Source organism: Candoia aspera, chromosome 2 (genome assembly GCF_035149785.1).
Source record: "Candoia aspera isolate rCanAsp1 chromosome 2, rCanAsp1.hap2, whole genome shotgun sequence".
NCBI classification, from domain to species: Eukaryota; Metazoa; Chordata; class Lepidosauria; order Squamata; family Boidae; genus Candoia; species Candoia aspera.
The window spans coordinates 90,893,587-92,047,019 of record NC_086154.1 but is presented as its reverse complement, the minus strand read 5'-3'; the positions used below and the strand labels follow the sequence as shown (position 1 = coordinate 92,047,019).

At 38.2% G+C, this 1,153,433-nt stretch overlaps 5 protein-coding genes across 8 annotated transcripts in view; 3 read left to right on the top strand and 2 right to left on the bottom strand.

The window, feature by feature from the left end:
• The window catches only part of TENM2 (teneurin transmembrane protein 2), an 874,568-nt gene extending 613,731 nt beyond the window's left edge, over positions 1-260,837 (top strand). Inside the window, exons 6-29 of the mRNA XM_063292454.1 lie at positions 58,543-58,665; positions 79,985-80,190; positions 90,587-90,782; positions 93,227-93,328; positions 99,639-99,833; positions 119,161-119,361; positions 120,194-120,379; positions 169,324-169,470; positions 181,747-181,957; positions 187,125-187,244; positions 191,268-191,529; positions 193,346-193,613; positions 199,457-199,600; positions 204,643-204,892; positions 210,121-210,141; positions 215,684-215,916; positions 217,710-217,864; positions 218,319-219,193; positions 223,998-224,173; positions 230,170-230,405; positions 244,457-244,753; positions 246,266-247,880; positions 257,220-257,350; positions 258,909-260,837. Coding sequence (XP_063148524.1) covers positions 58,543-58,665; positions 79,985-80,190; positions 90,587-90,782; positions 93,227-93,328; positions 99,639-99,833; positions 119,161-119,361; positions 120,194-120,379; positions 169,324-169,470; positions 181,747-181,957; positions 187,125-187,244; positions 191,268-191,529; positions 193,346-193,613; positions 199,457-199,600; positions 204,643-204,892; positions 210,121-210,141; positions 215,684-215,916; positions 217,710-217,864; positions 218,319-219,193; positions 223,998-224,173; positions 230,170-230,405; positions 244,457-244,753; positions 246,266-247,880; positions 257,220-257,350; positions 258,909-259,670 — 7,112 coding nt within the window. The 3' untranslated portion in view covers positions 259,671-260,837. The remainder of the gene's footprint in view (positions 1-58,542; positions 58,666-79,984; positions 80,191-90,586; positions 90,783-93,226; positions 93,329-99,638; positions 99,834-119,160; positions 119,362-120,193; positions 120,380-169,323; positions 169,471-181,746; positions 181,958-187,124; positions 187,245-191,267; positions 191,530-193,345; positions 193,614-199,456; positions 199,601-204,642; positions 204,893-210,120; positions 210,142-215,683; positions 215,917-217,709; positions 217,865-218,318; positions 219,194-223,997; positions 224,174-230,169; positions 230,406-244,456; positions 244,754-246,265; positions 247,881-257,219; positions 257,351-258,908) is intronic.
• A 23,977-nt stretch (positions 260,838-284,814) lies between these two features.
• Positions 284,815-369,461, top strand: WWC1 (WW and C2 domain containing 1). Of its 3 annotated transcripts, XM_063292448.1 has the most exons (23): positions 284,815-285,479; positions 327,984-328,093; positions 332,251-332,454; positions 334,121-334,197; positions 337,364-337,443; positions 339,489-339,618; positions 340,022-340,168; positions 340,387-340,460; positions 343,780-344,022; positions 348,901-348,990; positions 349,633-350,168; positions 353,778-353,886; positions 355,395-355,475; positions 356,014-356,100; positions 357,642-357,834; positions 358,214-358,366; positions 358,525-358,619; positions 359,854-360,004; positions 361,655-361,819; positions 365,051-365,143; positions 365,876-366,106; positions 368,029-368,150; positions 369,205-369,461. In XM_063292448.1, exons 1-23 carry the CDS (start codon positions 285,361-285,363, stop codon positions 369,269-369,271), a joined length of 3,357 nt encoding a protein of 1,118 aa, XP_063148518.1. In that variant the 5' UTR covers positions 284,815-285,360; the 3' UTR covers positions 369,272-369,461. The 3 variants fall into 3 exon arrangements, with proteins under 3 accessions (XP_063148518.1, XP_063148519.1, XP_063148520.1); XM_063292449.1 differs by lacking the exon at positions 340,022-340,168; XM_063292450.1 differs by lacking the exons at positions 284,815-285,479; positions 327,984-328,093; positions 337,364-337,443 and having other exon boundaries at positions 332,327-332,454.
• A 6,566-nt stretch (positions 369,462-376,027) lies between these two features.
• On the top strand, positions 376,028-397,703 carry RARS1 (arginyl-tRNA synthetase 1). Of its 2 annotated transcripts, XM_063292453.1 has the most exons (16): positions 376,078-376,156; positions 378,272-378,509; positions 379,172-379,306; positions 380,296-380,490; positions 384,291-384,402; positions 384,766-384,866; positions 385,505-385,626; positions 385,971-386,091; positions 387,340-387,469; positions 389,480-389,584; positions 391,682-391,860; positions 392,293-392,402; positions 394,234-394,339; positions 395,611-395,783; positions 396,763-397,010; positions 397,501-397,703. In XM_063292453.1, the coding sequence occupies exons 4-16, from the start codon at positions 380,338-380,340 to the stop codon at positions 397,608-397,610; spliced, it is 1,770 nt and encodes a 589-aa protein (XP_063148523.1). In that variant the 5' UTR covers positions 376,078-376,156; positions 378,272-378,509; positions 379,172-379,306; positions 380,296-380,337; the 3' UTR covers positions 397,611-397,703. The 2 variants fall into 2 exon arrangements, with proteins under 2 accessions (XP_063148522.1, XP_063148523.1); XM_063292452.1 differs by lacking the exon at positions 378,272-378,509 and having other exon boundaries at positions 376,028-376,156.
• Positions 397,704-399,429: 1,726 nt separating this feature from the next.
• LOC134489650 (rho GTPase-activating protein 7-like) lies at positions 399,430-433,785 on the bottom strand. The gene is made up of 14 exons (XM_063292451.1): positions 433,618-433,785; positions 424,227-424,298; positions 422,609-422,690; positions 418,953-419,016; positions 415,742-417,111; positions 415,257-415,427; positions 413,705-413,864; positions 411,724-411,922; positions 410,595-410,811; positions 405,439-405,553; positions 403,460-403,675; positions 402,663-402,880; positions 401,398-401,574; positions 399,430-400,985 (listed from the first exon to the last, which is right to left on the bottom strand). The coding sequence occupies exons 1-14, from the start codon at positions 433,628-433,630 to the stop codon at positions 400,889-400,891; spliced, it is 3,171 nt and encodes a 1,056-aa protein (XP_063148521.1). The 5' UTR covers positions 433,631-433,785; the 3' UTR covers positions 399,430-400,888.
• A 90,849-nt stretch (positions 433,786-524,634) lies between these two features.
• On the bottom strand, positions 524,635-1,086,384 carry SLIT3 (slit guidance ligand 3). The gene is made up of 36 exons (XM_063292455.1): positions 1,085,723-1,086,384; positions 1,043,116-1,043,187; positions 1,040,770-1,040,841; positions 1,014,611-1,014,682; positions 804,583-804,654; positions 759,312-759,383; positions 740,640-740,711; positions 734,806-734,969; positions 731,847-731,988; positions 721,242-721,313; positions 717,975-718,046; positions 712,361-712,432; positions 704,893-705,036; positions 697,157-697,320; positions 682,914-683,064; positions 681,792-681,866; positions 663,410-663,553; positions 662,048-662,191; positions 656,850-657,013; positions 650,544-650,676; positions 629,363-629,431; positions 627,421-627,492; positions 627,212-627,283; positions 622,983-623,054; positions 616,029-616,192; positions 614,490-614,614; positions 611,125-611,222; positions 596,882-597,021; positions 583,619-583,712; positions 569,540-569,677; positions 552,144-552,384; positions 547,465-547,595; positions 532,606-532,760; positions 531,872-532,157; positions 531,539-531,747; positions 524,635-526,592 (listed from the first exon to the last, which is right to left on the bottom strand). Exons 1-36 carry the CDS (start codon positions 1,085,908-1,085,910, stop codon positions 526,354-526,356), a joined length of 4,566 nt encoding a protein of 1,521 aa, XP_063148525.1. The 5' UTR covers positions 1,085,911-1,086,384; the 3' UTR covers positions 524,635-526,353.
• Positions 1,086,385-1,153,433: the final 67,049 nt, after the last annotated feature.

Sequence of the window (1,153,433 nt, the reverse complement as noted above, 5' to 3'; positions counted from 1 at the left end):
TTTTCCCTTGTGCCTTCAAGTCAGTGTTGACTCCTGGCGACTGCCTGGACTAGTCCCTGCAGTTTTCTTGGCAAGATTTCAGAAGTGGCTTGCCATTGCCTCCTTCCTGGGGCTGAGAGAGAGGGACTGGCCCAAGGTCACCCATCTGGCTTTGTGCCTAAGGAGGAACTAGAACTCACGGCCTCCCAGCTCCTAGCCTGATGCCTTAACCACTACACCAAACTGGCTCTCATATGTTAAATACAATATACTAATATATAATTTAAACTGTCTTATCTATAAGACAAATTATGTTCCAAAAATTATCTGTGTGCATTATTAGTATTATTATTTTGATGCATATGGATTAAAGCTGCAATTAACATTACATTTCAGCAATCCGACAAAAGCCACAAATACCCTTAGCAAAAATAATCAGAAGAGCAAGTAGGTAAGTGAGAAAAACACTGAGAAGGCAAACAAAGTGTAAAAAGAAGGTATGAAATAAAGAGTGTGAAAATAATAATTAGAAAGGGTAATAAAATGGAGTGTAGGAATGTGCACTAGAATGTGGTAATGGAAGTGACAGGGTCTAGAGAATTCCAACAAATGTTAGGCACAATTTTCTATAATGAAATGAATAAATATCTCTTCAGTGAGTTTGCATACAATAAAAACATCACCAACATCATCATCTACCTACTCACTGGAATTTGTTTCAAGTCTTAATATCTGTCAGGCTTCTCTCAGTTGATGCTAGTCTGGGAACCTTACAGGCAGTGATTCAAGGACACAGTTCTTTTGTAAGAACTAGAAAAACTGTCAAAGAAGTTTGACCATTGCCAGTGTAAAATGCAAGCCCTATTAGTAATATAATCAAAGTCCACCTATGTGTCTGGCGGTGCCTCATTACAATAAGGACCATTTCTGTCTTGAGCTGTTTTCCTCTGACCTTGACAGATTTAGTTCTTAAAATACCTATGTGTTTTCCCCCTTTCAATTCCATTATAGCATTGTAGCTGAATATTTCCAGCTTTGTGGCCATAAATACATTGGAAGTGACATTACCCACAAATGTGATTACCTTTATTGTGATTGCCACATCTTAAAGTTCTTGGACATATGAGTTCATTCTCCAGTTTCATCCCACCAAGGTGGAAAGGCAATAGCAGTTGGTTCACCACCTCCCAGTAAATATGATTAGCTCGTAAGGCCAATGCTAAGAAAAGAATAGGCCATAAAATCTAATAAGCCCTAGTCCAGTCTTGTGTAAAATGAATCAGTCTTCCAATTTGGATGGAAAGATGCTGAGATGTGACGATCATCAGTGAGAGGCAAAGTCAGTCTTCCTGAAAATAAATAGAGGACAATAGCATCACCCCTCTGTAAAAGCATACTGTTCACATCAGTGTCGTATCTATTTTGGGTGATTGCAACTAGAGGGACCTTTGAGTTCAGATTCTACACATGAAGCTTGAACTTCTTTTGTCCATGGTCAGGTTCGTATGGAAGCTTTTGTGTGTACATAGGCAAAGGCTCCCAGTTTCTAAGGTTTGCACTGTATCATTGGGCTCTTCACTGACATTATGAGGTTTCAGCCCACTTCTGACTCTCAAAATGAGACTTATCCAGAGTCAGAAGGGGAAAACGAAACTCATCAGGGGAGCGTTGAAGAAACTGAACCAGGAAGTGGCTCAGCAGAGCTGGAGAATTGGCAAACATGGATTGGACAAACTCCGGTGGGGGATTTGAACTCTCCAATCAGCGTGCGAGACAGGAGAGCTGAGAAGCGTGCAAATCAGGAAGCAGCTTGATTGGCTGCTGGAGAGAAAAGGCATGGAAAGGATTGGCATAAAAGGCAGACGCGCGAAGAGCAAGCTGCTGGAGACAACCGATCCTTTGAACTCACAGCCATTGCGGAAGAGTCCTTACCTGTGTCGGAAGCCTTGCCTGTAACCAGAGTGGAACTAGCGCCAGCGTCTTCTACCTCTGCAGAATCGCCTTCTGCACAAGCTGCTCCAGTCGATATTCTCCTTGCCGTTCCTGCCGAGCACAACCTCACATCTAGCTCCAGACCTCATTGCCGCATTTCGAAGTAATCCAGGTGTGCATCCAGTCTTGCTCCCAGCTCTCAGCTTGCCTAAGACCTCCAGTCCAGTCCAGTCTTGCTTCAAGCCCACAGCCTTGCCTAGGATCTCCAGTCCAGTCCAGTCATGCTTCAAGCTTCCAGCCTTGTCTAGAATCTCCAGTCCAATCCAGTCTTACTTCAAGCTCTCAGCCTTGCCTGGGATCTCCAGTCCAGCCCAGCTTAGTCTCCAGAGCCAAGCCTTGCCCAGAGGTTCCAGTCCAGTCTCGCCTAGCCTCCACGTGCCAGCCCAGTCCTATCCGCATGCCAGCTCACAGTACCTTGCCTCCAGCTTCCTCCTTGCCACGCACCCTAGCTTCACCAAGCCTGACAGCTTCGATCAGGGAGATAGCTGAATTCTGCCTTTCTGTTCTGCCACAGTCTGATCCTGTAGCCTTGCCTGTTCATCCATCATTGCCAGGTGGTCTTGATGGGAATTCCTTGCCTTATTAATTCACCAGGACTTTACTGCTGTAAATAGTTGTTTTAAATAGAGTTTTGATAATAAATCTGTCTGGCTGCCTCATAGTCAGAACAGGACAGGCATCACAGGATGACTTTACAGAGAGAAGGAGATGCTTACTCCTGCTGGTGTTGTGAGGCTTATCCTTGCCGTAACACCTGAATGAGGTTTATTTCCAGAGCAAATGTTGCTCTGGAACTCCAGTGATAGTATCTCCTTTTCCAGAATATTTAGAAATCAAGCATTGTTAAAGTAACTTAATTCCCTCTGGCTTTGTGAGCAAGGAAAGTTGACGAGATTAAGTTCATGCATAATCTGTGGGGGGAGGGGTTGAATTAGATGGTTTAGAATAAGATAGGAACCCCACCATGTAACCCATAATTGTGGTTTACTAAGGAAACAATGATTAAATAATCTATGGTTTAATGCAGAATATGAACACAATCTGCTGTTTTAAGATTAACAGTGAAATCTATGGCCCTGTTTTCCTAAGGTCCAGCAGGTTATTTAGTAAAGCAGCATCATTCTATCTTGATTTTATCTTGCTTATGGATGAACTTTTAATTAGCATATTCATAGTTAACAAGAGGCAAGTGAAATAGATGCTTTAGATTCTGCAGCTAATTAACAACAAATAATGAGGTGACATTTTCCTCCTGCTAAGCTGTTCCTAAAATTTTAAATATTTTAAATATTTATTAGCATTTGTTTCATTCTCCATCTTCCTACTCCCAGGATAGTATTCTTTGAGCTGTGTCTAATATTTGTATATCAGGGCTATATTTGAAGTTATTTTCCTGAAGGGAATACTTGATAGAGTAGAAGATTTGTAAAGGTGCTTTCATATTTTTAGCATGGTTTGCTATTTAATATGTGACTGTTTCCCTCCTCCTCCTCCTCCAGAATATAGTTTGAGTTAGTTTCCCTCTGCAAAATATGAATAATATTTAATGACAGAGATATTTCCTTTATTTGCATTATCTAGAAGAGGAATGGGGATCTGGTTTCTTCCTCACTGAGGCAGTTTAACACAATATCCAGATACCCATAAGGTATCCCTGATCTAGGAAAAAAACTGAATGCTTATGTTCAGTCAGTCAAATGGGATTATTGTAGGTTTAAGAAGGGATTCTAATTTTTAAAAAGGTGAAAATAGGGTGCCTTTTTCCAGTCTAGTCTGACTTCAGAAGCTGTATACCTTCTCCTTATCTGAAGGCATGGCTATCCTCAAAAGTTCCTCTCTCTTCTCATAGAGAAGACTTAGCAGATGGTGGAGTAGGATGGCAGAATGCATTGAAGTTGTAGAAATTGGATGTCGTTTTCTTCCCTTGCCATGGCATGCTACTTACATGACAATACAGAACTGGAAATGTTCTAGGGCCACTTAGAAAAAAGAAAAGAAATCAATTTTTTTCATAGTTTACCTCTCTTCTGTTTCATTCATAATATTAGGCTTCTTCTGACAAGCAGGACTGGAAACAGATAACAAGCACTTAAGGATACAATGTCTTCTGATAAGTAGATTCATTATAGAAAAGCAAAGAATGCAATCCCTCTTTCCAGTGAAATCAAGTTTTAAATTCCTGTGCCTCATTTTCCTCGCTGCATGATGAACCAGTCCCTTGGTAGTGGACTGCTCTGGTATCAAGTTGTATGTTTGTGACTGTCTGAAATTGCTCTCACACATGATACTCAGGCCATGTGCTTTAGGAGGGAAGAGGTTTGATTGGTAATCTTGGGATTCTTTTTTGGTTAATATTTAATATGGGACACTGATTATTTTGGATACTTAAAAAAACTTTTTTTGTCTGTATGGTCAATTTAACAAGCCTCAAATCACTGATATCACTGATACTGGGGTCTGTATTTTTCAGTACTGCTTTGAGAGAGAGAGAGAGTTTCCATTTGCCTGCTGGGTACTCTTTGCTTGTTATTTATTTGCTTCACTGAAGTTGATTTGGATTAGAAGAGACTTTCTGAAAGGTCAATTGGCCTGTTGCTAATATAGGTCCTGCTGTATTTGAGCTTTAATGTGTTCTGCTTGAAAAGGGGAGTTAGATGCAAACAGGGACATAGGCTAAAACATTTTGCTTTAAGTAAAACTTGAAGTAGGAAGATATTGGTTGTAACCTTCAAGGAGGCTGAATGAAGCAGCTTTTAAATATTTGGTCTTTATGTTTACTTGGAAAAGGTAAGAAAAATGATACTTCTCACAAATGTTATATGTCAAAAAAGTATTAAAATTTGAGTACATGCAGCTCTATTTCTATGGAAACTAAAAGTCTTCTGTGTAGTTCAAGTAATGTGTTTTTTCTTTTATACTTATAGTTTGATTCACTAAATCAATACTGCTCTTCTGAGTGCCCTAATTCAAGGTTTATTATTTGACATTCATTTGTTCATTTATTTGATTTTAGTCAGTCTAGCCCACAAATCTTTGGGTGCATAGTACCATGGTAAACATTTTAAAAACAAAATTACTTCATTACATGTAAGCAAAATTAAGACACCCCCCCCCCCATTCAAAACCTCCACTGAACTGGCTGATGACTTTTAAAAGAGATGTTCAGGAGTTCTACAACTGAGAAGGGAATAGAAGTGGATGAAAATGTCCATTCCTGACAGATTCCAAGGGAAGTTTTGCATTTCAACCAGAATCTTTTTTTTAAAAAAATTGCTCATAGAATAAATAGTAAGAGGGATGCAGGCTAAGATAACTGAATTAATTAAATCAATGTATTAGTAGTAGTCCTTTTAATTCCAATGAAAAGTATATTCAACTAACTTTATCTTGATCCAGCTCTGTAATTCTTTTACAACTCCTAAATATAGTAGTCAATAATAGCTAAAGCAGAGGCATGCAATCTTTTGGCTGCCAGTGGCTTCATTTAATGTGTGTGTGGGGGGGGGGGGTGAGGCAGCAGTGAACGGGATGATGTGAAGTCACATATAAAAGTGCATCACATTTGTTTCCCTTTGCCCAGGTTTGATTAAACTTTCTTCTTTTGTACTGTGTTTTTATTTTTTGTATTTTTTTATCAGTATGTCTGTGTTAGGCTATTGACACTATGCTGTTTTACACCTCAAAAGTACTCAAACTTTCTTTGTGTTTGTTAATTCCATGGCAGTGCAAAGGAGAAGCAGGGTCTAAAATAAAAGATCAGGCACTATAGTTTAGGGTTATCATTTCATGTTATGATACTAAAGTAAATATCTTCTTGGTCTCTATTGCATCATAGCAATGTATTCTTCATCTATAGAGCCTCAATTATGTTATACAACTGAATTGATGTATGTAGTTAAAGTACTATTTGTTCCCCAATAATGAGAAGCCTTCTGAATCCACTCCGATATGTGACATGTTTGGAAGATACGTTTGCAGTAAATTTGCTCACATCCCTTCCATTATAGACTACATTAGAATTAGACCATATTGGTTATAACGCAGCCGCTTATCCATTGCGATCATTGAATTTCAGTAATACAGAGGTTACAAATAAATTACTGGGGGGATGTGATTAACTCCCTACTCCTACATTTATGCCCATTATGGCATATAACATTTGATATAAGTTGGTACCAGGTGGGGATGGTCTTGGAAAGTGAGGTGGTTATTATTACCAAGAATGGCTTTTCAGCCATGTCTTTTTTGGCAAAGGAAGATCTAGCTATAACAATTCATGCCTAAAATGTTATACTCTGAAATGAAGTTGTGTTAGCCTAATCTTCTTCACTGTATTTTCTAAGAGATGCCTAACAAACTGAACAGTTTGTTCAGTCACAAACTTTGATTGATAAATTCTCAGCTAACCATCTTTGAATGGTTTTCACCCCACACACCCAGGTCAGACATGCTAGACCCAGACATTACGTAGCCAGAGATCATCTCATTGCAAACACTGGGAGAGCCTTTAAGAATTGTTCCTTACTCTTCTCCTGAGAGCATTTACCAAACAAATAGACATAGGATTTTCACTTCTCTCTGGGCTTACCAATATATAGACTAGTGACAGCCTTACTTTTGAGAAACACTCATGTTAAGATCCCTAATTTAGCTGCTGGCTGTAAAGGTATTCCCATTGTAGTACATTCCCTTTCTCTGGCTTTTGGTGATTTGCAGAGTTAAACCACAAAAATCCAAAATAGATTTTAGTGTTTCATTCATTAAGCAAGCAAGTAAGCAATAGAGGAAACTGCAAAAATTCTTAAGCAAGTTTCTGGAACAAAATTGTGCTTATATTTCTAAATACAAAGACCTTTACCCAGTTGTTGTAGGTTCTAGTTAGATGTCCAGTCTATAAAGGCATTAAGATCACAAAAGCAGATTAGCTGGTGAGAGGAACAGAGACAAGGTTCAACAGCTGCAACAATTATAGAGATGGATAACCCACATATGGGCGTGCGCACGCACACACACACACACATATATGTATGTATTTCAGACAATAAGGTGGGTGAAGAGACACAGAGTTCCAGAGTCCATGAATCATGTCCCACTGCATGTTTTGGAGCGTGATTGGTGGCGGTTGTTCCCACTGGCAGGTGACACTGGGTGGGAGGATAACAGAAGTAAATGCACCACTTGCTAGCCTGAAATTGTCACACTTTAAATCTTTAAGGACATCATTGGTCCCCAGCCTTGGTGCCGAGGCCCAATAAAGCTTGGGAGAGTGGGCAACACAAGTTATGTTGATGAATGATTCAAGGATGGGAGAAATATACTTCAGTGCAGCCCAAAAGAAGGGTCCTTTGTGTAACAACACTTGGATGCTACTAAAAGTGCCCTGTCCAACAAATCAAAGTCTCGAGAAACAATGAAAAAATTACTTCCCTTCCAGTTTCTTCATGATACATTATAAATTAAGATTAATACTATGTGTTTTGTATTATGTCTTTTCAATTCATTTCAAGGTTCTAGATTCTAGGTATTCTTACCAGTCAGCAAGGCTTATCCACGCTTGACTGGTGTACATAGCCAGCAAAATTCAAGGGCAATGTTTTAAGTTGTAGGGTTTTTTTATAAGACAAGAGAAAAATAAATCCTGAATATTGAAGATACTTGGAAAAAAATGGAGGAAAATATTCTAGCCTTGGACATATTGTGAGCCTTTTTGACCATTTCAGAAAGTTCAAGGCAAGACAAAAATGCTTTGCTATCACACTCAATTTCTCTGGTATACTAGGGCAATTAACATTTGACTATAACCAGCAGCACAAAACCCTTTTCATCAGTATTCATAATATACATACATAGGAACAAATCACTCTATGAATCTGTCGATAGTAAATATGCAGACTCTGAGCATTACTCTTCCTTTAATGCAAGTACATTAATGAGTTCATTTTTTCAAATGAATCTTATCCAGTTAACTCTTGATTTAAAGATAATGTATGTCTGTGCTAAGCAAATCTTTATATAATACAGCTATTGATTTAAAAAGTGCCCTTTTGAAATCATGAGAATTCTTATGTTTAAATCAGAGATTTGTTTAAGAATATTCAAATATTTACATTCTTGATAGTTGTCAATCTTAGGAATTTATCAGCCAATCCTAAACTAAATAATTGGCAAAATGGCATTTAAAAAGCTAGCTCTTGTTACTAGCACATGGCCTAGATAAGGAATGAGCTTCAGTAAATGGAAACAGACTAAAGGCCTCCACTACAGAGGTGTGACGGCACAGAAATAACAATGGGATTTTTCCTCATGCAAGACATTATGCTCAGACAAGGAATGCTGAAAAGTTTCAGGACAACAGCTGTGCTCGTCAGTTGTTATTAATTCTCAAAAATACAGAAGTTATTATCTTCAATTGCCATATTTAATCTGTAAGATACAGTATATACAGTTCCTTCAATTTACAGAAAATTGGTTTGTAAATTAACGTCATTCACAGAACACTAGAATGGTTTCTTTCATTTATGCTATTTTTTTCCAGGCCTTTGACATTATTAATTTTTTTCTTCCAGAGGATGCTGATAAGATTGTCAGATCTGCCTTTAATTCTCTTTTTAAAATGATACCACCGTTATTCCACAGTTTCAAGATTGCTAACTTTCATAATCCCCTACGTATCCATTTCTATTTTCCTTTTAACACACTCCTACTGACTACAGAAACATGAGATGGTCATGAACACACACAGGCACACATATGCATATTCACCAAATATTCTTTATCAATTCTTTGTCTCTCTAGCTGGAATAAACTCCTTTCAAGTAAAAGGATTTACTTCTCAAGACGAAGACACTGTCACAATCCCCATCTTGGCTTTTTGACACTCCCCCTCCCAGGGATACCACTGTAAACAAGTATTTTTATCCTCTTTATCCTTTCCTGATATGGCACTGTATATGTTCTTTTTGTCTTCATGTATGAAAGTAGAACATTGCTATTTTCTGTATTCTGTGCAAGATGGAGTGATCTTCTACACTTAAGTTCCACAATCTCAAGTCTAAATGCTCTTTTTTCCTTGTTTTGAAGGCTCTCTGGGCTTTTATTTGGCTTTGTTTCTATATTGTCCTATTTTGAACCAGTTATAGCTTCCGGATACTCTTCAAGGATAGGCCCGTGTAGATTGTGTTGCAATAGTCTATACGGGAGATGACTAGGGCATGAGTGTGAGGAATGCCTAAGCTAAATAAAAGACCCAGACTATAAGCAGAGTTAAGTTCTGGCTTTTATTCAGAATAGAGTGCACACCAGTAGAAAGCTGAGAGTGAGGGAAGCGCGCCAAGAGTAGAGTTAAATAGCTTCGCGCCAATTGACGCTCCACCCCCACATTCCCCGGGTGTGCCCCATGAGTTCCATGGGGTGACCGGCCATCCAGGCTTTGCTAGGTGAGAGGTCTCCCATCCCCAATCACCTCGGGCATTGCTCCGTCTTTCTTTCTGTGGCGTAATGGCTCAGTACCGGGCAATTAGGCTTCGGAATTCCTCGAAAGCATCCGGACACACCCTTCCGATCTTCGCCCCAATCTTCTCTTTGCTAATGGTGTTTAATTGCCGATTACCAGGCGATGAGGGCTTGTAGATCTCCTAGACCCATTACTGTCTTTGTCCTGTTTTATCGCCCATCCCTCTCCAGTCATTAGTACGCCTCCGTGCTTCGTCATGCGAGCCATTGCGATGTCACCAACATTGCACCGGCGATCTTGACATACCGCCCCCCTGGAGAAAATCAAGCCGAGGGTTTGAAGGGATATGCCACATGGAAGTTGCGGATTAGTTCGGGTGCCTGAATGTCGTGGGCAGTGACCCATTCAGGATGGGGAAAGTGTTTCCAGCGAACTAAGTATTGGAGGGAGCTATGACGCTTGCGGAAGTCGAGAACCTCCTTGACTTCGAAGTGCTGCTGTCCATCGATCATGATGGGTGGGGGGGGGAGTGCGTGGATGCCACCGGGAGGGGTCACCGGCCGGCTTGAGTAGGCTGCAGTGGAACACCGGGTGCAGCCGCTTTAAATTATGAGGCAGATCCAAACGTACTGTGACCAGGTTCACAATTTGTGTAACCTGAAAGGGGCCAATAAATTTGGGGACCAGTTTCTTGGAGGGTTGGGGCGACTTAATAAATTTCGTGGAGAGGTAAACCATGTCCCCTACTCAAAAAGGCGGCTGTTGGCGTCTGTGCCTGTCAGCTTGAAGTTTGTACGTGGTCTGTGCCTCCTTGAGAGCGTCCTTAATGACGGGCCAGGAGTCTGCAAGTTTAGGACCCCAATCACAGGCTGCCACTACTGGGGACAGGGGTTGTGGAAGCTCGGGAATGGGGACGAAATCCCGACCCGACACCACCCGTGCTTTGTCCCGTGCTTTGATGCACCGCGTTGTTGTATGCCACCTCCGCAAAGGGGAGTAAATCCACCCAGTCGTCCTGGTGGTAGTTTATGTATGAGCGGAGGAATTGTTCCAGGGTGGCATTGAGGATCTCAGTAGATCCGTCCATCTGGGGATGCCAGGAGGTTGACAGTGCTTGCTTGGTACCAATTAATTTCAAAAAAGCCCGCCAAAACCGTGAGGTAAATTGTGTGCCCCTATTGGTCACCAAGCGAGAGGGGCAGCCATGAAGGCGGTACAAGTGTACCAAAAAGAGCTTCGCCAGCTGTTGCGCCAATGGGATAGAGGCACAGGGGACAAAGTGAGCTTGTTTGGAAAAGTAGTCTTTGACTACCCAAATGACTGTTTTCTTCTGACTAGGCAGTAAATCCACGATGAAATCCATAGAGATTTCATCCCAAGGGTGTGAAGGGTTAGCCACGGGCTGCAGCAGCCCCTGGGGTTTACCGGACGGTCGCTTAGACATAGCGCAAACAGGGCAGGATGCCACATACGTTTTGGCATCCTTCCTCAGGGAGGGCCACCAAAATTGGCATCGGGTCAGGTGGAGGGATTTGAGGAACCCAAAATGACCAGCCTGCTTGCTGTCGTGAGACCGGCTGAGGATAGTTGACTGTTGCGAGTCAGGGATGTATAGATGACCCTCCACCCAGGCGAGGTCTTGTTCCATGGAGACCTTGTCTGGGTTGGCAAGGAGCCAGGGAACAGATTTTAATGCGAGTGTAAACTCTGCCCACAACCCACCCGGCATCTGTGGTTGCTGGCGGCCCGGAGTGGGCTGCGTTGGGGTAGTTTACAAGGTGGGGGGAGGCTGTTCCCGAGCGCAGCTCCGGGTGACAGCAGCCAAACCCAATTGAGACTCCGAGAGCACAGTCCCCACGATGTCGGAGACGGGCTTCGCATCTTGGGGCAGTCGGGAGAGTGCATCTGCCAAGAAGTTCTTTCTCCCTGGGATAAACTTCAGCTGAAAGTTGAACCAGCTGAAAAAATTGAGCCCAGCGAATCTGCTTAGGGCTGAGGCACCTGGGCGTGCAGAGCGCCTCGAGGTTGCGGTGGTCTGTCCAGACCTCAAAAGGGCAAGTCGCTCCCTCTAACAGGTGACGCCACGCTTCCAGTGCTGCTTTTACTGCAAATGCCTCTTTTTCCCAGACATGCCAGCGTCTTTCCATCTCGGAAAATTTCCGGGAGAGATAGGCACAGGGTTTCAAGAGTCCGGCAGGGTCCTTTTGCAATAGGATAGCCCCAATTGAAAAATCCGAGGCATCAGCTTGCACTACAAAAGGCCGTCCGGGGTTGGGGTGGGCTAGAATTGGCTCCGCTGTAAAGAGCGCTTTCAGCTGGTCGAAAGCAGTCTGACAGGCGGGAGTCCGATTGAGCACGGTCCCTGGGTTTTTTACCTTGCGCGTTTCGCCGACTCCTTTGGTGCACAACAAATTGGTCAAGGGCAGGGCAATTTCTGCAAACCCTTTTGTGAAGGATCTGTAGAAATTTGCGAATCCCAGGAAACTTTGGAGTTGGCGCCGGGTGCATGGGCGCTCCCAGCTCAAGACAGCTTGGACCTTAGCAGGGTCCATTTCGATGCCCTTATCTGAAATCCTATAACCCAAGTAGTCCAGGCGCGACTTGTGAAATTCGCACTTGGAAAGCTTAGCATAAAGTTTAGCGTGCCGGAGCTTGGTGAGAACCTGTCTGACCAATCTTTTGTGTTCTTTCTCAGTTTTGGAATATACCAGGACATCGTCCAGATAAACCAGTACCCCTTTAAACAGATGGTCATGTAGGACCTCGTTAATTAGTTGCATGAACACCCCTGGGGCCCCTGCAAGACCAAACGGCAGTACTTTATACTGAAAGGAGCCCAAGGGACAGTTAAAAGCTGTTTTCCATTCATCCCCCTCCCTGATGCAGATGCGGTAATACGCCTCGCGGAGGTCAAGTTTGGAAAACACCTTTCCACTTGACAAGTGTGCCAACATGTCTTTCATGAGGGGGAGGGGGTACCTGTTTGACAAGGAAGCTGAATTTAACCCGCGATAGTCTGTGCACAGTCTTAGGGTACCGTCCTTCTTTTCGCGGAATAGAACGGGCGCTCCGACCGGCGAGTTTGCTGGTTCGATGAAGCCCCATGCAAGGTTTTTGTCGATGAAGTCCCGCAGTGCCGCCAACTCCTTTTGGGTCATCGGGTAAATCTTTGGCTTCGGCAATGGGACATGCGGGAGCAGTTCGATGGCACAATCCGTCTTGCAGTGGGGGGGTAACTGGTCCACCTCCTCCTCCCTGAAGACGTCCGCGAAGTCCGCGTATTGTTCTGGCAGCCCCTCCAGGGGGGAAGCTTGAGCTTGAGGGTCGACAATCTCCGCCCTCCCTACCGTCAAATTGGGGGATTTCCCCTTGGCCGGTGCTTGGTAGAACCCATCCTCGAACGTTATCGTACGGGTCCTCCAGTTAATGTAGGGATTGTGACGAGTTAGCCAGGGGATTCCCAGAACCACTATAGGCTTGCCCACCAGGGTAACCACGAATTCAATGGTTTCCCTGTGTGTGCCCGTTTTTAGAGTAACGTTCTCTGTACCCTGGGTACCCCCCCCCCTGCTGTGGAACCATCAAGCTGCTGGAAAAGCAGCGGCTTCGGGAGTGGGGAACAGGGTAACTTTAGCGCCTCGACTAGGTTGGGATGGATCAGGCATCTGGAACACCCGGAGTCCACCCAAGCCTCGACTTCAATGATCCTGGAGCAGTAGCTCAGTTCAATTGTTACAGTCAGGATGGGACAGTCCTCACTCACCCTGGTGGTATCGCGCCCATTCTCTGCCACCTGTCCAGCGGTGCTGTTTAGGACAGGTGGAAGGTGTTTTCCACTGGCTGCTCCAGGGCAGCCAACTCGTCCTCCGTGATGTAGACGTTCTCCTCTTCGTCCTGGGTCGCTAGTTCTGCTGTCAGTCTTTGGGGGGGGGCTGTTGGGCGGTTTCTGTGGAGCCTTCTGCGTCAGTCTAGATGGGCGATCCGCCGTCCTAGCCTTGTGGCATTCCGCCGCACAGTGACCAGCCTTACCGCACTTAATGCACTGCCCACGGGCAAAGCGACATTGTCTTTCAGCGTCCCATGTTGGGCCCGGCTGTGGCGCTGGCCCTTTCCCGCTGGGAGGGAACCTGTCCCTCTTAGTCGCCAGCATGAAGGTGCGCTGGGCGTGTTCAGCCTTCCCGGCAAGACAGATCCAGTCATGTAGTGAGTCTGGATCGTCTCTGTACAACGGCCACTGCAACACCTCCCAATTGAGGCCATCTTTAAACATGTCAATCAGGGTGGCCTCCGATCATTCAGGGATCTTCCCTGCTAAGACCTTAAATTCCAGGGCGTAACCTGCAACCGATTTTTGCCCCTGATTAAGTTCTTTCAGTGTGTCTTTAGCCCTCTCCTTCGTCAAGGGGCCTTTGAAGTACTGCTTCAAGGCGGTCAGGAAGGTGTGAAAGGTAGCTAGGGCTGGGGCTCCAGACTCTGACATTTGGACGTACCAGTCCGCAGCTCTGCCCTTTAGTTTAGTGGCAATAGCCGAGATTTTGGCCCCTTCTGATGCGAAACAATGTCCATATAGTTGGATGTAGTTTGTCGCGTTTGTTAGGAAGAAAGATAGGTTCGTGGAGTCACCGTCAAATTTTACTGGAAAGTCTTTTGCAATCCCACTGACTGGAGCGACCCCAACTTGCGTGTGAGTAGCGGTGATTCCCACTGGAATAAACCCACGGGGTCCTGGGAGTGAGTCCCACGTCTGGCCCCTTCCTCTCGGGGTTGGCGATAGGGTGGGTGGAATGCCGAGACCCCTCACTACACCCTGCACGGCAGCATTCTTTGTGAGTTCACTCACCACATTTGCCAGGGATTGCAGCTGGTACTCCAATGACTGCACCTTGGATTCCAGAGCCCTGATCCTGTCCTGTGTGATGGGATTGTCCATTCTCAGTGCTGCCAGTTGTGGTCCGATCGGCAGTCCTGCGACTTCCCTCTCGGGCGTCTGGGGGTATTGGAGTCTCCAGGTGGTGTGGGATGTTCCCGGCTGGGGGCCTGCGATGACGTCCCACCTGAAGTGTTGTTGACTCCCACTTTCGTCTTCCGTCGGGGCCCTCCACTCCATGCTGGGGCTCCAGGCTCCCAACTGGGGTGCGGTGCGGGTGGGGAGGGGGCTCGTGTCCCATCTCGGGAGTGCCGGTTCCAGAAGTGGTCTGGTCGCCTCCCTCCCTTGTGTTGAGTCTTTCACGCCTCCGCTCTGCAGTGCCGACTCCAAGATCGCCCCCGGTTCAGTCATCACCAGCTGCGTCTCTCGCAAGAAAAAAAATTTCCGGTAGAGGCTGGCGAGGTCCATTCTTGATGGCTCTCAGCTTTATGTGAGGAATGCCTAAGTTAAATAAAAGACCCAGACTATAAGCAGAGTTAAGTTCTGGCTTTTATTCAGAATAGAGTGCACACCAGTAGAAAGCTGAGAGTGAGGGAAGCGCACCAAGAGTAGAGTTAAATAGCTTCGCGCCAATTGATGCTCCACCCCCACATTCCCCGGGTGTGCCCCACAAGTTCCACGGGGTGACCGGCCATCCATGCTTTGCTGGGTGAGAGGTCTCCCATCCCCAATCGCCTCGGGCATTGCTCCGTCTTTCTTTCTGCAGCGTAATGGCTCGTTACCGGGCGATTAGGCTTCGGAATTCCTCGAAAGCATCCGGACGCGCCCTTCCAACCTTCGCCCCGATCTTCTCTTTGCTAATGGTGTTTAATTGCCGATTACCAGGTGATGAGGGCTTGTAGATCTCCTAGACCCATTACTGTCTTTGTCCTGTTTTATCACCCATCCCTCTCCAGTCATTAGTACGCCTCTGTGCTTTGTCATTCGAGCCGTTGCGATGTCGCCAACATCGCACCGGCAAACATGACAATGGGTGACTGACTGGAGGGCCTCCTGATCCAGGAAGAGGCATAACTGCTCATGAAGTTGAGCAAAGGCCCTCCTGGCCACGACTGCCACCTGCTTCTCAAGCAGGAGTCGTGAGTCTGGGAGGACCCCCAGATTCCGCACTGGGTCTGTGTGGGACAGTGCAACCTGATCCAGAACCAAAGATGGTAAACTCCCAGATATGGGGGAGCCCCCAACCTACTGCTACTCAGTCTTAGCAGGGTTCAGCTGAAGTCTCTTGTTCCCCATCCATGCCCCTACAGCCTCCAGGCACTGAGAAAGGGTGACCACAGCATCACTTAAAGCACCTGGGATGGAGATGTATACATGGGTATCATCTGCATATTGATGATACCTCATCCCATGGTGGTGGATAATCTCACAGAGTGGTTCCATGTAAATGTTAAAAAGGAGCAGGAGAGTACCGAACCATGTGGAACCCTGCAAAGAAGGCATCGTGAGCGGCATCTCTCGCTCTCTATCAATACCTATTGGGACCAGCCCTGGAGGAAGGAGGTGAACCAGCACAAAACTGTGCCACCCATCCCCAACTCCCCAAGACGACCTAAAAGGATACCATGATCAATGGTATTGAAAGCTGCTGAGAGGTCAAGAAGAACAAGGATGGATGCACTGCCCCCATCCTGCTCTCACCAGAGATTATCCAGAAGTGCAACCAATGCTGTTTCTGTCCCATATCCAGGCCTGAAAACCGTCTGAAAAGGGTCCAGATAATCTGTTTCATCCAGGACCCTCTGGAGCTGCAACACCACCACTTTCTCAACCACCTTCTCCAAAAAGGGGAGGTGGGAGACTGGACAAAAATTGTCCAGCACGGTGGGATTCAGTGATGGTTTCTTGAGGAGGGGGCACACCAGCACCTCCTTAAAGGCAGCTGGAAACACCCCCTCTCTCAAGGATGAATTCACCATTGCCTGGACCCACCCACCAGCCAGGAGAGGCATGGATCTAATTGACAAGTGGTGGCATTTACAGAACGGAGGTCCCTGTCTACTTCCTCAGGCCCAACAGGATCAAACTCTTCCCAGATAACAAGGTAATTATGTTACCCAGGGATCTCCACAGGCCATGCCACATACTTGGAATCCAACTGGGAACAGATCTGAGTGATTTTATCCTCTAGATGCTCAGAAAACCCCTCTGTGCGGCCCTGCAGGTAGGTCATTAGGCCCACCTATCCCAAAAGTAATGGGTGATCTTAAGCAGGGCCGCTGGGCAGCATTCTGTGGATGCAATAAGAACAGAGAAATATTGATGTTTCTCCGCTCTTACAGCCACAAGGTAGGCCTTAATAGCGGCTCTAGCTTATGTTCGGTCGGGTTCGGACCTTATCTTCTTCCAGCAGTGCTCTAGGTGCCTCTTAATCCTCTTCAGAACCATCAGCTCCTCCGTAGACCACAGTGAGTGTCGGGTTCGATGGAACAATAGCAGTCGCATGGGCATGATCTTATAGAGGATCCCACCTCCCTATTCCATTATGTCCCTAGAGATACTTAAAAGTAGTTTTCCCTTCTGAACCAATGAAGTAGTTGGGTGAACCTGTGAAGAAGTCCTTTTTGAGTAGAATTTAACAGAATTAGATCCGTATGGCTTTGGCAACTCCATTTATTTCTGGCCTTTTCATTTCATTGTCATTAGGCTGTTTTGCTGTTGCCCTCCTGGCTTGTTTTCTGAAGCCTTTTGCATATCTGAAAACATAAGGCTTCCACAAATCTACTAATCCCTCCTTGTTTTGTGGAGTTGCTGTCATTTTGGCCTTAAGAGCACAACCCCTCAAAGAAAGGAGTCAGAAATTAAGAGAAATGGTGTGCTAGAGTGAGTGGCATTTTAAATCAGCAAATTACTGAAATAATGCCTTCCACGTGCCTGTGTTCAAACTCATATACAGGAGACCCTGAGAACAATTACAGCATATGCTATGGTTTTCTATGGCAGCAGCACATTTGAGCCAGAACTGTGTTGCTTATCCAATTAAGTCCAGCAGATTTTTTTACATTTTGTAACATAGGTTTGGTCTCATTTTAAACAGATAAACTTATACACAAGTTAATCACACACATTTTATTAAGAGTTTAAGGAGATATTAACTATCTTTTTTTGCTGGCTATAAACTGCTTCTTGGGATTCTGTTTATAAACACACATACACTTCCATGCTGTTTGCAGTCTGGTGATGCTGAGTTATTGGAAAATTTTTATATTAGATAGCAGAGGACTCATAAATGCACATTTTCTACTTCCTAATAAACTCTAGGTTTGGTTTGGTTTCCTTTATGTGGAATGAAAGGTTGTATGTAAGACCTAGTGTGAGACAAGACTTGGACCAACAGTCTAAAAAGCTTAGAGAAAGAATTTGTTACCCTGGTGAGATCAACATCAGCCAGAGAAGAATGATCAGATCCTTTGAATGCTACATGATACCACAAGATGCTGTTTCCTAGAGGTCAGCAACCTACTCAGTTAAAAGAGTTGAGTTTTGTAGTAACCAGCTTTGGTTTGCCATAGCAGTCATGTTAGTCTGAAGGTTACTTGTAGGCTGAAAAATTGTTGCCTCCTGTATAATAAGCTTTCAGGGGTGTGTGTGTATGAACAAAAAAGAGTACTTAATTCATTCTAGCGTAAAGATAGGTAAAACAATATGGTGATATATTTGAAACATTTTTGCAGATTGCTATTGAGCTGAAAGCAGAAAATGAACCATGCAAGTTGTAATGCCAGTAAACAAGCTATTGGAGCTGCAGTTAATCGAGTGTGCAAGTTATGAACGATGCAATTAATTAATAGTGGAATGTATTTCCTTGCTGTTTTATTTCAGATATTTTTCTGCAGTGAAATTTAAATGGGCATTCGTTGTTTAATAATATTATTACATTAAAAATAACACCTTATTTAACTTGGATGAAGTCACAAGAAAGTGCTGTATGATTTATTTCTAATTTAAGAACTGGGATTTAAACTTGGCTGATAAAACATTCATGTTCATTCCTGGGTTTAATCTAAACTAAATAATGTCAGATGCTAATTTTTACTACATGATTTTATCCTTGTTTCATTGGTTTTAATATAATTGAATTTTTGCCTTTTTTTTACAAGGAAAATAGTTTAATGTTTAAGACCTCAGTACTGTACACATTTAACTTTTGGGCTTGCTTCCAGGGAGACATACACTGGATTACACTGCATATAACATTGCCCCCCAAATTCCTTAATATTTAATACTAAAAACATGCAGTTTGCCTTGCAAATTAATTGTGGGTGGGATCTAATTTATTTGAGATTCAATTTCTTGGACCCCAGAAATTGAAAGAAGTAAGCAAAGTAGTGATAAATTATCTTTTTCAGAGATTATTAAAACACTTGCAACTGAAAGGTCAACTTAGTGTTTGGAAGAATTTTAAAATACTGTCTTTAAACTAATAAGCAACAAAGGTACTCTGAACCATCAACATTGCTTCCTTTACTAAAAACTAAATTAGCTGGATGAATTTCCCTCCCATTTCTATTAGTTATGTATATTAGTTTCACTCTTGGATGAGTATGTGAGCTTGGAAGTGCCTATCTACCTGTAGCACACTTCCTGATGTTCTTCCTGTAATGTAATAATGTTTATTTGGTCAGTGACCAGCAACATGAAATTACTAAAAATAGCAAATAAAATTGAAACAAGTCAAATGAGTACAATTATACATAGCAGCTGTAAATTAAAACAATTACAATATAATCTAGAGATCCCTATTACAATAATGACATATTTATTTACCTAAACGTTAATAGGTCCAATAAATTAATACTATACTGCAATGCTATATTGTAAAATATATCCTCAGAAATGTATTAAAAGATAGCTAATCAAAATATTGATAAAATAGAAAAGTAAGCAAAAAACCCTACTTCTTTAACCAGTGTTCTTCCTTTTGTACCAATCCGGGGAGACAAGGGCTTTTGAACTTTGCATCAGAATTGGAAAAAGATCTGATCCATGACCCTTGGGACGTATATGCAAACTTTTCAATCACCTTTAACAACATTTTGGCTTATTTTTAAAGCATGCTTTTGTTTGCAAGCTTTTAGGTACAACAAAGGGCCTTAAAAAAATAGCCACTTTGGCCTGAAGAAAGGTGGCTACAAACTGATATCCTTGTATTTCTTTCAGTTTCCATATATTCAAGTCTCAGTATGTTGTTAAATTAAAATACCACCAGAGAAATCTCAATAATGTTCATTTAACATGGAACAAGGTCATTTGCCAAGGTCTGTTTTTCCACACCAGGGGTGTAATTATAAAAATAAGTAATTATTGTATCTTTTGTTTATACTGCAGAATAATTTTCTTAGACAAATTAATTTTGTATAAGTGCAACATGCTTAGTTACAGTTCAAAGTTCAAAAAAATAGGTGTGCAATTTGTAATAGTAAATCCAAAGGTGGTATGGTGCCTTTTCCCCATTGGTGTATAAACTATTTTGATAAATAATTAATTTTTCACTTGACAGGGATGAATAAATAATATATAATTTGTGGTAAATAAACATTCATTAAACTGACCAGGAAATATAGTGAAATACCAGGCATCTAGTTCTTAAATGTAAAAAGACTAAAGTGATCTAACTGAACATCATACTCAGCTTGAAAAGTGAACAGTGACAACACAGTTCCCATTAAAAGACATAATACAGCTACTCAGAGTAACAGCCCCTGGCCTTTTTAGAATTTGGAATTCTGACGGCCTGTAATGAGCCTTCTCAGAAAATTGTTGCCATAATGGATATATACAATCATAAACTACCCATTTACTAGGATGCAAATTGTTGAGGTTGTTCCCCACTACCTTCTCTAATCTCCCAGAAGGTAAACAGGTTTCCAAAACTGAAAACAGGAACATAAGCTGACATATTTATTAATGTTAATTCGTAACTCAATTTCCCAAGAATCCCAAACAAAATTTTACAAAAAATGGAAACTGGGAAGTTAATGTTTGGAAGGCCTTCTTTGTAATGATGCAACTTTTAGTGATTTGAAATACTTTCTATTTTCTATTGTTCACTTATGTTGTATGCAAAATCATTTCCAGGTCAAACCAAGTAAATGGATAATTACCTATCAATACCTATTGGTCAAGAAATGGAGAAGGGAGTGGATCTTCTCTTCCATCCCCGTCCCCCATTCCACCAAACGTGATGAATTAAAGAAACCCTAAGCTTCTGAAGAACCTATCAAGCTAAAGATATGTAGCTGTGGCTATTGCTTTCCATTCTGCTATTGCTTGCTCTTTCTCAGCTATGCAAGTTAGAACAACTATGTCTGAGCTGCAGAAATCTGTACAGCCACTAGATGACAAAAGAAATACTGAAAACTCAAACTCTTGGCTGCCATCTAGTAGTCGTCTGAACTGTTGCAGCATAGATATGGTAGCCCCACTGGAACACTTGTGCTGGTGCAAGTGAATGGCCAGTGGCCAAGTTTTTTCCCACAGTACATCATGCAAGCTTCCTGTAGCTGCACAGCTCCTGCTGACTGGCCAGGATGGACTCCTTAAAACTGGGGTGATTCCTGGTTGTGTGTGTGTGTGTAAGAATTGGAAAAACAATTTTTTTGTTTCAGATATCCGAACAATTTTCGTATCTTTAAAATGCAACACACATTTCTCAGTTTCATGAATAACTTGGCAATTTTTTTTCAGCTTAGTAAAATGTGTGCATGGATTTGATTTTATCGAAGCCTGCAGAATTATTCACTGACATCTTCCCTAATAGTTAAAGCTTTGCATAGTCAGAATGATAGTGAAAAACATGGCAATGTAGTGCTATGCCTGTAAGAGTTGACTTAATGGTTTGAAATGAGCTTTGTAATTTGTAGCATTCTTTCCTGCTCATTACCAACAACTTTGCAAGACGTAGGTTTAAAATGAGCAGAAACCCGAGACGGTCTAGAATGTGAGGGCTAATACTGCACAGGTTGTGTTCTTCAGATCACCTAATATAATTAGCAGTTAAAACTCCATCTGTTCAGAGCATTAATGTAACTTTTCTGTAATCTTGTATTCTGTGTGTGTATTACTTTTGATTAACTATGCTATGATGTTCTAATCTAGAGCCATTTTTGTGTAGTGGTGAAGGTGCTGGCCTAGAGCCCAGGGGACTGTGACTTGTAGACCTCCTTTAGGCATGAAAGCCGGCTGGGTGACTACGGACCAGTCACTCTCTCTTAGCCAAACCCACCTCGTAGGGTGGTTGTTGTGGGGAAACTAGGAGAGGAAAGGAGTATTTGTTTGCCACTTTAACATACATACATACATACATACATACATATATATAAATCCCCTTCTCACCCCCATGGGTGGTATGTGTCTTCCTCAGCCTTGGGTCCTCTACCAGAGGCCTGGGAGTTTGAGGGACCTGTGCATTATCTTAGCTGTTCCTAGCATTGCACTCTTCCCAACAGGGAGCTCTGATGTTATTGCTGGGATCTCTTGGAGCCACTCTCCCAGCTTGGGAGTCACAGCCCTGAGTGCTCCTACCACCACTGGGACCACTGTGGCCTTCACTAGGCAGGAAAAAAATATAATAGTAATCTGCTCTAATCTGAATTCAAGATTCTGGCTTTCTATTGTATATCTCAACTTGATGGCACCCAGTAACATAAATGTCCCTAACTTCATCTGTGAAATTAAAAGGCACAGTGTACAATGCACTTTCCATTAATTTACATACAGAACTTTCTTTAAGTTTCTGCAAAAGTTGTAGATGATGCTTTCCATCTTTATTTGTGGATCTATAGCGTTATCTGAATAGCAATTCACCAGGTTCTACTTTGGCTCCATCTGTGTTCCAAAAGATTCAGTGCTATCAAGCTACCACTGAACTTCCACATTTATTCAAAATTTATTATTTACTTGCCTTCCATGTTCTACTCCATCATACCAGGTTCCTCCAGGCATCAGGTTCTGCTCAGACATTGCATCCTTACTTACTGAGAAAGTAAGTTGTTTAAATAAAAAGTTTCTTGATATCACAGAGTTTTTAAAAGGGTGTGTGTGTGGCAGTTCCATTCTCTAACATTATTTAAGATCATAGTATTATCAAGAATCTCTGCCAGGTAAATTTGTATATTACGATTTTTTAAATTTTTTCTGACTTCCTTTCATTTACAAATCACATGAGTCTCCAGGCATTGCTACATTAATTAAAAATAACATGATGCAAAATTCACAAGTGATATGGTGTAAACTTTATAGTATAATTATTTTCCCTTTAAAAGGCTTCTGCCTTATTATGAGGAATACTGACTCCTAGGTTAAATGTTTTAATAACTTTTATGTTTTTTTTCCTGAGAGAAATAGATGCTGTGATTGAAATTAAAGTTGGAGCCATGCTGTTTGTGATTAATGCTAGCAAATAGAAAGCAAAAGGAAACCATCATTTTTATAATAGCAGTAGTTACTCTGAATAGTGTTCCTGCATTCAAAATGATACATTTAAGTAAATGGTTTTCCATTGAAATAGTACACTCCCATTTGCACCAGAAAGACAGATAGGCCAGGGGTTAAAGATGCAGTGACAATGAAAGCCACACTCTGCCTGTCTGGTCTGCAGTCTTACCTGATTTAATTCTGTGAAGCTGTTTTGTTCAGTTTAAGAATTGGGAAAATATAAGGACATCTATAAGACTCAGTTTGGTATCTAAAACTAGTATGGGGTGCTTTTGCCCTCCAGATGTTCCTGAATTATAATTCTCAGCAGTCCCAGCCATTATGGCCAATGACGAGTAGGAATTTATATTTAATCAACATTTAGAAAGCCATAGGTTTCCCATCCCTGAAAGTGTAACTGTAGAGACTGGAGACCCATAAGCACAGTGGCTAAATCCATACTACATATTTTTGTTCCTGTTGTTTCTGTAATGTTTTGCTAATTCAGTATGCACATAATGCGATTGCCAATCTGCTACATTCCCTGGATTTCCACCTTTGTTTTCCAATATTTTTATGGCATATCTTTTTTTTTTCAACTGCTGTATATTATTTTTATTTTTGTTGGGAGTGCTAGTTTGGCAATTACTCTTACATGCCTCTGTTATTGAAAGACGGTAATGTTCTATTGCAGTGTGTGTGTGGGGGGGGTACACACTGATCTGTTGTTTTTTTTTTCAATTGTACTCATACTGACATATATGGCTGGGCCAAATTCACAGAACTGCTATTCCCATATCATACGTTAAACATCTAGCACCAACAGTCGTGTGAACAGCACCAGACCAAACTACTGCACCAATGGGTACATAAATAGAGGTGGGAAAATGGTACAATTCTTATTTTACTTGGTTCTCTTGGGCTTTAGCTTATGTACTTACAGCAAAACACTTTTTTAGCATTCTATCTGGAAGTGTGACTTTGTTCCTCAAGATGGAATTTCCTTATAGTCACTAGGCTCACACATCATGGTGAAACATGGTTGATTTTAAACCAGGGTATAACATCAGTCGTCTTCTAAGTAAATACAAGTATCAGAAAAAGGCAATGGGGGCAGGAAGTGTTTCCTTAACCAATTCTTACCCATCACTTTTCTATTTTCTTTACCTCATTCTCCCTGCCCTGTGTCCTAAATTCACCGAAAGCTGTTTTTCCATAGAACAAAAGGCAGTGGATTCTATATCTATCTATCTATCTATCTATCTATCTATCTATCTATCTATCTATCTATCTATCTATCTATCTATTTTTAGAACTGCTTTTTGCACAAATTTGTAAAAGCAAAGTATTTGGTTTCAAAACCACTATAAATCACACTAAATATGGTGGAAGCAATTTCTCTACTGATTATTTACTATTTAAACTGCTACATTCCTTTTGTAACAAGGTGCTTAGATAATTTTGCACAGAAGTTTCAGGACATTTGATGTCCATTCTTAGTGAGTTGGTGGCAGAGACTTGCTGTTTGCAACTTAATAAAATGTTTTATTCATATTCTTTTTCCGTCTGTCTGAATATGCCACAGAAACCAACCATTCTCTTTTATAAGTTGATGGGGGGGGGGGGGCGGGTTGTTTCTCTGCTTTTTTTAGGATCAGAACCCCAAACTTGCTAGGTTTGTCTCTTTTTCTGGCAACTAAACTGCTGGAATACCAAACCAGATCCCAATCACTCTCTCAATTGGGGAAGATTATACATTCATTAAAGATGAGCCTTGTAGAAGTACAAAAGAAAGTTTGGGTCATGAACATGATAGATATTTTTTCACTATGAACATAGATGAATCTGCAACCATTTCCTTGACTTCAGCTAACTGCTCTCTGTTTCTAACATGAATAGAAAAAGCTAAGATCGATGGAAGAAATTCCTACATAAATTACCATTACATACCTTAAACACAGTCTCATCCCAGAGACACAAACATGTTACGTTTTCTACAAATGTATAATAGTTGCCCAAAATGGATTTCAAGAAGTGAAAATACAAGAAGTATATCCAAGATTTTGTCCTAAAGTAAATCAATTGTACTGTTTCTTTAGTTTCATCATACTCTGCATTAGAATCACTCAGATAATTATCAGTGCATATGAAAATGCTTTTTACCTTCCCCAACAAGTTTTATTTACTGTTCAAGGCAGACTGTATAAGGTCTCCCCTCATTTTATCCTCACAACAGTCCTGTGGGTTACACTGGGCTGAAAGATAGGGACTGGCCCAAAGTCATTCAGTGAATTCTATGATTGACTGGGGCTTGGCCCCATACCTTAAAACCATACTGGTTCTTCTCAAGCTCACTATTTTTTGATACTACTAAGCAGTAGGCCAAAGCTGTTTTTTTTTTTAATGAGTTGTTTATAGTAAGCCACCAATTTTCATGCAGGGAAATTAAATTTGATGTGATATAACAGTTCAATGTACATTAATTACAGCTAAGTCATTCTGGTCAGACAATTCTCTTAATATCACTCACTTTAACTACTAGGCATTTTTTTGTCCAAAATGCATTGTGAAAACTGCATCAATAGAATGCCAGTGGAAGGCAGAATGTAATTTCTAACAAATTAGGTGAGGCATAGTATTTAATGATCCCCAAGGGAATTATCTGTGAATCCATTGGTAGTTAGGTATATGGATAACCACTATTCTGGAAAAAGAATCTTCTATAGAACTCCAGAACGTTCTGTTTCTCCTACAGATCACAGTGATCTGGCTGTTCTGAGGGTGGTCTGGTAATTTTCTATAAATTAAAATGCTTCCATTCCAGAAGATTAATGCATGAAAACTGCCAAATCACTCCCAAAATGGCCAGATTAGCATGATCTGGAGGGGAAATGGAATTATCCAGAATGTTCCACTCCTGGAATAGTAGGTATTGCATATTTATGTAGATACTTATGGATGACACATTGGACTCCAACTATTAATCCCTTTCATAATTTCTGGCTGCTGCTTGGAATAGAGAGGCGGCTGGGGCCTTGGACAGGATCACACCTGTGCGACCTTTCTTACCCCATCGAACCCGAAACTCCCCATGGTTCACAGAGGAGCTGAGGGTTCTGAAGAGGATTAAGAGACATCTAGAGCGCCGCTAGAGGAAGTCAAAGACTGAATCTCACTGAACATTAGTTAGAGCCGCTATTAAGGCCTACCTGGTGGCGATAAGAGCGGCAAAGTGCCAATACTTCTCCACCCTTATTGCGTCCGCAGAATGCCACCCGACAGCCCTATTTAAAATCACTCGATCCCTTTTGAGGACAGTGGGCCTAGTGAGGAGTTTTCAGAGCATCTGCAGGATAAAATCACTCGGATCTGCTCTACGCTAGACTCCAAGCATGAGGCATGGTCCATGGAGATACCAAGGGAGCGGACTTACCTAGTTATCTGGGAACAGTTTGATCCTATTGGACCCAAGGAAGTGGACAGGATACTCCAGACAGTAAATGCCACTACATGCCAGCTAGACCCATGTCCCTCCTGGATGGTGAAAGCTGCTCGGGAGGTGACATGTGGATGGGTCCAGGCGATGGTTAATACATCCTTGAGGGAGGGGTTGTTTCCATCTGTCTTTAAGGAGGCATTGGTACAGCCCCTCCTCAAGAAACCATCACTGGACCCTACTGTATTGGACAATTTTCATCCAGTCTCACTCCTCCCCTTTTTGGGGAAAGTGGTTGAGAAAGTGGTGGCATTACAGCTCCAGAGGGTTCTGGAGGAAACAGATTATCTAGACCCCTTTCAGTCAGGATTCAGGCCCGGATATGGGATGGAAACGGCATTGGTCGCACTTATGGATGATCTCTGGCAGGAGCGGGATGGTGGCAGTGCATCCATCCTTGCTCTTCTTGATCTCTCAGTGGCTTTCGATACCATCGACCATAGTATCCTTTTGGGGAGGCTCAGGGAGTTGGGGGTGGGCGGCGTGGTTTTGCGCTGGTTCACCTCCTTCCTCCAGAGCCAGTCCCAGTTGGTGGTGATGGGGGGGTGAGATCCAACCCTCGACCCCTCCATTGTGGCATGCCACAGGGTTCAGTTCTCTCTCCTCTCCTATTCAACATCTACATGAAACCACTGGGCGAGATCATCCATCACCATGGGATGAGGTATCATCAGAATGCTGATGATAGTCAACTGTATATCTCCATCCCAGGTGAAATAAGTGATGCTGTGACTGCCCTCTTCAGGTGCCTGGAGGCTGTGGGGGCCAGGATGGGGAACAACAGGCTTCAGCTGAACCCTGGTAAGATGGAGTGGCTATGGGTTAAGGGCTCTTCCGTATCCGAGACTTTGTCATCTTTGGCTCTGGATGGGGTTGCACTGCCCCAGACAAACCCGGTGCGTAGCTTGGGTGTCCTCTTGGACTCATGACTCCTGCTCGAAGAGCAGGTGGCAGCCGTGGCCAGGAGGGCTTTTGCACAGCTTCGTGTTGTGTGCCAGTTACGCCCCTTCCTGGATCGGGAGGCCCTTTGAACAGTCACTCATGCCCTTGTTATCTCCCATATTGACAACTGCAATGCGATCTACTTGGGGCTACCCTTGAAGAGTATCCAGAAGCTTCAGCTGGTCCAAAATGCAGCCACGCGGGCTATTTGTGGCGCCTCTAGAAGGTGCAAATAACACCTCTGCTACACAAGCTGCACTGGGTCCCAGTTTGCTTCCGGGTCCAATTCAAGGTGTTGGTTATCACCTTTAAAGCCCTACATGGCATGGGGCCAGGTTACCTGAGGGACCTCCTCTTCCCTGTTATATCTACCCGCCCCACCTGATCTTGCAGAGAGGACATGCTGAGGACCCCGTCAGTAAGAGAATTCCATCTGGTGGGGTCCAGGAGGCGGGCCTTCTCTGCAGTAGCACCCACCCTTTGGAACATCTTTCCCCCAGAGGTGAGGCTAGCCCCATCGCTCCTGGCCTTTTGGAGAAATTCAAAGACCTGGCTCTGCCAGCTGGCCTGGAGCGGGGAGGAGAGGAGTTATGCCTGGGTTTGGCTAGTGCTTTGAAGTACCCCTTCCACATGAAGACTGAATGAGAGAGAGCCATCTGGACTTCATTTTTATTTATATTATCAATAATATGTAATTTTATAATGTATTTTATATATTTATTGTTTTACTGAGTACTTTGTTGTAAACTGCCCAGAGTCCCTCCAGTGGGAGGAGATGGGCGGTGACAAATCTGATAAAATAAATAAATAAATGTTTGCTTCTGCAAGGGGACCAGCAGGAGAAATTTTAGGGGAGAAATTCCAATTTTGCATTTCTATGCATATGAAATATCTCTGTAATAAGATGGTTTCTGTTTTAGAAATAATAGGAAAGGAAGACAAATCTGTTAATGCTGTTATATCTGCATTATATTACCTTATATGAAGAATGACAGTAAAAATAATTAGACAAATTATGTGTAACTCTATCTTATTTTTCACTGCACAACCTTGTTGTGTGGTATCTTCATTTTACAAAAATAGTATTTCAGTGTTGCCTGTTAATTTTTCAGGTATCTTCAATTACAGCATTTTACACTATTTGTGACAGTTATAGCAGATGTAAGGGTTTATTATAAAGGATATATTTAGATAATTTTATTACATGCCTGTTGTATTTTTATTTACAGTGTATTTAACAATCTACTTGTTCTGTCTTTTTTTTATATGGTGTGTTTATCTCTGGAATCCCCATTACCTCAATCACATTATTTGTGTTTTCAAATACTGTGTTTGTATTCTTTCATAATTAGACTGTTCAGGAAGAAACAATAGTTACCAGAAAACTATATTAGAATAATCTGGTAGAGTTGGAGATGTCTTCTTTTGACCTGAAAATCAGATGAAACACTATTATTTATTTTTTTAAGAACCACATTTGAATCAATTCTGTGAAATGATGTGCATGTTTATAAGAGCCACTGTGTTATAGTGGCTGTCACTGGACTATGATGATCAGGCTTCAAAACCATCCTCAGCCGTGGAAACTTATCTATATAGTCACTCTTTGTTATACCAAAGTAATTCACAGGGTTGTGGGAATAAAATGAAGGATGTAAATCACTTTGAACTCCAGGAGAAAGGTGGGAAAATCTAGTAATAGTTAGCAGTATCAATAACAATGAGCAGGCAGTAGCAATTCATTCCATTTTCAAAATTGTATTCATAATCTGGGAATCTTGGCCAAGTCTTCAACTCTAAATGGTATGTAGTTACTTCATTTCATTCAGTTATTTACCCTTTGATCCAGGAGCCTGTTGTTGTTCATTCATTCACTTGCTTCCAACTCTTCATGACTTCATGGACCAGCCTATGCCAGAGCTTCCTGTCGGTTGTCACCACCCTCAGCTCCCCCAAGGACGAGTCCATCACCTCTAGAATATCATCCATCCATCTTGCCCTTGGTCGGCCCCTCTTCCTTTTGCCTTCCACTCTCCCTAGCATCAGCATCTTCTCCAGGGTGTCCTGTCTTCTCATTATGTGGCCAAAGTATTTCAGTTTTGCCTTGAATATCATTCCCTCAAGTGAGCAGTCTGGCTTTATTTCCTGGAGGATGGACTGGTTGGATCTTCTTGCACTCCAAGGCACTCTCAGAATTTTCCTCCAACACCACAGTTCAAAAGCATCGATCTTCCTTCTCTCAGCCTTCCTTATGGTCCAGCTCTCGCAGCCATATGTTACTACAGGGAACACCATTGCTTTAACTATGCGGACCTTTGTTGTCAGTGTGATGTCTCTGCTCTTAACTATTTTATCGAGATTTGTCATTGCTCTTCTCCCAAGGATTAAGCGTCTTCTGATTTCCTGGCTGCAGTCAGCATTTGCAGTAATCTCCAGGAGCCTAGTATTGCTTATATATTGTTTTCCTTTGTTTCACTTGCTTGCACACAAATACATTTATGGTAATAATAATCCTATGAAGTAAGTGAAGGTCAAATGACTGACTAGCTCAAGGTTGCTTAGTGATTTTTAAAGCTAAGTGGATGTTTGAACCTCCCCCATTCTAGCCCTTCCAAGTTATATTCCAAAACTAACTGCTATAGCACAAATGTGTCTATAGTAAAGTACTTGGTGCGGAATGTACTGTGATTTTGCCTTGGTAGTATATATGCTTAGCATCATGATGTCTTGTATGAAGAAAAGGAGAAAAAGGATTGTGTAAAATAAGCAAATCAAACGTACACTCCCGTATACATTCATATAACATGTTTTGTATGGTCATTAATTCTTTATCTGCCCCAGTTGCAAGGTACCTTTGTTGCACAGTTGTACCAGTGAGGAGTCATCTAGACAGACAGCTGTCTTCTGATTTGTATAGTTGGCAACTTTCTAATATTGGGAACACAATTCTTAGTACTGAAGCCAAACCCTGCAGGCATGCTTTGGTGTTTTTGGACTCTATTTCTGGAAGAAGACTTGAAGTTTAATGGCCTACGTTTCTTAATATACTTAGAGTCTACTGTAGAGGAAATCTCTGGTGTAAACAAAAAGAATTGCATTAATTACTGCTCTGAAAATAAGCAAACAATTGGAAGACTGTTTCCTTTATGCAGAAAGGAATAACTAATATAATTAGTGTAACTTAGCCGCAATCCTATTTAAACCATCAGCAGAAGCAATAGCACAAAAACAGATGTAGTAGCGTTGGTCAAAATTCTGGGCAATGCTCTCTGTCTTTCCTACAAATTCCTGGACAACTCTGCCACTAATCACAATGTTAAACAAAAGGATATAGAAAGTTCTCATTCTGCACGCAAGCATTCAGGCCTAATATACATTCAGACAAAATGTGAAGAAAGGTCGTGACCAACTGTCTTTATGGAAAGTCTTGAGGCCATTGTTTTACAGTGGTTCCGGTCATTGCTATCAGAATGTGTCCAGAACATGATGCTGGGAAACTACTGTTTGACATCTAGTTTCTCTACCTATGACATCCAACAGGATTTCATCTTGTTCCACCTGCTATTCAACTTCTGTATGCCACTATTAGGGGGGGTCTGATGTACTGTAGATACGAATTTGCTGTCTTAGTTGCGGTCTCTTCTGCTGTCCTCAGCCCTGCTTTTTCCTTCTCTCTCCCTCTGAGATCTCCAGCCACTAGATTACTGAACAGCTGAAGGGCTGTTTCTGGAAGTCTTTGAATCTGTCTTTTTCCCGATGGAAGAGGGCTGCTCCCATCACTTTTTGGTATTTACAAAAATCTTAATGTTCTGTTTTTAATGTTTCATCATCTTTTCTCTCCCTCCCTCCCTCCTCCCCCCCTCACCTTGAGTACTTGCCAGATTAGAAAGATGGGATATAACTCAAATAAATAAATATGAGATTGTGAAAACCAACATGTCACTCTGCAATGTAGCCAATATGTACATTAATCTTGTAAAACTTGCATCTTCCTTTGGAAACGTCACTAATTTTGTAACTAGATATATGGTTTGTATTTCAAGCCATTGGTTTGTGAAAAGAACCAACATTTTTCCAGGGGAAAGTGGTGCGGTACAGGTGTGTGAAGAGAGGGCATGCTTACTGACCCACCAAAATTGCCAACCAATTTTATGGAAGAATTTTATGAAAGTTCCCATCAATATTTTTAACCTATAAATATAAATATATACACACAAACATACATATATGTACATGTAACAGAAGACATAGAAATAGATGTACACAATAGTCATATATAATTTCTTAAGTACAGTTATAGATACTTTTAACTATTGCTTTTTATTAAAGATTTTAATTACAGTAATAAAAATTAATACAAACTAAACTCAGAGAAAGGAAAGTAAAAAGAGAGAATAAGAAGTGCAAAGAAAGAAAAAGCAAAAAGGAAGAAAGAAAAGAAAAAGGAAAGAGCGAAATAAAGAAAAAGAAAATAAATATATAAAGAAGCGACTTCTAATCTTCATCACAAGTATAACGCATTTTGGTAGCTCTTCACTCCTTATAAGGTTACAAACAGATATCTCTTCTCATAACCCATCCCTTATCTATAAGCAAATCCACAAGACAACTTTTCAATCCTGGTGTCCGCAAAAAGTCCATAAAGGGTTGCCAGGATTTCATAAAAACATGACTTATTTTAACCTTGATCAAATAAACCAACTTTATATTCCTTCCTTTTACCTCTGAAAATCTTAATCTTTAGTTCATTCAAATAGTGTTGTAGGAGTTGATCTCTCTTCAATTCTTCTTTGCCCTGTTGCATAGGGTTTTTCAAGGATTTAACAAGCCTCTTTTGTAAATCCAATAAAAAGACATTATCCAGGTTATTCTCTTGATTTATCATTTGCATTTCCCCTTTAATTTTTAAAACTTCAGCCAGTTTCTTTTGCATATCCAGTAAAGAGTCCTTATCTGGGTCATTCTCTTGGCCTGCCACTTGTATTTCCACTTTATATACCTTCTCTATCTTGTACTCCACATTTTTTTTTTATCCACTATTTCTGATTCCACTATTTCTGCATCAAGCAAACTTTGTTTCACACCTGTCATTCCTTCATTAACATCCTTTAAACAGGCTATCCATGGAAGCAGGCATTGTTACTGATATTGTGGATATTGTGGCTACTAATTTTGGGGCCCATTCTTTGAAGATCTTTTTTAATATTTCAAATGTTATAGTGTTTTGTGTCATTTTGTAAATCCCAATGCTATCAAAGCCAAAGGCAGATTTTTTTTTCTTTTTGCCTGGAAACTTTACTTCCCTCTAGTGTTCAATGTAAATCATAAGGTCTCTAATTTTTGTTATGACTTACAAAAGACAAAATAATTCTGGTTCCCACAAAAAGCTGTTTATTTTATATAGTTAGTTCCAACTAACTTTTATTATAAGTTTATAATAAAAGTTTCAATGCTCCAAATTTGTCTGGACCCTTAATTTGTTTATAACCTTCTTGGTCCAAACTCTTATTTAGTTTTTTTGCCATTTATTTCAAATTCTTTAAGTTCTTAACCTTATAGTTAATTTTTCTTTTGTTAAAAATGTGGGCTTACCTGGTGACTTTTCAAAGTTGTCATTCCAAAGATCTCAGCCTTAGGATAGTTAAATAGGCAATTTCTGAAAGTGATTAGAAAGTGAGGTTAGCGAACTTAGTGTACTTTAAAAGCCTCCACCATAGTTGAGGGTTTGATGATTAATCCATTTGTCTCCCAGCACTCAAACCCATGGAAAAGCACAGTGCTTGCCCAGAGTGGTTCAGAAGAACCAATTCTACTCATTGGTTCTTCGGTCTTTGCTGCAGTTGTCATCTCCATTCTCCATGGAGAAGTGTTTAACTCACCATACAGTATCTCCACCAGAGGTCCGATACTTTTAACTGTTTTAGATAGAAATAACACTAAAAGATATTTCATTGATTCATTGATTCATTCATTTATTTATTTATTTGATTACTATAGCCACCCATCTCAGCAAGTGAGCGGCTTACAACAATTAAAACAATTTCAATTAAAACAATTAAAATACAAAATAAATATACACGGCCACCAAGTAAGCAATGCATGGAAGTTAATATAACCAAGAAACGGGACCATTCACACACTTGGGGGCCCAGACCCGGGCACATAACCAGGTCTTCATGGCCTTACAAAAGGCCAACAGGGTCAGGGACATCCTAATCTCTGAAGGTAGAATATTCCAGAGGGCAGGCACTATGGGTGAGAAGGGACTCCTTCTATTCCCCACCAACTGACATTCCTTGGCTGACGGGACCTGCAGCATACCCAACCTACTAGATCAAATTGGACGGGCAGAAACAACTGTGAGAAGATGGTCCCTTAGGTAATCCAGTCCCAAGCCATGAAGGACTTTAAAGGTGACAACCAGCCCCTTGAATTGCACCTGAAAGCACATCAGCAACCAATGCAGCTCATGTAGCAGTGGTGTTACATATGTTGAATAGCCGATTCCATTTACCATCCATGCAGCTGCATTCTGCACCAGCTGAAGCTTGCGAATGCTCTTCAAGGGCAGCCCCATGTAGAGTGCATTGCAGTAATCCAGATGGGAGGTCACAAGGGCATGAGTAACTGTGAGCAGAGCCTCTTGGTCCAGGAATGGGCGCAACTGGTGCACAACCTGAAGGTGTGCCAAAGCCCTCTTAGCCAAGGCTGCCATCTGCTCTTCCAGCAGGAGCCGTGAGTCCATGAGGACCCCCTGATTGTGCACTGGGTCCATCTGGGGCAATGCAACCCCATCCAAAACCAATGATGGAAAAACCTTGTCGCCAGGAGGCCCACAAACCCAAAGCCACCCAGTCTCACTTGGGTTGAGTCGAAGCCCATTGCACCCCATCCAGGCCCTTACAGCCTCCAGGCACTGGGACAGGACATCCACAGCATCACTCAGGTGGCCCAGAGTGGAGATGTAAAGCTGTGTATCAACAGTATATTGATGATATCTCACCCCAAACTATTGGATCACCTCTCCCGGTGGCCTCATGTAGATGTTAAATAGAAGAGGGGAGAGAACTAAGCCCTGGGGCACCCCACAAAGTAGGGGATGTGGGCAGGACCTCTCCCCCCATCAACACCGACTGGAACCAATCCTGGAGGAAGGAGGAGAACCAGCACAACACTGTGCCACTTATCCCCAGCTCCTGAAGCTGGTCCAGAAGGATACCATGATTGATGGTATTGAAGGCTGTTGAGAGGTCAAGAAGAACAAGGATGGTCACACTGCCCCCATCCCAGTCCCACTAGAGGTCATCTAAGAGTGAGCTCAATGCCATCTCAGTCCCATAACCTGGCCTGAACCCTGACTGGAAAGAGTCCAGACAATCCACTTCATCCAGGGTCCTCTGCAGCTGCCACATGACCACACTTTCCACAACCTTCCCTAGAAAGGGAAGGTTGGAGACTGTACGAAAACTATCCAGGCTGGTTGGGTCGAGCGATGGCCCCTTGAGGAGAGGACGCACCACTGCCTCTGTAAGAGCTGGCAGGACCACTGCCTCCCTCAAAGAGGAATTAACCACCACCCAGACCCAATCACGTGCCTCCTCCCAGGCAGCCTTGACCAATCAGGAGGGGCAAGGATCTAGTACAGAGGTGGCTGAACTAGCAGCTCCAAGGGCCCTGTCCATTTCCTCAGGTGCAACCAGATTGAACTCCCTCCAGATAACCATTTCATGAATTCATATCTGAACTACAATTAACATCCCTATCTGTCTATTTATATATTTATTTATTTATTTATTTATTCTCAGATTCCTTCCCAAGATACAGTTTCTTTCTTTCTGCTATCTCATGTCTCTTAAAATTTGAGTGACAGTCAAAACTATGGCAAAAGATAGATATTGCTTGGATATAGTTAACAGATTTCAGCTAGCAGAATACTCCTGAAGGTGATTTTTGCTAATTTCTCCTTCCCTTTATTATTCCATTCCTACTCCTAGGAATAACTCTGGAGGGGTTGAGGTACTATTCCAGGAAAGTACATTATTTAACACAGGGAAATGGCAAAATTCACAATCAGACCTGCAAGATTCTGTAGCCACTCAATAAACATAGTTTTAATCTTCCTATTGAGTTGATTTCCTGGTCTGGTCTACCTAGTAGGGCTGACATCAGTCTTGAAATTATGAATGTGCTGTACCTCCTCCTCATTCTTATAGTTCATCGAATTAGAGAAATGTCTTCCTGAGCTGCTTCCGAATGTCATCTCATTCTGGACTTAAAAAGTGTTTCAGCCCCTTTTGCCTAGGTGTGGTTCCTGCATATCTCTGTCAAGATCATCTTCCATACTATCTACAGGGGCAGACAATAGGCTAGGCTTTAATGTCTTATCTAATCTAGACATTAGAGCAATAGGCCATATGCCTGCTGCTTTTGGCTTAAACTGGATGGGGTAATGTGGGGAATGGACATGCTGCATCCAAACAGCAGTTAATAAGTACATGACTCAAGGATGTGGACTATGCTCTACAGCTTCTTGTGTGGAGACAGAAGAATAAGATTATATATAACTGCATGCCTCTTTGCTTACTTGCTAGATAAACTATTGCATTAAAGAAATTATTAGCCATGGGAAATTAGCTCTTGGAAAATCTGAGTTCATATGGGTGAATTGCATGAAGATTTCATAGTCTTTCTTCTGCAGACAGAACTAACCTGCTAGGGACATCTGCAGGGGGTAAAAAATCTGCAAGAAGATGGGTGTGATGTCTCATTTGAAGCCACATCCCTTTTGTATGTATATGAAAGGGGCTTTGATTACAGTGGTGTTCCTGGACAAACAGACCAAACTTTGAGCAAAACAATTAATGGACACAGGTTTGATGTATGCACTCAGGACAAGGACAAAGTAGTATCAGAGCATTTCAACTTCCCAGGAGACTTCATTATAGATCTCAGAGTGGTCATTTTGGAAAAAAAGAAACTACCAGCACAGATTAACAAGAGATTACTGAATTTACAGTATATCAACAGGTTTCAGGAGGTCTCAACTCACACTATAGGTTTTTGTCACGTTACAACTGTTAAGTGATAAAGTACTTGATATCTTCCTCACAAGTAACCTGCATCTGCATAACCAACCTGTCTTCTCCTCCCTTCTCCCCACCCCATCCCAGTTTAAATCCTGCATCAGTTTAGTCACTCCATACATCTGATGAAGTGAACTGTAGCTCATGAAAGTTTATGTCCGTTGGGGATTGTGATTCAATTACATCTGCCCATCCAAGAAATGTATATAAATCACCTTTGGACTTTGTGCTATGATTCTTTGGCATGCTGTGAAAAAACTCAGTTTTCATCATTTTATGTTGATTATTCAATGAATTGCATGAACAAAAGTGAGATGGTGTAATCACTCTATGAGTTCTGACTAATGCTGACAAAAATAAGAGTCCCGTGCTTTGTTTGTGGCTGAGAAAACCAGCTTAAGAATGCTTGAATCTCTAGTCTCCTGGACCCAGAGCCTTTTTACTGAGTATGAGTTTGGGAAAAATATTTCCACTGTTGATTTTCCTGCTCACTTAAGACAGTTTAGCATCCTCACAATGACTTGTATGTGCAACATCATGCAAGCAGCTGTGCTTTTGCTTGCACAGAACGACTGAATGAGAAAAGAATCACTCCAGCCTGTAGATCATATGTGCTCTGCACATACTGGGCTTTACCTGCTCTTCAGGAAGCATATATATTGTATTCCAACATGTAGATAATACATGTTGTGAAGCCTGGCCTTTGAGGCCCAGTATATCTGTAATCTCTTGATTTTTCCATTTAAATTGTAAATATTTTACTCAACTCAACAGGCAGCCCACAAGTCACCTATCATATACTCCTGGGTACCACCAAGACACTGTGCCAAAGAGCCCTTACACTTTCATTTATTCACCCAATTTACCAAAAGGCCACAGAGTAATTTCGATACTGCCTGAGATGGCTAAATTGCTTAACCGATGACTGTCAGGGAATGTCACTCCACCAGTTGTATCCATCGTCCTTTCCTTCCTCTGCTTGAGTTCTGCAGGCATCAAGCAATTTAAGCTTAATATCCTGGAAGACAAACCATTTAGTTGCTGCGTTCTCCTCTCAATACACTCAAAATAGCCATAGGCAAAACTGATATTTGACTATATCCAAATGGACATTTCACAATTCAGCACTGACCGCATAGCCTGCTTACAGAAAGTGTTTCCAGGAACATTTCTGGGACATTTAATTCATTGTTTTCCCTCAGACATATGGAAGCATGTCCACCTGTAGCTGAAAGAACTTGTATACCTGACCTGCATGTATCAGGTTATTGACACCGGGCAGTTTAGATGAGGAATTTGAGGTGTCAAGAGGCACTTATACTAACGTGTAAACATGGTATGTGAGTTTAAAATTACTATTGTTTTCTGAAAAGAGACAGCTACCTTGTTCTTCTCATTTTTCTTACATTCTGTCAGCTTATTGGACCCTTGGATGCAACCTAATTTTTCTGCCATAGAATCTCTGCCAGGTTGTTGGTTTTTTTAGATAGAAAATGAGATGGCAATTAAAGTGAAAATTGCCTCACAGGTTTTACAGAATCAGGCTTCAGCTGCATTCAGAGAGAGTGTAGGTGGCTAAATTTGAAGGTAGAAATTGAGCCTTTAATCTGAATTAGAGCAATTCAGGGTGAGGGAGTGGGCAGACTCAGTCTTTATGAAAAGAGAAGACAGTGTTATTTACCCTTCTTGTCAGGGACATTTGCACAGACATGGAGATAAGGCAGAAGCATTTTGAATTTTGCTTCTTGGTGCTCTGTCCAATTTTCATTGAATGGGTGGAACCCACCAGTATTGTGGCTTAGCTTTGCAATGGACTCATAACTGACATTTCTACTTCTTCTAACTGAGATTTTGCTGCAGCTTCAGTTTGATGATTAGAGCCAAGCAGCATTTTTTTTTGCATCTGTCAACCCATGCATGCTCTAAAAGGGTTTCAAGGATATGCAGTCTGCCAGACAGCATCCACATTAGATTATGGAGGGGGGAAACTGACAGGTTGCAGGTGTTCTCAGGCAATGCAGAATCATTAAAATGGGTTATTTCTAACTGGATATTGATATTGTTGAAAATTTGCATGAAGACATATTAGAATGTAAACCTTAAGGAATCATATATTCTTTAAATTATATGAAGATATTTATGTGCAAGTACAGATAAACCAAAGCAGCTCCCTAACAAAATAGATTAAAACCACAAAAGGTGTCCACCAGGGCTGTATATTGGCTCCCTTCCTCTTTAATTTTTACATAAACAACATTGTAGAAGAGCTTAATAATCCTTCCTTTTATGCCCCATCAGTTGGAAGTAGAAAGGTTCCTATATTACTCTATGCAGACGACATTTTACTTAATTCAACAACATTAATTAGAATGAGAAGAATCCTGACAGAATTTGGCAAATAGTCTAGGAAAGAATGCTTACAGATAAATTATTCCAAAACCAAGGTGGTAGTATTTACTAAAAGACGAAAGAGATATAGATGGACACTAGATGGCAAAGAGATAGAACAAGTGAGGACATTTAAGTATTTGGGTATCCAGTTCACTGAAATACTATCATGGAAAACACATACGGTTTCAACAACAGCAGCCATGAGATCAATAAGAGCCATTTGCTCCTTCTTCTACTCAAAAGGAGGACAGTTAATACAGCTTGTGCTTAAGATCTTCCAGGGGAAAACAATTTCTCAGTTGATATATGGAGCCCCAATTTGGAGTTTCTGTAAACTAGAAGAATTAGAAGTGGTCCAGAATTAATTTGTGAGATCAATCTTAGCCTTACACCCATGTATACCATCCACAATGTTGAGATTAGAAGTGGGTCTTCCATCAATCAATATAAAGGTAAAGATCTTATATTATAGGAGACTAGTTCTTATGCCCAATACTTGTTTGGCAAAACAATGTCTCCATGAACAATTTAACAGTAATATATGGATGAATTTGTGACTATAACAATTTTCACAATTATTGCTAGATCAGGAACTGTTGAATGACATAAATATCACATCCTATTGAGGGAATATTTATTTTTCAAAGATTTTAGACAAGATAGCAGGTTTGTAAGCTTAAGTTGGCCATGAGGTATTGATCTTTTAAAGATGGACAAGGAATGTCATATTATTTAAGTCTCTTACATCCCGCTCCCTGAGACTAGCTTTCACAGAACTTCATTTTCAAACAATGCCAACATTTGGATGGAAAGTATAAAGCATTACCAACTACATACCAATTATGCATTTGTAATAGCTCACAGGTGGAAGATTTGAACCATTACTTACTATTTGGCAAATTAAATCAGGAACCTAGAGCTAGATTCATCATGCCTTTGTTAATACGACTGAATCATTCTAGTTTAGAAGAAAAAAATCTATTTTCTGTTGTCTGATGTTGATGAACATGTAACAAGTTGCATTGTTTGCAGTGGCTGCAAGGAAGATACGAAAGCAGATGTTGATAAATAGTGCTGTTAATATTAGAGGGGATGTATTGAACTGATGTGGATTGTTGTAATTTTATATGAATGTTGCTAAAAGCTATGGTTGAAAATAAATGTATATACAGAGTTAATCCACTGATTCTAAGAAAGAAATGTGGCCATTATTTCAGTTCTCTTTCCACATAGGCTATAAATATTTGTTATTTCTGTGATATTGAAAATAATTACACAAAGGGTTAAGTAGGTATGAGCAGTATACTATTTTAAATATTTTTCTTGCCAAATGTGATATTCTCTTTAAATTTATTTTATCCAACCTTACATTTTTTTTTAAACTTGCTAGTAAATCATGCAATCTAAATACCAGCAGTTTTGCTAAGGAACAATGTTCTTGTCTCATCAACATTCAGAACAGATAATCAACTGCCACATTTAGTTTATTCTTGCAATTTCTAAACTCAGATGTGTGCAGCAGCCTATTTTATTCTAGTGGCAGGAGCTATGCAATCTATAGTGTATGCAGTAACTTTTTTTATTAAGTGAAAAAATTGGGCAAATTCATTTCACATTCAAAATTAAACATCATAAGGAGCCTGATGCCTCAGCTGCAGTACTCCTGTGTCCCCAGCTGAGTCAACTGAGTCTGTAAACTAGCAAAGCCTCCTGTTTCAGAAATACACAGATCAATGCCAAAGAAGTGATTCTGGCACATTTACTAGTGCTCGGCATTCTTTCCCAATTGATTTGTGGCATATAAATGGCTCTTGTTGAAAGTGGCTTCCTTTGCCAATCCGTCTATACAGGGATTTTTTTTTTTTTTTTGGCATGAAGTGAATAGGGACTAGCAGGAGTAGATTGTCTTAAGGAAAAATAGAAGGAAACACTAACATCTCAAAATTTTTATTGTTGGAAAATTACTGGGCATCCTGAAAATCTTGAGTCATATCCAAATCATCTCTCTTACAGGCAAATTTATTGAAATTGCATGCCAAAACCATAATTTGGCCTTAAGCAAACATCCTTGCTTTTGTAAAGTGTAGACAATCCCATAATCTCAAGTGATTATTATGAATATAATTTGTTCATCTGCTTGAGATTCATCACTGTCCTTTGTGTAAAATAGATGTTTAATATAAATACAATTTCTCCATTCAGTTGAGAGTGATCCATGTTCAGAAACAGGTTTCTGTTTGCATAGCATGGACCACAAGCATCTCTTGAGTGTGCGTCCACATGTAAAGTCCTTTATTACTTTTTTGGATGCCTGCTAGTATGCAAATTTCTATCTACATTTGGATATGTCATGTACTCTTACTGTATGCACCTACAGATCTATCTGTAACGAAGTGCATGGATTATTACAGATTTATATTAAAATTATGAAAGACAATATATTTCAACTGCTGGAGTCTAAGATGTGGATATATTTGCTATTACATTGCAAAAAAAAAAAAAACATCCTTTCTATAGTCTGGTTTTCCACCAACAAGAATATGTTTTCTTAATGCCTAAAGTAACATATGCATTCTGAGTTTTAGAACCTTGGAAAACCAGCACTGTGCCTAAAGGTGAAATAATCAGAGCATGCATATAGGGACATTATTTGCACACCATATCATTGGACTGCACAGAACATTTTATTTATTTATTTATTATTCACATTTCTATCACCGCCCATCTCCCCCTAAAACATCCTGGCTTACTCCAAAGGCAACCATGAAATTTAATTTGGAATTTTACAGTCACATTTTGAATTGGAAATCTCAGTAATATCTTTCCCTTTTGCTCAGCCTTTTAACTGTGAAATTCATTTGGGGAGTTTCGAAGCAGCAGGTAATCCTGCAGCACTCTGGAGGGATTTTACCAGTACTGTGCTAAAGTGCTTGCAAATGTCATTTCCATATTTAACTAATTTCAGTTTTTAATTAGCTCTGTGTGAAAAATGAGAGTTCAAGCTGAGCTAAGCTGTCAGCAGACACTCTTGTTTCCTTTCTAGCCTCACAGGATGATCCATTGCTGGGTGGGGAGGGAAGCTGCAACAACTACATCTTTCATGAACCCTGGCCCCGGGCAACAGCATTCAGCCTATTTAGGTCTGAGCAAGGCAAAGGGGGATTGTGAATGCATTTCAAAAAGGCAATTTTGGTTTATCCAAGCAATCTTTCAGGGGCAGCCTAAAGATAGGAAGGGGTCGAGAATGCCAAGTGGGTGCAGCTGTAAAAAGAGTTGGGCTGGGAAGAAGGAGGTTACGTCTGATATCAGTCCTTTTACACAGAAGTATGTCTGAAATAAGGAGCACCTGAGGATATCATAGTAGGAGGAGAGCTGTGCTGCTCTATGGTGTATAAAATCAGGAGGCATCTGGTAGCACCTTTTCTGACTAACGAATTTTATTAAAAGGCATGCATTTTCGTAAGCTGCAGCGCACTTCATTAGATGCAGAGTGACTGCTTCAACTTCTTTTCCTGCATGGCAGTTCTCACACATTTCAGATAATGTAATTGAACACACTGGATATATCAGGAGGGCCAGGACTAGAAAGCCAAAAGTTCAAGTCTTTGTTCCATCCTGGATCTTACCGGGTGACCTATTCCAGAGCTAACTGGAACTGTTTATGGATTGACTGATTGATTTAATTTGCTAAAGCTTAAATGCTGCTCCAATCAAAAATGAGTCTGAGCTGCTTTAACTCCTCATTACAGTAGTAATATTAATACAGTGAAATAAAATATCTAATGTTTACCAATAGCATAGCAATAAAATCACAACCCACCATATAGTCATACTCGTCATAATATTCAATAATTGCCTGGCACTGTTTTTTCAAAACAGCTCAGTTATCACTCATCCTGAAAAGCCTTCCTGAACAGCCAGGACTTCTTCACTTTTTAGAACAGTGGCAAGAATGAAATTCACCACAGATAAGGCTGTCACTTCATTAAATAAAATTAATTACATAAAATTATTTTCTCTTTAAAAAAATCAGTGGAAAATTGGGAATAAAAAAGAGATGTATATGATGTTTAGAAATGAGTAAGTTTTGATACTCACTTTAACTTCATTTGTTCTGAAAAAGTTCCAGTGCGGTAAATTTCACTTGTAAGTGACAAGATTAGTATGGACAATCACTTACAGTAGTTAGTAACCAATTGCCTCTGTTGGCTATAAAATCAAATACATTTTCCCACAAATTAAAGCAGATGGAAAAAACCTTCAGCATTAATAAATGTACCTGTCCTGACTCCCAGGAAACACTCTGAGACAGGGAACTGGTCTCTAATGTTTTATTGCTAATACATAACAGTAATCCTAACAAACTGAACAAGCGTGGGAAAAACCCAGCCATATAAACCCCGCAGGTTAAGGCGGTCCCAATCTGTGCCTCTTGGAATGGCTCACCAATTCCTCAGTGCTACGCATGCGCTTAACAGTCTGGAAGGGAGCCCCCTGCTCGCCATCCTTACTCATGACAGTACCTAGGAATTTAAGAAGTATTGTTAAACTTCAGAGAGTAACTGAATGTTCTGGAGATGTACTTTAAAATAGTTTTTTTTTTTTTTTAATTTTAGTACTTATGGGTGGTCAACTTTGTGTATTATTATTATTATTATTATTATTATTATTATTATTATTCAACAACAACAACAGTTAAGCACTGAATCTAGTTTTATATTTAGCTCTCCAACCATGGACATCTGTTTACTTAGGTTTCCTTTACGATAATAAGCTTGTGTGTGTATGTGCATAGTTAAATGTTTGTTGCTGTATTTGAGAAGAAGCTAATAAAGTAACCTATAAAAAGTTAACCACATTTGTATAAAGATTTCAGAGAGTCCTCACATGGATTTGCGTATTCATAATGTGGGGACTAAATGCTGGGCAGTAGAATATTGAATATGAATTATTCTAAGTATCCCGGTCTTGGCTATAAGAATGACAGCTTGCAGGATCTTAGAAAGGAGTGGAGTTTAAAAATATAAAAATATAATTGCCCTAACAATAGCTGGTTCAGCTGGTTGTTATCATTTATAATCTAGTCAAGTGATCCTGAAGGCTTCCTAGTCCCTTGAATGCCAGAATAAGCAAAATAATTCGCCAATATACCTCACATCTCAGTAATACTGGGCTTCAACTTTCCTTTTCCTTTCCTTTTCCAGGATGATTGGATGCAGTACCTCTGTCTCTGTCCATTCTGAATTTACATGCCGCAATTCTCCCCTATATTATAATGAATATTTTATACCCAGAATAACATCAAGCTCTTCTCTTCTTTCTCTCATGTTCCTGGGAAATCTTAAAATTCTTTGAAATTCTAGTGTCCTGCTCAAATGAAAATTCACCACTGAATATTGCTTATAACTAAGCTTGTGCTTAGTTCTCTCCCATTTTAGTGGGATAAAACTTGGGCCTACACTTAACCTTCTGCATCCTTCCCTTACTCTCCTTCCTCTTCCTTCTCTCATGTGTATGCCAAATCTGTCCCAGAAAGCCCCCTATCCTTCATTTCCCCTTTGACTGGCAGATGCTATTCTACCAGCAGAAGAATATTATTGTACATAACCTCTTCTCCAGGTTTGCACCTTAAATATTTAGCAAAGCTTTGGAAAACTGAAATAAAGCTTTAGAACTAAAAATACTTCTCGGTATACACAGATGAAACTTCACTCGTATGATACTCCTCTTGCCTTAATTTTTACTGTGGCTTTCAAGATCCATACTCCCAATAACTTTGTTATTTGTGAGTGTGTAGATCAATGCATTTTTAAAATGTACAATACAAAAGTATAATCAACCAGCAGTGACTATTCTACTGGTAGAAAGGTAACCTTCCATACAGCTCCATGGTTTCTTTATATTTGAAACAAGGGTTGGAATTGAATTTGAAAACCAAGGTAGAATGGCAATTGCTGATAAACCACTACTTCCTCTCTCAGTAACAAACTGGAGTGGAGCATTAAGGGAGAGAAGAAGGTGGAAAGAGAAAATGTCAATATGTGAAAATCCACTAGCATAGCAATGGATTTCACTTATGATAATCACTGAAATCAATATAATTAAGTTCATGATAATGCAAAAGAAGTACAGAAGAGAAAGTTTCAGTCTAGATCAGGAGGGAAAAATAATGTATTTCAAATGCTGGCCCTCTGGTACTCAGGTAACCATCATTATGTATATACCAAACAAATGTGTAGAAATACCATTGACCCTTATATTTCTAATTAATCGAACCTATGTAATTATTCTATTTCTCATATATTTTAATCTTCCTGTAAAAGGAAAGTTGGCTATGGCTCCCCTCTTGAAATAATAAAATAGCCACCATATTTCAAAGTATGGAAGCTTTAAAGGAAGTTGGCACCGAGCAGAGACATTCCATTCTCCACCCAGAAGTTCTCTCAGATAATTACACAGCAGCAGGAACACTGTTTTACCACATACTTAGGCTAATGTTTAATCCTGTCTTGAGCATGCTACAATAGTTCCAAATTTATCTTGGGCACAAATGCACTTCTAGTAAAGGCGTACTATCTTAGATATTTCTCTAATGTTTTCCTAAAATATCTCTTTTACAATTCTGCACTTTCTCTGCTGCCTAGCCAATTTCAGTCCTGCTGAGAAAAGTCCGAGAAACTGTCAAGTAAAAGTATAGCTGTTTCTTCTGCTCTTTAGGTGCATTTTAATCTCACCTTTACTGAAGCTACTGTTTTGTCTAGCAATGGGAGTGCAAGAGTCTGGGCTCTTATTTAATAGATGGCAAGTGGAAGGAAAGGCTGAATGTTAGAGGATTTCATGAACATGATGGGGGTTTAGGCTGTGCCACTGCTGTTGCTCTGAAAGCTGGCCATATGGTTATAGAGAGAGAATGGTAAATAGGGGACTAATTCTACCTTCAGGATGACTCTTCAAGTCAGAATTAAATTATGTTGATTTGTTTCATAATGATGGAAGAAATTTTGGATTGGTTACCAGCTCATTTTTTGTTTATTTTTTGCTTTACTCATTTTACCATCCCCACCACCCCTAAACTGTTACTTATTTAGAGTTCTATTGAAGCCATGAAATGTAAGTTAAAATATCAAGTCTGCAGCTATTAAAAATATTCTCTGACACTATATTGTCTCTTGAACATGGCACCTCCAGAACCGATGCACAGAAAATACTTTGGCAATGAGCAAATAGATTGTGTACTATATTTAACATATTTGTGTTGATCCACGTAAAATGCAAACTCTTCTGTTCAGATCTTGTAGCCCAAGATGACTCTTGGAAAAGAAAGTTGCTTCTTGAATCTTAAGGTTGCTGCAAAAGCAGACTCATTGTATATGATTTCAGGAACTGATGAATCTTGTTCCAATTTTCTTCTCTCTGTACAATCTAAGGACTGTCATGAGAATGGATGAATCATGCCACTGCATTATGCTTCTCTTGCACAGTTTTGTCATAAGATTTCAAATTCTGAATGCAGCATGCAGTGCTGTCATCATTCTTGTGTCAAAAATTGCATTCGAGAAGTGGCACAAAATGAAAACATTTCTGCAAGGAGGACTGAAGGGAGGAAATACAAGAAGAGAATAAAACAGGTCTCATTGCTGTCAAGCAATAGATCAAAAAGTAATGATAATTGGGCGGTTTCCGGTGAAGGAGTATGGTGGCAGGTCGAGCTCTGTAAGAGCTCGGAAAAATTAATATCTACAACGTAGAGGTTGAGAGTCCTGCGGAGTCGGAGAGAGACGGGCAGACCTCGTAGGCAGCGCTAGAAAAGGAGCGCTGCCGGCGAAAGGCTCCAGCGGCTTCGGAGCGGCAGGCGAAAGCTTTGCTTTCTATTTCAACACTTTCACTTTCGCCGCAACAATAAAGCAGCCGGGAAGCCTGGAGGCACATCTGTAGAACCCGCGTGAGTAGCCTAGCTAGCTAGGCAATTCTGCAGCCCCCTTCATCTCTATTAAAAGAAACTACAACTTTTGACCACAGAAGAGAAAAAGAAGAAACTTTCTAAGCGGGGGAAAACAAAAAAACTTTTCTATACTTTGAAGACAAAAAATCTTTACTGCCAGTCCTCACTTAAAAGGAACTGAATTAATTAATTAATTTCTAACGCCATATTGGACTATATTGTAGATGTTTATAAGATTATTTTGAATTGTATGCTCTGGATGTTTTGATATAAATATTATACATTGCTTTATATAGATAAATATAACATTAGGTGTAGTGATTAAGATAGGTAAATAAAGATTTCGATAAGAGCAAAATGAGCACAAGGAGACAGAATAGGAGAGGCTCAGAAGCTGGGGAAGGAGAATGGCTGAAAGCCATGTTTGAAGATTTTACGCAAAAAACAATCCAAAATATTACTCAAAATTTAACGCAATTATTAGAGAAGAAAATAGATGGATTTGAAAAAAGGTTAGATCGTAAGTTAGAGACAACGGACAAAAGAATAAAAGCAGACATTCAAGAGGTAAGAGAAAGAGTGGAGAAATTAGAAGTAGAGAATGATAGAGAATTAGACCGATTAACTGTGTTAGAGTTAAAAGAAAAAGAACATTGTGTTAGACTTAGAGGTGTACCTGAAAAAAAAGAGGCAGAAATAAGAGAAATAGTGGTTCAAACGCTTGCATAGAAAAAATGTTCAGAGTTAACTGGAAATATGAAAAAATTAACCGGAAACCAAGAGATACAATAATTGAATTTGCTAGGAAAAAGACAAAATAATTGATAACACAGGTCTCCTATGGGAAAAAAATTAATATCGAAGGAGAGGAGATTATGCTATTGAAAGACATACCACTGAGAATATTAAAAAAAAAGAAGGGACTATTTCTTTCTCACTGAAGTCCTTAAATGAAATAAAATCCCCTTTAGGTGGGAAGTATTGGAAGGAGTTAATGTCACATTCCAACAACAAAGATATAAACTGAATACTATTTTTAAGGCTCAGGAATTTCTCAGAAAATATAAGAAAGATTTAGAACCAGAAACAGATAGAAGGGAAAGGCCAGAAAGTAAAGAAAGTAAAGTAAAACGTTTAAATACAGAGGAACAAAGTGCAGAGGAACTAGCTTCAAGTTCTAAAGAATTTGCAATACTTTCCAGTGAGTGAACTAAAATGCCTTTCCTGGAATATAAATGGAGCCAATACCACAGCTAAAAGGAAAAAAGTTTTCCACTATTTATACAAATTAAAACAAGATATAATATGTCTTCAAGAAACTCATATTGTGAAAAAAGATAGTAAATATCTGGTAAATAACAAATTAGGAAATGAATTTATAGAAGCAAATGAAAATAAATAAATAAATAAATGGAATTGTAATATATGTAAAGTAAAGGTAAAGGTTTCCCTTGACGTAAAGTCCAGTCGTGTCCGACTCTAGGGGGCGGTGCTCATCTCCGTTTCAAAGCCTTGGAGCCGGCGTTGTCATAGACACTTCCGGGTCATGTGGCCAGCACGACTCACGGAACGCCGTTACCTTCCCGCCGAAGCGGTACCAATTAATCTACTCACATTTGCATGTTTTCGAACTGCTTGGTGTGCAGGAGCTGGGACGAGCAACGGGCGCTCACCCCGCCGCGCGGTTTCGAACCGCCGACCTTCCGATCGACAGCTCAGCGGTTTAACCCGCAGCGCCAAGCCCCATCTAAATTCTAAATTAATAAGTGATGATAAAAATGGGAGATATTTAATAATAGAATTACAACTACAAAATTCTAAAGCAATGTTGGTTGGAGTATATGCCTCTAATGATAATCAGAATAAATTCTATCAAAATTTATCAAATGAACTTTCTGAATTATCCTATAACAATTGGATTATGATGGAAGATTGGAACGGAGTTACCTTACCAATTATTGACAGAAAATCTGAACAACAAATAAAAAAAAAATCAAGGAAAATTGCCCCAATCTTTTTTTGATATGTCAGAAAATTTGGCTATTGTAGATGCTTGGAGTTATAAAAACGGTACAGCTAGAGATTATACATTTTATTCAGACAGATTCAAATTGTTCTCCAGGATCGATATGATATGGTTATCTAAAAATTTGGCAAATAAAATTTTAAATGTATCAATTCTCCCCGATCCTTCTCAGACCATAATCCAGTTCAATTGGTTATAAAACTCCACCCAAAAAGTTATAGGTGGAGATTAAATGAAACCTTGTTGAGAAACAAAGAACTTGTGGAAGATTGCCAAAAGAAATTAAAATAATTCTTTGAATGGAATTTAAATAATGAAGTGAGTATTGGGACAGTATGGGATACTAGCAAGGCATATATGAGAGGATATTTTATGTATTTAAATAGTTGCTTAAAGAGAAAAACACAAGAAAAAATTCAAACAGTTCTTGATCAAATTAAGATAAAAGAAAAAAATATTCAAATAAGACCATCAGATGAAGGTATAAATCATCAAATAAAAATTTTACAGCAGCAATTAAAAATACAACAGATGAAATTGAAAGAAAATTGAGATATATTAAACAAAGAAATTTTGAATATGCTAATAAAGCTGGAAAATGGTTAGCATACAAATTAAGAAAAGGAAAAAAATATTACTAAAATTTGAGAAAATGGGAAAGAATTAGTTGACAATGAAAAAATTAAAAAGGCATTTCGTAATTTCTTTACAAACCTATACAAGAAACAAGAAATTTCAATTGATAAAATTGAAAACTATTTATTAAAACAAAATTTAAAGAAATTAACTAAAGACCAAAAAGCATTAATTAACAATCCCATCACAACCCAGGAAATTATAGAGGCAATTAGAAAATTGAAAACAGGCAAAGTTCCAGGTCCAGATGGATTTTCAGCAGGTTATTATAAATATTTTCAAGATCAAATTTTGTTACCACTTAAAGATTTAATGAATGTGATTCTGTTAGAAAACCCAATACCAAAATCTTGGTCAGAGGCAAATATGATACTAATCCCAAAAGAAAATCAAGACCCATCACTATGTAAAAATTATAGACCTATTTGGTTATTAAACAATGACTATAAAATATTTACTTTAATTCTAACTGAAAGACTAAAAACAATACTTGAAGAAATAATTAATTATGACCAAAATGGTTTTTTACCCCAAAGATATATAAAAAACAATATAAGTACGGTTTTAAATATAATAGAGTATGCTCTATTCCATAATGAAAAACAGATTATGTTGTTATTTTTAGATGCTGAAAAAGCTTTTGACAACCTAAATTGGAATTTTATGCTTAAGACTTTAGAATTGATGGATTTTGGCAATATATTTATAAAAGCAATAAAATCAATTTATACATTTCAAAAAGCCAGAACTGTGATTAACGAAGAGATAACACAAGAATGTCAAATAGAAAAAGGAACAAGGCAAGGTTGTCCGCTATCTCCTTTATTATTTATATTTGTATTGGAGGTTCTAACAGAAGCTATCAGAAAGGATCATCGAATTGAAGGGATAAAGATTAAGCAAGAAACATATAAATTAAGAGCCTTTGCGGATGATTTAGATATCACTTTACAAAACCCGTTAATATCAATTGATCACTTATTACACTACAAGAATATGGAGAATTAGCTGGTTTTAAAATAAATAATCAAAAAACGAAGATGATAAATTTAAACATGCCACAAAATAATCAGAATGTATTAGAAATTAAATCAGGATTTAATAGTGTTAAAAAAGTTAGATATCTAGGGATAGAGATTTCAGCCAAAACTAGTGATTTATTTCAAAATAATTATGTTAAAATATGGAAGGAAATTAAACAAGATTTATTGAGGTGGGAAAAATTAAACTTATCACTTATGGGATGAATCTCTGCAATTAAGATGAATATTTTGCCAAAGATGCTATTTTTATTTCAAACCATTCCAATATTTATAACTGATAACATTTTTAAATTATGGCAAAAAGATCTTTCAAAATGTATTTGGCAAGGGAAAAGACCAAGAATTAAATTCAAATTACTACAAGAGGATAAGGAAAGAGGCGGCTTGGGTCTTCCCAATTTCAGGTTATATTATGAGGCATGTGGTCTATTATGGTTAAAAGAATGGATTACCCTACAAGATTATAAATTACTAAATTTAGAAGGACATGATTTAAAATTTGGATGGCACGTCTTCTTATGGTATAACAAATTGAAAGTAAATAAAACATTTAATAATCATTGTATTAGACGGTCCATTCTTAAAATTTGGGAAAAATATAAATCTATTTTAACATCGACAATACCACTATGGATTTCCTCACAAGAAGCTTTTGTAAGGCGAGAAACAATAGGAAACCATAAGTGGCTAAAATATTCGGATTTAATAAAATTTGAAGGGACCAAATTTACAGTGAAAACAAGAGAAGAACTGGAAAATGAAGGATATTCATGTCAATGGTTTACATATATTCAATTAAAAGAACAATTTAAAATAGATGCCAAAAGTTACACATTTACAAAAAAACTATCTTGGTGGGATGAACAAATCTATGCTAATAATGATGACATGATCTCTAAAACATATAAAATGCTATTACAAATGAGAATATTAAATGTACAAATTAAGCAATGTATGAACAAATGGGAGAAAAATTTTGGATACAATATTGAATACGATGTTTGGGAAAGAATGTGGACTAAGGGATTAAAATTTACATTAAATTATAATTTAAAATGATGTACATGTGGTATATTACTCCTGAAAAATTATCGAAAATGTTTCGAAATACGTCAAATGTCTGTTGGAAATGTAAAAAAGAAATTGGAACTTTATACCGTATGTGGTGGACCTGTAAAAAAGCGAAAAAAAATTGGTCATCTATACATAATATAATCTGTAAAATGTTGGCAGTAAACATTGATAAATCACCGGAATTCTACTTATTGGGGTTTATGAACAAAGATTTGGAAAAAAAACTATGGAAAACTTCTACTGTATTTGATTACTTCGGCCCGAATTACTTATGCCACAATGTGGAAAGAAGAATTAATCCCGTCTGTGGAAGAATGGATACTTAAATCCCTAAACTTGGCACAAATGGCAAAACTAACGGACCAACTAAACGATAAAAATATGGAAGACTTTCAAAAGGACTGGACACCTTTTTTTAAATATGTGGAATGGACTCAAAAAGTTAATATGAACATACAGTATGTAAATAGCAGGAAATAAAGCCAGACTGCTCACTTGAGGGAATGATATTAAAGGCAAAACTGAAATACTTTGGCCACATAATGAGAAGACAGGACACCCTGGAGAAGATGCTGATGCTGGGGAGAGTGGAGGGCAAAAGGAAGAGGGGCCGACCAAGGGCAAGGTGGATGGATGATATTCTAGAGGTGACGGACTCGTCCCTGGGGGAGCTGGGGGTGTTGACGACCGACAGGAAGCTCTGGCGTGGGCTGGTCCATGAAGTCACGAAGAGTCAGAAGCGACTAAACGAATAAACAACAACAATGAAGGCAACTTAGAGAATTAAGGAAAAAAAATAATACGCTAGGATATTAAGCTGTACTGTCTAGAAAGTTGGAAACCCAAATCTTTCTATTTATTTATTTATTTTTCATTTTATTCTTTTTTATTTATTTTTATTTATATATATATATATATATATATATATATATCATTTTCTCTCTTTTCTTTTTCTCCTCCTCCCTTTTTTTTTCTTTTTCTTCTCTCTTTTTCTCTTTTTTGTATTGTAAGATATTATTGTTTGTATGTAATTTTATGTTTCTTTAAATAAATTAATAAAGATTCATTTATTAAAAAAAAGAAAAATAATGATAATTCAGGGTTGTTACTATTGTTCCATCTCTTTTTAAGCATGCTAAATGTTGGTGCTTCAGGGAATTTGAAACCAGATTGTGTGATTTTTTTTTAACTGTTATATAATTCCAAGTATATGTAACCTTCACAAATATTTTGCAAGCAAAAAAGACTGAAATTGGACATGGAGGGGTAAATTTTCAAAGCACTGCGTGAGCAATAGACAAAATCCCATTACTACTAATGGGATTTGTGGGTGGATCAGTTGTGCATTGCTTTGAAAATTCATTCTATTCCATTCACATAATCAGGTCTGGAGGAGAAAAAATAAATAAATCACTTATTTCTGAAGTGAGTTTTACCATTTATTTTCTCCAAATCTGTTCTATATATTGCAAAATTATATTGCAAATTACCAGATGGCTTTTGTTCCCAGTTTCCAATTCTTTTTATGTGCTTAAGAAAAAAAGAATCCAAGAATATATTAAAAGTTACGTAGGATTGATTGGAATTTGGACTTTCCCTTTTTCACTGTTGTCCTTAGGTATTTCATTTATCTTTCAACAGTATCCATGATGACAGTCATTAGTTCTTCTGTTCTCCCTACCTGGTGTCAGAGGTAGTAGTGAACAGATGAGTCTCAAATGGAAAGGATGCCTTTTTCATTGCCTTTTATTTATCTCTACTTGATGCTTTGGAAATTGAGGCTGAACATCAAGCAGAAGTCTCGGTTGAAATTTATCAGCACAAGTGAACACTGACATGTTTTAATAAAACATCAGCTTAGTATGACATAGCATACCCAGTAAAATGATCTGCAATCCTTATTCAGAAATGATCTTCCACACTTAAATAGAATTTACTTGTAAGTGTGTATATATTTGCAGCTTTCATTGCATTCCTTTTATAGTTCAAATGGTCACAATTAGTTCCAATATTTTATTTTTAATTGTAGAGATGGACTAGGGCATCCTTTAGATTGCCTAGTTCAACCTCTCTGTGTACTGATATCAAGCTCCTTTTACTAGAGTTACATAAAACTATACTCTCATATAACTACCATTTAACTACTGTCATTTGTGCCACGTAAGTCTCATGTTTTATGCCTTGTGCATTCCCAGCATAACTAAAACTGGCCCTCAGCCATTTGCTTAATACATGCTGTGTTATCAGATGAGTGCAAAGGTTTAACTTTGGAACTGAGATACCTAGCAGGTTTCTCACAATTGGTTCTGAAGCCCACAGAATCAGCCTAAGGTACAGGCAGAAGGGTATTTATGACAAAAGCTTTGAGACATTTGATTCTGTAGACATTTTGGGTGGCTCAAAGCATCCAAACAGGTGCATGGTTGGGAATTAGATTAATAGGGCAAAGCTATGTATGTTGCACAGTGATATAAAAGCATCCCAAAGCTGTTTAGAATATACTAAAATAATCTGCTGATGGTTAAAGGTCCTTGGGTCTTCAGAGGCAGTCAGGAGAAGCAACTTCTGAACAGATGTCAGGATTTATAGGTCAGTCAGACAAGACAGTTTTTACTAGTTAGCTTCCAGACTCCAAAAGTGAGCTCTAATCAGTTTCATTGAACATTAAAAAAACCTCTTTGAAGAAGAGCAGCATTCATTCACTTCAGTCCTAATGTTTAACAAAATAAATTTGTAGCCATTTGGCAGCAATATATTGAGCAACATTTTCACCTTTAAAAACATTCCTTGAATTGTTTGCAATTACTTATAGTTCCAATTATATTTTTCCCTCTGGTGTCTCATTTGTACTTTTTAGAAAGATCCTTTAAACTCTTCATGTAAAAAAAAAAATGCTTTGTTGTACAACTTACTGAGAATCCTTTTTATCTTTATCTTTTTTACACCCTTTTGGTGGCCTTCAGAGCCACCCACCCCCCGGGCTTTTAACCCATGGTCTTAGTATTAATATTAAGAATTTTTATGAAGAGATCTTACTGTTTTGACATTATACTATTGTGTTAGCAGTCCTAGCCTTCAATTATGCCTCCTTGCCTGGGGTGGGAAGGGGGATAGTTCTTCCTCGGGGCCATAGAACCCTCCCCGCTGAATTAGATCTTACTGCAATTTGGATTGTATACCCATTTTTATCTTCTATTTATATTCGGCTGTTTTGTATCATATTTTTATATGTTTATGGTTTCAATTGTTAATTTTATTGTAAACCACCCAGGGTCCCCCTTTTGGGGGAGATGGGTGGTGATAAAAATTTGATAGATAAATAAATAAATAAATAAATAAATACAACTTATAGGTCTTATATGTTTCACTGTTATTATCGAAATGCGTGTAATTTCTCCTGATTGTATTTTATGTTTGTCTATGATCAAAATACAGATTTGATTGACTGCTTGATTTTGTTATCCATAAAAATCTAGTATGCTGAAGCTCTTGGACATTGACAGATTTATCACTTTTCCTTTGAGATGAGAAGTGTGTATTTTCTGCTCTTGTTATATGCTGACAGTGCTGATCCTTAAGGGGGGTGGGGGGGAAATCAGCTCTTGGTAACCCTCTCTCTAAACACACCATGTAGCTGGCTACTGTGTTTACACAAGCAGATGACTATGTCATGCCACATATTTCATCTAATACGTATTGATTGGCTCTTCATCCTTTACCAGGCACTTTTGTGTGAGAACAGTTTAGTGATGCCCCACAAAGCTCCAGTGACCTCTCTATGTGAAAAGATACGATCTCTTGCTTCCCGAGGATCTCCCTTTATTATTGCTCAGTACCTCTACAGTGGTGGGGTGTGGCTAGTCAGCAGCAGCAGCAGCAGCAGCAGCAGCAGCAGCTGAAATGAAATTCAGTTTGGCTATATTCATTGTGGTCTATTTGCTTTCCCCCACCTCTTCCCAGCACAGATGTGGCTCTTTTTATTGACAGATTTACCTACTCCAACATCTTTAGGAAATTCCACCAGGTAGTCTTTTTGCCACTGTGGTATTCATATATTTGAAAATGACTGATTGTCCTAGACAGAATGGAAGGTAAAGATGTCAGGCCTGGATCTGTTTTACTACCCCGATGTTCAGCTGGCCTTTTATCCTGACCCCCAAGACCCTGCTATTCCATTTGCAAGTCTCTCTTGAGGAGATCCTGTCAGTGGTGATGAATTGTGTTCCTTCTGAACTGTAGGCATAAGTACCATTGAAGGTGAGGCCTCCAAATTTATTTCACTTGTAAGCTCTGCCACATTTAAACTGAAGACCCTGGAGACTCTCCTCTGAAAAATTAACCTATTATGTGTCTGCTTTCCAGTCCACAACTGTTTGATCCCTTGCAAGACATAAATGTGAATTTTAACAAAACTATTTAGTGTGTAACACTGATTACAGCAAGATGTGGTGGTGGTGGTGATGATATGATTTTGAATGTTGATGGCTCTTGTGAAGTACTTCCAAGCTTAGTAAGTAGGCTCAGTAATTCAAAGCACATTTAATTACAATAGAGACAATAATCCTGAGTTTAATTGTGTATCTAAACAATGAGGAATGAATCCCAAGCTGTAGATTTTGGTGCATGTGAGGTCTGTTCTTAGTTCTGTGAATTTCCAAGCATAAAATATCAGACAGTTCTGAGGGATCCAGGCTGTATGTATGCACTTTAAAGTCCTAATGCAGAGAGACTGACTCAGCTTCTCAATCTCTCCTCTTTCCTATTTATGGTCCCTGATGCTTCCTTCTAGGCAGGTGACAGTATGGGATAAAGAACAAGAAGCAGATGTCACAAATATTTTGCCTCCTGCTCTCCTGGGGAAGTGTACCAGAGGACTCTTCCACCCAGTTACCAGTTAAACTTCTCATGCCCCCTGCAATATTTTTCTGCTACTGCACAAGTATCCTCACTGCTACCATTCCTCCATCCTTGCCCACTTTGCTGTCTGATGCCTCCTCTGGCTTGCCAATGAGTGGGTGTAAAAAATAACAGCAAGCTGATACCTCACTCACATCATCACTATTCCCTCCCTGGGTTTTGTAGTGAAAGGAAAGGAAAATAGCTACTTCTGTGGGAGCAGCCCAGCCAGTCCTCAGAGCACCTGAGCAACTAAAAAAGGTGTTGCAAAAGCATCCTTGGTTGTCTTGATTGTACCTTGGTTTCAGGGGGAGCAGTAATGCAGAAGAGCAGAAAAGGAGGAGTAGGAAACAACCCACTCTGTATCTCCAGGGAAAACACTGCAAAACCGTCTTCATGGTATTTTCTCTGAAGCAAAGGTTAACCAGCTTATCTTGGAAACATCTATGCAAGCCTCATAGCATCACAGGGATATGGGTGGAGCACAAATCTCAAATTGGGATAAGACTACATGTAAAAGAAGCCAGAGGGGGACCTCTTTGCAAGGAAATTCCACAGTATTTCTTGCAGCCCAGAACATGATGCCTTAGAATGGCCCTTGACACTCACTGATTGAGGTACAATCTTAGCCATCTGGATTCTACCATATTTTATATCTTTTATCTATATATAGTTATAGTTATTGTATTTATGGTGGTATTGTATTTTAAATTTTGTTTTTTGTAAACTGCCCAGAGTCCCTCCTTGTGGGGGGAGATGGACGGTGATAAAATTCAATAAATAAATAAATAAATAAAATTACCATCTTGGTAATACAGAATGTATCTATTGTTCGCTGCTCAGTTTTATAAGTGAAAGAAATTTTGTCATGAAACTTATCTTTATTTATGGAGATGTACATATGTACAATTTATAAGTAATCTAATTTGTGGTTTTCTATAAGCAGCTTTCTGGGATTTAAATAAATGCCTTGTAAATAAAGAAGCATAATGCAATACACACAAAGCACTTTAAACAGAAAAGAGAAGAAAATTGCAACAACTATTTAATTTGAAACCAAGGGCAGTTCTAAATATAAAGTGTCATCTGGCGATCTAAGGATTCTGACTATTGTTGATCAGTTTATGAATATTAATGAATTTTAATTGCATGTTATTAAACAACTTCATCTACTTTGCACTCCCTTGAAATTTTGCAACAGAATTTTTGGCTCAAATGTTGCAAATCGATATATATATATTTGAAAAAGAAGTACATGGAAATATGTAAGTTGTGGAAATGGCTTAAAAGCATTTTGAGGAGGTTGTGTACAAAGATATGCTATCATAGAAGAATCTGTGGCTATATCATATACATCTAGGCCCAATTCACACCATATCCGAAGACAGTCCTGTGTTAGCTAGAAAATACACACCATCACTGATGTGAAATGCAATGATATCCAGAGGATACATTACTCACTTATTTTAGAGAGATAAAAATAGCTCTTTCTCCATGTTTTTAAAAGGCTTAAAAGAAACCCTAAGATTAAAAAGCTCTGTGGGACAATCAATACAATTGAACAAAATAAATGAATGGCATCTCCCACTATAACTTTTATTTTCAACTCTTAAAAACAATTGAACTACTGGCACAGCTATTCTTCACATGCTGATTTCCTGATTATTTTTCCAGAAACATAACAACCCTGTCGTGAAATGACTTCTAGTTAAAAGATAAGAGTTTTTCAGAGTGCTATTTAAATATGTTAAAATTAACTCCGGGTATGTTAAAATACTGACATTGTTTACTTCACAAAGTATGTCTAGGCAGTTCTCAGCCTTCTAGCATATGCCTGGTCTTGTTTATTCAGCAGTAAATCCACTTAGGGAGACTGGTAGTGCAAGGCATATACTGTATAGTACTTCAATCTTTGTAGACCAAACGAAAAGGAAAAACTTGTTCAGAAAAAGTTCTTAGCAGGCTATAAGAAAGAAGTAATTAATGTTAATGTTATAATGAGAAACTTGCACACATGAATATGTGTATGCGTGTAGTCTAATGTTTTCCTTTGGACTGCTTGTGTAGTAATTCAAGAAACGTAAACTCTCTCTCTCTCTCTCTCTGTCTAGCTCTGTGTGTGTGTGTGTGTGTGTGTGTGTCTATCTCAGAGAGGAGATGCCCATTTAAAATGGATATCTTTTCCCTCTCGACTTTAATAATAAATGCATTGTATGCTTATTTTTCCTGGCTTTCTGTGTCTTGCAGCGATGCATATGCTTGGGCTAAATTGGCAGCTACAACCAGCAGATGGACACACCTTTAACAATGGAATAAGGACAGGCTTGCCAGGCTCTGATGATGTAGCAACCATGCCATCTGGAGGCAAAGGTGAGGACGCAGTTGTATCTTTTGTTCTTGAAAAATCTCGGAAACCTAAAATCAATCCTCCATGTGTTCCAACTTAGCCTTAAGTTTCAAATAATTGTTTTTCATTGCAGCACATTAAAAATAGAAGCATACAGTAGTTACCTGCAGGATTTGATTGCAACAGTTACTTCTTGTGAAATTTCTCAGGTTGGGTAGTTTATTTTAAGGGCAAGTTTGGCTACAATCCTGCTTAATTGTAATACTTTGGAAAAGAGCCTTATTTTGAATATTATCTTCCAACACAGAGATTCAGAGGATCTTTTAACATGAATCATGGCTATGCTTCCTTTTAGAAGAAAGAGATTATGTCTTCCATTCCTCCTCCACTGGGAAAACTAAGAAAAGCAAGGATTTTGCAAGAAAGTAGAATAATCATTTTTTAATCAATCAGTGCATTTCAAATGAAATTGCAGATTATTTTTTATTTTTAAAACTATATGAGGACTTTTAGATAAATGGAAATACTATTGACATTGTTAGTCTAAGGATCTGAAACTTTAAGTGAAAATTAAGGTTCTTTTTTTCTTTTTTTTCCTCCAGAGGATTTAGAGCTGCTCCTTTAATTCGGCCCTAATCTCTAGATATGAGCAAGTGGAAAGAAATGTTTCATTTGCTGATTTTTGCCAAACAAATTATTGTAAGGGCACAAAAACAGACCAGGAGAGATTTTGATTTCTGGTCAGTTGAGAATTCTAATCCTGAACAATCACTATGCTAACATATCATATGACATTAAAAAAGAATCATTCTAGTTTGTTTCTAATTTAAGCTTGCTGCATTGTTATTTTATTTCATTAGTAAGGCACTTGTGTCCTTCCAGTGGTATGATGGACAGAAGATTCATTCACAGTGACCATGACATGTCACCCGTTGAACTTCTGCCTATTGCTGATACTAAAGATACTTGAGCCTTTTAAGAGGGGGAGGAAAAAAAGGAAGCATGTCCAGGAGAACAAAGATATAGATTTCAGACTTTGTGCATATAAATAATTTGTTCATTTCAATAACCAGCAGTCTTAATGAAACCTTGGAAAAATATACGGGAATTCATATGCCTCAGCATTGCAATGGTAAAAAAAAAAACCTAGGTCCCAAAATAAAGGGCATGGTGGCAGAGGAAATATTGCTGGGCTTTTTTTTTCTTTTTTTCTTCTTACTTCTGTTCATTTAAGGCTAATATTACCAGGCCAGCAAGATGGCCTCTGTCAAGCTTTATGCCCATCAGCTGTTTCAGAGTTTGCTTTCTTGGCTGGGCAGAATGACCTGTCATAACTGACAGCACCCAGGATGATACTAGGAAGTAGTTTTTAAAAATAATAATAGAGAGGCACACGAATATATTTATCTTAGAAACATGTACACTGCAATAAATAAAGCTAGCAGTTAGGGTGCAATGGTGTGCACATTTAGCTAAGAACCATCACATTGAAAAACAGTAGTACATACACAGTATAATTCATTATAGAATCACAATTGCCATTTCTGCCTGAGTGGGCTATATATTACTACTTGGGATTGGTCAGAATCAGGAGTTACATCTGGCAGGACCCAGAAGATGGGCCATTTCTGCTGTAGCACCTGCCCTATGGAACATCATTCCCCCAGAGGTAAGAATGGCTCCATCCTTGGTAGCTTCTGGAAACACCTCAAAACATGGCTATGCCAAGAGGCTTGGGCATCACCAGCTGATGGACCTATGAGAGGCAGAGAAGAAAATACAAAGAACCAACAACATTGACCTTTATTTTAATTGATGGTTCACATTTTCCTGTGGTTTATAGTCTTGACAAGTCTGTATTACTATCACTGTGCAGATAACTCTAAGAAAATTAAGAGGTGGTTTCTAGATGTGGTTCCCAAGATTCAAAAGATTAAAACTACAGGTTTACAAATAACCAAAAGAGAAATATCACCGAAGAGGAGGAGTTTATATTTTCAACAATAGAGTTAAAGCTAATTTTTTAGGTTAATTATTTTAAAAGCATCTCTTTTTGTTGTTGTTGTAAATTCGTAAGTAGCTTCATAAATGCATCAGATGACAGCAGGCAACATACATTGGCAACATCCACAGGAAACCTTTCTAGTTCAACAGTTTTGATGCCAAGATCACTTAATTTCTAAAAAATGTCTAGCATTTCACACATATTATGTACTAAAAAGTGTTACATGTTATCTTCAATTTATGTTGAAAATAAACAGAAAAGTATTATAAAAATGTAAATGTAACTGTAAGTTGCAAGCATCTAGAGAATAAGCAAGGAAAGTACTGCATTAATTGGTTTTATATGTCACACCTAGCCATGGTTTATTTTATTTATAATTTGATAATCTGGATTCACACTGTGTACTAATCTAGAGTCAAATCAATGTTGTAGCTGGCTGCAGGATGAGAGCCCTCTCTTCCTGCTTTATGATACAAAAAAATAGAAACCCACAATATTTCAAATCCTATAAATCTACTTCACTTACCAACAGTATATTTAGTTATCCTTTTAGATTACTTTCAGTCAATATACACAATATTTTGTGGGATGTTTCATCTTATTAAATGATTTACTGAGTAAATTACATTTTTGGAGTACAAAAAGGTGCAGAGCAGCAGCAAGCAAAAAAGTGAATTGATGTGGGACTGGAAACTGTTCAGGATTCTGAATCTTTGAGCGCTATGCTTTCAAGATAGATATGACAAAATACAGTCATTAATCCATATTATTACATTATTATATTAGTTTTCGTTTGCAAAGACTATTTGTTTTCTTCATTCATGTTGCATTAACTTTATATTGCATGACATACTTTTTGATACTAATAATCTCAAGCAGGAAGAAAATATGTTAGGAAAATAGCATGAGATGGTATATGTTGGTTGTTTTTCAAACCGCACAGAAGTAGCACACTCTGTGCTTACTGCAGAAGTTTCTGAAATCTTCCTGACAAAAATAATCAGGCTGGAAGAGTCTGTTAATGTTTCTCATTGAAACTGAGAGCATATTGTACTAAGGCATATTTAATTTTCAAGCTCCACTTGATATACTAGCACAGCCTTGCTTAGCATGGATGCTCTACAGATGCATAGACTGCAACCTGCAGGATTCTCAGCAAATAACCTTAGGGTTATGGAATTCAGGAAATTGAGTTCTGTATATCTGGAGGACACTGCGGTTGAGAAGGCTGCCCTAGTTTAAGGCAGACTAAAAATGCTTTCAATAAATATTAATAATTTGGCCTTAATTTCCAGGAAGAAATTTGAAAGCCAGGTTTGTCTGGTACGGCTTTTTTCAATGTTACATTGCAACATCTGTTATGTCAGACAGTTTACTTATTTTGTTCATCAGAACTGTAACTTGCTGACTCTAATATAATCTTCTCTGTGCTATAATGGTTTTCTCCAAAACAAAGTAGAATTATTTATTTTTATGAAGAAAGTCAAGTCTTTATCTATGGCAGGAGGCAGAGCTAGTTACTGAATATAGTTTGTTGATTGTAATAAATTACCTAGGGAGAAAGGTTAGCAATGTGCCACTGTGTTCCTTAGGCAAGGAACAGAACTGATGTCAGAAGAGGCAGAGCTGAACTGCGGGCAAGTGAAAACTACAGAGAACCTGATGGTGGGCCGTAGGTGGCCTGAAGCTAGGGATCATCCCAGCATTGAAACTGCTATATAAACCAAGTTATAGGTTGAAATAGACTGACTTTCAATTCCATCCCATTTTAACCATGGTGATTAGTGATATGCAGGTGCAGGCCATCATCAAAAAATTCACAAGTTGTTCACTCCCACTTATATGACTCATCCAGAAAACCATGCTAATTTAATGCTAGGGAGAAAAAACTATACTGCAAAATTGTCACATTTAGGAAACGAACATCTATTTACATTAGTGGTGATTAAACTTATAAGTTTCCCCCCACAAATATTTCCTATTTACTTAGCAATGTTAAAGATTAATAATTTGCAACACCTGCTGTGCCTATTTTGAGATTCAAGGATATCATCTCCACAGACTTCAACCATTTTATTTCTTGCTGCAGTTCAGGGTCTTTGCATTCTATGAATAGAATGCAAACTTTTATAAACAAACAAACAAATAAATAAATAAATATCCACCATTTTATTTCTTCCTCTATCCCCACCACTGTATTCTGTAATGTAATGCTGAAAAAAAAAAACATATGATAAAGTAAATAAAGATTCTAACACTTTCTGGCAAACGTCGACAGAAATTCCAGGACTCTCAGCTTGTCATGGATTGGTTTATTTGCTTGGTTTGAACCTGGCTAGTGTCATGAGTAAGGATGGCAAGCAGGGGGCTCCCATCCAGACTGTTAAGCGCATGCGTAGCACTGAGGAATTAGGTAGCCATTCAAAGAGACACAGATCGGGACCGCCTTAACCTTTGGGGTTTATATGGCTGGGTTTTTCCCACGCTGCTTCAGTTTGTTAGGATTCCTGTTATGTACAAACAATAAAACATTAGAGACCAGTTCCTTGTCTCAGCATGGTTCCTGGCAGTTAGGACAGCTAGAGACTTTTAAAGACACAGTTCACTGTGAATAAATAAGAATCTTTATCATATACTGGAATGAAGCCATAAAAAAAAGGTCATTTGCCATCTGTCAGGTAAGAGTGGAAATTCTCTCTTATATCCCAGCAGTTCAAACGTGTTGCCTTCTCTTCCTGTCATGCTTCAGTGGACTCTTTGCTGTAGGCTTCAAAACATTGAAGCTGAGCAGTTATTGGCTCTCTATACAATTAACTTCTCTGTCCTGAGAACTGCTGCCTATTTACTTGATTCTCACAAAGACTCCCTCTAGACCAGCTTGACTCTGGTTAAGTCATAGACAAGTCAGTTAGATTTTTCTATTGCTTTCTTCCAGGATGTTTTGGACTTCCCAATCTAGATTACAGCCCTGGTTTTTCCTGGTAGTTTCTGTGGCAGAATTCTGGAAAGTGTTTGGCCCGAGAGATCAGAAAAATCACACACCAGGCATTTCTATAAAAATAAATTTATTTACAGAAAGCACAAAAACATATTTTACAAGCTGTGCATTCACACACGCTCTCAGAGAGGACCGAGCTGAGAGGCTGGGCAGAAAGAAGGAAACTGAAACTAAAACAGGTCCAGGCAAGGTTCCTCCCCCAGGCAGTGCAGCTTTCAACACCCAAATTGAGGACAATTAAGTTCGACCTCTTCGCCCTGCTGATACTTAAGGAAGTACTCAATTACCATGGTGACATTAATTTCTGTAGCAGAAAACAATATACCAACAGTTTCCTTTTTCCCCCCAATAATTTTATTTAAGATTATATTATACTACTGTCAGCTCAAAAAAAAAAAACAGCTATGCGGAAAACATGGGTAATCTTACGAACATTCCTTACTGTGGAGAGTTTTTGGCAGCCTGAATCTGCATTCAAGAGCCATTTTCAGCTTCAATATGTCCTTCTATTCTCCATGATGGCTTACTGGAAACTGCATTTCCTGGGAATTTCCCATCCAGGAACTGTTGGGATCCATTGGGTTAAAAAGACATCCATTGGGTTAAAAAAAGTCAAGTTGGTGGGGCAATGACATGATTGAAGCCCCACTTCTTTGTAATGAAGTAGAAAGAAGCGGGGCTTCAATTATGTGGTTGCATCCACCATGTTAACTGTTTCGACACCTCCTTCTCTCATGGATGTTGTTTAGGTTGTTGTTGTTGTTTTTAGCTAGCCAAAGTTTGTAAATTACTGTAGTATGCACAGTGAAATTGAGATTTGTAAAATGATGTCTCAGTTTGCTCAGTATCTTGGACAAACTGAAATATATTCTCTAATTAAAAAATGTCTAGTGATCCTGATAATTCCATTGTCATAACTGAGAGTATTTGTTGTTTCAGTTGGTTATTTATTTATTTGTTTGTCATACTTACATAGCTGCCCATCAGACGAACAAATGACTCTGGGTGGTGTACAACAATAAATATATACAAAAATCATGACTATTCTTTAAAAACTTTAAAATTATAAAAGGCATAAGCTAAAAAGAAAAATAAAAAATATTAGGCAAAGATCTGTTGTTAATTACACTGGAGCCATATCAATATTTCACTAGTCACTTGGGGTCCCCAGCCTGATAGCACAACCAGGTCTTGACGGACTTCTGAAAAGTGTGCCACTCCTCCCGTGGGTGAGAGGCTTGGGAGGAGGTTAGGATTGGTTTGATGTGGAAATCTACCCGCCCTTGAGTGAGAGTCAGGGGTGGTTAGGAGTGGCTGGTGTGTCCCACCTCTTCTAGTGAGAGAGGTTGAGGTGGGGCACTGTAAGGGTGTGGATGGCAGCAGTGACCCACCAGCGCCAAGAGCAGAAGCTGGTGTGCTGGGGGGGATTGCCACTGCCTAAGGTGGATGGTGTGGGAGAAGATGGATGTGTGGGAAGAGGGACCCCTGGTTAAGCCCAGGAGTTCTAGAGGTCTGGGAGTGGAGGCTACCGGGTTAGGAAACTCTGGGGGCTGTGGGGCGGGCTATTCCATCGAGCTGGTGACAGGCTGGGGACGTTATGATGGGACCCTGAGGGCAGGCCATCTTTGGGGAAGATGCCCCCGGTGTTTATTACTGGTGGCGTGTTCCGGCCCTCCAGGGTCATACACAGGCCCTGGATGACAGACCCTCGCAGGCCCTGGTCTTCGGCTGCTGCTCCTTAATGCCAGGTCAGTGAACAACAAGGCCCCCCTCATATGTGATTTAATCACAGAGGAGGGGGCAGACCTGGCGTGTATCACCGAGACCTGGCTGGGCTCGGAAGGGGCTATAGCCCTCTCCGAGATGTGCCTGGCTGGGTTTCAAGTGTGGCACCAGCTGAGACACCAGGGCAGGGGAGGCGGGGTGGCAGTTGTCATCAGAGAATCTCTAGTGGCCTTCAGGGTCCCTGCCCCACAAGCGGCCGGTTGTGAGACTCTGTTTTTCAAGCTGGGATCCCAAGAACAGTTAGGGGAGTTGCTGCTGTACCAGCCTCCCTGCTGCATAGCAACCTCCCTACCCGAGCTGCTGGAGGCAGTCTCGGGGTTGGCAGTGGAGTTCCCCAGGCTTATGGTTCTGGGGGACTTCAATCTGCCATCCCTGGGACGTGCCTCGGAGACGGCCTGGGAGTTCATGGCTACCATGGCAGCCATGGGCCTGTCCCAGATTATCCGGGACCCGACTTGAGACAGTGGTCATACCCTGGACTTAGTTTTCTTGTCGGAGCAGTGGCAATGTGATCTGAGGGGAGAGTTAGATCTGTCCCCATTGTTAGGGTCAGACCACACCCTGGTGACCCTGAGATTTTATTGTGCCATCCCACTCCGCAGGGAGGCTGGACGTATTCGATTGGTCTGCCCTCAGTGACTGATGGACCCAGTAGGGTTTCAGAGGGAGCTGGGGGTTATTCCCGAGGGCCTGCTGCACAGTCCAGCGGAGGTCCTGGCCACGGCCTGGAATAGGGCCGGGGCCTTGGACAGGATCGCGCCTGTGCATCCTCTCTTGCCTCGCTTGACCTGTCACTCCCCATGGTTTACGGAGGAGTTGAGGGTTTTGAAGAGGGTTAAGAGACGTCTGGAGCATTGCTGGAGGAAGACGAAGACTGAATCTGACCGAACACAAGCTAGAGCCGCTATTAAGGCCTACCTTGTGGTGGTAAGAGCAGTGAAATGTGAATATTTCTCCACTCTTATTGCATCCGCAGAATGCCGTCCGATGGCCTTGTTTAAGATCGCTCGATCTCTTCTGGGTCAGGTAGATCCAGGGACCCAACTACAAGGCCGTTCAGAAGAGTTTTCACAGCATCTGCAGGATAAAATCACTCAGATTCATTCTAAGTTGGACTCTAAGTGTGAAGCAGAGTCTGGGGAGATGCCAGGGGAATGTACTTACCCTGTTATCTGGGAACAGTTTGATCCTGTTGGGCCTGAGGAAGTGGACAGGATTCTCCGGACTGTGAATGCAACCACACGTCAGCTTGACCCATGCCCTTCCTGGCTGATAAAATCAGCCCGGGAAGTGACTTGTGGTTGGGTCCAGGCGATGGTTAATGCATCCTTGAGGGAGGGGGTGTTTCCGGCTGCCTTTAAGGAGGCGCTGGTATACCCCCTCCTCAAGAAGCCATCCTTGGACCCTACTATACTGGGCAATTTTTGCCCTGTCTCCCACCTTCCCTTTTTGGGAAAGGTGGTTGAGAAAGTGGTTGTGTTGCAGCTCCAGAGAATTTTGGAGGAAACGGATTATCTGGACCCCTTTCAGTCAGGTTTCAGGCCAGGATATGGGACAGAGACTGCATTGGTCACACTTATGGATGATCTCTGGCAGGAGCGGGATGGAGGGAGTGCATCCATCCTGGCTCTCTTGGATCTCTCAGCGGCTTTTGATACCATTGACCATGGTTTCCCTCTGGGGCAGCTCAGGGGGTTGTGGGTGGGCAGTGTAGTTTTGCGCTGGTTCACCTCCTTCCTCCAGGGCCATTCCCAATCTGTGGTGATAGGAGAGGAGAGATCTGGCTCTCAACCCCTCCACTGTGGTGTGCCACAGGGTTCGGTACTCTCTCCTCTCCTATTCAACATCTACATGAAACCGCTGGGTGAGATCATCCGTCACCATGGGATGAGGTATCATCAATATGTTGATGATACCCAGTTATATATCTCCATCCCAGGTGAAGTAAGTGATGCAGTCTCCACCCTTTCCAGGTGCCTGAGGGCTGTGTGGGCCTGGGTGGGGAACAACAGGCTTCAACTGAACCCTGGTCAGACAGAGTGGCTGTGGATTGATGGCTCCTTGGGTTCCAGGAAGTTGTCATCTTTGGTTCTGGATGGGGTGGCACTGCCCCATTCGGATCCAGTGCAGAACCTGGGGGTCCTCCTGGACTCTCGACTCCTGCTCGAAGAGCAAGTGGCAGTTGCGGCCAGGAGGGCCTTTGCACATCTTCGGGTGGTGCGCCAGCTACGCCCATTCCTGGACCAAGATGCCCTCTGAACAGTCACTCATGCCCTTGTCATCTCCGATATAGACTACTGCAATGCACTGTACATGGGGCTACCCTTGAAAAGTATTTGGAAGCTTCAGCTGGTCCAGAATGCAGCTGTGTGGACAGTTATTGGGGCTGTAAAATCAGCCCATGTGACACCACTGTTACGTGAGCTGCATTGGGTACCAGTTTGCTTCCGGGTTGAATTCAAGGTGTTGGTTATCACCTTTAAAGCCCTACATGGCATGGGGCCAGGGTACCTGAGGGACCGTCTCGTCCCCATAACATCGACCCGTCCCACCCAGTCAGGCAGGGAGGGCATGCTATGGACCCCATCAGCAAAGGAATTTCATCTAGCAGGGTCCAGGAGGCGAGCCTTGTCTGCAGTGGTGCCCGCCCTTGGAACATCTTGCCCCCGGAGTTGAGACAGATTTCCTCACTCTCGGACTTCCGGAAGAAACTTAAGACCTGGTTCTGCCGCCTTGCTTGGGAGCGGGAGAGAGATAGCTCCACCTGGGGATGGCTGGCGCCATAGTACCCCTTAGTGATCCATCTCCACTTGGATTTCATGTTTACTTTTATGTATATTTTAATGTAATTTTTATCTGGCTATGTTTTAATGCTATTTATTGTAAATGGCCCAGAGTGCCCCATTGGGGGAGATGGGCAGTGATATAAATTTAATTAATAAAGAAAAATAAATAATAAATAAAAGTTAGAAGAGATTAACTCTTTGGGGGGAAGAATGTTCTATAAAATAGGGGACACTGCAGAAAAGGCTCACCGCCTAGGACTCACAAAGTATAGCTCCCTAGTCAGTGGGATCCACAGTAATCTTAGGTTTAATGCAAAAGATTTATTTCCTGCAACTGCTGAGTTTCTTACTTTTCTCTTTCAGCATGCCAGTACTGATCGTCCTCATAGACAAGGCCCAGAAAAACATAAAGGGAGATATATGCAATATTTTGGGGTCCTTGGTGTTCTCTGAGCTTGGTTGTTTGCTTGCAGACATTTCATTACCAGGCTAGGCAACATCAGTACTAGTGAGTGTGGCTTTTGTCCCTGCTTATATACAGTACTTTGCCCTGTCAGTGTTGGTGGGGGTGTGGTTTTCTCCTTGGTAGTTCCTTGATTAGGGCATTGTTTTCTGCTTGCTTGTTTGTTTGTCTGGTTTTAATCCTGGCTTATCTGGATGTTAGCTGCTGGAGCTGGATGTGTTCTGATCTTTTTGTTTCCTTCTTAGCTTTTTTATTGTCTATTTTGAATAGTGTATAAATGTGGTTTATCTCTATGTGTCTATTAATGGCTGATTTGTCTGAATGCCATGCTTCTAGGAATTCCCTAGCATTTTTGGATTTAGTTTGGTCTAGGATGTTCTGCTTCAGCAAAGGATCGTTACCTTGTCATGGTGCTGGAGCTTGAGCACCTCAGTGACACCATGAGCTAAACCATGAAGGGCCACCCAAGACGGGAAGGTCATGACAGAGAAGTCAGACTAAATGCGATCCCTGGGGAAGGTGGCTTTAGAATCTCTCTTCCAACAACCCACTCTCTTCCAACAACCTAAGAGACGGCTTTATTCATGGACCTCACCAGATGGACAACACCGAAATCAGATTGACTACATCGTTTGCAGCCAAAGGTGGCAGACATCTATACAGTCGGTAAAAACAAGACCTGGAGCTGACTGTAGTTCAGATCACGAACTTCTTATTGCACAATTTAGGATCAGACTAAAGAGATTAGGGAAGACCCACAGATCAGCTAGATATGAGCTCACTGATATTCCTAAGGAATATGCAGTGGAGGTGAAGAATAGATTTAAGGGACTGGACTTAGTAGATAGGGTCCCGGAAGAACTCTTGACAGAAGTTCGCAACATTGTTCAGGAGGCGGCAACAAAATACATCCCAAAGAGAGAGAAAACCAAGAAGGCAAAATGGCTGTCTGCTGAGACACTAGAACTAGCCCAAGAAAGAAGGAAAGCAAAAGGCAACAGCAATAGGAGGAGATATGCCCAATTAAATGCAAAATTCCAGAGGTTAGCCAGAAGAGATAAGGAATTATTTTTAAACAAGCAATGCATGGAAGTGGAAGAAGACAATAGAATAGGAAGGACAAGAGACCTCTTCCAGAAAATTAGAAACATTGGAGGTAAATTCCAGGCAAAAATGGGTATGATCAAAAACAAAGATGGCAAGGACCTAACAGAAGAAGAAGAGATCAAGAAAAGGTGGCAAGAATATACGGAAGACCTGTATAGGAAGGATAACAATATCGGGGATAGCTTTGACAGTGTGGTCAGTGAGCTAGAGCCAGACATCCTGAAGAGAGAGGTTGAGTGGGCCTTAAGAAGCATTGCTAACAACAAGGCAGCAGGAGACGATGGTATCCCAGCTGAATTGTTCAAAATCTTGCGAGATGATGCTGTCAAGGTAATGCATGCTATATGCCAGCAAATTTGGAAAACACAGGAATGGCCATCAGACTGGAAAAAATCAACTTATATCCCCATACCAAAAAAGGGGAACACTAAAGTATGTTCAAACTATCGAACAGTGGCACTCATTTCACATGCCAGTAAGGTAATGCTCAAGATCCTGCAAGATAGACTTCAGCAATTCATGGAATGAGAATTGCCAGATGTACAAGCTGGGTTTAGAAAAGGCAGAGGAACTAGGGACCAAATTGCCAATATCTGCTGGATAATGAAAAAAGCCAGGGAGTTTCAGAAAAACATCTATTTCTGTTTTATTGACTATTCTAAAGCCTCTGACTGTGTGGACCATAACAAATTGTGGCAAGTTCTTAGTGGTATGGGGATACCAAGTCATCTTGTATGCCTCCTGAAGAATCTGTATAACGACCAAGTAGCAACAGTAAGAACAGACCATGGAACAACGGACTGGTTTAAGATTGGGAAAGGAGTACGGCAGGGCTGTATCCTCTCACCCTACCTATTCAACTTGTACGCAGAACACATCATGCGACATTCTGGGCTTGAGGAATCCAAGGCTGGAGTTAAAATCTCTGGAAGAAACATTAACAATCTCAGATATGCAGATGATACCACTTTGATGGCTGAAAGTGAAGAGGAACTGAGGAGCCTTATGATGAAGGTGAAAGAAGAAAGTGCAAAAGCTGGCTTGCAGCTCAACCTCAAACAAACCAAGATTATGGCAACCAGCTTGATTGATAACTGGCAAATAGAGGGAGAAAATGTAGAAGCAGTGAAAGACTTTGTATTTCTAGGTGCGAAGATTACTGCAGATGCTGACTGCAGTCAGGAAATCAGGAGATGCTTAATCCTTGGGAGAAGAGCAATGACAAATCTCAATAAAATAGTCAAGAGCAGAGACATCCCACTGACAACAAAGGTCTGCATAGTTAAAGCAATGGTGTTCCCCGTAGTAACATATGGCTGCGAGAGCTGGACCATAAGGAAGGCTGAGGGAAGGAAGATAGATGCTTTGGAACTGTGGTGCTGGAGGAAAATTTTGAGAGTTCCTTGGACGGCAAGATCAAACCAGTCCATCCTCCAGGAAATAAAGCCAGACTGCTCACTTGAGGGAATGATATTAAAGGCAAAACTGACATGCTTTGGCCACATAATGAGAAGACAGGACACCCTGGAGAAGATGCTGATGCTAGGGAGAGTGGAAGGCAAAAGGAAGAGGGACTGACCAAGGGCAAGATGGATAGATGATATTCTAGAGGTGACAGACTCATCCCTGGGTGAGCTGGGGGTCTTAACGACCGACAGGAAGCTCTGGCATGGGCTGGTCCATGAAGTCACGAAGAGTCGGAAGCGACCGAACGAATAAACAACAACAGGATGTTCTCAGTTTCCCAGCTGAAACTGTGGTTGAGTCTGTCCATGTGTTGTGAGATTAAGGAGTTTCATCATGTCTTCTGACTGCTAGCTGGTGTTCATAGATGTGCCCTGCTAGTCTTCTGCCTGTCTGTCCTATGTAGTGGCTGTTACAGTCCTTATACTATATGTTGTAGATGGCTCCTGTTTTCTTCTTCTTGGGCTATTGGGTCTTTTGGTTTACTTAAGATGTTTTGGAGGGCTTTAGTTGGTTTGTGTGCTATGGTGATGCCATGTCTGTTGGTGGTTTCTGAGATATTTTTGATGTATGGTAGTGTTACTGTTTTCATAGCTTGTGTTGGCTGTGCTGTAGTGGCTGTGTAGTGGCTGTGCTGTAGTGGTCAGGCACTTTTTGATAAAGTTGTGTGGGTATCCATTTTGTTGGAAGATGTTGTATAGGTGGTCTGTTTCCTTTTTCTGGTGTTCTGGGTTCCTGCAGTGCATTTGCCTGAATAATGTTTTTAACACAGCTCCTCATGTGGGAGGTTGTGCTGCTACTTTGGTAATGAAGCACGTGGTTAGTGTGGGTTGTTTTTCAATAGACGTGCATTTCTAATTTGCTGTCACTTCCTCTGCTGATGGGGATATTCAAGAAAGGTAGTATGTCGTTGTTTTCTTCTTGCCTTGTGAATTTTATTCCTTTGAAGATGTTGTTGATGGTTTCATGTGTCTTCTCTAGTTGTTCCTTTTGTATTATGACGAAAGTATCGTTTACATACCGGATCCATACTTTTGGTTGTATGTGTGGGAATGCTATCATTTCTAGATGCTGTGATACAGTCTCTGCTATGGGTCCTGAGAGTGGTGATCCCTTGGGTATTCCTTTGATTTGTTGGTCCATCAAACTGAAAGTAGGTAGTGAGGCAGAGGTTGATGAGGTCCATGATTCTGGGTATTTCAATCTTAGTGTATTTGGCTAGGTCGGGTATGTTGTGTAGTACTGCTGCCATGGATTCTTTTGGTAGTTCTGGATCTATAGGCATAAAGAGTGCTGTGACATCAAATGAAACCATAATTTCATCTTTTATTTATTTATTTGTATTTCAAATTCCATCACCACCCATCTCCCTCAAAAGATATGGGATATTTTCACAATGTTGTAGAAATTAATGACACTTTACATTAATCTCTTTAGTTTATATTTGTAGCCATGAAGCATCTTTAAAATGTAAAGGCATATAACATATTAAAAACAATCCCCATTCAATAGTAAAACAACACAAAAATTAAAATGAAACCAGGCAAGTTTCATCTGAATAGGTCATGCACTGCCTGTGGATGTTCCACAACCATTTGGTTCAACATGCAGAATTCCACAAGCCTTTAGAATGATCTAGCAAGGTTTGTATTATGTTTTTTCATGCATACTGTATGTATAAGTTGTACAGAGAAACCTCCTCCCAAAATGCCAGTCCAATCTACATGCATATTTAATACTTTTCAACATCTGAAATGTGTTACAGTATTTTGAATTAGAATCAAAAGAAAGTGGTTGAATAATGGAGCTTTGGAGAGATACTTACATGACTTTCATGTGTGACAGTAACTGTAATAGTTCTACTTTATAAGTTACAATAGAGAAAAATCAGCAGAACCGTATCAAGTGCTATTAGTAGAATTTATTGACAGCCCCAAATGGTATCATGTAGGGCTTGAACTGTGTTAGACAATATACAATAGTCTATTGACTATTGTCTAATAGAAAATAAAGTACAAGTCTGCAGAGATGTTCTAAAGGTTCAAATAATCCCTGGGTTAACTGTACTGGATCAGAATAAATGGGATCAAATAGAATGTCTTAGAAAATACTGAACACTCACTTCTAATTACTAGAGATAACAATAAGTCATGCATAATAATCACTAATGATGATGTATATGTTGAAGATATCTAACTTTTATTAAGTTTCATCATGTCTCTCGTAAGAGCTCAAATTCTATGTTATTTGGGGGGTGGTATTTCAGATTTTGAGTTTTGCTGTCATTTTCAGAATTGATTGCCATCAATGCCCCTTTGTATTCCTATGCATGCTTTATTCCTATACATGTTTTGTTTTTTTAAATGGCATTTGTTCCTTAGTTATGTTGTATGTCTAATTATATTTTATCTGTCTTTCTTAAAAACATATAATTTGAGTTCTAGTCCCACCTTAGGCATGAAAGCTGGCTGGGTGACATTGGCCAATCACTCTCTCTCAGCCCCACCCATCTCACAGGGTTGTTGTGGGGAAAATAGGAGGAGGAAGGACTATTAGGTATGTTCACCACCTTGAGTTATTTATAAAAATAATAAAGGCGGGATAGAAAATAAATAAATAAATTCATGTAATTAACCAGTTTAAGCTATTGTTTAAAAATACTTCCATGCAGGGTTGATAAATAACAAATCTACTACAGGTTTATAACAATATCTCCTACATAGCTTCCAACCTCATACAACTGAGGTTGGCAGCTATGTAGGAGATATTGTTATAACTGCATTTTAAAGATTCTTTTTCTTTTTTCTTTTTTCTAGAAGGAACACTTTTTATATCCCATGCTAAGTTCTTCAGAGACCATCCTATTAACTCCACTGCAGGGTAGTTCATGCTCATGAAATATGCAGATAAGGAAATTGAAAACAAACTTGATTAATTTTGCAAATCCTACTTACTGCATTGAAGACATATATTGTATTTGTTGGGTCTCTTAGGATATTTTCATTTATCTGTATTCTGAAGAGAAAGTCAGGATATAAATATAAACTGAAATAATCACCATCACCATCAAATTTATTAGTAGTATTCCACGTGAATGATTTAAGACTCACATACTTGTGTAGGATTGCAATTAGAACACTGTTTTAATCACTGTATTTTAAATACAGTTGCTTTTCCTGTCACATTTTTAATATGTTAGGCTACCTGTTTAAAGAGATATCTATTGATGAAGCATACAAACCAATTTGTTAATAAGGAAGGTATACAAAGAAAAGGAAAGGAAAGGAAAGGAAAGGAAAGGAAAGGAAAGGAAAGGAAAGGAATTTTATATTTGTGGTCAGCCTCCAGAGAACAAGCACAATTATAGGAAGGGCTACTAAGCATTTAGCAACAGACTTCAACAGGAGGAACAAAGAACACAGTGGAATGACCAGAGAACTACATTCTGAGGAATCTTCTGAATAATTGCTGATTGCAAGGGATAAGTCTTGAGAATTGCTGATTACCTTTTGTGGCTGATTAAGTGATTGCTTTCTGCTGAGCAAGCAGAGGCTGCTACAGAGACAATAGAAGGAATATAAAGCAGCCAGTTTCCTTGAAACAAGTTTTCTGGATGAGAAAAGATAGAAAGCTAACAGGAGTTTGGCAGATTAGTTTAAGAGAATCCCTATCATCTCTACCTGGATAGTGGGTACTGACAGAACCAAGAAGTAAAAAGACATCTACTATTGGTGCCTAAGAAGTAGAAAATGAATGGAATGATCAAAGTAATTACCTGAATGCTTGTGGCATGTTGGTGTTCCTTCCAGAAAACAATCTGGCATATACATACCAGCAGTAAGTACATGCTTGTCAAAAAAAGAAAAAAAAAAAGAGGATTGCAGCATTAAGTGCCATCCCCTTCAGCTCATAAGAGAGTTGAACATTTATTAGATCAAACAAGTTGATTTCAGAATTCAACTTCCTGTTTTACTATAAAACTGTCTGACAGAGGAAGCAGTTCTCCTTAAGTGAGAGAGTAAAATGTGCAAACGTAATGGTAAGAATGACAATCAGAAAGATGTAGTCAGCATTGCTGAAATTTGAAGTGCTCATAGAATGTACAGGCACTCAGTCTTCAGAGAAAGGGAGGCATAGCTCAACAGGAAACAGGAGGTTGAATTCTGAAATCATTCTGCCATACTTTCCTCCCCTCCTGGAGCTGAGTAGAAATCACATCAGCATAAATTGCCCTGCTATGACAGCGTACCCTTAATGTTCACCCAGAATGGGGCTATGCAGTGCTGGTGTCTGTATAACTCTACTATACAATATTGTTAGGCAACAATTGATGGCTTCCAGAATGAAATTTTATTTCCACCCAACATCATCAACTGTTGGAAAAGTTGCCACCAATGCACCATGCAGATCATATGTTGTGGCAGTCCCTGTACTCTCTGGATGCTCTGTCCAATCAATTTTCCCCCTTTCTTGGTGCCTTTTAATGGATTTATGCAGCCACAAGATAAGTGTTGTTGAAGAGCCAGCAAGACAGTGGCCTTGATGGGTGTGAAAGAAATTCTTGTTCTAAGACAAGACCACTTGATAGGTAGATAGGTCAGTATTCCCTTTGAAATGTGAAGTAAAGCAGCTCCCTCACAGCTAATTCATCATTGCATAACAGGCACAGAGACCAGCAACCAGACAAGAGGGAGCAGTCCCAGAGGAGACGTGCCAGGTTTGAAAAATCCCACTTTAGAAGTCCAGGCTTCTATGTAATGTTTGAATTAATGGTATGCAGATACAATTACACATGTATTACTCAGGCAATATCCTGAAATGGATACAGAGAAGGGAAGTAAATTTTAATATCTGAACATTTCATCCATGTGTGGATTTCATGAGGGTGACCAGCATAGGACAAAGAAGCCTAATTAACTGGGAAGAAATGCCCAATCCCTTTTCATATGCAGGGGAGACCTGCATTATTAATATTTCCTAGTAAATTAGTGAGTCCCTAGAAAAGAGCCTGTCCTTGTAGTTCATTTTTCAAGACACAAATCAAGATGGGCTAAGAAACAAAACCTCCACAGTACACCTTCAACTACCAGGAGGATTCTTCCAGGAGATATTGTGAGCAATAGACTTGGAGGATTTGGGCAATAGACTTGGAGGATTTTCAAGGGGGTATAGCAAGGGGAAAACTGAAGTGAACCCTTACCACATGAGAATTTATGTATCAATTTGACTTACTCTTCATCTGTAATTCATTAATTGAATAATTCAACCAATTAATTAGTTAAATATAGCATTTATAGCAAGTAAGGCATATTATGCCTTAATAATATGCCTTACGTTATCTTTACTGAGATAAGCTTGATAATGGACTGAGTGATCTGCTGATACTGAATACATTATATTATATTATATTATATTATATTATATTATATTATATTATATTATATTATATTATATTATATTATATTATATTAAATATTATTTAACATCTCTGTAATGTTGAAGGTGCCAGATTGTATTGCTTGGTTCCTTAATGTATATAGGGTAATGTGAATGCTTAGAAGAAAAGTAGTAAATAATTAGAAAGGTCCATTGTTTCATTCTGAATCTTCACTTGATACTTCTGGAATAGTGACATAGGCATATTGTTTGACATTACATTAATCCCATTTATTCCATTTGTAGCCAATGGGCTCTACTGTTTTTTCTCTTCCTTCTTTTGTGCTCTGATATTACTGAAGATCCATTAACCTAGAAAATTAAAAAGACACAGCTTATTAAAAAACTTATTCAAAGATTAACAATGTTCAGCCAAAGCATTCTCTTGCCATATAAAGACTTTGGCAGTAGAGTATGTATAAATGACTTTTCATTGCATGCAACTATAAGTCTCAAGAGCACAGGCAATTTGGAACTGAAAACTGAAAACTTGTTGCAGTGATAATTGCACTTAAAGAAAATGGATCAAGAGGATATGTTCTGGTGCTTGGATTATTCATACTTCCCTGCCCCATAATTATAAGACTGTTGCATATCAAAGATATTTTTGCTAAACATTATGAAAGACATGGGTAAATTGATTTACTTCCTAAGTAATGTCAGCATTAATTTAATGTGTATTCTTATGTGGATGAAAATACATGTAAACCATATCATGATCATGTTAGTATAAGACTTAATTCAAATTAAACATTTTCATTCATATAGACTTTTAGAAACATTCCCATCAGTATGCATCAGAAGGGTAAACAGTTTGTCCATTTTATAATTTTTAAGGCAATTAGACCATTTAAACTGAAGAAAAACTGATAGTAAAATATATAATTGATTCTAGTTAAAACTCAAAAAGTGGATGATGCTAGGAAAATGAACTGGGAACAACATCAAGGACAAGGCTGAAGATAGAATCTACAGGACCTGAAATGCTTGATTCAAAGCTATTATTTCAATAAATGTTAGTTTGCATTCAAGTAATTATGAATGCTAACTAACATCTGATATCAATGACCAACACCTCTATTTGCCTCTGAAGACCTCATGTACCCATCTTCACCCTTACATATTTTCCAAAGCCAAAACATGAGTTGAAAAGTTTGGCCCATACCCATTTTGGTATCAACAGACAGCTTACTATGGGCTCTAGATGGTTAGAAGGCTAAGCGGCAATTAATGACTCCATAGACATCGCCCCCTGATATGATAAAAGTCAGAAACCTAATTTGGTGACTTGTTTCTAACATTTGTAAGTTGTTTTGGCACCTATATATAATGACATTAAGTTCTTTAGGTAGTTCATGTACTGGTGAAGAAAAAATTTCAGCTGTCCTAAAATCTGATTGATTGATTGTACAGATACACCTATCTCCTATCATGTCTTCTGGGCAGCTTCCATAAATCTGGAATACACAATATAGAATAATAATAATAATAATAATAATAATAATAATAATAATAATAATAATGATGAAACTGAAGTATGTTTAATGTATGGGACACAAAATATTAAACCAATATTATATGGCATACATTATTCAAGAGCCTAATAGAAATAAGATCTTATTACATTTATCTTGGTCCCAAAGGACAGTCATATTAATATGCAAGATATTTGTACACCGCAGTAATGGATTGGCCTGCTGCTGCCTTAGGAAGTGGGATGACTGGGGTGAGAATGCAAGGTAAAAGAGTAAAGGAGAACAAAGGGGAAAGTGTCTGAATTGTATTTGTCCAAATGAGAAAAGACAGAGTGGGCTTGGGCCCTGATTGCTGCTCCCTATAGTCCTTGGTATGGCCACAATAAATGATCTTCCTTTCACATTTTTGAGGCATCTGGATATCTTCATCTGACTGTTAGTTAAGAGATTATCAATGGAAACTTAGAAAAGTAGATGCACATAGCACTCACAGATGTGGTAGGCACAGCTTCTTGTAACTCAAGGTTAGTTAGGTGCCTTGGAGTTGGGTGCCTGGTGACTGCATCTCCAGCAATAATTTGTAGCATGTCCAAAGACAGTCATGTAATTTTTTTTTATCCATCCATCCATCTACCTGATTTGTTTTTTTCTTTCTCTACTAGTTCTTTAACCCTCCAAGCCTTCTTGTTTTCTATCCACTTGCATCACATGCCCCAAATAAGTAAGTTTTTGCCTGCTGATTGCAGAGGAGCAGTCATTCTTTATTTGATCCAAGACTGATTGGTTGGTTCCTCCTCAGCTTAGTAGCAACCCACAGATCCATAATTCATTTTTTTTTCTTTCTCTCATTCATGCTTAATGTCCGGGTTTCATAGCTGCTTATTACTCTTCTCACAACACAGTCATTCAAGGTCACTCTGTTAAACAGCTTGGCAGAAAGTAAAAGTTACACACAAATACACAAAGTAGTATTTTATTATTGGTGTCCTATTTGGCCTTTACAAGAAGAAGATCTAGAAATTCAATAAAATACATATCAAATGTTCTGTTTTTGTTTTAATGTTTGTATACCACAGTTCATCAACAATTTCTCATCATTGTTTTACCATATACCATCCAAAGGCATTGTCCAGAGAACATTATCAGCCAAAAGATTTCAACTTAAAGAAACCCAATATGATAAACAAATATATTTGTTTATCATATTTTTTCAGTTTGTTTAGTTTCCTACCCTTATATTTGGTAGACAAAAAATTAACTGTCTTTAACTGTATTTGCTTTAATCTGTATTCATATTTTTTTTATATTTTGATTGCTTATACACTTGCTTGGTATTTGACACAGGATGAATACAAGTCTTCAGTCAGTGAATTTACATTGAAATTACTCCTTTACTTTCCCTTGTGGATTTATTTTCATATTCTATTTGCATTAGAATGTTGAAAGGGGGGCAAGGAGCTTTTAATGTGCTTAGCTGACTCTCTGCTCTTATTATGTTTGATCAGTAAAGAGCAGCAATGGAAATAAAAATGGGAGAGAAGCTGTATGCAAGATTTTAAATGCCCAAGGGAACAGGTTTATAGCTTTTTAAGAAGATGATTGTCATTCTTACATTGATAAAATTCTACTGGAAGCAGTTTGCTTTCATTTATTTTTTAAAGCATAGGTTGGTAAATTAAGTCTTAACAACTACTATGTGTTTTGCATTGACATATAGGTTTATCTTATAAACCTGCCACCCAGGTTTATCTTAAATAAGAGTTCTAAAAATAAATCTATTTGATTCTGGCTCTATTCTGGTTTTATTGGCTCTTGTCTTCCAGGACCATGGGCCACTAGAAACAACAGCATTGACAGTGGGGAGGCAGAGGTTGGACGGAGGGTTACTCAAGAAGTGCCACAAGGAGTATTCTGGCGAACACAAATCCACATCGCACAGCCACAATTCCTGAAATTCAACATCTCCTTAGGGAAGGATGCTCTTTTTGCCGTCTATATAAGAAGAGGACTTCCACCTTCCCATGTGCAGGTATTGTACTAAGAGGCTTAGTAGACCAAAAGAAGAAGAAGATGATGATGATGAAGAAGAAGAAGAATGGGGATTGCTTTATGATTACTGTTATCTTTTTATCTGAGAATTTGGGTTGCTTGTCCTATATTTAGCAAAGATTCTGTGAATTTCCATGCCTCCATTCCATTGAGGGTCACTTCTAGGACTCAGAAAATCCTCATGCAGCAATATTGCAATCACTTCTTTCTCTATTAGCTTTCTCCAACTTGGCATCCTTCAGATGTGCTGGAACATTGTGTTAGAACAATAACACTAGAATTCCCATGCTGTCTGGGAATTGTAGTCCCAAAACAACTGGTAGGTGCTGGGTTGGGGAAAGTTATAAGAGATCTAACTGGAAAGTGAGAAGGAGAAAAAAAATGGGGCTGCTCTCTATTGCAATTATGACATGCTGCCTCTCATAATATTTATTTCTGGTTTAAGTGGGCTTTTGTGAAATATGTGAGATATTATCTACATCCTGATTTACTTTGCCATATGTACATTTGTAATCATACTCTTATAGATGCAGGTTTCCATTTTTTGGGATGTTCTAAGTTTGGAGATAAAATTACCAGACAATCCTGTTAGCCTAGTTCAAATACTTAAAATACATAACACAGATTCTATCTGGAATTTGATTTTATTCCTGGCTGATTAGGTATTTAAATTCACACATCTTTGCTTAAGTTTACTCCTATGTACGGTTTTGCTCTGCAGGAATCCCCAATCCTGGCTTTCCCCAAACAAAATATTCAATATTTCTTTTATCCTGGCTTCAATTAACAATATTCACCTATTTCAATAACCAGAAATTATGCACTAGCTTTCTGAGCAGCTATAAAACTTGACAACAAGATAATGCTACTGGGCAACATCTATTGATTATGTAATGTGCTGCTAGGAAGAAACAGACTGTTCAATCCCAGAATAAAAGCAGCATTAAATCCTTTTCTATATGTCTTGTTAGATTTATATAAATAATCTGGAATTTACATTAGACAGTGTCCTAAAGTTGAAATTGAAAATGCCATGTTCCTGCAATTTAAAATTTTGATTTGCCAAAGGAGTGTAAAGCTTCACTTGACAGTTCATCACTGATTAATGCTGATAAGCCAAAGCAAGTTAAAATCCTTTGTGGGAACAAGTCAATAATCAGAAAATTAGGTACATGATTAACCTGAGAATATGAAGACACAGTTCCTATCTGTAAGCCCCAATGAGTTTGAAGCTTCTCTGTGTAACACTTTAGCAAATATTTCAAGTGCCTAGTCAGTCAAATTGATGGAGCTGGGGGCCTGTTTAGGAGCAGTTCTGTGGATAGGGAATGGTGTATCACAGGGACAGCAAACCTGCAGAAGTGCTGCCTTGAATGACATGTTAAAAGCAAAAAAAAAAAGTTTGATAGCTCTGTGAATCATAGTACTCCCTTATGGTAAGATACCCAACATGCTTCAGTAAATTACTCTTAAACTTGCTCTACTTTTTACCTGCTGAACTGAAAATTAGTTGGATTTTCAGATGCCTGAAGATTCTAGTTACATTATACATTTACATCCAAGCAAAGACAAATATGTCCAACAAAATAGTCTAAATGAAAAGAGTAGAAAATCTGATACAAGTTTATACAAAATATTATTAGTACTGCATAGTCAACTTAATATGCTTAATCCTCCCTATCTGTGATAGAATTCACTCCCTCCTTCCTTTGGCCTGAAATCCATCACATCACCCTCCCCCCCCCCCTTCAGGGACACATTCCATCACATCATCCTATGTAATGTCCTATTTTGGGAGATGGAACTACATCTTTGCCAAATTAAGCTGCTCTTTCAATTCTCCTAATTACAAGTAAAGGCTAACGTGAAAATGGGTGGAGCAAAAGTGCTCATTTGCTTTATAAACATATTGAGATTTTAGTAGATCGGTTTAGCTCTAAGTTATAGTGAAATTCATTGGCCTTATCAGTGCAATCTCTTATCATATTGGCAGAGTTTTAATTTCCATTATGCAAAACAAGTGTTAAAAGTAAACTTGTTTAGGTTGTCATGTTAAGTGTCAAATGACTGGTGGATGGGCAGTTCAGTATATAACCTTCAGATCAGATGTTTATGAATAAAATTATGAACTCATTTAAAAATATTTGGCAGAAATTCATATTGTTCACAAGCACAAGCTCCCTTAAGAGTGTACTATGTTCCCATTTTAAACTAATATGCAGGAAGTAAAGAGAACCTAGATATTTGATTGTTACTTTGACTTAATAGCCCCCTTCCATCTACCTTGTCGATCCAGAAATACTGGACTACTTGTTCCAGAATTCCTATTTCTCATGGAAGAAGTAGTCTAATGCAACTGGAAGATCCCAAATTGGACATGGGTGGATTAAAACTGTCCTGTATCACAGGACAGCAAATTTATAAAGTTAAAGCAATTCGTTTCTCATTAGACAAGAGAAAGAAGGACAATTTGAAGTTATTTTCCTATAAATCTTTGCATAATAGAAGGATGAAGAGCATTGTCAAAAGAGAAAATAGGATATGCTCAAAGGAGATATCTTTACAAAACCATAAATATTCTTTAGAGGCTAAAGAAGATCTTCAAAGAAAGCAACAACAACAAAAAAGATAAAATTAATGTTCTTTCTGTCCTCCCCTTTTAAAAATTTAAAAGTTTACATGGGAGTTGCAATACACAAAGGAAAAGTATCTTTTACTGCATCTGTAAAAGTTTGAGATGCCTGTTAGTAATACGAATTTTCTTAAAATGCTGCATTGTATTCCACACTTTTATAAATTACTGTTTGACACTTCGAAACTCCAGAGAAATTAAACAGCACTACAGCCCATTAAGTGCAGCATGGAAAAGACATAAATATAGGAAATGCAAACCTCAGTAATTTCTGGATGAACCACTCATCCCTTAATAGAAACAGAGAGTGTACGGCTTCAGCTCAGAGCCTGAGGAACTCTGTGTTGGATTGCACTTGCTTCCATGGTGTCAGCTGAGCAGAGCTAGACACATGGCAGTGCTTCAGAAGGTTATAGGAGTGTCAAAGGTAGGGGGAAAAAAGAGGGCAATGGAATCAATATGTTAATGGATTCAAATAGGAAGAAAAAGCAAGTGGAAAATTTAGCTAGATTTATTTATGTGCTCTGGAAAAGATGATAACCTACCTTATCTAACCCCCCTTCGTGAGCATTACAACAAGCGAGATGATAGGAAGTCTGATGACACAAAAACACTTAAGGTTTAACATAACTCAGTTCCACATTAAAGATGTTTATGTGGTGTTGAATTATATACTGAAAATTTAACTTTCATCCATTTATAAAGAACTTTGAACTTACTAAGCTTGGAGTAAGTCTGGAATTTTGCTTTGTTGGAAAGAAAATACCACTTAAAATCTTAGAGTGGACAAAAAGCCTTTGAACTGGCTCTTTATTATTTTTATTATTATTAGGCTCTAATAATCCCTTAAGAATGCTTTAACGTTTTGTTTCTAGCATGTGATTTCTGATTACAGATATACTTTTATGGAAGGGTTGTAAGAAATCAGAAAAATAGAAAATAAAGTCAACCCCCACAAAGTCAGATTTGAAAGAAATTTTCTTTTTGAATTTAAGATGTAAGAATTGATTTGCAATATATTCTAAGATCTGTTCTCCATGTTAACAGAGCATGCAATTTCTTTCTGATTTGTAGAGATGAAGTTATAGTCTATCGCTATGTGGCCCACATCTCACACTTTTATCCATCTGTGCATGGCTTTAGGGAAAAAGTGACATTATCAGCAAAAACATTTGTAAAAACAGTTCATTATAAAAGTGCATTTTATTAGAAGTTCAATAGAGCAGAAAAATGTAAAGTAATGAGCCAACCAGCCAGGTGGTGAAGCAGAATCAGACCTTGGATTTATGTCCATGGCTGGTTTACTTTAACAATAAAGACAAAGCATATTTTGATTGAATTCATTAGCTAAAGATTATGTATATCACTTCAAGTGATAAAATGTCAGCTCATCCCTACTTTTTGATATTGTTATTCTCCTTCCCTATAATAAATAAAGCAACTGAAAGTTCGAAATATTTCCAGTTAGTGCTGGATACATTGCAGGAATATTTTATTTGTATGTACGTATGTATGCATGTAAGCTTGTACGTTCAATAGAATAGTGTTTGAGGAAGAAATACAAAAAAAATGTAATTTGTTAACAGGTAGAAAGAGTTTAGAGCTTAGCTGCAGGGCACCTAGTTTGCATGCAGGGTTCAGTGCCTGGCATATCCAGGTACATCCATAAAATTTTGTTTTGTTTTGTTTTGTTTTGTTTTGTTTACTAGCAGTTATGCATTGTCAATGCCACTGAGCATTCTTGGTTAGCCACCAATGTTCTTTTTTATGCTTCTGTCTTTTTTTCATAGCATAAAATAGGCTACAGAAAGAAAGATAGAACCACTTTTGAACTGATGCAGCCCTATATTGTTCAAGGTGGATTCAGAAAGTGGTAGTAGGTTGAGATCCACTCAGAGAAAGAGAAAGCATCCAACATGTTATTAACTCCACTGTTATCAAGTATTAAGCATTATAAAAGCAAAGTATGACAAATTAAAGTAGGGCCCAGTACATTTATTTTCCATGGATGAGTGGAGAAACAGTTAAATCTCTAAATTCACATTTATTTTGGTATACATGTTCCTATCTATGACTGTCTGTCTGTCTATCTTTACATTATTTTAAGCTGAGAATTGCATTGCAAAATTCAGAAAAATACACAGTCTCAAGGGTTCTGATCCACAGAACAGTCTGAGAGGCCCAGCTGACGTAAAATTCCTCCCAGATGAAATTTCCCCAAAATTTTCCATTGAGGCACATAAAATAAAAAGGATGGCTTTTCGCTGACCAATGCAAATAAAGTCTGTTGAATCCCTGCACCTTATGCCAAACCTCTGATTTATGAGTTTCATCACCTGTAAAATGGGATGAGGTCACATCTGCAGGACCCACATACAATTCTGTGTCCAGTCTAAAATTGACTGTTTCTCATTGTGTATTTTCTACATTGTGGAGGAAAAGAAACAAGTTTTTCTCCATCTCATTCAGCATCAGGGATTTAATGGTTAGAGAACCATTGTGATATATCATCTTTTTTTAAGCTTAAGCTTTGTCATTCATTGTGATATTTCGGCATGTTGTTTTGATCATCACAATTGCATGAAAATGCCTGAGAACTGGATCGTATTAATAAGGGTAGTAGTGTAATCTAAAAAGAAACACTTATTTTCAAAGAGCTGCTACCTCTCTTTCAAGTTGTCATCATACTTAACGCAGAAAAAAGATGTATGAATTTACATTTCCAGTTCTTAACAGTGAGCAGGAGCAACAGCCTCCATTATCTCATTCTCATTTGCAAGGTTGTCTCCCTCCCCACCCCCTTCGATCTGGGATTGTTTGTGATTGGGAGACTGTTTATCTTCCATTTAAGTCAACCTCTTCACTCTCCATGTCTGCTATACATCCAGCGGCCTATTGCCTGTTGGGAATAATAGGAAATAAAAGCTGTGGATTAGATCTCACAGCAGGAAAGGTATAAAAATGCACCGGTCATTTTGTCAGCAGTTCTCTTGTTCCTGGGGTTCTATGCACACATGAATTAAGCAGTCTTTTTCAATAAGTCAGCTCTAATGAGTTGTCTTTTTGGCAGTGGTATAGTTGAAAGTGCAGCAAAAGCTTCCTGCATCTTCTTGGTTGTGGTTGCTGCTGTGGGTTAAGACCAGGTCCCTGCAGCTCCAGCCACTTCAAATCATTTTAGCATCTCTGCGTGCTTTTTCGTCGATCTGGCCAACTGCTGAGCCGGCCTGCTGTCTGAGAGAGAGAATCAGTATCATATGTGGAAGAGCAGGAGAGTCTGCCAACACAGTCTGAGCAGAGCAGCATGTTGCCAGTGAAAAATGTCAGGTTTTATTGCTACACTGTTCCATGTTGACCCTCAGTGCACAAACCTTCCAAAGAGCAATAAACTCGCAGGGGCTGGGGAGAGTTTCCTCCAAAGGTGTTATCCCAGTCAAGAGATTTTGCAAAAGGTGAACGTCTGGTCTTCAACCTCTTCCTCTTCCTCCTGACGGATACGTTTAAATAACATTTGTTGCTGGATTAAAGCCCTGAAATACTGAGAAAGGTTTGTGTGCTTTTTATGAATAGCATACACTTATGTATGTATTAAGTTGGATGTGAAGTAAGTAAACTCTATTACTCTATCGCAAAACCTAATTTACACAGAAGTAGTAGACAGGTGTGATGTGGGCATGTTCCATTTTCAGTGGGAGGGGGGAGGCCACGTGATGCTCTACTGCTCTATCTCTGCTTCCCATAAAAATGCCTTCATGCCTAGATTGGAATACATTTTTCTGCTAGCAGGTTTTTTCACTGAATAGGCTTTTGAACAGGAGAGCTTTGGGTGATGAAAACCCCACCTGCAATCTATCTGAACGAGGTTTACCAAGTTAGTGAAAAGTCATAATGGCAAAAAATGACAAGCCACCTGCACAGGCATCATTAGGCAAATGCTGCCTTTCTGTACTTGTGTCTCAATGTCTGTTCAACATCCATAAAAGTTAGGACTCAATTATCTTGTATATTTGAGGAGATCAGTCAGTGAGGTTACTACTGTATTGCCAGGGTTCCCAACTATTTTTTGAAAAATATTGCAGCTAATGATTTGACATAGAAAAATCCCTAATAACTAGGTTTACTGATGGCATTTTTACAGATTGATTTATTAATTTTATTTCCCATGTTGTAAAACAGTAAACACTTGAACTTGGGAATTAGTTAACAGAATTTACTTAGCAAGCCAACAGTTGTGGGACTGGGACATATGAAAGATTCCAGGCAACTGTCTTTTAAGAAGTGAATGACTTCAAGGCCCTTTGGTTTGCTCATGCTAACGTCATGATATGGGTACAGTTGGGTTAATTTTATTGAGTATGCTTTATCTTTTATACATATCCATCTATCTCTTTCTGCAGTTAGAAAAATAGGTTAGAAATGATGTTTTTCAGAGTGGATTTTTTAAGTATTACCATTACAAACCTTTCTTAATTTCACAATTCAAAAGTTTTTGTTTTTGTTTTAATTTCACTGACTTTTGGGTAGGGGGTGATAAAACTGTATTCTTAATGAGATGGTCCTAAAATGGTATTTCCATATTTTCAATTAAATATTGCATGAAAATTTCAGACTTGTGTTTATATATAGTAATTTTATTACAGATTATAATGACAATAGTAAAAACTGACTGAAAAAAGAATAGAAAGAAAAAGTAGGTGTAGAAAAGAAAGAGAAAAAAGGGAAAAGAAAGAAATAGAAAAGAAAGAAAAAATAAGAATATAGTAAAGAAAAGGAAAGAAATATATAAACAAGTAACTTCCCCCTTCATCACAAGTATAACATATTTTAGTAACTTATCACCTTCTCTTAAAATACAACAAATGATCTCTTCTTCCCACATCCCATCTTTATCTATAAACAAATCCATAAAGCCTTGTCATTTCAGTCTATTCGGAAGAAGTCCATTAAGGGGTTACCAGAGATAACAACATATCTACTTTGACCTTGATCAAATAAACCAGCTTTCTATTCCTTCCTTTTTCTTTTAACAATCTTTTTTTTTTTTAATGAGAACTTTATTCACTTTCAAAATATATAGTTAAAATGCAAGAGAGTATATCTATAGAACAAAGAAGAAACTATAAAAGTGAAGAAACAAAAGATAGTTTCTGGCTTGATCATTAGTCCCTTCAAATAATGTCATAGAACTTTTCATTTTTTCTTTGTCCTTTCTCACAAAATTCTTCAAAACTTTAACAAGCCTCTTTTGTAAATCCAGTATAGGAAAATTTCCCAGGTCACTCTCTTGGTTTGTTGTTTGTATATCCCTTTTAATTATTAAGACATCAGCCAGTTTCTTTTGTAGGTCAAGTGTAATATATTTTTCCAAGTCATTCTTGTAGCCTGTCATTTTTAAATCCACTTTCAAGTCAGTCTCGATCTTGTCAGGTAGAAATCGTTCCTCTTCCATAGCATCTTTTAAACCCAGTCTATCTATAGACACTCTTAAAATTAACTTCTGGGTCCACTGTTCAAAAATACCCTTTAGTAAGTCCAATGTTAAAAAAGTTTGCTTCATTCTGTAATTGTAAGTTGAGTTTGAGTGTTCTTCTCCTTTAATTGTAATCTTTAGTTCCCTCTAGTGTCCAATTTTTAAAGTCTTACATTTTTGTTAAAAAAGATTCAAAACAAAAGCATTTTCCCATGGAAAGGATTATTTATATTTAATTCCAAAGTCTTATTTCAAATTTATCTGGACATTTAGTCCATTTGTAACTTTCTAAAATCAAAGTTTTAATCACCCTTTTGCTGTTTATTCAGAAGAAAACCCTTTTTAAGTTCTTAAACTTGTAGTTGAAAGGATTGAAGGAAACTCCAAGAGTTCCTAATTACTGAATAGCACTTAACAAGCAAAATGTGATTAGAAATGTGATTAGAAAAGGAAGTATACCAACTTAGTATCCTTTCAATGATGTCGATTGCAGTTTGAGCAAGATGGTTATTCTGTCATTTCCCAGAGCTCTAAACCCGCCAGAAACTGCTATTTTGCAATCTCCTCATAAGGAGCAGCTGTCTGGAGCACTTGTGGATGACCTCCAGTTGCCTCCTTGTCCAGAGAGGGATTATCAAAGAGCTGGTCTACTTGACAGCTCTTCATTCCACCGCGGTTGTCAGCTCTGCTCTTCAGTCCACCATTTCTTCCCTGGAAGTCCTCTTCCCCAGAAGTCTGAAAATTTCAGACTGTTTGTATGATTGCTGGATTCTCTGTTGAGAACTTAACAGCTAGAATAGGAAAGAAATGCAGTGTGAGAGCAAGGTAAGTTCTTGACATGGTGATGTCACTCAGGCAGCATAAGCAGTAACTAATTAAAAATTGGTTGCATGTGTTTTTGGTGTTGTCAGCCAGATTTACCATCTTATTCTTTTTCTTCTTTCTTTTTCTTTCTTTCTTACAAAGGAATACAAATATTCAGAACTTTAAGTTATTTCTCATTACTTATTAGCATTCACTCGAAGTCACCCACATTTAAAATTGTTCTTAGTTTAATAGGATAGATAAATTGGGAAAATAATTACTAGCCAGATGGCAGAAAAACCTGTCATTTTTAAGTGTGAATGTGCATATGCAAATCTTTCAGTTGGACTGAATTGGCTGGAATGCTAGGAACTGTTTTTCTCCCATAAGAATCCTGCTTGATCTTCATACTTAACACAATTGACTATTTAATCACATTATACTAACCACATAAATCAGTATGGGGACCTTAGATTTAGGCCTAAAACTAAGCACTATATATTTAGTAATCAAATATGGTTAAGAAACTATATGAAATTAAGGGCTGTAAAAATAAGAGATCCTTGCTTTTCAGAAAACAGGCTATGCTTTGTTAATGCAATAATCCCCATTGTTCTTTTAGTAAGTCTCTTTTTACATTTATTAATCATTGACTGGGCATATAGTCTGAATTTCCACAACTAGTTGTTGCAGCAGATTTGGTTTGGGCAGATACTGTATGTCTACGTTGCTTGCCTCCATTGGTGGAGGGAGATCTTTGCTCTGCTCTGTTTTGCTGATAGTAGCTAATGGAAGACCTCTGGACAATAGAGGACAATAGGAGAAGGAGAGGGACCAACAGCTTTGAACTTACTGGATTTCAACCAGTAAATGAAGTTTTAGTCCTTCAGCAATGTCACCTGTTCTAACAAAAAAGAAAAGGCTCCTCCTCACTTATCCAGACCAGCTTTGGCATGCAGGAATTGTAATATACATTTTTGCGTTCACCACGCTGCACCTTCTGGACATCATTGCATCACTGTGTATATTTCACTGTATTTGCTGTTGGGAAACTATTGCACAAGGGTAATAACTATTATGGTTTAAATTGCACATTGCTTGGCCTTCTCAGCATTGTGAGACGTGCACACCTATACATTTGAATATAGGCATGGAAGTTAAATTTTGTAAACTTGGTATGGGGAATTTTTTTTTTTAGTGTACACAACCTTTAAATGTTGTCCCATTTCACCTGCCTAAATGCGTTTTCCCCTAATTTCCTTATTGCATCAGAAGGAGGGCAAACATGCAGAGTAAAAGTGAGGGGCTGGATTAGTAAGTTATGTTATGTAATAAGATTTGCTTTGTTTAAAATACAAATGTGATTTAAGCATCTTATTTTTCCACTGCAGAGAGCATTCTAATACATTTGTGTCATACTTTCTGCAATATGAATGCATGAAGTGTTTTCCCTCTTCTTCTTCTATCCCATAGTATGATTTTATGGAACGTTTAGATGGGAAAGAGAAATGGAGCGTTGTAGAATCTCCTCGTGAGCGTCGAAGTATCCAGACCCTGGTTCAGAATGAAGCTGTATTTGTTCAATACCTGGATGTGGGGCTGTGGCACCTTGCCTTTTACAACGATGGCAAGGATAAAGAAGTGGTTTCTTTCAGTACCGTTGTCTTGGGTAAGTATGCCTTGGCTATGCACTCTAATCACCTGGCTGTTTAAAAAAAATGATTAAATTATGTGGGCTATTATTCAAACATATCTTATTCAACCTTGGTTAGTCTTAACTTCTTTTCAAGCAGGAATAGCAACATTTACTACCCTGTAGCTGGACTTCAGCTCTGGTAATCGCTGGTCAATATTGTGTTGGATGGCAGATGTTCTTCCTTAGCATTTATGTTCTTTAATACTGGCAATATCTACAGGGAATCTTTTATAACATCAACCAGAGAATTTGTTGCTAGCAATTTGTAGAGTTTTGATTTTTTAAATCTTGTATTAGTGTAAGTCTACCTCGCGTTAGGATAATCAAGAGGTAGGTTAACATAAGAAATGCATGCCGGTGTAAAACTTACGTCTGAAATACATACAATCCAGCCCTTATCACAATAACCTCAGATATTCAGAGAATCTGCAGTCTGCTAGAAATGCAAAATCATAAGCTTGCAACATTTTCTTCCTTGTAGTTTTGTTGGAAAGTGTTGCTAGGAACAGAGTAACAGTTTATGAGAAAGTCCAACATAATAGGTATAATAGCTGGGTAGACTTCTTGATGCTGCAATGATAGTAATTGCCTGAAAAGGGAAGAAAAGTACAGTATTTTATTCAGTTCAGAAGTTTTTTGAAACATACCCATTACCTTCACCATCAAGCCATATTGAGAGAACTGAAATACTGAGCAATATTAAATAAAAAGAACAAATGTCAGAAGTTACTCTTGGGATAAATACACTTAAAATATAGAAGTACTGTTCTATGTACAGTATGTAAGAACTAGAAAATGTTTATAATTAGTTTTATAAATTAATTAACTTAAAAGTTTTTTTTTTCCAGCCACTATTGTAATCAGTAATGTTTTAAAAACCTGGTAATTATTGTGGGATACACTGAGCAATAAGATATTCTTTTCCTTCTACTTTACCTTTTACACCAATATTTAAATTGTGTGTATATACAGACATACAGATATGTATTCCTAAAGTATATAATTTCAGTATATGAAAATAATACTTTTTTTCTTTAAAAATAAAAAAATATTTCATTTCATTTTATTAAAAAATATTTTATTATTGCTTCCTCCCAAAAGAGCATGGTCTCAAGCCCATAACACCAAGTTGGCAGGAGAAAAAGGCACAGAAATTAAAATCCTAGTTTTACTATAAATAAAATTGCAGTGCAACAGTCACTGGAATTCTTACAGAATGGCTTCATTAGCTTTTCCGACTAAATGTATTTATAAGAACTTTTGTGTCCTTGGAAGTCTAATTGTCTGGTTTGTTGCCTATTTGTTTGACAGAAGCCTGACCATTCCTGGGGAGGGGGGCATAGAAACTCTTTTTTTCATAGTAGAGGGCCTGATCTGTGCAAAACAAACAGACAATGCAAAATATTCCTTTCTTTGTAGAGAAGGTAAGCTGTCTGGGAAATGCACTCTGTGGTAAAAGTAAATCACAAAAGTTATTTCTGAGTAGTGAGAGATCTCAGAGGTCCAGTATTCAACCGGGGCTCGGTTTTCTGGAAAAGAAATCACTGGACACTTCCATTATGTCTGAGGCATAAGGGTTGACACACCTGCTATGCATAAAAGGAGGCATGAGCACTCCAACAGATTTCTGCTCCTTTTCAGGTTTAAAGGGGATGTCAAACCTACATTACTGCTTACAGAGAGACATTTACTGTAGCTCTCTGGCTTTTCTCAGCATATTGATTTTCTTTGCTCCATGTACATCAGTGAGGATGCACATACAAAACAAGGCACAAGAATTAGTAACACAGCTTGATGCTGCAGTTTAGTTGTGGTCTCCAGCCATACTGGAGATATAACACGTTACATTATGGAAAACATGTTAAAAGACTGCTACATTAGCATGTTTTGTTCATGCAGAACTATTGTCTGGCTATAATAATTACTACACAGAAAAGCTACGTACAGTATAAAAAGAAATCACACCATATATAGGAGCCTCCCTTCTGAGTCGTAACACACAATTGCAGTCGATTACCAAAATACAATGGCTCATTCTAATCATTAGTACAAGAGACCCCTGGCTGTGAATGTGCAATTTGGACTCATTATATGACAGAGGGGACCTCTCTGCCTCTCCATGTCCTCATATGGAAAATAGGGCTGCTAAATGCCTTCAAGTGCAGTAAATTCTTCTTTTTTTTTTCCCCACAGAGAGGAAATAGCAACTCAGTCAAAGAAAAAGAAAACGGGCAAAATCTTCAGTAATATTTATAAAATGTACTGTTAAGGAGTGTTAACATTTTCTTCTTTGTTCGGGCAATTTCTAATTCTTGTGAAGTTCAGATGTTGAAATTTCATTAAATGCATGAACTTTGAAAACCATTGTAACAGTGGAAAGAGAAATGACTGGCCAATCAGCGATGTCTGTCTTTCAGATTCTGTACAGGACTGTCCACGCAATTGTCATGGGAATGGTGAATGTGTGTCTGGAATCTGTCATTGTTTTCCTGGCTACCATGGAGCAGATTGTGCAAAAGGTAGTGATTAACCTGGTTTTCAATTGCTACTTATTATGCATTTTATTCTAAATCGTAAGAATAATTTTTCATAGCCATTATTTATTTTTGTAGCCCTTCAACTACTGTAAATCTTCCAGGCCCTTCACATACATTGTCTCAGTAATCCTCCCAACAACTCTGAATGGGATGATGATGATTTGAACTAATTAATAGTTTTTAATTCTCTTCAAAAGAGGCAAGGTTTTCTTCCTTGTTTTGAAAGGAGTAAAAGCATTTAAATTAGAATTTCAGAAAGAGCAATCACCCCATGTACCTATCATGATCTTTCTCTTTAAAATGACTACTTAACCATAAGTTGCATGATCAGGTGATCCTCGTGAGGGAATTTAGGTGCAGTTTTCTATTGGTTGCATGTTCAGTTTGCCCCTTCTAACTCAAGGAAAAATGAAGCACAGTGAAAATTTTAATTTTAATTATTTCCCCTCTCCATCATCTTCATTTAAATTGAATACAGTATAATGAGATCCAAAGAAAGTTCTATGGTACCGCTTTACAGCCTTCTGTATGTCAAGGGAAATGACTGGGCATTTCATGTTAGTGATTTTGATACTATATTGATGAAAGCACATTAATATTTTTAACCAGTGCATCTCACTAATGACTCACCTCTAAATTGTGACTTACTAAAAACAATTGTATAGAAGCCCTATCCCCGATACATTCTGGAAGTTTACATTTCCCATTGCTTAATGTTTCATGATACTTTCCACACCATATGATTCATTTTGTTGGAGAAAAAGATTGCAGGTATCTTAAGGTTATAACTCAGTCATAACTGTTCTGCAACGGTTAATAAAAATAAATGCTTTCACTTTGCTACCTGAGCAGCCATCATCCATAAGTAAATGCCAGCTACTCTATTACATTTTGATATAAGCATACCAAACAGAAACTGATAAGCATTCAGGAATAGTAGACATTCATTGTACAAGTAATGATGTTCTACACAAGATCACCAGTCTTCTTGGTTGATGTCATTCTAGGTAACTGATTTGTCCAAATCTGTCTTCCATAGCACTTACTTATGTCCTGCCTACACTGGCAGATCTTATACTCAATGAGCCACTTTCTGTCATTTAAAAAAAAACCAGGGCAGTTTAAGTGCTTATTGATTGAGAATTTTTATAACTCTCAAAATGGAGGCATCCTCATATCTCTACAGGTATTTAAAATGAATTGAATTAATCATAGGCTTAAAAGTCTCTGGTGATCTTCGTTAACTTCTCTGGGTTTAATTAAAACATCTGTGCACTTTTAATTTATCGATTCATCCAACTCATATGTCATGTTTTTTAACACACCCCAGCATGCTCTGCATCATATTTAACCCAATTTCCACTTAACTAAAGCAATTAAATTCACTCTGGATTAATTAAACCATCCATACTTTAGTGCTTAAGTCAGCGTGTGCTGCTTTCCCCACATGGTTTTTGAATATTAGGGATTTGACACACCTGATGAGTTTTTTGTCCTATGATTCTCTGTCTTGCCTGCTAACATCTAGTTTTATAGTACAGGAAAGTAAACTTTTCAGAGATTATATTTGTATTCCAGCTCTCATTAGAATGATGAGACCTTTGAACCCTTAAAATAGTTTCCCTTGTTCCCAAAATCAGAGGTGTAAAATAATATACACCCTTTTTCAGAATATTGATGGATAGGAAAATGAAAGAAGTATTATTACAGGAGATAAGAGAACTCACCATTCAGTGTTAAATCTTTGTTTAGGATTTTATATAATGCCTCGGTAAATGCATAAGACTGAATGTTACAAAAACCTGCTGAATAGTTAGAGGAGTTCTACAGTGCAACCAATTACCTAAAGACATGATGGGTTCCCCTTCATTAGATGTATTCAAGTGGCAGCTAGATACCCATTCTCGGGATGCTTTACTTTGAACTCTTACATTGAGCAGGAGGATTGTATTCAATGACCTAAATGTCTCCTTCCAGTGTTTTGCTTTTCTGATTCCAGTGTTTATAGTCAACTTAATTCATCTTTGTCATATGAGGTCCAGCTACAGCCATTTCTGGATTGGGTGGGGAAGCTTGGTATTGGGAATCTATACTAATGTCCCAGTTGGATTGTCACGATGTGCTGTATGTATGTCTGTTCTTTAAGATGACCTGGAAGATTCAACTATGCCAAATGCACCTGTCATTTAAGCTGATCAAATCGTATTGCATTGATTTGGATGTCCTCCTTGCCCCCATATAAGCCTAAAAGATCTTGGTATCCAATTATTTGAAATGGGTCTCTCCTTATCTTACTTTAAGAACTTCAGTGGAAGTTTAGCTCCACATACCCTTCTTACAGAGAGCCAGTTTGGTGTAGTGGTTAAGGCAACAGGCTAGAATCTGGGAGAATGTGAGCTTTAGGCCTGCCTGAGGCACAGAGCCAGCTGGGTGACCTTGGGCCAATCACTCTCTCTCAGCCCTAGGAAGCAGACAATGGCAAACCACTTCTGAAATCTTGCCAGAAAACAGCAGGAACTTGTCCAGGCAGTCTCCAAGAGTCAAGACTGACTCAAAGGCACAAAAACAAAAATAACCTTCTTATGGAAAATGGTTTATGCAGTCATAAGGTAAAGGACCCTTTTAAAAAAAAAATCCCAGTGCTGGGTTATTGCCTTTTTCCAAGTACAACTGGCATTCGTTTTGCAATAATTTTGACACCAGGTAAAACTTTCTCTATTTTCCTAAATATTTTAATTAAAGTAAGCCTGTTAGCTATGTTGCTGTTTGATGGCAATTATGACAGTGTTGTTTATTGCCTTATTATTTGTCTTACTATTTGCCTTATTTGGCCGATTATTCATGTAGTGCACATATCCTGGTATCTTTAAGAATAAAGGGCATGTTAGAAAGTCAATCCTCTTCAGAAGAATTTGAAGGCTTGAGAGATCATCATCCTTCATGGAATTTAGCAAGGGGTAAACAAAGAAAGGATATACAGTACTTTAAGCTATCCTGTGCTGAATACTGTGATTAGATGTCCAAATCTTAAGAAAATGCAATATCAAAGTAGGAAAAATAGAGATTAGGAAACACTATCTGATATTCCTCTCCCTAGGGAAAACATATCCAATATCATAGCAGCAGCAGTTTAATTCCTATCAAAGGAATACTCTGGCCTGAATTATTGTAGATGCAGAATTAATTATCCTCTTGGGGAAAGATTCTCAGAGGGTCAGCTTGAAGAATACTGGCAATAGATTTATTGCATGTCTGTCTACACCGTCCTTCCTAGTGGTCTGTAGAATAATGGACTCTTCCGTCAGTTGGCAGAATATTCTTTTAGTTCCTGGATAGGAACATAAGAATTTGCATCCCACTAATAAGGAAACCCACTGGGCTACATTGTCTTCTCATTACAGACACATATTTAAGTTGCCTTTGTGCAGCTTCGTGTTGTGCACCAGTTACACCTTTTCCTGGATCAGGAGGCCCTTCAAACAGTCACTCATGCCCTTGTTATCTCCCATATAGACTATTGCAATGTGCTCTACATGGGGCTACCCTTGAAGAGTATCTGGAAGCTACAGCTGGTCCAGAATGCAGCTGAGCAGGCTATCTTTGGTGTCCCAAGGCACATGTAACACCCCTGGATGCATGTTACACCTTTGCTGCATGAGGTGCATCGGGTACCAGTTTGCTTCTGGGTCCAATTCACAGTGTTGGTTATCACATTTAAAGCCCTACATGGCATGGGGCCAGGCTACCTGAGGGACTGCCTCTTCCCCGTTAGATCAGCCAGTCCCACCTGATCATGAAGAGAGGGCATGTTGCAGACTCCATTGGTAAGAGAATTCCATCTGGCGGAGTCCAGGAGGTGGGCTTTCTCTGCAGTAGCTCCCGCCCTCTGGAACATCTTGCCTCCAAAGGTGAGGTTAGCCCCATCCCTCCTGGCCTTCCAGAAGAATTTGAAGACCTGGCTCTGCCATCTGGCTTGGAGCGGGGAGGGGAGTCATCATGTTTGGGGATGGCTGGTGCCCTAGAGTGCTCATTGCATACAAGGACTGAGTTATTATCTGCCATCTGGATTCTATTTATATCTATAATTATTGTTTACTTATAACTAATTTTAGATATTGTATTTTTATATATATTGCAATTTTATTGTATATTTATTGTTTTATTGATAATTGTTGTAAACCACCCAGAGTCCCTCTGGTGGGAGGAGATGGGCGGTGACAAATTTTATAAATAAATAAATAGAGTTCGTGTGCAAAAGTAGCAATTTATAGACATTTATTTACCCTACTTAATCTTTGCCACCACAGGAGTAGTTGGCTCTTCACTGCTGCAACAAAGTTGCTGATCTATAGTACATCTTGCAACCCTCATCATGACAGCAACTGCTAATCAAATAGGTCCCTAACAGAAAATGTAATAGTGGTGCTGCATTGTGATGCCATCATTTTTTGAATCAGAAGATTAAAAAAAAATAGTAGCATGATAATTTAATTGGTTGTCTATTTGAAAAAAAGAAAAGATGGGTCTGTGTCTTAATGGTAAGTGTCAGAAAAAAGACAATTTCTGAAGCTTGTATTATAAGTATAAACCAGAAACCAGTTAATGTTTCCATTCTCCCCAGTCATTCTTTTAATTCCATACATGTATTTAGACAATCATAGAAATAGGTCACATAGTATTACTTGGTATAATAATTATTATTAAATATTAAAATTATAAGCTTAAAGTATCTAGATCTGTGATTTTCTAGTGGTCTTCCATCTCAATACTTAGCTAGATCTAACTCTGCTTAGCTTTTTGGAGATCAACCAAGGATATATTTTACAATTAATATATTATAGAGAGCCAGTCTGATGTAGTGGTTAAGGCATCAAACTAAAAACCAGAAGACTGTGAATTCTAGTCTCACCTTAGGCACAAAATCAGCTGGGTGACTTTGGGCCAATCACTCTCTCTCAACCCTAGGAAGAAGGAAAGGGCAAACCACTTCTGAAATCTTGCCAAGAAAAATGCAGGGACTTGTCCAGATAGTCAATGCCAACTTGAAGGGGCATCATCATCATCATCATCAGGCTTAACCATATTTGAATGGAAATGGAAAATGTATGGTATAACAGTTGTATACAGAGTTGTATAACATTCCAGCTGTTTCCACTAAAAAAAAAAATCACTTCAAGAGCCATAACCCATAAAGACTTGAATAAGCTTGAGCAAAGTTGGATTGTTAAGAACTTGATTTGAGTTTGTTTTAAACCAAGGTTTCTCATTAAAAAAAAACAACAAGCTGGTTTTCATGGAAATTAAACTATATCAAAGTTTAGTAATATGTGAAGTTGTGACAAGAAAGTCTGTAAACAAAGTTTTGCTTGTTTTATTCTAATTTGTCAATATATGAATCAGTGTTCTATAGTATCTACTGTAATTACAGGTATTTGTCGTTAAATGGTGTGGTCATTAAGCAAGACTGAACCCAATTTTACATTTTTTGTGTCAGTTGTTAAGCACACCATGCCATCGTTAAGTGAACCATGTGATCATTAAGTGAATCATGAATTTCCCCATTGATTTTGCTTGTCGGAAGCTGGCTGGGAAGGTTGCAAATGGCAATCACATGACCCTGGGATGCTGCAACAGTTTTAAATACATGCTGGTTGCCAAATACCCAAATTTTAATCATGTGACTGCAGGGACACTGCAATGGTCGTAAGTGTGAGGACCAGTTATAAGTCACTTTTTCCAGTGCCATCATAACTTCAGACAGTTGCTAAACAAATGGTCATAACTCAAGGACTACCTGTATTTTGGCTTAGAATTCACTCCACCTTAAGGAACTATTCGTTGGTATTATTAATATTTAAAACAATATTTCTCCCTAATGTTGCTACACCAAAAATTACTTGGAAAATTTCATCTGCTAGGATAATGGTGTGATTTTCAATAGCCACAATCATATATTGTTTGATACAGAGATTTGTTAATGTAATTGATTTCAAATGATCAACTGTGGCAACTGTGAAAATGGTTGTATTTACTGAAATAATGCTGGCAAAATAAAAATTTGATTCAAACTACAGTGGGGATTCTCTTTACCAAGATGAAGATGCTTCAGCAAAAACCTTTTGCATCTCTAGAAACCTATAGCCCCTCTAAATGGTAAATTAGAATAGCATGACCTGCCTGTTTTTATTGAAACACCTCTAAAGTCTGTATCTTGCCAGTAAAGTCTGCAAACCCTTACACAAGTTGGATATTGACATGCTGTTTTATTTCCTTTTCCATTTCAATTATCCAGCTGCGTGTCCAGTTCTGTGCAGTGGCAATGGACAATACACCAAAGGAGCCTGTTTGTGCTACAGTGGCTGGAAAGGGCCAGAGTGTGACATACCCATCAGCCAGTGTATTGATCCGTCATGTGGAGGCCATGGTTCTTGCATTGAAGGGAACTGTGTTTGCTCTGTAGGATACAAAGGCGAAAACTGTGAGGAAGGTAAATGCTACGATACAAACTACATTTGTTCAGCTTGTATTGAGTAAAGGGTGAGAGGACAAAAGGAAAAATTCCATAATGCTGTGATATACAACTACTATAATAGTCCTGGACTAGAAGTTCAGGAATTCAGCATCTCCTGTGTTATTGGTTGGTGAAATTTTTATTTATACTTCTTTCTTGTCATGTACTTAAAGGTCTTAATAATTCTAGCCATTGCAAAATAAATACCACAGGTAAACCTGAATGATTCTTTTGTTGAAGAGTCCAGATCTATCTTATCTTTTCTTTAGGGGCATGGATTTTATTGACTGAACATTTTTGAAGTGCAAAATGCAGAACAAAACAAATAAAAAAGATGGTATACAAAATGGCATAATTGGAAACCTATAAAAGCAAACACTTCAGTCATAATTAATTCAGAAAAAGAGGAGCCAGATTTGAAAGACTACAGGTATCCATGTCACTTAGAGGCCCCATGTAGAGTAAATTATTCTTGTTACATGCAATCACATTGAATTAAAGGAAAGTAGATGGTACACAGAAAGGATGGCAATTTAATGAATTCTAAAAAAGCACTTTGTATTGAGCATTTAAGTAGCTAAGGTTTTCTGTGAAAGGAGTGGGGGTGCAAAGAATGGGAGAGTGAAAAGTTTTAACTAAATTGAAATGACCAAATATGGCCAGGAATGGGATATTTTGTGTGATTTTGTTTACAGTTAATTTTTGTTCCCTAGGATGCTAAAAATGGGGAGCTCTTTTTAATATGGTTGACTTCAGAGAAGTGTAATTTAACATTCAAGTAAAATGTCATACTCTTTAAAAAAGCAAGATGGCTATCTCTATTTAAAAGATACAAACCATTGGTATCCAGTATCCAATATATGCTTAATGCATATCTCAACAGGCATGTAAGAAAGGAAATTTTCTTGTTCACCTGTTCAGAGTAATCTCCCATAATTATTTTCAAGGTGGCTTCCAGCATTCATTCATTCATTCATTCATTCATTCATTCATTCATTCGATTGCATCATATCCTACCTTTTCTCCCAGAGCTCAAGGCAGTTACATGGGGCTTACCCTGTTAATGAAGGTTGGACTGAAATAGAATGTTAGATTGATAGCTACCCAGTGAAATTTCATTGCTGGGGGAAGACTTAAACCTGAATTTTCCCAAACTTCTTTGAGTATTTTAACCACTTGATTTTCTGGCTTTCTAACACTATCCCATCAGTTATAGTTTATATATCTGCTTTTTGTGTGAAACCATTAAAATAAAACATATTTATTCATTGTAGTTTACCTCCATGTGAAAGAAACATGAAAGTTCAAATTACCAAGTGCATGAATTATGTTTACAGACCTATCTTGTTAATAACAAAATGCTCAAAGTAGATTTTCAGGGACATCCTAAAAGTGTATTCAAAAATAAAGATTATTTCTGGGGAGTAGGGGTACAGAGTTGAAAGAACTTATCCTAAAGTGACTGATATACCCCAAAACTGAATAATCCTTTTTACCAGGATGTGCATTTTTACCATGTATAAGGAAGTCCAAATGTCTGATTATGATTGATGTTCTAGGCCTTGACCACCTTCCTTTTTATTCAGTGAGGTATATTTGTTGTTGTTGTTGTTTATTCGTTTAGTCACTTCCGACTCTTCGTGACTTCATGGACCAGCCCACACCAGAGCTTCCTGTCGGTCGTCAACACCCCCAGCTCCCCCAGGGACGATTCCGTCACCTTTAGAATATCATCCATCCATCTTGACCTTGGTTGGCCCCTCTTCCTTTTGCCTTCCACTCTCCCTAGCATCAGCATCTTCTCCAGGGTGTCCTGTCTTCTCATTATGTGGCCAAAGTATTTCAGTTTTCCCTTTAATATCATTCCCTCAAGTGAGCAGTCTGGCTTTATTTCCTGGAGGATGGACTGGTTTGATCTTCTTGCAGTCCAAGGCACTCTCAGAATTTTCCTCCACCACCACAGTTCCAAAGCATCGATCTTCCTTCTCTCAGCCTTCCTTATGGTCCAGCTCTCGCAGCCATATGTTACTACGGGGAACACCATTGCTTTAACTATGCGGGCCTTTGTTGTCAGTGTGATGCCTCTGCTCTTAACTATTTGATCGAGATTTGTCATTGCTCTTCTCCCAAGGGTGAGGTATATTAATATTTCTTATTGATTTGATTTGATAATATAAGTTAGCATAGTTTTACATTCTCATAGTGTTTTACAAATTTTAGTATTGCTTATGTTCTTTTATAGTTATTTGTCTTAGCTGTTTATAGTGTTTAGATTTTTCATGGTAGAATTAGTTGTAATTTTATAGGATCCTTTTGGGTTTTTTTAATATTTGCACTCTGTAATTTTGCCCTGGTAGTATCACCTTTACCTTGTTTTATGCTGTCAATATGACTTTTTATTAGTATTTCTATTTTAGCGTAATTGTTATGTTATTAGTAGTATGCTGCTCTATGACCGAAATAAAATTGATTGATTGATATTTCTTAACCATTTCAGAGTAATTGTAGGTATTCTTTCAGTTACTAGTTAAAGCAAAACAAAGCCTTTTCTTGAGGTGATATCTGATATTAATTGCTCCTTTTCAAGTATTTTAAATCTTTTTCCTTTAACTTGTCTATTATCCTATACACCTTCAAGTGTCTGGGGTATGGTAGAAAGAAAAGCTGAGTGCAGATCAGGTAGATTCTTTGTTGTTCTTTGGAAAGGAAAAAACACTTAATGTCAATTTATTAGCCTGGCCTGATGGAACTTAGAGATGGAAGGGGCCATTTAGGACATCAAGTCGAACCTCTGCTCAATGGATGAATCCAGATTAAAGCACCTAATGATGGCTATCCAGCCTATGCTTGAACACTTGATAACAAATGGGATTCCATCACTTCTCTGGAAATTAGTTCTATTGTTGAATTGCATTTAGGATCCCCCCCCCAAATTTCAATTAGAATGCATTTTTCTGTGACTTAAATCAGTTATTCCATATCCTGAACTTTGAAACAAGACAGAATAGGCCCTGGCCTTCCTCTGTGATAGACAAAGCTTCACAGTAAAACGTCAGGATCAAGTCTCTAAATTTATGAACTATTGAGAGCCAATGTGATACAGTGGTGGAAGTATTGGACTAGGAGCTGGAAGATGCAAGAGATAGTCCACCTTTGACCATAGAAAATAACAAGGTGACTTTGGTCAGTCACTCTCATCCTAAAGTACCTCATGGCATTAATATTGTGGGAAAAAATAGTAGGAGTGCCACCTTCAGATCTTGAAAGATCTTGATCTAGTAAATTGACAAGATTCATTGTGATCTCCCACTGTATACTTTAGATTTTTATACATGCATAGGTATTATTGATCCATACAGCTTATGAATAGAAGAATCTTAGTGTATTAAGCCTCTTATATCTGTCACTGAACTGTCAGATTGTCCACAGAAATAGCATGATATTATTTATGATATATTTTTGTAATCTATATTTACAGAAGTGTTCAAACACCCAGCTCATAGACCCAGTCTGATCCACCAAGCCATCTTATTTAGTTGTGGGAGATTGCTCAATTCTTTATATCCTGCTTTATATCCAGAGTGAAACCCAGGCATTGCAACTGCACCAAGAGCATGCTTGCATTAGCCAGCCTGTGCCTTTCTCCATGCTCTCCTTCTCTGGAGAAAAGTTTACAAATATACATTAATATAATCCTCTTCAGGTTGATGCTATTTTAGGAGGGTCTAAATTAGTGCATTCATTCATGAAAACCTAATCAAATATTTATACCTGAAACAGCCCATAATTCCAGTGCCTTATTCATTCTATTTAAGAAATAATTATAAAATTAGGACAAATCTTCCTTTGGAAAATTTCTAAGGTAGATTTTCAAAACAAATTCTAAAGAAGAAAATTGCTGCAAAGCTGTTTGGACTTTAGAAACTATAACCTAGGAAAACATTATTTAATGGGAGATTTCATGACCCTGGAGTTTCCTTCCTCCCATAGATATGTGCATCTGGCACACTTCCATGTGCATATTTGGTTCTGTGATATAAATACATAAATACATATCCCCCCTTTGAAGAAAGAGCAGGGTCTAGACACAAGGAGTTGTATATCAAAATTCATAATAACTAATTAAAACTAATTGCCTATAAAACCGGGTACTCCATTTTCAAAATGAATTCCTATCTGCACATACCATCCAATCTCTCTGTTACACACCCAAACCATTCCTATACTGTGAAACATATAAACATATATACGTTATATATATATAACATATATCTTCCTATTTCCAGCAGAATAGAAAAAGAAAAAAGAAAATTGAGGAAGGATGTAACATGCAAGGAAGGAGAAGCTGTCCAAGGAAGGAAAGACAAAGGGGAGGACAAAAGTGGGTGGAGATGAGGAAGGGAAGAGGTAATTAGAAAGGAAGGAGTGAAGCTCTGAGTAGGAATGACAAAAAGGGTTAAGTGCACCAGGCAAGCCCACTTTCCCAGAACCAGCTAATTTTCAAATGCACCCATCTCCTGCCTAGTCCCCTGTTTTCTTACTATTGTTTTCAATGAATGTAAGATGGATCTCTGCTCGATTCACAGAAATTATTTGGGGAAACGAACCTATCCTCATGGGGTAAATGCAGTATATAATCATCACACGTACGATTATCTTTTAGCTTTCCTTCACAAGTCTACTTCATCCTGTTTTTAACCTCAAACTAGTTTTCACCTCCAAGTTCTTTCCTCAAGAAAAGAAATACTGTAAGCTATAATAGGTTTATTATCTTTTGTAGGTACTGCAATTCCTTTACAGATTCCAGAAAAAAACTTGACATAAATGAAATACTATTCTTATTACAGGCTGTGACTGCTAAAGCCTGACCTCTACATATTTGTGTGTTCAGAAAGAGGGAACAAATGATTTAATCAAGAGCAAGAAAGGGATAAGGAATTTGAAAGATGGATGGATTTTAGAAAGCAATCTGTGTAAATGAAAAAGAAAGTGAAGAAAAATGACAAGAAAGGTTAAAATAGCCCTTTCCATGCATCATTTAATAAACCAGAATTCCATAATATTGGCCGTCTCTTCAGAATACTTTCATTTTGTTGATACTGTGCAGGGTTCTTTAGCAGATTTTAGATGAGGGAGCATATGGAATAAATTCTTGGGAATCATTTAATGGTTTAAAACATTTGTTCCATTCTATTTAAAGAAGTCAGAATAGCAAAACAAACAAACGCATCTGATTTTTTTTATGAAAGGGCAAAAATCTGCTTTATCGATTTGTGCTTCTGAAAAGAATGGACTGAGGTTGATTCATCTGCTACTTTCTAGCTATGAAATGGAATTGGATACCGTAGGTCAGCACTTTTCCTTCCTGTTAGCTTTTTATTTCAGATATTCATCATAGTCATATTGTTCAAACGACTTACCTGAAATGGCCACGGCACTGAAATCGATACGTGTGATATACAAATTTTTGCTGCATACACTGTTGCCCTATTAAAATTGCACACACAAAAATGAAATCTCTAACTTGTCAAGCTTCATTTAGTGCAATTTGGGGTAGAGAGTGAGTAAAATTAACAAATTAGGTTAGGTTAACAGTGTTCTTGTTGTCACTTTTATGATTGTGTCATTTTTCAAAGGTATTTAACTTTGTAAGTGTAATTCCTTGCCCTAGAGAATTTTGCGTAACACAGTGTTAGGAAAATGCTTTGACCGTTTTTGCCCTTGGTGACTGAATAATATGCATTCTCCCTTTTTGACAGCCCCCCCCCCATTGGGTTGGGAGAGTGGGGAAATCAAATCTATGGAAACTGTGTTGCTAAAATTGTTCTAGTTATCTAGATCTTAAAGAGGCTATGTATTCTGAATCTCATATAGTTAATTATCTATATATATTTAATCTTTTTAAGGTCATAGACTTAAAAAAGCAATACATTCTTATGCAAGTTGTTTTCTCATTATCTGAAACATCATTGTATGACTGGTCATTCATATGCCTATTGGTTCAAATAAATAATCTTTGCATGGATTGGCTTTTCTCATAATACCACAAGTATTTAAAAAGTACATTTTTTTTTTACAAGATATGTTAGGCTTAATCTCATATGGGTTACTTCTGTGTAGGTAATCCATTATATGTTATGTTAGCTACTGACCGGTAGTAAGCATTACATGATTGGTTTCATCCTTATTAGTACACTTTAGGCATAGGTATGCTTCATACTAGATGTTCTGTGTTGAATCCTTTAACAGGATTTGAACCCACAGGCCTTGCACTTGTTGTGATAATACACTGTATTTAGCTTTAGAGATACCTTGGCCTAGGTGTCTGTAGCTTACAGGAAGGGAGGTCTTATAGAAGCTATAATGCCTTCCTTCTTTCTATATGCTCTCATACTTTTCAATCAAGACAAAAACCAATCATGTAGTGCCTCCTGCTGGTCAGTAGCTAATATAACATCTAAAGCTATATAATCCCTGCTTAAGAGGAGGAGGTCTTGAGAACTCTAGATGAGACCCAGACCAATGAAAATCAGAAAACACTCTAGTATGAGATCAATAAATAAATGAAGGAAGGAAGGAAGGTGTACCTGCATAGCTTTAGTAGATAATAGGTAAAGGTAAAGGTTTCCCTTGACGTAAAGTCCAGTCGTGTCCGACTCTAGGGGGCGGTGCTCATCTCCATTTCTAAGCCTTAGAGCCGGCGTTGTCTGTAGACACTTCCGGGTCATGTGGCCAGCATGACGACACGGAATGCCGTTACCTTCCCGCCAAAGCGGTACCTATTGATCTACTCACATTTGCATGTTTTCGAACTGCTAGGTGAGCAGGAGCTGGGACGAGCAACGGGAGCTCACCCCGCCGCACGGTTTCAAACCGCCGACCTTCCGATCGACAGCTCAGCGGTTTAACCCACAGTGCCACCGCGTCCCTTAGTAGATAATACTTCATCACAAAATACTAAGGGCAGCAATACCTGAAATGTTTCAGTTTGTTCATATATTTCTTCTAATTTAAACTTAACCAAAATATTTTTTTAATTGCATTTCATTTCTTAATTACTTCATCTGTGCAAGAATGAATGTGTCACACCTGAATGGCTTACTGCTTGTAAAGTCTGCATTTCATTTCTTTCTGATCTTGTTATTTAGAATTACTTAAAATTACTCCCCATGCTCACCACTCTGGCACCAGGTTTTGGAACCTTGGATTGTGTTTGCTTCATAAGACTGGCATATAAAGATTTAAATAGCAATTGAAGGCAGGATAAACAAAAATAAAGGAATTAACTGTGCAACAGCTGCCAAAAAAGCCAATGCAATTCTGGGCTGTATTAACAGAAATCTAGATCATGGGAGGTGATAGTTCTACTCTGCACTGCACTGGTCAGATCGCACCTAGAATACTTGTTCAGTTTTTCTGGATGCTGAGGAACTGGAAAGAGTGCTAAGAACAACAAATATGGTGAGGGGCTAAATCCTATGAAGAATGGTTAAAATAACTGGGTATGTTAGCCTAAAGAAAAGAAATCTAAAGGGAGGCATGATAGGAGTCTTTCACTACTTGAAGGGCTGTGACAGGGAAGAGGATATGGATTTATTCTCTGTTGCGCCCAATGGTAAGACAAGAAACAATGACTGGAAGCTTTACAGAAGGAGATCCAAACTATAAATAAAGATTTCCAAACCGTGATTGCTATTAAGCAGTGGAACAGCTTGCATCCTAGAGTCATGGGGACTCTGACATTAGAGATTTTCAAGCAGAGGTTGGACAACCATTTGTCTGGGGTGTGAGGATTCCTGCCCTGGGCAGGGGGTTGAACTAGAAGATCTCCAGGACCCTTCCATCTCTGTAATTTTGTAATTCCAAGTTGTATTTTATGTACATCTCTTATGTACATAAATCTGTATCTTATTTTATCTCTCCAACTTATGCATACAAAGGCACACTTACACTGATACCCATTTTCTGATTTATAATCAATTAAGAAATGCCCAGTTACTATTGTTGTAATGTTGATGATTGCTTGGAATTTCCTTGTTTCTTTGACAACTTCCTGGATTGTAGATACCTTGTCTCTACTTCATTGCTCTTTAGTTATAGTTTAGTGAGGATGAAAAATTAATAAGGCTATTCACTAACAAAACTCACTCTCTACTAGCCAACCTGCAAATGTATTTTATTTTGGCCAATAAACTATGTACCACCATTCATATCTCCTATCTACCTGACATTGAGTCAATTGTAATATAAATCAGGTCCCTCTGACAATGCCCTTCGCTTAGCCCTGCCCCCGATGATCATTTTTGCACACACAGCAGCTGTCTCCAGTTTCTCCTACTTGTGTTGTCATTGCTTCCAGCAGCTAGCCAACAAGGGAAGGATGACAAACAAGAGAAGCCAACACTTATCCTGATTCTTTAGCAATGAGGAACAACAACAAAAAAAAAGCCACTGTCAGTGATGCTCCTCCATATAGTGGAGGAGGACAGGGGATGAAGGAAGGAGGGGGAACCCCAGAAGAGTAGGAATTGAACTAGTAGAACCTGGTCCATCACCTATCATTAAAGGAAGCACTTCCAAACTAGCCAACTAGTTTTGAAGTGCTTCCTTTAGCTTTGCTACTACAGCAAGAGCCAAGCCAATTAACATAATTAGTCACCCTCAATCCAGTTTGCCTTCCTTTTGGGTCTACATGATGATGTGGGTCACTGTACTGTCGCATAGAGTTGTAAAAGAAGGAATAATCAGATGACCAAGTTCAAGAGCATTGTATATCATAGTTACCAGGAGCTGAACTCCAGTTAATGAACCTTTACCTTTTAATAAAGGTCTTATTTGCCTCATGGATTTTTAAAACCTAATAGAAGAATATGACCACAATAGTTTTTTTAAAAAATATTCATGAGAATCCATTCTTAGAATAGTTTATAACCAGTTACACTGTTGGACCATGCCTAGGAAAAGCCAGATTTATTTATTTATTTATGAAGTCATTCTGTAACTGAATGACCTTGTTCTTGTGATATTTGTCCATCTCACCTTACAAGGTAGTGGGATAAATATGAATATGTCCTCTTGAGTTTTGGGGGAAAGAGGAGGTATAAAGCTAATGAAATAAACAAGTAAACAACTTTCCTAAGGTTATTTAGTTCACTGACGGCTAATAACTGTACCATCTGGAATTGTATCTAATGTGATTGCTTGGGAACAATCAATTATGAAATTGATTAATGGAAGAAAAAAATACGTTTCTGTGTGCTTTGAAAAGTATTGGGAAGTGCTATAGACCTTCCATAAGCATAGCCCCTCTCTACTATTAAATAAATCCAGCTGCTTCTGCCTGAGCTGGATGGAGTTGTGGTTGCCTTAAAAATTGCATTAACGGTAGTGAGAGAACTCCTTAAAGCAGCCACAACATTCTTTCAGGTTTGCATGGAAGTCTGAAAAAAGGCAGCAGAGGGGTTTTGTTTTCATGCCAGCACATTTTCCAGATCATTTACAAAGCATGCACAGCCCTAGTAAACAGCAGGCTATAACATACAGTTGATACAAAAAGTAGGCAGAAATTATGGTGATGACTTTTTCTAAATCACACAAGCAAAAGTGTGTCCTTTTGTTGTCTAATTAGAGTGGTCTTTTCTGCCAATACATTTTAATTATTTCCTTAATTTGCATATTATACTCCTATCATCTATTATTTACCATTTCTAATATTTAATGGTGTTTTTGTTGAAAGTCCAGCTAGGTAATGTTCAACAAATCCAAACCAATAAAGCAAGAATTCTTTTAAAAATTTAAAAAAAAAAACCTAAAGTATTTAGAACAACATTTTCGAGTAGTGGAAAGTAAAAAGAAACATTTCATATCCATTGCTCTCATTGGCTTGCTTTTCTCTGAAGGGTTTGGGGCATGTAGCAAAAATATGGATTACCAGGTGAAGGAAGGAGAGGTTTTTTGCATACTAATTATGGTAGCCCTGTTGAAACATATTGGGAAAAAGATGCTTGATTATGTTTCAGAATTTCATTCTTATTTCTTTACACCCAAAATGCACTCAAGACAGCTAACAAGATAATAGGGTGAAATAATCTAAAATGTTTAATATGTAACTCTTTTAAAAGTCATTGAATAAAATAAAATACATCCATGGGAAATAATATAATGACACTTGCCAGATTAAAATCAAACTCAGCAACCAATCAGCTCAAACAGCAAATGTGTTGCTGTTTGAATAAATATGCCTTGTTTGCCAGCAGAGAGGTAGGGCAGTTGAGGTTCACCTGAACTTTCTTGATGAAGAAGCCCAGAATATCATCATAGTCCTTGTGTTCTTGCCAAGAACACAATAGATTTTTCTGACAAAAAGAAATCTTAGATACAAACTTTGCTTGCCTGATAAATTAGTAGAATGGTCTGGTATTTTGCACATCTATTCCATCTAACTGCTTTGATATACCTGTTGCATTTTCAGGAGACTATTTAGAACTGGGTCTTCTAAGGAGCCTTTAGAGGGATGATTTGAGTCTGCTCCCATCAAGGACAGATTGTGTATTACATGCTCTTCTTACTGTGACATATTGTGTTGTTGTTTATTACATTGTGTTGTACTTTTCTTTTTAACCTTTTTACTGTATCTGAAATTTTAAACCACTCAGGGTGGGTTTTGAATGGAATGGCAGAGAAGCTTTAGTAAATAAGTAACAATGTAGATATATATACCATATTTTCCAGTCTCTAAGCCACACAGTGTCATTCCACATGTGTTAACATAAAAGTGCTAGCATTTTAACTATCTCTCCTGCAGATTTCAAGAGTTCAAAGAGTATTTGATCTGTGCCTGGGGCTTTCCTATTTGATAGCTGATCTATTGCCAGCTGAACCTTACTTTCTAGTGGAATTTGCTCCTAAGTATCTTTTTTCTCTGCAAATATTTCTGTCATTCTATGATCCTGTTTGGAAAGGGTTTCAGTATACTCTTTCCAACTTCTTTGAACCTCTCTGTGGCACACTCACACCTTGTCTGTATATTTTGCTGTGTCTTACAATATCTCTTATTTTCCTTTTCTTGTTACATCTCTAGTTGTGGACATTCATTCACAATCACCTGCTGATAGTACTAGGTCCTTTTTTGATGTTGCATTTAGTACCTCTTGCAATTTGTTATAGACTTTCCCATTGTCTTCCTCCTGTACATCTGCAGTAGGTACATAAACTAGTATAACATTGGCATTTATTGGATAGCCACTAATTGTAATAGGTAGAAAATTGTCATTTATTGGGATATAGCAGAACAAATACTCAGTGACTGTCTTTTGAGTTTCAGTGGCAGTCATTTCCTGCATATGACTCTTGCCTTGATCATCTGAGTTCAAAATAAGAAAGGCCAAGTCTATCTGTAAAATAAATAAAAACTTGAAAAAACAGATCTCTGACAGTCATCCATATTCTTTGACAACACTGGAGAGCCTCTTAATGTCTTTTTTGCAACCTTATCCAGGGTTCATAAGAGAACAAGAAGAATAAGAGGGCCAAGCTTTCTGTTTATGGCACTGATCTCATTTGGAAAGCTTTGGTGGTATTAAGATTAAAATTTTGTTTCAACTTGCCTAAGAGTAAATCTTCTGCTATCGAAAAAATATTTGTTCTATGGAGGAAAGTATCAGATCTTTAGAAGTATTATAGCAGAATGGCATGTTACTTAAATTGTAATAAAGGAATAGCACAAATACATGGCTGGAATTGTAATGGCAGTTATTATAATCAAATAGGAGGAAGACCAAAAAATTATAGATCAGCATCTCTTTCTAAGAGAAGCTCTTCCTCCCCCTCCCATCCTCTCTCCCTCTCCTTCTCCCTCTCTCTTCCAGTCACAAATCCACACATACATAGATTTTCCCAATTCCTGCACTTCTCGTCTGGAGAGGAATTAAATAGATAATATTTTAATAAATTTAAATCAACATAATCTGTTGAAGTATACTTCTGGGTTCCAAGGGGATTAACTGAAGAAATTGCAAAGCCATTAGCAATTATTTTTTATGGTTTCTGGAAGTCAGATGAAGGGAAGTAGGAGACAAAGGGAAGGTTCAAATTTACAAGAGCTATTTTTGTGATATTGGAGGAAAATGAGATAATTATTAGAAACCAAAAAGCAGGGATGATTAAATTTGTTGTGCTAAATATTTTTATCATAAAATACTTGAACTCACTGGGACAAAATCCACTTAACCTAATGTATTTCTTCCTTCAATCCAAGGGTGATGTCTAATGCCAATTAATGAATTATGGCCTCCACTTTTCTTCTTTTAACTAAATAGCAATACATAATTAAGTGGCATATAGTCATTATTTAGAGTCCTCTTCAGAAAGATTTGGATTAGAGTTTAACAGTATATTCTCTTAAACAATGTAGAATATAATATATAAATATTGTTACTGATATTGATTGGTTGTATATTACATAATGTAAGGTAGTTATTAGATTCATAGTCATTCTGAATGACACACACACACACACACACCTCAAGCTGTCCCTGGCAGAGCTTGGAGAGGCTTTAATTCACTCCTTATAATAATAAAATTGGGATCCCCTGATCATTTATTTGTTTATTTAATGTGTTTACCATGTGACTCCCAACAACTATGGGCAATTCACAACAGAGCAGAAGAACTATAAAACAATAAAACTGTGCAGCAATAAAAGAAGATAACCCAGAAAGCAAAGTTGGCAAAACCAAGCAACCACAAAACACCCACCCACCCCTCATTAGGGGATACACCCATCCTAGCCAAAGGCCTGGGAGAACAGCCACCTCTTCAAGGCCTTCAGAAATGCCAGAAGGGCAGGAGCTACCTGGTTCTTGGGGGAACATCATTCCAGAGACCAGGCATTGCAACAGAGAAGGCACACTTCAAGGTCCCAATAGATGGCACTAATAGAACGTTAATTGAACGTGCCAACCCTGTTGTATCAAAGTGGCTGGGTAGATACTAGGGAAAATAAGCTGTTCCTCAAGTAGCTGGCCCTATACCATATTGGGCTTTATAGATAACAACTAGTACCTTGAATCGCATCCAGAAGCAAACTGGCAACCAGAGCAGCTTGTAAAGCGGAAGTATTATGTGGGCATACTGAGGTGTGCCCATCACTGCCCATGCCACTGTGTTCTGGATCAGTTAAAGCTTCTGGGTGGCTTTCAAGGGCAGCCCCAAGAGTGTGTTGCAGTAGTCGAGACATGAGATTATCTGTGAAAATAATTAGATTATAAACTAATTATTTCAACTTGATTATCAAATTTATACTCCATCCTGTAAACAAGGGTATAAATGAATTTTGCCACAGAATTTGATGGGAGTTGATTGTAATTTTATTCTTGCTAATATTTGAGAAAAAAAGATAAACCCACTTACAAATGTGTGAAGATGGCTGGCTCATCTTTTTCTTTGATTGTACAGTAGAAAGGTCTCTTGCAATTACAGTAGTGTGGACACTTCTACTGATCATCTTTTGTAATACATCCTGAAATGGTCATTTGACTCTCCTCAGAGATAGCAATAGACTACTTTATCTGTGAGGAGTACCCTGGATACCAATTTTTTTTTCCAGTTTCTAATTTCTGATTACATAAGGAGGGTAGCAGTCAAAGGGGCAGTATTCAACAAAGAGGTACAGAGGAGAGAATCAGGCAAAAATAATTCTAACAAGCACACAGCAAGAATAATTTGTCAGCAAGGAGAATGTGAGCAAAGAAGTGATTCCTTCCTGTGAGTAAGGGAGGCAAGGCAGTCAAATAATGCTGATAGTTTGACAGTTATGTATTAAAAGCAACAACATGGAGCATTATTAGGATAGAAATTCTGTGATGCTCTACAAAATGAATAATTGAGTTACAATTATTTTGACCTTCCGGCGAAAGCCTCAAAGTAATTTCTCCTTGCTTTTTCCTCACATTTACTTGGTCTAGAGGAAAAAGGCATTAAGGAAGCAAGAGGACATTGCATTAAATCCCATTTTAAGAATAGAGTGGGGATGAGCAATCTGTGGTTCTCCAGATCATACTGAACTGGAACTCTCAGCAACCACAACCAGCATGGCCCGTGATGATGGATAGGTTAACAACATCTGGAAGACCCACACTTACATCTCTGGATTAGAATGTGCTAGTTTATTTTTAACCAGCAATCAGATTCATTAATTTATACATGCAAAAAACATAAACTGGCAATAAAAAATGAATCTGCATTGGTTCTAATTGAAATACTTGCTCTAGATGACATAATACAGATGTTATTGTAGTTTGGTTCTTTGTTTTGTTTTGTTTTGTTTTGATCAGTCAGACAAATGAACAGTTTTCCCACTGAAACGTCATCTATTTTTCATCCAATTATTTGGCACTAGAAATGAGTGTGCCAAACCCCCAAAGGCTACTTTTTAATTCTGAATACAGAGAATAGGCCAGTTAGTGAATACCCCATTTTTGAAGGGAATATTTAATCTGTTTTAAGTATTTATGAATTTAGCTCTAAAGAAAGAGAAAACTGTACTCCTTTGTCATTTAACATGCTAGGCATGCATTTTAAACCCTGTGTGTGTCTCCAGTTTTCTTCTCATTTGCTTCATGGAACCATTAAGCTGTTGTTTTATTCTGAGCGCTTTGAGATTTAGTGTGCATATATATCCAATTCAAAGCATTCAGAATAGGTCCTGTGAAAAAGGAATCATGGTTGCACTTCCCCAGCATCACTGCAGGGAAAACTTCAGACCATGATGTGTTTAGTATGAAGTTCTCAAGGGATTTTGTGCTTGTATTCAGTTTAATGCTGTAGAAGCCTTTCAGACATTCAAAGATAGGCATGGCCTCACAGCCTTCCTTGTTCATTTTGAATACCTGAAGATGCCTGTTATTTAATGTAAAACTGTGCTTGTGCAAAGGTAATACAATTTGCATAAGGAAGGAGACTGCCATGCTCAAAGGACTTAGTGTTAGGAAGAAGTAAATTTGAGTGAATCTTGAATGGAGGTACTGTATATCTAGCATTATAACCTCTTAGGCTGATGTTTAAATGAGTTTCTGTTTTTCCCATAACTAAATGTTAATCATAAAGATACCAACTGGCTGCATATTGATATTCAGTTTAATACTGAGTCTTCTACTTTGTGCATTTATGGAATTCATACATGGCACAATTCTTACTAAAAAGTATTTCAGAGCTTTAGATATGAACTCTCCTTTTTAGTTGTCTGATTTTCTTTCAGTTTACAGTGCATCTTGTGGATTTATTCATTACGCTAGGCTCTCTAGATGTGGTGAACTAATTCCTATAATTTCCAATTGGACATGCTGGCTGAGAATTATGGAAGCTGAAATCCAGCACAATAGGAAGTCACTGGATTGATGGGATTAATGAAGCTAAAATGGCTATATTAAAAATCTGTTCATCCAACATCACTAAATGGACCATTAAATATGTACCATTCAGTACCTGTGGAGTGGAAAGGTTACCCATTTACCCTCACCCACAACCTTCCTAGTATTAATCTTCAATTCTTATTCAAAAGCCTAACTCTTCTTTCACAGTGGTTTTCTGATGCCACCATTGTTCATCAACTGCAGGAAGGGTCTCCAAGTATAGAACTAAAAGAAGCTAAATGAAAGAGAGGTGTAGAGTGACTGCTTTGCACTGTTTTATGCCAGTTATGTTGAAGGAATGCTTCAAAGATGGAATTTATAGCAAAGGAAACTGTCCATTGGAAAACAGGAGAAGTAACGGGAAGAAGAAGAAAAGCAACTCCACTGTTTGTCAATTAGCTTCAGGGATAAAGAGCAGGCAGTAGTGATCCTGCCTAGAGAACTGTTCTTACCAGATGCTCTTTAGATGGTCTTGACTTGCTGAATTGTGTTAATATGCACTTTTTGTGCTCCTCCTTGGCCTTTGTAGGCCAAGCTTTATCTATCTCTCTATCTCTCTATCTCTCTATCTCCACCTACCTACCTACCTACCTACCAAATCTGTCACTACCCATCAGAGGGACTCTGGGTGGTTTACAACAAAATAATCACAAAAAACAATAAATATATAAAAATACACTATAGAAGGATTACACATCACTAATAAATATTAAAAAAAAATAATGATTCATGAACATAACACTCCAAGATTTTTTTAAGTAATACTCTGGTTGAATACGTGTTACAAGGAAGGTATTTACAAAGTTTATATAGTCAATATTCATAGTTCCAGAAATGTTAAAAATTCTCAGATATTGGATGTGTATTACTGAGACATGGCTGGGTCTGGAAGGATGGGTATGGCATCAGTTGAGATTCTGGGGCAGGGGTAGAGGTGTGGTGATTGTCATCCAGGAATCTTTATGACTTTCAAGGGCGCTGCACCAAAGGTCACCAGATGTGAAACCCTGTTCATTAAGTTGGGCTCTAGGGATCAGTTGGGATTGTTGCTTCTGTACCAGCCTCCCTGCTGCATAGCAACCTCCCTGCCTGAGCTCTTTGAATCCATTTTTGGATTGGCAGTGGAGTTCCCCAGACTTATGGTCCTGGGGCATTTGACTAGGAATGGGGTCCAAGGTGGCCCAGCAGTTCATGGCCACTATGATGGCCATGGGCCTATCCCAAATAATCCAGAGTCTGATATGGGACAGTGCTCACACTCCAGATCTGTCAGAGCAGTGGTTATGTAATCTGAAACTGGGGGAGCTCTTGGTGTCTCCCTTATCATGGTCAGATCATGCCCTGATTTCCATGGGATTCTGTAGCACCACTATCCACTGCAGGGAGTCTGGACCCATTAGATATGTCTGCCCCTGGTGACTGATGGACCTGGATGAGTTTCAGAGAGAGCTGGGGATTATTCCTGTTGGTCTGTTTCATGGTCCATCTGAAGCCTTGCTTGCCACTTGGAATAAAGGGGTGGCTGAGGCATTGTATCAGATCGAACACATGCAAATTCTCCCCTCTTGGGGATCCCACCATTCTCTGTGGTTTATGGAGAAATTGAGAAAGATGAAATGAGAGATGTCTAGAGCGCCACTGGCACTCAACCAAGAATGAACTCAGCTGGGGGTTAGAGCTGCTATTAACACCTACCTTGTTGCGGAAAGGCCAGCAAAGTGGCAGTACTTCTCTGTCCTTATTTCATCTGCAGATTGCCGCCCCACAGCTTTGTTTCAGGTGACATGAGCCCCCTTGGGTAAAGGGGGCCCACAGAATCTTTTGCAGGGGTGTGCAGAGTAATTTGCCCAGCATCTGTTCCACAAAATTGTTCGGATTTGCTTGCAGTTGGACACTGGCTTTGTTGCAGGTCCAGAGGAGATGCCTGGGGTAGCTTGCCCGGTTATCTGGGAGTAGTTTGAACCTGTTGGACCTGAGGAAGTGGACATGGTCCTCAGGGCTGTGAGCTCAGCCACCTGCTCTTTAGACCCACGTCCCTCCTGGCTTGTGAAGGTGGCCTGGGGGGTGTCATGTGAATGGGTTCTAGTGGTGGTTAATACTTCCTTTAGTGAGGGGGTTATACCTTTATCTCTTAAAGTGGCCTTGGTTTGCCCCTTTCTCAAGAAACCATTGCTGGACCGCACCATATTGGACAATTTTCATCCAGCATCTAAACTCCCCTGTTTGGGGAAGGTGGTTGAGCAGGTGGTTGTGCAACAGCTTCAGAGGGCTCGGATGAAGCAGATTATCTGGATCCTTTTCAGTCAGGATTCAGACCTAGGTATGGGATGGAAATGGAATTGGTTGTGCTTTTGGATGATCTCTGACATGGGCAGGATGGAGGTTGTGCATATATCCTTGCCCTACTTGACCTCTTGGTGGCTTTCAATACCATTGACCATGGTATCCTGGATCAGCTCAGATGACTGGGGGTGGGCAGCACAGTGTTATGCTGGTTTGCCTCCTTTTTTCAGGGTCAATTCCAGTCGGTGGTGATTGGGGAGGAGAGGTCCCACCCTCGGCCCCTACTATGTGGGGTGCCAGTCATGACTGGGAGGGCCTTTGCACAGCTGCCTGTTATGCGCCAGTTGTACCCTTTCCTGGATCAGGAGGCTCTGCTCACATTCACTCATGCCCTAGTCACCTCCAGATTGGACTATTGTAATGTGCTTTATATGGGGCTGCCCTTGAAGAGTATCCAGAAGCTTCAACTGGTGCAGAATGCAGTGGTGCAGGCAGTTATGTGTCCTCCCAGAAGAGCACATATTATACCTTTGCTCTGTGAGCTAAACTGGCTGCCAGTCTGCTTCTGGGTCCACTTCAAGGTGCTGGTTTTAACCTTTAAAGCCCTTCATGGCATGGGACCAGGTTATCTGAGGGACCACCTCTCCCCAGTCACATCAGCCCATCCCATTAGATCTGGCAGAGAAGGCATGTTGCAAGTACCATCTGCCAGGGACCTATATTTAGCGGGTCCCAGGAGGCAGGACTTTTCTGCTATGGCACCCACCCTATGGAAGATTCTTCCCCCCCAAAGTTGGGTTAGCTCCATCCCTGCTATCATTCCAGAAGTCTCTCAAGACCTGGTTATGTCACCAGGCCTGGGGGTCCCAGGGAACCCGAGACATTCTTAGGTGGCTCCATTGTGGTTGATCTTTATATTCTCTCTGTGTGGTTTGTATATTTTAATATTTATAGTATTTTTCATTTTTAATAATGACTTTTATATTTCTATAATGATTGTTTTTATATATTTATTGTTTATTGATTGTTGTATGCTGCCCAGAATTGTTTTTGCAACATGGGCAGCCATATAAATGTGATGATTAAACAAATAAACAAACTTAAGTTGACTAAGGAAAGACACTGAGGTCACAAAACTTCCTTGCCTCCTTTCATCAAAATAAAACCTTTGCTAACCAATATTCTGAAGCCTAAACACATAAAACACAAGGAATGGCATAGTAGCTAAATAATGTTGTTCTGTTTATGCTTGTGCCATTGTGAAATTTGCAGGATTATTGATTAATAAAAACTGTTTAAGGATTCCAGTGTTTGGAAACGTTTTGAAATATATATTGTCTTGTTTGGTCTCAAAACAGTCTTACTACTTTGTTTGAATAATCCCTTTTAAGGCTACTTCGTTCTCAAAATTTCTTCATAGCAAGCAGAATGACCTTTTTATGTTTTCAGACTCCCAGAAAATTCTAACAAACAACTGAGCAAGCTTGCTGCGGTTACTTCGGCAGCACGGAACCTGCTGAGCACAGATCCATCAACTGGTGTCAGTTCAGACTGTGTGTTCAGTGCACTGACCTTTTTCACTAAGTTTGTTTTGTTTTGTTTTGTTTCAGTTGATTGCTTGGATCCATCCTGTTCCAACCATGGTGTCTGTGTAAATGGAGAATGCCTCTGTAGCCCAGGTTGGGGAGGTTTAAATTGTGAACTTCCACGTGCCCAGTGTCCAGACCAGTGCAGTGGGCATGGCACATATCTCTCTGACACAGGCCTCTGTAACTGTGATCCCAACTGGATGGGTCCTGACTGCTCCGTTGGTAAGAAAAAACATTTAGTTAAATTGTTTATTCTAGGTATCCAATAGACTGGATGGTCTCTATTTACTCAATATAATTCAAATCAGCTAAATTCAACTCTTGTGCTAGGAGTTGGAATTTTAATGTAAATTCAGATACCCCAAAGCCTATATAAAGCTTACAATGTAGGAAAGATAAAAGTGTGCTCCTTTATTAGAATAATTTTGAGCATTTATTTAATGTAACAGTATAGTAAACTATCCTTTATTCTTCCCACCACTGCCTGAATTCTGAAGTGCTGTGTGATTGACAACTTAGGTAACATACATGCATGATTAATTGAATCAATATAAAAGAAAAATATCTTCCAGTATTTTGATTTTCACCCCTTGTATTTTTTGTAATCCTGTTTTATGGTGATGTTGAAGATCTTTGTTTCTGAAACTTTCAGTTCAGGATACATCCATCATAATGGTTATTCAAAATTGTACTTATCTTTGGAAATACTAAAGGTAATGGGACTATATGTACAGTATATCAGAATTTTTAATTTGTGGTAACTTTTTGTTGATTTCTCAACAAAATTAGGAGAGATAAGGAGAGATGACAATGGCTTAGATGGGAGGTAGTGACAGATTTAATATCTCAGTTCTAGAAACTTACTATCCAACATTGTTTGCTTATAGCAAGGAAAGCACATAACCACCCAGAGCTGTTGGGAGTCAGGCGGTATACAGATTAAATTCATAAAATAATAATCACTCATGTATTCAAAATGCTGTTGGTGCTCACGATAATACTGGGGCGTAAGCAACTCAATGTCCATCTCTCTCTTTCTCTTACTTTTTTCCAGAAGTATGTTCTGTAGACTGTGGCACTCATGGAGTATGCATTGGCGGAGCATGTCGCTGTGAAGAGGGCTGGACAGGGATAGCCTGTGACCAACGTGTTTGCCATCCCCGCTGCACAGAACATGGAACTTGTAAAGATGGAAAATGTGAATGCCGAGAGGGCTGGAATGGGGAGCACTGCACCATTGGTAGGCAAACGACAGCCACCGAAACAGGCACATATTGCTTTCTTTTCATAACTTGTAGAAACATAGTTACAATTGTGTATGGCAACAGGCTGTCCCTTTATGGACTCATCTGCTTCCAGTCATTAGTTCTGAATTTTAAAGCAGGGATTATGTTTTTAAAGCTGGTACCAGGTTAAAACTTGTAGTGATATAAATTATTCTTCTGAATATTCCATTTGGTGTAGAAGGGATATCCAATGGATGAGATTGTTCCAGTCAATTTAAGTAAGAGTTTATTTTAACCATTGCCCTCTCTTTCCCTTAGCTAGCCCGTTTTCTGATCTGATGCTACCTCCTCATTAAATATTTCATTGCGAGTGCATCACCACAATAGCCATCAAGAGCAGGGGTCAAGTTGAGAGGGAACTGCCCTCCTGTTGTTACAGAAATAGCTCCCTAGCATTTTCATGTGTTGTGCTGTGACAGTGGTGGTGGTGTTTGCCTATAGACTGACACAGCATGGGAGGGCCGAGGCAATGCTATAGCACAATGGTATACCCTTCTCTAACAGCAGGCTGCTCAGCACAGCTTTGGCATCATGCAGAGTGCCACAGCTAACACAACTGCATTGCTTTTGTTATATATCAGCCTAGAAAGTAATAACAAATATATATTGTTTCAGATGTGTTGGACTATTCTGAATTTTAAACACAAGTTATTAAATGTCTCGCTTCAATATGCAGATTGCTCATGGAGAACCCAGATAACAGCTGATAAAAGTTTAAGACTATTATGTATAGACTTAATACAAGACTACTTCTTCCTGAGTGGATTTTTATTCATTAACATGGAAGGAAAAAGCCCTTTGTGTGCAATTTGAGGTTAGCATAAATATCCCCCCCCCGTTTTTTTTTTGTTTCCCAGCCATTTCTTTGCTGTTATGTAGGCCTACCTGATCTAGATTGCAAGAATCTGGCTGACAAGTAGATGCTAGCAAAGAATTAAATTTCTCAGCATATATTTGCTACAGCTAGTGGTCATCTGGATTGGGGCAACACAGGTGGGCTAGCCTTATCAAATATATTTTTAAAAAAATGGTACAGCTTTAAAAAGTTAAAAGAAGAATTTAAATTATAATGGCAACTGGAGACTCTAAAAGGACCACCTGGTTACCAATTAATTGTTTTTATTTTGAGACAAAACGTGTTTGTCAGACTTGTGTTTTTATTATTATTTAGGTGTCTCGGTCTCTTTGGGTAACTGAACCTTTTGGGAAAGACGCTTAAATTGGAATACATGTCTGTCTTAAACATATTTCAAGGCAATGCTGAGTTTTATAGTATGCCGTTTACCTGCTATTGAAACCAGTTTTCTTAATTGATGCAGGCTGGTTTCTTTAGCTGTACCTCTGCACCAGCAAGGTCTCTTTTTAATCCATGGGGTTCAGATTCCAGGACTACTTTAGGTTTATTTGAGCTTTGCATCTAATCAGTCATTGTTCCTAAAAGGTTTATCTTGTTCTGCTAACTTTGTGATAATGTCTGTGTTTTTAGAAGTGTTTTTCTGTATTTGTCTGTGACTTAATGTATTTAGGCAACAATCCTGTACATGCTTACCTGGGAATAAGCCCCACTGAACTTAATGGGATTTCTTTCTTTGTAACCATGTATATGACTGCACTGTTAATTTGACATTACTGGGCACCCAAAAAATGGATATGTTTTGATCTGATTACTCAAATGACATTAGGTGACTTTTAGCCCAAATATGAAAATGTTTTACCTTACTTACTTTTGACAGGTGAGTAAAACATGAGGCACTTTTGAGGTATTAAGAATCTGCATTAGTGTCTCAGGGATCTCTGTTGAGTCCGATGTTTTTTAACTTGTTCATAAATTATCTTGACATATAGATAAACAGTGTACTGGCCAGGTTTATGGATGATATTAAACTGTTCAGGATGCTTAAAACAAAAATTGATTGTGAAGGGCTCCAGAAAGATCTCTTTAGCTGAGTGGATGGTCAACTAAATGACAAATGTCATTCCATTTAGTAAGTGTAAAGTGATACACATTGAGGCAAAAAGCCCTATTTTCATATATACAGTGATGAGCCTTTTTATAGCTAACTAGCAAAAAGATACTGAGTCATGGTGAATAGCTCAATTAAATTATCTACCCAATGTGCAACAGCTGATAAAAAAGCATATTCCATGCTCAGATCATTAGGAATCTATAGAATATGAAGCACTATGTTTAATCCTGGACACTCCCCAGTGGGAGAAACAGGAAGAGGCAGTTTACAGCTCTTTTCTTCTCCTAGTGGGCACGCCAAAAGCCTGAGAATACGGATCTTCCAGGAGAAGACAGATCTGCAGGGGAGAGGAGATCATTTAAAGTTGCCTTGTGCTGATGGAATTTTACAAACTGTGCTAGGGTTCAACTTAGCATCAGTGAAAGCCAATAGTAATAAATATGCAGTGTAGAAAGAACATCTAGGAAGAAATCAATACCTAAATTCAATGTTTTGAAACAGCGCCTAGTCAAAGATACAGAAAATTTGATTGATACTGTCATACTTGTTTCCAGCTAAAAGGACGTTAAAATTATGCTTTTATATCTTTGGCCATCTCCTCAGTAGTTGACCACGCTATGACTATTCACCATTAAACTTCTTGACTATTACGCAGAATGCCATAACCTGTTATAGTAGATAATGTTTTGAATAGATTATAATAAAACACATTACTTGTAGATATCCTAAAATTATGCTGGATTTCCTTTGCAGGGAGGGCATTTATACTTCATCAACACTATTGTTTGCATTTTTTTTCTATATTCTATATCTACGCCTGTGCCCAGTAGACCAGCGGGTTTGCTTGCAGCACTGCTGGATGGTTTTGTCCTATTAGATTGCTCTTTGTATCAAAGACTTTTTTTTTTCTAACTGCTTTCCTTAAAGTAATGGCAATAATAGCAATAAAAGCAGAAACAATTTCCAGAAGAGATGGAATAGTATTTGAAGATAAAAAAACGGAAAAGCTCTGTCTCTGACAAAGGCAGCAATTCGGCAAAAATGGCTGGGTGGGAATGAGAGAGCATCAGAAATCTTCAGTTCAGTATTCCTAAACTTTTCTATCCCATCTAGAAGAAAGTGAGAAAATCAACATGGTTAGGTAAAAATAGAAATGTGACTTCTACTAAAAACAATAGAAACCAAGGTGTTTTTTTTAAATGTATTTATTAGATTTATAGGGCTGCCTAATCATCATGCAAATATGCTTGATGTGGGTAATGCTGTAGCTTCCTTTGTGTTGGAAAACAGATCAGATGTGGAGTGTATCTGTGCTGAAACACAATTATTCTGAGTGGAAGGCTGGCCCTAATGTTAATCAGAGTGCGATGGCTACTCCAGACAACAGATGCTAAGAGACAGAGATAGCAAGGCAATGTCATGCACCATTGTTTGTGCCATGTGGTCTACTTTGTATTCTCCAGATGTAGTAGACAATACTGTCATAATGCAAGCTCTAAAGTAAGTCAACTGCTATAGCTTTGCTAGAGGAAACTGAATACGGAGGCACCATTTGCCTTTGTCTTAATCGATAAAGTGTCTTTGGCTGGTGTCTCTACACATAGGCCTAGGATGGAGAAAAGCCATTGCAGATTTGGGCCCACAGCCACCAAGGCTTTCATGTAACCTGAAAATGCATTTAATTTCATATATAGAGGCTAGAAAAGTTTGTTTCCTTTCCACTGTGATTGATTCATGGAAGTGCCAAATATCAATTTCTGTGAAATAATTATACTTCAGCTAGAACAAACCAGCTGTCCACAAAGCTTCATACAGCCTATTGGGATCAGGATCAGTTCCAGGATATAATGCTAGTGTTAGAATTAGGTTTCTAAGGCAACCCAAAATAGCCCATTAGGGTTTTCTGCATCTTCAGATGGAGAAGCATCAGTTGCCCATGTGCATGCTCAGAAGCAATATGGTATATTGACATCTCTGAGTCTTTGAATTGATTCTGTGAACTCAATTCTCTGTAGTATAAGACCTTTGCACGTGTCCACTATCTGAATCCTCACTGTCTCTGTGAAGGAGTGATACTGACTAATGCAGTGTAGTTAGATAGCCATGAAGATAAAGAGAACAGAGGTATTTTGTTTACCTTTAATTAGGTCTAGCAGTATCAACAGCTAACTGTCCTTGGGCAGGGACAGTCCAGCTGCCATTCTCATTGCTTTAATAAACTCCTAGTTGGAGAGTTTACTAAAGTTGAATTCCTGTACTTTGTGGTACGTGGACTGCGCAAGTTTGTATTATTCTGTCATATCTTGGTTTTATGATATTTGTTTAAGATGAAGGGCAGTTAAAAATGCTTTATGTAAATCAACATTTCTTCTGGGTTGGAGCTCAAAACACATACACACACAGAGTTGGAAGAGGACAAGTGGAATAGTAAAAGGTCAAGTCAGCAGGAATTTAAAATAAAAGATGCAGATAATTAAAATTACCAACAGATACAGACCATTTGCAAAATAATGGTTGTGGTATTCTTTCCCCAGCAAACTAATATATGTAGCATAATAAAAGGACTCAGCCTAATCTATGCTGAAAATTGAGCAACTGGTATGAAACCAGATATTGCAGGTGACGTGTTAGGTCTTGCACCAATGTTCCTTAGAGAATAAGTCAGACTTGGCAATTGGCTCTACCACAGTTCCTGTGTTGGTGTCTCTAGATTATTTTGTCATTATGTTAATATTATATTCAGCCTCAGCATTTTTTGAACAATCTTCAGTAGAACCTATTTCACATTCTAAATGCAAACCTATTTTCCATGTTTAATATTTTCTTAAAATATTTCCCATTATTGTGATCTAAAATTTTAGAAGAATGGGAATGATTGCTGCATCAATTAGTACTTAAGCCATCTTAAAGACATATATAAGAAATTTTATTTATTTATTTATTATTCACATTTCTATCACCGCCCATCTCCCCCCAAAAGGGGGACTCTGGGCGGTTTACAATAAAATTAACCTTCAAACCTCAACATCATAAAATCACCAAGTCAACACCTACAATACTAAAATAATAAATAAATATAAATATGGAATCCAAGTGGGAAATTTCCATTCGGTAGGGAGAACTCTACATCACCAGCCAGCCCGAGGAAGAGCTATTGCCCTTCCCATCCCAAGCGAGGAGGCAGAACCAGGTCTTCACACCCTTCCAGAAGGTCAGGAGTGAAGGGGCCTGCCTCACCTCAGGGGGCAGAATGTTCCGAAGGGTTGGCGCCACTGCAGAGAAGGCCCGCCTCCTGGACTCCGCCAGATGAAATTCTCTTACAGACGGGGTCCGCAACATGCCCTCTCTGCATGATTGGGTGGGGTGGGTTGATGTTATGGGGATGAGATGGTCCCTCAGGTAACCTGGCCCCATGCCATCTAAGGCTTTAAAGGTGATAACCAACACCTTGAATTGGACCCGGAAGCAAACTGGAACCCAATGCAGCTCACGCAGTAAAGGTGTTACATGTGCTGATCTTGGAGCACTCATCACTGTTTGTGCGGCTGCATTTTGGACCAACTGAAGCTTCCGGATACTCTTCAAGGGTAGCCCCATGTAGAGCGCATTGCAGTAGTCTATATGAGAGATGACCAGGGCATGAGTGACTGTCCGGAGGGCATCTTGATCCAGGAAAGTGTGTAACTGGCACACAACCCGAAGTTGCGCAAAGGCCCTCCTGGCCATGACTGCCACCTGCTCTTTGAGTCATGAGTCCAGGAAGACCCCCAAGTTACACACAGGTTCTGAATGGGGCAGTGCAACCCCATCCAAAACTAAAGATGACAAAGTCCCAGATACGGAAGAGCCCTTAACCCACAGCCACTCCGTCTTACCAGAGTTCAGCTGAAGCCTGTTGTTCCCCATCCAGACCCCCACAGACCCCAGGCACTGAGAGAGGGCAGTTGCTTCAGTGTGAATAGAAATTGCTTCAGTGTGAATAGTTTCATAATTGAATCTTTGCAAACCTGATTCTTTATAGAGTAACTTAAATCTTTAAACCTTGCTGATCTACAGAATGAAGCATCCTTCATTTTCTCCAACTTCTGCCTGCTCTGGGGGGAAAATCTTTTTATCGGCTTGTATGATAAACATAATTAATGATATGCAGGCTTTACAAAGAATCAAAAAGAACGCTGTTCAAGGAGCAGGTATAACACATTTGTAATGATTGCCTAAACCCAAATACTCAGTCTCACAAGCTCGGGCTTAAAGATAACTGATTTATTAAAGGAATAGTATGCAAATACAAAGAAAGCTGAGAATGAGCAAAAGCGCGCCAAATACAAACTTAAAAGCCTTGCTTGTAAGCAGGTCCCGCCCCGTCGCCCGTCAGGACGCTCCCCCTCCCAGGTGCTGGAAGCCGTCAGACGCGCCTGGGAAAGTAACCTTGAACAGGAGCGCAAACCCAAACATGCATTCCAAGCCCTCAAAACAATGGAGGGCGAAAGAATGGAAAAACCCCGGGTGAAGGAACACGGAACAGAGAATGACATGTGAAACGTTACAATGTTAACCAGACATTAGAATGAGAACATGACATATTGCCCCCCCAAAAGAAACTAGGGAGCCGGCTTGTCAGGATAGGCAGAGTGAAATTGGTCTACCAGACGAGGAGAATGCACGTCTGGAGCAGCAACCCATTCGGGATGAGGGAAATGTTTCCAGCGGACGAGGTATTGTAAAGCGGAGCGCTGGCGTCTGGAGTCGAGGATAGATGTCACTTCGAAGTGTTGCTGGTTGTCAATCATGAGGGGAGGTGGAGGAGTGGGTTGTGGATGCCAACGGTCCGACGACAGGCAGGGCTTGAGTAAGCTACAATGGAAAACAGGATGTAAACGCTTAAGGTTGTGAGGCAAATCAAGTTTAAACGTAACAGGGTTGAGCTGAGCAACAATTGGAAAAGGACCGACAAATTTAGGACCAAGTTTCTTAGAGGGTTGTGGGGACTTGATAAACTTAGTTGATAAGTAGACTTTATCCCCGACCGCAAAGGATGGTTCTGGGGAACGCTTTGCATCGGCATGGCGTTTATAGGTAGCCTGGGCATGGCGGAGAGCGAGTAGAATATTAGACCATGAGTCTTTGAGAGAGTCTGCCCAGTCAGTGAGGGTGGCTGGTAGCGGTTGAGGATGAGGAAGTTCAGGAATCGGAACAAAGTCACGTCCAAAAACTGTTTTAAAGGGAACTTGACCAGTGGTTTGATGAATGGCATTGTTGTAAGCGACCTCAGCAAATGGGAGTAGATCGACCCAGTTGTCTTGCTGGTAGTTAACAAAAGCTCTGAGGTATTGTTCCAATGTAGAATTAACCGCCTCTGTAGATCCGTCCGTTTCCGGATGCCAGGCGGTAGAAAGTGACTGTTTGGTACCCAAAAGTTTCAAAAATGCCCGCCAAAATTGTGACGTAAATTGTGTGCCTCTGTCACTCACCAAACGGGCGGGGATACCGTGGAGGCGGTACACGTGGATGAGGAAGAGGCGTGCCAGTTGTTGTGCGGTGGGGATAGAAGCGCATGGGATAAAGTGAGCTTGTTTGGAGAAAAAGTCTTTGACGACCCAAATGACTGTTTTGCGTTGACTAGGGGGTAGATCAACGATAAAGTCCATGGAGATATCCTGCCAAGGGACAGATGGAGTGGCAACGGGTTGAAGGAGACCTTGGGGCTTGCCTGGTTTGCGCTTTATTGCCGCACATACAGGGCACGCAGTGACATACTCTTTCAAGTCTTTGAGTAAAGTTGGCCACCAGAATTGGCGGCGAACGAGGTGCAACGTTTTTAAGTAGCCAAAATGTCCAGCTAGCTTGTCATCGTGGCAGCGCTGGAGTATGGTTTTTCGCATTGCTTCGGGTACATAGAGACGATCGTTGCGCCAGGCAAGATCATCGGTGAAAGTTAAAATGTGTCTATTGGTTTGTAACCAAGTATCTGTTTTAAGGTGGGAGAGCAACTGTTGTTGCAAATCGGAGGGAATTGACAAGGGCGGCGGGCGGCTGGAAGGCAGAGCGGCTGGAGGCGGAGTTGATTGCGCTCGGGTCTGGCTGCGAGTCACTGCTGCCAAACTTAATTGTTTGTCGGTCCAGACGGTGCCTTGGACCGTTGGCCCTGGGCCAGCATCTTGGGATCTGCGCGAGAGTGCATCAGCTAAAAAATTTTTCTTGCCTGGTATAAATTTAAGAGTGAAGTCAAAGCGGCTGAAAAACTCCGCCCAGCGCAGCTGTTTGGGACTGAGTTTCCGACTGGTGCTTAAAGCTTCCAGGTTTTTATGGTCAGTCCAGACTTCAAAAGGGTTTGAAGTGCCTTCCAATAGGTGTCGCCATGTCTCTAAAGCTATTTTTACAGCAAAAGCCTCTTTTTCCCAAACATGCCATCTTCTCTCTGTTTCCGTGAATTTGCGAGAGAGGTAGGCACAGGGTTTTAAAGCGCCAGATTGGTCAGATTGTAATAGAATTGCTCCTATGGAAAAATCAGAAGCATCGACTTGTACAACGAAGGGTTTAGAGGGGTTTGGATGCTGTAAAATTGGTTCTGTGGTAAAGATTTGTTTGAGCGCTTCGAACGCTTGCTGACAGGCTGGAGTCCATTTAAGGAGCGCCTGGGTTCTTTGAACGTCGCGTATCCCCCTGTCCTTTAGTTTTTAATAGTTCAGTAAGGGGGAGGGCGATTTCCGCAAAATTTTGGGCGAATGCCCGATAGAAATTAGAGAATCCAAGGAAACTCTGTAATTGTCTCCTGGTACGGGGAGGTTCCCATGCCACGATGGCTTCTACTTTTGCAGGGTCCATTTCAATGCCCTGAGCTGAAATCCGGTACCCTAGGTAATCAATTTGCGACTGATGAAAGGCACATTTTGACAGTTTTGCGTACAACTCTGCTTTTTTCAATTTAGCCAGTACCTGACGCACCAAGTGGATATGTTCTGACATGGTTTCAGTATAAATCAATACATCATCCAAGTATACCAGTACCCCCTTAAATAGGTGGTCATGCAAGACCTCATTGATCAGTTGCATAAAAACTCCAGGTGCCCCAGATAAACCGAATGGTAGGACTTTATATTGGAAAGCCCCAAGAGGACAGTTGAACGCTGTTTTCCACTCATCCCCTTCCCTTATGCGAATGCGAAAGTAGGCTTCTCTCAAATCCAGTTTTGAAAAAATTTTGCCTCTGGCCAGATGTGATAACATATCTTTGATCAGGGGCAAAGGATATTTATTTAATATTGAGACCGCATTGAGCCCGCGAAAATCGGTACAAAGCCTTAATGACCCATCCTTTTTTGGCCTGAATAGGACAGGAGCTCCTACCGGGGAATTTGCCGGCTCAATGAAACCCCTAGCCAGATTTTTGTCAATGAACTCCCTTAGCGTGGTAAGCTCTTTGGGAGACATGGGGTATATTTTTGGGTGAGGTAATTTTACATTTGGTAAAAACTCAATGGCACAGTCCGTTTTTCGGTGGGGTGGCAAGCGATCCGCTTCCTTTTCCCCAAATACTTCAGCAAAATCTTGGTACTGATTGGGTAGTCCCTCAAGAGGTTGAAGCGTTTGCACAGTGGTATACGCTACCCCTCCACCCTCCATGTCCTCCAGTAGGTCCTTTTCGGGTACTTTGTAAAATCCATCTGCAAACGTCACAGTTCTATGCAGCCAGTTGATAAAAGGGTTTTGTTGCACAAACCAAGGCATCCCCAAGATTACCAGAGGACCCCCCACTGGAGCTACCACAAATGGCAGCTTTTCCTGATGGGAGCCCATCTGCAAGGCGACCAGTCCCGTGGAAAGATTGACTGCTTTCCCTCCCGCCATAGTTCCATCCAATTGGGTGAAAATCATGGGTCTTGGCAACGGGAACGTGGGCAGTTCCAGAGCCGCTACGACATCAGGGTGCATCAGGGAACGGGAGCAACCCGAGTCTAGCATGGCCCACACTTCCACCGTTTTGGTTTTTGAGCTCAGTTTAACTTTAACAGTCAGTGTGGGGAAGTTTCCACTCACCGAATCATGGTTACGCCCGGTTTCTTCCACCTGCCCTAGGGCGCCCTTCAGGGCAGGTGGTAGGCTTTTCCCGCCGGCTGCTCGAATTGCAACTCTTCCTCCTCTTCTCCGAAGGGAAGGTCTGGGGGGTCCAGTTCCGCGAGGGCTGCCTTCAGTTTTCGCGGTGGAGCAGGAGCAGGTGTCTTTACCGTGGGTTTCGTCTGTCGTTCCTCTGGACGGCGTCTTGGGCACGACGTGGCTCGATGTCCTTCTTTCCCACATCTGAGGCACTGACCCTTGGAGAACCGTTGCTCCCTCTCTTCTTCCCAGGTTTTTGGTTTGGGGCGGCTGGCAAATCCAGATGTGCGCGCTCCTCTAGCGAGACGTGTTTGTCTAAGCTCTTTGGTATGGGCATAGGTTCGTAGGGCATTTTCTGCGCTGCCCGCCAACTGAATCCACCCATATAGCGTTTTAGGATCATCTCTGCCCAGAGCCCATCGAAGGATTTCGGGTTCAAGCCCCTGCTTGAACAATTCGATGATTGTTGGCTCAGACCAGTCTTCCACTTTTCCTGCCAAAGCTTTAAACTCCAACGCATATTTGGCAACTGAGAGGGACCCTTGGTAGAGTTTCCGCAGGTCATTTTTTGCCGTTTCTTGAGCTAGGGGGTCTTCGAAATGCTCTTTAAGTGCCCACAAAAATTCATCAAAGTCCTCTAACTCAGTTGCCTCAGCTTGGCATAGTTGCACATACCAATCCGCTGCCTTTCCTCTCAGCTTGTTGGCAATGAAATTGACCTTGCCATGTTCAGACCGAAAATTTCGACCCCAATCTTCTATATAGTGCTTGGCATTAGTAATAAAGAAGGAGAGCGTTGTGGGATCCCCATCGAACTTCACTCCAAAGGGTGGGAAGGTTCTTGCCGGCTCAGCTGGCTGTGGCGGTGCCGCGAATGTCAGCGTGCGCCGAGCCCCCATGGGTGGTCGATCCCTAGGAGGTCTTGCCTCTCGCTCCCCCCCTTGATGGGCTGATCGAGACTTGCTTCTCCCCCGGGTCGACATGGTACTATGCCTGGGGTACTGTGACGGCTCTTCCTCCCAATCCTCCAGGATGGGCTCTGCCTCTCTGGGTAGATCCTCTTTGGGTAGATCCTTAAGGATCGTCACTATTAACTCCATTTTATCCTCTAATGCCCTCATTCGGGCCGGAGTGACTGGCTCCTCCGAGGGTTGGTTGGTTACCACCACCCTCGGTGACAAGGGGACTTCGTGCTCCCAGGTCAATTGTGGAGACCCCCTCCCCTGTGTTCTTTCCATAACGGTTCTATGATCACTCCTGAGACTCTCCTGCATGGATATCAGCAGCTCGTCCAATTGGATATCTCGCAACTCCCGACGTGCTGCTCTTTGCGCTCTCGAAGTTAGCACTGGCCGGCTTTTGGCCGCCTCCCGCTCTTCTTCGCTTCCCTCACTTGCGCGAAGTTGAGGTTCTGTCATCGCTAGCGTTCCCTCTTATCCAATGATTGGATGGGGCTAGCGGAAAATGGATGAAATGATTCTCAGCTTTATGTAATGATTGCCTAAACCCAAATACTCAGTCTCACAAGCTCGGGCTTAAAGATAACTGATTTATTAAAGGAATAGTATGCAAATACAAAGAAAGCTGAGAATGAGCAAAAGCGTGCCAAATACAAACTTAAAAGCCTTGCTTGTAAGCAGGTCCCGCCCCGTCGCCCGTCAGGACGCTCCCCCTCCCAGGTGCTGGAAGCCGTCAGACGCGCCTGGGAAAGTAACCTTGAACAGGAGCGCAAACCCAAACATGCATTCCAAGCCCTCAAAACAATGGAGGGCGAAAGAATGGAAAAACCCCGGGTGAAGGAACACGGAACAGAGAATGACATGTGAAACGTTACAATGTTAACCAGACATTAGAATGAGAACATGACAACATTTCAGTATGAATATCAATTTTCTTTCACATTCCTTAGTCTGTGCTTCTAGTCATGATTAGAAAATGCTATAGAATATTGTAAGTTTTTTTTCCCCCTTTCTTTTCAGCCATCAGGGTGGAATATATATGACCTTATTTCTTTTCTAGTCCACTTTGAAAAGGCAATAAGTTTATTTTTCAGCCATACATCTTGCATTTCATCCAGGACTTCAAAGATGTGCATCCTGCAGATATCTGTAAATGACTTCCTGACCCAAATCAGAGTATTTCTTTCCTTTGGTGGAATTTCTACATGAACTATATTGATTCTGTTGCCAATTCCAGAATCTGTATCACCCTTGCCCCCCAAAAGAGGAGGGGGGTTAGCTTTGCTCAAGCTGCTTATCTAACTATTGAAAGGACAGCTCTAGTTTGGTGTTCTGAAGTGTATTCACTGCAACAGCCAACTATTAATGTTTCAACAGTGTCATTTTCTGTGTTATTTTATACCTGTGGTGTCAAGCACCTGTTTCAGTGAGTGAGTGAATTGCATGATACTGTCAGAGACAAAATGACAGAGGTATTTTAACGGTGGAAATGAAATCTGGTGTTATAGTGTCCGATGCTATTAAATCATATAAGAGGTTCAGAGCTTTAAAGTCTGTTCCTAATACACCTTTTAAATATTCAAGTATTTCCTATAAAAATGTTTTATTTAGAAATTTAATATCATACAGTTTAGATAAACACTTTAATGCCAATGAAGTAATAATAAATCCTCAATGAAAAACCTAGAATATACATAGCACTACAGTATACATAGCAGGAGTCACACTGAATGCTTCTTACTAAGATTTAAAACATGAGAAAATATACTAATCTGAGCTATAAAAAGGGCTCCACCCTTCTTTGTGCATATGTGTATTGTCTGGCACATTTTCTTCTAATATTAGTGCAGGTTATCTTCTCTGCCTCATGTTTATTTCAGTGGTTCTGCTACAGGCTGAAAATGTAGTCTATTTCATTTATCACTTAAGTCGAAGTCACAGAATGAGTGGTACAGTTGTCCATCAAATAGTGGCTCCTGTAATCAGCCTGGGCTGAATCAGTGAAAGAGACCCCCCCCCCAAACAAAAACCCGCCGTCTAGAACTTTCCCAGGTTGAGTATGTTAATCTAGTTTTATCACAAGATTTACTTTGAGTTCTCCCTGAAACAGTAGATAAAACTTTTGGGGATACAGTAAGGAAACTTTTAGGGATAGAATAAGGCAGATTTGCAGTGGCCTATTGTGATCTTATTAGTCTGTCCATGTTCCCCATGTTGCAATTCCTTAGATTAAATGAATATGAACAAAGATTTGGGATTGGATAGGAATTTTGCTGCCTACTGCCAACTCTTCTGCCCCCAAATCTCTGTTCTTGAGCTAGGGAGTATGCTCTCAGGGAGGGTGCTTAGAGTTCCACAGATTTTATATTGATAGATTTTTACCATATCTGCCATATGGGGTGGTTCATACTCCATGGCAATCATAGGTCTTTCTTAGCTGGTGTTTGGGCACTTCTGTTCATTCCAATAATTGCTTAATTTAACACAAAAATACTCAAATCGTAAGACCCAAGTTCTCATAGACTGTGGACTCAATGGACAAAATGTTACTTCAGACTTCATTCCTAAGGAACAGATAAAGTCCATTGTTTCCAAAGTGGTCTGAACATTGTAATGGATATAATTTGCATCATCACATAATTGCATTAATGACATAAATTGAAATAAATAACATAAATTACATGTGGTCCTTGTTTAGTGATCACACATTCAGCAACTGTTCCAACTTATGACAGCACTGAATGAGTGGCAGTTACAACCAATCTTCGGAATTCCAGCCATCACAGCCATCACTAAGCAGCACAGTCACATGACGTCATGCTTTACAACATGTTGCTTAGTGATGGCAATTCCAGTCCCAATTGCTGTCATTAACCAAGGACTACCTGTATCAATTATGCAAAGGAAGTATATTAAGTCAGTTTGGATTTCTGGCGAAGAGAATATGGCACTGAAATGTCTGCAGGAAAACTACAAGGCTCAGAGAGCATCAAGGACTCCCCCGCTTGGATTTAACAGAGATTTCAATGTAACAGACACAACCCTTTCTATCCAATTGGTATGTTAAATCAAGGTTTTACTTCACTGGTATTGTTAAAATGTAGCCAATTTTGAATTAGTTCAGAAACAGTAGATATCATAAAAGAGATGTACTGTTTTTGTTTGGGTACACACTTTTTGGGTACACAGAAAAAGAGTTTTTGTTTGGGTACACACTAAATGGCAACACTACTGTATTAGTAACTATTACATGTAAGCAATGACCTAATACGTTTCTGGAATGCACATGTTAATTTTCTCCACAGAATTCCACAAAAGCTTTGAGCCTGATATTTGCAGGAGCATGGAGTATAGTCCATTGCACATCCATTGTAGATGGGGAAAAACAAATACAATTAGTATATAACATTGGTCCTTTCCAGAGTATTATTAACCTAAATTATTTGGAGTATTATGCTATACATAGAAAATGACTTCATTAGAAAAACAGTATCTTTCTTTACTTCACAGAAAGACTGAATTTTTAAAAGGGAAGGCAGAATAGAAAATAGCCATGCTACTTGTTTAGAACTTAATTTTCTTTTATTTTGTTCTTTTAGTAGCTTGTGATTGATTGATTTGTAACATCAGAATACAGACTCAAATGAATTGCTTGAGCCTTTTCTAGAGGGAGTCCCACAAGGAAGGACTTTGGGGGGGGGGAGTATTTTTAGCTTTTGCAAATTCAGAATGTGCAAATGCAAAAAAGAGTAACTGTCATAGATGGTTGTAATTCCCATAAAACCAAAAAGACATTAGGCCAGATGAGAAAACATTCTTTTGTTTTCACCACTGGGAATTCCAGAAAGGGATATTTAGTTCTTTCAGCATGTTGCCATCAACTTTTCAGCACATTGTGAGTAAATGCCAAAGAGATGTCTTTTGCTTTTCCCTTTCAAGAAACAGGGTAGAATGTGTGTTTATACTCTTCTAATCCTATTCCCTCTGGGAGCCAATAAAGAAATTAGCATCATATAGTGCCGAGCCTTATGGCAGCAGACAAAATGCTTGCTTATCATTCAGTTTTAAAGCAGGGATCTATTATTATTTTTTAAAAAAATCTGCATCATGTAAAGTGCTTATGTTTAGTTTTGTTTAATTCTATTTTTTCCCGGCATGTATTACGTTAAACTTTATTCCATGGGAAAAAATGAATTAGAACACAAGACAACAGAAAAGTAGCTTCATTCTGATAAGCCATATTACCTACTGATCTGGTTTCAAAGACATTTAGTAATGGTAGCATTGTGCAGATAGTATAATAAGAGCAAGCTTTTTGTTTTCCTGTTCCCTGTAAATTCTGAAATGCAGCATTGATTTCAGACTACACTCTTGTTTGTATCTGTTTTTAAGACTTTCACAGACACGGGGAAAACAAATGAAATGTATTGCTGCTCTCTTTGTTCTGTTAGGTAAATGTGCAGGGAAGAAACAAAGGCATGGATGTTAGATTCATTGAATTGCTTAATGGACATCATAGGGGGAAATGCAATTGCTATTGCTTCTTGAGAATCACTACTAATTGATTCTTCATTGTAATACCAATCTACACATTTCTGATTTTCACTGTCAACCCAGTACTGACAAACTGTTAAGAGAAAAAAAGCAAGCTATGAAAGGCATCAATTATAATGGGAAAGTGCATAAGAAGTAGGACGCCCTCAAGCACATCTGTATTTTATATAAATTAAAATGGCAATACTATCCCCAAGAAATTTCTAGGCAAGAGCCATGGCAGAAGAGGAAGGCAGACAGATGAAAGAAAAAAGAAGAGAATATTATAAACCCTTTTAAAAATTATGTAGGGGGAAAAAAAAACTATTTTGGCCTGAGACATTTCCACACTATCTTTTGTGCAACAGATTTTGATTCTCTCCCACCCCCAGGATCTGCACAGATTAGTAGTAACAGCAGTGGTGCCATTTGTATAAAAAATATGGTAAGCTGAATCCTGATTTTTGTTTTCTATTATTCCATTACTGTGTTTTTCCAACCTTTAAACTTCTGTTCATACCTTTACAGTCTATTTTGTACAGTCTATTTTGTACAGCTTTGTAACAGCCTGTGATCTTGGAGGCCTGCAATCTATAGGAAGTAAAAGGGATGCTTCGTATTGTGCTTCTGTCTGGGGTCCTGACAGTATGGCTGGTTGATAGCCAGCAAAAGTACAATTCTTAAGCCAGCTTGGTGTTTACATAATGGGTATTGTTTCATACATTTTTTTAAGGGAGAACACTGGGAACTATATGCAGTGATGGAACTCCTTGGGACCATTTGATCATTTTGCATCCAAGAGCTGTTACATTATCATATTGCAGTTAGATGAAGAGTGAACTTTCCGATAAGCCTGATTCAAAGTCAGTCTATCTAGCAAACTGTCAAGGGAAAAAATCATTTAAAAGGTGGCAAGTTTTCAGGAAGATAGAAAAATAAGTAATCAGCTATTTACTTTCATTTGGAGTTTCATTTATCTTTGTTCTGTCTCCAAACAGCTCAAACATAACTTATTTCTGTATGTTTAAACTTTGCTTCTCTTGGCCCCTCATGGAACCCTTCTTACTTGAACAAATTAATAAATTGATTTTAAAAAATGATCAATCGTTCGTTTAAAAGGGCAAAACTAAATGTTGCTTGGTTGTAAAAATGGTTTATTAAATAAACAGAAAAGCAAAAAGATACAAATATTAATATTTTGATAGGATACACCAATTCATATAATTTTTTAAGTATTACAACCACCATTTTAAGGAAGTTTGTTAGAAAGACGTGGCTAAGTAAAACCTCTATTATGTATGGATTCAGACATTTTGTAGTATAAACTACATTTTGTAGTATAAACTACATAAATTGCTTTCCATTGTTCAGCAGATTTTATCCTTTCCATATTTTGTATTTGGCTCAAAATTCACGACCATAGCCAACACTCTGGAGATGCTTTCAAAAATAGCAAACAGAATAAAAGAAAATGTACATGCACTATGTACATGAAGCATACAGTCTGTATTTCTTTATGTAGAGCAGCAAAAGAAATAGTGGAAGTAATTCTGTGGAAAAGCATTTAAAATTATTCATCTTATGTGTTGAATTCTGCCTTCATTAATCCAAATCAACCAATCATAGTATATACATGATCAGAAAAAAAGAATCATGTAAGAAGACTTTGCCTTAGGAAAGTAACTGAAATTTGTTTCCAGGTCCTTTGTTTGGCCAGCATAGCTGGATTTGTTTATGACACTGACCCTTAATATAAAATGAGGGAACTAAGAGAGACATGTTCTCCTCTCACACACTCCCATCCTTCCCATGGTAATGAAAAGATTCTGATAAAGAAGTGTATCCAACCATGTTTTTGGTCCTCCAGTGAATTAGAAGCCCTAGTTCTACAAACATTAATCATCAGTATAGGAAGACTGAGACTAGACAGGCAGGAATGAAAACTATACCTCCATTTTTATCCACAATTATAGTGAAGAATCATCAAGGCTGAAGTTATCATGTTATGTCCAGTAGCATCCTTTTTCACAATGGATTGCTGAATAAGTCAGATTGGTCTGATTTACATATTGTAGCAAACCACAAATCATGATTTATAATCACAATATCAGGATTCCCATAACATAGTAAGCTTAAAGCAAACAAATCCTATTATGGTTAAGCATGATGTGTAATGCCATGCATAGCCAAAGCCTGGGAAGTCAGCAAACCTTTCACTCCCCAAATACTTTGCAATCCTTTGTTATGCCCTTCGTTACCCATCCTCCTCCTCATCTGAAATCTTGTGAGACAGCTAAATCTTACAAGGTTTGGGTTCACCCATGGGAGAATGCTGAAATGTCCTGATAGCTTGTGTATCCATTTTTTTAAAAAAATGCTAATTTGATTTGGTTGGGTTGTGTGCTTTTTATGGTGCAGGATCCTGTGACCACTTCTTGTTTCCCATTATTGCACAGTAATTTCCCTGACTATCAAGAGAATAGGCTTCTTTATTTAAACAAATAGTTTATACTTCAAATAACAATGATCATTTATTATGGATGTAAGACAACAAAATGTATTACTGTCTTAGCAGATTCTGCTCTCAGCAGTGGATTGGACTCGATCACTGCTGACATCTCTTCCAACTCTATGATCTACAAATTATTTTAAAGGTGCCTTTTAGGTATATCAGAGATTGTAGCATGATACCTTATCCCCATGACACAAGGGAAAAAAAGAAGACAATCTATTTTACAATTTGCTTTGTACATGAATTATAGCACAGAATTGCCTGGGATTAGCTACTTCTAATGAAGATCTGCTGGGCTTTAGGAGAATTTTTAGACAAGCTAGATGTTGTGTCCAAAAAGTCACAGTACAACTAATATGGCCCAGTTGTGCCCTGCACTAGAAAAGAAAGGAAGACCTGGAGCCTACTTGCCTGACATAGATTTAAAAGATTATAAGAACTTTACAGAAACTTCTCACATTGAATAATTTAACTCTCATTCATTATTACCTATAACTTTTTGGTATTAGAAACAGTGCTGAGAATTACAAAAATCCAGAATTAATGGGAAAGGTGATATTTCTACTTTGAATATAGGCCAGCATCTTTTACACTTTTGGCCCTTACTCTCCTGGTTCATATCTCTGATTTTTCCCATACAGAAATACTTTTACCCACTTTGAGAGATGGGTTCCTGGATCTCCCCAGTGTTGGACAAAGGGCTGAACCTCTTTATATTGTCTGTATGCTTGATTTCACTGTGCAGTTTTGAGCTGTCATGAGTTCTTCAAGAAGATGCCTGTGTTTGGGCAGCAACTTTAACAACAACATTGCTTGAATAGATCAATAGCTCCTTCGTAGAGTGTAAAGCTGTATCTTAGATGTTCAAGGCAGCAAAGTAGGACAACAACAATAAAATCACTGGGTCAGTAAATGTGAGTTCATCCCCAGCAGGTTACTGTGCAAGACAAATAGCAAAAGAGTCATAGGATAATGAAATAAAGTGCTAACTACCTCCCCGAGCTCAGTCCAAGTTGCACACTGCTTGATAAGGTTGTAACCTGGATGGTTGGCAGCCATATGCATATATTAATCCCCATGCTTTGTAGAAGGGCAGATCTGATTAGCTCAGGTAGCTAAAACACCCAGACATCAGAAACTTTAATGCATCAAGTATGACTGAGTTGTCTATTATAAACACATCCTTTTGCTTTTAGATGCCATTAATGTTTTGCACTTACAGCTTTTTCAGAATAAAATATATTAGTCGAGGTGCTAGCATGAAAGCAACAAAACACAACAAGACTGAGCTTTTCAATAATCCTGCACTCCATTATTGGGGGGGGGGGGGGAAACACAATAGCAGAGCACTGTGCCACAAATACTGGTTCTAAGTATGTTTGTTTCAAAGTTCTATGAATTCCTGGAATATGATTACTTTTTTTATGACCAATTCCTTCATTGTGAGAAACCATGCCAATAATACAAAAAGGTAAAATTGTTCAGATGTAAAACCAGTCCTCTAAACAGCCAAGACCATGCCTGCATTTCACAACCAGATTAAGGTGGCCTTTTTCTAAAAACATGTGGCCATCTTTGAATCAATGAATGCTCTTGATTAGGAGACCTTTGAGAACTGGAATGCAACACACTGCCAGATGAAATCAAGGGCAACGATACTGCAATATCTTTATAACATCAAAGCTGCATCCTAGTCTTTTTCTGTGTTGAAAAACCAGCAGTCATTAATCTGCACACACCTGTCTGTTTTCAGAACAAGACAGAATAATTGTTCCATGCCTTTCTTTTTGAAAGAAAAGGCCCACTACTGTACTTTCTCATCTCAGAGAGAGATGTAGACATACTGCTTCCTTTTTTTCTTAGAACAGAAAATGGGGTGCACTGAGATAAGGGATGTAGACGAGAGGGGCTCTATCTGAGGTAGATTTGTGGACTACATTTAGTCTGTTGAATGTGAATGTTGAAACTCATCATGCCTGCTTTACAGCTTTTAGTACATGTCTATTTATTAGCCATTCAGTTGCAAAGTGTTTATGATATTGCATGTAGCACTTTCAACTACCAATTCCTTGTTGCCCAGGAATGCAATTAGTTTCAGGCAAATTTGTTTCATAATTTATTTCCTCTCCAGTATAAAAATCTCCACTTTTTCAAAGTAGCCTATCATTTGTTTGGTTTGGGGACAATGAGCTTGAATTTTCTTTTTTGCTCATTGAACAGTGCATTTGCCACAGCATGGTAATAGCTCTCTCTTTAAGTACTCAACCAGCATTCAGATGATTGCACTGGAATTGTCAGGGATGATGTTCACCACCACCCGGAACTTTTTTCCTCAGCTTTGGGGGAGGGGGGAGGTTGATTTGTCGCATTGGATTAATGAACTGCCTCCTTCCCCGCAAGTATTCCCCTCTGCCTGAGAGAGAGAACTGTGCTGGGGTGCAAGTCCAGCCAGAAGGCTTCAATTTGTGAGGATATTGCAGATGGAACTGTTGGAGGAGGATCATCTGCTTCTTTCCATGAATCAGATATTTCTGTCCATTTAGATTGAAAGTCCCCACAAAATGGGTGGGGGCAGAAGTGAGAAAGGGGATCCAGGATAAGCAAGGAAGAGTGGGAAAAGGTGTATTTTCAATATGGGGCAGGGGAGATGTGAGCAAAAGGTAATGACATTGATCTGGCTAAAAGCCATACATGATCACCGACTATGGTAAGGGAGCCTTTCTGGAAATGGCATTCACTGGAGTCTCTGGCATGGCATAATCCAGTTGTTCTTTGAGGAGGTACTGAATACTGTATGTAGGTAACACAATTCCTTTTATCCTGAAGGCAGCTTCCACATCTTCTTTACTCACAGCTACTTTCCATTCATTATAGTGGAAGATTATCTTCTAATATTTTTTCTCTCTTTGTCATACTGCAGTAATTCTACTTTTACTCTACTTTTTTTTCTTCCATGTCCATTTTTACCCAAGATCCAAAATAGCCAAAATGAACAAAAATTGGCATTGTTCTGACTTTTAGCAGAGAATGCTACATGTGATGCAGATGCAACACAAGACTGGTAGCCTACTCTACACCTTCTCTGTCTTACTGAAAAGCATAATGTAAGAGTTATGATGGGCCCATCCAATGAGGATCGTGGAAGGTTATGACTTTAATGCAATATAAGCAAACAAAAAGAAAATGCTTTGAGAATGTTGATCAGTGGTAAAGCTGCAGATGTAAATGGTGTGATTGGGAAATGTTAGTGGTGTGGTTTGCTTATGAAGTAGCTGTGTGACTTCCTTACTGTGCATATGAACACTGTGCCTGTGCCTGACAATTGGAAAAATGTTGTTGTTGCTCCTTTATATAAAGGAAAACATATGCCAGAATTCTGATTAAAAAGGATATAAAAGGTAAAACTTTGGAAAGGCAGTGCTGCTTTATGCTAGGAAGGGCATGAGCAAACCAGAGTTGCTTTTGTGCACATTGCTGAGAAATGTATGAATGTGAGAAGTTTATTGTATGCTTTGTGAGTTAGAGAAAGCTTATAAAGTGAATAAATTTGAATTATGGAATGTTTTGTATTGATATGGAGTTGAAGGTTGATTGTTGAAAGTGATAAACGTGGCTTATGATGGAAGAAAAGAATATGTGAAAACAATTTGAATGCTTAGCAAATGGTTCAATACCGAGCCATTGAATACGGAGCAAGACAAGAATGTAGGATGTCTCCTTTATTGTTTAATGCTTAAGATAACATTAGAGTTGCATTGCTTGGGGTTATGGTTGTGCATATACTCTTGTATGGAATGTCAGCTGATAACCCAAATAATTCTCAGGTAGTGTAGAGTATGATGCATTGAGGAGCATATATCTGAAAAATAATCTCTCAGCGATCAAGCTAGGGAAGATGGACTGAACGACTGCAAATTATACAAAAACGATAAAAAAAACCACAAGAGCCAGTAGTTGAATTTATGTATCTTGGTAGAATACTTACTGAAGATGGGAAAATGGATGGACACATTTAAAGTGTTCAAATGCTGGAAGAAAAGTAGTAAGGAGTATATAGTGAGTTGTACCGAATGAATGTTTGTTGAAAAAAATGAAAATTGCTGTGTGTAAGAGCATGTTTCTGTCCACTTTGTTTCATGGAAGTGAGAATTGGGTGTGTTAAGAGAAACCTGAACATAAGTTGAATGCCATGGAAATCAGTTCTTAAAATGTGTGTGGTAAAACGATGAGATATAGTATTAAGAATGGATGGATGTTGAATGAATGTGGACTGAATACACAAGTGAGTGTCCAGCGCAAAAAAGTATATTGGGATGTTTGGTCATATAGTGAGAACGAATGAGAATTTAATTGCAAAACAAATGTAAGAAGGAAGAATGGAAGTGGAAGATGGAGAAAGTCATGGTTGGATGGAGCTGATGAGTTCCTTAGAAAGAAAGAGGTGAGAAGTTTAAAGAGCAGAAGTCAGCACACAGTATGAAGTGGTAAATAGATATGATGGAAGCAAGAATGGTTTGGACAGAGAGAAAAGCATGGAGTGGTAGAGTGAATAGTGTTGGCATAAAATAAGTTTAGATATATGCTGTTTTCTATCTTTTAATTCAGACCTTTAATTTATTTTGTCTACTATTTCTTACTTTTTTTCTGCATTTTGTATATTGCTTACCTCAAAAAGGAATACTTTGCTTTTCTGTGTATGTGTGCATGTAACCTCAAGCACTGCTTTTTAAGTTATTTTAAATGCTATGGGGGAGAAGGAATACAGCTACAAGAAGGAGATGGTCTTAGTTCATTAGAAATGAGCAGATACAATCCACAGGAGTTATTGATTATTCAATCATATTACAAAAAAAAAGCCATAGTTCTCTTTTTTCAAAAGAAACATTCTATGTTTTCTTAGATTTTTGTATGTCTTGCAGAGCAGTGAATAATGAGTCTGTCCAAGGGTTTATAAACTGGGCTAGAAAGAGCAAAGTGCCCGTCAAAGCATTAAAGCACCCACCTTTGGAAGGGTTGGCAAGCCGTTGTGCGTGTTTTCCCAGGTGGTTCCTACATGCACCTGTTTCTATGGCCACTTTGCTTTGCCCACACCCCAGTGGAAGAATTTTCTTTGCAGACATCCTATACAAGCCCAAGGAGCAGCCATGCTGAATCCTGCTAGGGAGGTGAATGCCGTAATATTGGGGAGGGGCATTTCACTTGCACCACCTGTTCTGCAAAACACCCCTTTGAATGCTTTGCAGATCCATAGCACGTAAGCAATATTCTGCTTATATAGCTAACTGATATAGCAGATATGGGCAACATATGGAATTTATTTTATTTTTATTTTAAATAAAATAAATAAAAAAACATATGGAACCCAATGGATTCCCAAATGACCTGGGAATTTTCCTGTGGGTATGGCTAGCGCTCCTGTTGAAGACCTAGTTTTGCTGTTCCTATGATGTTGCAGAACCAAGCAGCTATTTGTTTCTCTGCAGAACTGCAGGTAACGAAACAGAGCAGGCAGCGGCTAGGGTGTTGAAGGCAGAAGGCATATCTCACTTTTTATTTATTTATTTATTTGATTTTTAATGCCACCTGACCCCAACCAACTTGGTATTCACAAATTTGGATGTTGTACATAACTGTGAGTGTGGCATGACTGTCTAGAGAGCTTATTTTTCTGCAATGATTACTTGCTTATACATGCATGTGAATACAAATTCCTCCCCCTACTATTTTTCTTTTGTGTTAAATGGTAATGCTGGATAAACCATTTGAACAATGCTCTACCAACATGAGAAAGATTTGTGACCTGATATGTTCTTTTTTATCCATGATTGCACTGAATTATGTTGGTATATGACATTTATCCACTGATTTTGCTACCACCTTATTGTATTGCTCAATAATCAAAGAACAATTGCAAACCTTCCAACAAGTTGCTCTCTCTCGATTCAGAATTCTTATTTGTTAATATTTGACATCCAGTGAATTCACAAAGCACTCTTATGAATGAGGCAGGAAGATTCAAAGCTGGAAAAATGAAGCTGGAGCTAAGCCCAACTTCAGTCAGAAAAGAAGGGACAGCGGTTGTTTGTATGTGCCTATTTTCAAAACTTTTTTTTTTCCTGATTGACAATTTCCATCCCACTGGAACCAATGGGGAGGAAATAATGAGTCCAGCTCCAAGATATGTCTAACAGCTGGGAAGTCTTCGGCTCTTATGGATCTAAAACCTTTCTTCATCTGCCCATAACATGCCTACCAGTTGGCCCACATTTTGTCTTTATTGCTGTTGAAGCTCCAAAATTTCTGCAGGAGTTCCAAGTTTAATATAGTTCCCCAGGGACCATGGGATTAAGCATTTTAAGAAACATCGTAATGTTAAGACTTGAATACTGAGATGGTCAGCATCTTCACAAAAAGCACAGATGGCTTTTGTGTCTTGGAGTGACTTTTATTACCTTAGGCTAAAGTATCAACTGTAACCCCATATGGTAGGGATAGCCTTGCTTCAGTTATCCATGCTCCAGTTACATTCGGTTACAAAGAGGCCTTTGAAAATGGTATGAAAACCTTAGGCTAGTAAAAGGATAGCTAGATTGCCCAATAATATATTCCTGCCCCTTTTTTTCCCCCGGCAGCCAATTTGAACAGCTTAGGACTGCATTACATGAAGGAGCCCTTCCTCCTAAACTTTAACCCCATCTTTTAAGGCCCTTCTCTAGGTGGGCCTGTCCAGTGTGTGATGAGTCACTATTAAATGGAGCATAACGAATGGGCAGAAACCCCATCCTAAAAGATAGAGACATAAGAGTTAAAGGAAAATGTACAATCATACCTAAACTAGACAGTCATAAGTAGTGGTCAGAGACAAAGCAAAAGGAGGAAAATCCCTTACCCAATGGGCTTGTAAAAGAGGATGGCGCAACTACATGTTGCCTTTGCACTTTTGCCTTCTGTCCTAAGAGGAGAAGGCTTCTCTTCCAGTCTGGCTTCAGCAGATAAGAAAACTTCTCCAACCTGGAGAGGGATTGGGAAATTGGAAGAAAACGGTCAGAGGGAATAATAGAGTTGGAGGCAGATTAGGATCCTCTGGGTGAGTTATTTTATGGATTGAGGTGAGGTGGGCTGACATATTGGGAGTCTTATTTTGTTCTACCTGTGCTCTGTGTGTGTGTGGGCATGTGTAGTCCTGCCTGGAAGAATAGCCACAAAAGACAAATCCAACAGCCTTCTTGCCCCAATACAAGAACAGGCCACCAGCTGTTTCCAGAGGACATGTCCACTTGCTACTGCTTGTAACTCATCCTCCTCCTGCAGCTGAGGTAACCTGAGGATGACTTTAGATGTCCCACTCTGAAAGTGGTGTTTTTTCCTTTTATCTTGCCTCTAGATGCTGGGTGCTAGCAATGTAGGGCATGTTGAAGGTGGCCAGAAATGACATATACCATTGTAGCAAACTTGTGGCACCTACTGATTCTGTGTAATTCTTGAGGGACCTGTCCCTTCCATCTTGTCCCTGACCTATTCTCCCACCCCTCAATCCTCTTTTGATTGTGAGGAAGACTAGAATCCTGGCTTTTTCAGCCACTTCATTTTCTTTTTTAAATGGTTTCTTCAACATTTAACTGGTCAACTTAGTGTAAAGCCCTGAAACTGACTAATCTATTCTTGGTTTAATGCCTATAACTGAAAGGGTAGTTGAAAGGACTCCCATTTATATTTCTGTAGCCTGCTTGGCACAGAATTCCCTTCCCAGTGGGTACAGCTCCCTGGAGCCCTGGATCCTCCGTTCTCTTCACATAATGTTTTTAGGGTACTTTACAGTTCTAACACTAACCTCCACAGCTAAATGCTTTCCACAGAATTTATCCAGTGGCCACACAAATCCAGATGATCATTAGATGGCAGCAAGAGATACAAAAACTCTAATATTTGCTGGCCAACCCATAGAAAGGAAGTTTAACTGGTTGATGGTATGATTGGGGTGGGGGCAGGTGGAAGAGAGAGAGAAAATGCAGTGTGATAGACTGACCAGACAGTTTTGCATGCCAATTGGACAAGGCTTTTCATATATTAATGATGTTACTGGGGCTGGAATTTCAAGCAATGGGACAACTAATCATGGCCTGTAGAATGTTGCATGTTAAAGTTGAATGGACAGCAGAGAAGCAGACACCCATTCCATGTGTGTGGGAAGAGCATGCTGTGGGGGCAGCATGTTTTCCTGAAAGCTCCTGGATGGGAGGGGAGCATGGTAAAACAGCTGTGTGGATGTGGGCTGAGTAAAGCCTGCGTGATACAATATAATTTCCCTTTTTCATTTTTTCCCCATTGTCTTCAATTCTCAGTTTCTTCACATTTATCTGCATAACAAAAGACTTGCAACTTTTTCAGGGAAACAATACCTTCATTCTGACAGGGAATTTAGCCCTTCACACATCAGCCAGTTTGGTCTAGTGGTCAAGGCACCAGGCTAGAAACCAGGAGACTGTGAGTTCTAGTCCTGCCTTAGGCATGAAAGCTGGCTGAGTGACTGTGGGCCAGTCCCTCTCTCTCAGCCCAACTCACCTCACAGGTGTAGTGGGGAATATAGGAGGAGGAAGGGGTATTAGATATGTTCACCCTTGAGTTATTTGAAAAACAATAAAGGCAGAGAGAGAGAGAGAGAGAGGGAGGGAGGGAGGGAGGGAGAGATCCTAGCCACTCCACTAATCTACATGAAGGGCAAGAAAGCTGAGAGCAGAAGGCTTTCCATTCTCTTCAGTAAAAGTGCAGAGAGGATTTTTTTTTCTCATATGACTGGATGAAAACAGCATACCACACAGGGTCTCCCCAGCAGTATGGGAGGGCAAAATAATAGAGATTATGGGATAGAGTTTAGGGACCGTTATGTGAGGGAGCCAGAGGGGCCAATTCACTGCTTCCCTAGGAATGCAAAGGCAAGCACCATGCTCCATTCCACATTGACTTCTTTCAGTAGTGGTGCCTCAGTGGGATAGCAACATTTTAGTTAGAATTATGCTCAGAATCTGAGTGTTGCAATCTATCCAATCTGGAGGGCAGTAGGTTGGGAGGATTAAGTTGGGTTGTGTCAAAGCACTGGTGGAGAGATCCAAGAAAACTGCCCTCATTAGCTTATGCAGTTCCTATTTTCACAGTTCAGTTTATAAGCAAATGTGGCAGTTGAACAATGGCATGTGATGTACTAGAAGTAATAAGGCAGGTTCTGGGATTTGATCAAACAATGTACGTGCTGAAGACAATGTTTGATATGATCTATTGTTAACAGCGCTTAATTATATGAAGCAACAGCACTGAGATGTTACAAAAAGATGACTAAACATGGAGAAAGAAAGCGAAGTAATCTGACACCCCTTCCGTTGCTAGGATCCCTGAACAGCAACAGACAAATACCAGCTGGCCTTTTGCATAGCATGCATCTGTAGAATTCTGCCCAGAGTTCAAAGAAAGCATCCAGCTGTTTCACCCTTTCAACACATTCAAATTTTCTTAGGTCCCTGGATGCCGAGCTTACAAACGACCCTTATATTTGAGATGTGTTTATTTACAGCAGCTTACAGCAAATCACTAGGAATGTAGTTTACATCATGTGCAAGGAAAAGCAGAGATAGACTGCAAATCTTCTAGTAAAATTAAGCTCTTCTAATACCCCCAAAGCAAGCAGGTACACAAAATAAATATCAGCCAGAGGTCATTTATGCCAATACCACCACCTTGTCCCTCCTCAAGATGACAGTAATCTTCAGCCGTCTTCCTATTCCACTATAGCATGTTTTGCTATATTTGAAAGGGTGACAATTCGAGATGGTTTATAAGAGAATGGTGTTTTCTGGAATCAGTCTACACAGTTCTCGCAGCTCTGCAGTACAATATATGAAAACAATATTGATATCTAAGTATTTCCTCCAAGAATTGTACTAATTGGGAGACCAAAAACCTCCCCACCTTTTTGGCAGGGAGGAGCTCCATCAGAGGTCCACTATAAGGGAATAACTGCAGAATTCAGCTGTAGACTAGGAAAGCAGAAAAATAAAAATGAAGTTCAAAGCTAAACATACATACAGAGCAGTGGGTATAACTTTGCTTGAAAATAGAAAAAAAAGAAAAAAGTGGAGGGAAGATTACTGGTTGAAGAAGGAGAGCAGCAGAGAGAGGGGATAATGGTTCAGGGTAGCATGTATTCTTGCATTGCTGACTCGGAGTGGTAGAAGCTGGACTTTTCTTGGGAAAAGAAATAAAAATAAATCAAAAACAAATTATCACTTTAGGATTTGGGAAATCATCAATAAGCTGTCAGAAAGAATTAATGTTTTTTCTTCCCTTTCTGGTCTAAGAGAGGAGAGCAGGGAAGGAAATACTTTAGCACTGAGCCCGAGATAGAAAGTGTGTCTTTTCAATGATAACATCCATCCGACCAGATATTACTTGGTGACTACTTCTTGCTCTTAAGCAATGTCTGAAATTGAAATTGCAAGTGTTAATTGGAAGATGGGAAACATTGAGAGAGGTGGAGAATGCAGTCACTCATAGATCTCTGGAGAGTGTCTTACCTGACTTTTAATAACCAAAAAGCTTCTCTTTGCCAAACCGGAATGGAGCTTCACACTTCAGCTGTAGGCTATTGTTACCCAAATTGTGTGAGAGCTTGCTAACACTTTCCATGCTTTTGGGTATAGGCATTTGCAATAATAGTTAAAAAGCAATATAGCCCAAGGAACTATTTATGTTTAGCTGTCCCTTTGCAAATGTCTATGATCGGTGTTCAAACTGTCAGAGACAGGGCTGGCACAACGCATGACATCAAGCAATAGGTTAGGAAGTGTGACACTCCACTCTGTATGGAGGTGAAATTGGTTTTTGCTATGGATGTAACTAAAAAGCTGGTAGGATGCTTGAATTACTTAAGAGTGCCAGAAATTTGCATCAGTTAATTCAGTATTTAAGTTCAGTAACTTTAATAAATCCAGTAGCAAATTACGTAGTGTGTATGAGACAGACCTTCCTAGTATGTCATTGTTCTTATGACTAATCACAACTATTGACTGATAATGTCATGCTACTATTCTAGTGATGCATTAGCACATCTTTGATTACTATAGTTCCAACATAAAGGTTTGCAGCAGTATGCCTATCTCCGAAACAGTCTACATTCATGAAGTTTCCAGGTTCTTACAAAATCCTGGATCTAGTCTGCATAATGATCAAAATGCCTACTTCTATTTCATGCTATTCTCTGCCTGTAGATAGCATTCCAACTGTGTCTGGCCTTGCTGCAGCAAAACTCGGTGTGTGAGAATGAGCCCCTGTAGATCTGAGATTCTGCTTTGCATCACAATGTCAGTACTGTTTCAATCTGCAGGTTTTTATTTCACTTCTTCAAGAGGATTTCAGTCCTTAGGAACTGTTCATAGGCACTAGTATGTATACTGTATTCAGGAAGCTTTTTTAGAAATAGTGATTTGGATACAGATAGAAGCAGTACATACAAATAGTGGACCCATATTTAAATCTAGTTCTCTCTCAAGAAGGATTGTGTGGGTATATGGATTTTGTCTAAATGTACCCTTTGGAGAGAGAAAAACCTCACTGATAATTGACAAAGCTTGTCCTGTTACCTATCAAATATTTATGCAAATACAATATTTAGGAGATTTGTTTCATTTTCTTACATTTAAAAAAAGATCCAGAACTACTACCTAATTTGTATTTGGAGTCTTTTGTCAAGGCTGTATTTATCCTTTATTAATATAGCTTTGAAGGGAGAATTAAAAAAAAAAAGAATCTCTCACTTGCAAAATAGCTACTGTTGACATAAATAATTAGGCCACATTGTTTATCTATGTGCTTGCTTTTATGCTTTATGATATTTTTAATGAAAATCTGTGTATATGTGCACATGTATATATTCTCTGGATGGCCACAAATGGAATGAACTTGGCTTGTGGTGCAATGTTTCCTAGCAACTTCATGCCCGTTATCATTTTCCTTCCTTCATTCTTGCACTAAAAGCAAAGTCATGTCCATTAATTCCCAACTGCAATGAAAACTTCTCCGAGATTTTGCTGGCTTCCTACTGTTCATGTTTTCATCTTGCTCAGATGTTCTTGGAGGAGGGGAGACCTGTACCACTGTGATTTGTTGATCACTCTACAATTTCCCTTGAACAAGAAAACTCAGAGTGTATATTCACAATTAATACTTTTTGCATTTAAAAGAAATAGGTATGCTACAGTGTGATACTTCCCTTGATAGTATATCATTTTGGTTGTTCAGACATCAGACATGACACACCAAGAGGTGAAATAAAATGTCTTCAAGGCATATTTTAGGTGGTGCAAACTGCTTCTTTCTTTTAGTGCCTGTGTAGTGCGAATGCATCTTTTTTATTTCAAAAACATACTATGGCCACTTTATGAGCATCAGAAGAACATTACAGAGCTTGTTAGTACATGGCAGTTCTTGACAATTATAACTAACCTTCCACATGCTAGTGGCAAACAAATCCTTATAACTGAACATCACAAATTTGGCAATAACTACAGACAGACAAAGGCTAGTTGTGAGAGGAAACAGAACAGCTTATATCTCAAAGAGAAATGGCCTAGATTAAATATCACCATTCAGGAATGTGAGTTTACCTAAAATTGAAGAGTCAATTTTCTCCTGCCTAAAGCCATGCATGCCATTGTTCTTTCTAGTCTGCATTAGTCAGATCACACCTAGAATACTGCATCTGGGCACCACATTTTAGGAAAGACATTGACAAACTGGAGCATATCCAGAAGAGATAGAAGGGGCTTGGAATGAAAAAAAAAAAAAAAACTTACGTAGAATAGCTGGAACCAGTGTTTAGTCTGGAGAAGAGAAGACTGCAGGGAAACATGACACCTGTCTTCAAACATCTGAAGGTATGTAGGATAAATTTGTTCAGTGTTGCTCCGGAAGAGAGGACAAGAAGCAGATTTCAGTTGGACATGAAGAAGCATTTCCTAATGGTAGGAGCTGATTGAACAGTCTATTTCAGGAGATGGTGGACTCTTGGATGAAGTATTTAAACAAAGGGCTGGATAGCTGTCACCTAGAGATAATGTAGTGGATTCCTGAATTGGATTGGACTATATTATTTTCAAGGTTCCTTCCTACCATTGTACTGTATGATTCTATGAATGTTCTCTTAAAAAAAAATTATATGAAGAAATTAGATTTATGGCAGATAAATTTAAATTTATAAAACAAGAGTAAAGCTGAGTTAGGTAGGTAGTTTAGGCATTTATGTATGGTTCTTTATCAGCTTGAGTTTCAATGTAATATAGTATTAATTACATAATAAGACTGTAATCTACTGTGAATTTAACCAGGAGTAAAGTTCTTTCTTTAAATTCAGTCAGTCTTGCTCTGAATAGATTAATATAGTACAAGGCTGTACTATATGTACAATAAAAGAGATACTGAGAAGTGTATTTCAGAAATATTGAGAGAATCAATAGTTCTCCATCTCTTCTGTGTGTGTGTGTTTGTGCACGTGTGTGTGTGCACATGCCTTCGAGTCAGTGTTAACTCCTGGTGACTGCCTAAACTAGTCCCTGCAGTTTTCTTGGCAAGGTTTTTCGGAAGTGATTTGCCATTGCCTCCTTCCTAGGGCTGAGAGAGAGGAACTGGCCCAAGGTTGCCAGCTGGCTTTGTGCCTAAGGCAGGACTAGAACTCCCAGTCTCCCAGTTTCTAGCTTGGTAGCTTAACCACTACACCAAACTGGTTCTCCCATCTCTTATATACAAATTCAAATTTTGCTGAGATATTTTTAAGAAGATCATAAAGGCATAAGATATCTGGTGGATGAGGCCAAGGCCTATCTTAATCAAGCATGTTTTCAGTGGCCAATGTGATGCCTCTAGGTTACTTGCAAGCAAGAGATAGAGACATATCTATGTGTTGCACTATTGTTACTCCATAATTTGTATTTGGAAGAATGCTGCCCCCAATAAAGGTAACACTAAATAACAAGACCAATAGCCCTTTTAAGGGCATCATCATGTCCTCTGGTAATTAATTTCCCAGGTTAATTCTATATTACCTTCAAATAATTTTCATTGACTGACCCCCTGGTCCTAGCATTTTAAAAGAGGGAGAAAACCCCTATCCAAACCAGGCATTATTTGATACATATCAAACACCTTTTTTTTTCCAAGCTCAAGAGTTCCAAACTTTATAGCTACTTCTTTTAAGAAAGGTGGTCAAATCTACTGATCATTTTGGTTGCCCTCTTCCACGCTGTTTCCATACTGTTTTATCCATTTTCAAATATGATGATCAGAAATCTGTGCAATATTCCATAGGGGGACATACCCTATGTATGTAAGGGCATTACAGTTTGGCTATTTTACTTACAATTCCTTTCCTAATTAATTCTAGCATGGAATCAGCAAGTTTTCCAGTTGTTGCGCACTAAATCAACTTCTTCATTGAAATATCCACTATGACCCCCAGATCTTTTCTTGGATAGTTGCAGACTATTCAGAACTCATCAATGTATACATAAAGTTATAGCTTTTTGTCCAAACATGCATTACTTTTTATGATTTATCGCCCAGAGTCTCCTTTTCAGGAGAGATGGGCAGTGATAGAAATTTGAAATATAAATACATAAATACATTTAAACTGAATCGTATTTACCATTTTGTTAATCATTCATCCAGTTTAAAGAGATCCTTCTGAAGCTCTTTACAATCCCTTTTAGTTTTTACCACCATGAATAGTTTGATATCATCCACAAACCTAAAAAGCTTACAGCTAAACCCTATGTCAAGATATTTGATTAATATACTGTATGTTTTAAAAAACACCAGCCCCAACACTGTCCATGAGGCACTCCACTTCTTACTTATTTCTGCTAAGAAAACTATCCATGTATTCCTAGTTTTTGCTTTCTTTTTTAACCAGTTAGCAATCCATAAAAGGACAGGTCCTTTTTTCTATGACCACTAAGTTAACTCAAAGTCTTTGCTGAGGACATTTGTCAAAGTCTTTTTGAAAATCTAGGCAAACTATCTCTACAAAGTCACTTCCATTCATTGACGCTCTCCAAAAAATTATAGAAGATTGGTGGGGCAGAATTATTTTTTGCAGAATCCATGCTGATTTTCCTTCAGCAAAGGATTTTTCTTCTATGGGCTTATTTTTGCTTCAGTTACCATTTCTACACCTTTGCCCAGAACAGTTGTTAAGTTGAGACACCTATAATTATCCACATCTGCCCCGGGTACATTCTAAAAACTGGTGTCACGCTGGCTACCTTACTATCATTTGGTAACCAGCCTTACAGTATGTGAAGGACAAGTGACTGTTTTTTCCGGGGTAGAAGCTCAGATGTGAGCAATTTCATATTTAAGTTCCTTATGATCCCTCAGGTAGATGCCTTCAGGATCTGTGATAAGTTACCTGGTATTCTTCTCAGATGTCGTAGAATATTTTGCCATGTTACCTCAGTTTCTTTTTATTGCTCCCATTCTCTCTCTGAGAAAAGTAATACAGATTCAGGTTCTTGTCCTACAGCTTTTGTTGTAAAGACAGCTAGAAAGAATTCATTCTGTTTACCTACAGACTGTCAAATTTCTTTCAATGTCCCATTCATTTCTCCTTGAGCAGCCTTTTCATTCTTATTTAAACAGTGTATTTATTGGGGAGTGGGGTACATTTTGTGGTATGGATTTTATGAAAATTTATCAGCAGTGCAATTCAGGTTCTGCTCAAGTTAAATATGTTCTTTTTGACTTAGAATATATGCTGTCTTTAAATAGGAGTTCCTAAAGCAATATCAGCTGTAACTGACACATGGACATTTCTTGTTTTAACATTTTTATTGTTTAAACAGCAAAAGATGAAAGGAAATAAGACAAGATAAAACAAAAAAGACCCCTGAATATAGATTAAAAGCATAATGAAAAGTCTTTCTAGTAGCACATTCTCCCATTTCCTTCTCTCTGTGTTCCCAACTGCTGAGCACAATTTAGATATCTATACTTTACATTGAACATGAAAGGTTGCTGCTGATTTCTGTTTAAGTCCTATAAACCAAGTTCCAGATGTCTAACCACCTTGCTGTGTAATGTGTTACATATGAGGGGACCATTCCTGCTTGAATTTGGTTAAACTTCTATTATGGATATAGACGGTCAATTTTGCCATTGCAAGCATTCTCAAATTTTAGTCTTCCAGTCTGATACCATCAGCAAATTTCTCTTTTCCAGTATTGTGCCAGGTTTGTTCTTGCAGCTTTCAACATACATATTAGCATATTGTGATATTTTTCATTTATGTTTTCTGTAAATATACCTAATAAAAATATCTGTGGTTTCGTTTGAATATTTTGTTAAAGGTTTTTGAACATTTGGTGTATGTCTTTCCAGTACTTTTGAAGGTTTTTTTTTTTAACATAACTGCCACTTCCCTTCTTTTTTGTGGGATTTCCAACATGTGTTGTTATATGCCTTGTTTTAATCATGGCAAGTGTTGATAGAGTTATGTGCCATCTGTAAAACATTTTATACCTATTTTCCCTTGAATTATAGTTTAGAGTAAATGCTATTAATTTTTTTTCCATAATTCTTCCCTTTGGTCTATTATGATAGCTTCTTTGAAGTTTTGCATCCATATTATCACACATTTGATTTGTTCTGTTTCCAGTGATAATTTGTAAATACATCCTAATAAGTGATCTTCATTCTGTGTAAGCATTTCAAATTCTGTTATCTTTCTCAAGATTTCTCCTTTTTTAAAGACTGGTTTCTATTTTTCCAGTTATTTGCAGATACAATAACCATGGTAAGTTCCTTCCTTCGTTGGACAATTCTTGTTGTGTCTTTAGTCTGTTTCCTGAATCTGGATATATCATATTTCCATATGTAATTAAATCTTTTTTATTGTAAATTTACTTAGAATAAAAAAGGTTGGACGGTGATGCTAATGGTGAAATTGCCAGACTTATCCTTGCTTTTAAATGCATTCCAAATTTTTAATAAACTTTTTCTTATAATATGTCTCTTCAGATTTTTTTTCTTTGTTTCTTTATACTATAGATACCTATGAAGTCCATTGGCTAGACCTGTTCCTTCTGTAATTGATGTTCTGCTATTTGGAAATTTTATCCATTCTGTTACCCATAATAGGCAATTTGCTCTTTAATTAGAATAGGAAATGCTAATCCATCTCTCTCTTTTGTGTTCTGCAAGATTTTTAATCTTATTCTTGTTTTTTTTCCTGTTCCAAAGTATAAATTGTACTTTACCAGTCCTCAGATTTTTGTCTGAAATTTGAGTTGGTGCCATTTGGAATAGAAAGTTCATCTTGGGTAGTATATTCGTTTTTATTACTGCAATGAACCCTAGCCAAGAAAGTTTAAAACTTTTCCATCTTTCAAGGACTTTTAAGGTCTTTCCATAATTTGTTGTAATTACTTTGAAATATCTTTTTATTATATCCTGTCAAGTGGAGTCCTAGATATTTCACTGAATCTTTTGTTATCTCACAGCCAGTTTGTTTTTTTACAGTGTTGTCTTCTTCAGAGATTAAATGCCTTGTTACTATCTTAGTTTTCTTTTCATTAATTTTATATCCAGAAAGTCTTTGATTACTTGCATCAACTATCCCATTGAGCTTTCTGGTTCTGTAATTCTTAATGCTCTATTATCTGCACAGCATTTCATCTTGCATTCCTCTCCAATTTTGATCCCAGTAATTTGTTCATCTTTTTGGATCCTGTTTTCCAGGACTTCCAAAGCAATTACACATAAGAAAGGAGAGAGTGGACTCCCAGTCCTTGTGCCTTACATACTGAGAAGGTTGCAGAGATTGTTCCATTTGCTGAATTGTTTGCTATTTGCTGTTGTTATATGGTCTCTACCCAGGTTATAAATTCTTCTCAGGGATTCCTTCTGTCCAGAAACTTCACTCTGTCTAGAACCTTCAATAGAAATATCAATTCCAACACTTTTTCCACATCTAAAAATATTACTGCTACCTTCTTTTTCTTAATGTTGATATGTTCTAGTGTGTTTATAATGAATTTGCTGTTGTCCATCATCTTCCTCTTTGGAATACATACAGACATGTCTGGTCTGTATGTATTATTTCAGGTATGAACTATATTAGATCAGCTAATATAGGGGCAAATATCTTGTAATCAACATGCAGTAAAGTAATTGGTTTGTATGACTGAGGATTCTTCAGGTCTTTCTGTTCTTTGTGTATTAAAATTACACATAATTCTTCTCAGGTCTTTGATATTGTTTTTGTTATTTGAATTCCATTCATTGTGTCCAATAGTGATTCCACCAGTTCCGTCTTTAACATTTTGTAATAGTGGGCTACCAACCCATCTGTGCCTCGCACCTTTCAAATTTTGATTTTCTTTATTGTTTCTTTGAAATCTTGAATTCCTATAGATTTATTTAGGATTTGTCTGTGTTCGGTTAATACTTTAAGTTCTGAGTAGTAAGTGTATGTTTTCACATTTTCTCTGTCAATTTTATGTTTAGAATATTTTTTTTAAATATTCTGTGTTTTTCTTCTCTTTCTGATCTTGTATATAACAGTTTATTCTCTCTTTATCTTTTCTGATTTGATCTTCCAAGAGTTTTACTGGTTTATTTGCATTCTCAAAATGGTTTTCTTTGACATATTTTGGTTTCTTCTGGATTTCTTCCATTTCCAATAAGTCCAATTGCTGTCTGACTTTATTTAGCTCTCTTAGTGCTTGGTTGTCTTGAGCTGGTTTTGGGGATCAGTTCTAGTTCCTTTTTCTTTCCATTGTGATTTATACCTATTGTATTCTTTTTTTCCTGGTTCACTGTGAGTCTTATCAGAATTTATCTCATGTAAGCTTTATTTGTCTCCCATATAGTTGTTTCTGGCATCCCTGGAGTTCTATTTATATAATAATAATAATAATAATAATAATAATAATAATACAGGTAGTCCTCAATTTACGACCATTTGTTCAGCAACAGTTTGAAGTCACGACAGTGCTGAATGAAGGGACTTATGACCAGTACCCAAAGTTACGGCTGTTACAGCACCCTTGCAGTCACATGACCATGATCTGGGCGCTTGGCGACCTGTTTGCACTTATGACCTTGCCATTTACAAACCTTGCCAGAAAGTCAATGGGGAAGCCAGCAGGGAAGGTTGCAAGTAGCTGGGGTAAGTCTCCTCCACCCATGCACCCTCCCCAGCCCCTTTGTGCTCATGCTGTGCCAGCCACTCGTGCACCCTTCTCGACCTGCACCACACCCCTGCGCACCCTCCCAACCAGTGCCATGCTCCCACATGCTCTTCCCGACCCACACAGCACATCTCACAAACTCCTGCACAGCCCCATGCACCCTTCCCAACCCATGCCACAGCTCTCCATACCCTTCCCAACCTATGCCGCTCTGCTGCGCACCCTTCTCAACAACAACAACAACAATTCTTTACATTTCTATAATATGGGTTCTTGACATATTAAGGTGTCATTCATCTTTCATCTGAAAGGTTTTTCTCCTTGAAACCATGATATTAGGATTGAGTTGTGGGTTGCATATGCCATTGGACAGATCTGCACTTCCTTTATAAATGGTGTAAAAGCCTTGGAGACCTAACACGTGTAAATTCTTGAGTATATTTGATCTCTACATGAAAATAGAGTATAATCTCTTTCTTCTGGATTTTGTTAGTCTCTGTCAAAGCATCCATCAAAGCCAATCTGTCAATACATATACTGAAAACCTTTCTTGGGAGCTTTTCTCCTTTTTCCCCTTGAATTGATTTGTCTAAATTCAAATCTAGAATTCCATTCAGGTTTCCTATAATAATTATTTCCCACTTTGCAATTTCTATTAGCATGTGGAAGAATCTTTCAAGAATTGTTCCTTCTTTCTATTTGAGGCCAGTGTTAAAACACTGCCTTCTTTACTTAATTTCAGGATTAGAAGACCTCCTTTTTATTCCAGAAGTTTTTCCAATACTTCCCAGGAAGATGATTTCAGATAAATTGCTATTCCATTTTTCCTTGTTTTTCCTGAAGCTATGTATTCTTGACCTAACTTTTTTCTGTCTCAACAAATTGACATTGTCTTTTGTATTATATGTGTTTCTTGTAAACAAACAAAATCAGCTTTATACGTTTGGAGCTTTGTTGAAAATTATCTTTCTTTTATTAGGTAAATTAAGTCCATTTATATTTAATGAGATTAATGTTGTCTTATCCATTTTGATTCTAGTTTGATTTCAGTTTAATGCTGCATCTATACCTTGCTTTCCCCTCTTTTTCACCTCTGGTATCTTTCTCAGTGCCAGAAGATTATTTATTTATTCATTCATTCATTCATTTATTTATTTTTCAAATTTCTGTCACTGCCCATCTCTCCTCAGCAGTTACCCTTTCATATAAAAAGGAAGCTTCATGGTTGTCCTGATGGTTATTCTTTTTGTTTCCAGAAAGATGTCCAATGTAACAGGATTGTCCACCTGTAGCTAATTTTAGTTCCTAGTGCCCTTGTAAGAAATGCAGATTCTCTCCTTTTTCTCAACATTCTACGAGAGATATCTTGAAATATTTGAATTTGCTTCCCATATATAGTTAAAGGTATCATAATCTGCTATTTCAGAATGGTGTCACTTGTTCTCTTATCTAAAAATCTTACAAGGATATCCCAGTGTCCTTTTCTTCTTTGTGCAAATATGGAATTTATCCCGAAACTATACTCAATATCTGGAAAATCTCTGTTTATTTTAAGTATTCTTCCATCAGAGCTTTAAAGTGGCTTTCGGGATCTCCTTTTCCAAAATCTTCTGGGAGGTCCTTGAATCTTAAATTTAACTGACTTTGCTGAAATTTAAATGTATCCATTGCTCTTTCCATTTCTTGGTCCTTTCACTCTTGGGCCTTCAACACTTGTGTCAAATTTTCTCGTTTTGTTTTTTGTTTTTCCTTTTAATTCTGTAATATGTTGTGTATTGGCTTGAACACTCTTTGCAATGTGCATAATCTCTGTTTTTAAGGCTGCTCTCATACCTTCCATCTCTGTTTTTAGATCAACTTTCTTATCCTCCATTTTGTTCATGACTATTTTTTGTGATGGTTCTCAAATTGGAATATGTCAATTTAAAATACATCTTTTGGTGCCATCGAGTGGATCTTCTTATATCTTGCAGTTGGAGGGTGAGAAAAAGAACTGAAATGTGATGCTACCAACTTGTTACATAAATCCAAAATGCTCAAGGTTAGCTGCTTGCACCCAAACAATCTCTTGCTCCACTGTTGTAATTCTCTATGAATCACAGTGATTCACAGAAGCAGTTAAAGCCTGCTGTAGATTAAAATCTACCTGCTGCATGAGCTCAACAGAATCTGTTTTGCAAGTACTTTCCATTCCAGACCTCATCTTGACTAACATTTTATCTTTTTTAAGAGAAACATTTGTCTCAGCTCAATACTGTTGTTACTGCTGTAGATCCATTCTCCCTCTCTTCTCTCTCTCCACATGGGAACTATTGGGCAAAGCGGTTCAAATAATTGTAATTATAAAATTTACAGTACAGGAAACTAATTGTCATTGTAAGATCCAATACAGAGAAATGATAAGCCAATGCTTGGTTCTTTCAGAGATTTCTTAAATCCTTCTGCCAAAGAAATACAAAAAAAAGGGGGGGAGATTGAGAGTTAGCAGCATTGAGCACAGGCAGTCGGCTTTGAAAAACTGCACCTGTGTGTGTGCATGTTAGATGGCAAAAAAAATTTCCTAGGGGAAACCAAGAATCCCCTGGCTATGTTTTCTTAGTCTAACTCATGGCCTACATGCCTAGGAGTTAAGAAAAATACCACAAAATTCAGAGCAGGGCAGGAGGAAGGTTTTTTTCAGAAAGCCATGATTGCTCCCATCCCAGCCCTTTTATTCAAACATCCAAAGTCTGGCTAGTTTTCTGCTTCAAACACATACATTTAAAATGCTTTTTATTGTTTCCTTTATTATTATTATTATTATTATTATTATTATTATTATTATTAGCCATACATTCCCCAAATTCCCTTTCAGTTCTTCTACCACAATTTGTATTCCTTTTTGTTCTCTGTTTGCTTTCTATTTCCTGAATGAAGTCTTTTTAACCTTTACAGGATTCTGGACTCTATTATAAGGTCAAGCCAGCCACTTTCTGGACTTGGTTAACCCTTTCATACGTTCCTATTGAACCTCACTTTTGTGGTTTTTAATAATCTTTAAGCATTATGAAGAGATTTGTCCCTTTTTGCTTTTCCTTTATACCACTCTTCTACCAGTCCCGCAATCTTTGAGAAGTTTCCTTCCTATAGTCAAATGTGACTGTGTCTCCCACTTGCAAGCATACTAAACTTACCAGGATTGCAGTCACTATTTCCTGACAGTTCCACTACACTTACATTTTGCACCAAATCATGCTCATAACTTAGGATCAACTCTAGGATTTCTTCTCTGGATTGTTTCAAGTCCAGCTCTTCTAAGGAACAATCATGCAAGATAATTTGGTTTATTAGTTGTGAATGTACTCAGTTTATGTGGGAATAATTGTAGTCCCAATATTATAACAATCTTCCTCCTGATGCATCTCAGATTTTTTTTTCACTATCTCAAGATCACTTTCAGCATTTTACCAGTTGGGTGGTAGTGTATCCCTAGATCTAATCAGCATTATGGCCGGATTGTAACGCTTACCAACAAGAATTCTACAGTAGTTCACAGATACCTGATGTCCTAGAGTGGGCTGTAAGGAGAAGTTCTGGGTAGAATGGCTGAAAACTTCCAAACTGAATTTTGCAACAAGAGATTTAGCCTGGCTAAGGGGAACCCATTATAAGTATCTTTTATAGGGAAACTCTTGGGAAAAGGAGTTGCCACTACTTAAGCTTTCCTAAATGTTGGTACAGGTAGTCCTTGTTTAGTGACCAAAATTGGGACTGTCAACTCAGTTGTTAAGTGAAGCAGTCACTAAGTGAAACTGCAACTGTGCTTACAATCTTACTTCAGCTTTCCTTTGCTTGACAGACCTGCAAAGGCCATGAATGCAAAGATTGGTTGCAAAGTTACTTTTTCATCAACATCGTAACTGAACAGTTGCTAAATGATGCAGTTGCTAAACAAGGACTATCTGTAATATGTAATTTTCATAATATGAGGGATGACTGTATATATATATTTATTTATTTATTTGTCATATTTTTATCATTGTCCATCTCCCCCACATGGGGGACCCTGGGCGGTTCACAGTAAAAACAATTTAAAACTCAATAAATTTATAAATAATACTAATATTTCAATAAATATAAAATACAATATAAAATACAATAAAATCCAAATAAGGGCAGATTGATTCAGCCCATAAGGGATCAGGCTGGTCCCTGCAGGGCTAGGGAACTAACCAGCCCCAGGAATGGCTCTTCCTCTCCCTACTCCAAGCATGGTGACAAAACCAGGTTTTCAGCTGTTTTCTAAAGTCCAGAAGAGAGGGGGCTAACCGCATTTCTGGTGGAAGGATGTTCCAAAGGGCGGGAGCTGCTGCAGAGAAGGCAGATGGAGTTCTGGACCCCGCCAGATGGCATTCTCTTGCAGACGGGGTCCGTAGCATGCCCTCTCTGCATGACCAGGTGGGATGGCTTGATGTGACAGGGGTGAGATGGTCCCTTAGGTAACCTGGACCCATGCCATGTAGGGCTTTAAAGGTGATAACCAACACCTTGAATTGGACCCGGAAGCAAACTGGCACCCAATGCAGCTCGCGGAGCAGTGGAGTTATACGTGCTGATCTTGAAGCACCTAAAATCATCCATGCAGCCGCATTTTGGACCTTAGCTTCCGGATACTCTTCAAGGGTAGCCCCATGTAGAGCGCATTACAGTAGTCTATATGGGAGATGACCAGGGCATGAGTGACTGTGATATATACTTTCAGGTGTATATACCTCTTTCCCCAGGAGTTTTTCCCCCACAACCACAACAACCTTGTGAAATAAACTAAGCTGATTTGATTGACTGATTGATTGATTGATTGATTGATTTTACATAGCCACCCATCTCACTTGATAGACAGCAGTGGGCCCAAATCACTCTTTTGAGTTTCTATATCTGATAGTGGAGTTCAAGCTGTGCCTCTCCCATCTAGTATCCTAACCTCTTATACTATTTTTGTAACTTCCAAAATCATGGAGTCTTTTCTGCAGCAAATGATGAAACTTTCTTTTTTGATGTCAGATATTCTGTCTAAAACAGCAGCAATCTCATCATTTTAAACATAAAAAGAAGATATATTGCATGCATCTACATGTATTGACTACATTTAGATGTAATACTAAAAACTGGCTTCTGTTAACTGACTTAACTTGCTGTTGTCATAAATTGCTTGAAAATGATTAAACAAAGCAGTTTGCTTCCTCAGTTTCTGACTGATTTCTATATTGCTACTGCTGCTTGTTTAGTATACTAAACCTCTTGTGGGATGGCATAATTTTATCGTATCAACTAATTGCTTGCTGAGGAGCTACAACAGAAGAATGCAAAAAAAAATCAACTATACTTAGCATGCCTGTAAGGAAATCCACTTGGCAGTTGAGGGGTAGGGAATGAAAAGAAAATAAAGATGGTGGTCATGACCAAAGTGACACTCTTTTGTACATGCAGTGTTGTCACATACAAAAGGGGCAAGGCTTCTGTCACACAACCATCGCCACCATCTTGACGTTTTTGGCTCTCCTTGCAGTTGCCACTGATACTATAAGTCATTTCCTTTCTGCTTTGCAAGTGATAGCCTTGAATCCAGAAGTCTTTAATCCTTTCCCAACATGGAAAACAATGGATAGGAAAAAGAGCTTCTGACCTGAAGGCAGGTTTGTAGAAATCACTTTGGATTTTCTATGAAATCTACAGAGAAATCATATATCTGGTTTCTAAACTAAGAAGAAACGTAGGAATGTGTATATTGGCCCACCATGTTCCCCAAACTTCATGACCACTATTTAGAAACTTGAAGTAAAGTATGATACAATTCAGGGTCATCTGGGGAGGGGGGTCAAAAAAGCTGTGACTGCATGATTGAGGACCCTCTCTGTTTGCATTGCATCAATGACAGATTCATGTACAAAGAAAAATCAGAGCAGTACTAAAAGTCTAAGTGATCAGAGGGACAGTACTGATACAATACCAATAATAGCTCTACAATGTTTTTGCCTTACTTCAATGATACCAGGGATTAAATTTTGTCTATCCACCAGTATCTGCTATAGTTATCTATTTCTTAACCAGTCACTGGCAAATCCTTTCAATACAGAAGTGCCTTGGTAGGTGCTTCTGACACACACACACACACAGACACACACATAGACACACACACAACAGTTTTATGCTACTTATCAGCCATAAGCTGGCACCTACATCCAGTCATCCAGTAAATGTATCTGAAGATAATATGAAATCAAATTTTCCTGGTTCATAGGGAGAAAACAAGTGAAAGTAGTTGTGAAAAATCAGAGCAGTACTAAAAGGCTAAGTGAGCAATCACATGCAAGACCCAAACTATGGTGCAGACACATGATCAACTTAGGGTTGTCTTCAAAAAACAATTCATAGAAAGTTTATTGGGACATGGGTCATGGAGATGGTATGGGATTATGGTCCCAGTGAAGAACTGGGCAATAGCAGACCAGAGCACCTTAATGTTCCTGAACTCATCCAGAATTGGTGATTGATTGATTTAGAATTTAGAACTTATAGGCTATATTTGTATCTGTTATTTATGCCCACCTTCCAGAAGGAAAATATTATCATCAGCACCTGACCCTGCTTGTTATTTCACAGGAATACGTGGCTCGGCTCACAAATATTGTGAGGAATGCTTCCAACAAAGCATTTTGAAACAGTATCTTCCTTGATGTCTAAGATGTTATATAGAGACCCATAGCTCTCCTTTAATGCCTCTCTCAATTAGTCTCACTTTGCACTGAGGTGCAAATAAAGTTCCTTACAGAAGTCCCATTTCAGACTGGTAATACTGCTAATACAGTGCTAGCCAGGTTTTCATACAGAATCTGATCACCCAGCATCAGCAAATTTAGTGTGAATCTGGGATCCTACTGAATATGTTTCCAATCAAGAAGCGTATCTGCTGTCAAAGAGATCCATAACGGTATGGGTTTGTGGCTTTTGATGGACATTTATATACACATCCACAGAGTGGTCCTTGCTGAATAGAATGAACATTCCCATCGTGGGTTTCAGTGCCCCTAACTAGTAAATGGGCTTGTGGTTCATTGTCTTGTTAAGATGTAGCAGAAACCATTGGCAAACGGCATGTGGGAAAGCAGCCAAGCAGTGGTCCTATTATGTCTTTCTTAGAGTGACCAAAGGGAGACAGACCTCATAGCAGCACAAATTGTATTGTTTGTGAAGTGCTGCATTAGAAACAATATGTACACAACCAGAACAAGTAGCAAATGTCCCTATTGATCAATTACACTGAAATATTATCATTTTAAACATATAAATGTTCATAGAAGCAGGAATTATAAGGCCTAAGTAATTACATTTTTGTTCATTTTCACCAGGAGAGGGTTCATACTCTCTCTTGGAATAACCCTAGGAAGTTAGATGGCCCTTCGTATAGAGAACAAAAACAAAATATTTGAAAGAAAATCTGTTATCTACCAAAATGGAACAATTACTGAGCATTCCCACAAGCCCCACAAACTGACTGTCAGTTTCCAGCCCTCTCTTGTAGCATCTTCAGCAAACCAGCTTTGCCTCCTGTCAACAGAAAGTACTCCGCTTGTGGCACCTCATGTGCAATTGGAGGAAGGACATGGGCTGACTCATACACTATGGGCTGTGTCCAATATACTGCTAGTTAATTTCAAACTAGAGAAGGGATTATCACTGTTAAAGATGATAGAGAATGTGTATTTGTTGTTGCTGCAAATACCTTAACAAGTAGAAATGGGTGAGGAGAGTGAAGGGCAAGATAACCTTTTGGTTTAGCAGCATTGCATGAGTAACACCTGAAAAAATAATAACTTGCCTGTTTATGGTCTTGGTCCTTTCATGCATGCACCTTTCAAATTCATAGACCAGGGTTTCTCAACCAGGGTTCCGTGGTATCTTAGGATTCCATGAGAGGTCACTAGGGGTCCCTGGGAGATCATGATTTATCAAAAAAATTATTTCAAATTCAGGCAACTTCACATTAAAGAGGTAAGTTTCATTCTTTATTTTTAGTTTAAGAACACTGTTAATGCATATATACAAGCCTACCCATGAAAGGAGCATAACAATTTTGTAACTTCTGGCCTATATTTGAGCCTGAATGTGCAGGGGTTCCTCAAGGGTCAAGAGTTCCTCCAGGGTCAAAACATTGAGAAAGGCTGGCATAGACTATGTCACACTTGGGCTCTTATGGCAGTATACATGACCTAGCTAAAATAGTTGATGCTTCTTGTAACATGAATACAGCCCAGACCAAAAGAAAACTGTCCCAATGTAATTCTGAATGTAGCTTTATATGGAGACTCATATGTTTTCCCTTAATTCTGCTATGCATCTTTCACCAAGGTGTTAACCAGTTACACTCTTTTACCTTTTATTTTTCCACCTAATATTCAGCCTTGCTGCATCCTGCAGATCTATGGTCCCTTTGCTCGATTGCGGGGAAGTTTGCATATTCATCATACTTTTTAAACAAATGCAGAGAATCTCATTTTTACCAGTCATAACCCTTGTTCCTTTGAATAAAGACTCCATGTTTTAAATATCAGTTGAATTTTAAAGGAAAGAAATGAAGATCCTTTAACATCTCTCCTTCTGGAAGGGTTAAAATCATTTTCCCCCATCAAAATTTGAAAGTGAGTATTTTCCCATAACCTACAATTTTACAATAAATTTCCAACTTTAAGTCTGAAACTCTTCCATCACTGGCTTTAATTATTCCCCCCTATATTTTAGCCTATTTAAAATATTCATCCCATGGTTTAACCTCCAATATATACTTGACTCCCTTAGATAATATGGGAACTCACTCATGCCTTGCTGCAAATCTGATTGGTTTCTTTTATCCTGTTACATGGTTTTTCTCAGAAGGTTGTCAAGTCACCCAAGCAATTCCTGTTCCTCCTATTTTTTTCCTTTACCTACACTAGGATTAAATATCTGCCAGAGCTGAGCACTTACTCCATTGAGTAGATCTTTCTAGAAAAACTGCAACCACTAGTGTGGGAGTTGTCCTAGTATTACTTTATTACAGTGAAATAATTTAATTCATTTCAATAGTGTTGGAAAGACCAATCCCAGTCCTTGTCCTCAAGGTGATCTGCTCCTGCATAAAGGCCCTGGCTAATGGTTTTTGTGTGGAATTGTGCCTTTACAAAATCACTGTGAGACCACTTCTCCTGTGCAAGTTTCAGAAAATTAGTTGTTAGTCCACATGCCCATTTGCTGATGGTGCAGACTTTGGAGTAAGTGTGCTAGGAAGAGGTAGTCTTGGTACATAAGTGTGCCATCTGTTATTTGCAACTAGCTATCTCTTTAGGATGATTCTATACACTCAGTGGTCTTTTCCACTGGGTATCAGCTTTTAAATTCCATTCCTGAGGACTTATGATATGCGGGAAACCTCCTTGAATTTTTTTCAGGGTGTTAACAATCTTTGTACACAATGGTGGTGAGACACAAACACATTTTCTCAGACATCAGCGCTAAATGATAGCAGCTTCATTCCAAAGCATGTCCCAGGGACTTTTTGAATTTCCAGATTCATGCAGAAATCAGTGGAAAGTCCTGCCTCTTAATTATTACAGCAGTTGGCCAACATTCTCGATTTGTTGGGTGTCCTGGGAGCAGATACTTAGGAAGCAAAGCAAAGAAACAAGCAAGGATTTCTGTGGAGTTTCCCCAGCCATAGATTATTTGAGGGGAAGGGGGCTATAGAAGTTTCTCTATACATATGAGTAGAGAAAAGAAAGTGCCTTTGAAAAAGAATATCTCCAGTTAGCTTTCTAAGCTTCCACAAAGTTTGCTTTAACAGATCAGACTTAGTGGGCTATTTTTCACCTTTTTAAAGAAGAGTACAAGAATACAAATGAAAGGATGATGGGAAATGGGAGTTAAAGAACTTTACTACACTGTTTGTGTCATGGGATGCAAACAAATAATCCTGTGGGGAATAATAATTGGCTTCAGGAAGATAAGTGTGTGAGGAACATCAAGTGATGAAATGTTTGGTCAAGAAAACTAGTGCCCTTGCAATCATCAGTTAGTGTTTCCAAAAAGGATTTCCCAGAAATGTCAGTCTGAGGGAACAGATTTCCTTTCCTTTACTCCCACTGCAGTTGCAAGGTAGTTATTTGTAACTTTAGGTGTGGGTAAAGGTAAAAATTTTGCCACAGATTTATTTGTTGTTTTGAATGGGCAGTCTTTTAAAGATGCTATTAGATCTAATTAGATCCCTTTATCCGGCTTGGATCTAGCAACAGCTCTGAAATGAAGCACTCTGCCCTGAAAGAAAGGACTAAGTTGGGAAATAATACATGTTGCAAAGCAGAATGCAACGGGAGAGGTAGTTTAAAAAAAAAAAAAAACTCTGTAGGACTAAGATAGACTGGAACAGTTTAACTGTATAGCTGCTCCTGTTCCTTACTCCTCTCTTTCCCTATTTCTTTTAATGACTAAGAAGATTTGGTTCTATTATCTCATTTACCTTCATGCTGATTGCCACTGCTGTTTTTATCCATGGATATTCTGATTTAATATAGTCAGAATGGCATGAATAATTTTATTTTATTTCAGTTAAAAGTTAACCATGTTAAGCCAGTACCACTTGTTTTACAGGTCAGTGAGAGCAAAAATAGGCATTCTGGTGCTACAACTACCATATCTGGGCTGCATAAATCCAGATAACTATTACAGCAGGAACAGCTCTTACCCATATAGACTGCTTCCCAGAAAATTATGCAGTCAGCATACAGATTACTTGGGAAATGTTGCTTCAAATTTATGAATGAGACTTCAGCAAATGGAACCTTTATGTCCTTCCTTACTTTGATATAAACGTGATTATTTCTGAATAATCAGAAATAGTTGTTTTTTGCTGTTGGTAGTGCTTTATGAAGCATTGTCTGAAAATTAAGTATCTGTGAATTTAAATCCATTTAATTAGGGGCCTATGATGAATAACCATGACTCCAGCAATGACATTTACATTTAAGAAAGTGAAAGAACACGGCATGTTTCATGTTTTCTACCATATCTTTTAGAAAATACAAATTTATGCTCAGATCTGTTTATATTGCAGTTTGTTAGTTTGTTTTTTGTAAACATGTAGTTATCTTATCTGAAATAACAAGAATGACCATGGATTATAGTACCTTTTATTTAAATTACCCATTTCCTATTAATTTATACAATGACATAGCAGTTCAAACCACAAAGTAGCTTCATCCATGGGGGAAATCTTAGCAAGATGTTATGTTAAATAGTTATTTAAAGATAATAGAAACAAAGTATAACTATTAGAAGAAGCCTTAATCTCTAAAATAGATCCTAAAGACAGTTTGTTGGCAAGGAGGACTACATATAATTTTCATAGACTCTCTTCTGCCCTCTTCTTAGTCAACTTCAAAGCAAATGTGATATCCCTTACGTCAACAAGCCCACATGATACAGTCTTTAGCTTTCTTTTTGGGTGCACAGTAATGTTATCTAATGTGCCTACAGCATAGAATCTTCGTGCAAATCAGTATTACTTGAACTTATCTTCTTCGTTTCTTCAACCAGATGGCTGCCCTGATTTGTGCAATGGCAATGGGAGATGCACACTCGGTCAGAACAGCTGGCAGTGTGTCTGCCAGACCGGCTGGAGAGGGCCTGGATGCAATGTTGCTATGGAAACCTCCTGTGCTGATAACAAGGATAATGAGGGAGGTGAGCAAAAGTCTTCCAATTCCCAGCCTCAAAAGAACAGAGGGTTATGTGCAGTTTTGTCATGAGTCATTTTACGAGAGAAAGACCCCCTCTCCTACGATTGTCAAGTGTTGTTGTTACATTTCCACTGAAGCAAATGAGATGGATAAAGTAGTGCTCTTGTGAGCAAAATAATGTGACCTGAAAGACTTCTTTTCAATATAGGACTTGATTCATTTTTGGCAAAGCTCAGATTTGGAGGCTAGAATTTTCACTAGGCATTTGTGTGGTTTAGAATTTCAAGTCTCAGTGCTCCTTCAGATACACCCCCTTTGTGACTTACACTTGCAGAAATACCAGCATACATTGCAGATTATTCAAGCAAAGGCACAGATGATTAAGCAGGACACTTTCCAAGGTATTGTTAAATACCAACAATGGGCAAATACAAGAGAATTCTGGACAAAGGTAATACTTGTATTTTATCAAATTCAATTCACAGTGCAGACAATGCTAAATGGAACAGAATAGTGGAACTCATTTTACTGGCTATGATACAAGAATTTATTCTTGTTTCTTTTTCTTTTTTAAATAACATGTTCATTAGTAAAATACAGAGTTCTGTCTCAGAATTGATACATCTTGTCCTGAAGACCATATAAGCTGGAAGAAAGTAAGCCAGTGATAAATTGAAAACTGTTTTAGTATAAAGTACACCTCTGACTTCAAATGCTATCACTGTCTGTTTTAACACATTCACCAGTCACACATTTTTATGTATTATATTTTTTCAATCTATACATGTGTTTTTTTCCTCCCACATGCAGTTTTATCCATTATGCACAATCATTTCCCAAGGATTTAGCTCCAAGTATATTGAATGTTTGAAGAACTCATTTTTTATTAATAATTTAACGTTCAATCAACAAACTTTCTCAACATTTAAAGCTAATTGTCAAAACTTGTTTACTTGAGTGTTTCTTGCATTCTTTGGCCTGCTGAACATAGGGCACATTCATATGAGGATTCAGCATGAGTGTGATAGTAGAACCAGATTACAGTGTTTTCATGATGTTAACACTCTGGAGAACTGAAGTAATGTTTTTTCCCCCAAATTAGTTGAATATAGTTGAACCTTCTGCAAACTATTGGAGAGTGAAGGGGAGGTGGGTTGTTTTGTTTTTGAGATACATCAAGAAGTATACAAAGGTAAATAATATTTATTATACATTGATTTAGACAAAGCTATATAGTTTGAATTATAGAATTGTTTGCCAAATATGGAGTTGCTAAATGCAGTAAGAACAGTACATGATAGAAGTAAACAGAACATTTAAGAAATTATGCATAAAAATCAATAAAAATCTTGGCAAATAGTTCAACACTGAACAGGGAGTAAGAGAGAACTGGATGGTGTCTCATTGGCTGTATCATGTATTCGTGGATAAATGTGTAAAGAATGCTTTTCATGATGTAACAGGTGTGCTGGTTGAAGGCATGAATATAAGTGTACTTCTGTATGCAGATTGTGCTAGTATATTACATCTTCTATTGAGGATCTGCCTGACAAAGTGGCAGTAGCTAGGCAACCCTAGCTGATCACACACACCAAAAAAACTTAACTTAGGAACAGATTTTATTAGTCTTGCATGGGAAATTCCACAGCTGTACAGTAGACAGGAAAGCTTTAAAAATAGCCAATAGAATATGGATATGTCCATGAAGTTGCCAAGAGTTGTACTCAACTGAAATGAAACTTTGCCTTTTATTTAGGATCTAGTAGTGCCAAAATGAGTTTATTATGAGTATGCAAAGATGTATTATGGGTAAACTATCATGATGGGGGGATAGGGAGTATTCCTGGGAGGGGTAAGCAAAGAACACCAGGAGGGTAAGCCAAAAGTATATAATGTGGAGTCCTTGCTGCTCTCTGAGCTTGGTTGTTTTCTTGCAGACATTTCATTGCCTGACTAGGCAATATCTTCAGTGCTAGAAGGGAGTGGGGTTTGCTGTCTGTTTATATGCATCTGTATACATCTGTTTATATACATCTGCATATATACAGTACATCTGTACATCTGCAAGAAAACAACCAAGCTTAGAGAGCACAGTTCAACCCTCCACAGTTCAACCCTGAGGTACAGATACTCTCTTCAGTTGGTAGAAAAGTATATATCCCCAAGCATGAAGGTCACTGCAACTACCCAGCAACCAGGCACCTATATCAGACAGCAGCAATATAGAAAAATGCTGGAGGTGGACAATCACTTTAGTGACAATGGCAAAGTATTTCATACCATGCAGAGAAAGGAAATTATAAATGATTCCTATATTTTATCCAGGATATAACATGGATAGACAATATCAAGTAATGAAAGCATCCTGGATACAGTCCATGTGGTTGCTAAAAGTTGACACAGAGTTGATGCACATATCAATCAATCAGTCAATCGATGCAAAAAAAAAAAAAAAGGATGCAAACAAGTGAAACCTGCACTTGAATGAAAAATATTTAAAATACCGTACCATTATTTGTTGGCTTTTTATGGACACAGCGATGGTAGGAATTGTCCAAAACATCTGGAGGTCAAGGATAAGGGCAAGACTGATCTTGTTCACAAATAATGTGTTCATTTGAATACTAAGAATCTGTTCAGTCCCTTGATTATTTTTAAGTACTGTGGATGTATCCTAAGAATAGGTGCAATGCATCTAAGCAAATGACGAAGAAATTGGGTTTACAGAAAGTACTGAGAATGTTAATTTTTTTCCAATTTGTCATAAGCAGAATGAAATGGCATGCAGATTTCCACTTAAGGTTGATAGACATATACAGATAGGATAGCTTAAAAAAAACCTTCTCAAGGTTTTTCTGTGCCTTGGAAAGGTTATATGAGGAATCTAGCCATATGATTTCTGTCAATATCACCAGGCAAATACCAGCCATGACGAGGAACAGTTCTGGTATGGTAAAAAATTAAGAAATTGCAAGAAAACTCCATGTTGTGTTCAAAGTTGCTACTTTGCAATTATAGCATTTATTTTCCTGGAAGCTCATTTTTAGTTATACCCACAATTTAGTATAGCAGTGAGTGTGAAAGGAGTCAGTTATTGCATTCAGATACCTAAAATGTACAGGCTCTTTTTAGAATACATTGCTGAAAGTATTCTGAAAATAGGACTGAAGAATAATCCAGAGTCACACCAGAAACTTATAAATCAGCAAAGGGGAAGAAAAAAAAAAACAACTGTTCTTTTTCCTATGCAAAACATCATTTTTCACTTCTATTGAAGCAGTTCTTTCTAAATTCTATGAGAGTTCTTCAGAAGCAGGGTCATAGAAATCTTCCAACTTCCTGTAACAGAGTTTTTACCTCTCCATTAGTCCTGACTTGCTGTGACACCCCATTGATGTTGAATTAGACTTTTTGCAACCCAGCACTCATTCTTGAAACTTCTTGCTCCAGGCAACTGCTGTGTTAACACATTTACACGCCTTCCTCTGTTTTAAAACATGTTAAATGGTTGTACTGTAGGATATCCTTGACCAGGAATTCTCCATAATTCTATGGCTGTTTGCAATTATCTGTGGTGATGATGTTATACTTTTAAGATAAAGCATTTTAAGAATGTAAAGAATTGTTTACCAGATTTTTTTTTTCCTGCCCTGATGCAAAGGAGGGAGCAAGTTTTTGTGATGCATACTGATTTCTCTGTTTGTGGTCCATTATGTTTTTATGGCCAACTACTGCAGTCGTACAGGGTTAGGGTTAGGTCGAAGGAGGAAAAGGACCAAACAGGTCAAAAAATAAATAAAAGCAGACGCTACCACATTTTAAACACTAAATGCTAGGACTAAATCAATGTGGGAGTTGAATAATTTTTAAAACATTTCTCTGGACATTCTATCATAGAAAATATGTTCATAATTATGATATGTCATAGCAAATAAGCCAGACTCAAAAGAATCCCTGATCAATTCTAGAATGTGTCTATTTTGTGCTTAAAAATAAAATATCAATCAATAAAATTCCTGAATGACCAGGAAGAAAATTCATCGTTGTCAAATATGTAATGTTTATTTTTCTTATCTTATAAAGCATCCATTAGTTTGTTTCTAACTTACATACTGGTTTTTGTAAACATATATATGCATAGACATATGGGCAGAAAGATTTGCACACATGTATTTAAAGGGCATGGTTTTTCTAAAACATTTTTACCAAATAAGTTTCCTAATTAAAAAAGAGGCATTTCTAGAAGCTAACTCTTTGTTAAAGCTTTATTCAAAAGGTGTGTGTGTGTGTTCAATTATTGTTTTTAAATGTTTGAAATCCATTAATTTACTCTTTGCAGAATCCTTTAAAATTTAATCCCTTTTTGATCAAGTTCTCAGTAAATAATTGTTAAGCATATTTAATAGAGATTATGGATAGTTTATTTATTATTACATGACAAATTTTATACTCACAGGACTGCGATTAAAATCAATAAATTTCACAAGATGGCACATATAATTATTTAAAATATCATACTTAATTCAGTGAGTTAAATAATTGGAAACAAGATTCACAGGTGAACAAAAGGTTTAAAGTTATTTTTTAGTACAATTTTTTTCTCAATTTCTAGTATTAGAGGTAATGATTGAATTACCTGAAAGCCTTGGAGTTATCTACAAATATATGACCCTCAATCCATTACTTAGCCCTATTTTTATTTGTTATAGTTATGCACCTTCTCAGCATTAAAAAGTTGCAGTGAAATTTATCTTAACATTTGAAAGCCTTGGCAGACTTTGTCTTTGGTGCAGATTCAGTCCATGGTTGAACTTTCACAGATGGAAGAGGAATATCTATATGCTTTTGTGTGTTTTTTCTTTAAAATGCTTGCATTTTGTTATTCAGACTAATGGATTATATCAGACTCAAAATGTAAAACAGCATGGAGTGATTTGTAATCCTGACTGTCCAAATATCAAATAATATATTTGTCTTCCTATTTAATTTTTTTTTCTTCCTGTATCTATTCAAAAGACTAAGCTTCAAACACCACCAGTGACCAAGACACTGGAAAAAAAAAATTGGCCAAGCAGATTGTCCAGAATCATACTGCAGAACACCATTTTTTTCCATTTTGTTATTTATTATTTCAGTTTATAAATCATATTTCTGCCCATGTCTGAAGTAATACATAAGTAATTAAAAATAGGGTTTGGGTAAAAAAACTAAAATTATGATCTAATCACTCTTATTATACTCTGCAACTGAGATATTTTCTCTAGGAACTTAAGATGTACCATATTTCCACTTCTCCTTTCTCTACACAATCTAAAATATTAGTTATGTGCCTATAGTTTTACTGTATTGTTTTCTTCCCAAAGAAATCCCAAACTAACTTTAAAACCATAAAGAAGATAATGAATTGATTAATTAAATCATAAAGCCAAAACTCCAAAAACAAATACACAGGAATAAGTCAGGCACAGATAGCTTCTCTGTAGGATTTTTTAAAAAAGAGATGCTATCTTCCTTAGTCTTTCCAGTTGGAGAGAAGCTGGGGAAGATTCTTTAGTTTCAAATATGGTGAGGTGAAATATCACCACTAATCTGGTTCCTTAGTTATTGCAGTGGAGATTTCTGGGTATATAGATGTGTCACCTTAACCATATATCATGAGCATGACACCATCCCTCTATAGAATGTGTCAGTCTTTGGAACCTTTTATCATCACTGTTGTGTAACAAGTACAGTGTCCTTTACTTCACATCAGAGCAGTTGAAGAAGACAGAAATCAAACCATGTTGCTTTAATTTTGTCAGACTTTGGGCCATCTTACCCAGTACAGTCAACACTGATTGGGAACTGTTTTCCAGAGTTTTTCCAGCTGTCCTAGGAAATGTGAAGGGTTGAACCTCAGATTTTCTGTGTACAAAACAAGCATGTGGGTAATTGATTTGCCTGGAAAAGAAGGAATGGAACTTTCCCTCTCACCATCCTCTGACATGATTCAGAAGACGATATTCCACGTTTTCTTCAACATGTCATTACCTTTTTCTCAAGGCAGCAACAGCAGTCATTAGCTACAGATAGATGCTTTAGTCCCCAAAGTACTTAGGCTACAAGGATCTGAACAAGATAGAAAGCAGATGTCCTTTTCCACTGAGTGTATAATCCATTACTATATGTTTTCCCACGAGATGTGAAAGAATACCAAGCAGAAAATTTCTGCATTTCTTTCCCCTACCAGTTGTCATTCAATTTGAGGAAAGGGAAATTTGCATTCGAAAACATTTCAAAGAGTAGAATGTGGCAAGGGTGGTGTGTGTGCGAATATCCTGTATTTCACTGTACTCTCTCCAGCAGACTGCAACCTTTCTGGCTTTTATGCATTGTGCTTTCTTAGTAGCGATGCTATTGTTGCCATTAATGGAAACTTCTTTGCTTAAGATATTCTTGGAGAATTTCTGCTTCTGCTTAAAAAAAAATATGGAGCTTTTGTCCACCCAATTTTTCCCCTACACATTTTGAAAGGTCTTTTGTACCCAACTCATGTATGAACATTGTAAATTAAACGAATTAAAGTTAACATTGGTCCCAAAGTGTTTGCCATAGGTATGCTAGTTTGGTGCATCTCTAATTGTTTTTATAATTATTTTTGCAGTTTTCTTCAATTTTTGTAAGATTTACAATTAGATTAGGCTATGGTTTGGAGAATATGGTATTTCAATTAGATAGTTGGGCTTTTTTCCCCTCTTAATCCAAATGCTGGTTGCTTCTTATAGATGAACTCTCTAATGATCATGGTGATTTCCTTGTTCTCTTCTAAATTATTTCACAAATTAAGAATTCAGATTAATGTTCTTTCACTGTAAATACCTTTTTATACAAAATAATATCAGAGGAAATGTATGCATACATTTCAGCACATTACTGTAACCAGCAACCAGCACATTACTGAAGCCCATAAACTATATATAGTTAACTCTTTTTTCTAACTGATGTAGCAAAATACTGTAAGGCAAGGAAGGTTTCTGTGTTTCTACATAAAGGTTTCTTCTGTGGCAAGACAAGATTCTCTTGCAGAATAACATAATTTCTGAGTAGAATGTTTGACCTATTTGCTTAAGAATGAGTTTTTGAGTTTTTAAAAACAAAATCTTCTTTAAATTAAAAGAGAAAAATGTGTGGAGAAAAAAGAGAAAGAGAAATAATGGATCTTGCCCTCCTGCAATAATTATTTGGACCAGCTTTGCTTTTATAGAGTGGTGAGTCCTGTGATTTGATATTTCATCAGGCTTGTGGCATTTAAGATAATGCAAGTATTTTGGAGCACAAAAGCAAATCATGTAATTTAGCTTGCCTCATCAAGCTCTGCACAGCAGGGGTTTCTAATTCAGCTCACACAAAAGATTTATAAGGTTCTAAGTACAAATACCCACAATACCTCAGGAGGGGAAAAAAAGGCGCCCCTGAGCAAACACAATGGACCTGGTGCTTGAAGTCATTTTTGAAATTGCTACCATAATAAACAATCAAGATCTGTTATTGATAGTTTTAAATACATAAAAATATAGATAGCATATGGAGCAAACCTGGTTTGTACTGAGTCACTAAATCATGAACTTGTTTTCCTAACTTGAGGAAAATATTCTTTACACTTAGTAATAAAGGTTTTGCATTTTCAATCTTCACAAGTTTGTTATTGACATTAATTTTATTGATTCTGGCAATGACTCAGTTGAGTAAGAAACTACAACCAGAATTTATGGAAATTGGCCCCAGGAGATGCCCATAGCCCAAAAGGTAAGCATAGACACATATAATATTTTCATAGTCAAAGGTCCAATGTTGAGTTAAAGGTAGGTGCTTGTATTCACTTTTAAGCAGACCAAACATACATTCATTTCCTCTGCTAACATGTAGAGAATAGAAGGCTGCCCATTTTCAGTTCTGGTGCTTCTCCAAAGTTGGTGATATTAAACCACCAAAGTGGTTTATAAACAGTTTATATTCTATTTACATAATATACATACATAGATGCTGTAGTATACTTAATGATAAAGTCATTCATTGAAAATGTTCCTGCTTTTTTGTTTGTTGGTTTGTTTTATTCTGCTTTGTATGACCTCTAATTTCATTAGCATATTTTGTTTCAAATAGTTTTTAGAGAGCTGTAGTGAGTTATAGTTAGCAACTACTACATATTTCTCATAAGTATTTGGTGAGATATTCCCCAGTTACTTGCCACTTCAAGGTAAATCTCCTTATTTTGTTTCTAGAAAACAAATGCATTAAAATGTTTTTTTTTTCAATTACAGCCATCTTATGTAGATTTGTAATATCATCTTACAATTCCTGAAAAATAATATTTGTAGTTTTAGAATTAACCACATGAGATTATTGCTTTGAGTTGACTTCTATACCAAATAAGATAAAATATCCTTTGAATTAAACTCCTTGTCATTTCATGGACATATCCATGTCATTCTCTTGGCAACAATAAGGAAATGATTTACATATCCTTCTTCCAAGATCCAGATTCTTGGCACTTCTCATTATAAAAAGCTACTTTTTTTTTTTGATATTCAACTTGTAAATCCTTGATACATGATGGTTTTGAACATGGCTTGATCCATATATTTTGTTTATATGTATTGCCTCATACCTTAGCCTTGATGAAGTTCTCCTTAAACTGTATGTTGCTCTGTATGTATTTACATATGTTTGTACACATGAAACATAAGTGTATTATTTAAAAAGACATATTAACCTATTATATGGGTCATCCTAATTATTATACAGTATGTATGTGTGTATATGTGTATACACACACACAAACACAAACACAAATCTCAATAAAATAGTTAAGAGCAGAGACATCACACTGACAACAAAGGTCCGCATAGTTAAAGCAATGGTGTTCCCCGTAGTAACATATGGCTGCGAGAGCTGGACCATAAGGAAGGCTGAGAGAAGGAAGATAGATGCTTTTGAACTGTGGTGTTGGAGGAAAATTCTGAGAGTGCCTTGGACTGCAAGAAGATCAAACCAGTCCATCCTCCAGGAAATAAAGCCAGACTGCTCACTTGAGGGAACGATATTAAAGGGAAAACTGACATACTTTGGCCACATAATGAGAAGACAGGACACCCTGGAGAAGATGCTGATGCTAGAGAGAGTGGAGGGCAAAAGAAGAGGGGCCGACCAAGGGCAAGGTGGATGGATGATATTCTAGAGGTGATGGATTCGTCCCTGGGGGAGCTGGGGGTGTTGACGACCGACAGGAAGCTCTGGTGTGGGCTGGTTCATGAAGTCACAAAGAGTCGGAAGCAACTAAACGAATAAACAACAAACTGTATGTGTGTATATGTGTATACACACACACACACACAAACACAAACACACACACATACACAGTGTGTGTGGGTGTGTGTATATATACATATACATATATATACATATATGAATGATGCCATTTCACAGGTGCTAAAGTTCACTAATATTTATTAAGAGGCAATATAATTGAATTTTGTCCTAAAACTATATAAGAGTTTGATAACCACCATCAGTTGTAAGAGTCAACTTACAACATTTTTAGTAAATGGTAGATCAGTAAATTAAATGTGCCTTTTCTGTCTTAAACTCGTTATTCCTTATTATGCATTGAAGAACGTTCTATGAAATGTATGCTATAATTTCAGCAAGATTATTTAACTTTCATTGTTCAGAAACAATTCAACCATAATGTCAGCGTATCAAAAGTGTCAGATACAAATGTATGTGTGCATGTGTGTGTTAATGATGGATCTGTGAATAGCAATAGGCAATTCTGTTCCACCTTTGATTTGAACTGCCGTTTAAAGAGCCATCTCATGCACATCTGTTCTGTTGGAAGTTCCACTGCATTTAATAGGATGTATTCCACAATACAGCTTTCAAGGATTCAGTGCTTCTGAATATTTGGGGACTACCACTTCAAAAATTTCCAACTAGCATGATGGAATCCTGGGAATAATAGTACAATATATCTGGAGGATACCATATGAGGGAAGGCCATCATAGTAAATAACTTTAGGATTTCAGATACTTTGACATCTAAGATTTATTATTAATGCCAGAATTAAAGATATCTGTCTGGTAGAAATCTTGCTTTTCAAAAAAAAAAAAAAAAACCTGTGAAATAACCCTTCTTTGCTTTCAAATCATCTTTCTAGCTGCACTTGAATGTTCTTTAACACTCTTGTGATGTGTCTTTCCTTCTGTTGAAGAAGCTATCTAATTCTGTGCTTGAACTAAAAAACTCCTTTGCATGCTGAAAAATGTAGGCATTGTAAATTAATAAGCATTAATAAGCACTATAACAGGACAGAAAAGTAAGGGGATTACTGTTTCATGAAGATCCTTGTTGCAGACTTAACTACGGAATATAAAAGCATGTGTGTGTGTGTTGCCATTCATTCTCCAGGTAGTGATATATAGGTTTCTCACTGGTATTGAATGGAGGAATGTCTAGCCACCCGAAGTCCTTAACTGGCACTTCAGAACAGTTTGATTACCTCCTTGATTGTTTGCGAGATAACTCTAAGATTGGCAGTGACAGGGTAATTTACTGAAGATTGCAATGTCAGACTATATCCAAGGGGGCTTGCTGGCATGAAGATGTTATTCTCATGACTGACAGGCCACTGGGAGATTGGTATGCCAATTTAAAGTTCATGGTGTTGCCCAAAGTGTTCAGATGCTTCAGCCCATAATCATGCAGTTTGATGAGGTCATTATAGGCATAACATATTCTCACCCCATAACAGCCAAAACAACAAAGTATTCAACAGCTTCAATACTATTCTCTTCTTTCCCACCTGCATGAACTAAAGTCTGAACAAACAAATAGTAAACAATTTTCAGGCTGGAGTTACAAGCACAAGAAAGAACAGGGTATTGTGGAAAAAGTGTTGAAGTTTTAATAAGAAAACCATCTTCAGTTATTATTGCAGTCCAATTCATTCTCACATTGATTATATAAAATTGGTGGAACCTGGAAAATATTCTACCTCCATGATGAAAAAGGGCTTCCAGATTAGAGGGGATCACAAGTCACTGACCTTGAAAGTAAAAAAGAAATCTTCAGCCCAAATAGCAAAATAACTTATCTAATTTAACAAGAGGTATGTGAAATGAAAACGGAATGCCATCAATGCTGTTTCCTTTTAAAAATCCCAAAATGACCATGGGTGAGTCGTTGCTTATGAGAACATGGCAGAAATCTTCAGAATAGCTAATCAAATTCATAGCTGATCAGACCAAAACATCCATCATCTTTTTTTTTTTTTAGGAAAATCTTAATCCACCACAATGACATATGGTAGATAATAATTTGTTAAATATTCTGGATTAAGTATATTAAAAAGTTTTAGATAGATTCCAGTGGAAACAGGTTTGAACAACCTTTGCGTTGGAGTTTTCAGTCACACAGTTGTATCCATAAAAGCCAGCTAGTTTTAATCTTTCCCTGGCTGCCACAGATAACAAATCTGAAAAGATGCATCATTATAAGTTATATACAAACAGAAAGATGATATTTAAAAACAGTGTTTATACTGGGGAAATATGCATTGAAGTAACCTGCATTGAGAAAATATGTTATTAAAGAATGAAAGTAGGATCATTTTAATTAAAACATGGATTAATGGGCAATTTATGTTAACAGATACTGTATGTATTTTAGAGGAAGGTACATGCAAAAGCTGTGCCTCACAGGAGACATTTTTCCTCACATAAGAGATATTATATTCATAGGACATTATGACATTATGTTCTTAGGAGACATTATGAACATAAATTACAGTTGTTGTTGTTGTTATCCTATAAAATAACATACAGATTGGAATACTGTACTACCCTACTAATATGAGCAGTGAAATGGGCAGGATTTTAATTCATCTGCACATCCCGAACCTGGAGAGTCACCAGAAGCTGATTTGTATAAATTGGGCCTTTAACAAATCTGAAAAAGCCCATTCCAAACGTGAGAACCATTCTGCACATATCTCTTTGGACTTATTTTGGCATTTATCATAGTGATGCTAAAGGCAGTAATAGAGGTGGCTGGGTATACTAAGATAACCTGGGTTGACCACAGTGCATGAAGTAAGAATAGTATCAGTATATTTCTAAAGGTAAATGTGCTGAGATTAGCAATACTAATGTTCACAATGTAAGGAAGCAATTGTGGACTATAAACAGTGGCACCTACCAATCAAGTGACTGGGAAAAATAGCCTGTGTGTTCTTCCTTGCAGATGGCCTCATTGATTGTCTGGATCCAGATTGCTGCCTCCAGTCGACTTGTCAGAATAGCCTACTCTGTCGTGGCTCACGTGATCCCCTAGACATTATACAGCAAAGTCACACTGGTTCAGCAGCTGTAAAGTCATTCTATGATCGAATTAAGCTCTTAGTGGGAAAAGACAGCACTCATATAATCCCAGGAGAAAACCCCTTCAATAGCAGGTAACAACCAAATGTTTGAGTTTGGAAAGACACGGAAGATCATCTGGCAGAGGTTTTAATAGTGGTTTAACATAGAATGTGGCTTTCGCTCATGAGATTCTTTTCCATCTCAGGCTAAAATCTCATTCTGGGATTTTTGTCATGATTTTTTAATGCTGCCTTTATGTCAGGATGCTGGCTTTGCATATCAACTCCATATGGGTAAGGGCTAGCATTGGATTTCATGCATGCAGAAAGCTGGGAGAGAAAAGTAATCCCAGCTTCATCATGAGAAAAATATGATGACAGCTGTATATGCTGTGGCTTTCAGAGTCAGCCCATGTTTTGTGCCTCACATGTTAATCTAAATATGAAAATACAGCATTGGTAGTGTGATTTAAGAGGTTGGCATTTATTTCTTTTCAAGTTTTGACCCTGTTCATCATTTGGTTTCATAAAGGCTGGCTTAACAACCTGTGAAAGCTGCCTGCATTTTTAAATAATTAACACTTGTTTGCTTTGAATCAATCAAAATATTGTGAAAGCTATGTATCAATTGATTGAATATTGCAATTGATTGAACATTGAAGTCCTAGATCAGATAGATAGACACAGGCAAATCTCTTTCATATATCACAAATCTGGTAAAAGACGACAGCTGTGTCCTTAGGGACTCTCTGTTTTTACAAAAGAGTTTCACTGAAAGGAGGCACAACTGTCAGTCTGAGCTTTGCCATATATCCATGTGTGACTTACAGACAGGGCAGGGTTAAAACCTCACCGGCAGACTCCTTCTCCCAAGGGTTCCCAAGCAAAAGATAATTACAGTAGGCTGCCATCAATCGGGCTGAACCTCCTGACACACCCCAGTGTGTTATGATTTCTTTTTTCTTTCCCTTTTTTCTTTTCCTCTTTTTTTTTTGGATTTTCTACTCTTCTCCCTTTAGCTCAGCTAAGAAAAATAGAAATGAAGGTGCTTTGGGTCTTCTGAAACCTAAGGAGTAGCAGTCTTAGATATGGGGAAGATTTTAATGGGAAATTCCTTTATTCAATCAGTGAATCCAAATCTGTAGACAAAAGAGTTTATTGCAAAAAATAGAAATAGGGGGAAAACAAGAGAAAACAACAATCAGACATGCACACATAGAATTCCAAATACTGTACAATCAATACAATAAGCCTGGCTAAAGTTATTTATATGAATTCCTTAACTCCTTGATCAAGCTCTTAGATTTTGGCACATGTTCAGAGTTCATTATATGGAGAGCATAGTTGGAGAGAAACACTCAGGGCCTTCGGCTTGGATGGTGATAGGCATGCTGTCACAACTTCAGGATGGTATAGACCTCAAGCAGGATACACATACCTCAATTCCACTTGGAAAAGTTTTTCAAAAAATATGTTGTTTTTCATTACAAAAGAAAGACAACCTATCACTTTCTAATTTACAGTCAGTGTCTCTATGCTATGCCTGCTATTTTAAAAGTTTATTTTAATATTCTAAGATCTATTCTATTTTATTTACCTCTGCTCTAATATCTGTCTTACTATTCTTCCTAAGCCCTAACTTCTGTTCTTCACTATCTACTGTATCCTACCTTCAGCTTAAGGTTAATTCTATCTATCCTAGTCTTAGTCCTATACACCATCATCTACTTCTCCTTTGCTACCTTTATTGTTGGGATGTCAGCTGGACTTGACCATCAGGGTTCTGGAACTGCTCTGAAGTTGATCATCATCACCACCAGTGTCACATTCTGTAGTGCTGGCTCTTGCTTCATCTTGCTATGGGTGTGTGGTGACACTGTTCTGCCTTTCTTTCTCTTAGCCACGTGGTGCAACTAGTCCCCTCAGGGTTTCCCTGCTCTGCTTTGATCTTCCTTTGCACCTATTGATCTTGTATCAAACTGTACTGACTGCTAACATAGTAACCAATCTCAGTTCCCTAAAACTGCTTCACACTGCTAGAACCCAGCTTCTTCAAGCCTTACAAGGCCTCTCTCACATGTCTTCTTGGCTCTGCTGCTTCTCACTTCCAGTTATCTGTCTTTCTCTGACTGTTTTCCAACGTTGAGAGCTCTTTCTCTCTTGTGGGGTGCTGCTGGTATGGCTAGCCATTGATTTGTATGACTGGCTCTAGGCTTTTGCTGACTGTAGTTGCAGCTACCATCAACCCAACCTTTCAGATCCCTCTTGAGACTCTTCTGCTAAAAATCACTTGTTGAAATGGGTGGCTATAGAGATCGAATCAAATCAAATCAATCAATCAATCAATAGGCAAGCAAGCAAGCCTCATGAATCTTTCTTACGCTGGCTACTTGGCACTTCACAGGTAGGGAGACTTACCATTTTCTCTCCCTTTCTTTTTCTTCTGGCTTGATCACCCTCTGGAATCTCCTCAATGGCTGCCAAGACATTTTCTCCCTCCCCGTCACTGCTACAGAGGAGTTCTTCAACAGCACTGCTCAGCATATGCTTACACACACAAACTTACATGCTACCAGCAGCAGGTTCCTATCTCCCACAGTCTCTCTGGGCTGGCTGGCCTCCTTCCTCCCTTCCTCTCTCCCTCCAGATTGCCTCTTTCCAGTTCTTTCCTTCTTTTACCTCAACTCTTTAATTTTTCTTGTTCTGTCTTCTGACACTTTGAAATCCAGCCTCGCTCCTTGAGTCTGGCAAGCAAACCCCATATTTTAAAGATGCTACCTTCCCTTTTTTAAAAAGAAAATGGTTCTCTTTTCTCCTGGATGGATCATAAGGTGGGTCTTAAGCTTCCAGGGGAATGGAAGTAAGAGGAGATGGCACAGCATTTTTTCCTTCATAGCCATCTTCTCATACCAGCCCTCCTTGTTCCTATTTCCTCCTCCCTTTTTTTCCTGGAGCACCCTCCCCAGAATTATAGAAGACTGTTGTTTGCCCAAGTCTGATATTTCCAGGTCTAACAAGGAAATCAGAAATCATTCAGGGGCTAAGCCTGTTGTCCTAATGACACTTGTTGTAATGATAAATGTGCAAACTAGCTTTCACCAGCTGTGCCATTTTATGAGAGGGAATTTAGGGGGGAAAAAAACAAAAGGTAAATTCCATTTTATTGTAGCTACTCAGCTTGAGGTCAACTTACCAGATGCCTTAGGGGACATTGCTGTGCTCTACCAAAGACAAGGGAGTTCTCATAATACAATTTGGCAAGATATGAAGAACATAATTTCCTGTTAGAAAAATGTGATTATATTATTACTACAGTTACAGTGATTATCTATTGCAGATTAAATCCAAAGAGTGACTTTTGCCCTCCAGTGCCCACAGGTTCCATAGACGTGCATGTTTCAAACAGAAATCTTCTGTGTCACATGATATTCCTTTTGAAATTAAGCAGACTTGGAAGTATTTTACAATATGACAAGAATAGGTTGCCATCCAAAGTAAAAACCCTTGTGATATGAATGTCCATGTTCTTGGGCAATGTACATCAACATATATTTCAGCCATAAACTTTCATTTATAGGACAATATTATAATTATATATAATAATAGTTGTCAGATTATGATGAAACAATATTTGATTCATCAAAATTGAAAATGCAACCTATCCTATATTTACTGACACAAGTCCTAGCAGATCCAGCTATGCATATTCCATAGTAGATCTGTTTAGAGCTGCAGCCTATTAGCCCAGTCTTTGAATGCTTATTGAACACTGCTTTGTCCAGTGGAGCTTGGTTCCTTATAAGGGTACTCTAGAGTGCACTGTACAGTTATTACCTATAAATATATATGCTTGATCTTAAGTCTACGTGTAGAAGTTTATTTTTCAGATTTACACTAAATACTGCAGCAATATCTCCTGTATTAGAAGGTAATAAGAGGATAATAATCTCCAGCTTTAATATATTTGCTAATATAGGCTATATGATATTGTTCCCACTTTAACATTTTAAATGCTTACTGTTTTGGACCATGTTGCTATTCCCCTGTAAAAACTGATTTCAGGATATTTGAATAGACAGTTTTAGATTATTTACCTGTTTTTCACAGAACAAATTGCCTTCTTCTTTTCAACAACATCAAGTATATGTTTATAGGCAACTACTACATTATTCCATCTAATGGTTCATTTTAGATGGAACAATTTCTTCACCAGAAGCTCAAAGTAGGGTGAGATCTTGATCATCCATCTATCCCAAGAAAATTCAACTTAAAGCCTTATTATGGAGTAAAATCTGCCTAGAAAAAGTGTAGATATTTCAGGGATCACACAAGCAAATCTCTTTTTGAGTAAGGGGATTTGTTTTTTTTACTTACTTCCCTTTGCATTTCTCTGCACAGATTCCAAACAGTTTTTGGGGATGATCAAAATAATCTGATCTATCAGCAGGCTCTGATCCAATAGTAGATAGGGTTTTATAGCCCTAGTGGAAAAAGTTGAAAACCTAAGGGTAAAGAGTTGGTTCTTTTAAAAAAAATCACTAATTAAATGTGATGACAACATTTTATGAACTGCAAATTGCCTTTTTCTTTGAAAGGTAATTGGTATTTGTGAAGTGAATGTTTCTGGCAGAGTATGTAGATAATATTAGCAAATAATCCAGAGAACCAATTCTAATTCAGTGTGCTTTAAACTAGATTTCTTTAGATTTATTTTATTTTCTCAGCAGGAACCCTAACTGTACCTGTCACACAGTACAGTTACGATAACTTCTGAAGAGAAGGCTTTTGGCCTCTGGTAGTTTTAGTACATGAAACCTAACTTCATATAGTGAAGGAAGATAAGTAAAGGAGAGAGAAATCCACATCTGGGCTTCCTACAGCATCAATCTTTATCTCAGTCAAGACTGTGGCAACTGATTAGAAATGATTGGCATTGCTAAATATTAGTCTATTAAGACCTCTTCCCATTTGGTGTTAGAGAAAAGAGACAGTTGTCCTTACAGCCCAACCTTTGTATCTTAGAAATGGAGGGGTTGCTGTTCAGATAAAGGTGGATATGGTCCTGAAGCCCATCTACAGTACATTGGGAATGCAGTCATTAGTCTCCTGTTTCGTTTAGATGCTATAGCTTTTAACAAGCAAAATAATTTTGAGTCAAGAATGAACATTTCTTTATGCCAGAAGAAACCCACCCAGCATAAAAAAATTGTTTCCCAAAGTATTACTTCAGCACTGTCATTGAAGTACATTTCTTTTCTAGCCTTGTGTCTCTGATAAGAGGTCAAGTGGTGACTACAGATGGGACCCCACTTGTTGGAGTCAATGTGTCATTTGTCAAGTATCCAAAATATGGCTACACCATCACTCGCCAGGATGGCACGTAAGTTGAATCACTTCATTCAGGAACTATTTAGTATGTAATAACTATGCAGATTAACAGATGGTGCTATCTACTGAAGCCATGTGGTATCATGCATAGAATTCCTACTAGGGTAAAGAGCTATCAAGAAAGCATAAAGTAATTTTTCACATGGTGTTTTGAAGACTAACTGAAAGTAAATTTAAAAGGGTTGACTTCTGAAACTAATGTGATAGCAGTTAGACTTCTTCTCACAGAAGCTGTACCATATCTATAAAAACATTTGTGGGCTACAGTAGTATCCAGCTGAGACCCAGAAACATTTAATTTTGAGATTCAAGGCAGGCTAACACTCATCTGGATTGGGGTGGAGGGGATTCATAAAACAATACATTTTCTTCAAGCTTCCCAGCTGCCCCTTTCCTTTCTAAAAATCAGCTCTATTCAGAGTTTCTTGAAGCAAAACGTGATCAAAAGGGTATAATTGAATAAAGTTAGAAAATTCCCTGCTGGGTCCTGTTTCTCTGTTCATCGTCTGATTTGAAAGGCACACAGATTTAGCTCCAACAAAAGTATGGTGTGTCATACTTTATCTAATTTATTGGCTGTGGCAGTAAATATCTACATGAAAGAATGCATTGCAACTATTTGCTGCAGTACATGTGAATGTGTAGTCCATAAAGGTCATTGGAATACCTGATCCGTAACAGTGCCATTGTTGGGGAAAGGAGTCAGCTTCCTTTTGCACTGCTGCAATGCTTATACTTCAAGAGTTTTTTGTACATCAAACATCTTAGCAATAATGGGGATTCAGGGCTTTGGTGTGATGCAGTGTTCCATTATAAATTTATTAATATTGTTTGCTCAAAGCTGTCATTCAGTTTTGCCACATGGCATGGAGGCATTTGCGTTGTTTTTAATGACTACTCATAGCAGTTCTATGTTGGAAACTACACATCATACAGTGCTTTGTGATATTTCATGACCATATTTGCATTAACAGCAGATCTTGGTTCACAGCAGAGGTCTTAATCGCAAACTTCCCTGAATCAAGAAAATGAGTGTGTTAACTTTTTTATGTATGCTTGGAGGAAAAATACTGTATTACAGATGATACCAGCTCTAAATCTCCTGTGATCAGGAGACTGGAATTAAAGAGAAGGCCCTGAGCCGTATCCTTTAACAGATTAATTTAATATACTTAAAGAAAGAACCCAAGAGAAACAAAAATCTTGTTGCACTTGTTGGAAACTAATGAGCTATATTCATTTTTTCTTACTTCTGCCTCTATAGCAAGAGATGGCTTGTAGTACTGCTTTTTCTGTTTTAGTAACTGGACTTCATAAGCCATAATGTGGTTTCTCTTAGTTTGGCTTTGCGTGCTTATGAACCCTTAGTATGCTTGTAGTTTTGAAGCCATGATTTATGATATAACATGTTGTATAAAGTCAGCTGGTGGAGTTTTATTCAATAAACAGTGATTAAACAAACCATAGGTGAGCACAATGTGTGAACTTTGATGTTATCTCTTGGTTTAGGTACAATAAATACTGAGAAGTGCCATCCTCAGGGATGAGTTCAAAAAAGTCAAGATGAGATTAGATGCATGTTCAAAAGGGGCAAAGCATGCATTGTGACACCACTTTTGTCATCTTGCTTCTTTTGTTCCACCCCCACTCCCACCTCTCCCAGTTGATGTTGGTCCTGGAACAGGGGTCAGTTTTCTTACACATGCCCCCACTCCTATGGGCCCTAAAACCACAACATTGATGGATTTGTTAGAAATAAATATTTAGCATTTTAAATTTTTAGAGAGAAACATTTTTTTTTTTCATTTCTGAAGCAAATCTAGCACAAAGAACAATGTGTACATTTCATCATTAAGATTTTTCTTCCTGTTGCCATAATCTTTCTAATGCAAGGATAGTTCTACTATTGCTGGGTTTAAATAAGAGCAATTTTAGCTAACATTGGATCTGATAATGGATTGTTGGTCCTGTGCTTTGTAACATTTGACATCTATGTTTGTACTAATAATTTGAACCATTACAAAAACAGTTACTTTTCATACTTATGAAATGAATATGGTAATTCATTTTGTTAGGGTGATAATCCATCCTGCAATATATCAGGCTTCATACATTAGTTAGTTTATTAGTTATTTAGTTAGTTGTCCTTTCGAGTCAGTGTTGACTCCTGTGGACAAGTCTCTACAGTTTTTTGGCAAGATTTGGAAGTGGTTTGCCACTGCCTCCTTCCTAGGGGTGAGAGAGAGTGACTGGCCCAAGGTCACCCAGCTGGCTTCATGGCCAAGGTGGAACTAGAACTCACGGTCTCCCAGTTTTTAGCCTGATGCCTTAACCACTACACCAGACTGGTTCTCTTCATACTTTATATGCAGTATAATGTACAGTATGCAATGAGACAAGCTGATCTAATAATGCTCATCTGGTTTTTGAGCACAGCAGCAGACACAATCCAGTAGATGAGGAAGCAGTATCACAGTGATCACAGTGATACCTCTGTCCATATAATGGTTAGGGCCTTTTGCCTTTCACTTTCCAAAAAAACTGAATGCATGAACCAGATGTACTGAGATCCTGTTCACTTTCTGATGGATACCATACTGTGATGCAATGGCTTTAATCTTGTTTGGCTGAGTACTGACATAAGGTTGTCCTAATGTTTAGCCCTGTTGCCACTGACATTGGAGTTTATAAAGGCATAAAGAGATTATCTGGAAGCTGAGAGATAGATTTCATTGCTATGCTGATGACAGCTAACCTTTGGACATTGTCCTATTCCTTCTGCTCTCTCCCCTCCTCCCTCTTTCGTATCTCGTGCCAATAATGCTGGGAAATTGCTGAACTATTGTCTGAATGCAGTGATGGACTGGATGTAAGTTTATAGAGTGAGGCTCAGTCCAGATAAGATGGAGTTACTATTCATCAATAAGTAATCTATTGGGGCCAAAGCCTACTCTAGATGCTACTCTGTCTTCCTAGCTAAGGGTAGGTGTTCTAGACCTAGCAGTGCCTTTTCCTAGTTTTAACTTGTATGCTTCTTGCTCCTCTTTCTAGAAAAAAGCAGAACTGATCTCTTTAATCCATATCTTAATCTAGTGGTTAAGGTGCTGGGCTATTAACCAGGAGACTGTGAGTTCTAGTCCCACCTTAGGCAAGAAAGCCAGCTGGGTGACCTTGGGCCAGTCATTCTCTCTCAGCCCAACTCACCTCACACGGTTGTTCTTGTGGGGAAAATAGGAGGAGGAAGGGGTATTAGGTATGTTCACTGCCTTGAGTTATTTATAAAAAAATAATTAAGGCTGGATAAAATTAAAAATATAAATAAATAAATAAAAACAAATGAAATACATTTTGAGTACATTTTGACCATTGTAACATACTATTTGTAGGGCTGCATTAAATGGTCTTTTGGATGCATAATTTTGGAAAATAATCTAAGTATCAGTGGTACGATTGCTTTCTAGCATGCACACTACAGTCATATTATACACGTCCTGCATCAACTGGTTACAAACTGATTTCTGAGCTCAGTAGAAGAGCTATGTAATTTCTTATACAGAAATTAGGGAGAGGAATGTGTGGGCTTTCAATTATTGCTGAACTACATTGTCAAATAACTCTAGCCAAAATGCCCAGTGGTGAGAAATATTGAAACTGGGGTCCAGAAACATCTTGTGAGTCATAGACTGCCCATCCTTGATATAAAGCTTTAAACAGTTTTGCATCAGAATATCTGGTTGGCCTCTTCACATTTTGTTTTTGTTCTACTGGCTTTTGGAGTCATCTTTATATTCTAGGTCCACTGATTTTTTTTTTTTTTCCTCCTTTGTTGTTATGATTGTTGAGTAATCAGGTATAGCTATTTCCAGCCCACTAAAGTTTTCAATCAATAAAATAGAATGTAACCTAAGAAATTATATAATAACCTATATCAGGTGTGGTTCATACTCTGGCTTCATTGCCTAGTTTTTGGCTTCGTTCTAGAATCATTCATGATGTAGACTCCAACTTTTTCTAGGTTTGATTTGATTGCAAATGGAGGAGCATCTCTAACTCTTCACTTTGAACGAGCCCCATTCATGAGTCAAGAGAGGACAGTGTGGCTACCATGGAATAGCTTCTATGCAATGGATACCCTCACTATGAAAACTGAAGAGAACTCTATTCCCAGCTGTGACTTAAGTGGTTTCATCAGGCCTGATCCTGTTATAATTTCATCACCACTTTCCACCTTTTTCAGTGATGCCCCTGGTCGAAATCCAATTGTTCCAGAGACCCAGGTATCAAACATAGATATTAAAAAAGAAAAAAAAAAGTTACAAGAAGTTCATTAGTGTTACTTTCTTAACAACAGTCCTATAACAATTATATATATATATATATATATATATATATAAAATATATATTGGTCTTTCCTTCATGAATGTAAAATAATAAAGAGGAGATGCATTCAGAGATATTTTATTTATTTATTTATTTGTTTGTTTGTTTGTTTGTTTATCCATCCAATTTGTCCCCGCCCATCTCCTCCCATCGGGATATAATCAAAACATATTGGTATGTGACTCTGATGTGTTTGGCAATATTAATTTACTATTTACCTTGGGTACATTCTTTGCCACAAATACCTATACAATTTTTTTTGCATTTGTATTTGTTGCATTTGCCGATTCTTTGAACTTGAAAAAGTACAATTCTGTGAGAAATGCTCGCTTAGACATTTTTCATGAATGTTACATTTCTGTGCTGAATTGGGCACCAAGTTTTGTAATCCAAGCCTTTAGGACATTAGTAAAGACAGCAAAAGTATTACCCACAAATCTCAGAGAGTTCTTGAAGTATTTCAGTAGAATATATGTCTTAGACTTGTACCTTTTTATGACAAAACCATGCATCTCTAGCATTGGGTTCCTAATTTAGCACTTGCTTCTTCTAGATATAAATGTAGAAATTAATCATTAGAAATTCTCCTATGTAAAAGAGCAAACCTATTTAATGGTGATGGATGTATTGTGCTAAACTTTTCTTGTTCATTTTGTGTATCAAATTCTTCCGAATACTTTAAACCTTATCCAGCTTTCTCTCTAGATTATAAAATCTCATTGGGCAGGTCAAGCTAGGCATAAGGCCAACAGGAAAGTTGCCTCTTGCCACAATCATATAGAAAAAGAGTTGATTCTAGAATTGAAAGAGCAGATACACAAGGTGCTGAACCCTCCTCCCCCAAATGGCTTTGCCTCCCCAGGCACCTTCTCCTCAGCCAAGATGCAATACTAGAAGTGAACTTCTAGGAGAGCTATGGGGAAGTGCTATGGGAAGAGGTAAGCAGTAAGCATGGGGAGAGTTAGTTCCTCTCACCTACATGCCTCTTAATCTTAAAAAAAAAATCTGATACATATCCCATCTCCATTCTTGCTCTGCACGAAACTGTCATAGATTCAAGTTTGAGCAAGCATCCTACTTGGCATGTTTGCAAAAACATCATATATGCAGCTGAAGCATGTAGCATACTCAGGTGATAAGGAGGCCTTCCATCATCTTCATTGCTACTGTTATTCTGCTTTCCCCACCCCCACCCTTTGGGCATCCTCGCTGCTTTAAGATGACTGTCAGTGACAGTTGTAGCTTCATGGCATTACAGCTTCATGTGGCCTTCTTGCATAAAACTAGCAATAAGATCTGTTCCAATAGAAGAGAATATCTGTAGCTCAGAGTTGAACTGTGGAGTCCTTGGTGCTCTCCAAGCTTGGTTGTTTGCTTGCAGATGTTCCACTACCCAACTAGGTAATATTATCAGTGCCAGTGAGTGTGGAGTTTGCTCCCCATTCATATACAGTAGCTTGCCCTGCCAGTGTTCTGAATCAGATCTGTGATTCTTATTTATGCTTTTGCCAGTGTGGACTTTAAAATAAGCAGTAGCAGTGGCCAAAATATTATTAATCCAGAAGTCATATCCTAAGTCTTACCATTGCAGGAAGGCAGGCTAAACTTTCCTAGCAGTGTTTACTTTAATCTACAAGTACAACCCATGAGCTGAACCAAATAAATCTCTTCCATACCGCTCTCATTTAATATGAACTCTCTTTCCTTACTTAGGTTCTTCATGAAGAAATTGAGATTCCAGGTGCCAACATAAAGCTCTGCTATCTGAGTTCCCGTACTGCTGGATACAGATCTTTGCTTAAAATCACCATGACACAATCTCTTGTGCCTCTGAACTTAATTAAAGTTCATCTCATGGTAGCAGTGGAAGGGCATCTTTTCCAAAAGTCATTCCAAGCATCTCCCAATTTGGCATATACTTTCATTTGGGATAAAACAGATGCCTATGGCCAGAAAGTTTACGGGCTCTCGGATGCTGTAGGTATGATCACTAGATTCAAATCATGTAACTTTTAAGTGCTGCTTTTCAACAACTGCTCTTAAGTTAAAGAAAAATCTGTGATCTGTACTGACAATAGAAAATACCTATAGACAGCTTCCATTATTCCACAGTAGCAGCAACTTTTTCAAGCTGTCGTTTATTTTTATTTATTTATTTGACAGTATTTATAATCTTCCCAATCACAAAGGACATTAGGCATTGTACAAAGAGCAAAATTTAAAAACAAACAAACAATGGGACAGTAAACATACTCTAATCAAAATACATGTGATAGATGTCCTCAGTCAAAACAACTGGAGCTGAAGGCTCACTGAAATAATACATATTTTACTTGTTTATAATATCTAGTAGATATTGCACACAACATTCACTTATATCTGGGGGTACCCAGTATAGCACCTATGGGCACCAATGTGCCTGCTCTTACTTTGCTTAATAAACACTCACCTTCCTATCACACCTGACTTTATATGTGTCTGTACATGTGTCTGTATGTGTGTGTGTATACACATACACACACACATACACAGGAGGGGTTAGAAACAGAAAACAAGGACACTACAAAATGTAGTGCAGGTTGCCAAATTCATTTTCACTTAAAGAAATGTCTCTGTTCCCAAATTGGTTCCATGAGCTTTCATAAAAATGATGGTTGAACAAATAATCACCTATCAGAGAAAAAAGGAAGAATACAAAGAGTAATATGAAGCATCCACTGGAGAAGTCAGAGAGAGTGGTAGTGAACATTCTGGTTTTCTGGTACTTTCTGATTGGTTAAGTGACTCATCAGAATCACTCTGTGAACTGGAACACTTCCCATGGCAGATATTTTTTGAAATTGCCTATGGCGTGTTTTCAGAATTCAAAATGAGACCCAAGGTTATGGGCTCCTCAGTTACATCAGTGTTAAATCTGGAACATAGGAATCAATACCTCCTTTATTCATATCCACAAACCTTTTCTTTTCATTTTGTATCCCAATAAAAATGGAGGGGAGGAGGCGGCAGTGATATTTATTTATTTATTTATTTATATTTATATTTCAAATTTCCATCACTGCCCATCTCCCCCGAAAAGGGGACTCTCGGCAGTTTACAATCAAAATTAAAACACATAAATTACAATACAAATACTCTATAAAAACAAAATAAATATAGAGTAAAAAGTATAAAATCCAGCAGCATAGATCTTGTTGTTGGGTAGAGATCTATAATAGCCACCCCCAAGATGAACTGGTGCCCCTCCCACCCCAAGCGAGGCAGCAGAGCCAGGTTTTTAGGTTCTTCCGGAAGTCCAGGAGCGAATGGGCCTGTCCCAGCTCCGGGGGCAGAATGTTCCAGAGGGTGGGTGCCACTTCAGAGAAGGCCCTAGATATGCTAGGAAAATTAAGGAAGGGGCAGGAGTATGTTTCTGAAATGCATTGTTCTTGCATTTTTAGTTTCTAATTGAGTCTAGCAAGAAAAAGAATAATCATAAAACATTTTCTAGAAAACAGAAATTTGAATAATGTCATGAACCAGAGCCCTGCATGAAGTTGGCCTTGAATATATTGCCATAATGAGAAGTGACTTCTGGAATAAACTCAAACATTCATTAGCACTTCCAGTGACTTTTTTCCAGTAATTTATTAACCTTAGAGATAAATATTTCATATCATGGGCCAAGACTGTAAACAATCAGTTGTTTAAAAGCCTGATTTACAGAGTTTTTCCTGGCTTTTCAGAGAAGAGCAGAAGAATCATTCAAATGAGATTTTGGTATAATTGATCATTTCTCACAGAGAGCTCAGATCATCCTTTATGTTTTCTGTGGGGTAAAGATAAGGGAGTTTTACCACTCTTCCCCCATGTAACATCCGAAATGAATTTATGAACTGGGAATCTATCCATATCTATAAGGGCTGTGAGAGGAACTCAGAAGGGTGCTTCCCGAAGTGTTCAGTGCATCCCTTCAGACCTGTTGCTTAGTTTTTACAGCAGTTTCAGTGGAAGTGTCATCCATGCATGCACATACATGCACAAGATGACAAGAGGAGATCCTCAAAGCAGATAAGCCTTTGATAGGACATGGTGTCTTGGAACTTCAAGAGCAGGTGTAGAGGGGTACTTCAGTCACTTCCCCAAACACAGCCCTATCTACATCTATACTTCCAAGCCAAGTCCTGGCTTGTGTTAAACAAATTTTGTTACTGATTGGACATCTAGGACATAGTCATTGGAGACTCATATACCTATGCCAGAGTATGGTATTATCCCAGTTCTTCTGGTAACATCTCAGTACAATGAGAGAGATGGAGCTTAGAGAAAGTTTATTGAATTTGATTGGAATAGAAGTGACCTTCTTAGCTAAATGCTACATTGTACCCAGACCTCTTTAGTCTTATTTTTGATCCATTATCCTACCCTAGCTTACTGCTGAAGTATATTTCTAGACAGCCAGTTCATGAAATGAGTTTGTTTATATGTCTGTTCATTTATTTAATGTATACACTGCCAGTTGGACTCCAGGTGGTTTATAGTAGGTATAACAAAATGTAGTAACAATATTAGAAAAATGTTAAAATAACACAATATATCAATACAATAAAACTAATTCCGACATCAATGGCTCTTGTCCAGAATCAGTTCCAGAAGGGTCTCTGGAAAAGCCAGTGCTTTACAGCTTTCCAGTAGACCAACTTTGCCTTGGAAGGTATGCTGTTCCCTAGGAGGAGAGTCCCTACAAAGGACACCCACCATCAGGTCCCTCCTATTGCATTTTCTGGTAGGTGGGGACCCTTAGTAGAAGTTCTCCAGCTGTCTGGTTTTTGACAGACAAAAGTTATCAGAGAAAAAGAGTATTTCAAAATACCCCAAAGCCATTAAGGGCTTTAAAGTGGTAAACAGCACTTTGAATTACATTTGGAAACATGCTGGTAACCAATGCAGCTCCCATAGCAACAGTCTAACAAGGTAAAATTAGGACTGAATGGTAAACATGCAGATTGCTGCATTTTGGAACAGCTGAAGTTTGGGTGATCTTCAAGGGCAACCTCATGTAGAGTGAATCACAGTCATAGAATTGAGAAAAGGCAACAGCATGAGTGACTATCCTCAATTTATCCTGTCCTGGGTAAGATGCATGAGCCAAAGTTGAGAAGAGGCTCTCCTGGGAACAGCCTCCACTTGCTTCTCTGGCAGGAACTGTGAGTCCAGAGGACTCCCAGATTGTAAGCCTAATCTCTCTGAGGAAGCAGAACATAATTGACAGTCACATGACAATCGGACACTAGGGTATAGTAGGCTTCTGAATTAGCAACTACCTATCTTGCTAGGGTTAGAAGTACAATTGAGTATCATCAGCCTATTGATGATCTCTTACCCTGAAACAGCAGATGACCTCTCTAGAGGAAGCTTGAACTTGAGCCATATCCATGTCTTGCTTCTTGTTTTCTGACAGTATTGCTCCAGCGTCTCTTCACCCACTGGACTTCCTAAAAATCTTCAGAGAACCAAGTTGCTGGTTAGAATCAGTGGACAGGGAGAAGCCATTCAGGAGCAATCCTGTATAGTGCCCTGGATGCCTCTGAGTTCCAGATGCTGACAAGACATTAAACATGATTCCTCCAGATTGATTTGTTAATTTCCAAGTATCATCTGGAAAGCTTCTAGATCCATCAGATATCAGGGCAGGCATCTTATCTGGACTATCCTCCCTTGGAGGTTAGGGCTCCAGTTAACCTCATCATCACTAGGAAGTAATTTGTACATGGCAAGGACAAATCACTTCCAGCTGTCTTCCAGATCCAGATCATATCTCATCTGCTCTGAGGTAAAGCAGATCTGATATGTGGCCAATTAAGTGGGTCAGCCCAAGAATGACCTGGGAAAGCCCATGATTGTTACAGCAGCCATGACAATTGTCTTGTACTAACAATGTGGGTAAACCAATAATTAACTTTACCAGGAGATCAAGCAGCTCAGAGAGGGATGCTACCATGAAGTTGGTAGGACAGTACAACAGCAGCCCCCTCCCCCCACCAAGCTTGTTCTTCTGGCATAACTTTACAAATATGATCTCATGTCTGGCCATCTGTGGAACAGAGTTCCTCACAACAGCCAGGGTCTTCTGGTACATAACTGCCACACTGCTTCCCCTGTCTTGGTGTGAGGACTGATGAAAGAGACAAAATGCCACTGGATAAATTTCACTGACAGGGAATCCCCTCTTCCAGCCTGATCTCTGAGGCTAGATTCACTGGAAAGAGATCTCAAATTCAGAAGTATCATGCCTAAGTTTGGCATGCTTATTGGTCCAGTTGTCTGGTTCTTGAGATGGGCACCAACTTTCCAATATCTCTTCCTCTGGAACATCTCACCTACCATACTTCCTCCTTCCTGTCATTATTATCAACCCACCTCGATATCTACCCCACTTATCTAACTAACCCACACCTACCAGTCATCTCAACTGCCACATAACATTTTCCCCACCAAGAGCTGTTCTCTCTTCACTTGTCCAGTCCCCTACCGATCTCCTCCTGATGCTCACTCAGCAGGTCAGATGGAGGTCAGATACCCTCTCCTGTCCTCTCATTCCAGGGATGAACCTCCCTTCTTAGTTTTCTGACATTCACTTAGAGAAACAATAGTTCTATTTACTTTCTCTTTTCTCTTTCATTGCTCTGTTCATTTTTCCACTATCTCTGCCACTGCCATATATTATGAAAACAGGGCTAAGGCCTGTCTCCATTGGTCCATTTTAATTGAGACAGTTTCATTAGGCCTCCTACACAGGCAGTCTGACTGGTGAAAACCTTGCTGTCTGATATAATTACTATCTCCTCCACCCTGTTTTACCTTATAATTTCTGCTGCTCTTTCTCTTCCTCCTTCACTCATTCTGATTTTAACTGTGGTTCTTTATTTCTTTGTTGACTTTTCCTTGATCTTTACCTCCTTCTCTCTCCACCTAGTGGAGGCTCAAATATAGTGAAAACTGCTGCGGTCATTTTACCGTTATACCTTCATCTCCTTTGCTCCTTGGAGGTCTGGCTGAGTAATTTCCTGGCAGCAAGCCTTGTCACCCCTGTGGCCACACTTTGTCTTTGGGCACAGCATTCACAACCCCTAAGCCCTAACTTGTCCAGCCTTCCAGACTTCCCAAGGCACCCAGGGCTGGCAGGTGAAGTTAAATCTGGATCTTCCTGGTAATAATCCAACACCTCACTCACACTGACTCCCAATATGTATCATGCTAATGCATGTACCAAGGCATTGTCTGTTGGTTTCTGCAATAATCATATGTAGAAACTTTATTGGAATCAGTGAATACAGTGAATAATAAATAGATTTATCTTCCAATTGGAACAAGGAAGCAGTAAATTTGGTAAGAACAATAATCTATAATTTAGTATTTTCCAAGGTCTCCATCTGATAACTCTACAGATAATAGGGTAACACATGTTAATGCATTATTTAATATATTTCCAGAGTTTTATTCTTTACTTTTTTCTATGGACACAAAAGTACAGTATTGAATTTAGATATGTACTTTCACTGATGGAAACAGCCAGCTAATTAAAAATAGAATCTGGGCTGTCATCATCACTCCCCCTACCCCCCACTTTATTAAATCAATCGTTTCCTGCAACTTTAAGGCTCTGTACAGTTCTCCAGAGTATAAGTCAAGTTAAATTTCAGGGCCAAATGAAGTCAAATATCTGAATTTAATAATGCAGAATAAAATAAAATACCTTGCGAACTGTACTTCATGGTGGATGGCAAGTCAGTCACATACAATAGTTATTAATATAATATATCTATCTATATATATATATTTCAGTGTCTGTGGGCTTTGAGTATGAGACCTGTCCCAGTCTGATTTTATGGGAGAAAAGGACTGCTCTACTGCAAGGCTTTGAACTTGACCCTTCAAATCTAGGTGGTTGGTCTTTGGATAAGCATCATGTACTTAATATAAAAAGTGGTAAGTTTATTGATATTCATTTGTGTGAGTTTTTTTTTTTTTTTTAGTTTTACATTGGGTGGGGAATCTATATCCTTAGAGATGTTGATGAATAATAACATGGCTAATATTGAGGGATACAGACAATTGTAGTTTAGCAAAATCTGGAAGAACACAGTTTCCCCATCCCTATAGGTTCCATACTCATAATTGAGTTCAGAATAATAAAAAATGCTCGCGCTGATATCTGATGGATGTTAAACAATAAGATGGACATGTAGAGCCAATAAAATAGTTGAAAAATATGAAGAATCTTGTTTGTGCCTTTAGTGTTGGAAAAGCACTGGCTGTGTTGATACATTAGCTGCATGCATCCAACTTGCTTAATCTTAAGGTTCTAAATTAATTCCTTTTGTGCACAAATCTACAATTCCCTTTTTGGATGTGTACATTGCATTGAATCATAAGTGAACCATGTGGATTGAGCCTGTATAACATGCTAAGGCTCAAAAAATGAAACCAAACTTAAAACTAAGCGAGGTTAGCATGTTGTATGAATGTCATTGCTAAGTCTTTCTGATGTAATTAAATATGTTTTTGGTGAACACAGCTATGGGATGGGCAACCTGAGGCCCTGCGGTGGAATTCTGAACTCTTTTCCTACAGTCCCCTACATCCATTTCTAATCACAACCAACCAAAAATTTGTATTTGCTTTTCTTTAAGTTTGAGATGGGAAACAAACAAAAGAAAATATGAGCCTTACAATTACGCTTAGTATAATTTATTTTTTTAAAAAACTCACTCCCCCAAAAAAAGAAATTCAAAAAGAGTGTTTTAAATAACAATTCTTTAAATCATGATTCTATTCAGTTTCTGCCATCATTCTTCAGTGGTCCTCAGGTATTCAAAAATGATCAGTGTGGTATTTAACCACCCAAACATTCCATAACCCTCTGTCAAGCCATGGTCTATTTTAATTATGGCATATAGAATATTAGGCTAATTCACACATTACAGGCTAAATCATAAACAACACTAAGCTGTAATCATGGTTTACCAATCATAATGGCTGAGTTTGTATATTATGCTAATCCAAAACCAAAGAACTCTAATTATTGCTTAGATGACTCTAGTCTTTAAGTATACATTAATGATTACATATCCAAACAAGCAAAGGTTTCTGGGAAAGAGTCCTTTTGACAATCTATATTTTGACTTTTGTTTCATTTGGGCTTCTGAAATACTAACATCCCTATACACAAATATGAACTTGTATATAGGAACATTTATTTATTTATTTATTTATTTATCAAATTTAATTACCGCCCATCTCCCCCAAAAGAGGGACTCTGGGCAGTTAGGTTGATGTATTCTTGTAACATGCTAAGGGTATGGACACAATTTAAGTATGAAGAATCCCAGTTAATAGAATTTCACAGTCACAGTCTTGTATGTATGTTGGTTATCTCACATACACATTTACATATTGTAACAGTGGATCCAGTTGAGAAAAGGATATTTGAAAGAAGTTGGATCTAAGGCATCACTGAAATGTCATCAGCTGAATGGTAACTGGGAAAGACCTTGGGAGACTGTGCAAAAAGACGCTGCCAAAGGAATGGTCAAATAAGAGACAGCATAGCCCACAGCTGGATAGTGGGTGGGTCAAGAGGCTCAGAAGAGACCCTGCCAAGTTTCTTGGGCTATAAAGGACACAGGGTATGTGTGTGAGGAGAATTGTACTTTCAGACTTGCAAGATTTTGTCAATGAAGCTTTATAATAAGGCAGAATTATTTGTCTGTTTTTTATTTATCAAATTTACAGCCCGAGAAACTAGGGAGGGTCTCTTCTGAGCCTCTCACCCTGCCACTATGCAGCTGTGGGCTATGTTGTCTCTTACCTGACCATTCCCTTGGTAGCATCTCTGCCCAGTCTCCCAAGGTCTTTCCCACACACCATTATATCAGCAGAAGGTACATTTATCTGCAAGGCTTAGATTTAAAAGAATGTTTTGATGTATTCTTGTAAATCATCCACACCTGCAAGGCACACCAACAGGCAGCAAATAAATCTTTTAAATAAATAATAAATGAATCTTTTTTCTTTAAGTTACTCCTCAGTGTATTTGACTTATCTTTCACAGTTTATTTCACATAACCACACTTTCGTTTTTTATAAGAATTTTATTAAGTTTCAAGCAAAGATAAAAGCTAAAGAAAAACAGCTACAAAGAAAAAAGAAAAAACTAAAAAAGTGTAGAAACACAAGAGAATTTTTTTTCAAAATTACAGAAAGAGGTGACTTCCAACTTTTAACAGCAAGGATATACAACAATTTTCCATAATCAATCCTTTACTCTATATTAAACCAGAATCACATTATTTCTATAAATCATTCCACTGGCACATTATAAAAATCACTAAATACAGTTGCTCCATCTCCTTATATTGAGAGAAAGAAAGAAAGAAAGAAAGAAAGAAAGAAAGAAAGAAAGAAAGAAAGAAAGAAAGAAAGAAAGAAAGAAAGAGAAAGAAAGAAAGAAAGAAAGAAAGAAAGAAAGAAAGAAAGAAAGAAAGAAAGAAAGAAAGAAAGAAAGAAAGAAAGAAATGCACACACGGGCATGCACATACACAAACTTCCTAATCAATGTCCCCCCCCAAGATAACTTTATTTAATTATTTCCTTCCTACTACTATTCTATATATTCCTGTCTACTATAATAAAGATCAAACTAAAAAACATATAAGTTGTTTACCTTAATAATCTTAATCCAAATCATTAAAGATAAATGAAATCAGCCAAACCCTAAAAGCAATGCAGATAAATATTCTTAAACCCTTATCCCACTTCAAAATAAACCACAGCATTTACATATCCCCACAATGCTTTTTCTTTAAAAAAAATGGAACAGCCCAACTGTTCCCTTCAAAAACTCCTACTTCTGTTCAGGAGGCCTCCCATACATAATACCCCCTTCTTTTCCATGGCGTTCCATCAGAAGATCAATTTAACTTACAGATTGCAACTCAGTCTCTCCATTTAATTTCTTCAACTCAACAATCTTCATCCAGCATTTCAACAGAAGTCCTGATCTCATTCTTAGAAGAGACATTTCTGTCACTGTTAAATTCCTCAGTTTCATCCACAACATCCCTAACCAGATGATACATTTTAGACCTCATGTTTCCCACAATGCCCTGAATGCCTTGCATAAAAACTTGGTAGGAATCAGAAAGAATCTGTTTAAAATCTTGTTGGAAGTCAGAGAAAGTCTGTTTAAAATCCTCCATGTCTCAAGCAGTAGATTATGGCACCCCCTAGGAGCTTAACCAGCAAGAGTAAAAGATATGAAAGAATTCCGAAATGTGTTTACACAAGTGAAAGTGAGATATGCAGACAGTTCCCCAGGGAAAGTAGAAGCAGAAAACTGAAAGTTCAAAACAGCTGATTCAACGTGTAGGAAAATACTAGTATCTTCAAATTTAGTACAAAAATAATAACAGGGAGACAATTATTTACTCTCAATCCTCCTTAATATTTGGATGGCAAACAAAGTCCAAAACTTAAAAAGAATTTTTTAATAAATTGATCCCAAAAATAACGATAAGCACCAAGAGAACCCGCTTCTCCTTGCTGTAGAAAGCCTCTCTTAGGGTATGTGTAGTTAAAAGAAATATAAATTGGGTGATTTAGAAATGGGTGGCCAGTCTTAGTGTCCCTTTAAGGCTACAGTGCAGCTTGGAAATGGTAATGTCCCAGCCTCCTGGCTTGTTCTTACCAGTCGAGTGCAAACACTGTTTGCAATCTTCTGGCTGCAAGCAGCAGTCCAGAGGACAGATGGGGTAATTTCAGGTGTTTTCCTTTTTCCTGGGTTTCAGGAAAAACCTGCCTGAGCCTAAAAAAACTATCTCATTGTCATTTCTGCCCGCTGAGCCTGCAGGCACAGCTGTTCAGTCCGCCATGTCCCCACCAGAAGTCCCTCATATCCACACTTTTGTTCAACTTATAAAACACATTGAACTTTGACAAAAAAAATTCAGCTGGCTGAAATTCAACTATCATCTTTTAATGAATAATGCAAAGTATCTTGCAATGGAATGTTACCATTTAAATTGCTAGTGTTAAGTATGAAACATATTTTTAAGTAAATCATTATTTAATATCTGTTTGGCATATTCTGTGACTTCTTCTATTCTAGAAGGGTTGAAAAATTTCGAAAGAACAAAGAAGCTGATCAGTTCCCATGGCTTAAATATATTCACCACACCTGCTCTGGAAAAAGGAAGAGAAAACTTCCCAACAATTATACCCCTGCAAAACATTCAAAGTTGAATTTTAGCATCTCAGGGTGATAATGATCTTGGGCTTTCAGGGTTGAATTCATTAAAAACCTCATGCTATTCCAAGTGGTGCATATCTTAATAGGAAATTAGAATGGAAAAGTTCTAAGGAAAATCTATCAAATTGTCTACTTTATTGTGAGCATTACTGATGTCAGTAAAGAACATGTCTCTTTTTCCCAATGTTAGTCAAAGAGTAACCATATACAGAAAATGTATTACATGTCACATAGCTTGCTTATTTATTTATTTATTTATTTATATATTTATTCGATTTCTATGGCTGCCCATCTCAACAAATGACTCTGTTATTTATATAATTTATTTATATTAGTCTCACACAACATAGTGTCCCCAAGTGCATTAGAGCTCAGTTCCGCAATTCCCTTCCAGCATGATCTCTGTCAAATCTGGATGGCACTAGGTTGGTGAAGGATAGTGTGACTTGTTAAAGTTAGCAAGGGGGAAATATTGGCTAGCAGAAACTTTGAACGTAAGATAACATTAGGCATTCTGGATTAGGAATGACTGGACAGCATTGATTGTTTGTCTCAGCTTTGAATCATCTTTGTTTAGTTATAATGATATAATATGAGCTGTGTCCTTACAGTTTAACCCATGTAATAAAACTCAGAAGACAAATTCCGATCAAAGGATTTGGCAACAAAAACATCCCATGAATAAAAATAAAATATAGTGTGCTTTTCTGCATGTTGTTAGGTATTCTACACAAAGGTAGTGGAGAGAATCAGTTTCTAACTCAACAACCAGCAGTAATTACCAGCATTATGGGGAATGGTCGTCGTCGAAGTATCTCCTGTCCAAGTTGCAATGGACTTGCAGAAGGAAACAAACTCCTGGCTCCTGTTGCACTTGCAGTGGGAATTGATGGGAGCCTATTCGTTGGGGATTTCAACTACATTCGACGCATCTTTCCCTCAAGGAATGTCACCAGCATTTTGGAGTTAAGGTAATGCCACTGCTAAAAGCATCACTATAAAAGCTTTCCTAAGAGATTTTCTTTATAGAAAATTGCAACTTGTTGCTTGCAGCCCTCAGCACAACCCACTATTCACAACTGAACATGACTGATGGATCAAAGCTGGCATAAAGTTGTTTTTTTCCCCTTCCTTTAAAGGTAGTAAGAGGAATTCAAGCAGCCCATGAATTGTGCTATTTAGCTTTGAAGAATCAGAAAGGGCAGTGATGGTTAAGCATTATCATAAAAGAATCTTCCTGGTCTTTAGGGAGCTGGGAATATGGGTGGGGGTTGATTGTTATTTGTTTTTTTTGTTTTTTTAAAGGGACTGAAGAAGAGAAATTGGACATAACAGCAATAGGAGGAAGGAGTTAAATTAGGAGAGGAGGAAAAGAAGATAAGAAGCAAAAGACTGCTAAATCAGTTTAAGTGGCCAGGAGAGGAAAAAGAAAAGGACAGAACTGGGAAGCAGGAGACCGGCAGTAGGTAGGATAAGGAAAGAAGAGGAAGACAAAGAGCATTGTAGGAGAAAAGGAAGGGAAAGGACAAAGGAGCAGGGTGAAAGAAAGTATATATGAAAGGAATGGGAATAAAAAGAAGCAAGACAAGAAAAAAATAACAAATATTAGGATTCTTTTAAGATAGCGGAACATATTTTAGTCCAGCATTATATACCCACATTGGCCAATCAAATGGCTTTGGGAGTCCATAAGAAGAATATGAAGACTGTAGCACATTCTTGTTCCTATTTCCAAGCAACTATTGATACTGGAGAGACTATATCTCCATGATGATTAATAGCTTTTGACAGCTTTAACTTTGATGCATTTGTTTGATCCCCTTTTACATCACTGTATTATGTGGAAGAGAATTCTACTGCTTATCTGTGGCAGGGGTAGGCAACCCATGATACCTGCAGGCAAGTCTCTTGATGTCTGCTAGGCTCCTACTGTACTGATTTAGTTTTCTGAAAATACCTACAACATATTCTCAAAATTCTAAAAATTGCCCACCCCTGAATTATGTATTAAGTAAAGTGACAGTCCTGAATTTCTCACCATTCAGCTTCAATGGTTGATCCTGGGTTCTGAGAAGGGGAGAAAAAACAATTCTCACATACTTTGTGCATAATTTAATATACCTTTATCACATCCTCTTCCTTTTTTTTAAGTTAAAAGGCCAAAACAGCAATATTTTTCCTTATGGGGAGTTGTTCCAACCCTGTGACATTTTGATTGGCCTTTTCTGCCTCTTTTGTGCTTCAACATTATAGATGTTTGAGATGCAATGACAGAACTATGCACAGTAGTACAAGTATTGATCAACTGCATATTTGGCATGGTTGGGTAATTATGGCATGGTTGGGTAATCCACAGTCCTCCTGCATACCTTTTCTAAGCCCCCAGAGTGTACAGGGCTAAAATTTTTGAATATTTTTTTCCTTTTTGCATTTTGGGCAGGGCTTTAAGGGGAAAAATGGATACCTTAAGTCTTCATATCTTAAACTGATCTACCCTAAAAAAAAGAGGATTTGAAAATTTCAGTCTTCCATACTCTGGTATCATCATACTTTCACAGCAGTTTCACATTGGGTTGACACTTTCATTAAACTGTCCACTACCAATTTAAAATTCCTGCTTATATTTGTAATATTGGGATTTTTCTACTTCAACATATATAATGTTACAATTGCTTTTGTTGAACCATATTCACCTTTTTAGTGAAAGCTGCAATCTCACTCCTGATTTCTAGATAGTTTATGATTAAGGGGTAGAATACCATTTTTTTTAGGTTTTTGTTTTTGTTGTTCTTTATTATTATGTGTTGCTTTACTATTTCTTGCTAGACATCTCTTACAACTTCAGAAGTTTAAAGAAATGGAGCCATAGACTCCATGTAGATAAAAGTTTAAAACTGCTCACAAGCTATACATATCATAGAATCCATTGTCCTGAAATATACAAACTGCTGAGAATCAGAGCTGTATTTAATGTTAGTCTTTTTGCTGACTCTAATATATTAATAATTGTTTGTTTAAAGGCAGATGTGCTTTTCCTGACTACACAAAACAAAGCAATATAGGCAAACTTTTGTCCAGTGGTTTCCTCAGTTTTTGTTTTTTTAAGTGAATCTGTTAGAACACTTTCACAATATTGTCTAGTGCTGTTTAGTTCCTTAGCAACTGACCACTGTTCAGTGGAATTCTGATTGAACTCAGTGTCAGGTAGTATCATACGTTTGTTTCCTTCTCAAGCATCCTAGGAGGCCGGTCACAGTTTTGCGACTAACGGAAATGAAACCAAGAATGTATCTCATGTAAACAAGTATAGTCTGGGAATGTTCAGGAACATGGTTTAGAATAATTCAGAAGTGATTATGTCTTAACAAGGGTGGAACAGTCAGGGCTAAACCCACTTTAGAGTTCTTGGTGCTCTCTGAGCTTGGTTGTTTGCTTGCAGATCTTTCATTACCAGACTAGGTAACATCATCAGTGCAAGTTACCTGCCTGTTTATATGGAAAAGCTTGCCAGTTTTGATGGGGATGTGGCTTCCTATTTAAACCCACTTTATTTTGATTTTGGAGTTACACAAAGCACTTCTCTAATGTTCCATCATACTGAAGGGCACGCTGCCAACATTGCAGCTATGCCAAAAGGAAAAAAAAGAAAGAGAGATTTGATAATATTTGATGGGTGGAGTGAAGGAAAGAAGAGAGTATTGAATTTAATAATAAGCACATTATATTGCAGCTGTAAATCATTTTTTTTCTCTTCCTGAGATACTGTGTGACTAAATTCTCTGCACTGCATTACCTAGCTGACCTGGCCTGGTGACTGATTTTTTTTAGTGAAGAAAAAAAAAAAAAGACATACTTTTGTCTTAGTACACTGCAAGTATGGCCATCATATGCAAAAATAGGCATCATTCATTTTAATCACTCTTCCTCTTTGCACAAAAGTCCACATTCTGCCTAAACATTTAGCACAGATGTTCTGCATTATATGAACTAATATTGCTGTAAATTTCTTTGCATTCCAGCTAATCACCAAAAAAAATAGCACACTTAAAAATAATAAGAAATAAGAAAGTGTTCCAAATCTCTGCATAATCATATGTGAAATCATAGTTTGATCTAGTTTCTCTCTATATATAAAAAAGTGTTTTTGTATTGTAAGATTTTTTCAAATCTTTCTTCAGACCAAGCATTCAGAATGACATAATGCAATGCTCACTGAGGCACCAAACTGGGTCACATGGAATCTGCACAGTCCTGCTATAGGCTTGAATTGAATTATCTGTGCCAAATCAAGGAGGAACTATTTCCTTTTAATTTTCTATACATGACAGTTTTGAAGAAATAAAGAGAGAGAAAGAGAGAGAGAGATTTTAACATAAGGCATTTACAGATGCAAAATATGATTACTGGAAAAATTAACAGAACATAGACTTATAAATGGCTCTCAGTCAGTTAAATGGAACTTCCCTGTTCAGAGAGGAAGTATGCCAATCTGAATGTGAGTTTCTGGGAGAAGACTGGAGGAACTTGGGAGTTGGTCGCTGTGAGAGACTAGAGGCTAAGTGAGAAGTACCTTCAATTATGACGCTTACAATTGTGAGGCTTACAGTGAAACGACATGACAACTTCCAAGATTCGTGAAATATCACAAATATTACACATGCAGCAGAGGATACCCATACTGGCTTTAAAGTTGGAGGACAAAACATATTTTAAAAGGGAGCTGTTTTGTTCAGGAAAGTTGTATTAATACTGTTCTTTCATATCCATAACTTTGTATTTGTTGGTGTCTCAACAGAAATTGGTTTAACTTCTTAAAAGAATCAACCCATTTAATGAACAGTAATTGGTTAAAAGAAAGATCATGTTTATGGCCTGAAAAATGTTAAGGGCATAATACTCACAACCCCTTATCCCGGTCCCCTCTGGATTGTATCCATAGTATTTCTAGAAATATAAAGTAATTACAGTTGTAGAATAATGCATTGATTGCTAGGAGCCGTAATAGCTTTTGTGGGACCTGGCCAAAAGTCATACCAAGCTGATCTTACTTAGGAAAGAATATGGAAAGAATATACCTTGGTTTCAGCATAGAATTTAGCAAGATCTCCCAGAACATTTTGGTTGACAGAATTGTAAAATGTGGATTGGATGCTTCTACTTTTACATGGATTAGCAGTTGATTAAGCAGCCATACTCAGTGAGTGCTTATTAATAGGTCTGCATTAGCATGGATAGATATTCCTCTGCCTCACCCCCCAGGGCCCTATAGCAGACCCTGTAGTGGATTAGTGTAACAAAATTTATTTATTTATTTATTTACTGTCCCGCCTTTATTATTTTTATAAATAACTCAAGGCGGCAAACATACTAAGTACTCCTTCCTCCTCCTCTTTTCCCCACAACAGCAGCCCTGTGAGGTGAGTTGGGCTGAGAGAGAGTGACTGGCCCAAGGTCACCCAGCCAGCTTTCGTGCTTAAGGCAGGACTAGAACTCACAGACTCCTGGTTTCTAGCCCAGCACCTTAACCACTAGACCAAACTTGCTCAAACTTGCAAACAAATTGCAACTATCATGCAGGTAGAAATTGTAAGCTGCAACACAAAAGATAGAATCAAGATTTAAAAGGATCATAAGACTATGCCAAAATTAGATGAAGTTCAATTGAGATAAATATAGTCAAGATGGAAGAGACAAGCTTAGGAACTATAGCTGTAAAAATGATTTGTATCTTAACATATCTCAAACTGAATAAAAAATAGCAATCAGTGCAGCTGCTGGAAAAAAAAAATGGGGCAATCTTGGGTTGTGTTAACAGGCGCCTAGAGTTTAGCTCATATACTTAATAGCTCAGTATTCACTACTAGTCTGACCACATTTTGGAGTACTGCATCCAGTTTCAGCTACTGCACTTTAAACAAAGAAGGGTAACAAAAAAGGTGAGGAGGCTACAGAAGGGACTATTGTATCCTTACAATAAAATACCTTAAGGGTCTGTTCCAGCAGAAATGTTATGACTGCAACTCTTTCTGTACAGCTTCATTCCCGAATTAGCCAACGCTAACATTGGGAACAGGTTTCCTTTTTCCATCTTGTAGAATAAGACAAATTGCAATGTTTGCTGCATGGTCTCTTCTTCAGCTAACTGTTCTCTCTTTCTCCCCCTCCCCCCTTTTTTCTTTTCTGTTTTCTTTCCGTAAAGAAATAAAGAATTTAAACATAGGTAAGACCACGTTTGCAATCCTGTTATCATTTGCTATAGTTTGCTTGCTCCATTTTGTTTGCTTTTTGTGTTGTCCTTTTTGTGTAATGTTCTGTTTTTAATGTATCAGGTATAGCAATACTCATGTGCTAATTTTGTGTTAGAAATACGGTAAGCAGTAGTAGTTATACAATGCAGTGAAGAAGCAGCCAAAGAATTGCAAATATCAAATGGAATGAGAGCATAATGAAATCCAAGTTAACTTTTATATGACCGTTCTCTCCGCAGTGTCTAATTGGCTTAAACAGTTGAGGAAAACTCCAGCAGTGGCTCTTGTAAATGCTGGAAAGGGTTTGGAAAGCCACTAAAGGTCAAAAACTCATTTCCAACTCATTAAAGGATTTTTTCCCTGGATTTGTTCTCTCATTCCACCCTACCTCTTTAGTGCAACATTATTAGGATCCATTGAACAGATGATATCCAATCACCAGATCCATTATTTTAACTGAGTTTAAATCCCCTTGCAAAAGGATCCATTCCTTTTGCTGTTCACTCGTTGGATGCATGATTTTGCTCATCTACCCTGCACATTTGGGCACAGTCCTAGAAGCACATGAAAAACCATAAAATATATTCAGGCATCTACCTGCTGGTATTTTTTTTTGCAATTCCTAGAGCTGCCCATTATCAAACGTTAATTTCTGAAAAATGTTTTAACGTTTGAATAATTAAGGCATATCATAAAAAACATCGAACTGGTATTATCTCATAGATCCAGTTTGACCAAGCTATATATATTGAACCTGTAAATAAAATTTCATTCTGGCCATTTTATAAATCTCTTGCTCTAACTGCTAAACTCAAATGCATTTTTCCTTACTCTAATACAAATTAGCATTTGTAAAATTGAGCTGCTGAAATAAAAATGGAAGGTTCTAAGTTAGTTTAATGATATTTGTGCTGACATTCAAGGCAGTTGTTGCCCCAGTCCGATGCACCTGTTTCAGTAATATTTTTACTTAGTGTCACATGACATAACCATCTCACATTATTGTAGTCATTTTAGGGGTGCCCACAGGGTATCATCAAAAAAGTCAAGGCAGTGCAATTTAAGGCTCTGCCTGTTTTTATGTGTATCAAACACACAATGCACATTGAAAACGGGTGGAGCTTCAGTTGCACTGTTGTGGCCATCTTGATTTATTTTACCACACTCTGGGGACAACCCTTTTAATGACAAAGTCAGCAAAAGATAGCATTTTTTACATTTGTACAATTTCACCCACAAAGGTGTCGCCCAATCTGAGTATCATCAAATCCCAGTTTGCAATGATGCCTAATGTAATTGGCCAGAACATCTTTTATTGTGGAGCTGGCTTTATTTATCTCTCTCTGCTCCCCCAAGAAATCTAGTTAACAAGAAATAACTTAATTTGCTGTCTTCATTCATCTGTCTTTTAAAAACTCTCTTGGCTTTTAAAGAAATTTGCCCTGTGTCACCTAGGGCTGGAATCTGCAGAGATCTTATCTAAAATACTCATTCCATCTGCCTGTTAGCACAGGCATGTTTGTGCAGGACTTTCTCCATTTAGTCCACTTGTCTATTTGAATAGCTGAAGCTGACATTTCTAAATTTGCAGGTGGTTCACTTGCTCCATACCTTGAACACCTGTCAAAATAGATTTATTAGGAAAAAAAACCTAATATCTCAAGACACTCACTGACCCTACAAAATAAGGCAGAAAGATTTCAGCAGAACAATAGCTTAGCTTTGTGTCAGATCTGAGGGACCTGTTATTGTCAGATAGACAGTTAACACTGCACACTTCCATAAATAATATTTTAGAATTTATTTGTTATGAAGGAAAAAAGAAAAGTTTTGCCACAAAACTAAGGTATTGTATGCTTGGTGGAAATGTAGGCGTTTATAGGACAGCTGCAGATTACAGAATCCTAATCTTGCAAGAGAATAGGCACCAGGCAGTTGGTGCTTTCAGGCAATTTTAGAGATTAATTAGTCCATACCAGTGTTTCTCAACCTTGGCAACTTTAAGACGTGTGGACTTCAAATCCATGCTGGCTGGGGAATTCTGGGAGTTAAAGTCCACACATCTTAAAGTTGCCAAGGTTGAGAAACACTGGTCCATACAACGCCTTCTGATGGATGAAAATATTATGAAAGGCTTCTCTGCAATCTAGCACAAGCACTTCTAAGAACCATTGCTGTGCCTCCTTGGACTTGGAGGATGGTGGATTACAGCTAAAGCTCGGTTGCAGTACCAGTGCTGAAGCTGGTCCCAATAGCATGAGCCATGGGGAACACATGGAAAGAAATAAATCCAAACCATTTGAGGTAAAATTGCGCATACTGCATAATCTTTACTTGCTGCATAGGTAGCTTGCACTTGGTGAACCATTATAGGATCACTATATTCTCCACTGAATATCACCAAGAAAAAAATAGCTCGGGCTGTTTTATGCATTCATTTTCCAACCAGAAGCATTCACACACTTTTAAGGAGCCCCATGCCCTTTCTACAAACCGAATGACAGTATGGCTGAGGTAAAGGCTGAACCAAGATTTCCCAGAACCCAACTTCAAATTACCTACCTTGAAATAATTATAAAGTGGAAAGTACTTCTGAGCATATGCAAAGCTCATTGTGACAAAAAAACTACCTGCGATACTGGACTAAGGCTTCTATCTTGAGGCTTTAGGCAAGACCCACCCAAATGAACTGATTGGAGAGCAGCTAGAAGTATAAGCAGCCACCCAGGCACATTCCATTGGCTCTGGCAGCTAAGGACCACATTTGCCTGCAGGCCATGGCTTGTTCACCTGTAATGCAGGCTACATTCAGAAATTATACAAGATCACACTTTATCATGACAAGAATGAGCAGAGCTTCTCCATGTGCTCACATACTCCCTTCTCCAGTACAGGTAGTCTTCAACTGACAATGGTAATTGGGACCAGAATTTCCATCGCTAAGCAATGCAGTCGTAAAGCACAACTGCATCGCTTAGCAACAGCAATCCCTGCAGTCCCGATTGCTGTCGTTAACCAAATCCCATGGTTGTTAGGTGAGGTACCTTCTGCTGGCTTCCCACAACCAATGTCATTGGGGAAGTTGACAGGAAGTTCTAAGTCCCAGGCTGGCAGGCAGGTCAGTGACTGCTGCCAGGTGGGGGAGGGAGCAAGGGTGTGCATGGTGGTGCAGGGGAGGGTCGGGGAGGGGGTGCGAGGGTGCACGTGAGAGGTGCAGTGTGGGTTGGGGATGGTGCACAAGGGGATGTGAGGGTGCAAAGGAGTGTGCGAGAGGTGCAGCATGGGTCGGATACGAGAAGATGTGCAAGAGGCATGGCGTGGGTCAGGGAGGCTGCACAAGGGTGCAAGGGGGTACATGAGAGGCGCAGCACAGGTTGGGGAAGGTGTGTGAGGGTGTGAAGGGGTACGCGAGAGGTGCAGAGCAGGTCAGGGAGGGAGTGCAAGAGTGTGAGGGGGTGCACAAGTGGTCAGCACGGTGTGAGCACAGAGGGGCTGGGGAAGAATGTGGGGGAAACTTACCCCAGTAACTTGCAACCTTCCCTGCTGGCTTCCCCACTGACTTTCTGATCACTTTCTGGTTTGCACTTTTGTAAGTGCAAACCAGTTGTCAAGTGCCCATATCACAATCACATGACCGTAGGGTTCTGGGATGGCTGGAACTCCAAGTACCAGTCGTAACCATCATTTGTTCAGTGCTAACATAACTTCGAATGGTCGCTGAATGAAGGGTGGTAGGTTGAGGACTACCTGTACTATATCTCTCTGGGGACAACATCAAAAGCTGCTTTAGATTAACCACCACTTCTCACTGTCAACCAAATATGAATGTGTGGGTAATTTTAGCAATTCTCCTAACTCCTAACTTCAAACTGCTTCGTTTTAAACAAGCAGTAGCTAAGATATAACACAGTGGAAATTATTTCACTATGCATTTGTTATATTCTGAGAAAATTGTTTTCTGGGCAATCAATAATAATAAAAAAGCTGTTCCCACACACTTTGGATGCATGTTAGTCCTTTTCTCAAAGGAAAAATGTGAAGCACTTCAAAGCTTAGGCTTCTCAAGAGGGAAACTGTTTAGAACACCTTGACTTTATTTTGTTTAATAACAAAGACTGTTTTTGCCCTACTTCAGTTTTAACCTTGAAAGTGACTAATCTTGACTATGACATTTGTTACTAATTTGGAATACTAAATGTGGGTGTTAATTTCTAATCACCCCAGACTGGCCACAACATTCTAAAAACTCTTTATAAAAAACTCTGTTTATAAAGAGGGAAGGATATATGCAATTAAAAATTATGAGACTATCTTTTATAGAGCTTCAAAGCAGGTGGGAGTACAGTCTATTATTTGGCAATGTGGGAAGATGGGGTAAAGATTTTACAAGACAGCACAGATGCTGTAAATTAAAAAAAATAAATAACAGCCTCCTGTCAAAAGCAATTTAAAATTCGGATCTCATATATTTTGTATTTGTGGTTACATTATTTCTCAAAGCATTGTTCCAAAACAAAATGTTTATGCTCTGTGTAATAAATGGATTCTCATGGATGGAAAAAGGAAATCCATAAATGGAAATTCATGAGAACCATATATGTTTTCAGTGCCCTTACTACTGAGACGTAAATCAGTAAATCTATTCCAGTTTTGGGGATGTGGTGGGAATAGAATGATGTAATGCTCAAAGAAAGATTGATTAGAAGCCAAGGTGGATTTGTCTTATAATTGACAGGAACTTCTTAGTGAGCTAAGCTGTTAAGAACTGAATCTAACATTTACACTCCAAAATTACCTCAGAAGTAAATTCCACTGAGTTCATATTACTCTCATATTGGTGTAAACAGGACTACAGAAATAATTTGAGATAAAACATGCCACCCGCATTCACTGAAGTAAAATAAAGCTATGGCATTATGTAACAGCCCCTGCCAGCTTTATTTATTTGCCACTTTTCCATCGGCCCCTCATCCAAGGAATTCAAGGTGATGGGTATCTGCACAATCACAATCCTGCGATTGAAAAGGCTGTGAGAGAGGAAAGTTCCTCAGGCTGTCATGTTATTTTAGAGGCGTTTCTCACACCCAAACCTAAATTCTACCCCTTCTAGCCAAACTGATGGTTACAAAGGAAGAGTGAATTGGTGCTGCCAAACCTCATGGTATACTCTGAAACCAGTACAGGTACAGAACTAGCAGATGCCTTGACAAAGCATGCCAAGCTTGGTTAACTAGCTTTTTTAGGGCTTAGCATGTGGTGTGAAGTCAGTTGGTTGGGTTGGTGTATTGTGTGAATCCAGAAACTAGGAACTAGTTTAGGCGTGTTATTTGAGGGCAGCCTATCAGTGTATATGAGGTTGTTTTTAGACAGAAGAGTGGCAAACTCATGCCTCCGGGTTGAAACTGATTAATATATGTCTGCTCGATGATCTCTCTTGTACACCAGACTTTCTGAAGGAGGAAGGCTTTGTGGGGTGAGCTATCTTTTTTTCCTCTCTCTCTCTCTCTCCTCAAGTAACAATCCTGCCCACAAGTACTACCTAGCCGTGGATCCTGTTTCGGGCTCCCTTTATGTTTCGGATACCAACAGTCGTCGAATTTACAAAGTCAAAAGCCTTACTGGTGCGAAAGACCTGGCTGGTAATTCTGAAGTGGTAGCAGGGACAGGGGAGCAGTGCCTGCCTTTTGATGAGGCCAGATGTGGTGATGGAGGGAAAGCAGTGGATGCAACTTTAATGAGTCCACGAGGTAAGGGACGTCAAAGGTAGCACATGCTGTTGTCTAGCCGATGGCTGGATTCAGGTAGGATTATCAGCTTCTTCACAGAAGATGCATCCTAGGGGGAACTGGAAATGCAAACCAACAGAAATGTCTGAAACCCAATAATTTTCATAAACATGTGAAATGTCTGAAACCCATAAGTTTCTTGCCTTATCATCGTAGAGGCAATTGGTACTGCATATCCTAGTTCTGCAGAGAAGCAGAAGTCAAACATTACTTTCCTTCCTTCATAAAGATTTAAGTTAAGACTTTTTTTTTCTTTTTTACATTTTACACATTAATGTAAAATGCCCTGGAGACATTGCTTATTGGCCCTAGGATTGCAGCTTAGGACTCTGGCTAATCAGTCCTTTGGAATTAATGAAAACAGCAGAAGAACTGGAAAGAAATACTGAATAAAATAAATTGCTACCTAATGGCCATGTATAAATTCTAGCTTCCAAACTGAATAAAAAAATAATTCTGACTTACTACATTGCAAACACTGTTATAGCGAGCTTTCCTTAATTGTTCAAACTAAATTCTCATTCCTAGCTCCAAAGGCATAAGTTATTACCTTGGATATTGTAGGCCAAGAATCTTTTTGGGTCATTGAGCATATTTGTAATTTCAAAAACATGTTGTGGATGCTTTCACAAAATACTCATTTACCAGAAAGCAAACTTAGCAGAACTTAGCTCCCCATAATCCTCTCTAGCTTCCTACCACTCCTATTTATCTTTGGGTTTTTTTACCCCTAGACAGGTGAACACATTTGCAAATAAAACACTGAACTGCAGACACCTACCATCTTTATTTTTTAAGAATACCCATAGGGCTTATGTGGGGCCCAGAGGCATTCTTGGAAATAAAGGTAATGTGGGAAGCTTGTGTTTTTCTTTGCAGCATGTCATCTTTCCACATAATTATTTTTAATAAAAGAAAAAGACTAAAACAATAGATAAAGTTGGGTGGCACAGGGAGCTTGGTGGACACTGAAGAAGGTAAGTCCCAGATCTAGGCAATATTACCAAGTGCTTGCCTGGAATGTCACTTTTGTTGCTGTGTAGCAAGAGTGTAGGACTGTAGTAGTTGAAAGAGAAGAGAATGTTTAAAAGATAAAGAGGTGCAGAAGAACTGGATGATATAACTTATTTGGACCTGAGTGCCTGGACTCAATTAAGTGAAAGAGAACTTTTAGAAGTTTGAAGATCTGGGGGTCTGAAGGAAATCTTTTTTTTTTCCTCAAATGCATTTGTGCATGTACTTCCCTAACATAAATACAGTTCAGTTAACAGTATGCAAAATCATCCCTTTATAACATTAGTCAATACCTTTTCTGTAAAAATGGCCATACGAGCACACAATGGCAGAAAGAAATCTGGAGAAGCTTGGGGTGGCAGTTTTTAAAAGAGTGCAAATGGTATAGGCAGTGGAATTTCCTGAACATTATATGAAAGCTTTATTCTTAGATTTCCAAATTATGTTGTATCTGAATGTTCTCTGTACTGTGAAAAAACCCCAAAAACCCATTTTTTTAAATACAAGGAAAAAGAAAACAAGTCATATTAGGGTTAGAATGGAAATGAATTTATGGAAATTAAAAGCCAAAAATATAACTGACTTTAATGAGGAATATTCCTTTAACTGGCTGAAACTGAGTTTGAAAGCACTGAACATCAAAAGGATAAATTCTCAGGTGAATGGCTGCTACAATAATCTATGTTCTTCAGAAATGTTTCAACAAAAGTCTTATTTTTGCTTTTGTTACATGTTGGCAGGAATTGCAGTGGATAAATATGGCCTTATGTATTTTGTTGATGCAACGATGATCCGGAAAGTTGATCAGAATGGTATCATATCAACTCTGCTGGGCTCTAATGACCTGACTGCTGTTCGGCCACTGAGCTGTGATTCCAGCATGGATGTCACCCAGGTAGAGTGTTATTTGCTTCCCATAATAAAACAGATGGATAAATGCCTTCTGGTTATCTCCAAGATACACTAGAAGTTTCAGCCTGCTGGGTAAAAAAGTTATTGATGATTATACAATATATGTTATTTAACATAATTAACAATACAGAAAACAAGCCTTCTTTGCAGAAGTTTCCATATATTGTATCTGCAACAGAAAAATAGAGCTGTAATAATGTGGTTTGATTAGCTTTGGTTATCCTTAATGGGAGAGGGGGGAATTAATCCTTTATATAAGCATCCAGACAGCTGATTGTATGTAGGCTTAATGAATACTGAAAAGAACATTGTTTAAGGCAACTATATACAGCTCCGATTTAACTTAGTTAAAACTGGCCAATTATTGGCCATTCCCCACAAAACCTTTGTGCATCCAAAGTTTTTAAAGTAGTTGTAATGTGTTGCTTATTCCATAGGTGCGACTGGAATGGCCAACTGATCTGGCTGTCAATCCAATGGATAACTCACTGTATGTACTGGAGAATAATGTCATTTTGCGAATCACTGAGAACCATCAGGTTAGCATCATTGCTGGTCGTCCAATGCACTGTCAGGTTCCTGGTATAGACTACGCCCTTAGCAAACTGGCCATTCATTCTGCATTGGAGTCAGCGAGTGCCATTGCCATCTCACACACTGGTATTCTTTACATCAGTGAGACAGATGAGAAAAAAATTAACCGGCTTCGTCAGGTCACCACCAATGGCGAGATTTGCCTTCTGGCTGGGGCAGCTTCAGACTGTGACTGCAAAAATGATGTCAACTGTAATTGCTATGCTGGGGATGATGCTTATGCAACTGATGCCATCTTAAACACTCCATCCTCCTTAGCTGTGGCACCAGATGGTACTATTTACATAGCAGATCTTGGAAATATACGTATCAGGGCGGTCAGCAAAAATAAACCAATCCTCAACTCTTTCAACCAATATGAAATTGCTTCACCAAGAGAGCAGGAACTGTACATCTTCACCATTGATGGTATCCATCAGTATACTCTCAGCCTTGTCACAGGGGAATACCTATATAATTTCACCTATAGTGCTGATAATGATGTGACTGAATTGGTTGACAATAATGGCAACTCTCTGAAAATTAGGCGGGATACAAACGGAGCAGCACGCCATTTGTTAATGCCTGACAATCAAATTGTGACTCTTGCTGTCAGCACAAATGGTGGTCTTAAAGTAGTGTCAACCCAGACCTTGGAACTTGGATTAATGACTTATCATGGAAGCAGTGGTCTCCTGGCAACGAAAAGTGATGAAACGGGATGGACAACCTTTTATGAGTAAGACCGTTTTTAGAATAACATACAGTGTATATTCATTGTCTATCTGAGTAATTGTCTTCCTAAGGAATAATGTAGTAAGGCTTTTTTCATGCAGTATGGCTCAAATAAGGCAGGTCTAAGCACATTGAGTGGTCCCCAAAGGGAGCCTGAACATTCACTTTTGTACTCACCCATTTTCTTGTTTCTTCTTATTACGTTACTGTGGGTTTTGAACTATTTTATGTTTGTGGTTTTGTTTTGTTTTGTTTTTGCAAAAATCAAATTAAACAGAGTCAAAGAAGAAGCCAAAGAATGGATAAAACATGGGTAAGAGAACATTCATGTAAGAACTGAATTATACAAAGTATTATACAATTTGAGAGCCAGTTTGGTGTAGTGGTTAAGGCATCAGGCTAGAAACCGGGAGACCATGAGTTCTAGTCCCACAAAGCCAGCTGGGTGACCTTGGGCCAGTCACTTTCTCTCAGCCCTAGGAAGGAGGCAATGGCAAACCACTTCTGAAAAACCTTGCCAAGAAAATTGCAGGGACTTGTCCAGGCAGTCTCCAAGAATCAGACACAATTGAAAAGTTAAAATATATATATATACAAGTTATAGAAGAATCATCTTGTCAATTAAATGATGCTCTGACTCAGCCTTGGGGGAAAATAATGCCTTTATATTTCATTTACAGCATTTCTACTTATATCAAGAATGCAGTAATATATGTCTTGTAACCAAAAAAAAATATTCAGAAAGATGCCACATAGTCTTTACTATGCAGCCCAGAGAAGAACATTGAAGTAATTCTGATAATGGAGCTTGGTAAAAGTGGATGTAATTTTGAGCACTGAAATGCATGCAGAATTTATTGGTGTCTAGCACTAGCAGGACAAAACTTTGTTAACCTTGTCTGTCAGGACAGAGGATATTTATTTGCCCTATTTATACTGCCTAATAGATTGCGGCTACACCCCACTAAGCTTCCTCCCCACAAGGATATCAATATTACAGTTACTTTTGGAATTCGGGTAAAAAAATCTTGCCCTTCAAATGTCAGGATATTGGGATCATGTTTTATATAAGCCGATAAAGCATTGATAAACTTGACTGATGGCTTGTTTCTGCAAATAGTGAGGAAATTGCATCCTAAGATATCTGAAAAAAATTCTATATGACTTATATAATTTCTACAGTCCAAAAATTGCACTTACTTCAGGAATTAGATTGGAAAGACATATTTTCTCTATAACTGCAACAGATTAAAGATAAAGTGTGGTACATTTTTTAAAAAAGAACCTACATATGCAAAACAGGGTTTTTTGTAATTAGCATTCTGCAAATACCGATAATGCAAAATAGAAATTTGCAAAAAGACCATTATGTAGATAGACATGGATGAAATATAAATGTGCATATCTATGTTACTTTTTTATCCATCACATGGTGTTTGCACCCAAAAATAAAATAACTACTTATAAGAAAGCATGCAAAGTTCATATGTTAAGAATCAGGCTAGATTACTTACTTAACTCTGTATTTGCAAAAGATCCAGCCCCACTGTCCAGAGTGGAATATTTTTCAATAGACCTACTTCAGACAAACTGCAGTAGATCTGCAGGCCAGGAAATCTTCCATTGTAATGGAAAATCAAGAGAGTGCCTCAGATCTACTCACAAGGAGCTTGCTGTTTCACATGAGCATTTGTGCACATGGTTCCTCACAGTGTTTCAGTTTGAATGTAATGCTAAATTACTGAACTTGAGCAAAAAAAGATCATCATCCCCTCCTTTCGTTGAGTACAGCCACAATAAGATTAGAAGCTTCTGTTTCTTAGTCTATCATTAGATCAGCTTACAATTACATTTGAACCAAGCCAAACACTATCTAATTTAAGTAAGCCAAGGTCAAACCAAGATTTTTGATACTAGCTTGTTTCAAAGAATGAAAATTTAAACTACAGTTTCAGGCCTAACAGATGCAGTTAGTGCAACACAGGAAGCAGAAACAACAGGGAAGTGAGAGGAGAACTGTGTAGACTCCGTTTGACTATACTGTTCTTAATTATAGATGTTTTACATGAAACTAGAACAATCTATGTACATAACAAGTACATAAGGAACTTGCATCCAAGGGCCTTTCTCCACTGCTTAGTGGACTCACTATTTTATCCCTACCCTCAGCCCAAGTCATGCTATCTGGATGAACTAAAAGAAGCATTTCTTTCATTTTGACTATTAATGGTTGGTTGTTTTTTGAATGTATGACTTTCACACCAAACAAATGTAATTTGGGAGCATAAATAAGCATATGTCTGGTATGATTGAAAAATAGTTGTATTTTCCAAGGCTCTTCACATTTTTGTTATTTTGATGGAATTTGTGACTGAAGAAGTTGAGCAGTGCCATCTGCAGGTCAGTGTGTAAAATGATGGTTAGTAAATGGGTACAGCCCTTTCATGGCTCTTTCTGATAAAGTCGCAATATGACTTTCAAGAGCAGGAAATGGGTGACCACACCCCATCACTCCTGGTTTGCAAGACTAGCTTGCAATATATTTGTACCATTCTTCATCTAAGATAACACGAAGTACTGTTATGAACAGTAAAGAAGAAGAGAGAAGAATGCATAGGTTAAGGTTTGCTTTGCTTTGTTTTGGCTTTTGTTTGGATTTTTTAGCTTCACTAGTTTAGGCATACAGATCCTCAGTTCCTTAGCTGTCAGATTATAAAAGGAAAGAAGATTTTTTAAAATGACTGGCCAAGATTTACAATTAAAATAACAGCTAAGCAGCAGATTCATGCAGAGTGATGCTTAATTGGGTTGGGGAGGGGGGGTTGAGAGAGAAAGAGAAAGAGAGAGAGTGATACTTTTAAAAGTCACCCAATTTGATACCCTGCAGAATAAGGTGCTATTGAGATGAATGGATGCAGTCTGAGATTTTGGAAATGTTGAAAAAAGTAAATGTAGTTGACAAAATTATGCAGGTACGAAAGATGCAGAGCCTTATCTGTTTTCGCTTTGGAACAGAAGCAAACCAATATACCATGTGGCCCAGTTGCAGAAATTCTGCCAAGTCCTATGTGATTTTTCATTCTGAAATGATTAACTATTGGCTGATCCTGCTAGAATGGACATAACTCATGAGTCTTCACAACACATAGTGTGTCTCTGAATAAAACATAGACAAGCATAACATGCATTAGAAACACCCAAAGCAATAATCATCACATTATTTTAGAAATAAACATAATATACTGTCTGTGACCCTCCCATATGATTCCCTCCTGTAGTAATATACCTTAATCATAGCATTTTAATAGCTTTCCGATGTTTTGGAGCTGCTGATTCCTCCCATCCATCCACTCATCAGATCCCAGGAAATGTCCTGCTCCATCATACTTACTGTGTGCAGTAAATGCTTTACAGCTGCCTCCTGCCTAAATTCATGGGATAATTAAGTCATATCATTGAGCTTCCATTGCAAACTAGTCAGGGGACCTTTTCCCAGCTGATGGCAAGCATTTTTTCCCCAGGACAGCAGTTGCTCTTCCCATATACTATTCAGTCTGTTGCTTCCTTTTCTTGCTGGACAATTCTCTAACTATATCTAAATGGCACAATTTGCCAGTATCTATTATTAGTGCCTCATTAATATGTCCCTGTTTCCCTTCTTCTTCTTCCTTCTTCTCCAAGCCTCTAGAAATACTAACATAAATATTCGGTACCCCAAAAATTACTATGCACAGTGTTTTGTTTTGTTTTTAATATTGATTATCAAAACCATTTCTACCAAGTGATTTCTTTCTCCTGCCAAGTGAGGAATTGCTGGTATCTAAGGGTCATCCTCTCTCCCTCCAATATAGTAGAACTTCCATTGTAATGGAAAATCAATTTTGATGCAAAAATCTCAATGACCAGTAGATGATAGCAAAGAGGGTTTTTTTCCTCCTGCATTGCCTTTCTGCCATCTAGTGGTACCGGTTTTGATAGCCCTATTATTTACCCCTGCATTTCAAACACGTTTTATGTGCACTTATATCCAGGTCACTTTATTGGTTCTACCCACTAGATCATTTCCTATGTAACACTAAATCCTAGTGAAAAAAACTACCAGGGACCATAGAATTGCAGCCTTTGAATATTATTTAGGGCTCTATTGCTCTAGTCTTTCTAGGGCATCAGGAGCCATAGGATGCATCAATGACAGAGGCCCATACGCAGAGGAGTGTTCTCCTTCCATCATTTAGAAGGTGCTGAGAGCAGAAAGGGACATTCTAAAGGCAGCTTTGGATTATCTGTTTCATCAGTGTGGTTTTGGTTCTGCCTGCCTGGTTGAATTCCTCTGTAAAATAATTGAATCTATTTACAAGATGGATCTGTGAAATACTAAAGGCCTATGCTTAAAAGAAGAAAGGAATGAATGTTTGGTATTGGGAAGATTGCTATATTTATTCTGAGATGTAAAAAGGAAAAATACCAGAAGAATGGGAGATGTGATTACATTCTGTAAATATATCAGAAGGGTTCAATAATAATTCTCCAGGGATGATTATATGGGAAAAAAGAAATTCCCAAAGGTATACTACTTCCAGTAAATTGTCTTTTTGATCATACATCCCATTTTCTTTGGTATATGAACTTATCAGCATATTCTCTAAATTTCTGTTATTTTTTGGTACTGAAAATATATTCCAATTATTTGTGTTTGGTTAATAGATTTGTTTCATAATCTGTTTAATTTTTTTTTTTTTTTGATTCCAGGTCGTGCATGTATGATTTAGCTCAGATTCAGCCATTTATATGAGATTTCTCTCTTTTAGCTATGACCATGAAGGACGCCTTACCAATGTAACTCGCCCTACTGGTGTAGTAACCAGCCTTCATCGTGAAATGGAAAAGTCTATTACTATAGATATTGAAAACTCCAACCGTGATGATGATGTCACAGTAATTACCAATCTCTCCTCTGTGGAGGCATCCTACACAGTTGTTCAAGGTACAGAGACACACTTCTCAAAGCCTTTACACAGTTTGTATAAGTAACAATAATGGCAGGACAGAAATATAACTAACCACCAGTGTGCATGTGTTTAAGCAGCCCTTGGTCTGCTTAAAGTTGAATCCCAAGTTTTATTTTAAGATGAGTTTAATATTAATCCAAAGATCATCACTATTTCTTGGTTCAGAAAACTCCACTTAATTCCTGCTATCCTTTCCAGGAGCACTCCAGGAAAGCGTGACAATTAGGTGTTCTGTTTCAGTGCAAATGTAGTTGTCCTCCTTTGCAAGGAAAAGCAGAATAGAAATAAAACAAGCAAACAAACAAACATATGCTTCTACAGTATTTCACATAATTCCTTTTCTAGGAAGAACTGTCTGTCTCATGCATTTTTCCAGAGGCTGTAATGCAACCAGTTTTTGCTTTATCAGTATGTGTTTAATGTGCAGCAGATTTTGCAGCTGTAGAATTAAGGCACATATTCTTTCATGCTTACTTGTCTGTTTCAAAGGCAAGCATAAGGTTGTATCCTATGCTCATTGTCAGAAATTGATAAAACAAATTCACAGGAATTGTTGCTCATTTGGGTCTCTCCCTCTGGAAGCGATCTTTGTAGGCCTCTGATCTTAAGGCCACAGAGATCACTTACATCCATTTCCGTGATATTTAATTGTAGCACCGTCGGTGGCTAAATTAACCTCTAGCTTATGCAAGAAAGCAGTTTTTAATTGTTTTATTTTTAGGCAATCTCAGATGCTAAACAATTCAAGAAGCATGGCAGTAATTGAAAGACTACAGAATCAACAAAACTATCATTATTTTTACTTATTGTCAGGTTCTGGTTTCATCAATAGCTGAAAAGGAGGGGGAAGGAAATGTGTCCTAGAAATGTGATCTTCACTGTCCATTCCAGCTCAAACATCTATTTCCACATAAGGCCAACAATGCCCAATTTTATTGTTGATTACATGATTGAAAAGTACCCGACTTCAGCCACTAAGGCCAACATTTCATGAGTCACTCAAGCCAATTATCAGTGTGCTCTATTAGCGCTTCCATCTGAATAAAATTCCATAATATTTGAAATACAGAGTCCTGTTTTTTACGGTGTCTCAGTGGTCTTATTTCTTTGAAGGAGAGATTGAATGGTTTCCTCCTCTACTAACCCCTAACTTTAATAACTTACTTGCCTACCATTTGTTAGGTCTCTGCTGATTTTTTTTTTTCCAGCTAAGACTGATAATTGAGGAAATAGCCAGCTTTTTCATTACAATTTATCAATACCCTGGTGATATTCTGAAAGTATTGGGTTGATTGGTATGGCTAAATGGGAAAGATATTCTGTTCATTTTAACTGCTAAATTACTTTGTGAAGTTCCACATTTCCATGTGGGTCCATGCTGATGTCTGTTGTTTGACAAATCAACATATCACCATTATATGACAAATGACAGGCTCGTTTTGTGTTGCACCTGTACACTTGGCTTCGCTTGACTGCATTCCTGTCTAAGATTTGTTTTAAAATCTCATATAGATTATCCTCCTTTCAACAGCAAATGCCTTTTCAGCATTTACACTTAAAATTCTCTAGAGAATAAGGGAGACTAAATGTACACAGTGTGTCTGAAATTCATTACAGATTTCAAAATATTCTTAGTATCAGAATACACAGCAACATCTTCATCTGGTCATCAGACAAAGCATCTTTTGATGGAAATGCTCTTTTTCTTCCTCTAAAAAATCCTACCCAAATAGTTTTATGTATCCAAACAAAAAATTATTTAGCACAGAGGAATCAGGAGCCTTAAAATAGAGTCAGCATCACACTGATCTTCATTGCTTTGGACCGTAAAATTCTCTTGAATGACGCTGCACAAATAGTCAAAATTTCAGAAGGCATTGCCTGAGGATATAATGCATGGGGAAATTATGCTCTAATACAGCTGCCACACATTATACATTGCTTTCTTCCTCATATTTAGGGATTTGTGACAGCACTGGTCTTTTAACCCTCCAAATGCAGAAATCTCTACTGTTGTGTAATCAAATAAGCTACTTGCCCAACGTCAGTGTTTCCTTAGGTTACATTCCTGTCTGTGGTTCTGGAAAAAGATAAAGTCTCCAACCTGATTTTAACAGCTGTCAGCAGGTTCATGATCTCAGGGATTTCTTGTCAGCTATATAGGCAATACCTGGTTTTCCTCCACATCTACTTTGAAATGCAACTATAGATTTCAAGGATCAATAGGATTTTCCGATTCCTACTCAAGCTCTACTTATGACATGATGTAAAATAAAGACCTGTTACTTCCAGTATAGAATTTCTTGGATTGCCATTGATACTGAGTGTCTGTCAAATAAATGCCCTTTATTACAGTTGAACTATATTGTCACCTAGAGTTATGTATTTAAGATGGATGGCTATATAAATTTTCTGAATAAATCATCCAAGAATCACAATTTCCCCACCTATAGAGATATCTGGTGTCTGGTTGAAGATATCTACTGATATTTTTCATTGGTTAACAGAAAATGTTTCACATATTTCAAGTTTTGTGTGTCTGCATCAATGCAAACAAATCATAACAAATGTCTGCTCAGTGTATTCAATTTACAGGTGAAGTTCTTGATTCTGTATGCTATGCACCTTGTCTAGTTCTGAATCAAACCAATTCAGTTGTACAGGTGATTGAGAGAGGTTCCTGAATCTCTTTTCAATCAATTTATTTACTGGATATTAAATCATATGGAAGCTACCTCTTCTACCAGCCAATGTGCATGCTTGTAAAGTAAACTATTTTATTGTGGTATAAACTATTTTGGTGGCTTTACTCTCACTAGTGCAAACTTCAAGACAACTATTACCATTTTTTTTAGAAAGGTATTTATTTACTTATTTACAAATTTATATCCCATCACCAATGGAGGACTCTTCACAACTATCACAATCTGAAAAATTAATTAAAACATCCACGGTACCTTGAACCTAAAAAAAATCATAAATTAATAAATCATCTCAACAACAATCACAAAAACAAAATACTCTCAATACTCTCAGGACCTAAAGAAGTAATTCATAATTGGGCCTTTACTCAGCATTATATGATTCCATTTTTACTTTTTTGGAATCATTTTTTAATCAGCATCTGTATACAAACTCTGGATGCCAAAGCACATTTTCTGCAATAGGAAAGAGTAGGATCCCCATTCCTTAAGCAACAACTCACAATTTCAAAGAACAGCTTTCTCACATACAAATGTATTTCCCTACCTGTCCCATCTCATGGTTATTGTATAAATTCTTGCTAAATCAGGCCAATCTACCATGCATACCAATAACACCAGATATTTATTTATACAAACAGGGCAAAATCCTTCATCCCAGTGTATGAATATTAAAAATAGTTTCTTGGATGATTCATCCTTTAAATGGGTTTGTGAAAAACTTTAAGCAGTTCTTCTCAACCAGCAGGTTTTCAACAAAGAAATCCTATGTACCTCACTGCATAGCCTCAATGTACTGAATCCTGAACTACATTTGTTATGTACATATTAAAGGCCCTATTATCCCTTTGCAAGGTTACTTGTCTGGTTTGCATCTTCAGTTACAATCTTTGATATTTCCTCACTCATCTGTTTTGAACTGTTCCTTTAAAATTGTAAGAAATTTATTATTTCTTGTGACAGTTGCTCAACAGTCCTGAACATGTATGAATACAAAACCATTTAAACCCAAAGCTGCATGTGATTTCCATTATTTACCATTTAAGATAGTATTTTGATTATTATTACTTCAGTTAGAAGGACTGAAAACCATGTGATTTGTGCACATGTTGCCAACATGAGGCAGGATAAAGAGTTGTTGATTTTCTTTTACATATTTCTTCTTATTAGCCCTGCTGAGCCAGGATGATGAGAACTCAAATCCATTATATGAAGTTTACTAGTTGATGCTAAGAGGATAGGAGGATAAATAGTTGATGCTTTTTCAATATGCACCAATGGGCCAAATTTCCTTATCCGCTTTCTTCAGAGTAATATCCCTTCTACAATTATAGGGAGTTTTTTCACCCAATGTTCTATCATTAGTTAAGTCCTCCATCTTCACTATATATGCAAAGCCTTATGCTGTCTTCAGTAAAACTGTACTGCAAGAATGTTAGCCTGGCAATTTTTCTTATGTGTGCTTTTACAAAGACCAGGAAAAAGATAACCACCTAAAATAATACTATAACTGTTTATGGTCAGGCAAATCTTTTCCTTCTAAAGGTGTTTTTTATCTCCATTGCTTGTTTTGCTTTGTATTTGTAAAGGGTAAGCCATTCTGTTGTCTGGAATTTCTATTCTTAAAAATTCACAAGGCAAGATCGGTACAGATGCAGAAACCCATGTGATACATAGATGATGACAAAAACACACAAATCAGTTGTATTCTGTTTCTTCTCTGTATTAACTCTTGCCTAGGCACATTAAAGACAGTCTTGGGGGCCCATTTTCTGGCAATATGCTTGCTCAAGAGACAGATTTGCCAAGGGAACCATCTTGGTTATTCTGTTTGGAGGTAATTGAATTTCTCAACTTAAGAAGACAAGTTTAAATATAACCACAATGGCAGAGTTCTGCAAAGGAGATAATGCCAATCTTAAACAAATGATTCAGTGCTGTCTATGCTGTGTGACACTTTTAACTAAGCTGGAATGAAAGGAATTTTGTGTATGATTGTTTTATAATTAAAAAATGTCATTAAAAATAAATATTGTCATGGGACAATAACCTCCTGACATATCATGGACTATTTTCCATGGTTATGATTTTTTATACTTCTCTAGTAGATGATTGGGACGTGGTGGCGCTGCGGGTTAAACCGCTGAGCTGCTGAGCTTGCCGATCGGAAGGTCGGCGGTTTGAATCCGCGTGACGGGGTGAGCTCCTGTTGCTAGTCCCAGCACCTGCCAACCTAGCAGTTTGAAAACATGCAAATGTGAGTAGATTAATAGGCACCGCTTCGGCGGGCAGGTAACGGCATCCATTTAGTCATGCCAGCCACATGACCACAGAAGTGCCTATGGACAAACGCCAGCTCTTCGGCTTGAAATGGAGATGAGCACCGTCCCCTAGAGTCGGACAGGACTGGACTTAATGTCAAGGGAAACCTTTACCTTTACCTTTAGTAGATGATTAATTAAACAAATATTTTCTTTCTTACAAAAGGGTAGTGGTTCTTTGGTGGCAGTTGCTCACTCTGCTGTCTACTGTCTTGCGGGAGAGATTCCTTTTTATTATTCTGAAAACTAGATCAGCCAGTCAAGAATATAACAATCATAAATATCAAGTTTTATTTTTGTAACTTCTGCCACTCAATAAAAAGCCAGATGTCGGGCTGGCTAGTAATGTTTCTTTAAGGGAGAATGAAAAGTGACACTCATACAAAAGATTGAGTCTGGCAGCTTATTCTGTGTGAGCATCAAGCCTTAAGTACTGAAACCTGATCTATAACTGAGCCACATATCTGTTAAGGGAGCACTGAAGGCAGTGCAAAAGAACAGACAAATCTGCCTTTTCCCTAAAAAAGCCAGAGCCACTTCTTTTGATATTTCCATATTGAATAGATTTCTTGCTGACCTAACATTTCAATTAAATCACCTCCCTCCAAGTTTCTCTCAAATTATATATATATGTATATGTATATGTATATTCACAAACATTGGTGATATTTGCAAAATAATAATTAAAATAATCAATATACATTTGATTTACAGTTAAGGAGCAAATAAGAAATACAATTCTAATAACCTTCAGGCTTCAAATATTTCACAGTATTGCCTTCTACATAAATCAATAATATTGCAAATATCTGCCTTATCAAAACACAAATAGTAATTGTAGGGATATGTCATTTGATAGATATAGAAAGATCATGAAAACCTTGCAAATTAGGTAAAATATTTTTATGACTTATGGACTGAATATTTTTCTCCCAATTATTGATCCAGATCAAGTGAGAAACAGCTATCAGCTCTGCAGTAATGGCACCCTGCGAGTGATGTATGCAAATGGAATGAGTATTAGCTTCCACAGTGAACCACACGTCCTAGCTGGTACTGTGACCCCAGCAATAGGACGATGCAATATTTCATTGCCAATGGAGAATGGCTTAAATTCAATAGAGTGGCGCCTCAGAAAGGAGCAAATTAAAGGAAAAGTTACTGTGTTTGGAAGAAAGCTCAGGGTAAGTCCTATAATCAATTTCTCAAATTATTGTTTTCAAGTCCAGGATTCAGTAACTTTTTTTAAATGTGAAAGCATCTCAGATATTATTTGTTCAGAAAACCAAATAAGCTCTCTGAAACATTAGACTATAAATGAGCACATCCATGCCTTCAAATACAGAGAACGCATGAACATATATGGAATTTTGGATCAAATGTATGCAAGGGGGAGAAGACAGCATATACATGCTTCCTGCTCTTACTTACACATCACCTTCCAAAATCTTCCTTTCTTTCCCGTACCTCCAAATGGACTACAGTAGTACAAGTGAACCTGGCTGGAAAAAGATGGCCCATAGACTGAGGGGAAAAGATGGGCCAGTGGCTTACCTGCCCTATGAGTCATGGGAATGGTTATAAGCAGTAAAAGTAAATAACATAAATTTTATTTATTTATTTATTTATTTATTTATTTATTTATCAAATTATCACCGCCCATCTTCTCTCACTAGAGGGACTCTGGGCGGTTTACAACAAAATACTCAACAAAACAATAAATATATAAAATCCCTTATAAAATTATATATCATTAATAATATAAATAAAAGTAAAATCCAGATGGCTGGGTCTTATTCAGTCTTCATGTGGTAGGGATACTTCAAGGCACTAGCCAACCCCAAGAATGACTCTTCTCTTCCCCACCCCAGCCCAGGTGGCAGAGCCAGGTCTTCACATTTCTCCAAAAGGCCAGGAGCAATGGGGCTAGCCTCACATCTGGGGGCAAGATGTTCCAAAGGGCAGGTGCTACTGCAGAAAAGGCCCACCTCCTGGACCCCACCAGATGGAATTTTCTTACCAACAGGGTACTCAGCATGCCCTCTCTGCTGGATCGGGTGGGGCGGGTAGATGTAACGGGGAAGAGGCGGTCCTTCAGGTAACCTGGCCCCATGCCATATATGGCTTTAAAGGTGATAACTAACACCTTGAATTGGACCCAGAAGCAAACTGGTACCCAATGCAGCTCACGAAGCAACGGTGTTATATGCACCCTCCTAGGGGTGCCACAAATAGCCCACGCGGCTGCATTCTGGACCAACTGAAGCTTCTGGATACTCTTCAAGGGTAGCCCCATGTAGAGCATGTTGCAGTAGTCAACCTGGGAGATAAGGGCATGAGTGACTGTTTGAAGGGCCTCCCGATCCAGGAAGGGGTGTAACTGGTGCACAACACATTTAAATCATTCTTTAAATGCCCTTGTGGAAGCCCTTCATCCCCATCATGGAAAGGGTACACTTTAAGGATTCTAATGAAATAGGCTTATACAAATGTATGCAAAGCATTTACGTGCTGCTTTTAAGATATACTATCTTCCAAAGCAGATTATACAATTGTGAAATGATACAATATCAGTAAAAATGAAACCAGCATTACAGAGGAAGACATCTATCAGTCAAAAAAGTTGCATTTTAAAAAGTATTCACCCTGTGACACTATCCCAATAAAGCTTCAGGTCCCAAGTCAACTTTTGCCCACATCTGACAATCTTGCTGCCTTTGTAGCAGATAGCCAACACAACTGTTGCATCTTTGGTCAGATAGTTTAACAATTCCTATCTGGGCTTTCACTGTTCGGGTGATAGTTTTACGTTTCCTTGCTAGCTAATTGCAGTTTTCAGTAAGTGGTCTCTTGTTCAGGCTTGCATACCTGAAATGACAGACAAAGAAACACTGTTACCACTTGACTGGTGATCCATATTCATACAATGATCCACAGGATTCATATTGGTACAGTGCGGTATAATATGACAGTTGCAGCCACATCACTTACCTCTGGTTGATCTGAATTCCAGAATAAGAGGAATTGGGTAAAGAAAATTATTTGATTGTGGTATATGATAGTCCAGCAACCAAGATTCTAAATGGAGGCATGCTTTGAAAGTTGACTGCCAGATTTGATTGTGCATTGCCAGATTTTAGACTTGGAGCCATGAAAATAAAGTAAAACTGGATTGCCAAACTATTTCAGTGGTGTGTAAATAACTAATAAAGAATGGATCTTAGGCAAGGATATATGTATTTCTCTCTATATCAGTCCTCTTCAAGAAGATCCAATGGTCAGACGTGGAGCAAGAATAAACTATGACAACAGACCTCTCCACTATTTACTAATGTAGAGTTCAAAGCATCATATATGTTGCTTTTCAAACTCCACTGATCGATGCCCAGCCTTATTTAAAAAAAAAAAAAAGCAACTGTTCCAGTTCTCCTAAGTTCTGCTTTCTAAGCAATATTTGTGCACTTCATTCTTAAGATGTGTTTCAACATATATTCAGAAAGGCCCTTCTTTGTTTACTGGAGCACAAGAGGGTTGGTGGCACTGAAAGTCGCATTATTGTCATACTCGTTTTGGTGTTGCCTGAATCCAAACTGACTCTGAGTGGCTTACAGTACAAACAGGATAAGATAAAATACAACAATGTAAAGAAAAATACAGTAAAATAAACATGGTGGAAATCCAGGGAACCGACACTAACCTATGCAATACATGCCAAACACATCTGACAAAGGATTCCCATACCACGCCTCCAAGACCTAGGAGAACAGCTAGGCCATCAGAGACTTTTGGAATGTCATAATTCAGATCTCTGGGAGGATGTTCTGAAGAGCAGGTGCTGTGACAGAGAAAGCATGACCCAACTTCCTGGGTACTGATAGCTTATACAGTTAAATTGAAGGAATACAGAGCATGCCCACTCTGCTGGCTTGTATTGGCTGGACAGAAGAAACCACTGGAGACAGTTGGCGTCTCAAATAACCAGGCCCTATGCTGGGTTGGTGGCACTGGCGCTGCGGGTTAAACCGCTGAGCCGTCGATCAGAAGGTCGGCGGTTCGAAACCGCGCGGCGGGGTGAGCTCCCGTTGTTAATCCCAGCTCCTGCTCACCTAGCAGTTCGAAAACATGCAAATGTGAGTAGATCAATAGGTACCGCTTCGGCGGGAAGGTAACGGCGTTCCGAGTCGTCATGCTGGCCACATGACCCGGAAGTGTCTATGACAACACCGGCTCCAAGGCTTAGAAACGGAGATGAGCACCGCCCCCTAGAGTCGGACTCGACTGGACTTTACGTCAAGGGAAACCTTTACCTTTACCTATGCTGGGTAGGACTTTATACAGTAGGTGATAATCGCACTTTGAATTGCACCCAAAAGCACAGTGGTAAACACTGCAGTTTGCGAAGCAGCAATGTCACATGGGCCTACCAGAGCAAGCCTGCCACTGCCCACACTGCTGCATTCTGGACCAACTGAAGTTTCTGAGTGGTCTTCAAAGACAACCCTATGTAAAGCACATTGCAAAAGTCAAGCTGTGAGGTGATGAGGGGGTGAGTGACTGTTTGGAGGGCTGCCCAGTCCAGGAAGGGAAACAACTGGCACACCAAATGGAGCTGTGCAAAGGCCCTCTGTGCATGTTGGGTCATGGCTAAATTGAAGGTCATGTAATTCTTGTACTTTGTAGAAGACAAAAGAAGGGAAAGTATTAAGACATTTGGAATTCAATCATAAATGTCTCCATTTCAGGCATATAACTGATTTGTGTAAAATGCTGCACTAGAGAAGCTAATTATTAATAGAAGTCACTCTATGATGGGTTTCTTTCTTCGTGCATGAAATCAGCTATTCTCAAATAACAAGGAAAGGCCTTAAATAAATGGCTGTAGTCCTGGCTCAAAGTAGTAAAATCTTAATAGCGTCACTTGCAGTAATTAGCAAAAGTTAAATGTATTTGTCTTACAGCTGGTTTCTTGCCAGGCTTAAGGTTTCTAGGTTTTTCTCTCTCTTTTTCTTTCTTTCTTTCTTTTTTTTCCCTATGCATATGCAAATCCAACACAGCTTTATCTATCAACACCTCAGCATTTAGTTGTTTTGTGTTAGTTCTTATAACAGTAATCACATATCCATTTAGCTCTTTTAAATGAAAATCACTATGAGATTATAACAGGTTGAGTGGACTAAAAGTACAATTTGAAAACAGGAGGGAAAGCACTGAATGTATTTGCATCTAATTTCTGTTAACTCAGATTTGTTTATATAGAAAAGTGAATGAAATAAAGGCAACTTCAGTAAGATCACAGTACATGAGAAGATGGGAATTGTAATACCACTCTAGTTTGTCACATGGACATTCAAGTGAAATGTGCACCTGTCCCCAAATGGAAAGTGCTGATGAGTCCTTAGGATGACTGGAGATGTCACTGTATCCTATCATTTTCATAGGATGAATTTCATGAGATGAATGCTAACTAATAAATAAAAGCAAAGTTTGAAAAATTCCAGGCTTAGAAAATAGCATTTGCTTATTTGAATCTTCGTCACTTTTTAATGGACAGATATCCATTGGATGTGAAATAATTAAATAAGTGTGTGGGCTTACAAAATTTCCAGAACTGAAAAAAGAATTCTCCAGCTTGCCTGTAGTTAGCAACTGGAAACTCTTGCTCCTGAACCTTGATATACAGCGTTTTTAAATGATAAGAGAAAAACCCTCTGCATATGTTCTAAAGCATTCATATCCAGGCTGAATTATATACTGGCCTTCTAGTTTGTACAAGTATCAGAAATGTGAATTGTTCTTACAGGCAACATATTTGATTAAGTTCTGTAGTTTAAAAAGTTCTTTTCCCCATTGCTGCTAATAGTTTCAACATGTTCTTGTAATTACAATAAAGCTTTGATATAAATTTCAGAAAGTTGGGATGATGGTAGCACAGCAAATCAGAACTACAGTGGGAACAGGTGAAATATGTTGTTTCGATTTTTTAATGCATGGCTTGATTAAAGACTGGATTTTTAGTATGATGCTTGGCATCTAGCAGTGACTTACTTTACTATCTAGCAGTGACTTACTTTGAACAGAATTGCAGAGATGCACTGGTTTATAATCAAAACAGAGTTAAATTTTCATTCTCATCCTCAGAGAGATGATCATTTCAGCACCAATCTTGTAAGTGGCTCACTTGCAATACACTCTACTCATTTTTCACTTTCTTCTTGCAGTTACCCACTTCTGGTTAATTCAGTTGGAGCTGCAAGTACCTTTCCTTTGGATTTCTTCTCTGTAGGAAGACAGCTAACTAAGCTTCTAATTACTGTTGATCAAATATTAGTCAATCTCTTCCTTTTCTTGGCCACATCATATACAAAAACAAAATGCAGCCTGGGCAATAGAGTGACAAAAGAAAGTAGTGAAGTGAATAGTGGTGAAGTGAATAGAAATCTATCTAGATGCATATAGAGGGACAGTGATGGAGGAAAGCACTGAATATGTGCAATAAACAAAATTCTATACCTAACCTACTGCTAATATAATAGTGTTTATATACTGAGTTATACAAAATAGCAAATAGATTTATTATGTCAGAGACTGTAGCATTGTCAAAGATGAGCATTTTGCTGTGCTTTATGCTGTTTAATCAAGTGTTAAAATTGACACCTGCAAAGAAATGTGCTGGGGGAAAGCAGTTCATACACACAGGTGGTGCTTGAGAAAAAGGACAGCCAGTAACAGAGTATACCTTGTGAGGGTTACAGTTGGCAAGAACAAAGATAATCCTTTCCTGTCAAACTGTCTTGCATATTGGAAGGAAACACTAGCAGGGATGTGACTGGAAGGAATGCCAAACAGAGGCTCCTTTCCCAGCTATTATGAAGAGGAAAAAAATAAATGTCCAGTTTGTCAGGTTCAGGGTTCATGTCATAACCATTGATCTCAGAGGGCATAAATAAGATTAATTTATTGGATTGGATTGGGGGCCTGGTGTCTTATTTCTGAACAAATGCAATTAAGACTAGGATGATTTTTTTTTTTAAAAAAAGGTATTTCTTTACAGAAAGATAGAACTGAATACCAAAACTCAAGTTGCCCCCTTGTTTTGAAGGCCATTACAAAGAAGTGGGGAGTGACCCTCAACATTTATTTACTATGATAAAAGACCAATTTTCAGAGGATAGCTGGCTTTGCTGTAAGGAGAAGGCTGTACGATGTGGCACTTAGTTTGATGAACTAATTTTTATTTTTCGGCAGTGATTGCCAGCTGTGAAAATCCACTAGCAAGAAGAGAAGAACAGTAAGGAATTGCTGGTTTAGTGGCTTGGTTAAAGTACAGACTAGATAACCAGCATGCTTAAAAGGTTCCATACTTCAAGCTCAGCTACTTGGTTTTCATTTAATGCATTATGTGAACCTAACCAAATAGTATTTATTCAGCAAACTCTGTTTAACCAAAGCATAACTTAATGCTATGTATGAAACAGTTTATAGTATGCCTTTGCTGAGTATTTTCTCTTCAGTGATTTTGTAGAATTATTTTGCCTGCTTTGTTAAACCACATAAAATTCTGCTTCTCACTCATCAGATTAAAAACTATAATTAAGCCTGCTGAATGAGCCTACGCTATAACGTTATCATGTAGACAAGTATTAATATCTATTAGCAAAAATAAATTATCCCCAATTTGTACTCTGTTTTCTGCAAGCATCTATGAGGATGTCTCCCTTCTGTATATATAAATAATGTTTGATAAAAGACTCAGTAAAGCACAAATATAGAAAGACAGATTAGTGTATAGATAACAACCCTCCCAAAAAGAGAAGCAAAATGGCTAATAAGATCAATTTAAGTCATGATATGCATAATAGTGTGATTTGTACTCCCAAAGAGAATGGGACAATGGGACTTTGTTTGGATTTCCATGTAATTAATAAGAAATTACCACACTGAATTTATTTCAGGAAGCATGTGGACCAAAACATTCACTATCAGAGTAGGAAACTTTTTTTCTTCAAGAAGAAAAGGCATGTTTATTCTTTTTCTTTCTGCTGCTTTGACTGCAGAATGCCACTGAGATAATAGTGCAACAGGAAATAATAGTAAAAACTCCCAGTGCATAATCTAAAATATTCCTCCTCACATAATTTCATAAATTAACCTGCCAAGAGAGTGAATCTGCCTTGTGGACAATAAGCTAGAGCTTGATTTATGTCAAGTGCTATTTCTTTCAGCATAACATTCACAGTAAAAAATGTTAGAACAGGTACAAGACTACCATTGAGAGCAGTCAAAGATACATCTAACTTAATAGTGATACAATCTAGCTTTCATTAAACACTTTTAAAAAGTTATGTTTCCCAATGTGTGGCCAATAGATTCTTAGTCAGATTAGAAATCTGACTAAGAAAGCTTAACATCATATACTCCATGAATTTAATGTGATTCCTTCACAATCCCATACTAATAGGAAGTGAGGCTTTTATCAATAATGCCAATATAAATAGGCTAATTTTCAATTCCTTTTGCAAAAGTACATCAAGGGAACAGCTGTCCTGAAAATAATTTTTGTTCTCCAGTTATTAGATCACACACACATACCAAATGCAAGAAGTTTCAAGACAATTCCTTGTGGGAACACTGACATTTGGGACAAGAAAATTTCTTTTCAAAGATAATTTACTTTAGAGTCATTTAGCTTAATTTCTCTAAGTAGTAAAAAATGAGAAGAAAATGAATGATAATTAAAAATTAATTCTTTACAAATGTAATTGATTCATTCTGAATTTCTTCAAAGTGTCTTAAGGTGAGAACTGGGCTGCCTTTACTCTGAAACTAATTCAGAATCACTCTCAAGTCCTAAAAAAAAATTATGATCTATTTCCATACTGTATGATATACTGTTTAAATTTTGATATGAGAACTGTTTACAGTACCTTTTAACCTTTTACTGTAAAATATAAATTGAAGAAAAGGTTCCCAGGAAGCAAGGAACACGTTCATCACAGCTGTCAAAAGATTTCTAATTTAAAGATTTCTACTTTATTAATGTCTCATTCACAATTAAATGCCTTGGGATGTTGGATAATACAGGGTTGACCTGGATTCCCTGGTCTGTCACAAGTAAATGCAGTTATTTCACTTTCATATTAAATCATTTGCTGCAATGCATGCTAAATTCAAGGTTAGTATGATTCTTTATTCTGACTTTTTAATGATCCTAGAGTCACAAGCTCTTTAAAATCAGGGGGGCGGGGGATTGAGTAATGGCCTTAGGAATACATCCATGTACTTTTTTGACAAGAATTCCATTGCATTCCTCCTAAGACTTTTTTTTTACTTCCCAGTCTAACCTGCAGCCCCAGCATTCCCTGGAGGTATCACATCTAAGAACTAACTAAGGTTAATCCTATTAGCTTGCCAGACCAGACATGATTGCTCAGGTGCTGCCACCTGCTGGCCAGCTGTTTACATGCTTATATATTATGAAAAGTCGTCTCTGAAGAATGACGGCTGCCTACATAAGGGAAAAAAGCCTTACATCTGTTTGTCACAGAAGCCACTAATAAATCCAATCCAAACATGGCAACTGCCACCTGCTGAGCATTATTTGGTGCGCTGTGTGTGTGTGCCCACCTTTGAGTCAATCTTGACTCCTGGTGACAGCCTGGACAAGTCCCTGCAGTTTTCTTGGCAAGGTTTTTCAGAAGTGGTTTGCCATTGCCTCCTTCCTAGGGCTGAGAGAGAGCAACTGGCCCAAGGACACCCAGCTGGCTTTGTGCCCAAGGTTGAACTCACAGTCTCCCAGTTTCTAACCTGGTGCCTTAAAACTGGCTCTTTAACTTTTGGTGCACTGGGGGCATGTTTTTTGTTTTGTTTTAGGTGTATTCACGTGCTGCTTCTAATCATGTAAAGATAGTAACTTCCGAAAGGTCACTGGCAGGGTGAGACATGGCATCCTGGTGAACATGTCCAATATTTTTTTAATGTTTCATAGTTTTGTATATAATAGAAATTTTAGATGGTTGGCTGACTGGGAACGTGTAGGTCTAATTTGCTATGTAATTTGTTGATCTGCCAAGAAAAGGCTTCCAGAATTAAGGGCTGGGAAGTGTTGCAGTGATCTCAAAGTGTGATTTCCCATGTTAAATTTGTGGGAGAGATTTGAAAAACAATCCATCCCAAGTAAGCAGGAGAAACATATTTTCATCAGTTTAAATGCTCACATTAAGATTCAGGGAAGATTCCTACCAATTAACAGGCAATAGCCAATAGAACTGGCACTGGAGATAGAGGTTGGGTGCAAGACAGTTAATAAAAGACAGTGCTTGAAAGAGAAACCTGTTTGTTTGCTTGTTCATACAGTTTAGAAGCTGCCAGACTCCTAATGACTCTGGATGGCTTACAAATTAAAAAATAGAAACAATACAACAAAAGAGAGAAATCCTGACCAGCCCAAAGACAAGATACAGACAAAAAATGCATCCAACGGGGTCTCAATCCTCACCCCACCAAGGCCTGGGGGAATAGCCAGGTCTTTAATAGTTTAGGGAACCATATGGATCTCTGGGGGGATGTTATTCCAGAGGGCATATCTTCTATTTATATTTACATGTAGATATATTTGATGAATTATATTTAAATTATATAATAGTTGTTGATTAATATTGAATTTTCTTCTTATATTATTAAATCACTTGTTTCAGATGGATGGATGGATATTTGTGTAAGCAAGAAGATAGATATGCATGATATACAGTCACTTGGATACAGAAGTGTATCCAAGTGACTGTGATGTTGGATTATTATGATTAACAATAGTTCCTCCCGATTAAATGAAAATGCACTGCTGTGTTGCCTAATATTCTCTAAGAAATGTTTAGAATCAAGAAGTTCACCATTTAAATAATCATTTTTAAAATGCTGAACACTTTATCCATGTTACGGTGGTTTCAACAGCTGTACTTCATTAAACAAGTCAGGCAGCAAAGAAGTAATCTTTTAAAAATAGATCTCTTTGGTCATGGATTAAAGTATTCAAATTAACTCAAATAGGAAAGCGAATTCATATTTGAATGGAGAGAACCTCATTTCCTTTCAATGGGAAATGGAACTACACGTTAAAATAGAAAACCATGGAGTAATTTTTTTTGAAAATCATTTAATAACTCGGTAGCATCCATGGGAGAAGCCAAGCTTGTTATAGTATGCACAGAATCATCACAGATAACATTGGTGAGGAAATCATTCCCCAGACTTTATCAGTTCACTAGAAAACATACATCCTTTCCTCACCAGTATAATAACACATGAAATTTCAGGTTTGATATAACATTATGCTCTTGGGCTTCACTTGTGGAACAGGTAATTTTAGCTCTCACCTTTCCTACAAAGAACTACATTCTGCTCAATCCTCTTTCTTCAGAACCTGAACTTTGAAATATTTTTGTTGTTTATTCATTTAGTCGCTTCCGACTCTTCGTGACTTCATGGACCAGCCCACGCCAGAGCTTCCTGTCGGTCGTCAACACCCCCAGCTCCCCCAGGGACGAATCCATCACCTCTAGAATATCATCCATCCACCTTGCCCTTGGTCGGCCCCTCTTCCTTTTGCCTTCCACTCTCCCTGGCATCAGCATCTTCTCCAGGGTGTCCTGTCTTCTCATTACGTGGCCAAAGTATTTCAGTTTTGCCTTTAACATCATTCCCTCAAGTGAGCAGTCTGGCTTTATTTCCTGGAGGATGGACTGGTTGGATCTTCTTGCAGTCCAAGGCACTCTCAGAATTTTCCTCCAACACCACAGTTCAAAAGCATCGATCTTCTTTCTCTCAGCCTTCCTTATGGTCCAGCTCTCGCAGCCACATGCTACTACGGGGAACACCATTGCTTTAACTATGCGGACCTTTGTTGTCAGTGTGATGTCTCTGCTCTTAACTATTTTATCGAGATTGGTCATTGCTCTTCTCCCAAGGATTAAGCGCCTTCTGATTTCCTGACTGCAGTCAGCATCTGCAGTAATCTTCGCACCTAGAAATACAAAGTCTTTCACTGCTTCTACATTTTCTCCCTCTATTTGCCAGTTATCAATCAAGCTGGTTGCCATAATCTTGGTTTTTTTGAGGTTTAGCTGCAAGCCAGCTTTTGCATTTCTTCTTTCACCTTCATCATAAGGCTCCTCAGTTCATCTTCGCTTTCAGCCATCAAAGTGGTATCATCTGCATATCTGAGATTGTTAATGTTTCCTCCAGCAATTTTAACTCCAGCCTTGGATTCCTCAAGCCCAGCATGTCGCATGATGTGTTCTGCATACAAGTTGAATAGGTAGGGTGAGAGTATACAGCCCTGCCATACTCCTTTCCCAATCTTAAACCAGTCTGTTGTTCCGTGGTCTGTTCTTACTGTTGCTATTTGGTCGTTATACAGATTCTTCAGGAGGCAGACAAGATGACTTGGTATCCCCATACCACGAAGAACTTGCCACAATTTGTTGTGGTCCACACAGTCAAAGGCTTTAGAATAGTCAATAAAACAGAAATAGATGTTTTTCTGAAACACCCTGGCTTTTTCCATTATCCAGCAGATATTGGCAATTTGGTCCCTAGTTCCTCTGCCTTTTCTAAACCAAGCTTGTGCATCTGGCAATTCTCACTCCATGAATTGCTGAAGTCGACCTTGCAGGATCTTGAGCATTACCTTACTGGCATGTGAAATGAGTGCCACTGTTCAATAGTTTGAACATTCTTTAGTGTTTCCCTTTTTTGGTATGGGGATATAAGTTGATTTTTTCCAATCTGATGGCCATTCTTGTGTTTTCCAAATTTGCTGGCATATAGCATGCATTACCTTGACAGCATCATCTTGCAAGATTTTGAACAGTTCAGCTGGGATGCCGTCGTCTCCTGCTGCCTTGTTATTAGCAATGCTTCTTAAGGCCCATTCAACCTCACTCTTCAGGATGTCTGGCTCTAGCTCACTGACCACACCGTCAAAGCTATCCCCGATATTGTTATCCTTCCTATACAGGTCTTCTGTATATTCTTGCCACCTTTTCTTGATCTCTTCTTCTTCTGTTAGGTCCTTGCCATCTTTGTTTTTGATCATGCCCATTTTTGCCTGGAATTTACCTCCAATGTTTCTAATTTTCTGGAAGAGGTCTCTTGTCCTTCCTATTCTATTGTCTTCTTCCACTTCCATGCATTGCTTGTTTAAAAATAATTGTTTAAAAATAATATTTAGTTGGAAGAAAATCCATATAGGAATGTACTTCCTTCATCTCTGGTTTTAAATGACTGGTCATTTAAGAGTAAGATAGGAAAGGCAGTCTGAAAACTCCCCAGCCATTAAAAGTAGGATGTGGATATGAGGTACTGTACCTTTCTTTTGCATGTTGACAGCTGATTGTCTTTACTCACTAGTTTCTTCTTTGCTTGCAGGAGTGCTAGCTGAACTATTCCAGATTCCATTCAGTCTTTCTTTTCAACCTGGCTTCACTGTCAAGAATTGGAATGCTGGCTGTGTGGAATGCTGATTCTAAGATCCTTTGCCTTCTTTAAGCAGCACAACTGTAGTTTGTTGGATGTGAATCAGCTAATCAGACAGCATACATGTTCAGCAGATGGTTTTCTGCTATACTGATGCAATAGTCCATTCCCTTCCTTCTCCATCACTTATAGTCTCCTCTAGAGCGATAGTCAAAACCAATTTACAACTCAGACAATATTTGTCCTGAACAGCACCTTACCGAGCAAGACACTTCAGTAGCTTCCTTAGAAACCTGTATCATAATCATGATAGATGTGAAGTGACATATCCTATTGGGGGAAAAGAGTCAGTTGAAGTCAGGTGCCATCAAAATCAGACATATAAATGATTAGAATTTGAGAATTTAATGGGGAAATGTATCTTTGTCTTTTAGAATAAACAAGGTAAAATACTTGAGAATTGCTTAAGATGTTACCATTGATATTTCTCTTTACATCACTATTTTTAGGTGGAATACCATGCTGTGTTATGTTCCTAGTTCCATTTGTCTTCATCGTTATTTTCCTTAATTTTTTTTATACTTCCTAGAATATACGTACTATGTTGTTAATAGGAATCTCAATACAATTACTACACTGATCAACTTACATCTAAAGGAACAGATTATGTGTCTTTTAGCTCTGCATTTGGACTTCATTCTCCTGAAAATTCATTGTCTAGAATTCAGTTCTATTTAGATTTTTGAATTTCTTTCCCTGTCTAGATCAGAAAAAAAAATCTTAGTGGTTTGAAAATTTAAGCTGTCTTTTATTAGCATGTGTATCATAATGCCTATTTTTTTAATATTAGCATCCTCGCTAGGAAGGAATTTGTAATTAACTAATCTTCATTAAACCTTTCACCCACCTTAGTTTGTCTATACATTAAAATCTGTAGTCAGGGCTCTTCTCACAGATTACTAAACCTGCAAAAAGTATTTTTTTAGCAGTAATCCCACAGTACTTATAACTAGAATTCAAAAACTCCCTTGGAGGTAGTTCAGATTGAAAGGAGTTCAAAACCAATTTGTTCTCCACCAGTTTTGTATAAGAAAGTAACTGATGGCTGCTGATGGTTTAATCTGTATTTGTATTATGATTTAATATTTTTCTGGTCTGGTTTTACTCAGTGTTTTTAAACTTTATACTGTGTTGAAGTTTTATCTTTAAATAGATATGTCTGGTTATATTGATAGATTTATCTAATTTTCCTTTTCTTTAGAAATTAGATAGTTCTTACCCTTGTATTAAAGTCTGTATTCTCACATTCGTATTGAGCACAAATTGGTCAGCATTAATTGCTTGCTTTGTTGCGTTGTACAGTATATTGTTATGAAAAGAACACAGTCCTAAAGATACTGGGAACTGAACACAGTGGGACCTGCTTCTAAGCAATATATATATATATGTATATATATATATATATATATATATATATATATATATATATATACATACATACATACATACATACATACATACATATATACATATATACATATATATATATATATATATATATATATATATATATTGCACTCTTGCATAGAAGCGAAGGAATTAGTTTGAAGGAAAGACCAATATGCACGTTTCAGTGTATGACTGAATTCTTTTACAGCAAAAAACAAACCAACCAACCAAGTAACTTTCTGCAGAAACAGGATATAAGCAAACCTACTAAATGTTTACTGTAATATACTAATGTTAATAACTTCCCTTTAATTAGGTCCATGGAAGAAACTTGCTATCTATTGACTATGATCGTAACATTCGCACAGAGAAAATATATGATGATCACCGGAAGTTTACACTGCGTATTATTTATGATCAGCTTGGACGCCCTTTCCTCTGGCTACCGAGCAGTGGACTTGCTGCTGTGAATGTCTCTTATTTCTCAAATGGACGATTGGCTGGGCTTCAGCGTGGTGCCATGAGTGAAAGAACAGAGATTGACAAACAAGGCAGGATTGTTGCACGCATGTTTGCTGATGGAAAAGTATGGAGTTATACATACTTAGAAAAAGTAGGTAATCTTTGGACCTACAGCCTTGCATTAATTGAAGTCTATCCAGCTAGGGATTTACTGACACTGCCATACATACCTATACATCAAACAATTCAAAAACCATAATTTGAGTGCCTTTGCATTTTAAGAACTGAAGGAGGGTGTTCATCAGACTTTGTTCCTGAATGCTAGGTATGAACTGATGCCAGCACATACAGCTACTGATTATTGCACTGCATCTTCAATCTTAGGACTGAATTTAAATAGCAGACCTTGTGCCTGTCCTACTTTTTAACTTACTTGCTTCTCCTTCAGCCCCTATTTTTTGCCTGATTCTGGAGAACTCAGAGCTTGCACATTTTTTTGTTCTGTTGGTTGGACCTAAAAAAGGATTGATTATAGATTTTTTTAAGATAGATCTGCAGACAGGTTGATCCAATGAAGTTTAATGTTTAATAAATATGTTTAGGACAGTAACTTTTAGTATTTCTGTTATGTTATGAAATAGACAACAATAGAGTCCCCTTTTTGGGAGAGATAGGCAGTGATAGAAATTTGAAATATAAATAAATAAATAAATATTAAATAATTATATATGCTAAAATACACTATTTGAAGACCTTGGAACAAAAATCCATTGATTCTGGTATAAAATGGAGTGAGATCAGCTGTTACGAGAACCAGGTTCCTTTCAAGAACAGCAAGAAATCCCACCTTGAGAATAGTTTACCACAATCAGATTTCTGTGCCAACAGACAATGAGCAACTCTGATCTATGAGCTTTGCCAACTAAATGTTAATGTGGTAACACATTGTGTGATTAAACTTTTCAGGTTCTACGTGCATCTTTGCCATGAATTGCAAAAAGTCTCTTTATGGCAAAGAACATAGTAAGTTCAATGTACTCTTACATGTGTGCTTAATATTATGGTATCCTCTATTGTATTATACAATATAGTATAGTGCCTGTATATTATTGCCCTAGCAAGCAAATGAATTTGTGAAAATGAATCAGATTTTTTTTTAAAGGCATCTTCAGCTTCTCTAAAATCCATTTAGAAGAGCTTATAATAATCACATTTAATTTCTCTCTTTATATAGTTATGTATGTTTGTGTGTACAGACTGACAAATCTAAAAGAAAGGCAACTATAGAATTTAACTATGTCTTTCTAAGCATAATGAGAAAAATACACAGAATAGGACAGGATGTAATTTATTTTATTTATTTATTTATCATATTTTTATCACCGCCCATCTCCCTCATACGGGGGACTCTGGGTGATTCACAATAAAACACAATAAAATTTCTATTATTTATTTTATAATTCAGCATCATTTTTTTATTATTTTTGGTTCTTTCTCCCCAAGTGAATTAATACACATATACATTAAAGTGTCTATTGCAGCAGTGGCTGTGACTGTCATATATAAAGAAGGAATCCTTAATTATATTTTGTATTATTGTATAATACCCATCTGATATATTTTTGATCAAATAACATATAATATGACTTTGTTTTTTCAATAGTCTATGGTACTACTCCTTCAAAGTCAGCGGCAATACATCTTTGAATATGACTCTTCAGATCGGCTGCATGCTGTCACTATGCCAAGCATCGCTCGGCACAGCATGTCCACTCACACCTCAATCGGCTATATTCGAAATATTTATAACCCACCTGAAAGTAATGCTTCAGTGATTTTTGATTACAGCGATGATGGAAGGATTTTGAAAACATCTTTTTTAGGAACTGGTCGGCAAGTTTTCTACAAATACGGGAAGTTATCAAAGTTGTCGGAGATTGTGTATGACAGTACAGCAGTGACTTTTGGATATGATGAAACCACTGGAGTTCTGAAGATGGTTAACCTACAGAGCGGTGGCTTTTCTTGCACCATCCGCTATCGTAAAATTGGCCCTCTGGTTGACAAACAGATTTACAGATTCTCTGAAGAAGGTATGGTCAATGCCAGGTTTGATTATACCTATCATGATAATAGTTTTCGAATAGCTAGCATCAAGCCTATAATAAGTGAGATCCCTCTTCCAGTTGACCTCTATCGTTATGATGAAATCTCAGGCAAAGTAGAGCACTTTGGTAAATTTGGGGTAATCTATTATGATATAAATCAAATAATCACAACAGCTGTAATGACACTGAGCAAACATTTTGATACACACGGACGGATTAAAGAAGTTCAGTATGAAATGTTCCGATCCCTCATGTACTGGATGACAGTGCAATATGACAGTATGGGAAGGGTAACTAAGAGAGAATTAAAGCTTGGGCCTTATGCCAATACAACTAAATACACGTATGATTATGATGGAGATGGGCAGCTCCAGAGCGTGGCAGTCAATGACAGACCAAACTGGCGTTACAGTTATGATCTAAATGGCAACTTGCATCTCTTGAACCCTGGAAACAGTATCCGATTGATGCCACTGCGCTATGATCTAAGAGATAGGATTACACGACTAGGTGACATGCAGTATAAAATTGATGATGATGGTTTTCTGTGTCAAAGAGGCTCTGACATATTTGAATACAATTCCAAGGGCCTCTTAACCAGAGCTTATAATAAAGCAAATGGATGGAGTGTTCAATACCGTTACGATGGATTAGGAAGACGAGCTTCTTACAAAACTAACTTGGGACATCACCTTCAATATTTTTATGCTGATCTTCACAACCCAACTAGGATCACACATGTGTATAACCACTCCAATTCAGAAATTACCTCTCTTTACTATGATCTGCAAGGCCATCTTTTTGCAATGGAAAGCAGCAGTGGAGAAGAATATTATGTTGCCTCGGATAATACAGGTACACCACTGGCAGTTTTCAGTATCAACGGTCTAATGATCAAGCAACTGCAATACACAGCCTATGGGGAGATCTATCATGATACTAATCCTGACTTCCAAATAGTCATTGGATTTCATGGAGGGCTATATGATCCCTTAACAAAACTTGTCCATTTTACTCAAAGAGATTATGATGTTTTGGCTGGACGTTGGACCTCTCCTGACTATACCATGTGGAAAAATGTTGGTAAGGAACCTGCTCCATTCAACTTGTATATGTTCAAGAGCAACAATCCTCTCAGCAATGAACTGGATTTAAAGAACTATGTGACAGGTGAGAAATAATTAATAGTCTAGAAATCTAAGGAACATTGTAAAAAAGATGTAAGAATGGTATTTTGCTCTTAGGAAACTTGTTTAATATCAAGTACAGACTCAAAATTCTTCATTTTTAGTAGTATAGGAAGAAGATTTCACTGCTTAATGATTGCATCACCAATCACCAAGTTTTTAAATGATGGTAATATAATCCTGCACCAGGTTCTGTGGGTTTAAGATCAGCTAACATCAGCTGGACTTAAGCACACATGATTTTATTCATATTGATCATTTAAAAAATATGTAAGGATTAGATATTGTCAGGGCAGCCACGCTCAGAATAAGACTCAGACTCACTTAGAAGGTCTAAGGATTTCTGGTTTTATTTGAATGGTGTGCGTGCAAAGAGAAAGACGGGAATCCTTATGTGGTGACAGGGTGCCCTGTTTATACTTTGCTGGCGGACGTCGTGCTTCTCCACCCTCGGGCCAGGACCGGATGGGTGCTTGAGACCTCGATGCGTCAGCTGATGGGCAATCCCGGCGATCTCCTTTGTCTCCCTGTCTCCGTCTGGACCAGGTGCATCCCCTGAAGGTGTCTCCCCAATCTTCTGATAGGCATGAATTACTGCCTGATGGGTGCTCCCATTATGTTGGGCATTACTCTGTGGATATGCGTGCCTGAGTGAGGTGTGAATGCATCCCCGGGGGAAATGGGAAGGCATTCCCCTTGCCTTTTGATGGGTGCTAAGTTTGGTCTGAAAGGCTTATCTATTGTGTTGGGGGTTCCCTTCTGGATTATGGGTGCTTGAGTGATTTAGGGATTATGCTTATTCCTTCCTCTTACCTAATGTGCATGTTCCCCGTTGTGATGCACATATGCCTTGCAACGGGGAACATGACATGCTGCCCCCCAAAGAAGATCTTAGGGTGCTGGTTTGGATGGGTATGCTTCATGGAAATTCTTTATCAACCTTTTGGCTGAGACATGTTGGGCTTGGACCCACTCTGGGTGTGGGAAATGCCTCCATTTGACCAGGTATTGTAGTGTGCCCCTTTGCCTCCTGGAGTCAAGTATTTCTTGGATTTCAAAATGCTGTTGCCCATCTATCATGATGGGTGGAGGCGGGGGGGGGGGGTTCTGTGTGCCATTTCGAAGGGGTGGCTGGTTTCAGGAGGGCGCAGTGGAAAACTGGGTGTATGCGCCTTAGATTGTGGGGTAAGTCCAGTTTGAAAGTGACTGGGTTAATAATTTCTGTGATGGGGAATGGTCCAATAAATTTGGGTGCCAATTTTTTGGAGGGCTGTGGGAATTTGATGAACTTAGTGGAGAGGCAGACCCTATCTCCCACTTTGTAGTTCGGTTGTGCCGCCCTGTGATTGTCTGCAAACTTCTTGTATGTAGCTTGTGCATCTGCCAGGGCTAGCTGGATGATGGGCCAAACCATACCCAGTTGAGCTGCCCAGTCATCTGGAGAACAGGGTGGGGTGTCTGGTTGGGGCAGTTCCTGGATTGGCACAAAGTCTCTGCCATAAACCACCTTGAAGGGGGTGTGACCTGTGCTTTGGTGTACCGCGTTGTTGTAGGCCACCTCTGCAAAAGGAAGCAGATCCACCCAATTGTCCTGTTGGTAGTTAATAAATGCCCGCAGGAACTGCTCCAGGGTAGAGTTGAGGATCTCTGTAGAGCCGTCTGTGTGGGGGTGCCAAGCCGTTGACAGTGCTTGCTTCGTGCCAATGAGGTTTAGGAACTCTTTCCAGAACCTGGAGGTAAATTGTGTGCCCCTATCTGTCACCAAACGGTAGGGGGCGCCATGGATTTTGTAGATATGGGTGAGGAACAGGCGTGCCAGTTGCTGTGCAGAGGGGATGGATGCACAGGGTATGAAGTGTGCCTGCTTGGAAAAATAGTCTTTTACCACCCAGATTACGGTTTTCCTTTGGCTGGGTGGCAGGTCGACTATGAAGTCCATGGAAATCTCCTCCCAGGGACGGGAGGGGCTTGCTACTTTCTGCAGCAGTCCTTGGGGTTTCCCCACCTTCCGTTTAGACTTTGCACATGTGGGGCAGGATGTTACGTAATCCTTGACGTCTTTTCTTAGGGTGGGCCACCAGAATTGCCTCCTGATTAAATGTAAAGTTTTTACGAACCCAAAATGTCCAGCCATTTTATCATCGTGGGAGCAGTTTAACACCTCTGCTCTCAATGGTTCTGGTAGGTATAGGGCTTTTTGTTTCCATGCGAGCCCGTGCGTAATAGATACATGGTGTTGGTTGTTTTGCAACCATGTATCTTTTTTGAGGGCTTGGGCGAGTCTTTGTTGCCAGTCCTGTGAAATTGACCTGCCCCTTCCCCCGTTTGCCGGTGGTTGCTCTGAGGCGCGTCGGGTTTTAGTCTGGCTGCGTGTGACAGCGGGGCAGCCAAGCTGTGTGTCTGTCCATACAGTCCCCACAATGTCTGGTGCTTGGCCAGCATCTTGAGGTCGTCGGGAAAGGGCATCCGCCAGGAAGTTTTTCCTCCCCGGGATGAACTTAAGTTTAAAATTGAATCTGCTGAAGAATTGCGCCCAGCGTATTTGCTTTGGACTGAGGTGTTTTGGGGTGCTGAAAGCCTCCAGGTTTTTGTGGTCAGTCCAGACCTCGAAAGGGCAGGAGGCCCCTTTCCAGGGCTGCCTTGACCACGAACGCCTCCTTCTCCCACACGTGCCATCTCCTTTCTGTTTCCGAGAACTTGCAGGAGAGGTATGCGCAGGGCTTCAGCTGATTGTCAAAATCGCGCTCAAGGAGGAGCACTCCGATAGAAAAGTCTGAGGCGTCTACCTGTACGACAAAGGGTCTGGCGGGGTCGGGATGCTGTAATACTGGCTCTGCCGTGAAGAGGCTTTTTAGGCATTCGAAAGCCATTTGACAATCAGCTGTCCAGTTTAACAGCGCCCCTGGGTTTCATGATTTACGGGTGTTTCCCAGGCCCTTTGTCCGGAGGAGGTTAGTCAGCGGCAGCACAATTTCTGCTAGCCCCCGGATGAAACCCCTGTAGAAATTCATGAACCCCAGGAAACTTTGAAGTTGTCTCCTTGTGCGCGGGCGCTCCCATGCTAGTATAGCCTGAACCTTACTGGGGTCCATTTCGATCCCCCTTGCCGAGATCCGGTAGCCGAGGTAGTCGATTTGCTCCTTGTGAAATTCACACTTGGAGAGCTTTGCGTATAGCTCTGCCTTGCAGAGTTTCGTGAGCACTGACTTTACGAGGCGTTCGTGCTCGGCTTCGTTCTCAGAATAAATTAAAACATCATCCAGGTAAACAAGCACCCCCTTAAACAAGTGGTCGCACATGCCCAGTGCCCCAGCTAACCCAGACGGTAGAACTCGGTATTGGAACGACCCCAGCAGGCAATTGAAGGCCGTTTTCCATTCGTCCCCCTTCTTTATTCGAATCCAGAAGTAGGCTTCCCTGAGGTCTAATTTTGTGAATATTTTGCCCTTTGCGAGGTGGGCTAGAATGTCCTTTATTATGGGCATGGGATATTTATTTGAAACGGATGCGGCATTGAGCCCATGGTAATCTGTGCAGAGCCAGAGGGACCCGTCCTTCTTTTCCCGAAAAAGGACCGGGGCTCCGACTGGTAAGTTAGCCGATTCGATAAACCCCCGTGCCAAATTCTTGTCAATAAAGTCCCTTAATGCTGCCAACTCCCTTTGTGTCATGGCATATATTTTTGGCTTTGGTAAGGTTGCCCCCGGGATCAGTTCAATGGTGCAGTCTGTTTTTCTAGGGGGGGGGGGGAGTTTGTCAGCCTCCTTTTCCCCGAAAACGTCAGCAAAGTCTTTGTATCTGGCTGGCAGGCCCTCCGGGGTTTCTGCCTCCAGGTGCATTGAGGTCGTTGTCGCCCTCCCCATTGCGGCGCAGGGAACCCGATCTCCTGTGGGTGCTTTGTAACGCCCGTCTGAAAAGGTGATCTCTCTTGTCGCCCAATTTATTTGGGGGTTGTGATGCCCCAGCCACAGGATCCCTAGTATGAGTAGAGGTTGGCCCACTGGTGCCACGATGAAAGGGAGGCTTTCCTCGTGGTTGCCGAGCCTCATCACAACTCTGTGTATTGGGTGACCGGACCCCCTCCCGCTGCTGATCCGTCCAACTGCGTGAACACCAGTTGGTGCTGAAGTGGATAGCAGCGGAGGTTAAGCACGGCCACCAGGTCTGGGTGCATGAGGCATTTCATACAACCCGAGTCAATCAGCGCCCAAACCTTCTCTGTTTTCCCCCCGTGGGCCAGGGTGACTCTCACATATAGGGTAGGGCAGTTGTCACTCACCCCAAAGTCGTTGCGCCCTTTGTTATCGTCCACCTGTCTTTTGGCGCTCTTTAAGGCAGGTGGCTGGCGTTTCCCGCCAGTTTGTCGCTTCCGCTTTCCTCATCATCGGTGACATCAGGGAATTCCCTTGCCAAGGTTTCCCCCTTCGTGGCTGGCCTTTTCTTTGGCGTTGGGGCTGGTTTTTTGGGAACCTTTCCCTGGCTGTCTCTTGTCTTTGCTTTCGGGCAAGCCGCCGCCTTGTGGTTTGCCTCTCCACACTTGAAGCACTGCCCCTGGGCAAACCTGCGCTCTCGTTCCTCCCCCCAGGGTCGGGTCACCGGTGTCGCTGGAGCACCGCTGGATCGGGGTCCTCTGGCTGTTGCTGTGGTTTGTAGGGACCTCTGGACATGCCGAAAGGTTTCTTGAGCGTTCTCCGCCTTTCCCGCCAGCCAAATCCATTCGCGGAGGGTGGTGGGGTCATCCCGGTTTAGCGCCCATCTTAAAATGTTTAAGTTAAGTCCCTCCTTGAATTTTTCCGTGAGGGTGGATTGTGACCAGTCGCGCACTTTGCCCGCAAGCGCTTGGAACTCGCTTGCGTAAGCCACCACGGAGCGCTGTCCTTGCCTGATTTGCCGTAGTGCTCTCTTCGCCATTTCGGTCTTGAGGGGGACTCTGAAGTGGGAGTCCAGAGCAACCAGGAACACGTCCACATGTTTGAGTTCCGGGGCATCTGCCTGGCATCGATGGACATATCAGTCAGCCGCCCTTCCCCTGAGTCTGTTGGCAATGGCGTTGATCTTTCCCTGTTCTGTCTGGAAGCAGGGTCCGTATTCAGCCATGTAGTTCCTTGCGTTGATGAGGAAGAACAACAACGTGGCTGGGTCGCTGTTGAATCGTGCCGCGAGGTCTCTCACTCCCATCGTGGGTGGGCTCCAGGGCGCCTCTGGACGTGTGGTCCTTCTCCCCTCCGGTAGGAAACTGTTGTCCCGATGTGGGGATTCCCTCGCCCAGGCTCCAGGTGGTGTCGGCTCAGCATCCACTCACCTCCAGACTCTTCCCAGCTGACGCCCTGCAGAATAGGGGGGGGGGGGAACCCATTCCCAGGCAACCCAGTGCAGTGTGCTCTGGCGTGGTCGGCTCCCTCCTCCCATGCTGCGCCCTGCTGCTGCAGCTGCCATGCTTCGGGGTCAAGCAGGGGTGGGGACGAGCTTCTGGCGCTCCATTCGCACTCACCCCGGTCGCTGCCTCCACGCTTCAATGCTAGTTCTGCAAGGAGCCGCTCGATCCATGCCAGGTGTGCTTCCATGGCTCCGCAGCACGAGTTCTCCGTGGCGCCTCCCACGGCTTGCCCGCTCCGCTGGCAATCTCTGCCTCTCGCTGTGGGTGTGTTCCATTGCTCCCACACCGCTTCAACCATCACGGGTAGGGATTCCCCCATTGCATCGAGGGTGACCCATTCCGCCTGCGACTCACCGGTGGTCGCCCTGGTCACATTGCGGCTGGGTTCCTCCCCTGCTGGGCATCCGCTGGTCCTTACCGCGAGGTTGCGGGTGCTGTCGCCGGTTCCCGGGTGCCGCTTCATTGCTGCGTTGTTCTTTCACAGACAAGTCTGGAAAGGTGCTAGCGAAAAAAATTTGGGGGGATTCCCGTCTTTATGTCAGGGCAGCCACACTCAGAATAAGACTCAGACTCACTTAGAAGGTCTAAGGATTTCTGGTTTTATTTGAACAGTGTGCGTGCAAAGAGAAAGACGGGAATCCTTATGTGGTGACAGGGTGCCCTGTTTATACTTTGCTGGTGGACATCGTGCTTCTCCACCCTCGGGCCAGGACCGGATGGGTGCTTGAGACCTCGATGCGTCAGCTGATGGGCAATCCCGGCGATCTCCTTTGTCTCCCTGTCTCCGTCCGGACCGGGTGCGTCCCCTGAAGGTGTTTCCCCAATCTTCTGATAGGCATGAATTACTGCCTGATGGGTGCTCCCATTATGTTGGGCATTACTCTGTGGATATGCGTGCCTGAGTGAGGTGTGAATGCATCCCCGGGGGAAATGGGAAGGCGTTCCCCTTGCCTCTTGATGGGTGCTAAGTTTGGTCTGAAGGGCTTATCTATTGTGTTGGGGGTTCCCTTCTGGATTATGGGTGCTTGAGTGATTTAGGGATTATGCTTATCCCTTCCTCTTACCTAATGTGCATGTTCCCCGTTGTGATGCACATATGCCTTGCAACGGGGAACATGACAGATATGTATCAAGCTAAGCCCATGTAATAACTGTTTCTGGACTGAGCAGTAGAATCACACTTCATGTATGTGAATTAAGCTCAGCAATGTAAAACGCTAAAAGTTAGGAGATTTTATAAGCATATTTCACACCAATTTGCACATTCAGTGCTGTTGCTTCTTCTGTTATACGCAGCAATTTAATTCAGGGGGATTTAGCCAGTGCCTGGAGAGAAGTTACATGCTAAGGATATAATTCAATGTTTGTCAAGCAGTGGTTTACATACCATTGGTGATCAGTTGTAGTCGTCTGTGTGGGATATGATTTGCCTTCCCAAACTGAGAAAAAAAAGGAGAGCAGAGAAGGTGGTCAGAGCTACCAGTCTTTCATGGAAGGTGCAAAAGCAAAGAGAAACCTTGTCCTCTGGGTTAAGTTCTAAGGTTTGAATTCAAGAAAAAAATAAAATGATGTTTTACTTTACTTAACTCACTCTCTATTATTTTTTGGGTTGGCTTAGACTGTTTGAAAATAACTGGATAATTTTGTTTAGTTTGCAACCAGCACAAAGTCAATCCCTATATCCAGATCAGAGCAAGCAAACACCCTACTCAGTTCAGCTAGCAAAAATATAGCTTGATGTTTATTTATTAAACACCAGTAAACATAAAAACAGTTAACTGGCAAAGCAGGACAAAAGGCAGGCATAGCAGGGAGAGAGAGATGAACAAGAGGCAAGAGATAAAAAGGGAAGAGGACTTAATATCAACACTCTATATTGTCTGTATTTCTATTAAAAGGCACAGAACTTTTCAGAGCCACTGGAAACATCACTGTGGGTAATAAGCATGGACAGTCTCAGTGGAAATGGCCTTTGTTCATTCCAGCCATTAACCCCTTTTATGTACACAGAAGCAGACTAGAGATGGATAGTAAGACACCAAGTGATGTCTCCTTTATTCTATAAGAAGGAAAGAATTTGGTTGGATGGACATGATGTATCCAACAAGAGGAACACTGTTCCCATTTTAATGTTCTTCAAATTACCATAACTGATAAATGTAGTTACAGAATTCTGGTAAACATATAAGTCTACTCAGAAAAAATGAGGGTTTTGTTACATGTTGATCGGGCCCCAAATCCTTGACAGAGTGGTTGCTGGGACTTAGGATACAAATAAACTAATGAAAGAGAGAGAGAAAATCAACCAGACCTCTAATAATAGAGTGACTGTTCACAGTATCATGGAAGTGAAATTGATCTACACCCTAAAACAAAACAGGGATCAGATCAAGCCAGTAGGAATCAGAACTGGTGGGGTAAATGGGCTTTGATCTGCACTGAAACTCACTCAATCCCATGTAGCTATTGTGTAATCCAGGGACTGGAAATCCTTTTAAGTATGAGCATTGCCCTACCCAAAAACTGGTTAACAAATTTAAAATGGGCCAAATTTTGTGACCTTTTTCCAAGCTCACATCTGAGATCTCACATATTTCCACCTGAAATCTTGCAAGAGTGAATAATTTATTGAAATCGTTTCCATTTTCATTATTTAGAAATAGATAGTACTATTTTATTTTAATCGGAGTACATATGGGCACTAATTTCCCAGTGCTAGCTGTCATTCCAAAATGGGGAAGGCTCTCTTAAAATTTAAAAGAATGTTTCCTTCTATATGTATGGTAAATATTCTACTCCGTTGGTATTAATTTGCCACTTAGTGCTAAGTTAGTTGTAAGTGCTTCTAAAGAAAGGAAATTAACAGCTATTCAAGAAAACCTTTTTCAGAACAGAATGTGGTACATGTTGTAAGTTTTTTTAAGAACAAGAAGTTTTCCCATTAATGCAGCTACTGTAATTTTCAAAAAGTTTAAATATTAGGCAAAATAAATATATTTCAAGAGAGTTACAACATAAATTATTGGGAATGGGGAGAGCTTAATATGCATTGTATCGTTCATGATGTCTAGGATATGCTCTTCTAAAGAGAGAAGAAATATTCTCCTCCCAAAAGCCTTGAATCAAATTCTACCAGTAGATGATGAGCCAGCTGCAACAGAAGCATTGCGTGAAAATGGCTGGAATGGAAGGGATTAAGAAATCTGCCCAGCAAATAGTTTAAACAAATGCTTCCCCAAAGAAGAAAATACCACAGTTAACATCCATTTTGGCCATCCTGGCTGAAAATTATGGAAATTGAAGGTCCAACACATCTGGAGGGAATCAGGATTGGATAGTTAGCTGCTCAACATGCTTTCCTAACTAATCTTATAGCTTTCCATAAAATCACTGTTTCCTTGACCCCAAACTATTAATATTGCATTATTTCTTTTTTTTCTTCTTCTTTTGTCATGGCCTCCTATACTCAGCCCATCCTTTCACCAAGAAAGGAAACTTTTCCTTTCCTTATGTAAAGTAGAGCATGGATTCTGAAACAGGCTGTGCTGTTCCCCTTCTACCTTCCTTTTATTTCCTACTAGCATAGCTGAAGTAAATTATTTGGAAGGTAATATTCTACTATAGATACTAGAGAGCAATAAATAATGTTTGAGGTAGTGATAGCTGTAGCATACTTTTTCTTTCCTTTATGATGATTTTCTATTTAAAAAGCACTCTAAGCTTTTTATTTGCCAAAACTCAGAAAAGCTTTTCCTATGAATACTCTGCTTTTTTGTAGCAATGACACAATATCTATCCTTTTACTTGCTGAACATTTTTATTACCCAAATTGTCAAGAAAAATGCTGAAAATTCCATCCTGGCTTTATAAGTAGGAGCTGGACTCAATTCTAGTAGTTTACTACCCATCTTCAGCTTTCATAAATGTGCTTATTTTAATTCTTAGATGTGAAAAGCTGGCTAGTGATGTTTGGTTTTCAACTCAGCAACATTATACCTGGTTTCCCAAGAGCAAAAATGTACTTTGTACCACCTCCTTATGAGCTGTCAGAATCTCAGGCATGTGAAAACGGGCAGGTAAGCAGCGGCTTTCTGTAGCTATAGTATATAGTTTTCTTAGTGTACATCTTGGGGTTGCAAATCAAAGGACTGCTTTGCAAATTTCATATGCATTTTTAAGTTTCGTAGAAGTTAAAGACATTTCAAGATATGATAACAAACACATCCTGAACCCATTCCTTCACATCAGGAGAATTAGATGATCACATTGATCATGCCAATGCATTTTGTGAAGAGAATGTTTGAATGCTTTTCATGGCCCTATTGTTTTGTAAAGTTAACAATAACAAGCACAGCTGATAAAAGTAAAACTGGTGAAACATAAGTGGATTGAATCAGCTGGATAGATTTGTACCTTTTATGGCTGTCAGCACAAATCATTATAGCATTCCAGTATAAGATCCTTTGATATTTACATATCAAACCCCTCCCCCAATTAATTGATAATATATTCATGTTGTAATAGCAGACAATATTTATATCTTTATATCTCGGCTCTATCAGAACACTAAGGGGTGATAACAGTGCTGCAGAAATATCATGTCTGGGTGTTATATGTCAACAAAGCCGTTATGGCTTACTGAACAAACTATGGCTAAAATAGTTTTACTGTTACATGAACTCTACTGATGTCTCTGAATCTGAAATTCGTATATATCTGTTTTTCTTCCATACTACTCTTGCCAGTTAACTTCATTAGAACTATTAAAAAATACTTTTCTCCACATCCTACATAATCCTACACAGTATATACTATCATTTCTTCTGCTTATTATTTTTTTTCTACTTAAACTAATACATACCTAAAGTTGCAACTGTTCTTTATAAATGCCCCAATAAAAAAAAAAATTCTAGATCTATAGTATTATTTTGGAGATTTTGGAAGTACAACTGTATACTATATTTTAATTTGCTAACAACACTAAATTTGAATAAAACAAAGCACTCTCTAGGCAACTTATAACAGACACTTTTTTTCTCAGATAAAACAATCTAATTACAAAGACTAAAAACAGCAAATCAGAATTGTTTAAAACAAACCCTGTAATAATTTTAATAAAATACAGATTGAAATGAACACTAAGATCTCTTTGGGGAGAAGGCTTCAAATATAAAGCCATTTGAAAAAAACTCTGATCAGATTAATGCCCAGGTTTGTATTGTACAAACCCATCAGGGCATCAGTCTGGTGCGTGCAAGTGGTACTTTAAAATCTACATTTAAAAGTTAACTCATTCAAATTGAACTGGGAATTGAATACAGGTAACCAATGTAGCTATATCACATCATTCTCATATGCTATGAATATATGACTTCCCAATGATGCTTTCAATATTAGCTGAATTTTACAAACTCTCTTTAAAGGCTACCCAATGTAGACTATATTTCAGTACTGTTCAGAATATTTATTCACTGGCCCAAATTGCTGGATTTGAATATAAATTTGTTGGTGACATAGTTAAATAAATTAGAAATTTTTAGAGTGAAATTTGGCTTTTCATGAACTTTAAAGAATTTCTTTTAGTCTGTGCTTATCAGTAACGTAATTTTCTTTTCCTCCTTATTTTTGTTCTAGTTAATTACTGGAGTACAGCAAACAACAGAGAGGCACAACCAAGCCTTCATGGCCCTTGAGGGACAAGTCATATCAAAAAGATTACATGCCAATCTTAGAGAGAAAGCAGGTCACTGGTTTGCAACCACTACTCCGATTATAGGTAAGGGGATCATGTTTGCTGTGAAGGAAGCCAGAGTAACCACAGGCATTTCGAGCATTGCAACGGAAGACAGCCGAAAAATTGCCTCTGTGCTTAACAATGCTTACTACTTGGACAAAATGCACTATAGCATTGAGGGGAAAGACACCCATTATTTTGTCAAGATTGGCTCATCTGATGGTGATCTTGTCACCCTGGCCATGACAAGTGGACGTAAAGTATTGGATAGTGGAATCAATGTTACAGTATCCCAGCCCACCCTCCTAATCAATGGAAGGACTCGAAGGTTTACCAACATTGAATTCCAGTATTCCACTTTATTGATTAACATACGTTATGGTCTGACCCCAGACACTCTGGATGAAGAAAAGGCTAGAGTTCTGGACCAAGCTCGGCAGAGGGCCTTGGGGTCAGCCTGGGCCAAAGAGCAACAGAAGGCACGGGACGGCAAAGAGGGAAGCCGCCTGTGGACTGAAGGAGAGAAGCAGCAGCTTTTGAGTACAGGCAGAGTTCAAGGTTATGAAGGATACTATGTGCTCCCAGTAGAGCAGTATCCAGAGCTGGCAGACAGTAGCAGCAACATCCAGTTCTTAAGACAGAATGAGATGGGAAAGAGGTAACCAATTTATCTGCTGTCATCCTTGCCTGGATGAATCAGTAGTTACAACTGTTATCTCCTCTCCTAAGGAGATGAAGACCATCGGGGGCACTCGGCTGAACTGCTTTGGGATAAGAGGTGGCAAGAGAGCTCACATTTTTTGAGTCAAATGCTGCTGCTCAAGGGATTAAAAACTACATCCTGAAGTGGACTAAAGCCAGACTGAACACTTTAAGTCATTTAAGTTCAAAAGTACCCCATAAATATTACCCACTTGTTGTGGGTCTAAAGAAAAAAATAATAGTTTCACATCAAAAATACTGAAAAAGAAGGCCTCATCTTATATTACCTCACTCCATTCACATGTGAGCAAATGTTCAAGAAATCCAAGAGGGCCACCCACCATCCACTAAGTCAGCTGATGAGAAAGATTCTTCAGGCTGCTTGTTTGATAAACATTCTGGAGGTTTTTCATTTAAACACAAAATACAGGTGCATTTAATACATGACTTCTGGGGTGATTTGTGTGTAGCAACTGGAAGAAATGAGGAGAGCAGGAGCAACAGAGCACTGGAAATAGTAACAGAAATATATTAAGGAATATAAATCTGAACTTGCACTCTGTCCCTGATTTTGTCTGGCCTAAGGTTAATTTATTCAAAGAGGGCAGAGTGTAAAGTTCAATTCAAAATTGTGGCTATAAATCACTACTGATAAATTTCATACTCTGTTTGTCTTTGAAGATTCCATTGTGGGCAGTAACACAGTTGCAGGGTGTAGTCTGTTTAGATTCAGTAGTTTGTTGGTCAGTTCTAGTAGAGCTGTGGGCATTGTATTAACACTGTTGCAAATGGGCACCAATTCAGATCACCCTGTACATACATCAGCCAGAAGGCACAATCACTGTTTCAGATTTTAAAAATAAAAAAATATTAGTGTGTTTGTTTGGTCAAGAAACTGAGACAATCACATTATGGTCACCAAGAAAAATAAAAAAAAATAAAAAAAACAAGTCTGATAAGAACTTTGGTACAGAACTTTTTTGTATTATACATGTATGAATTGTTCATTGAGTTTTTATATTAATTTTAATTTGCTGCTAAGCAAAGAATAGAGGCAGGCAAAGATAATTTATGGCAAAGTGTTTAAATTGTTTATACATAAATAAAGTCTCTAAAACCCCTGTGAATTTAATGTCTTCTGTTTTAGAAGAAAACAAGAAGCATAATGGAAAAAAATCTGTATGTAATACAATGAGAATTAAATTAAAAATGCTGAATGTTACATAGGCAGAGCAATGTATAGCAGCTATAGGGAAATAGAAAGCCAAAGTTGTTTTAATTCAAATTAATTGTTTCATTTAATTAAAGTGATTTTCCACATGCCTGGTAAAAATGATTTTAAAAGACCACTGGCAACTAAGAACAAGAAAATTAGAACACTGTACAACAAAGTAAGAGTTATCATGTGGTTATATCTACAGTTTGTCATTACTACCCCCCAAACGTTGTAGGAGTGGAAGGGGTCATTAAGTTCAACCCTCAGTCAATGCAGGAATTCAAATTAAAGCGTCCCCAACAGATTACTGTCTGATCTCTGCTTCAGTGCAGTCCATGAAAGGGAGCCCAACCCACCTCTAAGTAATTGGTTTGACTATAGAACTGCTGTTCTACAGAACTTTTTCTTAACATGCAGTTGGAATCTGCCTTTCTGTAACATTAAACTATTATTCCATGTCCTGACAACCTGCAATTATGGAGAACAGGTCTTGACCTTCTTCTGTGTGGCATCTTTTCAGGTTCTTGAAGAGTGATGTATCATCCCTTCACAGTCTTCTCAAGGCTAAACACTCCCAGTTCCTTCAAACTCTCTTAGTTGCTAGTACACTGATCATCCTCATCACTCTTCTCTTAATCTGTTCCAGCCCCTTCGAATTGCACTTAAAAGTGTGGTTCTTAGAACTGATGCAATAACTAAGATGGGGTCTGCCTAATGTAGAATAAAGTATAACTGTAATTCATGATTTAGAAACTAATTCTGGAAATTGTGCTTTAATGAACACATTATTTTTCCCTATGGAAACAACACCGATCCCTTTAACTTATAGAATTGCTGATGAATTACTGCATACAAAGAAACACACAAACAAAATGGGAATTATACTGCTAAGAGCCCTTTGTACTGGTTCCAAGCCTCAGTGTCATTCTGCTAAGATGAACATGGGATTTCAGAATGCACTCACCCAAGTACTAAGTAGCCATTCTATTTTTTTTTTTTAATTTATTTCTTCTAAAGGCAATATCACTGCAAGCACAGAACGTCAGGCCATCTGTCACAACAATAAGCAAACAGTATTACTCATGGCTGACCCAAATGTGGCAAATAAGTAAAACCATATGAAAATGGAGAACAATTACAATGCCATTTCTGCTTACTTGCAATTCATTTCTGAAAGCAGCAGAACAGTTAATAGGAGACTTCTGTGCTTGATTGTCTCAAGCAGTCAATAGTGTACCCACTAAGAACTACAAGATAGAAACACAAGAAGAGTAATACTTAGTAATATTTCAAGTGCTTGCTTCCTACAGAACAGCAATCTTTCTATCAGACTGGAGCAGAGTACTACAAGTCAGTGAAACATACACTGGAGCGGGATGGATGTATTCACTTCACTGCACTCAAAATTGCTTATGAATTGTTCTCAGCTGGATCAGATTTCATGCTGATCTTTAGCTCAGATGCCAACAATAACTTGTAAGTTGTGCAGGTAAGCATAAGGGGGACAGCTGCTTTTAAAATTCTTCAAGCATAGGTACAAACCCAGAAAAAGTGTTGTGAAAAATAGCATGAATATTTTATTTCACAAATAAGTAGAACACTAACAAAAAAAATGAGAAGAAGTATTTCCCTGTTTTCCTGCTTTAAATAAATGTATATTCAGAAAAAAAGGCTTCATGCAGGTTCAGTTACTACTTTTACAGTCTGTCTATCATACAACATCTCATGCAGCTTAAGGTGGATCCGCTGTAGTAAGTTTTAGCTGAAGGATCTCTGTATCATGCAGAATAATGTTGACTTGAGCAGGGAACTGAAATAATGGGGTGATGTACAGCCTATATTGCAGAATATTTTGCTATAATTTTTCCCCATTGCGGTCAAAGCATCCTGAATCCTGACCAATCAATCTACTTAAGATAGTCAATATAATCAAAATACAAAATCACAACACAGAACAAGGCAGAGAAAAGAAAAGTATGGAGCTATCATAAATGTCATTAACACCAAAATAAAGAGTCCCTCAAGTCAAGCTTAATTCCTGTTTTCTTGATAATAAAATGAAAATGGTTTGCCATTGCCTCCATCAAACCATTAATAGCAGATGCTATTAAATGAGTAGGGAAAAGGATAGTAAAGTAGGTGTCAAATAAATGGATGGATAATCCTCTAATAAAAGCAGCGGACAACTTTTTTGGTGAGGAAATGCACTTCATTAAGGAATGAAACAAAAACCAAATCTCCCAAGCCCATGGAAAGCCAGTGTTTTGTATGTGTCTATGTTGAGGTGGGGTGAGGTTGATGAGAGAGTTTAACTTTAAAAAAAGGAGTATCTGATATAGAGGTATTGAAAAAATGGTAGTTCTGCCATTTGGCAGATAATGCTGATGCTTGCTGATAGGTTTGCTATTGTCTTTTAAAATCATGACTCATTCTGAAGAATAACGTGATGTACTTTGTGATTCTGGAATGCTAGAAAATTACCTCTGTTCCTACACCAGGTTTCTGATGTAATAGTACAGTATTGCCCTCTACATATTTACTATAGCTTTGTTTTGTGCTAATATATTATTTAGAAACATTACACAAAAGTTTGGAAACAGAATAGAAGTTACCAAAACACAAGCTCATTATTACTCTTAAGCTGTGCCCAGAGGAGATCACTGCAATCAACAAGTCCCATTCCAGATAAACAATGAGGTCATTTGGTGAAAGGATGCCCTTCATAAAGCAATTGCTTTTATTTCTCCCTTGCTGGTATCTTAGAATACCTTTAAGCCCTACTGTGTGCTATTATGAATAAATTATTCCAAAATACTATAAAGAGACAGTCACTGAATTATAACAAACTGAATTAACAAGCATTTTATTTGGATACTAGAACTGCAGGAGTTGGAAAGCAAGGCCACTGTCAAACAGCCTTGACAGAGGATTTACATGAGAAAAATCAAAGCAGTTACCAAGATTTTATCAAATATTCATAATCAAGGTTTTGACCTAAGTAATTTAAGGGGTGGAGGAGTAACATCAATGAAGACAGTTGTCTGCAGAACTTGACAAACACCTGAAAAACCTTTTATACAGCTTCCCGTACAGAGATGTTGAGATTTAATGCAGAACTGATACTGACTTGCCCATTGTCTTGCTTCTGTTACAAATGTTCCTGCTGCTTGTATGCCATCATCATGGAATTAATCTCCAGCTGTAGGTGTATCCAGTGAGATTTGTTTCCAGTGCTGGAACAGTAAAGTACTCTAGATGTCATAGAACCTGATTTATATGACATGCTAAGCCCCTGTTAGGAGCTAACCATTGAGAAGAGGCCATGTCACAGAAGGCTGACCAGTGCAGCTGGTAGCTCCATGAAAGCTGAGACTTTCTGAACCAAAAAACTATGTGGTTATCCAGCTGGAGTCATGGCCACCACATATGCAATGGGAAGAGACTAATCCTTCTTTTAGTATCCTTATTCCCTCCAAGGTATATATGGGATGGGATGAAAGAAAGCCTAAAGGCAACCAAGATGCTTGGTACTACACAAGTACGCAAGATGCTCCAGTACTACAGCTCATTTCCGGGGCAAACTCATAATCTTACTTTGGGGGGTCAGTATATCCTTCAACATGGCCATACTATAATTAGTTTATTTCGGGTTAGCATGTTACTGGAACTCAGACATTGCACCTTGTAAACCATGCAAACTTTGCACAGTGTGTGAAGCTAACCAGTGGCTCCAGCAGGGGAGATAATTGTATAAAAAACAAAAGAAAAGCAAACATAACCCCCCCACACATTAATTAATGCAAATAATGCTACAGTCAAAGATGTTTAATGGAAGTGAGAATAGGATCACGAACTTCTAACCTGCGTAGAGATGATAGAGATAGATGATAGAGAAAGAGACAGAGACAGAGAGATAGGAGATACACACACACACTTATATTTGAGAACCAGTCTGGCATGGTTACAGGCACCAGGCTAGAAACTGGGAGACCATGAATTCTAATCAACCCAGAAGAAGGTAGTGGCAAATCACTTCTGAAAAATGTTGCCAAGAAAATTGCAGGGACTTGTTCAGGCAATCACAAGGAGTCAAGACTAACTCAAAAGTACACACACACACACACACACACACTTTTCAGTTTGATTTTGGATTTTTTTTTTAGTTTATAATTGTTACTAGATAATCAGTTTAGACAGTATGTCTAAGACATTAACTTTACAGGTAAAAATTAGCAAGCAGCTCTTTCACATTGCTAATTAACTGTGGTGACGATTGTACTCCACAGCTAGAGATAGAAAAAGAAATGGCTTTTTTTTTTGGTCAGTATCTTCTGGTTAACCATGAAACCACATGGTGGCAGTCTTGTCAAACTCTTCAAAGAGTCAAAGCAGCATAGCATCTGAATCTACAGCTAATACATTCATTTTTCATGCATGAGCTGTCAAATAAATGTTCATAATGTTTCTAAGTTCTACAGTTGAGTACAGCAATGATACAAAGCTATTTTTTTAAAAAAAAGGCTTAATCCATCTAAAATGTTGCACATTTTTCCTTATCTTTTAACAACAAAAAAAAAATGAAGAATCCATATCTGACCTTTCTCTCTTTTAAACAGCACTTTCAACAAAGAAAATTAATCACAGTATCTAACCAAATCACAAATATAGCAGAATAAACTGCCTCGTATTAGACCAACTGGTCATTTATGAAACATACTACTAGCTGATCCATTCCAAGAATACCTAAATGATTTTAAACAATTTCTCAAAATTTATATTCATTTTGATCTCAAATGATGAATTTTTGTTACATTTAATAGTCCGTTCATTTCCAGCAAAGTATAAGAAAGTCTTATAGCACCTTACAGGACTAAAATATTTATTGTAAAATTAACCTTCATAGGTAATAACAGCTGTAATGTGAGCTATAACCCACCAAATCTCTCAGAGTTGCTGGGAGTTGGGCTGTATATAAATTTAATTTATTTTAAATTATTATTATTATTATTATTATTATTATTATTATTATTATTAAATGCCACAGTACATTTGTTAGTCTTCTAAGGTGCTGTAAAGATTCTTCCCTTCTTGAAGCTTGTGTATATTGTAATGGCAGATGTGAAATGCCTATCACTTCTAACCCAGTTTCCTATTCATTGTAATATTTTACAGAATATATTGTCTCCTAACGTTCTCAGCTTATGGTGCTTCTCTCATTGCCAAAGTAATAAATTACTCTGTCATTTAGTGATCACCGAAATATTCAAGGACCACCTGGAAAACTTTCTCAGCCTTTGCTATTCTTTTAGGTTATGAATTAACTATTGAATGATATGTGAAATAAAATGTGGGGGAGAGGATTAGGACCTTGGTTTGATTTTAATGTTTCCCAGAAGAATTATCAACAAATGAAGTGTTCCTTATTGGCTTTGGGATCAACAACGCTGAAAAATACCTTGCTTAGTATATAACATACTATTATTTTATGCTGCCTGCTATATCTCATATCTTTAAGGAAAATAAAAAGTTATTTAGTGCTGTGAAGCCTGCTGCCACATACCAGATTTCACACTGATCAGCTTTTGATATTCAGCCACATCAATAGATGCAAAAAAGTGTTAGAAATTAATCCACACTGAGTGCACCGTGTGGCATCATAAGGTTTTATGGCTCTCGGTCTGCTGGAGTTAGCAAGTACATTACCACTGATGGGTCCTATCAACTGGCTTGCTGTATTTACCTAAACAGTTGGAATTTGGCTTACAGTGAAGTTTTGTTAAAAAGAAGATTTCCAAGCTAAACAAAACAAATAGAATTCTAGGCACTATCAGTGTTGGGATGCATTTGCAAAGGAAATGCATTTATGCCTATCCCCATCCCCTGGTTTTTGTGAAGCAAAGTTTTCCAAAGACCATTTGATGAGAATGCCACAGCAGCGACATTCTGCTACAAGGTTTTGCCTTTTCATATCAGACTGCCCCCCCGACCACAACTCGACTTCCTTGAACAATACACCATGAAATAAATGAGCATTCGGAAAGAAATGTGATAGGCATACCTCAGACTGAACATCTTGCTTTATATTTAAGTAGAAATGTTAAATATACATATACAATATGCTCCAGGTTCTTAAAATGACTTTATGTTAGTTTCTGCTTTACATTCATTTCAAACTGAAAGACTGCCATTAGTTATCTTATTTTACCTACCCTTTAGTTCTTTTAAACTTTGAAGAAAATCACACACCTTTCTCTTCACTGGCTAAGAATTCCTTCTAAAAAAATTATATGCACAGGGCTACTTCCAAGAGGCTTTCTAGAACTGCAAGTTACAGAATAGAAAAAGACACAAGAATGGCATTCTATCACAGTTATGAAGAAGGCATAAGTAACTGCAGAACAAAGCCCAGGTTCTCAGGGGACACATGCCATAAAGAAGATGACAACCCAAAATATGCATATTTCTCCAACCAATAATAATTTATAGTAGTTAAGTTTTTATTGCTTACATTGCTTAAGAATGTTTTAAAAAAAACAGCTATGCAACATCAGCAAGACAGGACAGTTGCCTTCGTATGTTATATTTGGATATTCTTTTGTCTTTCAGCTTGTACCAAAGGTTTAATCACATGAGATGTCTTCTGAATATTCTTGGCTTGCAGGAAACAGAGACAGTTATTTATTGAGTGGGGAACACCAGAACTGGATGTAGAGTGATGACAGATTCCCTCTTATCTTAGTTTCAGCTCCTCCATATCTAGAACACTCTTACCCAAACTGATGCTCTCTAGAAGTGTTGGCCGGCCAGCCTACCGGCCTGCTGGCCTGCCTTCCATATGAGGGGATTATGGAAATTTAAGTCCATTAATGCAGGGCCCCAGATTAGGAAAATCTGCTCTTGGGCAGGTTTTGGAAGCTTGTGGATCTCATTCTAATCTCACACAGACTTTGGGTTAAACCTGCTTTGCAAAAGATCCATTCAGATAAAGTGACAGCTTGGGAGACAGAGATGGGAGTGTTAGAAAATGAAAAAGAAAAAAAAGGATGTCAGGAACAGAGAGGTATCTCCACCTTTTTGGCTCTGGCTCTATTACTGTTTACTTCACATACACGCATACCTCTTATGACTCAAGCTGATTATGTCTGAGGAAACATGGTCCTTGAGAGGAAAAAATAAAAAGATTCACCCAGCTGTAAAGAGAGAGGTATTTTTCCAACAGAAACGGGTTCCTATACTTACCTGGAAAGGGGAAATTTCATCCCTTCATTTTCAACTGTATTTTTAGAATGGAAGTAATCACTTACGTGATTTGCACTGAGCCAGAAGCTACTTGGATCCTGCATCTAGTGGGTTGTTGAGCCCTATAGGGTTTAAGGATGGAGCAATCTATCTTCTTTGAAGACTATGGTTATTGACAACCTGATACCAGCTTCTTCACTGGGGTAGCAGGTTGGTAGTTCCTGTTATCACTGCCTATCTTTTATGGTGCACCTCAAATGCGGCCCAATACCACACTCTGTGTCATCCCTACTCTGGTATGGGAGAAAGTGGGGGATCTCACAGCCTGTGATACCTTTCTGGTAATTAAATGGTCAAAAACCAAATTAAGTTCAATAGTTCGATTGATGTAGTTGAATCATAGCAACACGATTCACCTCTTCCTTCCCTTTTGGGGGTAGATAAAACAATCTCACAAGATGTGTACAAAATTAAACTTTATTAAAAGAAGAAAAGAAAATCTATTTTGAAGAAATTGAGTTACAGAGCTTCTACGATCCCAGTCAGCTACATACAAATGAGTTAAAAAGAAGAAAATCCAAAATATAAATGCTCTGGACAGACCACAGAATGGCCAAATGCAGAGCTCTCTCAGAATCTCTGGAAAGATATTGGAGAGAATTGTTGTTGTTGTTGTTACCAGTTTAATAAGTTGTACAGAAAAACAAAATATAAGAGTTAGTACAACCCAGAGGACAGAAATCAAAATTCTAATTAAAATTCTTTACTAGATAGCTTGCCTGTTTCTACAGAGGGAAACTATGATCTCCCCCAGATTTCAGCTGTTGGAGACATGGAAGCCCTGTTCCTTACCCAGACTCTTTCCATAGATTTCTTCCAATTTCTGATCTTGTTTTTAAACAACTAAACCCTTTCTATCTCCCACAAAGGGAGGTGCTGGGTATCTAATTCTGTACATGACCTAAAGCATCTTTACCTCATGGGGATGTGGATTGACTGTCTAGCATGCTGGGCTGGTGGGCAGGTTGTATTCATAATACTGTCCTTTCTATGTTTATGTTTATGTTTATGATGGTGCCCTTAACATATAGGATTATGGTGTTGCCAAACAGATCAACACACCTCTCTCAGGGAACAGGAAGCCAAACTTTGTGAGCTCTCTTAATCTGGGAAGAATTAAGGAATTAAGGATAGAAAGAAGAGGGAACACGACTTAGTTTTCAAACTGCAGAATCTTCATTTTCAATATGCAGACAGCTACCAGTCTGCTAAGCAACAATAATTACTATGAACACACAAGTCTATATTCATCTATCACCATGGCCCACACTGCTATACCATCAATGGTCTTTCAACAATGTGTACTTTAATCAATACAGTAGGTCATCTTTCTTTCATGCAAACCATATTTCTTTTATTAGTTTTTAACAATCAAATATCTCATTTGCATAACTTGTATTTTCTATAGAGTCAATGGACTGGCAGAAGATAATGCATTCTATTACAAGTTAAATTATTTTTAAATCTGTGTATATAATCAGTACTTACAAGGGACCAGGTATTTGTTTTAGCCATTTAATTGCAATTTCTTTACTAGCCACTAATAAAATATTTGTGGAAGTAAAATATTTTCTTTAATCGTTTCTATGTTGGCCAATCTGGGAAGCCAAAGAGAACACAAGCCACCCTGGAAGAAAACAATAGCAAACCACTTTGTTAATGTTGCCAAGAAAACTGCATTGATGGAGTCACAAGGAGTCAAGCTTGACTTGAAGACATCTTTATCTTTGATCTAATTTAAAAATCTGTAGGAAGAGATAGAAATCCAGAAATGATGGAGAACAACTCATCTCAGGTTGCTTGGTTTCCATGGTTCCTGGCCTTCCTCCTTCAGCTTCTGGACAGACATAAGTCCCCAAAGGAATTCCACATATTAATTAAATTGTCTGAAATGACATAGGGCTGTGGGGGAGGTATGTGTGTGTGTAGTAGAACATGTGATTGGGGGAACTCAGCAGAAATACTTTTGTAGAAGTGCTTTTTAAATTCACTCTAGACATCTTTGGATGCAAGATTGTTTTTTTTCTCCAGTAAAATTTAAATCATGCACAGAAACACAGGTGCATGCACGCTCACACATACATACATAAATGGAAGATATGAGTTATTGACAAATAAATCGTTGCTGCTCTATTTAACACAATACCCATGTTCTCCTGATCAAAAATACTGAGTAAGTATCCTAATAATATAATATAATAATATAAAAGAGATACTCTGCTGACAAAAGTTTCTGAGCAAATACAACGAACCAGCAGACAATACAAATAAAGCCAAATCAAAGAGCATTTCAGCAAAACACAATAGTGCATGGCCACAAAGGGATTTTTAAAGAAGCCAATCAGATACTATGATTCCAAATGAATGCTAGAAGGTATCTATGCATATAAGCCAAAGCACAAATAAATGGGAATATTTTCACTTTTCCTTTGCGTTTCCCCATTCTTGTTAAAATATAGTATTTTACAAAATAAATTTCAGAAGCAAAATAGGTTTGTTGCTACAGCGAGAAAACAAAAGAACATCTGATTGTGGCAACTTAGAAGACTATAAAGCATCACATATGTCACGAAAGCATATGCTACAATAAAGCTGCTAAACAAAGCGCGATTCAATCCCATGTACTTTTTCTCCGAAATTTTGGTTTCATTTTGAAGACGCATTTTGTCTAAGGTTAATTAACAGAATAATTATCCCTCGGGAGGGGACAATATTGAAAACAATTTGCATTTATTCATCTGTGAAAATACAAAGGCATAACTGGAATATGGACCATGCACACACACAAAGAGTTGGGATTCTCACAACAGTCAAGACGCACAGGCTAAATGTCAAAATCTCCCCTTTCACAGCCAGTCCCAAAGTATTTCCTTTCAGCTCTTCTCATCATGTTTTTTTCTAAACTCAGAGTGGAGAAAGGAGCTTTTAATTTGGCATTTCAATTAAAAAATGTCATGTTTTAAAAAGGAAAAGAGATAGAAAAACATTGCATACTATTAGATGTGAATAAGTATCAGACTCATGAATGTTCTCATCCAGTCCCTCTTCCAGTATTACAATGATCAGCTTAGAAACTTTTGCTTCTATCAGCAAATAACTGGTTTGCTGTTGTATCTGGACAAACTGTGACCAGGCTGATCTACAGTTTAGAGAAATCCAGTTCAGACAACAGTTTATTCTTTTAACTGGCACCCTGATTCAGGGCACTTCCACAGTTTTTGGCTTCAGTTCCTCAAACTCTATGAATAATTTTACAGCATCATATGAGTATCCTCACTATCCAGCTCTATCTGGCTACAGGAAAGGTGAAATCCCATCTAATCAGTGATGTTCCATTTTAAAAACATGTCAAGATTCCCCTTAATTCACTTTGTTTCAACCAATGTTACATAGCTGACCTTGGCTGATCTCTAAAAAGCTAAGCATGAGGGGGACCTGGTTAGTATTTGGATAGGAGACCGGAGATATAGGATAGACTGGGAAGTTGAAAAAGTGAACTGGAAGAAAGCAACTACAAATAACTTCCACATTGTTGCCAGGAAAATAACATGGAATATCCATATAATCACCAGAGGTTGCCTTGACTCAAGAGAAACTTGATTTTTCATGTATCATCAATGCCTTTGCCAAAAACATAATGCACTAAGAAACTTTCACAGACAATATGGGCTCATCCTCATGTCCCTGTAGCTGTGAAATAAAGCAGCTTTACTGCTGTATGCTGTTAAAGGACATGTCCTCATGAAGCTGCCTTAGTCTTATCCATAGACAATTACGGATGCAGCTTGCTTTCGTTTTTAAGCTGTTCTGGCTTAAAAGTAGTATCTTCCCCCTTCTCCCAATGCAAGACTTGTTGTGTACACATCTAGGAGACTTTATCCACTATACTGGTGATGAAGCTATTAAAGGATGGGATTGCTTTAGGATGCTACAGGTGGAAGCTGGCTCAAGAAAATGTCAGGATTTGGGGGGGGGATTTATGGGGCATTGCCTACTCCAGCCTGCTCCAGCCTGCAAAGCCTTTGCATCTCTCCTGGACTGCCAAAGTTAACTGCCTTAATTTCTCCAAGTTCTTCTTGGGAAGACTTTCTTTGGGGAGATGAGGAGAAGCAGTATCCAAAGGGTTTCTACACTGTTGTCAGAAAGACATCCCAACCTTTCCAGACCAGGAATTGCTGCAGGGGGCAACAATTTCCTGAAGTGAAAGGGATTCCCATGCAAAATCACACCTTCTCAATTTCCCTCCATTTAAGTGTCATCTACTGGATATCTGAAACAAAGCACTTGAAATATGCAGTGGCTTTTTGATGAATGTGTCACGTAGCAAAATTTTGAACAACTACACTTTCTCTCTTTGTGTCCAGGTAGGTAGGACAAAAACAGGGGCCACAAAGTGAAAAATAGAAGAGTTTTGTTGTTATTAGATTTATATCCTGTTTTCCTCCAGGAGCTCAAGGCAGCATATCCAGAATGCCTTCCTCCATTCTCCCCACAAACAATTCTGTAATGCAGATTGGACTGAGAGTGAGTGACTCAAAATCCAAAGTCAGCCGGTGAGCTTTTACAGCTGAAGGTGCACTTGAACCTAGATCTCCACAGTCATAGTCCTATCTCTTAATCCATTACACCTCACTGACTAATAAAGATCATACAACAGATAAATTTGTCTCCAGATATAAATGCTGGAATGATCTTCCTCACTGTCCTTTTCCAGATTAAACCAATGCTGCATATAATTGATCAATTGCAACTTCAGCAGCAGTAAGCACAGAATATCATTCATTTCTACAGGTAGTCCTCGAGTTACGATGGCAATTAGGAACAGAATTTCCATTGCTAAGTAATGCAGTCGTAAAGCACAACATCATGTGACAGCATCACTTAGCAGCAGCAATCCGGGCAGTCCCCATTGCCGTCATTAAGGTAAAATAACATGAATATGAACTCAGATGCTGCTTCCCACGTAATGTTCAGCCAAAATATGGTTTGTTTGCTTTTGGCTCATTGTGATGTATAAACCTACCCATTTTGGCTTAGCATTCCATTTAAAGCAAACCACTCTTCAACAAACCAAAGTTATAAGTCCCAGCTTAGCAAACAACAGGCTCCTATCTAGTACATGAGATTGTGATAGTGAGGAATTTCTTCTTTCTCATGTGACAGACCTAATTGTAAAGTGATAGGAATCTACCTCAGGTGTACAAAGTGCTAAAGATTACAAATATGATGTAGAACAAACAGACTACTGAGTTACTAATAATCACCAGCCCAGCCCTGCACCACTTAAATTCCACATGACTCATGCCCTCAGAGCAGGTGCCTGCCTGACACACACTCCCCAGGGAGAGTTCACTTACAAGGTTGTATTTGCACAGTAATTAGCAGGTATGCAATATTCACCAGTAAGCAACTCTTTAAAAAAAATGGGGAAGAGAGTTATTTTGACCGTGTTCCTCTGTTATAAATGCTATATTATACTCCTCTTATTTGTTTGTTGCTGAAACAGCACAAAATATGGAGTGACATACTATAGGTAGAAGGCAGTGTTGCCAGAGTTAGAAGACAGCATGCATTCCTTTCTGCTTGCATAACATGGTAAGCCACAGGCAACCAAAGCATGGTTAACTAAAGAAACCCAGTTGCCAGGTTGCCTCTTTATCTATGTATACACTAGCCAGCCACATTTTAGTCAGCTGTGTTGCATGAACCCAGCTAACTTGTGCCCTTACTTTAAACTAGATTAAAGCCAAGCATGAGAAGAATGGAAACAATGAGGACAATAAGAATAAGCATGATTTGGGGGCATTACTATTCGCTCAGTGGCAGCAATCCTGTAGTGTCTAATCTGCTAAGCAAGTTCAACAATACACATGATTTCCACGTTGGTCCCTTGTTCAGAATGAAACAGGTACATGTTGCTTCCTGAAGAGAGAGAAAAGGAAGAAGTATGTTTAAATCTGAGTCTGGTATTTAATTATGGAATGGATCCAGCCAAAAAGAGAATCAGCCAAACCTAGGATCTGCTAAATGAGTTGCAAATAAATCTAACCAGGATGAATACTGTAAATGAGGGAAAGGATTGAAATAACTGCTCAGCAAATGAGCTTATGAGCTGATTCACACATGCTAAGCCATACGCAATCCCATTATTGTTGTTGTTATTATCACTACACATATCATGAACACAGCCAGTGATTTCTTAAAGTGTTCTGCTCTTCATGCAAGTGTTCGTAGGAAATACATTTTGAACCAAAAGTCTTAATTAGTACTTCAATTAAAGACTAAAAAGTAAGATAGGAATTCTAATGAGTTCACACTTCCATAGAGTATTCTGGCGAGAAATGTTAAAGCTTATATGAGTTCCGCTAATTCCATAGTAAGGTAAAATAAAGGAGCTGAGATCTGAGACTCTGACAGGCACCAAAATTAAGCATGACCTTTAGAATAGTTAAGCTGATCACATTTTAAGAATCCATCCAGAAGAGGGCATTCCATCATAATGCCTTATGATGCATTAAACCTCAATTCAATTCAATTCATTATGGTCATAGACCAGTACATAAACCTCAAACATAAGATTACAATTATTCTTTACAAAGCCAGAGACTTTAAATCTGCCTTTGGTTTAACAAAATAGCCTGATATGTTGGGGAAAGCCCCTTCGTTATGCTGTTAGCATAAAAAGACTCTCTCCTTAGATTAAATTCTGAATGTATACATGTTTTTATTGCTCTGTTCAATTGGTCGCTAGCTCTAATATTTTTTTACAAACAACAGCACAGGGGTCAATAACTGTTTTCTAAAAGGGGAACTAGAGTGGGATTTCCCTTTCCACTGGATAGTGGTCCCAATCCAGATAGTCTATCACATACCTATAATTAAGTAAAAAAGTAAGATAATATTATGGATATGTTTGGACAATATGGTGGAATCACCCACAACTCACTCACCCTCTAACATCTGCCAGCAGTGCGCAATCATAGATCACTGGGTCAGTTGAGAAGTGGCCATTTTCCAAGTCTTCCCAACCATCAGCAAAGGATCAATTCCCACATTATTTTTCCATAAGAAAAGAACGAGAATCCGCAGTGGCACAACAGAGGTTAATTTTCTTTGGCCAATATGGAGTGGGTTAATTAAGTGGGTCAAGGTATTCATATTGCAATTAATGTTCTTGACCCAGTTAGGTGTACTTTCAGCTGCAGAAATCCAAATAATGACTAGGTGGCAGCAAATTAATACAGAAAGCACCATTCATTCGTTCATTCATTCATTCAATTTATATAGCCAGCCATCTCACATTCATGACTCTGGATGGCTTACCGTTAAACATAAACAGTACCAACAAATCAAAAAATAAAGCAGCCGTACAAACAATATAATGTTAAAAACAATTAAACTATTAAAAGCCATACAATACCATCATTTTGCTGCCTTAAAGGAATTATTTGGATTTCTGCAGCTCAGAATTGTGCGAACAGGTCCTATTTATTCTTTTTAAGCCTGGGAAAAGTCTTTTTCTTTTTGCAGAGGAACATTCACTCAAGGAAGACCCCAGATACATTTCTTAAATAATGCAGTTTAGGTTTAGGGATTAAAATCTCATCTCCTCATGACAAGAACAAAGCCTACAACATGGTACAACACATGTTGTAAATCCTTCTATATTTCACAAAAAGGAATAAGTATCTTGTCTCATGGAATACCCTCGTTTCTCACAAATGATCAGGTTTTTATCTCTTTTTCCTACTCCATTCCCCCAATGCATTGCTGAAGTCTACCTACAGTATATTGTAGTACATTAATTTGCTCTGCAATGGCCTGTTTGCTAATGGATTATATTATTTAATATGCAAAAAGTACCTCAGTGCTGTTAGAACTTAAAATAATCTGCCTTGCATTCTATAACAAACCCCTCAGCGTACCATCCAAAAGCAGAAAAAGCTAGAAGACTTGGAGAGGCACCAAAAACAGGAATTGTAATGGAAATATACTGAGAATCCTTTCATTCCCTTGAACAAAGTGAACAGCAAACAAAGTGTTCCACATTCTTATCAGCAGGTCTTTTCAAAAATTATACAGTTTCTAAGGAGACAACCATATTACACTCAGTTCAGGCTTGCTAACCCCAGTAGAACTTGTGGCAGACATGCTTTAGTATGAGGAAATTTAGCCAGTTGGGGATGCCACTCTCTCTTAAAAACAACAAGGACATTGGATTAAATTATACACTGCTTGAAACTACATATATAGTCCTCTTAGCATTTCAAAGTTTTGAAAACTTTATATTTGTAATAATTTGCACAATAGGCCCCCTGAATATACAGGCAGCATTATCAAGCATATCCATTTGCCTTATAATAGAAACTACTGTAGATTCCTAGGTCTTTGTTGGGGAAAAAAGAATCTAAAAACTCTTAAGACCTGGAACACTTCACAATAAAAATGGACAAGGGTCTGTTATCATTAATGATTCAGCGTAGTGCAGGGTACAGACACTGTAGTATTGTTTCATTTGTTATGGTAGACTAACTATAATGTGGCTAAGCCATAAACCATGGCTTACAAACTAGAATCACTAAGTTCACAAAACATATTAAGCTAAAATCTAACCCATTTGATTATGTCTTATTATTGTATGATGTATGAACTCAGCTACTCAACCCAACCACACAAACAATAATCCTTGCAGCCAGAGCAATACAAAGACTACTTCTTTCCTTCCTTAATTTCTTTAAGAATGCAGAGTCTGAATATCTGGAAGGCATGTCATGGACCCAGGTAGATGAAGAGATGTATGCATATGTCCCATATACTAAAGAGAAAAATTGTAATTTGGGGAAGTCTTTTTGGGGTGGGGGGTGCGTTCAAGTCAGTGTTGACTCCTGGCAACTGCCTGGACTAGTCCCTACAGTTTTCTTGGCGAGGTTTTTTGGAAATGGTTTGCCATTGCCTCCTTCCTAGGGCTGAGAGAGAGTGACTGGCCCAAGGTCACCCAGCTGGCTATGTGGGACTAGAACTCACTGTCTCCCAGTTTCTAGCCTGGTGCCTTAACCACTACAACAAACTTGCTCTTTTTTTTCCTCTTTTTTTGAGCATACAACTAGTAATTATTTGAGGGACTACATATTCCAAGTAACATCTACCCATCCCATCAGGTCCGGCAGGAAGGACATGTTGCAGGTCCCATCCATGAAGGAATGTCATCTGACAGGAACCAGCAGGAAAGCCCTTTCTGCTGTGGTACCCGCCCTTTGGAACATCATTCCCCTGAGGTCAGATTGGCTTTGACCTTACTGGCCTTCAGGAAGGGCCTGAAAACATGGCTTTGCCATCTGGTCTTTACTGGATCCAGTAATGTGGGTATGGAGTTGGTAAGGTTGTTATATTGTTAAGGACACTGACTGCACTCTCCTGCAAATTTATGTGTTATGGTTTTAATGGTTTTATTGCTTTTAAGGTTTGTAATGCTTTTTGTCATCATGTTTTTCATTATTTGTTGCATTCTTATTTTTTAACTTTGTTTTCTGCCAAGAGTCACATATGTGAAATGGGTGGCTATAGAAAGCTACCAAATAAATAAATAATTAGATGTCAGTGACACCCAATTTACACAGAAAACACATGAAATGTTTTCTGCTTCTTTTGTCCCATTGTATCACAGTGTATTTTTATTACTTTCAGCTATAGACAATTCAGCAGTGTCCTAGTACATCAACACCTTGGTGTGTCACCTGGGAGAGTAGGGAGGGAAAACTCAGAAAAAAGAACTACTGCACTGTTTTGATATGAAGATAACTAGATAGGCCATCACTATGCTTCATCCTGACACTGGGGAAGGGCCAGCCCAGTAGCCTGGAATCGAATGGATCCTTGTGGTCTCATCCAAACTCTATCATGGAGACTGCAGCTCCTGAGTCACATGGTACACAGTAACTTGCTTCCTGAAATTTGAATTGGCACCATATGAAATATGAAATTTATCTTGGGTAATACATTCATTTTTATTGTCATGAAAAGTCTTAGCCAGGAAAGTTGTATGTTTTTCTAGGTCTTGCTTTCTTGCTTTCTTGCTTTTCTTTTTTCTTTTCCTTCCTTCCTTCCTTCCTTCCTTCCTTCCTTCCTCCCTTCCCTTCCCTTCCCTCCTTCCTTCCTTCCTTCCTTCCTTCCTTCCTTCCTTCCTCTTTCCAAAATTTGTTGTAATTGTTTTGAAATATGCCTTTACTGAATCCTCTCAGGTAAAGTCCTAAATATTTCACTGGATCTTTTGTTATATTACAGCCAGGCTCTTTTTTCACAAAAGTTTTTTCTTCAGAAGTTAAATGCCTTGTTATTATCCTTGTTTGTTTGTTTTTTCATTGATTTTGTATCCAGAAAAGCAGCCAAAATCTTTGAATACTTTCCTCAACCATTGTATAGAGCTTTGTGGTTGCACAATTATTAGCACTATGTTGTCTGCACATTTCATCTTGTATTCTTCTCCTTGAATTTTGATCCCTATTATCTGTTATCTTTTCAGATCTTGTTGGCCAAAACTTCCATGGCAACTACAATTAACAAAGGGGACAGTGGACACTCTTGCCTTGTGCCTTTGTTAATATGTGTGTATATGTATGGCTTTCCGTCCAACCCCCCCCCCCCAGTTTTTCTGTTTTTCTACTTAATTAATAAATAAAAAATAACTTGCTTCTTCGGCCATTGATCCATGCAAGCAACCCCTCAGATATGACAAATATAAGCTTAGCATACATACAACAGTAAGAACAGACCACGGAACAACGGACTGGTTTAAGATTGGGAAAGGAGTACGGCAGGGCTGTATACTCTCACCCTACCTATTCAACTTGTATGCAGAACACATCATGCGACAAGCTGGCCTTGAGGAATCCAAGGCTGGAGTTAAAATCTCTGGAAGAAACATTAACAATCTCAGATATGCAGATGATACCACTTTGATGGCTGAAAGTGAAGAGGAACTGAGGAGCCTTATGATGAAGGTGAAAGAAGAAAGTGCAAAAGCTGGCTTGCAGCTAAACCTCAAAAAAACCAAGATTATGGCAACCAGCTTGATTGATAACTGGCAAATAGAGGGAGAAAATGTAGAAGCAGTGAAAGACTTTGTATTCCTAGGTGCAAAGATTACTGCAGATGCTGACTGCAGTCAGGAAATCAGAAGACGCTTAATCCTTGGGAGAAGAACAATGACCAATCTCGATAAAATAGTTAAGAGCAGAGACATCACACTGACAACAAAGGCCCGCATAGTTAAAGCAATGGTGTTCCCCGTAGTAACATATGGCTGCGAGAGCTGGACCATAAGGAAGGCTGAGAGAAGGAAGATCAATGCTTTTGAACTGTGGTGTTGGAGGAAAATTCTGAGAGTGCCTTGGACTGCAAGAAGATCAAACCAGTCCATCCTCCAGGAAATAAAGCCAGACTTCTCACTTGAGGGAATGATATTAAAGGCAAAACTGAAATACTTTGGCCACATAATGAGAAGACAGGACAGCCTGGAGAAGGTGCTGATGCTGGGGAGAGTGGAAGGCAAAAGGAAGAGGGGCCGACCAAGGGCAAGATGGATGGATGATATTCTAGAGGTGACGGACTCGTCCCTGGGGGAGCTGGGGGTGTTGACAACCGACAGGAAGGTCTGGCGTGGGCTGGTCCATGAAGTCACGAAGAGTCGGAAGCGACTAAACGAATAAACAACAACATACATACATAGACATGCAACTGATTTTTTTTAACAAAGGTAGTTTAAAAAGACTGCATTAGCAGTTGATGAAAAAAAAGTGGGGAAATCCTGATTCCAGGTGACTTGCTGCCTACAAGGTTTTATACTTAAGGGGCAGAAGGAGACCAGGGTAGAAATGAAGTAAAGCTCAATGTCTCTTGATTAGGGCAGAGCCCAGGAACATCTTCTGGGTTGCTGTAAAACAGAGAAGATATTCCTTGATGGATTCTCTACACATCATTGCCTAAGTCTTGATAAGGCGGAGGTTGGATTAAGTATCCCTATAATTTATGGCTTGGATTAAGGGTTTTTTGGAGTTTTTGACTCCTGGCGACTGCCTGGAAAAGTCCCTGAAGTTTTCTTGGCACGGTTTTTCAGAAGTGGTTTGCAATTGCCTGCTTCCTAGGGCTGACAGAGAAGGACTGGCCCAAGGTCACCCAGCTCACTTTGTGCCTAAGGTGGGACTAGAACTCACAGTCTCCCGGTTTCTAGCCTGGTGCCTTAACCAAACTGGCTCTCTTATTAAGTATCCCCTGTTCTTTATGGCTGAATCGTCCAGTCATGTTGGCTTGAGAAAACAAAACAGTACTGTCCTGAAGATATAGTTGAGTTTTCATAAAACCATGAGTAATAATGACATAATTGAAATAAAATCCTGATTATGCTGCTAGAAGGTCTTTAAAGATGAGGTTAAGGGCAGTAAACACTATACACTAACCTAGAGAAAATGAGCAATAGTATCTTTATCAATTTTTGGAAACTACAGAAATGAAAAATGGCAGCTCTAATTCAGTGATATAGGTCACTGTTTTCTTTCATCCATGCCATGATTACAGGCAGAATTACACATGGTGTCAGGCTGCTAGGAATTCATTGCAAGTTCCCTGTTTGGAAAGTAAACAACACTCCCTTTTACACAAGTAAAAACTATATCTATGAATCATCCCCTCTTCTCTTTATTTGTTCAGGAGCCAAAAGTCACATGTCTGTTACTTCATAATTCAAATATATTTTGAAAACACCAAGATGACCAATGGGGGTTGAATCTGATGCATTAAATAGTTTTACTTTTTAGATTTATGCAATGAAAGGCAAGAGATTTATACCAGAAATCCTTTAGGGACAAATTTTAGGATTCAAAGATTAGTATAAAAAAGAAAGCAGGAAATTGAAATAGCTTTCAATTTTATCAGAACATTCTTTGAATGTATTTTTGAATATTAAAAGAAATCAACTATTAGGAGGAAAAAAGGAATTATACACACACACACACTGTCTGTCTGTCTGTGTCTGTCTGTCTGTCTGTCTGTCTAACAAAGCTAGTAGAAATTTGGATATCACTTTTAAAAAATAATAAGGTAAACCTCCAAACCATTCTCCTTCTACATTAAACTACAAGGGAAGTCAAATATCAGGTAAAGTTCTAACTTTGTCCACTGAAATAACCATTCATAGCTTTAAATAAGAGGAGAGACAATCTAAGAGAAGCAGAATTTTAACTCTGATTTTCTCTGTCACAGGAAGGCAAACCGAAGCATTGATTCATACAACACAACACAACTCTCCTCCCTGGTTTTGCTTATTGTGTGAACCTAACTATGACTTGTATGGACTATTGCAATGTGTTCCACTTGGGTCCGCCCTTGAGGGCCACTTGCTGGTCCAGAATGCAGCAGCAATGAGCATGCGGAGTCATACCCATGTGATACCTCTGCTCCATGAGCTGCACTGATCACCAGTTAGCTTCCAGGTTCGATTCAAGGTGCCAGTTACACCCTATAAAGCCCCTCATAACCTAGGGCCTGGTTATCTCTTTTTGGTAGCTTCTGCCCATCCTGTACGATTGGACAGAGAGGGCAATACTCCAGTTTCCAGTAATTAAATAATGACAACTGATGGGAGCCAGGTAGCAGGCCTTCTCTATTGATATTAATAATTGGTTAGCATGTTGTGTAAGTCCTATAACTGTATAACCACCATTGTGTCTATAGGTGAAAGCTGCCATTCTTCATCCTAACCATATTCAGTGGCCTTTATTGGCCTTCTCCCTCCACATGTGTGGGAGGCATATTTTGGTGCATCATTATGATTGGGACTGTGCAGTTGCCATGGTATCTGGAATGAGCATGTGCTGCAGGATCTTATTTTTGAAGTTCCTTTAATATTTACTCTGCATCGTGTGGCACTGACAGCTGATCTTAGGCAATGGGAAAGCTGTCTTAAAGTGTGTTCAGTTTGTTCCATTTTTGTTCCAGCGCACCTCTACATTGTAAATGTTCAGTTCAAAGATCTGAAAAACCAAAACAACATATAAAGTTACCTGTCACGTCTGAATTCACAGAGCATTTTTCTTCTCTGGCAACTCATGTAACGGCCTCTCTTCTTCTGGGAGTGGGCTGCTATGTTCAGCTGGAAGTGTCAAAGTTCTCCTTGGGAAAAGGAGCTGCACCTTTTCCTTCAATCTCCATTGTCTCTCTGCAGTGGTCAAGGGCTCTGCCCTCACAACAGTGCACTTGTATGCTTATTACTGGCACCTGGTTTGGATTAAACCATGATTATAATTTGGGTTGTAAATGACTGGCTTGTATGGGCAAAAATGAATCTCTGGATCTAAATACAGGGTCCCAGTTTGCAGCAAGTTTATTATTTTTAAAATAGATAGAAGTGTGCCCCTGTCTGCTACTGAGACTTTTCAGTCGCTATGCTCTTTGCTGCAGCTCAACTATTGCTAGTCTTCCCTCGCAGCTTCTAAGGAGGGGTTGTGCATTGTGTGGAGATGTCCAAAATTACCTTCTGAAAGCCTGGATGATGGCTGATTTAAATGGCAAGAAAGCAACACAAAGGGAAGGGGCACTGGAAGGAGCCAGACCCCACCCCCAGCTTATAAGGTCCTACCAGCCTATTAAGACTCCCCACCACCACCACCACATTGCAACAGAATGCCCAGCTTCCTTGACGAAGGGGCTCAGGAGCTACTCATATTTGGCCCCAAAGCAGCCAGCCAGTCAGCACCTGGCAGAAGAGCTGCACATAGAACAGGTGCGGTTGTGTGTTTCACTGTTTTGCCACACACCGTATGGAGAAGAGCAGAACAGCAGCACAAAGGCAGGCAGCTACTTTCTCCTTCTGAGTGGACTGATGACATTCCCACTGGATAAGGTTTTGTTGCAGACAGGAAAGCCTGTGTGTGTTGTGCAAGATACCCTATAAATATAGTAATCTCAGCAGCTTCAGCCAGCGTGGCCAAAAGGGTGAGATGCTGTGAAGATGTACTTCAGCAGCATCTGGAGAGCAACCTGTTGGTACCCATGGCATATAGGATTGCAGTCAAAATATGGTCTGTCTTGGCTTGTCTTTCAAGTTATTATTTTCTGTGTTCAAACTTTATTTATCCTTTTAGAGTTGTGTGACATCTACACCTATTTTTTTCGGTTCTAGGCAGCTTATAGACGTTATATAATAAAATCTGATACATGTTTTCTCAGAAGTAAAACCCACTGATTTCTAAGGAAGCACATGTGTATGAAATTGCAAATTTGCTATAGCATGTATTTTAAACATGGCGCTATTGTCATCTTATAAAAACTGTATTATGAACTCTGAATTGACACATATCCTAAAACCACTGGCTTGCCAGCTTTGGTCTTTCTGCTCTTAAATGATTATCATTTATTTTTATTTTTTTAGTTTGAAACAAGTTGCCACCTGGTGCCAATCTGGCTGTGTGCTGAGTTTAAGTGTAGCTAGATGGCAGCACTTAACTTACTTAGCTGATCTCCGAAAGTTTAACAGGGTCCAATAAGGTTAAGCACTCGGATGGAAGACCATCAGGGCTGGTCTGGGAAGATGAAAAACATCCTGGAGGAAGGCAGTGGCAAGCCATCTTTACCTTGTTGCCAAGAAAATGACGTGGATCTCTCCATGAAGACACTATCAACTAGTGACCTTATTTCACTTTCCGTTTATACAAGCTACAGTGCTTTCTGGGATCAAGTGATCCACACATTGCCCTCAGGATATGGTGGAAATGAGGGTTCCACAAGACTTAGAGATATACTCTCCATGTTTACAAGGTAACACAAATGTTTTTCCCTACATTCCTGTTATCTTTCTTCAAGTTCCCCTTCATGACAGGTAGATGACTATTCTTCCTTATGTAGATAAGGAAGAAGAGTTAAGGAGCTGCTGTTTCGGTACAAGGTGGGAGGAAAAACCTCTATCTGTGAAAAGATGCTTCTCTGTAAGGTTTTCATCCTGCCGAGTTTAAATCGTTAATCTTGGCCCCACCGATTCGGTTCGGCACCGGCCACATGGTCGTCTTCGCCTATAAAATCTGTGGCAAGCGTTCTTCAGAGAAGGACGGCCGCACGGTCTCCTCTATTCAGATTTTCTCTCCAGCCCGCAACTCTCGGGGCTTGAACCCAAGTACTGAAGTCCTGACAATCAACCACCCACACCAGAACATATATTCTGGGGGTGCGCGTCTCCTTTGAAGCGCTTCTGACCAATTTCCTGGCCCTCCCATTTGCTAACCAGAGTAAATAGCACGTGGGAATCCACCCACTGTCTCGTTCAAGTTTGCTTCTCTTAACCTAACCCGCGGTCAAAGCTGTCGGCGGCTCCTCATTCCCTTGCACCTCCCCTCCCCAAACAAGAGGAGGCGCTTGTCTCCAACGTGGTCGTGTTTATGGTAATAGCCGCCGCCAGTTTTTTAAAAAAACAAAGTTGAGGCGGCTCTACTATTACCTGTATTACAGTAGCACCGGCACAGGGGAGGAGAGAAAGAAGGAACCTAGGAGACAGCGGTGAAAGGAGGAGGAGGAGGAGGAGGAGGAGCAACAGCGGCGGGCGGAGCGGCGCCGCAAGACTCTCTGGCGGGGTGCGCTCGGCACCGGAGCCTTGGCTAGCTGGCGGCCCTGCTTCAGTGGAAGCAAAAGCCCGAGGAAAGAAGTGGGCTCGACCTCTCTAAGGACCAGCTCCGCAGCAGCACACCGCCGCCCGCTCTCTGGCTTCGGGACCTCCCGCTGAAGAGAGAAGCGGGGGAGCGGGGAAGAAAAAAGCCGTCGCCGGGTTGCTCTTCGGAGGAGGGAGGGAGGACGGACGACGACCAGCCCGGCTCGCCTGGGCTGTCGCGCGTTGCCTGCAGCCTTTGAAAGGCTCTGCTTCCCCCGCTCGCGCCACTTCTCCCCACGCCCCGCGCGGCTGAGGATGCGAGACTCCCGTCCGGTCGGCTGCCTCGCTCCCGCTTCCCGGCTCGCCGCGACCCCTCGACCCAGCCCGCCGTGCCAGCTGCTGGGCTGGGCGGGGGGTTGCTGAACTCTTTGCATGGGGTGGTCGCCGCCGCCACTGGGCTCGGTCCGTCTGTCCGCTGCTGCGCCTGCTGCAGGCGCCGCTGGTGAAGATGCCCCGGCAGGAGCTGCCATTGCCCGAAGGCTGGGAGGAAGCTCGCGACTACGACGGCAAAGTCTATTACATCGACCACGCCACCAAAACCACCAGCTGGGTCGACCCGCGGGACAGGTGAGGACGGACGGAGCGGAGGAGGCCGAGCCAGTCGGGCGGGGAGGAGCTTGTGCTGTAAGGGCGACAGGTGTCTGGAGCGGTCTGAGCTCCTGTGGATTGGGAGGGGAAGAACTTGGGGACGAAAAGTACGTGTGCATGGGAACGCGTGTGTGTTTGCCCGCTCATTCGGTCGCTCTTGGCTCTCGTTATGCTCCTGGCACTTCAGGACGGTTTGAGAGCGATCTCTGAAGATTGGGGCCAGTATTAATATCTGGGACGGCTCTGCTCCAGAAGCTGTTTCCGGTGCCAGGAATTCAGCTCGGGAATATACAGTATCTGGCAACATTGGTAAAGGAAAACACCTCCTGAGCATATGCAGAGTGCTTCGCTCTTGGCTTCAGTAAACATAGATCAAGTGGGCAAGGGAGGATCAGGGCATCTGGGGAACATGGACATTTCTTCTTAAAATACGCTGAAACAGACCGTTTTTAACTATGAAAACTTTTCCTGAGACTCCATCCTATTCAAGTGTATTTAAGACAAGGATCTTTTGTTTGTGGGCTTATTGGTGTGTATTTTGAAATTTTGTGGCCTACACAGGATCCATCACTGTCATTCTAAACCCACATATGGTTGTATTCATTTTTTCCCTAATTTTTGTGTTTATATGCCCTCTGCTTCCCTCTGAGGGAAACTCTTCAGGCTTTCCTCATCCCATTTCCTACTTTTCCCAACTCCAAGAAGTAGGTTAGAGTCAGAGAGATTGCTCCAGAATTCCACTCCCCTTACCAGAGTTTCATGTCTAAACAGGGATTTGAACGAAACATTGCCGACATCTAGCCTACTTCCTGAAACCATGCAGAGATATCTTAAATATGCTGACCCACATGGCTGATACACTTAAATGGCATTGGTGGAATGCTTACACAGACAAAGGGCATCATGTCAAAGTGCAGGTGTAATTTGAACATGGAAGCTGTGATTGACTTGCCACACAGCTTCTTTTGTCACTTTTTTGAATGATTCATTACATTTTTGGTCTGGTGGAAAATAGCTGGGGGGGTTAGTATTTTTGAGTGTAAAGGCTCAGAATAAATCCAGTCTTTAAATCCCACATTATGGGGCAGTACTTGCTCAGGGTCCAGGAAGATCTGTCTATGGATTCTACTGTCGACATCATTGCATGCATGTTTTCCCTGTTATGATTACCCCAGATGTTTACAGTTGAGCACTGGTATGAAATTCAAGTAATCCATTATTTAATTTAGCTTATTTCCTGGAGCCCCACTTCAGTGTCTCATTGGTAGCTGTCCAGGCTATACCCTTACAATCATTGTCTCCTTTCTGCATTTCATATGGTGAATCCTGAAATTTGAATTGCCTCCCAGATACTTATGCAAATCAAAGGCTAACTGGAATGGTGCTAGTCAGGACTAGCTTCCTCCTCCATTTTTCAGACTTGTCAGAACACAGAATTGCACCTGCTGAAGTAAAGGTGTGTCTTAGGAAACTGGTGGTGGAATTAAACAGGTGCATAAAACTTGTTTGACTCCCCAGTTATACTTGAGGCAACTCAGTTTAATTTTTTTTACAAAAACTATTTTTTTTAAAAAAATAGCTACATTTGGACTTAACCAAAATAACTACAACAAATTATTGTTCTTTAGATACTGTTGTTAAAAGCAAGAACACATTGTATCTATAGAAGTATTTAAACTATCTTGAACTTCACTGTTTGCTTTGCAGATTAAAAGATGTGACCTTTCATTTTTCCACTGCTTCTCTTTTTGACATGGATAGAGCTAGGTTGGGTAGGGTATGTGTTTGCCCCTCTTTGCCCTATTAATGATATATTTTCAGTGCGGGCAACATGTTTGCTTCTTGCATCCCTGAGCATTCTTTTGCTTCTTTGCTATCCTTATTGAGGAGATAGTAGCTATATTTTTAATCACTATAAACCTGTCAGTGAACTCAGTTTAAAGCTTTAGTGTGGAATACATTCGTTTAAGAAATACTTTATTCAAAATAATAAGAGGATGCTTTTGTGTAAATCTTTAGCATATAGATAAAATATTGGCATTTGATCTGGAGCAAGTTTGGAGTGGTCGGAAATATTGAGCTTCAAGTGCTGTGTATTGAGTGTTTGTGCAACATTTATTGCTTCTTTCCCCATCGAATGCATGATGAAGTAGTCAGAATGAATTTATTCTTTCTGTAGTAATATTTACCACATCCTGATTTTATATAAATGGGAAGAGAGGTTTAATAATTTTTCACAACTTACAGAAGAGCCATATAAAGCAGATACGGGGAAACTTCCAGCTTTTCATTGCTTTCTTGCTAGAATACAGAAATCCAGCAAGCTGAACAAGGTACAAAATGGTGGCTTAGGGGTGATAACAATTGCTAACTTTATCTCCAATGCCATCTACTGGGATGACCTGTGTATAAAAATACATCAAATGTTCTGTAGAACAACCTTACCTATGTTGCTTGTGTTAAACAACTGGTTGACAATTATTAGTAATTAAAAATGATCTACCAGTAGAACTACTTCCTGTTCACACTTCGGTCAAGTTATTTCCAGACTAAAACTAAGGCACCCAGATGTCTGGCATAAAATTGAAGAAAAATGTTTTTAAAGGACAGCATTGGACTCTAAATGTCCAGCAATACACCAAGAGTGCCTATAATGTATTGTGTTAGGTCTCGTGTGCTTAGTTCTTCCAATTCCTGGTCTGGCCAGAAATCTTAAGGTTACTTAAAGTTTGTGGCATCTCTGATTTTGATACAGTGATTAGTTCACTGTATTCTATGATACCCTTCATGATGAGAATGTTTGGGTTTTAATGTCATCCCCGCATACCCCTTTCCTGGGGAATTTTTCAGCTATGAATAAAAATTGGAATGCATTCTTGGACTGAAGGATATATGTCAGCCAAAACCAGAGATTGACAATTGACACACCTAGACAATAAGATCAGAATGTAGGTAATTCAGCTGCCTCACTGTTTCTGATTTGCAACATATAGGTTTTAGCAAATCTTGGCTAAAATTCATGTTATTTAGGGGGGAGGGGTGTTGTTTCTTTTGTGGATGTCTTACATCAAAGGTATTAGAAATGTAAGTGTAATTCCAAAAGAATATTTGGGTATAGAACTGAAATGTGCATTTGTAGAATACACACATGTGGAAGAAGCTCCAAATGTTGTGCCTTGTCTACTAAAATCTCCCAGTAGTCTTACTTCATACTGTCAAGAATTTTTAGTCTTACGCAGGTTTAGGGAGCAATTCTTTCTAAGCAATAATGAAACAATTTAAACGATGGAAAGATTTTCACATGTTTTGTTATACTCCCTTTATTACAGTTTCTTTGATTGATTGATAATTTTTATTAAAGCTTTTAAGCAAGAAGATGAAAACTAACACAAACTAATAAAAGAAAGAAAAAGAAAAAAAATCAAGAAAAAGTGCAAGAAAAGGAAAAAAGTGAGGAAAAATAAGAAAAAAAGAAAAAAAAACAATAGAAAGAAGTGACTTCTGATATTCTTCACAGCAGTTATAAGTACAATATCTTTTAACACCTCTCTCTAATGGTACCTCATATTACTCCTCCTTCTATAATCTGTCCTGTCTAATCATCAAAACCATAAATCACAAGTTCATTTTTTTTCATTTTTATGCAAAATGTTCTTAAGAGGCTTCCAGTCACCTATAATGTAGATAGTGTCTTTTTTCAAACCAGAGAAGTCAATTTATCCATTTCAGCAAAATCTGTCAACTTCACCAACCATTCCTCCATAGTGAGTAGCGTCAATTCTTCCTTTATTGCAGTTTTAGAAATTAGCTAATAACATATTGGTCCACACTTAGTGATGTTTAGTTTAAAATTAATGCAATGCTGTCCGCATCTTGTGAGGATTGAGAATTTAGGATTAGAAGGACCTGTTAAATACCAAAAACAATATTTTATATGTACCATATTGACAAAAGTGATGTCCTAGAACATGAAATGCAGGTCATTTAAAGGTCTGCATTTTAGATCTCAATGTGGTAAAATCATCTTAGTCTAATTTAGTTGTTGGAATTAGAAAGAAAGCCAAAATTTATTGCATTCCATAATCCTTTAATGAAATTTTATGTTCCATGTATCTGTAATGGGATCTTTTGTATGTTATGTTCCTAACAATATGAGAGCGCGTTTCCAAAATTTGTTTTCTTAATTATTTATCAGAATTTTTATATCGCCTGTGTTACCAACTCTGGGTTATCCTGGCATAACCAACCCCCTACCTGTTAAACCCCCTTAAATCAACTTTGCTAAGAAAATGCTCAGAAATGATTAATAATTAAATAGATACAGAAACATATTGATTGACTGATTTATTGGTTAAGTGTCATCAGGTTGGTGTCTTAGTGACCATATACAGTTTAACCCTACTGAAAACAGGACTTTGCTTTGAAGTATTAGATTGAAGTCACTGCTGTTTACTTGTGCCCTTTACCAGTTCTTAGTTTATAGAAATTAATCTTGAAAGACCTGTGAGGATAAGTTATAGTAGTAGCTCCATATGTAGTGCTCAGGGCATGTTGAATTAAACTTTTTTTTGGGGGGGGGGGGAGAATATATTTGTAATAAAATTTAATAATTGTGTTGGTAGAAAGTTTTATATTCCTGCCTTCCTGAGCTCTATGGCTTTTTTATTGTTATTGTTAAGCAAAGGTTCACACATTTTTGCCACACACAAATATGTAGCTTTGGATAATTTTCCTCAATAAATAAATGAACAAGTATAATATTTTGACTCATTTGTTCAATTGGGTTCTCTTTGTCTAGTTTTGGGACTTGTGTAGAGAACTGATCATGTTTTAGGTCATATTTATGCAGAAATATTGAAAATGTAAAAGGGTTCACAAACTTTTAAGCACCACTGAATATAATTTCATTGCTGGTTTTTAATTGTTCTAATGTACCTTGTAAAGACTGATTTTAATTTTAATATTTTAATATTTATTTATTTATTGCATATCCCAATTTTGCCAACTCATGGCAATGTACATGGGAGCGTGCTAATTTTAATCCCACGACCATAATCTAATGCAGAAGGTTGTTCTGAGAAAAGATGGCTGACCCAGAGTCATTCAGTGAGTTCATTGTTAACTGAGGGGTTTAATCTTATCTCTCTGATCTAAGCACTACACTTCTCTGCTCACATAGACATAGTGCAGTGAATTACACAAGTAAAATAGAGTTTTCCTGTTTTAGAGTCATATGCTTCTTTTAAAATGTAAAACACTTCAAACGAAAATTAAGCCGTAGCCTAGAAATGTGCAAGCTGAGGCTCGAGGGCCATAGCTACGTTGCCAGATAGGGCTAAGGGAACCATTCCAAGGACTACTTCCATTGCTTCTAAGGTCAGAATGTTGTTCCATATGTATGTACATACATATGTATGTATTCCATATGTATGACCATGTATGTATGTGCACAGAAGATCTACTAGCTTCCTTTAAGCACCGAACCTGGCAGAAGTGTATTCTGTGTAGATGGATCGATTTACCAATTTCCATAACGTTGATGGTATCAGACAATTTTTTGGCTATTTTATTTATTTATTAATCAAATTTATCACCGCCCATCTCCCAAAAGGGACTCGGGGCGGTTTACAATAAAACATAAAATATAAAACTGTAATTTTATTATGTATTAGTTTATACATAATAAAATAAATATGATAAAAACCCCAATGGCTGAAAGTTCTCTGTGGTTCGCAAGCAGAGCAGGGTCCTTCTAAGGGACTAACCATCCCCACGAATGACTACTCTCTCTCCCGCCCCAGGCATGATGACAGAACCAGGTCTTTAGTTATTTCCTAAAGTCCAGGAGGGAGGGAGCCAATCTCACTTCCAGGGGATGGTTATTCCAAAGGGCAGGGGCTGTTGCAGAGAAGGCCCGCCTCCTGGACCCCGCCAGATGGAGTTCTCTTACAGATGGGGTCTGTAGCATGCCCTCTCTGCATTAACTATTAACTGCTGAGTTGATTTTTCTAGTTTTGTGTTTGAAAATACTCATCTATCTGTTTTTGCAGTATTTCTAAACCTATGTGATAATTCCCTTTTAGTGGGGAAGTGGAGATTCCAGTTGTAGCAGTAAAAATTCAGGTTTTCTTTAAAGAGTGAGAATTTAGTCTCTGTAGTGTATTCTGCGTGTCCCCCAACTTAATACTCTCCAGATGTTTTGGATTGCAATTCCCATTATTTCTGACCATTCTGGCTTGGAATGATTGTACTTCAAAATATCTGGAGAGCATTAGGTTAGAAAGTAGAGGCTGTAGTGCGTTGGTAAACCTAGCTTAACTGTGAGTATGAAAAGCCACAGGCATGGCACTGTCTTGTGTCTCTCATCTCTGAAGAGTACAGCTAAGAAATGGCCATCTGCTCTTTGTTTTAAGTTTACCATATCTACAGGTTATTTTCAGGTACAATAACCAGAGAGTGCCCTGAGAAGCAACCATGGGAACAGCTGGCAGTCAAAAACAGTAAGCTTAAAGCAAGGTGCAGAATGTTGTTTCCAAGCCATGCTGCTTGGAGCCAATTGGTACAAACAGGTGTGTTTTAACAGTAAACTAGGCTTATGGCTGTTTCGTCATCCCACTAGGCTCAATATATACATCACAAATGACACATTGTTGTAGCAATGTTAGAACCATTTCATTGCAAGCATTTTTTTAAGATTCCTGAGTTCTGATAACAGAACATTAATTTAGCAGATATTTATAAAAGATAATTGTAATGTGCCAAAATGCTACAATCTCAATATTCATATTTGCCAATAAGATTTGCCAATGAGATATCAATCTGTATACTTGAGAAAAGAAATTTAATCGAACCGTAACCCTGAATCGTAGATTAAGAACACTTAAGTAAAACTGTAAAGTTTAGATTCGTAAGGTTTTTCTAAAGCATGTCTCAGTTTTCCATATTTTCTTATGTTTATAAAATGATATCTTAAAAGTTGGCCAAGGTTTTTTTTTGGGGGGGGGAGGGAGGGAACTAGGAAGGAAAATGCATCAAAATTTGCATTTATTACCAAGGTTCCTCAAACCTCAAAACATCTACCCTACGTTAGATCAGTTTGAGTAATTATCAGGAATAATAAAGAGTTGAGGAAGAGTTACTGCCATAGAAATATGCCTTTTTGTGAGAAAAAATGTCCAGTAAAAGTGTTCTTTTTTGCATTCCATCTGAGAACGAAGTTGTATTCAATATCACATTTTTAGTATTAGCTATTTAAAAACCATACTTTTTTAAAAATCTCATTAAAACTCATTAAATGTACAAATCATAGATTTAATATAAACTGAATTGTGTTCTTCATATGTTTGTATTAAAAATGGGTTTCTTCACATTTCAGGCTTTTAAAAAGTTTTTGCCTGTGTTTGAGCCTGTCTCCTTTTCACTGGCAAATGTGTTTTCAGGCTCAAACCATCCCGTAGGATTGGCTGCATGTGGGAGTCTGTTTACTGATTGAGGTGAACTGTGTGTTGATGGTAGTTAGCAATTATTTAATCTGGCCTTCACAGAAGGCTGGAGAAGTTGCCATCCTTGGTTAGTGCCCATCTGAGGGAAAAGATTCACATGAGTGCAGTTGGCTGTCTTCGCTTCGTTACCAATCAAGAAAGGGCAACAGATTGGGAAGGTCTGCAGCTGCCTAAGCTCCAGTTCTGCCAAAAAGAATAATGAGCGCAGTCAAGAAAAGGAACAAAAGCAGAGGAGAGTTGCCCTACATCTCTGAGATTTTTTCTTTACACTCTGGGTTTTCATTTGCAAATCAGCACTATTCTGTTTGTTGTTTGTGCTTCTCACTGAACTTTTTTTTTCCTGGATCTCTTTCTTTGGAAATGTTCATTTTATTTAGCCAAATTTAATTGCATTCCACTGAAGCATCATTTAACTGCCAGGTTTTTTTTTTTAAGTTTTAAGTGATGTATATAACTGCAGTTTGGTAACTCTACATAAAACTTGCATCCAATGTATAATTATTTTGCAAATAAGTGGCAGGAAGGAGAAAGGGAAGTACTTCACACTTATAAATTAATTTAAAGTGTGCATTTCTTTGAAACTGATTACATGTCTTTGAGCAGGGACCAATTTAAAATCTTAATATACTGTTAATGCTAATATTCCTTAACTTTGAGTTTATAATAAGTATATATTTTACCCTTAGTTACAAGATGCAATAAACGTAGTTTCAGAATTCAACTCCCCTTTGGTTTCAACTTGTGAATCATTATTTGATTCTGTAAGAATGAAAATCCATTTCTTTCTGTTTAATGCAGTAAGATATAAAGACATTGTTTTGATAGTTTTACCCATGACAAGCTGCTACAGAAAAATGTTAAAAATAGGTCTTAAATATTAGGTTGGGATGTGAGTAAATTGGGCTTTCTACCATATGTTGATCAAAAGATTAATTTTTATCTGCTGAGGCTTTTTTTTAAAGTTTGTTTTTTAAACTGAACTTTATCTCAGAATATTTAAAAATGCAGAGGCCTTTCATAGCACTAAGGGGTAACTACTGTGAATAAATAGGGAGCAGAATCCCACACTTACTAGCACTGATGATGTTACCTAGTTGGGCAATGAAACGTCAGCAAGCAAACAACCAAGCTCAAAGAGCACCAAGGACTCCACAGTTCAGTCCTGAGCTACAGTACATATACATTTTATTTATTTATTTATTTATTTATTTGATTAATTAATTAATTAATTCATTCATTCATTCATTCATTCATTCACCGCCCATCTCTCCCCTACAGGGGGACTCTGGGCGGCTTACAATAAAACACAATTAAAATATAAAACCATTACGATTACATGCATATACATCCTCTTCTATTGGAACGAAGAGTACCACTCATTGTGCTACTATCATACTTTGTGTCCCACTATCCATTAAATTATCAGTATTGCTATGAAGTAGAATGGTAGCAATGTTTTGGTGAGTGTTGTTTTTGACTGATTCTATCTGTATTCAGAAATTTCAGTCTGGTTTATAACTTTTTGATAATAGTTAAACTAAAGAATGACAAAATGTAGACAAAAGAGACGAAAGATCAGTTGAAAGTTAGAACGTATTTAAAATAATGAAATATTTCAAGGTGTTTTAAAATGCCTAGCTTTCTTCTCAATCAAGTTCGTGTCAGAAACCCTCTCCACAAGTAGGGTGCCACAATCAGGAAATTCTTTTCTGAAAGACAAGCAGCAGTGTGAGAAACAGGCTTTAAGAGTGAGCAATTGGGTACTATAAGGAGGCATTAAGAGTTACTTAAGTTTTGAAGTGGCAAATACAAGAGAATAACATATTGGAAATGTCTAGTAAAAAAATATTTTGGGGAATAACAACTAGACCTGTAACTGCTTCGTCCTCCCCAAACACACACCTTCAACAAGGTTTAGTAAGAAACTTTGTATGTTAAACTTATACTTCTGTGCTGAGCTTGACTTTGAATGACTGCTTTATCACATATTTCCCAATCCTAATGTTTTGTATTGAGTTGGTTTCCTTGTTTTATTGATCCAAATCTACCATTTATTTATTTAATACATTTTATACCACTACCCATAGAGTCATTTTGGAGCAATTGTACAAATAACAGAATAACACAACTGTAAAATGACAATACATTTTTAAAAGTCAGCTTATCTAACATCAGTGGGCAGGAATAAAGCAAAACCTTCTCTTACATAGGCATTAACCTGTTCTCACAGTCGTACGTTTTCAAGTTTATAGCCACCAATACATGTTGTTTTGGAACAGTAAAAAGTCAGAACCACGTACATGTACATTCCCTTGTCCCTAACTGTTGGCTAGGACAACTGATGTGAGGAAAGAAGGGAAAGTGATCTATTCTGCACTGAAGTACATGTAGAATGTTCATAGCCTGCATCAGTCTGCAAGATGAAAAATGTTCCCGCTCTCCCGCTACAAAAAGTTGGCAGATGCAAAGCTGTGTTTGAATCTGTTTCCAAGTAACACACTTACTTTGTTCAAAACTCTGCAGTTTGGAGAAGGGAATGCTTCCTATAAACTGCCCATTCACCAAATTGTATGAATCGTAATGCATCCCAGGCTCCTTGAGCCAGAGTTAGTTTAAAATCATTTCACAGGAGTGAAAAATGTTATTCCTTAAGGTTTAGTACAAGAAACATTCCTCTGTTCTGGGTACATATGCACATGTATTTCCTTTACGAAAGAATGCAAACCTGTCTGCCCACATTTCATTATTGCATTATTCTTCACACTGCTCCACACTGCGGGAATTCAGTATGGTTATTGTTTGAAAGTACAGAACATTTCTTGGGATCCTCTGTCCAAATGAGAATGATTTTAGGATTTGTATTCCTTCAGTTATTCCTATTTCCCACTTAAATGTGATCATACACATTTGTTCCTTTTCTAATGTGTGCATGCTATGGCAATTTTCAGAAGTTGTTATGGCAAAAGGATAAATCTCAGGAATTATAAACTTGTGAGAATTTGGATGAATCACAAGTATTTTCATGAAGAAAAATACACTAACATTAATTTTGTGATATAATTTTGTTTTTTAAGCTTTTCAGCCTTTTAGCTAAGAGCAAGTGTAGTGATTAAAACAATTCTATGATTTTTTTTTTCATTGTGGCAGCATATATTCATGTAATTCCATGTTTTCATGTTCTGTTTCATGCAGTAAAGTGTCACTAAGCAGTAAGTGTCATTTATAAAGTATATTTACATAGAAAATGGTATCTTTAAAGCCATCAGAGTTTCGTTGCATTGAACTCTAAACCTATGAACAGTTTCAGATCATGTGCCAGCACAGATCCTCTCCTTTTAATCAATGCTCATGTTTTTTTTCAGTTTTCAGTGCAAGGCTGAAAAAAGATGTTGCTGTTTTAAGAGTGGAATAAAAGATGCACTGCTTTAATGATTTGATGCTTGCCTTTGTATGAGACCTGAAACACCTATCCATTAATAATTGTTTAAGCATGCTCAAACTTATTTTTGGTTTTCTACAATTTTAAGCATTAAACATCATGCTAATCAGGTGGAAGTCACTTTAAAAGCCTTTCATTATTTAGTCAAATGGTATACAAGTAGTCCTCACTCACCAACCGCAATTGGGACTGGCAACTCTGTTGCTCAACAGTGTGGTCATAGAATGAAAAACCACGTGACCACACCTTACAATGGCAGTTTGTCATTTCCAGCTGCAGTCATTAAGTGAATCACTGTGGGTCGCTAAGCGTGATGTCACGTGACTGTGACTTGCGACTTCCTGCCTGCTTCCTCATTGACTTTGCTTGTCGGAAGCTGGCTGTGAAGGTTGCAAATGGCAATCATGTGACTGCAGGACTCTGCAACCATCGTAAATATATGCCAGTTGCCAAGAGCCTGAATCATGATCATATGACCGTGGGGACACTGCAATGGCCACAGCTTTGAGGACTGGTTGCAAGTCTCCCTCAAACGGTCACTGAACGCGTGCTTGGTAAGTGAGGACTACCTGTATGTCAGGTAGGTAAAAATGTCATATTGCAATTTGTAACTCATCTAATGTTTTGAACAGCAGCTGTGTTTTTAATTTTATAGTGTATTTTTGTGGCTTAATGTCTAAAAGATGCCCCCCTCAAAGAACCCTAAAAGAGATCTGAGTTTGAACCAGCAGCCATTTCAAACTCAGTGTTCTGTGGGCCTCTATGAAGCAGTTCCTCAGAGAGTGCTGTTATACATGCAGAAAGGAAACGATCAACCTGTAGGGAGAATAGATCTCTGCACTTAATATGCTACATCAAAATAAAATATTGGATTCCGTGTCATATTTTTGTAAGCCATAGATCTTGTGTGTGCATAAATATCACTCCTTGCAAAGAAAGGGGAAAGGTAGATTGGTCTTGCGTATGCAGATGGGTAGGAAAATAAATACAGCACCTATTCTTGGTGGAGAGCCTGGAGGGAGCCTTCAGAGTGGGCTCAGCTTTGACCCGGTATCTAATTGCTAAGAGTGTCCAAGACACATATTGAGGCAGTTTTAAAATTTGCCTTTATGGGGGTTAAAGGGAAATTTATTTGTTTGTTTGTTTGTTTATTTGATTTCTACAGCCGCCCATCTCAACAAATGGCATCAGGAAGGCGGATTTCCCAGGCAGGAGGTCCCTGAAAGCTTTCTTTTTTGTCTTCCTACAATCAGCTGCATGTAGACTAGGTAAAAATTCTATTCCTGTACTCTACAAATAGCCATTTTATACAAATATCACAGTACAGGTATAGAATTTTAAATAAAATTTGGTATATTTGGAATCTTTCATTTACAGACACACATGCACTTTTTTTTTGATGCAAGTCTGGAGTGGAATATAATTGGACTTAAATAGTTCAGCAGTTAGGTATGTACTTTATAAATTCCTAAATATTCCTGTGGTTAGATAAGATGTAATAAATTCACCAGGTAAAAGCATATACAGTTTTTCTTGGTTGGATCAGTTATATAACCAAGGGTTTCAACTTTATTTTTCTCTTTCTTTTCTTTTCTTTCATTGAGTTGCCATTGGTGATTTTTTTTAAATGAAGCCCAGCATTAGAAACAACCTTGGTCTTGAGTAGAAGCACCAATTAATGGTGGATATCAGCAGCCAAATAAACGTTTCTGCATTTAACGCCCACATAAAGCCTAAAGGCTGAATAATGCTGGAAAAACTGGCTTTACAATATTTTATTCCCAGGTGCAGAACTGTTCTTCACCTGGTTGTGTTTAAGTTTTAATGTTTTTATTGTAAAAGAGGCCATAATTTTTAGAAGTGATACTTGGTTTAGTGGAGTAATCAGGTGAAATACACAGAACTTGGTTTGAAAGTGGCTACCATTTTCTGGTTCTACTACAAATTGGTGAGTGGTTCTAGAGTCACTTTCTACTGTGCAATATCATTTATTGTAACAAAATATATTTATAACCCCCTTTTCTGATAGTACATTCTAATAAAATAGTACATTTCCAAGTAACTGAAACTGAGAACAGCAGACTTCCATGAACTTGCCCAAGCCTTTTTTGAAGGCAGCCAAGCTGGTAGCCAGCACCACATCTTGTAGTAGCAAATTCAAAAAAATAAGAGTTAATCAGAGTTATTTACAATGAATCAAAGGGGTCTTGTGTAACTGATTAATCAAGTTGGAAAAGGATATTATGTAGAATACTTTATAGATAACTTGTTTCATCAAGAGATAATATTTTAAATTAATTAAACCTAACCATAAAAGCATAGGTTCCTTATAGAACCTCTAAATATGCCTAAATCTGTAAAACATTTTATAAACTAGTTGCAGTGGGCTGGTGATGCACTGCCTACTTCCTCATGTGAGTTGATACATTACTGATACGTTCAGACTAGTCTGAAGCAAATGCAGTGGTTTTGTAATAGAAGTCCATCTGCCATCACAACCAAAGCTTCCAAAAGACAATGTTGAATTTAGTCAAAGAGGGACTGTGTTTTCTGTTGCTAATTCTCCTGAAGTCTCTTCTCATAGCTGTATTGCCTCTTTTTTCCCACTCACATCTGACTCTATAGGACAGCCTTAACGTTGATGCAAATTTACTATATGATAGTCAAGCTCATTCAGATATTAAGAAACTGGTTCATGTTACATTTAAAAATGTATCAAGGTTGATAGAAAGGAGGTAAAATGAAGAACTACTTAGAGAGAAACCTGTCATGTGTGAGTGTTCCTGGACTCTACTTAAAAGAATAGACTAAACCATTGGGTGTGAGGTCAAAGTGACATTCTTCATGGTTAAATATTAGTTATTTATGACTACAAGTAACTGTATGGAATGCAAAAAATGTTTGAGTTGCTATTTGGCAACAGGTATGCTATTGTTCTTTGACCCTTAAGTGCTAGAAACATAACATTGTGTTCACTGTTGGTGATCTTAGTGTTTATTCACTAGAATGTTAATTTTGTCTTCTGCATCTGTACCAATAACCTCTTTCATTTGGAACAGAACAGTCATAAATGGGAATGGGGGAATAAAATAGCCTATAGTACCTTATTTTCAGTGTCTTAGTAATTCTCATTGGTCAGGATAGGAACAGAATGTAGAGAATGATTTTTCCCGCAAAATCGGCTAGTGGGTTATTCATTCTTAATTTCATTTCCTTTACATCCAGTGAGAGTGGAAGGGATAAACTATGGCTGCTTCAACCTGGTATAGCTGATGTGCCTGATTGGAAGGAATTTAAAAATGTGTCAAGGCTACTTCTGAGACAAGTGTTTGGAGCAGGGTTTCTCAACCCGGGTTCCTTGGAACCTTAGGGTTCTACAAGAGGTCACTAGGGGTTCTCTGGAAGATCACAATTTATTAAAAAAAATATTTCAAATTTGGGCAATTTCACATTAAAGAAGTAAGTTTCATTCTTTATTTTCAGTTTAAGAAGACTCTTAATGTATATATACAGGCCTACACATGAAATGAATATAATAATTTTGTAACTTCTGGCCTATATTTGAGCCTGAATGTTCAGGGCTTCCCCAAGGCCTGAAAAACATTTCAAGGGTTCCTCCAGGGTTGAGAAAAGCTGATTTGAAGTGATGCTGTAATTGAACATTCCTTGCCTGCAATGATATTCTGTACCTGATCTTAAGCAATGGATGTGGCTGTCTACTGACAGAACCTTTTGCTGCTGAAGAAGGAGCATTTTTGCCACATCCTAACAAATTTCAGGCACCTTCAGAAATTGTTTAACTTCCCCTCCCACCCCATGCTAGTTTAATGAGCCCTGCACAAATTGAGAATTAACTTTCAGTTAACTGTTTAGTACAATAGCTGTCTAGACATCTTTTCTTTAAAGATTTTATATTTAAGGCAGTTTCTATTTCCTGAGGAACAAAACTGGAAACATATTACTACCTCTTTTTGAAATTTCCCTTTTTAAGGACTGTTCTGAATGTAGCATGTTAAACATTCAAAATAATCAAGATTTTACTGAAAAAGTTTAAGTCCTCTTAGGCAGCTCTTTGGGTTACATAAATTTAATTTATTGTCTTTTTCAGTAAATATATCTGTAAGCAACTTCAAGGTGTGGAAAAATATAAAAATACAGTCTAATAATAACAGTGCTGAATATAGATATGGTAACAATAAGTCTGCCATCCCAATTAAAAGAGTAATATTATGAAGAATTTAAGCTTGAACTGATTCTGCTCTAACTGGGCATTCTGTATTTTTAATTTTTCTATTGTTGGCACCTTGCATTTCAGGAAGGAAGCTGTAGCTTGCAACAACATTTGGTATACTAAATTTGTATGGCGCAGGACTCACGTTTTGCAAGCTTCACTTGTACCAGGTGACAGGTCTAGTCAAAACATTATAAGAGATACTTCTGTGATTGAGAAGAAAGATTTCATAGTAACTTGGAGTGTTCTCTCTGCTTCAAATGGGGTGTCATGTCTTCACAAGGTTACATTCCCAGGCTAGTCTGGAGAATACTGATATAACAATAATAGTGTGTGCTTTTAAAAACAGGTTGATTGGCCCATAGATGCATTTTTTGTTAAGCACTAGTCCAGCAGGATGTTTGCTTTTGAAGAATAAACATCAGAACTCTTGTACTAGGTATAACTAAAGTATGTTGGCAGCTAAGCCCTTAAAAATCACATCGCTTAATCTACTGGTGTTTGAGTTGCACCAAAGACTTTAAAAATTAATTATAAGTGTTTTTCTGGTTCACATTGTCCTAACTCAAAAAACCAACAGGATCCTACTGAATTATTTCAAGGCTGATCATAAATTTGTATGTATAAATAATATTTCACTCTGCCAGAAATAGTCCTTTATAATCCTTGGAATAGTACTTTTGGTTGATGGTGCATGCAATTATCAATGCTACTGCTATAAATAAAACTTCATCCATTCTAATAAGCAGCATGCAAAATCCCTTACAAATATATAGGGGATGTGTTTTTAAAAGTTGCTGTTTGATTCATGTATGCTGCTACTTCTAGAAGTGCTAAGTACTATACAGCAAATCAGGTGTTCACTGACCTGGGCTTTTCAGTTGTATTTATAAAGCAAGCATGATGCTTTAAATCGTATTCATAAACATTGCATTTAAAGCATTAATCAGTATGTTTTAAAAACAATGATACTGTTCTATAAATCATGGGTGCTATGATGTACAAAAAATTAAAAGCACTGTTGATAATAACATTGTTTTCTAAAGGTATTTAAAACATTCTTTGCTTCTATCTTTTGAAAGCTAGGTTTGCTAGTTCAATCTAAAAACATAAAAAATAGGGATTATTCAGACATTTTTAAAAATAATTTTGACATATGATTAATGAATGGTTAGATGAGTGATATCCAATATACAGTGAGATACTGCTGAAGCTGTATATTCAAACCTAGTGATCTGACAGCATTACTGTGAAAAACAGTGCTTTGACTTTATTAGAGAACCTCAGTGTATTTCCTCTCTGTAAAGAGGCAGAATCAGACATCTGGAGATGTAGACTAGACAGAATCTTATGAATCCATTGAGAATTGGAACAGAAAATCCACAATATAGCATTTCTGAAGGTTGACTGGTTAACTGGTTAGATAGGCTGACAAATATAACTGTGAATGCCAGATGAAACACTCTTGCTCTTTGTAGCTACCTTATGGCTGTTGCTGCTGCCATAGTGACCAGAGGCTTCCCTCTCTGCAGAAGCAAAATCTCTGGGGACTTTAGATTAGATTATGTGCCCTCAGATTACTCGCCTGAATGGAAGTAAGACTGGATGGCTTCTCTGCTGGTGTAATCTTAGTTTCATTCAAGGTGGTCAGAGTTTAGTTATGAGACACAAATGCTTCTGTAATATTGCTGGCCACTGAATTTCATTGTTTATATTGCTCAGACCTGCTATTGCTGTTGTACCAAGGCATAAAAGAGAGCTGGGATGACTTTAAGCTTAGTGCCTTGACTTTGTTTCTTTCTAGAAGCCTGACATCCACCATTCAGAGCCAATGCAAAACAAAAGAAGAGAGGGAAAAAGGGAAAGACGCTTTTGAATTATGTTCAACTCCTGTTCTGTGCAGTTTTCTTGGCAGGATGATAGAAGTAGCTTGCCACTGGCTCTGCGGGATTCGCTTTTAATTCCCACTTTAGTCAAGGGCCCTGAAATTCCTTACTAGTCTTCTATCCAAGTACTACCAGGATGAACCCAAAACATAGTTTAAAAATTATGGAATAAGGTGCCTTTGAAAACAAGCACAGAATATGCCTTTGTGATTAATAGTAAAAGTCCTTTCACACAGAAATCTATTCTTCTTAAAGTTCTTTTTTCAACAGCCTAATTTATAAGAAAAAGGCATTTAGTTGTTGTCAGAAAATAAGTGTTATTTTCAGATCTACTGCAAATTGCAAATGCATTATATATGCTGTACTCTTTAACCTGTCCCATACACATACACCCCAACCCAGCCAATCTAATGGCCATGTTGAATTGGATTCTGTTAACACTTTAGTTGGCTACTCTTCAGGAATGAGGTAAAGAAGCAATATTGAACTCTTCTTCTGACAGCCACTGGAGTGGAATGAAACTAGAGTTTTTGTAATTTGTGCTTCAGACAGATGATTCTTAGGTTTGTTCCTCTTCTTCTTCGACACTTAAAGGAAACAGATTTATTTGAATTGATTTATTGATATATGTAGGGAAACAGAAAGCAAATTTTATGTCATAACCTTTATTACCTTTACATTATTAACACCTGAGATGTATCATGTTGTAGTGTGGAGCAAAGGGCCTTATAAGATTTAATGCTCCTTTGCCCTCCTTTTTTTTAATCTTGTACACTGAAGAACAGAAATTGGAGAAGCTTAGACTAAAACCCCATTTCATATGTAAATGCCTGTTCCATTTACAATATAATGTATCTGTTGTGCTGTTTTGTTCAGTGATCAAGGCTGAAATAATGTTTGGGGGCAATGCTCTTGAGAGGACTGTACCTCATTAAAATATATTTGCAAATTGCCTATGGCAAGGATTCCAGAAGGATAATCCATCGCAACAGTAAACTATACAATCCTTGAGATTAACAGATTTATTTATGGAGTAGAATTTTGATAAAGTAGGCACTGGTCCATAAAAAATTCTACTACAATAATCCTTTTTAAGTGACCCAGATTCTTTGTATGATGGAATCATGGTTGCATCTCTTCTCTTCCTACATATTACCAATCAGAGCTAATCATTCAAGCATTTTGCTTATTTTGTAACATCAATGCTTGGGATGGAGGCTTGATAATCAGGTACCATATATTAGAAAGACTCTTGTTTTATATAGTATTGGCTCCGTGGAATGTTACAGGCTGATCCAGTTTCCAAGATACATGGAGGGTGAGAATGTAAACAAGAGCCCATGACTACATTCTTGGGATTTCACTTCAGCTGAGAGGAAGGAGGGAAATAAGTGTTTGAGAGTGTAGTTCAAGATAAAAGGTGTTACTGTTGAGTACACTCTTTATTTAGAAAATACCACTGAAATAGAACACATCCTAGATATATGATTTATTTTAACATGTAATATAGATGGACTGGTTTCTGTCAAGATGTCCTACATTTCCATGGGAAAAGGAATTTCTCTCCCCTTCCCACTTCTGAGGAAGCAGTTATTTAACTAAGTTTTCCTTTAGAATAAGTAGGCTGTTTAACTATGGTTCTTGAGTAGCAAAGTGCAGAGAGGTCATTGCTATGAAATAGCCTATTTAAAAACTGGTGTTCTCAAAGGAAGTTATTTATAAGTGTCTCTTTATTTGAAGTGTTATATATAATTATCTAATAACATGGCAAGATATGGAAACAGACAGTTCCGCAAGTCAATCAGAATATTAGAAAAGCAAGTACTTCTACCTCAGGAGAGTCAATCAGTTGGTGCATTATATTACTGTTTAGTGATTTATTGTAATTTTGAATGCTCTTGCCACATAGGTCTATCATGTCATCGGGACATCAGATTTCTGTACAGAGTAAAAAGGTAGTTTTGGAAAAGATAAAGGTTGGATCCAGAGTTATCCTTTCTTTTACTGCAAGGATAGCAATATGGTAGAGACTCCCATTAGAGGAAATGATTTTTGTTGATCTCCTTCCTGTGCTGCTTTTTAAATTTTTATAGTGGATTGGAGCAAATCTTTAATATATACAGGGACATTTTTCAGCTAGAATATCTCTTCAGCAGACTTCCCATCTTTGGAAGTTCTGAATCAAAATGCTGAATTCTGTTGTTTATCCTGATGGGTTGTTCCAGAAGGCATACAGAATAAAGAGCTCAGTAGTTCTTGTCTCTTCTTGTCAAAGCAACAAAAATCTTAATCTTGCTGTTTCAGCACTACAAATTCATGTTGAGAATTAGCATCATCTCAAATTATACCCTTCCTATCACATATTTTAAAGCAATGTACATATTATAAGTTTCATAGCAATTATTAATTATTATTGAATTGCAAATAAAATAGAACCTGTACAAATAAAAATCTATTTTGATCTACTTATATTGAGCTCTCTGAAACACTTGTGTACATCTTTTATGTAATAAAAAGATTTGGGACAATAATCCCAACTTGGTTCATTTGAAGTTTTAATTTTTTTTAAGGGGGAATTGGACTAAGCTTTATAACTAAGGCTATCCATGTGAGTAGGCAGAGTGAAGTTGCCCACTAATTAATATAATTTAAAATGATGGTAAGTAGTTTATAAACATATACTAACAAGAACAAATACAGTATGTCAATAAAACAGTAGCATAGGGCAGCATAATAGCCTGCTTTAAAACATGATTCCTATCCTAAGCCTCATCTTATTGTAATTAGAACTGATATAGGTAAAGGGCAATAAAAAACTCATGTTATAGACTCTGTATCTATAGTCTAAAGTAACCTTCCAAGTTATACAGCATGAGCACAAAACTGAAACTATATACAAAGAAAATACATCAGGAGTCAAGTTGAATAAGATTTTACCTGTCCTTTGCAGATTGTGATGGTGAAACTGACCATACAATCCCTTTATTCTTTCATTAGAACCGGAGGTGGGGCAGTGTTGGATCAGAACAGTTTGCATATATCATATGTGATGATATTCACTTAGATCAGAGTTTTGAGCAGCATTACAAATTGGAGGTATGCTGTGTTTCAGTATAATTTCATGGCTTGTCCTTATATACTTAGAAAAAGTGAGCTGAAATTGAAAGGTGTAAGCCAGATGTCAATAGTTTTCAAAAATTACTATCTTTCTCCAGCAATGCAGATGTCTGGGCAAGGAAATGTAAATTATAAGTTTTCTGCTTCATTACATCAGGTTTGAAACACTACCTATTCGAATATTAGTAACCTGACAAATGTGTTTATTCTGATAAAAGGGACCCGGAAGCATTAAATATTTGAGCAAGTACTTCAACAAGAATGAAGAAGCCCTATTGTGTTACTGTGTGTTTTCTATGCTCACAGGATTGAGATTTATAAAGTTCTCATCCTACTATCTAATCTTTAGATATTCCTAATAACTGCACAGTAGCAACTAATTCACAAATGTGCTCTTTTTGTAATTGAAAAATGTCATGATTATTTTCAGAATTCAGTATGTTTGATGTTTTCCTCACTTTGTTCTGTCATTCTTTTTAAAATGCACTATCGTTTACAAATGTAAACTGACCTCGAATTTGTTCATTCACATGGAAATGGAGTCTTAATATACATACGTAAGTACATACATACATACATACATACTCTTTCAGCCTTCTGTAATCTGACACTTTCCAGTTATGCTGGGACTAGATTCAGACCACTATGGCTGACACTGGAAACGTTCTATTTTTTTTTAAACCACGTATGCTAGATATATTAATTTGTGATAGGTTATCCTGTTTGAGACAGTAAATTTGGATTTATGTACTTCCTTCCATCTTATGTGTTATTATAACAAATGACTGCTTTAAAATTCGATATCAGTTCTGAGCACTGTAAACATGGCTAATAGTTCTTCTTTTTTAGAGTTTACACATTGAGAAGGAGAAGTAAAACCATACCTTCCTTGTTTAAAATATGCTATATTTTCAGGCTATTGAGTGTGTGAAAGCCAACCCTACAGTAAATAATGTAAGAATTTAATATTGATCACTGAAGTATTAAACAAGGAGTGTTTAATACAGGTGAAACCAGGAATCCACAGTATTTTTAGGATGATGGGAACATTTGAAATTTTTAGAACACGTTATAGCTCCTAGTGGTAGTTGCTCATTGTAACAGGTTCTTTTGGGGTAATTGACAAGGAATGTAGTTGTTTTCTTCCATTTATTACAAAGCAGGTTTTATTATGCAAAGATATCAATTCTTGATTATGATTGATTATGTCTAAAATCTGTCTATAGCCGGGGTCTATTCATAGACAGATTTTCTTCATGATGATCTGTCAGTAACCTGGTCCTTCAGGTCTTCTAATGGTGGACCCATTGCCACCGTAATTGAGTCCATTCATCTTGCTATTGGTCATCCTCTTGTCTTTCCTTCCACCTTTCCCGGCATTAGAGCCTTTTCTAGAGAGCTAGGTCTTTGCAAAATGCATCCAGAGTGTGGTACCTTAAGTCTGGTCATTTGTGCTTCAAGTCAGAACTCTGGGTTGATTTTTGTGTGTGATCCATTGTTTGTTTTCTTGCCTATCCATAGTATTTTCAGGAATCTTCTCCAACACCAAAGTTCAAAAGTGTCAATACTCTTTCTATCCTGCTTCTTCAAGATCCAATTTTCACTTCCATAGAATGTCACAGGAAATATCATTGTTAGCACTGTTCTGATCTTTGTATGTATAGACTCATCATGGCATCTGAATTTCTTTTCCACGGCCTTCATGGATGCTCTACCCAGTTCTAGTCTGCAGTGTATTTCATGACTGCTTGTTCCCTTACTGTTGATAGTTGATCCTAAAAGGCAAAAACTATCCACTTTGACATCTTAAGTAACAATTCTTAACCAAAGTTTACAGGGCCTACTTATTTTTAATCTTCATCACTATACCTATAGCTATTTACTTGTGTTTCTATTTCTACATATGCCAGAGGTCTAATTTTAAGGATTTTTCTCTACAGTTAGTATGAATTTTTATAAGCTCCTATCTCTTTTCTCCCCCTTCTCTCTTACAGCAGGCTTGAATTGCCTATGTAAAGTAATAGGTTTATGTAGCCCGGTCCTTCATTGCTCTCCCAGTAGTTGATTGTGGGGCAGATTTGTCAGCTGGAGTTATAGCCACCTCTTACCCAATCTTTAGCCATCCTTTAGTCAACTTAGTTTAGGCTTGCTTGTTCCTGGTCTTTGGCTGGGAAGGTTCATTACAGCTGCTGGCTGGCTGTTAGTTGTTGGTATTTCTGGAGGAGTTGGCACTGCTGCCTAGCTCTGCTGCTCCACTCAGCTTTCAGTTGCTGGTGTGTCTGAACTCCACATCCACATTCCCCTTACCGCCAATCACCCACTGCATGCTGTAGCACACCACCTTTGTCCTAGTGTTTCCTCCTCTCTTAATACCAATCTTCTCTTCCCCTGCTCTCCCGCACAACTGCAACATACACACCAAAGCCTCATCCTTTTATAGATGGAGCATAGGAGTGGTCCAGATGCCTGTACTGCCTTACAGTCTGAAGCAGGGAGGAGGGAAGGAAAGGACCACACTGACTGTTGTGCAGCTCTCCTTCACAGTCATACAAAAAATTACTATGGGAAGGCATATCCTTTCATAATTATTCATTTATTCATTTATCAAATTTTATCACCATCAATTTACCAGAATGTTACTTGCCATCCCCACTAATTTCTTCTCCCACAGGAGGCATTCCACTCTTGCGAATGATTGCCATGCTCATACAAATGTTTTCTCTTCATGCAAATGTTTTGATAGGTAGAAATACTTCTAACAACACAGTGATAGATATATGTTTAACAACACAGTGGGCTGCAGCATCCATTATGTTTATTTTCTTAGAAAGAAAAAGAAGCCATTATGATGCCCAAAATATATTATTGGAAATGAAGATGATACTGGAGTTCAACACTTGCCTTTGAAGCAAGACTTCCTCCGAGGTTTTTTCCCCCCTAAATTAATGCAGAAAGCCAAAAGTGCAAGGTGCCTGCTGAACACTACCATCCATAAACACACTGGAATTCTAGGTGACATATTGGAGACCTCTGGACTAAGAAATGACACCTGTGGTAGTTGACATGATGGGAGATTGGGAAAACAAATATGTAACTAATGTGCCTTGAGAACTTTGAAGAGGCTCTGGATAAATCAGTGTAATGTAGCTCTGCCATAGCCTAATTTTACAACTACTTTAACACTGAATTAACAGGAATTTCAAATCTTTAGGATCGGTGTAGCAAAATCTAATCTCCTTTTTGCTGATGCTTGTGTGTTTTTTTTGTTAATACAGAAGTGATATAGACATACTGAAGAGATAAATTAGAACTATCTGTTTGGTATAAATAACCACATTTTCCTTCATGATCAAAGATTACATAAATAATAAAGATGCATTCAGCCTGCTTTTGGTGTGATAATCTTGGCAGGTAGGAAATTTTGGTAACAATATGAGCATCTTAAAGCTGTTTCCCCTGATAGGTTATACTTATCAGGAATAACAGCTTTTAAGCATACTACACTTGGAAATCAATTCTACTGTTTAGGATTTAGGCATTAGGGATGTGTCACATATATTATATGCAAACTGTGTGCACAGAGATAGGCTATATAATTGGATGAACTATAAATCTTGTGGTCACAATTCTATTGTAACATAAGAAATAGACTTTAGTCATCGTTTATGCTCATTTGGCTCACTGTATATTATGGCCTGCTGGCTTAGTACCAGATTTTGATAGCTACTATTTTGTAGTGAAAAAGCTGAATGCATTGGTAATGCTGTGGATGTGAGAATTGGTCTTCCTTCAGCCAAGATTTTTTATATGGCTGGAAGTCATTTGCTTTCCCAAATAATAAATGCTGTTTTTGCCTCAGTATGGCAAAGATGTTTGGAACCCATTTGTAAGAAAAAACTGTGACTGATACGTATCTGCCCATTTTTAAGAGTTACTTATATACTACCTGATAAACTTTCAAAGAAGAAAGTCTGGTTTGTGTGGTATGTGTAAAACTGTTTGTATATAATAACCTTGATTTAAAATCTTTCCTAGCTTAAACAATTTTAATGTTAAATGTAAATCTTAGTTCATATAAAGGAGGAATCCTAGTTGGTTGAAAATGAAAATGTACACTCCTGCTTTGTTGCTTGTACTTTTGTCAGTAGAACAGAAAAATCAGGTTAATTCCTAGAGAGTTACATTGTGGATTAGCATTACATCAAAACGTTATGTTTGAGTGGAGTATGTTAGGGATGGGGATCTTTGCTCTCAGAAACTGCTGCTATGTCTCTTCTAATAAGATATAAGATAATAAATTTCTTGCTGGAACATATATTTGTTCGTATCATATAAATTGGACTTAAATCTTACTCTTCAGAACTGGCTTAAGGCCCTTTGATGGGGCCCATCGGGTTATATAAACCAAGTTGGTATAATAATTTCAAGGTTTGGTGACTATTTTGAAATTATTGTTGAACTGTGTCAAGCAAATATTTATTTATTTATTTATTTATTTATTTATCTATCTATCTATTTATTTATTTTCCTGCCTTTATTATTTTTATAAATAACTCAAGACGGTGAACATACCTCCTTCTTCCTAATGTTATCCTTAGTTGATGATTATTTGAATAATAAGAAATCTTATTTTGGGCCATTATATTACATGATTTTATTTTATGTTGTTAGGCTTCAACTACGCTTTGTTGATCAGATTTAAGCAATGTGATAATCTGTTCCCCGTAAGCTATTGCCGGAAAATTGTATTTACTGTAAGGAATTTGAGAATGTTTCACAACCAGTTATATTAAAGACATGTCTGTGCAAGAAAGGTTTATTCAGAATTTCTCACCTATGCTGTTATAAAATAATGGTATTCTGTGCGTTTCATTGTAGATTCTCTCTGGGATAAAGAGCTGTGAACATTTAGGTGTTAGGCAGTAATAGAGTCTTATTGAGAAATACTTTACAGCTGTTTCAAATTTCCCTGGAGATCTTTTCAAGTTAGTCAGGAAGAAAATAGATTCACTTATTGTTCCATAGGTATGAATGGTGGAATAATAGTTGTGAAACTGAAATCTCACTTGCATTCTTCTGAACTGAAAAGAGATAAACTAATATTCAGCATGTTTATGCACTTAAATAATATATGAACTATATCCAACTTTATAGCTGCATAAAATCTTTGTTGTCAAGTGCTGCCTGTTTCTGGGAACTGGAAGTTTGCATTTATATTTTCTGTCTCCTTTAGGTTTACTAATGTCTATATGTTCAATAATGTAGTCATTCAGAATAAACATGTTTTTTGCCCTGTTCCTGATATTTCAAACTCTAGAGGTTACATGGCTTCTTTGCGTTAGTGTTTTGCTTACCATTAGGCTACTGCAGCTTCTTAACAACACCCATAATGCAAGGAAAATAATCTCCCTCCCACCCTTTCATAACACATCCCTATGACTCTTGATTTCAGAGAGCTTTAACCTATGCTATCCTGAGGAAAGGAAAATCTCTCTTTCCTTCAAGGAATGGCCAGGGAATCAATTTTCCTGGCAGTTCCATGAGGGGGTTCATATTGCATGCAAAGGATTCCATATCTGCAAATGAAAAAGGACATAGGAATGCATGTAGTGCATCCCAGTGTCTGGAGCATCCCTATTCCCTGTCTCCCACATTTGAGAACTATTGCTTGGAAGCCTTCAGCAGACCATAGTATGAGAGGGGCTTTTCCCCCCAAATGCTGAGGTGAATATTATACTGAATTCCTACTTTGTATGCTGTCAGAAGTTTATCTCCATTTTTGTGCTACACTCTGATAATGCCTTGATACTATTGGGAGAAAGGGGTAAAAGCCTGAGTATGTATCTACCCTCATTTAAGACCTGCAGTATTTCTTTCACTCATTGGAAGTGGTGCATACTCAATAATGTTACGAATACACATAAGTATATATTGAAATGGAGACACAAGCAAATCCAAACCATATGTTTATTGATAACCGTTCAAAAGCTGATTTTGAACAGAAATATACAGTTACCATACATCTTCCGCTGGTGTATGTGTAGTGTCTTCAAGTCATTCTTTGCTCCAGGCAATTGCCTGGACATGTCCATGCAGTTTTCTTGGCAACATAGCCACCCAGAGTCACAAATGTGAGATGGGCAGATACACACACACATACATGTACATACACACATACATACACAGACACACACAAATATACATACATACATACATACATACAGTACATATATATAAAACATTTCCAGAGTAGTCTCCATTGCTCCCTTTCTAGGATGGAGAGAGGAACTAGAGTTTAGGTTTAACTGTTCCTAATACAATGCCTTAACCACTCGACCAAACTGGTTCTCCATTGATACAGAAATATAAATTTGCATGTGTGCAGACTACATGCCTGAATAGTGGATCTTTTTCAGAAGTGCACTGTGCACAGAAATATGAAGAGGTACTTCAACAAGGTGAAGAATATAGCTATTTATAACTGACTTAACCAACTATTCTCTTGACAAAGTAATAGAAGTGGATATAAAGTATTTTTGTTCACTTTTTAAGAGAAGTCTTTGCACAATTACTAAGAAGCAAATGCTACTGATTCCAAGGGACTAAATTCCATAAATTCCATAAACATGGATCAGGCCACTGGGTGATTACATTTGCTTCTTTTAAGCTTTGACATTGCTTTGCAGTACATAAGTAAATAAATAAACTTTGCGTGGATGGACACACAGAATTCTGCTAAAGTTGATTTTGAAAACAGAATTGATAGAAATGCTCATATGTTTTTAGTACTCAATTTTTTTAGAATGTTCAAGAAACCATTTTGGTCACCTTTACAAATGTGTAATGACCACAAATTTTGTTTCTCCAGATGGGAAATGCTTTTGTCTAACTGGAAGCATTCCAATGTTTTTTCTACAGGCTGAAAATATAACTTGTGTTTAGAAACTCTCCAAAGCTCAGAAATATGTAAACAAAAGAAGCATTTTGTTGCATTAGCAAATAGCATTTTGATGGCTTCTTCTCTATTGTCTACTCTTTTAGAACTATGAGTAAATCAAACAGTATATAGAAAATTACCTATGGCTGACTCAGAGCTGGCTCACATATATCTATTAATCAGTGACTGAAGCACTAAATAATTATTTGTATATATGAGTTATTAATTATAGATGAAATCTTTGTATACTGAAATCTTGATTTTTCAGACCTCAGTTTTCCAGACTTTGCACACTGTAGACAACATTTTGTTAGTTTGTCTACTGTGTCAGGATGTCATCACACAAAAGATGTAAACAGTATAACATTAAGTATTCCCAATTACATCAATCTCTCTTCAGATGATGTGCATTCTAGTTCCCAGTTCATCCTCACTGCTCTTCCTTGAACCTGTTCCAAAGGAATCTGAGTCCTTTTTAAAATATAGTGTGCAGAAGTGGACACAGTACTCAAGAAAAGATCTGTCCATTTACAAATAATATGAAACTATCAGTTCCTGTGCTTTGAAATTATACTTCTCTTGATGCAGCCAAAAATGGCATTTACATTTTTTTCCAGCCACATCACATTGCTGCTTCATAGTCAGTTTGTAATCGACTCCTGTTCCAAGATCTTCTGCATAAGTACTATTACCAAGTCAGGTATCTCTGATTGCATACCTATGCATTTTGATGTTTGTTTCCTATATTTCCTATTTCCAATTTCTCTAACCTATCAAGAGCTTTTGGAGTGTTTTTTCTTCTAGGTATTAGCTATCCAGACTAATTTTGTATCTTTTGCAAGTACGTTAAGCATTTCCTCTGCTCTTCTTCCAAATCATTAATAAAAATGTAGAAGAGTAGAGTGCCCAGGAATGATCCTTGTGGCACCTCACTCAAAACTTTTCTAATGTTTGTTAAAGAACCAAGTAATACATGCTCTTCAAATAGAGTTTTTGAGCAAGTTATGTATCCACTTAATTGTCATGCCATCCAACCCACCCTTACAAGCTTTCTTATCAGAAAGTGATGGGATATTTTATCCAAAGCTTTGCTGAAATTAGGATACTTTTTGTCTACTACATCCTCACAATCTATTAAATAGGTTAGCAGAACAAACATTGAGATATGGCTTGACAGGCAAGACTTGTTCTTGACAAGTGTTTCTGGTAATCATATTTTTTCACGGTGCTTACAGATTAATCTTTTAATGATCTGTAGCTCAGTGATCCTTTTGCTGAAGTTTGAAGAAAAGTCATTTAGCTCTTCACACATTCTCCATGATTTCTCAGATAATACATAAAGTTTTGCTCAAAGCATCAGCAGGTACTTTCAGTACTCTAGCATGCAATTCATTTGCACTTGAAAATTTAAAGTCATTTGAAGTAAGTAAATTACATGACAGAGTTTTTTAGGATTGAATGCATGCCAATTTAACTCCTTCTTGTGTATCTGTTCTCCCCCACCTTCACCTTGCCCTTCACCTATTAAGGGCGTATCTGTAGAGAGATAGTGGAGAGAAATATAATGGTGGGGCAGGATGCTGAAATTCTGCTCACCCCTCACATAAATGTTAATCTAATGAGATAGAATGGACAAACAAGGCTTTAATTTCTAATTTCAAAAGTGTAGCTCAGTGTGCATGTAATAATATGCTTAAGAAATCAGTGGATGATTTTGGTTACTTTTCTGTATCCCATTTGGGGGACTAAGTCAGTATTTTGCCAGTTCTTCAGCAATTCATCTGAAAGTCTGCTGAAGCTGGTTTTAGCTGGCAGGAACTCCTTCCTCATCCTAGCTGCTAACAGCCACACAAATAAGTCCACCTACCAGTGGCAGCTGTGATTCTCTTTCAGCTTCAAGACTGACTCGGGAAGGGAAAGAAGTGGTTGTTAAGCACATGTGAGGGTTAAACTACATTATAATAAGATCTCCTTTATTGCAGACAGTAATCTTCCCCTGGTATTATAGTAATCTGTGACTTTAGTAGCAGTGATCTGCCATGGGGGCTGAAGCATCCCATTTCTGACTGCTACAGTGCCTGGACTGGAGCAGACAGGGAGATAAATACACCGTTCACGTTCCAGGAATGAGATATTAAGCCTTCATTGTTGAAGTGTCTGGTGGAAATAAGCTGTGATGATTTTGTTCTACCTTTAGTGCTAGCCATAAACCTAATCCTTTAGTGCCTTCAGTGGGCATTTAAATGCAGCAGGAATGATAGAGAAGAATGACATGTTAATAGCAAGGAATTGTTTTCCCTTTGGCCAACAGCAAGCAGCCATGCAAACTCACATAAGATGCATTGAAAAAATGGGGATGGGGGAGTAACCATTTTCCCCTTACTGTTTTCACTGAATGAGGACAGGCAAGGAGATTTTATTTTTCAGTGGTAGAGTACTGATTCAATGATGTTTTCTGCACAATATTGTGCAGGACATTGCTAAATTGGGGGGATGGTAGCAATGAAGATGATTGTGAGTCACTTTTAAATTTTTATGAAGGATTGAGGAATGAAAAAAGTATTGAGACTGTCTCCTCTGCCGACGTAGAATGCGTTTAAATTTATGGCCCTATAAGCATACTGACCCCTAACTACAGTTACAGTTAACCTGTTTGTTGTTGTATGCTATTCTAGAGCAAAGTAGACATTCCAGGTAATAAAACATAATGTAAATTAAGGCTTGCTTATGCATGCAACCTGTTTGCTTCTGCTTTTATGGTGATGATTGCAAAGACCAAGGCCTGATCTTTGTGTGATGTCGAAACCATATTATAATTAAATGCAAAAGGTACGACACTATTAAACCAGAATTTGTTGTTCAGTTACAAATTTTGGGTCACACATTAACATAATCCTAAACTTGAACAGTATGTCTCTTCTTGGTTTGTTTACTGGATGTTATGAAGGCAGAAACTGAAAGGTGCCAACAAGAAATTGATTTTGATTTTGCTAAGCTAGAATTTGGCTGAGCTTTGAATGTCTTAATTCAGTAAGAGTTTGTTGTGATTTATGAATCCAGAAAATTATGATCCACAGTCACAAATGCTGTCTCTGAGCATAATAACATCTATCTTTAACTCCTCTATTTGCTCATTTTTCTAATGCCAAGATTAGATGTTTAATTTCTGGGGGGCAAAATACTCTTAATCTGAAGGTGTACATTATGTAACACTAGAGAATTGTTGGTCTACTCTTATTAAAAATTTGTGATAAGGGATAGTCTTTAGTTTACATGGAAAATAGGAACACGTGCCTCTTGACTCATTGCATCCTCAGAAAGTTATCTCACAACAGCTGGCCAACCAAGCCATTGTTAGGTACTGACTGTTAGTTCATTAAGCAGTTTATATTTTTTTAATCTGATAACAGGGTTGAGCATGAAGTCAGGACACTAACATCTACATCCTTCTCACTTTCTCAATGGTAATAAAGACATATTTGCAATTCAGCTGAAACGAACAATCAATTTCAGCACATTTAGCACAAATTATATCAATGAAACCAATGATTATGCTAGATTATAGTCTTTTGTATTTATAAAGGAATACCAAGGGCTCCAATTTAAATTGAAAATACATTTTTTACTTTTTTTTTGTTTTAATGGGATTCCAAGCTTTAATCAGTGTGATGAGTACTCTGCTAAAATTTTAATCAAATAATTGGAGGAACTTTTAATTAGTGACTACTACAGAGTTTTTTCTTCAGCAAAGGATCGTTACCTTGTCGTGGTGCTGGAGCTTGAGCACCTCAATGATGCCATGAGCTAAACCGTGAAGGCCCACCCAAGATGGGAAGGTCATGACAGAGAAGTCAGACTAAATGCGATTACTGGGGAAGGTAATGGCAACCCATCCCAGTATTCTTGCTGTGAGAACTAAATGGATCAGCACAACCAGAGATATGTCGGTATACCATCGGAAGATGAGACCCCCAGGTCATAAGATGGTCAAAATGCTACTGGGGAGGAACAGAGGATGAGTTCAACTAGCCCCAGATGTGATGACGCAGCTAGCTCAAAGCCGAAAGGACGGCTAGCGGCCGACGGTGCTGGTGGTGAAAGGCGAATCCGATGTTCTAAGGATCAACACACTATTTGAGCCTGGAATGTAAGATCTATGAGCCAGGGCAAATTGGATGTGGTTATTGGTGAGATGTCAAGATTAAAGATAGACATTTTGGGTGTCAGTGAACTGAAATGGACTGGAATGGGCCACTTCACATCAAATGACCACCAGATCTACTACTGTGGACAAGAGGACCACAGAAGAAATGGAGTAGCCTTCATAATTAATAGTAAAGTGGCTAAAGCAGTGCTTGGATACAATCCAAAAAACGATAGAATGATCTCAATTCGAATTCAGGGCAAGCCATCTAACATCACAGTGATCCAAATATACGCCCCAACCACAGATGCTGAAGAAGCTGAAGTAGAGCAGTTCTATGAGGATCTGCAGCACCTACTGGACAATACGCCTAAAAGAGATGTTATTTTCATCACGGACTGGAATGCTAAGGTGGGTAGTCAAATGACACCTGGAATTACAGGTAAGCATGGCCTGGGAGAACAAAACGAAGCAGGACATAGGCTGATAGAATTTTGCCAAGACAACTCACTCTGCATAACAAACACTCTCTTCCAACAACCTAAGAGACGGCTTTATACATGGACTTCACCAGATGGACAACACCGAAATCGGATTGGCTACATCCTTTGCAGCCAAAGGTGGCGGACATCTGTACAGTCGGTAAAAACAAGACCTGGAGCTGACTGTAGTTCAGATCACGAACTTCTTATTGCACAATTTAGGATCAGACTAAAGAGATTAGGGAAGACCCACAGATCAGCTAGATACGAGCTCACTAATATCCCTAAGGAATATGCAGTGGAGGTGAAGAATAGATTTAAGGGACTGGACTTAGTAGATAGGGTCCCGGAAGAACTATGGACAGAAGTTGGCAGCATTGTTCAGGAGGCAGCAACAAAATACATCCCAAAGAAAGAGAAAACCAAGAAGGCAAAATGGCTGTCTGCTGAGACACTAGAAGTAGCCCAAGAAAGAAGGAAAGCAAAAGGCAACAGCAATAGGAGGAGATATGCCCAATTAAATGCAAAATTCCAGAGGTTAGCCAGAAGAGACAAGGAATTATTTTTAAACAAGCAATGTGTGGAAGTGGAAGAAGACAATAGAATAGGAAGGACAAGAGACCTCTTCCAGAAAATTAGAAACATCGGTGGTAAATTCCAGGCAAAAATGGGTATGATCAAAAACAAAGATGGCAAGGACCTAACAGAAGAAGAAGAGATCAAGAAAAGGTGGCAAGAATATACGGAAGACCTGTATAGGAAGGATAACAATATCGGGGATAGCTTTGACGGTGTGGTCAGTGAGCTAGAGCCAGACATCCTGAAGAGTGAGGTTGAATGGGCCTTAAGAAGCATTGCTAATAACAAGGCAGCAGGAGATGACGGCATCCCAGCTGAACTGTTCAAAATCTTGCGAGATGATGCTGTCAAGGTAATGCATGCTATATGCCAGCAAATTTGGAAAACACAAGAATGGCCATCAGATTGGAAAAAATCAACTTATATCCCCATACCAAAAAAGGGAAACACTAAAGAATGTTCAAACTATCGAACAGTGGCACTCATTTCACATGCCAGTAAGGTAATGCTCAAGATCCTGCAAGGTAGACTTCAGCAATTCATGGAGTGAGAATTGCCAGATGTACAAGCTCGGTTTAGAAAAGACAGAGGAACTATGGACCAAATTGCCAATATCCGCTGGAGAATGGAAAAAGCCAGGGAGTTTCAGAAAAACATCTATTTCTGTTTTATTGACTATTCTAAAGCCTTTGACTGTGTGGACCATAACAAATTGTGGCAAGTTCTTAGTGGTATGGGGATACCAAGTCATCTTGTCTGCCTCCTGAAGAATCTGTATAATGACCAAGTAGCAACAGTAAGAACAGACCATGGAACAACGGACTGGTTTAAGATTGGGAAAGGAGTGCGGCAGGGCTGTATACTCTCACCCTACCTATTCAACTTGTACGCAGAACACATCATGCGACATGCTGGGCTTGAGGAATCCAAGGCTGGAGTTAAAATCGCTGGAAGAAACATTAACAATCTCAGATATGCAGATGATACCACTTTGATGGCTGAAAGCGAAGAGGAACTGAGGAGCCTTATGATGAAGGTGAAAGAAAAAAGTGCAAAAGCTGGCTTGCAGCTAAACCTCAAAAAAACCAAGATTATGGCAACCAGCTTGATTGATAACTGGCAAATAGAGGGAGAAAATGTAGAAGCAGTGAAAGACTTTGTATTTCTAGGTGCAAAGATTACTGCAGATGCTGACTGCAGTCAGGAAATCAGAAGACGCTTAATTCTTGGGAGAAGAGCAATGACAAATCTCGATAAAATAGTTAAGAGCAGAGACATCACACTGACAACAAAGGTCCGCATAGTTAAAGCAATGGTGTTCCCCATAGTGACATATGGCTGCGAGAGCTGGACCATAAGGAAGGCTGAGAGAAGGAAGATCGATGATTTGGAACTGTGGTGGTGGAGGAAAATTCTGAGAGTGCCTTGGACTGCAAGAAGATCAAACCAGTCCATCCTCCAGGAAATACTTTGGCCACATAATGAGAAGACAGGACACCCTGGAGAAGATGCTGATACTAGGGAGAGTGGAAGGCAAAAGGAAGAGGGACCGACCAAAGGCAAGATGGATAGATGATATTCTAGAGGTGATGGATTCGTCCCTGGGGGAGCTGGGGGTGTTGACGATCGACAGGAAGCTCTGGCGTGGGCTGGTCCATGAAGTCACGAAGAGTCGGAAGCGACTAAATGAATAAACAACAACTACTACAGAGTTTTATTTTAGAACACCAGGTTTTGTTCTGATTGATACAGTACCTAGCTATTGAAGGGAATATGTGAAAGATAGTTGTTATTCATGATATTTAAATGTTTCTATATTTAGTTTTAAATAGTATAATTATTTAAATGTTTGTTATGTAATTTGAAAACATTAATATTAATTTATACCCAAATTTAAACCTCAGTAAGGATTAGGTTTAACAAATGAAAGTGCAAACATATCTTTAGTCTATTCAATTTATTATTTGACACAAGCTTTTATACCAAGAGGGTATTACGTAGGAATGGTAATTTCCAGCAGGTTAAAATAAGAAATTTCTCTAACTTTTGAACAGATCTCCTGTTTATAACTTGGGCTAAAATCAGTTGACCTCTTATGATATGGTGTGTTACTGTGTTTGTGGCTGAGGACACTTAACCATGCTGTAGCTTAAGAACAGCCATATGTATTAGTAGATATTTCTTTATTAGGTAGATTTATATGGCATGTACTGTGGATGGCTAACAATAAGTACAGTAACATAATAATGATTAAGAGCAATTAAAACAAACATACTGCATGGAACAAAGCCAGACAGACACCAATCATCACAACAAAGTGGGGTCACCCATTATCTAGGCCCACTTGGGGGAAGAGCCAGGTCTTTAACACCTTACAAAAAGCCAGCAAAATTGGGGCAATCTGAATCTCAGGAGGTATGATTCCCAAAGAGCACGTACTGCAACAGAAAATGCATTTATTACAGGTAGTCCTTGACTTGTGACCATTCATTTAGCGACCATTCGAAGTTACAAAGGTGCTGAAAACAGTTACTTATGACTGTCCTCACACTTACAGCTGTTGCAGCATCCCTGCAGTCACATGATCAAAATTCAGGCACTTGGCAACCGGCATGTATTTACAATGGTTGCAGCGTCTCAAGGTCTCATGATCACCATTTGTGACCTTCCTATCCGGCTTCTGAAAAGCAAAGTCAGTGGGGGAAGCCTGATTCTTAACGACCATGGCAAAAGGTCGTAAAATTGGAAATTACTCACTTAATGACCACATCACTTAGCGATGGGAGTTCCAGTCCTAATTGTGGTCATAAGTCAAGGACTACCTGTATTTGATTCCAAATAGCATAGGTTCTCAGATGAAGTATGACCTAAGATGGTTACAGCAGCATTTAATTTATTGTTAAGAATAATTCTGTAGCTTCTCAATTTAAAGACCTTAAGGTTTCTCCCCATTACACTAAACATATTCATACAACATGCTGAGCCCTATTAGCTTGGATATTGCGTTAAGTCCTAATTGTTTTGCTTATTTTGGCTTTGTGTGTTGGGAAAATCTAGCCACTGTACTATATCTGCTAATATTACTGAATCAGAAATAGGGACAGGATTATTTCAGTACATAGGGTGTTGAACATTAGCAGCTGAGTACAGTTTCATGCTGTAAATTATTGTCCAGCCCCTAAATGAAAAAGAAAAATAGGAAAACATTGTATTTTACTTTTTCTAAGCAGAAATTCATACCAAAGCATGAAGAAACTACACTTTTCCATATTCTGAGAAGACCATGCATTTATAAAGCCATCCAGGAAAGGAAACACTTAATACTTCTGTGAAACACATGCTTGTGACTTCTTAATGTATCATGATGGGATGCAAAGATGTATGTAGACAGTAACTGCATCTAAAATCAGCATATTCAAAACCTATAGCTGTACTGAGTGGTTATAAGTCACTGATCTAATACACAAAGCTACATATATAGAAACTTGCAGGCAAAAAAAGGAAGGTTCTTAAAATTTTGGATTTACTAGTCATCGGTAAACGCTGCTTCAGCTGTAGTTAACTCACTCTCACAAAGTTCGTATTACAAAAACAGAAAAGCAAAATAAAAGACAATTTAAAATAATAATCTGGTCCTGGAATAATTGTTATCTGCAAATAATGGGATGAATGGGCATGTCTCCTGTTTTTTTCTGAAAGAAAACCAGCCAAGTGTCCCTTGGAAGACTGTTATAAGTAAGCACCTGACATTGAGAATGCCCTACTCCAGGTCACCAAATATGAAACAACCACCCCCTCCCACCCCAGAAGGACCACCAGCAGGGCCTCTCCAGCTGATCTTAATACACAAGTCTTATGGTGATCTTTTAAGAACTTGGGTCATAAACTGTTTAGGGTTTTAGAAACTACAGTAGTATCAACACTGTAATAATATTTGCAGTAGCTCACAAGCAACCAGAGCAGTGCTTTAGAGATTACATGGTGTTACATGGTCCTGTTTAGGTATTCCACAGTTATATTCTGCTTCTGGACGTCCTCAAAGGTAGCCCCATGGAGAATGGATTGAAGTAACTCATCTGCGTGGACATGGATCACTGAAGCTAGGCTATGGTCCATGTATGGTCATAACTGGGATACTCAACATTTTAAGATTCAGCTGTGATCAACATTCATATAACTTTAGGTAGCAAAACCTCTAAGCCAAAAGATTGCCCCTCCTCATCCCCTGCATCATGGGATGGTGGGGAGAATAATTTGGGTGCTGTTTGGGGGCTGAGAGGGAAATGTCCAAGGTCACCAGCTGGCCTCTGTGTCTAAGTGAGAGCTAGAATCTGGGCCTCCTAGCCACTAGTCCAACACCTTAGCCACTATACCACCCTGGCTCTCTAAAATAGCTTTTGTATATTTTTAATAAAATCTGTTTTGAAATGGTATCAAATATCTTTTTGTAAAAAAATGCTTTGCATGATGAGGTTCTGTTTCTTGCATTCATGTTGCGACAAAGGTGGCTTGGCTACAAAGCTAATCTATTGGAGACAGTGATTTTAAAGATACAGTGATTTTAAAGAAAAAAAATACATTAATTAACATTGGGATGCATCTTTTAAAATGGAATCTTCCTCATGTTTTTCAAGCTGCAAGGCTAGAGGAGGCAAGGATAAGACTTCCATGTGAGATTATACTTAATTCACACAAACAACACTGAGAAGTTGAGTGTAGTGCAATGAGTAGGCTAATTAGTAGGCTAAATCAGTACATTACATTTTGGTTATTAGATCTTTGGCCAATAATTTAACCATTTGTCCTAAATCTAGAGACATGACTCGTAAGATTGGTGGAAAACAAAGAAAATTCTCTCTCCGTGTGATAGTATGTACACACTGGGGAGAAGGAGCTATTTATGTTAAGGTAAGTTATGAGGCATGGATGCAAACATGACTATAAATTTTAAAGAATTCACAGTTTAATCTGGCAGCCAATTATTAGTGACAGCAGTAAATCAATGGTATCTCAGTACTTGGATGATCAAGAGCATTTGTGCTAACATACACTCCGCTGTTTGCATCTTATGTTTCTCCTGGATCTCACAAAATGTTAACTGCATTTTTTTGAGAATCGATAACTATGCACTTTGGTAACTCCATTCTCTGTCCCAATAACACTGAATCCTTTGAGAAGCTGCTAAGATTGTCCTATGATCTGGATCTCTGTGAAGTGAGCACACAGTGTTTTCTTTTTTTAATCACAGAATACTATTTTATAGTATTATTTCATGATAAAAATTGGAAGCAAATGAGGCATTGTCTGTTTGGCCATGGGGAAGCTATGTATATCGAGTAGAAGGGATCAAGCTTTACCTTCTCCTGGATTTTTATCTTCTCTTTTTCTAGATGTGTATATTTGATGGTTCCATCTCTGAAGAAGATCCAGAAGAAGGTTACTGGAGTTAATGCTAGACTTATTTCCATCTCGTGAGAAGTTTTTAATACATGGTTTTAGCCTGGGAAAAAATATGTGAAAAGGAAGACATGATAGTGTTTTATAAATAGAACTTAATTTAGCAGGCAGTTGGAGAAGATGACCGTAACATCCTTTCCAATTCTCTGATTTTATTGCTTAGACCAAAGCAGCAGTGGAATGGTATAGGCGGGCTGGCTTTATACAAACTACAGTATGCTAGGATTTTTTTTTTAAGCAACAACTGTTGATCAATCCACTGATTTGATTTTGACTAAACCAAAAATGAACAAGCCGCATCTTGGCCGAGAATCTCCTCATCTCTGCAATTGCATATACTGGGCAGGAGTTCCCATGTGATTCAAATGTTTATAACATATTTTTTGTTGAAATTAGTTTACAAGATATAACTTGTTTCATATTTATTTTGGCTGGACTATCAGTTATATTCAGCTGTACATTTTAAATAAAAGTTGTGTTTCTTAGGATTATTCATATTTTTTTTAAATACATGCACATTAAAGGGAAAGTGTGTTTTTGTCATAGTAAAAACTGTTGTAGTTTTGCTTCTGAAAATCACATTTCCAAAACATATGGGTGTTTTTTTAACTGTTTGTATAAAATCATGATTATATGGCTTATAAATAAGTTAGTATTTCATTTATTAAATTATTCATGATATGCAGTGAAAAGTATGTAAGCCACACAGGCATATATATAATTCATTATATAAATTGTACATGGAAGAAAACAAGTGACAATGCAATAGTTATCATGTCAGTACTGCATATTGGAAAAGCTGCAGTGAAAATACCCAAAGAAGAGCAGTATTCTTTGGTTTATGCTGTATGGTGGAGGAGGAGGAGGAGGAGCAGATGAATTACAGGAAAAGCATTCTGTGCTGTGCTGCCTCAGTTGGTTAGTACTTGGTGGGGAGGCCTGCGACAGTGCAGATAAAACTGTCACAGCGTGGCTCTGAGTATTTTCTAACTAAGGAAGCACCATGAAGCATGAGGGGTGCTGCAGATATGGAGTCTGTCTTGGTGGTATTGTAAGAGTTGTTTGTTGGAAGGCAGTTCATCACAGGCAAACAGAATATAATCAAAGCTTCGCAGTTTCTATTATGTGTAAATCAAGGTTTAGTTTTAAAACCCTGATTAACAGCAATTATCTTAATTAACATTTTTTTAAAAAAAATCCTCAATAGTCAGATGCCTCACAGAGAAAAATGTACAAACCCACATATACAAGAATCAAGGTAAGTCAAAGAGTCAATGATATTCTAAAGAAAGAAATTATCATATAAATAAGTTAATGTCTCATAAAGTAACTTAAAATCATATTATTGATACCCTTCCTGGAAAGAGAGAATTTTTTTGAAGTGAACTGATACTTGCTACTCAAAGCATTAATTGATCCAGATATTAATCTGTTGATCCTGGAACACTGATTTTCAAAAAAATGTCCCTAGTTGATTATCACCTTAGATGATGCTTACAAAGTCTTTGAATGCTGCAGCTACCAGGGGAAGTCAAACCTTAGGTTGGCTATCAAATCCTGCAGTTCCTGAGATTTCCAGAGGTAGGAATTACTTGGATTTATAGTCAGCCTTTTCTCCAGCAACACAAGGAACATAATTACATTTCTTCCTCCAGTTTTTAACCCCCACTGAAACAACAACCTTGTCCACTGATTGGGCTGAGGGATATTAACTGGTTCAAAGTAACCTTGTTAGCTTTAGTGGGGGTTACCAGGTACCGGTACAAATATCCAGGAAACCACTAGATGGCAGCAAATAGATATTGAAAACTCTGACTCCTTCCTTCCATTAAATTATTCTCTGGATTTATGCAGCCCAAGTCTAGTAGCCCTAGAAAGGAGCCATAATGATTCTTATGTTGAGCTCAGGAGGCCCTCTAGCTTGAGAAAGGCTCCAGCTCTAGGAAAAGCAATCTCCATTTTTGTTTTCCAGTGTCAGAAACATTTCTAGACTCCTCACTCCTAATAGACCAAAGGAAAATATATAATGCTTGCTTGTAAACTTACAATATTTGTGTAAGTCTTTAATATTTCTAATATTTCTCTGAAGAGCCAATATAGAAATATTACTACTGATGAATCTTTGTTCATATGTTTATTGCGCTTCTGTGCCACTCAATTCCAGTAGATTCTGAACAGCTTACACACTACCAAAACATTGTGTTAAAAACATCAACAGTGCATAGGAAATTCCTAACAAATGCATCATGAACATGCTATCCACAGGGATAAGTTAATGTCCCCGAAACGCTTTCCTAAGAAACCCTTCACAAGCTCCATAAAACGTAGGAGAGGTTGGTATCTGCAGTAAAGTGTTTCACAGAATGATGACTCACCTCTGGTGTCATGGTAGACAGAATTCTCTTAGAGGAGGAACTCTCAACAACCTGCTGTTCCCAGTCACACCAGCCAGGCAGCTTCCATTCCAACCTTAAGCCCTTTAGGACTTTAAAGGTGACAGCCAACACCTTGAATTGTATCTGGAAGCTAACTGGCATCCAGTGCAATTCTCAAAGTAATTGTTTTACATGGGCAAGTTTTGATGTGCTCCTGACACGTTGTTTTAAGTACTGTCAGAAGAAACCATCTAAATCCTTAATCCTGGGTTTTGAAGCACTGTGGGAGAGCTGAAAGGCACATTGATGTAATCTTTGTCAGCCCTCATTATGAATAACCTGAATTTATAATGGCAATTTTTGACACCATTCTAGGCTGTTAGTGGGTGTGAGCTAGCCAAATTTTAAGACTCCTTAATTACACATGCAAATCAAGAAGATTTAAAGTAACTCAGCTGGATTGTTTTCATTAATGCTTTGGTCATAAATGTTCTTTGGTGCTCCTTCCACTCCAAATTGAATTGCAGAACTAAGCTGCAAAGGAGAGCTTTAAAAATTATAATTTTCTTTGGTTTTCAGAAAAGCTTTTAAAGTGGATATTTAATTTGTTAATTCTATGTGTGTGTGTGTGTGTGTTTGTGTAAATAAAAAGCAGAAGTATGCATTTACAGAATGTTTTTACAGGGTTGTATGTTTGTTTATTTACAGAATTAATAAGGCCACTCATGTCAGTCTAGTGACTCTGAGCAGCTAACAGTACATAAAAAGAAAATATAGAGCAAAATAAATAAAATAAACATAATAGAATGCAATGTGATCAAGGCACCAAGCAAAACCCTCTCCTAAAATACTGTAAACCATATATAGCAGGCTCAACTAGCATCCTAGAGCCAATGCCTGGGGGAAAAGACAGGTCTTCAAGCCTTTCAAAGGCTAGCAGGGGCCATCCAAATCTCCAGGCATGCTGTTCCACAAAGTAGGTAGTACAATAGAAAAGGCATGCCTCCTGGGTCTAGATAAAGGACACATTTAATAAAAAAGACCCACAGCATGCCCACACTGTCAGATCTTGTGGGACAGGTAGAAACAGAGAAAAGTGGTTCCACAAATAGCCCAGCCTTGTGCCAATCAGGGCTTTATAGGTGACAACCTTGAATTGCACTCAGTAGCCTATTGGAAGCTTGTGCAGCTTATGAGGCACTGGTTTTACACGGATGTACTAAGGTGTGCCCAAACCACACGTGTTGGACCACTTGCAGCCCCATGTAGAGCACATTGCCACAGTCTAGCTAGGAGATGATTAAGGCATGAGTGACCATGAGTAGAGCCTCCTGATCTAGGAACAGGTCCAATTGGCACAGAAGATGAATTTGTGGAAAGGCCATCTTGGCCATGGTGGCCAGCTGCTTCATGAACAGAAGTTGTGAGTCCATGAGGACCCTCACATTGTGCAGCAGCTCTGAGGGCATGCTACTCCTTCCAGAGTTAAAGATGGAATGTCTTCAGACCCAAGGCTTTAAAAAACACAGCTAATTGGGCTTGCTATAGTTGAGTCGAAGGCTCTTCTTCCCCATTCAGGCCCCTATAGTCTTCAGGCCCCAGGGCAGAAATGGCATCATATGGACAGCCAGGGGAAAAGACGTACAACTGAATATCATCAGCATACTGGTAATACTTAACCTAGTGCAAATAAATGACCTCAGCCAGTGGGTTCCTATAGGTATTAAATAGGAGTGGGGAAGGAGTCAAGCCCTGAGGCACCCTGCACTGCAGAGATCTAGCACTGGACCTTTGCTTCCTAGCAGTACTCTCTGGAACTCGGAGGAAAGAAGAGAACCACTGTAAAACCATGTTTGCTGCTCCCAAATCCATAAGTCAATCCAGGAGGATACCATAATTTTGATATCAAAGACTGCTGAAAGATCCAGGAGGGCCATGGATACAGCACCCCCATCCTGTGCCTACCATTGACAAGAGTGATCAGTGATCACAACCATTTCAGTGCTATAACTCAGACTGGAATCCACCTGAAATATATTCACTCCAGGGCTCTTTGAAGCTACAAGCCTACTACCATCTCAACAACCTTCCCTAAAAAGGGAAGGTTGGGAACCAAACACAAGTCAGTATCTAGAAATAATTAAGATTCCTTCTTCAGTAAAAGGAGCAAATTCATAGATCTTTTAAAATTAAAAATTAGGTTTTGATATGTAAAGTCTCACTGCTCTTGAGTTTTGTTTTTTAATGATGTGTAGGGTAAGACTGCCATTAATTTTGTTTGTTATTGCTTGTAACTTGGGTGTCATGTGAAACACAACATGTTTTCAATTTCAGGTATACTAAGCCACTTACCTTTGCTGACTGCATAAGTGATGAATTGCCATTAGGATGGGAAGAAGCCTATGACCCTCAAGTTGGAATCTATTATATTGACCACAACACCAGTAAGTGTAACATGATTTTACATTTAATGCATAAGTGGCTTTCATACATAGCACTCATTAGTGCTGTGCATACTTTGAAAATTATCTAGAATAGGTGTTTCAGAACATGAATAACAAACATTTTAAAGGAGACATCTTTTTTCAAGGTTCTGCACAAATCTTGAAAATATGTGATCTGATGGATATATTTATCTGGGGTTTTCTTTGTTGTTGTTATTACTTTATCCTGTGAAATATTCTTTTTTTCTATGAAGGTCTTTGCTGTTTTTTAAAAATCTGGTAACATGTAGCTTCTTTATTGGATCATTGGGTAAAATTCTTTTAGTCTGTTTTACTTAAATATTAATTTGTTTAATTTTAAAATATTTTATGATATTGAGAGTAACCTGTCTTAGAGTAGCTGTGGTTTTTAAATGCTAATTTACATACATACATATCCTACATACACATACACACAGAAAAAGAATAAGAAGTAATAAGCCAAAGAAATTAAAGGCATGAGATAAAAAAGAAAAGAAAATCTAATTAAATCTAGGTTCCCGCAACACCCTTCACTGTCCTTCATATCCTTCTACCCTTGTAAACCATCCCTGCTTCCACTACATTCATATATACCACATCGTGCATTGCTTTTTGTTCTTTAAACTTCTCACCTCATGAGGATCTCACCGACTGCATCCAGTCAAAACTTCCTCAGTCTTCCCCTTTCTCCCAACCCATTTGCTCTTCCTTCATATACTGTATTTTTGGGGGATTGAATCCTCATTCGTTCTGTCTATATGACCAAACCTCCTCAGTGGGTGTAAATCTTTGTGGATGTAAATCTCATTCCTTCTAATAGGACCTCCACTGGCATTGTGGTTTTAACTTTTACTCTTTAAAATAAAGCAAAGAATCTAGAATAATTATGATCTGACTACACTTTTTATGAATATTCTTACTAAGTACGTTCTTTTAGGATTTCAAAATTATTATCTCTTGGCATTCTCTTTGATACAAGAAATTGGAATTGTTAGTAAGACTCACAATTATCTCAAAACTCTTTTAAATATATATTTGGAAATTTAATGACAACATCTTGTGACTATCCTGGTTCAGCTGTCATAAGTGTGAGGAGTACCTGTACTGGAGAAGATGATGTGTTTGAAGATGATGATTGTTAATATAAGCTAAACAAGTACTGTAATTGATACCTTGGATTTAATGAATTATTTGGTATAATAATAATAAGAATTATATTTGTACTCTACTTGTATAATTTAACATATCTTTCGCTAACTAATACTAGTTATGGTTAAAAATTCAACCAATTTAAGTGTGGTAGAATAAGTATCCTTTGAAATAGTCTTACTTGGAAAAGTCATAACATTGGCTCTTAATCTGTCACTGCATAACATTTCAAAATTATGCAGCTAGCAGTATGAAAACATGGAAGTAAAACATTCCTCTTTTAATTCCATTGCTCTTCCTCCTCTTCCCCCCTCTCCAGTACTGATGGCCAGGAGCATTTTTATTTGATTTTGTCAGGGTTAAGAAGAGTAGTACCACATCTGATTGAGGAACATGAATGACCACTAGATGGAAGAAAAGAGTTTTCTGTATCTCTTTGTGATCCATAGTTTTGCAGTCTGGTAGCCCCAGTTCTGGAAGGCTAAAATATGAACTCCCTGAAAAATGCTAATCCAGCCTTTAGCAATCCTTTAGAGAAGTTCATGCTACAACTTCCAGAATCCCCACGGATACCTTATGCCCAGAGTCCCCTTTTCGGGAGAGATGGGCAGTGATAGAAATTTGAAATATAAATAAATAACTAAATACATACATACATACATACATACATACATACATACATACATACATACTATCAGAAACTTTTGAGCATTGTACTCTTAATAAAACTGAAAGGCACCGAATTAGAATTAAACAATAGTAAAAGCTCAAACTTCATGTGGAAATTTTGGGAAAAGGCTATATTAAAGCAAGCATTACAGAATGCTGAGTCTTTGCATCATTTATAGAGCCAGAAATTAGCTCTTATTCCTTAAAGTCATCATACCAGCAGCCTTCAAGCATTTGCAAAATTAAATGTATTGGCCTGGGTCTATGGCAGATGCCTTTCTTGATTATAGACCATTTATCCCTAAAGAAGATCCTCTGGTTTGCTTGAATCCCTTTAATGGTTTCTTTCTTCGTGCAAGAGTTTTCTATTAAATATTAAGGAACTCCTAAATTATGCAGATTAGATTTCTTTGGTATCCTAGAGCCCAATCATATTAATGATTTATTCTGTGGTAGCTAGGCATCTCAAGTGTAATTAGCCTAGAGCATTTAAAGCTGTCTAAAGAACAGAAATGTGTGTTCCTAACTTTTCAAACTTTCTCCCATAGAATTTTCAGAAGCACACAACTTAATTCTCCCCACTTGCTCACTAAACAGAATGAAACACCATTTCAAATACTTCCCATATGTATCACATACATGCTTTTCCTAATAAAACTCCTGGAATTTCTGTGCATCTCACATGAGAAGTACCAGAGATTCACAAGATAATCCAACTTCTTATTGTAGTCTTGACTGTACTACTGGCATGTTTCCTTAATCTTATCTATTCATGCTAAATAAAAGATTGAATACATTTTGAAAATACAGACATTAACAGGTATATGTTTAGAAATGATGGCAAAATTAATACTGTGTATTCTCGCGGATAAGCCCATCCACAAATAAGCTGAACCCAATTTTGGGAGTGTTTTTTGGCACCTATACAGTACGTACAGACACATAAAAACACATATATAAATCATAAGAGTTTTATGTCTGAGGAATAGTTTTAAACATGTTTTATATATTAAAGATATGTATAATCCTGAAATACATATCACAGATGTTGGAATCATAAAGTAAATTTGTAGAATGCAACGTATCTTATGGTGAATGGCTGGGGATCTCAAACCTCCCTGTGTAAAAGCCCTCTTGGATTTCATACCCTGGCCCTCCTTCCTGTTTTGGAGTAGCATCTTGGATGTCCCCAGTGCTACCACTCTGGTATGTGAGAGAGATTGGGCTCTCACAACCTGTGCTGCCTTTTTGGCATTCAAAAGGTGATGATGATGATGATGATGATGATGATGATGATGATGATGATGATGATGATGGAGGAAACTATAATGCAGCCTCCTGGCCATGTAGCCTAGAGACCTGTGACCAAATGTTTCAGCTTCTTCCATTTCTTGGGAGATAGACCAATATCACCAGAGGTAAGCAAAACAATTTAAAAAAAAAAGGAAGGAAAAACTAAGCACTCTTTTTCACTTTCAATATTAAGTTGCAGTATTTCACTATTAAAGCAAATAAATACAGAGTTAACTTGATCAGAGGTATAATGTGATTTGTTTGGTTTAAGTTAGCATATTATATTTATACAGCCATTTTGGGTTTTGTAAACTGTGATTTATGGTGTAGAGCTATGTAAGAATCCATGTGTGTAGCTTATCCAACAAACTTTGCTTTGTTATGTGAACCAAGCATCTGACCATAATCACATAACATAGAAAACCTTACTACAGTTTGGTGTAGCATGTCATCAAGATACGTGCCCAGATAATGCCTTAACCTTTGTCTGAAATTGTATGTGTTGTTGACTTACAGCTGTGGCTCCCCGTGTCACCTAAATCCTGATTAATGGCTGGTTTATGGGTAGTGACCCATCAGCCTGACTGGCAATGATGCGGTGCTGCTTCTGCAGAAGTATCTCTGCTCTTTTGCTTTCATTGTTTACCCCCACAGGGACGTGAAGGAAGCCTTGCTGTGTTGTCTGATATGTTGTACATGTATAACTTTATCATTCATAGTTAACACAAAGTACAGATTGGTGTGTAATGTGAAGCTGGTTGATTCATCCAAAATTATTATTATTTTCCATATGGATACTTTCATTAACCAATATAAATATAAAAGAAAGGATGTTATTTCAACTGCTAGATGCACTGTCTTGATTGGAATGAACAAGAGAGAAACAGTTTTGTTCTTTCAACATATATCAGAACATAATATTAAGTAGACCTTATGCCGTATTTATCAAATAATTATAAAAGAAACTTCTATTCTAGGCTTAACATGTTAGATTTATCTCTAGCTTGTCATACTCTTGTTTAAAGAAACTACCCAGATAGAGGATCCTCGAGTGCAATGGCGGCAGGAACAAGAACACATGCTGAAGGACTACCTTGTATTGGCCCAAGAAGCATTAACTGCTCAGAAGGAGGTTTACCAGGTCAAGCAACAGAGGCTTGAATTGGCCCAGCAGGAATACCAGCAACTTCATGATGTCTGGGAACATAAACTGGGATCTCAGACCAGCTGTACGTGTCTTAAATTATAATTTATTAATATAAGAATGCATAACTTATTACTCTTCTGGGAACAGGTTTTGATCTTAACAACTAGATTTTATGTTTTCAAAAATGGAAGAATAACAATTATTTGCTTGTTTCTCACTCCTAACAAATCTTGGAAAGATCCTTCATGCAACCTAAGAGTTTCTCTTTCCCAATAGTAGTTAATATATATCTTTGCAGACTATTCCCACATTCCATATACAGGTAGTCCTTGTTTAGCAACTGCCTCATAAAGTGACCGTTCACTGTTAAAATGGTGATGGAAATGTAACTTTGCAACCAGTCCTCATATTTATGATCTTCGCAGGTCTGTAAAGCAAAGGAAAGCTGAAGTAAGGTCATAAAGCACAGTTGCAGTTTCATTTAGCGACCACTTCACTTAACAAGTGAGTTGCCAGTCCCAATTGTGGTCACTAAATGAGAACTACCTGTAATACTATATTTTGTATAGTTACACCTTAAACATCCACTGTATTTTTTCATCTTTTGCCTGTATTCGTGCACATGTTTTTGTTTTTTCTATTCTATTCTACTATTCTAATGAAGATAGCTTAGAAACTGTAAGGTTTAAGCTACCCTAGTTTTTTGAAATTTTGCTTGGCCTAATAAAGGTAATGCTTCTGTATGGTTTTCCTTTTAGTAAAAATGACTACTTTTGCTTTTTCTATTAAAACTTTTATGAACATTGTTTTCAATTGCTTGTTCTAGTTATGCTACAGAATATTCCCTATCCTTTTTTTAATTTTATTTTATTTTTAATCCTGCCTTTATTATTTTTATAAATAACTCAAGGGCGAACATACCTAATACTCCTTCCTCCTCCTATTTTCCCCACAAGAACAACCCTGTGAGGTGGGTTGGACTGAGAGAGAGAGACTGGCCCAAGGTCACCCAGCCGGCTTTCACGCCTGAGGCGGGGCCAGAACTCCCAGTTTCCCAGTTTTTAGCCTGGAACCTTAACCACTAGACCAGACTGGCTCTCATCATTGCTCATCCTCTGAGGCTAGGATCTGAAATCTTCGCAATCATTCCTGACTTACACAGCTTCTGCATTTATACTATAGGATCAATCTCTTGTATCATTATTGATATGGCTGCCCATCTCACAAAAAGGGAATCTAGGTGGCATACAACAATTGATAAGTAAAGCATGTAAAAAAAAACCAGTCATTATTTGGGGAAAAAAAAAGCAAGGCACAAGATTCAATAGATATTAACCACAGTAATGGAGCCACCTCAAGATCTCACCGGTCCCCTCATAAGGCTGAAAGGGAACTTGGAGGCGATTTAGTCTAATCACCTGCTCAGTGGAGGACCTACTGTACAGGATGTCATATGTATGGTTTACAAACAGAATTTAGCATAATGACTTTTAGCATATATAGAGCTTCTGTAAATATGGAACTTCAGAAAGTGTTTAAAAAGGGAAAATAGGTGAAACAACTTAACTCTGGTAAAGCTTCTTCCCATCTCTTTTATTTCTGGAATGCTTAAGATATACAGCTAAAAATGTGGTTTCTGGCAAGTATAAATGCTTTTACTTTTTTAAAAAACAAAATTAATGCTTTGTTTTGTATTCTTTCCCATTTCCTTAACCTCTTTGCTGTCCACCCCCCACCCCCCACTGTAGTAGCCTCCAGTTCATCATCTGGCTCAAAATATGATCCAGAAATTCTTAAAGCTGAAATTGCTACCACAAAATCTAGGGTAAGAAAAAAATGATTTTTTTATTTCTTCTTAAGAAACAATATTTCCGGTAGAAAAACCCAACATACTCAGTTGCTGTATAATATAATCCTTCCATTTGCAGATTAGCACATAACTGAAAAACCTGAGCTTTCTGACGTTGCTGACTATAAATCCCAGCATACTTCACTATTTCCCATGCTGGAATATATGGCTGAGCAATATCAGGAAGGATATAGGTTCCCCATACCTATATTAAAAGAAAGCAAGTAAGTGTGCCTTTTACAGATACAATATCCTCAAAAAATGTTTTACATTATAAAATATTTATTCAAATAGATTGTATTGTTGGCTGTTTCCTTTTAAGTGAAGTGTCATAAGAATTCACTTCATTTCTGAATCTATTATTTATATGACATACACATTTTGGTGTTAAGTGCTGTACTCATCACAGTTACTGCATTCATCAACTGAAGAACATAGAAACCTCAACTTCCCCATTACACTCCATGGTGATATATATGGAAACCTTGGCTTGAGTTAAGACAAAGTACCTTTTCATATCACAGTCAGGAATTCTGGCTTAATAACTGTCAGTGGCTCGAACAACTAATCAGGACCAGAGATCAGTGATAAGGCACTTGACTAAGTATGAAGCTTCATATAGGCCTGTGCAAAGCTTCCACGGAGTGCTTCACTAAATTGCTTTGACAAAGCACACCTTTGATGCAGTTCTCATTTGTTGATTTTTGACAGTCAGATGTGTGTGAATATGTCTATTAAAGTGAAATGGGTAGATAATGTAGTCTACCTCAACACGTCTCCTCAGCTGGAGATATCACGGCAGGGCACCTTGTTTTCTGCATAAGCACTACCTCAAAGTGAATCTCTCCAGCAAGCAGAATCAAGGCAGTGCTACAAAGTGAAGTGGTGTCACTTTGCACACCTCTAGCCTGTATAACATTATAAATACTTTTGCGCAGTAAAGTAATTAGATTGCAATATTTCTGTTTAATCCATAGAATACTTTTATTTTATTTAAGTCTCCTGAAATCTATTTTATCTGCATAGGTAAGCAACTAATCATTACAGGTAGTCCTTGATTAATGACTGCTGTTTAGTGCCCATTCGAAGTTATGGTGGCACTGAAAAAGTAACTTTATGGCTGGTCCTCGTAGTCATGTGCACCAGTGGACGTTTACAACTGTCACAGCATCCTGTGGTCATATAATCACTATTTGTGCACTTCACAGCCAGCTTCCAACAAGCAGAGTCAATGGAGAAGCTGGCAGTAAAATTGCAAGTTGCAATCATGTGATGACTTGCTTAATGACCATGTTGCTTAGTGACAGAGTTCCCAATTGTGGTCATTAAGCTAGGGTATTAGATGATGATGATGATGATGATGATGCAAACTGCTAGGAAAAAAAAAGAAATACCAATTACTAATAGCAATTGGTAACTATAAACAAGATACAATGAAATTTATTTGGTGTTGGTGGCATGTTCCAATATGATAATGAAGGTCGAATTTTCAGGTTCAGAGACACCTTGACAGATAGATTTTTTGCTGATTTTTGTAATTAAAAAATTGAAATATCGAGATATTTAAAATATATGTGTAATAATGCACACATTGAAATATGTTGAATAAAGTGGAGCAAATCTCTGAATTATTCAAATAATAACAAATTAATCTGATCATTTTCCTTACGTGCCTGAATAATGTCTTTAATAAAGGATTTATAGTGACTTAGGCAAATTAAGTTTAATTCACAGACAATAATGCAGAACTCCAGTTTTTCTACTTTTGCTATAAAATTCACTTCCATTAAATTATTTTTCTGATATCTAATATTGTATATTCCAAGAACTATACTGCTACACTGCCTGCATCATAATTACTTGTGTGCATTTTATAGGAGAATATGGCAAGTTATTCAAATTAATGTCTTAAGTTTACATCTGAGTTCAGTTTTAACCTACCCTTTGAGAAAAATCTAATGTCCATAGCTGTGAAGGAAAGCAGGGTGGGAAGACTATTGTAAGATTCACAAGCAGATAAATAAATCCAACACATACATGTACATACATGCATATACACGCAAACACAATTCTGCACTATAATGCAGGCAGTCTCATTTCCCTATTATCCTTTAAAATTTTATTTTTTGTATTAAAAATTGAACAAGACATTTACATGCATTGGTGTATAATATTTCTCAAAGAGGTAATTAGTTTTGCACTCAGATGCCAAGTTAAACCATGGTTTCCTGAGAAGTGAACAAACCGGGTCTTTTCCCGTATTCCCAAATTTGTGAAGTTTTCTTTGTTAATTTATATCTCATTGTTAAGATTAAGCACAATTGATGCTGTTAATGATAGGACAAGCTTTGCTAAATAAAAAGAGCAAGTGAAAGAAAATGGGAGAACAAGAGTGGCATATCTGTGACGTACTGGTCTGATGGAAAGCTGATCTCACTTAAGTCTAATTGAATCTTAATATATTTATCATCCTAATACAAATTTTATCTTATAGCAGAATGACTGAGAAATCATTTTTGCCCCAAAAGCTAAATGCTCAATATCAGTGGGGGGCTTAATTTTGGGATGCAACACCATACTTAATACACTGAATGTATTCTCCCATCATTCTTCTCAAATTAATGCAGCCACCACCCAGAACTATAAGGATAGGGCTCTCAACTGAGCCATCTTTCCTAGGCTTTTGTCTCCTGAAAGGTGAGTGATGAATAAAGTCCTTGGGAAATGCCACTTCAAGTGGCTCCTAGTAAATCATCTTCACCTTGTTCTCTGCTTTCTTATCAGGAATGGATAGGGATAGATAAAGGTTTGTGAACTACAGCATCAGAACAGTGCTTTCTTTCTTCCACAAAGGGAGTGAAACTGCAGGAGAGGGTCTTAGTGGACAGTACGGGGAAGTCTGGTGGGCTAAATATGGTTTCAAGCTGGAAGTCCCCAACATACTTGGTTACCAATGAATTGAAAGAAGTTAACAACCTCTAATACTAAGTAGATAGACAGCTTTAGCAGAGCACTGGTATGGGCACACTATCATGAAAGCGAAATCATTTTCTTGGAAAAATGTATAATTGTATCTTGAATTTTTTTTAAAAACATAGTACATTCTGGATAAAATAAAGCATTTTATTTCACATATCTATAGGTTAATAAACTCAAAAGAGAAGTTGCTCACATGAGACAGGAACTCCAATATAAGGAACATGGTTTTCAAACGCTGAAGAAGTAAGTTAACAAATAGCAGATCCTGACTTTCTAGTTATAAATACATATATATGTGTGTGTGTGTATATATATATATATATATACACACACACACATATACATATATATATTCATATTTCTAGCTAGTTGAAAAATGTAGATTCTTGTCATGTTTGACTGGAGAATCAAAATTAAAATGTGAGTGTGATACAAACAGAACAGGCTTCTGAACAAATGCAAAGGCAAAAAGCCTGAGGAACAGGACCTAGAGAAGTGTGCAGTCTTTGAAAGATGTGTGATGAACTGCACTAGAAAACAAGAGTGGAGATGTGACAAATAGGGGAGAATAGGATGGAAGGAACTGGAATTAATTGGATTTTAAATTTGTTTATATATGATTAAAAGTCACAGTGATGACAGCCTATACTAACCTTGGCTGCGCTTCAAAAAGATAAGTAAGTTTGGATCTGGTTTGTACTTGGATGAGAATCATCAGGAAATCCCAGGCGAAATTCAGAAGTTGGGAAAAAATCCAAGTGAAGAAAGTAATGGTAAACCAGTTCCATGTGGTTGCCAAGAAAACACCAAAGCCATGGCCATGCAGTGACCAGGAGTTAAGCTGGATTTAAAGGAGTCTCTACTTTTCGTAGGATTACATTCAATATATTTAATACATTGGTGTCATATTAAAGGTTGACATTCACCTGCATTTTTCACAACGGCTTTAGGTTCTGCACATAAGATGTTGGGGAGACTACAGTTTGTGTACCTCTGTCCTGGAATTTTACCATTTGATCTGTTATCTTTGACATAATATTTTTCACTATGGACTATGTGTCTGAGTTGACTTCGTATTTTTGTTACCTTGATCTAGAGTCAATTAAGACTATGTCAAGATACACTTGATTCCTGCCTATTTAATGTAAACATTTTAGTTCTCTTTCTACACTAAGGTATAGGAGAAAAAAAAATCAGAGCCATATTTAGCTTTAAACTTTTATTTTAATTACAGCTGGAATTCAGAGATTTTTTCCCCTAATTGTTTCAATATCTTTCCATATTTATTATGTTTATCCCCATATTTATTTATTATGTTAATAGACTGTATTGATCTGGTATCAGTATCAAATGAAACCCAAGAAAGGTATATAAATAAGTGGTAGAAATTATTAAGTTTGACATTATTTGCAAGTTGAAAAAAAACATGCTTTTTTCCATTAAAAAATATAGTGGTACATTATATCTCCAGGGTCATTACACTCTGCAGTACAACTTATAAATATCTGTGTGAGTGGTATATGAGGCCTAATTGATCCCACACATTTTTAAAAATATTTGTGTTCTTAACAAATGTAATAAAATGACTGTGCTACTTAGCAACCTGTGAAAGTATCAGCCTTCACAACTACATGCATAGCACAGACAAACTAGTTAGAAATTGCTCATGGGAGCTACATTTTTCAGTAATTTTTTTCACCCGCAGAGATACCCCCTGCCCTGTATTTTGGTATAATCAGTTGTAGTCCTTCCCACTTTTGAGACCTGTTTCTTGAAGTCCAGAGCAAATTGGCTGTGTACCAAGACTCAGTCTAAAGTTTAGTCAACTTTAGACTATGACCAACTAGGTAGTGACAATGCTGCAAGAAAATAAGGTGTGGACATAGATCCTCTTTTCCTCACAGTAACAGATTAAAATCCAAAGTGTATATGTTCACTGCCTTTCTCACATATTTCTGCATGAACATGCATTGGACCAACTTTAAATGATAATGATAATTTATCAAACGAGCTAATGTTAGTCCCATATTAATTGCAGGTAACCTTTTTTTTTTTCTGAAAACTGATCATTTTTATAAGTGTACATTCATATTTTTCAGTACATGAGTTTGGAACAGAGGAAATTAACAGATAGGAATTTGACATTAACAGTTCCCCAGTAGATGAATAATCAGTGGCTTAAAAGTCCCCATTTCAACCCTACTTTAATAGATTTAATTTTTTTCTTAACTCTCTGCCTGAGAGGAGTCTTCTAGTGAGTAATTGTTTCTCTTTCCTTTTATCTAAAGAATTGATATGAAAATGTCTGATACCCAGGGTGGATATAAACTTGATGAGGCACAAGCCATTTTAAATGAAATGAAAGCTATCAAGAAGGCCATAACTTCAGGAGAGCAAGAAAAGCAAGATCTCATTGAGGTATGGAATCAATTTAGTGAAATCATGAAATCATCTTTAAAAACTATCAAAATAATTCTGGGTTTGTATAACTACAAATACAGAATTTTTTATTTTTAACTGGCACATAAGATTATAAAGAAATGCTGGTTAAAAATCAATCATTCTCCTTGCTGTTAATCTTTCTGCAAAGTAAAATAGGTAAAATAACTGACCATCTGTAGCCTATCCTCTGCTTTTGTAAAAGAAACCCATTTAATAAAAATAAATAAATTTATTTTTAATGTCCTTTCAGATTCATGCAAGTCACTAATTTTTCAGTGTTTATGGCCTTTGTTATATTCCTTACTTTAAAGCATCTCCTTCAAAACAACAGGCAATGAGAAGACAGTAAGATGGTAGATATTCCTTCTTCTTGTTCCAGAGTCTCGCCAGACTAAAAGCTAATTTTGTGACAAATAAAAGATCACATTCAGACTTGTGGGCCAGCAGCACTTCCTTGGGGACCTCCCATTGCTCAATACCTGTGATGTACCTGGATGCTGGCTCCCAAACAGATGTTTCTGGAAATGTATGTATCTCGTCTTTAAGCATGTTCTCTAATAGCTTGATGACTTTTCATAGATCCAATGTACAGAGGTTTGGAATAGATTTTGCAGCATTTATCTATATAAGTATATTTTACATAGTATTTCTATGTTTTTCAAATACAAAGTTAATAATGGAAAAAGTTCCTTGGTCTTTGAATTTTGGCTCTGACATATAATGATTAACGTTTTCTCTTGTCAGTTTTTTGTGAGCTGTAATAATCAGTTGGCTGAGAAAGTAAGAGTGCGTCTCCAATATGAAGATGCTAAGCGAAGGTAATTAGATTTTTCTTTATTGATCCTGGCAATTCAGAGAGCAACAGATTTCTACCATAAAAAAGAATTATCTCTGGCAAAGTCTGTTTAGCAAAGTTGTCTTTTTCTAAAAATAGAGAACATTTTTAGTTACCTATATATATGCTTTATATGCTGTTATGCTTTTATATGCTTTTCATACATTTTTGTCAGTTGCATTTAATTAAGTGTAAACAAATGTGTCTTTATATCATAAGAACTGTGAAATAATAGTGGTGGCCCCATCACCTTTTTTTTTTTTTTTTAAAGCTGCTATTACACTGTTAATGCTGATGTCCAATTTAAATCTGATTTTGACAACTAACCATTTAGGAGAAAATCAAATACCCCTGATTTTTTTTATAAATTAAAATAAAAAAAAATCATGCAGGCTAAATTGACATGGTATATTTAGGATTGCAGAATGCTTATCTTTTAAGGATTATTTCAAAGGCCATGGTAAGCAATCCTTGTTCCCAGGCCTGCAACTAGGGTCTGTGTCACCCGGGGCAAACATGAATTCCATGCCCCCCCATGGGTTGGTGAGGGAGGTGTTAGTAAGTTTTATTATTCTATTATACATTAAATTAATAAAACATTCAGTATACAAATACTATTTTGTCATTTTGGTGCCCCCCCACTGTGGCGCCTGGGGCACATGCCCCACTTGCCCCCTCCCCAGTTGTGGCCCTGCTTGTTCCTTTATTTGATCTTTTGAACTCCTAGCTCAAATTATCAACCTCACTGACTGTATCCTTCTCTCTCTCTCTCTCTTTTCCTAAGTAACTATAGTTACTTTTATATAAAACCGCCACAGTGCAATCCTAAAAAAGACACACAAATTCTGGTAACAGGGTCTTTTTAGTTCCTTTTGCTGAGACTAAGGTTCAGACTCTGGAAGTAAGTATTATGCTAGTTTTTCTGAGATGCACCAACCAAAACCTATCAGTTTTTTAAAGTTTTGAATAAATGTGAATGGTTTTTTCCTGTAGTTTTTTCAGCAATATTTATCATTTCTAGAACATAGATAATTACTGAATTGGTGTTAGGAAATCTTCAAAGTAGAAATAGTTTCTATTGTTGCAGTAGCCAACTCTTTTTGTACTTCCCCTAGCTGACAAAGTTCTAACATAAAATACAACATTTAGAAAAAAATATATTTGGAACACCACCAAAGCTGGCTTGAGAGAGAGAGAGAGAGAGAGAGAGAGAGAGAAGTTACAACCCAAGAACACTAAAACAAATCAACAACATTTATTGTATCCCAATCTTACAGGAAATCAATAGTTTTGAACAGTTCCAAAACTATTTTCTTCATAGTTTTGTTTTTATCAAGATATCCTTTTGCATCAAATATACTGTGCCTCTTTAGTTTCAGTGTGGTGGTTAGCAATGGCAAACCACCCCACTATAGTCTACCAAGAAAATATCGCGAAAGCAGTGTCCCCCAAAAGTGTCAGACATGACTCGGTGCTTGCACAGGGGACCTTTCATCTTTTTTTTTTCTTTAGTTTCAAGGTTGTGTAATGCCTCGGAAATAATCTAGAAAATGTGTTTCAGAGTGTGCAGGAATGTAAATTTAGCACCTGTCATGAACTCTTTAAAGCAACTGCATCTCTTCCAAGGATCCTGCATCTGCCCTCCTCCATGTCCATGTGGAGAATATCATGGAAAGCCAAAAAAATAAGTGGATCATACAACAAATCAATTCTCAGTTCTCACTGAAGGCACAAATAACCAGTCTCAGATTATCATAGAACGAACACATTATGTGAAAACCCAGCTCTCTTGACTTATTGCTGGGAAATCTAGTTCTAGTTATTGCTGGGAAAACTAGAAAGAAACAGAAAAAGATGACAAACAGCGAGGTGGATGGGTGCAGTCACAGTGGCAATGGAAGACCTGAAGGACCAGGTTGGGGACAGATCTTCCTGGTGAAAATCTGTTTATGTGGTCAGGAGTTCTAAATAGAAACTAGATGATAACATGCTTCCAATATCAAAAATCACAAACTCCTAAAAATATCTATATATACATTATAATTACTATAATTTCCAGTGAATGAATCTTGAATAGATAGAATTATATTTTTATTCTAAGTGACTTTCAAATTATAAAGAGTGAAACAAAATTTATCCCTGTCTTCTAAAGAAGTTTGCTTCATTTCATAAGCAATATGAAATAGTACAGAATAGAACTGTGCAGCACTTCAAATTCAAAGACAAAAAGGTGTTTCGGCACACATGGAGTACAATTTAGCACCTGTCTGTAACTCCTTAAAGCAGCTGTTCTTTTTCCTAGGATTGCACAACTGCCTTTCTCAGGTCCCATGCATTCCTGGGAAGAGAGGCACTTGATTAAATAAATTGCAGACAGGCACTACATTTGCACTCCGGTTCACTCCAAAGCATAATTTTGTTGTCAAATTGCACAGAACTGTGTGCTGTTTTCAAAATGGGAAAAAAATTGCAAAACAATACAGTTGTGAAGTTTAATGAGGAAAAGGCACTGTATGAAGTATGTATGTTGGAAAAAAGGATGGTTTGCAAAGATAGAAAGGTCTGGAGAAATATAGTGAATGATATTAGTGTAAAAAGATTTAGCTATATTTTCTTTCTTTTTTCCTTATCTCATGTCTTTATTTGTGTTACTATTTCATATTCCTGTTCTGTGCTTTTCATAATACTGCTTACCCTGAAAGAGTTGCAGAGTACTAAGAGTAGAGCTGGTATTTTATTGCATACAGGCTGATAAATGTCAGAAGTTATCAAATTACAGCTGAGAAATCCTCTTAGAACATACTTTCTACAAATGCACTGAGGAATTCACAGATTATATATTAATGCCTTTACTAATTTTTCACTGGAGTCCAATGTCGAGCTAGTCAGGCAGTTAACTGTTAAAATGGCTGCAAAGAAGATATCAGTGGATGGATTTCTATTAATTACAGAATTTAAATTAATTAAGTCTACAGGAACAAGTTCACTTGTTTAGAGAAGTATCTTTAAAATAAAGGTTTTCTGTAAAACACCAGCCTTTGACACCAGCCACTGTATGTCAATAAAGATTCAATCTGCAATTCTGGTAAGAATAATAAATTGTAGTCTGCAGGAGAAAATGGCCCAATATTGAGTCTTACAGTAGCCACTTTATATCCTGAGCTTTACATTGTATTGCTCTAGCCAAAGAAAAAACTGAGAGTTTATAAATTTAAAAGTATTCTTTAATTATAAGAAACAGTGTTCTAAAAGGAACATACACATCAGATGCAAAATCAACTGTTTTTTTTTTTCTTTCACAGAATAGCAAACTTAAAAATACAACTGGCTAAATTGGACAGTGAGGCCTGGCCTGGTGTGCTTGATTCTGAACGAGACAGATTAATGTTAATAAATGAGAAGGAGGAACTTCTAAAAGAAATGCGGTTCATTAGCCCAAGAAAATGGACTCAGATTGATATGGAAAAATTGGACATGAAGAGAAAGCGTCTGGAAGAAGACCTTCAGACCGCAAGAGATACACAGAGCAAAGCTTTAACAGAAAGGTATGGGAATCGTTTAATATTAGAATGACTTGTTTATGCTTTATGAAATGAGTTTCCTTAGTTAAAGCTATAAATCTGTTGATTTCAGTGACGGCAGTGAAACTTTACTACCATACATATCTTGGCCTGGGAAACAAAAGAAAGAGAAGAACAGAAAGTTGGACATTGAAGAGAAAGCAGAATAGAACAGAGCAGAGTAGAAAATGTAGACTATAAATCCAATAAACAGTTAATTGAGTTTAGATTAATGGATTTATGGAACGAAAAATGTGGTAATGGTTATCGTTTCACATTATTCACAAGTCCATAAAATGTATTCCCAGATCAATTATACACTTGTTTCATCTGGCTAACAGGATAAAATATATTTTGTCAGTATAAGCTTAATAAAAATTAGAGATCAAAAGTCATTTAGAAATACATTACAATGGGGTTGTGTTTCCTTTTAATCCTGTAGTGGAAATTTAATAGTGCCATATAAGCAAATTCATCCAGCTTTCAATCAGTTCAAAAATCCCTGTAAAGCTATCTTCAAGAAAATCCCTGTGACCAGATGAGTCCAGGAATGAAACGGGAAGCACTTAAATCCATGTATTAAACAGTGGGCCATTTTAAAATGCCATAGAAGGGGAAAAATTGCTCAGGTTGAATATGAAATACAAATATTTTGTAATAGGTATAGGGTAACAGGTTTTTAAAATGTTCTCCAATGTTTGGAGGAAAAAAAGAAAAGAATTGGATCTAGTAAAAATGGATAAAACTTCTTATTATTATATCTAAAATAAAAATATTATGAATGCAATAACAAAAAAATTAAATTTCTGTAAAGGTGTCCTGAGAATGGGGCAAGGGAAGTTTTGTGATGTCATTGCACAAATTATGTGAATTAAATACTTCTATCATTTTGTGTCATGACACTGGTACATAATCTGCACCATTTCCGTAATGATATTGTGATGTATACGATGTCATTGTGACTACTACCAGATGCCTATGAATTGCTAAAAAATAGGAAATATAAAAACTATTATGCTCGCCCTTCAAAATTCCAGAGGGGAAAGTGTCAGATAGATAAGCAAAGGTAGATGTAGATGTAGATAGATATAAATATATCACATACACACTAAACTGTGATGTATTGATTTGGTCGAAAGTTTGAGATATTAATTGACTTGTTATATTAGCAATCCACAGTAATAAGAGGAACAAATAATTTGAATTGAAATAAGATCTTGCTTCACCATGGTGTGAAACAAAGATGTCCATTATTTCCAGTGCTGCTTATTATAGCAGTGGAACTTTGGCTCAGCAGTTAACCCAGAACTGAATTATTAAAAAGTTTGATATAAAGTGTGCTAAATAGATATGCTGATAGTATTTTACTTACGTTATTATATACACTTAATGCAGCTGGAACATTAAAAGAGGAATTGATAGACATTGAAGGAGTATCAGGTCTATGTATTAATTTCCAGAAATCAGAATTAAGATTGTGCTTACCTCATGCATACTATCATAATCTGCCATCCTGTCATGTGACTCCCAGACAAGAAATATATTCTTCATCATTGATAAAACAGTCTGGGGGTAGGGTGGAGAGATAGGCAGATAGAAAAAAAGGAAGGAATTGGCTCTAGCGAAAGGGTTTGTGGGGAGAAGAAAGGATGTTGGCTGGTGAACCCAAATGAATTTTAGGTAATTTGAGCTGCTGAAGGCATACGGGTTCTGGGAAGCTTGGGGCAAGATTCATGAAGTGAACACCAGTGGGCTATGGAGAAAAACACTGAAGAAGGCAGCTGGCTAGCAAGGGACATGTCTTCTCAGCACAGATGGCCTAGGGAAGCTGAAGAAAGGCCAAGTTTTGCTACCTAGTATTATTAACCTCCTTGCTCATCTTTAAGTGGGAAAGGGGTTGTAGGAAAACTGAATAGCCACAGGATTAAGCTAACTACATTACATAAAGAGAAATTGGTAATGAAGCTATATTGGCACAAATAGCACTAAATCATTGCCACATTCCTATTCCTTTATAGCTGAAGCCAAGAAGGGAGGAGAGTGTAAGGCTGTTTAACTGCCTTAACAGAATATTGTGTAAATTGCTTTACATACCTGAAAACTAAACTCAGAAACATATCTTTCTCTCAATAAATGGGGGGGAAAATCACATAGGAGTGTTTGTATGTTGTGTCATTTCCCGCGAACTCAAAACCCTCAGGACAAAGATCGTATAAATGTTTTGCATACCACTTGCCATTATTATCCATCTTTCTGCATTCTGATTTTGATTTTCAGAAAGACAGGCACAGAAAATTTAAGACAGCGAATTTACAATACTATGAGAACATATTTTCAGTTCTGGCGGACATGCAATAAAATAAGGACTTTTTGGAAAGAGATTTTCGAGGAAGTCAAATTACTACTTATGAAATTGAATTGACTGCTAAATAGCAGTACTAAATATTTTTGTCTCATCAAATGTGACTAAAACAGATGGTTGGAGGTAATATCATGATGGCAGCTCACCATATGGGCTACCGAGAATCAACTAAAATATGATTCATGCAGATGAGAATATTTATAAATTTTAAAATTAAAAAAAAATGTAGAAATTTTCCGAAAGGATATGCAAAAAAATCTGCAACATGTGAAAAAATATTTTTTGTAAAAAATTGAGTATGTTGAACCTGTGTATTGGATGCTTGCCTTTGTAAACAAATATTTTTATTTTTATTTTTTTATTAATTTATTTATTTTCTATCTCGCCTGTATTATTTTTATAAATAACTCAAGGCAGCAAATATACCTAATACTCCTTCCTCCTCCTCTATTCCCTACAACAACAACCCTGTGAGGTGAGTTGGGCTGAGAGAGAGTGACTGGCCCAAGGTCACCCAGCTGGCTTTCATGCCTAAGGCGGGACTAGGACTCTCAGTCTCCTGGTTTCTAGCCCAGCACCTTAACCACTAGACCAAACTGGCTGTTATTATTTTTAATAATATTATTGAATATTATTATTATAAGTCCTCTAATTAATCTAAAAAGCAGAATACAATCACATGCAAGTAACAAGTCAGAAAAATATTAAACATGAAATAGAAGGTAGAGACCCAGTATCATAATTATCCAGGCAAGATACTGCCTCCCTCCTCTGTTGTTACACTTCTGTTGGCTACTAAATGGAATTATTATTAATTCCTGGATGTAGTGATCCAGCCTTATTGTTACAGCTGTAAAGTCAGTCCCAGGGCAAAATGCAATAGTAGTAAGTTGGAAATTCTCAGTGCAATTGCTGTTTTTAGACATTATGTGTACGTGGATATTGCTAGAGTCTGTAGTGATAATTCTGACAGATTATTTTCACTAAAAGCTATTTGTACCCGTTGTCCTTTTTATTCAATTTTTCTGCATGTTTTATAGGCATTTTCTTGTGAATGATCATCAGCCATCCTACACAAATGATCTAAAAACAGTTACCTGTAGAGAATAAATTCTTCAGACTTCTGAAAATATCTAGAATCCTAAATCTAAGGTCACATGTGATATTTATTATCTCTTGCTACATTCTATTGCGGGAATGCCTTGTTGTGGCTCAATTTAAATCCTACATCAATTAGCCACTCTGTGAATCTGATCTGCATCTCACAAAAGCTTGTGTCTTTTAATCAAATGTGTTAATTAGAAAAGGTGCTACCAGACTCCTCCAATTTTTTCACTTTAGCATGTAGCCAAAGGGGAGTTCCCCCACATTCTTTCCCTTTCCGGATGGAAAAGCTTTTTTTTTTTTTTTTTTTGGAACATCAGACAATTCCCTGGTAGGAGGGAGACAAGCAATAAACTGTGCTAAGGTAGAAGTGTGGGGAGCTAAGATTATCCTCCAGCTTCTGCTTAAAGTTGGAATTTGCAAGAAGAAGGATGATTTTTCTGTATGACAAATTGGCACAGAGATAACTTGTGTTCCAAGGGTTGTTTGTTCTCTAGCAGAATAAAGAAAAGTTAGCTAAAAACCCTAATCTCTTTCTCTCTGGGTTTAAATCTAATATATTGTTTTAATGATCATTGTCTCTATACAAGCTCTTGTGTGTTTTATGAAAATTGGTCCTTCTTTACATAGGAGTTACTTCTAAATAGTGATCAGCATCATCTTGGGACCCTTACCTTTTCCTGTATATTATTTTAATGAAGATTATTGTAAGATGTGAAAAAGCTGAAAGGTCCCCTGTGCAAGCACCGAGTCATGTCTGATCCTTTGGAGGGACGCCGCTTTTGCGACATTTTCTTGGCAGACTATAGCGGGGTGGTTTGCCATTGCCTCCCCCAGTTGTCACCTTCCCTAGCAACCTGGGTACTCATTTTACCGACCTCAGAAGGATGGGAGGCTGAGTCGACCTGAGCCGGCTACCCGAGAATCCAGCTTCCACTGGGATCAAACTCAGGTCGTGGGGAGTTTCAGTTGCAATACTGCCGCCTACCACTCTGTGCCACACGAGGCTCTTATTGTAAGATGCTGTTTGTGATTTGAGTAACCTTATATTGTTATTTCTTCTGCTACCAATTGTTTTGCAAACAACTACTTAAAGTTGAATACACACAGGCACTTCATTAAATAAAATTTGATTCTATTTGTCTCTTGTGAGGTTGGTCTCTCTCCCCCACAAGGAAGAGGGAGAGGGGGGCTGATTTCCCTAGCCACAGATCTCAATGTTATAGAGGCAGGAGTTTGCACTAGAGAATTTATTTTCTTTTTATTTGTTTTTTTTTTCCTCATTCACTTGTCACTAAGCTGCACAGGCTGTGGGGACCCTATCTCTCTCCCACACCAGAGCTGGTGGGCAACAAGCAGCAATATTTTAATCTAGTCTTTGTATGTATTTTCTTCAGGTTGAAATTAAGCAGTAAAAGAAATCAGCTGGTTCAAGAACTAGAGGAAACAACACAATTGCTAGCAGTGTTGCACATGCAGTTGAAAAAGTAAGTGCCCTGCCCAACTCACAAAGGTTTCTTATCAAAGAATCCCTCTGAACACGAATGTAAAAATGATTTCTTTTAGCATTACAAATGGCAACTTTGTCTTATTGAGAAACGATCCTTTGAAGTACAGTAGAAATGCAAGAGTGTCAAGGATGTTTGGCCAGTAATGATGACATAGCAACAAACCTTCTGCAGAATCTAGATCGGGGATCTTACAGCCTGCATCTAACAGATATTTCATAAAATAAATATCATAAACTGAAATTGTAACCCTCCAAAAATTCACTTTTGGAAATTGTATTCCAAGAAGTACAGCTATGATTGTTCACTCATTGAAAGCAGGTAAAATATTTATATGAGGCTGTAAGATAATCAGGAAGAAAATCTCCGTTGATAGAGACTCCAGCTCTTTTTAATTAATTAAGACTTAAAAATTTGTTTATTCAAATTCAGATTTCTCAGAGATACTCCGAATGAGGAGCAGTTCGCTTATTTCATCCTTGTAACAATCTTGTGAGATAGTTTAGGTTAAGAGTTAGGGAACAGTAAATGATAGAGGATTTGAGTCACTTGTTCTACATAGGATAGTTTAATCAATATACCTAACTTGATCCTGATTTCTAATTATTATTTTTATTTCAGTTTATCCTCTAGCATGCTTTCCTTATCATCTGGCAGTAGTCATGGCTCACTTGCATCCAGTAGAGGATCTCTGGTCACCTCAAGCCAGGATTCTTCAACTTCAGCCAGCTTTAGTGATCTGTTCAATGAACAGTTTGATCAGCTAGACTCTGACTATCAGAATAAAATGGACCTCTTGCTTTTGGAGAGAACCACTGGTTTTCGACCTTCAGGGTGCATCACTACTATCCATGAGAATGAAGTAGTGAAAACACAGAAAACAGATTCTACCAGCCGCTTACAGACCTTGAGATCCTTGTCTGGAACCCCCAAATCCTCAACATCTTTATCTCCAAGGTCATCCCTCTCATCTCCTTCTCCACCATGTTCGCCTTTAGTGACAGACCCATTCTTCATAGGAGATGCCTTTATGAATCATGCAGACTTTGAAGATACTGAAATAAACAGTGGACTTGCTGAACTTGGTCTAAACTCTGGAGGTGGTAAGAAGTATAGAATAGAAGATTCTAGGATTGGAGTCAAACATTTGGACCAAGGTAAAGTGATGAATGCTTCCTCACTTTCATTCCAAATTATTTTGTGTGTGTGTTTTTTTTAAGTTATCAGTTTTATTTACAAAATATTTTAGCTGAGAGTGATAAAGTAGAACAATTTTCAAACAACAGAAGCCTTTGTGACAAAGTTTTTTAGTACTGAATTCATATAAAACATCTTTTGGATATTCTAATAATCATAGTTAAATACGGTAGTAAAGGTGAAATTTTATAATATATATCCATATCCTCACAGGAAACATTATCAGAATGACTATTACATGGGTAAATATTATTTATTAGTCCATACAAACTGTTCTGAGGGGATTTCATAAAACTAAAGAAGCACCCCTCTCCACTCACTGCTCGAAGACTGGGTGCTGCCACTCTGAGGGCCGCCCCACATTAAGTGAGCAAGCAAGTGCATGTGTAAAAGACACTTCTACCTTTAGCAGATATCCCAGGAGAAGTATCTTCTGTGCATGCTCAAACATGGCAATATCCCAAAGTACAGCACCAAGCCTCTGAAAGCTTTGAGGAGGACATTTATAGGAAGCTTCTGTTATTTCAAGAAGTGCCTCTCTGAACTGTTTGCATTGCCCCACTATATTTAATTAAGTTGGTTGGTTTAATAAGTTTAATTTATTCACAGTCAATGATCACATAACATATATTACCCTAAAAACTACATCATAAAAAATAATTTTCCCTAGGAATTACATCATAAAAGATTAACCTGAAATTGAGTACAGCAGATTATTGGTAGCACCATAATGCACAATGCAGTGACTTTAAAGTTCCACACCAAATTGTAATAATATTTGGACTACATTTTGTAGCACTCCTAGATGTCATTGTTGACTTGTCAGCTAGAAGAAGGAGAACAGAGTCTTTGTCTTCTGAATCTCTGAAATAGTTGGACAAAAAAGAGATGATTAGGTCCTTACCAAGAAGAATAGAAAGAGAAATGAAGGATGTGACCAGTGGATTTAGTTTTGCCTGGAGAACAGGGACTTTCCTACAAGCCATTGACTTTACCTTCTAATAATGCTGAGGCAAGACATCATATTTAGCCTATGTTTTGAGGAAAAATGAGATAGGCAGCTGCTGGAAAAAGTCAGCTATCTAAACAGTTTGGGACTGGAACTTAGATTTTTTTGCAAATTTTATTCTTTAGGAAACAGGTCAAAACATTTCTCTTCTTTGAAAAGAGTAGAGAACTGAAGATTTAAAAAAATATTTTAATAATGTTATATTTATAGATTTTTTACTGTATTGTTGTAAACCTCTTGGAATCATTTCAGCAGGTAATACACAAATAATTGTAATAAATAAAATATATTCATCTAGCTACTGTAGTAGATCTCTTTTTAACTAGGATGAGTTCCCAAAGTAACTTATTTATAGCTAGCTTGACACTCAAAATGAATGACGATGATAGTAAGGATAGAAGGGAGAGCTACCTGTCTCCAGATTTCAGGTTTCCTTCCATGATTCGATATTTCAGATAGTCCCTCCTAAGAATACTTATTTTTAAAGCAGTACAGTTGTTAAGAATCCTGTAGCCTTTGTCACATCTGTATATACTCACAATAAATATACTATACATGTATACATATAGATATATACACCCATGTAAGTACATATAACTATACATGTAGGAGTATATACACACATGGTTTTAATCAAATCCCTTTAGATGCTATTTGCCTTCCTTTTTTAAACTATCTGTTATTTAATCATCGATTGAAATTAAGGCAATCATCCTAGTCTTATAATCTAGTAGTTAAATTTATGCTGCCCTGAGCTTCCTTCCTGGATTATCTGAATAAGTTTAAAAGAAAACAGCCATATACTTTTATCATCACAGTTATTTTGTGGCTGTCAAATCATCAACTGAACTGCATGAAAGCTCCAGAAATATTGGATTTATTCCAAAGTACAACTCTTCAGGGAATACAGTTTGATAAGATCATCAAATACACACATCCTACAAATTTATTTTGAATTTATAGAGCATCATTATTCAAGTTTTAGGAAGTATTTCTGAGCTTCTGTTCTGTTTGATTACAGCCTGTTGTTTTATTAATGACACAAAACCACCCACATGGGGTCTGGAAAAGATCAAAATAATTTGCCTTTAGCATGAGGGCTAAGTTCTTCCTTCTTCCTTGTGAGCAATGGCACCATTTGTATTTGGAGTGTGAAAGGGTTATTATTCCCATTAGATCTTGATGGCAATTAGCCCTAAACTTTCTTGGTTCTTTGAGAATGGCTGAGGCAGTTAAAGAGAAAGCTACAAGGCACTAAGCAGATTAAGTGATTTAGGACTGTTATTCAGTCAGCAGACAAAATAATCGCCACAGGTAGTTTATTTCAGGACAGTAATGAGTAAAAACATTCACTCCCTGGGATTTGCACACACAGCTCAGAGAAGTGGAAAAGTTGCCTGATTGAGTTACAGTGTAGCCTTCTGGGATCATGTGTCTTCAGATGTTCTTGTAAAATACAGCTAATTAACTCAACCCCAAATTACCCCTCCTCCCCTTTCTTCATAGGCATCACTTATAGGAAATGTTTACTGTTTTCCAGTTTAAATATCCTTCTCTGGTGTTATTTTAATAGCGGGATAGTGGAAAGATAGGATATAAATCAAAATACTATAATAAAAGAAAAGCAACTCAGCACGTGTGCTCATGCAGTCAAAACTCTTGATCTAGAAAATAAAAGCAGTAAGACTTTTAAAAAGAAAATACTATAGTTAAAGACTTTTTATTAGATTAACTTTTGCTCATATTTGCCATCCCAGATCCTGCAAGTTTTTTCTTCCCAAACTAGCTCAAAGCCATCAAGTCTGACCTGACTTCAAATGACTGCATGGTTGCCATTTGAACCCATATCCAGCAGCAACCTGGAAATCTTCCAAGGATAGTCCAGTAATGTCTCTAATCCCATTCATCCACTTTTATCAGTTGCTTTCCCTTTCACTCCTCACAACTTTGCTGACCAGATTAATTTTTCCTATTCTATTATCCATTTGCATCACATGATCAAAGTATGTCAGTTTCTCTTGCAAATCAGTACCCCACAGTCTGTCCAGGTTTGACTTATTCTATGGAGTAATTATATCTAGATCCATAATTTGAACATCCATCGTTTTCTCTAGAGATGGACAGTATTTAGATCCAAAGCAGGTGCTTCAGATTCAGCACGGCACTATACATGTCAGCAGCTCCTTATAGAATGAGACAATTTTCTGACCTTGCACAGTAGCTATATAGGCTCAGGAAAAATCTGGCTTGAATTCAGGAGGCATTTTGGTAACGAGGTGACATTAAGGACCTTACCCTCCTCAACCCAAATGGGTATTTCCTTGAGTATGTGCGGCTATTGTGCAAATTCAGGAAAAGGCATGGCTCTTTTAAGGAGCAACCAACAGATATAGCAAGAGTACCCGCTTCAGATCCAAATACTGGAAACCACTGCTTCCTGAATTATGGTGGGCTGTCATCTGCTTCCGATGCTGATATCTAATGAGTCAGCCCATTGGTTTCTTTAATACTGTGTCACTTAGTCTTGAATTTATTCATTTCTCTTTGTGCCTTTTTCTAGCTGTAAATATGATTGAAGGATCTGTACTGAAAGTGGCATGTGTATCAGCCGCAGTGTCAGATGAGTCGGTTGCTGGAGATAGTGGAGTGTATGAAGCATCTGTACAAAGGTAATTCTTACCCAAGTTATTACAAATTAAATTTGCATACATAAACTTCACCAAATCAGGAAAGCTGGATCTTACAGACTGCGTATTTGCTATGAAAGAGTTGTCAAGGGTATTTCAGGGAACAACTCTTCAGGTACCTAGTATACATAGTACTCTGGTCCACATTCCCTTTTCTGATACCACTGGAATGTTTCCTGTAGACTCTAAGAGCTTCCAATTTTAATTTACCATAATTGAGTACCATAGTTCAGTTAATAATATTTGCTTAGAGCAAAACAGCCAGCAATTTCCCTAGGAAGTTTGTGGGTCCTGTAGGGTAAGCTGCCAAAAGACAGTCTGAACTAGTGAAGACTGGGTTAATCAGAGGCACTGCAAGACTGATGAGACATTATCAGCCAAGGACTTGCTGAAGCCTTGCATCTTCTATCTTATTCCTCCTAACCTTACTTTTACTTATGCTACGGTATTTCCTCTTGATGAACTTAGCCTTCTCCTGGGGAGGATATGGAGTGAGTTTTAGACTTGTGCCCTTTCTGCTTCTCATGATTCTCCCATTGAGGAAAGAAGTAGATCCTTAAGGAAATCCTACAATTATTAAATATATGAGATCAACATTAAATCTCACAGTAAGATTACTCTTTAAATGGTTTTCTACTCTCCAAATTTCTTGGGAAGAATTCTATGGTGGATTACAGTAGGTGGGAAAATAAAGATCTGATGCCCCCTATTTATTGCAAAAAAGAGTAAAAATGAATTGCTTTTTAATGGTTTGGCTTTTTTTAGAAAAAGAAAAGTAACAGTTTATAAAGTAGACCATGGTATGAAGTGTCCAACTAATGTATTTCTCTCACCCTCGTGGATGGTACAAGTGGTCTTTATGACTAGCTGTAGTAACCTTTATCAGCTCTGGTATAACAACTGCATCCCCTAGATAAATATATTTGACATCATCAAATGCCATTCATTGTTTAAATTATTGCAATGTGTTAAAAATACACCTACTTTTGAAAATGTCCAAAATACAACTGCTAGTTTATTAATGGAGACTGAGCAATAAAGTCATGTGATCCCAGTAATTTCTTTGTTCCTCAAACACCAAGTTTCATAGTGTTGATGTTGATCTTTAAACCCTAAATGCTGTAGCTTGGGATCAGAATAGCCAAAAGAGGAATTCCTGTATGTCACTTTCTGATCCATAAGTTGTTATTGAAGGCTCTTCTCAAGCTATTGTGAATAATGTTTATGGAAGATGGCTACACAGCAGGGGGCCCTCTCAGCAGTGGTGCCCATCAATAGCATGGAGGCTGGATACCTACATATTTCAGATGCCAGGTAAAGCCACTCCTTTCCCCTCTGGCTTTTTTAAGATTGAAACCCTAATGTTATAAAGAAAGAATTTCAGTACCTATTGTGAAATGGCCGTTTTATGTATTTATGTACTCATTATTGTTGAATTTTATTGGCATTTTTTAAAATTCCTATTTAAATGCCACTGTTATCTTTTTCAGGCCACGTATCTCAGAAACTGCGGTGTTTGACAATGATGATACAGATGCACTTATTACGGCTAAAGTTCAAATTTCAATGAAGTAAGTTGAATGCCTTCTCCTCTGCTTTAAACTAGTATCATTAATACTGGATAATTTTCCCATGATGGAGTTGTGTAATTGCTGCAAGTAAGATTACAAAAACAGCTAGAGATACAGATTTGAATGTCTGTGATATTAAGAGATAATATTGGTGGCTTGATTAAGAGGCCTCAGGGCACAATTTTCTGGATCCTCATACTTCATTATCTCATCTATGCATAGTGTAGATACTTGGCAAAAATATGACTGCATACTTCTGTTGCTTTAAGCTCTCCCTAATTTTAATTATATTTGCTTAAATTAAAGACCACTGAGTTCAGTCATCTTGTAGCCACATCTTATGCACATGCCAGGAAATCCTATTATATCCAACTGGTTTTTCTCTTTTGAAAGAGCACAGTGAATTGATTAATACTAGGTAGGAAAATCTGAAAGTATGAATGGATGTGTTTGTGTGAGTGTGTGCGTGTGTGTGTTTCATGATTAGGATTATTTTATTAAAACCTACAATTGTTTTTTTCACTTATTTTCAATTCAGGTACGATGACAAAAATAAACAATTTGCAGTATTTATTGCCCAGTTGAATAATGTGCCTGCTCTTTTACCACAGCAAGACCAGAAAGTGTAAGTAATTGGGAGGACAAAAAGATTTCTGTAGTTCTCCAGTCATCCTAAATGACTTTTTTAAAATCTAGTTAGACTAAAAGAAAAAAGCCCTGATTTTACCAGCAATCACTTTTAAGCCTATACACCCACTTACTTGAATAAACATATTCTTCCATATCATTTGCACTGGAAACTTATTCTTAAATGTACTTATTTTTAGTAGATAATAGCTAGTTAATGGCTTGTGGAAAATGCTTCAGCTTCACAGCTGATATTAGAAATCAGAATTATTTCTGGTGATTGATGTATTCCTCTGTACCTTTGCAGATTTTGGGGTCTGGATCCAGGTTTGATTCTGTCAGGAACTCTGCCCATCCTAAATATGATTTCCTGAACATAGAGTAGAACTTCTCATTTTATAAAGAAGAGAGTTTATGTTTGCTTTTTGTTGTAGCGATCACTGTCTTAAACCTTAGGACTTCTGGACTAAAGTCCCAGGCATAAGGTACATGTAATTCACTTCTGAGGAGATACAGATAAGACTGTACTCTTACTTAGCACTCACATTTTATACATGCAAAAACTGTGCAAAACAAAAGGTCTTCCTCTCCACAGTATATGAAATGATTAGTGCACTATCTGACATCAAAAAGATGTCTCTGCTCTCCTGACAAATTCTTATGCCTCTCTCCGAGTTCATGCAATACTTTTTAAGGTGATTACCCTAAAATGCAGTACAAGATACACATATACTATATAAATATTTGTGCTATAAAATTAGGATTATTAGCAGCTCCATTAGCAGCTTCACTTCTGTTGCAGCATTCCTAGAGCATCCTTTAAACTTCTATAGTGTAAAAAAATAGAGAAATATTAGAGGGCAGGGAGCTGATGATGGGACAAGTCCATTCCTGTTCTTTGGTCACATTTATTTCAAATAGTCAAACATTATAGAACATTTTAAAACAGCAAGAATTGTGCTTAAAACTTATCAATCAGCTTTGAGAATTGGTCTTCGAGGAGCAGAGAATTGTAACTGTAAATTAAGCATGGGTCAACATTCTGCATGAACAAAGGTTACTAAGTGATTTACCAGATTATCTGGGAAATTTGATTCTATCCCATCTAAAAATGTCTACATTGAATAACTACTATATCTATTTTAACAGTAAATGAAATTGGGATCTTATTTATAATTTGTCATAAATAGTTTGACTTTTGACAGATTACACAGGGATTAATTTTAGTTCTCTGCCCATTTTTCATTATGTCTGTGTGAAGAGAGAAAAAAAGAATCCAGTGTAGAAACTGAAGTGATTGTGTAGTCTACCTTAAATTCTGTCAAGTCCTGCCATCCATAATTTCTAACTCAACTTTTTTACATAATTGATCAACTGAAATCTGTCACGATTTTTATCTTAATATTTGTGTCAACTGCAGACTGAAACAAATATCTGATGAACTATGCAAAAATTCCTTGCGCTGATAGTTCCAGTAATATCCACATGTGCAGTGAGGTTGTAGAGTAAGTAATGCTTATTTAAGATCATTTCCAACAGGAGCATTCGTGTGGCTGTCCTCCCTTCAACTGAAAGCACAAGCTGTTTGTTCCGCACAAGACTCATGGACGCATCAGACAGTCTCACGTACAATGAATTATTTTGTGTTACAATCCCTCATTCAGTTTTGCGACAGAAGACACTAAGGATTGATGTCTGCACTTTAGATAAGTTCCACCTTGAAGAATGCTTGGTTAGTGCTTATTTCTACTATGTGATAATGTCATCTTCCTCACTGTGGTGCCCTCAGAATATGGGAGAGCAGAGCGCCACCTCTCCTAAATGTGAATGGCACTTGCACCAGAGTAATGCTTTTATTGAAAACCCACTTGTGGATAACTGCATGCACCATCACTTGCACAGCTGTGGCAACTGAACATTATTCTGCACTATAATCTAGTGTAAAGGGAAGGGAAATTATGTATACTGCCCAAGATCATGCATTTATCCAATATAGTGTTTGTTGTCAACACTTTTTGAATGTTCTGAAGGTACCCATTGCTGTGTTTTGTTTTGTTTTGTTTTGTTTTGTTTTGTTTTGTTTTGTTTTGTTTTGTTTTGTTTTGCTGTAGGGAGGTGCACAAATTAGCCTTGCTGAGATTTGCAGATCAGGGGAAAGTTCAACACGCTGGTACAACCTCCTCAGCTATAAATATCTGCAACGGCATAGTTGTGAAAATAAGCAAGAGAATACTTGTTCTGAGCTACCCTGCACTGAGAAAATGGTAAAAACTAATAATTAAAAGTGTTTCTGCACAAACTGCAGGGGACAAAGCCTCACTGGCAATATATTTGTTCTCTCAGCTTGAATAATGATAGTCTTTGGTGAACCTTCAGACACTGAGTGATAACATTGTTAATGTTATTAACTCATTTCTCATAGGATTCTGTATCTGCATTGCTGGAACAGACTGTTGTTGAACTAGAGGCTGTAGAGAAAAAGCTAGGAGAAACTACTTTACTTACTGATGAAACCTGGTGAGTGGCATGATACAATTGTGGGATTCCATGATTCTTTTTACACTGACAGGATTAGATAAAGGATATAATCAAATTCCCCTCCATAACAATTTTTCATTATATAGGCATTAAAGGCTTAAGTAATTGCTTAGAGAAAATTGCTGTATTAAGAGTTTAAATGTTAAGATTTCAATATTAAAATTGGCATCTTTAAACACACACTAAACTTCAGAACATGATATACTCATGCAAAAGCTATACAATATTTTGATATAAATTCAGTACAAATTGTGTTGGACATATGTATTACACAAAGCTTAGTTGAAGCAATTGTTTATTTTAATTGTTTTGTTGAAGCTTTTGTCAAGTTGTGAATATCCTTGAAGTGCTGAAAACGTGTTTTTCTCATATTCATGTTTACCTGACAAACTTTGAATATTTGAGGTCAAATATTTATTTATTAAATTTATACCCTACCATTCACTCAGGGAGTCAATGGAGTGTACATGATTTCCCCCCTTCCTATTTTACTACACAGTAGGTAGGTAGGTGCTGAGCAAGAGTGACTAGGACCCAAAATTGCCCTCAGCTTCTGTGGCTGAGAGGACAAGGAACTTGGTTCTTTCCACTCCAACACCATTACCATTATACCACACTAATTTTCAAAAATATAAATAAATATAAAAGTGTGCATACTTCTCATTTGTTGGCCTTTTTAGCCTTTCTTGTCCAGATTGTGTCTATCATTTATTCATACATAAAAACGAACTATGTATTCTGGGCATTCTATTGATCAACTTTTGAGTTCAACTTAACTTGGAGTCTTCTGTTCTTTTGGCATGCATGGCAGATACGCTGTTGGGATTCTATTAAATTTATTTTCTCACTGAAGTTTTCAAATTGAAAATGCATATCCCCTGTGATTTGAAGTCATGATGAGAAGACTTTCTATGCCAGATCAGTCTAAATGAGTAGTAGTACAGTTTTCCATTTCTTACTGCAGTTGATCAATTGTAACCTGGAAATTCACAAGCAGGACACAGGAGCAATCTCCTTCTTCCATTGGTAGCTCTCATTGCATAGGATCTGTTAATTCCAGTGCATTGTCATGTTGTTACAGCAGTATCCAGTTTATTTAATTGTATCCCATGACACTATGATGTATCCCTTACCACAGTGTCTGTGAATATAATAGTTTTCACAAAGTTCCTATAAGTTGTAATTCGTGAGTATGCGCTGCTCATTTAAACAGGCAAGATAAGGGAGATGCTGAGCAGGATGGAAACAATGAAACTGAAAATGATGAGACTGAAGCAGAAGAAGAATTTTATGGCAGAAGGACTGTATGGGCCGCTGAAAAGACCTTGTTACCCTTGTGGCAGGCTGAGTCAGCAACCATCAAGGTAAAGAATGTATAGGGAAGCAGAATCCCTTGAAAGCCAGTGAGTGGAAGAACAAGCTGCCTTAAGCATTATGCCCTTGCTGCAGTCCCCTTGCTTCATTTCTGACAAGCTGTCTTTTGAATTGATACTCTTCACTAGCCTCATGAATCAATATTGCTGGGGTTTGTTTTGTTTTTTCATTATAGCCTTCAGATATCATTGGCAAATTAGTAGCTTTTGCACCAGTCATTGGTCTCTCCCAGTGATTATATTAAGATTGGCTCAGATCTCAAGCTCTTGGCAAGGTGGAAGTCTCTATTTTTTGCCCAAATAGAGCAATGTAACTTCCCAATAAATAGCTGTGGGAAATCATGCCAGCATCTTCTGCTTGTTATGAACAAATACATTACTTCCAGAATCTGCAATATGCCTGTTTGGCTTTCACAACACAAACTAATACTTTCATAGGCCAATCAGATCATGCCAATTTTTCTATGCAGTTATTTGTCTTTTCATGCCAATATAGGAAGTTAATGAACAGTTCCTGTTTTCTCATTAACAGGAGAGGATTACATTTTCTTTATCGTTCTTTCTCACTGCTACCTATTCCCTAGGTTCAAATACTCCGATCAATATCTCTTACAAGCTACTTAGCGGTGCTTGCTTACACATACTAGAATCTACATTCAGAAACTGGCTGCAACAGAACCCCCATTTCCAAAGTAACTAAATTATGTAGGCCAAAATCAAACCCAGGATAATTAGTCATTAAAATATTGAAATTCCACCAGTTTCAGGCTGTCAGTTGTTTGATCCCACTGAGGGACTACTCTGTGGTTTTGGAGAACTGGGACCAAAGGAGTGATTCTCCTTTCTTCTCTCCTCCACTATGCTACCAAGTGTGGCAATGGAAGTTGGGGGAGAGAAGAAACCTGGTCCCTTCTTCTTCTCCCCCTTGACTTCACTTGTCACAGGTGGCAGTCAAAGCAAGGCGGAGAAGAGAAGGGAAGTGAGTCTTCTCTCTCTTTACTCCTGGGGGTCATGGCTGAAGGGCTGCTTTCCCCCATAGCTGGCTCAAGAACCCCATTCCTCCATGACATAAACACACTTCTCCTGCCGTTCTTTCAAATGTTGGCAGCCAGAGATCTGTTGCCAGGTTTGTCAGGGTTGGCAAGAGAGGTAGAAGAGATGATCCCTTGGCACAATGGGAGAACACATACCGCTGAAAACAATTGTGGGGATGAGGGTGTGCCCACAGCAGCTTCAGGTGGCCAGTGGGAGCAGGGCAGATCTTTACCTTTAAACTTACCTCAAAACACGGCACCACAAATGGACCACATCGCATAGCTTGTGTGGGCAGAAGTTGGAACATACCACTTTAGAAGCAGAACAGGAAAACACAGCTAAATGCTGCCTTGACAGTAGGATGGGGGTGAGCTGAGGATGACATTGTTCATGCCCTACAAATCGATTTGCTGGAACATTGCTAGTCCACAGTTAATGGGCTGTGCAGAAGAACTCATTGTGTTGCTCTGTATTTTTATATGTAGCATAAGCATTGAAGAGAAAGATCATACTATTTCCTTAGTCTAATGTCCTTGCAGCTGCAAAGCAGTCAGGCTGAAAGTACTTCAGGAAGGAAAACTACAATGATATATCTTTGACTTCCAGGTGGATAAAGAGACCAACACAGACAATCTTACACAATCTTCTGTAGTAGTTCGTCCAAAAGATAAAAGACCACCTAATCCTTTACAAACACCCTTTATTAGAGGCAGCACTATCATCCGCTCCAAAACTTTTTCTCCGGGACCACAAAGCCAGTATGTGTGCCGGGTAAGGAAAACTAAATTTATGTATTTATTGCTTCATTCTCTGTCCTCCATAAATAGACTACTAATCGTTAACCTAGTTAACAATACACACTTTATGAAGAACATTTTATTTCTTGGAGTCTCCCTTGATACCTTTTTGGTATAAGTTTGGGAAAAATAATCTGCATTTTCAGAAGATGAAACTACTGAACTCTTTGAATATCATTAAAATTGACAGACCAACTCCTGACAGGCCAAGCAAGTAATTCAGACAAAAGTGGAAACCGTTAAGGCTCCCCCACCCAGATGTGTGTGTGTGTGATGTTGCTAGGATATTCTTTCATAGAATTTCAGTTTCCCTTAACAGAATTATTTAAACTCTCTCAAAGTCAGCAGTCATGTAATGCAAGTGTTGTTAAAATGGGAGTAAAAAATAATGTACTTGTTTTGTTTTCTCTTCCAAACCTCCCTCCCTCACTCCCTCACACACACACACATGCAGCTTTTTGAATTTGCAAGAATAGAAATGCCTTCAGTCCCAACTTCCATTTTCTGCTGTGCTTGCTCATTAGAACCTTCCCAGGTTTGGGGGCTATGCTCACAGTTTGAATAGTCCTGTAGCTATGCAGTAAATGCCAATGAAGAACATGTTACTTGTTAGCTTTATGTATATTACAATGTAAGTCCATCTGACAAACTATAGTCCACATGTGGCAAAAATTTTAAAGGTCCCAATTGCCCACCACCACTAGCATTCAGATGTAGTTTTTCAGCCATAAATGTTACCGTATTATTTTCTTCTAAGCTGTATACTCTGCCAGTTTTATTGCTGCTCAGTTATGAATAAAATGTGGTGACTTTTATAGAAAGAAAGGAGAAAGAATGTAAAGAAAATCTGAAAGTAAAAATCACTGTGCTTTCAAGTGCAGCCTATAACGCAGACAACCATGAATGAGTCCGGTGCATTGCAGCTATTCCTGCGTGGGTCTGCCTTTTTGATTAAATGCTTATTTATAATTAATTAGTGCTGGGAGACAGGATCAGGAAGGACTATAAATAAACTCTCTTTAGCCTTGGTCTGAGAAGCAAAGACAGAAAACAGTTAGGAAGTTCCTTTCATAAAGGGCTGACTCTGCTGAAAAATGTGAGGTTCCTTCTGCACATCAATTGCTGAAGGAGCACAAGAGGTCTTTTTTATGTGAGCCACTGAGAGTCATTTTTTATTGCAGCAGCATATAAATTATTTATTTATTTATCTATCTATCTATCTATCTATCTATCAATCAATCAATCAAATTTTGCCACCACCCATCTCCCCAAAAGGAAGGACTCTGGGCAGTTTACAATAAGGCTAAAAGAATAAAATAAAATAAGAACAAAATATAATATATAAAATATAAATATAAGATATAAAATACACAGTATAAAATGGGATCAAATAAAATATGTTAAATAAATAAAGTTATTGCTTCCAAATTCAGACACTGTCAGGATTTTCAGCTATCCATTTTCTCCTTGATTAGCTACAAGTTGAATTGTAAACAATAGGCTAAACATCTTAATTTTATCACCTTTTTTTTTTTAAAGTAGGCCTTCTGGCATCAATCCACAGAATAAATGACACCCGACAAAGTATCCCTGCATGGCGTGATAGATGGATAGTTCAGTACAGCGAACAAGAAATGAAGAAAATCCTTCAGAATATCTCAGTTTATTTACCTATCTGGCATAAAATAGAAAAAAATGCTATTTGTCTGACAGCTTCAATACAGTAGCTATGAAGCTGCTTCTTTCTTTGCAAGAAGAATGCATGGCTTGGCACCTTAGATATCTAAAAGGCATTTGGAATAAATATCCCATGAGTAAGCAGCTCTGCTCAGGTTCACAGAAAAAAAAATCAAAGAGGCTATCTTTTTGTTCTATTGTGTAGTTACATAAAGGATAAAAAGTTTAAACTTACAGTATTTGAGCTGATTTTGCTATGAATGAATACCTGAAATTTAAAAGTATTTTATTGAGAGTCAGATTTCTTTAAAATATATATTTTATTAGAATAGTTAGGTTGATCCCTTGCAGCCGTAGGTCTAACTTGTAGCCATAGGTCCTTTCAAATCACAGTGTGATTTATGAAATTATATTTGTGTCTGGGTGTACATGTGTGTACTCCTCCAACCACCACTGCCCAAATTACCCAATTTTCACTACCAAAGAGCAAAAATGAAGCAATTTTTGAACCCTTTTACTGAAAGGAAATTGCAAGTCATAAGACTGCCATCTCCCTTGCCCCATGAAGAAGGCAGAACCTTTTGCTGAAAGGGAATAGAAAACAACTAATTGCCCTGAGCATGTAAAGCTAATGTTGGAATTCCTGAGCTATAGCTTCTTTATTAGCCTGCCTCTGAACATAGACTGCATTGTTCCCTTAGTTCTCACGTTTTTCTACTAAGAGGCAGATTGCTTTAAAATTTTGTTTTAGCTGTTTATACCTATACTGGTCCCTCATGTTCTATTGATTTAAACCTAAAGGCCATGGGTCCATTTAAATCAACATGTAACCCAAATGGCAACTGGGATGCTGAACATGTGAAAGTTGTGTCCCCATAGTTATTTGTGTTGTCAAAGATGGAATCGGTAAGCTGTGGTGTGAAAGGATAGAAAGGGGGAGGGGGAGGGAGAAGTTTTTACATGGAGAAGTGGAAAACACTGGAGTCAGAGACCCAGGGGAGCACTGAAAGGATGGATGAAAGAACATACTGTACATATGCTGCCATCCCCATCAACAGAGATTCAGTGTTGAAAAGACTAGAGATACTGCTGGAAGGTGGAAAGTAGCATCACAGTCTGATGGGTCAGATGAGTTAGGAGATCAGATGCTGCATCCAAAGTCACCGTCTGCAGGGGTGGGTAGGACTATACCAGAAAATATTGCTGGGGAGCAGAGGAGATGAAGGTACAGAAGTAAAGTATCTGGAGAAGTTGCTGCCCTGGTTGGCCTATGAAGTAGAGAAAGGAAGAGGAGAAGAGCAGGGAAAAGAGTTAACGAGAAGAACAGGAACTTAAATTAGAATGAGTATTGTATTCTATAAAATATATTGTAAATCACATAAAGACCAATTGGATGGAGGCAGTGTATAAATTTTATAATACTAGTAAATAAATAAAACTAATTTCTTTTTCTTCCAATAGAATAGGCTCCTAAATATAGATGGGAAAATATCTACCACCAGTGAATTTTTCCTTATTTATTTTTCAGCTTAATCGTAGTGATAGTGATAGTTCAACACTATCTAAGAAACCATCTTTTGTTCGGAATGCTGTTGAGAGACGAAGTGTCAGAATGAAAAGGGTAAATAATATTCCTATGTACTGTCCTATTTTTATTTTAATGTTTTCTTATGTTCGGTTGTAGTTAGCTAATCAGTTAGTTGGTTAGTTAATAAGACTAATGAACAGAATTTTTTATGTACTGAGAGCTTCAGGCAGTATGCAGTACAAAAGTGATTAAATAAAACTTCTGTTATAAATCACAATAAGAATTGTTACTTATTTAAAGCAGTATAAATTGAAAGTAATGGCAAATAATTGTGATGTAAAAATAAGATGGCTTTTTAGATTTTCACAAGATAAGAGTGGAATATCTATGATTTTCTGTCAGTGAAGGTCATATATAGTTTGCAGTTTCTGTTACTATGTAAAAATGTTGCAAATATCTGATACTTCTAGGAAATTATTGTAGATTGTGGATGTTTGAAGGATTTTTCAACAAGAAAACTACATTGTGACATTGATTAGTTGATATAAAAAGCGTAAAGTTTCCTTTGACTCTTGGTGACTTTATGGACATATCCATGTAGGAATTTTTGGCAACAGTCTGGAAGGGATTTGCAATTACCTTCTTCCAGGATGTTATTTCAACCATGTTATTCCATGCCATATTATTTCAACCACATTCCCTGGTGGGATCCTATCTGGTCTGATCTGCTAGGACTTTTTGAGATCAGACAAGGTTTCTTAGGTACTGACACCAAGCTAGAGTTTTAATATATTTAAATTATGTTGTTGTTGTTGTTGTTTTCAGTCTTCTCTTAAAACTCTTGGACCTGAGCGTTTGATCCGTACCTCTCTCGACTTAGAATTAGACTTGCAGGCATCAAAGACCTGGCATAGTCAGTTGCTGCAGGAGATTTCTGTCCTCAAACAGCTAAAGGAACAGTTAGAGCAAGCTCAAAGTCAAGGAGAAAAAGAGTTACCCAGATGCATAGATGAGGATGAGCAATTCAGGATGTTAATGAGACTGGTGGAGAAACAGGCAAGTATTCTTAAGGCAAAAAACTGGTTTTCATTATCCAGTTCTCCGGATGACAAAATGATCCAATAGTGTTTTTTTTTTTAAACTCTTATACTTAGTTCTTCTAGACAGTGTTCCAGGCCGATTATTTTAATGGCACTTAAAACAGTATCTGTTATGTTTAGTTAGGCTTCCAAGTTGTGCACATTCTGCCTGTCCCACACTAATGCCATATTTTCCTAGAATCTGAATGATCCCAAACCGTTGCATTTATATGACAAAGATTTCTGGCAGCTATCAAATTTGAAGTGACTAAGTCAGAGGGATAGGAAGCTCATAAGCCACACACAAATTTTGAATTTACAGTCTGTAGTCACCTGGGATTCAGTTGAGTGGCAAATCAGTGACATGACAATTTCAGGAAACTAGCAGAAGACATTGGGTGTATTAATCTTTTCTTCCCCAAAAGGGAAGAAAAGTAGGAAGGAAAAAAGCCCTGCCCACTTAAATAATGCAATCGCACTCTAATGTGATCTTTCTGCACATGAATAATTCTCCCCCCAAAAGTACTGCGGTCACGTACCTAAAACCTGCCCTCTTCTGTATTCAGTACTTTGAGATGAACTATTGTATTCTTAATAAAATACATTTTATATATTATAAAATATATACATTTTAATATATAAAATATATATCTAATATATATATATTTATATGTATGTATGTATGTATTATATATAAATGCAAAATATATAATAAAGTCTGCATTGAGATAATTGCTATTGCCCAGAACATGAACTTTAGATACTAATAAAATTAAATGGGTTTTTAATATAATGAGAAAAAATGTTGCTAGCTAATACAGGTATCTGTACATAGTGTGAACTCTTGATGTAATCCACCTTGCTACAACTGACTTTACATGCAACAGTCCAAATGTCCATGGTGATTTTCATCATTCGCATGATGATGAAATCTCATAAATTATGCAAATCATATTTTTACATCAGTTTAAGTGATTTGTGCAAATGATGTAAATTGATGCAAATGATGTAATTTGTGCCATCTGCATCACAGAAATTATGTAAATTGCCATGATGATATATTTTCGTATTTATTGGATATTTGTGAATAATGGTCACTCACTTGCCCCAATTAATCCATTAAAACTAAGTTTCATTATACATAACATCAAGTTGCAATATAAACAGTTAGTGTATATTCCAATGTTCATAGTATTACTCTATAATATACATAGGGTATAATACATATATTACACATAGGAGTAAGTATGCACATTCAGTTTTCTGCAGGACTGGGAAGCAAGTATTTTTCATAACAAATATTCTATCACATGACTCCTAGTTTAAATACGTCTGTCATCAATTCTTGTTCTTGGAAAAAAGTGACATATTACTAATTTACAAGATTCTATTGACTTCTACCCCAGTTCTAATTTTTATATTCCACCTTCTTTCCCCTTTACTTTTAGTTAATGTTTATTAGAGTTAGTATGCAGATTGTGCCTGGTTCTCTATGAACTGTCCAAATAAGTATTTTCCCCAAATAAAACATGTAACTTATGTCTGTCAGCACAAAACAAGATATAGATGTACATTACCTTTTTACCTAATGGGCAAAATTAATTGGTTGACTATCTGATAATACCACATTTCACAGGAAATACACTTATTTCTCTCTCTCTCTCTCTCCCACCCCCAACCCCCAAACTGGTGGTAGGAGCAGCAGCAGCAATGAAATAATTTACATATCTTCAATCTTTGTATCATTTCTTGGTTTGTGACTGCAAATAAATATGTTTTACCTCCCTCTTCTATGTCAGACAAGGAGATAAACTACTTAATCTTACACAGATATGTCAGATTAGGAAAGAATCTGTTGCACTCCTACTTAAGTAAATAGCTCTATTCCTCATTTTTCAGACCGAAAAGGCTGGATGTAAGTGTGAACAGAAGGCTGATAAAATGATGAGGGCAGCTGCTAAAGATGTTCATAGGTTACGAGGGCAGACCCGAAAGGAACCCCTCGAGGTGCAGTCATTCCGGTAGGAAAAATACATTACATATCCTTCCAAAATATTTTCTGTTTTTATGTAGGTTCACTTATCAATCCATTATCACTAATATTTGAAACAAAATAACCATATTTGCATCATTATCACCTTCTGATGAATTTTGTATGGCATTTTGTAACAATCTTATCCTTTTCTGGCAGTGGCACAGCAGTGTCTTAACAGTAAAATAGTTTTCTTTGAAATAACCTAAATGTAAAAACTTTACTGTGTAAATGAAATTGATTGGGCTTTGCTAAAGTACTTATTTATTGTGCTAGTTTTTTTTTCTTTCCTAATGTTTTACCTGCAAGCACAGGGTCTGCTTTTTCAGACCAACCAAATGTCGATCCATTGATTGCGATAGGAATTGACCAACCAGCTTGTCACCTGAGCCTGATGTTATGGGCTGAGAGAAAGTGACTGGCCCAAGGTCACCCAGCCAGCTTTCATGCCTAAAGTGGGACTAGAACTCTCAGTCTCCCAGTTTCTAGCCTAGAGCCTTAATCACTAGACCAAACTGGTTCTCCATTATTGTGCTAGTTAACAATTAGATTTATGGAATAGAAATGTTTACATTTCACTTTTAAATTATTGTCTCCAAAGGACCAAAGCAATAACTATTATATATGAAAAATAAGAAGTTTTTGAGGCACCTTGAGGCACCTATAAGGTTACTGATTTTATGGCATTTAACTTTTGTGGCAGTAGTCCATTTCAATAGATGCATCATATTATTGGGGTAAGAGGAGTTGTAAACAGTGAGGTCAGGTGAAAATGAAATGCATAAAATACCTTGATAATTATAATATCACATGTTTAATAATTATGATGCCACAGTGGTCTGTGAAAGTTTATGCTGTAACCCATTTATTATTATCAAGATTACACAGTACTCTCCTTTTTTAAATCCAGAGTGGGTTTAAAGTGCGTTATGTTGTGAAGTTGTACATTGTAAAACACAGGTAGATTTTATTTTCAGGTTTTGAGTGCTGAAATCTTTTAATTCTTAATTACAATAACACTTGATGTATTTGTTATTTTGCAGAGAGAAGATGGCATTTTTCACACGACCTAGGATAAATATTCCAGCTCTCTCAGCAGATGATGTTTAATGTCTATTTAAGTATTTTGTTCTTCAACCACTTCCGAAAAGTATCAAAAAGTATATGTCGTTTCACTGAAGTTTATTTATATCACATTATCATTGTTAGTACATTGATGGCTTTATCCGTTCTAGGTCCAGATTTTTAGCTTTCTTTTTTTCCACTGCAAATGCCAGCATTAAAATTACATTATCATATAGTTTGTATATTTAGCAATGTATTTTTGAAAGATTTTTAAAAATGAACCAGTATAGCTAACAATGCTATTTAAATAATGCTACCTTTTGACATTTTGTACACCTCGGCTTTTTTAAAGACAGGTTTCGCTGCAATAAATTTTGAATCTGAGAAAGCATCTGACATGCAATTCTAAAAACAGGACCCCAACTCTTATATAACAAGGTTTTTGCTAATTTAAATATTTTTATATCAAATAAAGGATAAAAGAAGCCATTTCAAGAGTTGCAAATGAGTGCTCTGTGAGCTGTAACACAGTTCCATTTCCACATAGGTGATAAAAATGGGTGCAGAGTTCAAAAGCCTACTGCACTTTAATCTGGAGATGGTTACTTCATTTCATTACGCAGTTCCCCTTTGAGGGTTTCAAAAGCCCTGTGGACTCTCTCTGTGATAGAGAGAGAGTTGTGGGAAACCTATCCATGGTTCCATACTTGGCTTGAAAAAAAATATATCAGGAGCCAGCAGCTATTTAAAAAAAAACTGTGTCTTAAAATTATTTATATTTCTTTTAGCAAATAATCCTCATGTAATCCTGTCAATTTACAAAGAGCAGCTACCAAAAGGAACTACTAAAAACAAATCTTTTGCCTGTTATTTTACCTTAAAATCAACAAATGCCTTGTTTTTTAAAACTAAATTTTTAAAAGATCTAGTAATGTCTCCCCATTCTTCAATAAAAATGGAGAATTTAATTCAGAAAGGGTACTCTCTGAGTACTATGAGAGCCTGCACTGTCACACTCCTGCTGAGAAAACTACATGGACCGTTTCCAGGAGATTTTTACCTTTACTAAACAACCTTCAACAAATTTTACCTTTACTAAACAGCCTACAAAGGTCCACAAACCTTGGTTGAAAAAGCTGTAATCACGTTTATAAACCTGTTAATCAGATGGTTTGTAGTATTTGTATATTCCCAGTTGTTTATATTAATAATTGTGTTTTTTGTGTGTTCACCCAAGCACTCTGCTCTGCACGTTCATTTTTATGTGCCCACACGTGCACATGCATAGATGTAGAGCTTAGACATGGGTATGTTATGGGACAAGGTGTCAACCCACTATGAGATGCCTATCTTTTCCGGTCACTTCAGGGAAAAAAATAATGAAAATATCAGTCTGTCTATTTTTAATGATTAGTAACTGCTGATTATCCATTTTTTTAATGACTTCAATCAGAAAAGCACCAGTGTGTGAACAGGGCAAAGAGGGTAGAAGCTGAGTTTTCTATCCTTCTCAAGCAGCCTGCTGAAAAATTTCTCTAGAGAATCGGGCATTGTTTTAAAAATTGGTCAGAGGTACTATCCAAGAATGAGAGTTCAGTTTCAAAAAGAACTTCTGTCAATTTTTTGATAATACCCTTTTTTTTTCAGGCCTGTGAATCACAGCCTACTTGATTCAGGAGAGTGCCTTAAACCCAAAAGGCTTTCGGTGAGGTTATTTGTTGAAGGATAGGATAGGAGGGTCATCTTATATTAACACCGTCCACTTCCCTAGATCCAAGGTTTATTATTTTTTGATACTGCATTTGAAGAAATGTTAATACATTCCAATTTGATTGTTTTCTTTCTAACAAGAAGCAAGAAGGTGCAAGAGTTTGAGATCCATACGGAGTTGGTTATATTTGGAATATAACTGAAATATCTTATCTTCATATCTCCCTACAACAGCCAGCATCTTACACTAACCCATGTCCCTAATTGTTACCAATTTAAGAACAGAGAGTAATGGACACTGGAACACAAAGGCCTTAAAGGTCCACAAACCAAGATCTACCTTCAGGAGTAAAGCTGACAAGTGGTTTAAAACTGGAAGTTTCCTGAGATGTATATATTTGTTTTTTCATGTATAAACACTGGAATAAGCAACCACTAAATGATTGAATTTATATATTTTAAATTTTGTTAGGATTAACATTAAAATTGTTTTAGATAGAAATTAATCTACCTAATCTCTGTGTCCTTTGTATGTATATGAAGATGATTCAAAATATATCATTCATATAAAGATACAGAAAAATATGGATCTTTTTCAGATCCATGTAATGATGGAAGCTTACAACTGTGATTGAGAATAATGTTTTTTTTTAAATACTATAAGCTTGTTTTTCTTGAGAGTTTATTCTGCACATAAACTTATTTAAGAACTTCATTCTAGATGTTTTTCACTGGTATGTTTCTACGTTTTCTCCAAAACTAATTCTTACTGGATTTCAATATTTATTGATCTACATGGAAACAAAAAACACAGCTTGTTTGACCAGGGCTAAAAGAAGAATAGTTATATCTGGTTGCCCTTACTGGTTGCCCTTGCTGACAATTAATGATTAACAAAGCATTTAGATTTTGTTTTGTTTACCTAAGAGATGAGTTATGGGAAGAAGAGAGATTATGTTTTATTTAGATATGGTGATAAACTGCTAAAATTGTTTTTACTTGCTGGGATGAAGGGGGAAAGTTACTTCTTTTTTTCTTTTTTTTCTTTTTCCCTACACTCTGCCCCCCCCCTTTTTTTTTTGTTTGTATTGACTTTTATTCTTCTCACTTATAATACTTAATAAAATTACTTGGGGAAAAAAGAAGCAAAAAATACAGTTTCACAACTATAAGAAGGAAGTACAATGGCCTGAGAGTTATATTGCACATGTATTTTTGCAGCCTTACCCAGGCTGAGAGCAATCTGGGTATGTGGACTTCAACTCCCAGAATACTTAGCAAGTCACATTTGGAGGAATTCTGGGAATTGAAAGTCACACAGGCAAAAGAAGGATATGTTATTGAGTTAATTAACAGGTATGAATTTAGTGTCTTGAAAAGAGATTAAGACTATTACTGTGCTTACAAAAAAGTATCTGAATATAAGAAGAGCCCTGCAGGATCAAACCAATATCCCATCTAGTTCAACATTCTATATTACCCAGTGGCCAATCAGATTCAGTAAAAAAAAAAAAAAACACTGAAACATGAATAGTAGAACAATAGCATTTTTCCACTGTGGCTTCCTAGCAGCTGGCAGTGAAAGCATGCTGCCTGTGATTCTGGAAGTAGTAAACAGCCTTAAAAAATAGCAGTTGATAGCCTGTTCCTCCATGAAGTTGTCTGGTTCTCTAAATTATGACCATCACTATGCCAAATGATGCAGCTTCCAGATTAACTATGTATTGTGCAAAGTTGATGGTGTGCCATCAGGTTGTTGCCAACTCTTAGTGACTAAATAGATAGGTTTTCTCCATGAATTGGGTAGTACAGTACATCCTTTATTATACCAAAACTAATTCTTACTGGATTTCAATAGTTTATTGATCTACATGGAAACAAAAAACACAGCTTGTTTGACCAGGGCTAAAAGAAGAATAGTTATATCTGGTTGCCCTTACTGGTTGCCCTTACTGTACATTTAGTTCTGCTGGATAATCCTGACAGCTAACATTCTGTGAGAAAATCCACAATTTCCATACGATGTGTGATTTTACATCAGTTTTCTTTATATCTGTATATTACTATACAGATATAGTATAGACATATTACTGTCTAGTGGTTGTTCCCCAACTACTGCAACCTTTGCTTAAAGATTAAAAAAAAATCCTAGTCTCTGTAACCTTTCCATATAGGAAAGTTGCTCTAGTATCCTAATCATTTTTATTATTCTTTCCGATATATGCATACAACTTTATGTTGACACTTTTGCTGTTCATGGAGATGTGATCAGGAAATAGATTGCGCAGTTCAGCATTTATCTACAAGTAAAGGAGCACTGAATTGTTAGAAGAGATTATAATAAAAAACATACCTATTCCTTGAATCATATAAAAAGGCACTTGGATTTGCACTTTAGTCCCAGAGGACTGCCATCCTGCACTGCAACAATATGTTTCTTTTGCAGTTTCCCTGATCTAGTATGTTTTCCTAGGTGGAAGGAGTCTTAATGCAAGTTCTTGCATTACGGGTCTGTACAGGGTTTCCAAAGTAATGAGCTGAAGAATGAACCTATATCCTTATTTTAGCCACATCTAGTTGAAAAGCTCAGATAAACCCATCCCTCAGTCTTTCTTGTAAGACCTTGCCTCATCTTAACCTCCAAATCTGTTGCACTTACAGTGTCCTGTGGAAGACTGATCTTATCTGTTAGCTGAATATCTTACAACTTCCATTTACACAAAAATGCAAACTGTTGAGACTGTCAGTGTGAATATATTGTTTGTACACTGAAAATGTCAAGGATACTTCATTGCAGTTTTTTGTGTTAAAGAATACCTGTGTTTCAGGTACTACTCAGAAACTTAAATACACTTATCCCTAGTTCACTATACCTTTAAAACAAACTACTTTATTTTTGCCTTCTTAGGTTTGCTAGGCAAAATTCTTGTCTCTCTTGTTTTTACTTTCCAACTATTGTAGTTTAATGCAGCATGTAGTGGGAACTCAACAGAAATGGGGAAAGAATCATAGGTTTTCCATTTGTTCCAATAAGTATAGGCTAGACTTGAATTGTATGTGGTAGCATGTTCAGATACTGGGATTACATCACATACCAGCCCCAGTTCAAATTCAGGGATGATGAATGAGTGCAAGAGCCTTGCCCAGATATATTTTCAGAACACAGCAATGTTTGACATTCATGAAATAGAACCTAACAGCATAGTATTTATATAAAAAGCCTGAGACTTTATGGATGGAGCCAATTCAAGGTCAGCCATACATTAATTTTCCTAATACAAGTTCTGATACTACTCAATATTGTGAATTCTGAACTGTTTCCATGTGGGTAACAGGGAAAGTATGCTTGGGGAATTGTCAGTAAGAAAATAAGTGTATCTTCAAGATTCAAAATAACAAACTGGTAATGGAAATAAATATTTTTCCCAGGATTGGTGGGGAAGATCAAAGTCAAATTTTGCAACTACTTATATCTGAATGGTGTCTGAAGCTCCGCAACTGTCAACAGTGGAGCATTATGTAAGAAAGGATCCTCTGCCCGCAGCTTGCCTTTCCAGCTCCTCACAGTATCTTGTCCCCATGTGACACATTAAAATGATAGGTTTAGTATTGTGACTAGGCTTATTCCACTGTAATGATATTATGCTGATGGGGGGGGGGGACTACAGCATTGGCTATAATTCTTGCATATTTATCCAAAAATTCTGTGAAATATTTTACTGCAAAGATGGATCCTTGCACTAAAATGTATATGCAAACTTTGAGGGTGAGTGGGCATATCTGGAATTTCAGCAGTATATTATGGATGTGACCAAACGACACACAACACTTGGGTTCAGACACCACTATTTCTACGTGCCGTTCAAAACCATTGTTAGAAAGTCAGGTTATGCTTGAGGCTTGTGCTCTGCAGTGTTGGAAGGTTTCAAACAAACGCACCCTCTTGTATATTTTTCCTTGGCAAACCGCTATTTTCTCCCCCCCAGAACATTGTCTTCCTGCAATATTGCCTTCCCCTTGGGCAAGGTAAAAGGTTAAAAGTTACAAAATAGAATAGGTTCTATGCAAAAGGGGATGCCAAAGGATTCCCTTCCAATTTAATCAGAAACCTTGGAAAACAAAAGGTCGCTCATTCACAGACTTTAGCAGAGTCCATTCAGGTGAACATCCAAACAGATCTCCATAATAACAAAAGATTCCTTCCAAGGTGGACAGTCCAGGCTAACAGACAAAGCCACAGCCCCGCAGGGAATCCAGACCATCAGAGCAGGAAACACCAACAGCAGGGGGCCTGACCACAGAACGTCTCCTCTCTGAAATCCGGTAAACTACACCTGAGAGAACAGCCGCCAAGCTCTCCTATATAAGGGGCTGGTGGGGATGAATACACGCGTGACCGCCTTCGACAACACGTTCGTCATGTATTTCGTGCTCTCGGACCGAATAAACATTCACCTGTGTTCCAGCAATTGCCTGTGTCTCTTCATTCCCGGCTTGGGACGAACCCTTGGTAAGATTTCCTTCCAACAGCAGCATGCGAGCTCCCTACACATTTCCTTAAAAGCAAATCCCCCCCATCCCGCCAAAAAAGTGCAGTGCCAAGGCGTTTGGTAGGTGCAAAACCCTAATAAGTGGGGTTTTCTCATCAACGTTGGGAACCTTGAAATCAAACCAATGTAGTCGGTGAAAAATGTCTTTTTCTTCCATCACATGACTGCATGCCACCAAATCTGCTTTGGCAATCAATTTTCTTAGGTGATCGGAGAAGTTTGACTCTACCATGGGACAGAGTGAACCAACTGCCTCAAGCGGTAGATGCTGGGCAGCTGCGAGTCTCCAGAATCGCTCTGGCCACTGTTTCCCGAAGGAGTTATGTTTCCCATGGTTTGTCCTACGCTTCCTAGACAAGCATGTCATTTCGTCTCATGCATTACACATTCCCGTAATTAACTTCCAGTCCAGGCCGCTTTTTTAACCCACAATCTCGTCCTTTACGCCAAGCCGCAAGGCAACCTCCAGACGAAAGCGCAGCGAACGGCGAGTAACGTCCCGGCGTGACTCTATAGGGGGAGCCTGAAGGCGACGCGCTTTCTTCCCCGAGATCCTCTCTCTCGCCTTTGCGTCAGCATTCAGAATGCACTGGTTCCGGTTCCGGCTGGCTTTTGGCTCGTGAGAATGGCAATGCAAGCGGCGGAATGGGCAGAGCGGCTGCAGTGGCAGGTCAGAGGCCGGTTTCTTCGGGTGGGTCGGGCGTGGTTGCGGGGAAGAGAAGGGGAGGCTGGAGCGGGAGGCAGCCGGGACGGTCCTCGCTCTCGCCCTTAAGGCGCGCCGGAGCTCTTTTCTCTTTCGCTGCTGGGTTTCCTCTGCGGACGCGTGGCAGCGCTCGAGCTTGCGCGGGAAGGCTTTGGGCTTCCCTTCTTTTTCGCCGGGACAGGCGCTCTATTCGGCCTGCTACGCAGTGATGCATCCCCCCTTTTGGGGGGATGGGGGGATTTGCTTTTAAGGAAATGTGTAGGGTAATTCATGGCCGGGCTTAAAGCTGGGCTGTGGGGTGACGTTTCCAGAAGCAGAGGGTTGAAGAGGGAGTGCAACCTTTGCTCCCCGCTCGACGCCTTTGAACAGAGCAAGAGAACGAGAGGTAGCTTACTAGGGAATAGTGAAGACAGACTTTAGTTAAAACTTTTTAAAGCCGTTTTGTCAATGGGAAGTAAGTTCCTTCTTAATTGGCAAAAAGGAACCTTCCCGAGAAATCCATTTCCCCTCTCTTTATCTTCTTTTATCCTTTTCTTTCTATCCTTCCTCTCTTTTGTAGACATCTTTCTTTTAGTTTTCATTTTCTTAAAATAAAAGGCTTATGTACATAACAGTGTGTTGTAATTTCCATTTATGTGTGCATTCCACTGGTCAAATATCGGCAATATTTACTGCTCGAGGATGAAATAGGGTAGTTCTTCTGCGAGGCTGATTTAGGTCTTTGATGAAAAGGTGTGTGGTAAAATCTGAAAGTGGTATACATTCCAACATCTATCAAATTATTTTCTCCTACATTTTTCTCAACCTGGTAAGGTTAGCACTTCCTGACAGCAAAGGTAAGGATGTCAGAAGTTAACTATTCTGCACTTCCTTATAATAGACTGAGTTGAATGATTTTCTCTGTGTAATAAAATGATCTTTCCTGTTTTGCTTTTCTCTTTTTGTTTGCTCCTTTTTATATTAAACCAATAAAAAAATAAAAATAAGTTCCTGCTTTTCCAACAATCTCCAAAGGAACCAAAATAATTGCTATCAAAAGTGAAAAATAAAAATTAATCAAGAATACTTGTGACACATTAAAGTATCTCTTGGAATGAACTTTTCACACTAATGTGACAACACATCAGTGCACTCAACTTTTCTTGTAATAATTTTTACTGTATGAATAAGGGGAGAAGATGATTAGTTACTTCTATAATTCATGACATGAAGGTTGGATTAAAAATTGTCCAAGCAAGATGTAACAATATTATTATTACTAACAGTTTTAACAGAAACTTTGACTACGAAGTTACAAGGTTTGATACCTTTTAAACCTAAGTTTGGTAACTCTAAGCTGTTGTCATTGCTGTTGTTGACTCAATATTTTTATGTAGTTGGGATTTAACTTAAAAATAGCATTTCATAAGCTTTTCTTCAAGCTCTCCAGCTGTAAGAATATTATTTTAAAAAGTGGTTTCTATCACAATAAGAACTGGATTGTGGCTTGGATGTTTCATTTTATCCTGCAAGTATTCTAAATATCAATATAAATGCATGTTAATGGATACATCCAAAATCCTTAACAACTATTTCCATTTAAATATAGGATGCAAATTAATGTACAAGTTTCTGTTTTACTTGCTCCAGCAAGTTTTGAAGTCTTTTTCAGAAGGGTGGGTTAACATTAACATTTTATTTTCCAGCTCCCATGTCATTGTCTTTATTTTATTTTATTTTATTATTCTATTTAATTTTATTCTATTTTAAATTAAACACGTCTTCCCTATTCTTAGTTTGTTGAGTCCTTCTTTGCTGTGCTCATTGTTCCCTCCTCTACTACGCAGATTTAAGCATGATATAATGCTGTTAGTGTTGGTTTAATGCAAAATATTATAAGGCTAATTATTATTGGAAGATTTGAAACACTGGTATAAAATCTTTGTTGTAAACCACCCAGAGTCCCCCCTTTGGGGGGAGATGGGCGGTGGCTAAATTTAATAAATAAATATTTCATTTGCGAAAATATAACTAGAAGTCCAAATCAGCAATCCAGGTTTTGAAGAAAGTGTGCTATTTTTATTTACTTTACAATGTTCGTAGGCTACTCCTATATAAAGGCTCTGGGTGGCATACAACAGAATAAAAACATGAAACAAAGGACATCCTCACCCTAAGATGAACATCACAAAACAATTAACTAACGTTGAAAGCCTGATGGAGTAAAATTGTCCACATTGCAAAATGCTAGGAGGGAGAGGACTGCACAGACCTTTGGGATCAGAGAATTCCAGAGCATGGGGGGGCCACAATCAAAAAGGCCTGGTGCCTGGTCCACTAGGTGAGCAGTGTGCCCTTAGCAGGTCCTTCTGAGATATTTTTACCAGATGGGCAGATTCCATCCTAGTAAGACGGTGCCTGATGTAACTCAGTGCTATTTCATAAAGAGGTTTGTGTAGATAATTTCCCATACTCTGAATTGGGCCCAGAAACCTACTGGTAGCCACTACACTGATTTTAGTATTTGCGTTACCCTGCAGTGGGTGGTTAACCTGCTGATGTCTAGTGGATGCATTCTACACTAGCTGAAGCTTCTGGGTAGTCTCCAAAGGCTACCCCACCCAGAGTATGTTACAGTAATTGCACCAAATGGTGATCAGCGCATGAGTTACAGTTGTCAAAGCATCATGTTTATAACCTAATTTGTAACTTGTATTAAGTTATTCATAACTTATATTAAGTTTTGCTTTGTATATGTATAAGCAGATATGCATGCTTTTATTTTGCTTTGATGAAGTTTATTTACAGTTTGCTTACATATACGGTAGCTTGTTTTTACAATACTATGATTTAACTTTAATTTTTAACATAACTGGACATTTTCATTGGAAATTTAGTTTTATGTGGGGTATTTTCATTTCTAGTCCAGTGGTGCCATTTATTTAATTGTAGGAAATAAACTGTCGTATGGAACAAAAAACCAAAATCATTATTGCTTTCTAGGAAAAGGAAATCAAGTTTTTGACTGCTGAAATAGATCATTTGAAAAATTACGGATGCTTGGGAGCTTCACCAACTTTGGAGGAATTACGGGAAGAAAATGCAAAATTAAAATATCGCTTAAACATCCTTCAAAAGGTATGTTTACTTTTTGAATAGTAAGCAGTGTGAAAAAGGTAAATGGAGATTGCTACAGTTCTAAAAGAATCACATTTATTTTTATGAAAAACATGAGCATGTGACGTTATAAGCTGCTGGATAGGTTCCCAGAACCAAAGGGGCCACTGTGGCAAAACCAAATAAATCGAAAATAGAGGACATTGCATCCAGAAGTGTATAGCTCACAGTAGAAGTTAAGAAAGAGTAATTAGATTTGGGGGCAGTGATTGAGGCAAAATTGAGAGCTACTAAATACAAGCACCACATCCAGAGGAGGAAAAGAAGCTGAAAGGTTGTGGGAGAAGAGTTGCAATGAGAAATAACTAAAGTTCCATAACTGCAAGAGATTTTCTCTGTTGGTGTATGTTACTATTCTTGGAACTGCACTTATAGTATAAAGATTTTCCCAACTAAAAGTGGGACAGGCCACTTATATGTGTGTACACACATATAAACTCACACATGTTGTCTCGTGGTTTTCTCACATTCTTTCAGTTCTCATGTAAAAGAAGGTTGACCCAGAAGATTGGAACTTTCACTTGCAGACAAAATCTATATTATTCAAGAGGGTTTTTTTTTTCTCCTATATTTCAAAATGGCAGTCTATCTTTGTGACTCAGAAGCATTCTTCTGGCAGAATGAGGTGGAGCTGGTGCTAAATACAATCAGAAGGAATCAAAAGACAATGTCTCCTCCTTACTAGTCTATGAAACTGAGAGGTTAGAGTATAAGTAAATATGTCCTAACTGCAAGAAACACATTTGAAATTAAATTTCCCTCCTTTGACATTGTTAAAAAAAATAGGTTGTACATTTTATAAATAAATATAACAGCCAGCTGAAGATAAAGGGAGCCATGAATATTCTTAGGACTAATGTTAAGACCTATTAAGACAGCAGTAATACTTTTATTATTAGTTGACACATTGAATTCATGCTTAAGTAATTTTCTTTTGTATTCCCATTTAGAGCCTTCAAGAGGAAAGAATTAGAGGAAAATCATTCAAAGGCATGATTAATATCAACCATCGGATTCAAGAAATTTTTAAAGCAGCTATTAAAGCTGCTTATCCAGACTTAGAAAACCCTCCATTAGCAGTAACACCAAGTCAGCAATCCAGGTTTGGTGATTATCAGTGTAACAGTGCTATGAGCATATCTCAGGTAATTGATAGTATGTATACTTTTCATAGTTGTCTAATGCTACATCTCAAACAGATAAAATAACTACAACATACTACCTTGCTGTAATGTGAGTATCCAACTAAGCAAATTATCTGCTCTTCTATCAGGCGCTCCTTTTTGCACAGGAACCTGCCACACATTATTGAAATCTTTGAGTTGAGACAATACTTTGCAAATAACTTGAAAAGTATTAAGTGGAAAAAGTGTAGTCATGTGCATGGCACTGCATAGTGTACTTATATTGGACTGCATGGCTTCTCAAAATTCGCTTCAATGGTTACGTAGCCAAAAGCAAATATTTCAGTAGAATCTGTCAAGCTAACTAAATGTATTTATTTTAAATATTACTATCTTTTCTTTGCTTGTGTAATTCAAGGCAGACAACCAAGTAATAAAATACACTGAAGGGAAAGCAAAAGTGTTTAAAGGACAAGATTAGCAATCTAGCAATTAAAAAAAAGTAAAAGTAATAAAAATTAGGAGAGCCTTTTAGGCCAAATGTTTTAATGTTGTAGTGAAAGATCAGCAAAGATGGGCAACACAAATATTTCTGGGTATGGAGTTAAAAGTCATCTTTATTGTTCCAAATAAATGTGGGTGTGAATTCAGTAAGAGGATTTAGGTCGGTGAAATAAATATGTTTCTAAATGTAGTATTGTTATCTTCCCCCTACATTCTTGATCTGAACATTTCTAAGTGCAATATGTTGTGAAATGCAAAATAGTTAAAAATTTTAATTACATCTAAACTTTAGTGCTACAATAAACAACAATATAATTTTACACACACACACACACACACACACACACAATTATGCTGTTGCCTTTTGGGTAAAATAACATTACACAAAGAGCAGGAAAAGTATAAGGAGTAGTAAGCCAAAGAAATTAAGGACATGAATTAAGAAAGAGAAAATAAACATAGCTAAATTTAGTTTACCCAAGACCATTCACTATATTCTTTCCTACACTTTCTGTCCTTGCAAATCATGCTTGCTTCCATTACTTCCATATACCAAATTATTTTGTTCTTTAAACTTCTCAACTCTTTTTTTTTCAGGATGTCATGTACTCCCTCTAGCCATTACTTTCTCAGTCTTTCCATTCTTTCAGCCTATTCACTTTTTGTTCATAAATTTGTCGGGATTTGATCCTCATTCATTCTCTCTTTTGATCAAACCATCTCAGTGTAATTGTTTCATACTGGTCCCACACTTTTGTATTCCACACACATTCATTCTTGGTCAGATCTTTTCTCATCTTACCACATGCACTTCTTAAAGACTCCATCCTCTTTTGGGGAGATGGGCGGTAGCAGAATTTGAATAATAAATAAATCTGTTCTACGTACTTCTATGTTTCTCTTGACATGCCCAATGTTCCATATAACAAAGTGGGTGGGAGGAGCTCACCTACACAGCCATTTTTGTTTCCTTTGACAAATGTTCATTCCTTGCAACAGGCAAACATTGTCTACTACTTGTATTCCAGCATTAACACATCCTAAAATTTTTCCATTCGTACAGAATTGTATTTGATCTAGGTCTTTTCCCACTTATGTATAACTTACAACTATTCACAGTTTTCCCTGTCAAACACAACACTGGTCTTTGATATGTTAATTTTCAGATCCATGCTTGTCTCTGCATCATAAAAATCTGTCTAAATTTGCTGAAAACAGCTCAGGTTCTTGGCCAACAATACAGCTTTGTCAGCATCCAAAAGTACATGCATATGCACATTTCTTATCAATGGACCTCTAAAATCACCACAAGAATACACTGTAAATATTTCCATAATTACATTAAACAACCAAGAAGACATCACGTTCCCCTGTCTTACTCCCTGCTCAATATTGAACCATTCATTAAGATTCCATTTTCTTCTCAAGTTTGCTTTACTACTACGTATGCTACTGCTGTTGCACTCCACGGCCAGTCTTCAACTTCATATTCACAGAAAACTCTGAATTTCCATAATTCGGGCTTACTCACTGTATCAGACATTTTACTATAGCAATAAACATGCAAGATACTTTTCCACATTCAGACATTTCTCAATGGCTGTTCGAAGAGCAGAAATCTCCCTGACAAAGTCTCACCGCGCTTCCCAAAGTTTGCTCATACTCGCCTCTTGTACTCTTTGAAATAGGATGAGAGATTGCATCTTGAAATGTAAGAAGAATAAATGGTAAAGAGCATGAATGAATGAAATAAATAAAAGAAATGTGTCTATGAAAGTAGAGACAAGTGAAAGGTATAATAGATTTGAGTGAAAATAGTCTGATCTTGTGGAATTGATGAATATATGCAGAGAAATGAAGGAGTAAGTTTAATTATGAATGAAAGGGCATAAATATACTGTATATAAGAAAGTATACATTGGTGTCATGTAGGTTTTTTTATGTCCGTGTGAAAGGAAATGTTGCATGTCAATGCTCAAGTGAATGGTCATAATGAAATAGCAAGGGATGAGTTCAAGGGACACGCTGTGCTACATTCTGAATTAACTTGATCTGGAGGAAAGTTACTCTGAACGAGTAGAGTGGGAACAAGATGAGAGAATACAGGAAAAGTGGGCCATTGAGAGATCCAGGAATAATGGGAATTGTTATTTTTTAATATCTGTTTAGAAAAAGATCTCTTTTAAATATGTGGTGTAAACATAAGTCTGTTCGTGTGCTTGCATGGCAAGGAATATGATTTTATTTATGATGAAAGAATAAGAGAATTAAAGGATACTTTCATTTAATTCCCATTATTAAATGCTCCTTACCATTTACTCCCGCATCCTATGCCTGTCACCATATGGGCCTATAGATACTGGTTTTGGTCAGTCAAAGCTAACACAGAATAGTTATTAGTAAGAATAAGAAAAAGTACATTAGATTACTGCAGTATTCCCTCCTTATCCTAAAGGTACAATTATCAGCCATTTTGGCCAATGTGCCAAAGTGCAAGCAGACAAGTGCAGTCTAAGTCTTACAAGCCAACATACTGTTGTCTGCATCCCACCAGCTAGGGAGTTTATGTAACATGGGTAGAATTTTTATAATGTTTTACTAATCAATTAAATCAGTGTATGCTCACAGTGTAACTCACACTTTTTTCTTAATTGCCTAGGAAAGTAGTTGGATAGCTTGGCAAATTGGCCTGGCAGTAATTTCATTGATACGTGCCAGCCATTCTCTGCCTAAATATATTTTGGAGTGAATGAACCACATTTTTTCAAAGAGCTCATTAGTGCTGAGGTTGGAAGCCATCCAACTCCACACAAGCTCACAATGCCTTTTATAATACAGTTTGACTGTTGTTTTACTCCAAAGAAACAGTGGCTTAACTGTCTTGTCCAATGCAGATTTCTGAATTACTGTATTGTTTTTGTTGCTTTGTATCACGGGGCTTTCCCAAGAACCCCTTAAAATAGGCATGGGCAGAAGCTGGTTATGGACTGTTTCCACCAATTGCAGATGCTTCTGAACTCTTTATTTGTCATGCTGAAGATGTGATGCTGCTGGAGTTTTTTTTCTCAAGCTTTGCAAAAGTTATATATTTGCTTGACTGATTACTACTTCCATTTGTTGTAATGATTCTGATGAATAGACACCTTCTATTTTTATATCCTGAGCACTTGATACATTAAAAAAAAAAAAATAGCTCATTTTAAAAGGATTATTTTCCTTTTGCCTCTTGTGCTAAGTATGAAAGTAAACTTACCAGCTATGATGCTGTGTGTTTCCATTCAATAAGCAATTACATTGACCCTTTTCCTTATTTTCAGATACTGCTCAAGACTAAGGAGCAAAAAGTAAGCCCAAGAGATATTGCTGACAAGATTGCCAGAAATATTCCTGACAATGAATGCATTGAGAAAATTGAAATTGCTGGACCTGGTACAGTTACTTTGTTTTTACTATAAGTAGAAACAGAATTTGCTAGCAAGGTATATTATAATGAGATTAAGTTAACAGTATCATGTTCTGGCACTTGCTGAACATACTTTTTCCTCCCCAAAACTAATTCTCAACTAAATCTGTTTGATAGAAGAGTGTATCTATCTGGTGTAAGTATGCCTAGCCTTTCTGGCATAAACTTCCTATCATTTATGCTGAACTGATGAAGATTTGTATTGTGACTGCAAAGAATATGCTAATCTGCCATGTTGTATATGTAAAAAGTATTCTCTGTGTGAAGAAAATAAAAGTGGAGATGTATTTATATTCTCAATGAACATTTTACTTTTGATTACTCTAAAGGTTTCATCAATGTACACTTAAAGAAGGATTTTGTATCCAGACAGCTGAGCAGTATGTTGGTGAATGGAGTTCAGCCTCCTGCTGTTGGTGAAAGGAAAAAGGTGAATAGTAAATGGCTGTTAGTATCTCATCCCTCTGATGAGTGCTTGTGGCTTTGCCAAAATTCGTGTTCTCTTTAATGTGTACCCCTCCTTTGAGCTTCCTTAGAAACTCTCTCCTAACACTGGACCAGGTATTTCACAGTATTCCAGGAAGGAGTGCTGGTGGCAGAAAAACCAGTCCACGCTTATAAGCATAGAAGAATACCTGTGGCCTTCTTTAGATCTTGGTCCTGATTAATAATAGAAGCTTCCAAAAATTCTGTCCTTTTAAATATAGAAATCAGTTCTCTTACCTTCAAAGAAACATTTGTACACCACAAAAATTATTTGTGTAGAACTTGAACATATAAACAGGGTAAATGGGATTTTGTATGTTGTCTGGTTGCATATATAGGCTCCACAGATGATGGAAAAATATGCCTAAGTAACATAAAAAGGATTCCTTATCTTCAAAATTGATATTCACATTAGTTTAGCTAGTATATTTTCTGTTTACTAGTTGTGTATATAATGACTAGTAAACATGCAGAGCAGCTGTATAATTATGTTCGTTCTTTACTAGCTAAAAATATATTGCACCAGTTGTATTCCAAATTTTTAAATTAGATTATTTTTCATTCCTTATTTTATATAAAAAGGTGGTGGTTGATTTCTCTTCTCCAAATATTGCAAAAGAGATGCATGTTGGACATCTGAGGTCAACTATCATTGGGGATAGCATGTGCCGTCTCTTTGAATTTATGGGGCATGATGTTCTAAGGTAAGTCATATTGTAGTATAATTGTGGGCATGCTCATAAGGTACCTAGAGATTTAGTGTTTCTCTTTCTGTGAAGCAGTTAAACTTTATTTTCAATAATCATTTGTATGACATTAATGTATCAGAGAAGTACTAGAACCCCTGACCTGCAATGAACTGTGTTAACTAAGCAATATGCACACTGAAAATACCATAATTGTTACGTATCTTGCACATTATTTTTTAGTGCAGAACACTGCAGTGTTCTGGATGAACCATATTTATTAGATTAACTTAAACAAATGGTGTTTCCCTATTTAAAGGTGGCCTGTAGTTTACACCAGTTTTGTTTTCTTTGCTGTCCAGATTGAATCATTTAGGAGATTGGGGGACCCAGTTTGGAATGCTTATTGCTCATCTGCAAGATAAATTTCCAGATTACCTCACTGTTTCTCCACCCATAGGAGATCTCCAAGCTTTTTATAAGGTATTTTAATGTAAATATTTGGCATCCACAACATTTGTTACTGTTGTTATAATTGCTTAGAAAATACTTGATGCTTTACACAGTATTGAAACAGTATAAATTGAAAGGAATCAGTACAGACAAGAGAAAGAATAAGTGTTGTGGCAAGCAATATTGCAAATGTTTATTCAAAGCTTTAGTGCATTTTAGCTATTCCTAATTAGAGCAAAAGTAGTTATTTCCATCCAGTAGGAGAAACTGCAGGTACAGTCAGCTTCTACGTGTGTATTTATTGTGGCTAAAAGAAGGCTAATCTAAGATAATTAATTTGCCTGACCAAAAGTCCAGTCAAATAATAGTTAATGCCATTGATAACCTATTTCTGGGGATTATAGTTGCTGGGAGGATGGGATACTGCACTAAATTTTCCTCCTGAACTTAGATCAACAGGATATAGGAAGATGCTTATAACTATCCAGACTACCATAAGCACTTTTGATGAAAGGGGGATTTATGGGGTAGAACTAGAGACTGATGATTGCATCCTTGCATGATGCGATATTGCCACCAGGATTAAGAGAGACAGTGTTCTTTCCACTCCTGAAGAAGCTGTCCCTGAATTCAGAGGATTTTGCCAAATGTTATCCAAACACAAATAATTTATTGGGCAAGGAGATTGAAAGGACAATGTATGCATAGCTGCAGGTATTTTCAGAGAAGAAAGACTAACTCAACCCTTTTCAAGGTTATGATGCACTTAGGCTGCACCTCTTCACTTTTAAGCATATTGGGTGGGGGGAGTTAACTCCAGTGAGATCAGATTGTCTGATTCTTCACTTCCCTATAGAAGAAAAACCATCATGCCAGCAAGCAACACATAATTTCCTTGGATTTGGGGGCCATGCTGATTGATAACACAGAAAATTTCCCGTGGATACTCAAATTCACATACAGTATACTCACATGTGAGCGAGGGTTCTCCTCTTCTCTTCATTATTAGAGCTGCAATATAATACCGTACTTGATTCTTTTCAGAGACTTAAATATCCTCCCAGATATTAAATAGCCTTTTATATATGCTAACATACTGAGAAGATCAAACAGTTAAAATTGCTGAATTGCAATATAGTTATGTCTATTTATTTGAAATTAACAAATGTTGCCCTTTTTACCTAGTCTAAACATTAACCCTCTTATAAATACTTTGACTGGATTCCATTTAATGCACATTAGAGATTATTTCATGGTGTCTTTATATTCTTAACCTAGGAATCAAAAAGAAGGTTTGACACTGAGGAAGAGTTTAAGAAGCATGCATACCACTGTGTGGTCCTATTGCAGAGCAAAAGTCCAGACATCATTAAAGCTTGGAACCTCGTCTGTGATGTGTCCCGAAAAGGTGATTTTTGAAATTTCCATGGGTTGGTCTTGGCTCTCTCTTAAAAGGTTGGGACTTGAAATGACTTTTGTAGAGCACTGCTGAAGGACAGGAGTTTTGAATGTACCATTTAGGGTGGAAAATTTAAATCTAAATTCTCAGTGGATCTAAAGTTGCTGTTCTGTTTATGGAAAGGGCCAAGATCCAGTCTGTAACAACAAACTTTCCAGTGTTTGGGGGCCTCCTCCTCTGCTGGCATATTATAGCATGAAGGAAAAAAGGGAGGGAGTCACCTCCATAAGGAAGGTCCTGAAACAAAGATTTCTGTTCAAAGTTTGTTTGTTTGTTTGTTTGTTTTCTATCCCACCTTTCTTACTTTTATAAATAACTCAAGGCAGCAAACATACCTAATACTCCTTCCTCCTCCTATTTTCCCCACAACAGCAACCCTGTGAGGTGAGTTGGGCTGAAAGAGAGTGACTGGCCCAAGGTCACCCAGCCGGCTTTCATGCCTAAGGCGGGACTAGAACTCTCATACCACGCCTGATTGGCTCTTGGGCTGAGAGAGAGTGACTGGCCCAAGGTTACCCAGCTGGCTTTCATGCCTAAGGAGGGACTAGAACTCACAGTCTCCTGGTTTTAAGGCCTAGTTTCTTTTTTCTATACATTTTTACACATAGGGAGCCCATTAGCTATATTCACAGTGCCAAAATATTATTATATTAAACAGAAATAACATCCAGTGATTTCCCTACATGGTGTTTTTTCTGCATTTAAGTTTCACTTTAAGCACAAGATCTGTGCATGAAAAAAATAAGATTGTTTTCCTTGACTTTCACACATTACAAGTTGTAATTCTTAAGTGTTAGGCAAAACAAATAATTATTCTCCTGATTGCAGCGCTTGCCATATGTGTTGATTTTTGCTTGCTCCTTTGCAGATGATAAACCTAGTCAGGTGTGTGTATGAAAGACAGAAGCATACGTATGACTGCCCAATCCTTTTAGCTTTGTCTGTTACAAGCAGTGAATTACTGTGCTAGTTCCTTTGAAAAGTTGCTTATGGGGATTCCTTTCAGCAGCTGATACAGGCTTCTGATTTGAGCTTTCTATGATGTAATTCAAGTTTGGAATTGATTTTTATTTGCAATTTTCTATGGAGAAAATTATTCTGATCCCATAATTTTTATTAATGAAGGATGAATCAACTGTAGGAACTCTTTGCTTTTCCTGTTTTGCTTTTAAACGCAAAAACTCCCAACCTTATTAACTGGTATTATATTTCTTGCCTGCTTCATTCCAGAAAAGCTCAAAGGATAGCATAAACCCAAAGATTTAGAAATGAACTTTATTTATTTGTTTGTTTGTTTATTTATGCATGCCTTCCAGTTAATAATTAATACTGAAAGATTCACAGAAACCTGGAAGCAAAGTATTCTTTATTGCACAGAAAAAATGATAAAATAGAGCCTAAAATAAACAAAGCACTTGAAGTACCAAATCATTCTGTTCTCAGGATTCAGCATAATCAGTTATACTGTAGTCCTGGGTAGAAGGGATAAATGATGTTAAATATGAAAATCCATATTAATAGATTGGTAGATCACATGTCATTTTTAGTGCAATACCAAGTACTCTAGAAAGTATGTTTTCATCAGCTGGTAATCAAGTGTGTGAAATCTTCAGCTTTTCTCTTGTTTACCTTTTCTGAATGCTTAACATGATGCTGGAGATTATTAAACTACATTGAGTGCTAATGAAAACCAACAGTCAGCTTCCATCCTGTTTACCTGACAGTTCATTAAGCTCAGTTGGAGTTACCTCTGAGAGGAGAGGATTACTTCAGGGTTTTTTTAAAAAAAATTTAAGGACAAAGGCCCTGGTAAAATTCAAGGTATATCCAACTTTAACATTCCTCCATTCCCATATAGTTTACTGTTGTGTTATTCTAATTGCTATACTTTCAAATTAAGTATGAGTATCTCAAATTCTTCAGTTATGTGCTTAGTTTTCTTCTCCTTTTCTTGATCAGAATTCCAAAAGATCTATGACTGCTTGGATGTTTCCATAATAGACAGAGGAGAATCATACTACCAAGATAAGATGCATGCAATTGTGAAGGAGCTTGAAGAACGAGGTAACACATTTGTATTGTAATTGGAAGTTAATTGTCTGAAATATATTTAAAATGATAATCCATTAATGTATGTTTCAGACTTACAGGAAAGTTTGCTTTTATCAAAGGAAATTTAACATGCTTTTTATTTCTCTTAAAAAAAAGCCCTACAGTTTTAAAATTTCCACTTCCTGATTGGTAATGTTTTTATAACTAATACCTGTATTTATATTTAACCATGTATACCTAATCAGTATACCTAACCATGTACAATTACCCTGAAATTCAAAATTACTTCCTTTTGGTTTCAGTTGTCATGGGTTTGGAGAAGTAATATACAACTTTATTTAACTGATTTTATCCTGATACAAGGCAAGGTGATTAAGTCTGCTCTGTAGGATCTTTTCAGAGAGAATTGTGACAAGCAAGATACCAGGCTGACACCAAATACCATGCAAAGTACTGTATATAACCATATGTAAGTCAAATGATACAAGAAGCATAGGGAAAGTGTAATGTTCTTTAAGACATAATCATTCATACATGCACATTTTGGATAGCTGGTACAAAGAGAAGTTCGGATAGGTAAAGACAGTGAGTTAGTGCACAGTGGATGCATATGGAGACTCTTTCTTAGATTGGTCAGCTCCCAAGATGGTTATTCTTAGGGTACTGAAGAGATGGTGTTTCTACTGTGTTCTGCTATTTCAGGTTCACTCTTAGGTTGGGCAGCTCCCAGATATGGAGGTGACTATTTTGTATCTTCTGGCCTGGAAAGGAAGCAGTACATTCCAGCTTGCTGACAGTAAAACCATGCACGATCTTTGACGTCTGATTGGTTCCTTTTGATGTCCTAGGTGTTAGCAGATGTCCATAATTGATATAAATAGGTCTTTGTTTTGATAGCACTATCTCTCACATATGATAAGCATATGATGTTTGGGACACACTGCTGATATGAGAATCTTGCTATCTTCAGACAACATAACCTTACCTATTCAAAGTAATGCCAGTTTCTAACAATTTATAATTGTTGTCATTCCATTTGGCTCTGCTCCCATTTACATGAGCATCTGTTGCCCAGCCTCGCATTTACTGATTCCTCTGTGGACTTGACTTTCTTTTTGTAATTTGCAAGTTTTTTCCTGAGAAGATGATCCCTTGAAAGTTTTCACTTACTTCATTTACACACTAAGACGGCCGTCTATAGGTCAATGTCATAATTAACTGTAGATGCCTTTTAATCTAGGCCACCTAAATTCAACACACAGTAAGAAATGTTAGCTTTTGAATTACATGCTTTAAAATATTGAAGTCTGTTAGAGGTTGTTCTCCATAATTCTTTCACTGTATTTCATCTCTTTTCTGAATTGAACACATTGTTTTTGTTAATCCTTTTTTAAAATTTAACTGGAGTTCAGGATCTATTCATACCAACTGGCATACTTTCATTGCTTCCTATGTTTTAGATATATGGCTTCAACTTACAGAATTTGTTGTATTAGGAAGGCTAAATTGAGAATCTGGAAATATTTAATAGAGGGTCCTTCTTTTGTGAATGATTAGTAATAAGATCTATAGGTTTCTGATTGCTAGAAACCAGGAATTAAAACAGTTTACTCAAAAAAGAGAGCAAGAGATATTACATTTGGGAAGATAATCAGATAACTTATTCTTGATTATATTTGGAGCAAAGCCTTATATGAAGGCAGGACCAGTAGAATTAAGCTACCAGGCAAGTTAAGAGTCTAAAACCATTTTGCTATATTGTCCTTTGGTTTCTTTTTAAACATTTCTCCCAACTGGATGTTTTGATTTTTCCCCCCTTTAATCACCCTCTGAAATCAGAAGTTAAGCCCATGTCAAGAGATAATTACCATTGTTGGATAAGAATTGGCAGATGTAGAACATCTAAACACTTGACCCCTTTTTGTATGCCTGTTTGCCTGGCACTTTGGAGTGTGGCCTCATGACAAGTTCTATTTGTACATCTTTGTTGGACAGGGTTTTATTTGTACATAATTTTTGTAAAAAAAAAGTAGATTTGCTTCCCAAGCTTTCATAAAATTTTCCATCTGTTTTTTGCATAGTTACCAGTAATTTATTTTCTGTCTTTAGGATTTGTACAAGTGGATGATGGCCGGAAGATTGTGTTTGTTCCAGGATGTTCTGTTCCTTTGACAATCGTGAAGTCTGATGGGGGTTTCACATATGATACATCAGACTTGGCAGCTATAAAGCAGCGGATTTTCGAAGAAAAGGCTGATTATGTAATTTATGTGGTAGACAGTGGGCAGGTGAGCTTCTCTGGCCTGTGTTTTGTCTTTGCTTTGAAAAATGCTTTGCTTGTAGGCATTTGTGTGATCTAAAGCACATACAGATTTACTGTTCATTTAATACTTCTCCTGCCCCCCCACAATTTCCTTAGTTCCTGTAACTTTTTTGTCTATTATTTTTACCCATTGACATCAACAGCCCATTAAACAGAAATCTGTAGAGAAACCCAAACTATCATCAGGTATACTTAACTGATTAATGTTCTTTCCTCATACAAAAAGATCAGTCTATCTGATCAGTTTGAATATTGAACCCTATTGGGAGGCCTACTCTTTTCTTGATTCTCAGGGCAGTTCCCGTTGCCTTCCCTGAAACAAGGCACAGCCTTGACTAGAAGCATTCTAATGTGTCATAATTAACAATTGTCACTTTAATCTTACTTTCCTTTGCAGTCTGTTCACTTACAAACAATATTTGCAGCAGCTCAGATGATTGGCTGGTATGACCCCAAAGTGACCAAAGTAGTTCATGCTCCTTTTGGAGTGGTGTTGGGAGAAGACAAGTAAGTTTGCAAAGTACTTTCTTCAGGGTTTGTATGTATGTGTGTGTCTTGACTCCTGGTGACTGCCTGGACAAGTCCCTGCAGTTTCCTTGGCAGCATTTTCAGAAGTGGTTTGCCATTGGTTTCTTCCTAGGGCTGAGAGAGAATGAATGGCCCAAGGTCACCCAGCTGGCTTTGTGTCTAAGGCAGGACTAGAACTCAGTATTTAATGGTTTCTAGCCTGGTGCCTTAACCACTACACCAAACTGAATTCTTTTGTTAATCTTACTGGAGGGATAGATGTCCTCATTTTAGGAGGATTAATTCCTATGATGACAAAAAAATTATTAATTTGGACAATGCAAAATTCAGCTTGAAAGCAGTTTTATGAGATAAACCATTTGGATCAGATCTTCAGGTTTTTGAATTTGATGCTTTTGAAGCCACTCCTTTTTCTGAACTGGTTTTGAGCTGCTACCAGAAAATGAGGCTGATCCCAATCTAGATGGATGAACAGTCGGACTCTGCATAAGGCTCTCTTTTGAAAAAAAAAAAGCCATGAATTCTTATCTGGCCATAATTCTTTTCTAATCCCCAAATTGCCTAGTTTTTTGTTTTGTTTTTGTTCGGTGGTGGTTTTTTTACATTTCTGAACAACTCTGGCATGAATTCAATTGTGACACTTATTTTGCCTTGTTTTCTGAAGCATATTATTCCCATAGGATTGTTAGAATCGTTACTTTTTAGTTGTACATTCTGCAACTTTACTTTGAGCTGTAACACTGCATTTACATGTTAGTGCATAATGCAAGAAAAGCTGTGTAGACATATCTTGTTTGATATGCATGTTGTAATTACATTGTGTATGTTAGAAATAAGAATCCTGTGCATCCATCCACACAGTTTTATGAATATGATTAATCAAACCTGTATTAACTAAAGTAACAGATTAAGTAGTACTTAGGAGTAGGAAGAAGTATTTTTTTTTTACTTTAGAAATACTGTTTCTCCCCATCCCCCGTTCAGAGATTTGTTTATTACTAACTCTCTTCACTTGTTTCTTGTTATTGCCATTGAATTAATTTTTATTTCATTCACCTAAAAATATGCATTTTAAATTTAAATTATAAATTATATGGGGACTAACCACAATAACTAACTAAATGCAATTTTATTACATTTGAGTCAATGAAATGAAATAGGAATATGTAAAACCTACTGTTCCAGGAATGGAACCTTCTGGAGAATTCTGGAGCATTCCATTCCTCCTCTGGACCACTCAGATCCTGGTCCAAAACAAGCTTGTTTTGTCTGGAGCATCATTGATTGGTTTCAGTTCACAGGATTAATTTCTGGAAAACTACCAAACGGTGCCTGAAACAGCTAGACCAGCTAGAGGAGAAAAAGTGTTGTACCTAAAATGAAATTATTATTATTATTTATAATAACTTTTATTATTATAGGTTTATAATAGGGCTTATTCTTTTTTAGGTGTGCAGGGAGAGTTTGATTTCTAGCATACCTCTTTAAGACAAAATGTGACACTAGGACTGAAAAAAGTGCTCCTTCCCAAAATTAATTAATTACATTATAATATTCTTGTATTCAAACTAAAACTCAGCTTTATTTAAATCCACTTAGTTTGAGCGTGGGTGTTCACACTGAAATAAAATACATTTAGATTCTTTAAAATCCAGCCATTTTTTAATACGTTATTTTTCACCAAGAGTTGTCTGTCTGGGATGTCACTTTCATGCAGTAAAAATAGTAAATGTTTACATTTGGAATTTAACTTTATTTAAAAATGAGATACCATTTGAGGAAAGTAATAATTTTCACTCTTTGCTCTAAGGAAAAAGTTTAAAACACGTTCTGGGGATACAGTACGACTGATTGATCTTCTTGAAGAGGGACTGAAGCGATCAATGGATAAACTGAAGGAAAAAGAAAGAGATAAGGTAATGGATTCCTTTTTTCTTGAATCCAACATAGTAACTTCGTTTCTTCTGCTATCTTGCCTTTATTTTATAATTTAAATATAGACTGCACCCTGGACCTCACTCACAGATGTTAGCTAGGTTATTTTAGAAATGTATCTTAACTTTGTCTTAAATTTTATTTATTATCTATTGATAGATTTATATATATTCACAGAGCGCTTTGCTTGTACTGGTCTACGATCATAAGAATTGAATTGAATTGCCTTGCCTTGCCTTGCCTTGCCTTGCCTTGCCTTGCCTTGCCTTGCCTTGCCTTGCCTTGCCTTTATGAAGGAGCATGTCCTGCGCTTGGTATTTCCTTTTGTTCAGTTAACCTTATATTTTGGCATGGGATTTTCTGTTTTGCTAATTGTATTTTCCTGTTGAGCAATGAACACTATACTGAGGTATGCACTCTATCTTGGACACTTTGTTTCACAGTGCCTGAAACCAGCATTGTTAGTGGATAGGGAAGAGAGACAGGATCTGCTGAGGTACTCTTGGGGAATATTTCTGTTCATACATTCAGTGATGAATTTTTGCTCATCTTAGAGTCTCGTATTCTCTTAGCTTACCAGCAGATGGCAGACGAACATAGAATAAAGGAGAAAGAGGACCACTTGTGTATTGATTGTATGGTGAGGGAGGATTAATTTCATTGTGAAGAAATAGTTTCTACCTTACAACAAGCAGAACAGTAGCTGTAACTTTCATAGGTGGCCTCAAGTTCTTTGCGTATATAAATAAGGCTTATGCCAACATCATTCAGCTGTTTTAGGGAATTTATTTAAGCCACTTGTAGAGTTGAGATAAACTGTGTGGTTGGAAACTTTTTGAGAGAGCAGCCTCTGACTAACTGCATCTCCAAATAGTAGCTGCAAATGATACAAGGTTGCTCATTTATGAGGGTTCGTTGGATGCTACTTGACCTACTGTTTTTGGAGACATATTTCTGCAAAGTGTCTGTATTCAAGGATTGCTATATAGATATGACATGTTGAAGTAGGGAGGGCAACTGGATGCTTTTGTGCAGCTCCTGAACTTCCTTCTATTTTCCTGTTCCTTCCTTTTCTATTTCTGATTTATGTTTATTTATCTAATCTTTTCAAGTCTTGCTAGGTTGTATATGACTAATACACTGCTTCTGTTGTATTTGTTTGATGCTTTTGTGTCTTTATCTTGCTGGTCATTGATGGTAATTAAATAAGTGCATTCATTCATTTTAAAAAATGTTTTATTTTTCTTAACAGGTTCTTACAGCTGAAGAATTAAAGGCAGCCCAGACCTCAGTTGCCTTTGGCTGCATTAAATATGCAGACCTGTCTCATCATAGAATAAATGATTATATTTTCTCTTTTGATAAGATGCTTGATGATAGAGGAAATACTGCTGCTTATTTACTTTATGCCTTCACTCGAATCAGGTAGGGAGAAAAGTACTATGCTAAGTTCTTTCATTTTTGCAGTTACAATATATTTGTGGGAAAATTAATGCTTTGCTGTGTGTATTCTTTTTAAAAAAAAACAACCTTTAGTTAATATTATTTTCAGAACATTGGTGATGTTTCCTAAACTAGCTATTAACTATAAAACTGCCATTTAACTGTCAGTATGTTTAACAGTCTTGCTTTTGCAATCTATAGCTGTAGCTATACATAGCACTAAATATTTATTTTAGTGCCCGAGGTAGCTAACAAAAAATAAAAATTAAAGTAAACATTTAACTTAAAACTAAGCATTAAAAGCACCATACAGTCCATTCAAGAATATAATTTGCTTTTATGGTAGGACTTGGTAATTTGGTAAGCTAATCTTGGACACTTACACGGCATCCATGATGACGGGAGGAAAAGTATATATTATGATTCTGCAGTGATTAGGATTCAGTAGGAAACAGCTATTTGGGGCATGTGTTGAACCTGTTGGCACCTCCTTAAAGTTGTCTTTTCCTGCTCACTTGGCACAGGCTAAGAAAAATACATGGCTTCTTTTGAGGAATTTTTTATATGTATCAATGAGATCTTGCATAAGAACTCAAGAGAATTCTGGTGGTGATGCTCGGTACCTTGGTCTCTTATTTTTCTTAATAGGGGGAAAGCAATTGTTGCCTGAATCAGTGGCTGATGTTGATTTTACACTGATTCAGGAGTTACAGCACTTTCAAAGTACATCTTTCAAGATGCAAAGTTGCAACTCTATATTTTAAGAAGCAGTATTGTTTAACAATATTGTCAAAATGATGCAGAATAGCTAGCCATCTTTTTAGGATAAGTCTAATTTTGGTATGTCTTTGTTCTTGTACCACTTAGTCTTTTTTTTTTTTTTTGGTCTGAATAAAGATTTTTTCTGGAGAAACAAGGCTTGATCCCTTGGAATCTAATCTAAGGTTTATTTCTTTGACAGATCTATAGCAAGACTGGCCAATATCAATGAAGATAAACTACAGAAGGCAGCTAGAACAACAGAGATAATATTGGATCATGAAAAAGAATGGAAACTAGGCAAATGCATCTTGAGATTTCCTGAGATCATCCAGAAGTGCTTGGATGACCTTTTACTGCATACTCTTTGTGACTACCTCTATGAACTAGCCACCACATTTACTGAATTCTACGATAACTGCTATTGTGTAGAAAAAGATAGACAAACTGGTGAGTTACCTTTTTATTTTGAGACTAAAGTGCGACAATTGTGTGGAAAATATCAAAGCCCCAAAACATTGACAACGCATTAAGAGATATCTCTGAAATCTTTCAAGTATCTCTGAAATTTTTCCATCCAAACCATACTGGATGGAACCTCATACTGAAATAACCTCTGAGACTTTTTATACTATTTTTTTTTTCATTTTTTTCTATTAAAAGGCTAGAAACTATGGAGAACAAAGAAATCATTTCAAGTAAAGCCCTGCCATGATTACAAAATAAATATATGGTTGTACAGACTGCTGAACTTGAACTGTAGTTGCACAGGGTCTCGTATGGATGCAAAACTTTAAACAGAATCATCACAGAAGTATTATAGTAACTGCTTGAATAATGTGTTACTGAATTTGTAAAAGAGGCAACAGTAGGTATTTATCTGTGAAAGTCCTGCATCTGATTTTATGTTATTTTGTGCTGTGTCTTGTTTCTTACCTAGGTGAAATAGTGAATGTGAACATGAGGCGAATGCTCCTGTGTGAAGCAACAGCTGCTGTGATGGCCAAAGGTTTTGACATCTTGGGAATCAAGCCTGTCCAAAAAATGTAATTAAAACGACTTAAAAATAGTTAGAAAAAAAAGATAAAAAATTTCTTTTTTTTTGCCAGCACTAGAATTGAATAAAAATAACAGATGCTCAAATTTGATTTCCTCTTTCTTACCGTGTCAGAAGTGTTTGCCGTTGTGTTCAGCAAGTTAGATCTTTTTGGATACAAAAACTATATGTAAAAGAGATCTATACACGTTCTGAAATTTGCCTAAATTTAAAGTTCACATAAAATTTGAATTACAGAAGGGAAGCTTTGTAAGCAAGAACAAGATTCTTTTAAGATTTGGCATGCTTGAATGAGCTCAGTAAAATGGAATATTTGGGTCAGAGGCTTTATGCCACTCTAAATGAAAAAGATGTTCCTAACTGCCAGGGGATCCTTTGGTTTCCTTAGTTTATCAAGTTGTATATTGCAGTGATTGAAAACATACAGTGTTACAGAATAGGAAGAAAGTTACCTGTACCACAGACATCAATAATGAAGTGATGGAGTGCTTCACCTTTTTATTAAAGGTGCATTGTCAATAACTCAAGAACGTTAACAATTTTTTTACTAAAATTATTTTGGCAAATACAAGCAGATGGTACAGAAGTAAAATACTGCAGCATATTCAACATATTAAACTTGAAGTACCAATATTATTCAATATATTATTTTCTTCCTTCTCCCTCCCCCCCTTCTATTACCAAAGTTGCTACTTGGCTGCTAAATATTAGCATTTTAATTAATACCAAGTTTCCTTCTCCATGTCTAAAGATCTGTAATTTGATGCCGTGTGGCAAGAGGTTTTTTGTTGTTGGAAACATAAAACAGTGGTAAAAATACCAAGAATTTGTTTTATAATACTAGCAATATTATACAAAATGTTTTTTAAAGAAAATACATTTTGTCATCACAATCCATTTGGCTAGTTAGTTATTACTAATGAAAGCAATAATGAAACAGCTAGGAAAAAAAGCTTCAGCAAACATACTGCTTTCACTGAGGGCTTGTAGAGTATCACATTAATATAAAGTGTGTATATGTGGTGGATTTCAGCGGTGCTGCTGGTTCTCAGGAAGGAAGGGGCACATTCCAAGGAGGTGGAGGAGATAAGGGGAGGCACAGTCCAGAAAGCAGTGGTGGGAAAAGGAAGAGGTTCAGGCTAGCCCCACCCTAGAGCCTTCCCAGGTTATTTCCCCTCAGGTTAGGTAGAGTAGCTTGAGTCTGGCAAGATTCTGTCTGTACGGTGAGAGCAAATAAAGAACTGGAGTTTGAATGGGCTGACTCTTCATTGTTCTTGGGCTGAGCCTGACAGTATGTAATGTATCAGCATAGTTCTGTAAATGTTATTACAATAATACATAAATATCTACATCAACCATAAAATTATTAAGACATATCTGAATATTTACAACACCCTAATAAAAAAGTAACCCAGATGGGTGGCAGTATGTATAAAATATAGCACAAAATAGAATACCCAAGTGAAATGCTGCATCTAGCTATTATCTTAATACAATGTTTAAAAAAAAACATTATGCACTATGACACTTGGATCCAGATAGACTGGCATAGTGCAGAAAATAAACAATTTAAAGTCACTACTAACTGCATGAACACATGCCAATACAGTGGTAGTTTGCCACTGCGTTCGTCCAGGTTTTTTTCAGTCTCTCAGTCAGACTGTCTTCCATCCAAACACTAACCAGATTTTTCAAGATCAGCCAAGGTGAGCTTGGTCCTGACATCTCCCGCAAGCAGCTGCAGAAAACTTCACCATAAAAATGAACATTGAATATCCTGGATAGGATAGCTGTAATGTGGGGATTGGGGGGGGGGGGTTGTCACCAAAAATAGGGCAGATACTTAACTGAATTAGCCATTTTTTAGAATTCCTCTTGTTATGCTATACCCACTGGGTAATCATATATCTTAATTTGATTACCTTGATTTTATTTAGTTAACTGTAAGGTTGGGTCTCATGTATTAGCAGCCATCCATTGATTAGGAACTGTGGATTACAAGCTTATGCAGCTGGAAAACCAATATCACATTTTATAGCAATTAAGGAAAATACTAATTATGTAATACTTTGAGTCCTTTTAAGGTTGTGGAGCTAGAAGCAAAAATGTACTCCACATGCAAAAAGTACTAGCAAACTTGGGGTAACTTGTTTAAAAAATGAATAAAAAATTCTAAAGGGCCGCACAAAATGTCTAAAAGATACAATGTTCCATTATATTGGAGTGAGAAAACAGACAATTATGCAGACGTAAAGTGGTTAAAAAAAAAGTACGAGTAGTACAAGGATAAAATTACACCATTGACTGGGTTCACTCACTGCAGTAAGCCACAGTATGATTTGCTATATTGTACAGACACAAATACGTAGTAACTTGTGGTTTAGCATGTATATAAAACCAGTCATTTTCTGATTCAATTTCTTGTTCAAAATCCTTCCATCCAAGCTACTCATAGCCATCTGTAGAGACTTTTTTTAAAAGGTGAGATTATCTTCAAGTCCCCATTTTCAGTACAAAAGAAACATACCCCAAAGAAACAAATGAAAACTGAGCATACTCAGTAAACACAGAATGTGAATCTGGAGCTGTTTTGCTGCTCCATGTGTCATTGTTTAATAGACTATTTCACAAAGGTAAACGTGTTCAATTTAAAGTGCCTATTCTGCTTTGAACATAGCCTTGAGCGTGTCTTATAAAGCAAATGGAAAAATTCCTGCATTAAAAATTTTTATGTTTAAATCCTCAAGTAGATGTTTGTGGCTACTCAAGACACAGATATCTATGACCAATAGATAGAATGTAGCATAGCTTAGTTTCCTATGCAAGCATCACTGTTTCCTAATATGTTACAATAATAAAAAACAAATATTCAGCATAAAAGCTGAGCAGGCTGTAAGCTGCTAAAATATTTTACTACTGCTTTCACATTTTCAATCAATAAAACATCTAAAAATATATCTCATTTACACATTAGTTAAAATAGAAAATTAAAAGATGTTCCTTTTAAATAAATTAAGAAGTAATCAAAATAATTCCATTTTCTTGGTAAAATACTATAAAAGAATGTGTAAATTATTCAGTTGAAGGATATGTTTAAACTGAAACTTTCATTCGTAAAATTCTTCTCTGTTCCCTTTATATATTACTTTCTCAGTTTATCAGAATTTTAAAAAGCTAACTAGCTTAAGCTTAGGTTTTGAAAATGGTAACTCAAGCCATCTTGCATTGCCTTCATATCCAGAAGCATCAAATTGTCGTCTTTGGGTTTGTTTCAGTAAGGTGATGCTTTGAAAGAATCTTTAAGCCTTATCAAGTCTGCAGCACAGATATGACCAAAAGCCCTTTTGTACCATTCTGTGGTCCGGCCCCTGACAAAAAAACCAAACAAAATATTAGGAACTAGGTACTAAGAGTTATTTCTTTTTTCTTGTTTTTCTTTTGTTTGTTTTTTGGCACATTTCACATCTATTGGTTCAAAGCTATTGACTAATTTTCTTTAAAAAATCACCTTAATTCATACTTTTGAAACAAAAATAGATTTAACTATGTAGTAAATAAAGGGCCCTAGTCAAGGAACTACCAAGGAGAGAACAACACCCCCACCAACACTGGCAGGGCAAGCTAATGCATATAAACAAGGAGCAAACCCCACACTCTCTAGCATTGATGATGTTACCTAGTTGGGTAATGAAACGTCTGTAAGCAAACAGCCAGGCTCAGAGAGCACCAAGGACTCCAGAGTTAAAGTTTCAGTTGCAAGGAAAGGAATAGAAGAGATACCTGGTATCTATTTGACAAACATGTGTCACTTTGGATTTCTGGGAGCCAACAACAACTTCTATAAGGTACTGGTAAAGTATGACCTGAGCCAAGATCCCATTCACAGTAGCACCTTCGTTATCTGTTGAGGTAGCTGCTAGGACACACGTGCCACTTTGAGGATCAGTTCGCCAAGTCCTGAAATTAACAAAGTAAAAAAAAACCCAACATCCTCATGATTTGCCATTATATTTATGAACTGTAGTCATCCTAGCTACACCAAGAGCCTTTTTACAACACTTTTATAACAACTTCCTAACTTGTTATAATATACAATTATAGTATATATCCCAATACATATATAAGGTGTCTATGATATAGCATCAAGTATAGGCAAAATACAATCCAGACTGCAGCTTCTATACGCAGGAAAAATAGCAGGATTTGGCAATACAGCACTCAGGATTGCAAAATTAAGTATTTTTAAGTTACAATTTTTAAAAAATAGCTAAGAACTGAATGAGCTGCCAAATCTTGCAATATTTCATGTGAAGAAGACAACCCTCTTGAGATTGCATTGTTCTCATGAAATACTGAGATTTTGGGGTGAGATTGCTGAACTATTACAAGATTTGGGCCTTGTACCTGTGGTGATCAGCGTCTGAAAAGGATATATATCCCACAGGTAGACCAATTTGCTTGCCAAAGGACTTGCAGAATATGTATGGGAAAACGAACTCTTAAACCTATCCAGCCGACTACTCAAGTTGCCTAAGCTTGGAATGTGTCTGATCATCTGCCACTTAATTCTGTCTCCCCACCCCATCATAGATTTCTCTGCTGATCAGTTGCTATCGAAAGTAGAGTTGCCCATTATCAACTTTTAAACAGAGTTTTTCTCCAGAAAATATATTTTAGTAATTTGTCATTTACAAAACCTAACATTGCAGCCTGCAGTAGCATTTATTTTATTTTGAAGCAAAATAAGTGCATTACATTTGGAAATTTAAGTCCCATGTGATTTTCACACACGTGTCACACGTGATCATTCTTTTATTTAGTGCAATGTGTAAACACAGCCGACTGATTTGTTAATCAGTGAACCCAAGCCAATAGTAGGATAAGGAGATTAATGTACACATCAATATCAAAGAATTCAATCTTAAAGGATTTTTTTTCCTGAGTATATGTATGGCAAGTAACACCGTAAAAACAATAGATTTTGCTTCTCACCTCCAAAACCAAAGCTGCTGTCAGAAAAATGGGAATTTATTAGAGTTCCTTACCTCAAGACCACATATTCTCTTGAAGGAAGTGGAGACATATTTGCTGCCGTGTACTGATAAATATCTGTTTCATCATCTAAAATCTCCAGAATGTTTGTCTGTTGAAGATTTGGATCCCACAGATGTTGTTCCATCAGTATCCGATGTAGAACAACTTTAGGAACAGCATCAATTTCAACCGAAGTTTTCCATAACCGGATGTGGTAGTCATCATTCCCCTTAGAATACAGTTAATATATTATGAAACAATGTGGCAGTCTTCTATCCTTCAGTGCTTAAACAAATTAGTAAGATTACTGACCCAATACAGAGACCACTAAAAGCAAATTGGGGACCAAATGCATGTGTCTGTAACAAATGTTCTTTTAGTAACAGCACAATCATACTGTACGCTTCTCTCAGAAATAAATCCGATTAATTGCAATAGGTCTTAGTCTAAGGACTGAAAAAAGATTGTAGACAAAATGTATGCTGGAGAAGAATGGGTCAATGGCATTTTTATCATTAAATGTTATATTATGGATTCCAAGTAAAACTGAAGTGACATTTTAGGCATTTAATGTGGCTTGGCACAATGCACAAATCTAATTAAAGCACAGCCTGGCTGATTTCATGCAATGCTCAAACTTGGTCACTTCAAATGTTGTTAATATGGATTTGGGCTGGTTTAGTGCAGATCCTGTTAATTTTTACAGTTCTATAGGTTCAAAGTTTTTGATACTTTTTAAAAAAAAAAAAACTCATATTAAGAAGGATTCCATGCTTAAAAGTACCTTAAGATTTAATTGCTAGATTACCTTCTTATATGCAGAATCTACTCCTTCTAAGGTGGAGCAAGTGACCCAGTTCTTGAATTTTTCCTTGGCATCTCTGAGTAAGTCCTGCATGAAGTGCTCCAGGGATGTCACTATGTTAGAATACTTCATTAAAATGGCTTGATGTGAAGCTACTTCACCTGAGCCACTTTGGTTGTGTACATTTTCATACCCCTGATCGAGGCAGTAGTTGGGTACCTGAAGAAGAGCACAGATATTTGCATTGGCCTGAATGAAAGAGTAGCATTCCATCCAATAATTCTTACGTATGAAAATTCTTAAGCCTTTCCAGAAACCAGTCCCTGAAAATACAACTTACAGACAAATCTCTCAATAAATTTGAATGTATTTTTAAATACTTGTTTTTAAAATTTCTACCTCATTTGACTTTCTAAAGAGTTCAGAATTGCTGATATAATGATTTCCAGTCAGTCTCCCATCAGGTAAACCGACCAACCTCACTTCAGCTGTAGAACTCTAAGCAATCTATCCTGATAGCTGCATTTCCTTCCAAAATACAGTGAACCCTAGAAATGTTTCTTACCCTGATAGCTACAACAGAGAACAGGTCTTTTCTGGATAATAATAGTCACTTGTACATGTACATGAAGAAAATACACCACAAAGTCAGAAAGGAAATCTGTATTTATTCAGCGTACGCAGGAATGGCTATGGCACTCTAGAGACGTGTTTAAAGAACTGAAGAGCGATGTAATAAGCTTGTAAACTAAGATGCAAATTACGGCTCAACAAGGGACAGAGGCAGTCTTCATGCCCTTGGAATTTTGTTCCTATCCATTATAAATCATTGCCAACTCTCAATAGAAAAGGGAAAGGAGGAAAAAGACCATGCTAACAAGCATTATAGCTGAACGATCAAATTCACTTTTGGTTCTGCACTTTGTACAAATTATTGGTTACGAATCTCTCTCGTTCTTTGACACTTCCTACCCAAGGCCCCTTCCTCTCACACATTTGCATGCTATCACCTGATTATGAATATGATGAGTAAGTATTTTTTAGAAAACTGCAGAAAGTCAAATGAGGAAGTAGAAATGACAGAAGACCCTGAGCTGAGTCTATGTCATTCCTTACGAAAGTCCAGCTCACCCTCAGCTGACTTTTCCCCAACCTAAGTTGGGTAATAGGCTTTTCCAAGATCAAACTATACTGTGTTTGTATGGAGAAGTATTTTGATACCAGGTAATATCAGTACAAATAGTGCCAAACAAAACATTTTTTACTCTTAACCAGGTTGGCTTCCTATCAGCCAGTTAAATTTCTATCACAAAATGATATAATAAATATAGCAGAAGAAATGCCAGCAAGTCTACAAACTGAGACTGAATTGGTATAATTATGTCCATGCTGTAATTAAGCAGAAGCAGGAAAACTCACATTTCCCCCACATCACTAAGGAAGTTTTAGATCAGTTTAGGAAATGCCAATCTTTCTGTTACAAGCCACTCAAGATTGCTAGCTCTTAATGAATAGATGAGTCATGCCCCAAACCACTTCTGAGCCCATGAACCAAGAAGGAATCAAGTGAAATAGTCAAACAGGGCAAAACAAAGTAAAGGATGAAGATAATTAGATATTTATTTTTTTTAAAGAAAAGCTTTATATTTTGAACTAAGTTGAAATACAAAATCCATTTCGCTAAAATGCATTAATCAATTGTTTAAAATAAAAAACTATTTTCCATCGGTGGAACTGAAGATAACTATCAGGAAGTGCAAGCAGGTACAGTGATGAAGAAGAAAGTAATTTGGTCTGGATCTCAGAAGCACTTAAACCAAAACTGTAATTATTTGCTACTTAGTTTGGATTAGATTACTCTTGCCAATAATTAAAAAAAAATCTGTTCCACTTTCTTGTAGCAAAGTACCCAGATTTACACTTCCTAGATTTCAAAGCAGACTCTAAATATTATTAGAAGAAAGAAAAGCAACAACACCTACCCCAAATAGTCTGTGGCACTGCATGATCATATGGGCCAGGCCTTGCGTTGCAGCCAAGTTCTCACTCAAATCCCTCTGGTCAGGTTTTCCTGTACTGTGCTTCCTTTGGCTGGATCTGAAAAGGAAAATGTTACAACTTCATTGTTTTGATCACTGGCCACTAGTTCTGGTTTAGAAAATACATCTGCCACGTTGGAAAGAAGGGCTAAGTGGAAAAGGAAGTGGTTATATGTTGTATATGGGAAAACGTAAGAAAATAAGACATTAGGAAGTTATAACTTTCTCCGATAGCAGTTCTGCATCAACAGATATAATATTTCCATCATCTTTGAACGATATTGAGAGTTTGTGTTTTCCAGGGGTGGTGTTCCTCTTGGCTAGTTCCTTTGGGTGCCAGGAGCAGGAGCAACCAGGAACAGCTATGACTGGGAGGGCAGAAATAGGTTGGCGGGTAAGGCTACAATACAGGTAAGCACTGGACCCAACCATCCTGGACAATTTTCATCCACTCTCCAATTTCCCCTTCTCAGAGAAGGTTGTAGAAAAAGTTGTATTGCAGTTACAGAGGACCCCTTTCAATCAGGCTTCAGGCCTGGTCATAGTCCTTAGACAGCACTGATCACACTTGTTAACGACCTGTGGCTAGGATGAGGTGGTGTATTTGTACTGGCCCTCCTTGATCTCCAGCAGCTTCTGAAACCATTCATTAAGGTACCCTTTTGGACTGGCTATGGAGAATGAGAGTGGGGAGCATGGTGTTATGGTAATTCTTCTTTTTCCACAGCCAGTTTCAGCTCATGTGTTGGGAGGATATGGAGCTTGAGTCTGAAGCCAGTTGGTGTCTGGATGGGGAGAAACAGGCTAGCAAAACCAAGTGGCTACTTTGACACATACTTGGTCCTGAATGGAGCTGCACTTCCCCCATTTTGCACATGTGTGCAATCGGGGGGGTTTCCTGGACTTGTAGCTTCTGCTCAAGAACTGGGTGACAGATGTGGCAAGGAAAGCTTTTGCACATATTTAACTTGTGCTCCATTTGTGCCTGTTCTTAAAAAAAGAGGCTCTCATTATATCCACTCATGCCTTGGTCACTTCGTGGGTAGACCATTGCAATAAAAGAGTCCCCCTTTTTGGGGGGAGATGGGCAGTGATAGAAATTTGAATAATAAATAAATAATAAATATGGGCTACATGGGGCTGCCCTCAGAAGACCACTCAGAAGCTACAGCTGGTCCAGAATATGGGTACACAAGAAGTGATGGACAGGACACACTATGTCCATGTAACACCTCTGCTTTGTGAGATGCACTGGTTACCAGTAAGATTCCAGGTAAAATTCAAGGTGCTGGTTATACCTATTGAATTCTATTTGGCATATGGCCTAGCTTTCTGAAGGACCATCTGTCTCCCCTAGTGTCTGCCCATCTTGTGCAATCAGACAAAATCAGCTTCCTATCAATCAAGCCATGTCATCTAGCAGAGCTCAGGAAGTGGGCCTTCTGTGTCATGGCACCTGCCTTCTGAGACAGCATCTTCCCAAAGACTTTTATAGTCCCCACCCTACCAGTCCAAAGTGAGCAATAAAAACTTTCTTTGGCTTAGACCCTTTGAAGGGGATGATGTAGTAAGTGTGTTTTTGTCTGACTTGCTCTTTTTATAATGTTCCCTTCTTTTTTAATCCGTGAAGGTTGATAAATAAATCTGTGAAAGTTTAACAGATAAACATTCCGTTATTTGCCAAAACCCCCAATGCAGCATACAGAAGAAATACAAATACATATTTAAATACTAGAGTGAAACTAAACAAAGTGATAATAGGAAGATCACACCACAAACCTCAGAAAGTAAACCTATCCAAGCAACAGAAGGCTGGATACAATAAGAAGGCTTTACCGATAGTTTAAAGGTTAACAGGGGCCCAATCAGAGTGGCTTTCTGCAGGATAAAGAAACTGACCTATGTATGACCTAGTTTAAACAGAACAGGGCTTTTACCCACAGATATTAACAGGAACTCTGTTAGAGAGGTCCTCCTCATGGTCTAGGGTGGTATAACCCAGAAGGAAAAAAAAAACAGACCCTGAAAATAGTAAAAAATGCAATATAAATAACTTCCTGTGACAATTACAGGCCTGCTTCAACAATTCACTTTGCATTTCTAGTCATACCAAATAACCATTTTCAAAACTGCATATGAGAATAAGATAAACCAATATATTGGCCTGTTAATGTAATACCTCTTTTGTGGAGCATTTAATGAGTTCTACCCACACAGAACAAGCATTAGCTAATCTTGTTTCAGTTAAACACACAAAGTACTCATTAATTTTTCTAGTATCATTAAAATGTTTTAATAAAAGCTGGGCCAGAAATTCAAAAGCCAGTTCCATTATTCAAGAGTTCTCGATGCTTTGCCAGAGAGCATTTTTCATATTTAAAGCCTAATTGTGGCATCTGGCCAAAATCATGATTGCAAAGAACCTGGCATTCATCTCTACTAGCTCTATCTTGGAACATTTTTTGTGAACATTTAATTTATATTTATATTTATATATAGTTAGATAATGATCTAACGATCATTAACTTCAATTCCTGAAATCAGAGCTGTTAGATAAGGGCTTTTTGATGACCCAGCACTGAAAGTAAAACATTTACAAATGTATTATTTCAACTTCAAAGTATTAATGCAGAAAGAAGAAACAATGGGGAGAGAGAAAATTCTCATTTTTAAATGAATGGCCTGTTAACTTAGTAAGACAAAAGCTACCACAATTTGTAGATAGAAGAAAAACTTGCAAGTATTGGCCTCATCCTCCACCCTCTCTAAATCTTGCAAACCTCCATAGGATTATCAATTTCTTCACCTGGAATTAAAAACTATGTAACAACCATTTTTCTGACACATTCCTGGCCCTGACCACGTATTCAGTCTCTGTGACTGACAACACTGTCATCATCTTTGCTTTCTTTCTCTCCCTGGGGAATGTTGAACATCACAAGACTTGTTTTATTGCCTGATGCACATCTGGGATGTGTACGCCTCTTAAAAGTACGTTCTTCAGATGTTTTACCTCTCTTCAACTCTAGCAGAAATTGAACTATCATGCTAAAGATATGCAGTTACTTATTTTTCCAGCTTCCCATCCTGCAGAAAGAAAACTTGTACTCAAATCTTAAACTACAACAAACACTCAATACATACAAGCTGAAGAGCATTTCATGTTCAAGTGCTAACTGTGACGTACTATTACAGACAGATATTCGGCACATGCACAATCCATGAAGAATTTGTTCATTCTTTATATATTCTTTATACATACATACATACATACATACATACATACGGTACATAGTTACCCTGCTTTCCCATCCCATTTCTAAAACAAAAATAACCCTTAGTTTTGATAAACCTGAGGAATTACAAACTGAGGTGCTTTCAAATGTCCAACATATTTTGAGAATTATTGTATTATGTATTTTATATTACATTCTTCATTCTGGTGTACCACAGATGTATTGGATTAAAATTCATACCCCCAGATGGTTACAGATGACAAAAGGTGAAGTCTAAAATATCTGGAGGGTGCCATGTTGGAGAAATCTGATATACATGCTATAAAATCTGCCAAATCTTCTTGGCCTCTCTCCATAACTATTCTTGTTTTTTTTGTTTTTTTTAATGTTTTTTAAAAGTTAGCTGCCACTTACTGGCTGTTTCTCAAGAAAAGTCATATTGCTTAATTTTTTTTCATTCCATTGGTGGGATTGCTTCCCACATTACTCTGGTTTCAAATGATCTTGTGGGAGCACTAAATTCTGTGGCTATTTCCTACCCCAATTATGTCTCTTCCAGGAGGTGGAGCAATATTGGCAAAAGAATTAAGTCTCACAGGACTTTTGTGTTCTTGTGTTATTAGAGCAGTATGGGAGGAAGCCACACCAAAGTGACTGATGACGCAAGAAGCTCAAAAAAAGTATACAGAGTTAAAGTATGCCTATCCCTCAATAGGGCCTGATGGTGTATAATCTTGTGTAGTTTGTCTCTACACTCATCATAAGCCACAAGTTTATGGCTTGGCAAGCTGAACTGTCTTCAACTCGAAACAAACACAGAGTCTGGAATATCCTCAAGGAATACAACCCGCCCATCGTTGTTGCAATAATCAAAACTTAAATGGAGCAGGTTAGCAAAACATTCAACTACAGTATGGTTTCAAATGGTACTTTCCACAGAGGCAAAGTTTTCTTTCCATCAACCTACTTTATCCTTATGTGTTATTTAAACATTAAACAGGATGATGTACAATTAGAAGTATTCTCAAGCACTACTCATGGAAGAGCCAAGATGTAAGGAAGAGGGATTTGGGGGCTTATTTACTGTCTCTTCTAGCACAGCCCATGCTTATTTTATTACAGACAGCATTACTACTCAACACATTATGATTACAAAGGGTAATTATAGTCAGAATTGCCTATAGAACACACAAACACACCAATCATGCTATTATCTTTCAGAAGAAACAGCATTATGTAAAATGAAGAAAAAAGAGTAAAAAGTAGTAAAGAAAAGAAACTGGAGGCAAGAAATAAAAGGAACCATCTACATCAACACCATTTATTATATCGTTCTGGGCTTTTCTGTCCATGCAAACCATCCCTGCTTCCACCATGCCCATACACCACAACACAACTTCTTTTTTAGGATCTCATCAAATCCATCCAGCTTTCTTGGTCTTCCCCTTCATCTCAATCCATTCACTCTTTCATATATTTGTTTTCTATTCAGTATTTATTCATTCTCTGTAAATGACCAAACTACCTCTCAAAAGACCTGCTGAGGAGTAAAAATCTGTTCAGCACACTGCTGTCCAGCATACAGTCCATTCATTTTACTTCCCAAATTTTGGTCCTTGTTATACCTCACTTGCAATCAGAATTCTGCCAAACAACTTACCAGGCACACTTAACAAATCATTTTCTGGACCATTTTCAAATTCATTCTTGCTATCTCACTTTTTGTATGGGGAAACAATAACCGCATTCATCAAGCACAGATGTACCCTTTGCACACACGTAACACAAGCACCTTTATATGTCAAAAATGAAAAGTATATATATTGTCTTGCTCATTGGTAGTTATAATTTAATGAAAAATACCTAGAAGATGATGAACTATCTCTCCTCAATGTATTGAGGTGGAATAAAGATGGTGCCAGGCACACAGCTATATTAGTTGGAGTCATCTGATTTTTCTCCACAAACATCACAACATCCCTGAGGAAGTACAGCAGAATTTTCAGAGCTTCACGATTTTCATCTGGAAGCAGAAGAATAGCAGCTTGGACAGCACAAAATTGCTGATCTTTTGGTAGGTCTAAAAAGAGGGAGAAAAAGAGGGATTAGGTATGTCATCTCTAAAAGCATTTCTTAAGGAATATGCATATATTCCCCTAAAAAGAACCTGCCATCCAGGTCTAGTTTCCAGTTAGGTTTAGCTCAGTTAAGTTTAAATTAAGGAAGACAGAATATCTCAGAGACTAATTTGTAATTGGACAATTGAATTAAGTGGCAAATTGATAATAATGTTTGCTCTTAACATTTCTAAGATGAAACCAATAGAAGCTATTCCCCCCTGCCTATAATTTGTCTCAACCTGTGATTTAAAGTTACATTAAGAAAATATAGGATGTTTCATTGATAAAATAAGCATTTAAAAGGCCAGAACTGAATTAATCAATCAATTGAACAAATTCATGTGGCCACCCATCTCAACAAATAACTATAGGTGGCTAACAAAAAATATAGATTAAAAATACAATATTTTTTAAAAGTTTTGAAACACCAATTTGATTTAGGCACCACACAACTACTTCACAACACAAAACTAGATATCCATGCTAAGCTCCACTAATATCTCAGACCCAACACCTGAGGGAAAAGCCAGGTCTTCACAGTTTCCCAGAAAGCCAAGAGGATTGGGGCCGTCATCCAGTTAAAGGGGCTCCATGCACACTAGATGACCAAAACAGCTGACCAATCTAGGCACCAGGGTGTTTGTGCAAGCATTCAGCACCCACAATCTGGTTAGCTAGTCTATACCCTTCCCACCAGTCACACAGCACACCAACCCCTGGCCCCTTTGCTCTCACCCTGGTAGCTGGAGAAAAAAAATTCCCCACCACCCTCACCAAACAGAGTGAACCAGAAACACCCCATTCCCCATCTCTCACACCAGAAATGACCCCACCCCATCTCTTACCCAAAAAGGAATAAAACGTCTACATACATTGATAGATGTGCAGGAAGGTTTCACAGAGCTTGCTAGTGAATATAGGTTCTGGGAGATCTCTGAAATACTGTTTCACCATGTCTGCCACATCAAAGGCTGACTGCCCCTCATAATTTATATTATTTGGATTATTTTCATTCATATCTCTTAAGTAAAGAATCCTAGATTTAACACCAGATTTTCTGAAAAGACCAACCTAGAAAACAGAATGTTTTAAAAGTAAGGATCCAATCCCATGTGCTCCAAGGTCCATTTCTGTCTTTAAAGCCAAAGTGCTGCACAATCCTAGTGAACACCTGAGTGTATATCAATGTGCCATTCAATACAGTACAACTGAAAAGGAAAAAGCTCTCGATAAGCTGTTGAAGAATGAACCATGCATCTCTCATCTTAAGTGTACATATCCCACCATCTGCCATTTTGTAAGTACTCTATTACAAGGCAGACTGACACACATGTGTATGGGGTGTATGTACAATCCTCTTTCAAGCCCCTGGTGATCAACAGTTAATACAAAGGTATTGATGCCTAAACTGCCTTCATTGGAAAGTGATCAGTTTTGAGATGATACAGGTAGTCCTCATTTACCGACCGCAATTGAGACCGACAACTCCATTGCTAAGTAATGAAGTTGTAAAGTGAAAAATCAAGTGACTGCGCCTGACTTATGATGGCAGTTTGTCAGTTCTGGCTGCAGTCGTTAAGTGAATCACCTGTAGTCGTTAAGCACAATGTCACATGACCACAACTTGCAACTTCCTTCCAGCTTCTTCCTAGCTTTGCTTGTTGGAAGCTGGCTGTGAAGGTCACAAATGGTGTTCATGTGACTGCGGGGATGCTGTGATGGCCGCAGCTTCAAAGACCAGTCACAAGTCTCCTGATTCAGCACCACTGTAACTTCAAATAGTTGCTGAATGAATGGTTGGTAAACAAAAATTACCTGTATAAGGTGTTGCTTATTGTGTCTGAACAGTGACATGCAAATTATTGATGGATGATACCACTACTAAGAAACAGATGTTTATTTAAACGCATCTTTATCCCTAATGCATTCCTCCTTAACCCTAAATGAATCTTAAATGTTTTGAACAGATAATCATTTTTCTCTGGAAAACAGGCTGAAATCGATCAAGATATCTAGCACCATTTAGGCAACATATTTCCACATATAATTCAACATACAAGTGGTGAGTAGTTTCCCTGTTCCAGGATGCAATGGTACCACCATCAAAGAATCAGCCTCCAAGACTACAGTATGATTCAGTTTTCACCGAAAATACTGGGTTCCAGCTGACATATTATTATTATTATTAGGTATTAAGTTGAGCTCTTCAGCAACCTCTGAAGAAGGGGCTGCTTATCATTCCATAAGTACTGAACTGCGTACAAGAACGTAATGCTGAATAGGGCTACTGACAATGCATTCATTGAAAATATTTAATGCATCAAAAAGTGAGTGGCATGTGCACAACATCTCTATTAAGAAGTGATTACAATAAAGAAGGAGCAAACCTTCAGAGAGTAAGTTGGCCAGTTATGGATAGTCATAACCAACCCCTTCTGCATTATGCAAAAAAAAAAAAGCACCCCCAAAAGAATGAAATATATAGTTTAGCAGAAAGGACATGGACTAGATAAGGATATTTTACTGGAGGGAAAGCATGATATAAATGTAATACATAGATAAAGTTTTAACAAATGTAAGAAAAACAGCTCTGTAAATTAAAAGATGGGGCAGGCACAGGGAGAGGGTTTCTCATCATACATCTGTCAAAGTTAATCTTGGCTGAAGAGTTTGTATCTATTTAAGTGCCAATTCTCAGGGCCAGAGGAATCAGTGCACTGGACCTCTACTGATTCGTGTGTGTGTGAAAGAGAGAGAGGGAGAGAGAGAGGGAGGGAGAGAAAGACTGAGACTAGAGATAAACTGACAGGGATGTGAACCTCATACTCATACAGGGAAGTTTCATACTGGTACCTGGTCAAGAAAATGGTGTCTTAAGTAGTCCATGGCTTGGAATATGCCCCTTGGAAGGGGGTGACTTGTTCTTTGAACATTTAACAGTAATGGTACTCCAAATACATTTTTGTCTTTATAATCAGGGGCTTTTATTTTTCGAATGAATTTTGGAATAGTCCTGAAAATATGCAAGTAATTCATTAGTGGACATCGTTGTCTGGGTGGTACAGAGCTAAATGCACATAACTGGGTTTTTGAATTTGTTAATAGAATATAACAGGTCAGAAAAAAAACACCAAAGTGACAAAACAGATATCAGAAGGACATTACTACCATTGGTTAATAATTTTCAACTTTATAGAGAAAAAGGTTATTTAGATATAATTATTTATACAATGGAGGAAGAGATTGTATTTACAATGTTTACTGTGTTTGGTTGACATATAATTCTTTTAAAAAAATGAATAAATAACCCATTTTTTTAACCAAACGGAGTTTTATCATTTTTGCATTTCATGATAATGAAAAACAATGTTTCCAGACTCTTCTGCATTCAGGTAAGGGCAACCCTAATGCCGAACCAATGCCCCTCCCCAGGCTGCACCTTCCCACCAGTTCCAATTTGCTTCCCGTTTCAAGCCTTCTGACTACCTCTTGATTACACCACCAGTTTTTGATAGCAAACCTATTGATTTTCAGCAGTGTGATTTGTACTAAAAAGATGCTAAATAGGTGTATTAAACCTACACGATGTTTGCACTTAATCCATCCCATCATTTCCCCCCAAAATGTGCTGAAAATTGTAGCCCCATGGCATCCCTGCATCAGTAGACTTTGAAGACCAAACTAGTAAGAAAAATGGGAGGGATCAGGCTGAAAAAGAGGGTCTATTTCTTCTGCATTAGGGTGAAGACTCAAATATCAGGGCCTGCATGAATTACTACAAACCAACTGACCTCTAAACATCATGCCTTTGCCTTTAGCCTCCTGCTGCTGTTTATATCCTCCTTCATCTATTTTAAAGCTGTGCCAAAATATTCCCCTGTCTGCAAACTACTTATTTTTAATTTAAAAAATATATTTAAAGTTTTGTACAAAATTATACATCACTGACCTGAAGAGCTAGATGCTGTACTAATGGAATTAGATACTAGAATGTAGGGCTGTGCTATGAGCCAGATTCTAAACAGACAAAACAATTCAAAACACATGTAGCACCTCCTTAAACTAAGTATTCTGGGGGAATCATGTGGCAGCCCTGCTAGAAAACAAGCAGCAGAGATCTGAGTAGACTTGGGGAATAACTTCAACTGAGATATCATTACTAAAATTGTTAAGATAGGTAATTTCTTGAATGTTCCAGTTCCCACCAGAATAGGCCAACTAGAGTGCTCCAGTTTCAGAGCCAGACTGCATCAGGAATATCAGGAACTACTTTTTGTTCCAGAATATATACTTTCAGAAATGTAGAAAACACTCCTAGAAAGTGGAACACTCTAGAACATTTCCCATTTTGCACATAACCACTCCTTTGCTTCTGAAACTCTTTACAGTATTTCTTTTAACTTACCAGTTCCATCCTTGTTTGCTAGAAGGAGAGTATTTGTCCATTAAAGTAGTTAATTTTAACAAAGCAAGCTTTTGCATGCGGTTCAGATGAGTTGCTGATTGGCTGTCAATTTGTAGAGAAAGACTTTCAAAATTTGTACCTTCTCTACTAGACCAGGGTCTCCTGACATGTCTGAAGAACAAAACCAATAATAAGTGTTCTTTAGTATTAATGCTATTTTCATCACTCATTCTGTTTCTAAAGGCCACAGAAAGTTCTAAAAGTTTGAAAATACCTTATAAGAATATATTATTATTATCATCATCATCATCATCATTATTCATCAAAACCTGAAACATTTCACATTCAGTTAAGCTGTCATGATTAAACAATTAATTCAACTGCATTTAACCTAGACTGCTTTCAGGGGTGACTGATTAACTTACTTTCCTTTTACATATTTCACATTTTATTCTGATTCTTTGCAATTTCAACAAATAGCTGACCTGATGGAATGTGTTGGTATCATTCCTGTTCCCATTACATACGTCAGTTCCATGAGACCATGTTCACCAATGTGTTTGCAGTTGTCTTCACCATCAATAATTGGCAATTCTGGTGATTTTTCTTCTGACTGTTTTTTAATTTCAAGATGGATTTCTTTAGGAGATGATGGGCATGGAGAAGTGGATTGGTTAGAGTAACTTGCAGAATCAGAGTCTCCATCATCAGATAATTTCTCCGTCCACTGACTGACCAACTTCCTGAGTCCATTAACATGTTCCATAACACTGTCTAGTTCTGTAAAGACATCATCGTCATCAGTCTCTGGTGAATTAATTTTGTGAAGATGATTTTCTGGCACATTGTCATATATACTCAGTCTGTTATCCATCAGTGAAGGAGAGCCACATGACACTTCAGGCTCCTGAGAATTAATCCGATTCCTGCTCCTCTGGCATCCATGAAAACTCCCAGTTCTCCAGTTCACTGAAGTATTGTCTTTCGGAGATAAGAGACTATATGTAAGTGCTTTGGGGAAAGTCCCTGGCTTATGGCCTTGGGGTACTTGAAATACTTTGTTCTTGTGCAAACGTATCTCACTGTTGAAGTTTTGCTCAGGAAAATCACTCCATAAGGAAAGCTTGTTGGGATCAAACTCTTCGGCATACATTCCTCCTCTTTTACTGTGTCTCCTTACTTTGCTGACAGGACTTGGGGTGCTCACAGTGCTACTGTTTTCGGACTGGCTGCTGCTGCTGCTACTACAGGTCTGGGGAGAATAAGAAGGCTGTTCTACCCGACTCGCTGGTGCATCTGAAATGTCTATGCAATTTAAGCTTCTCAACTTTTCTTCATGCAATCCCTCTAGGAGAATAGGCTCGCTAATGTTGAATTTGGCCTTCAAATGCATCTCCTTCTTACAACTGCCACTCCTTAAGCGCAGCTTCTCCATTTTCTTCAAGATACTGTTTCCTTTTTTATGGCACAGTTTATCCAAGCTCTTGTCCTCACTCCTCATATTCAAGGTTTCATTAAGAGAAGGGGAGCAACTGAAAACAGAGTCCGGGGATGCCACTTTATTTGAGGAACAGGTTGAAGAGCTTCTGCTGGTCTCAACATCCTCACAAATTTTGGGAAAGCTGATTATATCACTATCCCCACTGCTAGAACTGTGAACTGAAGATTTGTCATGTATTTCTCCTTGATCTGAAAATATAATATCCCCACTGCCATTGCTTTTAAGTCTCAGGTTATCAGGTCCTGGTGCACAAGAAACCTCTGTATTTTCCAGATGAGACCATCTTTCAGTACATTTCTCGTAAGTCCATTTGTCACTTATTGCACAAGGCTCTTCATCTTCAGATTCATCACTCTTAAAGCAAACAAAGAAATTTAAAATATAGTATCATGTAGATAATCAAAAGTTGGAGATATTATTAACTCTTTCATTTTCCAAAATGATGTTTCATAAGGAAAAAAAAAAGCTGATGCTAGAAGAGAAGAAATGGCAATCCTCTTGCCCTTTCTGTCTGTAAATCTCATGTATATACATATACACATACAGTTCTATCTCCTTAAGCAAATCCACCTGATTTCAATATTCTAGAACAGTACTGGAATATTTTATTTAGGAATCAAATATACCTAATGTTATAGGTAACATTCAAACAAATGTGTTCAACCTAAATATTCCTTATAAGTGAAAGGGTTTTAAGTCAAGATACCCTTTAATGAAAGAGGATGCCTTTGATCAACCAGCTACTTTCTGGCAATTCAACAGTTAAATATTACATTAATTTAGCTAGTTATTTATTATCTATTTAAAGAACTTATCTCATACAATGATCCTAGGCAGCTCACAACAATCAATAAAAACAGGAATCAAAGCAAAACCACCCTCCCCACCGGGTGCCACATCAATGAGTCTCCTGACTCAATCCCCATCCTAGCCCAATGCTTGCAGGAAAAGCCATGTCTTCATGGTCTTCCATGAAGTTAGAAGAGATATTTGAGCCATTTTAATATTCCAATGCTAACTTTATTAGATTACTTCTATTGTAGTTGACTTGCTGAAAAAGTAACATCAAACTGGATACTTAAGAATACAACTCTAGCAATATCCTTACATTACTCATTGGGGTGGATTTTCAGAATAATTTGAGAAGTCATGGATCACACAAGAGAAGCCTATCTATAGCCTCCTTATATATAATTCCTATTTAATTTAAATTTATAAAGCCACCCAACTCACAGCAACTTCTTATTCAATCGGGAGATCAACTTGCTTAAAACTGGATTAGCTCTCTAGAAATTTGAAACAGCATTGCCACAGTTTCCATATTGCCAGAATAATATAAGAATTCAGCTTAAAGATTATTCTCCGTATGCAGTAAATGAGCTAGTAGCTATAGATATAAATCTGTTAATACTCTCATCACACAAAAAGAGGTTCTTGTATATAAAAAGTACTCTGGTGAAAAAAAAAATCTAGCCCAGTCTTCTTTTTAACTATGTCAGTTTTCTACTTTATATAGTTTAAAAACATAGTAAGTAAGAACATTACATCCCAGGATACTCTCACCTCATTTAGCATCATGAATATTATGGAGGGAATAGGGTATGCAGATGGTGTTCAGGATAAAGTCTCATTTTCAACTGAGAACGTTTCAGACTATACTTGTAACTGAAAATTAATACCAGCAGAAAATCAGCCATCGTAGTAAGCAATAACAATAATATGTTGAGGAAGAAATTTCTCAGTATAAGACTCTATCCAATAGGCAGTTAGTCATGAAGACAACCAGTTGTCCCAGGTGGCTTCTTCCATTCAACCTTTGAAGTATTTCCTGCTAGGTACTGGGGTGTTTTGTTTTTTAAAGATTTATCACATCATCTGCTCATAGCCACTGGTTTTTTTTCATGCTGATGGTATCATCTGTTCATGAGCAGATCCAGAAGGACAAATGTAATGTACTGGAGATGATTTTAGACTTGTTTCTCTGGTTAATCAGGATGAAAGTTGTGAGTAGGTGACATGAAGAACCATAAACAAGCCAGTGGTGGTCTTTGCCAGAGATAGGAACCAGCTATACAACAGCCTCATTCATAACTAACCACAAGCAAAGATTGGCATGTAGTCCCGAAGCAGGCAGAACCTTGCATATCAGTATCTCTCAATATATAGTAAATATTTTTTATGAATCATAAACATACCCGCTTTCTTGGCTTACTTATTTCCACCTTCATTGCTGCATACTTATTCAAGGTATTTAACCGTCTGGGGGAAATAAAAAGAGACAAAGTTCTATGCATTCTTCTTGCATTCTTAAATTAATGAAATATAGGACACATTATAAACAAATTCACCTCTTTGTATTTTTCTGCAGTGTTCTGAGGATAGTGTCTCCCTTTATGTTTGCCTCTTACTGTTTTTAAAAACTCATACAGGGAAATAGGCACAAAGGTGTGCATTCATAACAAAAATTTGCCCTGACAAAGCTACTGAATTTTGGTGAAAAGAATGTGGTTTGAAGCCTTCCAGCCAATACAGAGAAGGCTACAGCTATTTTTCAGTAACTTTCTTACCGGCATTTTAAATGAGTAACGAAAGGAAAAGAAAGCATCATTTACACGTTCCATGGTGAAGTACTACAGCCCTGTAAATGATATCCAGAATTTCATTCCACCAGCCAAAGCGTTCCTCAGGCATGAGACACAAAGAGGTGGGAAGAACTGATCTTCACTTATTCTGTCCTTGCTCTGCAAGCCCCACCTCACTCAGTGTGAGGTGGGGTTGGAGGATGGGGAGTCCTCTGATACAGATTTTCAGGAGTTTCAGTAGAGTGCAGAAAGAATGGGAGTCCTCAAGCATAGTTTCCTTCTCTTTTACTCCAGTGAAAATTTTTCACTGGCTTAAAAAATTCCCATCGACTTTTAAATTGTGAACCACTCATATTCAATCCACCTAAATAAATAAATATTCTCTGTTCGATGTATTAGCAGTTCACTGATGTCCTCTTTTCATTCTATACAGTAAACGGAGATTGGAAAATGGATTTTTCCATTACTGTCCCCCTCTTCTGTTGCATAGCATTCCGCTAAAAATCTATGATTTGTACTTCATTGGTTTTTAGGAAAGCCATTAAAACTTGGCTGTTCAAGAAAGCCTTGGAGTTAAAATTTCTTACTGTTGTTCCCTCTCACATTGGACTATCTCCTTAATGTAATTGATGACCCTAATGTACAGGTAGTCCTCATTTAATGACCACTTGTTCAGTGACCATTTGAAGTTATGACAGAGCTGAACAAGGAAATTTACAACCGGCCTTCATAGTTATGGCTGTCACATGATCGCAAGTCAGGTGCTTGGCAACTGGCTCACAATTACAATAGTCGCAGCATCCTGCGGTCATGTGATCATCATTTGTGACCTTCACTGCCGGTTTCATTGCTGGCAAAGTCAATGGGGAAGCTGGCAGGAGGTCGCAAATGGCAATCATGTGACATTGCACTTAATGACTGTGCGGGATTCATTTAATGATGGCAACTGAAACTGCTGCAACTGCCGCCATAATTTGGCATGGTCACATGACATTCAGGTCTGAACTGATTTGCCAGAATTGCCAGTCCCAATTACTGTAGTTAAGCGAAGACTATCTGTATATGTACTTTTGGTTGTAATTTTTTTAACGATTGTAATTTTGTTATCTTATTTCCAATCTGATTTACAAAGGTTAAATATGTACAAAACACAGAATGGTCAGCAATTAGAGTGGCATATACATCCAGTGAATCAAATGGAAATGTTGCCAGTTCAGACCTGAATCTGAGAATACATTTGCTCTTTTAATCTTCAGTATTCATATAGTTACATATAGCCTTTTAGCAATATATTTAGGGATGAAGTAGCTTAAAATATTATTGTGTAACTTGTTTGCAATTAAGCAATTACCCTTGAACATCCCTGAGGTGGTGGTTGGCAATTGTTGTGTACTATACGGGAGGGCTGTTGCTTTGTAAAAGAAAAAAAAAATGTAATTATGGCATATATCTATATTGCTATAGCTGCTCTGGCAAAATTTCAGCACCTCTTTACCACCTGCAGCATTTTACCCAGGCTCTTTCCAGAATTCTAACAGCTGATTTTCAGATGATACTTCTGTTAAAATTTGGGCTTGAATATTCCTAAGCATTATGAACCCTTAAACATTAGAGTTGGCAGGATGAGCCATCATAAAGTATCCCATGAATAAGGAGCTTGGGATGAAAAAAGAAGTTGGCCCATTGCTCAGTTGGGCGGTACTCTCACATGATTTTCCATGGAGGAACTGGGAGGAAGAAATATTGACAACCTGGTATTTGTGTCTTTAGAAAATAATCTTGGATGATCTGAGTTCTCAGCCATGCTGAATCTGAGCAATTGAGACCTTGTGTGGAAATCTTTTGGTGGGCAAAGGAAGCGGGGGGGGGGGGGAGAAAAAAAACCTAAAGCCACAATAAATGGACCAATAGTAAGTGGGTGGAATTACGTCACACACATGGACAAAGTCAGAATTGTCTCTCTTTTATTTCTTGTGGGTAGAATTTTTTATTTGTTTTAAACTATGATAAGCCTACATTAAAGCTTATATTTCAGTTTCATGAGGTTTATGTCTCCAAATTACATGAAAGCATGCCAGTGATTTTCGGTATCTGTAGTTGTAGATGACTTTGGGGCCTACCAAAAAGTAAAGTAGGGACCATACAGAAGGCTGGGCCTTTGTTTTTCTTCTTCCCAGTACAGTCAAACACAACTCCTCAATTATACTTTGCAACCAGAAGAAAGCCACTGCAGATGCTAAAGCACTGGTAGAATGTTATTCTGGTAATCCATCCATCACTTGGCAATCTTCCATTTTCTAGTACTAATAACTAAAAATAGGTACATTTAAAAAAGTTTCTCTCTCAAGCTTGATGACAGGAACAATGACAGTCAATCCAAAGGAGAAAGCATGTTACCTATGTCAAAGACGCACAACCTTGGATATCAGACCTATATGAGTTTGAATGAGACACTTGAGAGACCCAAAGGTAAACTTTGAACTGGGTTTCCCTTGTTCTAAGTCCCATACATGCACACAATGCTACATAGGCTTTAAATTAGAAGTTACTCAGTCCTAGGCCCGCCTGCTATTTTTTGGTGTCCAGATTCTGGCATGCCACTCAAAGCTGAACATGTAGTCCCTGGCCCATATAGAGTTGTGCATCCTCTGACCTAAAGCTTCTTGCCTACAGTACTGGTAAAAAAAAAAAATTCTGAGCACTGCCTCCTAGATTCTGAAATTTCTGATGTAATGATAAATTTATGAGCACCCGCTGATGGATTTATTTCTGATGTATACCCTAGAATATTTAACAAAAATGAGTCCAGTTCATACATTTGGTTACACCACTAAAAATCTTCCATATTATTGTCAAGCTCATGTTTGGACAACGAGAAACTCTGCATGGATCAGAAATTAGCAAGATTACATTATATCTTGCCAACTGTATTGTTAATACAAGTACTGAGATTACCAAAATCCAATTTTTCTAGGATGTCACAAACTTGATGCATTAAAAAACCCAGTTTGACTGCTTCAAGGCAACTCTGCAGCAACTTTTTTTATATACAAAAGTCCACTGAAGCCATTATGTCCTGAAGTTCAAACATACATCTAGCTTACAATAATAATATGTAGTCCTCCAGACATCCAAACAGGAAATAAGTGAGATACAAGTTGTTAGTCATAGCCCACTGACTAATTAAGTGCTTTACTTAATTAAAGCCTTAGGTTATCAGTCCTAGACATCGATTACTAAGCCAAGGGAAAATTCAGACCAAGGTTTACCTGTAGAGAGATTCTATTGCATCTTGATCTAAAAATTCATGATCTTTTCTCACAGTCTTTATGTCAACTGGAAACTGCATATCTGAAAAACAAGTTCCAAATACTATGCTTTCATTTTTATAGTTTAAATTTCCAAAGTTAGGCAAACAACAACATGACTTAAAATGATAAAGTCTCTGGAAAGAACTACTAATAGATTTATGAATCAGGATATAATACCTGCATGTGAGAATTTTAGAGTATTTATTTTTTGTTATTTTGATACAACAAATAAAATTTGTTTATTCTCTTATTTCTCAAGCGCTGCACAGACTTCTGGCCTGATTTTCCTGCCTCATTCCTCTGAGATGAATTCTTTAACTTGAATTATTTATTCTTCTCACTGCTCTGATTACATTACTAACCTTTTCTTTGTCTGATGCTGAACCTATCTTAAAGAGATGCCTAGGAAGGCTTTGAGGGGAAAGCCAGGGTACTACCTCTAAATAGCCTTCTTTCCTATGGTTGTTCAACATTTACTGCACAGCAGATTGAAAATGTTATTTGAGAACAAAGCCTGTGTCTAAGCTATGCCATATGTAAAGTACTGTCCTGTGAACAAGCATCACTAAGCAAAAATTCTCTAGTGATGCTGCTATCAACCAAGGTCCTGAAGCAGCTGAGAGTAGGAAAGGAAAATAGATGGTTAATCCCCTAGTCCTACAGACAACATTTACAGGAAAGGGAATTTCAAATAACAATTCATGACAAATCAATAAATCATGATATGCCAACCTGACAGAGCTTCTTTGGCTTCAAACTACATACAGGGATTGATTACCAAGGAGATGAGGGAGCACTTGTGTGAATGTACATTGCTATCTTCTACCTGCAGTACCTGTATCCACTGTAATGTGGGATGGGTGGGGATGATAGGAAGAACTCTTAACCTGCTTCTTTCTAGATCAGTAATTGGATTTATCTACTCAAGAAAGAAAGTATCTGAAAGCAACAGACTTAATTTTTTTCTGATACCCCTCTTCCAGTAATTTGAAAGTAGCCAGGTACCAGTATGGTCATTTGCCAGTTAATTTGTTCTTAAAATGTAGAGATAAAATGAAAAGCCCCACCTTCATTTCAGATCTATTTTGATGAAACCGTGAATTCTGAGACTTGTACAGGTGTACATTACACTTATTCTTGCATTGTTCATCAGACAGGCCTTCATACCTTTTGACAGCCTGCAATACAGCTTGCATAAAACAAAATATTCTTTCTGGTCCAAATACAACAGTGATAGGGAGATAATGTCTCCTTTTGCAAGACTACATTGCTATATCATATCTGTAGGAAGTAACACTCTAAATGGGAGGGGATGTTATTGTTAAAATTCCCCTGTTCTGAGCCACAACAACACAGCTTTGTTGATAGTACCCAAGTTTATGGATAACAACTCTCTGCCTACTTTGTTTCCTATCCAAGTGGAACTGGCAATTCCAATGTCTATTGCACTTGAACGACTTTACATTAGTGAGCATTTGTCTATTATTGGCCATATGTTAAATATGGTAAAGATTTTCTAGAAATAGTTTGGCTTTTTTAGACTTTCTGATTATTCTTGTGAGCATTGCAGCAATACCTGCAAACATCTGAGCATACTGGGGGAAACCAGCAGCCTTCAGCCAGTCACAGGCTTCCTTAGCTTCAATTTCTGAAAGAAAGAATCAGAAAACAACTTTAAAGACTGATATTCCAATACTAAGGAAGAAAACTACTATCGTTAAGTCATGATACTAAGTCAAAATCAACCTGCTTGTTTTGGTATCTTCACCAAAATAATCCCTAACCCCAAATGAAAAAAAGGTCTCCGAGTCATAGGGTCTTGCAATATATTACTCTTCATATACTCATTATATACCTATGATGGTGACCTAAACATAGAGTAGAAGCATTTGAATATGTTATTGCATAACATGAGAGCTTTTGTAATGCAAAATAGCTGGGGATTGTCATACAGAAAGTGTTCCACAACAGAAAAAGCATACAGTATCAAACTCAACCAGCAAAAACTTAAGCCAAAAAACCAGAGATTGTCTTTGAGACATCTTGGCTTTGATAAATATTCTTAGCATTTTGAAGAAACAATCACTTCCATTATCCTCCACTTATTCCTTAAGCATTTTAGTTACACAACTCTCCATCTACACTACTCAGTATTTAGTTAGCTAAACAGATGTCAGGAAACACAGCTAGTCATTTGGTAGCAATTAATAGAGACCTTGCAGCTATAACAGTGTAACATTCTCACAGGAAAAAGGGGAAAACAACTGAGAACTACAGAACATTCACCAGATGCCTTAAAAATGCAAGGATCTTTTAATATACTTCTGGAAGAGTATAGGCTCATCATCTCTAGAATGAGAAAATAGTGCAAGTTATTGGGTCCCTTAAGGAAGATACACCTAGGACTGTTCTTTTTCCTAACCTAGTTTATGTTATAGCTCTGGTAGCAGCTGAATTGCCAGGGCTTTGACTTAAAGGTCTCAGTGCAAACTCTGACCGTTAAGGAGGAAGGATACAACTTGGGTGCCTCTAGTCACACCTGAGCCACAGAGTGAATGCACCATTATTGTGCAGCTTTCTGCAACATGATCAGCACAGAGGTATCAAGTCAGAAAAAGCTATAAGTTGATGAAATATCTGCAGTTTTCACTTTGTGTTGTATGTGTTAGTTTCCAGACTCGCCCTCCAACTAATCCAACTGTACACATTTAATTATTTATTTATGTAGTTCCAAATCAAAGCACATAACCAAAGTACAATGGGAATTAACAACAACTTAATTATAGGTAGGCAGACTCCACAAAAGGCCTTTGGGTCTATATTGCAAGATCCTAAAATGCCCTAGTATCAATAACAGGGTTCCCCATATCACTTTAAACCAGAATGTAGTTGCTTTGGCTTCAGCATAATGTGATGTGTAAATCAAATCACTGAATTTTGAAACCCAGATTTATGTCTTGATGTGTCACCCAAATGTAGGTAATTGTCATTTATTTAAAAAAAATGTATTTAAATAAACTACATCCATAGGTATGGACAGAAGTTCGCCACATTCGCCACATTGTTCAGGAGGCGGCAACAAAATACATCCCAAAGAAAGAGAAAACCAAGAAGGCAAAATGGCTGTCTGCTGAGACACTAGAAGTAGCCCAAGAAAGAAGGAAAGCAAAAGGCAACAGTGATAGCGGGAGATATGCCCAATTAAATGCAAAATTCCAGAGGTTAGCCAGAAGAGATAAGGAATTATTTTTAAACAAGCAATGCGCGGAAGTGGAAGAAGACAATAGAATAGGAAGGACAAGAGACCCCTTCCAGAGAATTAGAAACATCGGAGGTAAATTCCAGGCAAAAATGGGTATGATCAAAAACAAAGATGGCAAGGACCTAACAGAAGAAGAAGAGATCAAGAAAAGGTGGCAAGAATATACAGAAGACCTGTATAGGAAGGATAACAATATCGGGGATAGCTTTGACGGTGTGGTCAGTGAGCTAGAGCCAAACATCCTGAAGGGTGAGGTTGAATGGGCCTTAAGAAGCATTGCTAATAACAAGGCAGCAGGAGACGACGGCATCCCAGCTGAACTGTTCAAAATCTTGCGAGATGATGCTGTCAAGGTAATGCATGCTATATGCCAGCAAATTTGGAAAACACAAGAATGGCCATCAGATTGGAAAAAATCAACTTATATCCCCATACCAAAAAAGGGGAACACAAAAGAATGTTCAAACTATCGAACAGTGGCACTCATTTCACATGCCAGTTAGGTAATGCTCAAGATCCTGCAAGGTAGACTTCAGCAGTTCATGGAGCGAGAATTGCCAGATGTACAAGCTGGGTTTAGAAAAGGCAGAGGAACTAGAGACCAAATTGCCAATATCCGATGGATAATGGAAAAAGCCAGGGAGTTTCAGAAAAACATCTATTTCTGTTTTATTGACTATTCTAAAGCCTTTGACTGTGTGGACCATAACAAATTGTGGCAAGTTCTTAGTGGTATGGGGATACGAAGTCATCTTGTATGCCTCCTGAAGAATCTGTATAACGACCAAGTAGCAACAGTAAGAACAGACCACGGAACAACAGACTGGTTTAAGATTGGGAAAGGAGTATGGCAGGGCTGTATACTCTCACCTTACCTATTCAACTTGTATGCAGAACACATCATGCGACAAGCTGGGCTTGAGGAATCCAAGGCTGGGGTTAAAATCTCTGGAAGAAACATTAACAATCTCAGATATGCAGATGATACCACTTTGATGGCTGAAAGCGAAGAGGAACTGAGGAGCCTTATGATGAAGGTGAAAGAAGAAAGTGCAAAAGCTGGCTTGCAGCTAAACCTCAAAAAAACCAAGATTATGGCAACCAGCTTGATTGATAACTGGCAAATAGAGGGAGAAAATGTAGAAGCAGTGAAAGACTTTGTATTCCTAGGTGCAAAGATTACTGCAGATGCTGACTGCAGTCAGGAAATCAGAAGACGCTTAATCCTTGGGAGAAGAGCAATGGCAAATCTCGATAAAATAGTTAAGAGCAGAGACATCACACTGACGACAAAGGCCCGCATAGTTAAAACAATGGTGTTCCCCGTAGTAACATATGGCTGTGAGAGCTGGACCATAAGGAAGGCTGAGAGAAGGAAGATCGATGCTTTTGAACTGTGGTGTTGGAGGAAAATTTTGAGAGTGCCTTGGACTGCAAGAAGATCAAACCAGTCCATCCTCCAAGAAATAAAGCCAGACTGCTCACTTGAGGGAACGATATTAAAGGCAAAACTCAAATACTTTGGCCACATAATGAGAAGACAGGACACCCTGCAGAAGATGCTGATGCTAGGGAGAGCGGAGGGCAAAAGGAAGAGGGGCCGACCAAGGGCAAGATGGATGGATGATATTCTAGAGGTGACGGACTCGTCCCTGGGGGAGCTGGGGGTGTTGACGACCGACAGGAAGCTCTGGCGTGGGCTGGTCCATGAAGTCACGAAGAGTCGGAAGCGACTAAACAAATAATCAACAAACATCCATAGGTAATATTAGACAGTGGTTGAATACTAGAGCTTTCCAACTATAAAACCTTGACGTTGCTGCAACATGGACTATAGTTAATGTTCTGAATTTTTTACAGGGTGGGGGTAAATAAAGTGTATGCTAGTTACTAGGTGAGTGCAAAATCCACCTCTCTCTATATCTTATGAACCAAAGACCTGCAAACTTTGTCCACTGCCTCTAGCTCTTTAGAGCAGGAATTGCGTATATTCTGAGATAACCAGGAGCTCATGGGAGTTTTCAGTCCATTCAAAAGTAGAAGCAGAAGCATTACTTAATAGCAAATGAACCCAAATAAAAAGAGATTAGGAAATAACACTGAACAGTATGGTATTACTGTCGGAACACCAACAGCATGGAAGACAGATCATAATGAGTGCATAGCCATACAAAAATATCAGGAACTGATATCAGGCACAAGTCTTAAGGAGAAAGTGAAATAAATCAAAGTATTACCAGATTAAATAACATGGTTATCAACCTATGATTCAGGCAAGAAACCACAGACTGATCTGTTAAAAGTTACTAGTGCTGAGCTCCAGATCCAGAAGGTGGTCAAATTCTTGGATAGATTTATAGGAAGTTGAGTAGACAGCTCTAATCTGCTCCATCTCAGTTCAAAATCCTCTGCAAAATATTAGTCCTGACCTTTCATCCTAAACCTCTGCTGTGCTAAACATCATGGCACTTCAACAGCCATACCAAAAGAGGAAGATGAGGGGGAAGGGGAGGAAGAAGTAGTTGTTGGTTTTTTCATAACTTGCATACAATATGGTAGTCAGGCAAGGAAGAAAAGAAGGAGAAAGACTGGATTCAATGTATTAACAGGCTTAGCCTTAACTCAGAGTGACTCTAGCAGTCACCACAATGAAAGCGACCTTCACTATCAGTCATTTCTCACTCCAATAACTTGGCAATTTGGGATGGGGGGGTAAGATCTTGGAAATACTTTACCATTCATTCCACCTCATTTTTCCTCATCTTCAGCAGTTATAACATGATATTTTATGAATTATCTTAGCTTTAAAGACTGTTTTTGTTTATAGAGGAGACCTGCAAGTTAATCTCATATACTTCTCACCCACAACCCCAACAAACAGCTGCACTATGTTCAGAAAGGGATATAATTATTTCTTATCACCCCCTTCCTTTTGCATGAAACCCTCTCAATCTGTCTGAAGTTTGCCATGGACATTTGGCATGATAGGAATACCTTTTGCTGCAAATTTCATCCTATTCTGTCTCAAAGCAAAAAATGTAAAAGCACTTTAAAAAAATGTTGTAGGAGTATAATTCCAAAATTCTTATGGTGATCTCTCTGAAATTTGCTCATAATGGCTGAACTTTCCTGCAGGTTTCATTCTATTCTGATTTTTAAAAAAAGTTTTCTAGATGTCTAGATGTGTCTTCTTCCTGTGCTAGATATGGGAGGACAAAGCTTACAATAGTTTTTCCCAATCTGCTTGCAGTCTGGAGACTGAGCTGGATCAGACAATCGTCAGACCAATGCAGTGTGAATCAGGCTGTAAGTGAGCCAGGCAGATTTTGCCCTCACTTCACAGGCATAAATGGTGAACACTGTATATCAGAACCTCTTGTGGAGTCAGCCATCAACTTTGTGAGAGCAATTTTTTAGAAAAATTATGTTTTCAGTTTTTTACCCAGAACTCAGGAGTTCCTGTTCAACATTTGTTCTCAATCTAGCCATCCATACATACGTTGTGATCCCTTTCTTTCCTTGGAGATAAAAGAAACTTCATGCCAAGAGACATGGAGCTGATGTGTGAAAATAAACCAATGAACAACGTATATCCAATATAACATTTTTATAAAAACACTTGCATTTTGCATGAACAGAGAGAAAAAAAGCCCCAAATTGATCAATGAAGCGATGGCCTTATATTCAGTTAACCCTTACTGCTGCAAGCATAGCTTTCATCAGCAGAATGGAAAAAGGAAATTACATCCAATCCTTAATTAAAATTTATTCCCGAGGTTTGGGGGACTTCCCCCCAAACAATTGGGGAGGTGTGGACTGGAAACATCAGTGAAAGAGGGGAAAATCTTGTTGTGCCCCTTACTTCCTGTGAAGTAGTCTGGGCTAAGAAATCGCTCTCCAAAGTCAACCATGAGTGAGGAACCTGGATGTCCATGGTCCTAGCCCCACACCTTAATTCCTATACCACACCACAATACTTAGAATTGGTCTCCTGAAAAGCTAGTTTATCTTATTCTTGAAGAGATTATTCTAAAACTGTTCATTTTTTTCTAATACTAGCCTTTTTTTTTCAAAGTTTGATTCAATAACAGTCACTCAAAAAGAAAAGAAAACAAAAAAAGCTTTTAATGTATTTTATGAGAGTATCATTATATGGTGCCAAATTCCAAAGATTTATGACTCCCCTTCTCTTTGCATGTAACACACATTTCCTGACTTTCTAACCATTTGAACAGTTGAAAGTTTCCATTTCCTGCTGGTTTCATTATTCAAGTATTAAAGATCCAGGAGATTATTGAAACAATCACTGTTAAATCCTTTTAAGAAATTATGTAAATACTGTATACCCAATGAATCTTGCCTGATTTTTAATTTCAGCACTGAAAAATAGCAGTACAAAATGATTAGAAAGATGCCCGTGGCTCAGACCAATCTGTGCTTGAGAAAAGTTCAAAAATGCATCAAGCAGCAATATCAAATATGTGTCTTTTTTTAGTAACAATCTGCACTGTAAATTAGACAATAAAATATAAAGTTAGCAACTTAATGTATTGGGTCATAATCTAGCACAATTCCATTACCCTGTAGTCAGTAAGATGCATATTTATAACTGCATTGTGATCACAGTCAATATGCATTAAAAGGCGAAAGACATATAAGTTAGAATATTTTTGCAGACAAAAAATTAATTTAAAGTTATTATTGGCAACTGACTCACATTTAAATCTGTTACCTCTGATGTCTGTATCTTACTAAATTGCTATAACAAACTTTTCTTATAGTCAAAACCTTGATATCATTATTTCAATTGGAAATCTAAATTTATTGTTAATTTCGAAGTAGTGATGAATTTGTAGTCATCCAGTTGTTATTGTGTAACTTCCATGAACACAATTTGATAAGGTGAATGGTCAAGGATAATGGAAGTTGTAGTCCAACACCTGGAAGAAAAAGGCTATCCATCCCCATCCTAAAAGATACTTCTGCTAAAACTATAGCATATAAAATATATGGCTAATAGCAACCATATATACATATACACACACACACACACACACACACACAATATATATATTTGGAGGGAGTTTCTAGTTGACTGACATCTGACTACTCAAAATAAAATACACTAAGGAAATTCTGTCCTTCATCTACATACTACATATATTTCCAATCTTAGATGCTAATGTTCATCCTTCCTAGCTGAAAATATTCTGGAAGCTTCAGATATGCAGGAACTTTATCATAATCATTTTTAATGCATATTTGTTAGGCAAAACTTCCTATAACCCCAACTAAGGTATGTTCAGCAAGTCCTATTAAAATTCCATATAAAAATACATATATAAAAAATTAAAAAATAGAATCAATGATGTTTCTCCTCTCATTTTACATAGTAGCATTTTCATAGTCATTACAAAATCCTAGTGACAGATCAATTGGATATTATTTCTGAAGCCATTAGTGGTCTGCTAGAACCACCTAATGGAGCAGAGTTTAACACAACGGAGGAAGCTGTGCACAGAAAAATAATATTATCTAAAATAGATTTAATGAGCATGTCAGAGAAACACAGGTTATTGATCTTACACACTCAGCCCTCCCAAGCATAAAGAATCACACGCTTAAACAAAGTAGGTTTAAGATAAGTAACAGAATTCTTACTGACTTTATTGTTGGTTCAGTTACATCCATCTTCAGTAGAAAATGAAGTTCTTTGTATCTTCTGTTCTTTCTAAACTTAATTCACCCTAAACCCTCAGCCCTAACTGCTGCCAAGAGCTGCGTGCAAAAAAGTGGGAATTCTAGGCCCACCACATGGCACCCGGAGATATGGAGCAGCACACAGCCATGTGCTTAGCTCCCAATGGAAGAAGGGAGAGAGAGAAAGAGGGAGTGGGAGTGGCAACGAACAGCTTCCTCAGAAGCTCGAAGAGTTTGCATCCTAGAACAACCATCCATATGCTAATGAGGCATGCTGGATTTGCCAGGATCTCCAACAATTTCCAATCAAGTATATGTAAGATTGTTTATGCCAATTGGATGTGTAATTGTTGCATCCAGACATCAATTTGACCAGTTCAGTAAAAATAGACTACGATACCTTTTCCCCTACTGTATTTGTCCTGACACATATATTTTGTTTGCAGGATTTATAGCTGTCATAAAACTAAACCATTAACTTTTGCCTACTGCTCCTTCTGTTCTTGGAATCTTAACCCCATTGTTTTCCCCTGTGGCCTGCTCCAGAACCACAATCAACAAGCATTGGTGCCTGCTTGGCAGCTGTACTAGACAAATGCCAAACACAGGAATTCACAATCCCCCTAGTACTACCTATATCCCATCAGCAACTGTATTGACAAACTCTTTGTGCAACTTCCCGTTTTAAGGCTGATTGTTGACTGGGCTGCAGCCGAAAAATGATAAGACCAACACAAGGTCATATTGGGGATCAGAGCTTTCCCACTATGGGAATGATGCTTACCAACAGGCGTAGAAGAGCTCAAAACAGTAAAGCTCAATGCACAAGAGGCCTATAGTACCAGAACAGTATTGTCTTCATGCAGTAAATAAGGGGATTTTTTTTTGCAAAACTAATTAAGGAGATAGCTGTTGAAATAAAGTGTGTGTGTGTGTGTGTGTATCTCTCTCCCTCTCTCACACACACACACACACAGGCAGTTTCATCTCCTTTAATCTGATTCTCCACACAGTATACAATTTTAAAAATAGCAGAAGCTTCTTCTAATAATATAAACACTAGCTTTTTAGGGACAGGTTGTAATCATCATTCCAGTCCCCGCAGAGGACTAACAGAATTCCTGATACCTCTTAGTTATTTGGACTGGGAAAGAGAGAACAAGACATAAGTAAGTGAACAGCACAGTTTAAATTTTTTTCCATACATCATTTCCCAACAGGCTCAGTTGCAGAAAGGAACTCAGTGTAAGATCAAACCAGTCTCACACACTAAAGAACTGATCTCATTTTTTTTTTTCCCTGAGCTCAGCTATGGCTGTTTAAGGGCATAATAATGTCTAATTTTAATTTTCAAGAACGATGCCTACATTCTCACATACCACAAGTCTACCATCAGGAAAGGTTAGTTCAACGAGTAACAGTCAAGGATTCACTTCAGGAATATTCAGGAATGACCAATTGCATGGAATGCAAAGTATGTACTGGACTGTGCCTCTTGCGTTTCTTTTTTAATCTCTGCTTCCCTTCCTACCAGATGACCCTGGTATCTAGAGATGCATCACTGAATTGCAGCATTGTTTGGATTGAACAAAGCTGTTCAGCAATAAGATGTCGTATAAGGGATCAGCCTAAGGAAATGACACCAAACCTGGGAATCCGAAGCGAGGCTGCCCCTCTCCACAAAGGAACTTTCTCCCCCTTCCCTTCGAGTGACCCATCGCTCGCCAAGCCCGAAGCCAGGAGAAGCCACGCGCTCGCCCCGGCCGGCCGTGTTCCATCCTGACACCGCCGTCGGCCTCCTCAACGTCGCTTCGCTCGGGAGGTGCCCGGCCACTCGGGGCGCACCGCAATCCGGGCAGTTCTGACCACGCTCCATCCCGCCTTCAACTTGAAAGCAGGTCTCCAATTCTCCAGAAACACGCGCAGAAGCCTTTATCCTAGCCTCACCCTATCCAGCAAAATCAACGCGGCCGAAGAGAGCGTGCTATTTTGTCCCGATACTTACGCGTCAGTATCATCCTGACTCGGTCCTCCGGCTCACTGGCGCCGCCGCTCCTGCTTCACTCTCCACCCATCCTTAAAAGCAGCTCCACAAACCAGAAGCCGCCGAGCCGAGCCAGCTGCCGTCCTTTCTGGCCAGCTTGCAGAAGAGAAGCGAAGAGAGCCCAGGACGGGGGCGCCCCCACCGAGGTCGCACCCCTCTTAGAGGCGCGCTCCCTCTCTCGCTGGCACCGCAAGCCACTGTTCGCGCAACGCAAAAGCTACGCGAATACGGCGCGCCCGCCCTGATTGCGGAGGGAAATGAGCGAGGCGGGGCCTTGGCTCCTCCTTCCTCTTCGCCTTTTCTGGGGAAGCGAAGTCCTGGAGATGCTCTTCGATCTCTTGGCGAGTTCTGCGGTTTCAGTGCGGGCACAAGTATTTGGAAAGCAGAAGAAACTGTATTCGACTTGTCGCTGGCACGCATAAATTAATGTTTAGATTCGGGTACAATCAAGTGGCAAAATCATTCTTGATTAATGGCCAGGTACCTTTCCCCTCCTCCGCCCACCCACCAAGTTCCTTAATATCAGATCAACTGGCCAAGCCCTTGTTTATGCTCTGAACAAGCATTGATTACTCAGGAGTTGCTGTGGAGGGAATCATTATTCCTTAGATTGTAACTCAGCAGTGTCACATATGCGTTCATGCATCATATCATATAGCCTGTACTATAAGAGTTAAATAAAATAATTCAAATATTTTAAAATGCTGATCTATGTATGAGAATATATGTGTGTGCATTATTATTATTAGCCAGAATTGATCCATTGCAGGTGGAAGGCACTTCAATCATAATCTGCCATGCTGGGCAGGCTGGTAGATATGCTATATTCATAAACACGCACACACTTTCCATGTTACATGAGAAATGTCAGATTCTTTTTAAAAAAATAAGATTGCTTACAATAGGAAATACATTGTTTAAAAAAATGACATACAGCATTCAATTTTTGATACGTTTTAGTTCATCTATTTGGAATATAGCGCTTAAATTTTTAATCCTTTTAAATTAGATTATTCAGATTTTTAAATTTATTTATAGATTTAAAAAAAAACCAGAATGTTAAACACAATTTAATCTGCAAGCAACCAGCTGTTAAACCCAGTCCTAAATAGGTTAACTGTTGAAAGGTTCCAAGTGTGAAGTTACCAGTCACTATAACCTTCTGTTAAATTGGATTATGGTACAAAACACATACATTGTTACTGCTTTTAAGAATACCTTCAATTCACATAAAATCAGCCTTTAAAGCAAGGGTGCAAAACATCTAGCTTAGGGAGCACATGTAGCTATTGTGAGTCTCTTTTGTGATCCCAAGATAGGCTTGGCCAAAAAAATTGACTTGCTTGTTTACTGATTGCATTTGGGGGAGATTAGGAGCAAAGTTTATGCCTTAAGCCTTCCAGACACTTAAGACACCCATTTCTCCCTTAAAATTCCTGAGCCTTCCCAAAAATCATATTTGGAACATGGCCTTTGGTATTCCATTCAAAGTTTGGTGCAGTTGATGGAAATTATGCACCAGTACTTTAAGGGACGGTTGTGAATCCTCACCATCACTTCCTTTGTTGTCTTAAACTGAAATGCTCCCTCCTTAAATGTCTCAGGCAAAATTCCACAACAATCCTATCAATTAAAATTGAAATTACTTTAAGCTTACTGATAGCATACTCCAAAGTCTCTTTACTCCTATTGAAAACTAATTGCTATACTGTCTTAATGCATGATGCAATTAGCCTTTCAGAGACCTTGGCTCCATCTATGAAACCTAACTTCTCCTATCAGATAGTTCTCAGTTTATATTTACATATGGCATCAAAAGATAGGCCATGGATGTATCTATGTCATGAAAATTAAAGGTATTTTGCCTTTTTAAGAAGGGTAAGATTACACAGGGTACCGTGATAAATTTAAGCAATATTTACCATATGCAAGATGGGTTATTTTAAACTGTGCCAAGAATCTATGTAAGTGATAGTCACTTAGTTTCATTAATGTGTCTAACTGATGAATCTGATCATAACAAAATCAGCCAACTTTTCAATTCATTTGGTAAAAAGGCCACCTTTAGAAAAATATGGTATTTTTCAGCAGCTGATTAAACTTTCTCCTGTGCTTGATTTAAAAAAAAAACAAACCCACAACTTTGGGTTGTTTACACATTATCTATTAGCATCACCAAATTACTACCGAGCATCTTCATTTATGTTGCACATTAAGCTATGACTTTGGACTCTTCTTCATTGCCATGTTAAAGTGCTTCCCTATAGTCCTGGGTGGGAGATAGGGTCAGGGCACAAAATATGCCAGTATACTTTTCCCCTGCCCTCCTGGCTGAGCTATATTCTGCCTGAGGAATGAGGCTGGGGAATGTTTCTGTCCCAACAGCTTTAATGTGGGACAAGTTAAAGAAAGTGATGGGTGGATTCCCTTGGTTTCATTTGCCTTCTCACCAAGTATTAGTAAAGGTAAAGGTTTCCCTTGACGTAAAGTCCAGTCGAATCCGACTCTAGGGGGCGGTGCTCATCTCCGTTTCTAAGCCTTGGAGCCAGCGTTGTCCATAGGACACTTCCGGGTCATGTGGCCAGCATGACGACTCGGAACGCTGTTACCTTCCCGCCGAAGCGGTACCTATTGATCTACTCACATTTGCATGTTTTCGAACTGCTAGGTGAGCAGGAGCTAGGATTAACAACGGGAGCTCACCCCGCTGCACGGTTTCGAACCGCCGACCTTCCGATCGACAGCTCAGCGGTTTAACCCGCAGCACCACCGCGTCCCCTCACCAAGTATTACCAGCTGGCATATAAAGCATCTACCAGTTGCTCACCTTAACGTGGGCCAGGACTGAAGAGGAGGTGAGATTTGATAGATGGCTAGAGTGAGGGGTTTTGCTCTGGTACGTTCATCTGACTATATGTCTGACTCCTTTTGAACATCCGTTTAGCACTATTTCCAAATTACACTATTCCTATGTTATGGCGTAGGCTTGGTTCCCACCACATGTAAGTTGTCACAGGGCTTGCTTGGTTTTAGATTATAGACCCAGTCATTGTTTGTTTTACACTATTATATTGTGACTTAGTGTGTTGTATGAATGCATCAAAGTGTAGCTTAATTAACAAGCCATGATTAAACAAGTCATACTGCAGTGCAGTGTTTCTCAACCTTGGTGAGTTTAAGATGTGTGGACTTCAACTCCCAGAATTCCCCAGCCAGCATATGAAGAATTCTGGAAGTTGAAGTCCACACATCTTAAACTCACCAAGGTTGAGAAACACTGCTGTAGTGTGCTGAATGAACTCATTTGTAATGTCTTGTATGAACCAGAAAATGTTCCTGCATGACAGCAATACAAATAAAACTACAGATAGCTGCAATATTGTGAGGTGCAATAAAGTTCTGTGGTGGGAAAACATATTAAAGGTGTGCAGTCTTCTAGCTCCACATAATGGAACAGCTCGTGAGAAGCCCACCCTGAACTCACAGAAGTGCTTTCACATCTCAAGAATAATTTTGACATAGATGATACATTGGTACCTAGGACCTTTTTATTTTAGAGAAAGATAACTAAACACAATGTTTGGGAAAAACTGTTGTGTTTAGTGATCTTTTCACTTATTGTTTCCAACTGATATGTAAAATATTGACACAAACTCCTAATGAATGCACATATTTTTAGGGAAGGTTGTCTGTATCTTACGTATCTCTTGGAAAGACTGAGCCAAAGGATAACAAAATGCAAACAAGTCTGACAATTTAAAATGAAAAAAATGGAAATGGTAATTCACTGCATCAGTAAATTCCCCCAGATTATTTATATTAACTAATTCCTACAGTGAGGCAGCATGTCATAATCTCTTTTCAAGTCTATATAACCAGAATTGAAGTTCTTTAAATATATTTCAGTAGTTTCATGCTAAAATCATTTTGTTGACAAATGGCCATTTTAGATGTATTTAAAAGTATCTTTAAGACTGAATTGTCTCTTTCTCAGTTTGTGCATCATGTTTTTTTTTCCTTAAATATTGCCTGAATTTTAAAACTTTTACAAATAATGCTATATTGCTGATCATTTGATTTATCTAATCATACTGTCTGTGTTTGAAACTGCCTTCAGTGGTCTTGTGGGAAAAGGAGATATACCTATCTAAAAAAATTAATTCCCCTCATTATCCAAAGATACAATGGTAGAAAATGTATGAATCCACAGCCTGTTCAAATGAATCACATATTAGTCTAAAATTCTATCTCCTGCAAAAAAATATGCTGAACAAAGTATTTGGAAGAAAACAGGAGGAAGGGATATAAGCTTTTACTGTGTTGTAATCAGATGTCCTAAATTAACTAGCTGAGACAGACAAATCCTTTGCTTTAGTCTAGACAACAATTGTTGGCAGATGCTGGGAAAGCCTTTAGCCCAGGAGAGGTCAACAAAGTCACACACCAAGCATTTCTATAAAAAATAATTTATTTACAGAAAGCAAAAACAAAAGCAAAACATTTAAAGGACTTAGCTCTCATTGAGAGCTACCTGGCTTGCTACATGCCGGCAGAGAGAAAAAAAGGAAGTGAAGAACAAGTCCGGGCAGGTCCTCCCCCCAGGCTATTTTGCATGAAGCACGTGAGAGGAGACAATCACTTGCAACCTTTCACCCGGCCAAATGATTAGGTATAATAGTAGCTTAATCTGTTAGTAGGGAAAACCTCAACACTCCCCTTTTTACACTATAGATTAAGTTTCAAACCAATCTTCTCTGACTTTATATGTCTTTCCATTCTCATTACCATTATCTCCCCTTTGGTTTAACAGAAAGTTACCATTTTTCTTCCTGTTTTTTTTTTTTTTTTTTCAAACCTAGGTAATTGGTCACAACTCCAAGGCTTTTTAATATGAAATGGCTTTTTATGCAGGCTTCAAAATCAAGCCTTTGTTTTTCTGTTGATGTGAATAGCAGCAAATCATCAACATAAATGCACAGATACATACAGCCTTGTTTGTCCTTCTTCATATATACACAGGGATCTGCTTTTCCTTTTTCAAAACCAAAATTCTGCAGTTTTTCATCTACTTTTTGGTTCCAGGATCTAGCAGCTTGTTTTAACCCATAGATTGACTTCTGCAGTTCACAGACTAGATTCTCCCCTTTTTCATAGCCAGGGGGTTGCTGCATGTATAATCTGTGGTCTAAATCACCATAGAGAAATGCAGTTTGAATGTCATAGTGGTTAACTGACATTCCCTTGAGTGCAGCAACTTTTAACAGTAATCTAATTGATTCACTTTTAGTAACTGGTGCAAAAGTCTTGTCAAAGTCTAAATCTTTCCTTTGAGTGAACCCTTTTGCAACCAACCTTGCTTTATATTTTTGGATTTTGCCATCAGCATCCCTTTTCAGTTTGAAAACCCACCTACAACCCAGACAGCGTTCATTGGGAGGTAGATTTACCAGTTTCCATGTTTTATTTTCTTTCAAGAATGCCAATTTTGTGCAATCTCAGGTGGTAAAGCATTCACTTGTTCTAAAGACTCAGGTTCTGTGAATATGTGAAAAGCCTTTACTGTTTCAGCCTGAAAACGTGATGGAGGAACGCCTTTATTACTCCTCTGAGATCTGCGAGGTAATACAGGGCTTAAATTTTGACTCCTATCACTTTCCTGAGAAGCATCTATCTCATCAGACAGATCTTCAATTTGCTTTTCTGGTTTAATGTCCTCATCAGGCAAAAGATCACCATCAGCAAGTCCTTGCTGTTCTCTTGTGGTGGTCAGTTCAACTGGAGAGCTAGAATTTAATCTCCCCCAGTTTTGTTCAGCAAAAGAAGCGCTTTTGCTAATTATTAATTTCTCTCCCATTATGAACCTGTAGCTCCTCTGGCTTTGTTCATAGCCAACAAAGATGGCTTTCTTTGTTGTGGGGCCTCCTTTCCTTCTCTGCTGTTTTGGAATGTGAACCCATGCAGTGCTACCAAACACTCTAAGATGGCTTACCTTTGGTTTCACACCATAAAACAAATGGAATGGAGTGTCCTGAATCATAGAGTTATACAACCTGTTCTGAACATAACAAGCAGTCGATAAAGCTTCTCCCCAGAACGTAAAACATAATCGTGAATCTTTTAACATGCATTCCATCGCATTTTGCAAGGTTCTGCCCTTTCTTTCAGCAACACCATTTTGCTGAGGGGTGTACGGGTTAGAAAGAATTTGTTCTATCCCCTTTTCCACTAGGAACCTTCTGAATTTGTGAGAAAGGTATTCTCCTCCTCTATCACATTGGAGTGCAGATACAGGCCTAGGGAATTTTCCATTTGCCCATGTCACAAAACTTTTAAATTTCTCAAATGCCTCATCTTTATGTTTTAAGATGTAGATAAATGTGTATCTTGAGAAATCATCAATGATGGTCATTGCATACCTTGCTTGTCCAAGACTTGGAGCAAAAGGACCAATAATGTCAGAGTGTACAATTTCCAAAGGTCTAGTTGTAACTCTGTCACTGTGCTTACTCACAGGAGCTTTTAGTGTTTTGCATTCTTTGCAAACTACACAATCTAAGTATTTAGCACAGGGTTTTATCTTTAGGTCAGCACACAGCTGTGGCATTTGTGCTATATACTTGTAATTAGCATGACCAAATCTCCTGTGCATCAGGTGTACACATTGGTCATGATATGGTGTGTTGCCAACTGCAGCCTTGCAGCTTGGCTTCCTTGCATTTTGCACAATGTACAAGGAGTCTTTTAACATACCAGTAGCACACAATTTCCCATGTTTACGTATCTCACAACCATTTTTCTTAAATGTTATGACATACCCTGTTGCAGCCAATTGTGCCACAGATAAAAGGTTTGATTGTAAATTTGGCACATACAACACACCTTTTACAGTTTCTCCTAAGCAGGATAAATACAAGTCACCTTGTCCCATAATTTTGGTCACAGACCCATCAGCCAAAGATACACTTTGTCTTTCAGTTTTAGACAGTGACACAAAAGAGCTTTTACAATTACATAAATGACAACTGGCCCCAGAATCTAACACCCATACATCAGAATTACCCTTCTCAGCAACCTGTGCAATTTGGGTTGTCTGAAGAGCCTTCTTCTGTGTTGCCCTTGTGTTCTTCTGCTCTGTCTTTCTACTCTTGGGTCTCATGGCACAGTCTCTTTGCAAATGTCCAGCTGAACCACAAGTGAAGCATCTCTGGCTTGCTAGCGCTGTGCCCTCAGGTTCCTTTCCCTTCTTTTCCCTCATTTTCTGGTCTTGCAGCTTTCCAGAAGAGATGGGGGGGGATCTTTCCTCTCTCTTCTCCCATTCAGCGAGTAAGCGCTGTGTAATATACGATGGGGTGAGGTCTGCTTCAGGCATAGCCTCCAGGGTACAAATCAGCGTGTCCCACGTTGCATTTAGTGAGGAGAGGAGGATATAGGATTTTGTGAGAGGTGTAAATTCCATTCCTCTCTCCTGCAACTCAACAAACAGCTGCTGAATATAATGCAGGTGCTCAGGAAGACTATCTCCTTCTGCAAGGTAGGCTCTGTACAGCTTTTTCGTCAGAGTAACTTTACTCCCTGCTGTTGCCTTTACATATAAGTCTCTCAAAGCGTCCCAAAGTTGCTTTGCAGACTGCATGCCTCGCACGTGGACTAGCTGATTGTCCTCAACTCCCAAGATAATGGTGGCTCTAGCCCGCTCATCCTGTCTCAGCCATTCAGCATTGGGATTTTGGGGGGTTTGCTCACCAATTGGCAGCCAAAGATCCTCTCTGCGAAGATACATTTCCATCTTCAGGGCCCAATTCAAATAGTTGGTCTCTGATAGGCGCTCCAGAGGCATCGCTGAGGGCTGGGAGGTAGCCATGGCTTCTTCCTTCTTTTGCAAGTCACCTCAGCTAGCTTCTTTGTCCTGCAGACCGGCAGTTGCTGGAAAATCTCCAGGTGGCTCCAAAGAAAATCTTCACAGGTCTTTGCTACCTGCCTTTAAATTGTGCATGAGGTGTGGAGTTGATCTCTCTTTTCTCTCTGGGTTTTACTGCGTTGTTTACTGGGCACATAACCTGTTGCAGAATGCTGGGAAAGCCTTTAGCCCAGGAGAGGTCAACAAAGTCACACACCAAGCATTTCTATAAAAAATAATTTATTTACAGAAAGCAAAAACAAAAGCAAAACATTTAAAGGACTTAGCTCTCATTGAGAGCTACCTGGCTTGCTACATGCCGGCAGAGAGAAAAAAAGGAAGTGAAGAACAAGTCCGGGCAGGTCCTCCCCCCAGGCTATTTTGCATGAAGCACGTGAGAGGAGACAATCACTTGCAACCTTTCACCCGGCCAAATGATTAGGTATAATAGTAGCTTAATCTGTTAGTAGGGAAAACCTCAACAACAATAGCCAGGGCTTGATCAGTAGTAAATTTAAGTCTTTAGGATTGCTTAACTATGAACATTTTTTTCAAAGTTTTCAAGGTACTTATTGTTACAGCAACATAGCTTTACCCCCAAAGAAATATGCAAGTAGAATTCTTCCATTACCACCAACATCTTTATTTTATATATTTTACTAAGGAAACAGATCCCTAGCAATGAGAAGCATATGGAATTGCTGTCCTGCCTCTTGCTCACTTTTACACATATTTATTTATTTAAAAGAATTACATAGTTGCCCTTCTTAAACACCATAACAGGAGGCTCACAGAACAACAATAAAAATATGAAAACTATAAAAACCACAACAAAGTGGTGCCTCAAAGGCAACACACCCCCAAACATCCACATCCAGCTGCACTCGGCTCCAGCCTCACTCTACCCCAATGCTGTGGGAAAGGCCAGCTTTTCCAAGCCTTCCAGAAGTTGATGGTTGGAGGCCGGCCACATCTCAGGGGGAAGGGTGTTCCACAGGACAAGGGCTGCCATGGAGAAGGCATGCTTCCAAGGTCCTGTCAGATGGCAGCATTTAAAGGATGGGACCTAGAACACACCCAGCCACTCTGAGCATTCTGGTGGAATGGTCAGATACCCTTTGGGAGAAGGGGTCTCACAAATATCCTGGCCCTGTGCCATTCAGGGCTTTAAAGGTGATAACCAGCACCTCAAATTGCATCCAGAAGAGACTATGAGACAACGCAGCTCATGTAGCAGTGATATAATATGTGCAAACCATGGAACACCCAGAATGCAGTGCTGCATTCTGGATTAGCTGTAATTTCCAGATAGTCTTCAAGGGCAGCCCCGTGTAGAGTGCAGTGCAGTAATCCAACTGGAAAGTGATCAGAGCAAGAGTGACTGTGAGTAAGGACTCCTGGTGCACTTGGTGCACAAGACAAATCTATGTGAAGGCCTCCCTGTTTACAGCTGCTACCTCCTCCTGGAGCAGGAGCTGCAAGTCCTGGAGAACCCCAAGTTGTGCATCAGTTCTGTCCAACTGATGTACCTTAGTCACTTCCAGCTGGCATCCAACTCCAACCAAAGTTGAGCAATTTCATCTGACAGATGTTGAGAATATTTCTCTTAATCTTGTGCAGACTGAGGAGAAGGGAAAAGGCATATGTGTGGGAGTGAAATAGTTGTAGGAGACTGGTAGACCTCTTCTCATCCATATGCATTCACTGGATGATCTTTTTAAAGTTTAGCTCATTAGGTTCTCTCCATGGGCCAAATCAATGGCAAAACTTTTTTTCTCAGGTGTACATGACATGACTTAATGACTGAACAACAACAACCTATGACCATCATGATCAATGGCAAGAAATGCTGACAATTTAGTACATCATCATCTGTGGAAACATAGGCTCCTGAATCCTATTTTAGGTAGAAATACCTGGGGCCAACTCTGAGAAGTTCTACATGCAATATAGGCTCTACCAATGAGCTGTGATACATCTACAGTGTAGATTCCCATACAGATTTTATTTCTCTAAAGAGAGTAACGCGGAAGTTGGGACCTGCTGTACCTCATTAGGAATTAAAACTGTATATTGCCTCCAAATATAATATTTGTCTTCTTTGTCTTCTTTTCCTTAGTATGAATTGTGTTAGGCATGCTAAAGATATACAGATGCAATTCCATAAGCATGCTATTAATAATAATGCAGCATTATAGTAAATTATGGATTCTGCAGCTGAAGCAAAATGTGCTGAGTAAAAGTAGAAGCACATTTTGGGACACATATACCCTTATTTGGGTAAGAAAAACCATGCACATGATCTCCAAACTGCTCATTTTAAACAAAACCCCAAACTATTTAAAGATTATAAAATAATATTTAAGTAATAGGGCAAATAAGGACAGTCCTATTGCTAAATCTGTTGTCACAGCACATGCTCCACCTATTATTTGTCAAATAAAAATGTACATTTCTTCCCTTAAATCAGATCTTGGCTTACCATCTCTTCCACAGGAGAAAGCTGCCCTGCCTAGTTTGCATAAGACCCAGTCCAAGGATTGGATAAAATGAACACAAATGAATTGTGGGGAACAAAAGGTTCCTTCTCCAGCACATGCATTCATCATGTAGAGCAAGAATGTACAGCTTTCCTTCTGTCACAGGGCCCATTTCCACCAGAGTTATTGACTGAGACTGCTGGCCAAGGCCAAAACAACTAGTAGGCAATGCTAGAGCAAAAGGTGGGTAGGTCTATCTGTTCTTATTTCCCTTTTCTCTAGAACAGCCAAGAAAGGGAGCACTTTTTGCTAGAGTTCTGTACTGATCTTTCCCCAAAGATTTTAGAATGCAGGTTGAACACAATCCTAGAACTGTAGGTTCTCTGCCTTTGATTTAGGCAGAATTTTTATTTATCTGGATGGTGTCCTGCAAATGGTAAATGTTCCTACTATTGCCATATTAATGACAATATGGAAAGTAACACTTTCATTCTGAAATGGACACTTTCATCTGAAATATTTTTTTGGAAAAGAATCACAAAGGATGCACAGATTATTTTTTTAAAACAATCTTCTGAAAATTAAAAAAAAACGAACTTATTTAGTAAGGTAATAGGTGTGAAGTCCTGCTGAATAAAGCATGTACCACAACATATCCAAAAATATGTCAGATGACAGGTATTTCTGTTGCTGATTTCTAGATCATTAGCCCATTTTGATTCTGCTTATATATTATACTTCCTTTTAATCACCGAGTTTCAATGGGAGGACCGTGGTTGTTCAAGGACAGTTTACAACCCTGGTTATTTAGGAAACATACCTCCAAGGGAACTAGCCTTAAGACTGCTGTTGATATAGGACCACTTGGCAGTGTTTTAAATATGAAATTAATTAAAGAAGGGAATATCTCCTCTCCACACAACTAAGAATGGAATCTAAATTTGAGTATAAAAAGAAATGAGGGAGACACAGAGAGAAGCAAAGACATTTGAACAATGAGCTCCTTAAGCATTTGAGGGCTATCTTGCTGAGGAGCTGATGTGCAATAATATATTTCACTGTCCATTTTGTGGGGCCTTCTGTATAGTGTGCTCCAACAAAGCTCAAGCTATGTGTTTACAAAAAAGCCAAGTACAGCAAAATGTCACAAGTTTTATTTGGTCCCTCAAAAGAAAACAAAACCCAAATAAGCACTGCACTGCTAGAATTTTTCACTGCTTTTACTGAATACTGAAAACATAGTCACTTAATTGTAATAGCCAGTATTGTTAGCTGCCTTGAGGATTCTATGCAGGCGTGTTTTCTTTTCATTCTGACATCAGTATCTAAGAAGCAAATAATATGATGGTTTTAAGGTGAGTTCAGGTCCATGATTAGAATTGCTGGTGCCTACAGCTGTGTGTGGCAAGGGAGATCAACATTGGCAAGATGGTGGACAAATTAGGGGCATCCCATGGGGGGTGTCAACAGTATAAAAATGATAGGCGTGACTGGGCAATCAACACCTTGTTTCTTCTTAACATGTGGAATATGCTTTGCTCTTTTATAAAAAGAGGCAGGGCTTTGATCACCCAGTCACTTGGTCCCACCATTCTGACATTGTTGACTCCCTCTGCAGACACCACAAATTGGAGTGTCATAATGCAAGCCCCACCACTTTTGTGTGCACACAACATCACATGAACAGTCAAAAGAGACAGGGCTTGCATCATGATGCTTTGTCCTCCAACTTGCCAATTTTGAGCACCCTCCTGGTAGACACTACTGATCAGCATTTAGCATGCATTTGTCAAGAACAGTCCTGCCAGACTAGCTTTGTCCCATTTTTAATTAGATAACTTCCTTAATAAATTCTGGGGATGCTGTGGATAACTTGATCTCAGCAAAGCATTTAACAAAATACCCCAAGGCATTCTGATATGAGCAAACTATGTAGTTAAGAACAAGCTGTATGGCAGTAATGAAGGCCAAAGCTATCTGAAAGATTTTTCTCAGACAGTATTCATCAAAGGTTTCTCATCAAACAGGACAGAGATATTCGATCCTGAATTGGGTACTCATCAAGAAAAAGTGGAAGATATGCTTATCAGATCTGTAGAAATAAAATTGTGTAGGTATATTCTAAAAGAAACAATATCCAAAATGAACTTAGTTTATGTTAGAGAAGTGAACTGAAAATAACATAGTGAAATTTAATTGAGACAAATACGAATTCATTCATTTAATAAAAAAGAAATCAAATGCACAAGTATAGGTTGGGGGACTAACTAGATAACAGAACATTTATTACAGTTTTTAGACTTGCAGTTGTAGTCAGCAATGGGGTATGTCTGCAGAAAGGCAAATACAGTGTCACAGCATCATTTCATCAGAAATATAACTTCCAAATCATAGGGAATAATATTCTACTTCGTTGTGTTTTGGTCAGTCCCCATCTAAGTATTGATCTCAAGTATTGGTCTCAATCCTTTCTGAGTTTTACACCCCACAGTTTAAGAATTCAGGCAAACCAGAGCAGATTAACAGAAGTTCTACGAAGAGAGTTTGAAGGAATCAGAACATTCAGTCATGAGAAGACTAGAGATGGGGATGGCAATGCTCTTCCAGTACTGGAGGGATATCACACAGAAGGGGAGCAAGCCCTCTTTTCTATCATCCCAGCATGTATTATGTGGAATAATAGATTCAAGTAACAGGAGGACCAGGGTTTGATTGAATGACAGAAACACCAGAAGCCAATTATTTAGTGTGGCGGTGGATTTCCTTGCACTGGATGTGTTCAGACAAGAACTGCAGAACCGTCTGTCAGGAATGCTTTAATTTTTCTGTAGTAAAGGAAGGGTTGAGTCCGTGGCCCAAGTGACTACTTTGAACTCTGTGATTCTATTTTAAGGCCTCTTACATTTGGGGAAAGTTATTTTCCTCCCAAACAAATTGCTGCTATGCCTTTGAATTCTCCCTTTCATTACAGGGACTGACTTAATATGGATACTTGTAAACCACTATAAGAAATGTTAAACCAAAGACACTTAAGTAAATGTAAGAACTATCCCTGAATGTCAATACCTTATGCTCAAATGGAGCAAAACTGCAGAGTGTACATTCTCAAAAGAGTACTCTAGGTATTTGAGACTGGCACTGTTCCAATAACATGGAATTATGAGGAGCCCGCTGCCCCCTCTCACATATTTGGACTCTTAGGCCATTGGAATATTTCCTATGTAAACTTGTTACTACCCAAAGTCCTTCTTGTTCTTTTTAAAACAGAAGTATGTAAGGAAAGAGCCTAAATTCTGACTATGTTCATAAAGCAAACCTTGTTTCAATCGCCTGGTCTACTATTAAGTTTTCAGTTTTAATCCATTTTTGAATGCCCCCCCCCACACACACACAGACTATACAGTATGTATCTTAAATATACTTTATTTAGAATTATGTAATCTATTAACCATTAAAACCCATTCTATTCCAATTGTATAATTGATGGTTTAGCATCTGCTTTCACTGTTGGGCCCAATGAGAGACCTGTGCCTTACAGAGGATTTAGCAAAAAATCTTTCACGTGTCTCCCAGCAGAAAGGACATTATGCAAGCCCATCTTCCACCTACATTAGTGCCTGAAGCAGCATTGCCTACACCCTCTGAAGCATGCCATCCTAGGGAGAGCCTGATCTAGGCTGTGATAAGTTTTCCAACGCATAACATAACTCTAAGTTGCTGTGCAGGTCTCACCACACCTTTAAACATTTTCTCAACAGATTTTGGACATTTACCTGAGGGAAAGCAACATGTAAATCAGATTCACCTATATGTTTTGGGCAGCATCAGAAGGTTTTGAGTAGATCAGTATGCAGACTCAATACACAGTGGACTTCTCTGTTTTAAAGCAAGTTACCCTTTCAGCCGAATGCTCCCAATCTTCCTGCGAAAATGCTTATTACTGTAGTTCTCTCTGAGCTGTACAGGCTGGATCCAAAGACACATGTTCCATATAGAGTCATATTATTTAAAGCCTAGCTCACACAAAGGGACCAGTTGTACAACTTTTCCAGAGTAAAAGATCACAGCCATCTCTGTTCAGGTTCCTTTCTCTATATCTGAATTTTCCACAAACAGTCATGAAATCGGCCAGCAGCTACCTACTTTGTTAACATTCCATCTGCAAAGCCTAGCAAACATCTCTGAATATCCTGCATCATTTGGTTTGCTCTTCTCATTATCCTATTGCTTTTCTACTCCGCACCTAGAATTTACACATTACTACAGGCAGTCCTCGCTTAATGACCATTCGTTTAGTGATGGTACAGACTTACGATGGTGCTGAAAAACCGACTTGTGATCAGTCCTCACACTTATGACCATCGTAGCGTCCCCGTGGTCACATGATCACAATTTGGGCACTTGGCAACCAGTTCACATTTATGACCGTTGCAGCATCCCATGGTCATATGATTGCCGTTTTCAACCTTCCCAGCCAACTTCTGGCAAGCAAAATCAGTGGGGAACCACGTGATTCTCTTAACAATCACATGGTTCACCTAACGCCTGTGGTGATTCACTTAACAGCCACTGCAAAAATGGTCATAAAATCAGGTCAGATTCACTTAATGACCACTTTGCTTAGCAACCAAAATGCTGCTTTCAATTGTGGTTGTTAAGTGAGGACTACCTGTACTACCTTCCTAAGGCTCCTCAAAGCTAAGCAGGGTTGGACTGGTTAATACTTTAGCAGAGGATCACTAGGAAATCCTAGGGCTTTAGACAAGGCTGGGACCTTTAAAAAAAAACATAGCTGTTTGGCAAACTACCTGCATATCGTTGCCAAGAAAACTACATCAACCTGCCCATAAAGTTACCAAGAAACAAGCTCAAATTGTGGGACACTTTATCAGTACGCTCTGGATATAAACTGCTTATCTTCTGGACAACATCTCCTAAATTGTCAAGGCAGAATAAATCTTCCAGACATTTAACGAAGTTTTTTTTGCCAACTTATTCCCAGGTCAGTTTGCAGTAATGAAATCAATATAACATTGCACAGAAACAAACGCATCACCCAGAGACTGGCCATTAAAAGTGGACTCTCCAGATGAAAAGGCCTTTTAAAGTCAGCAATAGAAAAAGAGAGGGGAAAAAAAGAATATTTGCTTAATGTAAATAAGTAACAATAAGGGCACCCAATGAGCCTCTCTAGAGAAGGAATTTCATAAACAGAAAGAGAGAAATGTTAAAACTCTCTGGTCACTGTCTGCCTTAGCATAGATGGCAGAACACGCAGTAGAAGTGTTTCTTTAACATTTTCACAGGCAGGTTAAGAACAGGAAAGGTGATCCATTAGGAGATCAGAATGCAGGTAGCTGCACTTGGCCTTGTGCACAAAAAGCCTGGGCATAACAAGGCTTCAGGCTACCATTGTTGCATTGTTGCAGTTTTAATAATACTGCCTTTTGCTTCAGTAGCCCCTTGGTTTTGACACCAGGCACTTTGCTGAGACTAGTAGAAAGAGGCAAAGAGGCTATAAGAGCAGGAGCCGGCAGACACTTCAGTGTGTTATCACACTATCAGGTATTCCCTGGATTTCTGGAGAGAGGCATTTATGCATAATCTTCCATGCTGTAAACAAATGAAAGCTTTCCAGCTGCTGTGTGAAGCCCCGTGGCTCTTGGAAGCTACTTGGTTACTTAACCATGTGGCTTTATTGCATTTTGGAGGTGCCTGCAGCAGCTTTGCTTTAATTTTCTCCAAGGTTACTTTTTTTTTTTTTTAAGGGAAGGGAGAAAACAAAACAAAAAAAGAAAAACAACAGCTCGGCTATTCTCCTAAGTTGTGCTACCATTCCCCAGCCTTCCATGAGTAAATTGTGGACTGTTTCTCATACTTGGCAGCTTCCCTGAATATTGCAACAGGAGAAAATAAAGTCCAGTCCAGCCAGGGCTTAATACCAAATCAGATGAATCTTCAGATACATTCTTCTGTAACTGACTAACCTTCTCCCCTGCCCTTCCAAGTTAGAGCTTTATTTGCTTTGGATGAAATACGCTTTCGAAGCCTCGCAAAGAAAACTGCTGCTTCACATTGAGAAATCTAAAGAGTTCTGACAGCCTATGCATGGCATATGAAACAGCCCTTTGTTTTAGCGGTTAATATAAAAGCTGGCTCTAGGGGCCTCATCGTAAAACACAGATACATCATCTGTATGTCCTGTCTTCATTCCATAGAACAAAATGGTTAGGATGTGCCTGCAGACAGGAATACTACTGGGTAAACAACACGGAGGGCTAGATACGTGCAAATAGTCCAGCCTGGCAGAGTAACAACCAGAACTTTTCTGTGATGTACTGAACAATACGAGGATGTACTTATTAAAGCAGCAAAAGAAAAAGGGGAGAAGGCACTAGATTGTTTTAACCTGTGGAAAATACCAGCAGCAAAAAAGGGAAAACTCATTTTATCTTATGGTTTTTAATCAATTGTTGTAAACTGCCCAGAGTCCCCTGACGGGAGGAGATGGGTGGGGATAGATTAGGTAGATAGATAGATAGATAGATAGATAGATAGATAGATAGATAGGTAGATAGGTAGGTAGATAGGTAGATAGGTAGATAGGTAGATAGGTAGATAGGTAGATAGATAGATAGATAGATAGGTAGGTAGGTAGGTAGGTAGATAGATAGGTAGATAGGTAGATAGGTAGGTAGATAGGTAGGTAGGTAGGTAGGTAGGTAGATAGGTAGATAGATAGGTAGGTAGGTAGGTAGGTAGGTAGATAGGTAGGTAGATAGGTAGGTAGATAGATAGATAGGTAGGTAGGTAGGTAGGTAGGTAGATAGATAGATAGATAGATAGGTAGGTAGGTAGATAGGTAGGTAGATAGGTAGATAGATAGATAGGTAGATAGGTAGGTAGGTAGGTAGGTAGATAGGTAGGTAGATAGTTAGATAGATAGGTAGGTAGGTAGGTAGGTAGATAGGTAGATAGATAGATAGATAGATAGATAGATAGATAGATAGATAGATAGATAGATAGATAGATAGATAGATATTGGGAGCTGATAAAAGGACATAAGGTGCTTCCTTTCCTGGATATAGTGAAGATGACAAAATGGATGTGCTCTAGCCAGGAGATCCATAGGATTATCTGGCTGCCTCGTATATGATAGACCATTTATAGATAGCTTATAGATTTATAGATAGACCAAATTTATTTATAGACCAAATTTATAGATAGACCAAATCCCTTTGCTGATTTCCTGATGGCAGCTGATGCTGCAAAAGACTATATTTGTGATCTTAACATTTGTTTTTAGTTTTAATTGCCCTATGACCAATGTATATTTCCTATATACTTTTTTATATTCCCAATTTTTTAAAATAAAAGATACGTGTAATATGTATGATGTGCTGCCATATGATAGATAGATAGATAGATAGATAGATAGGTAGATAGATAGATAGATAGATAGATAGATAGATAGATAGGTAGATAGATAGATAGATAGATAGATAGATAGATAGATACATACATACATACATACATACATTCCTGGATATGGTAGAAAATGATGGAAGGGGAGACCTTATGATCGTTGAAACAAAAGTAAAATTGGCGTAAGCAAAAGTCTAATCTGAAGTGTTTAGAATTAACACAAGGAAGCTGTCCTTTTATATGAGGGCTTTGTATCTACGCAGAATCAGCTCACAGCACCACCAACTGATCCATTTCTTTCTGGTTTTATAGCAGGGTATTTTCAAGCAAGGCAAAATTGGTTCTCCTGTTTAACCACTAAAAAACTTGCTGGTGGCCTGCTTTGCTATTGGTGGAACTCATCTTGCTCTTGCCTGCACTCAAGATATCATTACTGTCTTCCCCCTTGACTCAAAAGAACATCAGTATCTTGCTCCTGATGCCAATCTGTAGGCAACATTCAGAATGCATCACTCCCTTTTTGACAGTCCAGTCCAGCCACCTCAGCAAGAGGCAGCCATAGTACCAGCTATTGGGAAAAACAGCCAGTTGCAAAAGTACCATCTTGGGAGTGGGAGGCATGGTATTGCAGTTGCTTTCTTCCTTCTCTGGGGCTGGCTGTGCCAGTGTTGCTGGGTGAGGAGGTGAGAATTGCAGCCAGGAAACAACCAGTCCGACTTGTTTTTGTGAACAACCAAACATCTGTGCCCCACAGGTTCCAAAAACATGAATAGGAGCAGCACTAGCAATTGATTCCATGTCTGTTTTGTGTCATGTGATGATGAGAGAATTGGTCTTATTTCATTCCAGGGGTGGTGGTAGCTGAGGTGAGAGCACTAACTGAATGATAGTCTTTGCACTCTCCTCTTGGTCATCTGGAGGGAGAGCTGATCAGCTCATCTTGTCCTCTACCTGTTCTCAGCATTTTGCATCAGCTTCAAAGGGCTTACTATGGAATTGGGGAGCAGAGGAAATGGGAGTGTGGAAGTGCCAAGGAGCTTCTCCTGTTGCACCATAACAGGATTTACTTCTTGCTGCCCCCACTTTTGTACAGGTGAGCATGTCATTCGCTGGAACTCCTAAGATGGTGAATGAAATAACTGCCCCTTGCTAGTTATATTCCCACACAATGTCTGCTATATTTTTGGAAAAAAAACAAGATCACACACATATTACATTTATGGCTATGGGAAAAAAGCCTTAGGGAAGCGAGGCAAGGATAAACATCACATGTTCTTCCCTATTTTTTTTCGCTCCTCTTTGCTCAGTGGAAGTAACAAGTGATACTTGGAGATCTGGAATTGTTTATTTTCCTGGAAAATTTCAAAGAAACAAATGGGAAGAACAATTATTTTTAGAGTAATAACCTAAATAAAGACATATTAATTGACTTGTACATCCATGTGAGTAGAAATAATAATGGGGAAAAAAGCAAATTGAATTCCAAACCTATCTAGGATTCTGTATTAATATTGGGGGTTTTTTTCCCTATTCCTTTAGCCCTGAATTTATTGTATTACTAAAGAAATGCATTCACAAGAAACAGCATATGAACGTTCTTACAAATAGTTGCATATCTTCTGGCATTCTATCAATCTCATAAAGAATTGCTTCTGAAATATGAGACTTCTACTTATGGTGGGGCAAGAATACCTTTTGGCCAATAGGACTATACCTAATGCTGGACGTGGGGCAATATGCATCTTCTTCCAAACATGAGCATCTGGAAATGGTGATAGACTAAATTTCCAAGAGTCCATTCCACCGTGGCCAGTCATAAGTGATGCTGGGGGCTGTAGTTCAGCTGTAGCTTTCTCTGCAGCTCCTAGTTGTTGCTCTCTCTCTTTTTTAATAGCTTTATTAACTTTTAAAACAACGAGATAAATCTAACAGAAACTAATAAAGAAAGAGAACAGAAGTGCAGCAAAAAAAAGAAAAAGAACAGAAATAGAAAAAGGAATAACTCCCAACTTCTTTTACAACACATATAAGTAAAACTTACATGAAACTCTTACTCTAAGGTTACAGCATAACATCCATTTCTTCTATTGTCAAATAATGTTGTTGTTGTTTATTCATTTAGTTGCTTCCGACTCTTCATGACTTCATGGACCAGCCCACGCCAGAGCTTCCTGTCAGTTGTCAACACCCCCAGCTCCCCCAGGGATGAGTCTGTCACCTCTAGAATATCATCCATCCACTTTGCCCTTGGTCGGCCCCTCTTCCTTTTGCCCTCCACTCTCCCTAGCATCAGCATCTTCTCCAGGGTGTCCTGTCTTCTCATTATGTGGCCAAAGTATTTCAGTTTTGCCTTTAATATCATTCCCTCAAGTGAGCAGTCTGGCTTGATTTCCTGGAGGATGGACTGCTTTGATCTTCTTGCAGTCCAAGGCACTCTCAGAGTTTTCCTCCAACACCACAGTTCCAAAGCATCTATCTCCCTTCTCTCAGCCTTCCTTATGGTCCAACTCTCGCAGCCATATGTTACTACGGGGAACACCATTGCTTTAACTATGTGGACCTTTGTTGTCAGTGTGATGTCTCTGTTCTTAGCTATTTTATCGAGATTTGTCATTGCTCTTCTCCCAAGGATTAAGCGTCTTTTGATTTCCTGACTGCAGTCAGCATCTGCAGTAATCTTTGCACCTAGGAATACAAAGTCTTTCACTGCTTTTACATATTCTCCCTCTATTTGCCAGTTATCAATCAAGTGTCATGACCTCGTTGAAAGGCACAAAGAGCCTCACAACGTAGATCATGATCATAAAGGAATAGAGGAAGGAGATAATTAAATCCGAGACTAAAACAAGCACCCAAAGCACCCACACCCATGGACTCATATACATGGAGGACACACCGGAATCAAGAGGACAAGGGAAGACATCAAGAAAATGCCCACGCAACCATCAAGGCACCCATCAAGAGGGATTAGGGACAATGAAGAGTGGAGAAGCACGGGACCCCAAAAGAGGGTATAAACAGGGCGCCTCACCACCGCACCCCCGTTCCCGTTTTTCGTTCTGTCAGCTACCATTCCAATAAACCAGAAATCCTTAATATCCATTAAGTGAGTCCGTGTCTTATTGCGAAGCGAGCCTGACCCTGACATCAAGCTGGTTGCCATAATCTTGGTTTTTTTGAGGTTTAGCTGCAAGCCAGCTTTTGCACTTTCTTCTTTCACCTTCATTATAAGGCTCCTCAGTTCCTCTTCGCTTTCAGCCATCCAAGTGGTATCATCTGCATATCTGAGATCGTTAATGTTTCTTCCAGCGATTTTAACTCCAGCCTTGGATTCCTCAAGCCCAGCAGGTTGCATGGTATGTTCTGTGTACAAGTCAAATAGGTAGGGTGAGAGTATACAGCCCTGCCGTACTCCTTTCCCAATCTTAAACCAGTCTGTTGTTCCGTGGTCTGTTCTTACTGTTGCTACTTCGTCGTTATACAGATTCTTCAGGAGGCATACAAGATGACTTCGTATCCCCATACCACTAAGAACTTGCCACAATTTGTTATGGTCCACATAGTCAAAGGCTTTAGCATAGTCAATAAAACAGAAATAGATGTTTTTCTGAAACTCCCTGGCTTTTTCCATTATCCAGCGGATATTGGCAATTTGGTCCCTAGTTCCTCTGCCTTTTTCTAAACCCAGCTTGTACATCTGACAATTCTCACTCCATGAATTGCTGAAGTCTACCTTGCAGGATCTTGAGCATTACCTTACTGGCATGTGAAATGAGTGCCACTGTTCAATAGTTTGAACATTCTTTAGTGTTTCCCTTTTTTGGTATGGGGATATAAGTTGATTTTTTCCAGTCTGATGGCCATTCCTGTGTTTTCCAAATTTGCTGGCATATAGCATGCATTACCTTGACAGCATCATCTTGCAAGATTTTGAACAGTTCAGCTGGGATGCCGTCGTCTCCTGCTGCCTTGTTATTAGCAATGCTTCTTAAGGCCCATTCAACCTCACTCTTCAGGATGTCTGGCTCTAGCTCACTGACCACACCATCAGAGCTATCCCCGATATTGTTATCCTTCCTATACAGGTCTTCTGTATATTCTTGCCACCTTTTCTTGATCTCTTCTTCTTCTGTTAGGTCCTTGCCATCTTTGTTTTTGATCATACCCATTTTTGCCTGGAATTTACCACCGATGTTTCTAATCTTCTGGAAGAGGTCTCTTGTCCTTCCTGTTCTATTGTCTTCTTCCACTTTCACGCATTGCTTGTTTAAAAATAATACCTTGTCTCTTCTGGCTAACCTTTTGCATTTAATTGGGCATATCTTCCCCTATCACTGTTGCCTTTTGCTTTCCTTCTTTCTTGGGCTACTTCTAGTGTCTCAGCAGAGAGTCATTTTGCCTTCTTGGTTTTCTCTTTCTTTGGGATGTATTCTTTTGCCGCCTCCTGAACAATGTTGCGAACTTCTGTCCAGAGTTCTTCCGGGACCCTATCTACTAAGTCCAGTCCCTTAAATCTATTCTTCACCTCCACTGCATATTCCTTAGGAATATTAGTGAGCTCGTATCTAGCTGATCTGTGGGTCTTCCCTAATCTCTTTAGTCTGATCCTAAATTGTGCAAGAAGAAGTTCGTGGTCAGAACTACAGTCAGCTCCAGGTCTTGTTTTTACCGACTGTATAGATGTCTGCCACCTTTGGCTGCAAAGGATGTAGTCAATCTGATTTTGGTGTTGTCCATCTGGTGAAGTCCATGTATAAAGCCATCTCTTAGATTGTTGGAAGAGAGTGTTTGTTATGCAGAGTGAGTTGTCTTCGCAAAATTCTATCAGCCTATGTCCTGCTTCGTTTTGTTCTCCCAGGCCATGCTTACCTGTAATTCCAGGTGTCATTTGACTGCCCACCTTAGCATTCCAGTCTCCTGTGATGAGAATAACATCTCTTTTAGGCGTGTTGTCCAGTAGGTGCTGCAGATCCTCATAGAACTGCTCTACTTCAGCTTCTTCAGCATCTGTGGTTGGGGCGTATATTTGGATCACTGTGATGTTAGATGCCTTGCCCTGAATTTGAATTGAGATCATTCTATTGTTTTTTGGATTTTATCCAAGCACTGCTTTAGCCACTTTACTATTAATTATGAAGGCTACTCCATTTCATCTGTGGTCCTCTTGTCCACAGATGTGAAGTGGCCCATTCCAGTCCATTTCAGTTCACTGACACCCAAAATGTCTATCTTTAATCTTGACATCTCACCAATAACCACATCCAATTTGCCCTGGCTCATAGATCTTACATTCCAGGTTCCAATGGCGTGTTGATCCTTAGAACATCGGATTCGCCGTTCACCACCAGCACCGTTGGCCGCTAGCCGTCCTTTCGGCTTTGAGCTAGCTGCGTCATCACGTCTGGGGCTAGTTGAACTCATCCTCTGTTCCTCCCCAGTAGCATTTTGACCATCTTCTGACCTGGGGGTCTCATCTTCTGATGGTATACCGACATATCTCTGGTTGTACTGATCCATTTAGTTTTCACAGCAAGAATACTGGGGTGGTGTCATTAGTTTTTAGAAAATTAGTTTTCTCTAGTAACTACTGATGAGACTCCTTTTATTGGAATAGGCAATCATTACAGGTGGGTTGCCATTACCTTCCCCAGGGATCGCATTTAGTCTGACCTCTCTGTCATGACCTTCCCAACTTGGGTGGCCCTTCACAGGTTAGCTCACGGCACCATTGAGGTGCTCAAGCTCCAGCACGACAAGGTAATGATCCTTTGCTGAAGCAAATAATATTATTAATCATCAAATCTGTATATCATAATTTCATTCTTTCATGTTTCACAGAAAAAGTTCAAAAGGGGCTTCCAATTCTCCATAAAATTAGTCAATGTCTTTTCTCTAATCAAAGCTGTCAATTTCACCATCTCAGCCAACTCCATCAGCTTTACCATACATTCTTCCATTGTAGCTGAACTACATTTCTCATTGCAGAATCTTGAATAGACTTGCCACGGGGTAGGGGCAGTCTCGCCTCCTTTTTTTCCAATGGTTATTTTGTATATAGCACTTTTCATTGAGCAAAACTTTGGACAGCCATCCAGTTGTCCACTGTGTGACACAGAATGCTGGACCAGATGGTCCTATGACTTGATCCAGCAGGGATGTTCCTATGTTCTTAGGAGTTCCTACATGAGATTTATGCATGCCAAATTCTGCTACTAGATGCTATTTACTCTTTTCCTAGACCAACTAGTGATACAGCCACTGAAGAATTAAGATAGTTTTCTAGTATACATGGAATGACTGAAATGTTTTTAACAGATGATAGTCATTCATTTAATAGGTAGTGCAATAAAATGGGATCCTTTTTCTTTCATACCTTATAATCTAGAGATGTACAATTTGAGACCTGAGGGCCATATGAGAGCCTGGGTGAGGCCCCCAGAGGACACCCCACCCCAAAAAACGTGCTGCCATATTGTCATTTTTAATATAATGGAAGAGGAAGAGGAACATTGTTAATGACTGGAGATGCAGTACTTGACACACCTCTCTAATGTTCAGTGTAGCCTTTGGCCCAGGAAAATTACCCATCACTGCTGTGTAATATATCATCAAATGCTTTTGCAGTGCAGAATGGATTATGCAGTATTTTTAAGAGGTCACCATCATCAAATATTCTGGCAATCTTGAATTTAAGACTCAATCCTTTCTTCTTTAATTTTAGAACTACATCTCAGTTCACCACTGGATTATGTCAAGCAGAGGTGTTGATAGATAGAAAGCAGAAATCCAGGTTAAACAAGCTGTTCATAAAATCTATGGCCCTCCAGGAGTTGTTCAACCATATACCCATCATACCGCATCTTCACATGTATTGGCTGGACCTGTTGACAAGTGTGATTCAGCAATACCTAAAAGCCACATAAACCTTACCTCTCCTTTAGAGTACACAGAAAGAATTCTAAAAAAACAGCCTTTTTGCTAGCATTTTGAAGAGCAACTAGAGAGCACTCCTTTAATGCAAGCTAGCTGGAATGACTTCCAGTTTTTAAAACTCCAGCCAAACACCCAATTGGAAAGAGAGTGGATGACAGTAGGAATATAGAGGAGACCATTTTTTCCTGCAATTTTTGAAGTAATAATCTATACTTTATTAGATGTTCCAGCCAAGAATAGTTACAAACAAAAATCTCTGTGCCTGAGAGATAGTTATGTGAAAAATTATGCCATATGTAAATGGTTGTGACACTGTTGATTGTTATTTCCATGAAAGGATAACATGTGGTTATGAACATATGCAGCTATAATGGGAGATTTTGTTGGGCACGTTTCTCTATGGTCTCTTTTGGGTCTCTGTAAAGCCTTATTGACTCAGTCCAAACTTGGAAGGTAAGATGATAAAATGAATATATGTTGTTATTAAATAACTTGCAGCATTCCTAGTTTCTAATTATTACTAGCTTCTGATAGTGTGTAGTACCTCTTAAAATAATCTGTGATATTCAAGAAAGTTTGAAAAAAATAGCAAGTCAATGAATGTGCATTTGGCTGGCTGCTCAAGGAGAAAGGATAGAAATCCAAGTAATAAGGCTACAAAATGGGCTTATAACTAGGAGTGAAAATGTGGTAAATACTTACTTATATTACTATAATATTGCTTGAATATTAAGACAGCATTCCATTAAAGTACATTCTATAGAGTATCTTTTATAACCATTAAAGCTAAATCTTTAGATAGGCAAAAACTTTTCCAGTCTAGTAAACAACTGCTTGTGATTGTAAAATGACTAAATATTATATATCAAATTATAAAGCTCAGTTGTTATGCTGCTATGTTATCTACCTATAGTAGTGGGATGGATTAGCAGAAGGGTCCCAAGATTGAGCTTTTCTACCTATTATCATAACTGTAGCTGTAGTTTCATTGACTGAAGTGGAAAAAGTACTAAGGTTCTTTTGACCTTGGGGTAATGCTATACTCTTTGACTAGGATGATAACTGTAAGTAGAAGGGCAGGTTGTGATAGGGAAGTCACTCCACAGCCAAATGAAATGTTGTATTTATCAGCCTTGAACACTTATATATGGAATAATCCTGGTTAACCAGATGTAAACTCAAGAGAGGCTTCACTAAAAGAACTCTCAGAAAAAAGTCTAAGTAAGTTGGAGTGTTCTACACAATCCCAAATGGGAGTGTTTTCTGTTGAACGGTGGTGCGCTGCAGCCCTTCTCCTACTTTTCAGTTGAAATGCGGCAGAGAGGCAGCTAAAATATTTGCTATTTTTCCATGTGAGCCATTAACATAGCTTCCAGTGGACTGATCTGAATGGAAAAGAGAGCCCCTTGTGAGCAGAAGGAAAGGATAACACTGGACTGTGACCTCAGCTACACTGCTTGCCAAGGGTTTCTCCCACCAGCCAAATCTCTCTGCTTGGGCAATATTTTCATCAGGTGAATGGAAAGTTTTGGCCAAAGATCTCCAATGACTGACCTTCCTCAGTATTAATTTAAAGTGGAAACTATTTTGATAACTGTAAAAAGAAATGAGAGCGTTAAACACCAGTTTTCTGGTGCCTAAGATTAGCTTGGCATTTAGGAGTGGGAAGTGGCTCAGCAATCAGTGTCATAAAAAGTTGGTAGATAAACTTTCTCCCTGTGGTGCTTGCATTCAGTTCACACAATACAGCTGATTCTTCCTGTAGTTCTTCTCACAATATTGGCTAACGCTAAAGGCTATTAAGGGGTAGTGATCTGGTGGTTCCTCTGAAGCACTGCATTGGTGCCTGAGGTTTTGCCGCTAAGTTATTTGGGAAAAGAGTGACTAAAGGACACTGATTCACTATGAGAGGAGTTCTTTAATGGTGGTGTTCTTCCACATAGCCAGCTACTGATTTTTCAGAATAGATCATTCTTGTCCTCTTATCTGTAGGAACCTACATGCAGCCTCTTCATTCATCCCAATGGGCTTCATTACAAGTGAGTGGGAGAATGATGTGGAGGAGGCTGACCCAGCTGCCCATCTAAGATGAGCAAATAAAATAAAGGGATTTCTTGTCTGTGTTTGTGCATGCATACCCACACATGCTCTTCTTGGATGCATGGTGAAACAGAAGAATCTGCATTAAGAAATGATCTAAAGGCAAAATAGAATGAACAGGCAATAAAATAGTATTTTCTATAATACCATCATTTTGGGGGAGATGATCAGTTAACACAGATTCTCAACATATCCAACAACTCAGCATTCCAGTTCTGTACCACTAGGGAGAGACAGAGAGAAAGGGGTATCAACTGTGTGTTAGAAATGCTCCCAAAGTGAAGGAACTTTTTACTACCTTTGGTAGACATGTGGGAAGGCCAAGAAATTTTGGGAGCAAATATGTACAGTATTATAATTCAAAAGATCCCTGCAGTGAACATACAATTGAAACCAGAACTTTTTCTTTTGGACTTGATGGACCAACAACTTGAAAGAAAATTTGGGACTTTGTTCATGTATATGATAACAGCAGTAAGACTTTTGTACACACAAAGATGGAAAGATGCACAAATTCCCACAATGGAAGAATGGATGCTGAAATTAGTGGAGCTGGCGCAGATGACAAAACTGACAGCATTGATAAGAGAAAATACCATTACTGGATTTGTTTCTCCTTGGAAACCACTTCTGGACTATTTGCTTATAACTGAAAAAAATGAAGTTTTGATTTTGGGTTTTAATGATTAAATTGTTATTTTTTATATATAAATAATGTTTATTAAGGTTTGGTTAAGAGTAAGAGATTAAGGTATCATAATATGTATTTATATCTGTGTTGAAGGTCAGAAGTCAGTTGCTTTGCATCTTTTCCTAGCTATTTTTGCACTTTCTAGTTTCCCTTTTTTATTTTAGTTCTTTACTCAAGCTTTTCTATACTTTGTATTTTAACTGTATTCTGAAACCTCAATAAAGTTTATTTAAAAAAAATAGGGAGAGACAAAAAGCACCAAACTCTTAGCCAAAGAAGTCTCTTTTGCATAACTTAAACAAGAGTAGGAAATACTCTGGGAAGATAATCCCTTTTTTACCACACCACCCAGTTGTTTCTACAGTGTTCTCTGCTGCGCTAAAAGGTTAAGCACACAAAAAGGGAAGTCCACCCAGTTTTCAAGCCATATTAATAAGTTCCATGTAGCTTTCCATACAATCTTTGCCAAAAACCCAAGGATATTACTTAAGAGCACATAGTGGCCTGCATTTATTTTTCTTTGTTTTTCTAGAGCTAGAATGAGCTCATATTGTTGGCTAGAAACCAAGTGCTGGCATTTAAACAGGAAGGCCACCAAAGTTTGAAAAAAAGGGGGTGTTAATAGATTCTTGTATGCTTTACTTTTCTGGGAAGAGAAGCAAAATCTCTTACCCTGTCCCAGAAATAGAAAACAATTAGGGAAGGAACTGGATTCCCAATCCTTCTGGAACAAGCAGCTACTAAAAAATCTGGAGTTTTTCATGAAGAACCAGTTGAATAATCATGTAATCAATGGGAAGAAGGCACTGCAAGGGAGAAAACATATACATCCTGATTCAGTACTTGGACAAATGACAAAAAGGCAGAAGTTATCCATTTTCTTTTCTATTTGGACTCTTTATAAGGTCCCATCAGGCTGAGGACAAGGCAGGAAATTACATCATCCTATATATTTTTGCCTGCTTTTGTAAAATTGTCTTGCTTGTAGGTTCATATCTGCGTTATGTTGCTATGAGATACAAAGGGAAACAAGCCATTGGTAAAACTATGCATCACATGCAAGATATGTCCCTGAATAATGCTTTGCTTTCTTTGACATGCCCATATTTACATGGCTGCCTTAAAGAGTCCTTTGGCCCTTGATTTTGCAATAATCTCTCTGCTAATTATGTTGTGATCTATGAAAGGAACAAGCAGACTTTTGGGGGGTAGAGGACACAGCCCTTGACCTTAGAGTGACATGCCAGAGATGATACTCCAAACAGTGGGTGGGGCCATGACAAAACTAAAATTAATTGCATAGAGCTAATATGATTATCCCACATGTATTAACATTTCCCTTCTGTACATTATTACAATTGTAACAGCTGATTCTGAAGCATTCTTCTATTTCAGCTTTGATTTAAAGTTCCATTCATTTTATCTAATGCATTTTCTCAACAATTATAGCTACGAAATATCAGCATAAGGGTTCTGGGTCCATCTGGATTAGACAGCACAACACAGCACTGAAGTTTAGCTCTCCTTATCATTGAACAACATTAACAGAGGATACAAAATATGCACTCCCATTGATTTAATTATAGAGTAATAGTGCTGAAAACAATCTAATTATGCTTGTCAATATTAATAATTTCCAAAACATCCAAAAAGAGTAGTACAAATTTAAAGATGGATTGTTGCCTTAATTGAAGTATGCACAAATCATTTGACTTGTAATATTTTAATAACATTCAACCTTTAATAACATTCAGCCTTTAATAAAGATGGACTTAATAAAGTCCATCTTTATTAAAGGCTCCAACAAACCTACTTTCACACTCAAAAGATCATAGGATACTAATTTTAAAAAGTCTGCCTTTTAACCTGTTTCAGAACATTCTGGCAAATAGAAGATTCACAATCGGGCATTTTTCAGAACACAATTATTTTTGCCTATATAATTTTCAATTCTTGTGTAAAGAATGCAACTCATTCCTCAAAGGAAGATTTTGGTTTAAGGGTGATAATTTCCCACATAACCAAATATGGTTAGGTGTGAAGCGTGGCTTCTAATGCAACATAATTCCTCATACAGCATGTAAGTGTGGGAGTGCTAACCCTCTAAGATAACATGCCTCTGGTCTTAGATTCTACCCAGGCTCAGGAACTTATCCAGGACATCCTCCTAAGATTATTAGAATCACTTCCAAAGAATCTATTAAATTAATTCATCCTAACCTATCTTCAATTAAATTAGTTAATTGATTAGGTTATCCTACTTAAACTAGTTTGTATAAGATCTCACTGAGCCCTTGAAATCCTAAATAAGCCCAAGAGGGATGGGTGATCCTAGAAAACAATATCCTGAAAAACACAGGCACAAAACCTCCCCACGAGAAGGAAAAATGAGAAAAGCTTGAAGAGGGCTATTGGGTAAACAGCAGACTATACAGTATTTTGTTGTAGCACTTCCGACCTTCTCCAGAAGCATGGCTTTCTTACTGAGCTAGCTCTGCCACCTCCCAAGAGCTCTTCTTCATTTCCCAGAAAGAAGCTATGGAATATTTTGTTTCACTCCAAAATGAGCACACCCAAAGTTGGTTCATCTTTTTCCATATCCTACAACCTCCCTTACATCCAAATTCTTAGTGTTGATTACATGGCAAATCGTAATATATGCAAACATTCTATAGCAATTCTCAAGATGGTTCTGGATTCCCTTAGGATTTTTCCTGCTTTTTATTTGCTACTTTTAGGATTATGGACACCTGGAAGCCACATACCAGAAGCAATTGCCTTTGTTCCTTGTGTTATGCTGCTCTCTATTGTTGTCAAATAGAGACCTTTATCCTAGAAACGTATACACTGTTGCCTTTAAGCAACATCTATTTTAGTGATGCTTCCCAGCTATAGTAAGAGCTCAGCTACATGGAAATCATAGTTGAAGGACCTTCACATAAGTGTGTGCAACTGTAACATTGGGACTACTCACTTTTGCATTTCCCCTGGAGATCCAGGAAGTCTTAGCATGCTTCTGCTAATGTTACTTACTGTAAGAAGCACTAGGTTTTGGACTTAAGATCAGCAGCGAACAAGAGCATTTTTCTGTGGCTACTTGGCTTCGCTCAGACAAATGCTAAGTCAGACCCGGTTAATATTTGGATGGGAAACTACCAGGCAGCCCCAAGGCTATAGGCTAGACTGGCAAGCCAAAAAAGCATCCTGGAAGAAGGTAATGGCAAACTACTTTCATATTGTTTCCAAAATTTCTGATCGTAGGCTTTCAGAGCCTTCTCTGGAGAACTAATGATTGAGTCGGGAGTTTATACATATGGGGCAGATCTCTACTCCTACAACTATATGGCTTTGAGATAAATTCTGGATAGTCCCATGAATTGGAGTGTCACAAGATCAGTTCTTAACACAGAGGAAACAATCCAGCTCCATTCAGGTGTTTGTATTTTAGTCTAGATATGTGCATTCTCCTGACAATTGCTTTACATAACCCAATACATTTCAAAAATCACAATAAACAAAACTTGTCTGTGGCCCACTAAAGTTTAAACATGTCTGCATTATAAGTAAATATGCATTGCACAAGAAATTGGGTTTGTGTAATTAAAGCACACCCTGAAGTAACAGCAAATTTCCTATGATATAAAATAAATTTACCACACCTGGAAAAAAAAAAGAGCAGAAAAACTCTGTACCACTTTCTGAAGGATACTTTCCTCTTCTTGAAACCAACAGAAATTAAACTATTGTGATACTCTGGCCATTTTTCTTCTTTTGTTTTTACTTTACACCTGTCCCTCCTTCTCACTGGGAGTAGAGTGGAATGCATGTGTTCAGTTTTCCATATTACTTTGCCTGTTCTATGGAAAGCTGGTGAAAGCCACGCTATATGAAAAGTATTAGAGGAAAGTTTGCAACCTTTTAGCCAATTCAGATAATTTGTGGATTTCCACGTCATACATTTACAGGTAAAAGTCATTGTTTTCTTTATATTCCCCACTCCCACCCCAACACACAACTTTTCTGAAAGATAGACCCAGAAATAGGAGGGAATGACATCATTTGGGAGATCCAATTCAAATTTGTAGTTTAGGCCATTTCTAGTAATATATTACTTCCTTCTTCTATAGATAACATCTTATAAATCATGCAAAAAGTTTTCTAACCATGCAAGAAAGTTTTCTGAAATTGAAATGTAGTCTGGACTGAGCTGTTCCCAGTTGAGATGTCTTGGTTGTGATAAAGCATATCCCATCCCATGTTTGAGCTCTGATCACCATTCTCCCCTAAAGATCGTGTCCATTTCAAAGCTGCTTTCAACCAATGTTTAATCACAATTCTGTAAAGCAACGCTTTCAGTCTGTTTCAGGAACTACTGAGATTCTTTAGACTCTAAATAAGGAAAGATTTCTTAATGGGCAAAGCAATCATGGTAGCTAAGATTCCCTGAAAAGTAACATGCCTGCCACTCTTTGGCTTCCTTTGCATCAACTTGTGCCAGAGGAGTACCAATGGTGTTCTAATTGTGCACTTATTCAAGTTCATACAAAAGAACAATCCAACCTCACAGTCCTGGCCAGCACCTGCACAGACTGAGAGAGCAATTTAGAACATGCCTAAAGAATTCTGAAAAAAAAAATGAACAAGAAGTTCAACTTGGCAGATAAACCAATCTGAAAAGAATGCACTGAAAGTAGAAAGCTGAGCCAAAGCCAAAAAGGTTAACAGTAGGGAGGAGACATGCTGGTCCTTTCAAAGCAGCATCCTGCCTTCTAGCTGAATTACCTCACTATGAAAGGCATAACTTCGTGAATGAATATTATGCAAGAACCTGCTTCAACTGAGATAGAAATTGAATTCTCTCCATGGCACAGGAAATTGCTGGAAACAAACCAGTATGGAGGTGTCTACCCCATCTTTCCCAAACCGACTAGATCTTCTGGGGATTGAAGACCAATACTCCTGGTGAGCAGTAAACTGGGGAAGGCTGGTCTGTGCAAACAGTGCCTGTCCAGACTTGCAGACAGGAATGAGTCTGTTGCACCCCTACGTAGAGATGCCAGATGGACCTTCTGCTGTAGTGCATGTGCTCTGTTTACCAAGCAAAGACTGTTCCCACAACACAGCTGAAGAATAAGCTCTCCTGCATGTGGATTTATGGCCATATTTGGTAAGGATCTGACAATCTGGAAATGCAAAACTCTACTTTTGTCATTACTGTCCCTGTGACAAGTTTCCTTTGTACTGCTCAGCTAAGATCTTGCTTGTCTTAACCACTAGAAACAGTGTTCCCTAAAATACATACTTGGGAAGCCAAATAAAGTTTATTTTTTGTTTAATGGAAGTGTGTAAACATTCACATAACTAAGGAGGCTACAGGGCTTTGCTAATATATTTCCTGAAGCGCAGAAGAATCCAGCTTTGTTTAGACTCTGTGACTACAGCAGAATAACAGTGACCATGAAAGCAAGCTATAGTTCTTAGGGAACATGTTCTTTTAGTCAAAGCAGAGGAAATCACAACGAATGTTTTAATTTCACCTAACAGAGAGACTAAACATGGCAAAGAAACATCTTATTTTGGAAATGCAGGATCATACCTGCATTCTGCATTGACATAATGGAAGAATGCATGAATTTTCACACACACGCAAGAGAGAGAAGGGGATGACCATGTCATCCTCCATGAAGTATTGCTAGTAAGACATCATCTATCTTTTTCTGCTTATAATTAGAAGTCAGGCAGTCTGGAAAGCATCAGCCCACATTAGGTTCCTATTTGCATGTATTTATCACAGCAAATAAAAAAGGTTGTATTTGCCTGTCTTTCATGAAGTATATTGCTGGGCACAAATAATACCATATGATGCTCTTCCCAGATTAGATGGGAAAGCATATGTTTAAGCAAGTTTATGAAAATCAGTAACAAATTTTCAGTGTAATTGTGAGACATCTCAAAGCAGGGGTGAATTCTGGATTAAAACCATAAAATTACAACATCACATAACATTGCAACATCTTAAAAACAAGGACAGCAAAAACAAAGAGAGCAACACAAATTCATTAGAAGTGTGACCAAACAAACAAGGTTCCATTTAGAGTGGAGCATTTATAAGGCTTGCATTCACCATAAATGAACAGAGAAAGAACGCCAAAGACAGGGCACGAGTACCAATGATACTCTTTCTTGGGTTAGTGTGTGAGTGTGTGTGTGTGAATAACTGCATCAATGCTCCCTAAGCTTTCTGTCCTAAACTCTTAGGTAGCTTAGAATTCGCTTCCCATTAGATGGGCAGAGAATCTCACATGGCTAAAAGTAAGTGCCAGACTAACAAAGACCTATTTGCTTCTGAACTGATTCACATGTTTTTGGTCTGACACCTAAGCCAGAACAAGATCCACTCAGCTCTTAGATTTCACCCTCTGTAGTTTGAGTAGGATTAACAACAGATGAACAATCAAACAACACAATATACCCTAATCAAAGAACTATTAACTCAGTCAACCAACCAAGTGACAAACAACAGCCCAATCAAGGAACTCCCAAGGGGAGAACAACACCTCCACCAACACAAGCTGGACAGTATATAAACAGAGAGCAAGGCCCTCTCCCTGTTCACACTAGATGTTGCCTAGCCTGGCAATGAAACGTCTGCAAGAAAACAACAAGGCTCAGAGAGCACCAAGGACTCCAGAGAAACTTTTTAAAAATTATGTCACAGGTGTTAGTTTTGAAAGCAGACCACACACTTGTTACTCCAGAAACTGGTTCACATCATACAACCCAGGCTTGACATACAGTCTCTTGTGTCTCTTTTTTCAAGCTAAATCTTAGAAAAGCTTCTTTTGTTATATCAAAGCAAAGGTCAGAATACCTCAGGAGAGATTTTAAAATTTAAAACTAGCTATACTAGTTTCAAGTTTTTGAAATACAAAATGCATATTTTTTCAATCTTTTATATGCCTCTCTGTTGAATCTTGGGATCTTGGTGAGGCTGGAGACTAATAAGAAGGCAATATCCAATAAGATCAAGGTTTCTCACATGACATGTTGTCTCAAATTTCAGTGAGTGAAACCTAATAAGCTCCTTAACTTGTATTTGTAGAGATGCATGGCAATAATGTTCTGTTTTACATACCAAATTACCTGATTTCAAAGTATTCTAGATATTAGCCTTCAAGACATTAGCTTCTCTTATTGTCCAGGTTCTCTTCTTTGTTTACTGTCTGAAGCTTGACACCCAGTCATTCCTCTCATTTTTTTTTTTTAAGAAACAATACCACCATCTCAAGAGGTCTTATACAGTTCTTCCATTTAAAATATTTTGAACTCCTTCATGGAGGAATAAAGTAAAAGCACATCAAAGTAATTTCTGTGTTTATGTGGATCAAGGGCTATATGGATTTCCTCATTCTCTTCTATTACCGCCATTCATAGATCCTCAGAATTTCTTGTTCTTCTCTTGGATAAGATCCCAGAAATAGACCATGAGTTATATTTTAGGAAATACAACTAAGCAAGTTAACTATGAGAAGAGGAGTAAAAATTTCATGAGGCCACATGTTTGGATAGCACTTTTTCTAGCCAGGTGGTTGCCAAAACGATTCAATTTAGCATGATTTTATGAAGCATTACTACCTCACTAAGGAATGGTGAGATGGAAAAATGTATTGATATAATCACTTCCAAGTGTTCTCCCTTGTTCCACGGAGCCCAACTAATTCCTTGGTTTCCTGTACAGTTGGAGACAGTGAAAAAAGCAAGATAACTAGACTACAGAGAGTATAATTCTTATAACAAGTACAACTGGTTGTTGACAAGAGCATAGTATTGTTCCTGCTTTGTGAAAAGAGAGAGGAGAGTTCTACTTCCTCACCTCCATTCAATTTTCAGGTAGCTATCCAGCAGAGCTTTTTCAAGTAGTGAAAAGATTGTTACATCTGGATCCAGGAAGGTGTATGCTGGAAAACCTCAAACACCTGCTATTATTAATCTTATAATAGAATCTGTGATTTTGGGGTCCTAAGGCAAAATCAATAAGCAAATAAAAAATTCCAGAAGCTCTTCTCCCTATCCTTGACTGAAAAAATACAGTAAGTACAAGCATGTTATTTAACAATACTCTTTTATAGCACTCAAAATTTGCTGCAGGAGGCCACTGTCTCACTCTCTCTAATGTCAGGGCTGGCCCGTGGGTGCAAATTGTTGCAGGAGATAAATCCAGCCACTTTCCACCTGGGATAGTTTCCAAGCAGCACTATAATAAAATTCCATTCCATCCTAGTGCCAGGTTTCTATGCCATTCTTCTTCCAAACACATTTTTGGCATTCCCCAGTTCTTAGCCAATAGAAAGTTTATCATTCGTTGTGTGTTGTTTTCCTCCTTTTTGTGCAGTCTTCTCATATCTGAAGTATCAACTAATGTCTGACAATTTAAGGGCACTGAAACAACCAGATAAGAATAGGTTAGGAGAAAATGTTTTTAGGAATGTAGAATTTATGCAAGCATGGTATTGAAGAAGTGGTTATAAAGAATAATCAACTTATCTAGACAAGCTGTAAACACTGACTGAGGGGTGAAAGAATTAAACCATCTGATTCTAAGAAGCCAGCTGCTATCAGCAATCCATGTGTTTCTACCAAAGTTTGGGAGCTTTTTAAATGAAAATTCACAAATCACGGAACTATTCATGAGATGCAGGTGGCAGCAACCACACCTTGAGGTTTTCAGATGATAAAGCGCTATACCAAACATTCAGCTCACTTGAAGTCACCTGACACAACAGAAGACGACAACAACAACACAAAAGCACAAGCAGGATTTATTCAACAGAATCCAGTCAGGACACTTAACAGTAAGTGAGCTGAACAAATACAGGGGAATGCAACATTGCATTATTGGAGTTGGGAAAGTGGATTATTAATATGTGTTCCTTCAGTGGGATAACCTTTTAAAGAAAATCACTTTTGAAAAATCAGGCAGGTTTTCGCTAGTTTCCCACATCCAAATGGCAGAAAACTGTTGTTTTCAGCAAAGAAAACACAAGAAAGGAATCACAAGGGCCACAAAATCATTCTCTCTCTCTCTCTCTCTCTCTCTCACACACACACACACACACACACACACATATATATAATTTTCCCAATCACTTTGTAAGCAAGATGAATGACATGTAATCTGAAATCTAATTATTTTTACAGTTCAATTTTTTTGAGACCATTTCAAATAATAATATCAAATAATAAATTTCAAATAATCCTATCAGGATTAAGTAGCCAAATATTTGCATTCAATAATTGTCCCCTCTTTCTCCAGACTTAATATTCTAAAGTATTATGAATCCCAAGAAAGCCTACCTGCATTCTAGCCCAGAGATACTTCAATTATGTTTCCATGGATGTTCCAACACAAGAAGAAACTTGACATGTCATCCTGAACATTATGTGCTCTTTTACGTGGCAGATGATGCTCAGTTAGATGCCAGCTTCAGCAATAAATCCAGGGGATGCCAAAAAGGTGAATGTGCTGCGCATTATTCCCCTGAAGAATATAGATTCATAGTTTTGTTGTGTTTGGAAACTGTCAGGGTTTTGCACAATTTCTACATTGCACCTCCACTTTTTATCTATAGCTCTGATGGAAATAGTCACTGGCCGGTAAAACTTTGATCAATATAATTAGCTGCTAAAATAGTTTTTAAGTCACATCTACTTATGTGTACAGTACTGAGTGATGAAATAATGACAGCGTAAGTCTGGATTTTCTCTCATTGCAGGCTCAGAAATTAAGATGCAGATTCACAAAAGCTGTCTAATCTTCCAAGAACTGAGCTGTTATTTTGCATTGATGTTGCTGCTTGAAGGAATCTTGCAGTTACATTGGAAAGCAGGGAAGCTGCTCTGTCTTTTGCCTGTGGTTCCTCAACTTTATTTCACAGAGGGATTAGGTAAGTTCTCTTATTCAGCCATCTTATCTGAGAGTACTGGGGGTTTGGGTGCTTTCGAGTCAGTCTTGATTCCTGGCAACTGCCTAGACAAGTCCCTGCAGTTTTTCTGGCAAGATTTTGGAAGTGGTTTGCCATTGCCTCCTTCCTAAGGCTGAGAGAGAATGACTGGACATAGTCATCCAGCTGGCTTCATGCCTAAGGTGGGACTAGAACTCACAGTTTCTTGGTTTCTAGCTTGATGCCTTAACCACTACACCAGACTGGCTCTCTTCTGGGAGCAGTAATTGTCTCTAAATGTGTCTCCTAGCAAACAGCAGTACAAGGCAGGGAAAATGCAGAAAAAGAGTAAGAAATAATGAGCCAAAGAAATTAAACAAAGGAGATAAGACAAGCAAAATTTAACTATACCTAGACTTTACCAATACCATTCCCTATACCTCTCCATATTTTTCTGTCCTTGCAAACTATTCTTCCTTCCCCCAGGTCCATACATTGATTCATGCACTGACTTTTAAAAAAAATCTCCCCTTTCTCTTTTTGGGAATCTCATCAACTTCACCCAACTGCAACTTTCTTGGACTTCCCCAACTTTTCAACCAATTGATTCTTCATTCATGTATTTGTTTTGCAATTCTATCCTCATGCATTCTCTCTATTTGACCAAACCATTTCAACGTATGTTTTCATACTGGTCACTCCCGTTATACCTTCTAAACCTGCACCCTTATCATTTCTCAATACCTCACTGCATTTAGCACATCCCATTCATCCATTTTTTTCATGGATGCTACCCTATATGGCATTTATTCCACTCTTTGGCATAACTATCATTCCCATACAAATTTCTAAAATACTCCTTCCAGGATTTCTTACTTCAATCTTATCCTAAATAGTTTCATCACTTTAATTCTTAACTTCATTCACTTACTTCTGAAACTATATTTTAAATTTCCATTAAAACCTCTCTGAATTTTCAGCACCTCCTTTACTGTTCCTTGCTCTCTTTGCCTACATTTTTTGAAACTTTTTTTCTCTCTTTACATTGCACAATAACTTTCTCTTAATTTTTTTGTTTTTTGTAACAATCATTCTCTTGCTGTATTTGCATTTCTTGCCTCATCCATCCTCTTTCAACATTTCACCAGACACTTCAACATTCCACCAAGCCTATTTTTTCATACTTCCCATTAGCAAAGCTCTGCACACTTCTCTGGCACTTTGCAACATCATTCCTTCCATACTGTTCCAAGCAACTTCCACATTAGGTTCTCTTCTGTCTACTTGCTTTGTTCCATTGGGAGATTAATTTAACTTTCTAATACCTTTGCATACAAAACTAGAACTTTCTCTTCCTACAGTCATTCTACTTTTACTCTAGTTTTTTTCCCTTCTACCTTTTTCTTCTGTGTCCATTTTCTCAATATCTTTTCTTGACAGTATCATAACAATGGTCCCTGCCACATTCAGAACCTTGCATTATTCTTGTGTCCTTCACTAATACTCTCAATCTTTCACCATGATGGATCTCATCAATAATCCTTTTAGACTCCTTTCCCATGTATACACATGAATAATCTTATATTGAAACCTCACATTTGAAGCTAAGCAGTCACCATTCTCATTCTTTACTGGGTCTCTGAATGGCAATAACTTATTTTTCTGAATTCCTTCATCTCATTTCTACCCAGAATAACATTTTCCCCTGAAACTCACTCATTCAGAATATTGCACAATTCATCCCAAAAGATGACACCAATTCAAGCTTTCTGATATTCAATTTAGGCATTTCATTTATGATTAAATTGATACCATTACTCCCCCATATTAATTTGTCAGTTCCACTCCACACTCAGATTAACTTTATTTAAATATATTACTTTTATTTACTCTTAGTTTCACAAACACACGTATCTGTTTTTCTTTCATGCGTTCTCTTTACTATATGTTGACAGTCCAAGTAGCAGTTTTCCATATGCAGTGATTGTCACCAGATCAGTCCATGAATATTGATCTTGACTGCCCATCATGGGTTTAGTCAACTAAGAGCTTCACATAATGCTTTTTTTGTAATATATACAACAGTAAACATTATCAGCTTTAGTTGTCCCAATGCCAGATACAGCATTCCTTAAGGACACAATACTGGTTAGGTATAGCACTTTTGGGGGTTGAATGGGGTTGTATTTCCCCAAATGAAACTGGTGCACAATTTTTGGGGTCCTACTAGATTTGCAGCTCTTGCTCAAAGAGCACTAGCAGCTCTGCCTAGGAGAGCTTTGCACAGATTCATCTTTCTGCTCTTTCCTGGATTGAGAGGTGTTTGCATATATGACTAGTACATTTGTGTAATTTTTTAAAAAAAATTACTGATATGAATTTTATTTTAAAATAAGAGAACTAAAAAAATTGTGAACATTGCTAGGAAATGCCATTTTCCAACCCTACCAGAACTGTATAAGGGACAGATTGGGGAACATCTGGAATTTGGGGGATGTAATGAGCCTATAACACAATGGCTGCTCTGCAGGAGTCATGATCCCCATTTTTTGCCCAAGAAAACCAAATGTAAAGTAGAGAAAGAACCTATGGTATGGCTCAGAATCTTAAATTCTGTCCTATTATTAAGTGGGTTTTGAATATATCCTGAACAATGTACCCATTTTTTAAAAATGTACTACTGAAACATTGGTAATGATCTTTGGCTAAGCCATGGCATTTTATTTGACATAATTGTGAAAGGTGCATTATTTTTTGCTCTGAAGGCCCCATTATACAGGAAACCATCTACTTAAGATTATCCTCACTGTAATGAACAGTACATATCCTCTCAGAAACCATGACATTCTGTTTGAGAGAACGTCAACATATCTTTAAGAAATCTTTTGATGTAAATACAAGAGAGATACTCTATTTGGATACCTGATATATCATATATTCTACCCAAACACTTGTACTTTGGCAGAGCACTACAGTTCTGTCTCTTGGGACTCCTGAAATATATTCAAAGGTTGAGAACACCCAAATGTCAATTAAAACTCAATGATCTGGAACTTCTATGACTTTACATAACCTACATGTATTCTAATAGAATAAATCTATTTTTAATCTGACAAATATTTCTCTTTGGGGGAGTAGGGTGGAGGTGAGCTCATATATAGTTCTTCAGTGTTGGTTACAGTGAATAATTCAACCCTTCTGGCTTAGTCTTATTTACATTGCATTTCTATTCCAGAAGTTTAGAAATATTTGGATCATTTCCCACACTTTCTTACCTTCATCTGCAAGTAGCCAGAAGACCATAAATAAAGGCACCTATGGTTATACATAACACTGATTCTCTTCAATCAGTGGAGAATTCTGGATGAAGTTCTATCTAGAATTTATTTCATTTGGAATGAAGTCACTGAAGCTGAGAAGCATTTGTTTGCTTGTTAGCTAGCTTATAATTTTGATTTCTAAGGCTGCCCAATTCAACAGCAACTCTGGGTGGCCTTAGAAATCTAAATAATATATAATCATTTTACAACACTATTATTTTGTAATAATGCTGAGAGTTGACAATGATTTGATGGCATGTAATCAATCAATCAATCAATAACACTATGATGCTCAGGTTCAAGATTAACTCATCCCATAAATCCTTGACCATTATCCTGATTTTTTTAGTACTAGTTTTACAAACTGCAACCTATGTCAACACATTGCAGGAAGGAAAAGGATACCTCCTAATTCCTTTCTTTTCCAGAAGTAGCTAGCAGTATCCAGAACAAGGCACTTTGCCACTCTGGCAAGGCAATTTAAGACATCTCAAATAAAATTGACCACTCCTCTGTCTAAATTGCAGTCACATAAGAATCAAAGGCTTAGAAAGAATTGCAAGAAGCTATCAGGACAAGCTCCAGTCACCCAACACTGGATTTTTGTTTTTTTTAGAAAAATGGTGGACACATATCTTGTACTGAATAGATCCTACATCTTCAGAATAAACAGTAGAAGAGCAGACAGGATTTTGCAGTTGGGGAGCCCAACTTCAGCTCCAAACCAGAGTTCAGTTCCCACCTCAGCCATGAAACTCAGTAGGTGGCCTTAGTCAAATCACCATTCCTGAACCCATTCCTACTTAGCATGGAAAAATAACAAAAACAACCACCAAGTCAGCAGCTAATTTACTTTCAGATAGATTTATTTTTCATCAGAATCCATCTAAGGCTAAGAAGTGGTCATGCAAGGAAGAGTTGATGATAGAAAGGCATTAAGTACTTACTATTCCCAGGAGGTATTTTCCCTTTTACAGATAGAAAGTTATTTTTTGTTATATGTTCAGGAAACATGGAAACACAGCTGGGTTTCTTTTTCCAAGAAAGCAGAAAGCCTTGAATGCTCTTTGAAGAATAATTCATTTGCAATAATAAAAATTTACATAAATGCACATCCCTTCACTTTTCTTGGCTTTCCACTAATTAGATTAAAGAGCATCACAAATTCATTTTCCCTCCCCTGTCTGATGGCATTTAAAAAAAACAATCACCTTTGGTGATTCAAAAGGAACAGAAGTGATAGAACTGGTGACATAGTGGTGTTTTCTTCTTCACCCTTTTCTGCTTAAGAACATAGCCCAGGGAGGGTAGAATTTTGAGAATAAATAACTGTTTACACAGATGGTGCCGATGGGAATCTTTGCTACTGGAACACTAAACTCCAAACTAAACTACTTAAATTAAACCCCAGAAACAAAGAGACACTGGAACCAGAATGGGTGGTCAACATGTCCAGCCACCCACTATCCACTGCAGAACACAATATCCTACAGAGAGGCTTGAACTACAACACAGAGAATGAGAATGAGAATTCTTTGCAGCTTTAGAAGCGGCATTTAAAACTACAGGACTTACTACAGAAACCCAAGAGGACGTACGACAGACAATCATACCACATATCAGAAGGACATGGAAACAGAACCAACTGAAAACAGAGGACAGAGCAGCCCTCAAACATCTAAAGATGGACCAAACTATCATCATCCTCCCAGCAGACAAAGACCACACCACCATCATTATGGACAGAGCACAATATACTGTATACAAAAGGCCAAAGAATTACTTAAAGACAAAGAAACTTACACACCAATGAACACCAATCCCATACAGAAACTGGACAACCAGGTAAAAAGAAACTGGACAACCAGATAAAAACAATTCTCAACAACCTCATCAAGAAAGGCCAAATTACACAAGAAGAACAGAGGCAGATGAAAAGCAGTGGACCCATCCTCCCACACTTCTACGGACAGCCCAAAATACACAAGCCTGACATACCACTTCAGCCAATTGTATCATTACCAGGGACCCCCACATAGTGTACAATATAGCGAAAGCACTTACAAGGAAACTTGGACATCTCACAGAGAAGAGTGAATATTCCATCAACTCCCCACTATAGTGCCTCCAGAAAATCAATGACCTAAAAATAGAAGATGATAAATCATGGTGTCATTTGATGTTACAGCGCTCTTCACATCCATAGACCCGGCACTAGCGAAAGAATCCATGGCTGCGGTTCTACACAACACACTCAACCTAGCCAAATACACCAAAATAGAAATACCTGGAATAATGGACCTCATCGCCCTCTGCCTTATGACCTACTTTTAATCTGATGGACAAATATACCAACAGATCAAAGGAACACTCATGGGATTACCTATTTCAGGACTCATAGTAGAGATTGTAATGCAGTGCCTGGAAAAGATAGTACTCCCATGTATACAACCCAAAGTATGGATCTGGTATGTAGATGGCACTTTCATCATAATAAAAAAGGAACAACTGGAGGAAACACACAAAACCATTAACAACATCTTCAATGGAACAAAATTCACAAGGGAAGAAGAAATCAACAACACACTACCCTTCTTGGACATCCTCATCAGTAGAGGAAATGATGGCAAGTTTGAAACACAAGTCTACAGGAAAGCTACCCACACCAACCAAGTGCTCCATTACCTAAGCAACAACCCAACCTCCCACAAGAGGAGCTGTGTAAGAACATTATTCAGACGAGCACTTACACGCTGCAGCAACCCAGAACACCAGAAAAAGAAAACAGATCACCTATACAGCATCTTCCAGCAAAATGGGTATCCTCTCAACTTTATCAAAAAGTGCCTCACCACTCAACCCACTACAACCCAACCAACAGAAGCTATGAAAAGGATAACACTGCCATACATCAGAAACATCTCAGAAACCACCAACAGACTGTTACAACCACATGGCATCACCATAGCACATAAACCAACTAAAACTCTTCAAAACATCTTAAGTAACCCAAAAGACCCATAGCCCAAGAAGAAAAAACAGGAGTTATCTACAACATACAGTGTAAAGACTGTAACAGCCACTATGTAGGACAGACAGGCAGAAGACTAGCAGAACACAGCCATGAACACCAACTGGCAGTCAGAAGACACAATGAAAACTCCTTAATCTCACAACACATGGACAGACTCAACCAGAGTTTCAACTGGGAAACTGTGAGCATCCTAAACAAAGCCAAATCCAAAAATGCCAGAGAATTCCTGGAAGCTTGGCACTCAGACCAAGCAGCCATCAGGAGACACATAGAGGTAAACAACATTTACATACCATTCAAAAGACACAGTAGAAAAGCCAAAAGACCAGTACACTCCCTTGCCAGCAAGCAACACCCAGTTATGCAAAAATCAACACTAGGATTAACACCAGATGAACCGTCAAACAGCACAATACACCCTAATCAAGGAACTATCAACTCAGGCAATCAACCAAGCAGCGAACAACAGCCCAGTCAAAGAACTCCCAAGGAGAGAACAACACCCCCACCAACACAAGCAGGACAAACCATGGTATATAAACAGAGAGCAAGGCCCTCTCCCTGTTCACACTGAAGATGTTGCCTAGTCTGGCAATGAAACATCTGCAAGAAAACAACAAGGCTCAGAGAGCACCAAGGACTCCACATGTCTCAGTCTTATACAGCCCACTGAATCACATAAGTCCACATATAAAAAAAAGGCTATTCATGTCAGTGAAAAAGAAGCAAGGGGTCTTTACAATTTCCTAGAAAGTCATCCTGAGGGACTGTCTCTTTCCAGATAATTGATGTAGGTTAATGGACTTTTCTGTCTACGGTAAGCCTTTAGGCTCCATGTATACACATGTTAAACTCAATATTCCAAAATGCCAAAAGCTTCCACTGACCCTTTTCCAAAGGAAACAGAAGTTGTGTAAATAAGGCATCCCTAGAATTTCTCATTATCTGACAGGGAGGGCTAAGGGTAACATTTTATTACTTCCTAGGAAAAGAGTTTGGTTTTTAATATCTTCAATCACACACTGTTAGATTATTTTATATTATTTTCTCCTACCAGTATTACATATCTTTCAATCTCTTACAAGCAAGACATGGGTGAATTCAAATAAAAAGAAAAGACCTCCAAGCTACTTCATAAGCAATATGGTGTATATTGATGGAAGAGCTGAACAACTTGTTCTTGTTTGCAGTTCACAACCAGGTAAGAGAAGCTGCAAGGATACTAATGAAAAAGGCATCTCTGCTTTTTGTATGACAAGGAACCCCTGCCTTTCTGTTTCTTTTCACAAGCTTTCCAACATGGTATAATGTTTTCTCTTCCAAGAAAACTTAGTACAAGTTCGCCAAAGAAGCTGACAATCTCAGCTCCCTTTTCAATAGCAGGACCTATTGCTACTTTACTGCCCCCCTCTGGCACATACACCACATACTGTATGAACTCTCTAGTCAACACAGAACAGCAAACAAATCTTGGTGTGCGTCTTTCAAAATCACTGTTCAGTGAGAACTGACACCAGTACAGCTTCTTCAACTAAGCTGTATGCAGTACATTAAAGCAATAGTGAGGCAACTTATCAAATTCTGCACAGCTATTGGTTCAAATATGGCCATTATATATATTTTATAATAGTTCTGATGTCAAATACTTCCCTTGGAGGAACACAAGCATTAAAAAGCCCTATTGTATGTAGAGTTTTCCATGCCTGCCTGCCATTTGGTTAGTTTGCAGCAGAAGGCAAGTAAACGCTGAGGACTTGTCAGAGCTCTGTTAGCTAATAAGGCAAACTACTGCAAGAATGCATTTCTCAGGACATGAAGGGTCAGAGATTTATTGCAGCAAAGCTATGGAACCATTGCAAAAGACTTCCAGCAGCTGCTATGAATCAAATGTGAGCTCTATGTACAGTATGTCTAACAATCAATGGTCAAATTTCTAGCACTTCTTCCTCCCACACACTCCATGTAAAGGGTTAGGAGTAAATCCCTTTTTGGGCCAGAGATACAGTTTCCATCTGTTCCTCATTTTGGTAATAGCCTGATCTTGTATCAGGTTGTTTACTTTTGACAGTGTGAGAACTAACTTTTAGAGGACTGTTCAGTGCTTGTTTCCCTTCTGGACAATAAATAGTTTAAATCGCTGGTTTGCTGCAGCATTTCCTACAGCAGTACCCAAGGAAGAAGAGTTGTCCCTGAGCATGTGTACTCAATCCCTACTGTTCCTATACTATACTGTTACTCTCTGTCTCCTCAGAGTGAAAGAGCAGCAGCAGCAACATGGATTTCTGCTTTACGTCGACGTAGAACTTTCATTGCATGTGAGATATCACCCCACAGCACAGCACCTGGAAGTAAAATTAAAATCAGGGGTTTCACAAAGGATGGAACTGCGTCCTCATCCGGCCAAGATAATTTCTGGTAGAATCCTTAACTAAATGCTGGGAATTGTGTTTGATATATGAGACCAGCATTTGAATATGTACTAGGAAAAAGCCATTCCAGTGAGAAAAGTTCAGATTAACCAATAATTCATTAACCTACTGAAATGAAAAATGCCTGATCTGCTCCCTGGAAACCTACATAAAAGTGGGTTGGCTTCTGCAGCACACTGTAACTACATTTGCAAATGTGCTTTTTGTACTGAACAAGTATGTAAATTTGTTTCATGATGCAAAATAGCAATGACTACTAGGAACTGGAATACCTAGGAAATTCTAAAAAGTTATCTATGCCTCAAAGTTTAGAGTAGAAAATAAAACACAGTTGTATTTGTATATATAAAGCTGAGTTGTGATTGTGTTGTGGAAATGCTATTTGTCACTGTATTAATCTGATAGTACACTTTCATCTTAAAGCCCAAACTTTCTATTACACATTCCTTTTCCTAAACAATGCCTTCTCACTCTCCATGTCTGTAAAGACAGCAAACTCACTATATTTCATAGGCCATTGCCATTTTAAGGCTACACATATGATATACAACACAAGAAGAAATTTGAAACAAACATGCTGAATGTTTTTAAAAAGGGAATATGCTTTGGAGCCTAACTAAAACCAGACACACTTGCAGATGATATGGTTATTTGTCTGGAGATGCAATAATGGCTCTTAAGGTCAGTGTTCAGCCCGCTTGCTCAGTAAATGCAGCAGCATCAAAACCATCCTCCCTGAACAACTTGCATGGGGTTGTGTAAGGGCCATCTGATTGCTTCATTCATCTGCTGACCTGTGCTCCTGATTTTTGAGTGACAAGTTCAAGGATACTGTATAACCTACGTTTAGTACATTTGTTGCTCCTGTTCAGGATGGCTATGCACTGTCATCTCACTGAGTAACTAATCCTTCCTGTTTCATTATCCAGATGTTGGGTGCAGAAACAGAAGAGCATCCCAGAGAGAGAGAGAGAGAGAAGACAGAAGCATCTGAAAACAATGAACCCATGATTTGATTGGAACTCCTTCCTGTCAAAATGTTGAAGCATTTAGAAATAGCAGACACTTCTTCTCCTACCATATCTTGAGGGACTTGCCTCTGGGGATAGTTGGGGAAGCCTACAGGCATGAGAAGACAATGACTGCTCCTACTTCCTTATTTTCTCTCCCCCCTCCCAACACCTATGTTGAGCACCAGTGGAGGGTGAACTACAAAACAGCAAAAAACCATTTCTGTGCACTTGAGCCTTTGTTAAGGCACGTGGTCCATAGGATTGGTAATGGAAGAAGCCACCTCTGTACTTTCTCTCACTTTGCAGCAGAGTGATGGGAGTGAGCTCAGTCCTTCATATACCCTCCTCCGCTTGATAAGTGAACTCATTGCACAGTTGAGTTAGGCAGCATCTGCTACCTTTCTCCTACTATTGACCTACCCCCACACAATAAAAAGGTAAAGCCTCCTTCAAAATGGGAACTCCACTCCTGATGACTTCACGGATGTGACCTTGTAGTTTTCTTGTCCATTGTTTTGTAAACTTTGTCTTCCTGGAGGATGCAGCAGGGAAGGTCACTTTCAGCAGAGCCACCCATTTATTAGAAGTAAGCAAAAGGAGGATGGGTTGTATGTCCTGCTGTCGATGAAGATGACAGAGCTGAATTCCCATTTAGTAGTGAGAACACAAGTAAAGGACAACTAGCAAATTTTATTTTAAGACACAAGCTGTTGTGAGCTGTAGCTCACTTGTGTCTTTTATTAAAATCTGTTTGTCTTAAAAGGTGCTAACTGACTTTCTGATTTTGTGCTGGCATAGACTAGTATGGCTCACTTCCCACAGTGTTAGAGTTGTGCTGATGTTCTCTCACCAACCAGTGATATTAGTCTGCTCTTTTGCCATGACAGAGAGAACAAGAGAGGAGGAACTGTTTCCTGCCCACCCTCAGAAAGAAGAAAACTGCCTGGAGGCTTTCTGGCAGGACCTCCCTCCACCCTGAGTTGAAGGAAAAGGAAGTGAGATCACTGTTTATCCTTTGATCATGTCTCCTCATCAATGAGCTGCCTTTCCTGTAAAGTAGGAGTGACAGAACTAAGCACCATTTCTTAGATATATGCTTAACAGCACATGTAATTACTCTTACATTTTCAAAGCAGGAAAAATACCAGCTGTAGGACACCTGTAGGAATGTCTTGCTCCCCAGCTGAGATGAACATAAAATGATGGTGTGATATGGCTAGATCATTTAGTGAACCATCCATAAAATGCCTTTAAAAGAAAAATGTTTATAAAGTCAGTTCATGTAAGTTAGCCATTTGTTACTGTCATTACCTCTAAAGCTTCTTTTTTCTCTCATGCACAGAATGCTTTAGCTTAACTCTGAAAATACTCTGATTTCTCCCACTAGTGGAAGAGAAATGGTTATTTCATCCCAGATTAATTGCAGCTGTCATGGCAGATATTATACATCCCACCACCAAAGAAGAGTTTTTCCCCACTCTCTCTTGAAGAAATAATATATTGCCATCTGGAATCTGAAGCTATGTGTCAGCATTACTCTAATTCAATGTCCAAATCAATTTCAGCTAAGGGAGACCCTCCTGTGCTCTATACTAGGTATTGCTTCATGCTTAATTCATAATATACTCTGAATACAAGAAAACTGTTGTGAAGTTACTGTGTAAAGGCCACCATTTCCCTTTTACTTTGATTGAAATTGAGGTTACATGGGGGAAAAGCCCTGAGGTGGAGTCATTCAATAATTTTAAACATTTGTCCTTCTTTTGCATTCACATTCCAGCCTTTTGTTCTACAAATGTACTACATTATATTCAAGGTGACCTCACAACACTTGGGAGATAGAGAATGAGGTGACTGTAGCCACATACAAAGGTGAAAAACTTTGTTCAGGTAGTTAGGAAGACAACACATACAGGGATCCACCATGACCTCCCCATGTTGATGGATAACCATATTCATCTGGATGTTGCAGTTTACTCTGTTGTCGAGAAGCCTGATTGTACAAGGTTCTAGAACAACTGTAACACCATTTAGCCCTAGATGGTCATGTCAGATCTTCTGAAGCATGCATCAAAGCATTCTTCATCACATCAGATCTTCCAGAAGACATGTTCTTCCTCCTCTGCATACATTCTTTTATGAAAGTTTTGAGGGTGAAAAGATGAAGACAGTATCTCCCCAGATGTCGGAGGTTCCCACCCCCACAAATAATAGCCATTCACTTCTCTAAGATCGGTTACATCATGTAGTGGTTAAAGAAATTCATTGCCCCTGGGGTCTTCTCTATCTGCCTTGGTCATATTCAGATGGGATGGAATTTGGGAACTGTTTTTTTATATATATATAAATGTATTTTATTCAAACTATTTGTATGTCTTATTGGGAGGTGGGGAGTCTGTAACCAACCAGACAAGTTGGGGAGGGGGAAACACTATCTTCTCTAGCAGCTACCAAAATCAAGCAGAAATAAATGATGGAAAGAAGCCATTTTGGCAATAAGAGCTATCTTTAAATATTGAAGTCTCATGCTGTGCCAGCCACTTGCACACCCCCATGCACCCTCCCCAACCCACACGGCACCTCTTGCACACCCCCACACCCTCCCCGACACATATGGTGCCTCTTGCACAACCCCGCACCCCCTTCCTGACCCATGTGTCACCCTCGTTCACTCTCTATGTGTGAGGAAGGGAGGGAGGGAGGAAGGGAGGGAAGGAAGGAAGGAAGGAAGATTTCTGATGCTCCCTGCCAGCTTCCCACAAAGGAAGTCACTGAGGAAGCCACAAGTTGCTCCCACTCCCACTGCTTTTTTGCCCACCCACGGTCATTCTGTTTCTCTGTTTAGGTAAGGAAATATCTATGAAACGATGACCCAACAGGTCACCGGTTGTCTAGTGTTTTTATTATCACTTCTACAAAACACTCAACTGCTTTCACTTTTACTTTCCTGCCCTCATCTTCATCCCACTTTACAGAGAACAACCAAATTCAGAGAGTTCCTGGTTTGTTCAAGGCCACATAAAGGATTTCTCAATGTTACTATATCTTAGTTCTGTTTATGTCTATGACCCTTGCTTGTTCTCCCTGCCACTTGTGCGTCCTGCTGTAACCCCATCCCCCAAAAGAGCAGTCCTGTTGGGCTTTCCCTTGACAGATGAAGGGTAAGCAGATCCAGCAAGCAGAATAAACTTTTAGCATTATAAAGGCTGACTAAACATTCTGTTCCTTTAACCCATTCTAAATCTCCTAGTTCCTTCTCTTAGAACTGTATCCTGAGCGCCTTATTATTACCAGGAAAGTTTTATCTTATCCTCCACTGTATGCAAGCCGCTGCTTAAAAGGTGCTAACCGGGATCACAAAGAACCAGGATCAAAATAAACTCCAGAGGAATGAAAGTACAACATCAAGAATACGTGCCTCACCGCTTTGGTCACTCACCTGGCCACATAAGCAGCCAACTCAGAAGCTGTCGTGCTCATTTGGAGGTGGTAAAGCAGCCCTACCAAGAACTGAAGAAACTAGAGACCCTTTTAAGTGAAGCGATGGACACACACAGCCCTGCTTCTCTTACCTGCAAAGTGGATCCTGTTCAGACTGACTGGAACCGCCTGACAGTAAACATTGCAGCTGCCAAATTGCATTTCTGCATCTCAGCAAAGTTTGAAAGGAAAAGCTGGGAAACGCTCAACACTTTTGCCAGTGTTAGCATAGAGACTTAATTCTTCTTTTGAAGACTGGAATGTTGTCTCCAACAGAGCTATAGGTAATCGTTACATAACCTTGGGCTAAAAAGCCAGAATGTCTTGGAAAGGGTTTGCTCCAGGAGCAGTATTTCAGTTAGAACACATTTTGCAAATGTTTGCCTGGTAGTACCAGATTCCCCCACTGTGTGTCAGAGTATCAGCACAGCCATCTGCTCATGGTCACACCATCATTTGGGATCTGCTGGTTTTCCATATATACGCAGATTGATGCTAGAAGCCTACAGTGGTATTATTGGTATTATATACCAATGCAAATGTATAATATATATATATATTAAAATCATTCCAAGTGTCTTAGCTTTGTTCTTGGGCTGTACAAATGTGGTAGCTGTTTACAGTTGCCAGGTTTGGAGGGATAGAACTAATAGGGCATTTCACAATTCCCTGTTTCACACAGATTCCATATTCCATCATGTACTATGTGGCACATTTGCTTGACACATCTCAGCCTGCCATGAAGCTTGGTTTGTTTCAATATTAATGAGAAAGGAGGCCACATCAAGCAGCTTTTGATTACATGGCAGGTAATTTGAGACCAAATAACCTGCATTTCCTCTTCTGTAGTGCCCAGGCATCATATGGGAATCCAAGTTTCTCCCAGAACAACCAATTTTGGGTAGGCAATGCATACAACAGTACATGTAAGTAATCTGTTAAGCAAAGCAGTATTTGCTTTGCATTGGAACTTTACAAATGAAAGAACTCGGGCAACTGACCTGATAAACGCTTTTCTCGTGCACTCTTCCAAAAGATGTCCCAGGCTTTGTTGGTAGAGACCCTGATGTGCTCACTGAAAGATCTCCTCAAGTGAGACTTCTCTGGATATGCCATCCTTGCTCTTCAATCCACAGAGGCGCAGCCAGCCATTAAGATCCAACTGAGCAAAAGTTTACCATCATTGACAGTGCTGTCCTGTCAGCTTTCTCCTTTTAGATGAGACAGAAGAAAAAGTTGCTCTGTAAGAAAGTCTGCATGTAATTTGTTAACACCCCTCAGAGGCTGGGAAGGGGGGAGGGGAGAGAGAGAGAGAGAGGGAGAATCAGGAGGAGGAAGAAACTCCTTCCAAACAATCTGGGGTCAGGCTGAAAAGGAAATAGCAACCCAATAGAGTCTCCCCCACCCTCCCTCAACTCCAAACACAGCTTTGCATCTCAGCTGCCACATTTTATAAACATGTTCATTGCTCTGCTGTGGAAATAAAAAGCATTAGGCAACCACACAATAACATGTCAGGCAGCACTCTGTACCACTTCCAAGGTTTGCTGATTTAACACCATGTGAAAAACTAGCTTCCTCATTTTCCAGTTCCCTGACTGCTCTGTTCTTTTATGTGTGAGAATAGCAGCCCTGCTGGAGAGACCAAAAAGCCTATCTGAGCCAGCATCCTGTTTCTCACCATGGCTATCCAGATGTGTCCAGATGTGTCCATATGGACAGCAGAGCATGGCAATCACAATCCTTCCTTCTGGTCTGACACATATAGGCATTCCTGAACTGGAATTGATCCAGACATACTTTGCCGGAACCTGAAGGTTTCATTCATTACAGAAAGTAATTCCCTTTTAAAGTGATATGTGCCAAGGGCTATTAAAGTGCAGAGACATCACACTGACAACCAAGGTACATATATTTTCTCAAGACCTTGTCTGATGTAACATATGGCTGTGAAAGCTGGACCATCAGAAAGGAAGAACACATTTTTAAAAAACGGAATCACCAGACTAGATAATTGGCACATTCACTGTACTAATACTGCAAAAAACAGAAATTGACTGTCCAAATCTATCGCTTTCTGAAAGGCTAATCAATAAGTGACAATTTATATGCTTCCATTTACTGTAGATAATTCTCATCGATCAATTGCACAAGTCAGAAACTGTCAATGAAAACAAAGTGAATAGAAATTATTCAATACTAGATGAAAGTGAAGTTGAAATAATATGAAGGTGAAAGTTCCTCTGGCTTCTTCTGGCACAGAACTGGTCACTAAGGTTTACAGGCAATTGGAAAATTCAGGAAGGGTAGTTACAATCATTGCACACTGGAACCTGGTGGGGGAAAGGATGGATATTGTCTGGCTGCAGTTATTTAGATGGTTTTGTGTGAGATTATTATTGTAATTTTAAAGGAAAAGAAAATATTCCATGTTACATAACTATGGGATGGATGAATCAGTTCCCACATAACTGGAGCTGACAACTTGGGTAGTGACCACAGTTAACTGCAGGGGGATAAATTTTGGGGTAGCAGGAAAAAAATATCCCCCCAGTTTTACAGGTGAGTTACCACATATTCTTATGGCTAAAGGGAAGATTCAACAGATTAAAGATCAATACTCTCTTCCATCCAATGAAATGGAGGTCTTAGGTTTCAAAATGCCTTTTTTATAGTCTGACTTTCCAGTTCATATACTGAATATACAGGAAGGCTTCCACTTGAGCTACAGTACTTATATTATTTCGCTTTGACCAATAATTCAAAGGGAGATAGTGGGACCTTGGCAATCATATCTATCATGACAGCAGAAATGTAGGGACAATTCCTCCCGTATATGTCAATAGATCTTTTTGGGAGAAGACTGTTTTGATATGAGAGACGAGAACATTTTAAAAACTTCCTGTTCCTTTTTCAGTATTAGAAATAACTTTATTCTCACCCTTGAAATGATAACAATACTACCAACTACTCCCTTATGTTGTGTGAACCCGCAAAACACATCCCTATAGAGCAGAGATGGACAACTTTTTCAGGACAGTAGGCAATGTATGGGCATTCTTATAAAGCTGCTACCTTGGTGACGCTTGCTCATTTTACAAGAGTCACCACTGTGACTGTGCCCAGTCACAACACAAACATTTGTCAGAAGGCAGATTAGTGATGTTGTTCCTTGCCATCCTTCTAGCTGACTCCAAGATGCTGTCTGGTATCTAGTGGTGGCCATAGACAAGTTGCCAGTAATTGGTGTCTTCAGCTAACAATATAATCAGTGTCATTATGCCCCCCACCCAAATATTTACAGTTTTTTATTTTTTTCTTAAAATTTGGCATAAGATGCCAAATTTTAAGGAAAAAAAAAATAGAAAAGTAGAAATATTTGTGGGGGGGGGGCATAATGACACTGATTATATTGTTAGTGCCCTAGACCAACACTTTTATGGCTGACAAAGAAAAGACCATTCTAAAAGTGCATCTTTCTTCTTTCCTTTCAGCTCCTTACCTGCGAGCAAATATTCTTTTCACTATTTCCTCCTTTTTTCCTTCCTTATCTTAAAACAAAGGGCACAATATCCAAAGCCTCAAGATCTGTCCAACATGACAACAAATTTTAGGATGTTGGGTGCTAAATTGAAGAAACCCAGATTCGACTTTCCATTCATCCATGAAGCTCACTAGGTGACCTCATTAGGTCTAGTCATTATTTCTCTATCCAACCTACTTCATACCAGATTGCTAAGGAGTTAAAATACGAAGAACTACAGTACATGTCCCACTTTAGTTTCTGGCTGGTTTAGTTACCTATCAAGTTGCCTAGTAACAGGCCAAAGGTGTGGTGGTGTTCCGCACCTGTCACTTGTCAGACTAGTCCTGAATGCACATCTAGCACTCTTCTAAAACAGCACTAAACCCATGTCCAAAATTAGCCTGGCTGACAGATCATAGCTGCAGAGGAGGAGCATATGGCGAAGTGGGAGGGAGGGACTGATAACAAGCTAGCTTTGTCCTTGACTAGTGCTACAAGGAAATGGCAGTATTCGTCCATGGCCAGCAGCACATAGAAATAGCCCATGGATTGGGCAAAACAGCACTCCCTCCAGATCTATAAGCAATTTGGCTATAAAATCCTACCTGGTTTGGGGATATCGTTACTGCTGCTCTGCACAGTTACCAGGTGAGGCATCGCTCTATGCTCCTCTGCATTCCAAGGCACCACTAATGTCAGGGCCTTTTCAGTAGTGGCACCAAGGCTGCAGGATGTTCTTCGCCAGGAACCTTTTGGGCCTCTCTTTTCTAGCCTTCTCAGAGAAGCATCCTTTGATACTATCACTACCCCCTGAAGTTGGGAGGCATTTTTCTGTTCTAAAAAGTGGATTTCTAGCAAAAATGGTATACATTTTATATTAGGAAAAATAGTGCAACAGAATGAGCTGTTTGGAAAGTGACCGCCTTGGGCAGTGGTAGACATACCTTCCTCAGAATCCGATCACAGGTCGAAAGCCTGTGGATGCTGTAGGAGTGAATTTTCTTCCTCAACAATTAATTACACTAGACAACTTTCAGGTCTGTGAGTATGTGATTCCAATTCTCATCAGTCTCAGTTTGCATCACCAATGGTCTGGGGTGACAGGAGCTATAATAAAACAACATGTGGTTGTTCGACCCTGCGTTTAAGGAAATGATGTTTTTATTCAATAGACATTTGGATTGAATTTTGTTTCTGCTGCTGCTGCTGCTGTTACTAATAGAGCTAACGTTCTGGGATTTTGCTTTCAGCTCTTATGTAAATGGTTATTGATTTTATTACATACACATGCCATTTTTAAAGCAGTCTTGTAAGTTACTGTAGGGTTTTATAGCAAAATAGTGGAACATACTATAAAATCAATCAATCAATCAAACAATCAATCAATATAACAAAACTTCTGCATAGACTGTAGTGCTGACAGGAAACCAAATTTTCTTCCAGAGCTAAATTAGGCTAGATTTAGAACCTAGCCAAGTGATTTTCCTCCAAACTAAATAATAATAATAATAATAATAATAATAATAATAATAATAATAATAAACTGTTTATTATTACTGAAAATCTCCTTGACCGGTTTGAACATTGGGCCAAATCCAGTAGTACGATATTTAGCTGTGACAAATATTCAGTCCCTACTTTTGGGGGGCAGGAAAATTAATTGCCTAGGCACAGGACTGAAGAGATCTGGCTTGGCAGCAATCTAGACAAAAGAAGCCAGCTGATCCTAAGCGAGCACCGTGGTGCAGCAGCTAAAAACTGTAAAAAGATTACAGCAATGTACTCTTGCTGCATTAAGAGAAAGACTGCATCTAGACTGTGGGAGATAATAGTTCCATTACCCTGTGTTCCAGTTAGGCCTCACCTTACTGTTTCCAGTTTGGGGTCCAATACTTTAGAAGAAATATTTAAATGCTGGAGCGGGTTCAAAGGCAATCTACCAGGGTGGTAAAGGGCTTGAGAAGTTGGGCATCTTTAGCTCGCCAAAGAGAAGATTGAAGGGAGATATGACAGGGGTCTACTAATATCAGAAAGGCTGAAATGTGCAGGAGGGGATGGTTTTGTTCTCTATCGAAACTGAGGGCAAGACAAGGATGATTGAATTGAAATTAAAGTAGATTTGGGTTTCCACTGCCACAGCAAGGGGGTTATGGGGTCAACTTGTTTTTGCCTCCAGATGTCTCTCTTTGCCCCAGGAAGATGCAATTTGTATATCCTCTGTACTCCAGCTTGTTATCCCAGGAATCACAGATTGTAGCCTGGGAAACCATAGTAATAAAACCAAACAGGAACAGGCGTTGAATTGATTTTTTAAAAAATTAGATCTCTCCAAGTTCACTTGGTAGTGGCTGGAGTTTGTTGTTTGTTTGTTTGCTTTATTTTTCTTACAGGTAGTCAGGCAAGCAAAAGTCAACTTTTTCCTGTGCATTTGGGCAAGATCATGCTATGCTTGTTAAACAAATAGTTCTAATCTGCAATAAACAGTTCTGCTTTTAAGCAGATCCTAGTGTGCTTAAATGCTCACCAGAGAATTCATGCATGTACATAGTTTCTTGGTAACTGTACTAGACACCATTAAAACTTTGGGAACCACATTTCTTCATTCATTGTATCATTATAACTGTCACTCTTCCATTAAAATCACCCAGGATGACAGAAATAAATGCAGAATGATGGCACTAATTAAATGATACAGAGCTGATTAGCTAGAATTTCAGTATATCAGGAGTAAAATAGAGTAGTATGTTGCTGTAGCAAAAGGAATGCAAAATTACTTTTTAACAATGCAACAATTCTTTAGCACAACTTATCTGTTTTTTTCACAAAATTCAAAGCCTTGTTTCCTTTAATTCCCAAGCTCACCCTACACTATGTTAATGTTTCTATAATACATGTTTAACTTGTAGCTTCCCCTTCTCATGCATACTGTTCCTGACATCTAACTTTCTTGGGATTATTGGTGGAATACAGGGGGGAGAAAGATTATTTTTAGCTGCTATGAAATAAAGATGTGAGGTGCTAGATTGCAATTAAAGAACTAAGTGCTCAGGCTACATTTGGCTTCTTGAATATTTTGATGCATGTCCACTCAGATGTAAATCCCACTGAGTTCAATGAGATAGACTTCCATGTAATTTTATATCAGTTCAACACTATAAACATGTGCACCTTGTTCCTATATACCTAGCATCCTATAGTTTTATTTCCATGCCTGGATGGTGTACAGTAAAAACAGTGTACAATACAAACAAACAAACTGTAAAATAAATAATATTAAAAAGATTTCTACAATTAAAAACATGGATTGGTGTTACTATTAACAGACTAGCAGAGGATTTGATGTTACAGACAATGCAGCCACCTCACTAATTCGCCACCTCCTGGAGATCCCCAAGCCTGTTGACACAACCATGTTTTGAGGGACTTCCAGAAGGATATTAAGGATGGGGCCAGTCTCACCTCAGGTGGAATGATGTTTCAGGTTCTTACTGTGCATTTAAATATATAACTACATTGTTTCCATAAAAGTGTATTTTGAAAACCCTCTATTTTAGATATCCAGCTGTAGTTCTTAAATATTAGGACTTTGGATAAGTATTAGGTTAATTAACAATAACAGAAATAAATTATGTATTAGGTGTTTTTTTTATTAGATCTATACATGGAATTGTAGATTGAAGCTCTGAATGAGACATGTGGAATAGCAATATTTCAAGGGATGAAATCTTGAGGAAGAAAACTATCTAAAGCAGGTTTTTGTAACCCAGCTCTGATGGGTGTCAGAGCCTCTGCTGAACTCCCCAAAGCTGCCCTTAGCTTTCTACAAAAAAAATTAAGTCAAGATTTTAAATCGCCAACATCACACAAAAGCTTGTCCTCTTATCATTTAATCATTCTAAATTGTTAAAATCTTGTAATGTTGACTCTCACATGAAAGCTCAAGAAATGGGTAAGGTGGCCACAATCTTATGAAGGTTTGGCAGTTTCTTGAGAAAACCACCTGGGTCATTGTGTGAGATTGTGCAATGATGTCTAGTGTCAAAAGATGTGAAAGTAGATCTACCACCATTCAAGTTTTATTGTCCTTTAATGCTAAATGGAGTTATGGGACAGTTGAATTCAGTTCTGAGAACAAGGACCTAAGAACAAGACTTAAGAACAAGAACCTAAGCCATCTTGGATAATTTAAAAAAAATGTACCAAAAGTCTTGTGAAACACATTCCATAACTTCCATCAGTCCAAATGAAAGAAGCATAGACAATGCTCAAAATAAGTAATCCATCCATCACTTAGGATTTTACTGATCTTCTTAATCATTTAAGAATAAGGGATTATATCCCTCTCATCCCGACAGAATTGGAAGGAAAACTTAATCCTCATTTTGTCTGTTGATATGCTACCATGCTTCAGATTTGGTATGTCAGATCTGAACACCAGATATCACAGATTGCCAGATAAATTTTCCAGAGGCTTCAAATGAATGTCGAAGTATTGTTTTGCAAGATAGGTTATATCTTCAAAGCTACTAAAAAGCAATAAAAAAAAAAGAATACTCCAGACCTTGCAGTAGATAAATACATTCAGCAAAAAGTCACCAATCAGATGCCAAGATTGAATGTTGGGTAGTATTGCAAGGTTTTACCACTTTGTTCACCCCTCAACGTTCATGAGTACTTGTAAATTTGGTTGTCCTCAGAGAGCAACATGATCTGGGAAACTGATTTTAAAATGGAGAGCAGAATTTAATTTGCAATGTGGGATCAGCAGCTGAGAAAAAAGGGAGAAATCTCTTTTGTCTACTGCAAGCTCTCTGCATGAGTTGAATCAGTTACTTGGAGCCCAGCCAATGTTTAGGGAGAGTGTAGCTATCTTTGACCATATTCATGATGTCCCACAGTAGACTACATATGTCACTATTTTAAACAGGAAGTTTCTTTAGAGGAAGTGAAATCTATACAGAGCAAAATGAGAAGAAGTTTGTCAGGCTTGTGATCCATTAAAAAATCCTGGATGCAACAATGACCTGCACAAATTTGATACTATTAGGAGAAGTTAATTTTACAAATAAATGTAAACTTTATCTCTCTGTTGCTGCCTTCTTGGAAAAATCTTCGTACATAAAACGTATTATGCATATTATGATTTGTTTGCTTTTGGCTTAGCATCATGTGAAAGATCCTGTCAAGAAAGGAACTCACTGTGAAATGGTTTACAGATCACTGTGAATTAGTGGACGGGATTGCTCATCACACTAAGCAAAAACAAACAAATCATGTTGTAATTTAGCACAATTTATGAAATCGTTTTTCTCTTTTCACATCCATTGGCACTGTAGCACCATAAAAATAAAATCATGCTCTCGATGCATTCCCAAATTAATTAGGAAAATGGTAAGTCTTACCTTTATCTACTGCTTCTAACACTTCCTTGTCTGTCCAGCTCTATGCCCAAACTAGCTAAGCTTCTGTCAAGTTCATATTGAATAAGGTTTTGCTAGTAATACAATGCAAAGCAGAATCTACCTGTTTACTTAGTGGTAGCAATTTATCTTCCATTTGTTTAATTTCAGTGTTATAGCATTCTGAAGTCTGCAGAATCTCATGATTTGGCAAGAGAAGTAAGAGTTAGAGCCAGATGAGGCTCCATTCCTGCCAGAACAAAGGTTCATGAAACAATTCTTAATCAGAATCGTATTTGTCAGGATAAGGGGAAAGAGACGACCAGTCTAAAACAAGAGTTATTAAACTAAATGGTGATTGTTAATGCCACTTTCCCCAGTGCATTGCCCTCAAAATCTGCTCTTGAGCATTTAGGGACTCTGAATGAGATTTAGGGGTGTTTGGGAAGGGGGAAGCATGCAAATGAAAAGAGAGGAAGAGGATGAGGCCTAAAGCGTAAGTCAACTAAAGTGATAAAAAGCTTGTTTCAATGCTTTTTTTTTTTTGTCTTAATAGTACAAAATTGAAGTTGTAGCCCAAAGCATCTGAAGGATTCTAGGCTGCCATTCCATACTGAGTGTAAATCAAAAAAACAACTAGTCACAAGACAGATGAGGAATGTCTTCAGCTCAAAATAATAAGAGGTAGTTCTGTATTACACAAGCAGACACTGTCTCGATAAAAGAGGAAATCCTACTCAAGAACTGCAAAGCAAAACAATCCTAAAATTATGATGGAGAAAGGGAGGTTGAAACTTGTTTTTTCAAAGTCCCAAGTACTACTTCTCCTTTAGATGTACTCAGCTTGCATGAATGCATCTCCAAAGGTCAAACGCAAGAAAATATATAGATGTATGTGCATATGCGTACATATATATATATACACACACACACATACGCTGCCTTCAGTAGCAAAGTTTTTTTTTCAAGAACATACATCATTGCCCCCTGCCCAATGGGCTTCATTTTACTTATTTATTTATTTAAAATATTTATATAGTCACCCATATTATGCACTGTCATCCTGGGCAGCTTACAGGCTTACAAGCAATAATAAAAACAGTTTTTAAAAAGTTTGCTCAGAGACTTTGTTTGTTTGTTTGTTTGAGTTATACCCTGCCTGTCATTTAGGCAGTATGTCTAGAACTCTCTCCTTCTCACAACAAGCCTATGAGGTAGGGTGGGCTGAGAGAGTGTGACTGGCCCAAAGATACCCAGTGAGTGATTATAGGTAGACTAGAACCTGGGTGTCCTGGCTCCTAGTCCAACATATAACTGTTACCATGTCAACTGCATAGTTGTATTCCTGGGCTGGGAAGCCTTGCTCATGGTGACTCATGCTGTAGTCACCTCCTGTTTGGATCACTGCAGTGCGGTCTACATGGCACGGTCCTTGAAGAGCATTTGGAAGCTGTGGCTGGCCCAGAATCCAGTGGTATGGGCAGCTTTTGGCCTTTCCCATTACATCAATATAACACCACTGCTCCGTAAGCTGCACTGACTCCCAGTGGGCTTCAGGGGGTGATTCAGGGTGCTGGTTATCATCTACAAATCCCTAGATGGCATAGGGACAGGCTATTTGCAGGACCACCAGCCTCGCATTGTTACTGCTTAGCCCACCAGATCTAGCAGTAAAGGCATGCACCAGGTCCCCTTCATCAAACAGTGTCATCTTGTTGGACCCAGGAGTTGTGCCTTCTGTGTGGCATGCCTGCCCTTTGGAATAGCATCCCTTCAGGAATCCAGATGGCCTTGATTCTATTTACCTTTCACAAGGCTTTGAAGACCCTATTTCCCCAGGTGTTTGGGTCAGGTGGTTAGGTGAACGCTGCTGTTGATGTGGTTTTTCTGACTGGGTTTTTCTTCGTTTATTTTAACCTTGGGCATCATGGGTTATATGCAGATGCTGTAATTGTTGTATTGATCCTTGTACAGCACCCAGAGTCACTGCTGTGAGATGGGTGGCCATACACATTCTTTAAATGAGTAGGAGGAGCTGCGGACTACAGTGAAGAAATGTTCAACCTACTTGAGATTGGCCTAACAGACCACCAGCCTCCTTCGGGACACGTTCTAAATAAATAACATAATCCAGCCATCTGGATTTTATGAGCTGGGGTAGTTAAGAAATTGTTTTAGTTTTAGTTTTAATGGGATTTCATTAGAATTTCATTGTATATTTATTCAAACTTTATTGTATATTTATTCTGTATTGTAAACCGCCCAGAGTCCCTCTGGTCAGAGGAGATGGCTGGTGACAAGTCTGATAGATAAATAAATCAATTGTTCTAAGTTGATTTCTTTATCCACTGATGCAAGACTGTTGGCATCTTCTGATCAAAATTTCAGCCACGCACTAGCTGAAAAGCTACAGAAATCACACAGTAATTTTGTTTTTATTAGGCCACATTCTGCCAATGAGATCAGCTTACAGGGGCAGATACAAACGGCGTTTGTAGTTAACTTCAAAACCAAAGGCCAAATATTAAAATAATGACTGCCTCACGGAATGAGTACACTGAGAATGGTTATTTAGAATGGACAAGAGAAGCTTACCCACAATTCTGTGCAGGAGGGTATGTAAATCAGTTAGATCTGATTCAAATTCAAACCAATGTCAGATTTAATAAAAGATTCAGTGATATAAGGGAAGCATCAAAATGCCTACCACTTTTTCTTTTTTTTCTTTTTTTTTTGCGGAATGGAATGAAAATATCACCAATAGTAGACCCTTTGGAGTATATTAATCCTGCAAAGTTTCAGCTGAATAGCTTCAAATATATTTTAAAATTAATAATTAAAAATATTTTTCCCTTAACGTTTTAAATGATAGATGGCAAGGATCAAGTCCATCACCCTCGAACTTGCTTTTTGACTAGTATGCTTTTTTGCATACGGTATTGGTGAAAATAACCTTTGCTGGGAAATATGCATTTTATGCTGCTTGTACGGGTCCAAGAAGTGTGTTATCATTATGATATAAAAGTCTGTATTATATGCAATAAGCAACAAGTGAACTTTCAGCACACCCGCTCTCTCAGACCCTCGAAATGAAGACTCAATCATTCAGCAGAAGTCTAAGCAGAAACAGGCAAGGATCCTCCTCCTCCTCCTCCTCCTCCTCCTCTGGATGCAGAGGCTTAAAGGCTCTATATTATAGTCAAACAAATAGACGGATGGAAGAGATTAATGATACTAATCAGGAAAAGGTAAAGGATCATACCCAAAACAGCAAAGAATATCAAAACTGAGTAGCAAAATACACCTCAGCATCTCTTTTCCCTTTCAAATGAATTTGCCAAAACAATGTTCTGCAGAAGAGTGAGACACAGCAGCAGACACCCTCCAAAGCACTAGTTTGTGAAGGTGACAGGTGACAAATCTCAGTGATTACTCACATCAGTAGAAGGGAGTGCCTGATACTACCTTTCACCTTTTTCCAAGTATGGCAATAAATCTTTGATAATATTTGAGACTGTACAAAGACAGAAAGCCTATCAAGTCTCCAAAATGCCTTTGAATCTCTAAAGCAGTGTTTCTCAAGCTCAGCAACTCTGAGATATGCGGACTTCAACTCCCGGTGTTCCCCAGCCAGCATGGGAGTTGAAGTCCACACATCTTCAAGTTGCTGTACTTGAGAAACTCTAAAGCAATCCAATGGTATATTTGATCTGATGATTTGACTCTATTAAAACGAGCTTCAACTGCCCCTTCTGTCTTTACAGAATGCTGTTATACAGGTTCCACTCATGAACTAAAGCCAAAAAAAAAAAAAAAAGGTTGACACTTAGGTTTTTTTTAAGGACTACAGTAACTGGGGACTTGCATACTTGGCACCACGCTTCTCCAAGATGGTTTTTCTTATGCCAGATTTCTATTTTGTTCTAGGTGGGTCTGAAAGACAAATCTGCTCCAAGATGGAAAGGAAAGGAGATTTTTGGTGAAATTCTCAGAGGTGGAATGAAGGATTTCTGCATGTACTGTAGCAGCGGGGCAGCTGAGGAGTATGTGAGCAAGTGTCCTACCTTTGTAAAAACATCTCTCAATCCCTCTAAAGACATGCTGGCTGGGGAATTCTGGGACTTGAAGTCCACACATCTTAAAGTTGCCATGTTTGAAAAACACTGCTTTGTAAGGAAAGAAATAGCAAGCTCCAGTGGAGCTTTTCTGAAAGTGTAAGTGCACGTTGCCAGCAAGACTGAAGGGGTATAAAGAGACATATAGCAGGAAACAATACAGCAGCGGTTTCTGTCCCCTTGAGACAAGAACATAAGCTCAAACCACCACATTCTAACATACTCTGAACATGAGGCAGAAAAAACTAATTTCTTTAGGGAATTAGAGGAGAGATTTTGAAAGGGTATTATTGAAGAAGATTTCATTTCTGCAACTTTTCCCAACATTGCTACTGCATCTCTTCACAATTTTTGTCTGAATGCAACCTTTATATTTTAACTCTTGTCTTTTCTGCCTTGCTGAGAGAAACTGAGGCAGGGAGAAAACAGGAGAGAGAAAAACTCTTGTAAGGGCATTCAACATTCCCCCTCTTTTCACCTACAACAGAGTTCATCACAGTTTGCTTTGCATAAAACCCATAGTCATGGCTCTTCAGAAACCAACCTGTTCAGATTTTGAAAATTAGTGTCTAGCATGCAGATTTATTAAATCTGTGTAAAGAGGGTTTTTACCCTTCTCCGTTCCTGCCACTTATTTAATTATCAAAATCTTTAAAATGTATTTGCAAGTTTTCTGGCATTTGCTTGCAAGTATATTTTTAAAAGGGATTATATCACCACTTCCCCTGCTTGTGCCAAGATTCATCTTTCCCTAATGGGCCTCTTCAAGATGCTGGAAAGCCTGCTTATTTTCTGCTTTTTCATACGTGCGCATATGAGAAGGCAAAAGGTTTATCCCAAAAACTCAGTACAAAGCCAATTTGTTCCTCTACTGGGATTGCAAGGTAAATACTACAAGTGAGAATATTGGCTAGGCACTGTCTCCTTCAAGTGGCCAATTCCGCATCATATTCCTCTTGGGAGGCCTCTGTATGATAGCAAAGAAGTCTTTGCTTCACAGGGCTCGATCAATCCTGTCTTATGAAGAAAAGACAAAAAAAGATGCTTCATGTATAGATTTTATAGGTTACATGTGATGTTCTACCTTTTGTTATTGCTAGGAAGTACAATAAAAGCACAGTGGTATCCACAGATAATGTTGGTTCTTGCCCTGTTCTCATTTATAGTGGTATGCAGGCTGGTCAATGTTAGAATGGAAGACAGCTTCCTTGGCAGGTTACACAGCTCCAGGGAGGGGGAAAGTTGAAGACAAGTATCTGAATGGTTTATGATGCTCTGGGCAAACACAATACAGGGCAAAACAGAACAGTTCAGTATAACTCCATTCCCTTCATAACAGATACACTCCACTTCCAGCAGTAGACGTTGGTGACTACCAAGTCCAGTGGAATCACTGTGGCTGGTCCAAGTAAAATACATCAAGAAGATAAAGATTCCCATGGTCATTGGTGCCATACAAAATTCCGTAACTGTCTCCCTAAATTGTCAGTGTCCAGCAGGGTAGCCTTGAAAGTCTTCTTGAAGCAAAACAAGAGACAATTTATCTGGGATAATTTATCAGCCATGAACATGTATTAAATGTGTAACATGTGTAAGCTTCTGTGAATCTCAGTCCACATTCAGAGTCCTTGGAAGAAGTAGATAATAATTCACCAAAGCTTGTGCTGGAAGAAATGTTGCTATCATAACCGCTGATCATATATGCAACTGCAGCACAATGATGGAAAGACTGAGTAAAGGATTAACTCAGGAGATAACAATTTAGAACTTTAGACCCCATTGAAGGACAGGATGGAGGGTTCTCTCACACATTCCATTTATCCCTCTATTAGTTATTTCCTTCCAGCTGGCTGAGAGAGTCAGGAACTGGTATGAGGCCAGGTTCTCAGTTTGGAAAAAAAATAAAAATAAAACACAGATTTATCAAATCCTCCTGCCTTTATCAGATGAGACCCAGTGAGATGTTGCAGACCACAAAGATGCCTTCATTCTAACTTAGTGCCAGATCTGTGAAATATTTATACATTTTGGGTCTCTTCCAGATTTAAAAAAAAAAAAAGTTGCATGAAGCCAATTTGCTGAGTGTTAGTAAAACTAACACATCTGAGCTTCAGGAATCTGGAAAACTGCTAGGTGGCAGCAAGTAGTTAATTTTCTGTACCTCTTTGCTGCCATCTACTGGTTATCTGAATATGCAACCCAGATCTGATAGCCCAAGTAGTATCCAATACCAAACAGGCCACCAAAAGTTTATCAGCATTGCCATCATTCCTTTAATTTTTTAAAAAAAAATACTCCTGAAAGAAGCCACTTTCCATAATTTAGTGCTAATACAAAAATACAGAAATAATACAAAAACACGAAAATACAAATACTGTCAGGTCGCAACCCCCCTTATCTAAAAGCTATTTTAAAAGCACATATTAAGATAGAGTTTGACCTGGTTTGCAAGTTGCAGTCAACCATATTTTGCTGAATTAAAGTTGTCATAAACCGCAGTTGGCTGGGATTACAAAACGTATTTGTTTATAGTGGCTGGAATCACTCAGTGCACTGTCAAAACTAAAGCATATTGAAGCTTAGTAGATAGGTAAGGCAGACCTATATACCCTAATTACTTGGTTCTTTCCACACATTCAGTGCTATTTCTGCCAGGTAATTAATTGCAGGAACAAGATTCGAGCTTTTGAATGGATCCACTGAAAACTCTGGGAAAGGGAAACAGGCAACCTCTCCGTTACAAGTACTTAAAAGTATATCATATCCCTTAAATGACCCAATTCATTGCAATGAAATCTCTTGTAGGTAGTTCTCCATCAGGTCCTTTTGCTGAGCTAAGCAATTCTGAACCTACTTAACTACATACGGTGCATTGCCCTTCACTCTCTGAAACAGAGCAGGAAAGCATGCTGAAAAGGAAAGCATGCATGGAAGAAATGGGGTAAGGGGAGTTCATGTTTAGTTAGAGAGAGTTCATAAGGACCCTGGCAATGGCAGCATCAGTCAAACACATTCTTGGCAAGGAAAAGCTCTTGGGACAATTCCATGCTGCAGCCTAAGCTGCTGGTCTCCCTTGCTGCTCCCTGGTGGTTCTTAAGTCAACTTCAGAAGTCCCAGTCCAGATCGCGGTGGGTGCGCAATGAGTGGAGCTGGCCTGGTTCTCAGTCCAGATTATGGCCACCATAAGATCTGACTGGGCACTCCCCTGCTTCTTGCCCTTCCCCTCCATTCAGGTAAGGCAAGCCTCACTGGCTGGCTTCTGTGCAGACTGCAGTGCCAATGCCTGCCTTTTCCTTTTAGGGATTGTTCCCTTCTCATTAGTCCCGTGCCTTTCCTTAGCTTTCCCAGATGTGGATGTCTTCACTTCTTGCTCCCCCACTTCTCTCATTTTCTCCTTTGAAGCTAACACAGATCTTTTCTTTTTTTTCTCCTTATGTTTCTCTGATGCTATAATAATCAAAGCAATAGAAACAGGTTGTTTTTTCTCTTCCCACATGCCCTTGGCGTCCATGGAAATTTTGTAGCAAGAAGGAACTAATAGTTCAAACTTTAAAGAAAGAAAGTAACAATGATCCCATTCTGGAACTTAAAGATTTTAAATAAAAGGAAGGGAAGCTTTGCAGCATGTGGGCAGCGGGTGGAAAGCAAAGGAAGCATGCTTCACCCAACCTGGGCAGAAACTGAAAAAGTGCCTGCTGGGAGATGTAAGGATTGAATAGAGCATGAGCTGCTAGGGTTGAGGGTAGGTCGTTGACTTAATAGGCCATTGCTGGATCAATCACAAGATTGTTAGAAAAACAGTCACTGCCAATCAGAAGAGATCATAGCAGCCAGGCTGCCCAGGACAAAATGGCCACCAAAGGCAGTGGCCAGCCACTGGAGGGGAGGGGATATGCCAGGAACTTCAGCTCACTGAAGCTGCAGCTGCTACTAAAATGGAATGAAATGCTGGAGGTCATCTGCTCTGAAGGGCTTAAGATGGCTTGGGTTGCAAACAACACTTTTGAATCAAAGTTGGAAAATATATGAGCAGGGAGCATTTGCAATGTGTTGCAAGTGGGAAGAAGACAATGTCATCCATGTCTGTACTCAGTGAGGGACCTGTCCTGGCAATGGGCCAGACAGAAAGTGTGGCTCTGTCCTCAGACAAAATAGAAGATAATTTTTTGAAAGTTAAAAAGAAAAGGAAACATCTTCAAAAACTCTGCCCATATAGTTTTGGGCAACAAGGATTTGGAGCTTTGCTTGCAATGCTACCACAGTCTGGTTATTTCTTATGACTCTGCAAGTAACAGAGTTACTCTCTTCCCTAATTCTCTCCATGCAAGTAACAGAGAAGCATTATCACACCACTGATAAGGTCAGGACCACAAGGAGGCCAATGGCAGCCATATAAATAAGCTGCTCTTCAGAGGACCGGGTTGATTCTGGCAATATAAAAGCATCTGGATTCTGGAAACAAACAAACAAAATTTTGCAACTGGAAACCAAACAAAATTATTCTTCCCCTAACTGTAAATAGTTTACAAAAATAAAAGGATACAAAAGAAAGCTTGAATTACAAGTTCCCAAGGCATAGACAGCACCTACAGTCACCAGGTTCCCCTTCCTCCCCTACGTATTTCCAGTTTCCACTGCAGGACACACATGCTCTGAAGTATATCAGGCTCTGCTGAAAGCCCTTTTGCGTCAGTGAGGATTTTCATGCCCTTTCAAACTGTTAACATCTCTGCAAATACCTTGAAGGGTGCCACAATTCAAAATTGTTTCCATGCCTGCAACGTAGAACAACACAACCACAGCAGAGATTCAGTCCAGAGTAATGCCAGATAATTTTTTAACTGTCTGGTTGCCTGACATCATAACAACTTTTAATTGGAAGTTCCAGTTAAAACATTTTTTTTTTCATTTATAACCATCCTATATGCTTCTGCTTCTACTGGAGTCTCTCTCTCTCTCTCTCTCTCTCTTATTTGGTCAAAATGACACATTTGTTAAAGAGGAAAATATGCATTTGCAAAATGTCTGATTGTAATTCTAGTAGGCCTTCCCTTTCTGGAAGCACGCGCGCACACGCACACACACCAGGAAGGCAGACTCTTCTATTTACTAGGCATTCATGCAACAGCACGCTGTTTTATATACTCACAGGCTGAACATGAGCACAATGTCATAATTCGTAATTTGGCATTTTGTAAAGCCTTGAATACCAGGATGTTCCTTTGGGCATGGCGTCTGAAGGTTGGGGGAGCCTATCAATGTGATATTTTAGTATGGCTGCTGTTGTATGGATTTGGTTAGATTGTCCTTGGCTGCCATTATGTTATTATTGTATTTATTTTGTTGCAAGAGTTGTTGTTGATTTCTTTTGTTTTTGTTGGTTTTTGCTTTTATGTTGGCACCCAGAGTCACAGCTGGCGACATGGGCAACTATATAAATTGATGCAATAAATAAATGAGTATATAAATAATAAAGTGATCATCCTCCTGAATCTATCATGTAGTTTCTTCTGCCATATATCTACAGATCATTGTGCCAACCACATTCAGCAGCTGAAGTCAGGACAGCTATGTTTTCAAGAGGCCTCAGGGAAGCATGGCAAATTCTGGGATATGCACTCCAAAGTTTCTTGCTAAACTCCAATAATGTTGCAGTACAACCCTCAGATTCCCCATGGCTAGCTAAGTGTCAGGAATTGTTGCCTGGAATGCTTTGTTTCACTTTAGTGTTTTGCAAATTTTGGCTGCCTGCTGCTAGGGTCTCCCCCTCACCCCATGGTTATATATTACCTTTAAGGGCCACATAGATTTCCTAAGGTAGTCTACCACCTAATTAGGATAAAGTAATATTGCAAAGATGAAATCAGGACAAAAATCTTAAAATTAACAAATCTTTAAAAGTTATTGTTGGAAAAACCAGAGCCATTTCTAATCAGTCAGTACCTGGGCAGTGTAATGTTCCTGTCCCATCTTAGATTAATATCAACTAGAACAAGTGCAGGTATTTTGTTCTCAAGCTGTGATTAATAGCTCATTTGCCTGAGTTGCTTTGAAATCTATGGAAGTCAGTGCAAAGTATTACAGCTTAGTAGTAGCAGACAAAGTGTACTGCATACACAGGTGGCAGATTCAATGACCAGCATCTCCAGTTTAAAGATCAGGTGGAAAGTGATTGGAAAGAGTTTTGCTTGAAGGTCTGGATTCTTTCTATCAGTTACAGCAGAAATTAACAATGGAATATATTAAATCTGATGGTGTCACTCACACACACACACATATGATTTCCACACAACAGGGGTGTGTTGGTGGTTAGATGAACAAAGAGTGTGACTTACTATAAGCATCTTCCTTTTTTAAAAAAAACAGACTGAATTTGTTGTGTCAGACTGGTTTTGTGAGTTCTACTTCTTTTTCCTTTTATTTGCTCCAGGTGTTGATCAAATCTCACCACCATATCTACATTCTGTAAAAGTGATAGTATTAAGCCAGTTGTGGGAATGCTTGGATAGGGCTCCAACTGGGGCAAGCCACAGCCACCAACCTGATGGCAATCTGCATATGCGAGACAAGTCAGGAGAGAGTCTTCCATAGAAGGACTGGAACGTTTACCAGACAGGAATGAAGAAAAACAGATAAAAAAAAATAAATAAGTAGTGGTAATAATACAGAAAGAGGAAGAGCTAAAGGCTTTTGTTAAAAGTCTGCCAAGGCACTATAATCAACATCCATTTTCAGGAAGCATGCAGTATCGCACCAGACAAAGTATCTCCCACCACACTTCATTTCTCTCATGTCTTGCCTGAATCATCAATATAATGCCACTGAGATGTGCTGCATTATCTTTAAAGGATCAGATCTGGGCTGGGTTTACATATTACACTAAACCATGGTTTCATTGAATAAGCCACAATTGGACAAGTTCACAGATCATGCCAACTCATACCAGAATGGTAGGAACTACATAACAAACTAAACAAAACTAAACAGATTCCTTTATGTCTTAGCACAGTGATGAATCCAACACGCAGGATACAGAACAGACCTAACTACTAATAATGAGCAAATAAATGGAAGTTCTGTCATACAGTTTATGCTTTGCATGTAAAAGGGCCATATTCAGTCTCCAGCATCTCCAACTGCTGCTAGACAGAGTAGATTACACCGGACCTATGAGACAAATAAGCTGTTATGAAGGAAAGGCAGACTCTGATTCTCTGTTAGTTTCCCGCCAACGAAACCTCAGCAAGGACAATTCAATGACTTCCTTCCATTAAGGTTGCCTGTGTTGCACACAGCCAGAAGACATGGAGCGCAAAAATTCAGGCATCCACCAGATTGGAGATGTTAAGAATTTTGTGTATCTCTAGCTACCATCTAGTGGTCATCAGGAGTTTTGCAGGCAGAACTAATAGCCCTTGTGTTATATAAATTGTTGGTAGGTCTCCTCCAAAGAGGAATCCACTCAAAATACCTACCAGTGCTCAAACATGCCAAAACATTCACATGGTATTAGGAAGACACGATTGGTACAGACACTCTACGGTCTGTATTGTGAATGTTCTGTTCCTTATAGATTAGAACTTCATGTTTAGTGTGATCAAATTTGCTGCATGTGAATTACAGGTAACAACCGGGACTGTCTGAACCGTGGTGGACTATACTCAAAACTTGGGCAAGAAGTAGTTTAAAAACTCAAGGCAACTTTAATTGTCAGTGAAAGCATACTTGTGCTGTTTTTGTTTGTTTGTTTGTTTGTTTGTTTTTCTGATTGGTGAAAATTGCTTTAACATTTTAAGGGAATTAGCAGCTATTCAACCAAACAATAATGATCACCCTCTAATGTCATATATAATATGGTCAAAATAGTGACAGAAATCTCCTAATATATGACATCTGCAGGGTCTGGGCATGCACAGTTCCTGTAAGAACTGGCACCCCTAGTCCCAATATTGACTAGGCTCCCAATATCTGGGCATGCACATTTGGTATATGCAGAATTCAGGTTTAATGACGACAAGTGCACAGAACAGAAGAAAGCTGTGATTAAGAGATTCCCACCTAAACTCACTCATTAAAACATTCCCAAGCCCCATGCCCCCCTTCCTGTCGCTTTCTCACCCGTCCTCTAACGGGCAACCATACCAGCCGCAGACGTCTCTGGCAGGATGACCTTGACTCGCCCTTCCAGCCCAAACAACACAGAGATTCACACTCCTTGCAATTCCCCCCTCCCATCCGTTTCTTGACATGCGTTGACTCATCGTGGCAGACGAACATGATCAGACGAGTCAGCGGTCATTTGATTGTGCAGTCTGACAGTTCCCCTGTGAAGTGTACGTGGATATGCACGGACAAACAGAAGAAAATATTCAATGTTTGGAAGAAAGACAAGGATCTGTGTTTGTTGCAGATGCCTTTTCCTCCTCCCTCATTCTCTTTTGCCTAGTGTCAATTCACAGTTATAACTTAAACATAAGCTTTTTTTTTTTTTTTGCAATTCACAATTATAATTTAAAACATATGTGTGTCCTCTTTCTGTTACTGATGGTGTTCTCTTTCTTTTCCTGTCTTGCTGCTTGATATTGCCCTACCTTCCTTTTTTCATCTATGATGGTATTTTTTAAAAAATAAATTAACTTACTGCTCTTGTAGTAATGCCCCCTCTACGCTTTGATGTGATGTGATTTAATCCATCTGGGTAAGTCCTACTGCTCCCCCACATTCCACTAACTACTGTGTAGGCAGAAAATTCAACTGGTCCAAAACCCATCCATGTTCGCCTCTGACTACTGTTGCAGGTTGCAAGGTTGTGCTGTGTTTTACACTTCTCACTGCATACCCCACTTCACACTCCTCTCAATTTCCTCTAAAGCATTTTGCAATGAAGCAGTGGTATACGAGCACCAGAAAAAAGAGCAGGGCAGGAGAGCAGGAACAGAATCAGAACGGTAACCCTCATATCTCTCTCTGAACAAATGTAGATCAAGATGATAAAACTTCATCATGAAACACTCAGCTACAACTTTACAAAAGGTTCCGTGTGCCCAAACCTCTCCTTGTTTTAAACAAATTGTTATCAGTTAATCCTATTACCTGACGAAAATCCAAATTCACCTTGCAAGAATTTTACTTATTTATTTGTTTGTTGTTTAATTGGGCGCCCAGCTCCTCCCATCGGGGGACTCTGGGCAGTTTACAATGAAATGATCGATTAAAACAACAACCATCCAATATAAATACAATATATAAATATAAAAATAGCTTTAATAAATAAATAAGAATGCCAGTGTCACTGCACCAACTGCTATGTGAGTGGCTATGGCTAGCAATTTATAGGCAGAGATTTAGCAGGTCAGAGTTTTAGAATAATGTCTGTTAAGTCCGTATGCATCACTCATGATTTCATCAGGTGTATCTAGATCAGTGTTCCTCAACCTTGGCAACTCTAAGATGTGTGGACTTCAACTCCCAGAATTCCCAAGCCAGCCATTGATCTAGAAGAAGTGTCTGAATGGTTTGTCAACCTGTTGAAGACAATGGCTCAAGGTGTCAACTCAGTTCAACCTATCTCACAAGCTTATGGTGAAGATAAAAGGAGGAACCCCTTGTAAATCAAACTGAGCTCCTGAGGAAAGACAGGACATAAATCTAACATTTATTATTATTATTGCATACATTAAGCATAACTTCATTAGAGGCATGTCTATTGAGTAACTGAGGAAGCTGCACCTTTTGAATCTCTCCTTGAACACATCCCCCACCAGCCCAGGACTGATCAGGAAGTCATTGCATATGAACTGAACAAAGTTCTTTCAGCTTATGTCACATGAAAGAACTTGAACGGACATTACAATTCCATGGAGTTTTGAAGCTCAGATGGAAACTGAAATAACTTTGTATTTTCAGGATAGTGAAACGCATTGATAACTGAAGCTAGTATTTGAATCTCTATGCACCACAATGTTCATAAACTTAAGAGAGGCAAAGCCAGGCAACATATGGTTCTCATTGAATATCCTCCTTCCTGCCTCCCACATCTTAGGATCACAACACTCACCCACTGGGAATAACATCAGCCCCTGTTGTTTTATCATCAGGAAATGCTGAGAGTTTAGAGTTATTGAGTGGAAAAAACATCCCTACCACCCATGGTTACTGGGTTTTAAAGAATACTTCATAATATTTACCTTTGTTTATATGAGGCATTGTATAAATGACCAACACTACACATTTTCTAGCCCTGGGTCCTCCACAATATTTCAAGTTGGTTTCATCTATTCCATTTACCATCATTGTTGCACTGTCTTTGCTGCATTTATGAAGTATTGTGTGATATTGATTCAGCAGAATACCATTTGCAAACACAGTTGCTCAAAAATTAGTTCAAGAGAAATCATGAGTAGTAGAAGAAAATCTTAAATTTGTGGCAATGGTCCACAAATTCATTTTCTGTCTTCATCAAATCCTACACTGAGTCAGTGGCAAAAGTGGGTTTCAAATGGGCATCTGCTGAATTTTAGTTCAAGAAATGTCTGCATTAGTAGAAGAAAGGAAATCTGGATATACAGTATTTCACACAAAGATATTGTTTAGAGTTCTGCAGTATGATCAGAATAAACCAGAAACCTGTTCCATCCCAACTTGGCAATGTCCACACTGAGGAATTATTATGGACAAAATGAACATTTCTCACCATTATGACCAAAGTTCATGGATGATAGGTAGTATAGTTCAAAAACATTTGAAAAGCACTATATTGGTTAGGTAAAGGTTTCCCTTGACATTAAGTCCAGTCATTTCCAACTCTAGGGGGCGGTGTTCATCTCCGTTTCAAAGCCAAAGAGCCGGCGTTTGTCCGTAGACACTTCCATGGTTATGTGGCCAGCATGACTACACGGAATGCCGTTACCTGCCTGCCGAAGCAGTACCTATTAATCTACTCACATTTGCATGTTTTCTAACTGCTAGGTTGGCAGGAGCTGGGACTAGCAACGGAGCTCACCCCGTCACGCGGATTTGAACCGCCGACCTTCCGATCGGCAAGCTCAGCAGCTCAACGGTTTAACCCACAGCACCACCGTGTCCCTACTATATTTGTTAAAAGTGTAAAAAATAAACAATGGGAAATGTATAATTTATTGGTAAAGGAAGAAGATATTTTTTCAATTTCCTTTTTTTAAAAAAAATGAAATCTACATAAAAAATATCTCTGCCTTCTGTGTTCTATATCATTACAGTAAGCAACATATGGCTTTTTTGGCACATGTTTTTTAAAGAATAGTCCATTAAATCAGTATTCTTAAATAAGAATCATAGCAATGATAATTATTTATATTTACTACTGAAGGCTAGGAAGTACAGGATACTGTCAATCAAACAAGTGCAATCAAAATAGCACTTGTTTTCATCCTCACACGTTTAATAGATATTCTGGGTCCATAAGAAACAAACATAACATATGTCAGATTCACTTCAACATTCTCTTTATATGTTGCCACCTAGGAATATATTCCTGCAGACCTTCAACAACCTCCAATTCATGACAGGGATTAGTTAAAATCCCTCTTACCTTTCTTACGCTCTTCTTCAGCTGATATGACCAATCTTTCATGAGGTTTGCCTGTTCTGCACCAACCTCTTCAGGACCAAATCAGAAGCTGTAATTCAAGTGTGAATATCCCAACATTAAGGCAGATTTTTGCAGAAGGAACCAATGAAGAGTTTAATTTCTTCCCCTAGGTGGTGGGTTATTATGGTCACAGATTGCACTGTCACCTTATATTTATCTGCTGTAGGCCTATCAGCAGGCAAAATATATGTACTTAATGTAGAGATTGATGCTGAGTAGGGATGCCAGTTCTGAGCTACCAAAAAAAAAAAATCCAGTGACCACTAGATAGCAACAAATAGATACAGAAACTATTAAATCTTTGCTGCCATCTAGTAGTTATTCAGATATTTGCAGCTCAACTATAACAGCTCTACTTTCTTGTCTGCCCACGTAATCCCACGCTGATACAGATGTGGCCATGCTCTCTCACAGAACTGCATTTTGATCTGCACTTTTAAATAAGACTAATGCTCACCAGACCTGATAATCTTGATGTGAAATTATTTAAACTGACAGATTACACAATGATGTTTGTAAAAGAAATTGCACTGCAAATAATAAAATAGCATCAAATAAGAACCATATGAGATATATAGTGTTAAGTCATGGTTTATTTGAATTATTATTTGTTGCATAAGCCACAATGACTAGTTTCACTTAACCTAGTAAGCCAAAATTAAAACAAACTGACATTGTGATTTAGCATGATATGTGAATCAAGTCACTAACTCCCAGATAACTATATAAATTTGAAGTGTTAAGTGCATGCTGTTGGACTTCTATTAATAACCTTTTCTCTTGATAATGACTAGAAAAACAGAGATTCATTCAGCTTTGATTTTGTTGTTCAAATTTCCATCAGCAGAGAGAGAAAGAGAGGGAATGAAAAAGAGATGAGATAACTGGAACGTGAAGTGAAAGATTCAGCAAGCCTTCCAATTGGATGCTACCATCTCAGGACAGCAGAAACACAAAGCAAATAAAGGATATGGGTAGCTGGAGACTGTCTGAGAAACTATGCCAAGAGTTCTTGTTTTAATCACCTGGATAAAGCAAGAGGAGATAGCTGATCTCCACCTTTGAGTGCTGATGGTGAAAAACAGATTTATGAAACTACAGTCAAATTAAAGACTCTCCTATGGTAGAATTGAGGCCACCTTACTCTTTCCAAAAAGAGAGTACCAAACAACTGTGCTTCTCCCAGATGACATTGCCCTCTATTAATTTCCCACTCACCAGCAAAGCAGCCTCAAAGTGAGTGTATCTGTTCTATTTCTGAAGTATGGTTTTCAAAGTTATGTTGCCTTGAGTACTCCTATCTGTTTCAGATGGAGCATTTTAGTTTGTTGCAAGTTAACCCCAGTTTTGGCTTCTCTGCAGAAGAAGTAACCCTTCAACTGAGTCAATGCATAGCATGCTTTCTAATGTCTTTTAGAGCTATCATCACCACAAATGCTATAATAGTACAATGGCTAAAAATGTAAGAATGTATAATTGGACCGACAAGGAGGCTATTATGATTTCATTTTCAATGATTTGGATTAAGATTTACTAGACTTTTTAAAAGTTTGTTTGATTTGTAAGATGTGTAAGATATTTATAAGGTATTAATAATTATAATAATACTTGCTTGGTTTTTAGATTTAATAGGGTTAAGATTGCTGTAGCATTATCGATTATAAAAATAGACAATTTATATGTTTTTATAATTTGATTTTTATTACAGTGGACAGAAAGATATAGAGTAGTGCTAAGAAGGAAACAAATAAATGTTCTTCTATGGGGGAGGGAAGTTGATATATATATATATATATATATATTCCTTTTTTTTATACAAGGGGAAGCAGCATTAGTGATTTGTATATGTGCTAATGGAAGGATTTACAGAAATAATGTGATCTTGGTTTGATATAGAATAAGGGACTGATTATGGAAATTGCTGTATATTCCTCTGTTGAAAGTTGGAAGTCACTTTTTTATAAACCACAATAGCTACCTTTTTACAATGTGCTAAGCCACAAACAAGCCACATTACGCCTAAATGTTGTGTGAAGCCAAGAGTAATCTTCAAAATTCTTTTTTCTTGTGTTTCACACTTTTTTTAGTTTTTCTTTTTTTCTTCTTGTAGTTTTTTGGGTTTCTTTGTTTCAAAGTCGATAAAATTCTTTATTAAAAAAAAAAGTAGCATGTAGCTGAGATACATATTGCTGTAACAGAAAAGGAGCTGTTTAGACTGTTGGTAATAAGGTTAACTTGCAGCAACTACCAGAATCCAGTGGTCTCTATACTCCCTCTGCTGGTTTGCTTAATTCGCATATTCCCATATCTCTGTCTTATCTCTCTCCCTTCCCATGTTTCATCTGCGATGGAACTCACAGTGGCTCAGGTAGAGTCCCCAAGGAATTTGTCATCTGGGCAACAAACTGAGCTAATCCTGACTAGCTTAGGGATGGGCTTTACCATTTATTGTCAGAGACCAAGTGTTGCTTTGAAGACATGGTAGATGCCCAGTGATATTATCACACCTACAAGCACCTTGGTGGTGGCTATCCAACTTGCTATCCCACCTCACATAATTTCTAAAAGATTCCTTTCATTAAAAGAAATGTTATCAGAAGCTGATATATACAAAGCAAAGCACCAGCATCTGGCATCTTTATTTGGAATAATTACTTGGTCACTGGTGGGGCAACATGCTTTGTTTCTGTGGTGCAGCTTTCATGAATCAGGTATTTCATGAATCTGACTGCAGATGTGGACTTGTGCCACTGGTTGGGGGGGGGAGAAATTATGAAATGAGAATTGCCACATTGTGACACAAACTGTGCCGCTTTTGTATGTGCATCAGTATCACACACGTGTATGTTAGGGGCATATATTGTGACACTCATTTAGTTATTTGGGCAAAATGGTTGGATTCTGCAGATGTCTCTGCTTCTGGGTTCCGCATGGTTCCCATAGGCACACTTAGAAAATAAATACAGTGGGTAGCTGCATTCCTTGTATGGAAGTAAGCCCATCTGGAAAGTCAAGGTGGTGGAGCACCTTCACCCGTTTCCCATCTGATAAATAACTCCCTTATGAGTGGCTAGGGCTACTGTGACATCCATATTGCTAATAAGTAAGTTTCTACTCATGACTATCAAAAGAAGGGGGTATCTTGATCGTCTTCCATAATGTAGAGGATAAATTCTCTGGGTTGAAGCAGAGCAATATGAATCTAGCCTTTCTTTTCAGCAATCTGAGCAGGAAACTTACATTAGAAGGACCCTAGTCACAGGTAAATGAGCATTGTCCTAAAAGCTCAGAAATTTTGAACTCAGCAGAGCGAAAACTACCTTCTCCAAATGTCTGTCATTATTCATTAATGTTATACTCTGCACATTTAAGTGAAAAACAAACGTATGTTACACTAGAACATCTTTATGATGCTACATGTGGTTTGCATTAGCAAGGAAAGTACTATAAAGAACCAGAATTTGTATGAGACATGAGCAGGAACAATTTACAGACAGAAGTTGCTTCTATTATGTTACCTAGAGCAGTTTACTAACAGTTTTAGTAAACTGTTCAGTTTAAATATCGGATTCTTTCAAAAATGTTCTTTGTAAGGATGAAGGGGCAGGGGGAAGCTATTTTTAATTTTGACAGTAATTTTTAAAGTTGAGAATCTCTTTATCTTACCATTATAAAACACCAGTAGGATGCATACTGACCAGTTACATGGTTTTTCTAAATATGGTAAGAAACATAGGTGCTGCTTACTTAAATTTTATGCTGCAACTCTATTTACATTGATTCCAGTATAGTTCACTTTGAAATCAGTGGGACTTCTGTCTAAGAACATTTGTGTGAGAGTAGAAGGCACATTTGTTTAATTATCAGCAGCACATCTCTTCTACCAAAGTGTTGCTGGGAGGGGAGAGATCCAGCTCTTGGTCTCTGCTTTGTGAAGTGCCAAAGGGCTCAACTCTACGTCCACTCCTTTTTAATATCTACATGAACTGCTGGGCAAGGTCATCCATTGTTTCCATCAGTATACTGATGATAATTAGTTTTACATCTCTGTCCTGGGTCACCCAAATGATGCTGTCAAGATATTTCTCCAGTGCCTAGAGGCTGTGCAGGCCTGGATGGGGAGGAATTGGCTTTGGCTCAACTCTGACAAGACTGAGTGGCTGTGGGTTTTAGGTTCCCTGTATCTACGATAATTGACTCTGAATGGGATAATTGTGCAGAATTAGTGCACAATCTAGGGGTTCTCCCAGACTCGCAGCTCATGCTTGAGAAGCAGGTGGCAAACATGGCCAGAAGGACCTTTGAATGACATATTTTTCTCCTTAAAAAAAAAAAATCTTAGCAGTTTTACAGAAAGAAAGGAGAAAAAAAATACAAAACACACACACAGACACACACAGACAGAGGAAAAGAAAGATGTGAAATACTATGTAGATGGCTTGGCCACTGGAAACTTGAGAGAATGTCTCCCCCTGCAAGATTCCCACTGCCTACTAAAACATTAAGAAAGTTACACCAGAATAAAGGTACAAAAAAAAAAAAAGTAAGGAAAAAACAACTACTAACAAAGAGAAACAAGACAATACAAGATTGGGAGACCAAAATGGGAGACCAATATGCAATGGCAAAATTGACCGTATATATTCTTATTGAAGTCTAACTAAATTTAAGCAGGACTGGCTCCCTTATGTGCTTACATTCATCACGTAGCAACACAAATTTAGATATTTGAAATATGGTTTCTAGGAGAAAAGTTACAAGACCAAAAATAACAGAAGAAATGATGTAAATGGATACTATCAATAGTATTGATTTTTAATTTAAATGTAAAGTACAAATATTTAGGTTGTGGTTTGCAGTTGGGGAAACAAAGGAAGGGAAGGAGACAAGACATCACTAAAAAGTTTTTCTATAGTGTTTTACTCATGCTTTGTTCATAATTGTTTTTTCTGCACAATTACATATTCTGTGCCAGTTGCACCTGTTCCTAGATTGGGCAGTACTGCTCATGGACACTCATACCTTAGCACCTCCCATCTGGACTACTGCAATGCCCTCTACATAAGACTGCCCTTGAAGACCACTCAGAAGCTTCAGTAGTATTGGGTGCTTACTGTATGCCCACATAACACCACTGCTTTGTGAGATGCACTGGATCCCAGTAGGTTCCTGGGTTCAGTTCAAGGCACTTTTTGTCATCCTTAAAGACAGTTACTTGCAGCTTCACCTCTACACAATGGTTTCTGCCTGTCTCACCAGATTAGGCAGTGTGGGTATGTGTCAGGTTCCATCAATGAAGCAATGCCACTTGATGGGTCCTTCAAAGCTTGCCTTCCTGATCATGGCACAAACCTTGTGGAACAGCCTCCCCACTGAGATATGGATGACCCTGACCATGCTGGCCTTCTGCAAGGCTGTGAAGACCTGGCTATGCCCCTGGGCAATAGGACCAGAGTGCTAATGGAGTTCTGATGTGGGCGCAGGTTTATCGGTGGTTTGTGATATTTTTTAGGGGCCTGAATTGCTATTTTTTTTAATGTGATGGATTCTGATTTTGTTTCGTTTTTATCTGTTTGCCACCCAGAGTGCCTCAGGAGCTATGCAGCCACATAAATATGTTGAATGAATGAATGAATGAATGAATGAATGAATGAATGAACAAATAAATAAGAAAGCTGATAATGATGACAAATTGACTTAACATTAGCTTTCATTGTAAAATCTCCAGAGTGCAACATGAAGGTTCATCTTAAGTATACCTTGCCAAGGGCATATTGACTGTCAGGCCACTTTTGAAGAGTGTTTTGCATATCGGCCCAATTGTTTGACTGACATCTTCAAGTATTTTCATAATCCTCTGAGTTCTCTGACTCTAAATACCTGATTGCCAAGCATTGTTAATGGCGAAAAATATCACACATTCAAAACTCCAGTACAAACCCCCTGTATCTATTTTACCCTTGTTCCCAAACTTGTAGGGCAATTTTATCAACACATAACCATGTGAAAAATATTTCAAATCCAACAACCGTCAGTACAGTTTCCAAAACAGGATCCTTTCAACATAAATGACACAGCACCCCAGTCTGACAGTATTAGACATGTCTATAAAATATATAACAAGCTTAATACTGATGTGTTTCATTTAAATCAAATATTTAAATAATGATAAAGACTGCTTTAAGGTTTCAGTCTCAGCATTCAAATGGCACACTGTAAACATAGTTCATGGGGAAATTTTATGTCTATACCTTTTTCTGGTCCATAATAGCTCAAACATACTTCTGCATCTTGAGTTGAATTCCTTCCTACAAAAGAATGCACTCAAGCTCATTTGCATTTTTCAAGTTTTACTTCCCTCACTTGTAAAATAAACCCCTTCTTTTTCAACCTATCTTGTTTATCTCCATTGCCTTTGTCACCATGCCCCCCCCTTTTCTTTTCTTATGGTCCCTTTGAGCCAGCATTGACTCCTGGGGACTGCCTGGACTAGTCCCTCCAGTTTTCTTCGCAAGATTTAAGAAGTGGTTTGCCATTGCCTTTTTTCCAGGGCTGAGAGTGAGTGACTGGCCCAAGGTCACCCAATTGGCTTCGTGCCCTAGGCAGGACTAGAACTCATAGTCTCCCGGTTTCTAGCCTGGTGTCTTAACCACTACAATACACCATACTAGCTATGATGCCCTATAGTGTTTCAGAAACAATATAGGAAAATTTGAGAATTTCCCTGTTCAGCGAGAATTTCACTTAACAAATCTACTCTACTTGTGCTCCTCTTTGATTTAGAATCCATGCCAATTGAGCCAATTTTACACTGCTTTCATCTCAGGCAAGATATATTTAAAAAAATAATATTTGCCACTCCAATGTATACTGTTAAAACATTTCTTGCAGCTGGGCACTCTTTTTATTTATGTATTTAAGTATTTATTTTATTTATTTATTGTATTTTTCCACCGTTCATCTCGAAAACGACTCTTTTTCCCTGTTTGCTTTATCTTTTTTCAGACTCAGACCTCATTCTACTGTCAGAAATCCTAGGGGTCCATTTCACTGACTCGTAAAGCAATACTGTACACCCAAAGCATCCATACGTAACTAGGTCTGATATCAAACGCTTGAGCTGGATCAGGTTATTGCAGTGCAGGGGTTTTACAACAAGTGTCAATTATTATAAGCTGGTTCCTGAGATTCCCCATTCTTTCTGCCAGCATATTTTCTGCCAGAATTGTTTGCTTGCTTGAGAGAAGTGTGGATTATTTTTGGTGGGCTGAGAATAAATGAGGTGAGAAAGTAACCTCCTCCCAATTATGTTCTTAACTCTTTCAGATTAGCAAAGACCCAAAGAGCTACCTTTACCTCTGTCTATGGTTTTCTCTTTTTATCCTCTCCTTTCTCCCATGTTCCATCTTCAGCCCACCAGGTCCTTCCTGCTTCTTTGCTTTTTCCTCCGTCCTGCTCCATATGGAGGCCGAACGTAAGGCAACCAAGAGGAGTTTGAAACCACAAACCCTTCTTCACTTTCAAATATATTCATACCCATAAACAAGCCTGCATAATTCTGGGTGAGACAAAATCTGTGCCATAATTTATATGGTTTTTGTGCCATACAAAATAGTCACTGTTATTCTTTCTTTTAGAATCTCTCCAGTAATACAAGGGGGGGGGATCCTTCCCCGCCCCTCCCTTCCCCTTCTATTGGCTCTTCAGGCAAGAGGAAGAAAGAAAATATGTGTCTGTGCATGATATTTCTTCTGCTTTCACCTCTCCCTACGCATTTCTTCTTTCAGCACTCCTGCTCACAGTAACCTTGTGCATATCTTTCTCCTGGCAGTTTTCTGCTTCCCTGCAGTGTCATTTTGCCCACTGGACATGGGCAGGGAGCAGGAAACAGTTGACTGTGCAGATCACATTTGGTGGCTCTCACTTTCCACATTTCTAATTGTGGTAATAACAAAGCCATCTCTCCCACTGGACTGAGCAGGGCCTTTCAAAGGTTGGCAACCTGTCCTCATCAAGAAGGTCTGCATGCCTGCTGTAAACAACTCCAACCTACTTGGTATCTGAGCCCTGGAATCCTAGACAGGAAATGGCACTTGCACAGCTGCCCTCCATTCTTCCAAATCTGGAGACTCAGAATAGCATGTCCCCCCAGCTGCCGCTATGCAGGCAAGCATGACCTCATCCAGTTGTGGACTCAGCACAGAGAAATTGTCAATAACTCCAACAACTTCAAGAGCACTCTGTTAGTATGTGAGCTAATCCAGTTTCTGTGAAATCTTGGATGAGTCTTGTATGTTGTTAACAGGATGTGGATCAAGGGGTACTTCCTCAAGTCCCTTCCCCAGAATTTTCTCCAACACCGATCCATTCCTTTAAGGGTAAAGCAGGGACAGTTTTTTCCCACTAGATGGATTTTATCAAGTGGCCTCACAAAGCCATTTACTCCCCCTTTTTACCGTTCTCTTCCTGTTTTATTTATACTAGCCACACAGTGGTAGACAGCATCTTTCTTTTTTGTCCTGATCATTGTAATGCTAGGAATCAATCAGGTTTTTTGCAGCAGACCAGACTGCTGTCTGGCTGCAAGTAACTCATTCTGCAAATCTTTCACCTTTCACAGAGCTGCTGCAGGCCATTCATATGCATTCCTGAATGCCTTGAGAAGCACTCACCCACCGGATGGTCTTGACAGCTTTCCAGACTGCAGATAACTTCCAACCTCCTGAGCAGCTTGAAACTTCATTTTTACTTCACAGCGTCACAGTATTCTCCAGACTCTTGCTCCATTTCTTTTAAGCTAAGGACATAATGGTTTCTCAGGCTGAGACTGCAAGGCGCACACCTTTTTTTCCCACTCTAAAGCACTCCCACTAGAAGTGACTTTTACCAGTAAAGCATTTATTGGCTCTCTCCCAGAGTTTCCCACACAATTTGGAGTGGTTCCTAATTGCTGCAGAGTTTACTCAGCCCTCATGCCCATCACTTTCTCACTTCTTAGCTTGTTTTATTTTTTTTTTAATAAGAACTTTATTATTTTTCAGAGTATAGTTAAAATACAAAATAGAAAGCGTAGAAAAGATAGCAAATAGAACTGAAGAAAAAAGAAAAAAACTATAAAAGTGCAAATAGGCAGAAAATAGAAACAAAAAGTGACTTCTGACTTTCTCCAATACAGATATAGATAAATTTACAAATACAATCTCTTACCATTAATCAAACCATAGTAACATTATTTCTATTGAAGGATCAAATATGTGCCACTATTCAAAAGATTCTCAAAGTGAACATACAAAAAAACAAAAACTTCTTAGCTTGTTTTAGTGCGTCTTGGATCCTGCTGACTTCACCAAGGCCCAGAAAGCACCTCCAATGCTCCATGTTCTTTTTTATCCAGAGACTCAGATACATTCAGACAAACACATTTAAATTTTCTTTATTTTTCACTATCCAAAATAATAATGATTAAAAAAAACTCTGTTCATATATATTCACCCACCCGTGTATACTTCCCAACGTAAAGTCTAGCTGACCAGGCTAGATTTGAGTTTCAGAAAAATTGAGGCAGAATGCCTACACAGCTTGTTCTGTGTGAAAGTTCCCAAAGCCTACAGTTCCTATACATTAATATACTTTCCAACAAGGTTTGACAGTCCATCAAAGCTTAGCCTGACCACCTTGGCACATTTATTTATTTATTTATTTTCTATCCCACCTTTCTTATTTTTATAAATAACTCAAGGCGGCGAACATACCTAATACTCCTTCCTCCTCCTATTTTCCCCACAACAACCACCCTGTGAGGTGAGTTGGGCTGAGAGAGAGTGACTGGCCCAGGATCACCCGGCTGGCTTTCATGCCTAAGGTGGGACTAGAACTCACAGACTCCTGGTTTCTAGCCTGTTGCCTTAACCACTAGACAGTCTCTTGCAGTTCCCAAACATATTTCTACTTTTCAGCCACTTTCATTGATACTTCCACTGAGGGTCATGGTGAAAGGAAGAGAAAAAAAGGATCCTAGAAATCAGCAATTAACTACATACAGTAGATGTTGCCAAACAAGGGTCTGGATTCTTTGCAATGTTCACAATGGCTCATGGAAAGAGATGGGCTACATTTCACAAAGTTTGGGAAGGAAATGTTTGGTAGGTACTTCTCTGGAGGATATTAAACTAGTACAAAAATTTTGGTAATTTTTCATATGATCATAGGCTGAAATCTACTTGAGCAAACATTTTTGCCCTTTTCCCTTGTTTTGGGCTGGTATCTTCATACTGCGCGTTATTTCAATCCCGTGGCATTATGATACATTGTTCATTATTTAATATGGCTATACATGGTTAGCATATTCTAACAAAAGAATGATAAAATAATTCTTTCTATGCTTGAAAGTTTAAAGGAAAGATAAGATTGGGTTTTAAAACAGGTTTGCTTGGATATGATAATACTGTGATGTGACACCAAAGTTATTTGAAAGATTGACATCTAAACTGTGTTCCCTACAAAGTTCTCCAGTTTTCTCCTGTTATTATCAGGACGGTTTCAGCAGTGACTTCATCTATATCTGGATTGCTTTAGCACAATTCTTTTTCAGGACTATAAGCCTCTTTGAAGGAATGCGGACTGCATAGAAAGTTCTGCACCTATTGTTAAGTTGAAAGACTTTTCTTTTGAAAGTTCCATGAACCATTCCTCCTATTCAGGCTGATGAATAAAGAACAGATAAGTCCTAAAGTAAAAGGCATTGGTTAATATATTAGGAATGAGGTAGCAGTTTTTATTTAAACTAAAACTATAAACACTCTTAGAATCATATAGCTGGAAGAGGCCAGCTAGGTCATTAAGTCCAAGCCCTTGCTTAGTATAGGAGTCCAGACTGAACCATCTCTATCCGCCCTCTACTTGAACATGTCCAGTAAATGGGAACACACTACCCTTTGAATAAGGACCTATGCAGACCTTCAAAGGAGTGCGTCATTTTGAAGAAGGTTTGAGTGAAGCACTCTCTCAAATCTGCTTTGTGAAGCAATGTGACCACTTTAATTCTAAGAACAAAGCAATCACGTTGCTTCATCCCGCTCCGCTTCACAAACATTTGGTGAGAACTGCCAGAGGAATCAATGTTCAGTCTCCCACAAAAGTGTTGATGAGGACAGTGGAGAGTGTGTTGCTTGCCAAAACTTTTGGCAAGTGTGGCAGAAGAGGCAAGCAGTGAACTACTACTCTTGAACAGCAGAGGCACAGAATAGTGCCTCTTTTTCCTCTGCACTCCCTAAAGCTTTTCTGTTATCTGAAAATCTCACCAACGTTCATAAAAATGATGAGTACAGGACCCACGTCAGCCTTGTTGTATCCCATTCAATACCCCACTCTAGTTTCATGAAGAGCCATTAATGAACACTGTTTTAATAGTTTGAAAGCCAGCTACTTACCACTTTGTCGTGGCATCCAGCCCACACTTCACTAGCTTGCTAAGCAAAATGCCTTTGGGTATTTGCTCAAATGTTTTGCTGAAGTTATAGTATGTCCAATATACATAGGAAGTTACCCAACTGAAAAATGAGGTATGTTTTGTCTGGCAAGACTTCTTCTTAACAAATCCATGCTGACCTGTGGCAATTACATCTTTCTCAAGATGGTTAGCAATTGCTTTGTAGTCTCCAATAGAATCTTCCTAGGAACTGATGTCAAACTGACCGGTCTATGGGTCCTTGGATTCTCTCCACCCCACTACGTTTTTGAAGATAAGGATATTTGTGTTCCTTCTGTCATCTGGAACTTTATATGTTCTCCAGGATTTCTCAGAGACAGTGTGTATCGACTTGCCCACCCCATCAGCAAGTTCCTTCAGTATCCTAGGATGTAGTTCATCTAATTCCCTGATCAGGTTCCTATTACAGGCTTCAATTCTATCATGTCATCTTCTCTTCCCAAGTGCCTAATGGAACAAGTAACTGCTCTTCAAGAGAATGAGCCAAGAGTTGCATGTAATCATTTTTCTGTTAATGTTGCTACCTGTTAGCATTCTGCCATCTGCACTTTGCAGCGAGTTGAGTGGGTGCTAATAAAAAGAACCACAGCACTGCTTTTGTTATTTTCTCCCACTTATTTTTATGCATACTGTATGTTCTTTTCAGCCAAGTTTATTCACTTAGGTTCTTGATAAGATCCAGACTAACTTCACTTTAAATATACAAATAATTCTACTGAGTGAAGTGATGTAGTCCTCATAACATATGACATTACTAGAATGTCATCACATCAGTATGGAATAAGTCCTAAATGCAAGTGAGAAGACAAATATTATCAGACTAGTTGTTACTAGATTTGTAACAACATACTGTCTTTCTGGAATGCTTAATGTTTCATCTCCTATGTTATCACCCTGTGTTCAGCTAAAAGTGTTGTAAAACTAAATCCTTTTCTATTGATTAGGCTCTAACTGCTTTGGTAATTCACTTCTGCTTAACCCATTGACCAAAATTTGAATCATGAAAGATTCCCGAAGAGTGTCTGTGGTTCTGCACCTTTGTTGGTTCTTGAGAGGATAATGTGCTCCTCCCATATCATGTGCTGAACCAGGATCTAAAGGTACTTAACTGCCTAAGGGATAAAGTAAATATGATAGATCCTCTGAAAAGTAAAAGTGGTTAATAAACAGTCCTTCCTGGGACTAAAATGAGGGTAATGATGATGACAACAAATTACAGCAGTAACCATTTGGTCTTCTTTCACTAAAAAAATAAAAAATAAAAAAGGATTCATTCTCCCTAATGATAAGGGGAATCTGAGATGCAATCTCCCATTTTATGCAATTTTGTTCCTTTAGCCCAAGTAACTTTATTTTGGCCTTGCTGACTTCTCTCACTGGGACTTGAGACAAAAGGGATTTGTGGCAATTGACTACACAGAGAGAAGGCAGAGAATAGAAGGGTCATTTTCCAATACACTATTTTGTGTTGGAATTAAATGTTTTTTCTCCACCTACCACCAGATGGGTGAAGTGATGAAATAACCAACATGACTGCCCTGAGTAAACAAGAGAGCTTTCTTCACTCTGGACTGTTAGAAGGTCTCATAATTGCTTTATTTCCTAAGAGGTGTCTCAAACGTTTTTGTCCAGATATAACAACCATAAATTGGCTAAATAAAATAAAATAAATGTAAGCATGGGGTTGGCAATAATAGCAGCTGAGGCTGAGGTGACATAATTGAATATAAATCATTAGAAAAATACTGTACATAAGCCAACCTTAAGTTTAAAGTCTAATGCTGACATAATTTTCAGAAAGATGTTTGCATACTTTTTCTACAATTAAGTTTGTATTTCAGGGATAGCAAATGTAAATACATGTAACTGTGTTGGCTGTATGTTTGTGAAAAGGTGTGATATCTGGACTTCATATTTACATCTTTTCTAGTATACTCTGGGCTCTTTTAAGGAGAACAGTGGTAATAGAAAAAATCAATATCATGACTGGGGCAAAATAATAAAAGTTACAATATATAGCTATCCTTGGTAGAGATAAACTTTTATTTGTACAGCAAAGCTAATGGCATCTACCTACTGTTGGTCTTTCACTGTCCACCTTTTCTTAACTATACCCATTATGGAACCATTCTCTTCAGTTTGCAGCTATACCCAATCTGTATAACATCCATTAACATTTCAAAAAGTTTAGGTGATATCAGTTGACAAGAGGAAAAAAATTCATCCAAATCCCATAGTTCCAGTTTAGCACATATCCATCTTCTCATGCTTGTTTGTTAAAGACAAAATTGACATGAAATAAGATAGACATGCTTAGGTTAATGTTTAACCTATATGCATCTTTTGAACTTGTTCCCTTTGACAAAAAAAATATTGCAGTTTCTTATGGTTTACTGAAAGTAGTAACTTAAAACATCCATCTCTATGCCTTGGGCCAGATGTCCACATTTGCCTTAACTCTAACGTGATTTTCATTTACAGCCAATTGCACTGAAATGGTATATAAAATTTAAAATTAAATAAACCTTATAAATACAGTACATTAAAAGAGATCAATCAATTAAAAAAAATATTAAAGACTTCCTTCTGTTCAGTGTTATAATAGCTCAGGTTGTTTCCACTTGGGGTTCACCTGCATGAGATCAGAAATTAGCTAAGTGTATGAAAGTCTCATGTCAGTTGAGAAAGTGATCAGTTTTTAGGGGTCATTGCACCTCTTAAATTATACACATTCTCCTGTGTGGCCCTAGCCCAAGAGATGGCTAACACGTTCAAGAATGTCTGGAATGTGCTCTTAGTCAATTAAAGCACGTGGAAATGTGCCCAACTGACAGAAAAATAGCAACACAGGACAAGGTACAATTATCCGTAACCCAACAATTTACTTAAATTTATTACATCACAATAGGACAATCCAGTAAAATACACAAAATTCATACTAATCCACATTGCCAATGTACAATTTTTATAGGGTTAGCATCTTTCTTTATATTAATTTTAAAAAGTTGGCTACTGCATTCCATGTACAATAGCTGAAACATACTGTCATTTTGACAGTTTAGAGAGATCTAAGCAACACTTTTTAAACTAACTTCATAGATCTTTTGGCACTTAAAAAAACACAACCAAGAAATTAGATTCCATATCATCAACTGAACACAACACAGTATGAACTATCTAATGGCAGCAAGCAAATAAAGTGTCTATTCTTCTTTCTAAGTTTTCTAATCCAAATATATATTGATCAAAGGCAGCCAATCTTCCTTCATTGTGGTTAATTATTGTTCAGCTTGGAAGTCCTTTAGACATTTTTGGAATTATTTCACAAAATGTTGATGGCTTTTTTTTTTGGTCTTGTCAAATATGTTATTTTGCTAAAAGAAGACAATGTATTATAGAGACTGTACCTTCTTTGTTACTATCCTAATATAGTATTTTTCATTTCCTTTTTAGGAATATACATTCTTTAGTAGCATTTCAGCTGTAAGATCTGCCTATTCTGGCTGAATTATCATACTCTGCAACAGGGGCAGTAGCTTTTTGGGTAACAGATGCCATGCAAAAGAATAAATCATTAGGGAAAGGGTGCCTTGTGCCAAAGTCTTATTCACACAAAAGAATGTTGCTGCATTTGTTTTTGCAAACTTTTGGTCTCTGCAGACTGTGGTGCATTTCTATGTTATAAATTCCAGCTGCTTCCAGATCACATATTGTGCTCAAAATAACAAATTCCTCTCTCCGTTGCAAGCATTTTCTCCCCTGCCAGCTCCTGAACTGTATTATTTCAATCACTTTTTGGCAAAGTAACTAGTGATTGTTTTATGTTACACTGATTGCAGGCTCCACGTATTACCATTTATTCTGAAAGGCAACTATTGTATCAGTTATTTCCCTCCTGCCTAAAATTATCCTGAGAATCCATAAGGAAATCTGAACAAACTATTGTGGCTTTCAAAAGACTGTAATAGAATAAAGATTCTTAAATGTTTTCAGACTTCTGAAATGTGAATGCTTGAAGCATAAGAAGAAAAAAATCTGTTCTTAGCAAAAGAGAACCAAGAGTATTCACTCTCTTGGCTGTTTCAAAGGCAAACGTACTAAACCATTGCTCTTGACGAATGTGGCTATGGCTTACTGGTCCCAAAGCGAAGAATTCTGCTAGGATTTCAGGATCTCATTGAAATATGGGGAGCTCTCTCCCCGTTCTCCCTTTCTCCAGTCCTTCTGAAAATTGTCTCACCCTTATCCATGGCTCCTTGTAAAGGTAGGCTCTCCTGTTACTACTACAATACTAAGCAAAAGAAAAGAGATCTGAGAAAAGAAGCCAGATGCAGTTGTGCAAAATGCGAGAGGCATTTACGGTGCTGAAGAAGTACAACTTTCTTAGATGTCTCCTGTTAACATTCCCCTTTCCAAAGCTCTCTTTTTAAGACTCAGTGATAGAACGTTGAGATTAAATGAAACAGTTTTTGTATCATGGCTGTCTCATGTGGAAAGTGTAACATGCATTATATTGCTATCACTTAATAATTCCTCATGTCATAGCTAGCAGTCCAGCAACAGGTGGAGGCAGGGTCGTTGGGAAGACTTCTACATGCTGGCAGTCAGAAGCTGTTTCAGGTAATTGCCATATGTGGCCTCAACTTATATCTGGAGAGGAAAAATACCTCTTAGAATTTGCAATATTTAGGTAATAATAACTCTTGGATTAAGTAAAATATATCTGTGTACATACTTTTCAAATGGATTGTCATGATTGGGTAAGGCAGTGTTTCAGTGCATTTTTTGCCATTCTGCTTTGTAACTAGAAGCCAAAAACCAATATCATTTGGAATGGCAAATGAGAAGCTCACCACCACAGGAAATTACCTTCTCATCCTTTCTTTGCTGGAGGATGCATGCAAGATGCTCTGCATGTGCAGATATAAGGGGTCAGCAAGAGAGGGCTAGTTCACAGGCTGGAAGGACAAGAAAGTACTGTATGCGCCAAGTAAATAAGTCCCTCATAAGTTATTCATTATGAGTTGCATAAAACTTTCTTTCAGTTTGTTACTCTAAAAAAATAATAAAGAATACATTTCCCCAATTTACCATGTATGAGTGACTGTGCTAGATCCCCAACATATGATAAATATAATTGTGAGAATCAATCATATACAGAAGACAAAATACATTACTATTACCATTGCATTAATGTGTGCATAACAACATCTGTGCATAAGGTCCAAGCTACGGCACTGCTGTCACAGTGTGTGTGTGTGTGTGTGTGGGCGTGCGTGTGCACGTGCCTGGCAATGGTGTCAAGAAATCACAACAGTAACAAATATAACTAGCACTTTCATTTTCAAAAGAGAGGGATATTAACTGAGCATTCGTGGACAAAAATGATGATAAAATGCTATAGCTCGTGTTAGGTATCTCTCCAGACCATTTCAACACCTGTTTCATCAATTCTGTGGCAAACAGTTTGAATTCCTTTCACATCTGGCCACTGTGCAAAGCTTATCAACTATATTCTTTTTTTAATCCCTGTGTTTAGATTTGGAATATTTTTTCCATTTTTTTTTACCAACTGTAAAAAAAAATCCATAGTAAAAATAACTCATATATGATACATATACCCAGAATGGTCAGATTTTATATAATAAAAGATGAAAATAGTCACTTTTCATAATAAAAATAACTTTTTTTTGCTTATTTTACAATATACTTAATATTCTCTTCTTCACTTAAAAGTAAATAGGTCCTGTTTTTGAAAGCGGATTTGATGCAAAGGGCAAAGAGGCCGATCATATGCTTATAAACACTTTGCACAGCCACACTCCACGTGTCTCTCGAGCTCTTCTGTAAAGGAGGAGCCATCCACACACTGGAAGCCGTATTTCCGCCTTTTGCTGCGGAGGACGACACAGCACTGATTGTTTCCACAAGTGCCATGACATTCCACGCGAGGTACCTTCACCATGGAGACGCAAGAGGTGGGGCCTTGTTGCTTCCGAATGAATTCACGAATAATCTCTCCTTGACACACATTTTCTGTTAAAACAAAAGCATAACTCAAGAAGGTGATCTTTTTGATCAAAAGTCTGAAGATCAAGAACATGGATTCCTGCCACATGACTTAAACTATCTGCAGAAAAGATTGCTATAAATGACCTGTTCCCTGGATAATTTGGTGATAAGTTAGTACTAGGGAGCTAAAATGTAATATTGGTGAAGCCTCAATAATACATTCTAAGTTGGTACACTTGCAACTTCAAACCTACTTTTTTGGGATGACCAGGAGGCATTCCACTGTACTAATGTCTATCATCATTCTCTCTCTCTCCACCCACCCACTCAATTTCAAGGCCATCTGGCTCCTTCATGACTCTGGGTGGCTTAGAAATAAAAAAGAAAAGTAGTACTTGTTAAAAAATCAAAGCCAAACAGAAGAATGATACAGCTAACTATAACACTGAACTTGATGAATGAGGACTCCAAAACCACCCTACTCCAAGGCCTGGGATAAAAACCAATGTTTTAGTGATTTCCTGAATGTGATTAGGGTGGGAGCTCTATTAAACCCTGAAGGGATATTGTTCCACGGGACAGATGCTGAAAGAGAAGAGGTGTACTTCCTGGGTCCTGTAAGATGACACTGTTTAACTGACAGAACCTAGAGCACATCCATCTTGATTGATCGTACCAGACAGGCAAAACAGTTGGAAATAAGTGGTGTCTCAGATAGCCAGGCCTTATTCTATGAAGGGTTTTAAAGGTGATAACAAGAATAATAAATTGACTACATGTCAATCAATCACTGAATAATATCAATTAGACTTTGTGGACAATCCTTTAATATGGCGAATATCAATGTTGATGCTCCAACCACTGATGCAGAAGAAGAGGAGATTGATGAGTTTTATGAACAAATTCAATTTGAAATTAACAGAACATGCAAGCAAGATATGCTGCCTGTGTTGGAGACTGGAATGCCAAAGTTGGAAATATTAAGAAGGAAAATGCAGCTGGACGGTATGGCTTAGGAGCACAAAATTAAGCAGAACAACTTATGAATTTCTGCTACTCCAATGATTTTTTCATAGCTATTAGTCTTCAAACAACCAAAACAACACCTATATGCAGGAATATCACCAGATGGAGTACACAAACAACTTCTAAGTTAAGCTAAAGAAGAAGAAAGCCAACCAGCTTCCACTATATGATCTTGAGCATATACCCACTGTTTTCAAGGAGAACCTCAGGAATTGCTTTGAAGTCCTCAATCTCATTAATCGGGAACCAGAGGATCTATGGAATGAACTTAAAGAAGTTGTTAGGGATGAATGTGAAAAGGGACTGCCAAAGATCAAGAAACAGAAGAAAGCAAACTGGATGTCAGAACAAATCATGGCAGTTGACAAGAAGAGAACCCAAAGCCCACAACGACAATAATTTCAGAAAGGAACTTAACAAAGAGTTTCAGAGAGCTGTTAGAAGAGACAAGAAGCAATACTACAACAACATCTGTAAAGACACTGGAGATGGAAACAGAATGGAAAAACAAGGAAAGTCTTCCAAAAGATCTCTGAACTCAGAAGGAGGTGCCAGCCTCAAATTGGTGTGCTAAAGGACTCCAATGAACAGATAGTAACTAATTCAAAGGAGATCAAACAAAGATGGAATGAGTATACTGACATTCTGTACAGTAGATATATCAACATCCAAGATATCTTAGAAGATATTCCCTACTTACAATAACTTCTAGTACTAGAAGATGAACTTAGTTCAGCAGTCCAGTCATTACCAAGTCAGAAGGCTATAGGAATTAAATTAATGGAATGTCTGTAGAAATATGGCAAGCAACAGAAGAAGAGTCAGTAAAGATTCTAACCAAGCTATACCAGTAAATATGGAGAATGATTCAGTGGTCAACAGATTGGAAGAGGTCAATATACATACCATTACCAAACAAAGTAGACTTAACAGGCTATGCAAACTATTGTACAGTATCCTTAATTTCACATGCTAGCAAAATAATCCAACACAGACTAGAGCCCTACATGGAAAGGGAGATACCAGATGTTCAAAGTGGCTTTAGAAAAAACCAAGGAACACAAAACATTATTGCTGATGCATACTGGATAATTGACAAAGTCAAAGAAAATCAAAAATAGCTGTGCTTCATTGATTAAATCTTCAGTGGTGTTGCTTCTATCTTCAGTGGTGTTGATCATGTTAAGTTCTGCAATGTACTTAGAAAAATGGGAATCTCAGAACATTTATTGTCCTCATGCAAAACCTATACACAGACCAAGAAGCCACAGTACAGACAGAGCATGGAGAAACAGACTGGCTTCAGGTTAGCAAAGGAGTCTGTAATGGTATGTGGAAATGAGCTTGGGAGGCAGTGGAACAGCTGCAGTAGACAACCGTCAGACAAGTGGCAGCCAAGCCCACAGAAAGGATGTGGGTGTGGCAAACGTCTTAGAAGGGATACTGCCTAGTTTCTTGGGCTGTAAAAAGGAGGTGGGGGAGACATGGAGTTTCAGACTTGCAAGATTCTGTTAATGTAACCTTACAATAAAGTTAGCACACTTCTGGGTGTGCTTCTTGTCTGAACTACCTTGCAAGGCTGACAGAGTGAGACAAGGCTGTATACTATCCCTTTATTTAAACTACTATATATGTGAAAAATATATTGAGGACATGCTGATGACACTACTCTGATAGGTGAAAATCTAAATGATCTGCACACTACAGTAATGTAAGTCAATAAGTGCAGTGAAGAAAATGGGACTAAGATTAAATATAAAGAAGACCAAACTAATGACAACCTGCCTTAGAATTAACAGTGAAAATATTGAAATGGTGGATAGTTTGTGCGTTTTAGGATAAACAATAGTAAAAGAACCAGTAATCAAGGAATATACTACAGATAGAGTAGCCATTAAGGCTTTAGAAAAGATATTTATATGCTGGGATGTGTCTATATCTACAAAGATCAGAATTATAATTATGAAGCTATTGTTCTTCCCATCAAACTCTATGAAAGCAAAAGTTGGACTATGAAGAAGAAGGATAGGAAGAGTATTGATGCTTTTGAACTCTGGTGTTGGAGAAGACTCCTGAGAACACCATGGAGAGCCAAGAAAACAAACAAATGGATCATCAAACAAATCAACCCAGAATTCTCAGTTAAGGCAGAAATTACCAGGCTCAAATTAACATATTTTGGACACATAATGTGAAGACCTAGCTCTCTGGAGAAATCTATAATGCTGGGAAAAGTGGAAGGAAAGAGAAGAAGAGGATGACTAGCAGCAATGTGGATGGAATCAATTACAGTGGTGATGGGTGCCCCATTGGAAAACCTGAAGGACCAGGTCAGGGACAAATCCTCCTGGAGAAAATCTGTCTATATAGTCATTAAGAGTCAACACTGATTTGATGGCACATGATTAATAAATCAATCAAGTGGTTACTGATAATGGCATTTGCTCATGGCACTATGATTTTTTTTTTACTCTGGAGGATTTTTTTGATGTCTTTGTACTAAAAAGTTGTTTGTCTTTGATATACATAATGGAATATGATGACATCTTGTGGTCATCTGCTGTCACTGTGTATTGACTGGTTCCTCTATGAAAAGTTATTGTTATGACAGTGCTCACATACAGTATTCTATATTCTGGATAATTGTAGAGTTGTCATTGGTATGGGATATAGCCTACTTTACTAAGTGTATTTCAAATGTATTGTGCTAATATTTCACTAGGGCTGATGGCAACAACCATAAGGTGAACAGCCAGTTTACTTCTACTTACATAATTATTGTATGTTCATTTTAGACAAAGCATATTTAAGTAATACCAGGATTTAGGGGAAGTTGCTTAGTTAATTACAAACTGAACTTTCTGTGTATATTGGCAACTGTAGGACTTATCTGACTGGTTGCTTAGAACAGAATGACTATAAGATTATTTACTGATCTCTAGATATAAAGTTGCTGCTTACTGGAACCGGATGTGTGTGTCTGGCTTTATTTCCCAGTCAAAGTAATGTCCTTTAGTATAATCTGTGTCAAGCTGTAACACTGAGAAACTTTCCTGACTTAATTGTGCTGATAAAGTATGAGAAAATAATTAGTTATAATTATAATGCTGTTAAAAATACATCCAAAATATTAACATGCATCTCCTTTATGTTAATAAAGGTTAACTAAAACACTGACATATTAATACAATTTTAATATGGAAGTTGTTTAAAAAAGGACTAAAGGCATAGCATAACATTCTGTTTCACTGACATATTAATACAATTTTAATATGAACGTTATTTAAAAAAGGACTAAGGGCATAGCATAACATTCTGTTTCAAAACATTCATTCTTGCAGTATACACTTCAGCAGAGATTATATCTTAATGATATGACAATTCATCAGGACATTTATTTTCCATATAAAAACATTCATATTCAATTTGTAAAATTTCCAGGTAGGACTGGGAAAGGTTTTTTCTAAAGCCCTGAAGAGGTGTTGCTAGTCAGAGTAGATAATACCTGGTTAGACAGTCTAACTGGTATAAGGCAGTTTCTGTGTCCCTGTGATTTCTGGATTTTTTATCTTAGCTACGATTTACTATGCAAACTGCTAATGAAATAGGACCTAGGACAAAAGTAACTGCACGTCTCAACCACTGCAGATCCCAGCTGATAGGGAGAGAAAAGAGAAATTCTTCATGCTGTTGTCATCTGATGAAGCTCTTCAGATATGGGAAATAAGTAGATTTGTTTTTGTGCCATATGGAGGCTAGAACCCCAATTTTGTCAGGTAAAAGGAAATGGGTCACATCTTTTTAAAGAGCATCTGTAAATGTATGGTACACAAATATAATTTTTCTTTGAACTTGAAAGACATCAGCAGAGCTTCTGCATTGCTTTGTAAGCAGATAAAAAGGGACAGAGCAGAGCATGTATCAGATATTACAATTACACCAACCTCTATCACAACGCTCTCCACTGTAGCTTGGATCACATTCGCAGTAGGGTTCCCCTTGTGCAGAGATCTTACACTGCCCATGGTTACATCTTAGAAGTCTGCAGGAGTTGGAGGAATCATTCTTTCTATCACAGTGCATACCTGTGTAACCTTCTACACACTTACATGTGTAAGCAGAGTTTGTGGCAATGCATTTTCCATGAAGGCATCTTACAGAAAAAAAGAGAGAGAGAGAGAAAAAAAAATATATCTGCTGGATTTCAGATTGTTTCATCCTACATTTGTCACACATTCCTTAGATTTGTAAGGAAACTTACACCAAAGGAAACTTACTTGTTATCAAGGCAGGGATCTTTAACTTCTTGATCACATAGTGAACCTGTCCAGCCTGGATGGCACTCACAGACCACACTTGTCTTTTCAAGAGAACGGCAAATTCCATGCTTACAGATGTTGCAGGATTTGCAACCAGGAAGGACTCCTACTGACTGATGTGGTAGTTCCTTGAAATCCTGGAGCTCGTTATTAATTCGGACATCATGAATGCACCCATGAAAGCCACTTGGTGTCCTCTCTGTACCCTGCCGCAATGAAGACAGCCCTGTAGATGTGGGAATTCCTGCAAAGAAAGTCACAAAATGCTTTACGTAATGTTTTAGCAACTCCATGACATTTCACTTGAAGGTAATGACATGGTAGCAAAAGATTAGATAAGCAGATAGCAGCAGTTTATCAATGCACCATATGCTTGGGGGATATTTCCATGCCATTATTTACCTCACCCTAGTTTTGCCTCTTATTCCCTGGTGCATAGCACTTCAAAAATGTATGCTGAAACAAAAGCAGTCATTTGCACTAGATTTCCAAACCCACCCAAAGATATAAATCTAAAAAATAACATCAATTCACTATTTTGCTGTGGGATAACATCACCTTTTGGGCAAAAGGGTTGGGATCTTTTGCTATTATTTCACCTTTCAATTGTTTTCTCTTGCACAGTTGTAGTGGTCTTAAGATTATTACCTAGCCTGACCCTCAGCTGAAATTCTGCAGAAAGCAGAACTTACCTCCAATGTAAAGTGGAGTGTCTTGACCAACCACGGGCTGTTTCTGCAGTTTGCCAAGGCTTTTGGGAGTGCCTTTATCTACTACTAAGTTCAAGGTCTGGTTCAACATTACCAGTTCCACACTGTGAAACTGTCCATCATTCACTGTCTCCACACTTTCAGAAAAAAACAAGAGAAGGGTATTAGAAACTATGACAAACAAATTTTGTGATTATCTGATCTCAACATAATTGCCATAAGAAAAAAATAGAAATGTAAGAGAGTTAATATACACAGTTAGAAGAAAAGAATCAGAAAAATAGCAGCAAATAAACCTTTCTCTCCTATGCCAAACCCAATCCAATTTTAACACCAAAATACAAATTCAGAAATAGTTGATTACATGCAGCTGTACCCCTAGTTATACATGTTCATGGAAACCATGTTTTTCATGTTCTGCTTTATAGCCGTAAGGATTAGAAAACTATTTTTACTTGACATATCCTTAAATGGTCTTCGTCGAGTCAATGCCTTTATCATGTTTTGTGATACAACTCTCAGAATTCCCAGCTAGACTTGGAACTGAGGGCAGAAATTATAACCCTCATGGCTTTAAAAATCCAGGGCAATTTGAGTTTCTTCCTTATTTTTTACTCTCCCCTTATTTCTGTTAATTTCTGCCTGAAGAAGTGTTCTGGAAAACTTGAAAGCTTGCATCCACTTTTATAATAATTTGATTGGTCCTAGGAGAGGTAGCATCTAGCTAATTGTGTATGGATTTTATGCAGTGTTCCCCTATTATCAATTCAGCTATGACTGCTTTATACTTAGTTGAGAATCATATTTGTCCTCCACTGCCCCTTTGGGATTGGAATAGATTTGTTGGGTGGGGAGAAGGATAAAGACTGAGAATATTTTAGTGGGATTGTAGCAATACATATAAAAACGAATAGAAGAATTTGCTACATGGCACAGTATATGGTTGCTAACTGTTGTGGGAAAGGCTGAAACAACCTGTCTTCTTTTAACTAAGGGCGTTCTGCTTTATGTTTGGATAGGCAGACACTCACTGACTGCCAAATGTACTGGCTTTACACACACAACCATCTCCAGAGTATTTGAGACATCTAGAGAGAAAACTGTATGAACTTCCGCTTCCCTATGCGTGATTTTAACATAGCTACCTAAACCTGTGAAATGAAAATTGCACTTTCTTAAAGAAAGCAAAATGGGTGACCTCTGAACTATGAGTAAAATCAGTTCTGAAACCAAAACACTCTCCCTGTACTTCTCCCCTTATCTAAAGAAGTCCCAGTGATAGTCATTTGTCAGAAGATTACACTGGTATTTAGCAGTGATTTTTTTCTAATTTCAGGCAAGAGCAAATAGACATAAATCATCAGTTCTTTACCTTATATGGCCTTTTTGGATCAATGTTTAAATGTTCTGATTTTAGAGAAGATTTGTATGTCTTGACAAAATAGGTAAACAAGCAGAACTAAATCTTCCATATTTTAAAGATCTTTGAGAAAGCCTACACCTTTGTTAACATTAAAATTGACAATTATTAGATTTCTTTTTTAGAAAAAAAGAGTTCCAATAAAACTTACTTTCCTAACTTTTAGCAATGAAAAGTCCCTTTTCCTTCCTTCCCATTTAACTCAATATCTTTCCTCTTTAATTAGAATTAAGTTGGAAGACTGAACCAGGCTTATTCTTTAAAAAGCTTTGACTAATTGCTACACAGTTTACTGAGTTTACTAAACTCTGAAGATCAAACTGGTGTGCCTGTCCAACGAAGAACGTGCTGAAAAGGCCCTAGCTCAAATTGCTGTATCAGGGACTGAGGGAAGTGCCCCTCCTTTGCATCAAGTAAGGAAAGGTGCCACCTTTAAGGAAGCCCATTTTCAATTATTTCTGTCCAGAATGACACGAAGAACTGTTCTGAAGGGCATTTACTCAATAAAGGATCTTAAGGGCATGCTCCAACTGAGGGTCAGTAACTCTGGAAGTTAAACATTGATTCTTATTTGAATCATAAAGTTAAACACATGTATATATGTCTGACATTTCAACAAATGGAACACTGGTTGGCTTGTGCATCAGTGTTGTCAAGGTGTTAATGCTTCGAGAAGCCTGGAAATCTGCATTTTGTTCAATCAGCAACTGCTGTCCCATCAAAAAGACAATGCGGGATTCAGAGAAAGGATTTCCTTTCAAGAAGATAAATTCTGATGCATTTTGTTCTAGAGGGCCTGGTTTCATGCTGCTGCAGGGGAATCTACAATAATGAGAGACAGTTGGAGACAGTGGCTTGGCAAGAGATTAATGGAAGAAAGCCACAGACCTTGAACAGTGCACCACAGTTGAGCCAGCAGTGCACAGGGCTGTGATTTGGGGAGAGAAAAAGGCTATTCCCTACAAAAAGAAGGTTGTGTTAAACTTGGAGTGGAACTAGGAGTCAGGTGTCCTCAAATTCATCCTTCAAAAACAATGCCACAGATGAAAACATTCAGTTCACTGTCCAGACTTCATTACAAAAAGTTACAGTCAACTAGATATGCACATTACTTAAAACAGAGGATAATAATTTATTAGAGTTCCTACACCAGTGGCAATATCATTACAGATAACACTTTCAGTAGTCATTATAGATTGTTACAACTTTATATATAAGAGACAAGTACATGAGCTTTGGAAGTACAGCTGAAGAGTACTTAGGTGCAATCTGACACTTCATTTCTAGATGGCAGTAGAGCATCACAAAAATATAATTTGAGACTGAAAAAGCAAAACAAAACTGTACTGCTTGCCTATTACCCAATGAACTACACAATCATCTCAAATCAGAATGTAAACAGCATGGCAGAGGAATAGAAGTTAGGGCAGGATGAACTACCACCCAAATTAAAGCTTTCTAAGAATGGAGAAGAATGAGGCTGATCCCTACAACAGACAAAGTAACAGTAAATGATCTAGGATTGCAAACATACCTAGCACTCCTTCAAAAGTTATTTTAGTAAGAAATTAAGAAATAGCAATATGAGGGTATGCGTGTGAGAGAAAAAGAGAGAAAATTTAAAATAGGGATTGGATTGGTTCCAATTTTTGTGTTTGGATTCATAAAGCCAAAGCTTGTCTTAACAACTGTTTGCCAACCAATTAGAAACAGTGCTCTAGTTTTCACTTTGGGCTAAATTCCAATAAACCTATTAAAATGCTATACACTAAGTAGAATCTGCCTTGTTTAGAATAATTCTTCTGGAATTCACAATATATACTTTTTAAACTTACTGAAATGTAAACATTTTTCAAGATAGTCAGCTGTATTTTATTTGACATTTCCAGGAAAATCAAATAGCCATTATTCCATCTATATTCAAAGGGAGGAAAACCACTCATAAAAAAAAAATGACAATACTGTATATGGAAAATAGCTGTCAGCAGCACTTATCAAAGACAGGACGAGAGAATACAGTACAGGTCCTATACAAAGCCACTTTGATAACCCGCACCCAGTTCTCACAGAGAAATCAAATTAAATGACAAATCATAATTATGATTCATGACAATGTTGTTGAGAGAACAGAACTGAGGATGGTAGAACAATAATAAGATTATTTATCATTGTATTATCATTATGGCTTTATTCACTCATTTGCTTATTCACAAATTGTTCTTGCTTTTGCGTACCACAGGCTTATTCTCCTAATAACTTCATAATAATGTATTCTCACAATAGTGGTGATATTCTTATTAAAATGCACTCTAAAAGACAAAAAAATAGTTCTCTGTTCCTAAGAGCAAAAACTGGAAATATTGATTGGGCTATCATTGGCCATTCACAATATTTGCTTTCAACAACAACAAACCTTTATTATGGCCTTTAGGCCTGAAAACACTACACAGAAGTACATACAACTGAAGTTATTAATATGACTAAAAAAGTGGGTATAAAATGCAGTAAAATTACAAAACAATGAAGTTAGTATAATAGCAATAATACAAATACAAATAATACAAGCGGCAATCACCAAGATTAGGGTTAATCTTCCGTCATAGGTGGGACGAATGAAACAAATAGAGGCAATAAACTGGGCAACCTGAAAAGATACAGTACATCAGAGTCCTGGTTGGATCGAAGAAGCAACAGATCAGCATTGTGCTCTCTAGCAGGGTATTCTTTAAAATGGGATGGATGATACAGTATTTGCTTTCTTGATTTTCTTTACAAAACCTGCTCATTTTACCACTTCTCTTTATGAATATATCAGGTTTAGCAAAATAAATGTTACCCACTTTCAAAATTCGTATTTTAGAATGAGCTAAATTATCACAGTATTTAACTGACTTGGATCTATCTATTTTTTTCTCCCAAGGTATATAATTTTATAATCCTTTTGTGTGATTAGGAAAATGTATAGAACTCCCAGACACGGTCTTGAGTGAATGAACTCCCAGTTCCTAGATCAGCACAAGTATTAGTTTCAGTCTGCTATTCTCAGAAGATATTTTATTGATCCTAATCAAGTCGCCATTAATGTGTTATATGGCACAGGCAGATGGCAGCATTAAATACTATCCACCTGTCCTCAGACTGACAGAAAAGTATGCTAGCATAAAATTTGCTGCCTTGATTGCCAAGCTCTATTCTGCCACAGTAACAAGGCTAGTGACTGGCACTGTCCTTATGGTTCTAATGTTGGGCAAGTGAAGAAAAGTGATTAATAGATTCTCCTGGCTTCATTTTTCCTCCCACCAAGTACGGCCTGCTGAAAGGAAAACACCCACCAGTCACCTTCCCTAATATGAGGTAGGATAGGTTAGGTAAAAGCAGGCAAAATAGCACTATCCTTCCTAAGCAATAAAAGTAGTACACAAAGTACAGCTATAGGAAATCCATCTTTGGCAGAAGCAATGAAAAACCAGTAATACTGTATATCCAATGGTGAAAGAACTAGCCACAAACAAATGGCAGAACCAGGCTTACTTTCCCTGTTTAAATGGACTTAAAGACTGACATTAACTACAGATCTAGTACTCTTTCAGAAGAATTCTAAACTCATGTATAAGAACCAGTCTAGATTTAAACCAATGCCTATAAGGAGTCTACATAAGACTGAGAACTATTTCAGAAAGCCAAATTAGGCTGATAGATGCCTCTACAAAAGCAAATTATTCAGTCTCTCCTGTACTCCAAGCCAAAATGGCTGTGGAGGGCATTTCCCAATGACTGGACATGAAGAACCACACTCAAAGCATCCTGGAGTGGCCAACAAGAGCTGTGCAGATCCCACCGCTGACTGTGTCAGCAATCACACTGTTAATGATGCATCCTAAATTGTTTCCACAGCAAAAACTGTAGTGGGGAGAAGAGAGAAAATGCTTCTTGAAACTTGGAACAGTTAAAGGCAATTTTAAGCTGGCTCAGCTGATCATAAGGTAATGGCTAATTGGAAGGCTGGTAGAATGAGAATCAGAAAGTCTCTGCTGAAATGTAGATGGGATCTAATGCTTTTGAACGCAAAATTGTACAGTTGTTGGCACTCTGGTACCTCCATCCTCATCTCCATAACTCTTGCCAAAGAGAATTCTGTGGGAATCATGCTGTGTGTGTGTGGGGGGGGGGGGGGGAACGACAGCTGCCAAAGAGCATGAAAGGCTTCATCCAAGCATTGTTATGCTAAAGTAACAGTAATAAGGAGAGGCTTTGTACCACCCAAAATGGCAGGGTGATGCCATGAAGATGTTGTAAATCACAAGTAGGATGGAGTCTGAAAGTTACAAATAGCCATTGGTAATGTTTACTCTACTAAACTGTGTCTTTAAATAATAAACTGACTAAAACTAACTGTTATTTATTATGTCTAATCAGATATTCATTTATTCCCAATCCTCAAAGGCCCAAAAAGAGCCTTCCTATAAGAAGGAAATACACTAGTATCACCAGTACCTATGATTTGTATAAAAATCATGAACACAACACACCTCCTTTGATGTGAGCTCCACTACTGGTTTCATGGACATGTCCACACAGTTGTCTTGGCAACAGTATAGAAATGGTTTGCCATTGTCTTCTTCCTAGATTTTTTGGGGGACTAGTTTATAGTCTTTATATTTCTTGCAGGTCTCCTATCAAGTAATAACCAGATCCAACTTTATTTGAGATCTGCTAGGTGCTGCCCTTAATTCTCCATATGTTTGTGTGTCTAGATCAACATATCTGACATTTAAGAGGTGTTGGTAAGCATATTGATTTCATAATAGAATAATAATGAGGTCTTACTCATTAACCTGTTGCAAGCTTTTCAAAATGCTCTGTAGAAAGAAGACTGGCTCATCGCTACAGGCCAAAATAATTTTAATTTTGAGTCACACAGGAGACTTCATTGAACTTTGCACCCAGTGTATATCAGACGAACATTTCAGAATAAATTCAAAACTAAAGCCAAAATCATTGGTGGGTGGTCAATTATGAAAAGTTAGTGAAAATTTGATGACATTAAACCCTATGTGGACAAAGACAAGATAATGAGTAATATTATATAATGAAGAAATGAATAATGAATAGTAAGGAAGTCACAGCCAATGGATCTAATCCATCAAGCTACAACAGAGGAGATGCACAACTTAGCATTCCACAAAGAGGCAAAGTGTGTTCTGTTTCTGATTTCTGAAGCCCAAGAATCCCTAAAGAGTTTGGAATTTAGAAGAGAGCTTACACTGGTGTTGTATTCCACTGGATCCAGCCTTAGATTTTTTTTACAAATAAGCATCACTAGAATAGTCCTACTTATGTGCTACTTTATAAAGAAGTGATACATTTTCTATACTTTACCTAATGGTTTTCCCTTGTCTACTAAAATAAGTTTTATTTCATGTTATTTAAAGCTGTGCTTCTAGTATCCTCTATAAAAGGCAAGAGGGCCACACAGACGTGATTTCAAATAACAGAACTTGTGGTATGACAATTTGGATGGCTGTCCTGAACAAACAAACAATCAGGCTTATCTTTCCCCGTATATATCTCCTACATTATCTCTCTCCTACATTAGAATCTCTCCTACATTAACTCTTGATTTGAATACCTGATTCAGAATGCAGGTTCACTCATCTGGTTTCCATTAAACACCACAAAACCAAAAAAAAGGCACCAGGGTTCTTTTGTTTCCAAACAACCTTATATAAAATGTGTAAGATTTTTCTGTATTTTACTCTCAGGATGTAAACAGAGTACGGAGAGCAATGCTAAGTCCTGTGTTTACGTTATACTGATTAGAAATAATGGTTGGAAAACACATATTCAAAAGGACGTGCTTGATTCAGAAATGGTGTATATCACCTTTATTCTTCTGAAAAGATTTGCAATGGTTTCAATTTGCTTGCAGTTGCTCTATTGACAGTGCCTAGAACGGAAGGTAATTAAAAATGTTCCCAGCTTGTGTAGAAGACAGAAAATAAAGCTGTATAGCTGAAACTGAAAACTGAACACTCTGAAAAAAATATATCCTGCTGTCTCTTTGGAAACCAGATAGCTAGCCAGGAAATTAAATTGCTTCCACTTTATTAGTTGGGTTGCAACATGTACTCATAAATTCAAAATTTCTAGTACAACTATAAGAAACCAGGGAAAGTAAAAAGATAGTCCATTTGTCTGGAGATTTAGAGGGCAAAGTATGTCACAGAATAATAGTAATAATGATAATTACCAGTACTATTACTATTACTAGGCAAGTATACTCAACACTCAGGTTTTAGAAATAATGAAGTCTGCTTAAGCATTCCTTAAACAATTGGAAAAACACTAAGCAAAATAGTATGATTTAACCTTCCCCAAATATTTTGAAATCCAAGCAATGATATGTATTTCCACAGGAAAAGGGAGCAGCAGTGAATTTATTAAACGTATTTGCTGCATGCATAGCCTATAGAAGGGATGCAGTGGTGCTGCGGGTTAAACCGCTGAGCTGCTGAGCTTGCCGATCGGAAGGTCGGCGGTTCAAATCCGCGTGACGGGGTGAGCTCCTGCTGCTAGTCCCAGCTCCTGCCAACCTAGCAGTTTGAAAACATGCAAATGTGAGTAGATTAATAGATACCGCTTCGGCAGGCAGGTAACGGCGTTCCGTTTAGTCATGCCGGCCACATGACCACAGAAGTGTCTACAGACAAATGCCGGCTCTTCGGCTTTGAAATGGAGATGAGCACTGCCCCCTAGAGTCAGACACGACTGGACTTAATGTCAAGGGAAACCTTTACCTTTTTATAGCCTATAGATCCCAGCAAACTGGGGATTTTTAGCCTTGAACTTCAGTAGGGATATTCTTGAACGATGGTCCTACTTCAATTATCTTCCCAGACTTCAAGATAGGTAACAGTGGTCTTAAGTTAAAGAACTGTAGATTTTGTTTAAGTCGTAAGAAATATGTTCTAGCACTAACAGCAGTTATGGTCTTATGCACATGACATGGCCAATCCAGTCATTCCCATTCCCAGTTATCTGAATCATCTTGATATACCAGTAGCATACAATCTGGGATAATAAGGTCAGTCATTTCATATCCCTTTTTCAGTCCTCCTGGTCACTGCAAAAGTGGTTGGAGAATGTCACTGCCTTTTTTTGGTCAAAACAATAAAAAATATGTGGTAGCTTGGAGGGAATTGATACTTTAGAGGACAAAATCAGGAGAAGACTTTCTGTACCTTTTTCACCTGGTTACAAGGTCGGTTGGGGGAGAAAATAAAAAGCAAGCAGACAAGGTGCCTACAAAGGGTCCTTTTTTGCATGAACCCTTTAGGACTTCCTCTGTCTTGAAAGGTAGCAGCCAATCTTCTGTCTGCCACTTGGATGACATGGATAGCGGGGTAAGTTAATTTAGTCCCAGCCAATTCTGGGATATTTGGAGATAAAGCTAATTCCTTCTGGGATATTTGTTTGGGTTAGCATTTTGTACAACATGTGACTCCTTCCATGTCTCAGTTAAGTGTATTACACAAAAAGGGCTTTTGACAGTTCTCTAGAGAAATTGTGAAGTCCCCAGATTGGGTATGTTCATACAGAGGCTGTCAGAATCAGATCATCTGAATTCCTGACTTTAAGCATCAGTCGTGTGGGAATGATAACTTTACTAACTTGCTTTTCATCTTGCTTTAACTATATATCATTCGATTAGGGTTTTAAGTATTGAAAGAAATATAATTCTAAAAATTTCAAAACTTGGCACTCAAGCTTGCTAATATTGACCACAGACAAGGACTCCAGGGAAATAGCACATGGTACCATTAATCGCCCAAATTACATTATTTTAAATTGACAATGGATTTTTTTTTAAATAGAGGTTCTAACGCAACATTTGAAATGTTTTAACGTTTCAATAACAATGAAGAAGAAAACTATCCAGTGGGGAAAAGAAGTTCTTTCCTGCAAATGTCAGATATAATGAGAATTGTTATCCTTACAAAGCAGAAAACTAGAGTGCTAAAAATGTACTCTTCAAACATGAATAGTTAACAGAGATTAAAAATGAAGTAGGGAAAGTTCTGACATACCTGGAAGTTTTACATATAAACTGGGAAGATATTAACACAGGCATATACTGTATATACTGATGTTCTAAAGTTTCTAATTTTTAAATTCCCATCAAATATTCCATATCTATAGCAAAAAATAAATTCTGATGAGACAGTTCTGATTTGATTAAAGGATTTTCTAGAGCTATTTTCCCATTCTTTTGAAGTCAGTGATAAAAGACAATACTTTTCATAATCTCTGACAAAAATATTAACTGACTTCCACCTGACATACCTAAATACTCAGGAAAACATTAATGCAAACTTTGATCTTTCTATTCTAGGACACATGGCTGAAGAAATCTGATTAAACCTGAAAAAAAAAACCCCTCAGATTCATTTATAAATTCAGCATAGATTTCAACCAAAATAAAAATATGAATCTGGGAGAGACTCTTTTTCATTCTAGATATCATATAACTGGAATATATGTTCTGCCCTATAATGGAGGGCAAAATGTCAAATGCAATGGCAGCGAAGAAATCCAGGGCTGGCCACTTTGGGACATTTTGAGTTTCAAAGCAAGAGACAAGAATAAGCTGTCTGACTAGGTAAGAATTACAAGAGAGACAAAATGGGGGTTTTATGATTCTGGGGAAATCGGGCTGAGATTAGAGCAACAGATATTAAAGGGATGAGATTTGGAAACTCATTTACATGGCCTGCTTTTTGTTCCTATCAGGTATAGGAAGGAAGGAAGGAAGGAAGGAAGGAAGGAAGGAAGGAAGGAAGGAAGGAAGGAAGGAAGGAAGGAAGGAAGGAAGGAAGGAAGGGTCTGCAGTCATCTGCCAGGCTCTAGTATTATAGTCTAAATTGGATAAATATATTTTCTAGAATTTCTGGAACTTACTAATGACTTGGCAAAAGTTCTGAATATATATTTGATTCATATGTAGCTTTTCTTGCTTTTTGCTATGTGTAGTTTTAATCTGTACTGGGTTAATAAGATGGTGTATATGTTAATGCTTAGTACACAGGACTCAAGATACTGCTACACCTTAGATCTGGAGTAAGAAACCAAGGGTCTTCCACATGTTTTGGACTGCAATTCCCATTAGCCCTAACTAGCACAGTTAGTTATTTATTTATTTGGCTTAAATACTGCCTGACTTCAATCACCCCTGGATGGCTCACAGATAAAAAACAAAATGGCAAATATGCAATCAAAAGAATAAAACATATAACAAAAAGCAACATGATGAATCCCATCAGCAACAAACATATGCATCCAAAAAGGGGCTCCAACTCTTCTAGCCCAAAGCCTGGAAGAAGAGCCAGGACTTTAAGGCCCCCCAGAACCTCATTCCAGAGGGCAGGTACTGCCACAGAGAAGGCATGTTTCTGGGGTCCCATATATGACACTGCTTAATCAAAGGAATCCAAAGGGTACCAACTTTCTCAGATCAAAGCAGGCAGGCTGACTCTATGGGAGACAGGCCATCCCTCAAGTAATCAAGCCTTTGTCAAGTAGAGCTCTATAGGTCATAACCAGCACCTTGAATCAAACCTGGAAGCAAATTGGCAGCTTCATGAGTTGCAGCTCATGAAGCAGGGGTGTCACATTTATTTATTTATTTATTTTCTATCCCGCCTTTATTATTTTTATAAATAACTCAAGGCGGGGATCATACCTAATACTCCTTCCTCTTCCTATTTTCCCTACAACAACAACCCTGTGAGGTGAGTTGGGCTGAGAGACAGTGACTGGCCTGAGGTCACCCAGCCGGCTTTCATCCCTAAGGCAGGACTAGAACTCTCAGTCTCCTGGTTTCTAGCCCATTGCCTTAACCACTAGACTAAACTAGACCATCACTGCATGTGCTGCAGCATTCTGGACCAGTTGAAGTTTCTGAATGATCTTCAAGGGTAGCTCCATGTAGAATGCCTTGCAGTAATTGAGCCATGAGTTGATTAGGACATGAGTGACTGTCTAGATCTAGAAAAGAGTGGAACTGGCACACCAGATAAAGTTCTGCAAAGGCCTTCCTGGCTACATCTGCCATCTGCCCATCAAGCATGAGCTGTGAGTCTTGGAAGACCCACAAAATGCACACTACTCTTGAATGGGGAAGTGCTAACTCATCCAAGGTTAGAGATGGAATATTCTCAGATCTAGCTGGCCCAACCAGTCTTGGTAGGATTAAGTCAGAGATAATTTCTCCCCATCCAGAAACCACGTAGCCTCCAGGCACTGGAACAGGACCTTGATAGTCTCACTTGGCTGGCCTGGGGTCGAAAGGTGTGATTGGTTACAAAAGAGAGGCTAGGGAGTAAGGCACTATTTCTGATAAGAGATACCAGCTTATCTAGTATTGCCTTAGATGAATTAATATTTTCCGGCCAGTGCTTCCTAACATGTTAGTCTGCTTCCAGTAGTGGGAGTAACTCAGCAGAAATGAGATTTTTAACTTACTTTCGGAAGGTGCATTAAAAGTCTTATGCCAGCCGCCAATTCTTTGTGTCTCAACAGCACAGTTATAACCTGTATCATTTAATACTACTTTAGAGATACTGCTAAGAAAAAGAAATGTTGATTTACCAAATAGAAAGGAACAAGAATTGGATCTGTTCCCATTCTGAATTCCACTCACTAAATAGATCTAATCCACTTAAGGAGCTCCCTGTCTCTGGTCTGCCGACATTATTTGGCTGCAGTTTTTCTCCCTGAGCACAATCTTTTCCTTTTGAGTTTGATGCTAATTCCCATTCTGCTATAGTCCTTAAACTAATAAAAGATTAGAGTGACATTTCCAAAAGGGCATCACATTAACAGCAGCCTTCACCATCTCAACAGATCACATGGTGCAACACACCATTAGTGAGCAGGCCATTAATCTTATGGTAATGAAGGGTACAAGAATAATGAGGACACTGAATCTTAGTGCCACAGGTAACTTTGCGGGCAGGAGAGGCTGCATATAATACTGCGATATCAGAAACAGCCCCTTGTCACTACAGCATTCTGCAAGCAACAATAGAGAACAGGCACCTACTCTGATCTGTCACCATATGTGTTGTCTGCAACTAATGAGCCTTCTCCTATGTTCTAATTAGTGGCATAAAACTGCTTTAACAACTCTGTCTGTGCTATAATGTGGAATCAATTAGGATTAGCTGCAAAATAAAGAGTCTGTTTTCGTGGCTTTCCCACCAGGCTATAATCACTGGTGAAAGTAACCAACAAAACCCTTGTGATGGTTAGACATACTTGCTCAGACCTAATGACAGCACTTTCAGTTCCACTATAGAGTTTGCTGGAGCCAATGTACTGCCTAATTAGTCAATACACCATCTAGCATAGAAAGCAGCTTCCTGAATTTGATTCTATTCTCTTGCATACCATGTAGCTCTAAAAGAAACAGATGGCAGCGCCGAACTGAGCTAATTACCCATTCTTCCTGATCTCTTGTGGTATTAAACACTTTTCACATGAAAATCTGAGACTCAATAAGCAGTTTCCTGTTTCTCCCTCCTTAAACTGCAATCTTTTAAAATATTACTATGAAGTGCAAGGGGGTCCCTTTAAAAAAAAAATCTTTTTTAGGTTTCTCTAGGGCACCATATATAGCCAGAACCTTGGGTACTGAAAAAGAAGACACACTGGATCGGTCTGTTAACTTTCAGAGTGTCTTCATTGACATTACCGGGTACTTTCAAATAAGATTATTATTGTGCAGTGTCCTGCTACATTCATTGAATGCAAACAAACCACATACTAGCCTGAATTGGGCTTTTCTCCATGAACATATTACACAGAAGCTGGAAAACGTGCATAACTCATTCATGTGTTTGATGGGAAGAATCCATTGTCATCTTCTATTTGTTGCCCAGCAAAGTTTTCTTGAACTTTCTGACTTTTTTCTTAGCATTTATAAAACTATATTAAAGAGGGAAAGCCAGAATAGCTGCAGAAGTAGATTTGGATTAGCTCTGGATTAGGCACTACTAGGAACCATTCATCAAATGTATCCTTTGTGTTGCTGAGAGCTTGCCATAGGTACATGCTTGAGTTTCCCATAGCAAACAATTGTAAGCAGTTGGATATGACATATAGTTTTATGATTAGCTTTTCACTGCTGATCCCTTCTCTCCTTGGAGGACTGCTATGAAATGTATTCTATATTTTTACTGTGGAGTGAGCTACTCTGGGCTTCTTTGAGAGCACAGATGGCACATTGTGCATTTGTACCAGAAGAGTGGGATAAACGTGTTTCAAACAAAAGCAGAAATGAAACAAACCACACACTAGCCTGAACTGGGCTTTCCTCCATGAACATAGGACACAGAAGTTGGAGAATGTGCATAACTCATTCACGTGTTTGTAGAGGAACAATCAATTTGTTCTGGTGAGTAGGAGTGATATGAAAAGTGCTTATTTGTAGGATCTGATGACCACCAAGTCTGCTTCAAGAAAAATATTTTTTAATTGTACCACATAATAGCTTTGTTGCTTTTTAAAATGCATTCATTCTGGATGTGGCTTGGCTTCCTTGTGAAGTCATTTACTACAATTTGCTCTACACTCATCTTCTGCAGTGCACATGCTGTTTATGACAGTGGCAGCAGGCAATCTGAGGAAGAGGCCAGGTGGTGAATTCATGATTTATCAACTGCCTCTTGGCCCCAAAGGAAAGACAATTCAGCCTCACAATAAAAAACTAGACAATGTGGTATACAATTAAGTGTGTCATAATCTTCTCTAATTTTTTAAAAAAACCCAACATGAATTGGTCTACTTCTCTACAGGAAAGTAGATTTGGATTAGCTATTCAGTAGAATTTCCTACAAGAACTGTCAGTCAGGGGGTATAAGCTGCCTCATGGTGTTATTTTTTTCCTTCACTGGAGGCTGTCAGACAAATGCTGGAGAACCACCCATCCAAAGTGCCTTAGCAGATCATGCATCAAGTGATGAGTTGGGTTAGATGACTTCTGAGGTCTTTCCAACTCTGTGATTCTTGGATTCTATGAATTCAACTGAAAACACTTAGCTTCTAACACTTTCTTTGAAAATGATGATGAAGCAAGAATCAAAATGTTCCCTTAGAACAGAATTGAGCTTACACAGTAACATGATATTGGTGAAATAATGAAATGAAGGTGTTTTATTTTTTTCCCCTTGATTACTGAGGGTGAGTGAGTGGGGATTGCTTCTCTTGCTAACTTTTCCCACTGCCTCTTGTTCTAGAATCTGGTAAGAAAAGTGACATCCAAAATAGAAAACATATACAGTCTAAAAATGGTAAGTAATAACATTATTAATGTTACACTTGTAGTGTTACTTTTTGACTAATTCTAAGTCAGTCAGACTTACCTGTATATAGTTGTGGGTGGAGCATTCAGTGTGTCATAGATAAGTCTCACATGACCTTGATAAAGTTCTAAAGCCAGGGGATCATTGTCCCCTTTGTATAATAAGATGCCATTGTCTTTATCAGTTGCTACCTTTGAATGTCAAAGGAAAGAAGATTAATAGTGATATCAAAGCAGGCAATCTGTATATTCCTGTATTGCAATGTCAACTATGCATAATTTTTTTAAAAAATGAATAACCAAGCAATTCTCCGAAATTCACTACACTGTCATTCAGTGAGGAAAAGGGGTCTATGGCTTCCATAGAAATTCCAATAGGAACCTTTGTGTACAATGGATATTAGGATGTATGTCACAGCTAAAGGTAAAGGTTTCCCTTGACATTAAGTCCAGTCGTGTCCGACTCTAGGGGGCGGTGCTCATCTCCGTTTCAAAGCCGAAGAGCCGGCGTTTGTCCGTAGACATGACACTACTGTCATGTAAATAATACCTTACTCCCCTGAGCTTTCCTAGTACAAGTGCTCACATTTAATAAATGGAATACTGACATTTATTAGTCATGTCAGAAAGATAGTTGGAATACTGGATTATGGGAGTGACTGCTTGTGTCAGATAGATACCCCTCAAGTCAATTTTGAAGAAAGAAGGTTTTGTGAGCATATGGAGCTTGAAAAGTTAAATGACTACAGTGCAGCTAAGGCTAAGCTGGAAATTTTGAATTTACTTATTCTTAGTTTTATAGCCCACCTTGCTTAAAAAGCTCACACATTAGCTAGCAGAAGTGTTTTAAAAAATGTAACCTAAACATATTTTTCAAAAATATATCCCATAACTTAAAAAAATCTCCAGTGTTACTTATTTAAGAACTTTCTTCCACAGCTACAAGTGATGTAGATGTAATATAATACTTTTCTAGAAACTTTATTGAAGCGTAGACTCCTTATAAAAAACAGCAGCCTTAAAGTGAAAAAATTTAGTAACTTTAGTTTTTATGGTCTGCCCAAATTGGAAGACTAGGGGTGTGTGTGCGTATATGTGTGTGTGTGTGTGGGGGGGCAGTTATAACATATTGAAACTTACATTAAAAAATAATAATAAAACAACCCTCCCCCAAGACATACTTTTTTTTTTTGCTTTTGAGTCAGTCTTGACTCCTGGTGACTGCCTGGACAAATCCCTGCAGCTTTCTTGGCAAGATTTCTGAAGTGGTTTGCCATTGCCTCTTTCCTAGGGCTGAGAGAGAGTGACTGGCCGAAGGTCACCCAGCTGGCTTTGTGCCTAAGGTGGGTCTAGAACTCACCGTTGTCCAGTTTCTAGCTTGATGCTGTAACCATTACATTTTGTTGTAAACTGCCCAGAGTCCCCCTTTGGGGGGAGATGGGCGGTAGCTAAATTTAACAAACAAACAAACCATTACACCAAACTGGCTCTAAGACAGACATTAGTAATATTTAAATAGGGTTGAGGGCGCAATGAAAGAAAGTTATCTTCAGAGATCTTTCACAGTAAATGCCATGAGGTTGGGGCTTTATGATTCTCTGGGGTAGGGAATACCAAAGTGAGAGGGCCACTTGTGATCTCATCCATGTCCCTCTAACTTCAGATAGAGGAGGACTTTAACAGGCCTTCCTGAGATGTTCCCACAGGATGGGTACATTCAATTTTGGCAAGGTGGTATCTGATATAACCTGGCACTATGCCATACATGGCTGGGTAGGTCATTACCAGCACTTTGAATTTGGTCCAGAAGCATACTGGTAAGGACCAGAGCAAGGTCTCTAGGAGCAGTATTACCCTGCAATGATGGGACTGACCTGCCAGTAACCTCATCGCCACATTCTAGACTGTTCATAGTTTCTGGGTTGTCTCCAAAGGCTGTCCTACATAACCCTTATTATTTATAATAGGGCATTTCAGATGTAATGGTAAGCCATAATTTACCATTAGCTGCATAAGCTATCACCAACACAAGTTCTCCCTCCCCTTCTCTAGCATGGTTGTGAGAAGTTAAAAGTTTTTGTTTGCATTTTTAAACTAATCAGAGTTCCTCAGGATTCCTGAACTTGGGAGAATTCTTGTCCATTCAAACTATTATTTATATTTGATGCACTATTTTTTTAAACTGTTGATTTTTATACATACATACACACACACACACACGAGTCTGTGTGTAAAAATAAACAAAATATTTTAAACTAAACACCATTTTGCTGATGTAGTAGAAAACTTCAGCTAATTTAAGGACAGAAGCCAATGTTTCAAGTCATATTCACTGTATCTCTACTATGTTCGTAAGAAGCACTAGGGATAGCAACATCTGTCTTGGAAGTTGTATTACGCATGCTAAATCGGGACTCCCTGTTTTTAATTCTGGAGAAACAAAGCAGTTGGCGAGGCCTAAATGGCCATCCTTCAGAAATTATCCCTTATTCAGCTGACTTCGGCCCTCAGAGATGCTATATGTTGCAAATAGTCCCACTAAAGGCAAGAAGCTGAGGGGGGAAGTAATTTCTGATATGGAAACTGCCAGCTCGGGGTTCTGTGTAGCTTCTTTTCCTTCAAAATAAAATCAGCTTGATTACTCAAACTACATTATTAGATCTAATAGCTGCATGCAGACAGCAGCCCATCTATAGGGCTAGAAGAGACTGAAGGACATGAATGTGGATTAGCGCTGTGCATGTTTTGAAACTGATTCATAGGAAATGGTTTAGACATTGTAGGAACACAGAACTTCTCTGTTATTTTTAAACAGCTTGTCTTTTTGAAATCTTCTGTGTGAGCCTAAGTATAGATGCTTCTACTTTAAGGAATCAACTCATTAAAGTTAAAGTAACCATTTTTTTTTTTTTACTTTCAGGGTTGCATGGATGCCTGAAAAAAGGGTTCCTTTAATGAAAAGTAGAGATGCTACAATGCTGCTTATGCCCATGTGAGGTTCAAACTACTTTATGCAAATCATTTTCAAAGCCTGTACACTGTTTTGGCAGACATCTGTTCTGCTTGCAACATCTTCAGGGGTCTGATGGGAGACTGAGCACTTTCACTCAGGCTTAAATTCATCTTTCTTTGAGTCTTTCTCATTAAGGTGAAAAGATAATTTCAGTGCCTTGTTGTTCAATGAAGGCAAGGGATCTCTGAATCCATTTTAGATGTAAGGCAGGTGTGCCCAACTTCCATCAGCTTAAGGACAACCCGCCCCCAATTCAAGTTTTGTGTGGCAAAGCAAAGGCCATGCTCACAAAGTGGGTAAAGCCAGGGCTTATTTTTTGTGGGGACTCTGGAATTTAAAGTTATGAGTTAAACCATCCTGTTAAGCCTCTACAAACAGAAGGCTGCCATTTGGGCCCTTAATAACCCCAACATTCAAAAAAGCCCCCCATGGGCTACATGTTTTGCCTCTACCCAATATGGAGGCCCACTAGGAAGGCAAAAGGATGCATGGCCACACCTTTTGCAAACATGTCCTAAGAGTACAAGTGACCAATGAAGTCAAAGACACATAATACTTATGACTAATTAAGTTAAACACACATATTTAAGGATCTGCATAATCTCTTAAGCTTTTTATACAACCCCCTTACAAGCTTGTATCTAGTTATACTCACTTGCTTTTGAAGAAAGGCCCTGAAATTAGTTCTACCAACAATAAATACTAGTTCCAATTATATCTGTCCTCTATATATTACGGCTGTTTTAAAACTGCAAAATAAATAATACTGTATAAATGATATTAAAAAATCGTATTTTTAAAAAAGTTTTTCCAAGCTTGTAAGCTGAAAGTGACTTTTTATTTGTCAGGTTCCCTTTCATTAGGGAAGATTTCTGAATCCTGTTTCAAGAGATGCTTACTTAAAACTAATTTTTTTTACGTGAGTGGCAATTAACTACCAGATGGAGAAGCAATGTTTTAACTGGAAAATAAGCTTTGAGAACACCATCTGTGTGAAAATCATGTAGTAAACAAGTCTGGCTTTCATATTATCATCCAAAATGCATTTTTATCACAATCCTTTTCTGAAATAAACTTAAAATGTGACCTATGTAAACTGTGCTCATAACTCATGTGACATATTTTACTATTTTATACATGCAGAACCAAAGAAAAATGCATAGAAAGGGCTTAAAAAAGCAAAATAAAATACTTTGTCTACTTTTTGTATGATGGGGAATTGTGTGAAGAGACAAATCATAGATCTCTTACATTAAGAGTTGCATACATTACACTGTAAAACAGAGCAGACTGATTTAATAAGCTGCTAAAAAGCTCAGGTATTGCAGGATATTTCTCAAATGGTTTTTTTTTTTTTTTCTTTTTTTCTCCAGCAAAGTGAAGTATGTAACTGTCTTTTGATCAAGGTCTGGTGTGTGGCTTTGAGTGGAATACCAGAGGCTGTACTTCCAACAGTGGAACAATAAATAACTTAATTTTATACAATTAATATGGTTATTTACAAAATATTGAATAATGTTACCTCTTGGTCACATTAAAAAGTACAGTTTGGGACAATTTGGGAACAAGACTTGGGGGACTGCATGAAATCCTGGGGCTTTATGTTGTGCATATCTTCTAACACAAACTTTTTGGGTTGCACACCAGTAGTGAATGTAATGGCTTTGCTTAAGCTCTTTGCAATAAACAGGTTGAGAAAAGTTTATAATATTATCTACATAACTTACTTGAAGTGAGATGTTCGTTTGAGGGCGGATTTTGGCTGGTGGAAGCTCAACGTAGGAATCCTTCCCAACAAAATTGACAGTAATGAGTTTCTCACACTTCTGGCCAGCAAAACCTGCCAGGCAACGACAGACTGGTTCCTGCTGCACGACAATACACTGTGCTCCATTTTGGCATTCATAATAATCACAAGGACTGGTCTGGAGGAGAACCATGGGTGGTGGATTTTCACAGAAGAGTCCACTTTAAAAATAGAAAATGGTCAATGTTAATTTGAAACTCAAAAGCATTAGGAAGGAGTTTAATGATACGTGGTTTATCTGGATCTGTTTCGCTGCTGTAGGTGTAACCGTATGTGGGAATGACCTTGGGACCTGGTGTGAAGAGAGGCTGCCTAGGGAATGGCCAGATAAGAGGGAGCATAGCCCACAGCTGCATAGTGGGCCGAGCAAGAGGGTCAGGAGGGACCCACCCTAAGGCACTGCACTGTAAAGGTGACAGTGGGAGACTTGTACTTTCAGACGTGCAAGATTCTGTTAATGTAGCCTTACAATAAAGTAGAATTAGCTCATCTGGTTATGTTTCCTGTCTGGTCTACTGGGAAGGCTGACATCAGGATGCTTAAAGGTGACAAATACTGGTTCAAACATTAACATTTCCAGTGTTCATATCAATGCTTTAAGTGATTCCAAGACCATGTACAGTATATATGGAACAGCTATATCAGAATAGATACCATCTGATTTTGAAGAAAATATTTCACATTGATGAAGAAATGTTCTAGGGAAAATTGTGTGGCTAACACATTCATTTTATATGAAAGCAATCATAAAAATCATAAAAATGTATAAGGAAATGTTACATATTAATAATTTCTTATAGACTTACAGCCCTCCAATTCTCCTGTTTTCCTTGCAGTAGAAAACATTCCAGTTACATGACTTGACCAAACCAGTAAGGATAAAAAATAGTCCTTTAAAATAATAGTTACATCAAAAGATGTATCTTGATTATTTGACTGTGAAACATTTAGTTAAGACAGAGCAGTCTCCTACTCCTTGTGCCTTCCAGATATATTGGGACTATAACTCTTTAGACCATCCAAACTGGCCATTACTCCCACTATATCTGGAGGGCACTGGTTTAGAGAAGGTTTGAATGAATGTGACCTTTATAAGAAAAAAAAAGGAAAAATTAAATTAATCTTTCAAAACTAAATTATGTATTTTAAAGTTTCTTTAAAAATAAGACAGTTGTGAAATAAAGTAAAATAAAATCCTATTTGAAATATTTTAAGTTTTCAGTGAAAAGCATACAGTTCTTTCTTAACAGTGTTTCTTAAACATGGGCTTTGCAGTTACCACTCTTGTAGTTTAAAAATGCAACTCATTTTTAATATGTTCTTTTTAATTTGTCTTTCCTGTATCCATATTTTGCTTTTACTCTGATCAAAAACTGAAACCAATGTCAAACATGAATTCAAGTCTTATTTTTTCAGTGACATCTGCACTTGTGTGTGCGTTTTTTTAGGGGAGTACCAAACTAGATTTGCCATATACTTTGTGCTGATGATGTTGATATTTAAGAATAAATGGCTAGAGCAGGAGGTCTGAGTTAGTTCAGAAATGTTGCATGAGGTGAGAGGCCCTTAAGTAGTTGGTGTTGCCATCATTCCAAAGGGATTCCCTACATTATATTTGCAAGAGAAGAAAGTTCTAATTTTAACCTTCAAGAAAAGGAATAACATATGTATGCATCCACTGGGTTTGTGTGTGTGTTGGAAGAATTCCAGTGGGGACTACAGAGAGGTCATAGACTTTAAGCCCTTTCCATCTACATCACCTTCCTGATCTGTCTTGTCTCCTTCATCTGTATTTTTAAAAAATCAACAATTCAGTGGCAGCAGCAAACTATGTTTTAATGTCTCTAGCCCCACTGCTGAATTAAGGTGCCATTTGTCCATTATCGAGTTGGCAGAAAAGTACAACAGTATAAAACTTACTGCAACCATGGCTTTTCCCTCTCCTGCCTCAATGTCCTTTGTTCCAAGTCACCATCAAAGAGCGCTTCTTAATTATTCAAAGGACTCAAACCAACTGATTGAGTCCTTTGGCTTTGTTTTCTTTATCTTTAGCATGTCATCAGCTGGCAGGGAAACCATCCATCTATCATGGCATCAGAGCAGGAATGGATGGATCTACTTGAGCTACTTTTCCCACCATCTCTAGGTTTCTTCTTGTACTTGTACCTCTCCTTCAATGCCAAGGAGTCTAGCACTATTAAACACATCTGGTAGACCACTAGCACAGCACTGCTGTATCCAGCACTTTAGGGACACAGCAACAGAATAGGGCTGTCATGGCCAGCTCATATTCAGAGGATTCTTACACTGAGGAGCCTACTCTGGATGTACTAGACGAGTGTCAGCCTCAGGAACCAGTACACAATTTAGCACCTGAGGCTCACTTCACCAGCAATCATCAAGATTGCTCAGGATCCAAGGCAACTGCCCAGCCTTGGGCATGCCATGCTGTGCACCAGGCAGAACAAAGGGGCTTCATGTGCCATCTTACCAGGAAGGGCTTTCACCTGGTGGAGGCTCTACTTATGAGCTGCCATTAGTTGACAAGTTACAAGCTGACAATTGTTCCATCTGGATTCCATGAGCTCAAGCCTTGAACCTCTTGCATCTGGAATTCTGTTTCTCTGCACCCAGACTGGCCGATGGTCTACCCACAACACCTAGACCTTTGGACTGTGATCTGACAGTGCTTTCAGTTGCTGCTTTTGACTCTTGCTGCTTTGAACTTGTTTGCAGGTAAGTTCTTGTGCAGTAACATTGAGGCTTTGCTGAGTTGTGTATATGTTTGCACATATGCTGTGCCTACTGCTGCCTGTACTTGCTTTACAAGAAATAAAGTTGTAGCAACCTCACTTCTGTTTGTGTGTGCATGTAATTGGCCTGGAACAGGACAGGGCAAGACCAAGAACCAGGGAGGAAAATTCTTTTGTGGTAACTTGGGGACTGCTGAGATGTGACATTCTTCTTTTGTGGCAGAACTAGCTTTTACATCTCATCATGTGCCAAATAACTTTGGTGCTGCTGTTTATCGCTAATATTGACATAGGTTTTGCAGTTTTTGCTCCTTCATGGAACTGAGCAACATAACAAGCAATTACTACAGTATATGGCACATTGCCTTCAAACTCTGGATTCTTTAACTAATGGATCCATTATAAAAGAATGAGTCAGAGATTTGGCCTGCACATGATACTAAGCCACAGTTTGTTTCACCACAGTTCAATAAAGCAAAATTGGATGGATTCACACAATATACTAAGTCACAATACAAGGCTCTCCACATTTTGAACTAGTGGTCGCAACTGATAACACATTACGGTTGTTCTTGTAAAATGTCTGCCATGGGGTATACAGTTAAAAAGCACCATTTTCAGAAACTTACTTGTCACCCCACTTTAACTGTCCCTGCTTCATGATACTCCCTCTGATGCTTGTTTACCATTGTTCTTTTCCTGGTCAGATGGGCATAATTCTAAACAGCACTGGATTGAAACCATCCATCATTAAAAATATTTTGACAAAAATTATTGTCAACCCTTTTAGTTCGGTGAGAATCCTTGGAAATAAAGAAGCTGGCACACCGCTTTGAAGCATTCCAGCTTCCTGTTTGTAAAATGTATATAAATCCAGGTCTGGCAGGAAACTTAGAGGGAACTAAGGGGAATCTCTGTAGGCAAAGTGATGTGTCCTGGGTGCTATACTTAGAATGCGGATCATCAACCATTATTCACAAAGTAAAATGGCTGAGGTCATCCAATATACTAAGTGAAAAAAACAAAAACAAAAAAGATCAAATCATGGCTTAGTGCAGTGTGTCACTCTAAGAAGAATGTGATGATGTGCTTCTAGAGGAGACTTTGGGATAATATTGACACTGTTTCATTCTCCTCTGCCTTAATGCTATCACTTCTTTGAATTGCTTTCCCAGGCAGTTTTTCAGGCACTGATAGGCCAGTGGTGGACACTTCAATAAAAAATGCACTATTGCCAGATGAAATATGTGCAAAGAATGTGATCTTTTACAAAGAGGTTACTTGACTGTTCTTACGGTAAAATAATATTCTGAGCTGCTATGCTCATCCAAATTTCAAATCCTCCAACTGGAGCACATTAAAGAGGCAGTGATAAAATTGAGAAGAGAGAATGTTTTTCTCCCCTCCTTTTGTGGAGAAATCTATCAGTACACATGGTCTTTATTCCTAAATTCCTTTTTACAAAAACTTTCCAAGACTAGCCAGTAATGAGCATATCTTTAAGATATTCTGATCATTTAAAGCCATTACAACTTGGGAGTGATTTATGCAGTGAAAGTCACACCATTTCACTTGAAAGATATAAAGCATATGCGTTTGCCTGTGATTCTGTTATTTGTTGTAGCAAAGTCCCTTTTAACAAATTTGAAGCAATATATGTGAATTTCCGTTAAAAATAGAAAATATTTATGAAGATAATTCAGACAACCACTTTAAATTAACATAAAATCAGGAGGAAGCCTCTTAATATTCTGTGGAGTTTTTCCCCAGAACACTAATACATTAATACATTAGAAATTCCTAATGACAGAATACAGGAACACAGCCTAAATTATCTAGTCTAGGGTTACTCAGATTTGGAAGAAACAATTATCTGCTGCCAGTGTGCCATATAAAAGAAAATAAAACAGATGCATAGATACCAGCTTAAAGAGAGACATTTTATTGCAAAAAGAAAATATAAACCAACTACCGGCAACTGGGAAAAAGCAGTGGAGTATTCTATTCATGAGGCAACAGTGTCATGGATAATTATGGCCAGATCTAAGTAGCAAAGATTTTATCAGCCTATTATCTTTAATAGTGTCTCCATACAATATTGTGAAACTGCACCATTGCTAATGCCAAAATGCAAAAATAGTCAGAACTACCAACCCTCAAGAGCTGAAGGGCTTTGGTCTGAGACCATACTTTAAACCGCTCAGAGTCCCCTGAAGGGAGGAGATGGGTGGGGACAAATTGGATGGATAAATACATACATACATACATACATACATACATACATACTTTCATTGGATCCATTGCAAAAACAAATCAAATAAATAAAGGACTCCATACATTCTGTATCAAAATCCAGTCCTTTTAACAGTACACTGTTAACCATTTTTGGTTAGAGACAAGCTGGAATAAATCCCAAGATTCCCAATACCCAATTCTAGTATGTTTAATGCTTGATCTACCATTATCTTCAAAGCCTGTGTAAAATCAAAATTCAAAACTGTTTTTCAACACTTCTTACCCTAGATAGCAACTCAGCTATCTACTCTTCTTTTATAAAACACATTTTAACACTTTTTGAAATGTACTAGCAACATTTTTTCATCTATATCATGTTAGTTTGCCTGCACTGCATAGACGTGCTCCATCTGTCTACAGAAAAGCTGCTTGAGATAGTTTGCTGCACGGAGTTCCAACATAAAGTGCAACTAATGCTAATTGGGGCCTATTCTTGCCCAGGTTTTGGATAGTCTGTTTTTCAAAGCTTTGTTTACTGCCAGCTTTTCAATCCTGTCAGATTCCCTGAGTGGATACAACTAACAGTTTTCAATAGCAGAATTCCAATTGCATGTAGAAAGATAACAGGGCATCAAGAGTTTGCATTCACCCTACTGATCTAGCATTAGCTGCACAAAGGCAATCTATAAAAAACATTCTGAAAGCGAAGGCAATCTGACTATTGATTCCAAAGCTTAATACCAATAGTGAAAATGATTTTTTAGCAGTGACCTAGCAGGTAATGCAACCTTCTCCAATGTGCTGACTTCTGAATATCTGGGACTTCAATTCCCCCAATTTTGGGAAATCATCAAGTTGGGAAAAGCTGAGACAGTGAAATGCTAGAAAAATTTTCTTCTCCATTTTTGATGTGGGTGGCTATGTAGCTTGTTATATTTGCTGGACTTTGTGCTGGGGAACATGGACCAAGCACATAGTTTCTTGTTAGCTAACAGTTCTTTGCATCAGGAGTATTCTTGCAGGAAGCAGCAGCATGAAGCCATTAGTGGACAGCTAGGACCTCTGAATGGAACAAAGCTTAACACAGTGAAGGAGCCGCACCCAGAAAAAGAATATTATCTAAAATAGCTTAATGAGCACATTAGAGAGAAATACAGGTTATTGATCTTACACACTTAGCCCTCCCAAGCATAAAGAATTACACACTTAGACAAAGAAGTTTCAAAAAGTAAGTAAAAAGAGTCTTACTGATTTATTGGGTGCAGTTATATCCATCTCAGTAGAAAAATTATGTTTTGTTCTTTTTTTCTGTTCCCTAAACTTAATTTACCCTCAGCCCTCATTTCTGCTGAAGGCTGCATGGAGTAAAGCAGAAAAATCCTTCCCTAGGCCCATGCATGTGGCCAAGATGGAGGTAGCTGAAAAAGCATGCTGCCTCCTCAGACAGTGGAAGGAGGAAGAAGAAGTGGGAGGGACAACAAACAGCTTCCTTAAGAAGCATGGAGAATTGCAATCCTACAGCGGACTCATTCACATGCTAATGAGGCATGCTGATTTGCTGAGATCTCCAACACAGCAAAGGTTAGGTTGAAGCAATCTATTCTATTTTATTTTGTTTTTAATATACTATTAAAATCCTTGACATTAAATCTTATTACATATTGTATCTTGTATTTTTTACCTAGAAAACCTCATGGACAGAAAATATAAAGTGGCTGATGACATAGTGGCAGATGATGGGCCCCTCAGGTTGGATGCCACTCAACATGCTACTGAGGAAGAGCTGAGGATCTTTCAGAGTACTAATGGTGTTTATAACATGGCTAGATTAAAGCCTTTGGTATGTGTAGTAGTTGATGTTACCATACAAGAAAAGAAAACTCAAAGCTGCAAAGCCAGAATTGCAGTGGGAACATTGACCATAAGAAGCACGAACATGGGAAAGCTCAACATGGTGAAAGATGGAATGAAATGACTACAAATTTACATCTTAGGCATCAGTGAATTGAGATGGACTGGGATTGGCTACTTTCAGTCAGAAGATCACAATGTTTATTATTCAGGACATGAAAAACAAAAAAGGAACAGTACTGATTTTATAGTTAGGAAGGGAATAGTAAGAATAGTACTTGGCTACAATGCAATCAATGAGTGAATAATATCAATTAGACTTCGCAGACAACCCTTTAATATGACAATCATCCAAGTTTATGCTCCAACCATTGATGCAGAAGAGAAGAGGTTGGTGACAAATGAAGTGGGAGAACAACTTATCAATTTCTAGCACTCCAATGATTTCTTCATAGCTAACACCATCTTCAAGCAACCAAACAGATGCCTGTATGCATGGACATTACTAGATGGAGTACATAGAAATCAAATTTACTATATTATTGCTTAAAGGAGGTGGAATTGCTCAGTTATGGCATCCAAGACATAGCCAGGTGTCGGCGGTAGAAAAGATCACGAACTGCTCATGTGCAAGTTCCATGTTAAGCTAATGAAGAAGAAGAAAGCCAGCCAGTTTCTATGATATGATCTTGAGCATATACCCACCAGTTTCAAGGAGAACATCGGGAATCGCTTTGATATCCTAAACCTCATCAACAGAGAATTAAAGGAACTGTGGAATGAACTTGAAGAAGTTGTGAAGGATGAATGTGAAAAGAGACTGTCAAAGATCAACAAAAGAAGAAAGCAAACTGGATGCCAGAATAAACTGTGAAAATTGCCAAGAATTAAACAGAAGCCAAACCCAAGAAATATAAAAATCTCAGGAAGGAATTTAATAAAGAGTTTCAGACAGCTGTTAGAAGAGACAAGAAGCCATATTACAACAACATCTGTAAAGACATTGAAGATGGAAACAGACATGGAAAAACAAGGGAAGTCTTTCAAAAGATCTCTGAACTCAGGAAGTTCCAATCTTGAATTGGTGTGCTAAAGGATGCCAATGGACAGATTCAAAGGTGACTGATTCAAAGTAGATCAAATAAAGATGGAAGGGATATACTGAAATACTGTTTTGAAGAGATGCCAACATCCAAGATATCTTTAGAAGATATTCCCAACTTACAATAACTTATAGTACTAGAAATTGAACTTAGATCAATGTTCCAGTCATTATTAAATTGGAAGGCAACAAGGACTGAAATAAGGCAAGCAACAGAAGAAGAGTTAGTAAGGGAAAAAGAAAAGAAAAAGAAAAGAAAAGAAAAAAAGCGGACTTAACAGAGTGTGCAAACTATTGTATTATATCCTTAATTTCACAAACTAGCAAAATAATGCTCAGGATCATCCAGACTAATGCCCTACATGGAATAGAATTGCCAGATGTTCAAGCTGGTTTTAGAAAAGGCCAAGGAACACAAGACACTATCACTGATGCACAATTGAGAAAGCCAAATAATACCAAAATGAAGCCATATATGCTTCACTAATTATAGAAAGGCTTTTGCTTGTATTGATCATGTCAAGCTATGGAACGTGCTTAGAAATATGGGAATCCCAGAACATCTCATTGTTCACATGAGAAACCTATATACAGGTCAGGAAGCCACAGTACAGACAGAACATGGAGAAACAGACTGGCTCCAGTTTGGCAAAGGAGTGAGGCAATGGTGTATACTCTACCTTTATTTATTCAATCTACATGCTGAATACATATTAAGGAAAGCAGGATTGGAAGAAGATGAGCATGGTTTTAAAATAGGAACAAGAAATCTCAATAACCTGCACTGTGCTGACAACACTATTCTGACATCTGAAAACCTGCAAACTCTAGTAAAAAACTCTAGCAAACTCTAGTAAAAAAAAGTCAAGGAACACAGTGAAAAAATGGGACTAAAATTAAATATAAAGACCAAACTAATGGCAAGAGGTACAACAATCAGCCTTAGAATTAACAATGAAGATATCAAAGTGATAGATACCTTCTGCCTTTTGGGATCATCCATTAACAGTAAAGGAACAAGCAGTCAAGAGATATGCTACAGTGGGGTCCTTGGTGCTCTCTGAGCTTGGTTGTTTTCTTGCAGATATTTCAATGCCCAACTAGGCAACATCTTGTCTACTCTCCTCTGCTCTACCAACACTTGGTACAGCAGCCATGAAGGCCTTGGAAAAGATGTTCAGATACCGGGATGTATCTATACCTACAAAAGTCGTAATAGTACAAGTCACAGTATTCCCTGTGACACTCTATGAAAGTGAAAGTTGGACTTTGAAGAAACAAGATAGGAAGAATATTGATACTTCTGAAGTATGGTGTTGTAGAAGACTCCTGAGAATATCATGGATAGCAAAGAAAACAAACAAATGGATCCTCAAACAAATCAATCCAGAATTTTCACCTGAGCCACAAATGCATCCCTTGCTAGCTATGAGCTGTGACTTAGCGGCATCTAGAAAACTATATGTTGCATATTTTTGCATATAGCATTTTTGCATATAGAAAAATATAATTATCAGAATAACTTTGAACACTTTTTTTTCTCTTGCTGCAATCCTCAGAAGAAGGAGGGGGGCGGAAATTATATCTAATGTTCCTTCTAATTTGGAGAATCCTCAGTATGGAAATTTAATGGCCTTAAAGAAGAGAGAAGATTAGGAATTAGGAGATAGGTTTATAGAATTGTCATGCAAAAAAATTACTATATTTTCACTTAAATCACATTTTAGTAGACCTCAGTTTATGCTCCACAGAGCAGTATTCATTCATTTGTTATCAATAGCTACTGTGCAGACAACTTAAGGATAACTTATTTTATTAGTCTAGACACTTTTTCAAATAATTATTATCTTTGTTCTCTCTCTTCCAAACATTTATTCTATGTGTTTGTGTGCATGTGAGTGTGTGTGTGTAATGAACTCTCTCTGAAATTCAGGAACCCTTGGGAACCATAACTTTTTCTTTAGCAATCATAAAGAAAATTATCCTACTTTGGACACATTATGCACAGACTAGCTCTCTGGAAAAGGCTCTAATGCTGGGAAAGGTAGAAAGAAAGAGAAGAGCAATGTGGATGGACTCAGTTACAATAGTGATAGTGATGGGTGCACCATTGGAAGACCTGAAAGACCAGGTTAGGGACAAATTGTCATGGAGCAAATCTATCTGTGTGATCACTAAGAGTTGACACATAATCAGTCAACTCCACATGATGATGATGATATTGTATCTCACCCAATGTGAAGGCTAGCTTTACAGATGTAGTTGTTCATTTACAAACATTACAAAAAATTGTTAGAGGCACTTTTTGAACTTTGGACAAGAGGGATTTCAATCTGATATCTGTTGCCAGCTTGACTGGAATGCTTATAGCTGCAGGTTTGAGTTATACAGTGTGGAATGTTCTTTTGTTTACTTAAATGATTGCTGCTGAGATTCCTTGTTTGCTGTTCAATATCACAATGGGGAAATTTTGAAATAGCTACACAAGAAAGAAATAAAACAAAATATCATAAGTGTTCGGCATTTAGAATGTATGTTTTTTTGCCAGTGACATTATCACCAAAAAAGTGGATTGCTAAAGAAAAAGTCATGGTTCCCAAGGGTTCCTGAATTTCAGAGAGAGTTCATTACACACACACACTCACATGCACACAAACACATAGAATAAATGTTTGGAAGAGAGAGAACAGAGATAATAATTATTTGAAAAAGTGTCTAGACTAATAAAATAAGTTATCCCTAAGTTGTCTGCACAGTAGCTATCGATAACAAATGAATGAATACTGCTCTGTGGAGCATAAACTGAGGTCTACTAAAATGTGATTTAAGTGAAAATATAGTAGTTTTTTTGCATGACAATTCTATAAACCTATCTCCTAATTCCTAATCTTCTCTCTTCTTTAAGGCCATTAAATTTCCATACTGAGGATCCTCCAAATTAGAAGGAACATTAGATATAATTTTATCCCCCCCTCCTTCTTCTGAGGTTGCAGCAAGAGAAAAAAAAGTGTTCAAAGTTATTCTGATAATTATATTTTTCTAACTGATGCTATATGCAAAAATATGCAACATATAGTTTTCTAGATGCTGCTAAGTCACAGCTCATAGCTAGCAAGGGATGCTTGACAGTTCAGCACATCTGGAAGTATGTTTTAGGGAGCCACGGATATGACCTTGGAGATACTATGAAGAAACTGCTAAGACGACAACAAATGCATTAGCATGCTTTGAGCCCAGGGCAAAGGGAAAGTGTTAGAAAGAGACTCCGACTAGATTCCCCCTGACTACCTGGGGTATAAGAGGGAGGGAAGGGAAAATGTGGTCAGAGTTGCATGATTCTGCTACTGGAGCCTTTTTTTAAAAATCAAGTATAGCTCTAGTCTTGTAGAATCTGTTTCCTGATCTGGACAACCTTGTAGGGCTGACAGATGTATATTGGGAAATGTACTTACATCTCTGCTATATGACTTGGGCAGGAGAGGGGGTAAAATCAGGTTAAACATGATGAATTTAATGTCAAGCTTAGTTTGGTCCACGGTTTTAGCAGGACCCATGATAGACCTATAAGCATAAGCCTAACCCCTATGACAGAATGTGTGTCATAATGTTACCACACAAGGTCTGACTTTTTAGACTTAGTCACAAGACTCATGCAAGTATATAATGGCAACAATACACTAGCCCCCTGTCCCTGTGGATGCCTATATCTATAAGTGTTGCTGAGGTTAGAAGCAATGAAGGTTTTAAGGCCACAGTTCCTTTCCCTTAAAGTGGTGCAAATAAGTACAGTATTCTGGCTTGAATCTGAAGCAGCTTGTTGAACACACAAAAGATTCACTGTCATCAATTTAGACTTAATTGTTACACATGACCAATAGGCAAGAGGCTGTCTTACAGGAAGTCCTCACTTAACAACCACAATTGGGACCCAGGAGTGAAGCAGTCATTAAGCAAATCTAACCCAATTTTACAACCTTTTTTGTGGCAGTCGTTAAGCCAATCACTGAGGGCGTTAAGCAAACCATGTGGTTGTTAAGCAAATCACATAGTTCCCCATCGATTTTGCTTGCCAGAAGCTGACTGGGAAGGTAAAAAATGGTGCTCACGTGACCACGGGATGCTGTGACAGTCATAAATGTGAACCGGTCGCCAAGCACCCAAATTATGATCACATGACCATGGGGACATGGCGATGGTTGTAAGTGTGAGGACCAATCGCAAGTTGGTTTTTCTAGTACTGTTCTAAGTCCAAACTGTCACTAAATGAATGGTTGTTAAGCGAGGACTACCTGTATTACTCATTGCCCCCCAAACTCTATTTTTTTAAAGTAGAAGTGTTAGCATCAATGTAGTCTACACTTGTTTATATCGCACTACTTTTTCACTCTCAAACAGACTGACCTCTGTAGTATATAAAAAAATATGGAAACATCATTAGGGACATTAAAAACATCGAGAATTAAAAACGGATGAATGCTGTAACATGTGAGCAAACTAGGCCTGGCTATTTCTTACTAGAAATATAGTATAGAAATAGCCCAGCACTGATTACTCTGTAGTTCTTTAGACTTTAGCTAAACTTACTATCACTGATTTCAAATTATAAATCATCTCAGTTCCCATTCCCATGACAACCAATCCCTCTCTTTCACTGACATTAATATTTTCAAGTAGTGCCCAAGGTACATATCATCATACCCTTTTACAAATGAGTTATAATTGATTTTATACGTACAGATGCCGTAGAACTCAACTCTGTGCTACAAGAGGAGATGATCTGCCAGTAGAACATAGAAGAGCAACTTTATGAAAAGCATAATAAGTAGAAGCATTTTATTAGTAGGATTTTAATGTTTGGTTTAAACATCTATGCCTAAAGAGTAATTAATTAATATATCACTTTCCCAAGAAACTGCATAACCAAGTTTATCCTATGGTATCCTCAACGTAGCTTTTCGCTGAGCTAAATGAAGCTGAAAAACTGCAATTTGTCTAAGGCACCTAGTGACCAGATCACTGACCAGTTATATGAATTTAGGTCTTTCCCCATGAATGCCTTCACATGTTAACTTATGTTCTTATGAGAGTTTCCATTTAAATATTTATTTATTTATTGCAATGGCAGAAACATTATGGGTGAATTTGGAGTCAGAGAAGAGTGTACAAATAGGAAGCAGGCAATTTCAAACCTTACTGCATACAAAATAATAAGTGTGCAGGCTGGGGAGCATATAAATATTCAAGCTATTAAGCACTGTTTTTTTACAATACTATATTTGTGTTATATATCACGTCTGTAGATTAAATCTAAACCAGATTGTTCTGTTGCTTTTGTTCTTGATGTATTTTGGGAGGATCATATTTATAAACGTTTACCATGCCAGAGTCCTGTCTTTTATATACTGTATATTATGCTCCCACTACAAGGAAACTTTATTCTTAAAACATCTGTTACTGTCAGATTATTTTTAAGAATGGCACATTTTCCAGCAACCAAACAACATGCCACCAACAAACAGGAATTTTTAAGAACTCTGGCAAGTCACACAAATATATCTATTTTTTTTTCTGCAATCAGTATAAAGTCAAGAGAAGATACAAGGAGAAAACGGAAGAGGCAGGACAGACAAAAAGTATAGTTCCTTTCTTACATTTTGTAATCATCAAACCTTTAAAATCAAGCCTTATATCACTATAAGGATCAATATTATCAAATTATCAATAATATCAAAATGCTAAATGCACTAATGCAGTGTTTCTCAACCTTGGCAACTTTTAGATGTGTGGACGTGCAGCATGATGGCTGGGGAATTCTGGGAGCTGAAGTCCACACGTCTTACAGTTGCCAAGGTTGAGAAACACTGCATTAATGTAACAGAAGTATGTCATAAGAAGAAATGAACAGAAAAGAAGAAAAAAAAAATTGAGATCCCAAATGCTTCTATACTTTTTCAGAATCTTTTTTATTTCCCAGATGCTATTGCACTCTTGCTGTGTGAGCCTGTCCTGAGTGCTGAAAATACTTACCTGGAAAAAAAAGCAAGAACTAGCTCCTGAGGCAGTGATTAATGAATCCATTTGGCTGAATAGCTTATCTTTGACATTCAGTGAGCTTTCCCACATAGTGGGTCGATTGGCAGCTGTCAGAGTTAAACTTCAGAGTGTTAAGTAGCACCACAGACATCATATATATCAAAAGCAAAACATCATTATGACAACCAGAATCTCATCCAGGAATACTGAGGCAAAATTTCTCATATTCCTTATAAATTCAGTTTAAAGGGTGGAAATCCTTTAAAGGTAGTTAGCAAGTGAGGCACAATGACTGTTTGGAAATAACAATACATATTTGACTGGTGGCAAAGACCAAGGAACTGGTGAGCAGACCAGTTCTTTGGAATCTCTCCGGATTTTAAAGGACACTAAGTTTGCAAGCCTCACTTTCTAATCACTTCTGGAAACTGCCTATTAATTATTCTAAAGCTATTAGAGACCTTTGGAATGACAGGTTTGAAAAGTCTTCATTGGGTAAGTTTATCTTCAACTCCAAACAAAAGAAAAATTAATTACAAGCTTAAGAACTTAAAGAATATGAAATAAACACCAAAAAGCTAAATAAGATGTCGATCTAAGAAAGTTATAAATGGATTAAGAGTCAAGAACAATTTGGAATGTTGACTCTTACTATAAGATTTTAGGATTAACTATAAAAAATAAACAGCTTCTTGTGGGAAACAGACTTATTTTGATTATCCTGGCAATTGCAAGTCATAACAAAAGATACAGTAAGTGAAGATTTTAGAAAATGGACACTAGAGGAGACAAAATATTTTAAGCAGAAGGAAGAAAAAAAAAGCAAGTCTGATGTCAATTAATACTGGGACTTACAGAATGAAACAATGTTATAACATCAGAAATATTAAAGGAGATCTTTGAAGAATGGAGCCAGAAGTCAGTAACTACAATATCAACACTGTCAGTAATGATGTCTACTTCTATGGATAGACTATGTCTAAAATATGTTAATGAAGGAATGACAGATGTGAAGTAAATTTTATCTGATAAGATAGAGAAAATACAGAATGTGGAACTACAAATGGCCAAGAGAATGATTTGGAAAAGGATGCTTTGTTGGATACACAATAGAAACTGGCTGAAATTTTAAAAATTGAAAGGGAAATACAAATGATAAACCAAGAGAATAACCTGGAAAATGTTTTCCTATTGGATCTACAAGAGAAGCTTGTTAAAGCCTTGACAAAATCTGTATGATGGGATAAAGAAGAATTGAAATCAAATCCTATGATAATATTTGACTGAATTAAAGACTAAAACAGTGAGAAGTAAAAGGGAGGAATATAAAGTTGGTTTATTTGATCAAGGTTAAAATAAGACTTTTTGTTGTTGTTGTTGTTGCAATGTTCTGGCAACCCTTTATGGACCTTTTGTTGACACGAGGATTGAAAAGTGGATGATTTATGGAACTTTTTATAGTTAAGGGATGGGATATGGGATGAAGAGATACCTTATAAGGGATGAAGCGTTACTAAATTTGTTTATAGTTGTTCTGATAAAGGTTGGAAGTCACTTCTTTATATGTTTTTTTTTCTTTTTCTTTATGATATTCTTTCTTTTCTTTTTCTTTTTTCCTGAACTTTTTCTTCTTTCTTTCCATTCTCTTCTCTTTTTCTAAGTTTAGTTTGTATTAGTTTTTTACTATTGTAATTAAAAATCTTAATAAAATTATATTTTGAAAAATGTTTTACTATATAACACACAAAGTGCCAGGGCAGGTAGGAGGTTGGTGTGTTTGAAGCATGAAGGAAGGCTAAGAAGAAATGAAAGATCATGGCTTAATAAATTCCTTAACATTACAAAAAAATATCTCGCTGCATATTACATATGAATGGGAACAGTGATGGAATCAGTACATGTACATCTGGCATTTGAAAAACAAAACTGGGGAAGCTGAGTAGAAAGTAACCATCTGTTTGCAGATTTTCCTGAGGGGTAATCATAGTAATGCAACAACAATATGAACAAAACATCTTGTGGCATTTAAAAAATTAAGTAACACAGGATTTGCTTCCTTGCAACTATTTATATCTATACCTTTTAAACACATTTTCAGCATAATAAATCTATATTCAATGATTATCATGATACCTAAAACATCTGATGACTATCTTAATTTGAATCAAATATTTTCTGAATTTATTTATTTATTTATCAAATTTTGTCACCACCCATTTCCCCCAAAAGAGGGACTCTGGGTAGTTACATAGCAAAATGGCCAAATTTCAACAGCATGATTTGGCCTTGTATTTGTTTTCTGTGGGGTGATAAGTTATAGTAAGTGTGAGAGATCCCTGGGAAATGAACTGCTCCAATTTCCAACCTCACACCCCCAAGTCCCCCAGAAAACACACACACACACACACACACACACACACAAACATTTTAAACTTTTGACCTTGTCCCTTTTATCTCAGTGATGGCTTCCTACAGCCCTTCAACAGATCAGGAAGATCAGGATGGCCTCCAATCTTTTAGAAGCTGCCTACCTCTGATGGAGTACTATGGATGTAGGGAGCATCTTCAAAAACGAGAATGCAAGTCTGTCTCCCAGAGACAAAAGAAGGAAATGGGGGTAGAGGTACAGAATGGGAGAATATACAATTTCAGTAATATCTACCAATTCTTCACCATACTGATTGGTATGGTGTTCCTATATTGTATTATAGGAATTCAGTCACTGTCTTGACTTAAAACACTTACCTTAAATTGTAACTCTTATCAGACTACTGAATAACTCCATAATGAATAAAAAATGTGATTAAAAATCAAGATAGGAATGTTTAATACATAAGCATTAACTAGCTAATATCTTTAATATTAAAGACTATTGTCTCTCAAATGAGACCATCCAAGTTGTAATTTCAGTTTAAAGTCTTTAGCACATTGCTGCATGTATTTGTCAAATATAGCATATTATGTCTTTCAGAATGTGCAATATACCCTTGTGCTTTAAGGCTTCCACTTCTATGAATGACACCTTTCTCCTGGTATCCAAGTATATCAGAAGAGAGGCAGGCACAACTCGACCTATTTTACAACTATAAGTAATTAAGCCTGCCAACAATTAAGGTGCCTTCAACTGTTTAATCACTTCTTTTGTGCTTGCTTTACCAAAGGTCATTAAAGAATACATAAAAGAATATTCCTGCCAAAAATGACATCTCAGTCAATTGTGAAATATCAGACACTGTCAAAAGGGCTGCTGAATGATGAAAAGTATTCCCATCATCCTGAAGTAGCATGCTGTGGTTTCAGAGATCATAAATACTTCAGAGTAGATCAAGACATTATTCTTACCTAAATCCTTGAGGACAAATGCAGGTGTATCCATTTACGGCATCTACACACATTGCACCATGGCGACATTTGTGTCCCACACAGTCATCATCATCTGTTTCACAGAGCTTTCCACTGTAGCCTGGTAAGCATTCACACCTGCAACAAGACCATCAATGACTCTATTAACACAAAGCTGCACGCTAGATTCTTTCTCCAAAATTTGTTAATGACGTGTGTGTATATGAAACAGTCATACAACCCAAAACAAAATGGCACTCCAAGTCTAACAAATGAGAGATGAAGTGCATTAAGTAGTATTTTTTTCTTGTTCTTCCCAATAAGAGGAAAAATGCTTTCTAGTTGATTTCCACATATGCATAACTTTGAAAGGTGGTTGATAAAGCATAGTGGCTGGATCTTTATCTGACCCACTGAGAACTAGCTGGGAATCTTGTCCCTCTCCAATTTCTTCAGATCAGATCATTCTATGTGCAGAGACAGGGGCTGGAGTTTACAGAGTATCTGCAGTTTATTTTTACATGCTGCTTCCAAAGTTAAGAATAAGCATTTCCTTGAACTGAGTATGATTCTTGTGATTATATGGTACATCCATGCTAAGGTCTTGGAAAAAAATACCGAAACTGATTGCTACTGTCTCCTTCCCTCCTCCTTTTTACTTCCTGTCTAGCCTACAGCCTTGGGATTTCCTGCACCCCCCCCCTTTCGATTTTTTTTAAAAAACATAGCTCAGAAAAGTTTTAATGACAATTTACAGATTGATTAAAAATAGGATCATAAGGTAATATCCATATCACAATTGGATTACTGCAATGCACTCTGCATGGGGCTGACCTAGAACAGTATTTGTAAGCTTCAGCTAGTACAAAATGTGGCAGCACAGGCTACCGGTATGCTTCCAGGTATAATTCAAGGTGCTGGTGGCCATGTTTAAAGGCCTTCATGGCTTGGGGCTGGGTCCCTTACGGGACTGTTTCCCTCCGGTGGTGTCTACCCATCCTCTTAGATCTGGTAGGAGAGGCATGCTCCAGGTCCTGTTTGCAAGAGAGTGCCATCTGCTGGATCCAGGAAGAGGGTCTTTTCTGCCATGACACCTGCCCTTTGGGACATCATCCTCCCAAGATCAAACTTGCCCTGACCTTGCTGGCCTTTTGCAAGGCATTAAAAACTTGGTTCTGTCATGAAGCCTGATAGGGTGGGTGAGCCCATTTCTTGATTACATTAATTATGGGATGTTGTGATTGTTCTCAGCTGCTGTTTTATGTTATTTATATTTTTAATTATTGATTGTATTTTTAATTTGTTTTTATTTTAATTATTAGCTGCCCAGATGGGCGGCTATAAAAATATTAAATAAATAAATACAAAAATCAAAGACTAATACATGTGTGTGGTTGTGGTTGGTTTACTTTTCTACTAAATCACTGTCCATGTCAAAATTCTATTCTTTAAGAAAAATGGGACACTCAAGCAATATTACACTTCCAATTTAAGACTACTGTACAATTTGGGGGTTCTCCTGGACTTGCAGGTCCTACTAGATGAGCAAGCAACAGCCATGGCCAGGAGGCTGTCATCTTGTGCATCAGTTGCACCCTTTCCTCAACTGGGAGGCCCTTCAGATGGTCACTCACACCCTGATCACCTCACAATTGGATTAATGTGCTCTACATGGGGCTGCCCTTGAAGACCATCCAGAAGCTACAGTGGTACAAATGCAGTGGTCCGAACAGTAATGAGCACTTCTTGGTATGCCCCTGTATCACCACTGCTCCACAACCTGCATTCGCTGCCAGTAGACTTCTGGGTGCAATTCAAGGTACTGGTCATCACCTTTAAAGCTCTTAATGGTTTAGGGTCTGATTATCTGAGGGACTGCCTATCTCCAATTGTCTTTCCTGCCTGCTATGTTTGCACAGAGTGGGCATGCTGCTAGTCCCCTCTATTAAATGTTGCCATCTACTGGGACTGAGGAACAGTGCCTTCTCTGTTGCTGCCCCTGGCCTCTGGAACAGCACCCCCACTCTCCTAAGCTTCCAGAAAGCTCTTAAAACCTGGCTCTGTTTCCAGGCCTGTGGGGGCCCTGTGGTTTCTGTATGGTTTATCTTTTTGGTTGTTTTAGTCTGGGCTGTGTGGTTATGTGCGGTTATTTGTGTTTAACTGTTTTTATTTTTTCTGGATTTTGTAAGTTGCCCAGAGTCTAATAGAGAGAACAACTGTAACAAATTTATATTATTATTATTATTATTATTTTGGTGTAGTGGTTATGGCATCAGGTTAGAAACCAGGAAACCATGAGTTCTAGTCCTGCCTTAGGCACAGAGTCAGCTGGGTGACCTTGGGCCAGTCACTCTCTCTCAGCCCTAGGAAGGAGGCAGTGGCAAACCACTTCTGAAATCTTGCCAAGAAAACTGCAGGGACTGGTCCAGGCAGCCATCAGGAATCAAGACTGACTTGGAGGCACCAAACAAACAAACGAACATTAATCTGTTTTGAACAGACATCTTTCATTTTAATGAAATAGATTGACTTTCTCTTTCCCCCTCCTCTCTTTAAAAATTTAAAGCAAAGGTGTATTTTCAAAAAAGATCTTATCTATGACTGGACGGATAATTACTGAAGTTATACAATTAAGCTCAATATAACATTAGTGAAAGATACCAAGCCGAGAACAGTGAGTTGTTTCAAAAAGAAGTATAAATTTTTAAGCTTAACTTCCACTATACTATTATTTATAAATGTTAAAAAAAAAAGAAAAAGGAAAAAAAAACCCCAAAATATAATATAGGTAAATATTTAATTTCTGATTTTTTCCTTTCTTTGTACTCCAACTGATTTGCAGTACTTATTGGCATAAACTTTAGAAACCATACTCTAAGTGTTTGTATTTACCTTGCTGCATAATATATAATATATATGGAAGCCATTATTGCTTAAATTTAATTAAACTTCTGTTAAGTATATATACTGTTAGTTTCACCATTGCTGCAAGTTTAAATTCCCAGATATTGTTGAAACTATGAACTTTTTCCAGTATTGTGCAAAGTCTGTCCTCATGGATGTGAGCACATATCTTAAGAAATTATGGTGTTTTTATTAATATGAACTAGAATTATACTTAGTAAAAAATGTAGCTTCATTTTGAATTTGATCCCCCAAATTTTATGAATGTTGCTGTGTATGTCTTTCCAATATTTTTGGACTTTTTTTACATGTCCACCACAAACGTTAGAAGGTTCCTTATGTCTCGTGAGGAAAAAAAAAAAAGATAGACTTTCTGTGGTTTAAGAACGGAAGAAAGAAACAGTGAAAATGAACAATAATGAGATGAGATGATCCAGAGACATTTCTTAGAATAACTAGTTCTAAGGCTGTCAAGTATAGAACACAGTATAGTGTTATACAAGAACACGAAGTATTCAAGGCCCTTTGGACTCTCTTGAAAAGTGGATTGAATGAATCAAAAGCATAGATATCGGAAAAATGGTTTCTTATCACTAAAAGCAGTCTCCCAAATGGGGAAAACTTACAGATAAATGAACTTTAATAATTCCCTTGAGTTATGTTCTTGTGGAATAATTTTGTGGGGAGAAGATCACTTCTATTTTGTTAATACAATTGCCTTTAGATGGCAACAATTATAAAAAGAAACTATAATCTGTTTGTTAGACATTAAGATGTAAAAAATAATGGGATGACCCATTTTCCTACATATAGAATAACAGCTGATTTCTAGAATAGGAACTGGAGAAATTGAAATAACAGCAAACACTGGTTATTATAGTTTTACATTGCCATTCTTAAGTTAGTTGTAAACACTATTTTCAGTGGTTTATTACTCAACTATAAAAAATGTGTTCTTGGCTGAAACTTGGCATTCAAAGTCACAGCTAGAGCAAGCAGTTCTCTGTGGAAAACTGGGCAGTCTCTCAAAATCTTCAACATGTTTTGGAATGGCCTGAATGTATAAACCACATTTCAAACCTCCCTGGATGTTACTGTACAGCTGGAAAATAATGAACATACCATTCATATCAGAACAAAAGAAGTACAGCTCCTAGATTACTGTTTTACATATTTGGGAAAGGTGATTTCATATACTTTGGGCTGTAGTTGTTAACAGCTTACTTAATTCTAATTTTTAGCTGATTTACTTAGCATGAAAGACTAGAATAAAAAATGAGTGTGCAAGATGCACAGAACTGCATCAAAGTCAAGAGGTAGAGATAAGTAGCAGAGATTATCACTTAAGGTCACTTTATTGTGCAGCAGAGATACAAACTGATTACATTTCATGGACCTGAGTGCATTACATAAGTAGAAAAATATTTCTAGGACCAGTTCAAGCATTACCAAAATATGGATGGCTAGAAGTGTGTGTGCATGTGTGTGTGAATACAGCAGTAGTAATAGAAATTTTATTTAGTGTATACTCCTAATCAAGCACAGTACAAGTAAATCAAAACCTATAACTAATATCACAATAAAAGACTGTAATAATCAGTGCAAGGTATTTTCTAGTATAGTATGACAATATACACATTTCCTAATACTAGCACAAGCTTAGTATATAGTATCTATAGTAAATAATGGAAAGCTTTTTTCTGGCTTTATAAAAGTCTTGCTTTATAAAAGTCTTGCTTTATAAAGCAGACATTTTTAAAGGACATTTTTAAACTTCAAGAGATCAGACACCAGACATAATTCAAAAGGGAGTCCATTCCAGAGAGCAGGAACTATATGGGAAAAAGCTCTAAAATATGAAGAGGCCATTTTAACACAAAGAAAAACTAATTGACCTTGATTGTACAATTTAGCTGATCTCACCGGAACGTTAATTGTAATCTAGTTAGTCAAATAACCAAGAATTTAGATGGATAATGTTCCTGAAGACTCAGCCACTGTATGGAGTGGCAAAAAGCAGAGATTTATTATATCAGGAGAGATCTAGGGCTGCCCAAATTGCGCTACTGTAGATGTGAAGACATGGGTGGAGAGTGGAGTCAGGAAGATCTGCCAACAAACTATAAATCCAGGCAGGACATCACCAAGGCATGCACTAATTACTTAGCCCTTTCTGAAGTTTGATATGACAGATTCTCCAGATGTTTACTAAGTAAAAATTACAAGTTCTTGTGGTTTTATAAGGAAAGTCTTCACAGTAACTTTTTCATTAATAAATCTTCCAGATTACATACCACAGAAGATGCCTGCATTTGACAGTCCTGAAGAGCAAAAGAAACAAGATAAGATATGAGAGAGGGATGGTAGAATTAAAAAAAAAACCTCAGTCTTCTTTAAATTTAAGGCAGTAAGAACTCATCCAACTAGAACTCAACATATCATCCAGGACTAAGACAAAAAGATGAACTTAACTATTGTTGGCATAGATGGTAAAAATGAAAGGAAGAAGTCAAAGAACCTTACAACAGTGCATACAAAGTAATCAAAAGTGGACAAAGACAACCCTGAGGAATGTCCAGAAATAACTGAAAGGAGAGACTCTTCCACTTAACCAAAAACATGTGATGAGATATATATAACTGAAACCAACGAGGAAATGTATCAGAATACCTAATAAACTCAGAGGAAATAAGAGAATTTTATTATCAAAGGTGAATGCCACAGACAAATCAAGTGTGATGTTTTAGGCACAAGCAAATCTATGACAGCCTGAACCAATGCTGACTCAGTAGAATGATCCATACAAAACCTTGAATAAAATAGGGCAATAAAATTGTTTTCTGACAAATAAGGGACTAGAGTAGATCAATTTGTTCAATAATCTTGGACAAAAACCAAAGAGAAGACACGGGGCAAAGCTTACAACAAACTGAAGTCTCCAATTATTTTTTGGGAAGAGATCAAGAGAAGGATTTTTGCGGGGAATCTGGAAAAAGTATCTGCCATAAAGAAACAATTATCCAACCATGTCAAGAACATCAGAAAAAAAGGAAGAATAGATGCACAGAGGGTCTGAAGGATATGTTGTATAGGAAGCTTTTGAGTCTATTTTAGCTACCATTTATTCAGTAAGTGGAGAAAATGAAAAATTAGAAGAATTCAGACTAATGAAAATGGTACACAAGCCCTAATAGGAAAAGATGCCTGGAATATATCAATTTTGGCCAAAAGAGATCTTAAGATAAAACAGTACTTTAAACAGCAATCAGTGGCAAAGATGGAGGAAAGAGACATTGGAACATAGCCAAAAGCTGTCTAGGGCTTTGCTTGAACAGAAATTAAATCAGAAAAATAGCACTGCTATCACGGCTTTATGAAAGGTATCCCTGTAGTGTCAGATGAATCTATATTTCCATTCTAGTTTATTGACATAAATAGAAACTTTCTGTAGGTCCAGAGTCAGCCATGGACAAAAGCTCACTTTTCAGAAGCTGGAGCCAAAAAATCTAACATGGCTCTAGTAGCAAAATCAAAGGCACTCGTCGCTCTCTCTGGAAACTCAACTTCAGATGAGGTCAACTGAGAGAAAAGAAGAGCCAAGGCTGTATCAGAGAATGAACCAGTAGGCACAGAATTGTATTGGTCTAGTCAGGAGTTTTTGTTGAGTTAGAAACTGGAGTGAGGGAGAAGATACATTAGACATGTTGGGTTTCTTTAATCACTAAATGTGGATCATAGATTCCTAGTCCAAATTAGAGTGAAGGTTTTACCATAAGAATGAACATATATTAAACCTATTCTTATTTTCCTGTTCATTACTCTGTGACCTAAGATCAGTTAGTTCTGAAGCAATTCAGCGGAATATGCATCAAGCCTTTGTCAGATTTTGGTAGTAAACACATTGGGAAGATCAAGTTTTGGCTTGCCTCTCAATCCAACAATGTCATGCTCTCTGATAAGATCATGGTTGGTCACCTCACTGAATTTCTTGCCCAAGCTACACATATTCAGATCATCTCAGTTTGCATGAAATCTGCTCAAGTTGAATTCCTGAATAATTGCTTCTAAGTATCAAGGGCTATTATGATAGTTGCTGCTATTCTGTACAACACCTCATATCTACAACTGCATCTGAACCCAAAAAACAGGGGAGATTGTCTCTTATTAAGTCCAGAGATTACTCTTTTTCAAAGTTTTGAAAAGGCATAGCAACTGATTCTAGCATGCCTTACTGTAGGCATACTGGCAAGCAAATGGCGTTCATCATAATCTGCTATGGGAGGAAATAGCAGCATTTAATCCTGTTGCTTTATTGATCCCTATTGTCCTAAATAAAGTGATGTAATAACAAATGATGCACAGATCCTTATTCAAAGCTGCCATGGATCACATTTTTGACATATATTGGCTATTGCAGTAATGACAGAACCACTACTTTTCTTGGAAGGCAGCATTAAATCAGTGCTTTAACTTTTGTCAGTAATTCCGTGCTACAGAATAATAAAGTTTATTTATAACTGTGCTCTAACACATTGGGCAATTGGAACAACAGCTTCCTTTCCTGGAGAGATACTTTAAATTAATGTATATATCTCACTGAAAGATTTCATGAAGAATTGTATGGAAATAAGTTAGTTACATAATTGAGACTCTTAAATGTTAGAGCAATAGGGAATTGTGTTAAATCTTGCCTCTGTTGAAGGATCACAGACCTGAGGCCAAAACCAATGTAAGTGGTCTGAAATGAAGGTAACCAGAAAATAGTATTACTGCAGTCAAATACTTTAAATTCTTTCAGATACTTTTTTCTTCTCGTTTTGAATTTGTCATCCTTGTATTTGTGTGCTCCCCCCACCCCCAGATCATTGGTGATCATGAATTTTCAGACTCCATTCACCCTGGCAGTGAAAAATCAGAAGGTGTTTGTTTGGTAGCATCTTTTACAAAGGTGTAAGCTTTCATGAGCTGCAGCTTATTTCATCAGATACATAGACAAATATAGGATTTAAACTGGAAGCTCCATTTAGATTCTATAGTCTGCCAAGAAAACGTCACGAAAGCGGCATCCCCCCAAAGGGTCAGACATGACTCGGTGCTTGCACAGGGGACCTTTCACCTTCAACATTTATAGCACTAGTTTTACCGTTACTTTTCAACATATCCCAATAATTCCCATACAAATCTCCAATGCTCATCCTAATATTACCTCATTTCTGTTTCAGTCCAATCAATTTACCACTTTTATTTTTTATTCCTTCAGCAAAGGATCGTTACCTTGTCGTGGTGCTGGAGCTTGAGCACCTCAATGATGCCATGAGCTAAACCGTGAAGGGCCACCCAAGACGGGAAGGTCATGACAGAGAGGTCAGACTAAATGCGATCCCTGGGGAAGGTAATGGCAACCCACCTCAGTATTCTTGCCGTGAAAACTAAATGGATCAGTACAACCAGAGATATGTCGGTATACCATCAGAAGATGAGACCCCCAGGTCGGAAGATGGTCAAAATGCTACTGGGGAGGAACAGAGGATGAGCTCAACTAGCCCCAGACGTGATGACGCAGCTAGCTCAAAGCCGAAAGGACGGCTAGCAGCCGACGGTGCTGGTGGTGAACGGCGAATCCGATGTTCTAAGGATCAACACACCATCGGAACCTGGAATGTAAGATCTATGAGCCAGGGCAAATTGGATGTGGTTATTGGTGAGATGTCAAGATTAAAGATAGACATTCTGGGCGTCAGTGAACTGAAATGGACTGGAATGGGCCACTTCACATCAAATGACCACCAGATCTACTACTGCGGACAAGAGGACCACAGAAGAAATGGAGTAGCCTTCATAATTAATAGTAAAGTGGCGAAAGCAGTGCTTGGATACAACCCAAAAAACGACAGAATGATCTCAATTCGAATTCAGGGCAAGCCATCTAACATCACAGTGATCCAAATATACGCCCCAACCACAAATGCTGAAGAAGCTGAAGTAGAGCAGTTCTATGAGGATCTGCAGCACCTACTGGACAACACGCCTAAAAGAGATGTTATTTTCATCACAGGAGACTGGAATGCTAAGGTGGGCAGTCAAATGACACCTCGAATTACAGGTAAGTATGGCCTGGGAGAACAAAACGAAGCAGGACACAGGCTGATAGAATTTTGCCAAGACAATTCACTCTGCATAACAAACACTCTCTTCCAACAACCTAAGAGACGGCTTTATACATGGACTTCACCAGATGGACAACACCGAAATCAGATTGATTACATCCTTTGCAGCCAAAGGTGGCGGACATCTGTACAGTCGGTAAAAACAAGGCCTGGAGCTGACTGTAGTTCAGATCACGAACTTCTTCTTGCACAATTTAGGATCAGACTAAAGAGATTAGGGAAGACCCACAGATCAGCTAGATATGAGCTCACTAATATTCCTAAGGAATATGCAGTGGAGGTGAAGAATAGATTTAAGGGACTGGACTTAGTAGATAGGGTCCCGGAAGAACTCTGGACAGAAGTTGGCAGCATTGTTCAGGAGGCGGCAACAAAATACATCCCAAAGAAAGAGAAAACCAAGAAGGCAAAATGGCTGTCTGCTGAGACACTAGAAGTAGCCCAAGAAAGAAGGAAAGCAAAAGGCAACAGTGATAGGGGGAGATACGCCCAATTAAATGCAAAATTCCAGAGGTTAGCCAGAAGAGATAAGGAATTATTTTTAAACAAGCAATGCGCGGAAGTGGAAGAAGACAATAGAATAGGAAGGACAAGAGACCTCTTCCAGAAAATTAGAAACATTGGAGGTAAATTCCAGGCCAAAATGGGTATGATCAAAAACAAAGATGGCAAGGACCTAACAGAAGAAGAAGAGATCAAGAAAAGGTGGCAAGAATATACAGAAGACCTGTATAGGAAGGATAACAATATCGGGGATAGCTTTGACAGTGTGGTCGGTGAGCTAGAGCCAGACATCCTGAAGAGTGAGGTTGAATGGGCCTTAAGAAGCATTGCTAATAACAAGGCAACAGGAGACGATGGCATCCCAGCTGAACTGTTCAAAATCTTGCAAGATGATGCTGTCAAGGTAATGCATGCTATATGCCAGCAAATTTGGAAAACACAAGAATGGCCATCAGACTGGAAAAAATCAACTTATATCCCCATACCAAAAAAGGGAAACACTAAAGAATGTTCAAACTATCGAACAGTGGCACTCATTTCACATGCCAGTAAGGTAATGCTCAAGATCCTGCAAGGTAGACTTCAGCAGTTCATGGAGCGAGAATTGCCAGATGTACAAGCTGGGTTTAGAAAAGGCAGAGGAACTAGAGACCAAATTGCCAATATCCGATGGATAATGGAAAAAGCCAGGGAGTTTCAGAAAAACATCTATTTCTGTTTTATTGACTATTCTAAAGCCTTTGACTGTGTGGACCATAACAAATTGTGGCAAGTTCTTAGTGGTATGGGGATACCAAGTCATCTTGTATGCCTCCTGAAGAATCTGTATAACGACCAAGTAGCAACAGTAAGAACAGACCATGGAACAACAGACTGGTTTAAGATTGGGAAAGGAGTACGGCAGGGCTGTATCCTCTCACCCTACCTATTCAACTTGTATGCAGAACACATCATGCGACAAGCTGGCCTTGAGGAATCCAAGGCTGGAGTTAAAATCTCTGGAAGAAACATTAACAATCTCAGATATGCAGATGATACCACTTTGATGGCTGAAAGTGAAGAGGAACTGAGGAGCCTTATGATGAAGGTGAAAGAAGAAAGTGCAAAAGCTGGTTTGCAGCTAAACCTCAAAAAAACCAAGATTATGGCAACCAGCTTGATTGATAACTGGCAAATAGAGGGAGAAAATGTAGAGGCAGTGAAAGACTTTGTATTCCTAGGTGCAAAGATTACTGCAGATGCTGACTGCAGTCAGGAAATCAGAAGACGCTTAATCCTTGGAAGAAGAGCAATGACAAATCTCGATAAAATAGTTAAGAGCAGAGACATCACACTGACAACAAAGACCCGCATAGTTAAAGCAATGGTGTTCCCTGTAGTAACATATGGATGCGAGAGCTGGACCATAAGGAAGGCTGAGCGAAGGAAGATCGATGCTTTTGAACTGTGGTGCTGGAGGAAAATTCTGAGAGTGCCTTGGACTGCAAGAAGATCCAACCAGTCCATCCTCCAGGAAATAAAGCCAGACTGCTCACTTGAGGGAATGATATTAAAGGCAAAACTGAAATACTTTGGCCACATAATGAGAAGACAGGACACCCTGGAGAAGATGCTGATGCTAGGGAGAGTGGAAGGCAAAAGGAAGAGGGGCCGACCAAGGGCAAGATGGATGGATGATATTCTAGAGGTGACGGACTCGTCCCTGGGGGAGCTGGGGGTGTTGACGACCGACAGGAAGCTCTGGCGTGGGCTGGTCCATGAAGTCACGAAGAGTCAGAAGCGACTAAACGAATAAACAACAACAACAATTTTTTATTCAAATCACTCTGCTGGAGGGTCCTTGTTTAGCCCTCTTCACCCATTTCCAAAACTATGTTTTTGTTTCCTGCATCAATGCATTTTGTTTTCCTTTGCTAATGTTAACTATTTCTTGCTTCTTTTGGTTGCATTTTTTACAACTTTTTCTTTATATACAATATCTTTTTCTCATTCTGATTTTAGAGTGACCATTTCCTTTATGCCTTTTTCATTATTTGCTTTGGAATTTTCTTTTGCAGAAAGAAAATACACCTGTTTCTTTGTCATTTCTGACTTGTATCTACAAATGAATTAATTAAAAGAGAGACCCTAAAAAAATGTCAAGAGACTAAGCAAGAGTCAGGGTTTGCCTCTGTTCCTCCTTAGAAAAGATCATTTCCAAGACTAATTTAAATAATTCAACTATTTTGTTTTACCTTAAGAATAAGTGTGGCTTATCCTATTTCTTTTGGTTGGCAGCAAATCCAAAGTCATTATATATGCATTTTGGTTTCAGCTGGAAAGAACGACTGACTATAAAGGAAAAAATCCATTCACCACAGTGGGCTCCACCCATGAAAAATCAAGGCTTTGGTGAATATGAACAATTATTGGCAAAATCTTATGTTACCCAGTCACAGCAGCCAGGTGGGAAATCTACTTGTTGCACCTTCCCCAAAGGGAGATTGATACACTAAACTAGGTAGCTACCCAACAGCCAGCTGATGCAATAATGGAGAAGTAACAAACTTTTTGCCTCCCTAACTACTATAGTGTAGGTTTAAACTTGAGATCATACCCAGGCTTGCTCAGATTCACTTTTTTGTCTTCTCCCATTGGTACTACAATTCTTATGTGCTTGTTAAGTTCTTGTTAAATCAGTGAGTAGTCTGGGATTGGCCATTACAGGCAGACTGCTTGGGGACAATCATATCAAATACCCGGGCTGCTTCCTGCTGCCAAGTGGCTAACAAGGCACTCAACAGAGATGTCCACATGAGACAGACCACCTTAACCAGCCCATTCATCCTACAGAGGTCCAATACATTGGCATAAAGGAAAAAATCCCCTTCACTCTTTGTAACTTGGATTAAACTGGAATATGAGGAATCCAAAACAATTATTTGAACAACAAATTCAGAAATGTCCACTTGCAATTATAATAGCTATATCTGAACAAGCACAATTAATGAGTGGGTGTGCACAGTATTTCACTTTGTCCTTGAGCTTGCTTAAAATACAGTGTGCAGCGTTGAGAGATAATATGCTTGTCAGCTTAGCCTGGAATGAGAACACAGCTTATCTATTGGACTGTACAATCAGTTAACTATAGTTGTAGTGCTATGATATCTGGAAAACATCTTAGAGATCACAGGTGATTTTGTACTTTCCTCTTTAAAGAAAGAAATCCAGTGTTAGCATTTCTCTTTTCATTCTCAGTGAACCTCTGAAGCTAGTTCTTCCTAATGTTAAAGAAAGGGAGTTATGATGATCGAGAGGCATGCTGAAAAAGAAAAAAACCCTGGAACCATTACTTCCTAATTTCCCAGCATGTCCCCAAATTGATACTCAGTCGACATCAACCTAGCATTCGTATAAGTTTATTCCTTCTCCTTGGTTTCAATAGCAGTACATTAATTTTTAAAAAGTCCAGAGAAGGGGAATGTATATGTGTGTGTCTCTGTGTGTATATGTCTGTGTATCTGTGTATACATCAAACATTCATCCTCATTCCACTTTGTCAGAAAGACCATGAATTTCTAAGTTTTCAGCACAGAATTTTCCGTAACAGTAAGTAGAACTGCTCTGCTGGGAAGTGCATGGAAATAAAGTCTATTTTCTTCTTCCACAGCCATTTATGCCTGCTGAAAGGCCACAGAACCTTCTGCGGTGGGGCAAATTATTCAAAATCGGATAAGCGACAGGAAACCTTTCTTCAATAGACCTACCTCGGTTAACTTACCTTTGGAATCATGACAGAGTCCAATATGAGATCAGTTCTGTTTGAAAGGAGATCTCAAAGAATTTTCCGAATCATTAAAAAAACATGTTAACTGTTATTTGGAAAAGGATTCTATGAAGACACTTATCTGTTTATGCTTATACAGTAGCATAAAGTGGTGTCTATATTAGGCTATGCCATTTCTATTATGCTTAGAAAACCATACTTCATGATGGAATTGGATCAAATCATTTTGCCACCTTTTTCCCCTACTATCCAAATTCCTTTTCATTTCCTTCCTACACCTTTCCATCTCTCTGTACCATTATCTCCCTTGTTACTGAATATTCTCTTGTCCTTTTGGGTTAAAAAGATAAGAAAATATAAGATATGAGATTTAGTACCCACATGCTTGGTTTTATTTTCTTTATGTTATACACTTTTGTTTTAGGGTGAAAGCATCTTAAATAGGACAGATGTCCCATCTCCAGTTCAAGGAATGGAGGGTTCTATGGCTGGGTGAATAGAGATGTGGAAGACAAGAGAAAATTATTGAGTGCAGAATTTAAAAAGATAGGGTGGAAAGTGCTGGACTAAACAAGATATTTTTTTTTAACTTCAGCTTCATGAAATGTCATTAAAATTTCTCTAAAATGATTATCACCCATGGAAAGACACGAAATGTGGAAACGAGTTAATAAAGTAACTCATCAGGCTTGTGGCTTAACATACATTATTTCAACATACTGATATGTGCTTGCTTACCTGTATCCTCTCTCAAGAGAAATACATTTGGATTCATGTTTGCAAGGGTTTAGTTCAGGCACACAATGATTGATTACTTCATCACAGAGTTCTCCTGAAATAAGAATAAAATTAAGAGACCTTTTAATATAAATTTACTATAGGTAATTTGTTGAGTTGCCTGAATTAACTCAGATATAAAACTAAGGAATGAAGAGTGCTTAAGAAGAAGCTATTAAGGGCAATTATATTAACCCCCCCTTAAAAAAAAAATTAATGGCACACACATACAAAAAGATTTTATTGTGATCTAAGACTAGTCAATGCAACAAAGAGAAATACAGAGACACTATTCAAACACTGTATAGTACATAAAACATGTTATAATACTAGAAGATGTGAGGTCTTTATGAATATGAAATATATCACCTGACCAAAGCCTGAAGTCAAATTGTCAATGTTGTCATAAAACAAAACAAAATGAATTAAAACCAATATTGCTTATCATCAGGAACATGTTTAGAGATGTCTATATAGCTCCAAATAAATAAACGTATCTTTGGCTGTAACAAAGAGAGCAAAAACAGGAAATTTGACAGCCTAGAGGATGTTATAAACTGGGTAAGCACACCAGTATGTCAGATGATATCTGAGAGTGAATTTTGTAGCTGCTGAACAAAATTTGGCTACAGAGTGGGTAACAGAGGTCCAGAGGTGTAACAAAAGAAATAACATGTACCCATCTTTATCTGGTAGATCCTTTAGGAGATGAGAAATTAGGGTGGCACATAGGTGTCTATAAGAATTACAGTATTCTAAAACATGGCCCATGCCCACAATTGCCTGGGATCCATAGGGCCACAGATGTTCCAGGTAAGGGAACTTGTAATATCTATTATCAGTAACAGCCAAGAGAAGGGCCTCTAGCACAGCTAGAGAAGAAGCTCTGTTGATGGCTGCAGCACATCAGAAATTGGCAGTAATTGGCTGAGTTGGTACTACTGTAAGGGAAAGTCACAAGTTTAAGTTGCCTATGGTAAAGGCTGATTGTATGTGCCACATCGTATCCAGAATTCTGGGTTTTATAGCCTCGTTAGTTTGACTATAACTCAATGATTACAGGGCTTCCCATAAAAAGCCTTATAAAGCCGGTTTATCTCTAATGCTTGACTTCCAGTGAACAAAAGCCATCTCTAATTATTACAGAAACTAGCCCAGTTGGGCTGTACATCAGTTTCAACCAGTATCTGAGAATAACAACCCAGATTCTGACCTCCCTCCTTGTGACTCCCAGTTTCAGTCTTATGTAAGCACTGGAGATATAGTTAGGAACCTGCAGAATTTATCTTAAGCGTTGGGATTTATCCTCTCCAGCAGCACAGCAGATACAGGGATTCAGTTCCACATTTATTGTGAATCACAGTTTTATGGGCAAGATGAGTCTGATGACATGGAAACTGGCCATAAAATATATGCTAGTTTTTAATGTACCAGAAAACTATTCTTTTTGTTTCAAACAACTATACTGAGATGATGCAATGTTCTAAATTACAGAGGATGCTATGATGGCAACTATCATAGCCATCCTCTGGAATTTAGAACATTGCATCATCTCAGTACAGCAACATCAGCTTCACAACAGAATAAAACAGTATCACATGGACACACATTCACACTCCTAGTTTGTTACCACTGGTGCAAAAAGAACATGCAAGTCATTTATTATTATGCTGAGCGACACTGATGATATAAAAAGTTTTAAAATATATAGTGATTTTTTATTTTTCCACAGTAATGTTATAATGTGATTCAAAACCTTAATGCTAAACAGATTTAACATTGAATGAAGCATCCATGCAAAGAGTAAATAACTGTCTAGACCCAAATGACATGCTGTATTCTCAAATAAAATGGTCTCGTTTTATATTTCTAGTTTCTAATAATGAACAAATTCATAATGATCAAAGCCAGCAATCTTCTGATTACTATTGCTATTATGATGAACGCCCTTTTTTGTAAGCAATATCCAAACCTTTTTCACTAATCTGATTCTAACATCTCCTGAGCAGTTTCAGCTGCACTGTAAAGTTGCATATCAAATGATTCCTGCATGGAGAGTCCAATACGCATTTCATATACAATCTTGCACATGTGTGCGCAGACATGCACATGCACATACACATACCCACACTAATAACATAACTCTTAATCACCAAAATTAAACTGTAAAATATGTTATCGGAGTAGAGTCAGGTTTCTATTCTGCTAACTTTTGTATTACCTTAGTAATAAAAAACCACTCATTTACAGATTCCTAGCAACAAAATCAAGTAAGAACACCTTGCATTATTGCCAGCTTGCCATAATCACTGCAGTCCCAAAGTTGGGCTAAGTATTAGTTGTAAAAGATTCTCCCAAGAACTTCACAAAGTCAGAACCACATGGAGCTCCTCTACTAAATTATTTATGCCTCTCATTTTCTTAGTACTGTGGCAGCATTAACAAATGCTCCAATGAGTATTCAAAAAGCACAGAGCTGTGTGTTATTACAACATGACCCTCAGCTACTTTTAGCTTAGTTCATAGCTTGTTGCCCATTTGTATCAACCTGGGACTTCCTTATAAAACAAAGAAAAATCAGTTTGAGCAGTACTGAAACTGTTATAAATCCAGCCGATGCCTGTTCCATTTATGCCAAAAATGTAAAGCCAGAGTTTTATTTTTCTAAATTAGGGACTCAGTCAAAATGGAACACCATGGAGTTAAGCCTTAGTAATTGTTAATTATTTCTGCCAACTGAAAGAAAATAAAAGCTGGCATTTTAGATATTATCAGCAATGTATACAAATGCTAGTACAAATTTTTGGAGATAGCACTGTAATGTATAAAGAAATTCTGTCAAAACATAATACAAATTGCACAATAATGGTCTTAATACTATGCACTGGAATTTTTTTTAGTATTCAGTAAATTATGTATATGTGTGTGCATTAGTTTGCTTGTTCTTTACAATCAAGCTAAATTAACACAATGAGAAATTGAGATTTCAAAACATCTTGGCAAACCTTTCCTTTCCATGAAGGATGTATATATTATATATACTTTATATAAGAGTGTATATTATATATACTTTAAATCAAATAATAGGATAGAATTGTGAATTTTTGTTTTTTTGAGTTGTGGTTTAAGTATCATCTTTCAAAAAGCACACAGTGGCGATATATGCAGCTATTCTGATGTTTAGAAATGGGCCCCACAGTCATAAGTGCTCCCAACCCCACTCTAGCATTTAAGAGTATAATACTTTCTTTACAAAATAATAAGCCTATAATAGTTGAATGCACTATATTAGATGTTTAAGAGTATAGGAAAGTATAGAATATAGAATCAGAATGTGATTCTATATGATCATCAACAGAACTCATTTGGCATCATGTAACTTTCCTATACATTTACAATTAATTCTACAAAAAAGGACTATTTCACATGTATTGGACACCTAAGTGTGCTCTTCAGGAAGAAACTGATGGGTTCAGCTAATTGTTGTAGATGTACTGCTTAACATTGCTTCATATGATATGGTCATATGCTATAATGGCTATTATTTTACATATTCATTTTTTTGAGAAGACTCAGTTTATTTTGTACAAGCTCATAGTCTCTTGAATTATATACTAATGGTTTGAATTTGACAAGAGGGAAATGTAAACAGATACTGTATGCTCTTATGATAGAAAAATGAAGATATTACAAGGATGGAAGAAATGATCTGAAGAACCTACCATATAACTTAGAAATATTTTTTATAAATATTTGAATGCCAAGATCCCCAACTAGAGGACTATTTAGAAATTTGGACTGCATATATGAGTTTATATGTTTCATTTTTCATGTTTTCATATTGTTAATAAATTGACTTAAATATTAATTTTAAGGATAATATATATTCAAGGCTAGTTTTGTTTACTGTATGATCATTTCCTTGCACATAAATTGAGATAACTTTTTGGTTTTGATATTAAATATATTTTATATTGGCTAAACATATATTGCTTATTGTAAGATATATTGGTAAATAGGATAAACCAGGCTTCCTCGACCTGTTACCATTGAGATGCAGAAGTGGATGACTTTGAGCCACTTGTTCTTTCTCAGTCCTAGGAAGAAGTCAAAGGCAAATCACTTCTTAAAATCTTGTAATTTTTTCTGGTCTAATTTATTTCACTGTTTTTATGTTCGTTATTCTGTGAGCTGCCCAGACTGATAACTTGGAAGAGAAGGGGTGGATAAGACAAGGTAGAGCAATTTGTTATATCATCCCAGTGAGGTGAGATAAGTAAAACAGAGCAGCAGGTGACAAAAGAGAGATCCACAGGACATACTATTGCTTGCAGTCACCATAGTTCCTACCTCTCAGTAGCTAAATCCTTTCTGACCTTAATTCAATAAAGAAGAAACAATACTGTAGGTTAAATACTAGATGTATACTAGAATACTAGAAGCCATAAGTGGTATTCTGATTTGATAATTCCATGTGGAAAGCATAATAGTTAAATGAAGCCAAATGCATGCAAATACTTTCTAGTCTCTTGGCTGGCTTTTGTTTTGTAGTCATTACAGGCCATAATGAGTTAGGATTAACATATGTTCCCAGCAGTTAATCCTAAATGGGTTAAAGGCCTGGAGACAGTATCTATCTTCTGGCCTCCAGTGTCTCATTTGTCCAAGAACAGTACATTTCCCACTAAGGAAAATTTGCTTTCTAAAATTGTCTTCTGCCAAAAATACTTCCAGGCATACAGTATAAGTTATTTCAAGAATCAAACAGAGTCACAAAGAAAAGAAAATGTGGACATTCATCACAGATTGAATACTAATGCTGGTATAACTACTCACTCAGGTTAAAAAAACACCTTATTGAATTCAGTGGGATTCACTTTTGAGTAGCCATGCATACAATTGTACTGTAGGTAGCAAAAGTCCTACTTGTGTCAAAAACACTGCTTAATATTTTAACAGGTTTCTATTTAATAGCTAGGATAAACTTTTGACAATATCCAAAAGATGATATCTTCCTCCAGTGAAATTATATATATTATTTTTATTAAAGAAATTTTTAAAAGAATAAAAACAATGCAAATTTTGAAAGAGAAAAGTAAGGAAAGTAAAGAAAAGCAATAAGTAAGTGAAAAAAAGTACAAAGAAAGAAATGGGAAGGGAAGGAGTAAATGATAAAGAAGCAGCTTCCAGTTTTCTTAACAGCAGTTACAAGTACATGCAGCTTCCAGTTTTCTTAACAGCAGTTACAAGTACATTTATATTTTACTCTCTCTCTCTAAGATTTTCCTCCAGTGAAATTTTAGATAAATTTTAGTATCTGTCTATCAAGCACATATATTCCAGCAGAAAAGAATAAACACCCAAGCCATTCTTAAATTTTAGTCATGAGAGGCCAGTCATATTTGATCCTTGCAACAATCACCTAATTCTCTGGGAAGAGAAATAAAATTCCTTCTTCCTAGCTGGCAATATTACAGTTATTTCAAATAGGGGTGGTTAGAGTCTTCTACTTTGATATTTTGAACTATATAAAAGCAGCTCTTGGCAATTTTTTTAGAGCAAGACAATTATTTGTAAGGGAAAAAGAAATCCTCCCTAGAGCTTGTGCAGATTTAATCTACATTCTACTTTAAAACAATGTAGATCTGTACTTCATTAGACTATACTTTATTTGTCATTTCTCTTTTGTAAGCTTCATTATTTAATTCGAAGATGAGACTTCCAGGACATCTCTATAAGCAGGCTCGGTACTCTTCCTGGGAAAAAATCAGTTTCAGGTGAATCCAAACCTCTTCTCAAATGTAGCTGTGGGAATGGTTCAAAGCTGAACCTTAAGTAACAAAGCAATAATAAAATTAGATTTCCCCAGCATTATCAAGAAATACTTTCTTGAACTACAAAGCAATGATCTAGTACCATAAATGAAAATCTGAGTCCTGCAACTGAAATATTGAGGAGAAAAATTCTAGCATATTAACCAACCCCACAAGGTTTGCAAATGAGCATTGTTATGGAACTAAGAGGAAATCACAAGCAATCTTCCTCCTAGGATGTTTTTTTTTTTGTATTAACAACTTTACATTTGAGCTATTCTGATCAAAGACAATAATATTCACTAGAAGCCATTATCAGCACTGAAATGATAGTCCAAGCTCTGGAAAACTGCTGTTGGCTAGTTCAAGGTATTCCTTGGTGAATTTGTTTGATTTAAGGTTTAAACTCCAATTGGTAGGCTGGGGCAGTGTTTCCAAATATGCTATCAGTTTTATTCCATTGGATATTTCCTCTTTTACCAAAGAAAGAAGATTTAACAGAGTGCACAAACTATTATACAATGTCATTAATTTCACATGCTAGCAAAATAATTTGTAGGGTCATTCAATGCAGATTAGCGCCCTATATGGAAAGGGAGAAGCCAGATGTTTACAGTGGTTTTAGAAAAGGCCAAAGAGCAAAAGACATTACTGCTGATGCATGCTGGGTAACTGAGAAAGCCAAATAATCCCAAAAAGAAGTCAATAGATGCTTTGTTGATTATAGAAAGGCTTTAGTGTGTCAGCTATGTGAAATGTGCTTAGGAAAATGGAAATCCCAGAAAATCTCATTGTCCTCATGTGAAACCTAAATGGACCAAACTAATGACAACAGGTACAGCAACCAGCCTTAGAATTGACAATGAAGAGATTGGAATGGTGGACAGCTTCTATCTTTTAGGATTGATATCAACAGTAAAAGAAAAAGCAGTGAAGAAATTTGCCACAGACTTGCATTTGATAAAGTAGCAATTAAGGCTGTTGAAAATATATTCAGATGCTGTGATGTCTGTAACTTACAAAGATCAAAATCAAGCAGGCAATGGTTTTCCCTGGGACATTCAATGGGAGTGAAAGCTGGACTTTCAAGAAGCAGGAGAGAAAGAGTATTGATGCTTTTTAACTTTGGTGTTGGAAAAGACTCTTGAGAATACCATGGATAGCCAGGAAAACAAAGAAATGGACCATTGGACAAATCAACCCAGAGTTCAAATGACCAGGCTCAAATTATCATACTTTGGACACATTATGAGAAGAGCTCTCTGGAAAAGCTTATAATGCAGGGAAAGGTGGAAGGAAGGAGAAAAAGAGTGTGACCAGCAGCAAGGTGGGTGGACTCGTTACAGCAGCGATGGCTTCCCTGTTGGAAGACCTAAAAGACCAGGTTGGAGACAGATCATCCAGGAGGAAATCTATGTGGTTGTTAAGAGTCAACACCAATTTGATGGCACATAATCAATAAGCAAGATGTTCTTTTCGCACGTTTTTTCCCACACAAATGTGATTAATGGTCATCCCACTTATATTTCCAGCCCTGGTGTAATATAAAGTTAGAATTGCTCAGTTTGAAATTACACAAAAATGGAAGAAAGCTATCCTCATTAAAAAAAAAGTAATATATTTGGGATTAGTAAATACATAATATTTCATATTTCACTATTTGTACAGCTTGAACAACATTAGCTTTATAGCCTCAGTATCTTTATTTTTATACCAGCTGTACATTTTTAATTTTGGTAAATGAAAAGTAAGAAGTCATTATTTTAATCCCTTAGAAAACAGTGCCAGCCAGGAAGGGTTCTTCTCTGATATGAGTGATTTGAAAAGGTGATGACCCTACTCCTACTAAATGATCAAGCTGGGATACACAATGGAAAGAGAGTTGAAGTTGTTTTAAAAAGTTGGAAAGATCTTCTCTTTTTCATTCTGAATGTCTGCCACTTTTTAATTCCCTTTCCCTTCCCCAATCTCATTTTTCTGGATTCTTTATAACTGGAGACACTAGGAACTGAACCTTCAAAGGCCTGCTGGAAAGCTACTGCTTTTCAAACAAACAGGAGGCTGTTTTCATTCCACTTCTTGGAATGGAAGGGGAATATTAGCTAACTCCAAAATTGTTAATCTACCTCTCTCTGAATAGGCAGGGAAAGATTTTCTAAATTACTGACATGGCTGAACACCCAGCCTGTTGCAGGTTGCTGCTATGTTTGGACACATTCTGGGTCTTTCATTAGAGTGAAATTGTGCCCAATTTGAGCAAGAGCACATGCTTTCTCAAACTACATTTCAACAGATACAACCTCTTCCTTTTGCTGCCTCCTTTTTCACCACCGTGGGAGTAAAAATAATTTAGTCACTGCTGATTTAGGTTGCTTTTATCAACAATATGTTCTGTGTCTTATGTCTTGCCTTCTAAACAATGGTGCCTAATGTGGTTTACAACGCAATCCAAACCTATAAAGCAAGATTAAACACAATTATGGGGGGAAAAAAGCCAGGGAGGTCAGAAATAGAAATACTAATATGAGTCATTTGCTCCTGTCATGTTCCGGTCATAAAATCAGAGCAACACAGATTTGGAGAGAACCTTGGACGTCATCTAGATCAGCTAAGCTCATGTAGTTCCTGAGGATATTATGACTCATATTGGAGAGAAATTTGATTATTTGTTAAAATTTGATTTTAAATTTTAACATATTGGAGAGAAATTTGATTTGTATGTTAAAATATACAAAGGAGATAAGGAAAGAGTGTTTAAGGCTGCCATGCCACATTTATCTTATGCAAAATATGAACACAAGGCCTAATTTGAAAGAATGTTTTGCTAAAATGATAACTTTTGGAATAAGGTCCAATTCTACAAGATATAGACCTGACTCCAGTTGCCCGATACTTAGAAAGTATCAGTACTATTCTGTAAGAGAAACAATTTATATTTACTTTTGCAGCCTGATTATTTCATAAAAGGCTATTTATTAAGGGAAATTATTTGTATGCTACTTATCATTATGATGTGGTCTGTAAGATTGAATTTGGTGATCTGCTTGTGTCATTTGTTTTATTTTCCTAAGAAACAAATGTTTATTTAAAATAAGATAGATAACCTATTGAAAATTCAGCGTTATTTATTTATTTATTTACATTAAATTTATGTCACCGCCCATCTACCCCCAATGGTGAACTCTGGGAGGTTTACAATAAAATAATAATAGATATCCACCTAAGTTATAGTTAAAAATATAAAAAGGAAAATAAATATAAAATCCAAGCGGAAATGGAACCATAATCAATGAGGGGAGCTATGGTGCCAGCCACCCCCAGGTGGAACTATCACTCTCCCCATCCCACGCAAGGCGGCAGAACCAGGTCTTCAATTTCTTCTAGAAGTCCGAGAGCGAGGAGACCCATCTCAACTCTGGGGGCAAGATATTCCAAAGGGCAGGCGCCACTGCAGGGAAGGCTTGCCTCCTGGACCCCACTAGATGAAATTCCTTTGTTGATGGGGTCCATAGCATGCCCCCCCTGCCTGACCGGGTGGGGCGTGTTGATGTTATAGGGATGAGACAGTCCCTCAGGTACCCTGCTCCCATGCCATGTAGGGCTTTAAAGGTAATAACCAACACCTTGAACTGGACCCGGAAGCAAACTGGTACCCAATGACAACAGTGGTGTCACATGGGCTGATTTTACAGCACCAATGACTGTCCGCGCAGCTGCATTCTGGACCAGCTGAAGCTTCCGAATACTCTTCAAGGGTAACCCCATGTAGAGCGCATTGTAATAGTCTATATGGGAGATGACAATGGCATGAGTGACTGTTTGGAGGGCATCTCGGTCCAGGAATGGTGCACCACCCTAAGATGTGCAAAGGCCTTCCTGGCCACAACTTCCACCTGCTCCTTAAGCCAAATAAATAGTACCTTATGTCTTTTGCTTATTTAGCTTTAACTGTTTCTTTTAGGATAATCCTTTTCTATAATTTAGAATAAAATATATTCTATTTACAGACAAATAATTGATATAGTAAAAGAAAGAAAAAAGAATTGGAGAAAAACAATACCTTATTATCTAATCAATTAATTAAAATAAGCCTGTACCTTATTTTTATCTAATAAGAAAGAGAAATAACAAAACTATAAAATCGATAAATGATTAATATATAGGTATCACACTGCAAAAACCATTGATTCAAAGTCAATGTCTTAGTTTCTAAATTCTCCTCTTGGACCAGGGGCACCCATTATAAAAAATCCTGGCAGAAATATGGTTAACTGCAGCAGTTAATTTTCATTCAAGATGAAAGTTTTTCTAAGCCAAGTATTTGAAGAAGCATCCCAAAAGGCCCCAACAAAACATTTTAAGTTTGAGAAAGTTAAGATTTTCTTACCAAGTCACTCAAACGTGACACTAATTGAATCCCATGTTATGTAATACTCTCTAGCTTACAAGGGGCCTTTCGCTAAGTGACTAAAGCTCAGAGAGTAACAAGGCCAGTTCACATTGTCATATTTTAAAAGAACGTAGAACTGTTTTCATCACTGTACTGTGAATGTAACAGTTTATCATCCGGTAGCTTATATTCTTAAATTGTTGGACTAGTACAATTCCTATTCCTAAAATCAGGGAAGAGTGTTGCGGAAGTGGGTGGAGGAGAAAAAATGAGGAGACATCTTCCAAGTTTGGAGCTTATGCATTGGGTGAATCAGGGCATGACTGTTCAAAATACCATGTGTCAGAGTAAAGATGAAAACTAAGCAGCTTTCAGTTAAGCATACTGTAGGCATACATTTTACTATGTGTTGTTCTTTGTTTTTTTCTTATGAACATTTGAACAAAATGCTTTAATGTTCCCTGTAGTTTTCAAATCAGTATGGATGTTCATGTGAAGGCATAAAACGAATAAATGTAGAGTTGCTTGCTGAGATAATTGGCATGCGCAATGCTTCTCTGTTCTTGAATGGAAACCAGTTTCCCAGTATTATTATATGTGAAATAAGAACTTCTTTTTTTTCTCCAAACTTTAGAATAAGCTGACACCAAATTAAGGTGCAAACTTAGAACATAAAAGCTGAAAAGAAAGCCCCACTGGATAAGACTAAAGGCCCATCAAATCCTGCATAAATACATACAACACATTATTTATTACAATCAATGATCCATACAAATCTTGTATCCTGTTCTCAGAGTGGACTAAGTGGTGCCCCAAAACAGAGGAAAAAGGAATGATTATATCCCACCACTGTTGGGTTTTTTACAGTATCTGCCCATATTGGTAGGGTTGGATTAATGTAGTTACAGTGGAGTTACTTGTGCAAGACAGAGAGAGATGAAGGCAGTTATGGAAACATCACAATTTGCAAAAATAGCTCTAGGAATGAATGAATATACACACAGACACACGTGTAATGTTTTGTAGCGGGGAGCATACCTCTTAAGTAATAACCACTGAAAGAGTGATTCTCTATGAGTGCACCCCCAGCTATACATGCAAAGGTATAACAATTCAGTGCAGAATAAAAATGCTTGAGCAGTGCACCTAAGCATTTTCAACACTGCATTGGGTAGCATACAGGGCGTAAAGCTACACACAGTTCTTTAACTACCATTAGCATTGTGGTGTACCATGCTGAGCTTTAAATATAGCTCAATATTTAATCATGATTTATTTTCTGTGATGCCCTAAGGGAATGTGCATCTTTGTAAGTTTAGCATCCTTTTTCCATACCACAAGTCCTCCTCTGGCATTCCACTGAGGAAAAGTGAGGCACTCCTGTGCATGAGTGTGAGCAAGTGGACTAATGTTTGACACCTGTCGATGAAGCTTGATGGGCAGTGGGGACTCTGGCACAATCCAGGCTTCAAATATGCCAGAAAGTGGGAAGAAAAGAACATGTAAGCAGATAACTCTAGTTGACACATACAGTATAGCAAGCTATCTGTTAAAAAAAATGTTTTTATTGTGAACCGCCCAGGGTCACCCGTGTGGGGGACATGGGCAGTGATAAAAATCCGATGAAATAAATACATACATACATACATACATACATACATACTGTATAACACAATCATTCCTTACAGTGTATGCATGTATAACGTAGAAGAGGCTGATCCCTTTCTAAACATCAGCCAAGTTATAAATGACCCAAAATCTGGCAGTGAATGTATGACATATGTAGTAAAGCAGTGCTTTGGACCACATGTAAAGTGTCTTTCTCTTGCCATGAAAAATCAAAGCTGCATCTCATACTTAGCATATACACATATGATTGTATAACACCCACATAGAATAAATATCCCTTAATTATTCAGACATTAAGCCGATTCATCCTCCAAATGCTCATCAAGCTAAAATCTGAGATTTTTACACACTCTCCCTTACCCTAAAACCATTCACTTCTTGCTTTTTCTCCTCCAGGACCTTTTCACAAGTACTGTACATTTTTTAAAAAAAAATCATTATCTTTGTTCAAGTTACAAAACCACGGGCAACCACAGACATGGAAAATCATTGGAAAATCCTAGAACGAGGCTGCATGATCTTTGGGCTTGGATGCTTGGAAGAATTTGGAAGCCCTGAAGTTTGCTCATAGACTAGTTAACCCTGGCATTCTGTTCTGTCTGAATCAATAACGGGAGCCAAGATGTCACCAGAACTCAGCTTGGAGCTCTGTTTTTAACATCTTGATGGAGCCTGGAAATGTGGGAAGTACCTCTAAGCATGCACAGAGTGCCTTTTCCCCCATATCAGAATACCTGAAGTCTCCTGTCTCCTCATACATTTTAGAATTCAGGACAGTAGCTTGGAGTGCATCTGACATGACTTAAGTCACACAACAGTATCAACATTTTAGATACACAAATACATACACATATAAACCCAACTTGCCTGGGTACTTTATTTTGATACCCCTATCAAAAGTGGTGGTATGTATGGCACTAAGAAAAGAAATTGCTGTGCAGATAAATGGCATAAATACTTTCCTGAAGATCTGAAACCAACCGTTTTTAAAAAGCACTTCCTTCGTTAGGACCTGAGAAAAGTAGAATCTTCTCATTTCTGTGCTACGCTGATGTCCAGTCCTAACTTGCTTCCCCTTCCAATGTATTTTTGACACTTGTTCAGGTTGGGGACCACTTCCAAAAACTGAAATTGCTCTAACTGAAGTAAAATTAAACTATATGAATTAATATAATTATTCCCCTTGCATTTGCTACCTTTCCTGTGGGTAGATGCAGGAAGCTCAGACTGTGGCATTCCCACAGAGTCTGCCCACCCCAGCAGCAGTCACACAAGTCCTCCTAGTGTGAAAAACAATCAGTGAAGCTGCATCAGACTTCACATGGCATCTGGAGGCTTCAAATGGAAACTTCCAGGCAGTGTTTCTAAAATCTCTGAGAATGATATGCTAACCTGTATAGTTGGGAAGGCAAAGGCAGGCATAATTGTTTATCCCATCCATACAAGTTGAGTTGTTCTCACAATCGTTATCTTCACAGTCATCTGGATTCAGTTCACATTTCTTCCCTTCAAATCCAATAGAGCAGGAACAACTTTAAACAAAGGAATTAAGGAGAGATGGACATTAATTGGTATTTCAGGCAGAAATGAGTTAGAAACAGAAACTGTATATACAAACACACACAAAAACATGGGGGGAGGTGTTGCCCTCTGAAGATTGAGGGATACTAAATTAGAAAGTTAATGCAGATTCCAACTTCAGTGCATAGCAAAAATATCTCAGTCTGTGGTAATTTTTCATAATTTAATATTTACATTTTATCACAGAAAGTAGATATACATCTCAGGAGCAGAACTGTACAAAAAAGGGATAAGAAGATATCATTAAATAAGAATAATGTACCATTTAATTAAGACACATAGCTACATCTTGGGATTGCCCAGATCTTTTCAATTCTGCCATATGATGCAGTTTAGCAATTCAATGGCCAGATGACAGGTCTGGATGCATACAGATGGCAGATCAGCTTCAGTGAGCTTTGTAGTTCGTTCCAGATTCATGCTTCACAATTCTGGCAATGCTCATATTTGCAGATATATTCAATTGTTTTCCTGGATACCCAATAAGAGGGCCAGTTCATGCCTTAGCAGTAAATCTTTTCCTGGATTATGTAACCTTAGGCATCAAGGGTATATGTGTGTGCTTCTATTGCATTTTCCATTTCATGGAATTTCTATCCACACACACACACACACATACACACACACAGCCATAGCGTTTAGAAGTACTTAAAGGTCCTAATTATCTTCTGATGGTAATTACTTTTGAAAACACCAATCTCCCTTTTATTATTTTATTTTGAAAACACATATACTGCAGAATGAAGAAGAAATATAATACCACAAATTTAACCATGAAACATTGTAAAGCCTGGGTGAAAAACGGTATTTTAGTCCCTCCTCTACCAAAACAAGGTGGGAATTTGCTACAGCTTCAGTGGCCATTTCTTCCACAATATGGGGTCATCTCAGAAAACAACAACAACAACAACAACAACAACTGAGCAACCCTAACTTCATATTACACCAGGGCTGGAAATATAAGTGGGATGACCGTTAATCACATTTGTGTGGGAAAAAAACATGCAAATAGAACATCTTGCTTATTGATTATGTGCCATCAAATTGGTGTTGACTCTTAACAACCACATAGATTTCCTCCTGGATGATCTGTCTCCAACCTGGTCTTTTAGGTCTTCCAACAGGGAAGCCATCGCTGCTGTAACGAGTCCACCCACCTTGCTGCTGGTCACACTCTTTTTCTCCTTCCTTCCACCTTTCCCTGCATTATAAGCTTTTCCAGAGAGCTCTTCTCATAATGTGTCCAAAGTATGATAATTTGAGCCTGGTCATTTGAACTCTGGGTTGATTTGTCCAATGGTCCATTTCTTTGTTTTCCTGGCTATCCATGGTATTCTCAAGAGTCTTTTCCAACACCAAAGTTAAAAAGCATCAATACTCTTTCTCTCCTGCTTCTTGAAAGTCCAGCTTTCACTCCCATTGAATGTCCCAGGGAAAACCATTGCCTGCTTGATTTTGATCTTTGTAAGTTACAGACATCACAGCATCTGAATATATTTTCAACAGCCTTAATTGCTACTTTATCAAATGCAAGTCTGTGGCAAATTTCTTCACTGCTTTTTCTTTTACTGTTGATATCAATCCTAAAAGATAGAAGCTGTCCACCATTCCAATCTCTTCATTGTCAATTCTAAGGCTGGTTGCTGTACCTGTTGTCATTAGTTTGGTCCATTTAGGTTTCACATGAGGACAATGAGATTTTCTGGGATTTCCATTTTCCTAAGCACATTTCACATAGCTGACACAATCTAAAGCCTTTCTATAATCAACAAAGCATCTATTGACTTCTTTTTGGGATTATTTGGCTTTCTCAGTTACCCAGCATGCATCAGCAGTAATGTCTTTTGCTCTTTGGCCTTTTCTAAAACCACTATAAACATCTGGCTTCTCCCTTTCCATATAGGGTGCTAATCTGCATTGAATGACCCTACAAATTATTTTGCTAGCATGTGAAATTAATGACATTGTATAATAGTTTGTGCACTCTGTCAAATCACTTTCTGATTCCTACCAAGTTTTTATGCAAGGCATTTAGCGTATTGTGGAAGACATGAGGTCTAAAATGTATCATCTGGTTGGGGATGCCATGGATGAAACTGAGGAATTTAACAGCGACAGAAACATCTCTTCTGAGAGTGAGATTGGGACTTCTGTTGAAATGCTAGATGAAGATTGGATAGTCGAGTTGGAGAAATTAAAGGGAGAGATCGAGTTGCAAGCCGTAAGTGAAATTGATCTTCTGATGGAATGCCATGGAAAAGAAGGGGTTATTATGTATGGGAGGGCTTTGGAAGAGAAGTCAGAGTTTTTGAGGAGGGCAGTTGGGCTGTTCAATTTTTTTAAGAAAAAAGCTCTGTGCACATTGTGGGGATATGTAAATGCTCTGGTTTATTTTGAAGTGGGACAAGGGTTTCAGAATATTTACCTGGACTGCTTTTAGGGTTTGGCTGATTTCATTTATCTTTAACAATTTGGATTAAGATTATTAAGGTATAATAAAAAAATAATAAATGTCTGGTTTTGGGTTTAATAGGATTAAGATTATTAAAATTGTTGTATTATGTGGTTAAGGTGCTGGGCTAGAAACCAGGAGTCTGTGAGTTCTAGTCCAGCCTTAGGCACGAATGCCAGCTGGGTGACTTTGGGCCAGTCACTCTCTCTCAGCCCAACTCACCTCACAGGGTTGTTGTTTTGAGGAAAATAGGAGGAGGAAGGAGTACTAGGTATGTTCGCCGCCTTGAGTTATTTATAAAAATAATAAAGGTGGGATAAAAATTAAATAAATAAACAAATAAGTACAATGGCAGACAATTTATATGTTTTTTAGTTCAATCTTTATTATAGTAGACAGGAATGTATAGAATAGTAGTAGGAAGGAAATAATTAAATAAATGTTATCTTTGGGGGGGAGTTGATTAGGAGGTGTGTGTGTGTGTGTTTGTACTTCTTTTAATATAAGTGGAGGGAGCAACTGTATTTAGTGATTTTTATAATGAGCCAATGGAATGATTTATAGAAATTATGTGATTTTGGTTTAATATAGAGTAAGGGATTGATTATGGAAAATTGTTGTATATCCTTGCTGTTAAAAGTCGGAAGTCACCTCTTTCAGTAATTTTGAAAAAAAATCTTTTTCTACACTTTTTTTTGTTTTTTCTTTTCTTCTTTCTTTGTAGTCTTTTGTTTTAGCTTTTATCTTTGCTTGAAACTGAATAAAATTCTTATATATATAAGCAAGCAACTGTATGGAAGTTGCTATTGCTGAGTCAAGCGAGTTTGATTATTTCTTATTATTGATCTGGTAAGGTGATCCACTTCTGTCCTTAGCAAAAGGAATAAGTCACTTTTTCCGTTTTTCCTTTTTTGAGGATGAGTTCAAAGAGGTGGATAGCTGTGCAGCAGAACAAAGCAGCGCTTTACTGAAGTATTAATTTTTTTCAGTGCCATAAAATGATGTGAAAGGATTATACAGAAGAGCTCCTTGCACAATTCATCTTATAGTGATTGCTCATAAGCCATAATATTGGAAGAAATGGGGATATAACTTTAGAAGGGATGAAGGAAAACAAACTGCTTGAATCAATTCTATTTAAAGTGCACTCAATCTGTATGAAATATTTTCTTTGCCTGTCGGCTACCTCATTAGAACCAATAAAAAAATGTCTTCTGTCTGACCTGGTGGTGATTCAAGAGATCAGAAGAGGCAGGAAGAGAAGTGAAGAAGAGCTGGCACAGCATCTTTTTTGCCAAGAAAAAAAGTAAGAGGATAAAAGAACTCTAATTAAATAAAGTGATCCATTTATCATGTCTTCCGTTTCCATTACAAAATCCTCTTTTTCAGGAGCTTATAACTCAGCCATAAAATTGTGCTTTAGACGACAACTTGGCATACAAGGTCTCAGTTTAGGAGGGCAGATTATTTCTTTCAGTTCAGAAGACAAATGGGGTGACCCAGTTGGTTATTTTTACTTTCTGTTTCTGTGTGCCATCTGACTGAACACAGCTATGCAGACAATTAAAAGTATATCATTAAAAGGACTGGCAATCACCCGAAACCCTAGAGATGGAGTCCTTCACACAATATGTGTGTACACTGCATATTTTCATTGCTTTGATTTTAATTCCAGGTAGTCCTCGGTTAACAACAATAATTAGTCCTCGGTTAACAATTATTGCTAAGTGATGCAGTCATAAAATGGGATGTCACGTGACCTCATCACTTAGTGTCAGCAATCCCAGCACTCCCCGTTGCCTTCGTTAAGTGCGTATTGGAGATTGTTAAACAAGGACTTCCTGGCAACTTCCTGCCGGCTTCCAACAAGCAAAGTCAGTGGGGAGGCTGGCAGGAAGTTGCAAGTTCCAGGTTGCTCACAAGCAGGCTGGCGGGCAGGTAAGTGGCTGCTGCCAGGTATGGAAGGGTGCACAAGGGGCCAGTGTGGCACAGTGTGAGCAGGGTGGAGCTTGGGGTGTCTGCCGAAGGGTGTCAAGGGGTGCATAAGGGTGTGGGAGGGGCTGGCACAGTGTGCGTGTGGCGGGGTTTGGTGGCTGTTGCAGGGTGAGGGGCCAGCATGACAATGAGAGCATGGCAGGCCCTGGGGTGGCTGCGGCAGGGTGTGTGAGGGTGAGCAAGGGGCCGGCAAGCTGCGGCGGGGCTGGGGGTGGCCACTGCAAGGTGCGCAAGGGTATGCTAGGGGCTGGTGAGGTGCAGTGTGAGCACAACAGGGCCAGGGGTAGCTGCTGCAAGATGTGGAAGGCTTACCCAAGCAACTTGTGATCATCCCTGATGGCTTCCCCACTGACTTTCCTTGAGGGAAGCCAGCAGGGAAGTTGCAAATGGCAATCATGGGACCGTGGGACACTGCAACTGTCGTAAGTGCAAGCCTGTTGCCAAATGCCCAGGTCACAATCATGTGACTGTAGGGGTGCTGGGATGGCTGGAACTTTGAGGACTGGTCATAAGTACCACTCCTTCAGCGCCATTGTAACTTTGAATGGTTGCTGAACAAGTGGACGTTAACTGAGGACTACCTGTACTGATCTCAGAATCACTGAGAAAGAAAGAGAACACTAAGGAGAACTCTCCACACAGTTTAGATACCATACATACATTCTTTGTTGATGTGATATTGGTTCAGAGGACCAATTAGCCTTGAGACTGCTTGAAAAAAAAAATCTGCAAAAAGTATGTGAATTCTCTCATGCATTCTCTCATGCATTTCCATCATGGGCATGGCATTTTATGAAATGAAAAACATATTTGCTTGTCACACCAAGGCTTCAATAAACAAATGTGAACAACTGAAAGGTAGGCATAATGATGTGACTCAAAATATGGGAAAGAAGGGATCAAGTTGTCTGAGCTCCGGAGTTACTAAAGGTGAAAATGTCTTTGTTCATAGAGAGTCATTAAGGTAAATGAGTTATGCATTTGAAGCCATAGGCTCACCAAGAAACTAGTAAAGTTACGCCCCTCCCACCTCCCCAACTGATTGATATACATATTACTCTACTGCTACAGCTTGCTTTTTTAAAAATACTTTTCTGGATATCCCTATTAGTATTATTGTAACTGGCCAAATCTATTGGAAGATGATTCATGTAGCTTCCCAACTAAACTGTGCTCCTTTGTATTTAAGCAGTATCAATGCCATTATCAAGAAGACCATTTGGTCTTGGCTCTAAGATAACAAATACATGTTTCATTTTACTCAGAAACTGCACTTCAACATAAGGCCACAAATAAACTGTACAGAATGTAATTTTTAGAGACAGAAATTTTGGTAAATTTTGAGATGGCTACATATATTGAAAGTACTAAATTATATTATCTTGCTTTGATCAAATAATTTAGCCTATGGATGATATATATGCTGGCCAGATATAGTGTGATTTACAAATCAGCTGTTGTATTCAAATAGATTTTTTTCCCTAGAAAATGTTTTAAGGCCCTTTGGCTAAATAACTATGTGCACCTGCATATCAACTGGACAGATTCAATAGTCCATAAACACTGAACTTATCCATCAACTATGGAACATTAACGCTGTAAAAATCTATCAGCCTAGTTTTTTTTCCCCAAAGAAGTTCTTAAGTGAGTTTTGTGTTATTGAAAGTAAAAGACAAAATTTAACATCCTGCAAATTGATATGCTCCAGCTACAAAAACAAAATTGCCAATTAACACAGGAGCTATAAGGGCCTCTCTGCAATGGGCATGACTTAGCCAGAATGAAATATTCCTGAATTCTATTTCCTTAAATGAAAAATATTATTAAAATTTCAGCAGTAATTAAATGGTCTGAAAGTGTGATTCCCTCGCTAATCATTCTCAGTTGAGACAGCTAGAGGAGATTAGCAAATGCTAACATGGAGACAGTATATTTTTGCTGTTATTTGTCTCAGTCTTAAAATAAACAGAAATTATGTCAAAAGCTATTTTTACATCCAATTTTACTGTATTCCAAATCTCAAGATGAAAGATCAAACTATTTTGAAAAAATATAATGACTAAAATATGTATTAATAAATTCAGGATGTTAGAAATAGCATCCATTACGTGCTTACTCCTGGAGGAAAGAGAAGCTGTGAAATGGGCACAAGTAATGTTTATTGCCAACATTATTTTATGCAAAATAAAAATAAGAACAATAATGGTCACAAAGAGAAAGCAACATTTGAGATCAAATTGTATACCATTAAATGAATTACAGAATCATACAGTTAGAAGGGTACATTGGGCCATGATTCCAACCTCCGGCTCAGCACAGGAATTCAAATTAAAGCATCTGTGACACATAGCTATTAGGCTCTTCTTAAACACATCCAGAGAAAGTGAGCTCACCATCTCTCTGGGTAATTGGTTCCAGAGCTGACTTGTTCTTATTTTGAGAATATTTTACTAACATTCAGTTAGATTCTGCCTTCCTGTTGCTTAAGCCCTTTATTCCATGTCCTGCACCCTGAAATGATAGAGAACAGGTCTGAAACTTCTTTTGTCTGAGTTATTTCCAGGTATTTGAAAGCTGCTATAGCCTTCTCTTCCCCAGGCTGAATGTTCCTATATCCTTTAGTTTCTTCATAAGAACTTCTAGTCCCCTAATCATCACTGCTGCCCTTCTTTGAACCAATTTCTCTGAACTTGTTCTACTTTTTCTGAATTCTTCTTAAAGTATGGTGCCCAGAATTAGACACAGTACACAAGCTATGATCTGATCAGAGCAGAATATAGCAGAATGATGATTTACTGTGCAGAGAGTGGTGAGGGCAGCAGAGAAGGTAACTGGGATTTCACTTCTTCTCATTCAGGATATAGTGCATACACGCTGTCTGTCCAGAGCCCGGAACACTGTTAGTGACCCCTTCCACCCCCATTATGGTTTGTTCTCCTTGTTAACCTCTGGGAAAAGGTTCTGCTGCATTAGACGTAGAACGGCTAGATTAGGCAATAGTTTTGTCCCCTGGGCTATTAGACTCCTGAATGTTTAATAATCCCTTCTCACTCCATGGGTACACATGTTGTAGGTAGGACTGATATTTATTAGGGATAAAGATTAGAGGAGGGGATTGGGTGAAGAATATATATTACATATTATAGTAATTACGGTATTCTTATTTTATTGTTTGAGCCAATTGCAACGAAATTTCATTTTAATGTACACTTTGGTGTATAGTGAAATAACAATGAAAGTTTATTCTATTCTATTCTTCTATTCTATTCTGTGATTTGAAAATTGTATTTCTGGTGATGCAGCCTACAACTGTAATGGCCCTTTTTTGTGGCCAACACCACAGTGCTGTCTTCTTTTCCATTTGCAATCAGTTATTTTTCCAAGATATTTTGTATCCTACAGATCTAGTAGATTTGCCTCTACTAAATTTTATTTTATTACTTTCAGCAAATTTCTCTAACTTATCAAGATTATTTTCAATTTTATTTCTGTCTTCCAGGACAATGGCTTTTCCACCCAATTTTGTATCATATGCAAATGTGGTAAGCATTCTCTCGCCCTCTTCATACAAGACATCAATTGAAGAGTAGATGGCTCAGGACTGAACCTTAGGGTATACTACTTGGTACCTATCAAAGTCACTTTATCTTAATGTTTCCCCTGCTTCCATTTCACCAACTAAGTCTTTCCTGTTGGTTGCTATCAAGTTAAGAACAGTTGATCCTCTTGTGTCTTCTTCCATCGTTTAAATAAAAATAGCATCATCAAATCAAGTCAGGAATTTCCTGGACGATCCATGCTTGGCAAAGTTTGTCTCCCAAACTTCCCAGTCATTACCTCTTCATGCCTCCTGCAGTTTGCTTTTGGACAACATCACCCACATGGTAGCAGACACCAATAACAGTATTGTTTTAATTCGTTCCTCAAGAGCATTGCCAAATTGATCCGTCTAGATTTCTGAGAAGGAGTGGATACTTTTAACATACAGAGCAGCTCCTCCTCCCTTTCTCTTGCTTCTGTTTCTTTGAACAAATTATACCCTTCAACTGCTCTATTCTAATCATGGGAATCATCTCATCAAGTATACACTGTACATATGAAATCAAATTTGCCTTCCTGTCCTAAGTTTTAGCACTTCTTGTTTGTTACTCATATTCTGTGCTTTACTATATAGACAATGAAGGCTAAGGATTTTATGATCTAATGCTTTTTTTTTTAATTAGGTGGGTTAATAGGCCCCATAATAACACTTCCATTTCTTTCTGGTGCAATCATCTTTATCTAAGGTCAAAGAAAGACATTTTGTTTAAGACTTCCACCTGATCCCATGCCCTTTACTGACACTGTTGTGGCAGCATGTTATAACAACAAATATGAGAAGCAGAATCACCTGCTGTTTTGGCCCTTTATGCAACCTAAGCACAGCATGAACAGGAAGGGTATCAGAATGGAGTTCCAGTCAAAACAGAGTGAATTTCCTGGCTTATGTCACCAATCTACTATTATTTAGAAGACAATTTTTCTTGCCTGTGACTACAGAATCCTTTGAGTTAAATCACTTGGCATTTCATATGGAAGAATGCTTTGGCTTAAATTTATAAAAGCAAAGATTTGACAAGTTTGGCAGCTGAGCATGTGTATTAATATGTTTCACTGGGAGAGAGAAAGATATATAGAAAATATAATTTCTTTCACAGGCCATAACAACAGAACATTCCGAAGGGGGCTTTCATATAACATTTCATACACATCAGTGTTACTTCTGGTTTATCCCCCAAGATTTGATTCATCCTGAAGCACAATGGAAAAAGAAATGAACTACATGAGAAGTAGACCACCAGCATTCCCTGTAACTGGAGGCTGAGAATAAGAACAACCCTTGGCCAAGAGTGATATCAAGAGACACAGAAAGTATTCCTTCCAATCTCTATTTGCCTAGCTGTTTAGCCACTTACTTATGTATGAAAAACTTCTTTTTTACAGGATCACCACAAGACTATGTACTCCTGACACAGGCCATCTACCCAGGATTTGTTATCTTCCTGGGCTTGGAGTTTAAAAAGAGAACTATCCTATGGAGTTGGTATCACTGCCAAAGGTGGTATCCAATTGGAAGCTGCCTATGGAGACTTTGGGATTGAAGGCAACACACTTTCATTTTTGTCTATTTATATGACTTCCAGGAGAGGGTAAATGGATAAATGGAGACTGTACTACTGCTTGACTTGGTCTTGTGTTAATAGACAAGGGGCATGGAAAATAGCCTGGGAACAATGCTGAAGTAAGATGAAAATACAGTAGGAGATATGGTGGGAGGGCGCAACCTGGATATTTCAGGAAAAGGAAGGCAGGCCAATGGCTAGCCTCAGTTCCTTTCGGGTTGCAGCATGACCAAGGAAGTCAAATTGACAGCAATGGTGGACCTGCAATGCCAGATCAGTTGATAAAACATGTATTATTCTGGATGTAATTCTGGATGAAAGAACTGACTTGTCACATATCACAAAGACCCAGCAGACAACAGCTAGAGAAGTTCATCTTTCCCAGCAATGTCCCTGTATGGCAGCCATGGATTGAAGATCAGGGAAAGTTGAGGGGATTTACCAATGTTGAGATCATTTTGTTGCATTTGGCAGCCCAGGATACTTTTGGGTTACTGTTAGTGTGCTGACCAACCTGCTACCAAGGAGTCTCTCCTCCTGAGCTAGCTGTAGTATTACCCTAATCTCCTTGTTTTAGGGGATTTTCATTTCCACACAAATTGAGTTTGCCCAGTCTGTGATAACTATCAATTTGTCCCTATGAGTAGCAGGGTGCTAGCAGGCAGCAGGACAAGTGTTGGGTTCGGTATTCTGTTTAGGTGCAGTTGGTGATCTGAACGTGGATGAACTCTGTGTAATGGACAGATCACTGTCAGTGGACATATCTCTGGAAGGGTGAAGGACTGGTTAAAGTGGAGCCTAATGAATCTGGATATCTGGAGGAGTAACCTGTCATTAAGAGAGACCCTTTTAAAGATGCCTCCACTCTCACAGCCTTGTCTTTATGAGATAAATTAGAGGAGATTCTTCTGCATTACTTCTGTGCATGTGAATGAACTTCTTTGTGATTTTTGAAGCATATATGTGTCTGTGTATGCTGGCCATCATCTTACTGATTAACTACAAATCTAAAATTGAGACACTAAAAGCTTAAAATAGCAATTAAAGCAAACAGGTAAAACAACTGGAATAAATAATTAAAATTAACAGTTAAAGCCCCATACAAAGCGATGCATTGTAAAGGACTTTTTAAAAGCTAATAAAATAGGCCCAACGAATTGAAGTGTCTGTACTAGACCCCAAGGTAAACCTGTACAGAATGCATTACTGTAGTCACCCCTAGAGGTTATCAGTTCATGGACCACAATTTTAAGATCATTATATTCCAGAAAGGGTATAGTCGGCGTACCAACTGAAGTTGATAAAAGGTGTTCCTGGTTATTTCTTCAATCTTGGAAACCAAAAAGAGATTTGTATCCAAAAGCCTTCTTCAGGGAGGCTGAAATCCCATTCAGAACAGCTGATCTATCATCTCCTCTGAATTACAGTCCCTTACAATTAGCTTCTTTGCCCTGTCTGGATTCAGTTTCAATTTTTCTCTCATTTAGCCTATTACTGTTTGCCGACAGGCATTCAGAGGAGCCACAGCCGTTTCTGAAAAATAGATCTTGATGTCATCAGCTTACTGATAGCACCCAGCTCCAAATCTTCTGATCCCCTTCAGTAGTTTCATGTAGATAATTAAAGTGTTGGAGACCAAATAATGGAACCATTACAAAGCTATGCCCTTCTTCTGCGGCAATGATATCAAAAGAATCTGAGAGGTCAAGAAGAACCAACAGGGCTGTGTTCCCTCTGTCAATCCCCAGACAAAAATAATCCATCAAGCTAATCAAAGCAATCTCAATCCTGTAGCCCAATCTGAAGTTATTTTAAAATGGTCAAAATAATCTGCTTCCTCCAGGCCTGCCTGCTGTTGAGAAGCACACTTCTATCAGCCACCTTATCTAACCATGGGAAGTCACAGACTGGCCTATAATTGCCCATCTTTGAGGGTCCCAGGCAGTCTTCTTAAGAAAAGCCCTAACAACTGCCTCCCTTAAACAAGGATACTGTTAGATATTGCTATTTCTTAGAGTGAGATTGTAATAGTAAACTTGAGAAACAGGAGGAAGAGCCACAACCAAGACAATGGTCACAGAAAAGAAAATTGAATTTGAGGCAGAAATGTAATTTGAGAAAGCGTCTCAGGCTTGATCCTCCCTAGTTTTCTCAAAGATGGGGGGGGGGGCTTATTCAGACTTGCAAGATTCTGTTACTGTAACTTTATAGTGAAGTATTAATATTCCTGAAAAGCCTGTTTAGAGAAATCCTGTCAACCATCCTAGACCAGGTATCAAAAAGACATCAGCAGAATCATTGGCAGAACCAGCCCAAACACTTCTGAGACATCTTGAAATCCAACTGGATTCTTTGGGGCAAAGAATCCTAATAATTCCACTATCCCTGCAGAAGTGAGCTGTCACCATTAATCCAACCTTATCCAGATAGTGATCTGTCCATCATAATGGAGAACACCTCCCTGATCAGAACCAAATACCAAATTGAGCATGTGACCTGCATCAAGTGTTGAGCCCATGACCAATATGGATAGGCTGATAGTTGTTAGGGCTGCTACGAACTCCTGACCTGCTCCAGACAAGCTGGCCCCAAAATACCTATTTAAATCGCCCAACATCATAACCTTAGGCATCTTCAATACAATTCCAAAATCAGATCTATCAGCTCAGTCAGGGATTCTATTAGGTAACATTGCTAATATCTTAGTCTGTGGTCCCAAGACTAAGGTACCCATAGTATGAACTAATACTCTCACAGATTTCCTGATAATGGAGATACTGTTCTTATAGATCACAACCACACCACTTCTCTGCCTGCTTCCCTTGACTTTCTATACTACAATGTAAAGAGCTGGGAGAAGCTGTGCCAAAACCAACCCACTTACACAAGCTATTTTCTTCCTCCACAATCAGATAATGGATGATCTGTTTTATCTTCGATTGACCAGAAAGGGTATAGCCCTTCTATTTCTAATCCTCTGTAATGGCCTGCAAGCCAACCAACACCAAATCTTCTATTCCCTACCACTACTGTGATTGCTGCCCTGGGATCTATAGATGAAGGTCCTGCTCCCCACACCTCCAATATTTTAACAGGTCAATTAACTATTTAAAAAGAAATATCCTATGTATATATATCAAAGGAATCTCTCAACCCAGCATCAAAGTAGGGAGAACTGTCAAGAACCTGTAACTCACCACCCACCAGGCAGACAAGGCATATTCCCAGAAATAGCAATGATGCAACCTTTGGATATAACTTCTCAGAACTCCCTCTTACCAAAGGATCAAGTGGACATAAACCTCACTCCCAGCTGCTCCTTGCTGTCACAAAGGAGCAGCCTTCATCACTCCACCTACACACACACACATTCACATAAAACCAATAGGAGATATGACCTTTGCTTCATGTCACTTCCAATGGGAAAATCTTCTCGAGGTTGCTGCCGCAAAGACAGCACCTCCTAGGGAACCCAGCCTTAAAGGCAACCATCCCAAAGAGACTGCCAATAGCTGGGAGTGAGAGAAGGATCCTGAAGTAGAGCAATAAGACCTCTACTTCAAGGCCAAGTAAGTTGCAGTCCTAGTAGTAAAGGAGCATGGAGTGAATATAAAGTCCCATATGTATTCCTCTCTAATGTTTCCAATTGCAACCCCTGAATCTTGGGATGCACTGAGGAGTCTTCCCAGGGTAAGTGGCTCCAGTATGATTTCTGGACAAGCCCACAGTGTCAGTGGGAGATGATCAGCTTAAATCTCCATGGCATGTATGATGGAGGTAGTGTTCCCTCAGCACATGACTAAGGTATTTATGCCTGGGAGCCTCCAGTGTGTAAAACAACACTTTTGCAGTGCAGTGCCCAGCCTCAGAAATCTCTTATGCTTGCTGTCCATCCTTGGAGGGCTTTTTTTTAATTATTACATTGAACAGTGGATGGTTTGAACTTGACAGTTGCAGGAATTTCCTAAGAGAAATGGTAGTAGATGAAGAATATATTAACAGCTTAATATAGCATCTGCCTGGATATCTTTTAAGCTCTTGCTTGGTCCTTGGAAAAGATTTGACTGCTTTTAAGAACTGTAAAGAAGTGCTACATCACAATCCCATATGCTCCAAAGCACATCTTTAGAATCAAAATGGGATGACTGCACACACGCAACCACCCACCCCACCTCAGATATAATTCTGTTTCAGATGAAGGTCTTGGTCCAGCCAAAGTTAAATACTTTTAAGTCCTCCTGTTTTAAATAGGAAAGATGTAAGTATATGTATAACTTTCCAATTCAAAGCAGTTGGGGTCAATGATTAGCTTTGCCTATCTGGATCATGCTTCAATTTAATTTCTCTGGGATATTTTTGTATGGTAGCCTTTTACGCATCAAAGTAGTGAAAACAAGTTGCTTTATCCATTGCTTTGGTTTTAATCACAGTTTGTTTTTGGTTACCTGAATCCATCTTGATTTGTGTCAGTGAGATGGCAAGTTCCCCCATTCTGGCATGGATTCTGAATACAAGCATTAATAGGTGTGCTGCAATCTCGACCCTATCAGTAAAAGTTAAACAGGAAACATTAGTCATTTTCTATCACTGACAGTGAAGCTCACTCTGTTTTCCTAACCTTGCCTTCACAGGCACAAAGAATGTATCCTTCGGAATCAGATCACCTGTTCTTATTCAGTGAAACTACTTTTTTTCTATTAAAGCAGTGCTTTGAGAAGAAGAAAATAATACATGAGTGCTTGGAACTGCACAGTGGAAGACATTTTATCATCCAGTTTTTGAATATGTGGTTCATATTACGTCTTTGTAAAGTATTCAATTTAACAATAATACATTAATAAGAAAAGAGACATACAGCAACTTACTGGGTATTATGCTGTTGAGTTAATCAATATCTCAGCAAAGCAACATCATGTAGAAAAATCCCTCTTCCAAAGGATGCTCATTAAAAAACCTCGCAGGACTGACTTTTATTGTAGATTTAACTCACCAGCATTCTTTTCCAAAACCAGCATTATTTCTTTCTAAAAGAAGTTCTCATGATGAGCTGCTATGCTTGTGGAATGTATTACCCACAAACTGATTGTTTGCATGTAATACAGGAAGAGATTCTGCTAGTTAATGCTCATATTCAGAAGTCAAATTAAGTGTGGTATGAAGCTGCTATAAATGAATGTATTGAATAAAATGAATCAATTGTAGTTTATAATATTCAAATCCATTCAGACAAGCAGCTTTGATTGCTCATGTCTTTACAATACAGACAAGAACTCTATTTTCAGAAGTTCTTTGTTTAAATTATTTAATGTGTACTAAAAGACAACTTTATCCAAGTCTTCTTAGACGGGTCTCCTTTAGCCCTGGTTGGGGAGGTTCATGGCTAATATTGGAAAAAAAGCAGTACTAGACTGAATGTTCTACCATACTAACATTAAAAAAAAAAGAATCTGGTAACATCATTTAGAGAGCCAGTTTGGTCTAGTGGTTAAGGCTCCAGGCTAGAAATCAGGAGACCATGAGTTCTAGTCCTGCCTTAGGCATAAAGCTGGCTGGGTGACCTTGGGCCAGTCCCTCTCTCTCATCCCTAAGAAGGAGGCAATGACAAACCACTTTTGAAATCTTGCTAAGAAAACTGCAGGGACTGGTCCAGGCAGTTGCCAGGAGTCAACACTTTCTCAGTTCAGCAAATTATTTTTATAACTGTTTTCAAAGCATATCAATATTCTCTAAGATAAAGGAAAAAAGCCACATGAATAAGGAAAAATCTTCTGATCTATAATTGAAGAGTGTCCTAGGATGTACTGATAAGGAAAGGGATTGAAAGGAGAAACAGAAAGTAAAAGAAAAAGGAAATGGGAGAGATGTTTTAGTAGCTCTGTGCACACTTTGAAAATTATTTGCAAAAAGTAATTTGGATCTCATGCAAACACAGCACTTCTCTGCTATTCATTAAAACAGCCTGATTCTTTTCAGGTTTCCAAGTGAGCCTGAGGAAAGAAATGGTGATCAGGGGGAGAGATAGCTTTAATAGTCACATTAATTTTAAGAGTGGACTTCTTAAGCACTTCTTCCAAATATTTTTGAAACATGCATAGCCTTGGTTTTATTGCCCTAGGGTTTTTTTTTTCCTAAGCAATTTAAAAATGCCAACATTAGGTTAGCCTGCTAAAGAGAGTCAGACTGGAGAGGACAAAATATCCCTTCCTACTGAAAAAGGAAGAAGTGTTTTTGTCTTCATGTTCCAAAGTTAAGACATCTCTTAACTTTCCTAAGAAAGGATATTTCCCAGTCCTACATCCCAAAGCATTCCTCTCTTACACTGTTGAAAAATCATCTCTGAAAAATCAGTTAATTTTGAGAGAGATGACATTGGAGAAAAACAAAAGAGAAAAGCCTAGTGAGAATTTAGAAGAATTTGCATATATCCCATGACAGCTCTTTGGATTACACACTTTTGAACAGTGACCTCCACCAACTTTTATTTTCATGTCTATGCCACTTCTAATAGATTAAATACTTACAAATATGCAAGGGCACAACTTATTTTAACAGAGGAAGAGCATTTCTTGGTTTCACAAAGACCCTAGACTCAATTTCCTAATATTTCCAAATCTCAAAGAGACAGAGAAAAATTGTCCCTAGTTGGGCCCCTTGGAGAGCTATTGCTACTCAGAATGCTTGATACTGGAACAGAGGGGCCAGTGGTCTGATCCACATCTTTTTCTTGCCTACCCTTAAAATAGGCTTTCAGTAAGGTCACCAAGAGTATGTTCATGTAGGTTTAATGTAGATGGGTGGATAAAATATTTATCATTGCTACTGTGGTGCAAGAGTTCCCATGTAAATTTGCTATGTACAGCTGGCACCAGTTGCTATCTACAACTGCGTTTATGACTTTATTTAGCACATCCTTCCAAATTATGTCATCTCTCTAGTTTCAATCATATCAGTTTCCTCTCTAGTAATACACGTGGCTGAAGACCTGCTATGATTATCAAATTATATGTTCCAGAAAAAGGTAAAATGCCTGAACTGCCTTGCCACTAAGTATTCAATAAAACTCATTTGGTTTTCTTGCACAATCATATTTGAATTAAGGTTCCCACAGCCTATTGATGTAGCTGTGCACTCCTCCACAGAAAGTTTACTCCACATCTACATCAAACAAGGAATAACAATGCTGAGAGCACAGACTTGGGATAATTTATCAAGGTAATAGATGCCAGATGAACAGCCATGTTTGATGCTGACTAGTGAGAAGGAAGAAAGGCATTGTTACCAAATTAGCATGACACTTTAGTGGGGAACAGCTTGGTATAAAAAGAACGCTCTTTTCATAATGTTCACATCTGAACTTGTCAAAAGTCACTTTTTGTTCAACAATGTGTAGCACAGTTGTAGAGGTATTTTTCAGAGTCTGAAGCAAGCTTACTTGGCTTCATACAATGCCCCTTGTACTTGTTGCTCTTGGGTTTGGATATCGTTTTTTTCTCCTACTTTTTCAGCCCTCATGATCTGCAAGCATTCCACTTCTCAATCTTATACTATCTGTAGGCACGCATTATACAAATGCAACATGCACATGCATGGGGACTACTTGTTCTCCTTTGCAACATCTCTACATTCACTTCAGAAAAACAAGTGTTTGGAATGCAGGACCGGGTACAGTAACACTGTTGGCCAGGCAGCTTGAACAAAACTCATTTCCCTTCAGGGCAATCTCCTCCCTTGTCTTGTGTAATTTAAGAAAGAAACAGGCTAGTTTTGATTCCATTCAGTGCTGCAGTCCAACTGTTATCAGTCATCCTACCTTGTAGCCAAATGGGCAAGTACATCGGTAAAAATCCACTGGATCATTGTTGCAAGTCCCATTATTTTTACAGGGACTGGATAGGCAAGGGTTACATTTGGACACAATACTTAGGTCGACAACTCCTGCAATAAAACAAGAATACATCTGAAAAAGTGTGTTGACAGTTTAAAACACTTTCAAGAGATTACCTTGTATCCAAGAATATACTTACCACTCAGAGTCTTTCGTGTGGTGCTATATAAACATGTGTATATAAATACATAAAAGAAATAAGTAATTTTCTCTTGGGATTTAAAGTGCTGCTACTGTATTATGGATCAGTGACTCTAGCTAGTGCACTTCACGTACAGAGGCTGTACTGGAACAATGCTAACTTGCAAAAAATACTATCTTAGGATGGATTCATTTCATCACGCTGTAAAAGCAAAATGAATGAAAGAACCAAATGTCCCTAACCCTAACCCTAACCCTTTGAGATAGCCTGGGTCAAGATACAGACACATATAAGACATACTAGAAACCCTGCACTTTCCTGTTTTAGGAAAATGCTACGGTCTAAGCTCATGTTTTACTCAAAGTTGCCACATTTTCTCCAAGGCCATTTTCTCTGTACTATCTTTTAGAGCATTCCATCAAGATGAAGCTCTGTCATAAGATAAAATTAATTTATCTCACAATGGGGAAGTAGGAACTATGTATATCACCTTTGCTCCTGGAATAAATAAATAAATTAAAATGCAGTGGAGAAAGAAACTGAAAATCAGTCAACCAGAGAAAATAAATCCCACATATTTCAAACATGACTGTCACTGAACTTTTATGGTAAATTTCATTCACTTTGGATATGTATTTTTTTTTAAATCCACAAACTGATGTAAGTTTGATGTAAATTTCAGTAAAGCTCTGAGTTGAAGATATATGCTTGCCAACCCCCGCCCCCCCCCCCCGCAAATCTGTTCTTATGGATCACCTGGAAGCTTAATATAATTCTCTTTGACAGGTATGTGAGTGGCTCTGTAATGATCAGTGGGGCAGAAAATGAAACACCACAAACAAAAAGGAAAGGAAGGAGAAACCCTTAATATACAGGGAAATACTAAATTTAAAATGATTAGAGGGCAATGGAAATGCAAAATTAAAAGAAGGCAGGATGTGTATATTGCAGTAATGTTTGTGAAAGCAGGGGGTTCTTAAGCTATACAGAGGTTTTTGGTTTCTGTTTAGCTTAGAGAATAGGAGGGGAAATTAGGGCTGGAAGATGCCATGGCATGCACTCATCACCAAATATCAATTCTTTATCCTCACCAAATTTCAATTCTTTATACTCCAAAGTAAAGTCATTCTCAAGCTGTGTCCAACCTGTCCATTTTTTTCCCACTGGCAGCAGGAGAAAAGTGGGTTGCAATTGCCTTCTTGCAGGATTTTTTTTTTTTAAATTCTACTATTTTTCTACCACATGCTATTGGTGAATCCTATAATCCTGGAATTTCCTGGTGGTCTCTTATCCAAGTGCAAAGGACAAAGAGCTATACTTACCTTTGCATTGGAAGTGCTGAGTTGGTGTTGTTAGCAGAAGCCTATCTGTCATGTCATCTGGAGTACTACACCGTGCAATGCCTGGCTCTTTATAGCCTGCTTTTACCCACTCAGAAAGCCAGCGCAGGTTGCAGTCACAGTGTAAAGGATTTGTACCAAGTGCCCTAAATTGGGTTAAAAAACAGAGAGAGAGAGAGAGAGAGAGAGAGAGAGAGAGAGAGAGAGAGAGAGAGAGAGAGAGAGAGAGAGAGAGAGGCATCAGTCCAATTACATGATTCCTTCCTTTATGCTGGTACAATTAGAAAAAAAAATCCTTGATTATAAATCACCTTAATGCTTCGGAACGGTATAGAGGATCAGTCATCTCCTAAAACTAAAAAAGTAATTGCACTTGAAAGTACACAGCCACAGAAGGAGAAGGAGACCAGATGCAGGGAAAGAAGGTTTTCTCCTAGCAATGCTCAATCTAGTTTCACCCTTAATGTGTGATATAGCTCCTGATCAGGCAAGGTTACAGCTAATTTGAATGCAAGTAAGCTAGAATCCTTGTCCATTCTTGTAACTTCAAGAACTCATCAAGCTTCTCCTCCCATAAGCCCCAGGCAACTCCCGTTCAATTTTTGGTTGGAAGTCAATTTACCTTACATAAAATCAAATGATTCTTCTCCCTTTGGTGAAAAGACATTTTTTTTTCTGTGGAGATCTGATCACTGATTCCAAAAATGTAAGGAAGGATAATGAGAAAATTGCAACACATCAGAATGCACATTAATCCTTTCTCAATTTCTGTTTATTTCTTCTCTACTTATTTTTTCTCCACTTCTCTACTCCCCTACAATCTAGCTGGTCACCCATCTCTCCACCTTAAGAAGTATCCATCTCTTCAGAGGACATGCCATCCTTATCATTACACTATGATTGAATAACTTTCTAAGCAACTTTTGGCTTTCTGCCTGCCACTTTGTTATTGCATTTTTTTCTTAGATAAAACTAAATATATATTAAATGCATTGCTATTTTTGCAACCTAGGAGTTCATATAATATGATATCTTGTAAGGTAAAGGTAAAGGTTTCCCTTGACGTAAAGTCCAGTCGTGTCCGACTCTAGGGGGCGGTGTTCATCTCCGTTTCTAAGCCTTAGAGCCGGCGTTGTCCATAGGACACTTCCGGGTCATGTGGCCAGCATGACTCACGGAATGCCGTTACCTTCCCGCCGAAGCGATACCTATTGATCTACTCACATTTGCATGTTTTCGAACTGCTAGGTGAGCAGGAGCTGGGATTAACAACGGGAGCTCACCCCGCCGCGCGGTTTCGAACCGCCGACCTTCCGATTGACAGCTCAGCGGTTTAACCCGCAGCGCCACCGCATCCCTCATGATATCTTGTAGATAATCATAAATGCCCTGAGTTATGCTCATGAAATAAAGAAATGGGGTATGTAACTCTGATAATATTCTCTATGGATTATGGATTTTAAAGTCAATGGAGTGTAATTTAATTGGAATAATATCTTTAAAATTATTTTTAAAGAACAGATGTTTAATATAATGACTAGAAATAATTTTATTTACAATGCAATATTATATACTTCTACCAAGAAATAAACACTACTGAACAATGGACATTATTCCCAGGAGAATACAGAAATTCAGCTTTACAACAGGATCTTATATATGGTCACTCAGAAATCACATTAAATTCAGTGGGGTTTATTCCTGGATAAATGGGTATGAAACCAAAACATTAAAGCAGTAAGACTTCTTACCAAGAGAGTTAACCTTATCTCTATGTTTATTTATTTATTTATTTATCAAATTTTTATCACCGCCCATCTCCCCCCACAAGGAGGGACTCTGGGTGGTTTTCTTCAGATCAGTGCAATTATTCCAGCAGATATTGAGAACCATCATGGAGTAATGATTAGAATATTGAACTGGAACTGGGGAAACTCAGATTTATATGCACACTCAATCACAGAATTAACTGGGTGACTTTGGCTGGGAAAAAGTGAATAAATGAACCTAACTCATTAGTTTGTTGTTCTGAGTATAAAATGAGGGGTGACCACTTCTTGAGATCTTTAAAGGAAAGGTGGGATATAAATGAAATAAAGACTAGGTATTATATTGGATTGATTGGCATATTCAATATGATGATCACTATGTTCCCCTTTGACTTTTTAGAAAAATTTCTAACAACAGGAAATGATTGCAAATTTTTAGAGAGAAGTTGAAATGTTTAATAAATGTTCATTTCAATGGCTTTTGAACATGTTTTCTAAGCCCATCTTTTAGTAAAGATTCTGTTTTAACACAACTTCAGGTTTATGAGTTCAGAAACCCTTGAAGTTCAAGAATAAATTTTTAGGATAATGATCTAAAGGTTAAGGACAATTATTTCAATGGTCATAAACTGCTTTTGACATTAAGTTTTTACCTAAAGCTTAGAAATTGTTCCTGTGGATAAGAAAATATTAGTTGGATTCGGCCCCTAGAGAGAAAGTTGGAAAATTATTTATAAAAAGAATGATCAAAAGATAATTTTGTATGTTGACTTTTTCTTTACAGATAACATAAATAAGTTTTAGAAATTGAGTTGATACTAAAAATGATTTACTGAGGATAAAAAAGCAGATGGAATACTGATGGATAAAATTCTACTCAAGTTGTTGATATAACACCACAGACATGACTGATTAAACAACTCTGCTCTAGACAAACTCATGCTGAGAGTTCATGAGTTGAATTACTGGCAGGAGTTCATACATTAAAATTAAATAAGTAGAACAAAGTTTCCTTAAAGGGGCCCAATTTATACCTTATCTGTATTTTTACATAGACTAAAATTATTTGGATCTACTACATATGAGCTAATGCTCATGTACATACAACATTCAAACACATAGACTTAAGTTATGTCTAGTTCGCTGTATCTATATGTTTGAACAGCTGTTTTGGACCAATAAAAAAATCCAACTGGTCAAGCAATCTGTTCCCCCTATGAATGTAATAATTTACTCTTCCCACTCCCAAAATATAGAGCGAAGCATCAAATAAAAAGAGGGACCTCAGTTCCACCATCTTAATCTCATGATCTTCCTCCAACTGCTAACAGCTTTATTTTGATTTACAGTGTGATTGCATTATTTGTTTTGCTCTTTCACTTGTTTTAAACTTTGTGGGTTTAACTGTTATTGTTAACTGCCAAGAGAATGTCAGTTATTGGGGAGCATACAAACACTGATAAAAAGTTATGTTTATTTTCTCAGCTTGTCCCAAAGATAACTCTGGAAATAAGGAAATAAAGACTTTTTCCACGGTATCCTGGATTTTACGTAACATAAAGTAAAATTTCTAAGGTATGAAAGCAATCTTAAAAATACTAAAATGAGAAGGAGAGACGGAAATGAGCCATAACACAGAAAGTAACAAAGGACAAGCCATTTCTTGCTTCCACACAATAATTCTCTTTAGCTGTTGCATGCATCTTGCTATTGTTGTAAGCTTTTTAAACAGAATCCTAAGATCCCATTTAAAACATGCGAATGTTGTTCTCACTGGTCATCACACAGTATCTAGAGGTTGATAATAGCTACAAGTTTACAAACACTGTCTACATCCAAAAGCTACAGTATCATCAATAGTACACAATGACTTTGAATCCTATTTTGCAAATAAAATTGTCTGCATTTTGTTCAGTTGGTATTTCCTTATTGTATTAATTGTAACGACAGAATGTTTGAAGACAACAATCTACAAGTTGAATTCATGTTCATCTAAATTACACTGTACAGTAGGCATTTTCTCCTGGCCAAGAAAATTGACTGCTATAACATACTTTGAAGATAGATACCCAATTCAACTTTTGTCTGGGTAGAATATATTAACAATATAGCTAGAACTCAGTGTTGTAAGTATATACGGAATTGCAATGTCAAGCGTATCTTAAAATTAATTAGGTTTAAAGGCCAGAGATTAGGAAAAGTAAGGTAGGATGAAATTGAGTTTATTAACCATAATCAGTCTTGATCTACCCCAAACCCTTAAGGGTAGTGTTTTTCAAATACAAACAATCATAAATAAATACATTTGATCTGAGGGCACTTTGCCTATTTCATTGCCTCCATCTTGTATAGGGTTCCAGCTTTTTTAGTCTAAATACTACATATTAAATATTACATATGACTTTTCAAAGATAAAAAGGTAGCAATAAAGTAATAATATTCAACGATAAGGAAATATATCATCTAAACAATTCTAAATACATACATGATTTCAGCCCTTATTTGTCACTCTCTTCTGTAAACAAAATATGTGATTGCTGTTTGAAGCCAAGATAATTAATTGGCCCAAAATTTATTATTTCAGAAGAAAATATCATAGTTTTACTTTTATTCTATGCTGTGATGCAGAATGAATGAAAAAGGATGAATGACTGTCAAGTGGCTTATTAATGGCTGAGGTTACAGAAACCTTGTGAAAATTGGAAAAAAACAACCAAAAAACCAAGTCTATTTCTCTCTGTTCCTGGCTTCTCTATGGGACAATTCTTTCTTCTCTGCTTCTTGGAGGAAATCATTTAATAGTTGGTAACTGGTACTGTAATGTTTATAATGATAATCATTATATAATCCCCCAAATAGAACAGTGTATTTATCCAATAGGATTTCCCCGCAAAATCCTATTTACAGTAGGTTAGGATGTTACTTTTGCTGATTAGAATAAAATAAGCTGTTGAAAACCAAAGAAAGAGGGGCAAATTGCAGCTACAAAGGCTGGATACTTTTGGAAAGTAGACTGAACTGCTACTGAGGAATAGCTACTGGTCTCTTTCCTGTCCTGTCCTGTCACCTGTGTTCCTCATCTCATTTTTATCTAGTGCTGTTTTGCTTTCTTCCACCTTCCCACTGTTGGAATTATCAGGGGTCAACTCAGCATTGTCTCATAAGCATAAGGGGGTCTTTCTAGTAAACACATCTCTATTGTCCTTGTGGGATGTCACCTGATTTCCATTTCCTCCTTCTTCTTGGGCTTGGGGATTAACAATCTCCATTTTACCTCTTGGGTACACCTGCAAGCAGGAGGTGCTGTCCTAACAGTCAGGAACCACGCTGAGACAAGGAATAGGCCTCTAGTGTTTTATTACTGCTACATTAGACGGAAAATCCTAACAAACTGAAGAAGTGTGGGAAAAACCCAGACAGATAAACCGCAAAGGTTAAGGCGGGTCTGATCTGTGTCTCTTTGAATGGCTGCTTAACTCCTCAGTACTACGCATGCGTTTTCCCCCCTGGATAGGGGCCCCCTCCTGCTCACCATCAGTACTCATGACAGGTGCTGCAGAATGCAGCTCTCGTCCCTTTTGTCTCACTTGCACGCAGACATTTCTATTCCACATGGAAATGTGTCTACAAAGAACCAGTGATGAATAAGTGCTTTCTACTATGAAGCTACTTGTATCCAGATCTACTGAATAAAAGTAAGCTACCTTTTTTTTTTCTCTTCATCTAACTACTGTATGAAGACTGAATTATTTTATGAACGTAATTAAGCTTAATGTGCAAGTTCCTTTTTTTGGTTCATGCTTCTACTTTACAAGATTGTTGTTAGCTGCTTGGAGTTCTTTTATTAACCTTTAAAAACTCCATCACCCACTGCTTCCTCTTATTGTGTCTCACCCTGTTTTGTTTTTCTTTTTTGCAGCTTCTGCTAAAAGCAGGGATAAGAGTAAATGTGTGTGGTACTTTTGTGTTCCATATGTGGTAGTTTTTGTGTATGAGGAAGAATGGTGGATATGCAGTTTGGAATCAATTAATTTTGTAAATAGGGTGTCTTTTTTACAGGCTATCACTTTTAATCAGTAGTTATAAATTCACCTAATAGAGAGGTATATACATATGCACATACATACATAACTTAAATTCAGGATTGCCTTTGTTTAAGTGAATAATATAAATTATGTTTATTTTAGTAGAATTTAAACCTGACTGGAAATTGTTTTGACTTTAACAATGGTGTTACCATGACCTCTGATACAACATTATCATGTTTTTCATTAGTTTATTGTGAATATTCACAATTCACAATTTTATTATCATTATCTTCATTTTTTTAAGTGAAACTGGATAGTTTTATTGAAAGATAGATGTAATTGAGTAATGAACACAAGTTTAAAAAAGGTTGAAGTGTTTATAAATTTAAATATACATTTTTATTCTTTTCCCCTACTCACTACAGGGTTAAATGTGAAGAATATAGAGTATGCTAACACTAATTCCTTGCTGGGCTTACAGTGTTATTTGGAAAACTGCTACAGAATGCCATTCTTCCCAAAATACCCTGATCCAGCAAATGGAAAATAGAGGAATCTAAATGGGGTGTGAAGAAACTATAACATAACATGGTTCATAAAGCATAATCATGGTGGTATCTTTCCAGCAATTGTATGTCCCTACGTGGCTTTTAACTTGTCCTTTTTTTGTTGTTTTTGTTTTGCAGCAATGTCAGTTCCATTCTCCTTACTGGAAGGAGAGAAGAAGCGGAGATCAATCCTATTTAATAGGTGAAAAATAATTTGGAAAGTTAAGAATCAATAGTATTACTACTGGGTAAGTTAAGAACCAATAGCCATGAAACTGGTCAATCATTTATCCAAACAGATATTTTTAACCATATAAGTTAAAATACATTTCTCATATTTTGCTGAAAATTTGCATCTGAATCTAACTTTGATGTAAGGACACTTAACAAATGTAAAATATTAGTTGATCTATTTTCTCTCTGATGATTAAGGTTTCAAAAGGTTATGTTTTCTTCACATTTGCTTGGAAAATAAAATTTGTCTAAATAAAATACAATTAAGTGCAATTGTGGCATAAGGTAGATATACAAATCCTCCATAGCAAATTATTTGTACAGAGTTAATGATCTCTTGAGGATAACAATACTTACAGATGGGAAAGTGATACAAGATCATTAAAAGACCCTTCAGGGACATTGGATATATCATTGCCATGAAGAGTCCTAGGAGAGGAGAAAATAATATTAGATTTGAATGAAGTTAAGATACAGAAAGAATTTAAGCTAGCTTTCAATACATTAAATGACTAAGGAATGATTTAAATTACTTAGGAAGCAACATATTTTATGTCCTCCATTATTTTGTCCAAGAAAGATTTTTACAAGCAAGCACTGCATAAGGATTGGAGTTAAAGGAAGGGGTAGCATCAGAGACTTTTTTTTTTTTTTTGCTTTTTTGTGTGTGTGTCTTTGAGTCAGTATTAATTCCTGGCAACTGCTTGGACTGTTCCCTGCACTTTTCCTGGTAAGATTTTGGAAGTGGTTTGCTGTTGCCTTTGTCCTAGGGTTGAGAGGGAGCGACTGGCTAAGGTCAACAAACTTGCTTCATGTCTAAGGTGGGACTGGAACATACAGTCACCCAGTTTCTAGCCTGGTGCCTTAATCACTGCACCAAACTGGCTCTTAATAAACAGTACCAGTGACTTTTTCAAAGAAAAAAAATGAACACATTGGAATCTGAATATGCAATTTAGAATAGTTAGACAACAAAACAACAATTGTCTTGGGAGTCATGATAGTGACAACCTTCTGCAAAGTTATTCAGTCCTCGGATTTAGACAAATAGAAAATATTCTTTTTGTTTTTGTTTTCTTTTGTTTTGGGATGCCACTGGTACACATTTGAAATGAGGTGTTTCGACCATTTTGATAAAATCAACTAGTTTTGAAACTGAAACAGCTATTCTGAATTCAAAGTAAGGGGTTTCAAATTTGGAACACTTTGAATCTGAAATATTTTACAATTGCCTACTTTACAATATGACATTAACAAGTCAAAGTCAAAGAACAGATGCATACTCTACACTTCCTTAGTATAGTGTGCTCAAGTGTCCTTTGTAAGTTTTATGAAATCCTAAAATAAATAGTAAAATCCTTGAAAAACTGAACTTGGAAAGGCCACTTGAACTACTTCTGTCTGTAAAGGGAACCAAAAGTTAATCTGCAAGATAACTTTACACACTGAATCACAGAGTATGTATTTAATAGGTATGTAGAAACAATTTGAGCATTTTTATAATTATGTACAGTATATTTCACATGTGTTTTCTGGCAGTTGTTATTCTCATACCTTTTGGTGCACATTTGAAAAAAAAACCTAATCTGTGCTTTGAAAAATCAGCTTAAAACATGATGTATGAAGATATGCAAAGAGAAATTAAGACTTTGAGCTACTGAAACAAGGCGTACAGTATGTTATGACACCTATTATTAAGTTTGGTATCCAGAGACACATTCTGACTGATAGCATAATTTTCCTATTTGGTATCAATAGGGCAAATTTCCCAGGAAAAAAAGCAATTAGAGAAGTGGCTCATGCATAAAAGAGATCTGTTAACTGCACATCAAACCTAGACAGATTTCAAAATATGTGTCCTTTCAAAAAAGAAATCCAAAAACTTGGATAGGTTTTTGCTGATTATTTCTAACTGAGGTCCTCTTGGGAATTCTGATAATAAATAAATGACAGTAACAGATTGCATGCTGTCGCTCGGAAGCACTTCCTCCCCTAGGAGAATTGATTTTTAATAACAACGTAGATGACATGTGGCAAGGGTTGTCGCTGACACTAGAGTTTTGTAGACCATAATAAATCAAATGAAACTGGAGGCTTCCAAATCCACAGAACCCAGAAAGAGAGACTCTCATTCATGCTTCATTTCACTTTTGCACAGAAATGTAAGAGTGCCAGGTTATTTTTCTCAGAGCAAACACCTATTACAATATATGATTAAGTAGATCTTCTAAATAAATAGAGCTAGCAAATGGATTTATAAAACTGATCTTTAGCATTACGTTGTTGCCTTTGGGAAGATAGGTAATTTTGGTTTGTTTGCAACTTAAACAAAAATGTATACTGATCAGTCACAAAATAAGAAAACTAATACTTCCTACTAGTTCTCAAGTGATGAGGTAAAATTTACTGTGCAATTAACATCTGTGTAATATTTCAAACTGCATGATCAACTGGAAGATTATGGACTATGTTCAACTACAAACAAAGTGGCCTGCCACTTAACCACTCTTTTCTTGTGAGCCTGTTTGAATTTTCAGTATTTCTGCATAAATATGACCTAAAAATGTGATCTGTTCCCCACACACAAGTCCTAAAACTAGACAAAGATAACCCAATTAAACAAATGAGTCAAAAACATTTGTTCATTTATTTATTAAGGAAAATGATCCAAAGTTGCATATTCATGCGTGGTAAAAATATGTGAACCTTTGTTTCCAGTAACTGGTATGAAGCAGTAACTGCAACTAAACGTCACAGTTTAGTTGGGCAGCAATAATTGCAACTAAACGTTTCTGATAACTGTTGATCAGTCCTGCACATCAGCTTGGAGGAATTTTAGCCCATTCCTCCTTACAGAACAGATTCAACTCAGGGATGTTGGTGGACTTCCTCACATGGACTGCCTGCTTCAGGTCCTTCCACAACATTTCTATAGGATTAAGGTCAGGACGTTGACTTGGCCATTCCAAAACATTACTTTCTTCTGCTTTAGCCATTCCTTGGTTGTATGACTTGTGTGTTTGGGGTCGTTGTCTTGCTGCATGACCCACTTTCTCTTGAGTTTCAGTTCAGACATATACTCTAACATTTTCCCATAGAATTTGCTGGTACAATTCAGAATTCATAGTTCCATCAATGATGGCAAGCTGTCCTGGTCTTCCCCTTCACTCTGACTCCTTCCACCATATCTGGGCTTATCAAGAGAGAGTAAAAAGAAAGGATTGTGCTGGATTTAAGATTGAGCGTGCTCAGCACTGCTCATCTCCTTTTCTTGGATTTGCTCAGCTGATCACCAGTTGCATCTCCTCTATTGGGGGAAGAACCTCTCTTGGGGTCTTCAATCCAATGCTTCCCCAAACACCTGGGCTTTGGCAAAGACAGCCAACTCCCTCCTTCCTGTCTTGGGTGAAGACGTTATTTCTCTGGGACTTCACTTCTTCCAGGGAAACCACCCATGGACTCTTCTTCTCCCTCTCCAACCAGGATCCGACAATTGCTCCACACACTCACAATATTATACTCCCCAACTTTTCTCTCTAGCCATTCTGTTTTACACAGTCTTTTTCTCTCCTAGTTTTCTCCCCTTCTTCTCTCTCTGTCTGTCTCTCTCTTTCTTTCTCTCATTTTTAGTCAGACCAGAGCATGTCCCCCAGTAACTGAGGAGGTAGGTGTCCCACCAGAGCTCTAGTCCCCAACACCTACAGTATATACAAGGCTGGACCATTGGAAATGTCAACCTCTCCCTACAACAGCCCTGGCTAGCAGCCAGGTCAGTTCATCAGCCCTTGTGACACCACAGCTGCTCTTCAAGCTAGAATTGTACTTCCTTTTCTATCTCAGTTTGCTGACTCATGCCAGCACAACTGCAGCCATAACAGGCCACTAAAAACCACATGCCACACCCTAAAGGGCTAATCAAGGAGATACAGCGATGAAGCAACCATGGACTTAACCCTAAGTAATGCCTACGATTTTGCATAAAAATTAAGTACAACTGAATCACTGGAAAGAATTATCAAATATAATTACATTCAATATTCTCAGAAGGAAACATTTGCCAAATGTCTACTATAGTCACATTTGATTATAAAAGAACAAATGTTCAAAAATGGGAGAAGGATAAAAGGGAATGGAAAAGATCAAACTTCTCCTGAACTCTTGGATATGATTAAAAACACACAATAATAGAATCTCAATTAGAATTTTAGCTCAAATAATGTAATGATCCACTAAATCAAAGAGTACATTAGGATGATTAGTGAGCAAGTTAGAATCAAGAAGGGGTCCTTCAAAAATATGTCTTAGTCAAATGGGAAAGCCTATTTTTAACAGCAGTCTTTTTTTTTTTTAAATACAACCTTCAAAATGAAAAATCATCTGAATCTGAAAGCATCAGGTCATTCACAAAATGTTAACTTTCATCTGAACTCATACTCATACTATTTTATATATTAATACAAATAGAAAAGTGCTCATGTCTACAAATGGCTGTGATACAGAAAATCAGAGGAAAGCACCTACTCTTTAGAAATCCTGCTGTCACCTGTTAAGATTTAACTCCAGAACAGTGAATAAGCAATACTTACAACACTCGGAGAGATTTAAGGCCATTAAATGCATGAACTGGAATACACCGTAGCCTATTGTAGCTTAGGATCCTAGGGGAATAAAAGACCACAACTTATATTACTTTATACTGAGAAACTGAAGCAGGAGTGGAGTAGAATACATTAACACAGAAAAATTAAATACTTCCTACTTAATGGAACTGATGTCAGAATCACTAGCTACTTACAGTGTTGATAGCTGTGTCATATTACTGAAGGTGTAATTGGCCAACATGCTGATGCTGTTGTTGCTCAAGTCACTGCAGAAAAAAAACACATTATAAAATTAATTGATGCAATGATAACAGAACTTTTCTCAAATTTAGGGCAAAACCAAAAAGCAAAAGAAAGTTCCTTCAAAGCAAACTACCAACTAAGATGATTCTTTGGCACTGTAATTAAAGAGTTTTAAAAAATTACTTAATAAGATTCTGTCATTACTCTAAGGCCAGTAGCTTTCAAGTTAATTCATAAAAAAGGGAAGTTTAAAATATAATAAGCAACTATCAATCGACAACTTAAAAATACCAAGGCATAAAACTAGAAATAACAGTGGACAAAAAGTAAGAATTGTGCAGAGGGGACACTTCACAAACTTCTCCAGGGAAGGAACTATACATTAGAGATGTTACTTCTGCTTTTAAGTAGATGATCACTGTGTATCATTGTACAAGCTCCTTGTATTTGCAGTCAACTTCTAATAATTAAGTTTGTAACATATTCCTTCCTGTATCTTGATTATATCAGGACACAGAAAGAACTATATGAAGGAAGTGCTCCCTCACATATGATGTTCCTCTAGAACTGAGAATTAAATACATGAAGGTAATTCTATATTAAAGCTGGCACAGTGACTTGGGCTAGGTAGGGTAGCCTTCCAGCAATAAAATAATAAAATGTGATATGAAACGTTTTTAATTAATGAGAGAGATACATCAGTATTAAAACCCTCTGTCTGATGAAATTCATGAAATATTTTAAGAATTTTTTTTTTTTATTTTTTGTAAAATTTAAGTCTAGGTTGGAATTTAAGATATACCCAATAAATTTATGACTAAACAAAATAATACATATTTGAATAAGCTACTGTGATGACTGGAACACTTAGCTTCCCATTAAATCTGACTCAGAAGCATTTACTTAGAATTCTCTTTAATGCTGAGTAGCATTCAGTACAAAGGAAAAAGTTGCAAATGGAAAAGCCCACACTTTTCCCCCATTAAACATCTTCAGTGAATTCAAACTCCCCCCCACTCCCCATCTCAGGTATGCACCCCTCCCTCTCGTGCCAGTTAGTGTAAGAATCTGCAGCTGTCTTCAACGGCCCCTCACAAATGACTTTGGCATTACAAGATAGTCCAAACAACATGATTTTACACTCCAACAATATTCCCCCTCCCGTGCCTTCGACTTGCAAGAATAATACACGTGATGACTGAAACAGGCATGAGAGTCCAATCAAATGTTCTGAGAATGTTTGATCTGGGAGCATGACAGCTACCTTGAACACTAGAAGTAAGCAAAATCTGCCAATGATTGTTTCTACCAAAACTGAGGTGTTATGTCTTGCCTTCTACCTGCGTGTGATAAATAGAGGATTGGGCTGAAAAGTTGAATTGTATTCGAAGATCTCAAAGTGATAATTGTCTCTTTTAAAAGAGATAGATAGATAGATAGATAGATAGATAGATAGATAGATAGATAGATAGAGAGGGAGAGAGTATTTCCAGAAAAAATAAATCTCACAATATAAACAATGTGTCCACATTCCCTCAAACTATGAATGTGTCTGCCAATCACAGTTATAACTACACTGCAACACACAATGCCCCAACATTTGTGTGTTAGTGTACTGCTTGTCATGAGTACTGATGGCGAGCAGGAGGGGGCCTCTATCCAGGGGGGAAAACGCATGCGTAGTACCGAGGAATTAAGCAGCCATTCGAAGAGACACAGATCAGACCCGCCTTAACTTTGGGGGTTTATCTGTCTGGGTTTTCCCACGCTTCTTCAGTTTGTTAGGATTCTGTCTTATGTAGCAGCAATAAACACTAGAGACCTACTCCTCGTCTCAGCGTGATTCCTGACTGTTAGGACACTGCTGCTGATATGAAATGTTGGTATACTTACATTAATGTTAAGTGTCGGAACACAGAAAGTTCCTTTGGCACAGCAGATAAATGGTTTCCTTCCAGGTATCTGAAAATCAGTTCATATTTGATAAACTGTTAAGAATATTCATTGGTCCTTTGCACAAATATAAAAACAAACTGAAGTACTGCAGTTGACATCAAACAATTCAGGTACATTTAACTGCAAACTACATTATGAATTCCATCTATAAAAATGCAAAGAAAAAAAATGAGAAGAAACTAGACTAGGTATTTAAGGTTTTGGACTAGGACCTTCAGCCATGGAAATTCACAGGGTCCCACAGGTCTGTTGTTGAAAAAGAGCAGTTTGATAATGGGATAAATTATTCAGAAGATGATGGGCTCTCAAGCCCCATGTAGTTGGGCAGGACCAAAGAAGCAAAAACTGCACAGATTTTTGTAAATTATCTTTAGCACTTGTCTTGGAAGCTAATAGGAATTTCCCAGTCTCATTTACAGTGAGTTAATTAAGGTGGAGTCTTTCTTAAGACATTGAGATGCTTTTTCCCAGATTTCTCCCCACCTGGACTGTGGTGCTATTTATCAAATCAAATCAAATCAAATCAAATCTTGATTACAATTAAAGACCAGGATAGCTATTTATGGGATAAACTGTCCACTGACTTGCCTGCTGCTAGCTCTTCCATTCCCATCCCATCCCAGCCTTGCCACAACCTCTCACACAGACTCTCCTTCACTGCATATTTTGAGATGGAGGCTGGACATATGTTGGGGATGCTTTGATTTGAAACATGGGGTTGAATTTGATCTCCCAAGTGGTTCCTTCCAACTCTATGGTTCTTACCATGGCATTTTTGTTCCTCTGGCCACCCCCCATTCTGTGAAAATATCTGGAAGCAAAATGGAGCAAAATGTCTAAGACAAAAGAAATGTCTAATATCTGGAAGCAAAATGAAGCAAAATGTCTAAGACAAAAGAAATATAGAAATACATAAAAGCACACACATATACTGTATACAACACAGAGAGAGCTGAACACACGATACACATCCTTTCCAAAGCAGGGACATTAGACCAAATATCATCAAGAGTTTAAGAAAAGAGACAAGACTGAAAATGCATCAACTTGAATTCACATTAAGATGGTTTTGCTTATGTCAGATGGATGCCATGGTCTCCCGACCCTCCTTCTGCCTCTTTTGTAAATGTATGGGCTCACAGGAAAATGCTATTATGGCCTTTTGTTATGTTCTTTGTTTTAGAGATCAGACTATGAAGAGGAGATGCATCTTTTCCAAAACAGTTGAAAAAAAACTCCGCTAGTTCTCCTAGAGATCATATTAACAAAGAGACAAGGGAGGAAAAATCACACATGTCCTTGCTGTAAGGTTGTGCTTAATTAAAGCTACTAAAAAGAACTCCAAATGCTAATTGACCTCATTAGAATTATTCTTGCCCTCTGACTGCAAATTGCTCAGGCAAGCAATATTTCAATAACACATCAGAAGCTGACTCAGTCTAGCTGCACTAATCCATACAACCATTTACTTTAACTGCTTAGTGAAAACATAAAATGAATATGCAGCATCTGATATAACAGAGGCAGCATTATTTAAGATGTAAATGCTAAGTCAGAGCTTACTGAGGCTGTGTATTCATTCCACAAAATAAATTATCATTAAAAGGCTCCCTCAAAGGCATACGGAGGAAGATACAATTTACATTTTCATGTGACTATACATTAGTTCCAACAATGTTGAATTCTGACCCTCTAACATATTTGAGAAATGCCAAAAACATGCACTAAACTCTTCCACTCTTGAGCTTGTTCATGCTGATCTACTGCCTCTTCAGTAACATTTTAAAATCTGAATATGGCTTCTTTTCCTTTCATGACCACAATTAGTAATTATGGAAGTGAGAAATGATGCTTGCGAGCCTCCCAGATTTGGCTCTGTGATGGCATTTCTGAGCCAATGCCCTGATTTGAAAGTTATGATCTAACTGTTAGTTATGCCAGAATGCATAATGGAAAGTACATTAATGCATATCCCATTAAGAGCACTATAATTCAGAGCTGCATCCAGATATACCTTGCAACATCTCCTAATTTACTGCATGGAACTGAGAATGTTTCATTAAAACAGAGCAGCACAGAAAAATAGGAAATAATGTCTTGGAAATTTCTGGATGCTAGGACTGATTATTATTGTGTTTTGCTATCTTTCATTTTTTTAATTCACTGGTATTTGTATTTCATTTTTAAAGGGCACCTAGAAAATCTTTTAACTTTTAAAGGTGTCTATAAATCTTTAAAAGAATGAATAAGTGTAAATTACCAAGTTAAAGTAACGATCTTCTTAACTGGTAAAACATGCTTTTGAAAAAGCATACTGTATTTACTTACTCATTGGTAAGACTTTTATATTACTTTGGTCCAATAGAGTTCTAAGCACTGTCTAGCATTGTTTACCTTGAAAGGGAATACAGGTGGTCCTCATTTAAGGACCACTTGTCAGCGACTGTTGGAACTTGTGACTGAGTAGTACTTAGGACTAGTCCTCCAACTCCCAGCTGTCACAGCATCCTGAGGTCATGTGATTGCCATTTGGGACCTTCTTTGCCGACTTCCTACAAGCAAAGTCAATGGGGAAGCCGGCAGGAGGTCGCAAATGGCGACCACGTGATGTTGTGCTTAAGAACGCTGCAAAATTTGCTCAACAATGACAACCGGAAGTGCCAAGATTGTCATCGCTAAGTGGTGCAGTCACATGATGTTGCACTTTATGACCGTGTCATTTAGTAACAGAAATTTCAGTCCCTTTTGCCATTGTTAACCAAGGATTACCTGTAGTGTGAGGGTATTATATGTATATACATTATTCCCATCATTTAATAAGGAAGTCAAATAATTTATTTTATTTTATTAAACAGATTTATAAGGCTGCCCAACTCACATACATAATAATAATAATAATAATAATAACAATAATAATAATAATAATGGATAGTGGACATTGCAATACCTGGAGACAGTAGAATAGAAGAGAAAGAATTGGAGAAAATCACAAAATAGAAAGACCTGCAAATAGAAGTAGAACGACTGTGGCAAAAGAAAGCAAAAATAGTACTAGTAGTAATAGGTGCCTTGGGTGCAATCCCAAAACATCTGGAGCACCACTTGACCACCATTGGTACTAACAAAATCACCATCAGTCAGTTGCAAAAGGCAGCTTTATTTGGAACAGATTACATCCTGTGATGATACCATTAATATTATTAAACAACATCTGCCTAACCCAGGTCCTTGGGAAGGACTTGATAGGTAGACAAAAATGCCAAATCCAGTCTAAACATCTGGCTGTGTGATCAACCATCATCATCATCATCATCATCTGGTAAGACTTGTTTGTCTTGGATCCATTATGATTTCTGTTTATTACTGCATTTCAAAGTGTTTATAGACCAATCACTTTAAAGTCTGCTGTAGAACCCTCATTGATACAGATGTGAGGCTGGTCTATAGTTCTTTAGATCTCTCTCCCTCAGTTTACTGAAGAAAGGGATAATATTTGCCCTCCTTTAGTTTGGCATTTCACCCATTTTCCAGATTTTCAAAGATGATATACCTGTATATGGATTTGGCCAGACCACCAGGTCTATTTTCTGACCATATTTCTATCTCAATCTCAACTTTCAAACCTGCTGTTCTACTGTATATTGTTTTTCACAATTTCATAATAACAAATACTTATGTGTTGGAGAACATTGCACCAACAGCTGTTACCAGTTAATATTTTGTGGTAATATATTGAGCAGCTGCTCCTGTCCTGTCCTGTCCTGTCCACATACCTAAGAAGCTTTTTGTTTTGTTTCTCTTAACATTCTTGGCAACCTCAGCTCATTCTCAGCTTTTGCTTTCTCAGCATCAGCTTTACTGTATTACAGGTTACTTGTCTATTCGTTTTTGGTTTTTTGGTTTTTTTATCCCTCCGCCACCATTTTTTCCCCTCACTGAAATTGCTTAGTTTTTAGTATATTTTTCTTTAGGCATTCAGTCTATTTCAAACTTTTCCTTGCATTGGATACTATTTCTCACTGCTCTGAATTTACTAATATCCCTTTTTTTCCAAGTACAAGATATACATTAACTCCAATTAATTTTAGTTTCTGTAGAAATCAAGAATTTGTACATTAAATATGTACTTTTTCCAACTTTCCCACTATTTCTACTTTCTCAATTAAATCTTCCCCATTGATGTCTATCAAGTCATGGATAGCTGGTTTTCTTGCCCCTGATATCTCTTTCAGTTGAGCTTGACTCCTGATGACTTCATGATTAATGGAGCAGTATGGAAGAGATTTGACACTGCCTTTTTTCAAGGTGTGTGTGGGTGTTTAACCTCTTAGTTTAGCTTATAGCCTTGGCATTTTTGGTAATTTCCTAATCCCAAACTAACTAGATCCAGCCATGCTTAGCTTTCCAAAATCAGCCAATGTTGGCTATGTCCTTTTTCTTAAGAAACAAAAATATTTGTGAAACTCTAGATGATACAATATCTTGCCTATGGAAAAATTAAAAAGATCTAAAGAGGTCAAAACCTTATAAAGATGTCAAAACCTGGATGTATAAAGCTACTTCAATTATAGGTTTAAATTGTAAATGATAAAGTGGATTGAATAATCCTACCAGTGTACAAAAGGTGAATTCCAGAAGCCATAAAGGACAAAACATTGATACAAATCAGTGGGCAACAGTATATCAACAGCTGGTGGCTTATAAAAGGTCTTGATTGGGATACCTGGAACCACTCTTAAGCATCTAAGTTAGAAGGATGATTTGCAATGGTGGAGACTTTTTGAAGTTAGTATTGCATGGCAGACCAATGGTGACCCTCAGGACTGCAGACTAGATAGGTACTTGATAAGATATCCAGTAAGAGAGCTATGGCCAATTGCTTTCATATTGTAACCAAGAAAACTACAATGGACATGTCCATGAAATTACAATGAGTTGAGTTTGACTTTAGGGAAACAGTATCATTATGTTTGTTGTGCACTGTACTGGGTACACTAGGTAGCACATGAGATATTAATGATATTTTGAAGGTGCATTATATTTTACTTTAGATGCTAAGCATCCCTTGTGATATGCTATTCAACACCACAGGATTGATATACTCCTTTAAAACAGGTGACAACATGTTTAAGATTTACTTTGTTCCCACTAAAATCCTACCACTGTTATACTTTCAAAAACTATGTTCAAGCAATAAGTAATATGGCAAAGCAACTATTTCTGTCATGTTTCAAATTCATACAGGTGTCATTGTATTTGTTTCAAGTGAAGCATTTAATTTCCATGTGCAAAGAACAAACATAACGCAACATTTGAAAGCATTCTTGACACTCACCTTCTCCAAATCAGTAATATTAATAAAACATGTCAAGTAACAACAACAACAACATTAATGATAACAATTAAAAAGAAAGCTGGATGCAGCAATTCAGTATCAGGCTACCTGCAAAATAAGCCACAAAATGTATTCATACCATTATCTATTTCCAAAGGGGGAGGGGTGGCTCAGTGGTTAAGACGCCAGGCTTGTCGCCCAGAAGGTTGCAAGCTCAGCGGTTTGAGACCTGGGCGCTGTGTGACGGAGTGAGCTCCTGCACTCGCCCCAGCTCTTGCCGTCCTAACAGTTCGAAAGAATGCAAATGCCAGTAGATAAATAGGTACCGCTTTGGCGGGAAGGCAACAGCATTCTGTGACTGTCATGCTGGCCACATGACTGCGGAAATGTCTTCTGACAACGCGGGCTCTTCAGCCATGAAAACGGAGGTCAGCACCGCCCCCTAGTGTCAGACATGACTAAACGGGAACCTTTACCTTTACCTTTCATCTATTTTCTAAATGAGAAGTTTTTGCATTATGTGCCTAAAGCAATGAAGCACTGAATCCTGAAACCATCATAGGTTCCATTGAAGAATCAGTCTTGCTGCTAGCAGTCACTTGGCAGGCTTTAGGAGGCCGAGTGGTTGGAAGTTATGGAGCCAGTGGAAAGAAACTACAGAAGGAAGTAGTCATATTGTTAAGAATAAATGTAGGATTTAAAAATATATGGAAATAAAATCTGGAGAGGACAAACTACTCTGCAGTATACATGACATGTGCAATACTACAGCATTCTCAGTGCTCTGAACCCTTTTGTTTTGTGGAAATTATCTTTTTTGAATTGATATTTGGGTGAAGAGATGAATGTCAGTTGTGTTGGCAGAGTGCTAGAAAGCATTTGGCCCAGGAGAGATCAGAAAAGTCACACACCAGGCATTTCTATAAAAATAATTTTATTTACAGAAAACAAACATATTTAAAGGCTGTTTGCTGAGAGGAGAGATTTCTCTCAGCTGCACATTCTCTGCAAGCCTACACAGAAGGGAAACTGAAACTAAAACAAGTCCAGGCAAGTTCCTCCCTTAGGCAATGCAACCATTAACATGTGAAAAGGGGACAATCAAATTCAACCTCTTCATCCCGCCAAAATGATTAGTTACCATAGTAACCTTAATCTGTAGTAGAAAACAATATATTAACAAGTTGTTCCAGAATCAAGTTTCATAATTAGCTCATTTTTATTCTGTTCCCCATGTTACCCTCTGCCTCAGCTGATTACATACTGAGCTATAACTCCTAGGGTAACATACTGTAAGAAGATAATTTAGTAAGGAATTAGAAGATAGGAGTTAATGAGAATAAGAAATATCCTTTATTGCCAGAGGAAAAGATAAGAATGCTGACCTTTCCTGAAACATTCTGAACTTTCAATGTGAAGAATGTTTCAACAACAGATTACATTTAGAACAGGTATAAGAAAAGATCCAGTTCTAGATAGAATTAGACTGCAGAAAGGGGAATCAAGCTATTTCTGAATTTTCATTTGTAACAATATCCTATTTCAAGGTCTATGTTTTGACCATTTTATTATACCTGGCATGGTGGTTCTATGTTGATTAGACTGTATATAGCCAGTCTCTAGGATTGGAACGTGGAACAGAATTATGCACTTAAGCAGTGTAAGGAACAGGTGGATGGGTACCTTTTTTGAAAATGCAAAACATGCGCTCCTCCCCCATATAAAATTGACATAGAAATGAGCTGAGAGATTTTCATGAAATGGATAAATAGGTTTATTCTGAATTATTTTCTCCCCAGTTGTCCTCAGCAGAATGAACATTTTATATCAAATATGGTTTTCTGGTCATTCAGCCTCTTTATTACCCTCCTTTTCCCTCTCACAGCATATGCTTCCTGTAACCATCTGGCCAACTAGGTAGATTGAATTTTAAAAGAATTAGGAAGAGGGAAAGGATTTAGGAGTTACAGAGAGAAAAGCTAGTATACCCTGGTATTTGTAATATTTTCTATGAGACTCACTTGCAAAATTCATAGCTAAGTCTAAATCAGGAACTTTGCCATAATTTCTACCAAATACACAGACACACACAAAGCAAACTCTAGAATTACCAGGGAAAAGATTCTAATTCCATTCAGTATCTAATATTCTAGTTCCGACCTTCCTTGAAGTAGCTTTTTAAGTGTTAGTTATCCAGTGAATGGTCACTGAAAGGTGAAAATCTGAACAACATGGAACAAGCTATCAGGCAGAATGAGCAGCAAATGTCAGGGATTTCTAGCAAGACACTGGTGGACAGAGCTATGTATGCCACATGAGCTGCCCTATACTGTACGGTATGCATTTTAATTAATTGATTGATGAAATAAGATTTCAAGTTGCCTGTCTCCTTACCTCTGGGTGGCTCACAATACACCAAAAAAATAAGAAACAACTAACAAAATCGAACTAACGAAACAAAAAAGAAATAACACGATGATGAACCCAGCAGACACCCAAAATATCCCACCTAACATCTAACATCCAGTGGAGGTGGCTCTGGCCACCTTAGCCCAAAGCTAAGCCAGGTCTTTATAGCCCTCTAGAAAGCCAACAGGGTGGGAGCCATCTGGATCTCAGTACCCATGGATGTGGTAGAAGATTCAATCCCATTGCCAGAATTATCTATTAGTGTCATCTTCTGTATGTGGAATAGGAAAGGGAGGATGTTGTTCTTTGTTTCAGTTGTTAAATAACTTGGGTTCACTGAATTTCAATTCCTGCATCAAAATTCACAATAGACAGCTTCCATGGTCAGTGGGGAATTATCAAATGTTCAGTAATCAACCAGTGCTCAACATTGTTTCACCTAATTATCTCCCTTTGGATTAAAATTAAAATCTCTCTTGAGGGTGAAGGGGAATCATCATTTAAAATACAGGATTTGAAGAAAATGTAGCAAATCTATCATAGATTATAGTTATGGTATATTATTTTAATTAAAATATTTAAAATCCCCAATTATGTTTATTCTAATCCACGAATTGTTATCAGTGTGGCTTTAATGTCTGTATTTATAAAAACTAAATAAATAGAAAAATCACATGATGTTGAGGCTAAGCTGTTGTAATTCAGAGTTAAGTGGTTGTTGTAAGCAGCTCTGAGTCACTTGCTGAGAAGGGCAGCCATCAAAATCGAATGAATGAATGAATGAATAAATAAATAAATAAAATAAGAGAGAAAAGTACAATGAGTTTGACTGTGGATTTGAATCTAAATATGTTTAAATATTTAGTATTATGAAATAAAATGGATTACATTTTAAACTGTGTCAACCTCAGTGTGATTAAAGTTAATACATTTATTTTTAAATCAAACATATATAGCTGCTGTAGAGAGATCCTTAGGAAAACTGAGGTTCTCTTGTATATTTCAGTCATAGGTGTTGCTTGTCTTTTTTTCCTGAAACCAGTTAAGAATTTATGTAAATTCTTACATGTAAAGAATTTATATGTAAGAATTTAAGAACTGCATTTAAGAATTACATGTAAATTACATGTAATTATGTAAGTTATTGTTTGACACTGCTGATTATTTGATATCATTATTCTAGATGTGGAAATTATGAGTTTTTTCCCCCATGAAAAAAACATTACAAATTATATATCTTTTGAGAAAATACTAAAGTGGAAGATTTTCATCTATGGTGTGTTAAACAAAGCTGTCCTTTTGTTGAAATGAATCCTGGGTTATGTGGGATTAAGTTTTCTGTTAAATTGTTTGGCTCCTTTCAGTATTATTCTCTCAATTTCAAATTACCAGGTAGCATATAAACAGTAACTATTATCAGAGAACAAAGGTATTAAAATCCACAAGCCGGTTCTCCATTAAACATTCCACTTCATAATTACCACTATAATCAGCAGCAATTATGGATATAACAACAATGTCAGTCAGCATTCAATTTCATAGTAATTTGTAAGCATTTCAATTTTCTCTTTTGAATGTGTCAGATCTAACTATAAGGATACAATAAAGATCTGAAGAACATGTTGTTGCTGAATAAAAATTAGGGCAAAAATAATTGCTATTTTTCTTTATGTGCACTGTGGCAAATAGAAGCACAATCTGCTTTTTCTCTTTCATTACATGTACCAACTGAAATGACTGGAACATACGTTTGGTTGCAAAAAAAGTTCTGAGCACAAAAGAACAAATCGTATCTCTTCTTCAGACAAGCAAACAGCAAGTTTTGTAATTCTACTGCTTCTCTGAAAATTTTTGCTATACAAATCAATAATGACAGATGTATGATTTCTATAGGCACTGGTGAATATCCCATTGTATTACACTGGGTCTAAGTCACATAATACCTCAAAGCCATGGAAAAGTATTTATAAATATATTTTAGTTAGGTACCATCAGACTGGGTTAGACTTTTGACGACTACATGGACAAAGATTTGTCCTCTAGATCTCTCTTTAATAGTAACTTGTAGCACTTCCAAGGATATTTTTCTACATTCTTTGATCCTATCTATCTACCTTATCTGATGATGTCTTTCTCTTCTAGCATAATCTTTTTTTTCTGGTTCATCCTTTGTTTGAATCACATGCCCAAAGAATATGAATACCTTTTAGATCTTAATAATTACCTAGTATTACTGAGAAGCTAAGCTGTTCCAGCTTCATCTTGTTATTTGCAAGTGCCACTGTGCCACTCTTTTTTTTATGTATATAATTTTATTAAGGATTTTGATTACAATAGTAAAAACTAATGCAAATGAAACTTAAAGAAAGAAAAGCAAATACAAAGAAAGAATAAAAAGTACAAAAGAAGAAAGAAGAAAGGGATAAGAAAGAATATAACAAAGAAAAGAAATATATAAAGAAAAGTCTTCCAAACTTCATTACAACAAGGATAGAAAAATTTAGTAACTCTTCATCCCCTATAAGGTTATAAACAGATATCTCTTCAACCCATATCCCATCCTTTAACTATAAGCAAATCCATAAAACATCCACTTTTGAATCCTGGTGTTAGCAAAAAATCCATAAAGGGTTGCCAGAACTTTGCAAAAAATAAAAAGTCTTATTTTAAATTTGATCAAATAAACCAACTTTATATTCCTTCCTTTTACTTCTAACAGTCTTAATCTTTAGATCATTCAAATATTGTTGTAGGATTTGATTTCTTTTCAATTCTTCTTTATCCCATTGCACAGACTTCCTCAAGGGTTTAACAAGCCTCTTTTATAGCTCCAATAAGAAAAAAAAATCCCGGTTTATTCTCTTAGTTTGTAATTTGTATTTCCCCTTTAATTTTTAAAACTTCAGCCAGTTTCTTTTGTATATCCAATAAAGCACCCTTTTCCAAATCATTCTCTTGGCTTGTCACTTGTCATTCAGTACTTTGTCTTGTCAGACAAAATTTACTTCACATCTGTCATTCCCTCATTAACATCTTTTGGACATAGTCTATCCATAGAGTCAGACATCATTACTGACAGTGTTGATACTACTTTCTGGCTCCATTCTTCAAAGATCTCCTTTAATATTTCCAATGTTATGGTGTTTTGTGTTATTTTGTAAGTCCCAGTACTAACCAACACCAAAAGCAGGCTCGTATTTTTTTCCCCTTCTACTTAGAATCTTTAGTCCCCTCGAGTGTCCAGCTTATCTTTGTTATGACTTACAAGGCTAATAGGCAATTTCTGAGAGTGATTAGAAAGTGTGGCTTGTGAACTTAATGTTCTTTAAAAGACTCTGCAGTGGTTGTGAGCAGGATAGCTAATCCCTTTGTCTCCCAGCACTCAAACCCACGGAAGACTGCTGTCCTACAGTCTCATTGTGAGGACCAGCTGTCTGAAGAACATGTGTGTGATCTCCAGTCCTCTCCTTATCTGGAGGAGTTCCAAAGAACTGGCCTACTCACCAGTTATTTGCTCTTTGCCATGGTAGTTGGCCTCGCTTTTGCAGAGATGTCTTCAGTTCACCATGCCTTCCCAGGAAGTCTGCCACTGTGTTACTCTTGATAAAATATTTGCACTATTTCTTTTCTTTAAAGTATTTTATCTTACAGTCTTTATTGAAAAAGGCTTTTCAGAGTGCCTTATGAAAATCAGTAGTGCTTCTTGTTCCAGCCAGGAGCAAGATTCCATACTGTATTATTAATCCATTGGCACTAGATAGAATTAAAGTTTGTAATCAACGTTTCCTTTATGATAACTGAATTAACAGGATCTGCCCTATTGTGAATATGTGTTCTGTTTAGACTATGAGACAATCAGGCAAATAAAAGAAATTCTTTTTATTTACAATGCAACTATGTACAATTAGCAATTGTCTTTTAAATAATAATTCAATTCAAGCCCAACTGGGCAATGGCAGAGAACCTGGCAAGACAAGAAAACGAGGTTCAGGTGGAGAGCACGACGATGCGGCTGGACTGGACTCGATGGAGATTTGTGGCAAGGTGGCCAGGCAGGGCTCGACTAAAGACCTTGGTAGAGAGGCAGGGCAGGATCCGGCAGGAACTGGTGACAAGGCAACTGAATTAGACTTGACTGAAGAACTTGGCAAGACTGCAAGGCAAAACTCGGCTATGGATTGCAACGAGGCAACAAAGCTAGGCTCGAATGGACTCTGTGGCAAGGCGACAAGACTGGACTCAGCTGGACCTCTTGGCAAGGTGGCAGGGCAAGACTCAGTGGAGCTTCAAGACAAGAAGGCAGAACTTGACGCAGCTGGGCTTTGTGGCAGCACAGCTGGGCTCGACTCGGCTGGGCTTCAAGGCAGGACGGCAAGGCAAGACTCAACTGGGCTTGGAGGCAAGGCAGCCAGGCTTGACTCGGCTGAGCTTTTAGGCAGGACAGGAAGGCAAGGCGCAAAGGCCTGGGAAGGCTCTGGTTCCGTAACGGCTACAGGGCAAGGCCCTGAGAACGGTTCCAGTTTTTCTTCTCCGAAGGAAGTTGTTAGCTCAGTGGAACGTTTGTCTCCAGTGATCCGGTCCTTGCACTGGCTCCTTTTTAAGCTGTTCCTTTTGTGCCATTTCCCATCCAGAGCCAATCGGGCTTCCTTTCGCTTGGCACGCTTTTCAGCTTGCGCTGATTGGCAGCTTTGAATTTGGCTCCTGATTCCGCCCAATCAGCAGCTCTGGATTTTCCCGCTCTGCTGAGTCACTTGGGGTTTTGATTTCCCCATTTTGCCTAGCATAGGTTTCGATTTCCCCTTCCTCCGCCTCAGAGTCAGACTCAGTTCTTACAATATGCCAAGTATGACAACTCCAGATATTTGCAAATGCTTTAAATACTAAACTAAATTTAATTGCTAAATTAAGCTACAAAACAGAAGGTAACTTTAAGTAATCTGAAGTATTGCTTCAGTCCTATTTTTACAACTTACCATGGGGTCCTTCCTGCCCTCCAATGAAAGTAAATTTTCTTTCAAGAACTATTGTCTTTGTGGCCTACTATTAAGCTTTCCTGAAATTTCTGATTAGCCACTGCTAGAAAAAGAGAGCTGTTGAGATGTGGTGCTACAAAAGCTGCAATATGCAAAACAGGAGGTAAAAAAACCTGGTAGCTGAGAGATGATGAACAAAAGAGATATCTATGGAATTGACAGCCAAGAGAAATAAAGGGGAGTAAATGAGACATGAGCTTTTGGAGGGTAGGGGGTGGGGGGAGAGAAATGAGTGCACAATGGGAATACAAATGGAGAGAACTTGTAAATTCATCAAAACCAAAGGGAATATTAATGAAATGGGTTTGCAAGCAGTAAAGAAAATACATGGTGTAGGACAGAAGCAGAAAAAAAAAGTATAAATACAGAAGGGCTTTTTAAAAAAATTAATGGGTTGGTGACAAAACTACTTTACTACTGAATTAATCAAAATGTAAAAATGAACCTCACAGTCCTTTCTACAGAGCAGCTCTGCCACAGAGAAATCATTGACATCGCCAGCTGCTGGCTCCAATACAATATTTAAAAGTGGTGTGACAGTTCACAAATTCATCTTCATTTCATCAAGTAATCTTCAGGTGTACATGAACCAGGAATTGATGATCTGTTCCCAGTGTTGGGAGGTAAGCAGTTTTAATTCATAATTAAAAAAGAAATGTACGAATGTGGGTAAGGATGCTTAATATACTGCAATCCTTTTGAAAGAAATGCACTATATACATGTGATAAATAAAACACTTTGAAATAAAGGCAAAATATCTTTGACTTAATATTTAAACTGAATCAATAATAGGATCAATATTTTGGGACAGATGTGAAGTGCTCAAAGGAGGGGGGGGATCAATTCCTTATCATTTAGTACAGTAATTCCAGCATATGGGCTTACTATGTTTCAGTTAAGTTCACAGTAGTCTAGACACTGTTAAGATGACGAGAAACTGACTTATCCATAGCCTCACCCCAACTGCCACTCACTGTTGTGGCTATGATGCATCTGGCAATAATTACTGTGGCTGGTGCTAGTATAACATCTGTAGTGGCAATGCAGAAGACCATTGCATTTCAAGGAGTTTAAGTGATTTTTCCCTCATATTAAGAAAATTATAGAAGTTTAGAGTTCATTCTGAGTATGTATAACATGCTTGTCTTTCACTCTTGCTTGAAAGGGGTGGGTGGAGAAGAGAAAACCCCAGGATTGTTTACACTAGCACTAGCTTATCTGTATAGCTTCCTAGGCTCTTGGATTATGTCATAAACAGGTTGCCCAGACCTGGGAACTATCCAGTCAAGGTCATTCTCGGTACCATGGAAATAGGGTCACAAGGTTCTAGTACCAGACTTTGATAATAAAAACAAAACAAAAGGATTGCTTCTCGAGTTTGGAGCTTGGCCACAGACCCTGGCACCGGGTGCTGTGTGCAAAATTAGCTTGGGGAGTCTCTGCTGTCATTTACTGGACCTCCCAACAGCTGAAGTGAGATTTCTTATCATCTGGCTTGGTATGCTTTCTTGTGTTTCTGTTTAATTTGCTGGCCACAGTTAAACAATAAAGCTTAAAGCTCCTTACTTACTGGTGTGATCATTGTCTCTGGATCTAAAAGAAACAATTGTCTGGGCACCTGATCCCTACCTTGACACTTAGCAAAACACACGCCAGTTTAGCCATTGTGATAATGCATTGTCAAAAAATTGCTAGGTTGTATTATAAGCTGAGATGCTGGACCCTAACCATGCATAGCAAAGCCACCAAGTGTACTCTAGTCAAGTAATCAAATAGTATGTGATGGGAGAAATCTGGTAAAACCTGAATCTAGAAGATGTGTTTCAGGTTCTCCAGGGTCAAGTACCAAAGCCCAGCATGCAGAAAATATTGCTCTGTTATCTAGCTAAGAGCTGAAGAACTAGATTTCCTATTTGGCTAATAAAGAACTGGCTTGTCAATTGCAAGAAGGGAAGTTGCATCATGACTCTGAGACATTACTCTCAATAATTCTAGAACCAGAGGCTCTCAAACTTTCCTGGTTCATGGAGCCCTAGTGTCTCAATTATTTCTTCATGGTGCCCCTAGCAGTTCCCAAACTGTGTGCTGTGGTGCCCTGGGGTACCACAGCTAATTCACTAACAGTTCTGTTTATTATGTAGTAAAATATCCCACGGTATCCCTGTGAGTTCTATGTGGCATGCCAGGATACCACAGTGCACTGTTTGAGATCCTTGGCTAGAGACTATATTTCAAATTATTAGTCCCTGATACTTATCTTCACGACTAATAAACTTGACCAATGACACCAAGGAAGAAGTAAATTAACAGGTTTAGAATATATCATTCACGATATAAAACATAAAGATAAGATTATAAGGAATGTGTCTTCTATATTGTCTTATGGCACAGAAATTTATTTTCAGTTCACTACTACTGGAAAATGAGAAATATATTCAGCATTTCTCTATGCTGAAATTCTACCTCCTAGGAAATGAAATTTTCCATCTGTCTGTACCTATGTCAGTGTAATGTTATTTAGGACCTGTTACAGCAGAACATTTCCTGTTATATGGATATTTTGGAACTCTCTCAATAGTTCTAATTTACTGAATTTTTGTTAGATGTATGGCAGGTTTTGTTTTTAATTAAAATGAAATCTATAAATGTGGATGCTTATGGTTTAATAAAAAGCATTTTAGCTGAACATGATTGTCACACAACGGATGTGATTTTCACATGGCAAATGGGAGTTTATAAATGTAAGGCTCCATAACATTAATTAAAATGCTACTAAAGAAATCTTCCCCTTTATTACTGGAACTTTATCAGAACACTAGAGCAAACCAGGTATGGAGAAAGACTCAAAAGATGCCTAGCAAAATTTCTAAAATCTTGTCTCAAATATCACCTTTAAGCATCTCAACAGTTATTATGACAAATAAGAGTAGATAAGACCAAATTAATAGAACTGTATATAAGTCAGTAAATGTAGAAGTGCCATTTGTGGAATGAAGCATGAGCAACATGCCCAGCCCTTTGTCTCTCATGACCGGTGTTGCTGGCAAGATTTGGCTTGACCATTACTTGAGAATCATAAGTTTCTTTAGATGTAGATAAATGAAATGTGGGTGCATTATTTTGGACAGAGATGCCTTTAAAGCAAGCTCCCAGAAACATCACAGGGAGTTGGAGCATCTCAGCGATATCAGTACCTGCATTATCTTTGGACATATCCTTTTCATTTAAAGTATCAGTATGAGAACAGGCTTGTGCTGTAAAAATAAATGCAGGAAGTAGCTATGAATTATCTCAGCTTAATATTGATTTCCTGAGTGCCACTCTTTGATCACTGCAAATTCAAACACAAAAATACATGCATCTTCTTCTACAGAATCAAAAAATACTGTACATGAATGTCTTTTTCTGCAGTATTCATTCCTATATCATTTTGAATCTGGGTATTCAATCTGGGTATTCAAAAATTCCAGCACTTTCTATGACTCCTAAGAGTAGGCTGTTTTCAGAAATTAACAAAAGGACAATTATGTTACAAGGACATAACTGTGAGGTCTTGATTATTTGCAGCAAAGGCCACTTGACAGCACTGAGAAAAGTGCTCAAAAGTCAATTTCTTAATAAATTAATAATTGTAGTCTTCAAACAGAAGTGTTCTAATGCAGAAATAAATACTGAGTGTATGTTTGATATGCATGAATCAGTGAAACAAATTGAGTACTAAAGAAAAAAGTTAAAATGTATTGGTTCTATGCACAACTTTTACTATGAAGAAAAAGAAAATACACTTGAAATTTAGGCTTCTGATCTTTAGGCTTCTATATTTAGGCTTCATCCAACACTACTTATGCAACATGCCTTCTTGCTCATCTCCTTGTAACCTCAGTAGCCTCTCTAGCAAGTCCTGCAACTAGTCAATCACCAGTTGCAATACTGGGGCTCAGTGGCGGGGGAGAGAGAAAAAAATCATTTCAGCACTGGTTCATTTGCAAATAGACACCATCAGATACAGTCTTTATATCTGGCTGATTAAATAATTAAAGCACGAGAATACAAATGCTAAGAATAATAGCAACAGAAAGCCAGACACTCAAATTTCTTTACAAATTAAAGTTTCTATGGGTGACAGAGGATGCAGCAACACCAGATGTCAAAATCACCCACTCTTGGATCTTTTAAGAATAATAGAATAGATCTGGGAAAATTATGGGGAAGATAGGATCTAAGCTCATATTCTGAAGACTTTGTGATGCTGTATGAATATTTAACTGTACTCATCTCCCTGATGTGACTCTTGAAGGATATGATAATTCCAATAGAAGAGAATATCTGTAGCTCAGGGTTGAACTATGGAGTCCTTGGTGCTCTCTGAGCTTGGTTGTTTGCTTGCAGACGTTTCATTACTCAACTAGGTAACATTATCAGTGCCTTAGCTATTAAGCTATTAGCTATTAATGACTATTAGCACTGATGTTACTATTAGCACTGATGATGTTACATAGTTGGGTAATGAAATATTTGCAAGCAAACAACCAAGCTCAGAGAGTACCAAGGACTCTGCAGTTATGATAATATTGCTCATTTTCTTAACTACATTCATTGACATAAAGGATTACATTTATTTATTTATTTATTTATTTATTTTCTATCCCACCTTTATTTTCTTTATAAATAACTCAAGGAGGCAAACCTACCAATTACTCCTTCCTCCTCCTATTTTCCCCACAACAGCAACCCTGTGAGGTGAGTTGGGCTAAGAGAGAGTGACTGGCCCAAGGTCACCCAGCTGGCTTTCATGCCTAAGGAGGGACTAGAACTTTCAGTCTCCTGGTTTCTAGCCTGTTGCCTTAACCGCTAGACCAAACTGGCTTTAGTTTCCAAAAAGAACAACAGCAGGAACAACAAACTACTCTGACAGACACTACTGGTTTTAGACTTTTGCTCATATGCACCCCAAAATGGTGAAGAAACCAAAACTATTATTTTCCTCACTAGCAGATTCCTTTATTCTTGTAATCTGCTAGAGTAAATCAACTACATGCTATATCCTGCCATCTTTTCATGTTTACACATTCACATTTACTTAACCACCCTATGCTGCTTTTCACATTTCTTTTGGCTTTTGACTTACATTTTAGATAACCACGCCTATTCATCTTGCTTGCAAGCAATCTAAAATATCCAACCCTACTTACTGGAAATCACATTGCAGAGATGAATGCTATTGTGTAACTGAGGAATCGGGTTCCTCTACTTCACATCTTTGTAAATGAAAGGGGGTGGAGGGGGGACAAAATACCACAGAGCTTTAGTAGGCTTTAAAAGATCCTGAACAATTTTTGTGTAAGGATTTTTAAACAGGAAAAACATTTAACAAAATCTGTGAAGACCCAAGTTAACAAGGATTCCGACATAAAGAGGAGGTAAGGAAAAAAAATGAAGAAACAAACAGGTAAGTTATAAAGGAATTACAATTAGTTTGTGCATTCTTTGTATTTAGCATTTTGGTAATTTACCAAGGGAACTTTATTAGGTAGATTTAAAATACAATAATGAATTGGCATAAGGGCTGCCTCTCTGATCTTCCATATCACTACTTTCGTGTATTATTTTTTATTGAGGAAACATATTTTCAGATTGTTACAAGGCATTTGTTCCTGCCTACCAATTAGTCTAATATGGGAAATCTAATTTCTTCAGTGGAGAAAGGAATAGTGGCTCTGTTTCCTTCTTTATCTTATTTTACTAGTGAGAAGGAAAACCAGTTTGAGATGCCTGCTGTAGCTCTGACAGTCTTTGGAGTGAAACTACAGAGGTGTCCTCCCCCAAAGCATAAAAATAATGTTCTATGTAGACTACAGATGAAGCACCATTCAATATACACCACATTTCACTGTGAAATCAATTAAAGTCAGATATGACGAAGATTAGAGTCACATTTTCAAACAGTTTCTAATGATATATACCACTTTACATGAAGAAGCTAGATGTGATAAACTCCAACGCTTATTGTCAGCTTTCCCTAGATGAGTATCTAGAGCTTCCAAATAATCCAAAGATTATGACCATGTATTAGTGTTTGGGTAAAACAATGTTAGTGCTGGGGCAGACACCACTAGGTAGCGAGGAATTGGAGCTGTTTGTATGCCTTTGCTACCATTAATGGTTGTAGAGATTAATGCAACCCAGATTTGATAGCCCACTTAGTCTCCTTATGTAGAAAACAACATTAGAAACAAATGAGAAGCCATCCTTTCCTCATGCACATATACTTCACAATTTAATTTGATTAATATCTGTTACTTCAGCCCTTTTTAAGTATGCTGTGAAAATAATCCCATGTTAACACTCTTTTTTTTTTCTTTTTAAGAATGTAAACTGGTGGGGATAATTAGCTATTGTATGCTTATGCTAAGAATACATTTTCAATAGCTTATTCAAGTAGCCTACTATGAAAACACTAGCATTACAAAGCAATCAACACTAAGTGTTAATTTGATTTCATAATTAGAATGAATAAATAAATATTAAAAAGCAGCCTGGGAGTCAATATAACTCCATTCTAAATACTGTAATGTTTAGTGAAGCAGATAACAAACAACTATAATAAAAACACACACACACACAAAAAAAAACTCCAAAAAAGCTATGCTCCACAGATGTTAGAAAGGAAATCTAAGAGCAAAACACACCTGGTTTTACTAAAATCCAATCACTATCTACTTCTGAAACTAAAAAGTGTCACTGCTTTGCATGTATATTAATCTTTACACTCATATGGGTCTTCCTAGATGCAATCAGATAATCCATCCTTCACTGAATGGAAGAAACTGAGAATATAAAGGCCAGGTGGATCAGATCAAAAGCTGATCTACTATAGCTTTCTACTCCAACCAGATGCCAGTGGAAAACCCACAAACAAGATCTTATCCCCACTCATGTTCTCTAGTTGGCAGTGACAAACTCTCCCGTGATCTCTCTCTCTCTTTCTCTTTCTCTCTCTCTCTCATGCACACACACATAGACACAGACACACACACACACACACACATATTAATAAGAACTAGAAACCATCAAGAGTCTTATCTATATACTACTAAAAGTGTTGTCTTTGTTTGTAACATTTAACTGGGCAAAACAGTGCATTGTAGGGCAACAATTTTTGAAGCAAGGTATTTCAAATGGGCTAACTTACAGAATGAGTCCAAAATCTGGACCCATGACTCCTGTGGAATAGAAATTTGGCAAATTTTATAACATTTATGACATAAAATTATTATAAAACATTTTATGACATAATACAAAATGTCATAAAACATTTCCTGTGGTCAACTCCTGATGTTTGACTGAGCTATACAGTTCAACACTGGCTACTTTCAAGGCAGATATGTCTCTGAATGTCTCCCTGAATTTTTAGGAACTTTTCTAGTATATTAGAAGCTCTGCCATTGTTGAAGGCACTGAGGAATCTGGTATGGAAATATTTCAGAAACAATGTCCCAATGGGTCACAGGTTGTCTAGTCAACCTTAAATTTCCCTAATCCCCTTTCAAAACTATTCCTGTTGTGACCATCATCACATATGGTGGTAAATACATAAGTTTACTATTCACTGTTTGAATAGCATCTCTGAATCTCTCACCATTAGCTTTGTTAAATGACTATATGGTTTAATCTTTTGAAAAAATAAATTCATGTCTTCTATCATATTCTCTCTCTACAACATTAATCTTTTTTCTAAGCCAAACAGTCAACCACTTTTATCAAATGGGGGTTAATCCGGCCCACTGATCTTTTTATTTATCTTTTTTTCATTTTTACTGTTTTACCACACTGTGATCAGAATTACAAACAGTATTTTAAAGATGGTCCCACCATAGATGTTTATAAAACACCGAGGATTTTATTGTCAATGCCGTACATAACGGAAGTGATGTTCTGGGGATACTCAATCTCTTTGGTTCTCATTGGGTTTGGGGGTTGGGATATTTTTTGCCTGTCAAGCCCCCCCCCCATTTTATGACCTATTTTTGGAACTATGCAAAACTTAGAATTCCCTCAAGGTTGCTACTATCTTCCCTCTAGGGTGCAAAGGTACACAGACAATGTCTCTGTGAAGAAGTACAGAGACAACGTCTTTTTCCCCTCCAGGAAGAAAACAGAAGCTCTGTATGTTATCCTATGCCACTGCTTCATGAACTGACTCAGTCCTGCCATTAGTTCATATCTGGTTTAGACTGGTGAGCTTCAGCATTCTGATTTGAAAGAAAAACAATATTTTGTAAATTAGTAATTGAAATTGACAACTTACTTAGAAATACAAGTCGTGAAAATATGACTTACAGTTCAGTCACATCTTTGGGGACACCTTTTGGGAGGAACCGCAACCCTTTATTACTGCAGCGAACTACAGAGTCCACACAGGTGCATTGGTCTGGACAACGGGGAGAGAAATGACAGCTGTTTTCAGTGTTGCCTACAAAGAAATAGAGAAAGTGCATGAAAATAATGTTAAATCAGATGGGATAAACCTGAGAAAGTTTAGTTCTAACACAGCAACTCACCTCATCTATAATACCCACTATCTACAAATCACCATTATCAGGCTACATTATTAGGTTTCACTTTTTAGTTGTCATCTCAACCTCATACGTTATGTTGCTAGCTTGCCCTTTGGTTTGCACTGTTTCAATTCCTGGACCAATACTGACTGTATGTATCCAGTCATAAGCATTTTAATTTGCAGTAAATTTAGGTGGGTTTGTGTGCATCTATTTATTTATTTATAGCATTTTTCCACTGCCCATCTCAACAATGACTCTGGGCAGTTTACAAGCAAATTTAAAACAGTAAAAAATTAAACATCAATTTAAAAAGATACATTATAAAATGTGAAAAGGTGAAAGGTCCCCTGTGTCATGTCTGACCCTCTGGAGGGACGCCGCTTTCGTGATGTTTTCTTGGCAGACTATAGTGGGGTGGTTTGCCATTGCCTTCCCCAGTCGTCACTTTCCCCAGTCATTTTACCGACCTCAGAACGATGGAAGGCTGAGTCGACCTGAGACGGCTACCCAACTCTAAAATATAAATATGAGATCTAAAACCCAAGATGGTGAGATTGCAGTCTTGATAAAATTCCCTGGGCCACATCAAGGTGCCAGCCATCTCCATGACAAACTATCCCCCCTCCCACCCTAAGTGAGGTGGCACAGCCACGTCTTGAGCCCCTTTCGGAAGGCCAGGAGAGTGGGGGCTTGCCTTCTCTCTGGGGGTAGCTTATTCCAGAGGGCGGGGGCTATGGCAGAGAAGGCCCTCTTCCTGGACCCTGCCAATTGACAATCTCTCATGGACAGGGTCCATAACATGCCCTCTCTGCCTGACTGGGTGGGACAGGTTGATGTGATGGGGGTGAGGTGGTCCCTCAGGTAACCTGAACCCATGCTGTGTAGGGCTTTAAAGGTGATAACCAACACCTTGAATTGGACCCGGAAGCAAACTGGCACCCAATTCAGCTCGCACAGCAAAGGTATTATATGGGCTGTCTTCATCCCATGGCAACGGATGATCTTACCCAGCGGTTTCATGTAGATGTTAAAGAGGAGCAGAGAGAGTACCAAACCCTGTGGCACTCCACAAAGGAGGGGCCATGGGTTGGATCTCTCATTCCCTATCAACACTGACTGGGACCGGCCCTGGAGGAAGGAGGTGAACCAGTGCAAAACCACACCACCACCCCCAACTCCCTGAGCTGACCGAAAAGGATACCATGGTCGGTATCAAAAGCTGCTGAGAGGTCAAGAAGAGCAAGGATGGAAGCACCACCCCCATCCTGCTCCTGCCAGAGATCATCCAAAAGTGTGACCAAAGCTGTTTCTGTCCCATATCCAGGCCTGAAACCCAACTGAAAAGTGTCCAGATAATCCATTTCATCCAGGAGCCTCTGGAGCCACAATGCCACCACTTTCTCAACCACCCTTTTAGGGAAGGTGGGAGACTGGATGAAAATTGTCCAGCATAGTGGGATCCAGTGATGGTTTCTTGAGGAGGGGGTGGACCAGCGCCTCTTTAAAAGCAGCCAGGAACACTCCCTCCACCGAGGATGTATTCACCATTGCCTGGACCCACCCACACATCACCTCCTGAGCTGCCTTCATCAGCCAGGAGGGACAGGGATAATTGACAAGTGGTGGGATTTACAGTCTGGAGAACCCTGTCTACTTCCTCGAGCCCAATGGGGTCAAACCATTCCCAGATAACAGGGTAAGTACATTCCCCAGGCATCTCCACAGGCCATGCCTCACGCTTGGCATCCAACTTGGAATGGATCCGAGTGATTTTATCCTCCAGATGCCCAGAAAACAATTCTGCATGGCCCTGTAGGTGGGTCACTGGGCCCACCTTCCCCAGAAGGGACTATGTATTGTTTGCATGTCAAGAAGAAGGGAAGGGAGATAGACCAATGTCCTTAGGAAACAAAAATTGTCTCCGGTGGGAGAAATGCATAGGAAGATACAATTAATTCAATGTTTTGACTATATGAGTTCTGCTTTAGAAACCAGTAGAAACTCTTTTTATTGCTATTGTTATTTATATTATTGCTAGGAATATTTTGTTTGATTTAGCACTCAAAATATAAATCAGCAATGAGGTACCTATGAGCCTTCCAAAATTATACCCACTGAACTCCTCTAATTTGTATTTTAAAAAAATAAAATATTTTAAAATTAAATAACAAAAATCTCAAAAGTCAAATCTTGTGTGTTCCTGCATGAAAACTTGTGAAGTTTGGGACATTTCAGTTTTCAATATTTACTTACTTACTTTCACCCATGAAATCAAAGACACAATTGCTGTCATCTTGTGACTAACAGCAAAATGTGTGACTATGTTGGAAAAAAATACTGTATTTAAGCTGACCAAAGGAAAAATCCATTTGTGATGGATCATTTACTTGTTGCTGTATTATCCAATTAATATGCAGATCTGAATTATTCTGAAACATTTACCCTGTTTATCCTTTTTGTGAAAAAGAAGAACTTGAAAAATATCCATTTATTTTCTGACATGGTGAACAATTCATTCAGCATGCCAGACTTTCAATATTAATATGATACATTGCTTAATTTTTTAAATTATGATTCTTGTTGTTTTTAACAAGCATAATGAGCATTGAACAACAAGATCAGCTATGCTGGAGAGCTGGAAATCCACATGCATGTGCATAAAGATACCTAATAGTTCAAACATGGGTGTTCATTTGTACAAAGCAGATTTTATAAAACAAATTAAACCTCACAGCTGGAGAGCAAGAGAGTTCCTGCTTCAAAAGTAAGTATTTCGGTTAAGACTATTAAGGCATGATTTCTCCCAAAATTAGCATGTGGGTTCACAACGCACTAGATATAGGGAAATGATGGTATCTAAATATGTCTAGAAATATTTTGCAGAATAATCTTTCAAGGCAGCCATTTAAAACAAAAACAAAAAACTTAAATGTTTCACTATCCAGAGAAGCATCTACTTGCCATTTGGTGATTATTCTTAAAATCATTTTCCTTGTTTCAATTGAACAGGACTTGCAATGCTATAAGACCACAGCTATGGCTTAAGTTTTGAACAGTGACTACAATGCTTGACAGGGCCTAGTAAAATGAACAGACCATAGCATTTTGTTATACTGGCCAAAGTTCTAATTTCCACTGGAAAAGTAATTACAATAAATAACAAGACAAGTAATATTGCAGAAATCAAAGTCTGTGTTTTGTACCCTTTATGTGCAGGAGTTTGGAATATTGGTTCCAAATTTTTCATCTGGAAGGTGTTAAGGCTTTCAATAGAACATGAAGTTAGAATAGCACTCAGATCATTACCAAGCTGGAAGGCTACAGGAATTGATGGGATTTGTACAGAAATATGGCAAGCAAGAGAAGAATTAGTAAAGGTTCTAACTAAACTATGCCAGCAAATCTAGAGAATAATAAAGTAGCCAACAGATCGGAAAAGGTCAGTCCGAATGCCAATTCCAAAGAAAAGAGACTTAACAGAGTATGAAAACTAATGTACAATATCCTTAATATCGAAATAATGCTTAGGATAATCCAGTGCAGATTAGATTCCTACATGGAAAGATGCGAGATGTTCAAGGTAGTGTTAGAAGAGGCTGAAGAAAAAGAGACATTATTGCTGATGCACACTGGTTATCTGAGAAAACAAAATAATACAAAAAAAGTTAATTGATAATCAATGTATCAATGTATATCAATGTAATCAATGATTATGCAAAGGCCTTCAATTGGGTCAACCGTGTCAAGCTGTGAAATGTATTTAGGAAAATGAGAATCCCAGAACATCTCACTGTCCTCATGCAAAACCTATAGCTAGGGCAGGAAGCCACAATGTGAACAAACATGGTGAAACAGATTTGCTCTAGGTTGGCAAATGAGTGAGACAAGGCTGTATACACTCTCCTTGTTTATTCAGACTATATGCTAAATATACTGTATATTGAGAGAGTCTGGATTGGAAGTTGAGTGTGGTTTTAAATTAGAGAAACAAACATCACTAACTTGTGCTATGCTGATGGCACTACTCTGATAACTGAAAATGTAAAAGATTTGCAAGGTCTAGCAATAAAAGTCAAGGACCACAGTGAAAAAAAGGGATTAAGATTAAATCTAAAGAAGGTTGAAAAATAACAACAGGTACAACAACCTACCTTAGAACTAACTATAAAGATACAGAACTGGAGGATAGTTCTACCTTTTCAGATTGATTCAGAGCCCATTAAAATTGGGTGGCTATAACAAATTTGAGTAAATAAATAAATCATCAACAAACTATCAAAGTAACCACAGTCAAGAAATACACCACAGAGTAGCATTTGACTGTGTAGCAGTGAAGGCCTTGGAAAAGAAAATCAGAATTGTGAGGGTAATGATTTTCCCCATGACACTTTATGGAAACGAAAGGTTGATGATGAAGAAGCAGGCTAGAAAGGGTATTGGTGCTTTTGAATGTTGGTATTGTAGAAGACTCCTGAGAATATCATGGATAGCCAAGAAAACAAACAAATGTATCCTAGAATAAATCAATCCAATCTTCTTGCTGGAAGCACTAGTGATCAGGCTTAAATTAACATATTTTGGACACATTATTTAAGACCTAATTCTTCAGAGAAATCTATATTGCTGGGAAAGATACAAAGAAAAAGAGGAGGCCAGCAGCCAAGTGGATGGATTCAATTACAGCAGCGATGAGTGCAATATTGGAAGATCTGAAGGGCCTGTTTGGATAGACCTTGGAGAAGGTCTATCTATGTGGTCACTGAGAGTCAACAGTGACTTGATGGCACAAAATCAATTAATCACTCACAGGCTATTCCCCAAGGGTGGGACTTGAAAGCAGGCCAATGGTTAAAATCTCCTCTCAAATTCCTAGAGTTGCATAAGATGTCAAGGAGATAAATCATTGCCTAAGTTTGTTTCCTACTATCCTCTGGCCATTTTTCCTTGCTGAGGCCTAATGGAGGAAAGCAGTCCTTGTCTCCATGCAGAAAAAAGGAGGACACAATTTCTTTCAGCCTGCATATGGAGAAAAGCTTTGTCTCTGTGCATGCACATGTGCATGCAGGAAGAGATTACTCACCTTCTCTTATATATAAAAATGGCATGCTTTTTCTCTGTCCAGAGTGCCCCTCTCAGGGCTTGGAAATGGAAAATAAAATCTTGCTTCTGTGTAGCAGAACAGAGATACAGCTTATCTTGCCACAAACATTAGCAAAGCAGCATTTTTCAGCTTTGGGAGTAGTGCATCCCAGGCTGGGGTAGGGAAAACGGTGATTTCCAAAATACTGTAGATCAGTGTTTCTCAACCTTGGCAACTTTAAGATGTGTGGACTTCAACTCCCAGAATTCCCCAGCTAGCCATGTTGGCTGGGGAATTCTGGGAGTTGAAGTCTACACATTTTAAAGTTGCCAAGGTTGAGAAACACTGCTATAGATCATAGATAAGCATCTCCAGGTTAATATAGCTTAGAGATAAGAACTGTCCTGGGACATGGGAAAGGGTTGGGCCTCCTGAAGCAGTGTGATGGGTTGCGTGGGGAAATGTCATGAACTACTGTATATGCTTTTTTTTTTACATTTTTCAGAGGTAGAGGTGTATTACAGTTCACAAGATATATCTGATTTTCAAGCTTATTTTTTTATATAATGATGACTATTACGAGCATTGATACCTACTAATGCATTCATGATTTTACTTATTTCTAGATGCTTTATTGTGCTGCCAGATAGACAGAGAGATGAAACACTTCAGAAATTTCACAGAAGATGCTCAAAAAAGAAGATATTAGACTGTCTATTAATATGGGAAATTAAGGAAGGTTAGGGGAAATTAGGCTATGTATCTATATACTTGTGGATATTCCATCAAGGAATCAATCTGAGTGGAAAAGAACAATCTGGGAAATACAAATGCACATGATAGAAGAATTTTAAAATATATTACCAATGTATTTTTGGATCCAGATGGCATTGAACTAGTAATACTACTTTTCTGACTGCTCATGTCTGGCTATTTCAGATATAACAGTTATACTACTGAAATTCTAAGATGGATCTCATTATCAAGTTCTAGAAATGTGCTTACCATCACATGTGAAATCCTGGGTAGCGACATCTTGAATTGGAATCTCCTTTAAGAAGAAGGGTTTCTGGCAACGTGGATTTCCACTGACAATCCTTCTCTTCCTTAACCATTTCCCCAACCATGCCAAGTGGCAATTACAGTTAAATGGATTAGATAGCAAATTACTAGATGAAAAATGAGAAAAAATGCACTGTCAGGTATTTAAGAAATCAACTCATGGATTTTTCAAAAGCTAATTGACATTCAAGTAAGTAACTTTTGGTAATTAATTAATTTTACAATGGAAGCTGCATGCCAGACTGTTTCTTTGTTTCTTTTTTCTCAAGAACAAGACATAAAACAGAAAGGACTGCCCCTGACTAAAATTCTGTTGTTTCTTATCAGGTACTTGGTCAATCTGTAATATATTTAAAAATGGCATGACTTAGCTGTAGCTGAATAATGTCCCTTTGGAACATCTTGCCCCTGGAGGTGAGATTAGGCCCATTGCTCCTAGCCTCTGGAGGGAATTGAAGACCGGGCTCTGCCATCGGGCTTGGGGCAGGGAGGAGAATAATCATACTTGGGGTTGGTTAGTGCCTTGAAGTGCCCCTCCTATGCAAGGATTGAATGAGACCGTAGCCATTGGGATTTTATTATATTTGGTAGTTTTTAAATTGTTTTAGTCTATATTTTATATTGGAATTTTATTGTATAGTTATTGTTTTATGCTGTAAACCACCCAGAGTCCCTCCGTTCGGAGGAGATGGGTGGTGACAAATTCGATAAATAAATAAATAATTCTGTGAACAGGACTTCTTTTGTGTCTGTGTGTGTGTGTATGGGTGAGTGAATGAAAAAAGCAGCAAGGGTGTTCCTTTTGGACTAGGGCAGCAGAGACGGAGTGGCTAAATGTTTATTTCCCCTTTTCTCCAGTTTAAGCACCCCCAAAGTTACTTTTGGAATACAGTGTTGGTACCTATTCATTCATTAATATGTATGTTAAATAATTACTTCAATCACATTAAGAAAGAATGGCATCTTTCAGATCCTTTCTGACTGCAACAGTGTTTTGCTGCTAAAATTGGTAATGCTATATCAAAAGCTTAAGAGAAATGCATCATGAAGTACAGTTTAGAGACATTTAGGGGAGGGACAAACTTTCCAAGTGAAACTCCCCTTAGCAGAGTCCAAGACCAGCTTATGCAGTACATAAATGCATGCAACTTCAAAGACATTTTACTGTCAATGATGACATGGAAGGAATCAGGATACACCCATCCTAAGATGCCAGGATCTAATGGTTATACAAAGATAAGTCGAAATACGTTATATCAGAGCACTCTGCAGGATCCAGTGCCTTTGTCAAAATGATTGGAGCAGCATCACGCTGTAAGCTCCACCCCTTTCATCCATCTGTGAAACATCATGATGCCCATACAAAGGGGACAGAGCTTGTGTTGCATTGGTGTGACACTGCTTTCACCATTTGCCCTCCCCACAGACGCCTCTGCAACATATGAAGGTAGTGTGATGGTCAGTCTCAGAAGCTCCAAAGAATACAAGTTAATCTGATACCTGAATGTTAATGCTCTGTTATTTTTATGTCCATATCATTTTAAAGAGAATATTTTTTAACATCCAGAGTCTCTCCTTACAACAGACAACAATAGTCTAAGAGGGGATGAGGAGCGTGTGCCCCTTCAGGTGTTGCTGCATTACAATTTTGAACAGTCCCAAGAACATGTTCAATGGAGAGGAATGATGGGAACTGTAATTCAACAACATCTGGTGAGTCATAGGTTCCTTACCTCTGGTTCAGTCTTACAATTTTATTTATTTATTTATTCGATTTCTATAGCCACCCATCTCAGCAAGTGACTCTGGGCAGTTTACAACAATAAAACTATAAAACAGTTAAAACAATTACAATACAAAATAAATACAAGATAAATATACAAGGCTGCCAAGTAAGCAATGTATGGATGTTAATATAACCAAGAAACAGGACCATTCACATGCTCTGGGCCCCAGGCCAGGGCACATAGCCAGGTCTTCACAGCCTTACAAAAGGCCAACAGGGTCAGGGACATCCTAATTTCTGGAGGGAGAATGTTCCAGAGGGCAGGCACTATGGAAGAGAAGGCCCGCCTTCTAGTTCCCGCCAACTGACACTCCCTGGCTGACAGGACCTGTAGCATACCCAACCTGCCAGATCGAATTGGATGGGTAGAAACAACAGGGAGAAGGAAGTCCCTCAGGTAACCCAGTCCCAAGCCATGAAGAGCTCTAAAGGTGACAACCAGCACCTTGAATTGCACCCAGAAGCACACCCCCAACCAATGCAGCTCACATAGCAGTGGTGTTATGTGTGTCGAGTATCCGACACCGTTTACTATCTGTGCAGCTGCATTCTGCACCAGTTGAAGCTTCCAAATTTATAGGTATAGGAATTTATAGGTTATACAACCAGCATTGTTTTTACTACCTTTGTATAATCTTTGTATTTAAAAAAAGATAACCTATAACAGATCACTGTTGCATATGGCATATACTGGGACTTCTTTCTCAGAGACTTAGTTGCACCAAAGGGGAGGATTACTGGCAAAATTATGATCAGGAAGGGAAGGATTAAATCAGAGAGAAACAGCTTAAATTCTGTGTGTATGGGGAGGGAGGGGGTAGGGTTGGGAAGGAAGGAAGGGGTAGCTGCTAGTAACATCTTTAAAGTAATGTGCAGTTCAGTTTGGTTATTTTGAAATGTATATAGCAGTTTCTGAAACATAAACTAAAAAGAGATGAGGCATATGACTTGATATATTTTAGTCAATTTAGCTCCAGAGGCTCAAATAGATAACTTCAGTTAAAATAATAGTTTAAGATGAGCTGGGAATGAGGGATGCATATAAATAAATAGTTATTGAAGTTTACTGACATTAAGGCAAAGGCAAACTTATTTTCACAGCAAGATTATGGATCTTCCTGCTACTGGAATACCTAATAGCCAGTGGGATTTAAAGGAATAGGCAATAATAAATGTTATTGTGCAAAACTCAAAGGAACTATTAGATGTCACATTATTATAGAATATCTTACTGTATCTAAGCATGTTGTACAGTGGAAATTTATACTCTTTGGATGATCAGGTGTTTCTCTCATAATAGTCACAGAATTATCACATGACAATAGAGAAATTAAGTTTTCTGAAAAGCAGCTAATTAATTGTGCTTATATTTGAGGTTACAGAACCCCTCCACCCAGGCCTGCAACTAGTGTCTGTGTCACCCAGGGCAAACATGGATTCTGTGCACCCCTCATGGGTTGGTGAGGGAGGTGTTAGCAAGTGTCCTAACAGCCAGGAACCACGCTGAGACAAGGAATAGGTCTCTAGTGTTTTATTACTGCTACATTGGACAGGAAATCCTAACAAACGGAAGAAGCGTGGGAAAACCCAGACAGATAAACCCCAAAAGTCAAGGCGGGTCTGTTCTGTGTCTCTTTGAATGGCTGCTCAGCTCCTCACTACTACGCATGCATTTTCCCCCCTGGATAGGGGCCCCCTCCTGCTCACCATCAGTGCTCATGACAGCAAGTTTTATTATTCTATTATACATTAAATTAATAAAACTGATTTTAAATTCATCATACAAACACTATTTTGTCATTTTGGAGCCCCCCCAGCCTGACGCCTGGAGCACATGCCCCGCCTGTCCCCCCAGTTGTGGCCCTGCCCCCACACCCCCCAAAAGCAATGTTTAACTGTTGCAATCCAGCTGGACTACAATTCTTTGCTACAAATGGCATGTTTGCATTCACGTCTGTGGCAAAGCTCATTAAATTTGGTGAAAATAAATCTAGTATGATTCTGAAGTGAAAAAATGTTCATTCTACAATTTTCAGTGACTTTGTACGCCTTTTATGTGTGGCATACACCACACAACAGATTTGCATATGGTTTGGCATGAACGAAATACCATAAACATCTCAAGGCTGACCCATCACTATCTGCTCTACATACTTTATTCTAACCAAACCAAGAAAAAGGATTAAAGACTCTGCTCTTCCTTCTGCAAATGTTATTGTTAGGATTGTAATCACTTAACTGTTGTTAATGATTATGGCATAGCACACAAAGTCTGTCTAAAGCCCCAATGAAGGGAGTAACTTTAAAAGTCCAGAGAGGCAGGAGGCAGGGAAAATAAATACAAGTTCTGCCAAATTAAAAATTGGAAAGAAATGTGCATCATTCTTAAGTGGCAATTAAAGTAAAGAATGATAAGGCATACAAATGGAACACTTCAAAGACTCTTAATACACAAAGAAAAAGTAAACCAGAACAAAAGCTGTTCGATCTGTGGTAGAGAGATTAGTGAAAGGCCTGAAGGATCTGAGTCATGAAATTAAAATTCAAATGATGCTTGTAATGGGACAGTTATACTATTGCTATGAGCCAGGAAAACTGCTTTGACACATAAAACAACTTTGCTCAATCTATCGAGGATAAGGCCTCAGTGAATATCTCTTTTTCAGCCACACCAAGGACCAAGTGCAAAATGAGCCACAAGCATAAGCATGTGCTGGATTATAACAGTAATTCCTGTTATACCTGTTAAGGGAAAAGGGGAATGCCGAACATGGTGATGACCATACCCTTTTGGCCATCTTGGGAAAAAAGAAACACCTTCGCAAGCAAAAATGAAGGCATTTGTTCATCCTTTCAAAAACCAGGACCCTTAATCTTAATTCCAAGAATCTATCCACAAAAAAATGCATCAGGTGTAGTAGTTAATAATACCTGTACTAGGAAGTTCTCACCCAATTTGGACATTGCCTCTGCTAGGATACCCTTTAAAGCAGTGTTTTTCAAATTGGGCAACTTTAAGATATGTGCACTTCAACTCCCAAAATTCATGCTTGCTAGGGAATTCTGGGAGTTGAAGTCCACACATCTTAAAGTTGCCCAGTTTGAAAAACACTGCTTTAAAGTCTTCTCCTTCTCACTGTTAGGCCTGATAGCTGCAACATGAGAACAAGAATACCAATCTTCCTTTAAAATCTCCCTTTACTGTGAAAATTATTAAGGCAACATGCATGAAGCTCTGGGATATTTTCCAGCACTAAATTATGATACCAATTTTGGGAGGGAGGTTTCACATAATTAAAATAAAGCAGTAAAAGTAAAGTAAATGCAAGATTTTAAGTGATAAAAGATTACTTACATTGTAGATAAAGAAACAAGTGTATTGAAGGCTCCTGGGGTTATTGTAGTAATGCGATTGTCATACAGAGAGAGTAACCTTACTGAGCTCAGTCCCGTAAATGTGTCATTGTTTACACAACTGATCATGTTGCTTCTGAGCATCCTGAAAGGATTCAAACCTAAAATTAGAGTTACTTAATTGAAGTTGGAGAGGGGGCAGGGAAAAACAGAAAAAGGGAAGTACTACATGGGACAAGGCAACCAAAAGAAGCATGTGCTGCTTAGGAGTTGGCCAGTGTAGCCAGATGTCCTTGAACATGTAAAATAGGGTGGCTTGGAGATACAAGAGGGTCTTCTATTTTTCACTCAAATATAAGATGACTTTAGCCATTTCAGGAATTATTAAATTATGAGTAATCAACACATGAACAATTCCTTTAAGTTCCCTCACCCCATCCCACATTGCTTAAATGAGGTTGGTCTGCAGAAGAAAAGCTTTCATGTGCAGTCTTTCATATGTACTCTGACTTCCATGCAACTGTTTGCTCTCATCTTTTCCTCCAATACTATGGAGATATGATTTCCATGCAAGAGATATCCTAGTTGCTGGAAACAATTCATCAAAAGATTTAAAACACCAAAAATTACGTATGTCATAGCTTATATGTAAAAAAGAACAAGAAAAGAAAAAATCATTATTTTTAATTTTCTTAGCAGCAACATGGAAGTGGTTTTCCACTGCTTCCTTCTGGAAAGTAGTTTGACTTCTCAGTCTAGCCTACTGCCCTGTGATTTCGGGTGATGTCTGATCCAAGTACTAACCAGATCTGACTCTGCTTTGCTTTCCATGATCAGAAAGTTTAGCTAGGTGCTCCCATCTAGTTCAATTCATATGTGAATATGAACTATTCTTAATATATATCTTCATGTTAATGATACGCTTTATTTCTTGATTTGTTGGTTCCCCCCCCCCCTCTGCACTGCAGAAAATCACATTGTCTGAGTTGGGCAGCCGTATAAATGCAGTCAAAGAATCAATCAGACAAAGCTAATTTATATTTAATGCACTGAACACTTGACCCAGGATGAAAAAAAAATCTTACTTCTGAAGAAAAGGGCACTCTGAACACAAATAGAGATAGTTTCATTTGTGCTGAAAGGTGATATTCAAGATTGTCAGAAATTCAACCCAGGAAATAATTACAGAGGAGTTTTTAATAATCCATTCAATTAATTTGGAGAAGTAGATGATATATATAATTTCCTTCTTCATTCCCAATCATTTCCCTGTCACAGCATCTGTTATTAAACAACCACAACACAGTGTTCCTTCTCTCCTCTCTTCCCCACATCTAAAAGAGCAAACAGGCTTTATACATACAGCGTCTTGAGCCCTGTGAGACCTCTAAACATTCGTCCGTGCACAGATTCCAGCTGATTCCCTGTCAACATCAGTTCCTGCACTCCCGCTGCCCCATCAAAAGTGCCTTCACGGATCTCTTTGATCTTGTTATTACTTAAATTTCTGAAAGAGGAAATAGATTCACAGGCAGCATTATTTGACATATGTTTTCTGTAAGATAAACACAAGCATGTTTGCACTGGCAACAAAGGGGTGAACAATAGCTAAAATAATGGAACCAATTTAATTTCCAGGGCTATGATGAAATCTGAATTGCAGTATTTCACTTTTCTTCCCCCAGGAAAGAGACTTTGGTGATCTATTTCTGATTTCTCAGAGAATTTCTTTTTGAGAATTTCTTTTTAATTTCTCTTGGTGGTGTTTTGAGCCTCCTTTATTGACGGAAGTGGTGGGAGGTGCTACTGTATTGCTGCTAGTGTTTGTTACAGAACTATCCATCACCCTGCAGACTCCATGTCTGCCCACACCTCTTAATCTGAAAAGCCCCATGGGTGGAGTTTCCTTATAAGGCCTTTTTTGGGATTTAAGTGAAAGGTGGAGAACAAAGCAGGGCTACAGTTTGTTGAAGAAAAGATTGTACAAGGTATAGATGAGGCATGTGAATTGTTCAGACTGAAATGTGGAAGCAGTGCAAAGAACTGTTATCACTAGTACTGTTGAAGTAAAAGTAATTAAAAACCCACATAATAATACTTCCATCACTTGTCTACACACAAAAAATGCCATATTCTACCTATGAGACTTTTTCTGAATTTTTATTCTTTGAAATAAATTCAAAAGTACATTCTCACTCATTAAGTTAAATAAGAATTGGTAGACAAAAACAAAACAAAACAAAATAAAAACCACCCACTGCCAAAAACAAAAAGGATTTTGGGGGGGGGGGGGGTGCATGGCACTAGTATTTTCTGCTTCAAAATTGTCATTCATGTTGAATTCTTGCCACACTTCTGAATATTTCATTTTTTAAAAAAATAATCACATTTCTGTCCATTGTTCCTATGATTTCTGGCATATCAGTTTCAGAACAACTGCAGTACGAGGCATCAGTGTGCCAGCAGAGTATCCAACTTCTTCACACTTTTTTAAAATTATGACATCCGCTTTTATTTTAAAATGCTATAAAAATTGCATTTTTAAAATCTGTTCATTCGTGTCCAATTCTTGAAGACTGTCTGAACAAGTCCCTGCAGTTTTCTTGGCAAGATTTCAGAAGTGGTTTGCCAATGCCTCCTTCCTAGGGCTAAGAGAGAGTGACTAGCCCAAGGTCACCCAGCTGGCTTTGTGCCTAAGGTGGGACTAGAACTTCCAGTCTTCCAGTTTCTAGCCTGATGCCTTAATCATTAGACCAAACTAGCTCTCATAGTTGCAGTAGGATACCTGAAATTTGATTGCATATAGGAAGCCATAAAATCTATTAACATTTAACCCCAGTTTTATCTGCTATTCAGTAAATAATGCTTAGGATCCTTTTATTGTATTTGTTTTGCTTTTGCATACCCACTACATTCCATTCCAACAGTAGACTCCTAGTCATTCCACATTCAAAGAAATGAGCTTGCATTAATTTATTTGTGATGTAATCCTACTAAAGAAGACATTATCATGGTTAAGGGAGAGACTTACACTGTTTAAAGATGGACTGGCTGAATTAGTACTACTACTAATTTATTAACAACAATAATTTATATTGTTGTTATAGTGTTTTAAATATTTTATTATATTCTAGACATTTTTACTGTATTTTAGCCTGTTGTATGCCAATGCAAGTCTTGAAGATTCACTGGCCTAGAAATTTGATAAAGTTAATGAATACTTGTATAGCAACACTTATTATATTATTTTTTATTGTTTTACAGTCTGAGATAAACCAACAAACACTAGAATGTTCTAGTGTTTGTTGGTTTATCTCAGACTGCAACAATAAAAAAAAATGATGTAAAACCATGTATCAAGGAGAGTGGTTTTAGCCTATAAAGGGAAGCCCTCATGCCTCCCTCTCAGTTCTGGTTTTTTGTCATTTTCACCAAGTCTGGTCTTGTCCATAACTAAATAAAATCATCATCATCATCATCATCATCATCATATTTCTAAATGCTATGCTAAAACAAATCTTGCCCCATAATTTAAACCTTAAAAGATAAAAAAGAAAGGATGGGAATATTTCAGAAAGACAACTGTACTAAGAAAGCTTATTGGCAAACATGTGGGAGAAGACATGTGATGTTTAAAGTATGAGCCTATAAGCTGAAGAAAGAACCATTTGTCAGCAGGATAGCTCTGGTTTATACATCATATAAGATCTATTTACTGCAATAGTCATCGCTGGGCAAAAAGTAATTTGGAAGACTGAGGTTAGGCTTGTATGAGTAACTGATAGCCTGTTTTCTGTTTTCTGTTTCCTGTTTCCTGCTTCCTGTTTCCTGAACAGCAGAGCCAGCCTGACTGCACACCTTGTGACCCACCACCTTTCTTGCTGTCTGAATCAATAACAAACTAAAGCAGTGGCAACAATAAAGCACAAAACCAACCACGATCATATGAGCTCTTTTAAAGTGACTTCACGCATGTCATTGGTAACCATAGTGAGATTTGCCTTTATGTTTAATGTCAGGAACAGCTCAGGAAGAATTTTATGACAGAAGATTTTCATTTGGTATGAACTGTTGTCTGATGAAAAATGAAGTTAAGCATCTCTTTCTGAATCCTAAGATTATAAGAGTTGCTTTTGTGATTATCCTGCCTTTTTGTCTAATAATGAACACCCCTAAAGGTTATTCCTATCTTGGCCTTTCAAAAACATAGTCAGGTTCTCTGAATCACTTTCAAAGAAAGAGATGTGTGCAAATATATATTACAAATTGTCATATTTACCTTAAAGGAAAATGATTCTGAATTTAAAACAACCAGTCACTATACCCATAGCAAAAAGCTAGACAGGGAAACCCCCCCACACACACACAAAAAAAAAACTCCTAATCAGCTTCTATTACTGTATTCTGAGGGAAAAAAAAGTTGTCCTTTCAGATTAAGTATAACCTGGGAAACCCATAGACTGGTGAACTTCAAAATTACTTCAAAATTCATGCACCTTTGTCCATGTAGACTACAAGCCTATTTTCTAAATAAGCCTACAAAATTTATTTGCCTGTAAAAACAAGCATGCAAGCAAACAAACAAATCCCGCTCACCTCCCCCCGCAAAACTTTATAGCTAGCTGGATTGAAAGCAATGTGTCATTAACAGAATAATGTATTTTTGTGATGCTTTCCTTGGTAGTGTTCAATCTCTTGTCTGCCAATTCACTCTCTTGTCTGAATGTTATTCTGTGTACTCATCTGGTCCTGAGAAGGGGCACATGCAATGTTTTACCCAAGAGCTTATGCAAACAGAAGAACACTTATGTATTAGGGTTAGTTTTCTTGCACAGTTTCCCCCATTCTGCAAGAAATCTGCCTCCCACATACAGAAGTATTCTATTAGGAGAACGGACTCTCTGGATCCAAGCCAACCTCAGGGTTTTCTTATTACATTCTCAGTCTGTAGTATTCATGTAAAAAGTTCCAAATCAATCATATAAATGTAATTGCTGCCACATTGTCAGCCTTCCCAGGTAGACCAGACAGGAAACCAGATGAGCTAATTCTATTTTATTGTAAGGCTACATTAACAGGATCTTGCAAGTCTGAAAGTACAATTTTCCCATTGTCACCTTTACAGCGCAATAACTTAGGGTGGGTCCCTCCTGACCCTCTTGCTCTGCCCACTATGCAGCTGTGGGCTATGCTCCCTCTTATCTGACTGTTCCCTAGGCGGCCTCTCTTCGCTCAGTTTCCCTAGGTTATTCCCACATACCAATACACATACTGAACTCAAACTAGCTTTAGATGAACTGGAATGTCAAAAGCCAATAGCAAATTGCATCTAGTAGCAGTGAACACAAAAAACAGACTAAAGTATTTGGTGGCTGCAACAGGCTGAGATGCTTATACTGATAGCCTTTCAGCTGAGTGGCTTTGGTGTTGATAACATAAGTAGAAAACTTTCCTCCAAACAGTCATGAATAGTTTTACATCAATATACCAGTGTCAGGGCAGGTAATGTGATAAGGTGGAAACTTTTAATTGGTCCTAATTGTAAATTCTGCCAATATTTTGTCACATGGAAGATTTTTGCCCCTAAGTTCATGAAATATTCTCATATGCTAGCAAGCACCATGGGAGTTTAGTAGTCAGATATTCTTTTCTTCCTAATATGCCCAATTCACATTCATTACAGGGAAGCATCTAATGGCTTTTCAGTATTCATGATGAGCTATCATGTAAATTTGTACCAAGGGACTTCTTAAAAGGAGACACAGTTGACCCTGAAATCAATTGTGTCAGTGAATCCTTTGGTGCTGCTTAAACACATGACTTATTGACAGAACAGACAAAGGATCTAAATGAATGCTGTCTGCCAATATATACTTTTATAGCATATCAAACATATTTTAAGGTGTCTTATTAAAGTGACTTGTCTCCTTTGTACTTAATTTTCACAAACATTGGGAAGTTCATATGTTGCCATAGTAAAAAATGAAAGGCTAATTTTATCACAGGAACAACATCAGTATTTGAAACCATAGAACAAAGAAGTCCATGATGGCACACCTAATATGGTACTTTCTTCTCCAGAAAGCTGCAGCTTTAGGCTTTCTCTCTGCTAACTGTAATAAGAACTGGGTGACTGAGTTGGGAATGCCTGCAAGCACAGCTCTGTCTCCTTTAAAGGGGAAAGACATGAGGTGAATAAGACTGAGGACAGCCAACCTTGTAGGTGTTCTTCCTGAACTACCTGCCCTGATTGTTGTGCCTCCTAATGCCACTCTGAAATGGACAAAATTGCATAAGCAGCCTTCATCCATATGGTATAAGGAGGGCAGCCAACACTTGGATGAAAGTGTTCTCTTGGGCATATGCCTTCTCCTACAGAGAAAGGTGCACAGTGGATGAACCCACACAGGAGCTGTCTGTGCAGTAAGGTGAGATGTAGATCGACAGCTCCCTGCCTTATCCTGCATCTGTGCTTCTATAGATGATGTCAGTCCTTCCCTTCCTTAAGCATTTCCTCCTATCATCATCTAGTCCACCCAGGCAAGTAGGGAATGGAATTGGTCTCTGGACCAGGTCCAATTCCCCACTCCTTGCCCACAGAATATTTACTTATTTACTATAGTTTTATAGTGCTTTATTTCCCAAGGGTTCATGGCAGTCTTTAAAATCAGAACACATTAAAATAACTCAGTAAACTGACATGATCGGTTAACCAATCACATATAACATCATATATCAGTAATAAAATTAAAACAAATATAAATAGATATCCAATGAGCAAATTATGTTTTCAAAATATTCCTGGAGATTAGGAGCCAAAGCATCATCCTGATCTCCAGTGAGAGGCTGTTCCAAAAGATGGATGCTATCACAGAAAAACACTCATTTCTCATTCTCCCCAAAATACCAGCAGAGGAGGAATACATAGCATGCCTGTTCAAAAAGAGCATATAGGGTGGGTAGGATTCTTTGGAAACAGACAGTCCTGCACACATACCTGGGTGCCAAACCATGTAGGGTTTTGTAAGTCAATACCAGCACACTGAAGCCTATTGTCCTGTTCAGACTATGCAACCAGGCAGAGTAATATCAAGAAATACTCTTTATTAGTAACTATTTACAATAAGTAAGTCCTTGAAGTACAAAGAACTGGGTTTGACAAGCCCAACTGGGCCAAAACGAGGCAGTGGAACAGGACCTCCTAACAGAAATTGGGAGAGTGGAAGAGACTTGAATGCAAGGTGCTGCTGAAGCTGAGGACTCAGGTCTTGAACTGGAACAGTACTTGAGTTGCTCTGGCACTGGAGCACTGGGTGGGCTGAAGACCCACGTCAGACTGGAAGCTGGTAGCTGGAATCTCGAAGCAAGACTACAAACTGGACATGAGGCTGGATTCATCTAGAAACTCTGGACTAGGTTGGAGACTTGGAGAAAGACTGGAACTCGAAGCAAAACTAGACTCGGCTGGAAACCCTGGAATAGGCTGGATTCTCTGGACTGGATACTTGGAGCAAGGCTGGGAACTCAGAGCAAGGCTAGACTCGGCTGGAAGCCCTGGCCTGGGCTGGATTCTCTGGACTGGAGACTTGAAGCAAGGTTGGAAACTCGAAGCAAGACTAAACTGGAACATGGGTTCACAAAGAGATAGGTGTGAAAGTCCTGAGCAAGGCTGGGCCCCCAAAGGACAGTTGGACTGCACTGAAGGCACGTTGTAGGACTGAGAAGCAAAGGAGCAAAGAAGCTGTGCAGGAGATCGCAGAGTTGCAAGGCTGGATGCAAAGCTGAGACCGCTGGGCAGGGTGGATACAGAATCCTCGATGGCAGCAAAGGCAGGATTCAAGTCCTCTTCAGAGTGGAGCAAAGGTGCTGATTCCTCTTCGGCAACAGACGCCGTGTCCGATGCAGGTAGGGACTCTTCCGCTGAAGCTGCAGGCTTGGAGGATTGGTTGTCTCCGGCAGCTTGCTCTTTGCGCATCTGCCTTTTATGTCAATCTTTCGCACGCCTGGACCCTTCTGCAGCCAATTCGGCTGCCTTCTCCTTTGGGCAATTTTCTGCCCATCACTGGTGTGTGCTGATTGGAGGATTCAAATCCTCCACTGAATCTTGGCCAATCAGCACCTTAGGTTCTTCCCGCGCTGCTGACTCATCTTCTAGTTTTGGTTTCCCGGTTTCTATTTCCTCCTCTGACTCAGAAGGAGTTTCGCTTTCTGAGTCAGAGGCAGGCTTGACTCTGACACCTATTGGCATTCAGTGCAGCATGCAACAGCACAAGTGTTACATAAGTAGCAGCTCTTACCCACCAATATGTGAACTGCTACATTTTGGACTAACTACAGCTTTCAAATAGTCTTCAGAGGTTGCACTGTGTGTGTGTGTGTGGGTGGGTGGGTGTGTTGGCAATCACTCATAGCCGAGTAAGATTGTCTTCCAAGATTAAACTCTTAACGGTGGATCCATGAATGGCTGTAAAGGCCAATTCTGGATCCACACAACCTCCCACAATGAGGGCATAAATTTCCAGGTGGAAGACGGTCATGATGTGGATTTGCTTGGCGTGCCTTCCTCTTAGCTCACTTCTCCTTTTTACCCTGTACTCGTGCTTCTTCAAAGTCTGTAGCACCTTTAATAAGGGCTGACCTCCAATTTAAACACTCATGAGTTAGGACTTCCCAGTTCTTAGTGCCAATATTAATATTAAACTTTTAAAACTTTTTAAAATTAGCTTTGAGAACATCTTTGAATCTCTTTTGCTGTCCACCAATATTCCATTTTCCATTTTTAAGTTGGGAGTAGCTGCTTTGGAAGACGATGATCAAGCATTCAAACAACATGGCCAGTCCAGTGAAGTTGATGTTGGATGATCATTGTTTCAATGCAGGTGGTCTTTGCTTCTTCCAATACATTAACATTAGTCCACCTATCTTCCCAAGTAATTTGCAGAATTTTTCAGAGGCAGCGTTGATGGAATCTTTTGAGAAGTTGGAGGTGGTGTTTGTAGAAAGTCCAAGTTTCACAAGTGTACAATAGGGTTGTTAGTACAATGGCTTTGTAAACAAGCATTTTGGTCTCCCTGTGAATGTCCCAATCCTCAAACACTCTACACTTCATTCGGGAGAAAGCTACACTCGCAGAGCTCAGACAATGCTGAATTTCAGCGCCGATATCGGCTTTTATAGATAGATGGATGCCAAGGTATGGAAAGTGGTCGACATTTCCCAGTGGCACACATTCAAACTGAATTGATGGTGCTGCGGAGGGATTGGTTTGAACTTGCTGGTAAAGCACTTTGGGTTTTTTTATGCTAAGCAAGAGGCCGAGCTTATCATACGCTTCTGCAAAGATGTTTAGAATAGTTTGAAGATCTTCTGAGTGCGCGCAGACCACATTATCATCAGCGTCTATAACAGAGGTTATAGTTACCGTATTTTTTGCCTTCAGCCTATTAAGATTAAAAAGCTTTCCATCTGTTTGATATATAATTTCTACACCAGCAGGAAGTTTCCCTTCAACAAGGTGTAGAATCATAGTGATGAAGATAGCGAATAATGTTGGAGCAATAACACATCCCTGTTTAAAGCCAGATCCCACTTTAAATGGATCACTTTGAGAGCCATCATTATTCAGGATTGTTGCCATCTTGTCATCATGGAGTAGCCATAAGATTTTCACAAATGTATCAGGACATCCAATTTTCAGAAGGATGATCCAAAGAGTAGTACGATTTATAGTACCAAAAGCCTTGGTCAGATCAATAAATGCCATGTACAGAGGGCAGTTTTGCTCCTTATACTTTTCTTGGAGCTGTCGTGCAGTGAAAATGATATCCACTGACCCCCTGGAAGGGCAGAAGCTATCTTGAGTTTCAGGGAGGATGTCTTCTGATATAGATAGTAGATGATTTGCCTGATTTCTGGCATTAAAAAAACCCCATGCATCATGGACATCTGCAAATTGTTGGATTTCTTGGGCTTTTTTTATCTACCATTTGTTCTTAAGTTCTCTAGTTCCTCTTTGGACTTCTGCCTTTGCACTGGCATAGATTTTTTTCTTAATGGCACAGTTAATATCTTTTTGCCATATCTGGAAGGCTTTTCTTTTCTTGTCAATAATGTATTCAATCTCACTATCATTCTCATCAAACCAGTCCTGATGTCTCTTAGTTTGATATCCTATAGTTTGTTCACAGGCTGAAATAATAGAGGTCTTCAATTTAATCCAGTGTTCCTCAATATTTTCTGGAAGTTCTGAAGGCAGGTGTTCCTTAAGAGTTGATTGAAAGCAAGCTTGTTTAGTAGAATCTTGAAGGGCCAGAATGTTCATTTTACTCTTTGGTTTTCTTCCTTGGAGCCTACGATGAGGGACAATCTTTATGGCCAACGAAGATTGAATTAACTAATGGTCTGTCCAACAGTTATCAGCGCTCATCATGGCCCTGGTGAGAAGTACATCATAGTGAACTCTAGCATGGACAATTACATAATCTAGAAGATGCCAGTGCTTCAACCGTGGCTGCTTCCATGATGTTTTAAATTTATTTTTCTGGTGAAAAAGTGTGTTGGTAATGACAAGGTTATGCTCTGCATATTTGGTCAAAAGTAAAATTCCATTCATATTGCTATTGTCAACGCCTTCTTTCCCAATAATCCCCGGCCACACCCAACTCTTGCATTGAAACTGCCCAGGAGGATAATTTTATCTTCCTTTGGTATCTCTGATAAGAATGTATTGCCCCAACCTTGCTGCAAGGTGACTAAAACATGAGTAATTCTGGTCAGGAGCTCTTTCTCCAGGAAGGGCCACAATTGATTCACCAGCTAAATCTGGGCAAAGGCTTCTCTAGCCAGTGCCTTCATATGGTAGCTGCAAGTTGAGGAGGAGCCCCAAGTCACAGGCCTGATCCTTTGGGGAGTGCTATCCCATCTGAGTTATCACTTGAACAGTTAGAGTGCCAGATGATTTCTGGACAAACATAATCTCAGTCTTGTTGGGATTCAACTTCAACCTGTTACACTCCATCCAAATCAGTACAGATATTGGGTCAGATGTCATGTTCACTGTTTCAATGTGCCTGGTACATCGTAACACTTCACATGTCATTTGCTAACCACGTATTTGATTTGTAACACTTCACGTGTCAGTTATTTGATTTGTAACACTTCACGTGTCAGTTGTTAATTGCGTGGTTGATTTGCAGGGAAGGGAGGCTGCCTTAGCCCGGACTGTTATCTCTTGGTTGAGGGAATGGAATGTGTTTGGGTTTTCTCAAATGCTCAAGGTTGCTTTCCCAGGACTGGTGAAGACAGTTACTGGCACCTGGGAGGGGGGCGGTTAGAACGGCTGGGTGGGGGGCGGTCTTACGTTTTGAGCCGAGGGTTCTTAATTTGTATTTGGCGTGCTTTTGCTCATTCTCAGCTTTCTCTGTACTTGCATACTAATCCTTCAATAAACCAGATTTCCTAGAGCCCACTTGTGAGTCTGGCTTTGTTAGGTTAGGCAACCATTACATTACAACTTCCATCACAACACTTTCCTGGCCTAGGGTAGCAATGTTGATCCGAGTATCATTAGGGTAATAAGGGCACCTTATCTCAAACTAATGAACGACCTCACCCAATGGCTTCATGTAAATCTTAAACAGCAGAGGGGAAAGAAAAGGAACTAGCAGCACCCCACACAGGAGTGGTCAGTGAGTGATCCCCACTACCACTGATTGGAACTGTATACTTAGGAAAGAGCAGAAACCTTTGCCAGCATCCCAAGAAGATATCACAATTAATAGTTTGAATGCTGCTGAGAGATCTAACGGGACAACAGGAGGCACACTCCCCTCATTCAAGTCCTGTTGTTGGTCATCCAACAGTGTGACAAATGCAGTTGTCACGTGCTCAGGCCTGAAACCTGAACAAAAAGTAACCATATAATCTGCTTCCTTTAGGGCACTACACAACTGAAGGCCCACCATCTTCTCTTCAACCTTCCTCCAAAAGTAAGATTGGTGATTAGATGGTATTTATCTAACATAGCTAAATCCAGGCTCTTCAGGAGAGAGTGCAGCACTGCCAGTTTTAATATACCTATAATGGTATATCAATATATAATAGGATATCATTATATCTAAAATACAATCATGTTCAGCATAGCATTGATAGACTTTACATAACATTTGAATTTCCTACAGAGGTGGTTCAACTCCAAAACTGTTTAGGCCAGTGGGCACATGAAATTTTGAGAAAATTCAGGCTAGTGGCTCCTGGAGAGGTGACCTGCCCATTTCAAAAACAAGCTGCCACAATAGATGTAGCCAGGCTGAAAAAGGCAAATTGGTAAAGTTGTTCTCTGCTACCCTATCAGTCTTTCTAGGATGCTCCTTACACCCAAGGTTATCTTTGTTTTTTTTCCCCCCCCAGAAGTGGGATATTTCCAAACCTAGAAACCACTTATTTTTATTTTGAAAGAATGTTGATGTGGCTTGTGTGGCACACATGTGCAATTTTGTAAATAAAATACAATTTTTCAGGTTGGTTTTTGCTTTGCAGAATGCCAGCTTTCCATTTATCTTGTTTTAAAATTAAAATAATATATAACATTTTTGAGAGATTAGATAGGTAATCAAAGATGTCCATAGGGGTGTTAGTACCCACAAGATAACTTTGGTGGCTTCACCTTCAGCTACTGAATTTGAGACACTAACCTATTTTGTTCTTTTACTCCAATTATACTCTCTTTTGGTACCACTAGTATTATCACATTTGTATGTGGAAAATAGTATTTCTGTCATAATATTACAATGTTAGGACTATTTTAGAATGAGAGCCCTGTGATGGCTCTAGGTAGCACTGCTAACTTGTAAGCATTTTTTTTTTTCATTTACTTCTATAATATTTATTTTTAGAAAATTCTAAACTGCTTCCAAGGGATTCCATGGCAGTATACATTCAATTATAGAAACATATACAATAAAATCAGGGGGGAAAAAAACCCCAACACTGAGAGTCAAAACAATTCTTTGTATATACTTACAGTACATGTATACATGATTGCCTTTTGCGATAAGCAACATTATGAAAAGAACATAGAGGGAATAATAAATAATAAACCCAAACCAACAGGGATAAAATAAGAAAAGGAGAGGAAACATTTGGCTTGTACTCATACCATTACCTATACTTTCCACAGCTTTCTATCCTTGCAAACTATCCTTGCTTTCACCATATCACCTTTGTTCTTTAAACTTCTCACCTATCACTTTCTAAAAATCTCGTCAACTCTATTCAACCATAACTTTCTTAGTTGTCCCCTTTCTTCCTCTTGACCTCTTCCTTCATCTATTTGTTTTGTGATTCATTTCTCATTCATTCTTTCTGTGAACAAACCACCTGAACATACTCCTTTCATACCCGCCACTCACTTCTGTATCCAGCTTCATTCAGCACCCATTTATTTTTGACCCTCACTCTTCTTGTTCAACCATGCACATTGCTTAATTTTAACCTATTCCCACTGCATCCAGCTTGCTCTGATGTTTCTCCTGCAATATCCAATTCAAACTTCCATAGTATAAGGAGAAGTATTTTTTTATACATAGCCATTTTTGCTTCTTTGACATTCACTCCTTACAACTGACGACATACTAGCCCCTACTTTTCTCTCAGCTTTGCAAGTCTGAACAAGTTCTCTGTCCATTTCCCCATATTTAGTAAACATTCTACCACTAATGTACACAAATTAATCTACTTGCTCTACTTTTTGCCATTTAGGTGAAAATGGCAATCTTTCACTCCATTTTCTCTGGCAAACAACAATCTTGGTACATGATACGTTAATTTTCAGATCTACACTTCTCATGGTGATATATAATCTATCTAACATCTGCTGAAAATCATTTAGGTTCTCAGCCTTCAACATGGAATTCTTTGCACACAAAGCTACATATACCTTGATGTACTTATATAAGCAACCCACTTATATTGTCACCGCAAGCATTTCTTCTACATTTATCTATAAATACATTAAATAATCAAATGGACATCTGACATCCTTATTCTATTCCCTGCTCAACATTTAATCATATTCAGCAACCAACCTTCAATTCCATGCTCTGACAAAACACTCCATAATTCAAGCCTGCCCATTTTATTTGATACTTTCCCTGAATCAACAATGTATAAATAACCTTCTTTCTCTTACTCATATATTTCTTAGTGACCTGTTAAAGAGCAAAATATGATCTGCATGCCCTGTACTCAAAAGAAAGCCACAATGTATTTCCCCAATTTTGCTTATTCTCACTTCTCATATCCTTTTCATCTGAATTCTGCCAAACACCTTCCCAGGCACACTAAACAAATTAAGCCCCTTATAGTTTTTGCATTCACACTTGCTACTGTTCCTTTTGTACAGGAGAACAAAAAGTGTTTCTTTATATACTTATCAGGAGCAGATGCAGTTGCATACACATCAACAGGTTGCACAGCTCCAATCCAAAAGCAAACTTGAATTGTATTTTATATTTGTCCAGTTATACCATCTATATCTGTGGTCTCATCATTCTTTTAAAACTTCCTTACAGCATTTAATATTTCCTTTTCATCTTTTTTTTTCTTACAGACATGTATAGCATTTGTTTCAATCCCACTCTTTGACATATCACTACCATTCTAATACAAATCTCTAAAATTCCTGCATTCCCTCACTTCAGTTTCATCCCAAATTATTTTATCACTTTCATTTGCTTAATGTAAAGCACTCTACTGCAGGCTCCTTGTTTAGCCCTCTTCATCCACTTCCAAAACAATTTTTACTTCCATCAAAATTGCTCTTCATTTTCTCTGGCTTTTAAAATGTAACCACTTTTTTGTTCTCTTTTACATTTTTTTGCATCTTATTTTTATCTCTACATATTGTGCTTTAACTTTTACTGTCTTCTATAACTGATATTTTATTGATAATATAGTTTATTTATACTGTTAAGCCATTGCAAGTTCAGTTGTCTGAGAATATGGTTATAAATTAGATAATCAACAAATATATACCTAGAACAACCTAGATGACACTATACTTTATGAAAGACATTTTAGCCCTTTTATTCTTAATTAAATCTATACTTCACTTCCCTGAATACAGTATATCTATCAACTCCAGGCCACCAGATCAGACCACCTTCATTCAGATCTATGATATCCTTTCCCTTTCTCTTAGTTTCACAGATACGCTTCACATCTAGTTGTCTTTCCTTCATGTTGATCATTCATTCAGTTAATTCATACTCTTTTACCATTCACTCCTCTTATATTCCAAGTAGCTGTCTTCCAGATGCAATTATTGCCACCAGATGAGCCCACAGATGTTACTTTTGTCACCCATCATGTCTTTGGTCAATTAAGACTTCTACATAGCACAGTAATATAGAGAAGATGTAGACTGGACAGCAACCTTAGTCATACCAGTAGCACATGTTGCATTCCTTAGATAATGATAAGGACAGTACCTCTCAGTTTTGACACATTATGATTGGCATGCCATAAGTGCAATCAGAGGCAAGTTTTATCTCATGCATACTCATGCTACTTTATGCTAACCAGGAATGTCTGGTCTATATCCCATTAACTCAAAGAAAAATGCAGTGACACACTCAACCTGCAAATAAACAAAGGATCAACTGGTATAAAATCAATTCAGATTTAAAAGTTTACATTTTAAGTTTAAAAATTCCGGAGGAACTAAGAACAAGCCAAGGTGACACCAATTATTTATCCCACAGAGACCATTCTAAGGTTGGGGAGCTATCAAAGAGGAGTAAGTACAAAAGTATTTCTTCTACTTGGAAAGTAAACTAATCTGGGCAGGAAAATGGAAGAAGTTTTCTTTAAGATATTTGTATTCTAACCATTTAGGACTTTCAGCGTTCATAAGTTTTCACAGAAAAAAGGAAGCTGGTGTAATTATTTGGTGAAATATGAATCCACGTAGAGTCCCTCCAAAAATGGCCTGCAAATTATACTTTTTAATGTGACACAAGGAAGGAACTTATGAAAACATGCAGAGTAAAGAAACCTGATGACCTCCAATTAAAATAAATCCTCCCGAATTCTTGAAGTTGCATTTTCTACAATCAAAAACTTCCAAATATTTCCCAATTTTTCCCTATATGTATGGAGCCTTGATCAACTGAAGAAGGGCTGTCCCTATCCAGGATAGGCTTCTCTATAGAGTCCATTATAACATTTTAATACTCAGAGTCCATTATGAAATTCAGATTATCTATAAATAAATAAGAGATGTTATAATTATTTCTTCCTCATGTCAGGTGAATAAAATTTTGTTTGCACATGCCTTTTTGTTCTATGTTCATTGTGTGCTTGAATCTTAAAACGGCTAGATTTCATTACTTGACATGCATTTTTGATTAATTTTATGATATTTCAAACTTTTAAATTCTAAGTTTGTCTGAGCACCATGGCTGAAGAGAAGCTAACAAATATTCTAAATAAACAATTTGATCAATTACCAGTTGTTCTACTTGTATGGATTAAAAACTTAATCGCTTTTTCATATACATGAGAAAGCAAAGATAAATTCAGTACATAGAATGATTTATTCAAAATGTGTGTTCTACCTTCTTTGGACTTTCAATTCCATTTCATATAAAATGGGAAGAAAATATTGCAAATATAAGACTGACTTGTTATTGTTAAGAACATATGACATAAACAAGAAGCAAATCTGGCTTTAATACGACAGTACTTAGGATAGGATAGACCTTTTACAATAGGACTAAACAGCATATAAATAAAGGAGGATAAAAATAATTTCAGTTATTTCAAGACATATTCTGCTTGGATTCATCTATGATAAATCTGATTGAGACAGCTTTTATGATCAGCAGCACAACACGGTGAACTCTTGCTGCTTCAGTTATTTATTTTTTCAGTTTATACATGTGCCCGAACCGTACCTGTCCTCTTTCATTCTTGTCTTCTGACAAGAATAGAACACAGTATTTACAGCTACATTAAAATAAAAAAAGTAAATGAGAACATAGGTATTGCATAGTATGAGTATTGAAAAATAACGTTACTTTGCTCAACTATCCCTGCTCCTTAAAAATTGACATTCTGAAAAGGTACTATGAAGTACCAAGCTGCTGAAATCTTTCCTGAAACAAATTAGTGAAATGAAGCTTAATTCAAATATATTTCCATTATTTAAAAGATTAAAGGTCTCTTACATAACCTGATACGTATTCTGCTTAATGAGTTTTAGTGGAAAATGCAAAGTAATGGAATAATCCACATGGTTTTGTAAACCTGCAATTCTGTGTACTGTATTCTTAAGTTGACAATTTACATGAGCGATGAGAACTGTTTCATTACTCTGCAGACTTCACTAAACTATCAGACACAACAGCTAGACTAGAATTTAGAAGAGGGATCCAAGCTAGCCTTGGAATTCAGGCCTTGTGTAACCTGAAATTAATACTGAGTGCCAGATGTTTAGCTGTTTGTGGATATGGAAAAAGAGCAGAAGATGCATCAATACATAAACATACCAGCAGTACAGTTTCCTCTAAATTTAGCATTCGGCAGGAGGCACAGGTAACTCAATATTAACATACTATAAATTCATTTCATATGTGAATTAGCCTAGCAGGCATACGATAAAGGGCAGACAGGAAACAATTTCTTGCAGACCTAAATTTCACATATCCCTAAAAACATCCACTAGGGTTTGTGGAGTAGTATCTCTTACAACTTATGGAGCGAGAATTGCCAGATGTACAAGCTGGGTTTAGAAAAGGCAGAGGAACTAGGGACCAAATTGCCAATATCCGCTGGATAATGGAAAAAGCCAGGGAGTTTCAGAAAAACATCTATTTCTGTTTTATTGACTATTCTAAAGCCTTTGACTGTGTGGACCATAACAAATTGTGGCAAGCTCTTAGTGGTATGGGGATACCAAGTCATCTTGTCTGCCTCCTGACGAATCTGTATAACGACCAAGTAGCAACAGTAAGAACAGACCACGGAACAACAGACTGGTTTAAGATTGGGAAAGGAGTACGGCAGGGCTGTATACTCTCACCCTACCTATTCAACTTGTACGCAGAACACATCATGCAACAAGCTGGGCTTGAGGAATCCAAGGCTGGAGTTAAAATCGCTGGAAGAAACATTAACAATCTCAGATATGCAGATGATACCACTTTGATGGCTGAAAGCGAAGAGGAACTGAGGAGCCTTATGATGAAGGTGAAAGAAGAAAGTGCAAAAGCTGGCTTGCAGCTAAACCTCAAAAAAACCAAGATTATGGCAACCAGCTTGATTGATAACTGGCAAATAGAGGGAGAAAATGTAGAAGCAGTGAAAGACTTTGTATTTCTAGGTGCAAAGATTACTGCAGATGCTGACTGCAGTCAGGAAATCAGAAGACGTTTAATCCTTGGGAGAAGAGCAATGACAAATCTCGATAAAATAGTTAAGAGCGGAGACATCACACTGACAACAAAGGTCCGCATAGTTAAAGCAATGGTGTTCCCTGTAGTAACATATGGCTGTGAGAGCTGGACCATAAGGAAGGCTGAGAGAAGGAAGATCGATGCTTTTGAACTGTGGTGTTGGAGGAAAATTCTGAGAGTGCCTTGGACTGCAAGAAGATCAAACCAGTCCATCCTCCAGGAAATAAAGCCAGACTGCTCACTTGAGGGAACGATATTAAAGGCAAAACTGAAATACTTTAGCCACATAATGAGAAGATAGGACACCCTGGAGAAGGTGCTGATGCTAGGGAGAGTGGAAGGCAAAAGGAAGAGGGGCCGACCAAGGGCAAGATGGATGGATGATATTCTAGAGGTGACAGACTCGTCCCTGGGGGAGCTGGGGGTGTTGACGACCGACAGGAAGCTCTGGCGTGGGCTGGTCCATGAAGTCACGAAGAGTCGGAAGCGACTAAACGAATAAACAACAACAAAAATCTCTTACAACAATACATATCTGCTAATCTACCAAGAAGCAAGCTGTTAAATGATTGCACCAGCCATTCAATGTTTTCCTACACTGAAGTACTGTGAATATGGGAATAGGGCATATGTCACTATGGAGTGATTGGATTTGGAGAGTTATTGGATTTGTCCTGAAAAAACTGAATGGGTAACTAAAAGAACAATAGCTGGTTAATCAGAGACCTTACATGAAATCTACTATCTCTCCTGCTTTCACCCTGTTCCAAACCTACCCAACTTGCACAGGCCAAATCTAAAAGTTCCAGATTTACATACCAGAATTTTAAATTAGGTTGGGCTATGTAGTGTAAAGCATACTGAAACAGAATTGCAAAATACATCTATTTAAATAAATAAGCAATATTTTATAGCTCAGTTTTGTCTGAATCCTATGACACTCCAAAGTCCCTCTGTTGTGACTAGTGAAGCCAGATGGTTGGTTCAATAAATTTATACTATGACTGAAATACTCACATGCATAGTAGCCAAATCCTGGATCAATTCATGGATCATGTTAAGCCATGGTTTGTTTAACTAAGAATTTATTAAATAAACCACAGTAGGGTGCATCCATAAAATAACCCATGTTCTATAATACATAGTGGTTGGGCTAAAAAAACCAACATAAATCAAAATGTTGTTTTGAATGAATTTATTTTTCAATTAAATATGCATAAGCATGCAGCCCGAATTTTTCATATTTGAGCCAGCAGGATTCTATTAACAAATAAAAGAAACTTGACTTACATTTTTCGTAGACTAGGGAGCTTCTTGAATATTCCAGTAGCTTCCAGAATTGAAATATCATTATCGTGTAGACGACTTATGAAAAATAAAAATAAAAGTATTAAAACGTCTTTGGCCCGAAATGCACCAGCACCTACAGTACATATGTATTCATTGCAGAAATATTGACAAAAGGAAAGCTATATAGTTGTGATTGCGTTGGACAAGATTGGAGAACGACAGGTTCAAATCCCCCCAGTCACGAAGTTCCCTGCTTGTTATGGGTCAGTCCCTTTCTCTGTTTAACCTACCTTAAAGAGTTTTTATAAGAACAAAATGGGATGAAAATCAGATATCCTGATTCTCAAAGCAGGAGACATCCTGGACACATCCATGTAATGTTCTTGGCAACAATATTGAAATTGTTTGCCATTGCCTTCTACCAGGATGTTTTACCAATTTCCTAATCCAGACTACAGCTTGGGGATTTCGTAATACTTTCTTGATAGTTTTCCATCCGTGTACTAACCAATTTGAAATCAGCTTAGGCTTTCAAGATTGGCTAGGTGCTGTCACCAAGCTAGGTTCCCAAATAGTTATGTAAAACAGTAAATGTAAACAGATGAACCTGACACATAGCACATTGTCTAATTGGGCATTCCTGGGCAAGTAAAAAGCAATCTAGCTGGGTTCGACACCTTACCTGGATGTTTTATGCTTTCTTCCTTGCTTCATGGGCCAAGCAGCACTAGTTCACTGTTACTTTAATATCCTACTAAAATTTGGACCTTCATCTATCTGGTGTTGCCTGATCCTTCTCTCCACTGGGGTCTGCTAACAGAGAAGGAAACTCACCAGAAAGCCTTGAAAGTGGGTCACCCTTATTTGAAGCAAAGTACTTCCTTTAGAGGAATCTTGCAATCAAATAACTGTATGGATACAACTCTAAAATAAGACTAATTAGATATGTTTTCATTTTACTCCAAAGATGTACAGACAACATCAGAGACAGTACAGTATTTGTATAAGAAGATTGAACATTGTCTATTGATGCATTTGATAACATCTGACTGGGGCCACGAAAATTAATGATTTGTATAGTGAAGCATTCTGTATTCCTCTTCACAAAAACATTATACTTACAGATCTGTGGTATATTCTGGGAGGTGGCTTGGGAGCCGAGTAAGCTTTTGGTTGGAACAGTCCACAAATGTTCCCTCACAGCGGCATTTCTCAGGACAGATGAGATCCATAAAACACTCCCCACTGAATCTACTCCTGTAGTCCTCTGAACCTGCACAATTGAAAGATTTCTAGGTAAATCAATGCATTGTAAAATACTACTACTAATAAAAGTAATATCCCAAATTACGACTGAGGAAAACACTTCCATTTATTCTGGGACCTCAGAAGAATGAATTGAAATTATTAACTATTCTCTGCATTATGCTCTAAAACAATTTGAAAAGTTCACTTTAATGTGAATCTACAGGGAGGAGATTGGTCTCCTTTCCAAAAAGACAGTTCAGGAAGTATTTTTTTCTTGGTATTAATAACCATCAACTGGCAAATGGCACATTAGAATGAAGGTAGGCCGAAATGCAAAGTCAGTCACATTGACACAGTGTACAAGACCAGTGAGTCGGCTTTCTGAGGATAAGTATTTTAACAATATAAGAACACCACAACTGAAAGTAATATGAATTTCAAGAAATTCTACTTTCTTTACAATAGGCCTCTGTATAGTTAGTAAGAACTATAACTTAGCATGCTATTGTACTATATTTATCAGGTCCTTTGGATCTGCTTTCTGAAATGCTTTTTCAGTTTCTTTCTCCAACTTTTTCAAAAGCATTAACAAGAACTGTAAATGGGATACCTGAGCTTATGGCTGCCAAATTATTAATGGCTATGAAATCTAAGGTTTGTCAGAACAGATCCAATCAGGCAGGTACTTACATAGTTACTTTATAGTTTATTAGGAGAACCACTAGATATTTTGCTGAAATCATTTGTTACATCCAACCATGCTAATAAATCTTAGTATTTCTAACTTTTTCATGAACTTTATAAATTAGTTGCAATTCCAACATCTGTCAATGCCAAATGCATTTATCTGATAAACATTTTCTAAAAAGGAATTTGAAGTGAGTGAGTGAAGGGAAACTAATCAGCAAAAGAATTCTGAAAATAGTTTCAGTAGAAATTTGCTCAAGCTAGTATTAGCATAGCCATTTTTGTGCATATGTATATTTTGCATACTGAACACATTTTTGGAAATACATTCCTGTATAAAAATAGCAATGCAGAACACTTCCCATAAACCAAATGCATGAAACAACAAACAAGGCTGCAAAAAATAAGCAGAGGCTAAATAACTGGGAGAATGGAATGACATATCACAGTGGATTGTAAATGAAGTATAAACTTGAAATTCAGATAAAGCTAAATTTTCTTATTTAAAAGTTAACTTCATGAAAATCAATAGGACTTGTTTCAAAGAAAATATATTTAGAAGAAAAATATTAATATGATATATACTATCATTTTTTCTTTCATGCATAGGGTAGAGTTTATCCTGACTCTATAAATACACTTTCCTGTTCTCCTCCCTCAATGTTGTTGTATGATTGTTTAACATTGTTTATTGTTTATTTCAGGAGGGAAGCACAGTGCTGAAATCCTGAAAGTGTACTGATCTTTTTAGAAACATAATTAATAAAGAAGATATTACTTTGTATGACATTGTGACTCCAGGTCTGTTTTCTTTTACTCTAAAAAAACAAAGGAGTAAAAAAGTCATTCTATCATCCAGTCTTCACCCTCATGCTTGGTTCAGGTGAAATAGCAACAGGAATAGGAAATGTTTTCTTATTAGCTACAAATATATATGCACATTAAAATTTTAAATGTCAATCATCAAGAGGACTATAGAATGTAAGGTGATTAACACACATACCATCATCAAGTACTCCAAGTTACCCATCAACCTACAAAACAGCAGCAATCAGCTGCCAACGGGAGGAAATTTACTATTTAACTTGAGCCTCGAGATCACTTGGACAGGTGGCAGTTCTATCATGCTATTCCCATCAGGGAAAGTAATGTGAAAACCAGCCATCTGGCTGCAGAGCAGTTATATGTGTCCACCCATCTCTACATACTTTATCAGACATGCTCTCCCTGGCTTTAAATGGATATGCTGCAAGTCAAGAGGCATAACACTAAGGATGATATACAATCACTTTTTCCATTACAAAAATCAAGATGAGAGTATTTGTGTCTAAAGTGGAAACCTATGAAATAGCATGAAACCTATGGAATAGTATTATTTGTGCAATTCTAAGAATGAAAACAGTTTGCAAAGTAACTTTTTTCAGGAAAATATTTGAATGAAAAACTTAAGAGCTACAAAATCAGTGTTAAAGTCCATATTGGTACATTATTTACTTCTGTATTAGCTTCCATTATTATTTTACTCAAAATGACTATTATGAAAGCAATTCATTTCACCTGAGAAAAGGCTATGTTCTGCAACTCAGAAAAACTAGATATAGGGTTTTTTGGGCAAACAGCCTTTTTTCCCCCATGGGAGAAAAGATGACAGCATGCTCAAGAAAACCAGCTTCTCTATTCCCTTTTCAGCTAGAAGCATTCCTGTCTCGTCTCATGTCAGAAATGCAGGAAATAGAAAGAGGGAAAGTAGTAGTTAAAATTTAAAAAGTTAAAAACATTTAATAAAAATATAAAATTTATATAACTCTAGCCCAATGCCAGGCCACTTTGATGGCAGAGGTGTTTCCAACCAATAAGTAATTCTGTGTGCATGTCAGTCCCAAAGGGCACTGTAAAAGATGGGTAGTTGCTTGAACATTGCCGCATTCGCAGCAGCAATATTATAAGATAGAAGCATTAAACATAAGAGACAAGCTAAGAACTGAATTATTGACAAAAAGTCACAGCAGCATTAAACCCACTTCATGCTTTTTTCACGTCCTGGGACACTGATGATCTGCAACATCCTATCAAATATTTAGAAGAATTTTAAATTCTGACACGGTGTGTCAGAAATCTACAGAGCAATAGAAAACATGGCCAAATTATATAGATCCGAAGATTTGAACTAGGTTTCACGGAATCCAGGGATTCCTTGAGTATGTTACAAAATTTCAGGACAATGGTTCAGATGTGAGGGTTGCCTTCCAGTTCTTGCAGTCTGTGTAAGATCTGAACTTAGGGAAATTGGTTGGTGGTTGGAGGTTTCTGGATTATGTCAATTAATTGATGTCCTTGATGTGGAATAATCAAAATAGAGATTACATCATTCCCAGCAACTAATTGCAACTAATCAACACCTCCAAGGAAACCTTCAATCATCAACCAACCACCAACTCCAAGATAAAATTTAACACAGATTACAAATATCACAAGGCAACCCTCACTTTTGAACACTGCACTGAGGAAACCTCGCTGGGATGTAAGTTGAAATGTCTATAAAAAACGTCATAACTTGATCTCCCAAAGACTGGAGAACCCAACAACTAATTATATACACGTCAGATCACCTAGCCATCTTCTAACCTTCTTCTATGATATATATCTACAGAGAAGTGAATGTATTAGCATAAGATTTTAGTTTGTTGGTAGTAATGGTCAGTGCAGTTGGTCAGTGCAGTTGGTAAATGGGATATATACCCCATGTTGTAAATTCTTAGTAAGATTTTGTATTGGCTCCATAGCAGATGTACAGGTTTCTTTGGAAGATAAGATGACAGAGACAGTGCTCTCAGAAGGCAGGTGTTATAGAGATGAATAAGGTATTAGATGGTTGCTGTTCTTGTTGTTAGTTGCTGGTTATATGCATATTATAGTGAATTTTGTTACAAATACTCATATTCACTATGCACAGTGTGGAAGTATGTCAAAGGTGTGTCTTTATTCCAGGCCAAGAATACAGTAGTTTCTACTATTCTACTTACTGACTATAGCTGTCTGTATTTTAATAAGGATTAGTCTATGACTGAATGTCAGTTTGTGCAACACAATTATTTTTCCTAAGCACATGGTTGCTTAAACACATATAATACTGCCCTGGAATTATTTAATAATGGGAAGCATCCTGCACAGTATCACATTATTGTGCCCAGCTTACAATATAAGTTAATAAAGCTGACATCATTCATGAAACCATCACTGAAGCTGGAACATAATCTAATATCTCTAGATACTCACTTTAAAGGAATAATGCAACTTGCTACAGTTATTTCACATGCAAGCTATTTTCCAAATTACTATTTGAATGCTTGATTTGTGGGCTTATTGTGAGATCTGCTTTAAGCTATGTAACTGTATGAAACATTATGAGACTGTATTGTTACAGTTCTCTTTACCATATCTTTTGTTATCTCTTTTCCTTTCATAATGAGGACATCTCTCACCTTTTGATGCTTCTGAAAACAGAAGAAGTATTCCAGCATGCCATGCTGCAGGAAAGCATGGAGCCTTCCATGGTGCTTGACAGAACCATGTTCAATTTGTATTGTTCTACCACATGGTTAGATCAAGCACAAAGGAAAATCCCATTAACAGGCAGAGTCAGTGTTAAGCAGCCGCCAAAGAGAGAAGAGTGTTGAGGGGAAGTAGCATGGAGAAGCACAAGCTGAGGGTTTCACTGTAAGCTGCTGTCCACTTCTCCCATGCATAAAGGAGCTGAAGTTCAAGAAGTCAAATTTATTGCTACAAATGCAAAAATAAATTTCTATAGTACAGACAGTTAGTACAGAAGAACAACTACCAGTCACTTTTGAAGATGTAACTATTACAAATTATTTTTAAAGGCTTACAACTCACAGTTAACACTGAAGGTTCAACAGAGTATATATAGAGAATATGTGCAGATTGTAAACATCATCCATATCACCGTTAACTAGGCTATCTTACATGTAGAATATTTATGAAATAGTGTTATTCTTTTAAGTGAACTTTCTTTCATTTTGGTTGCAATGTTTTGAAATAACCTCCCTCTAATAAAACCAAGGTATTTAAAACAAAGGTATTTTTTTTATTAGGGCTCTTTTGATAATCAGCATTTGGTAGTGCTTATTCCTCCCCTCCCCCTTCAAAAATGTCAGCTCTTTCATAGGAGCTAATATATTAGGAATATTTTTTTCAAACAGTTAAAGTATTTGCAGGTATGTACACTACATAACTGACTTTTAGTACTTTCTTACTTTGCCTACAAGATAGCAAAGGCTATGAGCTTGATCACAAGCTTTCTTCTCTAGATACTAGAGCAGGAGTCTGAATATTCTGTTCTCTACCTTTAACAAACCACATTGTCAACAGATACAATAAAGCTCCTGTCAACTCGTACTTCATTGCTGTTGAAAAAAAAAACCTGTTTTGTGGTGCGGTCCCCAAATAGTTTGCTGTGATTTACACAGTGGCGTTAATACAGAGACTTCCACAGTTATACTGCACTGGAATCCAGATGACTGTATCCAAGCACCATGGTGAAAAGTAACATTTATTGCAGCATCACTGCATCTCTTGCTGCCCCCTCCCCAAGTAGGAGCCTCCATCTTAAACACAGAACGTGTTCAGTTTAGAGAAATCTCTTATTAGAAGCAGTAGCAGGAAACTATAAGAACTGTTATTTAAAGAAAGTTCCAATTACTTTATGTGAATCTGAACAGGCTGCTGTTTGCTTCTAGAGAGTTCTAGATCGCAGACGCTTTCCAGAAGCACATATAGCAAGCTAAGAATAGCAAGCTACGAATGCATGCATTTGGCATAAGGGACAAGGGCCTAACAGAGAAGTATTGTAAACCCAGGTGACTGCATGTGAACTGTAATTCTGAGCTATTTTCTTCAAGTTGAAAAGGATCCCAAGGTGGAGGTATATTACAGGTTTTAAATTACCTTGATAGTCATTAAGCTACCTGCTGGGAAGCTTGGTGATTGTAGCTCACCAGCAATCTTTAAAAGCAATGGCAGCTTAACTAGTATAAAACCAATACAATTTTGCAGAATACATATATCCCAGATTTAAGAAATCCTGATTTCATGATGCACAGAGAAAACATAAAGTAAATATAAAGTAAATATTTGGAACAAAATGCTAAAGTGTATTTTATTATTTATTAATTAGTAGTGTTCTAAGGATGTGGATTTATCTTTTACTGAATTTTGCATGGTAGTTTTGGAAGTTTGAAAACCTTGTAGGGAAACAGAAAAGTGCTATTTATTATACATACAAACACACATACACATGTTTGTGTCTGTCCGTCTCATATGTTGTTGTTGTTGTTAGTTGCTGTCGAGTCATTTACAACTCATGGTGACCCTATGTATAACAGAACGAAATGCTGTTCGGTCTTGCGTCTTATGCCTGACTGTTCCAAAGTTTGCATCCATTGTTACGGTAATTGTATCTATCCATCGCATTGAAGGTCTTCCTCTTTTCTGCTGCCCCTTGACTTTACCAAATATGATGTCCTTTTCAAGTGATCAGTCTTTCCTGACGATGTGCCCAAAGTATGAGAGTCCAAGCCTAGTTATCTTCACCTCTAGGGAACATTCTGGTTGTATTTCTTCTAAAACTGATTTGTTTGTTCTTCTGCCAGTCCATGGTATTTTCATTAATCTTTGCCAACACTACAATTTGAATGCATCAATTCTTCTTTTATCTTCCTTTTTTAATGTCCAACTTTCACAGGCATATGTGGCAATTGAGAAGACCATGGTGTGAGTCAGACGTACCTTTGTTTTTAAACTGATGTCTTTACTTCTGAAAACTTTAGATGGGTCTTTGGTGGCAGATTTTCCAGCGTGATACTTCATTTGATTTCTTGATTACTACTTCCCTTGGCATTGATCGTTGATCCCAGTAGAATGAAATCATTGACAACTTCAATTTCTTCTCCATTTATTGTAATATTGTTTATTGGTTCATTTGTGAGAATCTTTGTCTTCTTCACATTCATGTGTAGTCCGTATTACTGACTACAGTCTTTGATCAGGCTTGGAATGGGAGGGGGAATAGTTATACCTGGGGCTGGCTAGTGCCCTAACTGATTTTGAGGGGCATCCTACACTCATGGACTGATTACAATCTCTTGCCACTTAGATTTTACTATATTCTTATTTTATTGTATTCTTATATTGAAATGGTTTTAAGTTTTAACTGCATTTTGTTGTAAACCGCCCAGAGTCCCCCATGAGGGGGAGATGGGTGGTGAATAAATTTATAAATAAATAAAAATAAAAATAAATCTTCCTCAGCAAGTACTTCTTCTTCATTTCTAGCAAGCAAAGTTGTATCATCTGCATATCGCAGGTGGTTAATGAGTCTTCCACCAATTCTGATATCCCATTCCTCTTTGTACATTCCTGCTTCTTGAATTATTTGTTCAGCGTACATACTGAATAAGTAGGGTGAAAGTATACAACCTTGCTGCACACCTTTTCCAATTCTGAACCAGTCGGTGTCACCGTTTTCTGTTCGAATGACTGCCTATTGATCTGTGTACAGGTTCTGCATGAGTACAATTAAGTGCTCTGGAATTCCCATTCTTCGTAATATTAGCCATAACTTGTTATGGTCCACATAGTCAAATGCCTTTGCGTAATCCATCTCATATACATGACTCTATAAAAACTCTATAAGACTCTCTATAAAAGTTAAAAACAGAACAAAAACATAATAAAAAAACAAGTTTAAAAACAACAAAAATAACAAAATAACATAGCAGCCAAGAATCTCAGTTAACACAAGCAATACCAAGAAATGGGCTCACCCATATTATCAGGGCCACAGCCTTGATGGCAAAGACAAGTTTTCAGTGCCTTGCGAAGGGTAGAATTGTTTGTTATACTGGAGGCTTCTGTATTAAATACATCTTTTCTTATTGCCTTCTTTAATTAGGCAACAATTATACATGGAGAAAAAAGTGCATAACAGCCTATGCATTTGACACCACATTGGATTTGTAGCCTACAGTATTTGAAAATAGTTATCACCACTCTTCAAACAAATGTTAAGAATTCAAGTAGAGATGCAACATACTCTAAAGTCCTGCTCTCTTCTGTAAAAAATATTGATGATAGTTGATTACATGAAAGTGTCACTAAAAATATACTGTAAGTGTTCCCAGACTTATATCACTGGTATCTACAACTGTGAATTATTGCACAGTAGCATCTGACAGAGAGATTATTGGCAGATGGCTCACTGTCCTTCTTCCATTGTTAGCTGCATTAGTGGTGTGAATGACAACTCTCTGATGTTGGAACAGCTAAATTAATCAGTTAAATGGAACAAGAAACAAATGCTGAAATACTAAGGAAATAGATTTAGTTATCAGAATCTATTCTTACTGCTGCGGGAGGAGAAAGGAAAGCTCCAATGTCTCAGTTTCCCTTAAACATCCTTTCATTAAGCAGGACAATCACAGAAATGGATAGAGCAATCAATTGTTAGCCAAATGGGACAGAAAGAGAGGAAGAGAAAGGAAGCTCCAAGAAGAAACAGAAATCTCAGAGTGGATGAAAAATCTTCATAACATTTGTGGCATCACCTTAGAAATGTGCACCAATCAAGGAACAGTGACAATTCTACGGCAACGTGAGGCTATCATTGGACAAATAAATCTGCTGCTGGATTCCTTTTGATGATCCCTTAGAAAACAAAGCTGTATGGCAGTTACCTTAAACAAAAGGTACCAAGCAGACCGGCCTGCTGAGGAGATAAGTCGGTGGTGAAATAGAACTGTCAAGTTGCACTAAATTCTTGGCTGCCAATGGGCAAGTACAACTGATGGAGAAGGAATCCACATCCTTTTATTACTCCTACTGAAAATGTAGAATGCTTTCTTTGACTTGAAAGCACAGGAAAAGCCATTCATCTGCAATTCTGCAGGAATGCTGTGGCTCCTATAATTGCCCACGCGTAGAGATTTAAATCCCTCCTATTAAACTCAGTACTTTGCAGATAAAGGCAAATGGGTAGCTTCAGTCTCCAACAGAGTGTCAGGCAATATGACCATTTTACTTCACACTTTATCATTTGAGTACTGGATTCACTTTAGAATGAGTAAATCATTAAAATGTGATTCTCTTACCTCACTACTTACCTCAAAAAATCTGCATAAAACAAGCCTTCTATTAATTCTAAGTGAAGTTTAATGTGTTATGTGTTTAAGTATAGATCTAATACGTGGAAGTTATGTGTGAATGCTGAGAAAGCAACATATACAATTTAACCTCAAAGGTAAATCTTGGCATACCAAAGAATAAGGTTTAGAACAGTCTGCTTTCATCATCTACATTTTTTGCAACCAATTATATCTGTTGAGGACAAATCAACACTTTTTATCTGTGTTCAGGATCAGACATTGTGCAAAACTGAATTGTGCTCATAAGATAAATTGTTTCTCATAAGGGAAACATATCAGAAAATGGAATTCTCATTTTGTCTCACCCAATTCACTCTTTTACTCATTCCCAACCAAAAGGAACAAGGATATAAATCCAAGTTATTTGAAAAATTAAGCTCAAAAGAAACTATTATTTAAAATAATGTATGGCTCCTAAGCATGACTTTAAAAAATTGCTCTCAGATATTACGCTCATGGTTTTCTAAAGAAATGGAATGAAGTCAGTATCACTAAAAGATTTCTCTTATGCATCTTTGAACTCTAATTGAGCTTAATACTACAATTTAAATTTCTTCTCGGTCACTGGAATTGAGGGTAGCATAAGCAATTAAAATTACCGTAAGTTAGCTTATTAAGATTTTTCTCAGCATACTGATTTTAGATTGAAATTTATAGAAAAACATGAATGTATTCTTGTTGCTTTCTATAAGGTAAGATTTTTTTCAAAACGAAGTTGAGCAACCAACCATGCTTTTCACCAATAGAGGGAGGTGTTTTTCCACTGTGGTAAGAACTATAAATTTTAACTTAAAAGTTGATTCTTGGAAACCAAAGCAAAATAAAATCACCCAGCCATCCACCCCCCTCCCCTTTATTTAGTTCCTGTAAATTGTCCTTGGTAAATAGGTAGGAAGGCAGGATACAATTTCAGTAGTGGCTATAATGATACTAACAACAACAACAAGTATAATAAAGATTATAAAATGTTTATGTACAGACTGCAGTTAAATTTAATATTCCATCAAACTTTTGTTCACGCTACAGCAATTTCATCTCCTTTTCTTTCTTACAGTTTTCTGTTCTTTCCCCAACTACTCCTAACTACTCGACAATCATCAGAACAGATTTTGATGGTATGAGAGAGCTTATAGATAAAAGGAAGAATCATTTCCATTATTAGTTTGCTACCTGAAGTCTTTTCAATGCTATTTAAATGGAGACTGAATATTCTCAGGATACAGATCTTGTTGGTGGGTGATTTTCAGGTACAGGGGTTTGCCTGCTCTCAGGTTGCACACCATCAGATACTAAAAGTATGCTCTTGGAGAATGTTCCTAGCTTTATCACTCTCATTGGAAACCAATGTGGCTTCCCTGTCCAGGAGTACTTATTATCAGCTTTAAACGGTATATCAATTATGCCCCTTTCTGAACAGGGACAGTCTAGTTTAGATATGAAAACTTAGATGACTGTTATGCAATCTATGTGGGATTACAGTTGTATGTTATTCAGAAACTGCAGCTGGGTACAAAATGTAGTGGCCATGTAGCTGAGTAGCTTATCTGGCCATAGATACGTTATCTCTCTCTTGAAGGAACTGTTTGGCTGCCAACTGATCAAGTTCTAGATTTTTCTTGTAACGTACTGTATAAGGCTTTATAACAATTCAGATCAGGGTATCTACTGTTTGTGCCAAGGGCTGTGGACTGATAAATGCCAGTAATTTACTGGGAGATCTTTTCCTTGGTCTGGAGCACTCTCTTCTGAAAATCAAGAGGCCCCATCCATTAGCAATTTTGCTGACTTGAATGTTGGATTAATTGATCTTTTGTTTTTATTTTCTTTCCCATCCCATATTTTTGGTAATATAGTTTCATATCCTTTTAATTTATTATTTTTATTATTCCATCTTATAGTTTGTAAAGCACTTAATGATGTATTTGCATAATTTAAATAACTTTTAACTTTTAACTCTTGATGAATGACAGTCTAGATCAGAGAAGAGATATTAATAGTTAATATAGCTAATAGCCAAAAATTAATTTGAAAAAAAATCCAGATACATTTTTGCAAGTGCAGCAGTTTGTCAGGTCCACAGCTCTTTCCATGTATATTTAAGAAATGACTTAGACCTGTTAAGTTCTCAAATTTTTCTGCTCCAAGGGAGGATATTATGTTCCAGCCACACTTAAGCTCTTTCAGGCAAAGCCATTAGCCCAGCAACTTTATGGGCCTTTGGTTGGCCCCCCCAGCTTCTTGTTTCCCCTTCTTGGAGAGAGTACAATCTAAATTCATCACAGCAGCTCTCCAGATACCTCGCTGTGTCTCCAACACATATTTATGACTAGAGACAGGTGTGATAAAAGTTGAGTCAAGAGTGTGTCTAGCTTCTATAAACCTTTGGTTAAAGCTTTACTTTTTTTTCTCAGGGCCTAGCACCATTAATTCTCCAGGACAATTTTCAGTCTACATGGATCAAGGCTGTAGAATCTAAACTTTTAAATCTGGGCTACTCTCTTTCCTCGGTTCTTAAGATGAAATGTGATCAGGCAAAACAAACCCTGAAGCAAAGGATAAAGGATTCGGAGTGGCAAGCAGATCTAGGGAAGACCTCTGCCTTCCTGTCACCACTTCACAACAGATATATTGTCACTGCTGCCAGCCATCTGACACAGCTAGAAACACCCAGCTATTGGAAAGCTTTCTCTCTTGCCCAATGTCATGCACTCCCCTTTGCAGTACTGGATGGTAAATATAAAAAAGTACCATTGGCTGAAAGGCTTTGCCCCTGTGATTCCAAAGAGGTAGAAACTACAGAACACGTTCTTCTTTGTTGCTCCTTTTACGGAGACATTTGAGCCAGATTCTTCCTACCTCTGATTAGTAGATATCCTGGTCACTCAGACTCAGCCTATGCCCAGATGCTGCTCATAGATGAACTGCCTTTTGTTACAGCACATGTGGCTAGGTTTTGTGCAGCAGCATGGAAGATCCACCAGACCCTGATGGGCCAATTTTCAACTAGCCAAACACAATCTATGTAACTGCAATTCATTTCAGTTTTAGATATTATCATATTTTTCTAATTTTAGATGTTATTATATTTTATATAATTTTAGTGTCTACTTTATAATTTAAATATAGACTACATCCTGGATCTCACTCATAGATGCTAATTAAGTTGTTTTATAAATGCATTTTAACTGTCTTAAATTTTATTTCATTTATTTTCTATTAAGATAGATTTATATAAATTCACAGAGCACTCTGCTTGTACTGGTCTACAACCATAATAAATTGAATTGATTAATTATTAATTATTAATTAGACATGTTACGTTTAGCCTAGAGTATTATAGAAATACAAAAACCTGAACTGATACAATGAATATATAAACAAAGCCACAGGGGAAAAAAATATTCCTACATACAATAAAGTTCACTCTCATAATGCTGAGAAGAATCCTATTAAATGGCAAAAAAACTAATTCCATGCATGTTTCTTCTCAGCTCATTGGAGAGATGTACAGATCCTCAGTTGGACCAAAGATCTTTTCACAAACAGATCACCACTAGACACAATCCCACAAGAACACTTCAATCACAACTATAATCTCCAATTTATAATATTAATAAAGGGCAATTTATATATTATTGAGAAGAGGTAGCACACAAGTAATGTTCTTTTCGGTAGTGACAATTGTGTCAGGAAATTTAGTTGTCAGAAATATAATACATCATAGTCCCTTTTTTAGGCAACTATATTCAATTCTATATTCAAGTACAGTATATCAAGATACTCCATCAATGATAGTATTTTTTTCTACTTACTCCTGTTAATGAATTTCCATTAACTAAAATTCTGACTATATTTTAAACTTGCTTGAAATAAGTAACATATTGTATCACCACTAAAATTATTAATCACATATTGGTGATTGATGAACAAGTCAAAATTTATAAGGTGGCAAAGTTGGATGAAGAAAGACTTCAGCTGTAGGACTCTGGATATGATTAACATTTTGAGTCCTTATCAAATAATTACACCACACACAATATTACAGTGATACACTTCCTTGTATATCCTTCACATCCTCCCAGATCTACTTTGAAGAATACCTCTACACTTTAGAGCAGAATGATGGGGGAACAGGGATGCCAACAATTTTAACAATCCTACCTATTGCCATCTTCTAGTGGAATGACTCCAATGGATCAAACTCACAAAATTTTAAGCCCTGTTATGTGTGTGTGTGAATATTACATCACCTAGTCCAGCTACTTTTGCAATATTAAAATTAATAGATTAAAAGTTATTGTTGATCATGCTATTTTTACTGCAGATACTTTAGTCAAGTTTATCATGGTACGGGATGGGATTATCAGGCAACTGATGGAAGTATTTTTTAATATCACTGCCTTCTTACACATTTAACAGTTTGTGAACCTAGGTCTGCAAGGGTTGTAGTCCACTAAATCCACATAAACTCTATCCATTTAACTTTTGCAGATCAAAAGAACAAAACCAGGGTGTTATTGAAACTCAAGTGAGCTATCACCCTACCTTTAGTCTGCTTTTTTTTCTTCTTTTTTTTGTCCACGGTGAAATCACATTTTATTTTATTTTTTTGCTGTATTTTGATTTATTGTTGTTGTGTTTTATTATACTATGGAAGCTGTGAATTTCCATCCCATCCTATCTTTTTTAAATGTACACTACTACGATAATTTCCTAGGCTCTCCAAAAGAGCAATATTGATCCTTGTTCCAAAGTCACCCTTTGAGTGATTGGCAGAAAAGCATCCCTGACAAAGCTTTTATTTGGACAGCAAGATAAAAAAAAAAAAAAATAAGTAAGCCAATGTCTCTGAATTTGATCAAAACACATCTGAATTATTTCACTTTGTTTTTAAAAAATGGATACCTGGGATCATTTGTATTGGTTTTCTTTGAAGGCAGTGTACAAGGCTGCATTCTTTTAAAATAGAAGCCTAGTTTTTAACCAGATAGCCAAATAAACCAAAAGGAAAACTAGAGGTTTGTCTCTCTTTTAATGCATAAAGTAAATAGATTTTCTGAAGGACTAATCCAATTTCTGAAATTAAATTTTAGAAAGATGCTACATAATATCCATTATACCAAACACTGTCCCACAGATTGGATTAGTAGACTCTCTGGACCTGCTTATTTCTGAACTAAAAGTGCAGCACAGCCTGGATAAATGAATTACCTGAGCAACGGAACTTCTTGCTCTTGATCTGGCTGATTCGTTTGTTGGCAAGACGACGTGGACTGCTGCATCGAGCTCCGCTGGTTTCTATTGGATTATCCTGCAGGTAATCAGCCAGCCACTTCAAATGGCAGTCGCACACAAATGGATTTTGAGCTAAATGCCTGCAAGAGGGATGGGATGTTTAACCAGAAATGACCTGTGACACTGTACTCCATCATTGTTTTTACAAATACAAAACTGAAGAGCAGAGTAATTGAATCAGCTTCCAATACACTGGGTCTGGCAGAAGCTGGATGGAGCTAGACTTGAATGGGAGATATTCCGTGAGCCATCTTATTGTTTTAGCTTGTTAAATCAGCAGTGAGCCTTCTCAAGAAGGAAACACAAATTAATATAACAAAGTCTGTTTTTAAAGGGCGTAGACCTTCTGTCTACTACAACTGGTCATGATACATTGCAGTCAACTAATCTTTTTAGAAGTAACAGATTTAAACTATTTTTTACCACAAAATTAAGGCTCTCTAGAGATCGTATTGTAAACTATTATACCTCAGACCAGTAAGGAACTACGCAGAAGAATCAAAGGTTTCTATCAACAGAGAAATTAAATTCTAATGTATCTCATTTTTTGATTATCTAAAACTTCAACAACTCAGTATATTCTGGTACATTATTATTATTATTATTATTATTATTATTATTATTATTATTTCTCTGTTTGGTCCAGACAAAATTTATGAATTATTTATCAGCACAGAAATGTGCTTGTGGCGATTCTAACTCTACAGTATTTTTATATAGACAAAACTATTGTAAAGATGACTGTTAGTTACTTGCAGGAACTTTGGAAGTATTAGCAGAGCTAACACTGACAAATTAATAATCAAGGATCTTAAATAATACAATGTTTTCTATAAGCTTAAAATGAGACTAATTTAATGGAAGATTACATCACAAGAAATAGCAGAAATTTACTTTATCTATAACAACAGAATTTTGAAAGCCTGGCAGCATTTCCCTTTCTCTTTCTTTTATGCCAAAGAAAGTTAAGGTGGGACGGTCTTTAGCTCTTTCTCATGCTTTCTTGTTTTTTCAATGCTAAGCTTATGTTTCACTAATGGTCACTACATAACTTCTCCAAAGTCATACCCATGCTACTCTACAGGTGTGAGTTTGCCCCACTATTATTCTGCTTTAGTTTAGTTTAATATTCACAAATCTGGGAAGATATGGTTTAAAGATGTGAAAATGATTTTGAATTATAGACCAACTATGGGGAATATATCACTGTAGAGTCCTTGGTGTTCTCTGAGCTTGGTTGTTTTCCTGTTACCTGACAAGGTAGTATCTTCAATGCTAAAAGGGAGTGCCCACACAAAGGACTTCAGAGTTCAACCTTGAGATACATATATTCTCTTCTATTGCATATATCACTATATGGAGAACTATGGATTTGCTATGGATGGGATATAACAAAACAAGTTATTTGTTTGGAGTGGAAAGACACTGTTGCCCCAGATTTACAGCCTTGGATTGATGACATGCTGACTGTCTACTTATGAATTTGTTATTTATTGATGTAATGGAAAGACTGATAAATGTACTTTGTCTAACTGTGTGCATGTCTGTGTGTGTGTGTGTGTACTTTCTCTTTTGTTTTTCGTCTTCTTTTTTTAATATTAAAGCAATATAATAAAAAGGGGGTATAAACACATAAACACAATTGTTTCAGGAAAAAACCACTTCTGTTTGATGATAAAGGTAAAGATAAAGGTTTCCCTTAACGTAAAGTCCAGTCGTGTCCGACTCTAGGGGGCGGTGCTCATCTCCGTTTCTAAGCCGTTAGAGCCGGCGTTGTCCGTAGACCCATCCGTGGTCATGTGGCCGGCATGACGACACGGAACGCCGTTACCTTCCCGCCGAAGCGGTACCTATTGATCTACTCACATTTGCATGTTTTCGAACTGCTAGGTTGGCAGGAGCTGGGACTAGCAACGGGAGCTCACCCGTCGCACGGATTCAAACCGCCGACCTTCCGATCGGCAAGCTCAGCAGCGCAGCAATTTAACCCGCAGCGCCACCGCGTCCCCCCCTGTTTGATGATAGCTATTGATAAAACAACTAGCTAAAAACATTTAGCAATTATTCCTGTTCCTCACCTTGAACTGTATGGCTTATCTCCATGCTGGGGTATTTAATTATAGAGTGGAATGATGCCATGAGTTATGGCAACCTGGTACACATAACATGGCTCATCACTTAGAGCAGGCATCATTTTGAGCAAGTTTCAAATGATAGCCACTGATACAACTATTTTGTGTGAAGATGTTGTAAGCCTAGAAGGCTTTGGATACTAATTAAGAGAAGGCACAATTACATTGTAAAATTCCAACAATTTAAATCAGTGAGAAATAGAGTGGAAAGTAGCAAATAATCTCAAAGACTTAACCTAATGAGATTCTTCTAGTAATATTTTACTTAATCATTCTGATGGAGCTAAGCAGCCTAGCTCCTTCTTTTCATTGTTTAAAAAATCTCAAACTCTTTCAGTGAATCCAAGAAACTGTCAAGAGGTGGTGTTTATACCATGTGAAAATAAAACAATTTTGATCCTCTCTTAATCCCTACATCTTGATACTATTCTTCAGCATAAGACATAATGAAAACAAAAATGTATCAAAATGAAAAAAGATATATATTTAACAGATACATAATCAAAAAAGATATGATAATATGGTAGCATTAGTTGGGGAGAATAATTAAAATGAAATTAGATTATCTCCGAGAAACTGTTTTTATTAGAGAACAATGCTGAATATTTTAGATGCACAAAGACATTGAGGGAATATTTTTAAGAAGATACAATTCAAGAGCAAGACACAAGGAAGCTGGAAATCTACTTTTGCAATAATATGGCTAGCCGGAGAACTGGAATGAAGAATCAAGAAGCAAAGGTTTGACAAGATGTATCTTATCTGGATGGCCTATTACTCATTTGAGCTACTGTATACAGTTCATTTGTAGCTTATACTACAATTCTCTGTGAAACAGGAATGTACCAAACATGTGAAAGGTGAAAGGTCCCCTGTGCAAGCACTAAGTCATGTCTGACTCTTTGGAGGGATGCCACTTTCGTGATGTTTTCTTTGCAGACTATAGCAGGGTGGTTTGCCATTGCCTTCCCCAGTCATCACCTTCCCCAGCAAGCTGGGTACTCATTTTACCAACCTTGGAAGGATGGAAGGCTGAGTTGACCTGACCCGGCTACCTGAGAATCCAGCTTCTGCTGGGATCGATCTCGAGTCATGGGGAGAGTTTCAGTTGCAATGCTGCCACCTACCACTCTGTGCCACACGAGGCTTGATGCCAAACATAGTATAATCCAATTAAACCTAATTAAGTCAATCTGCTGCAGGTTCTACTTCTGTCAGTGGAATGTGGATGGTGATTCTCCTTACCACTGAATTCTCATTTGCCATATGACATCAACATTGTCGCTAGAAAAATTGGAGAATTAAAGAGATTTGGAAAGGCACGCAGGAAAAACGGAGAGGAAAAGGGTCTCTTCAAGTAAATGGACTCGGCAATATTGAATTTTGCCTAAGATAGAAAGATGTTATTAGATACCTCATGTAGCTGCTTGAAATGGAACCAGGCTCCACAACAGCAGCCACCACCACCACCACTAATACAACATACAAAGCTTGCTAGGTTCCCCAGTATCCTAAAGCAAGATAAGACATTTAGGAAAACCAGCAGCAGAGCAGCAGCACATAACAACCCAATAACATGAAGAAGCAGATTTCCATCATTAGCAACACCTAAAAGAGAAGCAAGCATTCACTCTTCTCTCTCTCCCTCTCTCTCTCTTGCATTTCTTCACTGCCCATCTTGACAAACGACTCTGATGATGGTGTAATTGAAAAAAAGCTAGGGAAAGCAGGGTTTCTTGAATTCCTTCCACTGCTTTACCGGCAAGGAGGCATCTGGGACTTCCGGTGGGGACATGGCAGTCTGAACAGCTGTGTCTGTGGGCTCTGCAAGCAGAACTGACAACGTGGCATTTTTTTCAGGCTCAGGCAGGTTTTTCCTGAAGCCCAGGAGCATTTTTCCAGAGAAAGGAAAACACTCGGAATTGCCCCATCTGCCCTTCAGATGGCTGCTTGCAGCCAGAAAATTGCAAATGCTGTGGAATATGCAAAGAAAGAAAGAGCAGCCGGCTGGCTGGGGCACAACTTCATCATTTCCAAGCCATGCTGTAGCCTTAAAGGGACTTTAAGACCAACTAAATCACCCAATTTATTTTTATTTTAAGTATGCATACCCTAACAGAGGCTTTTTACAGCAAGGAGAAACCAGTTCTCTTGGTGCTTATTGTTATTTTTGTGATTAATTTAAAAAGATTTTTTTTTGTTTTGGACTTTGCTTTTCATCCATATACTAAGGAGGGTTGAGAGTATATAATTGACTCCATGTTATTATTTTTGTACTATATTTGAAGATATTAGCATTTCCCTACATGTTGAATCTTCTGTTTTGAACTTTCAGCTTTCTGCTGCTACTTTCCCTTGGGAACTGTCTGTTACCTTACTCTCACTTGTGTAAACACATTCCAGAATTTTTCTATTATCTTCCACTTTAGCTGGTTAAGTACCCAGGGGTTACCATAATCTACTGCATGAGACATGGAGGATTTAAAAAAAAATTAAATTAAAAGGAAATTAAAGGGAGAGATCGAATGTCATGTTCACTGTTTCAATGTAGTTTATACATCGTAACGTTTCACATGCCATGGCACTGACACGCGTTTTTGTTTGGGAGGGAGCTGCTGTGAAACCTTGTACCAAGCTCTGTATCTGTATTCATTACAATGGAATGTGTTTGGGTTATGTTCTCTGTTCAAGGACTTTTCCCGCAGACCATCAGAAACCGTTAGGAGCACCTGGGATTTTGAACTTGAGAAGATTCTATGGGGGGAGGGATTTCATTTGCACTGAGGGTTTTTAGTTTGAATTTGGCGCACTTTCATCATTCTCAGCTTTCTTTGTGATCCTGCACACTATTCTTTAATAAATCAGATATCTTTGAATTCCTGCTCATGAGTCTGATGGTGTTTTAGAATAGGCAACCATTACATCGAGTTGCAAGTCACAAGTGAAACTGACTTTTTGATGGAATGCTATGGAAAAGAAGGGGTTATTACGTATGGGAGGTCTCCTGAACAGAAGTCAGAGTTTTTGAGGGGTGCAGTTGGGTTGTTTGATGTCTTTATGAAAAAAGCTCTGTGTTCATTGTGGGGATATGTAATGCTCTGATTTATTTTGAAGTGGGGTAAGGGTTTAAAAATATTTATCTGGATTGCTTTTGCGATCTGGTTGATTTCATTTATTTTTAATGATTTGGATTAAGATTATTAAGGTATAAAAAAGAAATAATAATAAAGGTTTGGTCTGGGGTTTAATACAATTAAGATTATTATAATTGTTGTTTTATTAATTACAATGGCAGACAATTTATATTTTTTTAGTTTGATCTTTATTATAGTAGACAGGAATGTATAGATTAGTAGTAGGAAATAATTAAATAAATGTTATCCTGGGTGGGAAGTTGATTAGGAGATATACTGCATATATAACAGTTCCCTTCTCACCCCTGTGGGTGGTATGTGTCTTCCTCAACCTTGGGTCCTCTACCAGCGGCCTGGGAGTTTGAGAGTTTTGTGCAGTATCTTAGCTGTTCCTAGCACTGCACTTTTCTGGACAGAGAGCTTCTGATGTTGTCCTGGGATCTGTTGAAGCCACTGTCCCAGCTTGGGAGTCAGAGCCCCAAGTGCCCCTACCACCACTGGGACCACTTTGGCCTTCACTTTCCACATCCTCTCTAATTCCTCCTTCAGGCCCTGGTACTTCTCCAGCTTCTCATACTCCTTCTTCCTGATGTTGCTGTCACTTGGCACTGCTACATCTATCACCACCGCTGTCTTCTGGTCCTTGTCTATAACCATGATGTCTGGTTGATTGGCCAGTACCTGCCAGTCTGTCTGGATCTGGAAGTCCCACAGGATCTTAGCCCTGTTATTCTCCACAACCTTCTGTGGAATCTCCCATCTGCACTTGGGAAGGTCTAGTCCATACATTGTGTAGAAGTTCCTGTACACAATGCCAGCTACTTGGTTGGCTGGCAGTGTATGCTGTTGTGCTGTTCAGTGTATGCTGTTCCTGCCTGCATCTTACACCCTGCCACAATGTGTTGGACTGTCTCTGAGGCCTTTCTGCACAGTCTGTACCTTGGGTCCTGTCTAGTGTGGTAGACCATCTTGTCTCACACATGGACAAGTCTCTCTCCCTACATATATTCTTCTTTTAACATAAGAATCTAGCGGGGTCTCAGAAACGTGCCTTCTCTGTGGTAGCTCCTGCCTTTTAGAACATCCTTCCCCCAGAGGTGAGACAGGCCCCCTCGCTCCTGGACTTTTGAAAAAGATTAAAGACCTGGTTTTGCCAGCAGGCTTGGAATAGGAGGGGGAATAGCCACACCTGGGGATGGGTAATGCCCTAAAGTGATTCTCAGTGGACCTATTACGCTCACGGACTGATAAAGAACTCTCAGCCATCTAGAGTCCATTATATTTTTATTTTTATTGTATTTATCGTATTTATAAATGTTTCTGATTTTAATTTTGTTTTTTATTGTAAACTACCCAGAGTCCCTCCCTGGGAGGGAGATGGGTGGTGATAAAGTTTGATAAATAAAAATAAATAAAATAAGGGGAGGGAGCAATTGTATTTAGTGATTTTATATTGTGCAAATTGAGTGATTTATAGAAATAATGTGATTTTGGTTTAATTTAGAGTAAGGGATTGATTGTGGAAGATTGTTGTATATCCTTGCTGTTAAAAGTTGGAAGTCACCTCTTTCTGTAACTTTTTTTTAAAAGAATTATCTTCTGTTTCCACACTTTTTAATTTTTTTTTCTCTTTGTAGCTTTTTGTTTTTCTGTAGTTTTTATCTTTGTCTGAAATCTAATAAAATTCTTATAAAAAAAGGAGGCATCTGTATTTTATTTTGTGTAACAAAGTAAAGTGTGGCATCTGTGGCTTGCAATATGTGTGCACTGGGAAGCCCAGGGCAGACTGGGTAAGGTCTGTTCTGGGTTTTGTGACCAGGTTCAGGGGAAGGAGAGGTGTTCAAGAATGGACAGTTAGCAGTATTCTCAGTTGCTGCCCAGCTGCCTCTTCCATAGCATCGTTTCTTTTCAACATTCCACCGAGTTGGAAAGGATAGCAATGGAACATTTTTATTAGATTGTGCTTTTTGGCATCTGCCAAAACATAAATCTATAAATCTGTTCTCAGGTTCTCTGATTATCTTAAACCAGAAATAAAAGTGGAATAGAACATGATCTGTTTTTGAATTAAATAAAGAACACAGAACGAAATACAGATTTTGAAATAATGCCAAAAATTCTGCTATTATTCTCTTTATTTCGCTGTCTTATCCACTTTCTGTTATGCCATTTGTCTAGTTCTTTATTGTTCTGACTCCCATAAGTCAATTCCTTCTTTTGTGGAATGAAATTATTTATGTGTTTGGTTTCTACCTCTAATATACCAATCTACTATGTCTCAAAGTTAGCAGTTTGGGACAGGATCAAGGGTTCAGGTAAGAGGTTCAGGTAATTTGTAACATGCATTGCCTGGGGAAGAGGGAATACAATATTATTGGATACTCACAAAGTTTGAATTGACTGGAGAGGAACAAAAAGTCCTTTGCTGATAGTCTGCAGTTTATTATCGTAGAGAGATAACAAATTAAGATTATGCAGATCTTGAAATGTGTTTACTCTCAGGCAGTTGATCTTATTTGCATTGAGAAGCCTGTAAACAAACAGAAGGGTTTTTTTAAATAAATACAATCTTGAAACCAAATCAAGTAAGACTGAACTAAGAGATCAGTCTCAGAAAAAATGCATATATAATAGGGAATTATTAAAATCTTTAGCACTTTTTATTTATCAGATCATTAATTAATTGCTTTGCAACCCAACAAATGTTTCCAAAATGACTTACAAGGTAAACATATGCAACCATATTATGAACATAATAACACCCCCTCCAAGGATGTAATGTTATTTACAATATTCAATCATAGGCAGAGTATGGAACTTTTAATAGTCTGCTTAAAAGCAAACAAAGTAAGAGCCACGCTGATGTACCTAGAAAGGAAGTACCACAATCTAGATTCTGCCATTGCAAAAATGTTGTCTGATGTTTCCGCCAATTGCCCTATTCATGGTAGTGGAACATGGATTTGAAAACAAACTTTAAACTACATGCAGACAAATGATTCCTTTAAGATAAGAAAGTGAACATTATTGCATTCCAATATCAATATTAAACACGTTACGCTATGTCCTAACGGATCATCACCTCTCTATAAAATTATTATGTATAAATACAGTATTATGAACCACACAAATATGCATGATAGCACTACATCACAACATTAAAACATCTGACATTAAAAAATTGTCCTGGTACAACTTTTGCAAGAAATATATTCTTCAGTTAAAACCTTTTCAAGACATGGCAAAGAAATAGATGAGATAATCAGCAGCCTTTCTGCACATTATTATGTTCATGACTGATTTATTAATGTGAATATTACTTAATCTTTGCATTTCAGAAAAATGGGATAATTGAAACTATCATTAATTGATAATTAGTTCCGTAATGTGAATGATAAAAATAAGTGATCTGAAGGACAAAGAAACTGTATTGCTATGGCATTTGCCCTCACCAACACTTCTGATCCAACACAACAAGCAAACAGTTTAAAAATAGCAAGACTACTATTAGTTGGAATTACTGCCTAACAACCTTAGTCCAGGAATAGAAATTTCAGCTATTATCATGGAGACTACTTATCATTTTAAGGTTACTAATAAACTGAAACTATGAGAGAAAGATTAACGTAGTACCTATACAAAGAGATTCTTCTTTTCTCATGTCTGACATTTCATTACATATCATTAACAGTCCTCACATGGTAAAAAACCTATTTGATTATATTTTGTCTCTGTGGATAGACGTATGGATTGTTGAGGGATGAGCAAAAATATATTTTATTTATTTATTTATTCATTTTCTATCCCGCCTTTATTATTTTTATAAATAATTCAAGGCGGTGAACATACCTAATACTCCTTCCTCCTCCTATTTTCCCCACAACAACCACCCTGTGAGGTGAGTTGGGCTGAGAGAAAGTGACTGGCCCAAGGTCACCCAGCTGGCTTTCATGCCTAAGGTGGGACTAGAACTCTCTGTCTCCTGGTTTCTAGCCTGTTGCCTTAATTACTAGACCATACTGGCCTATGATAAGGAATTCAAATGATGCACTGAAAGAATTCAGACTCATGTGGAGACACTATTGGAAGTATCAAGCAATGTTTGAGGAGATCTAGAGCTAATCCCAATTTATGGAAATCATCTCTGACATTCATTACTTGGCCATAGACTGGTCACTCAGCCTAGCCTACCTCACTGGATATTATGAAAATATCTAAGTATATATGTTAAGTTGAGTTTTTGAAAGAAAGGTGAAAAAATATATAATAAAATATGCAAGCCAGCAAGATTAGGCCTGAATTGAAAAAGCATGGTGGCTTTGCATAAATGAATGTTTAAAGGAAATATATTAATAGTCTATTTTTTTTTCATTACAAAAGTATTTAAGCTTACTATTTTCCAAAATTTGCCAACATATTTACATAGAAAGGCCACCATCAGGCTGAAAAATCAACCATGCTAAATGGTAAGTGATGCTCAGTTCCTCCCTTAGTCCCCATCAGAATTAGGTCAAGCCAAATTTCACAGTTAGATGTCTGAGTACTTAATTTGAGATAAACTTGAATCAGTGGTGGAAACAAAAAGGTTATCACTGTATACCTTGTTTGTCGTGTTCAATGGGAGACACTACAATGTATTTCTAAAAACAAAAACAGCAAGGATAAATTTGGGAAATCTTAGACTAAGCCAAAATGCTTGTGTGCAACTAAAAGTATACATTGGACTTAGAAAATTATATTCAATTTATCGTTACCTATGTTTGCATTTCTGTTAACACCGATTCTCTCATTTGACAACTTGAGAAAACCAAAGCTACAATAATATATAACAATTAAAAGCAATATATAGTTGAAAGCACCAAAGGTAATTTAAAACTTACCAAACTGATGATGAATAGCAATGCCTCCTCCTTTTTGTTACAACTACTTTGAGATTTTTTAATGGGAAATGGTATACAAAGATATTAAATAAATAAACAAACAAATAAATAAATTCCAGTTTAGAGATTTAAATATCTGAACCAGGTTTGACAGTGGCTGTCACAGACTGCCTACCAATGACTAATTCAATTTACTATCATTAAGAGCTATCATTAGCAGTAATTATAAGTATTGTGTAGAGCTCAGTGTTTTCATATTAGCAGTTAGAAGGCAGAAAAAGGTATATAGGAGAGCTCTGTGAAACAACTGTTCAAACTGTGTGAATTTATTTTCAAAAATAGCTTGAAAAGATTTCTGGTGATATACTACATAATTAGAATGTATGCATATAAATTAAACTTTTGGGGAATGTTCTATAATCTCTGCTACTCTTGTTTTGTAGTCACAGAACTGTAATTTTTCAGTTTACTACTTAAGTATATTCTTTGCTAGCCAACACCCCATTAATGTTAATCTCTTACAATCAATAATATTTACAGTGTACCTTTGTGATTCAAATAATGTTTATTATTTGGTTCACAAATATATAATTTTAACACTGCTAGTTTTCTTCTAGCCTAATATTTAATTCCATCCTAACCTGGTATCTATGAAATTGTCACAGAGAAGTTTGGAAAATCTGTCAAGTAATAATGGAAAAAATTATCCATAGCTCAGATCGTTAAAAGATTTTAGTTTGCAAAGAACTATCTCAAGGGCAGCCTGTATTCTATAGAATTAATATAAGGATCAAGAGTTATTAAACATTTATTTCTTGGTGAAGTTAGTTAAGAATTTTCATGTTGTTTGTTGCAAGATCCTTTTTTACTCATGAGAAATGTGAAATTATACCCTTTTAGTCCTAGGAAAAAACTTGTAAGAACGAATACAATAGAGGAACTCTGAAAAGAACTCTTAAAACATTTTAACACTTTATTACTTTGAGGAATAATGATCAACTCCCCAAATATAAGATATTTCTCAATTGTGCTACACTCACGGACTGATGAAAATCTCTTGCCACTTAGATTTTACTATATTCTTATTTTATTATATTGTTGTACTGAAATGGTTTTAAGTTTTAACTGCATTTTATTGTAAACCGCCCAGAGTCCCCCATGAGGGGGAGATGGGTGGTGAATAAATTTATAAATAAATAAAAAATAAAAATAAAAAAAATGTGCTTTTTGATTGAAGCACACAAGGTAGTGTTCAGTGGCCCTATTTATGACCCGGCAAGCAGCTATTATCCACTTTAATCAGAATGCATTTAGTCTGCTATGCTCAGAATGTAAAATACTATCTTGCTCAGGAAAAAACCTGCCCTCTTGCCACAATGGTCAGAAACACTGCATTCTTCCTGTAATAAAGACTATTATATATGCTCAAATCTTTCAGATAGATATTTTGTGAGTTATACCTAACTTTTCTTTGTAGCCTGTTGATTTTATTGCATTATTTATTTATATCCATTTTTTTTCAAATGTGTTCTTCAAAACAAGTATTTTCCTTATTACATTATCAAGGAAATCCTCTAGAACCCTCTGCGATCAAATGGAATTAATTAGCCTCTGGAGATCCACTACATCTGCAGTGAGGAATAGTTACTACAAGTATACGTCTTTAAAAATGGTCTGATCATTACCAGGGAATGGTAAAATCTTGAACCATCAGACTAATGTCCTCCTTCCCGGGAAAGAACATCCAAAGACTGGCCAGCTACATGCAATGGTATGGTAACAGATTGGGAGACTCATGGTTGTCAGAGAGGCCATGAGGTCATAGCTGCTCCACTGTGATGGACTTCACATGGACTTTGATCTCCCAGAACCATCATTCTGGGAGACTTCAAATCAAACAGGAATCTAGACTACATAACCTGATTAATGGGTTACAGATTTTAACATGAGGAAAAGACTGTGAGATGATCTAAAACACCTAAAACATGAGAGGTACTGAAGGGCGAATATTTCATTTTGGGGCCAGAGGTGGAAAAATTTACATTTTCTCCCCTTCTTAATGATAAAATACAGTACTAAAAAAATAGCAATTGGGTGAGATTTCATAAAACTCCAAATCATAATATCCCAAACTACTTTCTCTGTATTGATAGGGCTAGCCTTATATTTCAATTTTCCCCAATTCTGATAAGTGAAAGAAAATATTTCTTAGCTTATCATGATTGGCAAACTTCCAAGTCTTCCCAATTCAAGATACATCCAACATTAAATACGGATTTTTAGACATAAAGACCACCGATTAATATAAAATCTTATGGCACACAGTTTTAACATAAGCTATTACTAATATTCATATAATATGTGTGCTTGTGTGTGTGTGTGTGTGTGAGAGAGAGAGAGAGAGAGAGAGACAGAGAGAGACAGAGAGAGAGTCAATCAGTCATGTGGGCAGTGCTATCTTTTTTTATTATGCTTATCACTGTAAACTGCAAATGAATTCAGCAGGGAATAAGAATATAATGTACTTCAATATGCCTGTTGCATTAACAATAGATCTCATAATGTTCATTTTGAAACAGAACACAAGTAGATCCAAAATCACACAACAACAACAACAACAAGAACAACAGTAGCAAAAATGTTATTTTGGACAGCTATGGCAAATTAATATGTTACTTTTGTCTATATAGTAAATTATGCATGTTTTCTCTACAATTAGAGACAAACCACTTTATGCTCTGTGGTCAAAAATTAATTCAGAACAGTTATATGGGTTATATCAGCTGCATAAAACTTATTTTATTTATTATTCAGTGAGAAAATATATTGGGATTTCAATTTGTATTTATAATATTTGGATTGAGTTCCAAATATAATAAATGCAAATTTATTGAGTTCCTTGAAGAAGGCAAGGTGGAGTATTCCGATGTAGAAAAGCTTAAAAAGGGACAGGTATCATCCACCTGTAATTCTATATTAAAGATACCACAACCATTCATGTATTGCATTGTGAATCCACATGTCATAGAATTGTCTAATCCATGTCCCTTCATGGATACAGTTTAATATTTCACAGCTACAGTATACTGTAGTTTATTAGGGAAATTCCTCAAACAGTACTAGTTATGTTAACCAAATGTGTGGAATCAGTAACACAAAAAAGAGTTGCATATAAGCAATAACATAAACACTACATTTAATATCTTTTTCTGAATACAGTGCTTACTTGAAAAAGCCTTAATGGTCATGAGGAAGCTTATAAATTAAATTGGCTTCCAGAATACTACTGTTAGACTTTTTTTATCCCTTTGTCTAGACTAATAAGAAAAAGAAATCCAATTACACCCTATTAAGTACTAAATTAGATATAATCAGAAAAAACTTTAACTGTCCGGCAGTGGGTCCTGTAATGCAAAGATCTAGCAAAAAAAGTTGCAAAACTTTAAGAGATTAAAAGTTAAGTTCATACCATTGAGCTATTAAAAATGTATTTTAACAATGTGAACATGTCCAGTTACACTGCTTTAAAAAATCAATAAAATAGAGTAGGGATATAATCCTAACTAAAAATTAGTATAGAAATCCTTAGCATAAGCTAAATGATGGTAGGGTGGAAAAAAGGATCTCCAGTAATAATATACAATCACCTTCCAATCCTACTCCAGAGCAATTCATAAAAAGGATCAACATGAAATCAGAAATTACAAGTTATTTCATTAAAAACCTTTTACACCCGGTGCAATTACATCTGGTGAACAAAGTAGTACAGCCACAAGGGACAAATCTAAGTTTGAAGGCATTTAAGAGTGCATTAACCATTTGGCTTGTAATATATTTCTGGCTCTAAGTATTCTGGTATTCAGATCTTGCCAATTATCAGCATATATCCATCTCCGTATATGCAAACTAAAAGCCACTCTAATAGTGTTTTATTTCTACTTTTATACCAGCCAGAATAGCACATGAGTGAAGCTTTTGTTTTGCTTCTCACTGGGCATGTCATCATGTATAATATGCATTCACAATTTTTGAAGGAGGTTTTAGCTGCATATTTTCTACTCAATCATTAGACAAATTAAATGGTTTCCTAATGCTACATTTTTCAGATAAGTTTTACTGAGATTCAGGATATCACATTCTCTTAAAATATTCATTTCATAATGGTGAGCTATTACAGATCTATTTTTATGAAAGGAAGCAAAACACATCAACAGGAAGAGAAACTATATATAATGAACTGTTCATCAGTAGAAGAAAATTGGAATTGTCAACTATTTTTGCAAGATATTTGTCCACATCCTAATTCAAAAATAAATTTCTGTGACATGAATTCTATATCTCAGCCTGTAAACTTACAATAACAGCCTATTTTGCAATGGTTTCAAAGACTAGTAGCCATAATTTTATGACACTTATTCAATGGGAAACAAGAATGCAATTACATCAGCTACCAGCAAAAACAGCATATAATGTCAGAAAGTTCTTCAGCATATCTTGAATCAAACGGAAACTGCAAATGTGACTATAGAAAATTAAAAGGTATCTGAAACAATTATTATTTATAATTCTATTACAAAAATTAAAATTGAATATTAGAAAAGGGTCAAACATATCTGGTTAGAGTTACATAGTATATAACTTTCAGAGGACTTTGAATTTATTGTTTACCAAAATGGTAATCAGTTCAAGGCCAGTACCTTTGTGGATGCTCAACATCCCATGATTTAATGAGGTTCTGCAAGATTATTTCAAACTAGACATAATCCATCAACAAACTGATCTATATATTAACAAACAGTCATTTTTCTTAAGACCACCTTGCCAATACAATCATGATATTTGATATTTTGTTGGATTCATACCCCAGTCTTCTCAACCAACAATGAACACATTACTGGAGTTTCAGTGTACAATGCCATTAATCAGCATCTGTAAACTCTATGTTACAACAAAAGAAACTAGGATAATACTTACAGTAACTGCAGAGATACAAGCCCATCAAAAAGGCCCTTGGGAATCTCTGTGATCTTATTTCCATAGAGCACTCTGAAAAAAATGAAAGGACAAAATAAACAGTATTCTCAAACCCAGTGCTTATCAAGAATCCTCTCTTTAGGCATACAAACTCTCCTTCTCTTCACATAAGAGGTAGTTTACTTGAACAATCTAAGCATTATTAAAAGAAGACTTCCAAATAAATAAGATCTTTAAAACAGCCTTTTGGGATGGAAATATTTTAAAGAATGTGCTGAGTTTTTATGCTTCTTTTCAAGTATTACACGATACATTTAAAAGTTTGAATGTGATACAGTTCAGAAGGGTTGAAATTTGATATTGAATTGCCATGTGAAATTTCCAGTGATCTGAAAAAAAGACATTCACTATTACAGCCCTACAGGATTATGTTTGCTCAGGGTCACCATTTGGCTTATCAATTGGATTATGTGGGACTGTTAAATTTGGTTACAAGTCTCACTGATGTATCCCATTTTATTTGTCTTCAACTATCCATCAGAGGAAATTAGGTGATGTTGTGTTAGTTTATAATGAATTATAAAACTGAAGAAATGTTTGCAATGCTGAAGTATCACGTACTGTTTGGGGTTATTTACAAAGGCACACCCTTAAAATCTAAAGCACATACCACCTTCCCTAATTTGAATCAGCATTGGAAGGAATATCTTTTCATAATTGCACCATTTCAAAATAAGCAGCAGCATTATGGTTCTCTTTGATGAAGTGCCAATCCTATGTCTATTTATTCAGAAATAATCCCATTAGGGTAAATTGGGTTTAGAATTGCATTCTTTTAGAGTAGAGTTTTGCCAAAACAAATATTAGGATTAACAAGTCAAGTAAGGCATGAGCACAGTTGACAGACTTTCTTTTGACATGAAGATCCCAGGATGAGTCTTGTTGAAATAACACTTCTGAGCCAAGAAAGGATTGCTCTTCTTCTTTTGGCATTGCACATATCTACCGTTGCACAACTGGCTGGCAGAGCTATGGGCTCCCCAGAACATTTTTAATGCATCAGAGTTAGAGAACAATGATAAGCACATGCCTACTGCTCCACAAATGTTGAAGTATTTATGCATTGTACCAGTTATTAGAGCCTGAAATTCAATCTTTTTGATACATCAGTTTTTATAGCTAACTTTATTTCATTATTTGGAGGCATTTATAAATATCTTATTTAAAAGTTGGATTAGCATATCCCCAAACCATCTGTTCAAGCCTTTAAAGATCCATAAATGATATTCAAGGAAATGCAGAGGACATTAGTAAAAGCTTTACAGGCACGCACATTCTGATGCTAAGCAAAAGCCTATAGGAATGTTGGATAACAGCTATTGCAGGTATTAGAGAAGTCCAAGAATAAAAGTTATATTTATAGCATAAGTGAAAAAATAAATCAGCCAAGTCATTCAAGGTAAAAATGATTACCACAATAGGTTATCATTGCATTTAGTCAGTAGTATCTTTGTTCGTCACTGGCAATCCCCCAAATGATAATATTCCCCCATTCATCCAGTGACAATGTAAATGTGAATGACACAGCAAATACTAAGCATTTTGACCCAAGCTAATCTAAGTTTTAAAACTCGGCCAAGAGCTTGAATCAGAAGAATTATACATTTTACACAGATCTGAAATAAATTCTCTCATCTTTGAGTAACTAAGGGCTGGCTTAGTTACTAAGGACATCATCAACAATGGCTCCAAATAGACTGGAAAAGGTCTTCACTGACAAAAGTGAGACCCAAAAGAAAATGATATGTTTGCATTTTATGAAATTACTGTAACATATCCTGAGTCCATAGTACAAGGAGGACTATAAACATAAATAAATAAGAAGCAGATGGTAATATCTTATACAGTGCTAACTGAAGTTAAGCCAAAGCCCTATCATGTTACCTGAAAATTTATTTCAGTTTTGTTTTCACAGGCAAGGTTATAAAAAACTGTTCTATAGTGTTGAGCCTATGTTTTACCATTACATGAATAAGCTGGAATAAGGCAGAGTGGACACTTCAGCTGAGAGGCTGGAATAATGGGTTTGCTGAGTGAATTTCCCACTGAAGTGTCTTATTATTTATAAACTGTATAATAACAATAATATATATATATATATATATATATATATATACACACACACACACACACACACACACATACATATATATATATAAATTAGAGATTGCACCAATTAGTTTTTAACATAAGTCAACTTAAAATTCGTGGTTATTTAGCTGGTGCTTTTAAGATTTTCTTTAATTCAGACATACATACATAGAAAATAAAGTTATGATTCAGAAGGTATCAGAACTACCAAATTATATACAGTACATGAATAATGCTTGGACCAAATATATATATATATATATATATAAATGGCTATTAAAATAAAAAAGGTTGGAACAAAGCCACTGATCAGGTTTTAGAGAAATATTCAGTATTTTGACCGTTTACATCTTGAGGAACTGTATGACATTATCACTGAAGTTGGTAGGCTTCCAGTTACCGTCTTCAGTGATCACAGGATTATATACAACAACTTTAATCATAAAGGCACAAAGAAATAAGCAGTTGGTTATTTTTATTTTAATGTAAATGCTCTTGGGACTTAATGCCCTGTCTGCACCCTGCTACAAGAGACCATAGAAGGTACCAAACTTCCATGGATGGTTAAAACATCTGGACAATTAGAGAGATGGTCTGGAAACCAGCAATGCTCCATGAGAAGGTGGGTAACTTCCAGTCTATTGTACTCTGTTCCAAAGTGAAATGGGCAGCACTAACAATAAGTATTGTTGTTATATATTGTTACAGTAAGACTGACTGAAAGTTGAAAAGCAAGTATGTGTCATGGAGAAAAAGGTAGTGTATTTCTCCATCAACTTGGTTATGTAATTGTAATTCAATTTTACAGTTGCAATTCAAGGAACTGTTTTAAATATCTCGTAGGTTGAAAATAAAATAAATGTGCTGTCAACTAAAACTACACTTTGCAGCAAAAAAGGAATTTAATAGACACGCACGTGCATGCACACACACGCATGCACACACATACACAAAGATGAAGTACTGAGTAAAAACATAAATTGAATTTTGAAAGCTGAGCTCACTAACATTTTATTTTATACTTTCTATTGTCAGTTGAGTCCCTGAAAAGTTTAACAAAAAGCTTTGGGTTTTGCCATGACTAACTTAAGAGATTGCTTTCTTACTTAATCTGCAATCTCCCTAGCTTTCAATTCCAAATGAAATCTCAGTATATAATATCATTAGGCAACTGCTCCCGTAGTGCTTTTTCATATTAGAAACTGTGGGCTGCCATGTGTAAAGGAAAAAAAAAATCCAACACCACCATCCTGCAACAATATAGGAAGTTCATAAACACTACTTTAAAAAAATTAAGCATCAGTTTATCCTCCCACCCCCATTCCTTAGAATGAAGAAGGAAAAACAGAAGCTTATTTCACAGGGAAGAAAGCTTTTGAAAAAGTGAAGGATAGATCCCAGCAGAGTATTAATTCAGATATGCACAGGCAATCTCATGGTTGAGTTTAGGAATAATTTTATCACATAATTTACTGTTTGTATACATTAGCTGGAAATGATTGTACTACTCCAGAACAGCTTAACATGGAGCCAAAGCAATGTAATAGGACTTATTGGATGTAATTCAGATGTGCTACCAGGTGCTTTTATTTACTTCTGCATGCAAGCAAGCCCCACGGCTAAACTGTAAAATTGTGCCTTAAACATTCAAAATGTAAAAATGAAAATGCTCTATTCATTAGAGAGGGACTATGAAAATGCAAATGAAGGGGAAACATTCAGATGCAAATGTGGCAATCTCTAGCATGCATAATAGGATTTTACAAAATCAAGGTCCTTATGTTGGCATTTCATAGACAGATGCATTGGCATAAATATTTAGGATTGGAGTGCCAATGTACCGAGCTCTAGGACGGCTGCCATATTATAATATTGTGTTTATTTACAGCAAAACTTTTGTGGCATTTAAATTAAACATTTTTCCAAGGAACTATACACTAATCTACTTTTTTGCTTTTAGTGGAAAATATAATAATAGTTTAATGCTCAGAAGCTATCTTACATAAACTTCCTACTGTTATTTGGCCAACTACTGATAATAGGACAATTACACTGTGTTGTAAGAAAGCAGATTGTATTATTTACATCGTCATATTACACACTGCCTTTCAATAGTGTATAATAACATAAAACAAAAAACGTAAGGTTTATAACATAACACAGTAAAGATAACTTTAAAGAAACCCTTAAAAACCCAGCAAAATAAGATAGCAAGAGTTCCATAGGAGACAGAGGGAATTTTCCATTTGCTTCCAAAAGAGGCAAGAAAAGGACAGAAATAAACTACCCAAACTTGTGAACAACAAGTTTGTATTACTGCAGTGCACTGCATGTGGGTTTTCCCTTGCAGTAGATCTAGGAGTTGTGGCTAGTGCAAAATGCTGCAGCTTGGTTTCTGAAGCAGGCAACTTTTCACAAACCTATTACCCCTATTCTGAAGGCACTGCCAGTTTGTGATAGAGTCAGAGCCAAGGTACTTGCTATGACATGGCTTAAACCTGGATTTCAAAAGGAGTGTTTTCCTTCTTATGCATCTGCCTGTCAAATAAGACTGGCATCAGCTTAAGAATTTTCTGTTCACCCATTCATTCACCCATAAGCTCGTTCTGCTATGTATTCTGAACTAATTCAATAACAACAAATCAACCAAATCTTAGTTTTTAAACTTTTTTATGATTTAAGTATTTTATCATTTTAAGGTGGTTTTAATTTGAATTATTTATGCTTTAATTGTTTATAATACTTCAATTGTTTGTAAGGTTCCCTGCTTTGGCTTTGCTTTTGAAAACTGAAAAGTGGGTTTAAAATTACAAACAAATAAATAACCAATAAATTACTTGGATCTTGTTCTCTGATATTAGCTGATGACCTTTTAAAGCAACCCTAACTATAGTGCTGTTTATTATGTGTAGATTGGCTCATCTGCACATAATAAACAGCACTATAGTTAGGATACTGAGTACTGCTTTAAGATCTAATATTATCTGTGCTTGCAGCAATATTATTTGTTATTATGGAATGCTGCAGCCCAACCACCTTTTTGAGAAAGCACTAATACATATAGTGGTTCCCATGAACTAGGCATATCATTTTCAATTAAATCTCAGTTTATGTTCTCAGCAACAAATTAGGATTTAGGATCCATTCAGTAACGTGCAGTAGACTGCTGTATGTTTGGTGGTCCCTAACAATATGATCTTCAATACCCAGGAAAATAAAAATAGAAGGTGTGCCCTGCTGTTATAATGACCAAATAATTAACCTTCATACTGTGTTCCTCTATAAAAGGAATCTAGATTTGCAATGGCACCTTCAACTCAGATCAATTTCAATTAAATAAAGGTTAGATCTTTCTACAAGGAGACAATTACCAAGGAAAACAAAAGCATAACAGACCAATACTTAATCTACTTATTTTTAAGACTTTTAAAAAATCTCCCACTCAAGGTTATTCTGTACTTACAGAGAGGTGAGTGATTTCAATCCATGAAAAGCATCTGGTGCAATATCTGATATCTGATTCTTGCTGATATCACTGCAAGATATAAGAGAAGACAAGATACAGATTAAAAAAAAAAACTTAGTAATGCTCCTAAGCTTCTAAAATCTATTTAAATAACTTTGGCACCCACTTTAGCTCCATTTAAATTCTTGAAACTTATTCAAAAAATATGTTATTCATTGAAAAGATAATGAACTATAGAAGGTAGTTTGGGTTCACTTCAATGAGGCAACAATTCTCACTGAGGTGAAGCAAATTTCTTCAAAAATACTTCTTTGCTTGAACTTCTGGTGAAGCAAAGAATCCCTCTGAAGCTTGGCACAGCCCTAGTGAATAAAAATAGTATAGTCACTTACTGAAGGTAGCACCACCTTACCAAAAGCCGATATAATTGTACCAATTTTTTTGTGTGGTTCTGTATTATCATTTTATACATAAGCAATATATCTTACTGTATCAAAGCAGCTGTAGTCAAGCTATTTATTATTACTCAAAATACCTATGGCTATTCCAATCTGACATTACACTGTCATATTTTTCCTCCTTTTCTAACCTAATATTATTGTTGTGGTCTCCACTTGTACTGTACTGTTGACAGAAGCCCCAGCATCTCTGATCAGTCTAAGCTTCTCCGTTGGGATTTAAATTATTGAACTTTCCTTCTGCTTTATATGGAAGAGCTTTACAAACAAGTGCTGCTCTGTTGAAGGCAAAAGAAAAGAAACAACCCTGGCTGCCTTGCAGGATTTAATTGCTTAATGTGAGCTTAATAAGACCACTGAAAATTTCAGACTGATTCTCAGGGAGAGCAGAAATTCTCTAATGCTGGATGTGCACAACAATATATATTGAACTATAATAAGCAAACTCATCCTTAAACAATTGGGATTCTCCAAGTTGAAATATCACATACTGGAACTTGGGAAGTTTTGGGTAAGGACTGTACAAACTGAATCTTGCTCTCATTCACAGCCCTCACAAACCTGCTATAACAGAGTTGCAAGGTATTTTAAAGATAAATTTGCTTACATATACCAACAGAACATTCAGTGAGGTGTCCAGTGCACAGCCTGGTCCATTTTATTTAGGATATCTTCCATTTCTGAGGACTGAGTGGGAGAGCAAGGTCCTTGGGTCTATCTGGCCTACGACATTCTCTCTTGAAATCCTGTCTCTTTTGAGACAGCTGGCTGTGAGAATGGTGAGTAAATTTTTGCATGATGAAGTCAAGGTAGTGTATGCTCATTCTTGGACAATCCTTCCCTGGATCCAGAAGATTATGCCAACTGCTGCTCAATCACAAATGTCCCTTTTTGAAGCAAGATACATAATGCTATAGTTGTCTATACAACTACACATATTCAAGGAACACACTGATTATTTCAACCTTTTTCAGTCTGGCTTCAACTATGGGTTTGCAACAAAATCAGCTTTCATCACCCTGATGCCCTGCAGGAGACAGGCAGAGGCGCTTGAATTCAAGATTCTGCTTGAACTCTTAGCAGCTTTTGTTATCATCACCCACTTATTCTCTTCAAGTGACTTAGTAAACTGGGGATTAGGGAATTCTGATACAATGGTTCTCTCCTACATTTTTGGACAATCGTGGAGAGTAACAGTACTGGGAATAAAACTGTTTTATCCTCAGTACTGTTCATATGAAACCACTGGGGAAGGTATAAGGAGTTTGGCAGCAATATATTCAGCTCTAAAGAGACACAATATGTAAATTCTGAACCAGTGTCTAGATGCAGTAATGGAGATGAGCAGATAAACTTAGATTAAATCTGGCAAGATAGAGATTTTGGGAGTGGGTAGTTCCAAGGGATGAGACTTGGGGAGTTTGTCTGTTCTCAGATGGGCTGCATTCCCTTAGGAAAAATAGAGACAGGAAGGAATGGCTATTACCAGCTTCTTTTAGTATAACAACTGAACACTTTCATGGATAGAAACAGCTTTTCACTGTTGTTTGATGGGCTACCATCGTGTATGGTCTGGAAACTGACTGGTGCAGAATGCAGCAGCCAGGTACTGACTAAAACACCTGACTGTGCAGCCATTAAATCAGTACTGATGCAACTACACACATGGACCTTCTCTACGCCCTATGGAGTGCTCTTTATTCTGATATCCATGTGGTACCCACTGAAAATGTCTTGCTTCATCCTGGCCTTCCTGCGTAAATGTATGGATGAATGTGCAGTCCTATGAATTTTGCCACCATGTTCATTGAGACTCATTTTCGAAGAAGCTACTGTAGTATTGGCTATATTTTCTTCATTTAAAAAAGAAAGGGTACCTCTATAACTTCTTGAATACTTTTCATGACCATTAGCTATATATTTTAGCTTCCAAATCAAATATCAGCAGACCTATAATGACACTCTTATGCTTTGCTTTTTTTTACTACCAATGTAAATTTAGAGTAATTATACTGAAATTGTCAAGTGTTTCCAAGACCAACTTTGGCATCAATATTAAAACAAATCCCTATATTATGTTTATTTGAAAATTAAAGTTATTTCCTATCAAACAAAATAAGAATATTATTAACACAGGCAAATTCCATTTACATGAATGGTCTTTCCAAGCTCAAGCAACTTACTTAAGTAAATTTATTAAATAAATACCTAAAACAGTTTGTGGACAGTACACAAACAATACAGTAGCTGATATTAATGGTTTAATGATCATGTACTGTTAGACACACTGCTCCATTACACTAAGAAGACACCATCACTTCAGTCCTTGTTGGGCCAACGTTATAGGAAGACATCAACTGGATTTAGGTTTTGCATGAGCAGTCATCCTCCACTTTTTGTCTCAACAGGTCAAGAGTTTGATATTAGCTTGTATCAAAGAGTGAACGTCTAGCAATACAACTGCTACTGCCAACAAAAGATTGTCCTCTTCCTGTAGTTCCCCAAACTTGCTTCATGAGATAGAGGACACTATGGAGAGATTTGAATGCATGGGGGCATGACAGGGGAGAACAGGGAAGGGTGATGACGTGTTCAGCCCCTTTTTAATTACCAAAGAAATCAACTTATCTGCCGAAAGGGAAATCTAGAAGAATATGCACAAGAATTCAAGTACACATGCAATTTTGTAAGTATGGAACTCTGGAGGCCCTTCTGGCAGAATTAGTAGTTTGCCTGCATGGCTGCCTCATGGGATAGCAAAATATACTGAAAATATTAAGCATACCAAGCCATTTAACTTACTTACATTCTTTTAAGTTTCTTATATTGAGAGAAGGCTCCAGGAGGAATGGCTTTGATGGAGTTCTGCTCTAAACGGCTGAAAAGAGAATCAGGAATATTAATGCCAAAAACTGAAAAGGTACAGGAACAATCCTTGGTATTTAATTTTAATTATTTATATAAATATTGCCAAGATAAAGCTTCTTTTGAAAATGAGATTTAAGCAAAACACCAAACCTTAGGTAAACGTAGAGAATCACATAGCTGAGTAATAGCAGAATAAGAAACATTATAATAAGAAGCAGCAGTAGCATGTGTGGTATGTAAACTGCACCATATGCTTTCTATAAATGGTAGTAGTGGCATAATAGATTTTCTCAGCAAAGTCCAAGGAAAAGTTGTGACCTTACAGAGCCAATCTAGGGAGAGCAATGGCTATATCAGAGGAGCACAGGAAACAAAGGTCCTTTCGCACATAGAGCTTTCCACTCGTTCAGTATTAGAGTTTAGAAGGCTAAACAGAATATTTAAATAGAATATTGGACTATGTGATCTGAAGGTCCTTTCTAGCCCTTACATTCTATGATTCTAAGGTTATTATAAAACTGAAAAGGATAGTCTTTAATATATTCTATAACACTTTGTAAGCAACTTTAAACAGTTTTCGAGAACAGTGAATTGTGCAATAGAGTTCTGAAAAAATATCCTTGAAAATACCTTACAGCCCTACAGTTGTATGATCTGTTTTGTTATACTAAGAATCAGTTTTCTTTAACCTTTGGGAGTTTTATTTTTAAAGCTTCAACAACTGTTTAGGTCAAAAGACAAGAACAATTTCCTTCACTTGCTCTAATAAAATTGATAAGACTGCAGAGAACACAGAACAGCCTGATGGATTCAGAGATATTCTGAACATGATGGAAGAGCAAGTCCCTTTATATTCTGGCTTTGTTTTTACCTTTTAAGTAACTTTTGCTACCCAGAACCAGACTTTTAACAAAGCAGCAAAAAATAGCAGAAAAGAAAAAGGTTATACTAAAAGTGAATAAATGATATTCTAGTAATAATAACCACAATATATCCTGTCCTACTCTACTTCAAGGTACAGCATTTTTTGTTACCTCTCCATGAATACTGGAACACTACATCAAAACAGCGAGATAGCATTGTGTGTGTTTTTGTTTCTGTGCATGTAGAGACAGAGAAACTAATTCAGTCTTCTTATTGATAAATACCTTAAATTCCTATAAGAAGACAATATAGATGGTCAATATGAAAATACATTCCTTTCGATGAACTGCTTCCCATCAAAAGTCTGGCAGTTTCAGATTTTAAATAACTTATTTGATTTCACAGAGTGGTCACTCATAAACCACATGAACTGATAACTACCACATCAGTCGATAAGTTGCATGAGTGAATACAAGAATGAGTGAATATAAAGAATAAACATTCATCACTGGAACAATCCATCTCTGATATATTGATGAGTTTGTTGAGCAGAGATATGAAGTGTACTTCTAATAAATGATTGAGGAAATCAGGTATGGAATTCAAGATATGGATTAATCATCAATGTCCACCAATAATTTTTTCATAATTTAAAATGTTCATATTTGTATAGAATCCCATTGCTTTACAGAAGTAGTAGTTGATTTACAACAAATAATTTACATAATACTAGAATCAAGCCAGTTGAGCCTCTCCTTCTAGTTCGATGTTTATATATTCATCAAATAAGAAATAACAACTTGGCAACTTACCATATTGTTATTAACTGTAAATATGTTGTTAATGGATTAAACCTGGGGAAATTAGCCAAAATTGGGCAAAAGTGGTTTTCCTTTTGGTAACATCACACAAAGCCATTAACCAATCACAACAGGGACATAAATATGGACTTAAAATGTTTTACCTACATTGTGTAAAAAGGACCTTCTGATAAGCAGTATGGGGTAATGAAGGAAAAGGTTTGGGAAGCACTGGTTTAAGGGAACTTTACTTTGATGTGTGCCATGCATTGTCTATAAAGCATTACTTTATAGACTAAATGCCAGTGGATCTTAAATTACACTTGCTATACCACTCTCTAGTGAAAATTCTTTTCTATGTTTTAAAGCTGTTTAGCTCCTAGTATCAGAGTCCTTTCTAAAACTCAAACCATTGCTATAATGAATAGTATTTTGATTTCTTGTAATCTGTTTTACAGAAATTTAAGGCTTGAACACAGTTTTCTACTTAATACTCTCTATCTTCACTCTTGTGAAGTAGATACAAACCATACGAAGAACCTTTCAGTACAAATCTGTATTTACTGAGACAGGTGACATTAAGGATATGATCGTGTTTAGGCTATCATCTTTAAGTCAGTGACACACCTACGTTTCAGATACAGTTATTTATTTCTTTATTTTCTATCTTGCCTTTATTATTTTTATAAATAACTCAAGGCGGGGATCATACCTAATACTCCTTCCTCTTATTTTCCCCACAACAACCACCCTGTGAGGTAAGTTGGGCTGAGAGTGTGACTGGCCCAAGGTCACCCAGCCGGGTTTCATGCCTAAGGTAGGACTAGAACTCTCAGTCTCCTGGTTTCTAGCCTGCTGAGATAAATAGTAGTAATTTCAACTGCTTGTACAGAGAACAAAAAAAATTAGGCCACAGTACAGGTTATGAATTTCAGAAACTTCGTATGGCTTGAGCTCAGAATCAGGAAGTTAACTGAAATGAGTTTATTGTGCTACTAACTGAAAAAAAACTGTAAAGTTGCTGAGGATTTCTGGGTGAGAAAAATGGTAAATTAGACGTCTCCAAATGAGCAGAGACAATGCCACGGCAATGACCAACGGACTGGAGCAAGCTTGGTCCAGTGAGCCTCTCTGGACAAGGAGAGGATGAAAGATCACCCACTTGTGCTGCAGATAGCTGCTCCTTGTGAGGAGACTGCAGGACAGCGATTCTCTCATAGGTTTGAGCACCAGGAGATGAGGGAAGCCATCAAGCTGTCAACTGTGGCAGAGACTTTCAGTACAGTAAATTCATCTAACCTCACTTTTTAATCACTTTTGGATTTATAATTATTTTAAAGTTGAAAGAGGTCTTCCAAACAACAAGTCTGAAAATCTACCTGGTGAGTACAACTTCATCCCAAAAAAGAAGGAAAATTAATTTACAGCTTAAAGATTTAAGAAAATAAAATACATGGCAAAAAGCTAAATACGAACTCGATCTAAGAAAGTTTTAAACAGATTAAGGGACCAGACGAATTTGGAGTATTAGGACTTTGCTAAAAATTTTGAAAAATTGAGTAAATAAAACAACACTTTTGTGGGAACATAAATTATTTAGTCTATGAGCAAACAGATTATTGTGGAAGGTCGAAAATAAACTTGAGATTTTGTGAATACAGAAATGGGACACAAGAGGTGGCTAAAGCTCCAGGCAGGGAAAACATCAGCAAAACTTGTAAGATGACCTATACAGGTATGACACTCAAGACATTTCAAAGGATATTGAAGAACTGGGAAAGAAACTTATAACTAAACTGACAGCAATAATTTCTACACCTGCCAGTGTATTTTTTGAAGAAGAATTTAAAGAAGAAGAAAGATGTAAAAGATGTAGAAAAGAAAATCCCAAATGATGTAGAAATATTGGAAAATGAATAAACTGTAAGACAGAGATGATTGTTAAAGTAGAAATACAAATGACAAAATAAAGATATGAAAAATGACCTGGACAAGGATTTATTACTGAATTTACAAAAGAAGGTTTCCAGGATCTTTAAGAAATCTTTGAGGTGGGAGAAAGAAAGTTTGAATGGAGATTCAACCATATGCCACAACCTGATGAATTAAAGATTAAAATGTTTAGAGGCAAAACGAAGGAGTATAAAACCGATTTATTTGATTAGGGTTAAAATAAGAACTATATTTATAAAATTCTGAAAACCCTTTATGGACTTGCTGCTGATAGCTGGACAGAAATGACAACAATTTTTGGATTTGTGATTGGAGAAAGTGGGGGTTGAGAACTGGTTTGGTGTAGTGGTTAAGGCATCAGGCTAGAAACTGGGAGACTGTGAATTCTAGTCCCACCTTAGGCACAAAGCCAGCTAGGTGATCTTGGGCTAGTCACTTTCTCTCAGCCCTAGGAAGGAGGCAATGGCAAACCACTTCTGAAAAACCTTGCCAAGAAAACTGCAGGGACTTCTCCAGGTAGTCTCTGAGAATAGGACACAATTGAACAGATTAAAAAAAAAGGAGGGATATTGGGAAGAAGTGAATTATGCATCTAACTGTATAGAGGGTGGGGAAATATTAATTTGCTTGTTGCAAGGAAGCTCAGGAGTTGTTTCTTTAAATATTATTTTTTCTATTCTTCTTTCTCTGTTCTTTTCTTTTTATTCTTTCCTTTCTTCTTTGCACTTTGTATTTTCTCGCTGTTCTATTTTTCTCCTTATTTCTGAGCTTAGCTTGCAGTATCTTTTAGTGTTGTAGAAATTTTCATTAAAAATATTTCAAAAAAAGAAAAAGACACAGTTGACTGAGTTTCTGATATTGACCAGAAAGATGCGCTGAGAGCTATCATAAATGCCTTCCCTTGAGACCAAAGTTCCATTATAACTGCCCAAAGGTGGTAGGAGTATGCCAGGTGAGAGGCCACAAAAAGAAGGTAGAAGAAAGAACATCTGCTAATGTATTTTTTTAAAAATCTCTCTCTTCAAGAAGCAGGATGGAGCTTGGGAGTAAAAGACATACTGGAATCACTTGGAGCTTTCCATGGTGCTGCTTTGTCTTGTGAAGTTCATGCAGAAGAATCAAGCACGGATATTATTTGCTCTATTTTTTTCTATAGAAAATATTCCCCCAAATTGTAACTTCTTTTGGAACACTCAAAAGTTATATTATCTGTCTATATGTACGTACACATATGTGCAGATACTCATGATTTTAGAATTTCCTAAGCACAGGCACACACATATACTTGGCATTTCTTAAGTTTTTTATAAACTGGGAAGAAGTCACTAACTAAGCAAGTAAGCAACTAATCCTTCATATCATTTGAAAATACATTGTTAACATTACAAAAACAAAATAAACAAATCAGAGAACAGATTAATCACTGAGCAAAAGAACAATCAAAACACAGTTTTCTACCCAAACACCTTCAGTAAATGACTGCCAATTAGGCAAATAGCACTTAACTATTGTATAATTCTGGGGATGGGGTAAACATCAAGGCAGAAAATATGAAAGTATCAAACAGAAATACACATTATGCTACATTCTTATATGACCCAATAAATCAGAGATACATACCATTGGATATGTAATAACTGATCCTGACAATCCTTCCTTATCAAACACTACTTTTTTCAAAGAAGACATACGACTAGTAGCAAGGCTCTTTATAAAATGAAGAGAACATATGAAATATCATAAGGAGCTCAGCAGACAAGCTTTTGTTCTGTCGGCATCTTAGCTCCGCCTCCATATGAACAGTAGAATTTAAATTAACTAGAAAACAATAACAAACATATCTTCCCGTGAAGCTTAGTTCCTTCCAAATGTTCCTAAAAGTTATAAGGGAGTCATCTTTCAGATCCTTAAAAAAAAATCAAAACACCAATAATCAAGTGCACTAAATGCAAATAGTATATCCAATTTAATGTGCTTATTTGATTAATTTATTAATGTAATAATTAATGTTGTTATTGCTTAAAAGACAAAATAGTTTGGAGTTGAATTGTCAACACTGGTTGGTTCAGTTTTTACAAAGACACTGATAAAGTCATCAAACACCTTTGGGTGAACATAGTGGTCATAAGAACACCTGTACTTCTATGGTCTGCTAACTGGTGGAAAACAAAGAAAGAAAGCAAAAAGAAAAGAAGGAATAAATGAACAAGTTTCTTAATAGAAGGGAAGCAAGAAATGGAGGTTCTTCAAAGATCAACAGTCTTTTTAAACTTGTTCATAAATTATCTTGACATAGGAAAGTAGTGAACTGGACAAGTTTGTGAATGATATTCAGGATGGTAAAAACTATAAGAACTCTAAACAATCTTTTTAAACTCAGTAAAAGGTCAACCAAATGGCAAATTCAGTTCAATTTAAGTAAGTGATGGAATGGATCTCTCTAAGCCTGGAAAAGAGAATAGACATTCGTAAAAAAGTAGAGAATGAGAACAGATGGACATGCCGATACTATCTCCTACATTGGTAACCACCTTTCCCTTAATTCAAGACAGAATTAGAAAAAGGATCAAGAGTATCAAGGAGTTGCTGCCTTAATGGCTGATGAAAGGGGGGCTAAAGTACACAGATATCCAGTTTCCAAGATTTGATAACTTAACCATTATGTCTTACAATAAGCCTGAAAGATTTTGGACAGTCTAGCTTCAGTTTGACATGCACACTGAAGTCAAAACTCCCTAACTTAATTAAATACATTGATAAGGCCTGAGCCATCTGAACTCAACTAGGAAAAGATCTTGGGGTCATACTAGACAGCTCAATGAAGATGCAAATTCCATGCTGGTATCATTAGGAAAGGGACTGACAATAAATCTGCCAATACTGTAATGCCTATGTAGAAATCTATAGTATGTTCACATCTGGAATAGTGTGCCCAGTTTCATTACCATCATTCACTGCAGTTTAATATGCAATTATCAGACAGCTATGGATTATTACTTTCAAATGCACCTTCTCTTCCCTACAGGTAAATATCAGTTCCACTCCAGAAGATCATGCCATCTTCATTCAGATCTATTACAACCTTCCCCTTGTTCTTAATTTCAGACACACAAATACATTAAACCCTCAGTTTAATGGACTTCAATTTAGCAGACTTTGGATATCACCTGTGATTAAAGACAAAGTTGGTTGTTTCCTAGGCAGTTCTGGATAGGTTTCACTTCTATGCATACATTATCAATATTTCTTCGATGCATGCTTCTGTCTTTTGCACATGTAAGGATAATCTCAGCATGTATTTGCTGTTGTTGAGGATTCAATCTAGGAGTGCTATTGATGTAGGAATACTGCTGCCATGGCTACAAATACTTCAGTGTTGGGTGAAAAAAAGATCATGCAGTTTTATTCTATCTACTGAAAAGCTCTTTTTTCATATACAATGTACAGCATATTGAAGGAGCATAGTTGGTTTTAGCACGTATAAGCATATTTATTGTGGTTGGAAAAGGGAACTTTGGGATATTATGGATATTCAAATTTAAAAAGCACTCCCTCCCCATTAATGGTTTATCTAACTGAGTGTCTACTGTATCTATTTTTCTTTCTTTCATTTAATTAAGCAGTTCATGACCTTTATCATTTACTTCTCATATATTTCTGGTTGCAATCTTCATTTGCCATGATATACCAGTTTGGCTGAGAGATTCTGACCTTCACTAGCCATCATAGATTTGATCAATTGAGGTGTTCACATTGTGCTTATTGGTAAGATGGAGAAGGCGTAGACTAGGTTGTCAGCCTTAGTTATATCCATGCCACATGCAGCACTCCCTGCTAATGGTAAGAACTTATCAACTAGTTCTGGCACATATCAGCCAGTATCACACAAGTTATCAAAGCCCAATTTTATTCCAAGCTTGTTCATGCTATTCTATGCAAGCTAGGATCTCAAACATTTTGAGACTGTTTGATTATACTGTTGCCTCCCAGGAACCTAGATGTATTTGCAATGTACCGACAGATACTAAGATATAGTATTTATGTTACAGAATAGCATTTTTATGTTATAGAGTAGTATAGTACTTTTTAATAGTTAAATACCTATTTATTTTACAAAATCTATCCATAAAACATGTACAAATGTTGATGATTTCTTTTCTAATTGTTTTCCTCAAATATATATTGAGGATTAGTGCTTTCAACAGAATTGAAATCAACAAAACTTAACATAGAGCACAAAACAACGGGCTACTATTGTACATGTGGCAACACATATTGCAAATAAATAAATATCAGATATTGGCTATCCATGGGTACTGACCACTGATAGCTGGGGTCTCTGACATCTCTGCCAGCATGGTATATAGTAGTACATCCATAGTCTTTGGAAAGTTTATAGAAGTTTATGTGGAAGTGAACTTCAGTATCTGTAAGGACTGCCTAGTTCACATGTGAAGCCTAATGCTGCCATTGTTTTCTCTAATAAGTAGTTTTGAATTTAATCCTTAAAAAATAAGCAGTATAATTGTTTTTTGGCCAACCCTTTCATTCTACTCAGATCAACGATCAATGCCAAGAGAAGTAGTAATCAAGAAATCAAATGACGTATTGTGCTGGGAAAATCTGCCATCAAAGACCTATCTAAAGTTTTCAGAAATAAAAGCAAAGATGTGTCTGACTCATGCCATGGTCTTCTCACTTGCCACATATGTCTGTGAAATTTGGACATTAAAAAAAGAAGACAGAAGAAGAACTGATGTATTTGAATTGTGTTGGTGAAGATTATTGAAAATACCATGGACTGGCAGAAGAACAAACGAATCAGTTTTAGAAGAAATACAACCAGAATGTTCCCTAGAGGCGAAGATAACTAGGCTCTCATACTTTGGGCACATCGTCAGGAAAGACTGATCGCTTGAAAAGGACATCATGTTTGGTAAAGTTGAGGGCCAGCGGAAAAGAGGAAGACCTTCAGTGCGGTGGATTGATACAATTACCGCAACAATGGATGCAAACATTGGAACAGTCAGGCATATGGCGCAAGACCAAACAGCATTTTGTTCTGTTATACATAGGGTTGCCATGAGTCATAAACGACTCGACAGCAACTAACAACAACAACACCAAGCTCCCATAAAATCACTGATTTTATTCTCCAGTGAGAGACTCGCAGATATTTCTTTAAGATTTTAGGGGGTCACTATTGTAAAGTTTGAAAATTCCTTATTTAGTTGGTTACAAGAGAGATACATGAACCAATACCTGCTTCAACTCTACAAGGGACAAAATCAAAGTAACTGAATTTGATACTCATTGTTCCATTTTATTATAAAAGCATACAGAGTAATAGATTAAAACAGTCCAAAGAGATAACTGTGTTAGTGCTCTGGAGCAAACCCAACAAATCTCTATTACTTTTAAGATAAAAAGAATAATGAGAGGAACTGAAGTCCGTAGGTTTTAAGAGATGAAACACACAGAGAGAGAGAGAGAGAGAGAGAGAGAGAGAGGGAGCAAAATTATACAGATATTCCAATTAATGCTAGTTACTTGGAAAGACCTGTCTCTCTGTTTTGCCCTTCTCTCAGAAAGCAGGGTAATCTTGTTTGCAACAGTGTTATACTTCCCACTACAGAGAAAATCAAGAACCTGAAAAACAGGCTGAAGATCTAGTCTTAATTAAATGTTGAATTCTTATATTCCCTAATCCATCAAAACAAAATTTGGTGAAAATACTAAAAATGTATGTGACTGTATTTTTAGTATTTAAACTACAATATTTTGCCTTTTATTTAAAAATCTCAAGGCAGTTAATAAGCGAATAACATATAATTAGTTTCTGGATCCTACACTTTCACACATTTTTTATCAGCTCTTTAAAACTGCAAGTGATTTAAAAACCCTGAATTTTTAAATAATGTTAATCATTTAACTCAGCAACTGATGTGTTATTTGTATCTAAAAGCTACATTTTTGAATTGGAAAGGAGCAGATCGTTCTCCTCTTCCAGGAATGACAGTTCTACCAACCACACTTTTGTTGCTTTTGTATGATGAATTTTGATTGCTAGAATGTGGAAGAAAATATCTGTTCGGAATTAAATTAAGATGAAAATGTCCTCTGATTCTACTTTTTTATTATGTAAAACTTCAGCACAAATTCTTTATTTCTTCTTTAATTTCCTAAGTTTGAATTTGTGAGTCCTTAGTTCATTGACTACAGTACTCTTTATAAACGTTAAGGATAGATGAGAGAAGAAAAAAATAAGAAAAAAAGTTTCACTGATTGATTTTTTAAGGTCTCTTCTTTCAAATTCATGTTGACGATAGATAGCATTAAAAGTAATATTTGAAATTAAGGATAACTTCTGGGAAATGGATACTGCCTCTACCATATGGCCTTCAAGAACATGATGTACACAAGGTTTCTGTCTTGGACTGAATTACAGCATCAGAGAAAAGGATGCAAAGGAAGGAGTTCCTAACTTTTTTTGAGATGGTTGTTTAAGAACATGCTATAGGACTTTTTGTAAAATGTTGCTGTTTCAGCAAATGACTAGCATAAAAACATAAACACCAACTTAGCAGAACATTATGTGTTACCTCCTTCTAGACACCACATCCTGAAAAATCTATGCAAACCTTGCTTACTTTGTCCTTTTTCTGGGTATGTGGGTACTCCCAATAAGTCATGGTCTCCAGATACCCATCATTTCATTTTCTAAGGAAGCTGATGGGTTTACTTGGGAAGTATTCTTGGAAATATAGATGATGCTGAAGGCTGATGCTTTTCTTTGCAGCATGCTAGCTTCACATTTTTATTTTGTTTTACCAGAAACAGGTCAGATTGGAAGCTAGGAATATCTGTGATTATTTTGGATCCCCTGAACTTTACATTGGAGGCACTAGAGTTAAGATGATACTTACATTTCCACAATATTATCTGGTAGGTTGGCTGGAAGTTCAGTTAAGCCCTTTCCCCGACAGTCCACAATATTATTACTACAAGTGCAAGCAGATGGGCAACTGATGGAATTGGCATTGCAGGATGGTGGTTCACCATGTGAACCTGAGAAGGAAAAGAAATCAATATCACTATTTGAAATGTAATGTTATTTACATCAAAATTTATTAGCCTGATGAGTGTTATTGGTAGCCTAATTGATTACCACTTTTAAATGCTATGAAAAGCTATCAAAGAAAGAATTCCTCATTGCAAGTTTATTGCCCTTTAAACATTGTATGATATTTTATTTTAATGGCATTACATTACAGTTTTAATTCCAATATTTCTTTTGTTTTCTTTCCTGTTGCTTCCCTCAATGCATGTATTCTAGATGAGCTGCTGAAGCCAAACTGGAGAAGCCCAAAAAGGGTAGAGGAAGGAGGGAAGTATTCCACAAGTGATATTGTTCTATTATCAGACATATAACAGTTGATACAATAGTTAGCACTGTAACAAAACAAAGTTTTACATGCTTTGGAAAGGTTATCCAAACATGGAAATTCAGCATACTGTCAAAAATTTCACTAGAGCTCTAATTGTAAAAAAATGAACTTTTTAAACATAGAAGCATAATCTTTATTAAATAGAAAATTAACTTGATATGCCCAACTACATAACAATAACATTTTATATCACTTCTACATTGAGAACACATGAATCATTCTCTACATATTTTTATTTATCTTCCCAAAGAGTCCAGATTCTGTTCTTCAAAATACCTTCCTATCCCCTGAGGACTGTCTTGTGTGTTTTAATAAATGAACAAAGTACTGATTTTTATTGATTCTGCCATAAAATTCTATTGCTGTTTGTTAATAAAAACCTAAACAAATTAAACTAACATGAACAACTAAGTTAAAATCAACATTCCACTTTCATAAAAAAATGAATTCCAAGGCCTTTTGAAATGCCAATATGGAGGCCAGTTCCTTCAATTCAATAGGAAGTTCATTCCAAAAACCAGGGCTGACATAGAAAAGTCTTGATTCTGAGCTCTTGCCAGGATGTCCCCAGATGACTTCCAGGAGTATGAAGGATTGCAATACAGAAGATATTTGATTAGATAATTTGGACCCAAGATAAAAATGTGAAATTTATATTTCATCTGGAAATGAACTAGAATCCATTGTGGCCAACACTAGCTGAAGTTTGCAAACTAGATACAAAGGTAGCCTCACATAGAAAACTTGGAGGAATTAGCATAAGCATCAGTGTCTTGAACTCATTTTAAGCCATAGCTCATGACTGTGCCTCCTGAATGAATGCTTCCACCTGTACCTGGAAATGCTGTGCAGAAATAGAATCTTAGGGTCATTAGGATACTGATAACACCCAGCTCCAAATTTCATTTTAAATACAATCTCTGTTATGACTTTAGTTTCAGATTAGAATGTTCCTGTATCCTTTTTCTTAATTTATGTTTTAACATATTTAGACACTAAGACATCACATTTCTAAGTAATATATTACAATAAAACACAACTACACATAAAATAGACACACATACATATTAAATTTTCAAGAAAGCACAATATTTCTTGCAAGGTTTGTTTATCTAATTGTTTGTCAAAGCATTTGTTTATTGCTGGGTCACACATGTTGCAGGGAGGTATTGAGAATGAGTACAGTTTTGTGCACAGCATTTTAAGTTGTTGATTACTATGGCAATGCTGATTTTCAAACCAAACATTCAGGAAATCTCTCCCCCCTACACACTAATCATTTCCCATAAACATTATGCATATATTAATGGAAGATATATCACTCATGTTGAAAATATTAAAATGCATTGAAAAACACTTGATGTATCATTAACAGGTATCACTGAATAATACTCTGAAAAAGAGCAATAATACTTTGGATCAGAAAATACATTTTTACGTACATATGTGCTTATGAATGCCATCAACCGAAATACAGCCTCAATTCCCTAAAGGTGCAAAACATGAAACTTCTGCAACCTTGCCTTATATATCAAGAGTCTATTTGTCTCTTGATAAAAGGAAAAGAATTACTGGAAACTTTTTACTGTATGTTTCTGAAATGTCAACATTTCCACTGAGAATTAATAGCCTTGACACTTGAGATATTGTTAGCAAAAGCATGATTGAAAAAAAATGGTCATCTCTCTTTTGATCTTTCAGCATGGCTTAGGATGTATTGGAAGAGAAATGGAGGCAGGCACAGAAGCATGAGCAGTTCCAGCCCATCGATTATTACAAAGGTTTACTTAACAAAGAATCTTAAAATGAAAGCACCGCTACAGAGAGGTTTTGTGGTCATCCATGTTTTTTGCACTTCCTGGAAATATCAGAATCCTATGCACTTTGTGTACTTTGTACATCCTTGTGTAACATGAAATTCTTCACATTTGCATAGTAAGCTAGTCCTGAACTTCAGCGTGATTTCAAAAGCAGTTTAAAATAATTTAAACATCACAGCTGGTACGTATGGGATTTTAGTCTTCCTTCTTTCTTTTGTCACAATATGTATCCACAGTGCATTAAATTGAATACCAGAACTTTACATATATTTGCTAATCCATTCCATTTGTATGCAGGTCAGCTATAAAGCTCAGAAGGCATTCTCCTGAGAAATGCAATTATATTATTTACTAATTGGCCTTTCACATTAATATGATCTGAATACACTTGGGAAAAAACCTTAAGTATAGAATCATTAACACAGTCCAACAGTTCAAAAAGCCTAGGAACAAATCACAGTAATTTAAAATATTATTACTCTATTTAACTGGGGTATGACTGCATTGGAACTGGCACAGAGTAACATTTAAAAGGACCAACTTTAGAGTAGTTTATTTCAAGTTAATGTGAAGACCGGTACCGAATGAGAGAAGGAAGTGAAATAATAAGCTATTACCTGCACAGACATATTCTTTTTTCTGAACATCAGCGACATTGAACCCTCTCAGGTGAACCGGTGCCATGCAGAAAGTGAATTGCCCAACCGATCGCCTCTGACGCAACCAATCTGAAAGCCACGCCAGGTGACAATCACAGTATAAATAATTGGAATGAAGCCGCCTACAAAGGGATAGAGCAGGGTGAAGGTCAGGCCTGCATTCCTCCTTATGAAAAATGAGACAATGTCATTAAGAGCTTTAAAAAGTGTAATCATTCTATGCTTTGCACTGCTTTTGTGAATCAAAAAATTGGCTATAGACCATCTGAAAATTGTAAATATATGGTATGGCACATAGCAGAGTTTATGTATTCATCACAATTGAACTTTAATAATAAGATTTTTTCTTTTGTTTCTTTCTTGTTTAAAAAAGAAAATAATGGGTGAATAAAGGCAGGAAAAAGAAGTTCTTAAAAGATGACAAAGATCTTCTCTTTGTAGTGAAATGAGAAGTAGAGACAAACTTTTGGATTCCACCTTTGTCCTGTACTCTCTACCCAACCCTCCAATCGGTTCTTAGAGGTCTGGAGACCTTTTGAATTATGATGGGAAGTGTGCAAAGAGTTGCACAGAAATTGTCCAAAATATCCTTTCCTACTTGTCATTAACCACAGGACACCAACTCAATGCCACCCAGACTGATTAAGTCTTTTCCTTTTTGTATGCAAATGAAACAATATCAATATGCTTGCCTCATAAAATTAAACAGGAACAAGGATGGCTCTTAGTTTTAACACTCCTTACTTACAGAGTATGAATTTGTATTGCAGTTTTATTTGTATCTACTCGTTTTTACGTCTATGTTCATAATGGCTTTTATTTTATTTTATTTCATATTTGGTATGGTCAAAAGACTGAATCAATAAAGTATCTATCTATCTACAGTAACTTACAGAATATAAATGGCATTTTGATATCTTTGCCCTTTTGTCTTATAAAGTTGCACTCCTTTTGTCACATTGTCTAGCAAAAAATTCTGTCAGAAAAAAACCAAGTAGCCTGAAAGTACAAATAAACTATCAAATATTTCATCTCTTCTCTATGAGTCATGGCAGGCAGGCATTAAAAGCACAGTTCCCATGACAATGCTGCCATTTCTGTTGGACAGGGTTAAATAAAGCCATCGTTCTGACAGACTAACATTACATAGAACACTGACAAATATAAAGTGCTGTAAAACACAGCCTGATACATCCACAAAATAAATTAATCATTTCAAAGATCTTTATGCTTGGCAGTTGCCGTTGAGTTCAGCAGTGGTGCCTAAACTGACAGTCTCTAAATTTGTATGTTTGCTGGTAGCCTGCAGGCATATTTTTTGCTGGGAAGTTTCCAAAATTTATGTCCTTGCTAGGCTCAATAAAATTTGAGTTTCCTGACTGGCAGGGCAAAGTATGCTAGCTATCTGGGCCATAAAAATTTGAAGTTAGAGTTTTCTATATCGATTCACTGTCATCTAGTGGTTGTCCATATTACTGAAGCTCAGATATAGTCCTCCAACTATAAAAGGCATACATATCTGTTTATCAAAGACTAGGCAAGGTCTAGAGAGAATGAGAAAAGACTAATCCATGACATTCACATCAAACATAAAGTCTTAAAAAATATATAATAGCTACTGAGCCAATTAACGGTGCAAACCTATGCATATTTATTTGCAATAAGTCTGCTTAATATAATGGGATTTATTACTCAGACCACAGTTATTTTATTTGTCACTTACAGAACACTGCACACATTTATCATAAGCCTGGCACATCTCTAGATGTATCAAAGTAGTTTCAAAAATCAAAAATTTAAAATTTTACTATTTTTCTTTTTCTATCCTCAGTGCCCAGGCTGAAGTCTGGGTTTTAAGCTATAACTGTATTATTTCTGTTGTAATTCTGCAACATATTGAGTGAATTTAGAAATTTTCCTTTGAGAGAACCAGTGGAAAACAGTCTGTCAGGCTTTAACCATCTTACAGAAATATAAGACTAAAATAAAGAGCAACTGGAAAAGAAGTCTACATTACATGGCACATGTAGTTGAATTGTTTGGGTTTCTTTTAATCATCACAAGAGTACAAATATTTCTGCAGTCATTCACTGCTGTAAATACAAGCTGGAAGTCAATATAAAAAAGAAAATGAAGCAAAATGAATGCAGGTTAATAAATTCTATAACAATAGCTTTCTCATAAAAATGAAAGCAGATCAATGCACACCAATTCTTATTAGTTCTAAATTAGGATTTTTAAACAATCCATAAAATAGAACTGAAAAAATGAATTAGAAAAGCCATAGAATAATAGATTAATCATAGCAAGACATATGTATTAAGTGCTGCAATGTTGTACAGTTTTTCTTAATTTCAAGCCAGCTTGAAATTAAACAAACTATTCAATCTTCCAGTCATAATTATTTCTTTCTTAAAACATGAAAAGGATGAAACTGACAGTAAAAGGTGACATTAAATGGAAATATTATTAGCCATATCTTTTTGTTTGTTTTTCTTTTGGTCTGGTGAGCATTGAAGACTGTAATAAAATAGATGAAACATAAAATGAAAAATCTAACCTTTTTTATTATCATTCAGGTCTTACAATTTTCATTAAAAGCAAGATTGCTTAGAAACTTCACAAATTATTTGGCAGCACAAATGTATTGAAAGATCCCTCTTACAGTGAATGTAACTATATTTATAGCACACAAAAGGTGAATGAATATCTGTGTAATTTTTAAAGGTGTAAATTTAGTTATAGCCTAAATTAAATTTCTAGAATATCCTTTTGGATCAGCATTCAAGTTTTATAAAATGTAATTGTTAAAATTCAATAGAAAAACTTTCTTTGAAATCCCATATATGATTTCTTTCCCTGTTTTGCCTTTTAATTACAGCAAAAGAGAATTAGTCAATGTAAGTCTCCAGGGAACTACATACAAAGCCATCTTTTAAATTAAAGTAAAAGGAAAATGACAGAAGAGCTTTCGATCAGCTTATCACATAGACTGATCGATTTGAAATAGCCAAGATACAAGCTTAGAATGTTTCCATAAAAAATTGCAAAAATATAAACACCTTTTAATTAATAAAAGCTTACATGGTGCCAAAATCTGCACTCCCATTCCCTGAAAGTTTTCTCCTCTGGAAAAAAACAGAATTTTGTTTTCCCTATCTCTAAGTCTGTGTTGGCTTAGTGTTGACCTTCTAAGTTGACTGTATTGACTTTAATGGGGGTGGGTGGGTTAGAACTTATTTCAATAAGGAAGTTGGAGTGAAGGGTGCTGTCATCCCTGTTTCCCAATCTGCCAAAACTCAGTGAAAGCAATTCTCTCTAGATAGCTTTCTTATGGAATTTAATTCAAGTATGGGCATTCAGGGGCCCTGCAGACAATTGGCTTGCTGTAAAATGGAAGATAGGACCCCCCCCCCCCTCTCTCTAGTATTTAGAGTAAATTCAAAAATCTCAATCTCACATCCACCTATGAGAATTTCATTAAACTGTTCCCTCCCTTCCCCTTTTAGGGGAAAGAAAATAAAAAAACTGAATGATGGTTAAAACAAATACCAGAAGAATGTTTCTGTGTAACACTAATTAATTCATGCAAGTTTAAAACCATAATCAAAGTCAGAGACTACGATTATGGAGAATAAGAGCCAATTATATCTCATGTATACTACTAATACTACTATATCTACAAAAAGATTAAACTTGAAGAATTTGTAATACACTAAACTTGAAAATCCATTAGCAATAAAATGTATCCTACTAAGTGTTGTAATATTTTTGCTTTTTTTGCACTTAGAGACAGGCTACAAAAAGCAGCCCCTGATTGATCTCTTAGTGAACTGATGTATGTACTGACAGATCCTATTCAACTTCAGGCTTCACAAATCTGTAGTAGAAGAATTCATAGCTAAATGTGTTGGGAAGAAATAGTCTAAAGCTATGGTTGCTGATAATATGTGACTGAACCACAGAGGAGATCTTAACACTTTTAAAATTAAATGGCAACAGCATTTAATTCCAAATATAATTTACAAGCAATAAAAAGGCATTCAAATATGAAACATGAATGTATTCAAGGGATTAAGAAAGTGGTTTTCCTCTGGAGGCAATCCTAGCCTCTTCTACTATATGTACGTTCAAATAATGTGGGGAACCCTCAAAGCAGCCATGCCATATCTTCGACGCAGAAGAAACTTAGAACAAAAGGTTCACAGGTGCCTCAGTTGTTTCACAAAGCACCCCTCCAAATTGTCTGTGCACACCTAGTTATTCTCAGCTTTGTGCTCAGCATTTGTGTTGGGATAAGTTGCAGAATTCAGTCTGTATGGCTAACAAGGATATCTGGAAGTTATACATCTTGTGGGTGCCAGGTTAAGAAAGGCTGAGTCTTTTTGAATGATGATAGGTCAGTATTTCTTTGGTTAGGATGAATTCTACCTGACTTTCCCAGAGAATCATATTAAGCCACAATGTGGTTTCTTTGGTTTGTGCTTCATGCTATTGGTAAAGCAGGCCACAATTCTGTACACTTCAAATAAACTTTGTCTTACTGTGTTGACCTAGCCAATCCAACAACATAAACAACAACAACAAAATACAGATTTAAGTGTTGATTCATCTATGAATTTTTACCCTAGTCCCCATACTCCATCATCAACATGGTAATAAGTTTGATCCATATTACAGATTTATTTATTTATTTATTTGGTGCCTTCAAGTCAGTGTTGCTCCTGGCAATTGCCTGGACTACTCCTTGCAGTTTTCTTGGCAAGATTTTCAGAAGTGGTTTGCCACTGCCTTCTTCCTAGGGCTGAAAGAGAGAGTAACTGGCCCAAAGTCACCCAGCCGGTTTTGTACCTAAGGCTGGACTAGAACTCACAGTCTCCCAGTTTCTAGTCAGGTGCCTTACCCATTCCACCAAACTAGCTCTCATATTACAGCTATATATATACAGATTGTAATATACAATCTGTATATATATACAGATTGTAAAGGCAGCTGAAAATAATGCAGTGCCTCTGAGCATTGAAAACCCTGTGGTTGGGATCCCAACTTTCCTGGAAGATGAATCTTTTGATCAGAGTTCTACTCAGGGGATACTTCTGCCAGCAAAACGAGAGGGAAGGCAGAAAATTACATCAATCCTTACCTTGCAGCCTTCTGCACTATCTGAAACTTCTCTCTGAAGATTTGAGAGGCTCCATATCATATCTGGGCTGCAAAAATCCATGCAACCATTAAGTAGCAGCAAAAAGCCAGTCTTTCCTGTATCCCTTTGCTGTGATTTGGTGGTTGTTCAGATTTTTGAAGCCAAGATATAGTCCTACTTTCTGGAACAGTGGTGGAAGACCTGAAGGAGGAAAAGGATGCACAATAATTGCCTTTCCCCCTTCTGCTGTTTTTACAACCGTATCATCTATTTTTTTTTCCAGTATGGCTTCCTCCAAACAACAGTTCTCCAACTGTTGAAAACACAGGCCTTATACAAAACAGCACATATCTATATACTGAGCCCTCCACGTTCTGACATGACATCTGGGCTTCCCTGGAAAAAAGAAAATGCTGAGTGACATCTAGCTACAATGGTAGACCCAGTTCTCTCCCACCGATCTCTCCCACCTCCAGTTAGACTGCTCCATGCAATCTGATGCTGAAATAAAGGAGAAACAAAAGAAGAACACTTTTCTCAGAAGCAGCTATTACACTGCCTTTGTTTTAATCAATCAGTCCAGACACAAAGACTGCAGTGCCCATGTATGTCAGTTGAAGCCCTGAGTGATTCACCACAGAGTACTTACAGGGTCCTGATCTTTGGCATATGGTTGAAGCTGGTGAGAGGGATGCGTGAGATGTTGTTGTTATTGAGGGTACTATAAAGAAAGGAAAACAAACACAGATGGCATCAGTTGCAGTATTTGATGGTGCTATTTATGGAATCAGCCATAATCTGTTAAAAGAAAGCAACATATGAACAACTGAAGCAGATTTAGAAAGGCATTTCCCTTGTAAATGACAATAACTACATACAGATACATGCAAACAAAAAAGCTCAGAATATCTCAAGCACAACTTCCAAAGACTAACCTTTGATTAAAATGAAATGCTCTTCATTTGCAAGTATGAGAGTGAGTGTAATGCATGGGATGTAAACATAATGTACTACTAACAACAAAAATGAATTGCAAAGAAGGAAAACAGAATCAGTATATATTCTCCCTATATACTAAACCCACGACCAAAGGAGACGTAATTTTAGAATCTGCCCCATCCCCACCTCCGTACTGTTTCTAGTCTTAACCAAATTATTTGCCTTCCTTTATTGGAGTTGGTATGTTTTTGAATATCAATTGCTGAGGAACACAAGCAGGAGGTCGCATTGTGCTCATGGTTTGCTAGTGGACTTCTCAAAGGCATCTGGTTGACCACTGTGGACAGTATTCTGGACAAAGATTTTTAGCCTGAATAAAAACCACTCTTTTTATGTTCTTATGTATACTGATTACTGTAATAACAAATCAGAGAAGTCAAGTGGAGTAGGCTAGTATTTGAATAGAAACATTACAATTAAGATACAAATCAGATAGTTATCCTTGTGTAAAGGCTAAAAAGCATTCTATTGTGTTTCCATTTAGGAGAAGTCTATCCCCATATAATTTGCATTGCCGACAAATATCCAGTTTATAGCCCTGGAACATTAGTTTTCTTCCAACAGTGACCGACAAAAGCATAAGCATAAGAAATTTGTTCCAGTATCCAAGATAGAATATTTAGAGGCAGATTACACCTGAATAGAAGATTCTGTATAAAACCAACTTTCATACCAAGTACAGTTCAACAGTATGCTGGGAGAATGTAATGTATGAGAACAATTATGTGCATTGTAATATGTAGACTTCATATTTAGGAAAACACTATAGGAAAATATTTAAGGCAAACTGTCAACTGAAGACTTATTCTGTGCTGAACTTCAGATTAATTAATTAAGATACCCTATATTACATTAACAAAACAAGAGATTTCCACTCCAATCACATTTATTAGTAAGTTTCCTGATAGTCGTAAGCTGAAAGGGGGGAATTTTACCCTGAACACCATGTTTCCTTCGTTGGTTTTGTACAGCCATTTGTAAATGAGTGTGAAAATGCCAGCAAGCTGGGCAACAAAGTAGAAATGTTCCTGCATTAATCCAATCACATATAGTTGAAGCAGAGCCATCCACTTGACATAAATGATTTAATGTTAAGGGCCACCACCAAAATTTAAGTATGATTTTCATGAATAATCCTTATTTATGACTCATATACAAGAGATCAATGAGGTTCCACATTCACCCTTTAGCATTGCCAGTTATAAGGCTTTTAGGTAAGAGAAAAAAGCACGCTTGAGATATGGGAGAACTATTGGGCTAGAATGATCCATCGTGTTTATAATTCAATGTAAGGAAGCTTAGTATATTAATAACTCTTGAGATGCATTCCCTTGTCAATACAGACATCTTTATTTTACCAGACAGCAGTACTAGCAATCTCAGCTGATCTCAAAATAGCTGAGGAATATTAAGCCCATTATAAAACAAAAACAATAAGAGTTTGAAGACTTTTTTTTTCTTTTCAATAGAAAAGAAAAAAAATAAAGAAGAAAATTTGAGGAAAAAATTTGATGTTTTGTACATATATGAAAGATGACCTATACCAGAAGGTTTTATGAGTGCTAAATAGAACCATAATAACTTCTCTGCAACTGTAACAGAATATTCACAAAAGTGTATAAAACAAAGGTACCCAGAGCAAGGTGAAAGTCCTGTTAAATTACTACCCGCCTGGCTAATGTAATATTACTGTACCTCCATTATTAAAGATGCCTAAAGTAAACTTTAGAGTAAGTTTGAGTCAATAAATCAATAACTTTTTATTTTTATTCTTGCTTGTATAATATTCTATTATTACAAAGTAAGTACTGTAAATGCAACCAAGGAGGAAATTAATCAGTTTTTATTTAAAGTAGATTTGGAAGATTACACATGATCAAACAACCTATTGGCTGTCCCTGAATCTTAAAAAAATTAAATCAATGAAAATGGGGAAAAACTCCTGGTCCAGATGATTATCCTCTTGTGCAGTATAAGACAGAAGTCAGTATGTGTGATTTTGCCCCAGTGTTATTGGAGATCTATAATGGTGCCCTTTAAAACTAAGTTTTTTCAATCTCTTTCCATTAGACTTATATAACTGTGATTTTGAAGACTGGTAACAATCCTGTTGATTTTCTGGTCTGAACCCAAAACTTTGACAGGACCCTGTGACTCATGCCTTAGTCACCTCCTGATTGGATTACTGCAATGAGCTCTACATGGACCTGCCCTTGAAGACCATTCGGAATCTGAAACTGGTTCAGAATGGAGCCACATGTGCAATTCTGGGTGCCCCATAGTTCACCCAAGTTACACTGCTGCTGTGTGGGGTGTGAGCGGCAACATACTGTCAAGGGTATCTGTCCGTCCCACTAGGGCAGATAGGGTGGGCACACTCCAAATCCCTTCCCATAAATGCTGTCATCTGATGGGATCTTGGAGGCATGCCTTCTCTGTAGCTGCCCCGGCCCTTTAGAATACGTTCCATCTGAGATTCCAGAGGCCCCTACCCTTTTAGCCTTCCAGAAGGCCATGAAGGTCTGACTCTTCCCCTAAGCATTGGGCTAGGATGTGGGTTGAATCAGGAGGTTAATAGTTTGGTTGGTCTGGTGCCTGGTGGGAAGGGTTGTTCTATTTTTATTCTTTTTTTTATTGATTGTTGTGAACCACCTAGTATCACTATGTGAAATAGGGAGCTATATAAGTTTTTAAAATATACTGTCATGAGTACTGATGGCGAGCAGGAGGGGGCCTCTATCCAGGGGGGAAAACGCATGCGTAGTACTGAGGAATTAAGCAGCCATTCAAAGAGACACAGATCAGACCCGCCTTAACTTTCGGGGTTTATCTGTCTGGGTTTTTCCCACGCTTCTTCAGTTTGCTAGGATTCTGTTTAATGTAGCAGTAATAAACACTAGAGACCTGATGTCATGAGTAAGGATGGCGAGCAGGGGGCTCCCTTCCTTACTCATGACACCTACTCCTCGTCTCAGCGTGATTTCTGACTGTTAGGACATATACGTATATTTTTTAAAAACTATCCTTGGTGACCATTAAAAAACCTATTCTTACAAGACCATTCCAGTTATCTTCATAATCCTGTCCATCCCCCTTATCAGTTGTCTTCCCATTCTTCTACTTCTCCCCAACCATGCCAAGCATGATTTCCTCTACTTCTCTCAACCTTGCCAAAAGTAATAAAATGTTACATTTTGGTGATAAAATTACCAATTGTGAAAGATTGAAAGACAAGTATATTTATGTATAAATGTCAGTGAAAACATCAGGACTGATTCCCAGTGAGTGAATAAACTGTCAAGATTGCTCCCCTAAAGGTAATTAAAAGAAATATGACAATTCCATTGCTCTCAGATGGATAAGTCAACATAAACAAGTCTAAGCATCCAGAGGTATTATAGTTGAGTCTTACAGCTTTCTAATTATAAACATGCTATGACATCTTACAATCCTTGAGAATTATTCTGTGTCAGCAGTAATGGTCAAGAATAACATTTTTCAGCAGTGATATCAGGAAAATTGTGATACAAAGGTAACATTATTTTCATTGCCTGTATTAAACTAAGTGACAGCTGACACTATTAATATAGGAATGATATTGTGTTGAGTGAAACAAGTTTACAATGACTTTGTGTTATCATACAAAGATCTGTTAACTATGATTACACATTCTTCCCAGGCTACAGTTGTGATGATGCAAATAGGTCTGTTTCCTCTTGAAGGAATGACACATTCCAAGTCTTATACTCAAGGGAAAGGTCTAAGCATCAATAAAATATGCATGATGTACTTTTCTTACACTGGTTTTGAACAGAAAGATATTTTATAATTCCTTCACCTCCAATGTAGAGGATCAGAGTTAGACTTTTTTGTGAATATAACACAAAATCAGATTTTCTGTAACATTTGATTTCTGAAGCTGATTACCCCAAACAACTAATCAAATTGACAAATGATATGGTAGATTAAATTTTTGATTAGTGCTTGTTCAGCACTAATGAGCATCTAGCATAATTACCAAAGAGCTGTTATCCATTCAAGCCCCTGGATAATAAGTACTAGGACTCTTTGTGTATATGGCATTTGGCTCTACTACAACCATCAGCAAAATTTTAATCTGTAAAGAAATACTGAAACCCAAGTTCTAGACAGAACAGAGATAATACGCAACCTATGCATTTTTATTTCCTTTCTAATAAGTCATTTGTAAATGTGAGAGTGTATGTGTACTCACTTATTACCTGTCATATTTAGAAATGGGTCTAATGTAAACTACTGCCATTCTTTAAGAAAAAAAAAGTGATGGATTATATTTGTTTTGGTTAGATGAAAGGGACCATTTCTATACCATTTGTTAAAAGCTAATAATCAGTTCATTTTCTGTGCTTATGTTGATGCAAGCTTTGTGTTTTGCTTAGAACAACAGAGTGCCATGTTTAGCTAGGCTGACCATATGTCCCGTTTTGAATGGGACAGTCACGTTTTTTAAACATTTCCTGACCATCCCGTCATCTTAATATACATGTCAATTTTGTCCCGTTTTTTAAAAACGTTGGAGCCGTTATTGGGAAAAGCAGGAAAAAATTGAATTTGAATTTGAAAAGGAGGCTGATTTGGCAGTAGTTCTCAATCCCGTGGGAAACCTAGAGCGGGAACTGCAGGAACAGCTGATCAGTGGTGAGCAAGATGAAGAGTCGCTGCCGCCAATCAGTGCAGTGGAAGACAGTTGGAAAAGCGCACCCAACAGAAAAGAAGCCGATTGGCTCTCAGGCCAAAATGGTGGGAAGAAAATAAAATAAAAGGGAGTGCCAGAGAGGAACAGGTTGTCGGGGACAACCGTTCACTGGACTCCTCCATTCCTGTTCTCCCAACCCAGCTGGCTGCCACCCTCAGCCCTCCTGCACTTCTCCAGCCTCCTGCCGCCTCGTTCCTATTCTCCCATCCCAGCTCGCTAATGCCCTCAGCCCACTGCTGCCCTCAGCCCTCCTGCAACCTCTCCACCCAATGCCACCCCTGCACCAGCCTCTCCGGATCCAACCTCCCCCTCCTGCACCTTCCCCTCCTGCACCTTCCCAGCTTACTGTTGATAACTTTTTTTATCGTCTTTTTCGTGCATACAGAATATTACATAAGTTTAACCCCATCCCATTTTGCTATCCCAATGTCCCATTTTTGTCTCAAGGAAATATGGCCAGCCTACGTTTAGCACATGTTTAAGCTTAAGCAGTTAAAGGAGAACAACTTGTAACTGACTTTAATGAGACCATATTACTTGTGTGTCCACAAGTTTAAAATTTTATAACTTGCTCTGTATGCCTCTTCCCACTGACTGTGACCAAAGAAGGAACAGAATTCTTCTCTCCTTTATATACTGAAAATACCTGGACACTTATTTGACAATCCACCCAGCTTTTATAATATAAAGGGGTGAATGATTTAAAACGAGTTTGGCTACCTGACTGTCAATTACTGCCTTATGAGCCAAATAAATCCACAATAATAATCAGTGTAACTTGATTATATTAGAATTTAATTCTTTAAGATGGTAGGAAACAAGTGATTTCACTGCTTCACTGTTCTTCATGGAAAAGGTATGTAATGGAATTCAACCAACTCATCCAATTTTGCTATGCCTAAGTGCTAAAAGTATGAGAACATGCTTGCTAAAAATGTTTCAAAGCTGTGGAATATATTTTATCATTTATTTTTCTTTGTCATGAATCTTTAAAACAAATGGTTCTCAGTGCAATGAAACAAAACACAGTATTCCAGTGTTTTGTAACTACAAAACACTGGAATAAATTTCTCTTGTTTAATATATTTGTAATACAAAGCGCTTCTGTATAGCTGCTAAGAAAACTTCAAAGATATATCTATGAAGTCACGCTAAACACAAAGACATACCTTTTATTTCAGTATTGTCATATTTACCTGAAAAGATGACCCTGAATTTAATTCCCCCCCCAAAGAGTAAACAAGTTATAAACAATAACAAAATTCTCTGTACTGCCCAGCTTTTCTGTCAACCTGCAGCTGAAACCAGTTCTAGCTGATTTCCTCACCCACCCAGTAGACTGATTGTGATTATTTATATGCATATACAGTATGTACATGTGCAGATATTCCTTCCAGAAAAGCATTCCAAGGACAAGAGAGAGAGAGAGAGAATGAGAGAGTTATTATTATTAGCCTGAATCAAAGAAAGAAGGCCTCTTCATTGAATGATCGTAATCTACCATGTTGATCAGCATGGGTTGGTAGATGACTGTTTTTCAGCGTCCCAGTCTACAGTAGAAAGAGAATGACCCAACAGGCTTCTGTGCCTATGGGAGGTCTAGAACCAGGATCTCCCCACTCCTAGTTCAGCACCTTAATTGCTATACCACAGTGGCTTTCTTACACACATACACACACATTTGTAATATTGATTACCACTGTCTTTTTCACATACACACACAAACCATGGAACTATACATACGCTCCTATTCCCCTCCCTCCTTCTAACAAAAGCAGGGAAAAATCAAATAAAAAGATATGGAATAACTACACTGGTAAGGGGAAGGGAGGGGAGGGGAGGAGACAAAAGGGAATGGAAAGGGGATAAAAAGGTGGATGAGGATGAGGGGAGAGGACGAGGTAACTGGACAGAGAAGGAAAGAAATGAAGAACAAAGTCCTCTTCAGATGTTACAAAAGCAGTTTATTTGACCAGCCTAATCTTCAAAGGTATCCAGCCTTTGCAGCATTGATGTTTGTAGTCATGTGAATTTTTCTTTTTCATTTCTTTGCTTGCAATAACTTCTTATACTCTATCAGTGAATAGAAGGTAACCTATTCCCCCAGTGATTCAGATAATTGTTTTGGGGAAAAATGCTCTTCTATCAGTAGAAATTGTAATTTAAAAACTTATTATTTGCCAATTTATTTATTTATTTTATGCACACACAATTAACAAAACAATCTTTAATCTTAAAAAAATTAAAAATATTTTAAAATGTTTTGTTTGATGATTAGGCCACCTCAACTATTAGCAGAACAAGGTTGTCACCTTAGCAGATAGAAAAGGCAGCAAATTGTTGTACAGACCAAACAAAATAGTAGCGTTGAAAAAAAGTCAGGAGATCAAGATGTAAGCATAGACTGGAACACAAGAAAAGCCAAAGGTGGGAATGTGAAATGGGAAAAAGAAAAACATGACATAAAATTTAGGAACTAGCAAAAAGACAAAAGCAGAAAAAGAAAAGTGCAAGAAAGGAATTATCTTAATTCTGCTAATTATTATTTCATAACTCCCAATGGAACAGAAGCAAAACTGCAACCCAAACTGCCTTCGTTCCTGACTTATTATAGCTGAATTTTAATTATTTTGACATTTTAATGTAGTAGTAAAGTAGTAATAGCAGAACTTTTGTCTCAATATTTGTTCAAATTGTTATATCACATTGACAGACTCTTAGTCCTTGTCTTAAATAATATTAGTATTAAAATGTATCCAAATGTAACTTAAACAAAAAGAAAATAAAAACAGTAACTTGTTTTTGTTGGCAATTTAACAATATCCATCTTTCCCCAAATCACAACATTTTGTTTTTTAACAATGTTGCAATATAGTAAGAACATTTTGTCACTATGTTAGAATTATATGAGAAGGAAGGAAGGAAGGAAGGAAGGAAGGAAGGAAGGAAGGAAGGAAGGAAGGAAGGAAGGAAGGAAGGAAGGAAGGAAGGGCAGGCTGTGAAAAAAGAACTGTTAGTATGATAAGCTTGTATTTTTAAAAAAATCATAATTTCAGTGTTTTTTATAGTTTGAATTAAGATGCAAATGACTAGATGTTTTTGGATACCCAACTAACATTCATTACAACAACAAAATCCAAGTTTCTTCAATTAGGTCAAAATAAATCTAATTGCATACATTTAATGACACACATTCTTTTGAAATCATGGAACAATCATTGCATTAGAATACCAGTCATGGTAACAAAACTTTACTATCAAGTTGTATTCTTACAAGCAATTTCACACATATAGTTTGTTGAGTGAATATGGTTCAAGCACAGCAATATTTTCCCTCAAATATTTCCATATCAATGTCTGACATGTTTTGTTTTTATATGTAAGAGCATTCATTGCACTTGATAGTTAACACAGAAGCTTTCCTCTGATACATCTAATGACTTTGGGGATGGGGGTTTTATCATAATCTTGGCAGTGGAGAGAAAGATAGACAACATTGTAGCTCAAGTGTTCCTCTCTTTTTAAATAAAGCAAGTGCAAACCTATATTTGATTAAGCACATATTTCAGATCTTACTTTAATACCATCATAACAAAATTGGACATACAATTCTCTTTTTCTACCAGATTTTTGAGAATTATGTACAAAAGGAATGCAAATGTACCTGCTTCTTTTGGCTGAGCATTTTCAAAGCTGACATTTTCTTAGCTTGCACCAAAATAGCAATTGCTTTTTGGTGATGTAAGTTCTTGGATCCTCCAAGTGCAATGGAAATTTCATTAAGAACATCCAAGCTATGTTTCTTACGCAATCTCATTGCTTTAGTTTTCTGTTTGTGTGAAAATGCAGTAAAGGGTAGAGTGAGGCATGTAGATGTTTCATTAACTTTCCTTTTAATAAATGCACATTTAGATTGAGACACATAAAAACAACATCTTGGAAACAGAAGACTTTTAAGTTATTTGTGTTTGCCTATTAATCTTTTCAGTCAGAAAACTATGTGAAATTCTGTTTACCAATATTTATCCACATCTCTTGAGAGAAATAATACGTACAATTTTACTAATTGTGAAATCCTATACAAATCAGTTCAAAAGTAAGCTTATAGGACTTATGGGTCTCCTAAGTAGCATGGAATTAAAACCTGGAATGTATCAATTATCATTACTTGAAGAATATGTATTTGCATGCAACTACTTGTTAATGGAATCAAATTAGTTTAAATTAAGAACATATTGTTTAGTTCCTCAATACAACTATTTTGTACCTTAAGCTCACACCAGTATAGGGAGAAGAAACATAGATCCACTAGATATTGTTGCAAATGCAATCAGACAGACAGGGATTGGAATTAAGTATCAGGAAAGCCTACCTGAGACTACAGAATTTAAATTATTTTAAATTAAGATGAAGTAATTCACAGAAGAAGAAAGCAAACTATCTCCTGCTGGAGTAAGCTGTCAAAGTATACTTACCTCTTACATCTCTTAAAATAATAAAAATGGAGGGCAATGCATGGATACTGCCCAGAGTTGCTGGGAATCAGACTGGGCAAACCTTTAATAAAATTAAATAAAAAGTCATTGGGTCAGGAAACCCAACTGAATGAGCTACACAAAATATATTAGCTGATATGCAGGCTGTTAAAATGTACATTTTATATTGATAGACATATCAAAACATTCATAAAAGATCTTTTCAGTATACCAGCTTTACCTCTACTAAATCATTAGTCTAATTTTGTACATTGCTGATGGAAAGTTGCAGAAAGGAATTGGTTCCTGTTCACATCTGGCAAAAGAAAACAAAAGTGGTTTGAAGACCTGTTCAGAGCTATTCTGACCACAGCACTGAAAATATTAATCCCCTTCCAAGGCTGGCATTGTTCCAGCTACTGTCCTAATCAAGTGCCGCATTGCGGCATATAACCTACTCCTGATATTATCTCTTGAACCTGAATATGACCACTAGGGGTCTTGAATGGCAAAGAATGAAGTTCTAAAACATGTGTAGTAGCTGTTCTAGTAGAACATGAAGACAGGGAAAATACCTTTCAATCATTTCTTTTTCTTGTTACAACTACCAGAAGAGGTCAACTCCAGAGAAGAGATGCAAGATGTCAGGAGACCAGCTCTCATTTATTCTCCCAAAGAATGGAAATAATCTACCTCTTTACCACCATAACCAAACATGTTAGAAATGAAGGTTACTTCTCCAAATCCTTGCCATTTGTTAAGGTATTAATCTAATAAGGATGGAAGAGTGAACATAAATCATACCTCAGCATCTGAAAATGCTTTCAGGTTCAGAGTAAGGGGGTAAAGAATGGACATGCATCTAGTGAGCCTCTGTTAAAATGCCAACGATTTTAAAATTTGAAACAACACTTTGTATTGAAAAATATTTTTTTTAAGATCAAACTGCCATGATCTTAACGCACACAGACTTCTCTAGTTGCTAACTAATGGTAGTTACAATATTCCAAATATTAAAGGCGTTAACTCAAATGTATTTATAGTCTCAAAATTCTTCATATTACTATTGATAGTCTCAAAAAGTTATTCATTTAAAGAAAGAAAAATTATTTTACAATAGTCCCAATTATTTTACCATACTTCCAGTAAATGTAAAAGATTGTTTTGTACCTCCAGAACAAAATACCATAAAGCTTGTTGCAAAAACTGACCCACTCAAATTAGTTGAGCTCAGCATGGCATCTGAACATGGAACCTCACACAGTCAACCTTATCTATAGCAGGTTACTTTGGGTTTGACCCACTTAAGAGCAATATTTCCATAATAGATTTCTAAATCTATTAATATCTAGAAAACAATGTTAAGGTCAAAATGTAGTTTCGTTCATTTTGAAAAATGCAGTTTTTAAATTTACTTTGCCTTAAGTTTTCAACTTTGGTAGAAGAAATAACTTTTCCAGATCTTTATCTGGCAATTGTTAGTCTACATTTTTAACTACTAAATAATATATCACAAAACTGAAAAACGGAAATATAGATACTGAATACTTACTGTGTTCCATTTGTATTACGTCCCCCCAAAAAAGATGTAGAGAAAAGCATAAATAAATTAGAGTTAATTTAACAGTACTGTTCCCTCTCTATTAATTCTCCAAAAATAATGAAAATAAGCTAAATATGATTTGTCATGAATTTGATAAATATAGCTGGTTTGTCTTTAGCATTCACTCATTCATAATGGATACAAAATTACTAAAGGCAGTCTGTCCCATAAACTCAAATCTAAAAGTGCTAAGTGCCTCACCTGAGTGCTTGCAATGCCAATGCAGGAGAGGTGGCAAGAGATGGATCTTAAGATAACACCAACCCACCTGAATTACACCAAGACACAAATAGGCAGTCTCCGCAGTTGGTGAAGAGATAAAATAAGCTCCCCTTCTCTAACCCCGCCCAGCAGGCTGGCAAACTCATTTTGGTTTGGCAGAAGCTGAGTGGTCTTCAAAGATGGTGTCATAGGGACCGCATTGCGGCAGTTCATGCACTACTGCATGGCCAAATGCAAATATGAAACTGATTGATGCAAGTACTTTACCAAAAACGATGAGAAGCAGGCCTGGTGAATAACGCCTTGCACGTCCTAAGAGACTAGAAGGCAGAAATACTTCTAGTTGGGAACTCTAAGACATGGTAGGAAAATTTCCTCTATGGAAGGTCTTCCATTATAGCCTTGTTTCTATTTCCTTAAATACTGAAGCTATATATTTTATTTATTTACATCCCAATTACTTTTTGAAGGCAAACAAATGATCCAGATATTTAAGCCTGAATAAAATAATATTAAATGCTTACTACAAAAAAAAGTTGCAGGGCAAAATATAAAATAAGCACTAGGCAACCTACAGAAGTTAGTATTCTATGACATAAATTAGTACAAGATATCCAGACAATGAATACGATCATAGAAATCACTAGCCATTTCTAGAAATGTGTCCATGCCCCAAGTTTTTTTTTTCCTTAATGATGACTGCTGATTGAGGGTCCAACCATTAGTTCAGAAGAAGCAGACTACCTCACTAAGGTCTGCAAATTCAATTACTTAATACATTATTATATTTTAACAATTGAAATATCTAGATGTTTTTCATGCATTAAAATGAGCTGGTCTTTGCCTATATTGATTCTTGAATATAATCTATATTTTTTTAATGAATGATTAATGTTCAGTAACTAGAATAGTCATATCTAAAACTCACTATATATAAAGACATTGTGATCACAATCAGTAAAACTGTTATGTTTCCCATTGAGGGTATTTGATTCCCACATGTTGCAATGACAATTTAAGGAAGTAGAGGAAAACATTCTATAGATCAGATACTGTAAAAACTAGAGTTAATTCCTAATAATTTGAGGCACTTTACATAAAATATCAAAGTAATTCCAAAGAATTTTAAAGCAAAAAAAATAGAAAATACTATAATTTGTTCCATAGAAGATGGAATTTGACGTATGAATCATCACATGAATTTACCCAACTCGTTCAATCTCTTTTTAAAAGTCTTAGACTAGAAATCAAGAGAAAATGAAAAAGATAGGTATATCTGGTCTCCAGGAAAGATACTTGGGGTAGGATATGACAAAACCTTTCGAATACCCGACAGGATGCCATATAGAAGGTCAAGACCTATTCTCTGTCATTCCACAATACAGGACATAGAATAATGGATTAAAATTACAGGAAGGCTGATTCCAGTTAAATGCTAGAGAAAATGTCCTAATAATAAGCAGAGTTTGAGAGTAGAACAATTACCCTGACGGTGGTGAAATTTCTTCACTACATGTGCCTAAGCAGCTGGGCAGGGGTTGGATTGCAAGGCCTAAATAGCCCATTCCAACTCTATGGTTCTATGAATAGCGTACTTCATCTGTTTAGCTAGCTTTCTGTCTGTCCGTCTATGCTAAGGAATCTAAATTCTCACTGCTTGCTGAGTTGTGTATTGGTACCAGAGTTTTATCAAAAGGCTCATCAATATAATTTTGAAAGACACATAGCATACTAAAATAACGTAATAAGCCCAACAGGGTTTGTTGTTATAGGGAAAAAAGGAGGAAGGAATATTAGGTTATTTCGCCGCCTTGAGTTATTTATAAATATAATAAAGGCAGGATAGAAAATAAATAAAATAAAATAAATCTACTAATTAAGAAAGTTATGGATACTCTTTTGGGGGTGGGGGTGGGAAGCAACTACCATTCGGGCCTTCAGGGATTTTTCAGATACATTAATGCAGTCTAAATTAAGCTAGCCTCTCATATTTTGTCATTGCCAGTAGACAATATAAAATCTATCACCTTGATAATATCTGGCCTCTGCTCTTTTGCTGTTATATTTCTAGCATGTGCAATAGTCAGGAAAGGATTTCTATAGCCTGGACAAAACTGGATCTTACTAAATATGATAAGACAGAGTTCCTGGATATTTATAAGTATGTGGGCACTTTTACATCAGGTTTCTATGTATATTTAGAGCACTTTTCTTCTGAACTGATCTTCTGACTTTACTGTGGTTTCTCATATGTCTAATCTGATTCTGAAAAAGGAAATTGAAGCTGCTAGCTGGATGTTTTTCCAACACATTACTCCTTTACTACAATGATCTACAATAGGACAGAGACTGATAAGGAAAATTAGTGGGTATGTTGATGCTGCTTTCTCTTGGAACATCTCCAGACTGTTAGTGAGGTAAAGAAAAAAGGAACTAGCCATCTCCCCACAAATCTCTTGGAACATGTCTTCAAAATAATCTGCCAAAAGCAGGTGTGAGTTCTATCTGCTTCCAAGCGAAAAATAGAGTGGAAGAAGAGGGAATTTGATTGTTCTTCATTTGTTCTGATTTTAAATGAAACAAATCACAGCTGCTGCTGTAATTCATTTTCACCTGAACAAGGTGAAAATTCAATATACCACACTTAATACAGTGAACTAACTATACAGAAAATTATGCCAAATATGCATATAACGTACATATTCCTCACTATATTTATGCTAAATATTATTAATATCTAATCAAAGAATTTAAAAAAAACCTCTGTATCCAATATAAATTCTATATAAACTCTAAAATCTAATACAAACAGAGAACAAGTTCTTCATTAAATATTCTGCTTACATAGTGACAGTTATGAATGCAACTCACACAATCCACATTTAATTCTAATTGCCTAAACTGATGATATTTGTTGGCAAAATAGAACAACAAATCACATCCTTTTGCCATTCACTGATATTCATTAAGCAATGACACCTCATTTATTTAGAATTATGTCATGATTTTAAACACTGCATCTAATTAGATACAAATAAATACATAACTCACAAAACAACAGGTTGTTAAGTAAAATAATTTAAGGCCCTGTTCTTGGTAATAAAGAAAATATTTTTAATTAACAAATAGAAGTAACGTATATTATGCCTGACAATTCATTTTACAGGTGCAAAAGTAATTTGAAAGGTTGCTGTGCAAGTACTATTTCTACTAATGAATGTCAAAGGTCACAAAATGAGAAGTGGTACTTCTTAAAGAGGAACAAGCAGAGGAAATATATTACCATCTATAATGCCAAGTCATTTCATTTCTTAATTTTAATTTTAGAGTAGGGGATACTTCATGCCTATCAACCAAATTTCACATGCAGGACCTAAAGTATAAAACATGCTATTCATGGGAACAGAAAAATGCATATGTCCCTATGGATTTTCATAATGGTAACAAAATGTACTGGTATTTATAAATATGATGCTTTTATAAGATGCTACCTAAAATACAAGCCAATTCAAACAAAGGACAAAATCATATTTTCCTTCCTAAATAAAGGAATGGCTTTTAACATATAATAATTGCTCATTCTTAAATTTAATTTCACAGGAAAGGATCAAGGGAAATCTTATTAACGCATTATCTGGGACTGAAAAGCTATAATGCCATGAAACTGCCAATTCTCTATATTTTATTTCAAATGTGTTATCTTATCCCTGATTTTGATGAAGGCAGTCCGTGGAATACCACCATTATGTAATTATCCCTAACTGATAGATGCTGAGCTAATTATACACATTTTATAGATTACAACTGGACTCCTAATAACTAGAGTTCAAAAGGGTTTAATAAACAAAAGGAATGCCTTGTGATGTGTGCGCTTGAGTGTACAAAGACATAGACAAACACAAATAGCTAGATTCTTACTTGGTTACAGGAGATATTCCCCCACCCCCACCCCCTTTCCAGCAGCCACCTGCCTTACATATTCTGGGTAAAGACTATGTTCTAGACAGTAGCAGATTCCCACCATAGCAGTATAGCAAAGCAGAAGGGGCTGCTGCTTATTGTCCTTCTATACACATGCACCTGTGTCCTGAATATTTTTTTTTTTTAAATTAACATTTTTAAAATAAAAAAAAATAAATTTAAAATATGCAAGATTTAAACTATTTCCTTACCTTTGGGACTACTGACTACTGACATCTGCATGTCCCACTTCTTCACCTCCCCCCAAAATAGTTTGCATAAAATAATCCTAATAACATTAAACATGATTTCAGTCCAATTCCATTTCTTGGAATGTTAATGAGCTTATTTCCTATATAAAGTGAACTTGCTAATTCCAGAAGGCACAACAGTAATAATATAAACCAGAATTATCTAACATATGAAGTAGAGACAACAAATCTGAATCCAATTCATTTATGAGAACAAGGTTAATGAATAAGAGAAAGTCTGAAACACTGTTCAGAGAGCTACTTAATTTTAGTCCAGTTCTTTTTCCCTGGATCAAACATGCCTGATAATGGCAAATAACAAACATGCTCACTGAAAAAAATTGGAAATCCATATACAGATTCTTTATTAATTAAAAAAATTGATGTTTGTCAACTATAAATGAATGATGCGAACTATGATAATATTTTTTTCTATAAATCCTAAATATTGGAAGGAAACTGCTTCATTGGTATTATGAGTATCAATTTGATAAAAGGAAAGTCTTATAACTCAAATTATAGGAAGGCGATCTATCTTACACAAAGTTGCTATGCGAATTATTCCGAGTTTGACAATAGGCTTCCATAGTTTTCTGATCACTGATAACAATGGACATCTATCACATGAACGTAGAACTATCACTTGAATGTAGAAAATGGTTAGTGAGTACAAAATCCATATTTTGAACATTTTCCCAGAAAGTTTAAGTGCAAGTAATTCAGACTTTTATTATTTAAGCAGAAATCAGGCTGCAAAATGTTTATATACATACATACACACACACACACACACACACACACACACACAAACATGCAGTAAAAGTTCATTTGTGACCATCATCAAGTGTTCTATTTTTTTCTTTTTTCTTTTTGCCTATTTTAAGACCAATGAGTGATATTCCATGTGCATTTATAAACTTCTCTTTATGAAGTTTTGCAATGTAAATCAATGCAGCATGCAAATCTTATCTTATAAAACTGATGTTTATTTAATGGTATTCATTTTATATGTGTGTGTGGATATATATATATACCCGCACGCACGCACGCACACACACAGACATACACATGGACATATTCATACATAAACATATTCCCAAAAGACTTTATGTACTTCAAAAGCCAAAATCAAATAGTATATGTTTAGTAAGTTTTCATACACTAAAAAAGCTGAAATGATTTAATGGAAAGACTACTGGATGTCAAAGAGAATTCAAAATGTTGCCGGTAATCAAATACACTTTGATACTCAATATCTTGCAATGCAAAACAAAAAAATTCCTAATTAAATAGCCTAAATAAATAAATAAATAAAAATAAAGCACTAGAGCTGGACAGACCTTTCAAGAAGAGGTTAATTTCTTAATGAAATGCAAATGCTAATTTTCCAATGACTACTTTGCCAATATTAACTACCAAAGGATTAAAGCACGGCACTTTGGGGAGATACAACACGATGAATTGGTTTTGTTAAAAGTTGTGCCGTGCCCTCCACCTAATAAATACATACATGCGTACATATATACAGTGCATACATAAATCAACATGTCCTTAATTCAAATTCAGGTTGTCAGCAGGTGGCAGCACTTGGCTGGCCTTGTCTAGACTCAGAAGATTAGTAGAGTCAGGCCTAGTTTGCACTGCAAGGGGAAACCACCAGAGCACTGGGAAGGACAGCCCACCAGAAGGCGGCAAGGGCAAAGCACTTCCATATTGCTACCAACATAACTGCATGATTGTGTCTATGTTGTCACCAGCGATTAACCTCAACTTGAGAAAGTCTGGACTTTTTCTTACAGTACATAGCAGCATGTTATACGCACTCCCTTATTTCCAAAACTTATTCCCACTTACTCCTTTCTTCTATCAGATTCGGCGACAGGAGAAAGGAAACGGGCATGACTTTCAGATAAGGGGAAGTGGAATAAATTCATCACAAACAGTTCCAGATTTTAATAGGCTACTTGTTCAAATGTGACCAATACACAAAGCCAACTTGAAAGCCAATGATACAAAAATTTACTATCAGCACCTATAGGTAACTACAACTTCCATCATGACTCTTTCCCTGGTAAGGCCCAACTTCATTTGCTCCCTGCACTGTTTGAAACAGAGCATGCTTTAAGAGGCAAAAAAGTTTTGAGAGCATTTGTTGGCATGCCTAATAAAGTTACATATTTTCAGAACATAACTGTTTGAGATCCTAACTCAACACATCAGAAAAGGAAGATTTTCTAATTTATGCCAATTACATACAGTAGCTTTAACTATCAAACACTTTTGACTTTTTAAAAATAGTTAGGAACATGTTAGTAGCAAGCCCAAACAATGTTTGCTGAAACAGCCCATCTATCTAAAACACCACTACCATTTTTTTAACAATGCTTATTCCCTTTGTGAAAATATTTTCTGAATTAAAATATTGAAGAGATTTTAACAGAGGAGCTGTAATTTATAACTTAGGTTGGTAACAATTTGATTGACTGCAAATGAATTATTTCAGGGTACCAAGCCTCTAACTTAAGCTACAGATGTTTAAACAGAGGTATGAAGTTGCTAATATGGTATACTCACGGTCTTCGCAATAGGATGTTCACCTAGCCATTGTGCTGCACTTTCATGCCTTTCTCTATGTCGGGCGATTATGCTCTGTCCTAAGTCAACTGTAAACTGTCTCCAATATTGTGCCAATCAAACCTGTTAGCCATCCTTTGCTCTTTAAAATTACAGGTTCTAGCTGTTAGTAAAGAAAACACCAGGTCCTGTAGAATCATTAAATCCCATCTGTTCAGCATAAAAAGCAGTGTAGCTTTCATCTCTGCTCTTTAGCACCGTGAGAACCCAAATCTTCTTTTATGGTTTAATTAACAATAACCTCAAATCAGTAAGTGACAAATTTATGTTGGCTGGCTGTGCACTTTAGCCAAAAGGTGGGGGCGGGGGAGGAGGACCCAGAGACAAAACACAAAAATAAAAGCACTGCAGCGCATGCACACACAAACATGCATGGGTGTGCATGTGCTTGTGTGTGCATGCGCACACGAACACCCACAGACAAGCAGAAAAGTCAACTCACAGAATCTCCAAGTCACGCAGGGCTCGGAAAGCTCCATCTTCAATGCAGCTGATCTGATTGTTGTCCAGTTGCCTGCAGGGAGGAAGGAAGGGAAAGGGTGAAGGCTTGCCTGGTCGCCACACTGCCTTGGAGCACCATGTCCTCAGCTTCCCTGTCACCAAGGTGTCCCTCCACCCCTCTGCAGTCTTTGCTTGTCACCAGGCGAAAGCTTGCTGGTAGCCTGCCACGCTGCTCTGTCTCTTCTCACTGACTCTCTAAAAGAGCTGCATACTACAGCACACTGAAGCCTGTCAGGTCTCAGTAAATATTAATTGTGCTTTCCCCCCCCCCCTCTAAGGCAGAAGGGAATAATTTCATTACATTAGGGCATCCAATCCATTATGAGCTTTTACCGTCATGTCACTGAAACAATTTCATTAAGCTAAAGGCCTGTAAATCATTGGAGGTCACCGTGCTGCCCCTGGTGACCTCCCAGAATGCTGCTTTTCTCCTTTTACTGGAAGTTGTAGTTCTCCATCCTAAGAGTACTAAATCTCAAGCCTTTATCTGCCCAGGAGGTTTCAGCGTGCACAGGGAATATACCCATTCCAAATTAGCCTCGGCTAATCTAATTGTATAGTCTTTTTATTATTCCAAGCATCAAATGTCTGTGGTGGTTTGATGCTTGCTTGCATTGTTGCTGGCCCCATCTGGAAGGCCTCACTATTGACACATTTCTGACCAGCACAAGCAGGAGAGATCTAATCAACAAATCAAATGTCAAAGGATACAGACTCGGAGCTGATCAGTTACTTTGGGCATAACGGAGTAGGCCTGTCCAAAGTCAAGCACCACACCAAATAACAGAAGAAAGGAGAGCACTCAAATCACTCCTTTCAGAATCAGAGCAGGTATTCTGGAAAAGCTTTCTTTTATACACAAAAGAAAGCAGCGGTTGGGCTCAGATTTAGACCATCCACAGCCATTTCTGATCACAAGTTTGCCTTGTCCATTGCAGAATTATTCATTATTATACTGACTTTTCATAAATTGTCAAATTTATTATACTAAAAAAAAATCATCTTATTGAGAAATACTATATATCTAAAACATTGTGTTTAATCTATAGCTATTTTATTTCTTTAATTCGCTTATGCATATTTTGTGGTCTGATTTGTGGAGTCAAAACCTGATACCCCGCTGGAAAAAAAAAACATGAATGTATTCCCAGTTACACTCTTCAGGTACTACTGAAGTTAAAACTGCTTAATATGCCATTTTTATAATCAGACATGCAACAAAATTGTTGCACACAGAGTGTGCCTGCTCAAGATTCTGCAAAGCATGCAAGCTCTCCGTGCATTGTTTTGCCGGTTTCTGTATGGATGCTGTCATTTTGGCTATATAAGAATCAGTGTGTAAGGCTCCCTTTGCACGCCTGCTATAAAGCACTGCTACGCGCATCAGCTGAGGAAGAACAAACCCACTTCAACCCTTAGTATATATGACTACAGTGCCATTGGAATACTTCCAATACATTGGAGTCAAGAAGCCTGGTATGACTATGAAACAAACGTAAAATAGATCTTATTGCCAAAATTAACTATTTGATAAAAAATACGGTTTTAATAATCTAAACTAGTTTAGACATGATACAGCCTAAAAAACCCAAAGTAGGTTACTAAACAGTTTTAAGCTTTATATGAAAAGACACCAAGTTTGAAAAATAATAGAATATGCTTAAACTTCATTCAAATCAGATCAACGTGCCTTTCTGGAATTTACAGGTACAACTGGGGGCTCTTAATTGGTTGTACATTAAAGACAGACAAAAACATTGAAGAACCCCCAAAACTTACTTTTTACACATACTTTGGAATTCTGACCAAGTCAAACCATTGGAGAAGAAAGTTCTGAACAACATAGGGGGGAAAGGTAGTTATAGGGATAAATTCAGTGCCTTCATACTGCTTTCAAAGATGCCCAAACCTCACTGTTGGTAGTAGAATTGCTAACACATCTTTCAATCCCTGGTCAAATCATTATTTCCATTTCTTTTTTTCTACCCTTCGTGGTTCAAGTTTTTGGAATACAGAATCACAACTTCAATGGGAATAATATGGCCCAGATCGTCTGTTAATTAAATATCTTTCTGTAGTCAGTAAATCTTGATTTTTAAGTTACATTTGTAATGCAGTTTGAATATTGCCATCACTTGAGGCCCCCTATTCACCATGCATTGCAGCTTGCTGATAGCTCTTCTCAGCCTTGTAAAGCTAAACACTTAACAACTCATGCCTGGTTTCACAATCCTCCTCATACAATAACCACAATTTAATAATTATCTAGGAGAATGTGAGGGCTTGTGAAATAAAAGCAAAACCTCAACACTTTAGTGCCACTTGCATGTCAGCTGCTTTTGTTTTCCATGCTGTTTTTGTTGTTTTCCTGATAAGCAATTGCTGCTCAGTGCTCATACATTTAATAATACAGCACTCTTTATATTTACAATATGATCATCAGTACGTAATGCAGTAGAAGTAGCATGTGTATTTTAGCATGAGTGAATGCCATAAGTTACAAGCATAGTACTTCAACTTGAAGAAGCAGGTAGCTACACGTGCCATTTTGCTGTTATGTGTTTGCACTGTTCTGCATTGCGGGAATGCAATTTTTAAATTAATAAGCTTATTCACACTTCCATAGCTTAACAGTCATAGAAAGAAAACAAGGCACCAAAACAAACAAACAAACAAATATATCTTGCAAACTGTGCCAACCATCAACTGAGAAGAAATGGATTTATGACCCTAAAATTTCACAAGTATCTTCCGGGTCACTTCCCCTCCCTGCCTCTATGAAGACAAATGTCGCAGAACTGGTTCTACAGCATTACTTTCCCTCCAGTGCAAATTAACAATAATACCACTAGCCTGGAATATACATAATACAGTTACACAAGGAAAACCCACACTGCCACAAAAGAAACCTGGAAAAAAAACAGTGAGAAATAACATCAGGAGAATAGAGTAAGAAGTGTAGCAGGTGCCATGCAAGTAAGCAAATTGCTGCAATGAGGAGGGGAAAATCTAGTTTAGATTGCTCCTACACTGTCCACGTGTATGAATGTACAGTAACATACCAAAATATATGCAGATACTGTACCTGCCATGCCACCCATTCACAACAAATAGATCCAGAATATTATTTTTGAAGATAGACAAAATGTTCATATTCATATATCAAAAATCTTTTTGTTGTTTATTTGTTTAGTCGCTTCCGACTCTTTGTGACTTCATGGACCAGCCCACGCCAGAGCTTCCTGTCGGTTGTCACCACCCCCAGCTCCCCCAAGGATGAGTCCATCACCTCTAGAATATCATCCATCCACCTTGCCCTTGGTCGGCCCCTCTTCCTTTTGCCTTCCACTCTCCCTAGCATCAGCACCTTCTCCAGGGTGTCCTGTCTTCTCATGATGTGGCCAAAGTATTTCAGTTTTGCCTTTAATATCATTCCCTCAAGTGAGCAGTCTGGCTTTATTTCCTGGAGCATGGACTGGTTTGATCTTCCTGCAGTCCAAAGCACTCTCAGAATTTTCCGCCAACACCACAGTTCAAAAGCATCGATCTTCCTTCTCTCAGCCTTCCTTATGGTCCAGCTCTCGCAGCCATATGTTACTATGGGGAACACCATTGCTTTAACTATGCAGACCTTTGTTGTCAGTGTGATGTCTCTGCTCTTAACTATTTTATCGAGATTGGTCAGTGCTCTTCTGCCAAGGATTAAGCGTCTTCTGATTTCCTGACTGCAGTCATCATCGGCAGTAATCTTCGCACCTAGAAATACAAAGTCTTTCACTGCTTCTACATTTTCTCCCTCTATTTACCAGTTATCAATCAAGCTGGTTGCCATAATCTTGGTTTTTTTGAGGTTTAGCTGCAAGCCAGCTTTTGCACTTTCTTCTTTCACCTTCATCATAAGGCTCCTCAGTTCCTCTTTGCTTTCAGCCATCAAAGTGGTATCATCTGCTTATCTGAGATTGTTAATGTTTCTTCCAGCGATTTTAACTCCAGCCTTGGATTCCTCAAGCCCAGAATGTCGCATGATGTGTTCTGCGTACAAGTTGAATAGGTAGGGTGAGAGGATACAGCCCTGCCGTACTCCTTTCCCAATCTTAAACCAGTCCGTTGTTCCGTGGTCTGTTCTTACTGTTGCTACTTGGTCGTTATACAGATTCTTCAGGAGGCAGACAAGATGACTTGGTATCCCCATACTACTAAGAACTTGCCACAATTTGTTATGGTCCACAGTCAAAGGCTTTAGCATAGTCAATAAAACAGAAATAGATGAAACTCCCTGGCTTTTTCCATTATCCATCGGATATTGGCAATTTGGTCCCTAGTTCCTCTGCCTTTTCTAAACCCAGCTTGTACATCTGGCAATTCTCGCTCCATGAATTGCTGAAGTCTACCTTGCAGGATCTTGAGCATTACCTTACTGGCATGTGAAATGAGCACCACTGTTCGATAGTTTGAACATTCTTTAGTGTTTCCCTTTTTTGGTATGGGGATATAAGTTGATTTTTTCCAGTCTGATGGCCATTCTTGTGTTTTCCAAATTTGCTGGCATATAGCATGCATTACCTTGACAGCATCATCTCGCAAGATTTTGAACAGTTCAGCTGGGATGCCGTTATCTCCTACTGCCTTGTTCTTAGCAATGCTTCTTAAGGCCCATTCAACCTCACCCTTCAGGATGTCTGGCTCTAGCTCACTGACCACACTGTCAAAGCTATCCCTGATATTGCTATCCTTCCTATACAAGTCTTCTGTATATTCTTGCCACCTTTTCTTGATCTCTTCTTCTTCTGTTAGGTCCTTGCCATCTTTGTTTTTGATCATACCCATTTTTGCCTGGAATTTACCTCCGATGTGAAGTGGCCCATTCCAGTCCATTTCAGTTCACTGATGCCCAAAATGTCTATCTTTAATCTTAACATCTCACCAATAACCACATCCAATTTGCCCTGGCTCATAGATCTTACATTCCAGGTTCCAATGGTGTGTTGATCCTTAGAACATCGGATTCACCGTTCACCACCAGCACCGTCGGCCACTAGCCGTCCCTTTGGCTTTCAGCTAGCTGCGTCATCACGTCTGGGGCTAGTTGAACTCATCCTCTGTTCCTCCCCAGTAGCATTTTGACCATCTTCCGACCTGGGAGTCTCATCTTCCGATGGTATACCCACATATCTCTGGTTGTACTGATCCATTTAGTTTTCATGGCAAGAATACTGGGGTGGGTTGCCATTACCTTCCCCAGGGATCGCATTTAGCGTGACCTCTCTGTCATGACCTTCCCGTCTTGGGTGGCCCTTCACGGTTTAGCTCATGGCATCATTGAGGTGCTCAAGCTCCAGCACCATGACAAAGTAACGATCCTTTGCTGAAGATCAAAAATCTACTGTACATCAAAGGAAAAAAAGATATAGGAAGCATGATTTTATAAGAACAGAAAATAGTAGTGTTGGAGCATACAGTATATAACTCACAAGAGTATTATGCATCAGAAACATCTCAGAAACTACCAACAGACTATTATAACCACATGGCATCACCATAGCACATAAACCAACTAAAACTCTTCAAAACATATTAAGTAACCCAAAAGACCCAATAGCCCAAGAATTAAAAACAGGAGTTATTTACAGCATACAGTGCAAAGACTGTAACAGCCACTATGTAGGACAGACAGGCAAAAGACTAGCAGAGCGCATCCATGAACACCAACTAGCAGTCAGAAGACACAATGAAAAGTCCTTAATCTCACAACACATGGATAGACTCAACCATACTTTCAACTGGGAAACTGTCAGCATCCTAAACCAAGCCAAATCCAAAAGAATTCCTGGACGCTTGGCACTCAGACCAAGCAGCCATCAACAGACACATAGAGGTAAGCAACATTTACATACCATTCAAAAGGGACAGTAGAAAAGCCAAAAGACCAGAACACCTCCTCGCCAGCAAGCAACACCCAGATATGCAATTATCAAGACTAGGATTAACACCAGATGAACCATCAAACAGCACAGTACACCCTAATCAAGGAACTATTAACTCAGTCAATCAACCAAGCAGCAAACAACAGCCCAATCAAAGAACTCCTAAGGAGAAAACAACATCCCCACCAACACAAGCAGGACAAACCATGGTATATAAACAGCGACAAGGCCCTCTCCCTGTTCGCACTGAAGATGTTGCCCAGTCTGGCAATGAAAGGTCTGCATGAAAACAAGGATCAGAGAGCACCAAGGACTCCAGAGTTCTTTGAGTTTTCTCTTTTGAATTAAGCACACTTCTCTGTAAGGTCTTTGTGTCACTCTGGAATCAGCTCTGAACCTGTCCTTTCTTGTGATGATGGAGGAGTCAAAGAATTGTGTCAGTTTATTTTATAGTGTATGTAAAGGCCCAGAAAATTTTATCTTCTTTTCTTGAAGCATAGTACAGTTTCTGGCACTTTGTTTCCCCACTGGTAGGAATGCTTGCCTCAACTTCTTCTAATAACCTATTGCCTCACTCCTTCCACCAGCCTCCTGAAGCCTTAACATTGCTCTCTAGATGTTGAGACCAGTGGCCATAAAAATAATCCACTTTCTGAGAGACTAGGGAGTGGAATGTGGTTCCCTTCAAATGTCATGAACATCAACCCTAAAAATGGAGGGGTATGGTCCCGATTTTCAGGGAGACCGACAGACAAGTTGATCCAGTCAGAAGGTACAAAAGGTACAGTGGGTATGAGGGCTAGGGGACTCAGAAGGCTAAGGAAAGAAATACAATCACTATAGACATTTTCTCCTACCTACCTGTACAGTGCACCCAAGAGAAATGTGAAGGAGAGAGATCTGATTTATATGAAGATATGGATGGGGTGAGAGAGGGGTGAAGACAGGGAATATTTATGCTATTATTTTCCTTTCTGATTTCCTCAGGAAGCATTTCCCATTTTCCCTTTGCAAGGCAGGAGAAAAGTGAAAAGGGCAGTATCTCAAGGGCAGGAAACTGTGTTCAGGTCTTTTTCAACAGAGACAACAGGCAGAAAACATTTCCTCCGTGCTCTGCTTCTAAACAGATCACCATAGACCAGCTTGGTGTGTCAAAAATCCAGACAATGCCTAACTTGACTCTGCTGGCGTGTCACACACACACACACATGCACACACTCAGACCCTGAACAAGAGAAACAATCCTTTACATTTTGCAAAGCCAGCAGAAGCAAGTCGTCTTGCTCCCTCTTCACTCAAAGGCGCCCCTTCATACCAAAGCACACCCCTTCAAGCTCCTTCACACAAATTGCAAGTGGCTTCTCCAAGAACCGGCTTTGCGCAAGAAGGTGGCAAGGTGAGCTGGGCTGGTGGAGAGCAGGGCAGCAGGGGTCTTGGAGATGGCAAGGGCATCTGGGACTGGGCTGGGGCAGCTGCAGCTTCCCAGGGCATGGCAAACGGCCCCAGAGCCACACAGTTCTGGAGCTGCTTGTTGCCTGGCAAGGCATGGTGCAGGGCAGCAAAAGGGGAAGAGATGGGGGCAGGGAGATAGGTGGGTGGGGGGAGTTGCAGTGCCTTTTATTCATTCAGTTTCTTTGGTTACTCAAATGGGGAGTTGTTGTTGGGTGTTTGTGAACACTGGTGTGTCACCCAAAATGTCGTGGTGTGTCACCTTTGACACCTGTATCATATGTTCATCATCACTGCCATAGACTGATTAGTTTTTTCATCCAGTTCTCTTTAGCCATTCTTCTTAATAGCAGCTTGACACTATGAAGAAGAAAATGTGGACCAAATGGATCCTTGGTCTGATACAGCAGATATATTTTAACATTCTTCAATGACAGTGACCTGAAGCTGAATAACAAACAGCTGGAGATGTTCTGGGTGTTTTCTCCTTTGCTCTGCTTTCTTATGTTCTCATTGATTCACCCAAGAGTCATCATCCTGGAGTAGTTAAACAGTTTATTTGACCACTGAATAGGTTCCAAAGTGGACCAGTATGTGTAGAAGGCCAAGATAAGGGACACGAGATTGGGAGGGAAGGGGGAAAAACGAAATTCTTTCAAATTCATTTCTTTCTGTTCTTTATTTTCCTTTCCAGGTTTCCTTAGTGCAGAGCATTGGTAAAGGGTAGAGAAGAAAATCAAATGACATAGACAATTATAGTTGGATAGAAAGAGGAAAAGTTATGCTTTAGTGATAAAATATCTGCTTTCCAGGAAGATGATGTTGGATTCCCTGGTCTCTTGAGGTAAGGGTGAAAAATTGGATAGCTGACACTAGTCAGTTGTCATGAGTGCCGTTGAGCTAAAGTCATCAGCGCAATGGCACTCATGACAATGACAAGGAAATAAGTGAAGGGGCACAAGTTAAGTAGCCATCAACCCACAACGACTAACGGCTAACAAACAATAGCTAAACGAATCACGGAGCCACCCAAGCCATCAGCGGCAATACAACGGGGATCGCCCAGCTGAAAGCAATCAGCAGAAGAATGGAAACCTGAGGATGGGCGATCCCGGAAACCCTCAACCAATGGCAGGGCAACGCATGGGACAAAGGGGGGTGACGTGACCGAGAGCGAGGGGGCGCTGACCGGCGCGGGGTATTTAAACCCCGCACCGGCGCGCTCCTGTCACTCTCAGCTTTTTTCTACCAACGTTGTACCTACCCTGAAATAAACCAGAACCTGCTTTGCAAACCAGCGTCTGAACGTTATTCAGAGGTAGGCAGCGCATGACATAAAGCTGAGAGTCATAAACTCAGCCTCGCCGAGCCCCACCGGACGACAACGAGCCGTGGGAGGAGTAGACGGCGAGAAGACCAGCAAGATGAGGCCGGAACGGCGCGGGCAAGGAGGGCGAGCCGCGCGGCAAGAGACAGAGGAGGACCGACCGAGGCCAGAGGCACCGCGGACTCCCGGAGCCATGGACGCCCACCCCACCCGACCCGAGCCTCAGCTCCAACCCCAAGGGGAGATGGCGACGGAGGCAACCCGACCGCGGGAGGGAGCAGCACGACTTCCGAAACCAGCGGAGGACCCCGCGCCCCACATCGCACCCCAGCAACGGGCGTGGAGCGACAGCCCCACGGTGCTCAACACGGAGGAGGACGACGGAGACACCCATCAGACGGAGGAGGAAGCGGACCCGCGGCGGAGGGACGATGAACCCCACCGGCAACCCACCCCCGAGGACGCGCCAACGGAACCGGCCCCAGCGGCGGCGCGGGCTGTGGACGAGGAGGCACGAGCTGAACTCGCGGCCATGCGGGCTCAGCTGACGGAACTCCGGACCATGCTCCAGGCGCTTATGCCCCCCACGCCACCCAACGACGTCCCCGCACAAGCCCACACCTCGAGCGAAGCACCGAACCCACACGGGCCAGCGGAGAGCCAGCAGACGGCACAGGCGGCCGACACCACACCCCGGGAAGCGAGAGGCGGGGCCGCACAAAACGCCCGGGCCCCAAAGGACTTCCCCATCTTCTTCGATGGGACCCCCTCAAAACTCTCGTTTTTCATTACCAACGCTAGGGAGTTCATGGGGAGGCACGGACACTCCTATGACTCCGAGGCCGACAAGATCGCCGCCGTGGCGATCAAACTCCAAGACAGGGCGGCGAACTGGTACGTCCAACTGTACGAGTCCAGCTCCCCCGCCCTCGCCACCTTCCCTGCTTTCATCAAAGAGATGAAAGACTACTTCGAAGACCCCCTAGCTAAAGTACGGGCGAAAAGCGCACTCCAGAGACTTAAACAGGGCACACGCACGGTCCCTGACTACGCCCTGGAGTTCAAAGCCCTCGCGGGAAAGGTCTGCGACTGGTCTGAGACCACCCTGCTGGAAATCTTCAAAAGGGGGCTCAACCGCGACGTTCTCCAATGGGCCCTCTACCGCGACGACCCAGAAACGTTACACGGGTGGATCCACCTCGCGGGGAGAGCCGAACACGCGCACCGCACCTTCCTTATGACAACCACGGAAGACACAAACTATGTCGGGAAAAAGGTACCCGCACCACACGGGGGGATGGCCGGCCCCATATACACAAAAAAGAGGTTCAACCGGGAGCCCTGCGGGAAGTGTGGCAAATTAGGGCACAAGATGGCGGATTGCTTCGCCAACCGACCGCCGACCAGCGCGCCCAAGCCCGCCCCGAAAATTAGCCCCAAACCACCCAACCCGGGGCCGCCCCCTCACCGCCGAATGACCGTGGCCACAGCGACACCGGAAGAGGGCTGGGACGCGTACTGGGGGGAAGAGGACAATACCGACCCCGACCAGCCGGCGGGAAATGCTCCCCGCCTGCTCTGAGACGCGTGGCGAGGCAGGCGGTGGGACAGCAACGCGGACCACCTCAACGAAACGACAAAAGCTCCGTAATAATGGCAGCAATCCAACTCTCTGCCGGCAACGGAGCCACCACGGCCGCGGCACTAGTGGACTCGGGGTGCTCAAAAAACCTCATCCACCCCGACCTAGTCGCCAAACTCGACCTCCGCTGCTTCCCCCTCCCCACGCCGCTGGCATTCCACCAGCTGGACGGCTCTACAGCGGGAGGGAAACCAGCCACGCTACAAACCGAGCCGGTCACCCTGCAAATGGGCACTCACACCGAGCGCACATCGTTCGTAGTCACGCCCATCGGACGGCCCATTGCAGTCCTGGGGATGCCATGGCTCGCGAAAAACAACCCGCGGATCAACTGGGCGACCCGCACCTTCACATTCGGCGACGGCGAGTATCGAGCACCAGCACCAGCTGGCAAAAGCAACCCCACGGTAGGACGAGCGGAGGCGACCACACAAGACAACGCCGCTACCACAGCAGACCTACCAGAACAATACGCCGACTTCTCCGAGGTCTTCGGAGAGGCAGAGGCAGACCAACTACCCCCCCACCGCAAGACGGATTGCCGGATCGACCTACTGCCCGACGTCCCCCTACCTAGACCAAAGATCTATTCGATGACCCCGAAGGAGATGGCAACCCTCCGGGAGTTCATCGATAAAAACCTAGACAGGGGATTCATAGAGCCAGCATGCTCACCGGTCGGAGCCCCCGTCTTATTCCGGGAGAAGAAAGACGGGACCCTACGGCTCTGCACCGACTACCGGGGCCTAAACGCGGCTTCCCTGTCCAACAAATACCCCTTACCCCTGGTAAAGGACATGCTCGCCCACCTCTCCACGGGCAAAGTCTTTTCCAAATTGGACCTTCGCGAGGCGTACTATCGCATCCGAATCAGGGAGGGGGACGAATGGAAGACGGCGTTTAACTGCCCCCTAGGCGCCTTCCAGTACAAGGTACTGCCCTTCGGACTCGCGGGGGCCCCTGGGGTGTTCATGCAGCTCATCAATGAGGTACTGCATGAACATCTGTTTAAAGGGGTCCTGGTCTACATCGACGACGTCCTCATTTACACAAAAACACACGAGGAACACGTAACCTTAGTCAGGCAAGTCCTCGACAAGCTCAGAAGGGCGCAGCTCTATGCAAAGCCTACAAAGTGCGAGTTTCACAAAGAGCGCCTAGACTATTTGGGGTATCGAATCTCCGGGGATGGCATCGAAATGGACCCCGCAAAAGTCGAAGCGGTGCTAAACTGGGAGCGGCCCCGCAACAGACGGCAACTACAGAGCTTCCTGGGATTCGTGAATTTCTACAGGTCCTTCGCCCGGGGGTTCGCTGAGATAGCCCTCCCCTTAACGGACCTCCTCAAAACCAAAGGGGTGGGGGATACCCGACGCGCCAAGAACCCAGGCACAGTGCTGAATTGGACTCCAGCGTGCCAGACCGCATTCGACAAGCTGAAAGCGCTGTTCACGACGGAGCCAATCCTCGCACACCCGGACCCAGAACGGCCGTTCGTGGTCCAAGCCGACGCCTCAGACTTCTCCCTGGGAGCCATCCTGCTACAAAAAGACTCCACGGGGCTCCTGAAACCATGCGCCTACCTGTCAAGGAAGTTCTCCGAGACAGAGAGGCGATGGCACGTCTGGGAGAAAGAAGCCTTCGCGGTGAAATCGGCACTAGAGACATGGCGTCACCTACTCGAGGGAGCCACCCAACCATTCGAGGTCTGGACGGACCACCGGAACCTCGAGGCCCTACGAACGCCCAGACGCCTTAGCCCAAAACAGGTCCGATGGGCCCAATTCTTCAGCCGCTTTGATTTCCAGCTGAAGTTCATGCCGGGCAAGAAGAACTTCCTGGCCGACGCCCTCTCCCGGCTGCCCCAAGACGAAGAGCCCGCCCCAGACACCATTGGGACGGTCCTATCCGCCTCGCAACTGGGAATGGCCGTGACCACCCGAAGCGGCGCACGGAGGCAGCTCGACGCTACGGCGCAGCCGATGGCGGGACAACCGGCGACGGAAAGAAGCCAACCGCAACTACCAGGGGGAATGCGCACGGACCTCGCCGCCGCCCTCAAAACCGACCCCTGGTTCCTGGCAAACCCCGACAAGGTAACGATGGCGCAAGACCTGGCATGGGGGGAAGGCAGAATCTACGTCCCGGACTCGCAACGCCAGGCGATCTTGCATAGGTCACACGACGCCAAGCAAGCGGGACACTTTGGGTTCCTCAAGACCCTACACCTAACACGGCGCCAATTCTGGTGGCCCACGCTCAGGCGAGACGTAAAAACCTACGTGGCGTCCTGCCCAACGTGCGCTAGGGCCAAACGGGCACCAGGCAAACCCGCGGGGCTATTGCAACAGGTGGCAGAACCCTCCCGCCCATGGGAGGAAATCTCTATGGATTTTATAGTGGACCTCCCACCCAGCCAGAAGAAAACGGCCATTTGGGTGGTGAAGGACTACTTCTCAAAGCAGGCCCACTTCATCCCCTGCACGTCGGTCCCATCCTCACAACAACTAGCCAAACTCTTCCTCATCCACGTGTACAGGCTACACGGATGTCCCGCACGTGTGGTGACCGACAGGGGCACACAGTTCACCTCCAAATTCTGGCGGGCCTTCCTGAAGCTGACGGGGACCCAACAGGCCCTATCTACGGCTTGGCATCCGCAGACGGACGGAGCCACTGAGGTTCTTAATGCCACCTTAGAGCAATTTATACGATCATATACGAACTACCACCAAGACGACTGGGCTGAACTGCTCCCGTTCGCCGAAGTCGCATACAACAACGCCGTCCACACGAGCACGGGGAAAACCCCGTTCGAAGTAGTCTCGGGGCGCGACTTCGTCCCCATACCGGAGCTACCTCAACCCCCGGAACCACAGGTGGACGCCAGCGACTGGGGACGGAAGATCGCGGAAGCATGGCCAGTAATCACGGCGGCGCTGAAGGAGGCACAGGCTGCTTACAAAGAGCAGGCCGACAAGCACCGGCGCCAACAACCGACGTTCCAGGTGGGGGATATGGCCTATCTCTCCACCAAGTTCCTAAAGTCAACCCAACCCTCGAAAAAACTGGGGCCTAAGTACATCGGGCCGTTCCGAGTCACGCAAATAGTGAACCCGGTAGCAATACGCCTGGACCTGCCACACAACCTCCGGAGACTCCACCCGGTGTTCCATACCAGCCTCCTAAAACCGGCAACCACCTCCCGATGGCACCCAAGCACGCCACAGCCCGCACCGCTAATGATCGACGGGCAACACCACTTCGAGATCAGGGACATCCTCGACTCCCGCAAGCAACGAGGAACTCTACACTATCTGGTCAGGTGGAAACACTTCCCCCACCCGGAATGGGTGGCGGCGCACAACGTTAACGCGCCTGACCTGACCAGAGCATTTCACCGGGCATACCCCGACAAACCGCAATCAAGGTCAGCAAAACCAACCCCCCCCGCGCAGGCCCCCCCCGCCTCCCGTGCCCCAAGGGAAAGGGCCCCCCCCAAGCCCGCGACTTGGGTGGACCTTCCCCCCCCCGGGACTCACTCCCCCCGCCCCGGGCCCACGGGGTGGTGACAAACGATCGCCAGCACCCTCCCCCCGCCCCCCGGCCGCGGGGGAGTGGCAAGCAAGTCAACAGGGCAACCTGGGGGCAACGCCCAGGAGACACAACAAAGGCGACGCACTCTAAATAAGAAAAGAAGGGCCCTACCTGGAGCTGAGCAGCACCCGACCAGCCACGCCTCTCGCCTCGCTGAACTGAGCCAAACAAACAGGGTGTGGTTGGAGCATGCGCACGCCAGGTCAGAACCCGAGCATGCGCACCATGGACACACCCTGGGAAGGCACGTGGTAGAGGGAGGAGCAAAGGGAGGGGCGACAACTACTCCGGCGGGAACTTTAAAAAAAAAAAAAAAAATGTGGCGTTTTGACAGCTCCACGGGGAAAACCAAGAAAACCGGGGGAGAACACTATTCGAAAAGGGGGCAGTATGTCATGAGTGCCGTTGAGCTAAAGTCATCAGCGCAATGGCACTCATGACAATGACAAGGAAATAAGTGAAGGGGCACAAGTTAAGTAGCCATCAACCCACAACGACTAACGGCTAACAAACAATAGCTAAACGAATCACGGAGCCACCCAAGCCATCAGCGGCAATACAACGGGGATCGCCCAGCTGAAAGCAATCAGCAGAAGAATGGAAACCTGAGGATGGGCGATCCCGGAAACCCTCAACCAATGGCAGGGCAACGCATGGGACAAAGGGGGGTGACGTGACCGAGAGCGAGGGGGCGCTGACCGGCGCGGGGTATTTAAACCCCGCACCGGCGCGCTCCTGTCACTCTCAGCTTTTTTCTACCAACGTTGTACCTACCCTGAAATAAACCAGAACCTGCTTTGCAAACCAGCGTCTGAACGTTATTCAGAGGTAGGCAGCGCATGACATCAGTGGAGATAATACCAAGCTGGATGGGCTCATGTTCTGCCTACAACTCCCATGCTTTAGCACAGTAACCATGACATCCCTTTTTAATCTTTGAAATTGGAAAGAAAATATACAGGTGTTTCCATAACTTGAGGGAAACGTAGTCCTTTCTTACTGACCATCTGTTCAGCGATGGGTCAAAGTTACAACAGTGCTGAATAAGGAGATTTGTGACCGATCCTCAAAGTTGCAGCCATCCCAGTGTCCCTGTGGTCACGTTATTGCGATTCAGGTGCTTGGAAATTGGCATGGATTTGTGACAGTCGCAGCATCACAAAGTCATCTGATCTCCATTTGTGAGCTTCACAACCAGCTTTAACAAGCAAAGTCAATGAAGAAGCTGGCAGGAAGTTGCAAGTTGCGGTCATGTGACATTGTGGTTAACAACCTGCAGTGATTTGCTTACCAACCGCAGCTGTAACTGATAAACTGCCATCGTAAGTTGGGCACGGTCATGTAATTTTTCACTTTTGCAACTGTGTTGCTTAATGACAGAGTTGCTGGTCTCAATTGCAGTCAGTAAGTGAGGGCTATCTGTACTACTTCATTCCCCAATGTGGTATATACCATCACTTGTCAGCAATGCTCCACTACTGTGGTTAATTTGTATGCAAAAGAATTAATAGACATAAATCTGACATTAGAAATAGTAATTTCCAATAAAGAATGGGGGGAAGGAGGCATTTTAATTCCTTCAGACTACTCTGTCACGGATCTCAAGGTGGTCATCACTGACAAAAGAAGTACGAAGTACAATTCCATGTTGGACTTGTTGAGCTAGAATTCACTAAGATATTTAACAGCATTTCTCAGAAATTAATCAAAAAACAAGGCTTTTTATCACATTACAAAAAATTATCAATGCAAGAACCTTTAGATCACATGCAACTACAGTCACTCTTTGTAGTTATTCCTATCTCTCACTTTTTCATTCATAGTCCCCCTTCCTTTCTCTCCCACAACCACAATATGTATTTGTGCATATATTACTCCTTTCTCAGCACTTTAAGCAGTGTATCTGATGCTTTTGGAATAATAAATTTGATAAGTTTTTAAACTACAAGAGTGTTTTTGTTACAACAGGCTAAATATGGCTATCCCTCTAGAAAACATTAAAGCTGGTATGTCTTACATCATTAAGACTTTCAAAAAGAAATCTGCCAATAAGAATACAACAAAATTTGGGAGCAAAACCCCTTATGTTTGGAAATATAGCCTAAGTGAATAACCAGCCAATCTTCTCTCATTAATTATTAATACTGTCATGTTTCCTTAAAAAAACCTATGTGTTAGTGCTCTGACAGTATTTTCAAGAGTTATTGTGTATGTCTCTGTACTTGGTACACTGAGAAGGCTTTTCAGTGCTCATATAATAAATAGTAAGAGCTACTGGTCTGAGATGGGTGGCTATATAAATTGAATGAATGAATGAATGAATGAATGAATGAATAAATAAATAAATAAATAAATAAATAAATAAATAGAATAAAGCACTTAAATACTGATATTACTAATGCCAAGCATTGATATCAACAATTGACATGGATGGCCATAACTGAAGGCATGAAATAGTGAGTTACATTGATGATAATATTGACGTACCACTAACTAACCCATAAGGAGAACAATTGAATAAGGTAGCTATTCTGATTCTTTTTTTTTTAAAGAACTTTATTCAATTTCAACATATATAGTTAAAATGCAATATATAAAAGATAGGAAAGCAATAAGATAGAGCTTAAGAAGAAAGAAAAAACTATAAAAGTGAAGAAACGAGAGATGGTTTCCGACTTCTCCAACAGTAAGCTATTCTGATTCTAATAAACATATGGAGAGCAAAACAAAAACATCTTCTTGGCTTCCAAAATATGACTATTAATTTATGGGAAGCTAATGTATCCTAAATATGTGTCAATATACTGTATGAACCTGCCAACTGGTAGAATGTGGGCTTGCAAGACAGTTACTGAATTAGAAATCCTACTTGCACAGAATAGCATGTGCATGCTTGGAATAAAACTGATTTTTGATTACATTTATCCCATACTGGCCAAAATGTGCCCAGCAATCTCCATATCTTTAGCAGGGCATGTTGCATGGGCACTACAATGCATTATTGAAAACCTTGATTGACCAAAGCCATAATTGGTGGCAAAGGACAAAACCTATGGGCCCATCTGGTGATGATAGTGGCACTATGTGACTTGGAACATAGTATAAGAGGAATAAATGATAAAGAGTATTATATTAATTAACAAAAGGAAAGGAAAACATGGTATGTGAAATTAAGTGAAAGGGGAAGGATCTAATAGATCTGAATGAAGGTGAGCTGATCTAATCGTAAATTGCCTAAATATAGATGTCTCATTTGAAAAAGAGTACTTGCTCAAATTATTCTGTTATACCTTTACCCTGCTTCTAATACATAATATTATCAGAGTTGTTGAATTCTTTTCCAGTTTCATGGCAAAGACAGAAATCTGACATTACCAAACCTGACTGCTGAAATCTGGATAATCGCTAGACAGCAGTGAAGAGTTAAAATCTGCTTTATCCCTTTGCTGTTATCCACACTTTTGTAGCTCATATATTGCAATCCTCAGTACCACTGTTTATGATTGTTCAGGTTGTTCTCTGCACAAGAGTTTCATATCTGACTGGGGCATCAACAAAGCTCAGGGAATCATTGGTGCTCCCCTTTCAGGGAAAAACAACAAAAAGCGACAATCTGCCAATGGGAGGAAGGATGCTTGGGTGGCTCAACTAGCCTGAGAGGACATTTCTTACTCAGTGAGCAGGATAGCAGATGCAGAGGCCCACACACACTGTCCCCATTTCTACTGTTCCAAAGACACTTTTTTCTAATTTGCAGAAAGGTGCCATATCAGCTCCTGGTGGCTCTGGTATTCTTAATATGTGATGCTGTTTACCCATCCATCCGTCTAACAATGAACTTAAAGGATTTACACATTGCCTTTCAAAACAACGTGTCCCATTAAAAAAGGCATGAATTAAAAGTAGTAAATATAAAATTAATTAGAATACTCTCTTGCAGAACCACTACAAAGACTTAAAATTAAGTTTAAAGTTTAAAGACCTTAGAAGGAGAAAAAAAGAATTTGCCTGGTGACAAAAGGACAACCAAGTATTATCCAAAGTGTCTGTTTTATTTGAAAGCTGGATGGGATACAATTGAGAAGGCATGCTTCTGAGAAGGTACTTGCTATATTTCAATATTCCTAATTGTGGATTTTTTCCCCTCAAATATTTATCTACTTTCAAGTCTAGTGCATGTGAATAAAATTTAAATCTCAGTACTTACATATTCATCAATTGCATGTTCCACCTATTGTTAAAACTGACGTTAGTTAGCTTTCCACAGAGTGTTATATTTCAACAATATAGGGAGTTCCAACATATTGTCTAGTCCTGTCTGAACCATTTCTTGCTTTCATATCACCAAGGTGAGACTTACAAATGAGGCAGGCTGTGGTATAATAGTTAAATTATCTGTGCATGTGTCATACTTCCCTACAGAACAAAGTTTTCCATGACAGCAAATTAGTTGTTAGATAAAACAAGTTCAAAGATGAAGGGTAAGATATATGTGTGTGAGAGAGTGTGTGTGTGTGTGTGGAAAGGCAGGAAATTCCTGATGTGCTCAAATCAGAATTTCTTAGCTAAAAACATTATGGAAGAAAAATAATGAAGAAGGAAAATATCCTAGAGCTTCAACCCCAAACACCTAAATTCCATTGAGTGCATGGGGCTTACTTCTGAATAAATACACTGTATATAGGGCTATAACTAGCATTTACTCATGTAACAAAATTTCCTCATTCTCTCTTCTTTTGCACTCTTAACATTTGTTCCAAAGGTTTTCCAAATCCTTCAGGATGTTTGGGGGTAAAACTCGGAAGAGACAGAAAATCCCACTAGTGGATGTCCTATACCTCAGCAGACAGATACAATTCCATGTCCCTTTTAAGGTAAGCATAAGGAGATACAGTATATTGTAGTATTATGGCTAAAGAGAGGATGCTATACATTGACATGTCCCTGGTTTGAATCTTGCCTGTATAAAGTATTCACTAGGAAGATTTAATAAAATAATTCTCTCTCAGGAACCTTCTCCCATCTGCATATGGTAGTATGGTAATGTTCTCTACAGAATTTTGTGTGCACAAGGAAATATGTCAGAAATGCTTAGAACATTCTAAAATGCAACATAAATCTTAAATGTTAATTTTATTAGCAGAAGGTACCATAATTAGTTTACCACAATAATTCCTCAGACTCTTTCCTTGTTCTTGCAGTCTTTGTAGATTTTAAACCTGCAAATACACTGTTTAACTTTTAGTTATTATTCGTTTGGATTTGAAGTACTTTAGAAATAAGTATTATGCGCTACTACTCTATGAATAAAACCATGTGACCTACACCCAATGCTGTTCCTGTTTCTTAAAAATCAGTTACATTTATTTCAAGAGTTATCTCTCATCAGAATGGAAAGGTAAAAATGAGTTATTAAGAAATAAATTATAAATTAAGAAATATATAAATAAAGTAAAAGCAGGGATTACAGCATTACCTGCACTGGCTTCAAAGAACAAATATTTTCCAGGCCTAATAAATATATTTGAGGGAGAAAATGATCACTGGACTAGATGTTTCATTAACTGTTTAAGCTGTAATTTGGAATAGCCACATAAGCTATTCAAAATTACTGTACTGAAATGAATCCCAAATTAACTAATTATAATATTTCTATTATGTATTTACGAGAGCTTAAAGTGTCATATTTTGATTCCCAAATGCTGGCCATTTAAATAACAGTGGTGTACATTTAAATAACTGTAATATAATTTTAATTATTGAGGGTGGGAAGGGGAGACACAACTTTCTAAAAACATTTATAAAATTAATGTAATCCTATATGTGCCTACTTATAAGCGAGTCTCAGTGAACCTAAAGGAATTGCTGCCTAAACAAACAAATGCACTTCTTTAACCAGTATAATGTTTAAAGCTACTTGGTACTGAACAAATAACAATTTTTCTATCAGTTAGTCACCACACAGGTACAGTTGAAATTTTGCCTTTCCAGCACTGATACCTTATCCACGAACTGGCTTCTTTGGAAAACACAACATGGCTAGACGTTTTCCTACTGCCTTACTAAGTGAACAGGCCATTTTCTTGGTAGCCTTGTAAGGCAACTGATCTGTGTTAACATAACAATCCTCTCTAGCTTGAGGACTGCTAATTCTTGCCTTACAAGCTTTATCCCTTATCTCACTAACTCAAGAATTTTTAAGAAAGAATGTGATAGTACCATGCTAAATTCTTGTAAATTACACTTTCATGTGTAAGCTAATTGTTTTATTATTTACATTTGTAAGAGATTAAATACTTTTAAGAAATGAAATAAAGGAATATAGCTGGACCTTTTAACCTTTAAGAAATACTTCCCACAAAGCATGAGTAGGGATTTCTGAAGCTTTATTCTGCAATCTGTATTCTGTAGATCTCTATAAGAATCATACTAGGGTTCAAAATGCAATGTTTTAAAATAAGGCTTCCATGTTCCCTTGGTTGATCTGCCTCTGCTTCTTCTTGCTCTATATATTTAAGAACATCGTGATACCCAGAGATTATGCAGGTATCGCTTTTCCCATCATGGAGATGAAACGTGAGATGTTCAATCTCTGCTCGTTGTGAAAATGTCCTGCTGAAAGCAGAAGTAAAAGAAAGACGTAACCACTGTTTTCTCATAATGGAAGAAAAATATTTATATCTATGAATTGCTGCATTTTCTTCAGAACTCACATTTTTAAAAGTTTTATTTCTTCTCTCTTTTGGAGTAAAGGTACGCTAACTCAAGTCAACTAATCATAATACGACTCAGTTTGAATAAAAACTAAGAAGGAAAACTAAACTGACAAAAGAGATAGATAGCTAAATTATACTAGAAATATATTTGAATGCTATATCACTATACTATATTGAAAAGGATTCATTTAGAAAAAACCCTCAGAGAATTAAGATTAATAGAACCCATGCATCTTCATATCTGCCAGTCTGGCCAAGACAGCCTGGTTACTTGCCCCTTTCCCCACTTCTATCCTTTTGATCCTGGCTGGCAGCCACATACCAGCAGCAGAAAGAACAGGTGTAGTCTTTCCCTGTTAAAAAAACTGCTGCTTTAATCCAACGTCTTTACCTGAACGGTTTCAGGTTAATTAAAATAAAAACAGGTTGTTTTTAATTGCATTGTGGTTCCTCACATTTCACCCCCAGTCAGAACTGCCGTTTTCTATAGCACACCTGAAGAGGAATAAAATGCCTGCATTAAGCTGCTAGATGCACAGGAGGATTGGCTCTTGCACCTTGAAAATCTATGGGGATTTCAGCAAAACTAGCTGGTTATTCTGGATGTGGTACAGGATTCCACAAAAGGAACAGCGCATGGGTATTGTTTTCATGGAATTTTGCCCCAGATTGCAAGCTCAGCAGTTACGTGATGAACTCTTCACAAAAATACACATAGTAACACATGTGTACATTTAAATGCAAGTATGCTAACACATGCCTACATCTTTTGAGTGCAAGAATGGTTTAGAATTTAGAAGAAGTTTCTTTGGAAGAATAGTTTCACATTACTACTGAGAAAATGAATTCAAATATTATGATCATCTTAAATTTGAAACCTTTGCCTCCCCCCCCCCCACCAGTTTGCAATTTCAGGATTTTTTACACTGACTTCATTTTATTGTGCCTAATATCTGATGTAATGAACACTGCATACCAAACGCATAAATGTCTATCACCATAGCAATTGGTGAAAATTTTATGTTTCCTTAGTTACTCTTGCTTCTTAACCATCTGTTGTTCTCCACTTCCAGAGAGAAGAGGGAAAAAAGAAGAGGGAGTAGATGAAAAGAGAGGAGGATTTATCTGGGGAGTATTCACCAGGGCTTTTCCCAAAGTGGTGTGAAAGTTTGGCCACATTTTTATTTTCAGAGACAATCCTACAAGTTATAAATCCATTGCTGTCAATCTCCTCCCCTCTGCAGTTCTCCCTGCCTATAAATATTTAGATCCTCAGATCACTGGGACTGAAACACAGTCCTTACTTATAAAATGGCATTTTGCACATTCTCTTTCTCTCTTTCACACAGACACACACACACACACAGAATAACAAGAGTGGCACAACATCTAAAGTCAAGAAATCAAGTTCTTGGAATGTTTTGGTAAACGGACATTGCTTATACTATAGTAATACACACTTATAGTTTGAAACATGTTCTTCTTAAATTTGACGATACTGCTCCAAAGTGTATATTTTTAAACCGAGTAAAAAAATGTGCATTAGAGTAGAAACATGTAAAATCTAATTGAGTTTTTCATGCATTTTTTAAAATTAGTAGTGGACACAGATGAAATTGCCTCAGAACAGAAATACACGTAGTTGTTGTTATCTGCAGTCTTAGGAACCATGTTTTGCATATCTACAGTTGGTAGATACAAACCAGATCTTTGGCATTCTTGGTGCTCTCTGAGCTTGGTTGTTTGCTTGTAGATGTTTCATTACCTGACGAAGTAGCGCCATCAGTGCTAATGAGTGTGGGGTTTACTCCCTGCTTATGTATATACAGTGGTTTGTGCTGCCAGTGTTGAAGTGGGTGTGGTGTTCTCTTTGGTAGTTCCTTGATCAGGGTATTGTTTTCAGATTGATTGTTTCTCCGATATTAATCCCTGCTTATCTGGGTGTAAGCTGCTGGAGGCTGCTTGTTATCGGCGGTACCAGATCTTGTTATCTGCGGTAAAGGTTTTATTTATCTGTAATTTCTGGCATATGGTTTGGATCCATATTGTATTTTGCACATGTATAAAAGTGCATATCATGTCTTGCCATGCCACCTTCCCATCAGCTCAGCACACTCAGTCATTAACTTCCCACTACATACCAACTGACCTCAGTGCTTTCCTCCCTCCTTTCCATCAGCCTATTCAGCCACAATTTTCTTGCCACACAGCTACCAATCTTTGGCCAAATTTTGGTCAATTTCTTAGAAATAAACCTCCAGTTCCCATGGACTAATTATCCTTGGCTGTGGGCTGGAATGGAACCCTGTGAATAACAAGACCCCCCAGTAATGATTTGTTTATCCATGTAAATCCTAAACTGAGGGGGAATGGAATATCTGGATGGGTATATGGGAAGCACTGATGTGATATGATTGTGAGAAATAGGTACTGGTAAAAGAGATAAAAAGGAAAGAGGAATCCAACAAGCTATACAACTATACAACTTTGGTGTATTTGGGGAGTGGCTAGAAAGCCAATTTAAAGTAGTGGATAAAGGCATCAGGTTAGAATCTGGGAGACCATGAGTTGTAGTCCTACCTTAGGCACAAAGCCATCTGGGTAAGCTTGGACCAGTCGCCGTCTCTCAGCTGCAGGAAGAAAGCAATGGCAAGCCAAAAATGTTTCCAAGAAAATGGCAAGACTGACTTGAAGACGAGCACATACCCACACCCACCCGCAAAACACACACAGACAGAGCACTAAATTTTTAGATGGCAGCACAGAGACCTGGGTTAGGTCAAGCAACAAAACATATAACCTTGGTACAGATCAGGTTTTATGTCTGTTATATAGAAGAAAGATTTCTTCCCCCTAGGATACTTGAAAGCTCCACAGCAGAGGTCAATCAATCAATGGGATTAGCTCCTGGGACAGGACTTGGGCTGCCATGCAAAGTCATGGAGGCCAAGGCCAACAGCCTTTTTATGCCACAGTCCTCCATCTGCCATGCACAACTTTCTCCCTTAATAGGTAGACAGAGGCGATTAAACCCATCCCTTCAAGTGAAACCATGTTCCAGTCTCACTACTGCAATCACCTGAAACAACAGGGGCAATATCAGGGTTAACATTGTTAACATGAAGTTGATATTTTGTAGTTTTTCAGTTGCACCATCTCTGGTGTAAATTTTTAACCTATTAAGTAGGTTAAATACCTTAAATACCTATTAAGGTATTACTACATAATATATTCTCTGCTGTAATCTAGTTAGAAATACAGATGTAACTTATTCTAAATTTGAGGTGCTTTCATACCTAAGTACCAATAAAAATTGAGAAAGCAGCTCAGGTGATGCAGATGACTAGAAAAACTGTAAATTTAAAAATTAATGTCCTGATGACAAGTAATCTTGCTTCTGTAAGCAAAATATTTCATTATTAAATACTTACTTTTTTAATGAATGCATATCTAAGGCAATGTGCCAACTAGTTAAGAACTTTCAGTTGCTACAAATGTAATACTATTAAGCCAGTAATCGTAAATGCTTGCATTAGCCATCTGAAAATCTTAATAATTCTATATAATTTTAGTACACCAATACACTTCATCATTAATCCACAAGGAAGAGGAAAACCTTAGCCAAGTATGTCTGTAGGGGCAGAGGAAAAGTAACAATAATAGTTACCACCACCACCACCACCCCGGACTCAAAATAGCAAAGGTGAACTTCTGTAGGTGATTGTTATTGGGTAGGTTCCCAAACACTGAATCAAAGAACCTGCATGGATAGAAATGGCTCCCCACTATGGAAGTTAACCCTCAAGCATGGCAACCATACTTGACCTCACAATCCCCCCAAACTCAAGTAGATGTAGTCATTAACTTCTGAAGCCAATACCTAATTAAAGCTACAGATGCAACTTGAACCTAAAACAATGTAATGAATTATATCCAACTTTCTTTCTTCTTACACTTAATAGTTTCTGAACATGCTTTATGTGTGCAGCTGCATTTAGCCACCAGTGCATCCCTACATGGCTGGGTAAGCTATTATTTTTTTCACAATGTTATGTAACTGGAAAATGTTACATTAAAACATGAGAAAAATGGAGAGGGATATAATTGTGTGTGTGTATGTGTGTGCGCAGGGCGGAGCCAAGGTTTAATTAGTTACAAGTTTTAGCTTCTATCAAATAAAGGCCAATCACAAATGAAAGGAAGTTCTGTAATTGGCTCTCCTGATACTACTATTTTCCTTAAAGTGTTTCCCAGGTTCCTGAACTCTCCTTAGCTTTACCCTCCACTGATTCAGTGACGCAAACTGTGCCTCCCCAAAAGCTATTCACTGTAGAGGTAAAAATCTACAGATACTTTTATTTTCCCTATAAGATCTTGGTTTCATGGATATGGACAAGCAGGAAAAAGTGTCAAAAGTCTACCAGCTTAGACAGTCTTTACCCTGAGGCAAATGCTCCCTCTAACCACAGACTCAACGCATTGGCTTTTCAAAAACAAAAAGGTCCTGGCAGACTTTATGGTGGATTACATTACATCATATACAATTCGTTTCTTTGACTATCAGGTGTCAAGACAAACTACATAAGAAAAGAAGCTAAAGGCAACAGAAGTGTTCTTTTGCATCAAATCAAAGGTAATATAGTCCAACAGTCAGTACTTCGGTAAGGAATCGTATGTCCACAAGAAGACCTTCAGCAGGAACTGAGCGCCTGAGAACTCTCCCTCATATATTCCACAGCAGTGTACACAAACACATATACATACCATATCTAATCTCAACCCCCCCCCATCTCTTTCTATCTCTGAGATTACTAGAAATAATATATGACTCCTGCTGTTCAGAGTTTTGAGAGTTTTATCCACCCGTGCTCTAAAGCCATGAAAGGTGAAATTCTTCAGTCCAATTAAAGTGATGAATTCCATATTTTCACTATGTGCTGCATGAACAAGTACTTTTTTCATCTGTCCTCAAATTGTTTATATCTTACAATTATATCCACCTTTCTCTAACAATTCCACCATTTCTCTAACAATTTCCCCTATTCCACCTCAGCCTTATAACAGTTTTATGAAATAGGCCAGGTTGGGAGAAAATGACTATTCCAGTGTCACCCAGTAAACTTTATGACAGAGTGAAAATTGAAGCTGGGTTTTCCCAGTCTTAATCCAACACTTCAACACTATACGATACTTGCTCCTGTCATTACATTTCATTGGATGAGTGGGATTCAAGTATGAGGATATGAAGAAAAACCTCTTGTCAACTTTCTTTACCCCATGTATCTTCATCTACCATTAAGTCCCCATTTATCCACTTTTAAGAAATAATTTTGTGTGATTTCAATGAGATCTCACACATGTACCCCAAAATCTCTAAGATTTTGCAATCTCACATGATTGGGAGGGCAAGGACAATTCCTGGAATAAGAAGGGTACCTTGTTTCTGTGGGCACTGGTGTCTCCTGTGCTAGTTAGTTGGTGTGCTTATTCATTTCTCTTTTTAAATATATGCCTCTGCTAAATCAAACCACATAGTCTTTGATGGTAAATTTGAAAGTAGTATTTTTTCCCCAGTTCAAAATAACTCTCCCCCTGCCAGTTGAAATGGGGAGCATAGATCTGCTCTGTGCTTGTCATATCCCTAATATAACACCCTTTGCTTAGCATGTCAGTTTTGACATGTGTGCAAATGCACATGCATGGGGATACTGAGGTGTATTCCTATACTTTTCCTGAATATTTAGATCAGCTTTGAGTCTGACACATATGGACCAGATTTTTTACATATTTTTCATTGCTTCAATGGGAAAAAAGCTGGTGTTAAATTACAATTTTTGCCATATATTTACCAAAAACATGTCACAGAACAAAAATAAAATATTGCTAAAACAATGTAATCTCTATAGAAAATGGGATGCTGAGCTGGACCAATATTGCTTGAGAAGCCTGCCTTTGCTGCTGAGTTTAAGTGAACAGTTCAAACTGGCATATTTCTGCAACACCCTGCTAAATGGTATTTACTGCTGTTCATGATTGGTTCAGTCTCTGATAAAATTATACGTGTTGTGCTGTTTTGGCCAAGACACTACATCTTGATCGTTCCCTTGCAGTCCCCAGAGAGCAGAGTAACTCAGTACAAAAGGTTTGCATTAAATGTAATGAAACAGATGACAAAATCAATAAACCAGGATCTATGAGGCTATCATAAAAATGATGTAAACCTAGAGTTCACAATGGTTATAGAGCTATTTAAAATTGTAATTAAAACCAGCACAATTTTTTCCCTAGGATAAAAGCTTCTCTGACAGCCCCAAATATATGCTACAGGAAATCTTCAACAAATATATTCAGAGTTGGCATGAAGTCAGCATAAATTAGTCAAGGATAACCTCTAAATGTACACTTTTCTATTTAAAGGAAGTTAAAAGTAAAAATGTTGACTTTATATTGGATTTTTTAATTATACTGCCCTCGGTTTAACAATGTCACACAGGAAAGGATCCTGAGCATCCGGCCCAACCCAAATTAATGTCATCATTCATTTGAATCAACCACTATCAAGGAGCTTTTGTTTAATATCATTGGCAATCAATTCTGCTAATGATTAATTGTCCGCTGCTCAATTTTTTCAAAGCTACCTGGTCCTGAGGTAAGACTCATTACTGTTGGGGACAACTAAAACAAAATAATAAGAGAAGTATCTCCTAGAATGTAGGAGAATAGACTTTATATCCTGTCAGTGTCAGAACTTGTGACTGTATTTTCTTCTGATGCTCCTGCTTTTTTTTTTAAACCAGTTTTGGTGCCAAGCTTGCAAGATTCTGTTAATGTAACCTTACAATAAAGTAGAATTAGCTCTTTTGGTCATGTTTCCTGTCTGGTCTATCTTGTAAGGCTATCATCAATCTTGCAAGTTTCAAAGTACTTCTCTTCCCCCATCTCCTTACAGCCTGAGAAACTAGGGAGGGTCCTTTCTGAGCCTCTTGCCCTGCCCACATTCCTGCTGTGGGCGAAGCTGCCTTTTATCTGACTGTTCCCTTGGTTGCATCTTCTTACTCTGTCTCCCAAGGTCATTCCCACAGACCATTACAGTATACATACAGCTGATGAAAAAGAAAATTAACATTTCCAGCTGTCCATTAGGATAGATTACCTTTGGATGAAATGCTATTCCTACCAATTACCTTAATAAATATATTCTAAGAGAAATATGTTTAAATTACCCTTATTAAAATCACCTTTCTGTTCAAAATTATTCACTACCAATCTCACAACCATAACTTTTTTCTGGCTGTTTTACATATATGTGTGAGAATAATCAGTGTGAGAGCTCCCTCAAAAATAGTGGTGAGAAAAATGATCTCTTGGATGTGTCTCACTGGTCCAGATAGCAGATTTCTTATCTAAGAAGGTTGGGCACCAAGTCACAGCAACTGCATTAAGAAGGACATGGATGTAGATATGAAGATGGACCTGCAGGTTTGACAAGCCAACAAAGAACATGGCGACACATAAACCCAGTTTGGTAATAAGGAAGTAAAGGGGGCCAAACATGCATCTTTACCAGCAAGCACTGTAGCTGATCAGAAGGGTGGGGGGGATAGATATATAGACAGACAGACAGACAGAGAATAGAGAATGAGAGATGGAGGGGGGCAGAGGAAGGGGTAAAGTACATCCATTCCCAGGCAGACTCCTCAAAGCAGGGTACAGCATCACTCTTCAGCAGTGTGTTTGCTTCAGTTTGAGAAGCTGCACAGAAAATTAGTAAACAAACAAACAAATGGAAACAGACAAGGACAATGCTGGATGTCCAATGTGATAATCAAGAAGTCCATAAAACAACAAGAGAGATGTAGGCAGAGTGGAGCAGCATCAAATGTGAATAATATATACATGTAAGTTTGGGGACCATCTTGGTCTGAGACAGGAATGCACACAGTGGCCATTCTTGCAGTACTGTGCTGAGCAAAATAACTATTCCAATGGTCAAAATTGAGAGCAGGCATTTCAGAGCAAGAGGACTGAGATAGAGATCCTATGAAGGATGATGCAGGTTAGTGCCCTAGGGGTTGAACAGTAGGACCACAGCACCACCTTCTGGATAGGGCCTGGCAGGAAGAAACTGAATTTCTTCAAACAATGCCCTTAAGGTCCAATCCTGCCAGATGGTCCAATATCACTGTCAAAATAAATAATTATAAATAAATCATATTGAAATTCACTATAGGACTTTCCAGGACAACTCAAGGGCATACTTCCCCATTCATTTTCTAACATAGATCATTCAACAAAAGCAACTCAAGCAGTCTTCTTTTCTTAGCCTAGTTACAAGTCCTGACATTACTTTCTAGATGCAAGTAATGGCTGTCATTTATTTGCACAGTTTTAAGACCTATATGCTGAAAATAATTCCAAGGAGAAGTGATGGCAAAGGTTGCTTCATTATGAGCTGCCTCAACACTGGAGTCTAACTACATAAACAAATTGCAAATTTAAGCTGTTTCTGTCCTGTGCTCATGATGGTTTGACTTTAAGATGGCTTAAGGAAAAAAATCTGTCCTTGACAACAGCTTACAAGGTATTCAGTCCAGACAGCAGGCTACCACATCTACCAATGGACTATATACCAGCTGCTATGCCCTCCGATCTTTCCATCCAGGAATGCAATTGTCAATCACTTTGCTTCTTGTGGACACATATGGACATACACACAAAGTTAAATTAAATTTATATGTCTAAGATTAAATCATCAAAATGTGCATACATGCAGGCATAGCAACCAGCTTAAAATATTAGTAATAAAAAAAAAACCTTTCTTACCGATTGGTTGGATTCTAATCTCTTCTAGAGCTACTTTAACACTAATGCTACTACAAGAGTGAAGTGCTATAACATTTGCCTTGTGAAGAGAAGATTGCTGGTTTGAAATATGGTAAAAATCTCTCTCTCTCTCTCCCTCTCTCTCCTTCTCTCCTGTATGTGTGTTTTAACTGCTATTTTTATTTTTTCTCAGCTTAAAAAACTCCAGCAGTGCACCATTTCCTTATTTTTTCTAGTCAATGGAAGTAAAAGTTTTCATACTCATCAGGGTGAAATCCAGATGGGATAAAACCTTTTTACTCAAGTGACTAATGACTGGAGAAATGATGAAGCGATGCAACATTGGAAGGATTTAAAAAATAAAAATAAAAACAAAAAATAGGTGTTTCAGAGAAATAAACATAATGATTATAATTTAGAAAACCATTCTTCTGCTGGATTTTGAACTAGCAAGTTCAATTTTAGAAGCCAATGTTGCAACCATTATGCTATTTTAGTATTACTGATAAACATCTCTTACAAGACATTATAAGCCATAGTAATCATTGAATCAATTGAAGGAGTGTTCCTGCTTCTGCAAAGTAGCCAATGTACTGCTGAGATTAGTTTGTAACAAAATAAAGTTCACTACCCAGTACAGACAGGAGCACTCAAGGCAACAAAAGGGGGAAAACTGTACTTTAAAACCACAGCAGGAAAGTCCACGTGGAGGTCTCCTTTGCAGTGGGAGAGGGGGAATACAAAGCTGTATCATCCATTCCTGCTCTCCAAAATGTTTGCTAGCTCATTTTGATGACAAGACAACAGGGCAGTGAGGATGAGCCTTGAGATCCAGTTGACACTCTCAACAAAAAATATGCAAATTGCTCAGAACGAGCACCCAATGTTTCATCTCCTTCTCTGTTCCACAGCGCTTTTGTGAACGTTGCACAGTGCAGATGCAACAGGGGTTTGTCTATTCATTGCAGATGAAATGGAGGCAGAGAAGAAAGCTATTCATCACTGCTTTCACTGCCAGAGTATGACTCCAAATGAGCCTTAATCCATGTACAATTTGATTTGTTCCAATTTCTCTCACTTGCACATCAAATGTGATTCTGTATACTACATGGTTCTCACTAAAATAAAAGGGTAATGTTAGCTCTGAAAGAGGAAGCAGGCATCCAGAGCAAAAGTGTTAACCACCCAGGTATGCCTTTATTTCAAAGATTAAATCCATTTGGTACCATTTTTTAAATTTATTTTCTATCCCACCCTTATTATTTTTATAAATAATTCAAGGCATTGAACATATCTAATACTCCTTCCTCCTCCTATTTTCCCCAAGCAACAACCCTGTGAGATGAGTTGGGCTGAGAGAGAGCAACTGGCCCAAAGTCATCCAGCTGGCTTTTATGCCTAAAACGGGACAGGAACTCATGGTTTCCTGATTTCTAGCTGGGAGCCTTAATCTTTATCTGGTCTTCTACTTCCATGGAGATCTGTGTCTGTTGTCCTCTCAAGCTGGACATACAATATACATCGTAGTCACACAGAGTATTCATATCATCAGATCACCAGTTCCACCAAGTATGGAATAGTGGCTATGCAAATATGCTACATATTAGTGGGCAACTGGGACAAGTAATGGTTGTCATGGCAGAAATGGAATCCTTGAAACACTCCTAAGTCAGCACAGATGTAGACATTTCCCAAGACAAAAAACCTAGGGCAATCCAACTCCTTACCTGGGAATGAGATTGTTAAGCAGCAGAATTCCTATAATGTTCCAGCCACTTAAGCAGAACAACATGAACTCAAAAGTGACGAATAAGTCAACCTTGTGGGCTATCATGAGACAAAATATGGAAGGATACATAGAACCTCACTAAACCTGAGATCATCCATGTCTGAGCAAAAAGTTTGTGAACACCTTGTAAACATATTCAATGCATGGGTAGTGATCAGCTTAATGGAAAGTCTTGTCAAAATGACCCATTCATTTGCAAACATGACTAGTGAAAGCAGTCATGCCATAATGAACAGGAAGACAGTCCATTTCAGACCAGCACTACTGGGTGAGAGATGGGTATAGAACAGCCAGGAGTGCATGAGAAATGAGACCAAGTAATCAATAGCCAAATTGCCTACTCTGATGAATGATGTTGTGAAACACCACTATCTGAAGATAATGTTCCTGAGGGACAGAATAAAACAACATGTTCCAATGTTTCTCTTCCAAAATAAGGAATAAAAATCATAATAACGCCCAAATTTTGGCTAAATGAAAACTGGTGGTTAGAGCTGAATACTTTGTTTTACTTAGTAATATGAAAAGAGAAGAAAAGGCCAGTTAATTTATTCTTCATTCAGCTTTCTCTCCAACAACATATCTTAGCTCTTAACATCTTCCTGTTGGCTTTTAGTATATTTTCACCAAGGAGTAAATGCGTAATTAATTTTATAGGCTCTGATACTTTAATCATTTCTGAGTAGAAAAAATTGGGCAAGTTATAAGTCTCTTTTTCCTTATGAACAATTTTGTGTAAGTAAAAGTAACTCTTATAAATTTAGTCTTGTTGGCTTGAGTGATGAACATAATGTATAAATGAGTGTGCAAAACAGGTTGGGAATCATAGTCTTTATAAGATTCCAACATAAACTGAGCATGAAAAACACTTGCGCATGGGGGCACAAAGGCACAGTTGATGTCAGAGGATCTACTGCAGTTCTGTTCAATTATCAATGGTTGAGTCGTCTTGTGACCCATCCCTCTAGTGGTATATTTACCAAAGTATCATGTGGGGAGAGGGGTTGAATGAATGAAGGCTGGATAATTAGATTACATAATCCTGTTCCATTTGCTATTCTGGACTTTCTGTGATCTCCATTATTAACCTATACTAAAGTGAACATGCAGACTCCATAGAATGGGAGGATAATAGACCATATTTCTTGTAGCATCAGTTGGTACACAGATACCTCCCTGTTCACATTAATGAGAAGGCAGTGTTGACTCTATTACAACTGGAATTGTGAAGTGTCCTAGTACTCTGAATCAATAAACCTAATCAAGTTTTGTCGAAACAGACTTTGTTACCTTTGGTGGCTGGTGTGCCCACTGGGACAAAGATCCTATATTGGCTTAAGGTTAGCAGCCCATGAAGCTTTGGCCACCCCACATCCTTATCCTCCCATTCCATTGTGCTGCACCAATGGAGAGGGTTGGGAGATTTGAACTTTTCTTCTGCCAGGTCTTTGTAGTATACTCAGGTTAGTTTTCATGGGATATTAAATTCTGGATAATAAATGCTGTGTCCAGCAAGCTATCTGGTTTGAAGAATGAAACTTGAAGTTGGAGAGTCCACCTGAGCTTTTAAGCACTTTAATTAGGCTTTAACTTAAAGGAAAGATAGAACAATCAGTGGCCTATCCTTTTGCAGCAGTAGTCTGATGAAATCTCCTGCCTGGTTATTCCTTCAGTGCTCATCCCCAAGACATTTTCAGTTCTACAATTTCTCTGTCTTCCAGGAATACTTCTTAATACTACACCTAGTTGCTCGCACATTAAAAAAAAATCTTCCTAAGCATACACATACACAATCAAGAACAGAGTGAGAAACCTCAGCATTCTAATAGAGCAATTCATAAAATACTTATTATGATAAAGTGAAAAACAAGCATATGGTATATGAAAAAAAAAACTTTTAAAGGTTCTTGTCTTCTATACTATCATATGTTTTAGAATAATACAGGTCATTTATAAGACCAAACTTCAATCATGGAATTATCAGTGAAACTTAATACAGGGAAAAAATGCTATTGAAGGATTTACTACTACAGTCTTCATCTTCTTCTTTGAATATTGTCCTTTACAATGGTTCATGTTTTTTGTTTTGTTTTGTTTTGTTTTGTTTTGTTTTGTGCCTTCGAGTCAGTGTTAACTTCTGGCAACTGCCTGAACAAATCCCTGCAGTTTTCTTGGCAAGATTCAGAAGTGCTTTGCCATTGACTCCTTCCAAGGGTTGAGAGACAGTGATTGGACCAAGGTGACCCAGCTGACTTTGTGCCTCAGATGAGACTAGAACTCACAGTCTCCTGGTTTCTAGCCTGGTGCCTTAACCACTACACTATATTGACTCTGGACTCAACTGGTATTGTCTACTATATTATAATTTGCATATGTATTATACACTGCCCTGAAATCTTATCTGATGAAAGATATTATACAATTCTTTTAAATAAATGAGCATTCTGCAGAGCATTAACCATCAATTTTTGAATGGAACCTGCCAACCCCATAGTAAAAGGGCAAGCCATCAAACTGCTCTAACGAAGGGCTCTCTGTTTCACATAAAGAATGCCCTTTCACCCATTAGTCTGGCTTGGAATTTTTAAAACTTATTTTCAACATTTTCAAACTTAACCCATCTTTAGCACAAGAGTGCCTTTGAAAACTCATACCTTCCTTATATTTAAAATCATATAGTTGTACAGTAATAACATTGCTGATCCAACCTATCATAGCTGAAGTTCAAACACAGCAACAAACTCCAAACCATTACATGAAGAACAGTGTCTGAGAAAACAAGGTGTCCACCCTTATCTGGATTATATGAAGCTCTGCAGCAGATAAGTTACAACTCTAAGTTCATTCAATTAAGTTTTATTCACAACTCCCTGACTTTTGTAGCTATCTCTCTGAAATTTGGCAGACTCTGTCTCCTCAGAGAGCTGTTATGTTCAGAAATTATAATTTGGCCAAAACAAGATTGGGGGGGTGGAGAGAGAGAAGAAAAGAAAAAAATATACTATGTCAAATTTAAGGCTTTGTTGAAAAAGAAAAAAATAACAAAACATCCAGCACAAATATTACATTTATTTTGCTAAAATTTGGCAAGTTATCCCCAAGCAGGGGCAACGATTCACTTGTGATCTGTTTGAAAAAAAATATGCAAATTACAGTAATTTATTCATTTTATAGATAATAAAGAAATAATCTAAGGATTAGAAAATATGGTGAGGCAGGACTAGGATCTGAAGCAACACTGACCAACTCTCTAGGATTAGGTAACTTGAATAAAGGGTCAAAGGCTAATTTTATTGTTTTGATCAGCTATACCAGATAACAGAGTTGAAAGCATGTGAATTTTCAAGAACACCAGTGATTTTCGGTATGCCACAAGATTATTACTTATGACTCCTAAAAGCATATGACAAAAAGCTTTCTAATTCTGAGATGGATTCCGAAAATATATGTGGTGAGAGTAATTTTTTTAGATTTTTTATCCCACCTTTATTATTTTGATAAATAACTCAAGGCTGGGAACATACCTAATACTCCTTCCTCCTCCCATTTTTCCCATAACAACAACCCTGTGAGGTGGATTGGGCTGAGAGAGAGTGACTGGCCCAAGGTCACCTAGCTGGCTGTCATGCCTAAGAGAGGCCTAGAACTCACAGTCTCCTGGGTTCTAGGCCAGCACCTTCACCACTTCAGCAGACTGCCTCTTGTACATCAAAGCACATTTTGATGGCTTCTTAAAAAACTAGAATCTGTTGATGAAATTATTTATTTATTTATTTGTCTATCAAATTTCGTCACTGTCTATCTCCCTCAAAAGAGGGACTCTGGACAGTTTACAGTAAAGCTAAAGAAGATTAAAATACAATAAAAACAAGATATCTTAAATATAAATATAAAATAGTATCCAAGATGGCAATATTAAAAGTTCTGATTTAAATTCATAAGTATAAGGAACCACTTTATGGCGCTAGCCACCCCCAGGATTCACTACCCCCCTTTCCCACCCCAAGGGAGATGGCAGAGCCAGGTCTTTAACCCTTTCTGGAAGGCCAGGAGAAAAGACACCTGCTTCACCTCTGGGGGAAGTGTGTTCCACAGGGTAAGGGCCACAGCAGAGAAGGCCTGTTTCCTGGGCCCCGCCAATCAACAATCTTTCATGTACGGGGTCAGTAACATGCCCTTTCTGCCTGACTGGGTGGGACGGGCCAATGTAATGGGGATGAGACAGTCCCTCTGCTAACCTTGACCCATGCCATGTAGGACATTAAAGGTGATAACCAACACCTTGAATTGGACCCAGAAACGAACTGGCACCCAATGCAGTTCATGGATTGGACGAGAGTATAGTCTCAGATCAAGGCCTACAATTCACTGCCTGGTTCTGGCAGGACCTTCTCAAGAACCTGGGGATCCAAATTCACCTGTCCTTGGCACACCACCCAGAGATGGACGGAGGAACTGAATGGGTTAATGCCATCCTGGAACAATATTTGCACTGCTAAGTGAATTTCCAGCAGAACTGGGCAGACCTTTTGGCATCAGCGGAAACTGCATACAACAATGCACAGCATACTTCTGTTCACATGTCTCCTTCCCTGGCTAACTATGGTTTTAATCCTTGGCTCTTTTCTTTGTCTGTCCCAGATTCCTCAGTCCCCACTGCTGATAATTTCCTCCAAGAATGACAAGCGATCCATCAGGTTCTTCATGAGCAACTGGAAAAGGCCAAGGAGGATTACAAATGGTTTGCAGATTGACATCGTTAAGCAGGTCCTTCACTAGCTGTTGGCGATTTACTCTGGCTCTCCACTAAATATCTTCCCACTCTGCACCCATCGAAAAAGCTGGATCACCGTTTCTTGGGACCTTTTCCTGTGGAAGCTGTTATTAACCCAGTGATCTTTTGGCTGACATTGCCATCCTGCATTTGTGTACATCCTGTCTTTCATCGATCCCTCCTAGTTCCAGCTGCGTCCGCCAGTCCACATTGGTCAGTGGAACCTCCACCTCCACCTGTCAAGATTCACGGGGAGCCTAAATATGAGGTGGCCCATATCTTGGACTCTTGCATTCGCCAAAGACACCTCCAGTACCTGATTGACTGGAAAGGGTATGGCTCTGACAAATACTCAATAGGAAATGAGCATGATGTGCATGGTCCCCAGCTTACGTGGCAATTTCACTGGCAATACCCGCAAAAGCTCAAAATGCAAATTTTGGGGGAGGAAGTTCCTGAGGGGAGGGATTCATGGGGGGCTCGGGCTCAGAGTCCATGGGGGTTTCGGGCTCGGAGTCAGAGTCAGATGAGGAGGATGGGCCAGCCTCTGAAGTAAAGTTGGAAGGTGAGCAGACAGCTCTAGATAAATGGCCATCTGAGCAGTCAGAGGAGATGGGGCTGGTCAGCAAGCAGCAGGCACAGGTGCCCCTGATCAGTGAGGACAAAGAGCTGCTGCCCCCTCCCAGTGCTCAAGAAAGGAGAGCGGAAAGGAGAGAGGAACAGCAGAGGTCAGCAAGACTAAGAATGAGAAAGTAGCCCCGCCCTCCTACATAAGCTCCACCCAGGTCTGCCTCTATAAAAAGGGACCTGCAAGCTCAGACCAATCATTGGAGACAACCGTCTGCTTACCGGACTCCACGTGCCTTGACTCCTGATCGAAAACCTTGTGACCTGAGTCTTGACTCTTGGACTCACTTGACTAATCTTGTTTTGAATATGAAACTCCCTTAAGGCAAGCTCGTGGGACTTTTGGGGCTTGTTTCTGTAGAGGGTGTGCATTTGCGCTCTCACTCTTTTGCTGCCTGTTCATTACCTCACAAGTTTACCTCACAAGTTTCTCAGTAAAGTTTACCTCACAAGTTTCTCAGTAAGATTTTACAACTGCCTCCCTAGTGTATCGCGTGTGATTGGGCTGGGACAGGACACCATCCTGTTCTTGCCAGAGATCATGCAAAAGTGCAACCAATGCTGTTTCTGTCCCATATCCAGGCTTGAAACCTGACTGGAAGGGGTACAGATAATCCGTTTCATCCAGAATCCTCTGGAGTTGCAATGCCACCACTTTCTCAACCACCTTCCCTAAAAAGAAGAGATGGGAGACTGGATGAAAATTGTCCAGCACAGTGGGGTCCAGTGATGGTTTCTTGAGGAGGGAGTACACCAGTGCCTCCTTAAAGGCAGCCAGAAATACTCCCTCTCTCAAGGATGAATTCACCATTACCTGGATCCAACCACACATCATCTCCTGGCTGCCTTCACCAGCCAGGAAAGGCATGGATCTAATTGACAAGTGGTGGCATTTACAGTCTGGAGGACCCTGTCTACTTCCTCAGGCCCAACTGGATCAAACTGTTCCCAGATAACCGGGTAAGTACCTTCCCCAGGCATCTCCACAGGCCATGCCTCATGCTTGGAATCCAACTTGGAATGGATCCGAGTGATTTTATCCTGCAGATGCCCTAAAAACGCCTCTGTGCAGCCATGAATGTAAGTCATTGGGCCCACCTTTCCCAAAAGGGATTGAGTGATCTTAAACAGGGCCACTGGGTGGCATTCTGTGGATGCAATAAGACGTTTCGCCACTCTTACTGCCACAAGGTAGGCCTTAATAGCGGCTCTAGCTTGTATGCAGTCGGGTTCGGTCCTTGTCTTCCTCCAGCAACACTCTAGATGTCTCTTAATCCTCTTCAGAACCATCAGCTCCTCCATAGACCATAGTGAGTATCAGGTTCTATGGGGCAAGAGAGGTCACACGGGCACAATCCTGTCCAAGGCCCTGGTCATCTCCCTATTCCAGGTGGAAGCCAGGGCCTCTACTAGACTGTGCAGCAGATCCTTGGGTATAGCTCCCAGTTCCCTCTGGAACCCCATTGGGTCCATTAGTCACTGGTGGCAGACCAATCAAATGGGTCCTGCCTCCCTGCAAAGGGGGGCAGCATAGGAAAAATTCAGGGCTACCAGGGCATGATCTGACCATGACAGAGGGGACAGATGTAACTCTCCCTTCAGATCAGTTTGCCACTGCTCTGACAAGGAAACCAAGTCTGGTGTGAGGCCACTGTCCTGAACTAGGTAATAATCTGGGACAGACCCAGGGCCACCATGTTAGCCATGAATTCCTGATCTACCTCTGAGGCATGCCCCAGGGATGGGAGATTGAAGTCCTCCAGAACCATGAGTCTGGGGAACTCCACTGCCAACTCTGAGATGGCCTCCAGCAGCTCAGGCAGGGAGGTTGCTACACAGCAGGGAGGCTGGTACAGTAGCAACAATCCCAACTGTTCCCAGGAGCCCAACTTCAAAAACAGAGTCTCCCAACCGGCTACTTGTGGAGCAATGACCCTGAAGGCCAAGAGAGATTCCCGGATGATGACAGCTACCTCTCCTCCCCTGCCCTTGGGTCTTGGCTGGTGCCATATTGCAAACCTGGCTGGGCACATTTTCAAAAGGGGCACCTCTCCTTCAGGGCTTAGCCAGGTCTCGGTAATACATGCCAGGTCTGCCCCCTTCTGAGTGATCAGATCACATATGATGGGAGCCTTGTTGTTAATCAACCCGGCATTAAGAAGCAATAGCTGGAAGCCAGGGCCCTCACAAGTCTCTTGTCCAGGACCTGGGTCTGAGTACAGAGGGCTGGCACACGCCATGTCTTCCCTGAAAATGGCCTGCCCTCTGACTCCCATCATGACATCCCCGCCCCATCACCACCTGAATAGCATAGCCTACCCTTATCCCCCAGAGACTCCTCTCTGTGCTCCTTGATCACAACTGGGTCCCTCTCCTCTCCTCTCCTCTCCTCTCTTCTCCTCTCCTCTCCTCTCCTCTCTCATGATACAATTCAGCTAGCTAGGCAATCCTAGTTTTGCCATCAGCACCACAGGCAGACATATTACAGGGGATTTTGGAACTGAAAGGATTATTGAGGACCCAGGTGAGACCTCACTGCAATGAAACTGTGCTATGGTTGTTGATTTATTAAAATATTTCCAGACTTTTCATGGGAATGAGATCTTCTGCAGAATCTTACTCTTCTTTCTTAGGAGATCAGCTAGATTTCCACAGCATTTGTGAGCACTATCAGAATGGTATATACAGTCCACCTTTCCTTAAGCTCCTGGGAAAAAGAGACATGGATGTTACACGTGTTACGTCATGCCCCCAGGTATGGAGTTGAACATGAATTCCACGCACCCTTTTGAAGATCAGAAAGAAGACTAGCCAAGTATTTTATAAAACCTGGGATACCAAGAAAATAAAGCCTTATTTTAGGGGTTACATGAATTGTTAGAACTTCACCTTTGGGGACCATTTTCCATGATAGAAACCTTTGGGTTCAGTTATGAGGGTTTGTGGAGATTTTTACATTTATGATTTTACATAATTGAGAGTTAGTACTATTATGTACAGTAGGTGGTCCCTTGACTATTACTAACTTCTGTGGAGATTTGGTAGCTAAATTTTGTGAATATACTATTAAAATTATGTCATTGTGAAAATTATGTAAATTAAGATGATGCCATTTGGAGAGGCTCAGCTGCTGTTGTCTGGGGCATTCTGCTGCACACAACATTCTGTGCTGCTGTCACTTCCCCATTTCTGTTGCTGCTGAAGTTCACTTGCCCTGCCCATGTCATCTCAGGTCCAACCCAGGGAGATTGTCAGTCTGTGCTTGGGAAGAAAAGAGAAGAGTGTACAGTAATGGAATATCTTGGGTTCAAGAACTGCTTTGCAGCTGTTATACAACTTAATAAGGAAATTGTGCTCTCCAATTAATGAACTTGGTTCAAGTCCAGCCGCTGCTGCTGCATTGCTTACTACAAAGGTATTACAGCTTCTTGATGAAGATACAGACTGACTTAGACTCAGCCTATTATCTGTCTCCTTCACCTATTGTCTAGCTCAGATTGGCTTCAGCACTTGTGGCCTTTGACCTGTCTGCAGCTGAGCTCTGATAGCAAAAAATGCAGGGGGGAAATAATTGACATTGATGGATTGAGCCCTGCACATTTGTACGCTTTATGTTGGAGACAATTTCCCAAGTGATTTTCTAATTAAAAAAACAATGTTGCACTTCCGTTGGCCTAATTAGGGTAACTGCATGGAATACAGCTTGGGCCACCCCAGAGAGGACTGAACTGGAGAGTGTCATTTAATTTATGGGCTAAATTACTGAGAGGAGGTACAGTTTTTCATTTAGATTTATATTTTAATACCTGGTACTAGTAGTAGGCAGACTTCTGGCCTTTGCTTTTTGGCCTCTATATTGCAATTAAAATTATGCAGCTCAACAGTGAATGAAATCTATAAAAATCCACTTAAAAGATTGCATTGGAATGTTAAATAGAGGAAATCTTTTCATTCCTTTTCTGGCCATAGGCTTTGCTTGTCAGAATGGATCACTTAAAAGCCCCACTTGCCATCCTTGAATAATGAACTGCTTCTACTGGAGTTCTGGTTTTAGACCTCCCCTATTACTTTCATCACTCTCATTCTAGCAATATCAAAGAGAAATTAAACAAAATCTTAGTTAGTATTATAGATGTTCGTTGGTTCATAATTAATGTGTGCCTTGTTTCATTGCCTGATTTTAAGAGAAAACTCTTTCTTAGGTATTGTCCATAATCAAAATGGAAAACATTTCTGTAATTTTATAGTTTTCTTGTTGTAAAAAATATTTTCTAATAGCACTGCATACAATGAAACAACTAAGACAAATATAATTCCATACACAGATATACACATCTAAATGTTTGGTATATATGGATTGTAAAGTGAAGCCATGCCTAGAATGACTATTTCTAACTTGTGACCTGCTCTGCTTCTGCAAATATTTAAAGGGATACTGGAAGAGATGAATGCCTTTCAGCTCTCTCTAACCCATTCTTTGATTACTAGCTATATTAAACTAATATTTGAAGAATGAGAAGAGGCAGCTTGATTAGATCATACACTGTTGCTGGCATATCGTTATTAGCAATATTCATTTTTTCAAGGAAAGCCTTGAACTGGACAATCTTATGTTTCATACTTGTTTCATGCTAGGGTCCAATATTTAAAATGGAATCATGCCAAAAAAGTGTCACTTTAGCTCAGAGGAATAGTTTCCACGAGTAAATATAATCCATATGACTATATGTTGCATGACTAGATTTAATAGTTCTTTCAGATATATTAATGAAGCAGACCAAAATATTTCAAAGGCTGAATTGAATATGGCATGAGGCATTTTTTTTTTAAGTTAAAAAAGTAAATTCTGTGACAAAATCTTGGGGCTTTATGTAACAATTTTCCCCTCTTAAAAAATTATCTTCTGGGCCTTGATTGAACATTCTTCATAAAAATTTCTTTATGTTCTAATAGGACACATTTAAAATGAAATTATGTCCCCATATGGTATAAAATCTTTCACATTGTTGGCTCAAATTGGGTTCCACATATTCAATATGTTTAGAAAAAAAGCACAATCTACAAAAGAGTATCATAGCAAGAGAGGATAAAAAATGTATATAATATGCATGGAATAAAACATTACAGATTTTACGTAAGGAAGAAACTTGGCATGTCAAATGCATATTACTGTATACACTATAATTTTCCCGCTATCAGGAAAAAGTACAATAAAGTACAGTATTGTTATGGGTTAAACATAACCCTGCAACTTCCTTTTCTAGCATTAACAGCATTCACAGTGACTGTTTGCAGCATCTGCTCCATTTTCATTTTATGCAAAGTAGTTGGAGAATATGCAGTCACTTCAAAATAATGTCTTTAAGATGAAGGCCAACTGCACAGTTTTTTTACGGGAAATTGTACTTCCTTATTTGGCAGTATTGTTGAACTAAAAAAAACTAAATTACACGTCCAACTGATTCATCTTTTTCAGTGCAGGTAAATATGTGCAATGTTAGAGTTACATTTCATATTTTAGCTTCCTTTTGATGAATGTAGTACAAAAGATAAATGTAGTCTTAAAGAAATTCATACTCTGTCTCAATTGGTTACAGCACGAGGCTAGAATCCTGGAGTCTGTGAGTTCTAGTCCCTCCTTAGGCATGAAAGCTGGCTGGGTGACCTTGGGCCAGTCCCTCTCTCTCTCAGCCCAACTCACCTCACAGGGTTGCTGTTGTGGGGAAAATAGGGGGAGGCAGGAGGATTAGGTATGTTTGCCACCTTGAGTTACATATAAAAAGGGTGGGATAAAATAATAATAATAATAACAGAATATAAAATACTGATCATGATACTAAATGCTTTTATCACTATAATGATCTTTGAACATTATTATGAGACTAGACTACATAGAAACTACATAGACTAGATTAAACTAGAAAAAGAAATGTAATTAAAAATTGAATATGATCCAGTAATTAAAGGGAAAAAAAAATAAAACTATTCAAACCATCTGAAGGTTCTTCAATGAATTAAGTACAATTACCTGGAAGTAAATGTCATCTACCACTAAATTTGATGAAGTTTCTGATTAAGGCTGTACTATATCTATCTATCTATCTATCTATCTATCTATCTATCTATCTATCTATCTATCTATCTCCCTCCCTCCCTCCCTCCCTCCCTCCCTCCCTCCCTCCCTCCCTCCCTCCCTTAGTGTTCTTTTAAGCATTTCTGTCTGCTCATGAATACTGGCTGATTTTTCTTCTTAAAACAGTTCTTTTTTCCCTAATCAAACCTAAGAAAAAGTAGTTTTAAATAGTTACTTAAATATTAACTAAAGGGGTTTGGGGGGCACTATTTAAAACTAAGTAAAAGGGCTTGATGGAAAAAACACCCAGTTCACTCTGTAAAATGGTACTTCAGTGAGAACATAACATTTTTTCTTATGGAAAGAACAGCCTTTTTCAATATCCAACCTTCCAAAAATACTTCAGGACAGGTATTTCTAAGTGAAACAAATTGTTTGCGATTGATTCTCTTCTGAAATACAGCTGAATCTAAGCAGTAGGGTTGTGCAGTGATCTGAATTTGAAAGGTCAAATGTGATTTTGAGTGTGAATGGGCACACATATAGCACCTGTCAAGAACACTAGAAACCAAATGCTTTTCCAGAACTGCACATCAGCTGCAGAGTGCAGCCACACCAGCCCAGGAAAAGATGAAGCTGAAAAGGTATGCAGTAAATGTAAGGAAGTATTTTTATTCCTCTTCTTTAACCACATTCCTCTTCTTTAACCTGTATAAGAACCACATGCATCAATTATTTTATAGTTACAATATAAAGATGCCTTCACCAAATACTGTTTTTAAAACTAATTCCTACACTTTGTTTCATCTCTTGAAGACTGACTCAAAGATCTTTGTTCTCTTATTAGCTTAATTGCATATGCTAATTATATCTTATTGCTAATGTAAAGCTGGACATCTTGTGAAGCAAAATTAATTAATCCAGATCATTAGAAATTAGCATGACATTCATATATATAATGCTTGCTAGCCGCATAAAAAGAAATACTACTTCAGCAAATGCATAGATAAAAATAATTAAATGCATAGCTTCCTGTAGGTGTGGTAGTTTTGCAATTAAGAGCATGAGGTTGAATTCTCCAGTTCAAATTTCAGTCCAACCAATCATGGACACTGTCAGGGATTTTTTTATTGCTCAGTTTCATATCTACTTTTAAAATAAAGAAGAGGAATATTGGTGTACTATACAGGATTCTTGAAAGACTACTGATACTGTATAATGCATCTGAACAGTTTACAGTCTTAGGGAAAAGAAATAAATACAAATTACTCTAATACTAGTAGCAAAATACTAGCTGAACAAGATAGGATTCGACTGTGATGAATGTATAATCCATGAAACTTCCACAGACTCCATTATAGGGGGCTTAGATTTCCCCATATATCATGGCATGTGATACTCCATTAGATCTTTCTGAAGCCAAAAGAAGAGACAGTACAAGTCCTAACTGTTGTTTAGATAGAAAATCTCTGAAGATGTCTCTATTGTATTATATATTTACTATAGTTAACTAAAGGTAGTCCTTATTTAGCAACCACTCATTCAGCAACCATTCAAAGTTACGATGGCACTGAATGAGTGGTACTTATGACCACTTGGTTCTTGAAGTTCTGACAGTACGGCTGTCCCAGTACCCCCACAGTCAAGTGATCACGATCTGGGTGCTTGGCAACTGGCTTGTGCTTATGAAAGTTGCAGCATCCCACAGTCACATGATTGCCATTTGCAACCTTCCCTGCCAGCTTGCCACAAACAAAGTCAATGGGGAAGCCAACAGGGAAGGTTGCAAGTTGCTCTGGTAAGTCACTCACACCCTCCTCCACCAAGAAAGCAGCAACCCCTAGCCTGGCTGCACTTGTGCTGCACCTCACGGGACACCCACACAGCCTCTCCTGCCAGGCAGCAGCCACCCCTGGCCCCACTGTGCTCATGCTGTGCCTCACAGGACACCTGTGCACTCTCCCCCACCCAGCAGCAACCACTTACCTGCCTGCCAGCCTGCTTGCAAGCCACCTGGGACTCACTTAATGACCCACAATCCTTGCTTAACAATGGCAACCAGGATTGCCATCGCTAAACAATGTAGTCGTGTGACATTGCGCTTTATGACTGCATCACTTAGTGATGGAAATTTTAGTCCCAATTACCATGGTGAACCAAGGACTACCTGTACAGTACAAAGCTAAGGTATCAATGTGTTCCAACTGAAAAGACACCTGAAGTCTGATGCATTCCAAGTTCTCTTCAACAGACACTGAAGAGTGTAATAGGGAAAAACCGTATCTTGAAAGGTTGTACTTATATTTAATCAAGATATGAATGGATGTCAAAGGTGACCACCAATTTCTAAGCAAGAAAACTATTTTGGTATACCACAAAGTACTTGATGCGTATCTGGTCCTGAAATACATAAGATAGTATACACAAAGAATTTAGCTTCCGCTCCAATTCTATTTACAGACAATACTTACAAATTCTTTACATCGGTAATTCCTCGAAAAGCCTTCCTGGGGATGCCTTGAATCTGGTTTTCACTTAAGTCCCTAAAAATAAATGAACAAACAAATAAATAAATACTATGCACTCATTGAAAATGAATGAAAATAATATTGTCATAAAGATGTGCTCACAACTGCAAACTCCTTTGACATGGATAGGAAGAATAATAAAAATGTTAAAATACTTTTAAGAGGTAATGCACTGAGATGATAGCTATGCAGAATTTTACATTTCCATAAACCACAAAAAAATCTGTTGGACTGTTAATAGCCACAATAGCTTCCTACTACTATGCATTTCAAATTAAATATTGCACCAAATTGCCCTGAGAGGTTTTAAATGTACTTTTTAAAGTCTGTGTTTTTAAACAGTCCATTTCTTCATTATTATATGAAACTTGGCAATAAACATTAGAAATTGAAAATGAGAGAGGGAATGAGCAACCAAAATATTGTAGAGCGGATAGAATAAGAAGTAATACTATTAGTATATAGACTGTAATGCAATCCTATACATGTTAGTTCAAAACCACTTCAGGTAGTTGTATACAGTATACTACTTGCTGTAAGTGCACACTGCAGATTTATTAAAGGAAGGAATTTCATACTAGTTCCTACATTCCATTCCATCTTTAATGTACGTCAAAGAAATAACTAACTAAGCATCATAATTTTTCAATTTAGTTTTACTTTGCTTGATTTATTTTGTCTTATATCTGCATTGACCTGTGGCTGCAAGAAGAGATCTTCACAAAAGGATCATATTCATTTCATTACAATGTATCTCCATTTCTGAATGCAGTGTGCCTAATTTTTGTACTCCGTTTTGCCTACCATAGACATTTTATATATGTTCTTTTCCATGATATAACGTTTGTATGTTTTCCATGAATCTACACATTTTTGTGGTTACTTTTCCAGAATTCTTTCATTTAGTGAACTCCATTAGAGAATACAAATATACTGTAATGGAAAGTTGTATTCTGATTTGGCAATTGTGAGCTTTCCAATCAGAACGTGAACCTAACAAAATATTCCCTATCCCTGGTGCAATTAGTGTTGACTAAAGCGGTATCAATACATTCACAAGCATTTTGTGGCCATGAACAGAAGAATAATAAGAATGTCAGTAAGTCCTAAAAAAGATGAGCAAATTAAGGAAATTTTTCACATGTTCTTCCCTTTAAAAAGATAATATGCTTTATATTATTTTCCCTATCCTTTGTGGATTACTGTAGTCACAAGCAATGGCTTAGAAAAGCACAGAATAATTATTCGAATATATCACAAAATGAAGAAAATCACTATTAACAAGCATTGGAAAAGCTCAATTTATAAAATTGCTGGATACTGCACAGATGTTAAGAATAACAGATACTATCCAAACTTGAGATGCTTTTTAGAGATGTATACAATGTTCAGACTTTTCAGATAAGTAACATCCATTAGAATGCACTCTATGGAATTTCTCCCCCTCAATAGAGAAAGTGAATTCTCTATTGTACCATGAACCTCAATCAAATTGATTTTATTGAATAATAAGCATTTTGGCTCTGAATGAGAGCACCACACAGAAAACCCACACTGACATCCTAGGTCAACTGGGTCACCAAGGGCTTTCTTCTGTTTTCCATCAGGCTGATGGTCCATTCAGCCCCCACCCCAAATGTCCTTGTCAAACTAATTCAATTTATACTAGTCATCTAGTCTACACCAATTCCTCTTGGTAGCTGTAATTGTTTTCTCAGACAGAGAGACAGGCACACAAATGGCACACATAACAATGCTATATTGTTTTCAAAATGATGTTTCCAAACATACGTAAGTACTTCAGGACTTCCCCTAGTCATGAAATACTCACTAGGAAGATATTCCAACTTTCTAATCGTGTTCATCACTAGTGACATTGAAATATTAAATGCTTCATGATAGACCTTTGATCTCAGTGATTCTGATCAGTATCATGATTTACTGAAAGTAATGCAGAGGAGCAAAAGTTAAGTATTGCAAAAATAATGTCTGGAACATTAAAGGCTAATAACAATAAAAATGAGCAGCAAAAGGGAAACAACTGGATTTGAAACAGGAAACCATCAATTCAAAACAAATACAAATTAAAATTAAAAAGTGTCATTTAAATAAGTTCCTTATTGCTTCAAGTAGAGCAGAAAGGCATGATTTAAAGCAATGTTTGAGAGATTGTAGCATATTAAAATGCTTTATAATAATAATAATTATTGTCTCTCTTATGGCTGCTTTCTGTCTTCTTATTTTCAGGAAAATAATCTTTTCAATATTAAATTAATACATCTGCTTGTAACTTTGTTTTATCTTCTCTTGAAATATTCTTCTCTGGCTAACACTGAAGCCACTCCAAATCTCCAATATTTATTGCATAAATATTTCTCATATTCTGATAACCTGACAACTTTAGTGCTGGTATCGCAGCAGTACGTGTTTATATCTGGCTGATCATTACAAAGCATGTTGGGTTTTGTATGATGTTTGAAATAACTATAAAACACATTATGGGAAAGTCTTATAAAATAAGGGAAGGTGTATTTTGTTCATATGAATGTCTTTTGCTGTGCCTGCATCAGTGTTATCAGCTTCTTAAAGACCATCAACTTTCTCCTAGGTCTATTAGGGAACTGAATGCAATATACATCTATTTATTCAACTATTTGAGATTAAGAAATTGTGATGAAAGCCACTTCAAACTTAAATATTCATGAATGTGCAGGATATTGTATAAAAACTATTTATCAAAACCAAATAAAATAGAGATCAAGAAAGGGTACTAAAAAGGTGTGCTAAAGGTAATTTAACCTGTTTTATTGTAGGAAGCATCTATGCACAAATAGAAACAGACACTAGAAAGATTACCATATTAGCTCTGTATTGGGCACAATTCTAAAATCAACAAAGAACTTCTTTAAATACATTAACACAGTTACCTACTGCAAGCAGACTATCCCTTTTTAAAAAGCCATCTCTCAATTACTCCCACTTTTATCTTTTTAGTACATCATAGAATGCTGTAAGACTTGCATAAAAGCTAGCCATGGATTGGGTCCAGTTACAGTGTTCTGTTCAGTGAAGTGCCTTTGAACTAGGGGGATGATAACTGTCCTCTGAGCCATTTTTTTGTGGTGGGGGGGAATGGGTGGTAGTGAAAGGAAGTTCAGATAAAGATAGGACTGGCAAAACATCTCTTTTCCTGTTCATGGAAATCCCTGATGGAACCTTCATTGAATGGGAAGATGTTGGATGCTGCCTTAGGCCAGAACCAAATTTATACTAAAGACACAGATTCCAGCTATTCTAACATTGACTGACTTGGTCATTATGACTAAATTTTCAGACTTGGGACTTCTGAACAATAAAACTTTCAATCTTGCTGGAATCAGTTATAGATCTGCTAAATGTATAAACATCTTCTAAACATGATTAGACTATAGACTTTAAAAAAAATTATTTCCAAAATTTTAAAAAAAGTTTCCTATTCTTCTTTCAACGTACAGACCTTAAGTTAATGAAAATCAGCTGGGTTAGTTCACAGTGATTCACATGATGTTATGGGCATTGTGGATTTTATTTTATTTTATTTTGTCTGGAAGATACTGTAAATTGAATAGAATACTATGCTAATTTTTAAAAAAAATTAGAAAATGTTGCTGATTTTATGAAAAAACAGAAAATGATCTACTCCCTTTCCTGAACTAAACAAATCTAAAACAAAACTCTAAATTTTCAACATAATAGTCACCCAATATTGCAACAGAATAATGTTAAAATAATAACATCAATGTTCTTGAATATTTATAAGCTGTTCCCATTGTAAAAGGCTTTCTCCCCTCCTCCCTCCCACCCCCACCCCATTTTCTGTGGACTGTATAATTTTTTTTTTTGGCTACTCTGTAACTTTAGCATGACAAATCATTATATAACAAAATGCACTGATCATATTACCCAATACCTCCCTGTCTTCCCATTGTAACTGTTCTGTATAATATGAACCAATCTACTAAAATATCCATTCCATTAATAAAGTTCATTTCTGAGTCCATTTCATAAGGTGCAATTGAGAACAGAAAGTTAAAACTGTTCATATATCAAAAACTTTACAATTTCTCCAAAGCATAGCACTAAGATTATGAAAGCATGAAATGGAATCTCCCCCTCCCTTCCTTCCTTCCTTCCTTCCTTCCTTCCTTCCTTCCTTCCTTCCTTCCTTCCTTCCTTCCTTCCTTCCTTCCTTCCTTCCTTCCATTTTTAACAATTTAATAACTCATTTTATTGTCAGAAAGCAAAATTATTTCCCTCTACTCACCATGTAGTTATCAAAATCTACAGTATCTTCTTCTATTACTTGATCTCTATAAATAGTAGTACTTCTACCATTATAAACATACAATACAACAGCTAGAACAGGTCACAGAGATTATTTATGGCAAATACTCTCTTAATGCCCTGCTTTCACCCTAAATCATACTAATTAAAATCTAGTCAGATCATCCCAGTTAGAATCTTGATATAATCTCATTCATTATATGAGTATCCAGCAAAGTGGATACTATTTAACTTCTTTTTTGTGAGACAGGGGATTAATACCTGGAAATGAAAAAGATATAGCCTATTGAAACAGTGGTGAAGAAACAATGATCTACTAAAGGAAAAAAAAAATGAAATACCTTACTTGATAAGAAAAAGCAAGTCTTGATGGATATTTGGCCCTACTGCATACCACAAAGATTGTATAGTGTGATTAGATTCAGAATTTTCACTTACTGGTGGACCAAAAAAAAGTGTGGGTGTGTTCTTGCTATGTAAAAGCATTAAAGTATCTCCTGACATTTCAAGGTTTATTCTTGCAGAAGACAAGGGCAAAACTCTGATTAATCAGCAAATGTCTTGGCTCAGCGCTCTGCAAGAATATTTATTTACATAACAGCACTTCCAAAAATTAACTAGACTCTCTTCTGAGTAGCCATCAAACATGTTATTGGATTGCAGATTGACGATGTCAGCTCACCCAATCAAATTAAGTATAAAAAAGAAGCTGATGGTTGGTAAGCGGACGTGGGGAAACCACATGATTTTTCAGCTTATATAAAAGTATTCATAAAAGTTTACATGTTTCAGTTATTGTTTATTTACTACTGATCATACATGGGAGAAAAACAGCCCCTAGAGAATTAACAGTTCTCACCTCTAGAAAGATTAAATTATACCTCTAGGATTAATCTGTCTTCAGCCTATTCTGCATGTCAAAGACTTACTTACAAAGAATTATCCTTCCCAGGTAATATATATTTGGTGAAAGTACATGTGTAAGATTAGTGCTAAATAAAGAGGAAACACATTTTTAAATTTTGGAACACTAATCATAGAAGGAAGAAGGTTTCCAGCAGCCCCATAAGGTATGTGTTGTACTTCATACGTCTCAACAGGGGGCAGTGCTGGCCATCTGTGCCTGGGCTTGGAAAGCAGCCAGGACCAGGAAGCCATCAAGAGATATTGTGGCTACAGGCTAGATTAGGAAGGCAGTGGCAAGCCGCTCCAGTATTGCTACCAAGAAAACGTGAATGAGGCCATGAAGGTATGCTGTCTGGGTGTCTGCAGGGAGGGAGTCAAAAGGATCAAGATCATGTGATCAACCATGTGCTCTCAACCCATGTAAAAAAGGGGCAGGGCTTCAAAAGCATGAATGTGGCTGCCATCTTGACATTTTTGACCCTCCCACAGAGCCCCTTGCCTGCTGAGTGTTGAGTCAAGCTAGGGGACTATTTTTTTTCCCCACTCTAAGGCAACTTTCAAAGGGAGGTTTATATTACAGATATCTTCATATTCATTCAGTATCACTCCATTATGCAAGAATATTCAACCCAGACCAAAACAAAGAAATGAACAGTAGGAAATTTGTCATAAACTGCTGCAATGAAAAGAAATTATTTGTTCTTATTTTTCCCAGAATACAATGTTTTGACAAATTTCAGTGTAAAGCTTGTGTGCTTATTAATCTCCTAAATATTTTATCCCAGAACATTAATGTAATAACATCTGTTAATAGTTTTTAAAAGGAAGAAATTTTCTGATATGTAACCAAAGGAAAACTTCATTGTGATTTATCTTCATATAACACCATGAGCAAGCACAGGTGGGATATACTATAATATTACATCATTTGTGTGTGATGTATGTGTTATCCTTGTGACATCATTGTGACCTGTGATGGACACCTATGATATGCACTCCAGAGGACTTAGCTGACTGCTGCCAGGAAGAGGAGGAACAGGAACAGCAGTAAGTAGAAATACCCAGAGATGGTCCCCAGACACAGGGAAAGCTAATTATTCCTATAGTCTCTGTCTCTAAAGAGAATATTCTGGGTGAGGAGGCACTACCCAGAAAACTGAAATGGGTTCTATTTTGCACCCACATCTGCCATTATATGTCTGGAGGTTGGAGGTTTGGACAATATAAAGCACACTAGCTAAAACAATCTATAGTTTCTGCTCATGGTTAATCACAGTTTTGACCAAGGTTAACCATGTCCTATCGCTGATCAACTAGGATTTGCAATCAGCAGACCATAATGAGAAATCAAGGTTTGAAATGGTTTGTAAATTATGAGCTGTCATTTTCTGTGATGTCTAAATTAACAAACCATAAATACGGTTTGTACAACAACAACATAAATACATGCATACATACATACATACATACATATGATTAGTTTAGTCAAGGTACACTCACATTTCCAAGCTCACACCACACACTGAAACACAAAGTAACTGTATCACATAAATGTAATTGGCAAATTTGTGGTTCAGTGTGTTGTACAAACCCAGCCAATAGTTCTTTTTAGGATCAGTATCATGATTTGCAGTTGTACACAGGGACTTCAACTCATGCATTGCACTAAAACATAATGTGGTTTGCTTGTTTTTGGCCTAGCATTTTGTATAAATGCAACCATTGTGGTATATACTGTACATTTGTGATTTATTTCTTGTTTATTCAATAAACCACAGCTGAATAAACCACAGCTTAATGCAATGTATGATCCAGGCCAAGAATTCTTCCCTAGGTTATTTTTTCTATTGTTACATTTCTCTGTCAACCAGAATCCACTTTTCAACAGATTAAGACAATTATTCCATGCCCTGAATTCTGGAATGATTTGATGATGATTCCTAGCTTTTAGGAATAAAGCTGTTGAGACAGAAAGCATCAGATCTTAGGCTCAAGAGAACCTATCTATCACCACATACCAACAGGTTCCCTTGACCTTGAAAAGAATGGCAAATCATCTGTGACTTGGAAGAGTGGGAGGGAACATAGAACTATCACTGTACAGGCTTTAAGTGCTGTACATTGCAGTAGGCACTACAGGCAGTCCTTGTTTAGTGACTGTCTTGTAAAGTGACCTTTCAGTTATGATGGTGATGAAACAGTAACTTTGTGATGAATCTTTGCATTTAATGACCTTTGCAGGTCAGTAAAGCAAAGGAAAGCTGAAATAAGATCATAAGTCCTACAAGGTGCAAAGCTTGACAGCAAGCTCTGCCTACCTGTATTCCCATCACAATGGGAGAAGAGTAGAGTGTGCACCTATAGATTCAGAATAACTTACGGCTACAGTGCCTCTTGCAACCCTGTGAATCATCAATCAAGTTGTCATTGCTTTGTTCCAGTATTAGAACCAAGCTGCAGTAGATCAACTAGGAAATTGAAACAATGGTCCAGCTAGTGGGTGGGAGAAATCCCACAACTCGCAGTCACCATACCAACCCTGACCAAAAACCTGGCAGCCATTTCTGAAGCAGGTAGGGTATAACAACCCCACCCCCCAAAATATGCATTAAAAATAGATATAAAAATACTGTGAAGAACGTAGCCAACCACTACACTGTAAAACTTGTCCTCCACTCCCAACCTATACCTGGCCCTTTGAAAACGTGAGCTGGAAGCGAGACTCCTTCCTTAGCCAATCAAATCTGTACTCAACAAGAACAGTAACCATATATGTGGGTTCAGATAGATGACCTTCAGGATCTCTGCTGTCTTCTCCCCCATACTTTTCTTGGGAATGAAGAAAAATATGCCACAGCAAGTAGTTATATATCTCTCTTTGAGAGGAAGGGCCACAGCTCTGTTACAAGAGCTGGGTAGCTCATCCTTTTAAAGTATCTAAAGAGTTCCATCTCTTTCTCTATGACTTTCAATAGCCTGGCCTTTGTCAAGGCCTCTCTCTCTCTCTCTCTCTTATCTATCAATCTATCTATCAATCATCTATCAATCTATCATCTATCTATCATATTTATATGCCGCCCATCTCACAAAACATGACACTATGCTTCTTGCCACAAGTCTTTAACTGTCAGGATTGTTGCATTCCCCTTCCCTTGCCACAGGGGCCTTGGAAAAGTGTCCTTGGACTTTGTAATTGATCTGTCAAAGGTGTTGATGCCTTTCAACTGACAGTTGATCTCTTTTCTAAGATGGCTCGTTTAATTCCCTGTCATGGCCTCTTCTCTGCCCTTGAAACAGCTTGTCTGTTCATTCACCAAGTTTTCGAAAACCAGGTTTGCCCAATCAAGTAATTTCTGACAAAGGTCCACAATTCACAGCATGATTTGTGAGCCAGTTTGGGCTAGTGGTTAAGGCGCTGGGCTAGAAACCAGGAGACTGTGAATTCTAGTCCTGCCTGAGGCATGAAAGCTGGCTGGGTGACCTGGGCCAGTCACTCTCTCTCAGCCCAACTCACCTCACAGGGTGGTTGTTGTGGGGAAAATAGGAGGAGGAAGGAGTATTAGGTATGTTCACCACCTTGAGTTATTTATAAAAATAATAAAGGCTGGATAAAAATACAAAATAATAATAATGTTCTTGAAGAACTCTTTTTCAACTGTTCGCTATAAAAATCTACCTGATTATCTCTGCCTATCTCCCAGAGTTGAATAGGGAAATGGAGAGGGAAAATTCCAGATTAGAACAATTCCTTCATTGTTATGTAAACTATTAGTAAACCAGAACATCTAGGTTTCAACAGATTTTCCTCTCTACACACAATTAAGAATCTGGATGCCAAATGTATCACATCATTCCATGTAATTGCACAAATCAGCCCTGTTGATTTTTGCTTGGAGCTTCCAGACACACTGAAAGTACCTCCAGTTTCCCACTGTTTCCTTCTGGTTCTGCAGTATCTTTCTTCATCTTATGCACTTCAGTCCTACCATCACCATTCAACTCATGGAGAATTTGAGATGGAACTATGTTGGACTTTCAACATAGCAGAGGCAGAGTGGAATATTTAATTCATTGGAAGAGTTACCCAGACACTGAACACAAATGGGAAAAAGCAATAAATACCTGTACCATATCTTCTTCAATAGTTGAATTTGCAATAGTCTCATGAGCCCAAGCCACCATGTGTCACGCTCTTTGGCAGATGTCTCAAACCATAAGTTATTCTTTCCAAACAAGATTCTTATAGAGTCTTCTTCAGCAAGATATATCAAGATGACATGGACAGACATGGAATATGAGCAACTGAAATATATCCAGTTTAGAAGTAATTTATCCCCCCAATACATTGGGGTGAAAACTTTTTGGGTTTCTTTCGAACAGCCTCCCTGTGATTCAATGACAAGGCAGATCTGTCCACTGATAATGGAAAAGCTTGTGATTGTTTCTGTAATCACCTTCTAAATCTCTAAGTCTAGGAACTCATATTTTATCAGGTTGGCTCTATAATCAGACATCTGCATCTGCTAGCAATTCTGACTCTGAGGGGCCTTGGTTGGAGAAGGGAGGAAGACATTGGTTTGGCTAAAAAGAGAAACAGAGACTACCTCATGTCATGATGAGATGAAAGTTTTCAAATAGGTGGAGTTTTTGATGGAGAGACAGACGACCCTTTTCTGCTGTCTGGTATGGGGAAGAGAGGGGAATAGGTAGACCTGAAGAGAGAGATATCATGTCAGCTCCAAGATCAAGATTGAGAGATTGAAATGGCTAGTGGGAAATTATATCCTCCAGATACACAGGACTAAAAGGAGAAAAGGGCTAAGTGGCTGATAGTTCCAGACTCAGAGAATGAGGGAAAAGAAAATAAGGGAGATAGTACTTGGAATGAAGGTGATAAGACAGGATTCAGAAGTTCCCAGTTTTTTTGAGAATGATTAAGTTAATACATCTCAACTGTCTTCCATGGTTTAAAGAGAATAGCAAATATCCACTAACTTGGAAAAATGAGAGGGAAAAGCCCAGAATTTAAACCCTAGAGCATAGATCTATATACAGACTTTATGTGCTGTGTCCTGCAAGAGGCAGATCATCTATTGCATATCATTTCATTCTTGTTTAATCTAATTGATTAATTGATTAAAAGCCTGGAGCAGGTTGTGAGAGTGTAAAAAGATCAGGTGGATGGACTGTATTGTAGGCATTAGCTAGTGGAACTTTGGGAATTAAAGGTTTTGTTTGGCCACAAGACAGCCAGAAGAAAACTGACATACATTCTAGTATCAGTAACTGAAATATGGAAAGCTCAAAGAAGCCCTAATAAATTACATGCAGAAAGTGAGGGAAAGAGTCTTGATAGGGAGGAAATTACACAGGTTAAGTTTAATTTTTTAAACTTAAAAGAATATTTATTTATTATATTTATTATTTATCATTATAATTTTGTATTTGTTAGATAAGTCTTATATTTCTTACCTATTCTGTACATACAGAGAAAAACATACTGGTTTTGTATATAATACTTTTATATATTGTATATTTAGATCACACTTCTTCATTAGTATAGGTATACTCTCCAGAATAAAATCCCTCAATTCTTTAACTAATCTCTTTGTGGGTGTGCGTGCATTTGTCTGTATCAGCTCATATACTGATCCACCCTCCAACATATTGTATGTTTTTGCATTGTTTCATTTCATTTCGATATAAGATTTTCTGCTTATTTCAGGGTGACTACTGAAGTTTATCCACACTCATTCACACTATACAAAATGTTTGAATAGTTTGTACATTTCTACTAAAAAAGGAAGAAACAATGAGTTTCTGATAAATAAGTAGAAGACTGTAGCCATTAAGATTTCACTACCTTTAGGGTTAATTAATTAATTGATTGATTGTTAGTGGGTCTTCTTTCAAGAAGCTAAATCCTGAATAAAATATTAAGATTCTTGAGAATCTAGACTACAAACATGCCAGCCTGAAAACCAGCCTTATATCATTCTGATCAAACCACTGCAATGATCAGTATGGTGGGATTAGTATAGAAAACTACAGTCAATACCTACAAAGGAGAATTTCATAAATAAACAATAAACAACAATAGCAACACTTTAGCCCCAAAGACTTAAGAGAAAGAAAGAAAAATGTTGATGGCAAAGTTTCAGAGCTTAATTGAATAGGCTTTGACCTGATACTGTATATATCAACTAGATTCAAGCATCATGCTAAGTTAAAATGGGTTTCATTTGATTTTGGCCATTGTGTGAATTTAGCCATTAAGATTTATAAGCTATGGTTTATGGTTTCACATATTTTGCAAAACTAGTAAGTTTGACACAGTATGAAAACCCAATTATTAATTTAATAAATTTCAGTAAAACTGAAATAAATGTGAATCATTATGATTAAAGTTTTGAAATGAAACTTTCAATCTGCATAAAAACTGAACACATCACTGATGATCTAGTACTTAAACTTATAGTGATATAATACATTTATTAATTTAACTAATTAATTAATTAATTTAACAACTTTATTAAAGTATTAATTTAATAAATTATTACATTATTACATTGTTAATTTCAATAAAACTGAAATAGATGTGAATCTTTATGATTAAAGTTTTGAAATGAAACTTGCAAGCTGCATAAAACCTGATATCACATCATTGAAGATCTAGTACTTAAATATAAAGTGATATAATACATTTATTAATGTAACTAATTGATTAAATAAATAAAGTTAATTTAATAAATTATTAAATTGTTACATTGTTAATGTCCTGACTTAAGCAAAAAACCATGCTGAGACAAGAAATTAGTCTCTAGTGTTTATTAACTGCTATAATAGACAGAAAATCCTACCAAACTGAAGGAGCGTGGAAAACCCAGACAGATAAACCCCAAAATTCAAGGCAGGTCTACTCTGAGTTTCTTTGAAGGACAGTTCAAAGCCTCTAAACTAGACATGAGTTTTCCCCCCTGGATAGGGGCCCCCTCCTGCTCACCATCCGTACTCATAACAGTTAATTTCATTAAAACTGAAATAGATGTGAATCTTTATGATTAAAGTTTTGAAATGAAACTTGCAAACTGCATAAAAACTGATATCACATCATTGAAGATCTAGTACTTAAACTTATAGTAATATAATAAATTTATTAATTTAACTAATTAATAAATTTATTCAATTATTAATTGATTCAATTATTACATTGTTAATTTCAATAAAACTGAAATAGATGTGAATCCTTATGATTAAAGTTTTGAAATGAAACTTGCAAACTGCATAAAACCTGATATCACATCATTGAAGATCTAGTACTTAAACTTATAATGATACATCCAAATTCAGGTTGCAGCTCAACAATAACTCTAACCCTAATTTTTTTTTAAGATACTATATATTTTATTTAAGTAATGTCAATAGACAAATCCTAGTCTGCCATATACAGTATGGTATGATGGTTGAAGTATTGAATTGGAGAGAGCCATGTTCAATCCTATCCACTCAAGCTCATATAACTTTGGGCCACTCTCTCAGCTCAACACACTTCACTTGATTGATTCATTAATTCAATTTGTATAGCTGCCCATCTCACATTTGTGACTCATAGGGTTGCTGTTGGAAAAACTGGAGGAGGGAGCATTATGTATGCTGCCTTGAACTCTCCTGAAGGAGAAGCAGGGTACAAATTAATCAAATAAACAAAGATGGGTCTATTTTTAACATGCAAATGCTAAATCTAAATAATAGACACATATTAACCTTAAAAATTCACTACTGAAAATTAATTGTACACACAGGGGCAGGGTTTTCTTTTCAAAATCCTAGCATTTGGGAACAAAACAATAGTATGCCTAATAAACTAAAACATGGGCCAATTTTTAGTTAATTGTATATTAATTTTTCAACAGTCTTCACCCCATGGAACATTAATATAAAAGATAAAATGTGTCTCAAGGTTCTTACAGGATAAAGAACCCCAGCATATCCTTTTTCCCAGTGCAAAATTTATTTTAAACTTTTTGGATAGCAGCTATCTATATTAAAGACTAGGAATAAATAGTGGAGAAAGGTGTTAAAGGCATAGAACAAAAAACAGCAACAAGGAAATGCATGCATAAAAGCCTTCTGTGGCGGTGAGCTCTTGCAAGACTCCACTTAAAAACTGCAAGCATCTTGGAAATGCATGAATAAAATTTCCAAGCACATAGTTAATGTTCAAATGGCAGGATATATTGATTCACTTCTCATCTCCAAGTATCTTAAGTTTACCCAGAAGACTATTTTATTTAATTAAGTTCGTTCATTCATATATATATATATATATATATATATATATATTTCATTCCTCTATTGATCATAAGAGAAGCTGACACATATTTGAGTCAGGCATACATCAGTTCCATTTAATAGACCTCCACTTAGGAGAGTGCTTGGCTTTAAATCAAGGTAAATGAGAGCAAATGCTCCTCTGGGATGGCAGGACTTATCCAAATCTATAATATTTTACAGGTTTTTTTAAAAAAAACCTTTAAACTAGAAAGCATATGGAAATTAGATAGGAAAATGTTCTCTCCTTGCATGTTTCAATTAAGAATGTCAATACCTTAATTAAATTGCTCAATCTAATGAGATTTATACCAATGAGTGTGTTTTATACTTATAATAGCTTTTTTGGCTGCTGTTCAGAATGTCAAATAAATTGTGGGAACTGGGATTAAAAAGTTGAAATTGACATTCTGAACCAAAGCCAGTAATCCTTCAAGATTCATTTTTCCATTTCATTCATGTGATTTTGAAGAATTAATGAACCTTGTAATAACCTTGTGTTTTTTAAAAGTCAGTTGATTCTCCAGTTCATCTGCATTATCTATTTCTCAGCTAAAGTAGCACTATTACTAGAAGGTTTATTTATATAATCATAGGTGTGTTCCTTTTTATGTCTTGTATTTTTTTCTTTTTGCAGATTTATTTCATAATGAACAGTAAACTTCACTATTCTTACCTTACCTTTCAGAATATCACTACTCAAGCCTTAAAACAAAACTAGAATTTAGTAAAGAAAAAACTGCTTAAAAGCATTTTAAACAATATGTTTTATTTTCTTTATATACTTACAGAGTTTTCAGATTTCTACAGCAATAATATACTTTCTCTTACAAAGGAAGTAACAAACACATTTTTCAAGATTCATTCTCAGCAAAAAGAGAAAAATACAAACAGTATTATCCTTCTGTTTTGACCATCCTCTTTCTCATTCTAACCGCTTGTTCTTGCTATATTGTCAAGAACATTTTGATCAAAAAACTGCATTAGAGTAGTTTCATATCTTATATGCTGATTAGTCCTTGATCATGTTACTGTCAACAATGTAAAAATAACAATTTTTAAAAGAAAATTAAGAATGGTTGTATGCTGCACATTCCATTTGATAATTATCCACCTGCTCCAGATAGTTATCAGTTATCTTTTTCATTGTTCCAACCTATATTTATATGATGAAAGAGGTTTTGAGATGCATTATCTGCCAGTTAAAAAAGGGGGTGGAGTAGGAGAAGAAAATGGGAAAGGAGAGCTTATTCCTTGAAAAAAAGAGATTGGTGAAAACTTATTTTTCTGCCTTACATTTTGCCCCCCCCAAAAAACCTTTGATAAAGACTTGGATTATTTATTTGAAATTCAGTCATTACTGAATAATGTGACTTCATTAAATGGAAGATTCTCCATTCTAGCCTTAGGCTCCAGTGTTAATCCAATGGAAGTGGAGCCATGTATGGCAATGAAGGGCAATGAAAGTTGCCATAGCTGGGTGTTGAGTTACCTGCACGGCAATCTATATTTACTTCCTGCATGGCAAAACACGTGGCTTCCATTAAACAAACTGGATTATTTGGTTCAAGTTGTTTTGCAAATGAGAAAGCAATGGGGATATCTTCTTTTAATTATGGTATTTCACTATATATATTTCATAGCTGACAATACAGATGGAGAAAGCCTCCAAAAAGAATAATTCATATTCAAGACTATTCAATTTTTTGCCATCATCCATAGATATAGAATGCTGTTGGCAAGGGTACTGGGAAGCCTCCACTATGATAGAGATAGAAGGTGCAATCCTACCAATTTGTTAATAATAGGAAAGGAGCCTTTCTAAAGAACTGGGCAGTTAATCTCTACTCTGAGCATCAGGCTGAAGGAGATGTCAAGCAGACTGAGGAGGGATGAGAACCACACTCACCATGTCAGAGAGAGCAGCCCTACGATGGGACGACTAGAGAAGGCCCTGAGGCTCAGTGGCAGTGGACAAAATCTGACTTAGCAGATGTAGGCCTAACTTACTGAGGGGATGATGGTGATCTTTGGAAGGAACTATTCCAAATTCTCTTCTTCCAAGAGTTATTCCTGTACTTCAGGAAGAGCCAATGGGAACTAGACAGCATGGATTGGAGAGTTCATCAATGGGATAAGTATTAGAAGGGTTGGAGAAAGCCACTGTGGAGAGAAACTTGGGGCTGAAGAAGCAAAAATTGGGGGTATCTTTTTTCTTTTTGCTATGGTTGGAATTATGAGGAATAGGCTTCCTAGAAGGCTTTGGGTTAAGAATGCTATAATAGTCTTCTTGTAATTTGACATTGCTTTTGCAGCATGAATAATAGGACACAGTCGTTTGTACTTTACACCTCTTTCTGACCATGTTCCTGGTGATGTTTGTGTGTTGATCTATTTGTGAAGATGATAATCAGGTATCTTGCAGAACCAGCAGTGGCCACCATCATCATCTTATTAAATTTATATGCTGCCCAACTCACAGCAACTCTGGGAGGCTTAAAACTGTTAAAACATTTAAAAAAACAAAGAACAATACATTAAATATAAAAAAGCACAAGACAAAGGGACAATGATGGCAAAGGGGACAGAAAGAAAGAATGGGGCATCAATCATCTTCTCCAAAAGCCTGGGAAATAAGCCAGGTCTTTAAGGCCCTTCAAAGTCCCAGTAGGGTGGGAGCTGTTCAAATTTCAGGGGGAACCTCATTCCAGAGGGTAGGCACTGCTACAAAAAAGGTGTGCTTCTGGGATCCCGATAGGTGGCATTGTTTAATTGATAACCTGGAGCATGCCAACCCTGCCAGATCCAACCAGTCGGGCAGATACTATGGGACACAGGTGGTCCCTCAAGTAACCAGGCCCTATGCCATGCAGGGCTTTATAGGTAGCAACCAGCACCTTGAATTGCACCCAGAAGCAAACTGCCAACCAGTGCAGATCGCGAAGCAGAGGTGTTACATGGACATATTGAGGCATGCCCATCACTGCCCATGCTGCTGCATTCTGGATCAGCTGAAGCTTCCTGGTGGTCTTAAATGTAAAGCATTTTGCAGTAGTCAAGCTGTGACATAACCAAGGCATGAGTAACTGTCTGAAGGGCCCCCAACCTAGGAAAGGGTGCGACTGGTGCACCAGATGAAGCTGGGCAAAAGCCTTCCTGGCCAGAGCTGCCACCTGCTCATTGAGCAGGAGCTGTGAGTCCAGGAAGAACCCCAAATTGCACACCATCCTTGAATGGGGAAGTGTAACCTCATCCAAGATCAAAGTTGGAATATCCCCAGAACTGGGCGGTCCAAACACCCACAGCCACTTGGTCTTGCTAGGATTGAGTTGGAAATAGTTCCTTTCCATCCAAAACTGCACAGCCTCCAGGAACTTTGGCAGAACCTCAACAGCTTCACTTTGCCAGCCTGGAGTAGAAAGATATAATTGGGTATCATCAGCATACTGATGATACTGAACTCCAAACTGGCGGATGACCTTGCCCAGCAGTTTCATGCAGATATTGAAAAGGAAGGGAGAATAGAACTCTGTGGCACCCCACAAGTGAGGGGCCTAGGGGATGATCTCTCCCCACCAACCAACACCAACTGGAACCGGCCCCAGAGAAAGGAAGAGAACCACTGTGAAATGGTGCTCCCAATCCCCAACCCATGGAGCCGGCTCAGAAGAATACCATAATAATCAACCAGCTTTAAGAAAATTGGTATTTGTGCACAATTATCTACATCACAATGACTCCTAACTGCCCTGCTCAATATTATTCAGAACCATTACAAAAAATAGTTAACGTGAAAAAATCTTCAACCATGCAGTAGCTCTTCATAGAAAAATAATTCTTAGCTTACAATTATTATATTGCTGAAAAATGAAAGAAAATACTATTATATCAATGCTCCACCAAAATAAATTTTCTCATTTTTCAATATATAGATATCTCTGAATTGTGTTTCCATAAAGGACATGTAATGATACGGTTCTGATTTACCAACAAATTATAGTTTAGCTTTATAAAAATAAGTCTACCTGCACTTTGATATCCCTTCTCAGTCATGCATATGAAGAAGCAATTATAAGCTTCTGCTTTTGAGCTATGCACTGTCTATCTTTATGTCCAAATATAGAGAACTACACTTTGCTCTAGATGCAATTAATAAATCAGGGTATATATATTTTTATCTCAGATTTGTTTGAACTATAGATGTATGGGTTGAGGCTGATGAGGCAAAAGCCAGCAGTTCCCAGACTAGAGATGGCGATTATATACTGTAAACAAACAACAATCTTTGGTTTCAAGGCCACCAACCATTGTAAAGCATTGTTTAATTTAAAAGGGCAGGAGAAGAACTTTCAAATGTAAGCCCTTGAGAATAAAAGTCCCTGACATCTTTACACTGCCAGGAGCAATCCACTGTTATACCAATCAAAGCAAATATTTGTAGTTCAGCGTTGAACTGTGGAGTCCTTGGTGCTCTCTGAGCCTTGTTGTTTTCTTGCAGACGTTTCATTACCAGACTAGGCAACATCTTCAGTGCCAACTTCAGTGTACTGAAGATGTTGCCTAGTCTGGCAATGAAACGTCTGCAAGAAAACAACAAGGCTCAGAGAGCACCAAGGACTCCACAATCCACTGTTATATATGGCTTCAGTCTTATCTGCAGTGAAGACTTTAATCTTCCCAAGCCTTTTCTGAGAGAAATTTTTTGCCAAGTCAAGGTGAAAAGTTATGCCAAGCTGTGAAGTGTCAGGAGATCCTTGCCTCATTCCTGAGCTCATTGCAGGAATCATGAGAACAGGATGGTTCACTCCTATTCCTATCAAGCAGAGAAGAGACCCATCACCTAATGATCAAGGATTAACATTATAGCTATTGAATCTCCAGCAGCTCCACTAATGGTCGACCAAGTTGCCAATATCTTGCTAAGGTATTTGAACTGAGTAGCAACCTAGGTGCATCAGTCTAGAATATGAATCAACTAGCTAAGGAGATATGACAGCATGAACCATAATAGGCAGGTCTCCAATTGAGATGGCCCCTGGGTAACCATGAGACCATTGCTGTGTAATTGCATCTGCTGCAGGCATCTTATTTTGAGTATCTACTTCTCTACGAGACAATTATGATTGTAGCTTATCTTCCTTGCTTAATGTGAACTGTACAACTTCTTGAGATCAGATGGCATCCCTCCCTACCAAGCCTGCATAGAATTAGTAATTAAGTTAATGTCTGAGAGATGTATATTGGACATATCATCCCCATCCACCAAACCACTTCTCACTGTGCAGGACAGAGAAGGGTATCTATATGATATCTTAGTTTCTGCATCTTTCTGCTGCTGTATGTAACTAAAAAGGTTAAAACTAGAATAACCAAAGGCCATCCCCTTTGGGACAGCCACAGTGTTATTTCCAGTGACTCTGGAAAGTTCTATGATGGATGGATGGATGGATGGATTATCGTTACCAAGTCCTCTGCTCTTTTATCTCTTAGATTTTAGACAAGATGCAGATTCATGTTTCCATGCTTTTGCCTGCCTTTTACCCCATTTAGCCAGTAGACTGTTTTTGGCATTTGCTGATGTTTAACAACTAAATATCAAACTACATTTTTGCTAGCTGCACTGACTGGAGTGTGTGCCTGTTCTGATCTGGATATAGAGATTGACTGGGAGTCTGCTAAATGCAAATTAAACCGGAAATTACCCAACATAATTTTCCAGCACTGTAAAATGGACAACTCCCCTTCTGATTTAGAACAAACTGGATCTGAACACTTTGAATTCAATGGATATAAATAATATTACCCTAGGCCTTTTACTATGCATCCCTTATACAGGAAATTAATATTGGGTTGTATCATAAGTTTCTATAAGAAATCTCTATCCATAGAATTTTTTTTTTTATCTGTTCGTGTCCAATTCTCAGAGACCGCCTGGACAAGTCCCTGCGGTTTTCTTGGCAAGGTTTTTCAGAAGTGGTTTGCCATTGCCTCCTTCCTAGAGCTGAGAGAGTGTGGCTGGCCCAAGGTCACCCAGCTGGCTTTGTGCCTAAGGCAAGACTAGAACTCATGGTCTCCCAGTTTCTAGCCCGGTGTCTTAACCACTACACCAAACTGGCTCTTTTTCCTCATAGAAAGGGTATTCCCAAATCAGCTGAAAGAAGACAAAGACATATTTATTGCATCTTCTCTTGGCATGTCTCCCAACACCATTTAGAAACCAATTCAGGATGAGGGGCTCCTGAACATAGCATGGAAACGTGGAGTGGGAATTGGCAAGTCCTGCCTCTCATCTCCCATTAGCAAAAACTTCCACTGATCAAAAAGATATTCTGTGATCTTCTAATCCATCACCTGTCCATGTATGGATTGGATGTGCATGGTGAATACGTAGTCTCAGAATGAAAAGGTAACTATAAAGTAAAGGTAGTAAAGCTTGGAAAGTGCACAGACACCATATAAACATTTCATGTTCTCAGGAAATCAGACTGAGACTACATTTACTTAACAATTTTTAAACCCAAGGTATCAAAGATTTTAGACAAGATGCAGATTATAAAGCACTTAATTTAGAGTATCACAAATAATAAAGACACACTGTACATGATTACACCGACATACCATTGGCTATTCTTACCTAACCAAGGAATGAATAAATGTAAGCAATACTAATGATAAAGAAAAGTTAGACAAGTTTGGACATTCCTTCTTTACTGAGATATTTATTAATTAAAAGAAGAAGAATTTAAATGCTGACAGTGACATTGTCAGACATTACTACATTAATAAGCTAGATTCTATTAAAAAGATTCAACATGATATCATAACCTGTGGAGTTTCACCTCATGTTCAGGTGCAGATATCCAGCCAGGACAAAAGTTCTGTTTGAACTGTTCAAAAACAGCCTGGTCTCCATTAGGATGACAGTACAGAACAGTTTCTATAATGTCAAAAGTAACAGCTTTTTCCAAGCTTGGGCCATAATAATGTCTTTTCCCACCATTTTATGCCAATCATATTCTTCAACTGTTGAATGATATAAAATATATGTGGTTGAACAAGGCAGTTCAACCTAGGAGGGAGGTTCAGAATACAATCATTTGCATATGTCATTTTGAGGTCATGTTTTAGTATGCATCTGCAGGAAAATACTAAGGGTTCTTACTTAAACCCTACAATTTGATTCCCCCCACTCCTAAAATGAAGTCTGGTTTTCATTTCCTTCCATGATTGAATTCTCTCATAACACTCTGGCAAAGGGAAATTGTATATGCCATTTTTCCATAGACCTAAAGCAGTGTGATTGAATTATACACACACACAGTATGGATGGCTCAGCCTTGAAATACATTGTATTTTAAATCTATCTCCACAGAACACCATATTGTGTGCATTTGACTTACACGCTAGAAAATGAAATGCTGACATTCTGCAAACCTGAGCCTGGTCCATGAGGAATGACAAAAAAGGATACTTAAAACCTCTGTGTCAAATAAGATGCTTTGATAAAATGTATGCTACTTTTCATCATTCAGGTAGGCCAACATTATGTTTTCAGAAGAAAACTTCATCAAAAACAGGGTCTTGGCCTCATAGGATCTTGGCCTCTACAGAGGAGATAAACCCCTATAGCAGAGATTGTTTAATATGTCTATTTCTAGAGAAAAATATTCACAGTTGCAGAAATCACAAGCACTAAAATATAACTGCTCTAAGGGCAGAGACCATATAACATTGGCAGAGTTGGAAGTAAAGTACCTTATTATCATAGGTAGTTTGGACAACTATCACAAAATTCTTAATGTATGTTCAGTGACAACCAAATTACTAAAGACAAGTTTCCATCAAGTTGACCTTGAATACTGATGACTTCGTGGACTTCATCTATCTAGTTTTCTTGGTGATAGTGCATCTGTCATGTTCACTGTTTCAATGTGCACTGTACATTGTAATGTTTCACATGCCATGGCGCTGACGCGCGTTTCTGTTTGGGAGGGAGCTGCTGTAAAACCTTGTGCCAAGCTCTGTATCTATGTTCATTTCAATGGAACATGTTTGGGTTATGTGCTCTGTTCAAGGACTTTTCCCGTGGCCCATCAGAAGCCGTTAGGAGCACCTGGGATTGTGAGCTTGGGAAGATTCTGCGGGGGGAGGGATCTCATTCGTACTGAGGGTTTTTAGTTTGCATTTGGTGTGCTTTTTTCATTCTCAGCTTTCTTTGTGATCCTGCATACTATTCTTTAATAAATCAGCTATCTTTGTGATCCTGCTCATGAGTCTGATGGTGTTTTAGAATAGGCAATCTTTACATAAAGCTGAGAATCACCAAAGTTGTACTGTTAGCTCCTACCAAGATTAGTTTCTTGTGAGGGAAAATAGTCAACAATGGCCGAGTCCAAACTCACGACCGGGGGACTTGAGGAACTGACTGGCTTGATGCCCGAGTCGACGGTCAAGAGCGGAGAACTGAGCCTCACCCCAGAACCTTCAGGTTTCCGGCAGGATTCAAGTTCCAGCCCTGAGGTGGAGGAATCCGATGATGGGAGAGAACCAGAGCAACCGGCACCCAGTGAATCAGCTGCAGAGTTGATCACCTGGGATGAAATGGGAGAACCCCAGCCAGAGATGTCCCAGGCGTCCTGGTAGTATCGGTTCCTGCTGACCCCAAACGTAGAATCTACCATGGTATCAACAGGGAGACAGTCTAACACGCGAAGGAGGGAGGAATCTCAAACCCCTGAAAGTCTAAGAGTGGTGGAGGCCAAAATAGAATCAATGGAGTACATGTTAAGAAACCTGTCTCTATCATGGGGGGGGGGGCAGCCAAGGCGCGAAGGAGATTCCAGCTCCACACAATCATCCTCCATCGCCTCACCCAGACCACTGGCGGAGCAGGGCCAGAGACGGTGCCGGGATGAATCTCCACCCAGCAGAGTTCAACCACCAGTGTCCCCACCCTGAGGAGGGAGAACTAATGTAACCTGGGGCCCAACCACTCAAGCAGCTGCTGATTCAGCTCCAACAGGAGTGGGGGTGAAAGACTTTTCTGTCAAGTTTGATGGGGATCCAACCAAGTTATCTTTCTCTCTCACTAATGCTAAAAGTTACATGAGGCAGTCTGGACCATACTTCCCTTCTGAAGAGGCTAAGATAACTGCCATTGCCACCAAGTTGAAGGGACGAGCTGCTGACTGGTATGTTCAATTAAGTGAGGCTGACTTCCCTGAGCTTGAGTATTTTGAGGACTTCATGTGGGTGTTAAAGCTGCATTTTGAGGATCCTCTAGCCAAGGCAAGAGCTAAAAAGGCACTGAAGGATCGTACCCAGGGCCAACTGTCTGTAGCTGATTAAGCCCTGGAGTTTAAGGCTTTAGCTGGGAAAATACCCAACTGGTCTCAGTCAACCTTAATAGAACGGTTTAAAGAAGGACTCAACTGGGACATCCTGCGGTGGGCGTTGTGTAGAGACGACCCAGAGACATTGTATGAATGGATCTGTCTGGCCAGCAAGGCTGAGCATGCCCAGCATACCTTCATGCAAACCAAACGACCTGAAAAACAACCAGCCACCATGAGGGAACCCCGAAGTGCCGCAACTGCTGCCTGGCCAGGCTATAGAGCCTGGGAAGAAGAGAGAGATCGGCGCTATGCGAGGGGTCAGTGTCTACGATGTGGAAAGGAAGGGCATCGAGCAGCTGATTGCCCAAAAGCCAAGGCTGGAGATCGAGCGGGCAAGCTGCCGGCCAAATCGCCGTCCCCCTCGTGGCGGATGACAGCAGCCAAGGGGGCAGCCGACGCTGAGGAAGTGTTCTACTTCTCAGGAGAGGCTGAAGATGACTCTAAGGAGTCGGCGGGAAACGCCAGCCACCTGCCATGAAGAGCGCCTGCGGGCAGGTGGGGGAGGATGGGCGCGAGGATGCTATGGTGAGTGCTGACTGTCCCACTTTAGCAGTAAAAGTGAAATTGGGCTCCCGCACAAAGACTACAGAGGTCGGGGCTTTAGTTGACTCTGGGTGTTCCAGGTGTCTGATTCACCCTGATCTGGTTGCTGCTTTGACCTGCCTAGCTTCCCCCTCCAGCAGCCTTTGATCTTCACACAGTTGGATGGTTCAACAGCGGGGGGGGGGGGCAGCAACCCATTTCACTGGAACTGTCGTAATGCAAATGGGCAGCCACCGTGAGACTTTAAAATTTGTAGTGGCACCTGTTGGCAACCCCTTGGTAATTCTGGGGCTTCCCTGGTTGACCTATCGAAGCCCACATATAAATTGGGAAAACAGAACTCTGACTTTTAAGGATGGGTTTTACCAAGCCCCTACCGCAGAGAGAGCTTCAAGCGCGGGGGTTGGAAAGGCTGCAATTGCCACACCGCGCCCTAGTTTGGCACATTTAGAAGGCTTGCCCGATCAATACCAAGACTTTGCAGACATCTTTGGGGAAATGGAAGCAGATCAGCTACCCCCCCATCGGAAAACTGACTGTGCAATAGAGTTGGTTCCCAACGCTCAATTGCCCAAGCCGAAAATTTATCCAATGACTCAGAAGGAGCTTGAGGCATTACGGGACTTTATTGACAAAAATCTGTCAACAGGGTTTATTGAACCTGCAAATTCCCCGGTTGGAGCCCCTGTGCTATTCCGGGAAAAGAAAGATGGCACGCTTCAACTCTGTACAGACTATCGGGGGTTAAATTCCATCTCAATTTCCAACAAGTACCTTCTGCCACTCATGAAGGACACATGAGCTCACTTGTCTAAGGGCAAGATTTTGTCCAAGCTCAATCTTTGTGAAGCCTATTTCCGCATCCGCATACAAGCTGGAGATGAGTGGAAAACTGCTTTTAATTGTCCACTGGGTTCATTTCAGTACAAAGTCATCCCTTTTGGGTTGGCAGGGGCGCCCGGAGTCTTCATGCAATTGATTAATGAAGTATTACATGATCATTTGTTTAAAGGAGTCCTGGTTTATTTAGACGATGTTCTCATTTACACTGAAACCGAGGAGGAACATGAACGCCTCCTCAGACAGGTGTTAAGCAAGCTTAGAGATGCCAAGCTTTATGCCAAGCTTTCCAAATGTGAGTTTCACAAGACCCAACTTGACTATCTAGGCTATAGGGTGTCTGACAAGGGCATTGAAATGGACCCTGAAAAAATTCAGGAGATTTTATGTTGGGAACGTCCCTGCACCCAGAGGCAATTGCAAAGTTTCCTCAGGTTCAGTAATTACTATCAGCAATTTATCCAGGGGTTCGCTGAGATTGCTTTGCCCCTCACTGATTTACTCCGTATCAAGGGCTTGGGGGAGACACGCAAAGTAAAAAACCCTGGGGCAGTGCTGAATTGGACGCCTGAATGCCAGGCAGCATTTGAGAAGTTAAAAACCCTCTTTACTGCTGAGCCTATTCTACAGCACCCCGATCCTGAACTCCCTTCTGACTCCTCAGTTGGGGCTATATTGTTACAAAGAGATTCTAAAAATCACTTAAAACCCTGCGCTTATTTGTCCAGAAAATTTTCTGAAACTGAACACCGGTGGCATGTTTGGGAAAAGGAGGCTTTTGCTGTAAAAGCCACTTTGGAAGCCTGGTGTCACCTCCTGGAAGGTGCTAAAAGCCCTTTCGAGGTTTGGACCAATCACAGGAATTTGCAAGCCCTCCACACCCCCCGGCGTCTCAGTCCTAAACAAATTCACTGGGCTCAATTTTTCAGTCACTTTAACTTCCAGTTAAAATTTATTCCGGGAAAGAAAAACTTTCTGGCCGATGCTTTGTCACGTTTACCTCAGGACCTTGACAAGATGGCAGATGTGGTTGGGACTGTTCTCACTGAACCACAACTGGGCTTAGTTGCTGTCACCCGGAGCCAGACCCGTGCACAAGCATCCCCACCCCCACCCCAGTCTGGGAAGCGGAAAGTGCAAGTTCCTTGTCAGTTACAGAAGGACTTTCTCCAGGCACTGAAATCTGACACTTGGTTGCTAGCTAATAGAGACAACGTTTCTTTTGAAAACGGTCTGGCGTGGGTGGAACACCGCCTTTATGTGCCTGAAACTTTAAGAGCTGATGTTTTGCAGCGTTCCCATGATGATAAACTTGCTGGACACTTTGGTTTTGTCAAAACCTTGCATTTGGTTCGCCGTCAATTTTGGTGGCCAACCTTAAGGCGTGATGTAAAAGACTATGTTGCTTCCTGTATTGTTTGTGCCATGTCAAAGCGAAAAGGAGGAAAACCACAGGGGCTTCTACAGCCAGTGGCCAACCCATCCCGTCCCTGGGATGAGATTTCTATGGATTTTATTGTGGACCTACCTCCCAGTCAGAAGAAAACTGTCATTTGGGTTGAAAAAGATTTTTTCTCCAAACGAGCCCATTTCATTCCATGTGTGTCCATCCCGTCGGCCCCGCAATTGGCCCTCCTATTTCTCATCCACATCTACCGTCTCCACGGTAGCCCCTCCTGTTTGGTCAGCGACCATGGGACACAGTTTACTTCCCAGTTTTGGAAATCATTTTTAAAATTGATTGGCACCAAACAGGCACTGTCCACGTCATCCCATCCTGAGACTGATGGATCTACTGAGATTTTGAACTCCGCCCTTGAACAATTCCTTAGCGCTTACATTAACTACCATCAGGACAATTGGGTGGACTTGCTGCCTTTTGCTGAAGTGGCTTACAACAATGCTGTCCATCAGAGTACCGGGCAAACCCCTTTTCATGTGGTTTCTGGTCAGGACTTTGTTCCCATCCCTGAGCTGCCACAACCCCCTCCCCAATCCTGTTCTGCCTCTGACTGGGCTGTTAAGCATGCTGATTCCTGGCTGGTGATTCAACAGGCTTTGGCTGATGCCCAGGCTGCTTACAAGTTTCAAGCCGATAAACGTCGTTCTTTACAACACGATTTCAAAATTGGGGATCAAGTATATCTATCTACCAAATTCATCAAGTCCCCACAACCCTCTAAAAAACTTCCTCCCAAGTTCATTGGTCCTTTCCCTATTGTTGGTCTTATCAATCCAGTTACTGTTAAGTTGGACCTGCCTCACAATTTGAAATGCTTGCACCCTGTTTTCCATTGCAGCCTGCTCAAGCCTGTCCACCACTCTTCCCTCTGGCATCCCCAACCTCCTCCTCCTGCTCCGATCATGATTGACAGCCAACAGCACTGAAGTCAAGGAGGTCGTTGATTCTCGCAAGCTTCGAGGCACCCTCCAATATCCGATCCGCTGGAAACACTTTCCTCATCCTGAATGGGTGCCTGCTCACCACGTTAATGCTCCTGATTTGGTTAACCGTTTCCACTTAGCTTACCCTTTAAAGCCTGTCGCTTAGTGTTTTCTTTCTTTTGGGGGGCAGTATGTCATGTTCACCGTTTCAATGTGCACTGTACATCGTAACGTTTCATATGCCATGGTGCTGACGCGCGTTTCTGTTTGGGAGGGAGCTGATGTGAAACCTTGTGCCAAGCTCTGTATCTATGTTCATTTCAATGGAATGTGTTTGGGTTATGTGTTCTGCTCAAGGACTTTTCCCACGGACCATCAGGAACCGTTAGGAGCACCTGGGATTGTGAGCCTGAGAAGATTCTACAGGGGGAGGGATCTCATTCGTACCGAGGGTTTTTAGTTTGCATTTGGCGCACTTTTTTCATTCTCAGCTTTCTTTGTGATCCTGCATACTATTCTTTAATAAATCAGCTATCTTTGTGATCCTGCTCATGAGTCTGATGGTGTTTTAGAATAGGCAATCTTTACAGCATCAGTGATTTGCCCCTTTCCTTCTGGGATTTTTTTTTTTTAATTCCCCTATAGCCCCGGGGTTTTTCTGATCATCTCCCATTCAAGTAGTAACCAGAAGCAAGTTACAGTATGGGTTAAATTAAGAGAATGTGTGTTTAAACATATAATTAGGAGATGTCATGAGTACTGATGGCGAGCTGGAAGGGGCCCCTATCCAGGGGGGAAAACGCATGTGTAGTACTGAGGAATTAAGCAGCCATTCAAAGAGACACAGATCAGACCCGCCTTAACTTTTGGGGTTTATCTGTCTGGGTTTTTCCCATGCTTCTTCAGTTTGTTAGGATTCTGTTTTATGTAGCAGTACGCTGCGGGTTAAACTGCTGAGCTGCTGAGCTTGCCGATCGGAAGGTCGGCGGTTCAAATCCGCGTGATGGGGTGAGCTCCTGTTGCTAGCCCCAGCTCCTGCCAACCTAGCAGTTCAAAAACATGCAAATGTGAGTAGATTAATAGGTACCGCTTCGGCGGGCAGGTAACAGCGTTCTGTGTAGTCATGCCGGCCACATGACCACGGAAGTGTCTATGGACAAACGCCGGCTCTTCGGCTTTGAGACGGAGATGAGCACCGCCCCCTAGAGTCGGACACGACTGGACTTAATGTCAAGGGAAACCTTTACCTTTACTAATAAACACTAGAGACCTACTCCTCGTCTCAGCATGATTTCTGACTGTTAGGACAGGATATGCCACTTCTTTTTTTTTTACAAATAGGAGAATATGTGTATGCAGGGAGGGACGGTATTCCTAACAGGGATCCTGCTATGCAGATCTGGTTATCTGTTACTGTAACTTGCTTCTTAAAAATCAGTTAAAGTATTTTGTTAATAGAGATGTACCGACCTTTGCCTTTCACGCATTCCCCAAGTAGGAGTCCTGCAGGTGTATTGGGACTGGAATCCCCAAAAAGCATGGCCTTTAACTGGGAATTGAACATAGCAAAGGACTCCAAGTTGGGAAAGGCTGTCTTCTGTAATAGTTAAGATAAGCTAATTTGTTACTTCTTTCCTTATTTTCTTTGATGAAAAACCACTGAAATTCAAAATGTACTGGAAATGTATACTCCATTTGCTATAAAACTGTTTCTTGCATCCATTCCTGGTACTTTGTGGTACTCCTCTCCATCCTTTTCATGTGAGTCAAGGGGACAATGCTAAGTTTTTCATTAGATACTTGGTAAATTAACTAATATCAAAAAGAAAAAGATTACAGAAGCTTCAGTAGTTACTAACAACTAGTTAGGAGCTGCTAAGATCAACACTGGTGTTTTGTTTTGTTTTTTTCACACCCATCAATCTTTTTGCACTAAAAGTGCTGTTTCATCTTATTTTGTTGAAGCAACTGATGCAAATATTGTTATGCACCATTCTTGCACAGCGTGGAACAGGAAATGTTCTATGATCTGGGGGTATGCATCATTTGCTGCACGCTGTGTAAGAAACCTCAACTGCTGCCCTTCATTATCTCTAATGGAATTTCAAGGTCAATGGCCAGTCATAAATGTCCACTTTAAATAAAATATTAGATGTTCTCTGTTCACTGCCTTTTTATCCTGGTTTCTAGGGAGACTAGGAAAGGATTTCTTTAAAAAAAAAATCATCATACATTTTAGAACTGACCCCCCCCCCCCGCCAAAAAAAATCCACTAAGATTGATTTTCATTTCACATCAAGCAGTAGAATAAATTCTTGGCACAAAATTTCAAGGGCATAATACATTCACATCCCATCTAATGTAATAAAAATGTACATGCACACATGTGTGCACCTACCTACCCACACCCCTAATTTGATTTTTCAAGCCTGACTTTGCCAATTCCATTTCAGCAAGCCAATTTCTAGACAGATAGAAATTGAGTGTAATGCAACTATGGGACTAGGGGTACAGACCATTAGACAGAGACAACTTTTCATCTGAACAACACACTTGTCCTATTAATCTCTTCAGGCCCTGCACAAACGTCACCCATACATACATGTTTTCTGATATAGCCATGAAGTGCAGGAAGATCATGGGGAAAAGAAGCTTTAGACTTTACCCAATAAGGCTCAGTATTACCCCCTGGTCATAGCAGTGAGCAACATTGATCATGATCAAGATATTTGAAACGTTAACTCTACCTCCCACTGCCAACAATCCCAAAGCATCTCAAAGTACAAGGATGGGTGAAAAGATTAAAGCCTTCTCTTGACTGGGAGATTGCTCTTTCTCCATTGTTATACCAAACGGAGAAGTAGCTCTCCTCTTTGCAGTGAGCTATTAGCATCCGAGAAATTGCAATATTGATCAGGAATTTTTGAGAAGCAGAGATGCTTTAACCAGATAATTCCCTAGCAAGCTGCTGAAAATGGTGACTCTTTGCTCAAGAAATCTTCCAAAGCCCAACTGCAGCAACAACATATACGGGGCTGGGGAGAAAACTGACAGTAGCCCACACTGGAAACATCAGAGAGTTGCGTGAAGCCTCCCTTGTCCGCATTTCACTGGCTCTTCTAAGCACTGCTTGACAGATTTGTTCTGTTCTTCCAGCAGGAAAGTTCATGGCATACAATGAGGAAATATTCTTCGGCAGAATGTTCAGAATCCTCTTTACAGCCCTGTCTGAAAAGTAGCCCCCACATTACTTAATGACTACTGACTGAGATCCATGCCACCCAGCTATGCATGCACCACTGATGACTTCTGAATCTGCTGTGGAAAGCAATCCCAAGGAGCGGTCACCACATCCTTGTGCTACTTTAGCTACTTTAAGTGTGGATGCAGATCTAACACAGGCAGCTTCCCTTGGCAGCACAACCCTCCTCTAAATGAACTTTACAAGCATACGGAGGACTATTTAATAAGGAAGCCTCTCCAGCACTGTTACAGTTTCAGAGTTCCCTCTTCTTTCAGGCTGACTGCTAAGAGAACCACTGCTTAATGCTATGCTTTAGATATTGGATATTGAGATACCCTTCAAGCCTTGCCTGATACAGAGCATATTTAATAGCTAAATGAATTTACAAGTCAAACGAAGTGCCCAAAGTTTTATTTGCAGTGACACCTATATTTGGTGAAGGCCAAGACCTTCCTTCGTACATCTTATTTGTATGAAAATATCACCAATGCATTCTATGGGCTAATTATTCAGAAGCTACCTAATTAAAGCAATTATAGTACTTGCTCTCTTCTTTTCAACTGGGAATGATAAAGGTAAGCCTTAGCAATTCTTGATCTTTTCACCAGCGATATCCCTGGGAAGTGTCCTCCTAGGCTATCAGATGGTTTATTACAAGCTTTCTAGATGGCTCTACCCTATTTTCTTCCTTTCCCTCTTATTTGGATCTGCATATTTTTTTTCTTCCTAAATGTTACACTCTTGTGTATATACCATTTACTCAAAAATGTGCTCCAATAATTAGTGGGACAGTCTCAGTGTACTGTAATGATAGATAAGCTGATGTCTCCGGATCTTTAGGAATTCAACTCCCATCAGCCTCATCTGGCATGGTCAAAGACATAGGATTCATAATCCAAATCATTTTAACTGTGCCAGACATTTACAGGTTTATACCGTAGCACACTCTTGTGCTTTCCTTTGGAGTATGTCCCCAGTGCTTACAAGAATCACTGTGAACAATAAAGTCATTGTTTCTCTTTTTGTAAAAAATAGGAAATATCCTTTGATGTTTAGACTGAGATCCATCTAGTATTTCTCACTTATCTCACTACTGCTGGTGAAATGCAAATAAGGATCCTTTGGTCAACAGAGCAATAACATATATGAACTATTCGCTAACTGTATCCTGATTCTCTGTACAAAGTAAAGCATGCTGTCATTTGCCTGCTACTGATAAATGTAATTATACTGGAAAGAAAAAAATGAAGGGTAAAGGAAAATTACTCTATGGTATACACTAGACAAAAAAAGTAAGGGAAATTGATATGAGTGGTATAAGAAAGGGAGGAATTGTTACAGGAGTGTGGCCATTTTACTCCCCAGATCAGAATCCATTGTATTAAAACTTTTCCACTGTGTAAAATTATCATTAAATATGCAGTTGGCCCTTCCTTCTTTGCTAAACAGCAGCTGCTTGAGGGTCCAGTTTGAATTCAACAAGGTGGAGGGAGGTTATAATACTTTTCCTCAAGTATGGTCCCAGTCCAGGTTATGGGTGTGATTTACTTCAAGATCAAATAGTAGTCTCTGGATAGGGACAGATTTGAACTCCAAAAAAGAGCCACATTTTTAAATTAACCTTTGACTCCCACATTTAGTAACCAAAAAAAAAACAAAAAAACTTAAAACTAATAACACAAGGGAAATCACAAAATTAACCTTCAGTCTCATGAGGAAAGCCAGTTCTAAGAAAATATAGGTCGATTCCCATTCATGAAAAGTTAATGGAGGGTCTCAATTCCCTTACATAGAAGCCACTGCATACCCAGTGAAGCTGAAACGGTTTGTTCATGAATAAAATGAATGAGATCACGCAAGTAAGGCAGAATCAGGAAAAATAAAGCCCTTATTTTATCCTGAGAATATGACTATTCCTGTGATGAGAATATTCAGGGACAGTTGAGATCTTCCACATACTCCCTTATCTGTTGTCACAAACAAGCAAATATTGGAATTCCATACAAGCAGAATAGGCTGCATGACCCCAAATACAGTAAATTAAGCCTGAGTTGTTCCTGTAATGGTAAATACAATTTACTCCCTTCGAAGTATTCATTTTATATTTGCTGGCTTTCATTCTGTTACAATATTTGGGTAGCAGCCTAACTGCTTTAAAATGACAGGTTGTTCTGTACAATTATAGTAATTAGTAAGGTGAAATTAACGTACTTAGAGACTTCCAAAATTCCCTGAGTTAAGTAAGTGCAAAGTATAATTACTGAAATGGCTATGTCAGTTTAGAACATAGTATTTTATTTGCGTTAATTATATTTTTAGTAGGTTGGATGATTAAAGGCTAGGAAAAAAAATAAAAGCAAAGTGCCAGACTGTTATCAAGTATTTGACAGTTATTCTTGCTTCAGAAAGCAACCAAAGGTTTTGTATATCAGTAGCAGTTAACATTAAGAACAGCATTGCAGTTTTAACCTAAAACTTTGTTTTTGTCTAGAAGGAGTTTTAAATCAAAGTGATACAGCATTTATGCATGTCATTTCAACATGGAATGGAAGCAGGCAGCTAAGCAATAATTTGATAGATAAGATAAAGGAACACCTCAGGTAAATCTACCTAGGGCTGGGCAGACAATTTTTTGAGATACCAAGTCACTGTGGTGCCTTAGTTGCACTCTATGCCTCAACTGTGTGGCCCAATGAGGAAAGACGTCTATTTCCAAAGTGTAGAGTAGACCAAGAAGCATACTTGGTTCCTGTATTAACTTTAACTTCTGGAACTGAACAGAACAAAGGCCAATGGGAGATTATTTAAGCCTTCCACCTTTAAATATGCATTTCTATTCCAGTATTTTCTCTATTTTATTTTATTAAAAAGAAAGAAGAGCATTATCTCAGTTTCAAATGGTCGTTTAACCAGATTCCTGGGGACATTCTGAAGGGGGAATATATTGGTTACCACCATGGGATAATAATTACTTTTGCTCTAGAATGATCCACTGTGACAGTATGTTATCTTTCAGAAATATGGCCAAGCATCCAAACTATTGTTTGTCATGTCAGTGCATTTTAAAAAAAGAAACTAACAGGAGAAAGCTAGGCTACAGTAAAGGGGAGGCTGCATTCTAAAAATTATTGAAATGTATCCATGAGCCCAAAATTAACTCAGCCCTGGAGAGATATTTTTTGCTGCTTCCCTTTTAATTGAATACTAAGTTGCATGGACTAAACAATTTATTTATTCCATTAAATTTATTTACTCAGTTAAAGCTCCTAAAGTCTATATTGTATATAAAGTTAGATTATTTAAAAAATGTAAGGATACAAAGAGGATCATAAATAGTTACTGTTACACATTAACTACATCAACATGGAAGTTAAATAAGTGAAGGTTTGCAGAATTAAATATCAGGTTCTGAACCATATCAGCTTTCAGGTATACTGGCATAATTTCAGCTGAAAGCAGCTAAGGTTCCAACTGACATTGCTTTATTCCAGATTTGTTTACAGCAAGAGTTACAACAGATCTACAGTTTGTTCAGCATCACTTAAATAGGCAAAATAAATCATATTTACATATTACATTTATATTTTGTCTTTTGTCTCAAATAAAAAAACAATCTAAAAAACATGTACAAAATGTTAGTCATGAATGTGGAAAAATTCAATTCATCCATAAATATAAACTCACAACATATATTAATTTTTGCACCCTGCCTACAATGTAAACGCACATTATTAATTATATATTAAAATTATGCCAAATTACCATTCATTTAATGGTGGGATAGAATAACAGCAAACCCTTTTTCTATTAATTGGATCACTCTGTGTTACTGTACTCCTTTTCTAAGGTTATTACAAATGGCATTATCTCTTCATCTATCATATTCTGGAACTTATCAGTGGCATCCTTTGTCTCCTGTTATTATTAATCTGCTTTTGGAATCACTTGCCTTCCTTACTGAAAAACAAAAGGTATCTGGGGTATATCAGTGACTGGAATTGAAGACAAACGTTTGCTATATGCCAATTATATCTTTTAATAAATTATGTTTTTCCATACAAAAAAAAAGAATACACACACACACACACATTCATACACACTGTATGTATGCGTGTGTATATATTGTACATGAGGTTGGAGATACATCGAGCTATTCAATTAATCTTATATGCTTCCTATGGAAATTTGTACACATTGGAGTTTCACTTCTTGCATGAATTCTGTTAAATATCTAGGAATATTTATTCCAAGGGAAGTTTCTTGATTTGTAGATGCAAATGGTGTAAATATATCACATTTTATCTCAGATAAAAAGCAACATAAATAGATGGTGAGAAATCTTGTTGAGTCTATGGAAAAAGCTGGATGCTGTAAAATGATTGTTTCAAGACTGATGTATTTATAGTACATAGGTATACTCCCAAACTAATATATTTATTTTAAGAGACTGGTAACATATTAAGTAATATTCTGTGGAAAGAATAATTTCCTAGATTTTTTTCATCTAAATTCTATCATACAATGATGGGAGTCCTGACTTTCATAACTTTCAGCTTTATAAATGGGCATATATTTCGATTCTGATTTTTCTATGGAATGCAAATAGCCAAGTTAAAAAAAATCAGTCCAAGCACAATCAGAATGTTATTATGTGACCTCGCTGATGTCTTAGCAAAGGCTTGCCTCCACTTTTATCAATAGTTTTCCTGCATTTTCTGCATTAAGCCTGCAAGGCACATTTGGAAGATATTGGAACTTGGGTCCTTGTTCACATGACACATAAACTCTAGGACAATTCCAGTTAGAAAATTGTAGTGAGGATTCTTTCATATGAATTGAATAGCCCAGGGAATATTTTAAAAGCATTGGTTATTAACATTACTATGTTAAAAGCATAAAATGGAAGAGGGGACATTTACTCATATCATATGGGCTTGTTCCCATTATTGCCCCATTATTGCCTATTATTCATAAGTTTGTTAAGATAGTGTTATAAACATCAATATGGTTTAAAGATGTGAATGTCCTCTTGAATTGCATACCAAGGATTGGAACTTATCACTGTATCAAGAATTACAGATATATTAAGCTAGGGGTGACCAAAAAGGCAACTGTTCAGTGTTGGAATGAGAATGAGATTCCAGATTTACAACTACTGACCACTGATAGGTGTTCACTTTCTGTTTATGTACTAGTATTCTATTGATTTAATTGAAAAAAAATATCACTATTCCAACTATACCTAAGGGGGTTTGAAAAACACACCTTAGGCAAATAAACTGCTTATCGAAAATATCACTTGTCAAAAAGCAAACACTGATTTATTTATTTATTTTTGCTGTCACTCAAAAACAGTTTGGTACAAGCAGTATGTTTATTAATTATACAGTTTTCTTTAAGCAAGAGGCATTCAGTAAGGAGTATAGTGAGCCTATAACATAATATAGATAGCCTAAGGCCCCTTCCTGGATCACTGCCTTGTCGTGGCGAAGGGGCTTGTGTAACTCAAGGAAGCCATGAGCTATACCATGCAGGGCCACCCAAGACAGACAGGTCATGGTGGAGAGTTCTGCCAAAACGTGGTCCACTGGAGAAGGAAATGGCAACCCACTCCAGTATCCTTGCCAAGAAAGCCCCTGGGCAGTATCAAAAGGCTAAAAGATATGATGCCAGAAGATGAGGCCCTCAGGTCAGAAGGTGTCCAATATGCTACTGGGGAAGGGCGGAGGTCAATTACAAGTAGCTCCAGAAAGAGTGAAGCAGCTGGGCCAAAGCCGAAATGATGCTCAGTTGTGGATGTGTCTGGAAGTGGAAGTGAAAGGGAAGTCCGATGCTGTGAAGAACAATATTGCATAGGAACCTGGAATGTAAGATCTATGAATCAAGGTAAGTTGGATGTGGTCAAACATGAGGTGGCAAGATTGAACATCGACATCTTGGGAATCAGCGAACTACAATGGACAGGAATGGGCGAACTTAATTCAGGTGACCATTATACCTATTGCTGTGGGCAAGAATCCCTTAGAAGAAATGCAGTAGCCCTCATAGTCAATAAAAGAATGGGAAAAGCAGTACGGGGGTACATCCTCAGAAACGACAGAATGATCTCAGTTTGAATCCAAGGCAAACCATTCAACATCACAGTAATCCAAGTCTACTCCCCAACCACTGATGCCAAAGAAGCTGAAGTTGACCAGTTCTATGAAGACCTGTAACACCTTCTAGAACTAACACCAAAAAATGTCCTTTTCATCATAGGGGATTGGAATGCTAAAGTAGGAAGTCAAGAAATAACTGGAATAACAGGCAAGTTTGGCCTTAGAGTACAAAATGAAGCAGGTCAAAGACTAATAGCGTTTTGTCAAGAGAACATACTCGTCATAGCAAACACTCTTTTCCAACAACACAAGAGACGACTCTACACATGGACATCACCAGATGGTCAATACTGAAATCAGATTTATGTACTTTTCAGCCAAAGATGGAGAAGCTCTATACAGTCAGTAAAAACAAGACCTGGAGCTGACTGTGGCTTAGATCATGAGCTTCTTATTGCAAAATTTAGGCTTAAATTGAAGAACGTAGGGATAACCACTAGACCATCCAGGTATGACCTAACTCATATCCCTTTGTAATGACTGGAACACTTGAGCTGTCACTCAGTTATGACTCATAAGCAATTGCTTATAAATCTATTTAATGAAGCGAAGCGTTCAGTACAGAGAAAAAGTTGTGAATAGCATTTCCTGCACGTTTCTACATTTTAAAATCACAGAGACTTCAATCTCCCCCCTCCCACTGCCCCCTTAGGTATGTGCCCCCTCCTTCTTGTGCCAGCAGATGGCTAGAACGGTTTCTCTCCTGATGACCTTGGGGCAAGGAGCATCTAGCCCAAACAAGATGATTCACACTCCAACCCGACACCACCTCCCTGTTGGCAACTTGTGGGTTGACACTGGTTGCTGGAAGATGGATGCGAGTCCAATAAGATGTTCTGGGAACATTTGATAGGGAGTGTGACACCCTTATAAATATACAGTGGAGGTGATTAATAGATTTAAGGGACTAGGTCTGGTAGACAGAGTGCCTGAAGAACTATGGATGGAGGTTTGTAACATTGTACAGGAGGCAGCAACTAAAACCATCCCAAAGAAAAAGAAATGCAAGAAAACAAAGTTGCTGTCTGAAGAGGCTTTACAAATAGCTGAGGAAAGAAGGAAAGCGAAAAGCAAGGGAGAAAAGGAAAGATATAACCAACTGAATGCAGATTTCCAGAGAATAGCAAGGAGAGATAAGAAAGCCTTCTCAGATGAACAATGCAAAGAAATTGAGGAAAACAATAGAATGGAGAAGACTAGAGATCTCCTCAAGAAAATTGGAGACATCAAGGGAATGTTTTGTGCAAAAATGGGCATGATAAAGGACAAAAAAGGCAGGGACCTAACAGAAGCAGAAGAGATTAAGAACAGGTGACAAGAATATACAGAAGAACTATACAAGAAAAATCTTAATGTCTGTGATAACCACGATGGTATGGTCACTGACCTTGAGCCAGACATCCTAGAGAGTGAAGTCAAGTGGGCCTTAGGAAGCATTACTAACAACAAAGCTAGCAGAGATGACGCTATTCCAGCTGAGCTACTTAAAATCCTAAAAGATGATCCTGTTAAAGTGCTGCACTCAATATGTCAACAATATGCCAACAAATCTGGAAAACTCAACAGTGGCCACAGGATTGGAAAAGATCAGTTTATGTTCCAAATCCAAAGAAGGGCAATGCCAAAGAATGTTCAAACTACTGTACAATTGCACTCATTTCACATGCTAGCAAGGTTATACTCAAAATCCTGCAAGCTAGGCTTCAGCAATATATGAACCGAGAACTACCAGAAATACAGGCTGGGTTTCGAAGAGGCAGAGGAACTAGAGAACTTGCCAACAAAGGTCCGTATAATCAAAGCTATGGTTTTCCAGTAGTAATATATGACTGTGAGAATTGGAGCATAAGGAAGGCTGAGCGCTGAAGAATTGATGCTTTCGAACTGTGGTGCTGGAGGAGAATCTTAAGAGTCCCTTGGACTGCAAGGAGGTCAAATCAGTCAATCCTACAGGAAATCAACCCTGACTGCTCATTGGAAGGACAGATACTGAAGCTGAAGCTCAAATACTTTGGCTACCTAATGCGAAGAGAGGACTCACTGGAAAAAACCCTGATGTTAGGAAAGACTGAAGGCAAAAGGAGAAGGGGATGGCAGAGGATGAGATGGTTAGATAGCATCACTGATGCAATGAACATGAATCTGAGTAAACAAACAAACAATATCAAGCAATCTTTTGGAAGCAGTGAAGTAATATTGTGTTTTTTCTAAGCAAAAATGTATTGAAGCATTTTGACTAGATTGTAAAATGTCTATTGCTTAGTTAAGGTCAGTAAGAAAAGCCAGTGGGTTAGAACAATTGTTGGTTAAATGGAATAGCCTTGCTTTTCAACAAAGAACAGCTGCATTCAGCCAAGCCCCACAGACACATGAGCATAACTGATACTTAATAGGCAGACTATGGGTTTTCATACACACACACACACACACACAAAGGTTAAAACTAATACAAACTAATAAAAAGTAAGGAAGAAAAAAGAAAAAGAGAGAAAACAAAGAGAGCTATAAGTAGAAGAAAGAAAGAAAAAGAAAAATAGAAAAGAGAGCTATAAGTAGAAGAAAGAAAGGAAAAGAAAAATAGAAAAAAAGAAAAAAAATACAAAGAAGTGGCTTCCGATCTTCTTCACAGCAGTTAAAGGTACATTCATAAATTTACATCTTTCTCTAAAGTTACATCATGACTCTCTTCTTTCTATAATCTATCCTGTCAAATCATCAAAACCATAAATCATAAGTTCATTTTTTTCTGTTTTACGCAAAAAGTCCAGCAACAGCAAATATATTGCATAACACAGAGATAAACATAATGGTCACCTTAGAATCCCAGATATTATTTTGAAGATTTCACTTTGGTGAAAATTTTATGCCAAGAACTGGATGCAAGAAATCTGTCTTAGTTTTCTTGAACTTCTTGTCAGCTTTTAATACCATCACTTATAGTATCCATTTCTATCACCTGCTTGGATCAGACTTTGCAATCTTGAATTTAACTGTACTGGTTTTTCTTCTTAGGTTGTATCTACAGTAGAAGCTTCTGCAAGAAAACTATCATTCAGAACCACAGTTATTGCAATTCAAAAAGCTTCTGTCTTATTTCCTGTTCATGAGATTCTAAGGAAGTAATTGATACACATGAAGATTGGCTTGATGTGATGACAGGCCAGATGAGGATGAACAAACTCAAATTAAACCGCCACCCACCTCAAAATGATGATGGTCAATTGAAAGTCAGGGGCAGAATTTACCAAACCAGAAATTGTTTCTTTATCTGTCTGAGCTGGTACTAAATTACATCAGAATTAAGCTCCTGCAGTATATTCCATGTTGATTGTGTTTTGGACAGCATCTGGAACTTTCAATTGCTGCTAACCAGTGCTTATTACTATCTCAATTATTATGCAGTACTTCCATTAGGCAGAAAGATGTAATAAAATTTAAAGTATGAATTTAAAATTAAAATGGTGATCTTCCTGCTCATGAGGGGCTCTAGCTCCCTGAAGGCCCAGCTCGGATGGCTAATGATCAAGGTCAGCGTGATCATTAGTTGATAGGAGCTGAGTCTAGCAATATCGAATAAGCTACATGTTTACTCTGAATAATCAATTAATGCTTGTTTTTCCTCTTAAAAAAATGACTAATTTACTTCATATTTTTAAAAAATCAGTATTAGCATGGAGTATCATTTGGATTTCTCAAAATATTTATTGTTTTAAAGAATCACAGATTTTTCTATCAACATTATCCTTTTGAATTACCAGAAACATATGGCGTCATTTAATCACAAAAGTAAAATTGCTGTATCACATTTACAACTTCATAAGCCAATAACAAAATTATTTCAAGACTTTTTTTTTATGTGTCAGTACACCTTTACTAAGGGACGCGGTGGCGCTGCGGGTTAAACCGCTGAGCTGTCGATCGGAAGGTCGGCGGTTCGAAACCGCGCGGCGGGGTGAGCTCCCGTTGCTCGTCCCAGCTTCTGCACACCAAGCAGTTCGAAAACATGCAAATGTGAGTAGATTAATTGGTACCGCTTCGGCGGGAAGGTAACGGCGTTCCATGAGTCATGCTGGCCACATGACCCGGAAGTGTCCTATGGACAACGCCGGCTCCAAGGCTTTGAAACGGAGATGAGCACCGCCCCCTAGAGTCGGACACGACTGGACTTTACGTCAAGGGAAACCTTTACCTTTACCTACACCTTTACTTGAAAATCATCAGTATACCTTATTTGGAAATATGCAACCATTTACAAAGTCAGCAGGGAAAATGGAAGTAAGTGTGTAAATCTGAGGGGAGTGCAGTACAATGCTAGCTAAAATACATTTTAAAAATATTGATTTTAATCTGCTTGAAAGCAATTAACCAGTACATCAAGGAATGCTAATATTCTAAGAAGCTGTTGACTGAGGAATAATTTTAATCAAGGTAATATATCCTCAAGGCAAGTTTTACCCATCACTTTGTATAATGAATAACTCATCTAAATATTTCCCTTTCCCCTAAAAGTTTTCTGAGCTGTAGTAAATCTCATATATAACTTCTCGTAGGTCCATTTGGAAGAAATGTCTACTGTGAGAAAATTATACTGACAAACTTAATTTATAATATTAAAAAATATATATTATGATTTTTATTCCTGTTCTCTTAAATAGCCTTTACTATAATCTTTGGTAAATCACTCAAGCCTTCCTGCACTTTAGCAGACTCATTCAATAAAGTGCTTTAAAATTGACAATTTTAGTTGTGCTAAATGCAAGTGCCACAATATATCATTAATTATAATGCTAAAGTTATAAAACTCTTTCTGTATGACACAAGTGCTATTACAATAAGCAGCACAGACCCATGCCTTTCCCATGAGTATATGAATTATTGAGTTTCACATGATTAAGACTCCTTTTTGGATGAGAAAGTTTTTGTTATGTAATTATTTAGTTATTTGTTTTAGGAAAGAAGATGTTAACGAAGTGTTGACTTTTACCTGTTGAAAGAGGCAGATTACAGGTTTAATTTAAAATCTAAGTATTTAACTAAACCTGAATTTCTTAATAAATACTTGGCTAATGTAAAAAGAATTATTCATATGTACAAAGTAGAATTTATTATATGATGGTAAAGGTAGTCTAGTAAATGTGAGGGCATATTCTCCCTACTCATAGTAAAGAACAGAAGTCTTATAACAGCAGTCCACCATAGTCCTGGAACATAGTCCTGTGTAGCTGAAAACAATAAGCTTCTGGAAGAAAATGATACATCAACAGAACAACACAAAACTGTTCTTAAACCTCTCTATCTTCAGATTTTAGGTACCAAAAAGCAACCACTGAAATTAGAACTGTGCAGGCTTCAAAATTAAGCAGAAGAAAGGCTTCAGATCACAAGAGAATCACAACCACTCCCTGCTACACAAGCCTAAAAAAGGGAGTGGCTGCTGTAAGGAGTAGCTACGACCATCAGGGCTGGCCAGAAGTTTGAAAAAAGAATGGCTACTTTTACCAACAGCAGAGATGCTATGTTCGTGTGAAGTCTCAAGTACTTCTTCCACATAATTTGCAGAGCATAGACTGCCCTAATGGAGATCATTAACAATGGATATATCCATAAGGAAGTAAGTTTTAAAAAATACACAATTAGGAAAGTTCAGAAAGAGAATAGCTACAAGTGAGCTCTGTTCTGAACAAATAAGAGGCAGATTACAGTTTGTTAACTGATCTTGTCGGAAGAGAAGCATTTTGAAATAGTGTGCCTATCTGTGTGCAGGTGTGTGTGTGAGAGAGTATGCATGTTTATGTCTACAAAATATCTATGTTATAGGAGTACATAAATAGGGACCCATAACATTGTGTGTGTTTCATTATAACATGTTAATCCACACAGAAATCTATTTCAGGTTATGCTTTCCTTATAGAAATAAAATATTTTCATACAGAGAAATTTTGATGCATGTTTATCATTTTCAAAGTATTAGTAACACCTTTTGATTATGGATGTTAGAGTTTCTTCACTACTTAGGAACATTTAATTAGGTGGGTTGGAATTTTGTAGACAATTGTTCCTATTTTTCCCTTCTATTTTCTGTTGGTATTTCCGGGAGAGATTATGAGCTAATTAATGACATTTGAAAAGGTGGGATGTATTAGCAGGAAAGTACATATATTTCATGCAGATATCAAAATATCCTGTAGTTGCCATAATGTCATTTGTACACATTCATTAAAAATAAATAAATAAATAAATAAAATTCCATTTGAACATATAGTTGATGGTAGATGAGTTCCTGGACATATTACAATATGTTAACCACTGCAGTCAATGAACCATGCATCAACATGTTAACACTACTATATTATCACTAGGAATAACAGCACTATGTATCTGAGGTTAGAATGACACTTTGTAGTAGGTGTGAGTGTGCATACCACACTTGTTAGCATCTCCTTAGAGAAGCTATGTCTTTTGTTAGGCTCACAGAGGAGCCATGCAATTCCAGTAAAATATATGGTTGAATTAAGGAGAATGTGACAGGGCATGGTTCCACTGCTGATGATTCCTTAACTCAAACCCATACTTTCCTAGAATTGTGCAGCTACTTCATGAACCCAGAGGGAAAACACAGCTTTTTAAAGGAGATGTCTACAGATGTGGCATCTGGATTCCACCTTCCATAAAGCACCATTCTGGCTTTGAATCTGAAGCACAGCATCTCTCTAATTGTCATTAATGTCAACTGGTGATTATGAGTCAATTATGACATATATTTGTGTGAAAAAACATGGAAGATAGAATACATGAGATCCACTTAAGACAGGCCATGGAGAGAGAAAGGCCTGTTCAGGAAGATTTTAAGTTACACAACTCCACTAACTTGGAGAGTTAATCAGATGGTGGACAGGGACAGAAATTCCCCAAGTCCCTTTAACAAAATATTTTCAACCTTCCGTTGGATTAGAAAGAATCAACAAGATTTCTAAACTAATGGAAGCATCAACAAGACATACAAAATAACAGGAAAAATGGGGGTGGGGGGACAGCAACCTAAAGATGTCTAGTACATAAAGGAATTTGTCCCTATGTGAGATGGGTGGCTATAGAAATGCAAACAAACAAACAAATAAATAAATGTGCTGCTGCTGCAAAAGCATCTTTCTTTAAAAAAATCAAAATTTGCAGTATTTTAGAATTGTGAAGAAACAGCTAACAACTGGACTTTTTTTGTATTTTTGTATGCAGTTGATCAGGAACCCCCTCTCCCCAAAAAAACCCTCCTTAATTTACATAATACAAGGTTCTGGGAATGCAAGAGAAACATTTGTGTCTTTATCTGTAATTCACACAAATCTTTACACATATTAATAAGATGATGAACTTTTATAACTGCAGTGGCAACTTATGATCCCATCCATTACAGGATAATCCTCGCCTGGGTTGAAACCCCATGTGCTATACAGGTAGTCTTCACTTACCGACTGGCTGCTTAAAAGCCGTTCGAAGTTACGATGGTACCCCAAAAGTAGATTTCCGACTGGGACCCAAGACTATGACCTTTACAAGGCCTCTGCGATCACGTGACCAAGATTCGGCCAACCTGAAAGCGGCAGCCATTTTGGGTCACCAGGAAGTCCTCCAGGCTTAAGATGCTGGAGGCCCAGTCACATGATTGCACTACTTACTTTGATTTATCAGCCAACAGAGGGAGGCTTGTGTGTGCCTTATAGTACTGAACAGGAAAGGTAAGTACTTTTTCTATGAAGTAGTGTATTTATGCTTGCCTTTAATTTTTTCCCAGGTTTTGTTTAACTTAAGTAGTGTTTAGTACTGTACTGTAGAACAAAGGTTCCAATGAAGACCTTACAGTAAAAGTTTTTAATAATCAACCAGTAATAATGGTTCTGCCACCTCATTTGGGGTGGGAAGGGAAGTAATCACACCTGGAGATAGTTAGCTCCCTAAAATGGTGCCTTTACATACATGTGAATGATATTCCAACTATTATCGTCATCTGGATTTTATATTGTATTTATGGTTAATATTATATTTGTATTTATATTTATTTATGGTATTTTAATGCTTTTATCTTTGTTGTAAACCACCCAGAGTCCCCCCTTTGGGAGGAGATGGAGGGTGGCTAAATTTAATAAATAAATAAATGAATAAATATTAGTTGAAAATAATACAACTGTAGCCATAGAAGTATTTCCATAGTCATGTTTTGGTGGAAAACATATGACTATCACACTCTGCTCCCCACAATACTGCAAAGTAACTCCTGGTTCGCTTAACAACCACACCATTCACTTAACTGAAGGAAACCACAAGCCCCGATCTTGAATCACTTAATGACTGCTGTGACTTGCTTAACAACTGTGGTAAAAAAAGGTTGTAAAAACAAGTCTGGCTCACTTAACAACTATTATGACTTACAGCCGAAAATCTGGGCTCAATTGTGGTTGTTAAGTGAAGACTACCTGTACAATTAAAAAAAAAAAACCACACACACAACGGGCATAGAACATATAGACTTTGCCACATTCAGAGTGATTTTTACTGACAATATAGCTATCCAAAAAATATATCAATAGGCAGATAGTTTAATCCAGTGTTTCTCAACCTTGGGAACTTTTAAGATGTGTGGACTTCAACTCACAGAATTCTGGGAATTGAAATCCACATATCTTAAAGTTCCCAAGGTTGAGAAACACTGATGTAAACTATCTCCCTCCTGGTTTCCTGGCATTTTTCTGGCCTCAACGTAATAATAGAACAGCTGTAAAATGGAAGCAATCCATTTTGCTAGATGGGAGTGTGTGGTAGAACCAAGTCTAGCATCTTGTTCAGAGCATAAAGAGCTTTTGAGCTGATGCTCTCTCTGAAATGATTCATTTGTAAAATACTAGTGCCAGTATTTAAGTCTGTTGACAAGCCATGCACTCTGACCTAACATTTCTTACCCTGAATTCAAAGTCCTATGAGGGCTAATTGTGGTTACTCAAGGATCAGGGAAAGGCACTCTGTAAATGCTCTTTACATAATTGCTTCACATCTTGCACGGCTGAGCCTTGATGAGCAGTCATTCAAATACAGCCTCAAGGATTCAAGCTAATGGGCAAAATACTAAAGATCCCATACTTCAAAATGAATATCTATAGTAAAACTCTATGACAGTTAAGGAAAAAAAAATCTCACCATATAATTATAGTCAAGCAACAGATTTCATTAACTGAGCAAATGAATCAGTCAGCATTGAATCAGTCACTTGTCCTTTTCAGCAAAACTCTTTAATATTTGGTCAGAGGTATAAACACACTGAGGCTTTTTCCCAAAATGAAGTTCCAGTTACTGAGCAATCAGAACCTTTTACTACAGCACTAACACAGTAACAAAACACTGACATTTCTCAAAGGGATGAATAAAGAAAAATGTGTTGGGATTTCAAGAACCAAATGCAACTCGTCTGTATTAACTCCAGAGTGACACACACAATGGTACAAGGCCTGTAAGCTTTACAAGATTGCAAGGTAAAATCTTCCCATTATGCCCAGCTCTTACTCTACATTTAATCTCTTTATAATGAACTTAATCCCATTAGCTGCAAAGAACAGCTAAATGTCAAAGTAATTGGATAACAGCTTTAGTTTTTGTCATTATTTAATTCTATCAGTAGGCTCTCAGTACAGCAACATGCCAACTGGCTGGTATCATGCTTAAAGCTGGTAACTCAACTTTTGCATGATGCTACTAATCCAGTACCTATCAACACAACACCGGAACTACACAAATGACAGCTAACTGTTATTTTCTGGAGATCATCAAATGCTGTAGATTCTTGAATTACAGGTACTGTACATCCTCAACCAAATATCAGGTACTGCACCGTGCTTCCAGTAGGTAAGAGTTGAAAGAATAGTCGTTTAGCACACTCAGGGCTTTCGGTCTTTAGCAGCCATTCTGATTTTGCTGCTGAAAGTTCACTTTTGATTTAGGTTAAGCAATATTGTCTTAGCAAGTACAGCTGGTGTGCTACAGTATATCAGTGAAGGGGGTTGACTAGGAACATAGAGGTCCAGATTCTAGTTCACAGTCAGCTGTGAAAGCTTCCTGGGTGACTTTGGACCAATCACTCTCTCCCAGCTCAACCATCCCAACAGAGTTGTTTTGTGGGGGGAAAATGGGAGGTGGTTGGGCTCTGTATGTCACCTTCAGCTCTTGAAGGTAAAGTGAGATCTAAACCTAAATAAATAAAAAAAGTTAAAGCATTAATATTCTAGACATACCATATCAAGAATCTGGATGACAACTAGAGTGGAGTGAAAAGATATAGAAAGGTCCAGGTTTTTGCTGCTGTCTAGCAGGTATCTGGATTTTTGCAGCTCGACCTATACAATCTAAAATCTCAAAGTGCATCTCTGTTATTTTTCCTCCAATGATACCATACAGAATCTAGGATGACTATTGAATTGAATGTTAACTAAAAATCTCCCCTCTATAAAGTACAATTCTTCTTTCCAGTTCCTCTGCAATGCAACACATTACCCACCCACCCCTCAGAAAGGCCTGTTATGTCAGGTGCTTGTGCTCATGTGCAATCTTGCAATCTTAAAGCTGCTAAGGAATCACTGTGAGGAATTTTAAATGTTAAGCACGCATCAGAGAAACACCTGGGAAAGAAATGGAAAGAGTTCACATGCAAAATTCATGATCTAGCTAGATGAATGTAGTTTTCCTTCGTTTATGTGGAGCAACAGTGACATCCAGGGGAAAAAGAATATGCTCACAGGTGAACTATTCTACTGACATCTGTGTTATCCAGCTGGACTGCAAAAACTCTGCTGCCAGTGCTGACTCATTTTTGGTTTTCATCTACCCATATAAGGTAGTAGAAAAGGCTTCCCACTAAGTCTCAGTACTGTGTACTGGTATTCAAAGAAGCAGGAACCATATTGTTCAATGCTAAAAAAGCAGTTATCTTACTTTCTGTTCTTTCAATGGTATTGACCACTGATTATATTTCTTTCCGCCTTTCCCTAAAAAAAGTGTCTGGGTTTTGGATCTAGGGAATAAGCTTTAAAGACAGGACAGAATCAGATTCCAAACGCTGTGATTTCTGATTGAAAAAGTACTGTAACTAATCGAAGAGAATATTTGTAGCTCAGGGTTGAACTGTGGAGTCCTTGGTGCTCTCTGAGCCTTGTTGTTTTCTTGCAGATGTTTCATTGCCAGACTAGGCAAGATCTTCAGTGCAAAAAACCACACTGAAGATGCACTGAAGATGTTGCCTAGCCTGGCAATGAAACGTCTGCAAGAAAATAAGGCTCAGAGAGCACAAAGGAGTCCACAGTATTGTAACTCACCACATTTGATTTTTAAAATGTTTGAATTGCCTACTTGACATTTACAGAATGATCATACTGTACTCATTATTTTTGTGCCATTAAATGTATATGAGAAACATGAAAATGTTAAAAAGCGCTTCTTAGACATAGTGGCGAACCAGAGACTGGTCATATCTGGGATGCAAAAATCCAGATCATCACTAGGTAGCAGCAAAGAGTTAGTGTTACCTATATTTCTTTGTTTTGCATCTAGCAGTTGCCTGGATTTAGGCCTGGATTGAAGGTCTAGAACAAGGATGCAGAATTGTATTTAAAAGCCATTACTAGGAATTTTGGAATCAGGTCAAAGTGTCATTTGAAAAGAAAAAAAATAACAAAAATGGTTGCTAATTCATCTAACAAATTCTGTATTTGTAAAGACTGATCATTCCAATACTCCAGAGGGCTCATGGTTCCAAAGCAGAAAATGTTAATCCCTCCATACACTCAGCTAGAAATGTGCACATAAATTGGGTTGGGAGTTATTTTCCAAATTAGATGGCAAAACATGAAACCGAAAAGTATGCATATCTTTTTTTTAATCCCATATCAGTCATATCAAATATTATACTTGTAAGATACAGAAGCAATAAACTCTTGTTGAATTAAATCCCCATCCAGGAGATTACACAATGCAATGGCTCATGGGATGTTAAATACCATATATTGTTAATGGTTGAAAATATTCATGGATGTTATCCTATGATGCATGACAGAGGCAAGGCATAAATAACCTTTTAGCACTGGTATAGTGAAGAAGTAGCCTTTACTTAATAACCTCTTCCCTCCATTCTATGGTGGGCTTTCTGCCATAATTTTAAAAAAATATCTACCACTGTACTGGTGGGGATACAACCTCCAGTTTCACTCATCTCATAAATAACTCCTCTGCTATGTATCAAGCTTGGTAGAAAAGTGCATTAATGAACTTAAGGTTCTTGTGGGAACACAGAGTGCAAAGAAAGAGAGAAACAAAAGAGGTGGCTCTCCATAGTTGATTGTCTTTTTGCCAACACTCTCTTTCCCTACCCAGTGCTGAATCAAGCCTCTCTTATCCCATTAAATTATTCTATTTTATTTTTTGTTTTTGAAAAACCTGAGGATTTATTTTTTTCCCTTTGCTCATAGTGGGCAATTTTGCAGCTAGACACTAATAGTTGAATTCCATGTGCAAGAGTTCTTCTTCTATTCTTTCTGTTCTTGGTACCATAAGAATAAATTATATCATTATATAAATATAATTTACTAGTAACATTAAATTATTAGTGGTACCACAACTAGTATTACTGCTAAATTATAGTTATATGCACTTGCTGATACTTAAAGCAGACTTTTAATGATGTTGTTCTGTGTTTCAATTTTGTTAACAGTCTTTGTTGCTAATACTGCTGTGATTTTTTATGGTTCTAAATATGTGGGTAATTGTTATTTTAATTTAAATGGTTTGGGGGGAGTGAAAAGTAGGATAAAATTTGAATAGGAAGGAAGGAAGGAAGGAAGGAAGGAAGGAAGGAAGGAAGGAAAGGTTTAATAGACGTTCTAAAAGAAACATTCAGGTAGAAAGGCTGGAACAGCTTCTGCAACCTGGTGCCACCAGATGGGTTGGGCCTCCAGCCTCCAGAATTCCCTGTCAGTATGGCCAATGTTTAGAAGGCAATTCTGGGAATTGTATTCCTATCCTTTCTCAAGGACATTAAGTAGAGGAATGCTGGACTAGAGAACTGTGTCCTGAAGGAAGTCCCTGTAGGAAACCTCCTGGAATGAAAATTGGAAGGAAGAGATGGCCTGCTTCAATACTGACAATGAACTGAGCCATAGGAAAACAAGCTTTGAGATTCTAATCACTCTGACTTATCTATGTCCAGCCTTTGAACTTTCCTTGAAAGGATTCCCTTTTCAACCTTCCTCCCTCCTCCACCTTTAACTGCCCTTTTCATTTAAAAAAAAAAAATCTTCAACAGTCAGAATGCTTTGAGTCTGTTTTTGAAATAAAAATCATTATGTATATCCAAAGTCTAGTTTTATGCTTTGTTCCCTATACACACAGAAATTCAAAGGAGATTCACTTTTTCTTATAGGCAGACTAATCCATAGAAAAAGTGGCTTTTTCTAAATCAGAAGGAATCTGGCAGCACCTTTTCCAACTAACTAATTTTACTAAGATTAACATTTTATTACGTTGCATCTGATGAAGTGAGCTGCAGCCCATGAAAACTTACACCTTTTACTAAAATTTGTTAGGCAGAAAATGCACTACCAGACTCCTCCTGATTTTTCTTTACCATGGATTATCACAGCTGTCCTCTTACAATGTCTAGTTTTATATGTTAATGGAGGTGTACATCGCTTTTTTTACAACATAGCAGATCAAAAAGTTATTCTGGGCAATAGTGATGCTTCAGAATTCTATCTATTTTATTGCCATTGAACAGGCATCCCTGAAACATAACACTTTTGAGAAATAAGGGCATTCATCAGAAGTCGAAACCTTGTCTTTTTGATTTATATTAGCTGTTGAGAGAGATTATTTAAATTATATGGAATATTGCACACAAAGATGGAAAAGACCCAAATTTCTATGTGAATCAGATTCTGATTTATTTCTAGCTAAATAATTATAATAAAAAACCTTATTTTTTTTCTTTATGATTTCAAGTATTACAGCTGAAATAACTCTATTAGTGACTCTTTAGATGTTTACATTTTTAGCTGATTGTTGGCACTGAAGCCACATCTGGTACCATTTCTCTTAACTTGCCTTATTCCTTTCACCATCCTTCCCCAGTGAGCAACTTAAGGATCTCTAAAAGGCCAGGAAGCTTCATGTACTCTTAATCTCCAACCCTCCCCATCATTTTACATGTCTCACACTTTGATAACCTTTCATGAAATACCTAAAAAGCCTGAGTGTTGTCCTTTTTCTCTCCCCCCCCCCCCCCGCATGTCTATTTTGAAAGATGCTGATTTTTCATTTTTGCAGAATTCTCTTATGTTCCAGCTGCAAACCTTGTTTTGGTACATGGCTCAAATTGGCCTCATTAACCCTTTTGTACATTTAGATAATCCACAGTCTTTCTTATTAAGTTAAACTTTTCCTAGCTTTCCCCAACTGCAAATCTACTGTTGCAATCTATTGAAATCACAAAAACATTTTGCTTGCTGTTATGGACCTGGAGATATAATTAAAACACTAATTTATATTAATAATTCACAGAGATATTTACCAGTAGATCAAATTCTTCCTTCCCCTCATCCCACTGTATACTTTTTAAAATTATATATAATATTAACATGGTCTAGATGAGTGCCTGTCCCCTGTATTCTGTCTGATCTATGGATGAAGACTTTTGAGCAGGCAGAGTGGATTCCCACTCTACTCTCATGATCTATCCTTATTACAAAATTACTAGTGTATGTGTATGTGTATGTGTATGTATATATGTATTTATTTTAATTACTAATGGATATGTAGTCTTACATTTTTTTAGATTCAACTAAGATCTATTTGGAGAACTAGAGAATTGTAGATACAACTTTTTTAGATACAACTAGGGTCTATTTCTTCAGCAAAGGATGCTGACTGCAGTCAGGAAATCAGAAGACGCTTAATCCTTGGAAGAAGAGCAATGACAAATCTCGATAAAATAGTTAAGAGCAGAGACATCACACTGACAACAAAGGCCCGCATAGTTAAAGCAATGGTGTTCCCTGTAGTAACATATGGCTGCGAGAGCTGGACCATAAGGAAGGCTGAGCGAAGGAAGATCGATGCTTTTGAACTGTGGTGTTGGAGGAAAATTCTGAGAGTGCCTTGGACTGCAAGAAGATCCAACCAGTCCATCCTCCAGGAAATAAAGCCAGACTGCTCACTTGAGGGGAAGGAAGAGGGGCCGACCAAGGGCAAGATGGATGGATGATATTCTAGAGGTGACGGACTCGTCCCTGGGGGAGCTGGGGGTGTTGACGACCGACAGGAAGCTCTGGCGTGGGCTGGTCCATGAAGTCACGAAGAGTCGGAAGCGACTAAACGAATAAACAACAACAGGGTCTATTTAGAGTATCCTCATTACTCATGCACATCAACGCATGTGGTTTTTCTGCCTTGTTTATGTGCAATAGTTTCTTTACTGTGTCTATATATTCCTATGCTGCAAAATACAATATTAGCAACAGCAGCAGGTACAAAGTGTCCAGAGGAACACTCATTCTGTTTGTCAGTTATAGTAAGGAACATCCTACAGAGTTAATCAACTAATCAAGGTTTTTATGATGGATTTTATGATGGATTTGTCAGACAGCAGTCAAAGTCAGGAGTTTTCCTTTAAAAAAAAAAAAAAAAAACATTTACATGTATTTTCACTTTGCAAAGCAGCCCAGGGGCTCTATTTGATCTGAAGCTCTTGGAACATGCCAGTCATTGATGGAAATTGTCTGGATTCTACAGCCAGACACACTTCTGAACACATCTGATAGAAATGCATTTCACAACAATGATGAGACCAGATGGAGATTTGGGTATTATTAGAGAGCCTGCAGCCCCACAGCAATTGGTTATAAAAACAGAATTAAAGGTTTCTAAATGGTTGTGTTGAGGAAAGATCTTTGCCAGCTGCTTTCCAAATGCTTTAAAGTCACTACCTGATAGAAAAACATAACAAAAACCCAAACTCCCCACATTATCCTCAAAGAGAAATACTCATACTTAGGACATAGCTCCACTAAATAGTCAGAAAGTTGTAAAAGTCCTTGAAGAATCCCAAATATTTTAATAAGATCTGAACCATGGGTAAAGCTTTCTGCTGGTGTATCTAAGACAAATGTGGTAAGAGGGGAAAATGACTGAAGAATCAAGGACTGTGAACCAAAGACAGAGCTAGGCAAGGATGATGAAAATCCAGTCATTCTTGGATCTCATCACAGTGCTTATCAAGCATCTTGTGTGCCCAGTGGCAATTACTAGATTCACAAAACAGAAGTAGACAAGACTTAGTGGTTTTGAAGATGCGATCAGTACACAGGCAGGACTAAAAAAAATAGTTTCTTAGCTCTGTTATGAAAAGAAAGCTTAGAATCTCCAATTGCTACTTAACAAAAGCCACATAATGCACAGCAAATAGGTGGTGGCACTAAAAAAAATTATGGCACCTTCATATAGCATGAAATCTGGTAGATTAGAATCTACTTCACTGGCATGTAGAATGAAGGATATTCGAAGTACACAGTTGAACTATCTTGTGGTAAAATATTTCCTGGACAATGCAATTCTATTTACTTGATTATAAGTCTAGTTTTTTTCCCCTGCTTTGCCTTTAATATGGATTCATTAGCAACAAAAACAGATGAGAGTAAATTAAATTCAGAGTCACCTTGAAGCAGATGAGATTAAATTAAATTTAGGGTCATCTTGAATTTGGGGGCTTTGTACCAGCAAAGCTCTACAGTGAACCTTTCACTTACACAAGTGGGTTAGCTCTTTGGGTGGTAACCTGGAGTATAGAAAGGCATTTGCAGGGACCAATATTTTTCTGAGAACAACTCTCTTATAACAAAGCAGCAGGGGAGAGACTTCCAGTCTTTGTGCCTGCGGGCTCCGCGGGCAGAACTGACAACACAGAAGTTTTTTTGGGCTCAGGCAGGTTTTTCCTGAAGCGCAGGAGTATTTCCTGGATGAAGAAAACACTCAGAATCATCCAATCTGTCCTCCAGAAAGGCGACTTGTAACCAGAGGATCGCAAACAGTGTTTGCTTTCGACTGGTAAGAGCTAGCTGGGAGCCTGTGACATCACCATTTCCAAGCCGCGCTGTAGCCTTAAAGGGACACTAAGATCGGCCACCCCATTTCTGAATCATCCAATTTATATATTTTTTAAAGTTTATGTACCCTAAGAGAGGCTTTCTACAGCAAGGAGAAACGGGCTGTCTTGAAGCTTATCATTATTTCGGGGCTTAATTTTTTTTAAAAAAAAATCTTTTTAAGTTTTGGCTTGTTTCCTATCCAAATATTAAGGAGGATTTGAGAGTAAATAATTGTCTCCCTGTTATTATTTTTGTATTGGATTTGAAGAAATTACCATTTTCCTACAGGTTGAATCAGCTGATTTGAATCTTCAGATTCCTGTTCTCTTTCCCTTGAGAACAGTCTGCTATTCACTCTCACTTCATGTAAATAATCTTTGAACGTCCTCATATCTTTGACTTTCTCTGATTAAGCTCCTAGGGGGCGCCATAATCTACTGCACAAGACATGGAGGAATTCAAGCAGACTTTCTCTGATTTCTATCGAGACCTTAAGCAAACTCTTTCTGATTCTTATCAACTTCTTTTTATCAATCAATCAAACCTTTATTGGCATTATAAAAGCAATAAAATACAAAAGGCATTAACATATCATGAGAGCAACAAAGAAAGAGCAATACTCATTGAAAAAAATGGTTACATTTCCTTTTGAGTACTTCCTCTAGGAATTTGGCAACAATTCAGGTGGTTTCTGATACAGCAACACTCAGTAGATATAGGCACAAATAAGTGGCAGTCAAAAATGGTACAGAAAATCATCTGGGCAAGATGGCACATTATTTGCATGATCTTGTGGTACCATCTTAGTGTAGGGCCTTCTTCCTGGCCAGAGTAAATGCTTATCCTTCCGAGGTACTCTTCAGAAGGTACAAATGCATTCTCAGCCGTGAGAGGCTCTGTCTTTGTGGCAGTCCGGATACAATTCATCACATCATTTTTGACTGCCACGTATTTGTGTCTCTTCGGCATGAATTACTCTTAAAACCTTTACAGGGTAAATATCTGTTAAATGTTGTAGATACTGTATCATCTTGCCAATATCTGCTGAGTGATGCTGTATCTGAAACCACCCGAAGTGTTGCCAAATTCCTAGAGAAAGTACTCAACAGGAAATGTAACCAAATTTTTCAATGAGTATCGCTCTTTCTTTGTTACTTTCATGATATGTTAATGACTTTTGTATTTTATTGTTTTTATCATGCCAATAAAGGTTTGATTGATTATCAACTTTTTATGCAAGGCATTCAGGACATTGTGGAAGATAGGAGTTTTAAAAAGTCTCATTTGGTTCTTTTGAAGAGAAATCGCAGTTTTTAGGGGGGCAGTTGGGCTGTCTGATTTCTTTTAAGAAAAAAGCTCTGTGTGTAATGTGGAGATATGTAAACATTTTGGTTTATTTTGAAGTGGGATAAGGGTTTAAGTATATTTATATGGATTGTTTTAAGGGTTTGGCTGATTTCATTTACTTTTAACGATTTGAATTAAGATTATCAAGGTATAATAACAAAGAAAAAAAAGAATGACATTTGGTTTTGGGTCTGACATGATTAAGGCTGTTAAAATTGCTGTACTACTAAGTATATTTGTAGACAATTTATGTTTTTTTTTCAGTTTGATTTTTATTACAGTAGACAGGAATGTATAGAATAGTAGTAGGAAGGAATCAAATAAATGTTATCTTTGGGAGGAAAGTTGATTAGGAGGTATATAAAAAATATCCCTTCTCACTCATATGGGTGGTATGTGTTTTCCTCAACCTCGGGTCCTCTACCAGAGGCCTGGGATTTTGAGGGTTCTGCGCAGTATCTTAGCTGTTCCTAGCACTGCACTCTTCTGGACAGAGAGTTCTAATGTTGTTCCTGGGATTCCTGAAAAATAAAATGTCTGTTTGCAAAGCTCACAGTAACATCTTTGATTGTGCACCTAAGCAAACTAGGAAGACAGAACATAAAAGCAGAGATGTAGTCCAAAAAAAATTGCAATGACTGGATGGTTATATTTGGATTTGTGAAACCAAAGTTCAAAATGTTTTACAGCTATGAAATGTATTGGATGATCACAGGAAAATGACTTTCCCTCACACATATTCATGGGATTATTGTTGAGATAAAATATTACTTTAAACTTTGGAAAGAAAAAGAATGAAATTCTAATCATAATAATGAAGAGTCAAAAGTTAGAATATGACTGTGCAGTGTTTGTTCTCAATGGCTTGCCTGAATTCAAAAGGATGAGGTGAAGAACTGAAATCTGAAGCACTGGAGAGAAAGAAAACTAGGCCTGGGACAAAGCAAAGCTTCATTGTAACATTCCAAATGACATAAAAGGTGTACTAAAGGTGGATGTTCAAGAATAAAACTACATCTATTGTCTGCAATTCACTCATAAGACAGGATGAAGGAAGTCCTTGTGGCCTTAATTTAAAAAACTGAGACTTAATTGATTCAAAATGGTAGATCACAAAAAGTTCCTGGTTAACAGTGACCTTAATGTACAAAAAGACAGAGATGGAGATGGAGATGGAGATAGAGATAGAAAGATTTAAGGAGTGCCCAGAAATCTATCCTGATAGTTCATGGCTTTTCTATGTAAAAGAAGGTATTTGAAATAAATTCTATAAATCCAGTACGTGTAACAAATAGCCCTCCACAGCAAATGTTAGTTTTAGCAGCCTAATACAATATCTGGAATCCATTTTGAACATGTTCAAATAGGATGATATCATGAGCATCTTAAAATGTTTAACATATGGTAACAGTTTTCTACATTCCTCATCCAGGGTGCATGAAACTTTATAGAATCTTGATAATTTCAGTAAAGGAACTAAAGAAAGATTTAAAACCTAGATTAAGAAACCTTCGAAAATGAGCATCCATTAACTTTGGATTTATTTCCCCTCAAGATCATTAAAGAAATGCACTAAAGAAAGTAGTAAAAGTTTATACCTAAAATGTTTTGAAGATAACACACTGTTGGGTAGAAATGTAGACCAAAGCCCTACAATTAGTCATTGTAATGACAGTCCTCTTTAAGGAAACACTTGCATGAACATGGAAAATTTGGCATGAAGATTATGTGAACAGATGCAACTAGTAAAGTGGCTGCTCCAAGTCCTTCTAGCACCCTTTCATGTTGAGTAAAGTCATTTCTTTGGAAGGGTTGGAGCACTGCCTCCTCTCTGAACCAGTTCTTCTGGGCATGTTGAGAAATTACTCATCTTCCCTTCCTTATTACTTGGGCTGTGTGAACAGTTTATCTCATTTCTTTTATAACTCTGACATCATTTGCTATAACTCAGATGCTCTTAGGAAATCAGGTAATACATATATAGAGGAAAAGGAGAGAAAAATAATGCATAAACACAAGGAAAGTTCAGGGGGGGTGGGTTCCTATTAAGTTTTTGTCATCTCTTGACACCTTCTTGATAATGCCATTTATGCTTATCTAATTTATTCCGCATCCTACTCCAAACATCATATTCTCTTTTGTTTCTTTCTTTTTTGTGCTCTGAGAAATAATCTTGTCATTGGATAACAAGATGCCTCCTTACTTAGAAAAATAAAATGTAGTTTAACCTTCATCTCCAGAAAGTGGATTCCCAAGACAGGCAGTTGGGTGTATCTGGAAACTAGGGGTGGGGGGTACTCAGAATTCATTGAGATAGCTCTTGACTAACAATGGATGCAAAGAAGAAATGTGACATGACAGAAGAAACCCTGGAAGACATGATGGGATATATTCTTTTCTGCCTGAGATGTAAGTAAAACCATGTGCAACATTTCACCTGATAGTTTTAAAGAAATACTTTGTAATCCTTATCGTCTAATAAGACATGGGAAATCATTTGCCAACTCAATCCTTGGATGGTAATCTTTCCCTACCATCCCAGATTGTAAACATAAAAGCCACAATTCAAGGATCCACAAGTTCCACATCCTACCTGGACACTTTCATATAATTCAAATATGATCTTATTCCAAAAACACCAGGTATCCAAATACAGAGGATGCACACCTGAATTGGTTTCAATTTCCCAACTGCAATTACTTTCAAATTTTGTCAGAAATTTACCAGCCGGCATAATTAAGAGTTTACTTAGTTCAACAGGTTGCACATTCAAAGGGATCTGGGACAGGGTGTCCTGATTGGGATGTGATAGGAAAAAATCAAGTGGAACCTCATCAATTTCAGCTGGAAAAGATGGGCTTACCTTCCCTTGCCTGCATGCATTAAAAAGGTTCCAATTTGTTTCAAAAAAAAAAAAACATGTCTAAGACAATCTGAAGATTTGATGAGAAATGGAAACAGCAGATCTATAGCTGTGTCTCCATCCCATTTCAGGGGCTTCCACAGACAACAACTACCTGGGACGCTAACAGCAGTAAACCGATCCCTTCTGCCCTTATGGAGAAGAAATACATTCCACCCTAACCTCTTGCTCTTACTCTAAAAATATATATTGATAGGATTCCAGTGTACTTCTGCCACACAGCCAGATCTATTTGGTTAAGGGTTTCTGTCTTCTGTGTGTAATATGCAGTTTTCTGGCCAACATGTGTATGTTCCAAATTAGAGCCTTTATAGGTGTATGTTAGTCAGATCCTGTATTATTCGTTCTTGTAGCCAGGCCACTCTAAGAAAAAGCACTATATTCTAAGCTACCATTTCTGTTTGCTCAATAAATGGTCGATTATTTATTACAGTTACCATTTGCTAGGGCACTATATAGTTTCTAGCTGAGTTGTCCGTATCTCTGTAGGAGCCTAATAGTGGGCTATGCACTGGAAGAGGAAAATATTGCTAAATCTAACAAGAAGTCTAATGGCTTTGCAATATCTGCAGTTCCAGTGAGCAAAGTCAATTTAAAAAAAAAGGTTATTGGATATAAGGAACAAATTCATGGACAAACCAACCATAATAAAGTTTATTTTTAATAGAATGTTCAAACTGTCTTCGCAGGAATGGAATTTAGAAGCTATTGTAAAAAAGAAAAGCAGCAAAGCTCTGTAGGGTATTTGAGCAATCTTAATAGCACTCATATCAAATATAACTTTTTAATATAATCATAAAAACAGATTTGTGTATCTCTTCAATTTTAGAAACGTATCATTATAAGTGTTTTTTGAAAGCCAAGAAACTTCATAAGCATTCAGTAACCTTGGGAAAACATTCTGTATTGCTATTTTCAGTGAAATGAATTTTCAATAGTGTGGTATCAAGATAATGTGCATCTAATGTTTCAACACAATGTCCCAAGCTCTTTGAAGGAAGTAGCAATGCACTCCTGGAAGAAAGTGTTCTGGATCAAACAATTGTAACATCTATCAAAAGATCATAGACATTCCTTTTTCTGTGCAATATTTTGAACAAGTTGTGGTGGTTCAACTTTAGGTTTTCCAGGGCAAGACTGAAAGGACAGGAAGGCAGATTACAACAATGATAACATAATGATATTTTTTGAACACATATGTGTAAAATAGTAAAGGACCCTGGGGATTTTGCTCCATTCAAAGGATAATTTAATTTTCCATTGATCTGAGTTATTCCATGTGTCAATCAAGAGCACACTGTCTCCTGTCATCACAAACTCTCACAAGAAAGAAGGTTTACAAAGCTGGAAAAGAGAAACAATCAATTCTCCAGAAGAATCTGCTGTACAGTATTAAGTATGTTAATACATAAAGCCAGCAAGAAGGTTAGACCCAGGATTTCAATAATTTTTTCCCTAAAGAATGCAAACAAAAATTTTATATCAAGTTTTATCTAATGAGAAGAAAAGAAGAAAAGCCCATTATATCATAGACATTTTCTGCCTAGAAGAAACAATCCAAGCAAGTATCCCAAAATATGTATAAATTTTATACTGGTACTTCTATGATTGTGGTGTACTTGCTATGGAATGTGATAGCAACCATTTGGATTTATGTTACACTGAAGAAATGGACAAGCTGAGGGAAGGCCCAGTAAAGCCCTGGGGAAGGTCTTCTATTCCAAATAGTTACCAAACTTTTCATGGGACAAAAGTGAAGAATGATCATTTTTGTTAGGCTGCAAAGCAGACACAACTGTAAATATTGGCTCTCCAGGCACTTACACCTTATTCAGGACTTGGATTACTTAACAAAAGGCTCACACACAAGGCTGAGCAAGATTTTATGGCATACAAGAATGAATTCATATACAGCATAGATGAACACATGCTCCAGGGTTTAAATTCTAGATTTTTTTCCTCTGACATTTCCAAGTCAATGTATATTGGCTGTTCTCTTTATAACACCTGATTTATATTGATATAATGATTCTTTCTAGCCTGAAAACTGCTGGTTCCTTTCTTATCAGCTTCATTCCATACAAATAAATGTCTGGAAAGTAAAGTAATTAACTATATTTAATGTTAATTTAAATATAAACACAATGAAATAAAACTTAGCATGTGCCCTGGCTCCACTTCCTTTTGGAAATGTAGGTTGAATTCAGATACGTAGGTATATATGTAGATATGTAGGTTAAAATGTACATTCTGAGGAAGAGGTGGGATGATTGAACCACATCCTGTCAGACCTCATGCTACTACCCTGACCATTCATTGTCTTAGTCTTGTGGAAGACTCCTTTCCCGCAATCTTGCAGCTGCTGCTGACCTCTAGAGAACCTCAGTAGGATTATCTACAATAAAGAAGCCATAATTTACTGAACTAATTCAATTGTTTGAGGTTATACATGACACTGAGCCACAACCTAGCCAACCACATTTCAGTCTAATATATTGTCTGAATCCCCTGGATTCTATCCAAAAACATGTGAATGCAATGGGGTTAGAAAATAGATTTCCCACCTCCCAAAGCAGGCCTACACACAGAGAGTCAGGGCACCCTGCTGAATCAGGTTGGCAATGGTTTGGGAAGCTGCAGTGAGAGATGGATCCTTGAAAATCAGTCAGATGCTCAATTTTCATAAATAGAGCACTAACAAAAGGAGTATCCTCTTAAGTTTGGAAGATACCATTTAAACCTCCACCCTGCAACCTTATCTGTTCAGCAGTATCAGCCTCCTGAATGGGCTGCCAGTAGTATGTGGGATTTAGTTTGTTTCCATTATCCTTTCTGCTGAAAAGATCCACATCTAAATATGGATCTATACCATTGGTGTCAGCCTTACTAGGTAGACTAGACAGGAAACACAAGCAGATGAGCTAATTCTACTTTATTGTAAAGCTACATTAATAGAATCTTTCAAATCTCAAAGTACAATTCTCCTGCTGTCTCCTTTACAGCCTGAGAAACTAGGGAGGGTCCCTTCTGAGCCTCTTGCCCTGCCTGCTCTCCAGCTGTGGGCTATGCTGTCTCTTATCTGAACATTCCCTAGGTGGTGTCTTTTGGCCCATTCTCCCAAGGTCTTTCCCACATACCATTACAATTAGCAGAAAAGTCCTACTTTGCCAAGAGTTAAGAAATGAAGGGATAATAAAGTTCCTGTTCAAGGGCAGACCATACCAAGTAAATGGGTAAACAAAACAGGGAAGGCTGTAAACTAGCAAGGAAAAAAAAGTGCCACACAAAAGTGGAGACCTCTTTTTTTTCTTATTATTATTGATTATATGTTATCAGCTTTATTATGTGCCTGCTCCCATTAAGACAGCAGAAGATAGTCTAATAACCGTTTATACTTGCCTTTATTTTTGACTCTTCAAGCTCAATATATTAATATTCTTCAGTATGAGTGGCATTTTCCACACTTCCTTTGATGTAAGTTATCCTTCAAAAGGATTCAAATACATCTGTGAAATATTCAGTAAATTTCAAATGTGAAACAAATGATGTATTCTTACCAGAGAAGTATCAGAACTTATTGGGAAAAGGTGTGTGCTGGATCCTGGGTTTTATAACCTTTTAAGGATTAAAATAAAATTACATGAAATAGGGATGTTGGCAGCCAGACAGAAAAGTTTAACCTTGTGATAGCTGGTTAGCACTGGAAACTTGTGCTCTGATTATAAAAAGCATGTAAGGCACAGCAGGCAAGTCTTTAATTTTATTTCTAATTCCAATCACTTTTTAAAATTCCATTCTTTTCAATATGACATTGATAAACTTTGACTTGACCAATATTGGTTCTCCACGTTTAATGGAGAAATAGTCTGCTTTCCCCCGGTCTACTTATATACAGTCTATAAATCTTTAGATTTAGTCTCCTAAATCAGGAGACTATGTCTCCTGAATTAAATTGTGGGAAAACTAGAAGCTGCCTTGATTGACCCATGCTTGTTATTTCTTATTCAAACCCTCCATGATCAGCCATCATTGTAATTAAGATACACTTGCACAATATTGTAAGAATTTTTGAGGGGAAAATAAATTATCAAAAACTAAATGTATGGGTTTTTCCAGGGGACTAAAAATATACTGGCTTTGGCAACTACTGAATACATATCACAGAGTATCTTCTATATCTTTGGCAGTAGGAAGAGCCATGGCACTTGTGTTATCCAAAATGTCTATGTTTGTATGACGCCGTGCAGTATAACTTTTGTGTACTATATTGCTAAATTTTGTGCATCAGGTTGTAAAATTCATGAGGAACTCACAATTTGTAAGACCTGATGAAACCTGCATTTATATACAACTTTTGTACAACTTATATTATTTTCCAATATGTTTAGTTATTTTTCACTGTTAGTCTCATTGTTTTTATTGTTATAGCTTATTAGGCTTTTCACATGGAATATTAATATTTTATTATTCTATTTTATTAGATTTGTACATAGCTTAGAATAATTTTTATTAGTATATAGTTTACATACAGCATATTTGTATTAATCTTATATAATATACATTAATATTAATAACTCAATTAATGCTTCATTAATTTTAGCCTTACATTGATTTTTTTAGTTTTGTGTTAATCAGTTTTAATCTAGTTATATTTTCATTATCAGTAGGCATAGATTTGTTTTGTATTTGTTTTAATTAATTAATTTATTTATTTATTAACTCGCCTTAATTATTTTTATAAATAACTCAAGGCGGCAAATATACCTAATATTCCTTCCTCCTCCTATTTCCCCCAAAACAACAACCCTGTGAGGTGAGTTAGGCTGAGAGAGAGGGACTGGCCCAAGGTCACCCAGCTGGCTTTCATGGCTAAGGCGGGACTAGAACTCTCAGTCTCCTGGTTTCTAGGCCAGTGCTTTAACGACTTGACCAAACTAGGGGGTTATAAAACTTCATAGTTTTGATGTTACTTATGCTGATCAGTGGCTGAAATAAAATAAGTAAAAACTACAGTTTGATGAATGTGTGTGAGAGAGAGAAAGAGAGAGAGAGAGAGTGAATGAATGAATGAATGAATGAATGCCGAGAGGCTAGCAAATGGAATCAGGTGAATCACTCAGCTTCATAAGTCAATTCAGGGAAACAAAGAAAGACTGCATTGGACAGAATGTCAAGATTACCATGTTTTTCTGCATGATTAAAAAGTGGTAAATATTCACACAATTTATACCGTGCTGAATAAATAAGATAGAGATTTAATGGTAGGACATATATTGTTAAATTATTGTTATTATATTGTTAAATTATTAAAATTAATTTAAAAACACAAGAACAAAAATTTGGAATATTTATACGGAAGATGCGGGTTTCATTAAGTGCAAAATAACTAAAATTTCTTTTAAAAGATGGATTTTTTTTTTATTTACAATCCTAAAAGCAGTTTTAGAGAATGTTAAAAAGCATCATAAAATCTACCTGTCAGTTTCACATCAGACATTAGCTATAATTGTTATGATTTGATACAAGAGATGCAATAATTAGATAGAGCTAAAGATCTGGGCTTAAGGACTTTTCAAATGTTAGGATGCAGGTATGTGAGGGTAGGGTTTGCATCTTGATCTCACTGTATGCATGTCACTATGTTTCCGTCACTGTGGTTAGCTGTGAACACCTGTGACTAACAGAAAAGAAAATCACAGAAAAATCTGTTGTGAAGTAAAAGTTAGGATGAGGCAGGATTGCCAGTAATCCATGCAATTCACACCATAGGAGTGTGCAAAATATTTCAGTTCAAATGGTTTTATTTCTGAAACTTGAGAAATGTCCCATTTTGCATGCGAAACTGCTGTTTCAGATGCTAAGTGGGTTGTTCTGAGCCTGAAAAGAAGTATTTTGAAACTTGAAACATGAAGGCTTGCTTCATATACCCCTAAAACAGTCACTGAAAATATGACAGAAAACTCACATCAGTTCAGCTTGTTATTTCAGAAGAATGGAAAGAGAACCAGGTGTTGATAAAAAATGCTCACAAGAAAAATTACTTCCTCTTTTTTGCTTCCCCATGTTTTATATGTCCAGTATTTAAATATCTATCTTATTCATCAAAGATTTGGAGCCACTTTTGATGACATCTCTACCATCTTAACACTACCGTTTGAATTATGATTATATCCAGCAAGCACAAAGCAAGGCACAGATTGGGAGCGAGAGATTACTGAAATGAATTCTGAAAATTTCTTGTGTTTCAGACTTTTCCATTCATGCTGGGGTTTGAGCTGAGGACATCATGTGGTAACCTTAACTCCTAGTTTATGTATTTTTTTAAAAAAAATAACTAAATCACATCATTATGCCAAGCATCTTTCTAGTAAAGTGAAACTAACCACATTCATTTTGTGACCACTCTCCCTGTTGCCAAAATGCCCTAGCTAGGGCCAAAACAGCCAGGCTAATAATTGCAAGTTCTGTAAGCCATGTGGAATCATAGAAATGTGGGACTGAAAAACATACACACATGCTGGTCACCACTGCCTTGCTGTGGGTATTACCACAGAGAATACTTTTTGTGGATTGTTCCTCTGATCTTTTCCCAGTTTCGTATTCTGTTCAGAAGCACACAATTAGCATATTATAGCTTTGGACTTAGTATACAATTCGTTTCAGGAAAGACCAGCCTGCTTATTTGTAACAATCCTGTTAATCAAATTTTAGAACTTGCTTGCTCAGACTATCTATGTAAATTATTCCAGCTTTGTCACCATTTTACACCATTTCCTGAATTTGATACTAGTAAAGTTCTAGTGGGAGAAAAATGATGATTGCCCTCCTGCCCCTCACATACATACACACAAAACGGTGTGGAAAATACTTGGAAAAATCTGCAAGGTTACTCTTTTTCTTCGAAGAGGATAACAAGAATACCCTCAGAAAACTGAGAGTAAAATAATCTCTGAAAATTTCTCATATCCAAAGTTCTCTCCAAACTTTGGCTTGGCTTAGCCTGTGCAACCTCTATGGCAGGGGTTCCTAAACTTTTTGCCATCACACCTCTCTTTAGTGCAGTCTTAATGTACAAACCTCCCCTAAAAATCTGAACACCAAAATGAACACAAATGAATAATGAAAATGATGCAGTGAAATTTTGGGAAAGGTGAACTTACTGCAACAATGTATAACTAAAAGGTTCTTCACACTTCTGGACTCTGTCTGCACCCCACCACCACCTCCACCTCCACCTCCACCTCCACCATCGAAGGAAGTATACTTCACAGTTTGGGACACCCTAATCTATAGGGAGATTCTCTCATCTAGCCTGTTTGGAACTGCTTGGGACTACTTTTTTTTTTTTCTTTTAAGTAACACTGTGTGGCTTTTCCCACAGCTCTAATGAATCAATAGTGTTCTCACCATATGGATGTAACAAATACAACAATACCAACGGGGTATAGAAAACACAGGACAAGTTTTTTTCTCCAATGTTAACAAAACTGAGATAGTTTCAGCCCAGCTTTATTTATCATATTTTTAGTTAGTTTTAATATTCTCCTGCTGCAGTAGTTAAACTTGGGAATGCATCAGAAAGGTGTTCAAAAGCATATCCAGACTGTGAATTCATTGTCAAGGCTGCGTTCTTTTCTCCAAATCAATGGCTCCCCATTTAATCCACTCTTTGTTTCCATTTTTTCTCCATTATTCATTGCCCCAAAGGCTACAATCTACCACTATAATTCACATAGAATGCAAATAGTGAAAAATTAAACAAATAGTGAGGTTATGATGGAATATCACCTTAATGGTAATTATTCAAGGATATCATTGAAAGTAGAATACTATCGAAGTTAATTCAACATATCAGTTTAGTATAGTTTTAAATCAGTGTTTTTCAAACTTGGCAATTTTAAGATATGAGGGCTTCAACTCCTAGATTCCCCAGCCAGCATGTTTTAAATGAATCAAGGAAAAGAATGCTCATCAATTATGTTGCCCTCTGCTGGTGTTCCCTGGGATTTTTCTTTAATCACATACATACATATTGCAATAAATTAGTCAAAATAGATTTGTAACTGCCTAGAATTATTTTAATTCACTAAGTAACAGAAAACATTTTCAAGCAAAGTGACCACATCTGAAAATCTGCATAAAGAACGGGAGTTCATTTGATGGAAATCTAAAGTGACAGCTCAGAATAAGTAATACAAATTAAGAAATTTGTTTTGCATGAAGAGAACAGGCATGAAAGAGGAAACACCCATGGCTCTATATGCAAAGAAAGGTTATTTACACCTGAAGCAGACTTAAGACAACACAGTGACCAACAAGCACCTCTTTCAGATGCTGCAGCATCTAAGATGGGACCGTTAGGGAGTAGTGAATATATCTGTTTTGAAGCTCCGTATCATCTTAGAGCCAAAGATTGTCACTTACAGAGGGAGACTTTTCCGCTCCCCTTTCTACCTACAGATCTCCACTCTGTCCTTACTTCAGTGCTGAGTAGCTCTAATAAACAGCTGTTAATGTGAGAGAAGGAATACAGATAGAAGGATCTTCATATTATGTGTCTACAAAAGAATGTTCTGCTGAGGTACACAAGGAAAAGACTAGTCAAAGTCTTCGTGCAAAGAAATCACAAATGAATGGAACATGTCTCAGGTGCACGCAACGGCATTTCTAGATGATGGTGATGAGCTCAAACTAATCCATTGCAGCTGGTTTCCATGCCTAAGGGAGGACTAGAACTCGGGTCTCCTTGGTCCGAGTCCAGCACCACCTTAAGCAGTATGTTGCACTGGCTCTTTCATAGCCAATATTTTTGAGAGATTTCAATGGCAATGGTAATGTAGAGTATGATACTGTACATATTCTCTCTCTCTCCATACTCTCCACAAAGGAACAGGTCAAAGTTAACTGGGAGTGTTATACTACAGGTAGTCCTCACTTAACAACCACAATTGGGACCAGAATCTCAGTTGCTAAGAGAAGTGGTCATTAAGTGAATCAGACATGATTTTACAATATTTTTTTGCAGTGGCAGTTAAGCAAATTACTGCAGGCATTAAGCAAACCAAATGGTCATTAAGCAAATCACGTGGCTCCCCATTGATTTTGCTTGCCAGAAGCTGGCCAGAAAGGTTGAAAATGGTGATCACGTGACCAACAGATGCTGTGACAGTCATAAATGTGAACCAGTTGCCAAGTGCCCAAATTGTGATCATGTGACCGCAGTGACACTGCAACAGTTGTGTGAGTTCTGGTCATAAGTCCATTTTTTCAGCACCGCTGTAAGTCTGAACTGTCACTAAATGAATGGTTGTTAAGTGAGGACTACCTGTAAAAACAGATACATTGCTGTATGATGTACCAACAGTCTTTCTGATAAATAAAGGCTTTTACCTTATGTGTGATCTTTCAGAACCTTCTCCATGAACATAATACAAAATACAGGATTGGTTTAAAATCTGTTTCGTGTATCTTACTACAAAGTGTTTTCTGTGATTTTTTTTCAGAGCTAAATTCACAAATATCCAGATGTCCCCACTTCTGTTTAACATTTCCAATATGCTGATAATACTCAGCTGTACATCTCAGGCTCAGCTGCCCAAGTGATGCTATTGAGGTGCTTTCTTAAAGTCTGGAGGCTGTGTGGAACTGGCTTCAACTCAACCCTGATAAGACTGGATGGCTATGGATTCTCCATGTCCTATAATTTTCCATCACTGATTCTGAATGGGGCAACACTCCCCCAGGCAGAGTTGGTGCACAATCTGGGGAATTTCCTGGGCTCACAGCTGCTGCTCAAACAGCAGGTGGCAGCCATGGCTAGAAGGGCCTTTCCACAATTGCACCTTGTATACAAGTTGTGCCAATTCCTAGATTGCAAGTCACTGCTCACTGTCACTCATGCTTTACCGACTCTTGGCTGGACTATCACAATTCCCTCTACCTGGTGCTGTCCTTGAAGAGTATTTGGAAGCATTAGCTGGTCCAGAATGCAGCAGCATGGGCAATACATGGTACGCCCATGTAACACCATTACTTCATGAGCTGCACTATCTCAGAGTAGACTTCCAGATTTAATTCAAGGTGCTGGTTGTTACCTTTAAAGACCCACACGGCATGGGACCAGGTTACTTGTGGGACTGCCTCTCCCCAGTGAGAGAGGCCCATCTCACCAGATCAAAATGGGTATGCTCCAAGTTCCATTGATGAAACAAAGCCACTTAATGGATCCTCAGAAGCATACCTTCTCTGTCATAGTGCCTGTTTTGTGGAACAGCCTCCCCAAGATACAGCTGAACTAAAATTTATTCTCATTGTTGTAAGTATGTATCTCATTAAATTGTAATGTTCCTTGTTGACTTTTTCTGAGATTATTCCTAGTAAGAAAAGTTGTGGTTTCATTTCAAAGTTAAATTCAAAAATGTTCTTCATTGTACTATGTATGTCTTTCCAGTATTTTTTTTTACATGTCCACATGTCATAAAACATTCCTTCTGTTTCGTGACATTCCCAACATCTATTTCTATATGATTCATCTATCGTAGATATTGTTGATGGGGTTGTAAACATTTTCTACCAATTTTCCTTTAGGTTATAACCTGTTGTGAATCTTATACATTTAGTCCATACTTCTTCCCATTGTTGTGTTGCAGCTGTTTATTTAAATTTTTGCATCAATTTTATCATGCAGTTTTTTGCTTGCTCTGTCTCTGTGTCATATCTAAGTAAAAGTTGATATACCTCCTAATCAAGGGTCCACAATAAATTAAATTAAGAAATCTTTAGAAAAATGTGAAACATTAGAGTTTTCACAATTATTCTAGATATGGCACTTTCTAACAGGTTAGCAATAGTACCATGTGGTGTATTTTATTGCACATTACGCTTGTGTTTCCCAAAATCTATCAAAAAATTTAGAAGTAAAACTTGTGATATTACTGTAAAATCATGTGCAAAAGGAACTTGACCATTAATGAGTCAAAATCATGCTTTACATAATGCAGTTAGGGTGGACAGATCCACCCTTACAGTGAATAGCACCAAAAAAACCAAAATGCTTATTGGAGTCACATCATATTTGAATAATCACAATCATCTATTTTAATTAATTAGCAAAGGATAATGCTCATATTCTGATGTCCTAAAAGAACAAGATTAATAGATTCTATTTGCAAAGAAAGGTCCTTTGTGGCCACATGAACTATTAATAGTCATTCCTCCTGGAGAGACTCACTTCCTTCTGAGATAGAAAAACACAAGTATTATCAGGAAATAATACTTGTATTAATAATACATTGCCGCTATTCCTATGACCACCCAAGATATATCTTTCAGTAAGTGGCAGGTTTGAAGTTGGTATGTTACACACACACACACACACACACACACACACTATACAGTATTCTGTGCCAGAAGCTTCAGTCATGTCTGTGCAATAAGAAATTCCAAATGTTTGGTGACTTCCATGGCATGCCTTAGCTGATGAGTAATTCTTTTCCATGGCAAAGTAAATCGCTGGATGAGTAAACTCAGAGTGGCTGCACATAGTGCAGGACTGGTAAACTCATTATTATTGTCATGAGTAAGGATGACGAGCAGGGGGCTCCCATCCAGACTGTCAAGCGCATGCGTAGCACTGAGGAATTGGTCAGCCATTCAAAGAGACACAGATCGGGACCGCCTTAACCCTTTGGGGTTTATATGTCTGGGTTTTCCCACGCTTCTTCAGTTTGTTAGGATTCCTGTTAAATACTAGCAATAAGTATTAGAGACCGGTTCCTTGTCTCAGCGTGTTTCCTGACTGTTAGGACAATTATGATCTCAACTATCCTGATAGTGTTTAGTAGTATAACAAAACAAAAGAAAGAGTAATTGCTTCATTTTGATTATTTAAATAACCTGTAATCAACCAAGTTGCAATATGCACCACAAATACAGGCTGGATTTTTTTCCCCACTTGTTTTTGTTGTTTCTTCGTTTAGTCGCTTCCGACTCTTCGTGACTTCATGGACCAGCCCATGACAGAGCTTCCTGTCGGTTGTCAACACCCCCAGCTCCCCCAGGGACGAGTCCGTCACCTCTAGAATATCATCAATCCACCTTGCCCTTGGTCGGCCCCTCTTCCTTTTGCCCTCCACTCTCCCTAGCATCAGCATCTTCTCCAGGGTGTCCTGTCTTCTCATTATGTGGCCAAAGTATTTCAGTTTTGCCTTTAATATCCTTCCCTCAAGTGAGCAGTCTGGCTTTACTTCCTGGAGTATGGACTGGTTTGATCTTCTTGCAGTCCAAGGCACTCTCAGAATTTTCCTCCAACACCACAGTTCAAAAGCATCTATCTTCCTTCTCTCAGCCTTCCTTATGGTCCAGCTCTCGCAGCCATATGTTACTATGGGGAACACCATTGCTTTAACTATGCGGACCTTTGTTGTCAGTGTGATGTCTCTGCTCTTAACTATTTTATCGATATTGGTCATTGCTCTTTTCCCAAGGATTAAATGTCTTCTGATTTCCTGACTGTAGTCAGCATCTGCAGTAATCTTTGCACCTAGAAATACAAAGTCTTTCACTGCCCCTACATTTTCTCCCTCTATTTGCCAGTTATCGAGCTGGTTGCCGTAATCTTGGTTTTTTTGAGGTTTAGCTGCAAGCCAGCTTTTGCACTTTCTTCTTTTACATTCATCTTAAAGCTCCTCAGTTCCTCTTCACTTTCAGCCATCAAAGTGGTATCATCTGCATATCTGAGATTGTTAATGTTTCTTCCAGCAATTTGAACTCCAGCCTTGGATTCCTCAAGCCCAGCATGTTGCATGATGTGGTCTGCGTACAAGTTGAATAGGTAGGGTGAGAGTATACAACCCTGCCGTACTCCTTTCCCAATCTTAAACCAGTCTGTTGTTCCGTGGTCTGTTCTTACTGTTGCTACTTGGTTGTTATACAGATTTTTCAGGAGGCAGACAAGATGACTTGGTATCCCCATACCACTAAGAACTTGCCACAATTTGTTATGGTCCACACAGTCAAAGGCTTTAGAATAGTCAATAAAACAGAAATAGATGTTTTTCTGAAACTCCCTGGCTTTTTCCATTATCCAGTGGATGTTGGCAATTTGGTCCCTAGTTCCTCTGCCTTTTCTAAACCCAGCTTGTACATCTGGCAATTCTCGCTCCATGAATTGCTGAAGTCTACCTTGCAGGAACTTAAGCATTACCTTACTGGCATGTGAAATGAGTGCCACTGTTCGATAGTTTGAACATTCTTTAGTGTTTCCCTTTTTTGGTATGGGGATATAGGTTGATTTTTTCCAATCTTGGCCATTCTTGTGTTTTCCAGGTTTGCTGGCATATAGCATGCATTACCTTGACAGCATCATCTCGCAAGATTTTGAACAGTTCAGCTGGGATGCCGTCGTCTCCTGCTGCCTTGTTATTATCAATGCTTCTTAAGACCCATTCAACCTCACTCTTCAGGATGTCTGGCTCTAGCTCACTGACCACACCGTCAAAGCTATCCCCGATATTGTTATCCTTCCTATACAGGTCTTCCATATATTCTTGCCACCTTTTCTTGATCTCTTCTTCTTCTGTTAGGTCCTTGCCATCTTTGTTTTTGATCATACCCATTTTGGCCTGGAATTTACCTCCGATGTTTCTAATTTTCTGGAAGAGGTCTCTTGTCCTTCCTATTCTATTGTCTTCTTCCACTTCCACGCATTGCTTGTTTAAAAATAATTCCTTATCTCTTCTGGCTAACCTCTGGAATTTTGCATTTAATTGGGCATATCCCCCCCTATCACTGTTGCCTTTTGCTTTCCTTCTTCCTTGGGCTACTTCTAGTGTCTCAGCAGACAGCCATTTTGCCTTCTTGGTTTTCTCTTTCTTTGGGATGTATTTTGTTGCCGCCTCCTGAACAATGCTGCCAACTTCTGTCCAGAGTTCTTCCGGGACCCTATCTACTAAGTCCAGTCCCTTAAATCTATTCTTCACCTCCACTGCATATTCCTTAGGGATATTAGTGAGCTCGTATCGAGCTGATTTGTGGGTCTTCCCTAATCTCTTTAGTCTGATCCTAAATTGTGCAATAAGAAGTTCGTGATCTGAACTACAGTCAGCTCCAGGTCTTGTTTTTACCGACTGTACAGATGTCCGCCACCTTTGGCTGCAAAGGATGTAACCAATCTGATTTCGGTGTTGTCCATCTGGTGAAGTCCATGTATAAAGCCGTCTCTTAGGTTGTTGGAAGAGAGTGTTTGTTATGCAGAGTGAGTTGTCTTGGCAAAATTCTATCAGCCTATGTCCTGCTTCGTTTTGTTCTCCCAGGCCATGCTTACCTGTAATTCCAGGTGTCATCTGACGGCCCACCTTAGCATTCCCCACTTGTACACCACAAATATTCACTGAACATAACAGGCTAACTCTTAGCCCACACAGCATATTTTTGTAATGAGACTTAGATGTGTGTTATCATGCCTCCCTATAGTGAGATGGACATGTTAATCGGCTTAAATGCTATGTGATCCTTTTTGTCTCAAAGCAGTTTTGATTTTATTCTTGACTAGAAATGGAGTAGGGTAGAAATACCTGCATACAATGTTGGTTCATAAAATATTCCTCTTCCTCTTCTTCTTTTTAATCTCTTCAATTTAGTAACAGAAATTTCTTTTGAGAAGTCACATGAAATGTCAGGTAAAACAAGAAAACTGACAGATGCTGCCATCAGGATCGGTAATTCCACTGCAGTGTTAGTACTTACATTTTCATAATTATAAGTGAAATCTAGGGATCAGATATCAGTTCTTCATTATATCTCAATATTCTGATATTCTCATATGGGACTTTCATTATATTACAATAGCAGGGTCCTGATTAGCTGGCTAGGGTATAGTGTACACAGAAATTTAAGTTAGTTGCAATGAGCACATTGTATACAGTAATTAGTAATTAGTAATTAGAGCCAGTTTGGTCTAGTGGTTAAGGTGCTGGGCTAGAAACCAGGAGACAGAGTTCTAGTCCTGCCTTAGGCATGAAAGCTGGCTGGGTGACCTTGGGCCAGTCACTCTCTCTCGGCCCAACTCACCTCATGGTGTGGTTGTTGTGGGGAAAATAGGAGGAGGAAGGAGTATTAGGTATGTTCCCAGCCTTGAGTTATTTATAAAAATAATAAAGGTGGGATAGTAAAATAAATAAATAAATAAATGTATTCCTTTTTTTTCTGTTACATTATATATCCTTTTTTTTTAATGAAATCATTATGCCACAAGCTTTTAAAACACAAACAAGCATGAGCAATGTTTATTTTTATTTTGTATGTTGACTGGGCTCATACATATAAACCTTGTGTTTTCACATACACACACGCCCAAATTACTCTAAATTTATGCAAGTGTTCGAAGTAGCTTCCCATTGCTTTCTTCCATTTTTTTTTTTTCAACTTCCCAGTCTAGACAACATCTCTGGAATTCCCTGGTGGTCCCCAGTTAGGTCATATCCTGAGCCAACCCTGCTTAGCTTCTGAGTTGGCTGAGTTGGCTACTATTGGCATAACCTGAAGTTCCACTCCGTTACCAACCTCCCATTGGAAGTTAGCCTTCAGGAACAGATAGAAACCGATCAAGATATCTGCTATTATCAGCCAACATCAGATATGTTATTAACTTGAAAATTTCCTCTCAGATAGGCCCAAGATCATTAACATTTCTTATATTATCTAGCAAGCAGCAGAACATAGTCTAAGAGCTTGAGAGCTATGATGCTGGCTGTGTAAAAGACTGAAGCAGAGGGCACCATTTCTGTTGCATCTGTTACAGGGAGCAGTGGATCAAGAAGATAAGCTTCATTTTCATCTTGCTATTCAGACAGATTTCAACAGAAGTCACAATTTATAATTTAAGAGTATGGACATTTTCCTACATAAGTTCATTGAGTAACAGAATTGCCTTTCTTTCTTCCTTTTATGGTTCTTTTCATTTCTGTTTATAATGGCATCTTGCAGTTATGGAACTGAATACACAAAGCTCCAAATTAGCTGAGAGAAACATGTAGCTGTTAAACGTATCTTTAGGCATAGAAAGAATTCACTCTAATGGAACTATGCACAATCACATGTTAAAAATTAGGCTCTGCTCTTCGACTCCAAACTCACACACTAGCCTAAAGCCTGGCCCCAGATTTAGGACCAAAATTTCACAAAACAACCATTTCAATCTCTCTGATCAAACAGAATCAAAAATTAGAAGAGCACATCTGAGCCACTGTGGCCTAATCTTTCGCAAGGAGTGAAAAATCTCTTTCCAGTCAGTCACAGCTAATACTGAAGCCTCACATTCATGAGAACACTTAAAATTGAGTACGCTTTATACACCTAAGAACATTTTATCACACTGTACTTAAATAGCAATATCCTTGCTATATTTCTCAAGGCAGCCCAGGCAAGTAATCTAATTACAGGTACTAAACAAGATAAGAAATAATTATCATAATTAAATTATATAGAAAAGGGTCAAAGTTTTAAATCCTCCATGTCTCATTATTAGGCTGCGGATGACAGATTCATTCCAGAACAAAGAAGGAAAAATATCCCAAAACAGGATATGAAATTTGGTCCCAGTAGATTATTTTCTGCTAAGTAAATTTACCATCTAATCTTTTAAATGTCTTCCTTCCAGCCCTTCCAAAAGTTTTCTATGATCTTTAAACCCTCTCTGTACATAGCACTGTCTTTTGGGCCAAACATTATCAGAGCACTGAGGGAAGATGAAGCCAACTGAAAATCAAGAAGCAGGGCCGGGGTGGGAATTGAAAAGTTACAGCTGTAATCAAGCTGCTAATGAAGACAATATGCGCAGACTATCCTAAGGGAAATAGACAGAACAAGTAGAATGGAGTAAGGTTTTGTGATGACAGAAGCATTATTAGCAACTGTTTTAGAACAGCTGGGTTGGATTAGATTGGCAAACACCATTAAGTGAGCACCATCAAAAGAGCCATTCAGCTGGTAAAAATATGCTATATGTGCCATTTTTCATCAGTACCATAATTTTAGATAATGACAAAGCATCACGTAGCTGTAGCCAATATTACCACTGGCTCTTTAGTAATTCTTTCCTGAACTGGAGGCAGAGACATCATCACACTTTTGGCTTCATAGATGACTGTGTCAGGTCTCCCAAAGTTTGCTTTGCATTGCATGCTGAGCTCCCTGTGAAGATGGGTTGGAAATTCTAATTTAATTTTTAAAAAATTCAGTAGTGAGAGTGTTAATTGGAGCAGACCCTCTAATTTCTTTTAGACTGGCAAACATAGGGGTAAATCAGCCCGGTTGGCACTTGCCTCACTGAGCATGGAATGTGTTCATGCATGCTTAGAGAAGGCAGTTGTAAGAAAAACACTCCCTTGAATTGGAAGATATCTCTGGTTATAGGCCAGTCTCAAATATTCTATTCTTGGGTAAAGTGATAGAGAAAACAGTGGTCTTGCAGCTTCAAATATATCTGGATAAAACTCATTTTCTAGATTCATTTCAGTTGGGGCTTCCTTTGGGCTGGGTTGTTGAGTCTGCTTTGGTTGCCTTGGGAGATGAGCTATCCCAGAAGCTGGACAAGGGAAGAAGGACCCTGATAGTTTGCCTCTGAGTGACTTTCAGCAGCAAAGAACATGATATCCTTCTGGGACATATGGCAGGGTTGGGCTTTTTTTTTTTTGGCAAAGATTTAATGTTAGTTATATTAATGATAAATTTTAATTTTGGTTTTGAATTTAATTGTAGTAATTTGTTACTTCGTATACTCTGTAAATTTCTACTGTTGTAAGTGGCCTTAATTGTTGGAATTAACAGAAAAGCAGAGTATGAATTAAATGAATTCTTACTTTAACAAATAGTTTTTCCACACACCTACATACTGTAGCTCTAGACTGGATAGGCCCAAGAGAACAGGATGTTTACAGATATTTTTTTATTAATTTGCAGCAACTAGCATGTATGTAAGGTGTGCAAAGGCCCTCTTAGCTGTGACTAAGAGGGCCTTTGCACACCTTTGGGTTGTGTGCCAGTTGCACCCATTCCTGGACTGGGAGGCACTACTCACTGTCACTCATGCCTTCGTGACCTCCCATTTGGACTACTGCAATGCGCTCTACATGGGGCTCTACATGGGGCTGCCCTTGAAGAGCATTCGGAAGCTTCAGCTGGTACAAAATGTGGTTGCCCGGGCTGTAAATAGTGTCGGCTACTAGGCACACGTAACACCTCTGCTTTGGGAGCTGCATTGGTTGCCAGTGTATTTCTGGGTGCAATTGAAGGTGCTGGTTTTCACCTTTAAAGCCCTTCATGGCTTGGGGCTGAGTTACCTTAGGGACCATATTTTCTCAGTTAGTTCTGCCCATCCTATCCGGTCCTGCAGGATGGGCCTGCTCTGGGTCCCGTCAGTCAAGGAATGTCGGCTGGCAGGGACCAGGAAGCGTGCCTTTTCTGCTGTGGCACCTCTGGAACATCCTTCCTCTGGATGTTAGGATGGCCCCGACCCTGTTGGCTTTCCAGAAGGCCTTGAAAACCTGGCTTTGTGCCCAGACCTGGTGCCCCGAGTGTGGGAAGGGCCCCACTGCGTGGTTATGTTAACACCATGGTTTTAGATCACTCAGCTGTATTTATATTTATTTTTAATTTTTGTTATTGTTTTTATTGTTTTATATCATGACTGTTTTTATTGTTGTTTGCCGCCCAGAGCCACTAGTTTGAGATGGGCAGCAATATAAATTAAATAAATAAACGTATAACTGGAAAGTACTCACTAATTGATCTTAGTTTGAAGCATATGTAGACCCCAAACTATTCTACCAAACACAAATAAATCTGAGTTGCAGGACAATGGTTTCCACATGCTCCCGTAACAATAAAAACGACACTTAGCAAATCAGATAGCTGAACATGACATAAAACATTTGTCTCTTAATTTGTACACTATCAACTAGTGCAACCCATCACTTACTTAAAATGGATATCATATTTAAGAGTTCTAATTTATTTATGTATTTGTCACGTATCTATCCTGCCACAATCAAAATGACTCTCAGGGCAGCTGCCTGGACTAGACCCTGCAGTTTTCTTGGCAAGGTTTTCCAGAAGTGGTTTGCCCTTGCCTTCTTCCTAGGGTCTAGAGAGAGTGACTCTGCCAAAGTCATCCAGCTGGTTTTGTGCCGAAATTGGGATTAGAACGCACAGTCCCCCGGATACTAGTTTGGTACCTCTAGCTACAGCCATTACACCAAACTGGTTCTCAATAATAACAATAATTGCACTAAACCCCACCCAAAAATCACAAAAAACAGTTACAAAGCAGGATGGCATCACGTGTAAACTTAAGAAAAGGCCCTCTGAAACAATTTAGTTTTTAACTTTTTCCAGGAAACCAACATGAAGGGGGCCAGCCTGATCTCTGTTTGAAGTGCCTTCTAACTCCGGCCCTCCAAACCTCTAGAAAATGTAGGATTATAAGCAGTTTGTTCCCTAGCTGTTCTAATAGGTTGGGCCAATACAAGTTGGAGCAGAGGGTCCTGTAGATATCCAAGTGCCAAGCCATGAAGGGGTTCATAAGTCAATACCATCACCTTAAATTAGACCAGAAACCAATTAATAACCAATGCAGGGCCTGCAGAATCGGTGTTATATGCTCCCAATGCTGAGAGCCAGTAAGCAAGTGGACCCCATGTTCTGGGCCAGTTGTAGCTTCCAAGTGGTCTTTAGGACAGATCCTTGTAAAGCACATTGCAGTAGTCTCACTAGGTGACAATGAGGGCATGAGTAATCACAGCCAATTCCTTCTACCCCAGGTACATCTGCAAGTGGCACACAGCCAAAGCTGGGCTTAGGCCCCTGTGGCCTCAGATTCCATCTCCTGATCAAGCAAGAGCTGCGAGTGCAAAAGGGCCCCAAATCTATTAGTTGCAATAGTTCTATTAGTTGCAATAGAATTGTAAACAAACAATTGTAAATAAAAATAAAATAAATTACATTTTGCAAGTAACTAACTAACACAGAAAGAATCTGTCCTACAGGGCCATTGATGATAATGGTCCTAGGGTAATAGAGGAGGGACTGGGGTACCTGAACAGATTTCTGTGGTGGTCCCTACCTGCCTTCCTCCTTTCTGTAAGATGACCAATATGTTTATGCATTGTGCCCCAAAGTGCATATTAAAAATATTAAAAATAGCCCCTTCCCCCCACAATCATGGAGAAATTCTTTTTGTAGAATGCACTAATCCATCCATACAAAAATAATTGATACTGCAATACTATGAATACATCCTTTATCTGGGATATTTTTTAAGAAGCAGAAAGAAAACTAACACACAAAACCAGTAACAAACTATAGTATAACTATCAGTTCTTTTTAAAGAAGTGAGGTGGCAGTTCATAGAACAGCTGACATCTTCTGTTAGGTTACTTTTAAATATGGCTTCCTCCTTCCTTGTGCTTAACCTCTGGATAGCCTTCCTAGGATTTCCCTTATTCAAGTTGGTTTGTACTTTTTTAATCTGACACTCTCAAAATTATAATTGGTGTTCTTTTTAGCCAGGGAGTGCACTGAGAATATTAAATTTAGGGGAACAATCCTCAAGGGGATGTCTCTTGTTTCTTCAGCTGGAACTCTTTTAATTCAAGGGTTTGCAACTGAAGGTTTCCCTACAACTAAGCCTCCATGGGATCTTTTATAGGACATAACTCAGCAGTTCAGAAGGGCTGGGCAGGACAGTTTTTTTTTTTTTTTTTTTTAATGGGAGGTATGTGTGGTCTTGCACAAGATTATGTTCCCTCTCCATCATCCTTCACAAGCAGTTTAACTTTTGGGGATTTGAACAAACAATATTAACATGTTTCTAAATTTGCCACAGCTGCACAAATTACTTGTAGAAGAACCCATATATTTCCATGTTAGAGATTTACCCAGATTAAGAGACCATGACAAAGAACTTCTCACTTAGCTGACCATGTCCTATATTTAGTGCCCATTATAAATGCATGTTAAAAATGAAAAAGTAACCTAATTTTCTTACTCATTCATTTGACTTGATCTGACCCTATCATACTTTCCATTGACATTTCAAACAGTTAAGATCTCAAGAACTTCAAGTTAAAACTTCACATAGGTTTCAGTTATGGTGATGAGAAACATGTTCCAAGTCACAGCATTGGCAGTGCTATTACAGTACATTACAATAGTGTAATATACAGTATTGGTAGTACATTACAATAACTAGTAATAGCTCTCCTACAAAATGTCAAGCAATAGTCTTCCATAGCCCACCACCAGATATCTTTACTCAAAACACTAGAGACTGAGTGAGGAACATTAAGCTTGTAGATAGACTAGTACTGATTTATATACATATGCATGAATATGGTTGATCTTGCTACATTCTTTGTTAACTCAATTTTTTTCCAATTTTGATCATTTAATGTGAAAAAATCCACTCACAAAAACAGTCAAATATACTTTTGATTGGCTATTATGACATTGCATATACAAATACATGGATACTTTTTATTGTTACATGTCTCCCTACCAAGGGAGATGTACAGATAAAACCCCTCCTCTGTATACAGTTTATATTCTATAGTTCCACCTGCCTGACTCGTTCTATCCATGATAAATTTTTGCCTTAGCCCTTTTGCATTCAGCCATGCTTTCCATTTTCTCAAGACTTAATTTCATTATTGAAAAGTTTTCTGCAGGGTTGTACTTCAGAAAGACTGGAAAATGCAAACTCCAATACCTGGCATAGGCCTGCTTACTTGAGGGACCACCTGTCTCCTATTACGTCTGCCTGGCCGATTCGATCCTGGAGGGTTGGTATGTTCCATGTTCCTTCAGATAAACAATGTCATCTCTCAGGATCCCAAAAGTGCATCTTCTCTGTTGTAGTGCCTGCCCTCTGTGATGAAGTTCCCCCCAAGATCTGGATGGCCCCCACTCTGCTGTTGTTCAGAAGAGCTGTGAAAACCTGGCTCTTCACCCCGGCCTTCAGCAAGGGAGAGCGAGATCCCTCGCTTCATTGTGCTTGCCATCTTTTACATTTATATTTTAAATGTTTTATTGATTTTATTGTAATCTTTTGATTGATTGTTGTGAGACAAACAACTTTAATAAATTATTAAATTTAATATAGTATTAATGAAATACGTTTAAATGCATAATTAAATAATTTATTTATTGTTGTTGTTATTACCTTATCTGGAGCTTGGTGTACAAACTCAAAACTACCCATCCTTTGTGGCCTGTGTTCTGAGATTTGATTCAACTCAGAATGCTGACATTTGCCCTGAAGTCCCATCTCCTATGCAAACTGCCCAAACTTCTATCTCTGTCTCTGAAGCCTTTTGATTATATGTTCCTCATCAATGGAGGCTGGTTTTGCATGAGAACAACAGTTTTCTCCAGTTGCAGTATTCAGGTTGCAGAATAGCCTTACTGCTGCCATTTGCCTCTTCCTCTGTTGATCTGTTTAGATACACACTTGAAATGTATTCCCACTTGTACAACACACTCTAAGTGTTTCCCAAACCTCCCAAGCAGAATTGTTTGCAGGAGAAGAAAATCTAAACTACCATCTGGTGGCAAAACAGTGGGATACTCTTTGTGGTTACATCTATCTTTTAGTTGGAATGAAATGGGCAAGTCAGCTGCTCCCTGCATCTCTAACAAATGGCTGGACCAATAATTAGTCATAATTTTAGTTGTCTCTTTTATGGTTTTAAAATTGTTTTATGTGTTATCTTTTAGGAAGTAAATGTTTCTGATTTTTTTTTCCTATAAAAGGGTATGTATATGTTTTCTAAAACAAATATTTCCTCTCCTCCTACCACCTCCTGTATGTAATTTAAAACCAGCAACTGGCAGCAATTTGTCCTTATTTAGTTAAACGTAAGTTACCTTTGGGTTCTGTCCAATGAAGAACAGGAATAGTGAATCTATCAAGTTCAATTTTATTGAATTGCTCGTTTTTCTATCCTAAAGTTCATTCCACCCCATTTTCTGGAACAGTTCATAATTAAAAAAAAAACAAACCTGCTTGAACTTCACACTTCCTCTAATGCACTTTATTGTTTTATCACTTTCATATATAATATACATATGTATGTATGTATGTATGTATATGTACACACAGACACACATACATACACATACATAAACACATACCTATATGGTATGCTTTCATACACATGTCATTATGTATACTTTTGGGGGGGGGGGTCCACACTGCATCAGAACACTTAGAAAAGTACAGATATATGTTATAACTATATTTTACTTTGGAGTACACCAATTGTATAACCATGTTAGAATATGAACCAAATGAATTTATTTCCCCACCCCCATAGCTAATAAATAACAGTCTGACAAATGTCGGTACAGCAGGAAAAAAGAATGCCATGGCTTAGACTCAACTGAAAGCATAAAGTTTGTGAACAAAACTATTATTTATAAAAAGCCAATTATCTGTGGATGCTACACAGATCCATCAATTTTATGTTCCTATTGTGGAAAGGACAACCAGACAACTACATACAATCCACAAGGAATTAGTATGTGCATATCTGACATACTTATCTAAAGAATTGTTAGAAAAGGAAATCAAATCAGCTACATACAAACCTCAAGGAACCAAATAAATCTGATTTGTAAAATAACTGTATGAGGAGTATGTTTGCTGTCTTATCAGTTGTGGGAAATGGATGCCAGCTGTTAGAGGATAAACTAGGGCTTAGGAAGACTACACTTAGAACAAAACACATTGCAGAGCACTGAGATACTAACCATTGCAACCTCACTACGGAACATGTTCTTCTTATGCAACAAGAGATTATATTACGTTATTTATGTTCTATGATTATTTACATAAAGCTATGTTCAGTGAGCCTGATATTGGCCTCAGCAAAATCTAACATCAGAGACTGAAGAGAAATCTTAATTAATGGCACCAATCTAAAAAGGCATATCCTGTAAATGAAATCTACAGAGTGCTATACAGTATATATCCTAGGAAATCTTAACTTTTAAAAAATATAGCTATAGAATCCCATCTTTCTCTTTATCATATATTCTCAATGGGGCTTATAAAAAATATATATATATTAAAAAATAATACAGCAATAAGTGCAGACAAACAAAAGAAAGACAGACCACTGACTAAAGCCAGTGTTAAGCCACCTTAACATAGGTTTTAAACTATGGTAACAATGGTACCTAGCCAAGGAATTCAAAAGCTAGTTTCCCATTGTTGAAAAGGTCCTCTTTCCAGCTTCTGATCTTTGACTAGTTTGAAGTTCTTCAAAAGCTGAAAAGGTTCCTATGGGCAATGACAGTCCCTCAGAACAAATCACATCCTTTCTAACAGGGATGTGCAACTTTTTTTCAAACTAAGGGCCACAATTAGCCTTGGAATAGCACACCAAGGGGGATACTCCAAGCAGGCAAGACCAAAATTTGATTTAATGTAAATATTAATTAAATAAAGTTAATAGAACAACACCCCATGTGTTTCTACTCAGCATGGGATATGATCAGGCCAAAGCACTCATTAAACAGCATGTAGCAGACACAGAGTGCTAACTGGATTTAGTCAGGCCCCCAACCTTTATTGCCAGTGAATCCAGCAGGTATTCTTCCTCCCCTGTGAGATACTTAACTAAACTCAAGGTACTTAACTTAACCATCGGAGGGCCTTTACTCTGGCACAGTATCATGCCCTCCCCTCAGCTGTCCTCAAAGGCTGATACAGGAAGATTCCTTACCTGGAAAGACAAGGCCCCTGTGACTCTGGTCACACAGAAACAACAGAGCATGTGCTTCTCCAGTGCCTGCATTAAAGACATATTTGTACTAGCTTCATCTTACAATTACTGTATAAATACTCAGTGTGCTCAGGACAATTTTACACCTCCCTGCTGCTGTCAGATACTAATATTGCCAGCTTTTGTGCAGCAGCGCTTAAAATTCGCCAGATGACGACTGGTGTCATAAACTGAATTTAATGAGAATCTAAATGATCACACTACAGTACTGTATTTACAGATACACTAACCTTTATGCTCCCCTACATCCATCTAATGCTCCTACACCTCCTTTTAGATTTTTTTTCCTTTTCTGTGATGTGTGTATGTACGTATGTGTGTGTGTGTGTGTGTGTGTAGCTATATATGTATATGTGTGTATATATGTATATATATGCATATATGTGTTTATATGTGTGTATATCTATATACTGCATATTTATATTAGACTTCAATGTATTTTCTATGCTTTTAACTGACTGTACCCCACCCTCCTTATGCTGGCCTTTGACCATAATAAAGATTTGATTTGATTTAATGATTTAATGTTTAAAAACTTTCCCCTTCAACTACTTCAAGAATTAGAATTCGGTGATAGATTTTGTTTTTTTTAAAGAAACTTTATTATATTTTCAAAGTAAAGATCAAACATAAAATGATAGAAAAAGACTGAAAGGAAACTAAAGAAAAAAGGGAAGAACTAAAAAGTGTAGAAACAAATAGAAATAGATACAAAAAGAATGACTTCTGACTCTTTACAGCAAAGATACACACACACATACACACACACACACAGAAACACAGACACTATACACACAGACACACACCATATACTGTGTATGTGTGTGCATATATATACATACACACATGCACACACAGTATATGTCTGTGTGTACACACACACACACACACATCAGTCTCTTACTCCAATTTTAACTATAGTAAACATTATTTCTACAGTCCATTTCAATTTAATAATCAAAATTCAGAACTATAACTTCATTTTTTAAATTACAAACAAAAGAAAACCAAAAGCAATTCTCTACCAAAGAAAAAATGTATACTAAATATCGTCACACATTTCTATAGTCAATTTCGCCTTCTCTGCCAAATCTATTTAATTTTATTTTATTATACCCCTAATACTATTATCCATCACTATACATAAAATGTCTTAATATATAAAAAAATACAAATCAAACTAAAATTCAAACTAAATATTCCACAAACTTACAAGGGATAAATTCTGTTATATATTCAGTTTAAAAAACCTTTAGGATCACAGTACATATTTTTCCCCAGTAATTCCTAAGTTCTTTATAAAATTTCCATTATTAATATTATTATTACATCAAATAAAAAGAACATCCTGGGTATTCATATTAATCACCAAAATCCATGGCAACCATAATCATAAAAAATTATCTCACCTCAAAAAGATATTGTCTTACTTATAAAATGTGTATCTAATCCCAATACTCCTTAACATTCTTATATAATCATTCCAAATGACAAAGAAATATCTTCATCTCATATATCAAACATAAGAAATAGCTTATTACTAGTATTTAAAAATATTACAATTATTAATATTAATATAACCTAAAGTGAAAATAATGACCTGAGCAAAGCAATCATCTTAACACATCCAAAAGTCCATCCACACAAACATAACTGGAATTTATCCCACCTCAAAATAAACCAAAGCACCATTTAATCTCTTATTCATTATCACATATCTTGACATTATACAGAGAACTTTCTCCATCTCCTCTTTCATCTTCTCATCTTCCCATCCTAAGAACCTCAAGTTCTCTTCTGGGAATTTTTAAACCAAATTCATTTTCTTCATATTCCAGAAAAACAATGTTATCAAATTCTCTTTCTAACTCCAAATCATTAATTTCCATCTTATTCTTTGACAAATCCAGTATGTCCTCTAAGTATTTGGCATCATTGCCACTTCTTTCCAACTGTTGATCTTCTACATTGTCCCAATCTTGTAGAATATTTTTCATACAGTACAAAATTTTGGAACTCAATTCCTCAAGAATCAATTTAAATCTTCCACGATTCTTTAAAATAGTCTATAGCACCCTCTAGTGTCCCAGTGTAGCTCCCATAAAAATACAATCTAATCCAAAAGAAAAGGCCCCCCAAAATAAAAGAAAGATCCAGTTACCATTGTTTACATGGCTAAACCAATCAGCATAGTAGGAAATAATAACAGAAAAAAAACTTTCCTACAGGAGCCCAAAAATGAAAGAGGCAGATTTTGTGTTCACTAAAACAGATTCATCAAATAAAAAAAGGAGAAAAAGTCACCAATACACCCTATAAACTCACTTACTTCTTAAGAAAGAAGAAAAAACAATCAGCATTCTCAGCTTTGGGTTTTTGTTTTTTTTTTTGCAATATATACAAAACACAAATTTCTATGCCATTCACTTAAACAAGAAATCCAAGAAATAATGAGAATCACCAAGAGAAACAGCTTCTCTTCCCTGTAAAAAGCCTCTCTTTAGTAACGAATAAGCATAAGAATAATGTGCTTTAGAAATGGGGTGGTCAGCTCTACAGTCCTTTTGACTTCAATACAGCCTCGAACAAGACGACAGCCGCACCTCCCAGCTATTCCAATCTTGGGTCAGTTGCTGAAACTATGTTTTGTGACCCCCTCCCCACGAGAAACAGCTGTCTGGAGGACAAGGGGGATGATTTCCAGGATTCTCCTTGGATCCAGAGAATTCTCTGGACACCAGGAACCAGTCCAAGTCCATTAAAAAAAGCATACGTCATCAGCTCCACTTCAAAAGGAGCTGTTCAAGCCGCCATATTCCCACCGGAAGAATTTGGTGACAGATTTTGGAGGAGATCAGGAGGCTCCATCCAAGGTTTTTGGGGTCTGTGTAATTCCTGAATCTCAACTTATGCATTGATGCTTTTTAAGGCATCCATATTATATATTCAAAATTATCCTTTTTGCTCATTACAAGATCTTGAGTGGTCATCATATCAGTGCTGCAGTGACATTTCTTTCCTGGAGATGTTTATGCATTGAGCTATCCTCACATTGGTCAGGACACTACCTGTTCAGAAACTTGGCTGTCTTGAAGGCCAGTGAACATACAATCATACATACAAAAGCTCCATTCCACAGATATTTGTGTTCCATGTGTGAATGTTTCCAAGAGAAAGACAACATTTCAACATCAGTAGGAAGCAGGGATTATTCTGAGTGCTCCAGATTTTGTATCAAATAAAGATCTTGAAATCCAAACATCTAAGTTGGAGATGCTCAAGTGTGTTCACATTATTGTTGCTGTGGCTGCTTCTGTATGTGCCCTAGCCTTCCAGCAGCCTGAAGGAAGACTAAGGCAACCTCAGATTTCATACCAGATTTTGGAGAGGCTCAGAAAGTGTGAGTTATCTTCCTGTTTCCAGGCATCTCAGAAATCAGCATACTTGATACATTTTCTGTCCTTTTACAGGCTCAGCAGAAGAATAGAAGAATTTTCACAAAGGGCTGCATTGCTACAGTAGAAAAGCAGGGCATAAATCAAATTAATACTGTAAATATTTGATTTGGATCCTATCTTTCTACTCTAGCAAGTATTCATGGTAGCCAATAAAATTTAAAAACAAAAATGGAACATAAAAACTTGAAAACCTGGTTATGCCATCAGGCCTGGGGGCCCCAGGGGACCAGCGAGGTACTGAGGTAGCTCCATTGTTGCTGACATCTGCAGTTTCTGGTACAGATCATTCATTAAGGTGGCCAAAGCAATTTCATTTCCATATCCTGGCTGAAATTCCGAATGAATTGGGTCCACAAAATCAATTACATTTAAAAATATATGTAATCATCTTTTTTTCTGATATTTTTAATGCACTTGATATTCCATTTTTTTTTTTAAATCCCTAATTTCTGTAGATAAGCCTGTCGTTCCAAGAACTCAAGGAAGTATTTACTACAATTTCATGTGATAAACTACAGTAAGTGAGTTTGAACTTGGCTTTCCAACATTCAAAAGCATATCTAACCAGTCCTACTCTTCTGTAGATCTCAGGAGTGAAAAGAGGGAGAAGGGGGAAAAATCATTATCACAGTCTGCTAATGGAAATGACTGTAGCTTCTTAACAGTAATAGGAGTCCTCTTGGACATTACCCACAGCGGTGGTGGGCTCTTCATCTTTGAACAGATGCTTTAATGTGGGTTCCTGAACTGAGCAGCGACTCCACTCGATGGCCCCTTTCAACTACTACTGTCTTATCATCATCATCATCATCATCAATCACCATCATCATCATCCGAAGTATACTATAAACAGAATATAAAGTGACTCCTATGCTTTTCAAGCCCTTGTGCTGATATAAATGCCACAGACCCTTGCCTGCAGTGTACTACACAAAACATTCAAAATTTTGGCAGGGCCATTACTATCTCAGCCATGCATGCAGCATCTCGATGCACAGCCAGCTGTCATCAGGGAGTGACAGCACTGGCCAGGAGACGTTACACATTAGTGAACCGCTGACACACACAGCAACAGCTTATCCAGGGTGTGAATGCCGGGCCCTGAATATGACAGATTTATTTAGCAGTTTTCCTACGGAGACTAGAGTGTGGCTTATTTAATCGTGATTGTTACAACATCTGCTTTCTTGTGACATTTTAAGATATTGCAAAACAAGATCACATTTGCTACTTTAAAACACTATCCCACAGGAATTAGAAAAGTTGAAAAATGCTGAAAAGAGTAATTAATGCAATAAGACAGCATGTTCATATATTGCTGTCCTTTATTCTCCCCCAAATGTTTTCTATTAACTTGTAATAGAAAGCCTCTGATCTACATTATCAGAGTACTGCATTCCTACACACAGAGGACAAGCAAGGCAATACACTTCCCAGATGCACAGGCAAGAGGCATTCTTGCTTGTGGGCCCGCCAAGAAGGTGCAAGGGGAGTGCTGTGATTCTCTCCACTGGAAGGAAGGAAGACTGAGGGCTAGATTCACTTCTGGGCTTCTGCCTTGTGAACGTTCGGAGGCAGCTGCTTTTGACTAGGTCTTTGTAGAGGAATGCAGAAATAACCGTGGCAAACCTATGCAGGAGCCGTTAAGGCAAAATAAAAGAGAAATCAGTCTGGGGAAAGGGGAAGGATTGATTGGGAAAGAAACTGAAAATAACCCCGTCTTGGTTCTCTTTGGTATAAGTGGGGGCAAAAGGGAACTCTGGCAAGCTTTCAAGATTCTGTTATTATACCCTACAACAATAAAATGGCATTCCTATCCTTGCAATGCCTGTTTCCTGATCTGGCTTACCTTGAAGAGCTGACAGTCTCATAGGACATCATTCTGTTTTATCATCATGTTGATGGTTTCTTCCGTCTCCAGCCTCATTTTTTTTTTCTATATACCAAACTAACAAAATTGAGAGGTCTAAAGATTCTCTGAGTTCTGCAGCTTATAAGTTCATTTATAATAAATTTAAAACATTTCAAAGTGAATGCAATTTGTAAACATAATAATTGACTAATTTATTCATTCACCGTTGAAGCATAGCAAGTATCATGACTGCATGAGTATGCTAAGTTATACATATTGTATTGCATGTTCTTAAAATAGCAAAATGAATTTTATGTTTAATAAAGGGTAGCAGAAATACTAATATTGTATATATTACAGTTTTTACCAAATTTCCAGTTCCCCCCACCAAAAAAGTGGTTTCAACATTTCAAAATATGTTGTAACTGCAAGTATGATTTGGAAATATTTCAAAAGTTCTTGAAAAGTAAGGAGCATTTGTTTAGAAGAATCACAGCTTTCAAGGCATCATTCAGCTGAGTTCAGTAGATGTGATAGGAGATGAGTGTCTTTCACAGTATTCTGAGCTGGATCATCTTCCTCACTTCCAGATTTTAAGAATTCATACAAACCTTAGTTGGCATGTTATTTAGTTCATCTGAGAAATAAAATATTATCAGGGCCCATTCTAATAGCCCAGAGAGGGATGGTTTTATAACTTTCCAGCCATCCAACATTTACACATCAACAATGTAATTCTACATCAATAAGCACAGTTAGTCTTTTCACATCACACTGGGAAACTTATTGTGATGCTTTTAAAAACTCTCTTCAATGTGACTGACTTTAGCAAAACCTGAGTATGTCAATATTAGAGCATCCTATTGTTGCAACTTAAATTTGTAGAAATGTTCCTGGGTAAGATTCCTAAAGTTTTGTTTTCCAGATATGTGAACATAACTCAGGAAAAAATATTAGATCCATCATTTTATTCCCTTCCTTCTATAAATCTAATGATTATATAAAACACACACCTAAAAGCCAATGGTAATCCTATTGAGAACAAAAATTATAGAGCTATTCAGCTGGGTAATTAGCTTTGTAGAATAATACATTATTAAAAACTGAATCAGAACAAAACAAGTAATAGGGTTGTACAGAGAAGTCTACCATTATAAACAAATTGCCCAAATTGGTAAAAGGTAAATTAGATAAATATAATCATTAAATACTAAAAAAAATGCTGTACCGAAGTCCAGACACAAAGATATGCATTTAAGTCAGACATGTTGAATATTGTATGGTTTCCAGTGCCAATTCCTGATACCATTTCACGGCAACTAACAAATGATTGGCTGATCCCTACAAAAAGACAGTAGAAACAGAGGACATTTTTTATAAATATCCAACTGGCAAGGGACAGAAAAAAATAGGAAGGCAACGTACCTAGCTCTTTTACCATGTACCACTGCAGTACAGTTACACTGATTATCAAGATTGGTTTTTAATTGTAAATATGGCAGCTGGATGGAAGGACCACCAGGCCAGCTCTCCCAGCAGTTCTTGTACTGCTTGATGGTCCAAACATTCCTATTCTAGTCCACCTCTAGCACATGGAAATAGTTGGTGGATGCAATTTCCATTAAAATGTAAATAGGCATCCTCATGCAGACGCTTATCTAGAAACTGATGTATCTATCATCATAACATTATTTTTGATAAACACTCAAGTTTGTATCCTCACCACTATTTGATCATACCCACACAGATCAAGGCAATATGAAAATTACCTCAAATCCCTTGAAAACTGAAATTTTCTTTTTCTAGAACCAGCCCTATTGCCAACTGTTTCCACATCTTCAGAATGTGAAGAAATTGTTCAAGCTTCCCAAGCTAATGGCCTAGAAGTCTCCTGGTCTTTTGGAGGAGACAATCTTGGACTTTCTCCTCAACATGCAGGAGATCTACGATCTTGGAAAAGAAGCTGAAGCACTACCCAGTCTTATGAAGCACAGACAGAAGAGGATGCAGTATTATACCTATAATAAAGGATAATCGTTACAACCTAGACTGCATTTGTGCTAGTCGCTTGTGTCTCTACTGTCTGCTCTGATTCTGTCTGCAGTTCCCAAATAGCCAGCAGAGATATTAGACTGGCTCAAAGCAAGACGCAACTCTTCCACAAAAAGGTACGAAAAAGCCCCATAAAGCCAAAAGGAGGAAATAAAAAATCAAGAGTGCTATTATTGCGACTTGTTGCAAAAGCCAGAAAACATTTAAAATCCCGAGACATGGGCCTCCTTTCTTCATAAGTTATGGTATCCAACCTTACATGACATATCCTTACGTATAATGTTTCTGGAGACCCCTTAAGGAAGGGGAAGTCAGGTTAGAAGGCTGAACAAGTATAGAATTGTTCTACTCTGCTGATGTGGTAATATAATCTGTGACATTAGCAACCAATTTTTAAATCCGTTTATCAACCTCCCAAAAACAAAACTGAAGGCAGAGAAGAGAGAAGCAAGAGACAGACAGAAAAAGATTAGAAGTAATTATTATACCCGATATGCAGGTTATCACATTGCAAGCTATATCTGTGACTACTTCATCACATGCTTCGGAGAACTTTCAAAATTCTTTCCCATACAGTGTTTTCAAGGACTCATATACAATATTACAAATTTCTGTGGCAAATAATTCATAAGCAGATGGAAGCCATTTTATCACATGGCAAAGAGTGATCTGAGGCTGAACAGACATCATTTGACAGACATTTTTTTTTTCATTAGTGCAAATTAATTAAGGTAGGATAAGAATAGTTATTTTAACTTAAACTAGGACCAAAATCTTTATCTTTGTAGTGTTCATCCTGGCTGGCAAGGGCATTGGAATTAATCTACGCTTGATAGGTTAGGCCTATCAAATATGGACTGAAAAATCAGGTGATCACCAGCTAGTAGCAAAACAATATAGAAATTGCTGACTATTTCCCACCATCTGTAGGTTGTCCATATTTTTGCAGCCCGTATGCAGTAGGCTTTGCCTAGGGTAGCTAATGGTGCTCGGGAACAGTTTGGCAAAAGTAAATGGCACAAAAATGCTGTTAAATAGCTAAAAATTATTTTATTTAAATAAAATATAATTTTATGATTATATGTATTTATTATTTATAATTTTATAAAATAAAATTCATTTATTTAAATACCAAATGATTTATTTAAATAATAAATACACATACACACAAGCTTATTTATTTATTTATTTATCAAATTTTATCACCGCCCATCTGGGCCGTTTACAATAAAATAGAATTAAAAACCAAAACAGTTATAAATACAGTAAATACAATAAAAATAAGAATGTAATGGAATCAAAATGGGCAAGAGTTCTTTATCAGACCTTGAATATAGTAGGTCCTTCAGAAGTCACACTAAGGTGCTAGCCATCCCCAGGTATAACTATTCCCCCTCGCATTCCAAGCCTGCTGGCAAAACCAGATGTCATGAGTACTGATGGCGAGCAGGAGGGGGCCTCTATCCAGCAGGGAAAACGCATGCGTAGTACTGAGGAATTAAACAGCCATTCAAAGAGACACAGATCAGACCCGGCTTAACTTTCGGGGTTTATCTGTCTGGGTTTTTCCCACACTTCTTCAGTTTGTTAGGATTCTGTTTAATGTAGCAGTAATAAACACTAGAGACCTACTCCTCGTCTCAGCGTGATTTCTGACTGTTAGGACATCAGTCCTAACAAACTCCTACTCCCATCGAAAGAGGGAGGAACAAAGAAAAATAAAGGAGAGACATTTGGAAAATGTCTTCGGAAAACCAGGAAATTCAGCAAGCCATCCAACAACTGGCAGCAGCCCTGCAACAACATCAACAACAAGTAGATCTCCAGATCAACACATTACAAGCAGTCATACTACAGCAGTTACAACAACCAGCTCTGATTAACCCACAACCGGTGCCAGCAGCAGCAGCAGCAGCCACCTGGGCCAGAAGAGTTATCAGACCTGGAGAGCAACACTGATTCATCCTTGGAGGAGTTTTCCTTTGAAGACTTTCCATCATTGCCCAGTTCCCATGGGAGGGGGCTGAAATGGAATGTGAATCTGGAGGGGAGGGTGATGTCATGAGTACTGATCGGGAGCAGGAGGGGGCCTCTATCCAGGGGGGAAAGCACATGCGTAGTACTGAGGAATTAAGTAGCCATTCAAAGAGACACAGATCAGACCCGCCTTAACTTTTGGGGTTTATCTGTCTGGGTTTTTCCCACGCTTCTTCAGTTTGTTAGGATTTTCTGTCTTATGTAGCAGCAATAAACACTAAAGACCTATTCCTCATCTCAGCGTGACTCCTGACTGTTAGGACATCAGGTCTTTAATCTTTTTCAAAAGTCCAGGAGCGAGGGGCCCTGTTTCACCTCTGGGGGGAGGATGTTCCAAAGAGCGGGAGCTACTGCAGAGAAGGCATGCTTCCAAGACCCCACTAGGTGGAATTCTTTTATGGATGGGGTCTGTAACATGCCCTCCCTGCATGACCGGGTGGGGCATATTGATGTAATCAGGACAAGACGTCCCCTCAGATATCCTGATCCCATGCCATGTAGGGCTTTAAAGGTGATAACCAACACCTTGAATTGGACTCAGAAGCAGACTGGGACCCAGTGCAGCTCACGCAACAAAGGTGTTACATGTGCAAACCTTGACACACCCATGATTGTCCACGCGGCTGCATTCTAGACCAGTTGAAGCTTCCAGATACTCTTCAAGGGTAGCCTCAAATACAGCGTGTTACAGTAGTCTATATGGGAGATGACGAGGGCATGAGTGACTGTTCAAAGGGCCTCTTGGTCCAGGAAATGCCATGAGTGCCACCTGCTCCTTGAGTCCAGGAGGACCCAAAAGCACTAAAGATGACAAGTTCCCAGAACCTGAGATGCCATTAATCCATAGCTACTCCATCTTACTAGGGAGTAAGTTATATAATATCTTAATATATATATAGCTATATATTGATTGATTTATCACATTCTTTTATTTATCACATTTTCTTTTTTGCTTTGAATTGGTGGGAAATCTAGAGGTTTTCCACTGGAAGTAAGAATTGGTCTGAAATTGTAATTAACTGTTTTTTGGAAGACACCATTCAATTGTTATTCAAAGGATCCAGCCAATATTTCTTTGCTTACTTTTTAATTTATACAACAAAGAAAGGTTTGGGGGGAAAAAAATACTAATACCAATGGTCCATAGCAACTCTTCAAGGATTTTGGGAGGGTTGATGGTGGTAGTGGTGGTTGTGATGCTTGTTTTGTTTGGGTTTTTTTTTTGGGGGGGGGGGTTACACAGATGTGTCAGTCAATGAAACAATGGTAGCTACAGTAGCTGTGTTCTTTAAAAAAAAGAGCAAAAGAGTTTATAATAAAAAACATGAGAAGCTATTGAATGTGGTATTAATTACAAAATTTAGGGCTACCATCTTAAATGCCTTTATCTAACCACAACTGAGCTTATGTCTGAGTAAAAAAATATATTACAAAGGGCAATATATCTAGTTATACATTTATGATATGTTTATCTTTTAGAAGAACAAGTGGACACTGCAGGTAATCTTAACTTCCCACCCATGTCTAATTTAATTACTCTTATTTCAAATGGAACTCTAAACTGCTTGCGTGCATGTCTTGTTTACATTACAATAAATGTGGGATTACTTATGAATAAATCAGAACAAGACTGAACTGTCAGTCTTTAGTTATGGAGGGATAGGAAACCAGTGGCTCCCCAGATATTTCTAAACCAGAAGTCCCAGCATCCCTTGCCATTGGCTATGCTAACTGGGGTTGCTGGGGGTTGTAGTTCAGAAATGCTTGGAAGGCCACTGATCTCCAAGGCTTGAGTTGAAGCTTATTTCCCAGTTTTATTATCTTATTTATTGTTTGATAAATAAATAAATAAATACATGCATGCTCAAGGTAGCTTTCCCTACTTCACTGTTTCTCACAGCAACAACCTTGTGGGGTAGGTTGGGCTGGGAGAGAGTGACTGGCCAAAATCATCCAGTAAGCCTCCATGAGGTTGGGTTTTGACAGGGAGTCTCCCACATCCTACTCTAAGGCTATAAATATTCCATTACGCTGGCTGCCCATCTTAAGCATACAGCACCTCACAATCTTCCAGGTTTTCCAGGTTTGGCATATAATCTAAAACATAAAAAATAGTTCATTTCCTATGTAACAAATTCTCAAAAGTTTATAGAGTGATTTGCTTTATGGGATTTTCAAAGTCACTATGAACAGTATTCAGTTGACAAGATGGACTTACAGAACCACTTTTCTTCTCATAAATAAGTTTGAGAAACCAGGTTACCAAAAATATTCTGACCTAATATTAAAAGCTAAAGCATAATTCAAGTTTTAAGCAGTTTCTATAAGTGTTCTTACTGCATGAAATCAGAGAAAAACCAGTCAAGTTCAAATAAATATTGTTTTCTATGGTTTTTCTTCAGAAAATGACCCATTTTAAAAAACTTGTACCAGAATTCAAGAATTGGTTTACAGAATACTTTCATTGACTTTTCTTAATCTTTTGTAAATTATATGTAGTCTCATGTTGTTTAAAGGAGTCAGAGAGTTGTAAAAAGACTAGTAAAGCAATAATAGCCAAACTTGCAGAACACAGATAATTTAGAATAGAAACCAAATTTTGTCAATGGAAACCAATTTTTTAAAATAAAAATGACATGGATGGGATCAGCAATTTCATGATACAAATCCTTTTGCCAACACTATAAAATCTACATCACTATTTGCAAAGGCCTTGCTATTCAGTACAGAGATTGTAGCTCAGTAGATACAACTATCTACAAAGGGGTGATCCTTTTTCCCTTTAAATGAGAAAACTCTCATGCATTAAAAAAAAAAGCAATGTGCATAAAAACCAGCCAAGTATCTCAGGAACAAAAAGATACAACTATAAATATCTCCCAAGTGTTTTAATTGAATAATCAGTTATCTTATAAGTATTTGTGCTGGCTGAAAAGATTCGCCAAGTCATCATGCAGCATGTAAAAAGAGATAAGGGAAAAAATAGAAGTACTTATAAAAATTGTGGGTGGTAAGCACAGTGTTATGGGAGTTATGGATTTCACTCTTCCATTTGCAGGCAGTCACCCATAAAACCAAAACAACTTTCTGTAACATAGGATGTTGTCTAAAAATGAATGTCCTGTTCAGACTATGACATGGCCAGGCAGAATTACAAAAGGAATTTCTTTATTAACAACCAACTATTTACAACAGAAAAGAGTCCTTATTCATAAATATAATTCAGTCAAGTCCCCCAGGCAGTGGAAGAAGACAGGGCAAGGTTGCCAGGTCAAGAGTAGAAGGAGATTGTGGCAACACAGCAAGACAGAACTTGGCTAACTCTGTCAGTGAAGCAGCAAGACCGGGTGTGGCTAGGGGACGTGGCAAGGTTGTAGCTTGAGGTTTGATTGCGGAATGTGGCATGGAGGCAAGGCTAGGCTTGGCAACAGAGGCTAGGCAAGACCCTGCTGGAGCAACAAGACAAGGCCAGGGTCTGGAGACAAGGCTGAACTCGGCTAGAGTGACAAGACAAGGCTTGAAACTGGAAGCAAGGCTGGACTTGGCTGGATTGGCAAGAAAGGCTTGGAACTAGAGGCGAGGCTGGATGTGGCTGGTACAGCAAGACAAGGCTTGGAACTGGAGGCAAGGCTGGGCTTGGCTGGATTGGCAAGAAAGGCTTGGAACTGGAGGCAAGGCTGGGCTTGGCTGGATTGGCAAGACAGGCTTGGAACTGGAGGCAAGGCTGGGCTTGGCTGGATTGGCAAGACAGGCTTGGAACTGGAGGCAAGGCTGGGCTTGGCTAGAGTGGTAAGACAAGGCTTGAAACTGGAAGCAAGGCTGGATGTGGCTGGAATGGCAATATGAGGCTTGGAACTAGAGGCAAGGCTGGATCTAGCTAGTACGGCAAGATGAGGCTTGGAACTGGAGGCAAGGCTGAGCTTGGCTGGATTGGCAAGAAAGGCTTGGAACTGGAGGCAAGGCTGGGCTTGGCTGGATTGGCAAGAAAGGCTTGGAACTGGAGGCAAGGCTGGGCTTGGCTGGATTGGCAAGAAAGGCTTGGAACTGGAGGCAAGGCTGGGCTTGGCTGGATTGGCAAGACAGGCTTGGAACTGGAGGCAAGGCTGGGCTTGGCTAGAGTGGTAAGACAAGGCTTGAAACTGGAAGCAAGGCTGGATGTGGCTGGAATGGCAATATGAGGCTTGGAACTAGAAGCAAGGCTGGATCTAGCTAGTACGGCAAGATGAGGCTTGGAACTGGAGGCAAGGCTGAGCTTGGCTGGAGCAGCAAGACAAGACTTGGAATTAGAGACAAGACTGGGCTGGGCTGAAGCAGCAAGACAAGGCTTGGAACTGGATACAAGGCTGGACTTGGCTGGAATGGCAAGACAAGACTCGGAACTGGATGCAAGGCTGGAAGTGGCTGCATCGACAAGACAAGGCTTGGAACTGGAAGCAAGACTGGACTCGGCTGGATCAGGGTGTGAAGGAGGTAGGTCTGCATTGGTAGAGGGAGCGGGCGCTGATTCCATGTTGGCTACAGGGAAGGCTCTGTTTCCTGGCAAGGATTCTCCTGTCGAAGCTGTTGGTACAGTAGAACAGATGTCTCCGATAGTTTGCTCCTGGCGCTGGTGCCTTTTTATGCAATCCTTTTCACAGTTTCTCCTCTATAGCCAATCGGACTGCCTTTGCTTCATGCACTTCTCCACTCTCCTCTCTTGCACAATAATTGGAGGATTTGAACTTCCCTCTGGATTCTGCCCAATCAACATCTCCGAATTCTCCCGCTCTGCTGTGTCACTACTAGTTTCTATTTCCCCAGATCTTCCCCAATAAGTTTTGTTTTCCCCTTCTGCCTCAAGATAAGTTTTGTTTTCAGAGTCAAGGTCAGACTCAAACCTCACAATCAATCACATTTCTCTTTAATAGCAATTATTTTCACTCATATAAAAATATACTTATTTTAACTAACACTTTTCTATACAGTTAAACAGTTGTGATATTTTTAACTGGACAGCATCTTAGTGGTTAGAAAAATGCACATACTATGCTTTATAGCTGCTCTACTTAGAGTAATCCAAGTCCATCCACCATAACAAGATCTGCAAGGCTTCAGCCCTCCTAGTACAAATTGAAATCGCTACTTTCTACTTGAGGAGTTCTCATACTATGCAATACTGAGATTCTGCTAACATGATAAAGGAATTTATGTGACCCCATTGAATAAAAGTTAATAATAATAATAATAATAATAATAATAATAATAATAATAGAGCAGCAGTGATGGTTTTGAGAGATAGTTATACAGTTAAGCTTAGCCATCTCTCAAAATTTGCTCAGAGCTTTGCTTCCCACTTTGCAATCCTGCTTGGGGCTTGTCCAGAAATGACTTTTGATAGTACTCCTGCTTTGCCTGCAGAAGCCTAATCAGCTTTGAAAATAATGGTGCTCCTTCCCCTCTAAGCTACTTGCAACACACAGAGTCCCCCCATGAGGGGGAGATGGGTGGTGAATAAATTTATAAATAAATAAAAAAACACATACACCCTGAGGTCGCAACCCATATTTTGAGAACCTCTACTCGATATGGTGAAGTGACAAGACTTAGTCAATATTAAATAAACACAATTGTCATAATGCATACTTTTAACCTGTATAGTATTTCAATAGTTCTACCTCTGTATTAATGTGGACATTTATGACTTTTCTGAAAAAGTTATAACTCATAATGACTTTCCTTGGCAAATATAATATATAGCACCAGCTACCTATAGCCAGCAGGTGGCTCTATATTACACAGCCCAGATTAACCATCCATATTAAGAGCAATTCTTTTGGGAAAATCTGCAAAGACTTTTTTTTTAAGTGACAAAACCAAGTCTGTTAAGGAGGTGAAAGTAAATTTCTCTCCAGATATACAGTAATATATCTTATTCTTCTAGTAAGTCTCCTGTGTTTATATATGCAAATACACTACGAAAAGAAACACACACACAGTAAAAAGTACACACAGATACAGAAGATACAGTATAAACAAAATTAAATGATTGCTCTTTCCAAATATATTTTCTCATATAAAGGTGGATCAAAAACATGGAGTGTGGGCCTTAGATAAGTAATTAAATCTAAACTGTACATGGGGAAAACTACAGAGAGTCATAGAACATTAAATGCTATCTTTATATTTCAATAATGAAAGTACTCATATAAATGACATTAAAAGCCAGTATAATGTATTGCCTAAAGTGCTGGATGGGGCCTTTTGAAGACTCAAATAATGATTAATTGAATTACTCGCACACTGTTTTCTACATCAGTGTGCTATTTTTCTCTATCATTTTTTCAATAATGAAAAATGGAGGAATCTGAAATACAGAAATAACTTTTTTTATTACATTTAAGTAAATAGTTTTAATTTCTTGAATGAAAGATATTCCACTGGCTTCTCATTTTAGTACTCACATCATATAAAGAGCCAGGGCAATATTTCTGTTTCCTTCTCCGTCTCCAGGATATGGAGTTTGGTCTTTGTGTTAGATGAGGATTTGGTGTTACCTTAGAATTAGGGAGACCTGGGTTTAAATCGAAATGTAGCTATGGAAGTTCCCAGGCTGTTCTTGATCCAACTATTTCTTAGCTCAACTAAGTTGCTCTACTATGCATCCAGGATCAAGCTTCTACAGGAAATGCAAGCTATAAATCCCTGCAATAAATAAATAAATGAATAAAATCGTAAGAGCTGCTTGCTTGGTGAAAGGGTACCTGTGAGCAAAATTGTGAGAGTTCCAACTGAGTAAGATGGTTGTTGTGCAGCCCCCTCAGCCTAAAAAAATGATCCTGATAATTGGGGATTCTCCATAATACAATAGAAAGTGGAATGGAGAAATTTATTATAATGTTCATCCTTCCTCTAGTAAGAAGCTCTGCTGGATTGCAGCCCTCTGTGGAAATGGGAAAAGCCATTCAATTCATGGAAGTGTGAATTGGGAATCAACCCCTATATTTTTAATGAATTATTGTTATTATTATTATTATAACTACTACTACTACTATTATTAATGATTTAAATTTGTTATAGCTGCCCACTCCAATAGCCTCTGGGTGGCATACAAAAACAGAAGACCATAAAAAGAATTATTTGATATAATTACAATGTAAAAGTTATTTTACTTATCTCCCTATTAGAAATGATGGGATCTCTTTATAAAACACAGTAACATGGTACTAACATTTTAACTTGTGCAATACGCAAGGATGTATAAAATATATTCAAAATGCTTGGAACACATCTGGTGAGGTCAGAACAGTTGTTTCAAATATAAGAGGCTTTGAATGGTTTAATAATATATCATGCCATAAAAATAATATTAAATCCCAATAGGGGAAAAGCAAGGCTCATATGCACTGAAGTGGATGTATACCGTGGATTCCACTTAAAATGTCTGGAAACAGAAGTTTCAGGTAATAAAGGCAAAAAAGTAGAGCTCAAGCTACATGTCTGTTATGAGCAGTTTTTCACAACTGCTTCTTTAATTAAGGCACAACAGATATTAGTCTAACATCTAAGAAGCCAGTTTTAAATATAACCAGAATCAACACAACTCAGGAATTCTCTGTTAAAGATTAGGTCATCTGCCACCCTGTTCTGGAGAACATTCTGAAGACCAACCAGATTCACAATAGTATCCCCATTCTAATATTGGTATCTTAGAATATTTATATTCTATTTGAATGCTATTGGTAAAATACTGGCATATTTCATGGTGAAAACCTGGGTATTCCAATCCAAATTTCTTAGGGTCCCAGCTGCATAGGAACAAATTAAAATAAAAATGCATGAATTTTAAGTCACATGAACTATAACTCCCACAGCCCACCTAGCATGGGTAGTGGTCAGTAATGCTAGGAGCTGTATTCAGCCACATCTGGACAACAGATTGCATATGAGACTCTACAAGCCAGGTCCTCCTGGTATTTTTATCATATCAATAGACCAAAACTCAACAGTGCAATCTTATGTTTGTTTACCCAGAAATAAAGTTCCTGAATGATTCAGCCAAATTAGTAATTTCAGTTGTGCTCATATAATGCTTATTTTAGCAATAGGATATTAATCCTCATTCACACAACCCGGACCTACTTGGCAGTTGGTTTTGACACTTTCTCCTGTTGCTCCACAAAATAGCTCTTAAAACATTTGTAATCACAGAAACACCTTACAAGTGAAAGTGTTATAAAGAGAAAATAAACCTAAAATAAGTATATAGCTAAAGAAAACAGTAAACAGCAAACTGTTCCCACCAGCAAAAAAAGCAGGTCCTGACGGTGTCTAGGGAAGGAAAATCAATGCATTTAGGTGTTTGGCTTTTTTTTTTTTAAAGAGAGGCCTGCTGTTAATCAATTACTCTGCCCAAGTAGACATTAATTCTCAAAACTGCTACTGGGATCTACATTCTTCTGTAACGAGGGCCTTCAGCGGGTAGTCTCTTGGCAATAGTTAAGAGAAGATGACTTTAATGGAGTCTCAGAGATGTGTATGCTCATTCAGTTTTATTTAACACTTTGGCACCAATCCACTTACCACAAACACTTCAAAATTGGCAGCCAGGGATAACTGAAAATAATGCAGATGGACAGTTAAGGGCATGGCTGTCTTAAACACCTTAATGGCACGCAAGAGGATCAGATAGTCTTTCAAGCAATATGATAGCACTATGATTTTCATTTCTAGCACAGACACAGAAGGATAGCTTCCCAAAGGAGAGGATGTCTCCAGCACTTCTTCTGCCTGCTTTTACATTTATTTAATGTTAGAAATCAGTTCTTAAGAGTCCCCTACTACGCAGAGTTATTCAGAAGGAAACTCCACTTGGCCCCCACTATGGTCTCAGACACCTCCTATTGCCTCTACGCACCTGCAATCCGCAAAGGAAAACAGCCTTCTCTTGCAGAAACATTTGTGACATTTCACTCAGTGTGATGGAGATCCGCTTCCCTCATCGTTTCATACACTTTCCCTCAAATGCAGCTCCCGCATATTAAAATTTATTGGAATCCAAGGTACAGCTATTTAGGTACTGTAGATTCACTTTTTAGAGTCCATTGGAGTTGGGTAGCCAATAAATTCAAACAAACAAATTTAAACTATCATGTTCATCATAGTCTTCCCCCTAGTATATTATGAGTAGGTCTGCACAGTGCTTAAGCTCTGCAGAGCCTTATTATGAAGATGCTCAGTTAACCAGATTTCACCTCAGGATTTTCCAGGTTATGTCATTATGTACCTGGAAAATGACCCACCAATCTGTGAAAAAGTATTTTGTCCCCTTTTGATTTTCTGAATTTTCACAAATTTAGGACACTGAATATTAATCAGAGCTTCATGAAGGTCTACTGATATATAAAGAGAGAGAGCTTCCTGAATATATACCTATCTGAGCTGGGAGGCCCTAGCCATGGTGACTCTTGCACTTAACATCACCTGCCTGATTTCCTGCAATTGCTTTACAATGAGCTACCTTTAGAGGCCTGGAGAATCCAACTGGTTCAAAATGAGGAGGCTGGTATATTAGCAAATCACCGTCTCTACAGTCCTATCATACTTGTTTCACAGTTGTATACATTGGTTACCAGGGTATTTCTGGATTTAATCAATAAAGCCCTGTAGGGCTTGGTGACAAGGTATGAGGTGGAATGAGAAATCATGCCTCCAGCATCATGACGTAAGAGGAGTATTCTAATAAACAAAACAGGAAAACAAGCATACTGACAAGTACTTAACTGCAGGATTCCATTTCATGGATAATAGCAATGCAACCTTTTCTTACAGCAAATTCCCACCAACTGAAGTGAAAGAACAGATGCTTCTAGCACATCAGTACTGCCATCCATGGATGATTTATAAGATTGGAAGCATTACTTCTCATTAAAACCTCATACTTACAGGAATACCTTCTCCACATAGAAGAGGTTCAGCCAAGATACCGTACATGTTGCCATCCGCCAGGTAAATGGGTCAGGCGATAGCAGAGAATATACTTCCATTCCATAATTGTAGCCCTCATATTATGGAATTACCACCATCTGGAAATTAGACTACTACACTTATTGTTAACTTTCCAGAAATTATAAAAGACTGAGCTGTCCCAAAGTCCTCTGGGGAGTGAATGGCTATCATTGCCCCAACTATATTATAGCACATTTGCTTTGTATATTGATGTTTCTACCATATAATCCACTGGAAGTTGTTTTGGAGTCTGGCAGTATAAAACCACAGTAAATAAAGAAAAAACACCAAAGTTATCATGCCATGCCTCTAGTCCATTTGATGTTTTCTCTGCCCATCAGCATTTTGTCTCTGAGCAGTATATTACTAAACACGGAGACTTGTGTACAGTATGGCAATTTTATATTATATTTCGATGCAAGTTTTGTTATACTAGTTCAGCTGCAATGAAAGTCTATGGAATAGTGTATGTGGAAGCAAGTGCTAATTAATTGATAGTCTATAACCAGCATAACAGAGATCAAGTGGCAAAATTGGAAGTAACTCTGGCAATTTCTTTTCCTCAAACTATTACCTTGATGAAATCAGTTACTACCATTAGCCTCAGGTCTTATGCTTCTGCCCCAAAATCAATTAAAAAAAAACTATTAATGTGAAAAAAACAGGGAACACTAATAGGGAAATTTGGAGGTATTTTGCCAGATGTAACAAGAAGACATACTGAGCTTCCTCTCATTTCAAATATCTATTTATTTAGTTATCTACAGTATCTATACACACATATATCTTCATTGATTGACACAAAAACCCAATATTTGAAAACCCATTAAGTTCATATCTTAGGGAACAAATCATATTCATATACCTTTGGCATCCTGAAAAAAATGTGCCCATCAACAGGATGAGGTAAATCAAAACCAGTCACTGAGCATTACTTTCTTGACTACCCATAGTAGTTAACTTCATCTCTCTCTCTTTCTCTCCTTCTCTCTCTCTAATGTTGGCTATAGCTATCTGATTATATTAAAATAATCTCAGTTGGAAGGAGTTACCAACATGGAACATGCCTGGAATTCTAACTATATACACTGTCTGGAATAGCAAATGAATCACTGTGGATATTTGTTTTCCAAAATCCTCACATAAATTTCTGTTTTTTGTTAATTTCTGGTGAGTGTCTTAAGATACTTGCCTACTGGCAGTCTAATCTTTATTGCCTTCTTGCATTTAAGATGGATTCTGATAATGCATTGTTAGCTTTTTCTTGCAATGAAAAATAAACAGGAGATGTCTTCCTTAAAAGGCAGGACAGGCCCATAACAAATAACTCTTACTGCATGTAATGACAATTCCTTCTCTACTATATTTTTCAAATTCTGAAAGCAGAGTGAAGAACTGATCTAAAGATTTCATAGAATTTAATATTAAGTATAATCTGCACATAATGCAGGTCCCTCTTACTATCTGGACAAGCTGTCTAGGAATAATTTCCCCTTCTGCTTTGTGTACATGTACAAATGTGAAATAGAAAGAGTGGACAGGATGGCAAGTAAAGAAAAACAGCTAATCAACTCTGCAAGACTAAAAACTGGGTATTGTTGTTTCTGACTTGACCCATCATTAACTATGACCCAACTGACTTTTCCCAACAGTCAACAGCACTGCCTAGAATAAACCAACATTCACCATGTATACATTTAACACCACTGGATTTAACAAGTTCTGGAATTATTTAGACATGCTGCAATGAGCATTTGATTGAATGGAAAAGCAAGATAAAATGCCACTAGTTTAATCAAGATCTTGTATATGCATAAATTTTGTAGCTACTATTAAGTACATTATGTAGTATTATTTCCACTGCACTGAGGTTAAGAATTATTTTTTTTTTAAAAAATGTAATACCTGGAATAACATGCAATATCTACAAGGCTTTAAAGTGATGAACAATTTAAGTTTTAATCATGAGAACTTTTGCAAAAAGATGGGACTAATGCATAGACAATTAGAAAAGAGCTATGGAACATTGTTTTTGTATATGAGAACTGCTGCAAGACCATTATATGTACAAAAAAAGAAAGATTCTAAAATACCCACAGTGGAGGAATGTTGGGTGAAGATGACAGAATTACTAGAATAGCAAAATTGACTTGTCAAAGTAGGGAAAGAAGAATAACCTCATTTATTTGTGACTGGAAACTCCTTATGGACATTTTGCTGAAGAAAGAAAAAAATGAACTTGTGATTTTTGGGTTTGACAATTAGAAAGGGTAGATTATGGAAAGAAGGAAATTATGATGCAATATTAGAGTGAGAGGGTAAAATATAAACACATTTAACCACTGTTAAGGAGATTGGAAGCCAGTTTTTTATATCTTTTCTTTCTCCTTTTTCCCCTTTCTTTCTGTTTCTTATTTTCTTTCTTATCTATTCACTTTTTTTTATTTTCCTTATTTCTTCTCAAAATTTGTATTGTTTTTATCTTATTAAAATGTATTTAATACAAATTATACACACACACACACACACATATATATATATATAAGAACTTTAACAAAAAGAGTACTTTGACTTTTTGTTTCGATTCCATAAGTAAGGATTGTGTGAATTTTTTCCCTCTACAACTGTAGGGATTGTGTGTGTGTGTGCGTGTGTATAATCTGCTTCAAGTAGCTTTCTAAATCAAGGAGGCATTTTCAAAGAAAATTGGGCAATTAGCAATTAAATGTGGAAAATTGCAGATTCTGTCACCCTACCTACTGTAATACAGTTTATATCTACTACCATGAAAAATTTCAATCCCTGAGTGAGAGTCATCAACAGAATGTGACATGCATGAACAACATCTGCCACACCAGTAACTACTAGCCCTGGACACAAAAGAAAGATGAGCACTTACACACTGCAGCAACCCAGAACACCAGAACAAGGAAACAGATAATCTGTACAGCATCTTCCAACTAAATGGATACCTGCTCAACTTTATCAAGAAGTGCCCCAGCACCCAACCCACTACAACCTAACAAACAGAAGCTATGAAAGGGATAACACTGCCATACATCAGAAACATCTCAGAAACCACAACAGACTGTTACAGCCACATGGCATCACCGTAGCACATAAACCAACTAAAACTCTTCAAAACATATTAAATAACCCAAAAGACCCAATAGCCCAAGAAGAAAAAAACAGGAGTTATTTACAACATATAGTACAAACAGCCACTATGTAGGACAGACAGGCAGAAGACTAGCAGAGCACATTGACGAACACCAACTGGCAGTCAGAAGACACGATGAGAACTCCTTAATCTCACAACACATGGACAGACTCAACCAGAGTTTCAACTGGGAAACTGTGAGCATCCTAAACCAAGCCAAATCCAAAAACGCCAGAGAATTCCTGGAAGCCTGGCACTCAGACAAAGCAGCCATCAACAGACACATAGAGGTAAACAACATTTACATACCATTCAAGAGAGACAATAGAAAAGCCAAAAGACCAGTACAGTCCCTTGCCAGCAATCAACACCCAGATATACAAAAATCAACACAAGGATTAACACCAGATGAACCATCAAACAGCACAATACACTCTAATCAAGGAACAATTTGTTGGCATTTCTTTGTTTTTGCTTGGACCAAGCCACTAGGTTACCATGGTAATTGAGTACTTCCTTAAGTACCAGTAGGGTGAAGAGGTCGAACTTAATTGTCCTCAATTTGGGTGTTAAAAGGTGCATTGCCTGGGGGAGGAACCTTGCCTGGATTTGTTTTTAGTTTCAGTTTCCTTCTTTCTACACAGCCTCTCTTCCCAGTGCTCTCTGAGTGCACGTGTGAATGCACAGCTTGTAAAATATGTTTTTGTGCTTTCTGTAAATACATTTATTTTTATAGAAATGCCTGGTGTGTGATTTTTCTGATCTCTTGGACCAAATGCTTTCCAACATTCTGCCACACTATTAACTCAGTTAACCAACCAAGCAGCAAACAACAGCCCAATCAAAGAACTCCCAAGGAGAGAACAACACCCCTACCAACACAAGCAGGGCAAGCCACAGTATATAAACTGAGAGCAAGGCCCACTCCCTCTTCGCACTGAAGAAGTTGCCTAGTCTGGCAATGAAACATCTGCAAGAAAACAACCAGGCTCAGAGAGCACCAAGGACTCCACAAAAGAAAGAAAAATACAACTATATTTTTTACAAGTTTTTTTTTTTAAATAGAACTTATTCATCAGTTCTAAAGTATCTAAAAGACACATTTTTCACAATAAATTGTGAAAAAAATGTCCAGAAAATTTCTCCAGAAATATAGTTCCTAAGAGTTTCTCCAAGTAAATTAAAAATATTCTGCTGCATTTCACTGATTCCTGGTGATGCCACAAATCAGCTGAACCATATAATCTGGGCTTTACATTCCCCTAGAAATTCCTTTAGAACCTCATTTTATCTCAAGAGATTTAAACTCTCCTGGAAAGGTGCTTAGCCTAAATAAACTCATCTATATCTAATTAATTCCCAGATGGGAATTCCTCTCCACCCACTACCTCTTGGCTGAGAGTAAACCTAGAAAGCCTCCAGCAATTTGCTGCCTTCCCCAGATACCTCTAAAAGTCTGCACTGAGATCTGAAAGGCATAAAGTAAATCATCTAGAAACCTGCCTGAGCCAATTGTGGAGAGACACAGATTGTTCTGTTTTGAAGTTAAGCTAGTCAGTTATAAATTTCCCAAGTAGGCATCTGGCACATTTCAAGGCGGAAAAAAAGATGGTTAGTTGGTATCATTATTCTGCTATGAGAAAATGCTTTACCGAAACAGATACATAAATTCTCACCTCTAAATAGTATTGTTAAATCATAAACAAAATAAGTCAGATTTTCTTTCTAAACTTGGAAACAGCTGTAAAAAGGAGGTTAATATCAATATTACTGAAAGCATTTCCCCTACTAGTTGTTTTATTTCTGATTCTTAAATATGGAAAAGAAAAGGAGTAACAGAAATGCAGCAGACTTTTTGGATTTTTTTTCCAACCAAAGAGAAGCAGAGACAGGCAATCGTATTGCCCTCTGAGGATGCATATTGAATCTGAATTAATCAGAGCACTGTGATCACACAAGACCCCTTGCCTAGACAAATGCAACTGTTTCAATGCATGCTTCATGTTGCATTTAGTTGTGATATATGTTTATATAATGTGGTGTTTATATTACATTATTATTTCTAATTGCTAAGATATCAGTGTAGCAATGTGCACTTTCAGTTTATGAGAATGAATGAGCTAAGAATCAGATCAATAAACTACAAAACAAACCTGTCTATTTTCTTGGCAGTGATACCTGGAAGGTATAACATGTAAATTATGCCAAAAGTTGTGCCAGACATTATTGCATGCAAAGCTCAAATGCACAGAGAAAGCTCAAATGAATGGAGGGAGATCAGACTGGGACAGGCATGATCAGGTCCCCAACCGCTACACCATTTCTGTGTTATATAAGCAGAAAGGCAGGGTATTAATTGAGTAATATAAAATAGGAAGAACTGTGATAGCAAGAGAACAGGGACAGGAGTAAAAATGAAGAAATCCCCAACTTTTGAAAGGCTCCTTCCAGGTCCCGACCGTGGGGATCATCAGGGACGACAGACGAAGTCTTCTCCATTGCACCTCTTCTTTGGAAAAATATAACTCCAGAGGTGAGAGTGGTCCCAATCCTGCTAGAGTCCCAAAAGGCCATTAGGACCCAGATCTTCCAGAAGGTCTTTTGGGGAAGGAGCCAGACTTCGGATCCCCCTGGAGAGGCAGTGCCTATTGACTTTCGGAATAGTTTTGTACTATATGAGGTTTTTAGCCCTGTTATTGTATATTGAGCAATGAAGTGGCATATAAGCCTCAATAAGTTAAGAAAAATCAGATCACTTCCTTCATGGCCCTATCCCTCTGTCCAAAAACACTATATGATTTTTAAAAGCCTCCAAACAATGGATTGCCACTAAAATTCAGAATGTATCACCAAATTTCGAGGGTATAATTTTGAAGGCACCCTCCTGAATTAACAGTCATCAGCATCTTCTACACTATCTAGGGCCAGTTACTCTCAGGGGAATCTAACTTACCAGAACATTGAACTTTTCTGGGAGAAAAGATATAAATGTAAAATCACTAAGCTGATACTTTTTGTGAATCCTGTGGTGGTAATATTTGTCATGGTGGATTGGATACATGATTGATCTTAAATTTAATCAAAGCAGATCTTTTTCTCCTTTAATTCACTTAGGCTGCAATCCTGAATATTCTCACCAGAAGGTAAATCCCCTTGAATAGCTTATTACATCTGTGTAGATATGCATAAAGTTGTACTTCCATTCATGGAAATGTCTTATTTTCTGAATATTTAAAGGCTTGCCTACTTAGAGAGGATTCATGTTACAAACATACTGATTTCATCTTGCTTCTCCTATCTATAGCCAGGACTTTATTTTAACACCTTGCACCACCTGATTATATAATTGACTTCTTTCAGTGCGGGCAACATCACAAAATGCCTAGTGAGAGATCAAAAAGTTCACTGAAATTTAACCAGCGCCCTTAGCTACATGCAATACTTTTCAAGCATCATATAACAGAGTTCTTTTCATAGTGAACTGCGAAGAAATGAACACATGGAGCCTTATTCCAGCAGGAAGCAGAGAATTCCCTTCTTTTAAAAAAAGATACTATGTACAAACCTTTTCATGTGGTCTGAACAGGAGACTCTCACTACTAAAAGCATTGCAAAACCTTCATGTCTCATTACACTTGAAGTTGGTCACCTGAGACCAGAGGGCATGATTGACTTGGGACACCACAGGGACCCATTTCTGCAATCTTCAGCCAAAACGAGAATGTAAACATGAGGGTAAACCTGTAAGCATTCACTTGTGGGAGGCAATGTAGGAATGTACAGGAGCTCAGTGCCATGGCACAAAAGAACATATAGATTAACTGGAGCTTTGACACATTTCCCAATAGAGTCGCGCTGCTCAACTGTTCCACTCTAAAAGGACTTCAGTTTCAAACTATTCCCATAACTGTGGTTTAGGGAGCAATATTCAGTGTAGTTGTGGTAGACATGACCACAATGTTGATCATTGTGGCATCTGTTCAGGAAGGGAAGCCTTAACTGGACAACCATATTAGTACTCCAGAGGCTAGCTCTCTTCCACACAACAGTCCTGATATCTTGCCTGCCTCTTTGAGTTTATTCATTTTCCACAGAGAAATAAACTGCCAAATGCTTTCCACATTTCATGCAGTTACAACCACTGTAAATGCATTTTAAAAATGTATTCGGTTTGAGTACTAATCATTTTTCTCTTGCTGGAATTTATGTTAATTTCTCGTCTCTGCAGCCCTCTGTCACCACTCACATTATTCTGAAGGATCCTCTAATCCTCTGGAGAAGGAAAAATGGAGAAAATTGCCTCTGATGGAAGCAGAATGGAAGTAGATTACTAGATCAGTGCTGCCAACAGCAGAGAGACATCACTGGATATTAATCAAAGAATAAAAACATTAGACTGACATGAACAAACAAGAAAAGTAAAGGCAAATACCAACATTACTTTTTATAAAGCATTTATGAGAGAAATAGATTTCAAAGCAACTTCCTATGAATGTGCCATGAAAAAAAGGCATGTTGATAATTAATCCTGTGATCTAAACACCACCTTAATTTAGACTGTCTCCCAATTTAACTCCACCTTTCTGGACACACACACACAGGTACCCTTACTCTGATATAGTCATCTTAAGTGAAAAAGCTTTGGGATATTTACATTGGTCAACAGACCAAAGTATATTTACTGTATAGTGAACTAGAGCCTTTTCTGATCAGATTATTCAGAAAGCTTAGCCAGGAACAAACTGTAGAATATGTAGTGCTGATTTAATAAAAAAAAAGTATACTGACAAGTATTTTAGCCATAATGGATAAAATTGAGAGTTCAACTATGGATAGTGACTTTCTGTGCTCTGATTCTGTCTTATACTATAGAACTGGGGAGAGGAAGAGAGCAATATGCATACGTAAATTTCTCTCTCTCTTCTGTATTTGACCGAGAACTAATTACAAAAAAAAAATCCCTTTTGTGGACTACACCCAATATCTTCTGAAAACTCACTGAAAAAAATAATCATCACAGTGGCTATTAGAAGGCAGATAGCTAGCAGAAAGGCAGAAGGCAAACAAGTAAGCATAAGGTCAGGTAGGACTAATACTGGGTTATCCCACTGACTTTTTAAAAAAAGACCATAATAACAAGAAATGGAAATAGGTATCCAATAGGAAATAGAGTTTGCAGCTATGTATGGAAACCAGGTGATTTTGAAGTGTTTATAGCACAAAGTTATATGAGTGGTGGAAAGAGTTCTCTTTGGACTTCTTGAACTCAAACTGCAGAGACATAGGTCCTGGATTATTCTGTTGATGTGCAGCTGCATGTTTCGTGTGTGTGTGTGTGTGTGTGTGTGTATGAATACACACACACACACACATATGCTGCCATGATCAAAATAGCAATTCACAGAGACCAGAAGCAATGAGGTCAAGAAGGGCTGCAGAGGAATGATAATAATTGCTTAAACTTGGATGTGCCCCGCTGTCAGTGATGGTAATAATAGAAGGAACTTAGAGAATAAAGCAAGAGGGTGGAGTAGACAGGAAATAAAAATGTTCTGAAAACCAAATACTACCTATTAGAACACTTTGTGCACTAATAGGGGCAGGAAGAAAGAGCAAGTAGACTAAGATTAACACATGAGATGGCTAAGTGGGTAAAAGCAGAAATCCAAAGCAGCATTAAATATGTGGTGCAAAACCACAGTTTGATAAGAGGAGTCATAGAGAACATGATGCCTTACTACATAAATAGCAAATTCATGGATTAATGTTTTGAAAATATAGCAGTCTACATCTACCTTCTCCAACTCAACATACTTCACATGTTGGACTACAGCTTATATCATCCCGATCCAATGGCCATGATGACTGGGAATCATGGGAATTGAAGTCTAACATATCTTAAGAATTAAGGAGTACTAGGGTATAGGAATCTATTCCAGTTTTCAGAAGGTGAAGGCACATTACACATTGTTCTAAAGTGAATCCAATGAAGATATGAAGGGTGCCAAACCTCTACATAGGTGATTTGCCATAACTGAAGAATACAGTACAAATTCTACTCAATCGGTCAATAGATGAAATGAAGGGAAATATCAAGGAGTTATTATATTCCTTGTTTTTCATTGTTTCCCTTATTTTGGCAGGTCAGTTAAAGAGTAGCAGCCTGGAATGTGGCAGTAAACTTGCCTTTTAAGAAAGCAATCGTTTGTGATATTGTTCATAATTTGTAACAGTAAGAACCAAAATATACTTAAAAACAAACAAACACACAATTAATGCACTGCTTAAAGTTGAAGACAAGCACAGGTATCCAGAAAGCACAGATATACCAGAGTCCTGATTTTTTACCACTATAAATTAACATAGGTCTTCTCCTATAATGTCCAGAATCTTGCAATAACTCTATATGGCAACCAAAGCATTGCAAGCTTGTTGTACTTAACTGCATTTACAAAGTACTATTCAACACAGTTAGACTGACTTTCAGATAAAACCATCCCATATACTACAAAACCAGAAATATTTAAGCTTCCTGCTTGTTATTTATTGACTTTACCCGAAGCTGACATTAGATACAGTAAGGGTTATGCTAATTCTCTGAACTTCCCTTGTTCACATTACTAATAGAAGATTTACCTCTGCCACACACATGTTCAGAACGCTGGAGAAAGCATTTGCCAGGCAGGAAGGAGAGTAGAGTTTTATTTTATATGAGCTTTAACTGTAATAGTAATTTAAGATAAGCCCTCTATTTCTAGATATAGGACCTAATCAAAGATGTAAAACAAATAAAACATTCCAGGATTTCTAATCATATGCTTATAGAATCCAGCTATGAAAGACAGTGAAACAATATTAATATAGGAGGGCTGTCCACCTTAATCCGAATTTTTAAAAAGAACATTTAGAACAGAAGAGTGCCCTTTCCATATTTTCAGTATTAATGGTTCTTTTTCCTTCCATGTAGTATACTTAAACCTTTAAAAGCCATCAACTATCTTCTATCCAAATATGAAGTTAATTACATTAGGTAATTTGTTGAAAGAAACTGGTAAAATAATTTAATTCCTCTAAGTAAATTAAAAAGCTTTTGAAGTTTGCCTTATTTCTTAGCCAACATTTAGAAATGACATTTGCTGATTTATGTTAGTTTAAAGATATGCTCTTAAAAGCTATTCTTATCTTAACAAAATAGATAAAGCTTTAAACCAAGCTCTGTTTTTGCCAAAAACAGTTTCAAGCCCATCCTCCAGAAATGGCCAGTGTTCAAGCACTTAGCATTTCTTTCTTTATTTTTTTCTTCTACACGCTTCGAAGTGTACCATTTCTGGAAACACTGCAGTTCCAACCAAATGCACAAAAAGGAAGGACCCGTCTCTTACACAAACATCCTTCTCCCATCAAGTATTTTAATTCAAACCAAGAAGTCCTTGGTTGTTAACCAGCTAAGAATATATAACATCAGAATAATTAAAATATAATCTGTACTGACAGAGTCACTTGTTGAGATGGGTGGCTATAGAAATCAAATAAATAAATAAATAAATAAATATAGCTTTTTAAATTACTTCAATACAAAAAAAAGGGGAGGAGAGGGAAAGAAAGGTGCTAAAAATAGCAAAAAAAGAGATTGGTAATATAGAAGATGGTTCTCGGCCATAGACTGAACTATTGCAATTTATTCATCATTGGACTGCCCTTTATTGGACTGCCCTTATTCATGAATGGTCAAACCGTGGACCATTCATGAATAACAGCTGGTCCAGAATGCAGAGATTTGTGGCATCTTGCAGCTCTATTGTGGGAGTTGAACTGGCTGCCAGTTGGCTTCTAGGTGCAGTTCAAGGTGGTGGTCATTATCTTTAAAGTCCTTTATGTGTGAGACTGCCTTCTCCAAGTGGGGTCCGGCTGTCCACTGAGATCTAGTAAGGAGAGCTTGCTGAGGGTCTCAACCCCTAGGGAATATCATCATCAGGGGCCCTAAGGGCAAGCTTTCTCTGCGGCAACAGTGAAACCCCAAGAGACAAGGATAGTGTACCCTGTATATATAAAAAACTACACACACACAGACATACACACACAGACTGCAGAGTATAATGAAAGACTGTTTGCAACTGAAGCAAGCAAATAACCAAATGATGGGTGAATATAACTTTCTGTTGCCAGAATTTGAATGCTTTTGCTTCACTGATGATCATAATGTTTAAGATGAAGGAATTCTGAAATAATAAAAGTCAAACTGCATACACATATCAGGATTTGGAGGGACTGCAGTTACTTTTCTTCTCAGTTTTATAGAGGACTTAAAATAAACTGCTGCTTCACCTTCTCTAGAATTTCCTAGGAGCTACTTCTCATCATGGTCCTATGAATTATTTCTGGGTTCTAGGTTAGGAAGAAAGGGAAATTATTCTTCACACTCATTGCTTATCAATATTCAGGTTAAGAAGATAAACTTCAAAGGCAGGCAGGATCTCCACTGATGCATTAGTTTTAACACAAACACTTAAAAGCAAAAATGAACTGCAGACCTTTTACCACGGAATTAAGTCAGCCTGGCCTTTCCAAGTCAAAAGAAGTTTTATATTTTTTTGTGGACTGCCAAGTATTGCCTCCTAGAAACCACACACACTTCAACATAATAAGCAGCCTCTGCACAACATCTTTTCTTTGAGACTGAATTACACACCTCACCCACTGGCAGGGTGGTCCATTTGCAAAAATGCTGAAGTCTTTTTGGCAGTATAGTCAGTGTGGTTGAATGCCTGGTGTGTAGATAAATATTAGGAATTCAACAGCGACTCAAACCTTGAATACCCAGAAGCTGAAAAAATTGGCTGAAAAATGAGCAAAGATAAACAAACAACCTTCCTTTCTTTCTGCTAAACATTTGCACAGTTCCCCACCCATACCACTGTCCATATCTCAACACAGATTCATCCCAAGAAATGTCTTATCTTATACAAAAAGTGGGATTTAGTGTAATAGCAAGAAAATCTGTATCACATTCCCAGAGATATAAAAAGCAAGGATGAGTTTCTTATAGTGCTGAACCCATTTATTAATAATGCTATCTTCTTTCTGATGGTTATGAATTTGAAATCAGAAGAAGTTGAGCTAATAGAATCAGAAGAGATTTCACATCTGATCAGAAAAGATTTCACAATAATATCTTCCTTTAAAAAATCAAGTAGAAGATAATATTACTTGTCAAAACAAGAGTCTATTAACATGATGGCATCCTTTTTCCAAAACACCTCGAAGCAAACCTTCTCTACCCTATATTGATATTTTATCCAATCAAGGAGATTCCATTGAAATGGCATGGCTAATACTATGCAACCGATTCTCTGTGAAATTGTCAATTCCTTTATGTAATCTTAAACCATAGTCACTTTCTAGAAAATGAGGCACAAATAGTTGCTTTGGCCAAACAATTCATAAATGTTTTGCATAGATTATCATGCATTAATTGTAGAATGACCACTGAAAAGGTAAATCTTCTGAATGGGTTCACAACTATTGTTATAGTTGTTTTATTCAAGGCCATCTGACACAAAAACTGATTTGAAATAGAAGAACAGCATAATCTTACACCATGCAAACCCACACAAAATCCAACTCAGTGTGTGTTTAAAAAGGTACAAATGTTCTTGAGCATGACTCCTGGTGACTGCTCTACTAGTATTCTTGACAGTGATACAGAAGAGATTGCATTTTTTTTCCTACTTCCTAGTCTAGTTAACAGCTTTGAAATTTCCAAGCAGTCCCCAGTCTAAAAACTAACTGATTCTGTTCAATTTTGAAGAACAGCCAAGATCAGATGGGTACCATCTGAATTCAGTGAGACTTTTAGTGAGACTGAATTCAAGCATATATAGGATGGTAGTCTAAAAACATACTGGGGCTACCTCCCCAAAATCTAATTACCAAGTTCTTTGTGAATCAAAAATGGAGGGGGGGAACTGATACTCAAACTTAAGTTTTATACCGTTTACATATGTCTGTTTTCTCTGTTCCCCAACCTGCTCAACTATGCAATACTGTAAGGTTAATTTAGAACAAACCAAACCAAAATAGATCCAAGCTGTTAAGTAGTCTCTTTAGGAAGATAGATCCAGTCACTGAGCTCACTAAACACATGACATTTATTAACTTGAAGATACATAATTAAAAAGATAGGCACAAATGCTGTCTTTGATTTTTATCCCAAAGAAAACATATTAACAGCATCTTAGATTTATTTATTTATTTATTTTCTATCCCGCCTTTATTACTTTTAATAAATAACTCAAGGTGGCAAACATGCCTAACACTCCTTCCTCCTCCTATTTTCCCCACAACAGCAACCCTGTGAGGTGAGTTGGGCTGAGAGAGAGTGACTGGCCCAAGGTCACCCAGCTGGCTTTCGAGCCTATGGCGGGACTAGAACTGTCAGTCTCCTGGTTTCTAGCCCAGCACATTAATCACATAAGGCTTTGAAGGTTTAGCATACTTCTTTTCATTATGTTAAAAAGCTTACTTGGATGGATCAACCCAGTGGAAAAGTCTTCAGCTGCCTCATCCTAGTGCTAAGAAACTGCAGGATCCACTCCCCAAAGCAGAGTGAAAGTCTTTAAAAGTGGTATCTCTTATTTTATATCCAACTATCAATAAGTAAGACATCTCCCTAGAATATTAATATTGAAGGTATGATGCTGACTCACCTCCATTTCAAGCATATTAGCATGAGAAGGGACAGAAAGTGGTTTCAAAAGTGACCTTACCACGGAAGATGCAACCAACCAACTGGCAACTTATTCAGGATGCTTCAGGAAAGTAAGATACAATAATATCTAGTATCTTGCTCCTATTATTGCACACATTTTCAATCCAAAAACAAACATATACAGAACGTCCTGCTCATATCATTGCTTCATCCAAACAGTAGATTCACTTACTAGAATCATATTATGTCAAAAAACAAAAATCCATGCAAAGTGTATGTGTGAGCAAACAGGATCTTTGGCCTCGGAATTATGCCAGAGAACACCTTTACACTGCTTTTATTCAGTAGAATGACTTTTGGATTACAGAATTCTACATACTCAAATATACATGCCCGCAATCATCTTTGAATGTTGCATAGATAGCTGTGGTTTCCCAATGAAACATTTGCATTAATTAGCATTACAAAATCAGATAGTAACAGTTACGTATTTAATAAAGAAAAGCCAAATTAAAATCATCAAAATAATTAAGCTTTCATTAAAGTTGCTGCACAGGAATAGAGTTGACTTAATTTAGTCTTGGAGCTGTACATTATCCTTAAACTAATAAAGATAGTGCTGTTATAAAATTGCTAGGGTTACCTGAATATCTTTAGTAAAGGTAAAGGTTTCCCTTGACGTAAAGTCCAGTCGTGTCCGACTCTAGGGGGCGGTGCTCATCTCCGTTTCTAAGCCTTGGAGCCGGCGTTGTCCATAGGACACTTCCGGGTCATGTGGCCAGCATGACTCACGGAACGCCGTTACCTTCCCGCCGAAGCGGTACCAATTAATCTACTCACATTTGCATGTTTTCGAACTGCTTGGTGTGCAGGAGCTGGGACGAGCAACGGGAGCTCACCCCGCCGCGCGGTTTCGAACCGCCGACCTTCCGATCGACAGCTCAGCGGTTTAACCCGCAGCGCCACTGCGTCCCTATCTGAATATCTTTACAACTTGAGCAAATATATTTTTATTTAGGTCAGTGCCAACAAATGCAATCAGTCTAAACCAAACACCACTAATTGAGTTGTATTCAATCTGTGGTATTATTTGCGTAATTTGGGACATTCAAATGACTTCTATGTCTTTGTGTGCTCCTTTTACTGGTTTAACTTGATATGTTATTTATCATTCTACCTGTACAAGGTAACTTTGTTTTAGTGATCCATGGCTTTATTAATGAAGGTCTACAATTTCAGTTGGTATGGAAGAAGAATGCCACATTTCTAACTTGGACTATTCTAGTGATCTTCCATCTTTATTGATCTCCAGTCTATTTTTGCCTCCAATTCAAGGTGTTTTGAGATGTAACGGTAGCTAAGGAGTTACCTTTTCCTAGATTAACCCATCCAGATCCCAGGATGAGGGATAAGGCTGTTTTTAGAGTGGTTCTACCAAGAGAGATCATTTCCTAATTCAGAAAATGTAGCTAATTGAAATTTTTTGTTATCCAAGAGTCTTCTAAACTCTCCACTAACAATCAAAATAGGCATATTGTGGCTCCTACTGAATGATTCCACATGCTATCATTTATAAATCCTAGAAGCAAACATGGAAAATTTGGCCATCTTCTGACTCGTGAAAACTTCCATAGCTGCTTTTTCCTGGAGTGCTAATTTAATAATATTAATGGGTTCCCTATATGCTTTTCATATGAGACTGGAGACTCCTAAAATGACAATAATAATCCAAAGTTCCTTTATGGAAGGCAGAAAATATTCTTCTATTATCTAGTATCAAGTGTTAATCTTGGAACTGGAACAAATAAAAACATGTTCAATTAGACTACAAGTTACCACTTCACAGTTGTCATCCAGCCCTCATTCCACAAATGTAGTGATCGATTGCAAAATTCTCCACCTATTAAGAAGAATCCATTCAAGTTTCTTTGCTAGCCAATCTTACAACTAATTAGTATCGCTAAGGTCAGTGTTGCTGTTGTTATTTTAAGTACATGCGGAACATCTGTTACTATTCAGCATGCATGGTGGTAATTTTTACAAAGGCCATGCTTTGAAACATCTCTATCATGTCTTGTTTAAAACAAATTAGGAGCCTACAGAAATGATTAAAAAAGAAAAGCTGGCAAGAGATCGAAGGGGAGTCTAGTTTTAAATTGGGGGAAAAAATCTCCATTAAATTTTATTGCTGAAAAGGAACCGTGAAAACAGAAGTAATTTAAGCAAGAGCAAACATCACAAAATTACTTAATTGGTTTGTTTTGTGCCACAAAAGAATACACAAAGACTTGCAATTTCTTAATAAGTCATGGGCTTGTAAAATTAAATGTTAAGCACAAAAGGTTAAAGCTGTTTCCTTGCAATTAAGAGCAGAGTAAGCAAATGGCATAACTAAACTTGTTATCATTATTTCCTCTGTATTAAGGTTCTTTAAACACAATTTGCTAGTTTTAAACTAGAAGTCTTGTAGTTAGAAATTCATCTATCTGTTGTGTTTTTACTGTTTTAGTGGTTAAATCCTCAGAAATCAACTCCTCATACAGTAATTCATATATGAATTGTTCCCTTTAAACAAAGTGCTTCTTAAAAATTCTCCCTGCATTTAGAGGTTTGTGATAACCACCATCCAATCATAACTATCCTTCATAGTCAGGGTTCATGAGAAGGGGTTCAGCAGCTTTAAAACTGTTTGAGGCCAAAACACTGGCTCAAATTCTTTATGTGGCGCAACAGGAAATTATCTGAAGAAAGCTGCAGGAAACTGTGCAAACAAAATTTGCAATCAATTTTAGCTGCTCCCAATGGAACTCCAAATGCCCAGTTAAGACTCGAGACAGGAATGACGACAATTCAGGTTAGGGCATGGAAGATGATGATAATATAGTGGCTTAAAATACACATCTTTCCAATCAGATTGACTCCATTAGTTTTAACAGAAAAGTTTGCTTCTCCCTGGAAACAGGTGGTGGAGCATAAGTTGGCTTCATATGGGTTCTCTCTTCCATTCTTAATATCTGTAGGCTACAATCAAGCCAAGCAATTAATTATCCAAAGAATAAAGGATGAAGAGTTCCAGACTGAACTTAACAGGCTGTCCCAACAAGGTAGAATGTGGATAAACAGGGGTCCATGGGAACCAGCAGGTTATTTGCAAAATCTAACTTTCTCTAAGTTGAGCATAGCATTTTTTAAAGCCAGATATAACATTCTTCCATCATCACTACTTCAAGGCAGGTACAATAAAATCCCTATATTGAAACACATCTGTCTGTGTGGTGACAAGGAAGTTGAAACCACCTTACACATATTACTACTCTGTAAATTTTATAGGGATATAAGGGCTATTTATACTGCACTCCTAATAGATAAATTCCCAGAGAGATCAGATAAATTTTACCTGAACTATCTTCTCCAGGATTAAATCCCGCTATTACCTCTGCAGTAGCCAAATTTTGTGTCACCACAATGAAAATCAGGCAAAAACAGGTAAAGTAACCGGTTTAAGAAATTCCCACTTTTACCTACAGTATAGTATCATTTCTGGATTGATATTTCTTAATCAAGAAGCTGCCAGGGGATATTCACTGTATATTATAGGTTTTTTTTTAATACTTAAATTTATCATTAATTGGGTAATCAATGTATTAATACAGTATTTGAGGAGTCTATGTAATAGTATTCTGTGATTTGTCTTTTCGTATACTGCTGTATTAATTTGTTTTCCTCTCTTATTGTTCTTTAAATTTGCTGGTCATTGACCAAATAAATACATACTGTACTACTACTATTACTTGAGAAGAGGTAGCTTAGTACCCCAAGAATTTTGGGAAACATTGGATTATCTTGATCCATAATGTACACCCTTCATACACATCGATCACATTAGCTAATGCCTTATTCCACAACCAGAACTTAAGCAATTCTTCTTCTTTTTTTAACAGAAGACTGAGCAATTTGTGGATGAATTGTATACAAAGACATCTGGAACGAAGCAGGCTGGGGAAGGCTGGAACACATAGGCTATACTTGTTCATATATTATATGCAAAGGATCACCATACAATTTTGTTTGGAAAACTGGAAATATTGCAAGATAGATTGGCTTATGCAGCCAAACCTCTCTCCCTCCCCCCCCCCATACTTCTACAGAAATATTCTGAGTTTAACAAAAGGAGGAGGAACTGATCAACATGATTGTCAGCGTGTTTTCCTTTTTTTGTCCCAAATTCCACTGGCTTATTACACCATATCAACAACCAATCTTCCTCAAAATGTTTCAGAGTACTAATATGATCTAATATGATCAATTGGAGCTGAATGCACAGAAAGTGCTATGAAAACACACGCATACACCTCGAAACAAACAGGACATTGCTTAGCTCTTTGATCCCATTGAACACCCAGACTCTAAGCCCATAGGTGTGCATTTCGTTTGCTCTGTAAACTCCCACTTTGCTTGATAACTTCATTTCCTGCTTTCTTCGACAATCCAGACAGATAAGTATTTAATGTGCAATATGATTGTGATTAAACTTTCAAAGGCATTCTTCATCTGGATCCCAGCTGGTACAACATTTCACTTTCAGCTGCAACATTCCATCAGAGTCCATTATTGACATGTTTAGGGTTAGACAAAGGCGCCATATTAAAAATCTCCAAACAGCTATCAAATCAGACCAAGATCATTTTTTTTTTCATAACCAAAAAAAGAAAGTACCTATTTTGGGGAAAACCTTAATTGGGCAGTTAATGTGGTCCACAAAATAACATTTGACTTTGACATTTTATTTACATACAGTATTAGGGATTATTGTAAGAGAAAACCAAGACTTGGTGTGATGGGCAATGTCCAGCCACATCATCTACTGATTAACAAGGGGGCTCAGTAGGGGGCTCAATTTATTTCTTACAAAAAACTGAGTTTTATAAAGAATCTTATAAAATTGATAAATTGCTAGACACTTTTGTAAATGTTAATCTAGATATCATTTTTTTAAAAAATCATCTAATTACCAAGACTGGAAGTTACAGAACTCAATGTTGCAGGTCCAATACATGCTACCCTCAGTAGCTGCCAGCAACAAGCAGGCCCCCAATTAATTGCCCCTGTATCATTTGCACAGCTAGATAATGATTTTGGTGTACCAGTGGCTTCTTTCTACCATCTCAGCTTGCTTTATTTCCTTACTTGGTGGAAGCAGCAACACCATTCCTGGCCTATCAAAGTGCCATCACTAGGAAGTCCACAAATGTGCACATAAATGTGAAGGTCATGTGAACTAAGTCACACTGGCTTGCAGGCTTTCCTACCAGAAACTGCTCCCTAGTGAGCATGAACTTGGGAGGTATAAGTGGTAGAATATGAGTAACAGAGGATGCCAGATGTATCAGTATTAATAGCCCCTTTTGAGAAAAATCCTAATTTCAGAACGATTGTACAAATGACCAAAAGGAACCAAAAGGTGCAATTCCATGTTGTGTAAATAGAAGTTCCATATTTTCACAAAATATTGCCATCATAGTAGGAGGAAGTGAGGTATGATGTCATCTACTGATTAGAATGGCAGCTTCATTCACTTCCTAGGAAGATCTGAAGCCACTTCTGTTAATGTCCATGGCCATTTGCATTTGCTTGTGTTATTTTTTTTGGGGGGGAGGGGAATCTGGTAACCTACTATTAGCTCCTATTTTCTTTAAATATGCCTATTTAATGCAGTTAATAATACAAGACCACATACCGTGTAATAATCAGTGCACAGGACTAGCCATCCATTCTTATAGCCTGAGGAAGCCCATGTTCAGTTGGCTTAATGCTGAAATAGCTGCATTAAATCTTTAACTTATTAAATAGTAATGGGCAGTAGAAGAAAATGGTTGAAAAAATCAGTGGCCAGTCCTTTAACACCTACCATTCCTTCTCTCTTTTTCAAGAAGAAAAAGAACTTTACCTTGAGGAGGGGACAATTGGTTACAGATGGTAAAGGACCCTGTTGTGACAAGCAGAGGCCAGATCTTCTCACCAGTCCTTATTTATAAATATAATTTGTTTCTTAAAAATCCATCAGGCTGTTTTAATGCATGTGCATCACTCAGGGTGCCTTATATCATTTAAAATCAATGCCAGGAAAAGGTAAGGTCTCGCTCAGGTCAATCTCAACTCTTGGTGGCTTCAGGGATACATTCATTTAATTTTCTTGGCAGCAGTACAGGAGTGGTTTACCACTGCGTTATTCTGGGATGTTTTGCTGACTTTCCAGTCCAGTCTGATATTCCCTGGAATTCTCCCATACAAGTACAAACAAGCTTGGCCATACTTATTTTCCAAGTTCAGACAAGATGTTCCTACATGCTGAGATTTAAAATTAATACTACATTTGGCATTTTCAAAAGGAAACAAACAAAAAACTTAATAACAATTCCATATGTGCAAATATGTACATAAATGTAAATACTAACCCACACACACAAACATATGCACATACCAAAACACTACAAAGCAGATAGAGTCTCCTGAAATATATGCTTCTTGTGGAACAAAAGCTTTCCTAGAAAAGAAGGACTCAATCCATCAGAGGAATACAGTTGATCCTCATTATTTATTTGTAACCCCAAATTTATCTGAAACCCCCAAATCAATACTTGTGGTGCTTTTGTGATCATTTGCAGACATGCGCAGAGCAATGAAAAGTTTGAGTCATCCGATGTGCACATTCTCAGCTGAAGTTCAGTATTCACTAAGTCAGTGTTGGCGGCAACTTCATGGAACACAGCTACCATGAATAACACGAATCAGCTGCATCTCCAAAGAGGATGCCAGTCTGCCCTACCAAGACAGAGTGTTGCATAGTTTAGGTGTGTGCATCCACTGAGAAGATCTTTTCTTTTATCCCTTGCTGGTAAGGCTGAACAATAAATCTCATCTTCCTTCATGAGACATCATGTCAAAATTGGATGTACTTTCCATCCAGCCAGAGCCTACAGACAAGGATGAAAGAGCTGTAGCTCAGCATAAGATCCCTGAGCATAAAAAAGGCACAACATGCATCTGCTCCAGCCAGAAGAAAGATTAGGTCTCCTTTGTCCAAGGAAGCCTCCATCCACTTACTATAATTTCTCTTTTTCCTGAGGTGAGGCTTCTTCTCACTGGCAAAGACACTGTTGAAGGCAGAAGACTGGAATAACGCCAGTCAAGATGACTGCCTACTTGCATGGCTTGTCTTGATTAACAATGGGCTGAGCTCAGCTGATTCCACTCTGTTTAATTGTAGAAGGCAAGCTTACATTTATGAGCATTCATGCAGCAGACATTTGGCCCTGTTTGTACTTAGATATTTATGACTTGTTCTATTCACTAATTATTCATCTCTTTCCTACAGTGACAAGAATGTATTAGGTTTACTGGAAACATTATTTCTAAGCTACCAAGTCATTCACAACCTTTTACTCAAGGATTGGGGTGTAATTTAAGACTGATAGGATAACTAATGTTCCTGCCATCAAGCATAACAGTAAAATATTTTAATTGCCATGCTTATCATCAGCACTTGTGTTATCAGCATTATGTAAATATTTTCATGACCTTCCTGTAAGAGCAGAGTAGGAGGCAAGTGGTGAAATCATTATGTGTACACTATGTACAGATATTAATTTGAGCTCTCTTGTGATATTATTTTTCCCAATATTCTTCCCCTTAATCCCCAACACAACACAAGAGTGGCTGCATTCAAACGTAACAATAAATTCCATTAACATTATGCTAATGAGCCTAGAAGATATTTCACTTCACACACACACACACACACACCACCACAAGCATGGTCCCAAGAAAAATACTGGAAGATTTGACTTCAGAGTTTTCAATACAATGCAAACATTTTTTTAATGAAATAATGTAAAGTTATGTCCAAATTTAAACTGTGACTAAGCTTTTATTATTTTTTAAATTATATTTACCCTCTGCCTTTCCTTCATTAACTCAAGGTAGCCAACATAACACTCCTTTTTTGCACTTTCCCCTACAGCAGCAATTCTGTGAAGTAGGTTGGGTGGAAAAAAACTGATTGAAAGTCAGCCATGGGTGAAAATTCTCATGGATCTGAGCCTGGTTCCCCACTCCTGGTCCACTATCTTAACCTGTACACCACACATGACACACAACTGTAATTTGAAGCAAGAGTCAAGCAAGGGCAAAGAAGTAAATGCATAATAAGTCCAGCTTGAAAGTGACAATGCGCTGGACAAAGTCAGAAGAAGAAGAAAAATCTCACAGTTAAATTTTCTGGATTATACAGAATTCCTTCTTCCTAACATCATTATCTAGTGGTTAAGGCGCCAGGCTAGAAACCAGGAGACTGAGAGTTCTAGTCCTGCCTGAGGCATGAAAGCTGGCTGGGTGACCTTGGGCCAGTCACTCTTTCTCAGCCCAACTCACCTCATAGGGTTGTTCTTGTGGGAAAAATAGGAGGAGGAAGGAGTGTTAGGTATGTTCCCTGCCTTGAGTTATTTATAAAAAAAAATAATTAAGTGGGGATAGAAAATAAATAAATAAATAAAAATTACCCCAGTACTGTTTTCAGTAAAAGCCTCGTGTGGCACAGAGTGGTAGGCGGCAGTATTGCAACCGAAACTCTCCCCACAACCCGGGTTCGATCCCAGGGGAAGGTGATGGCTGGGGAAGGCAATGGCAAACCACCCCAATATAGTCTGCCAAGAAAACGTCGTGAAAGCGGCATTCCCCCAAAGGGTCAGACATGACTCAGTGCTTGCACAGGGGACCTTTCACCTTTCACAGTTTTCAGTACTGTTTTTAGCTATGTTTGCCTCTTGGTATAGAGAAGAAATTATTTTCTTTGCCTTGCAAAGTATATGTTTGGTAGGTCATTTTAGACTGGAAGATGGGTAATTGTTGGGAAAACAAAATTAGATTCGCAGCCTCTTTCTAAGACTTTCTGGTTGAGCTCTGAAAGTCTTCCAACTCTGAACAGTTTATTTCTAAATCCAGTCCACAATTTAAAGTAATCACTTTATCTAGAGTTCCAAAGCATTCCATATTTGTTATTCAGTCAGTCAAACTTTATGGTAGGTCCCTGACCCAGACTTCATACAGGAAGGAGGAAGGAAGGAGGAAGGAGAGAGGGAGGCAGGCAGGCAGGCTACAGAATGGATATAAAGTACAATGTAACATGCATAAAGTAGGGACACGGTGGCACTGCAGGTTAAACCGCTGAGCTTGCTGATCGGAGGGTCAGCGGTTCGAATCCGCGTGACGGGGTGAGCTCCCATTGCTAGTCCCAGCTCCTGCCAACCTAGCAGTTCGAAAACATGCAAATGTGAGTAGATTAATAGGCACCGCTTTGGCGGGCAGGTAATGGCGTTCCGTGTAGTCATGCCGGCCACATGACCACGGAAGTGTCTACGGACAAACACCGGCTTTGAAGCGGAGATGAGCACTGCCCCCTAGAGTCGGACACAACTGGACTTAATGTCAAGGGAAACCTTAACATGCATAAAAAAAACCTGCAGTTCTAGACAGAGCACTTTGCTGTCAAAGTACACAAATTCTATTGGCTACAAATATAAATTCTGGAACAGCAAGAGTTCTTTTGGGATCTTTATCTGCCAAAAGAAACTGTACATAGAGTTTTCTGTCCAAGCAGGCAATGGGTAAAGAAGAGGTGTTAGTGGCTCCTTGTGGTATAGTACAGCAGGATATGATCCCATCATCCAGTGCTCCCATCTTTATAAGAACAAACCCTTTCAAATGTGGTATTTACTTCCAACACTGATGATCATTAGATATTAAATTGTAATAATGTAAAGGCTCTCTGAAATGTATTATTTGTAAGTTGGGCCAGATATAATGTTGGTGTAAAATGAAATCTGCTGTGCCCAATTAAGCTCTAAGTGATATCATGGTATATTCTGTTTGTAATTTTACATCAAACATTCTAAGTTTAAGAACTTCCACGGCCCGATCTTATCCCATGTGTATTAGCATCTTACTAGAGAACCCCAATTTATGCCATTTGTCATTTATTTGAAGTTTCCAAGAGGAATAATATTTATCTGACAGGGTGAGATGCACCAGACTCACTTTCAGCCACTATCTAAGTGGTAGCCTTGCCCTCGTTTTGATTTTTTATAAACCCTGCCCCAAATGCAGAACCGTGTTAGACACATACATTGCTACACAAAATAACTTTCTTAGGAAGCCAGTTTGAATTCTTTCCAGTTTCTCGTAGTTGACACCTCACTTTATACGCACTCCATACAGGAGCGGTGCCGGCATCTCGGCTTCAAAAAGCTTCAAAGCAGCTGGCACATACTGGGCTCCTCTAGAGAAAAAGAAAAAGAGGATTGCTGCTGAACTCCTCCGGGAGACATGGTATGAACAGAACCCAGTACTTAAAACAAAGGGCTTCTTCAATTAAGTATCCTTGGGCTCCACTGGAACCTTCGGAAGCCCCTTGCAAAATGCATGACGTTTGTTTCCTCATAGTTAAGCTGTAATGAGTGTTCCCTGCAGAAATGGCCTAGGGGTCCCATGGGTCTTCTAAGATAAATGTCTGCATAAAGCAATATAGATATAGGTCTATTAGCCAGTTTTTGGGGGTGAAAATGTATTGCTTAATGTGTTGCTCTGTCCTTAGCCCAGCAGGGTTGAGTCACAGGTACTTTTGGATTTGGAAGCAACCACACCGTATGAGCACTCAGGGCTTTATTCCAAGGCAGTGTAAGAAAATAACAGGACGTGAGATAGCAATCAAAGAATATTCAAGAATACTGAAGAATGCAATAAGGCAAAGAAAGAAAGACCTTATGCCCCTTATGTCAGGGGATCCCAAAGAGATTATGGTTGGCCGCCTCCTGGTCAGGTTTGCATCAAAGTCCCATCCCATGGTTGGTTTTGACTACCCTATAAAGACCCCAGTACCATAACTCCCACCTGTTTTCAGTGGTCTCATCTCATTGGAGTTTGCCAAGGACAAGTTCATCTTATCTTGTACTTGAAACACTTTGTCCAAGTCTGCCAAAAATGAGGCCATTAAGGTTAAGTAATATTTATTTATATCAGGTGGGGATGAGACCTTTTCAAGGTTAAGGAGAATCTGTTGCCCAAGGTTTTTGAATTGACAGTAAGGAAGATCATCCCATTGTACACAGACGTCCTACCAACGACAGGATAAAACAAAATATAACCCAAATATAACCCTTTAGTGATGAAAATAAATGATTTCTTAGTTCTCTATTTCAAATACTCAACCATCACACAGGAGTATAAAGTTCTACGTACCATGTACCTAAGAGAAAGAGGTACACAAGACTATTCAATTCCTCCTTGCCAACCTTCTGGTAAAACCACCAATGCTTAAAATTAAGGCATATACCATTGCTTTAATATAGTGGGATCAAAACATACCGTTGTTTAACCCCTTTGCTAGTTGGCACTTAGACTGAGAGATTCCAACTATAGTTTGTCCCACTCTCAAACTGGTGTTCTTATGAAGCGTATATAATTGGGTGTGTAACTGTCTATCAGTTGTAGATACTTTGAGTTTCTTCCAAAGAGTTGCTCTAGAGATGGAGTCAAAGGCCTGCTTGAGATCTACAAACAAGGCAAAAAGGGCTGACTTACATGGCTGAATATATTTTTCAACCAAATGGGAGGGAATCCGTTCTAGATCTAACACAGAGCAGCCTGCCTGATACCCTGCCTGTTCCTCCCCTTAATAGGTTCTCTTCTTCTAAGCAGGCAAGTAGCTCCCAATAAAGGTGTCTAACATACGCCTTATTAATTATGCTAAGCAGACCCACTGGGCAGTAATTGGCTGGATATTTGTTAAAGGATCTGGAAGAGTTAACTGAAGTTCCCAAGCTAGCAACTTATGCTTATAGTAAATTGAAGTTTCCTATTAGATGAAAGTAAGTATTAATGTAACTTTGGGAATAGTGAGTATGGTGAATTGGTCAGTATTTGAATTGGCCTTGTTTTGACCAAGGAGAGGAAGAAGAGTTTTGACTAATCTAATTGAATTACCTGGAATTGTCATGTTCACAAAAAGAGCTTCTGGGCTTTTTTTTTTTTTTAATTTATCACATATACACTCACCACCTTGAGTTATTTATAAAAATAATAAAGGTGGGATAAAAAATATAATAAATAATAATAAATTTTCCATATACTATTTTATACTAATGTATACATATCTTTTCAGGGGGGGTTGGTTAAAAAATACACAAAAATAAGTTTCCAATTATTTTTTCTAATATTATTCTAAACAACATATTATTTCCACAAATGGATGGATATGAAAACAAAATAGATCAAAAGTGTTATATAAATCAATTTACAACCTCAATTTTCAGAGCAATAGATTGCTCCGGAAATTAAGGCCACACTCAAATGCAACATTTTGTTTACGACAACTGGATCACACCATTGTCTGTATACTCCTGTGGCAACCTGATTAAGGGGTTGTAATGTATTTCTATTATAAGGCTATATGTAGTAACTGAAGAAGATGGAGTCTTTATTGTGTAATAATAAGAACTTCAGAATGGCATTACCAGTATCAAGTTTTCAACCATTATTAGATGTTACTGCTAACAGAATTCTGATCCTACAGGTTTGTTGTTTATTCGTTTAGTCGCTTCCGACTCTTCGTGACTTCATGGAACAGCCCACGCCAGAGCTTCCTGTCGGTCATCAACACCCCCAGCTCCCCCAGGGATGTGTCCGTCGCCTCTAGAATATCATCCATCTACCTTGCCCTTGGTCGGCCCCTCTTCCTTTTGCCCTCCACTCTCCCTAGCATCAGCATCTTCTCCAGGGTGTCCTGTCTTCTCATTATGTGGCCAAAGTATTTCAGTTTTGCCTTTAATATCATTCCCTCAAGTGAGCAGTCTGGCTTTATTTCCTGGAGGATGGACTGGTTTGATCTTCTTGCAGTCCAAGGCACTCTCAGAATTTTCCTCCAACACCACAGTTCCAAAGCATCTATCTCCCTTCTCTCAGCCTTCCTTATGGTCCAGCTCTCACAGCCATATGTTACTACGGGGAACACCATTGCTTTAACTATGTGGACCTTTGTTGTCAGTGTGATGTCTCTGCTCTTAACTATTTTATCGAGATTTGTCATTGCTCTTCTCCCAAGGATTAAGCGTCTACTGATTTCCTGACTGCAGTCAGCATCTGCAGTAATCTTCGTACCTAGAAATACAAAGATCCTACAGGAATCTTTTAAAAAATGACAGAGGAATAACTTGAACAGGTATAGGACTCTGTTCTAAAGGACTGGAAACTGGAGACAGATAAAGATCTACTATCTTTTTCCAGGGATAAACAAGTGCAGAAATCCAAAGGCAAAAAATACTTATTCTTTGTTTCTTAACATTGTTTTTTTCAAGAGAAAAAAATCCTCGTTTTGTATCAAGATGTTTTCAACAGTTAGAATACCATGAATACTTCAAATTACTTTGTTTGTCAAACAATACTTCCTCTTTATGACTGTAGTCTAGCTACTCTGCCTTTTGAACACAAGCCCAGTTATAAGAACTGGCAGAAGAAAGAAGCACTAAAAGCATCAAATCTTTCATATTAGAAGTATAAAGTGCATTAGGAACTGACAGTATGATGTTCCATGTGCTTTAGACTACAACTCCCATAGTCCCTCACCATTAATCATATTGGGACAGATGGGAGATAAAGTCCCAAAACATCTGAACATTATGCCTGCCACTGGTATGTATTATCAGTTATTATCATGAAACCACATTTCATAAACCTTATTTTTCCTCTCAATCTTATCTATCCATACTTTAAGATACTTAAATGAGTATGCCAGTTTGTTCTCTATGCATTTCCCAAGTTTGTGAAGTATCAGTGCTGAGTTTTGATATGTGCATATTAGGTTTCTATAAAAAATACTCTACAAATGCACATGAGTGGAGAATAGTGGCAATACTGTTTGATTTAAGCAACTTAACCTACTATTTATTCTGGAGCCCAAACAGCAGCTGCTTTCCTATCTCCTACAATGTGGCTTCTCAACTCTTATTAATGCAAATCATGATTGGGCATTATGTTCAACTGGGTTGGTATATCTTCTGCCATATTATGGAGTATACTATAAAAGCAATATTCATCATTAGTATAATTTTGCATTTATTCAAATATCCGTAATTAATCAAATACAAAGTTTATATTCAATTATTCATAATCTCATATGGGAGTCAAGCTGATTATTTCTTTTCTCTCTTCCTGCCACCACTGTTCTTCTCTCTAAATCTTCATCTTCCAGTGGACTCTTAAAGAAGGAACAAATGATTCCAATACATGTCTGAACTGGCTGCCCTAAATGTATATTGTCCTAGGGCTTTAGACTTCCTGTTTTTGAGCTAAAATATGTCACTGCAGTAATACTGCAGTTTAAATTAAGGATGGGCAATCTACTGAAAAAGGCTGTAATTTAATAACTTCTATTGCTTTCTATAAAATAGAAAGCTGTTCTGAGAAAAAAATGTAATAAGATTAAACAGAAATCAATTAAATTCTACAAGTAACACATGAATCAGCTAATATAGACACTAAAAAGTCATGCAATTCATAATACCTAAAACTCAACCCAGCAAGAACAATATTTTCTGAATATTTTCAGTTACATTGGTTCACTTAGGAATAGGCAATCAGAGATAATGTAGGCGGGAATGAACAACAGCACATATCTGTATTACTGCTTAAGATTATATATAGCTAAATCATACCAGGTTATGACATTAAGTTGAGTGCTCATAGACAAATGATTATTCACTGTCTCATCTCCTGCGTCTGGAAAATTCAGCAAAAATACCAGCCCTGTGGGAAACTAAGACATCTGTACTGTGGCTTCTCCAAGCAACTCTTCTTCTTACATTTAAGTGAGTTAATCAAGGCCAAGTGTTTCAAACCCAATTGGTTGAAAGAGAATAAAGCTGAAACCAAAGTTATTCCACACCTGCTTTTTTCAAGATGAGCTGGCCCAACACAGAGACTCTCTCTCTCATCTTTACATACTATTCTGAAACCGGGGAACATTAAAGGTAACAGTGCACCCCTACTGTATATACTGTCCTTGGTATTGAGTGTCCTATCCTATTTTACTTCTTTTTGTGGTTTTTTAAATAGAATAAATAAATAAAATAGGAATCATGAATGCTACAAACTAAAGCACCAACCTCCACCATGGAGTTATTTGCTGGAATGCTTTTAGAGCAAAAGAAGTGCATGAAGCTGGGGAAGGAGAAGGCTAGTTCATCCCCTTATAAATGGGCATTTTGTGACCAGCCATGTCCGCCATGATAGCTATTTCATAAACAAGCAAGCCTCCTTTGCAGGCATTTTGTGAGTGAGCCCATTACAGGCTGTAAAATTCCAAATGCACCCCTTGCTTTGAAAGTTCCCTAGTGCAGACCAGGGCCGCAACTAGGGTCTGTGTCACCTGGGGCAAACATGGATTCCGTGCCCATTTTGGTGCCCCCCCCAAGCACTCATTTTAGCACCCCACCAGCACGGTGCCCGGGGCACATGCCCCGGTTGCCCCCCACCCCAGTTGCAGCCCTGCTGCAGGCCATACCATTTTCTGAAGTATACAACTCTGATCAATTCAATCTGGCAACAAGCAGCCTTCATTCTCTAATGTGAAGGAAAGCAACTTCTGTTATATGAAAAATGGCACGATGTCAAATATTTACATTACTGTAGCTGTTCACTGATTTACACATGCTGCTGATCAGAAAATCTATCTTGCGTACTGTATGCAATCTTGGCTCTTTCCCCATATACAAACAGATTTATTTAGGAAAGGTTAATCGACCTTTCTTTCTTCCTCTAGTTATTTGATATCCATCTTTCCTTAAGCTGCCCTTGCTATTCTTATTCCTCTTCCATGCCAAATAATGGAGGTCTTGTTCACAGACAGAAATCTACAATAGACCTTGCATCTAGGTCTCTGGTCTGGATATACTACTAGTTTGGCATACAGATAATTAACTCAAGAAGCTGAAAATCTGGAAGTCCTTCATTCAAATATCATCTTTAGCAATCCTTTTCTTCATTATGTCTTTCATCTTCCTTCTGTAGTTTAAACATAATCCGGACATAATTAGTGGATTATTATATATTTAGCACCATGAATACTTCTAATGCAAGATATATAATGAGGGAGTAAATTTCACTGAAATTAGTAGGGATTCCTTTGGAGCCAAGTGAATATACCTAGCATTATTTGGTATTGTAGTTGCACCTAAATATTATATTCACTTGTACATTTGTATGTTTGTCAATGTAACAAATGGTTTATACCTCCATCTGTTTTAATCTGTCTGTTGGTTGAAATAAGGGAAACTAGAAAGGCAATGAATTCCTAGAGAGTCCCTTTGGTTTGATTAACTTCATCTATGAATGACAATCCTATTTAATGAATACATTGAGCAAGTACCAAGACAAATAGGCATCAGTACTGATAGTTAAAACTTTTTGTATCATTTATTAATAACACCGTAGAATGTTATTAATGAATGACACATGGAGGAAAAAGTCTAATGAAGTGTTCTTCTGCCTAAAATTGACCAGAGACGATTGTAAAGTTGTAAGTGCAATTAAAGAAAATCTATTTTTAATCTGTATTATCTTACTCGCTTTGGGAAATGTTTCCTTATCGGGAAAGCAAGCATTTGTAATGACTGCTTTTGCATTTCTTCAAAAGAATGCCAGATTCCAAATTCTTGAGTAAAAAATTCTTGTTCCTGTGTAATGTTCCCTCTGGCTTCATTTTTCTCCCTTCATACATTTTCCTCTTTGGTATATACTTCATTTATCTTAGATCAGGGCTTGCTTCGCTTCTTCACTGGATTCCTTATTTTCTGTGTATACTTTTTTGTTTGTTTCCTTTTCTTCAACTTACTGTAGGAATTAAAATTTATGATCCATGGAACTAACCCCATCTATAATCTTTTTTTTCAATCTCTTGTATTTTGCCTTCCCATTCCTGCTCCTGTGGTATTATAAAACTCAGTCGTAGTCATCAAAGCAGTAGTCATCAAAGCAGGACAAGCCAGAGCTATTTTTGTCTCTAATTTTATCATGTTTTAAAAGATTCTGAAATTCTTTGGATAGGATTGTTGGGAAAACTTGTCTTATCTCATTCAACTTTATGACACCAATTACAGGGCCCAAATTGGTATTCAAAGGCCAAATAAAGAGATTGTACAATCAAAATGGGAATTACTACTTACTCCTAATATACGTGCTTTATTTTTTCCTTAGGCACTGTACAAAATTTGCTTTGCAACCAAATTTTGCAGGAATTTTGTGTCAACATATAGTAATATCTGGATTTTCAGAAACATTTTAAGTCCTTAGTTTTCAGTATTCTGCATCATTTTTCAAAGATGAGGTGCAACTTTCTGTCTGATAATGGGAATCAAGAAGATTAAGAAGCAACCGTCTAAAGTGCCAATACAGTACAGGCATCAACTGGGTCTTTATACCAATATTAATAAGACTAAATATATAAAGTTTATAACTTGCCACATCTAATAGAACAATTTGCTGGCCAGGAATATGCTTTTGAATATACCTAGATTGTATATTTTTGAATATACCTAGATTTTACTCAATTTATGAAAAAAGTAACATCATTCTCAAACATCAAACAATTCCAACTTAAGACAGTATTCTCTTTCTAAAAAAAAGCAGGGGGTGGGGAGAACCATATGGCAATATGAAACAGCAGTAAATGAAATCCTGGCCAAAAGACTTTTGATTCCTCCTTTCCTCCCTGTGGAAAAGCAATGAATGCCAGATGTTCCAGTGAAATGTCTTCATATCTTCCACTGTAGTCGATCTGTCTCAGACAGTCACAATGCATTTTATTTATTATTACACAGGGGTCAAAAGGTGTTCAGCAGATTTATATGAAAGCTGAAGACTTTTCAGGCTTTTCCCATTTAATTCAGAAAGGCCAATTAAACAAGCATTAAGAACTGGACCTTGTTTCCTCTTAAAGTCTTACACTCTGAGCTCATCGGGAGCAGCAAAGTATTTCATTTTCTGTTGAATGTCAGTACCCCCAAACTCAAGGAAGAACAGAACAAATGTCTAATGCTATCAGTCCTGAGATGAAGAAAGCTGACCAAGGATCGTGTACATGAGAAGTGCACCAGTGGGCACTCAGGCATTGTGAGGATAGAATCTGGGTCAACAATCAGAGAAGAGTGTGAAATGAACTATGCAGGTCATTGTCATTGTTTCTTCCATGCCCTAATCATCAGTCTTAGCAGAGATCATGCCATGGAAGGACAGCTGTTAAATGAGATAGTGTTGAGTCAAGGAGAGGTTCCTCATCAGCATTATTAGACCTGCTTTCTGTGTTTTCTCACAGCTTCCCATCCAATTGACTAGCATGTTATGTTATTTAAGGACAGCTAGTAGTTCTCCTTATTTAATAAATATCCAAAGCAAACACCAAACAAATCTTCTGCAACAGGAGCTTCAGAAGGTGAAGAATTTAAACTGTTCAGTGCTCTAAAAGAGAACTCTATCAACACAGCAATTGTTCTGTCTATTCTATTGAAGCATGCCTTTGTTCTGATTGAGAACATCTTACTGACTGCAAAACTATGCTCTTTACATGGCAAACATAGATTCATCATTTCTAGTAACCTCATCATGGCCATTTTTTTTAAAAAAATAAGATTTTAAAAGCAATAGCAAAAGTGTGAAACATCATTGACATTACAAGCACAGTACAGGTTTAGATCAAATAGATAAAATTAAAACAGAATGGAACTGTTTTTTTTTTAGTAATCTTAATTAAAATCTAGAGCATATACTAAGTGATACATTCTTTCACAAGAAGAATCAAGTAAGAGACTTATTTGAATAGGTTTCATGATAAACCAAATACCTTTAATAACTTACTACACAGTGCTGAGTTTTCAAGTATGTACCACACACAGTGGATTTCTGGATATTTCCCAGGAACTCCTGTTAAATATTGGCATGATTTTAAATATAAATGGTGCTTGCATTGACTTCAGTACTTAATTGATTCCAGGGACAAATCAAAACTTGGAGCACATTGGTGTCTTGGCTCTCAAAGCTGTTTATTTCATGAGCTTAGTTTCATGAAGGGTTGGAGGGGAGATTGACAAGTAGTTGATGGATTGATTGCTTGGCAAATTGGAAAATCTGCATTCTACAGTATACAGCCAGCTTCTACAACAATGTGAGGAGAGAAATCAGTTTCTTTAGTCTTGTATTTCTGGTAATTTTATTAGCTCGTATTGACTTAGAGGAGAATCTATCTGGCTAATAATAAAAAGGGTGTTTTCCTAATAAGCCACAATTTATTTTATTTATTAGATTTATATCCCATGTTTTCTTCAGGAGTTCAATGTGACATATAACATGTTCCCTCCTTCTGTTTTCCCCATAACAGTAGCCACAAAACAGTGAGGTAGGTTAGGTTGAGATTAACTGGCCCCAAGTCATACACTGGGCTTTCATGACTGAAGGCGAATGAGAACCTAGATCTCTTGGCTCCTAACGCATCCCCTTAACCACTATACCATACTAGCTTTTCAATTTGCATCTTGTTTCTTCAAGTCACAGCTGTGATAACATCTGCAATTCAAAGGTAATCTTGGTCAAGTCTAGGAATGACACAAAAAACAACCATGGCTCCAACATTGTCCTATTTGTAGTGTTGAATTCTCTGCTCCCAATGCAGTTGCATGGCACCACTGAAATGAAGTCACATATGATTTGTGGGACTGATATTCCAAAGTTCTACTGGGTTCCATGGAGCAAGTTAAGAGATGAGACTGTGCAATCCACAAATTCCTGTTAGCGGTACATTGAACAACCAACTTACCGTCTAAGTTTTATTTCTTCAGTCTTCCTTCCTATCTACATATTTGTTATTTTTCTTCAAGGCTAAATGTTACTTTATTTCTCTCAATTCTAAAATTTATTTCTGAACCATCTTCTGTTGCCTGACCTCAAATATCTCCTCTGGTGACCTTTGCCCTCTTGGGAGCAAAAACTGCAGTGTGCACAATAATTTCAGATCACAATAAGTATCTCATTTTTAATTCATAAACCAGAAGTCCTAAGATTCTTGAATAACCATTATAGGTTACAGTGACTATGACCAACTAGAAAGTAGAAATTCAATAAATGTGTGCTATTACTAGGAATATAGCTTAGTGCCAGCTGTTTGTATACTCATCTATGGTCAACATTTTATGTCAAAATAACTCTTAAGTGTTTTAATCAGAGTTCTTGTTAATGACCTAATTTCCCCTTTGTCTAAGCACTATGCATAATTTTTAACAGGAAAAACACACATCTGTAAAAGATCCCAATCCTTTTTAATGTCCTCAGGGTACACATTTATACTTGCAACTTTGAATACAAATGTGAATAAGATAGATCATCCCAACCAACTTTTCTTATATTCTCATATGACAACAGTGTGATTCACTGAACATAGCTCTAGATTCTAGAACTACAGTGAATCACTCTTCCCTTTAAAAGTTGCAAGACAGCAGATTCTGGTAAACATCTTCAATTTGTAATTTTTTTATCTAATTTATTTAAATTCCAAGTAGGAAATGCACAACAGGAGGGTATTGCTCCCCACATCCTCCTTTTTTTATTTAACCAAAGAGGCGCATTTCCTTTCAGGATCAAGGGCCCTCTGAAAGTGCCTCACTCAAGAAACCCAAAGGACTAATGTTGAAATAAACTTGACTGCAGAAATAGCATGAAGAGCTGTGGGGGCCAAAGCACGAGCATGGTATGATGCTCCTTTGCCAAAACCACAGAAATTTCAGGTTTTGCAAGAATATGGACTTAAAGACCGGGGGGCGGGGGGGAGAGAGAGAGAGAAATGAAATTCTCAAGTTACCAAAACATTTGACCAGGTTTTTCATTTTAGCATGTTTTGGTCCAGAAACTGTTTAAGAGTGAAAATCTCGGCCTTCAGGCTTGTTTAAAATTATTGTAACTGTTGAAAACTATCCCTGCTCTAAACAGGTTCTCCCAAAATGCCTGTCTTCAAAGAGGGATGTCTTTGCTATGTGTTTTATATTTTATGGCCCCTCTGAAAATGGATGTGAGGATCAAGTTAAGACTTATACTCAGAAAGGTATCTGGAATGTGCAAATCAAATTTTCTTTCTGACCTCTTCCTCTTCAAGAAAATGTGACACTGTGTTGTACTTAGTGATGTTATTGAATTTGTAATTTCCTGACTTGGAATACAATCTTCACAACTTACGTCTGTAACTTGAGGTGAGGACTACAGGCAACATGTATTCCTCTCTTCCTCACACCTCTTCACCAACTCCCTAATTCCACTTACTTATCTTCTTTCCAGTCAAATGAAGCTAGTCCTTTTAAGTGAGTCCTTTTGTCTCATATCTTGACACTGAAATAATGTTATGGCAATGGCCCAGCCACCAGCAGCTTTTGAAAATATAGAAACTTAAGCTTCCACAGCTAAGTAACTGGACAAAGGAAAAAATTAAGTAAGTAAGGAGTTTCCTCTGGGTTTACCTCCATGGAAAGATTTGAATTCAAGGGAGGTGGATAAGAACTCAAGTCCCACTGCAGGCCAGTAGGGTCAGGAATGAAGGTTTATGAAAGCACCCAAGCTAACAGAAGAAACAGAATCAGAGGGGAAGGTTTAGCCATTTACTAGTTGTATTTTACTACAGTGAAATCTCCATTTAACAACCCCTTATTTAGCGGACTTCTTTTTGTCCAGACATCTACCAGAAAAGTTGGGCATGTCTATTGCATATAAAGTAAGCCAGATGAAGCTCTTAAAAATACTCCCATATCCATTAAATTTACCTCATTTGCAGCAATTCACACCATTTGCATCATGACATCATGACGGAAGTGATGGAAAAGAACTCCTTTGCCTCAATTTATGTCTGTTACACAAATTATGTAAATTGATGTGAATGGCTTGAGTTGTACAATTTGTGTCATAATGCAAAAAGAAAAAATAAAAATTGCCACAATTAGATGCTCTTGCATTAAATGGACAGGTAAGAATAACAGGCAGCCCTCCCTAAACCTAATCCGTATGGCAGTAGGAATTCCTTTGGGGACTGGGTTGCATTTAAATAGTGTTAGTAAGATAAAGACAGAATACATTATATAATGCAATAATATTTTTAAGCAAAATTACCATAAATCAATCAGGCAACATATAAAAACTCCACAAAAGCAATAACGAAACCAGCAATCTCTCCTTTAGCCTCACCCTCAAATGCCTTTTCTTCTGGAGACAATTATTGTACGAAAAGTGTAATTACATCTGCGGATATAGTACATCCAGACTCTAGAAATAAAGATCCAGGAAGAATAATTTGGCAAAGGCCAAAATTTATCATTTACAGATTATTGGAAGAATAAAAAGTGAGCTCAAGAAAGAAGGAGGGTTTTTAAGACAGAATGTGAATCACCAAGACCACCTATTAGGACAAATATATAAATTGCTATTAAAATATGACACAGACACAGAACAAATAAGAGATTGCATGATAAAGTCGATGCAAGCATTTAAAGAAACAATTGTATTTACAATAATGGGAGGACATATGGAAAAATTCAATAAATGTTACCTCAGGCTATAATTTAAGTGAATGTTGGTACAACATGGTTTACATATGGTACATAACTCTGTCCATAATTGCAAAAATAGATAAATCATATAATAATAAATGGTGGAAATGCTGTGATACAGAAGGAATATTTTATTGTACGTGGTGGTCATGCAAAACAATGCAAAAGTACTGGAAAGAAATACACAGCATTACTCCAAAAAAACCCCCCAACAACCTTGAATTGAAACCTCAGTTTTTTCTACTAGGGATCTTTCCAGAACCAATAAATAATAATAATAATAAATCACAATTTATTAAAATATATGCTGCCAGCCACAGGGACAACTTTGGCCCAGCAAGAGAAAAGAGACTTTGCTGAGAATATCAGGCTGAAAAACCAAACTTGAGGAATACTCAGAAATGGCAAAAGTAACAGTATATGTCCAGAACAGAAGTTAGACTAAAGTTAAGCAAGAATGACTTCCCTATATATTACATGTCACACAACAACACAAACTCAGATATGTAGAATATGGCTTTTCAGGCAGAAATATTCGATGTAAAGACAGTAACCAGAAGCAGTTTTAATGTTTATAAATAATTGGATGCCACCACCAGCCAGGTACAACAGGAAGGAATCTAGAACTCAATCATGGTTTTATTGATTGTTTTTACTATTTTTTTTTCTTTTTTTAAAATAAGATCATGTGCATTTATTTCATGTAATAAATAGTGGTGATATTAATGTTTAGAGTTGCATGGATTTACAATTCCTTCTCAAGATGATATAATTATTTAATCAATGAAATAATGAAGTTAAATTTTATAACAATTGTAAATTCTGTTTATTTACTGATATTTTATTTTCCATCCACTATGTCCTTTCTCAGTTTTTTTTCTTTTTTCCTTTATGTAGTCATTTATTTTATTTTTTAAATGTTTTAAAATAAAGAAAGAAAAAAGAAATCTAATTTTACTTCTTATCCTAAAAGTTCAGGGCTAAATTTCATGATGCAAGGAGCAAGAAGGCTCCACTATTTAAATAGCTCTCTCATCAATCTTCCATAGAAAGTTGCTTGACACATTCCACAGTTTTAACCAGCCCTGAGTGACTAATTGTAGGGCAATCATAAGTGTTTGGACCTTTCCAAGACCTTTCAACAAATGTTCATTTTCCAAAGATTAACCATGATTCTGGAAAATTAAAACAGATAGGTTAACCTTAAAGCTATTAAAACTGTTTTTGCCTATGTAAAAAAATATCAGGACAGCGTCTCAAGATATTTTACAAATTCACCTGGCATGGAACCTCACATTAGCAAGAGCATACAAATGAATCCAAGCCAAAGACATTGTTCAAGGGGCTCAAAAGAACTGGTGAAAACCAATGCTCTCGAAGTGTGCTCTTGAATACTGCCGAACACAGGGTGTGAATTATCTAATCATGAGTGATAGCAATCTTAAAAACATGTTGTTTTATCCTTTTATATTGTTTTTATATTGCCACTGATGATGCTTGTAAAAGACGTAGTTAGTGACCTATCTCATCCTACAGCCTTTGGGTACTGATACAAACTTGTGTCCTGATGATTTCAGTTTATAAGTATACAGAATGATAGATTAATGATGAGATGAGATGAGAAGGATAAAAACTGTCACCTAGCATTGAAAAGCTTCTTGAGCATTCAAAGGAGGGCCATACAATACACTAGTCTATCACCTTGGAGTACTTATTTCTTTTCCTTAAGAAAGAGAGATGGAATAGTAGCGGCACTGCAGAAGGTGCCATTATTCTCTGTAGCTGGGACTGACTGACTCCTCCTGACAACTTTTCTGTCTGGAGCCATGAGACTGGAAAATACAGAGTTTCCCAAGAGCACTACTTTTCCAGACTGCCTCAATGAAGACAAACCATCAAGCTGGGAAGGTCTGAGGTCTTCTTCTCAGCTTCTTTCTGGGCTTCATGCTTGTCAATCGCATGTTCTTCACAGCTTTAGGAATACCTTGGAGTTGAATGACTTATACATGTTACTGATGGTTAAGTGTTAGAGTGTTAAGTGTTTTCTACTTTTATTTTATAAATGAAAGAAAATCAAATGAATACACACACACACACACAAATATTAGGCTGAAACTGATCTATTTGACAGGTAGCACATAACCCCAAAAATCACCACTTTCATTTTCAAAAAATCCAGTTTCTAGCTTTCACAGTTGCAGAGGTACATTTGAAAAACAGTTATATTTAGTCACTAAAGGGTCTGGTATTCTTACTTTGTGATACCTAATCACTTTTCTGTATTTCAGTGGGTAATATTCTGCAGTACTGGAACTACCATGCTAAAGATCATGGTTTGGAAACATCACAATATCACAACATCAGTGCTTGTTTAAGGTATATAAGAATTTTGTGTGGAAATCTAAATGGGTAGGCATTTTGCCTATGCAATTTACAGGCAAATACACTGACCTGGCCCGATACGTGTATTCCAGGATGGATAAGAGAGACAAAGTATGGAGTTCTAGATTCCCAAGAAAAAGAATCCTTGCTTTTCTATCAAGACCAGGTGCAAAGAAAGCCGAAATTCATTAACCATAACAGCATGAGAATGAGAAACAGCCAACTAGAAAGCCAACTGAAATGTATCACATAATCCATTATCTTGAGTCTTATATTAGATTATTTAGAAATATTAGTCCTCAATATTTTATGCTTTCATAGATGGAGTTTAAATTATCTAAATAATAAATTACCAGAAATATGCAGCAGTTGTCAAAATAAATTGGCTATTTATTTCTGATTCCAAAACTAGTTAAATGACCAATTGTAGAAGAATAATAGTTGTGTGTCAGTGAAATTTAACTAAATGGTTTCCACATGCTCTAGGAGTGGACTGACTCTCAGAACTTTTAATTGCCACATTAGCTGTGTTTCCTGAATTTTTTTCACAATGCAACTAATGAAATAGTGCAAGATAACCAATGATCTATTTCTTAATGGTAAGAGCTTCCTTGACTAAAAGTATTGTAACAGAAAAGGAGAAATACTTTTACAAAAGATTTTCATGTAATACCTGTTACCAAGAAAATCTCAGAATTATCTAATTTTCAACAAAATAATTGCCGACTATGGAAAAGAATACCACTTTTTTCTTTACTAAGGAGGAGTGTTTGGAAATCCTCACACTTACAAAATCACCATATCTATCTATCTATCTATCTATCTATCTATCTATCTATCTATCTATCTATCTATCTAATCTTTACAGTTCTGCTCTGATTATTACTATACTTTTGATATGCCTAACATTCAAGCATCCAATCCAGGGTTTCTCAATCAGGGTTCTGTGGAACTTTAGGTTCTGCAAGAGGTCACTGGGGGTTCCCTGAGAAATCATGATTTATTTAAAAAATTATTTCAAATTCAGCCAACTTCACCTTAAAAAGGTAAATTTCATTCTTTATTTTTAGTTTAAGAGTACTGCTAATGCATATGTACAGGCCTACGCATGAAATGAATATAATAATTTTATAACTTCTAGCCTATATTTGAGCCTGAATGTGCAGGGGTTCCCTGAGTCCTGAAAAATATTTCAAGGGTACCTCCAGGCTCAGAAAGCTGAGAAAGGCTGATCCATTCTGTACAAACTTCTACTTTTCCCTAGCATTGATTTGCAGTATAGGTAGTCCTTGAAATATGACAACAGTTGGGACCGAAATTGCCATCGCTAAGTGATGTGGTTGTAAAGTGCTACATCACATGACCACATCACTTAGTGATAGCAGTTCTGGCGGGGAAGGGTGTTCCATAGGATAGGGGCTGCCATGGAAAAGGCACAGTCCTTAGATCCTGTAAGATGGCAATGTCTAAGGGAAGGGACTAGGAGCGTGCCCACCCTATCTGATCTGGTAGGATGGGTAGATGTCCTTGGGGAGAGGTGGTCCCACAGATAACCTGGCCCTGTGCCATATAGGACTTTAAAGGTAATAACCAGCACCTTTAATTACACTTAGAAGGAAACCAGGAGTCAGTGCAGCTTGTGCAACAGAGGTGTTACATGGGTAAACTAGGGGCACCCATCACTGCATGCACCACCACATACAGAACCAGTTGTAGTTTCCAGGTGGCTTTCAAGGGCAGCCCCATGTAGATCGTGTTGCAGTATTCCAAATGGGAAGTGACCAAGGCATGAGAGACTGTGAGCAAGACTTCCCGGTCCAGGAAGGGGCGCAGTTGGCACACCAGACAAATCTGTGCAAAGGACCCCCTAGCTATGGCTGCCACCTGCTCCTCAAGCAGGAGCCATGAGTCCGGGAGGACCCCCAAAGTGCACACCAGCTCAGCCCAGGTGAGTGCCACCCTGACCAGAGTCAGAGATGAAATATCACCTGGATCTGGGGGGCAAAAAAACCAGTGCCACTCCATCTTGCCAGGGCTGAGTCAAAGCCGGTTCCTCCCCATCCAGACCCTTACATCCTCCAGGCACTTGGCCAGCACTGCCACAGCATCAGCTGTCTGGCTAGGGGTAGAGATATATAACTGGGTGTCATCCACATACTGATGATACCATACCCTATACCAACAGATGACCTTCCCAGTAGTTTCATGTAGGACATGTCCTCTCCTCCCAACACTGATTGGAACTGGCCATGGAGGAAGGAGGAGAACCACCATAACACAATGCCTGCCACTCCCAACCCCCGAAGCTGGTCCAGAAGGATACCATGGTCGATTATATCAAAAGCCGCTGAGAAGTCCAGGAGGGCCAGAATGGTTGCACCATCCCTGTCTCAAGCCCTCCAAAGTTGTCCAAATAGACAACTGCAACCAATGCCATTTCACTGCTGTGCCTCAGCCTGAATCCTGAGTGAAAAGCATCAGATAATCTGCTTCATCTAGGGCCCTCTGTAGCTATGTGCCACCACCCCCTCAACAACCTTCCCTAAAAAGGGAAGGTTGGAGATGGGTGAAAGTTGTCTAACGTTGTTATAAATTCAGAATTTACAGATTGTGCATCTGTGAGCTTGACAATAAAAGGTGTCCATTTCCTATACGTTTATCTCTCCATAAAAGTTAGTTATGGAATAGTTCTTATTAATATAGTGTCTATATTCTGAACTGAAATTGAAATTTATATTAAACAAAACTGCTATCCATACCTTCTGTAGCTGCCAAGAAAGATCTATCCCTAACTGCAAGGTGTTGGCAATATGGCATTGTGTTTGCATGAGTAACTCAAATGATGTGTCTCTACCCTACGGAGTTCTTTTTGAGTGGGTTATATTTGTTAGCCTTGGTCTAGAGGCAATCCTAAAGTTTGCACATACATTATATCTCTAAATTACTTTCCTGTGCTATGAGGTCTACTTAATAGATTATCTAGATAAGGGCCATGAGGCTTGTAGTAAGTCCCTGGTATCTGCCTCCAATGGACTGAGAAGTGTACTCTCTCCCAGTACTTTAACGCAAAACCTATTTTCAGCAATATAAATGGACCCTTATTTGGATTGCTTGTGTTAACATTTGGATTCCTTATGTTAATTTTTGACTTACTCTCTTTTCTAACTTCCGTGTCTTACGGATTAGCTTCCAATTTAAGCTACCATCAATATTCAAACTCCCCTTTTCCCTTTATCTACTCTTCCTTCCCTTATTATCTGACCTTCATGTTGCTTAACCAGAGCTGGAAAAGAACCATTCACACATTTAAATTCCCTGACATCATCAGGATTTCTAAACATACAGATTTTCACCTGCAGAGTTCTGAGATTCCACAAGATTGGAAACTCTGCAAAGGAAATGCACCCAGGCTGGATCTAGAAGAAGACTGTTTAATTATTTCCCAGGTATGTAAAACTCAGCTGATCTGTGCTGGTCCATAGTTATATAATTATATATACTTAACAGGCAGTTTAAGTATAAGGTATCTCCAGGCTAAGCTACAGCCATAACAAAGGGACAGCTTCTCAAATCTCCCAATGTACTCCAAGTCCAGACTTTCATGTTTTGGAGGCCTAGGCTTTTCAGGGCATACTGCTACATATATACTGAAATTCTTTTACACCATACTTTGGTCAGTCAAGAGTGTGAATCAGAGTACTTTGTGTTAAGCTAAGTGTCTTCTCTGTGAAAGGAGGAGCAAACCCTTCCCCACAAACCAACTGAAAGCTAATCACAGATGGTCAAAATAATGTTTAAGTAGTCCACAAAAATAGACTGTGAGCAATTTGCAATCCAGTTGTGAGCCACTGTGAAAGAATGATACATAGTACAGCCAGCAAAATGCTTATCCCTGGACCATATTCATTTCTTCCTGAGAATAATGTGTGCCCAGAGGACTAGCTTCACTGTGAATCTGGAAGGCCAATTTGGAAAAGGGAGAGCGGAAGCAGGAGGCCCTTTCCCCTTGTGATCAAGGTGGTGGGGCCTCTTTCAGCCAGGATGTCTCTGAATAGAAAGCTAGCCAACATGAGGATTAGCGGATGCCAGGATGTAGGAGGAGAAAGGCACATCTGCATAGTCCTGCATGGACAGTCTTCCTCTGGCAGTCACTTAGCCTCTAAAGAAACAAGACAAAGACTAACAGAGGAAGATCTGCCAGCAAGAGAGCTGTGGGGCTACAACCCACTGTAAGTACAGTATAACCATGAGGCTAGAGCTGCCATACCAGGCTGCCAAAATCCAGACAGCCACTAATGGCAAGAAAGTCTGTTCTACTTTGCTGCCTTCTAGTGATTTTCCAGATTTGTAAAAAGGTCATTTCTCACTCATGTTGGTCTATCAGATCTGGGCAGCCCAACATGAGCGAGAAATGACCTTTTTACATACATAATAAAAAGTGTTTTATCTCTATAGTGTAAAGTCAAAATCTCCAGAAAGTACATTTTGAATAAATACATCTTCACAGTACTGTATTTTTAAAGATACTTTGACCAACTTGCCAAGCTGTCACTTTATACCCAGTTAGATTCTGAAAACAAAGTAATCTAAAATGTACAGCAAATACCCTTACCCAAGAGGAGATCAAAATATGTTGGTTTCACAAAATGCAAATGGAGTTCTGTGGCCTGGCTCGGCCTTACATTCCTGACCTGCTCCTTTGGGATGAAGAGTAACGTCAGACCTCTGTGCTATTTCTCATTCTTACATCTGTAAAAATCTTCTAAACAGTCTTAAATCATTGTAAGGCTTCCATTTCTGCTGTTCAGTCTGCTTCCTTGGGATCCTTGAGACACTGGGGCATCCCAGGAAGCAGTTGTTTTGGATCCTTCAGAATTCTCCACTTGTTTAAAAATATGGCTCTCCACTGAATTTGTGCTCTTTTGTGCTTATGATCTTTAACATACATTTATTGATGAGACATTGTAATGAAGTTATCAGCGCTATTTTCAGGGATCTGTAATTGCTGGAATGAATTCTATAACACAAATTAGAACACACAAGGTAAGCAAGGTACTTTTTAGAACAGTATCTGTTTTAGTATCATGATGCTCAGTTCTGTATTGCATTTTAAATGGACCTCTGTTCTAGAATGCAGATCATCCTGGGCTTTCCTTCAAATGTAATGATACAGTTCCCAATTTGTGTGTGGATCACCCTTGGCCACTTTAAATACATTCAGGAGTGTTATGTACACTGTCTAGATAGCACTATCCAATATAAATTCCTACCCGCAAATCATGAAGCAGAGAACAAGCTGAAGATAAAAGGTCTGTCCCTAAAAATCCACTCCATAATGCAGAACAATGGATCTAACCAAATACACAGAATATTAGTTGTCGTGTTGTCAACTTCCAGGAATGTGGGCTGGAATTTCTCCCTATCTAGCATAAATAAAGTTCTTATTCTCATATTTATGCCCTATCTAGCATAAATAAAGTTCTTTATTCTCATAAAGCCCACTGCTCTGATTTTTACCTACCTTGGAAAGGGCCCTTCTCTGTTTGTGGTACACGCAGGATAGCCTATATCCACAGAAAAGAAGTTTATCAAGACAATATAGCCATATGTATTTGCCAACTTATTTTTATCTTACAGAAACAAAAATTGCATTTATTTGCTTATTTGATAGCCATTGAACATTATACATATTGAAATTAAGTTTTCAGTTCAAGTCCAATTAGGGGTAAGGAAGAAGAAAGAAATTAGCATAATGATATGTAAAAGAAAGACAACAGTTATATTATGTAATCTAATGCTTTGATTATTTCCAACTTAATTTCCAACCTCTAAATTAGATTAAAGTATTATTATTACTAAGTGTAATTAAAAAACAAGCACTCTAAAGTAAAGTACTAAAACTGTGGGTCTGATTGACCAAAACACATGCCCTCAGTTAAATTAATTTGTTTTCCTTTGCCCTTCAAAATTTCTATAGAAGTGCACGTGAAAACTCCCAAGCCAGAGGAACAAGGGTTATTACACTTGTCTTACCAGTTTCAAATTGGAAAAGATTTTTGATTTTAGAAAGGTGTATGTGTGTGTGTGTGTGTTTCTGTGTGTGCCTTTGAGTCAGTCTTGACTCCTGGGGACTATATGGACAACTCCATGCGATTTTCTTGGCAACATCATTTGTTATTGGTTTGCCATTCCACCTTCCTAGGGCTGAAAGGGAGTCACTGGCCCAAAGTCACGCAGCTGGCTTTGTGCCTAAGGCAGGACCAGAATCCATGTCTCCTGGTGTCTAGCCTGGTGCCTTAAGCACTACACCTAACTAGGTACTTTGTTTTGAAATATTAAAGAGATAAACATTAATAATATAGCACATGGTCTATAAATGGCTACTGGTGTGAAGACTAACAATAACTCCCCAACCTTCTAGGAAAAGAATACAAAAAGCAAATCAAAAGTTCTTGTGTTAATTATACTTGATCGATCTGGTCATTTTTCTGAATGGTTAAAATGTTCAAAATTAAAGCCCCATAAATATAACTGTTGCAGCCTTAAGATGGCAGTATGATATGTAGCAACCATCCATACTCTGTGTACAAATACAGACACTTCTAGGCATGGTGTAAACACGCCTCACTGCTATGCATATATGCACACACTTTCATCCATAGTAAATTCCATCCTAACCTTTCCACCACATTGAAGATTTGCAGACTTTGCATTCAATGTGGGATACACATTCTTCTTATTAGGACAGAGGTGAACTACTCTATTTCTCAGTTTCATCAAAGGAATGAAAATATAGGTCCATTTAGAGAACAGGCCTCTAAGAAGGAAAAGTAACGGCATCCGAGAAGCATTTTGTTGAAATTACTTACAAAATATTTTATTGTAACTACTTCCATAACTAGGCAAAAAAGCAATTCACTTGAACTTTTTTTTTTTTTAAATCCACTTTTTATGTACCATTTAACATACAGTATCTTTGAAAAGCTCTGATAATTGTTCCATTAATATTTCTACACTACAAAAGGCTGTAACTGTAGACTCTCCCAGACATATAGCACCTGTTTTAGCTGGCAGTGTTTTTCATCCGTACCTTCCATTGGATGCAACAAGAATTTTCTGTTGACCATCTGGAGTTAAAATGATTTGGATTGGACTGCACAAGGAGAGCAATTCACATTCCAACTGTCACACCAAGCAGTTCGAAAACATGCAAATGTGAGTAGATCAATAGGTACCGCTTCGGCGGGAAGGTAACGGCGTTCCGAGTCGTCATGCTGGCCACATGACCCGGAAGTGTCTATGACAACGCCGGCTCCAAGGCTTAGAAACGGAGATGAGCACCGCCCCCTAGAGTCGGACTCGACTGGACTTTACGTCAAGGGAAACCTTTACCTTTACCTTTACTACAAGGTAAAACAGTTGGCCTGCTAAAGCAGTGGTATTTCAGAGATAGAGAAGATATCAAACTGCTTCAGTAAAGGTGTGCTTCCTGGGTCCTGCCAGATAACAACATTTAAGAGAAAAGAAACACCCTCTGCTAAATAATATGGTGCTTCCAGGAAATTCCTGTTTTGCTGACAACTTTCTTCTTTAGAGAGTGGAAGAAGACACATGGGTTTCAGCTATGAAATAAACATTGGAAAAAGGTCTTACAATAAGGACAAGATAAAAGGAAAAGAATTAGTATACCATCTATTCAATGCAGCGTGCTCAATGCAAGCACTTAACAAGGAAAGTACAGAAGTATTTTAGTTCAGTCTTTTCAGAAGAGAGGGTATATTCTCCACCAGGAAGAACATTTCACAAAGTATCCAGTGACATTCTTATTAGCGAGCTCATTACGTTTGGCCCCGTACAGTATGCTCATTAAGGGTTCCTGAGGTATTAAAGGAAGTGTCTGAAGAGTCAGTCCTATACTTTTTGACATTTTTATTAATAACTCAAGTATTGCCCTCCACTGCCTCATTATCACATAATTGAATGGGATAGCTAATATGCTTTGAATCCACTCCAGCTTCTCCATGTCCGTTCTAAAGAGTGGTGTCCATGCTGCACAAGGGATAACCCTCTTGTTTTTTGCTCCAGCAGATGAAGTTGCCAGCAAAACTTCTTACTCCTGAATTAATTTTCTTGCCACATGCCTCCAAGCATTCCTACTGCCTTCCACTGGAATGGGTTCTGTCCTCCTTGGAGGTCTTATTCTGCTGACTTTAAGTTTGGTAATAGAATAGATTTTGGAATAATAACTGATTACAAAGTGAATAGAGCCACTCCTCATTTAGTGGCTACCTCATTTAGCGACCATTTGCAAATATGACGGTAATAAAAAAAATCATTTTCTGACCAATGCACGCATTTATGACCGAAGCTTTCAGTGTGAAACTGATTAAGATCTGGACAGTTTCAGGCAGCAACACTAGCTGGTGGGAGGGTTCTAATCAAGGTCACAGAGCTGAGCTTGTTAACTTGCGGTTAGCACTTTTTAGGGACGTGCTGAGGAGAAAAGCAGTTCAGGAAAAGTTAGATTGTTTAAGCAATCTCTCCACCATGTGAGGTGGCAAAAAAAATGGGGGGGGAATGGGTCAGGCACAGGACACTGTACAAGGTAACTTTATCTAAATGAGATGGCAGCAACCAGTGATCTTCACATCTCTCTCTCTCTTGTCATGTGTTCGTTTAGCGACCATTTTGCTTGGCAATCACTTTGCTTTCAATTTAAGGAATGGACTGCAGTTGCAAAATGAGGAGAGGGTGTATTAGCGATGAATATGAAGACTATAAAGTCTAGAGCAAGTGATCCAAGGGTGGCTCAACAACCATTTCCCAGCCTCTATAAAAGCTCTTGTTAAACTCAATCTTCATTATTCTCAATAAGCGCCCCTTCAATTTCTCCCCAGACTACATGAAACTCGCTCCCCTTCCTCTGCCACCCCCCACCTTTTGCATGCAATATTTTCTCTTGATTCTGCCAAGAAAAACCTAGAAAAACCTAGACAGGAACATTGCATCATGCTCCTAAAGAAAGAGCTGCTGGTTGGAAGGGGGCAGAAAAGAGGGAGTGCTGGGCTAGTCCCCAGCCTCATTTCATTGGGCAGCATTGGTACAATGCTAAAAACAAACACACAGAGAGAGAGAGAGAAAATAAAAGGCAAAATAAGGAAATTGTATAAAGTTAAACCTGTACCATGCGGGTAGGCAGGGGAAAGACATCCAGGAGGGCAAGCGAACATGGTATACTAGTGAGACCAATCCCTGAAAGGAAATGTCGGCGCAGGGAGACCTACCCACACTATGGACATCCAATAACACCTGACTTCCTACACAGATGGGAAGGAAAAGATGCAGGGAAAGGACCACTCAGGTCCTGCTTTGACCCTACTCTGGACTGAGCTCCAGTCTGATCCCATTGGCAGCCTACAACAATTCAAACTGAACTAAAGTCAGCTTCAAAAAAACAAAAAACAAAACCAGGAGCAGCACAGGAGAGAAGCAGCTTAAGCTGCCATGTGGAGATACCCTGAGAAAGATTCACATACATATATTCACATATATTCACATTCACAACAATTCACCAAAAGGCTAGGAGAATGATAAGGGTCTAGAAACGTAGTTTCTAGAAGAAAGATTGAAGGAAATGGGAATGTCTAGCCTTGAAAAAACTGAGGGGAGATAATGATAGCATTTTTTAGATTCCTGAAAAGATGTAGCGCTGAAAAAAATCAGTGCCTGTTCTCTATCAACCCAAAGGGCAGGACTCAGAATAACGGATTTAAGTGCATGAAGGCAGATTCATGAAGGCACATTAGGAAACATTAAATAATAATAAGAGCATGTTAAACAGTGGAACTAATTACAGACACGTAGTGGCCTCCCCTCCACTGGGTGCACTTAATCGGAAGCTGGGCATCTATCTGTTGCGGATGCAGTAGATCAGTGTTTCTCAACCTCAGCAATTTTAAGATGTGTGGACTTCAACTTCCAGAATTCCCCAGCCAGCATGCTGGCTGGGGAATTCTGGAAGTTGAAGTCCACACATCTTAAAGTTGCCAAGATTGAGAAATACTGCAGTAGATGCTGTAATTTAGTTTCCTATATGGTCCTCCCATCTGTATTCTTCTACAAATTTCTGAAGAAATCTAACACAGCAAGGAAGGATATTGGCACCTACCATAGTTGCTATCAAGCTCAATAACTGCCCTTGGAATTCTAACAGAATGTGTTAGCAACATTCTACACCTCTGCCCAGCTGTCTGTCCCATACAGATGCAATGGACGAATGGGATGGGGGGGTATTTTTTTTCTCCAGAGCAACCAGTCTGATCTGGCCCATTTTTAAACTCAATCTTTCTTTTCCTGGCTTCTCCCCTCATCAGTTTCAGAGTTACCAGGCTGAAGCCAGTCTGCCAGAGTTCTAAATTTGTTGATATAATTTCTTTCCAGCATTCAGTTGGGTTGGAAAGAATTTTTTTAAAAAACTGTGAAATAATTAATTTACTACAGAAAGTTACCTTGTTTATTTTTAAAGAAAACATTCTCCAAATCATTACTAGGCTTATACAGTTCACCAGATTTCTAAAGCAACAGTATTATCTTGCTTCTTTTTAACTCAAATAAACCACCATGATTTGTGTCATATTTCCAAGTCATCAGGTAAAATGTTCCCACAGAATTCCATGCATCGAATGAAAAAATCTTTCTGTCTTTTTTTTTTAAAGGACAAAATTACATGTAGCTATGGGAAAAGAACTCTACTAGCTATGAACTCCATGGCTGAAGGAATCTATAACATAATCTAGTAATGATTAAAAGTAATTGTGTTGCTTTTAAAGAGTAAAAGTCAGGAATTCAAAGAACAATAATTTTGGAGCTTTGCATAATGTAATAAGGTCTCCATGCATGTGGACAGGGAGAAATTAGATCTAAAATACAAGCAATATTACAACTGCTAATTTGAAATGCCATTTGTGCTTATTCGGGGGGGGGGGTGCCTTTATGAGCTCCTCTTCTCAGCCCCAACTTGGCACACAGCCTTGGCTACCTCACAGCTATGAAGTGCTGAGGCAAAGTGAGCAGAGGGTGGGAAAGAAGGCGGAAATATGTAGCACTGGAAATTTTCAAAGAACAGCTTTGAAGAAGGATCATAATAATTCAGTGCTGTGTGGGCTTCAGGAATTTCAGCAATGGTGCAGAATTTACAGTATATACCCCATGCAAGATTGGCTTTTAAACTTGATAAATCTTCCATATGCCTAGTGTCCCTATTTGACCATATTTGGATCACTAAGGTGTAAGATCAGCAAGGCTACACTAAGTTTATTGTGTGCAGTTTTCATTATTAATGCTAATTTTCAATATACATTTTCGGCAAATAAAATACCAAAGGGCAGAAGTGAATGCTTGATCATTCTTATTGCTGAGCTAAATGTTACTTAATTCCATCTTTTTCAGCACAATGTGTGAAATAGTGGCAATTTCCCAATACACAGAGAATCTGCTTGCAGGGTGATTTAGAAATGACTCTTTCCAATGACAGTGCAAAAGTAGCATTCTTTATATTCTTATTCTGACTGCTGTGGGGTTATGGGTATGTGTAAAACAAGCTGACTCTGACTTTCTCTGGAGCATTCATTGAAACAGTGAAATTTGGATGCCATCTTTTAATAGGAGTGAGATGTTCCATGTCAAGTATCACCTCATGTATGTTATCACAAACTCAGATTAATATATAGAAATTGAGGCTTTCCCTTTTATTATTATTGCTGTTGGCTTAGTACTTTAAGATAGTATAGAAATGTTTAAAACAAACAACACCCAAGTGTCAAAGCCATAACAGAAATAGTGTAATGTAGTGTAAGTAAAATTTAAACAAAAGTTTTGTAAGGCTAGCTTTGTTATGTTCTTTTGTTCCATGGAATTCAGCCATTCCTGCTGCAATGGACTAATATGGCTACTTGCCTGAAAACTATTTAAATAGACATTTGTGTGCATTCACTAACCCAACCCTGTGGTGCTGAAGCAGTAACTCTAAGAACTCTAATTCTATATACATGCTTCCATACTGGATATAATAGCCAGTGAACTCGGTAGGACTTTATCCAACCAGATAGATATAAGATTGCACTGCTGGGATTCATTCTACATTCTGTTTTCCATATTTCACCCAAGTGCCAAAATTCACATGCATTCATGAATGCATGTTTCTATGTAGTACATATAAAGATTTTTGTGTCCAATCACCAATGGAGGCATCCTATGTTAAAATGGTGCACACATCAACCAAGTTGTCCAGATTAGTAGTAAAAAAGGGGAAAAGAAAAATATTTTCTTTTCTTAACAACTGATTTGCCTTATACATTCAAGTTCCACTTTCAGTAGAATGCAGGGACATGGGCCATTTTTAGAAGACAGGGACAAGTTCTAGTCATAGACAGAAAGAGGTTGATCCTTGAAGAATATGCCCCCCTTTAACATACATTATTTCCCCCTATTTAAGTCTGCTTTTCATTCTGGATTTCATTTTGGAATAAGCAGTCTATCCTCAGTGTACTTGCTCCAGATGCAGCATGGAAGCAGATCACAGAATGTGTGAGTTGGAAAAACAAACAGGTCATCTCATCCAACTCCCTCTTCAGGACAGAAGTCCACTAAATCATCCCCAATAGTGGCCTTCCAGTTCCTATTTGCAAACCTCCAGCAAGAACAGCTCTCCTTATCAGGAAATTTTAGTATTCACCCTGAATTTCCTTATTTTTCAGCAGCAAATACATCTGCCCCCTCTTGCACCTGGCAGCCTATTAGATATTTATAGATGGCAATTATATATGGTGTACTGAAAGTCAAGTCCCATACTCCAATCACAATATATGTTATAAATAAATATTTTTTCATAGAAAATGTTACGGTATTTAGGAATGTGCAAAGGACATGTGTTAAATGAGTAAAGAATGATTAGAAGAAAATGGAAACCAATTCAAACCTTAATGTAATTTATATAATAAACTGTCTATGTGGCCTGACTTATATATCTGTATATCTTCTCTTCTGCAAACTAAATGTGCTCAGCTTTTGCAACCGTTCTTCACAGGGCTCAGTTTCCAGCTTCCAGCTTCCTTATTTTCCCAGTAACTCTCCACTGAACCTCCTCCAGCTTTTTGCAGACAGTGAGTAAGTTCTAGTTACTGATACTATTCCTGATTCCAGAAGAATAGCTTTCAATTTGTAAAGTCAAAAATTATAGCAATACTTTTTCTTAAGCTTCGCCGAACTCCAAAGTATGCCCCCCGAAGACGTTGCATCTATGTGAATTCATCCAGAAACAGTTTCAAAATCACAAAAATATTTTCACTATAGTACACTACCATTAATCGCAAAAGTCTGTATCCAAAGATATTACTCCACAAAGACAAGACAGAATTCCAATTTTCACCAATCTTCCTTTTTGCTGCTGTTCTCTCATGGAGCAGCTCAGCCTTGGAATCATCTTTCAGAAACCTTAGGAGATGGGGGAACTCTGAAATTTAGGAGTCATGACTTACAGGAGTATATTCTATGCCTCTATATTTAAATCAAGCACTCAACAAATTTCTTTTTTCACTGGAAGAGATTTATAGTTGGAAATGGGATGCTCAAAATGCAATAGTGGCTGCTACGATGTGTTCATGGTCTATACTGGTTCTCAGGGGTACAGAAAGCTATTTAACATGTTAATTTTGCTCCAGAAGATCACTGTTTTTTTGAAGATGTTTATGTTATTTTGAATATATTGCAGTTATTTGGAAGCTAAACTAAAGTAAAATAAAAATATAGTACAAGCGTGGAAAGACATCCACGCTCTTTTAATTATACAGTTACCACTTTCTGATGACTGAAACCATCCCACAGACTGATCATAATCTGTGTAATCAGTAAAGATTATTAATCTGATGTAATGTCTTCTTTTGTCAGCCCTTCAAGACAGATCAGACTAGGAAACCAATGCCAGTACTACTTTTATTGTAAAGCCGTAGTAATAGAATTTTCTAAGTGTGAACCCTAACCCCTTCCCTCCTTGTTATCTTCATGTGGACTAGGAAGGGGCATGTCTGAGACGTTTACTCACATTACGTTCTTGCTCCAGACTCAGGCCCCTCTTATCTGACTGTTGCCTTGGTAGCAGTTCTTCTTCCTGTCCCTCAAGCCCATTCCCTCTGCCCTCTACACCTCTGTAAGACAAACTTGGATCTGCTAAAGGGCCCAATTGCCTTAAAACATGAGACAAAGCTGTTGTAAATGCAAGACTCATAGATCTAGCCATACTGGAGAGAAAAGCTAAAACCCTGCCAAGCCTAGGAAGTATCAGTATTTGCAGGTAAAAACCCAAAGGTACAATCCACATCTAAAGAAGAGTTCCCTACAGAGTAGAGCTCTATGCCCAAGAAGGATTTTCTTCTCATGGGTCCATGGCTGTCAGCTGGAACATAAGTGGGATCCCAATGACACTAATTTTAAAAGCCCTAATTCTGGCCAATCAATGTTAGAAGTAACTTTTGCTATTGGCACCTGACTTTATTGTGCTCTGTGATTTATTTCTGTTACATAGATCCAGAATCTTGAATCATAGACTAATCTTGGACTCCAGGTGTTGCTTATCTATCTACTTAACCTTAGGAGTATTTGCAAATGTGCTTTAAGTTATAGATTTTTAGTATTCCTGACTTGATTAGCATAGCAACTGTATTTGAGACAGAACTTCCAGTTTCTGATTATAGGTGATCAATGTCCTTTACTATCTATTTGCAGTATAAATGACAGTCATCATTTACAATCATTTTGAGAGATCTAGAGAGGGAAATACAAGCCAAGAAAAATATGATAGTTTTAGTTTGCCTCTAAAAACTTCATTTCCCACTCATTCACTTGTAAACAAGTTAAATTAGTGGGATGGAGTTAAAGAAGCAGCTAAAATTGATAGAATTAAATTCTTAATTTAAAAAAGATGGGACTCTAATATATTGTTCTCATAGAAAAACAGCAGTTGTTTTATTAAAGTACAGAAGACTACATTAGGCTAAATTTTAATAGCGGAAAATATATTTATTTTCTGGTGTGCTGTTAATTGTTTCTAATTAGTGGCAGGGGAACATTCTCTCAAAGCATTTTCATATCAAAACTGGGTTTTGGAGTAAGATCACAGATATTTAAATCTAATTTACACTGATACCATTTCTGCTGATTATGAAGAAATATAGTGACAGCTAGGCGTGTCCAGGTACATATCCACCTTCCTCATTTCCTACAACAGAAACCGTGTTATTTTTTTTTTAAAGAAAGTCATTCACATTTCGTAAATATTGATGATACAGCACTAAAGACAAATTAAACAAAAACCGCAACTGGTAAAAACGTTCTGTTAATTAAAATCAAATTAATGTTGACAGATTAAATGATGTATAATTGGCAACTAATATTTCACTCTAAATTCTAAAAGAGTTTTTGCATTCTAAAAGAGTTTTGCGACAATTCTAACAGTACTTATTCTTTCTAGTTTCAACTTTGCAGACTGATGTACCCATAATATATCTAGGGGAAAAACATGTACCCATAATACACATACATTCAAATTGACACAAATGCTAACTTGATCTGTAACACTCACAATGAGTGTAGGATAACTTAGATTTCACCGTAGTTTATAGATGTTGACTACAGTGTTTTTAGCCACCACACAATGGCTCCATGTTTGTCTTTCGCTGGTTTTCAGTGGCAAAACTGAGGAACATTGTTTACATAGCTAAAAACACACATATCACTTATCCACTTGTTCTCATGCTTCAGAGAGTAACCTCAAGGTTGGTGCTGACTTGTTAATTGCCTCTGAGTAACTGCACCTACAGGCCACAATAAAATCGTAGAGAATATCCAAGCAACGTCCAGATAAGTGAAGGTTAACTTGGTGTCACTCAGAAGAAAGCAATTTTCTACTATTGACATTGTCTTTTGCTCCTTTCTACAAAAATCTGTAAAAAACATAGCCTACCACTCAAAGGAATATGTTGTTAATTTGTGTATTAATCCAATAATCACATCCTCAAGATTATTATAATTTACTGATTTGCTCAGAAAGCACCAATGCTCCCTATTTAAGAAGTATCATATATAAATTCTGGACATTGGTTTCATTATTACTTATACCTATCAAGTGTACTAAACTGGATGGTGTAAGATTGTTTTAGTAATTGAATCTTGTAAACTTGGAGATGTCAATTGACTTTTTATTAGTTGGAGTTGTTTAAACTAGGGAGAAGAAGCTGACATATTGCCACCCAGCAATTATGCCATTTATGCCACCAAGATGACCAATTCAGCAGTTTATTTCCTGCCTCAAATGGGAATAGAAACAGAAGGTTTCTGGGATACCATGGTTTAAGCCAATATCTCTTCAGTATAAACCACTGAGCTGGTCCTTCATTCTATATCACATCCTATGTCTGTAAAAGCAGTTTTCATGCAGCACTTGGGAAACTATGAACATTTCCTGGTTGGCAATCACATTAAACCACTGTTACTTAATCATGTTTTGTTGAATAAACCCAAAGTAGCTGGTTCAAATATTGTGCTAAGCCGTAAAACATAATTGCAAGCCAGATTTGCTGGCCTTTGAAAATCTCTTGAAGACCAAGTTGTTTTAGAGAACCTCCCCGTGATTGGATCTGATATTGCCATCTTTTTACTCTGTTTCTATTATTATAGTGCTGCTATGATTTTATTTTTGTACTGAATATGTTTTATATAGTATTTTTTCCATGTGAACCATCATGAGTCATTTTAATGGTGGTGGCATAAAAACATGTTAAATAAATAAATAAATAAATAAATAAATAAATAAGGCTAAATTCACTCAACATGTTGGCTTAGCTCAGTGTAAAAAACAGCTCTACGTTACTACATCTGAGTACATATTCAGGTTCACCCAGTATGTCATGTGGACATACATCTATGTTCTTCTCAACTGTTAACTGATTGACATATGCCAAAATACATTAAATTAGGGCTATCTTATAATGGCTGCAAAGAATCCAGATAATCACTAGGTACTTTTAAACAATGCCAGTGGGGCCTTCAGACCAGGGTAAGTTGCACTATTCCTTCTTCTATACTATAGCCCTGAAACCAATTAAATATAGTTGTAGCTCAAATGTAAATTTATTTTTTTAATCAAGCCTCTCTCAACAATGTATCTAACAACATGTTTAGATATAAGAACTCTTAATTCTACTAAATTAATGCATAAGTGTCTTCAGTGGAAGACAAGGGGAGAGCATGTGACAAAAATGTGCTGTAACTTTGCTACACAAACTCATGGCTAACACATGAAAGGACAGATCTTGCATCATGTAACAATGCACATTTCATCATTTTGGCATCATCACATTTAAGAATGGATACATATACTTCCATGTATTCATATTTATTAAGAGAAGTTGTGCTATAAAAATGCAAACTGTAAGGTAAAAAAGAAACTTTCACATTTTTGGAAGAAACACTTGATTGCCATTTACAACAAACTAACATTTTTATTTTTTTCCCCCAGATGAAGGAAGTGTGTTCACAAACAAGAGACAGTGCAGTTTGGAGTCCTGTTTTTACAAGTGAACTATCATTCTGGAAGTCAGATTTTTCTCAGATTGCCTGAGTGAGAGAAGACAAAAGGAAATTTGAAGTCTCCTTTGACTTCTTTTAGCCTTTCTCTATTCCTCAACCCAACTTGCATTTGACTTTTGCTCTGTTATATTCCATACCAGAAAGAAAGGAAAGAAGACTTTTTTATTTGACCTCTGGAAGATGATCAAGATAAGAAACAAACAATAGCAGACGGGATTGTGAAAAGGGACAGCTGCAGGGGGAAAAAAAGAGAAAAATCTGTCATAGATTTCTTTGAAGAGAAAGACTGTCTTCAAGCATTTTTAATCCTGGATTTGAAATGGATGCTACCAGTTCTGAGATTTGCTAGGGAAGTATGGACAATGTTTAATTTTCAGGAAGGTTTTAAAGGGACTCAAATATATGGACAGCAGCCCCATCTACACTTTTAGTGAAGCTATTTAATTCTTGGGAAATAGGGCAACATTGCCATTTTTTTCAGTGGAAGAGAGATGTTAGTTGGCTGATTGAAAGATTAGCTACAGTAGGGGAGACACTAATAATTCCAGATACAGCAAGTGGAACCTTCCATGAGAGAAGAAGGGAAAAGAGAACAGAATAGTCATGCTAATGGTTTGCAGCTACCACTGTGTTTCCTACTTATCCCCTGCTAAGTTCTTATTCTGTCCTATTTTAGCTTCTATCACTATGCAGGCAGTTGGGGGTGGAAAGGGAGGGCGGGAGAGAGAGGAATACACTGTTATAAAAATAAACTTTCAGATTCCTTCATGTTATTACAGGACATATTAAGTGCAAAAATATATTTAAAGAGCAGGTGGCTATTCTGTCTTTTGACATAAATAATTATTTTAAATGTGACATGTCTGGCAGTATGCAAGGAATTAGATTCAGCTGCTTCACATTTCAGATATGTAAACCTAATCTATCTGTTGTATCAAAGTAAATGTTATTATTGCCCTGCATATGCAGTGGATAAATACATTTATGGAACATGAAATAATTTCTCATCCTCTCTAACGTATTATTCGCCCATCAGAAAACGTAACTACTGTTGCCAAATGTGGGGAAAGTATTAAAAATGAATAGCATCCAGAGCTGGAGAGCTAGCCTACTGAGCATTAACTGACACCAACCAAAGAACAGGATATGGTTCTTGTGATCTTCTTGTCTTCAAAGTGATGGCTTCTCATATCTATTTACTGATTCAAAGTTTAATTACCCATCTATATGGACTCAGTCTGTGCACAGCAGGGAAGACCAAACCCTGTCACGACTGGTCTAATAGATCACACTCTATTGGAGAGGACAAAGCCTGTCTTTACTGCTTTCAGTCTTTATTGGCAGGCTGGCATTCCTGAAGCATACCACAGATAATTAGTCTCTCTGATCCAGATAGAGAATCTCTCTGCACCACACCTCCATCTGTTTCCTATGGCTGCTGAAAGTGGAATGCTATGCAAAAAAAAATAAAAAAAAAAATAAAAAAGCCTCTCTTTGCAAAACAGAGAATAAGGAGGGTTGAACATAATTTCTTACTTTCACACTAGGGCAGGTGTTCATTAATTCACCCATACAAGGCAATTAAGAACAGAGTTTATATAAAGAACTTGACATGTATTGTCTTTATTTATTTTTATTTATTTATTAAATTTATGTCACCGCCCATCTCCCCCAATGGGGGACTCTTTCTTGCTTTCAGGAGACTGATACATTCATCTGCCCATTTTTTCCTGGCATGTATATTCTAATAATTCAAGTCTTTCTTCTAGCTTTGAAATCCTTCTTTTTCTAAGCAGGAAGAGAAATCTTACCAATCTGTCTTGTCTACCTACAGAATATTTCAACATGTCTTATCCTGGCATGATTAGGACAGTACTATAAATGACCCCATTGGTATATCTATAATAGTTCTGTACCATCAAGTGAGTGCCAGAATTTCTTCCAGAAGCAATTTTGTGCTTGGATATGAAAACTATGTATTATTAACTAATAGCCAATGGTCAGTAAACCAGCACCAAAATTAATCTAGACAATCTATTTCATCCACAAATGCCTGGAGTCAAACCACCAGTACCATAGTCTAATAGGCAGTATCAGCAACAAAGCAATAGTAGTTCTAACCTCCCTGGATCCAAAGGAGTATAAAGGGAAGTGTGCCTGCTTCAAGGTAACTGGTAGAAAGCTCTTGTGGGACACACACAAACAAATAATTTCAGCTTGTTGGGTGGTGGGCCGGACCCTTCTAAACAAGCTTGCAGCATCCTTAGGCTACAACAACTGCGACTGACCCCATAAAGCAAAGGTGCTTTCTTTGAACTCTATCAATAATGGCTGATGATCCAGCCCTGTATGGCCCTGAGCTGGACAGGTGGCCTTTCCAGAATTACAGCCCAGCTTTATTTTATGAGCCACTGAGCACCCTATAGAAAGCAGCCTCCAGTGCTAATACAACTTTGCAATGGTGATATTTTTAAGGAGATACTGGCTCTTCCACTGGACTGGACTTCTAAAACATATGAAACAAATGTATAATTTGTTAACCATCTAAGTCTGATCATTTCTTATATCAAAAGTTAGATAGGAAGCAATGGAGGGGAGAAACTTGGACAAATACAGTGTAAGGAAGTTGGAGACATGCATAAAAATGTAACTGCCTAACTTCCTGAAGAGTAACTTATTTTATGTAATTTATGCCTAGTTAGATTGTATTCTTTAAGGAAGGATTAAGTTAATTTTTCCTAATACGGGACAGAGTGATCTTTATTTTATGTAAACAGTAAGAGTGGTAATTTGATGCCGCGTTATACACAGAATATGTTAATTGTGTGTATTTGGATAATACCTTCAATTTGCTTTAAAAGGTCAAATCAGTTCCCTTGGTGACTAAAGATTAAAGCCACTAAATTTGTTCTTGCTTAACGTAACAGTTAACAGTATTTGTACTTATGATAAACTCTTTGAATATACAGCAGCTCTGGTGGTTACTATACAAGACTCACACCAAGCTACTAGGAACCAGACATAGATAACATTGTGAGGAAATATGCTCACTGAACCAAAATTCCTCATATTTAAACCAACCAAACAGATCAGTCCTCCATAATAATAATAAAACAAGGACAAACTACTGTGTTGTTTGTCTATATACTGTGTGTCAAAAGAAAAAGGATACAATTCAAGCTTTCTCACAGAGCTCCCAATACTATCCTGGGCTCTGCTCCTCAAAGAGGTGTTTCTTGCTTTTTCATGACTTCATCCATGCAGAGAAGGTGGCATCTTCAACCCCTAATTTGTCTAGATCCACACCACATGAAGGGCCAATTGCTGAAAGATGTTTAGCTCCTTCCTAATTCAGCTTTGCAAGAGGGAAGAATCTTTAAACGGGACATTTTCATTCCTGGCTCTCTCTTGCATTCTGGCCCTGCTTTTCATTTCTGTAGTTGCACTTTGTATTGTTGAGAACAGCAAACCTATGGCTGAGGGAAGAACATCTGAAGTGTGCTGCCTTCTTATATCTTGGGATTACATAGCTGGTGGCCGTGGGCTGCTAAAGATCTGCAGGCAGCTCTGCTGCATTAAGCCCTTTGCCCTTCTTGCTCTTACAGAAGAGGGAAAGAAATACCGAAGGCTTTTCTAAGGTAATCATAGAATCAAAGAATCAGAAGGGGGGCATTTCGACCATCTAGTCCAACCTACTAGTAAGTTTACCTGAACACTTCCAGTGAAGCAAAACGCACTCTCTCTCTACACAATTGATAATGTGCCTGGGTAGCAGCAAAGCAATTATTATATGTAACAAACTTTAACTCTTCACCTCAATGATTTATTCTGATTTTTTTTTTATCCTTTAAAGGGAGTCTTCTCCATTACTTCTGAAGGTCAATGACTATAGTATATTGCATGCAAATCTCTGCTAACTCAGAAAGTTGACTCCTATAACTGGAAAACCTGCGCAGCTATTCTTTCTCTAACAGCCTCCCCAAATTTTATATGGTCTGAAATGTTTTCCAGTTTGACTGCTTGCTGTTCAGCATCATGGATCATTCTGATACAGTTATGCTTCTTGTGCAACCCTTATTTTGGGCCTCACTGTAATTTGGCATTTTATAATCATATCAACCAGTCACAGCTAATAATCTGGCAGTCTGTTTTTAACAAATTTAGCTTTCCAAAACATTTTCAAAGGTAAGTTCAAATACAACACATTGTACTTAGGATATTACCAGAGCATGGATACTAGACCATCTCTGATAAAATATGCTCAGTAAAAATATGCTGCTGTCTACTGAGGTGCCTTCAGAGACAGGGATTGATTACAGCTCTCAAAATGAATCTTAAGTGGGAGCAAAATTTCTTCAGTGGGAGCAAAATTTCAACCAAAACAGACTGGACATCACTCAGATGGGCAGGTGACATACTCAGTAACAGTATATCCATCTTATCTAGTCTGAACTTCAATTAATCAGCTCTTATCCATTACTGTGCTCAGGCACCAAATCAAGCTATTCACAGCCTCATTTAGGTTAGATTGGAAAAAAGAGTTCAAATTGGGTGTCATTTGCATAGCTATGACATAGATATCTCTGTGGTGCTACCTACCTACCTACCTACTATACATATAATTCACTCCAGATCCAAAGAATTCTGGGTGGCATATAATATCAACAGCAACAGCAACAAAACCCCATAATAATAAAACATAAAAACTAACTCAGTATCAATATCAAAAGATACCTCCCCCCAAAATAAAATAATAAAAGGAACCCAAGATAGAAGCTTGTAGGTGGCCGCAATCAATCAGTTGGAACAAAAGGCACATTGAAATAAAATAGTTTTAATCTGCTTGAGGAATTGCAGTAAGATTGGGTCCACATAATTATTCCAGCAGTCTCCAAAAACGGCTTCTGGAAATGGCCAATGAAGTACTAAAATAGGGTGTACCATGCAGGTATCATGGTTGTGGTGATGAAGACTGCTGAAAGGTTTAAAAAATCCAACAGAGTCACATTCTCTATGCAGTATGACTCTCCTTCTCGGTTTGGAAAATTCAACCAATAGAAACACCAAAGCAGTTTTTCCACAAAGCAAGCCTAAAGTTGTGAAGAAACTGATCTGGAAAATAAACTTCATTCATGAATGTCTAGTTGGTTGGGAGCTCTATTTTCTTAAATACTTTATCCAAGAAAGGGCCATTTACAACTGCCCGATATTTGCCTCTATTTCTCAGATCAGTTTAATTTGTTTTTCAGGAGAAGTCACATGCCAAAATCTTTCCGCATATATCACTTTGCTGATACTGCTTTCTCTTTATCAAGGAGGGAGGGAGGGAGGGAGGGAGGGAGGGAGGGAAGAAGGAAGGAAGGAAGATCATGTAAGTGGTCTGTCCAATTTGTTCTTCAGTTTCTAAGTATCTTGAAGCAATCTTGGTTCACTGATGCTTCATATGAGCATTTATCTAGGTTGAAACTGAAGTCCAGAGCATGGATGTCTGCAGGATCTTGCTGCTTCTGTCACAATGAGGAAAGCAGTGTTCCACCAAAAGCTTTGCCTCTATTTTATGTGCATATGATGTCACAACACACATACAAAAGGGGTGGACATTGTGCCACTTTCATTGTTCACCCCCTCCCTGTGCCCCCCCGTGGATGTTGCTAGTCTAGGGTATGACAGATTTGGCTCAATTGAATAGGCAAAAGAAGAGAAAACCTGATACTGTAACTATATCACGCTATATTTCCCAGCCTATTTATTTTTTTATTTATTTTTAATTTTTATCCTACCTTTATTATTTTTGTAAATAACTCAAGGCAGCAAACATACAGTACGTAATACTCCTTCCTCCTCCTCTTTTCCCCACAGCAACAACCCTGTGAGGTGGGTTGGGCTGAGAGAGAGTGACTGGCCAAAGGTCACCCAGCCGGCTTTCATGCCTAAGGCAGAACTAGAACTCTCAGTCTCCTGGTTTCTAGCCCATTACCTTAACCACTAGACCAAACTTTTCTCCTTGTTGCCCATCATTTATTTTAGGTAATACATTCCTCTAGTTTTACCTACCCAATTTTGTAGAGTACTATACATAATAGGGGTGCCAGATGGGGGCGGGAAAATTCAGCCTACATTAGCATCAGGTTTTTTATGGGTCAGTGAGGATATGACTCATGTGTGAAGTACACCTGGTCTGCATCATCTTCACTGAAAACATCTGGGGAATCTGTCTTAGGGTGAGTATATGGCTTTGAAGAGGAACAAATTTCTTTTCTTACCCAGATGCAGAAGTGGGGAAACAACAACCTAGTAAATCAGACCTCCTTACTGACCCTTCAGGGTGGAGCCCGTTGTGTCCTTATCTCTTTTACTCCACCATACCAGTCCATTCCCATTCATGAAAATAGTTCCACATATCATGCTGAATGAAATTATTGGCGAATGTCCAAAGTATTAACTATTTAAATTACATTAAAATTTATAATATAACTAATTCCATAGATATTATGTACATAAACTAGTATGTGGAGTAGGATTCAGATGCAACCCCTAAATTCCACACATTAAATTGGTTCCAGATGTGAGAATATTGGTTCCCCATATAAAAATATATCATCCCTAACCAGGTTATTACTAGGAAGTAATAATGAAGAGCAGCCAGAAATGGAGCTGTATTATTTAGACTATCTTTAGCAATTAATGGTTTCAAAATGATTGTTCTAATTGTAAAAGTTTAACATTTTTCTTGATTAATTACCATTCTACCAACAAGCACTGTGAATTCAAAGTGTCACCCTGACAGTAATTAATACACTGTATGTACAGAATTCATGTAAGAACAAAACTGTATTACAAGTTAATTTCTTTCTTTCATTTCATTTCATTATTTGTGCCTTCAAGTCAGTCTTGCTTCCTGGAGACTACATGGACCATTTTTTGGTCCTCTCTGCCTTCTTCTCAGGGCAGAGAGTGAGTCACTGGGCCAAAGTCACTCAGGTGGGTTCCATGCCTAAGCAGGTCTAGAACTCACAGTCCTCCAGCTTCTAATCCAATGCTTTTAACCCCTAGACCAAACTGGTTCTATATTACATTTCACATTGGGTCAATTAAAGATATCCCCCATCTATCCCTAAACAGAAAGAAATCCTGTTCAAAAGTTCTTCACATTTTCCCAACACCTGAATGGGACATATAAAATAGCCGGGCATCTGATGTTACATACATCAACTAGCCCCACCTCCTGGCATCCTTGTGAATAGCATAAATGTAAACAGTCCATTCTTGTAAATATTCATACTGCAGAAATAAACAGAGAAGCAGGGATAATCCACTTACTTAAGGAGAAGATTTTGTACAGGGCATAACCCTATGCTGTGTTTAAATAGTGAGAATGTACATTTTGAATGTACTGCAGTTTTTTGTAAAATGACTCCTGGGCCCACCAATTCAGTAAGAGAATATTAACTTGTCAAATATATAAGCAATATAAAAAATAACACAAACATTGCAGAATAACTGAGATAAAACTCTACCAACTTCTGTATATACCATATACTGTAATTTGCTATCTACTTCTAGATGATTTTTGCTTGTTTGTTTCTTTCTGCTATTTGTATGAAAATGATATATCATGGATATGTTCATGGGACAGAAACAGTCATAGTACAGAAACATTAAATATCCTCCACCAGACCTTTTGTTTCAAGGAGAAAGAATGAGCACAAGCAATGAACACACTGAAACAACCTTGCTTTAACAGTTTGCCCCCAGAGCATTGACTGAAGAATCCTAATAAAACCATTCACTATTAGAACATTTGAAAGCATGCTCTTCCCATCCTAGAAGTAACACTGAGTCTTTCATATCAATATCTCTTAAGTCCTCCACATATATCACCAATCCACTTTTAAAGCCATCCATTTTAGCAGCCATCACCACATCTTACAGTAAAGAATTCCACACTATTCAAAGTCATAGAATAGTCTCCTCTCCCTCCCTTACTTATCCCACCCTGCTGTCTTTCTTATCTGAAAGTTTGGGGAAAATATATCAGTATTTCCAACACACTGACCATGTATTTCTATCCCTCCAAATTGTTACCCAGTCTTTGGGAGTAGTTTTGACTATATTAATTATGTTGACTTTGATTCAGAAATACTCCAAATTTGGTTCTGGATTTGGGGAAATCCAATGATTTTACCTACTAAATGGAGCAAAGAATGAGTTTTGGTGTCTTCATGTCTAGTTTGTGGCTTTCAGAAAAAATGTTAGTCATTTTATAGCCAAGATACTGGTTTTATTCAATACTGATCCAATCATGTTAATAGATAATGTTTGTCCTGACCTTTCAGAATACAGGTAAAATTGTATTTGCTTCTCCTTCTGTTATGATTAAAAAAAACAAAAACCTCCTATATTGAAAGAATTAGCAAATTATCAAGGATTTAATCTAGATTTCTTCTTGAAGCTGTTTCTATGTACTACTAACTTCATAAACTGTATTCAAAGTGGTGCATTTCACTTTTCATGGTTCTGGTTGGAAAGCAGAACCAAAGGATTAGATTTCCATTGCTATTCAATTTTGTACTTTTAACATCAAATATTTATATCATCCCATATCCTGAACAAAATTAGAGCAACTTGCCATTCTATCCAGATACCAGAAAAGGACAAGAATCTAGCAGGACTGTTTATAGGCTAGTTAAGACAGTACATTATATTCCAATTTTCCTAACCTTAGTTAACAGGAGTAGGAAATGTGCTTCTGTCTTGTGATTCTCTCTTTCCCCATTCTCTTCTCTTATGCCTTGATTGCTCAACCTGGCCTGACCTCCAGCCTTTAGACCTTTCAATGTATATAATGAAATTCTGATGAATGAGGCTGAGGTTGTTTCCACAGCAGAAGAGCAGCCTCATATTCAGGGACTTCTTAATCAAAGGACATAGCCTTGGCATTATCTCCATTTCAGAGAATGAATTCTGCAGAGCCCTCACTCCTTCAATTTCACAAAAGTCCAAGATTACAAAATCTGGTGAAGCTCTTGAATAGTCTAGACAGCTCTTTCAGAGACTAGTAAACATAGATTCTAGGCAATGAGAACTACAGGGAAGGAAGGGAAGACAATATATAAGAAATAAAGACATCTACAAAGAAGTCTGAATACATCTATTATGATCATAACAAAACTGATTGTGTAGATGCTATGCTACTGTACTTGAAGAAATATAAAATGAGAAAGTTCTGATATAATGCAAAAGGAACTTGTATGGATACAGTGAAGTGCAAAAGTCATACTCCCAATCTTCAACACTATAATTTGAATTGGTATATCAGATAGCTAATGTACAAACTGGCCAATAACTCTATATGTGCCATATTAAAGCTCTCTGGTGATTTTTTTCTTGATATACTGTATTAATAAAGTTTAATTTTTAACATATTGCATTCCTAGCTTTGTTTATATAAAATATATAGGTTGAATAGAAAGAAAATAAGAACAAATATTCCAAGAAATAGTTCATGGAATCTACCATCCATGTATCATATGAAGCCTACAAGACATTTTTGTATTACCAACAAACTAAGATACAAACCTGTTTTTCATACTGATTGCATCAAATAACCGATGACACTGAGGGCTCATGGATGAGATGGTGATGTAGGACAAAATATTTAAATCTGTTAGACACTGTAAAGTTTTAGAACAAATAGGACAAAAAAAGTTGGGCCCCAGATGAACAAGAATGGAATGAGAAAAATCAACAGGAATTGGAAAACCTCCAGTTCAGTTAAATCAACCTTAAGGGAAAAGAATGAAAATACTTGGGTGATTGTTCAAATCAGGATGCCGTGGAAATAGGTTACAAGTACAAATTACTAGACTATGGCTAGATTTTACTATGAAGAAATGTACCAATAAAATCAACTTCCACCACTATAAAAGGAGAAGAATCAAATCCATGAAGATTAAAACAATCTCTATTGGTCATGGTGGCTGAGTATTACACCTCCAGTACTAGAGGCAATATGTTTTTCAATGCCAGTTGCTGGCAAACATGAACATAATGAATTATTATAGACTTCCCCTAGGCATCTGGTTGGCCATCAGAATAACAGAATTCAGGACTCAATAAGGCTTTGCCAAATCCAGTAGAATGCTTCTTTAAGTCCTACAATGTTATTTCACAAATTATAACAGTGTTCCCATTTTCCATTATATGCAATCAAAAAGTTATCAGGTCACAAACCAAGAGCAGATTATCTTTTTTTTTTCATTAAAAATCAAAACCAGAAGCTATTGACTAACTTGGCAGAAAATTGGCAGATCTTATGGTGTAGATTGCACAAATTATATACAAAAGTGGCAGCATATTGTTCATGACATACCCGTTTTTTGTGGTCCAGTGCATTGAACAAGTTACCTACTTGTTCAATAACTAGCAAAAACTATACCTGATCACAACTAGATGGCATATGGATTGATAAACTAAATGTAATTATTCATAAACATTATAAATAAAAAAGTCACCGAAAGTGCATGACTGTTTCACAGACACTATGGAAATAGATAAATGTTACTTTGTGTCAACCCCACTTATCTAATCCAGCTGTCATAAATTTTTTTGGCACCTCGAATGTTTTTACAGTGAAATAAAATGCACAGTTTTAGTTTTAAGTAAATGATTTAATAGTTTGCACCCCTCCCCCCTCAAAAAATCCTTCTTCATTCCACAGCAGCTTGAAGAAAAACTAGACAACCAGATCAACTTTTGGATTTGTTCCTGATCTGGATTAGTACTTCTATCTTATGTATGATAAATAGCCACATTTTGCCTTCATGTACATATATTTTAGACAGCTAGGCTGGGTAATATATATCAGCTACCATGAAATTATATCTTTGTTGAGAAGACCAAAGTATGAAGAACCACAAGCAATAATTTTGAAAGCTATTGGCTAAGCTTCATGAAACAATGCTTTGAGAGCTAACAGTGCAAGAGAGAGAGAGGAAGGTTGGAATGTAGCAAAGGACTAGAAGAAATTAATACAATCTCTCACTTGTAAGAATGAGAAACTGGTTAGTAATTTTGTTCATTGGATCCACTCCATTTGTAGATCTTTTTCTCTTTAATCAGTACTTAGAACATAGCACAGAAACTTTATCTGTTGCTAGTGCCTAAAACATTCCTTGGTTCATAAAAGAACTATACTAGAGGAATGTTACAGCATTCCACCAGCAGAGGGAAAGTACTGGGTCTTAGAAATGGATGAGGGAAATCACCACTCAGGGAGAAGTTAGACAAGAAAGAATTAGGGAAGACAGGAAGGAATTAGCACTCTTCCGACAGTGAGCCTTCCCTGTATTTCTTTCATCTTGGCAAACAAGGAATTGGAATTAGGCATTTGCCAATATAAGTTCTAATTCCATCCTTAGAGTCATTAGGTGTTTTATTTTAAACAATGTCTGAAAGTCACATCTATTTGACTGTGTAGACTTGGAATCTAATACTGTCAGGCTCTGAAAAATCTAGACTTACTCTGTGTAACCCCCTGCAATACTTTCAGCATCTTATTTACTTAAATACTGCAATATGCTTTATTGTACAGTAGGCTTTTTTATTATTATTATGATTCAGTCAAATCATGGACATTCATTATTAGTTTTATAATGGCTGGCTGATTTTCTCAGATGACCATTTTCCAAGAACTGACTCCTTTGATATTGTACCCTTAGAAACTCTAAGCTATGTTATTTTAGAAACTCTAAGCTATGTCAAATTACAATAATATAAAAGGCAAAGAACTAACAATAAGAAATTTGGACTTTTCTACCACATCCCTAAATTTGGCTTAGCTACAGTGGAGCGTAATTGCTCACCTCTGTTCTAGAATGTTTGGTGGCATTTTGAACGGTTGGATTTCTCTGTATATTAACTTCAGAGTGGAGAACAGAATCCATATTACACATTATTTTGCAGCAAGCCATGTACACACACACACACCAAGGGAGGGAGGGAGGGAGGGAGAGAACACATGGTATCTCTAGTGTTGAAGACATTCTGGTAACAAGGCTTATACTAGAAATGTATGTGGAGCAACATTCATCTACAGTCTTCATTTTAGTATTTGAAGAGTCAGAAAAAAATCCCTTATACAGCATAATACACAACATAAAACTTACAGTATGAAATGGGAAAATATCAAACCTCAGTATTTTACTCCCTTTTATAAAATAGTGTAATGTTGTAAGGCTAAAAATTGTTGACATTTAAATCACGTTAGGCCTTATCAGTAATGACTATGGTGGTATAGAGATTAAAGTATTCCCTCTTCACCCGCCAGAATCTGATGGTCTCCATATGTTTTGGATTTCAATTCCCATCATTTCCAGACAGCAAAGTCTATTCCAGTTTGGTGGAGACTAGGTCAGAATGTTGTACTGTACGATGGAATGGAATGAAAGAATATAAGAAAGAAAAAAAGAAAAAAAAACGAAAGTAAGATCAGTAGCTTCAGCAACATTGACCTGTCTGTGCTACACAAGAAAATTCATTCCAGATCTTCAAAAGATGAATGACCAACTCTAGCGACAGATTTAAAAATGTGGTTGGCAAGGATGTTAAGAATATGAATCTGACTAAATGCTCTGCCTCTCTTGCATTATTTTACCATTTGCAAAGTGACATGTTTTGTTCTTACTACTGCAATGACAATGATCAATGATACAAGATTCAAAGAAGTAAACATCCTTCTAAGAACCTCCTTCTGCTCCTCAAAGATCCATTATATGGTGTGGGGGAGGAAGAGAGGGAGAATGTAAACATACATTCTAACTACATTTAATCTGTTGCTATCCTCTTTGGGATGATTGTGTTAACTCGTTCTTCATTTCTTTTCTTTTTCAAATTAATTTTTCTACAGCATATGCATTAAAGGGGCAGATAATTAAAGCTGTCTTTTAAAAAACAAAACCATCTAATTTTACTTGAGAACACTAAACAATCTTCACTGTTAACAGCTCTTCATAAATTCCTCTTAGACATTAGAAAACTGGATTCCATTCCATTCTACAACATGCTCAGCTGTAGACTGCTAAAAATAATTATAGGTTAACAGGTTGCCCCTAAGCTCAGGCACCCCATAGTATGTACTATACTTATAAAGCCAAGTAAAGAAAAGCTTTGACTTTGCATGTTGTAGCATGTGAACATCTCAAATAATAAAAATAAGATAAATTATTTTATAATAATAAAAGTAAACTTAATAATACATTATAGCTACAGCGTACAGAAACCATATGGCTGCCTTGGGTACTGTTATTATATCATCCCTATCATGAACAAAATGTATACGCTCATGAAAAGAAACGGGTGTGCTTTCCTTTCTGTTGCTCAGGGAGGGATACGCCAGATGTTTTGACCTAAAAACATTCTGATCTCATAACAAGCTTTTCCAGTGTTCCAAGTATGGAATGAGACCCACATATGCCAAGAGCAAAGCAAAACTCGTCTGTTTCAAGCAGTGTCATTTTGACTGTTCTGACTGCTTTGAGTACTGTGCTTTATTATTTTATTTTGTTATATTATTAGTTATATTAGTTAAACTCACATCCCACTTTTCTTCCAAGAGCTCAAGGTGGCCTTAACAGCACCAACCACATTTTTTTACAACAATAAAAGCCCATTGTTGGGCTAAGAAAGAATGACTGGCCAAAGTCATCTGGTGAGCTTCCATAGCCTGAGGATGGACTTGAACCTGAGTTTCCCCATCCTAACGCAGCACCCCAACAGCTATGCCACACTGGTTTCTTATGGAAGGGACACTCAAAACAGTTTCTTTGTTTTGTGGACATACGTTTGTATTTTCATTCTCCAATTCATTGAACTAGGTTTTTTGTGTGTTTTATTCTTAAGGCTTAGACACAGTCATAAAAATAATTACATTTGGCCGGCATGCACAAATACACACAAACTCATTTACAGATAAAAATAGTAATACTAAACACAATATTTTGACTAGTGATTAGTTGTAAATGTTAGAAGCCATTCAATGTCACATTGCACTCTCAAGTCTCCTATCTAATTTTATGGGGCTTTTTTTCACTAGACAAAAAAGGTGACTTGACATTGTCCAGGTAGCATACTGCATTTGCAGGTCCTCACAGAATACAACAGCCTTACAATAAAGTTAGAATTCAAGTCTCCAAATACTATTTTGAAGACTCAGAAATAAGACAGAATCTTAATCACTCTCTTTTCGCTTCCTTGACATACATGTCTTGATCAATTGCTTCTTCATTTCATCAAATTATTATTTTTTTAAAATATCTGAACTGGCAAATTTTAACTGCCCTTCAGACCACAATTGCACAATTCCACTGTGCCAATTTGGTTTCTTCAAGGAGGAGATAGCTGATTAAGCTGCACAGATGAGGAAGAAAGAGGTGGGGCAGAGGAGGAAAAAGAACGTAACCCCTTTCCTTTGTTCTTGGTTTTGAACATAACCTTAGCTGGGAGAATGTGTTAACTGCACCACATGCTATCAAGTCATAGAAAACTTTCTTCCCAGTCTTTCCCATCTGACAGTATGACAGCATCTGTTGCCTTCCCACATGCTGCCTACAGGTTCAGCAAGAAGAGTGACTATGGCAAACTTATCATGGACTTGATAATGGCATCACAAACAAAAAACAGAAGCACTGTCTTGCATAAAGCCATTCCCATCAGCGCTGGATGATATCCAAACTGTCAAGGAAGTACTAGCAACAGCAAATCATTGCTGATACCATTCAATCCACTTCATTTCGTGGAGCTAAAAGAAGAACCAGGTAAAACATAAATTGTGTATCCTGCAAGAAGATAATGTAAAACATAATGTATGGATGTTCTGAGGACTTCATGGATACATCCATGTCATTTTCTTGTCAACATTATGGAAGTGGTTTGCAACAGTCTCCTTGCAGAATGGTTTTTCATCTTTGCAGTCTAGCCTACCATCCATTCATGTCATCCATGATCTAATTTGACCTGACCCTGCCTAGCTTTCTGAAATCAGCCAAGGCTACATATTGCCAACTATCTGGCAGATGAAATACTGTACATCCTCTACAAAAGAGGTTGAATCAAGGCTTGAAAAAAGTTTCCATATCAAAGGTTTGCTAAAATATATTTGTAAAGATAAGAATGTTACTTAAGAGGTAAAAGAAGTCTGAAAGCATTAGACTCTAAAATAGTATGTCCCAAATCAATTAATTATAGGAAAGGAACAAGTGTTTCTAGAAAAATAGGAAGTAGTTTCATTTCTTCTCCCAATGTGAGAGAGCTTCAATTGTTTTGGTCACAGAAATACATCACAGCCTGCTCTCCTTCACTCCGTGCATTCTTACTGAAATTCTAACAGGCCTGTTTCTACTTCTCATAAGATAAAATGCCTGATGTTTTGAACTAGAATTATAATGGACATAGCATGATGGGATGAAAATGTGAAATGAGCTGCATGCTAGGCAGATTTGCCAACAAATCCTACTTGCTCAGTCAGAAGAGTTTGATTTTTATTTTAACTCCTCTTGTTAAATTATCTCAGGAATAACATTCAGATCCAAACATCACATTGTTCGTTGTAAGAGTTTGTAAGCACCACTGTTTAGACCTTCAATTCCATAGGGCTGAGATACAATGCAATACCAAAACAATGATATTAACACTAGGTGAATACTCCTATATGCCAAGACTCAAAATCTCATGCTATATTTAAGTGGAATGTCTAGTTCTGCATCAAAGTGGGCAAAAGCTCAGAGTATCAGATGAACTTTAGAAATTACAGCCCAAGCAATCCAGAAATAGGCTTTTCCTTTCCCAGGCTTGTTGACAAGACACAGTATAGGGAACACATTATTCAAGTTTATAACTCAAAGAATGTTCTCATGGTTTCTATGCATAAGAGGATTTTGGTTAGCCTAGCCAACTTACAGGAGGCCAAAAAAAAAAAAGATTCGGTCAGAGGCCAACTTCCAGAAGCTTTAAGTCATAGGCAGAGCAAGTGTACGCTCTAATTTGGCTCAGGAAGGAAAATATGCTGATGGAACAACCACCATATCCTCTTCATGTTGAGAGAAGGGTGAAAAATAATCCACTGAGAACTGAAATGCACCTTTACCATAAAATAAAACCATCACCCACCCTAATTTTTCCGAGACAACCCTACTGATACAAAGAAGGCTTGGGCCTAATTTACACATGTTTACTTTTTCTACTCTCCATTACTATACACTTCATGAATATCAGCTTACAGTGAACAGGTACTACTGAGAATACTACATTTTAAACTACAAAAGGTATAATTTAAGTGCATTCTGTAGCATTCCAAAGACAATATTCATACATGAGATGTGGTGCTAGCTAACAGCCTGGCTGGCTTCAAAAACGAGTTGGGCCAATTCATGGGAATCAAAGAGATCAATGGCTAGTAGCCTTGATGGCGGTGTGACTGCCTCTGAAGGCCACCTGCTGGGAGTCTAGTGAGCTTCCTTGTGCAGTTGGCTGGCCATTGTGAGAACAGACAACTGGACTAGATGGGCCAGGGGTCCAATCCAGCAGGGAGATGTTTATGTTCTTATATTAATTCAGTTCTATACATGTTCTGGTATAAGTCCCAGTATACTTCTACTCCCAAGAAACACCTGAAAAGAGCTACTGGTGTTAAGGATTTCTTGTTTGTTTCTCACTAGGCCTGTTTAGGAAATACCTTTGTTATTGCTCAAAACATGTGAGAAATGGCAAGCAGCCCCTCCTATTAGTCATGCTAGGACATTAGTAACAATAAGCAGCAAGGAGCCTAACTCTGCATGCAGACAATCATGTTGTGCCTTTCCAGTGGGATTTAGGATGGGGTCTTCTCTGCTGTTTGTATGTTAAGAGCTCCATGCAAAGGTTTTGCCTGAATGAGGCTTGTACCACCACAGAAATTAATGAAATGAAAGTCTTGCCAGTTGCATTTCATTTATACAGTTGAAATGGAAATTAGGATTTCATAGCAAACGATTACTAGCTATTTCCATCAGATTTTGTTCATACAATGATATTGTTTCCAAATTTATAACAAAGAGAAAATCAGTATAAGGCCCCAAAATATTACATATTCCATTGCAGAGCACAAATGCGAAATTTTATCAGAGTGAAAAATCACTCAAATTGTTAGGAAATGAACCTAAAAAAGCATTAAAATACTGACTTCTTTCTAAAATGACCAAGTCTAGCACTACATACAGACACAGTAATAGATGCTGGATGCAGCGTTGCCTCAGAGCCTGCTTAAACTAATACCCATTTTCTATCTTAAAAGACCTGAATACTCAAAGCCAGCTGCATATGCATATTGCATATTTTGTCACCATGTTCTTGATTTCTGATGTTCAGACACAAATGTGAGGAGTTCTGTGGCCACATCAAAAAAAACCCCATCAATAAACAAGATTACCAGAGAACAGGACCCAAGGAGGCCCAAGGCTTCTAAATGTATAAAAATGAGTTTTTAAATAAAACCTACAAAGCTGTAACTTCTCAAACCAACCTAATGAGACTAAGCATGCCTGGCAGGGTTGTCCAATTTCACCCAACAGGTTGGTTTGCAATTGCTTGGGCAAGTTTGTAAGAAATCCAAGAACTTCTGATAAATAATATTTATTGAAGAAAGTTAGCAAGCTGTAACCAAAGGATTTTGGCAATGCTATGATTCAAGAATAAGTACAAAAAAATGTTCAAACTCTGTGGCATTCCTTTTTTCTTCCTGACCTACAAAATGGACCGCTTGGTCCTCTTTTTTGAGAGGGGGACCTGCTTCCTTATTTCTATTTCTCAGCATGGCTTACAAATTGTGATTGAACTGTTTTGGGGTAACAGGTATATTCTAATCTGACTAGAGCTCTAGTTTTGATTGCAAACCCATTACCATGATGAAAAAAAGTAAGGTAAATTGTCCAATGCATGTGAGAACATTTAGGAAAGCTCCTTTCTATAAATCTCTATGGTTTTTCAAATTCCAAGAACTTGTACAGTTTTATACAACTCATCTGAAGCAAAGCAGTAAGGCCTGCTGGTCTTCCACAAGGCATTAAAAACCTGGCTTTGCTGTCAAGCCCTGAGCCCTGATAGTGTGGTTGAGCCCGTTGTCTGATTATATTGATTGTGCAGTGTTTGATTGTTCTTGGCTGCTATTTTATTTATTTATGTATTTATTATTTTATATCCCACCTTTATTATTTTTATAAATATCTCAAGGTGCCAAACAGACCAAATACTCCTCCTTCCTCCTATTTTCCCCACAACCCTGTGAGGTGACTTGGGCTGAGAGAGAGAGACTGGCCCAAGATCACCCAGCTGGCTTTCATGCCTGAGGCAGGACTAGAACTCTCAGTCTCCTGGTTTCTAGCCCAGCACCTTAACCACTAGACCAAACTGGCTTTCATAAATAAATGCTAGGAGTTGTCCGTCTAGCAGTGCCCCCCGGCTGACCATCTCGCTGGCTTCTGTTGTTTTAATCACTGGTTGTGCTTTACTTTCTTCTTATTTTAATTGTTAGCCGCCCAGAATTATGTATGGGTGAGATATTTATATTTTATATATATGTATGTATGTATGTATAATATATATATAAAATATATATAAAATACATACATGCATAAAAGCAGATTGTTCTAATCTATCCTATGCCAATTCAAAACCACAAAGCTCTGGTCCCAATTAGTTCTTTTAGAGCTCCACCATAAGGCAAATGGCCACTTTAGCTTCACCAAGAAGAGGAAAAAACTAACTTTTTTACACCTGCTTGTGAAAAATGGCACAGTGGGGAGAGAAGGTATTGGATTCAGTGACTGAGAAGTGACCCTACTGATCATACCACCACCACTAGTTACCCCAATCACAACCTTTGAATTGGTAGGCAAAATCATAGGGGCAGGATCTTCTAAGCCCTGAATGGGAAGCACAGGGGTCTGACAAGAAAGATAAAGGATAAACAGGGTGGAAATACTGTAGGTCAAATTGCATTCTTAGGACTACTGGTAGGTTTAGGAACACAGCAAACTGGTCCAAGCAGAGAGTGTTAAAGTTTAAAGATAAAAGTAAAAAGAGAATACAAGATGTCTGTAAGAGGATTTCTTGGACTAAGGTTGTAGTCTAGCTTCAAAAACAGCAGTTGCTATGGCTAAAAAGTATCAGGAGGATATCAACATGAGGGATGTTTGGGATAAGAATGTGAATTTCCCTCTCTGCTTACAGATAATCAACCTACATTATTTCTGTCTACAAGTTTGAAGTAGGAACTGCATGGTCATTGTTGAAAGCAGCTTGTATCGGCTCCGGCTTGAGATTTTAAGCAGAGATTCTCTAAAGAACTGTCAAATAACTTTCTTGGAGGAACAGATTAAGAAAGAGAAGGGTTACATCAAAGTGGCTCAGGTCTGAATACTTTTTTAGTTAAAGAAGAGAGAAACACACTCCTGGAGCTCCATTCTTCCAAATCATGTTTCAGATCCAGAAACAAGTTGTAACAGTCTACTCCTGGATTAATCTGAGGCAGTCTATTTCCACAACTTTGGATTTTTGCAGCCATCACCACCTCTTGGGTCTGAGTCATGTGCTGGGTGGAATATCTATATAAATCAGTTAAATAAATAACTAGATTGATAGATCTATTTGCTATGTGTGAACTGCTTATGATAACACATTCTAAGATTTATCACAAAATTGTTTCTTGGCTCTGAACTAAATTTTCCATCACACAACTTCACTCAATAAACATGGATTCTAGGATTTTCTCCATACTATTCATAAATTCCGCTTTAATCACCTTGCCTTTATTATCTTTATCTTGTCTTTTTCTGAGATCTACAGTACTTCAGCTCTACAATTGGATTGTGGCATGAACTTCACCAACTATTTCCAGACTAGAGACTTGGAAAAACACTGGTACAAAATGCATCCTAAGGGCTGTCTACATGTGACATGACTTACTCTTTGGCAATAGTCAGAAACGGATCCAGATAAGTTCCGTGAGGAGTATAGAGGCTAATTGAATGAAAGAATTGGAGTAAAAGTAGAGGGACATGGGTTTTAATGTCAGCAAAAAAGATGAACATGCAGGTAATCTTAAGCAAATCACATTCTCTCAGCCTCCATATTAATAATGAGACTAACAACATCTTAGGGGTAATTCCAAGGGCAAACAAGATAAGGATTGTAAAGTATTTTGCACTTAGGAAGAGCTATATAAATGAGTAAGTACTATCCATCAAGATGCAATTTCATACAGAGGACAGTAAACTTAGATAAATCTTTCTAGGAACAGTTTACTACATACAGCTGCATCCAGCAAATGTGCCTAGACATGGAGGTCAAAGGATAATATGAGTTAATGGTCACTGCATACTTAGGAGTTTTTTAAGTATCAATAATGTATAATGCTAGTACTATAACGACCTGGTAAAGAACAAGTAACATTATTTGGCAGCAAAGCTGATGTTTATGTAGAACCAGTATACAAAGTTAAACAAAACAGTCTCAGTTACCATCCCTATCTATAAAAATTGACAGATAAAATAGTTCTCATAATTCTGTCAGGATGACTCTGTAAGTGGGAAATAAAATAAAGGTCTCTAGAAACTAGGGCAGAGGTGGCAGGTCCTCTTCTCTGTCCCTATGATCATATCAACAGTATGGGCTTTGCCATTGGGAAGCAGAAAACACACACACACAAACTTTAAACCAAAAAAGAGGACAGACAAAATCCTCACTTGAGGAACATACATGGCAGTGCACCACCCATTTTGCCTCACTGCCTCACTCCTTGCAATTGTTGACCTTTGAATAAATGTTATCCCCAGCTATCAAAAGGCAACTCAACCATTTCTGGAAAACAGCCCAGTGGTTGCAGGTCTCTTTTAAAACTGTTGCTGAAGAAAAGGGAATTATTCTCAGTATTGCTTGTCCAATTAACAACTGGATATCAGGTCAAATAACCAGTGAATTTCACATTCTGGGCACAGATTAAAGGCCAGCAGCATTAAGGACCTGTATGCGGAACAACTGTGCTATTTTCTGTGTGCAGTGTAAATATTACACCCCAAAAGTATTAATTTTATTCCTTTTATTCTCCTCCACTTGTGGATCTGATTACATTTAAATGGTAGTTTACAGACGTGTAAGACATCGGATAACACAATTCATTACTTGGCAGTTTACTACAGAATTTGTATCTCCATAGTTATTTGGGATTACACAAAACTTATTTTAATACTGTAAAATTTTTCTTGTGGTGGTGTAAGATTTGCAGCTTTCCTTGCAGGCAGGCAGGCAGGCTAACTGTGAAGAGACCATAAGGTATGAGGGATCTGCATTCAGAGTAGTAATGTGGACAATATCCTTTCACACATACCTTGAAAAAGAGGAGTGTACAAAACCCCCAAAGCCTAAGTAAGGGACGAATCTGCTGCCACAGTTCTATCAGATACCATTACTTAGAATACGGCAGAATTACAGATGTTTATTTAAAAAGGAAAACAAGGACTTCCCACTAACTGGAAGCTAAAATGTTACGGTATAGTACGAACCTTTCTCGAAATCACTTCTTTGCCATGTTGACATGCAATTCCCAGCAGTTATTATGACTGGTTTCCCTATATGTCATTAGGATATAGACATTATTGTTTTCCAGGAAAGGTGGAGATGGAAGCAGATTTCAGCACATGATTCTGATTAAAAACAACTACAGATGTGAGCAGTCCTAAGATCCTTTTGGTGAGAGAGAGAGAGAGAGGGATTTGAAAATCCTCAACAGTGCAGATGAATGAATATACTATATGTGCAGGCTAATCCAATATTAAAGTCCTAAAAGAAGCAAGATTATTGTATAGATGGCGTGAACTTCTGCTTCTTGTTAATTAATGCCTAAACATGACAGTTCTGCCATCATCACTTTTTCAAAACAGATCATTCTCTAATGACTATTCCCTTCTTTCCATTCAGACTTAGAAATTGTTAACTTATCTTTAGTTCTATTATGAATTGAGCCAGCATTTCCATGGTCTTTCTGACAGTGTTCCCAGCAATGGAGAAGAAGAAGTTAATATTAAACAAGCTGTACATATGTGCCTAAAAAGCAGCTCGCTTTATGAATGTGCACATGGAGAATTTCATTTAACATTCCAAATCAAAGGACTCTGGAGTGGAGAAAACCAATGTTCAAGTCATAATACACCAAACATTACAAGACAGACCAATTCCTGTACCAAACCAGGTAATTACTGAATTCAGTGCCACTCCTTGGATCTTATACTGTGAACATAAATGCTTTAGGCAACTCATGATATCTAAACCAAACCAAAGCAAAACAAAAAACATGCAGGGAAGATTGAGAGTTTTAAAACTAGAACATAAAATGGATGTCTAATCTTGTGCTGAGATTGTATTACCCACTCAGAATTACAAAAACAGAAGGCTCGAGCCATCATCCTGCATTCTGAACTTAGACTGCTTATTTGGTTGCTCCTTCAACTATCATTATTTCAACCACTGAAATTAAAACAAGGCACTACAAGCCCAAAGGAGTATTTCTGGAGGTTTTCGGCTTTCCAGCTGTAAAGGGTTGGGTACGCACGTCCCTTTTTGAAGCGCCATTCATTTCTGAATGGCGGAATCTGTGCTACTACATACACTGCATAAAGTAAACATTATTTTCTTGCTAGGGATATAAAAATCTTTCCTCTATCCACATTCAAACACAAAGGAACAAAATGACTTTACTGAGATTTGTCTTCCTCATTATCCTCTCTCTCTCACTCACCCATCATACAGAACTGAGCAACTGGATCTTTCAGGTTCTGTTTTCATCTTAAACAACAATGGAACACAGTGAATTGATTGGACGTACTGAAGCTGTAGTGAGTGGTGTGCATTTTTTTTAAAGAAACCATGGAAACAAACATCTATTCATGCAAGACAGGGGAGCATCAAGGTACATTGGCTTCTCAGTTCAGAGCTGAAGCAAGCTGATGGTTATCTATCTAAATCTTAGCATGCCCTTTTGAAATACACCGTTAGACATACATCTGGCTTTAATGATGAAGTACCACTTTAGGAGTAAAGAAACAGGGCACTATTCAAAATCAACACTCTGATGATGATTATGCTGTCTGTTACCTGCCATCTCCTTGCAAAAGGCAACTTGACTTCCTCTGGATTTCCAGGCTGGAAATTTCTACCAGGTGCATTCCTTCCATACCAATCAATCAAGTGGAAAAAATTAAACTGGTAGACCAGGTTTTAAAATATACAGAACATAACCAGTTTGTATTTCCACCAGGGACTGCAGCTGAGCCAGCATCCAAAGAGATTTGAATGTTTTTGATAAACTGACTTTTTTCCTTAAGGGGTCAGGATTGCTGAAAGTAATTAATAAATCTGTTACTTTCACTTTAATCTCTCATCAGGGATAGGTTTTCCCTTGCCTTTCTCTGAGCTCTCAGTTGAAACTCCATTAGCACATGCTCTGAGTGGCTTAAAGTTGCTACAGAAATTGCACACAGGAAAGTTAGAGCCTTCTGAATTGTGTACATTCCACAAGCCTATTGAAGCCTGGAAAATGGGGTAATTTGGACTGATGCTTGTCCAGCATCACGAGCAAGGTCAGGAATTGAAGTTTAATATGACTTAAACATAAGGATTAATCTTGCTTGCATGTCTGTCTATTTTTTAGTAGAACACCAAGAAAATGTATAACCAATCTCAAAATCAGTTTATGCCAGCAGATAGTGGTGTTTATTTGTTAATCTCCCAGAATAATAATCCTATTCTCAAATTTTGTAGGGTAATGTATATCCAGCAAGATTACGTGGTCCAGTCCTTGTAACTTTCTACAAACAGCAACACAAAATGGATTGTTTTCTCTTGTCTCCTCTTCTACAAACACAATATATAGGAGATTTCTTCTCTTTCTGAAAGGACTTGTCAAATACATATTTTCTCTGTAGAAATGAAGAGCCAACCCAGAATTAATTGTTTCAATTTATATAGCCGCCCATCTCAGATACATGACTCTGGATGGCTTTCAGCAATTAAAAACAATATTAAAACATATTAAAACATACTTGAAAACATACAAAACCCCCCACAAAGTATTTAGGAGCCATGTCTTTTAAGGCCTTGCCTTACAATTGGCTAGTAGGGTCATGGCCAGTCTGATCTTGGGCGGAATGATGTTCCAAAGGGCGGCGCCAACACAGAAAAGGCTTCCCTCCTGGACCCCACCAGATGACATTCCATAACAGATGAGACCTGGAGTATGCCTCTCCTGCTGGACCTAATGGGATGGGTAGATGTAACCAGGGAGAGGCAATCCCTCAAATAACCTGGTTCCATGCCATGAAGGGCTTTAGAGGTCATCACCAGCACCCTGAACTTGGAAGCATATTGATATGCAGCTTGTGAAGCAGGGGTAACATGTGCTGACTGAGGAGTGCACATAATTGTCTGCATGGTCACATTCTGCCCCAGCTTCCAGATGCTCTTCAGGGGCAGCCCCATGTACAGCATACTGCAGTAGTCCATTTGGGAGGAGGCCAAGGCATGAGTGACCATGAGTAGAGCCTCATGATCCAGGAATGGTGCAGAACACAAAGGCCCTCCTGGCCACAGTTGCCACCTGTTCCTCAAACTGGAGCTCTGAGTCCAGGAGGACCCTGTCTGGGGTAGTGCAACTCCATCCAGAACAAGAGATGGAAATTTCCCAGAACCAGGGGGCCTAAAACCCAAAGCCACTCAGTCTTGCTAGGATTGATCTGAAATTTGTTGTCTATCCAAACTCCCACAACCTCTAAACACCAAGACAGGACCTCCACAGCATCACTAAGTTGCCCAGGAGTGAAGATGTAAAGCTGGGTATCATCAGCATACTAATGGTACCTTACCCTGTGCTCCCAGATGACCTCATCCAGTGGCTTCATGTAGATTCATGTAGATCCAGTGGCTTCATGTTATACAGGAGTGGGAAAAGTACTAAACCCTGCAGAAACCCACAAAGTAGAGGTCGAGGGCGGGATATCTCCTGCCTCGATCAACATGCATCAGACCTTGAAGGAAAAAACCCAGCCCAACACAGGGCCACCCACTCCCAACTACCAGAGCAAAACCAGAAGGATACCATGGTCAATGGTATCAAAAGCCACTGAAAGGCCAAGAACAGCAAGAATGGATGCACTACCTCATCCCGTTCCCACCACAGGTCATCCAAAAGTACAACCGATACCATTTTGGTTCCATGCCTTGCCTAAACCCAGACTGAAAGGGGTCCAGATAATCTTCTTCCAGGATTCGCTGGAGCTGCTGTGCAACCACCTGCTCAACAACCTTCCCTATTTAAACTGCCTGCCAGCTATATTACTGCCGGAATATTGCAGCTGAACACTGCTATTTCTGTAGCAGAAGGCATTAGATTGTAGGTAACAGGTCAGTTAGCATATTGAGACCACACAAAGAAATTTTGGAGATTCCCCAAACCCTAATTATCATCCTTTTGGTTTTACATGCTTCATTTCCTGATCAAGCACACTGTGCAAAGTTGCTCTATGGTTTTCTATCAATGACTTCCTCACTGGTTTTGATTTAATTTAGGGTCATTAAGAAATGCAAACTATAAAATAGCCAAAAAAACCGTTATTAATATTTAATCCATTCCTCGATAATATTCTTCACATATGTGCATCTTTACTGTGAGTTCATATGTAATTTGTAGTTAGCTTTAAGCTACTGGTTTTGCATATGTCTCTACTTCTTATTTTCTGTCTTTAGCACATTATTCTAATCAGGGTTCGGGTAGATTGATACAAAATCAATTCTATAGAATAAATAATGCTTACGTAACCTGATCTAGTTTTCAGAGTAGCACAATTACAGATTCTTTCTCTTTCGTTGTTCTCTCTTTGGGACCGGAAAAAAGTGCTTTCTGAAATTTGAAACTTCCTCACTATTTTTCCCTTACTTCACTTTCTAAAGCCTGATAAGAAAGTTGAAAGAACTCAGAACATTAATTTTGCAACTTTTCTCCAAGTTCATGACTCACCAGTTCCCTCGCTGCTGCCCATTATAGTTAGAAAAGCAGCGTTTTGAAAACTGTTGGACTATCTTTATAAATAATGTTTCCTTTCCTTGACACTCTCACATTAACTTTAACCTCAGAGTTCTGAACGTTGCAGAAGAACTCATATGTGTGCCCTCATTTTAGATGCCGAACACCCAACAGAGTTGCACACACTGGTGGGAAAAAATGATCAACTCTCCGATGAGCAGATTTTGAGGCAACACACCAGTCTTGAAGTTTCCTACAAAAGATTCCTCCAACGTTACATTCGTTGCTGCACAGACTAATTGCAGAAATGTTGCCTGGTTCATTATTAGGCATAAATAGTGCATGGGATTAATTATCAAATTAAACAGTTTGATAACAGTTTGTCGAAGATCTTTATTATTTCAATTCATAACATATGGGCTGATGTTAACAGGTCAGTATCCGTAACACCTTCTGCGAAATGAGAATCAACTTTCTCCATGAGCAAGTTTCTTCGGTCCTCTTTTCCCCACAGTGAAATATCTGAGAGAAGCTACTTCTGTAAGTGTAATTATAATCCACCTCAAACTACAGCATCAAAGAACTGTGGTCATGTGAGCCCACACTAAACCCTTTGTTACAGAATGGAAGGCTTTTATTCAGAGCCATCAGTTAGAGGCAAAACATTCTGAGTTCAGTCATAGTCGACCTCTATTTTTTAAAATATAGATATCAGGTAATATAATTTGCTAAAATACAACTAATCCACTAATTATAGTTTTGACACAGTCTGTTGTTGTTTATTCGTTCAGTTACTTCCGACTCTTCGTGACTTCATGGACCAGCCCATGCCAGAGCTTCCTGTCGGTCGTCAACACCCCCAGCTCCCCCAGGGACGAGTCCATCACCTCTAGAATATCATCCATCCATCTTGCCCTTGGTCGGCCCCTCTTCCTTTTGCCCTCCACTCTCCCTAGCATCAGCACCTTCTCCAGGGTGTCCTGTCTTCTCATGATGTGGCCAAAGTATTTCAGTTTTGCCTTGAATATCATTCCCTCAAGTGAGCAGTCTGGCTTTATTTCCTGGAGAATGGACTGGTTTGATCTTCTTGCAGTCCAAGGCACTCTCAGAATTTTCCTCCACCACCACAGTTCCAAAGCATCGATCTTCCTTCTCTCAGCCTTCCTTATGGTCCAGCTCTCGCAGCCATAGGTTACTACAGTCTATTCAACCAATATTCATCTTGAAACTGCATCCTTATATAACAAGAGAAATACATCAATATGTATAACCTCTGTAGAGGTTCTCCACTTATATCTAAGAAGCCTAATCAAGATTTCCCTGTTAATTAACCTATTGTGTAATTAATAGATTAAACTAGATTATTGTTCATACACTGATTTTAAAAATATCTTTAACCAAAGCTTATTCCAGGCAATTTACAAGGTACATTTTTAAAACAATAAGTAACAGCAAAAATGAACAGCTATAACATTAATATGAGCGTTAATTATTTTCTCATATCAGACTGGGTCATCTGAGGTTAAAAGCTAATTTGAAAAATCAGGGAAGGATTACTCTATTAAAGCATGTTTGATCTTATATTTTATTGAAATCTTAAAAAGAGGTTCTCATTCTCCTTTCTTTGCTGATTATTTAAGAGCAATACCTCACCTGCTTGTGCAAAACCATGTTATTTATTAACAAAATTAAAACCAGTAATTTCAGCTTTTTGGACTTTGAAGAAGCAGGATAGAAAGAATATTGACACCTTTGAACTTTGGTGTTGGAGAAGACTCCTGATAATCCTGTGGACAGCCAAGAAAAGAAACCAATGGATCATTGGATAAAACAACCCAGAGTTCTCAGTTGGGGCACAAATGATGAGGCTCAAATTATCCTACTTTAGACACATTATGAGAAGACCTAGCTCTCTAGAGAAGGCTGTAATGCTGGGAAAGGTGAAAGGAAAGAGAAGAAGAGGACGACCAGCAGCAAGGTGAATGGACTCAGTTACAGTGGTGATGAGTGCACCTTTGGGAGACCTGAAGGAACAAGGTTAGGGATAGATCATCATGGAGAAAATCTATCTGTGTAGTCACTAGGAGTTGAAAACAACTTGATGGCACATAATCAATCAATCAGTTTTAGCTCTAGAAGGCTGTTAAATTCAATGTCAACAAAAGCAGAAATCAGAAGGATGACCTAAATTTTACCCTCAGCTTGGAAACAGAGGGATATTGCTTTTTTGCATTTCACAACCAACCTTCAACTCCATATTTGTGCAAAACCTTCCATAATTCAACCCTATTCATTTTATTATACTTTATCTTCTTTTGGTGTGGTCTCCTACTGGAAGTTGATGACCATCAATGTTATTTATTTTCTTGATTTTACTGTTTGAAATAAGGACATTTTATTTTTGTCCAACATTCTCACAGCATTAATGATTTTTTTTCCATTATTCTTTTTCTTGGACACTAGCATTTACACCTTTATTTCAGTTCTACTCTGACATTTCACTATCATGCTCCTTACAAATCTCTGAAATAGTCCTTGTAGCATTCATCCCAAATAATTTCATCATTTTTATTTTTAATTCCATACTTTCTGATGGAGGCACCTTGTTTAGCTCTTTTTATCTTAACCATTTTTTGTCCTGACTTCATTCTTTGCTATTGTCTCTCCCTATATACATTATTATATAATGTATAATCTCTCTCTCTCTCTCTTTCTATATATACTGTGCATACACACACACACACACACACACACACACATATACAGAGAGAGAGAGAGAAAGAAATATACTTTATTGTATAGTACAATATTATACAATAGTATAATACTATACGATACGATACGATACGATACGATACTATACTATACTATACTATGATATATAGTATCTCATACTCAGATATTGTTTGTTGCAATAATTGTTAAATGCATTTTTGCCTCATCCACAGCCAACACACTTCATCATTCCGACAAGTATCCTTTTTCAAACATTCCGTTTATATAATTCTACACCCTTCTGTGGCACTTCATAACATAATCCTTTTCACTCTGTTCCAAACAGTTCAATGTCATCTTCCCTTATGCCCTGTTTCCATTCATTTAATCAATCTTTAATTACTTATACGTGATTTATACTTTTTCTTCTGCAATTCTACTGTGATGGAATGTGAGGGTGACCTTGGAAGGCAGCTGGGGGGTGGGGGGAGGTGCCACCCAGGGAATGATCAGATAAAGGAAAAAGGAGCCTGCAAGAGAGTAACTGCCAGAGAAAGAAACTTAGGAAGGGCTAAGTACTTAGGCAGTAAATAGGGAGGGCAGGAGATTTGTACTTTCAGACTTGCAAGATTCTGTTAATGTAGCCTTACAATAAAGCTCATCTGGTCATATTTCCTGTTTGGTTTACCTGGAAGGGCTGACATTTACTTTAATTCTTTTTTTCTTCTTTTCTTCCATTCTTCCCCAAAATCTACTCCTGATACTACCTGAAAAAAATGGTCTATCCTACATAAATAACTTTTCATCATCTTTGTATTCATTACTAATTCTGTCAGTCTTGCATTATAAAGAATCAAATAAATTATGCTTTCAGATGTGTTTGTATTAAATGATTTATGATTAAATCACAGATTCCCAAGTAGATACTTACCAAGAATTTACCATTCACATTCATTCTTCTGTCTCCAAATGGCCCAATCACTTTTTCTGCATTCTCTCAGGTCATTCGCAATCATCAATTCATGTCACCTAGGAGAATTTTTTTTTCTCCAGATCACATTCACTAACAATGTGGCACATTTTTTCCCTGAAATTTGTATCTGGTTCTTTCATTGTCACTGTCAGCTTAATATAATGTGCAACTATAATTAACCAAGGATTGCTATTTCCACATACAGCTGCAAACACTCATACTTTCAGAGATACACTTTAGCCTGTTCAGTCATAATTAAATTTATGCCTTCATTTTCATGAATATATTCATCTACTTTGTCTCACAAGATCAGATCACCTTCGTTCAGATTGATTACATCCTTCACCTTTCTCTTAGTTTCACAGACACACAATATCAGGTTTATCAGAGCATATGGAGGTGTAACTACACTGCAGTTCTCTGCAACTCTTTAAAACAGCTACAACTTGTCCTAGGATTTTGAAGCAGCTACAGAGGGCAACCATGAAATACCAAAGAGACAGCTGCTCTCAAGAGGTACCGATGGATGATGGTTCCTCGATGTGCTTTGAAACACTTTTTTGAATCAAAGCTGAAGAGCTGCACAGCCCTAATTTATGTACTTCATTTCCCATTTTTTAAAATTAAGTAAACTAACTTAAATGATAGTAATTAAACTGTATAACATGGTGTGTGTGTGTGTGTGTGTGTGTGTGTACACACACATACACACACAAACTAGTTTTGTTTAGTGCACCAGAAAGGCTTTGTGGACTAGTTTTATTTTTCTGTTGCAATGGTTGCATCTAATAAAAAAAATATTAAAACACTGAAAGTAAACCCTAACCAGGGTATAAATAGAGGGAATATTATATTAATTCACTCAGAAAAAGAAGAGACCTTCTTTCAAATATATATGAATGAATCATAACATTTATTTTACTAAAGTTTTGCATTGCTAATAAAAAGGCAGCAGGAGATGACAGCATCCCAGCTGAACTGTTCAAAATCTTGCAAGATGATGCTGTCAAGGTAATGCATGCTATATGCCAGCAAATTTGGAAAACACAAGAATGGCCATCAGACTGGAAAAAATCAACTTATATCCCCATACCAAAAAAGGGAAACACTAAAGAATGTTCAAACTATTGAACAGTGGCACTCATTTCACATGTCAGTAAGGTAATGCTCAAGATCCTGCAAGGTAGACTTCAGCAATTCATGGAGCGAGAATTGCCAGATGTACAAGCTGGGTTTAGAAAAGGCAGAGGAACTAGGGACCAAATTGCCAACATCCACTGGATAATGGAAAAAGCCAGGGAGTTTCAGAAAAACATCTATTTCTGTTTTATTGACTATTCTAAAGTCTTTGACTGTGTGGACCATAACAAATTGTGGCAAGTTCTTAGTGGTATGGGGATACCAAGTCATCTTGTATGCCTCCTGAAGAATCTGTATAACAACCAAGCAGCAACAGTAAGAACAGACCATGGAACAATAGACTGGTTTAAGATTGGGAAAGGAGTACGGCAGGGCTGTATACTCTCACCCTACCTATTCAACTTGTATGCAGAACACATCATGCGACATGCTGGGCTTGAGGAATCCAAGGCTGGAGTTAAAATCACTGGAAGAAACTTTAACAATCTCAGATATGCAGATGATACCACTTTGATGGCTGAAAGTGAAGAGGAACTGAGGAGCCTTATGATGAAGGTGAAAGAAGAAAGTGCAAAAGCTGGCTTGCAGCTAAACCTCAAAAAAACCAAGATTATGGCAACCAGCTTGATTGATAGCTGGCAAATAGAGGGAGAAAATGTAGAAGCAGTGAAAGACTTTGTATTTCTAGGTGCGAAGATTACTGCAGATGCTGACTGCAGTCAGGCAATCAGAAGACGCTTAATCCTTGGCAGGAGAGCAATGACCAATTTCGATAAAATAGTTAAGAGCAGAGACATCACACTGACAACAAAAGTCCGCATAGTTAAAGCAATGGTGTTCCCAGTAGTAACATATGGCTGCGGGAGCTGGACCATAAGGAAGGCTGAGAGAAGGAAGATCGATGCTTTTGAACTGTGGTGTTGGAGGAAAATTCTGAGAGTGCCTTGGACTGCAAGAAGATCAAACCAGTCCATCCTCCAGGAAATAAAGCTAGACTGCTCACTTGAGGGAATGATATTAAAGGCAAAACTGAAATACTTTGGCCACATAATGAGAAGACAGGACACCCTGGAGAAGATGCTGATGCTAGGGAGAGTGGAGGGCAAAAGGAAGAGGGGCCGACCAAGGGCAAGGTGGATGGATGATATTCTAGAGGTTACGGACTTGTCCCTGGGGTTGCTGGGGGTGTTGACCGACAGGAAGCTCTGGCGTGGGCTGGTCCATGAAGTCACGAAGAGTCGGAAGCGACTAAACGAATAAACAACAAAACAACTAAAGTTTTATTTGTAACAGCTCTCGATAAATGATTTTTATCTATTTGTAATGATAATTGTCAGAGGTAAACATCAAAAGCTAATAAACACAGCTCCTAAAATTGTAGCTAACATAAGTCCCCACAGAATTTTACATATTTGGGAAAACAACAATTAATCATGCACATGGATATTGAATTTCTCCAGCCTGTAATGTAAGATTATGGACCACCTGCCTAAGAGGCATCATTTCAGGATATTATCAGAACATGGAACTCCTCGAATTTAATTGGAGTACAAATTAGCTAATTAAAATAAGCTACACACAATGGACATGTTAAGATAAAATGGGCCAAGGTTCACTTGATCAGCTTCAGAACTTTTTTTTTGAAGTATAGAGGTCAGATGCAAAGAAAATGTAATATTAACCTTGATGACTGACACATTAGAGTAAAATCTGGTGAAAGCTGCTCTTGACATAATTCTACATACCATATTCTTCAAACACAAGGTTTACTATCTTTTTACAGTATATGTGGGGGGCGGGAGTGAAAAAAGAAAAGCACAATATATATTGCTATGCAATTAACCAAAAATATAATCCCAAAATGCAATTCTTGTATTGTAATGTGTGTCAATAATAAATGTGGTAAATGTGTTGCTATGGAGAAAACTGACAAAGCAGTGGCTGAAAACTGACAAAATCCATATCAAAAGCTCTTTCATAGAAATAATGAAATAAAAGTCAGAAGAAAACAGGATATATCCATTGTTTGGGGTGTTGTTTTTCTGAACCTCAAAAGGCATTTTGAGAAAAACAGCCACAGAAGTATGTATTAATTACAGACAAGTTGTCAAAAAAGAACACAGATGAATAATCAGAAAAAAACTACTTTCCCTGCTGTCATTAGAGAAGGAGAAGTATGCAATCTAACTGCAACATTTAAATGTCAAAATAATTTGTACAGTACAATTACCATTCAGTTGAAGGATTACATCAACACTAAATAATAGCTGTCTGAAATGAACTCACAAGCTGTTTCAGACTTCAGTATGGAACAGCCTTGTTCTGAGTGCTTGAAGATGGTGGCCTTTCTGGTACTTTGAATGGGGACAGAATGCCACTGACTTAGGAAGAGAAGCTGCATTGTACTGTACGTTCTTAGTTGCAGGTGCTAGGCAAAGTAACACAACAAGAGAGCTGCTTTCCTGTGAGCTACTATGAGGTTTAAATAAAGGCCCACAATTCCTACAGCTCATTTCTACCTGTACAGTCAACATCGTCATCAGAAAAATTGCTTCCTGGAAGAGCCCTACTCTACTTTTTAATATTTGGGTATCTTGTGTTAATTTGAATATACTGGATGTTTGCCTCACACTAGAGGTCTGAACAATGAATCAGTTTAGCAATTCAACATATGGAATTAATAAACTATATTCTCAGGCGTCTTTGAAATTAACTTCAGGCACGCCAGCAAGGTTTCGAAATAACAGTCCATTAATATCATTACCTTCTTGGAAACTTTTACTTCACATTACTTTTAGTTCTGAATGGAGCTAAATCATGTTTGAATATTTTGCTCTTAAATCCCCATTGCAGGAATACCACCCTTTTCTTTTTCTTTTTTAATAAGAATTTTATTAAGTTTCAAGCAAAGATAAAAGCTACAGAAAAACAAAAAACTACAAAGAAAAAAAATAAAAAACCAAAAAAGTGTAGAAACACAAGAGAATTTTTTTCAAAATTACAAAAAGAGGTGACTTCCAACTTTTAACAGCAAGAATATACAACAATTTTCCATAATCAATCCCTTTTTGTTGTTTATTCATGCAGTCACTTCCGACTCTTTGTGACTTCATGGACCAGCCCATGCCAGAGCTTCCTGTCGGTCGTCAACACCCCCAGCTCCCCCAGGGACGAGTCCATCACCTCTAGAATATCATCCATCCACCTTGCCCTTGGTCGGCCCCTCTTCCTTTTGCCCTTCGCTGTCCATCTGGTAAAGTCCATGTATAAAGCCGTCTCTTAGGTTGCTGGAAAAGGGTGTTTGTTATGCACATTGAGTTGTCTTGGCAAAATTCTATCAGCCTGTGTCCTGCTTCGTTTTGTTCTCCCAGGCCATGCTTACCTGTAATTCCAGGTGTCATTTGACTGCCCAACTTAGCATTCCAGTCTCCCATGAAATCAATCCCTTACTTTATATTAAACCAAAATCACACTATTTCTATAAATCATTCCATTGGCATATTACAAAAATCACTAAATACAGTTGCTCCCTCCCCTTACATTAAAAGATATATATACTCTGTTTGTGTGTGTGTGTGTGTGTGTGTGTACATATGTATGTATGTGTGTGTATATATATATACACACACACATACATATGTACACACACACACACCTATACACATACACACACAGTACATACTCTATGTGTGTGTATCCTAATCAACTTCCCTCACAAATATAACATTTATTTAATTATTTCCTTCCTACTATTATTTTATACATTTCTGTCCACTATAATAAAGATCAAACTAAAAAACATATAAATTGTCTGCCACTGTATTTGGTAATACAACAATATTAATAATCTTAATCATATTAAACCCAAAACCAGACATTTATTATTTTTATACCTTAATCTTAATCCAAATCGTTAAAGATAAATGAAATCAGCCAAACCCTAAAAGCAATCCTGATAAGCATTACTTAACCCTTATCCCACTTCAAAATAAACCAGAGCATTTACATATCCCCACAATGCACACAGAGCATTTTTCTTTAAAAAATCAAACAGCCCAACTGCCCCCCTCAAAAACTCCAACTTCTCTTCCAGAGCCCTCCCATACATAATAACCCCTTCTTTTCCATGGCGTTCCATCAGAAGATCAATTTCACTTATGGCTTGCAACTCGACCTGTCCCTTTAATTTCTTCAACTCAGCTATCCGATCTTCATCCAGCATTTCAACAGAGTCCCAATCTCATTCTTAGAAGAGACATTTCTGTCGCTGTTCCTCAGTTTCCTCCATGACATCCCCAACCAGATGACACATTTTAGACCTCATATTTTCTACAATGCCCTGAATGCCTTGCATAAAACTTGGTAGGAATCAGAAAGAATCTGTTTAAAATCTCGGTGAAAGTCCGACAAAGTCTGCTTAAACTCTTCCATATCTCAAGCAGTAGATTATGGCGCCCCTTAGGAGCTTAACCAATGAAAGTTGAAGATATGAAAGAATTCCTGAATGTGTTTACACAAAGTGAGAGTGAGATAAGCAGACAGTTCCCCAGGGAAAGTAGAAGCAGAAAACTGAACGTTCAAAACAGCCAATTCAACGTGTAGGAAAATGTTAATATCTTCAAATTTAGTACAAAAATAATAACAGGGAGACAATTATTTACTCTCAATCCTTCTTAATAGTTGGATGGAAAACAAAGTCCAAAACTTAAAAAGAATTTTTTTTTAAAAAATTGATCCCAAAAATAATAAGCACCAAGAGAACCCGCTTCTCCTTGCTGTAGAAAGCCTCTCTTAGGGTACGCATACTTAAAAGAAATATAAATTGGATGATTTAGAAATGGAGTGGCCAGTCTTAGTATCCCTTTAAGGCTAAACCACGGCTTGAAAATGCTGACGTCCCAGCTAGCTCTTACCAGTCAAACATGAATGATGTCTGTGATCTTCTGGCTGCAAACACCTGTCCGGAGAACAGATGGGGTGATTCCAGATGTTTTCCTTTTTCCAGAAAAACACTCCTGGGCTTCAGGAAAAACCTGCCTGAGCCCAAAAAAACTGCCACGTTGTCAGTTCTGCCCACTGAGCCTGCAGGCTTAGCTGTTCAGTCCACCATGTCTGCACTGGAAGTCCAGGAATACCACCCTTTTCTTGAAGGATCCCTGTTTTATATATTTATTTATAAAATGTGTCACCACCCATCTCCTCCCACCAAAACAGTTTTTTAAAAAATGATAAAAAACAAATATAACTTAATACTATACTTATCAGCAAATACTACTATTAAAGATAAGTTACTATAAGTTATTGTGAGAAAACTTTGCATTTATATATGTAGTCAATATTGTGCATAGTAATAGTAAATTAAATATGAATTGCATCAAACAATATTAATCAAGTGGACAGTAGTGCATATTATGTAGTAAGTGGTCAAATATCCACAAATTTACAGGCATGAGACCAGGTTACTTGAGGGACCATCTCTCCCCATAACATCAACCTGCCCCACCCAATCAGGCAGGGAAGGCATGCTACGGACCCTATCTGTAAAGGAATTCCACCTAGCGGGGTCCAGGAGGCGGGCCTTCTCGGCAGTGGCGCCCTCCCTTTGAAATATCCTGCCCCAGAGCTGAGATGGGTTTCCTCGCTCCTGGCCTTCCAGAAGAATTTGAAGACCTGGCTATGCCCCCTTGCTTGGGATGGGGAGGGTAACAGCTCTACCTGGGGGTGGTTGGTGCCATAGCACCCCTATTGATTGTGATTCCATCTCCTCTTGGATTTTACATTTATTATCTTATTTATATTGTTACATTGTAATTTAAGTTTATATGTTTTTATTATTACTTTTATTGTAAACTGCCCAGAGTCCCCCGTTTGGGGGAGATGGGTGGTGATATAAATTTAAATTATATATATATATAACAATGCTCGTAGCAACTTTATTATTACTTTCAGATCTATCCAATTTAGTTTCCTAATTTAGTTACAACCTTAATCTGTAGAACATCTCTCTAGTTTCCATAGCAGATGTCAATTTTTTAAATAATAAAAAAAGAAACAATTCTTATTGTCTCACAAATATACAGATCTAGAGAAATACAGTCTGCTTAAAACCAGTTGGAAAGTGTAGAATCCAACTGTACAATACAGGTAGTCCTCATTTAATGTCCACTCATTCAGTGACTGTTTGAAGTTATGATGGTGCTGAACAAGGGTTATTTATGACAAGTCCCACTTACTGTTGGTAAGTAAGGGCTACCTGTATGCAGGAAAGTCACTTGCCCTTTGATTTGCTTTATTGCCAATTAACATCCTCAAACAGTTTTTTGGAAGTAGAAAAGGGTTTTTTGGAGAAATCTTTTAACCCTTTTCGTGCATTCTAGGCTATTTTTGTGATACAATTAGATACTCCTCAATAACTCCAGAAACAGGTGTCCCTCAATTTCTCCCTGAAGAATTAAGAATATCAGGAGTGCAAATTAGTTTGTAGAAACTGCACAGGTAAGATGTGTGAACTGTATTATACACAGCCTGTGCCTTCACATGTATGCGCATGCATGCACATTGCTGCCTTTCCAATCAAGCCATGTAAGACTATAAATCAGCAGGAAACATAAATGCAAAATTCACATGTCCCATTGGCCTTAATTCTCCAGACTGCAATTATGGATAGAACAATGTTTCCTGAAGACAACGCTTCATGCCACAACAGCATGAAGACCAGATTCAAATACACAGACAGCCATCAAGCAACTAACTTCTGTCATTCTTTTCATGGATTTGAAATTGCCCATGCAAACAATTCACCCAAGGCATGTCTCATTTGCTGTTCTGCCACTGTTTCTAATTTATGCAGGAACTTCCTCAGTACTAAATAAAAATGGGAGATGTCAAATTTTACTAGAAAGTTATTCTGTTGTTATATAATTTGAAGTAAATCAAATCGTTAGAAAGGAAAATGTCTTTAATATTTAAGAACTACTGTGAAACAACAAAGTGGGCAATGTAGAATGACCTCAGCGTAAAATTGCAAGGATGAAGTAACAACTAGATGCAGCAATAAGCAACACTGTGGAGAAGACAGGCTATTCTAAATTAAAGTAACCATGGTTGTGGAAAAGGTAGCTAAAATGAAAGAAAGACTTAGTATTAAAATGAAAACAGATTTTTCCTCATGACAACAACAGCATGCTAGTTCTGGCACAGTCTTTGCACAGTCTGGTGTGCCTGCTAAGGGCCACTTGATATATGACAATTTTCCTCTAAAAAAGGCATTTCCATGGAGGAAAAGTCTTTTTACTGTACATACCATTCATATGATGAATGCAGATGTGACAGGGTACATGTGGTATACAAGCTTTTTCCTACATGGAAGTGCATTTTCTACTTCAAAGACAGACCGCAGAGAAAAGTGGAACACGGTTTTACATTCCGTACAACTTTTGCTTAAATGTAGAATGCCATATACCACTGAACTGTTCAGTCATTTGTGAGCAGATCATCACTGAAAAATGAAGTTACTTGATAAAGCAAATTTGTATTCATAGTCCAAAGTAAGCTAATTAAGTGGGGTTATATATTACTGGTTTGGTCTTTTGTCTACCTACTCCCAACACACTTACAGATAATTCTGAAAAACAGCAGCTATCAAATTAGCTAAGCAAATACGAATCTTATAATATACTGACACCCCAAAAGTGTCTTCAGGTGACAAAAAAAAGCATAGCACTGTATTTTTACATTTTACTAAAATGGTTGAGGATCTAAATAAAAATTGATGTTTCTGTGTGGGGCGGGGATGGGATGTTGTTCTTTAACTAATGATACCAAGTTGAGGATAAGAGAAAACTCTAATACAAAAAAAGATGACTATGGAGGAGAGAAAAAAGCTAATGTCCATAGAGTTAAACCAAGTGCCAGTTAGCTCTATTTTTAATCAGATGTTATAAGTCAATGGGACTGTATTAAAAATACTAACCTTTAAGTGAACATTTTTGATAGCACTGCCTTTCTATAATGTTTAGTGACTTCTTCAAAATCACTCATTTTTCCAGCAAGTTCTGTGCTCAACCTAAACTGATTTAGCATGTAGTGACTTCATACACACACACACACACACAGAGAGAGAGAGAGAGATGTAATTGAATATTCCATTCATCAACTCTCTGTGATCATCAGTTTGACAAAGAAAACACTGCCTTGTTTGCCTTTAATGATACTTCCAAATATTCAGATTTGAAAAAAAGCATTATGACATATAGGAATGCAGGAAAGAGTAATTAGGACAAAAATGGTTCAGTCATCAGATAGGATCAGATAGGAGAAAGTTCACAAACAGCATCAGGGGAAAGAAATTAAAGGATTCTCAGGAATTTTACTATCTCTCCCTTCATCCCCAATCTCACCAAAATCGACATGTAGTAAAAAATTGCATGCAGCTCTACACCTTTGATCTGCCTACTAGCTTAAAACACCCAATGGGAATACATACTAATTTCATCTGCAGAACAGCTAAAAGGGGTTTCCTCTCCTCTCTCAGTCTGTCCACCCTCCATTTGCCATACCACCCTTTGGCCTAATAATAACAGTGCCCCCCCTCCATTATTCCCACCCATCCAGGTTTCCTCCTGGACACACTTACAAGAACATCTTACAAGAACATCCTAACCTTTTACCACTGGACTGAGGACAGACTAACAGGTTCAGCTTCCTGCCTACTCTACCCCAATCTGTACTTACTCTCATTATTTCTTCTTCTATGACCATCTGAGCAAACCAGACTAAAATCCACCATACCTCCCCTCTTCCTAAATGAGACCTTCCTTTCCCTCAAAACTCAGTTCAGAGTCAGTGGGCTCTTGCCCTTCTCCTGATCTGAAGAAATAATCCAAAGGGGTGGAGTCCTTTGGCTGGCTCCTCCTGTAGCAGTCTGCATCCAGCCTGCAGGTATAATCCTACATCTGCAAAATGAACCAATTTGTTCTGGAACAATACAAAAATGTAGTCTTACCTTCAGATCTCAAAATGTTTGCATCAAGCCTTTAGCTTCTTCCCAGAGGCCTCCCATCACCTGGCTTTTTTCTATGACTAATTATTATTCAATTCTATTTTAGAATTCAGTTCTATTTTAATTCTAATCCTCTGAGACTGTGTTTTAAACCTATAAATTGTAGTGTTGCTTTTGGTGTAGTTTCTCTTGGTTTTAGGTGGACATTGTTTTAAAGTATTTTTATTGGCTATGTCGAGTACTTCTTAGTAGAATGGAGGAATAAATATATTTTATATAAATAAAATAAACTTAAATTAGTCCAACAGGCACTGACCCAAATATATTCTTAAAGAAGAGTTAAATAATAAATTTATAGGAGACATCTTTTGCTGATTACCTTTCTCAATTCCATCTCCAGAGATTTCTGCAGGTTTTCTGGTCAACTGTAGGCAAAGAGTAAGCTCCCCTTTTGGAGAAAGTTTCACACAGTAATACTTATATGTGTAAGTATTTTAACCACAATGTATTTGCTTAATTGATCACCTTGTTTGGTTTTAGTTATTTTCATTAATATTTTACATTACCCCAAACTGTTTTACAACTTTATTGTTTAGAGCTCTGCATTCTCTTGCAAAGTGTGGTAACCATCATATAGATTAACCTAATGGTCTGTTTATTTTACATGCTGGCTTGTAACCTGTAAAATCATTATATTACACTGTTAATCTTTTATGTTGATTTCCAAGTGTATAATACCATTAATCAATAATACTGAAAAAGAGAAAAACTGTATTGAATTGTTCTGTATCCTCTGACCTCAAGCTTTTAACCCAGAACTAAAACTCTTTCTAGCACTCTATTTATGCTCATCTTCTCACAGCTCCAAAATTCTAAGTAATGCCCAATAAAACTACCTTTAAATAAAGTAAAAGCAAGGTTATTGTTTCTTATTCTCAAACAGAAATGTTGCCATTTGCTCAGAGTTCTCAAGTAATTTCTGCAAATGTTTTTTTAAAGCGCCATAAATGATTGCATGCCCCTAACATCAATAAACTCTAATCAAATAGTCAACCTGCCTCTTTTTCCCCCTGTGAATGAAATATGGCAGCAATTTGACATCCCAGCAGTTCTTTGCTCTCCTGAACCCTAGCAATGACCCAAGAGACTTGCACTCCACTGCTAATCAGAGAGCTTGCTAAGGCCGTTTCCCACGACATAGCTGAAATTCTCCTGCTGCTTACCTTGTCTGCTTCAGTTTCCGAGCCACACTAAAGCTATTTGCTCTCTGTTCCCAGACTGTCAATCACAGCACCTTTTCACTAGACACTCCCCCTTCCTGCAGTCCTGCAGTCCTCGAACACTGTAAGAAATGCCACGGAGAGGATATGGTTCTTTCTCCTAAGGGATGTCTGTTTGAGAGAATCTACTTCCATCTGAATATGCCACCACTAACTGAAGATGAAACATTTTACTTGAGGATGTCTACACACCACAATACAGTGTTCACAGTAGTATCCTGCTGCACCACCCTGCCCCCCATCCTCTGCTGCTCACTCATTTTCTTTGGTCAATTTCTACTACATGACTGTATTAAAAAAAAAAAATGCAAGAAAAAAATGAAGGCATCAAAGTTTAGCTAGCAGATAGAATTGGAAGACAAGGATCTGAATCAAATCTGATTGTGATCAAAGGAAGAAGAAAAGGAATTGCAGCCAGGAAAGAACCAGTCACAATTCTCTGATTCCTATAAATGTTTCAATATTAGGCTGGCCTGTTCTTTGGGGAAAATTTCTGGACTCCATTTCTGGACCTGGCTTATAAACACACGTTCCACCCACATCTCAGTGTGGCCTCTGTCCTTGCTTAAATAGAACCAAGTCTGAGAATCAGGGGATCCTATTCTGCTTCTATGCCACTCAAGAAGCTAGTGCTTATTCTATTCAGATAAGCTCACTTATTAGTAACTCAAAAGCATTATCCAGGTATAATGTATATTTCATACAAGAAGATGAAGAGAGAACGAACAAGCTTGTTTAATGGAACAGTGTACAAGCATTGCAATAAATGAGTCATAAGCAGCATTGTAGCAATGTGCAACAGTGTGGTACAGCATATCATGTAACTCTTCTGCATTACTGTATATGGAGAGAGTTCTATACTGGTATGAAAATTCACAATGGAGGAGGCCCATGGGGTAAGAGATAGTAGGTACTACAGCCTCCATGTGAAACAGTCACCACAAAAGCCAGGATTCAAAAGTCTTTAGATTTGATTAGAAACTTTAGACTGGCTTGAGGATTTTCAGATAGTAATGATTCCAAAAGGAAATTGGTAATATACATTAATCCATTGTCAAATAATTAACTGAGCATGTGTAATTGTGCCCAAATGTATGTTTTGCCATTCTCTTAAAGTCAAAGAACACTGCTGCTCATCCCATTAACACTTTTTTGTTGTTATTTATCTTTTAGATTTGCACTTCACTTCTCAGTGCAAATCCCACAATCTCAACGTTCAGAAAATACAATTTCCTATTAAAAATCTCACATTTAAAATCAGCAAATAGCAAAACTTTATAAAACCTTTCCCATCTGATGATAACATCATCCATAGCTGAACTACACAGCATGCAGTATATTTATCCTAGGTATTTTACAGTTAGTTTTTGCCTTAGCAAAGAACTTAGTTCAAAAGAGTTTAAAACAAACACACAAAAAACTTTTATTTCTCTGGATTAGTAAAATTAGGATTATCAGATCAATGTGTTTTATGAAAAGAATGCTGTCTGTTCCATTTAAGTACCACTCAAATCACATGCCAGAAATGCCACTTGACTTTCTGAAATAATGTATTCTCTTAATGTAGTTTTATATAACAATTCACACACCGTAGAGATGAGAGACTTCAAAAATGAAACCCTTAAAATGCAACCCTTAAAATGCATCTATATGGGAGGAAAACATGGTGACCCACACAAATACATCCATGACTGTGTCCAAGAACAACGAGAGGCAAGGATATTTAGCTAACTAGGTTATTGTACATTGAAACAGGATCCATTTACATATCTAATTCTATCAACAGTTGATCAATAGGAGGTATCTATGGAATTTGCACTCTTCTGTACTGAAAATACTTAATATAAAAAACCCCTTAATTCTACAGTTGACTAGTAAATCAGCCATAAACCTATCACCCAGCTTTTTTGCATTGTTTCACACAACCATTTCCAATTAGTTACCCAAAAGACGACCACAAAACCACAGGATGTACTAATTCTATCTTTAGAAGTTTCCATGGAAGTACCAAGGAATTAGAGAAGGAGTAATTAAAAACAGTTATTTATATACAGGCACAGAAAGGTGAGTTTATTAGACAAAGAAGCAATAATTGGTCCTTTAACAGCATATTCTGCTGCTTACTCTTTGGAACCGTATATGCTACTTTTCATAACAAATTATTAATGGGGGGGGCATTTCTGTTCCAACAAATTATTTAATGACCTACAAACCAGGGTGCAACTGCTTTACTATATCTTCAACTATAAATGCATTTCCTTCTCAACTAGATACCATTACTCCCTGATTTGTGTTGTTGGCAACTCAACCGTGTAGGATTTTATTTCTGTTTGGCCAAGTAAAATATGACCTTGGGTTTAATTCAGCCATTTGGAACTCTGTTGGTAATCCAGTAATATCATTAATATTAAATTTGATACTAATATTTCTTTTGCAATGAAGAACAAATGCCCTCTGCAGATGTAATCTTGAATTGAATTGTGGTTACTTTTCTTAAGTATTGTTATGAACTGTATCCTAAAACAATAAACATATAATTCCATAATATCAGTAGGTAACTTATAATCAACAACTGGGACAACAAGACATCATCAAGCATTGCATTTGTTCTGGTTTAACTGAAAATGTGGTAAAATCTGAACATCTCCCTTGTTTAAATTTTTGAGTTAAGAAGGTTAGTAAACATGTCAGTTTAAAATTATCTCACTTTCTAATGCTGGAGTAGTATTGGTAATAATAGTTTCTTTTGTTAAGCAAAGCACTGTGTAAAACACTAATTAAATTAGGATTTCCCAGATCCTTATACATGTTATAATGGGATGAAAATTAATCAGTCATCTCTTGCTAACGGGTCTTTTCTATATCTTCAGAAATTATATCCTGGATGCTTCTGCTCTCAAGTCTTGTTTGCTATGAAGAAATCCATCATCAGACAACAGTGTGAGATTGTGTTTTCAGCTGGTTCAGGTCACTGTGATGGATGACTCTATCATGGCTTATGTTGGATTGGGCCACAAAGTTCATTCACATGCCACAGGCAATATATTGCCAATAAATACAGACATATTAAATTAAATATACCACAGGTTAACTATTTGCAGCAAATATATTTATTATGATCTCATAGGCATACAGAAATAGGACAGTCAGAAAAAAAAACCCTCTTCATCTGTCACCACAATGAATCTGGATTCATGGAGATTATATTATCTTCTGTTAGAAGAGAATATGGTGCACTGATCATGTTACCTAGTTGGGTAATGAAACATCTGCAAGCAAACAACCAAGCTCAGAGAGCACCAAGGACCCCACAGTTATATCTGCTTCTTTAGTGTACCTATGATGTCAAGTTCCACTTCCCTCCCATGCATTTTGGACCACCAGTCTGCAGAATATATCAGAACTAGCAATTTAGCTATTTCATCTCTTTCCCCCTCCTCTGAAGTACCCAATACATACCAGATATCCCACATTTTGAAAAAAACAGAGCAATGGGCATTTTGGATTTCAGAGCAAGAGAGAAATCTAAAAATTATCAACTGACATGCCTTTCTGCTCAGGGATATGTCCTCCAAAAAAATCCTGCTTTCCCCCCACCCCTCCACCTCCTTTTATTGTCAAGTTTGAACTGGAGTCATCTGATGCCAGAGAGAATGATTGGTTTGAATAAGAATAGTTCCCTGGCATAGTTTATTTATTTTTTCACACAAACTGCACAGATGTTACCAGTGAAAAATGCAAATGCAAATGTAACCACAGGATCCTAGACAGCACACAGCAATTTTCTTTTCTTTTTTCCTGCAACAGTTTTGAAGACTCTTTTGGGAATAGCACACAGACACACACACACAGACACTTAATGCTTAAAAAGTTTCCAAGTATCAGTCAGGGCTACATACTCTTTGAGTGTGTTTATCCTATTGATCAGAATATATGTATCCCACTGATTTTGTGATAGTTGTAGAAACTTTATAAATGCATAATTGGGCAATGCTTCCGCAGATTAGAGGTATTAGTGATATATGGTGCTTTACAAAATTGAAGCCTGAAATATTTAATTACCATCAGCTAAATGGGGGAAAACTGGTTTTGTTGGGGGTTTTCCCCCCTATCATCTAAATCTATTTTAGGTGCTGGGCTAGGATTAGGGCAACTAAATTCCTATAGCCAAGGACTATAGGCCTATCAGTATTTCTTAGCCCAGTCAATCTTACATGGTTGCTGTTATGGGGAAAATGGAAAAAGAGAGAGCTATGAACACTGCCTTAAGTCTCTGAAGGAAATGCAAAATATAAATCCAACAAATAAAGAACATGAGTGAATAACAGAATATATGTTCAGATATCCTTGAATGTCAAAACAGACCACAATTGCCAGACCCTTAACTTTCCTGGAATCAATTCTGCAAGGATTATTTTCAGAACACATTGATAAGATAAGCTTAAGAAATATATTGTGACTTATTCAAAGCTATACAAAGAAAGTTCAGAACTAGCTCACCATTATTGTTTGGTGAGGATAAGTACAAAAACCCTGGCTCTTTTTCAGAGAACTGAAATGGACAAGAGGTCTCCTGACTTGACAACAAATTATATCACTTTTTGAGCCTCTGTAGAATCAACACATGTTCACAGAGAAGAAATGACTTTCCAAGGAAATGTGAAGGTCTACTTGGTCCCAATCCTGTTCCCAGAATGGGGAGGGGAAGGGACTATCAGAGGGGGCATTTAAGCTCCTTGAACGTTTAGTGCCAAGACCATATATTATTTGAATGTCAATTGTATAAGAAAGAGAGAGATCAGTATCTAGGACCGCACATTTGACGAACGGCGTAATATATTATTTATTTATTTTCTATCCTGCCTTTATTATTTTTATAAATAGCTCAAGGTGGCGAACATACCTAATACACCTTCCTCCTCCTATTTTCCCCACAACAATGTGAGGTGAGTTGGGCTGAGAGAGAGTGACTGGCCCAAGGTCACCCAGCCAGCTTTCATGCCTAAGGCAGGACTAGAACTCTCAGTCTCCTGGTTTCTAGCCCATTGCCTTAACCACTAGACCAAACTGGCTCTCTGGGATCCAGTTATTGGGATCCTTATATTAAAACAGCATATTTCATTACATATAATACAGCCATTTATTTGAATAAAACAGTTCAGCTGAGATCTGCATAAATGAGCCTGACTGGGCTAAACTGTAGGGATGATTCAGAAATATGATTCGTATTTTTATTCCTTTTGTCATCTAATTTGTTTCTTTTATTCTATTTTTACCTATGGTCTTATTGATGTTTTATGTTTTATATCCTGTACTTTGATATGGCCTAAAGGCTATCAATGATAAACTATACTATACTGCACTGCTAAGACCATTCCTTGGAAAGCTGAGTCACCAAAAGAACTATTTGCTGGCTGCAATGGAGCAAGAAGTAGCTAGTAGTTCTTGCAGCTGACTCTTTTTAACTTTGTGACTCTATCTGCAACTCCTGTTCATGCTTCAAGACCATTTCAGAGATCTCTACTGCAATATTTTATTTTATTATTTTATTTTCATGGGGATGGTTGGGATTAATTTTATTTTTATCTTTCAGAGTGTTACTGTCCTAACAGTGAGACACACACTGAGACGAGGAGTAGTTCTCTAGTGTTTATTACTGCTACACAAACAGAATCCTAACAAACTGAAGAAGCGTGGGAAAAACTCAGACAGATAAACCCCGAAAGCTAAGGCGGGCCTGATCTGTGTCTCTTTGAATGGCTGCTTAATTCCTCAGTACTACCCATGCGTTTTCCACCCTGGATAGAGGCCCCCTCCTGCTCACCATCAGTGCTCATGACAGTTACCTTGGATGTTTCAATGTACTGTATTGTTTTCAATTATTATTATTATTATATTATTATTATTATATTGTGTACATTTTAGTGCATTTGACAACTGTACTATAAACTGCTGAGGGTCTTTACATTGCACAGGATAGGAATCCAGTAAATAAATAAACAAAATTTGCAAGTCAAATCAGAAAATAAAATTCTAACTAAATAAAACTGGAAAAAATATGCAAGCAGCTGTATGCTCTCTGGAAAACCTAGTCTTGCTTTTGTATACTTTGTAAAGTGTGTCCTAATCGGGGCATAAATCAATATTACGAGCCCCCCTACCATCTACCTTGAAAGCTTCCAGAGAAGTGAGAAAACTGAGCAAAAAAAAAAACTAGAAAAAAGAAAGCCCTTTTTAAATCTGTTAACAGAATTACAATTTGGTACATCATAAAGGCACTTCCTAAGCAACAACATCTTTGCAGGAATCAGCATAAAATGATACCAGCCTACTAATTATCATGTCTTTATACTCACTGCCACTTCTCTCTCTCTTTTGCTGTATATATAAAAAAAAAAAGTGGGGAAAACATCTGTACATATTAGTTTTGAGTTGCTAACTTCACACTGGGTAACTGAAAATCCAGGATGAAACTTCGATTATTCACTTTCTGACATCCCCTCATTTGTTTTCTGCTCAGCTCAGATAATTTGTTAACGTTCCTTACATACTTGAAGAAAATAAGCAGAGCCCTTGGCCTTACACTGGAAGCAGAAAGATGCCACAAGGGCTTGCAACCTAGAGTCACTTTTCCAGACATGATTTTGCTCAAATTATGCCATTTAGAGACAGAGCACAATGAAAGCAGTAAAAATAGCTTCAGCTTGATAAATGGTACGAGAGCCTCTCAGCAGTCTGTAGTTGTCACCTCTGACCTAGAGAACATCCTTTCAAACCTGAAGTGCCCTCCGGAGACCTGGCGTTCCTTATAATTATTTACCATCTTCTGAACAGACCTGCTGGGATCTGTACACAGTAAAGCCTCAATTCCTGAGTGAGCTAAAACCATAGCAACCCTTTATTTCCTTTGGACATGTTTCGTCAGCCCTCGCAGGGCCTAATAACTTGAGCTCATGTAAAAGGTGAGTTACTAGCACCTGGTCTCACATGAGATGAGTCTTTTAATCAAAGGGCACATTCTGACAAGGCACTTGCCTCTCAAGATTAGCTATCATCCTCCAACTAACTGCAAAAGACATCCCAAGTAATTAGAAGACACTTTTCAAACTGTTGGACTAAGGCAGAGAGGCCCAGGGATTAGAAGCAGTCCTGTCCCACACATCCACTAAAGACACACAGCAAATTACAGCACTGAGGCTCTGAGCAGCAATGTTTTGGTCTAACAATAAGCTAAAAACATTACTGAAGAGAAGAGTGGGACCAACTTCAGTTTCTCTGAGGTTGTTAAGAAAACCACTAAGTGTTGTACCATCATTCATAATTCTTTGGATTAAGGAAGAATGCCTTTAACTGTATTTAGTATCCCACAAATCTGGGTAGCAATGGAACGTGGAGATAACAGCATAAAGGGATTTACAAAAACAAACTGTGTATCTATCTATGAGCATTTGTATAGCACTTTGTTTTCAAATAAGCAAGTAAGTTCTCATATATATATTAATAACTCTAACAGACCAGTAAAAATGGTGACAGCTAGAGTGAGAAACTTTACTTTTCAGTATAGGATCCTTCAAATCTTAGAAGGAAGTTCTTTATACAAGTAGTCTGCCCAACTTCAGAACCCAAAGGTAGGAGAGCCTCCCTTGATCTCCCTTCACCCAATTAGTCTAAGCCTCTTTGATAGTGACAATGTTACTAGTGATGCAACCATAACTGGATTCAGAACTTCCATTAATCTGATACAGTCATTAAGAAAGGACTTAAAGAAATAACTTGTAGTAAGGTTGAACTGATGCAGGATGCTTGTCTTCCACCCATCAATAAGAAGAAAACAAAAAACAAGCCATGAAAATATTGGGAGTTGCTGAAAAAGGAAATATGTCTAGGGAGAAAAATATCAGAGCTGACTGTTTCTGGAAGATCCATATGCTTATGGCGTAAGTTTTTACTTTTTTTAATAATACATGAAGCATGTTTTCTCTGAGACCTTGATTTGTCAAGGCTGAAAGTAAAGAGCAATTATGTAAATGGAGCACTGGTATATCCATAATCAAGGCCAGGAGATAAGAGACAAGAAGTCCACTACCACGTAAGGGTGAGAGAAAAATATCTAGAGCTGTTACATATATAGAAGGCTTCATTGCTATATTGGGCAGTAGCTTATCTTGTCATTAGGGCACCTTGCATCTGCAATAAAAGCAACAGATCTACCCGAGTCATGTCCCTGACTCTTCCTCAATTAGCTCTGGAATGCTGGTTGAGTTTCCACAGAAAGATTGATAGCTATATCCCGGTAAAGTTCTGACGTTCTTCATTTGAGGAAACTTGAAGTGCCAATTTTGGTTTGATCTGATGGTTAAACATTGAATGCTAACTAGTCATTTGTTATTACTTCATCCTTTACTACTTAAATGCCTTTATTACTCAAGTATGAATCCAATGATAGGAATGCCTATTTTAAGACATCTAAATTCTCCAGAGACTGACTTCCAGAAAATTTGGCCTTGATTCCTGAAAGTCTATGATTTAAGTCAAATACTTGGGATGGGAACTGAATATAAACATTATTCAAATATGTCAGAAACTTTTTTTCTTCTTTAACATCATAGACAGGGAAGATACGATTCTATAAATAATGCACAGGGAAGCTTCAACAAAATGACCTTGGAAGAAAATGCAAACATACAATGCATAATTTCTGGACTTCTCCTCCTAGTAATGTATGAATCAAACTAATTTACAGGATTCTTTGCATTCCTTTTTAAGGTTGATTTTCCTGTATATTCCCACTCATAATGTCAAACAGATGTCACAAAAGGACCATGTAAATAATTATAGAAGCTGTAGACCTATTCTATAATTGAAAGCTACTGCAGTTGCATTGCCCCTTTTCTTTTAACTGGTCCTTTTGTTTTAATTGCCCAGCTGAAGGATAAAACTGTCCTCCATAACTTTGCAAGTAGTTAAATAGTTTGTCAAGCGCTTGTTTTCATTCCACTTCCCACAAAATGCAGGAAACCTTACTTAAACTACCACTGACAATATAAATAGTGATTGGAAATCCAGGAAAGACTGTCCCAATAAAATGACACTTCACAACTTTCAAACTTTCATTCTTGTATGACAAATACAGTTGGAAATTTTAACTGCATACTGTTTGTGAAAAAGAACTTATTTACTGAAAGAAAATCACCAGCTTTTCTAGACAAACTTTTCTAATAATCACATTTGCTGCACTTATTTTGGCTGGAAAAAAATAAGGCAAAAGTATCCACTAGAAACAGAGATGGGAAATTTGAGGATGCTAGCTTGATTCTATCAATGTATTGGGAGTCATTCATTCATTCATTCATTCATTCATTCTTATGTAGATGAACCTTTTTATGAATCAGAATAAAATAGTTAAGAAATGCAGTAAGTGGCCTTTAAAGCAAAAGTCTTTTGTTTACTGAGCTCATATCATTATGATCCACAAATACCACAATTCCTTTATATAATAATGAATTGGGATTGAAATGCAAATTATGGTTAGATCATTGATCTAGAGATGCTGAGAATACAAAAGCATGACCTTGTTTATTTCAAGTACATGCTGAACAAATACAGCAAGGTCATGAGAGGTGATAATAATCACAGCCATCCTATTGCTATGGCAAAGTCATTATTGGTAACAAAATCAATGTCTTTATGGACACCAATTTCCTAAACTCCTACATCCAAATCTAATTTGTTCTCCAGACTTCATCACAAACCATTGGTCTTCATAACTGGAGTGAGCTTACCCTCCCCAGGTGCTCACAATCTTTTTAAAAAAAACTCTTCTTCCTCAGCATGCGAAAAATCAGACCGAGTTTGGTAGCACCTTTTCCAACTAATTAATTTTATTAAAAGGCATAAGCTTTCATGGACTGCAGCAAACTTCATCAGATTTTTTGCCACCATAGACTAACATGGTTCTCCTCTTACAATGTGCCAGCATGTGAGGAAATTAAGACACTTCATATCCACCTTTATTAATCACAGTTTGACAAATAGTAATTAATTTTAAGAATGCTTTTGTGAGACTTATGAACCTATCTTGTTCCACCAAACATAGTTAAGATTAACCCCAGTTTCACAGTGCGTTAATCTAAACTGGAAGCGGAAGTTTATGATCTACTTGTAGCCACATTAGAGAAGAAAAGAGAAGCAGAAACATATCCAAAGGCAGCTTCTACTTCACAATTAATCTACAGAGTAGTAAAAAGACAAGTAAATGTTTCCCAGCCAAAGGTTTTATATAATAAACCAAGACACATTTCAAAATCCACTTCAAGAAGGCATCATACCAAAACCCCACAGCCAAAATTGCTGACTTAAGAACCAATGCACGTATAGGATGCCAAAAATAAAAACTATACTTACAGTCTGGTTAGCCTCAGTGTGTTCTGAAAAAGCAGTTCTGGAAGAACTTGCAGTTTATTTCTGTTCAGCCGTCTAAAGAAAGAAACTCGGCGTTAATACAGGTTCTGTGAACATTAGAGAAGGCAATGTTCATTGGCATTGTTGTTACAATGGATATTGTTGACACAGTTTTTCAGGCTGTTTTCTTTCTTTTTAACACAGATTGCTTTTCTAAAAAAAAGTTGAAGAAATAGTTGAAATAAAGAAATCAAATACAAAAACACTCATTACAGTTCATGTGATACTTTTCTGCTTTTCCCTCCCTCCCTCCCTCACTCACACACATATACATATGCATAGTTCTTACATACTTTATTTTTAATGAGTTGTTAATATATAAGCGAGAGCCAGTTTGGTGTAGTGGTTAAGGCACTGCGCTAGAAACCAGAAGACTGTGAGTTCTAGTCCTGCCTTGGGCACGAAGCCAGCTGGGTGACCTTGAGCCAGTCACTTTCTCTCAGCCCTAGGAAGAAGGCAATGGCAAACCACTTCCAAAAATCCTTGCCAAGAAAACTGCAGGGACTTATCCAAGCAGTCTCCAAGAATCGAACATGTTTGAACAGATACACACACACACACACACAATTGTTCTAATGATGGTCTGCAATGTCACATCAGCCCATCAGGGAAATGATGCTAGAAAACTGAGCTACATACTAAAACTCAAAGTTTCAGACATAGCCAACAGTGCATTTCAAGTTATCAATAAAGGTCCAATCTTCCAAGTGAAGAAGTCAATGGAATATTGTAGGTGGTTGATTGTGGTTTCCATTCTTATAAACCATGCAGAAATATTCACCTATTTTTGATTAGGAGAAATGTTGGGATCCGCACTGTATTAGCTGCACTGGGTGACAGTTGCTTTTGAAAGTATTGTACAGTATTACTAGAGAGGCACACTGGCCTCCTCAGCCATTCAATTTAAAAGTTAATTTGGTCTATTATCATCTACAAAGAAACCTGGGGATCTTAAGTGTAACATTTATTTTGCTTTGCTCTCCTCTCCAGTGTGCCAATATCACAGGAGCACAGTCTTACAAACTTAATGCTGCCCCAGGACTGGAATATGGCAAGACAAACTGCAAATCCAGTTCTTGATTTTTTCATGATGAAGACAGCATACAGCAGCAGAAAACACGTCTATCCTTATTTAGGCTTATAGGAACCTAGGACAAAAGAATCCAAGCATCTAAAACAGAACCTTACTTTTTTCTGCTAAAGTACCTGTATAAGTGACCCCATCTTCTTTTTTCTGAAAGAACTAGAACATCGACAATAATTGTTGTAAGGATGAAATAGATCAAAAACAATTCAGCTCAATGTTATTATTGGATGATCAGATCTCATTGTAGTCTTATATGCATTGCCATATAAATGGGGCTACATCTGAAAACCCCTCAGAAACTTCAGCTAGTGTAATATACTGCTGCTAAATTTTCAACTAAGAGAAGACTCAGATCTGCTGTCTGTCAGCTGTGCTGGCTGATAGCTCTTTTCAGAGTGCAAAGAGGTGTGAGGTTGAATGTAGCATCTGTCTGCAATTATTTAAAGCAGCCTTTTCCAGGGATCATGCAACTTTCCTTAGCAACAGCTGTGCAATCCCAAGAAAAATTTGGATAAGGAGTCACTACATTCATGCCCCACATGTGAAGAAACACCTTTTTGCTCTTATCCTCTTTAAATCCAAAATGGAATAGATTCTGGTTGCAATTTCCATCTGAACCTGACCATCTACTAAAATTAGCTCCTGTGCTCCCCTTGTGTATGTATATGCACCACTGCTTTTACAACATGACCTGTGGCAACATACATAAAGGGTTTTTGCTCTTGCATGCATAGTGTGTTCAGCCACAAAGATCTAACTCTCTTTCTACCGTCAACTGAAAAGATTCATTTCGGAACAAGCATTTAACTCTACTATTACATACTCTGATTTACTGACTACTGATTGGGGTTGGTAACTTGCTGCTACTGCTTTTGCATTGTTCATGAGTTTTTATTCTTTTTAGAAAGACATGGAAGGAAATACTCTTTTATTGTACATTGCTTTAAGCAACATCCTTCTCTGAAACTAAAAAATGATGATAAAACAAATCTAAACTAAATAAAAATTCTTGTTTTAGAAAAATAGAAGACCCCTTCAATTATGGATCCAGTTCCAAATGAATCACTTCACCACTTTGGCTAGCCAGCACTGCCGGCCCACCAACCCCTTGCCACCTCACAGGCAAAAAGTTGCAACTTTGCTAAAGGAATAGAATTACCCAGTGGCTAAGAAGAGTTATTAGATCCAGGATTGGCTTTTGGTGGTCTGTTCTTAGCTGGAAATGAGATTTCTGAACATCCCCAAGAGTGTCATGTCCTGCCAGAGCTCCTGAACTTTGTGGTTTTCATGTTTCCTCTATAAAGGGAAGAAATAGAAAAAAGTACCAGTCTCATCTTTTTAACCATAATTATCTGTTAGGAGCGTGGGACAGTCATTTCTGCTTTCTAACCCTATTTCATGAGTTTGCATGAGATGCTGGAGCAGAAAACTTTTGTCAGATTTAAAATATATGCTTCTTAAATATAAAGTTGTTCATCAAAAGTATTTAGACACATACCGATTAGTGTGCACCTGTTTTTATTTTTTTATTTCTAGAAAAGATACAAGCCCATGTTTCACATGGGCAGGGGTTTATTTTTTCCTGCCATAGAGATCAGTTCAGAAGGCAGATAAAATTACCAAAACATCCCTTATTAAGGGCAGGAAAAGAGAATCAGTTGCATTCCACACGGTGCCCAATGATCACTTCCAGCATCCTTGTTACTGCCTATGCTGAGTGATGCTACAAGATTTCTTCATTTATTTGCTTGAATTTTGGGATAATCAACTGTGGGTTTTTTTAAGTGTTGCCATACATGAATGGAAACATAGCATAGTTAGAGATGGGTGGCCTCCTCTGGCACTTGCTTCAAAATCCATTTCTTTCCGCACCGCACCCCCCCCCCCCGATGCTCCTGATGAATGCATAATAATTTTTTTTAGGTGTTCGACAGAATCCTTCTCTGTTGCCAGATCGTTCTTTCCTATCCTTAATGGAAGAAGCTTACCTTAAAGTTTAAAAGATCTAATGGGCAAGGGCAAAGAAGGCCCCTGAACTAGGGGTGCAGAGATCTGTAGCTTTCCTGTAGCTACTGGGGCTGGAGTCAGTGGGATGTAGCAGGTAAGACGTTGGACTAAGAATGAGGAGAGCCAGGTTCAAATCCACCTGTAGCCATGGAGGCTAGTCACTCTCTCTCAACTCAGTTTACCTCACAGAATTGTTCTTGCTGGATAAGGTGAAAGAAAATCCCTATATGAGCCAGTCACTCTCTCTCAGCCCAACTCACCTCACAGGGTTGCTGTTGTGGGGAAAATAGGAGGAAGGGGTATTAGGTATGTTCGCCCCCTTGAGTTATTTATAAAATTAATAAAGTTGGGATAGAAAATAATTAAATAAATAAATAAAATAAAAACAAGCTATCTCAAGCTCTTGGACAAAATTCAAGCAAATAAATGAAGAAATCTTGTAGCATCACTCAGCATAGGCAGTAACAAGGATGCTGGAAGTGATCATTGGGCACCGTGTGGAATGCAACTGATTCTCTTTTCCTGCCCTTAATACGGGATGTTTTGGTAATTTTATCTGCCTTCTGAACTGATCTCTATGGCAGGAAAAAATAAACCCCTGCCCATGTGAAACATGGGCTTGTATCTTTTCTAGAAATAAAAAAATAAAAACAGGTGCACACTAATCGGTATGTGTCTAAATACTTTTGATGAACAACTTTATATTTAAGAAGCACTAGTACTATAGATAAATATTTCCAATTCTGAAATACGTTTCACTATTTATAGATAATTATATCTACCCCTGAAATATACATTGTATCTTCTATAGCTCTACTAGTCCAAAGACTTTTTTTTCCCTGTCTCCTTGGAATTGTAGCAGAACTACCCTACTGAACAAGTCTGGAGTTAGTCAAAGCCTACAGAGAGGATAATACAGAATGTATCAACAAACATACCAAATTCCACTAATCATGTGGGTACCCTATGCCTATGATCAGTTTCTGGCTCCTTTGGCATACTACTAAATTACCAGATTCTCCTTTTGATGTCCTATCTTATGGTTATTTAAATTTATTTTAAAATAATATCAGACCACTAGGTTATTAGTCACAGTGGATTTTTTTAAAAAAAATTCTTCATTAGTTATAAGATATAAACTATTCTCCGTTAGATATAAAACTTTTCAAATTCCTAAAATTTCTTATAACTGATCTGAGTTTTATGAAAATCATTCATAAGATAGTATTAGATGACTGATGAAATAGTAGAATTACACCTTTCTTACCTCATCCCAATGTTCTCCCTGCTTGAAAGATTTCAAAATATACATTCTGTATTGGACAATTCATCTAAGATGGCATATCACAACTGCAGCCTTTCTATCATATGACCCAAGAAAGCAAGTTAAATTAACATCTCAGGACAAACTTTGGCACTGGAGTGTGACTGAATGAGGGTGGGCTAATGTTTACACTAATGTGTTTAAAGGTAGCAAAACAAAAACAGAATACCTTGTTCTTTAGCTTCTAATCCATCTGCTTTTCAACAGAGGTGTGGAATTTAGTATTTGAGACAGCAGTGCTTTCTTTAGAAATGAAATAAATGTAATTACAGGGAACATTTGGGTGTAACTTTGTCATTGGTAAGAAGGTTTGGTTAAGTAACAAGAACTAGCCCACAGCTATATTTGATTTATAAAATATAAATGAAACAGTTAATACAATACATGCAATTCATGTACAGTAATATTGATGGGTTTTTTTGAAAAGCAGACTAATAACTTTCAACATATATTAATATGTGAAACCAAATGTCAAACTCCAAGTGGTTTGTACTTTAACAAGATATTTTATATAATCTCTACTTGTTGCACAGAGAAACTGTTGGAGTCCAATTAATGAATACGAGCGAAAACCAGTATGCCAGCACTGACAAAGTGAATTTGTTAAAATTGAAAGTCTATGTTTGAAATAGTACAGAGACTTTTTAAAGAATATTTTCTGAGACAATTTGGAGCAATGAAAAATGAGCATGGAGAGAGGACGGATGCTGGAAATTAGCACATGCAGAACTGTGAAGCCAGCATCACAGTCTACAGGGGAAGGTATATCCCAAGACTGAAAGAAGAAGATTGGGAGTAACCTGTTCTTCCCCTTTCCCAATGCCTGGAATGGAACAGAGTTAGGGATCCAGGTGAAATTGCACACCATAGATTTATGTTTCCTTTTCTTCTTCTTGGCAGCCATGGTGGTGTGTCTTGGTATCTACAATTCCAGTAAGAAGTAGGTGTGGCAGTAAACTATTTTTAGTATGTAAATTGCAGAGACAAATTGAGAGTTAATTAGCATGTTTATGGAAATGGCAAAAGGATAAATGCACCAGTTTTTAAAAATACTTCCTATCCTGACATAAACTTATTACTACTTACTTTTCCCTCCTATCGGGTCTGCAGATAGCTGCCCAGCCACCCTATTTTGCTGACTCGTTCTTTGCTTGGGAGGGATGAGTTGCAGGATCATCTGCAGGGCCCCTATGGGGAACATTTTAGTTATCTGATGGATAAACTCACTTGGACGTGGACTTCAACTGGGCAAGACCTGTCAAGGTGCCTTAGGCATGATCTTGCAGATTTAGCTGGGACGTGTTTGAGCCTGTAACTCCCAAGCAAGTAGAAAGAGTGCTTCAGACTGCAAACCTGACCACCTGTTTATTTGATCCATGGCCTTCCTGGCTTGTAAAAGCTGCCCAGGTGATACATAGCTGGGTCCATGTGTTAGTGTCAGTTTCCTTGAGGGACAGTGTAATTCTGTTGATCTTAAAGGAGACAGTGGTATACCCCCTCTTCTATAAACAAGTCCTGGTCAATTTTCATCTAGTCTCCAACCTTCCCTTTTTAGGATCAGTGGTAAGCCCCTTACAGAATTCTATTTATTAGTCTGAATGTTTTCTCTTCTAGACATACATTGTTCTTTTTTGTTTGTTTTATTGTTCTTCCCTTATTTAGTCTTATACATCAGCCAGGCTCTTTATGGAGCTGGGAAGCCTGCTACATTTGACAAATAAATAAACTGTGCCTTATTCACATTGATTTTATGCCTAAATACTCATGATAAACTACATCTATCCCATAGACAACAGTGTTGCTAGGACATGAAATCTTTTGTAACACTGCTTATCAAACTAACACCAAAGTTCATCAAACTAACACAAACCAGGGCCAATTAGACCAAAGACTGAGCACTAGCAACAATTTTCATTTCCCTGGTGCCATATATTTAGGCCCACACTAGAGATTACTATTATTATTTGAGTGTATACATGTAACTAGCAGTTATCTGATAAGTCTGAATATCTTTGGGGCATAGAGGGTCATCTCAAAAGAAATGCCAGCTAGTACAAATGAATGCTTCCCAATAATAGGAATAGCAGCTTCAAAAAGAAAAAAAAAGGTGTGGGGGGAAGTCATGGCAAGAGGAGAAAAAATTATATATCCACCCCCTGCTAGTCAGGTTTCCTGGCTATGGATTCTTCTTCTTGTGGTGGGTTTGCACAATATCCTATGGCAAAAAAAACCACATTATGGATTAGCAATAATATGTAGACCAGGTCAAAATGCATCTACTTTGAAGATAAGTGTAGCTGCATCAAGAGAAAAGTTCTAATCTAATATTCTTTATTTCTTTAGCCTGGAAATACAGTAACTTCCAAATTTACCCTACTACTTTCATCACAGTCTTATATCTGAGCTACAGATATATTTTTTAATGTTTTAGTTTATTTGCTTGCTGGCTGTAGTTTATGTATATGCCAAAGGGAGAATGGCTTGTTTTACTCAGCTCAGCACAAGAAACTTCACAGAGGGTCTAAATCTAAGGAACAGCTGAAGTTTGAGGATTGTCTTTCCTTTGAATATTATTAAGTATGCAAACAGCAAAAGCATTTAATGAGGCCTTGTATCAACCTGGCTTCAGCTTACCAAATTACTCATTTTACATCTTTCTTCATTCTACATGACAGAAGTTATATGAGCACATAAAGCCACAAAATGTATAACTTATTCAATAGAAATATGGTTCACTTCATGTGCAAAACTGGGTTATTACAGTTATAAGTGCAAAAAGAGAGCTTTGTACAAAACATGACTGCTTTCATCTTTTTACCACTTAATCCCTATTGGCAAGTGTCTTTCATCACATTTATGATTCCCAGTTCTTGTTTATTTCGAACGCATAATCCACTTTTAGTATAAAATCTGAAGCTTGTTCATTTTAGATCTTTTCATTTTAAAATAATGATAAAGAAGTTTCAAATAAAATAGACTGGTTACATCACAACTCAGTTTTCACCTTCAACTGCATGACAACTGTTCACTTAGAACAATAATAATTTGACCAATCTATCAATTATGCACAATGATTTTTGCTAGTTGTTTGGTTAACAAGTCTATAAAACCATTATCTATTACTTTTCAATTCAACCATTCCACTCCTCAAAAACTATGAGAAAATTCAAAATAGTTTCTCTGTGGACTACAGCTTAACTTGAAAGCTGAGTTCACCAGAAGTGAGACAAGCTGGTTTGAGCCAGAATGTGAAAAAGCAGGAGTCTGAAGTCAAGCACGAACAGCATACTGTTCTGATACCCAGTCAAAGGCAGAAGACCACCTTGTCCAAAGCAAAAGTTTCATACCAGGCTGGTTTAGAAGACTGAGCCTTTGAGAAACTCTCGCTCTTCGTCATTTTTCCTTCTCCTTCCATAAAGAATCCCATTTATGATAATTCCACCTCAATCTTTCTGTCAGGGTGGGAGAAGAAGGTCAGTTACTCAGCTCTGGGAAAGTAGAAAGCCTGAGAAAGAAATTCAGAACAGCCCCACCTCAACTTTCTGGGCCTTAAAAAGGGTAATTGAAAGTTTTGGACAGGCTTCAAGATTTATTTATTTATTTTCATGGCTGCCTATCTCACAACTGCGACTCGATTCAGATTATTTCAATATATCCTACAACAATAAAATAGCATTCCTGGAGTCCCCGCAGTGTCTGATCCTTTATCTGGCCTATCTCAGCTTGAGAAAGCAGCTTATTTGGACCCCTGCCAGTCAGGTTGCAGGCCAATGTATAGCATGGTCATGCTTGTGGATCGGCTATGCTCTGGATGACCCACAGGGAGACCAGAGTGGGGGAGGTGTGACTGTCCTGGTCCTCTGACCTTTCAGCAGCTTTTGATCCAACTCTTAGAAACTGGAAAGGACAACATTGTTTTGCGATGGTTCTCATCCTTCCAATCAGTGATGGTGGAGAACGAGTGCTCTGCCCAGAGGCCTCTGTTATGTGGAATGCCTCAGGGCTCCTGTCTTCCCACTTCTTTTTAATATTTACATGAACTGCTGAGACAGGTCATCTGTCAGCCCTGAGTCCATTATTATTAATATGCTAATGATACTCAGTTATGCATCTTGGCCCTGGGTTGAACAGGTGAGTGGCAGAGTGCTGACCCAGTGCCTGGAGGCTGTTTGGTCTGGATGGGGAGGAGCAGATTCAGACTGAATCCCTCAAAGATTTTTGAAATACCATCTTTGACTCTGGACAGAGCTGTATTTTTCCATTCCAGAGATAGTTCACGACTTGGGGAGCTTTCTAGATTCACAGCCCCTGCTTCTGGCAGCTGTGGCTAGAAAAGCTTTTGGACAGTTACATCTTGTGTGCCAACTACACCCATTCCTGGATCACAAAGTCTTTTTCAAAACCTTCATGCCCTAGTCATCTCCTGCTTGGACTACTGTAATGTTCTCTACATGAGACGACCATGAAGAACATTTGGAAGTTACAGCTGGAATCCAGCTGCTCAGGCAGTGATGGGATGCCAGTATATCTGGGTGACCACACTGCTTAGAAAGCTGAACTGCTTGCTAGTTGGAGTCTGGGTGTGATTCAAGATGCTAGTTGTCATCTTCAAAGTCCTACATGCCTCTGAACCTGGTTATCTGAGGACCTGCCTTCTCCCATATCCATCTGCCTTCCTGACCAGACTGAATAGGCCAATTCTCTCCAAGTCCCATCCCTTTAGGACTGCCATCCTACAGGGCTTCAGAAGTGGGCTTTTTCAACAGCTACCCCACACTCTGCTACTCCCTTCCTGCGGAATATTCAGGCAGCTCCATCTCTCCTGGGCTTTAGGAAAGCCATTAAGATCCACTAGCACAGGAGGGGATGCTTTGATTGGTAATAGGGTTGCAAGTGCACAATTGTATTTTGCTGGTTCCATGTTATGATTCTGATTAGTCCTTTTATGTATTTTTGCCTCTTTCTCTTCTTTTTTATTGATCTTTTTATTTTCTGATGAAATTGTTAGCTGCATAGAAGCTTGCTTGTATACACATAAAATGAAATGGAATAAGTAGAATTAAAATAAATAAATGTGATATCCTTTCTGTAGAATAAAACTTATTGTTGATATTCATTTACTTACATTTTGGTTTTTTTAAAATGTATACATCCCTTTTACTTTTTTTATTATAGGTAAAATGTTTCTTTTGTGATGGAGAAACACTATTAAATTGTTTGCGTGAACATTCATATACTGTATGTCTCCATACAAATTTGCATCTAAACAGAAATGGCTTCATTTATAGTGGAATACCTTTAGGAAAGGTGGTTGAGAAAGTAGTGGTGCTGCAGCTCCAGAGGCTTCTGGATGAAATGGATTGCCTAGACCCCTTTCGGTCAGGTTTCAGGCCTGGATAGAGAACGGAAACCGCATTGGTCACTCTTATGGATGATCTCTGGTGGGAGCAGGATGGGGGCAGCGCATCCATCTTTGCTCTTCTTCACCTCTCAGTAGCTTTCAGTACCATCAACCATGGTATCCTTTTGGGTCAGCTCAGGGAGTTGGGAGTGGGTGGCGTCTGTGCTGGTTCACCTCCTTCCTCCAGGGCCAGTCCCAGTTGGTGTTGATAGGGAGCAAGAGATCTAGCCCGCGGCCCCTCCTTTGTGGGGTGCCACAGGGCTCGATACTCTCTCCGCTCCTTTTTAACATCTTCATGAAAACGCTGGGTGAGATCATCCATCATTGCAGGACAAGGTATCATCAATATGCTGATGATACTCAATTATACATCGCTGTCCTGGGTGAAGTAAGTGATGCTGTGACCGTCCTCTCCAGGTGCCTGGAGGCTGTGGTGGTCTGGATGGGGAACAACAGGCTTCAACTGAACCTTGGTAAGATGGAGTGGTTGTGGGTGGGGGACTCCTCAGTAACCAGGAATTTGACATCTTTGGTTCTGGATGGGGTTGCACTGCCCCAGACAGACCCAGTGCAGAACATGGGGGTCCTACTGAATCACAACTCCTGCTCGAAGAGCAGATGGCAGTTGTGGCTAGGAAGGCCTTTGCACAACCATGTTGTGTGCCAGTTATGCCCTTTCCTGGACCAGGAAGCCCTTCGCACGGTCATTTATGCCCTGGTCATCTCCCATATAGACTACTGCAATGTGCTCTACATGGGGCTACCCTTGAAGAGTATCCAGAACCTACAGCTGGTCCAAAATGCAGCGGCGCAAGCAATTTTGGGTGCCCCTAGATTGGCACATATTACATCATTGCTTTGTGAGCTGCACTGGGTACTGGTCTGCTTCTGTCCTGACAAGCAGGAACCATGCCGAGACGAGGAATGAATCTCTAGTGTTTATTACTGCTACAGTAGACAGAAAATCCTAACAAACTGAAGAAGCGTGGGAAAACAGACAGATAAACCCCAAAAGTCAAGGCGGGTCTGTTCTAGTTCTCTTTGAATGACAGCTCAAACTCTCTCTACTACACATGCGTTTTCCCCCCTGGATAGGGGCCCTGTCCTAACAGCCAGGAACCACGCAGAGACAAGGAACTGGTCTCTAATGTTTTATTGCTTGTACATAACAGGAATCCTAACAAACTGAAGAAGTGTAGGAAAAACCCAGACATATAAACCCCAAAGGTTAAGGTGGTCCCAATCTGTGTCTCTTTGAATGGCTGCTCAATTCCTCAGTGCTACGCATGCGCTTAACAGTCTGGATGGGAGCCCCCTGCTCGCCATCCTTACTCATGACATCACCCTCCCCTCCAGATTCACATTCCATTTCAGCCCCCTCTCCTCCAGAGTCTTGATAAGATTCGCCGTCTGCTTCTAAGGTCCCATGGGAACTGGGCAACGATGGAAAGTCTTCAAAGGAAAACTCCTCCAAGGACGAATCAGTGCTGCTCTCCAGGTCTGATAACGCTTCTGGCCCAGGTGGCTGCTGCCGGAAAATAGCTAGATAATTAGACAGTTCTTCCCCCCTCCCCCCTGGGAAATGCAAGCCCGAGGTGGAGGGCTGTGGTTCCCCCACCTCCTCTGTAACTGGAATCAAGGCTTCAGGCGGGGGGGGGGGAGGTGCACACTCACGAACTCTTCTGCTTGGGCTTCTTCGGCCTGCTCAGCCAAAAAAGGAATCTCGGGCAGAGTGCGAGGTTTGGGTTTGTGAGGAAAAAGCTGATGGAAACGATGAACCAGTGCTGGAGCATGTACATCTCTGGCATTCTCCCACGTGTGCTCTTCCTCAGGGTACCCTTTCCAGTGTATGAAATATTGGATGCCCCTTCCCCTCCTCCTAGAGTCCAGAATTTCCTCGACTTCATGTTCCTCCTCTCCCTCCACAATTACTGGAGGTGGGGGGGGGCAGTTGCGATCGCAAGGCACTTGGGGGACGGTCTTTGGCTAGCAAGGCTCTGTGAAACACTGGGTGGACTTTCATGGATGCTGGGAGCTGTAAACAATAAGCCACTGGATTTATCTGCTGCGCCACAGTGAAAGGGCCCACAAACTTAGAGTCCAATTTCTTGGAGGGTCTGGTAGAGTTCAAAAACTTGGTAGAGAGCCACACTTTGTCTCCTACCGCAATCGCTGGCCCCTCTTGTCTGTGAGCATCTGCAGCCCTCTTGTAAGCACTCTTTGCCCTGTTCAGCTGCTCCTTTAACAACTCCTGTGCGGCTTGTTGCTCTTTAAGAAAATCAGCCGTGGCTGGAACAGCTCCCTGCTGGGAGGAGGTGGGCAACACCCGAGGGTTAACCCCGTAGAGTGCCTGGAAAGGGGACATCTTGGTAGAGGACTGTACAGAATTATTATATGTAAATTCTGCCATGGGGAGTAGGGCTGGCCAATTGTCTTGCTGATAAGTGGTGTAACACCTGAGATACTGCTGTAACCATTGGTTAATTTTCTTGGCTTGCCCATTACTGGCAGGATGATGCGCTGATGACAGGTGGATCTGGACCCCTAATGACTGGAAAAGGGCCCTCCAGAACCTGGAAGTGAACTGTGGGCCTCTGTTACTTCACCATGCCTCTATACCTAAAAACGCGGTCCATGAACAACTGCACTGTGGCTGGTGCAGATGGGAGGCCCTTGCAAGGAATAAAATGCGCCATCTTTGTGAAAAGGTCCACCACCACTAGTATGGAAGTCAGCCCCTGGACCGAGGGTAAATCAGTGATAAAAACCATGGAGATTGCATCCCAAGGCCTACTGGGAGTGGGTAGGGGTCGCAAGAGTCCTGTGGGCTTCCCTGGGAGAGGCTTGGCTCGTCTGCAGGTGTGACAAGAAGCAACGTAGCCCTTTATGTCTGCAGCCATCTTAGGCCACCAGTAGTCTCTCAGAGCTCTATGGAGAGTTTTGAAAACACCTCCGTGGCCTGCCGTTTGGTGGTCATGGCAAAATCTCAGTACTTCTTCCCTCAATGAAGGGGGAATATATAATCACCCACTATGCCAGAGGATTCCTGCCTCCACATTGAATGGTGAGGCAGTGTCTTGCGGGGCCCTCTGGAGGTCATCCATCCTGGCCCTGGCATACGGGTCCTGTTGCTGCTGAGCTCTGACTCTTGTAAATAGGTCCTCTGCTTGTCTGCCTGCTGCTAAAATCTTTGTTTGGCTCCCCCTCATAGACTGATCAAAGTTGTGAGGTTGTAATATAGTAGCCTGTACCTCCTGGTGAGTGGCGGGGGTTGCCTGAAAGGATCGAGACAGGGCGTCTGCCAAGCAGTTTTGCACCCTGGGCACATAAGAAATAACAAAATTGAAACGGGAGAAAAACTGGCTCCATCTGATTTGGTGTGGGGTGAGGGATCTGGTGTTTTGTATAAGCTGTAAATTCTTGTGTACAAACTTTCACAGGAAGGGCTGCACCTTCCAGCCAGTGCCTCCACTCTTGGAATGCTGCTTTAATTGCCAGCAACTCCTTGTTAAAAACATCATAGTTTCTCTCTGCTGGTGAGAGCATGCAGGAGAAAATGCACAAGGTAGCAATGTATTCTCGGTTTTGTTTGTATATTGCAATAACACTGCCCCAATGGCAATATCGGAAGCATCTGAATGCATTATAAATTGCTTCGTGGGATCAGGGTGTCTTAACAGCAGCTGGGATGCAAAGAGTTGCTTAAATTCTTGGAAGGCTGCTTGCTCCCTCTCCCCCCAAATGAATTTTGATCCTTTCTTCAAAAGCTGTGTGAGGGGTCTAGCCTTATCACTGTACTTTTTGTAAACCGCCTATAGAAATTGCAAAATCCTAAAATCCTTTGTACCTCTTTAACATTTCGGGGAGGTGGCCAAGAGAGAATTGCCTGGACCTTAGAAGGATCCATGGATATGCCTTCTGTTGATACTTTATAGCCCAGGAAATGTAATTCAGTTAAATCAAAGGCACACTTCTCTAGCGTGGCGAATAGTCTGTTCTCTCTCAGTCTTTGCAAGACATTACGTACATGGGTTACATGAGTTGTAGCATCCTCAGAGAAAATTAATATGTAATCTAGATAAATGACCAAATACTTATCTAGTAAATCAGAGAAAACTTGATTCATAAATCTGGAAAATATGGCTCCTGCATTAGACAAGCCAAAGGGCATAACAAGGTACTCAAATTTACCAAACCTGGTGTTGAAGGCAGTCAGGTATTCGTGCCCCTCTTTCATCCAGATCAGATTGTACGCACTCCTGAGATCCAACTTGGTAAAAATGCGTGCCTTCTGTAAGCGATCTAGCAGATCCGAAATTAGGGGCAAAGGATAGGATTCTCTTTTCGTTTGTTTATTTAAAAAACTGAAATCATGGACCACTCTCATGGGTGTCTCCTGGGTTGCAGGTGCCAACGGGTCAGGCTTCTTTGGTACGAAGAAGGTAGGAGCAGACGCTGGGGAAGTAGATGGTCGGATGAAACCCTTTTGGAGATTTGAGTCCAAGTAATCCTTTAAGGTGGCTAGTTCCTTGGGAGACATGGGATATTGTTTCCTTGCTGGAACCCTGGCTCCTGGTATCAACTCAATGGCGCAATCACAGTCCCTATGGGGGGGTAGTGCTGTGGCCTCTTGTTCACTGAAAACGTCTGCAAAATCTGCATACTTGGCTGGCAACTGGACCCCCCCTGCTTCTGTGACTGTGTTGGTTGCTGGAGAGTGTAGAGCGGCTTGAATCTTGTGGTGCTGGCATTCGTTAGCTGGGATGGAGATTGATCCCGTAGTCCAGTTCAGCAACGGGTTGTGGATCCTCAGCCAAGGCGTGCCTAGGATTACCGGCACATTAAGCGATGCAGTAACATAAAGTTGGATCCACTCAGTGTGGTCTCCCGTTGTCAGTTGCACCAGTTCTGTGAGTCTTCTAATCGGCCCTGCCTTGAGGGGCTGGCCGTCAATGGTCTCCACTTCTATGGGGCATGGCAATTCTCTGGTCGGGATGTTGAAGTCTTGTACAGTCTGCACATCAATAAAATTAGTTGAAGCTCCGGAATCCACGATGGCCTCTAGCTTGACCTGGTGCTCTGGGCTGAGGTGCATGATTACGGGTAAGTAGTAAAAGGCTTGCCTGGAATCCTCAGAATGAGCCCTCCTTAATTGATTGATGGTCTCCCTGTTGAGCTCTGTGGAGGGAGACCGATGGAGTTTCCCTGGTTGGAAGCAGAGGCAGAGATGGCTCCTGTTTCAGCTGCTTGCCTTGGGGGTCTTACTGAAGTTGCTTGGCCTCTCGCTGGGCAAGCTCTCACCATGTGCCCCTGGGTTCCGCAGTAGAAACACAGGGCTCTCTCTCTCCTTCTCTGCCTCTCAGCCTTGGAATTCAGCCTCCTGCTCGCCCCAATCTGCATCGGCTCCTCTGGTGCTGAGTGAGTGGATGCTACGGAGAGAGCTGGAAATCCTGGAAATGCTCTGAGGGTCCTGTTTCTTCCCGGCTGCATCTGTCTGAGCTCTTCTAGCCTGGCATCTATGACCACCGACAACTGATATAAGGCTTCTAGGGTAGCTGGTGTTCCCTGGCGCACTAATTCATTCTTAATTTCCTCATCCAGCCCCTGTTTGAATTGGTCTTTTAATGCACTCTCATTCCAGTCTAGATCTCCTGCTAACAACTTGAAATCAGCAATGTAGATTCCCACCCTCTTGTTGCCTTGCTTGAGCTTCCGAATTTCCCGGCTGGCAGTGGCCTCTCTGATGGGGTCGTCAAAGTGTGCTTGGAACCCTGCCAAAAAGTTCTGGTAGTCATTGAGAATCGGGTCGTTGTTCTCCACCATGGGAATAGCCCATTTGGCTGCTTGTCCCTTTAGCAGACTTAGAATGAAGGTGACTCTGGTTCTGTCTGTGGGAAACTCTGCCGGTCTGCTGTCGAAGAACATAGTGCACTGTGTGAGAAAGGTTCTCAGCTGTCCTGCTTCTCCTCCAAACTTCTCTGGTAGACTGCCCTGGGATCTCAAGTCTACTGGCGGAGGTGCTGCTGCTGCTGCTGCTGCTGGCGCCGGTTGTGGGTTAATCGGAACTGGTTGTTGTAACTGCTGTAGCATGGCAGCTTGTAATGTGTTGATCTGGAGATCTACTTGTTGGTGGTGTTGTTGCAGGGCTGCTGCCAATTGTTGGATGGCGAGCCGCATTTCTTGGTTTTCTGAAAACATTTCCAAATGTCTCTCCTTAATTTCTTGTTCCTCCCTCTTTCGATGGGAGTAGGAGTTTGTTAGGATTGATGTCCTAACAGCCAGGAACCACGCTGAGACAAGGAACTGGTCTCTAATGTTTTATTGCTTGTACATAACAGTAATCCTAACAAACTGAACAAGCGTGGGAAAAACCCAGACATATAAACCCCAAAGGTTAAGGCGGTCCCGATCTGTGTCTCTTTGAATGGCTGCCCAATTCCTCAGTGCTACGCATGCGCTTAACAGTCTGGATGGGAGCCCCCTGCTCGCCATCCTTACTCATGACAGGCCCCCTCCTGTTCACCATCAGTTCACCTGTTCACTCATGACAGCTTCCAGGTACAATTCAAGGTGTTGGTTATTACCTTTACAGCCCTTCATGGCATGGAGCCAGAGTACCTGAGGGACCATCTCATCACCATTACATCAGTTCGTCCCACCTGATCATGCAGAGAGGGCATGCTATGGACCCTGTATGTAAGAGAATTCCATCTGTCGGGGTCCAGGAGGCATGCCTTCTCTGCAGTGGCTCCTGCCCTCTGGAACATCCTTCCCCCAGAGATAAGACAGATTCCATCTCTTGCAGTCTTCCAAAAACAACTAAAAACCTGGTTCTGCCACCCTCGCTTGGGGTGGGTGGGGAAGTAATTACCCCTGGAGATGGTTAGCACCCTAAAATGGCCTCTTAGATTCCCATAAGTGATATTCCAACTAGTATCGTGATCTGGATTTTATAATGTATTTATCTTCAATACTATATTTGTATTTATATTTATTTATGGTATTTTAATGCTTTTATCCTTGCTGTAAACCGCTCAGAGTCCCCCCTTTGGGGAGGAGATGGGCTGTGGCAAAATTTAATAAATAAATAACTAAATATCAGTTCTGACGGCTGCTCCCTATCTGATAGAAAAAGTCCCATCACCTGCTGTCAGATCATCATGTATGTAGTTCCCAAGGCCACATTCACAAGCCTTTACAAACTGCTGATGAGCAGGCTTAGAACAAAGTACTCTCACAAAATCTCTGTCTCTATCAGCTTTGCCCCTCTTTCCTTTCCCACTCCCTCTGCAGCTGCACGTTTCCTGTTTATGGGCTCTGGAAGCCTCTAGCAAAACAGATTATGTGTAATCTTCTTTCTAGCAGTGACTTTGCTTTGTCTCAAGGAAAGTTATAGCTGACTTAGCAAGAAACTTTACTTGGCATCTCCAATCTCTCCACTTCCAAATACCCATTTGTTAGGATTCTTTTTTGCACTTTCCATAAACACATCAGTGCCCTAGCAACCCCAGTTTGACTTGAAACCAGCCTCTTTAGCAATTCTTTCTCCAACTGTTGACAATCCAGCCAGTTATATGTAATCACCGCCTGACTTCTCAGACCCTCCTCTGCTCTATTCCAATATGTGACTTACTCTCTATTTACTAGCTATGATTTATATTGCTGAATTTAATCATTTGCCTTATTCTTCTGTCTTACCATCTAATCTTTATCCTACATGAACTAAATTAACCCTTTACTAGAATCTGTTTCTAAATTGCCCCCAAAGCAGTCATCTGATTCTTGTGTACTTCTGTGTGCATCCAAATAAACTGCGTTTTGTTTTCAAAGAACACACATGCATAGTCACAAGATATATTCCTCCCGTTATGTCTGTTCATCAGAATGTGGAATGGGTTTCAAGCTTCTGTAGAAGATATGCTACTAAATCCCTCTTCCCAAACCTTTTTCTTCTCCGTAGTTTCTTTAGCCTAACTCCACCATTTTTGTTCTTCTGTTACATCTAGCATCCAGAAAGCAGCTAGAAATCTTTTCCATTCTCAGTTCCTCAAGCTATTGTTGTTATTGAAATCTGGCTGTACCCCTCTGAGAGAGCCATTATTATCACTCTTTGCCTCAGGGGACTTTTGCTCACTGCATTCATTCTGAAAGCTCTGGCAATAGTATTGGCCTCCTTTTCAAATTCTGAAAAGTTTCAGCATCTACCCTTCTGTCCAGGCCATTTATTCTCCTCTCCCTTAGCTGCTTGATATGTCTTCTACCTTGCTTCCTTCCTTATTTTTTTAATGATCTTTACTCCACCTATACTTTGGGTACTCTCTGATCTTGTCTTCAGTGAGAAGAAGGGAGTGAGAGACACCACAATCTCTCCTAGCAAAGCAGTAGAAATACTCTGAGGAATATTCTAAAAAGAGTTATGGTTGTCCCAAATTTCAATAATCTAACATGCCACATGTATATTACAATCCATATGACATATGTATGATCTTTAAAATAGAAGTGGCTGCAAACAGACAATACTTCGTATACTTAATATACTGGTACCACCTAGCATTTCACAAATGCATACAGACATCCATACTCTAAATGCACATATCATAGTACTAAGAATATTTCAGGAAAAAATAAATAGGAATGTACTGTACTAAAGCTACTACTTCAGTAGTATTATTTCTGTGCTGCTTCTGAAGGTTTTCCTTCACTACTATAATTCTTGCTTCTTTTGGAAGCACAGGAATTGTGGTTTTAAACCCTCTGGACTATTTAAACGTGACCCATATTTGTTTTTCCTTGAGTTCTTATGGGTCAGTGACCTACTACACAAATGTTTTTGATGAAATCAGGACGGCTTATTATTCTATTAGTTAAAATAAGCTTCTGTGCTTTTCTGGCCTGTACAGATGCACCCATGCGGACCAAAATAATTTTTTAGACTATGCCTGTGGTCTTCCTAGCTGCCCTTTTCCTGAGTTTAGCTTCCTCCTGCGAAGACCTGTTGACAGAGCTGCTAATGGCTTCCTCTGCCGAAGAGGCATCATTTTTTTAAAATGTTTAGTAAGGAGCAAAGTCCACTTTCATCAACAGAGGGAGATCAAAAAGGTTGCAGGGCTGTAGTTATTGCTTGCTGAAGACAGACGTGCAATATTATGAATAGAACTCTGTATTATTGTCCTGCCAATCGTATTAGCACACCAGTAATGCTGAACAGAAAATACAGAATAAAAAGTATATTCCAGTTCTAAAAACATAGAATCCAACCAGTAATGGGATCCACAAGGACAGAACTTCTAGACATTCCATTATATCCAAATTATAAGATTTCTCAGTTTAACATGCTGCCATGTTTGTATTGATAAACTATTTCTGAAAGTTAACAGTTCAAACTAGTTAGCGTAAAACCTTTACATTTTAAACAAGGAAAGGGCTTCCAGATGTTGTTAAACTACAGTACCTAAATTGGAATGTGTGAGCGCCAGTTTGGTATAGTGGTTATGGCATTAGGCTAGAGACTGTCAGTTCTAGTCCCACCTTAGGCACAAAGCCAGCTGGGTGAGCATGGGCCAGTCACTCTCTCTCAGCCCTAGCAATCAGGCAATGGCAAACCATTCTGAAATCAGGCCAAGAAAACTGCAGAGACTTGTCCAGGCAGTGACCAGTAGTCAACATTGACTTGAAAGGTTCCCCCCACAAAAAAGCAAGAAATGTTGGGAGTTGTAGTTCAACAACATTTGTAGGGTGAATGGTGCCTCACTCCTGGATTAAATGACAAGCATCTTGGCTTCCCTTCTTTTCCTCCTCAACTTTTTTTTTTAACTATTAACACTGGTAACATAAAACATGCAATTTTATTATGGTGTAACTATATCTAATTTTACATAAAATATTTGGGCTTAAAACTGACTATTTACATCTTCAATGTATTCAGACTCCTTACAATCGAATTCTCATTCGCTGTCAGGCACAGCCCAAGAACGATGAAGAATCAATCCAGCCAAACTTCCGTTCTATATTTGCTCAGACCGTATAGACAGACTCTTGCCAGACTAAAGCCACTCTACCTAACCTAAGGGGAAATAACCTGGGAAGGCTCAAGGGTGGGGCTAGCCTAAACCTCTTAGTCTTCCCACATTCCATCCCTGGACTGTGTTTTCCTTTATCTTGCCCTCCTCCTTGGAATGAGCTTCCTCCTTCCTGAGAAGCAGCAGCATTACTGAAATCCACCACATTTGCTACAGTATAATAAGAGAGGCATATAAGGTGTGGATTTCAGTGGATAAGATTAATTTTTTTATTCACAAGTAGTACTTTTAGCACTACTCTTTCATAACAAATGCATCCCAGTTCAGGATTTCTAAATAATGTTGTTTGTATTGTGTAGAAATCTAAGGGAACATTCAAAGTTTCAAGCAAAAAGAAAGAAATCCAATTGCCATGACTGAACCTACAGTCAATTCCACCTGGATGACTGAGAAGCTTCATCGACATGGAACATTCAAAGCTAAACTGATATGCTCCTTTTGAATTAAAAGTCTTTTCTAACATTATGAAAGACAAAAATATGCCTTATATGAGGACAGACTATTGGTCTTTCTAACTGGTATTATTAGCCCTGTATTACTGAAACCTGGATGGGTGAAGAGTGGGATCTTCCCAAATCTGAGATGTGTCCAGCTGGCTTTCAGGTTTGATACCAGCCCAGGACAGCCCAAGACAGGGGAGGAGGTGTGAGAATTATCCTCTGGAAAACTATGATCACATCTGAAAGTACTATTCCATAAATAACCAGATGTGAGGCTTTCTTTGTAAAGTTGGGCTCTAAGGGACAAGTTGGGACTGCTGCAGCATACCTGCCCCAGACTGCTTGACTTCATTGTCAGGTAGGCAGCACATTTCTTCAGGCTTATAACACTTCAAACTTTAACCTGCTTTTGTGAAGGGAGGAGTCAGAGGTGTCCTAGAAGTTTATGGTTATCATGACAATTGTGGACCTGTCCCAAATCACTGAAGGCCTAGAAGGCTCATGTTAGATCTGGTTTTTGTCTTAGGGCAGATGCTTGATCAGAACATGGGGGACGTTATTATCAGTATCTTGTCATGGCTAAATCACTCTGCTGGTACCATCAACCTCCACAGAGAGGGTACTTGGGGAGCTTCTTGAGGCTCTGGTGCTATGTTCTGCTATGGCTTTTGTTGTCTGCTGGAACAGGAAAGCAATGGTGGTCTTGGGCAGGGCTGCACCTGAGTTGCTACCCCCTGCTCACCTATCCAAGGCAGCCTCTTGGTTTACCGAGGAGCAAGAAATGAAGCAAATGAAGAGATACCCAGAGCAAATAAGAACTCATCTTCATGCCTACACCATGGTGATAACAGTGGCTGGAGAGGTGATGTTGTTGAGGTGCGACCCAGTGCCTGGAGGCTATTAGTGTTTGGATGGGGTGGGAAAGAGATAGGCACAATCCCAACAAGATAGAGTGGTTTTTGGATTCAGAAGCCATCCAGTTCCAGGGAGATTTTAACTTTAGCTCAGGATGGGCTTGCACTTCTTCATATGGAACTGGCTTGTAATCTGGACCTCCTGCTTAACTCATAGCTTCTGCTCAAGGAGCAGGTGGTAGCTATGGCTAGGAGGGCTTTTTCATGACTTTATCTTGTATGCCAGTTACAATCCCTCCTGGAGTGGGGATTCTCATAATCATTCATGCTTAGACTATTGTAACACATTCTATGTGGGGCTGCCTCTGAAGTCCACTAAGAAGCTACAACAGGTCCAGAATGCAAAAGCTTGAGTAATTACGGATGCATTATCAATTTGCCCATATAACACAACTACTTTGAGAGTTGTACTGTCTACCAGTTGACTTCTGGATGCAATTTAAGATGCTGGTTGTCACTCTTAAAGCTCCTCATGGCTCAGAGTTTGGGTCTCTTCAGTACTACCTACTCACAAATGTAACTGACCATTCAGTGACAATAGGAAGAATGGATTGTGTCCATTTCTCTCAAGGAGTGTCATCAGCAGGAATCACAGAAGCAGGCCTTCTCAATGGCTGTCCCCTACTGTAGACCATTCCTCCAGAACTTCTAATGGCCCCAATCCTTCTGGAATTTAGGTAAACCACAAAAACCTGGCTCCAGCAGTCCATGGGAGCTAAGTCGTTGCAATGCTATTCCTCTCATATTGAGGTGTATGTTTGTTTAACATAGCTTATCTTCCCTAGTTCATAAGTATAATGTTGGTGTTATTGTATTCTCTATCATTGGGTTTCTAAAAATTTTATTATCATAATTACTCTTATTACTTTAACTTGATTTACAGATGTATGTTGTTCAGAGATGATAACAATTAGAGTGGCATATAAGCACCAGTAAAGTATATTAATAATTAATACATTTATATCAGCATTTCCCAGGCTGGTACTATCCAGAACTTTTTAAAGTATACTATTTGTTGCTTTGTTTTTTTAAGCAAATCAGTGCAAAAATGGGAAAAACAAACTTGCGGTTGAAAAAAGATTGAAAGCTAGTAAAATTAAAACAGATAGAACTATGCATATCTCATAAAGACCAGCCTTCATAAGCAATATTTTCTTATCAGAAAAATATTAAAATTATAAAAGAGTGGTTATTTTCAAATATAACTTGAATATGACCTAAGTGAAGATTAACATAAAACAGCTGAACATTCATTTTCCCCAGTTCATCAACTCTCTTGTTAGTGACTAAGCAGGAAACTATTTGCAAAGAATTTCATAACATTCCTTTCAAGCAATGAAAATATACTTTGATGCATCCCAAAGTATAAAGATGAGCTGTTCATATTGTCATTCTTTCCCTACTAATGGCTGCTTCTTCACTGCTAGTAAAGTTCAAACCGAAACAATCAAAGCATGTTCAAAATAATAAAGAGAATAGGACTGAAATATATAAATCAGGTACTTGCACTTACATCTTCTTCAGAATATCGAATTACCATGTCCTGGTATAATGCTTTTGGAAAATTCCGGAGAGAATTCTCAAAAAACTAGTTAGACCATCTACTGTATAATACATGCACTGCCAATCTATGGACCAAGGTTATATAACACCTTAAACAAAACCAAGGAAACCATACGATGTCTTGCCTGAATGCAGCCCATTATGATTTATTCAGTAAGGATTGCTAAATAAATCATAATTTAGTACAATGTGTTTGTTGTTGTTTATTCGTTTAGTCGCTTCCGACTCTTCGTGACTTCATGGACCAGCCCACGCCAGAGCTTCCTGTCGGTCGTCAACACCCCCAGCTCCCCCAGGGACGAGTCTGTCACCTCTAGAATATCATCCATCCACCTTGCCCTTGGTCGGCCCCTTTTGCCCTCCACTCTCTCTAGCATCAGCATCTTCTCCAGGGTGTCCTGCCTTCTCATTATGTGGCCAAAGTATTTCAGATTTGCCTTTAATATCATTCCCTCAAGTGAGCAGTCTGGCTTTATTTCCTGGAGGATGGACTGGTTTGATCTTGCAGTCCAAGGCACTCTCAGAATTTTCCTCCAACACCACAGTTCAAAAGCATCGATCTTCCTTCGCTCAGCCTTCCTTATGGTCCAGCTCTCGCAGCCATATGTTACTATGGGGAACACCATTGCTTTAACTACAATGTGTAAGCCTTGTTATATGGACATTTATTTCAACCTAGCCATTTTAATAAGGACAGTACTTAATAAGCGTATCAAAGTGTTCATACCTTTACTAATGTGGAAATACATCTCTTAGCCTTTATAATACTAGACACAATTCACTCTAGCAGAACCAGCAGCACCACTAGCTGAACATCAGTTTTCTGTGATGGAACCCTTTCCAAGACCTCTAGTAATTCAACTATCCTAGCATTTTTCTGAATGTCAGACTAATTCACCGCAGTATGTTTTGAAAACTTATGTGCATCCAATTGTTTAATCTAAGCAACAGTTTTTAGGACACATAAATCTTCAAAGCAAAGTCACTTGAAAACTGTCTACAAGCCGGCTTTTGGCCTGAACATAATCTACAAGCCTTTTATATTTTGAAAATTTACATGCAGGAACCATAGCAAGTCATACATTTCAAAGAAAAACGTCCATATTTTTAGTTGTAGTTTTAGCTTCACTTTGAAGTGTTGGCAAGTGAAATTCCATTAAAACTACACTCATTTGGTATTTAAGGTTTTATGCTTTTTGAATAACCACAAATGAAGCAACTGTTATTCCCAGTGATATTTTATTGCAATATTAATAACTATTTGGCTGGAGAAAGTCTAGCAGTCATAACAGCTACTTTATTAAACTGCGCTCATAATGTATGTTTTCATCTAATATACCAAATCAAAATATAATTAAATATTTTCAGCAGGAGTAAAAAAGGAAATTGTGTAAATAAAATCTAATTTAAAAATGTATCCTAACTTTCACTTTTTCACTATAAAAAAGTATTAACCTAAGGAATTGCCATTCATCTTATGACACATCATATCACATTTTCCACAAGACATAAATGCTTGCAGTGATTGTATATTCCGTCTTAATGCTGATTTAAGCAACTCTTTGAGACTCAATTTTGCCAGACGGAATCAAGTCTGTATTTGCGACAGGCCAGGCTGAGTCTTTTGGCACTCAGCTACAACTGTGCATTTATACTTAAGAGCAATCCAGGTTCAACACATAGCAGGTGACAGCAGACTCCCTCAGGTAAGGTGATGGGTTGCTTGGGACATCATGGGCAAATTCGGTATTAACTGACAAAGACACAGAGCAGTCAAGATTCAACTGGCTGTGAAAATGAGCTTTAGTAAGGGGTGGACAGGGAGGGACCTTACGAATCACTGCAAGCATTTCAACATCGGCAGGTAAATGTAAGCTCCTTTGTTCCCCATATTCAAGTGTTGCCCAAGTTGAGGTGCTTTTATTTTTACTGTAAGATAGAGTCCTTATTCTCTATCATGCTCCACCTAAATTACTGCAATCGTCTCCTCTTTGATTATCTCATCATGCCCATCCAGCACTTTTGTGCCAAAACAGGTCTTCTCTATCATGAGCTTGCTCCTAAATCACTTATTTATTTATTTGTTAATCAAATTTATCACCACCCATCTCCCAAAAGGGACTCTGGGCGGTTTACAATAAAAGATAGATAAAAATATAAAACTATAAAACCCTATAATACAGGTAGAATAAATATAATAAAAACCTTGATGGTTAAAAGTTCTTTATGATTTGCAGGCAGAACTGGGTCCTTCTAAGAAACTAACCATCCCCCAAAATGGCTTATTACTTCCTGGATTCAGTGTATTTATATCACCGCCCATCTCCCCATTGGGGGACATTGCAGGGACACGGTGGCTCTGCGGGTTAAACCGCTGAGCTGCTGAGCTTGCCAATCAGAAGGTTGGCGGTTCAAATCCGCGTGACGGGGTGAGCTCCTGTTGCTAGTCCCAGCTCCTGCCAACCTAGCAGTTCGAAAACATGCAAATGTGAGTAGATTCCGCTTCGGTACCACTTCGGCGGGCAGGTAACGGCGTTCCGTTTAGTCATGCCGGCCACATGACCACGGAAGTGCCTACAGACAAACGCCGGCTCTTCGGCTTTGAAACGGAGATGAGCACCGCCCCCTGGAGTCAGACACAACTGGACTTAATGTCAAGGGAAACCTTTACCTTGACTTATGTCTTCCCCCCCATCTCTACAGTTCTATCTAGTACATTCCTACCTATCATCTTCAGCTTAACCACCTCCTTATGCCCTAAAATTTACCTCCAGTTCAGAAGACAGTTTGCAAATGCATCCCAGAATCCAAGGCCACTTCTCTTAACATAATGAAATCTTTCCTTGCGACTCATATTTTTCTACATAGCCATTAGCAGAATGCTGTAGTTCCTGCGTCTTACTGAAATTTAGCCTGTAACTATACTCTAAGCGAAACCGCTGCAGATTGCCACCCTGTTCACTTCTGCCACTACTTTCATCCTCTTCTTTTCCTGGATCCTCATCAAATTTTAGATTTGGGGTAAGGCCCATCATCTGGTGCCCTGAAAAGTACCATATACTGTATACTGACAAGAAGACAAGCATACATTGAATAGCTATGCTTTTAACAGAACACAATGCACATCTTTTCATATAATTCTAACCACCTGAATATGAATCTTCCCCAAGCTACATTTTTTCCAAGAATGGAATATAATTTGTCACCCAATCCCCCCATTTCAAACACACCTGCATAATATTACCACCTCTTACCAAGGAATTGGTTTAATAAAAGATAACACTTACAGTCTTTCTAGTTGCTTTAGATCTTGAAATGCTCCACGTTCTATCACGCTAATTAGATTCTCTTCCAAATGCCTATGAGAAAGAATATTAGTAGCATTAAAAGAATAACCAGACTTCAGAGTTAGACATGTAAGCTATTCTCCTTCCCTAAAAGTCAGTCTATCACTTCCCCAGAACACAGACAGAGGCAATGTCTTCTCAAGGTTTAGTTTTTTTTTTCTATACCTAGTCACTCACTATCTGTCTCTCATAACACTGTATGACATGATCAGACTGGAAGTTATTAAATAGGGGGTTATCCCATAACAACTTTGACAAATTTGATAAACAAGCAAACAAACATACCTGGACGTAACTCTCCCAATCATAGTGAAATTTACTTCTGAGTAGGTTTGTGCTGCACAGCACTACTCATTTAGTTTGGACATACCATATGCGGGCTCCAAAAATTCAGGCAACTGCCTGTTCTAGCCATCATCCAGATTTTTGCAGCCTAGCATATAGTAATTTATCTGCATCTGCTCCTTTAAAGCAATTGAACAAGCCTTCAAAAACTTGCATTTAAATATGGAAACCATCTTCATTAAAAAAAAAAAAAGCATGATATAAAATTCCATTTAAATATATTCTGGCAATTCATCAAGAAATGACTATAAAAGTAATTTACAGATAACCCCCTTTCAGGCAGCATTATATGAATCAAAGTCTTTCTAGATTGTTGGACACATTGTGATAAAATCGTTACAAATTACCATCTCTGGTGGCAGTGGACATTTAATTACTCATTTTGGTTGAAAAGCATTTCAGGAAACCAGGAAGGCTACCCAGCATTTTAATAATTAATCATGGTGTAGCTTTATTATTCATTTTTTCCAGAACATATAAAATTATGCATATAAGACATTCATTCCATTTTTCTTGTTAGTTGCCTGATGTACTATAACAAAATAGTGGAAAACTAAAGTATAGCTTTCTTTGGATCAGTGGCTTTTAAAAGTAAGGAAAATAGCACTGCCTGAAAAATTAACACAGCAGCAAAGAGTCTCAAAGAATTCTTTAATTAAAGGTTGTATTATTCAAACTTTACTTCTACTTTTATCTATATCAACAAAATTATTTTAATAGATTATTTCCATTTTTACAAATAAATTTTTGGACAGATGTACTGAATATATACTTGGAGAGATTTAATATTACATACCCCTCCTTAGGTTACAAATATAAATGTATGTATGTATGTATATATGTATGTATATATGTTCCCAAATTCTGTGTGTGTGTGTGTGTGTGTTGTTTATGTACAGTTTCCGTTTCTTAGCTTTTTGCTTCTTTTGTGCTGCCTTGTTGATCGCTCCATAAATAAAAAATATGCTATCTATTTAAAAAGCACTATGTTTTAGTAACATCAGCTGAGTGGTATCTTTTTAGGGGTGCTACCCTACCTTGATAATAGCTTTTTCATGCATACAAATTATTCCTTGTTGCTTGTCTGGTTTCACACCTGGATTTCCAGACACTTAACTCTTAATTCTGCTCTTTATTAGACTTGGCAGAAGATTTCCAAACATGCCTCAGCTAGATTAGAATCTTTAATGCCGACAGAATGAAGCCATAACACAACAGTTGATTGCTTACTCTATCCGAACAATTCAAAGCTTTTATATATCAGTGCTCCAACACTTACATTATTAAGTTGCTTCCTTCTGCCTTTCTAAGTTAACCGATACTTGGTGGGTCACTTGATGGTCTTGGGCATCTGAAGTATGTTTACATAATGGTCCTCTCTAGCCTAGAAACCTCTAATTCCTGCCCTATCGACTTCCCGTCTTTACACTGCCATCTCTGCCTAATCTGAAATTCTAAGCATACTAATTTGGTATCCAGACAAAACTATTGATCCAATAAAACTTACATTAAATAAACCTACTTTGGGTAAAAGTTCTTCTACATTTCCTTAGTGAACCTTCATCAGTGTGCTAAACCATTAATGCACAATCACTTCTACCATGATGTTACTTTGGTATATCACAGCAATGTCTAGATTGTTTTCCTTCCAGTGAAGTCTTGTTACAAATTGTCAGTTACGCTTCTTTAATAGACAATGGTCCTGAGATGAAGTGAACCTCCTTCTTCCAAAATATCCAGCCAGCATTATGGAAAAGTAAACAGGTATTTATCAAAATCAGGTGAAATATTTATCAATAGTGTCTGAAATGCACCACTAGGATATAGATATAATTCAGTATATGCTGCATAGTTAGCTATGCGCTGAAGGCAAGCAAATCAAAGTTTTGCAAACTGACAACACACAGAAATTGCTTTAGGGGAACATTTCTTCATACTCACAGAACACGAAGATTCTTAAGCCCAGCAAAGTCCACCTTTGTAATCCTTGTAATATTGTTTCTGTCTAAGTCACTGCAAAGAGGGGGAAAAAAAACACAAATTCAAAATTGTCACATGTATCTGCCAGTCACTTTAATCATTTGAAAAACATCATAAGAGTATCAACTAGCATGTATTCGTTCTGCGCAGGAAATGCCAGACAAGACTGAAGATACTTGAGTAACGTTGCAACTTGCACTAAGAAGTCTCCCCACTAGTTACAGCATTTTCCTTTTTGCAGCTCTAGAATTTGCTCTATCTAGTAAAAAGTATACAGCATCTTGTTAGCTTTTTGTTAAAGATGCAGAACCAGAACAGGGCAAGAATTAAAATCTCACCATGGTACAGAACTCCCTATAGTCCATCCTACCATTAAAATTTTTAAGGTACCAGATCAGAGATATCATGTCTTGCTGCCTCATCATGGAGACTTTTCTAATTACTGGCAGAAAACATGCACATGCACACACTTACATACAAACGTTCAAACAGTACTAATCGGCTTATGCTAGCTTTCATAGCAAAGGTTTGAACTACCACTGTTTCAAACACGTGTCGAAGAAACCTGCAAAATCATCAGGAAAAAGCTGAAAATACTGAACTGACCACAAGACTGCATCCCACTCTCCATTGAATCTACTAGTTCCTGCTTATTATCGTATTATATTTTACAACTGGATTGCTAATCACATGCCACATACGTTTCCTGCTTTTACCTTCATACTTCTGGAGACATTAAATTAGGAATAAAGCTTGAAAAACAAACTATATGTATATAAGCATTATTTTATTTGCAGACAGCAACATCATTTGCATTTTTTTATAATCTTTGGGGAGTTTTTCCCCTACATACTTTTCAAAATTGAAGCAGAACAGGTATCTGCATAATGTAGTATAAGCAGCTTTTGCTAACAAATATCATATCCATATAAAATGTTAACACTAATGCTGCAAAGTCATACAAATCCTCTTGTGAAATCATATTCACAACAGTCACACGATGGGGAAAAAAAGGCAAAAATGTCAATCCATGGGTGTTTTCCCAGATATATGTCCCACTAAATTCACAGATGTTTATTCTAGGATTTTGGTATTAATACACAGGATAATATCTGCAAACCTTCTATCCTAATTGGCAGAATATACCATGTATGACTATGATTAAATACAGAACTTGACGATTCTGTATTCTAGGTCTTTTTCTTAATTTTAGCTAGTTTCCTTTGAAACTCATGATGGGATGGAGTTTCCCTTGAAATCAGAGGGAATATTTTTTAGTAGGTCTATGAGATAAGGAGTTAGATCTCAGAGGGAGAAGCCAGAAGCAGTTCCACACTGCTTCCATAAGACCCATCCCATTAATTAAACCATCTTTTCTTCAGCATATTATTTCCATCCATATTTTTTTTAAATTTGTGGGAAGCTGTGAGAGACAGATACCCATCAAGTATAATAAAAATAATGTGAAAGCAGATAGGAACACAAACCACTAAACTAAGCTGGATATTCCATAATAGAAATTTAAGATACTGAAAGAAATGAAATAAACAAACAAACCTATATAATTACTCTCCTTTCCCTACTTCAAGAGGAATTTGCCTTGAATTGCCTGGCTCTTTCTTTCCATTCATGCCTAACTTTGACATCTGACAACTGACAAGCCAACATGTGAAAAACCGATCATTAAACATCCAGTAGGAAGTTTAATAATGGAAAGTATTTTGCACAGTTTCTCTTTTTCATCTTGTTTCATATGACTTAATAAAAAAATATGGTGTAAGCAATACATCTTTGAGAGACTTAATTAGCCCTGTGCAGTCTTCTTTTATATTTGGGTGTGGCTGTATTAGAGAGAAAAAGAAAACCTTTCATGTGCCGTTACATCTTCATCAACCCAGGTACAACTGAAGATCGTTATTTAATCAGTCTTCATATCTTGCCATGTATGAGCAAAGAGCTGAATTACTGTAGCTTTATTTTTTATAAGAATTTTATTAAGTTTAAAGCAAAGAAAAAAACTACAAAAAAAATTACAAAAAGAAAAAGAAAAAAAACTAAAAAGTGTGAAACACAGACAAAAAGAATTTTAAAGATTACATAGAATTAACTTCCGACTTTTAACAGCAAGAATATACAGCAATTTCCATAATCAAACCCTTACTCTGTATCAAACCAAAATCACATTATTTCTACAAATCATTCCATTACCACATGATAAAAAGCACTAAATACAATTGTTCCCTCCCTTTATATTAAAAGAAAAAGAAATATATACACCTCCTAATCAACTTCCTCCCCCAAAGACATTTACTTAATTATTTCCTTCCTACCATTATTCTATACATTTCTGTCTACTATAATAGAAATCAAACTTATATATATATATATTGTCTACCTTTATAATTAATAATATTACAACAATCTTAACCCTATTAACCCTGAAACCAAACAATTATTATTATACCTTATAAATCTTAACAAATCATTAAGAATAAAAACAAGCAAACCTTAAAAGCAATCCAATTAATCTTAATTCAAATCCTCAAAAAAGAATAGAATCATACAAGCCTTAAAAGCAGTCCAAATAAACATTCTTAAATCTTTACCCTGCATCAAAATATACCAGAGCATTTATATATCTCCATAATACACACAAGGTATTTTTCATAAAAAAGTCAAACAGCCCAACTGCCCCCCTTAGAAACTCAAGACTTCTCAGCAAAAAACCTCCCACAGAGCAAAGTCTCTTCTTTCTCATAACATTCCACCAAAAAAAAAACCCAATTCCATTTGTGATCTGTGATTAGGTCTGTCCCTTTAACTCCTTCAGCACCCAAATCTGGTCATCATGATCCAGCAAAACAAAAGCTTCAATTTCACTGTTGGTAGAAACATCTCCATCTTCACTAGAATCAACTTTTTCCACAACCTCCTCCGCCAGACGAAACATTTTAAAGCTGCTATTTTCTACAACATCCTGAATATCTTGCATAATAGCTTGACAGGAATCAGAGAAAATCTGTTTGATCTCACAACTAAGCTCTGAGAATGTCTGCTTAAAATCCTCCATGTTACAGGCAGTAGATTATGGCGCCCCCTAGATACTTAACTGGCAAAAGTAAGAGTTAATAGAAGATTTCTGGCAATGTTTACAAAAGTAAAAGTGGTATGGGGCAACTTCCCAGAGAAAGTAGCAACAGAAAGCTGATGATTCAAAACAGCAGATACAATGTGTAGGGAAAAATCAATTCAATACAACATTAATAGCAAGGATGCACTTATTTATTCTCAGTCTTCCTTAATATTTAAATGGAGAAACAAGCCAAAACTTTGAAAGATTTTTTAACAATTAATCCAAAAAAAAAAAAAAAACAATAAGCACCAAGAGAGATCACTTCACCTTGCTGTAGAAAGCCTTTCTTAGGGTACATAAACATTAAAAATATATAAATTAGGTGATTTAGAAATGGGGTGACTTGACTTAGTGTCCCTTTAAGGCTACAGCATGGTTTGGAAATGGTGACGTCTCAGCCTCCCAGTGTCTCTTACTGGATTAACGCTAATGCTGTTTGTGATCCTCTGGCTGCAAGGCGGTGTTCTAGAGTACAAATGGGATGATTCAGAGTGTTTCCTGTCCATGAAAATGCTCTAGGGCTTCAGGAAAAGCCTGCCTGAGCCCATAAAAATAGCTGTGTTGTCAGATCTGCCCGCAGAGCTCGCAGGCACAGCTGTTCAGTCAGCCATGTCCCCACCAGAAGTCAAGCTGAATTAGCTTTAGTGGTGCCGAATTAGTACACTACCAACAGGACCTAGTGAGAAAACCACAGAAAGCAATGGAGCAGAATTTTGACAGCCTCTGACTAGGAATCACTGTCTTCTTCCATAAGCATTCCTCTTCACCTTTGCTACATGTTCTTTAATTCCATCAAGTTGAATCTCAGATCCTGTCCATCTTTGCTACATCTTCACTTCCCTGCATTTTACTACCTCCAGGGTTGTTCTCCTTCCACCATGCAGCTTATCTTTTAGGCCAAACTATCTCCCCCAGCATTTCTTATGAACTCTGAAATCCTGTGAGTGCCTCCTCCCTTGATCTACACCTTCCCCCATTCCTCACTGCCAAAACTTGAGCCCCAGGCTGCATATGGGCAAAAGAACAGTTCTAAAAACTCCAAAGTAATCGAAATAATCTACATTTCCCACTTTTCCTCAGACACTTGAGAAAGGAGATGGAAAAGGGGATAATTTGAATGGATTAGAACCCCATTCCCTTCAGTTCACTCACTTGGATAACACCGAAAAAAAGGAGACAACTCATTCATAGGATAAAATGAAGCCATATAAAGAAGAAATCCAGCATACCTTGATGTGGTCCTGAGTTTCAAATACTTGCCCATTTGCTTTTACAAGTTTGATGTTTCTTTCGTCAAAAGTATAGTTATCTCTACTAGCTTTAACCTGAAGACAAAATGTATTTTGTCTCTCCTTTGTACTGGCACCTTCTCTCATACAAAGGGCCCCTAGATCCTTAAGGCTTCAGACATTTGATCACCTTTTCTAGAGAAAATATTCCTTTCACCTCTCCAAGCTAATAACACTTCTCTGGGGCTTAGTGTGCACCATCTGCATTTGGTTTCCTGAGATTCCAAGTCTGGAAGAAGGACCTTTGAAAGACACATATGAAAATAATCATGATACCACTGAACACACAACTCTTTGATTATAGATTTGTTATTGGTTTTAATATCTGTATAGAGTGGTATCCCTTCATTTCCAAAAGAACTATGAGCAGTTATGTATGGCACCTTGGTTGTTCACTCTCCTGACCCAACTAAGTTTCATGGTGGATTTGAATAATATGATTTGAATGATTCCATTGATTTACAACAGTCCAGAGGCTCTATTTGGTCAGATTAATACTTCACTTGGAAAAAAAATGGTCTTCATACATGAGCTGAAATTATTTGTCACCTGACAATCATTTGTTCCAGCCTCAACAGAGAATCTGCCCTACAGACCATCATGGGACAGAGAATGCTGAATAGTGCCCTCTGCTGATTAGTCTGTTCAAAAACACATTTAAAGTGTCAAAAGCTGTTTGAGCTCATGAGACTGAAATAACCTACCTGAGAGTATGTGATCTGTAGTCAGTTGCACATGGTGCATTTTGATCCTGCTCTTGATAAATTTTTGGATTTACAAGATTAACTGGACTTATGGTGAAAACAGTTGGCGTTCTCTGATTTGCAGAACTGGATATTACCAAGTAATTGTGTGATGACAACAACAACAAAAAGAGTCAGTGACAGATTCATTGACATGTACAATACATTATGTCACAATTTCGAAAGCTATTAAAAAAAATGTGATACCAAAACAGAATATAGAACTTGGTTAAAACTATAAAAAAAGGAGTTTCTTCCTTGAAGAAGGAATTTTATTCCAAGCCAATTATTTCTGTATTCATTCATTCATTCATTCATTCATTCATTCATTCATTTCCTCATTTGGATATCAGAGACAGCATTATCAGCATTTCCAAATGTCTTCAGGAGTATGCAAATTGTGATTCTCTGACAGTAGTTATTCAAGATCAAGCAACAACAGGAGTTCATAGAGTTCTTTTGGCCATGTTTGTGGGGAATCTGATCACCCTTACTGGTAAAATTTAAAACTAAAACAGAATTGTTGGTGAAAGTTTTACATAACATTTCTTACAGAAGCCAAGAGTGAGGAGGAGGAGGGCAGCAGCTGGCGTAATTGTGAAGGAGAATAAACAGAGTAAGATTTTGAAGGCACTGAAGAAAGTTAGAATTATCAATGTTAGTAGTTAATGAGGAGCTGGAAAACAGAGAAGTTTGTATTGGTTAAATCACTTATCAAAATGAGAATTAAAACAAAAAGATTGTCTAACCAGACAGAAGTTTAAACTGTATAGTTCGAACACATGGCATTAACTTTGACTCGTAATTATTAAGCAAAATAAGCCACGGGTAGTCATCAGCACTTTGTCTAGTATATCATCAGTAAAAAATTTTGAAGGAAGAAGCTTTTAAACTGGAAAAATATATTTTATGACTTTGAAGGATAGTTTAATGGCTTTAAGACCAGATAATTTTGATTTACCTGACAGGCAGTCTTCTAGTGAGATTAGAGTGTTTTGTAAATTTAGTCGTATTCATAGTAGCAATAGAGAAAATGAGAGCTTTTTATAATCAGGTTCAGGTGGCAACTAAAGAACATTCTTAGTAACAGAAATACTTGGTGTTTATACACTGACTGGTGTATTCAAGCCAAAGTATTTGTTTAAAAATATATCTGATAGCAGCTGTTAATGGGAAAGCTGATCAAGAAGTAATAATGTTGGTCTCCAAATGTGGATGAACTGCAATTCCCAGCATCCCTCGGGTTGGTCATGTTGATTAAGCCTTCTAGGAACTGAAATTCACTTCATTTAAATATAATGGATTTTTAACAAGTCAACACTGTTTTATGCATCTGTAGGGTTTCCTAATTCCAGCAACACTATCACCAGCAAAAGATTGGTGATAACACTGGTATTTGTTTAGCCATCTGTTCAGCATCTATGAAATTCAAAAGTGGAGATACTGTAGCCATTACAGGCTACTTCTAATATATGAGGCAGTTAGATGGCTGATTAACATCAGTATTCTAGAAATAAATGAGATTGGTTACATTTAAATCCCAAAATCCCACTTCCCAAAGCAAATCATTTTTCCTTTTTCTACTTTTACTAAACAATATACACCAAACTGTGATTAAGTTATTTGAACAGTATGGCTATGCCAATAAAAAAAAGTGTGAAAGAAAACAAGAAGAAAGCATTAAAAGGGAGTACTTATATTGCCATCTATTTATTGGCAGGTTCCAGCATCATATTAAGCCACCATGTGTTCTGATTTTGGTTTAGCATATTAGGAAAGCCAATCCAATTGTTGTTTATTCAACAAACTATGGTTAAACAAACCATGGCATAGTGTAGAGGTAGGCAACCCATAAGCCTTGTGTGTCCGTTTTCTATGCCTCCAGTCCCCATAATCACACTGTTGAAATGTGGTGATAGCTTTATTTCTTAAAAATAGCAATAAGACATTCCCACTAGAGCAAGTTTATTTCATGCCTTGTTTCACCCTTTTAAGGTGGGGATAGATTCCATTAAGTTTCCTTTACAATTAATCTGGACTTGCAGGATTGTGTGAAGATGTAGTGATATCACTTTAAAAAGGCAATGATCAATTGACAATGTGGCTAGTTTTCTCCAAAGTTTCTCACATGGTACATTATCAGAGGCCGCCTTTAGGTCTATGAAAACAACATTGAGAGCCCCTTTGGGGAGGGGAATTACTGAGGATATTTTTTAGGTTGGTGGTATAATATTATATATTGGCCCGTAGTTTAATGGCCAGGTCTAAACACTACCTGTTCTTCGGCCAAGATACTCTCAGAAAGCATCCAATTAAAGAGTTTATACTATAAACATCTGGCATATAATTACAGATAAAAGACTGATGGTGTGGTAATTTGCAAGATCTGATTTCTTCCCTTCTTCCCTTCCCATAGGAAGAATGATGGAATTAAGCCATTCTTTGGAAATCTGTAAGGAATTATTTATGACAGTAAAAGGGGAGCTAGCAAGATATTCATCAAGGAGTGGTTAAATTTTAGAAGTTCTGATAAATTATGACTTTACCTGGAGCTTTGCTATATTTCATTTGGGAAATTAATTTTTGAACTTCTGAATATGAGACTGAAGGCCATTCTGGAAGGGGGTAATCTGTTGGCAAAACATAAGAATCACCACCTGAAGACGTACTAAATATGTCACAGAAGAATCCATTCCAAGACTCAGAAGATATCAAATTGTTGTTATTAGCCAAATTAGATTTTACTGAGGATTGGGAAATGAGGTGCCAGAATCTTTATTTGTTACAGCTTGTTGAATCTTAGCTCAATTAATTCTTCAATTTAAAGAATTCTTTAAAGAATGAATTCTTCAATTCTTCGTTTCCTCTTCTAACTTCATTATTGTCCATTATTATTTAACAATATTGTTGACATTTTTGCTAAACTAGAATTCCATTCCCCATCCCTCGTCTGTTGCTCTGCTCCTATTCTTTTCTATGCTGACAATGCCCCTATTCTCTCTATATCCCAAGCGGGCCAGTAGAGATGCCTTGAAGTATTATCTTCTTACTGCCTCAAGGGAACATCTTGAGAATAATTACTCTAACAAAGATCTTAATATTTTCCAGAAAGTACTTCAAGTCTCTGATTAGCTGGAAAATCAATGGAAGATTTGTTGAACTGGTCACAACTTTTAAGTATTTAGGAATTCACTTTCAATCTTCTACTTGTTGGACCAATCAGTTATAAGGAAGCTCCTCATAACAGCTCAAAAAGCATATTTTGCAATTATTAGAAAAGTGAGTCAACAAGGCTACAGTATGTACCAGCAGCTATTAAACTATCCAAGGGTAAAGTTTTGCGTTAAATGTTATATAGCACGCAGATGTGTATCTATAGGCATATTTCTGGCTTAAAAATTATTCAGTCTAAATTGTTAAATGCAATAAAACTGGTTCCTTGTTGTACGCTTAACCTTCTCGTTTGGTTGGAATTAGGCTGCATCTCCTTCAGGACCCAACTGAGGCTATGCATTCTTTTGGAAGATCATTTATTGACCTTACATTATTAGATAGGCCTGAGTCTTCCTTAAGAGGACAAATCAATCTTTATCTGACTCATTGTGGCTTTCCTTTTCCAGCACTAGCTGCTCTTAGCCTTGATAAACCCATGGGTAATCTGAAGTAGAAGATTTGGGACCAAGATCTTCAAACAGATAGTATCAGATTTTACCACTTGCATTATGTCTCAGTAATCATCACTCCTTGGTCCATTCCCAATTGTTAGAAATTTTAATGGTCATACTTTATTGTTTAAAATTGATCTTGGACCATAAATAAATAAATATTTCATGCCTCAACTTGTTCTGTTCTGCAAATCTCACAAGATCTTGACAGTCTGCACAGACAGATGGTAACAGAATGTATAATGTATACATTCCAGTATAATGTATAGTTTGCCATTTTTCCTTGATTTCAATAAGGCATTTAACAAATGCAAAGTCCTTCATTAGGTAGGAGAACATCAAAGGTACAAATACTGAAAGAAGAGACTACCCCGGGCAACAGTCCATGAGATCCAAGTATCTGATAGATTGTAAGTTGAATATGAGCAAACAGTGTAACGCAGCTACAAAACAAGTAAATGCAATCCTAGGCTTCATCAACAGAATTACACAGTCACTATCAAGAGAAGTCATTGTTCCTCTTGACTCTACATTAATCAGACCACACATAAATATTGGGTTCAGTTCTGGACACCACATTTTAGGAAGGATATTGACAAAATGGAGCATACCCAGAAGAGAGCATCTAAGGTGATAAGAGACTTGGAAGAAAAAAAAAATACAAGGAAAAGTTGGAATTATTGGGCATATTTAGTCTAGAGAAAGAGAGACTGCAGGGAAGCAGGATGAGAGGACAGAATTGTTCAGAGTTTTCCAGAAAACAGGACAAGAAACAATGGCTTTAAAGTATAAAGCAGTATATTTCAGCTGGACATCAGGAAGACTGTCCTAATGGTAAGAATTGTTCAATTACAGATCAGACTCCCTTGGGACTGATACACTGTTAGTTCTGAGACAGGAGGAAGTAAACACATGTGGGTGATGGTACAACAAGCAAGAGCACATACTATTGGCTGGCCCAGTTCACACATGATTGATTGATTGATTTTGAGCCATCAAGTCTGTGTCAGCTCTTAGCAACCATGCAGATAGATTTCCTCCCCAACAATCTGCCCCTAACCTGGTCTTTTAGGTCTTCCAACAGTGCACCCTTCGCTACTGTAACCGAGTCCATCCACCTTACTGCTAGTTGTCTTCTCTTTCCTTCCACCTTCCCCAACATTAGAGCCTCCTCCAGAGAGCTGGATCTTTGAATAATGTGCCTGAAGGAGGATAATGTGGGCCTGGTCTTTTGTGCTAATACTCTTCCTACCATTCTTCAAAGTTCAACTTTCGCTTCTACATAGAATGTCACAGGGAAAATACATTTGCTTGCACTGTTCTAATCTTTGTTGGTATAGACTCATCATGGCATCTGAATATCTTTTCCAAGATCTTCATGGTTGCTCTACCAAGTGCTAGTCTGCAGCATATTTCTTGACTGCTGGTTCCTTTACTGTTTATGGTTGATCCTAAAAGGCAAAAGCTATCCACCACTTTGATATCTTCATTATCAATTCTAAGGCTGGTTGTTTTACCTGTTGTTAGTTTTGTCTTCTTTATATTTAATTTTAGTCCCACTTTTTTTACTATGCCCCTTGACTTTTATTACTAGACCTTGCAGATTCTTTGGGTTTTGAGCGGGTTATTGATGTTTCTTCCTCCAATTTTAAAACCATGTCATCTTCTTCCAATCCAGCTCCCCTTAATATTTATTCAGCATATAGGTTAAATAAATAGGGGGAGAGTATATAGCCTTGTCTCACTCCTTGAACCAGTCTATTTCACCATGTTCTGTCTGTACTGTGGCTTCCTGACCTGTATATAGGTTTCTCATAAGTACAATGTTCTGGAATTCCCATTTTTATAAGCGCATTCCACAGTCTGACATGATTGACAAAATTGAAGGCCTTTCTACAATCAATGAAGCATATACTGACTTCTGTTTGGTGTTCTTTGGCTTTCTCAATTACTCAGTATGAATCAGCACTCATGTCTCATGTTCCTTGGTGTTTTCTAAACCCATCTTGAACATCTGGCATCTATTTTTCCATGTAGGACTGTAATCTGTCAAGGAGGATCCTAAGTATTATTTTGCTAGCATATAAAATTAAGGATATAGCACAATAGCTTGCACACTCTGTTAAGCCTCTCTCTCTCTCTCTCTCTCTCTCTCTCTCTCTATCTATCTCTATTTGATATTGGAATGGAGATTGACCTCTTCCAATTGGTTGGCCATTGTGTCATTCTCCAGATTTTCTGGCATAGCCGAGTTAGAACTTTTACTATTCTGCCCACAACCCACATTTCGGTGGGTTCCTGTAGCGTTCCAACTTGGTAATGACCGGAGTTCTGATCTAACTTCACATTGTAGTACTAGAGGTTCTTGTAAGTAGGGAATATCTTCTAAGGTATCTTGGATGTTGACATCTCTACTGTACAGTGTTTCAGTATACTCCTTCCATCTTAGTTTGATCTCCTTTTAATCAGTTACTATCTGTTCATTGGTGCCTTTAGCATACCAAATTGAGGTTGGAACTCCTTCTGAGTTCAGAGATTTTTTTGAAAGATTTTCCTTGTTTTTCCATGTCTGTTTCCATCTTCAATGTCTTTACAGATGTTGTTGTAGTATTGCTTCTTGTCTTTTCTAACAGCTCTCAGAAATTCTTTGTTAAGTTTCTTCCTGGGATTTTTGCCTTTCTTGGTTTTGGCTTCTCTCCTCTTCTTGGCAATTTCCATGGTTTGTTCTGACATTCAGTTTGCTTTCTTCTGTTCCTTCATCTTTGGCAGCCTCTTTTCATGTTCATCTTTAATGAATTCTTAAGTTCATTACATAATTCCTCTGGCTCTGTATCAATGAGGTTCAGGGCTTCAAAGTGATTCCTGATGTTCTCCTTGAAAATGGTGGGTATATACTCAAGATCGTATTGTGGAAACTGACTGGCTTTCTTCTTCTTCATTAGCTTAACATGGAACTTGCACATGAGCTGTTTGTGATCCGTTCCACAGTCAGCACCTGGCCATGTCTATGATGCTATAATTGAACTTGTCCACCTCCTTTTACCAATAATATAGTCAATTTGCTTTCTATATATTTCACCTGCCAATGTCCATGTAAAGAGGTGTCATTTTGGTTGCTTAAAGAAAGTGTTAGTTATGAAGAAATCATTACAATGCCAGAAATTGGCAAGTCGGTCTCCTGCTTCATTTTAGTTTCCTAAGCCATACAGTCCAACTACATTTTCCTCTTTAATGTTTCCATCTTTGACATTCCAGTCTCCAGTCACAAGCAGCACATCCTGCTTGTATGTTCTCTCAATTTCAAATTGAACTTGATCATAAAAGTCATCAACCTCCTGCATCAATGGTTGTCCACAAATTCTGATATAATTCAGTCATTGAATAATAATAATTTATTAAAAGCACAGTATGTGCTGCCCAACTCCCAGCAACTCTGGGATTGCACTGTAGCCAAGTCCTATTCTTGCTATACCCTTCCTAACTATAAAAACATCATTACTTCTCTGCTTTTCACATCCTGAGTAATAAACAGTGTGACCTTCTGACTGAAAGTGTCCAATCCCAATCCATCTCAATTTGCTGATGCGTAAGATGTTAATTTGTAGTTGTTTCACTTTATCTTTTACTGTGTTGAGCTTTCCCATATTTATGCTTATGTTCCATGTTCCTTCTGTAATTCCATCCACTTCAGATTTTCTTTTCCTATATATGGCAGGATCAGCAACTAGACATCCCAAAGGCTTTAATCTAGCCATGCCATAAATACCATTAGTACTCTGAAAGATCCTCAGCTCTTCCTCAGTAGCATGTTGAGTGCCATCCAACTTGAGGGGCCCAACATCTGGCACTATATGGTCAATCATTTTATATTTTCTATCCATGTGGATTTCTTGGTAAAAATACAGGAGTGGTTTACCACTGCATTCTCCCATGCAGTATGAATTGATGACTTTGCCATTGTCACTAACGTGATATTAGGATTATCCATTTAATATAATTCTTAATAAAATTATTGGAAAAAAAATTAAGTGATCATCCACTTTTGGCATCTTCCTATATAGCTGCTGCCCAATATAGGTGCCTGCTTGGTTTAGCTGGGCAGCTGGGATGACCTTCATGCTTTGGGTAACCCTGCTGGGAATATATATTCTTGGCAAACACTCCCAACGTTCTTTGCTCATCCCCCCAGGAACACCACCACCACCACGATGAGGCAGCACAGCAGGACTTGAGGAGTCACACATTAAACTAGACCATATTTTGTTGTTTAAGTCACAGTTGGCTGGGTCACTCATCAAACTTGCCCAGTTACCTCTGTCAAGAAGTCTTTGCAGGCATACACACCAAAACTCACATTTTCAAGTGGCTGGTTTACCATGTCATTGTAAAACTGGATGAATTCCCAAAGTACAGTACTACCATGATGAGAGCAGCTTTGTCTGTACAACACATTTACCCATTCTTAATTTCATCATTATTAACTTAATTCATCAATTACAGTATTAATTGATTAATAATTAATTATTAACTTAATTCATCAATTACCATAAACCTACCTCACTTGCTGGAATCGTACTATGTACTAGGTTCAAACATGGTCCCCAGTTTGGGGCTCAATGTGTCATGCATATGCAAGTGCCTGTATGTAATGCAGTTCAGGATTCTGGTTCTTTCTCTTAAAAAAGTGTCACAGTGGTGCTGAGGATAAGATGTCATCTGATGAGATGCCACTGTTCATTTGCAAGGAGAGATTGGTGATAAAAGACCAGACCTACAGAGAGTCTTTCAAAAGGCTGGATCAACTTGCCCTTTCCCTGTTACTGCTTGGCTGGGGAAGCCTGGGGCATGGGCAATGTAGAGTTCCTGGTACTCTCTGAGCTTGGTGGTTTGGCTTGGTCAACTGGATACTATTAGCATCTTAGACTAAGCCAAATTTAAATATGCTACAGAATTCCTGGAAGCTTGGCATTCAGACAAATCAGCCATCAATAGACACATAGAGATAAACCACATTTACACACCGTTCAGAAGAGACAATAAAAAAACCTAGGAAAGAAAGAAAAAGACTTGAACACATTCCCTCCAGCTGCCAACACTCAGATAAGCAAGGATCAACAGGAGATAATAAATCAGGCAGAAAACAATACACTAATCAAGGAACCACCAAGGAAGAAACCTTACCCGCACCAAAACTGGCAGGGCAAGCTACTATGTATAAACAGGCAGCGAACCACACACCACTCACACTGATAATGTTACCTAGTTGGATAGTGAAACGTCTACAAGAAAACAATCAAGCTCATAGAGCACTAAGACCTCCACAATTCAGCCCTAAGACCTACATATATTTTCTTCTATTAAAAAAAAAAGAATATTTTCTGGTACAAAGTTGAAGCTACGTATGCAGCAGCCACCAATGTATAAGGAACACAAGTAATATCCTGAAGGAATCATTTGGTTGTGTTTGCTTAATATATACTGAGTCACAAACATGCTAACTACATTTAATTGTTGTATATGCCCAGCCTGTATGGTTAGTTCAATGCACAGGTAACCATAACAAACTGAGATTACATCAAAATGGCAAGTGTGTGGTGATATCATGATGCAAATCCTGCCCTTATGTATTTCCATCCCAATATCTGACACAAATACATTAGTTGTGGGAGTTGCATCCTGGCACCATGATGCATGTTTCATCAGTTTCTCACCCTTACAAACATCTGTGATTCACTGGATTAGCTCAACTAGATTAACTGAGAAAAACACAGTTCAATTAATCATTGGTACAAATGTGTAAGGCAAACATAGGCATTCTTTTCAAACTTTAGTTGGAAATTATCAGCTCCATCCCTCCCACAGCCTTGCAAGTACAGCGATGAATAAAATGTCAGAACATTTGCTGTATCTTGTCCTTTCTTAAGCCACGTTGCCACTAGTGATTTACAGGCTCTTATAACATCATCCAACCATCACTGTGTTGATGCTGTATGTTAGAGTAATTTCTCACACTGATAAGAAGTCTACTAAAACAATCAACTGTCCTGCCTTCATATTAGAGACAAACGTCTTCCTCTTTGCACTGAAAAAGCATAAGAAACCAGAGTGTTGTTGCCTTAGTCGGCCAAAAGGACTGGTAGAATTCTTGTGTTGTAACCTTAACCTACCTTCTAATATATATTACTAATCAAGGTCTAGGAGATTTGTGGTTTGGATTAACTGCTTCCAGTCCAAACTGGTACAATAAGAGTAACCAGGCCACAGATAGGGGCTGTGTGTCTCTCTAACTCCCTAATAAGGAAATAGCCTTCACTTTGAATCATATGCAGTGAAGTGATATCTGGCAAATCTTAAAAGCTGGAGTTTTTAGAGCTTTGGTCTGCCTGACAATAATAATAATTTTAAAACTGCTGTCTCCCTCTCTATGAAAGAAATCTATCACCAGTAATCTTTCCCTACGTACTGATTTTGCAGAACCCATGTTTGTCACCTGGCTGGAAAAAGTATGAGTTTTGTCCAATATTCCTGAGAAGAATGTTCCTTAAAGATATTTAGGACTTTTTAACCCTTCCGTTTTGGAGGGCATATACAACAGGTATGAGATAGAATGGCAAGTGCTTTCAGACCAGAGATGGTTTTCTTGATAGCAATATAGAATTTCTTTGCCACTGTCTTGTTCCAGGATGGTAACTTCAAGTTCAGCTGAGAGCTCTTGATGGTCTTCCATCTCAGTACTATCTAATGATCAGCTAAGGTCAGCTAGGTACTACTACACACCAGAAAAAAAAAATCAGTGGAATGCAATTATTTTAGCCAGAAACATAAACACAGAGTCTAGTGACAGAGAATGCCTACTTAAGATAAACCCCAATCATGTGACTTCAGAGCTGGTCTGTGACTTTGGAGGAAATTTTGCCTATAAACATGGGGCTAAACTCATTCATTGCAAAGCATATTTAGTTAAAAACGTAGTCTATTCTTTTTGTTAAAAATGTAGTATATATATATTTTTTTCCAGACAGGAATGTTATAGGCATGTGAGCCAATCCTGATAGAAAAACAGGCCGGAATTTGCTTAAGCACTCCATTCTTCTGTAAGAGCAATTATATCAACCAGTGCCAATCACTGGAACACAGTTGATCTTTCTCCGTTCCAGCACCAGTCCTAACAAAGGCTTAACAATAGCATGGATTATTTGGGGGGAAGGGTTAACATGGCAAAATAAATTGCTTTTATCCTTACTGATTCTGAGCTATTCAAAAACTTCAAAATCAATTGTATCACCCTCATTTCCTCCTATTGTTTAATGATTTCACATATCAAGATGGCTGTATTTCATCATACTTCTTTTTTCTTTTCTCTTGTGCCACTTTAAAATTACTTCTTCAATTCATTTTCTTCATTCTCCAAGAGAAAGGAAACCATGAAGCTAAACTTTCCCACTGGCCAAGAGGATTAACAGTTGCCAACAGTTCAGATTCCTGATTCCAGGGATCTCATCATTTATCTCCAGGTTATTATCCTAACATAATTACCTTTCTGTATAATGAATTAATTGTGGGGTGTTTCACCACACCTACTGTTAAAGTGTCTTAGGACAGGCTCTATATGTTGCTCTATTTCCCTCTGAAAATGAAGCACACCCATGATACTTTGTGCTTTTAATCTTCTGCACATTAGATAACTTGATATATAAGCAGCATCTGGCTATAACTTTAAAGAAAAATATTGTTCTTTGAATTCTTCTATTGCCTTGATCTGCCCATCTTCCCTCTAAGTGGACTTCTGAACCCCAGAATTCTAAAGAAGAGCTTAATTTCATGGCTTGGTCTCTGTGGCATCCATGGAGTCATCAAGTTCTTTCAAGCACTGCTCCAGGAATTCATGTTGTTTTACAATATTTAAAACCTTGAGTACAAATTTGCAGGATACCTTAACAATAAAATCACTCAAATGCTGCCATGGCTACAGGTCAAAATGCATTGTCTTATCCAATTTTGTGGGATTAGTTTCAGCAAAATGTTTGTGGTGATTCATCCTACTGCTTGATCTACCTTGATTACTATAGTTTACTAGAGCTTGTTATGGTTAACCAGAACTGATGAGGTAGGTCCAGGGAGTGGTGAATGGTTCATTGTGGGAGGAAGAGGTTCTGACGAAAAAAATAAACCCACTCTGGAATCAAAGTATTATAGTGACTATTATCCAACAAGTAATGATCCCTTTTTGGTCAAGGTGATTGCAAGGATGGCAGCAATCAGCAACTAGAATGCTTTCAGCAAATATAACATTAGTTCAGTTTAATTTCTGATCACACAGTTGTAGAAATGTCGCTGAATTTAGAAAATAGCCAAATTAGCATGACATGGTATTTTAAAACTTTGTTGTTGGAAAATTTCAAGTTTGTGGAACAACAAAAAAGATACAGATTTTTTTTTCTAAACAGTGGTTTTATTTATTAGCAAATCATTTGAGATATATTTAAAGCATTTATTCATGGTAAGATAATAACCTATGCTACTTGGTGAAATTACTTGAATTAGTAGTAAAAGAAACACTGAAGGAATAACGGGCCACACAACAGATTAAGGAAACATATCACCCTTTCAGATCTACTAATCCAGAGTTGGACTTTATATGCTTTGAAGACATAATATTTTTTTAAAAACAAATGAAACAGAAGGATTTTGAATAGAGAAAAAAACCCAAGTAATTTTTGCCCTCTCAAATAAAACATTCATTCAGAAATTTTGGACATAATCTCAGGTGGGCTCACTGCATCCTTTACCTTACAGGAAATCTATGATGCTACAATATAGTATCAATTTGACAAAAACTGCAAAGGCTCCTGGACCAGATGGAATAACTATCAAATGGTATTACAAAACCCCAAATATCTACACTTCTGAAGATATTACAGACATCTTATAAAAATAAAGCCCTTCCAGCATCATACTATGAAGCTTTTATCACTGTAATTTGAAAGGCTGGAAGGATCCTTCCCAATGCACATATTATCCCCCAATATCTCTCTTAAATGTGGATTGCTAATATTTTTAAATACCTTCATTGGGAAGATTAATGAAGGTATTACCCACAATAATTCATCCTGCACAATCTGATTTCATGAAAGGCCATCAGCTTCAGATAATATAAGAGTCCTGGTCAATATAATGACTTTGTAAATTGATACCTGTGTATCTGCAAAATTAGTATCATAGAATGTGGAAAGGTACATATGGTTCAAATCACATTTTTAATTCACATGTTACGGAAATTTAGATTTCCTATAGAATTTATTTCTTTGTTTATAATTTATTATTTTAATCCTCCTGTTAATGAAATCAAACACCATTGCAACCTGGAATGTAAGATCTATGAGCCAGGGCAAATTGGATGTGGTTATTGGTGAGATGTCAAGATTAAAGACAGACATTCTGGGCGTCAGTGAACTGAAATGGACTGGAATGGGCCACTTCACATCAAATGACCACCAGATCTTCTACTGTGGACAAGAGGACCACAGAAGAAATGGAGTAGCCTTCATAATTAATAGTAAAGTGGCTAAAGCAGTGCCTGGATACAACCCAAAAAACGATAGAATTATCTCAATTCGAATTCAGGGCAAGCCATCTAACATCACAGTGATCCAAATATACGCCCCAACCACAGATGCTGAAGAAGCTGAAGTAGAGCAGTTCTATGGGGATCTGCAGCACTTACTGGACAACACGCCTAAAAGAGAAGTTATTTTCATCACAGGAGACTGGAATGCTAACGTGGGCAGTCAAATGACACCTGGAATTACAGGTAAGCATGGCCTGGGAGAACAAAACGAAGCAGGACATAGGCTGATAGAATTTTGCCAAGACAACTCACTCTGCATAACAAACACTCTCTTCCAACAACCTAAGAGACGGCTTTATACATGGACTTCACCAGATGGACAACACCAAAATCAGATTGACTACATCCTTTGCAGGCAAAGGTGGTGGACATCTATACAGTCGGTAAAAACAAGACCCAGAGCTGACTGTAGTTCAGATCACGAACTTCTTATTGCACAATTTAGAATCAGACTAAAGAGATTAGGGACGACCCACAGATCAGCTAGATATGAGCTCACTAATATTCCTAAGGAATATGCAGTGGAGGTGAAGAATAGATTTAAGGGACTGGACTTAGTAGATAGGGTCCCGGAAGGACACTGGACAGAAGTTCACAACATTGTTCAGGAGGCGGCAACAAAATACATCCCAAAGAAAGAGAAAACCAAGAAGGCAAAATGGCTGTCTGCTGAGAGACTAGAAGTAGCCAAAGAAAGAAGGAAAGCAAAAGGCAACAGTGATAGGGGGAGTTATGCCCAATTAAATGCAAAATTCCAGAGGTTAGCCAGAAGAGATAAGGAATTATTTTTAAACAAGCAATGCATGGAAGTGGAAGAAGACAATAGAATAGGAAGGACAAGAGACCTCTTCCAGAAAATTAGAAACATCGGAGGTAAATTCCAGGCAAAAATGGGCATGATCAAAAACAAAGATGGCAAGGACCTAACAGAAGAAGAAGAGATCAAGAAAAGGTGGCAAGAATATACGGAAGACCTGTATAGGAAGGATAACAATATCGGGGATAGCTTTGATGGTGTGGTCAGTGAACTAGAGCCAGACATCCTGAAGAGAGAGGTTGAATGGGCCTTAAGAAGCATTGTTAACAACAAGGCAGCAGGAGATGACGGCATCCCAGCTGAACTGTTCAAAATCTTGCAAGATGATGCTGTCAAGGTAATGCATGCTATATGCCAGCAAATTTGGAAAACACAAGAATGGCCATCAGATTGGAAAAAATCAACTTATATCCCCATACCAAAAAAGGGAAACACTAAAGAATGTTCAAACTATCGAACAGTGGCACTCATTTCACATGCCAGTAAGGTAATGCTCAAGATCCTGCAAGGTAGACTTCAGCAATTCATGGAGCGAGAATTGCCAGATGTACAAGCTGGGTTTAGAAAAGGCAGAGGAACTAGGGACCAAATTGCCAACATCCGCTGGATAATGGAAAAAGCCAGGGAGTTTCAGAAAAACATCTATTTCTCTTTTATTGACTATGCTAAAGCCTTTGACTGTGTGGACCATAACAAATTGTGGCAAGTTCTTAGCGGTATGGATATACCAAGTCATCTTGTCTGCCTCCTGAGGAATCTGTATAACGACCAAGTAGCAACAGTAAGAACAGACCACAGAACAACGGACTGGTTTAAGATTGGGAAAGGAGTACGGCAGGGCTGTATACTCTCACCCTACCTATTCAACTTGTACACAGAACACATCATGCGACATGCTGGGCTTGAGGAATCCAAGGCTGGAGTTAAAATCGCTGGAAGAAACATTAACAATCTCAGATATGCAGATGATACCACTTTGATGGCTGAAAGCAAAGAGGAACTGAGGAGCCTTATGATGAAGGTGAAAGAAGAAAGTGCAAAAGCTGGCTTGCAGCTAAACCTAAAAAAAACCAAGATTATGGCAACCAGCTTGATTGAGAACTAGCAAATAGAGGGAGAAAACGTAGAGGCAGTGAAAGATTTTGCATTTCTAGGTGCAAAGATTACTGTAGATGCTGACTGCAGTCAGGAAATCAGAAGACGTTTAATCCTTGGGAGAAGAGCAATGACAAATCTCGATAAAATAGTTAAGAGCGGAGACATCACACTGACAACAAAGGTCTGCATAGTTAAAGCAATGGTATTCCCAGTAGTAACATATGGCTGCGAGAGCTGGACCATAAGGAAGGCTGAGAGAAGGAAGATAGATCTTTTTGAACTGTGGTGTTGGAGGAAAATTCTGAGAGTGCCTTGGACTGCAAGAAGATCAGACCAGTCCATACTCCAGGAAATAAAGCCAGACTGCTCACTTGAGGGAATGATGTTAAAGGCAAAACTGAAGTACTTTGGCCACATACTGAGAAGACAGGACACCCTGGAGAAGATGCTGATGCTAGGGAGAGTGGAAGGCAAAAGGAAGAGGGGCCGACCAAGGGCAAGATGGATAGATGATATTCTAGAGGTGACGGACTCGTCCCTGGGGGAGCTGGGGGTGTCGACAACCGACAGGAAGCTCTGGCGTGGGCTGGTCCATGAAGTCATGAAGAGTCAGAAGCGACTGAATGAATAAACAACAACAATGAAATTACTAATGGGATTATTTCACCAGTTATTAAAACACAATGTGGAAGTCATCAAGCATGTCCCTTATTGCTTTTAATTTTACATGGGGGCTGGAACCACTAGCATGCCTAATAAAACAAATTCATGAAATCAAAATAATTACTTTAGCTGAATTTGCTAAATGATATACTGTATTGGGGTTTTTTAATCTATCATTTTTTACTTAAATCAGTAGACATTGCACAGTTATATGACAACCATTCTGGGTATAGAATATATTGGAATAAGTTAGATGTTATTCCAACTGGCAAGAAAGAATGTAGAAAAAAATAAGTTCTATGTACTGTCCAGAAGTTATTAAATACCTGGGGATAATAATCAGTTTAGTTAATAACATTTAAAATGTTATTAGATGAAAGAGGATTACTAAGTGATGGGTGAAAATACATTTGGTAGTATTTTCTAGGTTGATCAGACCATGGAATTAGCTCCACAGGAAGGCTAAAACTACTTTTATTGAAATTGGCTATGATAACAGAATCCTTCAAATCTGATTGTGTTGCACCTTATCCTCCTTTCTATTGTTCAGGGAATTAGGGAGGTATCTGTCTGATCTTCTTCCAAATCTCAACATTCTGGACTTAAAAAATGTTTTTGTCCCTTTTGGCTAGGCAACTTCTTTTGTATACCTCCATCAAGGTCATCTTCCATGCTCTCTACAGTGGGGATGAATTAATATTGTGAAAATGAATTTTGCATCAAGAAAGAGAGAAAGCGTGCAAACGCAATGATTTTGTTGGTTTAAATATTTTAAACAAATTGGTAAGTAAAAGGTTAAATTTTATGGAAGAACCAAATACTCAGGAGATATGTTAAATCTTTTTTAATGATGATGGTAGTTTTAATTTTCTGATTTTAAACAATGTCATTGGGCTTATTTGTTAACCTCAGTCATGTATTGGTATAGAAATATGGACCATTGTGGGTTCAGCTAGAGAGTTAATATCTAGTACTCTTGCAATGTTCACAAGTTCTTAGCATTAAGCATGGTAGGAATTTGGTTACTTTTCCAACACTGAAAGTGATTAGACGCATTCTGGCCTAACTGGCATAAACAAATTGATTTTTTTTCTCATGAGAATTTGAGGCTTTTGGAGTAATTCTTATTTAAAAATGGCTGATAATACATTATTTTGGAAAGCAGCTGCTCATAATGGAATCATTACACTCAGTAAACTATTAAGTAATGAAACTTTGGAGATCATAAAAAGGGAATATAATTTACCTAGAAAGGCTGAATGTCAATACATATGGTTAAAACATTTGTTATTTATATTGTTTTGCCCTGATACCCTTGCAGACTCTAAAGCATCAGGCACATTGAGTTTGCTAGAGAAGGCTTTTACTAAAACCAAACTGACAATTTATTATTGCTAGTTTTAAAAAAAAAAATTTTAAAAAATAAATTTGGACAATACAAGAAATGTGGAATGGAGAATAGAAAATATTACCCAATCAATGGCTTCAAGGTTTTAAAGAATATTGGATAAGCTTCTTATGACTTAAAAACTGAGTTCAGCAAAAATTCTCCCTTGGCTCTATTGGATGCCTCAGAGAATGTTTAGAAAAGGCTGATTGTCATTGGTTCTATAATGGAGAGGTAATAATTTAGAAGGACCTTTGGTATATATGTTATGAGCATTTCCACTTCTAATTTCTTACTGGTTCGGTATTATTGCTATGATGAATCAGATTCTTTGACTGTAGTTAAACATTAAAGATGCTGATTTATTAAAACATCATATTATCCAAATTTGGGATCATTCAGTCTATAAAGAACTTTTAGTTCTTATCCAAACAGCCTTGATGGAGTTGCACTCCTCATGAAGGGACAGGTTCAGTTTATGAGTGTGCCAGGATCCCTCCTTTTTGTAGGAAACCCAGGAGACTTTGGTGACTAAGCACCTATTAACAGCTGTGCCCATTCATGGGTAGTGTCAGCTTGGCTACATAGTGATTAATCAATAATATCAAGAATTGGGAAAATAGACCACCTAGGATTTCATTAGCTAAACTGAGTTGATCTTTTGAGGGTCGTGGTTTCAATTTCCAGATTTTCAAAAAACTCATTGGGCTTATGCTAGGGACGTGGTGGCGCTGCGGGTTAAACCGCTGAGCTGTCGATCGGAAGGTCGGCGGTTCGAAACCGCGCGGCGGGGTGAGCTCCCGTTGTTAATCCCAGCTCCTGCTCACCTAGCAGTTCGAAAACATGCAAATGTGAGTAGATCAATAGGTACCACTTCGGCAGGAAGGTAACGGCGTTCCGAGTCGTCATGCTGGCCACATGACCCGGAAGTGTCTATGACAACGCCGGCTCCAAGGCTTAGAAACGGAGATGAGCACCGCCCCCTAGAGTCGGATTCAACTGGACTTTACGTCAAGGGAAACCTTTACCTTTACCATTGGGCTTATATTTTATTGGCTATATCTAAGTGGAATGAAAATTCAGCAGAATATCTTCCTTTCTGGGCTTTGCTGGAAAGTTTTTATTTATTTTTCCATTAAGGTCCTGGCAATTGCTGAGCTCAGCTTTAAAACATAGGGGGCAAAATGTTCTATTGGAAATTGTTGGAATAGATACTTGAAATCAATTCCTTTGCAATGATTACTTTAAGAATTTTTCTCAACTTCTCAACTTTGTCTCCCTAATTCATAACAGTGACAATCTAATCAACTCAAGCATGTTTTGATGGCTCAGAATGGATCAGATGCTTTGGCTGCATCTAAGAAACCTGAAGTGCTTTCATACTCAGTGTAGCTGAATGAATGAATGTTTTTACTATGGTCACTGACCAGAATTGCAAATGAACACATTAAAAATAAAAATAAAGTAAAAACAAAACAAGATAAAATATTACAATTGGTGGTGGATTCATCAGTGGATAATAGAAGCCTGCCTAATTTAATGTAGCTGAAGTCTGAATCTAAATCCACTTTGTATTTGTATCAAAAACTAAAATTTCTTTCTTTCTTTAGAAATAAAAAAATCTTTTTATTTCTAAAGTTGGTATCAATTACATGGTTCCTGGTTAAAGTATAGGAACATCAATAATGGAAATCAAGAATTTCATGTCTTTAAAAAAAGTTAAATTCGTTTCAGTGCTTTTAAGATTAAAATCAATTCACCAAATATTTTATTTTGAAAAAATTAAGTATTGTTTGATATTTGATGATGTGTGATATGGATAGTTTTCCACTTTTGTTTTGTTTGTTAAATTTGTTATTGGTGGAGTTTTTTTGTTGTTTTTATGTTTTCCTTTTTTTCTCCATTTTTGTATATTTCTTGTTAAGATAGACAGACAGACTTTTAAAAATTAATAACATCAAGAATGGATTATTGTAATGTGCTTTATGCAGAGTTGCTTTTCCATTGTTCTGGAAGCTACAAAGAAGGCAGAATGCAGCAGTTGCTGGCAGAGCTGCCATGCCATGCAGATATTAAACCTATTCTGAAAGATCTCCACTAACTGGGGAATTTAGGATCAGGCTACCTTAAAGAATGTCTCTACTTCTCTTTATGCCCCACTTACAGACTGACAGCTGAAGGAAGGTCTTCCCAGTATGTTATATATAGGATGACCTCATCTCTGTGGTATACCAGATTCCAACACTGATTCATTTTACTAGAATTTAAAAACCGTTTTTTAAGTTGATATTTCCCACATTTTTACTCTCTCAAATATTTGGATTTTTAAAAAGTTCTTCGATCTTTAATTTTTAATTGGATTTGTAAAGAGCTTAAGGTTCCTTGTGTATAAAAATATTTTCAATAATGAAATAACATTACAGGCAGTCCATAATGAACCACAATTGGGACTGGCAACTTGGTTGTTAAGCAAAGGGGTTGCTAAGTGAAACTGTGACTATGCTTACGATCTTACTTCTTTTGCTTTACAGAGCTGTGACGGTCGTAAATGCAAGCATTGGGTGTAAAGTTATCTTTTCATCACCATGGTCACTAAACGAGGCAGTCACTAAAAGAGAACTACCTGTACCTCTTCCCATCACAAGTCAGGTATCACTGTTTTGTATTCTTCCTTTGAGGCATAATCAAGAGTTTAATCTTATACAAGGAATTGGACCAACTGGACAAGTTTCATCTGATTAGACTGATCCAGAGAAAAACCTCCTATTTCGGCAGAAGACTGTAACACCCACTGTTGATACTCATTTCTTTTTCTATTCAGTACTCATTTAGGCCTACATTTATTTAAATGGTGAGTGTTCTGAACATGTGGAACATTCAAGACAATTTTTTCCAAGCTCAAACAAGCTCCTGATTATGTAGCAAGGAACTGCTATAGGAAGAGGATGAAAATTTATGAAAAGTTTCTTAATTAAGGTCAGCAGTTTGTTGATTTCCAAATGGTTCTAATAAGAACCAGAACCACCATTGTGGCTGCCAGGAGAATATGAGGACACTTAAATTCCCACCCATCCATCCAGATGCATTCTCATGTTAATATTTTCCCATTAGCTTTTCAAATCCCACTTGCACTGTTTTTATTATATTGCTGTTTCAACATATTTGCACCATTAAGCAATATTAAGAGTTCTGCTTTCAACCATTCTTCTTCAGGGCTTGGCACTGGGTGACAGTACATCTTTTGTTTCACATAATAGCTATTTCCTGAAACTTGCATGGTGGGCTATGCAAGCATCAGTCAGCATTAAAAGTATTCTTCAAGTATATTTAGACTTCTTTCAGAACTGAGTCAATAGGTTAGAAAGCAAAGGTTTAAATGTGAGTTGCCCCCTCCATACCAAACTGCAGTAAACAGCTTGATAAAAATACTTTATCATGATTATATATAGCTTTCTTTGTTTTTCATAGAAAATTTTCTAGGACATTGATGTTACTATAAGGGAGCTTTAGAAAGTTACAACCCTGAGCTGACAAAAAAAAAGAGTATTGTGGTAGTCTCAAATGAAAGGCCCTTATGCTAGGTGTACCGACTGGAGCTGTTAGCATCAATATGACTTGCAAATCATGCAATAACATCTCCAACAAAATAAATTAGGAAAGAATTATGGTTTTAGCCACTGTCTGCTAGCTGTTTGGTAGAGTTTTTTTTAATGCTTCCCACTCCATTGATGGCATCTCATTGGGCAGCAAGGGGGGAAAGCATAAACTGTCTCATTTCACAACTCTGCAACAAATTGAAACTCAAACACCCCATATAGTGGTTCTAAAGAAAAAGGCCCCACGTTAATTGTGACTCCCTGTTACCTGTTGATCCTACCTTTTGTTTTAGAGTACAAAGCAGCTCTGCCCAATTTTATTCTGCTGGCAAACCCCAACAGTGCAAGGATGAGTAGAGTTTTAACTTAGTCTCCAACATACTAATCCTTATGGTAAATTATTTATATATAATATTTATTTATATTTATCATTTACATTTCTAAGTGTGCCCATTTGTCAACAATTCAATAACAATCAAAAAACAACCACACCTTGCCATCTCTAGTAAAAGACTGTCATGTGCAGGGAAGAGAAACTCCGTCTAAAATATAAATATAACAAACACTTTTGACAGCAGATGCACACCCTGTCCTAACTTAGAGCCTGGGGGAAAAGCCAGGATTTCAAGGTTCTCCTGAAGGACAACAGGGTCAGTGCCAGTGGGACCTCAAGAAGAATGCCGTTTCAGAAGGTAGGTACTGCAATACGGAAGGTACACTGCCTGGGTCCATCAGATGGCGGTGATTTTCCTGTTATTTTAGATTATTTAAACATATTAGGTTATTTAACGGTAAGTGACCAAAATAAAATCATTTCGTTTTATTCCAGTGTTCTATCAAATCCTAGAAAGATTTCCTAATGGCAAGCAAGCAGGTTGAGGCACTCCCAAGATAGCAGAAGCATTTTGAAGACTGGTGTAACTCCAGCAGAAGTTACCATGGAAAAGAATTGCATAATATTTTATTTTGCATTAACCGAAGTCCACAAAAAGAAAGAGAAATATAATCCAAACATCTCTTCACTGAACCTGTCTGCCAGCTTGGCTATTGAAACTACCAAAAGTGAAAATGCTGGAAACTACTGTGGTAGATTATTATAGGCAGAAGAAAGGTTTTTCAAAGTTTTAGTTGCTAAAATGAAAAAGAAAACCCACAATTATCTGCCCAATCTTAGGTTTTCCTCCTACTTGGAAGCCATCTCATGCCCACAGAGGAAGTAACCCTTGGCATCAATTGTGTCAATATTTCTAGCTCTAACCAGATTTTCGTCTAAACCAATTATTTGTCCTCTAAGTTAAGCAACAGCCAGATAATTGATACCATTCTCTGTAAAGACTTAATAGCAGACTGGTTGAGGTTATCCATGTTTAGCTTGAGTTGTGCATCTGCAATAATTTACCTCCAGCAAGTCTGAATGCTGTTTTCATGTATTTTCAGAATAACCTCAATAAGTTGTTTGTAGGTCCTGTGGTAGGGAAAAAAGACAGCATTCATACATGATATTCAGCAAGTTCAGATTTGCAGAAGTAATACCTACATCAAAGGTACAAAAAACAGATTTTGTACGTCTGATATAGACTTCTGCCACCTTTCATGGCTTTGGTCAATCAAAACTTTCAGGTAATGTTCTTTAGTAAGATAAAGAAGTTGTAGACTAAGTTGTCAGCCTTAAGTCATATCTGCACTAAATTCAGTATTCCCTGCTAATAGTAGCAGTCAGTATCAATTTAAGCATATTTTAGCCAGTATGTCACAAGCTGACCCAAATCCCAATTTTGTCCCAAGAACGTTCATGCTATTTTTTGCAACCTAGGAACTATAATCTAATGACTATAATGCTAGCCATCATACTGTTGCCATTATTCCACCATCCTGAAGGTACATGCAGTCCTTTGACACACTTTGGATACCTGATCATATGCAATAAATAAATAATAAATAATAACAACAATAACCGTAACAGTAACAGTAACAGTAACAATAATAATAGGAGATTGTCATGTTATCCTTTTTATGGAGGGATATGCATATAATCGAAATTATTCAACCCCCATTGCAAATCAGGTTAATTGTCAAAATGTACAGACTTTCACCTGTTTGCAATGAACAAATCAAACAAAAGCAATTGAAACAGCTCAACACAACGAATGCTTCAAGTGGTATCCCCAAAGTCAACTGAAAATGCAACTTATCATGACTTCTCCAGTCTCAAAACTATTCAACCCCTTCATGGCAAGCATCTTCAGTACTTAGTAGAGCACCCTTTTGCTGTTATCACCTGCTGCAAATGAGATTCATAGCCAGACATCAGCTTCTGGCAGTGTTCCTGAGGAATCTTAGCCCATTCCTCATGAGCAATGGCCTCCAGTTCAGTAATATTCTTGGGTGTGCGTGCTGCAACCGCCTTCTTCAAATCCCACCAGAGATTTTCTATGGGGTTCATGTCAGGTGACTGTGATAGCCACTGTAGAGTCTTCCAGGACTTCTTCTGCATCCAAGCCTTAGTGGAATTTGAGGTATGCTTGGGACCATTGTCCTGTTGGAAGATCCAATGATGCCCAAGCTTCAGCTTCCTTAGAGACAGCATGACGTTTTCTCCTAGGATTTCCTGATACTTCAATGAATCCATCTTGCTGTCCACACGCTGCAGGTTTCCGATGCCAGAGGATGCAAAGCAGCCCCAGAGCATCACCGAGCCACCACCATGCTTAACTGTAGGCAGAGTGTTCTCTTCAGCGTATGCTTCATTCTTCTTCCTCCAGACATACCGCTGATCCATCAGGCCAAAAAGTTCCAGTTTCATTTCATTGCTCCACAGAACAGAATCCCAAAACTTCTGTGAATTATGTATATGATTTTGAGCATATTGGAACGGACTTTTCTTGTGCTTTTGGGTCAGTAGTGGTGTACGTCTTGGGAGTTCTGACATGGAAACCTTCTCTGTTTAGTATGAGCCTTACTGTGCTCACTGAAACCTCAGTGCCTGTTGCCACCAAGTCTTGCTGCAGGTCTTTTGCAGTCACTTGAGGGTTTCTCACCACCTGCCTTCTCAAAAATCTGATTGCAGCCATTGACAGCTTCCTTTTTCTGACCCACCCAGGTAGTGTAACCACTGTTCCTTAACTTTGAACTTGCGAACTATGCTTCCAACGGTGTCTCTAGGAACATTCAGTGCCTTCGCTATCTTTCTGTATCCTGTTCCTTGTTTGTGAAGGGTGATGATCTCTTCTCTTACCTTTTTGGACCATTCTTTTGACTTAGCCATACTGTATTTCTAACATGCAGTCAAACGTGACACTCAACAAACCCCCAGCCACTTCAGGTATTTCATGTGTTCCAGCTCAAGCACACCTGGTGCAACTAATGAAGCCCTTGATTAGTTGCATCAGGTGTGCTTGGGACAACACCTGTTTTGCATATTGTATGTGTGCTGTTGTGACGGATTCTATTCAGGGGGTTGAATAATTCTGAGACTGGAGAAGTCATGATAAGTTGCATTTTCAGTTGACTTTGGGGACACCACTTGAAGCATTTGTTGGGTTGAGCTACTTCAATTGCTTTTGTTTGATTTGTTCATTGCAAACAGCTGAAAGTCTGTACATTTTGACAATCAACCTGATTTGCAATGGGGGTTGAATAATTTCGATTACAACTGTAAATAAACCAACTGACACCTTCTGTTTTGCTCCCAAAAATAAAGAATCACAGCTTCCTTTTTAACAATTTAAGAAGAGACAAACAGCATCAAAATCCTACTTATGCCAATATTCTGTTCCTGCTATAGCCAATCAGTAAATCAGTAAAAATAAATAAATAAATGAGTGAGTGCCAAAGCACCCTCTCACTCCTATGTATGAGCAACTGAAAGTCAGGAGTGTACTTCCTGCAATACTGGAGTTAATATGAGTAAAAACTACTGGCCTTTCTCTCCCTGTCTTTCAACAATACTTCTTACACTACATTCCGCAGTTTAATTCTGCACTGTACAAAGAAGCATTTTCTTTGGTTTGTTATGAACCTTCTACTATTCAGCTTCACAGGATGACCCCAGATTCTAATATTAAAGAAATAGGAATGATTCCCTCTCTCCTTTCCAGAAACAACTTACAATAGATGTAGTGGATATTCAGATAAGTACCAATTTCAGCTCATCTTGCAGCACAGAGAAGACAGACTGAGATACCTGATACTGTTGGAATAATCTCTGGAAAACAATAACTGATTACTGCTTTCCTGAGTTCAAACTGCTCATTACTAGTAGCCTAGAATGTTGGATTGGGCCTTGGTTAAAAAGGTTAGAATAGGAATGTTGGATCAAAAGTAATTTGGCTGAAGGTACCAGACCCTTGAAATGGTACAGCTAGTAAGCAATCCATATTGTATATTGGGACTGAAGCCATTTCTTCAGCCTGCTGCCCACATCATATACCTATTTAAGTTTACACTCAGTGCCTCTTCCCATCTTTGCTTGCAGGAAAAGGATGAAAAACATGACTCTCTGCAATATTAACAAATGCCTGTGCAAGGTTTCTGATTGTACAGAAGATTGCAATTCCCTTCAATTAAACATGGTTATAATCTCTCTTCAGTCTTGCCTCATCAATACTGGAGAGATCAGAGGTAATAAAGTCAGGACACATGTCCCATACCTCAATCAAACCTTTATTACAGTCATAGGCCAGCATACGTGTCCCATAACTTCTCTATGCTTTTTATTTCATAATGTCTAAGAAGGACTCCAGTCATGGAGTTTATTTGTTGCCCTCAAGCCAGCCACAGGCCAAATTTGGACACCTATATCTCAATGTATTAAGCTAAAATATGCTTTAATCTTGTGCCTGCCCATTCTAGTATCTTCTGGAGTCTAAGAAGTGGGATTTGGAAAACCTTTTGGGTCAGAAAAAGAGAAAAGAAAAAGCTCATTACCTTTTTCTTAGGAAAGTGTTCATTAAATTGGAGAGGATTTGTGCTACCAAATGACCTCATCAAAGGGTTGTCTTTGTGGAAAATGGGAAAGCCTTTGTGAAAATGTGTGCCAGTCCAGAACAGTACAACTGATAGTTTTCTTAGGCAAGGATGCCTGTGGTTTTAACCAATACAGGCAACTCTGTGTCACAGTTCTGATATGATAGCAAACTTTTCCAGTTTGAAAGTAAAAGGAAATTTTGATTAATTAACCCTTCATTTGTGTTACACCAAGACTGCAAGAAGGAAGGACAACAACAGAAGGATGGGCACACTGGCACCAGGCCTTGGTGTATCTTGGTTTAATAAAACATAGATACATCTGAAGTGACTCTATCTTGCAGACTGACACAATTGTTGGTGAATAACACTAGGGGAGGTTGAGAACCATGTGTGCTGCCTTCAGCTCCTTAGAGAAATGGTGGATTATAATGGTAAATAATAATCATAAATGTACCATGTACAGCCTGTTGAATTCATTGAATTTTAATGATGGAGAACAACAAAAGCCCATATAAACCCTTAAGCATCTGCAGATCTGTTCCACTACTGCAGAAAACACTCTTAAGTATATTAGAATGCCATATCTATAGAACTGATTACATCCATATGTATTTTCCATGTTTTAAAATTGTCACCAAGCCAAAGATGACTGTATTCTTGCTTAACTGTCAAAATGAAAACCAGGAGTTTCCTTACAATTTTTAATAACAACACTAGGCATTTTTAGAAGGATAACAGCTTATACAAAACCAAAAACTTCTATCAAACCTCAATTAAAAAGCTGTTAGAAAGCAAGAGTGTCAGTAACAGAGATGATCCACAAATGATTAACATCCACCTCCATCTGTAGCAATACTTAATTTTTAATTTGCCTAATAATAAAACATGACATTGTCACATTTTCAAATAAGTAGATAAAAATTCTCCCAATTTACCACAGTGTAAATACTTCAATTACTAGATGACCAAGTTGCTCTCTATAATGAGACTATTCATAGAAGATTTTAGCAATCAAACAGTTTGAACAGTAGATAAAGGAAGACCACAGACTGTTCAAGCACACCATGTTTTTATCATTGTGGTGACTGCTTTTTGAATCATGGGAAAAATCAATCAACTTCAGCTTATTTTAACTGACAATGCTAGGAATAATCAATAGAGTGGAGAAAAAGCGATACCTAGCTAACTTACAACCATTTCTGGTTCCATCCGCCACTGTGTGGGTATGGGGTTCCAAGGACACCCAGAAGAAGCTTCTCTTGACTCAAGAAGCTTCTCCCTACTAGTTACCCAAACTTCCTGTCACATGACTATCAAAACCTCAAGGAAGACCTATTGTTATGGAGATTGCTGGTGAAGAGGAGGGGGGCCCTCTCCATGGGGAAAAGTGCATGCACAGTACTAAATGTCTTCTGGTCCTCTTGATTGGAAACCGAAGAGATTCAGTACTGCGCATGCGCTTTTCCCAAGGAGAGGGCCCCCCTCCTCTTCACCAGCAATCTCCATAACACCTATAGCACAAACAAATCAATAACAAAATCTCCAGCCACGTCTATTCTGGGCACTTTCTCTTAAATAGTCCATGTGCACTACTCTCACAAAGACAAGCTATTCATATAGGTCAACTGAGACCAGAAAGCTTTATATGCAGTTGTGCCAAATATTCTTCTGCATTTCTTATCATTCTCCTTGAATTTGATGAAAAAGAAACTGCTACTTAATTCATTTTTAAAGGAGAAGGAATTTCTTGTGAAATTCTCATAGTTAGGGTGTAGAATTGGTACCTTTACAATAAACACAAGATGAGGAAGGACGAGCAGAAAATGCACTTTCACTTCTCTATAATTTCTTCAGCAATCTTCTTGACTTCCCATACTTCCTTTAAATCCCAAGGAAAAACATGATGACTTCAGTCATTCATTCATGAGAAAATTCTTCCCATGTGATTTCTTCAGTCCAGAAGCAAAGGCAGCCAAGCAGGCTTCAGAATGATAAAAAGGCATTCAGTGCAGAGGTCTGGCGGAGCAGGGGGAGGTCGTATTATCAACAGACTCTTCCAAGTCACAACAGCAGGATAAGCTCTGAATTTCACCTGGAGAAATCCAAAATGAATTTGAAAAACACTCCAGGAATGAGGTAGGAGGAAAAAAATGAAGCCTCTGTCACAGGTAAAGAAAACTTTCAAGAAACTGGAAATATCCAATTACCTGAATATAATGATGGTGGTACAAAGGGCTATTCTATTTCTAACCAATGCACTCTTCTGTGTCTGGCACAACTATCTCATGGCACGAAAGTTCTCTTCACCGGACCAGTCCTCAGGGGCTAAATACAGGTATCAGTGGCATATATTTTCTACTCAGTCCACAGATCCTTTTTTCTGCACTTAGCCCCAGATCTTACAGCACATGATTTGTTTGTTCTACACAGCACAATTCATTAAATAATTCCTCATCTTCCTCTTCCCCAATACTCCTTTACAAAGTATATAAATCTATGTATAACTTCATGGATCAGCTAGCACTTCTCAGCAAATTCACACCCAACTCATCACCAAGCTTCCAATCCAGCATTTGTAACAAAATGAAACAAATCAGTCTGAAACATAACATTTTCCCAAAGAGTCAAGAGAACTTCATTCATTCGATCCAAGAATGCATTTAAGTACTTACGTAACCTTACACTCCAAACATATAAAAACTTCATAGTCAGCATGCCTGAATCCAACTGTTCAAAACTTACAGGTTCAGCATCTAAGTTAAGAGAGAGGCTCTGTAACCATGCAGCTACATGGAATATTCCTTCAGTTGTAAAATCATTACTTATTTCCATGCTCAAACCCACCCCATTTTAAAAGCAAATGTCACACATACATGCTATTACGGATGCTAGGAAATTCATGTCACAAAAGGGAAAGAAAGCTAAAATACTTTAACATCCATACATTTCAGATAGAAATGTCTCTTTATAGCATCAAAAGGAACGCTTCAGCATTTTGCAGCATTCACTAAAGCGATCGACTCCACTGTGACTATATTCAAACTACAGTGCTGTTTGAGATCACCAAAAATTCTGGACACTGGCTAAAATGATGCATTTATTCACTGCTCAGTGAAGCAAAGTGGGATAATATGTTTATGTCTGCCTTGTGACTACTCCTTTTAGGCCATCTGTTACAGTTACAGGCCACCACCATCTCAGGTTAGCCTGGTTAAGACACAAGGACTGCAGACTGCTATTTTTATTTCGGGGGAGTGGCATCTTCCGAAATGACATGGTATAGAACCCACTTTCCCATGCTGCAAATGTACTTTACACACTGCCTGCTGCCAAATATGTTTGCCTGAGTATTAAGATCACAGGATTGCCCTCCTATATCTACCACAACTTCAGTGACCTGCACCGGTCAGGCCGGCACTACAATTCCATCTGAAGACCTAAAATCACCACAGGTCAATGTTTAAGAAGCTGAGACTACAGATACACAGTACACTGGAAGGCAGTATGTTTGACAAGAATCTCTTTAATAATCTAAAAAACAATTAATGGAAATTCTACAAAAAACACATTCTTGAAGAGTCCATATCATAATAGCCATATATAGTTCACTTTGACTACCTGTTTAGGGAAACAAACATTGTTCACATTTAAGCAGAAATGTCCAGAATTCTGGCTTGTGAAAAAGCTGCATGCTGGTCCATATAGCCTCCATGTTTCTACTTCATTCTTCAAACAAATTGGGAAAGTCTTGTTTAGCATGTCATCCAAAATGGGAAGCACAATTTATCAATTTCTTTACAAGTCAGAACCATAATCATAGACATGGTCATCATCATAGTCTGTCCAGAAGCAATCCTAACTTTTCTTCTGGCAAGGAAAATCAACAGGGAACGATGTGATTCGCTTAATGACCACATGGTTCACTTAACACCCACTGTGACTCACTTAACGACTGCCACAAAAAAGTTTGTAAATTTGGGTCAGATTCACTTAATGACCGCTTTGCTTAGCAACCAAAATTTTGGTCCCAATTGTGTTCATTAAGCAAGGACTACCTGTACTGTCATTTTTACTTTTTTGGAAGAGTGCAAAAAATGAGATCACAAAGAGCAATAGCAGTGCATGTCGAAATGGCAGAAATAACAGGGGAAAACTACTTAAAACTGATGTTAAGTATGACTCCTTCCACACTTCAACAATATAGGTTGTTTCCTTGGGGAAGGGGAGGGAGAACCAATATCAACAGAACAACAGTCATGCTTCACAGTCATAAAGAAAGAGGTGACTTTATTCCCATATACTCATAATTGCTTAATTTATACATGGAAACCCTAAATGAGCTCACTTCATAGTTCTACTATAGCTACAGTCAAATACCCTAGCCTTAACCCTAAGTATGATATGGCAGATCAGTTCTTCATGTCTGCTGTCACCAAGGCTCTGAGAAACTCCAAGACTGGATCTGTGTACAGTTCTAGGAAGTAATGGTTAAGGCACCAGGCTAGAACCCAAGAGACTGTGCGTTCTAGTCCCTCCTTAGGCACAAAGCCAACTGGGGGACCTTGAGCCAGTCGCTCTCTCTCAGCCCTAAAAAGAAGGCAACTGCAAACCACTTCCAAAAAACCTTGACAAGAAAACTGCATATAATTAGGTATATATTATTATAATAATCAGAACAGCTCATGGTATAAGAGTAAAGGGCTCATTTGACTTCAAGGAACTTCGGCAGCTCCTAGCTAATGTTGTTTGGATTTGGAAGCTGAACTCGCCTGGGATTGGTTAGTACTCTGATGGAAGCATCAGGGAATACAAGGTCTGTACACTATACTAAGAAGTTGAGATACATCCTTGAAGAAGCCAATGGGAAATCACTTCCCTGAATTCACCAGAACTCGAGCTCACATAAAAGGAAGGTTTGTTTTCTATACTTCTTTATTCTTCTATTCTTTATTAACAGCACTACCTGTTTAAATTGATTTTAATAGACTGTAGGAGCAAGCAGCTCCCCATTATTACAGATGCTTTTAAAGTTGCCACACTCTGTGGGTAGGAAGTATCTAACCAATTATAGCTGTTAGCAGCACATCTTAATCCAACTAAGCAAATGAAGACCATACATGTGGCAGTAGGCAGCAGCAGAACTTGGTCATGTGCAAGATATTTGTGAACATCCTAGGGGGTGGGGTAGGGGACAGAGAGACCAGGAAGCTAAATTCTCTATCAACTGAAGCCCTGCCTGCCTGCCTGCCTGCCTGCCTGCCTGCCTGCCTGCCTGCCTGCCTGCCTTCCATTGAGAAAGAAAATATTTTTGTGAAATGCAAAGAACAGATTCTCTGTGTGTGTTCATGATAGGAATCATCATAAGGGTTTTTTTTCTTGCTTGCTTGTTGTTTTAACCATCATTTATGCCCTCTGTATTTAGTCTCCCCTAATGCTAGAGGGATGTATCATTGAGGAATTTCTGCATTGTTTATTTAGGCTTACGTGTGACATTGCAACCATCCCCATCATTCTGGACGAATCATGACCAACATTTAATGGCAAGCTTTAAGTAAGCCATGTAATGTTAGGGGCAGAACTCCTCCCTTTCTGCCAATGACTTTGCTTTATAATAATTACTAGCAGATTTCATTCCTGGGGAACCCACACCACTTACAGTACTACATGAATGGCAAGCATTTTGCATCAGTAGATTACTATAGACTTGATTGTCCTACATTTAGGGTAGAATGTGCAGGGTATAAATATGTGAGTAAATACACAAGATAAATGTTCTGTGTTTCTTCCAAGATCACGTTTATGCTGAACAATGAGCAGGAAGTTCCATCCCCAGACCAAAATCTTTGCTACTCAGTATGTCTGCCATCTTCAACTTGCCAGACCAGCCCTGCTAATGTAAGCAAAGTATCTTAGATAACAGGAATGTCAGAATGATACAGAAGGTTTTTTAAAGAGTTGGCTTCAAAGGTAGAAGAGGATTCGATTGGATTTCAGGCCACAAATTTTATCAGGTCAATACTGCAATTTAGAGCCTGGGAGTCCAACCCCACTGTTGTGAGAAATGCCACCATACCTTTCCCTGTTTTTCCCTTCCCGCATTCCTTTACCCATACCTCCTTCACCCACTGCATATTCCAAACATGTCAGAAAGCAGGTGAATGGAGCACAAAGAATAAGAGCAAGGAGGCAATAAATAAGCAAAAACTCCAACAGCTTCTTTTCATTCAACACTGAGTTATTTAAGGGTAAGCATCTGGTGTCCAGATTGCAAGGTAGCAACCTACTCACAATTTATAAAGATTTCACTTTTTATCTTGCTCATAATTTCTCTGAGGCACTTAACCAGAATACTGCTTTGCATCTTTAGATATACTGCATGCATTCACTTGTATTTCCATTTTGCAGCTTGGAAAACAGAGGTAATCATTTGCAACCACAGAATCTGTGAGTGTTTCCAACTGAAGTTGGAATACACACACACACACACACACACACATATACACAACATACTGCTAAAAAATAATGTGTGGACCTCTGGCTATTATATTACAGAATTTCAGCTAGCCCTATCTAATTAAAGAGAAAATTCTTTGATATATTGAATATTTAACTGCTAGTCCCAAGTGCAGTTTTTAAATAGGCAGCTGTGGCTACTATGTCAGTGCAAAAACTTCTCATACTGAAAGAAAAAGTAGGAAGCTGACCTACTAGTTTTCCCCATTAAGGCTTTCCACACCATTCCTAAGCTTGTTTATTGAGAAGCAAATTCCACTAAACTCAATGAGCATAACCCTTAGTGAATGAATTTGGGATTTTAAACGTCAAACAGAAAAAAAAAATAACCACTTTGCAACAAATCACCAGGAGGGCTGATTAGGAATGTATGTAGTGTCCAATCCAACTTTAAGGGCTTAGCAATCATTAACTGCATTTCAAAAGAAAAGCTTTGGGATGGAGACCTCAAGTCTCAGCTCTGATATAAGCTTTCAAGATCTCCTAGCATTTGTTCCTGCCCAGGAGAAGGGCAAGGAGGGTCCAAGCAACAAGTGCTGGGATGACACCTGCCCCTTTTCTACATGGTCACAAGGCCACACCCATGCTCAAATGGGCAGAGCTTATGGCATGATGCTACAATGCTGCTTTCATCATTCTGACAAAAGCCACAAGAACCTACAGATGCTGCTATTTTTGTGACAATACATATTCCATAAGTGGAAAAACCCAAAAGGATAAATCTCATATGTTTGCATTACAAAACCTTTTGACTACAAATAGGTATTTGTTTCATCTTTTAAAAATGATGAAACATCCTATCAAGTGATTTCAATGGCTGTGTTCACATAATACAATTAAACTTTGTAATGAATTAATTCAATGGCGGTTGCATATTATATTGAATTATGAAGTAACCAAAAAGCATATGTTTGCACAACACAGGAGCCTATAGAAGCCTAACTAAGATTTATACTAACCAAATTCATCAGGTTGGCCTAATGCATCTCCTAGTCTGTAACTGACCTGGTTAAAAAGTAGTTAACACAGTCACAGTCATTGTTCAGAAAGATTAAAGATTTAAAAAATGAAAATAAAAGATCAGCCGTAATGAATATACAGTTTATCCTACTACCAAATGACATTTGAGGATATATTTGAGAACTACTATGGTTATGATTTCCAGATTCCTTTTGAACATGCTGAAAATCTCTAGGCAAAGTGCATCTGCCTCACAACTACTTGCAATAAGAAACTGGCCTTTTGCACTGTTTATTTCAAAGTTAAGTCCCACTCAGTTACTATGACTGATTCAAATGTAAGCCTGCAAAAGATTGTAGCTTAATACAGGTTTATTTCTAAGCAAGAATGAGTTTCTTCAACCATAAGCAATAAGCTAAATTGTAGGTCTCGGCACAATCATACATAGCATTTAACTTAGTTCAGACAAGCCTAAATCTGAAATATATTTATATTTCTTGCTTCAGCTAAGGAAAAGCAGAATCATAATGATACTTGGGGGTTTTGAATGCAATTTCCAAAACACAAGCTTATATACATTAGCAGAAGGAGCAGTAAAAACCTGGCTCATATTAAGTTCTTCCAATAAAAATCCTTCCCATTTTGTTAGTAAAAGCTATGGGCCATGTAAAAATTTTCACATGATATGCTGACACAAAACATTATTGGGTTTGTTTTCACATGTCTGAAACTGGTAAAATCTTGATCGCTCTTAAGAGATTGCACACAAAGGAGTCCATGGGTGATTGAAAATCTGTGGGCATGATTTTTCGAGTGGCAATTCCTTAAGCTATTTACAATCCAAATCTATGCATTTATTTAGAAGCAACACACAGCAGAACTTACTTCCATGTATGGATCTGTTGGATTTCCTGTATAATACTGTAGCAGAACCACTGAACTCCCATTTCAATTAGTATTTCAACAGTTTTGTATACAAAATTCTATACCAAGCCTTTAGACAATTCTGTTATTTTAAACAGTCTCTCCACAGATCACCTAAAGGTCACTCCCAATTAGCAGAGAGTTTAGCAATATACAGTACAGCTACAGAATTTGCCCGAATATTAACGGTAATTCTGTGGCTTCCAATAAATCATCACCCTATAAATGCATTAAGTTTTCTCTAGCCTCTACAATCTGAGAATTTCCATTCTTTCATACAAGTGATTACCCAAAGCCATGAGTATGAAAAACAAGGCTTTTCATGCCACTGAGTTTTATTCAATCCCTAGCTTATTAATCGACTGCTAGAGTTCCCATAAGAGAACCAGTCTGATGTAGTGGTTACAGCATCATGGTAGAAACCATGAGATTGTGGGTTCTAGTCCTGCCTTAGGCACAAAACCAGCTGGGTGACCTTGAGCCAGTCCCTCTCTCTCAACCATAGGAAGGAGGCAGTGGCAAGCCACTTCCGAAAATGTTGCCAAAAAACTGCAGGGACTAGTCCAAGCAGTTACCAGGAGTCAACACTGATTCAAAGGCACCAAACAAATAAAGTGTTCCCATAGCCTTGCGAGAATTAAAAAAAAAAAAATAGGGAGAATTAAGAAAATAGATAAATTACCTATTTCTATTTAGCTTTGGATAGAAGTTTGGAATTAAAGGGAAAAGTTTGCCAAGTGCAGCTAAGTACTCAGAATGCTTCTTATTGATATTTTATAAAGTAAGGAGCAACATGAACAAATGCTTTCAGAAGATGTTTCTTCCTTAATATCTAAGAGTATTAGGAACCTTGACCTGGATGAATGCCATACTAGCAAAGGTCCAAGGTCTAAGATGAGAATAGTGCAGGGTGCTAAGCTAAAGTCTGGTCAGCTACTTTGTGGCCTGTGTGTAATTGGGTGAACCCAGCAAATCATGATTCAGATAACTATGGGTTAACATGTTGTATAAACACACCCATCCCCATTATTATTTAACCTTGAAATTTACAGTATATGAAAAATCTATTATTTTACATTCTGATTCAGATTTTTAAGTATGAACACTGAGTGGACAATCATAAGATTACTATCCACATGGAACTATAATTTTCTATTTTAGCCATCTTTTCAACAGCGTTTTGAACCTATAGAGCGATGCTCTTAACTGAAGTTTAACATTTCATACGAAAAATATCTCATACTGAAAGAAATATTTTGACTTGCATTTTAGTTATTTGGAAGCAGGGAAGGGAGCTAAGGGCCACAGTGCAATTATTATGGAATTAAACCATCTGCTAGCCTCTCTTTTCCTTAGACAACACTTGTGCATTCAGTATAAGCTTTTAAAATCTCTGCCACTCCCATGTCAATAAGACTTATTTGACTCATACTTCAGCTGCAGTTGGTCCTGTGAAACACTAGGAAAGTGGTCTCAAGTGTTCAGCTGTGTGAATTTCTAGCTGCAAAGTGAACTGAGTTCAGTATTTTAGATTATGCGATTGGAGCATGTAATGATGACTATACCTATTGCGGTAATTGACATCTCAGTCATAAGGACATTTATTGGAAGTAAATCCATGTAATTCCCAGTGGAACTTATTTAGATGGATTAGATGAGGTCAGTTACAGAATACCTTTCCTAGGACCAACCAATATTCATCACGGAAACAAGAACTTGGGCTTATCTTAATAAAGGCAGAAGCGGGTATTTTGCGGACGCTACAGATTTAGTTATAGTGGATCAGCACGGCAGTTAACCTTGAAACACAATAGAGCTGTACCAGGAATATATACAAACTTCATGTCAGTCTATTAAAACGTGTCAAAGGCACTCATCACAGTCCACAATATATCCTACTTCATTGGAAGTACGACGACTGACTTTCAGTCAGCAGAGTTTCTATACTCACATATAAAAATACGAAGGAAGGCATACTTCGTAAATTGTGCATAGCTAACATTCTACAAACTGGCCAATAAGCAAATCACGGAACTGTAAGTATTCGTATATTCATGGCGTAAGTCCTTTTTGTAAACAGAAGTATATATCCTCCTTTTTAAAAACTTTTGGCACATTTTTTTTAAAAATGTATACCTCTATACACTTCAGGAAATCAGACAAAGCTTTTGAGACTCTATGCCACAATGGCTCTGTTAAGCCTTTATGGTGCCAAGCATCTCTTCTGTTTACAGAAACTTATAGTCCTAGATGAAACCAGTCATTTTGATTTCTGATAATATTAACTCATTAAATTACAAAGGAAAACGGATCCCAGATTAGATATAAAGGGAGGAGAGCATTTCCTTATTTTCTGGTTTTCTGATGTGCTACTCAGCCACAGGAAGGGTGAAGGACCAACTTCCTAGCACAACCCATTAACCACGACCAGTAACTTACTGAACCTTCCTCTCCTGAAATCCACAGGAGCTATTGTTAGGTATGTGTGCATGGATAAACACACACACACAAACACAGAGTAATCCAGGGCTCATGGAAAGCCAGCTGTGGAGACCAGAAAGGCTGAGCTAGTCCCACGGGGTTCTTGTTAATCATACAAGCTAGCAGAAAGCAGCACTGACTTGAAGTATCCTTTCACAATTGCCTTGGCACGCTTGTCTAGCTGCCCCTGAAAATGTGTGGTCTTCCCCAGCTGCAGTTCCCTGGATGTGCCTTAAGAGGTTGTGGAGTGTTGATGGGGAAATACAAATAAACTAGCACAGGGTCCTAGTGAGACATTCCAGGGAGCATCATGTGGAAAAATGCCAAGCATACTTGTTGCATGTGCTTCACTGCCCCAGCTCTTTTCTTCCCGTTAACATTTACCCACAATGGCTAAGCGATTAAAACAAAAACGCACAGATATAAACACAACAAAGGCAAGGCACTCTCTTCCTTGCCAGGAAGCTGATGAGCAGCCCTAAATCTTCTACAGTTCACCATCCCAGGATATACTTCAGGGCCATTATGCTGGCTCGATCCGGGAAAACACGGGATCAAGCGTAGAACAACCCCAAATCTCTGCTTGCTTCAGTTTTATCAGCGGTGTCAAACGCCCACAGGGGAAAGTCTTTTCAGGCAACCTGCCGGCGCTTTACACGCCGCTTCCTGCTCTTCCTCCTCCCCACCTCCGACCGGTACTCACAGTCTCTCCGCATTCCTGGGAATGCCTCGGGGCACCGTTTTAAGTCCCAATCCGTGGCAATCCACATTGGATCCAGCGCAGGTACATTTGCTGGGACACGCTTCCGCACTGGGCAGCCAAAGCGCGACGCTCCATAGACCCCAAAGCCACCAGAGGCGCCCCGGACTCTCGCTCTCTGCGCCCAGCATGATCGTTGCCTCTTCGGACAGAAATGGGGAGAACCGAATTAAAAAAGAAAAATAACTCGAATCCGATCCGGAACCGGCGCGGGAGCCCCACAGCAAGCTCAGCACCGCCGGGGGAAAGGGGATGCTGCGGAAGACATCTCTTTCAAACTCCCGGACGGGTCTCCGCTTTGCGCCCACAGCCTAGGCGAAGCACACTCAGGAGGAGCGGCACAAGCCGTCCCTGTCCCCTCTTCGCAACCGAAGGCACAACCTGCCCCGCTCTGGTCTGTTCCGTCTTCCTTTGCTAGTCCAGGTAATCGGCCGGTGGGAAAAGGCGGGGGAGCTCAACAGCCCGGGCGCTCCTTCGACCGGCCAAGCCCGCCGTGCACAGCTCAGCCTGGCCCCCGGAACCAACGGCGGCCGCAGCAGGATCCAGATCCCAAGAACGGAGCCTGCAGAGCTGCACAAGACCCCGGGGCGCTCGCAACCGGCCGCCTCTCCATGGACTGGGCACGGCCAAACAGGCGGACCCCGAAGACGCAGGAGCCGCCCCCTCCCCTCCCCAAAATAATACCTTCCGCGCTGATTGGCGGCCGCGCTGCTGACGTCACCCAACTTCGGAACTTTGGCAGGGAAGGTAGGGCAAAAGTTTTGAGAGCGGCGGTGGCTTTCGAGGGGAGTGGTGATGCTCGAGGCGGAGGTGGTAGGCTTCTCCGCGAGGTGGCTGAGTTTCACCGAGGCATCGGCGGGGCTGCCTGATCGGGCTCGAGCAAGAGAGAAGCTAGTGGAACCTGAACAACTAACAAATCGGTTATAACATACCCCTAGCAGTTAAAAAGTGCTCTTGAGTACGCACAAAGTACCTTTCCCTTCCCACTGCACGAGGCAACTGCGATCACCAATCACACAGCTATCCTGGCCGATGTCACCTCGATCACCTCGATTGACCAGACTGTCGCCGGACAGAGTCCCGCTGGCCGCAACTCGCTTTCCATTCGTCTTGATTCCTGGCTTGTCTTCTCCAGGTTCGACCAAAGTCAAGGATTCTTTGATGTGGCCCCTTTGATTTCTCATTTTAGAAATGAATTGACGCTGGTTAACACTGCCTTCTTTCACAGTACTACAGTACCAGATCTGGACTGCCAAAATCCCGGCCACCGCTAGACTGCAGCTAGGAGACAGGGGAAAAATCGATTGTCGCTCCTTGGTGGTCGTCCAGATTTTTGCAGAGCTGCTCTGGTAGTCCTATTAGTGAGGGCTAAAATTCCTTCCTAAGATGTTCTTACTATAATTATTGCTTACTCTGAGACAGGATTCAGACACCAGGTACTTTTCACTAAAGAACAAGTTCCAAAATTGTGACTCAAGACTTGCCTTCTATAGGTAGTATTTACTGGGTCCTTATCAGACCTGTGCAAGTGGTCCTCCACCTTCTGAGTGGCAAGATCATTGCCATAGCCAGAAATGCTGAAGTTTCTTCTGTTAGAAATTATAGTCACTTGCCAATGAATATGCCTCTGCATTTATCCATTTTAGTTTGATTATTTATTTATTATGGCTTGTATGTGACCTGCAGGATTAATGTAGGACATTTATTTATTTATTTGTTTGTTTGTTTGTTTGTTTCTTGTTTGTTTGTTTTCTATGGCTTGTACGTGACTCAATTTCAAATGGCTTTGAGCAGGTTCCATCAAAGTCCCTGGTTCAAATCTCAACCAGACCCTCTCTCAGGTACACTTTGATTCCAACTGTTTTATTTCAAAGCTGATATTCCGCGTACTGAAGCTTCATGGCCTGAAAGTTGAACGTTCTCCCTGGATATGCCCAAGAGTGTACTCTAATCCTAGGGGTCCTCTGCCAGGCCGTATGAGATGTACAGGCACAGAGACACACACAGAATGGTCTTTCTACACCTTGCTTCTGCTCCTTATCACCAGCACCTGCTTTTTAAAACTGTCATCCATGTTACCTTTTGGGAAACCCTACTTTGTAGTGACTGTTTTCACATGACATGCTTACCCACAGTTAAAATCATGGTTGACTCAGCCAAAACAATTTTATGGGTTTGTAGAATAAACTAATCATACAGGTGGAGTTTTCACAACACATTAGGCTGAAATGTAATTTGTGTTAATGAGATCTAATAAGAGTTTAGACATCTAAACTATTTGTTTTTTTGCTGAGCTTAGATTTCCCTCAATTTGTTGATCGACAAGCTACAGTGCTTCTAGCATATTCCTTTATCTGTAATATAAATAATAATACTGAACTATTGCAGCAGTTAATAGGATCTAGCCAACCTTGACTTATTTGGGAAAGCTAAGTAGGGTTGGCCCTGGCTAGCTCTTGAATGGAAGACTGCCAGGAAACCCCTGGGCTGTCCATTGGACTAGGAAGTTGAACAAATACAGTATTGCAGAAAAAGTAAGGGCAAACCACTTTGTATTGTTGCCAAGAAAATTGAAACAAAAACTGAATGGTCATCTGGAGTTGAGTTCATCTCAAAGGAAACCTTATCTTTACTAGTACTGACCTGCTGAGCAAACTTAACATAAGGATAAACTGGGATAATGTTGTTGAAGTGATTATGTTCTTAGGAAAAAGAGCTATTGTGATGGGCATCATATGGCCCTTCCCATATTAAACTCCAGTTCCCATCAATCCTAGCTGGCATGGCCAGTGATGATGAGGGATGATGGAAGTCCCCTTTTCGGGAGAGATGGGCAGTTATAGAAATGTGAAATATAAATAAATAAATAAATAAAGTTATAGTGACAACATGTGGAGGAGCATTCATTGTCCTTCCATGAATTAGATGAAAATAATTAACATTCCTTCCATACTTAAATACCTAAAGGGTTGTTGATATGTCTTAAGTACCATCCAACCCATGTCTTAAGATCAACTATTGTGGTCCAACAGGTAAGTTCAGCTTCCATTGCTATGGTTAGGAAGTGAGAAGTATGATGGACAGATATAACAATTGGACATACCTGTAGTCTGAGTAACAAGTGCTCTAGAATGAAAGCAGGGCTTTTGAGAACTGAGCAGGCAATCACAATCAGAACTGATCTTTGCACTTATAAGTTGAGAAGTGAAGGATTCAGGTTTTATTTCTGAAACCCCCATTTCTGATTTTATGAAAAGCTTTCAATAAATGATTATTCTAGTACCAGGGAGGAGCAATTTAACCCTGAAATGGCACCCCCTCTACATATTTTGATTACTAAATCAGATTTATGCTGCACACCACCACTCAAATTTCATCCCTAATAAAACTACTGCATTTTACAAGGCACGCATGGTTGGCTTTGTCCTCACAACTTCATAGGAGTAGTCAAACTGTTGAGGGTAAAAGAGACTGAAAGCAGAGACCGTAAGAGATTTATTGATGAACCTAAAATGTAGGTTTGGGGGCTATTGAATAAAAAGGAAAACGATGACTTTAAAAATTGTTTCTTTCCACATTCATTGTTCTTTTTATTATTTGCTTATATAACACCACATGGGTCCAAGCGTTTGCAATATCTTTGTTCTATCCAAGTTTTCCAAATGTTCTTGGAGTGAAGTACATAAACTCTCAAAATCTAACTCTAACATTCTGGAAGAAGTGAGCCGCAAGTCCAGCACACAGAATCAAGTAAAGGTCAATAGCTGGCTTGTACTATGGAGTACAAAAGCTTTAGCCCAAGTTTCCCCTGCCAGGGTGCATATTTTCTGACACACTACCAGGCTTTTCGGACACACGTTTATAGTTAACAGCGCTGAGGGAAACCACCCAACATGTTAGCCTGTTCTATAGAATTCTCAGGTTTCAGAACTTTCATGGAAATCACATTTTGGTTATTTTTTCCCCACTCTTGTACTACCCTCTGGTGGTAGAAATGCTTTACATTTTTAACCAGACGTAACTTTCCCAGTTGGTAGTCATGTCTCCAAGACAAGCACAGTGGCTCCCAGCTCATCTTAGATAATTTTCTTTTTCCTGCCCATCGCTTGGCTCTATATCCAGACAAGCTACATTTCAGGTCATGTAATGCATGCCTTTAGGTTCGTATTCATGGATACATTTATACAGTTATCCTCCCTGGGGATAACTCTGTTAATCTGGAACAGCAAAAACAGTGCTGACTTTCCACAGAAAATGCTGCCCACCTACAGTATTAAATGCACAACGAGGGTGTGAAATCCTTGTTGACATGGCATATTTCCAGATAGCATGTTGGAGAAATACTCTAAGGCTGAAATGACATAAAGGAGCATAGTTCTCTGTAGGATAAAAGGGAAATTATAAAGCAAACCCTTTCAGGAAAAAGTGCTTCCAGGTATATCCTGAAAGTTCACTTTTTGGGGGAAAAAAAGGCTGCAGTGATGGTAAGGGGATATCTTTAGATTCCATTATTTAAAGGACTGTTTAAAAACAAGAACCTTTCTTCATCATAGGAGTTACAGTGGAAGATGGCACTGCTTGCTGAAACCTTCCTTCCTTCTTCTTAGCACCAAATTAGAAATTTGCTTCCTTGATATGTAGTTGCTTGCTTCAATTTCAGGCATGGGTTTAGGAAAGGAATCTTTATGGGGACTTCAGCACTAAGGGTGCATACATTCATCTCTTCCCTTCCTTTCTCACCAGGGCCATTTTAAGACTCCACAGTCATTTCCACTCAAGAAATTTACAGCATCTTCTACAGTCATCCAATCATTGTGCCAACATAATAGTATGGTGGGCAAGCTTTATACTACTTCAACAAAGGATGGGCAATACTATCAAGATGTTTTAAGTCACTACTGTGGAAATGACCTAAGAAGCCAGGGGCATCTGGTTAGTCCCCACTCCACTCTTTCTTGTGGCATCCTAAGCAATGCAATTTTTTTCTCCCCTGCTTTTTTGTCTCTAGCCCAATAACCAATCAGGAGTATGGAGGAAAACCTGAAATAACTCTTGGCACTATATTTTTAATTGATAATCTTGCAGTCTTGAATGAAAAATGTGTATTCATCAGATCATTTCAAATACTGCATTATATATTTGGACATTCCCCCTCCATATGTGGAGACTGGGCAATTGTCCATACAGCTTCTCTTATAAATACCCTGCATGCAAATGTACACACAGGATGCTTGTGATGTCCTTTAGTGTCACCATCATTTCAGCTCTTTTGATTTGTTTGGAAGGGAAGAGATAAGCTTCCCCTTCCATGCCCTGTATTTCCAGTTAGGATCCAACCATCCCCATATCAGTAGGACTGGTTAAAATCAAAACTGGTTGCATGCTACATATTAACTTGGCAATCCTGGTAGTGCAGCTCAGGATTTCATTTTGGTGAAAGGGTGTAAATAGTTGATGTTATCCTTGTACTGTTATTGTGCATTGCACATAGTGCTTTACAGCATAGTGTACATTGTAAGCCAAAAAAAAAAAAAAAAGTCCTTAGAGCTTAAATTTGAAGAGGTCTTCCCCAACTGGTGCCCTTCATATGTGTGGAACAACAACAACAACATCTCCCACAGCCAGCATGGGATTATGGCAGTTAGAGGGAAAAGCTAATTAGGAGATACATTGGAGAAACAGCAGTAGATGAGATTAGAGAATTACACAGACAAGGATAAAAAGGGATGAATATTAGCAGTGGAGTTTTACATGCTTCAGTTACACATTATGTTGAGGTTGAGGTTGACAAATGTTCTGGATAATGGCAATGTGAAGGTTATGGTTTTTCTTAAATTTATCTTAAAATTATGCCCAGTTATTCTGTTGCACTTATTCTGAATTTGTCCAGCTAAACTGGTCCAACATGTCCTGTATTTAATAGTTAATAGTACACAGCGTCCATAAATAGACAACATAACTTTTTTTTTTAAAGAAATGAAATACTTTAAGTGAAAAATGCAGAAAAGTGACTCTTCAAGCAAAAAATTGGGGGAAAAAATCTAAAGCTTGACAAAAATTGGACTACAAGTATATAATTCAACATCTTCTAGCCACCATTGGCCAATTTTGGAAGCTAAATAAGGTTGGAGCTCGTTAGTGCTTGGAAATCCCAGGGCTGTAGCTAGAGTGAGAAATTGATTAAAAACAACAACAACAACAACAACAACAGAGAAGGCAATGACAAAACATTTTTGTATTGTTATTAAGAAAAAGTATACAGATATATTCACATAGTCACTAGGAGTTGAAGTCAACCTGAAGGAAACTTTACCTTTAACTATCTATATGGAACTTTTACATAAACATGAAATTCTGTTACCTGAATACTGATATTTTCTATCCAGCTCAGCACTATATATCTCTCGTAGCAAATGTAGAAGCCATATCTAAGTAGAATGAACTAGACAAGTGTTTCTTTAAACTTTTTGAACACAAGTGGGAAAAATTCTTGCTGCCATGTCTGAAGATTCTAATTGTGGCTGCATGCTTTCTTCTACATTTGTGGCTCAAATTTAAACTCATTGTACTTCATTTATGTGATTATTGAATGACATAAAAATAAGGGAAAGGGGGGATATAGGGCAAAGTTACTGTATATCAGAAAGCAAATGGATTAGATACTCAATAGTCTACTTTGCTGTGACTTATGAAACTATTTAGTGACCATGGAAATGATTATGGCCCAGTCTTGTCCAGTTATGTGGGATGAGTGGGAAGAGTTTTGCCACTTGTTAGACCCTCAGCTGGTCCAGAACGTAGCAGCATATGCAGTATTGAATGTACCACGTTCCATCCCTATAACACTGCTGCTCTGTGAGATGCATGGGCTCCCAGTAGTCTTCAGGATACAATTCAAGGGGCTGGTTGTCACCTTTAAAGCCCTACATGGTGTAGGGCCAGGTTACTTGTGGAATTGCCTACCCCTGGTGATTTGTGCCTGCATCACCAGATCTGGAAGAGTGAAGATGCTTTGGGTCCCCTTGGTGAAGCAGTATCACCTACTGGGTCTTAGGAAGAACATCTTGTCTGTCATGGTGCCTGCCTTGTGGAACAGCCTTCTCCAGGAGATATGGACAGCCCTGATCCTGTTGGTTGTTCAGAGCACTTTGAAGATCTGGCTGCTTCCCCAAGATTGGGGCCAGGTTGTTAATTTATTACACCTCTGGCATGGGTGTGTATGAGATGCTGGAAACGAGATTTTGACACTTTTTTTCTTCTTCTAATGAACTGGATATGTTGTTATGAATTGGATATGTGTTTATGCTTTTCATCACCCAGAATTCCACTGGTTAGATGGGCATCTACTGTATATAAATTTGATTAATAAATAAAATAAATAAGCCATCACCAAATCCCTGAGAGAAGAAAGAGGACAACCACACTTTTCATCCCCCTTGTCTTCCCCACTCCAACACTTTTACCATCAAGAGTCATGAAGGAAGGATCCTAGATGCATATGTTTGATTTTAAATATCATTATTTTATTTCTATTAATAACCATGAAATTGTTTGTAAGCTAGTTTGGGCCACTATTCAAAATGTGATATAACATTTGTAATGCCTAAATAGATAATATACACCCTCAACTTTAAAACTTTATTTCTCTTAATCAATAAGCAAAATAAACATTCTTCTCAAAGTGTGATGTTCACAGCAAAAATGTTATGCTTTTGCCATGTTAGCATAAGGTGTGTAGTGATTGGTCCTTGCTTTTAAATTACCTATATAGCTTCCTTTTTTTTTTTTTGGTAACAATTTATTTAAAGATTTGGACTTTTTTTAACAACGATTCATGTTTGGTGACTAAACTAATAATGAAAACATGAGTCAAGAGCTAGCTACCTGTTTAGGTCTTGAGAAAAGATTGATTGATTGATTGATTGATTGATTGATTGATTGATAAGATTTGTATGGCCGCCAAAGTGTCCCCAAAATGCTGCCTGAACTCTTAGGAGGCACGTAATTCTCATGAGATTTAAGGATTTTATGCTGAGATCTGATGTGAGAACACCAGAATTTCATCAGATCTCATTTACAGAAAGCTTGTGAGACTTGGCAATATTGCCAAATGTTGGCCATTTTAAATTTAATTTGGGAAGCACAGATGATGTTTTGGTGGGATGGCAGATTTACTATGCTGAGATTTAGCTTGTAATTGAAGCTGTTGAACATCCCATATTGGCATGAAGAAAAGATAGTAACATTTCTCCTTGTAAGTGTATCTCTTAGGCAAGTAGCATTTGAAAATCATTTAATTCTATGTCATGTTTGCATTGGCCAGCATTGGGCATTGTGAAGAAAGAACATGCTTTAAATTTCATCTGAGAAAGCTATTTTTTCAATGATTATAATACCAGGACAGAGCCGTTTGAAACACAGCCTGTTTCTCATGAAGTCAAGTTTGCTGTTCTAACATGGTTTTAACTACAAAGGCTAGGCTCAGGAATTGCTCCACATTCTTACAACATCTCCTCTGACCTTGCAAGCTTATGAATAGATCCAATATAACTGAAAACAAAAGAGAGCAGGGATAGAGCAGAGCCCCCAGCAGGCAGTTTGTATCAGTTAACTAATAGTGCTTGATCTCTGAAACATTGGACTTCCTTTGGACCTTTGGTATTCCCTTCCCCTTTCAGGAAAATCTGGCTTTAGACCTGGAGAGAGAACAGGTTTGGATGTTATTCCAAGTGGGTCATGCCCTCAGCCATAATAAGAAGCATTAAAGGATCAGTTAACTGCCTTTAAAAACTACTTTGGGGTAGTTGCCCACTAATGGTCCTTCAAAATGAAGCATTTTCTTTTATTTGTCCCTCACAGGCAGTAAGCTTCTTAATGCAAGATGGCCATGAGTCACACTGAACATTATGTTCTGCAGATAGCCAAAGGCCTGTGCCAGGAAATAAGTTTTTACTTGTTTTTAAATATAGTTGTCTTTAAGCTCACCTTAGGTACATCCATGTTTCATTTATCTAAGTGCAACCTGAGACATTTTTCGGAGACAATTAAATTGCATTCAACAGGTTCCATTGAACCACTCAGTGGCTTATTGTTTTTGAGTCCAAATCTTGACCATTTATTAGTACATGTAAGATTTTTCCTGTATTTTCCTGTTCAGTTAATTGCATTTCAGTAGCTTTAAAGCTGAGGCAATGAACTGGGAAACTAAAGTTAAGCAAACACGTAAAATATTAAAGACTAATCACATCTTCCTGTTTAAATCTAACTTAAATCAGCTTCCATTTGTGTATTTAAGGATAAAGATAATATACCTGGGTTCATCAGGTCTGCAAGTTAGATTTACATTACTTACACTTCGGGTATTTACATAGTTGGAGGCAGTGAAGTACCTGTAAGTTAATAATGTGAAGTTTCAGCCCCAGGATGTGATAAGCACAAGTGGTGCTTCATTTCTGAAATAACCAGGAGCACTGAACTGAGGCTGTTTCTTCCCATCTTTCTCTGGTCAAAGATCCATATACAGGAAACCTTCTTTGTCAGAGATGTGTCAGGAAAATAACATAGGTTTCTGCAAGTTATATACAAAAAGAGGTAGTTGTTTTTTAAAGGAATTATGTTGTATTCTAAAAGTTTGTATTAAAAATTATGTAACAAAACAATAAGATAAATATGCATTGCAAACAAGTTCTTTAGGAATTTATGCTACAAAAATATACATTATTTTATGTACAAAAATCTCCATATAGAAAATGTCAAATGAAAATAGGGGCAACTTTTAAAATTGAATTGAAGAAAAACCATAAGAAAATCCAGACAGGCCTTCTAACATAAAAATGAACTGGAGTTATACTGATGCATACTTTCCTGGTTGTGCTCATACAAAAGAGGAAGCAAAGCATTCTTCTCTGATCAAACCTTATGAATTTCTGATTATAGTATTTAAGGAATTATACTAAAGCTCTAGTGATCCCTCACACAAAATTTTGTGAGCCTCAGTATGTGTATTGGGAGGGGGTGAGAGAGAGAGAGAGAGAGAGGAAAGGAAAGGAAAGGAAAGGAAAGGAAAGGAAAGGAAAGGAAAGGAAAGGAAAGGAAAGGAAAGGAAAGAGATACAGAAGAAGAGTGATGTTGTGGAGATTTGACTGTAAACCAGGTACCTAAAGGAGACATATTTAAGGAAGTGCATTAGAATTATTTTATTTATTTATTTATTTATCACGTTTACATGGCCACCCATCTCACAAAATGTGACTCTGGGCAGCATACAACAATGAATTAAAACAATAAATATATAAAACAATCATTATTAAAATATAAAAAACCACAATGACGTAAGGTTGTAGAGATAGCGAAGATACCATGCTGATACTGATGGTACTGTACAAGAGAAATAATTCAGTGATGTTTTTGTCTGGCCATGAATCCTGTAGATGAAGGGGTACCTGTCAGCAGTCTTATTCGACCATTCATATTCAAACTGCTGCCTTTGACTATATTCCCTGTACTCATAGACTCCACAGCAAGGCTAGGCCTCAGGGCAAGAGGAAGTGTTGCACTTGGGTTCTGATGTGATGTAATGTTTTCCTTCCTTTCAGTGGCTCAACAAGAAGATTGACTGGATATATTTTGGACATACATTTCTCATACTATTCCTTGACATATTCTTTTTCAAAAGACTCTTGCTTTTTCAAGATTGATTGTTAAGATACCAACTGAACCTTTCATACAATTATGTATGGCAATTCTACTTTTAATAAGTACCTTTCCTTCTTTCCCTGATAACCTCTATTGGACACCATGTTTCTTGCATTGCTTGTCATGTCCGATTGTGTATGTTTTAGCCCTCGGGTATAGCTCTGTGGATGTGTGTGTGTATGTTTGTACAGCATATGGCAGTAGCTTTTTTGGACTGATATGGAAAAGAACATTTTGTTCTATATTCAAAAACAAAAAAGAAAGAAAGAAATCATCTTTTATTCTCAGTACATTAGTTTCAGTCCTTAAAAGTTTCAAAAGTTTCATTACTTAGAAAATTCATTTTCTCATATTGGAATGGTTTTGGACATTGACCATAAGTTCAAATGCGGAAAGTATGCATGAATCATACACCTCAGACAATGTAGTTAGGTCAATGTTTAAAGAAGAAACAGGACAAAATAACAGACAAAGAATTTGTTTGTTAACGTTTACCTTCCAAGGCACCATTGTAATTATCATCTGAGAGAAAGCTTTTCTGAAGGAAAAATTGTAGTTGTTAGAAACACATCTGTAGTACACTTGATCATTAGTAGTTAACTTGCACAAAACAAGCTTATTTGGGTATTCCATCCAGCATTTCAAGGACTTGGACATTAGTTCAAATGAAATGCAGACCTGACTTGAGGCAAGAGAACCTTACCTTGGTTTTTAGTAGAACCACATTTGTCTCTCATTCACCCTGGATATTTTTGCTTTTATGCTTGAAAAACAAAAAGAGATCCGATTTAAATCATTCCTGGGCCCATGGTGATGTTTGAATCTTTATTTGTATGGGGTCCCATAGATTGAGAAAATATTTTCTTTGGCTTGCAGAGTTGACCTGAGTTATACTTCTGGACCTGCACTTTGGCTTGCAAACCTGCACTGAGTTATATTCCCATTAACAGAGCAGCAGTGTGCTCAACTGGATAGAGACTGCATCCACTGTCCCTTTCTGTGGGCTGATTTCTATTTATGGGCATGCATACCCCTGTGTTTCATTTAAAGTTTCTCCAGAGGTAATAATTCTTTTGTGATATCACTAGCAGCAAATTCATGTAAGCTGATGCCCTGCTTGTGTAACTGATACTTGATTACATCATGTATTAACATTTTAGAGTTAAAATTAGTTCATAATAAACAGCATAAACAATAATCTAGTAGTGAGTAGTAATAAAAGAATGATTAAAAGCATAATTTGGCAATTTTCAAAATTCCTGCCAGAATGTCAAGAGCTTAAGCCAATTCTTGAAAGGCAGAACTGCTAAAGCTTTGAACATTGGTTAACATTCCATTGGATAATAATAGTGAAACTTATTTACTTATTTATTAAATATATATCCTACTTTTCCTCCCAACAGCCCTCCTCCCTCTGTGTTATTTTCACTAGAATTTTATGAAGTTGAGAGAGAAAATGACTATATTTGCATGGCACATTAAATCACAAACTAGCCAATGACATTTTTACTTAGTTTATTGTGCAAGTCCTATCTGTGTGGTTTAAGATTTATTGTGTAGTGCAGACCTAAAAAACCAGGCTATTTATTTATTTATTAAAATGTATACAGGAAAAACAAAAAGGGAGGAACCCCCCCATAAGTTTGTGTTTGTGTTCAAAATAAAAAATAAGATATGCTTATATTATGTTATACAATTGAACTGACATTTAAATTAGTTAACAATAGGAGAGCAGGTTTGGTGTAATGGTTAAGCCATCCGGCTAGAAACTGGGAGACTGTGAGTTCTAGTCGAGTGTTCTTAAGCACAAAAACAGCTGGGTGACCTTGGGCGTGTCAGAATTGGACATGACTGAATGGATTAAAAAATAAAATTGGGGAAAAGGGTAGTATATGTGTTCAGATTTCTAAATATCCTCTAACTGGTATAAGGAAGTTGGTATTTACCAACAGTTGAACCAGCCCATATTATGGGGAGTAACGGTATGCTTCTTTTTATTAAGTTTTATTAATAAATTATTAATTTATTTTATTTCTTTTTATTAAGTTTTAAGTTTTATTCCAGAGAAGAACTGAGTCCAAGTTGCTCTTAATAAATGTGGTTGGTTCATGTTGTGTATTGCCTTCTCATAAAACAACAACACAAATGGGACTCCTGGTCAAGAAAATGCTTGTTCAAATATAGAAAAAGAGGTTGCATGCAGCACTTTGGGTCTTTCTAAGTGGCTGCACCTCATCAACACAGCAGGAGAATGGTGGCTGGAAGTGGGGCATCATTTTGCTGATCTTCTCTTAAACTAAGTACAGGTGACAGGTGGCCAACTCCTAACCCTATGTTGAGGCAGTGTCATATCTTGGGCCAGAGCCCTTAGCTTGCCATTGGTAGGCAGGAGCTGCAGCAGAGGCAGTGTGAGGTGTGGGGGAGCAGGCATTCCTATTTCCCTGCTGCATGCCACCTTCATATTCCCTTCTTCCCTACCAGAGGGCCTGGAGGACACATGGATGAAGTGAGGCTGGCATTGTTTGGAGCCTCCTCGCACTCTGTACCTATTTATCAGAAAGAATGACAGGAAAGGAGGTCCAAAAAAGAAAACAACTATGGTGTGACATCTCTTAGCAAACCATAGCAAATTTGGCTGCGAGGGGAGAGCACCTCCTGATGCAACCCAAACAGCAGGAACAAGAAGGGGCTCCTGGTTCTACTTTTGTCAGCTCTACTCTGCTACTTGGGGCTGAGGTGAAGAAGTTGCTGCACTGTCCACAGAGCTCTCTTGACAGGGTTTTTCCTAGTTCACAGCACAGAAGCTGCACCTGGATTGGAGTTCCAGTGCAGTACTGGATGATCCTCTTCCTGGCACTAAGTAACCCATAAAGTGGATGGTCTCATTTTTTGCTCCAGGCTGGCCACCTTCCACGCATGGCAAGCCTATGAGCTAGGGGAGGCTTAGGCTCAAATCTTAAACTTGATTTGAAACCCTAAACCTCCATATTTCCCCATTAATTAAAAATAAATGACAATGGCTTTTTCCTCCCTGTAGGACAGAACATATGTAATCAATGTTTAGCCTGCTTTCCATTAAAGTTAATTTGAAGTAGAGCTAAATTTGCAGGGATTATAGCATCTTACATTTGTGTGCCTTTGAGTCAGCGTTGACTCTTGGTGACTGCCTAGACTAGTCCCTGAAGCTTTTTTGGCAAGGTGTTTGGAAGTGGTTTGCCATTGCCTCCTTCCTAGGGCTAAGAGAGAGTGACTGGCCCAAGGTCCCCCAGTTGGCTTCATGCCTAAGGCAGGACTACAACTCACAGTCTCCTGGTTTCTGGCCTGGTGCCTTACCCACTACACCACTGGCTCTCCAGCCTCTTATGAGAGGATAAAATATGCCAAATTGAAGACAAAATATGATTTTCCCCCTCCCCTTTAAAGAGAACTGGCAATATCATTTTTATTTCTTGGCAGAACTGGAAATAATTTTCAGTTATCATTGTCACTTCTGAGGGAGATAAAACCTGCCAAGTTTCAGATTATTAGATGCAAGGATTTTATGCTGTTACTCGGTGACAATGAAATAAATCAAAAATTGGGGTTTGGATTCATGAAAAGCACTGGCAGATAGATGACCAAAGTGAATTGGTGAAAAAGTGGCTGAGTTTTTATAGTGGCAGGGTTGATATATAGGGTGAAAAGTGAGTGGACCTCAATCCTTTTCTCCCAGAAGACCTCAGGATTTACACACACTGGGTTTGCCTCTTGACTTGGTGAGTGACTTGATGGTTCTTGCTTCCATCAGCCACCTTCTAGTGAGTTCACCACTTATCATCCTACCCAGGGCCAGCTCTAGGCTAAGGTCAAGTAGGTACTGGCTTAGGGTCTCCAAATTTTAGGGGGCGCCAAAATTGAAAAGACTTCTGAAAAACAATAAAAAAGCGAAAAGCAGTAACAGTGCACTCCATGAGACAGTGTCCACTCGAGGGTTAAATATAATTTTGCAGTGTAGATAGACTGTGTCTCTTCTATTACATCTACCCATCCCATGAGATCTGGCAAGAAAGGCATGTTGCTTGTCTCACCTGCTAAGGGGTTCCATCTGACGGGACCTAAGAGATGAGCATTTCTGTCATGGCACCTGCCTTCTGCAACATCATCTCCCCTGAGGTGAGATTGGCCCCAACCCTCATAGGCTTCCCGAAAACCCTCAAAATGTGGTTTTTTCATCAGGCCTGGGGATCCCCTGGCAGCAGGGAGCCCACACATTGGCTGCACCATGTATAACATTCTGATTTTAACTCTCTTGCAATCTTGTTCATATTTATGTTTAATTATGTGAGTGTTTTAAGTGGTTTTGTAATGTTTTAATTGTTGGTTTTATTGTACTCCACCCAGAGTCATCTTGTGTGAGATGGGCAGCCATATAAATTTAATAACTATATCAATAAATACATAGGGTGAAAATGTCTAAGAAAAAAAAAATTGTCTGGGGCTGAAAATCATAAGTGGGAGGGAGGGAGGGACCTTTTTGAAACTCCTAACAAAATTGGAAGATGAGCCAAACCATAGGGAGCACCAGAATATGATTTTGCCTAGGGTGCCAAACTGTCTAGAGCCAGCCCTGATCCTACCCTCTAACTCTAATGTATGAGAGAGACAGGCATAGGTGTCTCTAGACACATATGCACAAGGTGACATGTGTCACAAGGTGCATGTGTCAAAAAGGGCAAGTTGGTAGAAGGAACATCACAAAGCAAGCCCCGCTCCTTTGTATGCACATCAGTGTCACATGCATGTGCAAAAAGGCAGGGCTTACATCACAATGCTTTGTTCATCATCTTGTTGATTTTGATACCCCCCCACCCTGCAGATGCCCACACCATGGTATTACTTTCTGGAAATATAAAAGGTAAAGCATGAGAAACAAAAATGAAATAAATTCTGTAAAGCCACCTGGGGCCCTGTAGTACTTCAACTCATGGCTATGAAATAAGTCCCTTCTATCTTCTCTCTGTTTGGGGAGACAGACCAATCTCACAAGATTCCTTTTTCCCCAATCATCTGCAAAATGATCAGTTGTAGAGGAGATAAAAATTGAGAGGTTTTAAAATCTGAGACAAATCCTCCAAGAGAAAAATACACAGGAAAGTATGAAGATTGGGCAGTGTTCAGGATGATGGTGGTCTGCTATAGGCAGCAACTGTGCTGCAAAGAGGTTCAAAGTTGTGTAAGAACACAGAATTACTAAACTCACACAGCTGTGTGAACACTGGAGATACCCGCCCTTCTCACATCCATGGACTTTTTTCAGCTTCTTGTAGATTGCAATCTTTTTTCAAAGGTTCAGGAATGTTGTTCCTCAGCCCTGGTGCTCAGCTTCTTACTTCTGTCATCTCTCAGAGACCTGGCTGCAAAGAATAAAGAACAAAGGCCCTCTCACCTACAGAGATGAAGTTGTGGGGGAATCTGTTCTTCTGCTATATGCTAAAGTAAGCATCTCTCCTGAATCAACTGTCTTCCCTGTGAATGCCAGTTTTGCAATAAAGTTTATTATTATTATTTAATAAATGTATATTCAATGGGGTACCATGAAAATCTTTTATCTCTCTATAGAATAAAGGACTTCAGTGTTATCACTTTGGGGTTAATGAGCTAGCCCTCGTGCAGCTTTTATAACAATCTGAGTTTAACACCCCTGGTATAATTGAACGAGAATGAATGTCCTTCCAGCATTGTAGCATCAACTAATTTGTAATTATAAGACTGTGAAATATCTGCTTCACATGGTCTCTTATTAATTTCCAGATCAATGATATATAATTCAAAAGAATATGAGCATCTATAAAAAGGCCATTAGTCACTCAGAATTGTCTGAAATAATATTTGCTAAAAAGGTCCCACTATGACACATGACCACATTAAAAAAATAACCTTGTATTTCTATAAATTACCTGAACCCACCAATTTCTTTTTTAATAGGAACATATGTCCAATACAAACAAAACATTTTTTCCTAATTGTAATCATAAATCTATAGCAATATGCCACATGGTTCTCTATACACCATATTGATGTAAACCAAGAAACAGAACATCTGAATCTCTGTGAAATGGGAACAATAAAAGAAAAGATGTTGGGCAAAGGCACCAACTGGATAGTTTCTCTTCACACTTTAGCAGTGTTTCTCAGCCTTAGTGACTTTAAGATACAGTATGTCATGCTGGGGAATTCTGGGAGTTAGAGTCCAAACATCTTAAAGTAACTGAGGTTGAGCAACACTACACTATAGTATCCAAGCAGCATTTCTTTCAGCAGTCTTACCTTGATCACTAAAAGGGCTTTCTCAAGATGAATGCTTATTCATTCTTACCTGGGAATGTGGTTGCCTTTTACTCACAGTGGGAGTGTCCCAATCACTGGAATGGGGGGGTGGGGGGGAGGAAAGCAGGACTGAGATTTGAATATGTCTAGCAACATCTCTTTCTTCCCAGAATGCTAATCCACTTGCTGTCCCTTGGTAGCATGGTATTAGTTGCCCATGTTATGCTATGTTGTGAATTTAAGGCATTCTACACATACTGTAAAGAGCCAGTTTGGTATAGTGGTTAAGACATCAGGCTAGAAACCAGGAGACAATGAGTTCTAGTCCAACTTGGTCACAAAGTCAGCTGGGTGACCTTGGGCCAGTCATTTTCTCTCATCCCTAGGAAGGAGGTAGTGGCAAACCACTTCTAAAAAACTTTGGCAAGAAAACTGCAGGGACTTATTCAGGCAGCCTCCAAGAATTGGACACAATTGAACAGATTAAAAAAAAAAAGAAAAACCCACATACTCTGGCAACTTACATTAACTATGTTAGGAGCAGATTTGTTGATGTATGAACAGAAGAATGAGAGAAAAAATTGAAATTAACTGAAGCAAGCCAAAGTAAGGCTGGGAAAGGGCTGAAAGCATATGCTGAAAGGACAATACACAACGAAACAAACAAAAAGCAAGAGAGATGAGGGAGTAATCATCTGGAATTTCTACAGCAGTGTATGGCCTGCTGACACAAACATCAGTACATGGACCCAACACCAGCTCATGAACAAGCAGAGGAAACTAACTGAGGCAAGAAAGTCTGCATGACCTCATAGTAAGTTACCAGACAATGCAATAAGAAAGATATCACTACCACTACATGGCAGAACCCAGACAAAGAATTATCTTTGGATTTTATGGGGAACATGATGGTAAAACAGTTAGATGGCAAAATACAGAGAAGACTATGCTGGCCTGGACAGCTTGAAGAACTAATAAATACGGAGTATGACATCTTCCTAGGTGAGGAATCATTTAGCATAGAACGGGATTTTCCTTCCAAGCATCACAGCATATCAAAAGGATAGATATTGATTAAAAAATAAAAACCTAGAAGCCATACAAACCAGGAGAGAAGAAAGGGCCATCAGCAACCATGGGGCAGCCTGTGATCTACTGTATTCTTCTCTATCCTGCCTCATTGTCACTTTTGCCTAGGTACCCAACTGTGCTGATATTAGCAAGATTGGCTAAATGACTGAGGATTGATTACCATTTAAGATTAAACTTTATTCATGCTCCATACATTGTATTATCTGATCTACTGATTTTTCTATGTATGTCTATTTCATACCAATAACAATGCTGTATTACACTGGGTACTTGGTCCGCTATCCAGCTTGTGCATTATCCTCTCCAAATGATCTTGCAAAGCAGACTTGATCATTCTCCTTTGTTTTGGAAATACAGTTAAATGAAGTTATGTACCTCTTCACAGGGTCCTATCAGAAGAATCAAAGAGGACTCTTTAAAAAAAATGGGGGGATGCTATTTTTATATCTATGCTACATTGTATAGCAGCAAGGAATTTGTTCATCTTGCCTGATGTGTTAGTCGAGGATGGACATCCTGAGAAATACAGGCTACTCAGATGAACATCCTGAAACACCAGAACATAGAGAAATGCAGCCTATCCTATCTCTCATTACTATCTGGCTCAGAAGGATAGGACTGATCTTTGGGAGTGGTAGGCCTATAGCCCATAGAGCACTACCTCATGTAGATGGGCTGGAACAGCTGACGATTGTCTTTATATAAAAAGCACCCCTTATGAACTAGATTGAATCAATAACCTCTGCTATTGTAATTTATCCTTCAGGCCAAAAAGTTCTGTTCTCAATTAATGTGGTCCCCATTTGTTTTATCACAAGAAAGTTTGCCTAATATCCATGGCAGAGATCTGGAATATATTTTCTGTCCATGACTTATCACCCAGGACAATCTGGTTTTAGAAAAACTAAAGGGAATATCTCCACTTGCCTTCTTATAAAACACAGTAAGGAAACAGGGTAAGTCGTATGCTATGGTTCTCAATTTTATTCTCCTCTCGCTACCTTGATCATTTCATTTTCCCACCAATTCAAGTTTTAGCATTCAGTCAAATTGGATTCAACATTCCAGTATACCCAAATTGACTTCTGTGGCTTCCTCTAATTTGTCAATCATCATTTTCTAATTGTAATTTATAGTGACATGGATATACTATCTGATTATTTTCTTAGTACAAAATTAAGCACATTTTGTACTATAAAAATAATAATTCTACACAAGTGCAAATAAAACACATAGTTACACATTACCAGTCAATTTTTTGTTCCAAAGTTTTCTTTTTTATAAAATGTATCTATTGATGGTCCTTCCTTAGTATATTTATGTGAACAATTTGGGAAAAAATGACAAAATGCAATAGTCTCTTATCTTTTATTCCAGTCTCATGTAGTTATTAACTGTGATTATTTCCATGATGAAGGAATAGAGCATATCAAGTTTAAATAAGCAAGTCATAGATTCTGAATTTTCTTCAGAGATATCTAGGACATCCCCAATGTAGCATTTTTGAAATTGTCTTTGTTTTATAGCCAGTTATCCTTTTCAGGATTACTTGCCAAAACTCCTTTATAACTTTTTATAACTGGTAAAGTCCAAGACATGTTAGAGTAGACTTTTGTATCCCCCAGAATGTATTTCATATGAAAAACAAATCCAACAACAGCAAAATAAATTAAAAGAGAAACAGAGATTTAACTGAATAGTCACTGCTAAATAGAGAAGATAAAACACTGTTTCATCTTCTGTATTTGTATTATCGTTGTTTCTAACCCCATCTCTCAAGGTAACTTGAGAAAAACAACATTGTTGTGACAATCTTAAGCTTCAATAAGGCCTGACACTTTCCCTCAGCATATCTAAAGGCTTTTTTTTTTTACAGGAACAGTCTCTTCTTTTAGAAAATTCATACCCACTGATGTTTCTTTCTCCTTGTTGACTCTTATTCTTGTTCATATTTCAGTTTTCGTTGTTCTTTCTCAAAGAATGTATTTATTTTTATACTGCTTCACCACATGCAACCATCTTGAAGCAATATAATTACATACATTTAAACAGTATGAGAACGTACATTAAGAAAAGTAGGTGGAAAAGAGGGGGCAGGAATGTATAACATTCGCCCAGAGAAATACTGGGTGAAGAGGTAAGGCTAAACCCTAATTCAAAAGGAGCCTAAAATAGGTTCCTTGAGGATATTGGCTGAGAAAGCATTCTAGAAAACGCCCACCCACCCACAAGTGACCAAGAGATAACGTTCTGTAAGTCAAGGCACATGCAACAGGATCTCTACTGGCAATCTTGGGCCTGTTTTCAGATGGAAGTGCACTTCCAACCATGGAGAAAGTTGACAACCACTTCCCTCAGTGTTCATACAACACTCAATCATTGATATTTGAAATATCTCAGCTTCCTCCTGTGGCACTCTAGAGGGTTTCCAACAAATGCAGGCTTACATTTGTCACTGAAAAAGCAGAAGTGTTTTGGCACATGGTCCTGCACAGAGTGGTCTAAGTGGTCATTAGTGGGTTGCTTACTTTGTCCGGGCTCCCATTTCCCTTTTTTCCAATGTGGTGGCTGGCACCAGGACAGAGGAAAACAGCTGAACATGTAGCTTGACAGCTTGCCACCATCACAAGTACACTAGATGTTTGTTTTTTCACTCTTTTTATAGGGGGGATGTTGTGTATCCCAGAGGTGGTGGTTTTGTTAGTTAATGCTTTTTGGTCTGCTGCAGCTCATGTAGTTTAGACAGCTGTAGGTATTGGATGGGACTTCTCCAGTCTCATTTTGAAAATGTTCCTTCCATTTTTCCTTCACTCAATAAAGCAAGGAAGGAATTCCTTTCTGCTCAGAAACTAAGGGGACAGGACCAGACACTGCTCACCAGGCAGTAGTGAGCATTGACAGGATAATCTAATGCTCTGTACTACTCTTTTTTCTGAGCAGATGAGTGCACTTCCAAACAGGGCATTGAGCTACAGCTGTCCTTCAGTTTTACTTTTAAAGAAAGCTTATGAGCCCCACTAGAGTCCAGACATATTTTTAGAAATAAAATGCTAGAGACTGAACCTTTGTTTTGCCTCATAACAGCCTTCTGATTCTTAACTGAAATATTATTTTGTAAAAGCTGTACATAGGTAGGTGGGACAGGGTTACTAACACGGTGACTGTAGACACATCTGCATCCCTCGGTACCAAGTTGGGCAGCTGAGCCTAGGTAACCCGCTTCCTTTTCTCACTGTCTTCAATAGCTGTCTTCCAGCAATCCATCCAATTACATAAACATCCTCCCTTTGAATGAGATATATCCTGACATACATATGTGCATCAAAGCGAACAACCTTGCATCATCTAAGCACCTACGTAGATTTAACTGAGGAGCTGTAAGAGATATTAACGTTTAATTCAAAATTTATAGCAGGAATGTCCATTGCTTGACCATGGCATCCACAGAAGGGGTTCGAAAGAAGCAAGAGAACTCATACCGCATTGTGATCCAAACCCCAACCCACATGCAAAAAGGGTGGGGCTTGGGTCACGATGCCGCATCGGCCATCAGGGGAGGAACAGCTCCATTAACGTTGCTAGAGCAAACCATAATCCAGGATTTCTCTAAGTCCTTTCTCTAGTGATCTTGGTGCTGCTAACTGCTAGAGCAGGCAGACCAGAATCACTGAGCATTGTTTTTGTTTTCCCTCCCATCTAGTTTCTTTTGTTATCATCTAAAAGGTCAAAGTCTGCCTCACTTTATAGATCCATAAGATACACTGTAAGTTTTTCTATCTCAAACCCAGGATATAAATGTGTTAAATAAAATCAGTTCAATAAACAATGTGTTTGAGAGTTAAAACACCCACTTCTGTGTACGCGTATGTAATACTGGGTTGTCTATTTGTAGCAACTGAAATCTATTGCTTATCCTGGCAACAGGCACTCATTGTACTTTTTTAGGTATTTACAGCAAGGGTGTTAACTAAATTAGCCAACAACTAGAACTAACTGCAATTCATCACATTAGCCCTTCAAAATAAGAAATTACAAAACATTTAATAATCAGGGTGTAGCAATGGAAAAAAAAAGTATATTTCAGCAACAATAAAACAGCAGCACCAGGAACAGCTAAAATTTCAAATAAGATTGACCTTTCTCATCAGCTTGATGATACAGATTCAGCATTCTCTAAATAATACAATTTAAATAAGGTTAAATCAAAATCCTTGAAAAATTCAGTGGTTTTGGAATGCAACTCTGACAGGAAAAGCTTTTTCTTATAAAGAGTTTCCTTTGAGCTGGATGACATTTCTTGATAATAACATGTCAAAAAATTGAATCCTGCTTGCTTTACTTAGCAAACTAATGACTAAAAAGAAATGGTTTGATATCCTTCTGAAGTGTGTACAGTGAGTGCTTATAAAGATTTTTGTTCCTTTATTGAAATTTCCACTCTCTTTTTAATATTACTGATATGATACAAAGTTAAATAATTAAAACATTTAAAAGGCTTTACTGGTTAAGAGGCTGCAGGTGTACTCTTAAACTCAGTTGCCACACATTTGCTTAGGTCCAGGCACGGGCATCCACAAACTTTTGTCAAAATGGTGAAAGCGGGGTCGTCCCATTTTGCTGCAAACTCCACCCCTTTGGGACATGCATGTGATATCACAATACATGTACAAATGGTGTAGGCACAATGCTTCTTTTATCAGACTGATCAGTTTCACCTCCCTGCTGACACCTCAGGGCTTAGATCAATGTAATACAGTTTGTACTCACAATCCTACAGATCCAAATAAACATGTGTATATATAAAAATTTGGAAGACGTTTTGCTCCATAAACCACAGCAATGCACACACATTTCTATTAAAAAGAATAAATTGTTTTCAAGAATTCAGTTAAATTCTTCCTAGGTCTCATTATTTTCAAATCAATTCAAGCTAAGATTTAAAAAATCACATTTTCCCCATCTCTGCCTGGAGAAGCTGGTTGATTACAAAGCTCAGAGCACAATCCTTCAGGGCTGTGGTTTCCCCTGTTATACAATGCCTGGGCTTTACTTCCACAGGAAAGAGAGTTTTGTTCAGCTGTAAAGTGTGGAACAATTTAACAACTGGTTCCTAGATACGGACCAAGTGGGCAGATAGCCTCCCTGATTTACAGATTTACCTCTCTTCCCCCATGTATTTCTTTAAGGGCAATAGCCTATCTTCACACAGGTTGCAGTCACATGACATGGCTGATCTAGTGTGCATACTCAATAGATTGATGCCAGACAATCTAGAGAATCGGTGGTTGCCGGAGCTATATTCGGAACAATCAACTTGGACATCATCCCAGTCATTTTTGCAGGGACTGGCTGGCTGTTCTCTTTAATAAAAACAGTTGTTGGTTTTAAAAGGGAGGCCTTAAGTGAGCAGGGCAAAAGTTTAGCAACCCCACTCTTTCCATTCTTGCAGGCAAGGGAGTAGGAACAGAAAATAAGCTACAGAGTCAGCATGATTGCAGGAGTCTCAGTTTCCAGAACTACTCTAGTCTCTCACCTCCATGTCTCTGCAACCTGAAGCTGGAAGGGAAGCTTAACCTCAAGTTCAAAGGACCTTCAGGCCAGGTGAATATCACCAACCAATGTGGGGTACTCACAATTAGTTTGGACTTGATTCTAATCCACAAATGCCAGACTGCAGGACTGATAAACTACACTGGTCTTAGCTATCTGGTTAAATGTGTCTTGTTAATATGGCCACAATCTGAGTCAAAGATTAAATAGATACCTATTCTGGTTTTATCCCACTTTCTTCTACCTCAACTTTTGCTAGATATTTTCCCATTTAGTTGTTACTTAGCATTTTTCAGAATGAAAAAGAAGTGATATACACTTTAGTTTCTCATAATGTATGGAAGCAAAATTATATCCATAATATCTTCAGGACTTATTCTTTATTTTAAAATTATGTTAAGAATCAACGCATCCAATTAAATGCATTTTGATAGTAAATCTAGATAGTAAATCTTAATAGGTATTGCCTTTGAAATAAGTCCCACTAAGCTCAGCTGAACTTTATACCTTAGTTAAGTGTGTAGTTTTAATCTGTATTCCACGAAAATTTAAGAAATTACTATATGCATTATCTTCTTCTGCAGCCAGGTCTTCTGAATTGGATTAAATTTATTTTAGGTATTTTTAAATGTGGGTTGTACCTGTTGTTGTATGTATATGTTTTATATCTTGTTTTTGATGATCACCATGTCAAAATACATAAATAGATAAGTAAATAAATCAACAAGATTAAACTATCTTTCTATTATGATAGCAACTTTTCTGACTGTGTTAGGCAGAAGGTTTTTACCATCCCTGGGACATGGTGCTTTTAAGTCGAGATACCTGGAATTGGGATATTTTGCATGGGCATCTTGGGTTCTGTCACTGAGCTATGGAATCAAAATTTAGGCTAATATATTGTATGAATCTAGCCCACTGGTTTAGTTTGAAATTCAGTGTAACATATTCATGCTAAAACTGAGTTAAAGCACCATAGTCAAGGGAACCTCAATGAACATGCCAGAAGGACAGAGCCATTCTCCTCCCATAAAGACCTGTGAACATGTTTTCTGTAGTAGGGAAGTGAATCGGCAGCCTTGCAAATATCAGAGCAAACTTCCCAACAATCCTGATGAGCCTGGTAGTCATGGTTTAGCAACTTACAGGGCTCACTCATACAACACACTTATTTAAGGGTCCAGTGTCTTGTGCAAATCCAGAAACTATGTTCATTTCTGAGACAGAATTGGTCCAAATACCCCCCCAAGAACCAGGAGGTATTTGCTGGATACCTATCTGAGTCAGGCCATGTAGTATGGACATGGAAGAGAACTTTCAGGTATGCCAGATTGGCTTTTTTTACTTTTTATTTTCCTCCCATAGATGCATAGTGGATGACATGGGCAGAAATGGCACAGCGTGACCAAGCCTCCCCATACCATTTCTGATTGGGCCACTGGGACTTTGCAAAGAATTTGTAAAATATTTTCATAAAATATTTTTAAAAAGGACTGGAATGATCAACTGCAAAGGAGATTGAGAAACCAATTAAGATAGTCATTCTCACTGTAACTGTAGTAGCTTCAGATATGTATGTATGTATGTATGTATGTATTTAATGTCTTCCCTGATCAGCTTACCTGGGACTAGCAGCAGATTTATTCAACTATATATTTATTTATCTAATTTATCCCTGCCCATCTCCTCCCGTCGGAGACTCTGGGCAGTTTACAACAATCAATGAAAACCATCACCATAAATACAAAGAGTAAAATACAGTAAAAAATAATATAAATAGAAGTAAAAATAAAGAATCCAAGTGGTGAAGAATCTAAAACAGTCCAAGTGTGGGAGGAGTGGTCTATAGCAGCCATCCCCATGTAGATCTATTCCCCTCTCCACCCCAAGCGAGGTGGCAGAACCAGGTCTTCAGACTCCGCCGAAAGGCCAGGAGCAATGGGGCCAATCTCATCTCCGGGGGCAGCATGTTCCACAGGGCAGGAGCTGCTCACAACTATATTGTGAGAATGCAGCCCTAGGGGGGCACTAGGTGTCTATCTTAGCTCTACAGAAATTTTTCTTCCCACCTCCCACAAAAACAGGTGCTATTAGTTTTGCTCTCAAAGATAATGGCTGAATTCCATGTTACAGTCTACCCACTTTAGATCTACCCACTTTAGATGTTTACACTGCCATCAATAACCACTTTGTTTGACACAAAAACGTTTCATCATCCAGAACCTAATTGTAAGTGCCTTGTGAGTTCTGAAATAATACTGATGTAATGGATACAAAGCAGAAAGCTGGAAGCCTTCCAGAAAGATTCCCGTGAAACAGATGTAAAATGAACACAGATATGGTGTAATCTCTCTGACCACAGGGATACAATTTATTAGATATTTTCTATTATTGTGCCTTGTGCTACAACTAGTCCTTGTACTTTCCTGGGAGTAGAATGAGACATCTGGCTAGTATTATAATATCTCTTAAACCTTCTGAGCTGGCCAAAGATATTCTGCCATCCAGATTTCCTTCCTTAATGCCGGTCAATCATTTGGTGAGTGGGTGAGTGCATGGCTGTTTAGAATGAAAAGTCTCCTTCCATCTACATGTTAGTCCATGAGCATAAAAAGAGTCAGGTCTTGTGTTTTTGAACCAACGTGAAGCAACCTTTCGCAATATTACAGTAGTAAATAGCCCTACAGTGATTTTTAGTTTTTTTAATTCACTATTTTCAGCAAAAGGTAGAAACTCTATTTCCTAAAATGTCCATTTTTAAAGTCACCCCATTCATCCTCTCTTTTTTTTTAAGCAAGAAAAGTTTTGTAATTTGAAATGTGTCTGCTAAGTTTAATTGATTTTTGAAGTAGATATGTAATCGGAAAGGAGCACTGCTTCTGAATCAGCCTTCCCCAATTTGGCATCTTCCATCCAAGGCTGGCTGAGAACTCTGGGAATTGCAACTCCAATAAATCTGAAGGGACTAGTGGGGAGGCTGTTCCAAATTGATGGAATTACTTCACCTTCAAGATATTCTTTTTGTACACAAGCTTACAAGCCTGTTTGTTCAGCCCTTCTGAACACTCATGGTGGAAGCAATGTAATGACTCTTAAACTCTGGCTTCTTTCCCAGATGCCATATAAGATACTTGTCATGAGTTTTATGCTAACCCAATCACAAGTGACAGCTTGCTTTTAGAACCCAAATGTTCTTATCTCATGTGAAAAGAGGAATCACACTTTAATTACAGCACATACACTCGCACACAACAGTATTATTTGTTACATTCAATAAAGGACAATTAGGGATAGGAATCCCAAGACTTTGTTTGCTTTGGGCTCATCCTCGTATCCCCCTGACAAAAGCACCACCATTTTTATATGGCAGGAGCCCATGACGTTGTTTTCATGTTATCCTCAGCCCACATCTGAGGCAGCTTAAAGTCATTGTTAACTGTTCCAGTTTTAAAGCAGTGTTTTCCCTCTTCTCCCAACACATGCCTTGTTTTATACAAGATTCTATGATGCTTTATCAGTGATGGTGATGATGACACAGACCAGGGTTGGGGTCTGCCCAGATCCCATTGGCCACTTTAGGTGATGTTCAGACATGGCCTCTCCTCCAGTCACTGGGCCCTGCCCTCCATAGCCTTTTGTTGGGGCTGTAGGAGAAACTGGCTGTCTGGATGCTGCAGAGAGCTGCCCATTTAATGCCTGGCAATCACTTTTTGAAGCACTTGTGGAATATTACATAGGTTCCACCTTACATTTTGATGGGCTTAGTGCTCTTTTGAAAAAGAGAGAGCCTGCTAGTCCTGTGGTGCATTATTTAAACTGGGACAGAGAGCTAAGTTCTGCCAGTGGTGTGCTGTTGGTTCTTCCACCCACAAATGCATTACAGGTTTTCTGCTGCTTCTGCTGACAAGGCATTGCATAGTTATACATTGTGCTATCTTTAATACTCTGATGGACAGTTGTCCTTTTCCTACACCAATTTGCATATTTCACAGGCTCCCTTTGCCATGGCCATGTGCTACCCATACTGCCATTCCCTTACAGCGTACTCAAGGTTGGATCGCTCATTATCAATCATTCCCTCTCACTTCACCTACACCCCTGCTCTGTGTCTATTTGCTTGACTGGCAGGTCATAGATGCAAAGGAGGGGAGTGGGGTGAAGTTGGACAATAGCCCTGGCAAATTGGCTACTTTGGGGCACAGGTTTAGTGCTCATTCATAAAAACACTAGACCCATGTTAGAAATAGATCATTTGATAGGTCTCAGGAGCAGAGCACCACAATTGCTTCCAATTCACTGACAGGTGGCTAAAAGAAAATGCAGAAAAGAAAAAAAGAGAAAAAGAAAATAAGAATATAGTGAAGAAAAAGAAAAAGCAATATATAAAGAAGTGACTTCTCCCTACATCATAAAGTGTAAACAATTTTAATAACTTATCACCTTCTCTTAAAATACACAAAAGATCTCATCTTCCTATATCCCATCTCTTATTTATAAACAAATCCATAAAATCTCGTTATTTCAGTCAAGTACGGCCAAAAAGTTCAAAGAAAAACATCCAAGCCCAGCTATGTTTTGCAAAAACCTACATCAAGTCCGACAAAAGCATGTGAGAAAATGTGTTATGGTCTGATGAGACCAAGGTTGAACTTTTTGGCCATAATTTGAAAAGTATGTTTGGTGCAAAAACAACACTGTGCATCACAAAATTACACTATACCCACAGTGAAGCATGGTGGTGGCAGCATTATGCCTTGGGGCTTCTTTTCCTCAGCTGGAACTGGGGCTTTAGTCAAGGTGGAGGGAATTATGAACAGTTCCAAATAACAGCCCATTTTGGCACAAAACCTTCAGGCCTCTGCTAAAATGCTGAAGATGAAGAGGAAGTTCACCTTTCAACATGACAACGACCCAAAGCATACCTCCAAATCAACAAAAGAATGGCTTCACCAGAAGAAGATCAAACTTTTGGAATGGCCCAGCCAGAGCCCGGACCTGAATCCAACTGAAAATCTGTGGGGTGACCTGAAGAGGGCTGTGCACAGGAGATACCCTCGCAATCTGACAGATTTGGAGGGCTTCTGCAAGGAAGAGTGGGCAAAGATTCCCAAGGCAAGGTGTGCCTTGCTGATAGACTCCTACCCCAAAAGACTGAATGCTGTCATCAAATCAAAAGGTGCTTCAACAAAGTATTAGATTAAGGGAGTGCACACTTATGCAACCTTGTTATTCTAGTTTTATATATATATATATATATATATGTATGTATGTATGTATGTATGTATATGTATATGTATATGTGTATGTATGTATGTATGTATATTTCACCCTAAAAGATTTCAGTTTGTTTTTCCATTGAATTGTACAGCTTGTATGTTATATTAAAGGTGGAAAAAATTCTGAAGTGGTTTATCTTGGTCTGATTTTTTTACATCTCAAAACCCTGGCATTTTAACAGGGGTGTGCAGACTTTTCATATCCACTGTAGCTGAAAAGCAGTTAATAAGCAATTTCTGAAAGTGATTAGAAAAGGAAGTATGAGAACCTAGTGTCTTTTCAAAGGCGCCGACAGTGGTTTGAGCAAGATGGCTGTTCCCTCGTCTCCCAGAGCTCTAACCCCAACAGAGACAGTTGTCTTATGGTCTCCTCATGAGAAGCAGATGTTCGGACCACTTGTGGGAGATCTCAAGTCCTCTCCTTGTCCAGAGAAGAATTAGGAAGAGCTGGTCTACTCGCTGACTCTTCATTCCACTGCAGTTATTTTCAGTTTGCCGTTTTTTCCCCAGAAAACATTCTAGAAAGTGCTTTCAATGTGATGGTCAATGTGACAGAAGATGAAGCCAGGGGAATCTAGTAATTATTTTCCTTAACTTGACTTGTACTAAAACTTTAAGGACAGCACCTTCTGCTGGTCTTTTTACTGAAGCAGTGGAGGGTTCAGTCATCAAATCAGCAAATACAGGACATCCCAAAAGCCTTGCTGCAGTTTTAAGCTAAGACTTCTGGGACACCCTGTATTATGCCTGTATACTTATCTGCCAATACAAGGATTGATAGTTTGCATTTTAACATAGCTGCCTGGGTGTGCCCTTTGCATGTTCAGGGCATTTTAAAACAATGCAAAAAAGAAACAAAGAAAGTTGCTATTCTCTCTCCAGACAGCAATTTATACTTGAGAAAATATATGCAAACAATATCCAGAAGGATAATCATTGTTTTGTTATGCCAGTCTCCTGGGAATGAGAGTGATCTATAATCAATCCACCTTTAAAACAGAATGTCTCAGTTTATACACTCTTCATCTTATGTAAAGTATTGTAAAGTATGTTGGCGAATGTCAACTACATGAAATGTTGTTTGGTTATTTGTAGCTTTTAGATTTATGAGCTTCACAAGTTTGGAAGGCTATGAAAATTAATTTTTTCCATAAAACTCTTGCCATATATATGCACATACACAAACAATTATGCACATTCATAATCTTGTCTATTCTGTTGCCTAAAAGAAAAGTGAACTTGTGACGGGTTGTTTTGCTTATGTTAACAAAATGCAAGTACATTATTAGTACTGTATGCATGTATGTCTTCAGCAAACGATCGTTACCTTGTTGTGATGCTGGAGCTTGAGCACCTCAATGATGCCATGAGCTGAACCATGAAGGGCCACCCAAGATGGGAAGATCATGACAGAGAGGTCAGACGAAATGCGATCCCTGGGGAAGGTAATGGCAACCCACCCCAGTATTCTTGCCGTGAAAACTCAACAGATCAGTACAACCAGAGATATGTCGGTATACCATCAGAAGATGAGACTCCCAGGTCGGAAGATGGTCAAAATGCTGGGGGGAGGAACAGAGGATGAGTTCAACTAGCCCCAGACGTGATGACGCAGCTAGCTCAAAGCCGAAAGGATGGCTAGCGGCCAACGGTGCTGGTGGTGAACGGCGAATCTGATGTTCTAAGGATCAACACACCATTGGAACCTGGAATGTAAGATCTATGAGCCAGGGCAAATTGGATGTGGTTATTGGTGAGATGTCAAGATTAAAGATAGACATTTTAGGCATCAGTGACCTGAAATGGACTGGAATGGGCCATTTCACATGAGATGACCACCAGATCTAAAACTGCAGGAAAGAGGACCACCGAAGAAATGGAGTAGCCTTCATAATTAATAGTAAAGTGGCTAAAGCAGTGCTTGGATACAATCCAAAAAGTGATAGAATGATCGCAATTCAAATTCAGGGCAAGCCATCTAACATCACAGTGATCCAAATATACACCCCAACCACAGATGCTGAAGAAGCTGAAGTAGAGCAGTTCTATGAAAATCTGCAGCACCTACTGGACAACATGTCTAAAAGACATGTTATTTTCATCACAGGAGACTGGAACGCTAAGGTGAGCAGTCAAATGACACCTGGAATTACAGGTAAGCATGGCCTGGGAGAACAAAACGAAGCAGGACATAGGCTGATAGAATTTTGCCAAGACAACTCACTCTGCATAACAAACACTCTCTTCCAACAACCTAAGAGACGGCTTTATACATGGACTTCACCAGATGGACAACACCGAAATCAGATTGACTACATCCTTTGCAGCCAAAGATGGCGGACATCTGTACAGTTGGTAAAAACAAGACCTGGAGCTGACTGTAGTTCAGATCACGAGCTTCTTATTGCACAATTTAGGATCAGACTAAAGAGATTAGGGAAGACCCACAGATGAGCTAGATATGAGCTCACTAATATACCTAAGGAATATGCAGTGGAGGTGAAGAATAGATTTAAGGGACTGGACTTAGTAGATAGGGTCGTGGAAGAACTATGGACAGAAGTTCGCAACATTGTTCAGGAGGCGGCAACAAAATACATCCCAAAGAAAGAGAAAACCAAGAAGGCAAAATGGCTGTCTGCTGAGACACTAGAAATAGCCCAAGAAAGAAGGAAAGCAAAAGGCAACAGTGATAGGGGGAGATATGCCCAATTAAATGCAAAATTCCAGAGGTTAGCCAGAAGAGATAAGGAATTATTTTTAAACAAGCAATACGCAGAAGTGGAAGAAGACAATAGAATAGGAAGGACAAGAGACCTCTTCCAGAAATTAGAAACATTGGAGGTAAATTCCAGGCAAAAATGGGCAGATCAAAAACAAAGATGGCAAGGACCTATCAGAAGAAGAAGAGATCAAGAAAAGGTGGCAAGAATATACGGAAGACCTGTATAGGAAGGATAACAATATCGGGGATAGCTTTGATGGTGTGGTCAGTGAGCTAGAGCCAGACATCCTGAAGAGTGAGGTTGAATAGGCCTTAAGAAGCATTGCTAATAACAAGGCAGCAGGAGACGACGGCATCCCAGCTGAACTGTTCAAAATCTTGCAAGATGATGCTGTCAAGGTAATGCATGCTATATGCCAGCAAATTTGGAAAACACAAGAATGGCCATCAGATTGGAAAAAATCAACTTATATCCCCATACCAAAAAAGGGAAACACTAAAGAATGTTCAAACTATCGAACAGTGGCACTCATTTCACATGCCAGTAAGGTAATGCTCAAGATCCTGCAAGGTAGACTTCAGCAATTCATGGAGCGAGAATTGCCAGATGTACAAGCTGGGTTTAGAAAAGGCAGAGGAACTAGGGACCAAATTGCCAACATCCACTGGATAATGGAAAAAGCCAGGGAGTTTCAGAAAAACATCTATTTCTCTTTTATTGACTATGCTAAAGCCTTTGACTGTGTGGACCATAACAAATTGTGGCAAGTTCTTAGTGGTATGGGGATACCAAGTCATCTTGTCTGCCTCCTGAGGAATCTGTATAACGACCAAGTAGCAACGGTAAGAACAGACCACGGAACAACGGACTGGTTTAAGATTGGGAAAGGAGTGCAGCAGGGTTGTATACTCTCACCCTACCTATTCAACTTGTACACAGAACACATCATGCAACGTACTGGGCTTGAGGAATCCAAGGTTGGAGTTAAAATCGCTGGAAGAAACATTAACAGTCTCAGATATGCAGATGATACCACTTTGATGGCTGAAAACGAAGAGGAACTGAGGAGCCTTATGATGAAGGTGAAAGAAGGAAGTGCAAAAGCTGGCTTGCAGTTAAACCTCAAAAAAACCAAGTTTATGGCAACCAGCTCGATTGAGAACTGGCAAATAGAGGGAGAAAACGTAGAGGCAGTGAAAGACTTTGTATTTCTAGGTGTGAAGATTACTGCAGATGCTGACTGCAGTCAGGAAATTAGAAGATGTTTAATCCTTGGTGTCATGTTCACTGTTCCAATGTTCCTGGTACATCGTAACGTTTCGCATGTCATTTCCCTGATACGTGTTTGATCTCAGGAGGGAGGAGGATTCCTCTTCGGGGAGTTGTTATCTGTTGGCTGCTGAGTTGGAATGTGTTTGGGTTATCTCATGTGTTCAAGGTTGCTTTCCCAGGATGTGTGAACAACGGCTAACAGCACCTGGGAGGGGGTGGTTGCTATGGCCGGGTGAGGGGAGGGATTACATTTGGAGCCGAGGGTTTTTAGTTTGTATTTGGCGCGCTTTTGCTCATTCTCAGCTTTCTCTGTATTTGCATACTATTCTTTTAATAAATCAGATATCATTAAGTACCTGCTTGTGAGTCTGAGTATATCAGGATAGGCAATCATTACACTTGGGAGAAGAGCAATGACAAATCTCAATAAAATAGTCAAGAGCAGAGACCTCACACTGACAACAAAGGTCTGCATAGTTAAAGCAATGGTGTTCCCAGTAGTAACATATGGCTGCAAGAGCTGGACCATAAGGAAGGCTGAGAGAAGGAAGATCGATGCTTTTGAACTGTGGTGTTGGAGGAAAATTCTGAGAGTGCCTTGGACTGCAAGAAGATCAAACCAGTCCATCCTCCAGGAAATAAAGCCAGACTGCTCACTTGAGGCAAAACTGAAATACTTGGGCCACATAATGGGAAGACAGGACACCCTGAAGAAGATGCTGATGCTAGGGAGAGTGGAAGGCAAAAGGAAGAGGGGCCAACTAAGTGCAAGATGGATAGATGATATTCTAGAGGTGATGGATTCATCCCTGGGGGAGCTGGGGGTGTTGACGACTGACAGGAAGCTCTGGCGTGGGCTGGTCCATGAAGTCACGAAGAGTCGGAAGTAACTGAATGAATAAACAACAGCATGCATGTATGTATATATAAATAAAGGGTTGCCTTGGCAACAATCCCATGAAGAAAATTATTTTTAAAGTCATCTTGCCACTGCTTCATTTCATTTTAGCAAGAAATATATCAACACAGGAATCAGGATCAAAGCTTGCTCTTCTTCTAGAATACAGATCAATGGAGATTAGATCTGACTTTCCACTGTCCAGCTGCATCAGACTGAAACTATAAGGCTCAGCTGGGAAACTGATGGAAAAAGTGGAGGGGTAAACTGTTGGAGGTCCTGGCAAATTTGGTATGCGTCATTAGCATATAAATGAGTTCATCCCAGGATGCAACTCTCGGTGCTTCTGAGGAAGCTGTTTGTTGCCACTCCCACTTCCTCTCTCTCTCTGTTCTTCCTTCTTCACCACCAGGAGATAAGCATGTGGCTGTTTGCTCTCCTCCATCTCTTGGGCACCTTGCGGTCAGCCTAAGAAAAGTAACTTTTCCCCCCTTTCTCCATGCAGCCTTTAGCAGCTATGAAGGCTAAGGAAGAAGAACAAAGATTTCATCCTTTCTGAACAGAAATGTAACTGGACCAAGAATAAAATGAGTAAGATATTCTTTTACTTACTTTTGAACCTACTCTGTCTAAGTGTCTGATTCTTTATGCTTGGGAGGGCTGAGTGTATAAGATCAATAACCTGTTTCTCTGACATGCTTATTAAAGCTATTTAAGATAATGTTCTTTTTCTGTGCGCAGCTTCTCTGCTGTGGTTAGCTCTGCTCCTTTCAGTGGTCCTAGCTGTCCACTAATGGCTTCACAAACTATATATAATTCATACATTTGAATTCATGGAAAAGATACAATTGTATTATCCATAATCTGATGATTATCCACATGTACAAGTCAACACCATCATGTATTTCAAAGAAGGAATGGAAAGGTAAGAAGGGCTGAATGTGCTGCTATTACAATATTGCTGTCTCTGGTCTCCCTGATGGCTCTGCTATTTTGGTCTCTGCATGTTGCACAGAAGATCTGAAGGTTGTCCATGCTTCCATTTCATTGCTTGAAGTTATTTTGCAGGAGCTTCACTTAGCTGTACCTTATATACAGCTATTTCCATTATCACATATTCTTGAGTACTGGAAACAAATTTTGGAAAGGGTTGTGAATGTTACAATCCTCAAAAGACAAACCTGTACCGCCAATTGCTGTTTTAACTGTTGACATTGTGCAAGGTGATTCCACCTTGATGTTCTGTATTACATATTTGCAAGCATAATAGCAATTAGTAAAATAGGAAACTTCAAATTTTAAGTAAGCATAGACATAAAAAGCTGGAGTTCTTTTCCTTTTACTATGGAATGAAATTATCTTGCAATGGAACTTATAAATGGAGTGCTATCATGTTTGATGGCCTTGCCCCTTTCAGCTGATAAGATGACCTAAATGAATCATCTCCAACTTCCTTTCCCAAGTCCTTTCAAATCAGAAAGCATGGCTTTATCTACCTTATCAGAGTCATGGAATTGTTTTATGGGTCAGCCCTATCACTTCCTTCTTTTATCAGCTAACAGTTAAGATCTCGGATCATTTCCCACTGTAGGCAAGAGTACCAGGCTGGCAAATCTTTTAAACTCTGAAAGACTCCAAAACCCTACTAAAGCTTCCCTTATTATAAGTCTGGTCTTATAGCTTTTGCCAGGCTCTTAAACCATTTATTCTATTTGCACCAAGGCTGGACATTATTGATCATTTAATCACTTACAATTTTGTCTTCTTCAAGATGTCCTTGGCTTTATCTGTTGGAACCAACCTGACAACTGCCACACTCTCAACTATTTATAAATGAGGTATTATAACCATAATTCACTTCCCTGGGAGTTTAGTGTTTAATTCTGGAAACTCAGGACAAGTTCAAAACCTGTTTGCTTCTTATCATTTAAATCTTACAAATTTAGCTTTTCTATTACTCTGTAGGAGGATATGATTAACTCATCTAGACAACCAGGTTCCACAAATATATTTCTATTACAAAAATACCTGCAGGAAATATTGCAACAGAGGTAAGCATAAGTGATAATTATATGTGAAATACACACACAAAAAACTTATTCATGTAGCAAAATTGCAGTTTTGTTTATATTAGACTTGGAGCAATCTGCTGGCATTCTGTTTTCCAACAAATGATAAAATCTATGATTTGTGCCCAATCATTAGGATGCATTATGCAGTTAGGTATGATGTTATTGGTGGCTGCTACGTTACTCATTTATGATCTACATTTATATGGCTAAATCTACCTTTATTTGTTTCTGCTGCTATTATTTTATGGACAGGTTTTTAAAATTATTAGCTACTCCTAGAGTTCTGATAAAACCTGTGGGATACAAATAAAAAATTCATAAAACAAAATCCGTATGAAAGTATATTGCAAGTCTAGCTTAATGGAAGTTGTAGAAGATTGTGTGCAGTCTTGGTGATGTATGCAACTAACTTATGGAATAGAAATTAATACTGGAGAAGAGATCCGGCAAAGCAGTTCCATGAGGGCTAATTATACTCAATGGCCAGGGAATCATCAGCAGGTAGCAATCCCTGACTGATGTTGTTTAGGCTCAAAAGCTAAGTCCAGAGGTCTGATTAGTACTTTGATGGGAGACTATCATGGAATTCCAGGATTCTAAATTTACCAGGAAGTTGGAAAACATTCTAGGAGAAAATAGTGCCAAGTTGTTCCCAAGAAAAATGCATGAATGTGTCCATGACATCATCATGAGTCAAACTGAACTAAAGGGAGATTCTGAATGTGGGACAAATCATTCTCAAGTATAGATATTGTGGAAAATGGACATGGAAGAAAAGGAAAAAGGAAAAGAAATTAAGGTAGGATGACTGCAGGAAGAGAAAGTACAAGTACTCGTATGAAAAACGATTAGAAAATAGATAAATCCCCCAATAGAATGCGTAGAAAGGATGACATAATGAAAAAGAATGTTGAAGTTGGTTTGAACAGTGTGAAAAAAAGAACCCTACCATGTTACAAATATCATAGAAATGTGTTGTCTGTGTGGTGGAAAGGTAAAGTAACGAAAGTCTTGGATGAAGAAAAATGTATACGATTCTTGAAGGTGAAAGAAAGATATTGTATAACGCACATGGAGAGAATGTAATCAAAGACAGCAAGTAATTGTGATGGAAGGGGATGAAAAGGGCTAAAACAAAGAGGTGCTAGGAGAGTGAGTGGAATTAAAAATAAAAGTGATGTCATTATTTTGGTGGAAGCTCAAGTAAGGAAATGCTAGAGTAACTATTTTATAGATTTTCAAGGGGAATGATAGTGAAATACTGAAGAGTAGAAATGAAATAAATACTCGTGTTAGTATCCCAGGGAAAAAAATCATGAAAAAGAAATTATTTCCCCAGTTTGAGATTGGAAGGCTCCTGTTTTAATGATAACAGAATGGTTCTGTCTGGTCTCAGCAGCACTAATTCCTACCTTGCCAGCTTCAACCCTCACAAAAAGGCAAGGCCTTTAATTTCATTGGTTTATTATTTCTCACTCCATTTCTCTACTTTGCATAATATTGCTTACCTTGAAAGGGAAAAGTGTGGTGTGTGGGTGTAAACAGTGTTGACTGTCAGGATGATTTCTATAAGAAATGGCTAAATTTCACTGAAAACGCTGACATGCTGTAAATCTAATGCAGATAGATTTACTGATTCACACAACTTTAAAAGCAGTCAACACATCAAAACTTCCAGCCCATCTGCTATGAAGGATGTCAAGTTCCCCCCTGCTCAAATTGATTGTCCCAAAAGGAACAGCAGGTTGCCAAAATCTTAATTTTAGAGGCTGCCAAATTTGTTCTGCAAATGTTGATGGTGAGTATTATAGAAAATTACACAAAAGTTATTTAAGTGATGCAACCAGTACCAACTAGTTTATATCTGAATTGCCTAATCTTATAGGCTATTTTTTTTTCCTCCAGGTCCTAGTTTGCAGAGTGACAAAGAGAATGCTGGGCAGGTATTTTAGAATGAATAAAGATCCAATTTTATCTTACACGGAGGGAGGGAAGAGGGAAGAGGGAAGAATGAGGGAGTGGAATAGCTCTGAAATCCAGTTTGAGTTTGGACTTCTCCCACAGTGGGCACATGTAACACCTGCAGAAATTACTTCCCAGGCCAAACAGCTTAAATCTGGTAAAGTTCAGGGCAATGACTTTGTCACAGCAGAAGTTATTTGCATTAACCTACAGTGGCAGACTCCTGTGCTAGCCTCTCTTTTTACTTGCACAGACTGCACTGCCACTATTCCAGGGAACTGAGGCATGGCTATCATGATATTTTCAAAAGGTACAAAATAGGTGCCTGCCACTTGTTGCCACATCAGCCTCCTGAGCTTAATCAATAAGATGCATGCTAAATACCTAAATGACAAAGTGTTGGCTTATAAACTATTGGAAGAGCAAGATGGCCACCTCCCTTTGGGTCAATACCTTATTGCGCAGCACTTAGTAAAAGAATACACATCCTAACTTGGCTTTTCCCTGTATGCTGACTTACTAAAATTTAGGTTTCTTACTAAGATTTATGACATTGGGGGAAATGCTGAAGAACTCTATTGTAGATATCCACTTATTTTATTGTACAAAACTCCCCTCTGAAAATCTGTTGCAGCATGCAAATCCAGCTTAGTGAAAGAAATTTCAACCTGGACGGCTGATAGACAAGGTTGTATCTTGGCACCATTATTATTTAATGTTTATATTAATCCCATTTACATAACTTGGCCCACCATCCTACAAAGCTGGCAAAAAGTATATTGCTATCATATCTGTGGATGACACAGTTTTACTGTTCCAGATTCCAGTTGGTTTGAGGTGAGTTTTGTACTCTCTGGATTTAGATTGCAATGAAAAAGCTCTAGAGGTTCGTAATACCAAGAGCAGGAAACTTACTTCTGCCAAATACCCTAAAACTTGGTTTTTAGATGGCCAGCAGTTTAAAATGCTGGATGCAGTAAGCTGAATTCTCATTTAGAGTACATTCTGCAAAATGCCCAGAAATCAGCATCATTAACCTACAGTGGCAGACTCCTGTGCTAGCCTCTCTTTTTACTTGCACAGACTGCACTGCCACTATTCCAGGGAATTGAGGCATGGTTATCATAATATTTTTAAAAAGTACAAAATACATGCCAAAACAATTTTTCTACTGCTCTGATGAAGCTTTATTTATTCCAGTGGTGATGACATTATTTCTTGTTAAAGCAGGCAAACTTTGAAGTGTATGGAAATTTGCTCAGTTGGAGCTGGTAAAAGTTATAGTCTAAATCAGAAGCATTCTCCAAGTAGTCTGATGCATCTCCAGCATGGTTCTCTGAGTGGAATCAAGTATAACCAAGGTGGAGACATGCTTATGAATAAGCACCATTGCTTATTAGATAAGGTAACTTTTCCCCTTTAGGGATAGCCCATTGACATTAGTTTACAGCTTGGACACAAGATAGAAAAAATCCATCCAACAGAAGCTGTGATGGGCTTTGAGCAGGATTAGCTGATACTTAAGCAATTGACATTGAAGGACAACTAGAGCAATCCTGCCTTCTAAAAAATGTAATTTTGGGAAGACAATATTTTAGTTTTAGGCCAACACATTACTCAAATTAACTTATGATGTCAAAATATAGAAATGATTTAATATTTCATCTTTCAATATTTGAGCCACAGCTGGACTGGAAGGAAAACTCAAGAAAATTCTACAGTATCTAGCGATACTGTCCATGTGATAGAGACATCACTGAATCAGCAGCTCATTTTCTCTTATATTTGTGCTTTATTCTAAGCTATCCATGCCCATTTTATAAATTTCCTCCAAGTTAATTTTTCAGGGCACACAGATTCATTTTTTCACTTCTTACCATCCAAGCAGAATAATTTAATTCCTTTTCAGTAAATGCTACAAAATTTTGTTTTATTGCATGCGGAACTTGGCATGCATACTATTTCATCTTAAGTTTTTATTTAGATTTTACTGTTGCTTTGCCTTATTCTTACCTTTTATTGCTTTTATTACTTTATACTTTTATTAACTGTTTTACAGGCCTTTTCTGGTCACTAATTATATTAAGGGTTCACTTAGTCATTCACATCTTCACATTGGAAGTTTGGTTGCAGAAAGTCATTTTATCAATAGTCAAGTGCACTTTCATGGAAAGAAGTGTCCCTCTGATCGCTGAATAGGCTTTGAACAGAGTGAGCAAGGCAAATCTTTGGTAAGTTCTGTCAGTATAAAAATATTCAGGACTGATCTAATCTATTAGATATTAGACTAATATACTTCTCACCTCGCCTTTTCAACTAGCATATTTCCCAGCTATGTATTGTACAGCCTTCTCAAGGACTCAGTAATTCAAGTTAAAGGATATTAGGTATACTATATACTACAGAAATGTCTGCTTCATCTATTTACCCACTAGATGGCCTTCTCCAAGTCAAAGCATAAGCTTCAGTCCTAACTGTGAATTCAAAGGGTGGAGAATTAAATAGACCAAATTAGGCCAAAAGGATTGCGTGGAGCAAGAAATATGGCTTTGAAGCTGAATAGGATACTCCCTGAAAGGATTCCAGACACCTTGTAAAATAGGTAAAATAGTATATGTCAAACTGAATTTTGACAGTGCCAAAAAGCAGAGGATTTCTACACAGTGTGCTAAGGGAAAATTATACACCATTTAGGAGGCACAAAAATAGTTCATGAGCATACAGGGAGGGATGCTTTTAAGCCTTCATGGTTTACTCCATGCTGAGGGGTCGACATACTCTGATGGGTTTTTACACATTGATCATGCGTGGTTTCTCCAGTTGTTTGGCAACAAACAAAAAACAGAATGGATGCTTTAAAGCGAAATGTTTTCCTAGAAGTTAGTTGTCTCAGCTGAAGCAGCACAGAGCTGAGAACACAAAAGACAAACCAATTCCTAATTATTTTCTCCATCTCTCAGTTGAATTATATGCAGAATCTTTGGTTTATAACTGATTTTCCTCCAACCAGCTGGATTCTGTTACCATAACTTGCCATTCATCTCATTTTCTGCTATTAAAAGAATTGTTCAAGTTTTAATTTGCTTATCTTTGTATTTCACTTTTAGGAAGCACTTTTTTCTTTCTTTGCCATCATAACTCACAGTTATATATCCTATGATCTTGCTCATGGTTAGGCTGATTACAGTTACTATATTCTTCTAGTTTGCTTGTTCATTAGTTCAAGTTTTATCTCCAACTTAAGATCATATTTAAAAGAGGCAGCAGCCGTTTAATTTTTTTTCCAGACCAATAATTTCATTAAAAATTCAGCAGACTAGCCAGGATATGCTGGCTGGGGAATTCTGGGAGTTGAAGTCTACCCATCTTAAAGTTACTAAGGTTTAGAAACCCTGCTCTGGAGAAAAGAGACCCTTGGGAATCATCAGCAGACAGTGTCAGCTACTGGCAGGGACATGATTGGGGCTTCCATAACCAATTTCAGGAATAAAAGAGGTTCATATATGTCAGGGATGTCCACCCACATCCTGTGGATTATATGTAGTCATGACCTCCTTTTTGGCAACACCCTAAAATCATACTCTAACACTTATCAGCTAACTCACAAGTTATGGTGGTGCAATTTACTGCCAATTTTCTTCCAGAACTATAAGGGGAAAAGTGTCTTATGCCTCTGATAAGAGAAGCCCATTTATTACTAGGGCTGTGCTTTGGGTTCAGTTCCAAAAAGTGCTTTGGAGTGCATATGTAACACTTGTCTGCAACTCTTTAGAGGAACCAAAGGGAAGCTCTGCAATCCTGTGGAAAAGATGCAGGCAGCTGCTTTCCACCAAAGTGCTGCCCTGCCCTCCTTTTTACTGTAAAAAATAACTTCACATCCTCCTCCTGGAAGTTGAAAGGAGGCTGAAAATGGCAGTCTTACCCCCTCCAGGGCTGTCTTTATATCATCATCATCATCATCATCATCATCATCATCATCCTCCTCCCCTTCAGCCCTTGGCTACCAAACTATGCTTTTTTTTTTAATGCAGTCCTTAACTACAGGAAGAGTTCTCTCAATAACCTAGGCCCAAACCATTTTGGACTTTAATGAGAACCGAACTGAAACTAAAAATATACTTAAAACTGTGTTCCAATATAATGCATAAACATGTCCAAACTACCTTTGAAGGCAGCCTTGTGCAAAGTGCTTTATATTAGTCTAATCAGGATGGAACCAGAGGAGAAATTATTGAGGCCAGAGTTGTCACCTTCTCCTCTTCTAGGACATACTAATGATTCTGTCTGTAAAAAATTTCCTGAACACATAGGTTTTTATTCTTTGTTTCTTCTCAATATTTATTTATTTGTCAATTTTATATAGCTGCCCATCTCACAAACAAGTGACTCTGGATGGCATACAACAAGGCTAAAAGACAGTTTAATTAATAATGATAATAATTTTCATTACTATTATTATAAAAACATTAAAAGCTATAAAAGACAAAGCTAAAAAATAAATATAGGCAAAGAGATGTTAATAATAGGGAAGTCACCTCAATAATTCACCAGTCCCCTGGGGTCCCCATGCCTGATAGCACAACCAGGTTTTGAGGGAGCTTCAGAAGGTCAAAAGTGATGAAGCCAGCCTTACTTTGCGGGGAAGGATATTCCACAAAGTGGGTGCCACAGCAGAAAAGGCCCGCTGCCTAGGATCCACCAAATATAGCTCCCTAGCTGACGGGACCTACAGCATGCCCTCTCGATTGGATCTGGTGGGACAGGCAGATGTGATGGGGGGGGACAGGCAGTCCCTCAGATTACCCATGCCATGTAGGGCTTTAAAGGTCAAAACGAGCACCTTGAATTGGGCTCAGAAACAGACTGGCAACCAATGCAGCTCATGGAGCAGAGGTATAATTTGTGTTCTGCTAGAAACACACATAACTGCCCATGCTGCTGAAGCTTTCAGATACTCTTCAAGGGCAGCCCCATGTAGAGCACATGTACCCAAAATAACTTGTCTTGCAGATGCTTAAGGTACCCATTTTAACCCTTTACATTCTTGAATTCTCCTTCAAAATCAGACCTGGTCCCATTCACATTTGACTTCAACATATGCATAAAACTAGATGTGGCCCCTGAGCTGACAGAAGTTGTGTATCCCTGCACTAAACTATCATTTGTTTAATCAGTCATCACTGCTGGGTTGATACATTGCACTAAACAATGTTAGGTTTACTAGCCACAATGGTTGGGTTAATATAGTACTCTATGCCAAAATCAAACCACACAATGATTTAGTTCAATGTTTGAACCCAGTCGGGCTCTGAGAGTTTAGTAAAGGTCTTCAACTAATGTCGCAGGATAAGAAAAGTTGCACAGACAGATAGACAGACTGGAGAATAACCCAAAGTACAGTGTAGACTCTTACTAGTTTCTTCAGTAATAAATACTCCAACTGGTGTTCTCAGCAGCCTTAGAAATGGCAGCTTGGAAGGATATGGAGCTTATTGGTTGCATCCTGGCCTATTCTGTTTTGGCAGGAATCACCTGCCTTCATTCTGATCAATATGTTCTGTATGCTGCACTAAACCATTTACCACCACTTACCATTTTAATATGTTTGCTGTGGAGCTAAATACATAGCATGACAGTGTAATCCTCCTAGCTGAATCTTGACCTATTTTAACTGACTGAAAGTAAACACGTATTTATGTATGATATTTGTATTCTCTCCCCAATGTTGCTGTGGCAACTCTTCGTTTGGAGTTGGATCTAAGAGGCTTCTCACTTGGGTTGAATGCTCTCACATTGTGTGCATGCAATAGAAATCTTGCTGAGTTTATTAGAATGTTTACTTGGGAAAAATTCCAAGGCCTCTAAATGGACTCTATCTAAGATCTGGTATGCATCAAGGGGCTTCCATTACTTCAGTGAAGCTAATGTAGGTCATGAACATAAAACGTCCTTGAATAACAACATGCAGCCCCCTCAGTACCCTTGTCTATCTGGATTGAATGATATAACACACACTTGCACTTGCTCTCAAACACCCACATGCATCCCATAGACTTGTTTCTCCCACACAAATCACTATAAAGGGTACAATACTTGTCTGTTATATAAAATATCACAGGTTATAGTTTGCACATCATCAAACACATTGGTTTAAAGTTTTGCAGGTGGCCACCATGAAACTAAAGGTATAATCCTGCATGCAGCTATCAGGGAATAAGTTCAATATAATTCTGGAGAACTTGGTTCTGAGTTAGGGATCACATTGCTTTTAAAAGCATGACACTATTTATTTATACTTTGTGAAGTTAATCATCTTGAATTGTACATGAGCAGAAGTCTGATTCCACACCACAGGGGAAAGGGGATTGTGTTCCTCCTCTTCAACTTTCCTTGAATCCAACGTCTGAGACTAATTAGCCTGAGAACTAAAGCTGACTCCTGTTGTGGTTATCTGAACACTGGCAAGCAGACTGGTGGCACTATTAAACAGCCAAAGTTTAATAGTGACTATGTCCAGGGTGGATGAGAGACTTTTTCCCATATGCAGTCTCTCCAAAAGGACTAATTCCACTCTACCATAATGAGGGACTGGCTAATTCAATGCAACTGTGTACAAAGGGTGGGCATCCTCCTGGTGCTTTGAAGTGTGGGAGGATGTTTATTTAGGATCAGCACAGACAAGAAACTAACAGTTTTCAGTGGGCAAGCCACAATGAGTAACCAAGTATTTTTCATCATTCATAGGTTGGTTCATTTGCATTGGGGGAATAGACCTTGAACTGTGCAGCCAGCTTAGTTAGAGTTCCCACATAGTCAAAGTTACAGCCTCTTTTAAAGACAAAATATACTCCCATCCAAGCCAGTCCTGTTGTGAATGTGATGCTGCCTGGAGAAGGATTCCTGTGCTCAAGGCGAGAGTATAATTGGCTTGGAGACGACAGACTCATTTAGACTATGATTTCCCACACTCCTGATTAGGTGATGAGGCACAACATTGGGATGTGAACCTTCCCCAGGGAAAGGTGGGTAACCATTAATGTAATGAGCAAACCTGCCACATAGATCACACCCTGCATCTTGATCCAAATAAACTAAAACTGGAGAAGTTGTTTCATAATCACTTTCTTTTCTTTTAGTCGGATGTTGATTGGTTGTGTCTTCTTTCTTTGGCCTGATTCAGATGTGCAAATTAGTAATTTCCTGTTACATGAACAAGCTTGCACAAATCTCAAGCTTACACATTTCTTCTTGTCTTCTCTTTGAAACACTGCACTTACTTAGAAGCCCAAGCTTCCACTTTAAAACAAACCAAAGTTTGTCATTATGTCCAAACTCACAGAACCATTATTTGTTAGAATAAGCCAGAATCATCAATGTGATTTAAGATCTTAGCCTTTTTTAAAACCGCAATTTAAACAAACAATACTCCAGAATATCAGCAAAATGCCAAAGTGATTTGCTTAACCCAATGAGTGAATCAAATCATTATTTTTGAATTATTATTTTTTAAATATTGTGTTGGAATTCAGATTCTGTTTTACATTGTTTTTGTCATCTTCCTGTTTATTTTTAGTTAGTTAGTTATACAATTTATAGGCTGCCCAACTCGAAAAAATTCTGGGTGGCTTACAATTAAAAGTAAAAACAAAAAAGTATAAAACCAACATTTTGGGGTTTTTTACATGTTCACTGATGGTGGTCTGTCTTCTTCATGTCTTCTGCAGATCTTCAGTTGTATTGAACTTATTGCTTACTTTGAAGTGTACTTTTTAAGCTCCTGTCACTGAAAAGAAGTTCATTTTCTGTTTCTGCTTTGTCAATCTCTTTCTCAAACCTTATGAGGTTCAGTCAATATATGTATTATTTTAACTGCATTTATATCCCTCTTTACATGACTTCCAATCTGCATCTGTGAAATAGGTTGGTTGATAGATAATAAATGAGCCAAATTTCTGTATTGCCTTAGAATAACAGCCTATGACTTTTCAGACTTCTCATATTTTCTTTGGGTTCTAAGATGTTCAGAAATCCTGTCATCTATGTCAGAACTAAGGTCAATCCAGTATCAGAGGCAGGGTCCTTTTGCACTAACTTCTGTAACAAGGCGCTTCACCTGAGACTCTAGTTAAGTTGACCTTTGTGCTATTTTATTTTGCCAGTCTTCTGTTTACTTTATTGCTGTTCTTTATGTTATTTTGATGAATTGCTCTTTCTCCCATTATAATATTCTTCAAACTGTCTTGTGGGATTTACCTTAAAAGACAGCACCAAAATAACCATCAAGGATGCTTTGGATGGCAGCTGACTGGCACTATAATACTTCCTTTAAAAAAGAAACTTCTGTTATCTGTTTTTACTTCTGTTAACTGTTTTTACTCTATGTTGAACTTTGTTACTGTTTCTCACAAAACTCTGCTTGAACATACAGTATATTGACATGCTACAATTTAATGTTTTATCAAATGATACATTTGCATAGTTTCTGGTTAGGATTTCTTGATTTCTGTAGCACGATCAGCACATTAATGTCTGAAAAGGAACTTCTGTGAAAGCACAGTTGTCCCACGCAGTTGGGATGTTCTGACACTACCTATTTAGGAGAGCCACCAGACCTAGGCTGCAAAAATCTAGATGACCAATAAATGGCAGCAGATAGTTGGGGTTTCAGTATTTCTTTGCTACCATATAGTGAGCATTTAAAATTTTGCAGCCTAGATCTGATAGCCCTAATAAATGGAATCCTTCAGGTTCAGAGTTTGTAAAGCAGGTTTTGATTGCAAAGAAGCAAATCATGGTGGTTAAGATATAAATATAAGGTTTATACATGATAAGCAACAGCCATGATACCATAATGCTATCATGCTGGGGTGCTTGTCCTCCAGGCTTGCTTTTCAAAATCTGCTTCCAAAAAGAATGTTTAAGTTTGTGGAGGGATTCAAACTGGAGGAAGGAGAAACATGAGGATGTTAGGTGAGAGAGAGAAGAATTAGGGCAGGCCTAGAAAAGTTAACAGAAAGACTGCAGAGAAGGAGAAAAGCTGCCTCTACCATAGGGAGCAGTGTGCCCTGGCCATTCATTCTGATCTCCACCTGCTGTCCTTTTACCTCTTGGTAGAGACAACTGTGTGTCTTATATGGCCTGTTCTCCATCTGTTCCTGTTTTCAATTAACTTGCAGTCCCTGAATATGATAAAAGATAGTATCCAACTGCTTACAGTCTATTAATATGAGGGTGGCATCAAGCTTCAGAGGGTGTCAAAGAGTAGGCATGGGATCACTGTGGCTTTCAAAATCCAAATACCTGCTCTATAGCATGGAGTGGGCAGAGTGACATGCAGTCAATTCTCATCTCCCTCCAGTGTTGAACTAAGATCCAGCAGTCTTCTGTACTTGAACTAGAGAAAAGATACCATATTGTGCTAGGTCTTAACATATCTTCGGACAGTCCTAGGACAGAGAGAAGGGAAAGAATCTGAGAAATGACTAAGCAAGGTTGAGGAATCCATGGTATCCCAGAGTTTTCTAAACTATACCTCCCAATATTCTTCAACATTGACCATTTTGACTGTGACCAGCAATATTTGGAGGATCACAGGTTCCTCCAAAGAAAAACCAAAAGAATACACCCTATGGTAAAGAAGAAGGAACATCTTGCAGCTATTTTGGAAAAGGAAGGATTAGCATGGAAATATAGAACAATTCAAATGCAAATTAAATGCAAATTCTTGTCTGAATACCCCACCCCCAGAAATGTTGATGAATAAGACATTATGTTTGAAAGCACCGGATGTGTTTAGCCTGAAGAGAAGTTTGCAGGAAGATACAACAGCTGTCTACAAGTATCTGAAGAGCTGTCATGTAGAAGACATGGTAGAGTTGTTTAGATTTGTTCCAAAGACAGGTTGAAAATCAATAGCTTTTTCGTGAATTTGGAAAAAAAAAATCCTAACGATAAGAGTTGTTCAACAATGACACACAGTTCCTCAGAAGGTGGTAGACTCATTTTTGCAGTAGGTATTTAAACAGAAGCTAGTTATCAGAGATGCTGTGTAGTGAATTCCACATTGGGAGAAGGTTAGACTAAATTATCTCCAAGCACTTTTGCTGCTTACATTCTATGACCGCCTCACCCAAACCTTTTCCAAAGTACTCAGAGAAGAAAAGATGGGTGTGAAAAAGGCACTGGATAGTCAAAGAGAGGACAATGTGTGTTAAGGTGTTGTGAAGGTCTTGGGTGAAGGTACACTTACCATCCTTTGATTTACCAGCAGTAAATCAAATACATCCTAGGGAGATTTACTGTAGCTTATTACACAGAGGCCACTGTTCTCCCCATATTTAGGAAACTCAAACTTGCTGCCTTTTACTTGTTTCATCAAACAAGCCAGAAACACAAGTTGATGTGGCAGAAAAGTGGCTATTCTTATCTTAAGCTTCCATTAGAATATCCCTACCTGGCTTGGTAGTGAGACTGTGGATTTATCAAATCAAAGACTAGTCGTCTGAGTCTAAGAAGTCTCAACATGTGCATTGCATTATGGAGACAATGAAGCACATGGAAAATGTTAAGTGCCCATGTTCTCCACTATCACTATTTAACACTAAACCCTTTTAGAAACTGTTTCAACTGAATAATGTAGCTCAATTAGAAACATTTGGGACCATAATGACAGAGTCTAAAACCTGGACACATTCAGTAGCACAAGATTCCGTTACACACTGATGCCTTGACATGACTAACTTGTCTCAGAGATGCCAGAACCTGACCATGATTCAATGCTTGTTTTTACACAGATCAAATACAATTTGACATTAATTGTAAATAGTATGACAGCCCATTTTCTTGTCCTCTTTCTCAGTTTCCTGCAGCAAGTGGAACAAACTTTATGACAGTAGCTAGATCAGAAGGACAAGAAACTGTATTATTGCAGCAGTCATAGATCAGAGAATCCGAGACTAAGAAGATTTAGCCACAGAGTCTGACCTCCTTCACAGTGCAGGTGACAGAATTACATTCTTATGCTATAGACTTTAAAACGATAGAGGCTGCAATTGTTGTTTTATTAAACTGTTTCTTAATTATAGGTTGGAACTAAACAACAAACTTGAAGCTTATCAACTGAGGATGTAATTGTGTTCATCAAGACAGACCGAAATGTAATATTGATATTATATTTCATTTATTTATTGAACCTTTAGACTGCCCCATAAAATGGCATTTAAATAGATTAAAATCATAAAATTCAAAGCAAAATTCAAATAGATTAAAATCATAAAATTAAAAACATAAAATCCAAAGCATCAAATAATCAAAAGACGCATTAGAAAAAGGCTGAGGTAAAACCAGCACAAGGGGGAAGTGAATGTGACCCATAAAAACAAAACAGTCGGAAGATCTAAAACCAGGAAAACTAGTTCTTCAGATGCCTAGGAAAATTGGAACATCTTCCTTCCTACTGAGATAATGTTGGCACCAGGTGGGTTTCTCTGGGGATGGCCATTTTACAGATGGGATATCACTATCAGCATGCAACCACTCTCCTGGCCTCATTTGACCAGAGTTTATCTGCTTATAAAGAAACCTAGAAAATGATGACCATAGAATTGAGAAAAATATGGAAGGAGACTTTCAGTTAATTTGGCTCCAACGTTTTTAGAGCTATCAAGCAGAGAAGACCCTAGAACAGCCTGAGAGTACTATAGATATAAGAGACATTTAGGCCATCGAATCTACCCTTTTGCTGCGAACAGATTAAATAGATTAAAGCAATCTAGCCTCCTCTTGAACATATCCAGTGAAGGGGAGCCCAAACATCTTTGGGCAATCAGCTTCACTTTCAAACTGCTATGAAGTTTTTTCTATCATTCAGTTGGAATCTGCTTTCCTGCAGCCTTTTAGCCTGTATCTTATGTTTTAGAATGAGAGAAAACAGATCTTGATCTGTGTGATCTTCTGTCAGGTATTTGAGGAGCACTACCATACATCCCCTCAGTTGTCAGCAGAGAATGTAAGGGGAATACAAGGCAGTCAGATTCCAAGAAGCACGCTCAGGAGTGAACGATCAAGAACAATTAACAGGATTTTATCTGGGAGTTTGATAGAGAATCCCTAACAATATTTCCCTCTAAGTTAAGAGTATATAGCTAGTCTGAGACCCTGAGAACAGAACAAGAACAAGTAAAAGATGTAGAAGATATTCTGCACCATTTGAATTCAGAAGCAGTTCTTACAACAGTAATATAAGATCTAATATAGAAATTGCATAGATTACTTCTCCACAGGTGATTTATAGTGGCTTCTAGAGTCACCCAACCATAATTGTGCCAAAATAACAGTGATCAGAACAAGTTTTATATAATTTCAGCAGTGGCTGGGTGATGATTAAGACAGTATAAGCCATTAGAGGTAAAATAGCCATAATCGAAAAAGAATTAAAAATCCCAGTCTATGCACACACCACCACCACCACTACCACCTCCAAATCCCAGAAAATCATGGCTTTACCACATTGTGTGCACAGCCACAGCCACTTTGCACATTTACCTATCCCTTGCAGCTCTCTGCCTTCTAATAACAGCAAATGCAGCACTGGCCACCAAAAGATGCCCATCCCTACTTTTGTTGAAAACCACAGTGGCATAATATTATATCAGCTAGCCTTGGCATATAAACCAGGTTCCATTCCTGGTTTAAAAAGTCAAGCTAAAAGAGCATCACCTGTGGCTGTCTCTGAAAAGACATTAGAGGAATCTCACTTGGCTATAAAATGTATCTGTAGCACAGCAGAGAATTTGCAGAATGTGAGGGACTGCAACATAGTACTGAACACAAAATAAGATTTTTGGTACTGTATGTGTGCAGCAATATGGTTTCAATATATATTAATGTCAGCCTTAAAATATAGGAACCTTGTGATCAGCACTGAGAACATCCCACATAAATTATGAACGAGTAGAATATTCCAAATTTTGACATTGTATATTTACTCAGAATGTTTAGCAAAGATGGAAGTAACAGCAGAGCAGATGTAAATTTCAGTTTGGAACTGAAAGTTATGGTCATCATCAGCATGTTTTAGAAAGAAATATATTTAAGGGGCTAAAGTAATTTACTGAGAAAAAGGATACATCACAGATAGCAGGGCAGTAAGATTTCCCATTAGGAGGCTGAAAACTGTTGTCAACAGTCCAAATATGGAACTTCCAAAACTTTGGTTTGTTAGTCCCCTGAAAGCCCTGCACATGGGAATTGGAGTCATGAATCCTGCTGCTGAAGATCAGTGTATATTGTCTTAAGATGAAAAGGAAATGGCAAGGGGAAGAGATGTGCCCACAAGAAGAGGGGTAACATAGGAGTGAGGTATTAGAAGGCAGTTGGTAGGCCTTTTGGCAAAATACTGGATGCAAGTTGAATGTGCATGTGAGTATGCAAAAAAGGGCAAGAACATTCCATAAAGTTTGCATCCCATACTGTGCCAAGCCATGCTGTGGTTTACTAGTATTGACATTGCATGTGCCATGTCCAGCAGCAAAATAAAGGGTCTTTCCCCAGTGCTGAGTCAAAGTGCTCTCCTCCCATCCTTGAATTGGCAGAAAACCATGCTGGCATGAAATTTTCTGTTCCCACTGCTAATCCGCATACTCTTTTATTGCCTCTGTTCCCAGACACCACCCATTACCTGACTTCCTTCCAAGATACTTGACACAGCCTAGCAGATTTTATATACTTTAAAGCTAGGCTTGGATATGTCAAAATAAGGGGAGGGGGGAATACCACTTTAACACAAGTACAGGGTAACTTAAATCTGTCCTGTGATGATGATGATGAATGGAGTAGTAATAGGGACATAGCAGAAACACACAGAAGGGCATGTGTGTGTGCTGTGGTTAGATGCAAGTTGGAACATGGCCATCAATGGGCACATGAGATAAGATTAGCAGTGGGAACAACAGCAAGAAGAGTCCAGTCAGAGTTTCGAACAATATCAGGCATAAATCATTGCTGGGGAACAGGACAAGAGGTGTAAGCCAGGTGAGCAGAGTTGAGATAGAACTCTGGACACACAAGCACACAAAAAAGAGGGATGCAACAGATTTCTTTTTAGCAGCCTATCGAGCCTTGATACAACCTCTTAAACTCTAAGCAGCTACTGTAGGTCTCCTCAAGCTCAACTAGTACTCAGCATTGTTTCGTCATGACTTAATGACTTCTTGCCATTTTCTTCTGTACTCCCTAACACGGTAGGAATGGCACTGTCTTCAGCTTAGAGTCTGCAGTCTTGTTTTAGGTCTTGTTGCACAGTTGCAGGAGTCAGAGATGTGGAAGGGTCTGAATTCAGTCTGGATTCCATACTACATTCTGAGTCCTTAGACAAAATAAGAACCACAGGCTCAGGGCGTTCATCTGCTGCTATTGTGTTCTCCAAGAAGATGTCCATTGATAATGATAGAATATGCTGTAAACCCAACCACTATGGGTGCATTCCCACAATGTTCGTTCATCCAGTCTTCAATTGTATTTGAGGCTGATTTTTTTAAAGCTAATATAAGCTATATTGTTGAAGAGTTTGTTACAACTAATAGTACTACTGTATGTGCAATCCTGTATTGGTTAATCCTTGCAAAGAAGTGCTTGTTCAAGAGATCTGCGCATGCAAACAATGGTAGTCATAGTAGACCACTAAATTCTGATCTACACATGCAGCATAATGAAGCGGTAGAGTCTTCTGGTAGTAAATTAGGGATCATTTTCTTCAGCGTTTACCTCTGAGATAAAAACTCCATGTCAGTAGAGAGTATGGACTGCAGGGAACCTTGATATGCCTAATATTATTTATTTATTATCAGATTTATATCCCACCTTTATTTTGTACAACTCAAGTCAGTGTACATAATGGTCCTGCCTCCTACTTTTCCCACAACAACCCTGTGAGGTGGGTTGGGCTGAGAGTGAATGACTGGTGCAAAGTCACCCAGCCAGCTTTCATGCCTAAGAGGTGACTAGAACTCATGATCTCCTGGTTTCTAGTGTAGCATCTTAATCACTACGCCAAACTGGCTATGGTTAATATAAGCATATATTTTACAAGGAGGGGAGAGGGATTGAAAACTGCCATCTCTACTGTAGTTGAAACCAGAACAGACCCTCTGCCACATCAGGATTTGATTGCATTCTACTGCAGACCTACAATGAGATCAAACTCGTCTACTGAGATGGGGACCTTTATGACATATTATTTTTCTATTAAGAAAGAAGAAAGGGACAATCTCAAGTGCATTTATATTTCTAACCCTGAAGCTGTCTTGTATAGTTCAAAAGGCTAGAAATAAATTCTCAAACAATGACAAAAAAGGCCATTCTTTACCATTGTCCTTCTGGCATTCAGTAAAATCATTCTCTTTCATTGTTCCTTTTGTCTGACTTTGCTTTTGGCTTTGCTGAACAAATGCAGTATCTGCCTATCATTTGTTGTACAGCTCTTTTATTCTATTGGTTATGGTTCTGACTATGGAGGGATTTTAATTTAAGTTGCCGTTTGCCTCAGAGAAATGTAGCATTGTACTGGTGAAGGGCTAGGCAAGCTAAATTTTTCCAGTGGTTTTGGACTACAGTGTCCAGAATACTTTGCCATTGGTCAAACTGGCTGTGGGTCATGGGAACTGAAATCTAAAACATTTGAAAGGCACCATATATCCATTCCTGTGTCAGTATTCAAATGTCCATTTCCAATTGTCAAGATGCAGCTACAATTCCCTCTTGAGCTAAATAATTTTAGACCAGTATAAGCATTTACAAAGTTCAGGAATTCTCAAAGTATCAGGTGACATTATATGATTTTGCATAATGGCACAAGCTCATAGACAGACAGACAGATGGATAGATAGACAGATTCAAATAGCTGAAATATCATTAGTTTGCCTCTATGTCCTCACCCAAAATCTCACAAGATTTCAGTATTTTTCTCTAATCCAGAGATGAGAACAATGAAATTATGTCATTGGAAGGTTCATGAGCAATGGGGCTGGTGTGCCCCCGCATTACCAATCCCACACTGAATCCAAACCAGATAAACCACATTATGGCATAGTGCAATGTGTGAACTCAGCCATTATCTTTCAGCCTAGCCTTCCTATAGGGTTTTTTGGGGGGGATATAAAACATATGTCATCTTAAGTTTCTTGGGGGAAAATGAGCTGTAAATGAAATCAAGGAATAAATTAAGCAGGGAAGATTCCTGAGTGACCATAACAACATCTGTAAATGGACACACATTTTCAGCTGGAGTCTGAAGTATATCTCAGATAAACTAGTATTTCTTTTCACTGTTTTTTTTTAAAGAAAGAATCAAGCAATCAATGATCCCAAAAAGCCATCTCAGGATCATTGTGGTAGGTAGAACAACATAAAGTCTTGATTCAAAAATTATGTTAAAAGGTTTCTGTGTATAATGGAATTTGGACAGAACGGAACAGGTTTAATTGTGATCCACTTTTAAGAAACTCAATGCTGAGAAGGGTTGCATAAGAGCTGTAGGCAAAACTAGGCAACTCGTACTGGCATGAATAGCTGCACTTGGCAAAGCATGGGACTAGACAAGTTTACTTACAAAAATAAACAAAACCACTTTTGTTTATAGGAGGATAATATAAAACTTTAAATGAAAAGTTTTTAAAGACTTTGCTTCAGCAGTTGGAAAACCACTTCCTGCTTTCAAGCCGAGAACAAGCCAATGTAGCTATTTCTGTACTATTTCAATCACACACAGATTGATACTGTCACAGCTGCAAGTAAGAAGTTTGCTTTGAAGAAACGTCCCTTCCTATTGAAAAAGTTGTCTGCAGGAAAAAAAAGTGATGGAAAACAGGAAGGGTGGATTGTAGAAATCCTTTAGGGTATAATCCTACACTGAAGCTTTGCTGGCTGTCGGTGTACAGAATTTGGCAGAAGCTTTGCTATGCTGGCCATACACCAACTATTCCATAGCCATTACAGATAAGCTAGTGGAACACTCCAGATGCACCAGCCAAATATCTGGATGGTGCATGGGACATGGAGGCACATCCTCCTGATGCTCTAATCTAGCCTCTTCAGTCCACTGCCATACTTCCATCTCCTGTATATCTTTATACCACTCCAGATCTGGCTCAATATCTGCTGTAATGATACACAGAGTCAGGGTAGGCTAGGTCATAAGGGCTGGTTCTGGCACAGAGAATTAATAGAATCAAAGTGTTGGAAGAGAGCTTTTAAGCCATCAAATCTAACCCTTTACTCAGTGCAGGAATCCAAATTAAAAGATCCCCAGCAAACATTTATCCAGACTTGGTTTGAACATGTACAGTGGGGCACCTGGTACCTTAAACTGCTTTTAATTTTCTCTATCCTTCCCTGACAAACATAAGCTGGGCTTCCAGGTTCAAAGCCACAGAAACTGATTATTTCCAGTTGTTTGCTCTCTAACTTGATTTCACATATTATGCTATGGCTTGCAGTGTGTTAGGATTGGCATAATGTGCTGTGTGAATGCAACTACTGGGGGTTCACAAACTATGATTTATGGCTTAGCACAGTGTACTTAGCTCTTATGGCTTATTCAGTAACTGTGGTTAGACAAAGCAAATTTTAGCCCATTGTATGAAGACAGACACTGGGTCTTATGTTGTTTTCCAGAGGCATGTTTTCTATTGATACAATATTTATTCCATATCTTTCAGACTAGGAAGGAGGCCCACTAAAGACACCAGTAGTGACCAGAATACTTCAGGTTGTTGTTTTTTCTTGGACTTGTTAGCCTACTTGATCTAGCCAGTCTCTTACACCTTTACTTGCTCTATGCAACAGATATTAATAATAAGTTGCAGTAATTTTATTTAGTCTTATTTATTTAGTACAGGTGGATCAATCAAATATAATATAAACCAATAGAATAATAAATAATTTAAATAGTCAATGTAAGACATTTCTGATAATATACAGGTATCCTTGTTTAGCGACTACAATTGGGACCAGCAACTAGGTCATTAAGTGAAGAAGTCACTAAGTGAAAATGCAACTCTGCTTACAATCTTACTACAGCTTTCCTTTGCTTTACAGACCTGCGAAGTTTGTACATGCAAGGATTGGTCACTAAACAAGGATTACCTCTAAATCCATATTGAATAATGACAAAGAAAGGTAAAAAGCTTTCTACAGTATCATTAGGTTTGTATGCAGTACTTTGTTGCCTGAAGAATCATAATCCAAGACAGAGGCATTGAGTTTAATTGATTGGCTGGCAGTTCCACCCCTAGTTTTCCCTTTCAGAATCCCCTCCATTCTATTTGTTCTTATGTTGCCACTTGTATGTTCTTGTTGTCATTGATGCTTGAGCATGGTTGATAGGGATCATTATCCTACACTCTAGAAGACTTCAAGATAGGATTGCAAAGGAAGAGAATTTAAGAAGCTCAAAGCATGGTCTGACTTTTCTCTGCATATTCAAGACCCCTGAGAAAAAAGAATGTAGATGGGGAAGGAATAAATGGATTGCTCACAGGAGACTGTTTATTATTACATGTATATCCCATCTTTATTTGTACAACTCATGGGCAGCCTAAATAATGTTACCTCCTCCTATTTTTCCCTCAACAACAGCCCTGTGGGGATTGTTCGCAGACTCAAAGAATAAGTAGTCCAAAGTCATACAGTGTGGGTTTCCCTGTCTCATGGAGGAGTTACCGTGGGGGGTGGGGGTGGCAGGGAAGTCAGGAATGCTGGTGGGAAAAGCATGGATGTAACTGGTTTTGACACAAGTGAGGATGCTCTGGTGATTGACCCAATAGTTTGCTGTTACTTTTTTCAGGCCAATAGCCCTTAAATTCCCACCAGTTTCTAATATTCTATTTATGTATTTTCTCCCGTTAAAGGAGACCCCAGTCTGGAGTCATCAGGAGTATTGTCCTAACAGTGAGGCACACGCTGAGACAAGGAGTAGTACTCTAATGTTTATTACTGCTACATAAACAGAATCCTAACAAACTGAAGAAGCATGGGAAAAACCCAGACATATAAACCCCAAAAGCTAAGGCGGTCCCGATCTGTGTCTCTTTGAATGGCTGCTTAATTCCTCAGGACTACGCATGCACTTTACAGCCTGGATGGGAGCCCCCTGCTCGCCATCCTTACTCATGACAAGTATGAATTTAATCTAGGCAAAGTACTCCAGCTATGGTTATAAAAATAACACCAAAAGCATGATAGTTCCTTTTCAGATAACAAGTACTGCATTTAAAACTATTAAGAAATTCTGTAAAAATGTCAAGCATCAAATAAGGTGGCCCTCCGTGAAGAATTTCAATGTGTTGTTCCTTTTATGGGGTATTATGTTGGTTTGCATATGAAAATGCAGAAAGGTAGAATATAAATTACAGTAATAAATATTTAAAACCATTTAAGATTGTGGGAAGTTGTGTAGGCATGTATCAGCAGGGTTATAGGTGATATAAACAAGCATGCAGTGAAGTGCTAATCATCCGTACTTGCAACAGCACTGGAATCCTAGACGTGCCTGCAATTCTGGAGATCTATCCAGAAAAAGGCGCCATTTGGTAGTAACCCCCCCCCCTTTTTTTTTAATCCGTTCAATCGTGTCCAATTCTCGGAGACTGCCTGGACAAGTCCCTGCAGTTTTCTTGGCAAGGTTTTCCAGAAGTGGTTTGCCATTGCTTCCTTCCTAGGGCTGAGAGAGAGGGACTGGCCCAAGGTCACCCAGCTGGCTTTGTGCCTAAGGCAGGACTAGAACTCAGAGTCTCCTGGTTCCTAGCCTGGTGCCTTAACCACTACACCAAACTGGCTCTTGTGTGTGTGTGTTCGCGTGCGTGTGTGTATAGTACTATATATATCCTCTATATTTTCCCAGTGATGTAAGTAGGGTTAGATGAGCCTGTACTTTGTCTGACATCTTCCCTATTCTAGTCCAGCCCTGAGCCACTTCAAATATGACTAGAGACTGAATCCTTTGAACAAACTTTTCCATATTATAAAGCAAACCTTTAAAAAAAAAAACAAATGAGGAAGGAACATACTTCATTTATAGGAATGCCACTGCTTAGGAACACATTGTCCTAAAGGGGAAAATGTGTCTGTCAACACAATGCTGTTTTTAAGCGAGCGAAGTAAAATGATCACTAAAGCTATAAATTACTCAAATGACATAATAGGCCACAGGCAGATGAGAAGAGATATTCTCAGATTAAGTAATATTCATTTTCAATAAAAGTTGTTTTGTGGTGTTTTTTTTTAAGCAGTCAAGTGCTCTAAGCCAAGACAATTGAAAAGCCACCATCTGCTGCTAATCCAATTAGACAGTTCAAAGCCACTTTCACAAAGCACACTGTTACTGATTTATTCCATAAACGTATTTTTCAATTAAGCAACATGGAGGTCTAAATTCCTTCTAATTATGCTTTACTTAAAAATTATAATGATCCATGGATCAAGAAGAAATTGGAGTGCTACAAGAAACAAACAATAAACATAAAATGGATTCGCAGTAACATCCCCCCAGACATGCATCCAATAACTTATCACCATACCCACCCATTGTGCTCTGTGTCTTGGTAATTTATCAGTTAAACCATGTTTTCCGTGAGAGAAGGAGGTCTGTCTTGGAGATATGAATATAACCACTAGAGAGACATATCTATACCAGGAATGAATGGCTAACATTTTGGAATGGGGAGAGTGCAACTCACCCACCAATAGGTGAAACACAAAAGGTTTTCTGGTGACATGATCCCAAAATGTGAGCCAATTTTTAAATGGATTCTGTGAGATGAGAGGGGAATATGGGCGCAGCTCATTTCCCAGAGGCCTTTTGCTGCCACTCTGTCCCTAAACATGGAGGGGCAGGGGAATGGAAAAAATGATTTTCCTCCCCTCACATTCCATTAGCCCATTGCAAACTCAGGGTGCTTCAAGACTACAAATGTAGCTGAGGTCATATGCAGCCCATGAAATGTGGGTTGTCTATGCCTGATCTGCATCTCTGTTTTCAAATGGAGAATGTAAGTAAATCATGGATCCCCAACATTTTTAATAAAGGTGGGAATACTTGGAATTTTGAAAGCATGTTGTGGGTATCCTCACAAAATGTCTACAAGTGACCTCAGCATGCAGCCATTGGCTACTGCCCACAATATGTGATATTTCTTTCCCAGAGGGCAGACTTGTGGATTGCATGCTTTCCAACTTCCCTCTTGCTTCCCTGCTATCCTTCTTGTTCTCTATCAATTCAGCTTACTGGTTTTATTTTTCTGCACAAGAGGGCATCCTTCCAAACAGAGGACTAGACTGCACTACCCATCCTTTCCTCCCAGTAATAATGTAGTATATGTGGGGCAGAGACATTACTGGAAATATAAATGCTTGAGGCTGATGCTTTCCCTTTACAACATGACAGGCTTTCATTTCTTTTCATTAAAGCATTCTTAAAAGAATAACATCAGGTGGGTTAAGGAGCCTGGCAAGTGCCAAGAGAGAGATCTATGGGTACATTAGTAGCTGCAGGTGCTACATTAAGGATCTAGGACATAAAATCATCCCACTGAATAGATGCATACAGCATTGGTCACTGCACTGGAATTTAAGTTATTCACCATTATACTTACTATGCTACTGCACACTGGGCCTTGGTTTTGTTAAGTAGCCTTCTTAACAGTGCTTATTTTGAATATACTTCTATTTTTCCACAGCACATCCTACTGGATGAATCTAGCATAAGGGAAGAGCTCTATCCACCTATGAAGCCTTTTGATCAAATTGGAGAAAACTGTTGGCAGAATTGGAGAAGACCTCTTTGACAATCCCTGGATCATTCTGCCATTCTTTATGATCCTCTTCTCCACTACATCCACACATCTATTCTTATGCATTGGGAAGTCCTACATGTCTCCCATCCATCTGTGGAAAATCTCTGACCCAACAGGAAAGTCCATCATTCAAAATCCTTTGCTCTTCCTGCAGTTCAGTATTCAGTTCCTAGTATTCTCTATCCCAAATCCATTCCAGAGTGCCCTGTTAAAGTCTGGAATGAATTAGCTCTTTGATTCTAACTGCTTTAATTAGTTTAACCATAAATCAGTTCAGTATATAAACAGAGATAACACACAGGCTGATGACTGTAAATCAGACAGAAGCTTACACACAATGCAGGACTCACGAAAGAGTCCTTGCCTGTAGACTGGAGCAGAGTGCAAGCCAGTTGGTGACAGTTGCTGAAGGAAAGAAGGCCAAAGTCATTTACTGTAGAATGAAGTCCAGAGCCAGAAAAGTCCACAGGATCCAATCCAGGGCTTGAAAGCTGGAGATCAATCCACAGGGCAAGAAGCCGGTACGAACTAACCTCCAGCCAAAAAAGTGCAGGTCAGGAAGTGGGAAAGTACTTCCATCAAGGAGGTGGCTTGAAAGATGATTGTACTGTATGTAGCAAGTTACTGACTGAATAATTAGGGGAGCTGACACCATTTCTTCTCTAGGAATTGCACAGATTTCTACTGCTCAGCTTTTTTTTTACCCCTTTTTATTTTAGGGATTGGCATTTATCCAAGTTTGGGATCTAACTCCCTATTATCAGGGTCAGCATCCATCTCTGCAGAGTCTAAGCCAGTGGTCCCAGGAACAGCCTCAGATGGTTGACAACCCAAGGCTAACATTTCATCAGTTCTTCTCTCCAGTTTCAGAGTCTGAGGAGTTTATAACACTAAGTATTGGGGAACCCTTCAGAAAAGTGGGGAAGATAGAATGGTAGTTTCAGAGGAAGAGACTCAGGCAAGGCTGATCATCTTCCCCTTCTACTACTGTGAGCATTACTCCACTCAGATTTCTCCTTTTCTGTGGAAGAACAGCTGAGAAAAGTAGAGCTTCATCTAGGCAGATGGCTTTGCAAGCACAGAGGAAGAACCCCACCCCCACCGCTCCATTTTGCGGAATCAAGTAAGTTTTTTCCAAGATTGAATATGTTTTCTTCAAAGGTGGCATGCCAACTGTGAGAACATGTTTGTTGAGGGAAGGGTGGCTGCTTTTTAAGATGAGAGGCCCCTCTATACTTTCACACACTTGTGCAAGGATTATGACTGATGCAGAGGAAGTATATTTTGAAGGTGCCATCAGTTGCTCTAACAGATGGAAATATATGTTGTCATTCGCTAGCATTTTGCAGTGTGTGATTCCAGAGAGACCATTTCAAGCATCTCAGGGCTGAAGTTGTATTTTATCATGGATATGCAGGTTCATTTATTTTGGTGGATGGAAACTCTGGTTGTTAATTGCTTTGTCTGTCCAACATTCTGAGCTGAATGCGCTCTGGCTGAAATCCTACAAAATGTAAAGCCTAACAGCATAATTTCAATTATTTCCTCCAGATTGTTTTGCAGATACTGAGATGGGAAAAATCCTTTTGCTAAAAAAAAATTAGGATAGGATCACATGAACAGACATCTGTATATCCATAAGAAACACTTTTAAATTAATTCTTCATAGAAAATGCACCCTAAATCTGGTAATTGGGAAATTAAAGGGCAAAAACTGAGAGAGGAAGAGAGTAGAGGTGATGTTAACATTTTCTCAAGATGAACACAGAGAATTGGAATTCTGATAATCTAAGGGTTGTAGTCTAAGCTATGTACGGAATTCAGCTATATTACAAATTTGATAAATAAATAAATAAATAATCTTTTCAGCGAAATATTTGTTTTCTCTGGGAGAGAACTTCCCTGTGGAAATGGAAGCAAACTTTACAGATACTAGGTGATGGTGGACAGAGCCATCATAAGAGTGTGTAGTCTGAACTTCAAAATTCTATAAAGTGAGCTCCATTAGCTTGTGATGTGTGAGTCTGCTTAACATCAGCAAAGTGGATGAGAGAGTTCAGGAATCCTGGCTCAGAAAAGAGGAGTACAAGTTATGTTGGCAATGCTTCACATGGTATTGCATAAAAGTGTGAAAAAATTGGATCAGGCTCTTGGCATCAAAGAACAGTGAAGCAACCCACAGTGACAAGAATGTGCTGTAGCATCCTGTTCCAATAAGATGCATGGATGTCTTCCAAGATCCTGTGCTTTTGATCAGAAAGGGATTTGCAGAAATGATACCCAAGCAGAAAGGATGATGAGATGGGAAAGATGTGAATAGCAGCAATGCTCTCTGGTGGCTGAGAGCTGCCAGAGCCTCCATCACGTGCTTATGGATACAATATTCTGAATAGAATTCCTGACCTGGCTGATGATACCTCATCCCCACTCCCCCACATTATCTTAGTTTCAAGTGAGTTAGCCTTAACCTCTGAGTCATAAAATAGTGTTCGTATTGTTCAGCCTTAAGTGCAAAAGATTTCAAAAAAGTAGTGAATTTTTCTATTGATAAAAGTGTCCAGAACCCAGAAAGTCTGTAAGGACCTAGATCATTCAACATGTTAAGCAATATTGGCTAGTTTCACATGACACATTAAACCAGATTAATTTAAGGATGCAGCATTTTATTCAAGCCTGGAACATGGGACAGAATGTAGTTGAGTGGTACACCTGTCTGGCCCTCTGGTCTAGTCCAGCATTCTTTCCTTGCAATAGCTAAGTAGAGGGGGCTCAAGCATCAAAGTTGTGTGTATTCTTCTGGCAAAATGCTACTGATGTGGCAACAGATCAGGGACAACTTCTGGTCAAGCTCTATGGAACAATCACACAGTTCTACTGATGTTGTTTTCTCAGGATTTAGGGGAAGTTTGTATGTTCAACCTATTTTAGAATACACACTGCAGTTTTGTATGGTTCCTGCTGATTGATTATGTACCATCAAGTTGGCAACTCTTAGTAACCATATACTGTAGATAACTTTTCTCCATGACGATCTACGCCCAATCTTTCAGTTCTTCCAACAGTGCACTCATCGCCACTGTAATTGAGGACATCCACCTTGCTATTGGTCATCCTCTTCTTCTCTTTCCTTCCATTTTTTTTCAAGTGGAAGCTTTCTCTAGAGAGCTAGGTCTTCACATAATATGGAGGGAGTCCTTAGTGCTCTCTGAGCTTGGTTGTTTGCTTACAGATGTTTCATTACCCAACTAGGTAACATCATCAGCGCTACTGTGCTCTTCTATTGGCTTCACATAATGTGTCCAAAAGAAGATAATTTGAGCCTGGTTATTTGTGCCTTGAGTGAGAATTCTGGGTTGATTTGTTTGATGATCTGTTTGTTTTCTTAGCTATCCATGATATTCTCAGGAGTGTTCTCCAACACCAACGTTCAAAAGCATCAATACTCTTCCTATTTTGCTTCTTCAAAGTCCAGCTTTCACTTCCATAGAGTGTCACAGGGAAATCCATGGCTTGCACGATTGCTTCTTCTAAATGGCAGGAAATGCTGATGTTGAATGGGATCTGGGAGATGTAAAATAGTGGCTCGGGAGATCCATGTTATTTTTTATCAGTACAGGTAGTCCTCACTTAATGACCACAATGGGAACTGGAAAACTGGTTGTTAAGCAGTGTGGTCGTTAACTGAGTGACCAGACCTGATTTTAGGACCATTTTTATGATGGTCGTTAAACGAACCAACTGTGGCCGTAAAGCAAATCACAAATTGTTAAGTGAATTCAGCTTACCCAATGGGTGTTTTTTGCTGGAAACTGGTCATAAATGCAAGCTGGCTGCCAAGGGCCCAAATTGCGATCACATGACCGCTGGGGTGGTGTGACGGTTTGTGATGGTTGTAAGTGTGAATTCAAGTTGTAAAGCACTTTTTCTGAGGCTGTCATAATTTCAGACCATTGTTAAATGAACAGTTGTTAAGTGAGGACTACCTGTAGTTCTGAAGAACTTGTAGTTGGATCACATGTTCTGTCCTTGCTCTCACAATGCACCTTTATCCTTCAGCTTCATCCAGTAAACCATTCCCTTTCTAGACCTCCATATGTGTATAACTTCCATACCTTCTGTTTTACAAAATCTGTTTTACAAAAGCTCATAGTACAATAAATTAGTTTGACTTTCAAATTCCATACAGCTCTTTTCTCTGTTGGAATTAACAAGTTTTCAAAACACCCCTTTTGTTTTTTGATTATACAGCATAACACGCCATTTGTCAATATGCATCAGCATAAACCTTAAAATAAATAATGTACAGACACATTTCAATATATCTTGGTTCCAAATACAATTGAAGGATTAAAAAAAACCCAGCAGTATGCAGCTAAAATGAAGAAACTGCACTCTGGAAAAATCAATTTAAAATAAACAAATCTTTGTTTCATCACAGTCTAGCCTGTGATCTCTTTCCATGCTTATGTTGTAAATCACATGAGAGTTGCTGCTTGTTACCACTCTCATTTGGGCTAATGACTGCTTTCGTGTCTTGATGGACTGAAGACTTCCATTCTTTTGCAAGCGCTCTCTTGGCGAGCTCTGAGAATGTAGAATTGCTGCCAGGAATGCCTCTCGCAGTTCCAAGCTTGCTTTCGTGACTCACGCTTGTCACATGCAAGCACTACTCTGTGGGTGTTCATACTGGAGGGCAAAATGCTGTGTGTTCCAAAAGAATTCCTTCACTTCCTCTATAGTAAGGCTGTAGCACAAATAGTGATAAAGGCCCACACCAAACCATTTGTGAGGCCCCAGGGCTGCAGTGGGTAAGTAGGGTTGCCCTGGGCAGGCAGTGAGGCTGAAGATTCAGATTTTTGGAAGGAATCAAGGAGGCTTTCCTTCATTTTCTGAAACATGATTAGGGCAGGAAATTGAAATTTAGCAGTGCCATTGGAGGGATTTGGGGAGCTGCAGTAACGAGGTTTGGAGGCTATAGTGACTAGGGTAATTAAAAACCTGCTCCAGTATTTAAGTGGTATAAATTATAGTGTCAAGAACTATGGATGTGTGTACTGAGAACTTGGAGCTTTCTCTATTATCTCAAGGGGCACATCATCAGTACCCTCTTTGCATGAATGGGGCTTTGGAGCAGCTTCCACACCAGAAACCCCAAAGCTTCTCTTCTCTCAAAAGGTCAATCTAAGAATTTAGCACAGGTGGACTTTACCTGGATAAGAGTCATCTTCATTTATCCTGCCGAACCCTTGTAGTTTTCCAGTGAAGATACAGAGTTCAATCCAATCACAGCCTTTTAAATCTCCCTGACCTTCTAATCTTTTTTTCCTTCTGCAGACATATCTTTTGACCTCCTTCCCACTTTGCTGGATAAAAGGAGAAAGGATGACCACAGGACCAAGAAACACAGAGGAAGAAAAAGGTTTGGCATTGTGTTTCACCGCAAAACTTGATTTAAGTAATGCAAGTAGAACCTGCAGTAAAACATTGACCAACTTTTCACTTTGTGTTAAGTGACAATTTGCTTAAATATGGTGTGTTAAGGGAGGCTGAACTGGTTATGTTCCCATAACACAAGGAGTGGTGATGGACATAGCTCAGAACTGATAAATGTATTGTAAGAATCCCACTTGCTTTCATCGGGCAAGACAAATTACATCCCAAAGCATTGAAAGAACTGATCAAAGTGATCTGCTTGGTATGATTTTGAAAACTCCTGGAGAAATGGCAAGATGCTGGAAGATATGAGTAGAAGAAATGTAATTCCAATATTCAAATAGGGGGAAAGAGAAGACTAGGGTAGAGACACCAACCATTAATTTATCTAACCCTGTTTAAAAGCCATCCAAGTTAGTGGTTATTAACATGTTCTTGTGGTAATGAATTCTACATATTAATTATGCTCTGTTGAAAAGGTTCTTTCTATTCTAAATTTCCTTCCAATCATCTCTCTTCAGTCTGCTTTAACCAGCATCTCATCAGGAATGCCTATCAGATTGAGGAGATGTGACAGGACCATGTACTAGAAGGATTTCTTCTAGGGGTTCTAGTTGGCTACCACTGAACATGAGTCAGTAGTGTGATGCAGTAGCTAAACAGCTGCATTAACAGAAGTGCCGCACCCCAACCAATGGAGGTTTCATTGCACTGATTGTACTGTACTTGGAGTGCTGTGTCCAGTTCTGGGCATCACACTTTAAAAGGAACATGGAAAAAAGGAGTGGGTTATGAAGACAATAAAGAGTCTGGAAACCAAGCTCTGTGAGTAATGTTTACAGAAGTTGGGCACATTTACTGTAGCTTGAAAAATAGAAGAATGAGAGAGATCATAGTGACTGACAAATATTTAAAAGTATTTTGATCTCATGAGACAAGAATTTGAAATCTGCAATCTCACTTATCAGACAGCATTGAACTCACATAATTCTGGTCCTTTGTATTTACAGTCTACAATAAATTTATTGTTTTATAGCAAGGACAAACAAAAGAGATTGACTCATGGTACAGCAGAAATGCAAATGAAGAATGTTTTAATTCAGAGAAGATGCTGGCTGCTCTGAGAGATGAGATGGTAAGAAGATAGGTAGATTGTAAGGAATGTTTAAGGTTAAAAATTGTAGCTTAGCTGGTGTACAGAGCTTTTGATGTATGATGATCACATATTAATAATGGAGGATTCCCTGGATGCCTGGTCCCTGCAAAGCACCCTAGAATCTCTCTGGATCAGGCTGCACCCAGGCTTGACTGAAATCCAGAACATTTTAGGATTTAAGTGCCTGTGGATTAGGTGGTTACAGTTATTAATGTTCTGTTTATGTTGTTTATGTTTTAATTATAAGCCTCCCATAGTTACCCAGAATTGAGATGGGCAGCTATATAATTGAATGAATGAATGAATGAATGATTAAGACATTGGTTGCTGAGCTCTGGTGAGCTCAGGATGAGGGTGGTATGTCCAACCTGGCTGTCTTTGATCTCTCTGTGGCTTTGATACCATTAACCACAGTATCCTTCTGCATTGGCTTAGGGAGTTGGGAGTGGAGGGCACCATGTTAAGGTAGTTCTCCTCCTTCCTCTGAGGCCAGTTCCAGTCAAGTGTTGCTTTGCAGGGTGCTTCAGGGTGCTTCACCCCCCTTTCAATATCTCCATGAAGTGCTGGGCAAGATCATCCACCACGAGGTGGATGTCATCAATTTAGTGTTGATACCCAGTTGTACTTTGCCTCAATCATCCAAGTGAAGTTCTGACCCAGTGTCTACAGGCTTTGAGGGTATGGATGTGGAAGAACAAGTTATGACCGAATGGCTGTGGTTTTTAGGTCCCCTCGATCTGGGGTGTTTTCATCCTTGGGTCTGGACAGGGTGCCATTGCCCTGTTCAGATTTGATGCACAACCTGGGGATGCTCCTGGCCTCACAGCTCAGGGCTTCTTATTGCCACATCTTTCAACTCCAAAAAAACCAACAACAAAACTGTCAAGGGAAGTTATGAATGTCCACTGGAATATGCTCAAAGAATCCCAGTTGTAATGCTCATTGCAAGTGGCACTTCTCCTCAATTCAACAAAGCAATAAAAGAATGACATATAGTCTGATTTCAAGATATCTGTCCAAACCAATAGGCCTTTAGAAAAGAATTATGTGCACTTTTTTGGGGTGGAGTGGGGAGGGTATAAAGTACAATGAGATAAAAGATGTGCCAAAATTTTTCATTATTTGCATACAGCTGCCATTTCTTCATCTTTATTTAAAATTGCCCATGCAAAAAATAATTAAATGTAGTAGTAATTCCATCAATGTTTGCTTTTAAAACTCATTTAATAGCTCTAAAATAATTCATTTAAGAAGTTAGTGCTCTTCCATATGATTACTTTTTTTCCTTCATGTAAACTTTATTTTTTGAAAATGGGCAAATATACCCAAATGCTGATGCGGGGGGGGATGAAAAGTATATGGAGAAAA

Coding starts and splice junctions, on each gene's coding strand:
- SLIT3 (XM_063292455.1), bottom strand. CDS start 1,085,910: ATGCTGGGCGCAGAGAGCGAGAGTCCGGGGCGCCTCTGGTGGCTTTGG. Junction 804,655..1,014,610: donor ACACTGAGGCTAACCAGACT/GTAAGTATAGTT, acceptor ATTTATTTTTAG/GGACTTAAGTGAAAACCAGA. Junction 657,014..662,047: donor CTTGTTTCTTTATCTACAAT/GTAAGTAATCTT, acceptor TTTTTCATCTAG/TAATTTGCTATCTAATCCAT.
- RARS1 (XM_063292452.1), top strand. CDS start 376,112: ATGGCAATGCAAGCGGCGGAATGGGCAGAGCGGCTGCAGTGGCAG. Junction 392,403..394,233: donor GTGGTGTTGGGAGAAGACAA/GTAAGTTTGCAA, acceptor CTTTGCTCTAAG/GAAAAAGTTTAAAACACGTT. Junction 395,784..396,762: donor TATGCCTTCACTCGAATCAG/GTAGGGAGAAAA, acceptor TTTCTTTGACAG/ATCTATAGCAAGACTGGCCA.
- WWC1 (XM_063292448.1), top strand. CDS start 285,361: ATGCCCCGGCAGGAGCTGCCATTGCCCGAAGGCTGGGAGGAAGCTCGC. Junction 348,991..349,632: donor TTGCACATGCAGTTGAAAAA/GTAAGTGCCCTG, acceptor TTTTTATTTCAG/TTTATCCTCTAGCATGCTTT. Junction 365,144..365,875: donor GAAGTGTCAGAATGAAAAGG/GTAAATAATATT, acceptor TGTTGTTTTCAG/TCTTCTCTTAAAACTCTTGG.
- LOC134489650 (XM_063292451.1), bottom strand. Junction 411,923..413,704: donor GACACCATTTTCTTGACCAG/GTACCAGTATGA, acceptor TCTGTTTTCTAG/GTTGGTCTTTTCAGAAAATC. Junction 402,881..403,459: donor TAGATTCTGCATATAAGAAG/GTAATCTAGCAA, acceptor CTGTATTCTAAG/GGGAATGATGACTACCACAT.